General features: G+C 46.9%; 1 protein-coding gene and 1 long non-coding RNA gene across 3 annotated transcripts; one reads left to right on the top strand and one right to left on the bottom strand.

The window, feature by feature from the left end:
• Window positions 1-188,870: 188,870 nt before the first annotated feature.
• On the top strand, window positions 188,871-563,456 carry LOC146832831 (uncharacterized). The gene is made up of 5 exons (XR_014960457.1): window positions 188,871-188,910; window positions 262,296-262,405; window positions 429,749-429,831; window positions 442,276-442,352; window positions 563,046-563,456. It is a non-coding gene; the product is annotated as an uncharacterized LOC146832831 (long non-coding RNA).
• On the bottom strand, window positions 533,379-970,965 carry C1QL4 (complement C1q like 4). Of its 2 annotated transcripts, none has more exons than XM_085600257.1 (2): window positions 830,507-833,911; window positions 533,379-537,087 (listed from the first exon to the last, which is right to left on the bottom strand). In XM_085600257.1, exons 1-2 carry the CDS (start codon window positions 831,047-831,049, stop codon window positions 536,908-536,910), a joined length of 723 nt encoding a protein of 240 aa, XP_085456383.1. In that variant the 5' UTR covers window positions 831,050-833,911; the 3' UTR covers window positions 533,379-536,907. The 2 variants fall into 2 exon arrangements, 1 of the variants encoding a protein (XP_085456383.1); XR_014960456.1 differs by lacking the exon at window positions 830,507-833,911 and adding an exon at window positions 970,832-970,965 and having other exon boundaries at window positions 536,953-537,087.
• Window positions 970,966-1,153,433: the final 182,468 nt, after the last annotated feature.

Genomic DNA, 1,153,433 nt, shown 5'->3' on the forward strand with positions numbered 1-1,153,433 from the left:
CCTTGGGCCTGAAGTCAGAACCCAGGACGTTTTCCAAATGCATGGCTGTTGTAGCAGCGCACTTACGAGGTGTTCGTCTACCCATATCTGAAAGAGACACGTTAGTGATAGATTCCTTACCTTAGAATATCCCCAGGCGTCAGACTGGATCCGGAAAGTTTTTGTAGCAGTACCCCTGCGCATCAGTAGGTGGCGTCATGCGGCTCCGCATCTGTCGATGCGCGCTGACGTCAGTTCTTTCTTTTTCCGCGCCAGCAAGCGCAGATCCGGATAGAGCAAGTACCTTAGTGACTTTTTGACTGCTCTTTTGAGACTTTGTCTCCCTTTTTTTCTCCTGGTGCAAATAGGGATGCCTGGATTTAAGTTGTGTGGGGCATGCTGTTGCAATATGTCGGTGGCGGACCCCCATGATGTTTGCCTCTACTGCCTGGAGACCAACCACGACTTCCGGTCCTGCCGAGACTATCGGACCATGGCGGCGAAGGCCTTGAGGGAGCGGCGCCGGAAACTGTGGGAGGTCCGGCACTCATCCCAATGCCACTCCAGGGACTGTTCCCGGGGCCGCACTCACCGCTCCTCGGGCTCCAAGTCTTCGCCCTCGGATTCCGGTAAGCGACGACATAAAAAGAAGTAGAAGCGTGTTCGCTCTCCGACGTCCCCCCGTCGGCCCTTGGATACGGACGAGGGGGACAGGGGTTCTGCCCCTGAGGCTCCTTTCGAGCCTGGGAGTCCCGCGGCCTACCTGCCTTACCCGGGTCCGTCGGCGACTCCTGAACAGGTGCAAGAATTTCTTGCCACCGTGGACTGCCTTTTTAGGCCTCGGGCTCCCACCGGCGAGCGTCCCGTGTCCAGATCCTGTTGAGCCGCCGGGGGATCCAGCTTCAGCGCCACAGGATCCTACGCTGTTGGCTCCGGCGTCGCAGTGGGTGCCATTCGTTCCGCCCTTGCCCCGGTTTCAGGACCATTTTGTTCCGTTTCCGACGCCGTATGTTACTTCTGCCGCCGTGGCCTCTTCCTCCTGCAACGGAGGTGGAGGATGACTGGGAGGGGTCCGAGGATCCTCTTGCCAGTCAGTGTGACTCCGAGCAGGATTGGGTGGACGACTTGGAAGACGCCGGCGACTTCGATGTCTCTTCTAACCCGGGGTTTGCCTCTCCCCCGCCTACACTGGAGGAGGGTGCTTCCTACACGATGGTGCTCTGTTGGGCTGCTGAGACCCTCAACCTCTATCTTCCTACGGTGGCCCTCAAAACGAACCTCCTCACTGAGGTGCTCTAGACGGTGTCTACTTTGTCGGAGCCACTGCTTCCCTTCAACTACGCCCTCACCGACGTTCTGTTGGGCACTTGGTCGCAGCCAGCCACGGGGGCCCCTGTGGATAAGAATGTCACCAAGTGTCACCGCCCAGCGCCTGGTGATCCCGTGTTTCTGACCACTCAACGTCGCAGAGTGCTTTTCCCACGCGTCCGCCGGATAAGGACTCTAAGAAGCTGGAACAGTTCAGTAAGTGGATGTTCACTTCGGCCAGCTTGGGGCTGCGGTCGGGGAACAACGCCTGCTTATTGGGCCGCTATTCCCACGCGGTGTGGGATACGGTTGCTCAGGTGTTGCCTCAGTGTTCTGAAGAGGTCCATGCTGTGCTTTCCCAGGCGGTTGCTGAGGGTAAGGATGCAGCTAAATTCGCCATTCGGTGTGGTTTGGACACCGCTGACTCGTTAGGCAGGGCCATTTCTACGACTGTGGTGCTGCGACGCCACGCCTGGTTGCGTTCTACTGGGTTCTCGCCCGATGAACAGAGCTCGCTTATGGACATGCCTTTTGACGGCACTCGCCTATTTGGTGATAAGGCAGACAGTGCGCTGGAGCATTGTAAGGACTCGCAGGCCACGGCCAAGTCCTTAGGTCTTTCCACGAAGAGCCCAGCCACTCCTGGTATTCATTCCTTTTGTGGCCAAGGCAGGGGTGCCCAGGCACGTTCCTTCAGCATGCCTGTGCAGAACCAGCCTCAGCGCGGCCACGGCTTCCGCTGGGGCGGCTCTGGGTATCAGCGTTGGGGGCAGTCCACCACCGCCCCTGCTGCTTCTGCCTCCAAACCTTCCTAATCCGAGCTTTGGGGAGCACCCCACACCAGTGGGTGGCAGGATTTGTCATCACCTCCCCCACTGGCGCGCTATCACATCAGACAAGTGGGTGTTGCGGATCATCTGCAAGGGTTACTCCCTTCTCTTTCTGTCCACCCCTCCAGCCATGCCACCTCGGTACCACAGCATGTCGGGGGAACACTTGGCGACTCTCCAGCAGGAAGTTGCGGCCCTCTTGGCCAAGGGGGCCATCGAGTGCGTTCCTGGGCCAGAAGCAGGGCGTGGTTGTTCTTCCCAGTACTTTCCGGTCCCCAAGAAGGACAAAGGGGGTCTGCATCCCATCTTGGACCTCCGGAATGTCAACCGCTTCCTCCGGAAGAAGTTCAAGATGTTGACTCTAGCTCAGGTCTTAGCTGCCCTCGACCCTGGAGACTGGATGGAAGTGTTGGACTTGCAGGACGCATATTTTCACATCCCTGTCCTGCTGGCCCACCGGCGTTACCTGCGGTTTACGGTAGGCCAGGAGCATTTTCAGTTTGCCTTGCTCCCATTCGGCCTTACAAGCGCCCCTCGGGTGTTCACGAAAGAGAGGGTGGTGGTTGCAGCTCACCTGCGCAGGTCAGGGGTGTTAGTCTTCCCTTACCTTGACGACTGGTTGTTGAAGGCGGGCTCGCCCCAGGCAGTTATCCACCACCTTCAGACTAAGGCCAACCTCCTGCATTTGCTGGGGTTCTCCATCAACGTGCCGAAGTAGCACCGGAGTCCCTCTCGAAAACTCCCTTCATCCGAGCGGTTCTGGATTCAACACTGTTTCGGGTTTATCCTCCTGAGCAGCGAGTCCGGGATATTCAGGCTATGATTCCGGTCTTTCTGCCTCTGTCCCGGGTTTGTCAGGATGACCCTCCGGCTCCTGGGCCTGATGGCCTCCTGCATCTTGCTTTTTCTGGCTCCTGCTACCAGGACCCTGGAGCATTGAGCTCTACCTTTATGGTATATCTTTCAATTGTTCAATTGTTGAGCTTTAAAAAGTTAGAGTGCTTTACTCAACGTCTTTGGCCTTTACCTTCCTTTTGCTGTCTTTTTTTTGGGCAGTTAGCCCACTTTTGTCTGTGCCCCGAGTGTGGCAGGAAGAAGGCCAAGTCGGACTCCCACAGAGTTTGTATTCTCGTTCTTCCATCATTACATGTTCCTGAATCCTGCGCCATCTGCAAATCCTTCTCCAGGAGGACCCTGCGTGACGGAGAAGATTCGTCTTCAAGGCCTGGAGCAGAGAAGACAACAGGCTGCAGGTGGGAAATCTGGGCAAGAAGAGAGCTTTTCCTCCTCCACAACCCATGCGTTGGCCTCTGGGGGGCTCCCCTGTCGAAAAAGGCTCAAACGATGCTGGTCGACGTCGAAGGCGACATCGACGTCAAGACCAGGTATGATGACGATATGCTCCCCGTCGACTCAGGGCTCTGAGTCTAAGCGATGTCGACGATCTACGTCGAGGGGCAGGACGTCGAGACCAAGGTCGCCGTCGAGGACATCCCAGTCAACGTCGACACTTCATCGCCATCGATCTGGGTCTTGAAGGCATCGGCACAAGCCGTCGAGGCGACACCGCCGCTCACAGTCGACGCGAAGATCGGCGTCGAGGAGACTAAGCTAGACGCCGAAGAGAAGCTCGACGTAGAGGGGCACATCCAGGGCTCCCTCTTCAAGGCCAGCACGCAAACGGAGGAGAGAAGTAGCCACCTCAGACTCTGAGTATTCCAGGACCTATTCTCCAACTACGACACTGGAACCTGTTCAGCCGGTGTCTCCACGTCCGTCGCCTCGGCGACCCAGGACTCTTACTCCTCCACTGACAACACCTACGCCGCCTCCACCTAAAACGCCTCCTCCTCCCCCTCCGCCTATTCCTCCGCCTGCTGCAGCTCCACCTGTGCCTGTGATCCCTGCAGAACCGAGAAGGCCAAGATCATGGTCCCAGCCAAGACATCGCCCTCGCAGCAGGCAACGTCCCTCCACAAGGTCTCGCCATCGCCACTAGAGATCACGGTCTCGATATACTAGGGAAACGATGTCCTCTACTGGAGGGAGATACTCGCCCACGTTGTCGGACTCTCCACTTCCGAGAGTTTCATCGGTCGATGACATTACAACATTTCAGGAGGTTCTGGTGAGGGGAGCGGCGAAACTGGTCATTGCGCTGTCTGTGCCCACGCCGACTACATCGGTGAGCTTTGAAACACTGCAACTGAAGCAAACCTTGCTTCCTCTGCTTACTTTGGTGCCCGGGTTGGAGGAACCGGCGATGGAACTGTTCCTTACACGTGCCTCGGTGAAATCTGCCCTGACCCTGCATTCCTTCGGGCAGACCCCATCCTGGATTCAGTCATTTTGGTGGTGGCGGCGAAGAAGCAGCATGCTACGGCTCCTTCGTCTACGGTCCCTCCGGACAAGGAAAGCCAAAAGCTGGATTTTGCGGGGAGGAAAGTCTGCAGCACTGCAGCCACATCAATGAAGGCGGCTAGTTCAACTGCCCTACTGGGCTGTTATGACCGTTCCTTGTGGGAGTCTCTTCACCAGTTCATGGACCTTCCACCTAGGGACAAACGTGAAGATTTCCAGGAGATACTCAACGAGGGGCTGATGGTATCTAACCAGATCATCAGTGCAGCAACAGACACCTCTCTCCTGGTAGCCCATGGGTATTGCCATGGCGTTGCTCTCCAACGGCATTCCTGGTTGCGTCTCACCTCCCTAAAACCGGATGCTCAGCAGCGCATCGCAAACCTCCCTTTCTCAGGTACCACCCTCTTTGGTTCCCATACGGATGAGGAAATGGCCCGCATGAAGGTTGAGGTTGAGACTCTCAAGGCCGTTGGCTTGGAATAGCCGAAGGAGCAGCATAAGAATTTCCGCCCTTTCCAACTGCGTTATGCTTCTCAAAGATTCCAGCGCGGGCAGGGCCGTCAGTCTGGACAACAACAACAGTTTCAACGGCAACCGTTTCAGAGACGCCAGCCGAGAGGAAGGGCTAACCAGCAGTCGACACCAGGGAATAAGGCCCCAGCCAGTTCCAAGCCCTGAGCGGTTACTTCCCCCTCTTCTGTTGCCCACTCCGGTGGGGGGAAGCACTCAAAATTATCTGGCAGAGTGGGAAAAGATAACTCAGGACAATTGGGTGCTGAATATTGTTCGCAATGGATACTGTCTACGTTTCACCAGCCGCCCTCCATCGATACCACCAGTTCGCTCACAGTACCGGTTGCGTGAACTTGAGGTGGAGGCCGATACCTTGTTAGGAAAAACGGCGATAGAACTGGTTCCTCCTGCCCAGAGGGGACAAGGTCTATATTCCAGGTTCTTTCTCGTGCGCAAGAAAGACAAGAACGAGTTCAGACCCATTCTCGAATTGCGACAAGCGAACAAATGGATCTGCAGAGAAAAGTTCTGCATGTTATCCTTGCACCAAATCTACCCTCAGTTGCATCAAGGAGACTGGCTCTACGCAATAGATTTGCAAGACGCATATTTTCTTGTGCCCATAGCAATAAAACATCGCAAGTTCCAACGGTTCCTGGTCGGCACCAGTCACTATCAATATGCAGTGCTTCCCTTCGGCCTGAAGTCAGCACCCAGGACTTTTTCAAAATGCATGGCGGTAGTCGCAGCACACCTTCGGAAGAACAAGGTGTTTTTCTATCCGTATCTGGACGACTGGCTGATCAAGGCAGCCGCGTTTCAGGAGGCACAACGACATTTCAACACGACGTCCGCTCTGCTGACTCGCTTGGGTCTACCCATCAATCTGGCGAAATTGGTCCCGATTCCGGTACAGTGTCTGCAGTATCTGGGACCCTCCATCGATACACGCAAGGCAAGCATGTGTCCTTCGGAGGAGAGACGCTTATCAATCCTTCGGAAGGCTCAGGCTCTCATGACCATTCCCTCGCCGACTGTGAGGACGGTATCCTCTCTCCTGGGTTCCATGGCGTCTTGCATCTTCCTCACTACACATGCACTCCTCCACATGCGGCCTCTACAGGAATGTCTGGAGGATCAGTGGGACCAGAGACGAGGGAACTGGGAGGACAGGATTCAGCTGTCGCAGCACGCCCTCCAGTCCCATCAAGTGGTGGTGTTCGCCTCACAATCTTCTTCGAGGGGTTCCATTGCACAAGGAGATCCCGGCTCGGACCATTGCGACTGATGCATCTCTCCACGGCTGGGGAGCACATTCGGACCAGCTTCAGATACAGGGAACGTGGTCCCAGAAGGAGGCCATGTAGCACATCAACTTCCTGAAACTCCGAGCGGTTCACCAGGCCCTGAAAGCCTTCCAGCCGTTCTTTCGCACCAGTTCCCTGCTTGTCCAGACGGACAACACAACAACGATGTACTATCTCAACAAGCAGGGGTGTTCGAGGTCGGGCACATTGCCACGGGAAGCGCAGTCGATCTGGAACTGGCTACTGGCCAGGGATCTGACCATAACGGCGACCCATCTGCCAGGTGTTCAGAATGCGCAGGCGGACGCTCTAAGCAGACACGTTCAGGAAAATCACGAATGAGTCTTAAACGACGAAGTAGTAGGAGAAATATTCGGAAGATGGGGCACTCCAGACATCGATCTGTTTGCCACCGCAGAAAACAGCAAATGCCGAGACTTCGCCTCCAGGTTCTACCAACCAGGGACGCTGGGGAATGCACTGTGGATCAACTGGTCGAACAGCTTTCTCTACGCTTTTCCACCCATTCCCCTGATCCCGGCAGTGCTGATCAAGATTTCCCACTCCCAGGCCAAGATGATCCTCATTGCTCCGGAGTGGCCTCGTCAGTGGTGGTTCACCGACCTATTACACCGGTCTCTCCTGCCGCACCTTCGACTTCCGTGTCGGCCGGACCTTCTCCCGAAGTTCGGAGGGCAGATAGTGCATCCCAACCTCTCCTCATTGAATTTGGCAGCATGGCTCCTGAGCTAGTGCGGTATTGACATTTAAATCTCCCTCAGAACTGCATGGAGATACTAAAAGAAGCGAAAAGACCATCTACACTGACTTCCTATGCATATAAATGGAAGAGATTTTGCATCTGGTGTGCCTCTAAGGATGCAGATCCTACCTCTTGCAAAGAGGATGTCATTCTCCCTTACTTGCTGCATTTCGCACAATCTGGCCTTAATTTTTATTCCATTAGGGTTCACCTAGCAGCATTAACTGCGTATAGAAAATGTCCTTCACAAACTCGCTTTTTCCAAATCCCTGTCATCAAAGATTTTCTGGAAGGTTTGAAGGTGTTTCCTCCCATAAGGCGTCCTTCACCCCCGTGGGAGCTTAATGTGGTGCTGTCTAGAGTTATGAGGGAGACTTTTGACCCCATTCATAAGGCTTCTCTTCAGCATCTGCCCTGGAAGGCGGCTTTCCTTGTAACCATAACCTCAGCTTGCAGGGTGAGTGAAATTCAGGCTCTCTGTTAAGAGCCTTACACTTTGTTTCATTCTTCTAAGGTAGTCATGAGAACTCACCCTAAATTCCTTCCTAAAGTGGTGTCAGAATTTCATGTGAATCAAACGATTTCTTTGCCCATGTTTTTTCAGCATCCTTCCTCTCCTACTGAGAGGTCCCTTCACTCTCTCGATGTGAGAAGGGTGTTGAAATTCTACTTAGACAAGACTAAGGAGATCCGTAGATCTGATCAGTTGTTTGTTAACTATGGCTCTGTCAGGACTGGTCTTGCTACCTCTAAGCAATCCATATCTAGGTGGATTCTGTCCTGTATTCAGTTGTGTTATCAGAAAGCCAACAAGACTCTGGGTAGTAGACCTAAGGCTCACTCTACCAGAGGTAAGGCTGCTACAGTGGCTGTACTACGTAACATCCCTATTGCAGAAATCTGTAAGGCTGCCACTTGGAAGTCAGTCCATACCTTTGCCAAACACTACTGCATGGATTCTGATGCCAGTGCAGATGCTCAGGTTGGGCAGGATTCGCTAAGGAATCTATTTGCACAAAAGTGGGTATGCTTGTTTCTTCCACCGCTGGGGTTGTTTTTTGGGGATGGGCTTGCCATTCTATTCACGGGATTATGACTATACACAGAGATCCCCTTCTACAGAAGGAGTAGTTTCTTACCTGTTACTCCAGTTCTGTAGTAGGGGTATTTGTTATAGTCCTAAGCAACCCACCCTCCTCCCCGGTGGATGAAAGTGATATCCTGAATGCACCAGGCCTTACTTTATACGCCTTCAAAAAGAACTGAAAGTAACTGGCCTTTGGCTGTGCATCATGGGATACAGAGGGTCTCTGGAAGGATTCTTAAAGGCACGGTACCCATTTACAGACATGAAATGGCAGCCTACAGGGCTTGTCTGTCCAACCCTTTATCTCTATCATGAAAGAGGGATTTTTGTAAAGGAAAGTTTCTATATGTGTGAAACTTAGTGAAAAAGTTAAACTTAACTGTTACCTGGCTATCCTTTTCACTTCAGGATGAAGTAATGGCCAGAGTAGCCTAGTGTTTTCAGGCTGCATTATTGTCTTTTATTATCTCTTAAGTGTCTATGCAGGACTGCAGAAGAAGACAGCTTAAGAGACTATATATCTATTGAAGTGCTCCGGGGTCCGCACACATGGGTGGGACTATTCACATGATTATACTCAGAGATCCCCTACTACAGAACTGCAGTTACAGGTAAGAAACTACTCCATCTATAGCAGACAAACAGTGGTGTACCTTGACTTGGACATCCGTGTGGAAAACAATACACTACGTACTGGTGTACATCACAAGTTGACTGACAAGAACTCTCTTTTGCATTACCAGTCTTATCATCCGAGGGCACTGCGAGATAACCTTCCGGTTGCACAGTTCCTGCGTTATCGCAGGAACTGTTCCATGACTTTGTCATATCTTGAGCAATCGGAAGGTTTATGTGAAAAGCTGAGGTAGAGGAGTTATCCTCGGAAGATTGTGAATCAGGCAAGAAAAAGAGCACTTAACACTCCACGCAGTGCATTATTGGAAAAAATTGCAACGGACAAGAATGATTGCCTGCCAGTTGTGATGACCTTTGATCCACTGGCGACACAGTTTTGCCAGTCGTTAAGGAAATACTGGTCCTTATTGTCAACATCAGATTTTCAAATGCCACCCCCTAGATTTGCTTTTAAAAGGGCCAAGCAATCTTAAGGGTAAATTGGTACATTCCCGGATGAAACCACACCAGAAAGAAACTACTGTCCCGCCTGGACATTTCCCCTGTGGAATGTGTTCAGTGTGTAGTTTGACGAAAAAGACTCAAGTGCGATTTTAACCTCTGAAAAAGTGTGGCATTTGACTCAGTTAAGCAACTGTAATACGGCAAATGTCGTGTACAGGCTGACTTGCCAGTGTGGACTACAATATATAGCTCTCACTACACGTAAAATCAAGGTCAGAATACAGGAGCACCTGAGTACTATCAGAGTTGGTAAACTATCCACTAAGGTTGGTACAACATTGTAATGAACACAAACATACATTCACGTGGGTCATGTTAGAACCACAAAACATGGATATGATTCTGACAACTAAGGCGGCACGGTGGATTTTTCAAGAGAAATGTGAACAGACAGGATTAAATGATTTTATAGAGTGGAATAAAATCAGAAATTGATGTACCAGGCAGTAGTTCCACAGTTTGAGCTATTCATGTGACTAAATGGTTTGTTCTTTGGTATCCTGGAGGATGGTACATAATGCAATAGAATGTTTGGCAGTAAATTTGTATTGCAGAGGAGTTCCTAGTAATTTGTCTAGGTTGTTTTAACCACAGTTCCAAAGGAAAGGAGGGTGAAAAAGCGTTCCTCTTGGAATATGGCCTGACTAGTCACAAAAGACTGAAATGTGATGTAAGGTTCCTCTTTTGAAAATGGCCCCTAGGATTGCTGAGAACACATATGAACGATGTGGAGTATATAACCTGAGGCATTGAACATAGTGTGTCCAGAATAAGAATGAAGGAGATCTAATTACTTATTTGTGATCTCTTCTGTTTTTTTGAAAATGTCAGTTTTTTGAATTTTTTTTCGTTATTTTGTAGTAATGTCCGTTTTTTGAAAAACACTTTGAAAATGTAGGAAAGCTACTCGGGGGACAATATGCGGCTAAAGTAGAGCGACTCATAAAACTTGTTTGGGGGTCTGTGCAATGAGATTTATGAATAAGGGATCCATTCCAAGATGGCCGCCATAGAGAGAGAATGGTCACGTGATGTGATGACGACACCGGCATTATTTCTAGATCGTGAAACCGGTACGCTGTGAGTGAGTGATGAGTGAACGCGCCGCGGTGTAAATGAGGCGGTAAGACGCTAAGCGCCTCAGTTTTAAAGTCGGTAAGTGGGCGTTTTGAGGAAGGTAATCAGATGTTGAGAGCCCCAGATTTTAAATAAGTAAGTGGGCATATTTGGTTGGAAGGTGAAACGTTTGTATTGACCTGAAATGAGGCTGAGTTAACGGGCATGTGTATATATCGGTGGAAGTAGATTGATATACAGTACCCTCCACGCACTCAACGCCGGACGATCACGCACCTGCTGCCTGGCCGCTCGAAGCACACCCAAGGACCCTTCTCCTGCCGGAACTGCAGCTTCACCAGCATCCGGCCTTCCAACCCACCTACCAAAGAACCCAACCACCTCAGATGCATCCTCCTCAACACCCGCTCCGCACGCAAACATGCCGTGGAACTCTGGGACCTACTGGACTCCAACACCCCAGACGTCGCCTTCCTGATGGAGACCTGGCTGAACCCCTCCTCGGCACCCAACAGCGCCATAGCCATTCCGGAAGGCTATAAGATCACCTGCAGGGACCGCACCAATGGAGCAGGAGGAGGAATCGCCATCGTCCACAGGAACACTCTCAAAGTCTCAACCAACACCGACGACACCCTCAGCACCGCCAAACACCTGCACTTCCAGATACACACCGATCCCAACACCACCCTCAGAGGAACCCTCATCTACAGACCCCCCGGACCACGAGCACACTTCATCACCGACCTCGTCAGCACACACGCCCTCGCCTCTAAGGACTACATCCTCCTCGGGGACCTGAACTTCCACCTCGAGAGCAACAACACCAACTCCTCCACCCTGATCGACAACCTCGGACTCAGACAACTTGTCACTACTCTCACCCACTCCGCCGGCCACACGCTTGACCCCATCTTCTCCGCCAACTCCCACGTCTCCTTCAACCACACCACCGAGCTCCACTGGACCGATCACCGCTGCATCCACTTCACCTTCCGGAAACCCACAAAGCACCACTGCACCCAACAGATGCTGCGTCGCTGCTGGAGCAAAGTCACCAAAGACTAGCTTTCCACCATCCTCGCCCGGAGCCCACCCGCAGATCCGACCGGCCCCCTCACCGCCGCTCACAACCTCAGACAGTGGATCAACGACTGCGCCAACACCCTCACCCTGCGCAAGAAGCCCTCCCAACACCCACACTAGCAATAAAGCCAGCTGGTTCACCGAAGACCTCCAGGCCTCCAAGCGAACCTGCCGAAAACTCGAAAAAATCTGGATCCGTGAACGAACACCGGAAAGCTACACAGCCCACAAGAACGCCACCCGCAGACACCACCACATCATCAGATCCGCCAAAAGGACCTCCTTCAAAGACTGCCTAGACAACAACGCACACAACAGCTCTTCAACATCGTGAAGGAACTCTCCAACACCAACGACATCCCACCTTCACAAGACCTGTGCGACTCGCTGGCCACCTTCTTCCATCGCAATATTGCAGACATCCACAACAGCTTCATAGCAGTCACCATCCCGGCAATCACGACCACCAACCGCCTGATCGCCTGAACCAACAATGACGACGACACCATCAAGATCATGAACACCGTCCACTCCGGATCCCCGGAAGACCCCTGCCCACACCACATCTTCAACAAAGCCAGCAGCACCATCGCACCCCATCTCCGGAAAACCGTCAACATCTCCTTCGAGACAGCGACCTTCCCGGAGAGCTGAAAGCAAGCAGAGATCAACGCCTTACTCAAGAAACCCAAGGTGGACCCCAAGGACTTCAAGAACTTCCGACCCATCTCCCGGCGAAGATCATCGAAAAGGCCGTCAACAAACAACTGACCAGCTTCCTCGAGGAGAACAGAATCCTGGACCCGTCCCAGTTTGGGTTGCGCAGCAACCACAGTACCGAAACAGCCGTCATCGCCGCCACCGATGACATGAAGACCCTGCTAGACAATGGAGAAACCGCGGCCCTCATCCTCCTGGACCTGTCAGCCGCCTTCGACACGGTCTGCCACCGCACCCTACGAACACGCCTCTACAACCCCGGAATCCAAGAGAAGGCCCTGGACTGGACCTCCTCCTTCCTCTCCGGCAGATCACAGAGAGTCCGCCTCCCCCCCTTCCGCTCCGAAGCCACCGAGATCTGTGGCGTACCCCAAGGCTAATCCCTCAGCCCAACGTTGTTCAACGTCTACATGGCACCGCTCGCCCACATCGCACGACGGCATGACTCAACATAATTTCCTACACCAACGACACCCAGCTGATCCTGTCCCTCACCAAGGACCCCCACACCGTCAAAACCAACCTCCACGAAGGAATGAAGGCCGCCGCCGACTGGATGAGGAACAGCCGACCGAAGCTGAACTCTGACAAGACGGAGATCCTCATCCTCGGATCCACCCCCTCGGCCTGGGACGACTCCTGGTGGCCGACTGCACTAGGAACACCCCCAACACCTACCGACCACGCGCGCATCCTAGGGGTCATCCTCGACTCCACCCTCTCCATGACGAAGCAGGTCAACCCGGTCTCCTCCTCCTGCTTCAACACCCTCCGCATGCTTCGCAGAATATTCAAGTGGATCCCCACCGAAACAAGGACGGTCCCCCAATGCCCTCGTCAGCAGTAGACTGGACTACGGAAACGCACTCTACGCAGGAGCCCCGGCCAAACTCCTGAAACGGCTTCAACGCATCCAGAATGCCTCCGTACGCCTGATCCTCGACATCCCTCGCCGCAGCCACATCACACCCCACCTGAGACCTGCACTGGCTCCCTGTCAACAAGAGGATAAGCTTCGAACTCCTCACCCACACACACAAGGCACTCCACAACACCGGACCAACGTACCTCAACAGCCGACTCAGCCTCTACACCCCCACCCGCCAGCTCCGCTCCGCAGACTGCACCCTCACCACCGTCCCCCGCAACCGAAGAGTGACCGCCGGTGGCAGATCATTCTCCCACCTCGCCGCCAAAACATGGAACACCCTCCCCATCCGCCTGCGGCAGACCGGAGACCTGCTGACCTTCAGATGACTTCTCAAGACCTGGCTCTTGGAACAGTAGCAGCTTCCCCCCCCCTCTCCCCCCACCACCTAGAGACCCTCACGGGTATGTAGTGCGCTTTACAAATACCCTGATTGATTGATCTATCGAATCAGGCACAAACATGATGGAGAAACCTGATTGTTCCATTTGTTTTCTAGACTGAGTACGACAGTAGCGTACTTACCTACACGAGGAGCTCACGTTTCAAGTTTTCCTCGTTGTGACGAAGTGGTGGGCTGGTACGAGCGACTTGGTCCCCACATGGTAATGACTATATCTATACTGTGTAATGATGTGTATCAACTTTTTACTTCTTGAGTGACGGGGTTGGTGAAGTGACCGTTTGCTGTTTTTATTTATACTTGACAGTCACGTGTGGAAAAATACAGTGTCTCTGATTGGTGATTAAAAGACCCTTCAGCCCTGACCTAATTGCCTGAAATTAAGATTGGCAATGAAACATGTCGGCCTAAAGGTTTTCTACAAGGCAGCCAATTTTTTGTTTGAATAAGTGCACATGTAAATAATAAAGTTGGTATTTGTGACACTTATTTCAATTTTAAAATCACGGGGTCTTGTTCTTTCAAACACCACACTTGGTATATTTTTTTGCACTTTCTTTGGGACACATTTATTTTGAGGCAAGATGGTTACCAATGATGAGACAAGTGGGCATAGTTGGTGAGTACCAATCAGCAAGCTCTATTGGTGGTGCGCACGTGAGGTGCCATCTTGTCCTTTTTTCACATAGAAAAAGTTTTTCAGGTTTACATATAGATTGATGTTACCTTTCACTGACATGGTATTGAGTAAACATCCATGTGTATATATAGGGGATGGAGACACAATGACTTTCATGTGATGAAGTTTTTTTTAGCAATTATAGATAATTTAGGCAGTTGAGTGTTGAGGACACTAGCTCGAATGAAAGTGAGGAGTGGTAGGAAAAAGTGTGACAGAACTCCTTCCTCTGCTTATACAATTAGCCTCCAGATAAGGAACCTGTAACGAACAGGTCTTTTGTGTATACATCCCTTTCAGAGCCCTAGTTTCATGGTACCAGCGGTCTGTTTCTTGCATGGCTCTGCATTCCTGGCACGGAAAGTTGTGTACAGAACTGACGTCAGCGCGCATGGGTGGCGCCTAAGTAGTCTCCGTGTCGTCATCTCGGCGCTTACAACGCCAGCGACGGAAGCGGAGCCGCATGACGCCACCTACTGACGCGCAGGGGTACTGCTACAAAAACTTTCCGGATCCAGTCTGACGCCTAGGGATATTCTAAGGTGAGGAATCTATCACTAACTAATGTCTCTTACAGATATATCGTTAGACAAGTAGTAACTTGTGCATCTGGACGACTGGCTGATCAAGGCAGCGACGTTTCAAGAAGTGCAACGACATTTCAATCAAATTTCCACTCTACTTCGGCGTTTGGGCCTTCACATCAACATCACAAAGTCTGTCTCGACTCCTGTACAGTGCCTGCAGTATCTGGGAGCCACCATCGATACTCGCAAGGGAAGCGTGTGTCCTTCGGTGGAGAGACGCTTCTCAATCCTTCGGAAGGCTCAGGTTCTCATGACCATACCCTCCCTGACGGTGAGGAAGGTGTCTTCTCTCCTGGGTTCCATGGTGTCTTGTATCTTCCTCACGCCAAATGCACGCCTCTAAATGCGGCCTCTGCAGGAATGTCTGGAGGATCAGTGGGACCAAAGATGGGGAGGGTTGGGAGGTCAGGATTCAGCTGTCGCAGCAAGCCCGCCAGTCCTTCAAGTGGTGGTGTTCGCCTCACAATTTCCTCCGAGGGATTCCGTTCCACAAGGAGATACCAACACAGACCATTGTGACAGTTGCTTCTCTCCAAGGCTTGGGAGCGCATTCGGACCACCTTCAGATACAGGGCATGTGGTCCCGGAAGGAGGCCACGTACCACATCAACTTCCTGGAACTCCGTGCGGTTCATTTGGCGCTGAAAGCCTTCCAGCCGTCCTTTTGAACCCATTCCCTGCTTATCCAGACGGACAACACAACAATGATGTACTATCTCAACAAGCAGGGGGGCTCAAGATCTCGCCAATTGTCTCGTGAAGCACAGACAGTCTGGAATTGGCTGCTGGCCAGGGACCTGACCATAACGGCAACTCACCTTCCGGGTGTGCAGAATGCTCAGACAGACGCTCTCAGCCGTCTCGTTCAAGAAAATCACGAATGGGTCTTAAACGACATGGTGGTGCGAGACATCTTCAGAAGATGGGGTACTCCAGAGGTCAATCTGTTTGCCACCGCAGAAAACAGCAAATGCCGCGGCTTCGCCTCCAGGTTTTACCAACCAGGGACGCTGGGGAATGCACTATGGATCAACAGCTTTCTATACGCTTTTTGCCCATTCCCCTGATCCCTACAGTGCTGATCAAGCTCTCTCAATCGAGAGTCAAAATGATCCTCATCGCTCCGGAGTGGCCTAGTCAGTGGTGGTTCACAGACCTACTCCACTGGTCTCTTCTGCCGCATCTCCGCCTTCCGTGCCGGCCGGACCTTCTCATGAAGTTCGGAGGGCAGATGGTGCATCCAAATCTCGTCGTTGACTTTGGCGGCATGGCTCCTGAGTTAGTACAGTATGGGCACTTGAATCTCCCTCAGGACTGTATGGAGATCTTGAAGGAGGCTAAACGACCATCTACACGGACTTCCTATGCATATAAATGGAAGAGATTCTGCATCTGGTGTGCGTCTAAGAACGCAGATCCTACTTCCTGTCGGGAAGATGTCATCCTTCCTTACTTGCTATATTTGACTCGATCTGGGCTCTAATTTCCTTCTATTAAAGTTCACCTGGCGGCCTTAACTACCTATAGGAAATGCCCTTCACAAACTTCCTTTTTCAAAACCCATGTCATCACATTTTTTGGAGGGTTTGAAGGTGTTTCCTCCCATTAGGCGTCCTTCACCCCCGTGGAAGCTTAATGTAGTGCTTTCTCGTCTGATGCAGGGGCCTTTTGAACCCATTCATAAGGCCTCTCTCCAGCATCTGTCCTGGAAGGCAGCTTTCCTTGTAGCCATAACTTCGGCTTACAGGGTGAGTGAGATTCAGGCACTCTGTCAAGAGCCTTACACAGTGTTTCATTCTTCTAAGGTAGTTAGGAGGAATTTCTTCCGAAGGTGGTGTCAGAATTTCATGTAAATCAAACAATTTCATTGCCTACATTCTTTCAGCATCCTTCCTCACCTGCTGAGAGATCCCTTCACTCTCTCGATGTTAGAAGGGTGTTGAAGTTATCTTTAGATAAGACTAAAGAGATCCGTAGAAAGGATCAGTTGTTTGTGAAATATGGCGCTGTCAGGACTGGTCTTGCTACCTCCAAGCAATTCATCTCCAGGTGGATTGTGTCCTGTATTCAATCATCAGAAAGCCAACAAGACTCTAGTTAGTAAGCCTATGGCTCACTCTACCAGAGGTAAAGCTGCTACAGTGGCATTACTCCGTAATGTCCCTATTGCAGAAATCTGTAGGGCTGCCACTTAAGTCGGTCCATACCTTTACTAAACACTACTGCCTGGATAGTGATGCCAGGGCAGATGCTCAGTTTGGGCAGGCTTCACTGAGGAATTTATTTGCACAATAGTGGGTCTGTCTGTTTCTTCCACCGCTGGGGTTAGTTTTTCGGGGATAGGCTTGCTATTCTATTCAGATGATTGACTATACACAGAGATCCCCTACTACAGAAGGAGTATTTTCTTACCTGTAACTCCAGTTCTGTAGTAGGGGTATCTCTGTGATAGTCATAAGCAACCCGCCCTCCTCCCCGGTGGCTGAAACAGTGGTACCCAGAATTCAGCAGGCCTTGCTGTCTAAAGCCTTCTAAAGCCTTTGGCTGTGCATCGTGGGATACCGGGGGTCTCTGGAGGGATTCTTAAAGGCACGTTATCCATTTACAGACATATAATGGCAGCCTATGGGGCTTGTCTGTCCAACCCTTCATCTCTATCATGAAAAAAGAGGTTTTGTGAAGGGGAGTGGAGTTTTTCTAGGTGTGAAATTCAGTAAAATGGTTACATTTAACAGTTAACTGGCTATCTTTTTTCACTTCAGGATGAAGTAATGGCCAGTGTAGCCTAGTTAGTTAGGCTGCATTATTGTCTTTTTATCTCTCAAGTGTCTATGCAGGACTGCAGACGATGACAACTTAAGAAGATATTAGCTAATGAAGTGGTCCGGGGTCCACGCACTTGGGCGGGACTATTCAGATGATTATGACTATACACAGAGATACCCCTTCTACAGAACTGGAGTTACAGGTAAGAAACTACTCCTTTCTGCCCATACCACTCCTGCCCAGGGTACTGAAGTTCAGGAGCGACCGAGCCCAAGTCATTCTTGTGGCTCTGGACTGGGCAAGCAGAGTCTGGTATCCAGAGATTCTGAACATGAGTATCGATCCTCTGATCGGGCTGCCCCTTCAGGAGGATCTTCTGTTGCAGAAGCAGGGGAGGGTTCTCCACCCGAACCTGTCAACTCTGCGCCTCCATGCATGGAGATTGAGCAGCGGCAGTTGATGGCTTTTGACCTTCCTCCTGAAGTCACTAATGTTGTTCTGGCAGCCAGGCGGCCCTCCACTAAGTCGGTATACGCCTGCCATTAGCAGAAATTTGTATTGTACTGTACAGAAAGGTCCATTGACCCTCTTTCTGCTCCTCTTTCTACTGTCCTTTTATTCATTCTAACCCTTGCCCAGCAGGGCTCTGCCTTGGGAACTCTCAAGGGTTATCTGTCTGCTTTTTGCGGCTGCCAGACCAGCCTTCTGTCTTTAGTGGGACCCTAATTTGGTCCTCACTAACCTGATGTGTACTCCTTTCGTCCCGCCGGCTGTTGACCATCAAAACAGCCTTTTTAGTAGCGATTACATGGGCCCAGAGGGTGAGGGAATTGCAGGCATTATCCAGCTTGTCTCCTTATCTTATGTCGTTTCCGGACAAATTGCTGATTCGCATCAGGGCATCATTTTTACCAAGGGTTGTGACCCCATATCATCTGGGCCAATTCATTACTTTGCCCACCTTCTTTGCTCCCCCACATCCCTCTAAGGAAGAGGTGCATCTACACCGACTGGACCCAAAAAGATCGTTGTTGTTCTACCTTGACCGCACAAAATTGTTCCGGGTGGATGACCAACTCAATGTGGGGTATGTGGGAGCAAAGAAGGGAAAGGCAGTGCAGAAAAGAACCATCTCTCGCTGGGTTGTTCTCTACATTAAAATCTGTTACGCCTTGGCAAAGAAGCAGCACCCTGAGGGATTAAGGGCCCACTCCACCAGGGAAAAGGTGCGACTACAGCCTTGGCTCGGGGTGTCACAGTCCAAGATATGTCAGGCAGCAACGTGGGCATCATTGCACACGTTTGCAAAGCATTATTGCCTTGATGGTCAAGTGTGCTGGGATGGGCACTTTGCTCGTTCAGTCCTGCAAGACTGCTTAGTCTAGATCATGAGTCCACTATCCACCGCCGGGATGGGATGGCTCGGGTATCTGATTCAAAGGTAAGGAATCTGCAGCTAGAAGTCTCCATTAGATGAACAAGTTACTTACCTTGGGTAATGCATTATCTGGTAGAGACCCTAGCTGCAGATACCTTACAGCCCCACCCATGCCTTCCTGCTTTGTGGACTGATGTAGTAGGACTAGGGTTACTCCCCTTTCTGGGCCCTAGATTTGCACACAATTACGTCAGTCACTTTGTGGCTCTGCGCTTCTGGCGTGGAAAAAATTAGAAGTACTGACATCCGCGTGCCTGGGTGGCGCCTATATAGGCACCGTGACCTCATAACTGATGCTACCGACGACGTCCTGCAGAGCCGAATGGACCACCTGACGTCGCACGCAAGGGGTATTGCTCAGCAAAAGTTTCCAGATCCAGCCTGACTCCTGGGAAATTCAAAGGTAAGGGATCTGCAGCTAGATAGTCTCTACCAGATAATGCATTACCGAAGGTAAGTAACTTGTTCTTCACCATACTATGTGGACTGCATACCACCGGCTCACTGGGCTGAACGATTGCCACGTTGGTAGCTGTTAGACGCTATGCCTGGTTGAGGAGTTCTGGCTTCTCAGATTTCCAGTCTTCCTTGATGGACATGGCCTTTGATGGCACTCTACTTTTTGGCGACAAGGCAGACTCATCGCTTGAGCGCTTCAAGGATTCTCGGGCTACGGTCAGATCCTTGGGACTCGCAACTACCTCAAGTCCCCCTCAGTCTGCCTCACTTCCCTTTCATGACTACGGAAGGGGCGCTCAGCCACGTCCTTTCTAACCCAACCACAGTCTCACAATCTTTCCAGTCTCTGCATGGCTGCAGATGTGGAACCCAGCCTACTTGCAGTTCAGGGAGTTGGTAGGCCAGTCCACCCCTCCCCCCCCCCCCCCACCCCCTGCCGCAGCCTCCAAACCTTCCTAGTCCGACATTTCAGGCCCATCAACTGCCAGTTGGAGGCAGGATATGCCATTATCTCCACCACTGGCAATTTATCACCAAACTGGTGGTTTTTGCAAATAGTCCAAATGGGCCATGCCCTCCCCTTAGAGACTACCCCTCCCTCCATGCCACCTTCATACGATCGCATGACAGAGTATCATGTATCACTTCTCCGCCAGGATGTATCGGCTCTCTTGGCCAAGGGAGCTATAGAGTGGGTCCCTGTACGGAAGTAGGTTGTGGTTGTTATACCTGCTTCTTTCTGGTACCCAAGGAGGACAAAGTCCTGCATCCTATTTTTGACCTCTGGAGCTTCAACTTCTTCCTCCGGAGATTGCCTGGTGGTGTTGGAATCGCAGGACGCCTATTTTCATATCCCCATCCTGCCGGCCCACAGACGTTACCTTTGCTTCACGGTGGGCCAAGAGCACTTTCAGTTCATCGTGCTTGCCTTTATCCTTACCAGTGCCCCTCGGGTGTTCACAAAGGTGATGGCGGTGGTCGCAGCTCAGCTTCACAGATCAGGGGTTCCAGTCTTCCCCTATCTCGACGACTGTCTGTTGAAGGCGGGCTCGCCCCAGGCTATTGTCTCCCATCTCCAGACTACGGCAAACCTCCTGCATTCGCTGAGGTTCACGATCAATGTCCTGAAGTCACACCTGACACCCTCTCAGACGCTCCCCTTCATTGGGGTAGTTCTGGGCACAGTGCAGTTTTGGGCCTATCCTCCAGAGCTGTGAGTCTGGGATATTCGGGTTATGATACCGATGTTTCTGCCTCTATCCTGGATTTCGGTGAGAATGACTCTGAGGCTGCTGGGCCTCATGGCCTCCCACATCCTGCTGGTAGATCATGCCAGATGGTGTATGCGGGCTATGCAGTGGGACCTGAAGTTAGAGTGTGCGTAGCATCAGGGGAATCTTTCATACTACGTCCAGAACTTGGAGGGAACTGGTCACCAACTTCAGTGGTGGCTAACGAACCAAGATTGGGTCAGAGGCAGATCCCTTTCCCTTCCCCAACCAGATCGAACTGTGGTCACGGACGCATCACTTCTGGGATGGGGCGGGTGTCTGGGAAAGGTGGAGATCCGAGGCATCTGGTGTCCGGCTGAGTCCAGCCTCCATATCAACCTTTTGGAGCTCCAGACGATCAGACTGGCACGGAAAGCATTCCTTCCCTCTGTCACGGGGAAAGGGGTGCAGGTGTTCACAGACAACACCGCCGCCATATGGTACTGCAACAACTGGGCTGGGTGGGGTCGTGGACCCTTTGTCAAGATGCGCTCCGCCTCTGGATGTGGCTGGAATATCAGGACTTAATCCTGGTGGTTCAACACATAGCTGGCTCTCTGAACGCCAAGGCGGGCGAACTCAGCCGTCTGTTCCTAGCCGATCACGAATGGTGTCTCCATCCGGAGGTGGCGCAAGGTCTCTCTCAGCGGTGGGGAGAGCCTTGGTTAGATCTGTTTTTCTCCGAAGAAAGGGTGCAATGTCAACAGTTTTGAGCGTTGGAGTTTCCAAGGCAGCTTACGCTCAGCAACGCTTTTCAGCGCAAGTGAGTGGAGCTTTGGCCTCCTGTACACCTTTCCGCTGTACCACTTCTGCCCTGAGAGGTCAAGAAGATCAAGCACGAGCTGGCTCAAGTCATTTTTGTTGCTCCAGCCTGGGAATTAAGTGTCTGGTACCCCGACCTTCTGTTCATGGCCATCAATACTCCGATCAAACTGCCCCTTCAGGAGCAGCAGCAGGGGACCGTTCTTCACCCGAAACGGTCTAGTCTCCACTTCCCTGCATGGAGATTGAGTGGCGGCCATTGACAGCTTTCGACCTTTTGCCTGAAGTCTGTGATGTTATCTTGGCAGCCAGGCGTCCCTCCACTAAAACGGTATACGCCTATAGATGGCTCTTTCAGAGGTTCTCTTGTATATACTTTATTTGGCCCAGCAGGGATCTGCCTTGGGCACTCTTAAAGGAGATCTTGCAGTCATCTCTGCTTTTCTTCAGCTGCTAGATCAGCCTTCTTTATTAAAATCTCCTATCAACAGATTCTTTAATGGTATTACTAGTTTATTTCCTCCATCTCCTTTTGTAATGCCCCAATGGGACTTAAATCTGGTTCTCACCTTCCTTGTGTGTGCTCCCTTCGAGCCTCTTCCTAATTGTCCCCTCAGATTGCTGACTCTCAAAACTGCCGTTCTTGTTGCCATCACCTCTGCTCGCAGGGTGAGCGAGCTGCAAGCTTTATCTTCTACACCCCCTTTTCTATCGGTTTATCCGGATAAGGTGGTGCTTCGGACCAAGCCTTCATTCCTTCCTATGGTAGTCAAGCCTTTTCATGAGGGTAAATCTATCCCTCTGCCGACCTTTTTATCCACCTCTGCATACCTCCAAGGTGGAGGAGAGATTCCACTGTCTGGACCCAAAACGTGTTTTGTCTTATCTTAATTGCACAATAGACGTCTGGGTGGATGATCAACTCTTCATTGGCTATGTGGGTGCCAAGAAAGGTCGGTGTAGCAAAGAAGGATCTGCTTTTATGGTTACCCTCACTTTTTGCCTCTGCTATGCTGTTTCTGCCTAGTCTGACTGGGATCGTACTAATCAGGACCCCAGTCTCTCTGCTTTCTCCCTTAAATTGTTGTGGTCAGTACTTTGGTACATCCCAAATTGGTTACTGCAGTACCCTTATCAGTCTCTAGTTTATGGTAATAAGGTACCCAGGCCATAGGTACCCCAGAGGTCCCCCATGGGCAGAAGCATGTATTATGCCACCCATGGGAGACCATTCAAAATGCGACTACAGGCCTGCCATTGTAGCCTGTGTAAGCTGGTGCTAGCACCTCTTACGAAAGATATAGGTTTCCTATATCTAGAGTCACTGCACTTGAATCCTAAAAGTTACCCCTATTGCAGGCCTTATCAATCCTGAATCTATAGTGCAAAAGGTTCTGTCGGGAGTCAGATAATTACTTTAAATATATCTTAGACATTTGTACAAGAACGTTGGACACACCTAGATTATTGAAATCAAAAGGAATTGCATTTAACAAATTCATTTTACGTTTTACAATTTGCTCTGGTAGACATGTAATCAGGCTGTCACAGATAGCAAAAAGATCAAATAAGGAACGGCGCAACATCGACTAATCTGTGATAAGGTGGTCTAGTGATGACAAGGTGCTTTAGATGTATAAGATATATACAGTGTTGTACAAGATGTATTAAAAACTGTTCATTCAGTAAACTGCAATCCCTATACACTTGAATCTCAAATCCATACACAGTTCTGCTTTTCACAGGCGTGCAGAGAGTATGGAATCAATTGTATTGGCATGTCACAGCGGTTCTTCTTCAGGACAAGGGGTGACAGCCAGTGGAGCTAGCAAAAAGGGCCCAGATGAAAGCTTTAATAGATCGATCCACCAGAAGTTGGATTCTTAGAGATGAGAAGCCACCAGGGGTTGGAAACACCAGTCGATTCAGAAAGCAGTGATAGTCGTGATTCACATCAACTGCGGCGTTAGTCAGAGACTTTTGCCGGCCAGCGAAGAAAAGAATCCTGAAGGCAGGTTGCTTGGTTCTAAGTGTGAGGGTGCCCCTGCATGAGCAGGATACCCCTACAGCCTATGGAGTCCATTCTCCCTGGTTGTAAGTGAAGCAGCCCTATACCATATAGAGGATCACCGCGTAATTACGCGATGAGCATCTCTAAATCGGCTGCAACGAATCCTATCATGTTTGGTATCAAACATGTTGGTATTATACCCATAAGATTCCAAGCACTCGAAGAGCCCCAAGTTAAGGTCTTAGGGCTCCTGGTACCAGTCTTCTAGACCCGGACAGCACAACATGGCTGCTGCCGACCAGACACATTATTCTGCCCTCCAGCTGCTGAGCCAAGCTTGAGCAGGGGAAGGCAAAACAATAGGTTTATCTCACAGGGAGGTGTGACCAGATCCCAGACAGGATTTAGTGTATTGGGGCCGGGTGGGTGCACTTGCCAGCGCTACTCGGTCTGCATGACAGACACATTTCCTGCCTCCTTGTATTTTCCAGTTCAAACCAGCTCTTGGAGCCGTTTGCTTCCGCTCTGGCACGAAACTGGAAAAAGGACATGGAAGTAACCTCCCCCCTGTTCAAACCCTCCCCTGGGCGGGTCCCCTGAATCATTCCAACCCTTTCTTTAGGGTTCTTGAGGGCTTACCTGGGTGTAGGTCCCTCTATTTGTTGTGGCACCCAATTCAATTCAGACTCAACGTCTACCGTCTGGGCACTCTGGACTGCGTTGGACTTCTTTTGGGCTAGAGTTCGTCCCCCTTTCAGTCTGTGGCTTCGTCTGTGCCTGTGCCCATACAGAAATTTTCCAAGGCCTGTGGGCATCCAAGACAACTGAAGGAATCTCCCTTGAACTGCCGGAGTCACATCCCTGCATCTGCAGGCACCGCAACGAAGCTGAACGGTCTGCTGATCCTGAGCTCCTGGTCTTCCTCAGCATCGCCTGGGCCTCATAGCTGCAGAGTCGAGTTTACAATCCACTCTCCTGCAACTCCTGACATCGATGGGCATTCGTCTTCCAGGTATCCGGTCACTTCTGAGTGACATAGACTCTGTCCCCTCTACTTGCAGGTACTTTTCAACTTGAATCCACCTTCAGATTCCACCAGACACTTTCTCCTTCTCCAGCAGCAGCACTTTCCTGAAGTCCTCCATTGGGTTCGACGGTGGTTTCTGACACCACTTCACACATATGCACCGGTCTTCCCTGGTGTAGGTAACATGGGTACTAGGGTATCCATGGGTGGGGTGGCTCTCCAACCTTCTGTCTTCTACAAGGTGTCTTCAGGGTTCACTGGGAAGGGTCCTTCATCTTTAACATTGTGACCGCGACTTATACGATGATTTGTATGGAGAATGCGGTCGTGTTCCCGCACTGTACAGGATCTCCGTTGGGCTCCTAGTCTCTCACCTTGGGCGATTCCTTGGGTCCCTGGCACTTCTATGTCCTCTGGACATTGTCTTGATACGAGTCGTGGTTCTTATACCACTTTCTTAGGATATGGTTTGGTACCCCCCTGAGGTCCACTGTGTATTGTGTGCTATTTACGTGATTTCTATGCAAAGCATTGTGCTTTGTGTGCTTTGTGTGCATCTCCGGGTCGGAGATATCATTGTTCTATAATAAAAACATATTTTTATAAATACAGTGTGTGGTTCTTTTTCACTTAATTCCTATAAGATTGCATTCTGGCAAAACAAGCTGCTTTACACTCCTTCTGGACTAAGCCTGAAGGCTGCTCTCCCAGCTACCACTTAGAGAGCTTTCTAAGGTTGTCTAGGACCTCCTAAATCACCATAAGGTTTGTCTGGACTGGTGCAGGGTGTCTACTTACAAAAGTGGACATCATATACCAGGCCAGCCTCTCACAAAGTGTCTTCTGCACAGCTAGTCCACTGTGAGGTTACTTGTCATCATAGACCAGCTTCAGGCAATCCAACTTATTTATCCTCTTGTCATCTACAGAGGGCCTAGTGCTACAGGTTCTTGTTGGTACAGGCCCCTCTTCCTCCTCATCTTCTGACTGATATTTTGTAGTGACTAGTTTATGAGAAAGCAATTGATTTCTTCTGGGAGCCTATCTCTTCACTTCTTTGCGTCATGCCTATTGGCACACACACTTTAGAAAATGGCACAACTAGTGCCAGACCATGCGAGTGATCAGTGTGCTGAAGGGGCTCTGTATGGTTTTGTTGTCTCTAGGCAACTTAGATTAATTGTAATATTGTGGATTTCATGGCCAGGTCTATGGGCTATTTGCTGGTCTTTCAAGGTCATACATGGTTGGGCTGCTATAGAGATGTTCAGGCAAATGTTTTGGATGCTTCCTTTTGTGGTTCTCACCTTTTGACAAACGGGCTGTCCTGGTCATAGTTGACAGTAGCTTAGGAAGTGCCATCCTTGGAATTTATATCTGCTATAACCATGTCCCTTAAGTGGCATGAGAATCTCAGAAACTTTAAAAGATCAGGTCTTTGAGTCATCAACAACATCCCCCACTCTGATCATCAGCTGCTGCCACCTATCAGTGACTCGGCGCAGTGCTGTCTCTTTGGAGGGTATTGAGACGAGAAGTTGTAGTTCTGTCTTTGTCATCCCTACTAGGTTTCAATAATTCCCTTCACCTTACTGGTTTATGCAGTATCTGTCTGTAGAAGTTCTGTTATGTCTGACAGCTCCTCTGATTTTGATAGTGTTGGATGTGTTGCTGTAGAGTTTTCCCCTCTTGGAAGGGTTTGTTTCATGTACACTTATTTGGACCTTTCCTCACCTAGGTTGAAGGCGTTCTTTGGAATGAGGCATGCTCTGTTGCAACAAGATTGAGAACAAAGAAGGCTCGGGTCCCAAAAACTCCTGGACTGGACCACTGTAAATACAAGAGAAAAGAGTGTCCAGAAGGACTAGTTTGCACACTTTAAGGAGAATCCCCTAGACCATCAATTCTAGGGTTCTTATTGCTTTTATTTAGCTTATTTTAAATTATTTAGATTAGCGAAGCAAATAAATATTTTTTCATGTCTTAGAAAAGAAACTTTCCGGACGTTAGATTCTTAACTAGACGTTGTTAATTGTACTGCCTATGCCAAGAGACCGGGGGTTATGTCTTCAAACTAATGTTGCCTACACAAGAGGAAAACATTATTACTACATTCCTTAAGGCACAATATATACAAAATCCCCCGGGCTCACAAGAGCCAACGCGTTTAGAATCCACACAATTCATGGATTCTCCTCATGACTTTGACAAGGTTGATATCTTAAAAGCGGCGCGATGTGCGTCCGCCCTGTGTTTAGAGGAATAGTTGAAACCTCTTCTAAGTGCCTGACGGTTCATTTTGCCATGAGATGTGACGAAAAACCTTTAGTTAGAAATCCCAGTTGCCACAGAGACTTTACAAAGTTGTACTGACGGCTTTACTGTAGTCAGTAATTGGCTCCTCACTGCCAGGGGAATCAATTTCACTCCATGAGGCTGCTCAGGCGACGCCCATCCCGATTCCACACTTCTTTCAACTTAGTCTGGATTAAATTGTTTTAGAGCAAAACTTGCTGAATTGTAGCAGACATCGGGTGTGTGGAGAATGTTCTAAAACAATTTAATCCAGACTAAGTTTAACCCCTTGCGTGCTCATGACGGAACCACTCCGTCATGAGCCACGGGCGGCGTGTGCTCATGACGGAGTGGTTCCGTCATGCTGCAGCCGCTCCACCCACACGTCGCTGATTCCCCGCCTGTGCGGGCGAATTAACGAGTGGGCGGAGTCGTGATGGAACCACTCCGTCATGAGCACAGCTCGCCCGTGACTCATGACGGAGTGGTTCCGTCGCGAGCATGGCGGCGCCGCGCTCATCCCGCACCCCCCCAGCGCCGCAACAGAATTTGCGCCGCTGCCAAGGGGTTAAAGAAGTGTGTAATCGGGATGGGTGTCGCCTGAGCAGCCTCATGGAGTGAAATTGATTCCCCTTAACAACGTCTAGTTAAGAATCTAACGTCCGCTTGGTGCCTTATGTAAAAACTAGGACTGGTGTTGTACTTTCAATGTTAATGTTAATTCACACGATTGTCTAAGTTTGTTTCACTTGTCATTTTTGTCTTTGAATTTTTTCGTTTTTAAGTGGAATATAACATTGTATATAAATGTGTTCTGTAAATGGAAGGTTTCTTTTCTAAGACATGAAAAAATATTTATTTGCTTCGCTAATCTAAATAATTTAAAATAAGCTAATTAAAGCAATAAGAACCATAGAATTGATGGTAGTGTGCAAACTAGTCCTTCTGGACACACTCTTCTCCTGTTGCAACAAGAGGCATTGTGAAAGGTAACTCATGGTTCAGCCACTCCTATTTCTATCTTCACTTCAGTTTCCTAGGACCATCCCTTGTTTCAGATCGAGTTCCTCTCCACTGGTGTTATAGCTCCGTTTTTCAGGTCTCGTCTGAGACCTTGCATTCACAGTTGCTTGCAAGGGTTTTTTTTACTTTAAAAAAACAACAAACAAAAACTAGAAAGGGCTTAGACCTTGCCGTTACTTACTATTGGTTGGCTTCATCAGCACTCTCATTTCCAAGCTTCCTATTGTTCAGTGCATGTCTTCTTCATTTTCGCTTCTTTTGTTTTGTCTATTCGGTGGAGCATGGACCAAGTACTGATTAATTTCTTTATGAATGACTTTCTACTGCTTGTGCTCAGATTGAGGTATTTTTTTCTACATGTGTTTGAGGGGGGACATCCACATTATCGGAGTATAAGTGACAATCCGCAGAAGGGCTATCTCTCGTCCATGATACATAAAAGTGGAAGCTCAACCCCATTTCAGTCCCAGCTACTGAGGACAGTGGCCACTAAAGTAGCTTCTGTGCAGAGGATTAAGGGAACAATTATGAATAGCAACCAAGTGTTTGGTCTTTTGAAACATCCCATAAGGCTAGCATGGTGCATTTCAAAAGGAAAAAAACTGATTCATCTGATGGAGACATCTAGCCACAGATTCCTTACCTTAACTTCCAGGCGTCCGACTGGATCCAGGAGATTTTTCTAAGCGGTGCCCCTGCTTGCCGGTAGGTGGCATTGGTCGACTCTGCATGACGTTGTCCATATAACTGCCACTGTAGCGCGCAACCCCCGCCAAGCCTATGGAGTTTACTGATGCCATGCGTGCCATATTTGGGTGGCCTGACCCTGCCAATGCCCCTTCAGGTCCCGCATGCTTAGATGATGGAGTCCCGTGGGTTCCAGCCCCAGCCTCCAACTGGACCTGTTCCTGGGTCCAGACTGGTGCTGGTCACACCTCCACAGCAACCTTCCCCGGTGGCGCCTCCGCCCACTGGCGGCACCTCCCCAAACCTCATTCCTGACTACAGAGTCAGTCGGGTGTCCTCCGTCGCCGAAACCGGCCCTAACAGAGTTGTACGGCTCCATGCCATTCAACCTGCCCTATTAAGTGTTTGGCATGGATGAGTAGGTTTGGGAGGGGGAGCAGGGTCCCTTAGAAATACCGCAATCACAAGACATGGACTGGTACGGGGAGCTGGGTGATGCCTGTGGTGTGAACACCTACCCAGGTTCTGACATGCTGTCTCCTCTTAACCTGGCTTTGGAGGAGTGGGCATCATTTGCTACGGTGGTGTGTAGGGCTGCGAATATCTTGCAACTGCAGCTCCCTACTGTGGCAGTCGGGAACTAACGTCTTGACAGAGGTCCTGCAGCCTGGTGTGTCTAGCTCAGAACCTTGGCTGCCTTTCAATGAGGTCTTAACCGATGTTCTTCTGGGCACCTGGTCCAAGCCCAACACGGGGGCTCCTGTGAAAAGGACGATTTCCCGCCGCCATCGCCTTGCACTGGCTACCCAGTTCTCCTCACCTCCCACCCCACCAACTTGGTGGTTCAAGCTTCCACTTCCCGTGGCACGTTCTCTTCCACACCTCCGGACAGGGAATCCATGAGACTGGAAAGAAAAATGTTTCTTCCGCCAGTCTGGCATTGTGGTCTGTGAACACAGCATGCCTTTTGGGACGTGATTCCCATTCTATATGGGACACAGTTGCACAGGTGCTGCCCAGGGTCCGGAGGTGGACCAGATCCTACTCTCCCAAGCTATTTCAGATGGGAGAGATGCAGCAAAGTTTGCCATTCGATGTGGCTTGTACACGACAGACAAGCTGGGCAGAGTGATTTCCATGCTGTACGTCGCCACGCCTGGCTGAGGACATCTGGATTTTCAGGGGATGTCCAAGCTAACCTTATGGACATGCTTTTGATGGCTCCTCTCTCTTCGGAGACCAAACGGATGCCGCCCTGGAGCGTTTCAAGGACTCGTGGGCTACTGGCAAGTCCTTGGGCCCCACTTTCAAAGTCCTGGCCTGTATCTGCTTTTTGCTCCTTTCGTAGCTACGGAAGGGGCTACTAACTGCGCCAACCCTATTCCAGCCAGAGGGCCTGCAAGCTCAGCAGCCTCTGCGGGGCCGTGAACGCATTTCACCCTGACCCCTGAGTCGGGAGGCCAGAAATCGACCAAGCCACGATCCCCCTCCTCCACAGCAAATCCCTCGTAGACTGATCCCCTTAGGATCATGCACGACCAGCCGGTGGCAGAATACACCATCATCACCACCACTGGTGAAACATCACCTCGGACAGGTGGGTGCTCATGACGGAATGGTTCCGTCATGAGCTCCTGTGCTCATGATGGAACCGTTACGTCATGAGGACAGGGGCACGAAATCCCTCTGCTACAAACAGCAGAGGGATTTCCATTTTTTAAAATTTTTGTTGGGACTCAGGAGGTGGGGGAAGAGCTTCCCCAACCTCCCGAGGCCCTTCACAGGTTTTCAGTCTAATGACGATCGCGCGCATGGCACGCTGTCGTCATTAGACTGAAAACGAAACTGAAACTTAGTTTGAGTGTTTCAGTGCTCGTGGGGCTATCTCAGCCCCCCGAGCACCGAAACACTTGCGAGGATCTCCCCTTTCCAATGGTAGTCTTCCCGAGTGGATCCCTGCTTGGGGATCACCCAAGTGGGGATCCACCTACTAGCCACCAGGGAGGGGGGAGCAGCCCCTTGGGCAAGGGCCTTTGCTCCCCCCATTTAGTTTACCCAGACATCCTTTCTGCCCCCCCCCCCCCCCCCCCGGCCGGGCAGAAAGCACCCTAGATGCCAGGGATTTTTTTTTTTATGCGCCCGGTGTGGGGGCTGCCAAAAATGGGCATGCCAAAGCCCCCACCCTACCCCCAAAGTAAGAATAGGACTTTCCGCCCTCCCCAGGAGGCAGATGGGGGCAATAGCCCCTGATCTGCCCCCCTCCCCGGGGGGGCAGAAAGCCCACAAATGGCTGTTTTTTTCAACTAATTTTCAATTTTTCCTATATTCAACAGTTACTTTCTATAAAGAAACCTTGAAGGATCTAGACAAATGACCCCTTGCTGAATTCAGAATTTAGTCTACATTTCTAAAATGTATAGCTTTCCAGGATCCATTATTGCTTTTATACCCATTTCTACCATTACCTGGAAAGAGGTTGAAAGCACAAAAAATAGCAAAAATAAGCTATGTCCCACAAAAATGCCAAAACTGTGTAAAAATGTTTGGTTTTCTGGCAAGTCTGCTTGTCCCTTAAAGCTGGGAAGATGGTTATTTCAGCACCACAAGGCTTTTTTTGATACCATTTGCAGGGAAAAAACAGACGCTTTCATCTGTAGCCCTTTTTTCCTATTTTTCCCACAAAAAACAAAATGTAGCTGTATTTTGGCTAATTTCTGGTTCCCTTCCAGGGGAATCCACAAACCCTGGATACCTTTAGAATCCCCATGATGTTGGAAAAAAAGGCCGCAAATTTGGCGTGAATAGCTTATGTGGTCAAAAAGTTACAGGGGCCTATGCGCGAACTACCCCAAATAGCCAAAAAAAGGCTTAGCACAGGGAGGGAAAAGGCCTAGCAGCGAAGGGGTTAAGCACCCTGCACTAATCCAGACAACCCTTATAGTGATTTTAGTGGACAACCTTGGTAAGCTCTCCAAGTGGAAGCTGTGGAGAGCAGCCTTCAGGCTTACTCCAGAAGGAGTGTAAAGCAGCTTTTTACCTGTACTAATCATATAGTGTAGGTTAAGTGAAAGAACTACACAGTGTAGTTATAAAAATATGTATTAATTATAAACACTCACTAACATCTTGGTATATCTCCTACCTGGAGATATAATCACAATACTTCAACAGTAGAACAGGTAAGTAGCACAAATACACAGTGGTCTTGAGGGGGAGACCAAACCATATCCTAATAAAGTGGAATGTGAGCCACAACCAAAGTCCAGACTGGACCCATAAGACTTAGAAGAGCTGGGGACCCAAGGAACCACCCACGTTAAGTACACAGGAACCCCACGGAGACGGTGTGCGGAGTGGAAACACGACCGTGTGCTCAATACAAGTCAATGGGGAAGTCACGGTTGTAGTTTTCAAGAAGGACCCTTCCCAGAGCACCCTGAAGAAACCCAGTGGAAGATGGAAGGTTGGATAGGCACCCCACCTGCTGATACCCCAGGAACCAGGATACCTACACCAGGAAAGTCGGGTGCCTAGGTGTGAAGTGACATCAGAAACCGCTGTAGACCAAAGATGCCGCTGGCAAAGAAGGTGAAAGAGGCCGGTGGAATCCAAGGGTAGATTCTTGAAGAGGAGTACCTGCAAGCAGTCTAAGCCAATCTGGAGTGACCAGGAGGTAAGTAAGAACGATGATCACCAATGACAAAAATGCAGGAGCGTTGACTGTGCCATTGCCGCTGCACCGGTGAGAACCAGGTGACGCTGTGGAAGACCAGGAGCCGTTCACTAGTTGTCCCACGTCGCAAGTAGACATCCAGGTGTTCGGTGTATGGCACGAGCACCAACAAGCCTTGGCGGCAGCAAGAGACTAGGAAAACGAAGAAGGTGCTGTGTCGGGACCAGCAAGGTCGAAGGGACTCACCATGACCAAGTATGTCAGAACAGGCCCGAGCAGGCAGGAGAGCCTACTGGAACCAAAAACTACCCTCAACAGGACCCACAGGCCGAAGGCACCGGAGTCCAGAGGACCTCGAACAGCTCACCAATGAAGAAGGCCCATGATGCAGAGGAAGCGGTGAGGGTGAAGATCTTGGGTGCAGGAGTTGCTTGAGGTTGGAGCTTCTTGGAGCCCGAAGATCTCTGGAGACGAGTCAACAAGCCATGGCAACAAGTCGACGCGGTGCACAGGGTTTCTGTTCCAGCGATTCCGATGAGGGATACTGGCCTCAAACTTGGTATGAAGACAGTGCAGGCCTCGAGGAAGTTGCAGAACTACAACCTGTGTTGCTGAGCCTTTCGGAGTCCATGGGAGCCCAGGATCAGCTGACCAGTCAGCTGCGTTGTGGTGCCTGCAGATGCAGGTGAGTGATTCCTTCACTCCCAAGGAGATTCCTTCAGGTTTCTTGGATGTCCACAGGCCTGGTGAAGAACCTGTATGGAGCATGGGCACAGACGTTGCAGAATACCAGCAGGACGACGAGACCCGGAGCAGCAGGAATCTTCCCCGGTGCAGTCTCAGTTCCCAAAGCGAAGTCCAACAAAGTCCAGAGTGCCCAGACAGTTGAAGTTGAAGTGGCATGTGATCTGAAACTTCTCCCATGATGAATCTAGGGACCCACCCACAGGTAAGCCCATAAGTACACTTGGGAAAGGGTTGTGACGATTAAGGGGTCCCTCCCAGAAGAAGGCTGGACAATGAGGAGGTTACTCCCATGTCTTTTGTCCAGTTTTGCGGCAGGGCGGGAGCCAACAACTCGCTGGACTGGTTTGAATTGGAGTATGCAAGAGGGCACCAAATGTGCCCTTCAAGCAGTCTCAGTGACGCTGGCAAGCGCCCTCACCCTGTCCCAATACACTAAATCCTGACTGGGAGGTGGTTACACCTCCCTGTGACAGGAAACCTATTGTCCAGCCTTCCCCTGCTCGAGCTTGGCTCAGCAACAGGAGACCAGAAACATCTCTCTGGCTGGCAGCAGCCCTAGCTTGCTGTCCGGTTCTGGAAGACTGGTACCGGGAGCACTGAGGGCCTACTGGAGGAACTTTACAGTGCATGGAATCATTGCGCTCACACCGCTTACGGTGTGGGGGTATGATTCCAACATGTTTGATACCAAACATGACAGGTTTCGTTACTGTCAGTTTAGAGATGGTCATCGTATAATGACGCATTGCCACTTTATATGTCGTCCTGGCTGTTGCACTTACAACCGGGTAGAATGGACTCCAAAGGTTGTAGGGGTGCCCTGCTCCTGCAGGGGTACCCTCACACTTGGGACCCAGCACCCTGCCTTCAGGATTGAAAGGCCTGCCTTAGGGTTGACTTGTAGGTTCTAAGTGTAGTGACCACGGCTATAGGAAAACCGATATCAGTCGTAAGTGGTGTTAACACACCGGCTGCAATGGCAGGCCTTTAGTTGCAAATTGAGTGGTCTCTCATGGGTGGCATAATACATTCTGCATCCCATTGGAGACCTCTGGTGTACCTATGCCCTTGGTACCTTAATACTGTATACTAGAGACTTACAATGGTACACCAGTAGGCGAGCTCATCTGCATTGGCATGGTTACTACCAGGTCTATGTTCCACTGAATAGTCCATCCCCTGCAGGGAAATGGACCACTTCAAAAGTTTGGAACTTTCACCCTTTATCTGTTTAAGCAATACGAGGGGCTTCTAGTCTGTATGAACAATGACGTGAGTATGGTCTCAATTTCTTCAAGGACCAGACCACAGCAAAGGAATCCCTCTCAATAGTTGACCAAGGTTTGTCCCTTGGGGTCAACCTTCTGCTTTATTAAAGCTACTGGTTGGTCCTGGCCCTCTGCATTAAGTTGTGATAACAGCGGGCGTGGCTTGGCCGGCTGCAAGATGGCCACACTCTAAGTGGGCTCTGCCGGCCAAGCTTTAAAATTTGTTAAAATCCTTCAGGCATCAGCGCACTACTGGCTCAGCTCCGGTGCCACTGTTCTAACCTCGCCTTGGGGAGCCACCTGCTTATCTCCACTGCCCCCCTCCGTCAAGCCTGGGTCGAGATCTGCTCCCTGGGATGGTTCCGCAAGGCTGGGCCTTCCTGCCGCCGCCGGAGGGTCGTCTTGCTCCTGCTACGCCTTGCCTGCTGCGTCGTCTGGGGACCTGGCTTCTGATGCTTCCTGCTGACTCCGGTGAGTGCTGCAACCGCTGGGGGCCCGGGGCGGCGGGGTTGGGGGCTCGAGTGCCGTACTACCTGGCTACGGCTTTAATCCCTGCACAGGCGCCACCGGTCAGTGTTAAGGTACCCATTGTGTCGGCTCCACCTTTGCTTGGCTGGGCGGGAGGGGCGACGCGCCCCCGCGAATCCCTGCTGCTCCCTGGTTCCTGGCATCGCGGTACCTGGCCTCATTCTCCCTGACAGGCTGCCTGTGTGCGGCAGGCCCGCCCACCTTGTCAACCAGCCTCTCTCCTGTGACCCGACTTCAGCGCCCCACAGCAGCTCAGCGGACCCGTAAGTGGCGGCCACATTCCATCACGCTTCTCATCCTGTGCCACGCTGGTTCCTGCATACGTCCTCCTCCTGGAGTAGCGCGACCACATGCTGGACTGCAACAGGGGCCCCACGCGCTGCAGCTTCACCCGCCTCATCTTCTCGCCTTTACCAGCCACCCCTCCTGCCGGCTGGGGCCCCCAAGTGAGTGCTACCATCATCCCTGCGCCAGCAACTGACTTGGAAAGGCTAACACATCGTGCTGCGGTGCAGTATCGTGGCTGGGTTGGGGGGGGGGGCGCGTGCAGCATCACAGGGCCACTGCTCCGGCGACCTCACGCCTCCTCTGCCGTTACGCCCTGTCTCTCTCGTCCCTCTGTAGTAGGCCGCGCTCCCCCCTTGTATCTCCGCTGCTTTGCCTCCTGCAGCTTCTACCCCCCTCATACGTCACCATCACCCACCTGCCGGGGGAGCTTGCCCACGCCGGGTGAATTGAGGTTCTGCTCGAAGCTTCCTCTGCCGGGCTGGGATTGCCCTTGAGGTGACTTATTCCCTGCAGCCCCTTTAACCGGCCAGACCTGTTGGCCCCTGTCAGTGCCTCGCGGGACGGAGGACTGTGGGATCTTGCATCGCTCCCTGGACACTGTCTCTCTTCCAGGCATTGCCATCTGCCCTTTTTTTTCACTGTCCTCTCGGGTCTCCCGCTACGTTTGGCTCTGCTACTGTCACCCAGCTGTGCTCCTCGTCTACTCCCGCCTATCGGTGCCTGACATGGGCAAGGCCGACCCCAAACAGCCCCGGCTCACCTTTGACCAGCGCCGCCAAACGCGCCAGGATGGTGCGGTCGTGGACAAAATAGACCCTGCTGCTTCTGCCGAGATGGCAGCTTCCTGTGAGGACCTCAAGACCATCATGCTGGAGGTTAAATCTACTGTTTCTGGTATAGCTGCCCAACTGGACCAGTTGTCTTCACGCCTGGATGTGGTCAAGTCACAAGTGGACTCTCACGACAATCGCCTGCTGCAAGTCGAATCGAGGGTCTCTGATGACGACGCCGCAACGCGGGACCACCAGCAACTCCTTCAAATGGACAAAATTCTGGACCTGATACGCACGTAAAACGAGGACATGGAAGCGTGCTCCCGCAGGAGCAATCTCCGCATCACAGGGGTGCCGGAGTCCACCAACATCACGCGTATGGAGGATTATGTGGAGAATCTGGTGAGCGAATTGTTTGGCGAGGTGCTCTCCCCGGTATTCATTGTGGAGAGAGCCCACCGCTCCCTGGGCCCACGCCCCGATTGCCTGCTCGTCCTATTATTGCTAAAATTCTCAATTTCCGTGGCGGAGATGCCATCCTCCGGGCGGCCAGGGACAACGGCGAGATCCGGCATCAGGGAAACACCTTATCTTTCTTTCCGGACTGTACCCTGGCGGTACAAGCTGCTCGCCGCGAGTTCCTGCCTGCGAAGCGCATTCTTCAAAAACATGAGATCCTCTACTCGATGGCATATCCGGCCAAGCTCCGTGTCCGGCAGGGTTCGAAGACTCTTATCTTCCTGGATCCGAAGGCCGCCCTTGACTTTGCCAAGAAGCTAGATTGTTCTCACCGCTCCACCACTGCAAAATCTCAAGATTCCGGTCCTGGCGACCTAAGTGACAATGACTGACTTGATCCTCCTTTAAGACACCGGTAACACGTTGTTACTTTCTTGGTTTCCCGTTCATTATGTTTTCCTAGATTTCAGTTACATTGCCTGACTCCAGGTTGTCAGGTTCCTCACTGCAATGCCCCGGGGCTAGCCACCTTTGTCTTTCCAATGTGATTATGATATTATGCTGCCTGTGCTCACTGTCTGCTTGGCCACCCTGTTCTGTTGGCATGGGTGTTCGCCGAGTCTCGCCATGCCTCCGTGGGATGATTCCCATTTTGGACTTGGACTCTTCCCTTCCTAGTTGGGGTTCCCTGGGGTGGTCGTGAGTGGTTTCTCAACCTGTTTGGGGAGTTGGTGTGGATGGGGGGTCCCTAGGAATTTGTTGCCTCCTTCTGAGGTGTTTGATTTGGTTATTTTGTATTGCTTTGTTCCTCAGCTTACCCTGCGTAGTCTTTTTCTATTAGCTCTGCTTTGTCATGCCGCATTGTTTTGTTTATTACCCCAAGTCTTTGCCCCTGGGCTCGACACTCATTTGCATCCTCCTCTTTGGGTTTGACGTTTGCGCTTTCCCTTTGCAGCTCAGCTATCTGTCGTGGCAGGCACTTAGCTGTATTTGTTTATCCCCTTTGTTGCTGCATCACGTACCTTTTTCTCAGTTGGTTAGCACCACCATATGCACCCACACGCAGATCCAGACCATACTCACCACACTATGTTTGATCATTCTCAACGACAGGTCTGAATGACTGACATAACATCTGGGGTCTTAACGACTACCGCAAGGCCCGACTTGTCCATGCGCATCTTGTCCGGCACAAGGTAGACATCTGTCTGCTACAAGAGACCCACCTACTCCCTGCATCCGCTGCCAGACTGCATTCCCGGCACTGGGGGGAATCACACTCCTCGTATTATTCCAACTACTCCCAGGGGGTTTCTATTCTCTTATGTAGGGGGCTCCCTTGGCAAACCTCCCATGCTATAACCGACCCCAAGGGGCGTTTTTTCATCCTTCACCGCTCCCTTCAGGCCCAACCCTTCACGATAGCTGCAGTCTATGGCCCTAATTCTGACAACCCAGATTTCTTTGCGCAGGTATGGCACCACATTTCATCCCTTGGCCCTGCTGCGCTCCTCTGGGGTGGGGACTTTAACGTCGCACTGTCCGCCGCCCTGGATCGCTCTGGCCCTCATGCCTCCCACCCGCATGCTGCTGCGTTCCTAAACTCCACCCTCGCCGAGAACTCATTGTATGACGCTTGGCGCCACACCCATCCCGAGACCCATGAGGGCACTTGTGTCACCGGTACTCATGGCTGCTGGTCCCGGCTAGATCTCTGGATTTCCTCTCCCGACATTCTCTCCTGGCTCACTTCCATTGATCACATGGCGCAAACTCTTTCAGATCACGTGCCAGTCCAGCTCGGTCTCCGTCTACCTCTGTCTCCTCGACGCGCTTTCTCCTGACGGCTACCTTCGAACACTCTGCGGGATTCCGTCTTTTGTGACGAGATCCAGACCGCGATCACTAACTACTTTGAACTCAATGAGGGCTCTGTGGACTCCCCCTTCACTCTATGGGAGGGTTTCAAAGTTGTAGCCTAGACTCCTCTCAGGCTCTTGACCCCAGCCCCGATACACTTGCCCGTCTTCGCGAGAAACATACTGAATTCGCTGAGGAGGCTAACACAGAGCTCTCGTTCCTTGGCAGGGAGGCCCGGGTACGCTGCTTCGGCAAGGGCAACCGGCCGGGTAAGACCTTGGCCAACCTTCTCCGTCCGGCCCGTGCTGCATCCTACATCATGGCACTCCAGGACGGTGGCCCAGCTCGCACCAACTTTTCTGAGGAGAGCAAGGCGCATTTCACAGACTTTTATACACAATTGTACACTGCTGGACCCGCCCCCCGCGTGAGACTCTCGATCAGTATTTTGATACCCTCGAGCTCTTATGGCTCAAACTACCACCGGGAATATCTGGACGAGCCCTTCTCTAAGGAAGAAATACTTGCCGCCATTAACGGTATGCCTGGACGGCCTGCCTGTTTCTTTCTACAAGACTTTCGCTCCACTACTGGTGCTGCATCTGGCTGCCATTTATAATGAGTCCTTCGAAAGTGGCCAATTTCCTCCTTCGCTCCGTGAGGCCATGCTGACCATTCTGCTAAAACTGGACAAACCCCCCGAACTGCGCGACTCCTATTGCACCCTGTCCCTCATTAATATTGAAAACAAAATCTTCGCCAAACTGCTTGCGTCGCGTCTTCTCCCTCTAATGCCGCTCATCGCTCGCCCAGATCAGTCCGGCTTTATACCGGGCCGGACAACCTCCCACAATCTTCGGACCATCTTTTTCGTCCTACACCAAATCAACCCAGCGCTTCCTGCGGTGGCTGCCCTGCTTGACTCCACTAAGGCTTTCGATACCCTGGAGTGGCCCTTCCTATTCTCTATCCTCCCCCGTCTCGGTTTTAGCTCCGTTTTTATTCTTAAAGTCTCATTATTGTACACACTCCCCACCGCCCGTCTACGGATAAATGGCATGGTATCTGATCCAGTGTGGGATTTATTGAAAATGCACACAGAGGGCAGCTTAGAGATGCCCCCTGAAAAATTCCCCAATACTGGTGTCCAGGCTGAGTGTCTGCTCCCCAGCTGCCACCACCAGACATGTTTCTGGACCCCTGGGTCGAGAGCCTACTGCTCTCTGGGATCTGAAACCAAGCACTTCCTGGGAGGAGGTAAGCCTCCTCCCCCAGGATGGGCGGGGACCACGAAGGGGAAGCTTCAAAGGCTTGCTGCCTTTGTGAGCTTCCCCAGGCCTTTTGCTGCTTCCAGCAACTGGTCCCCACCAGTTCTGGGCCCCACTTTGGAAGGGAGAACCGTCGGGAAAAACCAAGTGAGGAAGGGAGGTGTGCCCAACTCTGCCAACCCCACCCCTCAGGTGGGGAGGTGAGGAAAAGTACAACTCAGTCCTCGCCATCTTGCAGATGGGGGACCCAGCCAACCAGAGTGAGGAATATGCCCCCCTCTCACTGGAGGCTGGTATAATAGAGGGTGTACCCACCGCAAGGAAGGGACCCATTGGTCCCAACCTTTTACTTACCTGGAACGCCCCTAAATCTAGTATTTAGGGGCACCCCGAACCTTGCCTCCTCAGACAAGCAATGACCAAGAAGAAAAGAAGGACCGAACACCTGTGTCGAAGCTAAGAAGAGGAGGACGCCCACTGACTTGGCCCCAGTCCTACCGGCCTGTCCCCACCTCGAACCTGCAGAAGCGCAACTCCGGTGTGTCCTGCTGCTAGCACCCTCAAGAACCCCGAGGACCTGCCCGAGGACTTTGTTTCCCGTGAACACCGGATTTGTTCACCCACAGACTCCAGCTCCGGCAAAATCTGCACCACTCTGCACCCGCCTGTAGGAAAGTAGTAACTGCTTCTTATGGTTACCCCCACTTTTTGCTGAAGTCACTGTTTTTGGACTAGTCTGACTGGGATCCTGCTATCCAGGACCTCTCTGCTTTCCCCCCTAAATTGCTATGCATGTACTTTAAGTACACTCCAGATTGGATACTGGGTTACCCTCATCAGTCCCTAGTATATGGTACACCATGTACCGCGGGCATAGGTACCCCAGAGGCCTCCCACGGGCTGAAGCATGCATTATGCCACCCATGAGAGGCCATTCAAAATGACACCACAGGTCTGCTACAGCAACCTGTGAAAGCTGGTGCTTGCACCACTTACTTGGATATAGGTTCGCTATATCTAAATCACTACACTTAAAAACCTATCAGTCACCCCTATGGCAGGCCTTATCAATCCTGAAGGCAGGGTGCTGGTTTTATATGAGAGGGTGCCCCTGCACAAGTAGGGCCTCTCTGCAGCCTTCGGAGACCATTCTCCGGGGTTGTCTGTGATGCAGCCAGACATATAGGTCTAAGTGCATTATAACCTTGCGGTAAATGCCAACTTTAAAACGGTTGCTTAGAAACATGTTGTGTTTGGTGTCAAACACCTTGGAATCATACTTCCACACCAGTATCTGGTGTGGGAGGTATGATTCCACCCTTCTAAAGGGACATGTGTGGGTCACCGGTCTACCCGGTACCAGCTTTCTCGACCCGGGAAGCACAAAATGGACGCTGCCAGCCACAGACATGATTCTGCTCTCCTGCTACTGAGCCAAGCTCGAGCAGAGGAAGGCAGGACAATAGGGTTGCTGTCACAGGGAGGTGTGACCACCTCCCAGACAGGGTTTAGTGTAATGGGGCTGGGTGGGTGCAATCTGAGTGCACCAGAAAGTCTGCACTGGGGGCACATTTGGTGTGCATGTGCATAGTCCAGCTCAAACCAGTTCTGGGAGCCATTGGCTCCTGCTCTGGAGTGACACTGGACAAAGGACATGGGTGTAGCCACCCCTCTGTCCTGCCCCTCCTCTATAAGTGTCCCTAGAATCTTCCCAGCCCATTCCCATGGGTATAAAGTGGGTTATCTGGCTACATGACTTTAGATTTTGCCTGAACAGGATTCTGCTAAGAAGAAACCAAGTACTTTGACTGTCTGCATGATGCTGGACGACTGAAGAATCTCCCTTGGAGTAAAGGAGTTACTCCCCTGCAGAAGCAGGCACCTAAGCGCATCTGACCGGTTTGCTTCTCCCAAGCTCCTGGGGACTCTGAAGATTTCAGCAACACAGGAGGTGGGTTCCCGAAGGTTCCTGGGGTAGATCTGACCTCTCAGCGATTCGGAGACCAGTATCCCTTGTGGGGGCCGTGCAACCCGAACCCCTGTGCACTGCGTACATTTGCAAGTGCATATGCTTGTTTGCGATTCCCGAGCTTGTGCATTGGACTCCGTGTAGTCTTGACCACGAGCAGTATTTGCACCGAGGCTATCCGGCATCCACTCACCGAGTGCTCTGTGGGCTGGTGCTTTGCAAACTCGCTTGAGGTCTCCTCGCGATCCCTGGTCTGTTGGCCCTGGCGGGGGTCACCTTGTTTGTTCTTGGGCTTACCTAGTTGCTCCAGACGTGCCTTGACTCTCCATTGCTTGGGGAGTCCCCTGGACCTTGCTGGTCCACACCATAACCCGTTTACTCTGACCTTATGGGTTGCATTTGCCAAGGCTTGTTGGTGCTCCAGCCAGGCATCGACTCCCTCAGCACTCGACATCCTTCGTGGGACAGGACATCTACAGATCCTGGTCGACCTCGACGTCTCCTGATCCCCGTAGCTGTAGAGTCAAACCCTTCTACACACCTGAAGCACCCGACATCGGTGGGCATTCGACTACCGAGCCCCTGATCACCTGAAGTGACCCAGACTCTGTCCCCTCTGCTTTCAGGTTCTTCTCACCTAGAATCCAGGCTTGGATTCCACCGGACACTCTTCGTCTTCCTGGCAGCAGTACTTCTTTGCAACTCTCCATTGAAAACGGCGAAAGTTTTCGATACCACTTGACCCCTATGCACCCGGCTCCTTTGGGATAGGTAACACGGGTACCTCGGTACTCACTGGTGGGTTGGCCTTAGAACCTCCTATGTTCCAAAGGGTTTACTAGTAGTCCTCGTAGAAGTGTCTTTAAACTTTAACTTTGCAACCATGACTTTCCAATAGTTGTACGAAGCACGCAGTCGTGTTTCCTCACTGCACCCTTCCTCCGTGGGCTCCCTGTGTCACTCCTCTGGGTGATTCCTTGGGGTCCGAGCAATTCTACGTGCTCTAGGCACTGTGTCTAGTGAAGTCGGGATTGTTATACAATTTTTTTTAGTATATGGTTTGGTCTCCCCCTGTAGCCCACTGTGTATTTTGCTACTTACAAATGTTCTATTGATTCAGGATTGTGTGCTTTGCGCCCTAATCTCTTGAAGAGACTAGTAGAGAGTGTTCTATTAATAAATACATATTTTTATATAACTACTGTGTCGTTCTCCTTTCATTTAGTCATTCAGGAGGTGATATTCTGGTAAAACAAGCTGCTTTACATTCCTTCAAGATTAAGCCTGAAGGCTGCTCTCCACAGCTACCACTAGGATAGCTTTCTTAAGGTGATCTTTGACCTCATAGATCATAAGGACCGTGTGGACTGGTACAGGGTGCCCACTTTAATTAGTAGATAGCATATACCAGTCCACCTTCTCACACCACCGTCCACGGCCCGAGTTAGAATGGCCCAACTCCACGAGGAGCTCTCCCCGGCGATCCAGAACCAAGATCCAGCGATCCCTGACCTGCCTCCAGCCGACACCTGCAGCTTCAATCCTGAAGGTCCCCCCCCAACCGTGACCAGGAGCTGGTAAGATCTGACACTAAAAGACACCCCTGCACCCGACGCCCCTGGCCTTGGGTGGCCCAACCATCGGTGTCTAGCCAAACCCCAGCATCCCAACTCACCTCTCCAATTGGTGGTCGCTCCCAGAAGACTTTCCTTCCCTGAGCCTGCAGTGTGTTTGTGAACCGGAGAATCCCCATTGAAAGAAACAGGTCACCCGAAGACAAAACAGCACCCTGCACCCGGCCGCCCTAGTGCCGCTGAGGGTGTATCTTTGGTGCTAACTTGAACCTCTGTTTGCCCTGAGCTTAAGTCCTGGAGCTTTGCTCCCACAACCTTTTGGCCTGCTCAAAAGCAGCCACCAACCGGAGGCCCCCTATCCCCCTTTGGATAACATTGGGCCTCAGCACTCTGCACCCGGCCGCCTTAGTGCCGCTGAGGGTGCTTTGAGAGTGCATCCTCGATCCTGGGAGACCACTGAGTCTAACCCCAGAAACCCAACTCCCACAACAAAGTACTTACCTCTGAACTGTTAACACTATTTTCTCCCATAGGATAACATTGACTGTTTTCTATGAATACGTTTTCAAGTGTGGAGTTGGAAAATCTATAAAAGTCTCTAAAACTGTAACCAAATAACCAAAACGTTTTTACTCGCCTGTTTACAGGAAATGTTCCAGTGAAGTATCCAGGTATACTACACTGTGTAAGAAAAGTAATCTGTGAAGTAATTTACTTGACATCCTATTGAAAAATCAATACAAAGTATATGTACAATATTTCAAAGTATTGCCATACCAGTAATTCTACTGTAATCAAACCAAAGTATATACACAACTGCAATTCAAACTGCATTATTACTGCACAGTATAAATCACTTACCTGTGCCAGGCTTGCTTGGTTCTAGGAAATAAAATAACTAAAATAATATTTTTATATACAAAACCAATTGGTCTGAAGTTCAGTATTTGAGTGTGTGCAATCATTTGCTGATTGAGTGTGTACAACAAATTAATAACACTACTCTCTGTTAAAGCCTTAGTGCTCGCCCACACTACCACAAATAGAGCGTAATGTGCTATTTACTTTTACCTCTGCCTACCTTTGGGGTTCCACTGGACTCTGTGCACACTCTACCTCACTTTGGTATAATATATACAGAGCCAGCTTCCTACAGAGTTATTCACACCTCCCCCAGGTCAGGAAGAGCCATCTGTGGCGGGAATGCTTCAAAGGCTTTGCCGCCTTTGTAACGCGCCCCCCAGCCTCTCCTGCTATCAGGAACAGGCCCCCTTCCTGTCTCACCCCCTTCTCTGCGGGAGGAAGGGCAGGGAAAATGAACAGTCTAGAATGTGCGCCCACCTCTGCCAAACCCACCCCTCAGGTGGGGGAGGCGAGGTGAAGCCCACTTTTCAGGGCCTGCAATCTTACAGATGGCAGTCACTCTCTAATCCGGATAAAGGTTTGTGCCCACTCCCCCATGTGGGGTGAGCACACCAATGTGTTGTCACCCTAAGGTCAGTAGCCTAATGGCTACTATCTTGAGACCCCTAAATCGCCCCCTAAATATAATAATTGGGAGACCGCCCTGAACCTAGAAGACATATTCCCACAACCTACAAAGAAGGCGGATGGAAGAAGACTCACAGCAGAGGAGACTGCATAGAAGAACTGACTTGGCCCCAGCCCTACTGGCCGGTCTTCAGTTGACTGAGATCACCTTATCCTGCAGCCAGCGACCTCCAGAACCCCTGGGAGGACTGACTGTCTTCAACAAAGACCGTATTTCCTGTGAACAGCAGCTCTGTTCAAAAACATTTAGAAAGAAAGACTCTGAGCCTGCTGAAGACCAAGAAACCAGATGCCTGGAACCACTGCAGCCGTCGCCTATGGCCTGTCTGATTGGCCCACCAGTCCCAGCAAGGTCCCCTAGCGCTCTAGAGTCCGAGTCCACTGTAGGTTGAACCCTCCAGGACTCCCCGACATCACCTGCAGCCTCTGCACGTAGATCCCTCAAGCGCAAGTGGCCTGGTAAGGTGAAATCCGACCTCAAAATGCACCCCTGCATCCAGCTGCCCTGCACTCTGGAGAAGAGGACCTTAGGTGCACCTGTGTCCCTGAGCCCTCCAACTTACCTGCCCGGCTGTTGGTTCCTGCCAGAAGACTTCCTAGATCGAGCCTGCAGTCAAAATCCAAAACTGACAACTCCCATTGAAAACAGAGCACACAATGCCAAATTAGCACTCTGCACCCGGGCGCCCCTGTGGGTGCACCATATGTGCTAACTCGGATCCCCCTTTGCCCTGAGCTTAACCCTAGGAGCTTTGCTCCCTCAACCCAGTGGCCTGCCCGAGAGCAGCCACCAACCGACTGCCCCCTTGGCTAACATTGGGTCTCAGCAGTCTGCACCCAGCCGCCCTAGTGCTACTGAGGGTGCTTTTTGAGTGCATCCATGACCCTGTGGAACCCTTGTTCTGACCCCAGAAACTCACCCATCAAGACCATTTACTTACCTGCAGTTCGATAGCCTAATTTTTCTCCATAGGATGCAGTGACTGTTTTCCTCTGAAAAACTTCTAAGTGTTGAGGGTGATTTGTATGGAAACGTAAGAAACTGTGTTTTGATAAAAACTGTTCTACTCTCCTTTTATCCAGGAAATGCCCCAGTGTGAAATATAGGCAGATCACATGGAGTAGACCAAGTTTTCTAAAAAAAAGTACTCTGAAGAGTAATCCAAAAGTAGTTTCAACTGTAATTGAATTTTTGCACAAAGTCATTCTCATCCGGCTTGCTTGTTGAACAATCTGTCTGGTAAGGTGCAATTCTATTTACCTGTACCAAGTCCTGCTTGGGTCTAAAAAATAAAATACAACAAATAAATATTTTTGGTACAAACAATTGGTCCAAGTTCAGTCTTTGAGTGTGTGACATTTCTTGCCTGAGTGTGTACACTAAATGCTTAACACTACCCTCTGATAAGGCCTTACTGCTCTCCCACACTACCACATAAACAGAGTACGGTATTGTCTACTTTTACCTCTGTAATCCTTTGGAGATCCACTGAATTCTGTGCACAGTGTACGTTACTTTGGTATAATATATACACAGCCAGCTTCCTACAGTGTTGGAACCTTTTCTGACTTTCCCTATGGTGATCATCACTTGAAATTTGCTGCTTATGCAGATGATATCCTTTTGTTCATCTCCTCTCCGGAAAGTTCTCTGCTTCTCTTTTGGCCGAGATTTCTCTTTTCTCTGAGGTATACGGATACACAGTAAATAAAGATAAAATGGAAAATCTTCCTCTCAATAAATATGCTTTTGATGGATACATCTGCCTGTGGATTCCTCATCTTTTGAATTACCCCTTGCGCAGCGTTCCACAGAAACCTTTTTCATAGCGCTCCCACGTAGATGAGGACGTCACAATAGCGCAGCTCCGTGTGACTTCATCGGAGCCATAGGAAAACCTCGTCGGTGTGCTGACATCCGTTCCTTTTTTTCCGCGCCGTCATAGCGTAACGATTTTCTAGGACTCTCCATTTCATTGTAGTTTACTTTGTTGTAGTTTTCTTTAAACTGTTTCTGCACAATGGCTACTCAGAAGAATCCTGGTTTTAAACCCTGGAGGGAATGCGGGACACAAATATCTGTCACGGACCCCCACGAGGACTGCCTTTGGTGTCTGACCACGATGTCAATGGATGCTTGTCGTGTTGTCCGATGAATCCAAAGGCCCTTAAACAAAGAGAAGCAAAGCTGTTCATGGCCCGGGCGTGGAAGGAGAAGAGAGGTCGTAAGAAGACTAAGTTGAGGTCGACGTTGCCGACTCCGCACACCTCGAGGTCATCCAAAAAAACATAAGAAGAAGCGGTGTTATGGATCCACACGTCGCTCTTCAAAGGATAAGTCTTCGAAGTCAGTGTCCCTGGTTCTGCGGCACCATAGTAAGGATGACATTTGTCCTTCTCCTTCAGCGCAGGTGACTCCGGAGCATTCTCTGACTCCAGCACCCAGGGAAACATATCCGGCGCCTCCGACCTCGCTGATCCTGGATCCAGCGTCTCCACAACCAGAACCTGCCATATGACCTCGATCTATCCCAGATCAGGTGGTTCCGGATCCTTACCCACATTTCCCGGTTCTAGGAGCAGATCTGTCGCATTTTCTTAATGCAATATATGGCGTGTTTGCCCAGGCTGTTAACCCATCCAGTGCCATGGCTGGCCCTGTGGGTCCACTTTCTTATAATTTGGGTGTTCCACAACATTATGCCCAGACACCATTCACGCCGATGACCCCGTCTTGGCCTCTCCCAATGCTGAGGTTCTTGACTCCGATTCCATCCCAGGAGGAAAGGATGGACTATTCTCCGGCGCCGTCAGGCTCTGTTCCGGCGCAGTCTTGACTTCGATCGGTGCAGCTGCCCGCTTCTGATGGTCCTCCAACGCTGGCTCTGAGGTTTCCGGCACCACGTCTGGCACCGCCGACGCCGATTCCGAAGATGCGATCAGAGGAAGGCTCAGAGGCTTCTGGAAGGGGAGGATTTCCAGGAGCAGCAGGAGTATGCTGAAGAGGGGGCGATACTAGCCCCTATGGATGAATTTGAAGGCCTTCAAGAAGCCAGTGGGCTTGACACATCACCGGAGCAGGAGCTCTCCTCTCCCAAAGCTCTTCCTTCTAAGGATGTGACCTCATATTATTCAGTCATAAGAAAGGCAACTGACCTTCTAGACTTGCAGTTGCCAACTGCGGAGATCAAATCTAATATTTTAACTGAGGTACTGCACTCCCCTTAATCTACGGTGGAACCTTTGCTTCCGTTCAACGAGGTGTTAACAGATCCAATCTTGGAAGTATGACAGAAACCACTGTCTGCCCCTATTGTATCAAGTACAGTGGCAAGGTGCTATAATGTTGCGCCTGGGAAGCCAGCATTTTTATCATCTCACCCTTTGCCTGAAAGCTTGGTGGTTCAAGCGCCTTGTTCCTCTAGGTAATCTGCTGGTTCCCTCCCTTCCGGGGGATAGAGACTCCAGGAAATTGGAACAATCCCCCAAAAAGGTGTTTTCATCGGCCAGCATGGCCTTGAAGTCGACTAATGCCACGTGCTTGTTGGGGCGTTACATCCATGCAATGATGGATTCTGCTAAAGAGGTAATACCGAAGTTGCCAGAGGATGTCTGTGGTCACTTCGCTGAGGTACTTTCGGACATGCAGGCTGTGACCCGTCAGGTGATCCAGTCATGGCTCGATACGGCTGACTCTGTTGTCTGGGTAATGGGCTCTTTGGTGGCGACTAGAAGGCATGTCTGGTGTAGAGGGTCTGGATTCTCTCCTGATGTCCAGGCCACGCTGTTGGATCTTCCCTTTGATGGCTCAAGACTCTTTCGGACCAAGGCTTACTCAGCTTTACAGCGATTCAAAGTTAGCAGAGCTACTGCTAGATCCTTAGGCTTGCAATCGCAGCATAGAGGTTTTGGCTTCTGGGAATTTTGGGGCTTTGGGAAGGCAGCTCCTTTTCGAGGTCGGCAGCAACAGGTGCAACAGAACCCTTTGTGTAAGTCATACAGAGGGAAGGAAACAGGTCGACTGTGAGTGGCCACACGCCAACAGGTCTCCTCCTCCTCCCCTGCCCCCCCCCCCCCCCCCCCCCCCACTGGTTCCGCAGGCAAGCAGCTCTTTAGCCCCCATCTTGGAGCATGTTGGACCTGTAGGAGGCCGGGTGTCCCATTTTCTACAAGATTGGAAACTGTTACATCAGATCTTTGGATTTTAAATCTTGCAGAAAACGGGTACACCATTCCTTTCCAGGAGTTTTCCCCCTCCTTCCCCTACTCGCCAGGGCTGGTGTTCGGAGGGCCATCTGTTACTTCTGTAGCAAGAGGTCCTGTCCTTGTTCCAGAAAGGCATGGTAAAGGTGGTTCCAGAGCAGGAATGGGGTAAGGGATGCCACTCCTGGTATTTCCTGATCCCCAAAAAGGGCGGATCATTGAGGCTGATCCTAGACCTTAGGATCTTGAATTTTTACCTCAAGCAGGGAAAGTTCAAGATGTTTACCCTAGCTCAGGTTCTTCAGGTGCTGCAGCAGGAAGACCGGATGGTGTCGATCGATTAACAGGATGCACATTTTCACATTCCCATCCTGAAGTCACATCGGAAATATCTCCATTTTACGGTAGGGTTTCAACATTCAGTTTGCGGTCCTCTCGTTCGGTCTTACATCTGCGCCACGGGTCTTCACGAAGGTGATGGCAGTGGTGGCGGCGCATCTCAGAAGGCCAGGGATTCCTGTTTTCCCCTATCGAGACGACTGGCTGCTCAAAGGAAAGTCGCCAGAGATGGTGCTGCATCATCTGCAAGTAACAACTCGACTGTTCGACGTTTCGATAAATGTACCCAAATTTTACCTGGTGCCCTCTCCGCACATCCTGTTCATAGAGGCAGTACTGGATACTACTGAGTCGTGCTTTCCCTGCTTCTCAGAGGATTCTAGACGTCCAAGCTATGATCCCAAAGTTTCAAGATGGAGCAGCTGTTCCAGTCCTGAAGATTTTGCGCCTGCTTGGTCTGTTCACTTCCTGCATACTGTTGGTCAACCATGCTCACTGGCACATGAGAGCACTCCAGTGGGATCCCCACAGGCAGTGGTTTCAACAAAACTGGGATCTCAGGGTGGTGGTCAATCTCCAGAGACAATGTAGAGGATCTGTTATGGTGGAGTGTTTCAGGCAACCTGTCTCAAGGGAACCCGTTTCAACCTCCTTCTCCGGTGACCACAGTGATAATGGATGCCTCCACTCTGGGGTAGGGTGCTCATCTGATGGATCTGGAGATCAAGGGTCTTTAGTCTCCAGAGGAGAGATTGCTTCACATCAATCTCCTGGATTTGCTGGCAATAAGTTTGGCTCTCAAGGCCTTTCTTCCTTCGTTTTGCAGTCCGTCAGTTCTGGTCCTGATGGACAACACTATCGTGATGTGGTACATCAACAAGCAGGGAGGAGTAGGGTTATATCGGCTCTACAACTCTGGTCCTGGGCTCAAGACCATCAGATTTGTGTAATTGTAAATCATCTGGCCGGGGTGCTGAATGCGCATGCGGACAGTCTGTCGGCAATACTCGGCTGATCATGACTGACCTCTTCATCCGGAGGTTGTCCATCAAATTTTCAGGATGTGGGGATTTCCTCGATTGGACCTGTTTCTCACTCACAAGACCGCGCACTGTCTGACGTCCTGCAGTCTCCAGTATCCGATGCAGGGAGTGCTGGGGGATGCTTTTCAGTTCGATTGGGGCTCAAAGCTTATTTACATGTTCCCTCCTGTACCCTTGATTCCTCGGGTTCTGAGGTAGGTTCGCCAAGACCGGGCCCAAGTCATATTGATCGCCCTGGATTGGCCAAGAAGGTTATGGTATACAGGCCTCCTTCACCTCTCATCGCGCCCTCCGTCTCTTTCTCAGAGCTCACCTCCTCTCGCAATCGCTGGAGTATGTTTTACACCTCCACCTCCAGAGCTTGCACCTTAATGCGGTGTAATTGAACAGGACAACATGAGTTTTTTCTCTCTTTCCCGCTGGATGTGGTGGCTGTTATTTTATTGGCCAAAAGACACTCCACCAAATCTATCTATTCCAGTAGGTGTGCCAGGTTTGTTAAATGGTGTGGAGAGAGTTCAATTCATCCTTTAAAGGCTCATCTGTCTGATATTCTTAGTTTTTCTCTTTCTTTGGCTCAGCAGGGTTGTGCTGTAGTGACTGTTGAGGGCTACTTGTCAGCCATGTTAGCCTTTCTTTATTTGCCATACCAACCATTGTGTTGTCTCCCATAGTCATGAGCTTCATTACGGGTCTCACTAATGGATTTCCTCCCACTACTTTTATTATGCCTCCGTGGGATTTAAATTTGGTTCTTACTTTCCTGATGGGGTCTCCTTTCGAGCCTCCACATAGTTGTCCAATGAGGCTTTTCTCTTTGAAAACATTTTTTCTTATTGCGATAACTTCTGCCAGGAGGGTTAGTGAGCTGCAGGCCCTTAGCTCTAAGCCCCCGTTTACCTCCATTCATGCGAATATGATGGTTCTTAGGACCAGAGCTGCTTTCCTGCCTAAGGTGTGAAGGAAGTGACCCGAAAATGGGCCACTCGGGTCACTCGCGACCACCTCTATGCCTTCCCAAATATGTTGAGTCGATCAAGCAGTAGAGAATACAAACCAGTTAGTTTATTAATCATACACTGCAGCTTAGCCCAAACTGACCCGTACCCTGGGGTGATGGTCGAGGGGTCTTGTCTACCTCTGCATGATAGTACAAATTATAAACTTCCAACACCAAGTCCTGCCCCAACTGGAATTTTCCAGCTCAGGCCAGGGAGAACAAAGAAGGCACATAAGATGGGCCCGGTTACTGTGCAAGGAACATGTTATCTTGGCCCCAAGCTCTACAGCTCTCTGCCATGTAAAGATGTGGGAACGAGCGCATCTCACAGCAGAGGTATTCAGCAGTAAATAGTGCATTCATTAGTGTAGCGAAGCGTCAACCTTGCAACGTGCAAGCTAAAGGTGCTGGGGCAGCCTTTCTGCTGAGGCAAGCATTTTAAGACTAGCACTCGATCTTGGTCACAAAACATGGCATCATTAAAGATGGTGCCACGCATGCTAACTTTAGTGCAAGGCAAGGGTTAAGGTATGGCAAAGGGGACAGCTTAACTCTGTGCGTTACGGGAGAAACGTTTCAAACCGAACAGACCCTCCTTTTAGCATGCATGCTAAGAAGCTTTATTGGCATCATCGGGTAAGGGTCTTTACAATTCTAAGGTAGGAGCCAACAGGAATAGGCACAGGCAAAATCAGTATTCAGATATTCCCTCATCAATGTTAAGTAAATCATGAACTCGTGCATCAGGATTCTGTCTCTGGGGTCTGGGGCATGGCTTGAGCATTGATACAAAGCATGCACAGCAGGCTGGGAGACAATGAATACAGAGACCGCATGTCAGGACAATACCTGCAATGGCAATAAGAAAAGTGAGAATCTTCCAGCCCCAATTAGCGAACAAACCCCAGAACCCACCTGTAAGTGACCAAGTACCATTATCTTTGTGTATCTCAGATGCTATCTTATGTAGCTTCTGTATTAGAGAGTACACCGTGGGGGCGTGATCAGCGATGTATACACAACTACCACCGATGACACGACAGGCCCCACCCCGATCAGGTAAGATAACGTCTAAAACCATACTATTTTGAAGGGCAACAAGTCTTGTAGCCTGGACCTCTGCTGTGATATTCGTTAGTATTCTCGTAGTTGTATTAATGACTCCTTCCACCACCCTCGTAAGCCTCCTGATGTTGATACAATGTTATAGGACCCCAAATAGGTAGGATACCTCTCATGGCATCGGTGAACTGCTGCAATGTGGTGTCTGTCTGATCAATGTCATATGTGTTAATCATTCTCTTCACCTGGGGCCCAGGGGCATCCCTTTGTGGCAAGCGATGTTCCTTGTGATAATTAGGAGGGCTATGTATACCGGTGGCAGAAGGTAAGAGAGGTAGCACCTCCCAGACCACCCTTCAGGGAGCCATACGTATCCATTAGATCCACAAACAAAATAAACATTGCATGGTGGGATCAGGGGTGGACTTTTCGTTACTCTCAGATCTTGGTAATGTTACATCTGCTGTCCCCTACCTTTATGTCCCCTGTCCCCTTAATACAAAAGGGAGCCGTAGCGTCTACTATTGACCAAGGAATTGGTTTGTCCTCTGTAACATTGCGGTCCTGGAAGGACTGATAGTATTCTGACGTGTTAAACTGTAGGATATTCTCTCTCTCTGCCGGAGACCAATTCCACGCCCTAATACCCTTATATTTCTGCATGCAAGAACTCAAGAAGAACCTGCCAAGCGGCTCTCGGCCTGTGGGTGCACCGGGAGGGGCTCTATGCTGTAAGTGACCATTCTGGGTCAGGGTACGGGATCTAGTAGTGTTCTGCTCCAATACTTATAGGATGAACAGGTCTTGCTAAGTAAAGTGAACCATCCCTCACAGCTATTAACATACGATAAGGGCATTGATAGTAAATTCTCACTTTTATGGGTCACCGAGGGCAATAATCCAGATACCCAACACTTTGTGTTATTATAAGCAGCATGTGCCTAAGCAACGTTTGAATGAAAACATTATCCTTATAGGACTTCCTGTGTTGCTCCTTGTGAGGCCCTAGAGTAACAAAAATATGTTCAGGGGGAATAGGAGTAGGGCCAAGTAGAACACGGGCAGGATATTTCTCCTCAAGGAAGTATGTCAACCCAAGGACCAATACTAGGGAAATCAAGATGATCAATATGAACACAACCTACTTCTCACAGACCAGTTGGACCAAACGCGCCTACCTTGTGCAGGGCGCTGAGCAGCAAAGGGCTGCTCCTCCTCCTGTGTGGGGCGGCCAAAAGGATGCATGTACATCTTTTATGTAGACAATAACAGAAAAGTCTTACACTTAGAGCCAAGCTGGAATGGAAAGAGAAACTTTCTAAAAAGGAAACTAGGACAGCGTATAGTTCATCAATCGTTGGCCCTTTTGAGCACCGGCGTTAGATCTTCGTCCAGCTCGTCTTCCGTGTTGCAGGGCAAATATCTTTTCCTCAAATACACTGTCCATTTACCCTGTTCGTTGACTGTCCGAGTAACGCACCACTTTCTCTCTCTCTAAAGTAATCGTTGGTACCACGGGCGGGGTAAGCGTACTCTAATCTTCAGCAATGCAGTCCATCCCCACTAACCTGACCATCCCTGTGGTGCACTGTTCATTTCTTTAATTTTTTCAGGGGCGCAAATTGTACCTCAATACTCCAGACACAGTGGGCTCGGAAAACAAGGGGTCAGATTCAAGGGGATCACGGGGCAAAGGGGTAGACTCGGGTACATCAGCAAATTGGGTCTCAGCAGGGGGTGTCTCAAGCAAAGGTGGGCCAGCAGGCAGGGGCTCCTGGATGCCCTTTATTTCAGGTGGCACCGCTTCAGTCAGCACGGCAGTGCTTTCCTCCTCCGACGATGCCCAGGTGAGCCGGGCATCCGAGAAGGCAATAAACCATGGCACCTGCTCTCCTTCACAGTCCCCTATCCTGTCTGCAACCCACTGGTCATAGGGCACCCGTTTGCAGTGAATGCTATGTATCCTGTTCTTCCAACCGTCGACTTTCACTGTCGTCCTGGTGGCCAAAAGGACTTGAAGAAGGCCTTTCCAGCGTGGCTCCAAGTTGCTTCTCTGGAAATCTTTCACTGGGACCCAGTCTCCGGGTCGAATCTCGTGGCCAGGGGTCTCTGGGGGTTGCTGTAGTGTCTGTGATCTGTTGATGAAAAGAATGCAGGTCTTTAGTCAACTCACACAGGTAATCGATCAACAGGGGGTATTCTATCTCCCAGAACTTCCTGGGATGCCCCAGACATTTGCCAGGCGACCAAACACAACCTCGTAATGGGACAATCCTGTTCTAGAATGGGCAGTGACCCTTGCAGACATTAAAGCTAGGGGTAAAGCATCGGACCAACCTAATACTGTGCTCTTTAATCTTGGCCATTTTCAGCTTAAGTGTTCCATTATATTTCTCAACCAGGCCGGTAGATTGGGGGTGGTTAGCCGCATGGAACTTCTGTCGAATGTGGAGCCCATCACACACCAACTGGATTACCTTGGCAGTAAAGTGACTGGCGTTATCACTCCAGATCAAACGGGGCAAACCAAAGCGCGGAAGAACTCTTTCAAGAGCACCTTCGCCATGTCGGTGTTCTCTTTCGTGGGGTAAGCCTCAACCCATTTACTGAACGCACAGACCACCACCATGACATACTTCAAATTGTTGACTTGTTCCATTTCGATGTAATCCATATGAAGGACCTCGAAAGGGGAGGACGGAGGTGCAAAACTGCCAACCGGCACAGGGGTACCTTTGCCAGGATTATTCATCAAGCAAACCATACAGTACTTTACCAAATGAGTTGCGACTTTGGGAATGTTGCCATTTCTCCATACTGGGTATAGCAGTCTGCAAATTCCTCTTGCACTAATGTGCGCAGGCCCATGCGCCATAGTAACCACAGGGAGGACATACGCATCCGGCAGCATCCATCGCTGCTTCCCGGACTTGTCTGTCCAACACCCTTCCTCATCCAAATTCGCTGTGCTGTCTTGTCATATTGCCAACTCCTCGCTTGTTGCCTCACTCTGGATCTCCTTCACACTTTCTAACATCCCATTCTCAGGCACCCATCTAGCTGGTCTTGCCACAAACATTCTCTTCATTTTAGCCCGAGCTGTCTTTCGCTGCCTGGTCAGCAAATTCTTTCCCTCTCCCAACATCATCAGTTACTGCCTTATGAGCGCTGCACTTCACTATTGCAAGTCTCTTAGGGCGTGCCAAGGCTGACGAGTCTGTGTATTAGGGGGCCGTGCTGAATCTTCATGCCATGGGATGTCAAGAACCATCTCTCTGCCCAAAGTTGTGAGCCACCCCAAATGTGTACTGGCTGTCAGTATATATATATTGACAGCCAGTCCCTCACTCAACTCGCAGGCACGCAGAAGGGCCACAAGCTCTGCAGCTTGTACTGATTGGTAGGGAACCCGTGATGTCTCGACTACAGTGCGCAGAGTAGTGATCGAATAGGCTGCTGTTATGCCATCTGGGATTTTAAAACAGGAGCCATCGACATATAGTTCCCCTTGAGGTTCAGATAGGGGAACATCTGTCCGGTCTACCCGTCCCTTTGTCTCCTCCTCTGTACGGTAAATGCATTCATGCTCATCCTTCTCCTCACTTTCAGAAGGGAGGGGTAGAAACGTGGCTGGATTCAGAATAGCACATCTTTTGATGGTGACATGTGGTACAAACAGGGTCAATTCATAGCCAGTCAGGCGTGCACTGGTAAGGTGTCTTTGTTCTGTTCAAAAGTATATCCACAGCATATGGTACCATGACTGAGATCAGTATCAAGGACGAGCCCTGCTGATTGTCAGATAGATATGGCCACTGCTGCGGCCACTCTCGGACAACTCAGGAGAGCTCTGGCGACATTGTCTAGCAAAGCAGAAAAGTAAGCACACAGCCTTTGCTTACCTCCAAAGGCCTGTGTTAAAACAAAGAGCGAGCAGCCAGCCGTTTCGTGCACGTATAATATAAACGGGTTCCAGTAGTCTGGAGTGCCAAGCACAGGTGCAGAGTAAAGCGCTACCTTTAACTGCTCAAAAGCATGCTGACATTGACGCGTCCAGGGCAGGGGTTCATGCACATATTTAGTAACCAAGTGCAGTAGGGGCTTTGTTAGTAAAGCAAAATCCGGAAACCAGCTACGACAATACGAGTAATGCCTATAAACACTCGCACATCCCGCTGCGTCTAAGGGATGGGCATCTTGGTTATAGCAGCCACACGCTCAGGTGTAAGTCTCCTTCCCTCCTTCGACAGTAGGTGACCTAAATAGGTGACCTCCTGTCGACACTATTGAAATTTAGAAAGGGACGCTTTGTCCATGCTGTGCCAGATTTTTTAACAATTTAGCTGTACTTTCTCTGCATCCTTTTTTGATGTCAGAAGCAATGAGGAGATTGACATATTGGAGCAACACGTTACCTGAGGAGAGATCGAGGGAGTCTAGTTGGGCTTTCAAGGCTTGGCTGTAAATACAAGGGCTCTCAGTATAGCCTTGAGGAGCTCGACAGAATCTAAACCTTCTGCCAGCCAGGGAGAACCCAAAAAGGTGCCTACTGTCTGGGTGTATGGGAATGCTAAAGAAGGCATTCTTAAAATCTATTACAGAGAAGTAAGTGGCAGTAGGGGGAATCATTGTTAGGAGGGCGGTAATGTTAGGAACGACAGGGAACTGTGGAACCACCATCTTGTTCACAGCGGGCAGATCGATGACCAAGCGATAAACATCGGGGTGATCATGCGGGGACCCCGAGGGTGCCCTTTTTAGAATGGGAAGGATAGGGCTATTGCACACATTAGCATTCGTCTCCTCAACCACACCAGAGGCAACCAAGTCCTGTACTATCCGTAGCAGCGCCCGTTCCCCAGCCTGTGGTATCTTATACTGGGGTATGCGAGGAAGGACGGCATGGTCTTTAACTCTGATGGAAACTGGAGGTATCTGCAGCAGCCCTACAGCTGTGTCACTCGTAGCCCACAAGCTGGACGGTACCCCCTTAAACTCAGCAAGGAGAGGCTCATCTTTCGACTAACATTGTTTAGTGTTCACCACATTACGTCCAACTGTCATATAGACACCGTCCGGAGGGCAAGACCTCTTCAACGAATCCAGAACCAGCAAATTTTCCCCTCAATTTGATGTCAATAAGAAAGGCAAATCTACAGTGAAAGGACCAATAGTCAAAGCCAAAGGTTCGGAGATGGAGCTCACAACTGGTATGCCGGAAAAGCCTACCGAAATATTATTTTGGCGAGACAAGGCTGCCCCAGGGACCAGTGAACGAGAAACAGAGCTGTTCATCGTGCCTGTATCTACCAAGAACAACTTCTCTGAGCCCTGTAGATCAGCGGTGAAGTAAGGTCCTCGCTGGTCAACAGGGATCTGAACTGGTCCCCCACCCTGTCCCTGGCTGTCCTAGCCGTGGCTGAGTCCTATTACGTCGTCAAAATCATAATCAATCTGATAATACTGGCGCCCTCTTGGATCATCAAATAATTCTGCTCTGACCGTTCTGGCTGCTCCTCCTTTCCCACATTCTCGCCATATCCAGCTGCCTCTCCCTCGTGACCCCCTCCCTCTCGGAGCCTCAACCTTCTGCAACAGCATCGGGCACTCACTACGCCAATGTCCATCCTTACAGTACGCACATTGGTTTGGTCCCACAGGCACGGTGTTCCGGCTGGACCTATTCCTTTCCCCCTACCACCGCCCCGGGATACCTGCTGCATCAACAACTTTGTTTTCAAATCCTTATTCTTCTTCTCTACCCTCTCCTTCTGTTTCTTCCTGTGCTCATAATACTGAGCCGTACTTAGGATGACTGATGGGGAGGAGGTTGTCCACGTACTTTCCAAAGCCTGCAACCAAGACGCAATCTCGGGAAGCTGGTTTGTGACAAATCTGTTAACGAATAGTCGAATACCTCCCTCCACCGACAAGTCCTGGGCGCTAAAATCCAAGAACACTCCCTCAAACCTAGTCTCGAAATCAGACACTCACTCATCCTTCTTCTGGCGGCATGCTGCCAACTTATCCCTGTCCACTCTTCTCGGTGGGATCAAATAGCGCATATACGTTATAATTCGGCCGGGCAAAGCCAAGATCTTAGCCCTCCGTTTTTCGCCGGTCTTCCTCTCCTGATCCCATGCCCTAATCTCATTCCAAGTGCCACCCAATTCCACTGCATGATCCTGCGTATGCACTTGCTGCCAGATATCAACGGGCACCGGCAAACCAAAGAACATCTCTACATCAGCTAGCGTCATCACCGTCGAGGACTCCGCCTCAGTCAGTTCCTTATAATAGGCAGTAGGATTCTTGTTAGGGTCAGGCAGTTGAGACTTAAGAGATAACACTTCACCTCTTTTCCAAGAGGCATAAACCCGCTGTGCCTGGAAACAGCCTTCCACCCGCTGTCTGACCACTTGATCCTGTGTATCTCGCAGCTCTGGTATCTCATGGTGATAAATGGGATGCACCTCTCTCATTGGAAACTGAGACACTGCTGTCGGGCTCTTCTGAATTAACCTGCCTTGGTATCCAATCAATGTAGCAACCTTACTTAAAACATCGTTAGGAGCCATGCCGGTTGTGGACACGCTATCTCGATTGTCATAACTAATTTGAGGAGCAACACCATTGAAAAACTGCTCCCATAGCCCAATCAATGTAGCCAACATATGCTTAAGGGCATGCTGTTGTACAAACTGCTCGTAGTCTTTCAATACACTCCATACATCCTCCACACTATAAATCGCACTCCGAGCCCACTGAGACCTTGGAAGGCCATCACATCAGACTGAATCAACACTCGGCCCAACTGTTCCTTCACAGACTCTCGCGATCCATCGCCCGCCCCTCTGTGGCATCCCCGCATACAGCGAGGGCGGGGTGGTAATAGACAGGGCCCACTCGCTGATGTAACAGGGGCTAGGGACACCAATGCCTATGGGGAAAGCGTGTGCGGTGAAGAGTGGGCGGGGTCACGGTCCACAATCCCCGCCATTCCAGTCAATGGAGTTATAGGTGAATCACGGGATTCTCCATCCACAACAGCCGAATGAGGGGCGGGTGTGTTAGGTGCAGCAGTGTGAGGTGTTCGTGGAACTGCAGTGTGTACCCTTTGTGGGGCATAAGGGGATGGTGGCCAGGCGTCTAACAGATCCTCCACAAAGGGATCGCCTTCTTCATGTGCAACATAGGACGTATCGCATTGCAACCTAAATCGTCGATCAGCACATTTTATGCCCTTCCCTATCTTACCCCTCTTATAGGCTATAGCCCTTTGTGTTACTGTCTGTGTCTTTCCTCTCCGGGCCTCCTTCTCCGCTCTTAGCTGTCTTTGCTTAGCTTCCTTTTGCCATACCAGGAGATAGTCAAACATAGACTGCCTACTCCTTTTTTTTTTTAAACAATTTATCCTGCAGGAAATTCAATTTCTGTTCATCAAAAGTACCAGTCAAAGGCCATTACAACTCAGCGTTGTCCCTCTTATACTTGTGCCATAATGTACTAAATATAATAGGGCCAAGGCCATGATTCACGTGCATGTCAAAGTTCGGTGTACCTTCCGGAGGCACAGGCTGCTTTTCCTCTAAGGGAGCAACAGTAGAGCAACAACGACATCTAAACAGCAAAGCTTGTTAAAACAAGGCATTTTGGCATACAGAGAAAACAAATTCACTACCAACACTTAACGAAACACCCTAACCCAGCAGTCGTCCAAAGACCGTACCAATTCCCAAGGCAGTCCGAAAACAATACTGAAACAAGACCAAGAGGCAGCCCGCAGACTGCACCAAAACCAAGACAGTCCAGGACTGCACCAAGACCAGGAGAAAGGCTCTAGCCCCAGACCTTTTCAAAAGTAGACCAAATTTCCAAGTGGCCTTGCAGAGCGTTCACAAACACTCTATCTCAAGGGTCCACAAACTCACCAATTTCAAACAAAGCAAAACCAGTCCTCAGACCGTTTTCAAAGTTACCAAGAACAAAGACAAACTCACCTGGTGCACTCCTGGAATGACGGTCAAGGGGTCTGGTCTCCCTCTACATGAAAGTACAAATTATACACTTCCAACACCTGTCAAGTCCCGCCCAAACTGGAATTTTCCAGCTCTGGCCAGGGAGAACAAAGAAGGCACATAAGATGGGCCTGGTTACTGAGCAAGGAACATGATTTCTTGGTCCCAAGATCGCTCTAAAGCTCTCTGCCATGTAAAGATGTGGGAACAAGTTTATCTCACAGTAAAGGTATTCAGCAGTAAATAGTGCATTCATTAGTGTAGCGAAGCGTCAACCTTGCAACGTGCAAGCTAAAGGTGCTGGGGCAGCCTTTCTGCTGAGGCAAGCATTTTAAGACTAGCACTCGATCTTGGTCACAAAACAACATGGCGTTAATAAAGATGGCACCATGCATGCTAACTTTAGTGCAAGGCAAGAATTAAGGTGTGGCAAAGGGGACAGCTTAACTCAGTGCATTACGGGAGGAACATTTCAAACCTAACAGGTGGTCACTCCTTTCCACCTAGGACAGTCTATCACTTTACCCACTTTCTATCCTTTCCCTCACCCTTCTAAGGAGAGACTTCACTGCCTGGACCCTAAGAGGGCGCTCAGTCTCTACCTGGACAGGACCAAAGACTTTAGGTTGGATGACCAACTCTTCATTGGATATGTGGGCAAGATGAAGGGCAAGGCTGTCCACAAGTGAACGCTGTCCAAGGGGATCATCCTCTGTATCAAGATCTGCTAAGTCTTGGCCAAGAAGGAGCCTCCTGAAGGTATTCAAGCTCATTCCACCAGAGCTAAATCATCTGCAGGGCGGCAACGTGGGCCTCCCTCCACACTTTTGCGAAGCATTACTGCTTAGATTCGGAGGTGAGGAGGAATGGCCATTTTGCTAGTTTTGTGCTGCAGGGTTTTTGGTATAGGTAGGTGGACACCCTCCTCCGGGAGCGGGACTGCTTGGTGATTCAATTCAAAAGGTGAGGAATCCACAGGTAGCTGTATCCATCAGAAGAACAAGTTACTTACCTTCGGTAAGGCTTTTTCTGGTGGATACAGTATCTGCCTGTGAAGTCATCACTGACCCACCCGCCTCCCTGTTGTCAACCTACTATTACAGAAAATAATTTTAGGTATGATTGTTTTGCATTTCTGTTTCATTTGAAATATGATGCTTGTCGCTAGGAAATATCTATATTTTAGAATTTCCAGTTTCCTTACTTGTTTGAATCATACTGTGTATATTTATGCATACATTGAATACTGTATATACTTGTGAAATGTTGTCAATTCACCCATTTGCCTCGAAGGCATGTAAAAAATGGATGGAACTAACTTCAGCATGCCGACGAAGTTGACTTTTGGCTCCAATGACATAATGCGGAGAGTCTCGAGCAAATCGCTGCTATTGTGACGTCCTTGTCGACCGGGGGGGGGGGGGTCGGTCTATGTAAAAAAATTCCCGTGGAATGCTGCGTGAAGGGTAATTCAAAAGGTGATGAATCCAGAGGCAGTTACTGTATCTACCAGAAAAAGCATTACCAAAGGTAAGTAACTTTTTCTTTTATTCATCCTTATCACATAACTGGTTTTCAGTGGTCAGCTTCAGCCAATATTAAATGTTAAAGTATATGGGTCACAAATTCTTTTGTTGATACTATTTGAGTTTATTTTAAATGTTAATGTTATTTTAATAGATTTGTTAAGCTCGCGATTACCCGGAGGTGTCTTGGCGCTGGCCTGTGGACTATGCCAGTTTCTGTAATGATGATGATGACTATTTATCAAATAGCCATGTTTTCAAGGCCTTCATGCATGCAAATAGAGTTGGAAGCGATCTGATGGCAAAAGGGAGTTCGTTCCAGAGTTTGGGGGCAGCTGCCCTAAAGCTACTGCCACCCCATGTGGCCTTAAAGACTCTCGGAGTCCCTAGGAGTTTAGCTCCTTTGGAATGTAGATGCCTTTTTGGAATATACCAATAGAGCAGGCGCCTCAAAAAAATGTGGCCTGTATTCTGGAGCGCTCTGTAGGTAATGCAAAGATATTTAAAGATAATGCGGTTCCTAACTGGGAGCCAATGCAGTTTATGCAGATGATTTCTGACTGACGAATGCCTAGGAATACCCAACATAAGACACAGCACTGCATTTTGAGTCATCTGCAACTTGTTGAGTTGTTTTCCAGGTAGGCTGATATAAAGACCATTACAGTAGTCCAATTTAACCAGGATCAAAGAAGAGATCACTGTTTTTCTGCTGTCCATGGGGATAAATGGGAGTACTTTTTTGATGGTTTTTAACAAGAAAAAATATGATGAAGAGACCGCATTTACCTGTGGTTTAAAATTCAGTTTATCATCAATGATCACGCCAAGGTTCTTAGCTTTGGTGACTGGAATCGGAGCCGATCCCAGTTCATCCGGCCACCAGCTCTGCAACCAGTTAGGTAGGAAATTGCCAAATGTGATGCCTTCTGTTTTGACCGAGTTTAATTGCAGACAATGAGAGTTTATCCATGAACTGACTGCCAGCATGCAATCCTTGAAATTTTGCATTTGTGGTGCAGAGTTTTTTGCTAATGATAAAACAATTTGTGTACCGTCTGCGTAAGATGTCACTGCCAGACCAAAAGTTCTTATAAGTTTAGGCAGTTCCGATACATAGATGTTAAAGAACCTAACATGAAAGTCAAAAGTCTTTTCTTCTTGGAATCTATTATTTCTTTTTCGGTGGGGTCATCTAGATGTGATCAAGTTGATGGTTTCCCCAATTTGTTTTTTTTTATATCTTCTTTCTATGTTGCCATTTCATATACCAAAATGCTTATTTAATTTTTTTTTTATTACTTCCCTTTTTATGTCATAAAAAGAAATCATGTGTTGCTCTTTCAACTTTGCAAAAACCCAAAGCTGCTGGAGGAGTTAATTTTCAGATATTTATTATTATCATAGAGAATATATTTTGAGACGAGCTGCCCTCTGGCCTTCTGGCGTAATTTAACCTTTCTCCTTTGTGGTTAGATTTTGAGAGCTTTTGTTAAGCCCTTCTCTTTTATGGAGATTTTCTCTTTTTCTTCTGTGAAATCGCGCCTTCATTCTCCGTTTTTTAAGTAATCTGTTTCACTGCTTAAATCTATCTTTCTTTCAACTCACTTGACTCCTTCCATATTTATTGAAATGCCATTATGGTATAATTCTTTAATTCAGGTTAATAATAGACCTCTTTTTGGCGTAATTGAAGGATAAGGGTCATATGTGGGTTCATCATCTCTTCTATAATAATACTCCAATTTCTTTTCCCCAATTCTGTGATACGTATCATTGCTCCAATTCATTCTCTTCTAGCTTTCTATCATTGATGAATGTAGTGCTTGATAGACACTTTTCCCTCCAGAATTCTTCTCCTACTTTAGTTCCTCTCGCTTCGGGATGTACTGAATTCATTAAAACAGGTCCTAAAGCAGCAGCAATCTACAAATGTCTTTTGTTGCCAGACCCTACACGAGCCAAATCCAAGGTTGAACTTTTATGGGAAGAGAATTTGGGGGTAAGTTGGCAGGTTCCATTTGGAACAAAAATGTTATCCCGTATTTATAAAATTTCTATATCCGCTAGTATTACTCAATCCCTCTTTTTCACTTACCACAGATTATATTACACTCCTATGCAATGCTCTAGGTTTTTCTCAGATATTTCTGCAAATGTTGGTCTTGTGATTATCCTCAAGCAGATTGTATACATATGTTATTTAGTTATCCTGATAGCATTTCCTTTTGGCATAGGGTTTGGTCGCAAGTTCAAAAGATCTTCCCCATACATCACTCCTTTAACATAATTTATTTATTTTTTGGTACCTTATCTTAGTCCATGTCGCCATTATTTCCCAGTGATCAATTACTGGATATTTTATTAGCTATTGCATTTCAGCAAATCATCTTTAACTGGAAATCTTCAGCTAAAGTATCCTATAAGGTGTAGTGGGACTCTGCATGTTTCCATCATAAATTGGATACTACGTATATGCTGCAGTGTTCTTCTCTTAATGCACCAAGATTATGGCTGCCTTTTACTGTATTTCTTTTAAAAAAGTGATGCTACTGTATTACATACTATTCCTACGCAGTCTGAAAACGTTCATCCTCCGTGATTTGTTATTCTCTGCCTTCTATATTTTAAGGGTATGTTGTTGTTTTTAAGTGCATATTATTGCTATGCTTATTTAGATTGACATGTCTGAGGATCTGTATGTTTTAAGTTATTGTATTTATATTTAGGAATTCTTCTTATCCCTTCCCTCTTTTTCTCCTCCACCCTTCCTCCCTTCATTATTTAAAAATACTTTAGTATTTTATAGACGGTGTATTCATATTTGCTTGTTATTTTCTACTTTGAACACACACAAACCTGAGCAGTTGTCAGCATCCTCTTCTCTAAGAGTGAGGAGCTTGTCTCTACCTTTGTTATCAAATGAGAGCCAAAGGATAGCTGCCCCACTGCCCTTGAGGGACCTTTTGAACTTTACAGGCCCTCTCTAAAGGAGTGATCCATTGATGGATGTCATTCCCCTCCCGGAAAAGAGGAACTAGCCTGCTCAGGTTGCTAGTATATAAGGAGTTTTCCTCTTACTCTAGGGACACTAGTACTGCCACCATGAGACCCTAGTTACAAACTTTCCTAGCCCTCCGGACTTCCAGGATCTCTTTATCAAGGGTCAACTGTTCTTGCATGAGCTTGAGTCTAACTCAAGTTTGATCAGGTGGTATTCTGTCTCTAAAGAGTACTTCCTTTGCTAGAGATGGAGGTCCCTATGAAGTTCCCAGAAGCATTGGAATTAGCTGAGGAGGACCTAGGCCTCCCCTGTATCCTCTGCACAGGAGGGTCAAAGGTGGACCTACCTCTAGGGACACCCTCTGTCTCATCTGTACTGTTCCCTGGGGTAACCAGAGTTCACCAAGGTGTAGTGATCAGACTCCTGGTCATGCTCAGAATTAGGGTATCTAGAGATAACCCCTCCTGACCCATCATCTGGAGCATCCCCATCGTCCCGTCCCGTTCCTCCATCAGGATTCTGGTGGTCATCCAGGATAAGCAGCTCTAAGAGGTGCTTAGTGGTAGGGTACTACCCGTCTTCAACTTTCTAGAGGTACACAGGGTCCTTAGTTCCTGGAACTTAAGACCACTGTATCTAGAGGACTGGGACCCATTGGGTTCCATAAGTAAAGACATGGTGTCTAGGTGTAGTGTGGTGTTGCACCTACCTACCTACCCTAGTGGAAACTAAACTTCCTAAGATTGGAGAGAGTGTTGTGCAAGACCCTTAACAACCAACTAAAAGTTCAGTAGAGCTTACTTGTCTAGAAAAATATTATATGTGCCTAATGCTAGTGATGGTTTTTCAATTGATTCACACTTAGATTAGCTGGTAAAACAATGCAGGCTTAGAACCCTACCGCTGCACACCAATGTAGGAGGCTTGCTCACCAAATGGTGAACACTTATTTGAGTGAAGCACCTTGCACTAATCCAGACAACCCTTTTGGTGATTTTCGTGATCTTAGACAACCATGGAAAGCTCTCTAAGCGATGGCTTTGGGGAGCAGCCTTCAGGCTTAGTCCAGAAGGAGTGTAAAGCAGCTTATGTTACCAGTACTAATCATATAGTGTTGGTCAAGTGAACAAGAACCACATAGTGTAGTTATAAAATTATGTATTTATTATAAACACTCACTAACACCTTGGTATATCTCTTACCCAGAGATATAATCACAATACACACAATACTTCAACAGTTGAACAGGTAAGTAGCACAAATACACAATGGTGTCCAGGGGGAGACTAAACCATGTACTAATAAAGTGGAATGCGAACTGTGATCGAAGTTGAGACTGGACCAAGAAGACTTAGAAGAAGTGGGGACCCAAGGAACCACCCAAGGTAAGTACACTTGGAAACACGACATCCTGCTCAATACAAGTCAATGGGGAAGTCTTGGTTGCAGTTTTCAAGAAAAAGGACCCTTCCCAGAGGACCCTGAGGAAACTCTGTGGACGATGGAAGGTTGGAGAGTCACCACACCTGTGGATACCCCAGGAACCAGGATACCTAGACATGGGAAGCTGGGTGCATAGGTGTGAAGTGATGTTGGAAACCGCCGTAGACCACAAAGGAGGTCTTCAGTGAAGATGCCACTGGCGAAGAAGGTGAAAGAGTGTGGTGGAATCCTAGGGTGGATTTTTGATGAGGAGTACCTGCAAGCTGAGGGGACAAAGTCCATGCCACTCGGGAGTGAGCAATGACCACTGATGAACGAAGATGCAGGAGCGTTGACGGTGCCCTTGTCGCTCCAGCTGTGAGGACCAGGCGACGCTGTGGAAGACCAGGAGCTGTTCATGTGCTGTCCCACGTTGAAAGTCGAGAGCCAGGGGATCGGTGTCTGGTGGCAGCGCCAAAAGCCTCAGCAGCAGCAACAGATGACTAAAATGAAGAAGGTGCAGTGATCGGGACCAGCAAGGTTCAAGGGACTCACCAAGTGCAGGAGAGTCGGAGCAGGCCACAAGCAAGCAGGGTAGACCACTGGAACCAAAGAAGATCCTTAAGAGGACCCTCAGGCTGAAGGCACAGGAGTCGCAAGAGGACCTTGAGCAGCTAACCAAGGATGCAGGCCCACATGCGGTGAGGACGAAGATCTTGGTAGCAGGAGATGCTGGAGGCTGGAGCTTCTTAGAGCCCGATGATCTCTGGTATAGAGTCAACAAGCCTTGGCAACGGCAAGTTGACGGGGTGCACAGGGGACTGCTCCAGCGGTTCTGACAAGGGGACTGGCTTCAAACTTGTTGAGAATACAGTGCATGCCTCAAGGGAGTTGCAGTACCACCACCTGTGTTGCTGAGCCTTTCGGAGTCTCTGGGCAGCAGGAGCAGCAGACCAGTCAGCTTAGTTACGGTGCCTGCCGATGCAGGGGAGTGACTCCTTCACTACAAGGGAGATTACTTTGGGTGTCTTGGATGCCCACAGGCGTGGAGAAGAACCTGTATGGAGCACAGCCACAGACGAAGCAGAATACTGGCAGGATGACAAAACCAAGAGCTGCAGGAGTCTTCCAGATGCAGTCTGTCGTAAGTGGTACTAGCACCTGCTTACACAGGCTGCAATGGCAGGCCTGTAGTCACAGTTTGAGTGGTCTCTCATGGGTGGTGTGAAGTTGGCCTGGCATATGCTGGTCACTAGTTATAGTGGCCACCTTGCACCAGTCCAATTCGACTCTTATGGTAGATACGTTTAAGATAACCTTTTAAAGAAAGCTATCCTAGTGGTAGCTGTGGAGAGCAGCCTTCAGGCTAAGTCTCAGAGGAATGTAAAGCAGCTTGTTTTACCTTATAATCTCTTGAATTACCAAATGAAAGGACACCACACAGGTATATATATCAAATATATATGTATTTATTTCTAGACACACACTACTAATCTCTTTATGAGATTAGAAGACCGATACAAATTCAAATGTCAACATTTCACAATAAATTAAGCACAAATATGGCTGGAGCCCTAGGGGCGTACCGGACCATATACTAAAAAAATGGTATAAGAATGTCGACTTGCAAAATGACAAGGCCTAGGGCCTGGGGAATCGCTGGGGCTTCACTACTGCAGTGTTAGCAGGTAAGTAACCGGCCCACGGGAGACGCGTGCAGTGTGTGAACACAGCCGCGGGTTCCCTATTGATTACAATGGTGCAAGTCGCGGTTTGATTTTTAAAGTTCTAGGGTACTTCGAGGAAGTCTACAAGCAAGCCACTTACAAGGTAAGTACTTTGAGAGCCAACACACACTAGGGCACCGGAGTGCGCGAGTTGCCTCACCCAGGGAAGCCGGGTGCATAGGTGTCGGGTCGCGTCGCTGTTTTCTATGGAGACCAAAGAAGACTTGCTGCTTGCGTCGACTGAAGAAGTGTCCGGTGGAATCCAAGGGTGGATTCAAGATGGAGTCGACCTGAAAATTGAAGGGACAGTGTTCAAGGTCACTTGCCAGTGACCGGTGGCCAGAAAGATGGCTGACCACGGATGTCCGGTGATTTCAGGTCGTCTACGGTGTTGGCAACCGGATTGGAGCCAACAAGTCTTAGCAACTGCAAGTCTTGTGTAGACTGAAGAAAGTCAATGGTGCAGACCAGCAAGGTCTGAGGGACTCACCCAGCGAGGGTAAGTGAGGGCAGGCCTGGAGCAACCACGGGAGCCCTTTGAGTTGATAAGAAGGTCTTCGGGGGACCCACAAGCCAACGGGCAAGGGATCGCGAAGGCGCCTCTTCAGGAAATGCTTCACAGGAGCCCACGGTCACTCGGGACTGGGTAGACCTCTGATTTTCGCTGCAAAACCTGCTGGAGGCTTGGGCCACAAATGGTCCAATGCACAACTCCGTAGGACGTCATGAAGGGTTTGCACTCGACAATAGTGCATGGTCCCCGGGTATTGCTGTTCCTTATCACTCGTGGGGTCCACTCGCCACAGCTCTGCTGGGGACTCCCAATGGCTGTCGGGAAGTCAGGAAATCCACTTCCGGGGCAGCAGGGACTTCGAACTCCGGCGGGAGCGGGAAAGTTTGCAACTGTTGATTAAGGTTTTTGGTACCTGCCAAGCAGGGGAGTCACTCCTGGACTCCAAGGGAGATTCTTCTGTCTTCCAAAGGTAGTGGAACATCGAAGGGCCAGGATTCTTCTTTGTAGAGCGTCGTCCAGGGTTATCTGATTTGCAGTGGCAAAGTTTGCTATCTTATAGTGAAGATAGGGGAGGGACTAGCTCTATGACTACTCCTCTAGGAGGGTCGGGGAGGGTGTGGTTACACCCACTTCCCTTTGTCCAGTTTCGTGCCAGAGCAGGGACAGGTAGCCCCTGAACCGGTATGAGCTGGCATATGCACAGAGGAGCCTACTGCTCCCCCAGTGCAGGACTTCAAAGCACTCTAGTGCACCCACCTAGCCCCAATACACTAAATCCTTTCTGGAAGGTGGTGACACCTCCCTGTGACAGGATGCCTTTTGTTGGGCTTCCTCCACTGCGAGTTTCAGTCAGCAGCAGGAGGGCAGCCCAGTGTCTGTGCTGGTGGCATCCATTTTGTGATGCCAGGGCTCTTTCAGATTTGTCGTTTTTCATGTCGTCCCCTCTAGAAGGGTGGGATCATGCTCCCACATCATGGACTGATGTGGGGGTATGATTCCAAGTTGTTTGACACCTAACACGACATGTTTTGATGCAGTCATTCCAAAGTTATCATTTTAATGCACTTAAGAGTATATGGTTTAACCGCATCCACAAACAGCCATAGAGAATAGACTCTGGTAGCTGCAGAGGGGCCCTACTCAGGCAGAGGCACCCCCTCACATTGTAAACCAAGCACCCTGCCCTCAGGATTGATAGATCCTGCCATAGGGGTGGCTGATAGGTTTATATGTGTGTGTATGGTGAGATATAGAAACCTATATCTCTGTGAGGAGTGCTAACACTACCTCACACAGGCTGCAGTAGCAGGCCTGTGGTGTCAGATTGAGTCTGCTTCTCAGGGATGGCATAATACATGCTTCAGCCCCTGGTAGGCCTGTGAAGTACCTATGGCCTAGGTACCTAAGGTACCATATACTGGGGGCTCATAAGGTACCACAGTATCCAATCACTAGTGCATCTAATATGCACACCAAGTCGGTTAGAGAGAACAGAGAGACTGGGGCCCTGATTAGCAGGTACCCAGCCTGATTATAGCCAGAAACCAGTGTATACATCAGAAAAAAAGTGGGGGCAACATAAGTGCAGAACCTACTCTCCTACAGGTGGCATAATACATGCTGCAGCCCATGGGAGACCTCTGGTGTACCTATGCCCTGGATACCTCAGTACCATATACTAGGGACTTGGAAGGGTACACCGGTAGCCAATTAGGCAGGTACCAAAGTACTTGCCATAGTCCAATTTAGGGAGAGAGCATAGTGCCTGTGGTCCTGATTAGCAGGATCCAAGTCAGACTTGTCAGAAAAACAGAATGACACCAGCAAAAAGTGGGGGTAACCAGATCCTACTTTCCTACACCCTCCATCTATACCTCCAGTGTACAATCGGCTGAAAAAGGATCACCTTGCTCTACTCCATGACTAACTCTCTTGGCCAAGGGAGCTATAAAGAGGATTTTCGGGCCAGAAATTGGCTGTGGTGGTTGTTCTCGCTATTTTCTGGTCCCAAAGAGGGACAGAGGCCTTCGTCCTCTCCTCGACCTCGGAGCCCTCAACTACTTTCTCAAAAAGGAGAAGTTCAAGATGCTTTCCTTAGCTCAGGTCCTGTCTGTCCTGGACCCGGGAGACTGGATGGTAGCACTGGACGAAAGCACTGGACTTGCAGGATGCCTATTTTCATATCCCTGTCTTGCCTGCCCATCATCGCTACCTGCAGTTTACGGTAGGCCACGAGCACTTTCAGTTTGCGGTGCTCCCCTACAGCCTCACCAGTGTCCCTCGGGTGTTCACAAAGGTGATAGCGGTAGTCGCAGCCCATCTGCAGAGATCAGGGGTTCCAATCTTCTACCTCGACGACTGGTTGTTGAAGGTGGACTCATCCCAAGCAGTCCTCTCCCACCTACAGACTATGGCGAACCTCCTGCATTTCTGGGGTTCACTATCAACATGCCGAAGTCACACCTGACTCCCTCTCAGAAGCTCCCTTTCATCGGAGAGATTTAGGACATAGTGCAGTTTTGGGTTTATCATCCCGAGTGGCGAGTCCAGGTTATTCAGGCTATGATACCGAAGTTTCGGCCTCTATCCTGGATTTCGGCGAGAATGATTCTGAGGCTGTTGGTCCTCATGGCCTACTGCATCCTGCTTGTGGACTGTAGGAAAGTAGGATCTGCTTTCAGGGTCACCCCCACTTTTTGCTATTGTCATTGTTTTCTGACTGGAATCCTTCTAACCAGGACCCCGGTCTCTCTGCTTCTACCCTAAATTGGACATGGTGAAGGAAATGAACCATTTAGGGCCACTCGGGTCACTAATGACCACCTCTCAGCCTTCTGTACTAAATGAAGAGTCGTTCAGACAGTAGAAAATACAAACCAATAACTGTTTATTCATATACACTCAGAGCGGAGCCCCATCTGCCCAGTTGCTGAGAGTGCTGCAGAGGGAACTGAAATCAACATGCATAAAGTTACATTATGTATGTTTCGTAACTGGGCAAAAACACGCCCACAGTGCACTTTTCCTGCCAAGTGCAGTTAAACAGTGTAATACAGAAAGAACGGTTTCAGCACTCCTATCTTAAGCAAAGTATCTTAGTCCAAAGTCGTTCCATTCGGACAAGAGGGAGAAGGCCTCTATCTAGTGAGAAAGCTTTGTGTTAACATGAATGGTATGCTTATTACTAAAACAAGACCCAGAGGAAGAATCAAAACTTTCAGGGGAGCATTTCTCGTAAATGAACTGGATCAGTTTTGAAAAGCCTAAAATGGCGCTCAAATAGAAAATGGTGCAGCAAATGCTAACTAACATAGAGCACTGCATATGCATAAACTATTTCTATTCTAACAATGGGGAGTACTTGGGTACACTTCAGATTGGCTTCTGGTGTACCCTGATAAGTCCCTAGTATATGGTACTTAGGTACCCAACAGATATAGGTTTCCCTTAATCTGAGGTCACTACTCTTAAAACCTATAAGTCCCCCTCTAAAGCAGGCCTTTCAATTCTGAAGGTGGAGTGCTGTGTCCCAAGTGTGAGGGTGCCCCTGCATGAGCAGGTCACCCCTACAACCTTCGGAGTCCATTTACCCGGGTTTTAGTGCATCAGCCATTACGACATATAGAGTGGCCATGCATCATTAAGCAATGTCCATCTCTAAATTGACCGTAACAAACCCTGTCATGTTTGGTATCAAACATGTTGGAATCGTATGATTTGTGCACTGTAAAGCTCCTCCGGGAGGCCCTCAGTGCTCCCCGTACCACTCTTCCAGAACTAGAAAGCAAGCTAGGGCTGCTGCCGGCCAGAGACACGGTTCTGTCATCCCGCTGCTGAGCCAAGCTTGAGCAGGGGAAGGCAGAACAATAGGTATCCTGTCACAGGGAGGTGTGTCCACCTCCCAGACAGGGTTTAGTGTATTGGGGCAGGTTGGGGGCGCTTTCCAGCACCACTGAGATGCTTGAAGGGCACATTTGGTGCCTCATTGCATATTCCAGTTCAGGCAGCCGTTGGCTCCTGCTCTGGCGCAAAACTGGATAAAGGACATGGGAGCATCCTCCCTACTGTCTAACCCCTACGACCGTCTGGACACTCTAGACTTCGCTCTGGGGACCGAGTGCACACCGGGGAAGATTCCTGCTGCTCCTGGTCTCATAGTCCTGCAAGTCTTCTACAACGTCTGTGCCCGTGCTCCATGCAGGTTCTTCACCAGGCCTGTGGACATCCAAGACACCCAAAGGAATCACTCTTTGAATGAGGGAGTCACGCCTCTGCATCTACAGGCACCGCAACGCAGCTGACTGGTCTGCTGATCATGGCCTCCCACGGCCTCCGAAAGGTGAAGTAACACAGATGGTGGATCTGCAACTCCCTTGAGACCTGCACTGTCTTCACACCGAGTTTAAGGCCAGTATCCCTCTAAAGATCCGCTGGAACAGAACCCCTGTGCACTGCGCCGACTTGCCGTTGACAATGCTTGTTGACTCTTCCCTGCAGAGATCTTCGGGCTCCAAGAAGCTCCCACCTCAAGCAACTCCAGCAGCCAAGATCTTCACCCTCACCAATTCCTCTGTACCGTGGGCCCTCTTCGTTGGTGAGCTGCTCGAGGTCCTCTTGCGACTCCTATGCCTTCTGCCTCGGGATGCTCTTGAGGATCCTCTTTGGTTAGTGTGCTTCCCTGCTTCCACAGGGCCTCCTCTGACTTACCTGGTTGTGGTGAGTCACTTGGACCTTGCTGGTCCTGACACTGCATCTTTTTCATCAACTACGTTGTTTGCTGCTGCCAAAGCTGTTGGTGCCCCTGCCGGACACTCGACATCCGACGTGGGACAGCTCATAAATGGCTCCTGGTCTTCCACCGTGTCACCTGGTCCATACAGCTGTAACTTTAAGGGCACCGTTGACCTCTCCTGCATCTCCGACATCGGTGGACATTCGTCTTCCGTGCCCCCAGGTCACTCCTGAGTGGCATAGACTGTCACTTCTGCTTGCAGGTACCTCTCATCTTGAATCCACTTTTGGGTTCCACCGGATTCCTTCGTCTTCTCCAGCGGTATCTTTCCTTAAGTCCTCCTTTGTGGACTATGGCAGTTTCTGACGTTAGTTGATACCTATACACCTGGCTTCTCTGGTGTAGGTATCCTGGTTTCTGGGGTATCCACTTCTGCGATGACTCTTCAACCTTCCATCTTCCACGGGTTTTTTTCACGGTCTGCTGGGAAGGATCCTTTTTCTTTAAAAGTCAACTGTGACTTACCCATTGACTTGTGTTGATAACGCAGTCGTATTCCCACTCTGCACACGGCTTCCGTGAGGTTCCTGGGTACTTACCTTGTGTGGTTGCCTGGGTCCCCAACACTTCTACGTCTTCTGGGTCCACTCTTGACTTGAGTCGTGTTTTCCTTCCACTATTTTAGTATATAGTTTGGTCTTCCCCCTGGAGACCACTGTGTATTTGTGCTACTTACGTGTTCTATTTCCTAAGTATTGTGTGTATTGCGTTTTTATCTCTGGGTAGGAGATAGTACAATTGTGTTAGTGATTGTTTGTAATAAAATACATATTTTTAGAAATACACTGTTGTTCTTTTTCACTTCACCTATACCAATAAGAATAATTTCTGGTAAAACAAGCTGCTTCACACTCCTTTACTAAGCCTAAAGCCTGCTCTCCACAGCTACCCGAGATTTCTATGGTTGGCTAAATTCACTAAAATCACCATAAGGGTTGTCTGGATTAATGCAGGGTGCTACACTTACATAAGTGAGCACCATATACTAAGCCAGCCTCTAACATGGACAATGCCAGGTGGCACATGCGGGCTCTGCAGTGGGACCTGACATTCCAACAGGCACAGCATCGGGGAAATCTCACCATCCTGGTTCAGATCTCGGAGGGCACTGCGAAAGACCTACAGTGGTGGCTAACAAACAGAGATTGGGTCAGAGGCGGACCCTCTCTTTTTCCCATCCAGATCTCACAATAATGATGCTGGTCTCCAGGGGAAGCCAGGATCCATATCAACCTGTTGGAGCTTCGGGTGATCCGATTGCCACTGAAAGCCTTTTTACCATCCATTAGGGGAATGCTAGATCATGTGTTCACAGACACTACCACCATCTGATATTGCAACAAACAAGGCGGCGTAGGGTCATGGACTCTTTGTCAAGAGGCCCTGCGCCTCTGGACTTGGCTGGAGCAACAGGGCATTTCCCTGGTGGTTCAACATCTGGCCGGTTCTCTGAATGCCAGAGCAGACTAACTCAGCCGAAGGTGCCTTGCGGATCATGAGGGCGTCTCCATACGGAGGTAGCGCAAGGTCTCTTTCAGCGGTGGGGAGAGCCTTAGTTAGATCTGTTTGCCTCCGAAGAGAATGCCCAATATCAGCAGTTTTGTGCATTGGAGTTTTCGAGGCAGCTCTCGCTCGGCAACACTGTTTGTTTCCGACTGGAGCTCAGGCCTCCTGTACGTCTTTCTGCCCAAATCCCTCCTGCCCATAGTGCTCAAGAAGGGCAGGAGCGACCGGGCACAAGTTATTCCCTTGGCTCCGGATTTGGCACGGAGAGTTTGCTATTCTGAGCTTCTGGATATGTGCATCGATCCTCCGATCAGACTGCTCCTTCGGAAGGATCTTCTGTCGCAACAGCAGGGAAGGGTCCTCCACTCGAACCAGTCCACTCTATGCCTCCTTGCATGTAGATTGAGTGGCAACAGTTGACAGCTTTTGACCTTCCTCCCAAAGTCTGCAAGGTTCTTTTGGCAGCCAAGCGTCTGTCACAAAATCGGTATATGCCTGCCGATAGAATAGATTTTCTAAATATTGTATGGAACGGTCTATTGACCCCTTATCTGCCTCCCCAGCAGATATCCTCCTGTTTATCCTTTCCCTGGCCCAGTAGGGCTCTGCTTTGGGCACTTTGAAGGGCTACCTTTCGGCCTTCGCAGCATTTCTTCAGCTGCCAGATCAGCCTTCCCTTTTAAGTCCTCTCTAGTGCAGAGATTTTTGAAGGGGTTAACCCACTTGTTTTTCCTTTCTCCTTTTCTTATGCCACAATGGGACCTTAATTTGGTCCTTACTTTCTTGTTGTGCGCCCCGTTTGAGCTGATGCACAACTGTTCTCTATGGTTGCTCACTATCAAAACAGCTTTTTTGGTAGCAATTACCTCTGCCAGGAGGGTGAGTGAACTACAGGCCCTGTCATCACAGCCTCCTTACCTGACAGTTTTCCCAGACAATGTGGTACTTAGAAAGAACAAAGGCACCCTTTTTGCCCGGGGGTTGTAACGCCCTTCCATCTGGGACAGTCTGTTACTCTGCCCACTTTCTATGCTCCTTTCAAGGAAGAGGAGTGTCTCTACCGTCTCGACTCAAAAAGGGCGTTATTGTTCTACCTCGATGTTGGAGGGATAGGCGGAAACAAAATCTAGGAGGCCTGATATGTGGCTCAATTTTGATGTCATTTTATTGATTAGCTGTATAAGGTAGCAAAGTCCATCAAACTTAAGGATAAGGACTCTCCTGGGGTTGTTCTTCTCTTTATTCTTCTCTTTCCTTGTCTTCTAGGATCTTTGCCCAGCGTGGTCAGGAAGGCGTACCCGTGGTCAGAATGGCGTACCCCAGGAGTCTCTCCAAAGAGAAGAAAAAAAGCGGTAAGTGGAACGTCCCTATCTTACGTACGCAATACCGTCACCGCACCCGGTGTATAGGTGGAGACGGATGGAAAAGAAAGTACTAGTGCCAGTCTGGAAGATACACTGGAGATTTCAAAACCAGTCTTATCCCAAAAAGACCCTAAAGTAAGGGAAATCTAGAAACATTCAAGGACTGTATACTCTTTATAACAGTGAGAGTGCATGAAATATGTAAGTTATTTCTCTTTTTACAGAACAAAACATGATCTTTTTGACCCGAGTCAAAAAAAAAAAACAAGCATTGGCATAGCCAATAGGTCTAGCTTTTGGGACCTTATAAGTGTTTAGCCATGCAACAGTTGATGTTGTTGCACCAAGGATATTGTGCTGCATAAATAAATATTTATAAGGTCCCAAAAGTGAGACCCATCGGCTATGCCAATGCTTGTTTATGTTCTGTAGGGAAGAGAAGATTGAACTGTGGCTCCCTTCTGTGGTGAAGGAAGCTTGTTTTGGGCCACACACGATACCCTGCTAATAACACAGTCAGGTTACCATACGGTGACTCAGTTATTCCTAGGTAACAATTTCTCTCATATTATTTGACATTAAAACAGCATCTGCTGCTTCTTTACTGACAACCAGAAAACGAATGGGCAGCTAGGAAATGCAGGGAATAACACTATGATAGCAACAACCACACGCACGAAACGGCGCTTATCTCGCAGCGCAGTTCAACGAAGCACACTCAACCTGCAAGCCTAGAAACCACTGCTTGTTTCACAGTGTGCGCCTTACAAACTTTACTATACGGTGTGTAAACTACAAAATAAACACATGTCCGCTCGTGGGGTGACGGAACTGCTGTTTCATTCAGCTTATAACCTCTGACACTTTCACAACCACCTCTTCAGGGGACATGTGTTACGGCTCCTGGAGAAGACGTTTCAAAGAGCAGCACTAAGACACAACCAGCCAGCTGCCTGAAACTATTAAGACCCGTCTATTGTACCAACACCTGAACCCAGAGTCGGCCTTTGCCAGGATAGTGCCCTGGCTGGAAAGACATGTGGCGATCTCGCTGCTGCTTGTGAATACAATGAGCACCAGGGAGCACCGTTTTTGTGTTCAGAGGTCACTCATGAATGTCTACCTCAGAATGGTTACTTGCCTCCGAACACAAATACCTCTGCACCTCCAGTGCCTATCCGAATCACTCACGGGTTAAATCCTCGCGCTGGTGGAGCATGTTGTTTGTTAGAGGGGGTAGGGTTATAGTGTGTGGCAGCAGGGAGCGAGAGGGTGATGGGAGGTTAACTCCTCGCGCTGGTGGAGCATGTTGTTTGTTGGAGGGGGTGGGGTTATAGTGTGTGGCAGCAGGGAGCGAGCGGGTGATGGGAGGATAAGAAGGCCGGCTGGTAGAGTGTAGAAAGAGCGCTTGCAGCTCCTGAAGCCAGGCGCTAGGCACGCTGGTGTCTGCATGTCCTTATTGCAGACAGCTCCTTACGCCCTCTTAGGTTGTCGCCATTAACCTGGACCCAGCTCGCCCATGCCAAAAGCCGACCCTGCAAGATCGCAGGGGAAAAATGCTACCGCCGGCCACAGCTTGCAGTGCATGTGCGCGAGTGGTGCGCGCGCAGCAGTAATCACGCCATATGGCGCCTCTGCTCAAGCGCGCGCCCGCGCACATGCACTGCAAGCTGTGGCCGGCGGTAGCATTTTTTTAAGCCCTTACTTAAAGTCTCGCCTGACCCAGCACAAGCGCTGGGTCAGGCGAGACCTAAAAGGGGTGCCATTATGTATGCAGGGCAGTGTCTTCCTTTAACAGGTAGTGTCATTGTTTGCTTAACTACACATACAAATTAAAATACTTTTTCGGTCACCTCTCTTATCACTCTTGGCAAACCCCCTTGGTACCCCCTAATTTGTCTCCCCCCTGCCCGTAGCACTCACCGCGTCTGCCGCAACTCTCCTGAGTTGCGGCGGCTTCAGGGCAATCTCCGGGGGTGTCCACCAGTCCTCACACCAGCGTTCCACGTCTTCCCCGGCCTCTTCCTCTCCCGCTGTAGTCTTCGGGTTCTCACGGTCCTTGGGTGGTTCCTCTCCTGAGCCCTCTTACTCCGGTCTCGTCTTCAGCTCCGCGTCTTCCGGGTTCCTCCATACCGACGTCTCTTCCTCTCCTACAGTCCGCTTACTTGTTGGCAGTCCCTCCTCTTCCAGCTGTTTTGTCAGTCTCCATTTGTTGCCAGCCTCCCCGACGCTTCCTTCTTCCTGTGTGGAGGAGGGAGTTACTTTAACTCTTTCCCTCCCTCGTTGCCTGGGCTGTCATGACTGAAATACTGGGCGCTGTCGTCCTTGTTCCGGACTTCCCCCTCACACTTGATCGCACAAAAGAGTTCTGGATGGATGACCAACTCTACATAGGATATTTGGGAACAAAGAAGGGGGTGTGCTGTTCAAAAGAGGACCATATCTTGCTGGGTTATCCTCTGCATCAAAATGTTATGCCTTGGCAAAGAAGCAGCCTCTCGAAGGTCCTAGGGCCCATTCCAGTGGGCGAAAGCAGCCACTACAGCCCTCCAGCATGGTGTTCCTATTTCTAACATCTACCAAGCAGCCACGTCGTCATCTCTGCACAAGTTTGCCAGACACTATTGCCTGGATTCTCGGGTTCGCAGGGAGGGCATGTTTGGCCTCTCTGTCTTACAGGATTTCCTGGTTTAAAGCTTTTCTGCAGTCCCACCTCCGGGAAGGTATTGCTTGGATATCTGTTCAAAGGTAAGAAGTCTGTGACTAGATGTCTCTATAAGATGGACAAGTTGCTTACCTTCGGTAGAGACATGATCTAGTCGCAGATTCCTTACCGAGCCACCCATCCTATCCGCACTCAATGATTGTCTTTTAGTATTAGGGGTGTTCCTCTTCAGAACCCTAGTCTCTTTTTACAAACACCATGGTCAGTCACTTAATGGCTCCACGCTTCTGGGGTGGAAAGTCATGAAAAGTAATGACGTCAGCGAGCCGGAGTTGCGGTTCTATTGACTGCACGGATGTCACTACGATGATGAACACTACACCGACGACATTACGTGGAGTAGACTGACGCCACCTACTGGTGCACAGGGTTACTGCTAAGAAAAATCTTCCGGATCCAGCCTGACGCCTGGAAGTTCAAAGGTAAGGAAGCTGTGGCTAGATCATGTCTCTACCAGATAAGGCATTACCGAAGTTAACTTGTTCGATGCTGGCAGTACTGACCATGTCATAGTGCTTTTTAATTTACTTTCAACCACCCTCACTAGATCTCTAGCGCTTGACGCACTTCTTTTTCAAAATTTTAAAAATTTAGGAAATGTATCTCCTTAAAACAACTAGTTTTAAGCCCTGCAAAGACTTCCACCAAGCAGATCCTGGTGATACTCTCACAAGGTCTGTCTGGGGTTCCTTGCATGACTGCGTTCAGATGAACCTGAGGCCATTTAGAGCTGTGAGTTCAAACTCGGTCGCTGAGCACCTTAGAAACGCTTGAAAGGTACAGTCCTGATCAAAGTTGAGGCCTTTCCTGAAAGAGGTCATCAGCACAATCTGCTCTCATAAAAGTCTAAGAAAAAGCACAAAATTTAAGAAAAAGCACAAAATTTCCGAACACTTCTCCCCCTCTTTATGACCTCCTCATCAGGAGAAGTCTTGCAGACATTAACATACCTTGAAGTCAAGGTCTCAGTCTCTGCACTCAGAACCAATCTCAACCTTGGTCCAGATCCAACCCAATTTCCTTCGTCCATCTTGGATGCCACAGGATCCAGGCCTTCAGAGCAGCCATTCAGTGGATTTTTTGTACTTCATCGGATCCCTGTGGAGCAGTGTCAGACCCCATGGGTTCAAGGGTGCCTCTTGTCGGGGGTGGATCCATCCCTGACTGCGTCATGGCTCCTTTCTGGGGTCCGTCTAGACTCCAGGACCAATACCTGCTCTGATGCCTTATACGGTGCTGAGTCTGATGCCGGTCCCGTGTGTGTTGATGCCAGAAGTGACCCCACCGATGCTGGAGGAGAAGCCGATAGTCTTTTCTGACTCCAAAGCAAATACACTGCGACCTTTTTAGGTCTCGCCTGAGCCAGCGCATGCGCTGCTCTGCGAAACATTTAGTTAGTGGATTTTCAAAATGCTACCAGAGGCTTTTCCTGGCCTCAAGCTTGTGTTCACGAGCGCGTGAACGCGCGCAGTCGCCATCTGTCTTTCCTCCGTCACAGGTGTTCACTTTCACGCATGCTGTCTGAGTGTATAGCAATGATGGCCGCTTTTATATCCAGCCCGACATCGCACTGACTCTTTAAAGCATCTCTTTAGCGTGGCGTCCACCCTCCCCTTTGGATTTTAAATATTATTTTTTTACGCAGCCCAGCATCCGCGCTTCAGCATTGGTGGCCGGTATGCTATATATAGCCCTGGGGACGCTGCGCTTGTTTGATAAAGTTGATCAGAAAACCGGCACATGGGCTGGAAAATTCAGTGGGTGACTTAAATGATGAGTCCCCCAGTGGAGATCTAGGATAACAAGTACCTCTTCACAGCCACCATGGAACATGTTGTGACTGCTAGCTTTGATGGTAGAGATACTAATATCGCTGGCGGAACTGGTTTGATAAAATGTCAACCTTCCCTTGTTTATTATGTTCAAAACTAACAATGAAGAAAATAATATCAACAACGCATACTTTTGGGCCTGCCTGAGTAATTATGGGTTTGACAAGAAAAGAAAATGTAAACACCTTCAGGTGGAGATTGGGAGGCATTCGAGGACACAGACAGTCACGCGTGAACTGGCGACTCGGGGGCTTGGTTCATGCAAGGTGACTAAAAGCTAAGATTTACAGGTTCTTGCCTAAATCTGAATTTCTCTCCTGTTTTGAACCATCTCAAGATTCGAGCTCATCTCCTTTCATTTAAGCAGCGGAACCACTGAAGGAAGCCCTTCGATCCCTGTGTGGCGTCCCATTAATGCCCTCTCTTTAGTTTAGGGCCATATTGCTATTGCCATCATAAGGCCTTGCAAAAAAACATACTTGCCCGGAAACCTGATATCCCATCACTTTCGACCAGGCCTGCCTAGTACATACATAGTCGGAACGCAATTGCTACTCGTGAGTAACCATTTGGGGATACTTTTCTTGTTTATAATACTGTTCTTCTCCCTGCAATGCAATAAATGCATTGATACGAATGCACAGTCGATACTTAGATTGTCTGATAAGATTCAGTAGTAGTTTGGGGGACAAGCATTTGTGGTGATTACATGTAACAGAGTGAGATGAACCCAGTGTCGTAAACCTGCATTACGAAAACCGATGAGGACAAAGTACAGTAATATAATAAGAACAAAATATATAATTGTTTGAAGAACATTAGTACTATGGCTATAAGTAGTCGCAAGTAGGGCTTGCTATTTACTGCACTTTGCAAATACCTCTGTCCTGGTGTGTGAGGCAACTACTGGGTGCAGTAAAAAAAAAAAATCTTAATAGGTGGGACTGCCAGCAAAAACATGCCAATAGTTATTGGGGAGCAATGCATGGAAAACAAAGGCTAAATACGTGGAATTTGGTGCTGTAAATATAGGTTAATCAAAAAACACAACATAGGGTCCTGGCTCCAATCAGTAAGGCTGAACCACAACTATAGGTTAAGCATGAAATGCGTTTTTATCCCCAAACATTTTCTCTATTGTATTTCAGCAGGGTTTCTTGTGAAATCCGTGAGGGGTAAATTGAGGTGGGGAGAACAGCCTGAGGTCATTGCCTAATGCAAGAAATGCCCCTCCCTGAGGAAAATGTCCCACGCAGTAATTATGCACGGTTTCATGTTTCCCATTACGCATAACTTGGCCCTCTGTTCACAGTACAAATGCTACTATTAGAAAGTTTAGACACAGCTTCAGATATGAACGCGTTGTTTTGGTCCTGTACAGCACAAATATTGGTCATCATCAGGACAGAATGCAAGTCTTAGTATTCTCAACATTCCTATATAAAATCAATGGGAAAGCAGTGTTGAAATCATGTATTCTAGGTAAACAATACGTCCTGTCTGCATGTGCCCTTCTGTGCTACTGGCTTACAGTGTAGGTGCTAGATCAGGCCATAATTCATACTTTACAGCATGAAGTGTGAGGCAAGACCAGTGACGTCAGAGCTATCAAAAATGCAATGACACAATGCTTTCAGGCGAATGTACTTAGTTATATTTAGCATAAAAGTGTAAGAATATTTTTTTCTGCTATAACTTGTTTTTGGGTGGATGATCACCGTTTTCATCGTGTAAATAAACGGCGTTAACGTTCGAAAAATGTTTTTAAAAAGACTCTCAGAGAGTGGTTAAAAAAACAAAATTAGAGCCGGAGGGCTTGGAATGCTCTCTGGCCAGTCTTCAGAGGAGAACACAACTATTTAAGTTTCAAGCAAGTGCTCAAAACAAATTGTTCAGACAGTCAGTCATATGACTGAGACTCTAAAGTCTAGGTATAGAGGTGTATGCTGTTCCTAAAGGGTGTGATTAAACAAAGAGAGGCCTACAATGGTCTGTTAGTCAGTAAAGTCAGGAGGAATTTCCTCCTTAAGGAAAAAGACCCTCACACACCCAGCCAGCTAGATGTCATGCTTCATCATCAGGTCTGCTCCAAATCGGGGCGGCGCTGCAATCCCCGATCGGCGCCCTTATCGGGGCCTTTTGATGGAGATCTTTATTCCTTATATGCCGATTGGTGTAGTGCGGGTGAGGGCCCCAAGTGTAGTGTGCTCCAATGAAAATTTTTAAAACAAGTAGTAGGGGCCCAAATTGACAAAAGTTTAATAAGCTGGGTCCCACTCTTGACTAAAACCAAAAAGTGCGCCTCCCTGCAGTAAAGTAGTTAGGTCGGCGCTACAAAGGTCAACATGTTTCTTGCATTGGTTAGTTTAACCGCAATTCATCAGGACCAAGAAATAGAATTTCACACACTTACTGGTAGTGATAGCACCTACTATAGCACTTACCACTGTTACAGCACCCTAATAAGTGGTTACTTATGTTGAAGAAAAACCTAAATGCACCTGGAAGAAAGAAATAAAAAACAGGCACACAATAAAAACAGCATTGTATAACAGGTCAATGGTTGTTGGCCTCATGTACTGTAAACACATAAAGTGGTGTCAGGCAGCACTCGTGGTACAATAAAGTAGAATGGTGATCCAAAAAGTGCTGTGAAATCTTTACACATGCGCTTGATAGTGAGGGAAAAGGTGAGGGAACACAAAACTGCAGAAACCACACACATGTATTCGTTCTATTATAAAACACACCATAACTCATCAAAAAAACTCTTTTCTTATGTCAATAGACCAGGAGAGCAATCGGTGGTCACAGACATACAGATTACTATTCAACTCACCCCGTAGTGATGCATCAAGGGCTCCAACGAATCAGGGCCGGACTATAACACTGAATAGTGCAGTGTTCTGTCATGATACAGAAGCATAGTAACAGCGTCGGTATTCCAACACGAATAAACGTTGTGGAAGACATGATAAACAAAGAAATGAGGGAGGAAAGGAGCTTATGTGACGTCTATTTAAAAGTTAAATATAGATCCAAGCTATCGGTATAATAGACGGTCAAACAAGGGGCTTAGAATCGTAAACCCCCCATTGTGTGGGTTCGTTAGAAACGCCGATCGCTCTCGAAGTTTGACCAGAACGTCTCGACGGTCAAAACTCACAATTGCTACCCCACGCTTTGCCTTCAAACGAACCACCAATTTGAAAGAAAGACTCATACATACTAGACCCCAGAAATTTAAGGGCACTACACAGTCCACATTATGGCACCTTCCCCCTGTTAAGGGCCATTATCCTTGCGGCTTGTGTGTGGTTTGTCCCCTGACAAAAATCACCAAGAGTATCATTTTCCCCAATGGGTTTACCTGGGAGTGCAGGACTCATACCAACTGCAATACCTCGAACTGTATTTATCTAATCACCTGTCCTTGTAACCTCACTTACCTCAAACTTCGAGAGCGATCGGCGTTTCTAACGAACCCACACAATGGGGGGTTAACGATTCTAAGCCCCTTGTTTGACCGTCTATTATACCGATAGCTTGGATCTATATTTAACTTTTAAATAGACGTCACATAAGCTCCTTTCCTCCCTCATTTCTTTGTTTATCATGTCTTCCACAACGTTTATTCGTGTTGGAATACCGACGCTGTTACTATGCTTCTGTATCATGACAGAACACTGCACTATTCAGTGTTATTGTCCGGCCCTGATTCGTTGGAGCCCTTGATGCATCACTACGGGGTGAGTTGAATAGTAATCTGTATGTCTGTGACCACCGATTGCTCTCCTGGTCTATTGACATAAGTAAAGAGTTTTTTTGATGAGTTATGGTGTGTTTTATAATAGAACGAATACATGTGTGTGGTTTCTGCAGTTTTGTGTTCCCTCACCTTTTCCCTCACTATCAAGCGCACGTGTAAAGATTTCACAGCACTTTTTGGATCACCATTCTACTTTATTGTACCACGAGTGCTGCCTGACACCACTTTATGTGTTTACAGTACATGAGGCCAACAACCATTGACCTGTTATACAATGCTGTTTTTATTGTGTGCCTGTTTTTTATTTCTTTCTTCCAGGTGCATTTAGGTTTTTCTTCAACATTAGTAACCACTTATTAGGGTGCTGTAACAGTGGTAAGTGCTATAGTAGGTGCTATCACTACCAGTAAGTGTGTGAAATTCTATTTCTTGGTCCTGATGAATTGCGGTTAAACTAACCAATGCAAGAAACATGTTGACCTTTGTAGCACCGACCTAACTACTTTACGGCAGGGAGGCGCACTTTTTGGTTTTAGTCAAGAGTGGGACCCAGCTTATTAAACTTTTGTCAATTTGGGCCCCTACTACTTGTTGTAAAAATTTTCATTGGAGCACACTACACCTGGGGCCCTCACCCGCACTACACCAATCGGCATATAAGGAATAAAGATCTCCATCAAAAGGCCCTGATAAGGGCGCCGATCGGGGATTGCAGCGCCGCCCCGATTTGGAGCAGACCTGATGATGAAGCATGACATCTAGCTGGCTGGGTGTGTGAGGGTCTTTTTCCTTAAGGAGGAAATTCCTCCTGACTTTACTGACTAACAGACCATTGTAGGCCTCTTTGTTTAATCACACCCTTTAGGAACAGCATACACCTCTATACCTAGACTTATGATTGGGCCTCGTGTGCTGGACCTATTCAAAATAGCCCATTGTTCCTCCTATTATATATAATGAGACTCTAAAGTGCCAGGCCCTGGCAAAGCAATGTCGAATGTCGCATGGCTAGACCTGACCTGTAGCGAAAATGCTTGAAACTTCATCTGCATTTGATCGGAACCACTTGATATCAGCGATCATGACCAAGACTACCGGTTTAAATTCTGTTAATCGTACAATTGATTGATGAAAATCGTTGAGCATCTAAAGAAGTGTCAGTACTGACCTTAGCTTGTACTTTATAGCTTCGAAATTATATATATCCTCCAACCTCACTGTTCGTGATTGTGCTGTGTGGCTCGGCAGATAGGCAAAAAGGCGACCTTTTTTGCTACAAAAAACAGTGTAATAATTGTTTCAATCTCTGTGTGCATATTGGATAGAGATACATCGAAGCAAAAAACGTACTTTGTAACTGTGACATGTGGGATAAATTATGCCCTAAAGAAGGTTAATCATGTCTCTTCAGCTTCTTAAAAAGGGATTGTTCACATTAGTGACACTTGTGTTTTATAGATTATCTTATGGAATCATTAAGCACTTATGACACTTTCACTCTTTTCATGTTTTGCAGCACACACTTATAACACCAAAAGATACACGCTTAAATTGAGCCGGTGGTTTATGATGCTTGGCCCCGCACTTAATTGTCAACACTGGCACTTGTGACAGTCTGATGACCACAACAACAGTTATTGATTTTTTTTTTTTGTCTTTGTAAATGCTTGTTTTTTTATTGCACTTCACTAAATTGAAAAAAAAAGTGAGAAGGACTATAATGGAACAGCCAATATGTGCACATCTGTAAATGAAAAAAGTAATGCAACGAGATGCTAGACTTGCAATATTGTATGGCAGTTGGATAAAGAGATCTTTATGCAGATAAATGTATACTTGTAATCAGTTGATTTTTTTTAATGGTGGTTTGTCCAGTTCCTGCAGCAGTAAAAGAGCAGAAAGCGGTGTGCTTGCAGGAGGATGTCTGTGAGCTTTTCTAACCGTTTTGTTTCTTTAATCGCGCGGGAGCATAAACAGTTGTCTGTATTATTTCCTGCAGCCATTTCACTCTTTCTACCTCTGCCAGTAATAGGGCCCGACCCTCCACCCCCCCCCCCCCCCGTATTACCGTTTACTGTGCCCCTGCCCGCACACTACTTGGCACGTCTCACTTTCTACCGTGTCTAACTGCCACTGTTTTGGTAAACTAACGCGGTGCACATCCGTGCACTGTTGCACCCGTACAGCTGCGCCCTAGGCGTTAACTTTTGCGTTCACTGTCCAGTTGATCGCTGTCTGGCCCTGTTCTTTCTTCCTCACTCCCTCTTCATTCTCATCGCTCTAATCTGTCACACTTCCTACTCATTTCCTCCTAGTAGCTTCTTTCCTCTATTTACACGTTCCCTTCCCCCCCTCTCTTTCAGCTATTTTTCTTTCACTCTGTCTTTGCTCTTTCTGCTCTGTCTGTACTTCCGCAGAGCAGACTGTCCCGTATGAAGCACAGAACGGACGGGGGTGGGGAAACTCAAGTGGAAACAATACGTCTTTCTTAGTCCCCGTCAGGCTCCCTCCTCCTCAGTTTTCTCCTGCCAGGGGTTCAACGACTGCAACACAGTCCATCCAGAGGGGTACAGAACTGCACCCTGAATGGGGAAGCGCAGCAGGTTGCACCTTTCTGTGGCTGAATGTGTGGGCGCAGGTGTTCGCTCAACTCAGACCTTAATGCACAGGTAGCAACCAGTGCATCTGCAGCAATCTTTACTAACCCCCCACCCTTGTTACTCATATACTTTTGCCCGCATTAACACAAACTAACACTTTACCATACTGCACTTCCTGCTTTCTCCCTCCCTACCTCCCTCTTTCTTAAGCCACTTCTGCTTTAGCTACATGCCACTCCTATTTGCTTGCCATCTTCCACGCTCCTAACCCTCCCCTTCTCCATTAGGCCCCTACTGTTTTTTTTATAATACACCATATCATTTGCACACAATACTACCTTAGTCTTACCCAACTGCTACTCGCTCGTTCTCTCCAGCTCTGTCTCTACCTACTACAGCATCCATTTTAATATAACAATTTAGAGCTTTACTGCAACTTTTGTATTTTAACTACTTCTCATTATTGTTTAATTGTTTTTATATGTTATTACCATAAACACCACCACAGGATCCCTCAGGATCACTCAGCACCACCACAGCATCACTCAGCGCCACAACAATATCACTCAGCGCCACCACAGCATCAGTCAGCACCACCACAGCGTCACTTAACACCACCACAGCATCACTCAGCACCACCACATCATCACTCAGCACCACCACAGCATCATTCAGGGCCACCACAGCATCACTCAGGGCCACCACAGCATCACCCGGGGCCGCCACAGCATCACTCAGGGCCGCCACAGCATCACTCAGCGCCACCACAGCATCACTCAGCACCACCACAGCATCACTCAGGGCCACCACAGCATCACTCAGGGCCACCACAGCATCACCCGGGGCCGCCACAGCATCACTCAGGGCCGCCACAGCATCACTCAGCGCCACCACAGCATCACTCAGCGCCACCACAGCATCAGTCAGCACCACCAGATCATCACTCGGCACCACCACCAGATCATCACTCGGCACCACCACCAGATCATCACTCGGCACCACCACCACATCATCACTCAGCACCACCACAGCATCACTCACCTTCACCACAGCATCACTCACCTTCACCACAGCATCACTCACCTTAACCACAGCATCACTCAGCACCACCACAGCATCACTCAGCACCACCACAGCATCACTCAGCACCACCACAGCATCACTCAGGAACACAACAGCATCACTCAGGAACACAACAGCATCGCTCAGGAACACAACAGCATCACTCAGGAATACCACAGCATCACTCAGGAACACCACAGCATCACTCAGTACGACCACAGCATCACCATATGCTACCACAACATCACTCTGCAGCGCCACAGTATCAATCAGCATCGCCACAACATCAATCAGCATCGCCACAGCATCAATCAGCATTGCCACAGCATCAATCAGCATTGCCACAGCATCAATCAGCATCGCCACAGCATCACTCAGGGCCACCACAGCATCACTCCGGGCCACCACAGCATCACTCAGGGCCACCACAGCATCACTCAGGGTCACCACAGCATCACTCAGGGCCACCACAGCATCACTCAACGATACCACAGCATCACTCAACGACACCACAGCATCACTCAGGGCTTCTTACACTTTTTAATTACAACTTCTCAGCATGCTGCACAGCAGCCACACTTCTCTACTGCACAGCTTAGAAACATTGGCAAAGTCAATAGCTCTACCTAAACACTTATAAGGCCCCACAATGCATAGCCGATAGGTCTCGCCTTTGGGACATTATACGTTTTTAGTTATCCAGCACACTATCCTTGATTAAACAACATCAAGTGTTGCATGGCTAAACACTTGTAAGGTCCCAAAAGCGAGCCCTATTGGCTATGCCAATGCTTGTTTGATGTTGCACCACCCCAACCTCTAGTATAGCCTCAGTCAGACTCCAATACACTTCCTTTATCATATAGCTATTTGGAAAAACTACAGGATGACGAGAGTTCTCAATTAAATAATGATGAAAACTTGTTCCTGGATTTACAAGAGGCCCGCCGCCTAGAAACTTAACCATGGAGCCCTTAACTCCCCTCCTGGTCCTCCCACTGAAGATTCTGCCTCCTTTGTGATGCTGTTCAGGTGAGTGTCAGATATGTTGGATTTACAGCTTCCATCAGTAGAAGTAAAAACGAATGTTTTAACAGAGGTCTTGTAACCAGGGCAGACCTCACAAGAATCTCTCCTACTCTTCAAGGAGGCTTTGACGGACATACTCCTGGGCACATGGGCTAATCCAGGATCCTGCCCTCCAATAAATAGGCAAACAGCCAGACAGCAGGGACCAGCTCAGGGGATTCATCCTTCTTCCTGCAGCATCCAACACCTGACAGCCTTGAAGTTCAGTCCCCTGCCTGCTGGCTGCAGCCCATTGCAGTTCCAACCATATTGCCAGACCAAGCCAAAATGAATAGCGGCATTTGGCAAATGTATGTTTTCCTCTGCCAGTCTTGCCCTCAGGTTTATAAGTTCAAATTGCCCCCTGGACCGTTATTTGCATGCGTTGTGGAACATGGTGGCTGACATCTTTCTAGCAGTCCCTGAAGAGCTACGGACCAACCTTCTCCAGCTGATGAGCGATGGCCAGGAACTAGCAAAATACGTACTCCTATCAAGCCTTCAATGGCACCCATCGCTTCCGAGACCAGGCGGAGTTGGCCCTGGAGTGCTTTTAGGAGAGCAAAGCAACCGTGCATTCCTTCAGACTTGCACTGCCCATACAGCAACTCGCCACACAATTGTGCCCCTTTTGTAGTTCAAAAGGGGGTTTTAGCAGAGACCACAACAAACTTTGTCTCAGCAACAACAGACTTCCTCGGCCAAATCCTTGATATGATATCATAGTCTTTGTTTCAATGGAGCCTGACTCATTTGGAACAAAGACCATGATACCATATCAAAAAATCATACTGGAATATTGACTTGGAACCACTTGAATATATAACTGAAATGAAAGCCGATATCATGATTAATATTAAGGGTTTTTGAACTTATTTTGGATGTGGACCCATGTAATGAACATCAGAAGTATATGCATTTAGAATATCAGCTATAATAGAAGGCTTTTACTTTTGTCTGTTTTAAAGATATCGTCCTTTTAAATATGAAGGACATGTACTAGGTTGGTGTCTGTGTATTTTTAGAATAGAAATTTTACATACTTTTGTAGAATGTATTACCTTTTCTTAGATTCAATTTATTGCAATGAGATTTTTTTTTTATACGGTAATTTGCTCCCCGATTGTGCTGAACTTTACTTCAAATGTAGGTCAGGCAGGTTACTGACCCTTCAGGATTGCAGGGCCAGAAAGATAAATTAACCGGTTTTTGTTACAAGACCTCCCAGGCCTTTTGAGACAAAGAACAACCCAATAACATGCCCCCCCTCGCCACCACTGCAAAACCACTTTAATTTTCCCTCAGTGCTGAATTGACAGCCAACAGCTCTGTAGTTGCTACCTTCTTGGGGGCCGTTCCTCAAGATGGACACATTGAAAATGCTCACCATGGCCCATGTTCTGTTTCCCCTGGATCCAGGAGGCTGGATGGTGGCAATGGGCTTGCAGGACGTTTATTTCTACATCTCCATCCTGCAGTTCCAGAGACGCTACCTGCGGTTTCAGGTAGGCCTCAAGCCCTTCCAGTTCTTTGTGCTCCCCTTTGGCCTCAACAGTGAACCCCAGGTGTTCATGAAAGTGATGGTGGTAGTTGCCGTCCATCCTCAGAGTTTGGGTATACAGATCTTCCCATACCTCAATGACTGGTTGCTGAAAGTGGGTGTGTGAGAAGCTGGCCTGGTATATGATGTCCACTTATGTGAGTGGGCACCTTGCACCAGTCCAAACTCCTCTTATGGTGATTTAAGAGGTCTCAGACAACCTTAGAAAGTTATCCAAGTGGTAGCTGTGGAGAGCAGCCTTCAGGCTTAGTCTTGAAGGAGTGTAAAGCAGATTGTTTTACCAGAATGCAATCTTATAGATTAAATGAAAAAGAACCGCACAAGGTATTTATAAAAATATGTATTTATTATATAATACTCTCTAGTACGTTTCAGTATCTCAGACACGGAGATATACACAAAGCACACAATACTATAGCAAAGAAATCACAGTAAATAGCACTAATACACAGTGGGCCCAAGGGGGGGACCAAACCATATACTAAGAAAGTGGTATAAGAACCACGACTCGAGTCAGGACAATATCGAGAGGTTGTAGAATCGCTGGGCACCCAAGGAACCACCCAAAATAAGTAGACAGGGACCCCACGGAGGGCGAGTGCAGTGTGAGAACACAACCACGGGCTCCGTACAACTCCACATGTAAGTTGCAGTTGTATTTTTAAAGATTAGGGACCCTTCCCAGTGGATCCTGAGGAAACCCTGTGGAAGACAGAAGGTTGGGGAACCACCCCACCCATGGATACCGTGGTACCCACGTTAGCTATCCCAGGGAAGCCGGGTCTGAAGAGGTGTCAGAAACCGGTGTTGAACTTAATGGAGGACTACAGGAAGCCACTGATGGAAGAGGAGAAAGTGTCCGTGGGAATCCAAACGTGGATTCTTGATGAAGAGTACCTGAAAGCAGAGGGGACAGAGTCTGGGTCACTCAAGTGACCAGGGGCTCGGTAGACAAATACCCACAGATGTTGCGTGCTTCAGGATAGATGTTGATGACCTTGACACTGCAGCTGTGGGGACCAGACGATGCTGAGGACAACCAGGAGCTGGATACGAGCTGTCCCACAAAGGATGTCAAGTGCTGAGAGATCGGTGGCCAGCGGGAGCACCAACAAGCCTTGGCAAAAGCAACCCACGCAGGAAGTCAAGAAATTGCAGGAAGAGGGCAAGCAAGGTCCCGGAGACTCCCCACAAGCAGGTGAGTCGGGCAAGCCCAGAGCTATCAGGGGAGCCCAAAGAAGATGAAGTTGACCCTCCACAGGTCCCACAGGTCGAAGAGACTGGACTCGCAGGAGGACCTCATGCAGCTTTACAAAACAGGCTAAGGAGCACACGGTGCGATGTGGTTGAAGATCTTTGCAGTAGAAGTTGCCAGAGGTTGGGGCTACTTGGAGCCCAATGCACTTGCTGCAGAATTGCCAACAAGCATTTGCACTTGCAAAAGTACGCGGTGCACAGGGGTTCTGGTATTGCAGCCCCCACGAGGGATTCTGGCTTCAAACTGGGTGAGAGAGCAGCTCAGGCCTCTAGAGACGTAGAAACCAACCTCCTGTGTTGTTGAACCCTTCGGAGTCTGTAGGAGCTCAGGATCAGCAGACCGGTCAGCAGTGTTGCGGTGTCTGCGAATGTGGAGGAGTGACTCCTTCACTCCAAGAGAGATTATCTTCAAGTGTTTTGGAATCTCCACAGGTCCTACATGGATCCTGTATGGTGCACAGGCACAGATGAGGCAGCAGACTGAAAGGGAGACCAAGTCGGGCCAATACGAAGTCCAGCGAAATCCAGAGTGCCCAGACTGTAAAAGTGCAGTTGTTTCAGTTCTGAATCTTGTCCACAACGAATCTAGGGACCTACACCCAGGTAAGCCCTTAAGTACCCTAAGGAAAGGGTTGGAAAGATTCAGGGAACCTCCCAGGGGAGGGTCTGGACAGAGGTTACTCCCATGTCCTTTGTCCAGTCTTGTGCCAGAGAGGGAGCCAGCGGCTCAAAGGACTGATTTGAACTGAACTATGCACAGGGACACCAAATGTGCCCCTCATGCAGACTTTCAGGCGCTGGCAAGCGCACCCACCCAGTCCTAATACACTAAATCCTGTCTGGGACTTGGTCACACCTCCCTGTGACAGGATGCCTATTTTTCTGCCTTCCCCTGCTCGAGCTTGGCTCAGCAGCAGGAGGGCATTAATGTGTCTTTGGTCAGCAGCAACCATTTTGTGCTGTCCTGGACTAGAAGGCTGGTACCGGTAACACGGAGAGCCTAACGGAGGGCTCTCCCAGTGGGTGGAATCATACCTTCCACACCGGTAACCTCTGGGGTACCTATGCCCTGGGTACATGGGTACCATATACTAGGGACTGGTAAGCATACCCCAGTATCTAATCTGGGCTTGTACCTAGGTACTAACACAACAATTTAAGCAGATAGGCTGGGGTCCTGATTAGCAGGATCCCAGTCAGACTAGTCAAAAACCATCTTAGCATCCGGCAAAAAGTGGAGGTAAACATGCAGAAGGATCCTACTTTCCTACAGGGTGCACCCAAATAGTCCAGAACAACTTCTAGATGGTGGTGGAGCTGTTTACATTGCCATGATTTTCCATCAACATGCTGAAGTCTGCAATTAAACCGATGGCAGACCCCTCTCCCTGCCCCACCCAGAGCTAACAGTTGTGATCGAGGCATTGTTGCAAGGTTGGAGAGGTCCTCTGTGAGAGGAGGAGATCAGAGTACTCTGCTCCCCAGCGAAAACTTGCCTCCACACCAACCTGCTGGAGTTGCTGGCGATTTTATTGGCACTGAAAGTATTGCTCCCATTCATCCTGGGAGAACAGATGCTGGTCTTGAAATATCTAGATCTGGTCTAGTGGCTGGGAGTATTCACTTTGTGAGGAATCTGCGGTTAGATAGAGTACCCACCAGAAAGAGCCTTATCAAAGGTAAGTAATTTGGTTTTTTTAGACGTGAAGTTGGGGTTCTAGTTACATGGGCATCGTTCAGTTTTGTGTCATTTTCCAGGTTGGCCTTGCCTTCATATTTGTTGAGGCCTCTTGTTGTCTATCAATTTTTGCCTGTCCTTCCTGTTTTGGGCCTCAATGGGACCTACTTGACCCAGATTGTGCACGAAGTTCACAATTCAACCTTGTTCAGTGATGGCCTGTATAGTCTGTTTTGTGCCGCTTCCTTCGGATCTGCTTGGCTTGTGGGTCTTTCAGCTCCCTTTTCAGCCAGGTGTGCAGTTCTTCTGTGTTAGCATTTCTCTGTATCTCCTGTGTTTTCAGTCTCTACCTCGGGCGGGATGGTGTTTTATGGGTTTAGGAAGTTCTGTAGCAATGTATCTCTATGCAGATACTTCACGGCCAACCTGCCTTCTTCTGAAGAGTATTGTGTATTTTATAAGATTCAAAGTTGGTTTTATTCAATGCATTTCCTTTACCTTTGGCAATCCTTGTCTTTGCCTCTATGGGACTGACGTTGTCTCACGGGGGTGGCGCCATACTCTGATCGGTGATGTTGCATCAGGAAGGCACTGGAGTTTAGAGGGAGCTGTGGCTCCAACCTTCTGGCAGGAGAGTTAATAAAACTTTTCCAGGTTCAGTTTGGTGTCAGAGTGGATTCAATGAGGTGAAGAATATGTAGGTGGATAGAGTATCCACCAGAAACATTATTACAGCTCCAGGGGTCTAATGCCAAAGACACGGTTAATAGAGGCGAAAAATCCCTAAAATAGTGAAGAAGCGAAGCCAACAATGCAGTACAGGCCCTGAAAACATTGGGTTCTAAGGCAAAAAAACAACTGTGCCTAGTTTGTCAAGAACACGGACACTCGAAATGTATATTGAAGCCCCACATTAATGTAAGACAAAATGTACTTAGGAGAAAAAGTCTAAATCATTTGGCTTGATTTCCAAGGAGGATCGAGACCGGAGGAAGGCCAAGGACAAAAGGACCAATGCACCCCCAGAAGAGCCAGCAGGCGATCAGTGTCAGACCTGGAAAACGAAAATGCAGGATCAAAGCTGAAGTGGCTGCTCTCTTACAGAAAAATAATTCAATATAGTCATGACTTATTTCAAAATATCTACAGACAGCGCACAAACTACAGAAAAGCACAGAAGAAGAGGTTAAATGAAGACTTTGCACTCCAGAGCCAGCCCAGAAGATGCAAGCCCTCATAAACAGGTTGAAGAAGATGCGATCACATGAGCTGCACCAGACAAATGCACAGCACTCGTACAATATCCGAGATCATTCCTCTGGAGGAAATGGAGACCTACCCATCAACATCGTCCCACCACTGATGATCTTTCCATAGTAAAGAGCTGCAGATGCGTATCGGAGGCAGCTGGAGTAAAATGAATAATGATTCCTCCTAGAAGCCGTGGCCATTGCAGAGAAAAAGCCTTTTCCTTTCTTTTTTATGCAGTATCTTGTAGCGAGGCAAAGAGGCCTGTAAGGACCCAGCTTTCTGCAAATTGTTAAATCCATGAATAGAGAAAACACACACCCCTACTTATACTGAGAAGGAAGAAGAGCCAGTGCCACTCTAACAGTGACTGCAGGCAGAAAGAGTCCGCATTTCAACATTTAATGGTTTCCTGCCTGACAAGCACTGCAAAATGGCGGACACACTGGGTAGGAAGATGGAGAGAGTAGTGGTTGCCCAATGGCGAATTGAAAATTGAAACGCTCCTACGTCGAGATAGAATCACTCCCATTTGGGATGAGCTGGAGGAAGTGAGCCACACCTTTAGGAAGAATTTAACAAGCATTTGCAATGCTATAGGTCTCACATTATTAAAGTTTGAGCTATTGGCATTGCTAATAATAATGCAATATCAATAGCTCAGTAATGCGAGACCTATTGCATTGCAAGTGTGGGGGGTATGAAAGGAGGGTAGGAATACACTCTGTGTCTGGGGTATGCTAGGTGGGTTGGGATAGACTGTGTGTGTGGGGGTATGAGAGTAGGTTTGGGGTGCACTCTGTGTGAGGGGTATGCAAGGAGGGTTGGGGTACACTGCGTGTGTGGGAGTGTGCAAGGATGTTTTGGTATAAAGTGCGTGTGTAGGGGTATGATGAGAGATGGGTTCTGTGCATAAGGGGATATGCAAGAAGGTTTGGGGTACGCTGGGTGTGGGGGTGTATGCGAGGATGTTTGGGGTACACTGTACTTGTGTTAGGGTAGTGGTGGAAACGAGAACAGTTGAGGTAAATCTGCGGGCTGAAGGTAAGGGTAGTGAGACCACATGCAGGTGGGTTGAGGATCTGTATGCTGAAGTGAAGCGATGGTGGGAGCAGAGGGTGGGGGAAGAGCGGGTGCAATCACCCAGGAATCCACGTCACGCAAGGAGGCCCCGGTCTTCCTGAACCATGGTCATTCTCCAAGTGGGACTAGAAGACAAGTTGGAAGACTACCCTGCATTTGTTTACTCGTGGTGGTGTGTCTCCCAAGACTTTAAAAGCTCTGAGATGCAGTTCGCACAGGATGTCTGTTTCTAAAATCCTGCCATTCTGTTGCTTACTCTTCCTTTGGTTTTTGCGAATTGACCCCAATTTTAACAAAGGACTAACACATTGCGCACATATAAATTACACAGTTAAAATCATTCTTATAATCTATTAAGTCTTTTTCCAACTATTGAGAAATAGAAATACTATATGCATCAGTGACGACACATGAGCAAAGAAGTGAACGCAGACCACAAGATATGTTACATTTATACATGTCTGCTATGTTTATCTATTCCTTAGAACATAGTGTTTTGATGATTCAAACAACCGATCAGAAAGAGTGCTGGGGGAATAAAAGAATGAAACAGATTGTGAAAGAACACTTATTCATGAAATGAGGTATGCCAAAGAGATTTTAAAAAAGTGAATGCGAGAGAGAGAGCGATTTAATTATACCTAAAGAGAATACTATCTTTAAGTTAGTTACCTCACCTTATGTGGCATAGTGCAAATTCACAATAGGGTGATAAAGTAGGGTATTTCTTGTAATGGATAGATGCTCCAAAAATCTGGCAATAATTGACACCTAAACAAAGAATATCAATTATTAAAGTATCTAAGAAAGTAAGCAGCAAAGTAAAATGAACTATAAGGTTCCCTGAAGTCATTAGACCTCGCCTTTTTATATCGAGATGCATTCAAACCATCAAGGAATGACATAGAAAACAGTAGTCCTTGTGGAGAACATATACTCCAAATGGTAAAATTTAGCCACCTGAATATAGGAGGTAAATGTAATCTATTAATATTGGGAGTAAAGTTACCCTAACAAACGTACATTGTGACAACATCAAATAACAGAACTCCATAATTGCAACTGGATAGAATCCTTATGAGACGGAAAAAATAGTGTGTTACTTGTGGTAGAGTGAAACTACAAGAAATTGTCAGTAGTTGACACCTAAGCAAAGGAATAACTTGTTCACTAATCCAAGACAATAAGCAGCAAAAAAAAATTATCAGTATGACTTCTTAAAGTCGTTAGACCTCACCTTTTGTATCAGGATGCAAATAAGCTTTCAAGTAATGGCATAGACAACAGTAGTCCTTGTGGAGAAGATGTACTCCAAAAAGTGAGATTTAGACACCTAAATATAGGGGGTAACTATAATCTCTTAGTAAAAGGGGTTAAGGAACCCTGAAAAACATCCATTATGACAGCATCCAATAACAGAACTCCATAATTACAACTAGAAAGGTTCACTCCAAGTACAAGTGCATCCATATAATCTCCCGATGTGTGCCCCCATACACAGCGACCGCGCGGTATAGAGGGGAGTGACTACAACCACCTCTTTTATCTCTTCCCCTTAAATTATCCATAATAACTTAATTACTCTACCTATAGACAGGGTGCCCTCAGAATATCAATCAATGGAAGACTCCCATCACAGCATAGATTGACAAGGTCATTCTATACCATAAATAAAGTGGGACGTACGGCCAGAAACTTCCATTTTAACTCTTGACCTTTCTGTAATCTTAGATCCGTTTACCATTAACTCATGACAAGTTTATGCCACTCTCACATCTTCACTCTAAACAGCAAATATATATAGCATTTAAAACTGGTAACCTCTCATTGTTGCTGTTATCCAATGATGTTCCTGTAAAGCGCAATTCTAAAAGGGACTAAAGCCCTTGATTACCAGGATCTATCCCAACAAAGATAATAAACTAACGCCCATTATCACAGTGAATATGACATGGTGAGAAGGGAATTGTGAGAAGTTGGCCTGGTATATGCTGTCCACTAGTTATAGTGGGCACCTTGCACCAGTCCAAACAACCCCTTAGAGGTGATAGGTTAAAGACAACACTATTTGAAAGCTATCTTAGTGGTAGCTATGGAGAGCAGCCTTCAGGCTAAGTCTTGGAGGAATGTAAAGCAGCTTGTTTTACCAGTCTATAATCTCTTGAATGACCAAATGAAAGGAGAACCACACCAGGTATATATATAAAATATATGTATTTATTACTAAACATAGCATACTAGTCTCTTTATGAGGCTAGAGGTTAAAGCACATGTTACAAATAAAATATCACAGTAAATTAGCACAATATACGATAGGCCCGAGGGGCGAACCAAACCATATATTAAGAAAGTAGTATAAGAACCACGACTTGACTAGACACAAGGCCTAGAGCCTGTAGAATCGGTGAGACCCCAAGGAACCACCCAAGGTAGTGACACAGGTGACCCACGGGGGACGTGTGCAGTGTGAGAACACAGCCGCGAGCTCCGTTAGCTTCTATGGGGAAAGTCGTGGCTGGAATTTTAAAGTTTAAGGACACTTCAAGGTGGACTAGGAACAAACCCCTTTGGACTTAGATGGTTCTAGGGCCAACACCCACGGGAGCACCGAAGTACTCGTGTTACCTCACCCAGGGAAGCCGGATGCATAGGTGTCAAATGGTGTTGGGCGTCTTCGTCGATTTCAATGGCAGGATGCTGAAAAGTGCTGCTGCCGGGAAGAGGAGAAGTGTCCGAAGAGATCCAAGCCTGGATCGAAGATGTGAAGAACCTGAAAGCAGAGGGGACAGAGTCTGGGTCACTAGCTAGTGACCAGGGGCATGATAGACGAATGACCACCGATGTCGGGTGCTTCAGGTGCGAAGAGGGGAAGCTTGACTCTTCAGCCACGAGGACCAGGAGGCGTCGACGATGACCAGGAGCTGGATTCGAGCTGTCCCACGAAGGATGTCGAGTGCGGCAGCGCCGGTGCCCGGATTGGACACAACAAGCCTTGGCAACAGCAACCCACGGAGGAAGAGGAAAGATGCTTTGGTGCGGACCAGCAAGGTCCTGGGGACTCCCCAAGTGATGAAGCATCAGGGCACGTCTGGAGCAACCAGGGAAGCCCAATTAAAGTTACATTTTCCTTCACAGGGATCCACCAGTCAACGGACCAGGGATCGCGAAGGTACCTCGAGCGAGAACAAAAAGGGCCGGCTCACGGAACACTTGTGAAGTGTAGGCCAGCAGTCTTTCATGGAAAAAATGCTTGGATCTGGGCTACAAGTAGCCCAATGCACAGCCTCAAGGGACGTCGAGAAGCTAATGCACTTGCAAATGTGCACGATGTCCAGGGATTCCGGTTCCACAGTACCCACGAGGGTTATGGGTCTCAGCTTTGCTGGGGACTTGGGTCAGCCTCTGGGAAGAATGGAAACCCACCTCCTGTGTTGCAAATACTGTGGAGTCCGGCGGGAGCTTCAGAGATGCAAACCGGTCAGATGCGTCTTTGGTGCCTGCCTTGCAGGGGAGTAACTCCTTTACTCCAAGGGAGATTCTTCAGTCATCTAGTCATGTAGATCATCTAAGTTCTGGAATTTCTGTATCAGAGTTTTGTCCAGGTGTAATCTAAAGTCCTGTAGCCAGGGGTTCCTTTCTTATACCCGAGGAAGGGGTTGGGCATACTCTGGGAACCCACCTATTGGAGGATCAGGAAAGAGGGGTGGCTACACCCATTTCCTTTGTCTAGTTTCGCATCAGAGCAGGGGCTGGTAGCCCCTGCAACTGGTTTGAGCTGGACTATACACAGGGACACCAAATGTGCACCCAGTGCAGACTTCAACGCCCTCTTGGAGTGCACCCACCCAGCCTCAATCCACAAAAGCCTGTCTGGGAGGTGATAACACCTCCCTGTGACAGGAAACCTATTGTCCAGGCCTCCCCTGCCGGAGTTTCGGTCAGCAGCAGGACACCAGACGTGTCTGTGGCGGGCAGAATCCATTTTGTGATGCCAGGGCTCTGTTAGCTGATACCGGGTATACCGGTGCTGTCATGTCTCTCCCTCTAGAAGGGTGTGATCATACTCCCACACCAGTTACTGGTGTGGGGGTATGATTCCAAGGTGTTTGACACCAAATATGACATGTTTCCGTGCAGCCATCCCAAAGTTAGCATTTGCCGCAAGGTTATAATACACTTAAGAGTATATGGTCCGGCTGTATCACAGACAACCCCAGAGAATAGATTCCGAAGGCTGCAGAGGGGCTCTGCTCATGCATAGGCACCCTCTCACATAAAATCAGGCACCCTGCCTTCAGGATTGATAAGGCCTGCCATAGGTGTGACTGATAGGTTTATATGTGCAGTGATAGGGTGAGATATAGTGAACCTATATCTCAGTAAGGGGTGCGTGCACCACCTTACGCAGGCTGCAGTAGCAGACCTGTGGTGTCATTGTGGAAGGCTTCCCAGGGGCGGCATAATACATACTGCAGCCCCTGGTAGGCCTCTGGGGTACCTATGCCCTGGGTACATAGTATACCATATACTAGGGACTTATAAGGGTACCACAGAACCCAATCTGGAGTGTACCCAAGGTTCATGGAATCAATTTAGAGAGGAAGCAACTAGGCTGGGGTCCTGATTAGCAGGTCCCCAGCCAGACTAAAGTCGAAAACAGTGAAACATCAGCAAAAAGTGGGGGTTACTATAAGAAGCAGATCCTAGTCTCCTACAGGAATATCTTAGAACATAGGATATAACGTAGTGAGAAGGGAAAATCTTAGCGCATGGATGACCCATATCTGTCACGAGAATTGATTAGAGAAACTTAGTACCCGGCAACGCCCTGAAACGAAAGTCCGCTCTCATTCCTCACACAATCCGTCACTAGTTTATTACACCAAGATGTCTCTGCTTAACGTAGCCTCCCAAAGTGTTACATACCGTGATAAGCGATCTCTGTGATGCACTTTTTATAGGTTCTCTGCATTGTTTCACCACCTGACTGAGCTAATCCTATTAGGTTATAATGTTACGAGTCATCACAAAACCTGCACCATGACACCTAAAGAATCTTATGAACTGCATTCTAAGCCACGCCCATAATGACCTGTTGACACTGTAGAATATTTGGAGATAGTGGCCATTAACAAATTGCATGGATACTGAAGAGGGTACATCCTGATTCACAGACGGCTAATGCTCTCCTGTAAAGATAAATTAGATAGGTCTAGACTACCTGACCTTCTGGGTTAATACATAGTAGCCATCCTGCTTGGCCACGCCTATCACCCTTATTCCATTGGCCAAAGTCCAAATGCTTCACCACTCAAGCACACATGCTGCACCCCTCATTAGCTGCAATATGCATCCCATTAACAGAACCTGCAATAATTCATTTATCTACGCTGCTTACTGCGTGGCAAGTATACTATGCTAATCTATAAAACCTTAGGTTAACCCTGATGGTCACATCCATGCATGTTTAGCCCATATCCAGGCAGTTACCTATTTACCTATCTGCGGCCGGTCTTATTAAATTTCAGTTTGTTTCTTATCGATCCATATAATATTGTAGTGATGTCTTACTCCTGTTTTCACTGCTTATGTTTGCATCGCTTTACATGTGTTCATTATCTCTTGGATCACAGAGATTCTGGGTTCCAAAGAACGGCGGTTTGCTCAGGGCCGTTTCTAGGTGTTTTGCCGCCCTAGGTGAGAATTGAAAAATGCTGCCCCCTCCCTTTTACTACCATCACTCTCTCCCCCTGTCATCCAGGTGTTGGGGAATAGAGGCCTGCTCTGGTGCCTCTCTATCTAGTCTGGACTGTCAAATCAGTATAAAAGATTACATCCCACATACTACACCTTTCACTCATTCTCCCACCTCTCCAGGTTCACTTCGTGCCACGATCGAACATGGTCCAGCGCTCAGCTGGTCATACGTCTACCTTCTTAAATGGTCTAAGCCCACCCTCTGCATACCACCACCCTTACAAAACTTCCCTCGCTTTACAAAGACAGTTTTCTATACCACATTCTTAGACGCTCCCAAATTAGTCTCGTGAGATCAATATATGAAACACCTTCCCAGGGAATTATGTTGTATTGTATTGTATAAATTTCTTATATAGCGCGGCTATCACCCAGCGGGTATCCTGGCGCTTTAGAGACCATGGTGACATATAGCAAGTAGAACGAGCAGCCACTAATCAAGGACGTTGCTACCTATTCCTGGCAAATAGCCAAATCTTAAGATTTCTCCTAAAGTCCAACAAAGATTCGGCCTGTCTCAGGTTTTGGGGAAGCTTATTCCAGAGACATGCTGCTGCCGTGCCAAAAGCCCTACCTCCCATCCTTGCCAATTTTACTCTAGCAACGGATACCAGGCTTTGGCTAGAGGACCGAAGGAGTCTTTTTGGCTCGTACCAGGAGAATCGCTCTCGTATGGGTAGCGGGCCTATATTATGTAGTGCTTTATAGACCATACACAGGGACTTAAAGCTGACTCTGTCTTTAACACGCAGCCAGTGTAGGTCCCTCAGTGCCAGAGTCACGGAGGAGCCACGCTGTCTCTTGAGGGCTAGTTTAGCTGCCATAGACTGAACTCTTTGTAACCCCTGCACGATGTATTGGGGAGCACCCAAATAAAAGGAGTTACAGTAGTCCAGTCTACTCAGAATTACGCTCTGAACCACTAAGGGCCTAGCCTCGCTTGGTAGTAGAGGAAGAATTTGACGAAGAGCTCTCATCAGGGAGAAACAGATGCTGATTGTTTTGTTGGCCTGGGTTTGCATCTGAAGGTCCTCATCCATCATGACCCCCAGATTGCGGACCGTTTTTGCTGCCACTATGGGGTCATCCTCTGGCCTCTATCCTCTATCTGACGTAGCTGTGTCTGTACCGGTTGTCTCGGGGTCATCTTTGGTAGAACTGAAAACAATATGAAGTTCAGTGACGTCGTCAGACCCCTGCTGCCTGCTACCTGTCCTGAAGGCCTGGCTGATGATCTGTGACTGACAAACAATGTCGTACATCAAAGGGGAGAGAGTGGGTTGACAACAGCAGAGGAGACGGCCCTTCGCAGCAGGGTACCGCGGTCACATTGTTACTTTGATGCACACTGTCTGTACCATCCCATCCGTTGATACATACATTGCATTGTGCTTGTTGTCAAACACCAGTTACCCACGGCCTTCTCCCGTCTCCAACCCAGCCCACAGCGCTGTTAGGGCAGACATCTCTGCAGGCTCTGATGGAGCTGCCGCCCTCTCACCTTCATGTTATGAGGAGATGTCTCTTAAAGGCCAGAGCTCTCCACTACCTTTGAAAAATTAATCCGACCTTGTGTAATGTAATCTCTAGTGCTTGTGTAAAGCGCTGTAATGCCCTTGACCCACGTTTGCGCTCTATAAAACTGCAACAGCCAAAAAGACTTGGATATATTTACTGGGGTTCTGGTGGTCTCCTTTCTCACTGCTCAGAGTTTTCTTTAGTTGTAAATTGTTTGAGTTTAACAGACTCGTGGGAGCTTTGCACACTTGGGAATACAAAATACGTGATTTGGACACCTGGTGAGATTGTTTAATGGCGTGCGTGTCAGAGTCTAGTCCCAAAGCATCCGCTGGGTACCCGTGCGTCACGCGCTGCCTGCCCCTGAAGCCCGGCCCTATGCTTTGCTAACAGGCTGTGGAAACTTGTGAATGCTTGTGAGCTGTGGTGACTTGTACCTCCTAATTCCATCTGCTAGTCTGCCGGTTTTTTCTCAATTTACTTCTGAAGTGTCTATCGACTGGTCCAACGCATGATACACATTTCCAAATGCAGACAAGAACTTAAATGCAACAGTTCGTAAAGTGCCCCCTCCCACGCATATGATGTTTTTTGCTGCCCTCCCCCTTTCGTTGCCCTAGGCGGCCGCCTAGGCTTGCCTAATGGTAGAAACGGCCCTGGGTTTGCTTCAGTCTGTTTGCCTGCAGCGGTCGGGGGTACTGCTGTCTGACTTAATAAATAGTTACCCTACGACGTTGTCAGCCACTTACTTCAAATATACAAGGAGACTTCTAGTTTCATCTGTTGCCTTGCTGCCATCAGGGAAGCATACCACTCTCTCCATAGGATATTGTGGTGTACATTTATATTGGTTTTTTAACCATGATATATTGCTTACAGTGCTGTGCTTCACCCTCTATGACGGGCAAACTGTTGAGTGCCATTGTAGCATCAGTGTGGTGACTACAGACCAAGCGGTGTTACTGCAAAAAGCAGGAGTGGCAAGTAAAACGAGCCCTCAGTGCCAACCTTGTTTACTGGTCAGATTTAAAGTGTCCTCACCAATGCTTCCCGCATGTATGTCACTCTGTTGACGAGTTATCATTCCCACTGCCAGCCCAGTGACAAGAAATTTGAATCCTGACTGAGGCTACCACCCACCTGCGATTCCGATGCTCCAAAACTTCCATGGACTGCAGGAAACGTTATTTCAAAGCAACTTTGTAGATGAACTACAGATATCCCATGAACTTCATTCAGCCCAGAGAGGTTCCAGCAAAAGTGATCAACTGTTAGATCCCTGGATAGGGCACCAACATATCTGACACGCTTCAGTTGCGTTAAAATATCATGGGTTTATACCTCAAATCAAATTTACTTTATTCGGTTTATGCAAAACCATAAAAGTTTACTAAAAGACATATTCTGTCACTAAAAAAGATAAAAACCATGATAAACATATAAGACTATATACAAGGTTTACAAACATATTTTGAATGAATTACAAAAAAACCACAAAATAAATTCAGTTAATTCAGATTAAAAGTTTTAGACAGATTAGGCTTGACTTGTTTTCCTTATAATTTTTACTGCCGCAGAAAGGAAACTAGCAACATTAAAGACTTCCCACACATTTGACAATAACTGCAGGTAAAGAAGAGCTAGCTTAAATTGCACGAAGCCCTTATTAACTAAAATTGGGAAAATGAAGCGCTTCCTGATACCAGTAAGATGTTCGCAGAAAAAATTAAAATGCATGGTATCCTGAACAGAGAAATCATCGCATGAACAGACCCCAAGATCTTCCACCCTCTTCCAGCCTGGCGATTCACCTAAAAGAAAATTACATTGATCTAATCTGAATCTAACCAGTAGAAATCGGTGATTGGGGTTTGTAACCATGTCTACATATGGTTCCATGGTCAGGGTAGTCTTCCGCAATTGATGAGCCCTTACTGTCGGTTTTACCAGCTCCCTTTCTTCTCTAGCCATTGTAGCTATTCGCAAATATGAATCTTTAACCCACTTTATATCTCCCCTCAGCAGTTTTTCAGGAAAATTATATATTTCAGGTCTGCCAAGTTTTACTGACAAGTTATGGACATATTTAAGCCAGGGAATGCGACACCCATGATCAAGGGCCAAACAATCTTTTAGGATTTCACGATTTAGCCCTAATTCAGGGTTTAACCAGGTAACAATCCATTTTAACAGCGGTGCCATGGCAATTACATCTTCAACAAAACCCACTCCACATTCCTGATTAAGAATGTAGCTAGCTGTTGATTGTGGGACAGATAAAATATTCCTAAAGAACTTATCTTCGATCACCTGGATGGCCTTCACATTCCTGCAACCCCACAGGTCAGCCCCATACATTACAAGGGAGACACATTTGGCTCTATAGATTTTTAAGAGGGCCTTCATTGGTCTAGCTCCCAATTTGCGGGCAAAACCTAAAACAGCCGATGTAACTCTAGTCAGGACGTTTCTTTTAGCTAAAATTTGGGTTCCCCAAGAGCCCTGGTCATCAAATAAGACCCCTAAGTACGGGAACGTAGATACCCTGCTTAATATGTTCCCTTCGCAGTAAAAAGTTTTGACCCTTGTGGTCCTGCAGCCAATTGCCATTACATGGGATTTTGAAAAATGTACAGAAAGGTCAAGGAATCTCATAAAGACCGCGAAAGAATTTAAAAGTAATTGTAATCCAACCGCGGCTCTAGCTAAAAGGGCAGTGTCGTCCGCATAAAGAAGTGCCGGGATCAAGCGTTTCCCTACACGAGGGATGTCTTTACAGCCAGCGCTTAAGATCAAATCCAGGTTATTAATGTAAAGCGTAAAGAGTAGAGGTGCCAGGATGCACCCCTGCCTAACGCCATTGACAATTTTTATTCCTTCGGTACAATTGCCCGTCTGATCGTACCTCACAGTGGCTTATAAATCCCTGTGTAGGTCTGCGAGAAAATGGATGATGTTTTTATCAGCTCCCAAATTTAGGAGCATAGTCCAGAGTTTGGACCTGTTCACTCGGTCAAAGGCTGATGACAGGTCCATAAACGCTAGGTAAAGAGCACCCTTCTTAGCAACTGTATATTTTCCGATCAATAAATGTAGATTTAAACATTGATCTAACGTGCCCATGCCCTTTCTAAAACCATACTGCAGGACTGAGAGTGTTTCCGTTTCCTCAAGCCATCCTGTGAGTTGACTTAACACCACCCTTCCAAGTACCTTCACTGAAGAATCAATAAGAGATATTGGGCGGTAGCAGCTGGGGTCCCCTCTCTTGCCTTTCTTAAAGATAGGTATTATAACGGACTCTGACCATGTTTTGGGCAGACCCAATTGACAGGCATTAATGAAAACATTATACAATATTTTTGACCATGTCTTGATGTCAGATTTAAACAGGTCTGCCGGCACGCCGTCCGGTGCAGGGGCCTTATTACTCGTCATCTGCCTTATTGCCTCAGACACCTCTGACTCAGTGATCGACAAAGTATACTCCTCTATGTTAAGGTCAGAGTTAACACAAGACTTTTCCCCTTCATAGACTAGTTTAAAGTGGTTGTACCAAACCTGTTCCTGGATGCCACATTCAAGCTCGCTTTTACAGGAGTCCTGGAAAAAGGGCCTATTTACCACTGCCCAAAATTTTGCACTATTATTGACAACGTTAACAGATAAGAGCTCATTCCAGGCCTCCTCCCTAATTTCCCTTTTCCGGTTCTTCATGGCCAGTTTATACCTTCTACCACATGTATTCTAAATCAGATTCTCTGGTATGTAACAAGGGGAAGGGATATTCAATCCTGTTTTTTGTGGAGGTAAATCACACCACATCTCTAAATGCCAATAAAGGTTGGGAACCCATATGTACTTCTTGAGTCAAATCCTAAACATCACATCTGATAGACTTCTAGCTGCAGATTCCTTAACTTTGAATTTCCCAAGTGTCAGGCTGGTTCCGGAAACGTTTGCTGAGCAATACCTCTAGTGCGCACCGTCGGGTTGTTCCATTTGACTCCATGTAATGTCGTTGAAGCGTTGATTATGACATTGTGGTACCTATATAGGACATTCTCCACGTATTTGTGCCTGCCGACCCCTCTGGTGAGCCCTTGGGCCCCACGGAGTTTGACTCCATTGGCTTCGGCCATGGCGCTGGTGAGTCCTCGTGGATTCGGTTCCGGATCCAGGTCGCTGCTGGTCATGCCAACGCGACCTCCTCTGGTGTCGGACCCAAAGTCGGTGTCGTCGGTGCCCACCAGCGACACCAGCCCCATCCTTCTCCCCGACAACACAGTCGTTATGACGTCGCTCGACTCCGATTCCAGCACCAATTGAACCCAGGGGGTCTATGTTGTCGCCTGAGCACTTTGAGGATGTACTAGGCTCAGGAGAGGAACGGGGAGGGGTCTAGGAACACCAGAATGATTCTGCAGAGCAGTTGGACTGGTTTGGGGAACTTGGGGAAGCCAGTACTGGAGACTTCTCCAGATACTGGCATGCTCTCTCCGCCAACTGTGGCTACAGAGGAGGGGGCATCCTATGCAATGGTGGTTAAAAGGGCAACTGAGGTCCTTGTACTGGAGCTGCCCTCCATGCAGGTCAGAACTAATCACCTGACTGAATTGCTTCAACCTAGGGCTTCCATCCCAAACTCCTTTTGCCCTTTACGAAGCATTGACTGATGTCCTTCTACTCACATGGTCCAAGCTTAGCACAGGGGCTCCTGTGAATAGTTAATTGTACGCCGCCATCGTCAAGCTCCGGGTGACCCAAAGTTCCTCAATCTGATAGAGATATCTAGCCGCTGATTCCTTAACTTTTGAATTCATCCCAGGCGCAAGTCTGGATCTGGAAATTTCTCAGCAGTACCACTGCGCGCCGGGGGTTTGCATCTGTAGGAATGTAGGATCCTTCTAGCATGGTTATCCCCACTTTTTGCCTGGTGTTGCTCTGTTTTTGACTGGTCTGACTGGGATCCTGCTAATCAGGACCCCAGTCTCTCTGCTTCTTCCCTGAATTGGTCAGGGTGAGTACTTAGGGACACCACAGATTGACTACTGATATACCCTTGTAAGTCCCTAGTATATGGGACTAAGGTACCCAGGGCATTGGTACACCAGGGGTCCCCCATGGGCTGAAGCATGTATTATGCCACCCATGGTAGACCACTCAAATTGTGACTACAGGGCTGCCATTGCAGCTGTGTAAGCTGGTGCTAGTATCGCTTACGACAGTTATAAGTTTCCTTATATCTGAGGTCACTGCACTTAAAACCTTTGTCACCCTAAGGCAGGCCTTACAATCCTGATGGCAGGGTGCTCAGTTATAAGTGTGAGGGTGCCCCTGCATGAGCAGGACACCCCTACAATCAACGGAGTCCATTCTCCCAGGTTGTAAGTGCATCAGCCATTATGATATTTAGAGTGGCCATGCATCATTACTCAGTGGTTATCTCCAAACTGGCTGTAATGAACTCTGTCGTTTTTGTTATCAAACATGTTGGAATCGTACCCCAACACCGTAAACGCTGTTGGAGGTATGAGTCCATGCACTGTAAAGCTCCTCCGGGAGTCCCTCAGTACTCCCGGTACCAGTCTTCTAGACCTGGACAGCAAACTATGGCTGCTGCTGACCAGAGGCACGAATCTGCCTTCCTGCTACTGAGCCAAGCTCGAGCACGTGAAGGCAGGACAAAAGGTTTCCTGTCACAAAGAGGTGTGACCACCTACCATACAGGACTTTGTTTATTGGGACAGGGTGGGGGGCACTTATCAACGCCGCTAGGCTGCTTTGTAGGGCACATTTGGTGCCCTCTTTGCCTACTCTAGTTTGAACCAGTTCAGGGAGCCGTTGGCTCCCACTCTGGTGCAAAACTGGACAAAGGACATGGGAGTATGACCTCTGACCTCCTGGTCAGGAAACTGCTCTCCCCTTGCGCAGCTCCGTGGTAAGTGTCCTACCACCTGTGCTGCCCAGCCGGTGTTCGAGGCCCCTCTACCTCGGTGCTGCCTCTGTCCTTTCTCCTGGTGCCTCGTGCATGTGCCTTTACTCTTGCTTTAGTTTTGCCTGTTTCACTTTTCTCTGTTATGCCTTTTTTTCTTTTTGCCTCTTTTTCTCTTGCTGCTTTCGTTTTTTCTTTTTCACTCTCTTGCCTTATGCCTCCTTTTCCTGCCACTGCTGCCCCTGTGGCCCCTCCCCCTCCCATGTTCTCCCGATCTCGCCTCTCAGCTGTTCTGCCCTCCCCCGACCTCTACTTCAATCAATCAATCAATAAGAGAATTGTAAAGCAAACTACTCACTGTGAGGGTCTCAAGGTCCGGAGGGGGGAGGGGGCGGAGTAAGCAGCTCCGTTCATTCGAAGAGCCAGGTCTTGAGGGTCTTCCTGAAAATGTTCTGAGAGGGGGTGCATCTGATGTCGATTGGGAGCTCTTTCCAGGTATTGGCCGCTATGTAGGAGAAGGCTCATCCTCCCGTTCTGGCTCTGCGGATGCGTGGGGTTTCGCGAGCTCGGGTATGTGGAAGGAGATTCTCTCGTTGGGGTATTGGGCTCCGGTGTTGCGTAGGCATTTGATGGCGTGGGTGAGAATCTTGAATGTTATTACTCGACGGGGAGCCAGTTGAAGTCTCGCAGGTGTTGGGTGATGTGTTCGTGTCAAAGGATGCCGAGGGCGAGTCTAGCTACGGTGTTCTCTATGGTCTGGAGTTTGCGGAGCAGGTACTTGTTGATTTCGGCGTAGAGGTCGTTTCCATAGTCCAGTCTGTTGGTTATGAGTGCGTGGGTGATGGTTTTTCTTGATTCAGGGGGGATTCATTTGAAGATCTTGCGAAGGATGCGGAGGGTGTTGAAGCAGGTGGAGGCCACAGTGTTGACCTGTCGGCTCATGGAGAGGGAGGAGTCGAGTACGATACCGAGGTTCCGGCTGTGGTCCATAGGGGTGGGCGGGCTGCCGAGGGTGGTGGGCCACCAGGAGTTGTCCCAAGCGGTGGGGGAGGTTTGGAGGACGAGGACCTCTGTCTTCTCCGAATTGAGCTTCAGGCAGCTACTGTTCATCCAGAATGCAACGTTCTTCATTCCTTCCTGGAAGCTGAGTCTGGTGGTTATGGGATCCTTGGTGAGGGAGAGGATGAGCTGGGTGTCATAGGCGTAGAAGACTATGTTGAGTCCATATTGTCGGACGATGGTGGCGAGGGGGGACATGTAGATGTTGAGCGTAGGGCTGAATGACAATCCTTGAGGTACTCTGCAGTTGATCTCTGTGGGTTCAGAGAGGAAGGGTGGCAGTCTGATGCTTTGGGTCCTGCCGGTGAGGAAGGAGCAGAGCCATTCGAGGGCGGTTCTCCATATGCCAGCATTGTGGAGTCTGGCGTAGAGTGGGAGACTGTGTCCAAGGCTGCGGAGAGGTCGAATAGGATCAGGGTCGCGGTGTGGCGTTGGTCGAGGAGGGTGCGGATGTCATCTATGGAGGTGAGTAGGGCGGTCTCAGTGCTGTGGTTGCTGCGGAATCCATATTGAGTGGGGTCGAGGATTGAGTTCTCTTTGATAAAGTTTGTTAGTTGGGTGTTGACGGTCTTCTCTGTGACTTTGGCCGTGAAGGGGAGGAGGGAGATGGTCCATAGTTTTTGAGGTCCAAAGGGTCTGCCTAGGGCTTCTTGAGCAGGGGTCTGACTTCTGCACGTTTCCAGTTGTCGGGGAAGGTGCCGGTTTCGAAGTTGGGGTTGATGGTGCGTCGTAGTTCAAGTGCGATGGCGGCGGCGGCTCTGTGGAAGATGTGCAGAGGGCAGGGGTCCGTGGTTGCTGCTGAGTGGATGCCTTTCATGGTCAATTTGGTGTCTTTGATGGTGGCTGGGGTCCGGCGGAGGTGGTGGGTTGGCTGTCGTTGTTGGAGGGGGAGTGGTTTTGGAGTCCGGTGTCCATTCGGTGAAGGTCACGTAGAGGGACTTGATTTTCAGATAGAAGTAGGAGCTGAGATTGTTGCAGAGGTCCTGGGAAGGGGTGATGTCTGTGGCCTCACTTGAGGGTTTGATAAACGCTTGGATAATGCTGAAGAGTTCCTTCGAGTTGCTGGCGGCGAGAGCAGTCCTCTGACCAGAAGGTCAGAGGTCTTGCTTTCTCACCCTCGCAGCGGCCGCCATTAAATAGGCGAGGGGGAGGGAAACTCAGCTTGGAGGTGGGAACGGCAGAAGGGAGGGGCCGTGGGGAGCAGGGGCAGGAAAGGGTGGTGAGAAAACCGGGAGGGAAGAGAAAAACAAGGGCACAGGCACAAAACGAAAAAGGGCAGAAAAACAGAGTCACAGAAATTACCATAAAAATACACTGAAGACAGACAAAAGAAACAAAGACAAAACGGGCACAACAAGTTAGAGAGACAACAGTGGAGCAGCAGAAGAGCAAGGCTCTCCCACTGGACCACCAGGGGTGAGGCAGTAGCCTGTGGGTGGAGGAGGGCCTAGAACACCTACCAGACTCCTCTCAGTGGCAGCGGCCCAACAGCGGAGCTGCTGGGGGAGAGAGCAGGTCGATGCACGATAGGGTGAGCAAGACCTCTGACCTCCTGGTCAGGAAACTGCTCTGCAGTAAGTGTCCTGCCACATGTGCTGCCCAGCCGGTGTTCGAGGCCCCTGTGCCTCGGTACTACCTCTACCATCCTTTCTCCTCATGCATCGTGCATTTGCCTTACTTTTGCTTTAATTTTGCCTGTTTCACTTTGCTCCCTTTTGCCTTTTTTTCTTTTTGCCTCTTTTTCTCTTGCCGCTTTCCTTTTTTCCCTCTCTTGCTTCTGCCTCTTTTTCCCGCTGCTGCTGCCCCCGCGGCCCATTTCCCCTCCCGCTGTTTTCCGATCCTGCATCTCAGGCGTCCCGCCCTCGCCCTGACCCCCTTTTAATGGTGACAGCTAAGCGACCAGTGCCAGGAACCCTGGTCCTCCGACCCGCCAATGCTACAGCTCCTAGGCTCTCTAAGCACTCAACGTCATCAAGAACAACTGCAAGCTCACCTCACCCCACGACACCCATGGACTCTTCACCTGCCGCCACTCCTTCACCTCTGCCGGTACCCAGGACCCTCCTTCTCCCGCCAGCAACAACTCCTTTGCACCCCAAACCCTGCAATGCAGCCTTTTCAACGTCCGCTACCTCCACAGACACGCCGCTGAAATCTGGGACCTCCTTGAGAGCCCCTCTCCTGACATCGCCTTCCTCACCGAAACCTGAAAAACGCCGCCTCTGGACCGGTCAGCCTGATTGCCTTCCCCGAAGGATACAAAATCACACGGAAGGATCACCCCAACCGCCCCGGGGAGGCATTGCCATCGCCCACAAGGCCAACCTTCACCTGAGCATCTACACCGATGGGCCCACTGACCTGATGGAACACCTTCACTTCAAGATCCAGACCAACCTGTCCACCACCCTCCAAGGCACCCTCATCTACAGACCCCCCGCACCTTTCTCCGACTCAGTCACCGACATCATCACCCAGCATACCATCACCTTCACCAACCACACCTCGCTGGGAGACCTCAACTTTCACCTCGACAACCGCCAAAACCCCAACTCCACCTCACTCCTGGAAAACCTCCACAACACCGGACTCAAACATATCATACCAGAACAAATGTCCTCAGCAGGACACACCCTTAACTCCATTTTCACAGCAGGGAACTCCATCACCTTCAACCACACCTCCAAACTCCCATGGACAGACTACCGCTGCGTACACTTCACCTTCAAAAGTAATATCTTCACAGACGTCCACACCAGTTCAGAAATTTGACCAAGATCTCAGATGACCAGCTCGCCGCTGATCTCAGCAACTCTGCTCCAACCGCCACAGACGACCCTACCACCACCGCCCGCACCCTACACAACTGGATTACCGACTGCACCAACACTATCTCCCCCTTCAAGAAAGCCTCCAAACCTCACGCCAACAAAGCCATCTGGTTCTCCACAGAACTCCGGAAATTTATTTGTACCTGCAGACACCTCGAAAAGCTATGGAGAAACTCCAAGACCCCAGCAGACTGCCACAACTTCAAAGCATTCACCACAAACTCATCAGATACTCAAGGAACAAGGCACTCCAGGATAGAATCTCCACCCAAGCACACAACAGCAAGGAACTTTACAGCATCATCAAAGAGTTCGCCCAACTCAACAGCGAGACTGCCGACATCCCACCCTCCCAGGACCTCTGCAACAGACTCTGCGCCTTCTTCCACCACAAAATCAAGACCATCTATGACAACTTTGTTGACCATAACCTCCAAGAGGAACCCTCTCCCACCCTTCCCCACCCCACGAAGCTGACACTGGACTGCTGGACCGCCCTCAGCATTGAAGACACCCTAAAGATTATGAAGACCACCCACTCCAGGGCCCCCACAGACCCCTGCCCCAGCACATCTACCACAGAGCTGCAGACATCGCCTCCGAGCTTCAATGAATCATCAACTGCTCCTTCGAGACCGCCTCATTCCCCGATGATTAGAAACACGCCAAGATCAACCCTTTTCTGAAAAAACCCTCGGTGGATCCCACCGACCTCAAACTTCAGACTGATCTCCTTACTCCCGTATCCGGCAAAAGTCATGGAAAAAGCCGTCAACAGTCAACTCGCCGCCTTCATAGACGAAAACATCCTCGAGTCCTCCCAATCAGGCTTCAGGAAGAACCATAGCACCGAAAACTGCCCTTCTCGCTGCTACAGACAACATCCACTCCCTCCTCAACAGAGGAGAGACTGTTGCCCTCATCCTCCTGGAGCTCTCCGCGGCCTTTGATAGTCTCTCATCGCATCATAGCCCGCAGACTGCAAGACGTGTTAATCCGGAACAAGGCCCTTGACTGGATCCGCTCATTCCTCTTTGGCAGAACTCAACAGTCCAGACTCTCTCCTTTCCTCTCGGAACCTACACCGACCACCTGCAGAGTCCCCCAAGGTCCATCCATCAGCCCGACCCAGTTCAATGTTTCCATTGGCCCACTCGCATACATTGTCAGATAACATGGACATCGTATCATACGCAGACGACACCTAACTCATCCTCTCCCTAACCAACAAACCCAACTTCTCCAAGCACAACTTCCAAGACAGAATGGAGCAGTCGCCAGGTGGATGAAGAACAGCTGCCTACAACTCAACACGGACAAAGCCGAGGTGCTCATAATGGACCAACACTGTGATGCCTGGAACAACACCTGGTGGTCCCCCGCCCTCGGGAACACTCCCTCACCCCCCAGTGAGTAGGTCCTGAGGGGGTCCGCTGCAGCCAGTGAGTAGGTCTAAGAGGGTCCGCTGCGGGAAAACAGAACAGCGAAAGGCCAGCAGTTCAGTTGGACCCGGGTACGGTGCCCTTTACACGTGGAGGCCCATACGGAGGAAGTTGGGGGCTCTGGGGGCACGGATAAGCGTTGGCTGAAGGGCGTCGCTAGGCCCTGAGGTGCATGTGGCGCACATTGTAATTGGCAATTGCGGGGAAACTGAAAACAAACAGACATTATCCCTGCCTCGATAGGCCCTGTTGAACACATTGTAATTTGGCAATTTAGGGGAACTGAAAACAAACTCAGACATTCTCCCTGCCTCTGGGATATTACAGTAGTGCTGGTCCTTAGACTCCTCCGTTCTCTGGAGGTGGAGCCGTGAGACCCGACGGGCGCAGGAGCGCCATAATTCTGCCTGAGGTCGCATACCGGGGGCAAAGCATTGTTTGTGTTTATTGATTTTTGCTAATATGGGGAAATGTAAACCTCCCCCCGTACCCAAACCAAGTGATGGGACCATAGATGTTTTTTTTACAAAAGGCGGTGGGGGCATTGAACAAAGAAATTGAATTGGTAGAACAGCGACTGTCTCTAGTGCCTATCCTAGTGTCGCCACTTATCCCTGATCCTGATGCTAAGGAAAATTTGCATGAGGTTAATAACTGGAATAACACTGTACTAAGAGCATCGCTTCCATTATCACCCTCCATTATTATTGCTAGACAGGGCAATACACTTGCCTTATTTAGCAAAGATGGGATTGCCATACCAAGCACGGGTGAAACTGGTGGCTCCAGTGTGGTAGGTGGTAAAAGAAAGCGACCTGAAGTGGCAGGGGCTGATTTGAAAGTGAAAGGCCAGTCACCAAGGGTAAAGCGTACTAAACAATCTCACCCACCAAATAGCGGAAACAGAACTCTTAATGTAGGAGGGAAAAATACATAGATTAATCAGGACACAATTTTGGAAAACATCAGCAAGGCCATTAGAGTTGCCCGGGAACCTATTTTCTCCCGTTTGACGAAGATTAATGAACAACTTGTGTTACTTCGGCAGGAACAAGGGGCACATTTATCAGTTCAAGATGCGAATGTAACAAACTCCCTACCTAGCGAGAAAATTCGGAAGGGAAGGGAGGAAGACCCTCGCACCTACTCTGCGCCATTGGATCAACAAGAAGTCCAACTTATTACAGACAGTCGGACCTTGTTACCCAGTTTTAGGAGCAAGCCAATTGATACGGAAGGTAGGGAATTTGGGTCTTCTGGGTCTTCTAGTAGGATTGGACGAGGGGGTGTGGACAGTGGTCAAGGTGGACAAATTGACCCAAGAACTCTAACATCTGGGGTAGTGATAAATATGCAAGAAGCAAGAAGTGGCTGGTTGGGTTCTACAATTAAAATCCGTGATGGGAATTGCATTGTACTTAATTTTAACGATGCAAGGCCCTGAAGCATGTTACAACCTCATTTAACAATACAATAAAGGTTTGTCCTTTGGGCTTTTTTTACCCCCCCCCCCCCAACAGGAGCCAAATGGGTGGCAACATTCTCTGAGGCATGGCCCAAAAAGATACCCTCCTCCCCACCATTCTTCATTTATCCATCCGAATCGCTTTGGTGTTCTCTCTGGCCTAATAGAGATTGACTGACTGCGTGCTCAATCTGGCGCTCTAGTAGATCAGGGATGGATATGGTTAAGGTCCTATGTCTTAGAGAGAAACATAAGAAGAAACGGTTGTAGGAGTAGGCATGTAATGGATTTACCTGGTTCTTTGGTGCCAAATTCTACTATCCCCAGTATGGTTCCAAGGACACCAAATGCCTTTATTGGACATCGTACTCCTGATCCTCATATGAATAAGGAAGAGGAGGTTTGTGGTGCCTTAATGAAGACTGTTTCATCATTAAAGCATTTAACTGGGGCAGGTACGGTGCGCCAGGTTACAATTGGGAACCAGGGTTATGTAGCTTCTTGCAATACTGGGCGTAGTAATGCCCATGTTTTATTTCCTGTTGCCCCAAGTAATCCCTATGATTCGAGTTCAAGGGAGGTAGTGTCCACTTATATGCCCCATGATTGGGTGGGGCCTATTGATACAACTAACCAAGTTGGCAGAGAGGGTTACATTAATGTATCCTCATTAATTCCATCCCCTTGTTATTTGAACAAAAATCCTACTGATAATAGGTGTAAGTATTCTTATGTTGAGAGTACTAATCCTACAGAAAAACATGACCAGGCAGAATTACTAGTCATTAAGTCTGGAAATGATTTGACCCGGCAGAATAGTATTTTCCCCTTCCTCAAGATATTATCTTGGAATATTGCTGGCTTGGGACCAAAACTAGTAGATCCAGATTGGTTGGCATATATAGCCAATCAAGTTATTTGTTTGTTACAAGAGACATGGGCGACAGAAAAAGTGTCTCTTGATGGGTTTACTAGTTATAGTGTGGAGGCCAAACCTGCAGCTCATTTTGGGAGAGCCATAGGTGGGCTTTTGATTTTAATTAAGAATGGCTGTGTTAGCAGCTCTACTTTGATGGTGATTGATAACTTAAATCTGATGGGGATTACTGTGACCTTTTCTTCGGGTCTCCGTTTGACTATTTTTAGTATTTATCTTAGGTGTTCTAGGGGATTGGATAAATCACCTACATTATCTCTTTTGGAGGAACTTATAGACAATCTGGATCTTAGTGTAAAAGTCATAGTAGCAGGTGATTTTAATACCAGTTTTGAACCTTTATTGTATTTAAATGAGATAACTAAAGAGGAAGATGAAGTATGGGGTATACCACCTTTGACTGGTCCCCCTTTGAGATCGTTTTCCAGCGCTACCTTAGAACTGGCCTCCTTTACAATAAGCAAGGGCCTTAGAGCATGTAATGGGCGTACTCGCTCTGATCCTACAAGGGCAGCTACATTTAAGAGCGGGGTATGTACCAGCATTATTGATTGTCTTGGTCGATGTAAGTTTATGGCCTCTACTGTATGATGTGGAAGTGGTGGTGCGCTTTGATAGTGATCATAATTCCCTCGAAGTAACTTTGACCGGTGACTCTTTAAACCAAGATAAAAATAAGCACAATACTATGGTACCTGCTCCTGTGGTAACTAATAATCGCCGGTATGTTTCATGGCCAAATGTTATGTCTAATCAGGAACTGTTCTCACAGATTTACAAACTTTGTTACATACTTTGAAGCATATGTAGGACTGAATATGGATGTAGTTCCTATTCTAGACATTCATGTTGGCCTGTCTAATGCCTTACGGGGATTTTTTTACCAAAATTGTATTTGTGGACTTCTAATTCATTGAAGGTGGAGAAATGGTTTAATCCGGCATGCAAGTTAGCCAAGTCAGCTTTGAAGAAGGCTATAATAGAGGGAAATAGTACTAATGTTAAAGCAGCAAGATCTCACTACAAATCTATCTTGATTAAAGCCAAGAGGAATTGTAATAATAACTTATGGCAAGATATTTTGGATGCCGGGAAGAAGAATGACATTAGACTATTTTGGCACCTTGTTACCCAAACTAAGTCAGAAAAACCTAATTTACATCAATATAATATTTCCCCGGATAAATGGGTATCTCATTTTACAATGCTTTATGCTTCTGGTGACTCCTATGTCCCTGATAGCACTAGTTTTCTAAATGTATGGCCTATACTAGATTCCACTCCTCCTATCGTCTTTAGCTTAGGCGAAACAATTAGAGCGATTGATTCGCAGAAATCTGCTAAAGCCCCTGGACCAGATAAAATACCCGGGGACTTATATAAATCTGAACCTTTGATATGGTCCTCCTACCTTAATATGTTGTTTATTGCTATTGCAGCTGGGGGAAAGTACCCGACTCATGGCTTGGAGCTGAAATTATAGCTATACATAAAAAAGGTGATCTGGGGGAGCCATCTAATTATAGGCCTATCAGCCTCATTGATAATGCCCAAAAGATTTTTTCGAAACAAATCCTGATGAGACTTTTGGATTGGGTTGATACACAAGAGATTTTATCTCCCCTCCAGACAGGTTTTAGACCAAGAATTAGTACAACAGATAAAATTTTTAGATTTATTGTTTTATATTGGAAATATGTTTTACTTCAGAAACAACAACTTTACGTGGCATTTATTGATCTTAGAGCAGCATTTGATCTTATACCACGATCGGCCCTTTGGAAAGCCCTGATAAACATGGGTGCTCCGGCCAACCTAGTGCACTTAATATGTAGATTACATGTGAATAATTTTGCACAGGTCCGCTGGGGTCCTAAGGGAGAATTGACGGATCATATTCCCATAGAGCGAGGAGTTCGCCAGGGCTGTGTGCTAGCGCCCACCCTCGTTTCTAAATACATTAATGATGGACACCCTTGAACATTGTAAAAATTACTCTCCAATTTTAAATAACAAAAAGATACCTATTTTACTTTTTGCTGACGATTCCCTCCTCATATCTAAATCTCCGATGGGCCTCCAAATTTTAATTGATACTTTTTTAAAATGTTGTAATTTGAGAGGCTTAGAACTGAATATAAACAAAACTACGTTTATGGTTTTTGGAAAGAAGAAAAAAGGAAGTCGTAGTATTCATGCCGGGGGCGAGGCCCTGGGCAGAGTACATAGTTTTGATTATTTGGGCGTACGACTTAAAGACAATTTAGGGTGGGCAAACCAATTGGAGAAATCAAAACTAATTACTGAACACAGATCAAATGCCATTTTAAGGTTTTATAATCAAACAAATTTGAGTGCTATTTCCCCTGCTGTGGAAGTTTACCGAGCAACGGCTTAGGGTGCCGCTATTTATGGGGCAGAGATATGAGGTTATGGTAATTTACAGTTGTTAACCATTGCCGAGAACAGCTTTTTTAGAAGGCTATTAGGCTTACCATCTAGTACTCCATTAATCCCCATGTATTTTGATGTTGGAATAAAATGAGTTGCTCACCGGGCCATTTTGAAAACTTTAATATATTGGATCCGACTATGGTCTACACCAGAACTTATCGTCTTTAAAGACTCTCTGGTAGAGGTAATGAACCTTCAAGGAGCCAGGGAAATTCCTTGGGTTAAATCTGTTTCTGGATGGTTTTCCTAACTCAGTATGCAGAATTTGTGGGATGAGCCCAACTCTATTTTAAAATCTGATATTAAACTACTTAAATATAGGTATTGGGCTTATATAAATGACCAATCTGTTATGAATACCCACAATGACCCTGCAACTATTATGTTCTTGGCTCATAAGCACTCTCCATTATTTGAAGAATTTTTAGATTTAATTTTTCCATCTCCAACCAGAAACTTGTATATAAGATTTCGTTATGGAATTTTACCACTGAGAATCCTTCAAGCAAATGGTCGGCAAACCAAGAAACTGAAATCTGCCCTATTTGCGACCTGGCACCTGAAGACAAAAAGCATGTACTGTTTTTTTTGCAAGGAGTCCTTTTACATACGCAGTAAATGGCTAGTTCCCATTTGTCGTAGCATGGCCACAGGCAGTCATCTAGAAGCCTTTAGGATCCTTAAAACTGATACATCACAAAAAAACAGTATTTGCTGTAAGTACATTTTTAAAAGCTATGTGGTATAGGAGAGCAAAAATCCTAAAGGCTCTGGAATAACGAGTTTCGTTGGTTGATTATTTTCATTATGTATTGCAGTTAATTACATGCACTTTACGCACTATGCACGGTCACTTTTTCTTATATTTGCACAGCCCTTACATGATATGTGAAGATAGATTTGCTTATACACAGGAGGGAAATTGTTGCTGGTTCAAACAAATGACTGTAAAGTGAACCTGATGGTCAGAGTGGTCGATACTTGAAGTAATATATATATTTTAGCTTGTTGTACTTTTTATGGGATGTTTTATTGTGTTTTTATAATGTATTTAAACTGCCTGGAGGGAAATGTTAAAATGTTAAAATTATGTACATTATTGCTATTATGAATATTTTAATGAACTGATTGAAATGTTTTTTGTAGTGAGGCTGGATTGGTGTATATAGGTCCCAGTATTTTATTTCCCGTGAATTGATTGTCTGTTTGAGTTTGTTTTTATTTGTTGTGTGTACTTTGATGGTTTTTTAACCGAATAAAGTTATTCACTCACTCACTCCCTCTCCCATGGACCACACATACAACTTCGGAATTATCTTGCACTCCGAACTCAAAATGAAACGCCAGATCAATGCCGTCACCTCCAACTGTTACCACACCCTCCGCCTACTCCGAAACACTTTCAACTGGATCCACCTTGAATACAGGAAAACTGTTACCCATGCCCTCTCCAGCAGCAGACTGGACAACCGCAACGCTCTCTACGCCGGGATCAACAAGATCCTCACCCACAAACTCCAAAATGCCGCCGCCACTGCCACATCAGCCAACACCTACGGACATTACACTGGCTCCCCGTCAACAATAGAATCACCTTCAAGCTTCTCACCCACGCCCCCAAAGCCCTCCACAACACCGGACCCGCCTACATGTTCCACTGCCTACCATTCCTCCCACCCCAAAGATCCCTCCACTCAGCCCAGCTCTCCCCTGCGAAGGTACCACACATCAGCAACACCAGATCAGGAGGACGCTCCTTCTCCCTTCTAGCTGCCAAGGTATGGAACTCCTTCCTTCTGCACCTCCGACAGACACTAAAACTCTCCAAGCTCTTGAAGGACCTCAAGACCTGGCTCTTCGACGGAGCTCCGTGATCTTCCGGTAGCTGCGCACCTCCATCCCCCCTCAGCGCAATGAGACCCTTCCAGGTGAGTAGCTGCACTTTCAAACCCTGATTGATTGATTGGAGTATCCTCCTTATTGTCCAGCCCCTCCTGTGGGAGAGACCCATGAATCCTCCCAACCCTTTCTTTAGGGTACTTAAGAGCTTACCTGTGGGTGCTTCCTTGGATTCCACTTGGGACAAGATTCTGATCCGAAGCCACTTCATCTTCAACCGTCTGGGCACTTTGGACTTCGCTTTGGGAATCTAGACTGCAACTGGGAAGACTCCTGCTGCTCCTGATCTCGTTATCCTGCCTGTCCTCTGCGTCGTCTGTGCCTGTGCTCCATACAGGTTCCTCTACAGGCCTGTGAACATCCAAGACACCCGAAGGAATCTCCCTTGAAGTGAAGGAGTCATTTCCCTGAATCTGCAGGCACTGCAATGAAGCTGAACCGTCTGCTGTTCCTGAGCTCCTATGGACTCTGGAAGGTTCAGCAATACAGGTGGTGGTTCCGCAACTCCATCGAGGCCTGCACTGTTTTCACAGCAGGTTTGAAGCCAGTATCCCTCGTCGTAACCGCTGGAGCAGTAACCCTATGCATCGCATCTACTTGCTTTTGCCAAGGCTTGTTGACTCTCTTCACCAGAGAACTTCGAGCTCTAAGAAGCTCCAGCCTCAAGCATCTCCTGCAACCAAGATCTTTGCCTGCATCGTATCCGCTGCACTGTGGGCCCTCATCCTTTGGTGAGCTGCTCAACGTCCTTTGTGACTCCTGTGCCTCCAGCCTGTGGGTCCTCTTTAGGGTCTTTTGGCTCCAGTGGTCTCCCCTGCTTGCTCCGGCCTGCTCTGACTTACCTGTTCCTGGTGAGTCACTTGGACCTTGCTGGTCCAGACACCACGCCTTTATTGCATATGTTGATTGCCTTTTCCAAAGCTTGTTGGTGCTCCTGGCTCTTGACATCAGATATGGGACAGCTCGTGACCAGCTCCTGGTCCTCCACAGCATCGCTATGTTGGCACAGGTGCAGCTCCAAGGGCACCGTCAACTCTCCTGCATCTCCGACATCGGTGGACATTCGTCTCCCGTGCCTGCTGGTCACTTCTGATTAGCATAGACTATGTCAACTCTTCTTGCAGGAACTCCTCTTCAAGAATCCACCCTTGGATTCCACTGGACTCTTTCACCTTCTTTGCCCGCAGCATCTTCACTGAAGTCCTCCATTGTGGTCTACGGAGTATCCCGAAGTCGCTTCGCACCTATACACCCGGCTTCCCTGGTCTAGGTATCCTGGTTCCTGGAGTATCCACGGGTGGGGTGACTCTCCAACCTTCCATCTTCCACGGGGATTCTTCAGGGTCCTCTGGGAAAGGTCCTTCTTAAAAACTGCAACCGCGACTATCCCATTGACTTGTATTGAGCACACAGTCGTGTTCCAACTCTGCACACAACCTCCGTAGGGTTCCTGGGTACTTACCTTGGGTGGTTCCTTGGGTCTCTGGCTCTTCTACGTCTTATGGGTCCACTCTCGACTTAGGTCGTGGTTCAGATTCCACTATTTTAGTACATGGTTTGATCTACCCCTGGAGGATACTGTGTATTTGTGCTACTTAAGTATTCTATTATCAAAGTATTGTGTGTATTGTGGTTATATCTCTAGGTAGGTGATATTGCAATGTGTTAAGTGTTTATAATATATATTTGTATAACTACACTGTGTGGTTCTTTTTCACTTAACTCACACTTTAAGATTAAGTACTGGTAAAACAAGCTGCTTTACACTCCTTCTGGACTAAGCTTGAAGGCTGCGCGCCACAGCTACCACTTAGAGAGCTTTCTGGGGTTGTCCAAACCACTAAAAACACCATAAGGGTTGTCTTGATTAGTGCAGGGTGCTACACTTACATTAGCGAGCACCACATACTAAGCCAGCGTCTTACAGCATCGTACCCTTTTTTTTTTATGTCGAATCCGGTCATGACGTCAGTGGAGCCAGACTTCAGTTTCTTTTCCGTGCTGTAACGTAGATCCGGAGAAGCGGTTCCTCAGGTCGACTTTTTTTTTTTCCACCTCAATAATTTTGTTGTCATTGGAACAGTGTGCCTTTTTGTCTAAAGGTTTCAAACCCTGTGAGTCTTGTAGCCGACATATGTTGGTGACGGACCCGCATACAATTTGTATATGGTGTTTAGGCGAGCACCACGACGCTGAGCATTGTGGCTCCTGCCATAAGCTTAAATCGAATTGGCTAAAGGAGTGGCGTTTGTAGTTGATGGTGGTGTGCGTCACGGTCCTCTGAGGCTTCTCAGCATCTGTCTTCATCGTCCCTGGAAGAGCATTTGCGGGGTTGATCTAGGAGACAAAGCCATTCTGGAGGACGTTGTTCTCCGGGGAAGTCAAAAGGTAAGGGAAGGTTGAAATCATGATATTCTGGGACTTCACCGCTTGGAGACGCTGTCTCCCATGGCTCCTCCCGCTTGATGGTTGTGTTGGCCATACGTGACTCCACACCATGTCATCCCATGTTTCCGGGAGCCGGGGCGTCGATGGCTCAGATGAGGGAATATTATAATTTCTTGCACCTTATCTTTGGGACCCCATCTCCCTTTGGAGTGCCTTTAGGCCCCAAGGAGGTGAGTGGGGCACCGTCAAAGGGTTTGCCCTCTTTGACGGTTAAACCATTGAAGTCCATGTATCGGCGCTGGTCGGCGCAGGTTCACAGTCCTTCAGGATCTCGGCCTACGACGCCGCAATTCAATCAGCTGACTCCAACACTGACGTCCGCATCAGTGTAGGCATCGTACGACATCAGATGCAGAGCTGACTTTTAAAACTGAGGGGGATATACAGGTTTTGATTCTTTCTCAGGAAGAGGTTGTGAAACTACAGCCTTTGTTGATTGAGGCTGGGCGCTTTCAGCCCATTTCCAACATTAATTTGCCTCAGATGGAGGAGAGCTGGTTGTCTGCTCTGGAAGAGGCTAGTGGCCTGGATTCTTAACCAGCTTCAGGGTTGCTTTCTCTCCCTGGCCTTTCTACGGAGGCAAGTTCCTCCTCTGCAAACATAAGGAAAGTGGCTACAGTTTTAAACTTGTCACTTCCTATGGTGCAAAGGTCCACAGACCCTTTGATTGAGGTCCGTTTTCAGTTAGACTGGGGAAGAACTTGTTCTTCTGTTTGGGAAGGCCCATTTGGATATTTTATTAAGTACTTGGGCCAGGCCCGAGTCAGGGACCTCATTGGACCGCGATATTGCACATAGACACCTGCCTGCACCTGAAGACCCAGTTTGTCTTCATAGACACCCTTCCACCTGTTGCTTGGTGTGAAAGGCCAGCTTAGTATATGGTTCTCACTTGTGTAAGTGTAGCACCCTTCCTAATCCAGACAACTCTTATGGTGATTTTAATGGTCTTAGAAAACCTTAGAAAGCTCTCTAAGTGGTAGCTGTGGAGATCAGCCTTCAGACTTAGTCCAGACGGAGTGTAAAGCAGCTTGTTTTACTAGTACTTAATCTTATGGTGTAAGTTAAGTGAAAGACAATCACACAGTGTAGTTATAAAAATATGCATTTTATTACACTCACTAACACATTGCAATATCTCCTACCCAAGATATAAAAACGATACACATAATACTTTGATAATAGAACACGTAAGTAGCACAAATACACAGTGGTCTACAGGGGGAGATCAAACCATGTACTATAATAGTGGAATCTGAACCACGACTGAGGTGAAGAGTGGACCTAGAAGACACAGAAGTGTTGGGGACCCAAGGAACCACCCAAGGCAAGTACCCAGGAACCCCACAGAGGTCGGGCGCAGAGTGTGAACACGACCGCGGGATGAACACAAGTCAATGGGTAAGTCGCAGCGTTAAAGGAAACGGACCCTTCCCCAGCGGACCCTGAAGAAACCCTGCGCAAGATGGAAGGATGGAGAGTCACCCCACCCTTGGAAACCTCAGTAACTGGGATACCCACACCAGGATGGATAGGTGTCAAGTGACATTGGAAACTGCCGTAGACCACAATGGAGGACTTCAGTGAAGATGCCTCTGGAGAAGACGACTGAGTCTGGTGGAACACAAAGATGGGTTCAAGATGAGAGGTACCTGCAAGTAGAGGGGACAGAGTCTATGCCACTCAGGAGTGACCAGGAGGCACGGAAGACCAATGCTCACGGATATTGGAAATGCAAGTGACGTTGACAGTGCCCCAGAAGTTGCAGTTGTGCGGATCAGGCGACGCTGTAGAAGACCAGGAGCCGTTCACGAGCTGTCCTACATCACATGTGGAGGGCCATGGGGTCAGTTTCTGGCAGGGGCACCAACAATCCATGGTAGCAGCAAACCACATAGTTGACAAAAAAGGTGCAGTGTGGGGCCCAGCACAGTCCAAGTGACGCACTCAAGTCAGAGAAGGCCCGAGCAAGCAGAGGAGCCCACTGAAGCCAAAGAGGACCCTCAAGTGGACCCACCGGCCAAATTACAGGATGCACCAGAGTACCTCAAGCAGCTCTCAAATGAAGAAGGCTCATGTAGGAGAGTAGGATCTGCTTCTTATGGTTACCCCCACTTTTTGCTGATGTTTCACTGTTTTTCAACTTTAGTCTGGCTGGGACACTGCTATTCAGGGCCCCACCCTAGCTGCTTCCTCTCTAACTTGATTGCATGTACTTTAGGTACACCACATATTGGATTCTGGGGTACCCTTATAAATCCCTAATATATGGTATACTATGTACCCAGGGCATAGGTACCCCAGAGGCCTACCAAGGGCTGCAGCATGTATTATGCCACCACTGGCAGACCATTTAAAATGACACAACAGGTCTGCTACAGCAGCCTGTGTAAGGTGGTGTATGCACCCCTTACTCAGATATAGGTTCCCTATATCTATCCATATCACTGCACAGATAAACCTATCAGTCACCCCTATGGCAGACCTTATCAATCCTGAAGGCAGGTTGCTGGGTTTTATGTGAGAGGGTGCCCATGCATGAGCAGAGCCCCTCTGCAGCCTTCGGAACCTTTATTCCGGGGTTGTTTGTGATGCAGCCAAACCAGATACTCTTAAGTGCATTATAACCTTGCGGTAAATGCTACCTTTGGAATGACTGCACGGAAACATGTAGTGTTTGGTGTCAAACACCTTGGAATCATACCTCCACACCAGTAACTGGTGTGGGAGGTATGATTCCACCCTACTAGAGGGAGAACCATGACTTCACCGGTACACCCAGTACCAGCTTCACAGACCCTGGCATCACAAAATGGATGCTGCCAGCCACAGACACGAGTCTGCCCTCCTGCTGCTGGACAAAACTTTGGCAGGGGAGGCCTGGACAATAGGTTTCCTTTCACAGGGAGGTGTGACCACCTCCCAGACAGGCTTTAGTGTATTGGGGCTGGGTGGGTGCACTCCAAGAGTGCTTTGATGTCTGCACTGGGGGCACATTTGGTGTCCCTGTGCATAGTCCAGCTCAAACCGGTTGCAGGAGCTGCCAGCCCCTGCTCTGGCACGAAACTGGACAAAGGATATGGGTGTAGCCACCCCTCTGTCCTGACCCTCCCATAGGTGGGTCCCCAGAGTTTGTCCCACCCCTTCCTTGGGTATAAAGTAGGAACCCCTGACTACAGGACTTTAGATTTACCTGGACAAAACTCTGCTACAGAATCCCAGAACTTCTAATATCTACATGACGTTGGATGACCAAAGAATCTCCCTTGGAGTAAAGGAGTTACTCCCCTGCAAGGCAGGCACCAAAGACGCATCTGTCCGGTTTGCAACTACACAGCTCCTGAAGGACTCCGAAGACTTTGCAACACGGGAGGTGGGTTTCCAAGCTTACCCGATGCCGATCCGTGCTCTCAGCAATCCTGAGATCCAAAGCCCTCGTGGGGACCATGCAACCCGAACCCCTGGACACCGCGCACATTTGCAGCAGCATATGCTGCTTGGCGATCCCTGAGGCTGTGCTTTAGGCTACTTGTAGTCCAGACCCCGAGCAGTGATTCCACTGAAGATTACTGGCCTACACTCCTCGAGTGACCCGTGTGCTGGTATTTAGTGATTCCTCTCGAGGCCCCTTTGAGATCCCTTGTCCGTTGACTTGTGGGTCCATGAGAAGGGTACTTTAACTTTCAACGGGCATACCTGGTTGCTCCAGACATGCCCTGACTTTCCATCGCTTGGGGAGTCCCCAGGACCTTGCTGGTCCACACCGAAGCCGTTTTACTCTCACCGCGTGAGTTGCCGTTGCCAATGCTTGTTGGTCTCCAATCCGGAGACCGACCCCCACAGCACTCGACATCCTTCGTGGGACAGCTCGCCTGCAGACTGTGGTCGTCATCGACACCTCCTGGTCTCCGTGGCAGTGGAGTCAAGCTTCACCTCATCGCACCTGAAACACCTGACATCGGTGGGAATTCGTCTGTCATGCCCCTGGTCACAGGCTCTGTCCCCTCTGCTTTCAGGTTCTTCACATCTTTGATCCAGGCTTGGATCACACCGGACACTTTTCCTTTCCACGGCAGCAGCACTTCGCAGCAACTCTCCATTGAAGACAGCGAAGATTCCCGACACCATTTGACACCTATGCACCTGGCTTCCCTGGGTTAGGTAACACGAGTACTCCGGTGCTCACAAGTGTGCTGGCCTTAGAACCTTCTAAGTCTAAAAGGGTTTGCTCCAAGTCCTCTCCTAAATGTCCTTAATCTCTAAAATTCCAACCGTGACTTTCCCGTAGGATTGTACGGAGCTCGCGGCTGTGTTCTCACACTGAACGTGTCCCCCGTAGGTCCCCTGTGTCACTACCTTGGGTGGTTCCTTGGGGTCCCAGCGATTCTACGTGCTCTAGGCACTGTGTCTAGTCAAGTTGTGGTTCTTATACCACTTTCTTTTTTTTTTTTTTTTTTTTTTGAAACCGTTTATTGTAATCTCAAATATATACAGGTAGGGGCCTACAACCTTCTGGCCGGCCGCTAAAGTGACGATAACAAATGACATACATACAGTGAGGCACTTAGCTTTACATAGACACTAAGGCAGGAGGTATCCACAACGCGGGCCATGTGGCTCTGAGCCCACAATACGGTTTCATTTTATACAACACAACAACATAAATAAACACACACCCGCAAGGCAACCCACGATCGAAAGTGGCAGCACATGCTCCTCAAATGGGGGACCCCAAACCAACCACTGAAAACCCCCGAGAGGTGAAGGGAAACAGGTCTGGGACCGGGAGAATACTGTGCTCGGAACTGAGGGAGGGAGCAAACTAGGGGGATGGAGCTGGTGAAGCGGGAGGCAACAACGGCGGCTCGCAGATATCCCCGCGGTAGGCGTTCCAGGGGCCCCATATCTTCACCCATGCCCCAGGCTTACCCCGCGCCACATACACCACCTTTTCTCGGAACATGCACCAATCCATGTGTTCTTTCCAGGCCGACACCGCCGGGGACCTCTGGGATCCCCACAGCTGTGCAACGTCCCGTTTAGCCACCATATAGCCCAGAGTCACCCATCGCGTCTGCGGAACCGAGTAATCGGTCGGTTCCCACACATTCAGCAAACATCTCCTCGCTTCAGGCAACAGCGCGACATGCGTAACCGCTCGCAGGACCTCATGCACACCACGCCAGAATCGCTCCACCCTCGGGCATTCCCACAAAATGTGCAAAAAGGTCGCTGAAGCACCACACCCACGCTTACACAATCCGTCCTCGGCATAGCCCATACGCAGAAGCCTTGGCCCCGTCATGTACACCCGGTGGAGTATCTTAAGCTGGACGAAACGAAGGCGAGCCGGGATGGCCACCTCCTTCGGAGAGGCCACCGCGGAAATCCAGTCCTCGTCGTCCAACTCCAGCCCATCGGCAACCCAGGCCTCGCGGAGGCCAGTCAGTAAGCCCAAACGATCATTTATCAATTTCTTGTAAATGAGGGAGATCGTGCTGTCCGGAACATGGCCATCTAGCACTCGATCCTCCAGGGGGGAGGACTCCGGGATGGAGGCCACGTCTGGGAAGACGGAGCCCAGCGCGTGACGGACCTGCAGGTACCGAAAGTATTCACTGCCCCGCAGCTGAAACTCCGCCTGCAACGTCTCGAATGTTTTAAATCCTCCCCTCGTCCAGAGATCCCCCACTGTACTGATGCCTATAGTGTCCCACTGCTCAAAGCCCTTCGAGGTCCACAGAGAGCCCAACCTCTCAGACGCATACAGCGGTGACGCCCGGGTCAAACGGTCCTTCCAACCCATAGCTGCATTAGCCGCGTGCCATACTCGCACCATGACCCGCGTGGGTCCCGTCAAGCGGGAATCGGGCACACTAGCGTAGAGCGCTCGATTGTAGTCGCCACCGGGTAGGAGCATCTTGTCCATTTCAAATGCCGGGTTTAGGGCGGGCCCATAGAGGCCCTGATTAATTGCAGCTAACTGGGAGGCCCAGTAATACCGTTTAATATCCGGGAGGGAAATCCCTCCGTCGTACCACGGGAGCGTCAACTTTGCCAAGGCTATACGCGGCCTCCCATCCCAGAACAGGCGGCGCTGTAAACCTTCCACTTCACGGAAGTAGCGCGCTGGGACCAAGTCCATAGTGTTCTGGAGAGCGTACAGGAAGCGCGGCAGTGACATCATCTTGAACAACGCCGCCCGGCCGAGCGGCGAGAGTGGCAAGCGCCTCCAGCGCGCGACATCCTCCTTCAGGCGCCGGAGGGGGGGAAGCAAATTTCGCTCGTAGCGGGCCACCGGGTCCAGCGTAATGTAGACACCCAAGTATCGAAATCCCTCCGAGGCAATCTGGATCGGACAGCCCCGCGGGAGGACAGGAGCCTCCCCGGAAAGCACATAGACACAGGATTTGGCCCAGTTGATGACAAGGCCTGAATTGCGGCCAAAAGAGTGCAGAACATCAACCAGGACAATCAGTGATTTGCGCGGGGAGGCCAAGTACAAAAGGATGTCGTCTGCATAGAGAGACACTCGGTCCTCATACTCAGGGGTCCAACGGAGACCTCGGATAGAAGGGTGCCACCGCAGCCACTCCGCCAGGGGCTCCAAGGCTAGTGCGAACAGGAGCGGCGACAGGGGGCAACCCTGTCGCGTGCCCCGTCCCAGCCCGAATGGGGCCGAGACTCGACCATTCACCACCACCTGTGCTAGTGGGTCCGAGTACAACAATTTGACCCAGCTGATGAAACCCGGCCCAAAGCCAAATTTCGCCAGCATCGCCCAGATGTACGGCCACTCGAGTGTGTCGAACGCCATAGTGGCGTCCAAAGACGCCAAGATGGCCGGCTCCCGCACGAACGGAACACGCGCTAGCACGCCGTGCAGGCGTCGCAGATTAAGAGCCGTATTGCGGTGGGGGATAAAGCCGGACTGGTCTTGGTGGACCAGGTCGCCCACCACGCCGACCAGCCGGTTGGCGAGCACCTTGGCGAGGATTTTAGGTTCCGCATTCAAGAGCGAGATAGGCCGATAGGATGTGACCCGATCTCGAGGTCTCCCCTCCTTGTGGATGACCACGATGGTAGCCAGACGCTGGTCCGGTGGGAGGGAGCCCCGCGAGTGGGCCGCAAGGAACATTGCGCGGAGGTGGGGTGCCAGTACATCCGGTCGCAGCTTGTATAACTCGATGGGAATGCCATTCGGGCCCATGGCCTTGCCAGAAGCGACCGAGCGGATGGCGAGGGCGATTTCGTCCGAGGTGGGGGCGGCATCCAGCAACTCCCTGTCCTCCACAGAAAGGGAGGGGAGCGCGATGTCACGCAGCAGGGCATGGGAATCCTCCTCCGAGCAGGGAGAAACCGGGGAATATACCTCGCGAAAATAATCCGCGAAGCAAGAAACAATGCCTTCCGGCTCAATGACACGCACACCATCCGTCTTCTCAATCAGCGGGACCACACGACTCGCTCTCTCCTTCTTATCCAGCCACGCAATCAACTTGCCCGCCTTATCACCCACATCATACAATCGCCCCTGTTGCTCTCTGCTGAGGCCCCTGGCCGCCTCCGTGACGAGGGCCCTATAGGCCGCCTGCTTAAGGTGCAGAACGTGGAGCGCAGCGTCAGTCACCCCACTCCCCAAATCACCCTCCAATTCAGTAATTTCGGCCTCCATCCGGGTCACCTCCTCCTGTGCGCGCCTCCGGGCATGGGAAATGAAGGAGAGGGCCTCCCCTCTCAGCACTGTCTTGAAAGCCTCCCACAGGGAGATAGCCGATAGGACTGACCCCACATTCTCCTCGAAATACCGTTGCAAGGATTTAATCAAGTCAGCGCGAATAGTGGGGTCGCGCAGGTACCAAGCGTTGATTGGAGCTACCCTGCCCTCCCCCCTCGGGAAGACATCAAAGTGCAACAGGAGCGGGGAGTGATCTGAAATGCCCCTCGCCAAATGGCGCACCTCCCCCACCCTCCCGGCATAGGCCGCAGGGACAAGGATATGATCAAGCCGCGAAAGGCTACCATGGGCACCCGAATGGAAGGTGTACTGCAGCTGAGTGGGATGCTTTAAACGCCAGCAGTCCACCAATCCCAGTGTGTCCAAAAGGCCCGACAGCCACGCCTGTGCCCGGGGGAGGTCCCTAGGGGGATAACGATCCATAGTCCCAGAAACCACCGCGTTGAAGTCCCCCCCCGACCACCAGAAGCCCCCCCGGAAGGTCAAGAAGGAGGCGTCCCAGGTCCGCAAAGGTGGTGGACTGTAACCCCGGTGGGACGTACACTGAGACAAAGACGACTACTTTGCCCTCCATTCTCCCCACCAAAACAGTGTAGCGTCCCCTCTCATCATGGCGCACCTCATCTATTTCTAGCGGGAGCGAGGTCTTGACCATAATGCCCACCCCTCGTGAGCCTGACGTAAAGCCCGAGTGGGCCACCAAACGATAACCACGTCGATTCATGGCACAAAAGGAGTTACCAATAAGGTGTGTCTCCTGCAGAAAGACCACATCAGGCGAAATCCGTTTCAGATATTGCAGGACCACACCCCGCTTAATCCTATCCCCCAGCCCGTTAACGTTCCAGGACAACACAGTCAGGTCCCTACCCCCCATCACATACAGATGCCATCATTTGTCCCCCCGAGAGCAACTCAAAAAAACCAGTACAATAAAGGGCTTGCCTTGCGGTAGAAACGAACCACACCCCACCCCAACCCACCCATCCCAACAGAACTCCCCCCACCCTGCACCCCTGCATGAGCCCAAACAGCCCCCCCAAAGTGCAGTGTGCCTGTCGCCCCATAGAAAGAAAACTAACTAGTCCCCCAGAGGAGGAGGGAGATCCCCCAACAGACCCCGCACGACCTCCACAGGAGGGGAACTTACCCTAATAGTCAATGGTGACAATGGTGACAATAACACAGCCCGGAGCAAGGCCTACCATTAGTCCCTTAGGCCTGACCCGGCGGGCCCTCCCCACCAACCGCCCCCCCCCCGCCCCCCCGGCCCCGATCCCCGGGCAAAGTGTCCAGCCAGTCCCCGGCCGCCTCGGGACGATCAAAAAAGTGCGTGCGGCCATCTACCTCCACCCTCAGCTTAGCTGGAAAAAGCATCGAATATTTGAGATTCAGGTCTCGTAGGCGACGTTTGACACCCAGAAAGCTTAGTCTCTGCTTTTGGACCGCCGGGGTAAAGTCAGGATAGAAATTAATATCCATGTTGTCAAGTCTGACTGGCCCTTGGAGCCTAGAAGTCTGCAGGATAGCGTCTCTGTCCCTAAAATTGAAGATCCGGGCGATGAGAGGCCTCGGAGGGGCGCCGATCCTAGGCCTACCCCCGGGGACCCTATGGGCCCGCTCCACTGCAAAGAATTTGCTCAGCCCCCGAGGCTGTAGGTGGGTGAGGACCAGGTCCTCCACGAACAGATCCGCTGCCTCCGCCTCTCGTCCCTCTGGCACCCCGATAATGCGGACGTTGTTTCTCCGGGCCCGACCCTCGGAATCCTCCAGTCGACGATTCATCAGGGCGCTCGCCTGGCCAAGCCTGCGCACCTCCTGTTGGAGGGCCGCCACGTCAGTTGTGAGGCCCGAGGTAGAGTGGGCCAAAGAATCGACCCGGTCATTCGTTTTAGACAGATCGGCTCTCACGAGGCCCACGTCCACGAGGACCGAGTCGATCTTCTGCGCCAGAGTGTCAAAGCGCTGGTCCACCGAGGCCTTCATCTCGGCGATGGCGCCCATGACGTCCCGGAGGGTCAGGTCCGTGGGCGGAACAGGAGCATCAGTCGGGCCCGTGGGGGACCTACGCAGCACCTCTGGAGATCCCTTCTGGAGGGTGTAGCGGTCCATGTTGTTGGATTGTTGGGCCGTGCCACGACGGGTCGACTTCACCTTGGCCCGGTCGCCATCTTGTTTTGTGGCCATGGTCGCAATCCCCGAATCGAGCCAATCTCCTCAAAAAGGGGGCAGACAATCCCGTTCAAGGGCGCCGGGGGGGGGGGGCGACCACCGCTCCTCAGGACGGTTCGCAGCCGGCGGGCCGGCAGGGCAGCCCAACGAGGCCACAGCACCGCACACCGCCCCGCAACCCAACCTCGCCTGGCAGCGAGGAGGGCGCAAAAGCGAAAGTGCGGGGCACGCGAGCCACCCAGCCTCGCCCGCCGCTGTTGTTCACTTTATGTCCGGATCGCCCCACAACTCCAATATGGGGGGCCGGCGTGGAGAAGGCCGCAAACCTCAATCGATGCTCCTGCCGGTGTCCGAGGTCCGATTTAAAAACGGAAAACGGGCGTCACCTCTGCTCGGGCTCACAAATACAGTCCCCTCATCTGGGACAGGATTCTGTCAGGATTTATGCAGGAGGTCGCGGAGGTCCTCGGGAGCCTCGCACCTACGCGGCCATCTTGGTTGCGCGCTAGGCTCCTCCCACCACTTTCTTAATATATGATTTGGTCTCCCCCTGGGGCCCATTGTATATTGTGCTATTTACTGTCGTTTTAGAACTGTGATATTGTGTGCCTTGCTTTCTAATCTCATAAAGAGGATAGTAGAGAGTGTTTAATAATAAATACATATATTTTATATATATACCTTGTGTGGCTCTCCTTTCATTTGGTCATTCAAGAGGTTAAACCAGGCTGCTTTACATTCCTTCGAGACCTAACCTGAAGGCTGCTCTCCATAGCTACCACTAGGATAGCTTTCAATAAAGGTTGTCTTAAACCTAATCATCAATAAGGGTTGTTTGGACTGGTGCAAGGTGCCCACTATAACTAGTGGACAGCATATACCAGGCCAACTTCTCACAGCCCACAGTGCAGAGAAAGCAGTGAGAGTGAAGATCTTGGCTACAGGAGTTGCTTGAGGTTGGAACTTCTTGGAGCCCAAAGATCTCTGGAGGAGAGAGTCAACAAGCCTTGGCAATGGCAAGTCGACTCTGTGCACAGGGGTTCTGTTCCAGTGGTTCCAATGAGGGATACTGGCCTCAAACTTGGTATGAGGACAGTGCAGGCCTCGAGGGAGTTGCAGGGGCGGCTGGTGACATTTGAAAGTGGTAGGGCGTAAAAGTTCGGTAACAGTGACCGGTAGCGAGCAAGCTCGACTGTCATAATGGGGGTCTGAGGTGATTATCCCCCTGCAAAAAAATGAAAAAAGCTTTGGCAAATGGTGCATTTTAAAGCATATATGAGCAAGCAAGAAGTTTAATAAGACAATTTTGAAAGTATAGTTCTGACAGTAAAGAGATTTCATATATAGCTGCTTATTCAGTATAGCCCGTGCCTACTTTTGATCACGATACAATCCTGCAGTGACCGGTTATAGAAAAGTGTGTGTGGAAGCATTGGGAATGCTTTTTTGTGCAGTGCACACTGTCTGTTATGTTTGTGGGACGGTGGGTCTTCGTATAAGGTTGCTGGGTGACCCAATTCTAGCGCCTTGAAACCAGTGGAGCGCTGTGAAAATCATGCTTTAACTGATAGTGTTCTCAGCCCGGTTTAATCACCTCGTTAGCAAATCATAGGGGCCCATGTTATTCTATAAACACCGAGTGGAGAGAGTGCCTTTCAGTCACACTGCAGAGCTCCGTCTGCACCCATTGGCCTGGCCTCTTCAGCACACATCATTGCGGAACAGCAATCGTCCAGGACAGCTTCTGAACAATGTGCCAACAGACTAGTGCCAATCTTATTTAACAAGGCACAGCCTCTCTCTGGCTGCCTCTCTTGCCCTCTACACTCTCTCTCTGTCCCTATCTCTTTCCTCTCTCCCTCTCGTGCCCTCTGCAATCTCTCTCGCTCTCTTTCTCTCTCTGTCTCTAATCTCTATCCCCAACTCTCCCAGTCTGTCTACCTCTCTCCTGCCCTGTACTCTCTCTCTCTTCTGTATCTCTCTCTCTTTCAATGTTTTTCCCTGGCTCCCTCACTCCTGCCCTTTAGTCTCTCCCCCACCTCTCTCTCTTTCTTTCAATCATTCACCCTTCTCACTCTGCTGCCTCACACACACAAGCATATAAGCGTGCTCTCCCTTCCATTTTGTCGCAGTCCATCTCCACATTCACTGCCTCTAGCTGGTGAGCCCCTCCCTTCCTGCCCTATGGGGTAGGCCTCTCTGTATACAAATTCCCGCTGCTGGGTTGCAGCAGTAGGTGCAAACACAGTTATTCACGCACACATCTTGTGCACCACTGAACCCTCGTGCTGCTGCTGCTTGAGACGGGCCCACGTTTCCTGATGGTGTTCAGATCCCAAAAGCCCTGGGTGCACTTAGAACCCAACCCATATACAATGTACACCCACGCACGGCGCACCGCCCAGTTACAGGTCACACATCAGATGGCTCACGCGTTTATACAAACATGAACATGATTCAATTAACTTTCATTTAGTGAAGCTATGCGCACACTCCTTTATTTAAAAAAATATATAGCACAATAAATTGAGTAAACGTAACTGTAATAATAAAACCTACCTTTAATGTGCAGGATAATTTGGGGGGGTTGGCTAAAGGTGCGTTTTAGCTGCACTGGCTCCTGTTTGAATTCGCAAGGTCCGGACCGTTACTCCCTGATCTGTGGTAGCCCCTGTGGCAGAGCAGCTCAGGCCGGCCCTTCAGTACGAGGCTGGCAGGACCGAGAGCTTGGAAGGCTCGGGCAGTAATCCAAAATGCTCAGTTCAGGGGGAGCCAACTAGCGTGCTGTTCTGGGCCATTGATTTCGTAAAATCTGCTGCTTCGTTCTTTTCTTCGATTCCTAACACACCTAAAAGATCAGTACTGTAGTGTCGCGATACTAGGCCCTGACGTGACACGCGATGGTGTGCGCGTCAGGGCACGTTCGTTGTACGTTATAGAATAAATATGACGTCACGCAGATGCGGCGGCAGTTAAGCCCCGGCTGCGGAGACGGCAACAAACTCACACGAGTGTCCTCTGGTCATTGGGTCCCACGTGCGAGGCAGGCAGCACGAGCCTCACGGTATAGGCCCCCCAGCGACACCACAATTTGGCGACGAGGGTGCGATCGTGCCCCGCTCAGCCTTGGCGCGTCCGGTTGGTGTGGCGGCCGCCAGCGATCCTCGTTGCGGTGCTCGTGCCCCGCCGGAGCGCGCTGTAGGCCCCGTGCTGTGAGCCCGCCCAGGAAGCGCCGGAGCGCTCCGCTGTACCTGACTGCTCGCGCTGGGGCCGTCTCTGCCATCGGCGCCCAGCGCGCTTCAAAGACCTCACGTGCCCTGCCCTCCTGACCTGGAGAGCGCGCAGCGTCCACTGTGCCCTGAATCCCCACGACGGAATCAGCCTGTAAAGACACACGGCGTCATCTGGCTCACCGGAGGCCCAAGAAGGTTGGGTCAAGTACCCCTGAACACCCATAAACCCTCCAGATCAGACAGCAAGGTAGGGGCTGGCCTACACACGTGCCCCTGGGGAATCTGAACTGTAAAAAGGGAGAAGAGGTCTCGCCTAGCGCCAGCTACACGTGGGTCAGAAGGTCTCGCCCAGGGAAGCCTGAACTGTCCAAGGGAGACGAGGTCTCGCATCGTGCCAGACACACACGTGCCAGAAGGTCTCGCCCAGCGTGACGGCGCCAGAGAGAAGGAGATTCAAGCCTGCGCAAGCCACGCACGTGCAACATGGCGACAATCCCGCCAATAGAGCCGTTCTCCGTCGAGGGGTCCCCATCGACGGTAGCAGCCCGGTGGAGAGACTGGGAGGACAGAGTGCGCATCTTCTTCGAGGCCACGAAGGTCCATAGAGATCAAAAGCGCGCAATGATAATTCACCTAGGCGGGAAAGAAATTCACAACATAGTGAAGACTCTCGCGGAGGCCACCCCCAAGACGCACACGACGCTCATAGCAGCTCTCAACGAATACTTTGAGCCAATGGCAAACCGCGACTATGAACGCTTCATATTTCGCCAGGCGCGCCAATCGCCGGATGAGTCACTCGACAAATTCTACGCTCGTCTAAAGAACTTAGCGGCCACCTGCGGGTTTCGAGATGAGACGGAGGAGATAAGAGGCCAGATAATACAAGGGTGTGCGTCCGCCAAGCTCAGGGAGAGAATCTTGGAAGAATCCGGTAAACCCCTAGCGGACATCCTGATGATGGGCCGAACGAAGGAACTATCCAAGGCGCGCGCACATGGAGGCGGCGCTACAAGTGCCAGTGAAGGCCGAGCCGGTCAATGCCGTGGCAGTCAAGCCGAAACAGAGGTGGCCCCGACGAAAGCCAGCCCCGGCTGCTCAAGAACAGCAGAAGTCCTGTGGATACTGTGGCGGCTCACCCCACGCCCCAGCGGAGTGCCCCGCGAGAGGGACCAAATGCAGAGGGTGTGGACGCTTCAACCACTTTGAGAAAGTGTGCCGATCGAAGGGTTTCCGAAAGCCCCGCCAGGCCGTGCACACGGTTGAGGAAGGAGGCCCGGGAGCCAGCGACATGGACGACGACGAAGAGGAGGAAAAAGTCATACACCGGGTGCACATGATAGGCACGGCAGCCCGCCGAACCAGGAGACTGCCGCAATGCAGCATCCGAATAGGGTCAGAAGAAGTTACAACAGTGGTAGACACAGGAGCCAGCATCAACATCATGGCTGCTGCAATGCACAAGTCCATGCGTCCACAGCCCCCACTACAACCCTCGACCATCACAGTATTCGCCTATGGACAGGAAGAACCGTTAAAGGTGCGAGGGAAGTTCAGAACGGTGATATCCCATGGGACACGGTCCATCACGTCGAACGTCTACGTCACCGAAGACGGGCAAGGCATGCTCCTGGGCTGTCGAGCGGCGGAAGACCTGGGAGTGGTAACCTTCGCGTTTGGGGTGCACCAGGAGTCAGTACAACACACTCTGGAGGAGTTCGAGGAAATTTTTCAAGGGATAGGCAAGTTCCGGGGAAAAGAAGTTCACCTACACATCGATCCCACGGTCCAGCCGATAGCACTCCGATATCGCCGCATAGCATTCCACCTCAGGCCACTAGTGGAAGCGGAATTGAAGAAGCTGGAGGCGGCGGGGATCATTGAGAAAGTATCCGGACCGACCCCGTGGGTGTCGCCAATTGTCGTGGCGAAGAAACCCAAGCAGCCAGGCGCTGTCCGGATATGTGTGGACATGAGGCTCCCGAACGTGGCCATCAAAAGGGAGCGACACATCACCCCTACTATCGATGACATCGTTGGTGAAATGGCCGGCGCCAAGTGGTTTTCAAAGCTGGACCTCCGCTCAGGATATCATCAATTAGTTCTGGATGAAGCGTCACGGAACATAACGACATTCTCCACTCACGTAGGTCTGAGGCGATACACGAGGCTGAGTTTCGGGGTATCTAGCGCTGCGGAGGTGTTCCAGAATGTAATACAGGAGCTGATCGCGGGAATCCCCGGGGCGCTCAACGTCAGCGATGACATCATGATACACGCCACGACGGTAGCGGAACACAACGAGAGGCTGGTGCAAGTGCTACGACGCATACGAGACGCAGGCCTCACACTGCATCGGGAGAAATGCGAATTCCTGTGCCGAAAGATCCAGTTCTTCGGCTACATCTTCTCAGCTGATGGCGTCAACCCCGATCCGGACAAGGTCAAAGATATCAAGGAGGCAGCTGCTCCTGCCAATGTCACAGAGGTGAGGAGCTTTCTAGGCATGGTGAATTACTGTGGCAGGTTCATCAAGGATCTAGTGAACCTCACAGCGCCACTGAGAGAGCTCACAAAAGACTCAACCCCCTGGACGTGGAACAGTGACCAGAGCAGAGCATTTGAGGAAGTCAAACATGCACTCTCAGAAGCTACGACGCTGGCCTTCTTTGACCCGGCCAAGCTGACACAAATTGCCGTTGATGCCGGTCCAGTCGGGCTGGGCGCAGTCCTGCTGCAGCGAAAGACGAATGCTGAGGAGTGGGCCCCGGTGGCTTTCGCCAGCCGGTCACTCACTGATACGGAGCAGAGATACTCTCAAATAGAAAAGGAGGCGATCGCCATTCACTGGGGGTGTCGTCACTTCCATTTATACGTCTACGGCAAACCTTTCGTCGTGACCACCGACCATAAGCCATTGGTCTCCCTGTTTGCAGGCACCTCAACGAAGCCGCCGCCACGGATAGAGAAGTGGATGTTGCAACTGCAGGACTACAACTGCAAGATTGAGTACCAACCGGGTGCGCGTAACCCGGCGGACTACCTATCTCGCCACCCCCGCACAGCAACTCCAAGAGAAATAAAAGAGGCGGCAGAAACGGAAGAATACGTCCGGTGCATTACGGCGCGATCATGCCCCCGGCCAGTATCCATGGCAAGCCTGTCCCAGGCCACCGGCGAAGACGAGTGCTTACAAAGGGCGAGAGTGGCGGTCCGGGACAACAATTGGACCCGCGCCCGAGAGGAGTGGAAGAGCCTGACGCCTCAGGCGAAGCAGATAATGGAGAGCTTGTACCACGTGAGGACAGAACTAACGGAAGACGAGACTGGATGCCTGCTGAGAGGCCACCGGCTGGTTATACCGACGTCCCTCACCCAGAGAGTGGTGGATCTAGCCCACATCGGTCACCAGGGTATGGTCAAGACGAAGTCACGACTCCGAACCAAAGTATGGTTCCCTCTTATGGACGAAATTGTGGAGGCTACCGTTCGAGAGTGCCAGGCGTGTCAGCTAACCGGTGAAGTGCCCCGGCCGGCCCCTGTGGTGATGGAGCCTCGCCCAAGGAGGCCCTGGTCAAAGATCAGCGTCGATTTCGGCAGCCTGCCCGACGGCAGGCACACCTTGGTGGCCATAGACGATCACTCCAAATATCCAGAGGTTGAGATACTGACAGTTCTGAGTGCTCAGAAAGTAATCCCGAAGCTCGAGAAAATCATGGCAACCCACGGCATTGTCAAAGAGATCAGGACCGACAATTGGTCACCGTTTCAGAGCCAAGACTTCGCGGTGTACCTCCAGGCTCTAGGGATTCACCATCGGCGAATCACTCCACGATGGCCTCAAGCGAATGGAGAAGCAGAACGCTTCATGAGGACTCTCAACAAAGTAATACGGATCGCCCACGAAAAGAGCCAGTCTGTAGAACTTGCCATTTTCACATTCCTCCGTAGCTATCGCCAAACGCCCCACTCCGTCACGGGAGTAGCTCCCGCACACTTGCTAATGGGGCGGGTTGTCACCGATTCAATACCACATCACCCCGGATGGCAGCCAGAAACTCCCAATGACAGTGCCATTGATGTGCAGAGACGTGGAGCGTTTGCCCAAGCCGACGCCCGCCGGAGGGCGGTGTCCTCCCCGATAGCCCCAGGTGACTATGTACTAATTCGAAATCGGGTGCCAGGGGGCAAGTTTCGTTTGAACTTTGAACCTCAGCCCTGGATGGTGGAGAAAGTTCGAGGCACTTGTGTGACGGCCCGGAAGGGTGCTGAAAGGATAACGAGGAACGTCTCATTCTTCAAGCAAATTCCCGTGCCCTCCGGAGGGGAGGAACAACGCCAGGACCGGGTCTTGCGACGCCAAGACAGAGTCCTGAGGGACATGCCGCGAGAAGAAGGACTCTCAGAACCCGAGGGCCAGGCGAGTGAGAGAGTAGAGCTCACAGGTCAAGGACATGACACCACGCCGCACCGGCCAGAGACCCTGCCGCCTGGAGTCGCGGGCATGCCTGAGGCCGGAGAGAACGACGCCGAGGGTGACTTTGGGAGCGGAGGTCAGGACGCTGCCGGGGAACGTGGCGGAGTGCGGTACGACCTGAGGCCGCACCCAGCGCCTTCTTGCCGGTTACGAGACTACGTAAAGTAAGACTGTTTATGTTTTGTTTGTGGGCCCGTTAAGCTGCAGAGTGATGGACACGGCGAGACCTGCCGTCCATGCCGGGGAGTGTAATCACGGACCTTTTGGGTTGTACTATGTTTTGCTTTTTGTGTGTTGGGGAGGAATGTAGTGTCGCGATACTAGGCCCTGACGTGACACGCGATGGTGTGCGCGTCAGGGCACGTTCGTTGTACGTTATAGAATAAATATGACGTCACGCAGACGCGGCGGCAGTTAAGCCCCGGCTGCGGAGACGGCAACAAACTCACACGAGTGTCCTCTGGTCATTGGGTCCCACGTGCGAGGCAGGCAGCACGAGCCTCACGGTATAGGCCCCCCAGCGACACCACACAGTACACGCTGCTGCGACGTGGCTGTTCATTCAGTAGGCCCGCCCCAGCCTGCAAATCAAAGTGAGCAGCAGCAGTGTCGGAGGCCAGTGACACGCCCAGCCTTTCGCTCTCTCCATAGACCTACCCCGCCCCTTGCCATTTACTTTAATGGCACTGCTCCAGATACGCCCTGGGCCATTGCGAAGACTGCCCAAATGGGTTTCTGCATCTCGCAATGAACGATCACCACTCCCATCACTATTGACGTCATATTTCACGCTTATGCTTGCAGGTCGAGCAAGACTTCGCCCTGGCCCCTGACAAAGTGCAGGATCGTACGGGCACAGGCCATTCGTTCGGACCCTCACCGGGCCCTCAGAAAAACAGAGAAACAAATAAAATTAAATGCAAACTTAAATTTTATTTTAAGATGCCCAGCAGTGTTATTTATTTTTCATCCTCTTCATCCTTCTCCTAAAAGTTGGGAGGGCAGCGCCCATTTCGACCATTAATACCAGCCGCCACTGGGGAGTTGTAGGACCACCACTTGTGTTGCTGAACCTTTCGGAGTCCGAGGGAGCCCAGGATCAGCACACCAGTCAGCTGCGTTGCGGTGCCTGCAGATGCAGGGGAGTGACTCCTTCACTCCAAGGGAGATTCCTTCAAGTTTCATGGATGTCCAGAGGCCTGGTGAAGAACCTGTATGGAGCACAGCCACAGATTTTGCAGAAACCAGCAGTATGACGAGACCAGGAGTAGCAGGAATCTTCCCAGGTGCAGTCTCGGTTCCCTAAGCGAAGTCCAGAGTGCCCAGACAGTTGAAGTAGTATGTGATCTGAATCTTGTCCCACGACAAATCTAGGGACCCACCCACAGGTAAGCCCTTAAGTACTGTTAGGAAAGGGTTAAGGCGGTTCAGGGTTCCCTCCCAGAGAATGGGCTAGACAGTAGGGAGGTTACTCCCATGTCTTTTGCCCAGTTTAGCGCCAGAGCGGGAGCTGACAGCTCCCTGAACTGGTTTGAACTGTAGTATGCAAGGAGGGCACCAAATGTGCCCGTTAAGCAGTCTGTGGCACTGACAAGCACCTTCACCCTGTCCCAATACACTAAACCCTGTCTAGGAGTTGGTCACGCCTACCTGTGACAGGATCCCTATTGTTCTGCCTTCCCCTGCTCGAGCTTGGCTCAGCAGTAGGAGGGGAGAAACGTGTCTCTGGCCGGCAGCAGCCCTAGCTTGCTGTCTGACTGTGGAAGACTGGTACCAGGAGCACTGAGGGCCACCCTCTGAGGAGCTTTACAGTTCATGGACTCGTACCTCCCACACTGTTTACGGTGTGGGGTTATGATTGCAACAGGTTTGATACCAAACATGACAGGGTTCCTTACAGCCAGTTAAGAGATGGTCATGGCGTAATAACGCGTGGCCACTCTGTTGTAATGGCTGATGCACTCACAACCCAGAAGAATCGACTTTGAAGGTTGTAGGTGTGCCCTGCTCATGCAGAAACACCCTCACACTTAAGACCCAGCACCCTGCCTTTAGGATGATTGAAAGGCCTGCCTCTAGGGATGACTTACAGGTTTTAAGTGAGGTGAACTCAGATATAGGGAAACCTATATATGCCGTAAGTGGTGCCAAATTCAAAAACAGGTGATGCGCAGAATGCAGAACAATGTCATACATTCACCCCAGTACAGAGATCTGGGCCTAAATCCATCATTATTTTGCTCACCACGCCACCCCAGTTCAGACAATGCCATATGCAAATCAGTCTTGACCCTGTGCCTCATGGGAACAGTCCAGCCCGAACTACCAAGCCATGTCTTCCCTGGACCGGAATCAAGCATCCTAGGACCGGTTTCGGGGTTTCACCCCTCTTCAGCCAGGATAGCTTGATTCCAGTGGCATGGAGAGCACGGGACTCACGTCTGAGCATACCTGTCCCACTCGGGGTGACAAATGCAAAAACAATAGTTGATGGACAGAATGCAGAACAATGTCATACATTCACCCCAGTACAGAGATCTGGGCCTAAATCCATCATTATTTTGCTCACCACGCCACCCCAGTTCAGACATGGCCAAATGCAAATCAGTCTTGACCCTGTGCCTCATGGGAACAGTCCAGCCCGAACTGCCAAGCCATGTCTTCCCTGGACCGGAATCAAGCATCCTAGGACCGGTTTCGGGGTTTCACCCCTCTTCAGCCAGGATAGCTTGATTCCAGTGGCATGGAGAGCACGGGACTCACGTCTGAGCATACCCGTCCCACTCGGGGTGACAAATGCAAAAACAACAGTTGATGGACAGAATGCAGAACAATGTCATACATTCACCCCAGTACAGAGATCTAGCAGCATCTTACACAGGCTGCAATGGCAGACCTGTAGTCACAATGTAAGTGGCCTCTCATGGGTGACATAATACATGCTTCAGCCCATGGGAGACCCCTGATGTGCCTATTCCCTGGGTGCCTTAGTACCATATACTAAGGACTTACGCGGGTGCACCAGTAGCCAATCTGGAGTGTATCCAAGTACTCACTATGTCCAATTTAGGGAACAAGCACAGAGACTGGGGTCCTGATTAGCTTGAGCCCAGTCAGACTAGTTAGGAAAACATAATGACACCAGCAAAAAGTGAGGGTGACCATGGAAGCAGAACTTACTTTCCTAGACGACCCCCCCCCCCCAAACATAAGGAGATGAGACTAAACTTGCCCAGTTGAGGCTTCATTTTCTAAGTGGAAATATCTGGAGAGTACATCTACGTTGGCATGGTTACTCCCAGGTCTATGTTCCACTGAATTGTCCATCTCCTGTAGGGAAATGGCCCACCTCAAAAGTTTAGGATTTTTACCCTTCATTTGCTTAAGCAATAAGAGAGGCTTATGGTCTGTCTGAATAATGAAGTGAGTACCAAACAGGTATGGTCTCAACGTCAAGGCCCAGACCACAGCAAAGGCCTCCCTCTCTCTATAGCTGACCAACGTTTCTCTCTGGGGGGCAACCTTCTGCTTATAAAAGCTACCGGTTGGTCCTGGCCCTCTGCATTTAGTTGTGACAACACAGCTCCTACCCCTATCTCAGATGCATCTGTCTGGACAATGAATGTTTTGGAATAGTCAGGACATTGCAGAATGGGATCAGTGCACATGGCCTGCTTCAGGTCATCAAATGCCTTTTGACCGCTAACTGTTGTATTCAATCTCGGTACCCCAATATAGGCCCAGGTAACATCCCAACCTTTCACCTATATTCGTCCCTACATTACATACATAAGGGGCTGCTAAGGACTGACCCTTTACCTACTCACGGTACTGCTTACTGAACGTGGCGTTTTCCCTGAACAGTAGCCTCATGGTTTATGCATGAGGATTCTTGGAAACTCAGCAGGACTACCATCTCCTGCATAATAACTATGTACAAGGTTCATTCCCGATGTCATCCTAAGTCTGACAGAGGCACAGCAAGGTGGAACACCTGGAGATATGTAGGAAGGTGGAATCTGACTAATGGTTGCCCCCAACTTTTTGCCTGGTATTGGAGTGTTTTTTGACTAGTCTGGCTGGGATCCTGCTATCCAGGACCCCAGCCTATCTGCTTTCTCCCTAAAACTAATGTGAGTACCCTAGGTACACCTCAATTGGATACTGAGGATACCCTGACAGTCCCTTGTAGATGGTACCCTAGGTACCCAGGGCATGGGTCCCTCAGTAGGCCTACCAGGGCTGCAGCACTTATTATGCCACTCTGGGACAGCCATACAAACTGACACCACCAGACCACCACTGTAGTCTGGGTAAGGTGGTGCTAGCACCCCTTACAGGGATATAGGTACCCTATATCCCACCCCATTACAACACATATACTCTCATAGGTCACCCCTATAGCAGGCCTTGCTAATCCTACAAGGCAGGGTGCTGAGGTATGTGTGAGGGGGGACCCCTACCTGAGTAGGGCCTCTCTGCAACCGTCGTAAAATCATTGCTGGGTTGTTTGTAGTGTAGCCATACCATATACTCTTAACCGCATTATAAGTCTATCGCGATAGCGGTAACTTGAGAATGGCTACACAGAACCATACCGTGTTTGGTGTCAAACATGTAGGAAGCCTACCACCAGTCCAGTCATGGGCATGAGGGCACGATTCCCCCCTGCTAGAGGGGCGATATGGGAAAAGCGGCAGAATTTAGACACCAATTTAAAAGTGCACACGTAGTACAAAATGGCTACTACCCGCCACCCACACGACTCTGGCTGGCTGTTGCTGGGGAAAATCCCAGCCTCGCCAGCTGGACAATAGGGCTCCTGTGGCAGGGAGGTGCTAGCATCTCCCCAGACAGGATATGTGGATTGGAACTGGGTGGGTGCACCATAAGTTGCCTTTCAGAGTTGCACGTAGGCAGCTACAGCGCCTGCATTCTGCATACACCGCCTGGAACCGGTTCAGGGGCATCCTGCCCATCGCCCAGGTGGGAAACACACAAAGGGGAGAGGGTGTAGCCACCCTTTCCCGCCTCACCTCTCATTGGTGGACACTACTCTGGACACTCCCCTAATCTTGGGGATAAAGGTGAATAACGTGGCCCCAGAGTCTCAGATTAATTTTGGACTTCACAGACATGACCTTCGACGAGCTGCTGCCCAGCTGACTGAAGAAATCTCTCTTGGGGTAAAGGAGTTACCCCCCTGCTTGGCAGGCACCTGAAACACTGCAAGTGACCCGGTTGGAACTTCGGTGCTCCTACGGACTTCGTTGACTCCCAGCAACCTTGAGGTGGGTTTCCTAAGCATCCCAGAGGCCAATGAGCGTGCACAGCAAGTCTGAGCACCGTTGACCGCCTGGGTACCGTGATTCCCAATACCCCAGGACAGCAGCTACCTCTTGCATAGCACATGACCCTGACCAGTGGGGAAGTTGTGCTTTGGCCCATTTTTGAGCCAACCACCAAGCAGCAATTGTGCCAAAGATCAGTGCCCTAGCCCCCTCCGGTGGCCCGTGGGCTCCTTTTTATGCACTCCATTTTGCTGCCTTCTGCAGTCCCTTGTCTCTCAACTTGTGGGCCCCAGCGGAGGACAATCTCGTCTTCCAAGAGTTCCCCTGGTTGCTCCAAGCCTGTTCTACAGTCTCTCCAAAGGAGACCTCTCACAGACCTCGTGGGTCTGCACCAGTAGCTGATTTGTTCATCTTGTGTGGGTTGCGGTTGCCAAGGCTTAGTGGATCCAATCCGGACACTAACACCACAGCGACCCTCATCCAACGTAGGACAGTTGTCCTCCAGAAGCTGGCCTTCCTTGAAGTCTCCCGGAGCCCGTGGCTGCAGATCCAAGCTACACCTCTTTCCACTTGAAGCACCCGACATTGAAGGGCTCTTTCGTTTGAGCTCCCTGGTCACTGTGCCGTGACCCAGACTCTGTCCCCTCTGCTTTCAGGTTCTTCTCTACAAGATCTACAACTTCAATCTTCACGGCATCATCGACGCTTTTGGCTAGCAGCAGTTTTGTACATTTTCCCATTGAAAATCAGCCCGCGACCCGACATCGAAAACGACCTATGCACCCGGCTTCCCTGGGGCAGGTAACAGTGGTACTCCCGTGGTAGTGGGCTCCTCAAAAGCTTAACTCTAAGTTTTTAACTTTGAACTCCTGCTAGAAGTGTCTTTAATCTGTTTAAATCAAACCGCAACATTCTCCATAGGCTTTAATAGAGATCCCGATAGCAGCTATTCCCACTGCACGCGCCTCCCGTGGGTCCCCTTCCTCATAACCTGGGGTGGATTCTTAAGGGGCCAGCGATCCTAAATGCCCTAGGCATTGCCTGTAGAATTGTCGTGGTTCTTATACCACTTTTTTAATATATGGTTTGGTCCCCCCCCTGGGGCCCTGTGATTCCAGTGCTATTTATTGTATCTATCAATGCTTGTTTGAATTGTAACTTTGCCTCAGCCTCATAAAGAGACTTGTGGGATTCTGTTTAGAATAAATACATTTATTTTATATATATACCTGTGTGGGCTACTCTTTCATTTGGTCATTCAAGAGGTTATCTATGGTAAAACAATAAGCTTAACACTCCTTCAAGACTTAGCCTGAAGGCTGCTCTCCACAGCTACCACTAGGATAGCTTTCTTTAAAGGTTGTCTTAAACCTATCATCAATAATAGTCAAATTGGACTGGTGCAAGGTGTCCCCTATAACTGGGAGACAGCATATGCCAGGCCAACTTCTCACAGGATATAAACATCTCATCTTGCTGAGTTAGTCAGAGGAGATCAGGACTTCCCTGCCGACACTCTGATGCAAGACGCTGAGGTTCCTGCATGCAGATTCTCCAGCTCGCAGTGGTCTAACCCTTGCGAGGTGTCCAGTTTGAGACCAAGACGAGGTCCCACAGTCTTTCACTTGAGGTAATGGGGTTGACTTTATTCTAGAGGGAATCTTGGCTCTACATACATGCTAGGTACACTTAGGTACATCTAGTTAGGGTTGCATCATAAGAGTACTCATTTTATTGTCATGTATTTTATATACTTGCCTGTGTTCATGGTTATAGCAAGATGGTAGAAATCCACCATCCTTTTACCTTCTTAGTGCTTGTAATCATTTATATCTGTTTCTGTCTAGTGGTTGTTTCAGCCCACCTATTTTACACTGGAATAACGATGGTTCAATAAATGCTTATAGAAAAACTTCCATACGTTTATTCTGTGTATCTCTCTGAGACCAAGTGAGCCTGAGTGACTGAGTGAAAAGTAGTACACTGTTTCCACAGTCCTGAGGGATCAGGGTTGTCATGTTCAGTAGTTGCCAAGAGCTATTCTCTCCTTGGTAAGAGGGGTTTCTAATGGCACTGTGAGCTAGCTGGTAAACATGGCAACACACCCGGTGGGAGTGTATAGAATAAGTCTGATACCAATCCTACATTGTATGTTGTCTAAACGTGCAGATCTTATATAGGTTTGTAAGAACTACATGACAACTGTCCACTGAACTTTCTTTGTTATTCTTTTGGAGGGGAGATAATTAAGGGGAGCCAAAATGGACCCATATCCCTTAACAAACCTCCTGTAGTAGCAAGTAAGGCCCAAGAAAGCTCTGACCTGAGTCTGGGTAGTGGGAGCAAACCATTCCCTGATGGTCTGGATTTTGCTCTCTAATGGTTGCACCTGGCCTCCACCTACCAGGTGGCCCAAGTATAAAACCTTGCCTATATGGCACTTGGTGGCCTTGATAGCGAGTCCTGCCTTTTACAGGGCATCCAGAACATTTCTGAGGTGGACCAGCTCATCCTTCTAGGTGGAGCAAAAGACGGCAATATCATCTAGCTATGCTGCACTATAGGCTTCCAGACCTGTTAGGACTTTGTTCACCAGCCTCTGAAATGTGATAGGTGCATTGTTTTGCACCAAAAGGCATTACAATAAATTCAAAATGCCCACTGATGGTTGAAAATGCTGTTTTTGGCTTGACATCTTCAGCTAGTCTGATTTTCCAGCAGGCCGGTCAAATGAACTCAGAAACTTGGCTGATGCCAAAGTATCTATGAGCTCATCTGCCCCTGGACTAGGATGGGCATCAGTCCCAGTGATTGTATTGAGACCTCTGTACTCCACACAAAAGCTCATCTCTTGTTTTCCACCCTTGGTGTGAGGTTTTGGTACCTGGACTATTGGACTAGCCCAGGAGCTATCTGAAGGCTCAATGACCCCCAATTCCAGCATTTGTTTGGACCTCTGTCCTGTTGCAATCTCAGACATGGTCAGGCTGTCTGTCAATCTTTTCTTTACTGGCAGACTGTCACCTGTGTGCACTTCATGGGTACAGCAGGTGGTTTGACTGGGTTTTCTGAGAAAACATATGCTTGTACTCATTGAGGGCATTCCTGCAATCAGTTTGCTGCTGGTCAGTGAGGCTGCCTGCCAAGGCTACTCCATCCACTGACCCATCAACAGGGGTCTGCGAGAGGAGATCAGGGAGAGGGTCACTCTCTTCCTCCTGTCCCTGATCAGTTGCCCGGTGCAAGCTCATGTCAACCCTGTCTACAAAAGGTTTCAGGTGGTTCACATGAAGTACCCCTTGGGGACTTCTTGGAGTGCCTAGGTGCACCAAGTAGGTAACCTCACCTTTCTGTTCAAGGATGGTGTGGGGGCACTCTATTTGTCTTGGTGAGCTCCTGGGGACACATGCTCCAACACCCATACCTTATGGCCTGGCTTTTACACAGTCGGGACAGCCTTTTGGTCATGCCAGGCTTTCTGAAGCTCCTGGCTGGCCTCAAAGATTTTACTGGCCTTCCTCACGTATTCAGCCATACGAGAGCTCAGGCCAAGAACACAGTCCACGATATCTTGATTAGGAGGTTTGAGAGGCAGCTCCCAGCCCTCCTTAACTAGACACAATGAACCCTTAACTGGATGTCCAAACAGAAGTTCAAATGGGCTGTAGACAACCCCCTTCTGAGGAACCTCTCTGTCGGCAAAGAGAAGGTAGGGTAGTAAGACATTCCATTGTCACCCAATCTTCACTGAGAGACCCATGATCAGACCCTTTAGGGTCTTGTTGAACCCTTTAGCAAGCCCATTACATTGTGGATGGTAGGGTGTGGTAAACTTATAGTTTACTCCACACTCTTTCACATTGCAGTTATGTAACTAGACATTAAGTTGGTCTGTTAAGACCTTCTAAGCTAAGCCCACTGTGGAAAGGATTTCCAGGAAAGCCATGGCCACTACAGGAGCTGTAGTGGTTCTAAGGGAAATTGCGTGTGGATACCTAGTTACACTAGAATGTAACTGTGTCCAAATACAGTGGGATGGTTCAAGGGACCAGCAATGGCAATCCCTACCCTCTCAAATGGAACCCCAACCACTGAAAGTGGAAGTAAGGGGGCCTTTGTAGTGCCACCTGACTTACCACTGAGTTGGGCAAGTGACATAAGAGCAACAAAACTCCTTGGTGTCTTCTGACATATGGGGCCAGAGAAAATGAGGGACAATCCTATCCCAAGTCTTGGTTTGCCCAAAGTGTCCTGCAAGGAGAATGTCCTGTGCCAGGGAGGGAAGAAAACCCCTGAAACGTTTGAGGTATCACCAACCTCCTGGTGGCACCATGCTTGGGGTCCCTACCTTCAGAATACAAAAGCCCATCTTACCATTAGATCCTGTGGGACCCACTGACATTCCCTGCTTTCTCAGCAGCAGCTTGCTGTCTGAGAGGTTCAAGAGAGGGGCAGGATTGTTTCTCCAAACTAAAGTCTGCCCTGGAAGGGCCCCTGGTCGCCAAGAACTCTGCCTGGTGAGGCCCACATTCCACTGGTACAGTTCCTTCACAGGGACTGAGATCATCCCCCTCAGGAGACTGATCCTCACTGGGAATTTGGGAGGAAGATAATTCCTTACCCTTCCTGCTCCTTCTCTTAGGAGCAATCTGGTCCATTTTTCCAGGATTCAGTGCTTCCTCAGTGCAGAGCTGTTTGCCTGAGCCCTAGTTACAGCATTGACACCGGCAGAAATGACCGTGATTTCTGCGTGAGTCCTGAACTCTACTTCAGACCAGGCTGAAGTTTCTAAATCATTGCCCAACAATCTACAGGTAGGTCTGGAGATACCACAACTCTTAGGTCCAGTTACCCCTCCCCAGCTGAGATTCACAACTGCCAAGGAATGAACAGTCTGGACATTGCTAACGTTGGTGACTTGGTATATTTGTCTAAGTATGATTTGCTCAGGGAACACACATTTCTCTGTCATGATGGTGACACTAGCCCCTCCATCCCGGAAAGTTATTGCTTTCTTGCCATTTATCAAAGGCTGTTGCCTGTACTTGCCTAAGTTATTGAGACGTACTAGTAAGGTATCAGGATCAATGCCACCATCACAGACTAGAACAACCTGAGCTGGAGTTTTGACTAGGCCAAAACCCACCTCAGAACCGAATGTTAACCCAACTAATCCCTTGATTGATGTCCTACTACTTGTACTGGTGCTATGGGGCACAGTTGCCTTAGGGGCAGTGGTAGTAGGTTCCTTGGCCTTTGGACAATCAGTATCTCTTGTCCAATGGGTCTTTACTTTACATAAATAACACCAAGGTTTCTTTGTGGCTTTCTTGGAGTTTTGGGACTCGCCCCCAGATGCAGGTTTTTGGGGACCTTGAGAAGACTCATTTTTGTCTTTGCCCTACTCCCCACTTTTCTCCTGCGGTTTAACAGAATCCTGCTTCTGCTTGCCACCTCCACCCCCATGGGATTTCTGCTTGACCATGTTGCGGACCAATTTGACTGCCTTCTTCCCCAATTCTTGGGGAGAGGTCAGATCAGAGTCCACCAGGTACTAGTGCAGTATTTGATTCTGACAATTAAGGATGTGATCCCTCATCAACAAATTGTACAATCCTTATGAGAAGCTGGCTTGGTATATTGTGCACACATGTAAGCGGGCACCCTGCAGCAATCCAGACAACCCTAAAGGTAATTTTAGTGGTCTTAGACAACCTTAGAAAGCTCTCTGAGTGGTAGCTGTGCAGAACAGCCATCAGGCTTAGTCCAGAAGGAGTGTAAAGCAGCTTGTTTCACCAGAACATAATCTTACTGATAAAGATTAAGTGAAAAAAGAACCACACAGTGTATTTATAAAAATATGTATTTATTATGTAACACCTACTAACACATACAGGTATGTCCTAGCCAGAGATGCACACAATCCTTTCAATATAAGCAGGTAAGTAGCACGTAACATACAGTGGTCACTGGGGAGGGACCAAACCATATACTAAAATAGTGGAATGTGAATCACAACTTGAGTCAAGACTATACCCAGAAGACATAGAAGTGTGGGGGACCCAAGGAACCACCCAAGGTACGTAACTAGGAGCCCCATGGAGGCCGTGTGCAGAGTGCGAACATGACCGCGTGATCAATGCAGGTCAATAGGTAAGTTGCGGTTGCAATTTTAAAGAAGGACCATTCCCACTGGACCCCGAAGAAACCCTGTGGGAGACAGAAGGTTGGAGAGCCACCCCACACGTGCATACCTTAGGAACCAGGATACCTGCCCCAGGGTAGCTGGGTGCATAGGTGTGAATGTCGAACCCAATAGACTTCAGGAAGATACCGCTGCTGGAGAAGGAGAAAGTGTCCGGTGGAACCCCAAGGTGGAATCAAGTCGAGAAGTACCTGAAAGCAGAGAGGACAGTGTCTATGCCACTTGGAAGTGACCAGGGGGCACGAAAGATGAATGCCCACCAATGTCTGGTGCTGCAGGAGAGTTGACGGTGACCTTGGAGGTGCCGCTGTGAGGACCAAGCATCGCTATGAAAGACCATGAGCCGTTTACGAGCTGTCCCACTTTGGATGTCGAGAGTTGAGGTGTTGCTGTCCGGAAGGAGCACCAAAATGCCTTGGAAACGGCAACCAACATGGTAGTAGAAAAAGGTGCAATGTCGGGACCAGCAAGGTCCAGGAAACTCACAACATGGAGCGGTGTCAGGGCAGGCCCTGAGCAATGGGGGGAGCTCAAAGAATATGAAATGACCATCAAGAGGACCCACAGGTCGGAGGCGCTGGAGTCACAAGAGGACCTTGAGCAGCTCACCAAAGATGCAAGCCCACAAAACAAGAGATGCAGTGAGGGGTGAAGATCTTGGTCACTGGTGATGCTTGAGGATGGGGCTACTTGGATCCCGAAGATCTTGGTGGAAGGAAACCAACAAGCCTTTGCAACTGCAAGTCAATGCAGGGCACAGGGGCTCGGTTCATGTGGTTCCAACGAGGGCTACTGGCCTCAAACTTAGTGAGAGGACATGGCAGGCCTCGAGAGATGTGAAGAACCCCCTCCTGTGTTGCTGAGCCTTAGGATCCCAGGATCAGCAGACTGGTCAGCTCAGTTGCGGTGCCTGCAGATGCAGAGAAGTGACTCATTCACTACAAGGGAGATTCCTTGGTGTCTTGGATGCCCACAGGCCTTGTAATGTTCCTGTATGGTGCACAGGCATGGATGTTGCAGCAGAATGTTCCTGTATGGTGCACAGGCATGGATGTTGCAGCAGACAAGCAGGGCGAGGCTATCGGGAGCAGCAGGAGTCTTCCTAGTTGCAGCCTTGATGCCCAGAGCGAAGTCCAGGGTGCCCAGATGGTTGAAGAAGTGGTGTCGGAAATGTATCTTGTCCCACAAAGAATATGAGGACCCACCCACAGGTAAGCCCTTAAATACCCTAAGTAAAGGTAGGGACGATACAGGGGTCCCTCCCTAAGGAGGGGCTGGACAAGGGGGAAGATACTCCCCTGTCCTTTGCCCAGGTTCTCGCCAGCACCCTGCCTTCAAGATTGAAAAGGCCTGCTGTAGCGGTGACTTATAGGTTTTAAGGTCAGTGACCTCAGATATAGGGGAACCTATATCTTTCGTAAGTGGTACTTGCACCAGCTTACACAGGCTGCAATGGCAGACCTGTAGTTACACATTGAGTGGTCTCCCAAGGGTTGCATAATACAAGCTCCAGCCCATGGGGGACCCCTGGTGTACCTATGCCCTGTGTACCTTAGTACCATATACTAGGGACTGATAAGGTTGCACCAGTGTCCAGTCTGGGATGTACCTAAGTACTTACCTAACCATTTTAGGGGAGAAAGCACAGAGACTGCGGTCCTGATTAGCAGGATCCCAGTCAGACTAGTCAGAGACGGCATTACATCAAGCAAAAGGTGGGGGTAACCATAAAAGCAGATCCCACTTTCCTCAATCCTTCATAGTCCTGTACCACACGTCCATGAAGCCTACCTTCAACAGGCCTAATAGTACTACCAATGAAGTTTACCCAGTCCTGGGTGTGTGCCTGTGGACTTGTGGGTAGGGCGGACCGGAATAACAGGCAGGGAGGCCGAATATAGTGAGCAATGTCTGTGCTTTAATCAACAGCTGAACAGATATACAACGTCAGAATGGAGGAAGGGACGGTTGACTTGGCTGGTGACCCGGGTCGGCGTGGTGGAGCCGAGGTCGATTCTTGCTTCTCCTTTTTCGCCGACGGTCTCCTCGGAATGGTACTGGAGCTCCACGGAGGCTTGAAAAAGGGAGAGAAGCGTAAGGGCTTTTAGTCCGAGCGACACCGTCAGAATACTTCCACCGACACCCGAGAGTGAGGGTTTACGAAGGAGGGAAGTGAGGGCGGGACGGACAGGGGCGATGGAAGAGGTAAGTAAGAGAGGGGAGGGGATAGAGGTGCAAGGTGTTGGGTAGTGATCGGAATTTATACAGTGCTCGTGAAAAGGGGGATAAGTATACTGTGTCTTAGTGCGCGTGTCTCCTATGCTATGTACAGTTCTATATTTACAAGAGGGCCACGGAGAAAGGTGACGTGTACTCACGTGCCCCGCCGCAACTCTCATCCGAGTTGCGGCCGCTCTCCAGCCTCCTCCTGAGGATGCCACCAGTCTTCCGTCCAGACGTCCTCGTCCTCTTCCTTGCTTCGGTCCAGCCGGGCTATGCCGCTCTCAGTCGGGGGTTCGTCGCTCTCCGTTTTCTCCTGCCACGAGTCGGTTGCTCCGAATGCCTCTCCGTCGTTCTCGGGGCCTTTTCTACCTTCCGGCTTGTTGTCTGGCGGGTCCCTTCCGGGGTCAAGGTCGGGTGCTTCCGGGTCGATCGAGGTCGTCCAGTTTCTGCGTCCGGGGTGACTGGCGAGTGTTTCCGGTTCACCCAGTCCAGGAGGCGGTACCTGCAGGGAACGAGAAAGAGAGGGTGTCCTGTGTGACCGGGACGTTAATCGACCGGGCGCGGGGGACAGGATCCCCGCGCCCGGACATCGCGGTAATGGGGTACTTGTAGCCTCCTTTCCACATCCCCTTTCCCTAGCTGTCTTTCTAGTAGGGGGGCTGGGGAATGGATACCGGGACAGATAATCAGCGTTGCCCTGTTGTAGTCCTTTCCTGTGTACGGTTTTAAATCTAAAGGGCTGTAGGGAGAGAAACCACCGAAGGACTCGGTCATTGTGACCCCTATTACGGGCCATCCATTCTAGAGGGGCATGATCGGTGTATAATATAAATTCACGCCCCTCCAGATAGTACCTAAGGCTTTCCACTGCCCATTTAATGGCTAGGGCCTCTTTCTCTATCACTGCATAATTGACTTCTCGGGGAAAAAGTTTCCTGCTGAGGTATAGTATTGGTCGTTCGATCCCTGTCGAGTCCTTTTGTGAAAGAACAGCCCCTAGACCCTGATCAGAGGCATCAGTCTGCAGGATGAAAGTCTGGGTATAGTCCGGGCTGACTAACACCGGCTCCGAGAGTAGGGACTGTTTCAGTCGTTCAAAGGCGTGGACCACCAGGTTTGAGGGATGTCTGAGTAGGTCTTCAGTTTTCGTGGATTTCTTCAACAAGTCCGTTAAAGGGGCCGCGGTTTGGGAGAAATTCGGGATAAACCTCCTATAGTACCCTAATAAACCCAGAAAGGCACGAAGGTCCTTCCGGGTTTGGGGGAAGGGGATGGCCTGAATGGCTTTGATCTTATTGTTCTGGGGCCGTATGAGCCCTTCCCCCAACAGGTATCCAAGGTATTTCACGCTCTGGGCAGCTAGGGTGGTCTTGGAGGGGTTGATGGTAAAGCCACTGTTTCCCAGAGAGGCTACTACAGAACGTAAGTGGTGTAAGTGCTGCTCCCAACTGTCGCTATAAATGACTATGTCATCTAGGTACGCCCCGGCATACCTTAGGTGGGGCTGTAGTACCAAGTTCATGGCTCTTTGAAAGGTAGCCGGGGCACCGTGAAGCCCAAAAGGCATCACCCTAAACTGAAACAAACCCTCAGGGGTGGAAAAGGCAGTCTTGGGTTTATCTGTTTCTTTGAGGGGGATTTGCCAGTAACCCTTGCAGAGGTCCAGGGTGCTTATGTACTTGGCTTTACCTATGCGTTCCACCATTTCGTCTACGCGGGGTAAGGGATAGGTGTCGAAGGCCGATATTTTGTTCACTTCTCTAAAATCTATACAGAATCTGGTGGAGCCATCCGGCTTGGGTACTATCACTATAGGGGAATTCCAGCTGCTATTGGAGGGCTCTATGATGCCCATTTTCAGCATTTGATTTGTCTCCTCTTTGATGATGGCTCTACGAGCTTCCGGGATGCGGTAGGGCCGTTGTCTCACGGTTTTTCCTGGTTCCGTGTGGATGGCGTGTTCGACCACCGTGGAGTGTCCTGGAAGGGAGGAAAAGACTGTTTGCACCGAGGACAGGGCTCGCCTGAGATCCTGTTTGTTAGATTCGGGGAGGTCAGGGTCAATGCACCCTTCAAAGGGAGGGGGTATTGCATTAGACAGGACAGGACGGGGTCCCTCCCACTTCTTCAAGAGGTTCACGTGATATATCTGCGTGACACCTCGGGTGGGTTCCGTTTCCACTTCATAGGTAACAGGAGTCACGGCTCTTAGTACAGGAAAGGGGCCCTGCCACTGTCCTAGTAACTTGTGGTCGGAAGAAGGCAATAGTAACAGTACTAGATCGCCAGGGCTGAACTTCCGGGCTTTGGTTCCTTTATCGTACTGGTGTTTTTGGGTGTCTTGAGCGGCTACCAGGTTTTGCCTCACAATGACCCTTATCTGTTCCAAGTGGGTCTTTAGGTTGTCCACGTACTCAGGTAAGGGTCGGGTTCTGTCGGGTTCGGCTTCCCACGCTTCCTTAGCCATATCTAAGAGTGTCCGTGGGGCTCTTCCATACAATAATTCGTATGGTGAGTATCCTGTGCTGCTTTGAGGCTTACACCTGATGGCAAACAGCGCCAGGGGAAGCATCTCCTCCCATCTTTTACTTTCGAGGCCCAAAAGCTTTTTAAGGGTCGTCTTAAGGGTGGCATTGTATCGCTCTACTAGCCCATCTGTCTGGGGGTGGTAGGCAGCTGTTCGTATTTGTTTGATGCCTAGCTGGGAGCAGACTTGGCGCATCAGGGAGGACACAAAGGGGGTCCCCTGGTCAGTCAATATCTCGCGTGGGAAACCAACCCTCGAAAAAATGGATATGAGAGCTTTGGCAATGTTTTGAGTGGTGGGGTGGCGTAAGGGTACCGCTTCCGGGAAGCGGGTGGCATAGTCCACCAGTACGAGAGCATATCTACATCCGGACCTCGAGGGAAGCAAGGGGCCTATAATGTCCATGCCCTCTCTTGTGAAAGGGACATCAATGATGGGGAGGGGTTGGAGAGGAACCCTGGGGGGCCGATACCGACTATTCCGTTGGCAGACCGGGCACTCCCGGCAATACTGTTTGATCTGTCCGTGTACCCCTGGCCAGTAAAACTTATCTAGGATGGTATGACCGGTTTTTTCATCACTGAAATGCCCTCCCAGCAAATGGCTGTGTGCTAGGAACAGTACTTTATCACGAAACAACCCAGGGATAACCAGCTGGGGAGGCTGTTGGGGTCCTCCCTTTCTGTAGAGGAGTCCGTTTTTCCTGAAGAAATAAGGACCTACATGTAGGGGATCTTCAGCATCCAGCGCACGCGCCCATGCTTCCTGCAACACCGGGTCTTCTTGTTGCGTGGCGCGGAATTCCCTGTCGGTTTCCCATGGGTGGATATCAACTTGGGCAGGAAAGGCCATAGCGAAGTCCTTCCTTTCGTTCCTCTTCTGTCTTTTGGTCTTGGATAGTTTGACCGCTGGACGCCCCGGAGGGGATTCACGGGAAAACGGAGCTTCGGCCCACCATTTCCTCAGAGATTCGGTGGTGTCTTGAAGGAGAGGGGGTAGACCACTATAATCACTTCCCAATATCGCTTGTTCAGGGAGGTTAGGTATAAGGCCCACCGTCAACAGACTACCCATGTCCGTGGGATTTTGGACATGGACCTGTGTGGTCGGATAGTGCTTGGTGTCGCCATGGACACATTTGATAGCCACGGTACCGGTCACTGGACCGACCGGGTGAGGTAGTTCTTGGGGTCTTAGGACGCTTTGTCTGCAGCCGGTGTCGGCCAGGGCCATCATTCTGTGGCCTTCAATCCGCACTGGGCATCGGAACGGAGGAGGGGTGGTGTCAGCGGTGAGACATACATAGTTTTTAGCCATCCCTATGTCCATGGGCTCCTCCTTTTGAGGACAGACGCGAGCAATATGTCCGTATCCACCACAATGAAAACATTGGGGTCCAGGTGGATGGGGGCGAGGCAAGACAGGATAAGGCATGAGGGCAGCAGGCTCGGGTTTCCTGACCACCTGAGGGGGTCGTGTGATCCGGGGGTGGTTCCCCGGAGGGGTGCGGGAATGGTGTTCCTCCTTGGGTCGCTGGGATTCCTGGGCTCTGCTGTAGGCGCTTGCTATTTCCACCGCACTGTCGAGTGTTAGCCGTGAATGTTGGCGTACCCACTTCTGGGTGGCAGGATATAAGGAAGCCAGGAATTGCTCCAAGTATATTTTGGCTAGAATGTCTTCCTTGGTGGCTGTAGCAGACTTCAACCACCGATTGGCCAGATCTTGAATAAGGAAAGCCAGAGCCCTAGGGGTTTCTTGGGGTCCTTCCCTTGCTTGACGTAGTCGGACCCTATATGTCTCGTCGTCTATCCCTAATCGTTCCAGGATGCAGGCCTTGATGTCGGCGTATGGGGTTTGTCCCTGGATATTAGCCTGCTGGTAGGCGGCCTGTAGTTCTCCGGTCAATAGGGGACCTAAGTAGTGGCCCCACCGGTTTTCGGGCCAGGCAGCTGCCTGGGCTAGGCGCTCAAAGTTCGTGAAGAAGTAGTCGGGGTCCTCTCCAGGTACATACTTCTGTACCACGACTGAGGGCAGGGAGGTGACGGGTCTTTGTTGCCCCATGACAGTGGTGAGTTTCTCGAGGGCTTGGTCCTGCGCGGTACCCTGGCCTTTCAGCACATCATGCAGCTGCCCCCTATCGTCTTCCGCTGTCTTGAGGAATCTCTCCATCATCTTCCCCAGTTGCTCCTGGCATTCTGCCAATTGTTTGACTGCGGCCTCCATGCCTCCGGACGATCCCACTTCTGACACCACTTGTGGACTTGTGGGTAGGGCGGACCGGAATAACAGGCAGGGAGGCCGAATATAGTGAGCAATGTCTGTGCTTTAATCAACAGCTGAACAGATATACAACGTCAGAATGGAGGAAGGGACGGTTGACTTGGCTGGTGACCCGGGTCGGCGTGGTGGAGCCGAGGTCGATTCTTGCTTCTCCTTTTTCGCCGACGGTCTCCTCGGAATGGTACTGGAGCTCCACGGAGGCTTGAAAAAGGGAGAGAAGCGTAAGGGCTTTTAGTCCGAGCGACACCGTCAGAATACTTCCACCGACACCCGAGAGTGAGGGTTTACGAAGGAGGGAAGTGAGGGCGGGACGGACAGGGGCGATGGAAGAGGTAAGTAAGAGAGGGGAGGGGATAGAGGTGCAAGGTGTTGGGTAGTGATCGGAATTTATACAGTGCTCGTGAAAAGGGGGATAAGTATACTGTGTCTTAGTGCGCGTGTCTCCTATGCTATGTACAGTTCTATATTTACAAGAGGGCCACGGAGAAAGGTGACGTGTACTCACGTGCCCCGCCGCAACTCTCATCCGAGTTGCGGCCGCTCTCCAGCCTCCTCCTGAGGATGCCACCAGTCTTCCGTCCAGACGTCCTCGTCCTCTTCCTTGCTTCGGTCCAGCCGGGCTATGCCGCTCTCAGTCGGGGGTTCGTCGCTCTCAGTTTTCTCCTGCCACGAGTCGGTTGCTCCGAACGCCTCTCCGTCGTTCTCGGGGCCTTTTCTACCTTCCGGCTTGTTGTCTGGCGGGTCCCTTCCGGGGTCAAGGTCGGGTGCTTCCGGGTCGATCGAGGTCGTCCAGTTTCTGCGTCCGGGGTGACTGGCGAGTGTTTCCGGTTCACCCAGTCCAGGAGGCGGTACCTGCAGGGAACGAGAAAGAGAGGGTGTCCTGTGTGACCGGGACGTTAATCGACCGGGCGCGGGGGACAGGATCCCCGCGCCCGGACATCGCGGTAATGGGGTACTTGTAGCCTCCTTTCCACAGTGCCTTCTGGGTGTCTCTGAACTTAATCCTGTACTGTTCAGTGGTTAAGCCAAACCCATCAATGAGTGCACTCCTCAGACGTGAATAATTCTCTGCATCAACTTCTCTAACAGTGAGAAGCTTATCTCTTCCTTTGTTAGCAAAGGAGAGCCACATGATAGCTGTCCACTGCCCTTGAGGGACCATCTGAACTTTACAAGCCCTCTCTAAGGCAGACATCCATTTCTGAATGTCATTACCCTCCTGGTAAGGAGGGACTATTCTGCTCAGGATCCTAGTGTCAAAGGATGCTTCCCTGATTCTACGGATTCTTGGGCTGCCACCATGGGAATCTAATCCCAGATTTTCCCTAGCTTTTTGGACTTCCAGAGCCTCCTTGTCAAGGGCCAACTGGTCTCGCCTGAGCTTGAGTCTAACATTCTCAAGTTTGATCAGGTGGTATTCAGTTTCCAAGGAGTTCTCTCTCTGGCTAGAGATTGAGGTCCCTATGGAATGTCCTGAAGCATTGGACTCAGCAGAGGAAGCCCTAGATCTCCTGGGAGAGCTCTGAACTCACCCAGGATGAATAAAGGGGGACCTACTTCTAGGGACACCCTCTGTGCCATCTGCACTATCCCCTGGATCAGAGTTCATCAAGGTGGAGTCCTCAGACTCCTCTTGATCATGCTCAGAATTTGGGCCACTGGGGGTTACCCCTCCTGCCCCATCTTCTGGGGCATCTCCATCCACTTTGTCCTGATCCTCTGGCCTGTCAAGGTTCTAGAGTTCATCCAGGATAAGCAGCTCCAAGAGATGCTTAGTGGTTAGATTGCTACCTGTCTTTAATTTCCTAGAGGTACACAGAGTCCTTAGTTCCTGGAACTTACGACCACTGTATCTAGAAGACTGGGTCCCATTGAGATCCTCTATTAAAGACATGTCCAAGTGTAGTGTGGTGTTGCCCCTGCCTACCCTAGTGGAAACAAAACTTTCTAAGTAGATCCAAATGGTCGCACACTGCTGACCTACCTGCGTGTTACCCCAAAGAACTGTGGTCCCTGTAGTCAGCGTCGGCGGATACACCTATGCTCGTGTCGTGAGTGCAAGTGTGAATAGCGTTAGCCATCCCTGGACACGTGTTTCGAGGTAGTTGCCTCTCGTCAGCAGGGAGTAGGAAAGAGTGTAGGGTTGCAATGTAAGCTGCTAAAATCATTATCAGGTAAAGTACCTCTCGTAGCAACGCAGGTGCGTAACCTGAGTCCGTCGACTCCCCGGCTCAGAGAGCCACTAAATAATTAGATCCAAATGGTCGCACACTGCTGACCTACCTGCGTGTTACCCCAAAGAACTGTGGTCCCTGTAGTCAGCGTCGGCGGATACACCTATGCTCGTGTCCTGAGTGCAAGTGTGAATAGCGTTAGCCATCCCTGGACACGTGTTTCGAGGTAGTTGCCTCTCGTCAGCAGGGAGTAGGAAAGAGTGTAGGGTTGCAATGTAAGCTGCTAAAATCATTATCAGGTAAAGTACCTCTCGTAGCAACGCAGGTGCGTAACCTGAGTCCGTCGACTCCCCGGCTCAGAGAGCCACTAAATAATTAGATCCAAATGGTCGCACACTGCTGACCTACCTGCGTGTTACCCCAAAGAACTGTGGTCCCTGTAGTCAGCGTCGGCGGATACACCTATGCTCGTGTCCTGAGAGCAAGTGTGAATAGCGTTAGCCATCCCTGGACACGTGTTTCGAGGTAGTTGCCTCTCGTCAGCAGGGAGTAGGAAAGAGTGTAGGGTTGCAATGTAAGCTGCTAAAATCATTATCAGGTAAAGTACCTCTCGTAGCAACGCAGGTGGGTAACCTGAGTCCGTCGACTCCCCGGCTCAAAGAGCCACTAAATAATTAGATCCAAATGGTCGCACACTGCTGACCTACCTGCGTGTTACCCCAAAGAACTGTGGTCCCTGTAGTCAGCGTCGGCGGATACACCTATGCTCGTGTCGTGAGTGCAAGTGTGAATAGCGTTAGCCATCCCTGGACACGTGTTTCGAGGTAGTTGCCTCTCGTCAGCAGGGAGTAGGAAAGAGTGTAGGGTTGCAATGTAAGCTGCTAAAATCATTATCAGGTAAAGTACCTCTCGTAGCAACGCAGGTGCGTAACCTGAGTCCGTCGACTCCCCGGCTCAGAGAGCCACTAAATAATTAGATCCAAATGGTCGCACACTGCTGACCTACCTGCGTGTTACCCCAAAGAACTGTGGTCCCTGTAGTCAGCGTCGGCGGATACGCCTATGCTCGTGTCGTGAGTGCAAGTGTGAATAGCGTTAGCCATCCCTGGACACGTGTTTCGAGGTAGTTGCCTCTTGTCAGCAGGGAGTAGGAAAGAGTGTAGGGTTGCAATGTAAGCTGCTGAGCCGGGGACTCGACGGACTCAGGTTACGCACCTGCGTTGCTACGAGAGGTACTAGACCTGATAATGATTTTAGCAGCTTACATTGCAACCCTACACTCTTCCCTACTCCCTGCTGACGAGAGGCAACTACCTCGAAACACGTGTCCAGGGATGGCTAACGCTATTCACACTTGCACTCACGACACGAGCATAGGCGTATCCGCCGACGCTGACTACAGGGACCACAGTTCTTTGGGGTAACACGCAGGTAGGTCAGCAGTGTGCGACCATTTTGATGTAACTATTTAGTGGCTCTCTGAGCCGGGGAGTCGACGGACTCAGGTTACGCACCTGCGTTGCTACGGGAGGTACTAGACCTGATAATGATTTTAGCAGCTTACATTGCAACCCTACACTCTTTCCTACTCCCTGCTGACGAGAGGCAACTACCTCGAAACACGTGTCCAGGGATGGCTAACGCTATTCACACTTGCACTCACGACACGAGCATAGGCGTATCCGCCGACGCTGACTACAGGGACCACAGTTCTTTGGGGTAACACGCAGGTAGGTCAGCAGTGTGCGACCATTTTGATGTAACTATTTAGTGGCTCTCTGAGCCGGGGAGTCGACGGACTCAGGTTACGCACCTGCGTTGCTACGAGAGGTACTAGACCTGATAATGATTTTAGCAGCTTACATTGCAACCCTACACTCTTTCCTACTCCCTGCTGACGAGAGGCAACTACCTCGAAACACGTGTCCAGGGATGGCTAACACTATTCACACTTGCACTCACGACACGAGCATAGGTGTATCCGCCGACGCTGACTACAGGGACCACAGTTCTTTGGGGTAACACGCAGGTAGGTCAGCAGTGTGCGACCATTTTGATGTAACTATTTAGTGGCTCTCTGAGCCGGGGAGTCGACGGACTCAGGTTACGCACCTGCGTTGCTACGAGAGGTACTAGACCTGATAATGATTTTAGCAGCTTACATTGCAACCCTACACTCTTCCCTACTCCCTGCTGATGAGAGGCAACTACCTCGAAACACGTGTCCAGGGATGGCTAACGCTATTCACACTTGCACTCACGACACGAGCATAGGCGTATCCGCCGACGCTGACTACAGGGACCACAGTTCTTTGGGGTAACACGCAGGTAGGTCAGCAGTGTGCGACCATTTTGATGTAACTATTTACTGGCTCTCTGAGCCGGGGAGTCGACGGACTCAGGTTACGCACCTGCGTTGCTACGAGAGGTACTAGACCTGATAATGATTTTAGCAGCTTACATTGCAACCCTACACTCTTCCCTACTCCCTGCTGACGAGAGGCAACTACCTCGAAACACGTGTCCAGGGATGGCTAACGCTATTCACACTTGCACTCACGACACGAGCATAGGCGTATCCGCCGACGCTGACTACAGGGACCACAGTTCTTTGGGGTAACACGCAGGTAGGTCAGCAGTGTGCGACCATTTTGATGTAACTATTTAGTGGCTCTCTGAGCCGGGGAGTCGACGGACTCAGGTTACGCACCTGCGTTGCTACGAGAGGTACTAGACCTGATAATGATTTTAGCAGCTTACATTGCAACCCTACACTCTTTCCTACTCCCTGCTGACGAGAGGCAACTACCTCGAAACACGTGTCCAGGGATGGCTAACGCTATTCACACTTGCACTCACGACACGAGCATAGGCGTATCCGCCGACGCTGACTACAGGGACCACAGTTCTTTGGGGTAACACGCAGGTAGGTCAGCAGTGTGCGACCACTTTGATGTAACTATTTAGTGGCTCTCTGAGCCGGGGAGTCGACGGACTCAGGTTACGCACCTGCGTTGCTACGAGAGGTACTAGACCTGATAATGATTTTAGCAGCTTACATTGCAACCCTACACTCTTTCCTACTCCCTGCTGACGAGAGGCAACTACCTCGAAACACGTGTCCAGGGATGGCTAACGCTATTCACACTTGCACTCACGACACGAGCATAGGCGTATCCGCCGACGCTGACTACAGGGACCACAGTTCTTTGGGGTAACACGCTGGTAGGTCAGCAGTGTGCGACCATTTTGATGTAACTATTTAGTGGCTCTCTGAGCCGGGGAGTCGACGGACTCAGGTTACGCACCTGCGTTGCTACGAGAGGTACTAGACCTGATAATGATTTTAGCAGCTTACATTGCAACCCTACACTCTTTCCTACTCCCTGCTGACGAGAGGCAACTACCTCGAAACACGTGTCCAGGGATGGCTAACGCTATTCACACTTGCACTCACGACACGAGCATAGGCGTATCCGCCGACGCTGACTACAGGGACCACAGTTCTTTGGGGTAACACGCAGGTAGGTCAGCAGTGTGCGACCATTTTGATGTAACTATTTAGTGGCTCTCTGAGCCGGGGAGTCGACGGACTCAGGTTACGCACCTGCGTTGCTACGAGAGGTACTAGACCTGATAATGATTTTAGCAGCTTACATTGCAACCCTACACTCTTTCCTACTCCCTGCTGACGAGAGGCAACTACCTCGAAACACGTGTCCAGGGATGGCTAACGCTATTCACACTTGCACTCACGACACGAGCATAGGCGTATCCGCCGACGCTGACTACAGGGACCACAGTTCTTTGGGGTAACACGCAGGTAGGTCAGCAGTGTGCGACCATTTTGATGTAACTATTTAGTGGCTCTCTGAGCCGGGGAGTCGACGGACTCAGGTTACACACCTGCGTTGCTACGAGAGGTACTAGACCTGATAATGATTTTAGCGGCTTACATTGCAACCCTACACTCTTTCCTACTCCCTGCTGACGAGAGGCAACTACCTCGAAACACGTGTCCAGGGATGGCCAACGCTATTCACACTTGCACTCACGACACGAGCATAGGCGTATCCGCCAACGCTGACTACAGGGACCACAGTTCTTTGGGGTAACACGCAGGTAGGTCAGCAGTGTGCGACCATTTTGATGTAACAAAACTTTCTAAGATTGGAGCAAGGGCTGTGCTCGACCCTAATCACCCAGTCTATAAGTTCAGTAGAATTTACTTAGTCTATCTAAATATTAAATGTGCCTAATGCTAGTGATGATTTTTCAATTAATGTACACCTAGATTAGTTGGTAAAACAATGCAAGTTTGAATCCCACTGCTGCCACCAATGTTAGAGAATGACTTAGTATATGGTGCTCACTTTTGTAAGTGTAGACCCTCCACTAATCCAGACAACCCTTATGGTGATTTTAGTGGTCTTAGACAACTTTAGAAAGCTCTCTAAGTGGTAGCTGTGGAGAGCAGCCTTCTGGCTTAGTCCAGAAGGAGTGTAAAGCAGCTTCTTTTACCTGTACTTAATATTATGGAATAGTTTAAGTGAAAAAGAATCACACAGTGGAGTTATAAAAATATGTATTTTATTACAAACACTCACTAACGCATTGCAATATCTCCTGTCGGAGATATAAACACAATACACACAATACTTAGGAAATAGAGCACGTAAGTAGCACAAATACACAGTGATCTCCAGGGGGAGACCAAACCATACAATAAAATAGTAGAATGTGAACCACGACTCAAGTCAAGAATGGACCCAGAAGGCGTAGAAGTTGTTGGGAACACAAGGAACCAGCCAAGGTAAGTACCCAGGAACCCCAAAGGTGGCCTTGTGCAAAGTGTGAACACAACTGCGTGATCAACACAAGTCATTGGGTAAGTCGCGGTTGCAGTTTTGAAGAAAAAGGACCCTTCCCAATGGACTCTGAGGAAACTCCTTGGAAGATGGAAGGTTGGAGAGTCACCCACCCGTGGATACCCCAGGAACCAGGATACCTACACCAGGGAAGCGGAGTGCATAGGTGTCAAGTGACGTCGGAAACCGCCGTAGACCACAATGGAGGACTTCAGGAAAGATGCCGCAGGAGAGGTATCTGCAAGCAGAGGGGACAGAGTCTATGCCACTCAGGAGTGACCAGGAGGCACAGCAAACAAATGCCCACCAATGTCGGAGATGCAAGTGAGGTTGAGGGTGCCCCTGAAGTTGCATCTGTGCGGACCAGGCGCCGCTGTAGAAGACCAGAAGCCGTTCCCGAGCTGTCCCACGTCGGTTGTCTAGGGCTAAGGCGTCCGTGTCCTTAGCAGCAGCAAATAACGTAGTCAACGAAAAAGGTGCAGTGTCGGGACCAGCACTGCCCAAGTGACCCACCACAACCAGGTAAGTCAGAGCAGACCTATTGTTCTGCCTTCCCCTGCTCGAGCTTGGCTCAGCAGCAGGAGGGCAGAAACGTGTCTGGTCGGTAGCAGCCCTAGCTTGCTGTCCAGTTCTGGAAGACTGGCACCGGAAGCGCTGAGGGCCTCCTGGAGGAGCTTTACAGTGCTTGTAATCATTCCTCCCACACCGTAGTGGGGGTAAGATTCCAACATGTTCGATACCAAACATGACCGGGTTCGTTCTAGCCAGTTTAGAGCTGGTCATCGCGTAATGACGTATGACCACTCTATATGTCGTAATGGCTGATGCACTTACAACCCGGGAGAATGGACTCTGAAGGCTGTAGGGGTGTCCTGCTCCTGCCGGGGCACCCTCACAGAAAACATAATGACGCCAGCAAAAACTGGAGGTGACCATGAAAGCAGACCCTACTTTCCTACAGTGCTGTAGCCCTTAGAGACCTTCCCTGGTCACCGTGCCCTTGGTACCAGTTGTACCTTGTACAATGGACTTACCTGTGGCCAGAGATGTGCCTGTTGTGGATACAAAGGTCCAGTGTTTGGAAAGAACACAGGCCCTGGGTACATGGTTGGTAGGAACCCAGGGCACATAAAGTCAAAATACTTTGTGTCAGGCAAAAGGTGGTGGGTGTTACTTCAACAAAAACCCACTTTCCTACACCACCTCCTGCTTTCACATCCTCGGCATGCTCCACAGAATCTTCAAATAGATCCCAGTCAACATCAGAGAGACTGTCACCCAGGCCCTCATCATCAGCTGCTTCGACTAAGGCAACACTCTACGCTGGCATCTCCACCCAGCTGCTCAAAAGATTCCAGACCATACAGAATGCTGCAGCCAGACTCATCCTGGGCCTCCCTAAACGGACCCACATCACCCCCCTCAAAAACCTCCAATGGCTCCTCATCCAGAAGAGAGGCCAATTCAAGATTCTCACACACGCATAAAAAGTTCTGCACAGTTAAAGACCGGCCTACATAAACCTTCGACTGAACTTCCATCTACCTGCAAGAAACCTGCACTCCTCACTAGCCCAGGCACACCCCCTGCATCTGTCACAGCTGCATCAGGAGTCACTCCTTCTCCTGCATCGTCACCAAGACCAGGAACGACCTACCCCTCCATCTTCGAACAGCACCGTCCGTGGTCGACTTCAGGAAAAAAAACTCAAGACCTGGCTCTTCGACAGAGACGTTGCACCCACAGTGCCCAGATACCCAATGCTGCGCTGTACAAATGGTGATTGATTGAGAGCAGGTGGGCACTTCTTTTTTCTGACCCCGAAGCCCCGGAACCTTTTACCGGGCCATATTAGACGCGCCACATCAGAGAATACGTGCAAGAGCCTTTTGACCCACCTTTTTAGGGAGATTTAAATTTGGTTGGTCCCTCCTCTGTCTGCTACTCCTAGCCACGTATGACCATTACCTAGAGCTGGGATGCTTCTTTTTGGAGTAGTTGTTTTGCGCTTTATAAATTAATTTCATTAGTGTATTCATTCTGGCAACCAGCTCTTTGCCACCTTTGTGCACAGTGGGGCCTTGTTACGATTTGCTGCGCAGGTTAAGGTCTATGCAAGGCGTGACCCTGGCCTCTTTGATCTGAATCAACGATAGGTGAATGTACCCATCTCTTTTGGATGCATAACTCCCGGTTCCTTCACAGATGGCAGGGAACGAAGCGCAGTGTGATACTGGCACAGGTTCCTATTCAGGCTAGAGCTAAAACCAGTGTCAACCTCTGACGTTGCTATCCAGGCTAGAACTGTGCAAGTGCGAACCCGTGCACTGACTGCTGCCAAGGTAGAACTGAGCACAGTTCAACTGTGAGTGTGTGCTACCTGGCGTAGAGCTATGCGCTACAGAACCCTATCCTCTTGGCTGTCCAGGGAGAGGTGTGTGCAGGTGGGCCCCGGGACTACGACACCTGTCAAAGATAGAGCTCAAGGTGGCCCTGTGCTCTTGGCTGCCCAGGGTACAGTTGCAGTGGCGTAATGCCAAAAAGATGGCGCCCTGCTGCAGAATGTCGCGAGGGTCCCATGGTAATGATACTACAATATCCAACTGATTTTCTCAATCTTTGGGCTAAATGGGGGGTCCCCTGCACCGCAGGGAGTGCAGGGTCCTGTGTTACGCCCCGTACAGTTGCTCACAATGTGAAGCTGGGGGCGGGGCGTTTTGCTGTCCATGGTACAACTACGCACAGTGTCACCTTGGCACTCTTGGATTAGGCGGTGTGACCCTGTAGTCCTTCCGGGCAGGGTCAGAGAAGGGCTCGGCCATCCTGGACTGCTCAGCCCCCTCCCTGGGGCACCTTGTTTGCTTTTCTCCTGCGGCACGCTCATTAATATGCCTTGCCCATCCGATGTTAATTGTCTCCTTGTGTCAACTGCTGCTGATGAATTGCACTGGAACCTGTCAGACACCGTGTCCCCTCGGCAGACAAACAGCACTCCCATCCATACCAACCACTCTCTACCCTCCCCCAGGAAGGCCTCCTTCCCGGACCTTCCCTATTAAAGAGTCTCCGGGGACGCCATGATTGCGTCGTCCTCCGTGCTCGGGTTACTTAGTGAAGGGGCGGGAAGCGAGTTCGCGCCAAAGGTTGAGGGTCTCGGCTCTCGGCTGTGGGGGAGACTTCACTGATGTGTAGGAAGAGTGGCAGTCTCTGCGGGCGGGGTGGGGAGGTACAGGTGAAAGTGATAGGTCGGCGGGAGAAGAGACAGCATGCGAGGGGGTTTGGCGAAGGGCCAGGCTCAACACTAAATTTGGGAGGGAAGCGACAGACTGTATGAGATCTTGGGAAAGGAAACGATAGCCGACCAGTGTGCTGGGGGAGAGGGGGAGACAACTTGCCAGAGATTTTGGTGAGATTGGTGATAAGTGGGGCAACTGCATTTATGCGATTTTGTAGCTGTGGCGTTTCCCGCCAAATTAGGAGTTTTTTGGTGTTCCCTCATAACCAATTCAATTCAATTCAATTGTTCTTTATTCGATGGTTAAAAATCATCATAAAAGAATACAGATATATACAATTAAGACAATATTAAATCAGTGTGCAGAACATTGAATGATTCTATATACAAACGAGTACTTCATTGTTCTTAGACTTCTTAAACAGTCCACATGGGTCACTTCCTGGGTGTAACACTTTTGCAAGTCTGAAGTTTGCCATCAACTGCTGCATAATCTCCGGATTATAACAAAAAAGTGTTTCTAGTTCAAACAGATCAAAAGTTACTTATAAGCATTGGCATAGCCACTAGGTCTCGCTGTTGGACCTTGTAAATGTTTAGCCATGCAGCACATAAATACATGGTATTACCAATCAGAATGACACACACTTCCGTTGGCCAACACTGAGGAATGTAGAATTAGGAAGAAAAGGCGCCAAGAGTGACTGATACTCGGTGTGTTACGAGAGCATTTGCTGCGAGATGATGATGATGATGAGAGAGGAATTGTGCTGGGCAGGAGACGGACCCTCTAGAAAAAAGTCTCCATTAATATAAATGGCTTGTTTAAATAAAAAAGACCATCATCATGTACCTGGACTTCCCCTAGGATCATCATAGCCTCAGGCCGATGTTGCTAGGCATCCCTCATTAATAAAAAAACAATATCTTTATTGTAATTGCATTTATTAAGCACCTACTACCCCTGATGAGGCGTCAAAGCGCTTTTTGGTGTGTAGTACACTACTCCGAACCCGAACAGGATTCGTGGTGGATTAGTACAGGGAAATGTGAGTTAATTTGAGCAGTGGATTGGCGAGTCTGTTAGCTGGTTTGAAAAGGATAATGGAGGGATAGAAGAGGGAAGAGTAAAAGTGTAGATGAGCTGAAACAAAATAGTACGGTTAGAACCCAACGCTCTAGCTCGAAGTTGGGAGGCAGGAGTCCTGACCAGAAGTCGTTGAAAAAAGTGTAGATGTGAGCCACACTTACAGAGAATCAGCCACAGTGTTTTCCGCTTAGTCCTTTTAATAGATAAAACATTGAAATCGGACCCACTAATTTACCCAAACCCTAATCTTGACATGTAGCAAAGAAATAACAGCCACAATGAGTACTTTGTCTAATCAGCTCACATCCAGCTAATCCCACAAAGTGTTCAATCAAATTCAGGTTTATTCTGTCAAGAGCAAAAGCGGAATGAACTCCGTACAATCTACTCAGACTGGCACCCCAATTTGAAGCAAAACCCAAGTCCCAATCCTCTTTGGTTTTATAAGAGCGTTTCTTTAAGCCAATTAGACCATACTCTTTTGCCACACTCCTTGACAAACTATAAATGAAAAAGCTTTATTCGGTAAGGAAATTGCATACCATAAAAGCACATACAAATATACATATAAAATAATTCGTCACAATTCCATACAAGTTTTAAAACATAAAAAATTTAAGAATATACAGACGGTGCTCGAAAAACAAACCCCCCCAATTGCAGGTTTAGGGTGCAAGGGGGGCCGGTCCCAGTTCATCGTAGGGTATAGTTAAGTGACTCGAGGGGCCGTCTGAGTGAAATTTCGTTTAGAGATTTGCTCTGTGTCGCACGCAGAATTTTAGGAACTTCGCCATGTTAGTTGCCAACATTTCTGTTTCTAACATTTGAAGAGTCATGAAAGCTGGTCTACATTGGGTTAGGCCCAAATGCTTCAAAACAGGAATCAGGTGAAGCTTTCTTGCCTCGGTATAAAATCTACAGAACATGATTGTGTGCAGGGTCGACTGGACAGAGGAGTCATCACAGGGGCATAGGGCCAATTGGGCTGATCAATCATTTATCGCAGGGAATGTGATTAAGCGGTGGAATATATTCAAGCGCAATCTGGTCAGTAAGAATTTCTCGTAGTTAGTTAAGGCGGAGTTCAGATAGGGCTCTATTTGATCTATTGTCTGGATATGAAGAAACGGTTGCACGGTAATTTTGTTTGATTCAAGTGCCAGACGTAGGTCTGTTAGATGGGTTGAGCGTATGTCACGTATTTTCTTTCTGGAGATTTGTTTGGTATTTAGGGGATTGGTAAAAAAGTGTTCGAGTCCTAAATCAGTAAGAAAGTTTTTGACATAAGTGAGCCAAGTAATGCGTGATCCGTACTCCAGTTTCATACAGTCTAAAATGAGTGTCTGTGTAAATTTTAGTTCCGGTGTGGACCAGATGCGATGCCATAAAAGAATTGGCTGCATTCGTATTACGTCTGTGATAAATGGGAGGCCCAGTTCGCTGTGAATGTTAAAAGTTGAGGTGGATCGCGGGGCTGCCAGCAAAAATTTCAGGAAGGAGTTCTCTGTTTTTTGGATTGAGGTGACTCGTGCGCTACCCCATATCCCTGCCCCGTAGATCGCCACGCTAAGACATTTTGAGTTGTAAATGTCTAGCATTTCTTTGGATGCTCTTTTTCCCAGTCTCCGAGCAAACACTCTCAGTGCCGTTGTTGCTTTTAGGAATTGTGAGTTTCTATTCTCTACGGCACTATTCCAGGTGGATTTATTGTCTATTATGACTCCCAGATAGGGATAGGTAGTAGTGTGTTCTATTATAGAGTCACTTGAGTAGATATTTTTCCTTTTGCGCAGTTGTTTACCTGATGTCATTATAAAGGTTTTTTTGGTGTTGATGTTTAAGCCCAATGAGTGCATAAAATTTGTGTATCTGTCCAAAGTCCTTTGTAGTTCCAGAGGGGTACGGGCTATTATAACTGCGTCGTCCGCATAAAGAAGGGCGGGGATTGGGCACAGTTGGATATGTGGGTGGTCCTGGCTACCTTTTAGCAGAGCTGCTTCTAAACCGTTGGTGTAAATATTAAAAAGAAAGGGAGCCAGGACACAGCCTTGCCTGACTCCCCGTTCAACACCAAAAGATGACGTAAGCTGGCCCCCTGTGCCAAATCTAACTCTTGTGGTGGTATTCGAGTAGATTTCTCTGATGTAATTGACTAGGTTTATATCAGTTCCCAGTTTAGTCATTATGGCCCAGAGCTTGTTATGGTCTACGCAGTCGAAGGCTGCCGATAGGTCAACGTATGCCATGTAAAGGCTGCCACCCTTTGCATGGACATACTTCCCTCTCAAGAGAGTGAGGTTAAGAACCTGTTCTGTGGTGCCTCTTCCTGCTCTGAAACCAAACTGGATGTCAGATAAAATATTATTTGTCTCTGCCCAGTTTTGTAGTCGTACTAAAAGAATTCTACCTACTGCTTTACCAAAGGAGTCCAGTAGGGATATAGGTCTGTAGCACGTAGGGCAGTTCCTATTTCCTTTTTTAAAAATAGGGACTAAAATCGAGTCTGACCAGGATGTTGACAATCCTACCTGTCCCAGGGCCACTAGAACGTTTAGTAGCAGGGGGGCCCAGAAGTCGATGTTTGATTTGTAGAGGTCCATGGGAACCGAGTCTGGTCCTGGGGCCTTTCCTGATCTACTGCCGTTCAGGGCCTGCTCCACCTCGGCAAGATTGAAATTCATCGCTGCAAGGTTAGTTTTGGCCGGTGGTAAGATTAATGTCTGTGGGGCTTGATCTGTTGGGGCTGAAAATATTTTTGAGAAGTGGGTGACCCATTCTTGTTCAGAGATGGTCGACTCAAGTGTTCCACTGCCTTTTGGGCCCGTCAGGAAAGGTGAATTTACAATCTCCCAGAAAGTAACCGAGTCTTTGCTTAGGCAACTATTATGTAAAGCAGTCCAGTGTTCCTCTTTTAGTTCCTTTTTTCTGGATGCTATTGTTTTATTGTAAGTTTGCCTGGCCATTTGGACCTCGAGCGTGTTTATGGGGATTTTTTTTAAAGATCTTTTAAGATGTTTATAGGCTTTGGAACATGCTGGGTTAAACCATCTGAACTTAGGTTTGTCCTTTGTCGATTTTTGTCCCCTGGGGTCAGGGCATTTCTTACCGCTGAGATTATTTCTTCGTAGTTGGTCACTATCTCGGCGGGAGATGAAGTTTCTGTTAAGCAGACTTCAAAGGCTGGACGAGCTGCGGTAATGACGATTTTTAGAATGTCTGCGGGGTCGATGTTTGACCATTTAAGTGCGTAGCCGTTTAAGCGGGACATAGAAATGAGATCATCATGAAGTATTGTTTGAACATTTGCTCGCAATGTGGTAATTTGAATGGCAACGGATAGTGGAAAATGGTCACTAAAAACACAGTCGTGTGTAGTAACATCGAGGATCTGTTTTGGGCGAATATTCCCCACTAAAATATAGTCAATGCAGGAATATAGACCTCTGCCGTTAAAGGTTGGAGCAAAGGGAGTTAGAGGTACAGTGTGTTCGTTTGCAATTGCTAATTGCAAAAGGATCATAGTCTCGTTCAGGATTGACCCCTTGTGTGAATGCACGAAGTGGGGGATATAATTTTGTTGATGGTCCGTATAACCACAGTTTCCGTTTAAGGTACTTTTACATTGTGTCAAATTAAAATCCCCCCCCAGATTATTATAGGGTCATTTCCTTTTCTCTGAGTGAGTTGTTTTTGTAAGAATTCACGAATTTCTTTTATAACCTCCATAAAGCTGGAGTCAGTAAGGTTATTATAGATGTTGACTATTAGAATTGGTGGCATTCTGTTTATGGTAACTCGTAGAATCTGATACTGTGATTCGTTTTTAAGGGGGTAGGCTTCCAGAGTGGATATTAAATTTGAGACGTAGATGGTTAGTCCTCCCTTTGCTCTACCAGATATTGAGGGGAGTGCTGGACTAAAGAAAGTCTTGAAACCGTTTATATGGATAGGGGTGGTTACCCATGTCTCCTGGAGAGCAATTATTTCGGTTGCTTTCATAAATTTGATCCATTCTTCATTCTGGATCTTTGAGAGAAGGCCCGAAATGTTCCAAAATGTTATGGTTAGAACGGAGCTTTCTCCGTTACTTCTGTTAGGGGTCCTAGATGTAATTTGTTTGCCCACAAGAGTGTGCTCTGTGGGAGTGTTGGCGTCCACCCTACAGGATCTAGCTATTTGGAACGAGATGTTTTCAGGAGCACTGGTGTGATCGGGGTTTAAAAGGGTCCCCGGTTGAGCTGTTGGTGATGGGTAAGTAAGGGGAGGTATGATCGAGGTCTTATTTGTGTCAGGATGTAAGCTAGAATGCTCGTTTAATGTGGGAGGGGGCAGAGTGGAAATTGGAGGAATAGGAGTATCCAATGGTATTAGCTGTCATTCCACCTCCTCTAACGTGGAGAGTTGTTCGTACCTGTTTTGAGTGAGGATGCACCCATTCCCTCTGTAAGCTTTAGTTTGCTCAATACGATAGAAAAAAATCAAGTGGCACCAGGTTGATGTTAGTGGTTTCGTGTATTATTCCCCTATCGATCCTAAGAAGGGAGCGAACTAGACCTGGAGACCTGAAGTTTGACTATACAGTCTCCAGGGTTTTTTTTTATTAAGGTCCCCAATCCAGCCCACTCTTCTCACCATCAGGATCTGATTTATATGCCTGGAGTGGAAATAGGTGTTGTTAGTGAGCCAGTTGGCAACCTTGTTCCTTAATGAAACCCATGTTTCTTTGGAATCTTTTTGTAGGGGCGGGACATTTGTTAGGACCAAAACATATGGTCGAGCAGCTGGCGGTAGATGTAAACTTTCTTTGTTTGGAATTATGGTGGTAGTCAGGTCTACCCTGTTATCATGGTTTAAAATTGTGCGAGATGTCACAGATTGTTCCATTGCTATGTGTGGTGTGGCAACTCCCTTTGTGCCCTGTTTTCTCGGCGATCTTGCTATTGAGACAGTGGTGGAAGTAATTGCAGTGGGATTATTTGGGTGTTCTGTTGGTAGAGATGGGTTTCGTGCTTGCTGGGGGTTGGATTGACTTAATGCAAACACGGTGTTTGAAAGGTGTGATTGTGTGCTGCCATCGAGTAAAGTTTTCGTAAGTTGGGCAAATTTGTCCTCAAAAACCGAGGAAAGTAAAGATATCATTTCACTCAGTTTTTCTTCTATGTCATGGCTAACGGCTGTTTGAATTTCCTTCATACTATTTTGTGCTGTCATCTTAATCATTTCTTCGAGGGTATCTAGTCGAGCGTGGGAGAGTGGAATTGGTTCATCTGTTTGGGTGCCTGTGTCATGAGTAATTAAATGGGTTAGTGTCTTCCCAGGTTTAGCAGATTGGACCTTTCTATGTGCCCCCCTCCCAATACTTGGTTTTATGTTAGCTTTTCCCCGTGTTAAGGGTCCTTTTGGTTGTGGAGAGGTGACTTTCTGCTGTGTTCCTTTTTGGCCCGGTGAGATAGAGGGGAGATGGGCTGGGGGGTCCATAGTGGCCATTGTCCTGATGGCAGATCTAGTCGGTGAGGGTGGGCTGGAAGCGTCAGAAAGTCTGATTGATCTTAACGATGGTTCTAGTGAGAGTCTTTTTTCGGTAGATTGTATTTCCTGAATGAGTAGGGATTCAGCTCTCAGTAGATACGCATCTAAAGTGCCCACTGTACTTTTACGTGGTTCCATGTTAATGAGCTATAAGAAAGAGTTAATGTGCACGATACCGTCTGATGTCTTCAGCTGGTCCGAGTAGGGCAATCCGACAGTGAATGATTTCCAGTGACTGGTCAGGACGATTTTAACAGTACATCAGGGAGACGACGCAGGGGGGGTGGCCCGACCCGGCCTCCTCTGGCCCCGGACGGCCACAGACGGCCCGCCCTCTGCCCGGGCTCAGCCCGCGGAGTGAGCCTCAGCTGATGTAGCGCCTCCGGGCGCGCTTTTCCGCCGGAAGTGGGCGGACCAAGGCGGGATGCTGGGGGCTGTAGTCTCCCCCTACAGTGGCCTCTAGGATCGGGAGGCGGCGGGGGAGACAGACTGCAGCGAAGCAATGGGGCCAGGCAAGTGCTGCGCTTTGGTGCTGGACTCTGTCGTGAGTGAAGATCCCCCGCTCCACCGAGGGAGCCTCAGCTGATGTAGCGCCTCCGGGCGCGCTTTTCCGCCGGAAGTGGGCGGGCCAAGGCGGGATGCTAGGGGCTGTAGTCCCCCCCTACAGCGGCCTCTAGGATCGGGAGGCGGCGGGGAAGACAGACTGCAGCGAAGCAATGGGGCCAGGCAAGTGCTGCGCGTTGGTGCTGGACTCTGTCGTGAGTGAAGATCCCCCTTGACAAACTAAACAAAATGAGCTCTCTGACTACCTAAGGCAGTAACTTAGTATAAGGGTTAATGCGCCTGCTGCAGAAACCAGTGAGGTCACTGCAAATCACAAATTCGGCATATGGTGTGACTGATTCAGCCTCAGTGCTGGAATAGAGTGAGACCCATCCTATAGTTATTGCAGAGCCAAATCTGGGATGTAGGCCAGCCCCAGAGAGGACTACTACATAACTGCCAAGGTTTCAGATTGCACACGAGTGACCTTTTCATAGTTTCAGTTTACTTATGAGTGACATTTAACAACCAAATGTGACACACTTGGGGGTAGATTTATAAAACATCTTGGGCTGCAATAGCCTCACAAAAGTGATGCAAACAGCACAAAATGTTTTTTGCCATTTACTTTCCAGCGCAAAACTTATTTTGCGTTGGAAAGACCCCCTACAGGTAACGCAAAACAGCGCAAAGCATTTCTTTGCATTACTTAGTACCAAGGGGGCGTTACATAGATGTTCCCATGCAACTACCCATGCCTTTTGATGCAAAACCCTATCTACAAAATGTTGTAGACCAGGTCAGAGCCAAAAGTTAATGCCAGCTTAAAGGAGGTGTTAATAGGAGAAATGTTTTTATTTCGCCTTTCTTTTCCTTCTTTGTATGTGTGCTGCACTGTGCAGCACACATACAAAGTGGGAAAATGGTTTGAACTTTTCTAGGAATAGTATTTTGTACACAAAACCTATGCTAGACTCCAGTATGCACCTTAGCACTATGGTGCTGTGGTGTGTGCCTGGCATATAGCAGCTGAAATCAGCGCCGACGCTAGGTAGATGGGTGGAGAGAGCCATATCTCCGCAGATATGGTGCTCTCCTTCCTCCTCCCTGTCACACAACGCAGCACAGAATTTTTGGCTGCTGTGCTGCATTGCGTTACTTCTTTGAAAATCTGCCCCCTAGAGGGACACTTTCTCACGAGCAAAATCAAGCACTGAGGTCCATGGAAACACCCCCATATTTGAAATTGCACCCATTTGAGCAACAAGAAACACAAATATTTTGAAACTGCTGCAAAGTAGCTGAAATGGAAGAGCACCATTTTGGAAAGCTGTCAATGCTCCTTATTTACGAAATAACCAGTCAGATATTATTGACATAGCCATTAATGGGGAAACCTGGGTGAATCATTTTAAACTTCTATATGATAAACATGAAGATCTCAACTATAGCAAATTACTGGCGGATGGGTTACTTATCCAAAAACCTACAATTTTATCCTCCTCATTTCCTATAGACATAACCTTTTCCAGCCTGGAGATCACAAAGGCAATTAAAGATAGCCCCTCAGGCAAAGCTCCAGGTCCCGATGGCGTTCCGACAGATGTGTACAAAGCCGAACCTGACTTGTGGGGCCCCCTGCTAACAAATGTCTTAAACCATTCTAATCGACATGGGTTCCCACCGTCTTGGTCTGAAGCCATAGTCGTTCCGATTTTCAAGAAAGGAGACAGAGACGACCCCACCTGTTACCGGCCAATATCGCTTTTAGACGCATTAATGAAGGTAGCAGCTCGGGCAATTTTAGACAGAATACAACTCTGGACGGAAGAGAACAAGATAGTGTCACATTTACAGTACGGTTTTAGCCCTGGTAAAGGTACTATAGAACAGAGCCTAAATTTGGCCTTAGTTCTATCGAAATATAATCAGGCAAAAAAGGGAAAACTTTTTGTTACGTTTGTGGACCTGAGTTCCGCTTTTGATTGCGTGAATCACGAGATACTATGGTCCATTTTATCAGAGATGGGTATAGATTCAAATATTTTACACTTTATAAAAGCACTTTATAGCGACGCAGGAGCCAGGGTACGCTTTGGAAATAAAGGGGAGTGCTCTGGCAAATTTTCTATTAAGAGAGGGGTGAGACGGGTGCATTTTAGCCCCCCTCCTTTTCACCCTATACATAAACTCCATTGGCAAACACTTAATGGAATCTCAGTATGACTATCCAACAATTCTGGGCACTCCTGCCCCATTATTTCTTTATGCTGATGACGCTGCCATCATGTCTCGAACTAACATCGGCCTTCAGAGGGCCGTCCAGAAATTCTCTAACTATATGAAAGAACGAGGGCTAAAAATCAATATTTCAAAAACCTTCACGATGGCCTGTGGACCTGGCACAAAGAAAATGTCCTGCCCAATCTTCTTAGATAATAAGAGGATAGAGACCACAGACCAATTTTCTTACCTAGGTATAAATTTTGATAGGAAAGGAAACTGGCTAGCAGCAATTAATGCCAGAAACTTAGCCTTCACTCGAGAAATAGGCGCCTTAAAAAAGTTCTCCTCGAAAATAGGTGGCAGGCCAGTGAAAGAGCTGATTGAAATCTACAAAGCTAAATGCGTTTCTACTGCCACCTATGGTGCAGGCCTTTGGGGGATTGAAAATCCAGCTTTGATACAACAAACAGAAAATCAGTTTTTACGTTACTTACTTGGAGTCCCTAAATCAACATCAACTTATTTTATACATATTGAGTTGGGCATGCTGTACATCTCAGATGTTATTAAAATTGCGCCCATACTCTTGTGGCATAAAATCTGGGTTACTCCAGAGACCTCATTAAACAGAGACCTAATTACTGACTGTTTTAGCCTCGATGGTCTGACAAACATTAAATGGCTTGCATATGTAAAAAATATGTTGACCGATCTTGGCCATTTGGAGTTTTTTGTGAGGCCATCAAGCATGGAAACGGTGCCCAGAAAAACTCTAAGAAAGTTGGCTCTCAATTATCTAACTTCTAAGAGATGGACTCTAGAAAAAACCAAAACTACAGTCACTGATTTCCAAAAAATAACTATCAACGAAGGCCTTCAAAGGTACCTCTTAACTCAGCCAAACTGCTATGCCCGAACGCTATTGACCCGTCTTAGATTTGGCAACTTTTTTCGCATGATTACATTCCCTGTCTGTAACCTCTGGTCTAATGAAATTTTATTGTGCCCCTGTGACAATATCTCTGCCCAATCAAATATACATTGTATTCTATTTTGTAAATTTTATCAGCTGCCCAGAGGAGCCTTCCTAAAACCGATTTTAAAAGCCTGGGGAATGCGTACCTGCAGACCTGCCATGATTAGGCTCCTACAATTAGAAGATGAATGTGTTACTTCTGCAGTATTCAGTTTTTTAAAACTGGTCATCAAATTTCGGAACTCAATGCAACCATCCTAAAAATTATATTATGTCTTTTTATCCTTTTTAACTGCTCTTATCTGTTTTAAATATGCAATGTATTTTTATTTATATGTATGTACGCTTTTATGATTTTACTCTGAAAATCGAATAAAGCTTTCATTAAAAGAAAAAAAAAAAAAGGAAGAGCACCAACCTAGTGCCCTTGTAAACTCATTGTACTGTAATGCAATTGTGTAACCATTATATTAAACAAGTTTTTCTGAGGCATTACTTTATTGATATCCTTTGCAGAAATGCAAAGGCACGCACTGAAATAAAATAAAAATATACTTACTGGATGTGAGAGATTGTCATTTCCATTATCAAGTAAGCAATGTACTATTAAAGTTCATATGTCCATGCAGTTAAGCCAGACTACAGCACCTTCCCAACTGGAGAAAATAATCAGTGTCAAACAGCACAGTGACAGACATCACTGACTCACTCTTTCAGAGCTAGCATTAGCACAGGTGGTGCCCTGTGCAACAATAATTTTTGCCTGCCCGTCCCTTCACCTCCTTTTGTTTTTTTTACTGATTCCCTTAATATTAGTCTACAACAGTGCCCCTCATCTCTCCATAGCCACTCTCTCACAAACATGTAATTTGTTTCATAGTGCTGCTTATAACAGTGCAAGGTGTCAAAGCACTTTACATCACATACACGTTATACAGACGCAATGAACTATTCATGTGTAATTTATTCTAGGAAATGTTATATAAAACAATGAGGATTACAAAGTGTAGGAATCATGTCATCCATACTAGTAGTCATTTTCTTTTTGGAGTGCTTGGTCTGGGGAATCACAAACGCAGGATTTAAAAAGCCTGTGATTGTAGATTTGAGTGTCTCATGATGAGTAATGTCGTAGATTAACAGGGAGATTGTGATCCTGGCACATACATTGTGATCTGGGCCTTCATCCCCTTATTTGCCCCAGTCTGAAGCGCTTCAAAGTAGTTACCTGTACTCTCACCGCTCCAGGCACACATTCTGCACTTGAAATCTCACCTATATATGTTCATGGGCCTGTTCTAAACAGTCGCGGCAACCACAACACGAAAAACATCCCCCCCCCCCCAACCCTCCGAAGGCCGCCTCCAGCCTTGGAGCTCTTCCAGGTGTCTCAGGGAAGGCAGAGGCTGCTTAGCCAATCCAGACGCTCCTCTGCTGGGAGAGCAGCATCTGGATTGGTCTGAGCAGCCTGTTCTACCGCTCAGACACTGCTTGTAACCCCGTGGCATTTCTCCGACCCGGCTGTGAACCAGCCACGTTCACAGCAGGGTTGGAGAACTAGGCTTGTATGTTTGTATGTTTGGCCGGCCTAGGACGGCCGGGCAAACATACATGAGCAGTTCTAAGTTCCGCCACCTGCCTGTCATGGCCCGGCCCCGCCTTGCTCTCCACGCATGTCAAATCCAGTCAAAGAAAAATAAAATGATAATGTTTCATTATATATTTATTTTTCCTTGACTGGCTCTGACGAGTGGGGCGACACTCCTCCACCATTACGGAGGACCCACCCCAGGGTATAAAAGCTGCTATGCTCTGTCCGCAGGTGGGTACCTGGGGGCTCAGGTAGTCTGATGCAGGACTGGGGGCAGGAGTTGAAGCTGCTAATATTAGTTCATTTATGGTATTAAAATAACTGACCTTGGAAGGAGAGAAGGGCAAGTCTTGCCGGTATTCGGAGTTGTGATTTTCAGATCACTACGTTTTGTTAACACGTTTGTGTTCGGCAGTCATTCAACTCACTGAACCCATTGAAATCTTCTACTCAGATGGATTATGCGGGTCTTTTGTAGCGTACAAAGACAAGGTAGACATTGTAAAATAATTCTTGCTGACTCTTTTCCAACTCTACCAGCCTTTTCGAATTTCTTCAGCCTGCCAGGAAGTCTCCGAATTTGACAACAGACGAGTTTGCCCCAGGTGAAGGGGCTGAATTTTCAAAAATACCCATCAGTTGCTTTCTGAAGAAGATAACATGTCTACCCAGGAAATCTCTGTCCCTGCTTTCACCTATTGGCTGCTATTTTAGTGAAACACCACAATAAGGCACATAAACAAGAAAATTAATAATAATAATGTATTTGTATACGTCAAGAGCTCAAGACCAGCTACCAGGGAGCACATGCTTAAGAAATCACCTATGAAAAGGTTTTTTAGGTCTCGCCTACGCAGCGCGCATGCGTGCGTAGGAAGACCTTTAGCCGTCGTTCTGCTGTTTTTCGAAGCACATACTCGTGCTTGTGGCGGCATACACCTTGCGGGAGCGCGCAGGGGCGCGCCACAAGCACAAGTATGTGCTTCGAAAAATAGCAGACTGCTCTCCCCAGCACGCGCGCACCACTCGCGGGCTCACCTCCTGCTCCCCCTCTCACAATTAACGTTCGCGACCGCGGGGCCGCGCTTGTATTTCAGTGCTTGTTACAACTTCCAAGACTATTACAATTTTAGAACAATTCGCAGGTGCTTTCTTTTCATTCACCCGTTCTCAATATTGAATTAATGAGTTGGCTAGACACATTCCGTGATTTCCACCAAGTCACTCAGACCAAGACACCATCTGCCCATTCACTTATTGTTACTCACAAAAACGTCTTTCAAAACACCAACGCACCTTCTGTATTCAGATGCAAAGGCTACAACCAAAACAGTAGAAGAGAGGGGCACACGTTCAAGCATGCAGCTCAAGCTTTCAGTTGCTCGTCCACATCAGATTTAACCTATCATAGAAAAGAAGAGGATATGATGCAGACTCTGGAGCTGAGGATCCGGGTTCGAATCTCGGGGCAGTCACCTCACGGATGATAAATCTACAAATTACATTTAAACAGCACTAGGAGTTTTAATTTATAACATGGCAAACCGGATCTAATTTCTGTTCGATTAATAGGTCTAGAATTAGCTATCTGTTATGAATTTTCAATCTGTCGATTTTAAGTATACATTCCCCTAGCATGCCGATAAATGCACCCCATTATTTTGAAAAAAATGCTAAATTCCCTTGAAATTAATTCTGTTAGACGAACTGCCCTTGAAAGGAAACAAAGCGCATTACGTACAGGATGAATAACTTATGTTGATTACAAACAACCCTTTATTTTCAACCGAGCTCCCTGATGATCCTTTTTCAGATTTTATGGGCTTTCTGTTTAGCTCTGCGAGAGGGAATCCTTGTGTGTTTGCATTTCATTTCATGTGTGCAGAAGCAGAGGTCTGTTACAAAATGCCTGTCGGTACTTTTTTTACACGTTCATACATTCCCAGGTTTACATCCTGCATGCCACAAAGCACATTGAATTTCGGGCGGAAGAGCACAGCAAGTTAAAGACAAGCGTTGGCATAGCCAATAGGTCTTGCTTTTGGGACCTTATAAGTATTTAGTTATGCAGCACAATATCCTTGGTGCAACAACATCAACTGTTGCATGGCTAAACACTTATAAGGACCCAAAGGCGAGACCTATTGGCTATGCCAATGCTTGTTTGTAGTGCTTGCTGTCAGTCTTGCGGCTTCATGGAGTGTTACACAGGCTCACTCGTCGGAGAGTGCTGCATTACATCCCAGGTGCTTTTATTACCCGCTGCACCGGTACTGCACTTATCCAACGTGTGCTCTGAGGACTGCACAGCACCAACACAGTGAGCTATCCCGGACGTGCACTGCAAGACTGATAAGACATTTCCAACAATACACTGTGAATGTGCTAGACTATACAGGAAGCAGACGTTAATGCAGACATAAAAGGTATTCTGTAGACGTTTACACAGAGCATCCTGCGGATCACAAATCTGCACAATCAAGAATCGGATGATGCACTATAAACTGACTTTTCCTGTAGAGTAAAAACATCGGACGATGCGTACAGAAGGCTGTAGATCGCACTACACCAGTGCACGTGCTGTTCGAGTGCAGTGAGACCATCATACAAGAGGCAGACTCCCCCCGCTCCAGACGGTTCACTGGACCTGTCTCTGCACAAAACTAGAGCCCTAAGGATCAACAATGGCATGCAAGTGATTGCACGCTGATTGGTTGAATGTGATCAGGTTGCAACTGACTGCACGTGCATTGTCAGGAGGGCAGCGGTGTGAAGTTGGCCTGGTATATGCTGTCCACTAGTTATAGTGGGCACCTTGCACCAGTCCAAACGACCCTTATTGATGATTAGGTTAAAGACAACCTTTATTGAAAGCTATCCCAGTGGTAGCTATGGAGAGCAGCCTTCAGGCTAAGTCTTGAAGGAGTGTAAAGCAGCTTGGTTTACCAGATTATAACCTCCTGAATGACCAAATGAAAGGAGAACCACACATGGTATATATAAAACATATCTATTTATTTCTAAACACTCTCTACTAACCCCTTTATGAGATTAGAGCACAAGATACACAATATTAAAGCACTAGAACGACAGTAAATAGCACAATACACAGTGGGCCCCAGGGGGAGACCAAACCATATTAAGAAAGTGGTATAACAACCACGACTTGACTAGACACAGTGCCTAGAGCACATAGAATCACTGGGACCCCAAAGAACCACCCAAGGTAGTCACACAGGGGACCCACGGGGGACGCGTGCAGTGTGAGAACACTGCCGGCGAGCTCCGTACAATCCCATGGGAAAGTCACGGTTGGAATTTTAAAGATTAAGGACACTTAGGAGATGACTTTGAGAAAACCCTTTCAAACTTAGAAGGTTCTAAGCCCAGCACCTATGTAACCACCAGAGTACTCGAGTTACCTAACCCAGGGAAGCCGTGTGCATAGGTGTCAAATGGTGTCGGGAGTCTTCGTCGTTTTCAATGGCGTGATGCTGCAAAGTGCTGCTGCCGGGAAGATGAGAAGTGTCCGGTGTGATCCAAGCCTGGATCGGAGCTGAGAAGAACCTGAAAACAGAGGGGACAGAGTCTGGGTCACTTCAGGGTGACCAGGGGCTCGGTAGATGAATGCCCACCGATGTCGGGTGTTTCAGATGCAAAGAGGTGAAGATTGACTCTGCAGCCACGGGGATCAGGAGACGTCGAGGTGAGTTGTCCCAGAAAGGATGTTGTGTGCTGGGTGGGGGGGGGGGGGGGGGGGGGGGGGGTCAGAGTCCAGATTGGAGAAGAACAAGCCTTGGCAACTGCAACCCACGCGGTCAGAGAAAAGATGCTTCGGTGAGGACCAGCAAGGTTCTGGGGACTCCCCAAGCGATGGAGAGTCAGGGCATGTCTGGAGCAACCAGGAAAGCCCACTGAAAGTTAAAATTGCCTTCACAGGGACCCACAGGTCGACGGACCAGGGATCGCGAAGGGACCTCAAGAGGAATCACAAAATACCAGCCCACGGAACACTTGTAGAGTGTAGGCTGGTAATCTTCGGTTGAATCACTGCTTGGGGTCTGGACTACAAGAAGCCCAAAGCACAGCCTCAGGGATTGCCAAAAAGCACATGCTGCTGCAAATGTGCACGGTGTCCAGGGGTACGGGTTGCACGGTCCCCACGTGGGCTGCGGGTCTCGGGTTTGCTGAGAGCACCAGTCGACCTCGGGGAAGCTTGGGAACCCACCTCCTGGGATGCAAAATCTTCAGAGTCCTTCAGGAGCTGCGTAGATGCAAACCGGTCAGATGCGTTTCAGGTGCCTGCCTTGCAGGGGAGTAACTCCTTTACTCCAAGGGAGATTCTTTGGTCATCCAACGTAGTGTAGATAGTTAAAGTACTTGGTTTCTGTAGCAGAGTTTCATCCCGGTAAATCTAAAATCCTGTAGCCTGGGGTTCCTACTTTATAACCAAGGAAGGGGTGGGAAAAGTCTGTGGACCCACCTATGGGAGGGTCAGGACAGAGGGGTGGCTACACCCATGTCCTTTGTCCAGTTTTGCGCCAGAGCAGGGGCTGATAGCCCCTGCAACCGTTTTGAGCTGGACTATGTATAGGGACACCAAATGTGCCTCCAGTGCAGACATCAAAGCACTCTTGGAGTGCACCCACCCAGCCCCAATATACTAAAGCCTGTCTGGGAGGTGGTCACACCTCCCTGTGACAGGAAACCTATTGTCCAGGCCTCCCCTGCCAAAGTTTCGTCCAGCAGCAGGAGGGCAGACTCGTGTCTGTGGCTGGCAGCATCCATTTTGTAATGCCAGGGTCTGTGAATCTGGTACCGGGTGTACCAGTGAAGTCATGGTTCTCCCTCTAGTAGGGTGGAATCATACCTCCCACACCAGTTACTGGTGTGGAGGTATGATTCCAAGGTGTTTGACATGTTTCCGTACAGTCATTCCAAAGTTAGCATTTACCGCAAGGTTATAATGCACTTAAGTATATATGGTTGGCTGCATCACAAACAACCCCGGAATATAGGTTCCGAAGGCTGCAGAGGGGCTCTGCTCATGCATAGGCACCCTCTCACATAAAACCCAGCACCCTGCCTTCAGGATTGATAAGCCCTGCCATAGGGGTGACTGATAGGTTTATATGTGCAGTGATAAGGATAGATATAGTGAACCTATATCTAAGTAAGGGGTGCATGCACCATCTTACACAGGCTGCTGTAGCAGACCTGTTTTGTCATTTCGAATGGTCTCCCATGGGTGGCATAATACATGCTGCAGCCCCTGAGAGGCCTCTGGGGTACCTATGCTCTGGGTATATAGTATACCATATACTAGGGACTTATAAGGGTACCCCAGAATCCAATCTGGAGTGTACCTAAAGTACATGAACAACCAATTTTGGGAGAAAGCAGATAGACTATGGTCCTGATTAGCAGGATCCCAGTCAAACTGAGTCGAAAACCAGCAAAACACCAGGCGAAAAGTGGGGGTAACCATGCAGTCAGATTCCACCTTCCTACAAGTGGGATGCAATTGTCTTCACATACATTGTCAGGATGGCAGCATGGCAACCTTAGTAACAAACGTGCTGCTGCGGTCAGTAAAGCTGCAGCGGATAGCTACTGCGGGCCTAAAGTGCCTGACAGCAAGACAAAGACTGATTGCACCATTCACAGTTTAGGACCAGAGACATGTAATGTATTGTCGCACTATTGACCGAGTACGTCGAACGCTTACCAGGCTGCAAACAGATGGCATACTAGCATCTAAGTCACAGACATTATACAAATCTGGGGCACTCCTCCTGGAGATTGAAAGGCCGGGTGGGCACGACTTGAATACGAACTTTTGCTCCTGCATGTTACACATACACAAATGCAGCGTGAGCTCAACCCATTAAACTACCCTACAGTGATTGTAGCCTGGGGCTGACAGGTTACACGACCATCTAATCTGCAGGCTTGTTTAGGACCTGAATGTTAAACCTGTTTGCCAATAATCCACTATGCCTAGTGCACTAGGAGACCCTGCCCTATGAGCCTCTCCTGCCAATCACAGTCCTGAATGAGTGGGAAGTTCTGCTACAGTGCCGCATAGGAGGTCCTCGGGTGCATGTTTAGCAATAGTGCAGAAGGTGCAGTGGCACTGGGGTCTGGGGTTTTCGGGGGCTGCTGCACCCCCCAAAACATTACTGTCTTGTACTACAGATCCAGGGGGTAGGAGGGGGTCATCTTCCTTGGTTGCTCTAGTGCCACTGTAACACTTCCTACGTCACTCAAAGTTTCTCATATCACAAACTGAATACAGAGGCAACCATTGCGTCGTGAGGTCTTTTGGTTTCTGGTCGGTAAATGAATTGCAAAGCAATGGCACAGGTTGCAGTGCCTACTCCTTACAGTTATAAAAAACATAGGCAGTGGAATTCTATGGCATCTCGTCGGCAAAGTAACTGTGGACATCATTTACTGTACATCAGACACCAAAGCACATGTTAAGTAGAAAGCTGAACTGAAGATATGCAACACGGGAAAGGGTGGGGTGGGGGACTGGTGAGGAGCATGACCCACGAGGGGGCAGGAGCAATGATAGGGGCCAGCGAAAGAAAGAAGTAGAGGTGGGTAAGGGGGGCAAGTGTGGGTGGATAAGGGGATGAAAAAAAAGAGTGCTATGAAGCAGCCAGCACTGACCACTCCATAGAGCTTTTTTAGGTAGAGTCTAGCATTCTGTAGTAGAGTATGCTGTGGAAGCCTCGCCCATTCTCTGCCCATATTTTTCATTGGCTGGTGTCATTGTCCTTGGTAAATGCTGGCTTCCGATTCATTATGAGGCTTGTTAGTCCCTCCTTGTTACCGCCTTGTTGCCATTTGTTACCGCCCATAAGGACTGGACCTTTTACTTGGCATGTTACACGGAATGCTTTATCTAGTAAGTGAGCACTATTTTTGTTTTTATTGTCACTGTCGGGGACAAAGGCGGCTGCTTTTTTTGGGGTATTTGCATAATGAGCGCAGCGCCTGCTTTAGGAACACCACTATCATTTAAAATTTTAATTTTATATAACTTTTGTGTTGAGCCTGGCGTCCGCTTTTGGCACACCGCGCTCTGTTGATTTTGTTTTTTACTTTGAGTGAGCACGGTGCCCCCTTCAGGGACACCGCGCTCTGTTTATTTTATTTTTCAACTTTAAAACTGAGCGCAGCGCCCACTTCAAGGAGACCAATTGCATTGCAAATGCTTGTTTTACCTTCTGTTGGGACAAGAAACAAAGAGGGGGGTTGGGAGAGTGAGAAGAAATAGGGGCAGGACTGCTGGGGAGAGAAGAAAAATGGGAGGGGGCAGCAGAAAGAAGGTGCGGGCAGAAGGAGGCAGCAGAAATAGTAGCGGGAGAGTAAAACTTAAATGACTGGGTGTGGGACGGCAGGACTGTGGAAGTTATAGTTGTTTTTTTGGTTTAAGGGGTGTGAGGAGAGGGGCTTGGTTACACAGCAGCAGCAGGTCGAGAGGAGGGAGGTGATCAGAGTACTGACAGTCGGAGAAAGCTGCTATGAGGTGATACCAAAACACCCATTGAGGCAAGGGATTTGCCCTCCTGACCGGCCTTCACAAAGAAAGGGTCCAGTTTGGTGTTGGAAACGGGGAGAGTTGGAGTGGTCCTGGGAGGGTTGGCTCGGGCTTGCAAAGCAAACATAAAGCAAAAGAAACGCGGTCTGATAGGGCACAGAGCTGCAGGGAGCGGCTTCATGCCAGCAAGCCGGCTGGCTGTCTCTCAGGTGATGGTCTCTCGAGATGAGGAAGATTGTAAGATATGTCCCTTGTAGAACAAGCATTTACAATGCAATGGTCTCGGCATTGTTAAAGTTAGAGCTATTGGCATTGCTCATGACATTATTTTTGTTTATGTTTTTAAAACATTTAAAGAAACGGCATTGTTATTTACAATGTCAATAGCTTAATCACTCTCAAAAGCGAGATTTATTATGCAAGCATTATTTGGGAAGTTTGGCAAATCCATAATTATGAGGAAAACGCTGCAGCATCGCAAAATGCCAGTGGCCCAGACTAATATGCATGATTAGTATTTGGATTCCATGCCCATCCCTTCTTTGTCCCCTCTGCTGAAACTGCTGTCTGAAGTGTCAAATTTTATTAATACTAAACAAAAATCGCACTGCCGTGCCAGGGCCAGACTTGGCGTTGATAATGATTGTTTGAAAAGGGAACTTTGAAAGGATACGAACTTGACCAATTCTGGTTTCAAAATATAAGAGAACACTGTAGAGGCATGCGTCTACCGACTGTTATATATAATTTGGGATATATTTCTTAATCTGTCGAGTTCAGCCACTGCATGATTATATTGTCTCTTTTTGAAACTCAGAAGCAGTAACATTGTCGTGGTGTCACTAGGGCTTCAAGTGGATGCTTTTTCAATATTATATACAAGCCACAGTTACTGCTAATTTATCTTATGCAACTAACAACGATTGACAAAGCCAATAGTCCTAACTTGTTGTAGGTAATATGTTACTTGTTGTATCATTATACCTGGATGCAATGACAAAAGAGACAGCAAAATACAAGTTGTATAGACCCCGCGTAACACCGCCCCCCACCCCCACCCATTTTTTTTTATCCCACTTAAAGCCCTGGGTAGGATACTCAACAACAGGGCCGAACTGGAACCCCAAAGTAGGCCTGGCAATTATGTCGGACCAGCTGGAGGGTCATGGGGGAGGTTAACTGTGAAGCACTTTTGCTACAGGAAACGCCCGATGCCCGGGCAAGCCAGCCCGGCCCTGCTCAACAACCCCGTTCTCTCCCGCATTTACCTGTGATCAGACGCGCAACACCCATTGAACTCAAAGGGCTTCCCGGGCAGACACAAAGCCGCGCCTGAGCACTTCACAGGTCTTTAAAAAGACCATTTGCATGTTAATGAGGCCTCGCTGTTGGTTCACCCCTTCTAAGAACCCCCGCAGCTCCACTCTGCCTAGATTCAGCCCCCCCACCCCCGAAATCAGCGCCACTCTGCCTACTGTTTAAAGATTCAGCCCCCCCAAAAATTTTGCTTAGCCCCCCCCCCGCGAACATTAACTAGCAAGTGATTTCGCTGGTCGCTTTTTCACAAGCTCTGAACTTTGGCAGTGATGTTTCCCCTTGATAGAGAAGTTTCAGTTTCTGTATTTGGATTCCATGCCCATTCCTTCTTTGTCCTCTCTGCTGAAACTGCTGTCCGAAGTGTCAAATTTTATTAATACTAAACAAAAATCGCACTACCGTGCCAGGGCCAGACTTGGCGTTGATAATGATTGTTTGAAAAGGGAACTTTGAAAGGATACAAACTTGACCAATTCTGGTTTCAAAATATAAGAGAACACTGTAGAGGCATGCGTCTACCGACTGTTATATATAATTTGGGATATATTTCTTAATCTGTCGAGTTCAGCCACTGCATGATTATATTGTTGTCTCTTTTTGAAACTCAGGAGCATTTACATTGTCGTGGTGTCACTAGGGCTTCAAGTGGATGCTTTTTCAATATTATATACAAGCCACAGTTACAGAGAAGTTTCAGTTTCTGTTTGAGATACACGCTTATTGCACCTCCGCTGCTGACGCATGTATATTTACATCAAACTCCTTTTACCGCCACTCAGTGCCTTGCTGCAACAGAGAATCTTCGGTACCTCAGTACTTGCAGCGTTTTGTAAAAAGCATATTTCCAAGCAGTCATCGAACACCGCCGCCTTTCTCCGAGGCAGAGCAGAAATGCCTCGGAGAAACGCAGCGTCGTTTTCGGATTCGGGGGGCGTGTTTGTCTTTTCTCTCCTCCAGCCATTGGCTGGAGGAGAGAATGAGACTTCTTGCAAAAAACACGCCCCCCGATCCGAAAAGGACGGGGCCTGATCGGAGTGACGGGACCTCTTCTCCAATGGCTGGCCAGCATTGAAGAGGCCAGCCAATGGAGAACAGGGGAGAAGAGGGGCGGGTTCGAGCCCCTCTTCTCCAAAACATTAAATCTCTCGACTTCCGGTTCTGCCTTCGGCAGACCGGATGGTCCCGAGACCTAAAAATCTCTCGACTTCCGGTTCTGCCTTCGGCAGACCGGATGGTCCCGAGACCTAAAAACGTAGCATGCCATAAACCATCATAAGAAACAAGCATGCAAGCCTTTGCCTCAGAAACTGTGCGCCTCTATTAGATGAAATATGGCGTTTGCAACTTTACAGGGGAAACAATGACTGAGGATGCAATATTAGATGTCTTACTGAAGTTTCAGTGAGCTGGGGCTTGTGCTGCCAGAGTCCGTAGCCCTCGACCACGAGAAATGCGGTTTGAGCCCGCTCTAACTCAGTCCAGCTGGTTAACCAAAGGTAGGAATTCTTTGAGCATCGGAGCCGCTCCTGGCCTGACTACTGAAGCCACAAGTGAGGGACAGTGAAATTCTGCTGCAAGGACCGCATTAAACTGATGTCAGGAGCACCCAGGTTCTGGTTGCCCTTGGCGGTTAGAGTTATCAAAGTAGTCACAATTGGAAATGGATTGCGTCTGATTGGAAATTGCAAATACCCGAAACATGAAGCATTTTGTCTGTGAAGCGGGTGCCGTACTGATACACGAGCCGAGGCAACAAAATAGTGCACCCTATGGAACATATTTAAAAAAGGAGTAAGTAAGACCACATGTAACTGGGATGGATCGAAACACCAGAAGGTGGGACAAATTAAGCATATTCACCAAACAAAAGCAGGCATTTAAGAACTGCAATAACACGAACGAATGAAAAAGGTAGGAGGTGCTTCAAGCACACATTGTGGATACTTCATGTCTTGAAAGAGACAGCTCATGCACTGCTTAGGCGAGACCTTAAAACTATGTCATCATTATGCTGTACATGTGATTTTAGCAAAGGTTGACTGGCCATCTTTCTGTTTCTTATTGCTTTTTTGGGTGGCAGACTGGTACTAATGAAGGGAAACCTTTGCCCAGACCGTGTCAATATGTGTAAAAACGACAAATTAGTGGGGTACTATCAGAAAATGTGCAAAACTAGGCCCCATAATTTGCCTTTTCTTGCTGCATAATTTAGGAAAACCTGCTACATAATTTGGTCTTCTCCTGCCACTTAATTCCAGGGACCCTGGTGGCAAGACAGCCTTACAGTGAGCTTGTTCATGTGGAGCTTGAGAAGGAGGTAATAGCCCATCAGTCTGCTTTGGTAGGAAGGGACAGCCTATGAGTGAACTTAGGGCGCAAAGGGACACATGCCAGTGTACTTGGGGAAGGAAGGGGCCGCATCCCAATAATTTAAATGGAAGTGATAGCCTGTTGAGCTTTAGAGGGCGAATGAGCTTATACTAGGTTCATAGGCATAAAACAGCAGATTGAAATGAATAAAACTTTGGAATGAAACAAGCATTCGTTGTTTGGGATCTAGCATTAAAAAGCCACACAAACAGTCATATAATCATCACTCAACATACATATATAATTGAAGCAGTTCCTTTATATCAGTTAACGCAGTCTAATATTTCATACAAGGATGAATACAACAATGTAGAAAAAGTGCTGACTACCGAGTACTGGGTTGTGTCATTGAAATAAAGTGAACTTTTATTCGGACAGGAATCTCCCCGGCATAGCTCAATCGTGCTTGCATCGTGCACTTAGTTACCCATGTTTTTGTACCTTTTGTTTTTATTTGTTTTAAGCTCAACACTCACGAGAATTGTTTGGATGCTGCGGGCAGGTGGCATGGCTTGAGACCAGTTGTGAGACCCAGCTTCCTGGTGTTGGACTTGTCCCTTTTTGGAGGGTCATCCCTGAACTTTTTGCCTTCCTCCTAGTATTTTTTCTGACCTGGTGTTGGTGGTTTTAGGACTCTGGGCACTTTATCATTGCTGTCCAGTGTAAAGTGCATGTGCTCTCTAAGGTAAAACGTGGTAAGATAGCTCTACACCTGTTTGGCTAATTTAATTTACCTATCAGTCCCTTGTAAAGCAGTATCCCAGATACCCAGGGCCAGTAAATGAAATGCTACTGGTGGGCTGGCAGAGCTGATTGCGCCATCCACCAAAGTAGCCTCTCAAACCTGCCTCAGACCTCTACCATTGCAGGGCCTGCGTGCACAGTTTACTGCCGCTGTGACGTGGCACATAAAATGGGTGCCATGTCTTTGACTCCCCTTTTACTACACATCAGTCACCCCTGAGGTAGACCCTAGCTAGCCCTATGGGAAGTGTGCATTGTAGGTAAAAGGTAGTACATGTGCCTTAACTGTGTGGCATGTCCTGGTAGTGACAAACAGCCATTTTGGTTTCCTACTGCTGTGAGGCTGCACTCTCATAGGAATGCATTGGAGATTACCTGATAAGTGTTTCAGTGGTAATTCCTGATCTGAGAAGAGTAGCATGGTCAAGTTTGGTATGCTTGGAATAGTGATAATAAATGCTGCATAATGGTGTTTGCAGATTTATTATCACTATTTTAGAAATGCCACTTTTAGAAGTGGCCATTTCTGTGTGCTATGTGTCTTTGTGCCTGCCTGGTGTGTATTGCATGTCTGGCTCTGGAGTGGATGGGGCTGGGGAGGTGCAGTGGCTCCAGAGGGGCTGGGTGAGTCAGCGCTAGGCTGAATAGGCCCATCTGCATTTGGAGTGGTGGGAGGAGTAGAACCTGGGCCAGAAACGGAAAGAGCCTGCCTCTCAGAATGCTGGCTCCGCCCCCCTGTGGTGTGTCTGGGATCAGGACCTACACTGACAAAGGAGGGTGTGTGCACATGTGTAGGTGCCCCCAGAACTGGTTTGGACCGGGTGCAGAGCCCTGTGAAGGGGGAGATCAAAGACCTTTTTCCATATAAATATTGGGGCTGTGACCCCATGTAAGATGTGCTTACTGGAGCGGAAGGACTGCTAGGCGCCAGGAGGAACTGCCATGGGACCCAGCTGCTGTCTCCTGGGGGGTCCCTACATGCTGGCCTGCCTGTGCCCAGCTCTGCCTAAGGTCCTAGCATGTGGGGAGGACCGAGCGAGGCCTCCCTGCCAAATTGGCAAATGGTTGTGGGCGGGGCCGCCGCCGCGGCCTTCCAGAGGAGAAGCTGAGTCATAGCGCAGCCGCAATCCTCACCAGAAGCCTGGTCGTGTAGGGCACAGGCAGGATCGAGCAGCCTCATCTTCTACGTCGGTGATGTACCGCACTCACTGGCAGCGGTAATTAAGGGGCCATTTTGGCTACAGAGACCAAGAGAGGTCTCCTCACTAACGCGCCAGAGCGTGGTTGTCCCCCTGCCCACCCTTGCAACATACGTACCTCTGGGGGCCCATGAGAGGTTTAGCAGGACGGGGTGGCGACCCTCGATGGAGGTCCCGTTCCTGCAGTTACCACGCAGCACGTAGGAGAAGCGTAGAAGCGTTGTGGTAACAGGTGCCATGATCATGGGCTGTATGATGTGCTATTTTGCCAGCAGTTACTTGTTAAACCAACTGCAATGCTAGGCCGACTATTAGTGTGGTGCTCATGACGTGCCTTATAGGGGTATTTACTTTAGTGGTCTCAGGGATATATGTGATGGTGGCCTAAAATATGGGCCCATATTACAAGGGGATGACCTCACCATGGGTTGGTGATGTGCGCAATCTGGGAGTATGTATCCCATTGCCCTGCTAATGATTTATAGGTTATACAGTGCAGTTGAGGCCTAAGGTGGGCCTGATGTATTTATGGTGGGTGCCCCACTACAAATGGTTACAATGGTGCACTGCTAAATCTGTGTAGGCATACTGTGCTATGCTGAGTACCCATGTGTGCAGTAATGATGACATGGTTCATTGCTACTGATGAGGTTTAGGCCTATGGTGGGCTGATGTGATTCTGATGTATGCAAAATAGGCTATTCTATGTAATGCTATGATGTTCATGCCTCATGCTTGGTGCTTAGTGCACCCTTACCAATAGTTACTGGTTGTTTTGACTACCTGTGAGCTGTGATATGATGACAGTGGCCCGATTGGCCCTGTAATGTATATATTCCCCTGTAAAGTCATACCTAGTGCCAGGTGGCACAGTGTATATATGTGATTGCATCCTAATGTGTTTTATGAGTAATACAAAGGCTATTTTTTATATAACCTTGTGTGGAGTTTCTTTAGTGGTGTGCCTAGTGTGACACCGCTGTGTGTGTGTTTGTGTTGCGCCAACACTTTATACATTGCCTCTGGGATAGGCCTGCCTGCTCGTACCAAGGGGGTGAGCAGGGGTTATCTTCAGTGTGTAACTCCCTTACCCTGACTAGAGTGGCGGTTTCTGCCTTACTTTGGCGCATGCCTTAGCCAACCAGAAATCCCATTTCTAACACCTGGGCACCAGGGCACTCGGGATACGGTGCTCCAATCTAATCAACTGGAGTTCCCCCCGCTGGTGTCCTGGGGCCTCAGTACTAGTGGACAAAACTGGATAACCAAGTACTCCTCTCCAGCACTTGACTCAAGGGGTGAGGTGAGGTTAGATATTTAGAATACAGTGCACACCCTAATACCAGCGGATACAATCAATGTCCAGTCAGCGGTTTACTTTTTTATTGAAGAAAAGTACTTTAATACACAGAAGAGAATTATACTATACATAAAACTAGGATAAACTGTGAAAACCAGATGTCTCTACAACCATCTGGGCCAGTTTTTTGACCCCAAACACTATTATAGCGCCATGTCAAACCTTGAGCCTTACATGCGAAATCAAGAGCACACATCCAGCTGAGAATATCAGTGCCTGGGACATGCATGTGTATCAATTCCTTTGGTCCCTTAGTGGTGTTTTCCTTGCCCTGGGAAACAAACTCACCATCCACAGAGCTAATTCTATTCTATTCCAAAACTTGAAAAGCAGATGGCTACCCGAATCGGGCTTCCCAGCGCTATCAAAATGAGGAATGCGTGAGTTAAAAAAAGGATAGGACAGAGTAAAGGGAAAAGATGTCTTAAGATTTTTCCTGAACCTTGCAAAATTGTCCTCCATTCTGAGGCTGGTAGGCAGAGAGTTCCAAAGCCTATGTGCGAGGTAATCAAAAGACCTGCCCTCACTTCTAGCTTTCTTAATTCTGGGGACAGAAAGCAGCCCACATATGTATGATCGCAGTTCTCTATTGGCACGGTAGGGCATGGGCGTTTTCTGCAGCATAGATGGGCCTGTGTTATGCTTTGCCCGATATAAAACGCATAGTGGATTAAATTGTACTATGCAGCTTATAGGCAGCCAATGGAGCATTTTGAGCATAGTGCCAGCTGATTTTGTTTTCCGAATACCTAACAGTATCCGGGCAGCAGCATTTTGAGTGATCTTAAGTTTGTTTATCACTGATTTTGGGCTGCTTAAATACAGTGTGTTGCCATGATCAAGGCGGGACAGAATTAGCCCTTGAATCACGATTGTACGTGATTCTTCTGGGAGCCATTGTAAGGCCTTTCTCTGGGCTCTCAAAAGGTCAAAATAGCTGCCAGCACCTTATTTGCTTGGGAGGCCATAGTTAGTAGGTTGTCCAGGGTCATCCCGTGGCTTTTTACTTCTAGCTTTGGATATGGACGCTCTCCTAAGGTAGAAGGCCAGATGATCTTATCCCAAAGAGTTTCTAATACCAGAACCATGGTTTTTCCACCGTTAAATGTCAGACAGCTAGCTGCCATCCACTTGGACATTTTGCTAGGCAGCTGTTGAGTTTCGTGGAAACAGAGTCCATATTTGGTGACAGCATAACAATCAGCTGGGTATTCTCTGCATAAGATACCATCTTGAAACCAAAGAAACATATGATATCTGACAGGGGGCGGACATAGATGTTATAAAGCGTAGGGTTCAAAGACGAGCCATGCGGGACACCGCAGTACAGCTGATGGCTGGATGAAAGGAGCGGCCCCTTGTGGACCTAGAAGCTGTGTTTATCCAGAAATTATGCCAACCGCTTCAGGGTCTTTCCTGTAATACAAATGTCTTCCAATCGTCAAAGAAAGGTAGGATAGGAGACCATGTCAAAAGCGGTAGTCGGGCTCAGGAGGATCAGTGCCTCCGATCCACCCTGGTCCAGGACCACCTTTCGATCCTCTGTGGCCTTTAGAAGAGCTGTCTCTGTGCTACAGCCCACGCGAAAACCTATCTGGGTAAGGTGAAGTATGTTATTAGCTTCCAGATGATCGGTGATGTACCTGTTGATCAATTTGTCTAACATTTTAATAACACCAGGTGAAAGGGAGATGGGTCTATGATTTTCCATTATCTCTGGGTCTAAGTTGGATTTCCTTAGTAATAGTTGGAAGATGGCATGTTTCAATTCTGCTCGAACACTGCAGCTCTTCAGGGGAATCCATCAAGCAATCGGGTTTATAAGGCGCAAGCTACTCACCTGTGACGGGTCTCAAGGCGCTGAGGGAAGGGGGAGGGGGGTTTCTGTGGATCCTGGCAGTTCACTGCGTTCCATCAAAGAGCCAGACCTTTAGGTTCTTTAAGAACTTATGGAGCGATGCTGCCTGTTGAAGGTGGAGAGGTGGGAGTTCCATGCCTTGGCCGCGAGGAGAGAGAAGGAGCTTCCTCCTGCTCTGTTTTTCTTGATCCGAGGTACCATTGCAAGGGAGAGATGGACCGAGTGGAGAGAACACTGTGGAAAGTGAGGCGGTGGTTCAGGTTGGCGGGTCTGGTGTTGTGGAGGGCCTTGTGTGCATGGGAGAGAAGCTTTAAGATGATTCTCTTCTTGACGGGGAGCCAGTGTAGGGTCCGTAGGTGTTGGCTGATGTGGCTGTGGTGCGGTAGGTTGAGAACTAGTCTGACAGCGGCGTTCTGGAGTTTGCGGGTGAGGTTCTTGTTGATCCCGGCATAGAGTGCGTTGTCGTAGTCCAGTCTGCTACTGATGAGGGCGTGTGTGACAGTTTTCCTGTGTTCTGGGGGGACCCACTTGAAGGTCTTTCGGAGGAGGCAGAGAGTGTGGTAGCAGGAGGAGGTGATGCCGTTGATCTGGCGGTCCATTTTGAGTTCGGATTCCAGGATGATTCCGAGGTTGCGTTCATGTTCCGTAGGGGCTGGGGGTCCCCGAGGGCAGGGGGTCACCTGGTGTCGATCCAGGCATCTGGGTGGGGACCCATGATAAGTACCTCGATCTTGTCAGTGTTGAGTTGAAGGCAGCTGTTCTTCATCCATCTTGCGACTGCTTCCATTCCGTCTTGACAGTTGCGTTTGGTGATGTTGGGTTCATTGGATAGGGAGAGGATGAGTTGGGTGTCGTCTGTGTACGATGTGATGTTGAGTCCGTGTGTTCTGACGATGGATGCGAGCGGAGCCATGTAGATGTGGAACAGGGTCGGGCTGGTGGAGGATCCTTGTGGAACTCCGCAGGTTGTTGGAGTCGATTCTGAGAAAAATGAGGGAGTCTGACTCGTTGCGCTCTGCCGGAGAGGAAAGACAGGATCCAGTTGAGGGCCTTGTTCTGGATTCCTGCGTCGTGGAGTCTGCGGGCTAGGGTGCGGTGAGAGACCATGTTGAAGGCTGCGGAGAGGTCTAGGAGGATGAGGTCCACAGTCTCTCCTCTATCGAGGAGGGCGTGGATGTCGTCTGTTGCTGCGAGGGGTGTGGTTTTGGTGCTGTGGTTCTTCCTAAAACCTGATTGGGAGGAGTCGAGGATGTTGTTTTCTTCAATGAAGGCAGCGAGTTGGCTGCTTTTTCCATGACTTTGGCAGGATAGGGGAGAAGGGAGATCGGTCTGAAATTCTTTAAATTCTTGAGGTCGGTGGGGTCCGCTGAAGGTTTTTTCAGGAGAGGGTTGATCTCAGCGTGTTTCCAGTCGGGGAAGGAGGCGGTCTCGAAGGAGCAGTTGATGATACGTTGAAGCTTGGGGCGATGATGTCTGCGGCTCTGCTGTAGATGTGGTGGGGGCAGAGGTCCGTGAGGGCCCCTGAGTGGGTGGCCTCATTATCTTCAGTGTGTCTAAGATGCTGAGGGCAGTCCAGCTCTCTAGTGTCTGCTGCATGCTGCTGAGAGAGGTGGGAGGGGGTTCCTCGTGGGGGTTGTTGTCGTTGAAATGGTCTTGATTTTCTGGTGGAAGAAGGTGCTGAGTCTGTCACAGTGGTCTTGGTAGGGAGTGATGTCTGTGGACTCGCTATTGGGTTGGGCGAACTCTTTGATGATGCCGAAGAGTTCCTTGCTGTTGTTTGCATTGGTGGAGATTCTGCCCTGAAGTGCTTTCTTCCTGGTGAGTCTGATGAGCTTGTGGTGGGCAGAGGTAGCTGTTTCGAAGTTGTCGAGGTCTGTTTTTGAAGTCGTCTGCAGGTGCATCTGGAGTCTCGGAGTTCGGTGAAAAACAAGCTGGCTTTCTTTGCGTGGGGCTTGGAGGCTTTCTTGAGGGGGGCGATGGTGTTGGCGAGTTGGTGATCCAGTTGTGTAGAGTGCGGCCAACGGTGGCGGGGGTCATCGTCTATGGTGGTGGGAGTGGAGTTGCCGAGGGCAGCGGCGAGCTGGTCGTCGGAGATCTTGTTCCAATTCCTGCGCTGGAGCTGATGCGGGCGTCTGCAGGGGATGTTGGATTTGAAAGTGAAGTGAACACAGTGGTGGTCCGTCCATGGGAGTTTGAAGGTGAGGTTGAAGGTGATGGAGTTCCCAGCTGTGAAAAAGGGATCGAGGATGTCCCCAGCTGAGTGCATTGGTTCTGGTACGATCTGCTTGAGTCCTATGATGTGGAGGTTGTCCAGGAGGGAGGCGGAGTTGGGGTCCTGGCGTTTGTCGAGGTGGAAGTTGAGGTCTCCTAGCAGCGTGAAGTCAGTGGAGGTGATGGCACGTGGCGTGATGATGTCAGTGATGGAGTCGGAGAAAGGATCGCGAGGTCTGTAGATGAGGGTGCCTCAGAGGGTGGAGGACGTGTTGGTCTAGATCTTGGAATGGAGGTGTTCCATCAGGTCTGTGGGCATGTCGAAGTGGGTACTCAGACGGAGATTGGCCTTGTGGGCGATGGCAATGCCTCCTCCTGGGTGGTTGGGGCGTTCCTTACGGGTGAACTTGTATCCTTCGGGGATGGCGATCGCGATGTCTGGTCCGGAGGCGGCATTCATCCAGGTTTCGGTGAGGTAAGCGTTGTCCGGGACAGTGCTGTCGAGGAGGTCCCAGATTTCCGTGGTGTGTCTAAGGAGGGAGCGGACGTTGAGGAGGAAGCATCTCTGGGTTTGGGGTGTGATGGAGTTGTTGCTGGAGGGAGGTGAAGGGTCCTGTGTCTCGGTGAGGGTGAAGGAATGGCGGAATTTATGACAGGTGAAAGGTCTGTGTGTGTTGAGAGGTGAGGAGAGCTTGCAGTTGTTGTTCTTGCCAATGTTGAGTTCATGGAGAGCCGAGAAGCTGTAGCGCTGTCAGGCTAGAGGGTCACGGTTCCAGGTGCTGGTCGTGGTTGGGACGCGCTCGGGCGCAGATGGGCTTGCCTTTGCCGCAGTCGCCATTAAGTAAGGGAGGGGGGGAGGGTGCACAGCTGAGAGGTGGGAGCGGGGGAGAGGTCGCGGGGGAAAAAGACCGGCGGCGTCGAAGGCACACAAATGGCCCAATAAAGAAAAATATAAGTCGCACAATAAGTGCACAATAAGCAGGCAGCGAAAGGGGAAAATAGCACAGAACAAAATGCGCAGCTACAGTACCAGGAAACGGACTGGCGGAGAACAGCCTTGAACCCTGCCTAAGCAGGGCAGCGGAACACCAGCAGCGGAGAAGTCGCATTAGTGCTTCCCCTGCAGCAGCAGTGCTGCAGGGGAAGAGAGCAGGTCTCTGAGGGAAAGATTAAATAAATCAGTAAGAACAGTAATCATTGTTATGCCCCCTTCAGTATGATGTCATTTGGAGCTGGGTCAAGCGGAGAGCCTGATTTAATTGAGGTGGTCACAGCCGTGACTTACTCTATGTCAATGTCTCTAGACCTGTTATCTATATTATTGCAGTAATCTGGTGAGCCTGATAGGGTATCATAGCCAGCTTTCACTTTCCTAAGAAAGTGATTCGCTAGAGTTTCGCAATGTTCTATGGATGCCCTAGGTCCAATTTCGGGTGTATCATTATTAAGAAAGGAATCCACTATATTATAGATCTCTTTTGAAGAGTTAGCAGATTGCTTAATCCTCTCTGCAAGATCATTTGTACTGGCTGTTGTAATGGGATCAGATTATTTTTTCAACGATGCTTTGTAGATCCGTTTGTTCGTCATCCTATTTAACTCTCCATTTCCTTTCATGTTTTTTACATTCTTTAATTGCTGCAACTCCTGTGAAAACCAAGAGGTTTGTTCCAGCTGCAACATGTGTTAGTAGTCTTTAGAGGGATTCGTTTATCCAGGTTCTTTGTAATCCAGTTTTTTACTCCTGCATATGACAGTGAGACCTCCGCTTCTACGATAAAACTGGGGACTGATTTACAAAGGGCTTGCTCCCATCTGGTGGAATTAAGTTTCTACCATTGCCAGGAGGTCTTAAAGTGTGTGGCTATGGATAAAGGATTCCTCACCTTAGGAATCAAGAATGGAACAATGTAATGGTCGGTCCATATTGTTGGCACAGGCTGACCTACTGTCAAGTTAAGTATGTTAGTAAAAATTGGATCAAGAGTGTGAACTTTATTGAGAGTTGGGAGATTGACCAGCTGGGTAAGGCAGATCACTGACAAGTCGTGTAGACAGTCGACAACCTGTACATACTGAGTTTTCTACATGGATGTTTAGGTCTCCTAATACCGTGAAATTAGCTGACTGTAAGCTAGAAGCAGCTAATATGTCATGCACTAGCCTCATAAACTCTGCAGCTGGACCTCGGGCTGGTATGTCAGCAGCCCTGAAAATATGAAATTGTGAGAAAGTCTGATAGAAAAGGCCAAACATTCACTACCTGGGATTGTTACTGAGGTGAACTTACAATCTAGAACTTTTTTTTACAATAATTGCAATTCCTCCCCCTTATCTACTCAGTCATGACTTACCATTGCGTAGCCTGACGGCAGGGCTTCTACAATATCAGGGCCACTTTCCTCATTTAGCCATGTTTCTGTAAGGAACAGTGAGGCTGGCTGAGCTTCCTCTAGGAAAGTAAACCCGTCTAGTCTATGCTTAGGGAGGGATCTACAGTTAGATAGCTACATATGCCATCTATCAGCTGCTAACTTGAGCTTCTCTTCCTCCAGGGCTATCCGCTCTTTCTCCAATTTCCTATCTATCTCCTGTCTTTCCTACCTCTCCTTATAAGCCCACTCTTCCTGTCTGACCCTTCACTGCCCCTCCTCTGCCCGACGGGCCATCCTTAGCTTCTCCCTCTCAAAATCCCTTGCTTTTTCCTCCTCTAAATCCTTAGCTTCCTGGAGTTTCAGCTGGAATTTCAGGGTCTACTAGGTCAGTCCCTCCTAAGGAGGCAAATCCCGGGGCAGGGGAAAAGTAAGCTCTAGAGATATGGGGAGGTGAAAGTCTGGGGGCAGGTCTAGGGTAAAACTTAGGGGAAAGCCTAGGGGCAGGTGTAGGGGAAGCCTGCACTGACTGACAGGGCAGGCTTGTGACAACACTGCTCTCCACCTCCCACACTACAGTGACCTCTTCCTCAGAGCATTTTGTCATGTGGCTAATCCAGTGTTCCCTGTTATTAGAGCTTGGGACCTTCCTCCCCGTCAGCACACATTTGCTTTAATTCCTCTATGGTCAAGATCTCCATTACAAATTCCTCTCCGATGTTATCTGCCATTATACAAATAGCTTATGGGTATCTGATGGACTTATCAACTGGCATCAGTGTCCACTGAGCCTGAAGTCTAGTGATCCAACACCGCTTGCCACCAATGTTAGACCCAGCTTCCTGGGCGCCAGGGCACTTGGGTTACTGTGCACCAATCACATCAACTGGAGTGCTCCCCCTGATGTCCTGGGGCCTCAGTACTAGTGGACCGAAAACTGGATAACCAAGTACTCCTCTCCAGCACTTGACTCTCTCAGGGAAGCGAGACAGAGCAGTCCAAGGCTTACTTAAGAAAGTGAAGTGGGGTTAGACATTCAGAATACAGTGCACACCGTACTACCAGTAGATAAAATCAATGTCCAGTCACTGCTTTACTTTTTATAAAAGAAAATTACTTTAATACACACAAGAGAAATATACTACACATAAAACTAGGATAAAAAGTGAAAAAGAGATGTCTCTACAACCCTCTGGGCCAGGGTTCTGACCCCAAACAGTATTATAGCGCCTAGACGCTAAGCACTGTAAAAACACAGTTAACACGTAAACACACTTTTAGCATTGCATATTACAGACCATGTTGCACTGAGTTGCTCTAATTCGCTAGAACCATTATACCAATCCTTGTATTGAAATGATGTAGTTTCAGCATTTGATGTGAATTCAAATGTTCTTGGTCAGCCCCATAACCTGCCACCCAAAGAAACAGAAGTACCCTCCCATCCTGAGTGAGGACACTGCTCTAGTAGCATCAGGGGTCTAATCACAGGTGCATGATGTCTTGGCACAGTTTACTGGAGTCCCACTAGTCCAGTAGCCACTGGCTAGCTGTAGGAGGGCAGTGGCTGGTCAGGGTGCTAGCACACCCTGATACCCCCCAACTGTCACAAAATGAAAGGTGGGGGCCTGTACCACCGGACAGTCTTTCACCAGTTCCCGATTGTAACTGGAAGTACCACACAAGCTCCCACAGCTCAGGGAAGTAGTCTGAGCAAAGTGATCTCATCTTCAAGGACTGGGATTAAGCTTCCCTGTCTCCCTCTGCCACTGTTGATGTGCTGCAAGCTTCCTTGTCTTGAGCAGCTGTCTGCAATTTTCTTGTTCAAAGTGCCAGCTCCACAAGCCTCATAGGAACAGCTGGTTCTCTGACCGATGCCCTTGTTCCTTGTCAAACTGGCAATCTGTGCAGCATAATCCATTAGCCACTGAGAGAACTTCTTCAAGTCCAACCCTTATGAAAGGGTTTTCAGAGATGCGGTGAGCAAGCTTCTTATCTTGCCTTCACACCACTGGTCATGGATGGCCTCCTTGGATGGATCGCTGTGGGCCGCCTTGATAGAATCGTAAACCAGTCTTGAACAAAAAATGACCGCTAAGGCCAGACTTTTATCACTTCTGATTGGTAGGCTGATCCACTCAAAGGGTCTGCAACTTTTGAATCCTGGGTGCCCCTCCAATCCCGAGGCACATTTACGTTTTTTCACTGTGTGTCCAAAGCTTGCAAAGGATGACTTACTTTCTTCTCCCACATGCTCTTAGTGTCAGTCCAGACTATTGCCCAGAGAGGGATTTTAATTAACTTAAGACGAGGGGGGCCTGACCATCACCCAACGAACAAGAATTAGTGCAGCTAAATGCAAATTAGAGCGAGTGTCTACCACTAGCCCACTAGGCTTCTCCAAGGAATAGGGAGGATCACGGGGAGCTGGAAGGTCAAGCAGAACAGCTCACATTACACATAATGGCTCCACTCACCATCGTTCCCCAGTACACCCACGGCCTCTCAAACGCACCACAGGCAGACAAAGGCAACAGGACCACAAGGATTGGAGACTGCACAGACTTGATTAGAAGGGTATAAACAAGTTAGGTAGTAGAGTCCCAAATGGGAAAATTACCGCACCTCGTACCAATATTTATATCCAGATCAGTCAGTGAGAATACTTCTAATACGATTGTACATAAGCAGAGGTGTACTCGCAGTTCCAGCACCCTACTGCCACAGGTAGCCCCTGTACATTAGAAAAACTAATGTAAACCATATAAGCATTTAATCAAGACTATTACTGACATTTGTGAAGAATCCTTTACAAGGACACATGATCTATGTTGGATATATGTTTGTGTTTATCAATATCCATTACTGCTTTGGTTAAAATAACTGTTCAAGAGGGTGCTGGGTGCAGTGTGAGTAAATGCTTGATCAGAAGGGTGGCTAATAACCCTTGTTAGAATTCAGAGATACAGGTATCCCTGACCATAGATTTGTTGCTGCCACCACTGTCAGTCTACCACAGCCTGTGCAGAGAGGGCAGTAGCCACACTCTGTGAAATAGGGGTGCACAATGCATTCCTCCCCTCGACCTCAGAGCCAAGCTCTAGGGTCTCAATCCATGTAAACTGGGAGACCCTCAGTGGAAATGTATGATTGTCACATTCACTGAGATAGGGATCTAGAAATCATACAGTAACTTTTAAGTGACTTGTCTGGAGATCAGCATAAGGCAGGGGAAGCAAACTTTCAAGAGACATGCAGAAGACTTCCATCCCAACACATATAATTGAGCTCTGTGGTCTAGAGTGGCAACCCTTTGCACCCCTCCATTGTTGACAATGGCTACTATTCTCTCGCCGTGTTGACCAATACAAGCTGTGATGGCAGAAACTGATTTTAGATTTAAATAGAGGTATTTTTTCAGTTATCTACAGGGGCAGTGTAGTTTATTGGCCTCTAATCTTACAAGCATTGACAAAGTCAGTAGGTCATAATGCTTTTATTTTCTATACTTTCAGCCATCTTGCACAGAGGGAACGCTGCTGTGCAACATGGCTAAAAGACATTGACAAAGCCAATAGATTTTGTTGAGATCTTATGTGAATGCTTGTTCTTTTACTAATTTCAAAATTTCCAGCAACAAAATAATGGATTAAAAATAGCATTTAGCAAAAAGCAATAATGCAGTGGCTATATAGCATTACCCAACTATTTTTTTTCATATAGCTTGTTGCTCTCAAACAAAAAATAGGATATCACTAACTGCACCAACAAGTGATGGGGGCAACAAGCAATGATATAGCAATCAATGAGGCAGAGGATGAAGGCAAGAAGCCACGGGGCGGGAGGAAGAGAGCAAAAGCACCTCAATCGGAGCACCACCAGTGGAAGGACACCTATAAAGAAATTAATCAGTACTTGGTCTATGCTTCATCGAAGGGATAAGCACACAAAGACAAAGTGAAACCGAATGTGATGGCCGGACGTGATGTCCAATGAGAAGCAATGAAATGAGAGTGATGATGAAGGCAACCAATAGCAAGTAGTGGATGAGGCGTAAGCCCTTTTTAGTTTTTTTTTGTTAACTAATGATTGTTGCAAACTAAAGTGCATGGGCTATCTCAGGCAGGACCTAAAAAACGTTCTACTGCTTCCTTGAATCTGGTACTGTGCTCTATCCATGTGAAGTTGGGTGTCAGATGTATATTAAGTTCAAACAAGCAAGTGTGCGAAAAATCACGGAAGGAACACTTACTGAGTAAGGCATGGCAATAAATGGCCAGTAGGCTGAAACTCAGTGGACTCTCACTGGAAGAATGATATTTGCCTTCTCAAACCTAATGGCATGCATCCACAGGACAAGAACAATATCAGACTAACATCCTCAAATGGAAAAATAAAATTATAAACCTTGTATTAAAGTTATGGAAAAAAAACACTCACATCTCTTCCGTCACCCACCTAAACACTGAATGTCTCCTTCAAAAGGGATTGACGTGGATATCCCTCGTACCAATGTGAACAATGCCACGCAGGCAGGCTGACCCAAGTGCATTTCTGATAGTGACATAGGCCTCACAATGTTAGTGTACACTCATAGGGAAAGTCATTGTGGTGTACTGTCTTCTCTGCAGGGAAGACTGCCTTAGAGTGCAGTTTCTCTTCCCTTTGGCCTATAGAGATCAGTTACATATTGAAATGTGGTAGAACCTGTCTGCCAAACCCAAATCTGTGAGCTCCAGGGCAATAGCTATACAACTCATCAGCCATCCAGGATTGTCATCTTTCTCCGGAACAAAGCCCAGGCCTTTTGGCACCCAGTTGTGCCAAGTCAATCGTATATTGCATGTCTCTCCAGCAGCAGTAATAAGGGCCTCCCGACACAAAGGGAGCAATTAGCAGTGCTTTACTCAGCTCCTGAGAAGGAAAGGGGTGGGGGATGAAGGGTTTGCATCAATAAGTCAGTTGTCACATTGTACCAGGGATCGCCAGCCCAAGCTTACTGAACAAAGGAGGGAGCCCAGGCTTCTGGAGCCGACACAAGAGGGGGCTCCCCTTTGAAGATTTGGTGGGAAATGCCCTGGCAGTGCTGTCAGGTAGAGGCAGAGCTGAGGCCCACAGAGGAGATGTGACTCCTGGGTGACACCATGTTTGATAGTCCCAGCATGCTACACAGTAGGGTTGGGGCATGGGTGGAGAGATGATGTGGCACCCCAGGATAGGCCAGAGGTGCCTCACTTCTAGAACCTTTGGCCTCCACTTTAAAGGTTTTCCACAAGGGGAAGAGCTCTCTCTTGGCAGTGCTTTTTGCTGAACACTCTGACTGTAGTCGGCAGGCCTGGACAACTGGACAGAGGAACCCCCTGACATCCATCTAGACCCAGGACTCTGACTACAGTTGCCCCCAAGCCATTGGGCTCTCCCCATGACCCGGGAAGCTGGTCCCATCACACCCCCTAAGGACTAGTTGGGGGAAGAACTGGACTTCTGCGCTATGGAGGAGAGAGACCCAGAGAAGAAAAAGGAGAAAAGCTGGTGAAGGGATCCAGTGGAACCACCTCCCTGCAAAGTTCACCACCTTTGCGGCCTGGAGTGCCCCAGGTTGCTAAGGCTCGTCACCAGGAGCGAAATGAGCCAATAATGGAGCAAACTGCCCAATGGTCCCGAGATATAAGTAGGAGAAGGACTTGACCTTTGACCCCCCCCCCCCTGCCCAGCAAGGCCCGGCATGTGAGGACCTCCCCTGCCTGAGGAGTTTAAACCCCAGGAGTGGACCAGGGCCTGAGGAGGGATGAAGTAATAACATTTTGTCTTTAAAATCCTGGGAAAGGGCATGCGTGGGGCCCCCTCCGCAGAGCACACAGAAGCTCATGGATCCTGACCCCCAGGCCGGCTTTCTCCCCATCTCCGGGCCCTGCCATCAAGAAAAATCGGGGGAGCGCCATCACGTCCTGCAAGAAGTCCCCAAAGGGCCCGGGATCGCAACTCCATGCCCCTGGCGTTGCTCCCAGTGGAGGAGCGCTGTTCTCCAGTGAAGGAGAAGGGGCCAAGGACCACATCCCTGGGCCCTGGCACAAGGACGGTACAGGAGGAGCACCACCGTGCTTCCCCTGCCCGTGCCTGGGGGGACCAGGTGGTCACCACAGAAAAGGAGTTACCTGCTTGCAGTAGAGGGCAGGGGAGAAGCACAGTCAGCTCCTGCTGCAGCACAGGGAAGTGCTTCCTGTGTGGAGAGTTGGCAGGGAAGCCAGGAGTGGACTCCCTCTGCTGCCCCCAACGTTTTGGAAGTGCGGGGGTGCCTGGGTGGACTGGGAAACACCAAATAAAAAGAAAAATCAAGAATTAAAAGGTAAGTGAACACCATGTGGCTCAACAAAGGAAGCGACACAGATGCTAATAAAATATGCACGCTGTCCAGTGAGGGAACGCTCCCTAATGCCCTGCCATTCCTTGATCAGCCCAAAGTTGAGCAAATGTGATGGCCCCAGAATGGCAAGGACACCACCAACATAACTAGGAAGTTGTGGGAGGGGCTGGAGGAGTGTTCAGCGCCCCCGCCCCCACAGGGAACTTTACTAAAGTGCTGAACCTAAGTCTGTAGGATTTCATAAAAGGATGACCACCTTGAGCTTTGCTTATGTTTTCAAGTACTCCCCAGGCTGGAGTATTTACTCTACTGCTGGGAGTTCAGCGCCCTCTAGGGACTGAGTTTATAGTGGTAGGCTCTGTGGCATAAAAGTTATCATGGAGGACACAGAGGGCCTGATTTTGAGTTTGTGCGGTGCAGGAGCAGGCGGGCTGCAACACCACGCTCCGCACCCCTGAGACTCACTGCCACCTGCCCACCAGATTGCGAATTAAAGGTGATTGGGCTGGTGGTGTGGCGGTCCCGCATTGGTGCCTTTTTCACAGGCGGCGGTGCCTTTCAAAAAGGCACCGCAATTTGAACATCACACAAGGTTCCTGCACGTCAAGGACTAAAAAGTCCATGATGTGCAGGACCTGGTGTGCATGCACACAGGTGGACACATGTTGTGCCCTCCTATGTGCATCACCATGGTGTGAGGCACCAGGTTTCCTCTACGCCCCGGTTTTCATGGAGGAGGAACTGCCATGAAAACCGTGGCAGAGAGGAAACTGGTAATCTGCTTGGCAGGACCGCGGCGGTCCTGCCAACCATTTTGCGGCCTCATGACCACTGCGCCACCGCCATGGAAGGGTGATTTTCGGGCGGCGGCGGCAGTACCATGGTGGTCCGACTGCCCAAGTTGTAATTGGACAGTCGGACCACCGGTGCAGCGATGCCTAGACCGCCACCGCTGTGCCATCATGAGTCTGGCGGTCCTCGGACCACCAGACTCGTAATTAAGCCCAGAGACAAGGTATATTGAGAAATGCTTTATTTAAAAGTGGTATTCCTCATGGTGTTAAGCAATGTTTTATTCAAGGGTGTCAACAATGCTTTACTTAAAGGGTTGTTAATGCTGACAGTAATTTATATTCCTTAGAGGCTGCAATGTTTTATTAATGATGAAGTGAGCATCTTATTGCAATGCCTGATTACTCATAATAAGTACAGAAGGGGATGTTATGCTTTATTCCCGATGATGCACGGATGTCATGCCTTATTACTGATTATGTGGGCATGTTGTATTGTATTGTAATTGGATTTGTATAGCGCTTACTACCCCTGACGAAGCGTCGAAGCGCTTTTCGGCGATAAGCACGCTACTCCGGGACCCATAGAGGATTAGTGTTGAATTAGTATAGTGAAACATGCAAGTACATTTTAAGTGGTGAATATGTTAGTCAGTTATTTGGATTCGGAAGGATAGCAGAAGGATAGAAGAGGAAAAAAAGGTTTGTATTTATATAGCACTTCTTACTCCTGATGGGGTGTTGAAGCACTTTTTTTGGCGAGTAGCACGCTACTCCGGAAACCCATAAAGGATTAGTGGTGAATTAGTATGGTGAAATGTGAAAGTAATTTGAGTGGTGGATATTAGTCAGTTATTTTGAGTGAGAAGGATAGCGGAGGAATAGAAGGGAAAGAAAGGTTTTCATTCATATAGCGCCTGTTACCCCTGATGGGGTGTTGAAGCGCTTTTCTGGCGAGTAGCAGGCTACTCCGGAACCCATAAAGGATTAGTGTTGAAAATTAGTACAGTGAATATGAAGTAATTTGAGTGGTGGATATGTTAGTCAGTTATTGGATTGAGAAGGATTGGGGAGGGGTAAAAAAGGGAGAAAGGTTTGCATTTATATAGCGCTTGTAATCCTGATGAGGTGTTGGAACGCTTTGTTGGTGAGTAGCACGCTACACTGGAAACCATAAAGGATTAGTGGTGAATTAGTATAGCGGAATATGGAATTAGAGAAGTGAACATGTTAGCCTGTTATTTTGATTGAAAAGGATAGTGGAGGGATAGGAGAGTGAAGGATTTCTTTTTTTAGGTCATAGCAGTAGGAGGCTTTTGGATGAGTAAAAAGGGTTTTTGGAGGAGAGGAGTAAGAGGAAGAGTTTTAAAAGGTTTGTTGCGGGGGATCGGTATAGTAAAAGAAGTGTCAGCTGATGCAAGGCGGGGTAGAGTAGGAGAGAGTCAAGAAAGGGTTATTTTGGGGAACATAGTAGTGGTATGGGGTTTGGGATAAATGAGAGAGGGGGTGTAGAGGATGTAATGATAGATGTATAGGGTAAGAGATAGGGTACCGTATTGGAAAGAGTAGTAGAGAGAAGTTTGAGATGAGTCAGAAAGTTGGGCTAGAAGATATATTGAGAGAAGTATAGGCTGAGAAATAGGGTGGTGCATTGGAAATGCTAAATTAGAAGAAAGTGATAAATATATAGATCCATAGTACATTGAAAGTATATAGATGCATAACGGAGGTAAGTATATGCAGATTAAATATATTGATAGAGGTACAGGATGAGAAATAGGGTAGTGCATTGGATATGCTTTTTCAGGAGAAAAGTAACAAACACACAGATCCAAGTACATGGAGGTACATAGATGCACAATGGAAGCAAGTACATGTAGACCAAAGATGATTTTTTTGTTGTGTGTGTGTTTTTTTGGTTTTATAACAATTATTCTACATGTTTATACAAAGCAATACACAAAGATAGGTACATATCTATAGTGAAATTAATGCTTATGTACAGAGGGACACATACATATGGTTGGTATTAATGAATGGGAAAATGGGCAGCATTTCTGGCCCAGATTCCGACCAGTCTCGAACAGGCTCAAAAAAGCACTCACCCTTGTCCTCTCCACCCTTAGCCTCGACGATGATTACAATGCTTGACTATTCTTAATAAGTGCAGAGGGATTATGGTTACTGAAGTCAGCAATGGAGTGATGTAATACCATAACATGTGATTACAATCTTGAAATGGGACAACATTAACCAAATGCAAACTGACACCCCATATATGGTTATGTGCTGTATTATACATGAAGGGGGAGTACTGTGAATTTTGGGGTCATGACCTTTAGGGTTCAAATGTAATGTTGCTATAGGTATTTCCTCCAGACTTATATAGATGTGTACATTACTGCTTAGTATTTAGAGTGTGTGTAATTAATATACTTTTCCTTTTCTAACGAAAAAGCACAGACTGGCCAATTATTTATTGAGTGGTAATATTGTGTGCCAGCGAATGGTGATTACTAGCCCACACCACTTCCCTTGAGGAGGTCTTGGACTGCTCTGCTCCGCTACCCTTAGAGAGTCAAGAACTACAATGGGGTGTTTGGTTTCAGTGGAGGGCGAATGTGGACCCATTACTTGTGCAGGCCACATAACTAATAGCGCGTTTCCTCTCAGTGCCAAAGGCACATTACTCACTTTGTGCACCCTTGACACAGACCGCAAATTTTAAAATGATGTGATGGGGGGGTGGGGGGGACCCTCAATCTCCAAGTCTTTTCTGAAGTACCTCCAGATATACAAATCCAACCTTCACTAGAATCTATCATTGTCACCATTTTGGTGAAGTTGGAGTTAAGAGAATTCCTAATCCATTTAAGTAAGGTGAACCAGTTTGGGGGCTTGAGCACACATAGATTGACTATTTGTTGGCTGACTGCCACTGTTTGTGTCTCAATGTGCAGCCACCTAAGCTGGGGGCAGCCGAAAGACTGGTGATTCTTGTGAAAAAGATTGTTGCGAGTAAGTACATTTTCCAGTTGGTGGGCTCCCTCTTAATTGACTCCACCATGCAGCAGCTACACTGGTGAGATGTCCTGCTGAGAGCCACCCATCCCCTATCAATGTCAAATGCACACCACTTCTTGTGTACCCCTTTGTTCCTCGATTCCAATGCTATCAAGATCATTGGCTCAGTGGTTGGGTCTGTCATCACTCCGTGCAGCCATCTTAGGGTCCCCCTTGTGTGTGAAGAGTTCAGACCTACCTTTGAGGCTCCTGCTTGGATGTTCCCTCTCTTGCCACCTACGTCTGGCATGTGCCCCTGCCTCAGCCGACTTCAAGTGATCCAACCATGTCACGGCTGCAGTCCGTTAGAGCTGCCTTGGCTTAACTGTTGCATATATAGTGAATCTTACACTGCTATTGCCCAAGCAGCATTTGATCTGTATGAGAGAAGCTTGCACTGCTGCAGCCTGTACTGCAATTGTTCTATGCACGTGAGGCACTCTTGAAACTGCTGCGGCACACGCTGTCCTGTTCTGGGTGAATGGATGTATGTGCAGTTCTACTGTGTTGTACCAGTTCTGTGTCAGATAACCTTGCACTTTTCCTACCTGCTTTTTGGCTGTTCTTTGTGCCAGAAACGCTTGCATTGCTGCTATCTAGATGCACAGTGCCCATTGGGCTACAAAGGCGTCCCTCCCCAACCCAATCATGCCCATTCCCCAGGCCGCAACTCTGCAGGTGCCTGTCCCAGGGAAAGCCTGGACTAAGTACGGCTGGAGAAGAGTGTCAGAACAAGAGTTTTCTTTTCTCCGACATCCACCGTCAGCTTATCTTGCTGCTGCAGTGTACTTAAAAGGAAGCAATGGGGTCACAGGTGATACACAACATCCAAGACAAAAACCATACAGTGGGGGCTCTAATTGTGCAAGGCAGTGTGCTTTGTGATCACAATTGTTTTAAAGAGAGACAAAGCTTGCCCATTAATGCTACTATGAGAGACCACATCTGCACTTCAAAGCCAATCTCCGCCATCTCCCTGTGCTTCCAAGGGATAAATCTCAAAATTTCTTGATATTCAATTGCATTTGTATAGCGCTTACTACCCATGTGAGGGGTAATACGCCCTAAATAAATACTACAAAAGAGATTTTTGTTTTTTAAATGCAGTGACCATCAGGCAGTCCAGATTTTTCTGGGAACAGCATCTTTAATGGGGGATAGGGGATTTGTGGGTTTGGTTCTAACAATGACAGGTACTGATTAAAACATAAGAACATACAAAATGATGTGGGCAAAATAGGGATGGGGTGAGTGGATAGCAAAGATGGTCAGTGGGCAGCAGTACCCAATTCTCTGGGTAAAATATTCCTAGCTGCCTTTTGTTTTTTATTTGTACAGTTTTATACAGAGGATGGGGACTCACAAGCATTTTCCCAGGGCCCACAAAGCATGGTCTTTGGTGTGCCTCAGTGACACATTAATGCCAGCAGGGTAGGAGTGGGGCTTTGCTGAGGGGCAGGAGGAGGTTAAGGTGGGCTTAGGGGAAGCAAAGAATGTACATGGTGTTGTAAGTGAGTCATGGAGTTATTTTGAAGGTTTCATTTCAAACTGCCCTTTTAAAGAGTCATAGATTTAACAATTCTTTGTTATGCTGTATCTGAATTGCTGTCTCCTTACCTCGCCTTGGGGTAAGCTTTCTCTGCATGCTACCGTGGGAGAGTCAAGTGTAGAGAGGAAGTATCTTGATTGTTAAATTAGAATGAAATAGGATTGCACAATGTGAAACCAGAAAACCTGGGATTAATCCAGATTTACCCTCTTGACCAAATTGTGAGATCCTAGTCAAATGTTTTATTTCACTTTGCCTCCTTTCCCTTCATTACCACCTAAGAGACAACGTAGAAATGCATGAGTTTAGGAAGTGTGCTGTACAAAATAGTCTCTTATGTTTGATTTAATAAACTAAAATGTTGTCCATGAATAATAACAACCCATGCCACCCAGAGGGCTCCACGTGTACACTTACTTGCCTCTTAGTTCATTATTGGCATTGTTGTCTAGGTGATGGAAGACTGAGTGATTCTAATTTCTTTTTCAAAACCATAATTTTGAAAAAGAATTCTTCTGAGAACATTGATAAAATCTGATGTATTATGGTGAAACGCTTCTGCGTGTTAAATAAAATTAATTCTTTCTGACTTTGACTTTATCATATTTTTTACACGTTTGTTGCAAGATATCTTAAAATATGAATGTGTTTCTTAAATTAAGTGGTGCAAGACACCTAAGTCCTGATTACAATATCTGTCAGAACGCCTCTGACCGACATTGTAGGTTTAAAGTCCAACCGCTGTATTATGATGATGGTGGTCGGAGTTTAAACCGGCTGGGGAATCCCACGCAATTCCGACCGGCTCAAGGAGCCTATCGGCCAGTTGAAAAGGCCTTAAAATCCTCAAAAGACGGCATTTCCGCCATTGGGATTATGATGTTGGTTTCCGACAGCCAATACATCTTGGCCTTTCTGACATGGATTTTCGGTCGGAAACTGAATTTGGAGGCCCCTAGCAAGGCCCCCTCCCTGGCCCTCATTTGGCACTGGAGGGACATCCCTGCACCATGTGGCAGGCACCTTGAGGTGCCTGCCACATGGTGCAGGGATATTTGGTAACATCCATTTTTCTCCTGGAGCTTATGCCGCAGGTGTTTTCTGCCTGCTGCACAAGCTCCCATAGAAAAATGTGTTTCCGACCGCACTGTGTGCGGTCGCATCCAAATGATGAGGTAGGAGCCGCCAACCTGAGGTCGGTCAGTTCCCATTCCACAACGGTCATGTCCACCCAACATCGTAATCAGGGCCCTTGTGTCTTTTCTTTTACTTCAGTTGCAGTGGCGGCATGCAATATTAACGTATGGTGAGGCGCGATGGTGCCAAACTCACCATACATGTGGCTCCCCCGTTGCTGCTCCCCCCAGCGCAGATCTTCTTCCTTGGCACCCACTGCGCAGTGGAACACCAATCCAACCAATCCTAGAGCTGCTCTCCTTTGCATGAGAGCGGCTCCAGGATTAGTGGGAGCAGGCTAACCCAGCGCTCATTTTGATGCTGGGGGGCTTGTGCCAGCAATTCCTCAGCTTATTTCACAGCCAGGGGATTGCTGAGTCTACAGTGCGCACGACAGGCTGGCCGTAGCAAGCCAGCCGGCCAACCTGACATGCGCACTGCAATCGCAGGATTTAGCTCACCCCCTGTCCTCACACTCATGAGACAGTGCAAAATAAAATGGCATTGTTATGCCATTTTATTTATACGTGTGTGTCTGCTGCTCTCGCAGCAGGTGGGGTGACGCTCCTCCACTCTTGAGGAGGAGCTGCCCCTGTACAGTTGTCGTGTAAATGAATGCTTGTCCGTTTATTTAAAATCATTCTGCATGTTAGTGCTCTCTCAAGAAAATAGTAGTGCAGTTGTTAAGCAGGGGGCCAGTTGTGATAGTCAGGAGGGCCACATGCGGCCCTCAGGGCGTACCGTGTGTATCATTAATACAGAGCAAACTTGGCCCAAAGGCATCAGGGTGCGTTACATGGGCACCAGATTACATTACACACGGTCAGATATTTTTGATTAGCCTCATTCATACTCACTCCCTCTCACATTTAGACCCAGATTAAAAAGAATTTGTGGGATGTTTGCATCACAAAAGTTTCCCAAACCTGTGTAAAATGTTCTTTTTATTTACTTTAAACGTGAAACTTGTTGTGCACTGGAAAGTTGCTGAAAGTAATTCAAAGCAGCACACAACTCTGCCTTGCTTTACTCTGCATTACATGGGTAGTACATGGGCGTTGCCATGCAACCTCCCATCATTTTTTACGCAATACCCTATCTACTAACAGTAGTAGGCAGGGTTTTGCGCTAAAAAATAATGCCATTTGAAAGCGGGTGTTAAAAATGAGTAATGCTTTTATATCTGCCAACTTTTTCCACTTTGCATGTGTACTGCACTGAAAAGCAAACATCAAAAGTAAGAAAAGTTTTAAAGTTAGTCAAAGGATAGTATTTTGTGCTGGAAGTTGACCCTTCCAGTACAAAACCTCTGCTAGACTCACGGACACCTTTGTACTATGGCACAAAGGTGTGTGCGTTGCACTCAGCAGCCTAATTGCATGCCAGCACTAGGGAGCGAGCAGAATAGTGCCATATCTCTGTAGATATGGCTCTTTCCTGATCTCTTCATCTCAAGCAACACAGTAACTTTAGGTTCCGCGCTGCACTGTGAGAAAGTTTAAATAATCTTGGACTTAGTCTCTTTCCCTTCACTCACTCACTAACTCGCATGCTCTCACTTGCTCATTCTCACTCATACTCACTCTCAGTTACTAACACTCACACACAAAAGTACTCATACTCACTGGTTCTCATTCTCACTTGCACACACTCACTAACTCTGGGTTCTGGAGCAACTGCTGCTCCTGCACCATTGGTAGCTACACCCATGACTCATTTCCATTTCTGCTTCCTCTCACAACCTCTAATCAATCACTCGTTCGAACACACTCATCTACGTTTACTCACTCCCTCATACTCATATTCATACACACTCCCAAACTCAGATTCTCACTTTCACTCTCATTGACACTCTCAAATACACACACTTTCACTCAATCCCATTCACTCCCAATCACTTACAAACACATACACACCTTTTCGTTTTACTTTACTTGCTTACTTAGCTGGCAACTCAGATGCTCCATGGCAGCGGCAAAGCAGGAACCAGGTGCTGGGCTTTGGAACCAGCAAGCCACGATTCTCAACAAGGGGGTAGACAGAGCAGCAAGGGCAGGATTGAAAAGGGGAAGAACCACCTTAATTCCTCTCCCAGCTTCTTGACAGGACTGGAAGCACAGGCCCATTAGAAGCTGGGATAGAGCAGTGGGGTGGTGGGATTTCAGTGGACGATGACAAGGGAACATTATTTATTTAATTTTCCCTCATCATTGTCCGTCGTAATCCTCCCCTTCCAACCCGGCCCCACCGCTCTTACCTGCACGGGCCGTGGCTGATTGCTGGGCTCCTGCCCCTGCTGTACTGTGTGGCGTTTCTTTGGCTTCAGGGATGCACTGATGTGCGCCCTGACAGCCCCATTTAGCAGATATACTGTGCTGCCTGAGGCATGTGCAGTATGTCTGCTAAATAAAATGGATTGTGCCTGTGTGAGGGGAATGTAGTAGACGTGCGCAATCCAGACATCCAGCTATAGAGTGTTTTATTTTTAAACAACGCTGTGAGAAGCTGGCCTGGTATATGATGTCCACTGATGTAAGTGGGCACCTTGCATCAGTCCAGACAACCCATATGGTGATTTAAAAGGTCTCAGAGAACCTTCAAAAGTTATACAAGTGGTAGCTGTGGAGAGCAGCCTTCAGGCTTAGTCTTGAAGGAGTGTAAAGCAGCTTGTTTTTACCAGAATGAAATCATATAGTATAGATTGAATAAAAAAAGTACCACAAAAAGTATTTATAAAAAATATGTATTTATTATATAACACTATCTAGTACGTTACAGTATCTCCCACACAGAGATAGACACAAAGCACACCATACTTTAGCAAAGAAATCACAGTAAATAGCACTAATACTCAGTGGGCCCCAGGGGGGGACCAAACCATATACTAACAAAGTGGTATAAGAACCACAACTCGAGTCAAGACAATAATGAGGGGACGTAGAATTTCTGGGTACCCACAGAACCACCCAAGTTAAGTAGATTGGGACCCCACGGACAGTGTATGCAGTGTGTGAATACGACTGCGTGCTCTGTACAAGTCTATGTGCAAGTCGCAGTTGGATTTTTAAAGATTCGGGATGACCAGGAGACTTGGTAGACGGATGCCCTCCGATGTCAGGTGTTTCAGGTAAGATGACGGTGACCTTGACTCTGCAGCTGCAAGGACCAGGCGACGCAGATGATGATCAGGACCTGGATACGAGCTGTCCAATGAAGGATGCTGAGTGCTGAGGGGTCGGTGTCCGGCGGGAGCACCAATAAGCCTTGGCAAATACAACCCACTAAGGAAGTCAAGAAGTGCACGGTTGGGGCCAGTAAGGTCCAGGAGACTCACCACAAGCAGGGGAGTCAGGGCAGGCCCGAGCAAACAGGAGAGCCCAAGGAAAACAAAGGTGACCCTCAAATGTCCCCACAGGCCGGAGGCACAGGAGTCGCGAGAGGACCTCAAACAGCTCATTAAAAGATGCAGGTCATGATGCACACGATGCGGTGTGGTCGAAGATTCCGGTCACTGGTGGTGCTCGAGGTTGGGGCTACTTGGAGCACGAAGATCTTCTTGCAAGGATGTCAACAAGCCTTTGCAACTGCAAATGGGATGGGACGCTGTACCCGGGGTTCGGTTATTGCAACTTGGTGAGAGGGTAGAGCAGGCCTTGGGAGCTGGGGAAAACCACCACCTGTGTTGCAGAGCCCACGGTGTGCGGAGGAGCTCAGGCTCTGCAGGCCGGTTGACTTAGTTGCGGTGCCGCCGAATGCACGGGTGTGACTCCTTCACTCCAAGTGAGATTACTTTGGTAGTCCTTGATGCTTCACAGGCCTTGGAAGGTTCCTGTATGATGCACAGGAACAGACAATGCAGCAGACTGGAAGGGAGACGAAGTCAGGCCCAAGCGAAGTCCTGACGGTAGAAGTACAGTGGTTTCAATTCTGAATCTTATCCCACGACGAATCTAGGGACCTACATCCTGATAAGCCCTTAAGTACCCTAGGGAAAGGGTTGAGAAGATTCAGGGGACCCTCCCAGGGAAGGGTCTGGACAGGGGGGGGGGGTTCCTCCCATGTACTTTGTCCAGATTCGCGCCAGAGCTGGAGCCAATGGCTCCCAGGACTGGTTTGAACTGGACTATGCACAGGGACACCAAATGTGTCCCTCATATAGACTTTCAGGCGCTGGCAAGCGCACCCACCCAGCCCTAATACACTAAATCCTGTCTGGGGGGTGGTCCACCTCCCTGTGACAGGATGCCTATTGTTCTAGGTTCAACTGCTCGAGCTTGGCTTAGCAGCAGGAGGGCAGAAATGTCTCTCTGGTCGGCAGCAACCATTTTGTGCTGCCGTAAAAAGAAGGTTGGTACCGGAACACTGAGAGCCTAACGGAGGGCTCTTCCAGTGCTTGAAATCATATGATTCCAACATGTTTTATTCCAAGCATGATAGGATTTGTTGCAGCCATTTTTGAGATGGTCATTAGGCGATTACAAGGTGCACCTCTATTTAGTATATGGCTGCTTCACTGACAACTGGGGAGAATGAACTCCGTAGGCTGCAGGGGTGTCCTGCTCATACAGGGGCACCCTCTCACTTAGAACCAAGCACCCTGCCCTTAGGATTGTAAAGGCCTGCTATAGGGGTGACTTATAGGTTTTAAGTGAAGTGACCCTTAGATACAGTGAACCAAAATCGTTAGTGAGTGGTGCATGCACCAACTTACACAGGCTGCAATAGCAGGCCTGTAGTTCCATTTTGAATGGTCGCTCAGGGGTGGCATAATACATGCTTCAGCCCATGGGAGACCTCTGGGGTACCTATGCCCTGGGTAGATGGGCACCATATACTTGGGACTGACATGGGTAACCCAGTATCCAATCTGGGATGTACCCAAGTACATAACACGACAGTTTAAGGAGAAAGCAGATAGACTGGTGTCCTGATTAGCAGGATCCCAGTCAGACTAGTCAAAAACAGCATCACATCAAGCAAAAAATGGGGGTAACCATAAGAAGCAGATCCTATTTTCCGACAAACGCATTGTTGCTAGATCATGCCTCAGCCCTCTACTCCTCCTCCTGTCACCTGGAGAGGAGGCAGAGAGCGCTGACCTGAGCACTGGCAATATTCATGATAACATGAAAGTTGGGGTTTCTTGAGCACTGTTTAAATAAAAAAAATGCCAACAGCCTCAAAGGAGGCAGGCTGGTTCTGATTGGTGTCAAGGTGGTGGCTTCACAATGATATCATGTCATGCAGTTACTCTCCCCGACCATATGCATGCGGCCGTGCAGTGCAGCACCTCTCTGTGCTAATCTGCCTCAAACTTGCTCTTTCACCCAGTTTGATAGGGCTGGACATGTGCACCACTGCAGAGGCACACATGCAATGCATTTTTCTCCTAAGCACAGCTGAGGGGTGCTGGGTTCTGACCTCTCACAGTGCACCTCACAGAAGGTCCTTCCTTGTGCGCCTCTCGCCGTTTGCATTTGGTGAGCGGACATATAATTGACTGAAGAGGTGGGCCAGAATGACACTGTGAATAGACAGCGCTTGGCACTCCTCCCACCAACACTTTCTACCACAGCAGTGTCGTGTTCCCCAGTCTGCTCTGCCCTCATGTGTCTCTTGATCATCTGACCATCCCTGCAAGTGGCAGTTGGAAAACCTTGAGCCAAATGGAAACAGTGCCTGCTCTAAATCCAAGACACATTCACATTGGAAAGGATTCAAACCGGTAAGTGTAGCCCCATTGGTAAACACACCTACTTCAGAGACATGGTCCACCTTATGCCCCTCTTTTAAGAATCTGCCTGTTTTAAAGCCCAAACTTGGTGTTGGAGTTCTAAGGTTATGCTTTTTCTTTACTTTGCTTTTTTTTCTCCGTCCCACTCTTTCCTTCCCTTATGCTATAGTGCATTTTAACTTCAACTGCATTGCCCATCGGTAGTCACAATGACCTCAGCACTGTTCATCCTGCCATATGTCATTCTTGTCACTCACTCTCCCCATATCACTGCCTTCTCCCCTGTTTTCTGTCATCTTCCTGTTTCATTTTCTCAACCTGTCCCTTCCCACCCCATACATTTCACCTTTGTCGCCTTTCGTATTTAACATTGTCTCCTTGTTTCAGCCTGATCTTCCCTGGTTTTTAAGTCTTCCCACTACAAATGTAGACCAAAAGGACATACAACAATGACATAAAAGCATCAAGAAGACGTTCACAACAAAGCGCACTCTGGGAAGGAAGACAGGGGATATGAAGACAAGGTAAATCGAGATCAGCAGTGCAACTGTGAAACAAAGCACCGCGAGCCCAGACTCTTGAAGTAACATTCTAAAGGGGAAAGTCTGCTCTGTATCAAGAAGCTCATTTCGGTGCCTACTTTATTAAGGAGAGGAAGCTGGTTGTTCTTCTGGAGATAGGCTGAACGCTTCGAGGACAATAACTAGTTCTTGCACACAGAGAAGTAGGTTCTTGTGCATACAGAGACAGTGATCTGCCAAAAACATCTCATAGATCATCCTCCAGTGGAGAAGTGTGGCTCAATGATTAGAGTGGCAGACCCTGATGCAGAGGTCTAGCCCGGGACCAGGGTTCAATTCCCCGCCTCGGCGGGTCTTGGGCTCAAATATTCCACGGACCTGATAATTCTCGCCTCGGTGCCTATTCCAATCATGGAGTTCCACTCTGCAACTCTGGGCAATAGCTTGCTTAATCTCCACAACGGCCCCAACAACGCTAAGGATGCCTGGCCTCCACCTTGGGGGTGCCCAGGAGTGGACGCCTCACAGGGAAAGCCAGGATGGGTTCCACAGCGGTATTCGTACAAGCGCCTTGAGACCCTTGCGGGTGAGTAGTACGCTCTACAAGTATCAATTTACATTTACATTTACTCTACAGATAGAGCTGAGCTCCAGCACAGTTACAGCCAAGTCCCTGCATACATAGTGCAGAACCCATGCACGGATAGAGCAGAGATTGTGCACCCATAGGAAATTTCTTTCCTTGAGCCGCAGCTGAGCTCCTGCATACGTAGCACTGCAGCCTTGGGCAGACAGAGCTGAGCTATTTCAAGTATGCAGCTAAGCTCCATTGCAGACAGAGCTGAGCCCCTGCAGGGACATAGATCAAGGTCAGTCATTTTATAGTCAGAGTTGAGCTCTTTCAGTATTCATTCCTATAATGTAAAATCGGAGGTTCTGTGGGAACTGAGAAACAGGGACCAGCTAATATTCGGTGGCTGTATGACATCTCTCACCCAGGTTAATCTTGCACGTGGCCTGTTTCTGATAGGGAGTGAAGAGGAGAACTTGGAAGGGAGGAAGACAGTGTGAGAGAAGAGGCTGAGAGAAGCTATTGGAGAGAGAGAAGGTAGACTGTAGTAAAAGAGAATTAAGCATGTGTAGGAATATGGACAAAAAGGCTAGACAGAGAGGAGAAAGGAATGAGAGATGAGTGTGACTGAGATGGAAAAAATAGAGAATGGGTGTGAAACAGGAAATGCCTGAGCAGAGTGAGAGATCTATGTACAACAGCAAAACAATGATGCATAGGCATACTTTATTATGTAAGGGGGATGATTTATGAAGTGCACAGCTCACCCTGGAGATTATCCTGGTGCTAAGAAAGCAGGGGCCATGTCAGCAGTGACTGGGCCTTTTTCAGGTGAAGAACCATGCTTTCAGCTTCTTGCAGAGCTCAGGTACTGAGGAGGCCGGTCAAATGTGTAGGGTCAGGTCGTTCCAGACTTTGAGCAAGATGTAGTAAGCCTAAAGGTGACTCTGGTTCTGTGTATGCATGCGATGTGTGTGAGCAGGAGTCTGGCTGAGCAGAGGTGTCTTGTGGGTATGTTGAAGTTGATGTGGCTATTGAGGAGTGTGGGATAGAGGTTGTACAGGACTTTGTATGCGTGTGTGAGCAGTTTCAAAAGTGTGGGTTAGTGAATGGGGAATGGCTGGGGCTCTTTGAGGTGCAATGTGAAGTTGTGAGCACTGGGGAAAGCCTGAGGGTGAGTCTGATTGCTGGGTTTGTATGTTATGCAGTCTTGTAGGAGTTAGACAGTGGTTTCGACAGAGTGCGTTGCCATAGTCCAGATTGCTGGTGATGAGGGCCTGGGTGACCATTCTGCATGTGTTTACTGGGAGCCATTTGAAGATTTCATTAAGCATTTTGAGGGTGTGGAAGTAGAAGGCGGTGATTACGTTGACCAGAGCAAGCATTACAGCATATTTCACCTATTCTTTTAGGTCCCTTAATCAGAAGTCTGCCATTCACTGTGTCACTGGACAGTGCTGGTTGTGGATGGTGCTGATACCGATCTCCAAAGAAACATTTTGGTAACCAACACATAATTTGTTTTAGCAAATTGATCACTGGGTTGGAGTGAAGGTGTTGCACATGTGACCGATTCACTTAGCTGCTATGTTTTAGAATTGTAAAAGGTAGTCTAGTCCGTTTTGAAATTGTGTTTCAAGAGCAACATCAAACGTAAACCCTTCACATACTGAAGGAGTTCGTGTTATACATTCACTACCCTGGCGTGGTTGAAGTAGGCAAACCCCAAAGTGAGTGGATGGAGGAGTGACGCATAAAGCTTATGAGGTCAGCTCAACTTCAAGGTTGAAACAGGAGGGATTTCTTGCAGAAGCCTCTGTTAGTGCATGTGCGCTAATTGTTAATGTATGGCTTGGTGGCACGACAAAGGGAAGAGCTCCAATCATGGTGCCATGAAATCATGGTCTCCTCAGTGGACAAAGGATCTGCATACTACCCTATACTGCTATCTGTACCTTCCATCTTCCTGTGCACCAGGCATCTGTTTAGGCGAAGAACTATGAGCTACTGAGGGCCCGAGCTCCAATGTGACTGAGGGTGCAGGCGTTGTGCACTGTCTGGAGCTTCAGGAGCCCTTTGCAAGGGATGGAGCAGGGCTGTGGGCATGCACACACATATCGACACGCATGGTTCTACTCACAGGTCTCCTGGCCGTCCCAGTCTAATCCTTCAGTAGTGTCTTATGCTGTTGGTGATCACCACAACAAGAATACATTTAATTTGTACATGGCTTCAGCTCAATCACTAACATGGCTGCCAACATTACTTACCATGATGGGTTTCTGTTGCAGCATGCACACAATTAAACTGTGCATCTTTGTCCAACGTTCTTTCATTTGGAGGGAAAGAAACAGTAACGGAGCGCAGGTTTGACTTAGGCGTAACTGTAGATTTTTGTAAGAAAATGAAGCTAGAGCTAATTAAATGGGAACTGACTGTATAGTTGTAATATTCCATAGTGCCTAATACCTCTCATAGCAGTGCATAGTGATTTTATCCAAGAATTACAGGGCCAGAAAATGTCAAATAGATTCATCAGGTGTTTGAACATTACCTTAGATGTGGGTGACAGTATACCTAAGATATAAGGATTTTTTCCTTTTTTCTTTTCCATCACTAGCAATGCTTCTTTTGTGAGGTGAATTTATACACTAGGCAGGGGATAACTCTATGTAATTGATTGTAAATGTCACCAGAAACCCGAGAAGGCAATGACAAGGTACCCATTATGTATTTTTATATTACAAGCCGTTTTATTCAAAGCGCAGCTAACAATGGGCATTGACTGGAATTAAAAAGTCTAGGTTTTGTTTAACTGTCACAAATACAATTTCTGATAAAACAATAGGCAATGGTGGCATCAGTATATTTGTGAATCTTTGGCTGCAGTGTTTACAGAATAATTATGGATTTACTGAATTTGCCACATAATTTCCACAATATACAGATTTCGCCAAAAATTGTGTTTCTAGCACAAACGGCTGAAAATAATACTGCCAAAGTGCCACATAATTTGCAATTTTGCTGCATAACTTTGATAAACTTGGATTTACAAACTGCATAATCCCAGTAGTCTGGGCAATGTAAGAAATATGAACAGTGGTTTGGTGAGGACAAAACCTGTATTTCACCCAGAACTATAAAATATTTTCCATATTTCAGTTTCTTGAAATACATGGGTTTTATACCACTGTGTGTTATGCAATAAAAGCACCAAAGCATGTAATACGTGCATTTTGGTGGGGGTGATTATCATTTTTAATGTGTGATGGATGAATGATTTTAACAATTTCGTACATTTTACGATGTCTTATGATAACCAAGAAATTTTATTTCAAGATTTATCCAGGCCAGAGATGGGAGGTTTGCCACGAGACTGTATACAAAATCAACTGATTAAAACAGTCTCCTGCGTTTTAAAAGTGCACACCACCTACCTCTGAGAGAGAATCTTCTAGTGAGCCAATTTTTACAGATCTGGAGAAACTGTTCAGGAATTAACGATTTCACAAAGAAAGCAGAACATCTTACATCCAAGCTATTAGAATGTGAATACCCGAGGACATTTTTCAAAAAAGTACAATCAGAGCGATGCTCTGTTGGAGAACAGCAAGAAAAGAAACAAGCATTTACAATGCAATGGTCTCGGCATTGTTAAAGTTAAAGCTATTGGCATTGCTCATGACATTATTTTTGTTTGTTTTGTTTTTAAAACATTTAAAGAAACGGCATTGTTATTTACAATGTCAATAGCTTAATCACTCTCAAATGTGAGACCTATTGCATTTGCACCCACACACAGAGCCACACACACAGAGCCACCCACACAGAGCCACCCACACAGAGCCACTCACATAGAGCAACCCACACACAAATAGAGCCACCCACACACAAATAGAGCCACCCATAGAGCCACCCACAGAGCCACCTACACAGTTACCCACACACAGACAGACCCACCACGCATAGAGCCACCTACAAAAAAGCCAACCACACACACAGAGCCACACACACAGAGCCACCCACACACACACAGACCCTCCCCCACACACACACAGAGCCACCCACACACAGAGCCACCCCCACACACAGACACCCCCACACAGACAGAGCCACCCCCACACACACAGAGCCACCCCCACGCACACACAGAGCCACCCCCCCACACACACACACACACACAGAGCCATACTGTTGGTGTGATCCTGGCGTGGGCAGCAGGGGGCGCCGCAGAGCTGCTGCTGGCCTCCGATGAACGGGTTGAGCGCCTCATGTACACAGAGAGCATTCCAGGCGCTCCTGATCTCCGACTCCAATGCATCACTCACTCCCAGAGACCCTCTCTGGTCCCAGCAGGACCCCCGTGAGTGCCCAACACCCCCTTCCTACCTGGCAGCCGCACACCATGCCCCCTGGCAGTGTAACGAGCGAGACAGCTCCCTCTAGCGCCCATCAGCTAGTTGGTTACCGAGGCGCTCTGCACAAATGCACGTTATCCATCTCTGGTGCAGCTGTTTCGAGCTCGCGCATAGATAGCGTGCAGTGTGTGTTTGTATTACACCAACCTCCCCCACCCCGCCTTTAACCAATAGTGCTGGATTTGAAGGGGACAGAAGTGCACTTACAGCATACAGCTTCTTCTAAGCTGCCGCCGATGTCTCTGCTTCAGCTACTCTGTTCCTGCGATGCCATCCCATATCGAAGATGGCCGCTTGGTAGGAGCTCAGCTTCACAACTCCCGGGTTGGGGATCACCTTATTGGTGGATATCCCCCGCTAACCCAGCCATCCACCCCGCATCAACATTGTGTTGCACGTTTGAAATAGAACACGCAATATGCATGCCTCTGAACCTTTTAAGCCTCCGTGACGAAGATAAAATGGACTAGGCCGATGAGTATTAAAATTAAAAAAGAGAAAGCATGTTTGTAGGGTTCCGAAAGGGTGTATTGAAAAACCTACAATGCATTGATAAAGCTTCTATTATTTACTTCCGAGACAGTTTAGACAGCAAAGGATTATCCGAACATGCAAATTTCTAACGCGTGCGCAGTTTGTGAAAGACTGTGCACGATAGGTGACGTCGAAATAGAAGACCGACACTTTAATTCATGGCTAGTGTTGCTGGGCGCGATAATGACACCGATTACTTTCGCCTTTTTAGGCATTTTATTATTCACAAAACGAAAAGCACAGTAATTAGTTGTAAGGCTGTATTAATTGCATTACGTTCAACTGTGTTGTTTATTTGCGTGTTGAGACACTTTTTAAAATGCAAAGCGTATTTATTTGTAATATAAGTTACACTACCATACTCATCTTTAAATCGATTGGAAAACGCTGCGTTTTAAGATGGCGGACCATTTAGAGTTGTACTGCGGACTCCTCCTGGACCCTGAATTTCTGATTTGGAGTCGCCTACCTGACTTGATGCGCTCGTCCGTCCCTGCCTCGACGCCCACGGCGCCCAACATCCTCGAGGCCATCACGCTCGCTGGACCGCCCTATCCACTCTCCCTTGGATGAGGCCCACGCTCCCTGCTCTGGGGTTCGTCGAGCCTGCAATTCCAGCACCGGCTTTTAGGAGGACAATGGCACTCGTGGTGTCTCCACTCGGATGGATTCACTCGAGGCTCTGGTCCTGTACTCATCCAGCCTGTGTCGGTGCTCTGACGCCTTTGACGCCTGGGACGGTCTGCTTGCTAACCGGACTCAGCTATTCACTGATCATGATACGATCGTCGTCGGATGGAGTCCTGCTCGTGAGCTTCATGCCCTAGGAGGCTTTGGCGTGGTGAATCTGGGCACTGATTGTGAGTGCTGCTGCGCTGGTAAAAGGTATGGCGTGTCCGACATACTATTGCTAATTCTTGCAGCGAGTTGGTAATACTATCGGATGCGGATTGTTGGTGATTGCTGGGCTCTTCAGTTTTGAGAATTCCTCGGGCTGATCTGCAGGGACAACGGATCGGCGTTTTCGGATTCGGAGCGTGTTTTTCTTTCTCTCCTCTTGCCATTGGCTGGAATGTTTACATTCCAGAGGAGAGAAAGAATCGAAAAAACACGCCCACGAATCCGAAAAAGACGGGGCTTGTTTGGAGAGACAAAGCTATTCTCCAATGGCTGCCCAGCATTTAAGAGGACAGCCAATGGAGAAGAGGAGAGTAGAGGGGCGGGTTCAAGCCCCACTACTCCAAGTCATTAAATCTCGCGAGCGGGACTGCGCAAGCGCAGCCTTCGCTAGCCGAGACCTAAAAACCAGCAGCCTGATTTGTATCAGTGCATGCAACAATTCCTCCAACTAAATTAAAAGGACAAGAAACATTGGCGTATCTTGACATCTAACACCAATTTGTTTTTTTCAAAAGACAATTAGTGTTAGATGTCAAGATTCTTTTAATTTAAAAAGAATGAAAGTATCAGATATTTTGGTCCACACTAGACCTGCAAACACAATGTGGTTACTCTAAACACTCTTTGGAACCTCCCTCTAGTTACCAGCCATTATCCTTGTGTCCAATGTATTGTTTGTTTGTATACTAGCCATTCTCAGTCTGTAGATCTGGTCTACCTGCACCATCGAAACAACGCTCCCATACAAACTGTAATTCTGAAAGCTACGTTATGTAGGAATGACCACAAGGAAAATAAAAATCAGACTTTGGGAGCCCCAAAGTACAATTCGCTGTAGGAAGATATCAACTAGACTAACAGCACAGTACATGGAAAAAAATAAGGGCAGTGATATAAATTGAACCATCATAAGAAAAATGTCACATAGTGACTACATGACAAGAACTCTCGTACAGAAAGAACATCGCTGAGAGTACAGATTAAAGACCCATGTTAATGGCCTTAATGAGGAGATCCCGTCGAACCACTTCCACACAGAAAACGTTTTTATTTCTGCTTGACAAAAGAATATTGTTATTCTCCCCACTGAGAATTTACTTGCCTGTTGTCTAGGACTTCCCTTCAAATAAAAAGCAGTTGATTTGAAAACATAGTCAATTTCACCAAATGTTAGACTATTGTTTTTATAAGTAGTATGGTTAACGCCAGTGCTTGAAATGGAAAAGTTGAAGTGCAGGTACCCTATACCAGAGTACCTGCTAGTTTCAGAGAAGTGCCTGTACTCCCCAATTAGAAGTATTACATTTCTCCTGAGAAGTGCAGGTACTCTCCCTCTCAAAATAAAAAAGTGCCGGTACTCAGTACTGGATATTACCAGCCCATTTAAAGCACTGGTTAGCAGAGTTCTATTCCTGAACTGCATAGTTAATTTAAAAACTGGTGCCTTTCAACTTTTAAATAGTAATCGAACACAGGGACATTCTGTGAACATCTGTCTCGTTTTTTCCCCTCCAGTTCAGTCTGCTTTTCCCAAGGCACTTCCGATGGAACCGCGCATGTATGAGGTTACACAGCCCCTCATTGTAACTATCATGCACGGTCAAGGCTTAATATGAAGTGACTGGAGCTTCAATTCTCTTGATGCTCTTCATGCTAGGGACACTGCTACACCACTGCGGATGATGCTATTACGCATACGTCATTGTACATAAATCATTACACATACGTTGCTCGACGCATATGGAAGCCGCTCAGCGTATGGAAATACCTGGTCCCGCTCTCACTTCTTTGGCCGTGCCGGGTAGAGCGGGGCGATCAAGTAGGTTTAAAGGCCGCATGTTACCCATGTCAGAGTAAGTGCTCATTGTATGTTTTCTCGGAGCAGTCCGGCACCATATCATATTGATTACCTCTCCTAATTACTGTTTTGGTTTTTATTTCCATGTTCACTTAATTTCAATGGTGGCATTATCCCTCCTGTGTGTGACTACAGAGGCATGCTCCTCCCTCCTCCCGGTTGGCATTTTTAGTTTCCCATTAGAGTAAGTCCCAATATATGAATGGTATAGTGCATTTGTTAGCATTGTGACACTATCCTTATGAAAGAAAAGTGTATGCTGGGGGGGAGGAAGAAACGGGGGCAGGCAAGGATCGTATGATTGTTAGAACCAGCTGCTTATAAAAAGAGTATGTGGTTGGAAAGGAAAAGCTCCAATAAGGAGCAAGGGTCCTCACACCCTGAAGGGTGTCATACTTCATCGTAGGGCAGCTCCTCGTTGGGCTGCAATACCAAACGGGCCCCGCGAGGGGGCTCTTTGCCAGAGGTCTTCTCTTGTTGCCGATGTGAAGCAGATTTTTTTTTTGTGGGGGCATATGTGTAGTGAGTAGAAGTGGGATCATGTGAGTGTGGTTTAAAAATAGCTACAGGATTCTCCAAAAGTAGTTTATTCATCCTGTGCCATGAGTAGAAACACGACTGTAAAGTTGTAGACTGGAGAGGGGGATTTATACCTGCTTCAGTTCAGGAGAATGTGTAAGGAGTGCAGGGGTCGACATGTTTCATGCCCTATACAGTCCAAATGGATCTAGGCATTTCATCAGGACCTAGGTATCCTCATCTACTCTTAAGGGACGGCATGAGAGTGTATGAAAGAAGGTTATGTCCCCTATGGTCCGGACTCGAACTGTAGTCCTATTAAGTGGTGAAAATAAGAGGTTAGAATTATACCTTCTGGAAGGAGGCACCTAAAAGAGTGGCTTGATTAGCCCCAGCCGTAACATGCCAGGGTGCTCGCTGAAGTAGCGAGAGAGACAAAGCTCTATTCGAGCTGTCTTCTAGCATGGGACCTACATGCGTTTGGCCGTGACAACATGGTATGCTGCCTGAAAAAATATACATGAGAAAATACACACCTGTGTGGCACAAATAATGAGTTTGTTATGTGTGAATATTGCATGCTTGCATGACTGCATACGTATCAGAATCTTAAGCATTCAACACATTTGTTTGTAGAATGCCCATCACCTTGGATACAAAAAATGAATCACATTATGAGTCCTTCTCAAAAGATGCAATTTTCCTGACAATAGACTTTGTGTTTCTTTACTTTTTTGCATCTCTTTACTACAGGAAACAAGATCCCTTAAGGCCATTTTGAGGAGACTAATATCTCACCTTGTATGCATGAGAAGACTGCATGTTTTAAACCGGGGCAGTGTGTTTGTTTTGTCCTGATGATAGCCCGGGACCCCAGTGGCCATAGTTTAGGGGCTGAAATATGCCAACTAATAGTAAAGGGTAATAGGACAAAAATATCCTCACCCCCTTTTTTGCAAGTTCGCTTTAACCATACCCAAACAACTGTTAATAAAGGGATACTGAGACTGGTTTGAACTACCGTGCGTAGAAAAATATTAAAAGTGCTCCCTGAAACACAGATTTTTAGAGACCAGAATAAGACTCAATGATGAAGCATGCGACTACTAGAGTGGGTGAGGGTCTACCCAAGAAGTGAGGAATTTCTCCTTTTTTCTTTTCCATCACTGGAAAAACTTATTTTGTGAAGTAAATGTATACACTAGACTGAGGATACTTTTTTGTTATTGTTGATTCAAATAGGGAGACTGTATCTCCTTTCCAGCATATTGAAGTTCTTTCTTCCCTTCATTTGCACCATCGCTGGGAATATTGCAAGGGAGCAAAGAACTGTGGCTAACAAACCCAACCAGGACTGCTCCTGGAAGCAATTTTGAAAATTCTTGAAATGTGTTTCTCTAGCCCCAAATCCAGGCGTAACCCTGTAAGTATGAAGTCTGGCCCGAAGAGCATTAGACCACATTACATGAGCGCAATAATATAGTGAACATTTTTTTGTAGGCATTGCGCGATTACGCAATTTACCCAGAACGTTAGGATGTTGAGACAAGGCAAGGATTCACACCTGGCTCCTTCGTTCTAAAGTTGAAAGATCCAGCCTCTGGGCCACACCCCCTCACCTAGGCAGAGTCATCCATTTCCATTCTGAAATTACGATTTTGGACTACTTTTAGAACTTGCTCGCTGAGTTGCTTATTAGGGATTGATTTCTTTGTCTATCGCCTGTCCTGCAGTATAGTAGCAGCTTCGTCTCTGTCCAGCAGGTGGCAGCAGCCTCTTTCTGTTTCAGTGAAAGAGGCGATGTAAAGTTAGGCTGCATATTTATGGCAACACTGAAACCAGAAAGGCAAACTGGCCAAAAGGAAAAGGTACTCTACCAATTATGCACCGTTTGCCGCTCTACCGTGTTAACTCAGCCTAGTACACGGTTTCAAGGACTCCTTGGCTGCCAGGTGCCCCATACACTCATTCAGTTAGCCCGGACTTTTAGCTAATGATGAAACGTTGCTCACTTGGAGTTTAATTATATATATATATATATATATATATATATATATATATATATTCACTTAAAAAACCATAGGTTTCACACATGTTATAGTTAGCTGGACATTTCACTCGTGAAAAACCATTGAAATTCCCCCGTTATAGTTAGTGCAGGCAACTATAACTCACGCGACCGCAATCCTCTGCTGATGACGTCAGATATTACATCACTGTATTTAGACACTTATTTACCCATGTCTTCTTCCATTAATTTTTAGCTATACATATATTACAAATATTTTTTTTTCAGAAAGACACATATGTCATCAGTGATGTAATATCTGACGTCATCAGCAGAGGATTGCGGTCGCGTGAGTTATAGTTGCCTGCACTAACTATAACGGGGGAATTTCAATGGTTTTTCACGAGTGAAATGTCCAGCTAACTATAACGTGTGAAACCTATGGTTTTTTAAGTGAATTTGCAAGGTTTTTTAAATGCTAATTCCTAACTATAACGTGTGTGAAACCTATGGTTTTTTCAGTGAATTTGTACGGTTTTTTAAATGCTAAGTTATGTATTTTTTTAAGGTTTTTCACCGTGCGCGTACCGTACGAGCACGGTGTGCTTCGCGTACCGTACATGCAAGGTGCACGCCCACGTTACGCAGTTAGCGGAATTTTTCCGTTTCTGCCGTACGCGCACGCTACGCGTACTTCGCGATTTTTCGCAAAAAAATTAAAGGAAATTTTGGTCCTTGGGGGTCCTTCTGGGACCCCCTGACAAAGGCTAGGGCGTCAGGAACTGTCCACCCTGCCCCCTTTTCACGTTCTCCACCTTTGTTTTTCACCCCCTCAGACTGCGAGAGACAAAATGGCGGCCGACACTTCCTGGTTTCGACCGATTCGAATGTTTACTAAGATCTAACAACCAATCAGAATCGCGCTCGCGCACGGCAGCGTGCGCGTACGGTAAGTTTTACCGTACGCGCACGGTGCGCGCTTATTTAAATGCTATTTACTGAACAGATTTACACCAGACCTGCAAAAGGCACATCCCTGACCTGAGGACTACCTCTCTGCCAAATTTCAAGTAATTCTGTTCAGCCGTTCGGGCTGTAGCTTGGACTAAAGGTCCTATGGAAAAATTCATGGGGAAAACGTGTTTTGGGACCCCCCCTTTTTCTCAGCCCCCGCTTGACGAATCCCCCCAAGACTTTCAGGGAAGGAGCGGAACGGAGCGCCCCACCTATTTTGAAAATTTTGCGAGGATTCGTCAATCGGCGCCAAAGTTATTCCAAATAGAATGTTGCGGATTTCCTATGGAAACACGATCCTAACTATAACTATCTACTGGCGACCGCCAGTAGATAATATATATATATATATATATATATATATATATATATATATATATATATTCACTGAAAAAACCATAGGTTTCACACATGTTATAGTTAGATGGACATTTTACTGATAAAAAACAAATGAAATTCCCCCGTTATAGTTACTGTAGGCAACTATAACTCACACGACCGTAATCCTCTGCTGATGCTAATACTGTATTTAGACACTTATTTGCCCATGTCTTCTTCCATTAAATTTTAGCTATACATATATTACAAATATTTTTTTTTCATAAAGACACATATGTCATCAGCAGAGGATTACGGTCGCGTGAGTTATAGTTGCCTACAGTAACTATAACGGGGGAATTTCATTGGTTTTTTATCAGTAAAATGTCCAGCTAACTATAACATGTGTGAAACCTATGGTTTTTTCAGTGAATTTGCAAGGTTTTTTAAATGCTAATTCCTAACTATAACGTGTGTGAAACCTATGGTTTTTTCAGTGAATTTGTACGGTTTTTTAAATGCTAAGTTACTTTACGCCATTTGTGGCGTGCGCGCCCACTTAACGCAGTTCGTTCCGTGCGCGCACGGTGCGCTTCGCGCACCGTGCGCGCACAGTGAGCACGCGGTGCGCTTTGCGCACCGCGTGCCCACGTTACGCTAGATGGGCCATGAACGCACGATGCGCTTCGCGCACCGTGCGCACATGGAGGACATATGATGAGCATCGTTGTGACAGGTAAAATATACGTTTGGTTTTGCTGTAATAAGCCATGTACAAATGGTGCCCTTCGGGCACCATTTGCACACGGGGTGGGGAGAATGTGGATATATATATTTTTTTTTTATTATTTATTACCGTACGCGTACGGTAAGCGTAATCGGCGAAATTTTCTAAAAAATTAAAATTGTCTTTTTTCACTTGGGGGATCGATGGGGACTCCCTCGACATGGCTAGGTGCTTGGGAGCTGTCTAAACAGCCCCTTTACATGTTTTTGCACTTTGTTTTTCAACCCCCTGTCAGAGTGCGAGAGAGAAAATGGCGGCCGCCGCTTCCTGGTTTCGACCGATTCGAATGTTTACTAAGATCTAACGGCCAATCAGAATCGCGCACGTCACCGTACGCGTACGGTAAGCGCACCGTAAGCGCACCGTAAGCTGGCTCAGATATATATATTGATTTAAAGGCTATTTTCTCAGAATCTACTGAACAGATTTACACCAAACCTACAAAAGGCACTTCCTTGACCTGAGGATTACCTCTCTGCCAAATTTCATTAAATTCTGTTCAGCCGTTCGGGCTGTAGCTCTGTCTAAAGGTCCTATGGAAAAATGCATGGGAAAAACGCGTTTTGGGACCCCCCTTTTATCTCAGCCCCCGCTTGACGAATCCCCCCGAGACTTTCAGGGTAGGAGCGGAGCTCAACGCCCCACCTATTTCGAAAATTTTGCGAGGATTCGTCGACCGGCGCCAAAGTTATTCAAAATAGAATGTTGCGGATTTCCTATGGTAAGAGGGTCCTAACTATAACTATCTACTGGCAACCGCCAGTAGATAATATATATATATATATATATATATATATATGTATATATATATATTATATATATATATTCCCAAAACAATGCCCTTGCATTAAGAAACGCACTCCTCCAGCCAGTGATTTTCACAAACCTTTAATTCAAAAGGAACAGGCGTGCAATTCCGATTATTTTGTCCCTCTGCCTGACGCGTTTCAGAGCATTCATGCTCTTTCCTCAGAGGCAGTTTGAATGCACACGAGTTTTCAGCTCCCACAGTTCCCTGCGTGATGATGTATTTTTATAGGCCTCCGGTGTGCCTGTTCTTAATGAATCCATTCTAGTGCACGCTGGAACTTGTGGTATGATTCTTTTAATTTAATCCTCCAGTGGATGTGCGTGCATTTCAAACCACTTCAGGGACTGGTAATTGCCCTCCAGTGGGCCTCAGAATTTCAATCCTGTTCCAGCAATCTAAAACCAGCTGCGCCGTCTGTAAATTCCCAAACAGTTCAGGTAAGACGGACCCTTTGAACTTTAATAGTGACGTCATGAGCAGTGGATTGCGGTTGCGCGAGTTATACTTAGCTGAACTAACTATAACGGGGGAATTTCAATGGTTTTTTACGAGTGAAATGTCCAGCTAACTATAACATGTGTAAAACCTAAGGTTTTTTCATAGAATTTGCAAGGTTTTTTAAATGCTAATTCCTAACTATAACGTGTGTGAAACCTATGGTGTTTTCAGTGAATTTGCAAGTTTTTTAAATGCTAATTCCTAACTATAACGTGTGTGAAACCTACGTTTTTTTTAGTGAATTTGTAAGGTTTTTTAAATGCTAATTTATGTATGTATTATTATATTTTTTATATATTTATTTTACAATAAACTACCTATGTATATAGTTATAGATTGACTGTATCCTTTAATATGGAATGGCTCAGCTCTTTTATTTTGAATTTGGATAAAGTTGAACAGCATAGTTAATATCTTCTATAAACTTATAAACAGTTAAAAATGTTTTTTTATTTTTTTTAAGGGTTTTTCACGGGGCCCGCGATTTTTTGAAAAAAAAATAAAATGCTTTCTTCACCCTTCGGGGTCCTTCAGGGACCCCCTGACAAAGGCTAGGGGGTCAGGAACTCTCTACCCTGCCCCCTTTTCACGTTCTCCACCTTTCTTTTTCACTGTCACACACAAAATGGCGTCCGACACTTCCTGATTTCGACCGATTCGAATGTTGACTGACATCTAACCACCAATCAGAATTACGCTCGCGGACATTTGGTGCGCGCATATAGATATTTATGTACTTTTAACTGCAATTTTCTCAGGAACTACTGAACAGATTGACACCATATATGCAAAAGGCACATGCCTGACCTGAGGACTACCTCTTTGCCAAATTTCATGTAATTCTGTTCAGCCGTTCGGGCTGTACCTTCGACTAAAGGTCCTATGGGAAAATGCATGGGGAAAACGCGTTTTGGGAACCCCTTTTTTCTCAGCCCCCGCTTGACAAATCACCCCGAGACTTTCAGGGTAGGAGCTGAGCGGAGCGCCCCATTAGTTTTGAAAATTTCACGAAGATAAGTCAACCGGTGCCAAAGTTATTCAAAATAGAATTTTCAGATTTCCTATGGGAACTCGGTCCTAACTATAACTATCTACTGGCGACCGCCAGTAGATAATATATATATATATATATATATTTTTTTTTTCCCACATCAGTATGGAACATTTTCAGAGCACTCACGGTTTCAAATCTTGATTTATTAGACAGACGCGATTGGGCGATTATTTCGCCTTCTTCAATGTCGGAAACCACAGAGTCTTACATTGTTAAATTCTCTATATGCAAAAGCTCACTCCCATTGGTTGAGCATTTAGAGTCACTGATGACGTATCCCAAGTTCTCTGGGTTACGTGACTTCAACCACTTCGAGTCCCGTGCACGTGGTTTCGTAGTCGCTGGTATCCCCACAGTGGGTACAGGTTCCACAATGCACTATGATGTGTCTAATGCCGGTTGGTATCATAGCACATCAAAGTGGGAGCGGTTTAAAATAAATATCCTTTTAACTCCCTCGGTCAGCCGCTTCTTGCCAAGTTCAGGGATGCCATACCTCAAACCTTTTGTTACAGTAACTCACGCTTGTGCATTATAGTAATGTAGGCTTGGTGCCAAGTGTGACTCCCCTTTTTCAGGCTGGCGACGGTTCTGACAGTTTTCTTTTCAACAAACAACACCAAAGGCCACTTTTGGACCATCTAACACCTTTCAGACCGGGTGCATCCATCACGTGCAAGTGGCTGCACGCAATTAATTTCACATCAGTAACGCCCCCAAGTGAGGAATATTTTCAGAGCGCTCACAGTTTCAAATCTTGATTTATTAGACAGACGCGTTTCGGCGAGGATTTCGTCTTCTTTAATGTCGGAAACCACAGCGACTCTCACATTAAGTCCTTTATATGCGAACGCTCAATTCCATTGGTTGAACATCTAGAGTCACTGATGATGTATCCCAAGTTGTCACACAGAGGAAAATGCCTCAGGGGATTGTTTTTGTGCAGGAAGGTGCCCCATTCTGCATGCAACGCAGGCACCCTTGCACAATTGGTGCAAGGGTAGCTGTGTTGGCGCAAGGCAGCCCATTGTGCGCCAACGCTAGTAAATGACATGAATGTGCAGAATTGTGATAAATGCAACGTATTCCTGCTCTTTCCCTGTAATGCAGCGCAGTAAGGTGGCTTCCTGCAATGCGTTACTTTTAGATAAATATGCCCCAAAGAGCGAAAATCAAAAATGACCATAAGCAGATGCCGCTGCATCTTTCCGGACTTTCCCCAAATTTCTAGCGAAAAGACTAAAATCATATTACTGTTGTAGCAGCTTACAGCAGTCAGAACTGTACGCACTCTAGCGGAAAAAAAGAAATGACTTTAAATCAATTCTTCTTGGCTCAGAGAGCTCTGCACAAAGAGGGATGTGTAGCAGCATTTCAGGGATCAAGTTATATCATCGGCATTCCTTAATCTCCTGTTTGTAAATCCGGCTGCCCTCTTCCTTCCAAGCTTGAGTGAATTCACTGAGGGGAAAATTCCGCGGATAAAACGCAAAAAGTGCTGCATGTCCCAGGTGTGAAGCTTACAACGGAGGTCATTGTTCAGTTGGCCAAAATCTACAGTTTCCCTTCTGCAACAGAATAATGTGGTCTTTACGAATGATAACTTTATTGACCAAGGTTTGCAGCATTTTTTATACCCCGGGTGTGTGAGGATGTTGCAACTAAATTATTGGTTGGCCACAATCACGTGAGCTTTTTGCACAGCGTCATAATTCCCGCCACTCATCTCTGTCCCATCGTTTCCATCCTGGTTTCTTGCTCCGAGTTACCCTCCCCGCCCCCCACCCTTTGTTCTCACACACTTATTACTCTGATTTCTGTTCGATGGAGGGCCCATTGTGTCACCGTTGCTGATGTTATGCAAAGCAGTCTCACGCCTCTCAGTGCTCATGTGCCGTATAAATCTGTGAAATGAATGCAGAGCACTTCTCTCAGTGCTCATGTGCCGTATAAATCTGTTAAATGCAAAGCACTCCCACCCCTCTCAGTGCTCATGTGCCGTATAAATCTGTTAAATAAATGCAAAGCACACACCTCTCGGTGCTCATGCGCCATATATAAAAGCACTCACACACCTCTTGGTGCTCATGCGCCATATATAGAAGCACTCACACACCTCTCGGTGCTCATGCGCCATATATATATATAAATATAAAATTTCAATATTTCTCCAAAACTACTGAACGGATTTACACCAACGTGCTTTCTAGACCAAGACCCTTCTCCCTGCCAAATTTGGGGTAATACCGTTCACCTGTTCGACCAGCCTTGTCTAAAGTTTCCTATGGAAATTGCATGGAGAAAACATGTTTTGGGACCCCCCATTTTTCTCGCCCCCCCTTGATGAATCACCCCCAAACTTTCAACATAGGAGCTGATATGAACAAATAATTAGTTTGGAAAATTTCATGAAGATTCATCAAACTACGCCAAAGTTATAATCAAAACAAAAAATGCTCTTCCTATGGAAACTTGGTCCTAACTATAACTACCTACTGGCGACCAACAGTAGTGTATGTATATATATATATATATATATATAAGTGTGTGTGTTAAAAAAATTCAAAGCACTCACATACCTCTCGGTGCTCATGCACCATATATAAAAGCACTCGCACACCTCTCGGTGCTCATGCGCCATATATAGAAGCACTCACACACCTCTCGGTGCTCATGTGCCATATATATAAATTCAAAGCACTCACACACCTCTCGGTGCTCATGCGCCATATGTAAAAGCACTCACACACCTCTTGGTGCTCATGCGCCATATATAAATATATATATATATATATATATATATATATATATATATATATGTGTTACATAGATTCAAAGCCCTCTTACATCTCTTGGTGCTTATGTGGCATATAAATCTGTTCAATAACTCCAAGGCACTCACACACCTCTCGGTGCTCATGCGCCATATAGATAGATATATATATATGTGTTAAATAAATTCAGAGCCTTCCTACACCTCTCGGTGCTCATGCACCAAATATAGAAGCACTTACACACCTCTCGATGCTCATGCGCCATATGTAAAAGCACTCACACACCTCTCGGTGCTCATGCGCCCTATGTAATAGCACTCACACACCTCTCGGTGCTCATGCGCCATATATATATGTGTTAAATAAATTCACAGCCTTCGTACACCTCTCGGTGCTCATGCACCATATGTAAAAGCACTCACACACCTCTCGGTGCTCATGCGCCCTATGTAAAAGCACTCACACATCTCTTGGTGCTCATGTGCCATATATATATGTGTTAAATAAATTCACAGCCTTCCTACAACTCTCGGTGCTCATGCACCAAATATATCTGTTAAATGCTGACTCGACTTGAGGCCATAGGGATCAACGAACTCGCCCTTGAGTGGTTCCGGTCCTTCCTCAAAGACAGGTCCTTTCAAGTTTCAGCCCCACCTTACATCTCCCAACCCCATTCCATCGAACAGGGAGTCCCCCAAGGATCGGCGCTCAGCCCATCTCTTTTCAACCTATACGTTCAGCCTCTTGCAGCAGTGGCAAAAGAGTGGGACCTTACGCTTGTATCGTATGCCGATGACACACAGCTGGTCATCACACTCTCTGAAGGCCCTTCCACCTCGGCCACTAAATTCAAGGATGGGCTAGCGGCAGTTGCACAGTGGATGACAAACAACTGTTTGCAGCTGAACGCCGGGAAAACGGAGGTGCTTCTCCTTGGCAAAAACCCTAGCCATTGGAGTGACCATTGGTGGCCCTCTTTGCTTGGTCCCACCCCCGTGCCGAAAGACGTGGTGAAGAACCTAGGTGTTTGGCTCGACTCCTCTCTTAACTTCCAGTCCCACACAAAGAAAGTGGCAGCTACGTGTGTGGGCCTAATGAGAAGTCTTAGTCCGATACTCGGTTTCTTCGACTCTAGAACCCGCCAACTCATCATCCAGTCCATGATTCTCGCCCGGCTGGACTATGCCAATGTGCTATTCTTAGGGGCAAATAAAGCCGAATTAGCACGGATGCAGCGTATTCAGAACTCGGCCGCCAGAGCAGTGGTTGGCCTCCCACGCAGGTGCTCGGCCAGAGCTACCATCCGCAATCTGCACTGGCTGCCAATTGAATCCCGCATCCATTTTAAAACCCTCACCACGGCATTCAAAATTCTTAACTCGGACTGCCCTGAACTCCTACGCCCGCTCCTTGTTCCCTACTCCCCTCAGCGTACTCTACGCTCTTTAGGACAACACCTTGTGATAGTCCCCCGCTCCAAGCTGTGTAGAATGGGTGGACGTTCCTTCAAGGTCTTGGGGGCAAGAGTGTGGAACTCCCTGCCTCTACACATCCGTACCCTAACCAACTTAACTGCCTTTCGGAAAGAATTAAAAACGCATCTCTTTTCCCTTATCTAGTCCTCTGTTGGTTATCTTCCTTCTCCCCTCAGGTATTGGTTGGGTTAGCGCCGGGACGCCCCGTTGCTGGGGCAGCTGTTTGCGCTTTAAAAAACTGGATAACATAACATAACATAACAAAGTACTTGTAGGAGAGTGGCATCGACTGCATAGTTGCCCCCAACTTTTTGCTGATGTTTTGACTGTTTTCTGTCTCTAGCCAGGCTGTGGCCCTGCCATCCAGGACCCCAGCCTATCTGCTTCCTCTCTAAACTAATGTGAGTACCCTAGGTACATCCCAATTGGATACTGAGGACACGCTATCAGCCCCTTGTAGATGTTACCCAGGGCATGGGTCCCTCAGAGGCCTACCAGGGGCTGCAGCACTTATTGTGCCACCCCTGGGACAGCCATACAAACTGACACCACCAGACCACTACTGTAGTCTGGGGAAGGTGGTGCTTGCACCCCTTACGGGGATATAGGTATCCTGTATCCCACTTAATACAACACATATATCCTCATAGGTCACCCCTAAGGCAGGCCTTGCTAATCCTACAAGGCAGGGTGCTGGGATATGTGTGATGGGGAACCCCTACCTGAGTAGGGCCCCTCTGCAACCTTCGTAAAACTACTACTGGGTTGTTTGTAGTGCAGCCATACCATATACTCTTAACCACATTATAAGTAATCGCGATAACGTGATAACTTGAGAGTGGCTGCACAGAACCATGTCGTGTTTGGTGTCAAACATGTAGGAATCATACCCCCAATCCAACCATGGGAGTGAGGGCATGATTCCCCCCTGCTAGAGGGGCGATATGGTAAAAGCGGCAGATTTTAGACACCAATTTAAAAGTGCACACGTAGTACAAAATGGATGCTACCCGCCACCCACACGACTCTGGCTGCCTGTTGCTGGGCAGAACTCCAGCCACGGCAGCTGGACAATAGGGATCTTGTTGCAGGGAGGTGCTCCCACCTCCCCTGACAGACTATGTGGATTGGAACTGGGTGGGTGCACCATAGGATGTCTTTCAGACTTGCACGTAGGCTTCTCCAGTACCTACTTCTGCATACACCGCCTCAAACCGGTGGCATCCTGTCCCCTGCCCAGGCGGGAAAACACACAAAGGGGAGAGGGTGTAGCCACCCTTTCCCGCCTGAACTCTCATTGGTGGGCTCTGATCTGGACACTCTCCTAATCTTTGGATAAAGGTGAATACAGGGTCCCCAGAGCCTCAGATTATTCTTGAACTTTACAGACTTGGAACTTCGACTTGCTGCCGCACAGCTGAATGAAGAAATCTCCCTTGGGGTAAAGGAGTTACCCCCCTGCTTGGCAGGCACCTGAAACACTGCAAGTGACCCGGTTGGAACTTTGCTGCTCCTACGGACATCGACGACTCCTACCTACCTTGAGGTGGGTTTCCAAGCATCCCAGAGGCCAGAGAGTGTGCACAGCAAAGCTCAGCACCGTGGACCCCGTGGGTGCCGAGATCCCCAATACCCCAGAACACCGGCCACCTCTTGCACAGCACACAAACCCGACAAGTGGGGAAGTTGTGCTTTGGCCCAATATTGAGCCAACCTCTCAGCATCATCTGTGCCAAAGATCGACGCCCTAACCCGCTCCGGCGACCCATGGGCGCATCTTTACGCACGCCAAATTGCTGCCTCCCACGGTACCTTGTCTCTCGACTGGTGGGCCCTGGCGGAGGTCAATCTTCACTTCCAAGAGTTCCTCTGATTGCTCCAGGCCTGCTCCTCAGTCTCCTTGCTGGAGACCTTGCTCACACCTTGTGGGTCTGCACCAGTAGCTGTTTTGTGATTCTTGCGTGGGTTGCGGTTGCCAAGGCTTAGTGGATCCAATCCGGACACTAACACCACAGCAACCCTCATCCTTTGTGGGACAGTTGCCCTCCAGAAGCTGGCCTTCCTTGAAGTCTCCTGGACCCCGTGGCTTACGATCCAAGCTACCCATCTTCCACCTGGAAGCACCCAACATTGAAGGGCTCTTTCTCCTGAGCCCCCTGGTCACTGTGCCGTGACCCAGACTCTGTCCCCTCTGCTTTCAGGTCCTTCTCTTCAAGATCTACATCTTCAATCTTCACGACATCGACGACGCTTCTTGCTGGCAGCAGTTCTTCACGTTTTGCCATTGAAAATCAGCCCGCGACCCGACATCGAAAACAACCTATGCACCCGGCTTCCCTGGGGCAGGTAACAGTGGTACCTCGGTACTCTCGTGGGTGTGGGCCCTTCAAAAGCTTAACTCTAAACTCTTGAACTTGAACTCCTGCTAGAAGTGTTTTTAATCTTGTAAAATTCAACCGCGACATTCTCCATAGGCTTTAATAGAGATCCCGACAGTAACTTATACCACTGCACGTGTCTCCCGTGGGTCCCCTTCCTCACTACCTTGGGTCAGGGACCCTAAATGCCCTAGGCATTGTCTGTAGAATTGTCGTGGTTCTTATACCAGTTGTTAAAATATATTTTGGTCCCCCCCTGGGGCCCTATGATTCCAGTGCTATTTATTGTAACTATCAATGCTTGTTTGAATTGTATCTTTACCTCCAGCCTCATAAAGAGACTAGTGGGATTATTCTTAGAATAAATACATATATTTTATATATATACCTGTGTGGACTACTCTTTCATTTGGTTATTCAAGAGGTTATCTATGGTAAAACAATAAGCTTAACACTCCTTCAAGACTTAGCCTGAAGGCTGCTCTCCACAGCTACCACTCACTAGGATATCTTTCTTTAAAGGTTGTCTTTTAACCTATCACCATAAGAGTCGAATTGGACTGGTGCAAGGTGTCCCCTATAACTAGTGGACAGCAGATGCCAGGCCAACTTCTCACAGTACTCCTATAAATCTGTTAAATAAATGCAAAGCAGTCCTATACCTTTTGGTGCTGGTGCTCATGCAATATATAAATCTGTTAAATAAATATTTTTCAACCTGTGACTAAATTACTGCTGCAGAAAAATACCAATTCTCCACCAGGATGATTGATTGACCTATTCACACAGGCAAAACGTCATGCATTCTCACGAGCTTTCACCTGCGGCCATGTTTTTATATGTCTCAACCCTTCATTCAGATAACCAAGCAAATCCAAATCCAACATGGCGAGTCCAGAACAGTGTGCCATGTAGGCTTCATATTGAACCTAAAACACTCCTTCCTTTCACTTGGGTGCTTGAATCTCAGTTCCTGGTATGGAAGAGCACATCCTTAGAAGCACTGTGCTCATCTAATAAAGCCATTAATGAGGATCATATAGCAAAGCATTGCTTTTATAAACAGCTGGTAGACACAAAGTTGACATTTCACAGGGCTGTACGTTTTACACAACTAACAATACCCAATTTATCAGCCTTAGGAAGGTGAAATCAGGGCCGAACTGGGAGCAGCAACCAGCCCTGGCAGATTGATGCTCGACCGGACCTGGGAGAGGGGGTCGCTAGCAAGAAGCACCGCTCCCGCTTTTGTCACAGGGGGCCGATATTGTAGCACTGCTGCAAAACCGACCGCAAGTGGCAAAACTGGCCCCCACACCGCCGGCCCAGCGGGGAATGCCCGGTACCCGCTATGGCCAGTCCGGCCCTGGGTAAATTAGTGCAACAACTTCTCAGTACTTGTACACAAGGACATGTGCCCCAGTTGTGGACACTCAGTTACCGGCCCCAACAACAGTCCCTTTTAGGGGGACAAAGATCAATGCAGGATCTGTTTATCCCTGACATGACTCAGCTCCTGGCAGCCAGGTCCGTGTGGCACAACGAGGGGTGGTCAGCTGAAGATGAAGTAAGCAAACTCTTTCATCTGCAGCACCATCGTCTGCCTGACAACTGCTTTGTGAAATGCCCCCCAATGGTCTTAAATAGGGTGATCAGCATGGCTAAAGGCAAGTCTGTTTCAACCGGTTCTGCCCTCCTGCACTTCAAACTCTTTCACATTTTACGTTTGTGGCTAAAAGGCACATATTTGGCTGCAACTGCAAGCCGTCTATACCTCTTGCCTGTATTATCTTTGAACTCAGAACAATAGTTTTACTCATGGGAAAACTGTTCTCTGTCAATGTACCATCCAATCCCTTACCTCTGCTGAGTTTAGATGTTGAGCTCTGGATAGTGAGAATTATAAATAAGGAATACATGAGCGGGTCATCCTGTGTTCATGGGCCTGCAGAGCCCCACATGCAGCAGTGGGCATCTGACCTTGACGGAGCTCCTCATATGACCTTGGGCTGGGCCCTACCTTTCATCTGGGAAGCCTGGCGCCCACGCACACTGCTAACTTCCTTCCAGTTGCCTCCTGCTCGAATAATCAACGGACTGCACACTCCATCGGCAATAAATGAGTTGGTACCACAGGCGTTATGGGTGGAAAGGGAGTACCCTCTCCAATGGACTCGTACTTTGCGACAACGCATTACAAATTTACGAAAGAACTGCCCCCGGGAGAGTAGAATCCGCAGTGCAAACTGGGAACCCTAGCACCCCTGCTTGAGCTTTTGGTTAAAGTGGGCTCCTCCCCCTACCGTGGGGGGACGATGACGTCACGACAGGAAGTGACGTCACGAAAGGTGGCTTGCACCTTCAGACTCATTGCCTCCTGTCTCTCACCCCTTAGATGCGATTGCATCAGAGAAACCAGCGCGTGAGCAGCGTTCTGAATGATCTCCGATCTCGCCCCAGTGAGTGAATGTGTGGCTCCATTTGCTACAGTTATCGAGCTCACGGTAAAATAAGTGGGGGGACGCCTTCCACCCGCGTGGTACCCCGACTCGAGCCCTGCCCCTACCCCAGGTGACCCTAGTGCCCCACCAGCTAAGAGGGTTCTGAGGCTACACTGGGTTCCCCTCACCCTCCCGAGCTCTGCGGAGGCCTAGCACTCCTGTGACGCCTTTGTTATTTATTTATTTTTGCATCATTTTATATAGCACGAACTCGACCCGAAGGTATTGGAGTGCTTTTCATGAGCACCGTGTTTACATTACACATTCAGGAAAGGGAAGATGAAGTGATTTGCCCAGAATCACAGGATGTGGACGCGACCCCGAGGCTCGCACCCTGGTTTCCAGCACCAAAGTCGGCAGTCTAGCCGACGGACCACACAGGGCCGGCTTTAGTGCTGGTGGCGCCCTGTGCGACAATGTTAGTTGGCGCCCCCCCAATGACCACCTCCATCAGAGATTCTCTCACTAGCACCCTTTAACAGTGACCAAGTCACCATAACCACAGTCTCTCAGATGCATTGAATTAGTTATATAGCGCCACTCATACCAGTGTAGGGTGTCCAAGCACTTTGCATCACACACACATTACACAGAGGCAATCAATCATACGTGTGTAAATCAGTGTATAGGAAATGTTACATAAGCCAAAGGACTGAAAGTGTAGGAGTCACATGTCATCCATACTGGTAGGCAGTATAGTTTTAGAGTGCTTGGTGTGGAGAAGCACAAACAAACTCAGAATCGAAAAAGAAACCGCATAGTTGGGAGTTTTCTTTAATAATAAGAATCGATTTCTAGCCAAATTAACCCTTTTTGCAACATTAATCAATGTTCTAATAATGTATACTTTGCAGTGTGTATGCAGTTCTGGGATGAAATAATAGCTCACTATTCTATATTAGGACTTTAAGTTATAAATTGCAAGTAACAAAAGGATGTCTCTTTTGAAAGCAGTAACCTGCTGATCTGTTTACATCATACGCACTCTGTAATCTACTTGGTACACGTTCTTTGCAGCAGGCATATTAACCCTCTGCACTAACTTCACCCAAGTCAAAACCTCAACTTTACAAAACCGTGATCTCTCTCCATAAAGCTAATTAATCACACGAGTTTTCTTGACATTTATGTGAGGCCTGGTAATTGCCGGCGGAAAGAAACTCTGCAGCAGGTGCTTCAAAAGCTTAATAAACTTTCAAACACGGCGCCCCCAGGAAGCCAGCACCCGGTGCAGTGGCACGGGTCGCACCGCCCTAAAGCCGGCCCTGGGACCACATCCTCTTCCCCAGCCGACGGACCACATGGGGCTGCTTGATACGGACATGGCTCCATTTGGCGATTTTTGCTCTGACTGGGCTGAGGCTACGAATTTGTTGTTGGATTTGAAACGAGGCCAAACTTACGCCCTGTTCTGAACTTGACAACCGTGACCACAAGTCTACAATATTACATCAGTCCTACACAGGGCTCTAAAGCAAGTTTCTAACGCTACAAGGGAGCCACCGAGTGTCAGAACTGCAGTACGGGACAATAAACCTAGACTTATTTTCTGTAACATTTCTTGAACAGTTAGGACTAGAGGCTTGAAACTATCAATATTTATTTTTATTTTTACTGCATTGTAATTTATAACTAGTAATCTTGTATTGACTGACTCCAATTTATTGTGCGGATAACAATTAGACCTTGGAGTTTTACCACCTGTGTTTGTTTGACATTCACTCTGTACTTTTTTTTTTTTATGCAGAGTTTTATATAGCGCGAACTTGACCCGAATCCAATCAGGTATCAGAGCGCTTTACATAGCACCGGTTACGTTACATTAGGACACACATTAATTCGTTGTTAGGTACGGGGAGATGAAGTGATTTGCCCAGAATCCCAGGATGTTCAGCGTCATTACCGAGACTCGAACCCAGTTCCCCAGGTCCGAGGTCGAGCGCCCTTAGGCCAACTCCTCTCCACTCACTTTTCCTTACTTATTCATTCTTGTCCATTGATATTCATCCATATTGACTTTATGTTCAAAGTCAATATGAAATTGTGTATTTCCACGTTATAACTGATAAATGTACACTCACACTTACATGTCTGCAGTGTGTTGGTGGCCTTTGTAGCTATATACAATAAAACAACTGAAAACATTAGCATTGCGGTTCTAGTACTTGTATGTCTGATTGTAATTATACTTCACTACCAACCTTTCCTCTTTTTCTAACTCCATGTGCACACATACTGCCCGGGCAGTCGTTGATAGTATAGAGAAAGAATCAAAAGAAATGAAAACTGCTTTATTGTTCGCCTTTTAGAAATTAAACCCAGACCCAGAAACAAAATGTTTTGTTTCCACATTTATATGTAAACATCAGTATAAATGGAAAAAGTTTGGACTTAGTGATAGTAGTAATTTTATACTTATGAGATTGCATGAGGGTAATTTCTCCCAGGTAAGTCTGAGAAGGGAGGTGACCTGATTCCCCCCGATTTCTGGTTGACAGAGGAGTAAGGCAGGGTGCGTGCTTGCCCCCACCCTGTTTGGCCTCTTTGTCAATGCACTGGTTTCCCAACTCACGGAGGTGAAGGATATTGATGCCCCAAAATTGGCAGGTACCAGGGTGCCTGCAATGATGTTTGCAGATGACACCCTTCTACTGTCGAAATCTCCGATGGGCGTTCAGAGGGCTCTAGACAGCTTTGCCACTTTCTGAAACAACAGAGGGTTAATACTCTGAAGACAAAGTTTATGGTATTCAATCCTACTAAGAGAACCCGCCCTAACCCCAGTCTGGAGGGTATCGTGTTGGAAATGGTGTCGGTGTTTGAATATCTAGGGGTTACCCTGACGGAAAATGTGGAGTGGGGCTCACATATTGCCAAAGCCAAGCTCAGGCTAGCCCAGACCACTGGAGGAATCGCAAAATTACTGAGAAACTCATCCTCCAAACCCCCTGGGCCTATAGTAGAGATTTATAAGGTGCAGGCCAGGGCTGCGGCAATGTATGGGGCGGAAGTTTGGGGGAATTCCTGTTCTTACGCAGTGAGTAAAGTAGAAATTAATTTTATGAGGCAGATCTTGGGCCTCCCCTCTAGTACCCCCCTCATTCCCCTGCGGCTGGACTTAGGAATTACACCTATCGGGGACGAGCTGGGCCTCAGACCCTTAACTTTCTGGCGCAGATTATGAGCAACCCCAGAACTGGCAACTTACAGAGCAGATTTAAAAGAGATATTGAGTTTTCCTGAAGTTGCAAAAATCCCCTGGTTTGCACATATAAAAGAAGAATGCAATAGGGTGGGAAAACCAACCCTGTGGAGCAATCCAGAGAAAGCATGTCCCGTAATTTCACGCATAGAAGTGGTAAAAGCCTACCGACTGAGCCGCTGTTCAGGGGTGTTCTTCCACAGGCCAGTTGACGTTACAATTCTTGCTCTTGAAAGATGACTACAGAATAGAACCCTTCTTGGATGACATCCAGCCATTTTTTGCAAGGAAACTTTATGTCCAGTTTCGACTGGGCACCTTGCCGCTCCGTGTTTTTTCATATAAATGGTCAAACTCTGCTCTGCGAAAGTGCCCAGCTTGTAATTGGGAGGAAGAGTCGGTGCTTCATGTATTTTTCCTTTGTCCTGGCTACAAACCAGCAAGGAAGCATTGGCTTCTCCAAATCTGTAGAAACCTAGGATTTGTTCACTGTGCAAAGGCATTTAGAGTTTTGAAGTCTGACACTCGCAAGCCCATTGTTTTTGCTGTTACACGATTTTCGATGTCATTGTAGCGTAGGCTCTGGTCCTTTGTAAAATCGTTAGTCCAGCCGTAAGCAGTATATTATCCATAAATCTCTCTAGGGTTTTAACTTTGTTTTATTGTTTTTACCTAAAGTTGAAATCAGTTTTTACTTTTTTAACAAATGTACACATTCTCTATTTATTTGTGCTTTACAATGTAATTTTAACCCAATCGCCAATGTATGAGTAGCATAAGATTTCTAATGCAGCTTAAAACCAATTAACTGCTTCTGTATTGACTTTATTGGAACTTTTTACACAGAGTTGTATCTGTTAGCTGCCTTGTGCACAGTAAACATATCGCACATGCACATTATTGAGCCTACTGGATTTGGAACAGTATTGAATTCCAGGGCTGGATGTCATTTTACCATTTTACCTTTTTATTCTTCTATTTTAAAGAATTATATGTTGTCTATTTTGTATACTTTTATGGCCGCAAATGACCGAAATAAAGTTTTTGACTGAGTAATTTTATTCGACCAACTAATGATCATTCACAATATAAACATGCAGGAAAAATACTTTCCATAAAAACATTATTCAATACTATAAAATAGGTATGACATAAAAGCATATCATACTTCATCTAATATAAGAGCAAATAAAAAAACAATCACATTAGATCCTAAAAGCTTCTTAGAAGTATTAAAAACATATCTATAGCATACAAGTTCTTATCCTAGTTCATCCAATTATATATCTTTCCTCTTGTGAACATGCTCATCAACGCATCCTAAAGATTAAGACTGTTACATAATTTTGAATCCTACTATTTAAAATATATCACATTAAACTCATTAATAACATTTATAAAAGGAGTTGTATTAATTACGTGCTACTTGGTAATAGCTAGGGTCTTGATCCTAGTGATCTATGCATAAAGCAAATATCTTGATAAAGAAAACACTATTGGTCGTGTGAAGGATAGAGGCGACATGCTGGAATTATCTACCTTTTTCTTATTTTAGCATTGGCAGGGCAAAAGAACATAACATGATCTATAGATTCAGAGCAAAGGCTACAAATGGGGCACAATGGGATTACAATAGCATGCTTCCATTTGCTTTTACTGAGGTTCAAAGGCAAAGTCCCATACCTGATTTGTAGTTAGTGCACGTGTATGTGGTGGTTCAATCTGATCCATAAGTGTCTCAAAAAAGAAGAAACATTTAAAATCTAAGAACCTTTCATCTAAAGCGCCAAGTGCTACAGCGTTAAAACAGGAATCCTTAATATAATTCCAAAACCTTGCTTTAAAAGGGATACCACTTCTTTCAGCAAGGACTTGGGATCCTCCCACAGGTCCCTCAGCCCTAGTCTATACAACCATTGTCTGACCTCCTTTAACCACACGACTCGTCCAAATGCTTTATCTAAGATTTGTACTTCAGTTACGGCTTCTTCAATGGGAATCTGGGTTTTTCTAGCACATAGTCTTACCCAGAACACTAAAACCTTCAATGCAGCAATATGGGTGATACTCTTTAACCCAAGATCAAGGCGAACCAGCACCTGTGGCGTATTTCTTGGGAGATTTAGTAGTGATCTTATAAATTTTTCCCCGCCATCTCTAAACTGTTTGTCTGTTCCATACCCCACAATTCAGCCCTGTATAGAGCTGCGCCCAGCCCTCTAGCTCAATGAATTTTAATTGCGGGAGACATCTGCTGCATCTACGTGTTGTAATGCAAAATTACTCTTTTGGATCTGGGCACACCATGTTAGATTACTAGCCAGTCTAATCCCTAAATAATCAAAAACCTTGACCTGCTCTAAAATATTTGATCCCAACCTCAGCTTCCCTTTAAAAGATTGATGAGGGTTAAAAGTCATAAATTTGGGTTTTAAACAATTAATCTCATGGCCAATTCATCACAAGCTGTTGCAAGCCTATTTAAGACATTCTGCATGCCCATTGGTGTTTTCAAAATCAACAGCGTCTCATCAGCAAAGAGGAGGGAAGGAATTAATCTGCACGCTAATTTGGGGGGATCGCCCTCTCAATCAAAGAGTGTGTTAATTAACCCATTCATGTATAGGGAAAACAAGGTAGGGGCTAAGAAACAGTCTTGGACTCCTTTAAGGACACTTATGTTCCTGGTAAGATCACCACCTTTACTCCACCTAATTTGTGCAAAGTTATCTTGGTGCAAACGCACTATAAGTTGTAACAAACCATTGGGCATCCCTACATCCCTCAAAACCGCCCACAGTTAAGCTCGCTGGATGGAATCGAAGGCGGATTTAAGATCCACAAACATAACATAAAGGTGTCCCTTCCCAATAATAGCATCCTTCCATACAAGCAATAGGAAGCTGATCAAGAGTGCATGTTGCTGCACTGAAACCAGCTTACAGATGTGACAATGTTATTTTCCTTGATCCATATAGGCAAATGTGTCAGGATCAATTTGCAGAAAACTTTCTGTGCAGTGTCAATGAGCTGATTGGCCTATATTTGGAAGAGTTCCCTTTTTTAAACATTGGCATGATTTCAGCACCCTTCCATGTGCTTGGAATATCCCCCCTCACGAGCAATGGCATTAAATAGTGAGTTGAGTATATGTCCCCATATGAACGGCTCAGAACGATAAAGATCTCCGGGTATTCTGCTGCTTTGCCCTTATCCAAACTACCAATTGCGGCCACAGTTTCCGCCCATGTGAAGCTGAATCCTATGCTTGAACAATCTTGTTAATAACACTTCCAGTACCAAACACTACGCTTAGATATTTTTGTTAACATTTCCCAACTAGGTTATGTGCTGAATGGTGCAGCACAAATGTAATGTTTGAAATGTGACGAGCAATTACAGCATTTCTCTGATTTTACACCTGCCTGAAGAAGATGTTCTTTTTGGCACAAAGCCGGGTCTTTACATTTTTAATGTTGGAATGCCAAGTACCACATCCCTCTCAGTGCTTAATTTGTAAAATATTAAGTGCCAGGGCTCTGACCAGGAGGCCACTGCAGCTTGCACCACCCATCTCCCTTGTCATCGCTGCCAAAACAGCTACTAACCATCTCTCTTGCATGTAAATGCGACAGTTCAGATTATGCCAGGTCCCCAAAGCTAAAGGAATGGCTGGGGAGGCAGGTATTAGCAATTTTAATGCATATTGTATTCCTAAACTATCGTTGTTCTGCTCATCTCTAAATTAGATGAGCAGCGCCACCATGTGGTGGACGGTTTTAAGTATGGTGTTGAAAATTAGGTGCCAGTGCCAAGCACCGGAAACTAATTAAGTGCCGGTGCTTAGCTTTGGAAAGCTCCGGCTCAAATTAAGCACTGATCCCTCTTAAAAAAATGTAGTACAATGCAGTGCAAAGCGCTACCTGTGGAGAAGTGTGGCTCAATGGTGGAGAAGTGTGGCTCAATGGTTAGAGCGGCAAACCCTGATGCAGAGGTCTGGCCCGGACCAGGGTTCAATTCCCGCCTCGGTGGGTCTTGGGCTCAATTTCCCCAGACCCGATAATTCTCGCCTCGGTGCCTATTCTAATCATGGGTCTCACTCTGCAACTCTGGGCAATAGCTTGCTTAATCTCCACAACGGCCCCAAAAGCGCTAGGATGCCTGGCTTTCACCTTGGGGGTGCCCAGGAGTGGGCACTTCACAGGGAAAGGCCAGGAAGGGTTCCACAGCGGTATGTGCACAGCGCCTGAGAGACCCTTTCGGGGGTGTGCGGAGCGCTATATAAATGCACTACATTTACATTTACTAAAAGGGTAAATTTCCAGCGCAAACACATTTTTCTCTGGAAAGTAAATACCATATCAAGACTTTCCACCGCTTTGCATTACTTTGAGTGACTCTGCGGTGACGCAAAGCTTTGATAAATGTTCCCCCTCAACTTCCATCACCCATATGGCTGGTAGGGGATGGAGACAGAATACAGAGGACACAATCTATCAGCCACTGCTGCTTACTTGAGCACTCCTAATGACGCTTTTCACTGAAAAATGAGGCAGTGAGGCATTTCTTCGAAGGACTTTTTCTATCTCAATCATCTCATAAGGGACCCTTGCTTCAGTGGGATTGAGAGCTTGTTCTAATCTATGCAATCCATACACCATTCCAGCCTATGGCTTTCTTTGACATAGATTTAAAGACCTTGAAGATGGCTTTCTTGTTAGCAATCACTGCTGGAAGAATGATCAGCGGGCTACAGGCTTCTTTTTGTCCAAAGAAAGGTACACTTTCTCTGCTATTTCTGGCTTCTAAGTGTAGATTTATCTTCCATTTTGTTGGGTTTTGTCAGTGTTCTTTGGCAACTTTATGAAACCATGTTTTTTTCGGTGTTTATCATCTGTTTTCACCAAAAGATACTAGGAGATCAATGTATTTTCAAATGAATTCCCAATGTTTTCAAATCAGTGCACACCAAGTCATTGGTGGGTGGTGTGGAAGTGACAGGAGCGAAGTCAGTGTGCCACCTACCCAAAACTTTCTTCTGCGTGACTGCCCGGGGAACAGATGTGAGTGCACAACACGTCACATGTCTAATCGCCAGGAGAACATTTGTTGGATTTTCTCCGCACACAAGAATTTCTGATGCAGATGTATGACCGCCTCTTAACAACATACTAATGTCTGATACTCGGGCAGTTTTAGTAAGGGGCCTGAATAGATAAGTATGGCACCACTTGAGTTTTATTGCATTTTTCCCGTTTATGGACTTTTAGAGAGAGTTCCAGGCGTATGCCATGACTGAGGTCCAAGTCCGCATTGCAGCCCAAAGTTGTCAGCATCCCTTCTTCCAGGTGGTCTCTGCAGCATGGGTCACTGGTCAGGTCTCGAAACCAGACTCTGAATAAAATCTTTAAAATCCAGTATCTGGGGGTTAAGCCCCATCAGCGCAAGTGAGGTTTCCTCGTTCGGACTGAGAAGACACCACCAACCTCAGAGCAATGGAAAGGGAGCCAATTTCCCAGGGAATCTATTAGGATCTCAGACAGAGAAAAGGTCATAAAAATGCTCCGCACTTGTTATAAGGATGTGGCAGGAGCAGGTGACTGGGCATGGGTTGCTGGACAAACAAGGGTTTCAGCTGCAGCACAGCTGCCTATTTAGAAGCCCATATTGTGGGGCCAAGCACACTGATTTAAATGAGCATTCTGAGACCCTGTGGTAAAATCCTAGAGTGCATAGGTCTAACCCGAGATGTATGACACCTGGGAGGGCTGTAGGAGGGGAATGGGGGTTTGCCAGGCAGCCACTTGCTGCAGCAGTTAATTGTAAATGTTGGGGTAGGGACAGTGGATATCCACAAGCCACCTTTCCTCCAAATATTGTTGTTTCCTCAAGGTGGACCTTTACTGTAAAATCACCCTCCCCACACCCCCAAAGTAAAATGGTCACCACATTGAGTTCCTTATTTGGGGGCAGATTTATTAAGGTTTTATGTCACTTTAATGATATAGCCCTGATGCAAAATCCTTTTTGGCATTAGCTAAATCACACAAAGGCACTTTGCGTGGCTTTTTGTGGTTTCGTAAATACAAAGTAACGGAGTGCATTGCGCTACCTTGCATTACTTTGCATCAGGGAGGCGTTCCATGGGTGGAGCATGGGTGTTCCCATGCAACCACACAAGGATTTTGACCCAATCCCAGATTTACTACGGTCAGTAAACCTGGGATTGCGCCAAGTGGTGCACCTCCCAGACCAACGCATAACAAGAAATATCTTTATTTCTCCTTGTTGCTTCCTTTCTAGGTCTCGCCTGACCCAGCGCATGCGCTGGTCTGGGGAGACTTATTGAGAGGGCTCCAAAAAGTGCTACCAGGCCAGCCTAGAGATACGGTGCATGTGCGCGGGCGCGCGCGCCTGACAGCGATTACTTTCACTTTCGCGGCCTCAGGGCCGCTTGGCATAGCCAATAGGTCTCGCTTTTGGGACCTTATAAGTATTTAGTTATGTAACTGTTGCATGGCTAAACACTTATAAGATCCCAAAGGCGAGACCTATTGGCTATGCCAATGCTTGTTCTATGTGTTATGCAGTCCACATCACATGCAGAAAAAACGAAAGTGCCTTAGAGGGTTGTTTGTCTGCATTAAGATAACTCTTCCTGCTCGTTACACAGGCACCCTTACAGTATGGCACAAGGGGGCCTGCGTTGTCGCTGGGCAGCTCAGTGTGCCAGCACAAGGAAGGAGCAGAAGTGCACCACATTTGAGTAGATATGGCACATTTCTGCTCTCTCCATTTGATGCAACACAGCACAATAACTTTGCTTGCTTCCCTGCGTTGCGTGTAAACTTTGTAAATCTGCCCTTTGGTTTAATGGCGTTGTTCTTGCCACAAGCCCTCAGTTGTAAAATAACTGCATCCGCAGTGTGGTACCCACTCTTCATATATTCATTTCAAGTTCTTGGCCAGGATTTTTTGAAGCCTCCATCCTGGCTCACTGCCCATGCCTCGGGCACCAGGGAGGGCACCTTCGTAGTGAGCATGATGGGTTCTATCTGCGAGCTAGACAAAAATTCTTGCTCTTTTAACTCTGGCTTGAGACTTTGAAACAGAGACATCATTATTTGTGGTTAAAACGAGATGGGAAAATGTTTATTTTGGTTTGGTTTTAGCTATTTTGGAATTTAAAGTGCAGCTGAATAGTACCTGTTCAATCAAAAATAATCTGGAAATGACAGACGTCTGCTAAATGTACAAGCTTTTTCATCCCGAAAAGAATTGTACTTACAACGGGAAACAATTTTCTGCCATCAACAACATCCTCATAGCTTTCTGCGATCATTAGAAACAATCATGAAAGCAGTAAAAAAAAAAAAGCCATACAAATGCAGTGGCAGCCGCTGCCTATTTTAGGTGGTAGGGCGGCCACGGGGGAGTGCACGGGTATGGGGAGGGGTTGAAATAATATTTTTTTTAAATAAAACTTGCCTGCTGCTCAGCTACGCTTCGCTGACGCCGCATTGCTGCGCCTCTCGTTGCCGTTCGGCCTGAAGGGGATGGTCCCTCAAGGCACAGGCACCACAGACGCTTCTCTCACATGAGAGCAACACCAGATTGGTCTGAGCGGCCTCGTTTGCCACTAAAACGCTGCATTGGAGCCTGTGCCTTTTTAGGTCTCGCCTGACCCAGTGCATGCGCTGGTCTGGCGAGACTTATTGAGAGGGCTCCAAAAAGTGCTACCAGGCCAGCCTAGAGGTACAGTGCATGTGCGCGGGCGCGCGCGCCACGCTTTACCGCGATTACTTTCACTTTTGCAGCCGCACGGCCGCTTGGCATAGCCAATAGGTCTCGCTTTTGGGACCTTATAAGTATTTAGTTATGCCACTGTTGCATGGCTAAACACTTATAAGGTCCCAAAGGCGAGACCTATTGGCTATGCCAATGCTTGTTTTTTAAATCTTACCCGGCTGTGTAACACAGCCGGGTTGGAGAAAAGTAGGCATGTGTGTTTGCCCGTCCTAGGACGGTAGGCCAAGCCCACATGCGCACTTATGAGTCTACTTTACTCCTCCTCCCTGACATGCCCCGCCCGCCCTATAGTTATTATATTGCGGGGTTCAGACAAAATAAATAAAATTACAATAACTGTGTTATTGTCATTTTATTTATCATCTGCTGGCGTGGGCTGTGGGGCGACCCTCCTCCACCATTGCAGAGGAGCCATCCCTGTACAAATATTATATACATAAAATATAATAAAACATCCAAAGAGTAGATTAACCATTATTTTCTTTCACTCAGCCCAAACTTGTATTTGATCGACTGAGGAAACATTGTATGGTTTTGATCTTCCAGGAGCTCAAATGTTCTATAACAGTGGGTCTTCACCTTTTATCCTCTATTTGCACCCCACTGAATCTCTACTGGAAGCTGTGGGCACCGACCAAAGCAATTTTTATGGATCAATCCTCAAAACTTTACACAAAACTACAGAAACAAGTATACATTAAACAAATACATAAATTATTACATATTTTATTGAATTCACAAACGAAAAATACACAAAAATTAAAATTTGTATTTTTAATTGATAGGTTGAGGCTCTTCAAAATGTAGTTTTATTTGTAAAAGAAGAAGAGACACAATCAGTCTTTGATTCAAAGCCACCAAGCACCCACACTAGATTCTGTTTGTTGTATTTGTGCTGCTCCCACGCGTCAAGCCAATGTTACCAACTTAATTTGTAGCTTTCAATTTCAAATTCCTTCACATTTACGGCGTGTTTTAAAAATTAGTCATTTTCAATTTCTTGCATATACATGCTTTATTATGCTGACACTATTGTTTAATTTTCCAAAGAGCTGCAGACCGCTGGGTAGATGTCACGATTGCCAGATTAAAAACCACTCTTGTCTATAAAAAAGATTAGGCAGTTTATAGTCTCTGATTTGTGAATTCTGTTGCTCTTGCCCAAGCAATAAAATCTGTAGAGACTAGAGCCTCTATTGCCTATATACCAACATCATATGAGAGGGTTCTGTGGGCTCCTCAGAATATTTTTGTTCACTTTCAAGTAAAGACAAAATTGGTGGCTTCCAAGTGCAATTGTAGGGCAGAAACATAGGCCACAGCTCATGTTTCTGAAAGCAAGGCTCACTGAAAACAACTTCTGTTGTGGATCCTGAGCTCAGTGAGGAGGTGTTGCATGATCAAGGTAGATCCTGCCCTTCCCTCCCAGATGTTCATATTTCCCTATACTAATTCACCACTAATCCTGGGTGGGTTCTGGACTAGCGTAATACTACTTGAAAAGAGCTTTGATGCCTCATCAGGGGTACAAAATGCTATATAAATGCAAAGCTCTCCCTCTTCTATCTCTCTACGATCCTTTTCAAACCAAATAAGACTCACATGTCCACCCACAAATAAATGTCATAATTCCCTATACTAACTCACCACTAATCATTTTTGGGTTCCAGAGTAGCATACTACACCTCGTTAGGGGTAGTAAACGCTATATAAATGCAATTACAATAAACTACAACACTATGTACAGCAGATTTACAGCTAGTTGGGAAGCAGAGGCACCACATTGAGGGACTAAGGACAATTTATAATCCAGGGGATTCCAGTACTCTTCCAACTTGTTCTGCCTCCTCCACAACAGCCATGCAGCCATCCCCACAGAGCATGAGCCATTAAAAAAACTTGCAGGACAGAATTCAAGGTGATGTGTTTGCCTTGAGTTAAATAACCCAGGATACAAGAATCTCAGGAAAATTAAATTGGCAGAATAACATCATTGCATTAGTAAAGTAGCGAATGGTGCAGATCAGTAGTAAGGGTAGAGTAAGGATCAGGGAAGAGTTTTTAATAAAAGGTAAAGCAAAATGTGAAGGTTCAGAGAAAGAGGACAGCGACAGACGGGAGCAGTACCTGTAAACAAATAAATTAAATAAATCATGATGATACAGGTAAGTTATGAGTAACGGTTATGGCCAGTAGTATCTTCAATCGATACAGAAGCAAGGATACCCCTGTGCTTGACGGCACTCCTGGTGTAATGGGGATGAACCGGCCCGGTCAGGCTGTTGTTGAAGTGGCAGCTTTCTTAGGGAAGAGGTGTGGCGCGGCGGCCAGGGCGACTGATGCCGGAATCTGGGGATCACGGTTCGATCCCTGGCGGCAGATTAGCCCAGCACCATGTGACTCTGGGCAATAGCTTGTTTAATCTTCCCGACGGCCCCCAGCGCCTAGAGACCCTTACGGGTGATTGTTTGCGCTTTACAAATGTGGATTATTATTATTATTTCTTAGGTCTGTGTATTTCAGATCAGATTTGCACCATGATGTGCTTGGTACGGGTCTGTCAGATGACATGCTTTGGTCTCATGTTCTTTGAACATGGTAGATGATCGGTGCTCAATGCGACAAGCTCGTATGCTCCTCGAGTGACAAGATCATAACGACAACCATCTGTCTGTCCAATACCCAGGAGGAAATACCTGAGGGCATCCTCCTCTCCCAGGCTAGATTCCAGTCTCACATCCTACTCTCACCGCCGCCAGGAGAGGAGTGAGATTCATAACCTATCTGGGCGCGCCCGCCTCTCGTGTCAATGATTCCTCTTGGATGTCCAACCTTGGTGTGCTCTGTGGGGCCATTTCCCTAATTTGGGTGATAACAATGATAACCTTGCAACAAACAGTCTTCTGCAGGTGAAAAATTCGAAGTGTCTTACTGTGGCTCAGAATATGCTAAATTGTGAAATGATGGAGTTTCCCATGCGTTTTATGCTTTTTCTGGCAATATTTTCTCTGGACTTTAAGAATTCATGCTTCTCTGCCCCCATCCTCGCATGCCATCCAAAGTCTCTGAGGTTCATGGTAAGGGTCGGGTGCTTTCAGCTTCCGGTTCCTCCTCCAGACTTTTATCCACCACAAGAGTGTTCACAAAAATCACAGACATGGTGGCAGCGCACGCCCTCCGTCATAGGATTCAGATGGCCAGCTCTGGACGACTGGTTGGGCACAGCCAAGTCTCATCTGCAGGCATCACAGCACCTTCAAAGCACAGCCATCCGTGCTCAATGCGTACGGGTGTCCATCAGGAGCAAAAGCCATCCATGGTCTCAGCTCAGCGGATACAGGTAATAGGGGCGGCATTGGATAGGGTAACGCCGTTTCACCCCCAGAGAAGTCCATAACACTTGCCACCAAACCCTCAGTTTCCAAAGCATCTCAACAGCCGGCAAGGTCGGTTCTGAGATAGATGGGCCAGGTAAGCTTTTTCTGGGATTTCAGGCACCAGTGCTTAATTTGTGAAAGAACAGAAGTGCCAGGGCTCTCGCCAGGAGGCCACTGCAGCTAGGAACACATCGCCCCTGCCGTGCTGCCCATGATTGTAACATCACAACTACTAACCATCTCCCTCCTACTAGTGCGACATGGTGGTCTATTTCAGACCCGCAAAGCTATAAGAATGGCTGGGGTGTCAGGTAATTGTCATTTTCAATGTGTAGTAAATTCATAATTGACTGTTGTTGTGATCATTTCTGACATGAACCGACGTACTACGCTCTGCAACTGGTTTTCATCTTGTGGTTGAAATAATCCAGCTAGTTCATGCGAGAAACGTGGACTCGCATTCATTCATTGGTTGGCAAAGGCACACTATGTTTAAATGTCTTTAATGTTTTAAATGTCTGATATTGTATGTTCATAATGTGATGATTACAAAGAGGATCATTTATTGACAACATTTGACATTGATTTGGGGTTGGAATACGTCGTGCATGTGGTATGCTTGATGCATGAACAGGGAGCACCCATTACATTGTTTTTTATTATTTTTTAACGTTTTCACTTTTTGTCGAGGCAAGGAGCAGGATCATGGATTGATTTGAGCATGCACTTTAGCTTTCTATCTGTTGAAGTCACATGATTGGGTGTGATCACGTGCATCATTTAAATGCACTTGAGACCTTAACGTCTCTTTAAACAGTACATGCACTATAAACAGTACTTGCACTTTAAACAGTACATGCACTATAAACCGTACATGCACTTTAAACAGTACATGCACTTTAAACAGTACTTGCACTTTAAACAGTACTTGCACTTTAAACAGTACATGGACTTTAAACAGTACTTGCACTTTAAACAGTACATGCACTTCAAACAGTACATGCACTTCGGTGACAGGCGAGATCAGGCGTCTTAGTTGAAGGTAATAGAGAGGGATCATTTTGGTTAATACACGGTGGTTGGGGTACAGGAATTTAGGTTTGAAGCATGGGAACAGAGTATAATGCGGCACGAAAAGCACAGCACACATTTTTTTCCGATTATTTTGCATGGATAAGTTCATTTTATTTATGTTGAAACATTTAAAAGGCGGGCACCTTTTTATACCCCAAGTAGGATATTGTGAAACCACAAGTATATGTGAGACTGGGGTGGGTATAAGTCATTTACATATGATCTGTTTATTTGTAGTTACCCCTGAAGAAGGACATTTAATGCCCGAAATGCATTGGGTTTTACCAAATACATTGCACTTTGAAGAATGGAGAATCTCCTTGTGTTTAGAAGAAAAGCCTGTTTAGGTAAGCAGAACAATACTGGAGTAAAGCATGAATTATGGATTAAATTGGAAGAAATAAACATGTGGATTAAACTTGAAAATACTGTTGAAACGTATCTATTCGTAATATCCGCAATGCATCCTGGGTTGGGGCCTGACGAGGTGCCAACATTTTCCAGTCAGACTGTCACAAGAGTCGGTGAAAATGCAGTGTCTGCAAAGGATTATATATGAATGGTGAAATCAATTGTTTGGCATCATGACCGGAAGTGTGAGGATTCCTCCAATCCAGGTTCTCAGTCATTAATTGTAAAATGACCTGCACATCCTCTTGAGTGGTGAGGCGTTCAAGTCTCCATGAGCCGAGCAGGGTCTAAGAACCCTTTTCCACTTGGTGGTGGGAAAATAGGTCCTAATTTGCAGGGACAGCGTGACCACCATGTTCTACTTCATTAAGTTGTACAGTTTATTGTTTCAGCCAAACAAGCCATAACAATTAAAATTCAATATACAACTCAAATCTTAAGCAATTCATCAAATCAGGTGCTACGATACAATTAATCTTTAGAAACTGTACATTTCATTTAAAAGCATCTTAATTCATGTACTAAAATGTTGACTCCTGTTTCCCACCAGGATGAGAATATATTTACAACTCTTTCCTTTGATAAAATAAATGTAAAAGACAAACAACCTCTTTGCTAGCCAATCATTTTGTCAAAGCAAATTCTTTAATGAACAGTACCCTTTGCATAGCTACTTGACCCTGGCAAGCAAACTAATAAATACTTGATTTATAAATAGTATGTATGGATACTTGCCCACTGACTTAGTCTACACAAATTCATTAGAAAATTGTCCCACATGCCTATCAAATTCACATTTAAATATGCAACTGATATTTGTTTTCATGCTGCGAAGATATAAGATGAAACGGCCATTATGATAACTCTATCATCCGTTCTCCTAAAGAGAGTCTTCGCCTCTTTGCAAATTCTAATATTAGATGTTAAGAAGATTGGTTGCAAATAATATCTACTATTGTGGTAAGTGAAGTGACACAACGAAATAAAATGTGTTAACGTTTCGCGGACTCCAAGGAAACCAGGACACTGCTCCATTTCATTACAAGGTAATTTCAAACTATCTTTGAGTCACAGCAGCCACTGGTAGAGTGCCTAATCTAAATTTAAGATAATTAGAGATAAATATCCTCCAGACAATCAATCAAACCCAATTCTTGATTAAAAGAAAAATAGCGCTTTGATGAGACTCCTAGGTGGCATATATTTATTTGTTGTTTGTAGTGCCAATATATCTTTATTACCACGTCAAGGCTATCCTTTGTGATTGTTTCAGGTGTTGGACTGCAAATGCGTCTAGCCGACTCCTTCTAGCATTGTGCGAGTTAAGTTAGCATTTGCAGCGCCATTTTGTCTTTAGCCGCCATTTTGCACTGTGATCGAAATTAAGCTTCTGTCTCAGTCTCAGCGAAAAGGTGCTTCGAGTTGCTCCTTTCTATCGTATTCAAGATTGAATCCTAACACACTAATTAATAGCTTATGCTGTCTTCGCATGCCTTTCCTCTACCGTAGCCCTGTTCCCACACTAGAGAACGTTGAGCTTGAAAAGACAACCTTGAGAATGTGATAACATGTACCCGTTCTGCAGGTGGTAGCTCACCCTTCTGTACCTCCTTTGTTCATCAGTGCCCGAGCTGGAAAATTCCAGTCTGGCCGGTCTTTAGGGGTGTTGGAAATGCATATTATGTTTTACCCTGAAGTCAGTCCCCTCGGTAGCATCTAAGGAGACTAGTCTGACTGGACTCCGCTCGAGCTCAATTGCTAATAAATAACTTGGTTTGTATTCTCTACTGTCTCATCGACTCTTCATTTCTTGGAAGGCTGAGAGGTGGTCGCGAGTGACCCAGGTGGCCCTATTCGGGTCACTTCCTTCACAGGATGGAGCCAATATTTGTTTAAGCCAATGGTGGACAGAACATCTGACAAATGAGCGAACCACAGTAGTTTGTAATAATCTTGCTGCTTCATAATATTTTGCAATGTAAGTCTATATGATACTAACTCAAGTTTAGACCATATGCAAACTCAATATCTTAGGGGAGCCAGTGCAAGATAGTCCTCAATTTTGATTATACCTAAATCCGTCCTCAAAGCCAACATTGGCGTGCCAGGCCCCTGTTGTAGCAAACTTCATCTACAATTATTTTTAGTGATTTGAATATCAGTGCTTTTCTTATAACCCCAGACCTTAGTGCCATATATACAAGCAGCCCTTGCTTTCATTTTGTAGGCTGAAATTGATGATTTCACTGAATGTTTGCCCAATGAATTTGCGAACCTCAAAACCTCTCCTGCTTGCTGTGCCAATATTATTGTAATTTTTGATTGCTGTTGGGACCACTTGAGTTTATGATCCAGTCGTTAACCAATATAATCATAAGTGGATACTTGTTTAAATTATGTTTTATAAACCTTAAAAGTGGCTCGCAATTTTGGTTTTTGATTTAAAATCATATATTTTGTTTAATTGACATTAATATTCAATTTTCTTGCTGTACAGAGGACTCAAAGCCTTCCAAGAGTTGATGCATTGATATCTCCAATCTGGCCAACAGTACCGCATTGTCCTCAAAAAAACACCATTGGAATGTGGTCATTACCTACTTTCGGTACATCCAAATTTAGGATTTTCAGAGCTGCAACAATGTCATTTATGTAGCAATTAAAAAGTGTTGGGGCTAAACGCAGCCCTGTTTGACACCTCGCTCAATTGGAATTTCGGTTGTAGATTCCCCTCTTGTGCTGTATCAGATTCTTGTGGTGTTGCAAGAATGTAGAGCAATTAAGATCTCCACTATATCATCAGGGATGCTCATTCTATTTAAGATTCGCCACAACGTCAGGCGATCAACGCTATCAAAGGTCCACAAAAAACAAGTAAAGTGGAGAGTTTTTAAGGCATTTATATTTTGAACAAATTTGATTCAGTCTAAAGACCTGATCTACTGTACTCTGGCCCCTCCTGAACCCACCTTGTTATGGTGTAGTCAAATCTAGGTCTTCCAACCATTGATGTAAATGAGATAAAAGTAATTTCCCAAATATTTTACCCACGCCATCAAGTAGAGAGATCGGCCAATAATTAGTGACGAGATCTCTTGGGCCCTTTTTGTGAATAGGCACAATTATCGATTTATGCCATGAGTGTGGGATTTCTCTTAAGATCCAAATTGTAATGAAGGTTGGAGTTAGAACTGGAGATCAAAGAGTTAACTGGTTGCGGTAGATATCTGATGGAATTTTGTCCGGGCCAGATGCTTTATGAGGCTTCTGCGCCTTAATTGCTTGCTCAGCTTCCTGTACCGTGAAGTAAGTAAAGTATGGTTATCGGGTGTTGATTGTTGATAGTGATGTACAGAAGTATCGGGCATGCTGTGCAAGGACTCTGCGTTGTTTTTATATAGAGTACTGTAACGCTCTTCCCAAATTTGAGGACTAATGTTCAACTCCAGGTTCTTTGAAGGGCCTTCACAGCCACTTCTGACAATTCCCCAGAATTTCTTTACATTTCGTGAAGATATTGCGTCCAACAGTTCTTGCCAGAACTTATGCGAATAGTGTTTCTTTTTGTATTTTAGGAGCTCCATGTATTGTTTCCTTTTCTCCAAGAAATGCTGTCCATTAACTTTACACACATATCGGTTCTTTAGCGCCAGTAACAATGATGTTTTCAATTTTGCGCATTCCTCATCATACCAATCCCTACCAACCTGTGAGAATTTCACAGGTATAGATTTAGTTTGATGCTCTCTTTCCAGGGTTGTTTGTACCAATAACTCTTCAAACTTGTGCATTTGAAGCGGTTGTTGCTCCACGTTAGTCACTGGTACTTCTAATATCATATTGTATAATGTTATCCATTTTGAACCGGTAGTATCGATATCTATTTCCTTGCTAGCTTATAGCCTGATAATGTTTTTCCTATTTGAATTTAAAATAACATTGTGACTTTTTGAAGTTTGGGTAGAATTTGACTCATGATGGCAAGGTTCTGGATGTTTCAAATGCAATGGATCATGTTCACTTTCAAGCCTGCTAGTTACTCCCATGTCGATGATGAGGTGCCAGGCTTCCATATTTATTGCTATGTAGTCAATGGTGCTTTGTCTGGAACCAACTCAATATATACATATAGGAGGGGGTTGTCTGATTTAGTTCGACCATTGAGCGGACATAGACCTTCCTCTACCAAGACCTTAAACATTAACTCACCTTTCTTTGTTTTCTTGCAATAATCTTTCGATAGAAGCGGTATCTCCCTGGCTCTATCCTCTTTGATTAACGATTCATCACTTAACAGTGGGTGAATCTTTGAATTAAAGTCCCCACAAATGATTTTACAGACTGATTTTGATCTGGGATAGACCGGGCCTCCTCACATTGGTTCATAGCATTGCAGTAATGATTTTTCTATGCACAACGTCAAAAGATGTTCTTTGAGGGACGCGAGATCCGATTTAATTTTCACTCCATCCCCTGGCAGAAAATATACATTTATAATTTCAGTTGCCCATTTTTTGCTTTCCAGATGTGTAATTTGAATATTTTTATTTAGTACAATGTGATTTATTTCAAAGTTTTCAAATACAGAAGTTCTTATCCATGTAATGAGGCCTCCCACTGGTCTTCCCTTTGTTTGTTCTGTTGCTGGCAGATGGTATGTTGAATAACCGTCTAGGCCAATCATGTCTACAGACCACGTTTCTTGAAAGCAGCAGATGCCCTGCTTTCTAATAAAAAGATAGCCACTCCATGACATCTACCTTGGATTTAAAACCTGCTATATTTCAATTCAACATTTTCAGACACTCTTTTTGTCCAGTTTCTGGAAAAGAATGTCAGGATTTATCCTACAGACATCCATTACCTTTGTTTATTGAGGCGGATGTTACCATCAGCCTTGATGGTGGATAAGGACCTTGATGTCCTAAGTTCTGAGCCAAGTTATTTACTATGGAGTACTTTAGGTCCGATTTATTGAAATGTTGAGAACGGGCTGTACTGGAACTTAAGGCATTATGCAGCACGGAGGTAGTATTTTTTCTATGATTACTTATTCTTTCAGGCCTATGTGGGATACAATTTTCCCTAAATATGGACGGATAAAGGTTAAATTCCAATGATGTTATATTTATGCCCCAAGTCTTCATTAACATTTTGTGACTACTTCATAAAAGAAGGGGGCTGTAAACTTGAAACCCCATGCAAGGTGGCCACACTTCAATGGCTAAGAGCCATAGACACAGAAACTAGAGCGTTGACAGCCCATCTGGCGTGATCTCTGAATACAAGAAAATGGGCAGACTACAGGGAACCACAATTGGGAAATACTGCTAAGCATCACCCACAAAATCTTCAGCCTTTGGGGCTTCCGAAACTGGATCTTCCTAGTGATGTATGGGAAAAAGAGGCGGTCACTTCTCTGCCCTGTGTAATTCCCGAGGAAGGGGTCGCTGGGGGCTGCTTTATGCAGGGAGTGGATATGCAACCCCCGTTACAAGTACCAGCTTACCCTCTGATAGAGGGGGTCATTCAGAAAATGGGGAGCAGGAGAGCGGCTTGTGTCACCTTGGTATCCCCAATCTAGGGTTGTCGCCTATGGGTCCTGTTCTTGCAGGACCTCAGCATAAAGCAGCCTTGGCCTCTGACAGTGAGGCGGGCTCTGCTATGTCAATAGGCTCTTCCTGCATGCCTGCCCACACTGCGCCTGCTTGTCTCGAATTTGAGAAGGGGATGTTAACAGTGGGATTTTTCAACAGAATACAGAGTACATATATTGCAGCGCCAAAATATCGAGTATCAAAATATCCACAAGAGAAGTGTATACAGGTAAGCATTGGTTTACTACACTTTACTCCACATATATAAACATTGATGCTATATACGCTTTAAAAGTACTTAAATGTGTATTTCAGAATGATAAATCTATACTTCCCTATCTATATGCACTTACCTGCACAAAAATTTGGTTCTCCATATTTAGACCTCGATATTTTGGCTCCATGATATTTTTAATTTATATTTTGATATGCAATCGACACTGTACTCTCTACCATCAGAGGTCCTAAAAGTCAAGATGGCCGCTAGGAGTCCATTTTAGAAGATAGCCTGCTTCGGCACTTGGGAAGTATTCATTTAATGGTGTTCACACCATTTAGCGGACCCCCTGACTGCTGAGGTCTCCCAGTGGCGGCTGGCAGGGAACGCGGGTGGTGAGGTGGAGAGGGAGAAAATATTTGAAATATAACCACTTATCTCCTCACAGCAGCAGGCCGCCTTCTCGTTGTTTCTTCCATGTGCGGCCGGCACCAATTGGAGGTAGGAGGGAGGATGTGGGAGAATGAGGGCGGGGGGAGGATGTGGGGGAAGCGGCTAAGAATAAGTTAGATTAAAAAACGTACCTTTTTGCCGCTTTCTCGCCCGTCTCTCCTCGTAGTCCTTTCTCATTTGGAGTCAGCCACAGGAAGCACACCCAGGCTCCCAGTCAGCCAATCAGAATGCTGTGTTAGCAGCGTTGTGATTGGTCGGAGCACTATTTTTCGGCGCTCAGGTGCTGACTGGAGGCCTGGGCATGTTCTCCATGTAGGCTGCAATGCAGCCTGAACGGAGAACATGTAAAGTGCACATGACTGTTTTGGGCGGCCTGAGAGGGCCGTCCAAGCAGTCATTGCGCACTTTAGGAAGGTGCAACCGCTCCTTACCTGCCCCTGCCCCCTCACACAAAGCTGTGGGTGGAAGTAGGAGAAAATTATGTGATAATAACGCAAAGTATTATCATTTTATTTTCTCTGTCTTTCACTGCAAAAATGCAGTTGGGCGATTCTCTTCCGCCTTAGTGGAGGAGCCGCCACTGGTTGCTTCGACCCGGAAGGAGGAAGCACACAGGCTCCCATAATCCAATCACAACGCTGCAATTCAGCGTTGTGATTGGTCTGAGCGCCGTGGTTCGGGGCTGGTGTCACTATCTGGGAGGATGAGTGGCACCCTGTCTCCACCATCATCCGATTTGTGATCACCCTGGTATGTAAGGGTTTGAACAACTCAAGGTCACCATAGTGTTTCCAGGTCAGACCTCAGTCACTGAAGGACTAACAGCAATGAAGCGCGCTGCCCTAGCCTGAAACAACAACCTGTGTTTACATTTGGTTCAAGGCAATTCAGAATCTCTAATGAAATGCCTCTGCCTAGTGATTCCTCCTCCTTCCCTTCTACTGTCTGTCTCATGTCTGTTCCTTCTGCTCTTCAGACTCTCTCATGCCTGTCCCTCTTCCTCTGTGGTCTCCCTCCTTCCTCACTCTCCTCTCCAGGGTCTAACGTCTGCCTGTTCACCTGCCTGTTGAATTTCATTCTGCGCCCCCCAGCTTTTCTTCATGCTGCTTTTCTCGCTGTCTGGTTAGTATCACTCTTTGCCCTCTCTCCACGTGTGATCCTCGCGCTCCTCTGCTTGTCTCTGCCTCTTTAATCTCCCTCTTTTTTGCTACACCCCCCTCCAAAGTGCCTCTCTCATATGCTTGGCCATCTGCTCCCTTCATGCCTGTCAGGGCCGGCTTTAGCGCTGGTAGTTCTCGGTGCAACAATGCCTGTTGCTGCCCCCCAATGACCTCCTTCTCCATGGATTCTCTCACTGCCGCCCTTTAACAGTGCCCCTCAAGTCTCCATAACCACTCTTTCTCTCATGCAATTCCTTTGTTTTATAGCGCCTGTCACACCAGTGTAAAGTGTCAGAGCACTTTACATCACATTCACATACACATTAAGGAGCCAATCAATCATATGTGTAAATCAGTGTATAGAAAATGTTACACCAGAAAGATGTAGCAGTCACATGCCATCCATAGTGGTGACCGTATAATTTGAGTGCTTGGTCTGGAGAAGCACAAACTCACAATTTCAAATGTAACACAATGGTTGGGGGTTGGCTTTACTAGTAAGAATTGATTTCTACCCAAGTGATCCCATTTGGCAATATTAGGATAAAAAACACTAAGGGGGAATCATAACCTCTAGTCTATACCTTGTAGTCTACTTGCAGCTGTTTGATGACAGTTAATAGTTCACTGTCAATATTAGGATTTAAACTTATAAACTACAAGTCACAAAACGGTCTGTCTGACAGAAGCAGTAACCCACTGACCTATTTACATTATATGCACTTTGTGATCTGCATAGTACATGTGCTTTGCAGCAGGAATAACTCCCTGCACTACTTTATGATGAGTTGAAACTTTCAGTTCAATAAAATCTTTATTCGGATATAAAATATCCATAAAAGCACAGGTCAAAATACCAGCAAAAATACATACATTTAAAAGCAATACACAATTCTAAAAAGCAATAGGCACACAGGCGTGTAGTATGCAACAAGGACAGCGATAAGAATACATATAATATACAAAGGACAAAATGTGCAACGCAGCCACTTTTTAAAAGCTTATGGCAAAGTTGCCCATGACAGGTAGCAGCATAATATAATAAAGTGCAATTAGATGGTTGATAAATAGCAGCATGATATAATAAGGGTGCAGTCAAATGTGAACAAATAGCAGCATAGTATATTAAAGTGCAATTAAGTATAAACTGTAAAATGAGGACCATAATATGTAAGACAACAATTTCTATGGAATACTGTCCAAAGTCCGAGCTTATGATCCATATCAAATAGCAGCAAGATGTAATTAAGTGCATCAAATATGTTATAAAATACTCATTGAGGTACGTGAAGAAACTGCCAATTTCAGGAAAGAACTTACACATAGAATCAAATCTTCCCTCATAAGCAGAAGAATTTCCATATAGGCTGTTCTATAATCAATGATGGCAGTTGCCTTGAAAAAAGGAATCAAAAATTGTTTGGTGTATTTTAGGTAAAAATTGCAAAAGAATACAAAATGTAACATTGACTGATTGCTGCGATTGCCACAGGGGCAGGGCGTTTGCTCAAGGTTGATGTTGAAGCCTATAGGGAAGCACAGTAGATATTTTAGGGTGCCTGCCCTAAGGCGGAAGAGAAAACTTCTCTCCCAGCGACTTATAGTCTTTAAAAGATAGCTGGATGGCAAATGCGAAGGGGGTTATTAGCGTCCACCAAAGACATATACCTTGCAACTGACAATTTCAAAAGTTCTGTTGCATGTCTTGAGTCGCTATATCGTTCATACAGGGCCTCCTGCAGGGTCTTTTTGTTTATACCCTCCATGTCAGTTGGATTCAAGAAGATATGGTCGAGATTCACGCTGTTCAATCTTTTTCTAACAGCGGCAAGCCACGGTATATCCCCACCCGTATCACATTTAAGACAGTCAGCTATAATTACTCTTGTTAAGGTCGCTGCCGGATTTTGCCAAACATTTAGCCAAAATATGGCAGAATGAGACCTAATCTAGTCTTCGATATAAAACAGTTTGAATTCCTTGTGGTAAACAAAATGTGACTAAGAGATTGGAGCCCCGAAAAGGTTTCGGCAAAATCTGTTTTCTTCTCCCTGAATGCTACTACATTTTGTAAAACCCCAAACTTCAGCACCGTATGTTGCAGTGGGGATGCAGTGTGTTTTATAAATTTTAATTATAGGTAGCACTACCTCAGTTCTTTTAGGCAGCGGGAGGCACTTAATTGAGTCGGTGGCCTTTAGAAATGTATTCCTACAGCTCATTAAGAATTATGTTTTAAAGTTAGTGCAAAGATCTAGGCCAGCCATAAAATCTATGAAGCCCCTAACTAAAGTGCGTAGTGCATTTGGAGTGCGGCCCATTAGGATCGCGTCATCCGCATATAGTCGAACGTGGAGTACATTACCATTGATTCTCGGGACATCATTAGTAAGTTCGGACAGTACATTGTGTAATTCATTGATGTATAAAATAAATAGGAGAGGGGCCAGTACGCACCCCTGCCTGACTCCTGTACCAATATTAATATCTCTTGAAACCTCCCCGTTCTTACCAATCCTCACCTGAGCCTTCAAGTCCCTGTGCAAATAGGCTAGAAAATGAACTAATACCTCATCCAACCCATATTTTAAATGAACTGACCACAAGCGTGACCTGTTGACAAAGTCAAAGGCTGATTTTAGGTCCATAAAGGCCAAGTAAATGGGAGATTGTCGAGCTATAGTGTATTTGCCGATAATCATGTTGAGATTTAGGCATTGTTCCACAGTTCCCAATTTAGTTCTAAAACCAAGCTGACATTTGTTTAAAATATGTTCCTCCTCAGCCCAAGACCTAATTTTGTTCAACAGGATCCTCCCAAGTATCTTAAGTGTGTTATCAATCAGGGAGATTGGTCTATAACAGCTGGGGTTGGATCGATTCCCTTTTTAAAAAATCAAAACAATAATGCTGGTAGACCATGTGCTAGGGATAAAAGTATTTGTTAAATTATTTGAAACATTAAGTAAAAGGGGCGCCCAAAACTCCGGTTTATGCTTAATAAGGTCGATGGAAAGCCCATCAGAGACGGGGGCCTTATTACCTAAGCTTTGGTGAATAGCGTCCTTGACTTCTGATACCGATATCTGGATCCTCGAAGCATCATGGAAGTCAAAGGGATCCTCACTCTGAGATGGAGCTGTGTACATTTTTAGAAAAGTGGGCTTCCCAGGCTTCACTAGTTATGTTACAGCTTAAAGGGGTGAGTGCAAGGTCCATAGATCTCATGTCTATAACTGCTGCCCAAAAGCCGTTTCCATTATTAAGTCTAGCGACACAAGCAAGATTGTCCCAGCGTTCTTTTAAGATCTCATCTTTTCGCTACCTAGCCGCATGTTTATAATGTCGCCTCAGGGATCTAACAAGAGTTGCATCCCTTGGTACCGCTACAAGTGCTACACGGAGCTCTCTATTTGCTTGTGAGCAAGCATTATTAATCCATCTTGGGTTCTGGTTAGTATCAAGGGCAGGCCTCAAAATCAGTCGTTTAATACCAGTGCATAGATGGCTAAAAGCATTGATTGCCTCAGGGTTGGGATCACTGGACGACAAACAAATCTCAATAGGTGATAAGTATGCTATTATCATTTTAGAGAACAATTTGCTGTTATCAATGCCTTTCAAGATCACTCTCAAATTATCAATTGAGGGCATTAAATTACTAGCCCCAGGCTCTTTGACAAACTCAGGTCTAGGGGCAAACCTGATTGTAACCGAGATTGGGTTATGGTCGCCCTGCACAGTACATATAACCTCAGCCTTTAATAAAAAGTCTTCTAGCGAGGCAGATATAAAAACATAGTCTATGGTTGAGGTACAACCGCGACCTCTATATGTTGGAATTAAACAGGTGTCTTTATAATGTAGAGCCGCAATGTCCATCACATTTAATAAATTGTGGTAAGCCAAGTGATCCAACAGTCTTGGCCAGTACAGCCCTTTTACATGGTTGCACGTAAGCTGGAGGGACAGTAACTAATTCATTTGCCCTGAAAATCCTAGCATTAAAATCACCACCCAAGCAGATTCCAGCTAAATTGTGGGACACCATTTGACTTTGTAATTCAGAAACATAGTTAAACAAATTAATAAAATTCATATTTGGCACTGTCAGAAAATCATTATTATAAACATTAATGAAGCAAATTGATGCCCCGTGTGTAGATCAGGGCTTGGAAGTTGTCATTATTTGTGGCAAAAGTTCTAACACTACCACCTGAGGCGATATTAACCCAAATTGAAAGTCTGCACGATGGTCGGCCTAGCTTGGGGACGGGAACAGTAATATTAAAACATACAAACCCCTCTAGGAATAAATCCCTGGTTGCCCAAGTGTCTTGAAACATGAGGATGTCACATTTTTGGACTATATTTACCCAATCTTCAGAAGTTATTTTAGAAGCTAAACCGGCAACATTCCAGCTTAGCACTTGTAAATTTGGGTCATGTGATTCTGGGATATCATGTCCTAAGGAATTGAGCATGGGTCTAGAGGGGCTGAGCTCAACTGATGTTGGAATAGGCAGCAGTCAATCCAGGCTGTCTAAACCGGACAGAGCGGAGAACCTGTTGTGCGCCGTGTGTGGGGGGATAACATAGGTGTTTGGGGCCGGGGTCGGTTTATAGAAAAAATCCAGGGGCAATGACCAAATAAGAGTAGGAATGATACTGTTGAGTTCCTGTGTCATTAATATCGATCTTACCAGTGACGGTCGACGGAAGTTAATGGCAACGCATTCTCCCTCAATGCTTCTAGATGAGGATCCAACCCACCCTACCCTGCGCACCATTATGATGTCACTAATATTTGCCACGCTAAGCCCTTTGTGTTTGACAAGCCAGTCAGCGCTTTTATTTCGAAATTGGTCTCAAGTCTCAGTCTGATTTTTTTCTTAGGGGAGGAACACCTGCTAAGACTAAGACATAGGGGCAAGCTGCCAGTGGTAGGCTGAGAACTTCTTTACTGGCCTCAGCAGACCCGCTAATATGATTCTCAGTAGTGGGGGTTGCGATCAAAAAATTACAAGCTAAGGTGGCATTATTTGCAGGGTTTGTGGAGGCAACATGGACAACTGGGTGAGTTGGTGGGTGTAGACTATTAGTGCCTCCTGTCGTCTTTAATATTTTCTGAGTGGGTACAGATTTAGATAAAAAACATTCAGTGACTTTAAAACAAGTATCACAGGCACTAGTAGAGGGAAGGTGCGTAGGAGTCGGGTTTTGCTGTTGCTTTTTGGAACTCGTTGCACGTAAGGACTGCAATTTGGGGATCTCCCCTTTTTGGGAGATCAATTTAGGAGTATGAGTTTGTATACTTAGTTTGTTAGTTAATGACTCCAAACAATCTAAGCGTTTCCAAAGTGCAGTGAAATTCTTGTCTTCAAGGTCTCTAATACGCTCATACACAGTGTCCACTATAATGTCAATTGAAGTATCACCAAGTCTAAAGCAAGATGAGGGAGCTGCTATGGACTCAGTTTGAGTCTGAGTATGGATAGAGTGATTTAATATTTCAGGTGGCGTTAAATCGACAGTGGCTTTGGCAGTTGCCGTGTCCACTGGGATCACTGTGCCTTGAATTCATGAGCTCAGGGTGGTGCGTTGTTGTTTTAAATGAGGAGGTTGTTTCCTCTCGGAGCTGGTAGGTTTGGTCAGTTTTCTTTTTCTATTTGCCCCGGTAAATACTGGGTTCGGGGAGACATCCATATTTGGTACGATATCCTTGTTGCAGGTCACTGCTGGGAAGTCCTCAACAGCCTCATTATCCTCATTGCCCTGATTTCTTTCCTTATTGCAGCCACTTCCAAAAACTGGTGATTGCCTAAAGATGTTGGGTGATAAGTTCGGCGTCAGAGGAGGGCTGATACAATCGCTTTCCTCTGCCAAAGAAGCAGTCTGTGGGGCTGCCAGTCCCAAGGACGATTGCCTCTCGCTAAGCTCAATCTTAGTGGCAACAATATTAACTGGTCTTTCCAGCATACTGTCTATGGAGGTAGAGGTGCGGGCGCTTGGTATCATGGTGCGTTTCCCCATAGCGTGATATGTCAACACTCGTGATTACAAAGTATGTGTAACTCACCACAATAGGGCTTGGAGGATGGAGCCTGTCAGAGAGGTGGCCCAGCCCAGACTCCTTCGGTCTCTGACGGGCGCAGATGGTCCCGCCCTTAGCCTGGGCGCGGCCATGTGTCCCGCGCTGCTGGAGGTCAACAGTGCTCTTATCGTGCCTCCGGGCGCGGGTGCAGCGTTTGAGGCACAGGGATGCTGGGAGCTGCTGGGAGCTGTAGTTTAGCCGTTCCCCTCACGGCGTGTTTGGCGATGTTGGCCATTCCCCTCACAGCGTGTGTTTGGCGATGTTGGCCGTTCCCCTCACTGCCTATGTTTGGCAGACGCTGACTGCGAGCAAGTGTATACTCTAATCTTCTATTAATGTTTTTGGAAAGACGCCGACTGTAAGCGAGCGTGCCCTTTGATGCCATTTGTTTCAAAGGTTTTCAGGAGCCATAGCTACCATTGTCCAAAGTATTGACAAATTCTTGGGAATCTATATTGAGACTCAAAATTTGGATCTGATCTTCCGCTCTGGATATCTGTTAATCTCATATTATATCTGAAGGTTACAGTTACACTCACTTTTGAGGGTCAACCATTTTAAATTTACACAGTCCTGAAGATGGTCTAACAGACGAAAGCCCAGAGACCAAAACTTCGACAGTTACACTTATATTCTGTATAATTCATCTTTGATTAACACGTTGATTTGCCTTATTCTGAACAGAAAAAAGTGTACACAATTATTACTGTGAAGTAGAAAACAACTGTATTAACTTACATCTTCCTGTTTTATTGTGTGTTTAAGGATCCAGTACCCTTATCTTATCATTCTCGATTAAGATAAAATTCTTTTTTTACATACACCTGTGTTGTTTTGGATATTTTCCGAGAAATTTTGATCAAATTTAATGTTTTTAAAATTCTATTAGAAAACGAAAACTGTATATAAGTTATCTGTACATGAACAATCCACAAAGAAATTACTTTGCAAGTAATATATATAATCTTGCGCCAAGTAAAAAGTAAATGATTAGTTCAAATTTATCACAGAAACAAATCCCTTGTTGGCACATTTACCTGTTCGGACGCAAGGAATGGCGGGACAGTAGGTGCTTTTGAAACCATATTGTACTTAAAAACAGGGCACTTCCCCCCAAAAGTCATTGCCCGATGCGGTGGCACTGATCGCACCGCCCTAGAGCCCGCCCTGATGCCTGTCGCCCTCCCTCTCCTGTCTCCCTCTTACTCCTCCTTCCCCTTCAGTGTTTGTCTTATTCCTGTCCCCTTTCCTCCCTATCTCCATCTGATTTTCTTTCTTCTTCCTGTCTCTCTACCTCTTTTGAGTCACTCCTTGGCTCCCCTCACATCCAGTGTGCATTTCTCTCTTGGCTGTCCAGGCATGTGTAACCTCTCATATTCCCCCAGCTGTCTCTCTCCAGCCTGTCTCTCTCCTCTGTCTCTCTCATGCCTGTCTCTCCTTCATGCCTGACTCTCTCCAGCCTGACTCTCTCCAGCCTGACTCTCTCAAGCCTGACTCTCTCATGCCTGTCTCTTTTCTCCCTGTCTCTATTCTCCCTGTCTCTGTCGTGCCTGTCTCTGTCATGCCTGTCTCTCTCGTGCCTGTCTCCCTCGTGACTGTCTCTCTCCTCCCTGTCTCTCTCCTCCCTGTCTCTGTCCAGCCTCTCTCTCTTATGCCTGTCTTTCTCCAGCCTGTCTCTCTCCTCCCTGTCTCTCTCAAGCCTGTCTCGCTCCTTTCTCTCTCTCTCCAGCCTGTCTCTCTCTAGCCTGTCTCTCTCCAGCCTGTCTCTCTCGTGCCTGTCTCTCTCGGGCCTCTCTCTCTCATGCCTCTCTCTCTCTCGTGCCTGTCTCTCTCCAGACTGTCTCTCTACTCTCCATTCACTCTCCCTTTCCTCCTCTCCAGCCTGTGTTTCTTCTGTCTCTCTGCTTCTCAGTCATTGTAGGAAGCTGGTTCTGTATATACTATAACAAAGTGAGGTATAGTGTGTACAGAGTCCTGTGGAACCTCAAAGGTAGGCAGAGGTAAAGTTAGATTGCACCTCACTCTCTATTTGTAGTGTGGTCAGGCAGTAAGGCTGTATCAGAGGACAGTGTTAAGCATTTGTTGTACACAATCAGTCAGCAAATGAATTCACACACTCAAAGACTGAACTTCAGACCAATTGTTCTTGTATAAAAATATTCTCTTAGTTATTGGCACAAGTAAGTGATAAATACTTTGCAGTAAATATACAGTTGTAGTACAGTTTGGATTGTAATTGTAAATGCACTTTGTTTTGACTTACAGTATTTTTCTGAGAAATGCAGTGCTTTGTAAATACAGTACATATACTTTGTATAGGATTTTCAGTAAAATTACAGGTAAGTAACTTTTTGAGATTACTTTTCTTACACAGTGTAGTATACCAGGATACTACACTGGGGCATTTCCTGTAAACAGGTAAGTAAAATCGTTTTTGTTAGTTAGTGCAATTTTAAAGAATTTCTTTAGGTTTTCAAACTCAACACTTAAAAAACTTTTCCAAGAAAAACAGTCAATATTATCCTATGGAGGAAAATAGTGTTATCGATTTTAGGGAAAGTAGTCGGTAGTGGGAGTTGAGGTTCTGGGGGTAGACTCAGGGGACCCCGGGGTCAGGGATGCACTCTAGCTACACCCTTAGTGGCACTAGGGCGGCCGGGCGCAGAGTGCTAAGGCTCAATGTTATCCATTGGGGGATAGGGGACCTCCGGTTGGTGGCTGCTGACGAGCAAGCCACCTAGTTGTGGGAGCATAACTAATGGACTTTAGCTCAGGGCAAATGGGGAAACAAAGTAGCACCAAAGGTGCACCCTCAGCGGCACTAGGGCGACTGGGTGCAGGGTGCTGTTTTGACGTTGGGCGGTGCCTTTTAGGGCCGGATACTCTTACCAACTCCTAGTCGCGATTGGGGGGGACCTTCAGATTTAGGCTGCAGGCATCGGCTGGAGGTTTGAGGCAGGCCAGGGGTTGTGGGACCTCGGTTCAGGGGTGCAGAGGAGACCTCCTTTTGGTGTTTGCCCACTCGAGTCTGGGCCGTTGACAGTGGGTGCAGAGTAGTGCGGATTCACGGTGTCAGGCCAGAGCCAGATGTTGGAGATGAACAAATCCGGTATTCACGGGAGACACTGTCTTTGTGGTTGAAGGCAGGCAGGTCCTCTGGGGTTTTTGAGGTTGCTGGCTGCAAGAGACACCGGGATTTTGCAGGAGCAGGTTCTAGGTGGAGACAGGCCAGTAGGGCTTGTTAGCTTCGGCACGGCTATTCGGTCCTTCTTCTTTTGTTGTAGTTTCTTCTGGTCTAACTTCTTGGTTTAGGGCTGCACCTAAATACTGTATATAGGGGGCGTTTTAGAGGTCTTGAGGTCAGTAGCCAATGGGCTACTGACTATACGGTGACTACACCCTGGGTGTGCTCAACCCATGTGGGGGAGTGAGCACTATCCCTAATCCTGATTGGGGAGTGCTGCAAGATGGCAGGCACTGAAGAGGGGGCTTCACCTTGCCTCCCCCACCTGGGGGTGGGGTTGTCAGAGGTGGGCACACCTTCTGGGCTGGCTAATTTTTCCCGCCTGTCTCTTGGAACGGAAAATGTTTATGGTCACCCATCTTTTGCATTGTACGATTTAAGTTAGCATTCGCGGCACCATTTTGCATTCAGCCACCATTTTCAACCATGACTGAAATTAAGCTTTTCTCTCATACTGCCTGCATCAACTGAAAACAGCCTCAATTGTTCTATTAACACATTACTTTCCCAGTATATAGGCCTGATCCCACTCTTAGAGAGACAGGCAGAGTAACCTTGAAACTGAGATAGCATGTACATGGTCTCAGGATGGTAGCTCATCCCTCTATGTCTCCTTTGTTCATTAGCTACTAACTGGAAAATTCCACTCTTGGCGTACCTTTGGGGGTATTGGAAATGTATATCTGGTATTACCATGTTGGTGAGAGTCAGTCCCTCTGCAGCAATCTAAAGAGGCTGGTTAGACTAGACTCCGCTCGAGCGGATACTAATAAATAACTTTGGTTTGTATTCTCTACTGTCTGACCGATTCTTAATGTATGGAAGGCTGAGAGGTGGTCACGAGTGACCCGGGTGGCCCTAATCGGGTCACTTCCTTCAGTTGGTGCCCAAACAGGGACCCCATCGGGTGAGTGACCCTTCCTTGCCCATGGACAGGTGAGGAGGTCGGGGCTACGTCAGGTCGGATGGGCGGACCAGGGATGCCTCCACGAGAGAGTCTGGTACTGGCAGCTGCCCCGTCTGTCTGACCGGGCAGTGCCTTGGACAGTGGTCATCCCGGCTGGGGTCCTGAACGGCAAAACCCTTGGATCTGACCGTTTGGTCTGAAGAGTTGGCAGTGGAGACTAAATTGGTTTGACCTCTGTGCACCAGGTGAGTTTGCTTTGGTTTGTGGTGGCTTCGGCACCATTTTGGTTTGTGTTTGGTGCGGTCTAAGTCCGTCTTTGGACAAGTGCTTGAATTTGTTTGAGTTCTTTGTGAACATGGTACCACTTTGGTTTGTATTTGGTGAGGTCTGAGGACCAACTTTGGTAAGATATTTGCAAATATCTGCTCGGCATAAATGATGAACTAGTTTTCTCTCGAAAAATGCGCTGTTTCAGTAAATTGTGTTGTGTGGGTTGTCGTTGTTCTACTGATGCTCGTTTGGAAGAGAGTCTGCCTGCGCCTCCAGAAAGGCACTCTCAACTTTGACATGTACTTGAAACACAGCCTTGGCACTAATATGTTTAGTACATTATGGCACAAATATACGAGGGACAATGCCGAGTTGCAGTGGCCGTTGACGGGCACTTTCGATGAATAAAAACATAATTTTCTGCAGGATAAATTGTTTGCAAACAGAAGTAGGCAGTCGATGTTTGATTCCCTTAGAACATGGCAAAAGGAAGCTAAACAGAGACGAATGAAAGCAGAGAAGGAGGCTCGGAAGAGAAAGATGCAGACAGCACTCAGAAAACTGTAGCGTATGATAGAGAGAAAACAGAGAAAGGGATAGAGTGTGCCGATAGGAGGTTTCGATTGCAATGTTAAAAGTCTTATGTTGCTCGAGAAGAAAATTATACATTTGTGGAGGAATTGTTAGATACTCGACCTCCACCCCCATACACCCCACAGAAAATATATCCCGCTATTCCCCAGCCTCAATGGTCCGTTTCCTCTGCTTCTGTTGTTTCTGCTGTAATTGATCTAGCTGCTTTAGCCACTGCGCCTTCTGTCCTTTCTGTGGCTTCCCCTCTGTGCCGGCGATGACTGCTAGTCTCCCTGCAATACCTATTGTGTCGACGTCTCTCTCTCCAGCCCTTACATCCACAACACAGTCACTAACGACATTGGTACCTGCTTCTTCTGTTATTACCCCTTCCCTGTTTCTCCATTCTCCGACAGTACTGAGTAGCGGAACGCCTGTACGTGGATCAGGGGACAGGGACTGGGTAACTGCTAGGGAGCGACTGGGGCGGATATTGATATGATCTGATGTGGGGGAGGAAGAGAAAAAGGTGGTAGCCACTCAGTAACCCCAACTATAGTACGGAAGATTTGTGGAGTGTGATGAGAGATTATGAGCCATTTGTGCAGCAGCATACCCTCAAGCACATCTTGGCTACTTTGACTGGATTGTGGGAACAGTGTTTCAATGATGTAGCCCCTCAGATTATTTATGATATTAGTGACAATGTATATGCTGCTGGTATGGTGCCAAGTGAGGTTTGTGGTAATGTCACAATGCTGGTATCTTACCGAAGTAGGCTGCTTGAGAAGAGCCTGAAGACAGTATCCCAGGTTCCGATGAGGGAATTCCACCACATATATCATCCTGAGTTACTGGAGCTCCGAAATCAGCATAATGCTGTTGTTAGACCAAGGGTAGAGGCCCGTTTCCTAGAACAGTGCATTTATACCCCATGGAAGAGGAGTGAGGTGTTGTCCCTTAAGACTCAGTTACCCGACCCTAGGAAAAATCCTACTGCGTACTATGAGGAATTGAGAGGCCACTTCATCGACAGTAATGACGCATGCACATATTGAATTTTCTTTGGTTTACTGGTACCTGTTGATATTTTGAGGCAGGTACACACACAGGACCACAGTGCAGAATTGGGTGGTACTTAGGATCAGATTAAAACATCGGATCAGGAGAGGAAGCCTGGTGAGAAGCCTATGGCTGAGATACTAGCCTTGCCTGGCCAAATTATCTCTTATATGATTCTCTTATTCCACCAAGAAGAGTAGATTGGGACAGGTTAACAACATGTTGTCAGAAGAAAGATGAAAGTGTGTATGATTTTTTCACTCGGTTCGAGGGTGTGTTTCTGGACTATAGTGGACAGGATTTGTCGGTGGAGGAGGGTGTCCGATTGTTCATTAACAAATTTGTTACGAACCTGCTCCCAGAGATTGCAACTCGGTTGCAGGCTTCGGAGAGCACTTGGACGACATCCTCCCCTTCTGTAATATTGAGTATGGCACAGTATTATGAACACAGGGAAAATGAGGAGAAGGTGGAGAAAAAGCACAAGGAACTGGAGGCAAATGTGTTGTTACAGCAGGCTTCTCTGGGGAATGGTAGAGGATGTGGTGGTACCGCCCGCCAGCTGTCTCGGACCAACCGAAATACTATGCCTGTAGGGCCAAATCAGTGTGCATATTGTAAAGAGGAGGGACACTGGCATAGCGAATGTCCCGTGTTGTTGCAGAAAGTCACGGCCCTTAGAGGACGGGGTTCTAGTGGACGGGTTCGTGGAGCTGGTGGACAGGACAGAGCCCAGCATGCTGCCATATCGCAGGAACATTCAGATAGTAATTATTTTGATGGCAACCGGGGTGGCCAGTATTACCACGATGACTATGATCTGGACGAGGTGAAAGGGATGTCTCACAGCTAGCATAGCCAGGGACAGAGTGAGGGACCAGTCCAGATACATGTAGATCAGCGCGGTCCGTATGTTACTGTAGATTTGAATGGCTCAGTTAAGGAATTCTTGGTGGATACAGGTGCAATGAATAGCTCTGTTTCTCGTTCATTGGTCCCCGGGGCAGCTCTGTCTGGCCATAATAACGTTTCGGTAGGATTTTCTGGTGTACCGGTTGTAAGCCCCATTTCCAAACCTCTTACATTGACTATAGGTCCTTTTACTGTGGATTCACTGTTCCTGTTAACATCAAACTGTGGAGAAAATGTCATGGGCCTAGATTTATGAAAGAAGTTGCATGCGACCATTTATTGTTTCCCGGAAGTTGTTTACATGGCAATGGGTCCGAATATGGTCAGCTCCAAGCAGTGCCTATCCAAAGATGCACCCCTTCCTTTTGAGTTTAAGGATGTGTCTGTCAAGTTTCCCGTTCCTACCCGTATGTATGAGTGTGCATGACACATACGAGTTGGCGTTCTAGTGCCCTCAACCTGTTGGTTTACCCTTCCAGGTAAAGATCCAAGGATTCAATTACCAGATCCTCTCACCAAGACGACACACCACCTTCTTTAGGATTCCTTCCCCCGGTCTTCACCACAACCCTGGTCAGGTTATGGATATCATCCCTGCGAGACCATTCTACACAAGGAAAGAATTGTGGGGATCTGACAGTGCCGTCCACGTTGTGGGCATCTGACAGTGCCATCCACGTTGTGGGCAACAGGTAACACGGATGTAGGACTATTGCAAATTCCCCCGGTTTCCATTAAAGTTAAAGACAATGCCATTTTGCTTCGTATTTCCCAGTACAAAATACCACACGCAGGGGGAGCGAGCTTTGCTGCGGATTATACAGGATTATAAAGGACCTGATGGAGACGGGAGTGGTTGGAGAGACGGCTGCAAATGTGTATAATAGTCCTATTCTTCCCATTTTATAAAAGGCATCTTCCGACTCCCCCGATGATCACCCAGATGTTTATCGTTTTGGGATTGATTTGCGTGCAGTTAATAAAATAGTGGTCCCTCAGTTCCCGGTGGTCCCTGACATTACTGCCCTTCTGCTGATGATTCCTTCCTCTGCTAAATTCTTTTCTGTCATTGACTTGAAAACTGCATTCTTTAGTATCCCGATCCATCCCGACAGCAGACACTTGTTTGGTTTTACCCTAGCTGGCAGAAGCTTTAGATTCTGTCGAGCTCCTCAGGGCTATACTGAGAGCCCTAGTGTATATATAGCAAAGCCTTGAAAGCCCAATTGGGCTCCCTCACTCTTCCCTCAGGTAATGTATTGCTTCAATATGTGGATGATATACTAATAGCTTCTGACACTGAAAAGGAATGCATAGGCAGTACGATTAAGTTGGTGCTCCATTTGGCTCACCATGGACATACATTGCCCCTTTCTAAATGTCATTATTGTTTATTTAGGTAACCTACTGTCGAAGGATGGTAGAAGATTGACCCCTGAGCGCATCAGCACCATTGTGAAAGTGCCTATCCTGTAAAACGCAGAGGGAGGTGCGCGCTTTTATTGGCACTACTTCCTACTGTCGTCAGCGGACCCCTAATTATTTGTTACTAACAAAACCCCTGCTTGCACTTGCCACTATAAGATGTGCATGAACCCATGCCTTGGACGCCTGACTGTCAGCAATCTTTTGAGCAATTTAAAGTTGTGCTTTGCTCTGCACCTGTGCTCGGGACGCCTGATTATGCGAAGACGTTCGTGCTGTATGTACACGAGTCGGCCGGTTGTGCGCTTTCTGTCTTAACACAGGCCTGTGGAGGTAAGCAACGGCAGTGTGCTTATTTTTGTGCTCTTCTTGACCCTGTCGCAAGAGCCCTCCCGATCTGTCTAAGAGCGGTCATGGCAGTCGCCATCTCTATAAGGCAATCAGCTGGGCTTGTACTTGATACCAATCTCAGTCATGGTACCTCATGCTGTGGACACACTGGTGAATAAAACAGACACAGCACCTCACCAGTGCACGTCTGACCGGTTATGAATTGACCCTCTTTGCACTTCATGATTAAAAGATGTGCCACTCTAAATCCAGCCACGTTGCTACCCTTCCCTTCCAGAGTGAAGAAATTGATATGCATGATTGTATTTTTCGGATGGAGGAGGAGACGAAGGGACGGGTAGAGCTGACTTCTGTTCCCTTAACTGACCCCCAAGGGGAACTATATGTCGATGGCTCTTGTTTTAAGCTACCAGATGGCACTACAACAGCTGCATACGCTATCACAACACTGCACACGGTAGTGGAGACATCACAAGTTCCGTATCAGTCGGCCCAAGCTGCGGAGCTCATTGCCCTTATACGAGCTTGTGAGTTGAGTGAGGGACTGGCTGCCAATATCTATACTAACAGCCAGTGTGCTTTCGGAGTCATCCATAACTTTGGATGGCTCTGGACAGAGAGAGGGTTTCTCACGTCCCATGAGAATTAGATCCAGCATGGCCCTGTGATACATAGGCTTTTGCCAGCTTTGACACTCCCCACAAAATTAGCGATAGTGAAGTGCAGCACCCTCAAGGCAATTACTGACAATGTGGGCAGGGGCATTTGCAGATCAGACAGCTTAGGAGACAGCTCGAACGAAGATGTAAAAGATGTTTGTAGCAAGTCCCACTAGGTGGGTGCCCGAGGTTACTATGTTTGAGGATACGCTGGACAATGTGAAGGAGATTCAAAGTGAAGCAACAATTGAAGAGTTAGCAGTATGGCAGGAAAGCACATCATGTTTGGATGTGGACGGGTGTTGGACGGATAAGTCAGGGCAAAAGAGATGGATGCTACCATATGCATATGTCCTCCCTGTAGGCCCTATGGTGCTCGGGCCAGCCCATATCAGTGCAAGAGGCATTTGTAAATTGTTAGACCCTGTATGGCAGAATGACAATATCCCAAAGATGGCCGCCCACTTGGTCAAATATTATATGGTATGCATGATGCATAATCCTGGAAAAGGTACCCCTACACCCCCTGGTAATTTTGCACCTCCCACTTTTCCTTTTGAGGTCCTCCAGATGGACTTTATAAAAATGGAGCGAGTTAACAATTTGAATATGTGTTAGTGGTTGTTTGTGCTTTCAGTAAATGGGTTGAGGCTTACCCCACTATAGAAAAAACAGCTGTGGATTCGGTTTGCTCCTTTAGATTTGGAGTGATAGCAGCAGCCATTTTAATTCAAAAGTCATCTGGTTAGTGTGTGAAGGTCTACATATCAAACTAAAATTTAATGCAGCAAATCACCCCCAGTCAGCACGCTTATGAGTTAACTAAAAGTCTGCGTTCTGTTCACAAACTAAATCCAAGACACACTTCCGCCAGCACCTGAGGGGCCAGGACACGATACTCAGCCCGGTGATTTTGTTTTGGTCTGCCATTTCCAGAGGATAGGAAGTTTGGAGCCGAGTTGGAAGGGGCTGGTGCAGGTTCTCCTTGCCACCAGCACCGCCTTGAAGGTCACCGGCCGAAAGAACTGGATTCACACACAACACTGCTGCAGAGTGCCTCGGCCCCTGCCCTATGATCAATGTGTCCTTGATGGCATCGGGGACTCTAATTGCTAACAGGTGCCCTGCTTTGTCCCCTTTTCGGATGCCCAGTTAACATGGACCCAAACGGGGGATGAGAATGATGCAGTGTTGAATGCACCAGTGCCCCCTGAGGGCCGGGCCATTCAGGAGCCCTGTTCTGCTGTCCCATCTGTGCTTGAGTCCCAGCCCATTGGCCTCTCTGTATCTGTGCCCCCTTTTGCTGACCCTTCTGTGCCTGGAGTAGCTAGGTACAATTGCGCCCCCTACAGAGAAACAGTGCACCAAAGGAAAAGTCAGATTAGCAGGGATGGACTTGATAAGTCAGGCAACAGTAGAATAGGGAGAGACGAGATTGGTGCATTGTTCAGACATTGGACAGGATAAATAGAACGTGCTTCCCTGGAGGGGGGGTACCTTATCATGAGTGACGTGGGATTTCTTCAAAGAGCTGGGATCGCCTAACTCCACCGCCGGTGCTCAACAGCGCCAACGTTGATGAACAATAGGAGCCTACCAGTGAGGCTCAGAAGGACATTGGGAACATTTGCCCCCTTCTTGTTTCCTTGTCATCAGCTCCATTGCATTTCCTGTCCTCTGATTGCAATGTATCCATTTGGTCGCCCAATTATTGAGGAGGAGCAGCCACTTGCAGCACCGCGTTTAGGGCGAAATTAATGTGATTGGGCCAGTTGGTCCACAAAGAGTAAAATAGTTTTTGTGGTTATTGTTCTGATTTCCCTGATTGCGGTACTTGGAATAGTATGATTCCTTGAGGAGAAATATCCTATGCATTCTCTGATTGGTACAACGCCTGTTCCCTCTGAGCACATGATTGTTACTTTGACCCCTCATAAAGGTGAACACAGAAAGACAAATGTAGATAATGTATTTTTACAAATGCTCCACCAAGCCCATGATGCGTCTAATGTTTCTAATTGTTGGATCTGCAGATTTCTCCCTTCAGTTACACATAAGAGTGATAGTCTATTATCGTTGCCAATGTCCTATCTGGGAAGCTGCGAGGGGTGGTTTGAATTGTTTACTATGGTATACATTCATTATCATTCTTCTACTATGAATATGACATCTGCTGATTATCACACAGTGTTAGAATTAATACGTGTCCACCAAGGGTTTACCCCAGGAGAACAAGGGACCCCTGATACATTGTCTCTGACAGCTTGTATGAACGTATATGATAGAAAGAAAAATGTAACATGGCTTTGAAATGAAATCTTGGATTTCCAGGGGTTCAATATCACTGAATCTTTTCACTCCTTTCAAATACGCAATATTACTCAGAACGAGGCAATACCAGTGTCGGTAGTCAGCACAGCAACTGGTTTCTGTGTTTGAGGACTTGGGAAGGTAAAAGTAGGAGAGAGTAATTTCAACTATACATATACGTTGAGCATGAGCAGTAGCACGTCTTTGCTCCCACTGCATAATATCTACTTCGTTTGTGGCTCTCAAGCTTATGTTTGGCTCCCAAGAGGATGGTCGGGTATATGTTACCTCTCTTTCCTCCTTCTCCCAGTGTACATAGCACCGCCCAATTACCATAAGGACCATTGATTGCAGCGTAGGAGTGCCCATCTGTCCCGATTCAGAAGGGTTATTAATACAGAATACATAGATCAGATAGACACCAGTCTGCAACAGTTCATAGATGCTATGACGGGTATTCTACCCTTTTGGGGCCCTATTTCCAATAGCCTTAACATTTGTCGGCTCACCAGAGTTGTAGACGGGGTCATTAATACAACAGCAGAGATTGTGACCGACATTACAGCTGAGCTCCAGGCTACGAGGCTTGTTGCTTCACAGAACCGGATGGTGTTAGACATCATCCTTGCTGACCGGGAAGGGGCCTGTTGCGTTATTGGCAGCAGCTTCTGTGTGTACATCCCAGATCACGCCACTAATGTATATGCTGCTATACAGAAGTTGCATAAGCTCGCATCTGACATCCACCAAGAGAATGGTACCTGGACTCTTTCTGGTTGGTTCTGGGGTCTACTAGCATCCTGGGGTTGGAAGATCCTTATCTTTCTAGTAGCAATTGCTGGCATAATTTTTACCTGTTGCCTGTGCATACATTGCTTTCCCGCTTGCTGTGCTTATTGTGTAAAAACATTGACACCCACACCGAAGATCCCAGTACATGACACTAAGCCGACAGCTATGATGATGCAGGCTGTCCAAGACCTAATGTCAATAGATGAAGGTATTTTTTAATATTGATAAATGTGTCTATTAGCATGTAACAGTAGTTTTTATGATATGCAGGTGTTCTTTGTTTTATAGAGAGCAGCAAAATTATTAGCAAATGCTAAAAGAAGGGTCTGTTGGAATGGAAAATGTTTATGATTGACTTCCCTTTTGCATTGTACGATTTAAGTTAGCATTCACGGCACCATTTCGCATTCAGCTGCCATTTTGTACCATGATTGAAACTAAGCTTCTGTCTCATACTGCCTGCCTCAGCTAAAAACAGCCTCAATTGTTTTTTCATTTCTCCAAGGTTGAGCTTCGCTGCACTAATGAATAGACTTTTCTATTAACGCATTCCTTTCCCAGTAGATAGGCCCGATCCCACTCTTAGAGAGATGGCAGAGTAACCTTGAAACTGAGATAGCATGTAAGCAGTCTCAGGATGGTAGCTCATCCCTCTATGTCTCCTTTGTTCATTAGCTACTGACTGGAAAATTCCAGTCTGGGCATGCCTTTGGATGTATTGGAAATGTATATCTGGTATTACCATGTTGGTGAGAGTCAGTCCCTCTGCAGCAATCTAAGGAGGCTGGTCAGACCGGACTCCGCTCAAGCGCATACTAATAAATAACTTTGGTTTGTATTCTCTACGGTCTGACCAACTCTTCATTTTTATGGAAGGCTGAGAGGTGGTCGTGAGTAACCCGGGTAGCCCTAATCTGGTCACTTCCTTCATGTCTTCCCGCCGAAAAGGGGGGATACAGGAATGGGGCCTGCTCCTGATAGCAGGAGAGGCTTGGAGTCGCATTAAAAAGGCTGCAAGGCCTTTGAAGCTCCCCTGCCACAGATGGCTCTTCCTGGCCTGGGGGAGGTGTGAACACCTCGACCAGGAAAGGCTTTGTTTCTGGGCTCAGGGAGCAAAGGCTCCCAACCTAGGGGTCCAGAAACATGTCTTGTGGTGGCAGGCTGGTGTGTACCAGTCAGGGAACCCACCAGAGGCTGGTTGTTTTTCAGGGTGCATCCCTAAGATGCCCCCGAGCGCATTTTTCATTAAATACCACACTGGCATCAGTGTGGGTTTAATGTGCTGAGAAGTTTGATACCAAACTTCGCAGTTTTCAGTGGAGTCATTATGGTACTGTGGAGTTTGTAATGACAACCTCCCAGCACCATATACTCTTAATGGCAGCACTGCGCTTACAATGCCTAAGAATGGACTTAGACACTGTAGGGGTACAGGGCTCATGCACCTGTACCCTCACCACTGGTATAGTGCACCCAGCTAGAGGGGTGACTGGTCTATGCCAGGGCAGTGGGTTGTAGGCATGGCACACAGGGATGTGTGCCATGTCGACTCTTCATTTTGTTCTGCACCAAGACGCTCAGCCTGCAAAGGCAGTGTATGTGTGTTAAGGTTCAGGGCCTCTAAGGGTGGCACAATAAGTGCTGCAGCCCTTGGAGGTCTTCCCTGGTCACAGTGCTCTGGGTACCTGTGGTACCATTTACCAGGGGCTGACCTGTGGCCAGAGATGCCAATTGGGTTTGGGTTAGTTCTGGGGAAAGAACACAGGCCCTGGGAACCTGATTGGCAGGGACCCAGGCCACATCAAGTCAAAGTGCATCAGTAGTCTGGCAAAAAGTGGGGGGGTTACTGCAACAGAAACTCAGCTTCTCACAGTCACCCTTCTTTCCTCCCCTTCCATTCGGTCTCTCTCACACTTTTCTCTTTCCCTCTTTAGTGTTCCTCCCTCCCTTCCGCCTCCCCTCGCTTTGATCAGACATTACATAATGCGCAATCATATTTAGACCTCCCATCATGATTGCCTTTGCTCCGTGAAATGATCAATATTCGTTTTCCGGGCTGATTTGCCGTTGTCAGTAAACCCATGCACAAGTAAAGGTGAAGCAATGGTGCCATGGGCCCTGGTGCAAGCCCGGGAAATGGACCCCCTCACTGTTGGGTGAGTAGAAACATGCGGAGAGGGTGCAGTGCCGCTGCACTATTTATAACTACGCTCCAGAGGGACACACAATCAACCCCACTGTGGATCTTACCCCTGAGATAATACACAATGGCTTTCACTCCGTGCTCCGAGAGCTTGTAAAGCATTGGTTCAGGAGGACCAGGCTTGATCTCACTGAAACACTCACACCCCTGCGGTCGCAAAGCCAGCCTGGACCTCCTTGGGATAAAGAAATGGCTTCTGGTCGAAAATATTCTGGTTTTTCCAAAGTAATAGAGAAAGCTGTAAGTTCTTTCTTTGGGTTCCCCCTGTTATGAATAGTTGGATACTTTTATTGTGCAGGCCGTGTTTTGGTCTATGCGGACTGCAGAGACTGCACTTTGTAGATCTTGTTAGGCCCTGACGTAATGAACCAGCTCTTTGTCTGAGCTGGTGGCCAACATGAGCCATGTGGCGACCTATTCTCACTCTCATACGAAAACTGCAGAATAATACTCCTGAGGCCAGTCTCTCAAGTTCCCAATCAATCTCTTCTGCCCTTTAGACACTGCAGCATTTAGCTGCTTCAGGGACTCCGCTTATCACAGAAATTGTGGTTTCTCTAGCTTTTCCAATACTTATCCTGTTGAGTCGAAATCTGCAATGGGCTCTCATTTGTTTCAGAGCTGCCTGTCCATGAAAACTCCCTGAACATGCTTCTTTTCCCAACTTCTGTCTTTGGTCCGGTTCAATCATGTAACTGATTCAAATCAGCCTGGGTTTAGGGCAGGCATGACTCCAGAGTTGGCTGTGCTCTCAGCTCCGGGTGATTGATGACTGTAGGTGGATGAAGGCATGCTTGAGCATTGATCTTGTTGGATTTAGCAATTGCTTTCGTCACAACAGCTCGCCCACTCTCATTCACTCCATGGAAGGAATGAAGCTTTCCTATTTAATTGTCTGGCAGATCTCAAATGTTTTCCATGCCTCCTTCACAGCACAGATGAAAACTATTATCCCTAGGTGCCCCCCGAGCCTCCTTACTCTTTTTTTTTGTTTAATATCTGTATTATGTCCTTGGAGAGAGTACTGCATGAATACAGAATTCGGTTCTTTGAGTGTGCCAGCGGCACGCAGCTAGTGAGTTGCCTAAAACCCAAACCAGGTGAGGATATCCCCTTTCATGAGGCGTACGTCTATTCAGATTTTATCATGATCAGAACACGGATCTCACTAACCCAGTAGAGCATGTCTCATCCAAGGCCTGAAGAAATATGATCACATCACTCCATTCTGATGGAACACTATGGCTCCCCTTGCTAGCTCACACCATGTTCATCTACAAAGCCTTCATGACCAGCACCCACATTTATCCTGCAGACAAGCTCACCATCTGTGGTGGGTCTTGGCAAACCTGCAGGAAAAAAACACATCAGACTGCAAAATAAGATGGAGGATGGAGGCAAGATGGCGTCATTGTGATCTGGAGTGAGAGCCGGGCGTAGGCTGACCTGAGAGCTGACCTGAAAGCTCCTCTCCTGTGCATCGATGGTGTACCGGCTTTAAAAGCCTGAACGCTCTCATGTACTCCTATGAACTCTGTGAAAACCTCCAGGGAGCCCGTCTGTGATTTGAAACTGATTGGCACTCAATGAAGATGAAGATAAGCTATCCTGTCAGTTAGATAGCGGATATCTGCGGCGACTACAGCGTCCTCAGCATTTCTACGATAGCTCTACGATTGCTAATGCTACAGCGGTTACCGGGTGACACAGGGAGACGCAGTGTCGAAAAACCCGTTTAATCAACAACCAACAACCAACATAATGTGCTGCGGGGACTAAGACCAGTAAGGTCTTTGAAAAAGCACTACATCTCTTAAAGCCAACAGAGCTGTGTTTGCGTTTGTGCTTACGGTAAAAGGAAACTCCGGAGTCTAACCTGTCATCTGCCCGATCTCCGTAAATCTCCGAAATCTGTTCATGGGTTTGTTCGTGGCAGCGGCAGGGACGGCTCTGGTGGTTATGTTTGTCTTTGCCTCGCCTGACCTTCGGTAATCTCATGGTGTCCTGCGCTCTACTGCAACGTAACGCTAGCCCCACAGCGAGCGTTCCAACAATTGCCGGCTGACGCTGGTCGATGCGGCATCTCGGCTTTCACTTTTCCTGCCTCCTGGGGCATACACTGTTTGCTGGGACAGTGCTGCTTGGCAAGAGGAGGTGGCAGAAACTTGGACTACGTTATTTGTTTGGAGGTGAGTGCACGAGTAAAAGGGAACAAGAACGAAGGGTAACACTTAGGACGGTAATTACTTGTTCAAATACAAAACCATCTAGAAATATTGAGCGGGGCCAGGAGTAAAGGGGGCAAAAGACTGACCCAGAGCAGAAAACCGATACCAAAAACAATACCAATATGGAAGGGGATTTATTGGGGTGCCAAGATGACCCTATTTCGTCTACTCTGCTTACTCAGCCTACTCCGCTTACTCAGGAGATTTGCAGTGGCCATACCCGCCCAGAAACAAAAGGGCTGAAGGTCAAGATGGGGAGAGAAAGGGAGAAAGATATGGAAATGGAGAAGGAGAAAGCCAAAATCAAAGTCATCACAAAACTAAAAAGTAAAGAGAAGGATAAGGATAAGGAAAGAGACAAGGACAAGGACATGGATAAGATTGGCGGCAGCGGCGACGATTATGAATGTAGAGATACAACTGATTTGCTTGAGAAAAAAGCAAAGCGGCTGCAAACAATTAAAAATGTAAAAATTGCTGCAAGAAGCAGCGGGCAATCAGATATTGCTCAACCTCGAATATCAAACACCTTTAATATTGTGGCCAAAATATCTTCCGACCCTATAGAGGGGTACTGCCAACCCAGTCCTGATCTGAAATCTAACAATACAAAACTAGGGGCAGATGGAGCTAACCCCTAACTAGTGTGTGCACAGAGAGTCTGCCTGGTGCGAGAGAAACGCCGAGTATTGCACAAACGGAATCAAATGAACCACACGGCTCAAATGACCTTGACGAACTGAATAAGATCATACCTGTACAAACAGGGGCGCAAGAAATAGAAACACCAATAACCACGGCCATCGCAACGTTTAAAAAACCGAGAATCGGCATAAATCTCCGTTCTGACAGCTCTGACCACTCCAATGTTAAGGGCACTCAAGATTCGGACTATACTAACTATTCTCAAAACCCCGTTCGGGATCAAGGGCAGAATAAACCTTACCCTGTGTTACAAGAACCCGATTTTTAATCAAGTCCAAGTTCAAGCTCTGAAATCTACGAAACTGGCGCCTCAATTTCAACCTCAAGTGAGCAACAGAAATTGGAACAGACAAGTTCCGAAGCTATTATGTCAGACCCTGAATTACCCGAATCCGATGTAAAGAAACAGAACACCTCCTTCAGAAGTAGCTTTATAAAGAAGAAACAGGAAAGAAAAAGGGAAAGACAAAAGAGACAAAGGAGACAAACCAAACTAACCCTTGAAGATACCACAGATCAAGGGAGTAATACTGAACAAACAAACTATCAGGCAAGGAATATCTTACCACAAGAGACCGATATCAACCTAAGTCCCATGGGGAAGGCCTTCCGAAAACCCAAGACATCTAAAAATATGCAAACCGAGATAAGTGATGATATTCGAGATCAATCAGACCTCTCCCTTTGCGATATCTTGAAATCAATCAAGAATTTCCATGAAGATGTCAAACATGATAATAAGAAAAACCACGTAGCTATCCAGAAACTTCAAGGTGCAATACAAAAAGTAGGACAAACTTGTCTAGAGATCTCGGACAGAATGGCTTCTGTTGAAACATGCACGGAAAATCTGGAAAAAGATGTCTGTAACCTACAAACACTTGGGAAAGAACAGGAAGGCATAATTAAAGACCTAATGGTGAAAGTTGAAGATCAAGAAAATAGAGCCAGACGAAATAACTTACGTTTTCTTGGGATTCCTGAGAATTCTGAGGGACATGATCCAAGGGGCTTCATAATTACACTACTAAAAAAATCATTTCCGGAGCTACAAATGTGGGATTTTAACAAGGAAATTCATCGGGCCCATCGCTTTCCCTTGATACCTCCCAGGCGAACGCAGCCTTCAACTCTATATCCCCGAGCGTTTCTTGTCAACTTCGGCAATTTTTTGTTACGTGAAGCTATTTTTGATCTTGCACGCCCGACAAAAAAAAAGACAATTTAAAGACTTTACGTTTTTTTGTAGACCAGATTTTGCCCATGCTACTGTCGAAAGAAGGTGGAGGATGAGACAATTATTCACACCATTTGAACGCATCGGGGCTACTGTTTACTTACAGAATCCTGCACGGTTAAAGATTATATTTAACGGCAATACAAGAAGCTTCACTAGTGAGATTCAAGCTGAAGCTTATCTAAGAGAAATTACAATCCCAGATAAAAAAAATCTAAAAAATAACCGTAATTTTCTAAAAAAACTATCTAATCTGAATTTAGTTAGATATAATGGGTGGGCTAATACAAGTCAGACATAAATGACGAAGAAGGAGGGGAGCACATAAATATCTACAGGGATATTAAGGGGGGGCAAAAAAAAAAAAAAGGAAAATAAAGATATATGTCAGGTCAGCCGCCGTTCGTTGCCCTCTGACCGCAATGATGCCCACAATCTGGTTCAAGCGGAACCAGGTAGCCTCCCTTAGGGGACCTGGGGGGTGGGATCAGGGGGTGGGGAAGGGGACACAGGTTTTTTTTTATATTTACACACTCAATTTCAAATTGTTTTAAAGGGTTGGGGGGGCAGCGAGTTGGGGAGGGCTTACAGGCGTATTGATTTGGCTAGGTAAATTGGTACGCTTAAAACTTTAAAATGAGTCAAATTAAAATTCTAACCATTAACATATGTGGCCTAAATGATTCAAACAAAAGACAGAGAACAGCTGTAGGTCTTAATTCAATAGGGGCAGACATTGTCTGCCTCCAGGAAACTCATATTGAAAGGTCCCAAATCACAGTTTTAAAAACCCTTGGATATAAAGTGATTACGGCTACAACTCAGAGCAATAAAACACGGGGAGTCGCAATTTTAGCCCGTAGCGGGGGTCTCCAATTTGGTAAATCAATCGCAGATAAATCTGCTCGATGGGCAATTACCGAATGCAATTATGGTGTGGGGAAAAAACTAACTATCTGCTCGGTATATGGGTGTGTTGATGATGACCCAGGTCCTTTAGAATTTCTATCTAACGAATTGGCCCATTGGCCACTACCATTGATTATATGTGGCGACTTTAACCTAAATCTTCCTTCAAACTGGGCACTGGGGCACAATAAATTTAAGTACCTAGGTCGAAAACCGAAAGTTTTCAGAGCCCTTGAAGAACTATGTAACACACATGGATTATCAGATTGCTGGCAACTGAAGCACCCAAACAACCCAGGATATACTTTTTTTTCAAACCCACATTTCAAGTTTGCAAGGTTGGATTATATATTTGCATCACATAACATAGCCACACATAGCTCCATAGATCGACTACCTAAGATACTTTCCGATCATAATCCGCTAACCATATGTCTAGATACTGGTAAAATAGAATCAAAACATAATAGATGGACGTTTGAAAGGGCCCTTTTGTTGAATGAAGAATACTGTAAGGTTATAGAGAACTGGATCCCCGAATTTCTAGAAAATAATCTTGGCAGTGCATCGATGGAAATTGTTTGGGATACCCTTGAAGCGGAAATTAGAGGAGAAACCCTGAGATTTTCTATTAAAAATAATCAAGAGGAAAAATTAAAATTAAAAAACCTACAAAACGAATTAGCTAAAAAAGAGGAAGAGCTTATTATGGCAATTCGGGATAATATTAACATTGAAGAGTCAATCAGAGATGTTGCCATTACAAAAAACCTAATTGTAGAAGTGTTCTCTAATAAAGCAATCTGTAAAGCCACCCAAAACAAACAAAAAATGTACGAGTTTGGGGAAAACATTGGCCATCATCTTGCAATTCGGGCCAGACAGGAACACACGGATAGTACTATTAAAGAAATTAATGATCCTATTAAAGGCCTCACCCAAGATCCCAAAGAAATTCGAGATTGTTTTAAAAAATATTATTCTGATCTTTTCACAGAAACTTATAAAAATCAGTCTCAAATTGATGATTATTTGGATACGGTTATATGGACTCAGCTTTCCCAATCCGACAGAGACAGCTTGGCTGAGGCTCCGCAATGGATCGAAATATTACTATCCATTAATAGTCTTCCCTTGGGTAAAGCAAGTGGGCTCGATGGAATTCCCTCTGAATTTTATGCCAGATTCAGCAAACAGCTACAAGAGATACTTATAATGTTGATGACCCAGGTCTTTAATGGTGGACAGCCACCAGGATCTTGGGCACTAGCAAAAATAATTGTATTCCCAAAGAAGAACAAAGATCCAACAGAGCTAGGGGCTTATCGTCCAATCACCTTAATTAACAACGATTCCAAAATCTACTCGAAAATACTTGCCAGCCGGATTGCCCCCCTCATACATAAAATTATATCGGTTCGGCAACATGGATTTGTTCCTGGCAGATCGACCATCGATCACATACAGAGAGTTATTACACTCTTTGACATGACCGAGGTGGCAGGAGACCCTATGGCACTAATATTACTAGATGCTGAAAAAGCGTTCGATAGGGTCTCCTGGCAATATTTATGGACAGCCATGTCAAGGAGTGGAATTGGGGAAACTTTTATCAAAGCAACCCGTATGATGTACCTTAACCCAGAAGCAGCAGTGGTGATAAATGGGGATATATCTGAAAACTTTAAAGTGACGAGAGGAACGAGGCAGGGTTGTCCCTGCTCCCCATTGCTTTTTGCCATTTTCATAGATCCTTTTATTCGGAGACTAGAATTTAACTTAGCAATAATACCAGTAAGGACCCCTCATGGAGACACTAAAACATTAGCCTACGCTGATGACATCGCCCTAACCATAAACAATCCCAGTGACGCTATAAATTTTAATCGAAATAGAGGCCAAACACTTCGGTGAAGTTTCAGGTTATAAATTAAACCAAAACAAAACCCAAATAGTTATTAATAAACAAATTAATTGTGTTGATGTAAGGATTGTTGAAAATGCGACCTACCTAGGGGTAAATATCACCGCTAATCTCAACAATTTGGTCAGCTTAAACATGAATCCACTTTTGAAACAAACAAGCTTATCACTGAGGAGACTACATAATTTACACTTAACAATTTTTGGAAGGAGCAACTTAATTAAAATGATATTTTTTCCTAAGTTTTTATATTTTTTTTTAGAAGTATTTGTTTAATTTTTGATCAACATATATTTACAGAACTGGATCATATATTTTCTCGTTTTATCTGGGGGTATAGCAGCCGTGAAGAGCCATGAAATTTATTAATTTACCCAAAGATAGAGGTGGACTTGCCCTACCCAATTCTAAAGCATATTGGTGGGCTTGTACACTTAATTATAGCAGAATGCTTCTAATCCCAAATCCCGCTTTAAATCCTGTAGGAAGGGTCCCAACCCCACAAGAACTTATTCTCGGGGCCGCAACGGGTGATCATCTTTGGCGTTTGACCTATGACTGTCATTTTAAAAAGGTTCGGTTTAAAACCCTTAAAGGAATGTATTATGTATGGGGTAACGTACGCAAAATATTGGGGATTGGTTGATTTTCATATTAAGTATAAAGGGAGATTCCCAGGCAGACCAATTAATACACTAACATGTGACTTGAAGCCCATATGTTAGAACATGTACACATTCAAATTTAGCAGACAAATGAACTAAAATAGTTAAAAATGAATATTTTATTTTTATATGATTAAAAACACTGTAAAAATATTTTCATAATGGTGTATGCAAAAACTGATCGGGGAGAACAGTTATGACTCACAGCTTACAATCCTATATGTGTGGAAAAATTCCAAACTCAGCCTGACAGGTTGTTCTCGTTACTATTATGTTCTAATCAACTAAACAGAGAGACAAAGACAGACAATTGATTTTTGTCATTATTTTGACACATCCGTTAAAATATTCAACAATGCTACTCTTTGGAACACTCAAACTATACTGTATCTCAAAGATGAAGCCGTTAGTGCGGATTATGTCCTGTAATAGCGTCGACGCGTTTCGATGGTTCTATTTATGGTCCATCTTTATCAAGACAATAATACTGTCCCTCTTGTTGTAGGCAATGGTTGGTTGCCGTAGTTATTTGCTCCTTATATCATCACGTTCTGATTCCACATGTACAAGGGAGTCGATGAGTCCTTGTCATTACGATAAATAAAAATAAAAATAAAAATAAAATCTATTTCTGCGCAAGCAGTAGTCGGATAAAAGTATATTTTATGTATAAAAAGGGCACTCTTCAACGTTGTGCTTGCATGTTCGGTTGAACCTTGATAATATTGAAACCTCTGGTTCTTGAGCCGAGTTGTCTCCAGTTAACTGCATAGAATCGTGATTTTCCCAGGTTGCCCGCTCTAAGCTACTGCGGTAACACGAGCTGCCGTGTGATAATCTAATTGTGACATAAAGCTTCGCACTTGTTCTCGTGCTTTATAATCGGCCCCGGAACCCAGGCCTCCACGTAAGTCCTGGTCTCAACCATTAAAAGTGGGGATACGTGTATAAAATGGACTGAAAACGCTATCCCTGGAGAACGCCGGAGTTGAGGCTCCATATTGCCTGTAGATCTCGGCTAATCCAGATCCCCAAGTATTTAACCTCTTCCGCCTCCCAACGCAGAGGGTAGTCAGAGTGCACCTCAGTAGTACCGTCCGTAAGGGGAAAGATGACCGATTTGGACCAATTAATGGAAATGCCCGCAAGGCCCTCAAAGCGGACAAATTCCCGCAAGACAGGATCCAGATTATCGGCCGGATTGATAAGATAAAGGGTCACATCTTTTTACAGTGTTTTTAATCATGTAAAAATAAAATATTCATTTTTAACTGTTTTAGTTCATTTGTCTGCTAAATTTGAATGTGTACATGTTCTAACATATGGGCTTCAAGTCACATGTTAGTGTATTAATTGGTCTGCCTGGGAATCTCCCTTTATACTTAGTATAAGTACCCTATTTCCCCTGGCTTGGCAAGGGGTCCCTCTCATTTTCACTTTTTAAAGATTTTCATATTATACAACTATCTACGGTAATCAAAATCTCCCCGCAATTTTCTCAGATTCATGTATGAAACGCTGCGCTACGTTAGGAATTACTAAACTTGGCTTATTTTTCAATCTATCTGGGTTTAAAACATTTGAATCATTAAAGAATAAATTTCTACTAGAACATCGCGATTTTTACAAGTATTTGCAAGTAAGAGACTTTCTGCTGAAAAAAGGGGGTGGTAACATAGCTTTCCAGACAATACAGATAATAGATATGATTATAAAGAATAATACAATTAAAATCAGTGAAATTTATAATAATTTAATTATACATTTACCTGAGGATCTTGATAAACACTTTCAGATATGGCAGGATAAATTAGAAATCACCGAAAACTCTATTCAAACTGCATTTAACTTCTCGCAATCTATTTTAATTTCAACCAAACTGCAAGCACAATTTTATAAGACCTTCTTTCAGTTATATTATACCCCCAAAAAGATTGCAAAATGGAGCAAGGGTAATGGGACGAAATGTCCAAGATGTGCACTCCCCGAAGTGGATTTAATACATATGTTCGCTACTTGCAAAGAACTTTATACCATTAGACGGGACATTTTGATCTTCTTTTCTAAAATCCTCAAAAAAGATATTGAAATAACAACAGCAGAAATAGTTCTGGGTGTTGAAGGGGATTCTCGACCAACTCAAATAAGGGGATTTATATTTGTTGCAATGTCAATATTGAGAATTTGTTTAGCGTCAGCTTGGTTAGACCCACAACCACCTTCATTTCAACAATGGAGGGCTCGCTTACTTGCAACTTATAGCTTTGAAATAGCTATATACAGATGTAAGGGTTTGAACAAAAAAAAGAAAGGTCTAGCTATTTGGGATCCACTTAGAGCTTGGTTAGAAGATATTAAATAACCAAGATTAAATGAAGTTATGATGTAATTTTTTTTTGTTAAATGTATATGTATACAAACAAATTGTAATGCCTGTAAGCTGCTGGGTGGTGGGGGTGGGGGGGTTGGGATATGTAAAATAAGTCAAAAATCTAATAAAGATTTGTTTAAAAAAAAAAAAGACTGAAAAATAAGAAGTGTAAAAAAGGGAAAAGCAAGGCAGCAGGCCTTTTTTCTATTCTATATACCCAGAATCTGGAACAACATCCCCGTATCCATGAGGACCGCCCCCACCACTTCTCCAATTTAGGAAGTGATTGAAGACTCAACTGTTTATATCTCACACCACATTAACGGTCCACAGCCCAACTACCTCTCCTATCACTCATTGACTGTAAGCTTGTGTTTGACCACGGGCAGCGCTGCACTGTCGTTTGGCTAGGTTTGCTATATAGAAATACCATACACATATATACCGCCATACATAGAGTGGCAGAAGTTAAGCTCTGGAATGCCCCCTCTTTGGAGAGTGAGATCCACCCAAAACTTTTTCACTTTTAGAAACTTTTCAAAACGTACTTGATTTGAAAAAAATATAATTCCCATTTCTCCATCTGGACACCAAGCCTATAACTACTTGCACTTCTCCGATGTAAAGTGCGGAGAAACTTTGATATACATACGCTCTACCAATACCCACTAGGATTGGATTATATAATTCTTTACCCTGTGATGATGACTGCAAAGTTTTTCTTCAAGTCAAGTGTAAGTTGTGGCCACTGGATCAGAGAGCTTTAGGGCCACATTCCTGGCTTTGGATCTGTGGCTCATAAAAGGACGAACACAGAAAGTGCACCCTCACCCAATCAGGTTTTTTTATTTCTTAAATTTGGATCTCCGGATGGTTTCGCGTAACATTTGCAGACTAACTGTCCTGCTATTTTTAACTTGATTGATAGGTTGGCTCAATTTGATGCCTAAAAATAAATCCAGGTGTTTGATGGATCTGCATGAAACTTGCCATGACAAACCCAAACTGGGTGAACTTTTTTTTTAATGGTTCGCGCAGATTCGTCAAACATGCCAGAGTTATTAAGAAAACAAAAAGCCAGCTTTTTAATGAAAATTCAGCCCTTATATAACTTTATAGGCATTATCGCTGCTTGTGCTCATATATATATATATCTATATATATATTATCTACTATTAAAATTCTATTTTGAATAACTTTGGCGCCGGTTGACGAATCTTCGCGAAATTTTCAAAACTAATGGGGCGCTCCGCTCAGCTCCTACCCTGAAAGTCTCAAGGGGATTCGTCAAGCGGGGGCAGAGAAAAAAGGGGGGTCCCAAAACACGCTTTCCCCATGCATTTTCCTATAGGACCTTTAGTCGAAGGTACAGCCCGAATGGCTGAACAGAATTACTTGAAATTTGGCAGAGAGGTAGTCCTCAGGTCAGGGAAGTGCCTTTTGCATATATGGAGTCAATCTGTTCTGTATTTCCAGAGAAAATTGCATTTAAAAGCACATACATATCTATAGCCGCGCACTGTGCGCTCACCTTAACGTGCGCGAGCGTAATTCTGATTGGTTGTTGCATGTCAGTCAACGCTCGAATCGGTCGAAATCAGGAAGTGTCGGCCGCCATTTTGTTTGTTTTCAGTGGAAAAGTAAGGTGGCGAACGTGAAAAGGGGGCAGGGTAGAGAGTTCCTGACCCCCTGGCCTTTGTCAGGGGGTCCCTGAAGGACCCCGAAGGCAGAAAAAAACATTTACATTTTTTTTTTTAAATCGCGGGGGTGCGCGCACCGTGCGCGCACCGTGAAAAACCATTCAAAAAACTTAAAAATTACTTCAGATAACTATAACTCGCGCGACCGCCACTCTATCACAAGGATGATGTCATCAGTGATGTCAAGAGTGATGCCACTGACCATGTCATGAGTGATGTAATATGTGACGTCATGAGCAGAGGATTGCGGGCGCGCGAGTTATAGTTATCTGAAGTAACTATAACGGGGGAATTTCATTGGTTTTTTACGAGTGAAATATCCACCTAACTATAACATGTGTGAAACCTATGGTTTTTTAAGTGAATTTGCAAGGTTTTTTAAATGCTAATTCCTAACTATAACGTGTGTGAAACCTATGGTTTTTTCAGTGTATATATATATATATATATATATATACACACACACACACTATATATACATTCAATCAAAATAGCTTTATTTCGAGACAAAGTCATAAAAGCAGAATAAAACAATTGATAAAAAAGTACAATAAAACATCTTCAGCGAGACATACAATAAAAGAGGCAGTCCATTAGTCTAAAATACTACTTACATTGAAACCTGGAATAAAATACAGTATCTCTCTCACATAAAAACACTTTACTAAAATAAATAGTAAAAATTTATAAATACACATCACCACTTAAGGTGACTAGTGCAAAATCAACTATTACTCCCTGTCTCTAGCGCCTATAATTTAATAAGAACACATTACTAAATATAATGATGGTAAGTAAAGTAAGTAAAATTTTATTGTGTATGGTTAATTAAAACCTTTACAAAAGAATAAAAATTCAAAAGAGCTTATTTCATTTAGATAAATAATTAAAAAGCATTTGCGGAATGATGACCCTTTTTTTTTGGAGAAATAAAGTCCAACTTTCATTGTCTATCATCAAAGTCATATTCCAATAAGGCTTTAGATTTTGCCCAATAGGTCACCTCTATTTTCATTTTTCTGCAGAAGGAGACTCGCTTTCTGGAAAAATCTAGTGGCCCTACAAGCTGTCTGCAGCTGTTGGCTGTTCAGTACTAACAATGCTGCCGACCGACATGTTCTAATTTGGGAAAGGCGGAATATCTGTAGGAGATAATACCGTCTCAATTTACTCAGAAAGGGACAGATGCACAGGACGTGAATCAAGGTTTCTTCCGAGAGACCACAAAGCCTGCACAGCGCTGTTGGCCATGTTTGCTGCCATATCGGGATCTGATCTTTTGTGGTGTAGGTTCCCAGCCGTAATCGTAGTAGCATTTGTTGCGTTGATGGTGTTATGTAATTAACTAGATACAGTTGCGGGACGCATCTCTCATACGTGGCCAGTACCATCCAGCCATGTTTTTTCTTTGCCAGTGCTGATTTATCGGCCATCCAGGATTTCTGTTTTGCAGCTCCATTGGCTATTTTTTTGAAGGCCGCAAAGGTATGTTTGGAGTTCCACGTCTCTTGCATGTCTAAACTTTTCAATGCTTCTTCCAGTGTTGTTTTCCAAGCCTTTTTTCCTTTTGTTTGATTGTTAATTTCAGACCAACATTGACCCATCAGTGTGTCTTCTTGAGCTGCTCTTAATTTCCAGCATGTTTTTATTATGGCGGCTTGTCTGGCTTGGTGCTGATTTAATAACCCGAATTCAAGGCGTACTTGCGCCTGAGATGCAAACTGCGGAATTTGGAAAAGGTATTTAAACAACACTGACTGTTGGAGGTTCAGGAAATTAGCGTCTTTGCCTCTATATAGGTCAGAGGCATACGTGAGGGAAGGTAAAAATTTGGCAGCAATCACTTTCAGCAGATATTCATTGGATGGACATTTTAATTTAGTTTGTATTATGTTTAAGACAAACCGCAGTTTGTTTGCCTGGGCTTTTCAATACAAGGTCTGTTCTCTTAATGACCATCTTGAGTCAATGAATACTCGCAAATACTTATAGGTAGAACTTTGCTCTATGTTATGTCCAGCAATGTACCATCTGAATGTTTGCTGCCCTGGGTGAGACGCAAAACAGACCACTTTCGTTTTTTTATAGTTGAATTGCAGCCCATGCGTACAGATGTATTTGTGCAGCCTTGTTATAGCGCGTTGGAGACCCAACTGGGTCTGGCTGCAAAGGACTATGTCATCAGCGTACTGCATAATCCTTATTTTGTGTTGGGCTAAATTTGGAGGGTCTGTTTGGATCTCTGAGATGCTCTTGTCAAGGTCCGCAGTAAAGATATTGAAAAGGGTAGGGGCCAGTACCCATCCCTGCTTGAGGCCAATGTAGGTGGGGATTTTTGGTGGTGTTCTGTCCCCATTGCCAAGTTTTATCTTAACCCAGGTGGATGGGTACAAATTTATAATGGCCCGTAGCAACTTCGGAGGTGTGCCCCAGCTGGCCATCTTTTCCCATAGCATCTCCCTTGGTACTGTGTCGAAAGCCGCTTTTAGATCGACAAAACAGGTGTACAGTTTCGTAAATTTGACCTTTGCTTTGTCAATAAGAAGATTCAGCGCTGTCAGGTTACATGACGTGTTGGTTCCGGGCCTGAACCCTGTCTGGGTGATTGGGAGGATGTTGTTACTACTAACCCAATCTTCCAATGATTTCAGGAGATTAGATGCATATGCCTTGGCCTCTACGTCTATAATGATGGTAAAATTCCTCCTAAATCACGCATCACTTGTACATATATACAGTAATAAAAATATTTTTTTAAATACACTAGGTGATTTACAAGCCCCGTTCTACCAAACTAGAACGCATCTTTTGTCTTAGTCTCCACATTCCCAACAGGAGCCTGCTAACACCGAAACAAACTAAATGATTATCATTGAATTTGAACGTCCTTATTGCCTCTGTGTATTTTCTTGCTCCCAGTCTTTGACACAGTGGAGGAATCCATCTTTTCCTGCAGATGCTATAAAGGGGACAAAAAAAAGACATGTTCAACAGTTTCTTTGGGAAAGCCACACAATGAGCATGAGGCGACATAGGTGTCCTTGTTTTGGGCCCAATTGGCTAGGAACAAGCCTATAGGCTAAGATCCATGCCGAAGCTGTAGATATAAACGCCAAGCTATTGGCAGATGCATATTGTCTAGAAAGTTCTCCTTCCAGAAGAAGTTTTTAACAGAGGGAAAAGTTTCTGTCAAAGATCCTTGACTCCACCTAGAGAGCTGCGCAAATTCTTTGGCTTGCCAATACACTGATTTAAGCAGTTCTTTAGGTATAGCCCTAACTGGACCACGGGGACTCCACAAACTCTCAAGACCAATTTCCACTAGGAAGGTGTTAATATACCTTATATATGGAATATTTAAGGAACCAGGAATAGTCTGAATTTCTTCCAGGCCTTTACAATAGGAGATGAGCTCTGGTGTAAACCAGATTCTCCTCCAGTAGAGCAGAGGGGTAGCCCTATTTTATCAACGATTGGTCTCAAACCTAGGTCCTGCCTAAGTGGCAGCACAGGTGTACTAACAGGTAATCCTATAAGCTGCTTCATAAATTGGTTTTCCACAGCTAAAAAGAGGTTCACTTTAAGATGACCTCATAATGCGGCTCCATAACACGCCGACCTCAGTGCTTGAGAATTATATATTTTTTTAGGGCTGGGCTGGGCTGATTGGTCGTAACTGGGACCTTAATATCATCTTAATTATTCCCCCGCTACTTGTTCCAACTTCAGCCTATGGCACATAAGGTGAGTGTGCCACCCCATCTGCTTTGTCAAGGTTACACCCAGATAATCGAATGTGCTCACATGCCGAAGGGAGATGCCTGCTAACTTAGGGTTTACATTATACAGAGGCACAGTCATGACTCTTAGTTAAGGTTGACACCTCACTTCATGGGAAATCCTATTTTTATTTAGCAGGACCTGTAGGAGTGTGCCAAATCTAGTGCAGATCACTCCAACAATTCAAATTTTATAAGGGAGTCCCAAATATTTATTTACTCACCAAAAATGTGAGATTTTCAATTAGATCGTTTTTCTGCACATAACACCAAAACCGATGGATGATTCTTAATCAGGTTTTTTATGGCCAAGGAGACTTTCTGTCATTCTTTGCCTTTTTTTGGTTTGGTGAAAAGCTGTTCATCAATGGTATGATACTAGAAGTCTTTATTTCCTTATCAAATCATCTATGAACGCAAAGCCTGCCTTTCGTCCTGTTGCTGAACTAGGAGGAGCAGTGATGCAGATGAAGAGCCTATGCTCACCTGTGGGTCCCTGCGTTCAAACTCTTGGACTCTTGCATCTTACTGAAGGCAATGTTTACTCCATGGCCTCCTAGACTCCACATGAATCCCCCCCAACCCCTTTTCAGGGCATCCTACCTGCAGCAGCCTTACTCATTGTACGCCTGAAGAAATATAACCACATCATCCCCACTGTGAGAAGTTGGCCTGATGTATGATGTCACTAGTTCTAGTGTACACCTTATATCAGTCCAAATACCCTTATGGTGATTGGTTGTAAAGTCAACCTTATAGACCAGCTATCCTAGTGGTAGCATGGACAAGAGCAGTCTTAGGCTAAACTCTGAATGGCATGTGAAGCCAGCTGTGATACCATATATAATCCCTTGAATACCAAATGAAAGGACACCACAACATATATATATATAAAATAAAGTGTATTTATTCTAGTCAAACCCTCAGCACTCTTTATGAGATTAGAGGTAAGTACAACACAGTCTTATTTATGCATACATTAAGTCACACAGGTAAGTAATACAGTTAGGCCCTAGGGGCCACGCAAACCATATACTAAGTAAGTGGTATAAGGACCACTGTCACGGAAATAGGATAGGCCTAGGCCTAGGGAATTGCTGGGGCTACACTATACTACCAAAGGTTAGGAAGTGGGAGGCCCACGGGATTCAGGTGCAGAGTGGAAACACTCACGCGTAATGCGTAAAAGTCACTAGCAATAGTACAGTTTAGAAATAGATAGATTTAGGACACTTCCGGAGTAGCTAGGAAGTCGAGACTGGAAAACTAGACACTAGGATAGTCACTATCCTGATGAGCACCGGAGTACCCAAGTTACCTAGCCCACAGGCTGCGGGTGCATAGGGGTGAAGTTGCGTCGGGTTTCGTCGTCGACTCCTATGGATGCCTGAAGAAAGATGCTGACAGGCAGTCAGTGAAGAGTGTCCGGTGGATCCCAAGGCTGGGATCAAGAAGAGAGGAGACCTGCAAGCAGAAGGGACAGAGTCAAGGTCACTAGTCAGTGACCACGTGGAACCAGGAAGGAACCAGGCGATGTCGTGAAGATTGCAGGTGAAGGTGAAGCTTGTCGCTGCAGCCACGAGGACCAGGGAACGTCGAGGACGACCAGGACCAGGAGGCGAGCTGTCCCACGAAGGCTCTTGCTGTCGGCGGCGTCGAAGTTGGACTAGGACTCACCAAGCCTTGGCAAGCGGAACCCACGCAGAACGGAGGACTTGCTTCTGGTGCAGACCAGGAAGGTCTGGGGTGCTTCTCTTTTTCAAAGAAGCAGGAGCCAGTCTGGAGGAGCCAAACCAGCGATGAAGATTTCAGGATGCATCGTCACAAAGGCCACTAGCCAGCGGGCAAGCAACCGGACAGACGCGGCAAGCAGGAAAATGCAGAAGGGCCCCACGCAGGACTCGTGGAGTGTGGGGGGCTGGTCTTCGGTGCAGATGGTGCTTGGGGTTGGGGCTTCTCAATCCCCGGTGCACAACTTCGAGGGTGCCTCAGAAGCTGCGCTTGAAGATACTAGCCACTTTTCCCAGGTAGCCGGTCCCACGTCTCTCGTCGCCTCCACGGATCTCAGCTCTGCTGTGGATGTGGATCAGGGTCGGAGAAGTCTGGAAGTCAAGGCTCTGGTCAGGCTCTGCAGTCGGTCCCTCGTAGAACTTTAGCAAAGCAAAGGGTAGTCTCTTGATGGTGCCTGTTTGCACAGGGTAGCCACTCCTTGGCCACAAGGGAGATTCTTCAGTCTTCTTCTTTCGTCGAATGTCGAAGGTCCAGAGTTTCTGTTCAAGTTTGCAGGTTCAGGATAATCTAAAGTCTTGAGGCCCAACTCCCACTCTTATACTAATCTGGGGGGCTGGGATACCTGCTAGGTCACGCCTTATGGGTGGGACCTGGGAGGGGGTGGTTACACCCACTTCCCTTTGTCCAGTTTCGCGCCAGAGCTGGGGCTGGAGTGCCCCAGCGCCGGTTTGAACTGGACTATGCAAGGAACACCTTGTGTGCCCCAGGCATGTCTCATTCCTTTCAGCCCACCCTGCCCCAATACACTAAAGGCTGTCTGGGGAGGTGCTAGCACCTCCCCAAGCAGGAAACCTATTGTCCAGGCCTCCCTGGCTGGGATCACTCCCAGCAGCAGGAGGTCAGACTTGTGTCGTGGCAGCAGCATCCATTTTGTGATGCTGAGGCTTTGGTCAGAGATTAACAGTGAAGTATGATTTTAACATGTCTTTTCCTCTAGAAGGGGGGAATAATATCCTCATGTCCAGAAATGGTATGGGGGTATTATTCCACAGTGTTAGACACCTTACACGACATGTTTCGATAAAGCCAAACCATAGTTACCATAACCGTCTAAGATTATAAGGCACTTTAAGAGTATATGGTAGGCTATATCATAGAACAGCTATAAGGACATGGTTCCGTTAGCTGCAGACAGGCTCAGCTCATGCTAGAGCACCATCTCACATGTTACCAAGCACTCTGCCTCCAGGATTGTTAAGGCCTGCCATAGGAGTGACTGATAGGTACACATGTGTCTATATGTAAGTTAGGTATAGGAATACTACACCTAAGCAAGGGGTGATTACACGACCTTGCCCCAGCTGAGTGATCAGCCAGTTGTGTCAAAATGGAAGGCCAGGCCAGGGGTGGCATCAGTGCTTAATTTGTAAAATATTAAGTGCCAGGGCTCTGACCAGGATGCCACTGCAGCTTGCACCACCCATCGCCCCTGTCATCGCTTGCAAAACAACTACTAACCATCTCTCTCGCATGTAAATGCGACAGTTCAGATTATTCAAGGTCCCCAAACCTAAAGGAATGGCTGGGGAGGCAGGTATTAGTATTTTTTTTATTTATATTGTTGTCCTAAACAATGTTATACTGCTCATTTCTAAATTACATGAGCAGCGCCACCTTGTGGCAGACTGCCCTACCTGTGGTGTTGACAATTAGGTGCCGGTGCCGAGCACCGGACACCAATTAAGTGCCGGTGCTCAGCACCGGAAAGCTCCGGCTCAAATTAAGCACTGGGTGGCATAATACATGCTGCAGCCCCTGGTAGGTCTAGGGTACACCTATGCCCTGGGTACCTAGGGTACACTGTACAGGAGCCAATAAGGTGATCCTATCCAAATGGGTTATGCACCTAAAGTACATAGTATCAATTTAGAGAGAGAACAGCAGGGCTGTGGGTCTGATTAGCAGGCCCACAGCCACATCTAAGTCGAAAACCAGTAAAGCAAAAGCAAAAAGTGGGGGTGAACATAGAAAGCAGACCCTACTCTCCTACACCCACCCTGTTGGAAATCCTCTGGCTGCACTTGCCTGCCCTCACCATCTTCAAACCAGTTGCATCAGCAACAAAGACTTCACGACCGGTACCCATGCCCACCTGGCTGACAAGCTCAGCATCGTCAGTGGCTCTCGGCAGGCCTGTAGCCAGGTCACCGTCTAACTGGAGACGGAGAACTGCAAAAAAGGAAAAACAGGTGTGAGAAGTTGGCCTGGCATATGCTGTCTCCTAGTTATAGGGACACCTTGCACCAGTCCAATTCGACTCTTATTGATGATAGGTTTAAGACAACCTTTAAAGAAAGCTATCCTAGTGGTAGCTGTGGAGAGCAGCCTTCAGGCTAAGTCTTGAAGGAGTGTTAAGCTTATTGTTTTACCATAGATAACCTTTTGAATAACCAAATGAAAGAGTAGCCCACACAGGTATATATATAAAATATATGTATTTATTCTAGACAGAATCTCACAGTCTCTTTATGAGGCTGAGGCAAAGTTACAATTCAAAACAAGCATTGATAGATACAATAAATAGCACTGTTAACATTGGGCCCCAGGGGGGGACCAAACCATATACTAAAAAAGTGGTATAAGAACCACGACAATTCTACAGACAATGCCTAGAGCATTTAGGATCGCTGGCCCCTTAAGAATCCACCCCAGGTTATGAGGAAGGGGACCCACGGGAGGCGCGTGCAGTGGAAATAGCTGCTATCGGGATCTCTATTATATCCTATGGAGAATGTCGCGGTTGAATTTAAACAGATTAAGGACACTTCTAGCAGGAGTTCAAAGTTAAAACTTTAGACTTAAGCTTTTGAATAGCCCACTACCACGAGAGTACCGAGGTACCACTGTTACCTGTCCCAGGGAAGCCGGGTGCATAGGTCGTTTTCGCGGGCTGATTTTCAATGGAAAAATGTTCAAAAGTTCTGCTAGCCAAAAGCGTCGATGATGCCGTGAAGATTAAAGGTGTAGAAGTTGTAGAGAAGAACCTGAAAGCAGAGGGGACAGAGTCTGGGTCACGGCACAGTGACCAGGGAGGTCAAAGCAAAGAGCCCTTCAATGTCGGGTGCTTCAAGTGGAAAGAGGTGTAGCTTGGATCTGCAGCCACGGGCTCCGGGAGGCTTCAAGGAAGGCCAGCTTCGGGAGGGCGACTGTCCCACGTTGGATGAGGGTCGCTGCGGTGTTAGTGTCCGGATTGGATCCACTAAGCCTTGGCAACCCACGCAAGATGAACAAATCAGCTACTGGTGCAGACCCACGAGGTCTGTGAGAGGTCTCCTTCAAGGAGACTGGAGAGCAGGCCTAGAGCAACCAGGGGAACTCTTAAAGTTGAAGATTGTCCTCCGCCAGGGCCCACAAGTCGAGAGACAAGGGACCGCGGAAGGCAGCAATTTTGCGTGCGTAAAAGAGAGCCCACGGGCCACCGGGGCAAGCTAGGCCGCTGGTCTTTGGCACAATTGCTGCTTAATGGTTGGCTCAAGTTTGGGCCAAAGCACGACTTCCCCACTGGTCAGGGTCGTGTGCTATGCAAGAGGTGGCCGGTGTCCTGGGGTATTGGGGATCTCGGCACCCACGCGGTCCTCGGCTGGGCACACTCACTGGCCTCTGGGATGCTTAGGAAACCCACCTCAGGGTGCTGGGAGTCGACGAAGTCCGAAGGAGCAGCGAAGTTTCAACCGGGTCACTTGCAGTGTTTAAGGTGCCGGCCAACCAGGGGGATAACTCCTTTACCCCAAGGGAGATTTCTTCCGTCAGAAGATCAAGACTGTAAAGTTCAAGAGTAATCTGAGGCTCTGGGGCCACGTTATTCACCTTTATCCCCAAGATTAGGGGAGTGTCCAGAGTAGTGTCCACCAATGGATGGTGAGGCAGGAAAGGGTGGCTACACCCTCTCCCCTTTGTGTGTTTCCCACCTGGGTGAGGGGCAGGATGCCCCTGAACCGGTTCCAAGCGGTGTATGCAGAATGCAGGCGCTGTAGCTGCCTACGTGCAACTCTGAAAGGACATTTGGTGCACCCACCCAGTTCCAATCCACATATCCTGTCTGGGGAGTTGCTAGCACCTCCCTGCCACAGGAGCCCTATTGTCCAGTTGGCGAGGCTGGGGTTTTCCCCAGCAACAGCCAGCCAGAGTTGTGTGGGTGGCGAGTAGTAGCCATTTTGTACGACGTGTGCACTTTTAAATTGGTGTCTAAATTCTGCCGCTTTTCCCATATCGCCCCTCTAGCAGGGGGGAATCATACCCTCATGCCCATGGCTGGACTGGGGGTATGATTCCTACATGTTTGACACCAAATACGATATGGTTCTGTGTAGCCATTCTCAAGTTATCGCGTTATCGCGATAGACTTATAATGCGGTTAAGAGTATATGGTTTGGCTACACTACAAACAACCCAGCAATGATTTTACGAAGGTTGCAGGGAGGCCCTACCCACGTAGGGGTCCCCCCTCACACATACCTCAGCACCCTGCCTTGTAGTATTACCAAGGCCTGCCATAGGGGTGACCAATGAGAGTATATGTGTTGTAATGGGGTGGGATTGTAAGGGGTGCTAGAACCACCCTACCCAGACTACAGTAGTGGTCTGGTGGTGTCAGTTTGTATGGCTGTCCCAGGGTGGCACAATAAGTGCTGCAGCCCTGGTAGGCCTACTGAGGGACCCATGCCCTGGGTACCTAGGGTACAATCTACAAGGGACTGTCAGGGCATCCTCAGCATCCAATTGGTTTGTACCTAGGGTACTTCACATTAGTTTTAGGGAGAAAATAGATAGGCTGGGGTCCTGGATAGCAGGATCCAAGCCAGACTAGTCAAAAACCACTCAAATACCAGGCAAAAAGTTGGGGGCAACCATTAGTCAGATTCCACCTTCCTACAACAGGCACCAAACCTTCTCCATACAAGCACCCAGGCTCTAGAATGGCATGCCTGTATCTATCCAGTCTGCCCCAGTCCTGCACTAATTTAGGAAAGAGCTGAACACATAGGCCTCTTTATAGGACACTAAAGCGCTGTGAAGGATCAAGCAAACAAAACCGCTACCTGACCAATCACAAATTGAGTGTGTGAGCACTCTGCTCCCACATACAGGCATACAATAGGGTCTGCCAAGAGTCAGTCTTGTGCCAGCCCCGTGCCACCAAGCCAGATGTGCATGGCCATAAATCAAGCGCAGTAGGGTTTGGGTGCAGCCAACGGCTTTTGGTAGGGCATACTTGGGGGACATATTTACAAGGAAATGGCGGAGTGCAGACAATTTTGCCACGCTTCGCCATTTCCAAACTGCAGGGATGCGCTGTATTCACAATATGGTGCACCCCTGCATTTTCTGTATCGCTGGTGCTAAAAATAGCTGCCTAGTGCTAACACAGACACCCTTGCGCCCTAGTGCAAGGGTACCTGCATTGCAGGGAATGAGTGTTTATGTGCAGGAAGGTGTCTCTTCCTGCACATAAATGATCCATAATGGTGATTTGTTACTTCTAGCACACACAGGAGTGGCAAACGGTCATTATTTAATGATTGTTTATATACAGTAAGGGACACCGTCCTGCACACAAACAATTTTAATGGCGTTTTGGTCTTTTACAGCGCTCATAGAAAAAGCAACAAGCACTTGCAATGCAATCGGTCTCGCCTTTGGGAACTTATATGTATGTAGCTATGCAGCACATTAGCCTGGGTGCGGAAACATCTACTGTTCTTTAACATGGAGGGAAAGTAAGCACCAAACTGCGTGACACGCCAGGTATGGGAACACATGGAGAGCAATATTGCCTTTCAGCTGGAAATGGTATAGTCCAAAGCTCTGTTTTTAATATAAAAGCAGGGCCTTTGGTGGTCATATCACTGAAAATACAAGATTTGAAAAAAATATTGTCATCTATGGGTGCTTGTGGAAGACAATTTCTATGGACTGGAATCTAGAGAATGCTGAAGTGATTCTGGTATTTTACTGACCTCTGATGGTCGTTTTCTATCAAGAAAGTTAAATAGAGGCAGGTGCCTGAAAAATTAAAAAAGAAAGTCCCTCAGCAGAAAGCATTTTTGGTATTTTACTGACATCTGCTGGTCGTTTTCTATCAAGACAGTTAAATAGAGGCAGTTGAACAGAAAAAAAAGTCCCTAAGCGGAAGCAGACCAGTCCTAGGGCTGATCTCCAGAGCCCACAAAGTGCATGCACATATAAGTATATATTAAAGTATATATACTAAAGTATATACGAAAGTATATACAAGAGGTATCGAATGCTCTACCTAAAAATGCGGGGAAATAAAGGTATTTCTCCTTGTTGTGCCATTCTAACACCTGCTATTGCATGGTGCTAGTTTTTGGTGCTGCCTAAGATTTACAGATCCTTATAAATCTGGGGCAGCATCAAAAGCAATGGGTGTTGGTGTGTAACACCCACAGCACCACCCATCGCACGCCCCTTTCACGCAGGTACCAGCGTGAATGGGCACCATATTTTCAAAGTGGCGTTATGACACAAAAAGCGGCTCAACACCTCTTTGTAAATATGGTGCAGGGCATTGCGCCACCGGAACGTAGGTAAGTGATGTTCCGGTGGCGCAATCCCCTTGTAATGCCCTTTGGTTCTTTGTTTAGGACCTTTCATTTTCCTCCCCCCTTTTATTTTTTTACCCTTTTTAGGTTGAGCCTGTAGCAGCGCGCATGCGCTGCTCTGGTGAGACTTTATGTAAACAGTAAAAGGGCTTTGGAAAGCTCATCACACTCATGCGTGTGGTTTGTTTTCCTTCAGAGGCTATTCACCTTTACGTGCGTCTTTCTGAGAAAGACAGCATGCAATTGGGCAAAGCCGGGTGCATGTCCCGCCTTTGCTCTGCCCACGGCCTATTGCTTGTGGTTACCCGCACAGGCCACATCTGTTTTGAATTATCGTGCACAGATGCATGCGCGATAATGCAAAACAGATGTCTCGCTGTGGCACGCGCGCGCACCACTTGTGTGCTTGTCTTCTCATTGGGCTTTGGCAAAGTCAGCAACCTGTTTATTTTCACATCGCGCTTTCACTTACAGTGAAAGCGCGATGCAAAAATAAACACACGGCTACCTTTGCGGTACCGCGCTTGCTGCACATGGCTTTACCACTGCCCTGTACACCGCTTGGCCTTGCAATATCATTCAGGCAGAAGCTGCAGCAAATGGAGGATTAAAAGGACACTATTAGCGTTAATCCAATAAACGGCGCAACATCAAAATCTGGTGCAAACCAGTGTTTCCGCCCGACTCGAACTAAGGCCATGCGTGTTTGCACGCCACAGATTACATGCCTAGCACAGACCAAGCACATGCACAGCAGAAAGTACGTTTCAAGTTGTGCCCACTTGCCAGATACTGAATGCACACGACACATCGAATATTTAAACTGCACCGAATAAATCCCGCTCATCGAGTGCATGTGCAGCACTGAGAACTTGCATCACGCCGAGTTCCTGTCCGGTGCCGGGGCACACGCAGCATGAAGTGCTTGACTGCACCAAAGGACATGCACCTGCAGGATCGGTGCTGTTGCACTCAACGAGTACACGCGCAGCATCGGGTGCACATGATTCATCGACTACCTGCACTGCACCAAAGTCACATCCGAATCCGGTGCACGTGAAGCCTCGAGTCCTTGGAAACCACCAAACACACGTCCTGTGCATGTGTAGGGCATCGTGTAATAGGAAGCACCGAACTCAAACCCAGCACCGGTGCACGTGCAGCGTCGAGTAATTGGAGTGCACCAAATACATGCCCGGCACATGTGCCCTTGCAGAATCGTGTCCTTGGAAAGCACCGAACACACGTGGGCATCGTGTAATAGGAAGCACCGAACTCTCGCCCCGCACCGGTGCACGTGCAGCGCCGAGTAATTGGTGTGCACTAAACTCACGCCCGACACCTGTGCAGTAATTTGAGGCCCTGAACTCTCGCCAGCGCACGTGCAGCGTCGAGTACTTGGAGTGCACCAAACACGTGCCCTGTTCCCGCGCAGCGCTCAAAGGGAACGGCAGCAGCAGTACGGCTCCTTCCCGGTCCCTCCTCTCGCACGCGGGCCCGAGAGGCTCGCCCCGGCCCTCGGCTGTGACAGGGCCCTGCTCCGCTAAACGCATGGTAATTTAATGCGCCCGTCGCCCCATTAAAATTAATGCCAGCGTACACTCGGCAGCAGGCCCCACGAGAGCAGCCCTGCCATCCACGCGCTCGAAGGCTTCAGTGTTTGCCCAGGCCCGGCCCCCTATTTGCATAGATTAGCATGGCCGCGGCGGCCCAATCTGTCCTAATTTATTATTAATCACAGCAATTTGCTGCGCTCGCGGCCGCAATGTTGACTTGCTGCGCTGGGCGAGGTGGGGTTCATTATTTTACGGTCTCTCTCGCGCACGACCTTCTCCGGGTGGAATAGTTTGGGAGGTCGGAGGCGATGCCTTGAATGTCCTCCTGCCAAGCTCTCATTTCAGTCCCCAAGTCTCCTTAGTCCAAGTGCCAATAGCTTATACAGACCATGTGTTTTACTTTGGATTCTGGGACTTGTAGTCTTCTTGTTCCTCCGATTACAAACCAAGGACCTGCATTGTATATATTATTTCTTACCTATGTAATCGGGAAACCTGCTGTCTCAGTGGTCTTGAGGAAACACCAAACTCAAGGGGCCAAGTCGAAAGAGGGCCACTACACTATCGTCATGGAGACAGCGCTTTTCACCAACAGGTAAGTATATTGTATTTAATATTTATCATGCACACATATACCGGACCTTCTTGGCACTATAACAGTACAGATAAACAAGCATTGGCATAGCCAATAGGTCTCGCCTTTGGGGCCTTATAAGTATTTAGTTATGCAGCACAATATCCTTGGTGCAACAACATCAACTGTTGCATGACTAAACACTTCTAAGGTCCCAAAGGCGAAACCTGTTGGCTATGCCAATGCTTGTTTCGCACTAGCCCTCCTTTTATCTTTCCCTCCTCCGGACTGCCACGCACTCTCCACGTCTTCCTTCTGAGATGTCTTCCGCTCCCTTTGGCCAGAACTGCTTCTTGACTCGTCGGAAATTCTTCTCCCTTCCATTCTCTATTTTTTCTGCCCCCTTCCCCCCCATATGTCCATATTCTGCTGTGTCCAATTATCTGCCCCCCGCAGTTTATAATTTTTGCTTCTTTCGCCCATTCACGCCTCTCTTTTTACCCTCTTATTCCCAGCTATCATCACTCATTTTGCCCTTCACTGTCTCCTCCTGTTCCTTCCTCTGTCATTTCCTCCCCTTTGCCTCTCTTCAGTCTGTCCATTTCTTCTCTGTCCTCTCTCCTCGTCCCTTCCTATCACAGCCGCTCTCCTGTACTCGTTTTGCTTTCCCTCCCAACCCCTTCTCCTCCCCCCCACTCTCCAACATTCCTTCTGTGTGAAGCTGTCATCTAACCCCTAAACCATTCCTCTCTTTCCTGTTCCTCCTTCTCTGTCCTTCTTCCCACTCGCACCCCTTTCTTTCCCTGCCCTCCCTTTCCTCACCTTTCTTTGGTTTCCTCTCAGGCCCCTCCTCTCCTCCCAGCCGCCCCCCTCCGTCTGCTGTTGCCCTCTAATCCCCCCTTCTTGGAGGCGCGAGGCAGGCTCAATGAGCCCCTTTGGGGATGGGGCCGGACTGCGGAGATACAGCGCGGATTGCAAACAATTGACATTTTCCCATAAACTCGGGCTTGGGCGCCTGATCCCCGGATCACACACACAGCTATCGATTCCGCTTGATTTGTCCTTGTTAAGTTATTTCTCTCCGTGCTGCAGACCGGGGGTAATTCCATAAAGTGATTCCTCTGCCTGCCTCATCTGGCGGGGATGAAGGGGGGCACGGCGAGGCCGCCCAGCTCGGGTGGCATCACTCATAGCCTGGCGCTGAGCATGTCAGCCGCTGCGCTGGGCCGGCTTTTAATAAGATCCCTGGATGGAAGCTTCCTGCGCAAAAATCAATTCACGTCTGCTGGTGGCTCTAATGGAGAGGACCCCGGAAGCAACAGAGATGCGAGTGTCCCGGAGACACTGCGCCATCAAGCGTCCCAGAGGCTGCGCGCGGCCCAGAGACACTACAGCCCACCACACCGTCCTGGAGGCACTAATGTGCAATTCCAAGCTTCCTGGAGAGACTGCTGCGCTATCCCAAGCTTAACGAAGACACTACTGCACCATCCCTAGCTTCACAGAGACACTGCTACACTATCCCAAGCTTCACAGAGGCGCTCCTGTCCCATCACAAGTGTTCCTGAGGCACTAATGCCCTATCCCAAGCTTCATGAAGACACTACTGTGCCATCGCAAGCTTCCCAGAGACACTACAGCCCACCCCAAGCGCCTGGAGGCACTAATTTGCCATTCCAAGCTTCCTAGAGGCACTACCGCGCCATCCCAAGCTTCTCAGAGACACAACTGCGCCATTGCAAGCTTCCTAAAAGCAATACTGCACAATCACAAGCTTCCCAGAGACACTACTGCACCATCAAAAGCTTCTTCGAGACAATACTGCACCATCACAAGCATTACAGAGACACATCTGCTTCGTCCCAAGGATCTCAGAGATCCCAAGCTGCCTAGAGACACTATTCCGCCATTGCAAGCGTCCTAAAGATACTACTATGCACCTGCAAGCCTCCCGGAGACCATACTGCACCATCCAAAGCTTCTCTGAGACACTACTGCACCATCACAAGCTTTCCGGAAACATTACTGCGTCATCTCAAATTTCCTGCAGAGACTACTGCTGCATCACAAGCTTCCTAGGGACACTACTGCACCATCTCAAGCTTCCCCGGGACACTACTGTACAATCCCGAAGTTCCTGGAGACACTACGGCACTATTGCAAGCTTCCTAGAGACACTACTACACCTTCCCAAGCTTTCCAGAGACACTACTGCACCATTCCAAGCTGCCTAGAGACACTACTGCGCCACCCAAGCTTCCTAGAGACACTACTGCGCCCTTGCAAGCTTCCTAGAGACAATACTGCACCATTACGAGCTTTACAGAGACACTACTGCTCCAGCCCAAGGTTCTCAGAGATCCTACAACACCATCCCAAGCTGCCTAGAGACACTACTGCACCATTGCAAGCGTCCTAAAGACACAACTATGCCACTGCAAGCTTCCCGGAGACAATACTGCACCATCCAAAGCTTCTCTCAGGCACTACTGAGCCATCACAAGCTTTCCGGAGACATTACTGCGTCATACCAAACTTCCTGCAGAGACTACTGCGACATCACAAGCTTCCTAGAGATACTACTGCACCATCCCAAGCTTCCCAGGGACACTACTGCTCAATCCCAAACTCCCTGAAGACACTACTGCACTATTGCATGCTACCTAGAGAGACTCCTGCACCATCCCAAGCCTTCCAGAGACACTACTACACCATTCCAAGCTGCTTAGAGACACCACTGCACCATCCCAAGCTGCCTAGAGACACTACTGCACCATCCCAAGCTTCCTAGGGACACTACTGCACAATCCCAAATTTCCTGCAGACACTACTGCACTATTGCAAGCTTTCCAGATACTCTACTGCACCATTCCAAGCTGCCTAGAGACACAACTGCACCATCACAAGCTTCCTAGAGACACTACTGTGTCATAGCAAGCTTCCTAGAGACAATACTGCACCATCTAAATCTTCACAAAGACACTACTGCGCTATTCCAAGCTTCTCAGAGACACTACTGCACATCCTAAGCTTCCTGAAGAAACTGTTGTTCCACCTCAAGCTTCCTGGAGACACTACTGTGCTATTGCAAACTTCCTGTAGACACTACTGCGTCAACACAAGCTTCCTAGATGCACTACTGTTCCATCCCAAGCTTCCTTGAGGCACTACTACATTGTGCCAAGATTCCCAGAGACACTATTGCGCCATCCCAAACATTCTGGAGACACTGCTGCACCATCCCAAATTTCATGGAGACACTGCTGCACCATCCCAAGCTTCTCAGAGACACTACTGCTCCATTGCAAGCTTCCTAGAGACACTACTGCACCATCCCAAGCTTTCCAGAGACAATACTGCGCCATATAAAGCTTCATGAAGACACTACTACGCCATCCCAAGCTTCTCAGAGCCACTACTGCACCATGCCAAGCTTCCTGAAGATACTATTGTGCCATCCCAAGCTTCCTGGAGACACTACTGCACTATTGCAAACTTCCTGCAGACACTACTGCGCCATCGCACGCTTCCTAGAGACACTACTGCGCCAATGTAAGCTTCCTAGATGCACTACTGTTCCATCCTAAGCTTCCTTGAGGTACTACTGCATCGTACCAAGATTTCCAGAGGCACTACTGCTCCATCCCACACATCCTGGAGACACTAGAACACCATCCCAAGTTTCACAAAGACACTGCTACACCATCCCAAGCGTCTCAGAGACAGTACTGCTCCTTTGCAAGCTTCTTAGAGACACTACTGCACTTCCCCAAGCTTTCCAGAGACACCACTGCACCATTACAAGCTACCAAGAGACACCACTCTGCCAACCCAAGCTTCCTAGAGACACTACTGCGCCATCATAAGTTTCCTGAAGACACTACTGTGCCACCCCAAGCATCTGAAAGACAGTACTGCGCCATGCCAAGCTTCCTGGAAACTCAACTGTCCCATCCCAAGCTTCCTGAAGACACTACTGCACCATCCCAAGCTTCCCGGAGACAGTATTGCACCATCCCAAGTTTCCTAGAGACACTGAAACTACATCTCAACTTTCCAGAGTCACTCCTGCTCCATACAGTGTTGTAGCGCTGGCACACCAATACGTGTAACCCGGGAACACAGCTATTACCTCGCAAGCTTCCTGGAGATACCACTGCACCATCCCAAGTTTCCTAGAGAAATTCCTGCAGCGTCCCAAGAGTCCCGTAGACACAAATACGGCATCAAGCATCCATGAGATGGCACAGCATTAAGTGCATCTCAGGAACGCTTGTATCCCAAGCTTCCTGGAGACATATTGCTATCATGAATACAGAGGTAGCGTGCCATCAAAATCAAAGACACAATTTGGCAATCACAAGCTTCCTTGAGACACTATTGAACCACTGAAAACTTCCTGGAGATGCAGCAACAACAAGCGTTCTAGAAATAGCAAGCATCCATGAGGCGCTGCAAGCTTCCTGAAGATACACAATCAAGAATGAGAAATGACGCCAGGCAGTTCATTGATAGCACATTGTAGGAACTTTTTCAGACCTCCCTGGGCGAGTCAGAGGTTACTGGGGGAAGACTGTGTTAATCAGAGCTATTTATCACTGATGTCATGGGCCTTTTTCATTTTGGACACAATACCTAGCACCAAGTACACCCCATTAGCATGTGACCCTCAGGTAGTGAAGTCGAGCAGTCTAAGTCTTACCGTGGAAGGTAGTGCAGGTTAGAGACTCAGCCCTCAACAAGATGACCAACACAAGTCAGTAATTCAATGTCCAGCCAATGCTTGTACGTTGCAAAAGAACAAGTATTTTACTAAAAAACTACACGCAACAGAATACAGTACATAAGATATCAGCGGTAACAAATTATAATGGCTAATACAACTATATCTCAGCTATTATGAGGCAGTCTTTGCTGCTGCCAATGGACATCCTCTTTGGGTATTAGTGTGCCACAGTCCGTCGCCAGTCTCTGTGACCCTCTTGCTTAGGGTTCGGTAGCCAGAGAGTTTGCGGGATACTCCCCCAGTCACCAGGTTTTAAAATGTCCTCTCTGTTGGTAGCAGTCTCTTCCCTCCCCTTTACGGGGCTGTGCCGGGTTTGTGTAGTACCTCAGTCGTTGACTGACTTAGTTCTTTGCTTGAACAGCCCTTGTCTGTGTTGACTGGTCCATGCTGCTTAATGGCCTAGGGAGCACGAGGTGCAGTGACTCTTGCTTGGCCCTGCTGTCTGGTGTGCAGTCAATGCCTACAGTGTGGGCACAAAGTAAGCAGGTAAAGAGGCTGTGGGGTAGTTGTGGTGCTCATAACTCAATGGATCTTCTAGCTTGTATTCTTCCTCGGGCCCATAAAGAAAACCCAGCGCCTATACAAGCTGGGTGCCCACCCTCTGGGGTCTTGGTAAGTACTCACCGCTGGGTGCAAGCTCTCACGTGATGTGGTTCCCCTCTGGTACTCTAGGTTCCTCTTGGTGGGAACTGCAGATTCCAGTCTGATCTTCTTTAGTGCCACGTGGCTTCTTGGTGCTTTTGTTCTGCAAGAGAACTTGTAAGTAATGAGTTCCTCTGCACCTTCCATCCGTGGAGGGAAAGGTTTTTTTTCACCATCAAAGTACTTTATTTCGATCGCCTGACCATACAAGTACAAATGCAAGAAATACACACAAAGGGTGTTGATTCCTACTGTGCAGTCACTTTATGATTCCAGAGCATCTCCCTCCCAAAGCAGCCTAAGTTCTTACCTGACCCTGTAGTAGCCATCTTCTGATTGCCCCTCCTAAGCAGCTTTGTGGCCCCTTCATTTGACCATTGACTTCTTCGTGCAAGGAAAGACATCTTCCGGCCACTCCAAAGCAGTTGGTCAGCTCTCTTCTTCGCATCGGGGTCAGGCACCTCCTCCGATCAGTCTTGGGTGAAGTCCCCAGGATACTAATATTGATCTTGGCGGAGGAATCTGCAGGAGATATCCCAAACCTGGAGAAGAGAGTTTCTTGGTCGCCACTGGTGAAGAGACCCCAGATTCCTGATAGTGAAATCTTGGCACCCTGGCTGGAATTCTCGCCCTCACCCACATACTAAAATGGCCACCAGGATTGGTGTATTCCAATCCTTCAGGTCTGATGCAGGTTCTAGGCAGTTGTGTCCTTTTGCTTTTTCCACTCAGACTGGTCCAGCCAAGCTGTTCGTCGCAAGGCAGGAGAAAACCAAAGCAATGTTACAAAGGCAAGTATCTACATGTTTACTTGTGGGGGAGTAGCCCTCCGAGCCCTCCACATGCCTAACAATGCCGACACGTGACATTCGTATCTCACATGGATGGTTGAATGACCCTGTTGCAGGGGACTGGTAAACTAACTTGAAAAACTTCAGAGGCCAGTAGATGACTCTCCGGCCTGGTCGGGTAAAAAAGACTGCTGTGCCACTAGAAATGGTGTCGCTACCACCACTGTCAGTCCACTACAGCCTGGCAAGCTGGCAGTAGCCACACATGGGAAAGAGTGCACATGATGTGTCCCTCTCAGTGCTTGAAATGGAAAAATAAAAGTGCAGGTACTCTGTGTCAGAGTACCGGCTTGTTTCTGAGAAGTGCCAGTACTCTCCAATTAAAAGTATTACATTTCCCTTGAGAAGTGCTGGTACTCTTCCTCGCAAAATAACAAAGTGCCGGTACTCAGTACCGGACAGTACCGGCCCATTTAAAGCACTGGTCCCTCTAGACCACTAACACTCATTCTGGATTTCAGTTTGTGTCACAAAAGTACCTCCAGCATATATGCGTCAATGTCATGCGTGCTAAAGCAGGGGGCCAAAGAGCTACAGCTTGCTCTAGTGAATTTAAGCGCACTCTCTACAGATCCATGGAACTGCATCCCAGCACACACACCTTCGCGAGCATGCCAAGGATGCTAGTGGCCAATGGCACGCTTCCCGAAGATACTATTGCGCCATCCTGGAGACCCTGTACCATCAGGCATTCCAGAGAGAGTGTGCGATCGCAAGTACCAGACACACTTCCAGGTGATCGCAATGGTTCCCAGAGATGCTGCGCCATGAAGCATCCCCATTATACTGTTGTGCTACCTTCATGTAGAGTAGAAGCATCCCAGAGACGTTACGCCATCAGGCGTCCCAAGGATACTGTGCCATTGGTAGTTCCCCCAAAGAGAAAATGTGGGACATTGCATGCATTACTATTATTATTAATAATAGTAGAGGTAGTAGTAAAAATAGTAGAATTAGAATTCTTTTTTTATTGCGCACACGGTCACTGGAGGAGAATAGACCAGCCAAAAAGACATAAAAGCAGGAAGTAATCAAAGTCGCGAACCAAGAGCTGGAGAGGCGCCAAGCCCGATCCGGGAGGCTGCGCTAGAACTTCGAAAACAGGAAAGCATTCACGGTGTATTTAAAAGCTCGAAAGCTTATTGTGTGTCTCCAGAGGGTGGTTGTTCCAGCGCCTGGGTCCAAGAATACAGAAGACTCTACCACCACAGAGAAGCAAGTCACACAGTGTGTGTGTGTGTGGTGTGTGTGTGTGTTGGGGAGTAGCTGGTAGGGAGTCATGACATTCATCACTGGATCCCTGCCAAGTAATCTAGTCCAATGGAGTTGGTGGAAAGCTGGTCAATGACAGCTGCTCGTCATTCGCATATGCTAGTGCTGCGAGCCGGAGGAGTATATTAAGGCACATAATGTGCATTGTGAAGCTCCATAGCAGTGAATGTTGGTAGAAAGGCAGGGAGGAAGCAAAACTGATTTACATCCGTGTGTTAGAAAGGTGGCGAACCAATCGGACATTAGTCCAACTACCCCAGTGACTTTGGGACGATGCATCAGGATGTCATGGGCGACAGTATTGAAAGCCACTGAGAGTTCCAGAGCAGGATGTCCCTACACTGTCCTTCATCCTGTTAAATACAAAGCTGATCCATAGTTGCTAATAAGACATTACATGCTATGTCCCAGCTTGAACCTCATCTAGGAGGTTCCATTCTTCGCGATGGTTCGATAGCTAGTTTACTAATTGTTTCGGATGTTTTTAGACGTGTTCGGTAAATGTTTAATAAGCCATTTTTTCTTTTTTAGCTCATCGGGTCCAGGACTGCTTTTTAATAGAGGGATAACTCCACCTTTCTTGAAAAGCAGAGGTACCTGTCTTGTGAGTAACAAGGCATTAATGCCCTATTTATTCATTCCCCCTATTAGAGAAACAAGGCCCTTGAAAATTGGACATAGGGCAGAGGTCATTAAGGGTCTTGACTTGATGCTTGGTAGAATGCTAATTACATTATTAAGGCTGATTGGTAAATTCTAGTATAGTAACCGGGGCAGTGTGACCTGTTGCCCTAGACGGTGGGAGGGGCCCGTCATCCTGAACCATATCCTCCTCTTAGATCTTCATGGCGTTGGAAGAGAAGAAGCCTGGTAAGCTGCCGCAGAGCTTCTGGGAGCTGGGAACTCCCAGCATAGTTTATGGAGGATGGCAAAGTTCCTAGACAGTCTTGAATAGATCTTTGAAGATGTTGGATGAAGGCTGCAACTGGGAGCTATCAAGTTAGCCTCCTTCAAATGGAGACTGGATTTATATAGTTTTAAAATACTGCTGTACTCTAGTTCCCTATCCTTGGGGTAATCTCTTCACTACCGTCTTGCACATTGTCTGACCATAGGTCTTTCCTCTCTAAGCTCAGACGAAAACTATCTGTGGAGGTGTGCATTGATCCTATTGAGGGTAGAAACAGTTGGGACAACCCTGTCTGCGAGAGATCTAATAGCCTCAAACAGTGCATCTAGAAGGGCTTCAGGGGCATCTTGGGTGGGTTAGGATGCATGCAAAGTCTTGAAAAGATTGATGGTTTTGTCTACGTCCATCCTGTCCCATTTCCTAATGGAGTGAAATTCTACCCTTCTGTGAGCTTTTGTGTCTAAAGAAGGAAACAAAAGGAAGAACTTGATGAAGAAAGGGTCAGACCAGATGTATAGTTAATACTTGGGTTACAGATAGCAGAGGGTGGGTGGAAGGGATTACAGAAATGATGTGCAGCATATACGCGTGTCTAAGGGCAGGTAATCTAATCATTTGTTGAAAATCCAGCTTAACTAGCTCATCAGGTCTGAATTATTTCCAATTTCTGTGTGAAAATGCAAGTTCCTCAAAATTACTAAGGGCCTTATTAAGATGTCGGTGGGACTGACACCGATGTTCCATCAGTGTCGGTCCCACCGACATCTATGTCCACGGCCAGACTGCTGCATTACGATGCGGTTGCTCGAGGGGCTGACCAACAGCTTCAGATGGGCTCAAGGAGCCCGTCGAGCAGTCGGTCAGATCGCATTCTTCACAATGGAGGCAGTGCCTTCTCAGGCACCGGCGTGGGGATTATGATCCACCATTCCACCTACCATTTAATGTCGGTTGTGTTAATGTGAAAATGCTGGTGTAAATGCTTTTCTGGGGCCCTAGCAGTGCCCCTGTCCCCCGTGGCCCTCCACTAAGGTCCCTGGCGGGCACCTGTGGTGCCCCCCTAAACATATATAAAGACTCGGGAACGACCCCACTGCTCAAGAGACAGGGTACCTCAAGTATGTGAGAAAAAGATATTCTCTTGGGTATCTATAAAGACCGCCTTATTTCCCAAATATACACTATCATATCATACATACATCAATCACTGTTATTCCTAATCAGAGGTGAAGGCATCCCAATATTTATCCTAGCTCAAGCTTCAGTGTGGACCCCAAGAAACAACCACATATGACTAAATGATAAAAACGAGATGATTATTTAAATAAATATATATATATAGTGAAATACTGCCGTGAGTTCGCCTGGACACACTCCGTTGCACCCATATTAAAAACAATTGACATTATCTAACTGAGGACCAGATATTTTAAACTATCTCTTTAAAGAGTGGAATCCACGGACCAGGTTATTTTTTCTGGAAAACACTTGGAACAGGAGTTAGCAACAAGGCTTTCCTCACACGCCCCCCTAAACATCCCTGCATCCTGTGCACAGGGTGCAGGGATGTTTAAAAACATACCTTTTGGCATTGGGGCTTGTGCCGCAGCCCTTTTCCGGGCCGCAGCACAAGCCTTAATGCAAAGAAGCATGTTTTCGACCACCCCCAAGGTGGCCGGTCCCTTTACCGCAACTAAGCCAGTCGTACGAGCGTCCTAATCGGGCCCCAAGTGCTCAGTTACTAGGTGACTATGGACACCAATCTGTACATCTCCAGAAATGTATCTGCAAAACCAGAGTTTGAGCCAGGAGGGAAGTCAAATAGAATGAAAGTAACATATGTGGAGGAATTGAGGTGCCTATAGCAGACCAAAGTCTTAGGAAGGGAAAACTAATGACCTTTAGCACATTATTTTCTCTAAAACTCCTTGCCACCCTGCTCTTGCTGTTCTCTATCCTCCTGTCAGAGCAAACTATCTTAAGATCTTAAAGCCCATGGTAATGGCAATACTCTGTTCAGAGTTTGAAGTCTCTGTAAGGATGCGAAGTAGCCAGAAGGTAAGTAGATTTAAAGGATTTATTTAGGAGCGACACTGTACAACCAGTTCAGGAAACCAGTACGTCTAACTGCCGTTATATGGTTCCAGAACCCAGAACAACAGTTATACGATGCATGTACAAAGTTCTATGAACGTGATAAAGAAATTACAGAACAAAGATACAGGAAGAATATAACATATCTCACCCCAACAATATAAAATGAAAAAGAAATAAAAAAACAAAAGGAAAACTCAAAAAACAGAAATGATGTGTCACAGAAAAACATACCCAACAGGTAAAAACCACTTCAATTGCTTAATTTCGCGCAGTCATCAAGACATATACCTTGCAGGCAAACGCCTAGTTCTATTGTTCACTTTGACTCTGGAGGCCACAGTTTGACCACACTTGGTTTGACCATCCTTATATTCTGCACAGTTATTCAACAGAGTCTTGCTCTCACTGACCTTACTATGCTCTGAGAATCTGCATTTGACAACTCTTCTCACATTCCACACTTTGCCATCTTGTGTAACAACACTGATTTTGCAAACCTTAACGACCTTAATAGGATGGCTGAATTTGGCATCACCTTTCGCCATGAAACCAGGTTTCTTGATTCTAAGCAAATCACAAACTGCAAAATCAGGAACTCTCACATTCATTTTTTCATCAAACAGCTCTTTCATTTTATCTTGCTTATCTTTCACACGTCTTGCAATAACATCTAACTCAATGTCATCAATGGTTTTGCTAGTATTCTTATCCACCAAGGACGAATATCTGATACAGGTTCCCTTCCTTTCAAAAGTCTAAAGGGACTCACCCCAGTAACAGAGTGAGGCATGATGTGGTACATCCACAATTCTTTCCTCAACACATCCCTTCAAGGTTCACTGGACTTATTAGGCAACTCAATTCCCTCCTTAAGAACATGGTTGAACCGTTCAACTTGCCCATTTTCCCTAGGTTCGTAAAGGGAAGTGGTTACATGTCTGATGCCACATTTACAGAAACCCCCCTCCATTTCCTGTGATGTGAGGTGCACACCATTGTCCGTAATCAAAACTTCAGGAGAACCTTCTCAAGCAAAAATGTCCTTGAAAAATGTAATTACAACCTGAGATGTGGCATTGGCTACAAACTTGACTACCGGCCATTTAGAGTGATAGTCCACTAATACTAGAGCAAAACAGGCATCAGAAGGTAACCGGTTGAAAGGGCCAGAAATATCAAAATACACTTTGTTTGAGGCATATGAGCTGCAGATTATACACTGTGCATAGATCGCCATCTGGTGTTGGGCCCGGATGTTTGCAGTTTGTTTTTCCTCTTGGAAAGTCTTTGGAAGTCACGAGTTCGGTGACTCCTCCTCTGGTTCGTATTGCGCATGGGCTTCAGCTCCATCCTCAGATTGTTTTTTTCCGCCATCGGGCTCGGATGTAATACTTCGCGCTCCGGTCCCGAACTTCCCAGTTCACCGATCGACGAAAAATCCTCGCTCATCGAGCTTCTTCAACATAATAAATCATCTTATTCATCTTCTCTTCGGCACTTCTTCGATTCCGGTCGTCGACGGCGGCCTTCGGGCGTATTCCGGCTCCGGTCTCGGCTGATGGAAAGAACTCCCTTCAAGAAGTGCCCTCGATGTGGGTCCAAGTTTCCCCACACTGATCTTCATGAGGTGTGCAACCTCTGCCTCTCCCCAGAACACGAGGCCCGAGACTGTCCCGCCTGCAGGTCTTTTCGCTCAAAGAAGACCATTCGAGATCGACGGGCTAGACGCAACATGGCGCACTCCTCGACCTCCGCTCCAGTCGACATCTTCGGAGACGACGTCGAAGCTTCGGGACAGCAGAACATCGAACAGGAGGACGACGACCTCGTCAGCGCTTCCGAGGCCGACGACTCAGATGTGGAGGACATCACTCCGGCGCAGAGGGTCGTGAGTACAATTCCCCCTCCCACGCCGATACCGAAAAAGGCTTCGGTCACACCTTCGCCTCCGGGCCTAGGCAAGACCAAGGACACTGCTTCTCATACCCCACCTTCGGGCCCGGTAAAGAAGCCTCTTAAGCCTTCCGGCAGCTCTGGCTCGAGCCAGCCAACCCCCGGTGCCGAGAAACACCGTTCGGCACCGAAGAAAAAATCAGCCTCCACCTCCACACCAAACCCGGCACCGAAGCCTTCGGTGTCGAAACCTGCTCCTCCGGCGCCGACCAAACATCACAAGGCCCCGGCACCGACACTCCCGTGCCGAGGCCTTCTTCGGCACCGAGCAAAAAAACGGAGGTTCCAAGGAAGCACGGCTTCGACAAACCTAAAAAGCCGTCGGCCCCGAAACCTTCGGCGCCGACCGAACAACCAGGGTCGCAGGAGCTTTTCACACCAGATCCTTTACAAACAACCCTCGCCAAGGATCCAAAGACTGGACACTTGACTTTGTCTTAAAAAAAGAGACATTTGGAGAAGCCAGCTCCACCTCCAACTCCAAAGAGAAAGGACATTGCTACCTCTCCTTTCAGGGTGCCTTCCCCACCACCTCCATCTCCTCCACCTCCTCCACCCTCTCCGCCTCCACCCCCTCCACCTCAACGTTCCCCCACCTTGTCTCCTGTGCCAGACGATTTGGGGGACCCTTATTATGGTCCAGCAGATGTGCCACAAGATCCCACCCCTACTGGATCTCCAGACCCATGGGACGACTATCACAATCCGGACATCCCAGATGTCCCACAGGATGACCTTTACCCATCTAGGCCATCCCCACCTGAAGACTCCTTGGGTTTTCACCATTTGTTACAACGGGCGGCACACTACCACGGGGTGGAGCTACATACCGACCCAGTGGAGGAAGATTTTCTCCTAGACACCTTTGAAGATACACATAGGTCCACTGCCATTCAACCTATGTTGAAGGGCGTAATTAAACATGCCCCTTAGGTTTTTAAAGACCCAGTCAGGGCCAGGGTCCTAAACCCTCGGATAGAGAAGAAATATAAAGCCGCCCCCACAGACCCTTCTTACATTACAGGCCCTGCACCATTGGATTCCCTAGTGGTATCTACAGTTAGGAAGCGCTCAAATTCTCAGGCGTCAGGCAAAGCGCCCCCACCTGACAAAGAGTCCAAGCTCCTAGATGCGTCAGGGAAGCGCACTGCGTCACAAGCTGCCAATATATGGCGTATAGCCAATACGCAAGCACTGTTGGCTCGATACGACAGGGCGCATTATGATGAGCTAGAGACCATCATGCACCATCTCCCTGAAAAGTACAAGACTAGGGCCAATGAACTTATTCAAGAGGGAAAAACAATAACCAATACCTCGATACGATGTGCCCTAGATGCAGCAGATACGGCCTCCAGGGCCATAAACACCAGTGTCCTTCTCCGTCGCCATGCCTGGCTCAGGGTTTCAGGGTTTAAAACAGAGGTTCAAGCCTCTATATTAAACCACCCATTCGACCAAGACCATCTATTTGGTCCCAAAGTAGACGAAGCCCTCGAAAAGATGAAGAAAGATACAGACACGGCGAAATCCATGGGAGCCCTGCAGTCGCATACTACCAGACGCTCCTTTCGCCGCTCTTCCTTTCGAGGCACGGGCAGAGGCTACTCCTCGGATAGTGCATCCACGTCCTACAAATCCCCTCCGCAATCTACCTTCACAAAGGGTTATCAAAGAGGCGGATACAGAGGCGATAATAATAAGGGCAGAGGCAAAACAAATACCGCCCGCTCTGCCACACCTCCTGCGCAATGACTTTCCCCCGCTCCCTCCAGACCATTCCACTCTGGTCAGGGGCAGAATACAACATTTTCTTCACGTCTGGGAGACAATCACCTCAGACAGATGGGTGACACAAATTATTCAGTCAGGGTATTGCCTAGAATTAACATCTACGCCCCCCAACATTCCACCCAGGCACCGCCCTATGTCTCAAGAACATTTTGCGCTACTAACGCAAGAGGTAACCTCCCTCCTGCAAAAAGGAGCAATAGAGCAGGTCCCCATAAATCAACAAAATTTAGGGGTCTACTCCCTGTACTTTCTAATTCCAAAGACGGACGAGACCTTACGACCTATCTTAGATCTCAGGCCTCTAAACACCTACATTCACTCAGACCATTTTCACATGGTAACCCTTCAACAGGTTCTTCCACTCCTCTCTCACAATGATTTTCTCACCACCCTGGATTTAAAAGACGCTTACTTTCACATCCCAGTACACTAGTCTCACAGAAAGTACCTCAGGTTTGTGGTGGACGAACAACACTACCAGTTCAAGGTGCTCCCGTTCGGGGTAACAACAGCACCAAGGGATTTCACCAAGTGCCTAGCAGTAGTGGCTGCACACCTCAGAAGACAGCACATTCACGTCTTCCCCTATCTGGACGATTGGCTGATAAAAGCCACGTCTTACCAACAATGTGTGCAACATACCGCCGCTACGGTCCAACTACTTCACCAGCTAGGTTTCACGGTGAACCATCAAAAATCCCACCTGGTACCATCACACACAAAACAATATCTCAGAGCCTCTATAGACACCTCAAAAGCCATAGCCTATCCCAATCCTGCCAGGATTGCAAAAATACAGGCTCTCCGTCAAAAATTCCTATGCCAACACTCTCTCCCAGCAAGAGTGTTTATGCAGCTCATAGGGATGATGGCCTCTTGCATCTTTATAGTGCCCCATGCAAGACTCCAAAAGCGTCCACTCCAAGAGTGCTTAGCGCGCCAGTGGAACCAGGCCCAGGGACAACTGACAGATCTGGTGTTGGTAGACGGTCGCACCCATCGCTCTCTGCAGTGGTGGAACACCACAAATCTTTCCAGAGGTCGACCGTTCCTGGACCCGGTCCCACAAATAATCCTAACAGCAGATGCATCGCTCTCCGGCTGGGGAGCTCATCTGTTACATCTCACAGCACAGGACACATGGACGCCGCAACAGAAGTTACTCCACATCAACCATCTGGAGGTACTAGCGATATTCCTCGCCCTAAAATCCTTCCAGGTGCAGATTTCAGGCAAGGCAGTCCTCATTCACACAGACAACATGACTGCCATGTACTACATTCAAAAACAGGGGGGCACACACTCTCCACAGCTCTCTCAGTTAGCACAGAGCATATGGAGATGGGCAATTCCACAAAAGATTTTTCTCCTAGCCCAACACGTCCCAGGAGTACAAAACACTGTCGCAGATCTGCTCAGCAGACAGACACAGCAGATCCACGAGTGGGAACTTCACCCACAAGTTCTTCACCCGTTCTTTCAGAAGTGGGGCCATCCACACATAGACCTATTCGCCACCCACGAAAACAAAAAATGCCCAAGCTTCGCCGCCAGATATCCACACCCATTGTCCAAAGGCAATGCGATATGGATGAACTGGTCAAACAAATTTGCATACGCTTTTCCACCTCTCCCACTAATTCCATTAGTGGTGCGAAAGCTACAACAGCATTCCCTAACTCTGATCCTAGTAGCTCCAACATGGGCCAGACAACCGTGGTACACCACACTGCTGGAACTCTCAGTAGTACCACACCAAAAGCTACGCCTCTCACCATGCCTCCTAACCCAGAACCATGGAGAGATCAGGCACCCGGACCCAGCTCAACTCAACCTTGCGATCTGACTCCTGAGGTCTTAGAATTTGAATACCTTAACCTTCCCCCTGATTGTATGAACATTATCATGGAAGCTAGGCGCCCTACTACTAGGGCGTGCTATGCAGCAAAGTGGAAAAGATTTGTTGTTTACTGCCACAACAACGCAATCAATCCTTTAAATGTATCCATACAGCACATTATATGTTATTTACTCCATTTACAAAGGTGTAACCTAGCATATACTTCCATTCGGTTACACCTCGCTGCAATTGCTGCTTATTTACAGAATAGGCAGCACCTCTCACTTTTCAAAGTACCTGCCATTAAAGCCTTTATGGAAGGCCTCAAAAGAGTAATTCCACCCAGAGTGCCACCCTCATCTGTTTGGAACTTGAATATAGTCCTCACACGGTTAATGAGACCCCCTTTCGAGCCATTACATAAATGTGAGCTGCAATTTCTCACATGGAAAACAGCTTTTCTAGTGGCCATCACTTCCCTCAGAAGAGTTAGTGAAATACAGGCACTCACTATACAGGAACCTTTTCTTCAGATGCATCACAACAAGGTTGTACTCCGTACCAATCCCAAATTTCTACCCAAAGTCATTTCTCCATTTTATTTAAACCAGTCGGTAGAATTACCAGTCTTTTTCTCGCAACCCCAAACAGTTGCGGAAGGAGCCTTACACACACTGGATGTTAAAAGGGCTTTACTTTACTACATCCAAAGAACACAACCTTTCAGGAAAACCAAACAGCTATTTGTCTCCTTCTCCCCACCACACAAAGGCAACCCTATTTCTAAATCAGGGATAGCTAGGTGGATTGTAAAATGCATACAGATTTGCTACCACAAAGCAAAACGAACGCTATCTGTTCCCCCTAAAGCCCACTCTACAAGGAAGATAGGGGCTTCTATGGCTTTCCTAGGGAACATACCACTAGATGACATCTGCAAAGCAGCGACATGGTCAACACGGCACACCTTCACAAAACATTACTGTGTAGATGTGCAAACCAAGCAACAAGCTAGTGTAGGCCAAGCTGTACTAAAGACACTGTTTCAAACAACTGCAACGGATACCGGTGGTCGCCGCTAGGGTTGGGTACTGCTATGTAATCTATGCACAGTGTATAATCTGCAGCTCATATGCCTCGAACGGAATATGCTACTTACCAGTATGCATCTGTTCTTGGCATGTAGAGCTGCAGATCTATACACGCCCACCCGCCTCCCCGGCTACCTGTATCCGTTCCAGTCTTATCCTATTTAGATACAATACACAAGGGTTTCTTTACTGTTACTACTACGCTCCATCTTTCCCTGCTGGCGAAAAACAATCTGAGGATGGAGCCGAAGCCCATGCGCAATACGAACCAGAGGAGGAGTCACCGAACTCGTGACTTCCAAAGACTTTCCAAGAGGAAAAACAAACTGCAAACATCCGGGCCCAACACCAGATGGCGATCTATGCACCGTGTATAGATCTGCAGCTCTACATGCCAAGAACAGATGCATACTGGTAAGTAGCATATTCCTTCCCAGGGAGACTCGGGCCAAATTACGGGTTTGAGGGGGGCAAAAAAACTCTAAGCATTTTATCACTATTCATGCAGTCAGAGCATTCCCTAACCATCCTGTCGACCATTTTGTCGAGGCCCGGCCACCGAAAATAAGCTCTAATGAGACGTTTCATGGAGGACATTCCTAAATGTCCCTCATGTATAAGTTGTCAAATCTTATTTTGCACAGCCATCGGAGGAATAATCTTGCCACCTTTGATCAGTAGATTACCTTCTTCTTCGATCTCATCTGAGACTTGACAATATGGAGCTACCTCAGAAGTGACACTTCTCTTTGGGCCAACCCTTCCTCAAGTACTCACTAATCAACTAACACAAAGCATCATTATTTATTTATTTCTTCCACTCACTCTCCGATAACATCAGAAACTCACTGGAAACAGAATCTTTGATAGTGTCAACCATATCTAATTCCTGCTCATTGTGAGAATCAAAATTATCAGAGCAGAGCAACCTAGACAAACAGTCAGCAGTGACGTTGCTCTTACCGGGAACATACTCCACTTGAGAGTTATATTCTTGCAACTTAGAAATGAGTCTAACACTGCGCGCTGTGGAATTCCATCCTTCCCCAGGAGATAAAATACCGAGAGGCTTGTGATCGGTCCTGAGCAGAAACCTGCTACCCCATACCTAGTTACGGAAGTGTTTAATGGCCCAAATACAAGCCAATAGTTCCTTTTCAATCACAGCATATCTTCTCTCAGTTACTGAGAGATTTCTAGACGCAAATGCAACACACCATTCTTCCTTGCCACAACTTTGACTTAGCACTCTGCCTAATCCGTACAAACTTGCATCAACGGTAATGATACACTTTTTGTTCAAGCGAAAAGATTTGAGAGTGGGAGCATTCACTATTTCATACTTAATCTGCTGGAAAGCTGTCTCTTGTCTTTCTGACCAGACAAATTCAGTGGATTTCCTGGTCAACTCCCTGAGGGGTTCCATTTTAGTGGCAAACTTCTGTATGAATTTGCTATAGTATTCACATAACCCAGTGAAAGAGAGAAGTGTCTCCCTATTATCAGGTGAAGGTGCTTTGATAATAGCATCCACTAAGGACTTTTTGGGTACAACTCCATCACCAGACAGAGTATGACCAAGGCATTTGACAGATTTACAAAAAAAAGTACACTTCTCTGCTTTGAGTATCAGACCACATTTCTCTAATCTCGCACATACTTCCTTGACATGACAAAAATGATCCTCATTGTTTTTAGAAAAAATAAGAATGTCATCCTGGAAACATTTAACAAAATTACTAACATCTTTGAATATATGATACATTGCCCTTTGAAAAACCAATGCTGCTGAGGCTAAGCCAAAGGGCATTCTTTTTAATTGAAACAAACCGTGAGGTGTAATAAATGCAGTAAATTGTTTAGAATCTTCAGTGAGTTCAAATTGGTGGTACTCTGTACGGAGATCAGAAGTGGAGAAAATACATGCACCTTTCAACATACACACCATCTCATTGATGTTAGGTAGGGGATGAAAATCAACCACTAAATTAGCATTCAATGCTCTCATATCAACACAGAGTCCAAAACTTTAACCAGGTCTACGGGCTAAAACAATGGGAGAAACCCACTCAGACCACTCTATCTCTTCGATGATACCGCCATCAATCATGTCATCCAACATTCCCTTTAATTCTTCTCTCACGCTGATAGAAACACCTCTATGTTTTTGCTTAATCGGTACTGAACCTTCTTTGACTTTAATTTTGTGGCTGAATCCAATCAGTCTTCCAAGTTTCTCAGAGAAAACATTGGTATAGAGCTCCGTAAAATCAGTACTGGTGGAACACTCAGTAAGAATGGACACAGGTTCCTTATTCCTAGGATTCAAAATTATGCCAAGTTTGGCTTGATCACGCCACCCTAAGACATTTACTCCCTTAACAGCCACATATAACTTAATAAAAGCTGTTCTTTTTTAAAATTCGATTAGTAATTCTTTAAAAACTATGAAGTCAATTTTGGATCCATTAAAACGTTGGGCAATGATATCAGACCCACTGAGGGTATCTAAATCTATTAAATCACCAAAAGACTTGATGCAATATTCCCTAGTAATTATGGTCCAAGGCGACTCAGAGTCTGCCATTAATTCAAGCTGTCTGCCCAAAATGTGCACTAGACATTTAGGAGGACCAATGTTATGTGCCATAGAATCATCAAGGAAACCATGAATGGAGACAACAATACCTGTTTCCAGATTACTCTGCATATCATCATCATCACTTGGATCACAAGATACACATGAAACCTTTCCTTTGGAATAATTAGTAGTAACACCTTTCTTCACATCTTGGAGGAATGTCCCAACCGCCCACACTTACTACATTCTTTTCTAATAGCCGGACAACGTGGAAAAGATGCAATATGTCCTGGATTACCACATCTGAAACAATGGAAACCTTTGGAATTGTTCTTATAGTTTGAAACGTTTTTAGAGGTTCCAGGAGTAACACTATTAACATCTCCAGTTCTAGGGGTTTTCACGTCTTTGTTAAGAGACTTCATTCACTTCTCTGACTGCTCTAAGGCTTTTGCTGTACTAATAGCAGCCTCTAAATTAGGATCACCCATTATCCATAACTGCTCTTGCACTTTTTAACTTTTGACATGAACTATAATTTGGTCCCTGATCATTTTATCAATGATCAAACCAAATTTGCAATGTAAGGACAAAGAACACAGGGCTGTAAGAAATTCATCAAAACTCTCTCCCTCTTCTTCAGCCCTAGTATAAAATGTAAATCTATTAAGAGCAACACTGGTAGTGGGTTTAAAACGGTTCTCAATACGTAAAATGGCCTCATCGTATGCATTGTAATCACCCCCCGATCTAACAGGAGGTAAAGTTCTATAAACAACTTGACCTTCGGAACCTAAACAATGGAGAAAAATGTTTTCTTCCTCTCCGCTGACATTCGTTCTCCATCAATTGCTTTCAAATAAGTGATAAACTCCTCCTTCCATCTGGTCCATGGAATGGGAGGTTCTCCCTTGTTTTGTAAAAACTTGCAGGGTGGCTCAAACTGCATGACAATAGCAGTGATGATAATAATTGAGGATTGAGGGGAACGTATAATAATTGGTGTAAGGTATAGTCTTGTTAAAAAATAACGAGAAGAAATAAAAATAAAAATGGAGCTTGTGCATAAAATTGTCAAAGAGCGCCAAAAGTACCAGGTGTGTCTATCAGGTGGGCCTGTCACCGAAACCAACAAGCTTATCCTGCAGGAAATGACAGGCTAAATGACCGACAGTACAAGGGTGTGTCTGTCAGGGTGTACCTGTCACGGTGAATCAACAGGCTAGACTGCAGGAAATAACAAGCCAAGTGATACACAAAAGTGTCAGGGTGTGCCTGTCACCGTGAATCAACAGGCATTTTCTACCTGGATGAAGAAACAATATTTGTAGGTGTGCTCATCACCGTGGGTGTCTCCGTGGTTGTGGGCAGACATGCGTCTGGAAAATTCACTAAAGACAGGAAACCCTGGAACACAGTGGAAATCACTGTCGAGGCATTGCATCCGATGAATGGACTGAAATCCTATCCAAGATGGCCACCAGCATGATGATGTAATGGCGCAATGTGATGTGCATGAGGTGATAGATCACGTACTAGCAGAACGTAGACTAGAGCTCGCAGTCACAGCCTGGAATCAGCGTTGCTGGGGAGCCTCGCCAGGGGAAACACCATCACGAGGAGTGTCGTCGTCACAATGGGATCTGCTGTGAGACCGACTTCATCTTTGGACACGGACATCGGAAATGCCAAAATACTTAAAAATCTGCCGAAAGTTAAAGAAATGGGTCGCTTGTTTCCGGTCCAGGGAAGAGATGGCTTGGCAGTTCGGGCTGGACTGACCCCATGAGGCACAGGGTCAGACTGATTTGCATATGGCCATGTCTGAACTGGGGTGGCGGAGTGAGCTAAAGAATGATGATGGATTAAACCCAGATCTGTTGACTGGGGGTGAGTGCTTGCAATGTTCAACACTCCATCCATCATCCCCTTTGGTTTTGCTTTGTTCGCCCTAAGTTTGCAGGGTATGCCCAGACGTGGGTACTTTGCCTCTGGATTCAAGATAGCCTGGCTGATGAGGGTTATGAACCCGAAACCGGTCCCAGGATGCTTGTTTCCATTCCAGGGAAGACATGGCTTGGCAGTTCGGGCTGGACTGTTCCCATGAGGCACAGGGTCAGACTGATTTGCATATGGCCATGTCTGAACTGGGGTGGCGGAGTGAGCTAAAGAATGATGATGGATTAAACCCAGATCAGTTGACTGGGGGTGAGTGCTTGCAATGTTCAACACTCCGTCCATGATCCCCTTTGGTTTTGCGCAGTAGGAAATGTAGCAGGAAATGTCTTCTTCCAGACGTCGCCACTTGTAAGGATGCGAAGTAGCCAGAAGGGAAGCAGATTTAAAGAATGTATTTAGGAGTGTCACATTACAACCAGTTCAGGAAACCAGTACGTCTAACTGCCGTGCTGTGGTTCCAAACCCAGACCAGCAGTTATACAATGCATGTACAAAGTTCTATGAACGTGATAAAGTAATTACAGAACAAAGATACTGGAAGAATATAACAGTCTCCCCAAGCCATATCTCACAAAGAAATAGTTATCAAGGAGGTCCTTCCTTCAGAGTGATTAAACCTCCCCCTTATGTGTCCGTGAAGAGCTCATGTTTAGGAGAACCGCTCGAAAAGTCCTACCGTTTTCAGCTGTGGCTACCTCCTCCTTGCTGGTTGTCACACTGAGAATTCTGGGAGGGTCTCCTTGGATCCTGGAAGCTCACATTGGATGTTTAAAGCAACCTGCTCCTCATCGTGTGGCAAAATCAGCCAGGGCAGGCCAGCATCTGCGTGGCCTCAACATGGACAGGTGCAGATGGGCTTGGTGATGCTAGTGGCTTGGCCACACAACAACTTCCCATAAACAAAGTTAGCAGGGCTGCACATCCCTGTCTCAGAACCTCCACTAAATGGCTTGCTCAAAATGTTCCAGGAGACTTGGGTATATCCCAAGATGGCGGGTAAGTCCCCTGTCCTGAGTAATCAACCCCACCCTCTCTATCCTTGAAACACCGATAGGTGCAGCGGGTCGAGCAGCAGCGATTCCTCCCAGCACAGAACACTTAGGCGCCCCCTCTTGTGCTGCGAGGAAACAGGCGCAGTGTGCTCCTTCGACTGTCCGCAGAGCCCTGACTCAGAGAAGAGCGGTGAGACATCATGCGTGCTGGTTGAAAGTGCGTGCTGCATCTCAGATGTGTAGAGCGTGTTCAGAAAGTGGTAGAGCCTCCCTGTGTTGGAACTAGTTTGAGGAATCCAAGAGCTAGCACCTGCGCCAATTGCGGCAACCTTACATTTGGACCCAAATTCAGTACCTTGTGCATCCTTTTAACACTTGACTCTCAGAAGTGCATGGCCGAGCAGTCCAAGCTTTACTTAGGAAGATGTTGTGGTCTAGATACCGAGAACTCAGTAGACAGAGAAATATCAATAATGCGAGCAACTGAATCAGTGCATTGACTCTGAAAACAAGCATTGGCATAGCCAATAGGTCTTGCTTTCGGGACCTTATAAGTATTTAGTTATGCAGCACAATAGCCTTAAGTGCAACAACATTAACTGTTGCATGGTTAAACACTTATAAGGTCCCAAAGGTGAGACCTATTGGCGATGCCAATGCTTGTTTTAGATCTTGCCTAGGGACAGCTTTATTGTTTTCACCGACTAATGTTTTGTAAAATAATGCACTGCAAAAACATTCTTGTATTTAGCTAAATGCTTTTGATGGCTTATATCGGCCATATTACTTACGACTTAGGCTGTCCCAATGTAGATAATACAAACATGCAAGCGCCAGTATTTCCAAGGTCGCAGAGGTTGAAAGACTGTATCGTCGAATAAAATCAGTCTCCTGTAGCTTCTGCAGATGCATGCATCAAGCGCCGACTCCACATTATCTGAGGTCGCGTGCCAACTGTTTCCTTCAGTCATCTTTAGAATTGATAAGAGAAACGAGCTCACAATTGGTAATAGGGAGATAGCCTTTATGATTTGCATCTTTGAGTAACGTCAATCATGTTTCTTTTATGGCTTCATGCTACCAGGGGGAACAGTAGTACCTTGTCTGCCCATCTTTCCTAAAAGCAAATTTTTGTGGGGAATCCAGTCACCTCACATATGCACCTCTCTAGTCCCCCCCTAGTTGCCGCCTGAGGAACACTTGTACATGTACGAGCAAGATTTAGTATTTGGTGTTCCTTAAAATGTGGCTCAGCGAATGAAGCAGCCGTTTTGGGAAACAACATCATGCTGCAGGAAAGAGCATGTTTCTCAACTCCATACGATATGAAATTTTAAGTTTATTAGTATAGTTTTAATACCGAGTTTCAAAAGAAAGATTTGCGACATGAAATCAAGACTGCTGGTTTCGAAGGGAGCATCCTCGTCACTAGACTTTACCTTCAGGCAGTATGTGTGGAAATGTATAACATAATAAAAACAAGCGGGCGCGCCTCAAGTTAAAAAAAAAAAGCACGCGAGTGGTGCGCGCGAAAGCACTTAATAAGCCATGACGGCTCGTAACTGTTAAAAAAAAAAAAAAGGGAGGCACATCTGCTGGCGAGTGGTGTGCGATGTGCGCGCACCATGACGAGAGAGGAAAGCCAGATGGCGCCTCCGCTCGTCATTGTGCGCGTAACCACACGGTCTATGGCACCCAAAAAGCTGCGGTCGCATTTCTAAAGCCCCCACTGACTAAATGTCTCGCCAGAGCAGCGCATGCGCTGGCTCAGGCGAGACCTAATAAAAAAGGTGGTCAGACTCAACACAGCTAAATACTACACATGAAACACCGATGCAAACCAGACCTCTCTATCCTCTACTGAATTAGAGACCTGGGGACAAAAGTTGTACCCAAGTGGAACATTTATGAGCTGATAACTCCACAACCCCAGCATGGATTTTGATGTGGATGGAGAGGTTGCATTCAGTTTATCCTCAACTACATTCTCCACCAAAACCTTTCCAGGGAAGAAGGGAGGACCAAAGTCACCTCAGGGCCTAGCTGTGATTATGTAGGGGCACATTGGGGATCAGGGCAAAAGGGGGCTCACCATAGGCACTTACACATTGTATATGATACTTCCGCACCTGGCTAGCTCTTAGGCGACCTCTGCTCCTAAGACAACACACACTCCAAGCAGCTCCCCTATAGGTCTGAAGCACTTGGGCTGTTGAATCATTTTTCTAGGCAAGCTCTTTTTTTTTCTTCCAGAGCTCAATCCAGCACCCACTTCTGCTCGGCAGGTAGTCTCTCTCTCTCTCTCTCTCTCTCTCTCTCTCTCTCTCTCTCTCTCTCTCTCTCTCTCTGTCTCTCTGTCTCTCTGTCTCTCTCACTCTGTCTCTCTCTCTCTCTCTCTCTCTCTCTCTCTCATATATATGGGGCCAAGCTTGGTCCTGGAAATTATTTTTTTAGAATAAATGTTTTGCATGAACACATTAATGCATAGATGCACAAAGGTAGTTTGTGGGGAGAAAACATATAATTCACATTTAGATCGACTATTTTTAATGTAGGAAGAAATTTTAAAATGGCTAGCGTTGGTTGCTATCTTTTCTTTGTGGCACATGAACATTATCTTTCTAGGTAAAGCTGGAGTTCGAATTATCGAATGTGACATTCTTTTTCCTTCTTTCCCATGTGAAGAAATGTTTTCTTTTCTTTGTGATAACCATGAAATGTTTTAATGAACAGCGCATTCAAGAAGACACCTGCAGTGTGCAGGTTGGTACTTGTATCTTATTTAGTAACAATGCATAGGTATTTAACACAGGATCTACACCATGATGAAGTAAGGAGACAGTGGGGAGGGCCTGGGGCTGAATTTTCTTGTTGCTTGTGCTTTTTTAAACCATGCCGTGTGTTATCTAGTTGTATGGGGGTAAAAATACATCAGACCCTCTTTAGGTGACGCGAGACGGGCAGAGAAACAAGCACTAACTTACATGCTGCCTTGTGTGCCTCACCATATGATGAGCATAGGGGGGCACCTGGGCCAAATTGCTCTTCTTTTTTTCTCCAATCACTCTGTGTGTGCTTGATTTCTCCGGGGGTAAAGACATGCAAGACAATCGGCAGTGGCTGTGTGGTACCGGTTGAGAGACACTTTATTTCACAATCCGCCTCTTGTGCTTTACTATATGATATCCGTACAATAACGAGGGCGCACCGGGGCTGATTAATGCATGATTATTGGAGATTTGTGAGGCATCTATGAGACCCACACTAACCATATACTTCCAGGTTGGTTGGATTGAGCCACTCCAATCCTTCATGGGAGTGAGGGTTATGATATAAGACGAAAACCACCAATGGGGCACTTGGGCCTGTAAATCAACATTATCTGTATAAAAATGGACGATCAAGACATCCACAGCCATTTAGGGCAGACACCATGTTGAGATTATAGCTATGGAGTGATATATTGCACATGCTCAGAATCATAATAGTCCTTAAGGTGGCAGGGGCGTGCCAGGGACACCCTCCTGCTGTCATGGTGTCGGGGTAAGATCTAGGTACTTGTATAATGCCAGTGTGTGGTGAAGCTACAGATGTCGGCCCGGTGTCGGTTGCCTCTTGTAAAGTTCACCTAGTTACTGTACTTCCATCGTTGTCTTCATCGAAGGAGGATGAACAAAAGGTTGTCCACCTGTCGGTTTGTGTACTTCAACGTGAGTTTAATCCCGGACCAATAAAAAGTAGGGAAAAGTAAGGTTGGGTTGGAGTTGAAAGTGTGTGATCTGTTAAGGCGTATAAAGTTGGTTTAGAGGCCAATCCAAACAAGATGGCAGCTGCGTCTCTAAGCGCGAGCCGCAGATGGGTGAAGACGGGGTGCTCTAGCTCCAAATGACAGCAGCCTCTTGTCGCGCATAAAATGGGCCCTAGGGATGCACCTTAAGTGCTCTATTAAGGCGTTTAATGGCTACTGTTTTTCCCAACGCGACTAAGAGTAAGAAACCTAGCGAGCTAAAAATGGTGTCAGTGCTCCGCCGCATGAGCACCAGAGGAGAAGTTGTCCTAGCGAAGCTCAAAATGGTGGCAGTGTCTTAGTGGAGCACGTCTCCTAGCGTGACCGCTAGAGTAAAGGCGAGCCTCAACGGCGGCCGCCTCTTCCAGATTGAGAGAGGGTAAATGTGATGGGCCCCAGCTGGCGGTTGGATTCTTCCAGTTAAAAGGTGATAAACAGAATGTCTGTTGTGCCATCCATGGTAGAGGGCAAAGCTAGTACTAAACAAGCTGTAGTGATGTGTTAAATGGTGGTTGCACCCTTCTGTCCACGCGGAGGGGTAAAAGGGTGGGGGGAGCCATAGATCCAATGTCAGCCACCTGTATGTGTGTGTATATGTATGTTGGTATATATATATATGTATGTGTGTATGTATATATGTATATGTGTGTGTATGAGGGGGAGCAAGCGCTGTAAAAATGCATACCCTTCCCTCCACTTTCCTTTTATAATCCAAATAAGAGACTAACATGTCAACCGCTCAAATCAAATTAGTTTCATATTTCCCTACAAAAATTCACCTCTAATCCTTCTTGGGTTCCGGAGTAGCGTGCTACATGCCAAAAAGTGTTCAATGTTGCCATACGATTGATAATCTGCAGATTTTAGCAAACAAATAGTTTTGTTCCTATCTCAAAACGGTTAAAAAGTTACTAAAAACGATGCAACATGTGTTTGCGTGCAGTGGCAGGCCCTTTGGAAATGTTAACTAGTCACACTTCTGTTCCTTGTTTCTACATTTGGGTGTAAAACTAGTACTAATGAGGTGCAGTCAATGCACAGGCAGTATTAACAAGTGTAAAAATGACAAAAGAATAAAGTAATACTATCACAAAATGTGCTGGATTACGCTGCCTAATTTGCCTTTTCTTGCTACATAATCTACTCAACCCTGTTGCATAATGAGCCTTCCCTGCAGCATAATTCGAGTGACCCTGCATATAGTGTACGTTTGAAAGACTCACAGAGAAGCTTGTAAGTTATAAATTCCTGAGAACCTGTTGAGTATGGACTTGTTTCATCTTGCTTTAACCTGATTGGACAGTCGAATGAGAACTGTGTGTAGGTGTGTAAAATGTTAGAGCTGTGTTTTTAACATAGAGCTTACCTGAATTGGACTGTCCAGCCTTAGACCGAGACTGAGATTCAAATTAGAGCTCAGCAGAGTAGTTGATTTTAGAGTACCCTGGGAGAGAGAACTGACTTTCCGTGTCTCACTTTTAAGGCGACCCCATACTGGTTCGATCTCTGGTTTATAAAATCTTGACTCGGCTGAATTGCATATTAATTGAAGCATACGCATTTTGACCATTAATTGATACTAATTTGATTGTATAGCTTTCTGTAAACCATTAGTTTTTAATAAACATTTATACTTTGAAACAAAAATATTCTCTGTCTTTCTTAGGGGGCCTAATGTGTTTCACATATGTGAGAATTGTGGTGTATTATATGGTATGGTGATGCAACCTAACTATGTAATACACTCGCAAAACTGTTGTGGGGCCCAGTCAGGCTTGTTTGTAAAACCTTTAGCTCAACCCTGAGTAGCTGTGGGTTTGTGCAGCAAGGCTTAAACAAAGTAACTAGTGTAAAGCTTTTAGAGGCACCAAACAACGACATAAAAAAGTCACACAACACTAACGAAATCCGACCCCAACTTATAAAAATAGATTATATTTTTATGAATTTTAGACTTCAAAATGAACAAACTCCACCACGTAGCTCCAGAGAAATAGATTTTTAAGTAAAATGCAAACCTCAGCTTTTTACTCCAAAGCACAAACAAGCATTGGTAACCATAAAGTTTACAAACTTTTGAAAAGTTCGAAAGAGTTGTGTTTGGCCACTCCGGCCTGAGTGGGCGACCAAATCTGACAGGGAGGAGATCGGGGGGGGGGGGGGGGGCACGCACTAATGAGTCACTTGACTATGGATAAAATATAATGTAACTCATCTTATATTGAAGAAATATATAAAATGAAGGGGGATGCCTATCTATGCTGGCTATATTGATTACTCAACTGCTTTCCATCACGGAGACAAGCAGACCCTTTGGAGGAAGTTTAGTGCCATGGGAATGCCAGGGGGTCTCCTAAAACTCATCATTGCTCTTCACACCCCTACCTGGCATGCTATGTTGAGAGGTAGGTGGGCATGACTCATAAAATCCCTAACAGAAATGGCTTGAAATAGGGATGCCTGTTGGCGCTCCTACTGTTTTTCACTGTATATGATGGATCTGCCTGATGTATTGAGTAAGGTTGCTGGTGATGCCCCAAAATTAGGCTACTCTCCTCTAGTCACATTCATTTCCATGGACGATATTGTCTTGCTAGACCTGATTCCAAAAGTCAGTCGTTCAGAGACGATACCTTGTCATCTTATTTGGATTCTCAGTTCCTGAAGGTTAATATAAATAAAACCAAGGTCCTGATGTTTCATCCAAAGAGATATCCGATTAATACAAAGTACAAGTGGTTTTATAATAATTCTACCATAGAAGTAGTAAAATTGTACCCTTATTTTGGAAGAATTATGTCGGCATATTTGGCTGAAGTGAAAATATTGCACATATTTCAAATAAGGCATATGCCCATGGAAATTCATTAAAGTCACTTTTTGGAGCGACAGGTCACAGGCACTTTAATCATCTCTTAACAGTACATAAGATCAAGATTCAGTCGACTCTTTTATACTCTAAAGAGACAATAAATATGAATCAATGGCACGTTATGCATAAGGCTGAGGGGATAATTCTCCGCACTATCTGCACTTTAAATTCTATGGTCTCAATAGAAGCCCTAAGGCTCGAATTAGGATTGGTGAGAACTTTTATGAGAAGACTAGATGCAATTTAGGATGGTATCATTGTATACTACATGCCAAAGAAAAATCTTTAGGGAGTCTTATGGCTTCAGAATGTTTTGTTCTTACTATAAAGGCTGGATCATTTTAACTAATATTTTTTTTAAAAATGTTTTATTGATATTTTCATATATAGCAATCTTACAATATACATTAATGGTCTGCACCAGTCACAGCGCTAATAACTGACATTGTTAAACAACAACTGAACATTTAACATCGGGTCAGTGCTTAAGTCAAGTTTGCGTGAACAGCTCTACATTTCTCTACAGTAGGGAGGCGATATTTTATCACAGTAACATAGTCCCTTCTCTCATTCAGTTACTGAGCATCATCAACTGAGGGGATCTCACCCATGCTCTCATGGGAGCGATCAGATGGAGCGATCCCTCCTGGGAGGCTAGGCCCGTTGTTGTCATTCGCTGCCCTATTTGGGAACCAAGCTAGCATTGGCTCCCAAATGTCCTTGGGCCTGGAGGTGGTAGGCATTAATTCCCAAAATAGCGATAGTTGGGTATGACAGAAGGTGATATCCTGTAGCCAGCTTTTGACTGATGGGGCTGTAGCTGACCCCCAATGCATGGCTACTCTACGTTTTGCCAGCAGTAGTAGCATGGCAAGTAGACAACGGGAACCCGCTGGTGCATCTTTTACATATCCCAGTATGCCTAATAGGGGTGTAGGCTCAACTGATGTTTCCAAAATGTCCCCAATGGTGATGAAAATAGAAACCTAATATTTTGCTATAGGTGGACAAACCAGGCCAAGTGTACGAAGGTTGCGGGTGAAATCCTACATCTCCAGCAACTCGTGTCGGATTTAATCCCCATCCGGTGCAACTGTGTAGGGGTACGATAGAAGCGGTGCAAACATTTTAAGTGAATTATCCTTAACTTGTAGTTGGGAGACAACACGCACAATTCACCACAACAGTACTTCCATTGCCCCTCTGTTAGTGGAGGACTTAGCTCTTCATTCAAGTATGCTAACGCTTTGGGTGTGATTACCGGGTGTGTGTTTTACATGGTGTTTTAAAGACGTGTAATGAGTTTATGCTGTGAAGAGCATGTCAGCATTTGTTCAAGAGCTACTAAGGTAGTTGGGGGTTCTATTTTAACTAATATTTTAACTGCACTTCAGCACTTTTCTTTGACTAGATTAGATATCCAGAGTATGACTTATGTTCTCCTAAAACATTATTTAAAGCATACCATAAAAAGTTGCTCCATGGAATATGATATAGACATATGTAGAGCAAATTCCTGGTTCCATTGTATTATTCAATCGTGTCAGGCAGCAATCCCTCAAGGGTCTTTGAATTGAAACCTAGAACATAGAGTCCAAAGGTGTATAAAGCTATGTAGGTTGAAATGTTTATCGCTAAAAACTGTGTTGATGCTTGGCAGAATGTAGTTTGGGAGGAGAGTATAAGCATCTCATGTTATAATGATGTACAGACTATTGAACATGTTATATTTGTCTGTCCTATTTTAAAAGTTTGTCAACAGACATATTTAAAACCACTGTTTAAGAAATATGGTCTTGCAACAGCAAAAGCTAAAGTGGAGATGATAAAATGCCCAGTTAATAAATTAATGTTTTGTCAAATATTTTAATTTTTTTGTTTTTTTAAAATTTGTATTAATCAATGTAATTTTGTATATTTTAGATCTCATTGTAAGATCTAAATCTCTAATACAACCTTGATTACTTGGACAGTTACCTGGTCACCAAAGAAGTCCCAAGTCCACCACCACACTTTAAATCAACTTCAATGGAGTGGTCCTGGTTCTGGGGATGCAGGGTGCTCAGGATGTTGAAAGATACTCTAGGTGCAGTGCAGTCGACATGGGTGTCCTTGCGGTCCAAGGGTAAGGTGGGGCGACGTCGGCCACACGGGTCGGGCCCTCTACTCTGAGCCAGTAGCAGGCCAGCTGTGGCTGGGCCACCAATCTCCATACACAGCAGGCCCAGCAGTGTCTTTTGGTGAAGGCTGGTGTCCCTGCTTGGGTGACCAATCTGGACTCAGATGACACTGCCAGGCCAAGCAGACTTGGGTGCAACTTTTGGCCAATGAGGAGCGGTGCTTGGGGTGCCCAGTGGCTGTCAGCGGCGATTTGCAGAAAGTGGATGCTAGCTTGCCAGAGTGGGCTTCTTCAGCTTTGATGGCCTGGGTGCTGGTTCCAAGGGGTCAGCTGACTGACCCTTGGAGTGACTTCATGGGTTTGTGGCTCGGGAGCCACAGGCACAGTCCTCTCTTCGCTAGCCCATGATTCAGCTGGTGTAGTCAAGCAGACAAAGCAGCCACTCTTGACATGCCCAGGGGTCAGCAAGGCAGACCTTCTCAGGCGCGGTGCGTCCATGGGGGCTCTGGGGCGTTGCCCCACTAGCCACATGGCCCCATTCACGCAAGCAGCAAGCAACTTACTTAGTCGCTCGTCGCTCCGCTCGCAGTCACTGGCAGTCAGGCAATCGGCCGCTGGAAGGGGGTGGGGGCTGCTGCGGCAGCAAGGGTTGAGTGACAGCAGCGCTTGCAACAGTGTGCGCATGCTCGATTTTGGGCTGGTCATTTTTATGACCATCCTGAACATGCGCACTACAGGCCAGCCATGGGAGAGCGAGGGGGGGACCCGAGAGGCCGAGGGTTGCTTCATGCAGCAGCCCCCGGACTCCTAATGGGCTGGCCATCTCGGTGCCCTAGCCAATCCTGGCGCTGCTAATGCAGCGTCTGGATTGGCTGCATGGGACACCGCGCAGCCTGAGGGCTGTTGTGCAGAAGACGTGGCGCGGGACCGGCCCAGGACAGAGCAGAAGCGGAGGCGGCGCAGAGCAGAGACTGCGGTGCGGACCAGTCACGGTCAGGTAAGTTTTTTTTATTTTTATTAGAACTCCCTCAGCCGGCCACCACCCCCGCGACTCGAGCGAGTTTTGCTAGCCGCGACTCAGACTGCCTGGTACCACTAAATGGCCCCACCCCGACGTGCTATCCTCCTGCCCTCGCCTCTGCAGAGCCAAAGTGTCCTTAAGCACCGAAAGCGACTGCGACCTCCAAAAAGCAGCGCCGCTAGCCCCCTCCACCTAGCCCCGCAGAATCAGTGGCATTGAGTCCATACTCCGGCACAAACAGCTACAAGCATCCAAGTAACCACTAACTAGGCACCACCCCCACACTCCACTCCGCCGGCACCCATCAACCCTGCGTGAAATGCATGGTGCCTAATCCCCGACTGGTGCATGCACAACACTCTACCCGCTCCTCAAGCAATGAGATTGTACTGCTCATGGGCATCAAATATGTCCCGATACTAAAGCGCCCCCCTGTTTCTAACGTTCATTGACCTAAGTCGCGTCAGATATCTTCACCTGAGCACTAGATTACATAAATTGCACGGTCTGTTTTACATTGACATTCGGATTTCGTGAATAATGCAAAATGTTTTTACACTGGTCAATCAATGCTAAATTTTTAGAGTAAAATTGCCAGGGCAGTTGCAACCGTACAGTAAGTGTAATTCGCAGATGTAAGTAAATATTTGCACTGGTGCACTCTAAATCAAGGGGCCCTTGAATAACACTGCTATTGCAATAGAGAGATTTTGGAGGGCGGAAGAGATCCACAGATGCTGACAGGCGCTCGCGGCAGCCCCCCTCATCTGAGATGATGCCATTTCTAGTAACTTGCTCATATTCGTCCCAGGCCCTGAACTGTTGTCATCAGCTACGACGACATATCCAGAAGGAAAGCTTTCCCTCCAGTAAAATAAGCCCCTAAGATTTCCATGATTCGCAAGTGGCAGAAATGGAAGCACCATGCACGCAACACCTTTCACATTTAAAATGACTCTGAATTTCATCTACATTTTGTACAAATATGTTGACCAACGGTTGTGTGTAGATCTCGCTGAGAGACAGCAATGCATCAATTTCCTCTTGATAGAATGCTACTATCGCTATCAAATGAAAATAAGTTGTTTGCCTAGTTCACTCCTTGTTCGAATAATACCCGTTTGTTCCAGATGACACTTAAGTCACAATTATTGGGCAGTAAATCTAAAGATGCTGCTGTGCAGGTGTGTTAATGACTAATAAAGTATGCTGTTGGTGTTGCATTGGAAGCATATGTGAGTTACTCCAGGGGTGTTTTCCTATCCAGAACAGTGTTTGAAACTTTATTTTGTCAATGGTGACGTTTTATACTCTTGAACATGCATTGGTGCTTTATTTATGTAGCTATAGTTTTTGACTTGTGTTTTGTGAAGGCGTCGATCTTTTGCCAATTGCGTCTTCACAACAGAGGTGATTTTGCACCTTGATCAATCGGCAATAGGTGTCCCTGTCACGTTCACTTTATGTCAATTGGTTAAGCTGAAGAAATCGTTCCTAGGGGATGCCCCCAAGGGAGGTGCTGTATGAAAAGTTTTAGTAAGTGGGACGAGCTCCCCTGAGAACAAAACCTACGAAAAACAACCACCAAGTTTGCAATTACCATGTAAACTCGAGGCTACTAGGTTGTATCATTTCTTTCTAAAAGGTGGTTAATTTTAAGACCATTTGTCAAACTAGCAACTGGGATTGCAAGGCAGGCTTTTGTGCTTCTAACCTTTGGGAACAATAATGAATATAATTATACTGCCATTATAACGTTGTCAAAGAAACAATTTATACTTGGAAATTTATTTATTTAAACATCAACTAAGCTGCCAGAATTTCTTTTTTTTAAGTACATCTAAATTGCAGAAAGTTGTATGGTCTGTCCACTGGATAATTAATGTATTTGACGTATTTAGTATTTATGTTTGATATTTGTACACTAGTGCTAATGGTGAAATCCTAAGAATTGTTTTTTATTTACTGAAAAAAGCATCAAATGATGAAATGTCACCCTGTAAAATTGATAACATTCGGTCTTTTTGTGAAATTCATTTATAAATAATGGCTTACAGATATTTTACAGGGAAAATAATTGTTTTGATTTCTTTGAGGATAGTTATATTGCCCTGCTTGAGATGCTTTAGATTTTGATAATGGGATCAAGTGGCCTTTTTGTTAAGCTGCAGAGGCAACATTATGTGTAGCTTTAACCAGTCTGTGTTCTTTAATGTATTTACTTTCCTGAGGCAATGGCATTTTAATTGTTGATTTATGGCTGTACTACTTGCTCATTTTTTATTTGATTCTAATGTTTTCTTCACACTTGTGCTTCAAAATGCTATATTTGGATTCCCCCTTTTTTCAACAATTTGCATTAAATATGTGGTGTAAAACCCACCATTTGAATCCATTTTTTTCAAGATTTTCTTGCGGGAGGAGAACCCCCGAACCCTTTTGCAGTTTGGGCTCGCTCGCTTCGCTCGTTCGCATGTTGCATTAGGGTACAACATTTCACCCCCCCACTTTCAAAATCCACCAGCTGCCTCTGGACCTTCTTCAGTCCTTTCTTCAGTTCTGTCGTGATCTGAGATTCGGGGTGCCAAATTTATGCCCAGAAAGTGTCCTGGGAGGATGATGCAGTCACTAGTGAATGGGCTACTACGGTCCCTCCTCGCTTGTGACGACTTCCAGCTATGTGTGGCATCTTACAATCCCAGAGCGCACTATTCTAACCACCCCAAGAAGTCTGAGCCCTCTCATGTATGTTAGGACCTGGGTAGCCCACCCTAGAGGTGTGGCTACCAGCCGCCCACTGGAGAAATGGTATGGGTATTGGTCTACCCTCTCTGTTCCTGTCGTCAGCCTGTCTACCTGAACAAAGGGGCCACCTTTCAGGAGTGTGATCACTATTTTCCCACCAAAGGGGCATTCAGCACTGCCAGCACTGCCAGTGACGCTCCCACAATGCCTTATGAGATGAAGGATTTCTCACCTCAGATGCCCCTCATGACCTCAAACCCAGGTTCTGTTATTTAAATCCATGCAAACTGGCAAATCCTGAGTGAACATACATGATGGTCATGTCTTAGGAGGTCAAACTCAATAAACCTGCCGCAACAGTCCAATGATTTTCCAGAAGATATGCACAGGGCATGCATGGATGCAAGTTCCCGAGAGTCCTGCAACTCCTCTTTCCATCTCATCAGCAAGCTTCCTATAGACAGTGCATCATCAAGTCACAAAGCTATTGTAGCATTACAAGCGTCCAAGACAAACTAATGGCCCTTGACATGAATCCCAAATATAGTGTGCTATTTCAAGAGCCTCATAGACACTAATAGGACATCAAAACCTTCGGGAGGGACTATGCCATCAAGGGCCCCAGAGATAGCATTGCAAGTGTACCAGAAATTCCACTGGGTCATCAAACGCTTTCAGGGGACACGTATCTACCCATCACCACAGAAATAGAACACAATACTAAAAAAGTCAACAATCCTGCACTGGCAAGTATACCAGAGACAGTGCACCATTGCAAGCCTCTTGAAGATAGCACGCTTCTGGGCACATCCTCGAGACACTGATGGGTCATCATAAGCTTGCTCAAGACACTACTCTGTCAGCCACCCCAATGATAGAGCGCCATTGAAAGTGTGTTAGAGACCCTTCATCTTTAGCATTCCAGAATAAATGTGCCATTGTGAATGTCACAAAGACCCCACACCATCAAGCATCACGGAGGTAGGTCACCATCCCATGTGTTGCAGAGATAATGTGCCATTAAATGGTCCAGGAACAGTGTGCTATTGTGGTCATTGTTTAGCAACTACTGGTCCATTGCAAGCTTCCCAGAGAACAGAGCCATCAAGCGATCATGCCAGATACACCGGGCCTTCTCTAGCTTCCTAGATCAACTGCACCGTCAACTGTCTCAGAGATCGCATGCCATCGTGAGCACCTCAGAGATACAACTGTGAAGCTGCTAGCTTCCTGGAGGCACTGCACTATCAACCATCACAGAGATTGTACTCTAGTGTCAGCTAACCAAAAACACCATGTGACTAAGCAGCCCAGAGACACCATTCTGTGGTGAGTATCCCACAGTGTCCTATGTCCCTGAGATAGATCACAATCTGAAACCTTCCAGAAATGGCGCTCTACTAAGCACTGTCAGGCATCCCATGTTTGTGAGTGTCTCAAAGACACTGCGCCATCAAGTGTTCCACAACGCTCATCATCATGTGTCCCTGGACAAATGTATGCGAAATAATGGAAAACCAAAAACTGAGAAACCATATTGGAGGAAACCAAATCAAGGAAACCCAGGGGCATATTTACAATATTTTGGTGTAGGGCAGCACCTTAAGCCTTCTAGCTGAGTTACCTTATGTCAAAAGAAAAACGTCAGAAATGCATTGTATCTACGAGAGTCTGTGCATTCCTGTCCTTTTTGCCGGTGCCCAAACTACAGCCAAGTGCCAATGCAGGTGTAAGGGTGTTTGTATTGTTAGCATGATTGTTTTTGTACAGGAAGGGATACCTTCCTGCACAAAAACAATCAAAGCAGGTGTTTTCGCCGTTCTTTGTGCTGCAGAATGCAGCACTAGTGGAACGAAGAAAAAATGAGAAGAAATGTAAACATTTTTTTTTTTTTTTTAGTCTTTTCTTTTTACATTTTTTTTTTTTAAATATAGTGTAATAAAATATGAAAAATATATTGATACTGGTTTTAATAGTTTTAAAATTTTAAAGAAGGAGACCAGGGTTTCACTGATAGTTCCCTATGGGAATTTTTCGGGGGTCGGGTAGATAGGTAGTGATATTTAATATTATGGTAAAGATGTAATATACTTTTTATTTTTTCTATTAGTTAATTGTTGTCCTCAATACTTATTTCCGATTTCCTTACATGTGTAATGTTTCATGTCATTTATGGATTGTAACATGTATTGTGCTTTTATGGCTGTACAGCCGAAATAAAGTATTTTTGACTGACTGTCTGACTGTAAACATTTCTCTTCGTAACGCATGCTTTGGAAAGGCTTTAGTTTTGGAACTGCCCCAGATTCACACCATGTTGTAAATCAGGGGCTGTGTCAAAAACCATGGGTGTTGCGTGGGAACAACCACAGCAACACCTATCTAACGCCCATTCCACACAGAAGAAGGCATTGCCGTAATCCATATTTACAAGGCCATGGAAAGCCACGCAGGATAGCTTTGCGAGGCCTTTCAAATATGGGCCAGCACACTGTCCCTCCAAGAGTGTCACAAAAATTACACTCTGTTGGTATAAAAGTCCCGCAGATGCATTGTAAATATGCCCCCCAATTTTAAACAAAAACTATTTTAAGAAAATACAAATTAATCAAAAATTCACAAAAACATTTTTAATGGAAAAATAATTTTAAGAAAAAGTTCCAAATTACATTAAACTTGGATTTAGTTTGATTGGTGAGGGTTTTTTCGGTTTAAGGGATGGCAAAAGGTTGGCACTGGCACTCATTTTTGGATGCCAGGACTTTTTTTTCATCATCACACATTTTTTCCCAGAACAGAAAGGCAGAAAAGTAAGAAGGAAGTGGCAGGGAGGAGACGGACACTTGCATATGGCTATGATGTGTGAAAGGGTATGTTCACTTTGTAAGTTGCCCATGGGGCTTGTGAGCATGTTTGGCAGAATACAGAATGAATCTACTTTGGATTCCACCTATGTGGGGGTGACTGGAAATGGCAGAGTCCTTTATCCAAGGCTCCCCAGGTCATTGGTGACGTAGCAGCGCACCCTGTGTTCATTCCTTCTCTTCCCATGATTAGGCTTTAAAGGGATGCAGTGTTAGACGAGGGAGGGGCTCTACCCTTGCATTCTTGTTTCTTCCCTCTGCCCAAGCTCCTTTTCCAGTTCCCGCCTCATCCTCATCTGCAGGAGATGTGGCCTGCTACCATGGTCAAATAAGCATCTGTCCCTGGGCCAGCTGGAGCCAGCCCAGGAAAAGTCTCCTGCTCTCCATGGCCTTGGCAGGAGCTTCTCTTGCATTATGCTTGCAGGCCCAGAGCAAATGTAACTGAGCAAGAAAGGCCAGCTCTGAAGATTCACAGCTGCCAGCGGAAGCACTCAGTCCCCGACGTTCTAACCAATCCCGGAAGGAGCTATGCACCAGGGCAGCTTGGAGGTAATGCTGCGTCATGCCAGACTTGAGAGTGAGGGCCTTATTAATTTGTTGGCAGAAAGGGTGCTCTGTCGCAATGGGATACCCATTCCGCCAACCTGAGGGTCCGCCCGACTCATTTAGAGTCGGGCGTAACCTTCGGTGTATAGACAGCGGAGGCTAGTCAGTCTCTGCCTCCTAAAAACACCTCCAATGGCCCGACGGAGTAAGGGCCGCCGGAGGTTTAGCCACGTGTCCGCCCTCCATATTAAGATTGGGGGGACACATGGCCAGTTTTCACTGCTCGTCACCTGCAAGAAAAACGTGCCGGTAAGAGGAAGTGTAAATGTTTAAATAACCCTCATGCCATGGTAGAATGCTGCCATGGTGAGGGGGTCATTGTTCCTGTATTTTCAAAAACAAAAACCGCCTTTGGGTTTTTATTTTTCAAATTAAAAAAAACTTGTCATTTTGATGTATGGATCAGTCATGTTGACGGAGCTTTTCGTCAAACTTTTCATGCATTCCAGGAATTGCTGTGACGCAGGGCAGGGTGGCGGGCAGAGTACCTTCGCCATGGCAGGAGTAAAGTACTCCACGATGACGGGGTAATTAAATAAGCCCTTGAGACTGGACCAGGAATATTGCTGAAAATGTTGCTGCACTGCCTGGAGAGGGGAAGAGTCCCTAGTGCTGTGGAAGGGGGTTAGTGAACTTTAATCAGCATTGGAGAAACCCAGACAACCTCCTTGGGTCGAGGTCCTTGATTGTAGCTGGCAGGGGGATAGCTCATCGAGGCTCCTCTAAAACCACAACTAACACTTGCACAGTTGCCGAGATGTACTGAGTTAAACTCCGGCTCCTGGTTTACAAGTCCGTCCCGGCTGTAACTGCTGCTGCCTCCTGTGTTGATTCTCCTTGCCCTGTGGGCAACCCCAGCAGCATAAAGTTTCAACCATGACCAATATTTTCAGAGAAATAAAGCTGTCATGTACAAGCTTGTGCACAGACACCAGGGGCTGTATTACGCATTGTCATTGTTTGTGCCTGGTGCACCTTTTAAAAGGTGCGCCCGGCGCAAACAATGACAATGCACCCTATTACGATGTATGCGCTGCCCCAGGGCAGCCTCGAACTCGCGCTGCCCCCAGGGCAGCCTCGAACTCGCGCTGCCCCCAGGGCAGGGCATTCTTGTGAAAACATGGAGCTGCTTCTGGCAGCCGTTCCCTGCTTTCACAGTGCAGGTGGCAACCCGCCTGCACTTTGTAAAGGGATTAGAGATCCCCTTGCAGGCGGGTGCAGTCATTCACTGCACCCACCTACATGGTGATGTCTGGGGGGGGTTCATAGGACTCCCTTTCTCCCCTCCAGAGGGCTGCTCTAAGGGGGGCACACTCACAGTGCGCCACGTAGAAGATGGTGCACTGTGAGTGCGCCCCAGAGCTTCTTTGCCTCTGTGCCTGCATCTGTAATGTGAAGCGGGCGCAGAGCTGAGGGATGCCCTCATTTGTATAGTGTACGTCCCTATCAAATGGGGGGACGCCCCCTGAAGGTAGCGCTGGCGCTTTAAGTGAGCTAGCGCTTTTGGTATTACTGAAGGGGATGCACAAGCATCTGCCCCTCCTTCTGTAATATCAATGTCCCCCTGGGGCCGCAAAGCAGGCGCAAACGCCTGTTGCACCCCCAGGGCACTTATTGTAATACGACCACAGTTCTCAGCTCTGGTCCGCGACTGAAGCCCCTTGAGGCTCATGGATTCCTGTGGACTGATCTCCTGACCTTGGGCAGCTTGGGCAGTGAGTTGTCAGGTTGAAGGGCAAGCTGCGATGGAGAAATAGGTACTCTTAGAGTAATGGGCAATGTCTTCCACAGCATGGGCAAAAAAGGCCTCAGTCTCCTGACTGATTAAACACTGACTCTCAGAAGAACGAGGCAGAGCATCCAAGGCTTACTCGGGGAGGTGGTGTGGGCTGGAAATTCAGACCTCACTAGACAAATGCTGATAACACTACAATCAGCAGTAACAAAAATAAAGACTGCCGAGAAAAAGTATTTTAATTCACTCACAGGTAAATACAATCCATAAATTCCCAAATGTGCAACACAAGGCCTTCCTAAGCCCTCATGAACTAGAGATCTGAGCAAAAAGGTTATCGAGGATTGATTACACAAAAGAAAGCCCTCATTCCTACTGTAATTGTCGAATGGTTTATACAATGTGCAAGCAACTTCCCACTGTATTTATCAAAGAGGTTCAGAATGCAAAACTGTGGTGCTTCAAAGTACTCACTAGTTCACAGTCCCAAACTCACTCAGTTGACCCAACTGGTGACATGTGAATGCACACACAAGTTCTATTCATATGTGACTTGGTAGGCAGTGAAGCAGTAGTAATTAGGCCGTGGGTCTGGTGGTTTAGTGGGCTAATCTTTCCACTGTAGGGGCCTGTGTTTGATCTCATGGTCGCAGGTTCAAATCCTGGTGGGTCCACTCAGCCTTTCATCCTTCTGAGGTCGATAAAATGAGTATCATTGAGTTAGGTAATCATAAACATCTGTTATTCGGCACTAAGATACCCTTCTGGGTGAATGTGCACTTTACAAATGCACATGTTATGTTATTAGGATCATAGAGGCTGCCCCCATGTGCTGCGTCAAGCTGAGGATGACACACCACAATTCCATCTCTGGGATGGTTCTGCGGCTCCTGCTTCACCTTGCAGGAGTCACAGTCATCCAGCGCAGAGACCCTCCACGCAAGTAGGACCACGGGCCCCTCCTCAGAGCACCAATGAACCTCAGTAGAGAGGGAAGTCATGGGGTGAAAGGCAACACTGATGTGGGAGTCCAAATGGGGACTAAAGATAATCCCCAGTGCCTGAGCACAATGTTCCTTGATCAGTGCTTAATTTGAGCTGGTGGTTGTTGGTGGGGGCCACCGGCACTCATTCTTGGGTACCAGCACTTATTCTTGGGTACCGGCACTTATTTTTCGGCAAGACATTTCCTGAGAGTAAGAGAATGAAAAACACGCAAAGGAGATAGGAGGAAGAAAAATATAGAAAAAATGTCAAACTTGAAACTGAAATTTATTTAAAACCACCTATCAACCATATGATTTTTAGCACAGATGGACAAAAAAGACATAGGCAGCGTGAGGCTGCCGAAACGCGTAGATGTGATTGTTACGAAAAAATTAAAAAACGAGTGACCAATACCTCTTGGAGTGCTGGGTGATTATTATTAAATATGGTAATTATATATATATATATATATATATATATATATATATATATATATATATATATATATATATATATATAATGAACTATCGCTCGCAGTAAACGTTTTCCCGTACTGTCATGTGCCTGTGGCTTTCAGGTCAGACCCTCACTTGAATGGCAACTTTAGGTATTAATAAATGCAAATACTGCATTAATTTCAGTGCAATTTGCAGGGGTCGAAGTGGACGGGATCTATAGGGAACGGTGTTCCCAGATTTTTTTATTTTACAAAATCATTTCCAAAACGTTGTGTCAAAAACAACCATTGGTTAACCTGAATGGTTAATGCCTAGCGGAAGGTGCCTATGGCTGAAAGAGCAGGTCACTTGTATATGAAGTGAGTGGAGGGACAGTTACCTGAAGAGGAAACAAGCCTTCCCAGCAGGGTGTCTGCCACCTGAAAGAAACGTAAATATGTGCAACTGGTTCGTCAGCACATCTGGAGACCGCTTGGACCCACCATAGGTTTTAATTCATGCAGTCATTTGAAGCTTGCCCAGGTGACAAAGATCTATTCTTTTTTAGAGGTATTATAAGGGTGCTATCAGCTGAGTCTGGAGTGCTTCCTTCAAAAAGAAAAAAGGTTTGCACAACATACAGTCTGATTGCATGTTACTAAAAATGTACATTTTGAAAGCACTTGTTTTATCTTAAACACTTAGTGACATAGATACCTTTATTTCATGTGACGTGACTCAGCAAGGGAACTTGCTGCACTGATTGAGTGAAAGGGAGAGAGCAGAAATGCTCTACATTTACAACGATATGGAGTATTTCTGCTGTCTCCTTGCAGAATGCAGCACGCATAGAAAGAGGAAAAAACGAGGAGAAAAGAAGATTGTTCCCCATATTACACCATCATAAAGGAGGTGAACCGATTTGACACAATCCACGGTTTACAAACATTTGTTAATCTGGAATTGCGTCAAACATGGATAGGTGTACAGGAACACCCATGCTCTACCCATGAAACGCCTGCCAGCTCGTATCGTAATAATACAGCTCAAGCAGCTGCATTACATGTCTTTACAAAGCCACGCCAGGCAGTGCAAATCTCCCCTTACGTGGCTTAGTAAATCTGAATTAAACAGTTTTGCTACCTTATGTCATCTTGAATGATGCAAGGACTACTCAACTGCTTAATAAATATGTCCCTGAATCTTTTTTGCCTTTGATAGCAGCTAATATTACACTGTGTGTAATATAATTTTATTATAATAGCTTACATATTGACACTGTTTTGTGATGCAGGCTGGGACCTTGTGGCACTATAAATTCCCTTCACTAATTTCTTACTTCACCTACTGGACTAAATTCTGTGACCCTCCGGTTACACACACACAAATCTACAGTGTACGCATTAACTGAGCTTCATAAGGTGAAAGAGTGCATTTCCCACTGATTAGTTTAATGTGCATTTATTTTTCGTTAAAGGTGTGTGAGTTATATTGTATATGAGTTATCTAAAGGGGAAAGATCAACAAAAAAGGTTTCACAATATTTTGATATTTTTGCAACGTCTGTGACCACGCCTCTACACACACTGACCCCACCCACATTTCACTCAGAATCACAGATTTCATAGGTTTTAATGCAATTTAACTACTGGTGAATTGCACGGTTCAGCTCAGCTGTTCTTTGTCGAGCTACCTCATCAATACTCCATCCGGCCAGAAGGGAGTAGTTTGCTTCAGGACCCGGGGATGGGGTCCCGGGCCCTTTGCGCACATTTTCTCGGGGAGCGCGCCGGTGCACCCCAGCCTCAGGTTCAACGGGGGCCAGGGTGAGCTCCTGGCACCCCGCTGGGGGAACCTTCACGGGGTGCGCGACGGCGCACCCCGACTTTGCTTCTTCCTGGGTCAGCCCGGGGGCATCTCTGAGACCGGCGGCGGAGCCCCACGTGCTTCGTCATCAGTATTCTTAGGGGTCAAAGGTCGCCTACCTTCCGGGGGCCATATCTCAGCCCCTGGGGGTCCGATCTGCTCCATTTTTGCGTCGTCTTGCTCCTGGTGGCGTCCCCCAGCCACTGGAGCACTCGCCTTCGCCCTCCGGGTCTCCAAGAGGGTGCATTCTGCAGGGAGCGGTCTTCACTGGCTCCCTGCGCCAGCCTTTCGCCTGGCTCTCCTCCTGGGCCTCTCTTCTCCCGGCGCAGAGGCCCCTGCTTCTGTGCACCGGTCCTGGGCGCTTCTTCTGGCGCTGTTAGGGGCCTGGGTGACAGTCAGGGGGTCTCTCCTTCCAACTGCCCATTGCCAGGCTCCAGCACCTTCCGCCTCAGCAGACCACACCCCAGATAGAGCTTCTCTTCCTGTGCAAGTACTTTTTAAAAGTTGAGTAGGGGGCTGGCAGGAAGTCTCTGTTTGGCCTATCAAACAGTGACACATCACTTCCCTGCCCCTGCTCCCTCCTTCTTGTCCAGCCTCTGGGTTTGTTCAAACATGGCGTCATCCAGTGTCTCTGGCCACATGCTCCCCTTCCCCCCAGTGCTGCCTTCACTTGGGTTCAGCTTGGTGCCTGGCACCCACCGACAGCGGTTGATGGATTGGCTTGTAGCTCCACCTATCTCCCTTCCTTGGAGGGAAGATCTTCTCTCAGGGAAGAAAGGGCATTAATCTAACCTGCCAGGACCAGACCCCAGCCAGGGACTCAGAGAAATATGACATTTCTGGACGACCCAAAAGCAGTACAAATATGACTTTGGACTCTGCAGAATACTTCTTTTCACCTCCAATACAATGGACTTTAGTGCGTGTCTGGAATCTGTAGGCCTTGTGGAAAGTCATTCTAGCCATGGGCCCCACATCCCCATAGGGGAATAATGAAGTGAAAACACAGTAAAACACACTGACTTTCCCTGGCATGTTTCTTCCCAGTGTATGAAGCCTATTCCATGTCACCACCCAATTCTGCATAAGTCCTGCCACACCATTCAATTTGTACCTGCTCCTGGACTGCGCCCGCTAGGAATCTCCCCTGCGCAGCCCCTACACGTGTGCACACGCATGTACACGTGTCTGCATGTAACCAGCCCAGTGCCCCATACTCCAGCTGCTGTGCAGCAGCCTGGACAAGCCAGGGGGACACCAGTAAAATCCTCATGCAGTCTCTTACATCCTGAATTCACTGTGGGTGAGTCCCCACTTATGAGGCTCCCCCACAGTGAAAGCTCAACAATTAGGCGTTCAAAAAGCAAAAAAAATCCGGGCGGCCCATAGTGTCAGAACCACCTTCTAACAGTCTGCCTGCGAAAATAAATGTTATTTCCATGTATCATTTGTTTATCGTGAAATGCGGCCATGAATCCCCCTTTTCCCCACCGGCCAGTGCTGGGAAACTCTTTACATACTCTTAACCTGCTCTAAGTTCTTATTTCATGTGCAGAAGGATGAATAGTGAGCTATGGCAGTCAGCACAACTGGAAATGTTAGTTCAAATACCATAACATTCACAAACAAGCACTGACAAAGCCAATAGGTCTTGCTTTTGAGACTATTGGCTCTGCCATTGCCTTTTGTGCATGCTGTACAGCATGGGTATTGCCGACTCTGGTAATGATTTGTAGCCCTGCTGTGTAGCATCATTGCTAAGCATACTGATAAAAAAGAACTATATTGCATCCAGTGTTACTGCACTTAAAAACAAAAAAAGTGCTTTAGCCCTGTCTGCGTCATATTGCTTTTAAAAATGAGTTTTAGCCATACTGCAAAGCATCCACACTGCTGTAGAGCAAGCCAAAACCAATAGCGCTCATATGGAGATCTATTGGCTTTGCCAGTGCTTGTTTTAAAAAAAGCTTTAGAAATCACTGTTTCTCACCCACCCCCATTATAGTGGCCACCACATTGTTAAGTTGGTATTTTCACAATCCGTCCCTGGTTTACCTGCCTGTGGTGTCTCAGTTTGCAATCCTGGGTGTGGAACTTGAGGTGCTGAAGGTCCTGGAGTTCACAGTTGACAGGGAATGGAGCTCAAGGCAGCAGTGGATGAGGCTTTCTGTCATTAAACACCTAAACTAACCCTTATCTGCTACTTGAAGTGTGATTTAGCAATACAAGAGTTGCTATCACTCCTCCAGCTGCCATGAGTTTCAGAGTTCGGATATCTGCATTGTCTCCTTTGACCTCTGCTGGTCTGAGGCTATATTTGGGCCTACCTGCCACCCGGGTAAGATGGTGCAATCAGGTGACTCAAGTGGCATTGCTCTACAGACTGCTTGCAGAAGTAATGTTACTGTGGCACCCAGTGGCGGCCGGCATGGATCTGGAGTGGCAGGGTGGGAGGCGGAGGGATCTAAAAATACGAGAAAAAAAAAACCTACCTTATTGCCGCGTCTCTCCATCTCTCCTCGAGTCGGAAATCAGAGCAAGAAGCACCCAGGCTCCCCTGTCCAACCACAATGCTGCAATGCAACGTTGTGATTTGTCTGAGCACCGTGGTTCAGCGCTCAGCCAGGGAATGGGAGCCTAGGCATGTTCTCCACTCAGGCTGTAATGCAGCGAGGGTGGAAAACATGCAACGTGCACATGAATGTTTGGCTAGCCCGAGACGGCCGGCCAAACATTTATGCGCACTTGGAGGGGGCAGACCACTCCTCCTCCTGCTCCTCTGCCATCGGAGCAGGCCTGCCCCGCCCCACAAAGCTGCTGGACCAAGAACAAATAAAATGATAATAACATTGAGTTATCATTTTATTTTTCCTTTATTTCACTGCTAAAAAGCAGTGAGGCGACGCTCCTCCGCCTTAGTGGAGGAGCTGCCACTGGTGGCACCATAACTCGGTTTAATGGAAATGGCTGGGTTTTGTCACACTTGGAGCACGTGCCTTTCATCATGCACGCGCTGCCAGATTGAGCCTCCATGCAAGGTGCGTCGCTGTCTCATTTTGGCTGTGCACACTGCACATACAGAAGTGCAGGTGAAGGGCAAATGGGTGGGAGGAGCTGCAGTAAAGAAAGGTGACTTCCTGAATGCAGCTTTAGGAACATATTTACTGACGTTAATAAAGAGCAATGCAAACACCTGTGATGAAGTGGCCCTAACCTAGCTCGGGAGTGACTCCAACACCTTCATTGCAACTGGCTCGTCCTGTGGACTTCGGATTCTCACAGTGGTCATTTCACCCCTCATCATGCGCACAACACAGGACAAAGCACTGTCAATTCAACCATAGTGCCATGCACCACACCAACATATACCCTGGAGACCTTCAGATAAAAGGAAGCATAAACATACACCACCACCCCAGGCATGACTACAAAGCATAAGTTGCTGACCAGCATTAATATGCGTGCAGCAAACAATCTGCTCTTTGATAATCTTTGCTAACCCTCACTAGGAGGGGTTGTATTTTGTTTTTTGACTATTGTAACATGTACATAGTTCATTGTGCTCGTGTATAGGAATCTCACAGATTATTTGAGTAGCCTATGGTTTTGATTACGCCCCCATGACCAAGCCCATGTGTGTGTGTCTGAGTGTGTGTACACAATCACTCACTCACTCTTTGGGTCAGCCTTCTTTTGTCATTGGTCTGAGTGTCACTCACTCTCTGCTTACATTGATAACAGCATAAAGCATGGGCAAAATGTTAGCCCACTTTAGCTACTGTTTCTATTGCCTTGTGAGTGACAGCATTTTCCTAACAATTTGTACACACTTCCCTGAAGATTTGTGTATTTCAGTGTCGGGCTGGAGAGCCAGTCCTTTCGTTTTCCATGGTATTCTTTGATAGGTCCCTTTCCTTTATTTCCTTCTCCTGTTTTGCTTCTATTTCCTTTTTTCAGAGTGCACTGCACCTCTCCAGACAGTGCTACAGCACAGCTCATTTCGGGCCTCATGTAGGTAAATACATTTTACCGGTTCTTAAATACCGAGCCGTACCGAATCGGTAAATTAGAATCTGTAAGTTATATGTAGGTAAAAATTCGGTAACAGTTACCGATTCGGTAACATTCGGTAAATACGAATCGGAATTCACCGATTCGGTAAATACCGAGGTGGTATCTACCGATTCGGAAAATACCGAGGTGGTATCTACCGAATCGGAAAATACCGAATCGGTACGTACGGATTCGGTAAATAACATCACATGACTTGACGAAACAGCTAATCCTGTGCAACGACAGCCCACCCAACCAGGAACTGCCCACACCCAGGCAGGTGTACACAATTAGCCGAAGTGGCCACACCCAGGCAGGTGTACATAATTAGCCGACCCTGGAGAGGCTTGGAGTGCAGAGGAGAGGCAGGGAGCAGTTGCATGTGCGAGCGGGAAACGAACAGTATGTCCAGCCAGAGAACACAGAAAGACGGAGGGGAAAGGAGGAGGAAGCTCAAATTCAGCCCCAAGGAACTCCAGGTGCTGGTGGAGGAGGTGGTGAAGCAGCACCAGAAGCTGTTTGGGAGGCAATCCCTGCAAGTGCCTGAGGCCGAAAAGCGCAACATATGGCTGGCCATCCAGGCGCAGGTCAATGCTGTGGGAGTGACCCACAGGGACATTGAGGTCCTCAAAAAGCGCTGGTATGACCTGAGGATTGTGACCAAGAGGAAGATGGGCGACATCCAGAAGGAGGCCAGCCAGACCGGAGGTGGAACCAACAGGGCACCTGCCCTCACCGAACTGGAGGAGCTGGTGGCGGCCACACTCGAGCAAGAGAGCGTCGTGGGTCTTGGGGACGCCGACAGCTCTGCCAGAGCCGCAACACACCAAGGTAAGACGAAAGCACAGCAATGTAGCCTCCCCTACCCCTATCCCACATCCCCCATTGTGAAACGAGAATCACACAGCAGTCCACACGTGTCAGTGCAGACAGGCAATGCATTCCGGGAGATGTAGTCAGGGCAACACTAACCATGACGTAAATGTTACAGGGCAACAAGGCATGTCACGCACTCGAGGCACAAGGAGACAGAGGACAGATTGGAATGTGAAATGATTTATTGTGACGCTTGCAATGCAGCCCTTCGGGGACACTGAGCCAATGTTGTTTTTCTGTCCACAGATGTGACATCATGCAGTACAGGGCATGCTGCAGGGGAGACGGCACACCGGCCACAAAAATCACCTCTAGCCAGCACGAGTTCAGACCAGGGAGCAGGCCCACTTGCAGCCGCACCACCTACGCAGCCAGCCTCGCCGCACACAGAGCCAGCATCACCTCACCGAGAGCCAGCATCACCACCACCAGAGCCAGCATCGCCACTCATGTTCGATTCACCGGCCACATCTCCGCTTGCAGGTGTGAGAATGAGGAGGCGTCCAGCAGCCAGGCTACGAGCCTTAGACACCTCGTCAGACGACAGCATGGGCCCAGAAGACCGCACCGGGCCCCAGGAAGGGAGCCATCCCACTGTGCCCCACACCTCACAGGCAGCACAGACGGGAGCAAGAGGGCGCCGCAGGTCGCGTGTCCAGAGTCCACCAGCACCCACTGACGGCCATGGTGTCTTCTTGGGGCTCGAGGGCCAAATGTTGAAGCAACAGCGCCTGCAATCAAAGGCAGTTATGTCAGTCCAGAGGCACATGCGGGTGATGAAGACAAGCTTAGTCAACATGGACACAAACATTGGCGGCATGGCTGCGGGCATTCGGGACATGTCCCAGTCAATCCAGCAGTTGTGCAGCAAATTAGATGCTGACATCGAAGCACGGCGCCGGGAACGCCAGAGAAGGGACACTACCAGCAGGGCACTCAACCGTCTGGCAACTGCGACTTCCCTACTTTGCCGGCGCTCTGTGACGATGCAGGAGGGCCTAACACAGTGCTGCAGTGACCTGTCTCGGGGGATGGTGCAGGTGACAAGTGCACTAGGGGTGCTATTGACTAGTCAGGCGTCGACAACTGCTGCAGGGGATGCTGCGGAGAGCATCGACACCAGCAGCAGCATCACACCCCCCGTCCCCGAAGCACGCAGGAGCAGCAGGCGGCTTGGGGTTGGCTCTAGTGAGGATGCACAGGCCGTGCAATCCACCACTGCAGCGCGTATGCGCAAACATTGATGTGGCCCTGCTTATCCACTTGCCATTGGGTGACGTAACCCTGGACATACTCATTGTATAGATGGCATATTGCCAGATTGGCCTGTTCATGTGTTCATGGCGTGGTGCCACATTAAACTACGTCATGACTTCTCACAACTCGCTGTGTCCCCTCACTTACTCAGAAATAGTTGCATGTGATCTCTGCCCGTCTCTCTCTCCCATCGATTGCAGTTGGCACTCTAGCTGCGCTGCCCTCTGGCTGGCCTGACTCATCCTCGTTGTCCTCAAAATATGTTAGTTCCACATCTGTACCTTTTTTCGTGGCAAGGTTGTGCAGCATTGCACAAGTGGCAATTATCTTGCAGCAGGTGATGGGTTTGTACTGGCGTGCGCCTCCGCTCTTGTGGAGGCAGCGGAACCTGCTCTTCAGTAGTCCAAACGTGCGCTCCACCACATTGCGTGTAGATTTGTGGGCCACGTTGTATCGTCTCTCACTCTGGGTTGCTGGGTGTAGGTAGGGAGTGAGGATGAATGAACGGCATGCATATGCACTGTCGCCTGGATGAGTGAAAGGGAACCATCAGTTACATGCCTCTATACACTCTGATTTGCAGGTTTCAAGGGGCGTCACTGTTACTTACCCAGCAGGTATCCCTCTCCGAATTCGCCGGCACTCAGTCGTGTGTAGATCCCACTATTCTGGAAGATGTAAGAGTCGTGGGTGCTCCCAGGAAACTTTGCAACAATATCTGTGATGATGTTCCCTGCATCACAGATCACCTGCACATTGATGGAGTGGGTGGACTTCCTGTTCCTGTAGATGTGCTCTGTATCAGCTGGTGGACAGATTGGGATGTGTGTACCATCAATACAGCCGATGACATGGGGGAACTGTGCCATGTGATAAAAGTCTGTTTTTGTTTTCTGCAGTGCAGCCTGTGTGTTTGGGAAGCTTATGTAGTGGTGCATTCTCTGCATCATGGCATCCAGGAACTTCCTGAAGAAACGGGACAGGCAACTCTGGGATACACCACCCACCGCAGCTGTCACCACCTGATAACTGCCGGATGCCAGTAGATGTAGGCTGCAGAGCACCTGCACATGTGGTGGTATGGCGTGCGCCCTTCTTGTTGGCTGGTCCAGGAGTGGGTGCAGGTCCCTTATCAGGTCCATGATGGTTTCGGGGTGTAGCCTGTACCTCTCATGTATCTCTGCATCAGTCAGCTGGAATAGTGTGATGCTCTGTCTGTAGATTTGTTCCTCCCGTCGCCACACCCTCAGTCCTGCTGCCTGTAGACGTAGGCGCCTTGCAATGACGTACATGGCGGCCATGTTGTCCACGCTGTTGCATTTTGGGATTGCTTATGTGCATTGTTGATGGTTACCACCTGCTTTCCATCCGTGTTAATTACCGACTCTTATTTACCGATTTTCCTGGATTTCTTAATTACCGACTGCTCCTACATGTCATTTTAAATTTTTACCACTTCATATTTACCACTTCATATTTACCGATTCGTTAATTATGTATTCGGTAAATTTGAATCGGTATTTTAGAATTCGGTAACTATGAATCGGTATTTACCGCCTCATATTTACCGAAAAGTGGTTTTTGGACTCCTACATCTCACTTGTCTGAATACCGGTCGGTAACGGCATATTTACCGAAAATCGGCCGTTACCGACCGGTATTTCGCTACCTACATGAGGCCCTTCATCCCTTGTGGCCACGGCTTCAAATCCAAGAAGTCTTCTTTGAATGGTATTGTCCAAAGTGTATTATTGTTATGGCCAACATGTTGCTTATAAATGTGGCATGCATGATGCTACTTTTAAACAACGATAGACTAAGTACAATACCATTGCAAGATGGTTGACACTATCTTTAATTTAATTTTTTTTACAAGCATTCACCCTCCACGGTTGTGCAGTGGCATGCTTTCCTTTTCTCCATTTTTCTCGAACTAATTTATCTTGCATATGTTTCTTGAGTTTGTGTGGGTGCTTTTTTGTTGAATAATAAGTGGGTGAATGCAAAAATGAGTCAGTTGGGGATGAATCAGCGAGTGCAGGGCTTAATTTGTAAAATAATAAGTGCCAGGGCTCTAGTCAGGAGGCCACTGCAGCTTGCACCACTCATTTCTCCTAATCACTCTGCCCATAACCGTACCAGCACAGCTACCATCCACCACACACTTAGCAGTGTGACCATTAAGACTATTCTAGGCCCCCCCCTAGCTATAAGAATGGCTTGTGCCACAGGTATTAGTCATTTTAATGTATATTGAATCCAGTGGTCGAAGAGGGAGAAAAAAAGTAGGGGAACTGTGGGCAGAGAATCAGAGGGCGGGAATAACCCAAGGATTGAATCAGTGGGCGGAGCCAGAGGTGTTACCAGAATGCACTAACATCCCAATTATTTTTATCTGTTTGGCATTCCACTGCCCAGTTTAATCAACCAATGGATATACATTATTATTTAAGGTTATAATGAGTTATTGACATTAAAATACATTCACAAAATGGGATATGCTTCTAATCACAAAATGCACCAAATACTATGAAATGTGGAAGCACAAGCCATTTGTCTCTGAGCCATGGAGTTTCTGTCATCAGTACTTCTCCCTTTTTCCACAACAGCAGTTCAAACATGAATGGCAAAATATCCTAGTTTGCAAATGTTTTCTATATAATTATGCTCTGCCATATTTGCCTCATAATGCAAGATCTGATGCATGATCTGACCATTTAAACTAATAAATTGTGTGTAGCTCAAATGTATCAAAAGTTAATAATAAATGTGACTTTTGTTGCTGCGGAGTGGATGGCCTATTGCAAAGGTTGACTGATCACCTTTCTCACTGCTGCATTTGTATGTTACACTGGTACTAATAAGGCAAAATATTTCCAGAGACTGTTAGCATGTGTACACATGTCAAAATAATAAAATATCAGAAAATATACTGCATTACGCTGCAGCCTTTTTTTAATGCATAATTTAGTCAACACTGCGGCATAATTTTTTCCTCCTTTGCTGCATAATTAATTCCAGTGGCCCCACAGCAGGCAGCACATGTTAAAAGTGCTTGTGAATGAAGCAGAGAGACTGCGAAGTTTGCGAACTTAGTTTGGTGTGTGTGCAAATCTTGCATTGCCAATCCATGGTGAGTTGCAGCTACTACTGCTGAAACAAGGCCAATGGAGCTACCTATGGGTGAGGCAGACTGGCCTCAAGGGCAGGGCCAGCCTTAGCACTGGTGGAGCCCTGTGCATTAATGTTTGTTAGTGCCCCCCAATGACCACCTCTGCCATGGAGTCCCTCGCTATCACCCTTTAACAGTGCCCCTCAAGTGTCCATAACCACACTCTCTCTCAGATGCATTTAATTTGATTTACAGCGCCACTCATGCCATTGTAGGGTGCCAGAGCACTTTACATCACACACATTACACAGACAATCAATATGTGTGTAAATCACTGTATAGAAAATGTTACATAAGACTAAGGACTACAAGGTGTAGGAGTCACATGACAACCATACTAGTAGGCCCTATAGTTTATTAGTGATTGGTCTGGAGAAACACAAACTCAGAATTTAAAACATAATACCATGGTTGGGGGTTCTCTTTAATAATCAGAATTGATTTCTGTCCAAAAGAACACTTTTTGCAACATTAGGACAATGAAAGACTGGGGATAAAACATAACACACTAATTTATATCTTGCAGTTTTTATGCAGCTCTTAGATGACAGTTAATAGCTCACTGTTCTATGTTAGGATTTTAACTTATAAACTGCAAGTAACAAAAGGATCTCTCTGACAAAAGCAGTAGCCCACTGACCTATTTTGTTTATGTGCACTTTGTGATCTGCATGGTACATGTTCTTTGCAGCAGGCACATTAACCCTCTGAGCTACCTTTCCATGAGTCAAAACCTACACTAGACAAAATTTCAATCTCTCTCTCTAGGAAGAACATAAATCACCAGAGTTATCATCATTACATTTTTATTGTTGCTGAAAATTGTTGAAGGCCAGGAAGGAGGCAGCAAGCGCTTTTAAAACCAAAATATACTTGCAAACATAATGCCTCCACCCAAAGTCAGCACCCAGTGCGGACACACCGGTTGCACTGCCCTAGAGCTGGCCCTTCTCAAGGGTTCTGTGACCACAGTGACAGCACTGTTGTTCTAGGCTGTGCTGCTTCATAGGCATGCCCACAAGACTGGAGGTGAAGGTCAGTATGGATTGTGGTGGACAAGCCTTGAAGGTTAACCTACACTTGTCATGCTAGGGTCCACCTGCTGGTGCTAAGACACCAGGGCTTCTAAGGTCTTGCGAAGCCTTCTAAGGTCTAGCATGGTATTGTGCTCTCTCAGGAGAGTGGTCTGGTGGACTGGTCATTAAGGCTGAACCTGGTTCCCCAGTTCCAAATTAAGCAGCTCTGGCCATAGTGCCACATCCTCTCCCCCACTAAACACCATACTGCCTCACTGAGAAAAACTCACACTGCCTTCAACTACAAGCCAATTGTTGCCGGCTATAAACACCTGGATGCGGGTCAATTTAAATTACGCACTAGACAAAAGCAATATGCAGGTTACTAAAAAAAAGCAACAACATCCTGGAAAAAGCAAACACTCATAGAGAATGCAAAATTTAGAGAACCATGTGAAATGTAAGCAGGAACAACATGGTTACCTTAATGGTTTTACACTCACTATTCAGAAATCAGTGAGTGCTTTTGACTGAAAAGTTAAGGACATGACTACAGGGCCCTGAATGGACCCATTTCAATGTCCATTGCTTATATCCATACAAAACGTAAGCAGTATGGTAAAAAGACCACATCCCTGGATGGAGAGCCGCAGTACACATTTTGTTTTCCAATCCACACATTGCAGTACCTCCAGGATTGGTGCACTAGTTGCAAGCCCAGGGAAAACAAAGACAAGAAAACAAAAATAGCGCTTCACTGGCAAACTCTGTAAAAGTGGTGCTAATGTGTTTAGGCGTGAATAAAATCAATCTGGCCAGTTTGCTACCACTCTGTCTTACTTTATTTAGTTATTTTTCATATTTTTAACCTTTTATTTCCGATGCTGCATTTTGGAATTAAAATGTCAGAAAAATAAGACATTTCCTGCAAAAGTGTTTTTCTTTTTTGGATCCATTTCACAGGGGAGCAAATAAAAGAAAGGAGAGGAAAGAGAGTGAGAACCCCCTTGAAGTCAAGGTTTTCAGTAAGAGAAGAACTGCTAGACAGAAAGAGAGGGAAGAAGGGAAGAAGGAAAGCGTGGGGGAGCAGCTGAAGTGACAGAGCTGAAGTGGACACTGTCTTTGTCGTCTCTGGGCAAGAAGGAAAAGACAGAGTGCTGTTACTTTTCTGCCGCCCCGCCCGTCACGAACTCCAGGAACGCCGAGCTTTATTTATAGGAGATGGCGATTTCTTGCGTCCTGGGACGCATTTTCAAAATAAAAAAGTAGGGGGATGGAATCCTTGGAATTAAAGAAGTAGGGGCACGCTGTGCCCTGCCGATCCCGCCCACTTCGACCACTGATTGAATCAACAAACAAATGTTGGTGTGCTGTTCTCTAATTTAGGGCAGTATGCCACATGGTGGCGCTGTTTGTCTAAGTGCCGGTGTTGACAATTAAGTGCTGGTGCTCAGCACAGAAAGCACTGGCTCAAATTAAGCACTGAGCGAGTGTAAGTAAGTAAGTGTAACTGCCAGATTGCATGTATAATGATTTGAATGTCTACAATCACTAGTAACTGAAGAGGTACTTTTAGTTATAAGCCAGAACTTTTGTCGTTCACAATGCCTGTTTGTTTTTTCACTGCAGCGATTGTTTAATTATTTAATAAGAACTTGGAATGCAAACAAGGCCAATTGGTTTCACCAATGCTTGTTTCCTCCAGATGCCTCTGTCTCTTCCTGCCATTGCCCACTTCCTCCCAGAGGCACCAGGCCGGACTCTGCCCTCCTTTCTGTGGTAACCTCAGGCCTTTCCTAGGAGTGATTGGTGATAGTGTCTGGGTTGAAATCCCTTATCCCCCTGTCTATGGCAGAGACAGCTTCCTAAGGCTTCTCTCCACTGGCCGCGTGCCTGTCAAATCTGCTGCCAGCACGAGCTGCCGCCTTGGGGACTTTCCTTGTTTGAACAAGACTGGCAGCCTGGGCTGTTTGCCCCGTCTCTTGTCACTTCCGCTGTCAACACTGATATGACCTGTGATCTGCGAAAAAGGCAGCCCAACCCTCTGCTTTTCTTCAGTACAGACTAGACCAGTCTGGGCTGCCAGGCTGTCACTGTTAGAGATGCATCCTTCTCTATCTATCCAGGTAATGCTACAAAATGCACTCCTTGCCTAAGTCTTTGTAAAAAGCTGTACATCCCTAAAATATAAAGCTCAGCATGCCCCAGCCTTTCTGTGACTCATCCCACAGTTTTCTATACCATTCGCACTGAGAGCTGGAGAGATGTCATTTTCACCAGATCGTGTAAATCACCCGACTGGCTGAAAGGATTAACTACTTGGACACTTGCCAAGACCTCTACGACTCGTGTCTCTTTTGAGGTCAAATATAAATCGACCCCGTTTTTGGAGATAGAAGCATAACACACGCGCAGTGACGTTGACGCATACTAAGAGTCTACGCAACGTCTCAGTTCAAAAATGTATTCACATATGAACAGGAGGCGTATGTGATCAATCATATGGACTTTAACAAAAATCGCACCTTCCCAACTATTACTTTATTTATCATACTAAGTGTATTAAGTGTATTGTCTGTATTCACTTCTACATGTCACCCCTCTTTCACATTTCTTTCTATTGTACCATTGTAGCCTAAACTATTTAATATTTCTTAAAATATTGATTGAAGCGTTCGCTTGGGTGTTGTTCTTTTCTTTTCCTGAATCATGGATACATGTTACATGTAATGTATTTATATTGTGAACATCCCAAAGCAATTGTATTTCCCCGACAGAACCATTGTAGCCATATAATTAACAGCACTATAGGCCCCCGGGCAAAGCAGTAAGGTAAGGTAATATATTGTTGAGTTAATTAAAACCTTTACAATTTCCATGTAAAAAGTGGCGTAGCAGCAAAGTTTATGTTCAAGAATAGATTTTTTTAAAAACATGTCATAAAACTTTCATAAATTATGTTAACATACGTAGAGCAAATTGTCAATTATTAGCACGGACCGTGAATTAAAAAACAAAGCTCAGTTCTAAGAGAGAGTCTGTTCAGTGGTCGGTTGATTTGTAAACAATGACAATGGAATGTTGCTATTGGCTGTCCTGCTTGAGCGTGAATCCTCCGGGAGAGGGGTGGCCTGAAATTATGGTTTTCGCTGTAATGTGACCCTTTAACAGTCATTTGGATGCAGTGATAAAGAATTCCTGTCGGTTGGCGACAGAGCTTTTGCCCCTGCCGCTTCCATAAATTGAACAAAGCAACACACTAGCTGAACGTCTCCACCTCCAGGGCATGCCTTCACAGCTTGTCGACAGGTTCTTAACCCCTTACTTACAAAGAGTGGCTTCAGTAACTGTCGCCGTTCAGCCTGTAGATCCCTACAGATACACAATAGGTGTAATACACTTTTGTTGGCGTCTTTACATAAGCGGCATATTGTCTGACCCAGGGGTCGATTTCAAGGGGTAGATGCGGTAATGATGGTAAAATGCCCAAACAGTAGTGAAGGTATTTTTCTTTCATCCTTCTATTAAATCCCACGCCTAGGTATGGTTGTGGAGAGGACTTATCATAGCTGTGGACAACAAACCATCCATCTGCTCTTTCTGTGAGTGTCGCCTTATCTTCTACTAGAGATAGTCTTTTCACTGTCTTGTTTACAGTTTGTTTAAAACAATGATAGGTCCCTGAGGAATACAAATGTTTAATTGAAAATTAGTGTTAAATTCTGGTCTGCAACTACCTAGTGTGCCCATGCGTTAAATACGGCGCTGCAAACCATCCCAGTCTTGTGTCATGTGGTTTAGCAGTTCTATGTATATTTCCATCACAATGCATATGCTTTCGCTCCTCCTGAAAGGTTATTGCCTGTGGTACCTGGGCATGGCCTCCCATACACGTTCAAATCATTTGAGTCTTGTTTGGCCAAAGTGTGACTACAGAAGGCCAAGTAATTGCTATGGCAACAGCAATGGCTGCTTATTTCCAGCTGTCTCCCGGGATGCTGTTCCCATACTTGACGTACCCACAGATAGGAAGTGAAGCCGTTGCTTTGGTGCTCCGCACTTCGATGGTGCTCCAGGTTAGTGGTACACTCACAGTATGGGCATTGCCTGTTGTGCAGATTCGTAGCTGTGACCAAACATGCAAGTAAAATCAAGTGAAATTCCCCTGAGTGTAATGGGACTCTCTAGGCTTGCTGTGGTGGCAGCCATCTTAGATACATTGGGCCCGATTCACGAAGGTACCTACGTGTAGTAAAGTTACGAGTGCGGAGTCTCTGCACTCGTGGCAGCGTTTTCGCACCAGGTGCGAATTCTCCGCACTTGGGGTAGAATCCCCGCACTGGGAACTACAGGCCGGAGATTCCGTCCAAGTGCCAACGATTCCACATTCGTAACTTTGCTACACGTAAGTATCTTAGTGAATCAGGCCCATTGCGTATCCGTTCCTTGTGGTTCAGAGCGTTACTTGCTAGGCAAACAGGATAGTAGTTGCACCTGGAATCCTATTACCAGGAATCTGAAATTCATTGTACTTTCATCAAGAGTTCGCAAGGAGCTTGCTCTCAGAGAAGTATTCTGGAAAAACATTAAAGATCGAGTATTTGGACTTTGATTTGCAGTTTAGTATTAGTCATCCTATCAGTCTATACACTGGAGTTATCTTTTCTAGAATTATAAACACTTTTGTACATTTTCAAGGCAAGAACTAGTGAATCATTATATTGTTCAGACTTTGCTTACATCACTTGAATCATGTATGATATTAAGATATTGCCATTGGAAGGGAAATGCATGTGAATGTTGTTGTGAGTGGAAGTATAATATTAATGAGTATTCATCATGTTACAGGAGAAGATCTATGTGTATCGAGAATCATTCCGATCATGGACTTGATTTCTAACTCGCAGACGATAGTTCTAAGAATGTGTGTTACAGTTCAGTTTATTCCATACATTGTTTAGAAACGTTGTTTATATCTTTCAGCTTTAGAAAGTCAAAGAGTGATCAGCATCTGCAGAGAGTGGATTATTTAGTGATTGCTATAAGGCAACCATAATATAATTTCTTGTCGTAGATATCAAGGCATCTGCAGTAGAGGTTGAGGTCAGCAGTAAGAGCAGCCGAGATGAAGATATGCAGAGTCTCTGTTTCTTTCTCTTGTCTCATTCTCTTTTCCCTTGATCCACTGCCGTCTGGCATAGATAATCTTTGCATTAGCATCAGTGGGTTTAGGGAAGGGTAGTTAGTAGCCTTGCTTCTGTTGCCAACTTAGTTCAACTGTGACAGATTGCCGAGCCCATGTTACCATTACTACCCAAGCACTGGACTCAGAAGATACTATGTCTGAAACCCTTGATGTAGTTTCCAAGTCACAACAGCAAAGTAGTGTAATGAAATCATAGAATACGATTTTAGTTACTTCAATTCAAAAGAGGATTTCATTCTTTATTGAAACCAGAGAGTAAAGACCCAAGCTAGATCCCATTGCCTACAGAAACTGAGGGCTCACATTCACTAATTCATAGACATTTCAACCTCCAGTGCAGACCTTGCAGAGAAGTTCAATTTGTGATACCATTAGCAGATTAGGGAGGTTTTCTGGTGAGCCCAAAAAATTTGCATTAATACATAATCAGTGCCAATTGCATTTCCTATGTAAACCCCTAACATTTTCTGACGATCAAACTAAAGTAGCCGTTATACCATTTTATCTGAGTGGAAAGGCTGCCAGTTGGAGTATTCCATTAGTACAGCTCATGAATCCACTGCTGTATATGTTCCCCTCATTCTGTGAGCAAATGTAAAGGGTATGTGTTGATAAATCACACGTGCTTTCTTTAGATAAGCGAATTCTGAGTTTAAAATGGGGCCATTAAGATTGAATAAGTTATAGCAACACCTTTAATTGTCCGATGGTTACAACTTTTTCTGCAGAAGAAAATAGGTCTACTCTCTTTTATTAAGGGCTACGAACTGAATTAAAAGACGTATTAGCACAAGTTGTGAATCCTCCTGTAAAATATGCAGAGTGGGACAGGGTTAAATTGGCGTAATTAGTGCACATTCAGGAATGTAATGTTACTCTTGTTATGCAAAATCTCCAAAATTAGGCTATTATGTCACATGAATTAATTATGTGTTGTTTGCAGTAATAATGTACTGCAAAGATCCTATTTTCAGTATAAATTTTACAGCAGCCATATGGAAATAATACAAACAATCGATTGCTAATGGCTGTTGTTGACAGTGCTTTTGTTTTTTGTGCTCTCTTTTTTAGCACAAAATACATCCTCACGCTTTTCATGACACTTTTAATGATGAAATAGATTGCCAAACGCCAGCTTCAGATTTTGTTTAATTTTGTTGAAATTTCGCATAGTTACTCAAAAGCAAATGATGCGAATTTCGCACACCCACTGTGCTAAGTTCCCTGATTTAGTGGTACATTTGGATCATTATTTACGTGAGTGATGCTCAGGAAAAAATAAGATCATGACCGAGGTTTTCATAGCTAGCCTGACTAAGTAGAAGATATACACTTAGAGAGCTGTGAACCCATTCAACTAGGAATGCGAAAGGGTCCTTTGTCAAAGGAAGAAAAGGAAAAAAGACATGTACAAAGATTGTGTATGTATTATGGTAGATCTTGGCATTTTGTTAAAGATTGTAAGAATAAACCTGGGAATTCTAAACTCTAATACCAGTAATGTTACAGATAGGAAAAAATTAGTCGGTGGCTAACTGGATTTCTCGACAAGGAAGAGAGATGCCTTCTACAGTGAAGATAATCTGTTTCAAAATGGCTACTGCTTACTGTGCACTCTTCAGTTGTTTGTTTAGTCGCTCACCTGAAAATGACTTTGCCCAATTGACAGGATAAAATGGTTTCAGGACTCCTATATTCTGGTGCCTCGGGGAAATATTTGGATGTTAACTTTGTGCACTCTTTATAGTCACCTGTAATTAAGAGGAAAATTCCTGAAGAGATTATGGCAGTAGGTGGTTCAGCATTAAATTTAGAGGTAAGAAGTCTGCACACACGCATATTTTCTTTGATATGTCTAGGAAGTCATTACGAAAAAACTATCTTTAGACCTGACTGATGCACCTCAGTTGAAGGTGATTCTAGGTATGCCTTTGTTTACCTTGCATAATCTGAATATTGCCTGAGAAACAAGAACAATTAATTCTAATTATTGTATGATCACTAAAGATCAAGTTCACAGTCGGCCTTCAAAGTCTTTGTCCAGGATAATGTCAAGCTCATTTATAGGTTGCACAAATACCTTACCTTCTTGCCTTGAGAGTTTTCACAATGTATTTGATAAGAAAAAGCAAATGCATCACCTTCACATCAAAGTTATGATAGCAAAACTGACTTGGACCATCGACATATATACCTTGTAGCCACGTATAGGCAATTACAGAATCAGAAAAAGAGTTCTTTAGACAATACTTTGATGAAAATGTAGCTAGTGGGTTAATTCAACCATCTCAATCCTCAACCTTCTCTTCTTTATTTTTTTTATCCCAAAAAAGGGGGAGGATGAGCTGAGAGTATGTACTGACTATAGAGAAATCTGTAGGATTACAATCAAAACAGGTATCTCTTACAAAACTCGTAGGTCCAGTGTCTTCTCCTGTCAGGGTCAGATGGTTTAAGGATGTTCTCCAGTTGACTGATATTCATGTTTCCTGTTTAAAAGACCATTTACGTAGAAAGCTATTGCTTGGAAAGTCCAATGGTCTGGCTGTAGACTTGGATGCATTCTTAAAGTTGCTGCCTGGTCAAGTGTGATGGCTTTCAATATGTTTTACTGTAGATATGTACCTCATGTGTTTTCAAATGTAGTTAACATCCTTTTCATAAGCCTAATATGAGCCTCCATTCTTGACATAAAATGTGGGTCCTCCAAGTTTAGAAACGGAAAGTTAAAATTTGCATAGACATAGCGGAGGGCATATAGACATAGTGGAGGATACAAAGACATGGTGAAGAGTATTATCCCATCTCTGTTCCTGGTCAAACACATTTGTAATGTTATTTTGAGTTTTTCCTTGTTTCTTCCAGCTCCATCTACAGAATACCTCCACTTCTGTGATGACAAGGAACATGTGTTTTTAAAGGATTGGTTTCCCCTATATTTTGGATTATGTATGCCGTTCCTCATCCTAAATGCCCTTATTTCAGTTGGGGAAATAACTACTTTGCATTAAGAGAGATTTGTGCTCCTCAGATTGCATCTGTATACTTTGGGACAGTTCATGGTTTGTTTCTGTTTCTGTAGTTTTGCTTTCCAGACATGCTGGGAGTTGTAGTGCGTTTCATGTTTTTTGGAGCTACAGAGAATAAATAGCAAGAGAGAAGCATTGTAGTTGTGTCTATGGTATTAATAAATCTAGGCTTATCTATCATTAAAACTTGGAAAATCCACAGTACTTGCCTGCAGAACTCTGCAAACTGCCTGTTCATGGCTCTGGAGCAACGTCACTCCACCGTGCACTCAACCCAATGGTTCTATGGCCAGGAGCGTTGATTTCAAGATGCTCTCATCAAACAGAGGGTGCTCTTCATGAATGAAAAGGTACATCATTATAGTCGACCAAAACCAATGAAACTATTATTAGCCCTCAACTAAAAGCACCACGAACAGAAAGGCCCATCATGAAGGTAGGTCTTCTTCCGCGCTGTCCCCATAACTGTGGAAGGCATTACATATCTCCCTGAGATCCACTCCTTTAAGAAAAATCCTGAATAGCCGTGTTGTTTCCAGGTATTTTCTTGTATTTGTGTTGCAGCGGAGGCAGGGAGCCTTAAGGACAGACATGAGCTCAAAAAGTAAACTTAAAAATGAATATTGATCATAACAGAACAGGCTTTCTGCGTTATTATTCAGTGAATAGGCAGCAGTATTGTGATTTCCTGCATAATTTTGGACAGGATCTGGAAACACAACCACTCCAGATGTACTTCTTGGTCCTCTTGCGAGCTAGAGTACTATTTATTTGGAGAACAGGAACGTGTTATATGGAATGCTGAGAAACAGGAGATGCCCTGTATTAGTGCTATATAAAATACATTACTGCTAGTAGTAGTACTTGCAAGGAAATGTCTCTTTTTGCATGATCACCCCAAGATTTTGGACTGATGCTGTTCTTTTTTTGACTCTGGGGGTACACTGCAAAGCAGACCTCAGTGCCAGTGCCATGACCCTTAAAAGGTATATGTCATTCCCTCACCCACAATTGCCATAGGTTAACTTACTTATTAGTCCCTAGTATATTGTACCAGGGGTACCCAGGGCCTGTACGTTAAAGTGTCTCTTGTGGACTGCAGCCTGTATTCTGCCACCACGTGTAGGACAAAGCAAATAGTGACTTCCAGCCTGCCATTACTGGCTTCTAGAGCAGTTTTTCACTGCAAACTCAATTTTGCCATTTAAAGTAATGGTAAAGCCTAGACCTTTCTTTGGAATATTTGTAAGGTACCCTTAAGACAGCCCTACTGAGCACAGGGCCGGCTCTAGGGCGGTGCGAACTGTGCCATCGCACCGGGTGCTGACTGCCGGTGGGGGCGCCGAATACTATTGTTTTAAAAGCATCTGTTTATTTGCGTTTTGCCTCCAGCAATTTTCAGCCAACAATCAAAATGTCAAAGTAACTCCAGTGATTAATGTTCTTTCTGGAGGGAGAGAAAGATCGGAGTTTTGTCTCGGGGACATTTTTACTCATCTGGAGGTAACACAGAGGCCTGATGCAAATAACTTGTACCATGCAGATCACAACATGCACGTAATGTAAATTGGTCAGTAGTTTACTGCTTTTGTCACTGAGATCAGTTTGTTACTTTCAGTTTATAAGTTATAATCCTAATGTAGTACAGTGAGCTATTAACTGTCATCAAAGAACTGCAAGAAAACTGCAAGGTATAGGCTGGAGCGTTATGATTTTTCCCCAGTCTTTCATTATCATAATGGTTCAAAGTGGGTTCATCAGGGTAAAAATCAATTCCAATTATTAAAAACAACCACCAACCATTTTTTTTTAAATTCTAAGGGCCTCATTTATGAGAAGTGTCGCATCGTTGCGTGAAAGCAGCGATGCGACACATCATGTCGCCAGGAATGACAGATACGTCAGTATTTCTGACTTATCTGTCGGCGCAAAACTGATGCATTGCTGGGGTGTGTCTGAAAACAGACGCAACTCCAGCAATGTATCCTTTCACATGGGAAATGCCCCATGTGAAAGGGCCTGCTTTAGTCTTATGCCTGCTGTGAGGCAGGCGTAAGATATTGACGCAATGGCGTCCTAGAAGTGGCCCACTGAAATCACATAGATTTCAATGCGCCACTTCTACGAGGGTTTTTGCAGGGGGACGCCCACCCTGCATACATTATATCTGGCACAGGTATAATGTGGTGCAGGGTTTTACAAAGTGACGAATCTGCCTAGATGCATCACTTTGTAAATAGAGCACAACATGGCGCATTTTTTATGCTGCCGGTGCGTCACAAAAGGTGACGCACGGGTTGCATAAAAGTGACACAAGGGCTCATAAATAAGCCCCTAAGTTTGTGCTTCTCCAGACCAAGCACTCCCAAACTATCATGTCTACCAGTATGGATGACGTGACTCCACCTTGTGGTCCGCTGTCTTACATAACATTTCATGTACACTGATGTACACACCTATGATTGATTGTCTCTGTGTAGTTAGTGTGTGTGCGATGTAAAGTGCTCTGACACCGTACAAAAGTATGAGTGGTGCTAAATAATTAATTAAAGGCATCTGAGAGAGAGTGGTTATGGAGACTTCAGGGGTACTGTGTAAGGATGGTAGTGAGGGAATCCGTGGTGGAGGTGGTCATTAGGCGGGGGGGGGGCAACAAACATTGTCGCACAGGGCGCCACCAGCACTAAAGCCGGCCCTGACTGAGCACACTGAGCATTAAAGAAAGGGTGCATTATTTCTAAAAGTTGTATGTGTCGTTCTTTAACTTTACATGTCCTGACAGTAAAAACCATCTGTTTTCGTTTTATTGTGGAAAGACTAGTAGCCCCATTGGCGAGTACAGAGTTGCAAGCTGACAACACAGCAGTGCTAACTTCTGAATGGGACTACTAAATATGATACTTCAAGGTATCAAAAGTATCATTGTAGTAAGCCTGACTTGATGCTCAAGTCAAATTTAATGTAACTTTGCAGAAATGGCAACATAAGTAGCCACTTTGTTGCCAAGGCTTCCAGTGGCCATTTATGGTTGTTGGCCACGAGACAGCCTTTTGCAGTCCTTCTGGGGAGGTATGAACGACTCTCAGGAAGGAACACAAAGGGCCTGCTGCTGAAAGAGTTGTGACCTCCCTGGCATCAATGCCAAATAGGGTGTGAGCACAAAAGGTGAGCTTCAAAGGGGAAGCTGCCTTTTTTAATGCAAATGATGGATGCACATGAGAGGGGCTTTCCCATTTGTTCTTGTGGTTGGTGTTGAGGACAGAGAGGGGGAAGCTGTGACCAAACTGTTTCTTCTGTGCATGTAGCCCTCAGGTAGCCATTCCTCTTGGATGTGGTAGGGAGCTCCACACAGCAAGAGAAGGGTTCTGCCATGTTGGAAGTGACAGAATGGTGCATTTGGGGTAGCTGAAGGCCGCACTTCATGGGAAGTCATCACAAGCCGAAAGGGGACCTGGTAGCCCTTTGGCTAGTAGTCGCCACATCCCCAAGAGCACAAACTGGGATTAAAAGCGGCACCCCTGACATCCAGACCTCAAATCATGTCTATGCTGAAGAGCAGGCCAAAGTAGGATGCCCTGCTATTCCCTTGTGCCAGTAAAGAGAGCTGCACCAAGACTGGGCTGAACCTGCTGCTCCTTGGGCTAGCAAATAGAGGAATGTGCCTCTGCTGCCCTGCTAGATGAAAATTCAATGCTGAGCCCTAGACAGAAGAAGTGACTCCAAGAGTCAGTTGACTGACATCCTGTTACAGCTACAGGGCCACAAAAGCTGAAGAACCCTGCCATGATGAATTGGTAGCCAAGACCAACTGACTGCCAGTGTGCAGTTTGGGAGACCGAGACCTACACCTGACCCTTTACAGTGGCACCAAGTCTGCTGGACTTGGGAGAGTCGTCAGAGTCTAGAAAAGGGGAACCACTGGTTTCTCCCTACCCAGAAACTAATGCAAACAGGTTAGTGGTTGGACTTCAACCGGACTTTGAGGGACATCGACCCTTGAGGCAAAAGCCACCCCACCATGTTTGTGGACCAAGGATTAGCCCAGGAAGGTCCCGTCATAGGATCAGCACTCTCAGCATCCTTCAGCATCCTGTATCCCTTGCATCAAGACCACTCCCGTGAAGTCTATGATAGTTCACCCATAGAATCTGTAACTGAACTGGAGACTGCTTTGACTGTGAGGAAACCGTCCAACTGGACCTCTTTGGTCCTTGTGACCTACTCCATGCCAGAGTCGGTCACCCAAAGTGGGCCGGAGTAGTAGTTTACAACTTTTTAAAGGTTTTAAAAGGTTTTCAAAGTTGACCGCGAGCATTACAATGATTTATTGCACTAAATGAAAAAGCAGAGGTTTATTGTTACTTGAAAATCCAAATCTCCGGGAAACCTCTGTTGGATTTTTATCATTAAAATGTCTACTTAAGGATAAAAATACAATTTATTTTTATAAATTGGTGTCAGATTTTTACTGAGTCTTGTCTTTTTCTTCCTCAACACTTTTTGGACTTCCTAATGCTTTACACTTGCTCCTCTGACAGAGCCTAACTGCTCAGAGGCGCAGCTACCCAGAGTGGAGCTAAGGATTTTCAAACAAATTTGACTGAAACCCAGTACAGGTAGTGAGTTTATTAGCCAGTGAGGTCTCACAGCCACACCAAATAATAAACCAGTTTTCTCACAGTTAACATGATGATTAGTGTTAATGTATGAAAACCTGACCAAGGGCCTGCCTCAGGAACATTGGTTGCCATAAGAAGGAGGGCATTTCTCAACCCAACACAACCTTCGCTGATCTTGAAAAGGTGGTTCCAGAAGTAACTAGCGAAGGGCAAGCTAAGGCTCTTACAATTCAAAGTGGAAACATGTACCACCAGGAATATTCTACAAGGACTGGACATCAGATCAAGTGTCTCCTGGTTTGTTATTGGCCATTAGACAAAGAAGATAATTGCTTTTCTCCATGGCTGTAGTTGATTCCTCCTGGGCAAACGACGAGCACCTTTGTTCACCTTGGGATCTTCCCATCCATCATATACTGCTTCTTGCAAGATATGTTTGTAATGGCAAAATACACAACATACCTGTTGGAAAACGAGGCAGCATCTGTGAGGCCTGCACAAATAACATGACTACATTTGTCCTTCACTGGGAACCAAACACCCAATTGTAGCGCCTGACTCTCAGAGGGTAGCGTTTCAGAGCAGTCTGAGGCTTAATCAAGGGAGGTGGTGTAGGCTAGTAATCGCCATTTGCAGGTGCGCAAGAATAACACTCAATAATTGATTGTCCAGTCTGTACTTTGCTTTATAAAAGTAAGAGTAAATTTATTAAACACACACACTACTCAATACTATGCACCAATTTACAAATATACATAAGCTGTTGGAATTACTTTGTGATATTGCATAACATCTCCACCCCTCCCGTGGGGGTGGGGTCTAGTACCACCACTCCCATGTATACACATCATCTTGCCCCCAATGCCATTAGTTGAACATAACCTGGGGCGTAGGCCCTGTGCACTGGCACCATCCCAGTGGCGACCCACCCCATTACCTCAACAAGCATTAAAAATGGGTACATCTGCCTTGGTGACACAGGACCCTGACTGAGCATCTCCTACTGACCATAAAGTATGCACCTCTATATCTTAAGGGCTAGCAGTCTGGGGTCTTCACCCAAGTGCAGCAGTAATAATACATGTTTAAGCACACTTTAGAATGACAGTACTCAGCACATTTGTGGATCATTAGAATGTATTGCAATTACAGCCCTGAAGGCATCACAGATGAAATCACAGGATTACATGTACAGCAAGACACGCTAGCAGCCAAGTCTGGCCACATAACCCCACTTTGCTTATGACATCACCTTACACCAGTACTTCACATTGAACAGGTGATCTTCAGTCCCTCTAAAAGAAATATCCATTAGTAAATGCATTTCAGTGCAATTACACCTCTCCACCTCCACCTCCAGGGGATGCCCTTCTCCAGGCATCCCTAACCCAGCTCTTCACTCCTTGATGCACTTCCTCATTCACCTTCAGCTGTAGAACAAAAGTTCCGGCCTAGAAGGTGTTAAATGCTGGCTGAGCCCTTGAGGGGTAATTCTTTCTAAGTCCCCATGAGACTTAGGGAGGAACTTTTCCTCGTGCTGGGGGGCGGACTGCGCTTCACCAGCAGCACTTTATCACACTTGAGAGTGACCCCCCCTTCTCTGGGGGCCACAAAGCACCAAAACGTCCGATTTCCAAATGCCTGGCAAGGCATTAAGGGGCGCTTCGTGCTCCGCTTTATGAATATGTGATGATCGGCTCTCCCGCTGTGCCGGGGATAGCCGTGGTGTACTGGCTGCTGCTTTGCCGCATCTTCAGCCCTCGGTGGGGGGGCCCGGTCCCACCCGGACCCCCAGGTAAGTTCTACGGCTCGGGGAGCCCACCCCCAGCTGCCTTGCCCATTTTCGGGGGCCCGGTCCCACCCGGACCCCTTTCCTCTTCTTTCGGGGTCCCGGTCCCACCTGGGACCCCCACATGCCTTCCTGGTGGAGGGCAGCTCGGGGAGCCCACCCCCGGCTGCCCCCGCCGACTCCCTGCACGGCCCCCACCCTCTGGTTCGTCCGCGGGAGCCGGAGACTTCTTTGGCCGCGGGTCGGGTGTGACGGTACTCCCCCCTCTTCCGCCGGGGCCTGGGAATGGGGTCCCGGACCCCTTGGGCAGCTTCACAGGGAGCGCTCCAACGCTCCCCGACTCACCTCTTCTGCGGGGGCCAGGGTGGGCTCCTGGCACCCCCGCGCGAGCCTCTTCTTGGTCTTCAGGGCCCGGGTATGGGGTCCCAGGCCCCCTCCCCGCACATCTTCACGGGGAGCGCGACGGCGCTCCCCGACTTGATCTTCGGTGGGGGCCAGGGTGGGCTCCTGGCACCCCACGTGGCAGCTTCACTGGGAGCGCAATGGCGCTCCCCGGCTTCCCTCTTCGCGGGAGGTGCAACGGCGCTCCCCCGCCTCCATCTTCCTTGGGGGCAGCTCCCGGGACCTGACCCACCCCGGGGGCATCTCTGAGACCGGCGGCGGAGCCCCATGTGCTTCGTCGTCGGTCTTCTTAGGGGTCAAAGGTCGCCTATCTTCCGGGGGCCATATCTCAGGCCTTGGGGGTCCGATCTGCCCCATTTTCACATCTGCTTGCTCCTGTTGGCGCCCCATAGCCACTGGGAGCCCTCTCCTTCGCCCTCCGGGTCTCCAAGAGGGTGGATTCAGCAGGGAGCTGTCTTTACTGGCTCCCTGCGCCAGCCTTTCGCCTGGCTCTTCTCCTTGGCCTCTCTTCTCCCTGCACAGAGGCCACTGCTTCTGGACCCGGTCCCACTCGGACCCCCAGGTAAGTTCTACGGCTCGGGGAGCCCACCCCCAGCCGCCTTGCCCATTTTCGGGGGCCCCTTTCCTCTCCTTTCGGGGTCCCAGTCCCACCCGGGACCTCCGCATGCCTTCCTGGTGGAGGGCAGCTCGGGGAGCCCACCCCCGGCTGCCTCTGCTGACTCCCTGCACGGCCCGCACCCTCTGGTGCGTCCGCGGGAGCCGGAGACTTCTTTGGCCGCGGGTCGGGTGTGACGGCACTCCCCCCCCTCTTCCGCCGGGGCCTGGGAATGGGGTCCCGGACCCCTTGGGCAGCTTCACAGGGAGCGCTCCAACGCTCCCCGACTCACCTCTTCTGCGGGGGCCAGGGTGGGCTCCTGGCACCCCCGCGCGAGCCTCTTCTTGGTCTTCAGGGCCCGGGTATGGGGTCCGGGGCCCCCTCCCTGCACATCTTCACGGGGAGCGCGACGGCGCTCCCCGACTTGATCTTCGATGGGGGCCAGGGTGGGCTCCTGGCACCCCACGGGGCACCTTCACTGGGAGCGCGATGGCGCTCCCCGGCTTCCCTCTTCGCGGGAGGTGCAACGGCGCTCCCCCGCCTCCATCTTCCATGGGGGCAGGCCCCGGGTCCTGACCCACCCCGGGGGCATCTCTGAGACCGGCAGCGGAGCCCCATGCGCTTCGTCGTCGGTCTTCTTAGGGGTCAAAGGTCGCCTATCTTCCGGGGGCCATATCTCAGCCCCTGGGGGTCCGATCTGCCCCATTTTCACATCTGCTTGCTCCTGGTGGCGCCCCTCAGCCACTGGGAGCACTCTCCTTTGCCCTATGGGTCTCCAAGAGGGTGGATTCAGCAGGGAGCTGTCTTTACTGGCTCCCTGCGCCAGCCTTTCGCCTGGCTCTTCTCCTTGGCCTCTATTCTCCCTACGCAGAGGCCACTGCTTCTGCGCACCGGTCCTGGGCTCTTCTTCTGGTGCTGATAGAGTCCTGGGGGCAGTCAGGGGGTCTCTCCTTCCAACTGCCCATTGCGCCAGGTGCCAGCACCTTCAGCCTCAGCAGACCACACCCCAGAGAGAGCTTCTCTTCCTGAGCAAGCACTTTTTAAAAGTTGAGTAGGGGGCTGGCAGGAATTCTCTGTTGGTCCTATCAAACAGCGACACATCACTTCCCTGCCCCTGCTCCCTCCTTCTTGTCCAGCCTCTGGGCTTGTTCAAAATGGCGTTGTCCAGGGTCTCTGTCCACATGTCTCTAAAGCCCCTTCCCCCCACGCTGCCTTCCCTCCTTGGTGCAGCCTGGTGCCTGGCACCCAGTGACAGCTTCTAATGGATGAGCCTGTAGCCCCACCCATCTTCTCTTAGTGGAGAGGAGGCCCTAGCTTGTGGAAGAAAGGTTATCAATCCATCCAGCTGAGGTCAGCCCTCAGCCTGGGTCTGGTCATGGCTGGCTCAGAGAAATATGACAGTTCTGGATGACCCAAAAGCAGTACAAATATGACTTTGGACTCTGCAGAATACTTCTTTTCACATCCTCTACAGTGGACTTAAGTGCGTGTCTGGAATCTGTAGGCCTAATGGAAGTTAATCTAACCCATGGGCTCCACATTCCCATAGGGGAATAATGAAGTAACTGACTTTCCCCGGCATGTTTCGTTCCAGTGTATAAAGCTTATTCCATGTCACCACCCAATACTGCATAAGTCCTGCCACACCATTCACTTTGTAGCTGCTACTGGACTGCGCACACTAGGAATCTCCCCTGCGCAGCCCGTACACATGTGCACACGCATGTACACGTGTCTGCATGTAACCAGCCCGGTGTCCCTTACTCCAGCTGCTGTGCAGTGGCATGGTCAAGCCAGGGGGACACCAGTAAAATCCCCATGCAGTCTCTTACATCCCGAGTTCACTGTGGGTGAGTCCCAACTTATGAGGCTCCCCCTCAATAAAAGTTCAACAATTAGGTGCTCAAAAAGCGAAAAATCTGGGCGGCCCATAGTGTCAGAACCACCTTCTAACAATACCCTCCTCCATTTGTGTAGACAATATTATGCTCTTTATTGGAACTATTGTAGAAAACAGCTTACGGGTTCATATTTCTTAAAATTCTTAGTTTTTTTAAGCTTTATGTAGAACAAACTTTGTGCAAGGCAACCACGGTCCGTGCAGGTAAGAGCAGTGTGGCGGTGGGGCCCGGTGGAGGGTTTTTTCGAGGGATGATGCAGAAGGAAAATTAAATAAATAATTAATTTTCCCTTGCCATTGTCCCTCGAAATCCTCCCCCATGTGGCCCCTCCACCCCACCGCTGTTACCTGCACGGACTGTGGCTGGTGCAAGGGCACTTGAGCTCAATGCAGCAGAACCATAGACAGGTACAAAGGGAACTCCAAGTTAGTAGGGACTCACAGGCATAATACAATTTTGACTGTGACTGGTGGATTCCAAGATATCAGGCTTAGACATTTTCCTGTCAGACCATAGCATCACCAAAGAGCTCAATGGGGCCTCTAGACCCTGGTGTCCATACACATTATATGACAATCAACCTGTTTTATGATATGGGTCAGTAAAGCCTGCGAAAGCCAGCATACCAAATAGTTTACATTAACCCTCCTCTTCTAGGATGCATCCTTACCAGTGCCTGATATTACAGGGAAAAGCCTAACACAATGCCAGCATTCATCTGTATCGCATGTCCTGATATCGGATGCCACAGTCAGGGCGATAGTCTAAGTTTGGATCCGCCATTGCATCCTTAGATTTCAGAGAGAGTATGGTGAGTGTGTGTGTGTGAGTGTGAGAGTGTGTGTGTGTGTGTGTGTGTGTGTGTCAGTCACACACTGGTGAAAGGTTTTCTCCAACATGGATTCTGATGGACTGAGAAGGGTACACTCTAATGTGTGGAATAGAATAGGAAGTCTATTGTTTTTATCAGTGCATTATGGCGTTTCTGGGATGGATGGGACAAGCTAGAGAGAGGACTGATGAATTAGGGTGACAGGATGTTCCAGCTCAGGTGACAGTTTTAGGTAATCAGTGATGAGAGAACCTGCTAGAATTTTCTAATTAGATCATTGCTGATTTGAAGGCCTTGAGTGCAGGCAACGAGAGCTACAAAGTACGAAGTGAGAGAAACACAATATTTTGTAAAATAATCAACATTTTTTAGGGCTTTCAAAACAGAGATGAGAGAGAACGTGTGTGTGTTTTTGTCAGTGTAGGTATGCAAAAATCCCAGATGAAATCACCATACCCAACTGAAAGCACCTGTACCCAAGTACTCATCTCTGAAAACACATTTATTAGGTGGGGTGTACCACCCCAACCCTCTCACCATGAAGCTACGCCCCTGCTTCCGGCATGAGAAAAAGTTGGATTACTTCGGTGCCACTGCCACCGATTACCGTCCATCTCACAGCCCTCTGACTAAGCCTGCCTCTGCGGGTGTCGGGCTGGGGCCAGGCACGCGGCATGTGTCGGGCTATGTTCCCCGTCTTGGCAGCCGGTGTCAGGCCGTCGGAGCAGCGTGATGAGGAGGGCGGGACGTAACATTTTCGGCTCTGAGGTGTGCTATCGATCGGCTCGTCTGCCTTCATGCGTTCAAGTGCGTCTATGGGAATGTTTGTATTCATACAGGAGAGCAGAGGGGAGGCGGGGGAGACAAGTGAGCGATAGGGAAGGCGAGGAGAGGCGCGAAACAAGACGCTTGACCAGAGGGAGGAAGGAAAGGTGAGAAGAGTCTAGAAGGAAGAGATGGATGGAAGAAAGAGAGGTAGGAGGGAAAGGTGAGGAGAAGCACGAAGTAAGAGCTATGAGGAAAGAACGGCCGTTAGGACAAGTGAGAAGAGACAAGAACAGTGGGACGGAGAGACAGAGACAGGAAGGAAAGGTGAGAATAGATCTGAAATAAGCAGTGGATGGGGAGAGAAAGACGTTAAGGCAGGCAAGGTGGAGGACATGAAACAGGGGTGGGTTGAAGGAGAAGATTTAGTTAGGGAAGACGCGAGGAATATGTCCAGAAAGTGAGGGAAGGGGGAAGATGCTGTGGATGAGGGGCAAAGAGGGAGGGGGAAAGTGAGAAAATAAGAGAGACGTTTAAGAGGGGAGTAAAAGAGTGGCTAGGGAATGTAGACGTGTGTGGGAAGCATTTGGCAAGTGGTATGAAAGAGAGGACAAGGGCACGTGAGAGTGGGGAGAGGCAATTAGGGAAGGAAAGTGAGCAGGAGGCGGAATGCGACAGAGTAACAGGTTTGGTGTCTTCTAGAAAAGAAGGTTAGGTGACATTGGGAGCAAGTGAGGCATGAGAATGAGCAGGCAAGACAGTGGAGCAGGCTGGTATGTGTAGGAAATGTGCGATGAAGGACAAGAGAGAGGTGATGGTCGGCAAAAGACCTGTAGGAGGGCAAGGAGATATAAAGTCAACGAACCAAAGGAGTGTTAAAAAAATCTGCCCTCACACCCATTTGAAATCTGAAAATGGCCATTAACTAAAGAAAAATCTAGCTGTGAGTCACAGAACTGGGCAACGTGGGGCTTTCCCCGTGGCGGACTAGCCAGCCGGGCAAGCGGGCAATCCCCCAGGAGGCCGGTTTTGACACCTGGAGGCCGCTCTCGGTCTCCAGAAGTGGTGGTGCACCTTACGCGGTCCCGCGGGAGGCAACTTGAAAGAGCTGCTCTGGTTGTCGCCGCATTAGACCACATGGGGCCTAAATTGATCGTTTTTGCCAGGGCTGTTTTAAGTTCCCTGTCCGGCCCTGGATGTCCCCTGCACCCCAAACGAGCATAAGCAACAGAAGGAGAGGAACGACATAAAGTAAAGTATGCAGATGATATTCAAACAGATACAGATATGTAACCTCTTGCCACTAAGCAAGCTAATCTGAAATTTCTTGTTTCAAAAACCAATGATGGAAACAGAACTTACACGTAATATACAGGTACAACGTGAAGGCATGTTTAGCATTGAGCAGAAAGATGGCTTACATGTACACCGTAGCACATTTTTAAAACCTCACATGAGCGATGGGGAGGGACAGGTTTATCAAGGGAGGTGGGCAGGATGTGTGGGAGGAAGGTGGAGCGAGACATTTTTTGTAAAAAGCAGAGGATAGGAAGCATGAGAATTGTGGAAGAGGCAGAAGGGAAGGGAAGGGAAGCAAGAACAGGAAACATGCAAGGAATTGACGAGACGTTTCGGCAGCCAAGATGATGCGGGGCAGTGAAAAAAGTGGGGGAAGTGGAGTGATATTGAGGAAAGAAGGTAAAGATGAATCAGGGAAACAAGTGAATTATGAGAGGAGAGACATTTATGAATGACAGGAGATGGCCCCAGATAAAGGAGCGATAGGCGGAGAATCACCATTCTGAAAGTGCCCGTCACTCTTGTGCATGTTCACACACACTCACAACACACAAATGTGCACACGTACACACTCACACACACACACCTCTCTTTCTCCAGTGAGCACCAAATATCTCTTTTTTGTGCTCCTGCACAAACATCTCATTCAACACTCCTAGTTTAAAGCACCTCCAGGATGCACATAGAGTCAAAAGCGTAAGTGGAGAAGATACAGCTCTACTCGTGTTACTGCCCCCCGTCAGCTAGGGTGCCGAACTGGCATGGGTGCAAATTCAGGACGGTGAGTGTAAAAATTCAGGACAAAGGGTCAAAATTCAGGACACAAATTCAGGACAGGAGGTCAAAACTTCAGGACAATAGGTACGTTTTACAGAAACATCAGAGGCAGTCACGCAATAGTATATAAGTAAGCCCAGCCATATCCAAACATATTCAACCATTTGCAAACCTATCCATCATGTATCCTTCCATCTATCATTTCACTCATCTATCCCTTCATCCATCCTTTCACTCATCCATCCATTCGCCCTTTCACCCTTTCCATCTGTACACTCATCCATCCACTCTTCTACCCATCCATTCACTCATCCATCCAGCCATTATCCCTTTCACCCATCCAGCCATCCTTTCACTTACTCATCCATCCACCCAGTCACTCATCCTTCCACCCATCCACCCTTTCAGTCATCCATCCATCCTCCCTTTCTCTCTCCATCGACCCTTTCACTTAGCCATCCTTCCTTCCATCCATCCATCCACCCACCCATCCATCTACTCATCCACTCATGAATCCATCCATTGACCCTATCACTCATCCATCATTTCTCTCATCCATCTATCCTTTCACTCCTTCACTCATCTATTCATAATTTTGTCCATCTACCCTCCCTTTCACTCATCCCTCCATCCATTCACCCTTGCACTTATCAATTCATCAATCCATCCATCATTTCACTCATCCATCCATCCACCCACTCACTCATCATCCACCTTTTCACTCATCCATCCTTTCACTCATCCATCCACCCTTTTACCCATCTAGCTACCCTTTCACCCATACATCCAGCTATTTTTAAGTTTAGAACATTTTTATTAAAAGAGAAAGCTCAAAGGTTACAAAATGAGTCAAAAGTAAAAGAAAAAGAATTAATACAAAGCTAATAAACAAAAGCATATAACAGATTAAGTAATATCAATAACATAAGAGAAAATAGAGAATATCAAAAATTAAGAATAATTATAAGCAACAACTGGCAATTAATGCAGAATAAGGCATGAAAAAGGGAAATGAAATACATCTTACAGTACAATTGAAAAGTTAAAATCTTGTTAATAGAGAACAGGAATTCAAGGAGGTTTAAGGACTTCTTGCTGTAACGGACTCCATAATTCTCGTCGTTTAGAAGCTCAGGTTAAGGGATAAACAAAAGTCGTATCTAATCTGTGATTATAGCAAACTATGTACCACCAAGCTTTAGAAGATAGTTTGGTAGAATCTTTCCAATTTTTTGTTATTTGTTGGAATGCTACTGCTAGTAGTAAATCAATTATTCTAACACTACAGGTGCAATGATCCCAGATGGGAGAAAGACTCCCTAAAAAAATATGAGAATAAGAAAAGGGGTGAGTGGAAGAAAAAATCTTGTTAATTTGAGACCAAACCTGCTTCCAGAAGCTAAGAACAAGGTGACAGCTGAAAAGCATGTGATAAAGATCAGCAGAGGGTGAGGAGCAGGACCAACACTTGTTGGGAGTATCCGGGAAATACTTGCTGAGGGCGAGTGGTGAAAATAATAGACAATTATAAATAAAAAATAGTGTTTGCGTGGTGCTAGCAGCTCTAGAGGATTTACGAATCTTCAACCACAATTTGTCCCATAACTCAATGGGCCAAGAGGTTACAAGATCCTTTTCCCAATCCGTCTCTATCGTGGTCTTGGTACGGGTGGAGGATGGAGTGTTAAGGAAAGCGTATATCTTGGAAGCTTTAGAATGCGTAAGAAGTAAAGAATTCAGTGAAGATACAACAGAGGGTGTGCAATTTGATGAGAAAGGTACAGCAAGATGAACAGGCCTGCTGTAATGCGTGTGTCAACAACAAATATTTGGCCCAAAAAGTAGGAGGGAAATTGAAAGTGTGGTACTGTAAAATTCGGAACCATGTATCTGTCATGGTTCTAACATGTCGAATTTGATATCAGCAGACCGAGAATGATGAGGCTACCATGCTATTGCATTTGCGTCACATTCAAGTGGCGAGATCACCTTTAATCGGAGTTTTTGTTCTGAAACTCGGGTTTCCATTTTTAGAAACGACAGCCATTTATGATTGCCCTCACATAGGCCCAGGATTAGGCCAAGCATCGGTCTAAAGGACACGCACACCTTCGTTGACTCTTCGGTGACCTGAGCAAACTAACTTCGCTGCCTGAGGCCGAACCTGTTCGGTCAGTTCCCTCCCTGCGGCCGAATGAGATTAGTATCGGGGCCCAGCCTATTACGAAACCTCTTCATCTCACACGAACCGTGCCTATCTTCTTTACACCTGCCACTGTTTCCTACTTTACGACTTGCTTTACGAGGAGGAGGTGCCCGTTTTTATTGGGTGTCCGGCGATATCTGATGAAAATACTAAACCTTGCCGGGTAATTGACTAAAGGCTGGACAAACTAAAATGTGTGTTTGCCATCATGACTCTGCTTTTTCCCTTGTAGTGAATGTATGTGAATGATCAAGTTGTAAAATAAGGAATGTTTGCCTAAAGCATAATATTTTGTATAAAAGAGAAGGCTGGCTTTGTAAGGTTGAGCAGTCTCCTGAGAATATACACTGTGTTGTACTTCTAGGATACCTGTTACTGGCTGCAGCCAATAAATACGATCTTTGACTCCACCAGGAAGACTCTGTGTTTCTGTAGTCTGAAACAGGAAGAACTCGAAGTCTTAGGGTGTGTTCCCTGGCACCGCTGGGTTCTGAAAAACCCAGTACTTCAAAAGGGACAGCAGCTAAGTCAAAGGAAATGATCTGGGCATGGTGAAACAATTGATGCACCCAAATAAGTCCACGCATTCTCCAGGATTTCCCAAAAATTGGTTTATTTTTAATTAGAATAGACGTGTTATGCCAGATAGGCTGGTCAAAAAAGGAGGAAGCAGATAAGCAAGGAAGAATTTTGGAGGTATATTTAAGAATAGGAGTTGATAGAGACTGGGGTCTACGAGAAAACATAAGATATTCTTTGAAGGAAAAGGGAGAAATGAATGAAGTTTCTAAGGCCAACCAAAGAGGAGAGGAGAATGAGGAATCATCAATCCAATGCGAAACTTGGTGCAAAAGAAAAGATTTATGATATAAGGAAAAGTTTGGAAAGTTCACCCCACCCTCTCTTTTGGAGTGCATTAGCTCAGACAAAGACATGCAAGATTTTTTATGCCCCCACAGAAAAAAAGAAAGAATAGAGTTAATTTTCTTGAAATATTTCAAGGGAATAGCAAGTGGTATATTGGATATTGTAAACAAAACAATGGGAGAGAGCATCATCTTAATTGTGTCCAATCGTCCCCACATCGACAAATAAAGAGGATGCCATTTATTAGTGAGAGTAGTTAGTTTTTGTACGTAATCCTCCATACATTTAGTGATTGTACCCGAAAGAGAGGAATGAAGGTTGAGACCCAAATATTTGATAGAATTAGGACTCCAGGTAAAACCTGAAGTAGAGAAATCATCTTTGAAAGTCATTTTAGTGAGTGGTAAGATTTCGTACTTATCTTTATTTAGTTTATAGCCCGATACCTGAGCAAAAGAGTGAACTTCGTCTAAAAATGCTGGAAGGGAGGTAACTGGTTGAGAAAGGAATAGTAAGACGTCATCAGCATAAGCTGCCATTTTAATAGTAGTATTATGAAAGTTGAAACCATGTATGTTATTACTTTGACGAAGTTGCAATAGGAAGGGTTCTAAAGCAAGATTAAATAAAAAAGGTGAATGTGGGCAACCCTGTCTAACCCCTCTCCCCAGTGAAAAATAAGATAAACCCCCATTCGCCGAAATTGCTGCTCTAGGGCGAGAATAAAGGAAGGAAATCAGGGAGGAGAATTTCGGACCAAAACCAAACCACTTTAGGGTATGAAATAGATACGGCCACTCAACCCGATCGAAAGCTTTTTCCGCATCCAAAGCTATGGCTGCGAGGGAATGAGAATAATGTGAAGTTTTGGAGAGGATGTCAAAGAATAATCTAGTGTTATCCGACAACAATCTACCTTTAACAAAACCAGACTGCTCCTTCCCTAAAAGCTCAGGTAAGAAAGACTCTAAACGCAAAGCTAATGCTTTGGAAAATGTTTTATAATCAATATTCACTAAAGAAATAGGGCGATAATTTTTACAGTGCTGTGGATCTTTACCCGGTTTCGGGATAATACAAATAAGGGCATCAGAGAAGGAAACGGAAGAGGAACCAGTTTGAAGAAAGGTAGAAAGAAGCAAATGTAACTTAGGGATGAGCAAATTGGAAAAACGAGAGAAAAATTCAACAGTAAAGCCATCCGGCCCCGGAGCTTTCCCAAGCTTAAGAGTGCGAAGAGCCTGGAGGAGATCCTTACATGTAAGATCAGATTCTAAAGAAGAAAGGTCCGGAGGAATATCAAAAGGAGAAGAGATGCTTGACAAAAATTGAGGGATAGACTGTTCAGACGAAGATGCTTCGGAGGAATATAATGTTTCATAAAAAAGTAAAAATTCTTGTAGAATGTCTTCGCTTTTATGTTTCAGTGATCCATCATGACCATAGATAGACTCAATGTTGACCTTGTTTTGTCTCACCTTTAAATAATTAGCCAACAATTTTCCAACCTTATTTTGCCCTCCATAGAACTTAGCGCTAGACATTAAGAGAAAGTTAGAGGCATTAAATGTGGAATCTTTGTTAAATTGAAGCTTAGCGGAAATGAGGTCATTTAAGCAATCGTTTGATTTAGATGTGTAATATAAGTGTTCTAAATGTTTAATTTCAGAAAGTAAAACATTGATAGCTTGTTGGGCTCTCTTACGCTTACGAGAAACATAATTAATGATGAAATCTCTAGCTGATGCTTTAAAAGCATCCCAGACAACAGGAAATGGAACATCGTCCGTATGATTGAACATAAAATATTCGTGAAAAAAAGGATGTAAAGGCAGAAATAAATTGTACACCTAAAAGAAGAGCGTTGTTAACACGCCATTTTTTAATGGAAGTAGGCTTTTGTAATACATCCAAAGAAATAGAAACTGGGGCATGATCCGATATTAAGATGGAGCCAATGTCAGAGGAGATAAGGGATTGGATAAGATTATGTGAAATAAAAAAATAGTCTAATCGGGATTGAGTTTGGTGAGGGGGTGAAAAAAAAGTTTTCTCGCAAAGTGGGATACATCCAGCTATTTATCAATCCATCCATCCTCTCTCATTATCCATCTATTCAATCTTTCATTCATCCATTCACCCTTTCACTAATTCATCCAGCCATCCACCCATCCCTTCACTTACTCACTCGCCCACCTTTTCATATTAATTTTGAGCTGAGCCTTTTTGAGAAGAGGCCATCAAGAACTTCACCCTCGCTGCAGGAGCCATTCCAGGACCGGGACAAGATCCACCACGGGGGGGGGGGCGGAGCCAATACAGGGGGGAGGGGCAGGATCCATCATAGGCAGGGGGACAGGAGCCACCACATGGGGGGGGCAGGAGCCGTCACTGGGGGGGGGCAGGATTCATCACAGGAGGGGGAACAGGATCCATCAGGGTGGGCATGCAGTATTCTAGTATCATCTTGGTCCATACATGCCAACATTTCAGAAGAGCAAAGTGGGGGATTTTTAAGAAGAAATCGGGAGAATGGGGCCTTGAATCGGGTTACTGTCATGTATGGGCTTTGGAAGTGTGCTGCTGCAGGATCGGACATTTGAAACGCAAATGCATGTTTTTTTCTTACCTTTCAGAAGCATGGAGCACAATGGCAGGCAGAGAGAGGGTGATGTAAGTGTTGTGCACTGGCCTGGCAGGTTGCTGGCAGTGTTTACACCAACGCCCCCCCCCAACCCCCCGTGTGTGGCACCCCAGGCTGAAACAGCTTCCCGGGCACACACACAGCCGCCCCTTAGTACTTCACAGGTCTTTAAAAGACCATTCGCTTGTTAATGGGGCTTTGTTGGTTTTTCACCCCTTCAAGAGCCCCTGCATCGCCACTCTGACTATTGCTGGAAGAATTAGCACGTAACACAATACCAAGCCCTGTCAGCTGAAACCCAGAGGAATCGGGTTTCTGGATGCTTGAATCGGGAGGCGGGAGACTAGCCTTAAAATCGGTAGTCTCCCGCCTGAATCGGGAGGGTTGGCATGTCTGTCTTGGTCTCTTCCAGGGTGGGGTAGGGCTCCTCACCCCCTCCTGGTCAAGACAACGAGAAGACAGGCTCTCTTTCCAAAATGTTAGTTTTGCCATACCCCACTGTGATGTACAGCACTTAAAGGAGATACTCCAAGAGAACTGATTTAACTGATTGTCCTCCATACTATGGTAATCAGGGTGGGTGCGTTTGTGCCATTTCTTTATTTTATTACATTATAGAATGCATGTTTGAAGAACCGAGGTTTGCATACAATTTAGTGACAGTAATTAAGCTCTGTGAAGAGAACCACGTGCTGCCTCGGTGTAATCAGGGCCGGTTCTACGATTTTTGGGGCCCTGGGCAGAAAGGGAATGTGTGAGGCCCCTCCAAATTGCAGAGACATGACGTATTCAGGGCTGTTTGCATCTGAATAGATGCCCCTGCTCCTGAAGCTGCAGCCCCTCCCTCTCAGTCACCTTCAAACACCTCTTAACAGCTCATCAAGGGCTGAAGGTGTGAAGGTTATCATTCCGCTGTGCCTCTCCAATGCTGCTGGGTATCTGAGCTTTGGTACTGCATCGGAGTCTGTTACACCCGACCTCAACAGCATTGGAGTCAAGAAGGGAGGTGGGTGGAAGCTGTGCCGGCTTTAGGGTGGTGCGACCGGTGCCCGGTTAAAATTACGGACAAATGGTGTCCGTTAAAGAATCCTTCACGGACAACAGACAGACTGCTGAAATTACGGACTGTCCGTGAAATTTACGGACGGTTGGTCACCCTACCGTCAGCACTCTTTCAGCATCCTGATCCAAAGATGGAGGAAGACGCTTGCAGAGTTTGAAAAAGAAGCCATTCCTTTTCTAAAGGTTGAAAAATTGAATTCAATGTTCAGTTCTGAGATGTTTTTAGATATATGTTTTGTTTTCCTCTAGTATTTTTATTTTTTCATTTTCATAGTATTTTTATTTTTTCATTTTCATTTTTTAACAATACTTTACAAACCTGCATTGGCAAATCCAAAAGCTGGCTACCCACATTATTAGCTGAAGACCTGCTGGCTTTGCCAGTGCTTGTTTAAGAGAGGGACTACCATACCTCTTAGCTAAGGCCAGCAGAGTTGGAGAGGTATTCATGGGGTTACCAGTGCCCCACTACTGAATCTGCTTACTTTTGCAGTGCGTGGTATCCCAAATGAGTTTAATGTGTTCTCATGGTGTTTTTAAACCCCATCAAACTGGCAGCTTCCTCTTTGTTTGCAAGAATGACTCAGAATGAAGCTATCTTTGTATTTCTTTTCTTTTTTTCTTTTGTGTTGAAATTTTTTATTAGCATTTTATATATACTATACATAAATGACTTAAAGCAATAGCTAACATTAGATATTATCAGATATATAAACATGTAAATAATCTATACATCGTTGGCACATGAGATGCTAATATATCTGATATATAAATAGGTGAACAAGCAAATTCATTAGAACTAATAACAATTGATATATTAATAGAAGTTGAATCCTCACATTTCTTAGCTATATTATTTTTCTCTGTGTTAATGTAATTAAGAAGAAGAAATAAGATATAAAAACAGCAACATAATATAGGACCAGGAAAAATAAAGAGAAATTAGCATAAATAAAATAATTAATTAGTTTGGATTTCCGGCAGCAGATTTACAATGGTATTTAAGACACAACAGCATCTTTGTATTTCTTAACTGCCCACTAGCAACCTGTTCATCACACAATGAGGTACAAATGTGAGGTTCTTTTGTGCTTTGAAGCTGGTTAAAGAATACCATCATCAAACAAATGCAGTAACAGCCAAAGATTAAGTCTAAAAATACACTCACCATATTGTATTTACTTTGTGTTACACATTGATGTATGAAAAAGTGACATGTGATTTATAAAAAGTAAAACCGAAATCCAAAATGTTATTTTCACATTTCCGTTGGTATAAGTTTATTTGCTGTTTATGTAAAGCGTACATGGAGTTAGGAGGAGACTTTATCACAAACTTCATGATCATGTTGCATTTAACCTCATGTGTCATCTCTAATACCAGCTTTATTAGCTCAAAATATGACAACTCTAAGAGCATGTATTTTCTTAATTAATATCTGAATTCATAAATCTTTATTTATCAGTTCTGACCATATGTTCATTATTTCTAACTATTGAAATGATTAAATGTTTCTAAATACCCAGAACATGCTTTAAACAGACTAATTTAGTGTCTAAATCAATCACTGCTTTGTATTCACAGAGAAACAAGATGTACATGTATATTTAGTATAGATTTGATTATGTATGCTGTATGCATATTTACATTCTTAAATATAGCAAAGTTTGTATCTTAGCTTTGACTGTAAAATAGACCCGTTCCATTTTAAGTGAACGCTATTATAGGGATATCACATCACATCCTATGGCATAACTTCCTTTAATGTAACTGCAAGCAACGACTTGTGAATTGCGTTTGCTAATTAGTCTTCTCTCTGTGTTTGTAGGTCTGGCTTGACAGTGCAGAGATATTGATACTAACAATTTGAAGTATACCTAGAGTGGGATTTGGATCCGCCCCTAGGAGTATTAATCTCTGTCAGACTCAGTTTGATGGGCCACAGGGCAGACAGGGGCTACTGGGCCTCAACCTTGGGGCATGAGGTGTCTTGAGGTTCTCCCTACTATATTTCTGCAAACTGAGCCAAGTACAACCCTTTCTACATTTGACTCTAGAGAATAGTGAGGGCAAGCAGTCACAGGATCCTCAAGGAGGTGGTGCGGGGTGGGGGGGGGCACGAGCTCCGAAATCAACAATTGACCAGCAGGCACAATAACTTCATTATTCAATTCAATGCTTAACTTTTAAGAAAAGAATATACTTTTAGTCACATACCAGTACTAAATACTACATAATCTAACTTAGTATACACACCAGTTATCCTGGTTGTGGTTCTCCCTTGTGGTCCTACACCTGCAGTGGACCTGAATGTTGATCCCACCCTGGGTACCCCCTGATGGCTGCTTCTCCCCCAGTAGTTCGGGCAGAAGTGTAAACCATACTCTGGTGCTGTCTCAAAAGTTCCCACAAGTCAAATGTACCAGGGACGTAACACAGGTCCTTCTCAGAGGCAGGATGCATGGTGGGCAGAGGCTCCATGCTTTATAACATGGTACAGTGGACCTGGAACCCAAGCACAGGTGCGGGCCAGACTATTGAGCCTTGTGAATGGCTGCCAGTTGTTGTCAGTGCCAACAGGGTCAACGGATTCAACCAGGTCTAGGCCCTGTCAAGGCCGTAGCAATCACTATGTCAGATGCTGCCCTGGTTTGGCCAGCAGAGGAAGTTACAGCCTCAATCATTACAATGACACCAACACACCAGCTCAAGCCTGAATAGGGCCAGTATGAACGGCTGCACCCCTGAACAGGCTGATGCTATCAACACAGCAGGTACAGACCCAACCAGGCCAATATAATCATCATGCAAATACTTATGCATTGATATATTGCGCAATAACAGTCCATAGTGCAAACTGCACACGATCTGCCACCCAACAGGAGATAACATCACATTCATAGAACAAATCATGGAAATCATCTCAACCAACGCAGGACTGCACTGTGCCCAGAACTTCCTTTGAGATTTCAACCTTCACTGGAATGACCCTAATGACCCACAGTCAACAGCCTTAAAACCTTCCTAGCTTACCTCAACCAGACTCAATTCTGTGACAGTCCTACCCACACCATGGGTGCATCTTTGGCCCTTATCATTGCCACGATTATTGCCATCCAAATGGAATCTATCATCCTTTGCCACTGGACAGGTCACCACTGCATCATTTCCATATCACAGAATCTGTGAGGACAAAAAAGCCTCACTTAAAGATCTCAAACTCTGGAAAAGGTGCAAGCAAAGTATGAACCTGAATGATCTGACATCCCCCAGCAATAATATCTTGCCAACTCCCTTGCATATGGTAGATGTCCATGACCTCACAGACCACTACACTAACTCCATACTAAACATTCTTGACTCAAAAGTGCCTTTACAGCTAAGGAATCCAAACCATGGTTCAATGACAGTCTAAATGCAGAAAAACGTAAGCTTAGACTAGCTATACGAACGTAGAGACGTTCACTGTCACACAAACACCTTAAAAACCTCAGATCACATAGGAGCATTTACAACAAATGCATCAGAAGCTTGAAAGCACATTTCTTTAGAAGCCAATTAGATAAAGGTAGAAATTGTGAGAAGGTGGGTTGGTATATGCTGTCCACTAATTAAAGTGGGCCCCTTGTACCAGGCCACACAACCCTTATGATGTCTGAGGTCAAAGGTAATACAACCTGGGTCTGTGGCTGAGCAAAGAAATTACACAAAATGGTCTAGGTGAACCCCATTCTCAATGTGACAACTCTATAAGAGAGCTCTTCCTTCAACAGGACCCATCAATCACTTAAGGTGGTTAATTGTTATTATCATCTGGGTCTTTGTACTCCAACCAGCAGGACCAGTTCATGAAGCAGTGATCTGGTCACTAGCATAGAAGGAGCAACCAAGGAGGATTGTCACCTGATCTCTCACGAGTATTGTCTCGGATGAAGTCCTACCCATAGATCAAAGGTGGGAGATCCTAAAGGTCAGCAGTAAAATCATAATGGTGAGAATTAAAAATGGCTAAGGGTGCTCAAAAGTTCTTTATTGGTAGAGGACCCCTGTCACGTTTAAAAAGCAAAATGGCAATATGGCATAAATTAATTTGACATTATGCTATTGTCCATAGCAAGTACGGTCAACATGTTTCTGCCCTCAATCGATCAAAAGTATCTGGGCTTTCGTCAGGACCTATAATACTGCTGTAGTTTCTATGTGAAAACGTGTGAATAAAGTATACAAAAAGTGGGGTGTGTAGATAAATTATTCCTACCGCACCGGTCAGGTCAGAAGCAATCAAAACCGGATACCTGTGGAAAAATTGAAAAAGAAACAGCAACCCAATGTGTAAACAAGCTCAACTAGAGGTCAAACATACTAAATGACCTAAAAACCGCATTCGCTCATGCTGTATGGCATTCAATACTGTTCATTTTGAATTGCACTTACCCATAACCAGTGGGTACTGCCCTCACCTCAACCTGGTCTCGACTCAGGGAAAGGGGCCCCGCTCTAAAAGGACAAAATAGTAGGAGAAAGAGAAAACAGGTTGTACCTGAAAAAACTCTCCTCTTAAAAAGCATGGTTTAAAACATGAGAAATGCACCAACATATCCCAATGAAAAGGCAGGTATGGTCAAAGAAAGTCACTATGAAAAAGAAATATTTTGAAATCTTAATATTTCAAAGAAAACTGTGCCACATGTACCAAAACATTTAAGTGTTCACTATCGTACTGGATATATGGTGAACTGTGCCAGTAGACGTGGAACATAGAGGCAAAAACTACAAAGACTGAAAAAGCAAGTAACAGATCTCTAAAAAGTTGTTAAAGTCACGCCAAACGTACCAAATAGACTGGTATACAAAGGAGGAAGTGGTCAAGATCAATCACTATGACCTCCCTACGATAGCGTGTACACAGTAGAGATGAATAAACAAGACTAATACAAAACGAACCTGATCGCACCAAAATACGGCACCCACACAATCAAACCGTAAGGGGCTGGGAAAGGAACACTCACCTGTCCGTCGGTACCCCGGGGCAGTCTTTGAGTTAAGACCGGAGGTGCCGGCGGACACGAAGGCGAAGTCTATTTATCCCTGCTAAGCCCAAGTCAGTGCAGGTGAGGCGGGCCGGATTAGGTGTCCGAAGCGATGCCTGTAATCGGACAACGCGCATGCGCGGCGGAGAGACGGAACACTAGCTCACTCTCTTTCGCCAGCACCGCGCGAGTGCAGGATCTAGCTGCTACTCTATACAGCACCCCTGTCACACGCACTCGTTAAAGTGCAGAACTACTCCCCCGCGATAGAGTAACAACGGACAGTTGACAGTTAAATCGATTGATCACTCACAAAAGTGTGTGGTAGTGTTTAGAAATCGGTGTTTATACAACCATAATCATCTTGGGTGTCTACAAACAGCACTCAGTACAGGACAGGTTGTCGTGTGTAATGAGCCCAAACAGACATACGGGGGAATCACATATCTCCAGGTGTAATGGTGTCCCCTCTATAATAACTAACATCCGGTGTCTTGTAATATCACCTATGTAGCATAATGGCCAAACCACATCATTAGTGTGTATGTAAGCCCCAAAGGACATACAGGGGAATTGCCTATCTCAAAGTGTAACGGTGTTCCATTTATAATAGCCATCTTTTCTGTATTTTATAATATCCCCTATGTAGCATACTGGCCAAACCACATCAATAGTAGCCAAAAGAGGAGGATGGATAAATATTATAACAACAGCCAAGGAATTTCATCATTCAGACCTTCAGTGTCCGAGTGTAGTCTGTGCACCCATCTCTGCTCTCTGAGTAGAAGGAACTTCTGGATGTCAGTGATATGAGATGGAATGTGTGGTTGTTCTAGAATCACCCACTGCAGCTCATTCTCTTTGTGACCCACCGATATAAAGTGATTAGTGAGCTTGGTAGCACTTTTCTTGCACCGGATGGTGCTCTTGTGCTCCGATATTCTCACCTTAACCTTTCGTGATGTCATGCCCACGTAGTTCTTATTGCAGGGCATTTTATTAGGTAGATCACTCGCTCACTATTGCAGTTCGTGTGGGTCTTGAGGGACCAAGGTCTATTCGTCCCTATCTCTACCTCGGTAGTATGTCGAGTCTGGGGACAAACTGAACAATTCCCGCATGGGAAGTGACCTACAACTGATGGTAGCCCCCAAAGTGTAGTTGCTTCTTGATTTCTCAATACCCTGGGGCGTGTATGCACTAGTCGGTCTTTCAAATTGGAGCTCCTTTTAAAGGCAAAGAGGGGAGGGGGTAAAGAACTACCCTCTATTTTGAGAAACCTCCAGTTCTTCAGGATGCTCTTCTTGAGAGCATTGGAGTAGTTGCAAAAAGTGTTGACACAGGTAATTCTTTTGTTCTCTTCAATGGGACTCTGTGTCCTTTTCTCGAGCAGAGCTTCTCTATGGTTGTTCCTGGCTCTCTTCATAGAAGTTTTTATGATTTTCATGGGATACTGCCTCTCCTGCAATTGTATAGACAAAAGAGAAGCATGTTCACGATATTTGGACACCTCAGAGCAATTCCGACGGATACGAAGGAATTGTCCAAATGGGAGGTTCTCCCTTAGAGCCCTGGGGTGATAGCTCTGGAAATGCAAGAGGGAGTTCCGTGCCATTGGCTTCCTGTAGAGTTCAGTGCTGAGGGTGCCATTGTTTGGTCCAATCCGTAGATCCAAAAAGGATATGCTTTCCCTTGAAAAATCACAGGTGAATTTAAGAAAACTGTTCTGATTGTTCAACCAGGTGTGGAAATCCTTGATTGTCTCGACTTTGACCATACCTGCCTTTTCATTGGGATATGTTGGTGCATTTCTCATGTTTTAAACCATGCTTTTTAAGAGGAGAGTTTTTTCAGGTACAACCTGTTTTCTCTTTCTCCTACTATTTTGTCCTTTTAGAGCGGGGCCCCTTTCCCTGAGTCGAGACCAGGTTGAGGTGAGGGCAGTACCCACTGGTTATGGGTAAGTGCAATTCAAAATGAACAGTATTGAATGCCATACAGCATGAGCGAATGCGGTTTTTAGGTCATTTAGTATGTTTGACCTCTAGTTGAGCTTGTTTACACATTGGGTTGCTGTTTCTTTTTCAATTTTTCCACAGGTATCCGGTTTTGATTGCTTCTGACCTGACCGGTGCGGTAGGAATAATTTATCTACACACCCCACTTTTTGTATACTTTATTCACACGTTTTCACATAGAAACTACAGCAGTATTATAGGTCCTGACGAAAGCCCAGATACTTTTGATCGATTGAGGGCAGAAACATGTTGACCGTACTTGCTATGGACAATAGCATAATGTCAAATTAATTTATGCCATATTGCCATTTTGCTTTTTAAACGTGACAGGGGTCCTCTACCAATAAAGAACTTTTGAGCACCCTTAGCCATTTTTAATTCTCACCATTATGATTTTACTGCTGACCTTTAGGATCTCCCACCTTTGATCTATGGGTAGGACTTCATCCGAGACAATACTCGTGAGAGATCAGGTGACAATCCTCCTTGGTTGCTCCTTCTATGCTAGTGACCAGATCACTGCTTCATGAACTGGTCCTGCTGGTTGGAGTACACAGACCCAGATGATAATAACAATTAACCACCTTAAGTGATTGATGGGTCCTGTTGAAGGAAGAGCTCTCTTATAGAGTTGTCACATTGAGAATGGGGTTCACCTAGACCATTTTGTGTAATTTCTTTGCTCAGCCACAGACCCAGGTTGTATTAGTGTTTTGATAATTGTCGTTAGGGGAAACACAACCTGCCGGTCTATTGTTCTGTTAAAACTTCCCTTAGACCTCCCACCACGTTGATATGTGTTATCTGAGGTCAAAGGTAACCTTATTGAAAGCTATCCTAGTGGTAGCTATGGAGAGCAGCCTTCAGGCTTAATCTTGAAGGAATTTAAAACAGCTTGTTTTACCAGAATATCACTTCCTAAATGACTAAATAAAAGAAGAACCACACAGTGTTTGTATAAAAATATATATTTAGTAATATAACACTCTCTACTAGTCTCTGTAAGAGACTAGGGCACAAAGCACACAATACTGAATCAATAGAACATTCGTAAATAGCAAAATACACAACGGGCTCCAGGGGGAGCTGCAAAGAAGTCCTGCTGCCAGGAGGGCGAAGAATGTCCGGGGGAATCCAAGCCTGGATTCAAGGGGAGAAGAACCTGAAAGCACAGGGGACAGAGTCTGGGTCACTTCAGGTGACCAGGGGCTCGGTAGTCGAATGTCCACCGATGTCGAGTGCTTCAGGAGTGAAGAAGTGTTGCTTGATTCTGCAGCTACGGGGACCAGGAGATGTCGAGGACAACCAGAGTTCGGAGGTGAGCTGTCCCATGAAGGATGTCGAGGGCTGAGGGGGTCGATGTTGGGCTGAAGCACCAAGAAGCCTTGGCAACTGCAACCCATGCGCTCAGAGGAAACAGGTTACGGTGTGGACCAGCAAGGTCCAGGGGACTCTCCAAGCAACCATGTAAGCCCAAGAATTAACAAGGTGACCCTCGCCAGGACCCACAGTCCAACAGAACAGGGATCACGAGGAGACCTCATGCAAGTCTGCAAAGCACCAGCCCACAGGACACTTGTGGAGTGGAGGCCAGAAATCTTCGGTGCAAATACTGCTCGGGGTCAGGACTACATGGAGTCCAAAGCGCAGGCTCAGGAATTGTCACTAAGCATATGCAACTGCAAATGTACGCGGTGCACAGGGGTTCGGGTTGCACAGTCCTCATGAGGGATACTGGTCTCAGAATCGCTGAGAGGGCAGATCGACCTCAGGGACCTTCAGAAACCCATCTCCTGTGTTGCTGAAATCTTCGGAGCCCTCAGGAGCTTGGGAGCAACCTGGTCAGATGCGTTTAAGGTGCCTGCTTTTGCAGGGGAGTAACTCCTTTACTCCAAGGGAGATTCTTCAGTAGTCCAGCGTCGTGCAGGCAGTCGAAGTATTTGGTTTCTTCTTAGCAGAATCTTGTCCAGGTAAAATCTAAAGTCCTGTAGCCAGGTAACCCACTTTATACCCATGGGAAGGGGTTGGAAAGATTCTGTGGACCCTCCTAGGGGAGGGGCAGGACAGAGGGGTGGCTACACCCATGTCCTTTTTCCAGTTTCGTGCCAGAGTAGGAGCAAACGGCTCCTAGAACTGGTTTGAGGTGGACTATGCACAGGGACACCAAATGTGCCCGCAGTGCAGACTTTCTGGCACTCTAAGAGTGTACCCACGCAGACCCAATACACTAAACCCTGTCTGGGAGGTGGTTACACCTCCCTATGACAGGATGCCTATTGTCACGCCTTCCTCTGCGCGAGCTTGGCTCAGCAGCAGGAGAGCGGAATCATGTCTGTGGCTGACAGCATCCATTTTGTGCTGCCCAGGTCGAGAAAACTGGTACCGGTTATACCGGTGACCCACATATGTCCCTTTGGTAGGGTGCAATCATACCTCCCACGCCAGTTACTGGCATGCAGGTGTGATTCCAAGGTGTTTGACACCAAACACAACATATTTCTAAGCAGCCGTTTTAAAGTTAGCATTTACCGCAAGGTTATAATGCACTTAAACATATATGTCTGGCTGCATCACAGACAACCCCGGAGAATGGTCTCCGAAGGCTGCAGAGGGGCTCTGCTCATGCAGGGGCACCCTCTCATGTAAAACGCAGCATCCTGCCTTAAGAATTATTAAGGCCTGCTATAAGGGTGACTGATAGGTATTTAAGTGTAGTGATTTAAATAGATATAGTGAACCTATATCTTAAGTAAGTGGTGCAAGCACCAGCTTACACAGTCTGCTGTAGCAGGCTGGTCATGTCAATTTGGATGGCCTCTCAGGGGTGGCATAATACATGCTTCAACCCATGGGAGGCCTCTGGGGTACCTATGCCCTGGGCATATGGCGTACCATATACTAGGGGCTGATAAGAGTACCCCAGAATCCAATCTGGAGTGTACCTAAAGTACATGCATATCTATTTTATAGGAGAAAGCAGATAGACTAGGGTCCTGGATAGCAGGATCCCAGTCAGATTAGGCCAAAAACAGTGTGACAGCAGCAAAAAGTGGGGGTAACCATAAGAAGCAGATACTACTTTCCTACACAACCCCTCCCCCAAACGTAATGACATTAAACTAACCTTGACAAGTTGAGTCTTCATGTTCTAAGTGGAAATATCGGGAGAGTCCATCTACATTGGCATGGTTACTCCCAGGTCTATGTTTCACTGTATAGTCCATACTCTGTAGGGAAATCGACCACCTCAAAAGTTTGGGGTTTTCACCCATCATCTAGTTTAGCAATAAGAGGGGCTTATGGTCTGTCTGAAAAATGAAGTGAGTGCCAAACAAGTATGGCCTCAACTTCTTCATAGCCCAAACCACAGCAAAGGCTTCCCTCTCAATAGCTGACCAATGTTTCTCTCTGGGGTTCAGCCTTCTGCTTATAAAAGCTACTGGCTGATCCTGACCCTCTTCATTCAGTTGTGATAACACAGCCCCTACCCCCAACTCAGATGCATCAGTTTGAACAATGAATTGTTTGGAATAGTCAGGACTTTGCAGAATGGGAGCAGTGCACATGGCCTGCTTCAGGACCTCAAATGCCTTTTGACAGCTAACTGTCCACTGAACTTTCTTAGGCATTCTTTTGGAAGTTAGATCATTCAAAGGGCTCACTATGGAGCCATAACCCTTGCCAAACCTCCTAGAGTACCCAGTCAGGCCCAAGAAAGCTCTGGCCTGAGTCCGGGTGGTTGGAGCAACCCAATCCATGATGGTTTGGATTTTGCTCTGCAAGGGTTGAACCTGTCCTCCACCTACAAGGTGGCCTAGGTATACAACCTTACTCTGCCCTATATGGAACGTAGTGGCCTTGATAGTGAGGCCTGCCTTCTGCAGGGCCTCCAAAACATTTCTCAGGTGGACCAGGTGATCCTCCCAGGTGGAGCTAAAGACAGCAATATCATCTAGATAAGCTGCACTATAGGCTTCCAGACCTGTGAGAACTTTATTTAACAGCCTTTGAAATGTGGCAGGTGCATTCTTTAAGCCAAAAGACATCACCACAAATTGACTAGGGGTTAAAAATGCTGTTTTTGATTTTGCATCCTCAGCTAATCCGATTTGCCAGTAACCAGCTGTCAGGTCAAATGTACTTAAGAACTTGGCTGAGGCCAAAGTGTCAATTAGTTCATCTGCCCTTGGAATTGGATGTGCATCAGTCTTAGTGACTGCATTGAGTCCCCTGTAGTGAACACAGAACCTCAGAAGCCACTGCAGAGTCTGTGTGCAGTCCAGAACTGCCACCTTGGCTGTGAAGTGCACCCACTTCCCAGCCCCTGAACCTTCCCTTGGCATCATATAAGTCACCCCTATGGTAGGGTGCATTGTATGTGTTAGGTAGGACATGCCTTGGTGTGTGTAGCATGTTCTGGTAGTGAATTACAACCAATTTAGTTTTTCACTACTGCAAGGCTACCTGTTCCCCATAGGCCAGAATAGGCAGTTTTGATTATTACATTCTATAATCCTAACTGACCCAAGGAACATGGTAGAAAAACAAATTTAGTATGCCTGAGATCAGAATATTAAAATATTAAACTAGTGAAGTTTATTTTTAAATTCTGTGTTTGAAAAAAACACTTTTAGAAAGTAGGTATTTTCTTGCCTAAGCCTTTCAGTGTGCTCTGCTGGCTGTTATGTGTATTGGCTGTCTGGTTTTGGAGGGACAGGGCAGGCTGAGTCAGACCTGGGCTGAATAGAGATATCTGCATTTGGAGTATGGGGAGGGGTAGCTCCTTGACCTGAATAGGGCTGTGCCTGGCAAGGTGAATGCTGGTTCCACCTCCTACTGTGCACTTGATGGCAGACCCCCTCTTTCTGAAAGGAAGGATGCAGCCTGGTAAACAAAGTGTTCCAGGACTGGGCAGAACTGGTTCTGGCTGGGTTCAGTGACTTGTAGCTTCTGAGAACAAAGACGTTTGGGGTATAAATATCTGTGCTGAAACCCCTACAATTGGTATTGCTCCTGGACAACAAGACAAACCTCTGTCCGTGTAACTGAAGGAATCTGCAGGAGGTGACTATCCCTGTGCTTGTGTGCTGTTTCTTGGATTGGCCTGCAGTGGTTACCATTGGACTTGGAAGAAGAGGGAAAATTACTATGAGAGAACTTTTATTTATCTTGCTACAGCAATCACCCAAGGGCTAGGAGAGAGCTAGCCTCCTGTTGAAGTCTCAGGCACATCAGACTTCACCACCAACCTCCTGTTTCCTCCCAGCGAGGATTTCTATCTGCAGCTGAGGCTCCTGTGAGTTCCAGGGCCTCTAGTTCTACTACAGAGAAGAGAGTGCTGAAATCGTCGCTAACGCCCGTTTGTGAGCCGCCGCAGCTGAAAGCGCACCAGAAAATCATCGCGCTGCTGCCGCTGAGTGCTCGCAACCAAAGATCATCGCATCGCACGTTTGCGGGCTGCCAAGTGCCCGCTAACCCCACAGATCATCGCATCTAGATCATCGCATCCCGACATTGCAGCGCGGACGCCGGGTGTCCGCCATTTTCATCGCATCGCATCAGGATCGTCGCTCCCTCGCGGAGCGCCATTTCTTCGCATCACAACCCGATCGCACACGCAACAGGATCGTTGCCTCGTCTCCTCCCTCGCGGCAAGGAGTCATCGCATGAATGGCCTTGCGTGCAGAAAAGTGTCGCCTTGTCCCCGCATGAATCAGCAGATCAGCGCATCGTCTCCTCCCTCGTGGCAAGGATTCATCACATCACCGGCCTCACGTGCAGAAAATTATCGCTACAGCTTCTTTGCGACATTTTGTTGGTTTTGCTACGAAATCCAGGTACTTTGTAAGTAAAAGGGTCGCAGAGACCACTACTTTGAACTGAACTCCTCTTTGCACACTTTGAACTATTTTTGCAGCATTTCAAGAGTAATCCTATTTCACAGTATTGAGGCTTTTTACCGTTATTGGTCTTGTGTTAAGTCTATATATAAAGATTCTTATTTTTTATAACTACTTGTGTGGTGTCCCTTTGTAGTGTTCTTGACTGTGTCACTGTGTATGGTCATAAATGCTTCACACACCGCCTCTGAGATAAGCCTAGCTGCTAGTGCTACGTTACTACAGGGTTAAGCAGGGGTTATCAAAGGGTGTAGCCCTCTTACTCTGACTTAGGAAGAAGGGTCCCTACTTGGACAGTGGCTAGCCATTGCCAACTAGAGAACCCCATTTCTAACAGCACTCTCTTCCTCCTGTCCCTCATCAGTAGCCATGAGCAAGTCCATGTCTGCCCTGTACACATATGGCTTGAGTCTGTTCACATGGAGCACCCTGTGGGGGCTCCTGGGAGTTCGATGGTCCACCAGATAGGTAACCTCTTCGTTTTGCGCAAGAATTGTATGGGGCCCACTCCACTTATCTTGGAGAGCTGCTGGGGCCACAGGCTCTAACACCCATACCTTCTGTCCTGGCTGGTACAGTCAAAACAGCCTTTTGGTCATGCCAGGTCTTTTGCAATTCCTGGCTCGCCTTAAGGTTTTTGGATGCCTTCTTCATCTACTCAGTCATCCGGGAGCGGAGACCAAGTACATAGTCCACTATGTCCTGTTTAGGTGGTTTGAGAGGTAACTCCCATCCCTCCTTAACCAAACATAAGGGACCCCTAACTGGATGTCCAAACAGAAGTTCAAAAGGGCTGTAACCAACCCCCTTCTGAGGAACCTCTCTGTAGGCAAAGAGAAGGCAGGGCAAAAGGATGTCCCATCTGTGCCTAAGCTTTTCAGGGAGACCTTTTATCATGCCCTTTAGGGTTTTGTTGAATCTCTCAACTAACCCATTGCATTGTGGGTGATAGGGTGTGGTGAATTTGTAATTCACTCCACACTCTTTCCACATAGAAGTCAGATAACCAGACATAAAGTTGGCCTCTCTGTCTAATAGTACCTCCTTAGGGATACCCACTCTGGAAAATACTCCCAGGAGAGCTCTAGCCACAGCAGGAGCTGTGGTAGTCCTAAGGGGAATTGCCTCTGGATACCTTGTGGCATGGTCCACCACCACTAGTATAAATCTGTGCCCAGATGCAGTTGGAGGATCCGTGGGACCAACAATGTCAATCCCAACCCTCTCAAAGGAAACCCCCACCACAAGTAGTGGTATCAGGTGGGCCTTTGTAGTACCACCTGCCTTACCACTGGCTTGGCAAGTGATACAGGAGCGACAAAACTCCTTTGTGTCTTCTGACATGTGAGGCCAGTGAAAATGAGGGACAAGCCTGTCCCAGGTCTTACTTTGGCCTAAATGTCCTGCTAATGGGATGTCATGTGCCCGTGTTAATAGGAAGACTCTAAACCTATGAGGTATAACCACCCTCCTGGTAGCACCAGGCTTGGGGTCTCTACCCTCTGAATACAGAAGTCCATCCTCCCAGTAGATCCTGTGGGATCCTCTGGCACTCCCAGCAGCCTCAGCAGGAGCTTGCTGTCTGAGGGGTTCAAGAGGGGCAGCTCAGGAAGGCACCTGGTCCATCTTTTCAGGATCCAGGGCCTGTTCAGTGGAGGACATTTTTGCCTATGACCTAGTCATGGGAAACACATCTGCAGGGATGCCCAGCATTTCTGCATGTGTCCTGAGTTCCACTTCAGCCCAAGCTGAAGTTTCTAAATCATTGCCCAATAAGCATTCAACAGGGAGGTCTGAGCTAACCACAATTTTCTTAGGGCCAGTTACCCCTCCCCAGTTGAAATTCACAGCTGCCAAGGAGTGGTCTGTTCTGACATCGCTTGCATTGGTCACTTGGTTCATCTCACCAAGTATGATCTGTTCAGGGTCCACAAGATCTTTTGTCACCATTGTGACACTTGCACCTGTGTCCCTGTATGCCATGGCCTCCTTACCATTGATTAAAGGCTGTAGTCCGTACTTGCCCAGATATCTGGGACTGGCAAATAAGGAGGAATGCGTCCATCACAAACTAAAACAGCCTGAGTTGGAATTCTGACTAGGCCAGAATCCATCTCAGATAACAAGGTTAACCCTACTATACCCTTGTTCTGTACTCCACCACTTGGAACTGAGCTAGGGGGAGCAGTTGCCTTAGGGGCAGTGGTGGCTGGAGTAGATTCCTTGGCCCTTGGACAACTGGCATCTTTTGTTCGATGTGTCTTCTCTCTACAGATATGACACCAAGGTTTCTTTTGCCCTTTCCTTTGTTAGACTGTGACTTCCCCCCAGATGCAGGTTTTTTGGGACCCTTGTGAAGACTTCTGGGCTTTCCCTTTTTCCCCACCCTTATCTGAGGTTTTAGCATCTTGCTTCTTTTGGTCACCACCGTGATTCTGAGTTTTCTGCTTCACCCTGGTTCTGACCCATTTGACTGCCTTCTTTCCCAATTCTTGGGGAGAGGTCAGATCAGAATCAGCCAAGTACTGATGCAACAACTGATTTTGGCAATTATTAAGGATCTGCTCCCTCATAATTAAATTGTACAATCCTTTAAAATCACACACCTTACTGCAAAGTAACCAACCTTTCAGAGCCTTAGTAGCACAATCTACAAAGTCAACCCAGTCCTGAGTCTGTGCCTTCTGGGTTTCTTTGAACTTAATAATGTACTGTTCAGTGGTTAAGCCAAACCCATCAATGAGAGCACCCTTCAAGACTGAGTAATTGTCAGCATCCTTCTCTAACTGTGAGGAGCTTGTCACTACCTTTGTCAGCAAAGGAGAGCCACAAAATAGTTGCCCTCTGCTCTTGAGGGACACTCTGTACCTTACAGGCCCTTTCTAGTGCAGTTATCCATTTGTGGACGTCATCCCCACTCTGATAGGGAGGACTATCTTGTTCAGGTTCCAATGATCATGAAAATATTCTCTAGCTTTAGGGACACTGTTGCTGCCACCATGGGACTCTAGTCCCAATCTTCTTGTTGCTCCTCTTTGGAGCTCCAGGGATTCCCTTTCTAGGGTCAATTGCTCTTTCTTGAGCCTGAGCTTGACTCTCCCAAGCTCCAGAAATTGGCACTGCTTATCATAAGAGGATTCCCTTGTGTTTGACATAGAAGTCCCTACAGAACTACCTGAGTGATAAGACTCCACAGAGGGAGTTCTGGATCTTCTAGGTAAACACTGTACTCTTCCTGGTGGAGTAGAGAGAGGGCCACTAGGGCCTTCTCCCCCACCTGAAGGAAGATCTAAGTTGCCCAGGTTAGAATCATTTTGATTCTCCTGGTCAGGGTTTGATTCTAGGTCAAAAAAGTTTTAACTTTCTGGCCTTTCCTCATTCCCTGCCCCACCCACTCTGTTGACCTCATCATACCCTGGGTCTTTCTAAGGTCATCTAAGAGCAAAATCTCAATGAGACAGGTGTTTGCTGTTCTCCCTGTCCTCAACTTCCTAGATGCACACATGGCTCTCAATTCTGGAAATGAGTTACCATTGTATCTAGTTGGTAGAGAGCCACTGGCTTCTCCTCTAGAAGACATACTAGTGTTATGTGGTGTAGGCACCTACCTAACCTAGTGGACACTAAGCTCTCTTGAGTTGGAGAAAGGGTGTGCTAGACCCTTGGCTTGCCCAACTCCAAGTTCAGTAGAACCTACTTTATTCTAATCTTGATTGTATTATATGTACCCAATACTTAGTTGTTTTCAGTTAATCATTCAATGAGATTTATCTGGTAAAACAATAGCAAGCTTGAATCCCGACCGCTGCACACCAATGTGAGAAGGTGGGTTGGTATATGCTGTCCACTAATTAAAGTTGACACCTTGTACCAGGCCACACGACCCTTATGATGTCTGAGGTCAAAGATAATTATTGAAAGCTATCCTAGTGGTAGCTATGGAGAGCAGCCTTCAGGCTTGATCTTGAAGGAAGGTAAAGCAGATTGTTTTACCAGAATATCACCTCCTAAATGACTAAATAAAAGGAGAACCACACAGTGTTTATATAAAAATATGTATTTAGTAATATAACACTCTCTGCTAGTCTCTATACGAGATTAGGGCACAAAGCACACAATACTGAATCAATAGAACATTTGTAAATAGCAAAATACACAGCTTGCTCCAGGGGGAGACCAAACCATATACTAATAAAAAGGGTATAACAACAACGGCTTAACTAGACACAGTGCCTAGAGCACGTAGAATCGCTGGGACCCCAAGGAACCACCCAGAGGAGTGATACAGGGAGCCCATGGAGGACGGGTGCAGTGAGGAAACACAGACGCGTGCTCCGTACAACTCCATGGGAAAGTCGCTGTTGGAAATTTACAAGTGAAGGACACTTCTAAGAGGACTTCGAGCAAATCCTTTGGAACATAGGAGGTTCTAAGGCCAACCCAACAGTGAGTACCGAAGTACCCATGTTACCTATCCCAGAGGATCCGGGTGCATAGGGGTCAAGTGGTGTCTGAAACCTTCGTCATTTTCAATGGAGAGCTGCAAAGAAGTCCTGCTGCCAGGAGGGCAAAGAATGTCCGTGGGAATCCAAGCCTGGATTCATGGTGAGAAGAACCTGAAAGCAGAAGGGACAGAGTCTGGGTCACTTCAGGTGACCAGGGTCTCGGTAGTTGAATGTCCACCGATGTCGAGTGCTTCAGGAGTGAAGAAGGGATGCTTGACTCTGCAGTCATGGGGACCAGGAGACGTCGAGGACAACAGGAGTCCGGAAGTGAGCTGTCCCACGAAGGATATAGAGAGCTGAGGGGGCAATATCCGGCTAGAGCACCAACAAGCCTTGGCAACTGCAACCCACGCGGTCAGAGGAAACAGGTTACAGTGTGGAAAAGCAAGGTCCAGGGGACTCTCCAAGCAATGAAGAGTCAGGGCACATCCGGAGCAACCAGGTAAGTCCAAGAATTTACACGGGGACCCTCGCCAGGACCCACAGGCCAACGGCCAGGGATCGCGAGGAGACCTCAAGCATGTCTGCAAAGCACCAGCCCACAGGACACTCGTGGAGTGGAGGCCGGAAATCCTCAGTGCAAATACTGCTTGGGGTCAGGACTACACAGAGTCCGAAGCACAGGCTCAGGAATTATCACTAAGCATATGCAACTGCAAATGTACGCAGTGCACAGGGTTGCTCTGTCCCCGCGAGGGATACTGGTCTCAGAATCACTGAGAGGGCAGATCGACCTCAGGGACTTTCAGAAACCCGGCTCCTGTGCTAAAATCTTCGGAGCCCTCAGGAGCTTGGGAGAAGCAAACTGGTCAGATACGTTTAGGTGCCTGCTTTTGCAGGGGAGTAACTCCTTTACTCCAAGGGAGATTCTTCAGTCGTACAGCGTAGTGCAGGCAGTCAAAGTACTTGGTTTCTTCTTAGCAGAATCTTGTCCAGGTAAAATCTAAAGTCCTGTAGCCAGGTAACCCACTTTATACCCATGGGAAGGGGTTGGAAAGATTCTGTGGACCCTCCTAGGGGAGGGGCAGGACAGAGGGGTGGCTACACCCATGTCCTTTGCCCAGTTTCACTTCAGAGCAGGAGCAAATGGCTCCTAGAACTGGTTTGAGCTGGACTATGCACAGGGACACCAAATGTGACCCCAGTGCAGACTTTCTGGCACTCTAAGAGTGCACCCACCCAACCCCAGTACTCTAAATCCTGTCTGGGAGGTGGTTACACCTCACTGTGACAGGATGCCTATTGTCATGCCTTCCTCTGCGCGAGCTTGGCTCAGCAGCAGGAGAACAGAATCGTGTCTGTGGCTGGCAGAATCCATTTTGTGCTGCCCAGGTCAAGAAAGTTGGTACCGGGTATACCGGTGACTCACATATGTCCCTTTGGAAGGGTGGAATCATACCTCACACACCAGTCATTGGCATGGAGGTATGATTCCAAGGTGTTTGACTCCAAACACAGCATGTTTCTAAGCAGCCGTTTTAAAGTTAGCATTTACCGCGAGGTTATAATGCACTTAAACATATATGTCTGGCTGCATCACAGACAACCCCGGAGAATGGCCTCCGAAGGCTGCAGAGGGGATCTGCTCATGCATAGGCACCCTCTCACGTAAAACCCAGCATCCTGCCTTCAGGATTGTTAAGGCCTGCCATAGGGGTGACTGATAGGTATTTAAGTGTAGTGATTTAAATAGATATAGTGAACCTATATCTTAAGTAAGTGGTGCAAGCACCAGCTTACACAGTCTGCTGTAGCAGGCTGGTCGTGTCAATTTGGATGGCCTCTCATAGGTGGCATAATATGTGCTTCAGCCCATGGGAGGCCTCTGGGGTACCTATGCCCTGGGTACATGGTGGTACCATATACCAGAGACTGATAAGGGTACCCCAGAATCCAATCTGGAGTGTACCTAAAGTACATGCATATCAATTTTACAGGAGAAAGCAGATAGACTGGGGTCCTGGATAGCAGGATCCCAGTCAGACTAGGCCAAAACAGTGTAACATCAGCAAAAGGTGGGGGTAACCATAAGAAGCAGGTACTACTTTCCTACAGAAATCATCCTAAAAAACTGTTTGAACTTGTCAAGGTACAATTCAACAAGCAATCCAACCCTTCCCCTATAGGGTCTAACCCTCAGTCAAACTGCGAGTATTTCTCCTCCTTCTTCACAGAAAAGAGAAGAAAGATCGAAACTGGTTTGCAGACAGCTATGGAGCGCCTGCCTTTCATGCCTCATATTAGCACCCCCCTCCCCGGATCGATGAGCCACCATGACGCTCATCTCACCCCAAAAACAATGCTTCACAGAGTATTTTCAAAACTTTTGATGAAAGGTCCATTCTCAGAGCTTGATCTTGCTGTTAATGTGCATATGTTTGTGCAGTGTTCCGCCATCCAGCTTTTCTGGGAAGAAGTGGGTAAGGCTCTGTCAGAGATGTCAGATAAAGAAATAAAGGTAAGCTTTGCATTGGTGATTTTTGGTGTGATGGAGGATGAAGGTGTTATCATTAACGTGTATAGGAGATTGAGAAAACTTATTTTCACTTTAATTTATTGGCAAGAAGATAAATTTGCTTGAAATGGGTATCACCTCTGCCCCCAACCATGATAGAATGTGCACTGTCGGTCTAACGGATTAGTAGGCTCGATGTAGTACTCTTACCCAAAAGAGGGCAGCAATGTGGGAACCATTGCAAAAGTGGTGGAAGGGTAGAAATGGGAAAGATTTAAAAATATCCAGGGAACAGTCCAATGATTAAGATCTGAAAACCAATACCTAAATACTCCCAGAGCCATCACGACAAACTAATTTATGGTGGATAAGGTCTTGCTCAGGATTATGTCATAGAGGGTGAGGAGCTGAGCCTCTATTAGTGCCACTGCCTGTTGCTTGATGAGAACTGAAAAAAAAATATTTTTTTAAAATGCTCACAAAATGAAATTCCACTTAATTGCCTCTCCCAAACACTCACTATACATCGCAGAATGGTTAAAATAACTCACAGCTCTATTATAGATTTAATGAGATCTATGGGGGTAACTCTGGATAAAGACATGAACAGGCAGAAGCAAATCAGCTCTGCCACCAAAGGAGCGAACTTCCACATGGATATTTTAAGAAAAATAAAACCCTTCCTCCCCGTGATGACTTCAAGTCAGTTGTTCAAGCCCTAGCGATTCCTAGGTTGGACTATGGAAGTGCAACCCTCCGCGGCTTTCCTAGATCTATGCTGGTGCCAGTAAGGATCTGCTGCTAGGCTTATCACAGGATCTAAAAGAAACAATCACATCAAGACTGTCATGACATCTCTAAACTGGCTCCCATATGAGGCAAGGATGCATTTAAAAATTGCCTGCATGATCCACAAAGCCCTGCACTTCAACACTCCAAGACAACTTGCACAAAAACTGGATCTATCAGGTGGCTGTAGAGCATCTAGGGGCACTAGTACCCTACTGCTGACACCATTGAAATTCTACAAAAAGAAAACATATCACCGAGCCTTCTAAGGTATTGCCCGAGAATCTGATATGCCCTTCCTCCTGAAATCTGCGCTGAACCACTTACCTGCTCCTTTCAAGAAAGAAGTCAAAGTGATACTGATGCACACATTTCTGCTGTAGAGCGCACAAACTCTACTCTTTTGGACCCCGAGGTGGGTCTCTTTGTGGATTTGGTCACACCCAGTTACATCCTTGATGATACTGTTGATTTCTCTTCCTGTCTGCTGAACATTTGTAAATCGCTCTGATTCCCACAAGCGTCATGTTTGAGCTATATAAAACGTATAAATAAATTATTAAAAATATGCAACTAAACGGTAGCATCATACTAAATGTATGATAATTAAATCAATAAAGATCTCATGGTTCTGATGTAGACAGATCCCACTGGTGTTATAATTTTGGCTGAAGGCCATATGCATGAACACATTTCCCCATAGACACAGAATGGACAAATCCCTTTGATGCATCTGGCCCTAAATTGATGCGTTTAAGACAGATGCAATAGAGCCATTTGTAAATATTAGTCTAATACTTTTTAATGGTGATATTTATGCAGACCCTCAAAGGATTCATCTATGTATTTTTTAGGTTTTTGATTCACGCTCTTGTATTTTATACTGAGGAGGCCAGAATGATAAGGTGAAAAGGCGTTGACTGTTCATTCAAGAGATCCCATCCAGTTAAAGGAAGAACAGCATCCTTTCATCACAATAGAAGATAAAACTACCAAGCAATATTAGCCTTTTGGAATATTCCGGTGGACACACTCATAGGGGTATCTTGAACTTTTTTTTTTTTTATTTATTTATTTTTTTATTTATTTTTATTTTTTTATTTTTTTTATTTTAAAACAACTTTATTGGGATTTTCAAGTGGGGGTGCATCGTAGTACACATTACATTGAGCATTTTAGTTATACAGAGAGCTCAGGATACAATGCAGGCATTATACTACCGCTGTGCCCCATGTGGTGTTGTCATCGAAGCTTATCCAGAATATCACAATACAAATAAGGAGGCCATCAGTTCCACACAGTGTTATGCAGTACATTCCTCGCCTCCAACCTATCGTGCCCAAAGGGAGCAGTGCCCGCTCAACTGACCCCCATCCCACATCCCACCCGGAACCCACCCTCCTTACCCAACTATGCCACGAAGAAAACAATCTTAGTCTGGGGGGGACTCAGAGCATATCCTTGGGGGGGGGAAAAGAAGGGGCGGGCCAGGGCAGAGGTCAAAACCCCCCCAGCTCCCGGTAGGGGAAGGAGAAAGGCCGGTCCACGCAGCACGAAAGGGGGGGGACTAAATGGACAGGCAAGACCCTCCCTCAACTTGTGGGGGGGGTGTGTGCGGGGGGCCCGCCCCACGGCACACACCCCCATCGGATAACAGACACATTCACACTAAATATCACACATCCCCTGACCAGGAGTCAGCTCCACACTCTCGGCCATAACGACTCACCTCTGTCCACCGGTACCACTGCTCATGCGGGGTATCTTGAACTTAAGATAAAATTGGACCCCTTCAGAACTTTCCAAGAAATTAAATATAAAGACTGTTAAATACGATTATTATATTCTTATGCACAATTTGTCAAAATGTGAATAATGAATGAAATGAAGAATGAATCACTATGGAGTACACCTTCTGATTTCAAAGATGAGTAAGAATGCAAGGCAAACTAGGAAAAGTTTGAGCCAATTAGAATAATTCATCCCTAGAGAAAACCTTTCTTAGACCATAGGCCCAGATTCTGAAAGCTGACAGGCATACAGCGCAGCATCCAAAGATGCTGCGCTGTATTGCGTGACAGGGAATGAGCAGGATAGCGCCATATTCACATAGAAATGGATCTCTTCTTGCTTCTCCCTAGCGCCAGTGCTGATTTCAACTGCTGGGTGCCAAGAACACACCTTAGCGCCATAGCCCTAGGGTGTGTGTGAGTCTAGCATAGGTAATGTACAGGAAGGGTATCCTTCCTGTACAAAATACTATGCTTAGACAAGCGAAAAAGCTTTTCCTACTTTATATGTGTGCTGCACAATGCAGCACACATGTAAAGTCAGATAAGCACAGAGAAATTAAAAAGATTCTCTATTTAACGCCTGCTTTTCAGCGGCGTTAATTTTTAGCGCTAAACTCTTTCAACTGATGTTTGAGAACAGGGTCAGAAAGCATGGGTGGTAGCACTGGTACGCCCATGTACCACCCATGTAACGCCCCCTTGACGCAAAGTATTCCAAAGCAGCGTTTTGCGCTGCTCTGTGTTACGTTTCCATAGAAACCAAAGCAAATACTAATTTGGTTTGGTTTGTGAATCCCAAAAAAGGTTTAGCGTTGGTTTAGCATTACAAAAGTAACAACCCGATGCTAAACATTTGAGAATCTGGGCCATCGTGCCTGTACCCAGGTTACAATAGGGCTATTTGGGTACTCCCACATAACCGCCAGAATGAGCTAATCGGCATCCATTAGCTAATAAAAATCCTCATGGAGTTTCTTAAGGTAGCCTTGTCTCCATCGTCCTTACTTCACTGTCTGGATTTCTACCCTCCAGTCACAGGAATGCAGACAGTGCACTACCAATGTGTGGGGAAGCTGTTCTCATCCTCCATCTTGTACTAAGCCAGGGATATTCAACATGGATCACAGTGACCACAGCACTTAGCCTCACTCATACACCGAGCTCTAACAATGTGCATGTGCCGCACACACTCACACACTCTTGACATGCACACAGGAGGCCAGTCCAACGTTGTGTGCATGCACATAACAACAGAACTTTAAATAAGGGGTGACTGTAAACCCCACTCTCAGTGACACAGGTTAGAAGGTCTTGTTACACTATCATTCTGCAAAAATACGTTTTGCTACTGACCTTGCTCTTACACTATACCTGGGACAGGAACAGTAGCCCACAGTCTACTAAAAGGGCACGTTTGGTGCGCCCCTCCAGGTCATAGGTCACATCCAGGACCTTTCATTGTCAGGGACAGGCCTCAGTCTGTGGATGCATGTTTAGATTGCAACAACAAGGTGATGGATGGAATGCTTGAATTAATCTCAGCCACTGGCAGTCGCTCAGGGCCCCGTCCCAGTCCATCATTTTCGCCCACCTTATCACCTCAGTATAGACCCAGCCATATGCAAATCAGCCTTGACCCTGCTCCTAATGGGAACAGTCCAGCCTGAAATGCCAAGAATGGTCTTCCCTGGACCGGAATACAAGCAGCCTATAACCAGTTTCACCCTGATAACAGCTCATCAGCCAGGAATAGCATGAGTCCAGTGGCACAATGGGTATGAGACCGACGTCTAGGCATACTTGTCATATATAGGGCAACTGCAACAACAGCAACAAGGTGATGGATGGAATGCTTGAATTAATCTCAGCCACTGACAATCGATCGGGCCACATCCCTAACCATCATTTTTCACCCACAATGCCACTTCAGTTTGGATCCAGTCTATGCAAATCAGTCTTGAACCTGCTCCTCATGGGAACAATCCAGCCTAAGTGGGACAGTAATCCCCAGACGTGGGTCCAGGACACAATGTGTTACTGGAACCAAGCGATACCTGGCTGATGAGATAATAAGGTCAAAACCAGTCCCAGGTTGCTTGTGTTCCGGTTCAGGGTAGACCTGGCTCAGCAGTTTAGGCTGGACTATTCCCATTGGAGCAGAGTCAAGACTGATTTGCATATTGCTGAATCCAAACTGAAGTGACATGGTGTGCAAATTAACGATGGACTGGAATACGGCACGAGCGACTGCCCATGGCCGAGATAAATTCAAGCATTCCATCATTCACTTTTGTATACATTTACATGTTTAAATTAGCATGATGCTAGGGCAAAAATAAAAGTCCAGATACTACATATACATGTAGTTGGGCACTCAGGGCAGGGAAACTTGTTCAATTGCCATGCATAGAACACTCCCATGCTGGCAGTCTCTCCACTCCTGCTATTGACTATTTGGTGTTTCAATCTGAAAAGTAGACTCAATCATCAAGCTGTTCACTTCTTTTTCACCTTCACTGCTTTATTGCCTATGCTTTCCATAGAGGATACAAGCCTTTTTTTGCTACATTCTCCCCAGCATTTACAAAGCCATAAGGGCAGGCAAAGTGTTTGTGGATACACATGCAAACAGCATTTGTGAACGCCAGTGTTCACTTGTATTGGCACATAAAGCCAGACCGATTGGCTTTGTCTGTGCTGGTTTAGGATTGTGCTCTGACATGCAATGCTAGCTTTGCCCCGCAGACTGCCGCTGTGGTTACCCTGCATTGTCCCAGTACCCGAGCAGTACTGTGGAGCAGCGAGCCTTAGCGTTTCAGCTCTGTCAGCTTGCCCTTTAAACCCCCACAGGAATGGCTTCCCGAGACAGGCCTGACTTCCTGTGGCTAACTTAATTAGCAGCTCCTTGTAACTGCGGGATGCCATTTTGTTTAGATGCACCTGGCATCTGGCACGGAGGGCCCTGGTGATTCCTCCACCTCCCTCCAGATGTCTTTGGCTCTCAAGGCAGAGGCGGTGAAGGATTCTGGGAGGGAACAGGAAGCCCGGCTCTCCCTGGGCATGGTGAGTGGTGGGCCTACTGCCAGCTTCTGGATTATAAAGCTTCTTCCGCGTTTCCTGAACTTGCATTGTTCTAAGGAGATGAAATAATTATTGGTGCGGGAAAGAGGGGTGCTCTCTTGTGCTAAAAACCTATTGCAATATTTAGGACTGGTCCAAGGGTGTAGACAAGATAGTACAGTTCTGGGCGAGGGACTCCTGCAATTCGTTACATGGTGTCCTCCCTACAAAGAGAGCACACTAGGGCAGGGCCGGCTTTAGTGCTGGTGACGCCCTGTGCGACAATGTTAGTTGGCGCCCCCCCAATGACCACCTCCATCAGAGATTCTCTCACTAGCACCCTTTAACAGTGACCAAGTCACCATAACCACAGTCTCTCAGATGCATTGAATTAGTTATATAGCGCCACTCATACCAGTGTAGGGTGTCCAAGCACTTTGCATCACACACACATTACACAGAGACAATCAATCATACGTGTGTAAATCAGTGTATAGGAAATGTTATATAAGCCAAAGGACTGAAAGTGTAGGAGTCACATGTCATCCATACTGGTAGGCAGTATAGTTTAAGAGTGCTTGGTGTGGAGAAGCACAAACTCAGAGTCGAAAAAGAAACAGCATAGTTGGGAGTTTTCTTTAATAATAAGAATCGATTTCTAGCCAAATTAACCCTTTTTGCAACATTAATCAATGTTCAAATGTATACTTTGTAGTGTGTATGCAGTTCTGGGATGAAAGTTAATAGCTCACTATTCTATATTAGGACTTTAAGTTATAAATTGCATGTAACAAAAGGATGTCTCTTTTAAAAGCAGTAACCTGCTGTTCTGTTTACATCATACGAACTCTGTAATCTACTTGGTACACGTTCTTTGCAGCAGGCATATTAACCCTCTGCACTAACTTCACCCAAGTCAAAACCTCAACTTTACAAAACCGTGATCTCTCTCCATAAAGTTAATTAATCACACAAGTTTTCTTGACATTTATGTGAGGCCTGGTAATTGCCGTGGGAAAGAAACGCTGCAGCAGATGCTTCAAAAACATAATAAACTTGCAAACACGGCGCCCCCAGGAAGCCAGCACCCGGTGCAGTGGCACGGGTCGCACCACCCTAAAGCCGGCCCTGCACTAGGGTGAAATCATATCGACGCTGCAGTGACCCCAAGCGTTGCATCACAAGACAGTGGCATTCATTTTGCAGATTTTGAGTCCCTGCCGGCCTACTTGTGATACCCCTTGCCACAGACACATGACGTTGGGTACGGACTGGTAAGACACCAGAATGCTAGAACCTTCTGCTCCTGAGTTATGTTTTTCACATTCGTACAGCACCAACCAGAATTGCTATGCCATGGAAGCACATTATTTATACAGGCGCCATTTTATGCACACGAGGAACGGCCATAAACCGGGCTCGGGGAACCATTTTTTGAAAGAGTCTAGTGTGTTTGGTTTGGTGTATTTAGTAGAGACTTTGGACCCAATTCACAAAGGTAAACTTAGACCTGAAGTCTAATTTTAGGCTTTAGATCTAAACGTAGACTGCAGTTCTACACTTAGACCTAAAGTCTAAGTTTATATCTAAAGTCTAGTCTAATTTCCCCTTCTTGAATCAGCCCACAGTTCGGTGCTTGGATTTGACATTCTTTACATGTTTTTTTAAGACATATTTTATTATTTTTAATGGTGCAAACAAGAACCAACTGTTACATAACCAAATTCCATCATCAACCAAGTCACAGGTAGAGAAGGTTCAAACTGTAGGATCATTACTTTATCACAATAATGACATGTCAAGCATGCATGTTTGCATAACTGTCCTGAACAATAACCAAGTATCCCCCCCAATTCCTTCCACAAATATCAAAGCAGATAATCAATTCAGCCGTCAACCGTGACAAGTGACTCCTCGTCTTCCCTGGATGAGGATGATCCAGTGCCCACTGCCTCCATAAATCTGGCCAGGAGTCCCACCCACACGCCCAGGTCTACCTCAGCCTTATCATTGCGCCTGCACTGATTCAGACACATTTCCTCAGCTACGGCCCACTCTGCCACATCTGCCACCCACCACTGCATAGTCTGTCCTCGCTGACCCATCCATGTGATTGCCACCCGTCGCTTGGCCAGTAATAAAATCAGGTGCAGGAATTTAAAGGCCATTTTCTGTACTCTCTGCCTACGGAGGTCTCCCCACAGACAGGCTGCGGAGTCCGTGTCCACAAGAATCTGTACCACAGTCTTCCCTCGGGCCAACACTTTCAACCAATATTCATTAACATTGGTGCAATACCAGGCCAGATGCAAAAATGAGGCCACAGGTGCCCAGCACCTGAGGCAGGAATCCAACCTATTAGGGTTAATTTTATGAAGTAGAAAGGGAGTAGCATGTGTACGGTGCAGAAAGTGAAAGTGTATACGTTTAATTTGTGCATTGCTCGACACAATCTTCACCAAGGCACACATTCTTCTTCACTGGGCATACCTGAGCTGCACCCCCAGGTCAACCTCTCAGGCTTCCCATGCAGAGAATGGAACCTACCTACGATCGGCTTTTTATGGCCTTGTATAAGACGGAGACCAGATGGCTGCCCCCAACCAACTCCAAAAGGCCTTTGAAGGTCATTGAAGTAGCTGGGGCCACTGGAAGTGTGGGCCATATATCTTGGACTATGGCTGCTGTACTGGCATGCTGCAATAATTGGTCCAGCCCTATATGAAAGCTTTCCTGTACCACCTCAAAAGTGATACATTCTTTGTTTGAGGACAAGTCCTCCAATGTCTCACAGCCTCCGACCCTCCAGGCCGAAAGATCCACAGATTCTCTCAGGGCTCTAAAAGCCGGGAGGTCCCAAAGGGTAAATTTCCTAACTGAGTGGGCCCTGTCCAGGAGCACCCTAACTGTCACCTACCACAGGAAAGCTGACATAGTGTGAAAGTCAAGTTTATCAAGGAAGATCATTGTGGTGTTTCACGTGTATGGGTGGGTGTGCTGAAGGGATTTCTGTTTAAGAGTTTTTCGAGAGAGATAAGATGTCCTTGGCTCGGCCACAATACAGTCCTTTTTATGTAAGCATCAGAAGCCAGTTTGGTTTCTTAGGGCGCAATGTGTATGTGAGGGTATGTTACATTTACGCAAATATTATCTGATATAAGCTAATATTATAGGCACATTTCTAGGATTTATTTTAGTGTGGTGCATGACTATACCACTGAGTTCACCATGCTTTTCCAGCTAAGTGCCTTGAAGCCATGCTATACTCATGATGGTTAGATACTTCTGTCTAGTGTGTGAAGTCTGTGTCTGACCAGTTCTAGATGATACTGAAATGATGGTGTGCCGTATCCCACCACACCCTCATCACCAGACTCCACCACGTCGCCATCAGAGGAAACACGCTCAATTGGATCACTTCCTTCCTCACAGGACGCACAAAGAGAATCTTCCTAGCACCCTTCATCTCCAAACCAAAGAACATCATCTGCAGCATCTCCCAAGGATCCTCCTTCAACGCTACACTCTTCAAAAGTGTATTGGACGATATCATCCGCACCCAGGGACTAAATATCATCTCATACGCTGATGATACCCAACTAATCCTATCTCTCACGGCAGACACCACCTCTACCTGGTCCAACTTCCCGAACACCATGACTAACGTCGCTGACTGGATAAGATCCAACTGCCTAAAGATGAATCCAGACACGATGGAAGTGCTCATCTTCGAAAGGAACACCTCCTCATGAGACAACACCTAGTGGCCCACAGCACTCTGACCCTCACCTGCCCCAACCAACCACGCCCACAATCTCAGCATCATCCTGGACAGTACTCTCTCTCATAAAGTGACAGACCAACACAGTAGCCTCATCCTGTTTCCACGCCCTCCGGATGCTTCGTAAGATTTTCAGGTGGACCCCCTTCAGCATCAGGAATATGGTGATTCAAGCCCTTGTCACCAGCCAACTGGACTACGAAAATGCACTCTATGCTGGAACCACCACCCATCTCCTCTAACGACTACAGACCATACAGAACACTGCAGCCAGACTCATCCTCGACCTCCCCAAACAAACCAGCATCACCCCCACCTCAGAAGCCTCCACTGGCTGCCCGTCCAGAAGAGATGCCAGTTCAATCTGGTGACACACGCCTAGAATGCCCTCCACAATGTTGGACCCTCCTACATCAACCACTGTCAGACCTTCCTGACCTTCCACTAGCCAAACAGACAACTTCAATCCATCTCCCTCGCTCTCACACATGTCCCCCACAACTGGAAAGCCGCAGTGAAGGCCATTCCTTTTCCTACCTCGCCGCCAAGTCCTGGAATGGCCTCCCACTCCACCTCCGAACCTCCCCTTCACTCGCTGACTTCAGAAAGGGACTCAAAATCTGTCTCTTCGACTAAGACTCTTCATACCCTCAGTGTCAGGTATACCAAGCACTCTTACCTGAGTTCTCCAAACTCTTACCTGTAAGGTGCTTGGTAATGTTTCGCAGAGACGCTATGGGCCAAACTCCCTGTAACTCTATTCAGCAACCCGAGATAACAAGCACACACTGCGGGTTGACTATAGGGATTAGGGAGGAGGGCTGGAATCTGACGCTAATGAAGTTCCTGTAGTCGACCTGTGAGGCAACAAGAAGATTCCTTAGCAAAGAAGATTCTTCAAAACGTAAATCTAGTCTTTCTTACAACGATACTTTTAGTTCTGTTAGATTTACTTTTACAGCGACAAAGATTCCTACCTGCGATCTACAGAGTAGGGCTTCGCGTCCAGGAAGTTGTCGTGAGGAACATCTGGTGTTTTAAAGGTGTTGTCAGATGGAGGGAGTCCGATGTCTTTTCCCTGTTCTCTGCTTAGATGTGTGTTGATTAAGCAGTAAGATGTAGTAAATCTGAGAGCAAACAACATAAGATCTCTATTAGTATTTCTGCACTTCAAATCAACAGAGCTACTCCTCGCACTTAGGTTCCCCTATGCCCCTTTTCACTAACTTCTGTAACCTTTTGTTTCTTTTATTCCTCTAGACAAGCTTTTCTAAGTTAAAAGGGGATAAAACATAGCAACACATATACAACACTCTGTTGCCACCCTTAAGCAGGTTTTCTTTGAGGTCTAAATATTTGTTACATTTTTCTGTAGCTTTTTAAGTTCTGAATGCTTTACTTGTCAACAGTCTTGGTTCTTATGTTCCTTAACAAACAAAAGTGTGTCCAAAAATTGTTAGCATTTCTTAAGACTCTTTCTTGCGGTGGGCGCCTGAAGAAATAAGAATGTGCACTTAGCTTAATTTTCCTTGCTCTCTTTCAGGTCTCATCTCGCCGAGAAATTGAAGATTCAGGAAGCGGGAGTGGCGAAATGAAGAATCAGGACGCAGGAGTGGCGAAATGAAGGTAAGTGATGCTCTGAAGCGTGACGAGTTTAGCGCGATGTTTCCTGGCGAAGATCCGGAAGGCTAAGCACCTTCCAGAGTCTGGGTGTGGCTTTAAATACTTCAGCCACACCCAGAGACGTCCGTAGGAACAAGTGCGTGTAGAACGTGCTCCCGCTGTGTTCTGTTTCACACAGCGCGAGCCAGCCTGGAAACGAGTAAATGTCTTTCGTGATGCCTCTTTCTCTATTGCTGAACCTGAGCAAAGCAGCACCTGAAAGTGAGTGCTTCCCTGCTCCTTCCATATCTCTCGCAATGCGCTGCCTTACATGTATCCACCCACAGCTTGTGAGCGGAGCTTAAACATCGATCAGAACTTCCAACAAACATTGATAAAACCAATATACATTATACATCCATCTCGTTCTCATTTGTGATACTTATGAATACATAATTCTTATACAAAACCACGAACACACATTACAATTTCCACTTGGAGTGCAGGATGCACGGGATAGGGGTGGGTTTTTTACTACGAGTATTTTACATCTTTTGTTTTAAGAACGTGGGTTCATGACAGTACCCCCTCGTAGAATCCCCCCTAAAATTCTAGGAACTGGGTTTGGTTTCTCAGGATAACGAACATGAAATCGTTTTAAGACTTTTGGAGCGTTTTGTAAATTGGCAAGAGGTTCCCATGAACGCTCTTCGGGGCCATATCCTTTCCAGTCTACTAGATAAAACAATTTATTCTTAATGCGTTTAGAATCAAGAACTGCTTTTATTTCGAACTCCGGAACTCCGTCTACCTCAATAGCTGATGGACAAGCTATAAGTCTAGTTTCAGGATTAAATGGTTTTACTAATGAAACATGAAAGACTGGATGAAACTGATATTTAGATGGAAGAGACAGTTTCACACTGACAGGATTAATGACTTTTCCCATGACAAAAGGGCCAATAAAGCAAGGACGAAAAGCTTTATGACTTTTAATTCTTAAGTGTTTAGTAGACAACCAAACTTTGTCACCAACTGCATAATGAGGAGGTTTTGTCCTATGTTTGTCAGCAAATCTTTTTTGACTTTCTTTTGCTTGTGCTAGAGATAATTGTGCTTGTTGTTGAATTGTCACTAATTGGGTTACAAAATCCGTGACAGACGGAATTTCATTTGTTATTTTCCCTAACTCCATGGTATCTTTGGGATGGAAACCATGATTACAGAAAAAAGGAGACATTCCTATAGCAGAATGTTCTGAATTGTTGTAAGCAAATTCCATGGCCCACAAAATATCTGACCATTCTTGGTCACAAGTGGTTAGCACACTTCTTAAAAATTGTTCAATAGTTTGATTCGTGCGTTCAGTTAAACCATCTGTTTGAGGATGGTAACTGGATGAGGTACGCACTTCCATGTTCAAAGATTTTCCTAAATGTCGCCAAAAGTGCGAAATGAATTGGGGGCCTCTGTCCGAAAGCACAATAGATGGTATTCCATGTAATTTCACTATTTCTTTGACAAAGATATTAGCCAACTCAATTGCAGAGGGGAGTTTCTTCAGTGGAATAAAATGAGCTTCTCGTGAAAACTGGTCTATAACAGTTAAAATTGTAGTGAAACCAGCTTTAGTACGAGGTAACTCTACTATAAAATCCAAAGAAACAGTGTGCCATGGTTGGGGCGGTAAAGGTAAAGGCAAAAGCAATCCACTGGGGGCGTGAGGAGGTGTTTTGTTTTGAATGCAAATATTGCAAGTATTAACATAACCTTGAATATCTTTGAACATTGTAGGCCACCAGAATTTTCTTTTGATTAACTGATACATTTTAGTGACTCCAGGGTGAACGGACAACAAAGAATCATGATATGTTTCCAAAACACGTTTTTGAATAGACTCAGTGGGCACATAGACTTGATCATTCATATACAATAAGTCGTTTTTCCATTGTAATAAAGGATGTTTGTTACTCCACTCTTCTCTAGATTGAGTTTTAAGTGCCGCTGAAACATCTGTTAACACATTAGTGTCTATAAGTCCGATGTGAAAACGTTCAGTAGGAATAATTGGTTGTATCTTTTCTTGTCTTGTATTAATTTCATCACTTATACCAATGCGAGATAAAGCATCCGCTTTGTTATTTTCTTTTCCTGGGCGATAAGTGATGATAAAGTCATAATCATTAAAGAACAGTGTCCAGCGCAGCTGACAAGCAGACAAAGCTTTGACAGATTTCAAAGATTGTAAATTCCGATGATCTGTGTATATAGTTACAGGGTGTCTGGCCCCTAACAGATAATGACGCCATTCTTCAAATACAGCTTTTATAGCCAACAATTCCCAATCAGCTATGGCATAATTTTGTTCAGTGGGCGACAATTTCCTAGAATAATACGCAATAGGGTGCATCTGACCTGTGCTCTTGTGCCTTTGAGATAAAATACCTCCTAAAGCATATTGTGAGGCATCCGCTTCAACTATGAAAGGCTGAGTTGGATCTGGATGTTTCAAACCAGGGGCCTTTGTAAACTGGTCTTTCAATGCCTGAAAGGCTGATTCTGCCTCCATAGACCATTCGAATTTGGTATTTTTTCTCAATAATGTTGTGATTGGGGTGATTATTTTGGAAAAATTGTCAATGAAACGCCTATAAAAATTGGCAAATCCCAAGAAACTTTGCACCTGTTTGACTGTTGTGGGACTAGGCCATTCTGTCATTGCTTGAATCTTTTTTGGATCCATTTCAATTCCTGAAGGACTGAGGATATAACCTAAAAAGTCTACTGTCGTTACATGGAACATGCTTTTTTCCAATTTTACAAATAAGGAATTTTGCAAATGCTGTTGAAGAATGTCTCTCACCTGTTTTACATGTTCAGACTTATTCCTTGAATAAATAAGTATGTCGTCTATGTAAACAACACAACATATGTCTAAAAAGTCTCTCAGAACCTCATTTATAAAAAACTGAAATGCCGCAGGGGCATTGCATAGTCCGAAGGGCATGACCTGGTATTCATATAAACCAAATTTAGTACGGAAGGCCGTCTTCCATTCATCGCCCTCTCGGACTCTTACCAAATGGTATGCTCCCCGCAGATCCAGTTTAGTATAAATGGTAGCATCTTTAATTTGGTCAAGCAGAGTTGGTATCAATGGTAATGGATACCTATTTTTCACTGTCACATTGTTGATGGCACGATAGTCAATGCACGTAAGTGACTCCCCCCCTTTTTTAGGGATAAAAAAGAGAGGAGAAGAAACTGGGGACTTAGAATGTCTTATAAAACCATTCTCTAAGTATTCATCTAGATATTCTCGTAGATGCTCATTCTCCTTTTCCGTTAAAGCATAGATGCGACTGCATGGTAAGGTCGCTCCAGGTACCAAATCAATTTGACAATCATAATCCCTATGGGGAGGCAAGGTATTGGCCTGTTTTTTATCAAACACATCTAAAAGATCACTATATTCTACTGGAACTCCATCAATTATCAAAACACTTTTTGATTCTTTTGGGAAATCATAACCTTGTATTAGAAGTTCCGAGCCCAGATGATGTTGTAAACATGTAGTGTGACAAAAGTCAGACTTAAACAATATAGTTCGATGTGTCCAGTCAATCAATCAATCAATCAAATAAGCTTTAATTCGGTTTGTACAAATACAACCATATAAGCTGAACAGGTTAAAAAATACATTAAATAACATAAAATATAATTCGGCAAAATCATGGACAGGTAATTGTTCCTATACAAGCCCTAACTTAACTGGCATTGAATGGTGAGTCATAATTGATATATCCAAGAATATACATATAAGACATGTAAAATTAAGTCATTTAAAATCTTTTGTCAATAGCTATAACCATGTATGTGAGGGAAGTAGATGGCTAACATAAAGTGACTCGTGCATAAAAATGAGTCCACTCATTATAGTAAAGTGACTGATGCATAAAATAGGTTATTCCATGAATGACTTATACATAACTATAACATCAAAGTAAAATGCAATTTGACATTTATCAATTAGCAGATAGTTATGGATTTCCTAGCGGCTCTGCATTTTATAATATATAGTGCTACATGGAAACAAATGTCCCAACTCTCTAAGGAACAGAGTAGGTTCATAGCATCAGCTGTTAAGCGAATGTTATATTTTAAAAGGATCGGTTTCAGATAAAATTTCCTCAAGAATATATAAAATTTACAAAATAACAGGAAATGGCAACAACTTTGTTTGGAGACATTGTCACATGGGCATACTTTGCTAGAACCAGCCCCAATCACAGGGAATGATACGAGATGGTGTACAGTACCCAGTCTTAAACGTACAAGAACATATCGGTGTGATTTCTTGGTCACTTCCACCAAATATGTCTGAAGGCCTTTTTTTAGGTTAAGCTGCCTATAAAATACAGAAGTTTTATAGGTCTTAATCAATTTATTCCTTTCTTCTGTTTTATATAGAAGGAATGTATCTTTAATTTCCTTCTTAGAAGGTAGAATATCACCAACTGAATCTTTGGAGATCTTAATTCCAAATAAAATGTTATACCAAAAAATAATGTAATTCAGCCATTGAATGCGAAGATGGAAATCCAGTTTAAGACAATCCTTAATTACAGACTGAGTGAACCCAGTTTCCTCTTTGTTCCATATTGAACGCCATAATAGTAAAGGGCGTAATGCAGCCAGGTCCGATAAATAATTAAGGCCTGTTTCTCGGTGAATTAAATCAGATGAGGCTGCAGCTGGGACACATAATAGACGTTTAAGGAATGTATTTTCATTTGATTGCAATTGGGCCATTGGGGAATAGCCCCATAAACCTGCTCCGTATAAGGCCGAAGAGACACATCTTGCGTTATATATGGTTAACATATCTTTTATTCTGTAATCCCCTATTTTTGAGGCAAAACGAAAAATGCCATTAGAATTCCTAGTCATTTTGTGACCAATGTTTCCTTGCTCGTTGGACCATTTGCCATTCGCATCAAAATTGATGCCTAAATAACAAAAGGTATCAACCGCTTGTATCTTCGAGCCTTCAAGATAAAAGGACCGTGATGATTTAATTTTACGTCCACATATCATGGTAAAAGTTTTTAGTTTGTTAATCAGCAGTTTCCTGTCATTAATAAAACCAGTAAAAACATCAATTAAACGTTGTAAACCCAGAGGAGTGCGTGAAATTAGGACGGCATCGTCCGCATATAACAAAATGGGCACGACAGTGTTATCAATTTTGGGGGCATCAGCAGGGGTATTATTTAAAACCTCGGCAATTTGATTTATAAAAAGAGAAAATAAAAGGGGAGCCAATACGCATCCTTGTCTGATGCCCCTGCGTACAGCGAAAAAAGGGGTTCGCTCACCCATCGGACCATAGCGCACACTACAAGAGAGTTTTTCATATATCCTAGCTAGGAAAAACACAATCTCCTTTGGTGCCCCAGATTCCAGTAGTATCGACCAGAGGAGCGAATGATCCACCAAATCAAACGCACTGCTTAAGTCGGCGAAGCATAAAAACAAATTGCCCCCTTTTACCACTGTATATTTGTTAATAAGTAATTCCAGGTTAACACATTGTTCAATGGTCCCAATGCCCTTCCTAAAACCATATTGGACTGGAGTCAGTACATTGGATTCTTCGGCCCATGTCTCCAATCTTTTTAAAAGCACCCTACTTAGTACTTTTATTGAAGAATCAAGCAATGAAATAGGGCGATAATTGCATGCTTCCGAGCGCGAGCCCTTTTTAAAAAGTGGGACAATTAAAGATTCGGCCCATGACAAAGGGAAATTACCTGTAGCGGCAGCATTAAAAATTCTTGTAAGGATTGGTGCCCAGAGATCCATTTCATCCTTGTATAGGTCAATCGGGACACCATCCGGGCCGGGGGCTTTTCCCCCTTTGCTATTTAACAAACCTACACGCACCTCCTCAACGCTAATTGATAGTGATAATAGGGGCCAAGTAAAATTATTTATTAAAAGAGGAAAAGTTAAAACAATCTGTTCTGGGTTAAAAATTTTTGAAAAGTGCTCAATCCATTCAGTGCAATTAACATGGGACGTCAACTCCGGGGTGCAATCCTCTTTTAGAAAGGGGCTATTTACAGTTTCCCAAAAGAGTTTGATGTTATTCAACTCACTGGCCATGGTTAATTTATCCCAAGCATCTGATCTCAGTGCCTTTTTTTGTGCAAGAATTGCTTGTTTGTAGTCTTTGCGTAGTTTACAGACAAGAGAATGATTACGAGGTTTAGTCCTTAGTGCTAGTTTTAATTTTGATAAAATCTTGGAGCATTCAGAGTCGAACCACTTCTTACCATTCTGCCTAGAACCTTTGGTGTTCCTAGTTAAGATATTTTTTATGACAGTATTTATGTTATCAAATTCCATACATAGCTGTCCAGGGGTAACCTCCTCACTGAGGCAGTAATTAATACTGTCCCTGCATTTACCAATCACATCCCGTTGGATCTTTTGTGGGTCCAGACCAGTCCACTTAAGTCTGCTACCGTTTGGTCTAATGGGGAGGATATCATTGATTGTATGGGTAATGCTAGTAATTCTGTTTCCCCAGGCTAACAGAACTATGGAAATACTGTTATGGTCACTAACTACCTGTTCGGATATCCAAAGGTTCATATAAGGGCAATTCTTGGAGAGTAGGATATGATCTATGTTGGTACTAGCTTCCCTGCCAGTGAATGTGGGACATTTAAGATGGTCCTCGTTTAAAGTGCAATCCAACAGCTCAAGATCGAATTTGGCCATTAAGCTGTTGAGGATTGTACCATATTCGCAATGGGAAAAATGTAACATATCATCTTTATTACCATCAGTGGTGGAATAGGTATTCAAGTAACCACAAGAATTAGTATATATGGTAGGACAAGCTTGAATGTTAAAATCGCCGGCCCACAAAACTGCAGCCAATTTGCTGGGTGAATTTAAAAGTCTGTCCAGCTCTTTTTCCAGTGGCGCTAAACAAGCTCCTCTATCTTTCTGGAAATTATTATTATAGAAGTTTACTAGTACCAGATCTTTGCCTTGCGGGAAAGATAATCGTAAAACTTGACTATAATTGTCAATAGGTAAGTGAGATAAAACTTTGCAACCAATCAGTTTGGTAGAAATTAACACCATAAGACCACCTTTTGCTCTACCCATTAGCGAGGGGGTCGCATTTACATAGTACGAGGTATAGCCCTCTACCGAAATAGGTTCTATACTCCATGTTTCTTGCAAGCATATAATATCAGTGCCGCAAGTAATAAAGTCTTGCCAGAAGGGCATCCCTAGTTTATTTCTAATACCTGCTATATTCCATGTAGTCAATGTATACCCCTTTTGAGTTAAAATTTCTTCGTCATTAATCACATTTTTGGGTGCATCCTTGCGCAAGTGAAACTTATCAATTGTAACAACTATAGGATTAACAGGCACATTGTCACCATTTACCCCTGTTAACTTGGTTATCACAGGCAGGTCCGTACGTAATCCTTGACTATTCTCCGTTTGTATAGGGCTCAGATTTGGTTTCCCATTTCCCTCCCCATCAACAATCTCCACAGGTTTTGTGTGTCAATCAGTGTCCTCCATTGAGGTCAGACATTGAAACCTATTATATAGTGGTAGTGGTGCACTCACGTAATGGGTAATAGGTTTCATGACATGATTATTGGCTAATGGGTGTCTATAAAAGTAGGCAAGTGGCAACAAGGTAGTATTAAATTCCCAATGAGAGGGAGGGGGGGCACTACGCAGAACTTTGTGTGCCCAGAATGGTGATCTAAAACTAATAATAATACAGTCCCCATTAAAGTTCTTAGTTGTGGGGCCTATCCATCCCACTCGCTGAGTGAGTAGGATCTGTTCTGCATGTAAAGTTGGCAGACCACAATTATTAGTTAACCAATAAAGAGTTTTGTTTTTCAGAATCTCATTGGTCTCAAGTTGCCCTTCCCGTAGCCTAGGGACGTTACAAAGGATCGCGACATATGCTCCACATTCTGGGGGAAGATTCATTACTGATGGTACATTAGCACTTTTATAATCTATATGGTGAAAAGTACTCTTCAGTGGCTCTGGTTTTTGAGGCCCATGTTTCCCAGCGTCTGCTCTTGATGTTACAACCTTTTCCGCTGGGGCTGTGTCTTTATCTTCGCTAGTCCCTACATCAGGGGGGCGGCTAATACTACTACCTAGGCTTATAGGTAAGATACATGGGGCGCCTGCTTGTTTGTCTGACCCCCTTGATCTTGACTTTGTGCCATCAGATACGTGCGAGGCAGAGGCGGGGGTAGGTGTGGGCATCCTCCTACTCTGGTCAGGGTTGGGTATAGTGGCAACTGGTTGTATTGGAATCGACTTGAGTGAGAGTAGTATTGTCTGTACATGTTGATCAATGGAATTAACCCTAGTTTCAAGAGCCCGAATACTCTCGTTAATGGGCCCTAGAAAGGTTGATACAAGTACGTCCAATCTTTCCCAAAAGCCATCAGCACTAGGCTCAATATTGGGACGATTAGGCTGGACATTAGTAACCTCTGATTGATCTACACGTGGCTCTACTACAAGTGGTTTTTGGGCCGCTTTAGAATGGCGGCCATTACCTTTACCCTTGGGTTTAGATGCCTTCTGTTCTTTGTTATTATGTTTTTGTTTGTTTTTGGCCTTTTGGCCTCGTGTTTGAACTGGTGAAGTAATAACAGGGGATTGTGTAATTACAATAGGTGTCCCGGCAACACTATTACCATCAACATTAATAAAGTCATTAGCCAAAGACTCTTCCTCATTTGTAACCTGCTTCGACAATACAGGGGTGATGGACAGTCTGCTTGCCGGAGGAGTGTGATTCAAAGTCCGAGAATGATTAGAGTGAATTAATTCCGAGTTAATGTTAGTTCCTGGAAGTTCAGGTAAACCAGCGTAGGAAATCATTAACATAGAGTCATAGGAATTGCCCAAGGTTGTAGATGCATTCTCCGGTAAAATAGGTGGGACTGAACCAATAGGAAGAGAGAGACGCCTTTCGGTAGACTCTATAGCTGAAGCGACTACCCCTATAGTCTTTTGCAGCATTCTGTCAATTGCTGTTAAGCTTGGGAGGGGATTGGTAGATGTTTTGTTGTGTCTGGTGTTGGGTCGTGGGTGGGTAGGATTGGTTTTACCCATACCAGACTAGCGTGACAGACAGGATGTACTAATCAATGGTAACTCTTACCTCCAACACGAGTGCTAATGATCGTTGCGAACAAGGGGGGGTGGCCCAGCCCAGCCTCGTCCTGCCCCGGACGGCCACAGACGGCCCGCCCTCTGCCCGGGCTCAGCCCGGCGACGCCCGCGCGCGTCCCGCGACGCGAAGGAAGCGGCGGTTTTTGAAGCGCCTCCTGGCGCGGGAAAGGTTGTGGGCGGGTCTCTGGGTGCACAGGCTGCTGGGCAACGTAGTTCGACCCCACTCGGCGGCCGCTGTTGGTACTTGCGGCGGCGGGGGCCAAAGGGTGCAGCAGGACAGGATACACGAAGCACAGGGCACACAATGCGGCCAATGTCGGTGATACGCCCACGGATTAACAGCAAACAACCCGCTCTGCCAAGGAAGCGGCGGTTTTTGAAGCGCCTCCTGGCGCGGGAAAGGTTGTGGGCGGGTCTCTGGGTGCACAGGCTGCTGGGCAACGTAGTTCGACCCCACTCGGCGGCCGCTGTTGGTACTTGCGGCGGCGGGGGCCAAAGGGTGCAGCAGGACAGGATACACGAAGCACAGGGCACACAATGCGGCCAATGTCGGTGATACGCCCACGGATTAACAGCAAACAACCCGCTCTGCCAAGGAAGCGGCGGTTTTTGAAGCGCCTCCTGGCGCGGGAAAGGTTGTGGGCGGGTCTCTGGGTGCACAGGCTGCTGGGCAACGTAGTTCGACCCCACTCGGCGGCCGCTGTTGGTACTTGCGGCGGCGGGGGCCAAAGGGTGCAGCAGGACAGGATACACGAAGCACAGGGCACACAATGCGGCCAATGTCGGTGATACGCCCACGGATTAACAGCAAACAACCCCAGTCAATGTAAGGATTATGGAGTACTAACCATGGTATGCCTAAAATTAAACGAAACTGAGGAGCGTCAATGATATCAAACATTATCTCTTCAGTGTGTTTTGAAGCACATGTCATGGTCAACAACTCAGTATGATATTGTATGGGACCAGATGTTAATTCCTTCCCGTCAACAGCTCGTACTATCTCAGGTGTTTCCTTTATGATTTTATTCAATCCTAACTCTAAGAACAACTGAGTATCCACAAAATTACCTGTAGCCCCTGAGTCAATCAATGCGTCGATGGACCAAGATTTAGATTTATCTCTTTGAGACTGAAGGAGAACTTTTATACTAAGATGCCAATGTGAAGTAGCTGGGTTTGTGGAGGCCAAACTGGTTTGTACACTCGATAAAGTGACCTCTCTATCTATCGAGTTTTTTAGTTTTCCGACTGTTGCGTAGCCACGACCTCTGTGGCTTTTACTTTGGATTTATTTGGTCGTGTTGGACATACTTTTACAAAATGTCCTTTCTTTCCGCAGTACAGACATTGATTTAATTTGCGACGCTTCTCTTTCTCTTCAGCGGTTAAGGGACCTCTAATGGTTCCTATTTGCATAGGTTCCACCAAGTCTAATTTAGTAGACAACTCATTTCTATTGATAGGTCTTTCTTTAAATGAAAACATCCTATGGTCAGTTTTCTCTCTCTCACCTCTTCTTTCGGAAATGCGGTGGTTTAGTTTTACCACTAAATCTATGAATTCTTCACAATCAGTAGGAGGGTCCAAGATTTGTGTGACCATATCTTTTAGGTCATCTTTTAAACCACGATAAAATAATGATACACATTTTTCCTCTGGCCATTCTGCTTCAATTACCAACCTATTAAATGTCGATATATAATGTAGTAAGTCAGAAGATCCCTGTTTTAAGTTAAGTAGTACATGATCTGCCGATTGCACAAACACATGTTTTGCAAATAATTTTTTCATAGTATTTTTAAACCGTCGCAGATCATACAAAATTGGGTCATTTCTTTCTACATAGGGTACAGACCATAAGGCTGCATCTCCTCCTAGGTATGATAAAATAAAAGCAACCTTAGAAGAATCATCTGGAAAAGCTGCGGGTTTTGCTACAAAATGTAAATGGCACTGATTTAAAAATATGGTAAATTTATTACAATCACCATGAAATCTTTCTGGGGGTGCCAGAGGAACAGAGACGGGTGTAACCACTTGCATTTGAGTAGGAACTGCGGAAGCTGAAATTGAAGGTCCACTATATACATTGTGCATTGTTGGTTGAAAAGTGGGAGGCCTTAAAACTGGTTTTTTTACCGATGGGAAAGACCATTGAGATGGACTAGATGTTTGTATATTAGATTGTAGCGCCGAAATGTCCCTACGCAATTCGGCATTTTCTGTTTTTATTTCAGCTAACATTGTAGCAATGTCCTGCAATGACACCTGAGGAGCTTGATCCATAGCGTCTGGGCGAAACAGGTTACGTGGGCTTAGCCTTCTTTCAGGTATACCAAGCACTCTTACCTGAGTTCTCCAAACTCTTACCTGTAAGGTGCTTGGTAATGTTTCGCAGAGACGCTATTGGCCAAACTCCCTGTAACTCTATTCAGCAACCCGAGATAACAAGCACACACTGCGGGTTGACTATAGGGATTAGGGAGGAGGGCCGGAATCTGACGCTAATGAAGTTCCTGTAGTCGACCTGCGAGGCAACAAGAAGATTTCTTAGCAAAGAAGATTCTTCAAAACGTAAATCTAGTCTTTCTTACAACGATACTTTTAGTTCTGTTAGATTTACTTTTACAGCGACAAAGATTCCTACCTGCAATCTGCAGAGTAGGGCTTCGCGTCCAGGAAGTTGTCGTGAGGAACATCTGGTGTTTTAAAGGTGTTGTCAGATGGAGGGAGTCCGATGTCTTTTCCCTGTTCTCTGCTTAGATGTGTGTTGATTAAGCAGTAAGATGTAGTAAATCTGAGAGCAAACAACATAAGATCTCTATTAGTATTTCTGCACTTCAAATCAACAGAGCTACTCCTCGCACTTAAGTTCCCCTACGCCCCTTTTCACTTACTTCTGTAACCTTTTGTTTCTTTTATTCCTCTCGACAAGCTTTTCTAAGTGAAAAGGGGATAAAACATAGCAACACATATACAACACTCTGGTGCGACCCTTAAGCAGGTTTTCTTTGAGGTCTAAATATTCGTTACATTTTTCTGTAGCTTTTTAAGTTCTGAATACTTTACTTCTCAACAGTCTTGGTTCTTATGTTCCTTAACAAACAAAAGTGTGTCCAAAAATTGTTAGCATTTCTTAAGACTCTTTCTTGCGGTGGGCGCCTGAAGAAATAAGAATGTGCACTTAGTTTAATTTTCCTTGCTCTCTTTCAGGTCTCATCTCGCCGAGAAATTGAAGATTCAGGAAGCGGGAGTGGCGAAAATCAGGAAGCAGGAGTGGCGAAATGAAGGTAAGTGATGCTCTGAAGCGTGACGAGTTCAGTGCGATGTTTCCTGGCGAAGATCCGGAAGGCTAAGCACCTTCCAGAGTCTGGGTGTGGCTTTAAATACTTCAGCCACACCCAGAGACGTCCGTAGGAACAAGTGCGTGTAGAACGTGCTCCCGCTGTGTTCTGTTTCACACAGCGCGAGCCAGCCTGGAAACGAGTAAATGTCTTTCGTGATGCCTCTTTCTCTATTGCTGAACCTGAGCAAAGCAGCACCTGAAAGTGAGTGCTTCCCTGCTCCTTCCATATCTCTCGCAATGCGCTGCCTTACATGTATCCACCCACAGCTTGTGAGCGGAGCTTAAACATCGATCAGAACTTCCAACAAACATTGATAAAACCAATATACATTATACATCCATCTCGTTCTCAATTGTGATACTTATGAATACATAATTCTTATACAAAACCACAAACACACATTACAATATCCACTTGGAGTGCAGGATGCACGGGATAGGGGTGGGTTTTTGACTGCGAGTATTTCACATCTTTTGTTTTAAGAACGTGGGTTCATGACACTCAGCCCCTGAATACCCCAATGGTGATAAGCTGCACTATATTAATACTGATTGATTGATTGTTTGATTGCCGTGTTGGCTATACAGTTCAGTTGGATGTCCCATGGAAGCAAAACATGGGTTATTGCAGTTGTGTTGATTGCTTGTGGTAGGGACTGTCTCTAATGTACTGAACATTAGGCTGTGTGTTGGTTTTGGATTTGGATGGTGAGAGCAGTCCAAGAAAAAGTAGTTATTTTCCCAAACCAGAGTTACTTTAGTGCACTAGTGTAGTGTCGGGTGGTGCTTTGTGAGGCTGAGGAGTCAGCCTTGCTTGTTGCCCCTTGGAAAAAAGGGATAAGGAGAGAACCTGTAATCTGCACAGTCACAGACATACAGATCCAACCACAATGATATGGTTGTGCTCTGGGCATTGAAAATGCATAATAAGTGAATATCAAGGTATTGGTTGCTCTATGTTTAATCATGGTGTAATCCTGTTGAAAACACCTAGCATGTAGGGTAAACCTGCAGATATATGTTGTTGTATCTGCATTTAAATAGTATCTTCACCTGCTCTAATGGCACTTGTGTACGTTCCTAATGTGAGTGCCTTTTGATAAAGTAGATATAGAGGTATTTAAAAAGAGAAAGGGTGGGGTACAAGGACAAAATATTGTGCCACATGGAGAATGCCCACCCCTCTGAAACTGCGGGCACTGTCAAATGATGCTTAAAATACTAAAAACCTGGTTATACTCCTATTAGCCTTAGCTATGTGCTGTCCCTGTAGTTCGCTTGCTAGCTAGGACTCTCAGTGCTGGGAAGCCTTCGGGTAGTTAAAGCTTTATAAATCCACATAGCATAGCATTCCTGGGTGAGACCAATCAGAGATAAGACACAGCAAGAAGATGTCTTCCATGTGCAACTTTTGTGATGTGCATGCTTCATCTGGAAATTGATTAGTACTCAATGCATACTTTGGAATCGGCACCCGGCCAGTGGATGGTGAAAAATCGTAGCAGAGCAAATGTGGCTCACATAGCCGTCAAACGGTGAAATTTCCATCCTAGAGATGAGGGGGTAGATTTGTCAAGGTTCCATGCAATGCAGCGCAGCAAGACACCTTGCTGCGCTGCATGAAATGGAGAAGACAGGAATGCGCCATGTGTACCAATATATGGTGCATTTCGAATATCTGCCTGTGCTGGCGCACAATCTGCTGCCTAGTGCAATAGTGCCTGCGTTACAGGCAGGAATGTTTTTCTGCTGGAAGGGACACCTTTCTGCATAAAGACAATCTTTTGAGACTTTTTCCTCTTTGTATGTGTGCTCCAGAATGGAGCACACATAGAAAGACGAAACAACGAAGAGAACTAAAGACATTTATCCCTTTGTGCCTCCCCTAGAAGGGCTTAGCATTTTGACACATTCTCAGGTTTACCAGTGTTGGTAAATTTGGGAATGCGCCAAAATCCATGGGTGGATGCTTGGAAACACCCACGCTCCACCCATGGAACGCCTTCCCAGCAGGAGCGGCTTGTATTGCGGAAAAGAGGCGGGTGGAAGGACATGCGGGAGGGAAGGGGGGACAACGTAGATTATAAAATTGTTTACAAAAGAGGCGGGGGAACGGGGGACAAGAATACAAAATTAAACTTACCTGCTGCACTCCAGCATCGTGTTGCGCTCTTTCACTGCTCTCCCTCGGTGCAGGCACGCACAGGCTCCCAGCCTGGCCTGTGGCCAATCCTGAAGCTGCTCTCACATGAGAGCTGCTTCATGATTGGCCTGAGAGCTAGTGATGTGCAATCCAGGACAGACTGGGAGTCTTTGCCTGCTCTCTCCAGCCCCAGCAATGCAGCTGGGGTTGGAGAAGGGTCATTACGCTTGAGTTTTTTGGCTTGCCTGAGAACACCAGCCCAAAACCACATGCGCAGTGTTGGTAGAGTCCACCACACCCGCTCCTGCCTATCATAACCCTGGCGTCGCCCCAAGCTAAATAAAACGATAATAAAACAGGTTTTAGACCTGTTTTATTATCGTTTTATTTTTTCATTTTTTTAAACTGCTGGTGAGGGGGCAACACTCCTGTGCCATAGCGGACGAGCCGCCGCTGCTTCCCAGAGCAGAGTCACACAAGGCAGAGACTTTCACTGCCTTGTGTTACTCCAGATTTACTAAGCAATGCAGGGCCATGGAAGATGGCCTGGCATTGCCTGGTAAATCTGACTTGCGGATTGTGTTGCCCTTGCGACACCCTACCTGACACAAGTAGAGCTGGGCGGTAAACCTCACTCCGTGGGCAGAATTTGCGGAGTTTTGCTACTCCGCACTCCACTTGGAGCATGTAGTACGGCAAAAACTCTGCCCACCGCCGCGTAGCAGAGTTTACCGTTGCCCGCCGCCTCTTATGGTAAAGCTGGGATAGACTTTGTCAGTTTTTGGATTCAGATGTTTATTTTCAGATCCCACTTCACCACAAACACAATATCTCCCAAACCTGAACATCTCCGTATACAAGTAGCACCTAAAATGTGCATTTAAGCCTAATGTGCAGGCTCCTATGACTTCAAAGGTGCTGTTGATTCTCTCTGTTTCGCGTCTCGGCAGCCTGTGTGAAATGTGATTGGCCCTGATGCTCGCGCGATCCCCCCCTAGACCCGCCTTGGAGTGAGGTGGTTTAGTTGGTCGTCGTGATGTTCTGCTCCCATCATATAGTCCCAGACTCTATCTCCTGTTCGCAGGATGCTTGGGAGACATGAGCCACGGTGGCATTAAGCTTCCTATACCCCACACGTTCTTCTGCTTGCAGTGTTAATGCTTCTGCCACCCGTGGGCTTTGGGGTGCCCACCAGAACCAGACATGTGTATGCTTTTAGGATTTCTGTGATTTTTCAACGTCTTTGGCTTTCATACGGTACTAGTGACGTGCCTCTCGCCATTGATGCAACGAGCTAAAACACACCATTCCATCACTTTTCTCGGTTTTCTGTTTAAGAATAACATAAATGCAGACATTTATAAGTTCTATGTGTCTGGGTGTATTCTGGTGGGTATTTTACAGCGCAAGCCCTTGCTAAGTCTAGATCGCCCATCCACTGAAGATTTACTTTAAACCTCACAATGCAGAACTCCCGTGTGCACTTATAAATGCACACACGCATCTTCCACTTTGCACACTTCGTGACGCATGGCGACTTTCAATGAGGACTTAAAAACACCTCCAAAATAAACAGACACCACGTTTCTCCAATGCCCATTGACATAAAAACCCATCACCTTTGCCCACGTGCACTTAGCTTTGCAGAGATAACTAATGACCTTCCGTTTCGCCTAAGAAACGCTACTGATCTGTTAGACTTTGAAGACCTGGCTTTTTGCTGAATCAACTCAGTTCCTCCTTGCCTCAGGATAGATATGCTAGCGCCAGGATCATCCACATTTGTAAAGCGCGAACAATCACCCGTAAGGGTCTCTAGGCGCTGGGGACCGTCGGGAAGATTAAGCAAGCTATTGCCCAGAGTCACTTGGTGCTCGGCTAATCTACCACCAGCGCCGGGGATCGAACCGTGATCCCCAGATTCTGGAGTCATTCGCCCTGGCCGCGGCACCACACCTCTTCCTGGGGTAATTGTCGCGCTTTATAAAAGTTATTAACAAAACATAACAATCAGGATTGTGGGCCCCAAGCTTGGACATTGTGGATGATATTGACCCACTGGCTACTATACATAAGATTGTATTAACTCACTGGCTGTGTTAGGGGAGATAATAATATATCACTTTCTCATATAATGCAGGTGATATTGACTCACTGGTACTGATACTCATATACACTTCCTGGCTACTGCACTATGATTGATACTGACTCGCTGTCGTAAGGCGGATGCTATTGACTCACTAGCTTCTATGCTGGAGATAATAGCTCACTGTTTCAGATACAGGAGATCTAAACAGATTGCCGGATTTATAATTTAAGAGCTTATTGGCGTACTGGCTTCCATGCCATTTTCTCATGAGGGTGGCGGCTCCTTGAGTTGTTTGCTGGGGGACTCCTCCTGAGCATCATTGTGTATTCACTGAGGAGAGGGTCTTGGTGCACTGGCTGCAATACTGGAGATGATGCTGACCAACTAGAGATGACTGAAAATGACAATGGCTTGTCTGATACAATACTGTAGGTGATATTGGCCAACTGGAGAATACTCGAAAGATGATATCGGCTCACTAGACGCAATTCTGGAGATGATATTGGCTAATTGCGGACAACCCTGAAGATTATGTTGGTTCAATCGATGCTATATTGGATGCGATATTCGCTCACAGGATGCCGAACCAGAGGGAGCATTGACTAATTGGGGGTTGTGCTTGTGACTAGAGGTGTGGCGCTGCGGCCAGGGCGACTGACTCCGGAATCCGGGGATCACAGTTCGATCCCCGGTGCTGGCGGCAGATTAGCCCAGCACCATGTGACTCTGGGCAATAGCTTGCTTAATCTTCCCTACGGCCCCCAGCACCTAAAGACACTTATGGGTGATTATTCGTGCTTTATAAATGTGGATTATTATTATTATTACTATGTCGACACACAGGCTGCAATAATGTTGATGCTGTTGGCTCACTCGCTGCTTTATAAGAATCAAAATTGGAACTCTGGCTGCAAAACTGGAAACAATAGAAGCAGACGGACTGTAACATGGAAGATGACAGTGGCTCGTTTAATACAACTGCGGAAACTATATGGGCTCGCTGGCTCTTACGCTCTATAACGTTGGCTCACATGCTCTGGAACTCAAAACAATATTGCTTCACACAATGTAATATGGGACCGTGGAATATCATCTGCTTGTGTCACACAGATCCCCTCTTCTTTCTCTGCTAGACACTGCTGGTATTTTGACCTCAGGTATTGTGTTTCCTTGAAAATTGAAGATAGATTAGAAAACCTATTCTATGGCTGTTTGTAAATGCATGTAGAGGTGCTGTATTCATTGTTCAGCTGCCAGCGCGCTTCTTTGCCTCTTCTTTGCCTGAGGAAGCCCCAGAAGGCCCTGGTCTGCTTCCTTTTGCACAAACCCCCAATGACCAACCATAGAGCCAGACACAGGGTGAGGGATCAGAGAGAGAAACTATGTGAGGAACAAGTACCCACAGTTACAGGGGTGCTTTGAAAGGGGTAGGGGGACGAATCAGCTCTGTTCTTTCATTGTATCCTCATGTCAGCTGTTACTAGACCAGTTTGGGTGAGACCGGCCTTGGTATTCTATAAAGGAGTCAATGTAAATGGCCTACCCAAGGGCAGCCCACTTTTTACTATTGCTGGTGTGGCATTTTGAATGTTTAAAACAGATCTCTCACTTAAAAGGATTTTCATCCTAAGTCAAAGACTGTAATAAAACTGTGGGCGGGAAATCGGAGTAGTAGCATTCCCTGCTACCTCTGCTAGGTGCCATAGCGGATGGTGGGTTAGAGGAAAGCATCAGATTTGACACAGACATATGTCTATTGCCACAGAACCAGGACATAGATCCCTCACCTAGAAATAAATGGTGGGAGTTGGTGTTTGTGGTCTGTTAGCAACTGGAGACCTGCCTCGTGTGGCTCCCAAGACACAGTAGCGGCTGGTGTTCTTGAAGAGCGGTGAGGTGAGGGAATTGGGGGATGATTAAAATAAAATAAAGGTACCTGCAGCTGGGCGCATCGCGCTCTTCTGCTACTCTCCTCTGCAGGCACAGGCTCCCAGACTCCACTGCGGTCAACCCTGTCGCTGCTCTTATTTCATGAGAGCGGCGTCAGGATTGTCCTGAGCGCTTTGAATTTGTGCGCCCAGTGAGACTGGGAGCCTGCGCCTGCTGACTCCAACCCAGCAATGCAGCTCGGGTTGAAGACAGCTTCAGTGCTCATGCCTGAGATGGCTGGCCAAACCGTCATGCGCACTGACAACAGTGCCCGCCACTCCTCCTGCAGCCTGTCATCCCCCATGCACCACCCTAAAGATGCAGCCGGAAAGTAAAACAATAATAAAATGTGTTTATTATAATTTTCTTTGTCCTTTCCTGCTGCTTTGAGGCAGCTGGGAGGGGAGGCGACGCTCCTCCGCCATAGCGGAGGAGCCACCTCTGCCAAGAGATAGGACACAGCTGGACATCTAATCATAGAGGGACGACAGACAGATCCATGAATGTGCATGGCGCAGGACTTGGAAGCAGGCCAGAGACACCTGATCTCTGGGTGTGAATGTGAGCACCCTGACCAAGCCTTGCGTGTTTTGTTATATGAAAGGATGACTGTCGACTGATCTTCTGGTAGCTCCCAGGGCCACAAAACAACCGCAGAAAGACTTCTTGTGAAGCAGACCAGTTAACCTGTTGTAACTAGTTTAGCACTGGACTGGACTTGGTGAAGATTATTTGTTGAAACCGCAAAGTGAGTGACAAAGCCAACTTACATTCACTGCAAGGTGGTATCCGGAAATGGGAAGACGAGGTCTTTGATTTCAACACCAAGAGCTGCACTAGTAACTTAGACGGTGAGAGTACCACTACTGGCCAAGACAGACTTGGAAGACCAGAACAGACTCTATTTACAAGCCTCTATCACCACCACAAAGTCACTTTTTCTGACGTTGTGGTGGCAATAGGGGCTTTGCCTTATTTACAAGGCAGCATTAGGCCACTAAACGTGGCTTAACGCTGCCTTGTAAATAATGAGAAACTGTGTAGGGTTGGGCCCTTAATCAGTAAGTCTAGGCCCTCTATAACAACTAACAACACCAGAAGTGCCAATACGGATATCAATTCATGCGTGCATTCATACGTAGGGTAAAAACCAAACAGTGGCTCTACTGAGCTCCTCAACAACAGTAGTAAATCAAAATAATAAATTCAAAGCACAGTGGTGCTGCATATGTACACTTGTTTGCTGATGAAAAAAACAGTCGACACATTTCTAACCCATATATCCTGATCCTCGACGTCCCTCGCCGCAGCCACATCACTCCCCATCTGAGAGACCTGTACTGGCTCCCCATCAACAAGAGGGTAACCTTTAAACTCCTCACCCACGCACACAAGGCTCTCCACAACAGCAGACCAGCGTACCTCAACAGCCGGCTCAGCCTCTACACCCCCACACGCCAGCTCCACTCCGCAGACCGCACCCTAGCCACCGTCCCCCGCATCCGAAGAGTAACCACCGGCGGCAGATCATTCTCCCACCTCGCCACCAAGACATGGAACACCCTCCCCATCCGCCTACGGCAGACCGAAGACCTTCTAACCTTCAGGAGACTCCTCAAGACTTGGCTCTTCGACCAGTAGCAGCTTCCCCCCCCCCCCCCCGCGCCTTGAGACCCTCACGGGTATGTAGTGCGCTTTATAAGTGACATGATTGATTGATTGATTGATTGATATATATCTCTTTCTGGGTTCTCCACAAGACTCAGAACACAAATGAGCTGAGAAACAATAAAATATAATCAAAATTACCATATTCATTCACCTCCATGCGAGATTTGAATGGAGGTGAATGAGTATGGTAATTTTGATTATATTTTATTATTTTGATTTCCTACTGTTGTCGGGGAGTTCAGTAGGGCCACTGTTTGGTTTTTATCCTTGTAGATCATTATATCATTATATTACATTGCTAGTCACAAGGGAAAGTTTTTCTGAAGAAGGTCGTACTGCAACAGAACCAGAGCTTGTTAATGTGTTTGAATATTTATTTGTTATGTGTTATTTGTTTTATAAATTGTGTCGTCCCTGTGTATTGAGAAAAATTTGTATGAAACATTTGTATGCATATTTTGACAAAATATTTACTTCAAATTGTTGAACAATAGACATATCATAAAAGTCGCTATGAATAAATAGTGATGTGATCATGACAATTGAATTGTGTGATCTTGACGTATGAAGGAACTCATGAATTGACATCAGTACTGGCACTTCTGGTCTTGTAAATAAGGCACCCAAACTTCACGTGAAAGTGGCGGGCAATGGGTGCTGTGGTGGGTGTTCCACTGCAACACCAATTGATTTTGACCTGCCCCGTATTTACAAGGGTGGCATAAATATGGGGCAGCACCAAAATTATGACCAGGGAAAACCTGGTCTAACCCTGGCACAATGAGGAGAAGTGTTTAATTTCCTTCTCGTTTTTGCTGTTTCCATGTGTGCTGCATTGTGCAGCACGCATAGAAACAGCAAAAGGCCACTGATTGTTTACATGCAGGAACGTGTGCCTTCCTGTACATAAACAATCATTATAAAAAAAGTATGTTTTGCTACTTCTATGTGTGCAGCATTACAGCACACATAAAAGTTACAAAACGCCATTTCAGATTGTTTATGTGCAGGAAGGGACACCTTCCTGCACATAAGCAATTTTCCCCTGTAACGCAGGCATCCTTGCACCATGGTGCAAGGGTGTCTGTGTTGGCGCCACGCGGCTAAATTGGTGCCAGTGCAGGGACAAACACAGGGCTGCACTGTATCCTTGTAAATACGGTGCAGCCGTGCATTTCAGACGTGGCGGATCGCGGCGTTAAGCCAAGGAGGCTATTGCCGTGCTCCTCCACTCCCACGTAAAAAAGACCCTCTGTCTGCCATGGATAGTCATCCCTGCAGGAACACTGTGAAGTTTGGAAGGTGAGAACTATGCCTGTAAAAGGTGATTGCCTCTCATCCAAACCCTCTGGACTAACTGAAGGCAAGAGACAACCTTTAGCTGGGAGTCATGCTGTGTAACTGGAAGAGGAAGAAGCCTCCAGTGGCTACTTGTGAGTACTGCACAGTGTTGTGCATGGACTGCCCTTGCAGAATAAAAAGGCCATGTGAAATGGAACTATTACCTTAAAACACTATAGCTTTGTAGTGACTGGTCGAATTGCTGTGGTTTTGGCCGTGTGTTAATAATTAGTTTTTTACTTAACTAAATAGGTCTGAAAGCTTTTCTGAGTGGTTTTCTTGATCCAAGTGTTGTTCTGGTACTGTTAACCCATAACACACATTCTCTGAAGTAGCCTTTCCTAACAGTTCTGCTTTACTAAGTGGTAGACGAGGCTGTCTTAGAGAAACAGTGTTTGCCTGAAGAGGGGCAAGTTTCACACGTTGATGGGAGAATTTGCTCTACTGAGCAACCCAGCTCCCTACAGGGAGACTGCAGTTCTTCACTGCCCAACCACAGCAGACACGAGTGGACCACTGGCTGCAGACTTGCTTTGAGTTAGACCTTACTGACCCACTTGCTGTATACTAGACGATTTTGGTAACTAGCTGTTATGTTACGTTAAAATTATTTATAAAGCGCTCGTACAACGGTTGGTTTCTTGGTGCTGTATGTAGGAGTGACCAGAGTCCTGGACGGGTATTCATATGCCTGAGTGAACTGCCATGTTTTGAGGAGTTTCCTGAATCTTAGGAGGTCTGTACAGGATCTGATGTCAAGGGGCAGGGCGTTCCAAAATCGAGGGGGCAGCACCGCAAATCTGCTGCCGCCTAGCCACTTTGATATATAGTATGGGGTAACCAGCAGGTTCATGTGGGCTGAGCACAGTTTGCGGGTGGGTATGTGTCTCTGACTGTTATTGGAGATGAATTCTGGGCAAGTGCCGTGTAAGGATTTGAAAATAAGGTAGCCGACTTTGAAGACACAGTGTTGGGATACAGGGAGCCAATGTAGCTTCTTCATAAGAGGGGAGGCATGTTGCCATCTAGATGCGAAAAGGTCAATGTGCCAACAAGGGATTTCGTTTTAGAATGATCTGTTAATTATCAATTTCAAAGATTTAAATCAATAAACATGTTAAGATGAAATAACACTACTGTGAAATCAATTGAATGATCTGAACATCATAAACATATAATGATAACAACGCACACGGGAGTTCTTTTTGTGATTTAAACACAATAATTTTTATAGTTTTATCCAAAGTAAAAAGAGTACAAAAGAGACATAAATTAGAGCAATATATCATGAAAACAGGGGACGGAGTTAAGTCCTCATTTCATCTAGATACACACATCTATTCCTGATTAGTTTGAACAGAGATGAAACTCTTTTTGAGCATGCAATCTACTGTACATAACAGATAAACTGGAATTAGATGGTAAAGTCGACGTTTCGGTCTTGGGTGGTGTCAATCCGTCAGACCATCTTCAGGACACTGATTGCTTAAACAAGGACTCTTGGAGGTCTCAGTAGCGTTCTTACGTAAATTTGATTAAAATCATGTGGATATTTACACATGTAGACCTGGCATCAGCAACTGCCAAATCGTACTAATGCGGGAGTCAATCCTGCCGTAGTTTTATTGTTTTCTGTCGTTAGTCTTCAGAATACAGATGTGGTCCGCCTGAGTCGAGACAGCCTAATTGTGCACTACGCTGTGGTGTGCTCTTAGAGAGTGGCTGTGGTTGCAGTTCAACACAGCTGAGAGTATTCTGACGTTAGTCTTCAGAAAACAGATGGGGGTCCGCCTGCCTGTTTCGATACAGGCGGACCCCCATCTGTTTTCTGAAGACTAACGTCAGAATACTCTCAGCTGTGTTGAACTGCAACCACAGCCACTCTCTAAGAGCACACCACAGCGTAGTGCACAATTAGGCTGTCTCGACTCAGGCGGACCACATCTGTATTCTGAAGACTAACGACAGAAAACAATAAAACTACGGCAGGATTGACTCCCGCATTAGTACGATTTGGCAGTTGCTGATGCCAAGTTCTACATGTGTAAATATGCACATGATTTTAATCAAATTTACGTAAGAACGCTACTGAGACCTCCAAGAGTCCTTGTTTAAGCAATCAGTGTCCTGAAGATGGTCTGTTGGATTGACACCACCCAAGACCGAAACGTCGACTTTACCATCTAATTCCAGTTTATCTGTTATGTACAGTAGATTGCATGCTCAAAAAGAGTTTCATCTCTGTTCAAACTAATCAGGAATAGATGTGTGTATCTAGATGAAATGAGGACTTAACTCCGTCCCCTGTTTTCATGATATATTGCTCTAATTTATGTCTCTTTTGTACTCTTTTTACTTTGGATAAAACTATAAAAATTATTGTGTTTAAATCACAAAAAGAACTCCCGTGTGCGTTGTTATCATTATATGTTTATGATGTTCAGATCATTCAATTGATTTCACAGTAGTGTTATTTCATCTTAACATGTTTATTGATTTAAATCTTTGAAATTGATAATTAACAGATCATTCTAAAACGAAATCCCTTGTTGGCACATTGACCTTTTCGCATCTATTTGCCCAAGCCCTCAAGGGTATATTGGGTTTGACCCCTATCTGATATTATGTTGCCATCTAGGCAGCTGAAAAATCAGTTTTGCGACCTGATTCTGCACAAGTTGCTGTCTTTTGACTAGATATAATGGCAGGCAGAAGTACAGGAAGTTAGCGTAGTCTATGTGGGAATGACCAGGGCTAGAACTACCTGCATCAAAGCTTCCCTAGTGATGAATCTGCTGCTTTCCTTATTTTCTGTAGCTGAAAAAAGCAGGTAGAAACTACAGTTCCATCTGGGACTTCATCTATAAATCACAGTTGATTGTGACTCCAAGGCTCTTAGCTGAGGAGGATGGGGTTGGGGGAGAGCCCAGCTCAGCTAGCCAGAAGTGTGGGCTCCAAGGATTGCAAGCGCTGCCTATCAGGATTAGCTCAGTTTTATCTGGATTCAATTTTCAGTGGTTGCTGTTCATCCAGGTACGGATATGCAGCTTGGCTTGGAATTTGGATGTGTTGTTGATGGAAAATATTAATTGCAGGTCATCTGCATAATTGAATGTGCTCACATTTCTTTCTCTTAAGGACAATATAAAGGGAGGTAGATACAAGTTGAACAGGTGCAGGGAAGGTGAAGAGCCCTGAGGTACACCGCACGTAGTCTTCATGTTAGGTGCAGTATAGTGGGAGAGGCGAACAACCTGGGAACGGACCTCCAGAAAGGACATCATCAAGCTGAGAGCTGATCCCTGGATTCTTGCTTTCCTGACACGATCTACGGGAATACCATGGTCAGCCGTGTCAAAGGCTGCTGACAGGTCCAGTAGCACCAAGGCCTGAGGGGTGCACCTGTCTGCATTCTTTCATAGCTCATCCAATACAGTCAATATTGCTGTCTCAGTTGAGTGTGCAGGTCGAAAACCTGCTTGGTCGGGGGCAGGGTAATGAGTCTGTTGAATGAATGAGCAGAGGCAGTTTCCACATAGGATTCCAATACCTTGGCCAGAAAAGGGAGCGGGGATAAGGGGCAGTAGTTCATTGGGATCACGGGATCTGCCCCTTTTTTTAAAAAAAAAGGGGAACTATGATGGCTTTTTTACAGGCTCTAGGAACATGGCCCTGAGATAATGACTCGCTCATGAGAGAAAGGGCAGGCTCAGGTTTTGCGGTGAAAACTTCTTTTAAGATGTAGGGAGGACAGCTATCAGTAGAGGATCCAGATCTGACTTTGGACAGAAGCTCCAAAAGAGTATCTCTTCTGATTGCTGGGAAATGATGGAGGGGGCAGGGGGTTCTTAGCACCGTTGGTAATGCCTCATAAGCATGGCTGGCATGAATGCTGGCTTTAATCGAAGTGACTTTGTCGATGAAAAAGGTGTTCAGTGAGTTGCGGAGTGCCTGAGTAGGGGTGGGGGTTTATAGTAACTCTATCAGGATTGGATAGCTGATTGACAATTGTGAATATTTCTTTTGATTTATTGGTGGAACTCAGGATCTTAGAGAAGTGGGTGGCCTTAGTAGATTGGATGGATTTTTTGTATTCCTTAAGTTGAGCTAGATAAGTCTCCATTTCCTTTCAGTTTGGTGCAGGGCTAGTTTTTGAGTGTTTAAATCTTCTGAGAACCAACGCTGGGCCTCATGACGCCTGGCTGTGTTTTTTTGTCCTCAGAGGGCATATTCGTTGCTAGCTGCTGTTAGCCATGCAGTGATGCTTTCCCTTGCTTAGGCCAACAGAACAACATTAACTGCAATATGGGAGTGAATATTAACCCACTATCGCCGTTACATTAGCAGTGCTTAATATGTAAGAAACATAAGTGCCAGTGCCCTCGTCAGATTGCCACTGTCAGCACCGCCAATGGCAGTACTTACACAACTACTAACCATCACACTGCTACAGGCGTGACAATTCAGACTGTTCGAGGCCCCCAAAGCTATAAGAATGTCTTGGGCCACTGGTCTTAGTTGCTTTTAATCTATATTGAATTAATAAAGACCTGTTTTTCTTCTCATCTTTATATTTCACAAACATGAAGCCACGCAAGGCCACTTTTTGTGGCCCTGAGTGGCCCCATAAATCTGGAGTGAGGCAACTCAGTGCAAATAGCTGGTTGCCTTACTCTGCCCTGGCAAGACCTTCCGTGGGCATTGCGTGGGTGTTCCCAAGCAACTCCTATTGTTTTTGATGCATTCCGGGATTTACCCAAACTAGTAGACTTGGGAATGCGCCAAAAAGATGCGCCTTCCCAGGAGAGGTGTAACAAGGAGAAATATATTTATATCTCCTCATTACTTCCTCTTTCTATGTTGGCTTCATTGTGTAGCACACACAGAATGAGGAATAGGCCTCTCAGGATTGTGTTTGTGCAGGAAGGTACCCCTTAGTAAATAGATGGTAAATTTAGCATAGGAATGCATTGCGCCATGAAAGCAACCACACACAACTTTAGGAAATATACCTCTAAGCTTGATGGATTGCAGTAATCTGACCTGGATAGTTTGCTTATGAACGTTTTTTACATGATTCCAACAAAATATGGGGCATATTTACAAGGGGATATCTCCACCAGAACTTCACTTTCAGCGATGTGATGGTGGCGCAAAGCCCTTTCCCATATTTACAAAGCGGCGTTAAGCCGCTTTTGTCGCTTAGCATGAAAGGGGTGTGCAATGGGTGTTGCTTCCATTGCTTTTGACGTGGCGCTAGATTTACCATGAGGTGTAAATCTGAGGTGGCGCCAAAAACTAACGCCATGCAAGAGCAGGTGTTGGAATGGCAAAACGAGGAGAAATACTTTTATTTCTCCTCGTTTTTGCTTTTTCTATGTTGGTTGCAATCTGCAGCCAACATAGGAAGAGCAAAATGACATTTATGAGTGTTTATGTGCAGGGGTCCCATCCTGCACATAAACAATCATTAAATAATGACGATTTGCTACTTCAATGTGTGCTGCAGAAGTAACACATTGGCATTAGTGATTGTTTATGTGCAGGAAGGGGCTTCAACATGTTCTCATAAATACACCCCTTTGAGTCTTCCTCTATGCACAAGAAGAAAGTTGCCTCTCCTGTGTACCTGTGTTCAGATTTTAGATTTTAACAGGTTGCATGATGGATGTGAGCTGGACAGTTTCAGTTCACGACCTGTAATACAGAATTATACACACAGAGGACAGATTAGCACTTACCAGTACCCTCTACAGCCGATCTAGGAATGCTGCTTCCCAGAAAGAGGGGATAAAAGACATATGTCAGAGCAACCAGCAATTAAAGAACCTCCTGCTTCTGCAAAGGATCGCCCAAAACAGCCCAGGGGCCTCTGTTAAGAGATGAATCATGCTCACTGAAGAGTTTCAGTCAAACTGCAGATCCTCTTTGTATGCAGACTGGTTCCCATGGATACCAGATGCTTGCCTCCTACGGGTGTAAAGTACCACTCCGTGAAAAGGGTAACCGGGGTGCAGATGGGAGAAGCCCACCTGGATTACCAAGGCACATTGGGGCACATGGTACCAGGGCCCAGGGGGAGCTCTCCGAACCTTGCCCTGGTCCCCATGGGTATTTTTTGCTAAGCAGGAGCTGATAGTTCACCGGATCTCAGTGCACATGGAACCTCCCCGTAGTGATGATTTGTGCTATTCAACCACCCAGGAACAGGAGACAGGCACATTTGTGAATTTACCACAGATTATTTTAGAGATGTACAGGACTCCAGATTTTCTTCTGTTCGCAGTCATTCTTCCAGTTGAAAATGTGGGAAGAAGGGGGATACAGGTGTTGTAATAAACTTAGGGTCCAATTCACAAACAGCATTTTGTAGAACGTAAAATAGTGCTACAGTATTTCTACTTCAAAATACAAGACCTTTAGACTGTGGCATTTTTCTTTTACATTTTAATTACTCTTCACCTTTTAATACCTACTGCACATTTACAAAAAATGGAGGCTTGCCAAGGCAAGACCCAATGGTTTTGCCAATGCTTGTTTTTATCTTACTTTGTATTCCTCTTCTACTCTCTTCATACTACATTTCCCTTCCCCTCCCATTCTTTTTCTGTCTTCCTTTTACTTTCTCTTCATATGTTTATCTTCAACCCTCTCTGTTTCTCTTTCTTTTTCTTGTCGCTCCATCTTTCTTTCTTCTTTCTTTCTGATATCCATGTTTCTCTTTCTCTTCCTTTCACTCTCTTCTCTGCCTTTCATTTTCCTATTTTCTCCTCCTCACTCCTCATTGTCCTTTGATTGTTGTTCTTTTCCTCTTTTTTCCTCACCTTCTTTTCCCTTCCTCTTGTATTCTCTTTCTCTCTTCTGCCTCTTCCTCTCTCTTTCTTGAATGTACTTTATTTTACACTTTCTTTTTCTACATCCCCTTTTCCTTACTCACATGTATTAATTTCCATCTGTTCTGCAAACCTTTCACTCTCTCTAATGCCCTACTCTGTCTCACCCAGGGCTTTAAGTGGAACGAAAAAACTAGGGGGGCTCTCAAAGGAGCGTGGCCAGTGAAATTAAGGGCGTGGCTTAAAAACATAAGCTAAATATCTGCGCTTAGCATAGTGTGCTGCCCGACTTGTATTTTGCTGTTTATGTCATTGCATCCAGATATATGATACAAGTAACATCATACCTACAAGTTAGGAATATTGGCTTTGTCAATGGTTGTTAGTTGCATAAGATAAATAAGCAGCAACTATGGCTTGTAAATAATATTGAAAAAGCTTTCACTTAAAGCCCTGGGGACACCACGACAATGTTGCTGCTCCTGAGTTTCAAAAAGTGAAGGGAAATCCAGAGAGAAAATGACTCTCTTTAAAGGATTTCCCTTCCCGCTCACCTGGCATGACGTCATGCCGTAACTTCTCCACTAGTGAAAAGTGTGCAGTGTAAGCACGTGCACATCGATGGGTCTGCTGTCACTGCAGTCCGGAAAAAAACGGACCGCCGGTGCCAGGCACAAAACAGAGCCCGACAAGAACCCGTTTTGAGGACCCCTTTAAAAAAACTGCCAGTGCTCAGCACCGGTGAGACCCTGCCCATTAAACGCCCTGGTCTCACCCATTACCTTTCTCAATATATCCTCTAGCTTCACTCTCTGGCTCATCCCACAATTCATTCCACTACTATGATTTCCAAAATAACCCTTTATAGACTCTTACCTTCTCTCTCCTCCTTGGCCCACCCCAAATCTCATCTTACTACTATGATCTCCCAAAAAACATGTTGTAGACTCTTCCCTCTTCTAGCCCTCCATTATCCTATTCAATCCAAATAACAGACTCATGTGTCCGCTTCTCAGATTCACTCATATTTCCCTATACTAATCAACCACTAATCCTTTTGGGTTCTGGAGCAGCGTGCAACTCGCCGAAAAGCGCTTCGAATTCTCGTCAGAGGTAGTAAGCGCTATATCCTTCGCTTCCTCTCTTCTTCACTGATAATTTCAGTCCTTCTGTTCCTTTCTCTCTTTGCCTAGTCCTTTCTTTCCCCCTCTTTCTTCTTCTCTATTCCCTCCCTCTCTCTCATACTCTTCCCCTTTCTGACATTTTGTCTTCTTCGGTCTCATTTCCTGTTCTCCCTCTCCTATTATATTTTCTGTGGATCTCTTCTGGTGCCCTATCTTTTGCTCCAGGTCTCTTTATCTCTCTTTCTCTTTGCTTCTTAGTTTCACTTCCTCGCTATTTTCCTTTCTATCGTGCTCTCTTTCCTGCTCGCTCACCTCCTCTGGTTCTCGCATTGCCTTCCCTTTCCACTCCGCGTTGTCCTCTGCATTTCTCTCATCTGCGTTCCATTCTCTCTTTCTCTCATGTGAATTGTCTTTCCATCTCTTCCTGTTTCCCTACATGCTCACTACATGTTAGTCTTTCTTTCTTTCCTCCTCTCTCTGTTGTCGCACTGCCTGCTTCGCCTTTCCCCAGCCCCCCCCCCCCATGTCCTCTTTTGCTGTCATTCACTCCTTCCCTTCTGCCCTACAGGACCGCCCCCACACCCCGCCTCGTCTCCCCTCTCTCCGCCGCTTTCGTTTTGTCTGCATACTCCGCTCCCCCTCCCCTGTCCTTCTCTCCCCTCCCCTATCCTCCTCTCCCCTCCGCACCCTCCGTAGGCCCTCTTCAGTCGCTATGAATTATGCATAAATTGTTGTAAAAAGAATAAAAATGCTGTATGCACGCCATGCTGCCAGGCTGATATTTGGGCAGCAAGAAGTCGAGGAGGTGGTAAGAGTGACATTAGCCTGCGACCGCTGGAACCCGGGGCCATCTTTCAGTAACCACCTCGTTCGGTTAATGCGCCTGCTGCTGAGTTTGCAGCCTTTACTTTACAAGGACTGGTCTCTCCGTGGATACATGCATCTGTTCAGAGATCTCTGTGTAACATGTAAGTTATGTGCTCCAGTCACAGTAAGATGATACTAAGGTAAGAATAATGACTCTGTAGCAGAGATCTGTGTAAACCTGCAGGTCACAGGTTGTGGACTTTACACATCCCAATAAGATAGCTCAGAAGGGTAATACGCCTGCTTCTGAGACATATGTGTAACTTGCAAGTCACTAGAACAAATCCACGCACTGTCAGGTCCGCCACTCCTTCGTCTGAGGTCCACTGGAGCACACCTCTCCACTGTACATAGTGCTTTAAATGGGCAGGTGCTCACAGGTACTGAGTACCCACACTCCTTTAATGTAAAGCGAGAGTACCAGCCCTTCTCAGTAGGGTTAACACTTTCAGTGGGAGAGTACCAGCCAGCTCAACTCAGTAGCATACAGGTACTTTGAGATGATGAGTACCTGTACTTCTTCAATTCCATTTCAACCACTGACTGTACCATGCGCCCCACTCCGAGCAGCACGTCTCCACTGGGTCACGCTCCTGCGCTGTGCAACACCTCCTGCACTATACCACACTCCCAATACTAGACCACACCCTATTCACTGGACCACACCCCTTACACCTGACCACACCTTTCCACTGTACCACACCTCCTACATTGGACTGCGCCTTCTCTACTGTGCCATGCCCCGATACTGGACTTGGCCCATCCACTGGACCACACTCCCTATACTAGACCACACCTCTGCACTACACCACACACCATGCACTGTAATACATCCTCTGCACTGGAGCACATCTGTCCACTGTACCACACCTCCTACATTGGACTACACCTTCTCTACTGTGCCATGACCCAATACTGGACTAGGCCCATCCACTGGACCACACTCCCTGTACTAGACCACACCTCTGCACTGCACCACACACCATGCACTGTAATACACTCTCTGCACTGGAGCACATCTGTCCACTGTACCACACCTCCTACATTGGACTACACCTTCTCTACTGTGCCATGACCCAATACTGGACTAGGCCCATCCACTGGACCACACTCCCTGTACTAGACCACACCTCTGCACTGCACCACACACCATGCACTGTAATACACTCTCTGAACTGGAGCACATCTGTCCACTGTACCACACCTCCTACATTGGACTACACCTTCTCTACTGTGCCATGACCCAATACTGGACTAGGCCCATCCACTGGACCACACTCCCTGTACTAGACCACACCTCTGCACTGCACCACACACCATGCACTGTAATACACTCTCTGCACTGGAGCACATCTGTCCACTGTACCACACCTCCTACATTGGACTACACCTTCTCTACTGTGCCAAGCCCCGATACAGGACTAGGCCCACTAGACCATACTCCCTATACTAGACCATACCTCTGCACTGCACCAACACCATGCACTGTAATACACCCCCTGCACTGGAGCACAACTTTCCACGGTAAACAATGTTTACAACGCATCATTTACAACGCATGCCATTACAAAGCAAGTCGTTACAACGACTTGCTGTAGCGGGCAGAAGGTGTTCGATTTGTTCGATTTCCAATCCAACAGCTTCCCTACTGTTGCACACACTGGAGTTGGAATAGTAAATTATACTATTCCAAACTTCAGCGCCACCCCCTACAGCAAGTCATTGTCACAACTTGCATTGTAATGGCATGCGATTTAACAACGCGCCGTTGTAACGACTTGCCTTGTAATGGCATGTGTTGTAAACGCATGCGTTGTAACGAGTGCTATTCCTTTCTACTGGACCACACCTCCTACATTGGACTGCGCCTTCCCTACTGTGCCATGCCCCGATACTGTACCAGGCCCATCCACTGGACCACACCCCCTATACAAGACCACACCTCTGCACTGCACCACACATCCTGCACTGTAATACACCCTCTGCACTGGAGCACACCTTTCCACTGGACCGCACTCCCTAACCAGGACCTCACACTCCATTTTATACCACCTTCTCGACTGGACTGAACCTCTGTGGTGTAGGGTGCTGTGGCTCGGACTGAATGAGGGGAAAAACACACACACTCTACTGCCACCTTTTATTATGTCTTCCAGGATCATTTACTGTGCTCATTCACGCAGGAACTACGTTGTTACACCCTCTTCCCAATGGTCTGATCCTCATGATGTCACACTGAGGAAATTACGTTCCCCCAAAACATCAAAAGGTTTCAAACAAACCAATCATGCATATCTCAAACCAATTATCAATCGATATACCCCTCCTCATACTGCAAAATCACGGTAGCAGGTAGAAGGCTCCGGGTGTGCTCTCAAGTTATAGCGTAGGTGATCACCCGGCGAAGGAGTCCCTCGAGTTGGCAGCTGAGTTTTAGGACCAGCCTGCAAGTGAAAGAGCACTGGACCTTGGAACATTGTTAGTTCCCCATTGATCAATGGACCTTTGTTAGTTGACGTGAAGCATTGAACGGGAGAAGACATCAACAATACATTTTAATCTTTTGAAGCCAATTTGACTCCACAATAAGAACCCGGAATTGCCAAATATAGGTAAAGGGTTTTAATTGGATTTCCAATCAATCAAGTATATTTGCAAACCAAAAGCAAGTTCAATAAGTACAGCAATGTAATAGGTAAGCTGAAATATCTCAAAAGGTTTAGGCTCCACAGAATGAGATAGAAAATCCTGATAGCCATAATTACGCAGAAACAGATTAGAACAAATAAGTGTTCCATAAAGAAGCTTTCCTTTTCTGTTCTAAACTAAATCCATATATAAAATCATCTATCAAGGTTTTTTAATTCAGGAGCATAGAAGGTCTCAGCATGATCAGACTAAAGGAGAAGTCTTGGAAAAAAGGACGTGTTTAGCGTGAAGCTTCACTCTGCAAGAATAGGGCAAGCAAAGAGGTCTATACCTCTCTTAGTCTAAAGGGAATCTGCTCTGCCTCTAACTGTGGGAACACCAATTTAAAAATAACAAAAGTTTCAGAACCATCCATATCTACCTTCACACTACTAGAAGCCAATCAAATTGTTACTTGAGCGCATCTGCAACATCCCTTCAGTCTCCCATGTCATTGAACTGGGACTGTAGTTCCCAACCTTGAACATCCTTCCATTTCGATACATGATGAACAGAAGGCCTCTTTCGATCATTGATTCTCCACGTTCACTGCCAACTTCTTCCCTCTGGGCCTCTCTATCAGCAGTATAACACAAACAATTAGCCTTTCTCTAGCTAAGAAAAATCATGATGATTCACCTGCAAAAGAAAAAGAGGACATACATGCAAGGAAAAATGAATTTCACTTGAGGTTTGTAGTCAGACTAAGTTTAACTAACCATTTTCTATGCACCTCAAACAGATGGTTATACATGCACACGTGTAACTTGGAGAATACATGTAAAATGTGAGAAAAAGAGTGCATGCTTAGGTATGCAAATCTAACTTGAAGTGTAAGTGTAAAAACTTGAATAAAGAACACATGCTTAAATATCTAAACTGTACATTACTGCACACGAGCATACATCTCGGATCCCGACAATGATTCTAGTCTATTAATGCATTTAAATGTTTCACTTACGTTAATGAAGTTAAAGCACACGTGTCTGTTACAAATCTATAATTACATAATTGTGACATATAAGGGTGGAACCCAAATTGCGCTGCACCACTGTCCACAGGAGGATCTTCACAGTGAGTGTCGGCACTCAGGTTAAGCCCTCCTTCACCTCCTTGAGCTGGATATGCACACATCTGATCTATCACCTCAGGTCTATTGGCAGGTCCATCTTGAGGAAACATAACATCACTAATGATCTCGGATAAGAGCCCTCTGGAATTTTAGAAAATGACACCACATTCTGTGTGACCATCTCTCCATCAGGTTGGGCAACTATCATGGTGCCCTTCCAACAAATTACTTTCCCTGGACTCAGTTGAAAGGCAGTCGGTACTTGCTGTCAGGATATTGTTCACGTACTAGCACCACATCATCAGCGCTCAAGTCATTACACTTCACCCGCCTCTTCTGGTTGACTTCTGTGTTTCTCTTTTGGTGATGATGATGGGGGGCAGAGGACCAGAGTTTCCAGCAGCTCAGCAAATGGGACATGCTTTCACAGTCCTCTCCACCAGTTCAACTAACTGTGGGAACCATACTTTGCTCCTGAGATGATTCTTCATCTTCGCAATGCCCTGGTGTCCACGATGAGCCATCCGAATCACCTGCGGGATGAGGGTCTTTGAAATGACAAATCTGTGACCCAAAGAAGACAACCATCACTGCCAATAGCAAGTTTGTGACATACATTGTACAGTGCATCTAAAACCTTCCGGGCTTCATGAGTCTGGTGGGACATGTTTGCTTCAAGGGCATCCCACCGCCCTGTGTTCACAGCAGACACAACTATCTGCAGACACTCTTTATCTTGCGTGGCCTCTATAATGCGGTCTAATGATGAGGGTAAGGGCCATGACCGTTCAACTACATATATAACATATTCCTCAGTCTCTTGGGCTGCCTGCTTTTCTTCCACTGTGGCAGCGTGAGTGTGTCATGGCAGATAATCTGCTGGATTTGGAGAGCCGAGTTTGAATATCACTTTGAATAAGTACTCTAATTGAAGCACCCGCTTCTCAATGCAAGGTAGCAGATTTGAGCAGAAATCCTGGAACAAGGGAACCAGAGGCTTAAGTCTGTGTGTGATACTTACGAGAATGCATATAGATATAGATGATAAAGGAGCCATCCCCAGTGTATTGCTATCGCCTCACATTCTGTCTGTGAGTGGAACTGCTGAGTGGAACTGCTCAGTGGGTGTGAGTGAAGGGCTACCATAGTCAACAAGAGCCCACGCTCCTGCTTTTTGGACAAGACAGCTCCTAACTCAATGGGGATAGCATCCACTGAACATTCAGTGACTCTCTATGGGCTGAAATTCACCAATGTGTTGTCCGCCGACAGTGCTCCTTTAGTACACTGGAAAGCAGCAGCAAGGGTGCTGGTCCAGGCCCAGTGAGTGGATGTCTTGATGGGTACTGAGAGTGGCCCTGTGAGGGGCATCAAATCTTTAAGAAACAGCAGCAGGAGCTGGTCCATACGAGCTGAGGGGCGGGCCATGCCCCCACCTTTTTCCAGGCAAGAAGAGTGTCTGTCAGGCTGAAAAAAGGTCAGTGTAACAGACACTATTCTGATTCAGGTCATGCAGCCAGGAGCTACACAGGCGCTAAATGTTAAATGCGCAGCTCCCTGGCTGCCTGAGCTATACTTTGCCATGCTGATGATTTTACAGCCCTATGGGCGTGACCTTCTCAGCTTGGCAAAAGTGCCTCAAGACCCTCCCCCTCATGATGAAGTGGAGCGTCACAGATTGCCTCGGACATGGGCTCTTCAGTTTTAAACCCTGAAGTGCCCAGGACCAAGTTTCAATTATTAAAACCTCGTCACAGAGTGGAGTGGGATCAGCAGTCTCACTGACCCCATCCCACACTGTGACGAGATTGGGACTGCTGCCTTCCCTCATTGGCTGACCTTAGGTCGGCAAATGAGGGAAGGTAGTAGTCTCAACCCTCCTGAGACTTGCAAAGGCTTCCTTCTTAGATTGCTGCTGTTGAGGTAAGTTTAATGTGTTTTTTTGTTGTTTGGTGCGTGTGTACATGTATGTATGAATGTATGTGTATTTGTTAGTGTTGTGAATGGGTGTGTGAATGAATGGATGGGTGTGAGTGAGGATATGTTTGCTTGCTCCCTGGTAAAATGACAAAAAACGTATTACTGTGGTGACAGACAAGCGGTATGGCACCAGTTTAATCTCCATGATTTACATGAGGTCAGGGGACACACCATCAGCTGAGAAACAATAACCAAAGAAGCTAATCTGGGATGCAGGAATTCACACGTTACTTCGATGTCGCATAAGACGACTCTCCCAATGTTTCTGTAACCCTTTCCTGAGCCCCACATGGTATTCTTCCAGGGAAGACATGTATACCAGGATGTCATCACTTACATTAAAGGCTCCTGGAAGTCATAACAGCACCTCTTGATTGGTGCTTTGAAATACATCCACTGCACTTGATATCCCAAAGTTCAAGCGTTTGTATCATCAGAGGCCCATGTGTGTTGAGAATCTAGTTACATAGCATGACTGCAGATCCAGCAAGATTTGACCGTAGCCAAACAGAAGGTCCATCTTGGAGAACCACCTCGCTCCACTTAGTTCACTCACAATATTGTCTACTGTATAAGTAGGCTTTCCTGTTTTCAGTTTCTATTTTTGGTAAATTCTGGTGGGGTTTTTTCAATGTTTTCAAGTGATTTCAATACCTTGAAAATACAGTGGATATCAGTGGTTAAAAATATTAGCGCCATTAAAAAAACAGAAACAGTGTTTTTCCGGTGTTTATGGAACTTTTTGCTTTTATTATTGCTTGCTTTCTGCACTGATAGTGCATGGTATATAGACAGTGACCGTACAGTGTAAATGAGGTCCAAATACATTTTTACAAATCAAACTTATCATAGTACACGATACAATACTTCTTCTTTGAGTCTTTGTTCATGCACGCTCACTCTTTCCTTCCCATGTAAACCTTTATCTGTGAAAAGCCCCTCTCAACATTGGCACTTGAGACAGGCAACGCCAAAATAGCCAGTATACAATTTGCTAACTCGGGCCACTGACATAGCTTTCTATGCCAAGACTGGTGCACCTGAATATTGTGATTCTCTGCGACAGGTTCTGCAACATATGCGTTGAACTGGGCACATTATGCCCTCAGAGTTATTGAAGTGGTCAATAATGAGGCAGCACTTTTGAAACTCCAGAGAAAATTTCCCTTTACGGAAGGGGTCTATAACTTGTGCAGAGTGCCACAGTGAGGTTTCATTGACTTCAAATGCCATGGTTGGTGAAGGGCTATTTCTCATACATTGTAAAATAAAAGTTCCTGAATTGCTCCTCAACATTTCTTTGCTTACGAAGTGGCAAACACTCTAACATAGAATACGTTGCAGTGCCAAAGTCACTAAAAGTGTCGGCCAGCCTACTCTCTAGGAGATGCTTCACATCTACACCAATTATGCTGAACACTTGGTAGACAAGGATGTTTTCAGACTTTATTTTTTTTATTATGTCCCCTACAGCAGTCAGACTTTCCTGTAAAAATCTAAGAATGCAATAGAGTGTACTTTTTTCAAATCACTATCAATATGGCGTCAAAGATCCTCACATTTCTTGCCTTTGGCATCATCACTCAGCAAAAGTACTGTAAACAGTTGCCACATGGATAATATGGCATTCATGGCCTCTAGTACTGAGAACAACCAGCTAAGTGACACAGTTGGGATGACTCTTTCTTTGATGCCACACACAGCACAAAATGAGAAATATTTGCGTTTTAGTTTCCGTGCATAACAAAACAGTGCACCAGAATGGACTAAAAAGTCAATAGCATTCTTCATTAACTCTGAAAATTGTAAAGCTGCTTTCAGCACACCATCTAACAAGTGGCAAGGATCTCTTACAGGTAAGCACTTCAGCTCAGGTATCGATTTTGACAGGTCATCACACAACTTTTTCATATATGTAGCTGAATCACTGCAAATACAAACAAAATCACTCCTATCTTTGTTGAACCTGGTAAGAACGTTTTGCAGCAGTATTCCAAGTGACACTGTGTTCCATGTTTTTCACAAGTCTGGTGTCATGTTGTCACCAGTATCCCAGATGCTTTGTGACTGCACTCTTTTCACATATACCTGTCACTATAACTTGCGTTGAATGTTTAAAGCCTGGGGTGTTTGACAAGTCACCTACTATCAATACTGACTCACTAGAAAAGGAGGCTGATGTATCAAGGGTTTTTTTTACCATTCTCTGTGGGTAAATGTGTTGGTACATATTGGGAAAGATTCTTATGAAACCTACATTTTTCCTATCAGTGAAAGACTCAAACGTAGCCAAAATATCAAACATGATTTTGATATTTCCTGATTCTCTACAGTTTATAAAATAAATAAACAACACCTAAAACATGCCTCTAACCCCTGTATCTTTAGACCAAAGACCACAAAACTGAAAATGGAAGAAGAAACAATATTTTAGTGAAATACCTAAACAACAAAACTAAAGCAGAATAATGTTAGCCCAGTCTTTTCTTACTTCTACCTTATATAACAAAGTTACATTGTATTGGCCACTTCAGGAAGACATAAAAATGACTATTTCACTCTCCTTTTCCTTTCTTTGAATGGCATTTAGCTTGTGGTTGTGTTTATATGTTTACACTGGTGACGGCTATTTCCCTTCCGGTGGGGTTTTATCAGTAAATATCGGTTTAAACCTAAAACCGGACAGCATATGTATAAGTGAGATATCTTCCCCGCGTTATTGCCAGGTTTGGTAGACTAGTGTCAACACACAACCGGACCTCCACCAGTTGCTGCAGCTTGTGAGTCACAATGATTGGTGACCCCAGCACTCTACACCTTGTCAATGATGTGAACCTCTTCAAGCTTTCTCATCTGAGCTTCCATTTTTAGCCTTAGAAGGAAGACTACTCTTCAGCATCTTAGTGTAACGGGTTGTATGTACTGAGCAATCAAAATACAGTTTGATGTTTTATCTTCAAACAGCCTATTTCTTGAAAGAGGTTTTGGAATTCCTCCAGCAGACTCTCCATCTCTGCTGTATGAACTCAGAATGCAAATTGAACCGGTTGTAGTCTTTCTGCCATCTGACCCCCAGGTCCTGGCGTCTATGATAGCCATCATCGTCCTCTTCTGCCCAATGACCTAACATTTTGGAGGGGACTGTGGGTCAGATCTAGTTTTGTCCATGACAAATACAGTGTGCACTGTGCCTTTCACTTCATTGACATTCACGTCGCCTTATCCTTAACTCAGTGGACTGGCAAAAATGTTTGCAACCATGACTGTCGGTGATTTTATATTGCAGGTGGAGCGGCAGAGTAATGCAAAATGGTTAATTTTGCCACCTGATGCATAGTTCTGTCCTTGGGTGGGGTACTCATCTTGGCGGTGTGTGGCACTTCCGCAGTACCCACAGAGGTGTTGTGCCACTTGGCGTGTTTGGAGTTTCTCTGAAGGCTTGACTTGCATGATTTGTTTGATTGGCTCAGCTTTGATTGCCTTGTGTAAGGCTGCCTCCATGTGCGATGCCTGGGCATTAGATAGTTCTTTCATGCGACTCAAAGTCAAAATGTCCTGTGGTAACTTTCAAGGTTCTTGGAGTATTTGCTCCCTCAGCTTCACTGAGGCATAGCCTTGAATGATTTCTTCCCATATCTCTTCCAATTCAAGTGCATGTACTCGTCGACTCTTAAAACCTGGCATAGAAAGCATCCACAGACTCTTCTGGTTCTTGGCAAAACAAGAAATGCTCATAATCGGGCCCTGCGCTCAAGGGTTGTACATGTGTGTGGCGGTCCCACTTCGAGGAGCGTGCTGGATTACTTGTAGATGCACTCACCCACCAGGTGTAATGGTAGAGTTCTCTTTTGGTTATGTTCCACTGTGGTGACTGCAAAATACAACTCCAGCCGTTGGGGGTAGCTGTGCGCTTAATAAAATTATTTTATTATACTATTATTATTATTATTATTCTACCCACAGCTGAATTTGGGAGCCTCTGTCAAGGGCCCCAGAAAAGACGAAAGGCTTGATGGCTAGGATATTTGCCATGCTGTCAGTTTGTCTTTATGGTATCCGACCTTGGACTTGAGTTGTGCCACAACCAGGTAGTTGTGTCTCTTTTCTGATGGGTGATGGGCTTCATGGTATGTTGCTGTACTTTTGTGTGGGATTCAGGCTGTTATGTCACCCCTGGCAGCATAGGGTTGTTCTGCTACAAGAATCTTCCCCTGATCTTCCTCTTTCTTCTGCTTATCCCTTACTAGGTGGCTTGTTCAGCGCTGACCTGCCATTGTGGCCGGTTGTCAGTTCAATTGGTGTGCTCCTGTCAATGTACCTAATGGTATCTATGTTGGTGGGTAAGGAGGTCATCCAAGATTCAAGGACCACCCTGGCGGTTTATGGTTGTAACCAAACCCTTTTCTGGCCTGGATGTTTCATCTTCCTTGTGGAGCGGCCTCTAGGTCCTTGTCACAGCATGCGATTTGTGCGATCATTAGTACAGCATCCTTATAGCCTGCTTCTGCTTTCTTCACTCCCCTTAAATTTACTGTGAGAAAGAAGCATTGGCAAAGCCAATACGTCTCGCCTATGCAAGAGCTATTGGATTTGCCAATGTGTTTTAGCCATGCTGTACACCAGCATAGCTGCTGTTCGTCATGGCTAAAACTTAGCAGGGTAAAGGAGGGTGGCCTAGAGTGAAGTGCTGTAAAGTTGAGTGTCATGGAGTAGAGTGGAGTGTTATGGAGTGGTGTAGAGAGTCAGGGAGTGCTATAGAGTGGCGTGGAGTGGCGTAGAGCGGCTTAGAGTAGAGTTGAGTAGAGTGAAGTGAAGTTAAGTGGAATGTCATGGAGTGGCATAGAGTGTTGTGGTGTATCATGAGGGGAGTAGTGTGCTGTAGATTGAAAAGGCATAGAGTGTTGTAGAGTTGAGTGGCGTAGAGTGCAGAGTCGAGTAGAGTGTCGTAGCGTGGAGTGGCATTTAGCAATGTGGAATAGCATAGAGGATTTTGTGTAGAATGGAGTAGAGTGCTGTGGTGTAGAGCAAAATAGATTTTGCTAGAGTTGAGTGGCATAGAGTGCAGTACAGTGTTGTAGAGTGGAGAAGAGTAGAGTGTCATAGAGTGGAGTGGCATAGAGTGGCATATAGCAACGTGGAGTGGCATAGAGGGTGTTGCGTAGCATGCAGTAGAGTGCTGTGGCGTAGATTGGTGTAGAGCAAAGTAGATTGTCGTAGAGTGGAGTGGCATAGAGTGGAGTACAGTGTTGTGGAGTGGAGTAGAGTGTCGTAGAGTGGAGTGGCATAGAGTGACGTGGAGTGGCGTAGATTGGAGTAGCGGCATATAGTGGATTAATGTGTCGTAGAATAGAGTGGAGTAAAGTGACATGGAGTGGCCTAGAGGGAGTTATGTAGAGCATAATAGAGTTGAGTAATGTCATAGAGTTGTCCAGTGGCGGAGAGTGCAGTGTTGCAGAGTAGAGTACCATAGCGTGAAGTGGCAAAGAATGGAATGGGGCAGAGTAGAGAAACGTGATGCAGAGTAGAGTGGCGTAGATTGTAGTGTTGTAGAGTGGATTGGTACAGAGTGTAGTGGTTACAGTAGAGTGCAGTGGCATACAGTAGAGTGGTGCAGAGTGGAGTTGCACTGAGTGCAGTGGCATTGAGTGCAGTGGCGTACAGTAGATTGTTTCAGAGTAGAGTGAAGTGGTGTAGAGTGGAGAGGTGCATAGTAGAGTGGAGTGGGTCAGGGTAGAGTGCAGTGTCATAGAGTAGAGTGATGTAGAGTGCAGAGGTGCAGAATAGATTAGAGTGGATTGGCATGGAGTGCACTGGCACAGAGTGCAGTGGCATAGAGTGCAGTGTTGCAGAGTAGAGGGACATAGAGTTGTGTAGCACAGAGTGGAGTGGTGCAGAGCGGAGTGGAGTGTCCTAGACTGGAGTGGTGTAGAGTGCAGTGGTGCATAGTAGAGCAGGATGGGGTAGAATTCATTGGCATAGTGTGCAGTGGCTAGAGTTGAGTGCAGTGGCATAGAGTAGAGTGGTGTAGAGTAGAGTAGAATGGAGCAGGGTGGAGTGGAGCAGTGTAGGTTGCAGTGGCTTAGAGTGGAGTGGTGCAAAGTAGAGTGGCACAGAGTGCGGTGGAGCTGAGTGCACTGGTGCAGAGCAGATTGCTTCAGAGTAGAGTGAAGCAGCCTAGAGTGGAGTGGTGCACGGTAGCATGGAGTGATGCAAGGTCGAGTGCAGTGGCGTAGAGTGCAGTGGTGCTGAGTGGATTAGAGTGGATTGGCATAGAGTGCACTGTCATGGAGTGGAGTGTACAGAGTGGTGGTACAATGCTGTGGACACGAAGGTGCATAAGGAAAACAAATGCAAATAAACGGAGAAGGCAGAGGCAGCAAAACCTATGTGGTGCACGGCTGGAAGCAGACGCAGAACCATAGGATCAGCAAACCGCGAGGTCCTGAATAAGACACAGAGACTGGTACGTCAGGCCAGAAGAAACTACCACAAGCCCCGGAAAAGGTCTGAAACCCGTAAGACAACTACTAAACCCAGCTACAGAGTGGGGCTGAAAGAGAAAGCTCTAAGGCAAGAGATCATGATATCCGCCCCGCAGGGAGGACCCGCGAAACCAAAGTCACTGATTGACATGAGGCCTAGAAAGCTGCAGCCCAAGAACCAGAGCACCGACATGGACAGAGGGAGCGTTCCAAGGTGCCACAGACTGAACTCCAGGAGTACCCGGGCACGCACAAGGGCAGACAGATACTGCGGCAGCCATGCAAGACCAGTACTGAGGAGCAGTTTCCAAGGCGTACATGCACATCTAGGACAGAGTATACCCAGCAGCCAGAGCACGTGATGGACCAGGAGGTCAACATGCCATCAACATGACGACAGGGGGGAGGGAAGCCTAGCCCTGGCATGGCCAACAAGTCAGGCTGTGCACACGTGGGAACCCCTACAGCTTCAGCACCAGAGCACAGCGAGACCACAGGTCACACACCGCACAAGGAGGTGACGAAGGAACCCACACACTAAGACAGTGACAGTAAAGGACAGCTAACCCAAGGAAAAGAGCATAGGACAGACCTCAGAGACCAGTGAGACACAGAAAGACTTCCCATGCGACCCAGACACCATTCCAGGCGTTGGCCTGACCTTTACAGACCGACAGCACCTAAACCACTGAAAAGCAATGCGAGAGAGAACTTGCAACCTCCTTAGTGGACAGGCAGCTTATAAGTGCACCCTGGACTAACGCGCCACTGGTACAGGTGCCTGAAGACACAGGCGGAGAGCTAGAAACTCCTCAAAAAAAGTACTTTCTTTTCCAGCCTCCTTCATTTCATAAAACAAAATCTCAAAATCCATTTGTTTTAAGTCTTCCCTTCTTTGTTGCTGTTAGGAATTGGCTGGTAAATAGAGGCAATACCAGGACCAGGTGCACACATTCCAGCTGGAGTCTCCATCCTGTTACAAAGCATGAAGAGATACCAAACGTGGAATCAGGGAGCGCATGTGTGACCCGGAACAACTGGCTCCGTTACAGCATTCACTTCCTGATTACAGACCCTTTCCTGTTCACATTTTTCTACTGCTTTTTTTAACCAGGAAAACTCTGAATCATGCAGGGTGTAGCGTCCTCCTCAGCCCAATAGCATGCAAATGAACATGCCACACGGGGATCTCTGTAGCACATGTCTTTATTCTTCAGAGTGTAACCGTTAACTGCATGCACTGCATCATAAACTTTATTAACGACACCCTGGTAACCTAACTGATTGCATCACTTTCCTACAAGTCCATCAGGGACTAGAAGGGTCCTGCTGTTCATATTTACAAGACACTACAGCTCACCCTTTGTTAAATAAAAAGTACAAATATTACATATGTACATTATAGTTCCTCAATGAGTCGTCAATGTGCTTGAACCACTCTTCCAGATTTCATCATGTGTGGTTGATGAGGCATAGGAGAGAGGATTACCTCAGGTACAGGGTATGCAAAGGCAGTAGTATGAGTTGGGCTCTCCGGACTCTCAGGTGGACATGTCTCACTTATAACATCTGGAGCCGATCAACATTGAGGCAGGTGCTTGAAATGTGACGAGTTTCTCATGATGGACTTTCCAGGACGTTGAGTGGTCATCATATGTACTTTGCTCGTCACAACCGTCAGTGGGTCAGCATCAAATGGAGTGTCAGACTTTCCTTTCTGTTTTTGTTTGACCAGGACCTGGTCTCCTTCTTTAAAAACCATGTACTGTGCACATTGGCGTCTTCAGCATAGGTCTTCATTCTGGACTTGTGTGGGGAAGCCATTGTACAGATCTCATCAGCATCTGTCGACCTATCAGAGATCCACTGTGGCAATTTTGCTTCCATGTTTCTCCCAAACATTAAGGTGATCAGGCTTTCATCTGTCGTGGAATGGGGAGTTGACCTGAAAGCACGAAGGGCTGTACATAAAGCTGACTTGAGGTAACTTCTTTCTAGCGCAGCGCGTAGAACTCTCTTTAGGGTGCCCATGAATTGTTCTGCAACACCATTTGCCTGTGGCCAGAGAGGTGAACTTTTCTGATGTTGAACATTTATGTTAGTAAGAAAGTCCTTAAACGCCTGTCTAGTGAAAGGTGGGTCATTATCAGACTTAACAAGCATTGGAATAGCCAATAGGTCTTGTCTTTGGGACCTTAAAAGAGTATAGCCAGAGCTATTGGTTTTACCAATTACTTTAAGCTATGTGGTAGAGCAGTGTGGCTGCTATGCAGCATGTTGAAAAGTTATAATAAAAATGTGATTTAGGCATTTTTGTTACGAAGAAGACAACTAAACGGCCTTATTAAAAAATAATTAACATAAGAATGTCTTCTAGTTTTTTGTCCTTGCAGTGCTGGCAAGTTCTTCTTGTCTGTTCTAATGCTTGTTTGTTAGAGCTTTTTTTCTTTGTTATTGGGGGCGACATAAACAATGGGTTGGTGGAGGTTGGGAAACAGTACCAGAATTATAACATGAGCAGTGGACAGACACTAGGGGAGAATCAACAGATGCCAGATTCAGGGGGCAGACTTAAGTGGTTCTGAGTGATGTTGAAGTGGTGGTGTGCTGGTGTGGAAGTGATGCTGAGGTGATGCTGAATGATACTCAGATGGTGCTCAGTGATGCTGAGGTGGTGGTGTGCTGGTGTGGAGGTGATGTTCAGGTGATGCTGAGTGATACTGAGGTGGTGTTCAGAGATGCTGAGGTAGCATTGAGTGATGCTGTTGTGCTGAGTCATGCTGAGGTGGTGGTGCTTCCCTGGTGCTCAGGTGGTGCTGAGTTTGTGCTGTGCTGAGGGGATGCTGCACTGATGCTGAGGTGTTGATGTGCTGATGCTGATGTGGTGCTGCGTTGGTGCTTAATTTTTGCTGAGGTGGGGCAAAATTGCTGCTGTGGTGGGGCTGCGCTGATGCTGAGAGGGGGCTGCACTGGTGTTGGTGCATTGATGCGGAGGTGTAGCTTTGCTGATGCTGAGATGGTGCTGTGCTGATGTTGAGATAGTATAGTGAAATTGCCAACAAGGGATTTTGTTTGTGGTCACTTAGTTCAATTTCTTTATAGTTAAATTATGGAGTGTATTTTAAACAAATTATACACGAACTGTAAATGTTATCAAAAGACTATTTGTAGATAAAAGGTACACACACGGGATTTGTTTTTGTGAATAAAACACAAGTCTTTTTATGTAAATCAAAGGGAGTACAAAAAGAACAATGAATTTCAAGCAATACAGCATGAAAAATGGGGTAACTCAAATCCACATTTCATCAAAGAACATCTATTTCCAAATGATTTTAACAGAGATTAAATTCATAAATGAAAAGAAATCAACTGTGTTTATCTAATGGTGTGGAATTAGATGATGGAGTCGACGTTTCGGTCTTGGTGGCAGAAGTCCGTTAGACCATCTTCAGGACAGTTAGTAATTGCATAAAAAACCCTTTGAGGGTTCAGAGAAACACACGTAGCTTCTTTTTTGTGTTTGTTTCTTGTTGTCAAGGCGTATTAGTTGATTATATAGCCTAATGGTTGACAAACTTTCTCCTACCAGGAGATTAAACGGGAGAAATCCTCGTTCGTTCTGATTTCTTGTTCCAGAGCTTTGTAATTTCCAATTGTAGATTCGGCTCGAAAAATCCGCCACAGTCGGGAACGCCGAGGGGATGCTGCACTGATGCTGAGGTGTTGATGTGCTGATGCTGATGTGGTGCTGCGTTGGTGCTTAATTTTTGCTGAGGTGGGGCAAAATTGCTGCTGTGGTGGGGCTGCGCTGATGCTGAGAGGGGGCTGCACTGGTGTTGGTGCATTGATGCGGAGGTGTAGCTTTGCTGATGCTGAGATGGTGCTGTGCTGATGTTGAGGTGGTGCTGCGCTGCTGCTGAGGTGGTGCTGGTCTGATGCTGTGTTGGTGCTACACTGGTGGTGGTGAACTGAGAAGGAGGTGGTGCTAATACTGATATGGTGAGGGTGCTGTGCTGTGCTGATTCTGAGGTGGTTTTGTGGTGCTGCTCAGGTGATGCTGAGTGATACTGAGGTGATGCTGAGTGATGCTGAGGTGGTGCTGATTGATGCTGAGTGATGCTGAGGGGGTGCTGAGCTGGTGCTGAGGTGGTGCTGCTGTGCTGGTGCTCAGGTGATGCTGAGCTAGTGCTGAGTTGGTGCTATGCTATGCTGTGGTGATGCTGTGCTGCTGCTGAGGTGGTGCTGTGCTGATGCTGAGGTGGTGCTGCGCTGATGTTGTAGTGGTGCTGCACAAGTGCTGAATTGGTGCTGAGGTGGGGCTTCGCTGGTGCTGAGGTGGTGAGGTGGGGCTGCTCTGGTGTTGGTGCACTGATGAGGTGGTGTGCTGATGGTGAGATGGTGCTGTGCTGATGCTGAGGTAGTGCTGTGGTTGTGCTCAGGTAAGGCTTTGTGATGCTGAGTTGATGCTGACTGAGGCTGAGGTGGTGCTAGGTGATGCTGAGTTGGTGCTCAGTCATGCTGAGGTGGTGGCGAGTGGTGCTGAGTTGGTGCTGTGCTGAGTGGTGCTGAGTTGGTGCTGTGCTGAGGTTAGGTGATGCTGCGCTGATGCTGAAGTGGTGCTGTGTTGGTGCTGAGGTGGGGTTGCACTGGCGTTGAGGTGGGGCTGTGCTGGTTCTGAGGTCGGCTTGCACTGTTGATGGTGCACTAATGTGGAGGGGGTGCTATGCTGATGAGGTGGTGGTGCTGTGCTGATGTTGAGGTAGTGCTGTGATGATGCTGAGGTGGTGCTGTGCTTATGCTGAGGTGGGGATGCACTGATGAGGTGGTGTGCTGATGGTGAGATGGTGCTGTGCTAATGCTGAGGTAGTGCTGTGGTTGTGCTCAGGTAAGGCTTTGTGATGCTGAGTTGGTGCTGACTGAGACTGAGGTGGTGCTAGGTGATACTGAGTTGGTGCTCAGTCATGCTGAGGTGGTGGTGAGTGGTGCTGAGTTGGTGCTGTGCTGAGTGGTGCTGAGTTGGTGCTGTGCTGAGGTTAGGTGATGCTGCGCTGATGCTGAAGTGGTGCTGTGTTGGTGCTGGAATGGTGCTGAGGTGGGGTTGCACTTGCGTTGAAGTGGGGCTGCGCTGGTTCTGAGGTCGGCTTGCACTGTTGATGGTGCACCAATGTGGAGGCGGTGCTATGCTGATGAGGTGGTGGTGCTGTGCTGGTGTTGAGGTAGTGCTGTGATGATGCTGAGGTGGTGCTGTGCTTATGCTGAGGTGGGGATGCACTGATGCGGAGGGTGTGCTGCGCTGATTCTGTGCTGGTGCTGAGGTGGTGCTTCACTGGTGCTGAGGTGGTGCTGAATGATCCTGAGATGGTGCTGAAGTGGTGGTGTGCTTGAGTGGAGATGAGATCCAGGTGTTGCTTAGTGATAGCGAGGTTGTGCTGAGTGATGCAGAGGTGGTGTTGAGTGATGTTTTTTGGTGCACAGGTGGGGTTGTGCTGGTGCTTAGGAGGTGCTGAGTGATGCTTACTTGGTGCTGCGCTGGTGCTGTGGTGATGCTGCAATGATTCTGAAGTTGTGCTGCGCTAATGCTGAAGTGGTGCAGCATTGGTGCTGCGTTGCTGCTGTGCTGGTGCTGTGGTGGTACTAAGGTTGTGATGCACTGATTATGTGGTGGGGCTGTGCTGATGCTGAGTTGGTGCTGTGGTAGTGTTGAGTAATGCTGTGGAGATCCTGTTCTGGTGCTGGGGTGGTGCTGGGTGATGTTGAAGTGGTGCTATGCTGGGGTGATGCTGCACTGATGCTGAGGTGGTGCACTGATGCTGAAGTGGTGCTGCGTTTGTGCTGAGCTGCTGAGGAGATGGAGCTGCGCTGGTACTGAGGTGGGGCTGAGCTTCTGGTGGTGCACTGAGGTGGTGCTGTGCTGATCCTGATTTAGTGCTGCACTGGTGGTGGTGCATTGATGAGGAGGTGGTGCTGTGCAGATGCTAAAGTGGTGCTGAGGTGGTGTTGAGTGATGCTGTGGTGGTGGTGAGTCATGCTTAGGTGTTGGTGCTGGGGTAGTGCTCAGGTGGTGATGAGTGATGCTGAGTTGGTGCTGTGTTGAGGTGATGCTGCACTGATGATGAGGTGGTGCTGCGCTGATGTTGAACTGCTGCTGCATTGGTGGTGAGTTGCTGCTGAGGTTGGGCTGTACTGGTGCTGAGGTGGGGCTGCGCTACTGGTGGTACACTGATGGGGAGGTGGTGCTATGCTGATGCTGAGATGGTGTTGTGCTGATGCTGAGGAGGTGCTGTGGTAGTACTGAGGCGGTGCTGTGGTGATGCTGAGGTGGTGGTGCACTAATGCCGAGTTGCTGCTGCATTTATGCTGAGGTGGTGCTGTGCTGATGCTGAGGCGGTGCTGCACTTATGCTGAGGTGGTGCTGCACTTATGCTGAGGTGGTTGTGCCCTGATGCTGTGATGGTGCTGAGGTAGTGCTGCACTTGTGCTGAGGGGGTTCTGTGCTGATGCTGAACAGGTGCTGGTGCTGAGGTGGTGCTGCACTAGTGGTGGTGCACTGATGAGGAAGTGGTGGTATGCTGATGCTGAGATGGTGTTGTGCTGATGCTGAGTTGGTGCTGTGGTAGTACTGAGGCAGTGCTGTGCTGATGCTGAGGTGGTGGTGCACTAATGCTGAGGTGGTGCTACGCTTATGTTGAAGTGGTGCTTTGCTGATGCCGAGGCAGTGCTGCACTTATGCTGAGGTGGTACTGCACTTATGCTGAGGTGGTACTGCACTTATGCTGAGGTGGTTCTGACCTGATGCTGTGCTTGTGCTGAGGTGGTCCTGCACTGGTGCTGAGTGATACTGCGATGGTGCTGAGGTGATGCTGCACTTGTGCTGAGGTGGTTCTGTGCTGATGCCGAGTTGGTGATGAGGTGGTGCATCACTGGTGCTCAGGTGGGGCTGAGTGTTACTGAGGCGGTGCTGAGTGATGCTTTGGTGGTGGTGAGTCATGCTTAGGTGTGATGCTGGGCTGGTGCTAAGCTGGTGATGAGTGATGCTGAGTTGGTGCTGTGCTGAGGTGATGCTGAAGTAATGCTGAGGTGGTGCTGCGTTGATGCTGAACTGCTGCTGCATTGGTGTTGAGTTGCTGCTGAGGTGGGGCTGCGCTGGTGGTGGTACACTGATGCAGAGGTGGTGCTGTGCTGATGCTGAGGTGGGGTTGCACTGGTGCTGAGGTGGTGTGTTGGTGCTGAGGCGGTGCTGCACTTATGCTGAGGTGGTGCTCTGCTGGTGATGAGGGGGTGCTGCACTAGTGCTGAGGTGGTGCTGAGTGACACTGAGATGGTATTGAGCTTGTGCGGCCGTGGTGCACAGGTGGTGCAGTGTAATACTGAGGAATGATGCTTTGGAGGTGCTCAGGTGGTGCTGCACTGGTGCTGAAGTGGTGCTACATTGGTGCTGAGTGATGCTGCACTGGTGCTGAGGTATGCTGTGGTGGTGGTGAGTGATGCTACGCTGGTGCTGAGCCATTCTGTGGTGGTGGTGAGTGATGCTGTAAACGGTGCTGTTCTGTGGTGATGTTGCACTGATACTGAATAGGGACTGCGCTATTGCTGAAGGGGTGCTGTGTTGGTGCTGAGTTGCTGCTCAGTTGAGCTGCGCTGGTGGTGGTGCACTGATGAGGAGGTGATGTGATGATGCTGATATGGTGCTTTGCTGATGTTGAGGTGGGGCTGCGCTGGGGCTGAGGTGGTGCTGTACTGGTGATGAGGTGGTGCTGTGCTGATGCTGAGGTGGGGTTGCACTGGTGCTGAGGTGGTGTGTTGGTGCTGAGGCGGTGATGCACTTATGCTGAGGTGGTGTTCTGCTGGTGCTGAGATGGTGCTGCCCTGGTGCTGAGGTGGTGCTGAGTGATACTGAGATGGTGCTGAGGCGGTATTGAGCTTGTGCGGAGGTGGCGCACAGGTGGTGCTGAGTGATGCTTTGGTGGTGCTCAGGTGGGGCTGTGGTGGTGTGCAGGTGGTGCTGCACTGGTGCTGAGGTCATGCTGCACTTGTGCTGAAGTGGTGCTGTATTGGTGCTGAGTTGTTGCTGCACTGGTGCTCAGGTGATGCTGCACTGGCACTGAAGTAGTGATGTATTGGTGCTGAGCTGCTGATAAGGTTGTGCTGTGCTGATGCTATGCTGGCACTACACTGGTGGTGAGGTGGTGCTGAGTGATTCTGAAGTGGTGGTGGTGCTCAGGTGGTGCTCAGGTGGTGCTCAGTGATACTGAAGTGGTGTTTAGTCATGCTGTGGTTGTGCTGAGTGATGCTGCACTGGTGCTGAGGTATGCTGTGGTGGTGGTGAGTGATGCTACACTGGTGCTGAGTCATTCTGTGGTGGTGGTGAGTGATGCTGTAGTGGTGCTGTTCTGTGGTGATGCTGCACTGATGCTGAATAGGGTCTGCGCTTTTGCTGAAGGGGTGCTGGACTTTTGCTGAGGTGGTACTGCACTTATGCTGAGGTGGTTCTGACCTGATGCTGTGCTTGTGCTGAGGTGGTCCTGCACTGGTGCTGAGTGATACTGCGATGGTGCTGAGGTGGTGCTGCACTTGTGCTGAGGTGGTTCTGTGCTGATGCCGAGTTGGTGATGAGGTGGTGCATCACTGGTGCTCAGGTGGGGCTGAGTGTTACTGAGGCGGTGCTGAGTGATGCTTTGGTGGTGGTGAGTCATGCTTAGGTGTGATGCTGGGCTGGTGCTAAGCTGGTGATGAGTGATGCTGAGTTGGTGCTGTGCTGAGGTGATGCTGAAGTAATGCTGAGGTGGTGCTGCGTTGATGCTGAACTGCTGCTGCATTGGTGTTGAGTTGCTGCTGAGGTGGGGCTGCGCTGGTGGTGGTACACTGATGCAGAGGTGGTGCTGTGCTGATGCTGAGGTGGGGTTGCACTGGTGCTGAGGTGGTGTGTTGGTGCTGAGGCGGTGCTCTGCTGGTGATGAGGTGGTGCTGCACTAGTGCTGAGGTGGTGCTGAGTGACACTGAGATGGTATTGAGATCGTGCGGCCGTGGTGCACAGGTGGTGCAGTGTAATACTGAGGAGTGATGCTTTGGAGGTGCTCAGGTGGTGCTGTGGTGGTGTACAGGTGGTGCTGCACTGGTGCTGAAGTGGTGCTACATTGGTGCTGAGTGATGCTGCACTGGTGCTGAGGTATGCTGTGGTGGTGGTGAGTGATGCTACGCTGGTGCTGAGTCATTCTGTGGTGGTGGTGAGTGATGCTGTAAACGGTGCTGTTCTGTGGTGATGCTGCACTGATGCTGAATAGGGTCTGCGCTTTTGCTGAAGGGGTGCTGTGTTGGTGCTGAGTTGCTGCTCAGTTGAGGCTGCGCTGGTGGTGGTGCACTAATGAGGTGGTGATGTGATGATGCTGATATGGTGCTTTGCTGATGTTGAGGTGGTGCTGCACTGGGGCTGAGGTGGTGCAGTACTGGCGATGATGTGGTGCTGTGCTGATGCTAAGCCATACTGATGTGGTGCTGAGGGATGCTGTGGTGGTGCTGAGTGATGCTTTGGTGGTGCTGAGTGATGCTGTGGTGTTGCTTAGCCATGCTAAGGTAGTGGTGCTGTGCTGGTGCTGAGTGATGCTGAGTTGATGCTCTGCTGAGGAGATGCTGCACTGATGCTCAGGTTGTGCTGCACTGATGCTGAAGTGGTGGTGCTTTGGTGCTTTCTTGCTGCTGAGGCGGGGCTGCGCTGGTGCTGAAGTGGGGCTGCGCTGGTTGAGGTGCACGGGGTGGTACTGTGCTGAAGCTGAGATGGTGGTGTTCTGATATTGAGGTGGTGCTGCGCTGGTGCTGAAGTGGTGCTGCGCGGGTGGTCAGGTGGTGGTGTGCCAATGCTGAGGTAGTTTAAAGTGATGCTGAGGTGGGTCTAAGGGATGCTGTGGTGCTACTGGAGGATGCTCTGTTATTACTGGAGGATGCTCTGTTGTTGCTTAGGCATGCTGAGCTGATGATGATACGCTGGTGTTCAGGTGGTGCTGAGTGATGCTAATTTGGTGCGGTGCTGAGGTGATGCTGCACTGTTTCTGAGGTGTAGCTGAGCTGGTGGTGGTGTAATGATGCAGAGGTGGTGCTGTGCTGATCCTCAGAAGGTGCTGTGTTGATATTGAGGCGGTGCTGAGCTGGTGCTGTGCTGGTGCTGCACTGGTGCTGCGCTGGTGCTGTGGTAGTTCTGTGCTGATGCTGAGTTGTTGCTACAGTGGTGGTGCTGCACTGATGCTGTGCTGGTTATGAGGTAGTGCTGCACTGGTGTTAAGGTGGTGCTGAGTGATACTGAGGTGGTGCGCCCAGGTGATGCTGTGTGATACTGAGGTGGTACTAAGTGATGCTGAGATCGTGCTGAGTAATGCTTTGGTACTGCTCAGGTGGTGCTGTCAAGATGCTCAGGTGGTGCTGAGCGATGCTGAGTTGGTGAAGCTCTAATGCTGAATTGGTGATACATTGGTGCTGAGTTGCTGCTGAGCTGGGGCTGAGGTGGAGCTGCACTGGTGCTTAGGTGGTGCTGCGCTAAAGCTGTGGTGGGGATACACTAGTGCCGAGTTGGTGCTGTGTTGGTGGTGGTGCACTGATGCTGAGGTGATGCTGTGGTGGAGTTGAGTGATGCTGAGGAGATGCTGCACTAGTAATGAGGTGGTGCTGAGTGATGCTTGGTAGGGCTGAGTGATGCTGTGCTGGTGCTGCGTTCATGCTGAGGTGGTGATGCTACGCTGATGCTGAAGTAGTGCTGCTCCGGTCGTAAGGTAGTGCTGCACAAGTGCAGAGGTGGTGGTGTGCTGGTGCTAAGGTGGTGTGCTGGTGCTGAGGTGGTGCTGCACTGGGGCTGAGGTGGTGCTGCTCTGGGGCTAAGTGATGCTGAGGTGGTGCTGTGCTGGTGTTGTGGCTGTGCTCAGGTGCCTGCTGAGTGATGCTCAGTTGGTGCTGTGGTGGTGGTGCTGAAGTGGTGCTGAGTGACGCTGACTGGTGCTGAAGTGGTGCTGCAATGATGCTGAGGTGGTACTGAGGTGATGTTGCTCTGTCTACTTGCAGAATATAATGTTAAGTATCCTCAAATACATGCCGTGTTTGGAGAGCATGAGGAGGCATCCCTTGATGTTGGTTTTATGTCACCAGTGATTGAAACCTAAAAGAATGCATCAAAAGATGAAAGCATGCAACTTAAAGCTGCTTTCATTTTCATAAACTGGAGCAATAACAGCTTGTTTACTTATTTAATCGTATGCAAATAATCACTTTGTCACAAGCACAATGTAAATAGTTTGATCCTACTGTCCACCGTCTTCTTAAACTACACTTCCATTAAGTAAGTATATTAATTAAGGTTTTGACATTTGAGCTAATGAAACCAAAAATGGTATTGGATGAAAAGCAACAAAGCATCCGGCTGAAAAAGTGCTCATGAAACCAAAGGCACTGGAAGACAAGATAAGGACATGATTTGCAGCCCTCGGCTGAGCGCGTTCGGAAAGCCAAAAAAGCCCGAGCTAAAGAAAAAGTAGTCCCCTAAAACACACTTATATGGCCAATAGTGAAGTGATCCATGTAATAGGGTCAATCTCCAGGGTATAGCCAAAACAGCAAAAGGGGGGATAAATGTAAACTATTCACCAACAAAAGCAATGGAATTTTGAACGGCACAAGAAGGAACAAATTGAAATGGATGGGCATACTGAAAGCCCATATAATAGATGAAGAGTGTCTCGAGAGACAGCACATGCACTGCCTAGGCCAGACCTAAAAACAGAGGGAACACCCCATGTTGCAAAAATGTCATGTAATGTCCCAATGACTTTGTCATGTGTGGTTGATGATAGGTCTTCCACAAGGGGAAATCATGAGTACTCATCAATGATCTCCGTTGTTAAGGGGTCCAAATAAATGCACTGCAATCCTCTCCCACACTTGCTTCGGATGATCGGAACATAATTAGTGGATGTTATTCTGAAGGATAAGAAGTCACACAAATGACAGGCCTTTAATTATTTTTTGACTCCTCCATCGCAGAGAGCTCTCTTAGTGGTGGCAATGCCACGATGACCGTTGTGTGCTGGTTCAATGACTTGTTGACTTTTTGAGTAGCTTTTTTGGACGAACTTCCAGATCCGCGATGCGAGTCAAAACCACGCAATAAGCCGCGGTAGCAGCAGGTATTTAACACCTGCCTCCTTCAGGTGTAATGCCGGACGACTACCTGCAGTAGGCAACGGAGCCCCACACACAGCCACACCCGAAGAACAAACAACACCATGGAGCTACTCATCATGCAGCAGGGCCACAACACCCGCCGCCACCACCCCCAGGACCGCCACCACCCCCAGGACCTGGACCGGACCCCCCTGACCACCACAGAGGCAGCTCAGAGTAAGACAGCGGACCTACCGAAAATGCACCAGTCTCACAGACCTAACGCCCGAGGAAGTCATTGCCCACTACAGGCTCAAAAGGTCAACCATCATCCACATCATGACCCACATCGGCCACAGGTTTACGGTCCCAACACAGCGGAGAACCAACATCCCTCCGCAGACAAAGCTGCTGGCTGTGCTGCACCTGTTGGCCTCTGGTACCTTCCAACCAACAACTGCCAGAATCGGAGGGGTCTCACAGCCAGCCCTATCAAAGTTCATCACACCTGTCCTGGATGCCATCCTCAGCTTCATACCCCAGTACCTTCACTTCCCCCACACTGCGCAGGAACAGCAGGAGACCAAGCAAGGCTTCAACGCCATAGCTGGATTCCCAGCCGTGTTGGGTGCAATAGACTGCACACATGTCCCACTTGTGCCCCCTGTGGTTATGGTACACCACTACCGCAACAGAAAGCACACCCATTCAATCAATGTGCAGGCAATAGTGGACCACCGGGGAATGTTCACCAATGTCGTCGCAAACTACCCCGGCAGTGTGCACAATTCCTACATCTTCCCGCAGTCCATCATCAACCAGGATGGCACATATGGAACTGGACTGCTCGTTGGTAAGTGCCAAATCAACACACCACACACCTCAAAGCCACCATCACACAACACACAACTGTGGGAATGAACACGTGACTAAACCACATACAACATGTCAATCAACATGCCCACCTACCAGACACGACAACACTACTCCATGGTGATCCTGGGCTACCCCTGCACACAATACAGCTATATCATGGCACCACAGCCACACAACAGCTGAATGTGTGTAGATGCAGAGTGCAGCCATGTGCGAAGGATGCAAGTGACCCGTGAATGGAAATGTACACAACGACAAGTGAGGCGCGGATGTGCAGGACAGACATGGGTGTGCAAACCACAGATATCTCCATGCAGACCACAACTGTTGGTGACTGGAGAGTAGTGAACTGTGTGGATGCAACCATGTCACCCCAGGCCGTGGGTCAGATAGCAGAAATGTCGCTCGCTGCATCCCCCACTGTGTGCGTGAGCGTAGTGGGTTGGCCCTGAGTACGCCATGGCTGCGCAGGGGTGTGGACAAAAAGCCTGTGGCGCAGAGCGTGGTTCTCTCCTGGAAAGGCCAACGTCACTGACAGGACGGCGCCTCGCAGTCCGCCACGAGGCCAACGCTGTGAGCAGCGGGGCCTGCGACACCCCAGGACGCTGATACCCAGACCAGGCCTGCCCGCTCCAAGGCCGCACTGCTCACCTTCCGACAATGTTGTGTGTCAAAGAGGGCCCACCACGTGCCGTGGAAAGCTCCAAGACCCAGTCAAGCGACCTCTGCACCCTCCGCAGACCATCGCTGGCAACCACGACACTGGCACACATCGCTCCTTTCTCATTGACATACTCCACCAGCGACCTCTTCGTACCAGTAGGTCCCACATGTGGAACTGTGTCCTGAGTCCTGAATGGCAGTGACCCCAAGTCCGTGGCAGCGGCCACAGCATCAGACTCCCTTTGATCAGTGAGGCATAATTCTGTATCGCAGGCCTGCGACACGTGGTGCCACTTACCCTTTTCAACGCAAGCCTGCGACACGTGGTGCCGCTAACCCTGTTCAACGCAAGCCTGCGACACGTGGTGCCACTAACTCTGTGCGCCATGAGTGACCGACAGCCTCCGGCGGAACATCGTCGGTGTCTAAGCCTGTGGCCTGGGGGTTCTCATCAGCAATGGGCAGGTACGGACTTGGTGTCTGGCATGAGTCTGTGGCATTCATATCCACCATGTTGCCAGACACAGCTGGCATGTGCCCTCTGCATCATGCCCTGGGGGTAGACCTCCCATTCTCCCCGTGACACTCTGCGGAAGGCACCTATGACACATACAAGACCCTGCTCTGCCCTCATGACTTACCCCAGTCTCCCACAGGTCAGCGTCCCGTGGCGGTGGGCCCGTGTCAGCCGCTGTGCATCCGGGGCCACTAACCCTGTGCGACTCAAGTCATCCGCCCTTGCTGTTCTAACATTGCATTTCTGTGTGCCTGATGACTGTTGGAGTTGTTGGCAGCACCAGCTATTCCCTGAGGGCTGGCTTACACTCACCCCACACACAGCCAGCACCGGCGTCACTGGATTAGTGGGCCTGCCATCACATCCTGCCGAACCAAGTATTGACTCTTTTCTCCCTGCACTGTCACAGGTGATCAAGGATATACACTCTTCCCTTGGATGATAACACCCCTCCGAGACCCAAACACACCCTCCCAGAGGCAGTACAATGCGGCCCACATACGCACCAGGGGCATCATTGAACGCACTTTTGGCGTGTTGAACTCACGTTTCAGGTGCCTGGACGGCACAGGTGGAAAGCTCCTGTACAGCCCGGACATCATGTGCAAGATGATCGTTGCATGTTGTGTGTTGCACAACATCTGTGTACGCACCAATTCCCCATGAATTCCACTTCCAGAAGTACCGGACGATGATGAGGACGATGGGGCAGGTGGCCCACATCCCACTGCAGCTGCGGCAGGAATGGCACCATCATTGACAATTACTTCTCATGAGCACGTGACAATGTGGCCGTCCCTGGCAATCATGGTACAGTACTAAATGTCCATAAGCACAGCATGTGTGAATAAAACATATTTGCAGGTTACAGGTTGTACTTGTACATTGTCATGTCACAGTTTCCTGCTGTGCCAGATGTGATTTGCCATGTTGTGCACATTTGCGGCACCAGTTGTGTCCTGTGTTCCATTGTGGAGGTGTTGCTGTTTGTACCGGGATGTTGTGAATGTCGAGGTGCACTTATACTTATGTGCATATTCTGCACGGTGGGTGATTCACTCCTGCGGCCCTGATTTATCTGCCACTGGTCCCTTTCATGCGGTGTGCCTGTCAGTTCTGTGCTTCCACGGTGCTGACGTGTTGCAGACTTGGCTAACTTGTGCTCATTATTGAGTTGTGGCCCTTGGACATGGTTTGTCCACAGATGCATCCTTGACGTTAGTGGTTGTTTGTGCAGGTGGTTGTGTCCGAGTGTGACCTGCTCCTTTCCGGTGTGGTCTGCTCTTAGCCACCTCAGTGTTGTGCCGTGTACATTTTCATGGTGATTGGACTGCAGCCATGCTACTCATCATGTGGTGTCTCTTGCATTGTCAGTGTGGCTGACGTATATGCATGTTTGCTGTGTTTCGCATGTGTGCAGGTGTTGGTTGTGTGCTTGTTGATGTGTTGTGTGGGTGCCCCTTTGGGCACATGGTGTACATGGGACTACTTGGTGTTTGTGTGTGTGCTGAAGTGTTCCCGTGGGATCAGGGACATGATCCTGAGTCATTGTGGGTGTGCAGTGTGCTCTGCTTAATTGTGCATGTGTGCCATTCGGCCCATCTCCCCGTCCACCCTCTCCCTGGTCGGTGCGCACCCTGTTGATATGGTGTCGGGTCATGTTGGACAGTGTCCGGATCATCGACTCCTGTCACCGGCTCCCGACTGGTGACTGTGGCCACCATATTCTCCATGTCATTCAGCTCCTGGTGTTCTGCTGGCCCCCCTCCTCCGGGGTGCGTTGCTGCTTTCGTGTTGGCAGCGAGTTTCTGCTTGGTTTTGACATTCACATCAGTCCAGGGCCTCTTGTGCTGTTCCATTGTCCTCCTCCGCCATGCGACAGCATTCACATGGTCCGAGGTGGTGTGCCATCTTTGCCTCTTTGATGCCAATGACACGTTGGCGGTGACGTGCAGTTGGTGGTGGTGTTCTGGCTCGTCCGTGGCGATAATCGGGTTTTCCTGGCAACTGTACCCCGTCTTCCTCTTCTCATTGGCCTTTCACAGGCCCTGTATTCCTGGGTGTTCCTCCGTGGGGATTGTGGGGTTCATGTTGTCCTCTGCAGTCGGTCAGGGTGCATCCATGGTACTCCGTAGTTGATGTCGTTTTTTAGTGGCATTTTTGCCGTATGCTGTTCTTGTGCTTTTTCCCGCATTACGCGTGGGTATTGCTGGCCTCTCGCTGGTTGTCACTGTTTTCTTATCGCGTTTGGGCACATCGCATGCTTTTTCGCATTGAGGTTTGTGTTTTATCTCCGTCGAGGTGGTTGTATCACGGACATTGGCCTTGTTTTTGGCGGACTATCGCATGGTACGGCCGTGTTGTGAATTCCACGTTGACACAGGGTTATTTTCCCGCGATAGGCTGCGATGTGTAAAGTTGTGTTAACATTTTTCGGAGATGTTTAGCACACGTTCTTGTGAATATACCCCCTAGACTTTCCAGAAGTTTAATCATGACCATCAGTTGAGATAATGGCACTTCCACATCCTGTGACATCAGAAGAATGCCGTCTGAATAAATAATTAACCTGTGACAGCTCTCTCTCAAATATACCACCACTGCACGCATCACCTTTGTAAAGCACTAAGGTGCCGAAGAAAGACCAAAAGGAAGACATTTGAACTGATATCACTTTTTTCTCCATCTGAATTGAAGAGAGCCCTGACTCTCTTCCTCCATAGGTACTGTGAAATACGCATCCTTCAGGTCTTATTTCACTAGTCAGTCTCGTCACTGTAAGATGTCTCTCAGTAGATGGATACCCTCGATCTTGAAATGTCTGTATACCACTGATTTGTTTACAATTCTTAGATTTATGACTGGTCTCCATCCCTTGCCCTTCTTTTCCACCAAAAACATGATGCTTATAAAACCTTTTAATTGCTCTTCCACCATACAGACTGCCCCTTTTTATAACATTGCTTTTATCTCTAAATCTGCTAGCTCTATTTTCTGTTGATTCAGCTTCAATTCCTCTGGTTCCTTTTCCTGACATGGTATCTCCACAAAATCTATTTTGAATCCCTGAATTGTACTCAAAACCCATGAATCTTTTGTAATTACCTTTCATTTTCTGAATGATCGTTAAATCATCATTCTACTCTTTTTTGAGAAGAACCAAAACAAATCTCCATACTCACCGCAGGAATTTGAGGAAGCTTGTCCTCTTCCCCATATGCCTCTTGATCTTGCACTCCTTCCACATTGTAGAAAGAAGCCTGACAAAGGGAGAAAGCCTCTTCCTGACCCTCTGCTGTAGAAATTATATTGGGACCTTTGGAATCCCCGGCCAGCATAAGGTCCTCGTCTGCTATGCCTTATCAAAGGCTGTGAAAGTGGCAACATGCTTTCCTAAGCTTTTCACCATTCCTTGTCCAAAGAGCAATCCTTTTAGATCTGTACTTGCCTCTTTATTAGCCAAATCACCTAGTTTTGGGTTGATTTTCATTAACACCGATTTCCTTCTTTCTGCTGAAAGGCCAGAATTCGCATTACCTAATAACCTCATTGCTCTTTGGCTCTAACCTCTCAACAGATTAATATTTACACTTCCACCATTAAGATGTGCCTGCTCTGCCATGTCCATAACCTTGCCGGTTGACCCAAAACATCAAGTAAATGATCCTGACATTGTTTCAGCGATCTCTCTAGCCCTATGCGTGGGTCTCTTCCCATCTTAAAAAGATATGTAATCATATCTGGGTCTAAATTCGGTGCGTAGCAAACCTTATCTTCAATTTGTGGTCTTTTTGAGCATTTTGATCTCAAAACATTTGTCTGCACTTCTAGGATGGCGAATATTACATGGACTAAACATGTCCTCCCCTAATGGGTCCTTTATAATCGCATTTACCAAAGTAGATGCATCATTTTTTTATCATCATTTATATCGTCATCATCCTGATTTATGTCCAATGCATATTCATGATATGTTTGACTTACTCCTTGAATGACATCGTCATCAGAATCTCTTGTCCTTTCATCCTCTGACCCCTCATGTGTGCCGCTTAGGACACCTCTGCTCTGTGTGCCGCTTCTGGTACCAATTTTTCTTTTTGAGTTCTCTCCATCCTTATTTATTTTGTCCATATGTTTTGTCTTCCAAAGCTTCTTACCCTTCTTTTCATATATATCACTCTCCTCATTATCAGACATGAACCAAAATTCCTCACCTGAAGTGCCATCCTTTTTCTTCTTATTCATCACTAACTCCATCACTTCTCTCATTGAGGCCTTAACCTCAGATTGTATACGCTTTCTTAAGCTATCCTCACTTACTCTCCCTTCTACCTCACTACTAACATTACTATTTCCTTCTGTTGTCATATTGCCCTTATACCTTTATTTCAGATCTTAAAATAGCTCTATACTACTGTCCATTTTAACATAAATACTACTTTTAATAACTTTTTCCTAAATATGCTCTTTTTCTCTCTCTCCGTGCTGTAATCAGCTCTCTTATCCTCCATACCAATCGCCAAAATACCTGAAAAACACTTACCACATCTACTGTCTATATACTATCCTGTTCTGCCCAATCCAAGATGGCGCCCGCAATCTCGCAAGATCACGGGAGCAAATCTCCATTCAGTTTACTTCCCTTTGTTCACAATCGGTTTCCCATTGCTAACCGCCTGCTCCTTCATTTATTTTTTAAATAATAACTCCCCCGCTCGCTAACTTACGCTCCTTGATTTTTTGTTTGTTTGTCCCAGTAGTCAACTGTCTTATCATTGAGTTTGGAGGATTTTGGGTGGAGGAGTTTGTATAGCTGCAAGACTTGGTGCGCTAATTTATTAATGTTTGCCATAAACCGGAAGATTGAAGGTTGTGGGGCGGATAGCTTAGTTTTAGACAGGGCTGTTCTGATTTTCAAAAAGTTATAGAATTCAATGTCAGTTAGGTTATGTCTTGACTTGAGGTCTGTGAATGTAATGGGGTATGTTCCGTTTTCTAGTTGGTTAGGGTAGTAGATGCCTGTCTCAATCCATGTCTCGATTGTTAGGCTTTTCCCTTTATACAGAATCGTACTATTGGCCCAAAGTGATTCCATTTTAGATCCTTTGATGCTATTTTCCAGCTTCTTACCTGCCTTTAGTAGGGCGATTTTTGTGTTTTTAAAGATGGGGTTGGAGGTGTGGGGGTATCTATTTGCTGTTAGTAGGGCTAGTGGGATTAAATTGTTCAGGATGGCCCTCTCTACCTGTTGCCATACCGGTATGTAATCGGACAGCGGTGATATCCAGTATGAGCCTTGTTTTGCTAGAAAAGCTAACTGGAATAATCTGAAGTCTGCTAGGTTTACCCCTCCTTGGGTTTTATCCAGTCTTAGTTTCTTGATGCTTATCCGTGCTTTCTTCCCGCACCAAAGGAATTTAGAGATCAGGATATCCACTTTGCGATGGAAATCGTCTGTGAGGAGGAGCGGGAGCATACTGACCAAATAGTTGACCATTGGGGTGATCCTCATTTTAATAGTTTCGATTCTGCCCCACCACGTTATGAATTTTGGAGACCAAGAGTCCAGAAGTTTCTTAATCTTTTCTAGTAGTAGTTTCTCGTTGTGGTGTAGCATGTCCATTAGGTCGCTACCAAAGTTTATACCTAGGTATTTGAGATACCCTGTCTGCCAGGCCAAGCCCGACCCCCCTAGGATGTCTTTTGTACAATGAATGTTTAGTGGTTTGCATTCTGATTTGTCTTTGTTTAGCTTGTACCCTGAAAATCCGGAATATTCTGCTATCGTAGCTATCAGGGCCTCGATTGAGGTCTTCGATTGTTCCGTTACTATTAATATGTTATCTGCATAGGCGGCTAGTTTTATTTTGACGCCATTGATATCGACCCCTTTTATGTTAGTATTTAACTTTATATCCTGCATAAGGTGTTCCAAGGCCGGTAAGAATAACGAAGGGGACAGTGGGCATCCATGTCTAGTAGCTTGTTGCAACGTAAAGGGCTCAGAGAGTGATCCATTGACTATGATACGGGCTGAAGGTTTCTCATACAGGGCCATTACCATCCATATAAAATCCTCCTTTAAGTTGAAGGATTGCATGCAACGTTCCAGGAAGGCCCAGGAAACCTTATCAAAGGCCTTCTCGGCATCTAATGTGATAGCTACTGCTGGATCTGATTTAGTGGTCGCATGCTCCAATATATGGCAGAGAAGTCGGGTGTTGTCGTTAGACATACGAGTGCGTAGGAGTCCAACCTGGGAGTTGCTAATTAGTTTGGGGAGAGCAGCGTTGAGTCTAACTGCCAATATCTTAGCATATATTTTGCAGTCCACGTTAATAAGGGATATGAGTCTGTAGTTTTTTGATGACAGATGGTCTTTACCCTCCTTTGGAATGACTATTATGTTAGCTTCTGACATGGATTGTGGCACTGCCCCCCTGATTACAGAGTGGTTAAATACCCTTTTCATGGTTGGTTTGAGCTGATTTAAGAAGGTCTTGGAAAAAGCGGCTGTATAGCCGTCCGGCCCGGGGGCTTTATTTTCTTTCAACTATTTGACCGCCATTTCAATTTCAGTGTAGTTAATTTCTTGCCCTAACCTAATTGTATCTTTGGTGCTTAACTTCGGTAGCCCGATTCTGTCGAGGTATTTTGTGCATTCCTCTAAGTTAAGGGTCTGATCGTTTTTCTAAAGTACTTGATAGAACTCTTGGAATGTCTTGTGGATGTCTTTGTGTCTTGTGTGGGTTTCGTCGTTTGAATCTGTGATGGATGAGACGGCAAACTGGTTGCGTTTGTGTTTTAGGTAGGAAGCAAGAAGTTTCCCTGCTTTATTGGCTTTGCATAGGTTAAGGGTTTTGTATTTATTAAACCACAGTCCCGCTCTCTCACTCAGGATTTTGTTGTATTCGTATTTGTTTTGTGTCAGTTTTTGCTAGGAGCTTGTTGTCTTGTATGGCCTTTGCATGGGCCGATTCTAAGCTCTTGATCTACTCAAGCTGAGCTAGTCTCAGGTTTGTACTCTTGTTTATTTTTTATTTAATTTCAATTATTGTGCCTCTGACGGTCGCCTTCAGGGCATTCCAGAGTGTGCTGGTGCTAGTCCCGGGAAGTTGTTGTGTTTGAGGTAATCAGTTATGGCCTCCTCAATCTTTTTTGTGTTTGCGGGGTCTGATAATAACTCACTGTTAAAAGGCCTCCTCCGGGGGACGGCTTTGTTATGACACCTGCTCAGTTTTAGGCTGATACATGAGTGGTCTGATACTAGTCTTGGAGCTATATCTGTGTGTTCGATTAGGTGTGTGTGAGACCCCGAGATTAGTATGTAGTCTATCCTGGTGTAGGAATTGTGTGGGTTACAGTAGAATGTGTAGTCCCTAGTGTCAGGGTGTTGGAGGCACCATGTGTCCTTAAGGTTAAATTTGGAACAGATATTTTGGAGTGCTGCGTGAGAGTTCGTGGGGTGGTATTGACAGGAAGATTGTCTATCCGTTATGTGGTCTACTGGGATGTTGAAATCTCCTGCCACCACTATGAGGTCGTTTTGGGGGAAGCTATCTATTGTGCGAAACACACAATAGATAGCTAGACGATAGATAGCTGTAGTATGGTGTTCTAATTCTGGATTGTTTTGTTTATTGTCTGAAGTTCTTTAAAGGTGCTGCTGATTTGAGGTGGCAATAAAGAGTATTGCATAATGGTAGACTCTGGTTTTGTAATGGAATCCACATTGGAAACACGACTTCTTATTCCCCTAAGACATCACTTTATGGCTCTCGACCATGTGTCATTGCTTGCTTTTTATGTTCAATGCTGATTCACTCTGGACTATTCCAGCTTCCATATCAGCAGCTTGACAACCTACACGTTCCTCTACTCTTGCAGCCAAATTACGTTCTCTAGATTGAGTGTCTCTTTTAGCATACGTTGTCTGAATGTATCGGACAGGCAACCATCGACGACTCTGAGATATATTGCTTCTTTTTCATTGAATTCATTGAACTTGCAATGCTTGATGAGGGTTTCAAGTCTTTCAGCAAACTCATCCATCGTTTCTCCAGCTTGCTGTTGTGCTTAATTGAAAATGTACCTTTCATAGTCAACATATGGCATTGGATTGAACTTTGCTTCTAATGCCTCCTTAATTTGACTAAATATTTAATCAGCTTGTGGTATTATCGTGATCACCTCTTTCACTCCATCACCTGCAAGGTTCTTTAAGTATTTGATGATCTTTTTGTCATCTGCTTCTTCTAGCACATCAATGAAATCATCAAATGTTTTGATCCATGCAGTCCATCTGCCGCCAATATTCTACTTTTTAGCGGTATCAAATGGCGGTGATGGTTTCAGGAACACAGCAGCATCATAACTTGTGTTGGGACTTATTGATGTTCAGAGTATATGCTGTCCTGTCGACGTCTGCTGCTCACTCGGACCTGCATTTCCTGTAAGCATCAGCCGTGTGCTTATATCTGTGTTGTCGCACCCAGCCTGATGTCGTACAGCACTATGTTCTTTCTTGATGGTGAGTAATGATTACGTCTCTTGCACATGTTCGTCACCATTCTGAACCTTTTGCATTGTACCCAGTTTTTGCTGCATTTAGCATTTCTTTGCACCTGGATGCTTCTGCTTTTGGCACTCTTTTTGCACCCTACTGTTTCTGCCTTCAGTGCTTCTCTGTACCTGGTTATCGCGGCCTTTAGCAGTATCATTTTGTAGATATGATGGCTCTGTGGTACATTGTGGCGCTGTACCTCCTCTTTAAGCCTTACCAGCAGGTTCCTGACTGACTATGAATAGACCTGTCTGCAGTTTACTAGACCTCGGCAAACTCTCAGGGAGAGCAGTCTTGTTTCTTTGGGGCACGTATCCCCTGCTCGTCGCCAGTTATAGCATCCTCCTCAGCCAGGTAGCATGCAAATGACCACGCCACACACAGAGCTCTGTAGTGCATGTCTTTATTCTTCAGAGTGCAACCGTTAACTGCACGCACTGTGTCATAAATTTTATTAACCACAGGGAAACATCCTTTATCCCACAGGCAGAACCACAACCCGCCTTTACTCCACAGTCACTACCCCGACTGTGATGTTACCACGCGTTCTTTTACTGCTCAAGTCGTTCCAATGACTTCTTTAGGGGGCCCTTTGTTGGACTGGTTTGGGATTTTAAGTCCCACACCTTCCCTACTGATGCACTGATTGGAGTTGGAATAGTAATTTATACTATTCCAAAGTCCAGCACCCACCCAAGGCAAGGCATTGTAATGACTTGCATGGTAAAGGAGCTTGTGGTAATGTTGCAGTCTGGGTAGTGACTGCGGAGTAAAGGCATGCGTGGGAAATGCATGCAGGGTTCCATCATGCATCCTTAACCACACCCAGACACACCCAACAGGTTGCGTCATTCTCCTGCAGAGTGCAGAGTCAATCAGGGACCAGAAAGATTCCGTGGCTCATATTCAAAAGACACTACGAAGCATATATACAAGCCCCTAACGCCACTAGAGCGTAACTTTTTCTGACGCTCCAGTGGCGTTGCTCTCAACCCAATATTTACAAGGTGGCGTTAAGCCACTTAACGTGGCTTAATGCCACCTTGTAAATATGCCCCTTCCGGCAGCAGACTGCTGCGGCAAAGGGGCGGGCATTGGGTGTTGCTGTGGGTGTTCTACAGCAACTCCCATTGTTTTTTTACACTACCCCATATTTACAAAGTATGGGGCAGCGCCAAAAATAAGACCAGGAAATATCTGGTTTTAAACAGGTGATAGGAGGAGAAATGTTTTTTTTTCCCTTATAGAAACAGAAAATCGCTTGTAAAGATTGTAAGGTGTCCCTTCTTGCACGTAAACAATCCCCCCTGCAGCGCAAGTACCCTTGCAACATGGAGCAAGGGTGCCTGCGCTGGCACTAGGCAGAGTTTTTAGCACCAACGCTAGAGGAAACACAGGGGTGCACCATATTTTTGTAAATACGGCACATCCCTGTGTTTAAAAAAATGTCAGAGCATGGCTTTAGCAATTTTGGGAGTAACACCGCGCTCCGACATTTTTTTGAAAATATCCTCCTACAGGTGGTATCTCCCAATGAGAAAATTGCTTACCTTGCTTTGTATGTCCACAAATGTTTGACTGGCAAAACCTAGAAAGAATCTTGCAGGTAGGTATTCTGAAATTCTTATCTGCATAACAATTGAAAAATGTGTTTCAACAAGATGCTTGTCATGTTTTATCTACTGTAAATTTGTGAGTAAATATCATGGGTACATAATTTGCACGTGGGCACATAACGACAATTAGAGTAGGAACAAGCACTGACTGACTTGCAATGCAGTTTCAGGTGGAACCAGGAGTTTGCATCCAAAATGGAAATAGTCTCTGTGCCTAAATATTCTGGTTATCGTGTGTTGCAATTGGAAATACTTTAAATGCAATAATAAATGCGTTTATCTGCACTTGATATCCACAGTCTTTTGGCTTTTCCTGCATTTACATTTTTTTTTTTAGAATTTTATATAGCGCAAACTCGACCCAAAGATATCAGAGCGCTTTACATGAGCACCAGTTTCTTTACAGATAGACACATTCATTTACTTTTTGTTATACACTGGGAGATTAAATGTTTTGTCCAGAATCACAGGATGTTAATCGTCGTTGCCGAGACTCGAACCCGGTTCTTCAGCTTTGCGGTCGACCGCTCCAGCCGTAAGGCCACGCCTTCCCCAATTTCAGTACTACGTTGCTCCCCTGTGTGGTCGGCGTTTTATAAATTCCAGCAAAATGCAACAAACCTAGTAGTGCCCTAGTGCAATGAGGGAAATGCCCCCCTGGCTGCTGTTAAAATGATCAATTACAGGCATAATCAGGGTTCAGTGGGCCCCTCAGGACCCGGGGCCACTGCACCTGCTGCATCGATAGAAGCTAGGCCCCTGAACAAACCCAGTCATTTGAACAACTGAAAATTGCTTGGGCCGGGAGAGCAGCGGTATCTGGAAACCTCTGCGCGCCGATAATTGGTAGGGTTTGCCTCTTGTTAGAGGTGTCCCCCGGAGGCAGGAAATCAATAGCCGGGGTCTATCTAAAAGCCTGGTTATATATGTCAGCTGTTAAATTATATATGTTCTCCATTCTGTTGTCGTCACCTGTCCCTGCCTGGGACGCAAATGCAAATTGCAAGCGGTTGAAAAGGTCAACACATGCTCCCAGGTCAAACTGTCATTTAGTGTTCGGCGTCTCTGGCAGTAAAAGCCATAACGGCCGTGGTGTATTCCGCGTGCTCATCCCGCCCTCAGAGGGAGGCGGCGCGCGCTTCCATCCCTGCTTGCTTAGTGTGGACGGCGGTCATGCGAGGGATATCGAGGAAGGCCTTTGTTTAAGGTCCCCACACTTAGCTGGACTTTTTTTTACCTTTGTGCTGGTGCAACCAGCACACTGACTGGCTGAGGCATACGGAACTGGAATGGTCCCCGTTTGGCCCCTGAGCAGAGTCAGACCTCTCTGTTCTAGCGTTGCTTGCTACCTATATCACAGATTTGGTCGAATCCTTGTTGTAAGTTCAATGACCGTTTGGGTTAGCGTACGGCCAGGGCCAGACTGGCCGTAGCAGGCACCGGGCATTTCCCTGGTGCGCCGCCACGGTGGGGGCCGGTTTTGGTCCCCTGTATGGCCGTTTTTGTTACCGTGGGCCGGCAATATCAGCCCCGTGTAACAAAATCGGCAGAACCCGGCACAAACAAACAGCTCGGCCGCACTCTCCCTCTCCCCCTCAGGGGTGTTGGCCGAGCAGTTTGCCAGGGCCGGTTTCGGTTCACAGTCCAGCCCTGGCTACCGGCCTTCAGTGGCAGTCGTGAGCTGACTCCACAACTGGGTTGAGACACGCCACCAGGCATGGGGTCTCGTTCACTATATTTTGATGCAGGGCAAACCAGCAGGTGTTCCTGCTGCGCTGCGATGTGCAAAATAAAAGGGCAGGAATGCGCCTTTTCTACAAGATTCGGCGCACAACTGCCCTCTTCCCCTGTGCTGGTGCACAAACAGCAGCTGTGCGCCAATGCAGGCACCCTCGCGTCATGTTGCAAGTGAGCCTGCATTTGCGGGGATGATTGTTTTTGTACAGGATAGCACACCTTCCTGAACAAAAACAATCATTGATGGCATTTTCCTCTTTCTATGCGTGTAGATAGAAAGAGGAAAAAACGAGGAGAAATTAAAGTATTTCTCCTCGTTGTTCCACTCCTGGGGAGGCGTAGGATTATGGCGCATTCCCAGCTTTACAAAACATAAATCTGAGAATGTCTCAGGTTCCATTGATGTTGCCTGGGCACACCCACAGCAACACCCATGGAGCACCCCTTTAATGTAGTGTAATACATTAAAGGGGCCCATATTTACGAGGCCATGAAAAACCACGCAGGGGGACTTTATGCAGCCTTGTAAATATGGGCAAGCCCATTACGCTGCCAGTGCGTCAAAATATGTGATGCCCTGGTGGCGCAATGGGGTTATAAATGAGGCAGACTCCTCAGTAGGGAAGCACTGGTTCAGGTTGTCCTAGCCCTGGTCATCTCCCACATAGATTATGCCAACGTACTTTATTTTGGTCTGCCGATGTATCTAGTCAAAAGACTGCAACTGGTGCAGAATGAGGCAGCTAGAATGATTTTCCATCAGCCGAGATGACAACACGCTTCCCCTCTTATGAGGAAGCTACATTGGCTTCCCATAACACAACGTTGCGCTTTCAAAATAGGGTGTCTCATCTTTAAATCTTTACATGGCACCTGCCCAAAATTTGTCTCCAATTTTATTCAGAGACATAAACCTACCCTCAATTTGCGTTCTGCCCACATGAATCTCTTGGTGATCCCATCTTACAAATTGAAGAGACTAGGCAGCAGCAGATTTGCGGTGCTGGCCCCTCACTTCTGTAATGCCTTCCTCCTCGGCATCAGATCCTGCACATACATGTTGACATTCAGGAGACTCCTTAAGACATGGCTGTTCATTGAGGCATACGAATAACTCACCAGGACTCGGCTACTCCTATAGTCAGCGCCAAGAAACCGACTGGTGTGCATGCGCTATATAAATAATTTTAGTATAACATAACAATGTGGCAGGCTGACCATTTTTGCCCAGTATGACCCACAATAATCCCAGCCCAATATGTCCCTACGGAATTTTATTCAGCGTATTCCAGTTCCTTTTTAGCGTTTCCTACCTGCCCCAGCCTGACACCGCGTATTCTGCTCACATCAGCATAACATCTACTCATTAGGTACAACCAAATTCTCTACTGTAGATTGAGCTGTGTTTTCAGCATCGAACGACCGACCCCCCAAGAAAAATCATCCTTCCCATGATTAATCCCTTTTTCTTTGGCATAGCTGATTGCTTCCAAACTCTAGCTCGTCCCTCCTGTGAGTAACAACACCTTTCCTATCAAAACGCACCCTAACTCAGTCTAACCGTACCCTGAGCACTTACCCTCCCCAGGGTAAGCCAATGCTTTTGACTAGAGTCTGACTCACTCTCTTGAGAGTACACAAGCATGCCCAGTGTAACCCAACCCTTCCTAATCTAACCCAACCTTGCCCAGGATCACCTGCTCGTTGGCTACTCACTCTGACCCTCTTCATCATAAACCACCTCTACTCTTCTTAAATTGATTCTCCTCGGCAAATCCTGAGTCTTCTCAGGCACCCGACTTAGGAAATGATATCAAGCACCTTCTGCATATCCCCATATGCTGTCCATTTTCATCTAATTGCTAGAGAATACTTTGATTACTTACTGTTAATCTTCATTATTCCAAGTACAGGTCTTCCTTGTGACAGTTATCACCTGTGACTGAACCTTCCTGTCAACAGAACAATAACCAAGCAAAGAAAAACACATAGCTTCCCATCCCTCTAAGAAGGCCAACCCTTACATAGTATGCAAACACTATAAAAGGGAAGTTGCTACCTCACTTCCTGTAATACAAAAGCCAGTTTACATTTTTAAATCTGGCCCTTGAGGAATGGCACACTATGATTGTGATGAGGAAGACCTGGACTTAGAGTAAACCCAAAGATGGATGTCTGGTAGGAGAAATGCAAGGTCCTACAGCCACAAGACATTGGATGCAGAAGAATTGTCTTGGCATCCTGTTCTCCTCCTTTCAAGTGCGTTCCAAGTGTTATATTCGAACACCGCAGACCTGTGAAGCAGGATCTGATATTAAAGCAGGATTTGACACTGTAGTGTCAAAACAAATGCATACAGTAGCCATCTGCAGTTGTCAAGTGGGGCGCGCCTGACACTGTAGTCCACTAGAGACATTTAACATCCATGCCCTGAGTACACTTTATACCACATAATGGGACTTATAGGAAAGTTAAATATGCCAATTTGGAGTATCCAAATTCAGCCATGGCTAAAGGGGGAGAACAGGCGCTTTTCTACTGGTGAGCAGGGGTAAGGTGCACAGAGCTTTAGAGGGTGAAAATAAACAGGATGACCATGAAGAAAAGGCTGATTTCCTGCAGGCTTTATGAAGACAGCCACAATATAATAGTATATGCTCATTATTTATTGATGAATTCGGCTCAGACATGGCAACTGAGCAGTAATCACCAACATTTAGTCTTCTACTTCTGAATTCAACTGCCTAAAAGCAGCTGACACATTCCACCTAACTGTAACGTATGATGTACAATAAATATGTGTGGAGAAAAACATGTAGCCACATTACAAATAACTACAATGGAGGCACCCATAAATGATGCCCAATCCCTCTTGTTGACTTATATTGCACAAATGCCGAGGCACATTCAAAATCCGTCCAAATCTGTGAAATAGGCATTAACCACCATAGTAGGAAAGAGGAAGTCCATAAGTCGATCTTTGTTTCCTTCTGTATATCCTTTATTTCATGTAAAAAATTCCATTACATAAGAAACAGGCAGCCGACATGTGTTTCGTCCGAAAGGACTTTCTCAAGCCTACAAAGAATAGTAGCGTGAGTCATAATTCCAAAATTAGTATTTTTGAAAGGGATCACAACCGCATTAGTGGTTTAAAACCTTTAGCACTGGGATCCGAAATGTATCCGCTCCCACTACCTCAGTTCCACAAGCCAAGCCTTGATAAGCCTGCAAACTTTAGCGGTGGCGAGTGGGTCTCCGCTGCTAACTGTACCACCAGAGGAAACCAAGGCCTCTGTTTACAACCTGGCACTATCATCAGAGCCAATTGTTTGTCTTTCCTGATCTTCTAAAATACCTTGGAAATCATGGTTATTGGTGAAAATGGATATACCAGAACTTGGTACAGGCTTTTCTGCCTCTAGAAAGGAAGGAGAAATTGGTGAAAGAACAGTTATGCCTTCTAGCCTATGAAGCTCCATCAGCAAGGAACAATTTGAAAAAGCAAAGACTAATAGCATCAACTCTATCCTTATTGCCTTGCTCCAGGCTGCCTACATATCCCCTTGCAAATCATTCATTGCATCAGTGACGCAACAAAACTTGAGGGGGACCCCTGCAAAGTATATGGAGGGGCCCCCCTTCAGACTCACTCAGGCCAGGGTACTGTGCTGAGGGACCCCTGGAGCTCTGGGCTGAGGGGGCCTTATTCACGCCACTGTGTTGAATGACAGCGATTGGAGTTTGCAGCTATTTGAGTTATGGGTTCTGAGGACCTCACAAGTTCGAGAGGCATTATTGAAGTTTGAAGGAGGAGAATATGTCAAAGGGCCACTGTGCCAGGTAGGCCCAACAGGGCTAGTGACAATGGGTGCAAGCAGACTGGGGCGAAGAGCCACGTTAAAGGAGTCTGCAGTGCTGGAGACATGGTCAACCCAGGAGATATACATGTGATCCATTTAGAGGGAGCTCAAGGCGATTCACCTATCTGTCTTCTCTATTCTAGAAACATACAATTTAAACCTAACATAAAACAACGAACATTTCCATGGTGTCATGTGATCATAGTCGCGATGTGGATGAGGGGAGTGTGGGGTATGCGACCCTCGCCCTGGGCCCCAGGGATTCCCCCATCCCAATGCAGGAGAGGGGGGGGAGAAGCCGCCCCCCGGGGAAGCCAGAAGAAGCCCTGGAGGGCGCATGCGCCATAGACCCCAATAGGGGCTCTATCTATTATGTCAGGAAGAGATGGAGGGCTCACAACCTAGGCCCACAGGCAAATAGGCCGACAGGTAGCTCACCAAGGGACTCCAGATATAGTCAAACTCTTACGGGAATCTTCAACGACATCTGTTATCCATTCAAGGGCTAGGGCTTGCCACAGACTTGCGTGCCATTGGGTCAGAGAGGGGGCTACATGTTTTTTTCCTGGCAGCTGCTATAGCCATCTTGGCCGCATGCAGGCATAGCCACTTTAATCGAGCGGTCCCCTTGTGTTTGGTGTTTTAGGCCATGGGCACGTAATCCCAGAAGTGTGTGTTCTACAGAAGCAGGAATTGGGTAACCCAGGATTTGTTTAATTTGAGAGAGGATCTCTTACCAGAAGGGTTGAATAGAGGGGCAGTTCCACCAAATGTGATGGAAGTCTTCCAGGAGCCCACAGCCCCACCAGCATCTATCAGAAGTGTTTGGAAAAATGGAGTGTAGTTTCTGGGGGTGGAGATACCATTTTCTACATAATTTTAAAATGGGCTTCCCTCAAAAACATGGAGCGGTTATATTTGGTGATATCTTTCTAGAGGGACCCCCATTGTTTCTCTGTGATAGGAGCCTGTAGTATGTCATCCCAAAAGTGTAACTGCACCAAATGAGGGACAAAATGCTGAATGATTCAAACATTCTCCCCCAGTCAAGAGATCTGGGTTAGATCCATTGATCTTTTACCCACTACACCACCCCAGGTTGGACCCAAAACCCTGTGCCTCATGGGAACAGTCCAGACCAAACTGCCAAGCCAGGTCCTCTCTGGACTGGAACAAAGCATCCTGGGACTGGTTTTGGGGTATGTCACCCTTCATCAGTCAGGCTAGCTTGAATCCAGTGGCCCATTGATCAAGAGACCCACATCTGGGCATACCCATCCCACTCAGGGCGAAAAGTGTAACTGCAACAAATGATAGACGGATTGCTGAATGAGTCAAAGATTCTCCCCCAGTCAAGAGATCTGGGACCGGTTTCGGGGTATGTCACCCTTCATCAGCCAGGCTAGCTTGAATCCAGTGGCACAGTGAGCAAGGGACACATGTCTGGGAATACCCGTCCTACTTATGGCGAAAAGTGTAACTGCAGCAAATGATATACGGAATACTGAATGATTCAAACATTCTCCCCCAGTCAAGAGATCTGGGTTAAATCCATCGCTCTTTTGCCCACTACACCACCCCAGGCTGGACCCGGCCATTTGCAAATCAGTCTTGACCCTGTGCCTCATGGGAACAGTTCAGACCGACCTGCAAAGCCAGGTCCTCCCTGGACCGGAAACAAGCATCCTAGGACCGGTTTCGGGGTATGTCACTGTTAGACCTGGCACCATTGGCGTGGGTCTCCCTTCCATTTTTTGCTGTTGCCTCATGTGTTTTTGCTGGTTATAGATGCTTTGGGCACTGTGCCACTGCTGTTCAGTGCCACCGTGCAAGTGCTCCCTATGGTAAATTGAAGTATGGATTAGTGACTCCATGATTGGCTTGATTGGTTTACTTGTCAGACCCTAGTACAGTGCACTGCGTGTGCCCAGGGCTTGTAACCAATGCTGCTGGTGGGCTTGCAGCACTGATTGTGCCACCCACCGGAGCAGCTTGTAAAGTGTGTCTCAGGTCTGCCATAGCAGAGCCTGTGTGCAGCCTAGTACTGCCATTTTGATTGGGCAAGTGAACCCACTTGCCAGTCCCTAAACCTTCCCTTTTATACATATTAGTCACCTCTATGGTAGGCCCAAGGGCAGGGTGAATTGTAGGTAAAAGGTAGGACATGCCCTCATGTGTGTGGCATGTCCTGATAGTGAATTACAGCCATTTTCGTTTTTCACTATTGCAAGGCTACCTATTCCCCATAGGCCAGAATGGGCAGTTTGATTATTACATTTTATAATCCTAACTGACTACGGCAACATGGTAGAAATTTGAGTTTAGTATGCCTGAACTCAGAATGATAAAATACATCTTTTTGTGAAGTTGGTTTTAACATTCTGTGTTTGAAAATACCACTTTTAGAAAGTAGGTCTTTTCTTGTCTAACCATCCAAACCTGCCTCTGCTAGGCTGTGTATTCCTTGTCTGGAGTTTGAGTGACAGGGCTGGGGGATTCCAGGAGACAGGGTGAGTCAGCACAAGGCTGAATAGAGAGATCTGCATCTAGATGGGTGGGAGGAGTTGCACCTGGGACCTGAATAGGGTTGTGCCTTCCCTCCACAATACTGGCTCCACCTCCTTTGGTGTGTCTGATGTCCCTGCCCTGCACAGTGAAAGGAAAGCAGGAGACATGTCAACAAAGTGCTCCAGGACTGACCAGAACTGGTTTGGGCTAGGCAAAGGCCTCTCTGCCTTCAGAGAACAAAGAGAAAAGTAGTATAAATATTGGGACCCAGACCCAAGAACTTTAGATCACTTCTGGGAATCAAGACAAACCTTTGCTGAGTAGAAGAACCAGGAAGCTGAAGTCTCAGGGATACAAAACTTCATTAACCAGCTTCCCCCTGAATTCCCTTGCTGGGAATTGAAGGGCCTGCTGTTGTGCTGGGCCTTCTGAGAGACTGCGTGTCGCTGGGCGCTGGAAGCGCGACGTAACAACGAGAAGCGTGTCGCCGCCGCAGCTGCTGTCATCGCATCGCCGCGGAAGCGAGCCGCCGCTGTCATCATCGCATCGGCGAAGCACGGCACATTGCCGGAGAAGCGGGACGCTGCCACAGAGGTCATCGTCGCATCACCAGAGAAGCGCGTCACAGGGCCTGTCGCGGCTCCAAAGATCATCGAGTCGCTGCACGGCCGTCGGGCGTGCACGCATCACACCAACATTGTCGGATCGCAACCAGGACGCCATTTTGTCGCATCGCACCGGAGAAGAGTATCGCATCGAGGTGCCAGCATGTCGCATCGCACCGGAGAGCAGTAAGAAACCGACGCATCAACTCCCCACACAGTAAGGAAGCGAGCATCAACTCCACTGCACAGCAGTAAGGAACCAACGCATCCACTCCCCTGTGTGTAAGGAACCGACGCATCACCTTCCCTGCGACCCTTTTGTTTTCTTTGCGTTACGCATTTAAGGTACATTGAGAGTAAAGTGTCGCATTTACAACTTGAGAGAACTGAGCTATTTTATATCATTTGAGAGACTATTTTTGAGTACAGTATTGTGGATTTATGTTGTTATTACTGTATGTGTTCACAAATGCTTTACACACTGCCTCTGAGATAAGCCTGCCTGCTCGTGCCAAGCTACCAAGGGGGTGAGCAGGGGTTATTTTAGGAGTGTAGCTCCTTACCCTGACTAGACGCAAGGGTCCCTATTTGTCACAGGTACCTACCTATGCCAACTAGAGACCCCCAAATCTAACATTGGTGGTCAGCGGGGATGATTTGGACTTGCATTTGTGATTCATATACAGTGATTGGTGTACACTACTAGTGAGTGCAGATCATAACGCGACCACATACTTTGAGAGAATTTTTCCTTGGAACTTCTTTTCTAATTTTGATTCCTGAGAACTGTCAGTCTTTTTGCTACCATGAGCAAGACAGTGGTCCCTGAAAACAAAAAATATTTGCACATATAATAAATATAGCCAAGGTTGGTACTATATTTTAGCCAGTGTCCAGCCGGACCTGGGAGCTTTAATAAGTAGGAATAATTATCAGCAATTCAAGGGATGTAAGTCCAGTTATAGTGGGACACAAGCCTGTATCCAGCGAATTACATATCAGGAGGACATACAATTGTGAAACAAATTCAGGCAATTATAATGATGTTTTGTTTGATAAAAAGTAGTGAAACATCTTAATACAGATTTTGCCACCTTCACAGTGTATTGTATACACAGTTTCTAAATGTGTAAGGTAGGCAACACAGTCGACGACGTTTCGATCCTTATCTGAGAGATTTCGGATCATCATCAGGACTACACAGTTAAATTGCCCATGTTAGAATGCCTGCAGTTGCCACATAAGGCAACTAAGTTAGCGCCGCGTCTTGGCCAGGAGGCCGTGATGTAAAATATAACAGGGCGAGTTAATACCTTAAGTGTTATAGAGGTCCGTAGAGGGGGCACATACGGGAGATACCTCGGTGCAATGAAGGAGACATAGGATGAAAGCGCGATCGGTCAATGCCTGATGGGCTGCCAGATGGGCCCATCTGGCAGCCCATCTGGCAGCTGTTATATTTTACATCACGGCCTCCTGGCCAAGACGCGGCGCTAACTTAGTTGCCTTATGTGGCAACTGCAGGCATTCTAACATGGGCAATTTAACTGTGTAGTCCTGATGATGATCCGAAATCCCTCAGATAAGGATCGAAACGTCGTCGACTGTGTTGCCTATCTTACACATTTAGAAACTGTGTATACAATACATTGTGAAGGTGGCAAAATCTGTATTAAGATGTTTCACTACTTTTTATCAAACGAAACATCATTATAATTGCCTGAATTTGTTTCACAATTGTATGTCCTCCTGATATGTAAGTCGCTGGATACAGGCTTGTGTCCCACTATAACTGGACTTACATCCCTTGAATTGCTGATAATTATTCCTACTTATTAAAGCTCCCAGGTCCGGCTGGACACTGGCTAAAATATAGTACCAACCTTGGCTATATTTATTATATGTGCAAATATTTTTTGTTTTCAGGGACCATTGTCTCCTGTAATACTTGACTTCCCAAGGTCCCTGTCATATTACTTTGGGTGCCCTTGTCCTCTTGTTTACACCATGAGCAAGACAGCATCCATAGTATCTGTAGACATTGTATTGAAAGAAGAGAGAATTGATACTTACACTGTGCCTCATCTCAAAGCTTTGTGCAAAAAATGTAAAATCTCTGTGAAAGGCCTCACCAAGAAAGAGGAATACCAAAAGGAACTGAGGGCCTGGGTAGAATCTAGGATTGCCCTGGAGCATCCTGAGGAGCCAGCAGTGGAGGCAGAGGATTTAAATGGGCAGCTTGAGGGGCCAGTGGGCCTAACTGGAGGGAAAACACCTTCAGGGGCGGGCAGCAGTGTTTCTTCCAAAGGATTGTCCCCAGGAGAGCTGGAGGACAGAGCAAAGGAGAGGATGCATAAGCTGGAGCTGGCCAGGCTCAAAATGAATGGTGAGAAAGACATAGAGAGCAAGAAAATAGAGCTTGGGATGGAATTAGAGGTGAAGAAGTTAGCTTTAGAGGAAAAGAGAATGCATTTTGAGCATGAGAGAGGATTGAGGGAATTGGAACTCAAGGCCAAAAGTTTAGGGGTTCCTCCCTCTGGTGGCAGCATACCACCAGTGCAAGTAGAAGCAAGAGCTTACATCCCCAAAGATGTAGTTAAAGATTTCCTCAAGAATGAGGATATTGGTCAGTGGTTTAGGGCTTATGAAGCTGCAATGTTGGCCCACCGGGTCCCTGAGAAGGATTGGGGAGCGGGGTTGTGGGGCCGCTTTGTTAGTGATGGGAGGGACACTTTGTTGGATTTGCCTACAGAGGAGCAGATGTCCTATACCCACATGGAGGGAGCCCTAATGTCCAGATCTGGTTTGACCCCAGAGTTATACAGACAAAGGTTTGGAAATTGCAGAAAACTGGAGTCTACCACTTGGGTGGAATATGTGTCTTTCTTTTGCAGAGCAGTGGATGGTTGGGTGAAGGGTAGCAAAGTGGGTACGTTTGAGGCGCTCTATGATTTGTTAGCATGGGAGCACTTGTCCAATAACTGTTTTTCAGAGCTACGCCAGCATCTTATTGATAGCAAGCTAACTAACCCTAGGAAGCTTGCTGAGTAGGCGGACCGCTGGGTGAGCACCCTGGTCCAGAAGGGTCATGGGGGAAGACTTCGCCAAAGGTGGGCAAGGTCGCCAGCAGAAGAGTGGGGAGGACAAGGGTAAACAGAGGGAGTTCCAGAAAGGGCCCCAAAGTAATCCCCAAGGAAACCAAGGGAAAAGTTCCCAGCCTCCCCTTGAGAAGAAGGCAGTGGCCCCGACAGATAAACGGGCCCAAGACCTGTTTTAAGTGTGGTCTGGTAGGCCACTGTTCTTATGAAACTAGATGTCCCTTGTATGGGAAGACAGCACCCACTGGTGCACCACCCCGGCAGTTGGCCAGCCCTGGGGGAAGAGATGGGTGCCCAAGGTGAGTGGGGACCCGCAGAGATGTCCCTTGTCTCTTTAGGAGACTGTGAGGTGGTCCACAGGACCCAGCTGCCTGATAACATTAAGAAATACAGGCAGTAGGTGACCATCAATGGCAAGTGGGTGGAAGCTCTTAGAGACACCGAAGCCAGTGTGACAGCTGTCAGTTGTTGGCTGGCTTCTGTAGTCCCCAATGCATTCTACCCAGTTGTTGCCGCTGACAACACAGAGAGCCACTGCAAGGTGGCACAGGTTCCCTTTGAGTGGGGGGGGGTCTCAGGGACTCTTCAAGTAGCTTTGAGGCCAGCCATGCCTGTCAATGGCTGTTAGGTAACGATCTGGAGAGCTCCCCTTAGGCTAAGGTGGAGCGGAGAGCTCATTTAGAGATGTTGGGTTTGCCTGAGTGGGCCTGCGTGACCACTCGGTCTATGGCAGCCAGTAAGGGTATTCAAGAGGACCTGGAGCCTGAGAAAATGGCCCAGGTACCTGCCTTAAAGAGAAGAGGTAGGAGGCACGGGAAACCGGCTCCTGAGATTCCCACGGCCCAGGAGGAGGCGGACCCTGAGGGGGATGCCCTGGAGACTACCGGGGAAGAGATTGCTGAACTGGCAGACCTGCCTGAGCTGACCCATTGGCAGCAGGAAGGAGGTCCCTCCAGGGAGGAGTTCTGTGAGGAGCAGAACAAGTGCCCTTCTCTTGTGGGTTTGCGGCAGCAGGCTGCAAACCAGGCAGCAGGTGATCAGTCTGGATCACATTGGATCTACTGGGAGAATGGTCTCCTGTATAGTGAGCCTAAGGTTGCTGAGCCTGGGTCAGCCCATGTGCTGGTGGTACCCCAGCGCTTCAGAGCCTTCCTACTGGGGCTGGCTCATGATGTGCCTTTAGCAGGACATTTGGAGCAGGACAAGACCTTTGAAAGGCTTGTCACCCACTTTTATTGGCCTCAAATGTGCAAGAGTTCAGACACTCATTGCAGGACCTGTCAGACTTGCCAGGCAAGTGGAAAGAGTGGGAGGAAGCACAAGGCTCCTCTCCAGCCATTCCCTGTGGTCAGCACCCCCTTTGAGAGGGTGGGCATTGACATTGTGGGGCCTCTGGATCCCAAGACAGCCATGGGCAACAGGTTCATCCTGGTCTTGGTGGAACATGCCACTCGGTACCCGGACGCCATCCCTTTGAGGACAGTGATGGCCCCCGTGGTGGGACGAGCACTGATGGGAATTTTCTCACGAGTAGGATTCCCTAGAGAGGTGGTGTCTGACCGATGTACCAATTTCATTTCTAAGTACATGAAGTCCCTGTGGCAGGAGTGTGGTGTAACCTACAACTTCACCACTCCTTACCACCCCCAAGGAAATGGGTTGGTTGAGAGATTCAACCGAACCCTAAAAGGCATGATTATGGGTCTGGAGGAACCTATGAGGCGTAAGTGGGATGTCCTCTGCTTTTTGAATACCGTGAGGTGCCACAGAAATCTCTAGGGTTCAGTCCCTTTGAGCTTCGCTATGGACACCCAGTGAGAGGACCTTTGAGTTTGGTCAAGGAAGGCTGGGAGCAATCTCCCAGGAAACTTCCCCAGGATGTATATAGCTACATGCTGTCCTTCAGGAACCAAACTAGGTGTTTCAGAAAACTCACTGAGGCGAATCTGGAAGCCAGCCAGGAGGAGATGAAGCGGTGGTATGACCAGAATGCCACTCTGGTAGAGCTTCAGCCTGGTCAGAGAGTGTGGGTCATGGCCCCGGTGGAGCCCTGTTGCCTCTAGGATAAGTGGACCGTACCATTTGAGGCGGTGGAGCGCAAGAGTCCGGTTACCTACTTGGTGGACTTGCGGTCTCCCTGGAACCCCTTGCGGGTCCTGCATGTCAGCCGCCTGAAGCCCCACTTAGAGAGGTCCGAAGTGGGCATGCTCCTAGCAACAGATGCTGGAATGGAAGAGGAGACAGCCTCTTCCTGACCTCCTGTCTGCAACAGAGCAAGATGGGTCAGTGGATGGAGTAAACCTCTCTTCTACCCTGACCCCTGAGCAACAGAATGACTGTCACCAGTTGCTGGGACAGTTTTCTGACCTGTTCTCCGTGATTCCCAGTGTCACTGATTGGTGCGTCCATGATGTAGACACTGGGGACAGTCCTCCTGTCAAGCACAAAACTTACAGGGTGACTGACAGGGTGAGAGCTTGCATCAAGGAGGAGGTCTCCAAGATGCTTGCGTTAGGGGTGTTTGAGTCCTCTAACAGTCCTTGGGCCAGTCCAGTGGTCTTGGTCCCAAAGGCTGCCACACCGGGTGTCACGCCAGAACTGCGGTTCTGTGTGGAATACCGAGGGCTCAATTCAGTCACCAGGACTGACGCGCACCCCATCCCCAGAGCTGATGAGCTCATTGATCGGTTAGGGGCTGCCCGGTACCTCAGCACGTTTGACTTAACGTCTGGATACTGGCAGATCGCCTTGACTGATGGGGCAAGAGAGAGGTCAGCATTCCCCACACCAAATAGGCACTACCAATTCCGGGTTATGCCCTTTGGGATGAAGAATGCCCCTGCCACCTTTCAGAGGTTGGTCAACCAGGTGTTGTTTGGACTGGATGAGTTCAGCGCCGCCTACCTGCATGACATTGCAGTGTTCAGCGCCAGTTGAGAAGAACATCGGCGCCACCTCTGGGAACTGTTGATGGCGCTGCGGAGAACAGGCCTCACGATCAAGGTGAGTAAGTGTCAGATCGGGCAGGGTTCCGTGGTGTACTTGGGACACCAGGTGGGGAGCGGCCAGGTGGCGCCCCTACAACCCAAGATTGAAACCATCCTGGCTTGGGAACCCCCCAAGACCCAGACAGAGGTGAGAGCCTTTTTAGGACTCACCGGGTATTACAGGAGGTTTGTCAAGGGGTATGGCAGCATTGTTGCACCCTTAACAGAGCTGACTTCCAGGAAGCAACCCAAGAGAGTGATTTCGAATGATACCTGTCAGAGAGCTTTTGATGCCCTGAAGACTGCCATGTGCACAGCGCCCGTGCTCCTGGCACACAACTTCTCAAAAGAGTTTATTGTGCGAAAACAGATGCTTCAGAGCATGGTGTAGGGGCTGTTCTACCACAGATTAATGAAGAGGGCCTAGATCAACCTGTAGCCTTCATCAGTAGGAGGTTACTTCCACTGGAACAGAGGTGGAATGCAATTGAGCGTGAGGCATTTGCTGTGGTCTGGGAACTGAAGAAGTTGAGACCATACTTGTTTGGGACTCACTTCCGGGTTCAGACAGACCACAGGCCCCTCAGATGGTTGATGCAGATGAGGGGTGAGAATCCAAAGCTGTTGAGGTGGTCCATTTCCCTACAGGGGATGGACTTCACGGTGGAACACCGCCCTGGTACAGAACACGCCAATGTTGATGGTCTGTCCAGATTTTTCTGCCTTAGTGATGAGAACTCCCAGGAGGTAGGGTAGTTCTCCCCACATTTCAGCTGGAGGGGACACGTGTTAGACCTGGCACCATTGGCGTGGGTCTCCCTTCCATTTTTTGCTGTTGCCTCATGTGTTTTTGCTGTTTATAGATGCTTTGGGCACTGTGCCACTGCTGTTCAGTGCCACAGTGCAAGTGCTCCCTATGGTAAATTGATGTATGGATTAGTGACTCCATGATTGGCTTGATTGGTTTACTTGTCAGACCCTAGTACAGTGCACTGCGTGTGTCCAGGGCTTGTAACCAATGCTGCTGGTGGGCTTGCAGCACTGATTGTGCCACCCACCGGAGCAGCTTGTAAAGTGTGCCTCAGGTCTGCCATAGCAGAGCCTGTGTGCAGTCTGGTACTGCCATGTTGACTGGGCAAGTGCACCCACTTGCCAGTCCCTAAACCTTCCCTTTTATACATATTAGTCACCCCTATGGTAGGCCCAAGGGCAGGGTGCATTGTAGGTAAAAGGTAGGACATGCCCTGATGTGTGTTCATGTCCTGATAGTGAATTACAGCCATTTTCGTTTTTCACTATTGCAAGGCTACCTATTCCCCATAGGCCAGAATAGGCAGTTTGATTATTACATTTTATAATCCTAACTGACTACGGGAACATGGTAGAAATTTGAGTTTAGTATGCCTGAACTCAGAATAATAAAATACATCTTTTAGTGAAGTTGGTTTTAACATTCTGTGTTTGAAAATACCACTTTTAGGAAGTAGGTCTTTTCTTGTCTAACCATCCAAACCTGCCTCTGCTAGGCTGTGTATTCCTTGTCTGGAGTTTGAGTGACAGGGGCTGGGGGATTCCAGGAGATAGGGTGAGTCAGCACAAGGCTGAATAGAGAGATCTGCATCTAGATGGGTGGGAGGAGTTGCACCTGGGACCTGAATAGGGCTGGGCCTTCCCTCAAAAATTCTGGCTCCACCTCCTGTGGTGTGCCTGATGTCCCAGCCCTACACTGTGAAAGGAAAGCAGGAGACATGCCAACAAAGTACTCCAGAACTGACCAGAACTGGTTTGGACTAGGCAAAGGCCTCTCTGCCTTCAGAGAACAAAGAGAAAAGTAGTATAAATATTGTGACCCAGACCAAAGGACTATAGATCACTTCTGTGAATCTGGGAGAGGAGTTGGCCTAACGGCTAGGACACTCGGCCTCGGACCTGGGGAAGTGGGTTCGAGTCTCGGTAATGACGCTGAACATCCTGTGATTCTGGGCAAATCACTTAATCTCCCCGTGCCTGACAGAAAATGAATGTGTGTCCTCATGTAACGTAATTGGTGCTATGTAAAGTGCTCTGATACCTCATTGGATTCAGGTCAAGTTCGCGCTATATAAAACTCTGCAAACAAAAAAAAAGACGAACCTTTGCTGAGGAGAAGAACCAGGAAGCTAAAGGAGGAGACTACCCCTGTGCTGTGTGTTTGGGGGTTGGCCTGCAGTGGTTGTTTCATTACCAAAGAGAGGAGAAAAGGACTGAGTGGGCTTTCTATCAACTTGAAGAAGAATCTCCAAGGGCTTGAACTAGAGCTTGCCTCCTGCCTGAAGTCTCAGGGATACAAGACTTCACCAACAAGCTCCCCCCTGAATTCCCTTGCTGGGAATTGAAGTGCCTGCTGTTGTGCTGGGCCATCTGAGAGACTGCGTGTCGCTAGGAGCTGGAAGCGCGACGCAACAACGAGAAGCGTGTCGCCGCCGCAGCCACTGTCATTGCATGACGAGGAAGCGAGCTGCCGCTGTCATCATCGCATCGCCGCAGCGCATCGCCGGAGAAGCGGGACGCTGCCACAGAGGTCATCATCGCATCACCGGTGAAGCGCGTCGCAGGGCCTGTTACGGCTCCAAAGATCATCGAGTTGCCGCATGGCCGTCGGGCGTGCACGCATCACACCAACGTTGTCGCATCGCTACCAGGACGTCATTTTTTCGCATCGCACTGGAGAAGAGTATCGCATCGAGGTGCCAGCGTGTCACATCGCACCGGACACCGGAGAGCAGAAAGAAACCGACGTATCAACTCCCCACACAGTAAGGAAGCGAACATCAACTCCCCTGCGCAGCAGTAAGGAACCGACGCATCAACTCCCCTGCTTGTAAGGAACCGATGCATCACCTTCCCTGCGACCCTTTTGTTTTCTTTGCGTTACGCATTTAAGGTACATTGAGAATAAAGTGTTGCTTTTACAACTTGAGAGAACTGAGCTATTTTATAACATTTGAGAGACTATTTTTGAGTACAGTATTGTGGATTTTTGTCGTTTGGTCTTGTGTTAAGTATATAATACTTATTTTTATCATATAACCTGTGTGGTGTCCATTTGTAGTGTTGTCACTGTATTACTGTATGTGTTCACAAATGCTTTACACACTGCCTCTGAGATAAGCCTGCTTGCTCGTGCCAAGCTACCAAGGGGGTGAGCAGGGGTTATTTTAGGAGTGTAGCCCCTTACCCTGACTAGACGCAAGGGTCCCTATTTGTCACAGGTACCTACCTATGCCAACCAGAGACCCCCAAATCTAACAGTCACCCTTCATCAGCATCCTACAACCTTCTCTGTCTCGGAGCTTGATGTGGGCTGAGAATGAGAAGCAGGGCAGACAGGAAGAAGACACAGCCTTTAGTCGTGTTACCGGTTTAGGCAAACCTTTCTATGGGGAGCAGATCCCTGGTTGCAGCCTGTCGCACCTGGGGTTGCTGTATCCAGTGTTTCAATTGAACATAATGGTATTCTTCTGTAGGCGGTAGCTTGAAACGGACAGCACAGACCGCGAAGGACGCATCTTTCCCACCTGGAAGAGGTCCGATATCATGAGGCACCTCCCCTCCCTCCATTTATCAAAGTGCCCTTCTCAAGCGCTGGGGGAAAGGTGAGGTTGAACTGAATAGGGGTATAAGGGGACGGGAATATTGTCACCAGCAGTGTTTTTGTCACACTATCCCACACCTTCAATGGGGATACTCAAATAGGCGTTGTTTGGCCTGTCTGATTTCAGCTTCCAGGGCAAATCCCAGATAGTTCTTCCCACAATCTGCCTGTCAATGTTTAGCCATATTTTGTCTGTGGCCCTAAGGGACCATTCCCCCAGGATCCGTAATTGAGTTGCTCTGTAATACAGAAGATAATCGGGGAGGGAAAGACCACCCTCCATGCCTGGTCTTCTCGAGAGATGCTAGGAAAGGCGAGTTCTCTGGTCTTGCTAAACTAATTTTGTGGTCATACTCTGGAGCTCTTTGAATAGGTCCTTGTCTATTGTGATGGGAAGGCCCTGGAAGAGATAAAGAAGGTGGGGTAGGACGTTCATTTAAATAGCATTTATTCAGCCTATCCACGTTGTGTAGGCAGAGCTCCATCTTGTGGGGGGATTTGGCTTTGTAGAGGTCTGCCAGTTCGAGGGTGATATTAATGCCCAGATATGTGATGCATTTCGAAAGGGGGAAGAGCCCTCAATGTCCTTCTGCATTTCTGGGGGCATTGTCAAATTAAGTAAGAAGGATTTAGAGAGATTTACCTTAAACCCCGACACTCGTTCAAAATGAGTAAGTTCGGCTGTACCGCTAGGGTTAAAAATAGGTATTAGGACATCGTCCGCGAAGAGCGAGATTTTGTGCTCATCTGAGCCAAAGCTAATGCCACTAATCCCCGGGTAGGATCTTATCCTCGCCGCAAATGGTTCAATACTGAGAGCAAAAAGCATGGGGTACAAGGGGCAGCCCTGTCTGGTGCCTCAAGCAAGGCTGAAGAAATCCGAAGCCACTCCAATCACCAGTACACAGGATCTCGTGCACACATAGTTAGCTCTCACCATTCCCATAAAGGCCTCACTAAACCCAGGGTGGCGTAGAGTGCACAATAGGAAGGACCAATCGACACGGCAAAGCCCTTCTCTGTGTCTAGGAAAAGAAGGGCAGCCGGAATGCATTTCTTCTGGACTTTATCTACCAAGTGGAATACTCTGTGGAGTTTGTCGTGGGTCTGATGACCTTTGATGAAGCCCGATTGGTCGAGGTGAATGAGAGTAAGTAAGACATCCTCTAGACTGCTGGCCAAGACCTTGGATTATAGTTTAGCGTCTAAATTCAGTAGGGCAATGAGCCTGTATGTAGCACATGATTGGGGGTCTTACCCTGCCTTGTAGATTATCATGATTACAGCCTCCCCCGTGGACGGAGATACACACTGGCTCGCTGCTATACCATTAAAGAGGTCTGTGAGGTGGGGAGTTAGCTTGGTAGCAAACGTCCGATGGAACTGGGCAGTTAGTCCATCAGGATCCTGAGCTTTCCGGAGCTTGAGACCATCTATTGCTTTCTGTACCTCCTTCTGTGTTATGGGACAACTAAGCTTGTCGTTGGCAGCTGGAGAGACCCGTAGGAGCACCAGTGAGTCCAGGTGCTGGGAATGGTCTTGTTCTAGTGGGGGATCAGTCGTATAGAGCGCACAATAGAAGTCACAGAACGCCTCTGCTTTTCCTGCCTCACTAAGGTGTATGGACCCCTTACTGTCGACTATCTGCTTGACATATTCTTTTTCTTGTTTGCTCTTTTCTCTGCTCTATTGCTATAGATGGCTTGGAGCATTCATTTTAGTGGTGTGACTTTCCGCAGAGAGTGGATGGACCGGGAGTTTTTGTGTGCCCTCTCTGCCTCTCGTAAATCCACCTCTAGTGATAATCTTTCCTCAGACGAGAGCTTTTTCAAGGAGGTGGTCAGTGCGATACATTGTGCCCTTATGATTGCCTTGAAGGCGTCCCAATTGAGTGAGAGGTGTCTGCGGGGACATTAGTGATGAAGAAGTCCTTGATCGACTTTCGTAGACCATCCTGGAGGAGCCTATCACGGCATAGAGTATTGGGACAGTACCACCTAGCAAGTTTGGAGCATGGAGATGGCCAGTTTAGGGGAATTGCTAGCGGAGAGTGGTCGGACAGTCTTATAGGGTGTAGCTGGGCACTCGTGATTGACTGTAGGAGTGATTGGCTGGCAAACATATAATCAATCCTGGAGTACGATCTGTGGGAAAAGAAAGAATAGTCGCGCATTGAGGGATTAAGAGCCCTCCAGACATCCAGCAGGCTCATTTGTTGCAGAGATGATTTTAGTGCTTTACTAGAGACCCCCCCTCCCCCCCGCAGCCCTCTGTGTGTTTAGTGTCTATTGTGGGATCCCAAATAAGATTAAAGTCTCCCATTAAGACAACGTCCCTCGCTGCAAAGCCCTCCAGAGTAGAATGAAATGTGAGGAGAAAGTCCGACTGCCCAGCGTTGGGAGCATAAACCGTGGCAATGGTGCAGGGTCGTCCCATTATCTCCCCCTTGACTATCAGAATCCTCCCCTCCCTGTCTTTTTTGGTGTCATGAGGTTGAAAGTGAATTGAAGAGTGAAACAGCAAGGTTACCCCATTCTGCTTCGCCACGTTGGATGAGCGAAAAATTTGTGGGTAATTTTTATGTTTCAAGCGGTGGTCTTCCCCTTTTCCAAGATGGGTTTCTTGTAGGGAAACCAGGTGTACCTGTTGGTTCTCCAGGAATTTCCACAAACGTTGCCACTCTTTAGGAGAGTTGAGGCCCCTTACATTCCATGACATAAAATTAACTACCATTTAAATAAAGTTGTGCCAGCTAAGCTGCGAGTGGAGGTGGATGGTCGCACGCACTTTTTTGATCGTCCCGAAGCGGCCGGGGACTGGCTGGATACTCTGTCTGGGGATCGGGATCGAGGGGGCGGGGGGAAGCGGTGGGGGGAGAGGGCTCGCCGGATCAGGACTGAGGGACTAATATTAGGCCTCGCTCGGGACAAAAATGATGCCACTTTTGACCATGCGTCTGTTCGCTTAAGTTCCCCTCCTATGGAGGTTGTGTGGGGTCTCTTGGGGGTTCTCCCTCCTCCTCTGGGGGTCTATTTAGTTTAACTATCTATGGGGCGACAGGCACACTGCACGTTGGGGGGGCTGTTTGGGCTCATGCAGGGGTGCAGGGAGGGGGGAGTTCTGTTGGGGTGGGTGGGCAGGGATGGGGTGTTGTTCGTTTTTATCACAAGGCAAACTTCTTTTTGTGTTGGTTCTAAGGTGCTCTCGGGGGGACGAATGATGGTTTCTGTGTATGATGGGGGGTAGGGAATTAACTTTGTTGTCTTGGAACGTTAATGGACTGGGGGACAGGATCAAACGAGGTGTGGTCCTGCAGTTTTTGAAGCGACTCTCGCCCGATGTAGTCTTTCTGCAGGAGACACACCTTATTGGCAATTCCTTCTGTGCCATGAATCAGCGTGGCTACCGCCTAGTGGCCCACTCGGGCTTCACGTCAGGCTCAAGGGGTGTGGGTATCATGGTAAAGAACTCGCTCCCGTTAGAAATTGATGAGGTGCTCCACGATGATAGGGGACGTTACACTGTCTTGGTGGGGAGAATGGAGGGCAAAGTGGTTGTCTTTGTGTCAGTATACGTCCCACCGGGGCTACAGTCGACCACCTTTGCAGACCTGGGGCGCCTCCTCCTTGGCCTTCCGGGGGGGCTTCTGGTGGTGGGGGGGGATTTCAATGCGGTGGTTTCTGGGACTGTGGATCGTCACCCCCCTAGGGACCTCCCCCGGGCACAGGCGTGGCTATCCGGCCTCTTGGATACACTGGGATTGGTGGACTGCTGGCGCTTAAAACATCCCACGCAGCTGCAGTACACCTTCCACTCGGGGGCCCATGGTAGTCTCTCACGGCTTGATTATGTCCTTGTCCCGGCGGCCTATGTCGGGAGGGTGGGGGAGGTGCGCCATTTGGCACGGGGTATCTCAGACCACTCCCCGCTCCTGTTACATTTCGATGTCTTTCCGAGGGGTGAGGGCAGGGTGGTCCCAATCAATTCCTGGTACCTGCGCGACCCCACCATTCGCGCTGACTTGATTAAATCCCTCCAGCGATATTTTGATGAGAATGTGGGGTCAGTGCCTTCGGCTATCTCCCTGTGGGAGGCCTTCAAGACAGTACTCAGAGGGGAGGCCCTATCCCTTATTTCCCACGCCCGGAGGCGCGAGCGGGAGGAGGTGACCCGGGTGGAGGCTGAAATAGCCGAGTTGGAGGGTAATCTAGAAGATGGGGTGACGGATGCTGCACTACATGTCCTCCAACTCAAACAATCGGCCTATAGGGCCCTCGTCACGGAGGCGGCCAGGGGCCTTAGTAGAGAGCAACAAGGGCGACTGTATGATGTGGGTGATAAGGCTGGTAAATTGATAGCGTGGTTGGATAAAAAGGAGAGAGCGAATCGTGTGGTCCCGCTGATTGAGAAAACGAATGGTGTGTGTGTAACTGAGCCAGAAGAAATTGTCTCCTGTTTCGCGGATTATTTCCGCGAGGTGTATTCCCCGGTCTCTTCCTGCTCTGAAGAGGATTCCCGTGCCCTACTCAGGGATATCGCGCTGCCGTCCCTTTCCGGGGAGGACAGGGTGTCGCTGGACGCCGCTCCCACCTCCGACGAAATCGCCCTTGCCATACGCTCGGTCGCTTCTGGCAAGGCCATGGGCCCGAATGGTATCCCTATTGAGTTGTATAAGTTGCGACCGGATACACTGGTTCCCCACCTCCGCGCAATGTTCCTGGCGGCCCACTCGCTGGGCTCCCTCCCGCTTGACCAGCGTCTGGCTACAATCGTGGTGATCCACAAGGAAGGGAGACCTCGGGACCGGGTAACTTCCTATCGGCCTATCTCACTACTGAATGCGGAGCCCAAAATTCTCGCCAAGGTACTGGCCAATCGGCTGGTCGGTGTGGTGGGCGATCTGGTTCATCAGGACCAGTCCGGCTTTATTCCCCATCGCAACACAGCCCTTAACCTGCGGCGTTTGCATGGGGTGCTCGCACGCGTCCCATTTATACGGGAACCGGCCATTTTGGCGTCCTTGGACGCCACCATGGCGTTTGATACGCTTGAGTGGCCATACATCTGGGCGATGCTTGCGAAGTTTGGATTTGGCCCAGGATTCATCAGTTGGGTCAAATTGTTGTATTCGGGCCCATTGGCGCAGGTGGTGGTGAACGGAAGAGTATCGGCCCCGTTCGAGCTGGGCCGGGGCACGCGACAGGGCTGTCCCTTATCGCCGCTTCTTTTTGCACTTGCCTTGGAGCCCCTGGCGGAGTGGCTGCGGTGGGAGCCTTCCATCCGTGGTCTCCGTTGGACCCCCGAGTATGAGGACCGCGTATCCCTATACGCTGATGACATCCTTCTGTACCTAGCCTCCCCACGTAAATCACTTATAGTGCTGGTTGATGTTTTACATTCATTTGGTCGTAACTCCGGTCTCGTCATCAACTGGGCTAAATCGTGCGTGTATGTTCTCTCTGGGGAGGCTCCTATTCTCCCGCGGGGCTGTCCGATCCAGATCGCCCCGCAGGGATTTCGGTACCTGGGTGTCTTCATTACTCTGGACCCGGAGGCCCGGTATGAACGGAACCTGCTTCCCCCCCTCCAGCGCCTGCAGGTAGATGTCGCACGCTGGCGGCGCCTGCCGCTTTCGCCGCTCGGCCGGGCGGCATTGTTCAAGATGATGTCTCTGCCGCGTTTCCTGTACGCTTTGCAGAACACTATGGACTTAGTCCCGGCGCGCTACTTCCGTGAGGTGGAGAGCCTGCAACGCCGCCTGTTCTGGGACGGGAGGCCGCGTATTGCCCTGGCGAAATTGACGCTCCCATGGTATGACGGGGGGATTGCCCTCCCGGATATTAAACGGTACTATTGGGCCTCCCAGCTAGCTGCAATTAACCATGGCCTATACGGGCCCGCCTTAAACCCGGCATTCGAAATGGACAAGATGCTCCTGCCAGGTGGCGACTACAATCGAGCGCTCTATTCTAGCGCGCCCGACGCTCGTCTGACGGGCCCAACGCGTGTCATGGTGCAAGTGTGGCACGCGGCCAATGCAGCTATGGGGTGGAAGGACCGTTTGACCCGGGCGTCACCACTATACGCGTCTGAGCGGTTGGGCTCCCTGTGGACCTCTAAGGGCTTTGAGAAGTGGGACATAATAGGCATCAGTAAAGTGGGGGATCTCTGGACGAGGGGAGGATTTAAAACGTTCGATATGCTGCAGACGGAATTTCAGTTGCAGGGCAGTGAATACTTTCGGTATTTGCAGGTCCGTCATGCGCTGGGCTCCGTCTTTTCGGACGTTGCCTCCATCCCGGAATATTCCCCCCTGGAGGATAGAATGCTGGATGGGCACGTCCCGGATAGCACGATCTCACTGATATACAAAAAGCTGATAAACGACCGCTCGGGCCTGTTGACCGCCCTTCGTGCGGCTTGGGTTGCCGATGGGCTGGAGTTGGACGACGAGGACTGGACCTCCGCGGTGGCCTCCCCGAAAGAGGTGGCCATACCGGCTCGCCTTCGCTTCGTCCAGCTCAAGATACTCCACCGGGTCTACATGACGGGGCCAAAGCTTCTGCGTATGGGCTATGCTGGAGATGGGTTGTGTAAGCGTGGGTGTGGTGCTTTGGGGACCTTTCTGCATATTTTGTGGGAGTGCCCGGAGGTGGAGGGGTTCTGGCGTGGTGTACATGAGGTGCTGCGACTGGATACGCATGTGGCGCTGTTGCCCGAAGCGAGGAGATGCCTGTTGAATGTGTGGGAACCGACTGATTACTCGGCGCCGCAGACGTGGTGGGTGACTCTGGGATATATGATAGCCAAGCGTGATATTGCCCAACTGTGGGGATCCCAGAGGCCCCCGACGGTCTCGGCCTGGAAAGAACACATGGACTGGTGCATGTTCCATAAATGTATGTCGTATGTTCCTGTCATTGCTAGCGGCCGGCCGGAAGGTTGTAGGCCCATACTTGTATACTCTTGAGACTTGTAATAAACGGTTTCAAAAAAAAAAATAAATAAATAAATAAATAAAGTTGTGTATCCTCCCCAAAAGGACCCAAGCTCTGTAGTGTCCACCCGGTCATCAGCACCACCAACCCCGTCCCCCTCCCGCCCCCCCTTTTGATCCATTCAAAACGTACACATGTTAGGCACCACGTTAAAAACACTAACAATAAACTAAACCAATAACAGTTGTGTAGGAAGTCCACAAAGCCACCAAAGGCCTTCATATTCTGGTGGCTTCTGGGGCAAGACCATTCCCGCTCCTAGAGCCCTGTGAGAATTTCTCTTCCTGAGGTGACATGCAGTGCCTGGAGCTCCCAGAGAATCAATCATGTTAGGTTCAGTCATAGTCCATCTAACCGCTCAGCTAGCCCTCACGGTCTGCACATCCCTGCTGTGGTTCAGACTAACGGTGCAGGGCTAGCCAGCCACCTCCTCTTGCCCTCTGCTTCCCACCACTGTTCTCCCACCTGGCCATAGTGCCAATATCGGCAACTGTAGTCACATAACACACATAATACATCAATAAACCACACAACACTTTTTGTAAGTGGAGAAATATTGCTGCAGGTTTATTAGCATAACCAATATGCAAACATGGTGGGTTATCTTACGGGCGATCCCAGGGCAGGCCAACCCCTATGCCGCCTGCCCGTCTGATAAGCCTAAATTACACCGTGGCAGTCGCCAATTGGTGCATACCAAATCGTGGGAGGTGCCACCCCTCCCATCCGTGGACCACCAGTCCACTTGCTTACTCACGCCCCCCCGAAAGAGGTGGGCAGAGCGTATTATGGCAGCCCCCGGTTGCTCAGACCCACAACCGCCCGTAGGACTAACGGGGCGCCGTAGTTCTTCCAGGGGACAACGCTAAGACATCCCAGGGTATCCTTGCTTAGCACCACGCTGTGCTGCTGCATGAAGTACCCCATGGTATCTGCAGACTCTGGATCACCCTGTAACTCCTCCTGCAACACAAAATAACATGTTAGAAAACCTAACCCCCCCCTCACACCTTGTACCTCCGGCTGCCGGGTAAGCGGAGGGGCGGGCAAGGCGAGACGGAGAGGGACAAGAGGGCTAAGGATGGGGCGGGGATAGCCTAAATACCCCTGTCCCCTCCCCCTCCCCGGAAATGGGTTGGCCAGACGTCTTCCCTGGCCGTGGCCCAGGGACTAGACCGGCGACTCCAGTGCCTTCCTGTGGCACTAAGGCGGCCTCCCTTTTACCCCCCGGGCAGCCTTGCAGAGTGCTGCACGGTGGGCCGTCTTTCCCCACGGCCTGCAGGAACACTGGGCGTACTGCAGGTCCCATCAGGGCCCAGGTCCAGCCGCCTCTCCACATCGGTGCTGGTGGGCACGTCCCCGGGAGGCGGCATCGCACAGCAGGCTCCATGTCAGAGATCTTACCACAGCTGTGGTATGCAGACAGCCTTGACGTCTAATAGCCACCGGGCGCCGTCACCATCTTAGATTTCCTCCACAGCTTCTCCGTCCCAGTCCGGGCTTGGAATGAGCACTCCCTCCGTCTTATGGTGCTCCTAGATGTGTTTGCTTGTTATTGCGCGCTGGGTAGCGGCATCCCTGGGTGTTTTCACCGAATGCCGCACGCCGTGGCAATCAAACTCACAGGGCTCCAGGCAGAGCCAGTCGGAGTCACATCCTCGCAGCCATGATGGTTGGCCACGCCCCCTCTTCAATGACCTTTTTAATGGCCCTACGTAAGGGGAGTGTCTCTGGCTTCTTCTGATATGGCAGACGAAATACTCACTCTTCTCCACCAAAGAAGCCACAGGGAATACCATGTTTATTCTTATATGATGAAGAACTTTTTTTTACTGAGCACCTTGACTGAACCTTCCCTTTACATCTTCCTCCTCAGTTTGCACATTCACATCATCTTGGTCTGCACGTGTTGATTTTGGGGAAGCAGGCGTGTCTTATGATTTAAAAGTCACTGCCACAGCCAATTTAATCATCTGTTGAATATTGGCCATTGTGGGGACTGCCTAGGAATCTTCTCATCAAATATGCCAGGATTATAGTCCTTTATGTTTTGCCTTTTTTCTGATCACTTCCTATGCTGTTCCATGTTGGCATCATGCACCTCTGGATTGCAGCTTCTCAAGGTGGCATTCTAAATGTTTAAGCCACTAGGCTGTCAAAGACTGCTATTCTTAAAAGAAACAGGGCAAGTCCCGCTTTATCCTGTTGCTAAGCAACTGTTCTCATGAGACTCCACCATTTTGGGGTCTCGCATGGCCGATATCCGCAGTCCGTGCCTGCTTCTACGCTGTGTGTGGGGCCGCTACAACAGGACCTCTTAGGTAAGCATAGAGCCACCATAGCAGTCCCCCGTTTTAAGAGTTAAATGGCATAATATAAGATCACTTATCTGTGCCTGGTGGTTGACTGCACAGAAACGAAAAAAACAGGAAGTGATGTAGGCTAACTTCCCTTTTAAATTATTTACATACTATGTGAAGGTCAGCCATCTTCTTCACTACGCTACTGTAGCCTTCAAACTTTATAAATCCACTCTCATAGGTGTAATCCAACACTCCAGAACATGTACAGCTTAACTCCACAATCCCCTGTGAAAACAGACTCTCACCAGTGTAACTAGACTCTCACCAGCATAACAGCCTCTCCCCTTATAGGCCAAAGTCAACCCAAGCGTCTCTCAATCTTTCCCAGAGCACGCCAACCCTGCCCAGTGTAAATTGACACTTCCTACTATAACCAGATTTCCCTTCGTGTGTTTTTCCAGTTTTATATAGCGCAAACTTGGCCCAAGGTCATTTTAGCGCCCTCTGGACCGCCTGATTTAATTGCACAGGGTCATATTCAATTTTCTTTTAGGCACGGGGAAATTAAGATATCTGCAGAGAATGGCAGCATGCTGAGCCAATGCCAGGATTCAAACTACTTCCCCAGTGCCAAACATGGTCGCTCTGGTCATTAGGACAAATGTTCTTTTTATGGTCTGGCTTGACAGCACACTAGACAATTATGTGAGAAACACCAGAAGAGGGGCTTTGAGTCCACCCACATGTTGGGAGCCAGAAGAACACATTATGAATAGGCAGAAGTTGTTTGCTTCCACACATAAGTGCTCTCCACAGAGCAGTGATCGTTTTTTGATTTATCGAGGTGCCTGAGCTTGAACTTTCAGGGGCATACACATAACATTGTAATGCTAATAAAGCGTCTTAGATAACTAGATAATGTATTGTGTTTTTCTCTGGCAGTTTCACAGATGGGAGGAGGGCAGACATTAAGCAGTGCTTTAGGAAGGGTGAGGGGGAGGCATGGGGAGAAAAGTTTAATTGCACAAGTAAACAAAATAGTTAACGAGCAAAGAGGCAGGCCAACTAAAAAAGAGTTATCTCTAAGTATAAATAACCTGATCAATAAGAACATATGTAAGAGGTCAGTCCTCATGGGACGATACAAAATTCCAAGAGGAGGGACTATTAAGTGTATTCACCAGCGAAAAGCCAGCTTTTCTAAAGGATAGCAACAGGAACCAATAAAAAAGATGGGTGTTTTTTCAAGCCCTTATCCTAGATACAGCATGTTGCAAAGAGACAGCGCTAGCGCTGCCTAGGTGAGACCTAAAAAGGAACGTGAATAACATTGGTGGGGCATGAACTATGCGCTGTCACATTCGAATACACACAAACTGCGCCCACGATGAGCATTAAGGTACAGCTCTAGACACCGAAGCCATGGGGCAGAGTTTGAGACACTTCTTTTAGTTTCGGACAGAGAGCCTGATTCAGAAAGGCCCTCTGCACTTGTGGCGGAAAACCCGTACTCTTGGGAGAGTCTCTGTACTCGGGCGTAATCTCCTCAATGAGAATTCTCATTGTGGAGATTCCGTCCGAGTGCGGAGACTTCCCCACGACTGCAGGCCCCCCACTATGAGTGCAGAGGCCATTTGTGAATCAGACCCTGAATGTGGTCCCTAGTTGCTCATGCTCCCCCGCTCCCCTTTTCTCCCACTGCTCCTCTATCCCACTTGGGGTGGAGAGTGGGTCAGAGTGGCAGTACAAGGGAAGACCTCGGAGACAGTACACACTGTACTCCTTTCATGTGCGTCGCATTCATTCCTCTGTGTGTTTTTTGGAGCCTATACTCTAAGTATAAAGGATGATACCACAATACAAATTATTTAATCAGGAAGTCAATGTGTTTTGTAATTGTTCTTAGTAAAATTATAGCCCTGCTCCATAAGAGGCGGAGATAGTGATATGCTACCTCAAATTATTTACTCTATCCAGCCCTCTCAGGTGTGGCAGGTTCTGGCACGACTACTTGTGGACATCCCATGTACTAACATTGATTGAGGCAGTGATGTGTTCTAATTCCAATATTACAGCAGGGGTGTCATGAACCCCCAGCTTTAGCAGCTACAGCAGGGGTGTGGTTCTTGATGGGCCTCGTCTATCTGCAACTCGTCAGATAAAGGTTAATATTTAACATTAAAGGGTGGATGCGTGAATGAGTGAGAAAAAGGATGTATGTAAGGATGAATGTGTAAGTAAAAAGGGTAGGTCGATAGTGGATGATGGATGGATGGACGGACGGGCGTACCGATGGGTGAGTGAGGGAAAAGATAGAGGAATGAGTGAAATGATAGATGGATGAGTGAAAGAGTAAATGGATGGATAGGTGGATGATGGGTGGATGCAAGACTGAAAGGATAGATGGATGAATGAAAGGATGGCTGGATGAATGAAAGGACAGATGTAAAGATGGATGAATGAAAAAATGATGGATGGATGAGTGAAAGGGTGGGTGGGTGAGTGAATGGGAGGATGGACGGATGAGTAAAAGGGTGGGTGGGTGAGTGAGAGAGGGAATGGATGGATGAGTGAAAGAATTGATGGATAAGTGAAAGGGAGGGTGGATGAATGGATGAAAGGATGGATGGATGATGAATGAAAGGGTGAATGGATGGACGAATGAGTGAAATGATGGCTGGATTAGTGAAAGGATGGATGAATGGATGGATGATTGAAAGGATGGATGAGCGAGTGAAAGGGAGGGTGGATGGATGGAGTGAAAGGGTGGATAGAGGGAGTGAAAGGGTGGATAGAGGGATGGATGAGTAAAAGGATGGATGGGTTTGATGGATAGGCTTGGATATGGATAGGCTTGGATATGGATGGACAGACGGAGGGACCTGTGTGTGAGTATGAGCCCAAAGGTCTTGGGGGCGAGGTGAAGAGTTAAAGTTCTGGTGGTGAGTGGGAGCCTCAAGGACTTAGAGACACCAGAGCATTAATGAAGCTGAGGGAAAACAGAAGACTCTGGGAACACCATGATGAACTTGGCCCTTAATAAACTAAGGTTGAACAGAGCTAAGGGGGTACCTGAGGTTGAGAAGGTATTCAAGGGCACCGAGAGAGACGTAGCCTCTGGGGACCTCACTGCAAGCAGGAGAATCAGAGTCCAAGTCTGAGCACGTGCCTCTTGGGACCCAAGAGTGACAATGGGCTTCCGGGTCCTGAGGGTAACTGAGTACGTTGGGAACTAACTGATGATAAGCAAGACCCTTGAGGTGTTAGTAAATAAGTGACAACATATATATTTGCCCACCATCCTGAAGGGTTTCTTGGTGCTGGTTGGCGTGAGCAGGGCCCACTGGTCCCTGAGGATGAAGTCTCAAGACCCAAGAGTACGTTTGATCCTTTGGGATCCACTGGTCACCAGGAAGTGAGAATCCTTGAGAAGGAACAGAAACTTCAGGGCCTGATGGCCGACAGGACATTCAAGGATCTGAGGCCGAGCGCGGTGTGAAGGACCTAAGGTTGAGCAGCAGATTCAGGAACTTCAGGGCAAGGACAAGGTTTCTAGCCTGGATTAGGAGTGTCAGGGGACCTATGGGTGAGCTTCTTTGGAATCATCGTGCTTCCAGTCTTGGCCAAATTTACCAGGATTGCAAGTTTGAAAACACTTTTATTACCACAAATGTTTGCCAACATTAGCTCCATGATCCTAACCAATCAATTTTTTTTGCAAATGTGGGTTACATTTTTTTGGGCTACTATAGTCCGATTGCTGTACCAATCCAACGCTGTCGCTCCCCCTCATCTGTCCAGAGTAGCCAATCTCGCTAATGCAAAACCCTCCGTTCCTACTGACTAGATAACATAACACTTGCAAGAGAGCTTCCCTGGCTCAGGCGTCACGGCCAGGAAGAGGAAAGAGGAGTTTCCATGTTGAACCAAGCAAGCACTTTTTAGGCCTCAATGCCCCAATATGTAATAAAAACATGTGTCATTCAGGCGTAGAAAACAAGATGAACTTTATTATATTTTTTGATTACTTTTCTTTTTTCGTACAAATTATTATTAGTATATAGTAGTAGACAATGAGTACATTATTCTGAAGGAACATTTTTGCTGCTGTGTCGTTGTACACGGGCCGACCCCAGTCCTCCATGCACAGGGCTGAGGGCAGCGACTGCCATTTCACAAATGGGGAAAACACATTCCATAGAGGTAAAGTTTCTGTCAGATGCGAATGGAGGTGGGGTTCTGCAAGTCTGGGGCTGAAAGCACGTCACTGAATAGCAAGATGGCGCCTGGGTTATGCAAATGCAGCACTGCTCTGTAACTGTCTCTATGGCTGGGGTTCATACCAGGCCTAAGGTGTGACAGTATTTCAGACCAGGCTGCGTTTGGCATGGCATGAGAACGAGGGTGACAGGGGCGTAGCTTGAACTGTAAGTCTGGGGAGGGCGTTGGGGGAGTTTCAGATTTTCCAAAATCCATTATATGATAAGCAGGGCAGGAGGGGGACTTATGAAGCAGTAGAAAGTGAGAGGAGTGCGGATTGTTAGGGGTACTTAAAATGTTATATTTTGTAAAAATAAACCATTATAAGACTTTTAAAACAGAGACGAATGTGTGTATGAATGTAAAATTCCCAGGTGAAAGTCTGACAAGCACCTTACAATACCCGTCTTAAAGCACCTGTTATCAACTATTTGCTATAGAATACATTTATTAGGAGGGTGTAACACCCCAGACCCCTCCCCCCCATGCTACGCCCCTGGGGGTGTTTTATCAATATGGTGGCTCGAGCAGTCTTTCGAGAACTAGTCAATTTCTTTGAAATGGGAAGTGATATTTGATTCCAGGCGATAGGTCATGCCTCTCACGTAGGGACTGTACCGTGAATCAGTCTAGAAAGGGCCTGGCCGGACTATGGATAATTTTGACTTCATTTGACTTGAACGAACGGTTAACACCTACTATGAACCTTTTCCAGGTCAGTAGCTAACCCCATTTACAGCCCTTTACACAATAGAACCCTACCCCTTCCTGGGGCAGACTCACAACCTTTTATGCCCCAAGAGATCCATTTCAAGGTCACCTACATCCCCTAGGTGTCCCATCCAGGGCCCAGCTCCTTCATGTACCTACTTCAAACAGCACCCAGCACCCAGCACAATCTCCAGGGCATTCCTGTACAGTATTGCTTAGCAGTACAGCAGAGGCAGATTCCACCCTTGTAGGGCCATCCCAGGGTATAGCAGAGTGAACACAACCTCTGTAGGAGACAGAAGTCATCCTTTGGTAGTGGGACTGTGGAGGACCTCCCTAGATGTGAACAGACGCAGTCCATTGGAAGACGGAAGAAGAGGCGAGAGGTCATTTCTAGGATGGACTGAAGTTAACTCTTTAGGGGCGCAGAAGTAAGCCTGAACGAACTTTGCGTAATTTCCTTTGCCGAAAGGAGACCTGGGAGAAATCTGCTTTATTTCTTTGCTGAAAGTATGGAAAATACCCCACAAATTAAGCAAAATTATGTCTTACTGCATAAACTGCCAGCTGTGGCATTTTGCACTATTTTCAGCATGAAATGCCTCCAGCTCCATTTTTGGTGCAGGATAGTTTTTGTACTAAAAAAAGCACTACATTGTATGTGATGCAGGCAAAAATAACTCATGTTTGGTTTATTTGTGTTTTTCCTGTGCTCCAACACTAGAATGTTTAATTGAAGTCACAATTACACAACGTGGCATACTGGTATAATCTCACACATTTGATGTAACAATCGTAACACAAAATAGTGGAAATTACTTGAGACCATGACGGAGTATAAGGAGATTCCACCAGCCCTAGCACAGAAGCCATTACTGGACGGAGGCAGTGCTTAATTTGAGCCGGAGCTTTCCGGTGCTAAGCACCGGCACTTAATTAGTTTCCAGTGCTTGGCACCAGCACCTAATTGTCAACACTATACTTAAAACAGTCCACCACATGGTGGCGCTGCTCATCTAATTTAGAGATGAGCAGAACAACGATAGTTTAAGAATACAATATACATTAAAATTGCTAATACCTGCCTCCCCAGCCATTCCTTTAGCTTTGGGGACCTGGAATAATCAGAACTGTCGCATTTACATGCAAGAGAGATGGTTAGTAGCTGTTTTGGCAGCGATGACAAGGGAGATGGGTGGTGCAAGCTGCAGTGGCCTCCTGGTCAGAGCCCTGGCACATAATATTTTACAAATTAAGCACTGGACGGGGGACAGAAGGAGCAAGAGGTCTTCTAAGAATTGAAGTAATCCCCGGAGGTGGAGGCAGAGGTCATCCATAGTGTGGAGGTAAAAATGACCCAGGGGTGCAGGTCTTCCTCAGAAGGAGGTGTAGAGGCAGTGTCTGTAGGCAAATGGAAGGCATCAGGGACAGCATGATTTATTTAGTTGTCTGAAGGTGTCAGTGTTGGAAGAAGGCAACCTCAAAGTTTTTTAAACTTCATAAACTTCATCAACTTCCCAAGTTGGTGAACTTGTTTTAATAAACATTGCTGGCAAAATAGCCAGAAAAATAGGTTTTGCAGGAAATGTATTCTGCAACACCTATATTTAGTGGGAAAATGTCCCCACGTAAAAAATGGTTTTGTGGGAGAAACTGTTTGAAAACCCTTTTTTCTGCAGGAAAAGCCACTGGCACAGGAAGTTGTATGAAGGCGACACACTGCAACTATACAATGTAACAAAATTGATCTATTGATGAAAATATCCCAAGTAGAATTTAAATTTCGCACTGCCACCCATTAACTCCTTCGAAAAATCTGAATCCGTGCAGGAACATAGTGGACAAATCATTCGATAAGGTGGAAAAACACACATGCCACAAATATCTGTACAGATGATCTGCATGCCAGAGAGGGATGTTGCAGCGGGCAGTCACCAAATAAAGGGTACCCATGGAGCATTGTAAACTAAGCCATCACCCCCATATCTATGTATTCCATCTATTTCTGAAGGAGAGAACGGAGTTTTGATGTGGTTGACCGAATTGGCCAATACAATCCCTGCTTCGCTGTACAGAATGAAATCCTTACGGGACAATATCCCTCTGCTTCCATTAAACTGTCTGGTGGACATGGCTCCTTTTGTTGAAAAGACACTTCCTGAATTTTGACCTGTTGTGATGAATACATTCTCAGGCTCATGTAGTTCAATGTGCTGGACAAACACCTATATGAACATTTACTGTTGCATTGAGTAAACCATTGCAATGTTAACTTACAATGATACCCGTACTCTTGTACGGACATTGGCAGTTTTTTCTTCAACAAATCCTTCACAGGACTTTGACTGGATCCTTCTGTGGACATTGACCTGTTGTTAACAAAGCACCTTTGAGAAGAAGAAGACATGAACAATGTTTTGCATGCACATTGGTAAAAATGATAAAACTTCCACGCTTGTTATTCTGCTGTGTTGGATAAACTATTGAATTGATGTTTACTTGTTACATTAAAATAGCTCTTGATTTGACCTGTTACATTGAACAAAACCTTAGAACAACACTTTACCTGTTCGTTGGCAATTGGTAAATGAAAGTATCATTGCATGGGATTGACCTGTAGTGTGGAATGATGTGTTACACGAATATTGATTTGATATGTTTAATGAAGGCTAGAGCCGATCTGCTGTGTTGAAGGACCTCTCTTATCAAAGCTGACCTCTCCTTTCGAACAAATGTCTCTTGGAAGTTCAATAGTTCAGTGAAAGAAACCATCCTGCAGACAGTCACCAATAGGGGATGAACAAATTCTAAAGCTGTAACTGATCTGTTGAGTAATCCCTTACTTTGTATTCACTTCTTGTGTTGAGTAAGTGTTTGTGGGGGCTGACCTATAGTGCTAAATATTTATTTTTGCATATTGGCCTGTTGCACTTAATGAGTCATTTTTTGTGGATGTTGACCAGATCTGTTGGTAAAGCTTATGTGGACACTGCACTCTTGTTTTGAACAATCCCTTTCATAAATTTCAACCTATTGTAATGAGTAGAAGACTTTTTGGGACATTGACCCCTTGTACTGAATTAACTCTTTCATTGAAGTTACTCCGTTGTAGTCACTAAAACCTTTTGTGGATGCTGACCTCTAGCACTGAAGATACCCTTTTGTGGATGCGGATCTTTTGCAATAAATAAACCTTTATGTGGTCTTTTGCCACTTTTCTTAAACAAACTCGCCAGAAATGGTGACCTATTGTTCTGAATAAAGTGCTTAATTAATGTCAACATCTTGTGTTGAATAAACCCTTTTGTGTACGTTGACATGTTGTGTTGAATAAACCCTTTTGTGTACGTTGACATGTTGTGTTGAATAAACCCTTTTGTGTACGTTGACATGTTGTGTTGAATAAAACCTTTGGTAGATGTTGACCTCTTGCCCTGACTAACCCCTTTTGTGGGTGAAGACATGTTCTCTAGAATAAACTTGCTCATTGAATCAACATCTTGTACTGAAGAAACTCAGGCAGGACCTCAAGACCTGGCTCCTCGACTGAACCGCAGATCCACCGCCCACCCTCCCCTACTCAGTGCCTTGAGACCCTAACGGGTGAGTAGTCATGCTATACAAGAAACATGATTGATTGATTGAATAAACCCTTTGTGGAGGTTAAGCTATTGTGCTAAATATATTTATTTTGATGTTGACATGTTATCTTAAATAAAGCTTTTTGTGCTGTTATTTTGAATAAATCCTTTTGTCGACGCTGACCTCAAATTTATGAACCCCTTTATGAACGTTGACCTCGTCTTAAATAAACACTCCATGGACATTTACTTATTGTTTTGAAAAAAGTGGTTTGTGCACATCACCATCTTGTTTTAACCCTTTTGTTGATGACGTTGTCCTATTCTGTTGAATAAACCTGTTTCTGGGTGTTGGTCTGTAGTGTGGAATAACTTTTGCAGATGTTGAGCAGTTGTATTAATAAAGCCTTCAATGGACATTGACTAACAATGTTGAATAAACCTGTTAATTGACATTGATATCTTGTGTTAAGTAAACCATTTTGTGGTTGTTGATTTGTTGTGGTGAAAAACCCCTTTAGTGGATGTTGACCTGTTCTATTGAATAATCCCCTCTTGCTGACAATGACCTGTTGTGTTGAAAAAAAACATTTTTTGAACATTGAACTCTTGTGTTGAATAAAATTTTTTGCAGATATTGATCTGTAAATCCTCTGTGTACATTAACTGTTGAATAGAATAAACAGTTTCATGGATGTTGACCTGCATTGTTGAATTAATCTTGATATAGATGTTAAACCTCCTATGCTAAATAAACTCTCGCATGGACAATGACGTCTTGCGATGAACCAACCCTTTCATTATGGCATCTCCCTCGTGTTGAACGTTGCGTATCCTCTCTCTACGGTATGTCTCGCTTGGCTTCAGAACAGCCTTTAATTGGAACACCTCCCTTCACCTTAAGCTGTCCAGCTAGGATTGGAGGTGGGGAGGGGGGCGCTTAACGAGGGGACGTGAAGCATGGAACGCGTTAAAGCCTCACCGGTATCATTATTCCTCACTTTCCAAGGCCCTGGCATCCTCTTCTGACCTTTGGCCAGCCCACAAGACCCAAGTGCGTTTGCCTAGTCTCTAACGTTGGCAGTGGCATTCATCAAGGAAGTTGGCACCTCCTGCCCTCTGCTCACCTGCATCCCCAATTCCCGCTAAGCTCTGTCCTAGATTCTGGGACCCCAACCGCCCCTTTCTTGCAAAAAAGGTCACAAAGGGAGGAAAATGGCTTTCCGCCCTTTTCCTTCCTCTTTCTAATTTTCCTCAAGTTTGCTTTCAACTGTTTAAATGATATATTCTGAATGTGGGTTCACGTTTTTTTCGTATCTAGAAATAACCGTGTCCCTCTCAAGGGCATCTTTACTGGGCACATGGATAATCTCCCTTTTTGAGTTAGTCCAGGAGTTTTCTTTCAGTAGGCAGTGGCCTAGAATTGTGGATGTGTGATAAGGGAGAAAAAAAATTGGGGGAGGAGGTTGGCGAAACAGGTTCTTTTGATCGAAAAAAAATAAAATAAAATAAGGGCATGGCGTACTATATTGTATAGCCCAAAATATTTATGGGCGGAAAAAAGAATGTAAGTTATGTGAGAGCCCTTACATTTCAATTACTTTTTTTGCTTTTTGCAGATTGAATTGTTTTCTGGAGTGTTGAAGTGACTTCTCCGAGAGAGAGACTTTATATGGAAGTCTAGAATTTCATGGCAGTCTGGATTTCAGGGGGAGTACGGAAAGTGGGGTGATAGCGTGCTCGTAGTGAACTCGTTTCATGCGTTATTGGGTTAATACGATATTTGTATGAGGCAAACCATACCACGAAAACGTCTCAAAAGAAAATATAGGGGAACTGATTACCGAAATGAAAAATATAAGTAACAAGACTTAAGAACAAGAAATAATTTCGTTCTTGTGTAGAATCCCTGTTCTCTTACAAGATTACTGGGAGAAACAACCACGTCTGCCACCATCTGTCATATAATAGGCTGCTCACAGGCGATAATTGCCCTCCCACCAATCAATGGCAGACAACTCTCAGTTGGTGGAGACAAGTACTACAGCTTCACTGGGATAAAGATAGCATCAGTCAGAGAAGACAGCAACTCTAGCAACCTTCCTAGAGGTGTGCAACACTCGGTCACTGTAGACAACCATCCCGGTACCACCTGTAGGAAGATAAGAGCAGACCGAGAACACATTTGCTCCAGCCAATCCCTTGAGCTGTGTAACTCTGTGTCTTTGGAAACAACCACCAGAGTCCCACCTGTAGATGGAAAACATCAGTCAGAATAGGCTACCACCCTCGCCCCTACCAGAGATGTAAACGTGTGAACTAGTGGAGACAACCACCACAGTCCCGCCTGTTCGAAGGTAACATCAAACAGAGAAGGCAGCCGTGGTAGCCCATCTCAGAACTGTGCGGAGGTCAGTCAGTGAATCCATTTGTGTAGTTACACCTGTAGGATGGTAATATCAGTCAGAGAAGACAACTAATACAGCATTCTTGGTAGAAGACAAATGAGTTTTGTCTACTTGAAGAGACCTCAACTCCTACCAGGCAAACACCCTGATAGAAGCTTCATATGACCACAGTAACTGCAGGAAAAGGTGTGGGTTTCATATGTAAAGTTAGCCAAAGTACGACGAAGGAATCAAGGTGGTGGGAGTGGGACACCAAAGTACTGCAAATTGTGTCTCGTGCATCTCAACATCAGGCCGTGCAAGGGGGCCCTGAGTATGGGTCCACATGGAAGCTTAATTAGGTGCTGCGCCTGGTGACCCACGTGGAGCAAGGGCTCGTCTGTATCCAATGTGAGGGGGAGGCAAAGGTAAACTTGGTCCAGTGGAATGTAATCGAGCTTCGTGGATTGGGGCGGGTGTGGCACGTTCTGTAAGTATGCAATCAGGATGGGCGACTCTGCCAAGTGTAGGTATTGCACGTCCCAATGTAGCAGCAGGTGCAGGTCTTTGTAGCAGAGGAAGCTGAGGGCTGGTTCAGTGGTTTACGATGAAGGTATAGATATGTGTAAATTGATGTCCATGAATGGAGTAGGTTGACTCACTTGGTGTCGTAAGGTAGATGCAGCACGTGTCAGCACTTGCATGTTGAAATTCTTACCCTGTGGATTGGCAGAGTAATAGATAATGTCAAAACTGCATGTGTCCGCCCATCAGCACATATATATGTAGCTGCCCATGTATGTTGACTGAGTAGTAGATATTAACAATGCTGTATGTGCCAGAGCACATGTAGATCGAAGAACATGGATCAAGCTGGGAAGGGCTCAGAACTATAATTGGCGTGTGCCTTAGGGGTTAGACCAGTGTCTCTGGGGAGTGGAGGCTGGACTCAGGTGCGTATGAGGGAGGCACTACACGTGTATGTCACAGTCACTGGTAGAGCGGAGGATTGACCCAGTTGTAAACATTGACACATGTCAGAATGTATACATCCGCACCTCAGAATGTAGTGCGTCTACATCAAAGTCCCAGGTAGAACGAGGGTGAGCTTAAGTGTATACGATGAACGTGTGAATTCCTTTGGAGACGAAAGGTGGGCTTGGTTTGTGACTGGTGGTAGTGCTGCATGTGTTGTTTTAGCGGCAGTAGTGGGTCAGCCTCTGTGGAGGACCTCAGTCTGGGTAGATGATGAACCCCGAGAAGGTGCTGTACTTGTTGGTGTTCCCACCGTGCACTTTGCCCCCGTCCAGCTTGATACACACTTCGTCGCCCACATCCAAGTGCAGGATGACACTGTTGCTAGCGTAGTCGTAGTTCTGGTCCGCATCCTGTGCAATGGCGCTGGCCCGCACCTGCAGGTCAAGGGAGAGACATGTCAATTCAGAACCACTGATTGCAACCAACATCAGAGGGCACTTCAAACATAGACCCAAAGTCCACAATGCAGTTGTTAATCGGCAAATGGAACCTAAATCAGTCATTGGTGTTTATAGACATTTTGTCATGCTTCCAGATTCTTGTTCAACCAATGTGGAAACAATGAGCTTCAACTGAAAGGTGAAATATCAATTATAATGAAGAGATTTCTTCCATTTTGTATGAGACCTTTGAGACAAAATGACACCATTGTGATACTTGCCATAGTTGGGGGTCGCTCGGCTAAAAAATCCTATTGCAGGGGAACCAGAGCAATGCAAACAGAAAGAACGCGAGCGGCTCCTGTTCGCAGCACATGTGTTTTTGTGCAGAGTGCATCTGCGCATCAACTCGGATGCGAGGACGCAGTTTGCACTAAAAAAGTGCAAAAAGTCAGATTAGTATTTTGTGTAACTTTGTGTAATTTTTCTGAAATTTCAAGTGATTACACTCAAGTAAATTATGAGAATTTTGCAACAGAAACATAAGGAGAGACTGTTGCATTCTGCATATAATATTTCATAAGTACAAACTCCACAATCTCTTTATATGTGAGAGGTAAAGGCAGCGCTGGTGCAATGACAAAGTGAAACAACGAAGCATTACATACAAGGTCCTGGGATTCCTAGCACCACACACCCCAGGACATATTGTTTGGGTAAAAGACAAGTTTTCGTGTTTATTTTTTTCACTCGACAAGAAGTTCCAAGCCTCTGCAGCACAAACCCATTGGATCAGAAGTTTTGCCGTTTGCTTGTGTGACAACATGGCTGCTCGCTGTCTTGTTGTGATTCTTGGAGCCACAGGGACAGGGAAGTCTAAATTGGCCCTGCAGCTGGGGAGGGCCTTGGGTGGTGAAGTTCTCAGTGCCGACTCCATGCAGGTGAGACTTCGAGGACACCTCGACTGAAGGGGGGATGGGTAGTTGGGAGTAGAAGACAGGTGTCCAGGAGGGCGACCCCGGATAGTCTTTGGGCCCACCGCCGCAGGTAGAATGCAGCGTGGAGGTGGCAGTCATGTGGAGGAAGAGATGGGTAGGTTGTGCAAAAAGCGGGGCCATGAAATGTAAGCGATTGGTTGGGGCTATTAGACTTACGTAGAGCTTGATCGGCTAAAACGGGCAGCTGTCAAGCTAGAAGTCAACGGGATAAAGGATGTTTATGTTTTAGTGCCCCTTACATTTGACATTGACAAAATGCATGCGATCATAGATGACTGCAGCCACGCATTCATCTGATTGATCTCTTGCTTCATCAGCGAGGAGTCTCAAAACAACTTATTGAGGTTATTTCCTTGCGTCACCAAGACTGATAAAGTAAAACACATGCACGTCAATTGATGGTGAACGAAGTAAAGGAGACCATACATGCTTATTATATTGTACGTCATCCCATTCCGATGTTCATGGAATGCGATGACGGGGATGAAATGCCTGGGGGCAGAGGATGGCTTAGAAGAAGGTTGTGTCCATGTTTCATTCGACTGGAGTTTCTTCATGGAAATCCATCTTTTTGCTTCTGCATTTCTAGTATTTCAAAAGCAGAAAGATGGTGGCTTTAATACAATTAAGGGGTCTGGGGGGGGGGGCTTGTGTTATATTCCCCATTGACTTGTAAAATGAGGTCGATTCCTGGCGGAAGTCTCCCCCCCATAAATCGGTTCTTTTGGCATGTATGGAAGGCAGTAACTCACATAGTCACTGTTGAACGTTTTCATTATGGTCCAGCACCTGGTGTGCCTACCTAGGCCATCCAAGCTTTCAACTTGCTTATTCAGATTTAACCTCCGTATACTCCTCAGCTTTACCACTCATATACTATGACCAGAACACCTTGCTTATGTCACAACTTTGTTTCCCTCTAGTGCTAATCCTTAATGCTAAACTTGACTAAGAACAAGCAATGGCAAAGCCAATAAGTCTTACCCATGGAAGAGCTTTTGGCTTTGCCACTGTTTTTAGCCATGTTGTACACAAGCATGGCTAAAAGTTTAAAGCATAGAGGAGAGTGCTGTAGAGTGTGTGGGGTTTTGTAGAGTGTAGTGTTGCATCGCCGTAGAATGTAGTTGCGTAGATTAGAGTGGTGCAGAGCAGAGCTGACAATAGCCTAGTTGTGTAGAGTACAGTGGCATAGAGTGCAGTGGCATAGAATGGTGTAGAGTAGAGTGGTATAGAGTAGAATTCAGTGGCATACAGTGCAGAGCACATTAGATTGGAGTAGAGTGGAGTGGTGCAGGGTGGAGTGTAGTGGATTGGCAAAGAGTGCAGTGGTGAAGAGTACATTGGCATAGAGTAGAGTGGTGCACAGTAGAGTAGGAGAGAGAGGCGTAGAGTGGAGTGGAGTGGAGTGGTACAGTAGAGTGTAGTGACGTGGAGAACCCTAAAGTGGAGTGTGCATGGTGTGGTAGCGCACTGCCATTATAGACAACATATCTTTCAATTGAAATAGCCAATTTGTTTTGCACAGTCATACAGTTTTATTGATAGAAATATACAGCACATTAACGATAATGTTTGGTAATGTAATCGCCTAGAGGGATATTCACAAGAACGTGTGCTAAACATCACTAAAAAATGCTAACGCAACTTTACACATCGCAGCCTATCGCGGGAAAATAACCCCGTACCAACGTGGAATTCACAACAAGGTGGTACCATGTGATAGTCTGCCGAAACCGCGATACAAACACCTCGACGGAGATAAAAACACTAACCACAACACAAAAAAAGTGTGATGAACCCATTCACGATGAGGAAAGCAGGGATAAGCACCGCCGGGCCCGCGGCACACACAGCAGGCAGGAATAAGCACAACAAAAGCATGAAAAAGAAAGACAAACCAAACAGAAAACAACAGCCAAGCACAATGGAGGCAACCCAAGCCAGCAGACAACCCCACAAGCCCCATAAGCAACAAAACAGTGTACATGGCAGGCCATCTTGGACAAGGTGAATGCAGCCTGAGAGCGGAGGAGGATAATGGAAGAAAACCAGAACATCCGGAATGATGCTAAAGGCACAAACAAGCAGAAACACGCCAGCAACAAGAAGGCAGCAATGCACACCTGAGGAGGGAGTCCAGCGCCACACCAGGAGCTGGATGACATGGAGGAAATGGTGTCCACCACATCAGTCTGGGGATGGTGGCAGGACTCAGGGACCAGAAACTGGCCAAAACAACAGACACAACAGCAACAGGGAGAGGAACCAGCAGGGACTGGGGGGAAGGGGGGAGATGGGCACACTGGCAAACATGCACAATTAAGCACAGCACAACTGCAGACAAACCATGCCCAAGAGTAACAACGCCAACCAGGAGCACAAGTCACACAACCTGGCAATATCACACCACTGAACAAGCACAGAAGTGAAAACAACACTGCCTGAAAGGGAGAAGGGTGAGCCAAATCAGAGCTGAAGGGACATCTCACACACAATGCAGCACACACACACATAGGAAGCAGAGCACCCCAACATCGAACACAATGTGGCACAAACACCAACATTTGCACAACCGAACACAGGACCAAGTGCACCCGCCTGTGGCCAGTAAATGGTCATACGCATCTGTCTAAGCACGAAACAGGGACATGATAATGCACAAGTACAAACCCACAGTCCTGATGGGGTAGCAATGCACGTACGGCAGGGAGCCAGAGAGTCCGTGACACACACATTGGTATACAAATCAAAACACAACACAGTGGGAGACAAGTGAAAGTGCGGAAACTTTATCAACAAGTACGTGTCAGTACGGCCAAGAGAAGTGCCACGATATGCAGGCCTACGCAGCAGCATATCTGAATGAGGAACGTAGGAAAGCGCCCATGTCGACCTCGGGGGAATCCATCATCAACACAAGTCAGTGCCAACCCGCGTTTGTTGTCCGCGCCTGGATCATGAGTCCAGGCCAATGCAGCCATGTCCACTGTTGTCTTGGGACATGTGACCAGATTTCCAACATGCAACCAGGCGTCGGGACACGTGCAATGGATCACATCAAGTTGTGGCTGCAGGTACCTTGTCACTCGTCCATGAACGCAAGTGCAGCCGTGTAGGCCAAAATCTTCAATGAGCGATTGTTGTCGACCACATCTGACATGTCATTGACGTAATCCATCAGCTGACCCGGACAGATGTGCTGACTCCAACCACTGGACCCAATGTGCACTAAAGCCCAATCGGGTAGTGGCTCAGTGAGCTCCCTGCACACGACAACTTGTGCAATCTCCCAGGTCCAGTTTCCAGCCTGCATGCCAAACATCCATGCATGCCATAAACGGGCATCACGGCGACACTCCTGGTCATGGGCCAACAGAGGGCGCACACACACGTCGTAATCCAGGTCAGCTACCGTTACGTTGGAGAGGCAGAGATCCATGGACGACTCGAATGTGCACTAGTGACAATGCAATATAGGCTGAACACAGGTGACGTCCGCAAGGCGGAAGCTCAGCTGGTAACTGATCCGCAGCTCTGCCAATGGCAGTGCCCCCAGTACATGCAGCAGACGTGCACGGTACAGGTCCACGTGACTGGAGTAGAGCATGTGTCTGGGATGGTCTGCCATTGCGTCAGTGGCTCTGCTTGAAGCGGCACTGGCTTGCCCTGCGCCAGTCCTGTGGATGGAATGGCACAGCTCGGTGCAATGAGCAGTGTCTGTGTGCAACGGGTGCAGGCCTGGGGTGGGGTGGGAGTATGTGTGAAGGCCATTTCACGCACGCTAATTACGACCAAGGACGTTTGCGTGTGGGATGTGTACACGTTTGTCTCACGTCGGGCAGTGCGTAGTGTGGGAGTCGCAATCAAATGCTATCGTATCTGTCAGGGGGTGCTGGCCACATGCAAGTTCATCCTCGGAGCTGCAGATGTGCTACCGCCTGATAGTTCAGACAAAGGACCTTTCATCCCTACAGTAACTTCACCATCTCCATGCATAGAGGAGATGTACAGAGGCCTGTCGTGGGTGTGGTGGGATGTCTGCGACTCTGGGAATCATGGATGATATGCTCAGCACGTGGCACATGAGTGGCCTCACTGTGTGTTACGTTGCCACACAGCTGCTCCTCCCTCCCACAAGCCCCCACACTTGTGTGCGCTGCACGGTTGCATCACGTGCACTCCTACGGCACACCATTGTAATGCCTGTCCGCGCATGTCCAGCGGCATGCCAACAACACTGTGACGCTGGCCTTTGAAGGTGTGCGGCCAAGTGAGTGTGGGCCAATGGTCCGGACAGAGCGGACACAGGTGTACAGCCCATGGCTGGCTGTGATCACGCTGCGAATGAGGCCAGGCAACTGACTCATGCATCCGCAGGACTGATACACATAACACTTGGCGTGCATGTGCCGAGACCCCGAGTGGTCTTGCGCTCCTACATGTCCCCGTACGTGCGGGCCTGCCCTCCTGGTGCATGCCACATCGACTACTGTGACCCTGGTGGCGACAACACCCCAATACAGAGACACACTTACCGCACTTCCTGTCCAAAGCCAGGTCCGAGCCACGCCCTGCTCCCCCTGCCGAATCAGCACACCCCTGCACTGACCTGACATACACCAGACCAGCACATGCCGTTTGTGCATGCAGGGGGGTGCGTGCGAAGCTACATGTCCAGGGTCACAGCCAACGCTGAGGTGATATGGTAACGTCCAATGAAGACAGCACACTGTGATGTTGCAGGGCCCGTGCCCATCTTGCTGACACAATGACCACAGAGACACACTTGCTCAGATGGTGTGAATGGCTACGGGCACATGCGCCCTGCCACATTTATTAGCAGGCACACATACCAAGTGACACCTGTGTTGGATGTATGTGGGGTGTGTGCACACTAGCTGGCAAGGGATGCCTGGTGCAGTCAGAAATCGACAACAGTGTACATCGTAAAGGACACAACCATTCAACCATAAAGGCCCCATGACTTGTGCTGCACAGAGTTAGTGGCCCCGGATGCACAGCGTCCTGCACGGGCCTACCGCCACGGGCCACTGACTTGCGGGGCACTGGGGCAGTGTCGCGAGTGCAGAGCAGGTGTCTGTAGTTGACAAAGGGGCTTGTCGCGGAGTGTCTCAGTGGACAGTGGAAGGTGTACCCCCAGGGCATGATGCAGAGGGCAGGACCACGCTGACAGTCACTATGGTGGAGATGAATGGAACAGACACATTTCGGACACCAAGCCCGGTCCTGCCCGATGAAGATGCAGAAGACCACCAGTGCTGTTCGGGGATGCCACCTGCGATGAGGCGTGTCCAATGGTGTGGACTCCTCCACATCTTGCCCAAGACACAGTTCCACATGTGTGACCTACTGGACCGCAGTGTAGGCCTGAGGCAGCGGTCAGCACGGGCCATTCACCGAGTGTCGCCGGCTTATGTTGGATGGCCCCACCGGCCTGCGTAGTTCAGTGGCACAACGGGACGCGGACTTGCGGTGAACAGGGTTGATGGCACCAGGTCAGTTGTTGATAGTGTATGATCACCTCCGTGACTCTGATCCGGCTTTTGTCCGGACTGAGTCGCATCTTCCTCTACTCCTCTCCATGCGTTCACTGCTGTGGACTGTGCCATTCATGATTCGCGTCTATGTGCTGGATGTGGGACCTACTGGTCAGCAGGGTAGGCCTGAGCCCTCATCCACATGTTGCCGGCTTGCGTTGAACAGGGTTAGTGACACTACATGTCTCTGACTTGCGTTGAACAGGGTTAGGGGCACCACGTGTCGCAGGCCTGCGAAATTGAATTATGCCTCACTGATCGAAGGGAGTCTGGTGCTGTGGCCGCTGCCACAGACTTGGGGTCACTGCCATTCAGGACTCAGGGCACAGTTCCACTTGTGGGACCTACTGGGCCGAAGGGAACGCCGGTGGAGTATGTCAATGAGAAAGGAGTAATGTGGGCCAGCGTCGGGGTGGCCAGCCAGGGTCTGCGGAGGCTGCAGAGGTCGCGGGACTGGTGCTTGAAGCTTGCACCGGCACGTGGTGGGCCCTCTTTGACATATGCCGGTGGAGGCAGGTGAGCGGAGCCTCGTTGGTGCGCTGGAGCAGGCATGACGGGTCTGGGGATCAGCGGCCCGGGGTGCAGCAGGCGCACAGGGACGCAGGCCCCGCCGCGCTCAGCGCAGGACTCGTGGTGGGCTGAGAGGTGCCGCCCTGTCAGACACGTTGTCAATTCCGAATGAGAACCACGACCAGTGCGACGGGCTTTTTGTTCACATCACTACGCAGGCCTGGCGTACGCAGGTCCAACCCACTATGCACGTGCATGTAGGGGCGGACGTGACGTGAGACATTTCAGCATTCTGCCTCACAGCCTGTGGGGTCATAGTAGCGTCCACTGGCCACTACACTCCATGCACCAGCAGTTGATCTACCCATGACCATTTCCGAGGTTTGCACTCTGTGGTCTGTCCGGCACCTCCACGCCACACCTGGCATTGGGTAGGTTCACATTCCTTAGTCACTTGCGGCTCTTGCACATGTCTGCTCCATGCCTCTCCTAACATTCTGCTATTGTGTGTCTGTGGTGCCATGCCGTGGCTGGGTTGTGGGCATGGCAAGGCAGGATTCCCAATGGAGTCGTGTTTTCGTATCTGGTCGGTTGGCATATTGTGTGTCATGTTGAATGTAGTTGTGCTGCATGCCCATTGGCAGTGTCGTGGGTTGCATGACTGTGGGCTGGAGGTGTGTGGTGATTATATTTTGGACTTACCAACGGGCACTGCATTTCCATGTGTGCCATCCTGGGTGATGAGTGACTGTCGGGAGATGTGAGTTTCATGCACTCTGCATGGGGAGTTGGCCACGACATTGCTGAGGAGTCCCGGGCTGTCCACTATTACCTGCACATTCATGGTATGCGTGTGCTTTCTGTTGTGGTAGTTGTGGGCAGTGTGGGCAGGGGCCACGAGGTGTACATGTGTGCAGTTGAGGGAATCCAGCTATGGCGTAGGAGCCTTGCTTGGTATTCAGCTGCTCCTGCGCAGTGTGAGTGATGTGGGGGTGCTGGGGTACCAGGCTGATGATGGCATCCAGGACAGGTGTGATGACCTTGGATGGGGCTGGCTGTGTAACTCCTCCGACTCTGGCAGTTGTGGGTTGGATGGTACCAGAGGCCGGCATGTCCTGCGCAGCCGGCAGCTTTGTCTGCGGTGGGATGTTGGTTGTCCGCTGGGTTGGTACCGTCAGCAGGTGGGGGATGTGGGTCAGGATGCGGGAGACGGTTGTCCTTTTGGGCCTGTGGTGGGCAATGTCCTCCTCTGGCGTTGGGTCTGGGGGCCAGGTGAGTTTCAGGTGGGTCTGCTGTCTTTGTGTATGCTGCCTCTGTGGTGTTCCCGGGGGGGAGGGTGCAGCGGGATGGGTCCTGGGGTGGTTGCGGTGGGTGTTGTGGCCCTCATGGGTATCCGCGTTGCATGATCATTGTCTCCATGGCATCTGTGGGTCTTCTGGTGTGGCTCTTGGCTGGGCTCCCTTTTGTGCTGCAGGCAGTCGTCCTGCTTAACACCAGCAAAAGACAGGTGTTAATTCCCTGCTGCTACTGCGGCTTATCGCCTGTTTTTGGTTCACATCACAGATCTGGCAGTTCGTTGTGAAAGTGGTGTTGTGGGTTTTTTTATGTGTTTTTGCACTGGAACGCCTACTCTGCATTTCATTAGGGTTAATTGGTGGTGTCCACCCTGGAGATAAATTTTGGGGCAGTTATCGCGGAAATACTGGCGTTGTCTGCAGTTTGCACCAGCTTGTGAATGGGGTGTTAAATCTATCTCCACTTTTGATGCGTTAAGGTGAAGATAAATCGTAGATAAGTCCTTGTGAATATACCCCTTAGTGCATTGATTTTTGATCTTATGTGTTTCAACCACACTTCATAATTACAACAAATGTGCTTCATTTGTGCTTTCTTGATTCTGATATATTATGAAATATCTGCACAGTTAATTCACAGACATTTACATTTTGTTGTGCTTTGGAAAAAAAAGGCTTTCTTTTACAGCAAGGTTGTCACATACATCCTCTCACTTCGAAGTCAAAGAAAGAAAAGTAAACACCAAGCTCCTTCGGAAGAGACAGCCTGACTTTTGACATCTGTCTTTGACTGAACAGCAAATGTTAGAACCTAAGTACAAAACTTAATGACCTGTTTACACAAAGCTAGCACATGGAAGAATACAGTAAATAGGCAATGCTTCGTGGGTGGGATGAATTCACCCTGGACAACCCAAAACAACGCCAGCAAATCAAAAGCATGCAAATGTGAGTTACAAACCACAAAGCCAATAGTAAGCAATTTGTATGATGTATTCCCTGGGAAGGAAGCTTCCTGGATGTCCCCAAGATGCCTTTAGCAAACAAGACAGCTGTGCTGTCTTAGGCTTCAACCTGAAAGTGACTACCAATTTTGCAACTCGGCAATGGTCCAAATGAGCCAAACTACATATGCTTCTCATTCTAGGCAGCATAAAATTCACAGTCGTTGATGTCTCTAATTTCGGTCTTAGTGGCAACAGAAATGTGCACGATTCTTTTTATTTGTATAGACTGTTGTATTCTAGCTTTGCCTGTTCTGCAGGTGTTGATGTTTATCTAGCTTTTAATGGAGCAGGCCAGGTAGCTAAAATTAAAAAAGAAAAACGTGCTCCGCTGAAACGGACGGGTGCTTTTCGTAACACACATGGGATACTTCTTTCTAAGCCCATACTCACTGTTTTAATTTTAGATATAACTTACTCTTGCAAGTGTCTAGATGCTAAGATGTAAGGTGTGAAAAGGGAATGCAGCGCAATTCAGACTGAACAACCATTTTTTAGGTCAAGCCTGGGCAGCGCATGCGGTGCTCTGTGAGGCATGCTGTATTCAGGTAGGAAATTGAAGCTCCGCCCACTCTCCGCCCATATTTTTCATTAGCTTGTGTCAATGTCCACTGTAAACTGTGGCTGTGCCTTAGTCAAAAGGCTTAGTAGTCCCTTCTTAGTACCGCCTCATCTCATTTTGTAACCTCCAATGGCGACACCCCCTGTTACGTGTGTTGTTACTCAGTAGGGTATAATTATGGCCTTTAAGCACTATTTTCTCAAATAGCTTTGTCCTGACTGAAACAGGACAGTCTCCCTCCTAAAGTTTTTAAAATTTTATTAGCACACATTTGTAATGCAATAGGTCTCGCATTTGCGAGAGTTTAGGCTATTGACATTGTAAATGACAATGCCTTTTATTTATCTGTTTTAAAAACAACACATAAATAAAAGGCATTGTCATTTACAATGCCAATAACTCAAACTCTTGTAAAGGTTAGACCTATTGCATTGCAAATGCTTGTTTTTATTAGGCACAGGGAGATTAACTGATTTGCCCAGAATCACAGGATGTTCAGTGTCATTGCCGAGGCTCAAACTCAGTTCACCAGATTTGAGGTCGACCACCCTAGCCGTTAGGCCAACTCCTCTCCTCTTTGTTGTAAGCAACATGTGCGTATATATACTCATGCGAAAATCTGCTGAGCAATTACAAATTCACTTTCCCGACACCCCTTTTTTCCATCATCAAAAGGGTTTTACTTCTACCTTTGTGAGGAGTACATTTTTTAATCTTTTTCAATGTTGGAATAGATTGGAAAGCAGTTGGTGGATACCCATAAGCAAATAGGTTTGTGAGTGCGCACGGTCTCAAAGGGCATTCCAGCCCTGGAACTACATCTTACTACGACCTTTCAGCCTAGATGTACATTTTCTGAAAGGTGGCTAAATGAAAGGCTTGCTAAGACTATAAACATTGATGTAATATGAGCCCTAGAGAGGTAATTGTCATAGCTTTAGCATTATGAAAATGAATCCATGATTTGCACATCTTTGCATGGCACAAAAAGGCACAATTGGGTTTTTTATAGGACAGTTAGATTTCAGAAGCATCCTGTCCCTTGGACAAGTAGATATTTGTCTAAAATTCCACACCCCTGTGATAAGTAGAAGCAATGAGGGTTTTATGTACTGTGCGGGATACAAATGTATTTTTGACACAATACAGATAGGAATTATTTTTCTACTTGATATTAGTTGATGTTTCAACTCTAGTGGAATAATAGGTGGTCCATCATCAGGGCTGAACAGGTTGTAAGCATCTGTAGGGGAATATATTTGGGGTTGGCAATCTGGTCTGCTTTGCTTTTCCACTGTTTGCCTGAAAACTAGCCCAATAAAATGGAGAGCTTCTGGGTGTTTGCATTATTCCGGAAAATACTTTGGGGCAGATTTACAAGCCCCTTGCGCCACTTTTACGTCACTTTTCCAATGTTAAAAGTGACGAAAAAGTGGCGCAAGGGGCTTGTAAATCTGCCCCTTTGAATATTTAATTTTGTTGAAAGATTCAGCTACCCAGAGGCTCCTCCGATTAGTGTGCTTGGCTTCACATAAAGGGTACAAATTGGGACCCAATGAATCTCCTCAATATATAGTCCCAAAATGTACACATTTATTTTATTATTAAAGCATAAATATTAGGACTAGGTGAAATTTAAATTATGCAGGCATAATTATGGCAATTTTCAAATTACGCTACTTACACAAAATCCCTGAAATTATGCCATTACACCACTTTGATTAATTATGCACCATTTGTGGTAGAAATGTACAGCGAACATGCAATTAATTGTAAAAATGTACAGTGAATGAATGGGAACAAAAGAAAATGAACGGCTGTTTGTGGTGCTTCTGTTTAAATGCACCCTCATGCCAAAAATTGACAAAAAAATGCATTTCAAGCTAAAATATAGCGCGAAATGGCACATTTTAATTTTACATAACTTTCCATAATTTTGCGTAATTATGCGAAAGCAAAATTCATGAATTTCACCCACCACTATAAATATGCATGTTCACGTATAGAGGTATTCTATTCATTTGACTATGTACAGATACTTGTGTTGCGTTTTAAAATGCTTAGCTACATATTTATATTTGATATGCATGTATTTGTGTATGTATGTGAACGTGTATATGTGTGTGCCTATGCAGGTATAACTCGTACACATATCTAAAGCCAGGCAGTCCAAATACCAATGTGTTCAGACGGCATGTACCTAAATTAGTAAACATCCCTAACTATAAACCAAACCACACAGAAACTAGACATGTATATGAATATGGACCGCACACGTACACAACTGCTCAGCCTATGCAAAGAAAATACATACTGAAACCCTCGAGACCTGGGAATGAATGTTCCCAAATCCAACAGGGCTGCAAGGCCATAGGAATAACAATACAGCGCTATACAAATCCCTGTTAACAAAATATATCCAATTTCTTTGGTATATACCAGACAGAGGCCTTATTTTGTGCACAACATTTGCTAAACCACATGCAGGGGATGCCAGGTTCTTGATGGTCAAAGATCATTATTGTACACCTGGGGTCCTTTTGTTTCTTCCTTGACAGCTCTGTAGGATGACCAGGCGTCCCAGATTTGCCAGGACAGTCCTGGGTTTTCACCAGCTGTCCCGGCAGATTTCGGCAAATTTGGCTTATGTCCCGGTTTTTTGAGGGGGTCTACTGAAACCTGTGAGAAGCGGGGAACAGCCATTACAACGCGGTTATTACCACGCTGTGCAGTTACATCGCATGCGTTACAACGCATGCGATGTTACAACGCTATGCCATTACAACGCAAGTCTGTACATCGACTTGCGCTAGATGGCGTGCTAACATTACAAATAGTGTAGTTTACTATCCCAACACCTTCCCTACTGTTAAGTGGACTGGAGTTGGAATAGTAAATTACACTTTTTTAATGTCAGCACACCATCTAGCGCAAGTCGATGTAAAGACTTGCGTTCTAATGGCATAGCGTTGTAACATCGCATGCGTTGTAACGCATGCGATGTAACTGCACGCGTGGTAAAAACCCGCGTTGTAATATCATACATCCGTGAGAAGCACATGTTGGGTGTTTTAAAGCTGTGCTAGTTAGCAGTTGTTATATGTAAGAAATGTGTTCTTTCAATTCATAGAGGACGCTGCAACAGGAAGCACCCAGGCTCCCACTCTGTCCCAGCCAATCATGACACTGCTGATAGCAGCTTCGTGATTGATCTGAGCGCCTGGAAGCCTGGGCATGTTCTACACACAGGCTGTCATGCAGCCAGGGTGGAGAACATTGAAAATGCACATGATGGTTTGGCCACCGGACACATCCGTCCAAATTGTCATGCCCACTTAAGTGCACATATCACTCATCTCCCTGCTGGCTGACAGCCCAGCCCGTTAAAAAAAACTGGGCAAGTAATGTAAAAATAAAAGGATAATAACGTTATGTTATTATCATTTTATTTTTTGTGTGGGGCGACTCTTCTCCGCCTTAGTGGAGGACCCCCCCTCCACCCCCCCCCCACTAGATTTTAGTCCGCTTTGAGCATCCGTCGTCCTTCTCTATATAATGTAATCTTTAAGAATTTCTTTGAGTTAATTCTCTCTTCTCTGGTGCCACGGGTGAATTCCCTGTTATCGCCTCTGTTTTTATTTTGGTACAAATTTCTACTGGCCCTTAGCGATAGTTTTCCCCATTAGCATTTCCACCTGTGATTGTTTGTGATAACCTGGTGCTCCTTCCTACCCGTAGTGTCAATGCCAGTCTCCTCTTCGCTGCGGTCTGATACATGTGTGTGTTTTATTTCTGGTGGTGGTCTTAGCCTGTGTGGTTTCCAAGTCCTGGGCTCAGCTGCTCTTTTATGTGATTTACCATGACAACAGCAGCGGTGCCAGTCTCAGAGGGCCTGTAAGTGCTTTTCTTTAGTTATTCCCAGGTGATTTGCTTTCCAGCCAGAGGCCAGGGCTATATCTCACAGCATTTGACGCTGCCTCATGTCCGTGTATGGTCAACAATCCTTACCAATGATACTGAGCCCAAGATTTAACATACTTTCACGCAGCGCAGCGCAACGCAGCAAGCCACCTTGCTGCGCTGTCTGACAGGGAAAGGGCAGGAATGCCCCTATTTAACATTATACGGTGCAGTCCTGTCCTTTTCGCGCACTAGTTCACAATGTGCCACCTTGCACTAACGCAGGAACCATGGTGCAAGGGTGCCTGCGTTGTAGGCAGGATTATTTTTGTGCAAGAAGGGACACCTTCCTTTCACAAAAACAGTCCCCGGAGGCATTTTCTTTCTCTATTTATGCAGCAGAATGCAGCACACGTAGAAAGAGAAAACAAGCATGGCATAGCCAATAGGTCTCGCCCTTGGGACCTTATAAGTGTTTAGCCATGCAACAGTTGCATAACTAAATAATTATAAGGTCCCAAAAGCGAGACCTATTGGCTATGCAAATCACGATCAAACATCAAAGCGGCCGCTAAAGTGAAAGTAATCGCGGTAAAGCGCGGCGCGCACGCCCGCACACATGCACTGTAGCTCCAGGCTGGCCTGGTAGCACTTTTTGGAGCCCTCTCAATAAGTCTCGTCAGACCAGCGCATGCGCTGGGTCAGGCGAGACCTAAACAAGGAGAAATAAAGATATTTCTCCTCATTATGCCTCCCCTGAGGAGGCGTAGCATTTTGAAGCATTCCCAGGTCTACCACTGATGGTAAATTTGGGAATGTGCCAAAATCCACGGGTGGATGTGTGGGACCACCCACGCACCACCCATAGAGCGCCTCCCTTGGGCAGACTAACGCAAGGCAGCAATTTGCGCTGCTCCAGATTTATGAAGCCATTCAGGGCTACGCAAGGTGGCCTTATGTGACTTTATGAATCTCACTTTAGTGTTGTGTCGCTCTTGTGCCCCCTTTGAATGGCACAATGGGGACGCAACACTATGATAAATATGGGCCCAGGTCTTTTGTTTGCAGTTTTATAAAGTGCAAACATGACCCAGCGCTTTGCAAGAGCACCATATTAGATTACACAAGGTGGTTAGAATACCTTTTGTTCCTAGGCACAGGCAGATTAAGTGAGTTTGCAAAAAATCACAAGATGTTGAGCCAACGCCAGGTATCGAACTTAGTTCCTCAAGTCCAAAGTCGACAGCTCTGCCTGTTAAGCCACATCTGGTCCCTGAGAATTCACTACATGTTTCACCTCGCCAGCATACCTAACAGCAAAATATTCTAAATAACATTCTTCTAGCAACATTAAATCCATTCCGCTGGCCCGCATTCAGGTTCTGTACATTCTGTCTACTTGGACCCCTATACATGAACCCCGTCCCCCCTACAACTGGATATTCGCGGTCTGCAAGATGTCAGAAGCGCCCTAAAAAAATATCTGCTGCGAATGGAGAAACATGACTGAGCCACTCTGTTGTAAATATATTCAGTTTACATCTTCAAGCTCTGTTAACTAGTAATTAAGGGGTTATTTACAAGCCCTTTGCGCCGCCAGTGCGTCACTTTTTTCAGTATTAAAAGTGACGCATCAGCTGCGTTGTTTCCAGCAATCATTCAGTGGTGCAATTTATTAAAACTTAACTCCTGTATCACGTATACACATACCCCACTCTCGATATCTATGTGCCGCCACTGTTGCTAGGTACACCATTTCAAATAGAAAAGTTATTGCTGCTAAAAAAAAAATACATTAATACAAAAATAGGTGTACACTTCTTGTACTTTTGGTTCAGGCTAATATTTGTTAATGTCCATGCTAGCGACTGCAGTGTCCGTGAGACCCCTGTTAGTCCTCCTGCGGGATTATTCTACGCTGGGGGCCATATTTATCCTTTTTTCACGCAACTAACGCAATGCAGCAAGACAACGCTACATAGCGCTGTGTGAAAGGAAGAGGGCAGGAATGCCCCATATCTATCAAGATATGGCCCATTGCTATCCTCTGCCTGGGCTGGCGCACAATCTGCACCCTAGCGCCAATGCAGGCACCTGAGTTACAGGTAGGATTGTGTATGTGGAGGAAGGGATACCTTCCTGCATAAAAACAATCCTTTGAGGCATCTTCCTCTTTTTTGTGTGCTGCGTGGGAACACCTACACTCCACCCATGGAAAGCCTCCAAGGGGTAGAGTAATGGCACGAAGTGATTTGCGCTGCCTTGCGTTGTTCCAGATTTACCAAGCACCGCAGGGCCATACGATGTGGTCTTGCATAGCTTGGGAAACGTAATTCTAGGTTTTGCAAGGACAACGCAAAACATTTGCTAAAAATTCAGCCTCCCCTCCCCCTGGCCCCCTTCACCCACTTGTACCTTCCTAGAGCATTGAGGATTAGCTTATACCTTCTGGGAAGTTGAACCACTCAGTGCCTTGAGACCCTCACGGGTGAGTAGTGCGCTATATAAACCCCCTGATTGAACCTCGTTTGGAAATCCGAGCATGTAATCACAGTTACTACTTATTTACTATGAACTGGGGCTGAAAGGTGAGCACTCGCAGTAGGAGAGGCCTAAATTTCGGGCCTGGTTTAAAGTTTAAAGTACATAAGTGACAGCTATCCTGTCCGGTTAATTGCAAGTACTGTAGCATAGAATCAGAGCCACTGAAATGATGCCATTCCGCGGTTCCAGTGTTTTAATCATAATTATGAATTTGCGATATTTGCTACTTAATCTAGCACCTGCTGCATAATCCACAGATTTTAACCAAAGCAAATTGTTTCTAGCTCAAACTGATCAATAGTTACTATAAACGCAGCAACATGTGTTGCCAAGCAGTGGAAAGCCCTTCACAAAGGTTGACTGGTCGCCTTTCAGTTGCTTATTTCTGTATTTGGGTGTTAAACTGCTACTAATGACGTGAAACCTTTGCCCGGACAGTGTTAAGATGTGTACAAATGGCAAAATAATGATATCATACTATCAAGAAATATGCCATATTATGCTGCATAACCTGATTACTTGCCGCATAATTTAGTCAACCCCCCACATAATTAGGTCCAGCCCTGCCACATAATTCCACTGGCCCTGCATATAATGCAGTTGTATTCAGGTGGATGGGATAACTGTCACATTTGTGATGGACTAACCCATCTACCAAATTCTAAATCAGGCCCTTACTCTCTAAAACATGAGAATCTGTGGGCCAGTATGGAAGGACCTGGAGCGCTAAGACGTGCCACAGTACATGCTCCCAGCATGGATCAGGGACTCCATATCACTGGGTACCACCATATTCACACTAGCACTGCCCATCACCACATAGAACACACTACCATAAGACACAACACATTAATACAGAACTCTGAACATATTTGTTTATTTAGGGTATGTGTTGACCAAGAAGCCTTGTATGCAATGTTGGTTCTCCCCTGTGGTCTGGCACACAAACTTCACCAGTGCTTCCAAGTTCCACATCTCGCCAACATAGATAAAGTCTTTCTGAACATCATGCCAATGGCAGAATGTGCTCTATAGAATATCAATATTGACGATAGCACTCTGTGGCATCCACAGGCAATCCATAAGCTGCCATCCACCAGAGGGACCCTCCATAATCAGCCGGCTGACTCTAGCCAAAATCAGTAATTAACACCGTGCATTGGGCATTTCCCCAGGAGGTTGACTCTAGCCAGAATCAGTAATTAACACTTCTGAGAGTAACTAGGGCAGGACTGGCCAGACCGGGTTTTGGGCATTTACCTGGGAGGGTGGAAGTGTGGGGGCCGGTTTTATTCCTGGGGGTCGGTTTTGTTACTGGGGGCCGGGTTATGACTGCGCTGGGGGTACACTGAATTTTGCAAATTGTTATGAGTGTAAACGCACCTGTTGCCCAGTTCCTTTTATATCCAGCAGTTTTCAGGCAACAATAAAAATGTCAAGATAACTGGTGATTAAGGTTCCTGATGGAGAGGGATCGAGTTTTATCTAGTGGCAGTTTTGACTCATCTAAAGTAGCCTGCTGCAAACAACATGTACCATGTAGATCACAGAACTGTATTTTATGTGTATAGCTCAGTGGGTTACTTCTTTTGTCATAAAGATCCTTTTGTTACTTGCAGTTCAAAAGTTACAATCGTAATATAGCACAAATGAGCTATTAACTGCTATCAAAGACTTGCATGCAAACTGCAGGTGAGAAAGTTATGTTTTTGCCAGCCTCTCATTATCCTAAAGGGGTTTGTCTGGGTAGAAATACATTATTATTAGTAAAGCCAACCCTAACCACTGTGTACCATTTTGAATCCTGAGTTTGAGGTGCTCCAGACTAAGAACTCTTAAAAATCCCTACCAGTATGGATGACATTTGAATCCTGCACCTTGTAGTCACCTTTCTCTTAAATAACATTTTCTATACACTGACTTGCACATGTATGAATTATTGTCTCTATATTTTTGTTATGTAAAGTACTGTGACACCCTACATTGGTATGAGAGGTGCTATAAAACAAATGAAATACATGTAAGAGAAGGGCTATGGAGAGATGAGGGGCACTGTTGGAGAGTGATAGTGAGTGAATCTCTGCAGGAGTAGGTCATGTGGGTGGGCGCCCAAATATTTTGTTGCACTAGGCACCGCCAGCGCTAAAGCCAGCCCTACCTTCCTGCTTATTGAGATGGAGAATGCTAACATCTCTCAAATGTGTTTCATTGTGTTCTCCGCTTTTTAGCTGTCTACGTGTGCACTTATGTTATATTTAAATTCATGTTTCATGCTTCACATCTTATTTTTTGTGTTCTCTGTAAGAATGTCTGTGGGTATGAATGGGTATCCTGGTGCTCTGTAAAGTCATCATTTACTAGGCTTTAAAAGCTAATACATGTGCATAAATAATGAAAGATGCGTTGTAGAATGCACAATTTTTTCCAAACTTTTCTTGGGGGAGGGGGTCCTCCCCTCCATTACCCTTGTATTGGTTAGTCTTGTTCGCTGCGCTCGCTCACAACTCATCATACGGGGGCTGCGCTGAAAAAATTAGCAAGGGCTGCCTTGGGTGCCCAGTCCGGCCCTGATGGTAACCAATGAGAGTAACCAATGAGCAACAACAGCAGCATCTAATTTTAAAAACAAAGACACATTGCTATTAGTGCTAACGCTACAGATTCACTATATGCTGGGACAAAGACTGTTCCATCTCAAACCCTTTAATGCAGGCGAGCAAATGAGTGGAATTTATTATCCAGAAGTCTCAGATACTGTTCCAAGGAGCTTCTAGAACTAGTATTGGCAAAACAAATAGCTCTCATAACTAAATTTTAAAAAAGAAATACCGTAAGTCTAAAAAATATATATCCTTTGTGAAATATGTCTATGAATAAAGAATTTAACGTGTCATAATTCAGTGAACTTTTGAGGTGTAAAATCGTCCCCCATGTATTGCAATGCAAGAATGCTATAAGAGGTGAAGTATGCATGAAACATGATATATGATAGCATGAGGAGAGAGGGAAATACTGCTGCGGATGGAACAACATCCCACTCTATGCGCATTTTAAAGAATATGTAACAAGAAGTCTGACAGACAGACACACTGCCAAGCCAGCCCTAAAAGAAACAAAGAAAATCATTTTTGTTGTAATGTCTAGATTACTTAACTGTGATCCCATTACTCTGATTTCCCCTTCCTATTCCTAGACCTTAGTTGTGAGGAAGCTTCACGTCCCAGACACAACCCTTTAGTAGGGTGTATCAATTTTTTTCCACAAAAGCCACTTCCTGCTTTTTTTGCCTAATCTGCAGGGGTGGCTCCTCCATGTGGGTGGAGGAGCGTCACCCCACTGCATTTACGCTGTGCGAGAAGCAGAAACATAAAATGGTATTATAAATACCATTTTATGTTTCTGCTTCTTGCACTGCGAGTAAGCAGAAGTGTTTGGTTGGGAGGCAGGCGGGTGGGCGGTCCTGCTCTAGGGCAGGGGAGGAGTGGCTTGGCCACTGCTGAGGGTGCTGACTGTTTGGTCGGCCCTCTGGGGCCGACCAAACTAGTCATGCACACTCTGCCTTTCCTCCATGTAGGCTGCATGCAGCCTAAATGGAGAAAATGGCCTCCCCATAGACACCTGGCTGGTCGGCGTCCCAACCAATCACACCTCTGCCAGTGCAGCGTTGTGATTGGCTTAGGGGAGGGGAGGGAGGCTTCCTACTTCCAGGGGAGGAACAGACATCACGCAGGACCGGGCCGGCAAAGGTAAGTTAACTTTAAAAAAATAAAAAATTAAACCTCCCCGTGTGACCCCCCCTACCCCGCGTGACCCCCCACACTCCCCACCCGCGAGTCTTGCAGGCCACGACTGCTACTCTGGCAAAAATATGTAGTAAACTTTTTCAGAGACTGGCCTAGGATGGTGATTGGGAGGGTCCTCTGCTGCCTGTCTTGGTCTTTGATTGTTTCCTTCCCTATGTTTTGATCTGATGGGGAGAGGAAGGTGCATGTTCTCCCCTAGAGTCCGTCTTTTCTCCTGGTCATGCATGAAGACACTGACGAATGATGTGCTCCTCAGGAGGAAAGATACATTCAGGCAGCAACTACTATTCACTGGTCTAGTCATTGCCTGCCCCTGTTTAACATCCTCTGTACCGCAGTGGCCATTTTGGTTTGGCTCAACCTGCCATATAACAAAGAAGGAAACACTTTGTGTACTTTCAGGTTTTGATGGTTCATTGAAGGCGGCCTCTTTTGTTCTTGAGCCAGAGTCTGGAGATTTATTTGGAGGTTCTTCTGATGATTGAATCCTCTTTTATTTCAAACCAGCTGGTGTTGTTCTAAATCCTATTCTATTTTTAACTTATAAAGGAGAGGAATTGGTGTTTCAAATGAGCAAGAGCAGCCTCTCCTGGGGATAGTGTGGCAGGAGACAACTTGGCAGCTACCTGATTATCAGCTATTATGTTTGAGACTTTACTGAGTTAATTTCCAAGAAAAACAATCAGAGAAGAAGGAAGTTATGCTGTGTTGGGGGTATTTGTAAAGTGCATGTACACATTAGCCTTTTAGTGCTCTAAGACTAATACAACCAAATAGCAACACCGGCGGTAATAGACATGTAATAAATTAAAAAGCATATTTTCAAATGTTTTCTGAAATGTGGAAGACAGGTTTCAGATCACAAAAAAACAGGTAGTGAGTTCCAGATTTGTGCAGAAGCTATGGAAAATGCCTCATCACAACCAGAGTTTTTTGTGGATCAGACAGACAGAGGGGACAGAGATAAGGAATCCGTTGCCAGAATGCAGACAACTAGTAAGATTGTGCCACAAACATTTGGATGAAAGAACCTTTCTATATGACCTTGTACAAAATCGTCATGGATTTGAAAGGAATTCTGTGACGTGCAGGCAGGCAATAGAGCAACCTTAGATGGGCGTTGTTTGGTCCCGCAGGCACACATACAGACGGCAAGCTGCTGCATTCTGCACAAGTCAAAGATGTTCAATTAGTTTGTCAGAAGCCAAATAAAATGAATTAGCACAGTCAAGTCTTGACCGGATCATTGAATTAACAAATATGTAGTATTCACTGTTTCTATCCAGATGCTGTGATGTCATAGTATTATGTGCATGCTTAGAATGTTACTGTTTAAAGTGTTAGAACTGTAAGTTGACTTGCTACTGTACCTGGCAATATGATGACCTCCAGCTATGTAGTCCCTATCAATAAACTTCTTCATCTACACTGCGATGGAGCGAATCACTGCAAATTCTTGGCGATGAGGATGGGATCGATTGTCCTTAACATCTTCAAAAAAAACGGTGTCGTCCTTAAGACTGAGAAATGCAAGTTTCTCTGCAAAGGGAATCAGTAGCTTGGTCATTTGTTATCTTATGAAGGTATCAGACCTAGACAAGGACTTGTTGATGCCATTTCCAATGCTTCTACACCATAATAACAAGGATGGTTAGTAAGCTGTTACAGTACCAATTTGACATCTCGAATATTTCTGGTGGAAGGAATGGTAAGGCAGATTTTCTGTCTTGTTTTCCTCAAAGTGAAGATGAGTGTGAAGAGACATATTTTCAAGAGTTGTGTGAGGAAGATGCTGAAGATTGTTTTGTGGCTGCTATGGATATTCCTGATCTTGTTGTAGGTTCAGCGGAAGATTGGAGAGCAGCTTTAAAAAAACATGATCTCCTTCAACAAGTGTGTGTGTGTTAGACAAGGAGGGGTGGCCCAGAGAAAAGGTGTTGTCCCCTCTTCTACAACCTTATTGCAAAGTAGAACCTGAAATGTCACTAGAGGATGGTGTACTCATGAGATGTGATAAACTCATTCCACCGTACTCAGTCAGGCCTACCATTGTCAAGAAGGCTCATGAGGGACATTTGGGTGCGACCCTCACTAAACGTCGTATCGGTGAGTACTTCTGGTGGTCAAGAATGGACACTGAGATAAGTGACTTGGTGGAAAATTGTCCTGTGTGTTGTACAGCTGAGAAAACATTGAAAGTAGTAATTCCACCGCTATTGACAATTGAATGTCCTTCTGGTCCCTGAGTTAAATTGGATATTGATGTCATGGGTCCGTTGGAGGTTTTACCTTTTGGCTACAAGTATATTTTGGTGCTTATGGATTATGCATCGAAATGGCCTGAGATAAAGATGGTCAGAGAAGCTAGTTCTGCTAGTGTTGTCAAGTTTTTGAGGGAAATTTGTCTGAGGGAAGGTTTCCCCGAGTTTCTTGTTTCTGATAACGGGACTCAATTTGTGAGCAAGGCGTTTGAGGTTTTCTTAACTTCTAGTAGGGTAAAGCACTTAAAAAGTTCCCTATATCATCCACAGACTAACGGTCTTGTGGAGGAAATGAACCATGTGGTGGGTGAGTGCTTCAGATGGGCTGTGGCTGCTAACCATGACGTGATCAAATCTTCATAAAGTATGCTATGGTTTTACAGGACCACACCTCATTCATCCACAAAGGTTTCTCCGTTTGAACTTTTAAGGGGTAGGAGGGCTAATACGTGCCTCAGGCCTGGCTGAATGAGCAAATGGGTTAAATCAGAATCTAATGTGGACTCACTCATGAAGATGGTTAAGGAGAATTCTGAGATTACCCAAAGTAAACAAAAGGTTTGGTTTGATAAAAAAAGTGTCAAAATGGTTTCTTTGGTTGTGGGAGATTTTGTTCACATCAAATCTCCTGTGCATGTCAAGAAATGGAAAGGTAAATATGATGAACCTACCAAAGTTGTGAAGATTGGGAACAATGCAGTCCAGGTGGAGGGTGGCCATTGGTGGAATCTTTCCAAAATTGTTAAGGCAAGACCACTCTCTATGTCTAATGACTGTGCTGGCAGTAGAACAACTGTACTACCCGATTTTGGTGAACGCAGGAGCAGTTCAAGAGTCAGTGTCTCTCCTAAAAGATTTTGTGAGTGATCCTTTTGGTCTACTCATGGTATTTATTTTTTGTTATTATTTTATGTTTCGCATTTTATTTTGTTTTTAGGTTTAGTTTGTTTTGTAGGTGAAGGGAAGGTATGTAGTATTCACTGTTTGTATCCTGTCAGATGCTGTGATGTCATAGTATTATGTGCATGCTTAGAATGTTACTTTTTAAAGTGTTAGAACTGTAAGTTTACTGTTGCTACTGAACCTGGCAATGTGATGGCGTGCAGCTGTGTAGTCCCTATCAATAAACGTCTTCATCTACACTGCCTTGGAGTGAATCACTACAAATTGCTACATGGATGTCAGTTTCCAGAAAAGGGAAAATGTCCTTAAGAACTTTGGGTCAGATGTACAAAAAGGATTTGAATTTGCAAACGGTGCGAATCACTATTTCGACCCATTTATAAATACACAATCCCCTTTCCTTATTTGTGCAAGGAAATTTCGTATGTCCAATTTGCAAGTTCTTCTGTTTGGTAATCACTATTTTTGACATTTCAACAAAGAAATCACAAATAGGGATTTCCAAATTGCGAACTGAAAATGGTATGTATGAAGCATTCCGTAATTGCGACTGACGCAGTTTTAGGAAAGGCAATTGGCACCTATTCTAATAAGCTGTTAGTCAGTGCAACCTAGATAAACTGGCCCAAAATGCATCAGGCCCTTTCACAAGGGCGGGCTTGTATGTTCTGGTGAGGGTGGTGAAGATTTTGGCTGGTATGCAAATAAGGGAACAGGAGAGGATTTTTAGAGTCAGGGTTTTGATCATACTGAGAAAGAGATATCTGAGAAGTTCAGGCTAAGCAGTTAGGTCATTTTGGATTTAATAGCTGATTTACATCCATGCCTACAGACCCCAACTGACAGAGTCAGTGCTATTCCACTGCGTGTTCAGGCACTGTATTGCCTACACCTGTTCTTCCGGAAATTACCCTGGAATAATGGCAGGTGGAGTATACCAAAGTGCATTGTCATGTTTTACTCCTTAGGTTTCTTGACATTATGTTGTCCAGAATTAATGATTGCATTTATTTTCCTGCATCTCGGAAAGACACATACCATACTATTATTTTATCATCTGACACATTTTCAAATTGTCATAGGATACGTTGAAAGTACACATGTTGCTATCTGTCTACCATCTGCAAATGAATTTATTTTTCAAAACCGTAAAAATAGTCACTCCCTAAATATACAAGTCTTGTGTGAGGCCTCCTGTATAATAACAGACCTTGAAGCTTGATTTCCAGGCAGCACATATGAATCCTACATATTCAGCCACGATGGGATAAATGTCTTGAGGTGATTTTGGTGATGGTTGTCTTCTTGGTAAGTTGGTATAACTCATTTAACACCCAAGTTAGCATCTAAAGTAATAACCAATACTAATGTAAGGTTCCTTGACTTTTTAGAAGGCAGTGCATATGCATTACTGCCTTGAATCTTAACACCATATTTAAATCTAAGTACAAGCTTTGAGGGGAGATTCAACCGTGCTCCCAAAACTACATGCTCTGTTATAGAGACGACATTTGGAATACTATGAGTTAGCTTCACGTGTCTTCACAAGAATGGTCGGAGCCCTCCAGTACCATCTGGAAACATGTTGCAAAATCATAGATGCATGTGCAATGTTGCATAAAACACCACCAACAAGGTGGCTCTCGTGATGCTGAGGGTAGAGCACATCATGCAGAGATCACTACTAATTAATTTTAAGGTAAGTAAAAAGTGAATAGGAAAAATGAAAACAAGACTACATGCTTGACGATGCTTTTAAATCAAAATATTCCTTATGTTCAGGAATCCTACTTATTTTGCGTTGTAAAAACTAAAAATATTCATCTACAACAATTATTTTCAATATTGTTTCTTTTTTGTAAACAAACATTGTAAGAAGTCAAGTACTTTCTTCTTCCTCTGCTTGCATTGCTGTTGTCAGCATTGCATGCCTGTATAGTATCATTAACATCTGTACCAGATGCAGGTTGGCGTGTGCCCCTAAGGTTTGACACATCAGGCAGAGAGACACTACTTAGGCTTTTCGCCTCTTCATTATAGCCGAGCCCTAAATCTGCAGGCCTTGATGTAGTACTGGTTTGCAGATTTTCTAATGCAGCTGCAACCTGCACTAAGCTATGTGCTACATCACTGCAGCACTGACCCATCTAAGTTTGTATGTTTACAGTGCGCCTGAATAAATTGATAGTAGCCTGTGCCAGACAGTTGATGGATCTGCTTAACCTCTTCGCTGCGGCGCAAATTCCGCCGCAGCGCTACCGCAGTGCTGACATTCCAATCGCGGGCGTGGTCATGACGTCTCCCGGCCGTCGTCCGCACACGCCCATCGTGACTCATGACGGCCGGGAGACGTCATGAGCATGGAAGAGGCCAATATATCAAACAACACCATGTGTCGGCGATGCCCACCCTTTTCTGTTGTGTCGTCTTGTTGCATCGTTGTAACAATTTTGTCAGTAGATTGAATGAATCTAGCAAAGTTTTCATTCATCATAATTTGACCATCCTCAATTGTTTTTCTAAAACTTTCTTGGCCATCAAGGAATTATGACACCATCCGCTTCATATACATTAGTCGGCGATTTAAAGTTTTTACTATATTTTTTCTTTACAGGTGCTGCACAGACACCACTGAGGCCTCTAACCCCCTCCCCCAAACAATTGAGAAGTCCCTGAAGCATTAACCACAGCAAGGGGACCAACATTATGAGAAGCTGCGGCATTGCGACAAAGCTGCAAAACCCTGCAACGCATTTGTGTGCCTCAAAGATGTGTGAGCGGTTGGTTCATCTGTTATATCTGGGAAATCAGGGAGCAGTGAAACTGTAGCCCTTTTTCCAGATGTTACTTCATCTGTCTGTGTGGCAGGTATGTCTGCGGATTGCTCCGTCTCACAAGGACTTTCATTAGTGGCACCTTGCTCCCTGTCATGCTCTATCTGTTGTGATACACCTGTAAGCAATATCTTGATGTACTTTACTATACTGATTTTAAGTTAAAAATTAAAAAGATTTTGAAACTCTGACTACTTTGAATATTAATGTTTTTCAAGCAAATCTTTGTACGTGTGTTTCTCCACATATAAAAAACAATTAAAATTGTTCCTACAACTACCACAATGCTTTTGAAAGTTAAAACAAGCATTAAAATGCCAAAACGTAAAAATTGTGTTTCTTATAATCGCCTGAATTTATGAAATTAGTGTGAATCTTACCTTCCAATGTAGATGGTGGATTTGAGGTATCTATGTTGGAAGCACCAGTAACACTCTCAGGCTGAATTGTTACCTCAATCAGAGTTCCATGGGTGGTGGTTCTCTTTGGTAAGCCATCTTAAATAGAACCAACTTTCTCAAATTTCTGGGATGGTCCACTGCAGAACACCAAGTAAATTTATCTTCTCCAGGATTTCAGTCCATGTTTTTTTTTTTTTTGTGCTTCAGACACAGTGGCCAGCTCATTATTGGCAGCACACTTCTCATTAAGGACCTCTAGCTCCTTCTCTAAAAACCACACCTTGTGCTGTCTGGCATCAATATCCTAATCAGCCTCTTTCCTGTACATTTTGTGTTGTTTGCATTCAAAAATCCCTTCGAGAGTCCACAGATCCACTATGACAATAGCATTCAATCCCTCTGTGCTACAGAACACTAGGAGGTGCATGTTTTCGAATGCTTCCTTATAGTGATGCCATCATTATTCTCCCAAAAAGCAACTTTTCCTATTTGTGATTTCCTAATACAGATTTGCAATTTTGAGAATTTCATATTTGGAAATCACAAAATAGCGAATGCAAATCTAGCCACTTCTCAAATTGTGAAAACTGATCTTTCATACAGGAGCATTAGCAATTTCCTAATAGCAATTCAGATGTAAATTGCTAAACAAAACGTACCTACAACTGACCCTTTGAATTGAAGAAAGCAGCTGTTTGCTACATTGGTAGCTTAAAGTTTCATTGAAAGCAAAGAGTCATGGTAAATCCAGAATTTTCTTACAGCATTAACAGGTGCAGGATCGGGAACCATTGATGCAGGCCATGAGATCTTGTTCTAGTGATCAATAGTTAGGGGGGTAAGCAGAGCCTCAATTTTAGAGGACTCAGCTTTAGGAAATTGGAGGACACCCACCATTGAGTCATTGCCAGGCAATCATTCAGACTGTCATGGTTAGTGCTTGATGCATAAGTACACTTTTTGTTCTTCTTTTTTTATATTGAATAATGCCCATTTCCACCCCCAGCCCATCCCATCTCACTCAACAGGCATAGCATATGTAGCATGGTCAAACTTGGGCAGTGCAGCCTCCAGGGGCTCAGTAGGTCCTACCACCATGTTCAAAAGTCAATCTAAACAATTATTCCAAACAAATAACAGCAGGTCTGGGTTATAAAGTAGGTATACAGTCAGTGGCGCCCAAAAATATTTTGGTCTGGAGGTAGCAGGCAGCTCTTCGGCATATATCTCCATTTGTTCTTTACAGTACACCAGATCTCGAATCTACTTCATCAGCGTGAGGCTCGTCTTGGTTCCCCAGGGCATTGCGATGGCCCGTTTAGCAAACAGGGTAGATATAGCACCAATACGCCTATTACATGGTTTAATCTTGTTTACCAAACCGAGCAGGCACAGTTCAGGTGTACATTCAATCCTTTCACGTGTCATTTCAGTGAGCACCTTCACAACTCGCTGCCAAAAACCAAATATAACAGCACATTCCCATGCAAGGTGCATGAAGTCATCCCCATTTTGCCCACATCTGGTGCATCTTGCATCCTCCCTCAGCCCAACTCTCAACAACTGCACAGGTGTGTAATACAACTGATGTAAGTACTTAAAATGTATAATGCGAAGATTACAATTGGCAGTCAGGTGCCCAGTCATCCCCCAGCAGGACTCCCAACTTTCCCGTGTTAAGGGGGCCACAAGTAATACATTCCATTTACCAAATGAAGGGGAATCGGCCAGCTCATTTTACCTTTAGGAAGCATTATATAATCTGGTGATCAGCCCTCTACTTTCCCCTCCCACTAGGATCACCTGTAGTGCTTTCAGAATTTTGGGCTCTGCAGGGAACTCAGGGTATAATGACCAAACCCCCATGTGCACTTTGGAAAACGTAAACCCGAGCATTGCATTATGCGTTTGACCTGCCTGAAAGTCAGCGAGATAAACAGAAAGGATTCATTCAGGTATATGTTGCCAAGCTTTGTGATCCCTACTTTCTGTAGTACAGTTAGGGCCCCACGTTCCTGGGCTGCAGAGATACCCGGATGTGCAGCAATCAGCATGCAGGGGCATATATATATTCCGGCCATGCACACTTAGTCTTCTCTGCCCCGGCGGTGCACTTGACCAGATTAATCTCCTTCCTGGTGGCGCCCTCCCCACCCAGCAGGACCATAGCAGTTAACAGGGTTGGATGTGCAGTATCTGCCTCCACAGCAGTGTGAGGCAGATAATATTGTGGGAAATTCCAATAGTGTGCGAATTGCACTTGAGCGCACAAATAATACAGGCGTATAATAGGTGCCTCGAACCCTCCGCGGTCAAACGGCAGCATTAGAGTATTCCATCTGCATCTTGACTGCTTTCCAGCCCACACCAGCAACAACAGGCAGGACTGCAGTGTTTTAAAAAGTGCCACGTTCAGTCATATTGGGATATTCACAAATAGATAAAGAAGTTTGGGCAATATTGTAATTTTTACTATGGCGATTCTATCTGCAAGTGAATGGGGCAAGCGGGTCCAGCGTGAGACCTGTTCAGTAATTTTAGTGATGGCACGTCCGAAGTTCATGGTCAAAACCACATCCCTGTGCACCCATATCCCCAGACACTTCACCGGATCAGTTAACCAGGAGAGTGGGAATTCCAGGGCAGTCTCCTGAGTACAGGCGGTCAGCGGGAACACCGCGGGCTTCTCCCAATTTATTCTCAGACCTGAATACCTCTCAAATACCACATATTCCCATAGTAGTGCTGGGAGATATGTGGCCGGCTCACAGACGTACAGCATCATATCATCCGCATACAAAGAGATAGCTATTGGCCGTTGTCTAAACCTCAGAGGGGCATCTGAAAGTTTTTGTTGGATCTTGCAAGCTAAAGGCTCAAGCACCAAAGAGAAAAGCATCGGGGAAATGGAGCATCCCTGCCTGGTGCCCCTGTTTATTGGAAATGTGTCTGAAACCCACCCATTGACCCGCAGCCTGGCCACCGGTTTGGCATATACTAAATGCATCCATTTCAGAAAGAATGGCCGCCTACCCTTTCTCTGCAATACAACAAACATATACCCCAATTACAGTGAATCAAAGGCTTTTTCAGCATCCAGCAGCACCGCCACTGCTGGGAGGTCAGAGTCGATATAGTGCAAATCAGCAAAGATGGCCTGTAGATTGTGAACAGTTGACCGCTTAGGGACGAATCCCGACTGATACGGGAGTATTAGCATTGGGACCAGAGGTTGTTACCTATTCACAATTATTTTCGCCAGAATCTTAGCATCAATATTTATCACGGACAATGGCCTATATGACTCACATTTATTTGCTGCCTTCTCCAGGTTCAAAAGTGCGACAGTAAGAGACTCTCTTAGAGTAGGAGGTGGCACAACTGTCTTATATGCTTCAGCATATTCGTCAAGCAATCTCAGGGCTAGATCGTCTATATAGGCCTTTTAAAACTCACTGGGCAGCCCGTCCAGACCTTGCATGTAGGGAGGGACATTATAGCTTCCTTGACATCTTCCACATAGAAACTTTAAGGTGGCGTCAAGTATTCCCGCTGGCCATTGGAGAGCCACCCAAGCACGATATCCTTCAGATAGCTGGAGACCTCCGCATCGTTCACCGAAGGCTTAACCCCATATAATTTGGTGTAAAAATCAAGGAATATTTTGCTGATGTCCGATGACTAGCACTGCGCGACAGAGTCCCTATCCAACATCTCAACAATATGTTCCTGACCCCTCGGTAAGGAAATTTTGTGAGCAAGCGAGCGGCTCGGCCTACCACCCTCACCATTGTAACACGCTCTACATCTTCTAGATCTGTGCAGGATCTCTTGATCAGCAGTTTGATTATGCTCTGAAATCAATTCCCTGATTCGGGCAAGTGTTGCTGGGGAGGGGCTCAACTCGTATTCCCGTCCCAGCACAGAAATCTGTGCCGCTAACCCGCTGATTCTATTCGGGAGAGCTTTCAAAACCCCAGACTGCGCCCCAATACATTCCCCTCTAATGGTAACTTTGAAAGCCTCCCAAAGTGTCCCCGCACTGTCTACAGAGCCCTCATTTTCAGTAAAAACAAATTTGATTGCATTGCCTATTGTAGTCAGTTAAGGAGGACTGCTGCAGCCTCCACTGGAATGGGGGTCTTTCACACTCGGGGACACCCAGCTCCAGCAGAACAGGGGAATGATCAGAGAGCGTTTTTGCAAGTGGTTGATTGTAACAGTCCAGGGTCAGGCCTCCTTGGAAGCCAGCCTGTAGTCCAGTCTGGACCAGGACCTGTGCATCGTGAAGACAAATATACTCTCTCTGGCAGCAGGATTCCGGAGTCTCCATATATCTCCAAGGCCCTCATCCTCAATTAGTTCGGACAACACTTGTGGGGCCAGCTTCCCGCGCCCTGCTGCATCTTGTGAGCGGTCCAAACTGGTATCTATGCATACTTTAAAGTCACCGCCCCAGAGCACAACTGAAGGGGGAAATGAGGAGATGCGCCTCCATACATCGTTGAAAAAGGCAGGATTATCAATATTGGGCCCATATACATTAACCAGTAATACAGTCGTGCCTCCCAATTTGCCCATAGCTATAGATACTCTGCCCTGCTCATCCACCTCCGACCTAAGCAGAGTGAATGGTGTACCTGTCTTAACTAAGATTAACACGCCTCTAGAATAAGAGGAATACGATGCCGCTACACGCACCGCAGACCACCTAGCCCCCACATTTTTCTCTGTGTATTTAGGAAGATGTGTTTCCTGGAGAAAAGCGTCCTGCACATCCTGTCTATCTAAATAGGCTAAAACATTATGAATCTTTTTTGGGTTGTTAAGCCCACGTACATTCCATGTTAATAACTTTACAGTACTACCCGGAACTGTAATAGACCATTATAACAGTAGAAATCTCCCACATTTCCCACATGCGAGTGTCGTGTTAACAAAGGGACTGCAATCTCACTGCACCATATCTGCCAGTTCCCCCCACCCCACTGCCCCCCTACCCACTTCAATACCCCCAACTTGCTAAATACTTAGCATCAAAGGAATCAAACCGGGTGCACCCATCGGGGAACGCTACAGTGCATTCTGCCTCCCTATAATCATGGTGGTGGCCGATCTGGTCCATCGTGGCAACATGACATCACAGTCAGAGTTCCCGACCTGCAGGGCCAAAGTTAAGGCACCACTTATCAGAACATGTGTGGACAGCAAAAAGTGGGCCCATAGTGCAGTCATCCCGGGGCGAGCTATCCACTCGCACGTAGCCAAGCTTGGCAGGGCATCCACCACACATCAGCACCCCCAAGCATGTAGACAGCAACCTCCAGGTCACCACCCCTCGCTATATATGTAGCAGAACACAGGCCAAAATTGACTGTTCCTCATCATCAGGATCATTAGTGTCTTCCCGTTGACGCTTTTTCAATGTTTTAGCATGATCCATTGCAGCTTTTAGGTTACTGAAAATCTTGGAGGCACCACCCGTGCCAATCCTAAGGCGAGCAAGGTATAGCATTGTGTAAGGAATCTCTTCCGCGATGTATACATATTCTGATGGCTCCAGATGGTGAAGGTAAACAGTATGCTGCCTGCACACATATAGAATTGTGCCCTGTGTTGATTAAATAATCTAGCAAGTGGATGCACTAGTTTAAATAGAAGTTTAGATTGAGTAGGAGTATGGAGAGTCTAGAACCATGAAGAACACCATCATTTATCACACAACTCCCCCTAGTGGGAGGAATGGTAAAAGGACCTAGGTGAGTAAAGCTTTGTAACAATGTGAAAAATGTCTTTGGATAATTTTGAGGCCAATAAAATCCTCTGAGAAAAGAAGGCTTTCTTTCCCTTTCATATTTTATTTTTTAAAGCAGCTGTCTGATTAAGATAGAGTTATTTAGTTTCAGTGGAGTAATGTGACTGCCAACTGTGACCTCTAGCCATCCATGGTGTAGGAAATTGAGTTATTTGTTGAAGGTGGTGAAACCCCACTCAATCAGCAACCACAATCTCTGTCTGGTAGCTTGGCACAAAACCAGTCAGGCTTAACTTCGAGGCAATGTGTAAAGCCCCGCAACACATTATACCTGTGTCAGGTATAATGTATGCAGGGTGGCATTCCCACGCAGAAAAGCCTCGTACAAGTGACACAGTGAAATCTACAAAACACTTCTAGGATGCCACTGCTTGCGACACGACTCCACCAATGCGTGACTTTTGTGCCAACAGATGCGTCAGACGTCTGACGCATCTATCAATCCTTGCACTATGGTGTGCCGTATTGTAAAAACGGATGCATCTGTACAGATGTGTGAGTTTCTTGTAAATCGGCCCCTTACCTTAAATTCTGGTTGCAGAGCGTTGCAAGACCCTGCGTCGAGGATGTGTCACACAGCAGTGGTTCCGTGGAGATGCGGGGCTGTGATGCAGAGTCCTACATTGTCATCTAGGACGGCGTCAACAGGGGGCTTGTGAGGCGTAGTCCGGCATCCAAGATGTGTAGTGTTTCGGTGGTTCCGAAAAAGCTGCAGGACTGCAATGTGGAGTCCTGGGTCGTTGTCGAGGATACTGTTGACAAGGGGCTTGCAATACGAAGGCCTGCGTCAAGGCTGTGTCGCGCAGTGGGGGTTCTGATGAGGTTGCGGGCTGAAATACAAGGTCCTGGTTGGGAATGCATTGCACAGCAGTGGTTCGGAAGCAGTGCTGCAAGGAGATGCATTACGCTGCATCAGTTCTTTACACAGGACCACAGCTGGGCAAGCAGAGCACGTTCAGGCCCATTTCCAAGGATCCGGGACTTGGGTTGTATGATCTGGGGGGTTGGACTCACAGCAGACAGAGTCCAGGTGCTGGGTTCAAGGTGGTTCGAGCCTTTACTGCCCCTGAGGCTCTGATCAAGAGGCCTGCCAACTAGCCATTGGAGTCACTCTGGTTACCTGGGTTCAAGATGCAGGTCCAGTCCTTTTCAATCAGGCAGCAGGGCAACAGAGTAGCAGTCCTTATTGCAGAGCAGTACAGCAGTCCTTCTGAGTCTTCCCCAGGTCAGAGGTGTTCTGAAAAGTTGTGTCAGAAGGTCCATTATTTATACCTAGGTGCCGATTACGATCCGGTAAAAACCGGGTACGAACCGTCGGACGGAGCATAATCTCCGCCCGACGCGTACCCGGTCGTCAATTTTTACAAACAAGGAATTACGATTCGCACGGGTACACCATTACCGTACGAATCGTAAAAAAGCCCGACCGAACAAAAAAAACCTACCAATGCGATCCGGGAAAGCGCCGACCTGACGTCGGGACGCTCGCAGCCAGCCATTCACGACCCAGGAATTACGATTCGCACCGACGTCACCCCGCACGGTGATTATTCTCCGGCAGCCAAAAACTGCCGGGAAATCAGGACAACGCGAACAAGGACCACCAGTACGCGACGGACAGACGACTACGCGGACAAGGAGGACCAGTACGTGACAGGACGACGCGAACAAGGAGGACCAGTACGCGACGGACAGACAGGACGACGCGAACAAGGAGGACCAGTACGCGACAGGACGACGCGATCAAGGAGTACCAGTACGCGACGGACAGACATGGACCCGAACCTACGAGTCATCCCTGCCCTCATAGCAGTCCACCTCCTCTACAGGTTACGACGCAGACGCCGCAGAAGGTCAGAATAACTAAGGGAGGGTGGAAAGTGGGGTGGGGTGGGGGTGGCACGCCCAGGGCAGGCCACAAAACAACCACATAAGTCACACACCACACATGGCCTGGACATACCTGACTCCCATGCCCTGGTCACCACGAGGGGGTGGGGGCGTGTCCTGATAAGCCAGCGACCGCCACTACGGAAGTCCGTCACCACGCGAACCGGCAACACAACCAGACAGGCACGTCCCGTACCCACGCCTGAAGAGCGTGGGTACGAGTCGTACCACGCCCACACACACGTCACCCCAACAATGGCGGGACGGATCGTACCCACGTGGCAAAGGCCTGGGTACGGGCCGCACAAGCATCACATAGCGTGGGGACGGATATGTACGGACCCTACCCCCACCCCGTATGCATGGAGCGTACCCCCACCCCAACAGTGTAAGTACGACCCGTACCCCCACCCGCGGACTCACGGACCGTACCCCCACCCCAACAGTGTAAGTACGACCCGTACCCCCACCCGCGTATGCAAGGAGCGTACCCCCCACCCCAACATTGTAAGTACGACCCGTACCCCCACCCGCGGACTCACGGACCGTACCCCCACCCCAACAGTGTAAGTACGACCCGTACACCCACCCGCGTATGCATGGAGCGTACCCCCACCCCAACAGTGTAAGTACGACCCGTAGCCCCACCCGCGTATGCATGGAGCGTACCCCCCATGCCACCAGTGTAAGTACGACCCGTACCCCCACCCGCGGACTCACGGACCGTACCCCCACCCCAACAGTGTAAGTACGACCCATACCCTCACCGCGTACGTATGGAGCGTACCCCCACCCCAACAGTGTAAGTACGACCCGTACCCCCACCCGCGTATGCATGGAGCGTACCCCCACCCCAACAGTGTAAGTACGACCCGTACCCCCACCCGCGTATGCATGGAGCGTACCCCCCATGCCACCAGTGTAAGTACGACCCGTACCCCCACCCGCGGACTCACGGACCGTACCCCCACCCCAACAGTGTAAGTACGACCCGTACCCCCACCCGCGTAAGCAAGGACCGTACCCCCACCCCAACAGTGTAAGTACGACCCGTACACCCACCCGCGTATGCATGGAGCGTACCCCCACCCCAACAGTGTAAGTACGACCCGTAGCCCCACCTGCGTATGCATGGAGCGTACCCCCCATGCCACCAGTGTAAGTACGACCCGTACCCCCACCCGCGGACTCACGGACCGTACCCCCACCCCAACAGTGTAAGTACGACCCATACCCTCACCGCGTACGTATGGAGCGTACCCCCACCCCAACAGTGTAAGTACGACCCATACCCCCACCCGCGTATGCATGGAGCGTACCCCCACCCCAACAGTGTAAGTACGACCCGTACCCCCACCCGCGTATGCATGGAGCGTACCCCCCATGCCACCAGTGTAAGTACGACCCGTACCCCCACCCGCGGACTCACGGACCGTACCCCCACCCCAACAGTGTAAGTACGACCCGTACCCCCACCCGCATAAGCAAGGAGCGTACCCCCACCCCAACAGTGTAAGTACGACCCGTACACCCACCCGCGGACTCACGGACCGTACCCCCACCCCAACAGTGTAAGTACGACCCGTACACCCACCCGCGTATGCAAGGAGCGTACCCCCCACCCCAACAGTGTAAGTACGACCCGTACCCCCACCCGCGTACTCACGGACCGTACCCCCACCACACCAGTGTAACTAGACTCGTACCCTCACCTCGAATGCATGGAGCGCACCCCCACCGTGTATGTTCCAAGCGTACATATCCAGAAATAGGAGGTGTGTGTGCAGAGTCCTCCCAGCAGTGCCCTGTGACAGGAGGGGTGTGTGCAGAGTCCTCCCAGCAGTGCCCAGACACAGGAGGGGTGTGTGCAGAGTCCTCCCAGCAGTGCCCAGACACAGGAGGGGTGTGTGCAGAGTCCTCCCAGCAGTGCCCAGGCACAGGAGGGGTGGGTGTGGAGTCCTCCCAGCAGTGCCCAGAGACAGGAGGGGTGGGTGCAGAGTCCTCCCAGCAGTGCCCAGACACAGGAGGGGTGTGTGCAGAGTCCTCCCAGCAGTGCCCAGACACAGGAGGGGTGTGTGCAGAGTCCTCCCAGCAGTGCCCAGGCACAGGAGGGGTGGGTGTGGAGTCCTCCCAGCAGTGCCCAGAGACAGGAGGGGTGGGTGTGGAGTCCTCCCTGCAGTGCCCTGAGACAGGAGGTGCGTAACACATGTGTGTGATGCCGGAATCACCCACATGCATACTGCCTACAAGGGAACATGTCCCCATGAACTCATGTCAACAGACTCCACACACAAGTACAGTGATCACCCAGGATGCCACGATTGTTGCAGGTGGAGACATGGCCATGCATGCATGGCCAAAGTAGAAGGGCTCCGTCACACACACAGCTCATGTAGACACTGCTCTGCGCTAAACATTGCGAACACCCTGCAGGGAAGAAATCAGGGTACACAGAGGAAGGAATACACCCTGGGACAATTGCACCATGCAGTAACAGCTTACATGAACAAAGAAAGTTAGCCAACACCTTGTGATGGGACACAGATCCCGGGGTCCCCCCAATGAGCAGCACACTACTACATATCCCACACACCCAAACCCTTAAACACCACCCAAAACCATGTAGCAGCCCCACCAACACCAATACCAGCATAGCAGTAGTGTGATAATGAAAACAAAAATAAGCTTTATTCAGCATGAGCACAATGTCCGTGGATCGCAGGCAGTTAAATATTCACATAGCCCATAGGGCAGTCAATGATTCGCAGCTGGATGGGGGACACAGTGGGATGCGTGTCCCCTACCTTGCCTGCACTGTCAAATGGCATCGTCTTCCATACTGGTGAGGGCATCATGGGGGGGGGGAAGCAACAGGCACCGCAGGGACATCAGGGCAAAGGGGAGGCGTTGTGGGTGCAGGGATGGAGGACTCCACCACAGGGGGTGGGGCAGGGCCAAAGGCGGAGGCCAGGATGGCACTACACACCTTTGCAAGGTCCTCCAGGGATTCCCCTGCACCCGAAGGATCCACAGGCCCCAAGGAGGGGGGGGGGTCAGAGGGATGGGTCGCAGCGCCACCGGGGGAGGGTGGAGACAGGGGGGGAGACTCAACCACCCTGACCGAGGACTTCCTTGACCGCTTGCGTGGTGGTGTAACTGTGGGGCTCAGGGACAGAGCGGCCATGAAGGAGTCCTTGGGGGAGATGTGGCCAGGAGAGCTGAGGGGAGGGGATTTGGAGGGAGTGGACTGGGTGGAATGCGGACTCCCACTATGGCTGCGTGTCACACGTTTGCCCCCCGACCCAGTGGGTGTGCCTACCTCACCCTGTGTGTGCGTGTCAGGAGGAGTGCGGTGGACCTTCCCTGCTGGTGTGGTGTCTGTGTCTGTTGATGTGGGTGCATGCCGACGTCTGGGTGTACGTGGGACAGGCATGGGAGTGGGAAGTGTGGATGGGGCAGGGGTAGGTGGGGGGAGGTCGCGCTGCAGGAGACCCACTGCTGCAGTCAGTGTGGAGTCTATGGACCTCAGCAAGTTGCGTTGGTCAGCCTGCGATGAATGAATGCCCTCCAAGAAAGCCTCGATGTTGGTGAGGGTTTTCCCGTGGGCATGGAGGACATTAAGGATCGCAGCCTGACCAACCTGCAGTTGCCGCTGGATGTCCACAGACTCAGCATTGGCGGCAGCAGTGGAGACAGGGGCAGGGGGTGCGGTGCCTGGCCGGAAGGAGACATGCGGTGACCGGGCATGCTGGGAAGGGACACGAGCAAGTGGGAGGCGGCTGATGGGAACTGAGGGGGCGGTGCCAGGTGTTGTTCCGCTGTCAGCTGCTGGTGCAGCCACCGCCCACTCGGAGAACTCCTCCTCGGACCTGTCAGCTTCGTATTCTGACGTGCCAGTCGACAGGTCCTCGGCCGCACTATCCTCCACCTCTGTCCCACTCGATGTGCCAGCCCCGATGTCACGGCTGGCACTGGTGCTCGGTCCCTCCGCCTTGCCTGTGTCCATGTCTCCCTCTGTGTCCCCCGACGATGCTGTGGGCAGGGTGGAGAGACAGAAATTAATCAGACAGCTGTACACATCAGTCACATGAGTCCAATCTACATAGGTAACATTGCATAGCCTGAAAAGGAAGATCCCTAACATCTACTAAACAAGGTACCGATGTAGGGCATTAAACACACAGTTGGTTGAGCCACCATGCCACTGAAACACCATGGAGAGCATGAGCCAATAGCCAAAGACAGGAAACGTAGTCTGACATAGCACCAAGGCCCTGGGGACAATCCAGCACTGCATCTGCACCACACAGCGTCGGTGAAAATACCGATGACCAGGGACCATATCCATGAACTTGAGACACATGCTGCATAGGTAATGCTGAAAACATGCCCAACATGACTCGGTCACTGCACCTTGTGTGTGTGTCCAGACAAACATCACACACTGCCCAGACCCAGCAAGTAGAAATCAGGATTTGACATATAGGCATTGGCCGCCCCAACAAACCCCTACACGAGGCAAATAGTTAATACACAGGCGGCACCAACATCTCATAGTCTGGGTGATAAACACAGGGGCAGGCAAAATGCAAGATTGGACGCCAAACAGCCAAGGTGCGCCTGTACAAATAATGAGGTACCAGTGCCCATCCTCAGATGAGTATAACAAGACACACAGGCACTGGCAACTGTGAGTATGAGGAAGGACAATCAGGTCAGGCTGCACAGTGGACACCTGTACAAAATAGCAAGTCTATATACATGGTGACAGGGGACAATGGCACAGAGCACAACCTACGCTGTAGACACTGAGAGTGTCCACGTTTATGATGACACATACACCACTGAGGAAAAGGTGCCCCAGGGGACAGTAGTGGGCACGCAACTACATGCTACTGAATGGTAATGACTGCAACACACGCCACCATCCCTGCACTATGCGTATCGCACACTCATGCACATCATGTCACAGGCCACTACATAGGACATGCGCGCTGTAAGGCATGACACATGAGAGACCAACTCCCATGTCTGGAGTCAGCATCAGTGCCAACTGACATGGAACCCACATGCAGTGAACTTGACAGGGCACAGGCAAGGTCCCACAACCTGTTACACACCACCCCCACACATGATGCTACAGTCATTGTTCTCGTGGACAAAGCGCCAGCCTGCATTACCTTGTGAAGGAGTGACTACACACAGACCAGGGAACACATTGCAAGGACGGGCCTGAGGGCATGCCGTGCTGCCCAGCCTATCATATGTTCCCCCCAAGCACTCAGAGACCTTCAGCACACCGTCACTCTACCATCCCCTACGACTTTGCACCGCATTATGTCAGCAGGCCTATCGCGCCCTAACCAACTCCCTATCAATGGCCGTATACCCTTAGCATTGCCACCAGCGAACACCACATCCCTCAGGGTTTCCTATCTTAACACCCGCTCAATGGTGAAGCACTCTGAGGATATTTTTATCCTGCTAACTAGCTCGACCCCTGATATGCTTTTACTGACAGAAACATGGCTTACCCCAGAGTCCACGCCGGATATTCTGGCAGCCCTCCCTCCCGATTACTACATCCTTCGCGCCGACCGCCTTGGCGACCGGCCTGGGGGTGGAGTAGCGGCCATTATCTCCAAGCGTCTGATATCCTTATCCTCTTACTCCCTTCCGCTACCTGAGGTGGAGAACCTGATTATCAGCGTGCAAACGGATGTTGGTCCCCTCACTTTTCTTCTACTTTATCGGCCCCCACACCCTATGCCATCTTTTTCCACCATCCTTAGTGAACAACTATCCTCCCTTCTTATATCGCACTCCCACCTCGCCATTTTTGGCGATTTGAATTACTGGTTTGGCGACAGTCACGCCGGCCCTCATGCTACTGAGCTCTTTGAGACGCTCAAAAGCCTGAACCTTGTTCAACATGTCTCCGAACCCACTCACATCAAGGGACATGTTTTGGACCAGATCTGGACCTGCAACCTGGAGTTGTCTCTACCAGTCATACGTCCGTGTGCCTGGTCTGACCATCACTTGGTAGACACCACCATCACGGCTGCTGCTCAGGCCCCTGCGCCCTTGATGGCCGGCGGCCTTGCCCGCAAATGGAGTTCATATGACTCCCAGGGATTTCTTATCGCCCTGGCTGACTCTTGCCCGGTGATCTCTGACCCTATTGACACGGATAGGCTAGAACATAACGTGGCCTCCTGGCTTGAGTCGGCCAGCGATCTGTTTGCTCCCTTGGTCAAATTCCCCTGCACTAGACACAGGAACTCTCACAGATGGTTTTCCGACGACCTCAAAGCCCGGAAACTCAAAACCCGTCAGTTGGAACGCATCTGGAGACATGATTATTCTGACCTAGCCAAACAATCTTACCTGATTGCCCGTAAAGAATTCAAGTCAGCTATCCGGTCAGCAAAAATTGAACACTTCGCCAGTAGGATTTCTCTGGCAGCTAACAAATCTAAGGAGGTTTTCAGAGTTCTGAACGAGCTAACCACAGACGACAGGACCCTACCAGCCCAGACCCCTACTCAGGAGGCCTGCGACACCCTGAACTCGTTCTTTTTAGAAAAAATTTCCACAATTAAAAAATCCATTCCTTCACTTTCCCAACTGTCACTACCGGATACTTCCCTTAATAACACATTGTCCTTCACTTCTTTCCCGGCTCTAGACTCTTCTTCTCTGGCGGAACTAGCCACTCGTGTAAAATCCGGCTCCCCAAATGACTGCTGTCCACCGTCCGTTTTGCGGAGCATATGTCTCAATTTACCTGACAGTATCCTTCATCTCCTTAATAGCTCCCTCAGTAGCGGCGTCTGCCCCACTTCCTTCAAGGAAGCCATTCTGGTTCCTTTACTAAAAAAACCTGGCGCCGACATGTCGGAGCCATCAAACTACCGCCCCATCTCCCTTCTCCCTTATTTCTCTAAACTTATGGAGGCCCATGTCACTCGCTGCCTATCCAGGTTCATAGAATCCTCTGGCTACCTTGTACCAACTCAGGCCGGCTTCAGACCCGCCCATTCTACTGAAGCCGTTATTCTGGCAGCCCTTGACACACTCAGAGGCAACGCGGACGCAGGAAAACCCCAAGCCCTCGTCCTACTGGATCTGTCGGCCGCGTTCGACACGGTGGATCATGACATCCTTCTCCACCGTGTCGGGCAGGCGGGCATCCAGGGCGTTGCTTTTGAGTGGGTCAGGTCCTTTCTCACGGGGAGAACTCAGGCGGTCCGCCTTGGTCCCTACACTGCTAAAAAAACTCTCACATCCTGTGGTGTTCCCCAAGGCTCTTCCCTTTCCCCGCTTCTCTTTAATCTTTACCTCCGACCACTTATTCAATCACTCTTGAAATGGGACATCGTCACTTATAACTACGCTGACGATCTCCAGATCATCTTCCCCCTCAACTCTCCAAATGCCATCAAAACTTTTCATGGAGCCATGACTCACATCCAACTCTGGATGAACCAGAACCAATTGAAGTTGAACCCCGGTAAAACTGAGCTTCTACTCCCTGGACTCAGCTCCACCTACTGGGGCCCACAGTTCTGGCCTCCAGAGTTCGGCTCCCCCCCCGTTCCTGCAAAAACAGTAAAAAGTTTAGGTGTCATCATTGACACCGAGCTTTCTCTCAGGGCTCAGGTGGGAGCGGTGGTTTCCTCCTGTATGTTTCAACTTCGGAGGATCCGCAAAGTCCGCCATTTTCTCCCCCCGGCAGCACTCACCCAAACTGTTATCTCGCTGGTACTCTCCCGCCTGGATTTTTCTAACGCTATCTATCACAGTCTTCCACAATACCTGATTCAACGCCTCCAGGTTGTTCAGAACCAGGCTGCCCGCCTGATCCATGGAACACCCAGATGGCAATCAGCCAAACCTTTGCTTGTGAATCTGCACTGGCTCCCGGTCGAGCGAAGGGCTGCCTTCAAGGTGGCTTGTCTTACCTTCAAGGCACTTCATTGCCCTTCCCCTGCTTTCCTGAAATCCACCATTCACCCTTACTGTCCCATACGTCATCTTCGATCCGCTCACCTTGACTTGCTGATCATCCCCAGGGGCAAAACCAAGAGATTCAGCGGACGCCGGTTCTCCCAGTTGGCCCCTGGACTCTGGAACACCCTCCCTCTTTCTATCAAATCCTGCTCTTCCTTCCTTAACTTCAGGAAAATGCTAAAAACTTTTCTCTTCCCTGCCCCCATGTAGATTCTGTTACCTCCACTTCCCCCTCACTCTGCTCTGTTCTGTCTACCAGCGCCAGGAAGCTTCGGTGTCAGTGCGCTTTACAAGCAACACTTAACATAACATAACATAACATAACAAGGAGGGGAAGGGTGGCAGGGGCGCAGCGCTATACTGGGGCAAACAGGATCTGCACAGCACCTTTAAACCCTGGCAGTGAATTCATGCTACTGTGCCCTTACAAATGCCGGTGACACACAACAAACACACATGTACCTACCCCCTTCCGGCTGCTGCATCGCCTGTAAGCGCCTCTCCAGGTCTAGAAAGACCACCGGCAGCACACGCCTGTGGAGGTGGCTCAGACGGCGGCGGCCGCGGTTCTTGTGGCTCTCAGGTGAGTCCCCCAGCAGGAGCCGTGCAATCCTCCGCGTCCAGCACCGGATATCCTGCCAGCGTTTCCTCACCTGGGACAGGCTCCGCCTCCGACCATCCACACCCCTCACGGCACTGACGGCGGTCAGCCAGATCTGCTCCTTGGCAGTGGCGCCTACCTGTGAGGAAGAACAAGTGACACCACATCAATACACCAGCCACATGTCACAGAGAGACATATGAGTACAAATTAGCTGGTTACAACAAGGCAGGTCATGCAGCCAACGCATTGCACCTTTGTCATAGGGACATCATCCCCTGGTGAGGGAAAAAGCAGTACGTGCCATAGTGGGTACACAGGTGGAATGATGGCAATGTCACAATCAATGATCAAGGCTCACACTGTGCATCACACCCACCCCTCCTGTCTCAGGGCACTGCTGTTAGTGATAGGCCCCCACCCCTCCTGTCTCAGGGCACTGCTGGGAGGACTCTGCATCCACCCCTCCTGTCTCAGGGCACTGCTGTTAGTGATAGGCCCCCACCCCTCCTGTCTCAGGGCACTGCTGGGAGGACTCTGCATCCACCCCTCCTGTCTCAGGGCACTGCTGTTAGTGATAGGCACACACCCCTCCTGTCTCAGGGCACTGCTGGGAGACATCAGGCATCCCCCCCCTGGGACCCCCCCTACAGTACATGGCATGTGTGTCACACCAGGACACAATGCCAGAAGTCACAGTCACAACATAGGGACAGTCTGTGCCAGTGGCCTATGCACTCACCTGATACCCTGGTCGCCCATACAGCATGGAGTACTGTGGGAGGATCACATCCAGCAGAGCCATGTTCTCCTCCAGGGTGAATGGCTGTGTCCTCTCCACAGCCCTTGACATGGTTCCAGGGAATCAGTAGCAGCAGCTGGGTCGACGAATGCAAAGATGTGCAGGCAAGTACTCCCTCATGGGACCTGGCTGCCTTATATGTGCCTTTCTGCCCAGTCTCATGCACAGGAGTACAGAGTGATTGGTCACTCACATTTGCATCCTATGTTTCCACCAATCCCTTCAAACCTAGCAGTCTGTGGGTTCGCTATCGGTTTCATTCTCCTGCATGATGTCAGCCCCACAAACACATTGCAACAAAGTAGAAGGATTCCAACTGACTTCTGCTGTGCACCTTCCAGAACAATTTCGAAATTTGAACTTGGTCTCCATGACAACCATCATGCATGTAGGCCTTAATACTTGTCCCCTATGTAATTTGGAGCATCACACACAGGTACGGTGCGTTTCGGGGCCCTAGGGCACCCCAAATGCATTGCAACGGCCCGTACATGCATGCCTACGGTCACTATCACTATGGGTCTGCACGCGTATGCGTACTCGTAGTGGTACGGACCGTACACTCGCATGTACGCTCAATATCACTACGAGTACGCATACGCGTGGAGACCCATACTGATAGTGAGCGTAGATGCGTGTGTACGGCCCTATCACTATGGGTCTGCACGCGTATGCGTACTCGTAGTGGTACGGACCGTACACTCGCATGTACGCTCAATATCACTACGAGTACGCATACGCGTGGAGACCCATACTGATAGTGAGCGTAGATGCGTGTGTACGGCCCTATCACTATGGGTCTGCACGCGTATGCGTACTCGTAGTGGTACGGACCGTACACTCGCATGTACGCTCAATATCACTACGAGTACGCATACGCGTGGAGACCCATACTGATAGTGAGCGTAGATGCGTGTGTACGGCCCTATCACTATGGGTCTGCACGCGTATGCGTACTCGTAGTGGTACGGACCGTACACACCCATCTACGCTCACTATCACTATGGGTCTGCACGCGTATGCGTACTCGTAGTGATATTGAGCGTACATGCGAGTGTACGGTCCGTACCACTACGAGTACGCATACGCGTGCAGACCCATAGTGATAGGGCCGTACACACGCATCTACGCTCACTATCACTATGGGTCTGCACGCGTATGCGTACTCGTAGTGGTACGGACCGTACAAATGCCTGTACGCTCGCCATCACGATGGGTACACATACGGCAGCACTCCCACAGTGATTTGGGAACATACACAGGCCCTCTTTGTCAGCAGTACGGCGGTTTTTACACATCACAGTGGTGATAGGCGACACACAGGTAGGAATAGGGCGGACATACTTGTCCATGGATGGACATACTTGTCCATGGATGGACATACTTGTCCAGGAATGGACATCAAGGCATCGTCGGTGCATTACTACATGTGTGGGGCACAGGTGTGACAGGCTGTGAAGTGGAACATGACTCCTGAGTGGAGAAGGCACCAGATGTATGATGAGATGTGTATAGGTGTAATGTGTGACGGTGCAATGTGTGCCAGGCATGCCCTTGACTCCTTTGACATGTGTGCATGTCGTACTGCGCACTTGGGGTGAGCGTCACTGGCATGGCACGGACACCAACACACGGAAGTGTCCCATGAGGCCCGGTACAGGGGTTCTGACACATGACTTGTCACTACCCACAGTGCACAATGTGACTATGTCATTTATGTGTGCGGGATTTCCATCTGGTTGATGTTGTAGCACCCTCAGAAGCTGCAGCCGTTGCAGCAACCAACATGTGTCTGTGTGTAGATTGTCATTGCACACTGTTCCGCACACCATGCCACATGTGTTATCGGATGTGAGGTGCACATGTATGCATGGGACACGGAGTAGCGTGACAAGGCCATGTCAGCATCCTCACAAGGAATGTGTGGTGAGTCATGACATGTGCACCTTCATGGGAAGGTGTGTGGGCAGGCCTAGTGTAATGTCATGTGACCTGTGGCTCCAGTGTTCCGCTACCAGTCTCTGCAATCGGCATCCTACTTCTGCTGATGTGTGGGTGTATGTCAATCCTGTGTTGCGTCTGGCTGTTCACTTGCACTGGGACACAGCTATTCCCATGGCGTGGCATGGGGAGGCTCTCAATCTCCGTGTGTAGCTGGCTCTTGGTAGGAGTGTCACCTTGCATCCATACGTGTCCAGGGCATGTAGCACATACCTGACTCCCTATGTAGCATGTGTGTATTGCCAGATTTACATGTGCTCAGTAGACATGAGTTGTTGTCGTAGTGCACTCACTCTTCCTTGTCACTTCCAAATTACTGCAGAGCGCCGCCTCTTGCCCGAACAATGCCAGACTTGGCTGCCATGCAGGAGAATGACAGGATCCGGCTCTACCGCTTCACCCAACCGTTGATTCTGGAGCTGACGGCGAGACTGGCACCACACCTGCAACCGCAGCACAGGTATCCTACGGCACTGACACCCCAGCTGAAGGTAATGGCTGCCCTACATTTTCTTGCCACGGGTACCTTCCAAAATACCATAGCTCATGTTGGTGGCATGTCCCAGAGCATGTTCAGCGGTGTGCTGCATGATTTCTTGGAGGCCATGTTGATTCACCTGGATGACTTCATCAAGTTCCCAACCCCTGAACAGATGACTGAGGTCAAGCGTGGATTCTATGCCCTGGGAGGGATGCCCCATGTCATTGGGTCCATAGATGGGACACATGTAGCTTTGGTACCACCACACGCACGGGAGGTGGCGTACCGCAATCGGAAGCACTACCACTCCATCAATGCCCTTGTGGTGTGTCTCTCCAACATGGTGATTTCACATGTCTGTGCTCGTTTTCCAGGATCAGCACACGATGCCTACATCATGAGGCGTAGCGGGATGCCTGATATGATGATGCAGCTGCGCAACGAACGGGCATGTGTTGTAGGTGGGTACAGTCTGTCTGTCTTCTATTCTGTATCGCCTACCAGCACGACCGCTTCACCACTTCTAACGATGACCATGTGCTTCCCATGTAGGGGACGCTGGCTATCCCAACATGCCATGGCTGATCACACCTCTCCGCAACCCCATCGCGCCGGCACAGCTCCGCTACAACACCGCCCATGGCCGGACAAGGCGAGTGATAGAGAGGACGTTTGGCATGCTGAAGAGCCGATTCCGGTGCCTCCACAAGACCGGTGGTGCACTCCCTTATGCCCCGGCAAAGGTCTGCAAGATCTTCATGGTCTGCTGCATGCTGCACAACATGGCAGTTGAAAGAGCTGTGCCACTCATCCTGAATCAACATGACGAGGACCATCCACCCGTGGAGGACGAAGGGCTTGGCAATGGGGCTAGTGATGTGGAGGATGTGGAGCCGCAAGAGGACATCCGGACTCGGCTCATACGCGACTTCTTTGCTTAGTGGTGAGTACCAGTGTCTGAGTGTGCACGCATTGGTCCCCGTGTGGCATGCGTTGTGATGTGTGTCTCCACCTGCATGTATGGCACGTGACTCAGAGGTGTGTGTGGGTGTGTCACTGGAGTGATGGTGCCAGTGATGGTAGTATTTCCCCTGTCATTATAATGACCTAGCATGTTGTCATCCATACATGTGTCGAGTACATGCACATGCAAGTGGCTGTGCTTTTTGTGGCTGACTTCTTGTGTGTCTCTCTTCCCCAGGTACCTGCACATGCCGTCTGCTGGTTGCATTGTTGTGGCACTGCTATTCATCATGGACATGACATCGTGGGCTGACTCAGCGTTACAGGCACGGACACGTTTGGAAGTCTCCATGGGGTAAGGGATGCATCTGGGGTGTATTGGGTGTGGCAGTTGTTCACGATGTATGCACACTGCCCCTGTCGATGTGTTGTTCCTCTGCAGCCATGTCGCATCCCCATGGGACACGACATGCAGCTGTGTACACCTGAATAGATGGTCTGCCTGGTTGACAGGCATCAGTGATGGGATAGGGGATTGTGATGATGGCATCAATGTGTGTGACACTGCCCTCGGCCACATACGGTTAGCATTGGCTGGACATGGTGTGGGACTTCGACATCAGCGGATCTATGGTGTATGGCAGGCTCTCCGTGTGCAGCTGTGGGTATTTAGCTGTTAGCCGACGCTTGTGTGCCACTTCCATGGCAAACACGCATGTGTGCTGCAGAAGGGGGGTGCCAGTGTTGGACCCACATGTTACTCCACATGATGGGTTCATGTGTACTTCGAGTGGCCTCTGCAATCCCGAATACATGTCTAATAAAGGTGTCCCTATGCCTCCAAGGTGCCTCTTCTCAGTCAATGCTGGTGTGTTGCCACGGTGCATCCTGCATGTCTGGCATGGTATTCCCTGATTGTGGCTATGTGTCAATGTGTCGAGTTGCAAGATGCAAGCTGTGTGTGTGGGATGAGACTGTGTATTGGGCATGATGTCCATGACTGTGTTGGTATTGTGATATGTGCCATCCCCATGCATCCCACGTTGGCCAGGCCCCCATTCTCGGCATCCACCGGACTACGGCTTGCAGGACATGGTTCTGCCACCTGTCTACACATGCCTGGGTGCCCCCCCGGACACTGGACTGGATCCCTGACCACTGCGCATGACAGTTGCTGTACTCAATGTGTGTGTCAGCACGGTTGTTCGGCAACCCCCTCAGCTGGTTGGGCCCATCAAGGGTGTGTATGGTGCTCCATGTCTCTCTTGCCTAATACACTGTGACCCATGTGTCCTGTTCCAGACTCAGGCCCCAGGGTGTGGATGGTTGAAGACAAAAGATGACTCAGGCATGTTTAGACTTTACAAGACACATGTTAGTTAATAATGCTACCAGCAGGCATCTACTCATCATAGTGTGATTTATTAGTGGGGGGGGGGGGGGAAAGTAAGGGTCTTTCCGGGATGTTTGAATCCAAAGTTCAGTAGGGTAGTTGGGGTCCTTGCCATTGGAAATCCTCAGAGTCCATGCCACAGTCTTTGTCAACATTGGTCAGCCAGTGACCTGCAGGGCCATGTGGCAGAGAATGTCTCTTGATGCTGTGATGCTGTTGCTCCAGTGGGCCAGGTGCCAGGCCAGGTGTCCTGGGAGATGGTGATGTAGCAGCCACCCTCACGGTCCTTTCCGTGGACGACCCGGCCTCCTGCGGGGAACCTCAGCAGCAGGCCGTGACGACGTCTGGGATGCTCCGTCGGAGGTTTCCTCCTCCTCCTCCTGATCCCTCCCTGTGGGTGGTGATGTTCTCCGCCTTCTGGCACAGGGAGGGTCGGCCATGGTGTCGGCCATCCGACGGAGTGTAGCGTGAATCCCATGGAATGCCGTCACTTGCTCAGCCTGTCTGTCCTCCATCCTCCGTTGGTGTTCCAGTAGACAGGCATGTTGCTGGGCCTGCTGTGCCTTGATCCCCTCGAGCACGGACACAACCTGGGCCATGCCCGTGGTGTCCTGCCGGTATGAGTCCAGGATGTTACGGACATGGGAAAATACCGGATCCCCAGCCAACTGGTCAGGCTCGCGCCTCCGCCGTCCTCCACTCCCACCACCCCTGCCCACTTGCACCTGGCCTGCACTTGTGGGCACATCGGGTCTCCGGGACCCCTGAGGGGTGGCATTGGCGTTGTCGCCTGCCTCCTCCTGGGTGCCCGGGACACCGTGTCCCTCCTGGCCAGCCTGGCTGCATTGTGGTGTTGGGGCAGGGATCCTGGGTGTCTCCTGGGATGTGGCAGGAGTGGGGGTGGTGGTTGGCACAGTTGTACCTGACGCAGGTGCTGCAGGTGGTTGGACACCAGAGGGGCCAGGTTGGTCGGGGTCGTCCGCAGAGTGGTGAGAGTGGTCGCTGCCGGTGGGATCGGGCTCCTGCAGATCCAGGTCCTGTGAGTGTTCCCCCCCAGTGTTGGGGGGTGCACCACGACGTTGACCTGTGTGTGAGAGAGACAATGTTAAAATTTTGTCCATGCAACATCCATGTTTCATCATTTTCTAAGTTGGCACATTTCCTCTTGGAATTAGGATTGGTCTTGCATTCCACTCACAGTGCACTTGAGCATGGGTGTGTCCCTTGGGCACCACTTTGGCCCCTTTAACTATGTGTGGCACAGTCTTACTTGCTGCGTCAAGTGTGACTGCAGTCAGCAGTGGAGTGGGCAGGTGTGGCGAGCCATGCACTGTACATGTGCACATGGAGTGGATCCACACACTTATGTGATCCAGGTAGCTGTCCTTGTGCTCGTGAGCAGGTTGTGACATGGCCATGTGTTTTGCCATGGTGAAGAGGGGGGCTTCTGGCACTGGCCACCCTTGTCTACATGCACGCAGTCTACCTGCTGACGAGCAGACATTCACACACGCAACACGGCTGATTGGCTCTCCCTGTGTCTCGCTCCCTCTGTGTCCCCCTCTCCCTCCATCTCTGTCCCCCTCTCCCTCCATCTCTGGCCCCCTCTCCCTCCCTCTCTGTCCCCCTCTCCCTCCATCTCTGGCCCCCTCTCCCTCCATCTCTGTCCCCCTCTCCCTCCATCTCTGTCCCCCTCTCCCTCCCTCCGTGTGTCACCCTCTGTCACCTCGGCCCAGCTTCCTGGGCACACACTGTTAGCAGATCTTTGAGTGGCCCTTGGATTGTTGATGTGAGTTTGTTTCTGATCTCCATGCACCCATTGGGTGTAGTGTCTGTGTCTGTGCGCTGCTGCTGTGGTGGTGTGTGCTGCCACTCTTTCACAATGTTGGCTGTTCATTAGCTGCTGTCATGTGCAAAACAGTGCCTTCACCCCCATGTGTTGATGCAAGGCGTCCGCCATTTGCTGGCAAGTCATTCCTGTGTTGGGACACACTGTTTGTCTGGCTGTGACCTAGGCCATATGGGTAGAGTGAATTGTTGTCTGCTTCTGAGTTGCACTATGTGCTTTTTGGGGCCCAGCCTCCCGCCATCCGGGTTACCGTGTCATGTGTTGTTGTCTTCTGTGGCCTGTGACTTGACATTGTCCAGCTGGGTGCATGGGGCATGGTGGCAGCAGTGGCATGTGCGTGCTCATGGAGTGTGGTTGAGTCATGCGATGGCTTGTGGTGGTTGCGTGCCTGTTGGTGATTTTGGTTGTGGATGCCGTTCCCCCCTTGTGAGGTGCGTTGTTTGTGTACTCACCCGGGTCTCGGAGTCCTTCTAATCCTTCGACTGCCTCCACCGGCAGTATGGCCATCACCCTCTCCTCCCAGGGATGGTAGTGTACGGGTCTGCGGGAGGGCCCTCCTCCGGTGGCGTTGGCCTGGTCGTGTTCATCCTGCCTCTTGGCTCGGACCCTCCTCCGCAGATCGTACCACCTGTTCTGGCATTCCTGCTTGGTCCGTCTGGTGTCCGCAACAGCATTCACAGCATCGACGATGGTCTGCCACATGGCAGTTTTTGCTGCCAGGCTTGTGCTTCTGACCAATGTTCCAAAGATCTGTGGCTCGACTCTGAGGATTTGATCAACAAGGACCTCCAATTCTCGGTTACTGAACTTTGGATTCTTGGTGGTGGGCATGGTGAGGGGTGTGGGTGGGGATGGTGGGGGGGGGTGTGTGGATGTTGGGGGGGGTGTGAATGGTTGTGTGTGTGTGTGTGTGAATGTGATGAGGGGGTATTTGTGAGGGTGGTTGTGTGAAGGTGTGCAAGTGTAAGGTGTGTTGTAGCTTGTAGTGTGGTTCTGTGGTGTCTGGCAGCAGTGAGTCTGTTGCAAAGGCTCATGGTTTGTGTGTGTGGGCCCTTTTTATTGGTCCATTGGTGGGTGTGGCTGTGTTTGAATCTTGGGTGGGTTGGTTATAAGGAGTGGTGGTGTATTTGGCCTCTGTTTGTTTTTGGCAGTTGCAGGTCAGTGAATGTGTTGTTTTAGTGGTTGTTGGCCATGTTTAGTGGCTTTGTGCCATTCGAATGGTGTATTCTTGTGTTGTTTTGTTTTGTCCTGGTTGTGTCCGTGCGTTTTGAGCGTGTGTACGGTGTGTACATGGGCCATTTGGTTGTACGGTGCTGTCCTTGTATGTGACTTGGTACGACTCGTACATGCGGTGGTGATGTTGGGGCCTGGGGTGCGCTCCGTACTTAGGAGGTTGTGTTGGGGGTAGGACCGGAACGTACTGGGGTGTACATAGACGGTGGTACGACACGTACTGGGGTGGGGGTACGACTGGAACGTACTGGGGTGTACATAGACGGTGGTACGACACGTACTGGGGTGGGGGTACGACTGGAACGTACTGGGGTGTACATAGACGGTGGTACGACACGTACTGGGGTGGGGGTACGACTGGAACGTACTGGGGTGTACATAGACGGTGGTACGACACGTACTGGGGTGGGGGTACGACTGGAACGTACTGGGGTGTACATAGACGGTGGTACGACACGTACTGGGGTGGGGGTACACGGGGGTACGACACGTACTGGGGTGGGGGTACGACTGGAAGGTAGTGGGGTGTACATAGACGGTGGGACGACACGTACTGGGGTGGGGGTACGACTGGAACGTACTGGGGTGTACATAGACGGTGGGACGACACGTACTGGGGTGGGGGTACGACTGGAACGTACTGGGGTGTACATAGACGGTGGTACGACACGTACTGGGGTGGGGGTACACGGGGGTACGACACGTACTGGGGTGGGGGTACGACTGGAAGGTAGTGGGGTGTACATAGACGGTGGGACGACACGTACTGGGGTGGGGGTATGACTGGAACGTACTGGGGTGTACATAGACGGTGGGACGACACGTACTGGGGTGGGGGTACGACTGGAAGGTAGTGGGGTGTACATAGACGGTGGGACGACACGTACTGGGGTGGGGGTACGACTGGAACGTACTGGGGTGTACATAGACGGTGGGACGACACGTACTGGGGTGGGGGTACGACTGGAACGTACTGGGGTGTACATAGACGGTGGTACGACACGTACTGGGGTGGGGGTACACGGGGGTACGACACGTACTGGGGTGGGGGTACGACTGGAAGGTAGTGGGGTGTACATAGACGGTGGGACGACACGTACTGGGGTGGGGGTACGACTGGAACGTACTGGGGTGTACATAGACGGTGGGACGACACGTACTGGGGTGGGGGTACGACTGGAACGTACTGGGGTGTACATAGACGGTGGTACGACACGTACTGGGGTGGGGGTACGACTGGAACGTACTGGTGTGTACATAGACGGTGGTACGACACGTACTGGGGTGGGGGTACACGGGGGTACGACACGTACTGGGGTGGGGGTACGACTGGAACGTACTGGGGTGTACATAGACGGGTGGGGGTGTACATACACGGGGGGTACGTGTCGGACGTACGGGGGCTGGGGGGAGTGTTGGGCGCGTATGCGGGCACATGTCTCCATGGTTGCTGTAGGAGTTCGGTGCGGACGGTGTTTTTTCCATACGGTTGTGACCTCGGACGCACGGGATGGATCGTGATTCCTCGGTCGGACTTGACTTTTCACGTTTGTAAGGTAAATCGTCCGAGGACATGTCGGACACATTTTCCGACCTGAGGACGTGTGGGGAAATATTCCCAATGCGATTCGTAAGGACTTTTTACCATGCGAATCGTGATTGCCAGTTCGTACGGCACTTGTACGATTCGTACGGTAAAAAGACCGGATACGAGTCGCACAGGGGAATTTTTTACCGGATCGTGATCGGCACCTTAGTGTCCATTTTGAAGTAGAAGAAGGTTCTGGAGGTTTCATCCCTAGAGGTGCTTGGAATTTTCTGCCTCTCTGCCTTGTCCCCAGCTTGTATGGGGTCACAAGAGTCTAGTGTCAAACCCTTTGTGAGTGTGCTCAGGCAGAGGCTTTGTGATGTGCAAGTGTAGTAGGGGAAATTTCCTTCCCTCCATCAAATCAGAGATGGTCCATCCTGCCAATACCTATCCCCCTTTGTTTTACTGTCTGGGAGCAATACACAAAGATCAACTGCCAGCTACATCTACTCATGTGACCGAGGATACAAGTTACAGGAACCAAATGTTTGGGACAAAAAAATTCCAACTTTCTAAAAGTGGCATTTTCAGAAATGTGACTTAAAATCCGACTTTACCATTAAAAAGGGTTTTAAATTACAGTTCTTCAGAGACCAAACTGGACATTCCTACATGCATTCAATTGAAAGTTATCACTTATTAAATGTAGTAAAGTAACCAAATTGTATCCCATGGGGGTGGCAGGCTTTGCATTAATGGTAAAAAATCAAGAGTTTTTCATTACCAGGACATGTATAAGTTAAAAATACTCTGCACCCTGCCCTACGTGCTATTTAGGGCCTACCCTAGGGGTGACACATGTATTAAAAAGGAAGGTTTAGGACTGACAGTTTAAAACTGCACACACAGGCTGCAATGGCAGGCATGAGACATGTTTAAAAGGCTACTTAAGTGAGTGTCACAATCAGTGATGCAGGCCCATTACTTGCATTTAATTTACAGGCCCTGGGTACATGTAGTACCACTTTACTAGGGACTTACACGTACATTAAATGTGCCAATTGTGTGTAAGCCAATTTTACCAGAGAGAACAAGTACTTTAGTAATGGTCAGCAGTGGTAAAGTGAGCAGAGTCCTAAAAGCCATCAAAAACAGCTTCAGAAAACAGGAGAGGGAAGGCAAAAAGTTTGGGTATGACCCTGCAGAGAGAGCCAAGTCCAACGCTTGGGCAAAAACATCTCTATTTACCTTGTAATTTTGTACCATCATTTACATACCTTCCAATGCTCCGAAAGAAAACACTTTCTACAGAGCACCCACACCGTACAGTAAGCAGCCGCCTGGCAAATCTGCTAGTATTCAACACGTGCTTCAAGTGGGATGAAAAAGATTGGAGTCTTTAAAAGGGGGGTGGCCAAAGATGCATCACTAATGATCCTTTCCTGGGGACGTGGCCCATGTAGCTGAAGATAAGGCTTAAAATATGAGAACTACAAATCATATGCTTCACACAGTGTATGACCTGGCCAGTGTTTGGGGCCTCTCTGTGAGTTTTCTGTAATTGCAGCCAGACATATAACACAACAATGTACCTATGCCCGAAATAAGCCAGACCCGTTGGCCTTGCCCATACTTGTTTGCAGCATCAAAAAAATGAGTAACAACAATGATTTTGTTGTGAATAATCAGAATTGAAAATGTTTCATTTTGATTCTGAGAATGTGAGACTGGATTAAACATTACAAAAGTCTGTGGAATGTGCAGTTTTCTTCAGAGTGTCTCAGTTACTCCTATTCTCCCCTGCACACCACTTTTCTCTGCAGTCTTTCACTCTGTTAGACTTTTACAACATTTTCTTCCCACATATTTCTGAACTTCCTCATCTACATATCTCATATCATATCTCTCCTCTTCAGCACTATTTTTTCACTCTTTCCTTCTGTATGTACTTGCTTTCATCTCCTCCACCTCACAATCACCTGCACACAGCCCACCCACTCTTTTGCTAGCACTGCATTTTATTTTCCTTTGATGCGGTTCATATTTCAACAGCTGTGCACCTCAATCCTTCACACACTTTCATACATTTGTAATGGGCACATAGATATCTATTTCTCTGTGCTCTTTGCAGAGAGGGCAACGATTGGATGTGAATGTATTCTGAACACCTTTATAATGCACTGACAGGCAGATGCTAGACACTTGCACTGTCTTCAGTCTCTGCTCCCTAGCTCCCACCCATACGCCTGGAGGTTATTCAGTTCAAAGTATGCACTATACAAAATCACCTTGCTGCTATGATCTCCAAATCAACACTTTCTAGACCATTCCCTCTTCTGTCCCTCCACTATCCTTTTCAATCCAACTAACAGACTGACATGTCCACCGCTCAAATAAATTTCATATTTCCCTATACTAACTCTTCACTAATCCTTTTTGGGTTCCAGAGCAGCGTGCTACTCGCCGAAAAGTGCTTCAACACCTCGTTAGGGGAAACGAGCACTATACAAATGCAATTGTAAGTACAATATATTGTAAGAAAACAACTACAGAAACACATCTGGAAAAGCAAATACTCTTAGCGAATCCAGGTGGAGTAAAATGTGTGTAATGTGAAAATCGACTGCATCTCTGACATTAGTTACCTAATCGTTTTTTAAATCACTGTTGCGAAATCAATGGATCAGTGTTTTTCCTTGTAAAGTTAAGGACTTTAAAATAGGGTGTGTAAAGGGGTAAAATGCACAACACTTGCTTGCTTTCACATCCAAGCCTCTTGCACCACGTGCAGCTCGGTCTCTGGTTCTTTAACAGCGGCAGGCATGCATTTAGGCAAAAAGTGCAGATTTAGGTGTGCATGTTTAGACATTCGTTTGTTTTTAAAAGCAGTATGCTAGCATATGCAGAAGTTAAGTGTTTTAAATGGCGATGCAGTGGGTCACAATAAAAAAACCCTAGCTGCACATTTTATTAAAAGCTTGCTGCTAATAACCCCTGTGGTGAGGGTCCAAAACCGGCCTCGACGCCTTGCTTGGTTGGCAATGTTGTCAGTCCGGAGGAGACTCTCCCTGTCAAACCCATTCACACATTTCTACATCAATACAATAATTAATTTTTTCCTTCCTAACAGTCTTTCTATCTAACCGTGGAGCTGGCCTATCGGCAGCAGCTCCTACGCTACGGCGGAGGAGCGTCACCCGCCTGCCCACAGAGGCAGGCGAAAAATAAAATGATTATCATTTAATCTTTGTCTGTCCAAATCTTGTGGGCGGGACCACAGCACTACAGTAGGGGGATGGGGAGTGTTGGGCCCAGCTGTCAGTGCGTATGACGGTTTGGCCAGCCGTCTTAGGACGGCCAAACAGTCATGCGCACTGACTTCTCACCAACTCAGTTTCCTTGCTGAGTAGAGAGACCAGCAGTCACAGGCTCCTAGCTCCTGATAGAGAGCAAAACCAGTGCACTCAGCCCAATCCTAAGGCTCCTATTATGGTGAGAGCAGCATCAGGATTGGCCCCAGGGTAGTATGGGAGCCTATGCCAAGAGGAGCAGAAGAGAGGCGAGGAGAAGAGCGCTGAGTGTCTGTTAAGTGTTTTTTTTCTTGTTTGTTTGTTACTGTCCCCATCCGCTACCCCAACATTTTTATCGAACACCAGCTGCTACTGCCTAGCATCAGTCACCTGCCCTAGCTGTCCATCCATCAGGCCCAGTTGTGTATTTCTATGTTACCTCTAAATCCATCGGCCTCAGCTTAGTCATTACTACATGATGGAATGTAACCATTTACAAGGAACAGTAAACAAAACAGGAAATGCTACCTTTAAGCCCACCAACCCACAGCTGGGTATTATAAATAGGATAGCATCCAGCAGACGCTTCCGGTAACTCAAAGCCTCATCAATGGCCTGAATCAGGGTGAAAGGGAGGGATGTAATAACTGGGAAGAGGACGAGTTGGACTAAGAGTAAAGAAGCTTACGGGTAAGTAATCAGGCCATTACCTCTACGTCCCTTGTACTCGTCCCAGTCATTACTTGTTATGTTTGAGTTTTCTGAATATAGTCTAACCACTATTTCAGCCCCATGGCCTACACAAGTGCGCATTAAGAGTGCGAAGCAGACCTCCAGGTCAGAGTGCAGTGACACCGAACAGCCAGGCTGCATGCAAATCACTCCATGTTAAAATCACTACTGTGTTCTAGCTCTAATGGCAGTGTTGCTGCAAATCAAACTGCAGAACCTGTGGCGACCATGGCAACAAGTGTGCACCGTGCTGAAGCGTCTCCAGTGTCCCATATATTTTCTATCTCTGCCCGGATTTTGAGGCAGAGAGTGGGCAGAAAAATAAGAAGGGGAGGATGAATGACAAGGCAAGGTCACGGTGGCTGCTATAAACATAGGATAGCATCTCTGTTGGCACTGATTAAGGTACTTGTTAACCAAGCACTATAGCCTGCTACAAGGTTAATACAAGTTGACAAAGACCTGAACTCAAAGTATATACCCAAGCATCAAGCAAGGACCTAAAGCGAGGGTTAGAGCCTCTAACAACCCTTACAGTCTAAGCAGGGGCGATGCTTCAGGGGAATGTTTGGGTTGTGACACCCCAAAAATAAATGCATGTTTGGGTTGTTGGTTGGGTCTGGGGCCCTTAGTTAGCTCTGCTATGTCTGTGTCAGTTTTTCTTGTTGTGTGCCAAGAACAAAACAATTACCTGTGATGTAAAACAGGAGAGAGAGAGAAAAACAGAGACGTACATCTGGTGGATGAATTTTAAAATGTGAAACCAGATAACCAGGAATCAATACTGCTACTATGAGTTTCCAAACTGTGTGTTCCTAGGCAAACATTTTATTTCTTTATTATGACATAAATGGACACTTTTAAATTCTAGAGTTCGGGATGTGTGCTGTACACGCACCTCTTATGTTTGATTAAATGATTTTAATGTTGTTTCATCTATGGTAAGAATCTAGACCATGTTTAGGGTTTCCGTGACTAGTGACTTGCCTCTTAGTCTACTAATGACATTGTCATTTCGGGGGCTAGCCATTAATGTTTCTAAGATCATAATTAAAAAATGTCTGTCTAGGCAGTGATATAATCTGAAATACTAAGGTGAAATGCTTCAGCATGTTAAATAAGGTATTCAGTCAAAATATCGAGTTGAAATTTCGACTTATACTAATATCGAGTTTTAAACATTGTGACACAGAAATATCAACAGCAAGAATATTGTGGTGAAGAATATCGACTTTAAGGTAGGAAATATCGATTTTAAAAATATAGAAGTCATTAATATCATTTGCAAAAATATAATTGTTTAAAATATCGATTTTTTAATTAGTGTTATGTATTTTAGTATATATTTTAAATGTATATGATGTATTTATTTTGTATAAGTATTGTTTATGCTTTTTAATATATATGTTACATTTTTAGTAGTTATTAATTTTATTTCAATTACATTTTGCATTTGTTAGTTCCGTAGCGGGTTGTGGGTTTATAGGGGGATTGGGTAGGAAGCAATTTAATTATAATAAATTAATGATTATTTTGTATTTATTAATATTTATTTAATTGAGATTTTATAATGTTAATTGTGTTTTAAATTTTTTGGGGTACATTTTTGGTGTGGGTTGTGGGGTTTATAGGGGTAAAGGGTGGGACGTAATTTAGTTTTAATTAATAATTAGTTGATTATTATTTATTAATTAATCATTAATTAGGGTAATTGTTTAATTATATTTTTTTGTGTGGGTTTTGAGTTTATAGGGGTGAAACGTGGGGAGTAAATTAATTTTACTTTCTTTATAATTAGTTGTTAAATACTATTAGTTATTTAATTGAAACACTTTTTTAATTGTATAATAATTTTTTTACAGTTTAACTTTAGGTGTGGGTTGTGGGGATTATAGGTGTAAAGGCTGGGAAGTAAATTACATTTTATCTTTTTTAATTTGTTTTTTTTAAAAAAATGTTTAATTGAAAATTATTTATGTTAATTATCCAAATGTTTGTTTTCCGATGTGGGTTGTGAGTTGTATGGTTTTATTGGGTAGGAAGAAAATAGACTAAGGGGTCGATTCCGATCCTAGATTTTTTTTTCCCGTACGACTCGTATCCGTATTATTTTACGTACGAATCGTACAAGTCCCGTACAAACCGAGAAGTACGATTCGTACGTGGAAAATACATACGAATCACCTCGGGAAAAGTCTACGAGACGTCCCCGGACAGTTTTACATACAAATCGTAAAACTGAAGTCCGAGCGCGCAAGTACGATCCGTACAGCCTGTCCGAAAACACAAGCGCATGGAAAAGGCTCCGTACGGAGCGAACTTTGTACGAGCCCTACCCCGAGTACACTTGTGCCCGGGGTACGAGTCGTACGGAGAAAACGCTCCGTACGACCATTTGTACCCGGGTTTACAGGATCGGAATCGGCACCTAAATGCATGTAATAATTAATGTTTTTTGTTAATAAATATTTTCTAAATAAAAATGTATTTTTATTTTTTAATTTTTTATTTTATTTAATATACTATTTGTAGGTATTTGTGATATGTATTTACCATTATAATATGTCTTTACTTATTTATTTTTTATTTACTTAAAACAATTTTTTTTTTATTTTGTTGACGATATTTTGTTTGTTTTTAATTTTCAACTGACTGGAGTGAGAATAGTAAATTTTACCCCTCCGCAATCCCACACTTTCCCTATTGATGCACTGACTGAATTGAGAATAGTAAATTTTATACCTTTGCTATCCAACACTTTCCCTACTGTTGTACTCACTGGAGTGGGAATAGTGATGTTTACCCCTCCGCTATCCAACACTTTCCTAACTATTGCACTGACTGGAGTGGGAAATTAATGTTTTAATTTACAATAGAATGTTTTATAAATAGATTTTATGTTATTGGTGTATATATATATATATATATATATATATATATTGTAACAGAGTCACAAGAAAAGAATAAAAAAAGATGAAAAACAAGAAAAGGGGTCAGGGTAGAAACACCCTGACCCACTAGGCCTGCTCAGGGGGTCCCACAAGGACCCCCAGGGCCCAAAATAAAAAAATAAACGGCTGAATTTGCGCTGGGTGCACGAATCCGGCCGAGAAAAAATAAATAAAAACGAAGCGCGGGCTCCGGTGCTTCGTTTTCCTTAAGCACCTGGGTGGGCCAGGTCCCGGGGGCAATGTGGAATTATATAGCGGGGGCCCTCTGGGTCCGCCTCCTTCCCGGGCTTTATGCATAATATGCGGGGGCAAGCGTCCCCCCGCAGCCCCGGGGACCGCCACCTCCCTGGGGCATTCATTATTATCGGTGTGGGGGCTTCGCAGCCACCCAAGCCCTGGGGACCACCACCTCCCGGGGGCTTAAATTAATATAAAAAAGTGTGGGGGACTCCTGCCCCCCGCACTGCCCCAGGGAACACCACCTCCCCGGGGCCTTGAAAATGTAGGGAGGAGGGCTGCGCGGCCCCACTCCTGGAGCCCTTGATTGCCCTGGGGACCGCCACCCCCCAGTGCCAGCTTCTGCAATGTCCCGGGGTGCCCACACCCGGGACATTGCTGTTTGCTACGGCAGGGCGGGAGCTGTGCTCTCGCCCTGCCATAGCAAACACTGCTTTGCTTCGTTGAAGCGAGAACAGGAAACCTGCTCTTGCTTCAACGAAGTAAAGCAGAATTGCTTTTGGACAAGGGGAGTTGCATGTTAGCAGCTCCCCTTACCCAAAAGCAAAGCCAGCTCCCGCAGGAGGCGGGGAGCCAGCTGGGACCATGGGGGCAATGGGGCTCCCCCCACGGTCCCCATCGCTGAGTGGTGGGCAAAAGGGGCGTGGCTTGGTATGGGAACTTAGCAATCCTGCTGTGTGATACTTACTGGAGGCAATAGGAGAGGTAGTTGTCCTCCAAGGATGTCCTTGGGGGGCAACTACCCCTCTTGTTACCTCCAGTGAGTCCCACACAGTAGGATTGCTAAGAAGTCTTTGGAGGCCACGCCTCCTTTCTCCACCACTCTGCAAACGCACCTCCTGGCAGACTACGGGATGGGGGATAAAGTCTACTTTAATCCTGAGGGACTTTGGGGGCCAAGAAGCCCTCCTGGTACCTCCTGTAAGTCCTACGCAGCGGAAGTCCTGAGCGCTGGTCGAAAGCCCAGCATCCTTTCTCTACCCCTCTGCAAATGTGACTACTAGTTAAAGAAGCATCTTTCTGCATCTCTGACTTAGAGGTAGCTTTAATCCTCCTGCCCTATTATGTACTAGGGCCTTACAGGGGATATCATGCCAATCACAGGGGTACCCCAACCCATAGTGTACCCTAGTGTATAAAGGTATTTTAACTGTATTCTAAGTGTCTTTTAGCATAGCACTGGCTCTAGGCCTGGTTAGTCAGACTCAGTTACCACCAGCACCCGTCAGCAAAATGTTGGGGGCACAGGATGACTTTGCACAAGGCCTCTTTCTGCCCCTCTGTTGGTTCTTTCTGCATATCTATTGCTTCTTTCTGCACCTTTCTTTGTCTTTCTTGACTTCTGTTGCTGTTATAAAGGATCACTGAATCAGGGTATTGAAGTAATTTCCTTTATTGAGTTGAGGAACAAGTAAGAGCACAACCCACAGCTCCAGTAAGCTCCAAGTAACTGCTCAAGAGATTGAACATAAACATTCCACATGACCAACACTATATTCAAATTCCATATGACATACACTATATTCTAGCATAGAGTGTTCTTAACCTAGAACAAGGATGTAACAGTTGCCTTTTTCTGCATTTCTCTTACTTCTTTCTGCACCTTTCTTCCTCTTTCTGCATATGCCCACCTATGTAGGCATAGTTTGAAATTAGCTTTTAAAAAACCTTTGAAATTCACTGAAAAAAACCATAGGTTTCAGGGTCGTTATAGTTAGAAATTAGCATTTAAAAAAACCTTTGAAATTCACTGAAAAAACCATAGATTTCAGGGTCATTATAGCTAGAAATTAGCATTTCAAAACCTTTGAAATTCACTGAAAAAAACATAGGTTTTAGGGACGTTATAGTTAGTTGGACATATTAGTCGTACAAAACCAGAGAAATTCGGCTGTTATAGTTTTTTTTTTAGTTTTTTTTTATTAGCATTTAACAAGACATACCATGCCCAAAAACAGTATACAACTTACAGACTGTAGGTCTACCACATTTTCTATCCCATACTTTACAAATACATAGTTACATCTTCCGATTTTAGAAATTCGGTTGTTATAGTTAATCATCAGTGATGTCATTTGAGATGTCATCAGTGATGTCACTGACCATGTCATGAATGATGTAATATGTGACGTCATCAGCAGTGCATTGCGGGGGTGCGAGTTATAGTTAGCTCAACTAACTATAAAGGCCGAATTTCTCTGGTTTTGTACTAGTAAAATGTCCAACTAACTATAATGTCCCTGAAAAATATGTTTTTTTCAGTGAATTTTAAAGGTTTTTTACATGCTAATTTCTAACTATAATGACCCTGAAACCTATGGTTTTTTTCAGTGAATATATATATTTATATATATATATTTTTTTATTTGTTAGAGTTTTATTAATTTTTAAAATGATAAAATACATTACAATTATGCGTTTAATAATTGTTCTACAGTAAATATATATATTAATTATTATATATGTTTTTAACTTTTCTAAATTAAGCTTATTTGTTAAAAGTTATATTGAATCTAAATAATTTTAAAAAATACATTTTATTCTTTATTATATTTAATATTTATTAAATATATATATATATATATATATATATATATATATATATATATATATATATATATATACATACATACACACACACAATATTTTGTACAACTATTTTTATGACCGATATTTTTTTACAATATTTTTGTACTGGCCATTATAAATCAAGAATGTCGATATTTTTTACATCAATCTTTAGAACTCGAAATTGTGGTGTGGGGATATTATAGTTGTCCATATTCTGTCAGTGAACTGTTAAAGAAATACACTTTTTTGCATTTTAAAGATACTGTATCATATTTTTACATTATGTTTGTTGCACTATATACATGTCAAATGTTTCAATGGCTTGGCTCATGCACTGACTCTTACAACCAAACCAGACCATTAGCTAGGCTCTGACTCAGCTCGTCCTGTTAATCTGCTGGCACGCCCAACTCTATTTTTAACTCCGGCTAATTATATAGGGCCGTCAGTCACTTGATAAAATGATTTGCAAAAGGCAAGGACTGGAAACATGGAGCCCTGACTACATGCACCATTTTGACAACTCCACTGTGAAGGTTTTCATACTTGAGACGAAGAAGACTGTGTGAGAACTACCAGGTCCAGATGGAGTGGGCAGGGGTGTAGCTTCATGGGGTCAGGTTTGGGGTGTGACTCTTGTTATGTTTTGTTGTTCTCATTTTATTAAGAGTTTTTAATTTGTTCTTTTTTTGGGGCCGGAAACGTAAATATATTTAGTGACTGGTTTACCTGAAAAATAGTAAATCTGCTCCCATAGAAGTACTCATTGAATGGGTCCAAATTTACTAACTTTTGGAATTCACAGACATTGAAAGAAGTAGGCTAGGAGATCTGTGCCAGTCTCAGGTTTCCAGAAGCAAAAGGAACATTTGATGGACGGAATGCTGAACAATGCAACCATTCACCCCCAGTCCCAAGGATCTGGGATTAATCTCTCAATCTTTTGCTCACCACGCCACCCTAGTTTAGACCCAGCTATATGCAATTCAGTCTTAACACTGCTCCTCATGGAAACAGTCGAGCCCGAACTGCAAGCTCAGGTCCTCCCTGGACCAGAAACAAGCATCCTGGGAGCAGTTTCGCTGCATCACCCCTCCTTGGCCAGGCTAGCTTGAATCCAGTGGCACAGTGAGCATGGGTCCCACGTCTGGGCATACCCTTCCCACTTAAGGCGACAAAAGCGAAAGGAACAATTGATGGACGGAATGCTGAACAATGCAAACATTCCCTCCAAGTCACAAGTATCTGGGTTTAATCCATTGTTCATTTGCTCACCACGCCACCCCAGTCTAGACCCAGCCGTATGCAAATCAGTCTTGACCCTACTCCTCATGGAAACAGTTGAGCCCGAACTGCAAATTCAGGTCCTCCCTGGACCAGAAACAAGCATCCTGGGAGCAGTTTCGCTGCATCACCCCTCCTTGGCCAGGCTAGCTTGAATCCAGTGGCACAGTGAGCATGGGTCCCACGTCTGGACATACCCTTCCCACTTAAGGCGACAAAAGCGAAAGGAACAATTGATGGACAGAATGCTGAACAATGCAAACATTCACTCCAAGTCACAAGTATCTGGGTTTAATCCATCGTTCTTTTGCTCGCCACGTCACCCCAGATCAGACCCAGCCATATGCAAATCAGTCTTGACCCTGCTCCTCATGGGAACAGTCCAGCCAAAACTGCCAAGCCAGGTCCTCCCTGGACCAGAAACAAGCATTCTGGGACCAGTTTCGGGGCATCACCCCTCCTCAGCCAGGCTAGCTTGAGTCCAGTGGTGCAGTGAGCACAGGACCCACATCTGGACATACCCTTCCCACTTAGGGCGACAACAAAATGATGGGCTGAATGCTTGCAAATATTATAGCCAGTGGCATTTGCTCAGGTAGCGTTTCAAACCATTGTTTTTCTCCCACTGTGGCACTCTAGACCAGGCGGTCTTCAAACTGAGCAGCGGGCCCCCATAGGCGGGGCCTCAAGTGATCCCAGGGTGCGTGCCACGCTCTGGCTAAAAGAAGCATTATGCTGATACCAGTGCTTTGTTTTAACTGGAAAAACATGAGCGGCAGTATGCCGCCCAGTGATGGGCCTCCGACTAACATCTTTTCTCATTAACGTCCTAACTGGGAGTTTTTGTCAAAAGGGAAGGGACTCCAATTATGCTTCAAAACTCCCAACCCCATTTCTCATAATTACACTGTGGATACCTTTACACTTTAGTAAGGCCTGCCTGACCAGAATAGTATGTTTAGCAATCGTGTATTTGATTGCATTTCTCAAACAGTAACAAAACGTAACTGCAATTTTTAAATAAGTCTAGATATATTTAAACATTGCCAGTTTTAACAGAATAATTGTGAAAAATTCTGAGGGGGCATATTGATGTTTTTTTCCCACTGGGGGGGCATGGCATAATGAGGTTTGAAGACCACTGCTCCAGACAGAAGCACACCTAATGCAAACCTGGATCAACCCTGTTCCTCAGGGAAACAGACAATTCCGAACCTTGGTCATCTCACCCCTCCACCCTGCAGCCCACTGCTGTTTTAGTAAGGAAATCTGAGATTCACACCCCACAAATATAACTGACTAAGCTACTACCCAGAACTTATGGTAGAAGATAGCTCCTACTTTGTATTAGAATGAGTGCCAGTGCCCAAAGCTCTACTCTGCCGATGCTATTAGAAATCGGCACGTCAAATACCAAGGCTTCATTGTGTTAAATTCAACTCAGGCCTTTTTAATCCACTACCAGACACGGCTGCCCCTTTATCTCACTCTTGTCAGTCCCTGCTTTCTCCCTTAGTATCTGTATCTTTTCCTCTGTTGTTCGTGGTCAATATCTGATGAGGTAAAAATGTGTGCCAAACCCCAAAACCCAGTCCCAGTAGGCACAATGAGTATAACACAGCTAGACCACTCCACTCACTCGGGTTAGGATATTCCAAATCAAAAACAGAGAAATAGAAAGACAAACATTGAAATGTTGGAGCAGAAGGTCCGTACCAGTCATTATTGGCCCTAACCTGCTACATGGTCTTCAGTGAAGCTCCTGGCCTTCCAGCGTTCTAATTGTAATAGCCCAGTTGAATTGCAGGTTGGCCTTAGCGATTGGCACCAGCATAGTGAGATTTTGCAGGAAAGTATCCTAGCCTATTCAAGCAGTCGCCCAGTGACTTCTACACCTACAACTGAATAAAACGAGCACAACCATGTTTACTATGCTCACAATGACACACTGTATCCAAGGGTGTACAGGCGAGCTGTGTGATGGGAGCAGAGAACTTGACGTCAGGACACAGAGAGACTGACGGGAGGATATGCAAAGAGAAGCTGAGGAATTATATAGCAAATTAGGCCTTATATGTCATTTAATGTGCTTTCGCCATGTTGAAGAATATTTTGAAAATAAAGCAAGGACTGTTTAATGTACTTCTCTTTATTATTCGCAGCATTAACTCAGCAACCATTATTCCATTTGTCGTTTCTGCAGATATACCATTAACTATAACAACAATTCGAAAATATTTTCATAAATATTCACTCATTTTGCAAATGATTAGCCTACTTCTACCGAAGGCTCTTCCCTTTGCACGAAAATGTCCGGGGATTGTGTTCTTCAAGCGCCAGGACCATCCAAAACCACAGGGTGAAAGTGTATTTTCCTCAAAAGTATTTTTTATGCCAGTGTCGTTAGGCACAATGCCCACGTCAGCAGCGAGAGCAGTGGAATGTCTCTCACCATTGCTTCATGCTCCAAAATGACTCCTCTGTTTCCAGGAGATACAATTTTAGCCCCAGAAGTGAAACTGACGGGGCAAAGAGGGGGCATGGTGGCCAGTACTGTCAATTCATTTCCGTAAGAGAGTTCAGAGGAATTCTGGGATTGTAAAGGCTTTGAACGTGGAGGTTGTTGGGAGAGAAGGGACGGCCATGCTGGCGGCTATTAGATGAGACTGATTGTAGACAGTAGGGCCCGAGAGTAACTGGCTCTTGTATTGTAGAACCTGCTGATACTCCGGGGCGGTAAACACCCAAAATATCGATTCCAAAATATCGACTGCCCAGAATATCGAAGTTAAAATATAGAGTGGACAGAATATCGAATTATCAAAATATAGATAGGTTAGAATATCGAAATTGGGGTACAAAATATCGTTTACCAAAATATAGACTTTAAAAATATCGAATACCATAATATTGAATATTAAAATATAGATTACCATAATATCGAGAAAAAAAATTGTGTTATGTATGGTAGTATATGTGTTAAAATGATGTATTATTTTTGTAATGTATGTTTAATTTATTTCAACAAATGAATGTTATGTAATTTAATTATGGCGTAATTTAATTCCGTAGCGGGTTGTGGGTTTATAGGGAATAGGGTGGGAAGTCATTTAATTATGGTTGATTAAATGTTAATTATATTTATATGTTTTGATAATTAATTGATAATTATTAATTGGTAATTAATTTTTATTAATTGGTAATTAATTTATATTAATTGATTAATTGATAATTATGTTAATTGTATTTGTTATTATTAGGAGCGGGTTGTGGGTTTGTAGGGGAATTGGGTGGGAAGTAAATTAATTGTAATAAAGTAAATAATTAATTATTTATTTATGTGTATTGATAATTGATAATTAATTAATAATTGGTAATTTATTTGTATTAATGGGTAAATGATTTGTATGAATTGCTAAATAATTTTTATTATTTGCAAAATTATTTTTATTAATTGATTAATTGATAATAATGTTAATTGTATTTTTTATTATTGGGAGGGGGTTGTGGGTTTATAGGGGAATTGGGTGGGAAATAAATTAATTGTAATAAAGTAAATATTATTTTTTTATTTATGTGTATTGATAATTGATAATTAATTTTTAATTGGTAATTAATTATTATTAATTGGCAATACATTTTTATCAATTGATAATTAATCTTTTTAAATGGTAATTAATTGTTATTAATTGGTAATTATTTTTAATTAACTTTTTATCGGTATTGATAATTAATGTAATCTTATTTTAAATTTAATTCATTACTTTCCCTACTTTTGCACTCTCAGGAGTGGGAATAGCAATTTTTACCCCTACGCTATCCGACGTTTTCCCTACTGTTGCACTCACTTGAGTGGGAATAGTAATTTTTACCCCTACGCTATCCAACGCTTTCCCTACTGTTGCACTCACTGGAGTGGAATAGTAATTTTTCCATTTGCGCTATCCAACGCTTTCCCTACTGTTGCACTCTCTGGAGTGAGAATAGTTAATTTTATCCTCCCGCTATCCAACGCTTTCCATACTGTTGCACTCACTGGAGTGGGAATAGTATTTTTTACCCCTACGCTATCCAATGCTTTCCCTACTGTTGCACTCTCTGGAGTGGGAATAGTAATTGTTACCCTCCCGCTATCCAACACTTTCCCTACTGTTGCACTCTCTGGAGTGGGAATAGTAATTTTTACCCCTACGCTATCCAACCCTTTCCCTGCTGTTGCACTCTCTGCAGTGGGAATAGTAATTGTTACCCTCCCGCTATCCAACACTTTCCCTACTGTTGCACTCTCTGGAGTGGGAATAGTAATTGTTACCCTCCCGCTATCCAACGCTTTCCCTACTGTTGCACTCACTGGAGTGGGAATAGTAATTTTTACCCCTGCGCTATCCAACGCTTTCCCTAGTGTTGCACTCTCTGGAGTGGGAATAGTAATTGTTACCCTCCCGCTATCCAACGCTTTCCCTACTGTTGCACTCTCTGGAGTGGGAATAGTAATTTTTACCTCTACGCTATCCAACGCTTTCCCTACTGTTGCACTGTTTGGAGTTGGAATAGTAATTTTTACCCCTACGCTATCCAACGTTTTCCCTACTGTTGCACTCACTGGAGTGGGAATAGTAATTTTTACCCCTACGCTATCCAACGCTTTCCCTACTGTTGCACTCACTGGAGTGGGAATAGTAATTTTTACGCTCTCAGTATCCAACAAAATCTCGACTTTTTCAAATTACTTATATTATGTTTACATTTTAAGCTTTTTTATATTATATTATGTATGTTTTATTTAATTGTTTTTAATATTTTATTAATTTTATATTATTTTTAATACATTTAAAAAATTCGATATTTTGGCTAACTATATTTTGACAGTCTATATTTTGGAATCGATATTTTAGTACTTACCTGTTTGTAGATAGGGAGTCGATATTCTGTCCTTCTATATTTTGGTGTCGATTTTTTGTGTAGTCGATATTTTGTCCCTCAATATTTAGTCACTGAACCCTCAGGGGCATGCTTATCAAAGGTTTTGCATCGCCCGTGCGAGGCTATGTGTGACTTGGTAAATCTGGAGCCGCTGCCTTGCGTTAGTCTGCCACAGGGAGGCATTTCATGGGTGGAGCATTGGTGTTCTCACGCATCCACCTGTGTATTTTGATGTACTTCAAGATTTACTGTGAGTGGTAGACCTGAGAATGTGTCATATTGCTAAGCCTTCCCAGGGGCGTAACAAGCAGAAATATGTTTATTTCTCCATGTATTTTCCCCGTTTATGTGTGCTGCATTTTACCGCACACATAGAAAGAGGAAAAAGACTGTCTGCAACGCTGGCACCCTTGCACCAGAGTGGGAACACTTTGGTTGTCCTACAGAAATATGTCAGTGGGGAGGACTCTGACTTTTTCTTTGCAAACTTTGAGAGGATGGCAAGGGCAGCTGGTTGAACAGTCGACAAGTGGGGCCAATATTCGGGTCCTCTATTGTTGGGTGACCTGCAGGCCGCATATCAAGCTGCCAATCCACTGGGCCTCACTCCTTATGATGAAGTAAAGAAAAATATACTCGAAAGATTGGGAATCGATGAAGAAACGTATAGAATACGTCTCAGACAAGTGAAAGAAGGGCTGTAGGAAACCCCGAGCACTCTCCTATTGTGTTCGGAATCTGGCCGACCGTTGGCTAAAATCCCTGATTCCCACCAAGGAGGACATCATGGAGAAGGTCTATCTGGAACAGTTTTTGTCCTCCTTATATCCCCCGTACAGAAATGGGTGCGGTAGCACACACACCTGATGTTTGAGCAGGCAGTAGAAATTGCAAGACATTCAATCAAGCCCAGGAGCTTCAACGGGGTCAGGATGAACATCCTTGAAAACAACCTAGCGGAGGCCCTACTAAAGCAACCAAACCACCCATTCCCTGAAGACGGGACACTGTAACCTTGTTACCCAACCCTTTGCCCGTCCCCATCTGACCACCGCCCCACCCTGGTCCCCAGTGTTTCGCCTGTGGGGCATTTGGTCACATCGCCCGGGTGTGCCCCCAAAAGGAAGAGCCTATGGAGGTCGGGCTCACCCGTTCCTACTACTGTAGCCCCTCTGGGAAAAAGCCACCCTACTACCATACAGTGAGGGTCAACGGAGAAAACCGACAAGCTCCGGTGGACACGGGCTGTATACAAAGTGTGATACAACCCTCAGCAATCCCAGGAGGAGTTACACAAACCACCGGGGTAGTCAACATACAATGCGTGCATGGGGACAACAAGCAGTACCCCACCACCGATATACAAGTACAACACGGGCCCGCCTTTGAACCAGTTCCCCTGTGGGTGGGGTTGATTCCCCGACTACGGTAGCCTTTGGTTCTAGGATCCGACTACCCCTACCTGTCTACGCTGGTGCCGGAGACAGCCACCGATAAGGAAGACTGGTGTCAGACCACTACCTTCTCCCAGGTACCCTGTCTTGCCTACCCCCAAGGGAAAATCGGGAAACAGAAGAAATGAGAAAAGAGAGACTGGACCAGGTTTGCCTTAACCCAGAAAAAGGAGGAACCCATATGGCAATACGACAGGGGCTTCTTTGCCGCCCAGAGGAAAGACCCCACCCTGAGAGAAGCATGGAATAAGGCTACTGATAATGAAGACCCTGAACAAGGAGGTCCCCAGTTCATTATTAAGCGGGGGTTGGTGTACAGAAAAGGAGGGAGGGGACAGCCTCTGCAGCTATTAGTACCCCAACCGTATAAAGAGAAGGTGATTTTTCTTGCTCACAGTCATCTCTTGGGGGGACACTTCAGGGAGGAAAAAACGGAGAAAGCAATTCTGGAAAAGTTCTTTTGGCAAGGTATATACCCAAAAATATGTAGGTACTGCAAGGAATGCCCAATCTGCCAAAAGAACAGCAGATACATGCCATCCAAGGTCCCCTTACATCTCCCACCCATAATCAGCTGACCTTTCTCCCGAGTAGGGATAGACATAATTGGACCCTTACTTCCCTCCCGAAGTGGCTGCAGGTATGTGTTGGTGTTAGTAGACTATGCCACACGCTTCCCAGAGGCGGTTGCCTTAAGACATCCAAACGCTCTGCAGATAGCAAAGGCCATGGTAAATATCTTTTCTAGGGTAGGGTTTCCCCGAGAAATTAATTTGAACACCCTTTGTCCCCAAGCTTATGAAGCAAGTCTGCTTACAGTTAAAGTTAAACAGCTTACAGTTACAGTTAAACATCAAACAAATCCATACAGCAGCATACCATCCCCAAACCGATGGCTTAGTCGAAAGGTACAATGCCACCCTCAAAACCACCTTGAAAAACTCCTAGACCTAGAGACCCATCGATGGGAGGACATGTTTCCCCTAGCCCTTTTTGCAATAAGGTGTAAACCCCAGAAAAGCACAGGATACTCCCCGTTTGAGCTGTTATATGACTGACCACCATGCACCCTATTAGACATGGTAAGGGAGGAGTGGGAGGAGGAACCAGAAGGGACTAAACCCCTTCTTGAATATGTCCTACACCTTAAGACTCACCTCCAAGAGATACGAAGCATGTGTAAAACACATATGGAACAAGCACAGGAAGCCCAGAAGTATCAATACGATAAAAATAAACAGAGAGCGTTCTCTGAAGGTAGGCGACTCTGTCTTGCTCATGATGCCTACCTCAGACCACAAACTCTTAGGACAGTGGCAGGGCCCTTTTCGGGTTGTGGAGATAGTCACTCCAGTGACATATCGCCTTGAGATGGATCCCGAGAAGAAAACCAATACCCAGATCTTCCATATAAACTTGCTGAAGAAATGGGAAGGGGAAATGCCTAAAACGGTGGCTCTAACTAAGAACCCCCCCGTTGTACTCCCAAAGTATAGACCCAGAACTGCTTGAAGACCAGAAAAATACTCTGAATCACAGGTTATGGCCTCTCCAGGCCGTATTTTTCTCAACCCCAGGGAAGACCACCCTGATCGAGCATGCCATCACCACACAACCAGGAAAAACAGTGAAACTACGCCCTTACCGCCTCCCGGAGTCCCGCAGACAGGCTGTTGAGGATGAGGTACAACAGATGCTCCAGATGGGAGTGATAGAACCATCAATCAGTGAATGGAATTCTCCCATCGTGTTAGTGCCAAAACCGGATGGGTCCATCCGGTTTTGCATAGACTTTCGGGAGGTAAACAAAATCTCACAATTTGACACCTACCCGCTGCCGCGGGTTGACGAGATGATTGAGAGGCTGGGAAAGCCTGTTACATCAGTACGTTAGATTTATGTAAGGGATATTGGCAGGTGCCCCTAAAAAAGCAAGACAGGGAAAAGACTGCTTTCTCGACCCCAGTGGGTTTGTACCAATTCACAGTCCTACCTTTTGGGTTACACAGGCCCCTGCGACCTTTCAGAGGTTAATGAACACCGTGCTCCGACTCTGTGCTGACTACGTGGCAGCTTATATAGACGATATAGTGATACACAGTGCGACTTGGGAGCAGGTTCTTGACCACCTCACCACTGTCATCCAAACACTGAAAGTAAGTGGCCTAACCATTAATCCTGCCAAAAGTAGACTGGCAGCTAGGTCTGTGAAATACTTAGGGTATCTCCTTGGGGAGGGACTCATTAAACCCCAAAAAGAGAAGGTAGCCGCCATAGCTGACATCCCCTTCCCTCAGACCAAAAAGGATCTTAGAGCTTTCCTAGGCATCCTGGGCTACTATAGGAGGTTCATTCCAGATTTTTCCCAAAAGGCATCTCCCTTGATGGACCTCCTACAAAAACCCGTGAACACAGAAAAAGAATTACGATGCCCCTCAACCTTGCACCTGCTCGCCTTCTAAGACCTAAAAACAGCCATCACCTCTAAACTCATGTTACTTAGCCCAGATTATGGGAAACCATTTATTCTACAGACCGATGCCTCAGATCAAGGATTAGGTGCCGTCCTGTCCCAAACAGATGCTCAAGGAGAAGAAAGACCCATACTGTATATCAGTCGAAAGCTCTTTCCCTGGGAAACAAAATACTCAGTGATAGAGAAAGAACCCTCGGCAATAAAATGGGCAATCGAGTCACTCCGCTATTATCTGGAAGGGCGAGAGTTCACCCTGTATACCAACCACGCCCCATTGGAGTGGCTCTCCTGCAACAAAGGACATAATGACAGAATCATGAGGTGGTTTATGGCACTACAGCCTTTTCAGTTTCATACTCTCCACCGAAAAGGGAAGGAACAGTCAAATGCTGATTATTTGTCACGATACCCCCTCGACTTTTTTTTTGCTAGCAAGAAAGTTAGGGAATGGGGATGTGAGGAGGTCGACTCCATAGCCTCCCTACCCCTCCTTCCTTTCTGCCGTGCAGGTCCCAGACGAACGATCACCATTTCACAGAGGCAGACGCCATCCCCATTTTCATCCAAGATGCCGAAGATGGTTCGGAGTCCTGGTCGGAGGAGTGGTGGACGCCCCCGTAGGATACCTGTCAGCCGCCGCCACTCCGGAGAGTTGCGGCTGTTGCGGTATGTGACTCGGGAGGGAGTAAAGGGAGGGAACCGGGGAGTGCGCTGCGTCACTGGGCACTGTGTGTGTTGCTGCACTCGTGTGTTCCTGCACTGCCCCCTGAAACCCCACATTCCCTACGCACAAGTCTCACATTGGCACTATCTACCCCTACTTTTGTTCCCCGCCGTACTTCCGTATTTATGCCCTGAAGGGACCGAACCCCGTTCCATACTCAGTACCCTGAAGTTAAGGGGCTGAGATGAAACATTTATATGTGCCTGCAGTGGTTTTTCATTTGATACTGTGAGCAGCGATGTAAGCAAGCCCGCCTGTATATTTCCGCTGCATGTTTGTCGCTCTCTTTTAAAGACGGTGGCGGGTACTATCCAGTTAAAGTGTGGAAATCAGATAAACTTACCGCCCGTCTCTTCTTCCTTCTTGAGCCTCCTGGGGTGCCCTTTCGAACCGAGGAAAACATGCTATGTGGAAGGAAGACCACGACAGCAACACCAGAAGGACAGAAGAAGATATATATCTTGTTGGGCCGGCTTACTGTTGGATTTCTCCTTACGCCAATAAACCCTTATCACAATTGATCCCTGAATTCGGCCTCCTAGATTCTTCTTCCGCCCATCCCTCTCACAGGCGGTAATTACTGTCCTACGGAGGCACCCACAGCAAAATACTGGGGCTGTCAATACTGAGCATGACAGACACCTGTGATGAAATAATGCAGATTGAAGGTAATTCTTGGCATAAAGCTATAATACTGGTACTATGATACTAGAGGTAATTAGCACTGGAGACAGATCTTGGGATAAGGGTAAATACTGGTCCTGACCTACTAGAGGTCATTCTTGCCATACAGGGTGCCAGTGAAAAAATGCTGCAGCTGGCATACTTAAGGAAATTCTTGGCATAGGGACAAGATTCTGGAACTAGCACATTGGAGTTAATTGTTGTTATGAGAGGATTAAACTGTGGCATATTAGGGGGGGCACCCATGACATAATGCTGTCCCTGACATACTGAGGTAATTTTTTACATAACGTGCACCCAGGGCCAGCTTTAACGCTGGGGGTGCCCTTTGCGTAAGTCTTGTTTAGTGCCCCACCAATGACCTCCTTCTTGGATTCCTTCACCTACCACCCTCCAACAGTGCCCCGCACCTGTTCATAGCCCCTCTCACATTCATTTAATTTGTTTTGTAGCTCTACCCATACCAGTGTAGGGTGTTAGAACACTTTACATCACAGATACATTATACAGAGACAATGAATCATACGTTTGTAAACATGGAACTAGCACACTGGAGGTAATTATTGTCATGAGAGAAGTAAACTGTGGCACCTACCACCCTCCAACAGTGCCCTTCACCTGTTCATAGCCCCTCTCACATTCATTTAATTTGTTTTGTGGCACTACTCATACCAGTGTAGGGTGTTAGAGCACTTTACATCACAGACATATTATACAGAGACAATGAATCATAGGTTTGTAAATCAGTCTTTAGGAAATGTTAAATAAGACAGTGAAGATTTCAAAGTGTAGGAATCACGTCACCAATAATAGTAGGCAGTGTATTTTACAAGTGTTTGGTCTGGAGAAGCACAAACTCAGGATTTAAAAATGTACCGCAGTAGTTGTGGGTTGGCTTTACTAGAAAGAATGTATTCCTACCCAAACAAACCCTTTTTAGCAACGCTAGGATTAAAAAAAAGACTGGAGAAAAAAACATAATGCTCTAACCTAAACCATGTTTGCATGCAGCTCTTTGATGACAATTTATAGGTAACTGTGCTATATTAGGATTGTAACTTATGAACTGCAAGTAACAAAAGGATCTCCGTGATAAAAGCAGTAACCCACCAAACTATCCACATAAAATACAGTTTTGTGATCTGCATGGTACATGTTCTTTGCAGCAGGCATATTAACCATCTGCGCTACTTTATAAGTCAAAACTCCCACTAGACAAAGCGCTAATCTCTCTGCAGCAGTAACATTAATCAGCAGGGATATCTTGACATTTTTATTGTTCCCTGAAAACTGTATGACATACAAGGAACTCTGCAGCAGGTCCTTTTAAACTCATAGGTTATTTATAACACAGCACCATATGAGCTTGCACTGCACTGGTCGCAAAACTCTAGAGCCGGCCCTGGACCGCCCATGTATATGGATTGCATTAATGGCAACATTTTGGCTCTGGTGTATAGTATGTAATGTCTGGCGTAAGGGGGCACCCATAACAAAATGCTGGCCGTGGCCCAATGGAGGCTATTTTTGGCATATGGGAGCACCCATAGTGGTCAGCTCGTGGGGAGTGTTGAGTATATTTGACTCGCACATCATAAAAGGACTTGAATATTAAAGGAGTGCTCTTCAGCACTTAGGGCTTTTTAACAAGCTTATGTGAAAGCTGTGCTTTATACTGCATTATTCAGCCACTGATTATTCAACTATTTCTGTGGGGTGGGTGCCCCCCGGGCCTGCCTGGACCCACCCTCCCAATCCTCTCAGAAGTGGGCTGGCTCACTTGCTTTACTCGTTTGCTACAATTTACGGCTAGTATTACAACTCAGAACTTTCAAAGATCATGCCAGCACCCTAATATAAGTGGTTTCTAAAATAGACATGTATCTGTTTGTTTTGTTACATTAATAATTCATTTATAATGGAAATTCAGTTATGTACATTATTGTGATGTCCTCAGGGGTAAGGTAATGTAACGACCTCCTGAGAAAATTCAGGGTCAAAGGTGATATGATGTCACTAAAAGTGATGTAATTAAGGTCAAGGGGCAGGTGATTTTACTTCTGCCACCCGTGGCCCTTCGGCGAATAAGCGTCTATGCCAAAACAAGATGGTTTTAAGAAGGCTTGCTTCAGTAGTGTTTGCTGATTGTGTGCAAGAGGCACCACAGTCCCTTTCTAATACTGTGGTTTACCTGTACCTGCTTTCCTTCTATGAGGAACGTATGTGGGCAGACTCAGTGCCACTGCCACTGGGTCACGATACAAAGTCCTCAGGAAATGGTCACCTGGGGCAGCTCTGTTAGTTGCTACCGAACAACCCACCGTGACACAGACAATGACTGTCTTTTCTGGGCATTGTCCTTGGTGCAGAAGTGCAGAGGGCTAGGGGTAAAGGGCTGATGTCACCAGCTCTAAGGCAGTGGTGACTGCTAATGTGGCCAGGGGAGGGCATGCCACATACTCGCAGACATGCTCATGCTCATATATCTGCACACACACTCAAACCATCCATTCACAAGCCCATGTACATGCATACACCCATGCACAGCACACACACCCACATACACACACTTTCACACATACACTCATGCACTCAACATAAACAAGCATTGGCATAGCCAATAGGTCTCACCTTTGAGACCTTATAAGTGTTTAGCCATGCAACAGTTGCATAACTAAATACTTATAAGGTCCCAAAAGCGAGACCTATTGGCTATGCAAAGCGGCCGTGCGGCCGCGAAAGTGAAAGTAATCGCGGTAAAGCGCGGCGCGCGCGCCCGCGCTCATGCACTGTAGCTCTAGGCTGGCCTGGTAGCACTTTTTGGAGCCCTCTCAATAAGTCTCGCCAGACCAGCGCATGCGCTGGGTCAGGCGAGACCTAAAAACATACCGGGCTGCTGTGGTGGCATGGGTAGCAGGAGTGGAGCCTTGGCGATTCCTGGAGGCTTTGTGGAAGGGACTGCCGGAAATCCCACCAGCTCCTCTCATTGGATGGCCTTGTCATGGGTCAGCTAATGCGAGGAGTACCTTCCATTACTTGTAGCAGAGCAGGATTTTGTCAGTGAGACCTGCCGACCCCATCCCACTCTGTAACGAGGCGCCACTAATGGACAAGGTGGTGCCCCCCCTCATCATGAGTGGAGGGTCACACACACAGAGCTGTGGAATCTTCAGCCCAGCAAAGTTTGGATCAGACAGCGCATTTAGAGAATGTACAGTGCTTGGCTGCCTGACTCAACATGAAGAGGGTCTGTCAGGCTGGCCTGTGCTCAGCCAGACAGACACCCTTCATGTGTTAGAAAACGTTGAGGGGCGGAGCCCCTCCATCCTTAATGACAGGCGTCACCTTCTTCGGGGGCTACAGATGGCCTTTCTGTGTAGTACAAAAAATCAGTGGAGAGGGAAAAAGAAGCTGTGGTCCATTCGGCTTCCTTATGTTCAATGCAAAAAAATCAAAAAGAGAGTGGACCACTTGTCTTGTATAGCCAGGGTCTTTTTTCTGTTGGTTCCTTCATAAAAGAACCCTCATAACTATACACAGGTACAAAGGCGGCATGAACTGGGTTACCGCTTATGTGTAATAGTGCAGCATCATCATCGGGTCTTTTTTTGAATGTATGCTGCCCTCCACCCGGAGGAAGACCTTCTGGTTAAACAGTAGCATCCAGACATGAAAAAGAGAGGGAGGGGGATGTGAGAGGGTTCGTATCTGGTGAGTTAAAATCTCTTGGTCATTGTTTCCATTGTAACTTTATTCTTGAAAGCTTGATCAGAGAATTAAAAAGAAAGAAGTGCGGAGTGAGACGGAGTTACTGGTCTGCCGTACTTTTCATAGTGTAGGGGTCAACATGTTTCAGCCTTCTGTAATGGTCTAAAGGCTTTCATCAGGACCGGTAATTGTAGGAAAGCGCATTATCGCTCCTAAAGCGAAAAAATATTCCACTTGTTCAAAATAATGAGGTCAGATCAATAGTATCTGTACCTAAAAAGGGTAGAAAAAGTTATATTCACATATTTTTGATAACTCAAGATCATGAAATGCTGCTTCATGAAATCATCTGGAGGAGCTACTTTCGTGGGTGAAATAGGTGAGGTAAAAAGTAAGCTTAACAAATGGCGAATAGTGGGGGCGGTTACGTGAAGCTAGGGGACGCGAGTCTTGGCGAGGTGAAATTAAAAGTGACTGTCAGGGTGTTCTCACTAGTTCGGGCTAGAATATGGAAATGATTGTAGGTTCAATTGGTAAATATACAGTGGTCATTATCATTTGTGGTCGGTAAATAATTCCGTGACAAACATCGTGTATCATCATAAACGTAAATCTATGAGTAAATAGGTGGAAGATGCCGATTATAAACACATAGGAAGTGATACACAGTCGCATCTTACAGTGGTGAGGTCACAGGTAACTCAATCATGCTTCGGTAATGTGTCACACGCATTTACCTTCGATAAAGATATTAATAAGCTTTGGGAGATGCCCGGGGGCAGGTTGAGAACTCCATTGCTATAGTTAAAAAGAAGAAAGCACAAGTAGGGAAAATTAGAGACATCTTACTTCAGTTTAGATGTTGTCCCAATTACGGCGGCCATCGGAGCTTACCGGTTCTGTCACGTTCGTTGTCTGCATCTGCCCCTTTCCGCGGTGCACCCAATCAGAATCGCCCGTATAGGCTTACCGTTAAGAAGGGCAGCGGTGATAGAGGTTAACGAAGGACTCAATGTTGCACGGTAAAGGTTGGCAACTACTCGTGATTGCCAAAGTGTAGTTGTGTTGTTGGTCTATTATAGACATTACTATATGGGATGTAAATACATATGTATTTGTCTTATGATGGTGTGTTATCATTATATGGTTGCATATACAATCCGTGGGGAAATAGACAATGCCGAGAGATGGTAGTCAAATGAATATGTAAATACGCTCTGGTTCAGCACAGTGACATCCTTATTGATCTAGGGTCAACTAATGGGGTAGTCGTTTGTTCGGTGCAATATGTGCCCTGTGGTCAGTGGGAAAAAGATTGAGAAATATTGGGAAACGATAATTAACCAAATACATCAATCTGGTCTGGTTCAGCATTGTGGCTGAGTATTGATCTGTTTTGCCTCGTTCTGAAAACGTTTTTAGGCCAAAGTGTACCAAGGGATATTATCATTGAGGCCTTGTTTGTCCGTGGATAGACGATGAATCCAACGTTGTTCTTTTTCAAACAGGATACGTTCAGCATTGTAATTAACAGTTCTCAGACTTTCTAGGACAACCCACTTCAGGTCGCTGGTGTCATGGTTGTTCTCTATAAAGTGTCTGCTCATTTTGGTTGTCACTCTTTTACAGTTCACATTGCTTTTATGTTCTGTGATCCTCAGCTTTACTTTTCGGCAGGTCATCCCAATATACCTAAGGTCACAGGGGCAGGTGATCATGTAAATTACATGGGTGGTATTGCAATTTGTATGCTGTCGAAGTGTCCAGGTTAGATTGGGAAGAAGTTGGATGATTTTGGTCACTTTTGTCAAATTGCACACTGAGCACGTCCCGCAAGGGTAGTGTCCTGTGATCGGTTCAAGGTTCCATGCTGCTGTTATGGTTTCTGTAATTGTTTGTGGAGTTGGTCTAGTATGTACTAGAAAGTCTTTAATGTTCTTCGTTCTCTTGTTCGCAAACCTTGGTTTAGGCCATTGTAATGTGTCAGAGGTTAGGATTCTCCAGTTCTTGTTCACAATCTTTTTCACTGTGTTGGATAAGGTGTTATAGGTAGTAACACAGGTTAAGAGATCCTCTGGTTCCGCCCGTGTAGACATTTGTAGAAGGTTTTCTCTTGGTTGATTTAGCGCTCTTTTTTGGCACTTCCTGATTATTTTCATTGGGTAGTCTCTCTTGACTAATTTTTCGCCCAATTCTTTGGCCTGAGTTTTGTAAGTTTGGAGATTGCTACAGTTTCTCTTCAGTCTGAGACATTGGCTAAATGGTAAATTATCTCTGAGAGGGCGTGGGTGAAAACTATTGTAAGACAGCAAGCTGTTCTTTGCTGTAGGTTTGTGATACGTCTTTGTCTGAAGGAGATTGTTCTCTGAGTAGACAGTGACGTCGAGGAAGTCAAGTTTTTGTCTATCAGAAATGCAGGTAAATTTTAAACACTCATCTCTGGAGTTAATCCATCCAAGAAAACCTACTAGGGTTTCAGCAGTGTCCTCCCAAATCATAATGACGTCATCTATGTAACGTTTCCAGAATTTTACTTTAGTCAGGTAAGGATTGACGGGATTCTGTATGTATTTTTGTTCAAAATCACTGACATACAGACCCGCCACACTGGGAGCAAAGGTGCTGCCCATAGATGTACCGTGGCGTTGTCTGTAGAGAGTACCTTTGTACTCAAAATAATTTTCAGTCAGGGCCAATTTACAGCACTGTAGCACGAAATGTCTCGGTGTTGAGTAAGTCCAGGGTTCTGAGAATAAGATGTTTTCTAAAGTATCTAGGGTCTTCTGTTGTGGGAGACTGGTGTATAAACTTTCTACATCCAGTCCCACCAGGTACATGGTGTTCTCATTATAGATCTGGTTGTCTAGTTGATTAAGGAGATCACGTGTATCCTTCAGGTACGTAGGTGTACGTTGTACCAGGGGTTTGAGGAATTGGTCAGCAAACTGTGATAAAGGTTCCAATACTGACCCAATTCCCGAGACAATAGGTCGTCCTGGTGGTGGAGTTCTGTTTTTGTGTGTTTTAGGCAAAGAATAGAAATATGGTATTCTGGGAGATTTTGTTCTTAGAAAGTCTGCTTCGTGTTTTGATATCCATTGATTGGTCTGTGCCTCTTCTATCATAGAGTTTATGGTGCCTTGTAGTCTCTTTGTTGGATCATTAGTAATTTTTTCATAGAATTTTTGATCTGATAGGAGGTCTTGGCATTGGGTGTCATATCCTGATTTATTCAGGAGGACGATTCCACCCCCTTTGTCAGCTGGTTTCACAATTATGTTTTCATTCCTGCTTAGTTCTTTTATTGCTAGTTTTTCACGTCTCGTGATGTTGACAAATGGTCTCTTGGACGAGGGTTTGATGTTATCCACCTCTTTGAGAATAGCTTGTTCAAAGGCTAATACTTCTATAGGGACCAAATGGTTGGGTGGACAGAAGGTCGATTTTGGTCTCAGATTGGTGTCTGAGACCAAAATCGACCTTCTGTCCACATACAGAATCCCTTCAATCCTTATATGACACCCAATGCCAAGACCTCCTATCAGATCAAAAATTCTATGAAAAAATTACTAATGATCCAACAAAGAGACTACAAGGCACCATAAACTCTATGATAGAAGAGGCACAGACCAATCAATGGATATCAAAACACGAAGCAGACTTTCTAAGAACAAAATCTCCCAGAATACCATATTTCTATTCTTTGCCTAAAACACACAAAAACAGAACTCCACCACCAGGACGACCTATTGTCTCGGGAATTGGGTCAGTATTGGAACCTTTATCACAGTTTGCTGACCAATTCCTCAAACCCCTGGTACAACGTACACCTACGTACCTGAAGGATACACGTGATCTCCTTAATCAACTAGACAACCAGATCTATAATGAGAACACCATGTACCTGGTGGGACTGGATGTAGAAAGTTTATACACCAGTCTCCCACAACAGAAGACCCTAGATACTTTAGAAAACATCTTATTCTCAGAACCCTGGACTTACTCAACACCGAGACATTTCGTGCTACAGTGCTGTAAATTGGCCCTGACTGAAAATTATTTTGAGTACAAAGGTACTCTCTACAGACAACGCCACGGTACATCTATGGGCAGCACCTTTGCTCCCAGTGTGGCGGGTCTGTATGTCAGTGATTTTGAACAAAAATACATACAGAATCCCGTCAATCCTTACCTGACTAAAGTAAAATTCTGGAAACGTTACATAGATGACGTCATTATGATTTGGGAGGACACTGCTGAAACCCTAGTAGGTTTTCTTGGATGGATTAACTCCAGAGATGAGTGTTTAAAATTTACCTGCATTTCTGATAGACAAAAACTTGACTTCCTCGACGTCACTGTCTACTCAGAGAACAATCTCCTTCAGACAAAGACGTATCACAAACCTACAGCAAAGAACAGCTTGCTGTCTTACAATAGTTTTCACCCACGCCCTCTCAGAGATAATTTACCATTTAGCCAATGTCTCAGACTGAAGAGAAACTGTAGCAATCTCCAAACTTACAAAACTCAGGCCAAAGAATTGGGCGAAAAATTAGTCAAGAGAGACTACCCAATGAAAATAATCAGGAAGTGCCAAAAAAGAGCGCTAAATCAACCAAGAGAAAACCTTCTACAAATGTCTACACGGGCGGAACCAGAGGATCTCTTAACCTGTGTTACTACCTATAACACCTTATCCAACACAGTGAAAAAGATTGTGAACAAGAACTGGAGAATCCTAACCTCTGACACATTACAATGGCCTAAACCAAGGTTTGCGAACAAGAGAACGAAGAACATTAAAGACTTTCTAGTACATACTAGACCAACTCCACAAACAATTACAGAAACCATAACAGCAGCATGGAACCTTGAACCGATCACAGGACACTACCCTTGCGGGACGTGCTCAGTGTGCAATTTGACAAAAGTGACCAAAATCATCCAACTTCTTCCCAATCTAACCTGGACACTTCGACAGCATACAAATTGCAATACCACCCATGTAATTTACATGATCACCTGCCCCTGTGACCTTAGGTATATTGGGATGACCTGCCGAAAAGTAAAGCTGAGGATCACAGAACATAAAAGCAATGTGAACTGTAAAAGAGTGACAACCAAAATGAGCAGACACTTTATAGAGAACAACCATGACACCAGCGACCTGAAGTGGGTTGTCCTAGAAAGTCTGAGAACTGTTAATTACAATGCTGAACGTATCCTGTTTGAAAAAGAACAACGTTGGATTCATCGTCTATCCACGGACAAACAAGGCCTCAATGATAATATCCCTTGGTACACTTTGGCCTAAAAACGTTTTCAGAACGAGGCAAAACAGATCAATACTCAGCCACAATGCTGAACCAGACCAGATTGATGTATTTGGTTAATTATCGTTTCCCAATATTTCTCAATCTTTTTCCCACTGACCACAGGGCACATATTGCACCGAACAAACGACTACCCCATTAGTTGACCCTAGATCAATAAGGATGTCACTCTGCTGAACCAGAGCGTATTTACATATTCATTTGACTACCATCTCTCGGCATTGTCTATTTCCCCACGGATTGTATATGCAACCATATAATGATAACACACCATCATAAGACAAATACATATGTATTTACATCCCATATAGTAATGTCTATAATAGACCAACAACACAACTACACTTTGCCAATCACGAGTAGTTGCCAACCTTTACCGTGCAACATTGAGTCCTTCGTTAACCTCTATCACCGCTGCCCTTCTTAACGGTAAGCCTATACGGGCGATTCTGATTGGGTGCACCGCGGAAAGGGGCAGATGCAGACAACGAACGTGACAGAACCGGTAAGCTCCGATGGCCGCCGTAATTGGGACAACATCTCAACTGAAGTAAGATGTCTCTAATTTTCCCTACTTGTGCTTTCTTCTTTTTAACTATAGCAATGGAGTTCTCAATCTGCCCCCGGGCATCTCCCAAAGCTTATTAATATCTTTATCGAAGGTAAATGCGTGTGACACATTACCGAAGCATGATTGAGTTACCTGTGACCTCACCACTGTAAGATGCGACTGTGTATCACTACCTATGTCTTTATAATCGGCATCTTCCACCTATTTACTCATAGATTTACGTTTATGATGATACACGATGTTTGTCACGGAATTATTTACCGACCACAAATGATAATGACCACTGTATATTTACCAATTGAACCTACAATCATTTCCATATTCTAGCCCGAACTAGTGAGAACACCCTGACAGTCACTTTTAATTTCACCTCGCCAAGACTCGCGTCCCCTAGCTTCACGTAACCGCCCCCACTATTCGCCATTTGTTAAGCTTACTTTTTACCTCACCTATTTCACCCACGAAAGTAGCTCCTCCAGATGATTTCATGAAGCAGCATTTCATGATCTTGAGTTATCAAAAATATGTGAATATAACTTTTTCTACCCTTTTTAGGTACAGATACTATTGATCTGACCTCATTATTTTGAACAAGTGGAATATTTTTTCGCTTTAGGAGCGATAATGCGCTTTCCTACAATTACCGGTCCTGATGAAAGCCTTTAGACCATTACAGAAGGCTGAAACATGTTGACCCCTACACTATGAAAAGTATGGCAGACCAGTAACTCCGTCTCACTCCGCACTTCTTTCTTTTTAATTCTCTGATCAAGCTTTCAAGAATAAAGTTACAATGGAAACAATGACCAAGAGATTTTAACTCACCAGATACGAACCCTCTCACATCCCCCTCCCTTACTTTTTCATGTCTGGATGCTACTGTTTAACCAGAAGGTCTTCCTCCGGGTGGAGGGCAGCATACATTCAAAAAAAGACCCGATGATGATGCTGCACTATTACACATAAGCGGTAACCCAGTTCATGCCGCCTTTGTACCTGTGTATAGTTATGAGGGTTCTTTTATGAAGGAACCAACAGAAAAAAGACCCTGGCTATACAGGACAAGTGGTCCACTCTCTTTTTGATTTTTTTGCTTTCTGTGTAGTGACAGATGTGCTCTTGCTCTCACTGAAGAGGAAGGCTCTCAGCAGAGATTGAACGTTTACACCTCAGTTCTTTCACTGATGCCTAGAGAGCTGCAATGGGTATAGTACATAGCGCGATACAACAGCTGCCGTAAGGAAGTGACGCTCTCGGAGAATCTGAGACATTCCATGAAATCCACTGGTTCTAACAATGGAAGATTATTTTCTAAGCGTTCTCCAGACCTATTTTTTTTTGGGCGGGGGGGGAGGCAGGATGTTCTTCAAACCTAGTGTGGAGACCCCGGAAACAAGAACGCTAATATTTCCTGGCAAAGCAAACACAAGTATTTTTTAGCACATGGTACTTTGCAGTGCTTTTTTGAGTAAAAAAGGTAACCTTCCTTGAAACAAATCCTTAGAGCACCACTGATGAGCCCTGTGTGTGCCTACCAAATGGATGAAAATCAGACAGATGCAATTGTACTACACTGCCATTGGAGGAAGGCTTCTGGCACAATGCACTACAGACTTCTGAAGGAAGGGCATGGAGGATTTTGTCGGTTCTCTTTCATGTAACTGGCTTCTGCCAGTCTCTAGTAGTTGGCAAATGTCTGTGCATAGTAACGGTACTGCCCTAACATTGTGGGCAAAAATCGAGCACCAAAATATCAGGAAGGTAAGTGCATATAGTTACGTACAGATTTACAATTCTTAACTCCACATCTACTCACTTTGAAGATATATATATAATTTCAAGGTACCTACACACGAAGTTAAGTAAAGAACACCTATGCTTACTAATATATACTTACTCTGGAAATAATTTGGTCCTCAATAGTTTGCCCACAATATTATGTTAGGATAATATTTTTGGAAACACTATTCTGGTGAAATACTCATTCACACGCTGTCTTCTGTGCTCACAATCCTTGCTAATACTCCACTGGCCATCTCACAGACTAGCTTGTATGTGATTTGCCCTAAGCTAGCCAGAGCACAGCCTGTGCAGCTCCTTGATGCACAGAAAAAGCGTAGAGTGGCTTAACTGCTTGTGGAGAAGAGTGTGATGAGTATGAGACCCAAGAAAATAAAGTAGGGATTAGATGTCGCTTGGTGATGCAGTCACTGGATGTGGCTAGCTCTCGAAAGACCTAGCAGGATTTTGGGGCACCCATCACCTGGCCACATCAAGTGATTTTTTAGGTCTCGCCTAACCCAGCGCATGCGCTGGTCTGGCGAGACTTATTGAGAGGGCTCCAAAAAGTGCTACCAGGCCAGCCTCGAGCTACAGTGCATGTGCGCAGGCGCGCGTGCCGCTTTTACCGCGATTACTTTCACTTTCGCGGCCGCGTGGCATAGCCAATAGGTCTCGCTTTTGGGACCTTATAAGTGTTTACTTATGCAACTGTTGCATGGCTAAACACTTATAAGGTCCCAAAGGCGAGACCTATTGGCTATGCCAATGCTTGTTTTTATTTGCAGTTTTATATAGCACAAACGTGGCCCAAAGGCATCAGAGCACTTTACACAAGCCCCAGATTTTGTTACACACGGTTAGGAGTTTTTTTAGGCATGGTTATGTTAAGTGGTTTTCCCACAATGACAGGATATTGATGGATGTTTTGTCTCGGAGAAGATCTGGAAGAGGTTAGCCACATCTGATCACCAAGCCTGGGAGGGCTGGGACTGCCTTTCCCATGGCAAGTACTTGTGACTGGGTGAGGCTTCCTTTTGGCACTCGAAGAAGCCATGAACACCCCGGGGACTGCTCTGAAATCCACACTGGGCACATGGACAGTGTGACCTGTTCTGATGACCTCAATGAACCCCTTGGGCCTCCAGTGAGTGGAAACCTTGCAGGACGGGCCAACTCCTGGAAGTGGAAAGAGAGAAGTCCTACATCTCTGAGACAAAGAAAGTAGAGTCTGTGGGAACATCGCGGGTGCTGTTTTTTTGTGTTCAGTTTTTATATAGTGCGAACTCGAACCAAAGGTATTGGAGCACTTTACATGAGCATCAGTAACATTACACAAGGCCACATTCATTTTTTATAGGCACGGGGAGATTAAGTGATTTGCCCAGAATCACAGGATGTTGAGCCGACGCCGAGACTCAAACCTCGTTCCCTAGTTCCACAGTCGGCAGCTCAGGCGGTAGTGCCCCACCCTCTCACCACTTTGCTGTTGTCCTGGCCCAGAGTAATGTCCAATGCTCAGGACCGGACTGAGAACTAAAACCGGCCCTGGCAAAGAGCTCGGCTGGCCACCCTGGGTGCGGCCGTTTGCCAGGCCCGGTTTCGGCCAATTTTGTTACAGGAGCCGATTTTGCAGCTATGCTGCAAAAACGTCCCTGTAACAAAAACGGCCCACCGGGGCCCAAAATCGGCCCCCACCCTAGCGGCCCACCGGGGAAACGCCCGGTGCCCGCTATGGCCAGTCCGGCCCTCCCAATGCTGCAATATTCAACCCGTGTTTAAAGGATACTACAGCCCGAGACCCATATTTATCAAGGTTTGCGTCGCCCTTGCGCCACGCAATGGGATGCAAGGGCACACATAAGCGAACAGCATTTGTATAATATCACCGACATTCTCGTATTTGTTGTTGGTTATGAAGTGCGAGAATTTTGCATTTCATAGCATAAATGTAATTTCCGTTAAAATCGTGTCATTGTTGAAAAATCAGAGGGGAATAAGTCATTTTTCGCCCCCTTCAATGTTGTTGGTACTAGTTTTGACTTAACGCATTTATTTATTGGCTGACATGAACTCTCCTCACCTCATTGATTTGATGCGACCGCTAATAATAATAGTTTTTGACACATTTACAGTCGTTGGTGTGAGGGTGCAGAAACCTGCTCTGAAAAGCGTACAGATGTGCACGGTTCACCCCTGTGTGCTGTGTATCTTCTAAGCGCTCGGGGATTCATTCGCCCTCCCGGAGGCGGGCAGAAGAGGTTGTAGAAGCCGCTCCGACGCAGGCTCTCGCGCCGCAGCCGTCACTCACAGCGCCTATTAACTGCACATCTTTGTGGTGAAACCGGTCGTGTTCGATTTAATTTGCTCTTTAATATTCTCTGCTCGCTGCTGCGGTTAGAGTCCCAGAGGGGCTTCGGGGGGGAAAGGGCTGTCATAGGTATGTCTGCGCTGCGCAGCATGAGCGCTACCAAGTGTGGGTGGGAGCCCACCGCAGGAATATACCTGGGGGACCATCGGCGGGAGCATCAGAAGAGGGGGTTCCAGCGGCAGAGACGGAGTGACGTACCAAGGGTGCCATAGAACCTGATGCAGGTAAGGAAAAGGGCCCTCCTGCCCACGTGTTGGGCAGCATTAGACTTGATCGGAGTGCAGAAGGGCCTCTGAGTTCCCTAGGCGCGGGTTTTACTGCACCTGATGCACCTTGAAAGCTAGGCTCCTGGCAACGTGCAGAAGAGGGCGCCCCACCCACAGGAAAATACAGAGCAAGGGAGACTGGGGGTCTACCCGGGGGAACTTAAAGAACAGGGGGCAGAGGCAGGGCTTTAAGTGGGATGAGAAAAGTGGCGAGTCCCTGAAAAGGGCGGAGCCTGTACAATTAAAGGCGTGGCTTAAACATATACACTACAATTCCCATAGAGTTACACTCTACCTATTCATTTGCATAGAATCACAACATCAACCAGCATAAGTGAACATTGCTCTGTGGACATTGCAGAGCGGCCATAGGTTGGATGACCACGCATTCTGGACACTTTTTTACCCCACTGACAGGCACTGAGAGAAACTCGCACTACCTTCAGCCACAACTCAGATGTGCCCCTTTATAGACACCTGAATGGGACTCAGTTCGAATTATGCACCGGGCAAGAGTAATTATTATACTGCTGAAAAAAAATGTAACAACATCTTGGAAAATGAAAACACTCTTAGGGAATGCAAGATTAAGTGAAGCAGGTGAAATATAAGTAGGAAGGACATGGATTACCTTAACCTTTATTACACTTTTTGTACAGGGTCCGAAAGAGACCCGTTTCAATGTCTGTTTTAAATTACTAACGGGTCTGAGACCCGGAGGGAGCCAGCCCACTTAAAGCCCTGGGTAGAGGGGCTTCCACCAGCATAAACTTCAGAAGATGAGGTTTAGCCCAGAGAAACTTGAGGAAGTGGGTGCTTCACCCACAAAAATATAATAATAGAAACAGGGGTCTGCCCACAGAAATGTAAAGAACAGGGGATTTCCTTGCAGAAGCATACAGAAGACAAACTATTCTAATCAGGGCCGGACTGGGAACCCAAGCAGCCTTGGAAAACTTGGTAAGACCAGCCCCTGGAGCATATAGCAGAGACTTCATCACACATAGGACATAAGCAACACTTTTTCCACCACAGATAAGGAAAAATATTTTGCCTTACCTGATCCCACCGATGCAGCGGAACCCTTCAGGGATGTACTAATTGACATTCTGTACATGCATATCAGCAGATGGTAGGTTAGCTGTCGCTCCCATCAGATTAATTAATTTTTTTCAGAAAACACTAGACTATTATAAACCAACTGACGTGGTTTCTCCTTTATAGGTATTTCCTTATCTATGTCCTGATGATGCCCCTCCTCAATTGATCTTATAGGGTCGAAACGTTGACACAGTAATTGTGTACTTTGTGTATTTGAATCTGGAGCATTTCACTTTGTGTCAGAGTGTGTATCAACCGCCACTGCATCCTCAAACAGTCACTATTCATGTACATAGACTGTATATTACTAACACACTTTTTATCCACTTATCTCACTTTTACTTCACCGTTGCATCGTCTGAGAGCATCAATTTATTTTTAATTGAATATGAAAGCCCAATGAGTTTTCTTTTTTGTTGAACATTTGAATAAAACAGTGTTATTTTTAATAAAACCAATCTGTTAAGGTTAATTGCTATTTTCTGAGGAAGTTGAGGTTTACACTTCCTCTTCAAGGGACCATTGTTTCCTTTATTACACGTAGTGAGCGAGCGCTGCAAGTGAACTTGACCACTACAAGGGGGATTTGAGGTGTTTTCCCCGTCGAGAAATCTTTTGAAAAAACTGCAAAAATGCTGTATTCTACAACACATTTTTTTCATTATATATTCAATTGTATTAACTTTCAAACCACAGTAAATAAACATGAAAAAATAATTAAATATAACATATTTGCAGACATTCACTGTTAAGTATTGCCAAGAAGCTGAGAACACAATGAAAGACCATTTCGAGGGATGCTAGCATCCTCCACCCCAATAAGCGGAACAGCAGGGCTGGCTTTACCGCTGTTAACACCCAGTGCGACAATATTTTTGGGCGCCTTCCCTACTAACATCCTACAACACAGATTCCCTCACTATCGCTCTCCACCAGTGCCCCTCATCTTTCCATAGCCCCTCTCACATGTATTTCATTTTATAGCGCCTCTCATACCAGTGTAGGCGGTTGGAGCATTTTACATCACACACACATACAGAGACAATGAATCATACGTGTGTAAATCAGTGTGAAGAAAATGTTACACAAGACAAAGGTGATTGTTAGGTGTAGGATTCAAATGTCACCCATACTGGTAGGCATTTTTTACGAGTGCAGACTCAGGATTCAAAATGTACCACAGTGGTTATGGTTGGCTTTTCTAATAATAATTTATTCCTACCCAAACAAACCCTTATTAGCAACATTAGGATAGTGAAATACTGGGAAAAACATAACTCTCTAACCTGTATCATGCAGTTTGCATGCAGCTCTTTGATGGCAGTTCATAGCTTACTGCACAATATTTCGATTATAACTTATGAACTGCAGATTACTTAAGGATCTGTTTGACAAAAGCAGTAATCCACGAGCTGTCCACATACAATACAGTTCTGTGATCCAAATGGTCCACGTTATTTGCAGCAGACATTCTGCACTACAAAACTCTGATTCCTCTCCAACAGGAGCATTAATAACCAGAGTTATTTTGAAATTTTTATTGTTGCCTGAAAACTGCTGGATATAAAAGGAACTCTGCAGTGGTTGGTCTTTAACCCATAACACTTTGCAAAACAAAGTGCTCCCCAACTTAGCAATAAACTGGCCTCCAGTAAAAATAACAGCTCCCAGGAATAAAACTGGCCACCACCCTTCCAGCCTTCCAGGGAAACACCCGATTCCCGGTACAGCCAGTCTGTCCTTAATTCTAATGGCTGGAACATTCAGAACAGCGGTAGCCAACCAGTAGCCACATACAGAATTGTCTACAGGAACTCAAGGTACGGCGGGTTTTACTTACAGAGGACAGAGGGTTACAGTAATATGCAGAAAGGGGAGACAACCTACAGAACCATGCAACACATGGAAAATGACTCACAAAAACAGGCAAAAAGGGGTTCCATTCCCAAGAACATACAAAACAATGAGCGATCACCCCAACTAACTCACATAGCAAGGAGAGTTTGTAGAGAAGTTCACCAGTAGAACGAATATAAATGAAGGGCTCCCTTTCGAGAGCCATACCGCTTTAAGTGAGGTGGGTTCTGCTAGTAGTCAGACACAGCAGTAATTAAGAAGCCTTGGGAAAGCCAATAGGTCTCACCTTTTAGCTACTAATGCAGATCTTGCTTTGCCAAGACTTCATGCTGATGGTATTCTGCATCGGCACAAAAACATGCTTTTTGCCAGTTCTGAGCCACATAGGCAAACATACAGAAGCAAGCATTGGCAAAGTCAACAAGCCTCGCCTATGCAAGAGCTATTGGCTTTGCCAATGTATTTTAGCTGTGTCCAGTGTGGATGCTGTTCAGCATGGCTCAAAGTTTGTGCCATAGAGTAGAGTGACATGGAGTGGAGTTGTGTAGAGTGGCGTAGAATGGAGTGGCATAGAGAGGAGTGTTGTGGAATAGAGTGGAGTGTCGTTGAGCATAGTTGAGTGAGGGGTGGCGTAGAGTGGAGGGGTGTGGAATGGAGGGGCTAGATTAGAGGAGCATAGAGTGGAGGGACATTGGGTGGAGTAGAAGGGCATAGAGTGTTGTGCACAGAGTGGAGTAGGGTCTCATAGAGTAAAGTGTTGTAAAGCAGAGTAGAATGTCAGAATGGAGAGGGATAGGGGGAGTAGAGTGGAGTGGCATAGCGTAGTGTAGAGTGGAGAAGAGTGGTGTAGAGTCGAGTGGTGTAGAGAGTGGTTGTGTGTCAGTGAGTGACAGAGTGGCTTGGCATAGAGTGGCGTGGAGTGTCAGAGTAGAATGTCATAGAGTGCTGTAGAATGTCATGGAGGGCTGTAGAGTGGAAAGTCATAGAGTGGAGGGCCATAGAGTGTTGTGGAGTGGAGTGGCTTAGAATTTAGTAGAGTAGCAGAGAGTGGAGTAGAGTGTTGTAGAGTGGAGTGGAGTATAATTGTCTAGAATGACGGATAGTGGCGTGGAGTAGAGTGGAGTAGAATGTGGTGTCTTAGAGTGGAGGGGCATAGAGTGGACTGTCGTAGATTGTCATAGAGTGGAGTGTCGTATAGTGGAGTGGAGTGGTGTAGAGTGGCATAGAGTGGAGTAGGGTTGTGTAGACTGGAGTGGTGTAGAGTGGATTAGACTGCCATACAGTGGAGTGACGTAGAGTGGAGGGGCATAGAGTGGAGTAGAGTGGTGTATTGTGGTGTAGAGTTGAGTGGCACAGGGTGGCGTAGCATTCTATAAAGTGAAGTGACGTAAGTGGAGGGGTGTACAGTGGCATAGCACAGAGTAGAGTAAAGTATCATAGAGTAAAGGTGCATAGAGTGTGGTAGAGTGTAGTGCTGAAGAGTGGAGTGGAGTGCCATAGATTGGAATAGAGTGGAGTGGCATGGCGTACATTGGACTAAAGTGTCATAGAGTAGAGTGGAGTAAAGTGGCTTAGAGTGTCATAGAGTGGAGTGGCATAGAGTGACATAGAGTGTAGAGTCCTACAGAGGAGTGTCGTACAGTGGAGTGGCGTAGAGTGTCTTGGAGTATCATAGAGTAAACTGTTGTAGAGTGTTGTAGAGTGGAGTGGAGTATAATTGTCTAGAATGACGGATAGTGGCGTGGAGTAGAGTGGAGTAGAATGTGGTGTCTTAGAGTGGAGGGGCATAGAGTGGACTGTCGTAGATTGTCATAGAGTGGAGTGTCGTATAGTGGAGTGGAGTGGTGTAGAGTGGCATAGAGTGGAGTAGGGTTGTGTAGACTGGAGTGGTGTAGAGTGGATTAGACTGCCATACAGTGGAGTGACGTAGAGTGGAGGGGCATAGAGTGGAGTAGAGTGGTGTATTGTGGTGTAGAGTGGAGTGGCACAGGGTGGCGTAGCATTCTATAAAGTGAAGTGACGTAAGTGGAGGGGTGTACAGTGGCATAGCACAGAGTGGAGTAAAGTATCATAGAGTAAAGGTGCATAGAGTGTGGTAGAGTGTAGTGCTGAAGAGTGGAGTGGAGTGCCATAGATTGGAATAGAGTGGAGTGGCATGGCGTACATTGGACTAAAGTGTCATAGAGTAGAGTGGAGTAAAGTGGCTTAGAGTGTCATAGAGTGGAGTGGCATAGAGTGACATAGAGTGTAGAGTCCTACAGAGGAGTGTCGTACAGTGGAGTGGCGTAGAGTGTCTTGGAGTATCATAGAGTAAACTGTTGTACAGTGAAGTAGAGTGTCATAGAGTGTTATGGAGGGTCATAGAGTGAATGGTCGTAGAGTGAAGTGGCGTAGAGTGGAGTGGAGTGGCGTAGAGTGGAGCAGAGTGGCCCAGAGTGAAGTGGTGTAGAGTGTTGTAGAGTAGAGTTGTGTAGAGTGGAGTGGACTGGCGTAGAGTGGAGTAGAGTGGAGTAGAGTGGAGTATCATGGAGACTGATGCTGCTGGTTTTGCGACTCTGAAAGTGCACTGAATCCTGCTAACCAGACGTCAGTGCCAGTGTTCTATCCCCTTACACAGTGTATATAGAATTAGCTACCGCCAATTGGCAGAGACTGACTTACTTATAGGTTCCTAGTATATGGTACTCAGGGCATGTAAGGCAGAGTGTCTAACCAGGGCTGGAGCACTGATTGTGTCACTGTGTGTGTGAAAAAAAACCAAATTGCTCCCACGCTGCCACTGCAGACTGGAAGGGCAGTGGTAACACTGCTAGTTCGACTTTGCCGTTCTAACCAATGGCAAAGCCCCACTTCCCTTAACAATATATGTAAGTCTCCCGTAAGGAATTCCAATCAAGCACTACGGCAGGGAACTGTATATTATTAAGTAGGACACATATTTTATATATATTTCCTGACAGCAACACTTCCAAATTGTCTTTCTGCTGTGGAAAACTTAGGAGCACCATTGGCTAACATAGAGTTACCGGCTGACCACTCAGCCCAGATAACTTCTTAGTGGGACTACTGAGATCGGTACTGTAAAGTATCAAATTAATCATGGCATTAAACCCAACTTGATGCCCAAGTTGAAGTTAATGTCACTATTATAGAAATACAACTTTTAGAAAGTTGCCATTCTGTGACCTAGTTTGTCTAGTGGCCTCACAGAGTCACTCACTACAGGCAGCTTTCTGCCCTCCAGGGGATTAGTGTGAATGACTCCCAGGCTTCATAACAATAGCAGCCTACTAAAGGGCAAGGTTTTACCTCCCCTTTGCAGGAAGCCACTCTGGGTGTTAGCCCAAAAGGTATGCTTCGAAGGCGAAACTGCCTTAGGAGAGCAAATGGCCGTCACACTCTTGAGGAGCTGCCCTTTGTTCAAGTACGCAGGCTGGCAATGGGGATAGAGAGGGGAGACCAGTGCACAAACTAGTTTCTTCGTGGGTGTGTAGCCACAGGTAGCCACACCACTAGGGTGGGTTACCAAGCTACTAACAATTGAGGAAGGGCTCAGACATCTTGAGAATGGTCAGAATAGTTCACTCTGGGATAGATGCACACATAGCAGAAAAGTTGTCACAGAGAGGAAGGGGACCTGGGAGCCCATTGGCTAGGGACCGGATCATCCTCCCAGGGCACTTTCTGGGCATAAAAAATGGGACCCCCTGACACCCTGAACCTCATCCCACACCAGAACTGGAGATAGGACTGGAGGACTACAAACCCCTGGACTTGGCAAAGAGAGGCTGCACCGTCTGCTGGTTTGCACTTGCCACACCTTGGGCTGGCAAAGAGTGGACTGTGTCTGTAGCTCCTGGCTTGGGGCAAAGTTGTTCCCAAGCACCTGCCCAAAGAAGTGACTTCAAGGGTCTGTCCACTGACCCCATGTAACCAGCACTAGGGCCATCAAAGCTGACGTAGCCCAGCAAGTCGGTAGCCACTTCAGTAGAATCACCACTGACTTTTGCTGCGCGCCCCAAGAACTCGATCCTCGATGGCAAACGTTGCACCTGAGTCTCGAGTCCGGGATTGTTGTCTGAGTTCAAATTCGTCATCAAAGAGGGACACCGCCTTCCTCCAAAGGATATCGCTGGAATCGCTGTGGATGGAGACTGGTAATAATACAGGGGGATAACTGCAAGGGCACCCCCATCAACCTCAGAGCTCCCAGAGCATCACTGAGCAACTTTTGTCTCCTGAATCCACAGCATCAGGACAAGCTTTCAGAATGTCTACAAGATGTCCTTGCAAAACAGACAGCTTCGACCTTAAAAGTGTGATGGCATGTGTGCACTAATGCATTATCACGTATGCACATTAAACATCATGACGCTATGGTGGCCAAGTGTGATGATGTACGTGCACATGCATCACCATTGATGACACAGGTGCCGTTTTTTTAATTTAATGTTCCAGGATGGCAGACACTAACCTGGGAGTGGTAAATACATTTAAAAAAAAGCTAACGTGCACAAAAGTGCATTTTCTTAAATAAGTGTCCATGCAGCGAATTGTCTTTAATAAAAGGAAAATAAAAAAAATGCAAGGGGAGGAGTCCTGGAATGAGAATAATGGGGAACATTGAGAGAGAATACATGGTAAATGTGGAAGAGTTTAAATAATTTTTTTAAATAAATAGAAAAATGTAAAACAAGATCAAAAAGCTATGAGGATGAGGAAGATTGGGGAATGAAAGCAACAGATGTGTTGGGGGTGTGTGAAGTGGGGCAGCATGGAGCGCATGGATCGGCGAAAACGTGAGGGAGAAAGTAGCACACGGGTAGACAGTAAGTAAACACATGCACTCCCATGGGATGTTAAAAACAACAGAGGGAGATATTCTCAAAAACGTGGAATAACCATCGCAAATTTAGCTTAACGCAACTTTGCACATCGCAGTCTATCGCGGGAAAACAACGCCGTGTTCATGTAGTATTCACAACCTGGTGGCACCATGCAATAGTCACACGATAACGCGTCAAATGACCTTGTTAAAAACACAACACGCAGCCGCAAAAATGCGAAACACGAACGCCCAAAAATTTGTGATGAGGCCAAACGTGATACAAAAATCAGTGATAACCAGCATCAGGACTGCAATTCCCACGCGTCATGCGGGAAAATGCACCATAAAAGCAAAAACAAAAGGGAGAGAAAAAGAAACAGCGTAGCACCATGGATGCTCCCGGACCGAGTGCAGAGCCCAACGCGAACTCCACAAGCCCAACAGACCATCACCAAGGAACTTCGTGGTCGGGGAAGGGCAAGGGGAAGAGGCAGACGGGGTGCAGTCCGCAGGAAAACCAGATCAGCATCACGGAGGTGACAGAACACCACCATCCACTGAACATCAATATGACAAACGTGAATGCAGTCGGAGTGTCGAGGAGGTCCATGGAGGAGGAAAAGAGGTGCTGGCATGATGTGAAAAGCCAAACCAAGCACAAACTGGCTGCCAACAGGAAGGCAGCAACGGCGACAGGAGGTGGGAGTCCTGCGCCACAGGAGGAGCTGGAGGAAACGGAGGCCACAGTCATCAGGGTGGAGACGGCGCAAGGAGTTGGGAGTCCGGACACACCCAGATAGGAACTGACACAACATCAACCGGGTGAGTAACGACCAGGGACTGGGGGGAGATGGGCACAATGGCACACATGCATGACGATGTGTAGCACACAGCACAACCACAATGACCCTGGAAATGTCCCTGATCCCCGTGGCACACTGCAGCACACACACATAGCAAGAACAGCACATCCGATGACAATGTGGTACAAAGTGCAACACCGACACTGCAGAACAGAGGACACAACTGGGTCCGCTCATGCGCAGAAACAGGCCAATCACATCTAACATAGCAGGAAACTGTGAGATGGAAACGTACGTGCACAACCTCAAATCCATCATGTACTCCAAATGTCCACTGTCCCACATCAAATATACAGCACCTCCTAAACAGTCACAATGTACATTGTCATACAATCTGCATGTAAACCAGAACAATGCGCCAACACACATGTCAACACAATGTCAACATGCATCTCCCCTTCACATTGCAGAGGGACAAACAACACCTCCAGCAGAGCAGACCAGACTACTCATCAGTGATGCTGGAGAGGACCACCACACCTTCGACACCGATACCCTACAGCAGCCCATGGACATCTTAGGCAACCCACTCCCAGGAGCAGTGCAGCCAAGCTACATAGAGGAGACACCAGCCCCTGTACAGACCACACAGCAGGAAGCACCCCCTCCACGTCTGGCTCCCAACACTCCACCTCGGCGCACATCGCATTCCAACGCCAGGTGTCAGAATGCCAAAAGTAGGTGGCCGAACAGGTCCGGGTGGGGTCAGAGCACATGGAAGCCAAACTAGATCACACACGTGGGTGTTCAAGTCCCACCAGGGACCACCTACACCCCACAGAGGAGACCCACACCTCGACAGAGACACATGCATACTTCCTGCAGTGAACCACACCCAGAGCGCAGGAATCATCATTCACACCCCCGTGCTGGACCTCCGTACGACGGCCCAGTCCACTCCTCCCACGTATTGAGCGGGTGACGACAAAGCTGCATGTCCAAGGTCTTATCCGCTGCCAGCTGTGACATGGTTGCGTCCCTTGTACACAGCACAATGTAATGTTGTATGCCCAGGGACCCTCATGCATACATCATGACCACACGGACACACTGAGATAGTTCGTGGCAGTGGCTACAGGCACGTGCGCCCGGCTCCTTTATTGGCAGGGACCCATGTACAGTGACGCCTGTGCTGGATGTGTGTGGGGTGAGTGTAAGCCAGTCCGCATGGAGTTGCTGGTGCTGCCAACAATGTGAACAGTGAACACTATGAAAACGGAAACAGAAAACACCAGCATTACAGAGACAACTGCGGAGCATCATGATGGTAGCTGGAGCAAGTACAGAGGTCACGCAACATGCAAACAGAAGTGTCCGTGAGTTGCAGTGCATTGATGTTGGGGACTAGAGCTGCACTTGCTCATGTGAAGAAAATGTCTAGGATTGTGTCCCTTTGGAAAATACCTGATGCACCTGCAGTGGTGTGTGGTACACCTGCATCATCTTCCTCATCATCGTCCCAGGTCTCCCACACTGCCTGGGGTGACATTGCTGCGTGAGCTCTCCACAGCAAACAACTCAATCAGAAATGGTCCATGAGTCATGGTGTTCTGAGTCAGTGGCATCTGGAGTGCTGAGCAGGGTATCAGGCAAATGATGGCATCCACGACAGGTGTGACCAACTCTGATAGTCTGGCGTTAAGACACTTTCAACTCTGGCAATCGTCGCCTGGAGGTGGTCCTGGCAGTTATGGCGTGGGTCTCCTGCGGTGATGTGACGTCCGGGCCGGTCAGGACTCAAATTGATGTGTGAGTTCTGGTGGACCGCAGTTGAGGCCGGAGGCTGTGGACAGCGCAGGGCCACAGACACATGGCGTTGATGACCCAGGCCACTGTCTCAGAGGCCATCCAATATCTCAGCAGACAGGGTCCCTGACTTGAGCTGCACAGAGTTAGTGGCCCTGGACGCACTGCGGCCGGCACAGGCACACCGCCACAGGACGGTGACTTGCAGTGCCGTGAGATAGGGGCACATGAAGTGCAGAGCGGGTCCTCATCGATGTCCAGGGTGGATGTGCCAGAGGCTTGCGGGGGACAGTGAAAGGTGTCCTCCAGGGCATGATGCAGAGGGCACAAGCCGGCCGGAAGCAGCAAATAGAGGAGTGGAATGCTACAGCCTAATTTTTGCCACAAAGTCTGTATCACCGACATGATGATGAAGACAACCCCCAGTCCATAGACTCAGTCGCCACCAAAGTTCAACCAGAAAGTGTCCATGGATGTCGGGGGACAGACTTAGTTGCACCGCAGCTGAAAGGGGATGCAGTCTGCGATGAACCAAGTGCAATGATATACAATCTGCCATGAATAAATCAAGACTGAGTTCCCAATGTGTGACCTACTCGACCGCAGTGTAGGCCCGAGGCAGCGGTCAGCAGGGGCACACAGGCACGTGTCATTGACCTGCGATGCACATAGTTAGTGACACCAGAGCAGTTGTCGGCAGTGTACGATCACCCCCGTTACAATGATCCTTTTCTCCTCCGGACTGAACCGCGTCTTCCTCTTACACCTCTCCCTGCGTGCAATGATATGAACCCTGGCATACATGAATCAAGACTCAGTTCCAAGTGTGTGACCTACTCAAACTCAGTGTAGTCCAAAGGCAGTCATCAGCAAGGAACCATAGACAGCTGTCGTTGGAATGCTATGCACAGAGTTGGTTGCCCCACATAGAAGGGAGTACACAGATATGACTCAGCCATGAAGTGTGTACTCTGCCATTGCATAATCAAGACTCAGTTCCAAATGTGTGACCTACTTGACCGTAGTGTAGGCCAGATGCAGCGGTAGAGTACGTCAATGAGAAAGGAGTAAAGCAGGCCTGTGTTGCGGAGGCCGTGATGGTCTGAGGAGGCTGCCAAGTTTGTGCCAGCACGTGGTGGGCCTTCTTTGACACACGCCGGTGTCGGCAGGTGAGCAGTGTGGCCTGGCTGCACAGGGGCGGGCCTGACGGGTTCGTGGTCCAACTGCCGGGGGTACAGCAGGCGCACAGGATCGCAGGCAACTCCACTCATGATGACAACGTCGGCCTCGTGGTGGGGTGAGAGGCGCCGCCCTGGCAGAGACGTTGGGCATTCCGGAAGAGAACCACACCCAGGGCTATGTGCTTTTTATTCACACCCCTACGCTGGCCTGGCGTACGCCGGGCCAGCCCACTCCGCTCACGCTTACGGGGGGGGGGAACGTAGCAGGCTACATTTCCGCGATCTTCCCCACTGGCTGGGGTGAAATGGTTGCGTCCACTATCCACTACACTCCATACACCAGCAGTGTATGTCGACTTGGATATGGGTGTGTTCTGCATACTGCAGTCTGTCCAGCACATCTCCGCCACACTTGGCATTGTGTACTTTCCCTGGTTCCCACCTCTCCACACATTCTGCTGTTGTGTGGCTGAGGTGCCATGATGTTGATGGCTCATGTACATGGCTAGCCCAGGTTACCACAGTAAGTTGTGTTGTCATGTCTGGTGGGTGGGCATGCTGTTTTGCATGTTGTATGTGATTTTGTGATGTGTGCATTGCCAGAGTTGTGAGTTGCATGGTTGTGGAGTTGAGGTGTGTGGGGTGTTCATTTGGTACTTGCCAACGGGCTGTGCATTTCCATTGGTGCCATCCTGGAAGCGCATGTTGATGTAGGACTGTCAGAAGATAAAGGTATCATGCACACTGCCTGGGTAGTTGGCGACAACGTTGGTGGTGATTCCACGGTGTTCGAATGTTGCCTGCACATTGATGGGAGGCGTGTGTTTTCTGTTGAGGTAATTGTGTGCTGTGTCACCAGGGGGCACTAGTAGGACATGTGTGCTGTCGATTGCCCCCAACACATGCGTGCATCCAGCTATGGCGTATAGTCCTTGCTTGGTCTCCAGCTGTTCCTGCGCATTGTGGTGGATGTATAGGTGCTGGGGTACCAGGCTGATGATGGCATCCAGGGCAGGTGTGAGGGACATGGATGTGGCTGGCTGTGAGACTCCTCCGACTCAGGTGATTGTTGGTTGGGAGGTACCAGAGGCCAACAGCTTTGTCTGGGGTGGGATGTTGGTTGTCCGCTGTGTTGGTGCCATCAGCCTGTTGGGCGATGATGGTCAGGATGCATGGTTGTCCTTTTGAGCCTGTAGTGGGCAATGACATTGTCTGGTGTTAGGTCTGTGAGGCTGGTGCGTTTCCTGGGGGTCCGCTGTCTTGGTCTGCGCTGCCTCTGTGGTGGTCCGGGGGGGGGGGCGGAGGGTTACGGGGGGGGGGGGGGTCCTGGGTGTGGTGGCGGTTGTGGCTCTGTTGTGGCTCCGTGCTGCATAATCAGTGGCTCCATGGCATCTGTTGATCTTCAGGTGTGGCTGTGGTCTGGGCTCCCTTTGATGGTGCCGGTTGTCGTCCGACTTTGTACCAGGTCAGAGCAGGTGTTAATTTCCTGCTCCTAACGCGCCTTATCGCATGTTTTGTGTTCTTATCGCAGATCTGGCTGGCCGTTGAGAATGTTGAGATGTGGTGTTGTCGCACATTTTTGCTCGGGAACGCCTACTCTTTATCTCATTAGCGATAGTTGCCGTGGTCATCTGTGGCAATGTTTTTTGAGGATGCTATTGCCGGAAATCTGGTGATATTGGCTGTTTGCACCTGCTTGTGAAAGGGGCGGTAATTTTATTGCGACTTTGGCTGCGATAAAGTGCTGATGTAAATTGATACTTGTATAGCGCACTACTCACCCGCAAGGGTCTCAAGGCACTTGTACGAATACCACTGTGGAACCCATCCTGGCTTTCCCTGTGAGGTGTCCACTCCTGGGCACCCCCAAGGTGGAGGCCAGGCATCCTTAGCGTTGTGGGGACCGTTGTGGAGATTAAGCAAGCTATTGCCCAGAGTTGTAGAGTGGGACTCCATGATTGGAATAGGCACCGAGGTGAGAATTGTCAGGTCCGTGGAATTTTGAGCCCAAGACCCGCCGAGGCGGGGAATTGAACCCTGGTCCCGGGCCAGACCTCTGCAACAGGGTCTGCCGCTCTAACCATTGAGCCACACTTCTCCACATAACTTGGCGATAGCTCCTTGAGAATATGCCCCAAAAAGTAGTTCTCTGCATGTGATCGGTGGAAGGAAACAAGTCATCCATTCAAAAGGATGGTAAAGAAGCTATGCCGCAGAGGGGGGAATACTGAAGAAGAGGAAGGAAAGCCATTGAATGAGAAGCAAGCAAATGGGAGTGACAAAAAAGCAAATCAACTGTAAGCAATGGGCTGGCCCAAACCCTACTTTAAGTATTGGTTGCTCACAATAGGTGCTCAACAACAAGACCTAAAATCTGACTTTGAAATATGTCTACACAGGGCCTGTTGGAACTGAAAAGTTCCCGGCATGGTAATGAACATGTTCTCCTTCCCCTAGTGCCCAACTTTACTTGTGTCTTGATCCCTAATACAAGAGCCAATTTTGACTTTGATACATGGGCTGGCAGCCGGTATCATTGTTTACAACGCACACCTTTCATCCAAATTCTTACAAAACGCCTAGGGACTCCCAAGCAGGGCTCTCCTGATTTCTCGATTGTACCTGCAGGTTGTCACACCACCGAGACAAATTAAGCACAATACAAGCACTGGGACTGGTGGCAAAATTTATAAAGGTGGGACAATGAGCCTGTAGTTTTAATTAAGGTTTTCCACTTGACTAAATTGAGTGATCCTGTGCACTCCACTTCTCACAAGGCTGTTATAATTGGTGACGCATTTAAACTAATTTAACCCATTTCAATGTATTAAAATCTAAAAACATGTAATCGCCACAGCACCTTTCATGACATTACTTTGGATTAATTATGTTACTGATAAATCAACATAGGACAAGACACACCATTTACTTGACGAGCATAGCACAGGCACAGGTAGCTGTATAATAAAACAAGTGTTTACTCCCCAGCCTGCCAAGAATCCGTAATGCTATGCAGTACATACTTTGAGTCGGTGTCCCTTGTGGATAATAAACAGCCAACACAAACACGTAGAATACAGCACACCTGCTTCATTTGGATTATCCCCAAAATGAAATTGGAGTTGAATAGACAAACTCTTCCACAGCCCACTCCCCCAGCTTCCAACATCCAAGCAGGAGGCTGAAGCAGCAGTACGAACATGAAGGGAGTACTTCAGTTGTTGCCACCCACTTCACTTTGTCAATGTAGGCTAGCCCTGCCCCTTACCATTTATTTCAATGGCGCTCTGCTGAAAATGCCTGGGCCACAGCATAAGCGCCCCATTTAAAAGTTAACCATTGTTGCTTCTACCGGTCACTCCTATCATGCTGACATCACTCTCCTCGAGTGTGCATCAAGGGCAAGCGATAGCCCTTGCCCCAGCCAGCACATGCACACGAGGACTTATCTCGCTCCTCAGTTCTTTCCTTAAAAAAATAGCAGAATCTGTGTTGCAATTAGTATGAAGCAGTGAGCACTTTATTTAAAACTGCCATGGTATACATTCTCTCTTTCCTCTCGGATGCTAGTAGGGCAATGCCCCTTAAACCAGCCGCTGCCCAACACCCCGGAAACCAGATATAACCTGTGAACACTCTCAAACCTTATCCACCATGCCTCCAGCATACTCCTGGTAACCACTGACAAGCAATCTTAGTCCTCCTTCATGGCCTGTAAGTGGTCAGTGGGGCTGGCTAGGCAAGGCTAAAGGGAACCAGCGGAATGATTTAAATCAAATCTTTGCTCAGGGGATTCTTTGTGTGCCTTGCACACCCTCAACAACTCCGTGGGATGCCCAGGTGATGTAAAAGATGACAGCCTTCAACATGACCCCTGTTTTAAGGTCTCGCCTGCAACAGCGCATGCAATGCACTCTTGCTCACGAGAGATATTCACCTATTGATTAACATTTTTTGGCTTCATTGTCACTCTTATTTACTGCCTTCTAATTGCCCAGTGTGTGCTGGCTTTACTTCTTCTTACGGCTGGAGCATTGACCAAGTGCAGATTGCTTCAGATTGATTGCTGTCCTTCTGCTGATCGCGCTGTGATTGAGGTACTACTCTTATTTTTTTATTTTTCCCTATAGTCCTTGTTGAACTTCTTGCCATTTTGTCGCAATATTTTATTGTATCACATGCACTTTAAAAAAGCTCTTTTCTCATTTGAAATGGATGTTTATTGTGACCAACAAATGTTATCAGCTTTTATTATGACAACAGATATTGCATATTTCCAAATGTATTTTCACTAAGACATGGACATGTGCGTAAGTGCTTTCTCCATGTGATGGGATATTTTGCCAAGTGTTTCCTTTTGTTTTCTTTTTTCGCTCATGTGGAGATCAACTGATTTGCTCAGAATCACAGGAGTGTTGTGATGAGACCTAAAAGGCGGTAAATCATGCCCAAGTCTGCAATGCAAATCCTTTACAGTATGAGACCCAAAATGCATTGGCAAAGCCAATTAATCTCACCCTTGAGACTACTGGCTCTGCCATTGCCTTTTGCTCATGCTGTAAAGCATGTGCATTGCAGACTTTGGCATGATGTGCAGCCATGTTGTTTGCAGTACGGCTACTGTGCAGCATGGCTAAAAATAATAATACAAATAATAATACAAAATGACAATGATGATTCCAGTACAAATGCACTTAAAAATAAAAGTTCATTAGCCCTGGCAGCATCATAGCGCATTTTTAGATTAGTTTTAGCCACACTGCAAAGCATCCGTGCTGCTGTACAGTATGCCTACAAAACATGGCCAATAGCTCATTAGCGAAACCTATTGTCTTTGCCAATGTATTTTTTCTTTTTGCAGTTTTCTGCAGCACGGGCTCGACCAGAAGGTATTGGAGTGCTTTACGTTACCAATTACACCACAGAAGGATATATTCATTTTTTATTATTTTTAGGCATGGGGAGATTAAGGGGTATATTATCAAGCCAGGCGATAAAATTATCGCTGCTTTAGCGGCAGAAAACTGCTGCTAAAACGGCTATAATGAGCTTGATAATATGCTCTATGGAATTCCAATTGAAGCCCATGTTAGACGTCCTTCACATTTAACATGGGCTTCAATTGGAATTCCATAGAGCATATTATCAAGCCCATTATCGCCGTTTTAGCGGCAGTTTTCTGCCGCTAAAGCGGCGATAATTTTATCGCCTGGCTTGATAATATGCCCCTAGGTAACTTGCCCAGAATCATAGGATGTTGAGTTGAAACCGGGACTCAAATCTGGTTCCCATGTTTCCAAAGTCGGCAGCTCTGGCCTTAATGCATGTCCTCTTCCGGGTGTGGTGTTGAAAAATCATAACCACAGTTATAGCCGTTTAAACTCAACATTGTTCCCAGAGACCTTGTGAGAAAGTCTGTGATTATGATGAAAAACTTTAGATCCAGGTCCATGGGTAGAGGCCAAATGGAGTTTAAAGACCCATTGTCATAGCCAATAAGTCAAAGTCTGCTTATTATGAAAACCTTTTATCAAAGCCAATGAGTCAGAAGTCTGCTTATTATGTATGTAAAGCTCGTTTTACAATGTTGCTTCACCGTGTACATTTATATTTTAATGTATTGTCTTCAGCAGTTTTTAGAATAGAGTACTTTTTCCTTTTAAAGTAAAAACATCAACTGGCTTGTTAGCAGTTTTGAGTGCTATTATTGTCTCTTCTGAGTTTCTAGCCACAGTAGCTCCCTAAGGGCCAGATGTATGTAGCTTTTTGTGGTTGCAAACGGGCCGACTCACAGAATCGGGCCACTTGTGCCCATAAAAAAGCATTTTCCCATACACCAAACCCTATTTTGCGATTCGGTAACCTATTACCGAATCGGAAAATGGGTTAGGGATTAGGTATTAGGAAGGGGCGTGTTAAGGGCGTCTCTTTGTAATAGTGAATCACTGTGGTATTTGTGAATCTTTTACGACCCAAATGCGGTCACAAAACATTCACATTTTACAGCCTACTTCAAGGAGGTGGTAACCCATTCGCAAATGTGAAAGGGTCCCCAAGGGACCCCTTGTCCTTTGTGAATGGTTGTAAAAACGTTTTTAAGAGCAGGCAGTAGTCCCAGGGACCATCGCTTACTCTTAAAAAAATGAAAAGAAAAGTTAACATTTTTGTTTCTGAAACGCATCCGTTTCCGTTTAAGGAAAACGGGTTGCATTTAATGAAAAAATGCTGCTTTATTTAAAAGCAATCACAGACATGGTGGTCTGCTAACCCCAGCAAGTCACCATCCCTGTGTTTTTAGAGATTCCCAATGGGTCGCAAATTGCGACCTACCTAAAGAATATTAATGAGGTAGGTCAATTTGCAACACACTGGGAATCGCAAACAGGGTAAAACACACCGTAGTACATCACAGTTTGTGATTTCCTAATAGCGAATCTCAAAATTTGCTATTAGGTAATCACAAACCCATTTCTATGTGCATCTGGCCCTAAGTAAGTATGACTTGAACCACCCTGGCTTATTACCTTGACGATCAGGTTCTCATGGGCTGATCTGGACCTCAGCTTTGAGTCCAATAGTAAAGTGGCCCAAGGACTCAAGAGACACCTCAAAACACTTCTCTCAGAAGTTATTCCACATTCTAGGACCTTGAATTCCCAGGAAGTTGTCAATTAAAGAATTCATGGTTAACCAGATGGCCGGTAGTTGAGGGAGGTTTCTAGTAGGCATGTAGTGAGAAGTCAGATTCTATAGGTATACTGGCCTTTGCCCCAGAATGCTTTGCGGATGGTGCAGAGGACCTTAAATGTAACCCTAACTTTTACTCAGAGTCAGCAGAGTGCTTTCAAAATGGGTTTGCAATGGTATCACTTGCAGATGCTAATGCACGTTAAGGCTTCCTGGTTCTGTAACCATTGTAGCATGGTAATTAGTTTCTTGAAAAGGCCATTGTATATGATGCTGCAATAGTTGACACTTCCTTGACAAATACTTCTGTCAATTCCACCCAATGACTGGCTTGAAGTAGTGGCAGCATTTTTCAGAGTAAGAACAACTCAACATTTATACTCTTCACAATGGTGTTCAATTGAGTCACAAACGAAAATTCAGAGTAAAAAAGTATCCTTTCTTTGACTTTCACAAAAGGTGGTGCAGGGATTCCAATACATCAGCCATTTGAAGAGAAATCAGTCTGACGCGGTTGTACCCATGGTTAGAATCCCTGTTTTGCCGTCATTTCAAGCAAATAAACCTCTCCATCATTCAATAAAGCACATCGTCCAAGAGGGAGGTGATATTAGTTACGTTTGAGGATTTGCTGTTTACCGGGCAATGGATTTGCATGCCAGCAATGTATGTTTAAAGGTTCTGGTGATTGATCTCATATCTGTCCTAAGGCACAAATATAGAAAAAAACTGTTGAGGAGCGATGGATGGTCCATGTCACTAGATGTGTGGAGGATTTGACTGACCCAATTCTGACTTTTTGAGACGATTAGTAAAAGAGTGTGTCCAGCCAAGCCCGCGATTGTTCCAGGCTTTCTAGCAGAATTGGGTGGTCTCCAGTTGGTCAAGCCATGGATAGGTTGAGGAGTACTGGCTGTTTTCCTTCCTTGTTCATGGTGCGTACGACCTCCTCTCTGAGGCCAACTGAGGCACCCCTTGCAAATCCGAAACCTGCCAGCTGGTTGTAGAAAGGATAGTTCCGATAATGCATTCCTGGAGTTATCACGTGACCTACCTTCTATGATCTGAGAGGTTAGAGTTGGATTGATAGTAAATGTATTTTCTGAAGCAGCGAAAATGTTATGCTCCATAATCTTTATTAAGCATAGGTTAATCTCTGTGTAGCTGTGTGGCTGTATAGGCATGAAGGAGCCACATTTTATAACCGAAGATTAGCTTGTTGTATCCTTATGTTAGCCAAATGTGCAATTTTAATTGGTCTTAACTTTTACTAGGCATCAGAGGTCCAAGCTTTCATTGCTGACCAACTATTGTTTTTGAAATGTGCTTTTACGTTTTTTTTTCTTTCAGGAACGAGATAACTTTAAATATTTACAAGAGTACTTCATTGTTTGCTTATAGAAATGCTAGCACAGATACGTTAGCGAGAAGTCTGCTTTACGCCATGCCCGGGGATAAGAAAGGATCCTCCTGTTTCATGCAGTCTGGACCACGGATGCTCTCGCGGTCATGCAGCTGTGTGTGTCTGTGTCTGACAATGAGAATGAGGGGAGTTGACCTGCTCCAGGGAGTCAGTGCTACCTGATTGGTTCAAGTCTGGAGGGAGTCGTTGGGAAACCCTCCTGGAGAAATGTACAACCTGAAATAATTGTGTGCCTTAGAATAGTCCTTAGGAGATCCTGCCCTGACTTTGCTGAGAGAAGCTCTTTCACTGGCTCTTCTATGTGAGATCCCATCCATATCATTCCTTCTTGAGTTAGACTCTTGAACAATTCTGCCCTTTTAACCTGAACCTTAACTTGACTCATTTCAGACCGACACCTTCTGCTTAGAATTTCTCCCTGCCATCTTTGAATGATTCTCTATACAACCGATACTATCTTTATTTTGCATTTTGAATATTCCGATGATTTGCATTGTCCTTTACCTGATATATCTAAGAGGACTGAATAACATTGATGAACTTTATGTTTATTTGATTGATTTACTGAATAAATAAACTTAGTAACTTTGGCTAATTTGCGAATAAACCTTCATGGTTTTGGAAACCATCCTCTCTGTCGTTCTTGTGGAGCCAAATGGTTTCACTGTAATTGGAAATTGGTGCACTGATGTTAGCTGCCATGATATATTTTCAGCCAATAACAAAGGGCCCCTCGATTACACCAGAGCCAGAAGGTACAGAGATTGTGCTGCATCAGGTTGGATCAGTGGATGTTTTTTCAAGTGGAATGGTGATGGGATGTTTCAGAGGGCCCTGATTCCGCTCCAGATGTGAAGGAGAAGCTTATAGTGATGAGGTGCAAAATTTCACCCAAAGTTACTGATGCGGGTGAAATGCCACCAGTGTATTGACGCCATTTGTGGCAATGAATTAAGATTTGAACGGTGGTACTGCCACCAGAAATGGCCTATCCTTGCAAGTGCAATGTTTTGAATCCCAGCCTACTGTGCTCTGGGCACCAGAATACAATGTCCGCTTGCATTGAATGACTGACTTACTGAGGTCCAATGAACCCGAAGGTTCTACCCACCAGACTCTAGCTCTGTGCTGTTAGTCCAATACAGATTTCCCCCCACCTCAGGCCCTCCCATCGGTCGAAGTCCTCCCCGGTGTCATTCAATATATGTGTCTCTGTGCCCCACAGGGGTCTGTGTGTGTGTACTGTACGTGTGCACGCGCATATGTGTATGCGCTCTGGTGTGTGTCTAATAGGGTGTGGGTGTTTTTTGAATGAGGACACGCAGGTGTGTTTATTCAGTTCTCCCGTTGTAATGATCGAGGTGTGTTCTGCAGCCAGACATACTGCCTTCTCCTCTAACAAGAATGTCAAATATTTATGGATCAGACAGAGGGAAGCGGCTCCCAGTAATTGTTATAAATGCAGCTGTGGGAGCCCGGGGGTGTTCCTCGCGCAGGAGGCGCCTGTAACAATGTCCTGCAGCAGGCCTCACTGCCAGGCCCAATTATCATAGAGCCCGCGCAAAATAGGAGCTCTCGCTCGGCGAGACATCACTCACCCCACTTATTAGTCTGCAGCCAGCACGAGGAAGACCCCCAGGGACCCCTGCATAGGGCCAATTAACGTGCAGCTGCTCTAAGACGGCATCACTCGGCAGCGCAAGGAGTGTCCCTCAGACGCCGAGGTATATCACTCGCATCACAAGGTATATCACTCGGAGTACAGGGCTTATCACTCACTCAGAGTACAGGGCATATCACTCACTCAGAGTATAGGGCATATCACTCACATCACGTGGAATATCACTCATTGTACAGGGCATATCAATCACATCACGAGGAATATCACTCAGAGTACAGGGCATATCATTCATTCAGAGTACAGGGCATTTCACTCACATCACGAGGAATATCACTCATTGTACAGGGCATGTCACTGACATCACGGGGAATATCATTCAGAGTACAAGGCATATCATTCACATCACAAGGAATATCACTCACAGAACAGGGCATATCTCTGACATCACGAGGAATATCACTCATTGTACAGGGCATATCACTGACGTCACGAGAAATATCACTCAGAGTACAGGGCATATCACTGACATCACGAGGAATATCACTCAGTGTACAGGGCATATCATTCATTCAGAGTACAGGGCATTTCACTCACATCACGAGGAATATCACTCATTGTACAGGGCATATCACTGATGTCACAAGAAATATCACTCAGAGTACAGGGCATATCATTCATTCAGAGTACAGGGCATATCATTCACATCACAAGGAATATCACTCACAGTACAGGGCATATCATTTACATCACAAGGAATATCACTCACAGAACAGGGCATATCACTCACATCACAAGGAATATCACTCAGAGTACAGGGCATATCACTCACATCACGAGGAATATCACTCAGTGTACAGGGCATATTACTGACGTCACGAGAAATATCACTCAGAGTACAGGGCATATCATTGACATCACGGGGAATATCATTCAGAGTACAAGGCATATCATTCACATCACAAGTAATATCATTCACAGAACAGGGCATATCACTCACATCACAGGGAATATCACTCAGAGTACAGGGCATATCTCTCACATCACGAGGAATATCACTCAGTGTACATGGCATATCACTGACGTCACGAGAAATATCACTCAGAATACAGGGCATATCATTCATTCAGAGTACAGGGTATTTCACTCACATCACGAGGAATATCACTCAGAGTACAGGGCATATCACTGACATCACGGGGAATATCATTCAGAGTACAAGGCATATCATTCACATCACAAGGAATATCACTCACAGAACAGGGCATATCACTCACATCACAGGGAATATCACTCAGAGTACAGGGCATATCACTCACATCACGAGGAATATCACTCAGTGTACATGGCATATCACTGACGTCACGAGAAATATCACTCAGAGTACAGGGCATATCATTCATTCAGAGTACAGGGTATTTCACTCACATCACGAGGAATATCACTCAGAGTACAGGGCATATCACTGACATCACGGGGAATATCATTCAGAGTACAAGGCATATAATTCACATCACAAGGAATATCACTCACAGAACAGGGCATATCACTCACATCACAAGGAATATCACTCAGAGTACAGGGCATATCACTTACATCACGAGGAATATCACTCAGTGTACAGGGCATATCACTGACGTCATGAGAAATATCACTCAGAGTACAGGGCATATCATTCATTCAGAGTACAGGGCATTTCACTCACATCACGAGGAATATCACTCAGAGTACAGGGCATATCACTGACATCACGGGGAATATCATTCAGAGTACAAGGCATATCATTCACATCACAAGGAATATCACTCACAGTACAGGGCATATCACTCCCATCTTGGAAAACATCACCCATAGTACAGGCAGTGCTTTAAATGGGAAAAAATAAGTGCAGGTACTCATTAATATGAGCTAGAGGTGTGGCCAGTGGGCGGGGTTAGGGGCGGGGCTAAGGGCAAGATATGATGATACCTAATGACTTCTGTACCTGTTGCAGCACATATCAAAACACATGAGAAATGTGTTTATGTAATCAAAAGAGGTTAACTTTTTACACAAAATAAAAGCCAAACAGAATGATATGTTAACAGTTCCTTGTTTTGCAATATTTGCTGCTTCTTAATGCCATACTGTTATTTGTTGCCTCCATACCTGTGTTTGCCCAAATGCACACAATAGTGTGAATGTGATTAACAGCATTGGACCTAAATGGGCCCTCCACTGTCAAACACATTGTGATGGTGAACACAGGGACCTCATTTTCACACCTGATGGAGAGGGGTGGTGGGAGTGGGCGGGGGAGGGGGAGGCTGAAGCACTTTCAGCTGAATGGTCGTTGTGTCCCATTGTGTCCCTGATCGATGATGCAGGGTCTGTCTAGACCCTGCACTGTTAATCACAGCATGACGCAAGGCAAGTCCTCTCAGACCCCTGCAGTCTCAGGGCATTCAAATGAACATTGCTGGAATCTTGAGCAAGGACCCTGCAAAAGGCTACTGCCCTTAAAAGCTCCTGAGAAGCAGAGTGGCATCTACCCTGTGCTATAAGAGACACCTAACCGGAGCCTGCAGTGACGTCTATTAGCGTACCAGTACTCTCCCTGGCTAAAGAGAAGTGCCGGTACTGACAGCCGGAAAATTCGGAAGTGCCGGTACTTAGTTCCGGTGAGTATCGGCCCATTTAAAGCACTGAGTGCAGGGGATATCACACACATCACGAGGAACATCACTCACAGTACATGGAATTTCACTCAGAACCCCCTTTAGACCTAGACCAATATTACACACATCACGAGGACTATCACTCATAGTACAGGGCAAATAATTTGTGGTGGACGTGGTCGTACAGGGGTGTAATGCTGAGGCGAGGCTCTGCTTTTCCCGTCTCCTGATTCCTGGATCTCCGTGAAGCGATCCCCCGCGAGTTGGCTGGCAGCCCGTGGCGGGTAGCCAGTTCTGGACCGAAGCGGGCTAGAGAGGCCAGAGCGGGAAAGAAGGAAGGAGGCCCCAGGCGACCGAGTCGATGGTGGAACTGTGGGACTGGCGCCTGGGCAAACACTCTGCGATAAGCGGCAAGCTCGGCCGCCGCTAGTGGGCAGCCGCAGTAAGTACGAGCCCATAGCGGTTTTGCGGAAGCAGCCCAACCAGGTTGGGTGTAGCCTGCAAAACCTGCCCTGTGTATCCCGCGATTGCCCCCCAAGGTTTACCCTCAGCTCCCCCCTGCAATCGCATGCAACACATAAAACAGCAAAATCAGCACAATCAGCTTAACCCTCAGCCCCCCCCCCCGCAAAACAGCGTAACAGGTATAATAGCGCACAGGCGAAGGCGAGCAGAAGGGTGACAGTGGACCAGAGTCCAAGGGCTAAAGGGCCTAAGGGAAATTAGGAAAAAAGTAAAAAAGGAAAAGGGATACAGGAAAAAGGAAGAAAACCAAAACCCTCTGGCAGACTGCCCGTGCCTTTCCAACTCCAGCTTCAGCACAGGTAGCTTTTCTAAAGGGTGCTCCCGTGGCAGCAACTGACGAGGCTGGCTTCAGGCTGGTTCAGGCAAGTATCCAGCAAGCATCTTAAGCTTCAAGCTGCACCCGGGACCTGGGTTAAAGCACATTCGCCATGAGATCAGGGAAAACTAGAGGAGCAGAAAAAAATACACAAGGAAGACCCAAGACGGAAAATGGGGGCCAACAAGGTATGGAAATTACCAACATATAGCTCGGGTCAGAGTCGGCGACCCGCCTAGACATAGATAAGGCCAAAGAAGGAGAGCCGTCCACAATCATTGTGCATTACACAAGCATGCAGGATTTAGAATCAGAGACAAACCTGGGTTAAAGCACATGAGATCAGGGAAAACTGGAGGAGCAGAAAAAAAAACACAAGTAAGAACCAAGACGGAAAAAGGGGGCCAACAAGGTATGGAAATTACCAACATATAGCTCGGGTCAGAGTGGGCAACCCGCCTAGACATAGATAAGGCCAAAGAAGGAGAGCCGTCCACAATCATTGTGCATTACGCAAGCATGCAGGATTTAGAATCAGAGACAAACTCAGAGAGAGACACAGTCAAAGCCAAAGAATGAGAGCCGACCGCAATCATTGTGCACCCCACAGATGCCAAATCCAGCAAGCGGGTACTGTTTACACTTTACAGGCTTTCTAAAAGTTTGCCGCAGGCTTTTGTCTGAGAGCCACAAGGACTACATGGACCACAAGGAAGCCAAGCGAGGCAAGAACAATATTGACATTCGAATGAGGGCTTCAAGGCGCCCTCCCACTGCGGTAGTAACAACAAAAACAAAGTTATTCACCGTACGAAATAAAAAGATCTACTCTCCCCCATAAAAGAAGATTCATGTAAGCAAGTAACCAATCAAGATACACCAATACTTAACGATTCAAATTCACTTGCCAACTTTCAAGGGCACCTCATCAGCTCGAAGAGGCTTAAGTTCATACTTAGCCAGATTCGAGCTGGGTCTTACTAATCAGCCAAGTGACCCAACCAGTCCAACAGCAACCTCAAATTTCAACCCAAAAAGCCAAAGATGACTCAGTGTATTGGCAAGACAACATCCTATTCACCCTATTCACCAACAGCCACACAACCAATGGAACAACTGGGGCCCGCTACAGCCTGCGTACAAGTTCGCGACATCTGTGCTCCATCATCTGAATCATATAAAATTGTACAGCAAACGGATCAGGAATCTCCTCAACGAAAATCAAGCAGGCGTCCGCTATATGAAGCTAAAGAGCCCAGGCTAGCGTTGGTGACTGAATCCTGTGACTCACGCAAAACTGTACAACCTAGAAAGATTAAGGACCAATTGGACCAATCCTTCAACGAAAGCACCGACTTGCTCCCCAATTACCTCTGTATGGCCCCACTTGTTAAACACCCTGAAAACCATCGGAACTGCAATGACATACCATGCTGACAAGCTAGACACCCAAGTCGAGCTATTAAACATCCTAGCTATCCATGTTCAGGGGATAGAAGAAAAGTTGCATGTTCTCAATACCATGATAGCGAAGGTACAACAAGATCGGCACACTACATACACTCACATCATGAGGAACATCACTCACAGTACATGGAATCTCACTCAGAGCACCCTGTAGACCTAGAGCAATATCACACACATCAAGAGGACTATCACTCATAGTACAGGGCGAATCATTCGCACCACAAAGAATATCACTCAGAGTTCAGGGCAAATCACTCACACCAGAAGGAATATGACTCACAGTACAGGGCAAATCATTTGCAGAACAAAGAATATCACTCAGAGTACAAGGCATTTCACTCACACTACAGGGCATATCATTTCCACCAAGAGGAATATCACATAGAGTACAGGCATATCCATATCACTCACAGTATAGGGCATATCACTCGCACCACAAGGAATATAACACTGAGTACAGGGCTTTTCACTCACATCACGAGGAACATCACTCACAGCACAGGGCATATCATTCATACCACTATGAATATCACACCACATAGAGGACATATTTACATCAAGAGGAAGATCCCTCAGAGTACAGGGCATATCACTCACATCACGAGGAATATTACTCCCAGCACAGGGCAAATGATTCACACCATGAGGAATATCATGCACCATACAAAGCATATCACTCACATCACAGAGCAGCGCCATGAGTACTCTTCAAACCCCGAGCAAAATTACTTGCATCACAAAGAATATCACTCAGAGTATAGGGTATATAACTCAAAGTACATGGAATATCACCCACGGCTCAAAGCATGTCACTCACAACACACTTTAGACCTAGAGCAATAACATTAACCTTACCAGGAATATCACTCACAGAACAGGGAAAATCACTCACAGCACATGGCATTTCATTCACAGTAGAAGGAAGATCACGTACAGCACAGGGCATATCACTTACAGTGCAACGTAATATCACTCACGGCACGCACAGGGCATATCACTCAGAGCAGAAGGAATATTACTCACAGCACAGGGCATACTCACAGTACACAGAATATCATTTGCAGCACAAAGTATACCACTCACAATACATGGAATATCGCTCACAGCCCAGGGCATATTACTTCCATCATGAGAAATATCACAGCACAGGGCATATCACTCACAGTACAGGGATAATTACTTACAGCACAGGGAATATAACTTACAGCGTGCGGGAACACACTCACAGCACGGGACATATCACTCACCCCACAAGGAAAATCACACATAGTACATGTAATGTCGCTCACAGTACCCTTTAGACCTAGAGCAATATCACTCATATCACAATGAACATCACTCCCAGCACAGAGAATATCACTCACAGCACAGGGCATAGAGCACTCACAGTACAGGCAAAAACACTCACAGCACAGGGAATACTTCTCACATCACGAGGAATATCACTCACCGTAAAAGATATATCACTCACAGCATGAGGAGCACCGTTTTGACATGAGCAATGCCACTAACATGATGAGGAATATCCCTCACAGCATCAGGGATATCATTCACACCATGAGAAATGTCACACATAATATATGGCATATCGCTCACAGCACTAGGAATATCACTCACAGCACGAGGAGTACACTTCAGACATCGAGCAATATACTCACATCACAAGGAGCATCGCTCACAGCACGAGAATATCACACACAGCACAAGGAATATCACTCACAGCACAGGGCATATCATCCAGAGTAGAGGGAACATCACTCAAAGCACAGAGCATATCACTCACAGTAGAGGACATATCACTCACACCACAGGCAATAATCACTCACAACATGGGAATATCACTCCCATTACAGGGGAAATCACTCACAGCCAAGGGCATATCACTCACAGTACAGAAAAACCACTCACAGCATGGAGCATATAATTCACAGTACATAGAATATCACTCACAGCACATTTACATATCTCTATCAGCATGAGGATCACCTTCAGATCTCAAACACTATCCCTCACATCCTGAGGAATATAACCCACAGCACAGAACATATCACTCACAGTACATTGAATATCACTCACAGCACAAGGCATATCACTCAGAGTAGAGGATATATCACTCACTACATTGTTTATATCACTCACATCATGAGGAATATTATTAACAGCAAAGGGTTTATCACTCGCAGTACATGGAACCTCACTCACAGCACGGGGCATATCACTCATAGTTGAGGGAATACCACTCACAGCACATGGCATATGTTATGTTATGTTATGTTATGTTATGTTAAAATGGTTTTTATAGAGCGCACGGCTACTCAAAAAGAGTGTCCCGGCGCTTTTATTTAAGGTCGACTACAGTGCATTAACATAACACATAAAGACAGAAAGTGACACAGACAGAAAGAAAAACAACAAGCGAGACAAGGCCTACTGAGTAAACAACCAGGATTTGAGATCCTTTCTAAAAGCAAGTAAGCTGGTGGCTCCCCGAAGTGTAAGAGGCAGAGAGTTCCACAGCTGTGGCGCCAGTAGTCCAAAAGAGCGACCTCCCACGCGCGCTCTTTTTACTCGCGGGACGGACGCCAAGAACAGGGATTCTGATCTCAGAGAGCGAGCCGGACGGTAGAAGGCAAGTCTCCTTTGGAGGTACTTTGCACCCATCGCATGGAGGGCCTTATATGTCAGGGTCAAAGCCTTAAAGGCGATCCGCTTGCGGATTGGAAGCCAGTGCAGGGTCTGGAGCAAGCCCGCCGCACTGACGCGTCTGTTCAAGCCAAAGATCGCTCTCGCCGCGGCATTCTGCACAATTTGGAGCCGCTGTAGCAGGTACTCTGGCAAGCCCAGGTACAGAACGTTAGAATAATCTAGCCTGGAGCCTATCAGAGCCTGCACAGTCAGCCTCCTGTGCTCCTCCGATAAGAGGGGAAGAAACCTCCGTAGCATCCTCAGGAGGCCGAAGCAAGTGCCCGACACCCCCAGGATCTGCGACTTCATAGTCAGCCCCTTGTCCATCTTAACCCCCAAGTTCTTAGCCATTTGGGATGAACAAGTTGGGGGGAACATGTTGGTGGGCCACCAAGCCTGCCAGTCTGGCTCCGTGTCGCACCCAAAGAAAAGTACCTCGGACTTATCGGAATTGCACTTGAGGCTGTTCAGTTGAAACCATTGAAACACAGCCCCAAGGCAATCCCGGATACTCTCCCCATCAAAGTCTCCTCCTCTCTTACACGAGAAGAGGAGCTGGGTGTCGTCTGCATAGGATACGATCCGGGCCCCAAACGACTCCGCCAACGCCGCCAAAGGTGTCATGAAGATATTAAAGAGGGTCGGGCTCAAAATAGAGCCCTGAGGGACCCCAACTCCCAGAGGCGGCATCACGGCGGAATCAGGCGAGGCCCAGACCGTTTGCCGGCGGCCCGTTAGAAAGGAGGAAAACCAACTAAACACCGTCCCCCGTAGTCCAATCTCATAGAGTCTTGTGAGAAGACCATCATGGGGAACGGTGTCAAAAGCCGCCGACAAATCCAGCATCACCAGCATGGCTTTGCCCCCAGTATCCAGAACCCCTTTAATGGTTTCTGAGACCTCGAGGAGCGCAGTCTCCGTACTGAGATTTGGACGAAAACCCGACTGAGTGGCATGCAAAATCTCATTCGACTCTAGAAAGTTGGACAGCACCGTCTGCACGTGCTTTTCAACAACTTTCGTAAGAGCCGGCAGCAGAGAGATAGGCCGGTAGTTGACTGGGGCCTTAGGATCCAGACCAGGCTTTTTGAGCAGCGGGATGACCATTGCCTGCTTCCAAGCCTGCGGAACCACTCCCTGACTCAGCGAGAGATTTAGTAGCGGGTTAGCCAATGGATTAACCACCTCGGCCAGTTTAGCCAAAATTTTAGCAGGGCATGGGTCCAAGGGCGAGTCCGATTTTAAATTGCCCAGAAGTGCTAAAGAGGCAGGCGTAGATAAAGGTGGAAATACGCCCAGCGTCAAACCTGGCGAAACAGGGGGTGATCGATTGGCCTCAAAATTAGTTTGCTCCACGGGTACAACCGATGGAAAGGAATCCTGTATGAGTTGGATCTTGCTCGTGAAAAACTAGCAAGATCCGAGGCCCAGGAATCAGAGGGTCTCTCCTCAAAGGTGTTAGTCCGGGGGGAAATGAATTCTCTAACTATAGAGAAGATCTCCTTGCAGGAGTTGGAGGCAGCCTCTATCCTCCCTGCCAAATAGGCTTTCTTACCCGAGCGAATGTCCCGGTGATACTCCTTAACCACGCTCTTAAAGGTCAACTTAGCATCAGGGTCATATTTTACCCGCCAGGCTCTTTCAGCTACCTTGCATTGCTGCCGCCTAACCGACAGTGCAGCGGTAAACCAAGGGGCAGAAACTCGTTTGGGAGTAAGGCGAGGGGCCAATTCCGGGGCAAGATCGTTAAGCCTGTCGGAAAGCCATGCCTGCAAGGACTCCAGATCCTTCGACAGGTCGCCAGAAAGGGGGCAGGGGTGATCCAGGGCAGCCTGAGCCAGCATCTCAGGGGTCACTCGATGGTACGCCCTATGGGTGCGACCAAACTGCTGTGGGGCGGTAACAGCCAATTTACCTGTGCCTTTGATCGAAAATTTAGCCAGCAGATGGTCTGACCATAGTACCGGGATAATCTCTAAGGCCTCCAAAGGGGAAGTCGAGAAGACCTGGTCGAGAGTGTGCCCCTTGTCATGCGTCGGCCCCTGCAAATAGGGGAGCAAACCCAGCGGTGCCATAGCCTCAGAGATTTTAATAGCGGCCGCATCGGATGGATCATCCATCCGGAAGTTAAAATCTCCGGCCACGATGCAATGTTCTGCTTTCAAGGCCAGTCCCAGTAAAACGGAGTCAAGATCTTCAAAGAATGTTCCGGGTGGGCCAGGCGGTCTGTAGACCAATAATCCCTTGACTGATTGATGCGGAGTCAGAGCGATAGAAAAAGCAAGGGCCTCCGAGCCGCGAATATCCTCCACTGGCAGGATAGTACAAGCCGTGCCTTTCTTCACCACCAGTGCCACTCCACCGCCCCTACCCTTCGCTCTGTCCTTCCTAAAGACGTTATAGTCAGGCGGAATTGCCATGACGACGTCTGGATTAGAAGATTCTCCCCACCATGTCTCAGTGAGCATAAGACACAGTGGCTTAGCCGTGTCCAGAAGCTCAAAGACGTCTTGTGCATGTCTGCACGCCGATCTGGTGTTTAGTAGCATGCAGAGATATCCCACACTGGCGATGTTATTGCCAGGGGAACAAGACAAAGCACGGGAGGGACGCCATCCGCAACCGGGGCAGAGAGACTTACCACGGTGACGCCCAGGGAAGACCGTACAGCAGCCACTGGAAGCAGTGAGGAGAGCGCGAAGCTCCCCAGCAGTGTATCGCAACACAAGTGGACCTGTATGACACATACTGGGTGGCAGAGCCTGTCCCGCCGCCCCGAGCGCCTCCGGGACGCTGACGAGCGCAGACGGGCAGGACTCTGGCTGGACTCAGGCGCGATGAAGGCGCTCCGCTGCGCGTCACCGCTGCGCGGCCGACAGAAGGCTCAAGTAGGCTCAGCAGGCCGAAATCTCGCGAGAATGCGCGAGAGTGCCCGCGCCCAATCCAAGATGGCGCTAAAATTCGTCCCCGGTACCCCGTGCTCCCAGACCCGCCAAAGGCAGTGGTGGTGGTCCCCAAGGGGGGTTTTAAGGTGCAGAATGAGGCCAGGGGGGTCGCAGCATATAAAAACAAGGTCAATAACAAAATCAAATTAAATACAAAAACGGGTAGTTTTAAAAACAATTAAGCAAGCGAAACGCGCAACTAGCGCTAGCGAGGTCGCTATGAAGTGGTCACCTTCTCCAGGCTGACCTACCGTCTCTCGCTGCCTCAAGTAGGCTCAGCAGGCCGAAATCTCGCGAGAATGCGCGAGAGTGCCCGCGCCCAATCCAAGATGGCGCTAAAATTCGTCCCCGGTACCCCGTGCTCCCAGACCCGCCAAAGGCAGTGGTGGTGGTCCCCAAGGGGGGTTTTAAGGTGCAGAATGAGGCCAGGGGGGTCGCAGCATATAAAAACAAGGTCAATAACAAAATCAAATTAAATACAAAAACGGGTAGTTTTAAAAACAATTAAGCAAGCGAAACGCGCAACTAGCGCTAGCGAGGTCGCTATGAAGTGGTCACCTTCTCCAGCCAGAGTAGAGGTAATATCACTCACAACACACTTTATATCACTCACATCATGAGGAATATTAATCACAGCATAGGGTATGTCACTCAGAACATATGGAACATCACTTACAGCACAGGGCATTTCATTCACAGTGTAAGGGAAACCACTCACAGCACAGAACATATCACTCACCCCACAAGTAACATCATTCACAGTACATGGAACATCACTCACAGCACTCTTTAGACCTAGAACAATATCAGTCTTATCGCAATGAACATCACTCACAGCACAGGGCATAGAACTCACAGTACAGGGAAAGCACTCACATTACAGGGAATACCACTCATATCACAAGGAATATCACTCAAAGTAAATGGAATATCAGTCACAGCACAGGGCACATCACTCACAGTGTAAGGAAAACCACTCACAGCACAGAACATATCACTTAATCCACAAGGAATATCACTCGAACTACATGGAATATCGCTCACAACATCTTTCAAACCTAGAGCAAGATATCACTCACATCACAATGAATTTCACTCACAGCACAGGGTATGTCCCTCAGAGTATATGGAACATCACTCACAGCACAGGGCATTTGGCTCACAGTGTAAGGGAAGCCACTCAGAGTACAGAACATATCACTCACCCCATAAGAAACATCACTCACAGTACATGGAATATCGCTCACAGCGTCCTTAAAACCTAGAGCAATATCACTTACATCACAATGAACATCACACACAACACAGGGAACGTCACTCACAGCACAGGCAATAATACTGATAGGACAGGCAATACCACTCACATCACAAGGAATATCACTCAAAGTAAATAGAAACCCAATCACAGCACAGGGCATATCACTCAGAGTGGAGGCGCACAGGGCATATCGCCCAGAGTAGAGGGAACCACACTCATAGTACAGGGCATATCACTCACAGAATGTGGAATATCACTCACAATAGAGGGCATACCACTCACAGCACAGGCAAAAATCCCTCACAGCATGAGAATATCACTCACTGCACAAGGCATACCACTCCCATTACAGGGGAAATCACTCACAGTCCAGGACATATCACTCACAGTACAGAGAAAATCACTCATAGCATGGGGAATATCATTCACAGGACTTGGAATATCACTCACACCACATGGGCATATCACCATCAGTATGAGGATCACCTTCAGACCTCAAACACTATCACTCACATCATGAGGAATATGGCGCACAGCACAGAACAAATCACTCACCGTACATTGAATATCACTCACAGAACAGGGTATGTCACTCAGAGTATATGGAACATCACTCACAGCACAGGGCATTTGGCTCACAGTGTAAGGGAAACCACTCACAGCACAGAACATATCACTCACCCCACAAGGAAAATCACATATAGTACATGTAATGTCGTTCACAGCACCCTTTAGACCTAGAGCAATAGCACTCATATCACAATGAACATCACTCCCAGCACAGAGAATATCACTCACAGCACAGGGCATAGAGCACTCACAGTACAGGCAAAAACACTCACAGCACAGGGAATACTTCTCACATCACGAGGAATATCACTCGCCGTAAATGGAATATCACTCACAGCATGAGGAGCACCGTTTTGACATGAGCAATGCCACTCACATGATGAGGAATATCCCTCACAGCATCGGGCATATCATTCACACCATGAGAAATGTCACACACAATATATGGCGTATCGCTCACAGAACTAGGAATATCACTCACAGCACGAGGAGTACTCTTCAGACATCGAGCAATATACTCACATCACGAGGAGTATCACTCACAGCACGAGAATATCACTCATAGCACAAGGAATATCACTCACAGCACAGGGCATATCACCCAGAGTAGAAGGAACATCACTCAAAGCACAGAGCATATCCCTCACAGTAGAGGACATATCACTCACACCACAGGCAATAATCACTCACAACATGGGAATATCACTCCCATTACAGGGGAAATCACTCACAGCCAAGGGCATATCACTCACAGTACAGAAAAACCACTCACAGCATGGAGCATATAATTCACAGTACATGGAATATCACTCACAGCACATTGACATATCTCTATCAGCATGAGGATCACCTTCAGACCTCAAATACTATCCCTCACATCCTGAAGAATATTACTCACAGCACAAGGCACATCACTCAGTGTAGAGGGAATATCACTCACTACAAGGTTTATATCACTCACATCATGAGGAATATTATTAACAGCAAAGGGCATATCACTCACAGTACATGGAACCTCACTCACAGCACGGGGCATATCACTCATAGTAGAGGGAATACCACTCACAGCACATGGCATATCACCCAGAGTAGAGGTAACATCACTCACAACACACTTTATATCACTCACATCATGAGGAATATTAATCACAGCATAGGGTATGTCACTCAGAACATATGGAACATCACTCACAGCACAGGGCATTTCATTCACAGTGTAAGGAAAACCACTCACAGCACAGAACATATCACTCACCCCACGAGTAACATCACTCACAGTACATGGAACATCACTCACAGCACCCTTTAGACCTAGAGCAACATCAGTCTTCTTGCAATGAACATCACTCACAGAACAGGGCATAGCACTCACAGTACAGGGAAAGCACTCACATTACAGGGAATACCACTCATATCACAAGGAATATCACTCAAAGTAAATGGAATATCAGTCACAGCACAGGTCACATCACTCACAGTGTAAGGAAAACCACTCACTGCACAGAACATATCACTTAATCCACAAGGAACATCACTCAAACTACATGGAATATCGCTCACAGCATCTTTTAAACCTAGAGCAATATCACTCACATCACAATGAATATCACTCACAGCACAGGGAATAGCACACACAGTACAGGCAATAAATCTCATAGCACAGGGAGTACCACTCACATCACGAGGAATATCACTCAAAGTAAATAGAACCCCAATAACAGCACAGGGCATATCACTCAGAGTAGAGGCAACCTCACTCACAGCACAGGGCATATCAATCACAGAATGTGTAATATCACTCACAGTAGAGGGCATATCACTCACAGCACAGGCAATATTCACGCACAGCATGAGAATATCACTCACAGCACAAGGCATATCTCTCCCATTACAGGGGAAATCACTCACAGCCCAGGACATATCACTCACAGGACAGGGAAAATCACTCACAGCATGGGGCATATCATTCACAGTACTTGGAATATCACTCATACCACATGGGCATATCACCATCAGCATGAGGATCACCTTCAGACCTCGAACACTATCACTCACATCATGAGGACTATGGCGCACAGCACAGAATATATCACTCACCTTAGATTGAATATCACTCACAGAACAGGGTATGTCACTCAGAGTATATGGAACATCACTCACAGCACAGGGCATTTGGCTCACAGTGTAAGGGAAACCACTCACAGCACAGAACATATCACTCACCCCACAAGAAACATCACTCACAGTACATGGAACATCGCTCACAGCACCCTTTAGACCTAGAGCAATATCAGTCTTATCACAATGAACACCACTCACAGCACAGGGCATAGCACTCACAGTGCAGGGAAAGCACTCACATTACAGCGAATACCACTCATATCACGAGGAATATCATTCATAGTAAATGGAATATCAGTCACAGCACAGGGCATATCACTCACAGTACAGGGAAAGCACTCACAGTACAAAACATATCACTTAATCCACAAGGAACATCACTCAAACTACATGGAATATCGATCACAGCATCCTTTAGACCTAGAGCAATATCAGTCCCATCACAATGAACATCAATCACAGCACAGGGCATAGCACACATAGTACAGGGAAAGCACTCACTGTACAGGGAAAACACATTACAGGGAATACCACTCATATCGCGAGGAATATCACTCAAAGTAAATGGAATATCAGTCACAGCACAGGGCATATCACTCACAGTGTAAGGGAAACTACTCACAGCACAGAATATATCACTTAAACCACAAGGAACATCACTTGAACTATATGGAATATCGCTCACAGCACCCTTTAGACCTAAAGCAATATCACACACATCATGATGAACATCACTCAAAACACAGGGAATATCACTCACAGCACAAGGCATAGAGCACTCACAGTACAAGGAAAAACACTCATAGAAAAGGGAATACCATTCACATCATGAGGAATATCACTCAAAGTAAATGGAATATCACTCATAGCATGAGGAGCAGCGTTTTGACGTTGAGCAATGTCACTCACATGATGAGAAATATCACTCACAACACCGGGCATGTCATTCACGCTATGAGGAATATCATGCACAATACATGGCATATCACTCACAGAGCAGGGAAACTCACAGCATTAGAAGTACTTTTCAGACATCGAGCAATATACTCATATCAACAGGAGTATCACTCACAGCACGAGAATATCACCCACAGCACAAGGAATATCACGCACAGCAGAGGGCATATTACTCCCAGTACAGGAAAATCACTCACAGCATGGGGCATATCATTCACAGTACGTGGAATATCACTCACAGCACAGGGGCATATCACCATCAGCACAAGGATCACCTTCAGACCTCGAACACTATCACTGACATCATGAGGAATATAACTCACAGCACATAACATATCTCTCACAGTACATTGAATATCACTCACAGCACAGGGCATGACACAGTAGATGGGAAATCACATAGCACAGGGCATATCACTCACATCTTGAGGAATATTAATAACAGCAAAGGGCATCTCACTCACAGTGGATGGAACGGATGTATGTCGTTACAACGCACACTTTTACAACGCATGCACTTAAAACGCATTTTTTACAACGCAAAATCCATTACAACGCATTGCATTACAACGCATGACACTACAACGCATTTCTAAAAACTACCTTTACAACGCATTCCATTACAACGCCTACTACCTTTACAATGCATACCATTACAACGCATAATATTAAATTGCATTTAAGGTAAGTATTAGATAGTATAGGGGTAAAAATTACTATTCTAACTCCAGGGGGTGCAACAGTAGGGTAAGTGTTGGATAGTATAGGGGTAAAAATTACTATTCTAACTCCAGGGGGTGCAACAGTAGGGTAAGTGTTAGATAGTATAGGGGTAAAAATTACTATTCTAACTCCAGGGGGTGCAACAGTAGGGTAAGTGTTGGATAGTATAGGGGTAAAAATTACTATTCTAACTCCAGGGGGTGCAACAGTAGGGTAAGTGTTGGATAGTATAGGGGTAAAAATTACTATTCTAACTCCAGGGGGTGCAACAGTAGGGTAAGTGTTGGATAGTATAGGGGTAAAAATTGCTATTCTAACTCCAGGTGGTGCAACAGTAGGGTAAGTGTTGGATAGTATAGGGGTAAAAATTGCTATTCTAACTCCAGGGGGTGCAACAGTAGGGTAAGTGTTGGATAGTATAGGGGTAAAAATTACTATTCTAACTCCAGGGGGTGCAACAGTAGGGTAAGTGTTGGATAGTATAGGGGTAAAAATTGCTATTCTAACTCCAGGGGGTGCAACAGTAGGGTAAGTGTTGGATAGTATAGGGGTAAAAATTGCTATTCTAACTCCAGGGGGTGCAACAGTAGGGTAAGTGTTGGATAGTGTAGGGTAATATTATGCGTTGTAATGGTATGCGTTGTAAAGGTAGTATGCGTTGTAATGGAATGCGTTGTAAAGGTAGTTTTTAAAAATGCGTTGTAGTGTCATGCGTTGTAATGGAATGCGTTGTAATGGATTTTGCGTTGTAAAAAATGCGTTGTAAGTGTAGTGCGTTGTAAAAGTTGCGTTGTAAAGGTTGTTCCCCGCATGGAACCTCACTCACAGCACAGGGCATATCACTCACAGTAAATGGAATATCAATCACAGCACATAGCATATCACTCAGAGTAGAGGTAATATCTCTCACAACACAGTTTATATCACTCACATCATGGGAAATATTAATTACAGCACAGGGTATGTCACTTAGAGTATGTGGTCAATCACAAAGGAGGGACTCTGGGCTTTTTGGACAGGTCCAGCATATGTGCCTAAACTTAGTAAAGATACAGAAAGTATGCTGTTCCTAATTACGAGACAAGCGAAAACTAGGGGAACCGGTTTTGCATGGTCATGAGAAGTAGGACGACGGGGATTCCCTCCTCTTGGAATTCGGGGCCTTCACACACCCAGGTGCCATGCTTCATCATAGGGCTGCTATTACATATGCATGCCAGTGTAGATGAGTGAGTGGAGGTGTGTGACCTGAAGGAAGTTTAAAACAGTTTGGAAGAGCACCCTACCTGAGACATAACCTCAGACATGCGCCTTTGTTTGTTTTAATCAGGTTGGGAGACCTATTGATTAAAATTGTTTTTGTTGGTACTTCCAAACCTGTTTTAAACTTCCTTCAGGTTACAGGTTACACACCTCCATCACTCATCTACAATGGTTAGGCCCCTCACCCACACGGCACCAAACGGCAATTTGGAATAAAAGATCTCCGCCAAAGAGCCCCTCATAGGGGGCCCGTCAGGTATTATAGCGCCGACCTGATGAGGAGCAGCCCTATGATGAAGCATGACACCCAGCCGGGTGTGTGAGGGCCCCAAATTCCAAGAGGAGGAATCCCCATCCTCTTACTTCCCATGACCACGCAAAACTGGTTCCCCTACTTTTAATGTGCATTAGAGTGACACAATAGCTTAATCATACAGCCACGGAATGTTACTTAATATGTTACTTAATATGTCACATGATTTGTCTACCATATAATTTTGTCGTCAATCCCTCACATCAATCACATCACGAGAAATAGTACAACAAAGGGCATACCACTCAAAGTACATGGAAGATCACTCACAGCACAGAGCATATCACTCACAGAACAGGCAATATCACTAACAGCACAGGGCATGTCACCAGGGCCAAACTGGGACAGCAACCAGCCCTAGCAGAATGCTGCTTGACCGGCCAGGGGGGCGGGGGAGGATGCTAGTAAGAAGCACCGCTCCGGTTTTTGTTATATGGGGCCGATATTGCTGCACTGCTGTAAAGCCGGTCCCCAGTGACATAACCGGCACCCAACCCTCCGGGGAAATGCCCGGTGCGCCCGATGGCCAGTCCGGACCTGCATGTCACTCACAGTAGAGGAACTATCCTTCACAGGCAATATCACTTACATGAAAATAAATATCTCTTACAGCAGGGGGCATATCACTCACATAACGGGGAACTGACGTCTTTCTCTTCTGCATAGGTGGCTGTTGCTTCATCTCCTTAATGTCCTCCGCATCCTTTAACAATGCCGGAAGGTTCTGTTCTCTAGCTGCGTGCCTGCGCCAAGCTCACCTCTCTTCCGGGTGCTCCGGTCAGATCTGTAAATCTGAGTGGTTTTTCCCTGCTTCAGGTGCTTAGAAGGCTGAGGCTTCAAGCTACTCATTGAAGGAGTAAGAAGTAAGGGTACCAGATCTCTTCTTCTTATCGGGTACGTCATTGTACTCCAGTGCTCAGTTTTCCTTTTACAAGTCATTATTTTCAGGTTTGGTGGTTTAATTGATTGAACTAAAATGAATCCCAGAATGCATTAGGTTCGTAATGGAAAACCCAGGACTTAAAATTGTCTCCCTGATAACATGGACTTATCTGGTAGCCTTACTCCGGAGTCCCTCCGACCCTAAGGGATTTCCCATCAATGGGTACCAGAAGCAGTATCAGGCCATACTGTCTTGTCTTGCACTCAAGAGTGGGTCACATTTGTTTTCCAAACTCGGTCCCAACATGTAGATCCGGTCTTGTGCTATTGCTGTGATGGGTTGCAAGCCAAGTCATGTGTGTGCTGAGAGCCACAACCTTCACCAAATGCACAAAATATCTACCAGTAAAGTGTTGTATTGGCATTTTTAAAGTGCTTTCACACACTGGGAGAGGTCTAACACATTCTGGGTGAACAGAACCTCTCACCTTTTACACACAGGAGCTGATTATGATGCGGTTTGGAAGGCCTCCTAACTGCATTTGCTCCGTCCAAATCAGATCAGAAACGGGTCTTTACGACCGAATCCGAAAGGTTTCGGACCGACTGATTACGAGGCGTTAGGAATATCCTAATCTGAACCGGACGGCTTTTGGTGACAGAGCCGTACAGAGCAGACTCATGCATCTCTACGGGCCGCGTTTCCGAATGACCGATTACGATGCTGGATTCGGAAGGCCTTTCCGAATTGTGCCGTCTGAGTTGAATCAGCTGTCGAAATCAGACTTTGGGGGCCTATAGCGGGCCCCCTGCACCCAGAGCCTTCCCAATCGGACCAGTAGGGGTATCCATAGGTCCCCCCCTTACCAGCTATGCACAGTGTGGCAGGCACCAGGGGGTGCATGCCACATGGTACCTGATATTCCCCAGCCCCCCTTTCTTCAATGGGAGCCTCTGTATTCGGTCAGAACATAGGCTTCCATTGAAGTCAATGATAGTCCAATCAAACCGTATCTGGAAGCATCCGGATGCATCAAATCGGTCGGGCAGACTCTTCTGATCCAAGTCAGTGGGAAACTATTCCCAAACTGATTCGGTTGGAATCATTTCCGAAACGCATCATAATCGAGCCCGTAATCTGGCAAGCCTTCTGTTCATCCAGGCAAAGCGGCGTCTGCACTTTTAACAGGGCAATGCTACCCTTCCTGCAGCCAAACTGTACCACACTCACTCTCATTGCTTAACAGCGATGTCACTGAAATTATGCGATAATTGAGAACACAATTATATGGTAGGCAAATCATGTGACATATTGAGGAACATTCCGTGGCTGTATGATTTAGCTATCTTGTCATTTTATGCACATTATAATTTTTTACGTTTATAACAAATTTATTATAAGTAGGTGAACTACAATAAGATAATACAGTAATGGGTAAAAACAAAGAATACATTGAGAACTATTGAGAACTATCAAAAGATGCTAGAAATTGTACAAAGAGAAAAGCCGTACAAGAAAGAAGGGGGAGCAAGGGGAGTAACGCAGTATAATACGAACGTGATGTGAAAATCATATATGGTTTATTCTTAAAGCAGTCTGACAAGGCGCAAATAACTCCAAACACAAAAGATTATTTGAAGACAAAAAGTAATATTTTTAAGAAGGTTGGTATGAGTGAAGGTGGTTGAGAAACTTCTTCGACAATTGGTTGGCGAGCAAAGGAGGGATTTACATATTTATCTAGAAAATTAGTAACTGGAGACCATAGGATATAACGTTTATGGGTTGTAAAACCTAGTAAATGATTATATTAAACTGTGTACCACCATGCTTCAATAGACAGCTGAGTGAGATCTCTAAATTTTTTGTTTGTTATTTGCTGAAATGCAACTACTAGCAATAGGTCCAAAATTTGTACATTCATGGTAATGTGTTCACAGCTGGACTGGGAGCCGAAACCGGCCCTGGCAAACTGCTCTCCCCCGTTGGGGGTGCTAGTTGGAAGAACTACCCCCGCCTCACTGCTGCCGCTTTTGTTACAGGGAGCCGATATTGCAGATAAGCTGCAAAACCGGCCCCCGGTAACCAAAACGGCCACCCAGGGGTCCAAACCCAGCCCCCGCCATGGCGGCCAACCGGAGAAATGCCCGGTGCCTGCTATGGCCAGTCCAGCCCTGAATGTGTTCCCAGTCATCAGAAAGACTTCCCAAGAAGATATTAATGAAAGAAAAGGGTATTTTGGAATTAAAGACGGAATTAATTTGTTTCCGAAATTTTGATTAAAAGTCATGGGATGACAGGGCTTGTGGATAATAAATGTTTTATATCTGCATGTTGTGATTAGCAAGATCAACAGACATGAGGGAGGTTTAGATATATTTTGTGTACTGTTGAGGGGACAGTCTGTTGTAAATACAGAAAAGTTTTTCTGTGGTATTGACAGACTGTGAGGATTTTCAGATTTTAACACTTCTTTCATCCACAAAGAAATGGGCCAAGTTACTTCTAAATCTCTTTGCCATGATATTTCAGTATTGTTTTACCTCTGTCCACAGATAAATTGCAGATGCTTTGGGGGCCGTAAGTAAAAAATCCCATAAGCAAGTAGTGGAGGATATTGTAGGACTAATTTGAGGCTGCAACTGTTTATAAGCATTAGATATATTTCGTAATCTCTGAAATTTATGTTGATAGAAATGTGGAAAACCAAAAGGAAGTTGTACTTGCAGGAATGACAAAATAAAATTGCCATTTATTAATTGCTTGTCCCATATCAGGCCTTTTTTTCTACAGAGTTTCCAACAAATTGTTTTGTTGTTAAATAATATTAACTTCTTGTGTCAAATAGTGGAATATAAAAACGTCTTAACATCTACGGGATTGTTTGGTAAGACAGTATTCATTAATTTGCCTAAATATTTGAAAATGAGTGTTGAAATACTTTGTGGCTTTCTAGAAAACATCAAATATTCACGAAGGAAAAACAGGGAAATGTAAGCCATTTCCAAATCTTCCCATAGTGTAGAATATTCAGGAGGTTCAAGACTCCAGGCTGTCATGTAGTTCCTAAAAATACATAGGATCTGTGCGTTTAGACAACATAAACCAAGGGATTGGTGTCTAGACTGATTCCAGACACCCCCAAAGGATATGTTAGTCTGTAGACAAGCTAGCTCACAGTGTCACCATAAGCCCCCTAACCTTACCAAGGAGCGAATAGTTTCTGACAACTATCGAACATGACAACCCTTGATCCTTCAGGGATCATGGACACAGTACAGTACTTTTCGCTCAGTCAATCGTACTTACTTAGTCTAAGACAGATTCACAGAATAAACGATGGGGATATTTTCAATAAGCATTTATTGAACCAGAGTCATTCTAGTATAAAATATGTTTTGTGCGACAATCATTAGACAGAAGCAAATGTAAAAGATTACAAGCACCAACAGAGTAAATAAAAGGCTGAATTCTACCATGGTGCTAAAACAGTGAATATATGCAGGCATATATACATGGCGGTAATCAAGCGTACTCCTGCTATGCAGGCCCTACCTAAGTCTACCTAAGTGTACCTAGCATGTATGTGGGTGTAAAGCCAAGAATCCCTTAGGAGAGAGCCCACCCCATTACCTGATGGGAGAGAATGAAGGATACTGTCTTGGTCTCGAGTTGGACACCCAGCAAGGGATGTCAGACTGCTGCGTGTTGTAGCTTCTGCAGGTCGGGACCTCAGTGTCTTGTGTCAGCATGGAAGTGTCTCCTCTGTCTAACTTGTGAAGGTATGGTTCTTTTATACCATAAAGATAGCCTAAGGGTTCCTACCACAATCGATATGTTGTGAGTAAGATTATGGAAATGAGCCTAAATCAATACCTGCAATTATGCAAAGTAGTTATTTCGCCCTAGTATGAAGATGACCATGATGTTTATACAGAGTATGTTAATCCTGTTATGAATGTCATGTGCAGGGGTCTTTTCTAAGAATCCTCATGCATAATAAATTAGGCTAGTTTCAAGAAACCAATCTACATTTATTCAGCACATAACTGGGTAAAAGGTCAGTGATAGAACTCTTATGCAGAACAAGGTAGGTCAAATATAGGTGAAAGGTTGTTTGCTACTTAGGCCTAGTTTTGGGGTACATAACAAGGGGACACATTGTTTTAATAAAGAGGCTGTATGATAATGATGAAAATCTGGGAAGTTGATGCCACAATCCGACTCAGGGTGCTACAATTTTATCAGGGACATGCACGTTTTTTTTTATTCCAAAGAAAGGAAGAAAGAATAGAATTCATTTTCTTGAAACATTTACAAGGAAGGTTTCACGAAATAATAGATATAGTGGATAGTTCAATTGGTACCAATATCATTTTAATAGTGTATAGAGGGCCCCACCAAGAAAGGTATAATAGATGTGACTGAGTTACTAATGTTGACAAATTAGTTATATCTTTTTCCACATTCAGTGAAATAGTAGTTTTGATGGATTGAGTGAACCATAGACCTAGATACATAATTAAAATAGAGTTTCATAAGAAGGTACTGTTCACATAGTCATGTATGAACAAAAATCTTTTAATTTCAATAATTATGCATTACTTTTGTGGTGTGAAATTAACGAAATTATGCAATGATATCAATTTGAGTAATTGAGAGTAATCTGGGGCAAACATCTTACCACAGGACCACAGGAACAACAAACTAAGAGACAGTGGGCAACTGCTGGCTACTGCTGTTCTAGGGCTGCAGCATTTAGTTCCATGTTCTTAGTGCAAAATGCATCATCAGGCCCATTTTGAAGGGAATTACGCCAACTACACCACCCCTATTTATAGCATAATTCCTGTGGCCGTGCCTGTAAGCCTCCTGTGAATTCCACCATACAGTGCTTTCTGGTGAGAGAGAATCTCCCAAACTAGGCTTCCTGAGGGAGCTCTTAACACAAAGGATTCAGTGCACCCTGCTGATGTTTCTAATATGTTATTTCCTGCCTACACTGCATCTTTACTAACCAGTAGTTTTTTAATTCAACCAGATTGTGTATTTTGTGTTTGTTTAGATGGTCTTTTAAAGTAAAACGACCCTTTGCTTTGGCTGTTTTAAGGGAGCCTTAAAGGAAGGATGCAATGTCAGTATTAGAAGGGTCCATGTTGTACTTAATGTTCTGCCACAAGCTGCAGAAGGAGTTGACTTTGAGGGTACTATACAGCTTCTAGTCATAGAGATTAAAGAGGAGAAGCGAGGCCCAGCTCTCCACAAGGGGGGAATGTGAATACGTCTACCCCTGCCTCATCACCAGGATCACAACTCTGGTCCCTTGCAGCCCTCTGAACAGGCCTGGTTCTTTCTTCTTCATCTAGATCACATCAATCCTTTCCATAGGGTCTACCAAAAATGCTGCTCTGCCTTGTCAGGGAGCCTGAATTGCTAGAGGTGGGCTGGTCAGCAGAGCCTCTCGCCGTGGTCCCACCAGCCCAGTTTTTAATAATCATGTCTTAGGGTACACGTGACAACAGCTGTACATCTGGCAAACACCTGCCACACACAATCAAGTGCCATTGAACCTGGAGTGTGTTCCTGGAACTCCCCTGTAGCCAGGTGCAATCACATCGTAGTGCACACGGCCATCCACTCAAACCATTTTATAGAAAAAAACAACTTAAAAAACAGCTTGCACAACAAAGCTGAAAATATCTACTGCCAATACATCTACCTTACATTATGGTGTTCACAACAATGGCCATTTCAGCTCATGGACCTCAGTTAGTTGCATAACGAAATTTGAGGAGGCCCTCCTGCAAGGTGCAGGGAGGGCCCCCCTCGCCGGATTTTATCAGGAGCTCTCAGACGAGAGTACTGTGCGGAAGAGGCTCCTTGCAGCTTGGGCCCCCCCCCGCATTGCAGGGGCTGCGGGGGCCTGTGTTACACCACTGACCTCTGTATTGGTTCCAGTAGGGGCAGCCCCTGTGGCTCAGGTCGGCAACCTTTTAGAGGCCCCTAAATTATTCAGCGTGGCCCCCTTCTGTCCCAAGTCCAATGAGTAACTGTGAGATATACGAGATGCTGGCCACTCTTCACTTTCTGCAGGGGGGGGCATTATTTTAGGTAAGGCCACCGAGTGGTGGGCTGGGTTATGGTCAAGATATTTTGCCTGACATTTCACTGCGTGTGTGGTGTAGTCCCTGACCAGATCCAACTTAATACTCCTTGTATGCGGAATGCTTAACCAAAAAGAAAAAGTAGTTCCCTAAAAGTGAACAGTGGAAGGACACAAGTCAGTCATTCATTCAATAAACTTTATACGGTTTTTTGTTTGGAAAACCATAAAAGTTACACAGATACAATACATAAAACAATTTGTACATCAATACAGAATTTAACAGAAAAGGTCGAGTACCGCACAATAGATCTTGCTAAAAACACATCTTAATATACAGAATTTACAAATCCATACAAATCCTCGATTTCACTGATGCTTATAAAAACCCTACTATAAAGTAAATACAACCATCCTTCAACAATTGGAGATACACAAGAGCTGGTCTGACTTGTCAAAAATTCATCTTTTTAAAATAGGAACTAAAAAATGCCTGCGAGGAAATTCATACAGTTTACAAAAAAACACAAAGTGCAGCAAATCCTGCGGAGACTTTCTGTCGCAGCCTCAGGTAGCGAACACTTGGCCTCTGTTAACCCCCTTAGGTCTAGCTAGCAAAAGATTAAATAAATTCATCCAAAACCTGGTTAGAAGGAATTTCTGGTGTGTAGACAGCGGCCCCATAAGATAAGGTTCCATCAATGGCGTTGAGTTAAGAATTAGATACAATCGGACACTCGGTTTCTGAACCTCCACAGCTTCTCGGTCTACTTTCCTTCGATTCAGAAAGGCAGTCTTGGTTAGTTCTACATCCTTTCTGGTAATAGCATTTACATTGGAAAATAAGTCACCCCGTCCGATCCATTCAAGCCCACTTTTGATGCATTTAAACCAGGGGATACGAGCCGAGTTATTTAGGGTCATACATTCTCTTAAAGTCAGATGGGTGAGGGTTAGATCTTCATTCAGCCAACACTTTAACCAGAAAATCAACGGACGCAGGGCAAGAGCATCACTTAGGTAGGAGACCCCCAATTCTTCGTGGACTGCTAAATTAGAGGTTCCACGTGGAACACATAATAAGCGTTTCAAAAAATCGCTTTCCACTACCTGGAGGGGATCTGCGGCAATGTAACCCCAAATTTCCCTACCATAGATAGTTATGGCCAAGCTTAGCTTGGTACACTTACAGCATAGCTCCCATCGGTCTCTTCCCTATTTTGGAAGCAAAGTTAAAAATTGCTGCATTAGCCCGAGCTAGGTCCCCTTTTTCCTTCTGGATTAGGGGGCATCACTTAAGATGATCATCAAATAAAATGCCTAAATAGGAAAATACATTCGTACGTGGGATCTTAGCAGCGCCGACACTAAACTGGAAGCTCTTTTTCGTTTGTTGCCCAACTTTCATGACGTAGGACTTCGAGTTATTAATGGCCAGGTCCCGTTCTGTCATGAAACTCGAGAATGCGGTTAAAAGGGATTGTAAACCTCGTTCAGTCCGAGATATTAGGACGGCGTCGTCTGCATAAAGCAGGACTGGAATGCCCCGCCATCCTATGCAGGGAAAATGAACACCTGTTGCCCTTAGTACGCTATCCAATTCATTTATATAAAAGTTAAATAAAAAAGGCGCCAGGATGCATCCCTGCAGGAATCCCCTCTTAATCTCAAAGTCCCTAGAGACCTGTAGATCCTGTGAAAACCTAACGTTAGCTTTGGTGGCAATATGCAGGTCCTTAAGAAAGTTAAAGATGCCGCTCTCCACCCCCATTGCCCTCATGGACTTCCACAGCTTGTCCCTGTTTACACAGTCAAACGCAGATGACAAGTCCATGAAGGCAAGGTGAATAGATCCGGTACGAGCAACTGTATACTTGCTCAGTATCATCGATAGATTAAGACACTGAGCAATAGTACAGCGTCCCGGCCGGAACCCATACTGGACATCCGACATGATCTTATGCCCGTCTGCCCAAGTTGATAGTCTCTTTAGGAGAGTACGACCTATCACTTCAACCACAGAGTCAATAAGCGAAATTGGTCTATAACAATGGGTACTATTTCTGTTAACCTTCTTAAAAACAGGGACTATGGTTGAAGATGCCCAAGACTTCGGGCAACCACTCTTTGCTGCTGCATTAAAAACTTTTTCTAGTATTGGTGCCCAGAAAGGAGGGTCTGCCTTGAATAGGTCTGGGGGGATCCTGTCTGGCCCTGGTGCTTTATTGTTGAATAGACCTGTGATGCCATCCAGGATCTCCCCCCTACCAAAAGTTAATACTGAATCCTTAGTGTTAGAAGGTGGTTCTGACACTATGGCCCGCCCGGATTTTTTGATTTTTGAGCACCTAATTGTTGAGCTTTTACTGTGGGGGAGCCTCATAAGTTGGGACTCACCCACAGTGAACTCAGGATGTAAGAGACTGCATGGGGATTTTACTGGTGTTCCCCTGGCTTGACCAGGCCACTGCGCAGCAGCTGGAATAAGGGACACCGGGCTGGTTACATGCAGACACATGTGTACATGCGTGTGCACACGTGTACGGGCTGCGCAGGGGAGATTCCCAGCGTGCGCAGTCCAGGAGCAGCTACAAAGTGAATGGTGTGGCAGGACTTATGCAGTATTGGATGGTGATATGGAATAGGCTTTATACGCTGGAAAGAAACATGCCAGGGAAAGTCAGTGTGTTTTACTGTGTTTTCACTTCATTATTTTCCTAAGGGAATGTGGGGCCCATGGCTAAATTACCTTCCACAAGGCCTACAGTTTCCAGACATGCACTAAAGTCCATTGTATTGGAGGTGAAAAGAAGTATTCTGCAGAGTCCAAAGTCATATTTGTACTGCTTTTGGGTCATCCAGAACTGTCATATTTCTGTGAGCCAGCCAGGACCAGACCCAGGCTGAGGGCTGACCTCAGCTGGATGGATTGATAACCTTTCTTCCACAAGCTAGGGCCTCCTCTCCACGAAGAGAAGATGGGAGGGGCTACAGGCTCATCCATCAGCAGCCGTCATTGGGTGCCAGGCACCAGGCTGCACCAAGGAGGGAAGGCAGCGTGGGCGCAAGGGGCTTCAGAGACACTGGATGACACAATTTTTAACAAACCCAGAGGCTGGACAAGAAGGAGGGAGCAGGGGCAGGGACGTGATGTGTCGCTGTTTGATAGGACCAACAGAGACTTCCTGCCAGCCCCCTACTCAATTTTTAAAAAGTGCCTGCACAGGAAGAGAAGCTCTCTGTGGTGTGTGCTCGGCTGAGGCTGAAGGTGCTGGAGCCTGGCGCAATGGGCAATTGGAAGGAGAGACCCCCTGACTGCCCCCAGGACCCTATCAGCACCAGAAGGAGAGCCCAGGACTGGTGCACAGAAACAGGGGCCTCTGCGCAGGGACAAGAGGAGCCCAGAAAGAGAGCCTGGCGAAAGGCTGGCGCAGGGAGCCAGTGAAGACAGCACACTGCTGAATCTACGCTCTCAGAGTCCCAGAGGGCAGAGGAGAGTGTTCCCAGTGGCGGGGGCTGGTAAAGAGGAGCATGAAGCGCCCCATAATGCGTCGCCAGGCATTTGGAAATCTGCCGTTTTGGTGCCTGGTGGCCCCCAGAGGAGGAGGTCACCCTCACGTGTGAAAAGGGGTGCAGGGGGGCTGCAGGAGCAGGTGCTGGGGGAGCTTTTGGATAGGCCCAGTCTTCCCCCCCCCCAGCACGAAGAAATCTGCCATTTTGGTGCCTGGTGGCCCCCAGAGGAGGGGGTCACCCTCACGTGTGAAAAGGGGTGCAGGGGGGCTGCAGGAGCACCGCAGTCACACCCAAAAAAAAAAAAAAAAAGAACAGTCCACCCCTAAGTTTCACGGGGCATCTGAAAGAATAACCTCTCAAGGGCTCAGCCAGCCTTTAACACCTTCTAGGCTGGAACTTATGTTCTACAGCTGAGGGTGTACTATGAAGTGCATCACGGAGTGAAGGGCTGAGTTGGGGGATGTCTGGAGAAGGGCATCCCCTGGAGGTGAAGTGGTGTAATTGCACCGAAATGCATTTACTATTGGTTATTTCTTTTTAGGTGGACTGAAAGTCACATGTGTAAAGTGAAGTACCTGTGTAAGGTGATGTTCAGCTAAATGGAGTTATGTTGCTGGACCTTCCTGCTAGGGGGTCTGGCTGTATTTGTGTAATCCCATGCTTTTACCTGTGATTCCTTTTAAAGTGAAGAGGCACACTGCAGGAGAAGTGTAGTTGCCAGGAGTACTTCTTTTGAAGGGACTGTAAGTCACATGTGTAAGGAGATGTCATAAGCCAAGTGGGGCTATGTTGCCAGACAGTCCTGCTAGGGTGTCTGGCTGTATATGCGCAATCCTGTGATTTCATCTGTGATGCCTTTAGGGGCTGTAATTGCAATGCATTCAAATGATCAACCAAGGTGATGAGTACTGTCATTCTAAAGTGTGCGTAAACATGGATTCTTGCTGCTGCGCTTAGGTGAAGACCCCAGACTGCTAGCCCTTAAGATATAGAGGTGCATACTTTATGGTCAGTAGGAGATGCTCAGTCAGGGTCATGTGTCACCAAGGCAGGTTTACCCCTTTTTAATGCTTGTTGAGGTAATGGGGTGGGTCGCCACTGGGATGGTGCCAGTGCGCAGGGCCCTCGCTCCAGGTTATGTTCAACTAACTGCATTGGGGGCAAGTTGATGTGCATACATGGGAGTGGTGGTACTAGACCCCACCCCCCCTGCGGGAGGAGTGGAGATGTTATGCAATGTCACAAAGTAATTCCAACAGCTTATGTATATTTGTAAATTGGTGCATAGTATTGAGTGGTGTGTGTGTTTAATAAATGTACTCTTACTTTTATAAAGCTAAGTACAGACTGGACAATCAATTATTGAGTGTTATTTCTGCGCACCTGTAATGGCGATTACTAGCCCACACTACCTCCCTTGAGTAAGCCTCAGACTGCTCTGCAACGCTACCCTCTGAGAGTCAGGCGCTACAATTGGGTGTTTGGTTCCCAGTGAAGGACAAATGTAGTCATGTTATTTGTGCAGGCCTCACAGATGCTGCCTCGTTTTCCAACATTGGTGTCTAGCGGCGGGAAACATAGTATCCCATTCTGGTGTGCATTTATAGCATTTGATAAGTCCAGTGTTGCCACACATTACCTATGCAGCAATGAGCAAATGGAAGAGCGCAAGGCTCTGAGAAAGGTTCAAAGTTTTGGTTATGTGAACTAAAGGTATGGGAAAGGAAAGCCCAGCGCCCATATGTGTCATGTGAAGTTATTATGGTTTAAATGTAAGCTGTATTGATATGACCGTGCTATGTTGATTATAATGTGCTAGCGGGATGGTGCTTTCCAGGAAATGATTGCATACAAATGTTCTAAGCCATATTGTACACCTTTGAACCCTAACACTACATACACTACACCTGCATGAGGAGGGTGTCTCCTCAAGAGATAGGGACAGCAACTGATACCTACATCACAGGTGGGGGTGTAGGGGTGGATTGACCTTCAAGGGGGACAGGAGAAGTAGGGGTCCTGGGAGGTTCCCGCGCTTTTTAAGGGCAGGGAGGGTTTCCACAGGAGGGGCCCCAGATATCCTTCCCCCACTGGAAGTTTCTTGCTAATGGCGCAGGCCAAAACCACTGGAAGGGTGGGGCAGGAGGTTTCTTTACCCCGGGTAGTAGCGCCCCAGGGGTTCCCATGGTGGGGGACCCCAAGAAACTTTTCCCACAGTGGGAGGAGGGTGTGGTAGAGTTGAGTGTCAGGCAGGTCCCCCAGGTTAACTGGTGGGGAGGTGAGCAACCCTGGGGTGGCCCCTGGTAGTGGGTGGCCCCCAAGGAGGGTAGTTCTTGAGTGATGGTGTGTAGTGGTAGCCCCTAGGTACCCTAGGTGGGCTAGGTAACTGACCCAGTGGAGATCTGAGTGGGGGCGATGTGCTCCCTAGTTTCCAGGGGAAGGGTTAGTGGTGGATCCTGTGGTGTCGGGGTCGGGTGGCCGGTGACCAGTCCGGTAGGTCCGGTGGGACTTGAACCCCAGGACCAGGAGCTGGTGGAGGGAACCTGAAGTGGTGGCTGGGGCGAGGCCTAGCCGGTAACCAGTCAGGTAGGTCCTGTGGGACTTGGACCCAAGGACCAGGAGCATGGGGGTGTTCCCCCAGCTGGAGGCAGGAGGTGGACTTCTGTCAGGTAGTACCACCCTGAACACAGGTGGGGCCTATCTTAAGTGAAAGGACCCTGTGTTTCGCGAAGGGGTGGTGCAGGCCTAGCCAGGATCTTTAGGGTCCCTGGCTGATGGAGGTAGTACCGCCCTGAAGCCAGGTGGGGCCTATCTTAAGTGAAGGGACCCTGTGTTTCGTGAAGGGGTGGTGCAGGCCTAGCCGGGATCTTTAGGGTCCCTGGCAGAGAGTGGTAGTACTACCCTGAAGGCAGGTGGGGCCTATCTTAAGTCAAGGGACCCTGCTCTTCATAAGGGGTGGTGCAGGCCATCCAGGGACCATGTAGGTCCCTGGGCGGTCTCCCAAGGCGCTGCAGGGAGACCGTGGAGAGCCATGAGAGGTGGGCCTGGGTCTAGCTAACTCGGGACCCACAGGCTCTCTAAGGGTACTCCGGGAGGAGAGCGCACCTCTTGGAGGGAAGGGTACATAGGCCCTGTTCTCGCAGCGGAGAACAAGGAAGGGGTCTAGGTTCCCGGGGTAGTTTCTGGGTGGAGCTACTGACGGGGGGAATGAGCTGTAGGATGTCTGATGAGGCACCCTCAGTGTTCCTCCCTGGCACTGCCAGTGTGGTGGTGAGGCCGGTCTGAGGTCCTATCAGGGAGCCAGGCCAGTGGCCAAAGGGTGCTTTTCTGTGTGGGGAAGCACAAGAGGCTGTGCTTTCTTTAGGGAAGACAGTCATCCCAAAAGGGTGGTGGCAGCAGAATGACCTCAGCGGCAGGCTGAGGGTGAGGGTCCAGAGAGATTGCATCTCTGGGGTGCAAGGACCAAATGGAGAGAGGGTACTGGTTGGAACAAACTCTGGAAGGGAGACCAGCTAGTGACCCAGGGGATGGGATTTAGACCTATCCCAGAAGACCGCATCGGTGCTGAGGCACTGGACCCTTGTCCGGAGAAGTGGTAGGCATAGTGTTGCATGCCCAAGGGCAAAGGTGAGCATAGTTAGGCTGAGTCCATGTAGACCATGAGTGACCTAGAGGTATCTAACCTAGAGCCTGGAGGGTTCTTAGGGTAGTCTGGGATCCCTGTCATGGGTGGAGATTTCATGGATGGGAGGAGTAGGTGGTCTAAGCGGATAACTGGTCAGTAAGGGGGGTCTGGTCAGAACCCCTTATAACTAGTTATCGCTCATTACGGGAAGTGTACCCATGTAGAGTGGCTACTTCTTCCCTGTAGGAATCAGCTGGGCGCGGCGTGTGTTAGAAGGTGGTTCTGACACTATGGGCCGCCCGGATGTTTTGATTTTTGAGCACCTAATTGTTGAGCTTTTACTGTGGGGGAGCCTCATAAGTTGGGACTCACCCACAGTAAACTCAGGATGTAAGAGACTGCATGGGGATTTTACTGGTGTTCCCCTGGCTTGACCAGGCCACTGCGCAGCAGCTGGAGTAAGGGACACCGGGCTGGTTACATGCAGACACATGTGTACATGCGTGTGCACACGTGTACGGGCTGCGCAGGGGAGATTCCTAGCGTGCGCAGTCCAGGAGCAGCTACAAAGTGAATGGTGTGGCAGGACTTATGCAGTACTGGATGGTGATATGTAATAGGCTTTATACGCTGGAAAGAAACATGCCAGGGAAAGTCAGTGTGTTTTACTGTGTTTTCACTTCATTATTTCCCTAAGGGAATGTGGGGCCCATGGCTAAATTAACTTCCACAAGGCCTACAGTTTCCAGACATGGTATCCCCGCTTTTGTTAGGGTTAGTCACCTGAAGGCAATCAAACATATATTTAAAATGAGCTACCCACTCCTTCGCTGTAATGTGTGAATCTAGCCCCCCCCCTTCCTTGTCAAAAAGGGGCCTATTCACTTCCAGCTCTTCTTGAGAGTGCTAGAATCGATCAGCTCCCTCCAAGCTTCCTCCTTCAAACTACCATTTCGCTTGACCAGTGCTGCCTTATAATCCTTTAGACAAGCACATACCTCGGACTGGATTCTTGGTTTGGCTGATAGAGCTTCCCTCAGCCTTTTTGCTGCTTTGGAGCAGTGGGAGTCGAACCATCTGGGACCATGTACAACATTTCTGCTAGCTGGGCCGATTAAAATTTCACCAACTTTTCGCACCAACGACTCATAAGCACAGAGAACCTGACTAGAGGGGGCACCCTCCACAGTGCACAATAATACTTAATGGGCGCAGGATGTTTTTACTTCATTATAAAATTTGTCAGGGGACACCTGAGACCACTTTAATCTACGCTTGCCATCCGTCGCTCTCAAGGCTCCCCTGGATAAAACAACCCCTGTCTTGGCTAATAGTGGGCCCGTTATGTGAACTGTTATTGGGTTATGATCACTGAATTCGCTCTCCACAATATCAAAGCCATGGAAAGAGAATTGCAATGAGGAGGAAATTAGAATAAAGTCGATAAATGACCCCCTACCGTGCCCTTTAAAGGTTGGCACGGAAAACATAGAGTGTGGGTCAGTTAAAGACATTAAAGCCACCAAATTCAAATCATTCACCATATTGTTCAGCAGTTCCCCCTGGATCTGGTGTTCAAAGTGAAAACCCCTTATACATGGGCAGCCCAGCTCAGAGGTACAAGACAATGTTGGGTTACCACAGGGGTGTATATTAAAATTCCCAGAAACCAGGAGGTTGTGTAAACAAACAGGTCACAGTCAACTGACCAGGTTTCCTGAAGGCTAATTACCGAAAACTGCCTTGTGTATTGTACCCATAGAGGGTCATGAAGGTTATTTGCCAATCCAGGGATATTCCAAGATAAGAAGTTGTTAGGTCTAACATCTAAAGGCCTTGAAGCCAGCTCCATTGGGGACTCAGAGGGAACTACCAGGTCCAGCTCAGGGGTTAGACAATCACAATCCTCCAGACCAGTTAAAACAGCAAATCGGTTGTTAGATGTCTTAAAAAGGTCAGTACCGATCTGCAAATCTAATTCCAAGGGTGGGTGAACCCTGGGAATTGGCTGTTGCCTAGATGCTGGTCTATTTGACCACCCACCTCCGAGAAATACTCTGGGGACATTTTCAATCATGACCCTGGGCGGACCTGGCTTGTAGAAGTAACCCAAAGGTAAAGCCCTAATGCCCGATCCCTGTAAGGGCAAGCGGCCGTAATCCCCAGTTAAGATACGGCCAGCAATATATGGGTTATCGAAATTTATAATCACGCAATCGCCAGAGCCCATTTTGCGTGTACTCCCTATCCAGCTGACCCTGCGAGCCATAAGGATATTTCTAATCAGCCCAACCCCTAGGGGAGTGTTGTGATTAAACCAGTGAGTAACTTTGTTTAACAACTGCCCATTATCTTCTTTAACTCCTTTAGGGAGAGAAGGAACACTCTCCAGAACCACTACCTATGGGATAGATTTAGGTGGAAGGTCAATAACAGGGAGACTTATTAGCTGTGTGTCCCTTTCCTCTGGCCTCCTTGCCTTTTGAGCCACAGATGATCCTGCTCTAGTGGGGGACTTGCATGAAATTTCTGGGATATATATCCTGTCAGTTCTAATGGTTCTGGAGCTACTTTTGTCTCCCAACTCACTGTTCACTGCAGGCCTCTCCACTGAGCCAACCCCTCCTCCATTACCCCCAGTGGGAATGGGGTATTTACTAGTGTTTGTGCTAACTAAAACTGTGTCCGGCGAGTTGCAGCCCACCAACCCTTCTAATTTTAGCAACCTGTCTTCTACTGAACCAATTTTTTGAAAGATTGTATCTAATAAAGTGGACATCATACTTTCCAACCTGCCCCAAAAGTTTACCTCTTGTGTGCTATCGATGGGTTGGCCCGACAATATCTGGTTCATCTGAATAGGGGGACCCTCTACAAATATTCGTGGTGGGTGCATCTATTGTCTTCCTCCCGATGTGCCCTGGGCGGATTTGTTTAGATTGGTTAAGCCCCGCTTCTTCCCTTTTACAGTCGGCGGATTGATGGTACCAGTTAACTTGAGTTTTGTCTTCTGCCCTCTAGTTGTGGTTTTGGATTTAACAGGACTTGGTTCTTGTTCCAGAGATGAGCAAGAGACCGGGGGCATATTATCAAGACAGGCGATTAAATTATCGCCGCTTTAGCGGCAGAAAACTGCGGCTATAACGGCGATAATGGGCTTGATAATATGCTCTATAGAATTCCTATTGAAGCTCAGGTTAGATGTCCTTCACATCTAACAGGTTTGGCTTCTGCCTGTTCATGTTGATTAACTCAGTAAACACTGAAATAATTTATGTGTACAAATCAGTCAGTCAAGAGGATGGTAAAGAGGCCATGCACCAGTGGAGGGAGAAACACAAGAACAAGGAAAGCCATTTAATAAGAAGCAGGCAAATGCGAGTGACAAAGCCAACTAATTGTAGGCCGTGAGTACCTGTAAATTCTTGGTTAGCCCACAATAGTATTTTTTGCAACAATACAGCTTGCGCTATGTTGTAGGTTCGACCTAAAAAAAAACATTCAGTCCTAGGGGGCCCTCTTTTTCTGTCCTCCGCTGGTAGAATAAAAAACTCTATACCTGCACACCTTTACAAGCCAGCTCAGCTAATGCCCTTTCACAGGAAGTCCCCTTTGTGACACAGGCGAAGCGATATCGGTGGATACTATTTGTTATCAATGTGTTCCAGGTTCTTAGGTACTATTTCATTCCAATGGAAGTATTTTATTGCTTATGGCCCTGTGAAATGGTGTTATGTAAACTTTTAAATAAACAATCCTGTTGATTTTTATTATGATTTGTCCAGTAAAGCTCTATTTAAGAACGTCTCAAGGACTGGATTCCATTTAATATGTTTTAGGCTATATGCTTTGCTACACAGGCTAAACCCCTCTTAAAAGTTTCTTAGACACTCTTCTCAAGCCCTGCCCATTTTAGGACCCCTTTCTCTTTCATCTCATATAGCTCAGTTTTACTACATCATATAGGTGGTGAAAGTACATCAAGCTCGGGAATTCAATTACTGCTCCTATGGTATAATATCAATATCAATCCGGCCGGAAAAACTACGAGCCGTACGCGTGTTTTCCAACCTACTCGTACAGCTGTACGAGCGAGCATGTACGATGCGAGCTGCGTGAAATTCACCGACCGAGTCGTTTCCGGGTCCAAACCGCTCCGTACGTCTCGGCCATAAGATAACCGTGGCGTGCAATGGATGCGATTTACGACCGAGCCAGCACGATGCACGCGTCGGACAGCTGGTGTGCGCCTGAGTGTCCGGCTCGCAAAACGTCTGGGAAGTTGCCTCTGTCGGTCCGCGTCGGACCCCCTGTCACCCGCAGCCCTACGACTCGGACACAGGGGGAGACCCAAGGGTCTCCCCAACACAGGCATGTACGGTGCAAATGGCACCGACACGTACCCACTGTAGGGGGCGCCCTTGTGCAAGACGTACCCATTCAGTCCATGGGAGCCCATGTACGAGTCGTACGACCGGCTCCCATTGATTTCTTTGGGAGTCCGACCGAACCGAGTCCGGCAGCATACGGCCGCACTGTACTCGCTCGGTCGGACTGCAGGACTCCGGCTCGGTCGGAGAGCTTTCCGACCCAGATCGGAATCGACCCCAAAAAGTTAAAACGTAAAATTTGGAGGAATACAATTTGCTATTCCCAGTCCAACAATAAGCAACAGTAGGCAACATGTTGGAATTTGGGGGTGGGAAATTACTATTCCCACGCCAACCTTAGCAACAGTGGGGGAAGTGTTAGACTTTGGAGGGATCAGATTTAATATTCCTTCTCCAGCCTTAGCAACAGTAGGAAAAGTGTTGGATTTTGAGTGGTGGGTTTATTACTACCACTCTAACCTAAGCAGCAGGAGGAAAGTGTTGGGAAGAAAGATAAAATAATTAATATAAAATATTTTTTTTTAAGTCATAAACAATATTATCAGAAAAACATAGAATAAAAATATAAGAAAAATTCTAATTACTTTTTTTAACCAATTTTCATAAACACCCACATATTTATAAAATGTACTTAAACAAATAATTTAAAAAAATGCACTTATTAAAAAAACTAACCAATTTAAGCTTTATTTACCAATTAACCCTCCCAATATATGTAGTGGAAGAGGTGTGGCGCAGCGACCAGGGCAACTAACGCTGGAACCCGGGGGCTCACAGTTCGATCCCCAGTGCCGGCGGCAGATCAGCCCAGCACCATGTGACTCTGGGCAATAGCTCGCTTAATCTTCCCGAGGGCCCCCAGCACCTTGACACCTTCAGGCAATTGTTTGCGCTTTACAAATACTGGACATTTACATATCATAGTAAAAACACGTACTCACCTACAATCCAAACACCGCAGCAAAAATTTTAAGAAAATGAAATAAATCACTACAAATAAAAAAAATTACAAAAATGCTAACTATAAAGAAAATGATGTAACATTAAAATAAAGTAAGCCAATTAATTAAAGCAATTAAATAATTTGCATAACTAATAATTTAATCAACCAATTACAGTAACAGCATAATTACAAAAATAGTAATTAAATAATTGATTAGTTAGTTAATTTACATAATTAATAATCTAATTAACAAATGTATTCTTACATTGAAAAAAATGATAAAAGATATATTTAGAAACACTTCACACTCTACAACATAACAAACAACAATATTTTGGGAGGAAAAAAAACACAAAAACAACACTTCACAAATATTACCAAACGAAGAAAAAACAAGAGAAAAATACAATTAACAATGATATTTTAAAAATGTATAACATAAAATCATGAAACATTACAAATGATAAAATTCCATATGATATAAAATTGTCAATAATATTTTTGAAAACAATATTAAACACTTAAATACACAATAGTCATATCTGCAATATTCTGCCTCACGAGATTCTTGTCATCGCGATATTTATTACATGGCATTAAGGCTGTGCACCTAATTACTGCTACAAGGTATTACCTCCGGAATTTGGGGCGAGTCTGAATGAAGCAGTTAGTGGTTAAAGAGCAGGTCGGGAGAATCTATTGTTCCTTAGTGCGAGCAGTCATGCACAGGAGCCGGTGACATATTGCTACTGCAAGCCTATCACATCCGGCACCAGGAGAGACATCACTCACCGCCCCTAATAAGACATAAGCGTGCAGGCCGTCCTCCCTCCCTCCGAGAGACATTGCTCGCAGCCACTATTAACATAAAACCAGCATGAGGTGACATCTTCATCCTGTAAGAGACATGGCTCAGAGTGCCGCTTAACCTTAATCTGAGGAGGGGAGGGGAGAGGGTGATCAGGTATGGGTGCACGTGTGAGCTATTCTTGAGGGAGGGGATTTCTTACAGCTCCCACTGCAGTATGAATCGCCTCCAGCCGCAAATTGAGGGTGTGGATTCGACAGTGAATCTCGGCTTCTCATAATACGCAGGTGTGTCAAATCCCCACATTGTTCACACCCTATCAGCATTATAGGCCCCCAGGCAAATCAGAGCACTGGGCCCTGCCTACACAACCACTCACAGGTCTACAAACGTTTAACGGAAAATGAGTGTTAAATTCTGGTCTGCATGGGGCTGCTATGCTCGTTGGGCCCCTGGACAAATGACCAGTGCACCCATGCGTTAAGACGGCACTGAACCTAGTATATGTGATCAAGCGTAATCAACACGTGAGAGGAGTATACACTGCAGTACTTATCAAAACGTGGCCTCTCTGCTGGGACTGTTCAAATACGTTACTATTCTGGGGTGAAGAGGCAAGGTTTAGTGGGAGAAGAATGGATGAGACCATGTGTATAGTGCTGGAATTGGTATGTATATGCACACATGTATATGTACGCAAGTGTGCACATATATATTTGTGTACGTTTATGTATGTGAGCATGTTGTGCATATATATATATATATATATATATATAGATGTATGTATGTTTCTACACATGTATTTACATACCTGAGCGTATGTTTAAATATGTAGGAATGTGCTGAGAGTGATGACGCATAAACATATAAAGCCCAGTTGGACAGCAAAGGTTTGCCGTCCATCATGAAATGCTCTTGGCGGTGGGATGGCCCTGGAGGAGTACAGGGTTCCAAGCCCTCTCCATGTGTGCTTTCTGGATCTCGAATCCTTCCTCTCACTGATCAGCCTTTGCACTCTCACTCCTGCAGAGTAGAAAGGAGCTAAAGACTCAGGGGCATATTATCAAGAAACGGCGTTAAAATTATCGCCGCTTTAGCAGCAGAAAACTGCTGCTAAAGCGGCGCTAATGGGCGTGATAATATGCCCTAGAGAATTCCCATAGAAGCCCATGTTCTGGTGTCAACATGGGCTTCTACTGGAATTCTCTGCGGCATATTATCAAGCCCATTATCTCTGCTCTAGCGGCAGTTTTCTGCCGCGATAATGTTAACGCCGTGCTTGATAATATGCCCCTCACTTCTTCTGCGAGTCCTCCCAGCAAGGAAGGACCAGACCTGCTCCTCAGGCTTGTACTGTGGAATATTGAGATACACCCAGAGGCGTGGCTTGGGTTGCCAGCACCCGGGGCAAGGCAAGTATCCTTCCATTTTTCTTTTAAAGTTTTGCAACTCTAAGAATGCCCCTAAGAATATTGCGCCTGGAGCAACCGCCCTTCTGCCCTCCCACGCTACACCATTGCACATACCTATGTACATGCATAAGTAGTGACCGATTCAGCGATGTGTTCAGTTGGAGAGAGAGAGAGAAACGTGTTATTTGGTTGAAGGTCAAGGAGCTGTTCTTGTCCACGGTACACGAGGCGCTTAGATGCATGAGATCCCGTGCACGCGGGGGAACAGTAGGCCACATTTTTTCAGCAGTGCAATGGAGCTTTTAAGGCATATCCCTAAAGCAGCACTAATGACTAATCTAGTCCACTCCCCCCTTAACCTAACCCCACCTCTGCATCCCCTCCCCTACCCATCTGCTACTCTCCTCTCTCACCCTCCACTATAACTCCTACTGCTCTCTCCTGCCCTTTTCTAATCTTGCTTCTCGCTTCACTCTTCACCCATATGCACACAAACAAGGTACTTTATACACCTTCCTCAGTAATCAACTCCACTCTCTTACCATACAAACATTAGACAACCCTACCTCATCTTTATAAACAGCTACACGTATACCTCCCCTCTACCTCTGCATGAAACCCATTTATTATGGGATATAAAGTTGTTTTTATGTGGATTGCCGATACCATCCACCCTATGGTTTGCTTTCTGTGTATTTTCTCAGCTGTATCTTACTGTTTCTACAAAATCCTAATAAAAACTTTCTGAAATAAAAAAAAATGCAAGTAAGGATAGTTTGATCATCGAGACTTAAATGCTATTGGACTGTGTGTGATCATAAAGTAAAACAACTCAAAATCTGTAAGGGAAAAATAATGACAAAGCCCAAGTGCACAGGAAGCTGAAACAAATACCCCTGATTGGGGAGATTTAGAACTGCAAGTGGGTGATATTTCCACTGCCATGAACGCAGGTCTGAGAGGCAAATCTAATGGGAGTTTGTGTACTATATAAATAAGAGTAATATAACAATAGTAAGAAATTGTTGTTAGATCCAGGTCCAAGATACCGTCAGTCAAACTAGAGGTGGGGGAGCCAACAAATTAACATGGAGAGTCGAGCCAGGGTATAGCTTGGCTTCAAGAGCGTGCGCGCGAGCAGAGCTTCGAAAATGATTGGCTCGTGAAGCAAGCAACAGACATTTAAAATATGAGAAAGTCTCCCCCACCCTTTATCAATGCAAATATTGGGCACTACATAGAGTATACTGGACCCCTTGGAAACTATCCAAATTAGGGATTTTGGATCCAGACAAATGCTGGAAATGCCAAGACTCACTGGGAACCCTCCGTCACATGCTTTTCCACTGCAAAAAAAATCACTCTTTCTGGAATGAGGTTCAAAACATAATTAGCGCTGTTCTCAATATTAACATTTCCCTGAAAGTCTACACAGTGACTTTAGGCCCTTGGATGAGGGTAAAGATGATGAGATGCACTCCTGCTTTATTCATGATTAAACCAATCTTCTTTCATTCCACTTTTAAAGGCGTGCAAAACTCGTGCCGTGCTTCGTCTCGTTGCGCGTGCAATATACAAAGCGACATTGGGAAACTCCTGAGATTCCACAGAGCTGCACTGCCATGTCATCATTTGAATCAAATGAATTAAATTCTTATGCTTTACTCTTTGCTTGTTTCTTCAACTTTAAATCTTCAATTTTAAATCATTTTCTTTCTACCTGTATTTGAGTTCAATTCATTTTAATCAATTGTAATTGTAATTCCACCGATATTAAAAAAAGGTTTCAGGAGTCCGCAGTGGGTTCCACATGCCATGGTTTATTTACATCAACCCAATGCATTTCGGGAATTGCTTCCCTTCGTCAGGGGTATCTACAAATACAAACACAAACGTATTTCAATGATCTTTTGCAACTTAATATGACATTCCACATTTATTAAAAAACAATTCTACTATGATCTACCAAACATCTATTTTTCTGTGAACGTTAATCGTGATGATTATAATCAACGATTATAAACCAAAATATATCGTCCCGTCCCTAGCGCATACTGCTTCCTGGTACCCCTTCCCTATTCTCCCATGCTTAACTTGACATTGAGTTTTGAAAAAACATTCTATTGCTTCATATAGCACTCAAAATCGCTATTTTAATCAAAAAAGTTTCACAAATACTAGTCACTTCAAACGTACCATAACATGCTGGTTACTCCAAATAAAATCATTAGATCTTCCTAACGTTCTTTCTCTTAGCGTATAACGACGCGTGTCCACTTGAATCAATTTCAGCTAAACTTTATGTCTGTAACCGCTCTTTTCTAGTCCTACCCTTGTTACCTCAATGTGATTCGCAGCACCTGTATGTGAAACGGCTTTTCGCTACCATAGAAAACGGACTTGGTGCGCTGTGCTTTAGAAGTTAGTATTTACAACTATACTACTACATGTCCCAGGATACAATATGATTTCTGCTTCGTTGCCTACCATGTTTCAAAATATCCACGTTCACCCGACTGTAGAATTGCAAACCATGATTGTCATTAAAACTGTTCATAATGCGTTACAATCCTCTTTTTTTATGCTAATACATGAAATACTTTAGTCTGTAATAGTTCCACATGGAAGGCACAGGAGCCGGGTTGCCTTCCATGTGGAACTATTACGGACTAAAGTATTTCATGTATTAGCATAAAAAAAGAGGATTGTAACGCATTATGAACAGTTTTAATGACAATCATGGTTTGCAATTCTACAGTCGGGGGAACGTGGATATTTTGAAACATGGTAGGCAACGAAGCAGAAATCATATTGTATCCTGGGACATGTAGTAGTATAGTTGTAAATACTAACTTCTAAAGCACAGCGCACCAAGTCCGTTTTCTATGGTAGCGAAAAGCCGTTTCACATACAGGTGCTGCGAATCACATTGAGGTAACAAGGGTAGGACTAGAAAAGAGCGGTTACAGACATAAAGTTTAGCTGAAATTGATTCAAGTGGACACGCGTCGTTATACGCTAAGAGAAAGAACGTTAGGAAGATCTAATGATGTTATGGTACGTTTGAAGTGACTAGTATTTGTGAAACTTTTTTGATTAAAATAGCGATTTTGAGTGCTATATGAAGCAATAGAATGTTTTTTCAAAACTCAATGTCAAGTTAAGCATGGGAGAATAGGGAAGGGGTACCAGGAAGCAGTATGCGCTAGGGACGGGACGATATATTTTGGTTTATAATCGTTGATTATAATCATCACGATTAACGTTCACAGAAAAATAGATGTTTGGTAGATCATAGTAGAATTGTTTTTTAATAAATGTGGAATGTCATATTAAGTTGCAAAAGATCATTGAAATACGTTTGTGTTTGTATTTGTAGATACCCCTGACGAAGGGAAGCAATTCCCGAAATGCATTGGGTTGATGTAAATAAACCATGGCATGTGGAACCCACTGCGGACTCCTGAAACCTTTTTTTAATATCGGTGGAATTACAATTACAATTGATTAAAATGAATTGAACTCAAATACAGGTAGAAAGAAAATGATTTAAAATTGAAGATTTAAAGTTGAAGAAACAAGCAAAGAGTAAAGCATAAGAATTTAATTCATTTGATTCAAATGATGACATGGCAGTGCAGCTCTGTGGAATTTCAGGAGTTTCCCAATGTCGCTTTGTATATTGCACGCGCAACGAGACGAAGCGCGGCACGAGTTTTGCACGCCTTTAAAAGTGGAATGAAAGAAGATTGGTTTAATCATGAATAAAGCAGGAGTGCATCTCATCATCTTTACCCTCATTTGAATGAATTTGTTCGTCTCAAATGAGATAGCACCCATCAGCAATACAAAGTCGAAAGAAAGTTACAAATTGATCAAAAAGAACATGTCTAAAGAATACATGAAGGTTTAAGGGAATAGATGATGAAAAGGCACAGGAGCCGGGTTGCCTTCCATGTGGAACTATTACGGACTAAAGTATTTCATGTATTAGCATAAAAAAAGAGGATTGTAACGCATTATGAACAGTTTTAATGACAATCATGGTTTGCAATTCTACAGTCGGGTGAACGTGGATATTTTGAAACATGGTAGGCAACGAAGCAGAAATCATATTGTATCCTGGGACATGTAGTAGTATAGTTGTAAATACTAACTTCTAAAGCACAGCGTACCAAGTCCGTTTTCTATGGTAGCGAAAAGCCGTTTCACATACAGGTGCTGCGAATCACATTGAGGTAACAAGGGTAGGACTAGAAAAGAGCGGTTACAGACATAAAGTTTAGCTGAAATTGATTCAAGTGGACACGCGTCGTTATACGCTAAGAGAAAGAACGTTAGGAAGATCTAATGATTTTATTTGGAGTAACCAGCATGTTATGGTACGTTTGAAGTGACTAGTATTTGTGAAACTTTTTTGATTAAAATAGCGATTTTGAGTGCTATATGAAGCAATAGAATGTTTTTTCAAAACTCAATGTCAAGTTAAGCATGGGAGAATAGGGAAGGGGTACCAGGAAGCAGTATGCGCTAGGGACGGGACGATATATTTTGGTTTATAATCGTTGATTATAATCATCACGATTAACGTTCACAGAAAAATAGATGTTTGGTAGATCATAGTAGAATTGTTTTTTAATAAATGTGGAATGTCATATTAAGTTGCAAAAGATCATTGAAATACGTTTGTGTTTGTATTTGTAGATACCCCTGACGAAGGGAAGCAATTCCCGAAATGCATTGGGTTGATGTAAATAAACCATGGCATGTGGAACCCACTGCGGACTCCTGAAACCTTTTTTTAATATCGGTGGAATTACAATTACAATTGATTAAAATGAATTGAACTCAAATACAGGTAGAAAGAAAATGATTTAAAATTGAAGATTTAAAGTTGAAGAAACAAGCAAAGAGTAAAGCATAAGAATTTAATTCATTTGATTCAAATGATGACATGGCAGTGCAGCTCTGTGGAATCTCAGGAGTTTCCCAATGTCGCTTTAGGCCCTTGGACCCATTCACCTGACCTGAAACTAGATACAATAGACATAAGTCTCATGGGCCTTCTACTAACTATAAGAATCAAGAATATCCTTTGCGAATGGAAGTTATTCCAGAACCTACCACATCATACGTGGTGGGCGTGGGTCTGTTTCACAAGAAGCACGGATAATACCCTTACAAATAACAATTTCAATTGTCAAACATCACAGAAACTATGGAACAAACTAGACTTATACTTACAAAAAATTAACCCCCCATGAGCTCACACACATTAGAGCCCCAATCCATAAAATAAGAATAATCCACCTCTTTTCTCTCACAACGGTAATTTTACCTACAATCACATCAATAACAAGATGGCTGCCGCAATGTGAGCTCCGCGTGTGGGGACCGATTTTATCGCCAAATTTCAGCTAATTACAGCTGTATTTATTTTAAAACGTTCCTGGCAGCTCTGTGAAGCCTACCTGCGGCTGTAAAGGCGTTTTTATGGTGCTGAAGACATCAGGAGCAGTGTTCTGTGTCCTCTGGTGGCTGTTTGGAGCTTCTCATAAGGTACTGCCCAGATTCTCTGTCAGGGGGGCGGAGCAAGCTCTCAGGAAAGGGCCTGGCTTTGGCCTAACCACTCCCACAGCCCATTTTAGCTGCTGCACCAGCCTATTCTCTGCTGCATTTTCTGCATTTATCCTCTTTTTTTGTGCTTTGGAGTTATTTATATCTTCATTTCATTTAGAAAACGAAAAAGGAGAATAAAAATGCACAAAATACCAATAATAAAAGGAAACAACAGATTTCTCCTCCTCCTGTTGAGTCTAAAGTGGTGGAATCAAGTGAACCCTCTTTGTCCTCAATTCTCGACGAACTTCATGCTCTACGTGCCAATACTGATAATATTGTGTCAGAAATAAAAAGTCTGCGTAAAGATATGGCTAGCATGTCGATGAGGGTCTCGGATAACTCCATTAAAATACAGGATAACAAAGTTAAAATCGACGCTTTTACACCTCTTGTGGCTAAAATCTGCCCTATCTCTGCTCAAATGTTAGATATGGAAAATCGTAACAGGCAATACAATTTACGTATTTTTAATTGGCCAGAAGATGTTGAAGGCTCCAATTGCAGATTATACCTGGAGAATTTGATTCCTGGACTTTTAAATGTTACATCTCCCGAAAAATTTGAAATAGATAAAGTGCATAGGATTCCATCCCATCGCAATCCTCATCATACCAAGCCACGACAAATGAATTTCAAGGTCCTTCGTCATTATCATTTGGTTTTGATAAGGAAAGCGGCACGTGAAATTCCATCCTTATTGGTTAATGGCAATAACATTTTTATCCATCAAGACTTCGCCAAAGAGACAGTTAAAATTCGCAAGGAATTCTCTGATTTGCGTCCTCAACTGCGTAGTCTTGGATTTAAGTATGGCTTATTTGATCCTTCAACGATGCGCATCTGGTGAGACAATTTTTCTAAGTCCTTTCAACACCCTGAGGATTTAAAATCATTTCTGGATCAGCAGTCACATCATTCGCAGCATTCGATGGATACGCATGACTCTGCTACTTGAATATCATTTTAGCTGATATTTCTGAATAATTTTGTCACTCTCTAAATGCTGGGCTCCAATGGTTTGGTCATGCTTGTTAAGTGCGTGTGCGTTTCACATTTGTTATTGATGTTTCTCTGTGTTTGTCATTTTTGTTGTCGTCTTTTGAATCTTGGTCTGTTTTTTTATTTTCCTACTCTTTCCTTTTCGCCTGTTCTAGAGCTACTATTCTTCATATTCTTTCCTTACAATTTACTGTCCTCTTCTTGACATGTTTTCTCTTTCTCTTTTATCATGGCTATTGTCCATAACATTAAAGTAGTTTCGTTAAATGTTAAAGGTTTACGTCATCCAGTTAAACGTAAAAAAAATTAAAACTATTTAGGTAGTTGCAAAGCGGATATTTGTTTTTTACAGGAAAACCATATTGATGACAACATTTTAGATTATATGAAAAACAGTGAGTTGATAATATTGTCTCCTCTCCTGCAGCTGGCAAAAAAATGGTGTGGCTATTCTTTTTTCAAAAAAATTACATTGCCACATTTTGAGTAAATTCTCAGATACTGATGGAAGATATGTCATAGTTAAAATTAAAGTTCATGATTCAGTTATGTTTTTATTCAATGTTTATGGTCCTACTGCGGATGATCCTGCTTTTTGGTCTACCCTCACAACTGAAGTTTTAAAGTTGGTAAAAGTTCCTCTAATTGTTGGAGGTGATTTTAATGTTATATTTGATCCTTTAATAGATAAATTATCCCTTACTAAATTTCGTCCTCCTAAGGTTTTTTATGCTTTTAAATCATTTATTCAAACCACACAGTTAGTTGATATTTGGCGACTACACTTCCCTACAGAAAAAAGTTTTACATTCTTCTCTAACCCACATAATTCTCATTCTAGGCTTGACTATTTATTAGTCACTAAGCAATTAATTAACTCCATCGTTAGTCCTATGATTGATAACATTGCTTTGATTTCTCTTGTTTTGAATTTAAATTCTTCCTTTACAAAGCAATCTAGATGGCGAATGAATACTGACATTGTTCTTAATGAACGTAATAAGACTAAGCTCTTAAATGCCATTCAGGACTACTTCCTTCTTAACCCTGAAGGCTCTACCTCTATGGTTAATAGATGGGACACTTTTAAAGTATATATGAGAGGTGTAACTATTTCTCTTACGGCCCACGAAAATAAAACCTTTAATGGAAATATTAAAAATTTGTAAAAGCAAATTGCAACATTTTAGAGACTGTTTATTACGTCTAATGACTCTCAATATTGAATCAAATTACAAAAACTTTGATAAGAGTTTAACTCAATCCTTAGCAAAAGAGCTGGTATTCAGATTTATAATTTTAAAGCCAGGTATCATTTCAATGCCAACAGGTCCGGCAGACTTTTACCCAATTATTTGCGTATAAAAAAAGATAAAGCTCAAATCAATTCAATCTATGGCTCTAATGGTAAAATTGCTTTCTCCCACTATGATATCGTTAATGAGGTTTTAGATTTTTACTCTACCCTCTATAAACCCAATTTTGATGATACGTCCTTGATTGATTCATTTTTAACTAAGTGTGGTTTACTCAAGATTTCACAATCAGATAAAAGTGGACTTGACTCTCCCATTACTCAAGATGAAATTATATCAGCCATAAAATCTCTTTAAAAAAATACGTCTCTAGGTCCCGATGGTATTCCTGCTGAGTTTTACAAAGAATTTCAATTACCGCTTATTCCTTATTTATTTAAACTTTTTTCCGTTTTTGGTTCTACAGGAATTACCTCAGGTTCTTTTACTGCGGCTTTAATTATTGTACTACCCAAACCTGATAAGAATCCCACACTTGTATCAAATTATCGCCCTATCTCTTTAATTAATCAAGATTGTAAACTATATGCTAAAATACTTGCTTCTAGATTATCCCCTGTGTTAGATTCTATTATTCATCCAGACCAATCTGGTTTTATGAAGAATAGATATTCTGCTAACAATACAAGAACTCTGCTACATGTCATTGAACAAGCTTCCACTTCATCTTTACCATTGGGAATTCTCGCATTAGATGCTGAGAAAGCTTTTGATAAAATTCACTGGCAATTTTTATTCCAAACATTAGTATCATTTAATTTTGGTGACACATTTATTCGCATGATTGCTGCTCTGTATTCTGCCCCTACTGCTCGTTTATTTATCAATGGCCAAATTTCAAACCAATTTTCCCTATTGAGAGGTACAAGACAAGGTTGTCCTCTCTCCCCACTATTGTTTTTTATAGGTATTGAACCTTTACTTACTTCTATAAGAAATTGTGTTATTATTAAAGGAATCAATATTAAGGATGTCAATATTAAAACCTTAGCTTATGCTGATGATATACTTTTATTTATTAGTGATCCTTTATACTCATTCCCTCCCTTATTAGAGATTAGTTCGAAGTACTCCACAGTGTCTGGCTATAAATTGAATACTAATAAAACTGTTTTTTTCCCTTAAATGTTTATTGTACTCCTGATATGTTAACTATCAGTAAAATCATTTGGAAAAAGGATAAATTGAAGTATCTGGGTATTCTATTCTCTTCATCCATAAAGTCTACAATAACATTGAACTGTGACGTCATCTTAAATTATATTACAGACAAAACATCCAAATGGTCTTCACTTCACCTTTCATGGTGGGGAAGAATGGATTCTATTAAAATGACTATTGCTCCTAAAATCTTTTACACCCTGGCCATGCTGCCTATTCAATTTTCATAAAAATTTTACAAAAATGTTGATAAACTTATCACCTCGTATTAGTTACATAAAACTAAAAATGCCCAAATGTAATGCTGGTTTTGGTTTACCTGACTTTTATCTGTATCACAAAGCTTTTATTTTAAAACATAGTTCCATATGGTTTAACCATTCCTCTTTAAATAATCCACCTAAATGGCTTCTTATTGAGAAATCAATAGTTGCTCCATTTCCATTACCCACGTTGCTAACCATATCTAATAAATCACAATTTTTTCATAAATCTGGTATTCTTAAATCCACTAAATTGATTTATAATGATTTAGACTCAATTTTTCAACCTCCCACGCTTAATACAGATGTTACATGTTATTATGGCATAGCACAGTCATTTAATTAAATTGAAATATAAGTTTTTGGTATTCATGGATTAATGCTGGTATTTTTTTATCTTAAAGATGTCTATTCCAACAATGCATTTATTTCATTTGATGCTCTACAAACAAAATTTAGTTTACCTCAGTCTGATATTACCAAATATGAATATTTATGCAATTCAATTTTAGATTCATTTCCTCAAGTTATTCCTTCTAATGTTAAAGCTGACTTATTAATTTATATTCAAACTGTTTCCACTTCATCTCATGGTGTTTCTATTTTATATTAAAAAAATCTAATTCTCTAGGAAACAACATCAATATGATTTCAGTGTTTTGGAATAATGAACTTTCACTTTCCTTATCTGTTGATCTATGGAAAGATATTTTGCTTAGCAATATTTCTGGTTGGTTACCTGTCTCACTTTATCAGACTAACTCTTATATTTTTTTCAACTGTTTATGGACTCAATTACGTTTATTTCAAGCTAAACTTCTACAATCCTCAACTTGCTGACACTGTAAATTACATCCTGGTACATTAAGACATATGCTTTTTGATTGTCATTTAGTTGTTAAAGTTTGGACTGACCTTTGGGATATTATAAAAAAGATATTACCTATTCAAGATGATGTTTCATTTAAAATGTTATTATGTAAATCCGCTGTTTTGTCACACAAATTAAATGATTCAGAAGGTAAACGTTTTAATTTTCTAATATCAGCTGCTTTAAAATCCATTACATTCTGTTGGAAAGATGTTTCGTTATTATCAGTGCATGCTTGGTGGTCATGGGTTATTTTTACAAGAAGAGTTGCTCAGTTATCTCCGGTTTTGGTCATAATTCTAACTCTTATCACTCTTTTTGGATGCCTGTTGATATATATTTATCTTCTTAATTATATATTTATATCTAGTTTTTTGTTTATTGCAATTATAATAGACAAATATTCTCGTTATAGTAGCTCTATATTTGCTAGTTAATGCAATAGTTTTAATATTGTTTCCTTCCCTCCCCCCCTTTTTTTTATTTTGTATTGAGTACTTGTATTGTTTGTTATCTAAGGCAATCCATTTGATGCATTTGTATTTCTATATTATGTTTAGGTATTTTTGCTCAATAATAGTTTTTCTGTATTGTCTTTATGCATTGCTTTATATGAAAACTCAATCAAATCTTTTGAACACAATATCATTGAATTACCCGTGACATCACTCTTTCCCTATACTTCTTCCCTTTCCTCTCTCTGCCTGGGCCTTGTTTTTTGTCTTTCTCTCCCATGTCTTCTCTCATCCAATGTTTACAATCACTAATGCTACAGAACCTGCTTTCTGCTATAGATCTGGATAAACATTTCGATTACATTTTGCTCTATTCATGGAGGTATTCGTAGACAATAAGCATTAATTTCTATACGAATGTCCCCAGCAACTCATAATAGGTCGTATATATTGCACTCGATAAATGACGTACCCCAAGGTATCGCTATTTATCATGTGCAATAAATACCATCTATACTCATAATCAGTGCCTTCATTGAAATATGGTGATATTTGGCTTTCACGTAAATTCTCACCTTGTCAGCCCCAGTCAAATGTTCTGTTTCCCTATTTTTTCTGAGCAGTGGCATAGCCTGGGGGCCCTAGTTCAAGCAATGAAACTAGGCCCCACCCCAGCTGCTATTCAAAGTCTGGTATAAATGAGGTGCAGGGCGCCCATCACTTCTCTGGAACTTGGTATCACTGCACCTGCTACATTCATGTAATTCATGGGTCTCCAGTCTTTCCTACATGCCTCCCTATCTCCCTCCCACTCTCTACTCATTTATTTAATACTCTCCTCTCTATCCTCTTCCACAGTCTCTCTCTTCCGCTTTGTCTGTCTCTCACTCATCCTCACCTCATTCCTCACTTTTCTCCTTATTTCTGGTTCCTTTCTCTTTCTTTTTCCTTGCCTAATTTGCTCATTCTTATCTCCTTTCTCTTTCTACAATATTTCCTTCTTTTATTCTATCCCCTTTTCCTGACCTCCTCCCTGTTCTTTCACCCTCTCCTTTTCCTTTATCCATTTCCTCTCTCTTCTTTTCTTCTTACTGGTTGCCTTACCCTCTACTACCTCTGTACCCCTCTCCCTAAAACGTAAACATGGCCAAGCCCCTGACATTCACTGTACCTTAAATAAAAAACAGAACAGGCAGCCTCTGAAATGATAGCAGCTGGTGCAGGGGTAAAGAGGACCCCTTCCCACCTCTGGGCCCCGGTGCATTGCACCAGCTGCACCAATGCTAGCTACTCCCCTGTTTCTGGACAATCAATAGTGCAGTTGCCCTGTTTATGGAAACCAGGGTCTACAGGGGTCTCGCGGCAGTCGAGCATCCAGCCTTCTGACTGGCCAGGATTTGCAACCACGTTAATTTTAGGATTCATTGTCTTCATATTGTTCCAAATTCACCATTACGGCACAACTAAAATGAATTTTGGGCTGGTCTCATGGTACTCCTTACCTAGACAGAAAGGTGTGACACTTTGTTGCCAGGAATATAAACATAACTGTTCTGGACACTGTAATTCCAAGGAGATGTGGAAGTGGTCTCCAACGTATGTTATGTGCAGGAGAGTCAGATCCATGCCAGGGTTTCAGGATAACCACTGTGTTAATGAGTTCCATTCAGAGTCATTGATTGTGAATGGGCTGTCTCTCCACAGCGAAGTACATAGGAAGGCAGCACTTTATGTTAGGTCTGAGTGGATGCTGATGTGTAGAGGGGTCAAGGATCACCAGAGACGGATTAGGGAGGGGCTGGGTTGGTTCGCTTCCCCATGTGTACAAGCCTGAGATGGCCTGTACTGGGTCCAATGGTATATTACTGCACGGTGTAAATGGGGACAACATGGGCTGTAGTAAGGGTATGTCACCATCCAAGGTGCCCTTCATCGATGTCAGGGTATCACCGCCTGTACTGGAAATGGAAATATAAAAGTGCAGTCACTCACTCCCAGAGGAGCTTTTTGGCACTCAGAAGTGCTGGTACTCTTAAATGTAAAAGATTGCAGCCCTCTTGATAAGTGCTGGTACTGCCCATCTTAAATTAAAGAAAGTGAAAGTACCCAGTACCTCAAAGCCCATTTAAATCACCAGCCGCCCCCACTGAATGAGCCCCTAAACAGCCCGCGTTTTGGTTTTGCTATTCTGTCTGTATGTAGAAAAGTACATCTCAGGGCCAGGGGATGTGAACGGGAACACCATGAATAGTAGTCTGGATATGGCGATTTTCTAGACACCCTTAATCCATCCTAGCCCTCCCCTCAACAACCCATCCACAGTGGCGTAACACAGGCCCCCGCAGTGCAGGGGTGCCCCAAAGTTCCAGGGGGCCCCAGTCAGCACAGTACTCTGCCAGGAGAGCTCCTTAATGAGTCCAGAGGGGGCCCCTCCACGTATCTTACAGGGAGGCCCCCTCATATTTGTTACGCCAGTGCCCATCCTACATACACAAGCAACTCAACCCCCTAAAAAAGACCTCATTTACAAGCTTTAGAAGGAGAAACAAAGTTATTGCTCATCTTTGCACCTCCCCTACACCTCCAGCGTAGGCTTTTGATGCATTGCCAGGTTTACAAAACGTTGTAAATGTGGGAAAGAGTCAAATGGCACGGGTGTTACATGATAACACCTTTTGTAACGCCCATGGCCTGCCTCCCCATCGCAGCATGCACTGCATTGCCTCGCACCATATCAACAAGGTCATGAAAAACCATGCAGGGTGGCTTTATGTGTGATGTTTCAGCGGCACACATGTACTTGAAAATGAGGCCCTGTATTCGAGCTAAAACTGAGTCAGACCACCATCACATAGATCCCATATTGTTTGTATACATGGCGGCGGCTCAAAAACTGCCCTCCTGACCTGATAGTGGCTAACTGCATTTCAAAAGATTGACTTATGTTCCTCTCAAAAATGACAGAACACACTTTGTACAGGGGGTGCACAACACCCAGCCCAGGATAGAGTGTGCAGAGGGTTCTCAACACGGCTGGGCTGGCAACAATGTTCACTTTCTCGTCTCTTTCGCATCTCTCTCTTCATCCCTCCCTCTCTTTCCTAAACACCCTCAGGCTGCAGCCCACCGGGGAAATGCCCTGTGGAAAAAACATGGCAGTCCGGGCTTGCTTCTCATTTAAAATAGCATGTACCCCCCCGGGGCCCTGACGCCCTGATGAGCCCATCGCTGCATCTTCCCAGGTTATTGAACAGTTATTTAGCCTGTTCTCGCACACAGTTTGAGGCTCATTTTTAGAGGCAGCTGAGCTCGTAAATCATACGTGGAGTTGACAGGTCTCCTAGCAAGATCTGGCCCTCTGGCCCGCAAGGGGCTCAGGGCAGGTACGCAAGCTCAGGAACATACGAGCCCCAGATAAAGGCCTGGGGGCAGATAACGGATGGTAGTTGAGGCTCTTTCTCCACCTGTCCCCATACAGAGCTTTCCACTGGGAATTCATTGTGATTTCACTAAATGAAACTCTTCTAACGTTCCCTGATGTCATGGAAGAGACATGCTGCCACCTCAGGGGGTGCGTTAGTTTCACTCCGTTTTGATGGGCGTAGGATCCAATTCTTGAATATCTTGCCTTTACTTTCTATTTTATAATATTTATTTATTTACAGTTTCTGTAAAATGCTGCATACCATATAGGGAGGCTCCGGCCACTGAGAGAGGGAATACAGAGAAGGCAGATGGAACAATATTCGAGGAGAAGAAGAAAGTCAATTGACTGGCTGAGGTTTCCATTTTGGAAGCTTTTAACAAAGACAAAGACTTGTATGAGTGAGTTACAGTGTCACATAGTCGCTGTCAATCAAGAGCACCAAAAGGTTGGTGAAACCATTGATGAGTTTGTGGAGAGACTCGATACTCTCATCAAACACTGTAAGTTCAATGAATTTAATGATAAGAAAGCTACGCGACTTAGAGTTATTGATGAATTCTTGTCAGATTAATTCAGACAACGAATGCTGACAGACATGTAGTCTGAAGCGAGTGTTGATGGCTGCCAGAGCTGAGGAGCATGTTGAAAGACAAGCTGCTGACATGGAGGGCAGAGGTTTCCAGAGGGAATCAGTCATGAGTATAAAAAGTAAGCCAAAGCAAAAGACTGAAGGACACAAAGAGATGTCTACAGATACAAAGAAGTTATGTTTTAGATGTGGATTTTCATTTCCACACGAAGGTAAATGTCCCGCCATTGGACAGATATGAAAAGGATGTGGGAAAAAGAACCATTTTGTGATGGTTTGTAAAGCGGAAGAAAAAGTAAGTGTGTCATGGCAGGAAGACAAAAAAGGGCCGCCAGAACAATCCTGAGGCAACGTTTGATGCACTCCCACAAGGCCCAGCGGCGACATCAATTAAGGCAGACTGACAGAACGAAGCCGATTGTCATCTAACTCATCATCAAACAGTTAGTTCGCCTCAATATCAAGTGTAAGTGAGGAAGACAGTTGGTCCATGTCGGTGTTTACCTCAGAGAAACGTGTGCATGTTGATCTGGTTGCATGTGAAGAAGAATATTAGTCAAAGAAAAGTCAACATGCCAAAGTCATACAAACATTGTCTGAAAATGACATTGAAAATAAATGAATGTTCAATACCTTTCATCATCGACAGTGTTGCATCGATAAACATAATGCCTGAAGAGAAATACAATGTATTATCCCCATTGCCTCGACTTACGCCATCGAAAACCAAAGTGTATACATTGACACCCATAAAAATTCAAGGTTCCTTTGCAGCAACACACACTAAAACACAAGAAAAGTAAAGTGGAAGCACCCATCTATTGCTTCAGGGTACAGCGGCAAGAGCCTGTCTGCTTAGTTTCAGTACAGTTGTTGATATGGGACTGATTTGTGTGAATTACAATATGAATTCTCACTAGGAAATAGTAAGTCAATTTCCTTGATTGTTTCATAATTTGGAAAAGCTTAACAGTACGAAAGTAAATTTACATATTATTGATGATGTCCATCCTGTTGCTCAAAGACATAGATGAGTTGCTTTTCATTTACAAGAAGCTGTTGAAAAAGAACTTGAATCGTTACTTAAGCATGACATTATTGAGCGTTCAACTGGTCCGCCGCTATAGGTTTTTCCCATAGTGGTAGTGTCCAAAAGGGACACTGAAGGAGCAGTAAGCATATGCGTTGATATGCGCCAAGCAAACAAGGCAATTGAGCGAGAACGACATCCAGGCCCACACATTGCTTACATGATAACACAATAAAATGGTGTAAATATCTTCTCTCGCCATGATTTAAATAAAGGTTATCATCAGTTGGAACTCGAAGGAGATTACAGGTATATTACAACCTTTTTTACAAAAGTGTGCCTGTTTTGATATAAGAGACTCAGATGGGGGTATGACACCAGAACCTGCCAAAGTACAAGCCCTGTCAAATGCTGATCTCCAACAAGATGTTTATATGATACATTCATTTCTTGGCATTGCCAGTTACTGTACAAGATACATACAAGACGTTGCTACCATAAGTGCTCCCTTACAAGAGTTAACAGAGAAAAATGCTTTATTTAACTGGTCACAAGAATGTGAGTGAAGTTTCAAGAAAATCAAACAAGCCATTGAAACTGCTACTGTAATGACCTATTTCAATCCAAAGCTTCATACAGAGGTTGCTGTTGACACTAGCCCAGTCAGGTTGGGCACGATCCTGGCACACCTCATCGGACACCCCCATGCTCGAAAACATATTGTGGCATATGCCAGTAGAAGTTTGTCCCAGACACAATGTTCTTACTCACAACCTAAGAAAGAAACTTTTGCTCTGGTGTGGGCTTTTGAAAATTTCCATGTACTCCTATATGGAAAGCCTTTCATGCTGATAACTGATCATCAAGCTTTATTGACTATCTTTGACAATCAAAGCCAAGATGCCTCCTCACATTGAACTGTGAGGACCCCGATTACAAAAGTGTGATTATACCATTGTGCATCATTCAGAGAAGGATCAAAACCCTGCTGACTACTTTTCCAGAGTGCCTATAGAAGATCCAGGTACTCCATCCAAGACGGCTGAAGCCTACATTAATTTAATTGTAAAGTCGAATACGCCAGCTGCCATATCGTTAGCCCAGATCATCACTGCGATGAGTCATGATAGTGACATGCTGAAGTTAAAAGATATAATTACATTCAGTCGAGCTGACACGCTCCACCTCCCACCAGTGATGGTGAATACCAAAAGTACAAAAACATTAAAGATGAACTGTCTATAACTTAGGAAGGAGTTATGCTGAGAGGGTCGAGAATCCTAATTCCGGAGAGTTCGAGACAGATAATAATTGAAATGGCTCACAAAGGACATTGTGGAATTGTTTCCACCAAGAGAGCTCTCCAAGATCGGGTTTGCCTTCCATATTTAGACAAGAGGGTTAAAAAGTAACTCGAGACCTGCCATCTATGTAGCTGCCTTTCTACAAACCCTACTAAACATACTTTTACCATGTCAGAACTCCCTAAGCATGCATGGGAGATAATAGCGATCGATTTCTTTGGTCCACTCGATAATGGGCATCAACTGATGTTAACTGTGGATCAGTACTCCCGTTTTCCATTAATAGAGGATCTCTCATCCACAACTCATAAGTGAGTCATTGGGAGACTCAACGGCATTTTTGCAACATGGGGCATTCCAGTCATTTTGAAGTCTGATAATGGCCCGCCCTTCAACAGCTGAGCATTCAAGGATTTCCTGGAGCATCTGCGCATAAAGCATCAGATGAGTACACCTTTGTGGCCACAGGACAAAGGACTTGTTGAGCGTTCCATGCATATGCTAAAGAAAGGGGTACAGCATGCAACTCTGGAGAGGCTGAGCTTAAAAATTGTTCCGAATTCCACCCTACAAGCCTATGGTTCAACACCTCACTCGATCACAGGCAAAAGTCCTGTGACGTTGATGATCGGGAGAGCAATGACAACCAAGTTACCACAATGGACCAACAAAAGAGAAGAAAGTGAGAATACAACTCGCTTGAGGGACTTGGTTAACCCCTTCGACGCTTATGACGGAACGGTTCCGTCATGCACGTCGGTTGGGCTGTGCTTATGACGGAACCGTTCCGTCATGGCCCCGCCCGCGCTCAGAACCTTCAGCGTGGCGCGGAAATCCGCGCCGCGCTGAAGGGGTTAAAAAGGAAAAGATGAAAGTGTATGCTGACAAGATGTGACATGCAAACATTGAGTTTAAGACAGGATAAATAGTGATCGCTCGACAACTGCAAAGGAGGAAATCTGATGCTACATATGATGCTTCACCTTACCACTTTGAGTCCACCAAGGGACATATAGTGACTGCCCAGTGTCCTGGGAAGTTTGTTACCAGTGACTCTTCTCACTTTCGGCATTTGAGTCATTGGCCTTCTGATCAAGATGGTAAAGAAAGACTGAACCTGAAAACTTAGTGACTGCTGTTGCTTCATCACCATCTTTGAAAATCTCTGACAGTGAGGATGACAGCTCCCGGCTTCCAGTAACCAGATCAGGTTGAATAATTAAAGCTTTGTAAAAAAAATCATTTTTTTATTTAACGTAGGGGGAAATGTAGTGTCTTGTGATATTTTATGACGGAACCCTTTAGGCTCTTAAAGGACTCCATAGAGCTGTGAGGTAGGTGCCAGAGCGCATTGCCATGAAAGCTTGTTTTAGAATGTTGAGCTCGCAGTTACACACAGCAGAATGAAGATGCGTAATATTAAGCTCCGTGTGTGGCTTAGTCATTGAAGGGCACCCAGGCTGGGAAGACGCAACAATAGGAAGTAAGTGGTATTACTTTGGAACTGGTGTGATGTAGTTTTGTTTCATGCCAATTCTTAGTCGAGCAGCATGGTTCTGAACCGCTTGTATAATAAGGAGTGATTTTCTGTGGAATCCCTTGTAGATGCCACTGCAGTGGCTGAGAAGGTAGATGATCAATGATTGAACTAATGTGAATTTCTTAGAGAGCTGTAGGAGAGGCAGGATTACTCTGAGAATACGTAGATGGCTGAAGACTGAACTAGAGATAGCATTTATTTGCGTTATGAAGGAGGGCTCAGTTTAAAAAAGCAGTCCCAGGTTCGGCGCTCATTCTACTGCTAATGAAGTGCGGTCAAGCGATTGAGGACTGGTCGGGGAGGAGAAGCAGGTTATTGGACCAGTCAGAAAGATCTCAGTGTGGAATCATGACAGGTTTGGGGCATCTAGGATTCATTCTACAAAAAACCTGAGGGACTGCATCGGCACTTACCAAGCTTTAATCTCACAAGGGCAGCAAACTTGCTACAAGCATCAGTGCACGCAAGGAGAATGGCAGTTCGGGAGGACATTTGGAACAGCGATAACAGTATAGGCAATGGAGTCCAACATCGGTGCTGTTTCCAGGGAGGGTGGTCATCTTGATCTGGGCAAGAAGTCATTCTGGGATCTGCAACATACATTATTCTCGAATGATAACTACATGGCCCTCGCCAGTGCTACCAAGGAGAGGAAACAAATAACACCACCCCTTCCTGGTCATAGGCAGTAGAGTCAGGGAGAAAGTCATTGTCATGCCCAATCAGTGCCTGGCAACAGCGTGTGTTGACTTTTCTTGAAGTTTGCACTCAGCCTACTCCTTTATTGTGCACCTTTATAAATGTATTCACCTCCTCGGGTTTCTCTCTGAGGTTATGTATTCATTTATTGCTCTTTATTTTATTTGTCTACTTCATTGTGTTCTTGTAGCTCCTTTTGCTGTATGCTGCTGATTGGCGACATTCTCTTCCTGGTTCACAGATCCCCCATGGATCAGGAGATATGAGTGCATTACCATTGGATCACATTGCAAAGTGCATACATTCATGTCATATTGGTGCTAGCTGTAGCCTTGACTGTTCCTCCATTCACTTCTCTGTACAGCAAGACTAGCACTTCCAATCCTGTCTCCGCAAACCGTCCCTCATTCTGTTCTCCTGTTTCCCCAGAATTCTTGTCACTGGGCTGTGTGGCTGTCAGTGCCTAGTGCAAGGACAACAAAGATGTGGAACGTTCCATCTGGGTTTTATTGCCTTCTGCACTGTACAAACTCTTGACGCTCAGGCGGGTCCACATTAATGCAGGAGGGCTAGATTTCCTTCATCCTGAGCTTGACATTTAACTATGTCATGCTAGGTAGATCTCCAGGGTTGTCTTCAAGACTGAGATGAATCTGAGTGTCAATGGCATGAATTTGTTATCCAACTTTGTGGGCACCAAGGATCTAGAAGAGAGAATCATGTAGAGATCAAAGAGTGTAGGTGACGGCACCGACCCTTGAGGTATTATGTATTCACATTACTATCACAGTAACCAACAATAACCACTCGACTAACCACTAACCTTGGGTTCCAGAGTAGCGTGCTACATGCCGTAAAGCACTTCGACACCTCTTCAGGGGTAGTATGCGCTATATAAATCCAATTACAATTACAATTGTTGGACTTTATTGAAATGAAGGGCTCCGTTTGACTTGATGGGTATGATTTTGGAGGAAGGAAGCAGCTCATTTTTTGTTGTGCCCCCCATCCCTCCTCATTTTGACATTCTTTTAAGTAGTATCAGGTATGACTGAGTGGTCTAATAGCATTAGAAGATAAGTGTTGCCTAGGTTGCGATTCTTCCCTGATATCAAAGGCATTTTCTCAGTCCCTCGTTGAAGTCAGAAACCGACTGGTACTGAAACTAGCACCATTATTTGAAATGAAGATGTATATATACCGTTTAACACAGAGACCTAGTGAAATGAGTTATCAGGTTCTCTTTTAGTGGTTACCAGAACAGATTCACATACCACTGTTAGAGCAGACTGAACCAAAGGATGAGGTGGAGGAGTTGCAGCTATATGTTATAAAATCATTTATCTCATTATATGGTACTCATAAAAAATATGAACGTAGAATGCTTGAGATCTGCTACTCTACTATGCTTCCTAGGTCTAAGACTATTTTGCTGGGGGGGCTTTAAAATAGGGTTTTGGGATCCTTATGATAAGGCAGTGCTTAATTTGTGCCGGTGTTTGACAGTGCTTGGCCCCAGCACTTAATTGTTAACACTGGAACTTACCTATGCTAGTCCACCATATGGTGGTGATGTTTGACTATTTGATTTACTATTATAGTTTAATAATGAAATACACACTTTACACAGTTAAAAAATAATTCTATTGTGTCCAGGCAATTCTTACTGTTTTGGGTGGCCTGGAATTGTCCAAACTCTCACATTTATTGGACTGTGGAAGCTGTAATGACCTCCTGAGCAATACCTTGGACCTTGACATTTTTTCATTTACACATTAAGCACTAGGATGAGGTATCACAAAAGAACTACCAGTGGCTAAACAAACTGGAATTCGATCAAAATTCATGGACAAACTTTGGGCTGGGTCCTCACTTTGCGGATATTGATTGACAATGCTCTATCTAGAGAGGTAGATGGGTCAGATTACAGACCAATTCTGTTTGATATGTTGTGGGAAGGAAAGGACCCATGTATTAGCAACCTACCGACTGTGACATGCAACCTACCGACTGTGACATGCAACCTACAGACTGTGACATGCAACCTACCGATTGTGACATGCAACCTACTGACTATGACATGCAACCTACAAACTGTGACATGCAACCTACCGACTGTGACATGCAACCTACCAACTGTGACATACTGAAACTATAAAACACGTAGGTATATATTGACTAATGTTTATATGGGTGCGTGCGCATGCGATGCACTTTTGCTTTTCTAATTCATAATAAATATATGCGCTATTTCGCGTTGCATTGTGCCACATGAGTGCCTGCACAATGCTTTAATAAATAAACAGTCATTCTTCCCATAATCTAAAACACTGGATTGCGAATGAGGGGGATAAACTAGACGACGTAGAGACCCTAAACTGTTAGTTAGGGAGGTGTAACAATACTCCCCTGGCCCTTTGTTGACGACTATGCCCCATTAAAAATACCTGCCAACAAAAAGACCAATAACCGGAGGCTGTCTTCAGACTTAAAAGAGATGGGCTTCCAGTGTAGAAAATGCGAGAGGAGTTGGATTTAAGGAGCAATTGAGAAAGCCCTAGACAAGTTGAACAAGCATTGGCAAAGTCAGTAAGTCAAGCTTTGAGACCTGAAATGAATATTAAAAAGCATCCTGCAGCGAAAAACGGAACAAAAAGATTGTTTTCTGTATGTAATGCATCTGTGCGCTACATAATTTAACGTGAGGTAATTCTTTGAGATGTAAAATAGTTCCTCATTCAGTGCAGTGTTCTACAGGAGGTAGAACGTTACACCAAATAACATGAGGTTAGAGAGAAATATTATTTTGGATGGAGCCAAGCCCATTCCATGTATAGTTGATGGAGTTGGTAATAAAAGGTCTGTCAGACTGCGATGCGGTCAAGCCAGACCTAAAAACAAAATCATGTGAAGAGCGAAAAAGAACATGTGTTCGTCAGAAATAAGCTTGTGAACAATTTATCAAAGGAGCTGTGTAGATAATTTAAAAGTTCGCCTAACCCTTTTTCCAATGGGAACTTGGTAGAAAAGCCAAAGGGTTATTGTGACACTGAACAAAATGTCTTTCATTCCAAGTTGCAGGTGACATGAGACTGCGTTTTACCATTAATCGAGGATGGCGGCGGAGGAGGGTGTATGGAGGACAGTGGTAGGTGTAGGATGGGACCAGGCATATCATCTCCTTTAAAGACACTATGCAGGAGGAGACAGTAGATCTTATAAAATATAGGAACACCACCTCCTGCCCTGGTGATCCATGTCTTCCAAGAGTCTTGAAGGAAGAGCGTGGGCATATGCCACCTCTAATTTGAAACATTATTAAAGGGCCATTCAACAGAGCTCATAATCCAGAGACTTTAGGAGGGTGTGGGCCACGTTTCTTTTGAAAAAACAACATTGATTAAATCTTATTTCTATAACTACCAGCTTATATCGAAAACTCATTTACCGTTAAAGATTAAAGAAAAAGATGCTACGTCACAACTACAAGACTGAGTAAAAACGAATAACCAGATTGTTTTTTTGTCCTCATAGGACTATCAAAACAGTGTTACTGGGCATTCAACATATCACCTCTAGCATTACTGTCAGGTGTGCCCTAGCTTTACTCATGCTTCTGTATTTTACAACAGCATTCGATGCCTATTTCTGAACAGGGTTAGGAAGCTGACTGAAATGTCAGAGTTTACCTAGAGCAAATAGCTGAAATAATTTCTTTGCAGAAGGAATGTTTGAGCAGATGCCGTCTCGGAAAGTGGAGAAACCATCTGGGGGTAGTTCGCAGGGTTACACAAAAACGCTGCGAAGTTCCGCGAGTGACGGAGTGCAGTGCGAACTGCAGTTTGTGCTGGTATTTCTGCCGCTCAGGTAGAAATTCTACCCGAGCGGCAGCTCACGCTCGCAAACTTACTGTTCGGAGTGCAGAAAACTCTGCAAACTCTACGAACGGAGCGAAGTTCACCGCCCTAGGTCTATTCAGAGTCGATCTACAGGGATCTTGTTTGTCCATCCTTTCTTTTCAACCTCTCTTCACAGCTCTTACCCCAACCGTTGGTAGAACCTGGTGCAGGAATTCAGAATTATGCCCACACACAAATCATGGTCTATATCTCTTATGACCCCATGTTAGACACAACAAGGCTTACTGAGGCATTTGGCAAAATGGCATGCTGGATGGATTGAAGATGGTTTAGCCATAACCCCTAAACAGAGTTCCTTTTGGTGGGAAGACTACTGTCTCAGAGTGAAGAGAGTTTAAACACTGAGAACTCAAGCATTAGCATTAATGAGAAAGTCATGATGCTGGGGTTAGATTGGATCATATAATTCCCATGGGTCCTCACTTTAACAGAATTATCTCGTCACATTATCAACTTAAGTTGCTGATGATGGCCAGGTACCAACTAGCCGAGTAGCAGCAGCAGGGGCCATTATTGGCTCAATGCTCGACAATGGAAATGTATTGCTAACTGCAACGTCTAAATCAGTATGAATAAACTCCGGGTCTTGCAAAATCCTATAGTGTGAAGAGAGCCCAGTCTTCCTATAGTGCACATTTTGGTTGCCTTTAGTCTTGTCGATTAAGTTTAAATCTATGGTGAGTGTAAATAAAGCTGTTTGTGAAAATGCCTGAAGTATCGGGCAGACACACTTGTGGGCAGGATATTAAGATCCGTCCCGCCGTACCATCTTATGCTTCTTTATTTTTCATGGGAGGCCCAGAAGTATTAGATGAAAGGCTGGTGGGAGACCTTTTCTAGCCATTGCCTATTTACCGTTGTTCCCTAATATTTCCCCCATTGTTCCTGAACATCTTCCCTTTTTCCCAAATACTCTCCCTCTTATTCCCAGACATGTTCTTTAAATTTAAATTTATTCATTTTTATTTTATTTCAGAACAGTACAAAGAAACATCCCAACTGTTAGAGCTATAGCACAAGCATATATATTGCTTGTATTCATTCCTTGATATGTTGCCCACTCGTTCCTAAAAATCTTGCTGTTTGTTTTGATTATCTTGCCCTTGTTGGCAAATGTACCTTGCCCTTATATTCCTTGGTATCTTACCCAACTGCACTATTCTTGAATATGCCAGCCTATTTTACATATATACTATGTCCTTCATATCTTGCTATATGTTTCCTGGACAGCATGGCCTTTTGCAGCAAGATATATTAGCCCTTGTTGCTGAATATCCTGCACTTGTTACTAACTTTCTTCTCTTCGTTTTTAAAATTCCATCTCTCTTGGTGTATACCCTGCTCATGTTCTGAAGTATCTTGCCTTTTTTTCCTGGACATCTTGTCCGAGTACATTAGAAAATGGCCTGGCGTTGCAGAGCATCTTACCCCTCATTTCTGATGACAATATTCTTGTTCCTTAGAACCTTCTCCTTGTTCTTGAATGTCTGTCACTGTATTCATTCTCTGCCCTTTGTGGATATTTTGCCCCTTTTCTACAGCAGTAGATTCCTGCCTTGTTCCTTGATACTGTCTTTCCGATCATGAAAATCTCTCACCATGATCCTGAATATTTTGTCTTTGTTCTTAAATATACTGGCATTGTTCCTGAAAGACTTTACCCTGTGTTCCTGGATGTATTGTCCATTTATTTCTAACCAAATTGCACTTGTTCCTCACTATCTTTCCATTGCACCTAAATAGCACTCTCTCCTTTTCCTTAATATTGTGCCCTTGAACCTGAATGTATCTCTTCCTCTCTTGTCCCTTGGTATCTTGACCTCCTAACCATGTTCTTGAATGTCTTCTTTTTTAATGCTGGTTATCTTGAATCTTTTCACATATATTTTCCCATTTTTAAAACATTTTGTCCTTTTTCACAAATGTTTTGCTCGTCTACTGAATAGATTGCCTCTTTGTTTCTAGGTGTCTGGCTGTTTTGCACTTCAATATCCTGTTGTGTTATTCCTGAACATTCCCAGTTCTTCCATAATATCTTTCCCCCTACGCCTAAAGATTGTGTCCTCTGTCCTGTTAGGATCTGCTGTTCTTGAATATCTTTCTCTTGTTCCTCAATATCTTGCCATTTTGTTCAAGAATATTCTTCCTTTGTACTAGGGTTTCTTGCTCTGGTATCTGTATGTCTTGTTATAGTTCCTCAGTACTGTGTTTTCTTGCCTTTGGTCTTTAGTATATTGCTGTTGTGCCTTCACATGTTGCCCAGTCTCTGACTATCTTAGCCTTTTCCCTTAATATTTACTTTTTTGTTTCTGAATAGCCTGCCCTTTTTCCTGAATAGTTTATCAATGCTCCTGACTGTCCTTTCCTTATTCCTAAAAATGTAACTGTTGGGACAGGAATGTCCCCTCATTGGGCTTCTTTCCAGGGCATGAGGACCAGACTGTGTGTTTCACGTATCCTGACGTTTTCTTTTGGCTCTGGAACATGCTAATCTCAGCGTTTGCATAGATCCCTAGGCCTGTCCCTGACTATGAAAGGTCCTGGGCTTGGGCACCAAGCATGCCCTCATTGCACCAGAGGACTACTATCTCTATCTGCGAGTTTAGAAAAGCAGAGGTGACAGCATTCCATGATTGAAGCATCAGTACTGTGACCAATCTTTTTATATAGATCGTTAGATTGGAAGCCTACTGGCTCATTCGTTTAACGTTTCTTTTCTATGCACTTCCACAGTCCTGTGCTCTAACATCCCGCGTGTATGTTAAACATGTATGTGTGACTAGTCTGTGTGGTGCATGAATGGTATGTGTGAGAGTAATGTAGGCAAAGTGTGATTGAGCAATGTAGGCACGTGGTATCCATTTTGGATGCCTATGTCCTCACAGTGCACAAGATGGAGACCGAGGACTCTGCTCCAAGACAGTAGAAGAGTAATGCTCACATTGCTGTAGATTGAGGGAGGCGACCTAGACCCTAAAGGGTGGGCAGTGGGGACAGGGCTCCTTTACATATTTTATGAGGCCTTTTGGTTAGCAAGGAGCTTCTGATTAGTCTTCCTGAACACTGCCGTTTGGTAGATGCCAAGGATAAGGGATGAGGCTGCAGACTCTTATGAAAGGGGAAGAAGCCTCGAGATGAGGTTTGCCCTTTTGTCTTTCCCTGATTACTCTTCAGTTGGACTAAAGACAGGCTGATGGCGAAATCTCTTAGTGTCTCTGTTATGGATGCTCCAGGGTGAAGACAAGACTGCTTTGTTCAGCATCACTATACAAAAAAGCTGAGTCTGGAGAACAGACTGGAAAGGATACTTGAAAGAAGAACCAACCCAAACCAGTTGTACAGTTTGAGGCAGCCGATCTACATCTCCTGTCTGCCAGTTATGTGGAAAAGTGGTATCTAAACTATGCCACTTGGTTCCAGCTTTATGAGCTCTGTGACCCAGGAAGGGAGTGCTCCATTCAAAGTTGAGGTCTGTCGATAGCCAGTCTCTTTGATGTGAGGGGACATCCATGAAGTCTAGATCACTTGCTTGAGGAGCTGTGCACCTGTACCGAAGGGCCTACTAGCCTTCCTGCATACTGAGCAAGGCAAGGAGACTGTCTATTCTGCAAGAGGAGAGACTGTCCAGGAAGGAGAGAAGTACAACATCTCCCCAGGGGATATGTGTCGAACAGAAAAAACAAATTTCTAGGGGGTGATCTGGGAGGACCCTGGATTCTCAGAGGCTCCCACACTCTCCTGTCATTTCCAGGTGGGAACAGTGACTCTGTGGCAATGTGATTGCCCAGTCCGGATTGTTATCACAAGTTTTTCATTGGTCATGTGAGACTGCAACTGCCAAATTGTTAAATGGCCCATGAGGGACTCCATCTGCCAGATTGCTGAACAGCCCGGGCTGCGCTATAGCTGCCGAACTGCTAAACAGCTCATGCAGCGCTCCATCTGCTATAGTGTGGAAGGCCCAGCTGGGGGCTATCCCTACTGTCCAATCTGCAACAGCATGAGCTACAACTGCTGTTCATGAAGGTTCCCGTGGGAATGCACCTTCTGATGGTCCAACTGGGACCAAGCCACCTCAGGACTGTCAATCTTCAGGCGACCACTAAGTGAAAGCTGAACGGGAGTGCCACTGAACAGAGCCCTGTGCCTCGTGCCAAAGGACCTCCATTGATGACTGCTGGTGCACTGTGGCTCTCCAGAGTGTGTGGGCACTACATCCGGCACCAGGCAGCACAGAAACAATCCTGAAAGTACCTACTCATCTCGTGTAGGGGGTAAGACTGAAAAACCTGAGACTGAGCGAACATATGCATTTGGGAGAAAATGAAACTACACCTAAGCCTTATTCATATTACTACTAAAGGGCTTCTAAAGCACCAATACTCATTGTACAGCCCGTGGGCCACTTGCCGCCCGCCAGGCCACTTTATGCAGCCCTCCTGGTCAACACCTGCACTTGGCTCTGAGATTACCGTGCACTGCTGTTTGCCCCGGGGCCACATTCGCATCGAAGCTGCAGTGGAATAGGTGAGCTTCAGATGAGCATGCTTAATGTAGTTAGTGTTGTGCAAGCTTGCTGCCGTTGGCCACTCCCTCAGTGATTACCCTTCAGTGGAAAGGTAGGGAACTGCCATTAAAAGTCAACTGCTGTGCTCTGTGCATCTGGCCCCAGCCATGCTTCGCCCAAGGCAGCTTTACTTGTATTCGGAGAAGTTTGCAGGCAAGAAAGCAAGGGTGTCTAGTCTCCTGTTTTGAAGGGCCCTGTCTTTCTTTGAATTTTTAAAAGTTTGGTTTTTGCTGTACCTTTACTGTTTAAACTTAAGTGTCCAAGCCACATCTGTTTCTTTCTCATAATTTCCTCTACAGTCAGTTCAGCTTGTTTAATGGACAGGGCTGTTCCTGATCATATAACAAGCCCCAATGACTTTAGAAAAAGCTTGTATCTATTAAAATGCGGTGTCACATACATTTAAAGAAGTGAAAACGTGACAGTCGCAGCAATATAAAAATACACATTTTACAGTTTAAAAAAACACGAGTTTTTGCAGAAGTTGTCTGGGCATCCCTTCAGTTCAAACTTATCTCGTCCTCCTTATCTGCTCACGAACACCTCCTCCCTTATAATGCTGCATTATTTCTTAGAAGAACTGGGGAGGAGATGTGGCCTAATGGGCAGAACTGCCGACTTTGGAACAGGGGAACCACCTTGGCTTTGCCATCCCGCGTCAGGTCAACATCCTCTGATTCTGGGCAAATCACTTAATTTCCCGACATCACAGCAATAACATGAAATGACAAATTAAGGTGCTTTGCAAATGCTCAGAGTGATCCCATGGTGCACAGCTCTCCATGTTTTAATAATTTTCCTGCTCTGATTTTTTAGCACTAGAAATATGTGCCAGGTATTCAAACAAAATCAGTAGTAGCAGCAATTGTTGTCCCTGTGAGAAATTTAGCTTAATTATTTGGAGGCTTTCCACTTTTTTCCACTGGTAAAAGTTAAAAATATCTGACACTAATGCAAAAACGAAGTTCACCACCTTAGTTATTTGTCACAAATGCGTTCTTAAACTGCAACTGCATTTTAAAAATGAACAAAGCGTACCCACTTTGGTTCACTGGACCTTCTATCAATGCCACACTTGCAATCTAAATATATAGCCTTAATTTCAGAACATCCTACTATTGTCCAGATATCATGCAATTTTGTTAATGAATATTTGCCATTATTTCTGAATATTTTGCGCCCTTATTTCTGGAGAGTTTCTCCTCTTACTCCTGAATATTGTCTCTTTTTTCCTGGCTATCTCCCGTTTGTTTATGAATATCTTATATTTTTCATTTACTGTTTTCGCTAATTTTTCCTTATATCTTCCTCGGTTCCTGAATATTTAGCTTTTTGCTCCTATATATCTTTTCACTTGTTTCCACATATCCTGTACATCTGCAGCGATATCTTGCTCTTTTTGCCTCAAAATCCTCCTTTTACTGTTCCAGAATTCCTTTTCTTATTATTCCAGAACATCTAGCTCTTTTGTGATGGGAAATACAGCACATGTTTCTTTTCATATATATTTCATCTTGTTCTTGACTGCCTTGCTTCTTTTTGCTGAATATATGGCCCTTCTTCCTGAAAACCTCCTCATTGATCATGAATATATTGTCCTTATATTCCTGGGCACCTTGACCTTTTTACCTTCAATACCTTTCCCTCTTTTTTGTAGCACTCATATTCTTTTGCTTTTGAATATTTTGACTTTTAGTTTTTGAATATCTTGTCCTCTTATTGATGAGTTTTTCTGATTATCTTGCCCAGTATTATTGAACATTTTGTTCTCATTACTAAATATTGTAATCTTGTTTCTGAATATCTTGCTATATCTTTCCTGGATAACTTATCACTTATTACCTTCATAATGTTGCCAATGCATTTTCTTTGTTCCACAATATTACATACATGTACTTGAATATTTTACCCTGGTTATAGTGCCCTTTTGTTACTGAATATGCTCCCCTTTTTGTGAATTTGAAGAATCAACCTAATCTCTTGGCATTTAGTAAATCACTAAAAACTTGGTTATTTTCCCTTCCGGGGTAAAATCTCCATAGGCAGCTCTCACCATCTTCACTACATAGACAGCGCCAAAACGCCCTTGGACATACGTCACGCTTTGCAAAATGTAATCAAATCAAATTCCCTAAAGTTATTCAGGAATATTCAATCCTTGTTCCTGAACTCCCTGCTTTTGTTCCCGAATCCCCTGTCCTTTTATTTCTCGACCTTGTTCCGGAAGAGCCAGCCTTCTTTCTTGTTCCTGCACATCTCACCCTTGTTCCTGGATCTATTGGCATAGTTCCTGAATGTCCCACCATCTTGCGCCAGGTTATGCCACTTTTGCTCTTAAAAATCTTGCCTTTGTTCCTAGATATCTCACTCATTTTCCTGAAAATCTCCCTCTTGTACCCAGTGCTTGAGATGGAAATATAGAAATACTCCTTGTCTCAGAGTACCTGTTTGCTGCTGAGAAGTGCCAGTACTCTCCCATTAAAATCATTAGAGTAGTGCTGAGAAGTGCTGGTACTATCCCTTCCAAATTAAAGAAGTGCAGGTACTGAGTACCTGATAGAACATTCCATTAAAGCACTGCTTGTACTTGAAAAGCTTGTTTTTTTTCGTGATAATATAAGCATATCGCAGTCATGTATCAAAATAACTCCCTCAGGGTCCTTCATCACTTCCGTTTGTTTCTAAATATATCAATATTGTTGCTAAATAGCTGGCCGTGTCCCTGGGTTTCTTGCCTTTTTTACTGAATACTTTCCTTGGTTCTGATTCACCCGGCCCTGTTTCGGCTACCACCGCCTTGATATCAGAGGATTTGCCCCTGTGGGTTTTCCAGAAGCCCTGGGGCCCTCTGCCGTCTAACAGACCCTTTGACCCCGGACTATTTATCTCGGTCCAGCTTACATCTTATTTTCTGCCGCCAGCAGTGATTCAACCCCGCCCCTCCTCTCAGTTTGCAAATAAGACAAGAATCAACAAGGGCTTCATTTCCCGATAAAATAGCTCCATAAATAAAATATCACCTCTGCTGCACGAGACGAGCTCGCGCGAGGCGCGGGGGGAGTGAAGAGGGGTCGGCCTGCTGCAGGAGATGGGCTGACTCTGGGGACGGTGAGGGGGCGACCTTGACACCTGGGGGACACCGCAGACGGTGAAGTGAAATAAAATACAATGAGTCCTGACAGGTCAAGCGTGGGCAGATCCATTGGCATCCTTTGGGGATGGAGGCGGAATTTCGCACACATTGCTGGCCGTGACAGAAACGCGCGCGTTCACCTGGACACCCCTCAAAAGAAATGCAGAATTAACACGTGCGATTTGGAAACTGGTTATTCGTAAAACCCTATGCCCCTGCTCACCCCACGGCAAACCTACCCCAGGGCTCTAGCACCTTCCATGTGGGGAGGACGGAGGGTGGGGATTTAAAGTCCCTCTTTTTAAAGATTATCCTAACAGCTTCGCCCTCTTTATGAAGAAGAAAACATAAGATGCACATTATGAATTGGAAAAATGAGTTAAGTTTAAGAAAACATTGAGTTTACAATGCACTCATACAGTGCGGATAGTCTGAAGGGAGAAACAAGAATTTGCAACTAAAGGCATACGTTATAAATGAGAGCGAGTAAATTAATATATTCAAATGTTCAGACTTATAGCATGTGCGCCTTTTGTCATGACACGCTATGTAAAATCAACAATTTATGTGCGTATTGTATGATATTCATGTAGGAGTACTTGTGCGTTTTTTCAAGTATGTAGTTGATAATAAATTATAATGAATGAAAAATAAAAGTTAAAAGATTAGTTATGGTTCTGTGAACACAAACTTAAAAGAGCCCTGAAATTGGCCAAAAATGATATGCAGTGCACGCACCATAACTCACCCCATACGACATGTTTTGACTTTGTACACAGCCTTTTAAGGTCAAAGCCTAGCAGACAGCGCAGATGTCTGGTTCCCTGATGACATGCTGGGGACATTCGGAAATCCTCCCTGGGAATGCATTCTGCCCTGCTTACCACTGGGTTTGTAACTCACATTTTCTGGCTTTCTATTTACTGGCTGTATGTGTTTTACGCTGTCCAGCTTGAGTTCGTCTCCTCCCATGCCCAAACCTATTTACTGTATTCTTCCACCAGAACTGAATTTCTGTAAACAGGCCTTTAAACTTGTTCTCAGCTTGTCACATTTGCTGTGTATTCAAATACAGAGGTCAAATGTCAGCCTCTGTCTTCCAGGGAGCTTGGTGTTTACTTTTCTTTCTCTGACTTCAAGTGAGAGGATTTATGTGACAATGCTGCTGGCTAGGGCGGGTGTGCTTGAGGAAGGCTGTAAAATGGTATTTTATCCTAGCACACAACAACATTTAAATGTCTGTAAATGAACTGTGCAGATATTTCAGAATATATCAGAATTAGGACATCACAAATGAAGCACATTTTTGGTAATTCTGAAGTGTGGCGGAAACAAATATTTTAATACGATCAAAACAAATCAATTCCTTAGGTGATGACATTTCCACAGATTGTTTGTGCACAGTATACTCTCATCAGTAAAACTGTATGTCTGTACAAATGTAATGGTTGTTTCAATTGAAGATGGTTTGTCGTTAATGGCAGTGTGCTACCACAAAATGAATACTCCACTTTATCCTACTCCTCTCTAGCCTGCACCGTTCCATGCCAATGCACTCTACTGTGCACCAACCAACACTACCCCACTGCACGCCACTTCACACTGCATCACTGCACTCAACTCTGCACCACTCCACTCTATGCCTCTCTACTCTACACCACTCTAATCTATGTCAATGTGCTGTACTCCACACTACTATGAACCAATGCACTGTTCACCAATGCACTCTACACCACTCCACGTCACTGCACTCTACTCAGATCCACTCCACTCTACACCAGTGCATTCTGTGCCAATCCACGCTAGGCTCTGATCTACTCTGCACCACTGCACTCTACGCCACTCTGCTCTACGCCACTGTGCTCTACCGTGCACCACTCCAGTCTACTCTGAGTCAATCTACTCTACGCCACTGCACTCGGCACTCTGTACTACTGCACACTATGCCCCTATACTCTACTCTGCAACACTCTATGCCACTGCACTCTAAGCCAGTTTACTCGAAGCCACTGTTCTGTACGCCTCTCTACTCTGCACAACTCTACTCTGTGCCACTGCACTCCACTCCAATGCACTCTGCAATATACCACTGCACTCTACGACAGCCTGTTCTTTAACACTACACTCTCTGCCATTGAACTGTATGCCACTGCACTCTATGCCACTGCACTCTACTCTGTCACACTCTACACCAATGGACTCTATGGCACTACATTCTACGCCACTCTACTCTGCATCACTCCACTCTACACCACTGCATTCTACCCTGCACTACTCCACTCAACTCTGCACCACTCAAATCTATGTCACTTCAATCCACACTACTCTCCTCTCCAGCACTGAACTCTAAGCCCTTCTACTCTGCACCACTGTATTCTGTAATACTGCACTCTTCTCTGCATCATTCTACTCTACACCACTCTACTGCACTCTACTCCATGCATTGTGCACCACTACACTCTACGGAACTGCACTCTACAACATTACACTCTAAGCCACACTAACCTACTCTACACCACTGCACTCTATAACACTCTACTCTATGCCACTGCACTCAACACCACTCTGTGCCATTACATTCTACACCACTCCATGCCACAGTAGTGTCCTCTGTTCCACTCTATTCTACGCCACTGCACTCTACACCAATGCTCTCTACACCACTTTACTCATAACCAAAGCACTCTACGCCACTGCAATATACGTCAGTCTATGCTGCACCACTTCACTGTACGCCTGTAGGAAAGTGTCTCTTTTTACATGGTTAGCCCCCACTTTTTGCTTGATGACCGATGTAACTTAAAACTGTATGCATGCTGGGGCCCTGCCAACCAGGTCCCCAGCACCTGATCTCTTCCCCCTAAAAATATAACACATATGGCACAGCTTCTTTTCCCCTACAAGTCCCTAGTAAATGGTACTCTGGTACCTTGGGCATGGGGATGGGAGAAGGTCCCCTAGGGACTTCTCATGCAGACAAGGCAGGGCTGCTATCACAAGCTGAGTGTCCAGGGGCAGGACCTAACCAAAGATTCGACATGACACACAGCCCTGTGTGACATGCCTCGCAGAACTGCTTCAGGTATGGATAAGTGACCGTTCTAGAAGGCCTTCATAGCCCTAAGGCGGGGTGCAATATATTCTATGTGTGGGCCCCCAGCATGAGCAGGGGTGCCCCTACAATACTCAGTCCATTCTGGAGTATTTTAAGTGCACAGGGAAGCTATAAGGAGTACATGGGAGGGATACCCGCCAACACGAGTATCCTAGCTTCATGATGACTTCACTGTAAAAGGGGATGTTTGTCGTTATAAATCCTAGTTGGCCGTAGTGTTGGATTCATTAATAACCTCACCCAGGAGATCCTGCTAGAGGATCCCCTGAAACCTACTGATCCCTGGTGTGCTTCCCGACTAGTGTTAGCCAGCCTGCCACTACCAGACACGGCTCTCAGAGTCCAAGAATTAAGTCTGCTCTGGGCGGAGGTGGTCACACCTTCCGCCCTGCAGGATCTGCCTCGGCAGAAGTGGGAAGTCCAAAGGACATACTGCCCTTGGAACCCTGCCCCCAGCTATCTGCTGTTAGAAGCTGATGGCGACCCCCAGTCCTGCCCCATTTTTGGTGGGAGGACTGGCAAGAAAGTTAGTTAAATTAAGAGGTGTGTCTACCCACCTCCCTCGTACCCCCTCTCAGGTGGGGGTGGGACAGATGAGATAGACCCCACTTTTCACTATCCTCCCATTGAGGATGGGGATAGTTGACGATTAAAAGTCAGGGTATGCCCACTCCCCATGTGGGGTGAACATAAACAGGGTTTAGGCACCCTACAGGTAAGCAGTCCATTGGCTACTACCTGTCCTCCCCTAAAAACACCCCTAAATTCAGTATTTAAGAGGCATCCCGAGAACCTGACTTCAGATTCGACGGGCCGAAGAAGAAGGAAGAAGACCGCTGGTGGACTGGGAACTATCCTGCTGCACAGAAGCTGGCGAAAACCCTGCCAGCTGCAAGCAAGACTCGACAACTGGACTGGCTGTCCTTTCTGAAACCAGCAAATCCTCCAAGAAAACCCGGAGACCTTGCAGCCTTCGCAAAACCGCCCAAACCTCTGTTTAGGCTAGAGGCTCTAGTCACTGGGGTCCGCTGGTTTAAAAACCGCAGTGGTTGAGGACCGGCACTTGTGTCGTCGTGACTCTCCACTCCCCAAGAAAGGATACAGTCTCCAAGGCCTCCACCAACTGGAGGGATCCTCTCGCAAAGATGACCAACGCTAGTAACAGCCCCGTTCCTGAGAGCCTGTACCCTCCTGCCAGTGGTTCTGACTGCCTATGACCGCAACACCAGCGCGACTATCTCCCCTCTGTGACGGTCTGCCCTACAACTCACCTGTGGCCTGACTGCTGCTGGTGAACACTAACCACCATTTCCCAAGACCACTGATAATCCTGCATCAGGTGCTTCACAACCGCCTCCAATAAGCAAGTCCTGGGCCCCACAAGAACATTATACCGATGGAAAAGAAGACCTCCAGTGTTCCAGGGTAGCGTGGTTACAGAAGTCCACGTCGGACCCTACCTTCCAGGATCTGCAATGGGAACTGACTCGGCAGTACTTCTCCATCCAAAGTAGCATCCTCATCCTAGCAACCACTAGGTTGGCGGTGCCTCCATCGAACTTTAGTGACCTGTTGCCGGCGACCGCGACCGCGACCGCAACTGTGTTGGCGGTCTACTAAATTTCATTCACTTACATTACTCACCGCCGACAGCGAGGGTAGACATATTGATGGCATCGACTGCCCTGTGCCTAGATATAACAAGCATTTGCAATGCAATAGGTCTCGCATTCACGCAAGTTTGAGCTATTGGAATTGTAAATTAACAATGCCTTTTATTTATGTTTTGGGTTTTAAAACATAAATAAAAGGCATTGTCATTTACAATACTAATAGCTTAAACTCTCGCAAATGCGAGAGCTATTGCATTGCAACAAAGGGCCTTCTCGACGGCTATTAGATTGTAAATATCAGAGGAAGAGACCGGCCTGCGACGTCTTCGAAGTAGTGATAAATAGTGCAGTGAAGAAGTTGTATAAGTGTTGTAAATTACACAGACACAAAGTGTGAAGTGAGAGTTACATATGATCCGAGCATAAACACTAACAAAGTGCTCCAACACCTTTCGCTCTGTGATTACACTGTCGCAGCTCAGGAGGAAGAGCGGGGGGGGGGGGCAATTTCGTGCTGTCTCCATGATTTGAGTGTGCAGTGTGGCATAGCGTAATTTCATTGCTATCTTTGGCCTAATAAAAAACACTCCAGCTGAAGTAGGGCCCTGGCTTCACCGCCTGGTGCCGGGCAGGCTGTGCTTTATGGCAGGCATGGATGGAAGGAGGGATGGTCTCGCCTGCAGCTTTGGCCTTGTACAGTAGCCCTGCTATTACTACTGAGCGAGAAGCGCTGAGGTGGTGGTACTGGTATTGGTGGTGGTGGTATTAATATTGGTGGTGGTGCTATTGGTGGTGCTGGTATTAGTGGTATTGGTGGTGTTGGCATTGGTGGTATTGGTGGTGCTGTTATTTGTGGTGGCGGTATTGCTGGTGGTATTGGTGGTTGTACTAGTATTGGTGGTGGTGGTATTGGTGGTGACGGTATTGGTGTTGGTGATATCGGTATTGGTGGTACTGGCATTGGTTGTGGTATTGGTGCTATTGGTGTTACTAGTGGTGGTGGTGGTAGTGGTGGTATTGGTGGTGGTGATGGTATTGGTGGTGGTGGTATTGGTAGTGGGGTATTGGTGGTGGTGGTATTGGTGGTGGTGGTATGGTAATGGTGGTGGTATTGGTATCGGTGGTGGTATTGGTACTGGTAGTGGTGGTATTGGTGGTGGGATTGGTGGTGGTAGTATTGGTGGTGGGATTGGTGGTGGTATTGGTGGTGGTGGTATTAGTTGTGGTGGTATTGGTAGAGGTGGTTGTATTGGGGTGGTGGTGGTATTGGTGCTGGTGGTGGTATAAGTGGTGGTATTGGTGGTGGTGGTATTAGTGGTGATATTGGTGGTATTGGTGGTGATGGTGGTATTGATGGTGGTGGTATTGGTGATGGTGGTATTTGTGGTGGTGGTACTGGTGGTTGTATTGGTGGTGGTGGTGGTATTGGTGGTGGTGGTATTGGTGGTGGTATTGGTGGTGGTATTGCTGGTGGTGGTATTGATGGTGGTAGCAATGGTGGTGGTGGTATTGGATTGGTGGTGGTGGTATTGGTGGTGGTGGTATTGGTGATGGTGTTACTATTGGTGGTGGTGGTATTGGTGGTAGTGGTATTGGAGGTGGTATTGGTGGTGCTGTTAGTGGTGGTGGTATTGATGGTATTTGTGGTGGATGTGTATTGGCAGTGGTGGTATTGGTATTGGTGGTGTTGGTATTGGATTGGTGGTGGTGGTATTGATGGTGGTGGTGGTATTGGTGGTGGTGGTATTTGTGGTGGTGGTATTTGTGGTGGTGGTATTGGTGATGTTGGTATTGATGGGAGTGGTATTGGTGGTGGTAGTGTTGGTGGTGGTGGTATTGGTGTGGTATTGGTGGTGGTATTGATGGAGGTATTGGTGGTGGTGGTATTGGAGGTGGTGGTATTGGTGGCGATATTGGTATTGATGGTGGTATTGGTGGTGATATTGGTGTTGGTGGTGGTGGTATTGGTGGTGGTGGTATTGGTGGTGGTGGTATTTGTGGTGATATTGGTGGTGGTGGTGGTGGTATTGGTAGTGGTATTGGTGGTGGTGGTATTGGTGGAGGTGGTGGTATTGATGGAGGTGGTATTGGTGATGGTGGTATTTGTGGTGGCGGTTGTATTGATGGTGGTATTGGTGGTGGTGGTATTGGTGGTATTGATGGTGGTATTGGTGGTGGTAGTAATGGTGGTGGTGGTATTGGTGGTGGTGGTATTGGATTGGTGTTATTGGTGGTGGTGTTGGTGGTGGTATTGGTGGTGGTGGTATTGGTGGTGATGGTATTGGTGGTAGTGGTATTGGTGGTGCTGTTGGTGGTGGTGGTATTGGTGGTGGTGGTGGTATTGGTGGTGGTGTTAGTGGTGGTATTGGTGGTGGTGGTGGTATTGGTGGTATTTGTGGTGGATGTGTATTGGTATTGGCAGTGGTGGTATTGGTGGTGTTGGAATTGGATTGGTGGTGGTGGTATCGATGGTGCTGGTGGTATTGGTGGTGGTGGCATTTGTGGTGGTGGGATTGGTGGTGGTATTGGTGGTGTTGGTATTGATGGGAGTGGTATTGGTGTTGGTAGTGTTGGTGGCGGTGGTATTGGTGGTGATATTGGTGGTGGTGTTGGTGGTATTGGTGGTGGTATTGGTGTTATTTGTGGTGGATGTGTATTGGTATTGGATTGGTGGTATTGATGGTGGTGGTGGTATTGGTGATGGTGGTATTGGTGGTGGTGGTATTGATGGGAGTAGTATTGGTGGTGGTAGTCTTGGTGGTGGTGGTATTGGTGGTGGTATTGGTGGTGGTGGTATTGGTGGTAGTATTGGTATTGATGGTGGTATTGATGGTGGTGGTATTGGTGATGGTGGTATTTGTGGTGGTGGTACTGGTGGTTGTATTGGTGGTGGTGGTGGTATTGGTGGTGGTGGTATTGGTGGCGGTATTGGTGGTGGTATTGCTGGTGGTGGTATTGATGGTGGTAGTAATGGTGGTGGTGGTATTGGATTGGTGGTGATGTTGGTGGTGGTGGTATTGGTGGTGGTGGTATTGGTGATGGTGTTACTATTGGTGGTGGTGGTATTGGTGGTAGTGGTATTGGAGGTGGTATTGGTGGTGCTGTTAGTGGTGGTGGTATTGATGGTATTTGTGGTGGATGTGTATTGGCAGTGGTGGTATTGGTATTGGTGGTGTTGGTATTGGATTGGTGGTGGTGGTATTGATGGTGGTGGTGGTATTTGTGGTGGTGGTATTTGTGGTGGTGGTATTTGTGGTGGTGGTATTGGTGATGTTGGTATTGATGGGAGTGGTATTGGTGGTGGTAGTGTTGGTGGTGGTGGTATTGGTGTGGTATTGGTGGTGGTATTGATGGAGGTATTGGTGGTGGTGGTATTGGAGGTGGTGGTATTGGAGGTGGTGGTATTGGTGGCGATATTGGTATTGATGGTGGTATTGGTGGTGATATTGGTGTTGGTGTTGGTGGTATTGGTGGTGGTGGTATTGGTGGTGGTGGTATTTGTGGTGATATTGGTGGTGGTGGTGGTGGTATTGGTAGTGGTATTGGTGGTGGTGGTATTGGTGGTGGTGGTATTGGTGGAGGTGGTGGTATTGATGGAGGTGGTATTGGTGATGGTGGTATTTGTGGTGGTGGTTGTATTGATGGTGGTATTGGTGGTGGTGGTATTGATGGTGGTATTGGTGGTGGTAGTAATGGTGGTGGTGGTATTGGTGGTGGTGGTATTGGATTGGTGTTATTGGTGGTGGTGTTGGTGGTGGCATTGGTGGTGGTGGTATTGGTGGTGATGGTATTGGTGGTAGTGGTATTGGTGGTGGTAGTGGTATTGGTGGTGGTATTGGTGGTGCTGTTGGTGGTGGTGGTATTGGTGGTGGTGGTGGTATTGGTGGTGGTGTTAGTGGTGGTATTGGTGGTGGTGGTGGTATTGGTGGTATTTGTGGTGGATGTGTATTGGTATTGGCAGTGGTGGTATTGGTGGTGTTGGAATTGGATTGGTGGTGGTGGTATTGATGGCAGTAGTATTGGTAGTGGTAGTCTTGGTGGTGGTGGTATTGGTGGTGGTATTGGTGGTGGTGGTATTGGTGGTAGTATTGGTATTGATGGTGGTATTGGTGGTGGTGTTGGTGGTATTGGTGGAGGTGATTGTAGTGGTGGTGGTATTAGTTGTGGTGGTATTGGTGGTGGTATTGGCAGTGGTGGTGGTATTGGTGGTGGTGGTATTGGTGGAGGTGGTGGTATTGATGGAGGTAGTGGTGTTGATGGTGGTGGTATTGGTGGTGGTGGTATTAATGGTGGTGGTATTGGTGGTGGTATTTCTAGTGCTGGTGGTGGTATTGGTGGGGGTGGTATTGGTGGGGGTGGTATTAGTAGTGTTGGTGGTGGTATTGGTGGTGCTATTGGTGGTGCTATTGGTGGTATTGGTGGCATTGGTGGTGGTGGTATTGGTGGTTGTGGTTTTGGTGGTGTTGGTGGTGGTATTGGTGGTGGTGGTGTTATTGGCGGTGGTATTGGTGGTGGTATTAGTGGTGGTGATATTGGTGGAGGTGGTAGTATTGGTGGTGGTGGTATTGGTGGTGGTGGTGGTATTGGTGGTGGTGGTATTAGTAGTGGTGGTGGTGGTGGTATTGGTGGTGGTGGTATTGGTGGTGGTGGTATTTGTGGTGTGGTATTGGTGGTGGTATTGGTGGTAGTGGTGGTGTTAGTATTAGTGGTGGTGGTATTGGTGGTGGTGGTAGTGGTATTGGGTGGTGGTGGTATTAGTGGTATGAGTGGTGGTGGTGGTGGTATTGCTGGTGGTATTGGTGTTGGTGGTGGTATTGGTGGTGCTATTGGTGGTAGTGGTATTGGTAGTAGTGGTATTGGTGGTTGTATTGGTGGTTGTGGTGGTGGTATTGGTGGTGGTGGTATTAGTGGTGGTATTTATGGTGTTGGTGGTGGTACTGGAGGTGGTGGTGGTATTGGTGGTGGTGGTATTCGTGGTGGTGATATTGGTGGAGGTGGTGGTATTGATGGTGGTGGTATTTGTGGTGGTGGTGGTATTGGTGGTGATGGTGGAATTGGTGGTGGTGGTATTGGTGGTGGTGGTGGTGGTATTGGTGGTGGTTGTTTTGGTGGTGGTGGTATTGGTGGTGGCATTGATGGTGGTGGTATTGTTGTTGGTGGTATTGGGGTGGTGGTATTGGCGGTGGTGGTGGTATTGATGGTGGTATTGGTGGTGGTACTGGCGGGGGTGGTGGTATTGGTTGTTGTGGTGTTGGTGCTGGTGGTGATGGCATTGGTGGTGGGTGTTGTTGTTAATAAAGCAGTCTTTTGAAGGTAACCCCTCAGGTGGCTTTAGTACAGATGACATGGTGGTATTGGTGCTGGTGGTGGTATTAGTGGTGGTATTGGTGGTGGTGGTATTAGTGGTGATATTGGTGGTATTGGTGGTGATGGTGGTATTGATGGTGGTGGTATTGGTGATGGTGGTATTTGTGTTGGTGGTACTGGTGGTTGTATTGGTGGTGGTGGTGGTATTGGTGGTGGTGGTATTGGTGGTATTGGTGGTGGTATTGGTGGTGGTATTGCTGGTGGTGGTATTGATGGTGGTAGTAATGGTGGTGGTGGTATTGGATTGGTGGTATTGGTGGTGATGTTGGTGGTGGTGGTATTGGTGGTGGTGGTATTGGTGGTGGTATTGGTGGTGGTATTGATGGTATTTGTGGTGGATGTGTATTGGCAGTGGTGGTATTGGTATTGGTGGTGTTGGTATTGGATTGGTGGTGGTGGTATTGATGGTGGTGGTGGTGGTGGTATTGGTGGTGGTGGTATTTGTGGTGGTGGTATTGGTGATGTTGGTATTGATGGGTGTGGTATTGGTGGTGGTATTGATGGAGGTATTGGTGGTGGTGTTATTGGAGGTGGTGGTATTGGTGGCGATATTGGTATTGATGGTGGTATTGGTGGTGATATTGGTGTTGGTGGTATTGGTGGTGGTGGTATTGGTGGTGGTGGTATTTGTGGTGATATTGGTGGTGGTTGTGGTGGTGGTATTGGTGGAGGTGGTGGTATTGATGGAGGTGGTATTGGTGATGGTGGTATTTGTGGTGGTGGTTGTATTGATGGTGGTATTGGTGGTGGTGGTATTGGTGGTGGTGGTATTGGTGGTATTGGTGGTGGTGGTATTGGTGGTGTTACTATTGGTGGTGATGGTATTGGTGGTAGTGGTATTGGTGGTGGTATTGGTGGTGCTGTTGGTGGTATTGGTGGTGGTGGTGGTATTGGTGGTGGTGTTAGTGGTGGTATTGGTGGTGGTGGTGGTATTGGTGGTATTTATGGTGGATGTGTATTGGTATTGGCAGTGGTGGTTTTGGAGGTGTTGGAATTGGATTGGTGGTGGTGGTATTGATGGTGCTGGTGGTATTGGTGGTGGTGGCATTTGTGGTGGTGGTATTGGTGGTGGTATTGGTGGTGTTGGTATTGATGGGAGTGGTATTGGTGTTGGTAGTGTTGAGGGTGGTGGTATTGGTGGTGATATTGGTGGTGGTGTTGGTGGTATTGGTGGTGGTATTGGTGTTATTTGTGGTGGATGTGTATTGGTATTGGATTGGTGGTATTGATGGTGGTGGTGGTATTGGTGGTGGTGGTATTGGTGGTGGTGGTATTGATGGGAGTAGTATTGGTGGTGGTAGTCTTGGTGGTGGTGGTATTGGTGGTGGTATTGGTGGTGGTGGTATTGGTGGTAGTATTGGTATTGATGGTGATATTGGTGGTGGTGGTATTGGTGGTGGTGTTGGTGGAGGTGATTTTAGTGGTGGTGGTATTAGTGGTGGTGGTATTGGTGGTGGTATTGGCAGTGGTGGTGGTATTGGTGGTGGTGGTATTGGTGGAGGTGGTGGTATTGATGGAGGTAGTGGTGTTGATGGTGGTGGTATTGGTGGTGGTGGTATTAATGGTGGTGGTATTGGTGGTGGTATTTCTAGTGCTGGTGGTGGTATTGGTGGGGGTGGTATTGGTGGGGGTGGTATTAGTAGTGTTGGTGGTGGTATTGGTGGTATTGGTGGCATTGGTGGTGGTGGTATTGGTGGTTGTGGTTTTGGTGGTGTTGGTGGTGGTATTGGTGGTGGTGGTGTTATTGGCGGTGGTATTGGTGGTGGTATTAGTGGTGGTGATATTGGTGGTGGTGGTAGTATTGGTGGTGGTGGTATTGGTGGTGGTGGTGGTGGTGGTGGTGGTATTAGTAGTGGTGGTGGTGGTGGTATTGGTGGTGGTGGTATTAGTGGTGGTGGTATTTGTGGTGTGGTATTGCTGGTAGTGGTGGTGTCAGTATTAGTGGTGGTGGTATTGGTGGTGGTGGTAGTGGTATTGAGTGGTGGTGGTATTAGTGGTATGAGTGGTGGTGGTGGTGGTATTGGTGGTATTGCTGGTGGTACTGGTGTTGGTGGTGGTATTGGTGGTGCTATTGGTGGTAGTGGTATTGGTAGTAGTGGTATTGGTGGTTGTATTGGTGGTTGTGGTGGAGGTATTGGTAGTGGTGGTATTAGTGGTGGTATTTATGGTGTTGGTGGTGGTACTGGTGGTGGTGGTGGTATTGGAGGTGGTGGTGGTATTGGTGGTGGTGGTATTCATGGTGGTGATATTGGTGGAGGTGGTGGTATTGATGGTGGTGGTATTTGTGGTGGTGGTGGTATTGGTGGTGATGGTGGAATTGGTGGTGGTGGTGGTGGTGGTGGTATTGGTGGTGGTTGTTTTGGTGGTGGTGGTATTGGTGGTGGCATTGATGGTGGTGGTATTGGTGTTGGTGGTATTGGGGTGGTGGTATTGGCGGTGGTGGTGGTATTGATGGTGGTATTGGTGGTGGTACTGGCGGGGGTGGTGGTATTGGTTGTTGTGGTGTTGGTGGTGATGGTATTGGTGGTGGTGGTGTTGTTGTTAATAAAGCAGTCTTTTGAAGATAACCCCTCAGGTGGCTTTAGTACAGATGACATGTAACACCGATGTGCTGTTGTCAGCTTCAGCTTATTAACACAGGATTATGTGCTACCTGGAATTCACATCACTTAATTCGCTAATCATTTCTAAATCCGTTTTACTTCGGAGGGGGGTGGGGGTTGAAACAGACACGAGATAATGCTGGGTTAAAGTGATTGAAAGTAGGCAGAGGTATTACGGGGGTGGTGTGCTGCTTAAAAAAATCACAAGCAGTTTCAGCTGAAGCAGCGCATGTCCTGCCTGCAGTAGGAGAAACTCAATAAAGTAAATAGTGCTTACAGACTAAATAAAAGATCCCGTGTAACAACTGAAGTAAAATGGCCAGTCGCAATGGGAGGGTACAAATGAAGACAAGGCCGTTCTAAGGAGGGACTAACAAGCCTATTAACGAATCCGAAGGCAGCATTTACGAAAAACTATGACACAAGCCAATGAAAAATATGGGAGGAGAGTGGGTGCGGCTTCTCTCCCATACTCTAATACAGCAGTCTGATTCCTATAGTCTACAAAGTATTTACTGAAGTACTTTACACTGTACAAAGTATATTCCGACCTGAAATCTTGCTTCTTAAATATATATATATATAAAGATCTCTGATGTTTTTATACAAATTGGTCTCAGATTAATTCTTGAATGTGTGTCTCGTTTCTTGCCTCTGTGTTTGACAACAAATGCATAGCATAACCCCGGGAAAAGCCTAACTGCTTGCCCACACTACCACAAAAATAGAGTGTTAGTACTATCTATTTTACCACTATACCACTTCATGAGGATTCTGGGATTTTCTACATAGTGTACTTTGTTTTAGTACAGTGCACAGAGAACCAGCCTATTACAACGCCACTATATTCTATTCTGCAACACTCTATGCCACTGCACTCTACACCAATGCACTCTACACCATTCTACTCCACAGCACTCTACTTTGCAACAATGCACTCTCTGCCGCTGAACTTTATGCCACTGTAGTATGCACCACTCTACCCTGCGCCATTGCACTCTATGCCACTTCATTCAATGCCACTGCACTCTATGCCACCTCACTCTACTCTATGCCACTCTACTGCACTCAAAGTCAATGCACCTCACGTCACTACACTCTACCATCTGTGCCAATCCACTCTACGCCTCTCTAATCTACTGTTCATCACTGCATTCTATGACACTGCACTCTACTTCTGGTCTACTCTAGACCATTCTACTCTATGCCAATGCACTCTACCCCACTCTACTATGTAACACTGCACGCTTCGCGACTCTACTCTGCAACACTGCACTCAATGCCACTGCACTCTATGCCACTACTCTATGCCACTAATCTATGCCACTGTACTCTACCCTGCACCACTTCACTCTATGCCACTTCGCTCTAATCTGAAACAATCTACTCTATGCCGGTGCACTCTATGCCACTCTACTCCTCTCTGCGCCACCCCAATCAATGCCACTGCACTCTACCCAGCGCCACTCTACACCACTCTACTCTACCCCACTGTGCTGTATGCCAATGCACTTTTCACCACTTTACTCAAAACAAATACACTCTACGCCACTGCAATAGACCCCCTTTACTCTGCCTCACTGCACTCTGCACAACTATACTCTACTCTGCAACACGCTACGCCACTGCACGCTACACCACTGCATGCTACACCACTGCACTCTGTCACTGCACTCTATATCACTCTATTCTGCACCACTATATTCTTCACCACTGCTCTCTGCATCATTCTACTCTGAACCTCTCCACTTTGCACCCCTGTACTTTGCATCACTGTACTCTATGACACTTTACGCCAATGCACTCTAGCATGTGTCCTGATATAATCTATAGTCAGTAGCAGAGAAAATGCACCCCCAGATACTCAAGAGCAGATAGATTGCACCTCCAGATAGCCAGGAGCAGAAAGAATGCACCCCAAGATACTCTGGAGCAGAGTAAATGCGCCCCCAGATACTCATAAGTAGAGGATGCACACCCTGGTATACTGAGTAGCAGCGAGAATGCACTCCTAGATATGCAGGCGCAGAGAGAATGCATCCCTGATACTCAGGAGCAGAGAGAATACACACCAGGTTGTCAGGAGCAGAGAGATCCACCACCACATACTCAGAAGCAGAGGGTGTAACCTGGTGATATCCAGGAGTAGAGAGAATGCACCTTTGGATACTCCTGAGCAGAGAGACTGCACCCCCAGATACTCCGGAGCAGAGGGTGCACACCCTGGGATACTTAGTAGCAGAGAGAATGCACCATCTGATACTCATGAGCAGAGAGAATACACCCCAGGTAGTCAGGAGCAGAGAGAATGCACACCCACATACTCAGGAGCAGAGGGGTCCACCTTGTGATACTCAAGATTAGAGAGAATGCACTCTCGGATATGCAGGAGCAGAAAGAATGCACCCCTAGATACTTGGGAGCAGAGAGAATGCCCCGCCGGATACTCAAAAGCAGTGAATGCACCCTGGAGAATCAGGGGCTGAAAAAATGCACCCGAAGATACTCAGGAGAAAAGGAAATGCACCCCAGATACTCAGGAACAGAAAGAATGCACCCCCAGATACTCAGAAGCATAGAGAATACACTCCCAGATACTCAGGAGCATAAAGAATGCACTCCCAGATACTCAGGAGCATAAAGAATACACTCCCAGATACTCAGGAGCATAAAGAATGCACTCCCAGATACTCAGGAGCATAAAGAATGCACTCCCAGATACTCAGAAGCATAGAGAATACACTCCCCAGATCCTCAGGAGCATAGAGAATACACTCCAAGATACTCAGTAGCATGGCCCATCGGCTACTCTAGAACAGAGGGAATTCAACACTGGATACTCAGGAGAACAGAGAATGCACCCTGATATTCAGGAGCAGTGTAAACATGCCACTAGATACCCAGGAGCAGAGGTTGCACACCCACATACTCAGTAGCGGAGGGAATACACCCCCCAGATACTCTGGAGTGAAGGATGCACACCCTGGGATACTCAGGAGCAGGAGAATTGCACCTCCAGAATCTCAGTAGCAGAGGGAATGCAAACCTAGATATTCAGAAGCAGATGGGATGCACTTTCAGATACTCAGGGGAAGAGAGAATGGCCCACCACACACTCAGGAGCATTGAGAATGCACCCTCGGGTACTCAGGAGCAGAGAAAATACACCCCAGATACTCAGGAGCACAGAGAATACAACCCGGATACCCAGGAGAAGAAAGAATGCACTCCCAAATGCTCAGGAGCAGACAGTGTCACCCTAGTATGCTCAGGAGATGAGAGAATGCACCCCCCCTGTTGGAAGGCGGACCCCGAGGAGTCGGCGAGACCCCCGGGGGGGGGGCCCTCACACTGCACGAAGTAGCCGAGCGCTGCAGAGAAGCCTCCTGAGAGATCCTTCTCCTATCACGTACTAGCACAGTAACACCACCACACAGGACTCAAGGAGGTTGTCTCAAGACGAGCAATTCTTTATCAGCACTTAAAGGTTACGGGATCAATATTTACACGAAAGGGATCGAGGGATCCACAAAAAGTCTCAGTGTCTCTTTAGAAGGGTAGGGGTAGCGGGACAGTCTTTGGCAGGAGCTTGGTACGAGGGTACCTGGGGCCCAGTTCTTATCCTCAAGCTGGAGGACCTCCGGATCTCGGAGGGGTCGAGCCGCGACGGCGTCAGCAGGGCTCTGGCGTTCAGTTCGTGGAGAGCCGCGATCAGATCAGCAGGGCTCTCAAGATGGTTTCTGCTCAGCTCGAGCCGCGACGTCGTCAGCAGGGCTCCGAGGGAGGTTTCAGCGAGGTTGGGCCGCGACAGCGTCAGCAGGGCCCCAATGTTCCGGGTGGCTTCAAGGTTTCAGCAAGAAGGAGCCGCGACGCAGTCTGCAGGGCTCGTGGTAGTTCAAGCAAGAGTTCTTCTCCGTAGGGTCGGCCGCGATTCGATCAGCAGGGCTCTCGACTCCGGGATACAACTGCCGATCTGTGGCGGGGTCGCCCCAGATATAGGTCTGGAGCCCTTTGATGTCCGGACCCTTGCGCCCGGGGGGGCGGAGAGGCCGGGTGGAGGTGGCCAGACGCCCAGCAGGAGAGGCGCCAGGCCCAAGAGGGTTGCAGGGCAATCACACCTAGGGATGGGAGGACAGTTGGGGGTCCCATCGATACTGTCCTCCGCCGGGGGCGGTGAATGGTTCATGTGGCACCCCCTGGCCAGTTCTTGGTGCCTCGATGTCGGGGCTTCGCTGGGGCCGAGGCCGGGTTGAGCGGGTTCACGCCGGCTGGCGCACAGAGTCACGTGGATGCCAACAAGATGGCGGAGCCCCGAGGGGTATGCGACCTCGTGCGGCTCGGGATGAGGGGTCTCGGTGCAGCTCGGAAGGGTGGCCCGTGAAGGCCGGGGCGGGGAACGGGCACAATCCACGGGGGTAAGGACCACGCCACGAGGCCGGGTCCAACAGGCGTCCCCCCCAGCCGAAGGCATGGAGAGTCACCCATCTCCTTGGGGATTCTCCTCGTCAAGGCGGAAGAAGCGGGACAGGCCGTCGGCGTTGGCGTGGTCATTGCCGGGCCGGTGTTCAACAGCAAAGTCCATCCCTTGCAGCGAGATGGACCACCGCAGCAGCTTGGGGTTTTCGCCCCGCATTTGCATTAACCACCGCAGGGGCCGGTGGTCGGTTTGGACCCGGAAGTGGGTACCGAAGAGATAGGGCCGGAGCTTCTTAAGGGCCCACACTACAGCGAAGGCCTCACGCTCGATGGTGCTCCATCGCTGCTCCCGGGGCAGTAGCCGTCGGCTGATGAAGGCCACTGGTCGGTCGAGACCCTTTTCATCGGCCTGGGACAGGACGGCCCCGATCCCATACTCGGAGGCGTCTGTCTGCACGATGAACTCCTTACTGTAGTCAGGGGCCTGGAGTACAGGGGCAGTGCACATCGCTGCCTTGAGAGTTTCGAAAGCTGACTGGCAGCGAGGAGTCCAGTGCACCTTCTTGGGTTGCTTCTTCGAAGTGAGTTCTGTGAGAGGCCCAACAATGCTCCCATAGTCCCGGATGAATCGCCGGTAGTACCCAGTGAGGCCCAGGAAGGCCCGCACAGCGGTCTGGGTAGTGGGGGGTTCCCAGGCCTGAATGGCATCGACTTTTGGCTGGAGAGGGGCCACCTGCCCGCTTCCCACTTGATGGCCCAGGTAGGTCACGGATCCTTGGCCGATCTGGCATTTGCTGGCCTTGATCGTGAGCCCGGCCCGCTGGAGGGCGGCCAGGACGGCTTTGAGGTGAAGGAGGTGCTCCGCCCAGTGGTTGCTGTACACGGCAATGTCATCCAAGTAGGCCGCGCTGAAGGCCTCGAGCCCGGCCAAAACCTTGTTTACAAGCCTCTGAAAAGTGGCCGGGGCGTTCTTCATGCCGAAGGGCATCACCCGAAAGTGGTAATGCCCATCAGGGGTAGAAAAGGCGGATCTTTCTCGGGCGCCGGGGGTGAGCTGGATCTGCCAGTACCCGGCGGTGAGGTCCAGCGTGCTCAGGTAGCGGGCGGCCCCCAAGCGGTCGATGAGTTCGTCGGCCCGGGGTATAGGATGGGCGTCCGTCTTGGTCACCGCATTCAGGGCTCGGTAGTCTATGCAGAATCGTAACTCCGGGGGGTGGCCGGGGGCTGCGGCCTTTGGTACCAGGACGACAGGGCTGGCCCACGGGCTGTCGGAGGGTTCGATGACCCCCAGGGCCAGCATCTTCGCTACTTCGGCCTGGATGCATGCCCGCACTCGGTCGGGTACCCTGTAGGCTCGGTGTCGCACGGGGGGGCTCTCCCCGGTGTCGACGTCGTGGACGCACCAGTGGGTCACCCCCGGGGTGAGGGAGAAGAGGGCTGCGTAGTCCTGCAGCAGTTGTTGACAGTCATCACGCTGTTCCGGGGTCAGGGAAGAGGCGAGTTGGACACCTTTGATGGATCCGTCGTGGACGTTGGACTGCAAGAGGTCGGGCAGGGGCTCGGAGTCGTCCTCGCCCCCCTCGTCGGTCGCCAGTAGCAGGCTCAGTTCGGTCCGGGCAAAGTGGGGTTTGAGCCTGTTAGCATGTAGAACCCGGAGGGGGTTCCGGGGGGACTCCAGGTCGACTAGGTAGGTGACGGGGCTTTTCTTCTCCACCACCTTGAAGGGCCCGGTCCACTTGTCCTGGAGGGCGCAGGGTTCAACCGGGGCCATGACCCAGACTCTCTAGCCTGGCTCGAATTCGATGGTAGAGGAGTTCCGATCGTACCACCGCTTCATGTCCTCCTGGCTGGCCTCGAGGTTGGCTTCGGCCATGGCTCGGAACTTGCGGGTCTGGTTTCGGAGGGTCAGGAGGTATCGGTAGACGTCAGGAGGGGTGCCTTGGAGCTTCGTCTCCCAGCCCTCCTTGACCAGGCTGAGCGGACCGCGGACCGGATGTCCGTACAATAGTTCAAACGGGCTGAACCCCAGGGACTTCTGCGGGACCTCCCGATAGGCAAACAGGAGGCACGGTAGCAGGACATCCCATCTCCGCCTGAGGGGCTCTTCCAGGCCCTGGATCATTCCCTTTAAGGTTCTGTTGAACCGCTCGACCAGTCCGTTCCCCTGAGGGTGATAGGGGGTTGTGAATTTGTACGTGACCCCGCACTGCTGCCACAGGGACCGCATGTATTTGGAAATGAAGTTCGTGCCCCTGTCGCTCACCACTTCGCGGGGAAATCCCACTCGGGAGAAGATCCCCATCAAGGCCCGGCCTACCACCGGGGCCGTTATAGTTCTTAGCGGGACCGCCTCCGGGTACCTGGTGGCGTGGTCCACGAGGACCAGGATGAAGCGGTGGCCCAGGGCGGTCTGGGGGTCCAGGGGCCCCACGATGTCGATTCCGACCCGTTCGAACGGGGTGCTGACGGCTGGAAAGGGCTGGAGGGGGGCCTTGACCCGACCCCCCGTCTTCCCGCTGGCTTGGCAGGTCTGGTAGGACCGGCAGTGGTTGTCCACGTCTCTCCGCATCTGGGGCCAGTAGAAGTGGGTCACCAGACGGCTGTAAGTTTTGTCTTGCCCTAAGTGTCCGGCGAGGGGCACGTCATGTGCCAGGTTGAGCAGGAACTCCCGGAAGCGTAGGGGGACCACCAACACGCGGCTGGCCCCGAGTTCTGCCACTTTTTGCTCACTGTACAACAGGCCCTCGGCCCAGTAGACCCAGTGGGTGCCGGTCTGGTCCCCGTTGGCTTGTGCGGACGCTTGTTGTCGGACCCCTTCGAGAGAGGGACAGGACTGCTGTTCTTGCTGGAACTGCTCCCGGGTGGGGCCCCCTTCGTGTCACCATTGTGCAAGTTCTGGTAGGGCGCCCAGGGAAGCAATCTCCTCGGGGGAGGATTCACTAGGTCCAGGGTCGGTGTCCGCCTCCCCCTCGCCGCAAGCGGGGGGTGGTGCGAGCCCCTCGGGCTGGGCGGCACCGGGGGCCAAGGACGAGCAGGGGCCCGGGGCGGTCATGGACCGGGTGATGGCGCAGGCCCATTCTGATAGTCCCAGCATTCGGAGGTGCTCTCGTCGCTCTACTTGAGCCCAGGGGGAACTCTCCAAGTCGTTCCCCAGGAGGCAGTCTACGGGTGCGTCGTCGCGGACCGTCACCTTTAGCAGGCCTGTCACCCCTCCCCACTCGAAGGGGACCAGGGCCATCTGGCACAGGCTTTCGCTGTTGTCGGCCGTCCGGACGGGGCACAGCACATTGGGTAGGATCTGTTCGGGGGTCACCAGGTGGCAGCGGACAGCGGTGACGCTGGCGCCGGTGTCACGAAGGGCTTCGGCCCGTTGTCCATTGACGGTGACCTGCTGCCTGTACTTCTGGGTGTTGCTTGGGATGGGGGTGCGGGGCACCATTTCTCGGCTACCCAGGCAGACCAGGGACATGGCTGCCGGCTCCCATTCGGTGGTCCCTCGGTCGAGGGTTTCTTCTTCCTCTTCTCCTTCTCCCAGGGCGGCGGCCGCCAGCTGTCGGGGCGGGGGCCCGCCGGCCCCGCTTCTTCGGTTCAGGGGGCAGACCGGGTCGCTGGCATAGTGTCCGGTTTGTTGGCAGCCGTAGCATGTTACTGGTGGCCGTGGTCCGGTTCTGGCCGGGGTCGCCCCCCTTCGGGCTAGGCTCGGGGAGAGGTGTTGCTGCGGTGGCCCTCGAGGGGGGCTCCTGGGGGCCCCGGCGGGGGGGTCCCGGTTCCTGTTCGGCCCTCCCCCTCCACCGCGTTGGCGGGGGGGTCCGGTGGGGTTCCTCTGGTACTCCCCCATCGAGTTCCGGGGGACTCGGGAGTTGACCCATCGATCGGCCTCGACGGCGAGTTTTCGTGGGTCGGTCATCTTGCTGTCGAGGAGGTGTTGCCTTAGCTCCACGAAGCAATTGTTGGAGAGATGTTCCCAAACGATGAGGTCGACCAGCTGCCCGTAGGTGGTGACTTTGCTACCCTTGATCCATCCTTCTAGGGCCCGGCTGAAAAAGTCCACATATTCCACCCAGGTAGTACCCGGGATCTTTTTGCAGTCTCTGAACCGCTGGTGGTACATTTCCGCGGTTAGCCCGTAGCGGGTGAGCAGGGCCTCCTTCATGTGGTCGTAGGAGGTCATCACCTCCTCCGGCAGCTGGAGCAGTGTGTCTCGACCCTCACTCAGGAACCGACCCCACAGGCCGGCGCCCCAGTCCTTTCGGGGCACCCGATGAGAGGTCATGGCCACCTCGTATGCCTTGAACCATTGTTGGATGTCGTCATTCTTATAGTACTCCTTGACGACTTCTTTCGGGATATGTACCTTGGCTTCGGCAGGCGGTAGGGTGTCTCTAGTACTGGGGGTGTCGGTCCCCCCGTTCTTGGCCTTGATTTCGAGCTCTTTGAGACTTCGCTCGTGCTCAAGGGTCAGTTTTTTTTCCTCCAACTCTCGGTGCCGTCTCTTCTCTTCTATCTCCTCTTGTAGCCGTAGCTGCTCTAGGGCCAGTTTCTTTTCCGCCAGCTGGAGTTCGCCGTCCAGCCGCAGACGTGCGAGCTCTAGTTCGTGGTTCCGGACCTTCTCCCGCTCTCGTATTTCTTCTTCGGAGAGGCCGGTTTCTAGGCTCTTTCTTCCTCCGGTTGCCGGAGTCAGTGCGGTTGATGTGGCCTCAGTCAGGGGCAAGGGACCTTCTTCCTGGGAGTGGCCTGCCTCGGCCTCCAGCCAGGTCCTCAGGGCTTTCTGCATCTCCTCTGTGGTACCTAGGCCGGTGGTTGCAATGCCCTTGTCCTTGCAGAACTGTTTCAATTCCTTGTGCGTATATTCCTCCAACCGTTCGGGCTGGAACTCCATGGTCGCGTTATTTTCCTGGTTGCTCATGATTTCTGTTTGGCTGGATGGGTAGCTAGTGGGTACTGGCTAGTACGTATTGCGTTCGGCTCGGATCCCGTCGCTGGCCACCAAATGTTGGAAGGCGGACCCCGAGGAGTCGGCGAGACCACCCAGGGGGGGCCCTCACACTGCACGAAGTAGCCGAGCGCTGCAGAGAAGCCTCCTGAGAGATCCTTCTCCTATCACGTACTAGCACAGTAACACCACCACACAGGACTCAAGGAGGTTGTCTCAAGACGAGCAATTCTTTATCAGCACTTAAAGGTTACGGGATCAATATTTACACGAAAGGGATCGAGGGATCCACAAAAAGTCTCAGTGTCTCTTTAGAAGGGTAGGGGTAGCGGGACAGTCTTTGGCAGGAGCTTGGTACGAGGGTACCTGGGGCCCAGTTCTTATCCTCAAGCTGGAGGACCTCCGGATCTCGGAGGGGTCGAGCCGCGACGGTGTCAGCAGGGCTCTGGCGTTCAGTTCGTGGGGAGCCGCGATCAGATCAGCAGGGCTCTCAAGATGGTTTCTGCTCAGCTCGAGCCGCGACGTCGTCAGCAGGGCTCCGAGGGAGGTTTCAGCGAGGTTGGGCCGCGACAGCGTCAGCAGGGCCCCGATGTTCCGGGTGGCTTCAAGGTTTCAGCAAGAAGGAGCCGCGACGCAGTCTGCAGGGCTCGTGGTAGTTCAAGCAAGAGTTCTTCTCCGTAGGGTCGGCCGCGATTCGATCAGCAGGGCTCTCGGCTCCGGGATACAACTGCCGATCTGTGGCGGGGTCGCCCCAGATATAGGTCTGGAGCCCTTTGATGTCCGGACCCTTGCGCCCGGGGGGGCGGAGAGGCCGGGTGGAGGTGGCCAGACGCCCAGCAGGAGAGGCGCCAGGCCCAAGAGGGTTGCAGGGCAATCACACCTAGGGATGGGAGGACAGTTGGGGGTCCCATCGATACTGTCCTCCGCCGGGGGCGGTGAATGGTTCATGTGGCACCCCCTGGCCAGTTCTTGGTGCCTCGATGTCGGGGCTTCGCTGGGGCCGAGGCCGGGTTGAGCGGGGTCACGCCGGCTGGCGCACAGAGTCACGTGGATGCCAACAAGATGGCGGAGCCCCGAGGGGTATGCGACCTCGTGCGGCTCGGGATGAGGGGTCTCGGTGCAGCTCGGAAGGGTGGCCCGTGAAGGCCGGGGCGGGGAACGGGCACAATCCACGGGGGTAAGGACCACGCCACAAGGCCGGGTCCAACACCCCCCCACCCCGATCCTCAAGAGCACAGAGATTGCATGCTTGAATACTCAGGAACAGAGAAAATGCACTCTCGGATGCTAAGGAATAGAAGATGCATACACTGGGATACTCAGGACCAGAAAGAATACACCCCAAATACTCAGGAACAGAGAGAATGCACCCCAGATGCTCAGGAACAGAGAGCATGCACCCCCGAATACTTAGGAGGAGAGAGTGCACGCCCTGAAATACTCAGGAACAGAGATAATGCACCCCCAGATACTCCGAAACAAAGAGAATGTACCCCCAGATACTCAGCAACAGAGAGAATGCACCCCAGACACTTAGGAGCAGAGAGAATGCACCCCCCGATAATTAGGAGCGGAGATAATGCACCCCAGATGCTGAGGGGCAGAGGGTGCATGCCCTGAGATACTCAAGAGCAGAGTGAATTCACCCCCAGACACATAGGGGCAGGGAGAATGCACCCCCAGATACGTAGGGGCAGAGAGGATGCACCACTGGATACTCAGGAGCAGAGATAATGCACCCCCAGATACGTAGGTGCAGAGAGAATGCACCCCTAGATAGATAGGAGCAGACAGTGCCACAAGAGGATACTCGGGAGCAGAAAGAGTGCTCCCCGGGTAATCAGAGCAGACAGACACAATGAATCCCTGGACAGAGCAGAGGGAATGTAGCACGTGGACACTCAGCAGCAGAGGGCACACACTCTGGGATAAGAAGGAGCTGGGAGCATGTTTTCGTCCATAATCTGGAGCTGTGAACATACATCCTGGGATAGACAGTAGCAAAGGACATGCACCCTGGAATGCTCAGGACTAGAGGTCATGAACCCTAGAATACTCAGGACCAGAGGTCATGCACCCTAGAATACTCTGGACTAGAGGTCGTGCACCCAGGATTGCAAGGCTGTCCTAGGATGCCCAGGGAAAGATGGTGCACATTGTGGGACACCCAGTAGAAGAGGGCACGCATCCTGGGCTACTCAGAAGAGGGTGCGCATCCTGGGCTACTCAGAAGAGGGCGTGCATCCTGGGCTACTCAGAAGAGGGCACGCATCCTGGCACTCCCAGGAGAAGAGGGCGCACATCCTGGGCTACTCAGAAGAGGGCACGCACCCTGGGCTACTCAGAAGAGGGCGCGCATCCTGGGCTACTCAGAAGAGGGCACACATCCTGGGTTACTCAGAAGAGGGTACGCATCCTGGGCTACTCAGAAGAGGGCGCGCATCCTGGGCTACTCAGAAGAGGGCACACATCCTGGGTTACTCAGAAGAGGGCGCGCATCCTGGGCTACTCAGAAGAGGGTACATATATTGGGCTACTCAGAAGAGGGCGTGAATCCTGGGCTACTCAGAAGAAGGCACGTATCCTGGGTTACTCAGAAAAAGACACGCATCCTGGGCTAATCAGAAGAGGGTACGCATCCTGGGCTATTCGGAAGAGGGTGTGCATCCTGGGCTACTCAGAAGAGGGTATGCATCTTGGGCTACTCAGAAGAGGGCGTGCATCCTGGGCTACTCAGAAGAGGGTGTGCATCCTGGGCTACTCAGAAGAGGGTACGCATCCTGGGCTACTCAGAAGAGGGTACGCATCCTGGGCTACTCAGAAGAGGGTGCGCATCCTGGTCTACTCAGAAGCGGGTACGCATCCTGGGCTACTCAGAAGAGGGCACGTATCCCGGGCTACTCAGAAGACGGTACGCATCCTGGGCTACTCAGAAGAGGGCGTGCATCCTGGGCTACTTAGAAGAGGGCATGCATCCTGGCACTCCCAGGAGAAGAGGGCGCACATCCTGGGCTACTCAGAAGAGGGCATGCACCCTGGGCTACTCAGAAGAGCGCCCGCATCCTGGGCTACTCAGGAGAAGAGGGAGCACATCCCAGGATACTGAGGAGCAAAGAGTACCATGCAGGGATAATTACGAGCAGAGGGTCGGTGCCCCAGGATTATAAGGTGCAGTCGTTTTCATCCCGGGGTCCTGCCAAAAGACTTCTGGGGAGATGGCATGGAGCACCCCCTTTGTGATCCCTTTGTGGCAGCTTTCTGCACCAAATCCTTTGGTTCGCCTGTAACTCCGCCTACAGCACACAAAAAAGGTAACAACTTTGCCAATATACAGACTATCATACTTATTAAATTAATCTGTGGGTGAGGGCAGGGTGAGTATTGCCTGGAAGGCCGCCACAAGAGGATGGGGGCCAAGGGCACCAGGGATTTACCTCCTTACCCCTCCTCCAGGTGCCCACTACCACCAGAAATTACATCTGCGGCCCGCGGGGAGTGGATGTGTCTCTCTTCTAACATCCTGGATCCCCCCAAGCCCAGTCGCGGCCGGCATTATTCGTGGGGGCGGGGTTGCATGGGAGGGTTGCGCGAGGAGGGGGGATTAGTAAATTTAAAAAAAACTACCTTTTACCGGGTCCCGTGTTTTCTGCTCTCCTACCTCCGGCAGGAACAGGAAGAAGGCAGCTGCCTGGGCTTTGTTGCGCTGGCAGTGGTTGCAGCATGGATTATCGTGAAGGGAAAGGCCTACCTCATTCGGGGGAAGATGTTTATGGCCTCCCCTGTTCAAAAGGTTCTTACCAGCCTGTGTGTGGTGCAGGATGAGTCTGGAGCCCAGCACTGTGTGTGTGGTTCAGAATGAGTGTGGAGACGAGCACGGTGTGTGGTGCAGAATGAGTCTGGAGGCAAGCACTGTGTGTGTGGTGCAGAATGAGTGTGGAGCCAAGCACTGTTTGTGTGTGCAGAATGAGTGTGGAGCCAAGCACTGTGTGTGTGGTGCAGACTGAGTGTGGAGCCAAGCACTGTGTGTGTGGTGCAGACTGAGTGTGGAGCCAAGCACTGTGTGTGTGGGTCAGAATCAGTGTGGAGACGAGCACGGTGTGTGGTGCAGACTGAGTCTGGAGCAGAGCACTGTGTGTGTGGTGCAGAATGAGTGTGGAGATGAGCACGGTGTGTGGTGCAGAATGAGTCTGGAGCCAAGCACTGTGTGTGTGGTGCAGAATGTGTCTGGAGCCAAGCACTGTGTGTGTGGTGCAGAATTAGTGTGGAGCCGAGCACGATGTGTGGTGCAGGATGAGTGTGGAGCCATGCACTGTGTGGTGCAGGCAGAGTGAGTGTAGAGCCAAGTACTGTGTGTGTGGTGCAGAATGAGTCTGGAGCCGAGCACCATGTGTGTGGTGCAGAATGAGTGTGGAGCTGAGCACTGTGTGTGTAGTGCAGGTTGAGTGGAGCTGTGTACTGTGTGTGGTGCAGGCTAAGTCTGGAGCCATGTACTGTGTGTGGTGCAGAATGGGTGTGGTGCCAATCACTGTGTGTGTAGCACAGGATGAGTGGAGCTGAGCACTGTGTGTGGTGCAGGATAAGTCTGGAGCTCTGTACTGTGTGTGGTGCAGAATGAGTGTGGAGCCGAGCACTGTGTGTGTGGTTCAGAATGAGTGTGGAGCTGAGCATGTGTGTGATGCAGAATGAGTCTGGAGCTGAGCACTGTGTGTGGGGTTCAGAATGAGTTTGGATCCGAGCACGGTGTGTGTGGTGCAGGATCAGTGGAGCTGAGCACTGTGTGTAGTGCAGGATGAGTCTGCAGCCGTGTACTGTGTGTGGTGTAGAAGGAGTTTGGAGCAAAGCACTGTGTCTGTGGTCCAGAATGAGTCTGGAGCAGAGCACTGTGTGTGGGGTTCAGAATGAGTGTGGAGCCGAGCATGGCGTGTGGTGCAGAATGAGTCTGGAGCCATGTACTGTGTGGTGTAGAATGAGTGTGGAGCTGAGCACTGTGTGTGTAGTGCAGAATGAGTGGAGCAGTGTACTGTGTGTGGTGCAGGATGAGTCTGGAGCTGTGTACTGTGTGTGTAGCGCAGGATGAGTGGAGCTGTGCACTGTGTGTGGTGCAGGATGTGTCTGGAGCTGTGTACTGTGTGTGTGGTGCAGGATGAGTGGATCTGTGCACTGTGTGTGTGGTGCAATATGAGTGGAGCTGTGTACTGTGTGTGTGGTGCAGAATGAGTCTGGAGCCGAGCACGGTGTGTAGTGCAGAATGAGTCAGGAGTCAAGCACTGTGTGTGTGGTGCAGAATGAGTCTGGAGCCAAGCACTGTGTGTGTGGTGCAGAATGAGTCTGGAGACGAGCACGGTATGTGTGGTGCAGAATGAGTCTGGAGCCAAGCACTGTGTGTGTGATGCAGAATGAGTGTGGAGCTGAATGAGTGTGGAGCTGAGCACTGTGTGTGTGGTGCAGAATGAGTGTGGAGCCAAGCACTGTGTTTGTGGTGCAGAATGAGTGTGGAGCCGAGCATGGTGTGTGGTGCAGAATGAGTCTGGAGCCCAGCACTGTGTGTAGTGCAGCTGAGCACTGTGTGTGTTATGCAGAATGAATGGAGCTCTGCACTGTGTGTGTAGTGCAGGATGAGTGGAGTTGTGCACTGTGTGAGTAGTGCAGGATCAATTTGGAGCCAAGCACTGGATGTGTGGTGCAGGATGAGTGAAGCTGTGCACTGTGTGTGCAGTGCAGGATGAATGTGTAACCGTGCACTGTGTGTGTAGAGCAGGATAAGTGTGGAGCTGTGCACTGTGGTGCAGGATGAGTGAAGCCTTGCACTGTGTGAGGTGCAGGATGAGTGGGGCTGTGCACTGTATGTGGTGCAGGATGAGTGCAGCTGTGCACTGTGCGTGTAGTGCAGGATGAGTGAGGAGCCAAGCACTGTGCGTGTAGTGGAGGATGAGTGTGAAGCCTAACTAATAGAATGCAGATCACGTCAGTGTTTCGATCTCTTCCCGGACCTCCGGCCCCAGAGGGCGGTCGCGATGACCAGCAGTGAAAGGGAACATTTATGTATTATATATGCTTCTTCCCGCCACTGGAGTCTTCTAACTCGCTGTCAATATTTATATAGCATTCCCAGTGGTGTAGCCAGTGTGTCATGGGCCCTAGTGTAAGGAAGGAAATGAGCCCCAGACCGCTGTTTGAACTGTGAAATACAGCAATAATCAGGGTTCAGTGGGCTCCTCAGATCTCTGGACCCTGGTACCACTGCACCTGCTGCACCAACAGAAATTACCTCCCTGATCATTCCTGGGAAAGATCCTCCTCAGACTGGCATCAGCCTCTTTACCGTGCGAGTCTGCCAGTCCTGCTGTAGCCCCACTGGCCCTCACGAGCTATCAGAGTAGGGGGTTAAACCTCTACGACTGAGTGTCATGGGGACTATTGTGTTAGTGACCACTTCTGGCCATGAGGATCAGAAGAAAAGCTCTGTGCTCTGATTCTCTGCATAGACCGGTCAAGAGCCCTTCCACTCGGACATCTTCCTGGGAGAACAGGCTGGGCCTCTGAGTGGTCTACAACTGTTATTGCATATGCAGGGGACCCCAGAGCCCTTAGATTCAGGGTGTTAGTCAGAGATAAGAGATTCTGGATCGTTGTCAGGGCTGCGATTGTGTCTCTATGTAAGGTGACCAGCACCCTCCAGGTCATTATAGGCACTGTTTCTTGTCCTGCACCTGTGTATAACCAAATGCATTCTGGGTGTTGTAGTCTTGATTTATTTTCTTTGAACAAATTAGATTAACCCCTTCGCTGCCGCGGACATTCCGCTGCAGCGCTGGGGGGGGGCAGGGGGGCAGCGCGGTGGGCCTGTGCTCATGACGGAGCCGCTCCGTCATGAGCCACAGTTGAGCTGTGCTCATGACGGAACGGTTCCGTCATGACTCCGCCCATTTGCGTTGTCGCCCCGCACAGGCGGGGAAACAGCGCCGCGCAGGCGGAGCGGCCGCCAACAGGATTGTCATGACGGAACCGTTCCGTCATGAGCACACGGCAACCGTGGCTCATGACGGAATGGTTCCGTCATGAGCGGGGAAGGGGTTAACAGCCCTGAAAACAATTATTTGTAAATGAAAAGTTCAGGACAGGAGACAGTACCCACAGTGATCTGAAGTGTGGTGGTCACCCATGGCCGGACTAAGAATGCAAACCAGCCCTGGCAATTAATTCGGACCATGGGGGTTTGCTGTTGGGAAACAATGCTGCTGCTTTTGTTACAGGGGGCCAATATGGCAGCACTGCTGCAAAACCGCCCCAGTAACAAAATTACCCCCCACCATTCCAAAACCAGCCCCCACCCTCCTGCCCACAGGTAAAACGCCCGGTGCCCATTACGGCCAGTCCGGCCCTGTGGTCACCTTATCTGCACGGGCAGGTTCAGTGTCCTTTTAGTCAGGGTTCTCTACGATCCTGTTCTACAACTGTACCCCAAGAATATATTTACTCACACTCAAGCCTTTGACTACCTGGAAGAGCTCATTCAAATCTTGCACAACAAACCTGTCTATGTGTAGCTGCAACCACTTAAAATGTGAAAAAATTATTTTACAAAAGAGCTACTTCTGTAAAAAGCGAGAATACAAGCAACGGTGCTACTGGTGGACCCCATAATATCCAGCAACAGTACCTGACTTTTCAATCCCAGGTAGCAGCCTCCCCAGGTACCACTTCAGTCAGGAAAACTGAGGCTACACAAGCTAGCCAGCTACCCCTGCCTCCTCAAGATCTGATCTATTCCCTCCAGCTCCCCTCCACCACAACCCCCTTCCCATCTCCCTATGAGCTGCCGCCATGTTGCCCAGCTTCAGTGTAGGCTTCGAAGACCACCACATTGAATTTAGGAACTGCCTCATCTCTGATCACTTTGGTCCTTGTCCATGTACACTCCTGTACTCTAATGCATGTCTAATGCAACGAGTGTGTTTGTAATGTTTTACTCCCTCACATGCTCTAACAATCACTGGGTCCACCTCACTAATCGCTTCCCTCACCGAACAAAACACAAAATCAGGTTGGGTGCAATTTTACATTCACACAACACACGTCACCAATGTGACGGGTATCCTATCCACCTTTTTCCAGGGGCATAAGTTTATAATACACATGTAATAAGACTGACGGGATATTTATCAGATTTCTGATGGAGTGTCCTGTCCGTCAAACTCTAAATCTGGTCCTAAGTCTTAAAGGCAGGTTTGGGTTACTCAAAGGGGAAAAATATTTATCCTTCGAAAAATAAAGATTACTTGTGATAATGTACATAGGCCTCACATTTGTGCCACTGGACTTTTCCATCCAGTGGAAAATCTACATGCATGAATCTTACAAATACTATAGAGTCAGAGCTGAGCCAAAGGTCTGGCTCGGATGTTCGAGCCCATGCACGAGCCGAGCCCTGAAAATGTTTGCAATGTATATCATACAGCAAATATCATCAAAAAAGTGTCTTTTTTTAACATGTAGAAGCTTTTACATCAATAAGTCACATTATAGCACTGCACTGAGAAATACCTTTTAAAAGGGTCAGTTTTTAAACATGAACCATAAGGGAATTAAGAGGCGAACAGATGTCACATAAACCCTGAAGTTGGCCCAGATTATTATAGAGCAACATTATAGCGCATTAAAAAAAATCTATGGGTTTTTGTGCAAATGGCATTCCAAACTTACATATTTGAAAGTGCTGTCATACCAGATAATGAAGAAAAAGAGTTTTGGTGAAATAAAATGCCTAAGAACACAAAATTTACGAGGGGAAGCCGCGATGTATCCATGTTTTCTGGTTTCACTTTGTATCAAACAGCCTGTAAATGGTTATCTATTTGTCTTCCCTTATGCTAAGGCTCTGTTTTTACCTTTGTGCATTTTTCTGCAGTTTCTATTTAGCAAGAACTCGATACACAGGTATTGGAGCACTTTTCATTAGCATCACATACATTACACAGCACCAGCAGTCATTGTTTATAGGGAAGGGGAGTTAAGTGATTTGCACATAATCAAAGGATGTGGAGCCAACGCCGAGACTCCAATCTGGCTCCTCAGTTTCGAAGTCCGCAGCTCTGGCCGTAACGCAACACTCAGACCTAGGGTCGGAGGTAGGCAGTGGCACACAAGGCACATGAAAGCTCGGCTCATCCTGGACTCGAAGTTCCAACAAGATTTCGAGTTGAGCTAGAGCCAGGTTTAAAGGTTCATGCCTGGCTCGAGCTTTCAGTGGCTCGTCCACCTCTAACTTATATGAATACTACGGGAAACCTGCAATGGTTGTAAAGTTCTTGGAGAAATTGAGGAATTATTTGCAATCCTCAAACAAGCTGGGAATTTGCAGGAAGTGTAATATTTATGAGTAGAGCTCATTCTTAATTGTTGACACCCAGCCTATGGTACCTCTGTGGTTTTAATGGAACCCCAGTACAGCATGTCCAGACAAGAGGGTTGGAACATAAATGACATGTCCACACACCTTTAAACCCCTTGATATCCACTATGAATCTGCATTAGGGATCGCCTCCTTCCCCTGTAATCCATCTTGTTCACTGTCTCTTTAGGCCATCACTCAAAAAAACACCTGCCGCCTTCAAATCCACAAGTGTCTAATGAAAATGACCCCAAAACAAGGTTATATGCTATGGAACTTATGAAGCACAGCGCTCACCCCAAGGCCATCCTGGTGCTAGTTCTCCTCAGGTGTGAAATAATAGACCATTCACTGCTTACTTTGTAAAGAATAAGTGCCAGGTCCAAGGTTTTGCTCAGAAGCCCCGGCTGACTGTCGAATCTCAGGGGTGCCGACTACCAAGGCTGAGTAGTCTTGGTCCCACCTCAGGCCTCTTTAATCCACTACCAGACACTCCCTGCCTCTTTATCTCACGCTTGCAGGGTATTTTTAGTCCCTTCTTTAATTTTTTTGGCACTGTTTGTCTGTCTTTCTCTTCCTCCTTTTTTCTACCTTTTGCGTATTTCGATGAAGAAAAATAAGTGCTGGTCGCCAAAATAAAGTGCTGATGGGCCCCACCTGCAACTACTGGCTCAAATTAAGCCCCGGCCCATTTGCTAATCCACATATACCACCCAGAGCTCTTGAAGGAGTGGTTAGTGACCAAAGCTACCCTCCCCTGGATGAAGAAGCAACAGGATCTCATGCAGTTAAATTCCAGCCCAGAAGCGGTACCAAACCTGTCCTGCATCTGTGGTCACAACAATATCGACCTGCACATCTCACAATAGTGTCATGGTGGCGTTAGTAATGGTCACTGCGCAATGGCCATCATGATATTTTGGTAGTCGAATTACATAACCGTTCCCTTCATCCCAAATGATGCAGAGCATTTGATCTTCAGACTGTTTGCTGTCATATCCCTACCCAAACCGATCTCTAGAAGTGCTGGAACGAGGGGCTGTAGAATCTCCGGAAAAGTTAAAAGATTGTAGATGGAGAACGAACAATAAAGGAACAGTAGCGTAACAAGGGTGGGGGGGGGGGGCGGTTCGCACAGGGCGGTATGAATTTTGGGGGCGGCGCCCCCCTTGCATGCGCTTGCCGTGGGAAGGCAAACACAAGAATCACCAGCAAACCCCACCCCCGCTCTTACACCCCCCGCCGCTCTTAAATGCGTCCGCAGCAGGGCGGTGAAGGCAGGGTCCACCATGGGCGGCAAAGTGTCTAGCTGCGCCACTGTAAAGGAGCCCTTCCAATGATTAGGTCTCGCCTGAGCCAGCGCATGCGTTGCTCTGCAAGACATTTAGTAAGTGGGCTTTGAAAGTGCTACCACAGGCTTTTGCTGGCATCAAGCTTGCGGTTACGCGCGCGTGCACGCGCGCAGCCGCCATCTGTCTTTCCTCTGTCACGGGTCATTAAGTGCATCGCGATCACTTTCGCGGCCGCATCACTTTCACGGCCGCGCGGCCAATGCTTGTTTCACTCTCGCACCGTTCAGCGCGCCCTTTGCTGCTTCATAAGGAGCCTGACTGACAGAAGTGCTTCAACGTTTGCTCTCAGACCAGAACTTGAGCCAAAGTCGTGCTTACATATCTGGTCTGCCTTTTTGGCGCTCCCGTCTCACCCTGGTCATAACAACACTTCAATTAATCTCGTGTTGCCTGTATAACTGTTGCCTCAGGAACGTAAAATGGCACATTTTGAAATAATGTGTCTTCCACTTTGGAATATCATTTTGGAGGTGTCTAAATTGGTACCTGTGAAATTAATTGCAGTAGTCGCTAAAGTTCCACTGTTACACTATTATACGACTTAACAACCGAATGAAGCTAAACTATGCTACGGAGTGTGGGTGTGACATTCTGTGACCCGAATCACTGTATTTCTGGCAGAGTCCAAGAGTTAGTCAGCATCATGTCTCTAGTCTTTGTTTTTCACCAAATGGGGGTGGCTTATCTTTAGAATACACCAGAAAGGCTGCCATACAACTCTTTGCTATGAGATGTTTTAGCCAGACGCTTCAAATGAAGCAAAGACTACATGTCCCAGAATACCCCAATTTGACAAATGGCAAGTCATTGCCATGCCAAAGAAATCGCTCCCTAACAGCCTGAAGACCTGCCAGACAGTTTGTCTTCAGAACCAAGTAACATGCTACTCCACGCCTCTACTGTACTGCTTTGACTTTAAACGAGTTGCGCCCCATGATTAAGTTGAGTGCACTAAAGTCCAACAGCTGAACTTGCACAGGACTGCTTACGCCCTTCGACTGGTGTTTTCAGTCCGTCTTTGGCGTGTTGGCCTCTGTCCCTTCAGGGTGTGATCTTCACTCAGTAACCGCAGCTCTCCCTACAATCAAGACGCCTAACCTATAGTCGTTGCAGTGGTTGGAATCCATTCTACGGGTACCTCTTCACCACCCGACAATGGTGTACAGGGAAGCCGGGACGTTCTTCATCAGACAGTGACCCGCAATCCCAACATGCCTCCGGCTACCCTTCCTCCTAACAGTAAGCTATCCAACAATTCAACAAAATAATGACACCTCTACTCCTAGTCCTTTACTCCACACCTTGAGTCAATGTGGCTCAGATACTCCCTCAACTTTTGCCGTCGCGCGTGCACACCCGGGCCGCCCCCTTCTTTCCACCTCTCCTCTTCCGCCCTCTTTCTGTCTCCTGAACGCCCTCTCTCCTCCTCTTCCCGCCTACACTCTTTTCATTTTCCACCGGTCTCTCCGCCCCTTCACCGCCCCCTAGCGTCCTTTTCGCCACAAGGTTTGCTCTGAAATGAACCTCACTATCTTTCCACTTAAGAGGAGAGTACAGTCTGCAGATATGTCGCCACAGTTGGGAGAAAGTTACAAAAGAAGTTAATGTGTAAGCTGTTGTTTCTGGGATCAGTTACATGTAAGTGTCTGCAACTTGCTTTTTTGCAAAACACATTTAGGTAAGGGAAAAGGTTGCATATTCAAGCAATCTGCTTTGCTTTCTAATGTTTACTTTTAGCAAGTTTAACTGGTTATTTTTAACAATATTCTTTTAACTTAGATTTAAGTCTTGCCTGGCAAACGTGATGAGCACTGGCTAACACAAATCCTATGTGCTTCATTAATAAGAAATGAATACATTGGGCTTCATTTTAGCACTTTATGTTGTCATATAACTTAATGCACATACAGCATCATAATCGAGTTGTTTGGCATAGTGCAGCATATCACACTGTTGCAGTTTCTAAACTCTGTAAATAACAAATAATATAGGCAGCAGCAGTTTTTGTATTTTGTTGCATATACTTGCAATGATTTGCTGTGTGCTTATTAAGGTTACATTCATGGGTTTCTACCGGTATGTGTGCTCTCGGACTAAATAGCTAACCACTGCACTAAAATTGTTCTAAGCAGTCAAGCCCAGACCTATTGGCTTTGCCAATTCTTGTTTTACTGGGAAGCCGATATTTCCCTATCTGCTCCATCACTGTGTTCAGCCCTTAGCTTGAGGCATTCGGTGCTCTCCGTTTGTTTGTCAGTCCAAGGGTCCGGAGGTAAAAAATTAACAGTTTCAGACCCACGAGATAAAAGCAGAACAAGCATTTACAATGCAATAGGTCTTGCAACTGCAAATTTTGGAGCTATTGGCATTGTAAATGGCAATGCCTTTTAAAAAATTAAAAGCCATTGTGATTTACAATACCAAAAGCAACACCTATTGCATTGCATAGCGCTGTGTCCGTGAAGACGTCGCCATGCTCATTAAAGTAAAAAAAAAGAACGAAAAACAAAGAGTGAGGGGTGTAAACAAAACACTCACTCCACACATCATTTCCTTGATTGTTAATGGTCAGATCCTTCTCCTCGCCTCCAACTGTGGCTTCGAGATTGTCCTGCTGTACAGCTTGTCTGCAGATGGGGTCTTCCACTGACTGCCAGCTTCTACAGGTACTTTAACTTTTTTTTATTTTTAACATGGACTCTTTTAGAATACTTGTGTCTGCAGTCCCTCTCCCTCACTCCGCCCTACTTTTGCTGCTCCCTTCTTTGTGTCTCTTTCCCCATGCGCTCATCCCACTGTTAGATATTTCGTTCTCACCTCAACCTACACTCTGCCAGTTGTTTCTTTACCAACCCCTGCTGTCAGTTGTTTCTTTGCTGGACAACATGTCTAAAACAAAACACTGACAAAGCAAATAGATCTCACATAGACCAAGCCTATTGACTTTGCCAGTGGCTGTTTTCATTGTTTCCAACTTTGAAACAACCCAGCAAGACCGACCATTTCACAGATCAGCAACAGTTTCAGAATCCATTTCAACAATTACATTTTCACATGTAATACCGGAGGGCTTGAGTTATTGGAAGGGTGATGGAGGTCTTTTCGAGGAGGTAGCATTAGACAAATATTCAGTCCCCAGCTTTCCCCTTTTCCAAATCCTGCAGACGAGGGCCTAACGTTAAATACAACTCATTAGGCCTAGCCTCCACCACATGCTAACAGAAGGGGAAGTTTGTCAATCACTGAAACAAACACAGGTGTACCAAAGTCATTAAACAGAGCCAACATTTGACGCAACAAAAGTCCATTAGAAGAAAAAAAAGCATTGGCATAGCCAATAGATCTCGCCTTTGGGACCTTATAAGTGTTTAGCCATGCAACATTTGATGTTGTTGCACCAAGGATATTGTGCTGCATAACTAAATACTTATAAGGTACCAAAGGCGAGACCTATTGGCTATGCCAATGCTTGTTTTCTTCTGCCCTTAGTTTTTGTGTCTTCAGAGAAACACTGTCTACTATCCCTATGCCTTTCCCGAGGTGATGTCATTGGCCAGCACCTCCTCTTTAAAAGTCATTCCAGCACCACTCTCTGTTCAACACCAGAAAGCCCTCCAAAGCCATTGATTCTCGCGTAGGCACCCACAACGATCCCTACACTCACCATGCCATTTCAGTATATGCTTACACAACACAAGGGCTGCCCTTTCTAGACAAGAGCCAGGGCATAAAGCAATACAAAAAAATTCGACACTTATTAACACAAACAAACAACCTCTAACAAATCTCTTAATTGTTATAAAGGCCTGGATTTATTCGTGCACTTTACGGTCATCTGTATGGTTGTTTGTTGCTTCAAGGACCACAAAACGTTATGTTGCTTTTAGTGTTATATGTATGTATTGTATAGTACTGTTATGTTTGGTTCCGTTTTATCTTTTTCACATGGGACACACTGCTCTTGATATCTGGCCATTGTGCTTCGTTTTACTAGTTTGTCACTAATGAGAATCGTTGAATTTTGTAATATTTTAGTATATGCACCACACCATTGGTAAAAGTCATGGTACAGTACCATATTATTGCTGTCAGAATATCGTCTGACATGGGGGAGACGCGCGAGCGCGCGAATCAAGATGGCCGCCACCCGGTGAGCTCCTCCGCGTTTTCGCCCGTTTTTCTACATAAAACGCCGAATGTCTGTCAAAATTTTGTTTTAAAGGAGGTCGCTGCTAACATTACAGGCTTACCAGCATTGTGAAGCGGTTTCAGGCCGTTTTCATCGTGGGAAGTCGTGTTTCTGGCTCCCTGGTTCCTGCTCTGAGCTCTGCATTGAGGGACTGCCTGGTTAGTCTGTCAGGGGGGCGGAGCATACTTCAGGAAAGGGCCTGGCTTGGGCCTAGCCACACCCCTAGTCCAGTTTAGCTGCTGCACCAGTATTTTGGAGGATTGCTTTGCTTCTTTTCGCTTTTTTTACTCATAATCTATTCATTTTTATTCAAATTTTATTATCTTTTCTCAAAAATGGATAATAAAAATAAAAGAAAACAGCAGATTTCACCGCCCCCAATAAAATCAAAGGTGGTGGAGTCATCTGAACCCTCGCTTTCTTTAATTTTGGAGGAAATTCAGGCTCTTCGTGCTAATACAGAAACTATTGCGACTGAAATAAAAAATGTACGAAAGGAAATGGCGAGTATGTCGATGAAAATCTCAGACAACTCAATTAAAATACAAGACAATAAAGTTAAAGTCGACGCTTTTACTCCACTTGTGGCGAAAATATCACCTCTGTGCTCACAACTTTTGGACATGGAAAATCGCAATAGACAATACAACCTTCGCATATTTAATTTACCAGAAGAGGTTGAGGGATCTAACTGTCGACTATACTTAGAGAACTTACTTCCTGGTCTTTTAAATGTCAAATTTCCAGAAAAATTTGAAATCGATAAGGCTCATAGAATTCCTTCACGTTGCAATCCTCAACATAGCAAGCCTAGACAAATGATATTTAAAGTTCTCCGTCACCATCATTTGGTTCTGATCAGAAAAGCAGCTAGAGAAATTCCTTCATTGTTGGTCAATGGTCACAAAATCTTTATTCATCAAGATTTTGCCAAGGAAACTGTTGCAACACGTAAGGGATTTACTGATCTTCGCCCACGATGAGAAGCCTTGGATACCAATATGGCCTTTTTGACCCTTCAACTATGCGCATTTGGAAAGATAATTTTTCAAAATCCTTTCAGCGTCCTGAAGATCTACGACAATTTCTGGATCAGCAAGTACAGCAAACTATGGACACTCAGGGTCCTATCACTTGATTCTTTCATGTATGATCTTCTTTGACAGATTTATATATCTCATAATATTCTGGGCTCCAGCGGTTTCTGGCCATGCTTGTAGAGCGTGTGTGCGTCCCAATCTTCATATTTATGTGTTTTGTTTGTCTTTTTTGCTATGTTTTATTTCTTCCATTCCCTTTTGTGTGTTTTGGAGCTACTTTCTTCTTAACATTTGTGTCTTTTTCTGACCTTCTTCTTTCTAACCCTTCTCTCTTTTTATTTTGTCATGGCTAATATTAAAGTAGTGTCACTGAATGTTAAAGGTTTACGCCATCCTGTGAAACGTACAAAAATTTTGGATTATTTGGGTAGTTCCAAAGCTGATTTTTGTTTTTTTACAAGAAACTCATATAGATGATAAAATTTTAAACTATATGAAGAAAAAATGGGTTGATAATATTGTTTCTTCTCCTGCTAATGGCAAGAAAAATGGTATAGCTATATTATGTGCGAAAAAAGCACATTGTCAAGTTTTGAGCAAAATTACAGATACGGATGGGAGATATTTAATTGTTAAGGTTAAAGTTCATGATTCTATCTTATTTTTATTAAATGTTTATGGCCCTACTGCAGATGACCCTGTTTTTTGGGCTACTCTTTCAACGGAGGTTATAAAAATTGGTAATGTACCTTTAATTGTTGCAGGTGATTTTAATGTCATATCTGATCCTTTATTAGATAGAATATCTCGTACTAAATTCCACCCCCCTAAGGTTTATTTTGCTTTTAAATTATTTCTTCAAACCACTAAGTTAGTTGATATTTGGCGGTTACACTTCCCTACAGAAAAATGTTTTACTTTTTTTTCTAACCCACATAATTCTCATTCTAGGATCGATTATATATTAGTTTCGAAACAGCTGATCAACTGTGTTAGTAACCCCAGGATTGGCAACATTGATGTCTCTGACCATGCTATGGTTTCTTGTATTTTAAATTTAAATTCAACCTTTACTAACCAGCCTAGATGGAGAATGAATTCTGGTATAGCTCTCAATGAACTTAATAAACCAAAGCTCCTCTCTGCCATTCATGATTTTTTTCAATTTAACCCTGAAGGTACTACTTCATTGGTTAATAGATGGGATGCTTTTAAAGCTTATATTAGAGGGGTTACTATTTCTATTATGGCTCACGAAAATAAGACCTTTAATGCAAATATTAAAAAGCTAGAAAAGCAAATAGCGGAATATGAACGACTTTTTATTTCGTCTAATGGCCCTCAATATAGAAGTAAGTTGCAAAAGCTTCGATATGAATTTAATACAATTCTTAGTAATAGAGCTGGTGTTCAGATTTCTAAGGCCAAAGCTAAATTTAGTTTTAATGCAAACAGATCTGGAAGATTGTTAGCGAATTACTTACGTATCAAAAAGGATAAAACTCAAATTACTTCTATTCATGGATCCAATGGTAAAATTGCTTTATCTCATAAAGATATTGTGAATGAATTTTTGGATTTTTACTCTAAGTTATATGATAAACCTGAGTTTCATAATGAATCTTTAGTTGATTCTTTTTTATCTTCATGTGGTCTACCTAAAATTTCTCCATCAGATAAAATGGGGCTTGACTCTCCAATTACTAAGGAGGAAATTTTAACCGCTATAAAATCTCTTAAAAAAAATAAATCTCCGGGTCCTGATGGTATCCCGGCGGAGTTTTATAAAGAGTTTCAATCCCATCTTTTACCCTTATTATTTCAACTTTTCACAACATTTGGCTCTACGGGAATTACTTCAGGATCCTTTACTGAAGCTTTAATTATCGTTCTTCCCAAACCTGATAAAGACCCCACCCTTGTATCTAATTATCGCCCTATCTCTTTAATTAATCAAGACTGTAAATTATATGCCAAAATATTAGCCACACGATTATCCCCTGTACTAGACTCTATTATACATTCGGATCAATCTGGTTTTATGAAGAATAGACACTCTGCAAATAATACAAGAACTTTATTACATGTCATTGAACAGGGTCTTACGTTAACTACTCCTTCAGGAATTATGGCTCTGGATGCTGAAAAAGCCTTTGATAAATTGCATTGGCAATTTTTATTCCATGCTTTATCATCTTTTAACTTTGGCGATAATTTTATTCGTATGATTTCAGCTCTATATTGTGCTCCTACTGCTCGTCTATTTATTAATGGCCAAATTTCAAATCAATTTTCCCTTTTTAGAGGTACTAGACAAGGATGTCCCCTTTCCCCGCTACTGTTTTTAATTGGCATTGAACCTTTCCTTACATCTATAAGAAAATGTGATAACATTAAAGGAATTATTATTAATGAGATTATTATTAAAACTTTAGCGTATGCTGATGATGTGCTTTTATTTATTAGTGACCCCTTATCCTCATTTCCTACTTTATTAGAGATTATAACAAAATATTCTATGGTGTCTGGCTATAAATTAAACACTAATAAAACTGAATTTTTCCCTTTAAACATTTATTGTACTCCTGATATGATACCTATGAATGAAATTGTTTGGCAAAAGACTAAATTAAAATATCTTGGTATTTTATTTTCCTCATCTATAAAATCTACATTGACTTTAAACTGTAATTTTGTCTTAGATTATATTAAAGATAAAACGTCTAAATGGGCATTGCTGCATCTTTCATGGTGGGGTAGACTGGAATCTATTAAAATGAATATTGCTCCAAAAATATTTTATACTCTTTCCATGATTCCCACTCAGTTCCCATTAAAATTTTATAAAGATATTGATAAACTTCTCTCCAAATTTCTTTGGAATAACAAATCACCTCGCATTAGTTATAAAAAATTAAAAATGTCTAAATGTAATGCTGGATTTGGTATCCCAGATTTTTTTCTTTATCACAAAGCTTTTATTTTAAAACAAAGTGCCATATGGTTTAGTCATTTCCCTTTACATAATCCACCTTCTTGGCTCCTAATTGAAAAATCTATGGTGAAGCCGTTCCCATTACCAACACTGTTAACTATGTCTAACACCTCCTCAGTTTTTCATACATCTATCGTTCTCAAATCCACTAAATTGGTTTTTAATGATTTAGATTCTATTTTTCTATACCCCATGTATAACACTGTTGAATTATCATTATGGTATAGCAATATCATTAAACTAAATAGGAACATTAGATTTTGGTTTTCGTGGATCAAAGCGGGTATTTTTTATCTTAAAGACATTTATTCCAACAATACCTTTATACCGTTTGAGGATCTACAAACAAGGTTTGGTTTAACCCAATCTGATCGTATTAAATATGAATATTTAATTAATTCAATTTTAGATTCCTTTCCGCAAGCTATTCCGACTAGTGTTACAGCTGATCTATCCGTGTATATCCAAACTATATCGCTGAAAGCTAATGGTGTTTCCATTTTATATAAAAAATTATCTAATACGTTATGAAGTAACATAACGATGATTGCAACCTTCTGGAATAATGAACTTTCACTTACATTGTCTAATGATTCATGGAAAATTATATGGATTAGAAGTATTTCTGGTTGGTTACCTGTCTCACTTTATCAAACCAATTCCTATATTTTATTTAATTCTTTATGGACTCCAATACGTTTATTCCAGGCTAAACTCCTTCAGTCTGACACTTGTTGGCATTGTAAATTGCATCCTGGTTCGTTACGACATATGCTTTTTGATTGCCCTTTAATTGCAAAATTCTGGACAGAAGTTTGGGATTTTATTAAGAAATTGTTAAATATACATGAAGACTTATCATATAAAATGTTAATTTGCAAATCAGTTACATTATCACAATCTCTAAGTTCTCTTGAATGTAGGCTTTTTGATTTTTTGATTTCTGCTGCGTTAAAATCTATTACCTTTTGTTGGAAAGATGTTTCTAAGTTATCAGTTCATGCTTGGTGGTCTTGGGTTATCTTTACAAGAAGAGGTGCTCAATTATCTTTGTCTGGGGTTAATCATAATCCTATTTCCTATCACTCTTTTTGGATTCCTGTTGATTTCTATTTTGCATCTTAGGGGTATGTTTATGTATTGTAATGCTTTTTACGATTTTTATACTAGTTAATATGTCATAGTAGCTCTATTTATTGCTTACTCAATAATTTGTTATTAGATGTTTCCCTTCCCCCCCTCCTTTTAAGTTTATAAGAATATGACCACTTTCTTTACTATTGGAATGAATTTGATAATTTTTGTATGTCTATGTTGTTGCTGTTCATTATAAAATTTCAATAAAATATTTTGAACTTAAAAAAGAATATCGTCTGACATAAATATTGTGCCCTAAAAATCGTTTCCAAACATGGTGTCCCACTGGGTATAATAAGAAAATCTACAGCCAATTGGATGATATTCTTGTGAATGATAATTAGGACATGATATAGCTGGCAATATATATAACAATTTTGCTGACATTGATATTCTGACTTACAACCAAATATATTTGATAACACAGAATCCTAGCACATTCCTGTCTCAATGATACTCAACATCTCTCAAAACAGTAAAAAAGACATGGGCTTCTAAAACCTACAGAAGTGACCACTGACCTCAATTAGGGGTGCCCTTTTGAGCCCTTGGCACTGACCTTGTTACCGCTGTGGCCATTGAGCAATAAAGGAAGTGGAAATGTCAAGAATAGAAAGCAAACATGGCTGTCTCCTCTCTATGCCCTTTCCCTCGCTTCTCAGCAGCCAATGGGAAACTCTGGTGTAGGTGGGAAGAGGGCAAGGGGCCACCAATGAGATGTCACTGGTGGTCAAAGGGTGCCTCATATCATTCCACTATGCCTGACATGTTGGTAAATAAACGTCCATAGGGATGCATCACCCATTGGAGGACCAGGAAAGACTTTCCAAAGTCAAAGGGTTTGGAAAGAGGGTGCTAGAAAGTGTGTGCGTGTGAAAACCAAGAATACTGCAAGGCAGGCGCGCAACACCCATTGGGCTCACCGGGTTTAAGCCTCCCCCGTCGAGTGTGTCAGCCCAGCTGAGACAGCTTCGCGGGCTGGCACCCCTCTAATTGCAGCCGCACCAGAGTACTTCACAGGTCTTTTAAAGACCATTTACTTTTTAATGAGGTTTTTGTTGTGTTTTCACCCCTTCTTAGAGCCACTCTGCCTATGGCTGGAAGAATTTGCCCCCCCCCCCGAAATCTTTTTCAGCACTTACTTTTTAACATGTGTGACATCACAGACACAAGAACCAATCACATGCAAACCCAGCCCTACAGGTTCCACCGTGTATCCTCTGCAATAGCAGGTACAAGTCACCCCAGATGTACTTGGGCCTGACTGAGTGTTCACCATTTAAGTGCAGTTATAGGGGACACAGCCAAGTAGTTCAGTCTGGACCGCCCTTTTCGAGCCTTGGCCAGGACTGACTGACATTCACTTAGTCCCTGACGGTAGTAGCATAGACGAGCTAAACAAAACGGGGATAAAACAGCAGAATGAATGCACCCAGAAAAATGAACAGTGATTTATATGAATCAAGAATGTCCATCGAGTTGAGGCAGAAGGGAAGGCATGGTTCTTCACAACACCGGAGGAGGCTCAGGAATGGCTTGAAGAGTGGTGCCAAGTTACTAACCACGGAAAATCCGGGAAAAAGCAAGGCAAACACCAGTTAATGGCTGCAAATTCAGGAACAGAGGAGGCAGCATCCATGACCGCTGCAGATGACCTAGGGAACTCTAAGTGACAAACTCCATCAAGAAGAAGAAAGGGATGCTAAAACCCCCCATTAACAAAACTCCCTCATAGCAAGACAATACTAAGAGTGCAGTGACCGCACAGGCACCTATGGTGAACCAACATCGGCCCAGAATTTATTGAGGGATAGACCCGGACTAATGTACTATGTTATTCGTTCCGATCATTTGTCCATCTATAGGTGATGGCCTAGATTCATCAGTTATCGCCAGATACGTACACCTTCGATACGGGGATGGCCATTGGGGGATACTGGAAATGCTCCCCCCACAGAGGTATTAGGGATGGGGTACCAGGCACTCTGCACTTTTGGGGAGGTGGGTAGTTTTAAACCCGTCATGCAGAGAGGCAGGGAGGGGGAGGGATGGGCAGGAGGGATATACAGTTACTGTATTCTTAATTATGACTTTTCAACATTGACCATGAAATGACTTGATAGACATCCCTAGCAATCCAGCTTCAATATCCGGCTAAACTCACCCTTATAGTAGACTTCTATGACGCAGGTACCCACCCCAGGTGTTCATACCATGTCTACACCCACTCCTCACCCTTCGGGTGCCACCCACTTACAGATCCTCTCATGGAACGTGAATGGCCTTAGGGACAAATTGAAGAGGGGGCTCATACTACAGTACATCAAACGCCAGGCGTCAGCTGTGGCCCTGCTCCAAGAGACCCACCTGGTGGGAACAACATGTAAGGCCTGGATAGGTGGGGCTTCAAATTAGTGGCACACTCAGGTTTCACATCATGCTCAAGAGGGGTAGGGGTCCTGATTAAAAAACAATTCCCATTTATTGTTCAGCAAACGTGGACAGATGACCAGGGGCGAGTCACGGCTGTCACATGCCAGTGGGAGGGGCGACAAATCAATATTGTCACTGTATACATCCCTCCAGCGCTGCACTCGATAGCCTTCCCTGCGCTGAGCGCGTTCCTTCTTAAACTTCCGGAGGGTGAGTTGATAGTAGGAGGTGACTTCAACACTACCTTAAATGACTTAGTAGATCGGATACCCCCCAGAAAACAACACCGAACAACATCCAGACTAGCTGACTTGCTGGAGGCACTGGGCCTAGTAGATGTCTGGTGCTCCCGCTTCCCTCGGACACAGCAGAATACATTCCTCTTGGGCGCACACAACAGCCTCTCCAGAATAGATCATGTACTCACACTAGCGGATATAGTGGGGAAGTTCGGTGAGATCCGTCATTTAGCGAGGGGCATCTCGGACCATTCCCCAGTCCTAGGCAAATCCACCCTAAATGCCCCAGCCCAACGCCACATATTCCCACTTATCCAGTCTATCTGAAGAACCCTAAGATCTGGAAAGGTCTCACTGCAGCCACCAACATTATTTCGAGGAAAACAAGCATTCAGTCTGATCCCCCCTCACCCTGTGGGAGGCCTATAAGTCAGTCATCAGGGGACAAGCAATCTCCCTTATCGCACGCCATAATAAAGATAAGACAAAGATATCGGGGGCCCTAGAACAGGAGGTATGCAACCTAGAAACCTTACACTCCCAAGACCCCTCTAAGCTCAACACAACCCGTTTGATTACAAAGAAACAGAAATACAAAGAGCATATGTGGGAAGGGGCCATGGCTAAGCTAGCATTCACCCATCACAGAGTCTATGAAGTTGGGGACAAAGCAAGCAAGCTCCTTGCCTGGCTAGATAGACGAGAGCAAGCCGACAGATGGGTGACTGGGCTCCAACTTGACACAGGAACGACCGTCACGGATTCACAACTGATAGTGGCTGCATTCGCGCACCACTATGAGAAGATTTATACTCCTATTGCCACGGTGACACCAGACAAAGTCACTGGCCTACTTAGAGATATCTGTACCGCCACACTTACGGCAGAAGAAATCAAATTACTTGAGGCCGAGCTGACACCAAAGGAGATAACAACAGCTATAGGCGGTATACAGTCTGGAAAAGCCCTGGGACCAAATGGCGTCCCTATTGAGTTATACAAAAAAGCAGTGACAAGAATGGCGCCATATCTGCAAGGGATGTACGCAGCCAGTTTAGAGGTGGGAGAACTCCCTAGAGACCAACGCATGCCAACAATAGTCACCATCCGCAAGCCAGGGAAGCCGGCCCAAGATTGTACCTCTTATCGCCCCATCTCGTTGCTCAATGACAAGGCTAAAATCTTGGCCAAAGTATTGGCCAACAGATCGACCCCCCCCCCCGCACCTCACTAAACTAGTGCACCCAGACCAGTCTGGCTTCATGCCGGAAAGGAACACGGCGCTCAACTTGCGTCGCCTACACAGAGTGCTGAGCCGAAAACATAATATCCAAGAAGATGACATCATCCTTTCTCTTGACGCGTGCATGGTCTTTGACACAATCGGATGGCCATTCTTTTTTGCAGTCCTTAAACACATGGGGCTAGGCTCCAAATTTAGATCCTGGGTACGGCTACTATACGCTAAGCCATTGGCACAGGTGGTAGTCAACGGCAGACTCTCTGATACATTCCCCCTAAAAAGAGGTACAAGACAGGGCTGCTCGTTGTCCCCGCTCCTCTCTGCCCTGGTGTTGGAGCCATTGGCAGCCTGGGTCAGGACAGACCCCATTATCCGCGGACTCTGATGGATGGAAGAGTGAAAGGATCGAATATCTTTATATGTAAATTATATCCTGCTATCCATGGCATCGCGAAGGGCTCCCAGGCTAGGCTGCTGAGCATTTTCGAGACTTAAGGGAGATACTCGGGATATACAATTAATTGGAACAAGTCTATACTGTATGACTTGAGCGCCCCCCCCTCCAGTGTTGTCCAGGGGCTGCGAGGTGAGGGTGGTGGGAGACGGCTTCCGATACCTCCGGATCTTCATTACAGATAATCCAGAGGACTTCATGAATAAGAACCTTCAGGAGAAACTGAAACGTCTACGTAGGGACACCAAACACTGGCGGTCCCTCCCCGACTCTATTAGGACGAACCGCATTTTTTTAAATGATGGCACTACCCAGGTTTCTTTATGCCCTGCAGAATACCCCATTTCCGGTCCCCTCGTACTTCAGGGCAATAGAGACGGAAGTGAGCAGCCTCTTATGGGAAGGAAAGCCGGCCCGAATAGCCATGAACAAATTGGTCAGAGGATGGTACAATGGTGGCATAGCACTTCCCAACATACAAGTGTACTGCTGGGCTGCTCAGCTTGCCGTTCTTCGTCAGTGGATTCATTTGCTCTAGACGGAACCTGCATTCCGCATGGATCGATTCGTTTTTGGGGAGGGGTGTCATGAGGGCACTCTATAACAAAACTCATAGGAAATGCCTCTCGGGATCCACTGCACACACAGTCCACATATGGGACACGATCCTCAATAAATTGGGCTGGTATAACACAACAACACAGTTTACCCCAGTCTGGGAGACTGGGAAGTTGGGCGGACTGGGCAGTTGCAAAGGATTCAAACAATGGGACTTAATAGGAATCTCAAGGGTCGGTGATCTCTGGGTCAGGGGAAGGTTATTCTGTTTGCACAACTTCAGGAGAAGTATGATATGGCATCAACAGAAAAGTTCCGCTATCTCCAAATTAGACATGCACTCATGGCCACCATTCCACCAGATACTACTCTCCCAGAGGCTTCACCACTGGAAGATAGGTTACTTATGGAAGGTATTGACCGGAGGGCTATCTCCCTAACCTATCAGAAATTAATTAAAAATCAAACAGACCCCACAGTGAGTCTCCACGAGAAATGGCAGGCAAACATTGGGGAGTTAGACAATACGGATTGGCAGGAAGCGCTAGAGTCCCCACGGGTAGTGACGATATCCACTAGATTGCGACTGGTGCAGCTCAAGGTGCTCCACAGGATATATTTCTCCAGGCTGACACTAACCAAAATGTGGAGAGCTGATAACCAGCTCTGTTTGCGACGATGTGGGGCTATAGGTACATTCTTCCATACGATATGGGATTGCCCTGACATCCAAGCATACTGGGAAGCAATCATGAATACAATAACACAAGTTTGCAGAGCTCCAGTACCACCAGAGCACAATGCCTCCTAAATATATAGGAAGCCACAGACCTCAATCATGCAGCCCAAGACTGGGCAACACTGGGCATGATGATAGCGAAATGCAATATTGGCAAACACTGGGGAGTGCAAACCGCACCAACACATCAAGACTGGTGTAACAATATGGACTGGGTCATGGTGGCCAAAAAGGCAGTATATGTGAACAGAGACTGCCCCAAGAAGTGGGAACGGATATGGGGAGGGTGGAACAAATTCAGGGGGAATATTTGTACAATGCTGTGAAGGGGGTTTGCACTGGAAAACAGCTGATGGTGTACTGTAATGAAGAGTGGGGAGAAGTATATAATTGATGTTGTCTTCAAAACGAACACATGGGTTGGGAAAGTTGGGTGTGATACTGAAAGTCAGATAATGGATTGCATGTACAAAATGTAGGTCGGACAATGCTTCCAAGCCGTATATTCAATAAAAAGAGTTTAACATTTTTGTTTTTTTTACCTCCATCACTTTTATGCTGTCTGTCAGGGGTGTCCAGTGTATGCCCAGAAAGGGTAGGTTTATGCCACATTTTCAGGATAAGCACTAAGTAAATGAGCTCCATTAGACTCATTGTATGTATCTTGCATGGATTTCGCCCTCTGTCCGTCCATGGTTTAGCTGTGGCACTGTGCCTTTTTAGCTTCGAGCTTCACACCCGATTCCTTGTTCTGCACAGCTTTGTAAGTTAGTGTTTCTAATGTACTCTCTTTAGGAGGCACTAACATTCCTGTGGGCACCTGGAGTGACACGTGGGCTCAGATACCTGAAAATGGGATTGTTGGGAATTCTGAGGCCATGTGAACTCGGGGTCACGTGAGCACTGTGAAGGAAGAGGAAGCTGCCAGAGAAGTAGAACTGCTTTCTCTAGATGGGAACATCAACATCCCCCTCCGTCTAGGTTCTCCTCCGCTGGGCCCTAAAATCACCCATGTCACGCCCCTACGTGGTGGAAGACCTGTCGGTATGGTGACCACATGTTAAGAACCAAAAACCAGGACATTTTGCAAAAATTGAAGAAGGACTACAATTTCACATTAAAAAAATAGCGCAGAATGACAGATCTCATCAACATAGAATCACAGAAGAGGGCCTAAGGAAATAAATAGAAAGTCATTTCTACAACCAGCATCATACCTGTTAAATTGCTTACTTATAACAGCTGCTCACTAGCACAGCTCTAGAACACCCCAAAAAATGCCTCTCACTGCTTTCAGTCGACTCACTCTAAAAACCGGGACATGAGGCACAAAAACCGGGACATGAGCCAAAATCCGGGACACCTGGTCACCCTACCTGTGTGAGTTAATTTTAAGTGGAGAACTTGTGCAAAGCGCTATGAAGAAGCATCTGGGCACTAGCAGCCACTGTGGACAACTGTACTAGTCCTATTTTAGTTCTGCGCTTCTAAAGCATTAGAAACGAATTAAATGAATGAATGAAATGAAATGAAATGAAAACAGATTTCTAAAGCGCATGGCTGCCCATGAGCGTCCCAGCGCTAAGTAATGCACTGAGCCACTGTCCCAGTACATCAGAAGGAACCTACAAAGGAAAAACAAGGGTCTTAAGTGTTTTGCGGAATTTTATCAGGTTGGATTCATTACGCAGAACCGCTGGTAAGGAATTCCAAAGATGACCCGCGTTAATAGAAAAACGACGTCCACCCGTTTTCACCTTTTTTGCTCTGGGTATCACTACAAGGTTCCCAGCTTCAGAGCGAAGGGCACGGGAGGGTTTGTAGGGGCGGATCAAATCTCTAAGAATGGGGGGGCCGGATCCTTGTAGAGTCTTAAACACCATGCAGAGGGATTTAAATTTGATGCGTGATCTAATTGGTAGCCAGTGCAAGGCCTCCAAGGCAGGCCGAGCTGAGGAGCTTTTGGCTGTACCAGTAAGCATCCGCGCAGCTGCATTCTGTGCTCTTTGAAGAACATTCACAGTCGATTCAGGTGCCGCCAGGAAGAGGGCATTGCTATAATCCAGCCTCGAAAGCACCAATCCCTGGATCAGAAGTCTCCTGGAATTATCAGGGAGGAGCGGCAGGATTTTTCGGACTGAGCGGAGCAGCCCGTAACACGTCCCGGCCACTCGCTTGGCTTGGGTAATAAAAGACAGCTCAGGTTCCAGCCATACCCCAAGACTTTTTATAGCGTCCTTGGGGGCTGGAAGGGCTCCCATACTGGCCGGCCACATACATTTGGGCAGTGACGAGCACAAATTGCCAAGAAGCATTAACTCCGTTTTCGACCCATTCAGTTTAAGCCGGGATTCCGCCATCCATGCCACGATGTTGGTAAGGCAAGCAGCGAACTTCTCCCCCTGACTTTCCGAAAGAGACAGGGAAACAATCAATTGAGTGTCGTCTGCATAGGTTGCCATAGTCACTCCAAAGGGTGCCACCACCTCCTCCAGCGGGGCCATATAGACGTTAAAAAGCGTAGGGCTCAACGAAGAGCCCTGCGGGACTCCACACTGGAGGGGAATAGGTGAAGATCTAAAATCGCCGTCGCAAACCTGATAAGAACGACCACTCAGATATGACTGAAGCCACTGGAGGGCCCGTCCCCCTACTCCAATATTTCCCAGACGATGGATCAGAATATTATAGTCCACCGTATCAAAAGCTGCGCTTAGATCCAGGAGTACCAGCGCCGCGGAACCTCCTGAATCTAAGATGCATCTACCTTCTTCCACCATCGCTAGCAAGGCCGCGTCAGTTCCCTGTCCTGGGCGGAAGCCAGTCTGCGTCCGGCCTAATAGATTGTTGGCTTCCAGGAAGCCGGAGAGCTGGCGATTAACAAACTTCTCCGCGATCTTATTCAGGCCCGGCAGGAGTGAAATGGGGCGGTAATTTGCCAGATCAGTGGGGTCAAGGCCAGGCTTTTTCAAAAGGGCCTTGACAATGGCCTGCTTCCAGCTTGGTGGAACAATGCCATGGGTGAAGGAGGCATTCAGAAGATCAATTGCAGGACCAACAATCGGATCCACACATTGTTTGAGGATCCGGATAGGCATAGGATCCAGCGGGGAGCCACTCTTCAGAGCTGAAAGCTTCTCAAGGAAAGCCTCCCTTGAAATGGGGGAGATTGTATCAAAACCCTTCATGCCTAAAACCCCATTGGGGGCTGCTGTGCTCATATTACCTAAACTAGGGGGAAGGCTAGCTAGGATATTTTGTATTTTGGTGTCAAAAAACTGAGCCAGCTCATTGCATCTATTGGGATTCTCCACCTGAGAGGATGGGGGGATGGGAGCCGTAATAAGCTCTTTGAAAATTTTATAGGCTTCCCTTGAAGAATTGTATGCCTTATTTATTCGCTCCTCAAAATGGGCGGCCTTGGTGGAGATCCGTGCGGCTTTATATGATCTCATAGCTTCTCGATAGTTGTGTTTACTATTGGCGGCCCAGTCCTTCCGCCATTCCCGTTCAAGCCTTTTGCAGTTCTTTCTCATCATCCCCAGCTCCGGGGTGTACCAAGATGACTTGTGGCTGTTAGTTTTGTTTGTACACTTTTTGACGGGCAGAACCGCATCTAACGCGTGGCATAGCCAATCATGGAGAGCGATATCGGCCTCCAGAGGCCCATGGCCAGGTGGGGGAGTGGACTCGGCGAGGGAACGCAAGAGGCTGTCAGTAGGGAGTTGGGACCAAATTCTCTTGTAGATCGGGGGGGTCTTCTGGGGCCGGGAACAAGAAGAGTCCAGGCTGACATTGAGCTCCCCTACCACCAGGAAATGGTCCGACCAGGGCAAGGGAAGAGGGGGGCCTGTTTGGAGGTGCGCAATATTTGAAAACACACAATCCAACAGGTGGCCCTTCACGTGCGTAGGTTCCAAATTGTGTGAATTCATATTGGCTGTTCTGAGTTCCGATCTAAGGTCATTTATACTCTTATCTTCCTGTAGGTCGAAATGGAGGTTAAGATCCCCCAAAAGCATGAAGTAGGAAGAGGATGCCGCTAGGACAGGGACATGATCCAAAATGGAGCTGACAAAATTTTTAATCGGCCCAGGGGGGCGATAGACCAATAATCCAGCTAAGGAAAAATTCGGAGAAAGCTGTATGTGAAAGTGACCGCTCTCCGCGTCCAAAATAGGACCTCGGACTACTCTGCAAGAAAACTTGTCCCTATAGATGATGGCTAACCCGCCTCCTTTTCCATGCGGTCTATGGAGGCACTGAATCAAGAAGCCGGGAGGAAGAGAGTTGACTAAATCAAAATTTGAAAAGTCTGACGTCCAGGTTTCCGTGAGATATAAAATATCTAAACGTGTGTCTAGAATCAACTCGGAAATTTGAGTAGAATGCTTTGGTAAAGATCTACAGTTAAGTAGTCCTAATTTAAGAGGGTCCTTCACAAAGATTTTATTACCACACTCCTGGATTCTACGGGGGGACAGTACTCACAGGGTATGGAAGGAACATCAAGTCTAAGTCCATGTGAGCAATAGCGTGAGTCGGACGGCTTTAGCTTTAATAAGCCTGCTATGGAGTATTTAATCAGGTTACCTGTAGAGACCGGCAAGGTCCCTGGCCCTAGGTCCGTTCTGGCCCGGACGGGCCCAGACGGGCTTGCCTCTGGCGCGCCTCCGGCGCGCCATCGGCGCGCCCGCTGCGCCCGCCCGCTGCACGGACGGGGATTCGTCACCATTTATGAAGCGCGAGGGGCAGGAAACGCCCTCGCACTAGAGCGCCAACCGAGCAACCGCCTCACCCAAGATGGCGGATGCGTCCGGTCGCGCTAGTTGGCAGTCAAACAAAAGCCCCAGAGCCCTCAAAGCGGCTTAAAGATGCCCCTTCGTCCCTCCACACGTAAGTTACAGCAACACAATAAAAGAAATGCAATTTTTAAAAGCAACCATCAAATATCTAAAAAACGATCCCAATAATATAAAAAGTAATATTCAGCTTTCTTAAAGTGTTGACAGTTCAGGCAGGACTCCCGGTGAGTGCAGGGGAGCAGCCAGTGTATAGGACGAGGTCGAAAAATAATGACCGATTTATAGCGCGAGGGGCAGGAAACGCCCTCGCACTAGAGCGCCAACCGAGCAACCGCCTCACCCAAGATGGCGGATGCGTCCGGTCGCGCTAGTTGGCAGTCAAACAAAAGCCCCAGAGCCCTCAAAGCGGCTTAAAGATGCCCCTTCGTCCCTCCACACGTAAGTTACAGCAACACAATAAAAGAAATGCAATTTTTAAAAGCAACCATCAAATATCTAAAAAACGATCCCAATAATTTTAAAAGTAATATTCAGCTTTCTTAAAGTGTTGACAGTTCAGGCAGGACTCCCGGTGAGTGCAGGGGAGCAGCCAGCAGAAACACCTTATTTAACCTTGGAGAAGAATAGGACGACGCCTTCTCCCTCCCATAAAGCCGCTATTTTGCTGTTTGGGTCAGAGAGGCTGCTAATAGTTTCTTTTGTAAGGATACCACTGTGGGGCTTCCCTTGGGCTCCAGACCCTTGTAGTGTGCCACCCAGCCTCTACAACTCAAAGTATCCACCTTTCACTCTGAGGGCTGGGCTCAGTCCAAGGAGATAAACAAAGGGGCAGATGGTCATTCCTGGCCATTGCCGACACCATAACTGTGTGTGTGCGTTTCATGTCGGCATCCTGCTGCAAGGCCTTCTTGCATGCCTAGGTCTGTGCCGCCCACTACACTGGCGACCAGTCCAGTGCAACCTTGTGCATTGCTCAAGGTGTGCTACTGTCCTCACTCCATCAGTGAGTACTCGCCTGGGCAGTGTTGCACCACTGCACTGCCTGGCGCACCCTGGGCCACACAACACTGGCACCATGGGTGAGCATGCACCGCACCATTGATGATAGATGGAATGCCTCAGTTTGTCCCCTCCCCCTACAATCAACGAGATCCTGCCTGGATCCAGCTTTGTTTAATCTCAGAGCTGTGAGTTATCCACCAGTTCTCTTGACGCCACATTGCCTGCGATGTCCCTGCTGCCTTCTGTTTGCGGCCTCATCCGTCCCTGCTGCGTGTCCGCGCCGGACTCTGCAGCCATGCCCGCCGGCTCTCATTGCCTGGCTCGCTGCGGCCTAATTCGTTGACGGCCTGGGCTGCGGACCCAGCGCTCTGGTGAGCAAAGCTTCACCACTGTGGCCCGATTGCTGCTCCCTACCGCTGCCGCCGCCTGGAGCATGTGTCTCCTGGAAAAAGGGGGAAAGTCTAGAGTGTCTGCTAGAGCCAGCTACTGGCTCATGAAGGTGAGCTGCCCACACAGGCCTGCAGAAATTGATTAGACCACCAAGTCAGGTGTGATACATTTGGCTGCAGAACGTCATCTGGTTTGCATGGGGAACGGAGGCTGCAAAGCATAGTGTGGCCTGTAATAGACTGTGGGGTATATTCTCAAGAACGTGTGATAACCATCGCAAAAGTTACTTAAAGCAACCCTCAACATCGCAGTCCATCGCGGGAAATTTACGCCGCGTTAACCAGGTATTCACAACACGACGGTACCACGCGATAGTCACCAGATAACGCGTCAACTGACCGCATTAAAATCAACGCCACGCCGCCTAAATGCGAAACACGAACGCCAAAAAAGCTGCGATGAGGCCAATCGCGATACAAAAAGCAGTGAAAACCAGTGGCAGTCCTGCAAATCCCAAGCGTCTGGCGGGAAAATGCACTATAAAAGCAAAAAAAAAACACACCAGAAAGAAGCCAAAGCGCGAAGCAACATGGATGCACCCTGACAGAGCGCAGAGGTCAACGCGAAACCCACAAGTCCCACAGACCACCAGCAAGGAACAACAGGGTCGGGGAAGGCCAAGGAGAAGAGGGAGAGGAAGACAGGGTGCAGTCCGCAGGAAAACAAGACCAGCGTCACGGAGGTGACAGAACACAACCAGCAACTGACCCACAATCAGACTACCTTGAATGCAGCCGGAGTGTCGAAGAGGCCAATGGAGGAGGCCAAGAGGCGCTGGCATGACGTGAAAATCTAAACCAGGCACAAAGCCGCTGGCAACAGGAAAGCAGCAACGGCGACAGAAGGTGGGAGTCCTGCGCCACAGGAGGAGCTGGAGGAAACGGAGGCCACAGTCAAAAGTGCGGAGACGGTGCAAGGAGCCGGGAGTGCGGACACACATCGGGAGGACCTGACACAACATCAACAGGGTGAGTAAAGACCAGGGACTGGGGGGACAGGGGGAGATGGGCACAATGGCACACATGCCCAACGATGTGTAGCACACTGCACACCCACAATGACCCTGGATCATGTCCCTCATTGCCGTGGAACACTGCAGCACACACAAATAGCAATAACAGCACATCCACATTGACGACAATGTGTTACAATGTGCAACCCCGACACTGCAGAACAGAGGACACAACTGGCTCCGCACACGCACAGAAACAGGCCTACTACATCTGACAGAGCGGGAAACTGTGAAATGGAAATGTACGGGTACAACCTCACATCCGTCATGTAGTCCAAATGTACACTGTCCCGCATCTGATTCCTGCACCTCCAAAACAGTCACAATGTACATTGTCATACAGTCTGCATGTAAACATGAACAATGCGCCAACACACATGTCAACACAATGTCAACATGCATCTCCCCTCCACATTGCAGAGGAACACACAAAACCTCCAGCAGAGCACAGAAGACCACACATCAGTGATGCCGGAGAGGACCCCCACACCTTCGACACTGACGCCCTACAACAGCCCATGGACATCCCACGCAACCCACCACCAGAACCAGGGCAGCCAAGCTACTTAGAGAAGAACCCAGCCCCTAGAACAGACCACACAGCATGAGGCACCCTCAAGCACGGCAGGCTCACAACACTTCACCGACCCACACATGGCACCCCAATGCCAGGTGTCAGAACGCCAAAAGGAGGTGGCCCAACAGGTGCGGGTGTGCTCCAAACCCATGGAAGGCGAACCAGTTCACATATGTGGGTGTCTATTACCCTTCAGGGACCACCTACATTTCACAAAGGAGACCCACACTGCCATAGATACACATGCAGATGCACATTCCCAGTACAGAACCACACACAGGGGCACGCACATATCAGTCACACACCCACGTAGGCTCTGTGTACGACAGCACAGTCCACTGCCCTTACGAATTGTATGGGTGACAACAAAGCTACATGTCCAAGCTCTAACCCGCTGCCTGCGGTGACATGTCTGCATCCGCTGTACACAGCACAATGTAATGTCCTAGGGCCCAAGGCCCTCATGCACACAACAAGACGACAGGGACACACGCAGATATCACGTTGAACTGGCTAGGGGCAAGTGCACCCAGCCCCTTTATTAGCAGGGCCACATGTACAGTGACGCCTGTGCTGGATGTGTGTGGGGTGAGTATGAGGTAGCCCGCACGGAGTGCTTGGTGCTGGCAACAACTTGAACAGTGGACACCAGTGCAATGGAAACAGAAAACACCTGCATAACAGAGTCAACTGCTGAGCAACATGGAGGGAGCCGGAGCAAGTACAGAGGTCACCCAACATACAAACAGAAGTGTCCGTGAGTTTCAGTGTCCTGTGGTTGGGTCCCCAGAGCTGAGCGTGCTCATGTGAAGAAAATGTCTAGGATTGTGTCCCTTCTGGACATTCCTGATGCAGCTGAAGTGGGTGGGGGTCACACCTGCATCATCTTCCTCATCGCCGTCCCAGGTCTCCCACACTGCCTGAGGTGACATTGTTGCGTGAGCACTCCACAGCACATAACTAAAAAAGTAATGGACGATGATTCATGGTGCACAGAGCTAGTGGCACCTGGCACCTGGAGTGCTGAGCAAGGGATCAGGCAGAAGATGGCATCCACGACAGGTGCGGGCAACTCCGTCAGTCTACCAGTATGACCGTTTCGACACTGGCAGTTGGCGGTTGAAGTTAGTCCTGGAGGTGGTGGCATGTGCCTCCTGCGGTGATGCGACGTCCGGGCCGGTCAGGACTCAATTTGATGTGTGAGCCCTGGTGGGCCGCATTTGAGACTGGATGCAGCGGGCAGCGCAGGGCCGCAGACACATGGCGTTGATGACCCCAAGGCCATCGCCTCAGAGGCCATCCAACATCTCAGAAGAAGGGGTCCTGGACCTGACCAGCACAGAAAGAGTTAGTGGCCCCGGATGCTCTGTGGCCGGCACAGGCACCCCGCCACGGGACAGTGACTTGCGGTGCAGTCCGATGGGCCACGTGAGCAGGTCCTCATCAATGTCCAAGGTGTATGTGGCGGTGGGTTGCAGGGGACAGTGGAAGGTGTCCTCCAGGGCATGATGCAGAGGGTGGAAGCTGTCCGGAATCAGCAAATGGAGGTGTGGAATGCCACGGCATCGTTTTAGCCACAAAGTCAGTATCACCGACATGATGGCGCCGACAACCTCAAGTCCATGGACTCAGTCGCCACCAAAGTTCTACCAGAAGGTTTCCATGGGTCTCGGGGAACAGACTTAGTGGCACAGGGGCTGAAAGGGGATGCAGTCTGCGTTGAGGCCTGCACAATGACATCAAGTCAGCCATAAATAAATAAAGACTGAATTCGAATACTGTGACCTACTTGACCGCAGTGGAGGCCTGAGGCAGCTGTCAGCGCGGGCCAGACGCAGTTCAGTTAGCTCCTCCTGACATGACATGACATTTGGGGGTGACTTGTGGTTGACGGAGGCAAAAGCACCAGAGCCGAGCGGGTGTTCAGTTAGCGAAGATGACGTGTCCTGCCTGGTACTGACTGGATTGGATTGGCGTGAGGCCTGCTGGACCACAGTGTAGGCCGACGGCATAGTCATCAAGGGACCACAGACACATGTGGTTGGGATGCCAGGCACATACTTGGTGTCACCACATCGAATGGAGTACAGTGAAGTAAACTCTGCATTAATGTTCGTACTCAGACAATGTATGATCAAGACTCAGTCCCAAATGTGTGACCTACTTTTCCACTTAGCATGCAGGTGGAGTACGTCAACGAGAAGGAAGTACAGCGGGCCGGTGTCGCGGAGGCCGTGATGGTCTGAGGAGGCTGCCAGGTTCGCGGCACTCTGGCTTGGAGCTTGCACCGGCACGTGATGAGCCCTCATCGACAAACGCCGGTGTCGACAGGTGTGCATTGAGGCCTGGGTGCGCCGGGCCTGACAGGACTGGTACGGGGCCCTGCGGCCCAGGGTGCAGCAGGTGCACAGGAACGCAGGCAACACCGCTCATGGCAACAGCATCGGCCTCGTGGCGGGGTGAGGGGGGCCGCCCTGGTAGAGTCGTTGGGCATTCCGGAAGAGGACCACGACCAGAGCTACGCGCTTTTAATTCACACCCCTACGCGTGCCCGGTGTACGCCGGGCCAGCCCACTCTGCTCACGCTTACAGGGGGGGACGTAACAAGCTACATATCCGGGATCTTCCCCACTGGCTGGGGTGACATGGTTGCGTCCACTGTCCACTGCACTCCATACACCAGCGGAGCATGTCAACATGGATATGTGTGTGGGCTGCATACTGCAGTCTGGCCATCGCTTCAACGCCACACTTGGCATTGTGTACATGCTCATTCATCGGTCAGTTGCCTCCTTCGCACATGTCTGGTCCCCACCTCTTCCCACAATCTGCTATCGTGTGGCTGAGGTGCCATGCAGTTGATGCCTTATGTGCATGGCTGGCTCAGGTTGCCAGAGTGAGTTGTGCTGTCATGTCTGGTGGGTGGGCATGTTGTTTGGCATGTTGTATGTGAGTTTGTGACGTGTTCATTCCCAGTGTTGTGGGTTGCATGGTTGTGGAATTGAGGTGTGTGGTGTGTTCATTTGGTACTTGCCAATGAGCTGCGCATTTACGTAGGTGCCAGCCAGGAAGCGCCGGGTGATGATGGGCTGTCGGAAGATGTCGGACTCATGCACTCGGAATGGGTGGTTGGCGTCGAGGTTGGTGGAGACTCCCAGGTGGTCCACTATTGCCTGCACAGTGATGGTATGCGTGTGCTTTCGGTTGCGAATATTGTGTGCAATGTCACCAGGGGGCACAAGTAGGACATGTGTGCATTCGATTGCCCCCTGACACGTGAGGGAATCCAGCTATGGCTTTGACGCCTTGCTTGGTCTCCAGCTGTTCCTGTGCAGTGTGGGGGAAGGATAAGTAGTGTGGTACCAAGCTGATGATGGCATCCAAGACAGTTGGGGGGGCTTGGATGTGGCTGGCTGTGAGACTCCTCAGACTCTGGCGGTTGTTGGTCGGCAGGTCCCAGAGGCCAACAGGTGCGGCACAGCCAGAAGCGGAGGGATGTTGGCTGTCCGCTGTGTTGGTACCGTCAGCCTGTGGGCAATGGTCATCAGGATGTGTAGGGTGGTTGTCCTTTTGAGCCTGTGGTGGGCAATGACGTTCCCAGGTGTTGGGTCTGTGAGTTTGGTGTGTTTTCAGCAGGTTGTGGTAAATAAAAATACCGGACTGAATTTCATACGGAATCTTAAAATAAAATAAATAGCTCAAAATAACAAGAGGCAGAATCCGTGGTATAAGAGGTTTTCTAAATGGGCTTTATTCCATCAAAAATGGCCGACTCGAGTCGCGGCCTTCAGGTTCCGTCACCACGAGGGTTCAGGAAGTGAAGTACAATACTTTATTGACAGACAGGTATTTTTATAATAAGTGCATTACAATGAAACGAATGTAGAAGGCGTAACATTTGATAAGAAAAGTGACAAAATAGGTACGTAATTGAAACTAGGCGTAATAAGGAATAAAAGAAACATGATTGGTTAGGATTATCAGACATAGGCGGATCTATAAGATAATACTTGGCATGGATGCGCGCGCAGCAGCATGACGTGTAATTGACGTGCAACTAGGGGGTGAAGGGGACTTGACATTTAGCTCTACATGTGGAGACGAGAAGTCTGGGGGGTCAAGTCAACCTAATTCCAAATCATATCTACCATCCTATGTTTGGAGAACTATGTTATCCACAAGGAAGGACTCTCGGACAGAATCTAGTCTATACTGACTGTGTGCGTGCACAAACGTCTAAGTGTCTATATGAGATGCGAGGGGCAGAAAACTTTCCATGGCAGCAGGGCTATGAATCACTTGCAGGAGGACGGAAAGGCTGAGTCCTTTGCTTGTGAGCTAAAGGAAATGTTTACCTAAATCACTAGACAGGAATGCATCGGCTGGAGAGCAAAATAGATAATTCGAAGGTGAAATACAGCTTCTTGGCAGGCATGCGAAAACTGGCCGAGGCAGGCACCGTTAGCTGCACAGGGAGTAGGACAAAGTTCATGGATACAGATGCGAGCTCAAGCTGAAGCTGTCAGAGACAGAGAGCAGGGAAAGGCTTTGAGGACAGAATCGGGCCTACTTGCCTGAACTGTAAAAATGGAGTAATTTAGCCATATAAAGTCGGTGGCCTTTTATACTTATGAATCGAATATCCAGCCCTTTGATGGCGGATCTGACAGAGAACATGTTGACGGTAGACACACATATGTTTGCGTCTTAGAAACTGGAACTGGAGGGAACATACATGTACTTGTAACATGCATATAGAACCGTTGGGGTCCAAGATAGGGGACATAACTGACCAGGAAAATCCACATTTCCACATTCCCTCCTTGTCCCCTTCTTGCCCTTCAAGAGATATCAATCTTCATCATTCCATCGATTTGCTCATGGAGCATCATTTCTTCTTCCTTCTTCTTCCGGCATTTTGAACGAGAACTTTGATATGGAATGCATGATGTGGCACACAGACCACAAATCACTGGTCCACATTGTAGGCATAAACAACAACTGAAGAGCATAAGAAGGCCAATACCTAGGAAGGATAGAACTCTCCATCCCCAGGCTGATATCACACTCCAAAACCACCCGGACCACGTCCAAGTGCCTGGATTTTCGTGTATCTGGCTTACAATCTTATGAAGGCGTGTTATAGCTTTATATACAGATGGCGAATTTTCTGGTATGAATATGCAGCAGCTGGATCCGATGACCCTGCAAGCTCCGCCCCTATCGGCCAGGATGACGTCAAGGACAAGACGATTCTGGAGAACAACAATTCTCATCACTGATTGTTCCTCTGTCAGATTGCCTAGGGCGGCTATAGTCTCGTTTACTACAGCTTCAAGAGTCTTGGTGAGTCTGCGTATCAGCTTACTATTTGATATGGTACCTATATAGGGAAAGATACCTTTATTGAAATCTACATACTTGTCCCATGCCGTCTCAGTATAATCGACAACTGGGAGATCTCTCCGCTCTCTTTTATGTACTAAATGAACATTTCGATAATAATCAGGGGGAGCTAGGAAAACAGGTGGCAAAAGGAATGCTATGTAACAGGTACCATCCCAATCTAGAGGCAGACGCATATATGCCGTCTGACCACATATAAAGTAAGAATGGCGAGAAGCTCTAAATGAAGATTTACCTTGATCACTATATTCTATTGTAGTAACGCATTGGCTATGGCCCATATGTATGGAACCAACTTTTCTTACACATAATTCACCCTTAACTGGAAATACTGACATAGTGGGCAGAATTAGTTCAACTTCGGATTTGACATTCAGAATCATAAGATTAGGCGTAAAATTACCTAATTTATACACTTCATTCTCTAAATCAGTTCCTGTTCTACTGGGGTGACCCTCCTTATTAGGGTGACAGACTTTGAATAAAACTAGATTCAGATTTCCCCATATCCAATGTTGTTGATAAACGGCTGTGTCTGGGTCTATGGAATTTAATAAACTAAACCATGCTCCACAGGAGCCATTGTGTGTGAATGGATGTGGAAAGAAAGGCAGAACTCCTTTGTTATTCTGATAGGGAGGGAGTCGGCCACACACCCAACAATTGGTGGCATTACTAGTCTGATGGGAATGATGTAACATACTAATGAATGTGTTATTGCGCAGCGCAAGTCTATAGGACAACTCATGTGGCGGTAGGTCACTAAAAGAATGTTCACCAGTTATATTGAAAGTACGTTTAGAAACAGGATAATACATATGCAACAATATACTTGCAGTAACTATTAAAAAACTCAAGGAAAACAAAATTAATAAAGTCACAATACAGTGGCTACGCAGTGATTTACAATAAGCATGTCGTTTCATTATGATTCTGGACTCTACATGATTCAGACCTAAGGGATACATGTCGGGACAGATTCAACCGCTTCACCTTGGAGAGGACTTAAACAATCAAATCGTCCGACAGTTTAGATCTGGACCTGAGTTTCTGTTTATAGAGTTCGGTGCTACTGGCCTCAGCCAAAGGTAGCTTTGAGTCAATGGGGGAAGACACACGGGAAGTACTGTTTGTGTCAGGAGGAAGTCCATTAAATTTTTTTATATGGCTGGAATGCACCCATCCTTTTCTTCCTTCGATCTTCACAGCTGTTCTGGTCGTCAGCAGGACCAACTTAGGAAGCCTCCACCTTGGCTCCAGTTGGGTTTTCCGATCAAAATTTCTGATGAGAACATAATCACCGGGAATTACATCATGAGGTTTCACCTCGGTGTTGTCGGGAAAAGCTGCGACTACCTGTGAACGACAAGATTGTAGTGCAGACATCAAGGAAGCCAGGTAATCTGTCAGCATATTACAGTCAACATCAGTTATTTTACGGGGTATAGGCGTCCCCCACATATTCGGTGGTCTACCAAAGATCACTTCATAAGGGGATAGCCCTGTTCGAGAGTGTGCTACCATTCTCATGTAGAATAGCGCAACTGGTAAGGCTACTATCCAGTCCACACCTTTTTCCTGACATATTTTAGACAATCTGATTTTTAAAAGTTGATTATGTCGTTCCACGAGACCTGCTGCCTCGGGGTGTCGGACACAGTGGAATTTCCACTGATATCCCAACAAAAGTGAGACATGTTTCATTAATTCGGATGAGAAAGGCTGACCGTTATCTGAATATACAACACGTGGTAAACCGTACCGTGGGAAGAATTCTCGAACTAGCTGCTTGGCAGTAGTCGGGGCAGTGTAATCTGATACGGGATACGCCTCTGTCCAACGGGAGAGAGCGCAGACAACTACGAGGACATATTTGAATCCTCGACAACGTTCCATCTGAATATAATCCATCTGGAGGACTTCAAAAGGATGGTCAGGAGGCTGAAATCCACCCTGCTCTACGGGAACACTCTTTCCTGGATTAAACTGACAACATATCATACAGGTACGAACTTTTTGTTTAGCTGCTGCTCGTAAATGTTTATTGAACCAAATGTGCTGAATGCTGTCTAGCATAGCCTTCTCTCCTAAATGTGCTGGACTGTGAACTGTAGCTATAATGGCTTGAACCATGGAATCAGGGAGAAACCATACAGATTTCTCCTTCGTCATCCACCCTTGATCTGTCTGGATCCCTCCTAGTTCAGTCCACTTCTTTATTTCTTCTGCTGTGGCATGTGTCTGTATGTCAATTACGTCAAGTGCGGGATCCTTAATTGTCATACACTGTGTTGGTGTCTGAACTATTGGCTTTGTCATGTCTAATGTGCGATTCTGAGCAGTCTGTTTAGCTGTTTTGTCAGCTAAATCATTGCCTTGAGAAATGGTATCAGTAACCTTCGTGTGTGCTTTACATTTCATAATCGATATAGCAGTGGGTAGATGTATTGCATCTAACAAAGCATGAATGAGGGGCCCGTGCTGAATGTGGGCACCATGGGAGGTTAAATAACCTCTCTCTCGCCACAGCACGCCGAAGTCGTGTACAACTCCGAATGCATAACGTGAGTCAGTGTATACATTAACTTTCTTATTTGTGGCTTGAATACAGGCTTGCGTTAGAGCAATAAGTTCTGCTGCTTGGGCTGACAAAGTATCTATACAATGTGTCTCAATAACTTCAGTGTCTGTTGTGACTGCATACGCGGCCACTAAATCTCCTGTACTTGTTCTCATGCACGATCCGTCTACATACAACGTCAGGTCTGGATCTAACAATGGAACGTCTGTCAAGTCTTGTCTAGGTTTCGTCTTTATTTCAATAATTTCAACACAATCATGAGCTAGTGGGTCTGTTCCAATTACAGGTAATAGTGTAGCAGGATTCAATGTATTACACCGTCGGATCTCTATGTGTGGTTGAAACAATGTCAGTTCATAACCGGTAAGTCTTGCTATGGTCAAGTGTTGTGTTTGTGTTCGGTTCACAAGAACCTCTACTGCATGTGGTACTTGAACTGTCAATGGGTGTCCTAATACTATGGCATCGCTTTGTCTGATTGCTAAAGCTGTCGCTGCCACTGATTTCAGGCATGCAGGCAAAGCCTGAGCTACGGGATCTAATGTACTGGAAAAATAAGCACATGGCTTGCGTGATCCTGCTTGATCCTGAGTGAGTACTGACAAGGCAGTACCTTCGCGTTCTGTAACAAAGAGTGTAAAATGTTTGCTATAACATGGTGTTGCTAAAACAGGTGCTTGACATAAAGCTTCCTTTAGGCTTTCAAAAGCTTGTGTATGTTCCTGAGTCCAAGGGAGAACAGTCGATGTGGCTGCCTCCTGTGTGGTTAACTGAATGAGTGGTTTTGCTAGAAATGCGTACTGAGGGATCCACTGCCTACAATATGAAGTGAGGCCTATGAAAGCTCGCACCTCCTTTTGTGTCTGGGGTATTGACATGTTAGCAATTAACTGGATGCGATCTGGTGTAAGCTGCCTTCCCTCCTTGGACAGCGAGTGACCAAGATAAATAACTCGCTGAACACAGAATTGCAGCTTAGAAGGGGACACCTTGTGCCCCTTGTCGGCTAGGAAATGTAAAACTGTCAGAGAAGCTTTTTCACATTCTGACTCGCTTCTCGCGGTGATCAGCAGATCATCGACATATTGAAGCAGTGCAGTATTGACTGGCATGTGGATACTGTCAAGTTCTCGTTTCAATGCTTGGCTGTAGATGCTGGGGCTTTCTGTGAATCCTTGGGGAGCGCGTGAGAATTTAAAGCTGCGCCCATTTAAACTGAATCCGAACAAGTATTGGCTTTCCGGATCTATTGGGACGCTGAAAAAGGCATTCTTGAGATCGATTACAGTAAAGAATGTTGCTTCGGAATCAATTGCTGTCAACAATGATGATATATCAGGGACCACAGGGAATTGTGGTACAATACACTTGTTTAGTTCACGCAAATCAATAACCAATCGGTATACTGGCGGAGCAGTAGGATCAGTTCGTTTAAGAATCGGAATTATCGGTGAATTACATACATTGGAGTCTGTTTCTACAACTACTCCCTGGGCAATCAGCTCATCAATGATTTTCAGCAAAGCCACTACAGCATCATGCGGTAACTTGTATTGTCGCATTCGTGGTAGTACCACTCCTGCTTTCAATGTAACTCGATAGGGTGTAATGTTCATGCAGCCAACATCCGTAGGGCCTTGTGCCCATAGATGTACTGGTAAAGTCTGTAGTCGGGGATCCATGTCTCTAGACACATAGTGACCTTTAAAATCACGCAAAAACAACCTTACTCCTTCCGGAGAACAACATATTATGGCTCCTAGTGCTTTCAGAGTTTTAATTCCTAACAGATTTTCTGGGCATGATTTAGTAAGTAATAAGTCTGTAGTTCGTGTCAAAGGTCCTATCGTAAGTGGTAGAGGCTGTGATACTTCATTAACAATAGGTTTTCCCGAAAAACCAAGGGAAACATTTTGAGAGCCTGAGAGGGGTGCCCCCGGAACTTCACTACGTTTTATAGTTGTTCGACTTGCCCCTGTATCGAGTAAGAATTTTCTATCTTGACCTAATAATTCACTATGTACATAAGGTCCTTCTTGATCTACAGGAATCTCGATAAGCGGTAAGTCAACTTCCCTCTCTAGGCTGGTTCATGCGTAGCGCTGATATTCAGGGTATTCATACTGTGCAGTCTGATACATTTGTCGTGTTGTGGTTTGTGTGGCAGTAGCAGGCAACGGTGGTGCAGCTGGCACAAACTGTATGGGTTGCTGTGAGGCTGGCATGGACTGTTGCTGAACTGGCATGGACTGTCCATGCTGCATAGCTCCTTGTTCATTCTGATCTTGTCTAACTAATCGTGGTCTCTCCTTTGCAATACCTGTAGCTATATTACGTTTCAGGACTGGACAATCGTGTACATAATGGCCTAGTTGTTTACAGTAATTGCAGGTTCCTTTTACAGGAACTGCAGAATCACCAGAATGTGTCACACCCTTTTTGTGACCATCTGCTGGTACTGTCTGAGAAACTAGCATTTTCATTTTTGTATCCTTCATGCGTCTATGCTCGTGTTCTTGTTCATCCCTAATTCTATTGTGATGATACTGTAACATTTGTAGCATTTGCGACGGAGTGTTACTTTGCCAGGTACTCTCGAATTTCAATATTCTATTCTTTACTGGAGGTAATGCATTTTCCACTAATTTTGTCACAAATAAATGTGGATATGAATCACTACTTGCTTTTATACCACTATTTATACCAAAACATTTTTCAAATCGAGCATAATAATCGCTTGTGTCTTCATCTTGCTTTTGTTTGCAGGCTGTGATTGCACCCCAATCTTCCTTTTTTGTAGTTAATAAACGTGGCAGTACCTGTACTAGTAAACCTGGTAACAGTTTAACTTTATCCCCGAGCCCTGAACCTGCAGTTCGGCCCCTTTCTTCCTCTGCTAATGCTGTCCAGTCTATCTTTTGGTCTCCCACTTCCCACTCTTTTTCTTTCAGTTTTTCATAAATGCCAGCAGGCAAAAGCACCTTTAATATCGTCATAATATCAGGAAAGGTGTACTCTCCCATCAGTAACATGTCTTTAATTTCTCGGTGGAAACCCGCTGGGTCCTTGTCGTGACTAGGTACTACTTTCTTCATTTCTAATAATTCCATTTTTGATATGGGTGTGTAAACAAATACACGGTGAAACTCATTGTCTTCGCCTTTTATTGGGTGCACTTCCCGTAAAGGATTTTGTCTATCCATATAGTACGGCGTTCTTTCTCTGTGGGGCAGCGAGAGAGAATCCGGACTTACAAAAAGGACATACTGTTTACGTGACACTAATATCTCTTTAATTAGCTTGTTACTAGAACCTCTCCATCTGTTCGTGAGTAGTTCCGTTAATATATCAGGTAAAGGACCAGGGTCAGCATGTTGGCTCTTATATAATATGAGGAGTTGCTGAATCATATAGATTCCAGCTAAACGTTGTTCATCTGTACTGAGATTAAAAAACGTGTGTGCTACGGTCTCATCACCGTATTTTTCAGGACTGTCAATCCAGTGAACGGCTGATCTGGCTAATTCTTGCTCCTCCATGGAATCGAGGAGGTGGTAACCCCTTCGTTCTCGTAGTATCTTGTCTGCGGCTTGAAACGAATGTTCAGGAGACTTCAGATTTATTACAGGCGTCGGATACGTTCTGCTATTATTTGGACATACAGAGTGTATGGGATCAGAAAAACATCTAGTACTTTCACAGTATCTTCCTCTGCCTACATAGGCTATGGTCTCTGACTGTCTTGCGGAATTCCCTGATTCGGACACTTCATCTGGCTCAAACTCGTCTGTTCCCAATCTTTCTTCATGAATACGCTCTATTTCTTTACGTATTTTTCGGCACATGGCTATTATACAATTTTGCTTATCGTGTCTCCCTTCTGATATATTCTGACTCCATCTTGTAAGAGTAAGCATTGCATTCGGGTCTACCCCTGGACGATCTTGATTTCTGATTACACAGTTTATGAGGAAACGTAACAGTTCCCCCTGTATCTCTACTTTCTGGAATTCCATAGCTCTGTTAATACATCCTGGATCTCGTCCTGTTTGAACAAAATGATATATGTTATCTAGATGCGTAATCATCCCTGGTAACCTCGCTAAATACTCTGCGGCTCGCCTGATACGTAATGATGCCAGGACCATTTCATCCTCTTTACCAACCACCGGGTCATATCTACAATTTACAAGGAGTTCTTTAAGCGTACGTTCACTTACGAATTTAGGTGTACGTGAATGCGCTGACTCTTGAAAAACAAGTTTATTTATTCTGGGTGGTGTAAAGGTATTGCTAGCCCCTCCCGTGGCCCCATCTGGGGCGTCGGGTGTGAATGGGTTCGTCGAACGTGACACAGCAACTATGGGCGTCGATGCCCCTGTAGAATCGACTGCGGAGACAGATGCGGAAACAGATGTGCTTGCCGAAGCTTGCGTCGGGACTTGCTGTTGCACGGGTACAGATACCTGATCCTGACGTTGAACCCCTCCGCCAGACGGTCTATGTGGTGTGGCGTTAGCATACTCGGGGGCTGCATCGTCTAGATATGAGGAAAGAAAAACATCTTCTGCGGTTCTGGGATGCCCTTTTGGATGTACCTTAATTGGAAATAATGGGGGTGGCAAGTCTTTTGGCATCTCTGGATCAGCCTTAGGTAGTCCTTCGGCTAGAAGGGGATACATACCATTCATAAGAGCATTTCTTTGTCTATTTACTTGTTCTGATTTCACTCGGATACCTTCCTTAATTAATAGATTTTCTTCAACTTTATTTGAACTTTCTTTACTCCTCTCTTCTTGTCTACGTGCTTTTTCTGTTCGTCTATGAGATTCTTTACGCCATAACTCAACAGCGTCTTTCTGTGACTGTCTGACCTTTCTTTTCCATAACTCTTCCTCCACTTTCATGATGCACTCTGCATCCCAGGTTCCCGCTACGGGCCACCTTTGACTTTCCGGCAATCCCTTGGTATAATCTACCCATAGATCAAGAAACAATATGGCATCTAAGCCATGTTTATGGTACATAAAATGCCCTGGAGTGTCCCTAGGAGGAATAGGAACTGCTTCTTCAAGCACCCCTTTTCTAGTAGTAATCTGTCTTAACTTCGAGAAGAGCGGCATATTTACAACTGATCTGATACTTACTCTTGAATTTTCTTAATACGAAAAACACAATAAATGAACAGTGAACAATGAACAGTCATTCATACCACAATATGCAAGACATTTTCTGAATACTTTAAACATTAAACATTAAACATTATAACAATGATCGACAATGATGACAGTCTGCCTAACTAATCACCACGCTGAATTCTTGACAATAACTGAATACTTCGGAATACTTGATATACTGCTAAACAGTACATATACACTGCTAAACAGTGCAGACCGGATTTGTGTACCCAAATCCGTCTTGACCGGCACAACCTATGTGCGCGTCAACACGCCTCCCCGGCGATGGTACTCACCGAGTAGCTCCTTGAAACGGAAGGCCTCAGAGAATGGACAGGACTCGATAACTGCGGACAGCGGACCCTCTGGACGTCGGGATTTCGGAAAACCTGGTGGGCCTCAGTATACCTCGGATCTTGCTCTCTCAGCTAGGCTCTGGTCGGGATACTTCGCACTTCTCACCGCCTCGTCTGGGTTGATCGCAGCCTCAGTCGCCCCCGCTTGACCGGAGGGAGCTTACAGGAAATCCTGCTGGTACGCGTTTATGGTCCGTCCAGCTGTGGCAGGAGACCGGGCCTGCAACGCACCGCCGGCGCGTGAGATGAGAAAGAGTCCCTATTCGGGCGCCATTATGTGGTAAATAAAAATACCGGACTGAATTTCATACGGAATCTTAAAATAAAATAAATAGCTCAAAATAACAAGAGGCAGAATCCGTGGTATAAGAGGTTTTCTAAATGGGCTTTATTCCATCAAAAATGGCCGACTCGAGTCGCGGCCTTCAGGTTCCGTCACCACGAGGGTTCAGGAAGTGAAGTACAATACTTTATTGACAGACAGGTATTTTTATAATAAGTGCATTACAATGAAACGAATGTAGAAGGCGTAACATTTGATAAGAAAAGTGACAAAATAGGTACGTAATTGAAACTAGGCGTAATAAGGAATAAAAGAAACATGATTGGTTAGGATTATCAGACATAGGCGGATCTATAAGATAATACTTGGCATGGATGCGCGCGCAGCAGCATGACGTGTAATTGACGTGCAACTAGGGGGTGAAGGGGACTTGACATTTAGCTCTACATGTGGAGACGAGAAGTCTGGGGGGTCAAGTCAACCTAATTCCAAATCATATCTACCATCCTATGTTTGGAGAACTATGTTATCCACAAGGAAGGACTCTCGGACAGAATCTAGTCTATACTGACTGTGTGCGTGCACAAACGTCTAAGTGTCTATATGAGATGCGAGGGGCAGAAAACTTTCCATGGCAGCAGGGCTATGAATCACTTGCAGGAGGACGGAAAGGCTGAGTCCTTTGCTTGTGAGCTAAAGGAAATGTTTACCTAAATCACTAGACAGGAATGCATCGGCTGGAGAGCAAAATAGATAATTCGAAGGTGAAATACAGCTTCTTGGCAGGCATGCGAAAACTGGCCGAGGCAGGCACCGTTAGCTGCACAGGGAGTAGGACAAAGTTCATGGATACAGATGCGAGCTCAAGCTGAAGCTGTCAGAGACAGAGAGCAGGGAAAGGCTTTGAGGACAGAATCGGGCCTACTTGCCTGAACTGTAAAAATGGAGTAATTTAGCCATATAAAGTCGGTGGCCTTTTATACTTATGAATCGAATATCCAGCCCTTTGATGGCGGATCTGACAGAGAACATGTTGACGGTAGACACACATATGTTTGCGTCTTAGAAACTGGAACTGGAGGGAACATACATGTACTTGTAACATGCATATAGAACCGTTGGGGTCCAAGATAGGGGACATAACTGACCAGGAAAATCCACATTTCCACAAGGTCGCTGTCTTTGTCTGCGCTGCCTCAGTGTTGGTCTGGGCGGGGGTCGAGGGGGGTCAGGGGGGAGGTCCTGGGGGTGGAGGTGGTGGGTGTTGTTGCCCTATTGGGGCTCCGGGCTGCATGTTCAGTTGCCCGGGTGCATCTGTTGTTCTTCAGGTGTGGCTATGGTCTGGGCTCCCTTTTCTGTTGCCGATTGTTGTACAACTTTGCACCAGGTCAGAGCAGGTGTTAATGGGGTGATAAAATTATCGCGACTCGGCGATAGCTCCTTGAGAATATGGCCCTGTGTGCACTAATTTCCTTCCAAGTTCATCCTACAATCCTGGCCTGCGATCACATTACTCCCTCATGGTCACTGCATCTGTATAGTCAAGGCAGCAATAACACTACAGCACGGTAAAGAACAAAAAAAACGGAAGGAACAAACTCATCAAAGGTTGAAGTCACGTAGCATGAGTGCGACAAGAACAAAATCAACAAACTCAAGCAGACACTAACCTGAACCCTACATACATGCCTATGTGATACCACAACCACCCTTCAGCAAAACTGTAAGATCCAGCCACAGCGACGCCTAAGTGGCGTTCATGGGTGGTACATCTCCACCACTATTTCTGCACGACATGGGAAACAGATAAGGCTGTAAAAAAATCATTACTTCTACACTTCTGGGGTGCGGAGCTGTATGAGCTATTTGAGACACTTCCAAACGCTGGGGCTGACACCGACCTCGATGCCGCAGTGAGGGTTCTAAACCAACACTTCAACCCTCCACTCAACCCCAATTACGAATGTTTTATATTGCGCCAAGCCTTCCAGACTAGCATTAATCGGCTGATATGTTCTATGCTTGTTTACAGAAGTTGGCAAGCTTCTGCTCCAGCATAGACCAACAGGGGGAGATCAGGGCACAAATTATACAAGGCAGTCGGTCCACTGCACTAGGGTGCCTCATCCGAAGGAAACCTGACATCTTGCTCGAAGATATCCTCATACTGGCCCGCTCGCACGAACTGTCAAACACCCGGGCCCATGAGATGGAAGCAGCCCTGAGCAAGGCGTCACCAACTTCTGGACCCCAAAAAGACCCCACCATCAAAGTGGAATGGGTCGATGCTGTTCAGCAAATACCAGACCTTCCACACCTGACACCTAGCCCGAAACCAGGAGGAAACTGTGAAAGCTGTGGAATAGAACACAGGGTGCCAGGTATGTGCCCCGCCAAGGGAAAGACGTGTTTGAAGTGTGGAAAATACAACCACTTTGTGAAAGTGTGCCAAGGTGGTAGGTTCCGGCTAATCATCTTCGGCCCTGCACCAGCTTTCAGTGGAGAACCCCACGACAGAGGGAGAACCTAAGGATAATGGAGGTGAGTACCCTTCCAAACAAAGAAGACAACAACATTTTTGTGATCTTGTTTGCTGGAAGAGGGGGACGCAGGCGGCGACCACTCTCCATGTGCATCATTCAGATTGGAGGTACCTCAGTGAGAGCGCTCATGGACACTGCAGAATCTGTGAATGTAATGGATTCCAGAACATTTGAAAGACTGACACCACACCTGCTGCTCTCTCCTAGCTGGGCAAAGATATACACTTATAGGGAAAGAAGCCATTGCTAATACGAGGAATCATTGAAGTAGACATCATCTGCAATGGGTGTGTTACCACGGCAAGTTCCACGTTACCGAAGGCGAGAAAGGTACGCTGCTTGGCTGTCACACAGCCAAAGACCTCGAGTTGATCTTTTATGTGAAGCAGTTGTACGAGTCGCATGCTGACGCTCTACTTTCCAAGTTCCTGCAGCTCTTCCACAGCCTCGAAATGCTGAAAGGCAAGCAAGTTAAGTTGTACATAGATGAATCCGTCAAGCCCACAGCTCTGAGATACCGAAGGGTCCCTTTCCATTTTCGACCAAGGGTTGATTGTGAGCTGCAAACGATGGAGGAGCTCGAAGTCATTGAAAAGGTGACTGGCCCAATGTACTGGGTGTCTCCACTAGTCATTGCACCAAAGCTGATACAGCCTAGTGCTATAATACTGTGCATAGACATGAGGCTATCGAAACAGACAATTCAGCGCAAACTCAATTTAACACAGAAATGGATGACATTGTTGCAAATCTCAATGGGGCAAAATGTTTTTCAAAACTGGATGTGAACTTAGGTTTTCACCAGCCAGAACTTGCCCTGGAAAGTTGATACAGCACAACTTTTTCAACACATGTAGGCCTTCATTGATAAAGAGGCTGAGCTTTGGTGTTTCACCTGCGGCACTGGTATTTTAAAATGCCATACAAGAAACCCACTCCTGACTGCTTGGAGTCATGAATCTGAGTGATGATATTCTCATGTTCTCAGAGAGTCTAGAGGAACAAAATGTCAGCTTTAGAGCCACACTCCAGTGCCTGGCAGACAGCGGTCTGACTCTGCACAGAAGTAGGTGTTCCTTTTATCAGGGCTTGTAGGAATGTAGGATCTGCTTTTATGGTTACCCTCACTTTTTGCTTGATGTAATGCTGTTTCTGACTAGTCTGACTGGGATCCTGCTAATCAGGACCCCAGTCTCTGTGCTATCTCCCCTATATTGGTTTGGTAAGTACTTAGGGACATCCCAGATTGGACACTGGTGTAACCTTCTCAGCCCTAGTATATGGTACTAAGGTACTCAGGCCATAGGTACACCAGGGGTCCCCCGTAGGCTGAAGCAGGTATTACACCACCCATAGGAGACCACTCAATTGGTAACCACAGGCCTGCCATTGCAGCCTGTGTAAGTTGGTGCTAACACCACTTACAAAAGAAATAGGTTTACCTATATCTAAGATCACTACACTTAAAACCTATAAGTCACCCCTAAAGCAGGACTTACAATTCTAAAGACAGGATACTCGGTTCTAAGTGTGAGGGCGCCCCTTGCATGAGCAGGACAACCCTACAGCCCAAGTAGTGCATTCTCCCGGGTTGTAAGTGAAAACAGCCAAATACTATAAAGAGAGGCACCGTAAAGCTCCTTTGGGACACCCTCGGTGCTCCCGGTAACAGTCTTGCAGACCCGGACAGCAAGCTAGAGCTGAATCTGGCCAGAGACATGTTTCTGCTCTCCTGCTGATGAGCCAAGCTCAGCCAGGGGAAGACAGAATAATAGGTATCCTGTCACAGGGAGGTGTGGCCACCTCCCAGACCGGGTTTAGGGTATTGGGGCAGGGTGTGGGGGCTTGCCAGCTAAACATAATCTGCGTGCAGGGCACACTTGGTGCCCTCCATGCACAGTCCAGTTCAAACCAGTTCAGGGAGCCATTGGCTCTTGCTCTGGTGTGAAACTGGACAAAGGACAGGGGAGTATCCTTCCCCTTGTGCAGCCCCTCGTTAGGGAGGGACCCCTGTATCCTCCCAACCCTTTCCTCAGAGTATTTAAGGGCTTACCTGAGGGTGGGTCCCTAGATTCGTCGTGGGACAAGATACATTTCAGAAACCACTTCTTCAACTGTCTGAGCACTCTGGACTTCGCAGTGGGCATCAAGGCCTGGAAGACTCCTGCTGCTCCTGATTCCGTCACCCTGCTCGTCTGCTGCAACGTCCGTGCCTGTGCACCATACAGGAACCTTCCAAGGCCTGTGGGCATCCAAGACACCTGAAGGAATCTCCCTTGAAGTGAAGAAGTCACTTTCCTGCATCTGCAGGCACCACAACTAAGCTGACCGGTCCGCTGATTCTGGGCTCCCATGGACTTCGAAAGGCTCAACAACACAGGTGGTAGTTCTTCTCATCCCTCGAGGCCTGCCCTGTCCTCTCACCAATTTTGAGGCCAGTATCCCTCACAGGAACCGAACCCCTGTGCACTGTGTCGTCTTGCGGTTGCAAAGGCTTGTTGGCTTCTTTTCACCAATATCTTCGAACTTCAAGTAGCCCCAATCTCAAGCATCTCCGGTGACCAACATCTTTGTCCTCACTGCATCACACGGATCATGGGCTTGCATCTTTGGTGAGCTGCTCTAGGTCCTCTCGCGACTCCAGTGCCTTCAGCCTGTGGGTCCTCTTGAGGGTCATCTTGGAATTCTTTGGGCTCCCTGATTGCTCGGGACTTACCCTGACTCCCCTGCTTGTGCTTAGTCTCCTGGACCTTGCTGGTCCCGACATTGCACATTCTTCAACTTCCACGCTGGTTGCAGTTGCCAAGGCTTGTTGGTGCTCCCGCCGGACACCGACCCCTCAGCTCTCGACATCCGACATGGGGCAGTTCATATATGGCTCATGATCATTCACAGCATCGCCTGGTCCACACTGCTGCAGTTTCAAGGTCACTGTCAGCTTCCCGGAAACACTCGACATCAGTGGGCATTTGTATTCCGTGCCTCTCGGTCATTCCTGAGTGGCTTAGACTCTGTCCCGTTGTTAAATCTTGACTTAAGGAAGGGGGGTACCCTACTCCAATCCGGAAGGGTGGAGAGGTTCTTCCACTTACTGGAAGAGGTACTGGAGGGATATCATTCCTTGATGTCAACATCATAGCCAGAGGTGGAAAACTGGAGAGCTCTCTCTATACCAAACCAACAGACCGATACAGCCTGCTCCACTGCAACAGTGCACATCCACGTTCCCTGAGAGAGAATCTCCCAGTGGGACAGTACCTAAGAATCCGTAGAAATTGTTCGGACTTGGAAAGCTACAAAGAAGAAGCGGACAAGATTACCAAAAAACTGCAGGAGAAGGCCTATCCCAAAAGGATACTAGAACAAGCCCGAAAAAGATCTCACAACACTCCCCACTCTGCCTTACTTGAAACCACTATGAAAAAAGAAACCAACTCACTGATATGCATTACCACCTTTAACTCATCATCAAATATAATCAAGAAGATTATAAATAACAAGTGGCACATAATGACTTCTAACCTACTAAAGTTTGAGAAACCCCTGTTCTCTTTGAAACGCAACAGGAGCCTTAGGAATACCCTGGTCAAAACTGATAGTTGGAAACCCTAACAAAACACCCAAATGACCCTGTGAAATCAACCACAGGTGAGTGGGCACTATCCATGTGGCTCGTGTATTGTATGCCAATTCATAGCCCAGACCACCCATATTGACCTTCCCCAGACTTGGAAACAATGGCATCACACAAACTGTAACATTGAAAATGTCATCTATATGATTACGTGTCCCTGCAAGAGCCGATATATTAAAATGACTACCAGGAAAGTCAAGACAAGCATAAGTGAGCATAGAAGCACTATACATAGGGCTGTAACAGCAACAAAACTCACATCCCAACATCTTGAAATTAGACATTTGGACCACGATCTCCAATGGACTGTGATTAAGAAACTCAATGGGGTTATTGGTGTGTCCCAAAGATTACTAGAGAAGGAACAACAGTGGATGTACAGACTCAAGACTCCATTCCATGGGGCCAATTAACTCAAAAATAAATTATAGCCTCAATGGAAGGCAGTACTATTCGGGGAACTTTTACAGTTCTCTTACAGATTGGGAAACTCAACATCCAGAAGCAGCACCCTTAATGTAGACACCGTTAGATATATCCATTACTTAGGTATGTGGTGAACCACTATGGATACATAAGAATCATAGGCAGGTATCTCTATCAAGTCTTCTTGTTAGATCCATTAGTCGTAAAAAAATGCGCGCTTAAGCATAGCTAATTTGACAACGCGGCCCATGTATAACTGGCAGGTATTTGTCTGACTGACCCGTTATATGCTTGAGACACAATGGGCGTGAAAATGTGCGCATAAGCATAGTTAATTTGGTAACATGGGTCATGTTTAACTAACAAATAGGTTTGACCCAATATATTCATAAGGTCTGAAGCATCTGTTTAAGATTGCTACCAATACTATATGAAGACATACGGGCGAAACTAACATTCCAAACTAGAACTCATATGTATCCTCGGGACTTTGTAGTCCGCCACCCCTGACTGCAGGGATGACGTCAAAAGGTGCACCAGGGGCGGGGCTCCACCTGCAACCAGACAGGAAATGCTGGGACAAACACACACAGAAAGACACGTTCCCGGCATACAGGTTTCTAGAAAGCCAGGATACGCGGACCGAAGTAGGTGAATGATCGGGGCAGGATCCTTGATGAAGTAAGTGGAGCGGGTGTGGTTGTAAATGCGCTCGACATGTTCGGGGGTACTTTGGTACATGTCCCCCAGAGACCAGTGCAAACACTACTTTCTTCTTTTCTCTCCTGGTCACGCGCTACCAGTGTATGACTATAGGGCTACCCCTCACTTCGCATTTTCTTGAGAAACGATAAGTTCACCACAGAAGGGTAACAATGCATGGAACGTTATACAGATAATAATATATCACCTATGATAGACGATTTGGCAGTGAGTGACAATACACCCGAGTGTATTATTTTAATGGTGCATGGTGGTATGGAGGGGGTGTTGAGATACTACACCCTTACGCCTAATTTCACGGATTGTGTGGTAATGTGCAAATGACACTGCCACTCACATGGGGGGTCTGGGGGGTCCAGATACCCACTAAGTGCTCTAAAAGTTCAAGTACACTCTGCACGATGCATCAAAGCGTGCTGAGTCTTCCACATAGACTTGCCACATTGATAACATGAGCGTAGCGTGAGTTGGACACATGAGCTAACAGTTAAAAACTGTTTTTTTCACAGGTGGGACACAATAAACTGAAGTACCTGATCATCGATAAGTATTTACCAGAACGGTCTTTAGGTGCTGCTTGCTGCACAATTTATCAGAAACGAGGTAGTACCTTACTGCAAAACCAGAGAGTACATTTAAGTTGCCCTGAAGAAAGCCCAAGACCCACTTGGGCCAAACTCTTAAGGACTGAAACAAGCTGGCACTAAGGTCATAGGACCATAACATCTTCTAGACCCTACTTCCTTATTTTTAATATCCCCTGTAACTCTGCCAATAAAGGGACACCTGGAGTTAATGGACGATTTTTAATCTTTGAACCCCCTGGCATATTTCTCTTAAGTGCTCCCTGGAATATGTTCGAGTCCACCCTGACCTTTATGAACCAGGGTGAACCTGATGGACTCTGTCCTCTCTGCTTGCAGGTTCTTCACATCTTGAATCCACCTTTGGATTCCAACGGACACTTTCACCTTCTCCAGCAGCGGCATCTTCCTTAAGTCCTCCATTGAATTCAACAGCCGTTTCTGACACAACTTCACACTTATGCACCCAGCTTTCCTGGTGTAGGCATCCTGGTTCCTAGGGTATCCATGGGTGGGGTGGCTTTCCAACCTTCTGTCATCCACAGGGTATTTTCAGGGTCCACTGAGAAGGGTCCTTCTTTGAAATTGCAACCGCAACTTACCCATAGACATGCATTGATCCTGCGGTTGGGTTCCCAGTCTGCACACGGCCTCCGCGGGGCTCCTGGTTACTTATCTTGGGTGGTTCCTTGGGTCCACGGCACATCTACGTCTTCTGGGTATAGTCTTGACTCGAGTCGTGGTTCGCATACCACTATTTTAGTATATGGTTTGGGCTCCCCTTGGGGACCACTGTCTATTTCGTGCTACTTACCTGTTTCTTTTGAAAAGTATTGTGTGTATTGTGTATATCTCCAGCTAGGAGATATCTGTATGTGTTAGAGAGTGTCTCATAATAAATAGATATTTTTATAAATACACTGTGTGGATCTTTTTCACCTAATCTATACCTATAAGAGTATGTTCTGGTAAAACAAGCAGCTTTACACTCCTTCTGGACTAAGCCTGAAGGCTGCTTTCCACATCTACCTCTTAGAAAGGACCACTAACATCACTATAAGGGTTATCTGGATTGGAGCAAGGTGCACACTTACATAACTGTACACCATATACCAAGCCAGCTTCTCACAAGTCTACATAGACTTTTTTGGATACATCTTCTCTAGAGAGGGGCTGAAAGTCGATCCAGGGAAACCAAAGACCATACTGCGAGCATTTGTGCTGAAAAACCCCACTGATGTCCGCAGTTTTCTGGGGATGACGATATATTGCGGAGATTGATCCCCAACCTCGCCCAAACTGCCGTCCCATGGGACAGGAGCCCCACAGTGGAGAAAGCCTTCAGAGACATGAAGGCGGCCCTCCTTGACAGAGTCACCATGGCCTATTTACATCCACAGAATGAACTAATAGTCAACACCAGCTCGGTAGGCCTTGGGGCTGTCCTCATGCAGGAGGGAGCAGATCAGGAATGGGTCCCAGTAGCATATGTCAGTCAGGCACTGCCAGAGACTGAAACTCGATATGCGCAGATCAAGTGCGAGGCTCTGTCCATCAGGTGAGTGTGTCAACATTTTTACCTATATCTTTATGGCCATGAAATCAAGATTGTCACTTTGTTTTGTGGTTCAAGGAAGTTGCAGATATACTGGATAAATGTGTGGAGAAAACACCAGAACCACAGGAGTATCTGTTCAGACCGTCATCCCCGTGGATGAGTGTCACACCACAGCGACCCAAAAGTGGAAACCCGGACATCTCAAAGGTAACACCCCTTGAGGGACACAGTCAACTAACGAGCTCCCCGACCGGGGAAACCAGAGGCGATGGTTCTGCAGTGTGGGACTGTAAACTTTTCCCGGAGCCAGAAGTATGGTCTACGGCCAGACCCTGCTCTAAGTCAGAGACTACATGACTTTGTGTGTTTGACACATGTGGCCTGGGTCTCTATTTTCAAACATTCGAAATGTAGAGTGCCACCCAGCGTTTACAATACAAAGTATCCACCTTTCACTCCGAGGACCAGGCTCGGTCCAAGTAGATAAATAAAGTGGTAGATGGTTGCTCATGGCCATAGCAGGCACCGTAACTGTGTGTATAAGTGTTTTTATGTTGGTATCCTGTTGAGAGGCCTACTTGCTTGCCTGGGTTTGCATCACCAGCTACAACCCTGTTGCCTAGCTGTTGAGACTGGCACATTCTGATTGGCTGATTCCCCCAGCCAATCAGAACCTACCGCTGCCATCAAGGGCGAGTGATTACACTCACTGAATAACCTGTGCTCACCCTTGGATAGCTTAGCACTGAGCAGTCAGGCTTTCCTCAGAGGCAATGTGTAAAGCAAAGGCACAGCAGTCACATTCAATGAATACACTGAGTGTCACAAAGGAAACCACACAGGATATATGTAAATAAAGTATATATTCAACATACATAGTCAATTATTATAACATGAACCTCATATTCTTTTGGGCATAAAACACATTTAGAAATATTACTAGCAGTACTAGGCCCACTCGTACAGTTATGATATCAATAGTATGCACACTGAGGACAGTTCCTAATCCACCCCTCTAATAGAGAGAGAGCACCCTTATGCAGTGCGACACGCTAACCATCCCGGGCCCACTCTAGCAATCAACGATGCCAAAGCTATGTACATACATGAAGATAGAAACACTTTAGCGCCCTCCATCCACCCTCTGGTTCACCCTGATTGTCCTATACCCCCAGATGGAAAATAACCAGCCCCACCTCCCATATACTAGGCTGCATGCAGCCGAAGTCACACTTAGCCTGGGTCCCCTGGAAGCAGGTGGGGATATGTAGTAAGGCTTAATTAGGAGGTAGACGTAAACAAGGGAAGTTGAGCAGCCACTCTAGAAGTTCACCCCCAGGTCTCAAAACACAATAGAGTAACGCTGTGTCTTGTCCCGGCTCATGAGTTTAATCACAATAGCTGCTAGTGCGCACCCACCGATCGGCGGTGGCTGCCCAGCCCATGGTTCAGAACAAGTCAGTGCCACTTCCCAACACAGGTAGGAATGGTGTACGCATTTTCACACCGTATTTACAGCGGGAAAGTACCCAGAGCCTGGAGGCCCAACAAGAGATTCAGCAAAACCTAAGCAGAAAAAGCAAAATGTTTAGGGAAATGCTACCTAGTCTTTCGAGATATGCCAGTCTCTTGAGGCACACTGGCCACTGCTGGCAGACCTCTCTAGGCAGTGTGAAAAACAAATGAAAAATAACCCCTACACTCACCTGCGGCCTGAGGATGCTGCATTCAGCTCCTGCTCCAAAGAAACATTTAGGCTCCATCCCTTTGGCATTGGGCATTGGGCATTGGGCACAACCTAGGATCAGGCCCGGTTGTAGCGGGCGGGCCAGGCCCACCCAAACACGAGCCTGGTCCACCCAAACATGAACCTTGTCCCTTGCAGTGATGTCAAGAAGGCCAACAGAAAATGGCCACTGCAATTTAAAACGTTCCTCTGAAGGTTCTTTTTCTTCTTTTTCTAGGAGTTGCATGATTGGGCCTGGGCTCTTTCTCACAGGCACCCCCAATCACGCATCTCCTTTTAGAAAGGTGGGCTGTGTCCCCGCCCACTGATGCAGGTACAAAAGGGGCATGACGAAGTAGACAAATCCTTTCTTTGGCACTGGGTTTGCATACCGTCCTGCTGCTTGGATATTTCCTTCTTTTCAGCACTGGAAAAAAGGAGTTTGTTTAAGCTGATTCATCTTTCCTGACCCCTTCAGCTGCTTATCAGATCGGGCTGTGACACAGAGTTCAAACAGAGCAGATAGGAGAATGTGTGGCTATAGTTCCGTTTTTTACGTCGAGCGTAAGCGTCCGATCTCTTGTATACTTTAGTATACATATATCTCTGTGGGCCAGATGCCATTCCTTGCTTCTCATTTGTTTGTTTCAATTTCCTTTAAAACTCCTTGCTAACCAGTGGACAGTCCTGCCTCTTTGTCCCTCCTTTTTCCTCCAAGGAGCAGAGACTTAGTACAATATCATTACGCTTTGTTCTGTTGATCTGCTCGTGGGGGGACTTTTTTATTATGTTTTCAACCTTGTGTTACACTGTGGCTGCACAGACCAGTAGCTGCTTACATTTTATTGCAGCATTAACCCTCTTAGTACCTTTCATGTGACTGGCATTCTTTTGTATTCTTCCTAAATACAGCTCCCAGGCTGGCTTGGAATGTGTTAGACCTGGCATCATTGGCGTGGGTCTCCCTTCCATTTTTTGCTGTTGTCTCCTATGTTTTTGCTGGTCTAGATGCTTTGGGCACTTTGCCACTGCTATTCAGTGCCAAAGTGCAAGTGCTCCCTATTGTAAATTGTTGTAATGAATTAGTGGCTCCATGATTGGCTTATTTGATTTACTTGTCAGACCCTAGTACAGTGCACCATGTGTGCCCAGGGCCTGTAAATCAAATGCTGCTGGTGGGCTTGCAGCACTGATTGTGCCACCCACAGAAGCAGCTTGTGAAATATGGTGCAGGCCTGCCATTGCAGAGCCTGTATGCAGTCTGGGACTACCATGTCTACTTGGCAAGTGCACCTACTTGCCAGTCCCTAAACCTTCTATTTTCTACATATTAATCACCCCTAAGGTAGGCCCAAGGGCAGGGTGCATTATGTGTAAAAGGTAGGACATGCCCTGATGTGTGTGGCATGTCCTAATAGTGAATTACAGCCAATTTTGTTTTTCACTATTGCAAGGCTACCTGTTCCCCTAGACCAGAATTGGCAGTTTGATTATAACAATTTATAATCCGAACTGACCAAGTGAACAAGGTAGAAATTTGAGTTTAGTATGCCTAAACTCAGTGTTAAAATACATCTTTTAGTGAGGGTGAGTTTTACATTCTGTGTTTGAAAATACCACTTTTAGAAAGTAGGTATTTTCTTGCCTAACCATCCAGCATATCTCTGCTAGGTTTGTGTATTCCATGTCTGGTTTGTGAGTGACGGGGGCTGGAGAGGGCCTTGGCTCCATCAGTCTAATGGGTCAGGGCTGGGCTGAATAGGACATGCATTGAATAGAGAGTAGGGGGCGGAGATTTCCTTTCACTGACCTGAGCCCTCATAGAATAGAGAGTAGGGGGAGGAGATTTCCTTTCAGCTATCTGGGCAAGGTCTGTTTTTAGCAATGCTGTCTCCACCTCCTGCTAGGAAGCTGCACCCGGCAGCACAGAACTGGTTTTGGCTGGGCACAGACGCCCTCTGCCTTCAGTGGACAAAGTATTTTACAGTATATATATTGGGCCCCAGACCCCAGAACTTTAGATCACTAAGGAGAAGAACCAAGGAAGCTGAAGGAGGAGACTGCCCCTGTGCTGTTTGCTTTTTGGGGTTGGCCTGCAGTGGTTACTTTATTGCCAAGGAAAGGAGAAAAGGAACTTTGTGTGTACTTTTACTATCTTGAGGAAGATCTCCAAGGGCTTGAAGCTGTGCTTGCCTCCTGTTCTGAAGTCTCAGGGACACAAAGACTTCACCAACAGCTCCCTCTGAATTCCCTTGCCGGGAATTCTACCTGCAGTGAAGTGCCTGCTGTTGTTTTTGGGCCCTCTGAAGACTGCGTGTCACTGGGAGCTGGAAGCGCGACGCATCGAGGAAGAAGCGTGTCGCTGCCGCAGCAGTTGCCGTCGCATCGCCGAAGAAGCGTGCTGCCGCCGCAGCTGTTTGCCGTCGCATCACCGACGAAGCGTGTCGCATCACCGAAGAAGCGTCGCCGTGTCATCACCGGAGAAGCGCGTCGCAAGGTCTCTCGCGGCTCATGAGTTCACAGAGTCACCGCACGGCCGTCGGACGTGCACGCATCGCATCCACGTGGTTGCATTGCATCAAAGACGCCATTTTGTCACATGGCACCGAGGCGCCATCTTGCCGCATCGTAACCGGAACGCAGTAAAAAACCGACGCATCACCTCCTCTCCGGTAAGGAACTGACACATCACCTCCCCTGCGCTGCAGTAAGGAACCGACGCATCACCTCCCCCGAAGCAAGGAACCGACGCATCACCTTCCCTGCGACCCTTTTATTTGTTTCGCGGGACGCATCCAAGGTACTTTGAGAGTAAAGTGTCACTTTTACCATCTACATTGAACTAAGCTATTTCTACCATTTTAAAGACTTATTTTTATTACAGTCTTGTGGATTTTTGTCGTTTGGTCTTGTGTTAAGTCTAGTAAAGATCACTTATTTTTCTAAACTGGTGTGGTGTCCATTTGTAGTGTTTTCACTGTATTACTGTATGTGGTCACAAATGCTTTACACACTGCCTCTGAGATAAGCCTGTCTGGTCGTACCAAGCTACCAAGGGGGAGAGCAGGGGTTATCCAGGAGTGTACCCCCCTTACCCTGACTAGAAGCAAGGGCCCCTACATGGTCAAAGGTACCTACCTCTGCCAACTAGAGACCCCCATTTCTAACAGAATGCAAGCAATTAATTATTGGACCCTGGGAGTTAATTATTTTTAACAACAACGGGCCCTCGAGAGTTCAAGATAAAAAAAAGGAATGAATATAGACTCAATCGGTACTATATTGAAGAGACTTGTCCAGCCGGACAGAGATCAAATATTTACTCACAAGTGGATACACAAACATTTAAACATTAGTACATAAAGTGGGACACAAGCCTGTGTCCTGTTTGACCACCCTAGAGGGGATACAAGACAAAACAAAGCAACAGGAGGCTCAGGCAAAGCTCATGGTTTGTTATGAGAAAACAGTAAACAATTTCAAAGAAAAAATCACGTGGAACACCTTTACACTTTCAAATAAAATATTTAGGGCGTATAAGGTGTTACTGAAGTGTCAACGGCGTTTCGATCTATTGGGGGAATACACGGATCATCATCAGGACAACGGGTATTATGCCTGTATAATAGAGCCTGAATGACCTGGGACAGATAGGAGGGGAGGAAAAGAAGGATTAGGAAGGGGAACAATTGTTTACATTTAAGTGAGAACAAGGGTGTTAACTGACAACTTAGGCAGTGGTGGAAAAGGCGTACTGCTGTACTGTGAGGTGGGTAAACAAGGAAAAGATGATACATAGTTGGCCAATAAGGAGTGTGCTTAAGGCTACGGAGCTAATGCGACTAACGGTAGAACATGTAGCAGTGAGCACTTTGTGAGAAATTCTGGTGAGTCTAGATGGTAGGAGTGGGGGAGGGCATGCGAGACAGTCATCATGCACGTGCGGTGTAGCGAAATTGTCAAGGCTCTCGGAGAGCCAGATCTAGGTAGGCATACTTTTGCAAAATTCACGTGGGATGGTAAGGAGCGGGTGGGAGCATGCGATCCAATCCTCATTCATTTACAGTACAACAACGTAAAACGCAATCAGTTTAAGGATAGGGACGGCACATTTTGAGAGCATAAAGTGAGAGCATCTACAAAAGCATTTTCGTTTGTGTCGAAAGCGGCATTAAAAAGAATTAATGCGGTAATCACCTTCAATGGGACTTTGACAATAATTTGTAGGAGTACCAGGTAAGTTGACAATTCGTAAAATACCAGATGTGAAAGACAGAGTAAGAGCGAGGCGCTACGTGGTCTGGCAGTGAGAAGGAACAGAAAGTGAAAATTAGAAAATAAGTACGGGCTTACCGGAATGTAAGAGGCGGGAAGGATAGTTCGGGAGAGTTACAGCGTAAGGTGTGAGCTGTGACTAGGGGGAGGAATTAGGTGATTAGTTCAAGGAGTCGCGGCCGGAGACGTTAAAAATAGTGCTCGGAGATTGGCGGCGCAATGAGAATGGTGACTCCCCGAGTTTCGGAAGTTAGATAGGAGCCGCGGCGGCGTGCTCACGGGCACGGTGGCCTGGAAGTAGAGGAAGGGGGGGGGGAAGGGAGAAGGGGGGTTAGGCCAATGTACGGCCGGGACCGGTAGGGGTAGGGGATAGCATGAGGCATCAAGTGTAGCTATGACTCACCGGTGTAGTAAACGAACTGGCTTAGAAGCGGGATGCAGGAGCTTGGAGTGATTGCGGGTGGGGCTATAAGAAGCCAGAAGGATGACGTGATTGGTTGAGCGTGCTCAGATGGAAGGGGAGTGGAAATGGAAGTGGGACTGAAGGTACCTTCGAGTTGAAGGGGCCATTTTGGAGGTAGTGGTTAGAGGAAGGTATGCCCAGACGGTGCATATGAAGGAAGAAGAGTGACAGTAGTCTAGTTATTTTGAACAGTTTGGAGAAGGCATTAAAACAGTTTGGTATTACAACTCATGATAATAATTGCAGCATTAAAACGGAGTGAGAGACTAGATAAGTGTGGTCCAGTCTTTGAGACGGTTCAAACCAACATTGAGACTGTTGGTTTTCAAAATCCACTTAAGCTCTTCTTTGTTCAGCAATTTCGCAATGTCTCCACCCCTAGGTGGTAGTTTAACAGCAGTGATAATAGTCCAACGTATTTCATCTTCAGAGTGTCCATTCTCTATGAAGTGTTCAACCAATGGGGCATTGGCAATCTTACATCTGATTCTGCTGCGATGCTGGGAGATTCGTAATCGGATCTTCTGAGTGGTCTGTCCGATGTAGATTTTGTTGCATGGACAGAAAATTGCGTACACAACATTGTTGGTGTTACAGTTTGTAAACATTGTTAGTTCATTCCTGATGTCTCCAAAAACAAATTCTTTACATTCAATTGTTAGTGCACAGACTATACAGTTACCACATTTTGAGTGACCTTTTAGAGGTGGAAGTGCCCATATATCATTCAGGGTATTAATGCTTTTTTTGGTGGTGGTATTAGGTAATGCTGCACGGACCAAATGGTCCTTGATATTTTTATTTTTTATTAAAAGCAAACATGGGGCGTTCTAAGGAAAGAGTGCCAGCATTCAGAACTGGCCAATTCTTTATGATGGTCTTCCGTATAACGTTGGATACTGTGCAAAATGTGATTACGCACACCAAACGGGTGGCATTGGGTTTGGTTTTGGGTTCTAGTAGGACCTTTTGAGGGAAATACCATGCTCTTTTCATTGCATTTCGTACAAGTCTTGGAGAGCTTAACACACAGTAATTTTGCTTCATGGAAGTAATCTTCCTTTAAAGAACAATTCCTACGAATACGCAGGAATTGTGTAAAAGGTACAGAGTCTCTAAGGGCACGCAGGTGATTGCTGTCATAGCTAAGCAGAGTATTACGCTCAGTGGGTTTACGGAATAAGCCTGTTATAAGGATGCCATCCTTATGTTTGATATTGAGGTCAAGAAAAGGGATGGACTCCCTATCATGTGTCAAGGTGAATTTAAGACCGGCACAGTTATTGTTTAACCAATGGAGGAAAGGATCTAGTAAGGTCTCATTGTCCTGCCAAATCATAAAAACATCGTCAATGTAACGTTTCCACTTGCAAATACATGAGGAAAAGGGGTTTGTTGTCGTTAAAATGCAGTTCATCTCCAATGAATCCATATAGAGAATGGCCAGATTAGGGGCAAAAATTGCCCCCATGGAAGTTCCCAGTACTTGTTGGTAGAACTGGTCATCAAATAGGAAACAATTCCTAGTTAGGCACATCTCTAGTAGTTGGAGTATAAAATTGGTGGGGACAGTGTGTGGACGAGGTCTGAGATTAAGGGTGGTTTCCATCACAAGTAGGGAGTCCATCTGGGGTATATTTGTTGTCCTGATGATGATCCGTGTATTCCCCCAATGGATCGAAACGCCGTCGACACTTCAATAACACCTTATACGCCCTAAATATTTTATTTGAAAGTGTAAAGGTGTTCCACGTGATTTGTTTCTTTGAAATTGTTTACTATTTACTCATAACAAACCATGAGCTTTGCATGAGCCTCCTGTTGCTTTGTTTTGTCTTGTATCCCCTCTATGGTGGTCAAACAGGACACAGGCTTGTGTCCCACTTTATGTACTAATGTTTAAATGTTTGTGTATCCACTTATGACTACTTAAAAACAGCCGTCGTTTCAGTTCCATTAAATCTACACTTCAAACGACACTTCAATATACATTCGGCTTGTCTTCTTTTCTACCCTCCAGGACCTGTGCTTGGCTGCTGGCTGAGGGGTTGGAAGTCTCTGCTCTTGGTTTAGCGCTGAGGCCAAAATGTTTCTTTCTGGAACAATGTCCCCTGTAAATGTGCATTTCAATGTAGTACATTAAATAAACGCAGAACAAGAACGCAGGGCGGTGCGTTAGCACTGGATACTGACTTCAGAGCAGAGGGGCTGTGTTTCAAAGTTTATTTTGCTTTTAAAGGCACTCGCTGACATATTCCTGGCCTCAACCAATTCAAGACAATACAAATTTCAAGATAACTTCAGTGATTAATGTTCTTGCTGGAGAGATGCAGTTGTCTAGTGGAAGAAGTTTTGACTCATTGCAAGGTAGCAGAGGGTTAATATGCCGGCTGCAAAGAAAGTGTACCATGCAGAACCCACAGTGCATAAAATGGAAATAGGTCAGTGAGTTACTGCTTTTCTGTTACTTGCAGCTTATAAGTTAAAATCCTAAACTAGAACAGTGAATTTATAACTGTCATCATAGCACTGCGTGCAGTGCAAAGTATAGATTAGAGCAGATATGAATGTTGCAAAAAGGGTTCATCTGGGTAGAAATTGGTTCTTTTCATTTAAGAGAACCCCAAACTATGGTGTGCTGTTTTCAATTCTGAGTTTGTGCTTCTGAGGCCCAAGCACTCTTTAGCAATGCTGCCTACCAATATGCATGACTTGTGCCTCCTACACCCTGTAGTCCTCTGTCTTATGTAACATTTCCTATACGCTAATTTATACATGTATGATTGATTGCCTCTGTGTAATTTGTGTGCGATGCAAAGTGCTTTGACACCCTACACTGGTATGAGTGGCACTTTCTAACTAATTAAATGCATTTGGAGCCTTAAGGAACACTGTTAAAGGGTGGTAGTGATGAAGGAATCTGCAACACTCAGCCTTACCTCAACATCACCTCAGCACTACCTCAGCATCAGCACAGCACAACCTCCTCATCAGTGCACCACCACCAGTGCAGCACCTACTCAGCATCAGCGCAGTACCAGCTCAGCACCAGCGCAGCACCACCTTAACATCAGCACTGCGCCATCTTAGCTTTAGCACAGCACTGCCTCAGCATCAGTGCACCGCCACCAATGCAGCTCCACCTCAGCAGCAAATCAGCATCAACGCAGCACCACTTCAGCATCAGTGCACCACCACCTCAGCACAGCACCAACTCAACATCACTCAGCACCACCTGAGCACCAGCTCATCACCACCTCAGAACCAGTGCACCACCACAACCTCAGCATTACTCAGCACTACCACAGCATCACTCAGCACCACCTCAGCACCAGCACAGCACCACCTCTTCATCAGTGAGCCACCACCAGTGCAGCACCAACTTAGCATCAGTGCAGCACCACCTCAACATTAGTGGGGTACCAGTGTAGCACTATCTTTGCATTAGCACAGCACCACTGAATACCACCACCTGAGCATCAGCACACCACTACCTCATCAGTGCAGCACCACCTGAGCACCAGTGCAGCAGCACCACCTCAGCATGTCTCAGGTTCACCTCAGCATGACTCAGAACCAGCGCAGCACCACCTCATCATTAGCACAGCACCATCTCCTCACCAGTGCACCACCACCAGCACATCACCACCTCAGCACCAAAGCAGCCCCACCTCAGCAGCAACTCAGCACCAATACCACACACTTCAACATCAGCGCAGCATCACCTCAGAAAAGCACCGACTCAACATCACTCATCACCACCTGAGCACCAGAACAGCAGCACCACCATAGCATGAACCAGCACCTTGGCATCACTCAGCACCACCTCATCATCACCTCAGCATTACCTCCTCATCATTTCACCAACAACTCAGCACCAACGCAGCACAACATAGGCATCAGCACTGCACCATTTTCACATCAGTGCACCACCACAAACACAGCACCACCTCAGCATCAGCAGAGCATCACCTCAACACAGCACCAACTCAGCATCACTCAGCAACACCTCAGCTCCAGCGCAGCACCACCACCTCAGCATAACTCAGTACCACAGCCTCACTCAGCACCACCTCCGCATCACTCAGCATCACTCAGCACAACCTCAGTAACACTCTGTATCACCTCCACACCAGCACACCACTACCTCAGCATCACTCAGCACCACCTGAGTATCATTCAGCATCATCTGAGCATCATATCGGCACCAGCACACCACCACCTCAGCCCCACGTCAGCATTACTTAGCACCACTTCAGTGTGCCCTCGAAATCTGGCATCTGTTGATTCTCTCCTAGTGCCCGTCTGCTGCTTGTGTTGTAATTCAGGTACTATTTCTCAATCTCCACCCTCCTATTGTTTATGTCCCTTAATTCATAACAACAAAAAAGCTGTAATAAACAAGCATTACAACAGCCAGGAAGAGGTTGCCAGCATTGCAAGGACAAAAAACTAGAACACATTTTTTGTTAAAAAAATAATTTATTAGTCATTCAATTGTGCATAATGTCTTCTTTAAACTCCACTACATAACACTCCACAACACAAAATACCATTCCACATACTTACACTCCATTACACACAGTCCCACTCCACACAATTCCAATACACTCAAAAACACATAATTACTATCCACATAATACAACTGCACATCATACCACTTAATTCCACTACATAAATCCACACCACACAGTTTCACACCACACAATACCAAAACTAACAAGTGCAATCTGACCCACATAATTGGTACACACCACATACATCCACTCCAGTCCATAATACATAGGTATGAGACATTTACATTTACTATGATAATAGCTCCAACTCTTTCCTTTTTTTTAAACGCACAGATCTGATGCTTAGCTCCTACCTATTTGTTCTTTTCCGTCACCAAAAAGGCAACGCTATACACACAGTTCCATGCCACACAATTCAGCTCCACACATTCCAGTCCACGCCACACAATATAACACCAAATCACATAATACAACTCACAACACAATTACACAACATACTAAATACATCCAATCCACACCACACAATTCCACAGTGTGCTGCAAAATTCAACAGCACAACACATAATTAAACTGAACTACTTACCACTCCACAATACACAACCCCACACCACATAATTCCACTACACTGAATGCCACATAATTGCTAACCATATATTTCCACAGTACATCATGCCACATAATGCCACTAGACAAATCCACTCCACACAATTCGACACCACACAATTACACAACAAACTAATCCAATCGAACCCATATAGTTCCACTACACACCACATACATACACTCCATAACACATAATAAAAATACATTGCCATTTACAATGCCAATAGCTTCAACTCAAACAAATGCAAGCCCGGTTGCATTTCCAAAGCTTGTTTAAATCTGCAAAGGCCCAGCAAGATACATACTTTGTGTATGCTTGGAGAATGTGTGGCTATTTGTTCATATTTTTGTTCATATTTTTAAAATCTGTGAGGGCCCAGCAAGACACATATTTCGTGTATACGGTGTATATTTCATTTAAATCATTGTATCATTAGCATGACTGGGTCTGCCAAGGATGCAAGACAACTATTAAAACGTCCAGATAACTCGGGTGATTAATGATCCTGCTGGAGAGCAATCTTTTGTCTGTTTGTGGTTTTAAAAATGCAGATAAACTGTAGTTTATGTGGATAGCTCAGCGAGTTACTGCCTTTGTTACAGAAATCCATTTTTTACTTGCAGTTCAGAAGTTACAATCCTAACATAGGACAGTGACCAATGAACTGTCATCAAAGAGCTGCATACAAACCTGAATGGTATAATTTAAATGTATTGCAATATAGTTAGAATTTCCGCAGTCTTTCATTATTCTAATGTTATATAAAGAGTTTGTTTTGGCAGATATACTTTTAATCAGTAATGCCAACCCCTCAACCACTGGGGTATGCTTTAAATCCTGTGTTTGTGCTTCTCCAGACTGAACCCTCTTAAAACATACTGCCCACCAGCATGGATGACATGTCATTCCTGCACCTTGTAATCCTCATTAGGTTATGAGACATTCCCTATAGGCCTAGTTACATACTTGTATGATTCACTGTCTCTGCATAATGTGTGTGTGATGTAAAGTACTGTGACACCCTACACTATGAGTAGCACTATACAACAAATGAAATGCATATGAGAGAGGGGCTACGGAGAGATGATGGGCACTGTAGGAGGGTGGCAATGAGGGAATCCAAAGAGGAGGTCATGAGGGGGAGGGGCTTTGGAGCGATGAGGGGCAATGGTGGAGGGTGGTAGGGGAGGACTCTGAGGAGGAGATCATGAGGGGGATAGATTACGGAGAGATGATGGGCCCTGGTGGAGGGTGGCAGTGAGAGAATCCAAGGAGGAGGCCATGGGGAAGGGACTATGGAGCGATAAGGGGCACAGGTGGAGGGTGGTAATGAGGGAATCCGAGGAGGAGGTGATGGTGGGAGGGGCTATGGAGCGATGAGGAGCACTGGTGGAGCGTGGCACTGAGGGAATCCAAGGTGAAGGTCATGAGGGGGAGAGGCTATGGAGAGGTGAGGGGCAATGGAGGCGGGTGGCAATGAGGGAATCCGAGGAGGAGGTCATGGGGTGGAGGGGGGGCTACAGAGAGATATTAGGCACTGGTGGTGGGTGGTAGTGAGGGAGTCTGAGGAGGAGGTCATGGGGAGGGGCTATGGAGCGATGAGGGGCACTGGTGGAGCGTGGCACTGAGGGAATCCAAGGTGAAGGTCATGAGGGTGAGCTATGGAGAGATATGGGGCAGTGGTGGAAAGTGGCAGTGAGGGAATCAGATGAGGAGGTCATGAGGGGGAGGGGCTATGGAGAGATGACGGGCACTGATGGAGCGTGGCAGTGAGGGCATTTGAGGAAGAGGTCATGAGGGGGAGGGGCTATGAAGAGATGAGGGGCACTCGTTGAGCGTGGCACTGAGGGAATCCAAAGAGGAGGTCAAGGGGAGGGGCTACGGAGAGATGAGGGGCACTGGTGGAGGGTGGCAGTAAGGGAGTCTGAGGAGGAGGTCATGAGGGGGAGGGGCTATGGAGAGATGGGGGCTCTGGTGGGGGTTGCAGTAGGGAATCAGAGGAGGTCGTGGGGGAGGGGCTATGGAGCAATGAGGGGCACTGGTGGAGGGTGGCAGTGAGGGCATTCGAGGAGGACGTCATGAGGGGGAGGGGCTATGGAGAGATGAAGGGCACTGGTGGAGGGTGGTAGTGAGGTAGTCTGAGGAGGAGGTCATGGGGAAGGGCTATGGAGAGATGAGGGGCACTGTAGGAGGGTGGTAATGAGGGAATCCGAGGAGGAGGTCATGGGGTGTAGAGGGGGCTACAGAGAGATAAGGGATACTGCTGGAGGGTGGCAATGAGGGAATCCGAGGAGGACGTCATGGGGGGGATGGGGGAGCTACGGAGAGATGAGGGGCACTGGTGGAGGGTGGTAGTGAGGGAGTCTGAGGAGGAGGTAATGAGGGGGAGGGGCTATGGAGAGATGAGGGGCACTGGTGGAGGGTGGTAGTGAGGTAGTCTGAGGAGGAGGTCATTGGGGAGAGGCTATGGAGAGATGAGGGGCACTGGAGGCGGGTGGAAATGAGGGAATCTGAGGAGGAGGTCATGGGGTGGAGGGGGGAGTAAAGAGAGATAAGAGGCACTGATGGAGGGTAGCAATGAGAGAATCCGAGGAGGGGCTCATGGGGAGGAGGGGGGAGCTACGGAGAGATGAGGGGCACTGGTGGAGGGTGGTAGTGAGGGAGTCTGAGGAGGAGGTCATGGAGGAAGGGTCATGGAGGGATGAGGGACACTGGTGGAGCATGGCAGTGAAGGCATCCGAGGAGGAGGTTATGGGGGAGCTACGGAGAGATATGGGGTACTGGTGGAAAGTGGCACTGAGGGAATCAGAGGAGGAGGTCATGCGGGGAGGGTTATGGAGAGATGAAGGGCACTCGAGAAGGAGGAGGTCATGAGGGGGAGGGGCAATGGAGAGATGAGGGGCATTGGTGGAGTGTGGCAGTGAGGGAATCCAAGGAGGAGGACATGGGGAGGGGCTATGGAGAGATGAGGGGCACTGGTGGAGGGTGGCAGTAAGGGAGTCTGAGGAAGAGGTCATGAGGGGGAGGGGCTACGGAGAGATGAGGGGCACTGGTGCAGGGTGGCAGTAAAGGAGTCTGAGGAGGAGGTCGTGAGGGAGGGGCTATGGAGAGATGAGGGGCACTGGTGGAGGGTGGTAGTGAGGTAGTCTGAGGAAGAGGTCATGGGGGAAGGGCCATGGAGAGATGAGGGGCACTGGTGGAGGGTGGCAGTGAGGGCATTCGAGGAGGACGTCATGAGGGGGAGGGGCTATGGAGAGATGAAGGGCACTGGTGGAGGGTGGTAGTGAGGTACTCTGAGGAGGAGGTCATGAGGGGGAGGGGCTATGGAGAGATGAGGGGCACTGGTGGGGGTTGCAGTAGGAAATCAGAGGAGGTCGTGGGTGACGGGCTATGGAGAAATTAGGGGCACTGGTGGAGGGTGGCAGTGAGGGTATTCGAGGAGAACATCATGAGGGGGAGGGGCTATGGAGAGATGAGGGGCACTAGTGTAGCATGGCAGTGAGGAAGTCCAAGGAGGAGGTCATGGGGAGGGGCTGCAGAGAGATGAGGGGCACTGGTGGAGGGTGGTAGTGAGGGAGTCTGAGGAGAAGGTTATGGGGGAAGGGCAATTGAAAGATGAGGGGCACTGGTGGAGCATGGCAGCGAGGGCATCCGAGGAGGAGGTCATGGGGGGAGCTACGGAGAGATGAGGGGCACTGGTGGAGGGTGGCAGTGAGGGAATCAGAGGAGGAGGTCATTAGAGGGAGGGGCTATGGAGAGATGAGGGGCACTGGTGGAGCGTGGCAGTGAGGGCATTCGTGGAAGAGGTCATGAGGGAGAGGAGCTATGGAGAGATGAGGGGCACTGGAGGAGCATGGCAGTGACGGCATCCGAAGAGGAGGTCATTGACGGGAGCTACGGAGAGATGAGGGGCACTGGTGGAGGGTGGTAGTGAGGGAGTCTGAGGAGGAGGTCCCAGCGGTCTACAGCGCCAGGACGCCTCAGGGCAGCAGTGCGCTTTACAAGACACATACATTTACATTTACATTTACATTTACATTTACTGGTGGAGGGTGGCAGTAGGGAATCTGAGGAAGTCATGGGGGAGGAGCTATGGGTCAATGAGGGGCACTGGTGGAGGGTTGCAGTGAAGGCATTCAAGGAGGACGTCATGAGGGAGAGGGGCTATGGAGAAATGAGGGGCACTGGTGGAGGATGGTAGTGAGGGAGTCTTAGGAGGAGGTCGTGGGGAAAGGGCAATGGAGAGATGATGGACACTGGTGGAGCATGGCAGTGAGGGCATCCAAAGAGGAGGTCATTGATGGGAGCTACGGAGAGATGAGGGGCACTTGTGGAGGGTGGCAGTGAGGGAATCAGAGGAGGAGGTCATGAGGGGGAGGGGCTCTGGAAAAATGAGGGGCACTGTAGGAGGGTGGTAGTGAGGGAATCCGAGGAGGAGGTCATAGGTTCGAAGGGGGGAGCTACGGAGAGATGATGGGCACTGGTGGAGGGTAGTAGTGAGGGAGTCTGAGGAGGAGGTCATGGGTGGAGCTATGGAGAGATGAGGGGCACTGGTGGAGCATGGCAGTGAGGGAATCAGAGGAGGAGGTCATTAGGGGTAGGGGCTATGGAGAGATAAGGGGCACTGGTGGAGCATGGCAGTGAGGAAATCCAAGGAGGAGGTCATGGGGGGAGCTACGGAGAGATGAGGGGCACTGGTGGAGCGTGGCAGTGAGGGAGTCTGAGGAGGAGGTCATGAGGGAAGGGCTATGGAGAGATGAGGGGCACTGGTGGAGCATAGCAGCGAGGGCATCCAAGGAGGAGGTCATGGGGGAGAGCTACGGAGAGATGAGCGGCACTGGTGGAGGGTGGCAGTGAGGGAATCAGAGGAGGAGGTCATGAGGGGGAGGGGCTATGGAGAGATGAGGGACACTGGTGGAGCGTGGCAGTGAGGGCATTCAAGAAGGAGGTCATGAGGGGGAGGAGCTATGGAGAGATGAGGGGCACTGGAGGAGCATGGCAGTGAGGGCATCCGAAGAGGAGGTCATTGACGGGAGCTAAGGAGAGATGAGGGGCACTGGTGGAGGGTGGTAGTGAGGGAGTCAGAGGAGGAGGTCATTAGGGGTAGGGGCTATGGAGAGCTGAAGGGCACTGGTGGAGCATGGCAGTGAGGGCATCCGAGGAGGAGGTCATGGGGGGAGCTACAGAGAGATGAGGGGTACTGGTGGAGGGTGGCTGTAAGGGAGTCTGAGAAAGGAGGTCATGAGGGGGAGGGGCTATGGAGAGATGAGGGGCACTGGTGGAGGGTGGCAGTAGGGAATCTGAGGAAGTCATGGGGGAGGAGCTATGGATCAATGAGGGGCAGTGGTGGAGGGTTGCAGTGAGGGCATTCAAGGAGGAGGTCGTGGGGGAAGGGCAATGGAGAGATGATGGGCACTGGTGGAGCATGGCAGCGAGGGCATCCGAAGAGGAGGTCATTGTGGGGAGCTACGGAGAGATGAGGGGCACTTGTGGAGGGTGGCAGTGAGGGAATCAGAGGAGGAGGTCATGAGGGGGAGGAGCTATGAACAGGTTGCGCTGAGAGGGCACCAGGTGAGATTTGGACACATTTATTGAAAAACCCAAGTTGTACAACAGGTGAGTTGTATCCCTCCGGGCTCTGATTCTTGCCTTACCGTTTTTTAACTTTTAAATACTCACATGTTGTTAAAACTCACTTGCAGTTCACTCAGTGCACATCAACTAGGATTCTTGCCTCCAGTGCTGTTTCTGTATTAACTACATCTGAACTAAAAGGCAAGTCTGTTATGTGCGCCCTATTTGTGGCTTAGATTCTTAGTGCTGATGAAGCACTATTGTAGTAGACTAAATCAAACCGAAAAGGTGTTTTGTACAGTGCACATCTAGAGCACATGTATTTGAAGGTGCCCTCTTATGTGATGATGAATAAAGGAGGCTCAGGGAAATAAAGATTTGGCTAGGATCACACAATTTGGTCAGCATGGAAGCCATTATTGATCCCAGGTTTTCTAGTTTTACATTGTGCAATTCAGCCAATAGATGGGTGTCTCATTCTCCTGTTTTGTATTACAGATTTATGCTTTATCTTTCATACTTGGAATACGACATTACAGCCTGGGCAGCAGGCAGAAGCCAAATGAAAGCTGGGCTTGTTTTGGGGCACTAGGGTCCAAGAGGACCTTGAGCTGAACCAGGCATCTGGCTCAAGGCTTCAGTGACTTTCCACCTCTATCCAGCTCCACTAGAAGGCGGCCCTGGGCCTTCAGAAGCAGGCCTTTATTATCCCCAGGCCGTCCGTGTTCCCCACACACCTTTGCGGGGCAATACCCAAAGAGGTAAATCACCAGTCAGCCCCTTCTACCACATACAGGAGTACAGTTTTTTCTATCCATACGTCCTTCATTTCACTCTTCCTGATGCTCTCTACCTCTGCCTCTCTCTCAAATGTCTAGTATCGTAGCCCGTGTATCGTGGTCCCTGGTGCAGGAGGGAAATGAGTGGGCCAGGTGCTATTTGATGTGTCAACAACACCCCTACTTCAGCTGTGAAAGCTGTGTTGGGCAGCGGGGGGGGGCATGACACTGCCTAGAGGCATTGTATTATTGAAGGATATTGTGCTTTGTACAAATGCCTTAAGGGTAAAATGTCAACCTGTATCTGGTAAAAGGATTAAGATACCCTCTGTCGCACCTGGGTAGATGCATCATATATATATATATATACTGGCTGCCTATAACTCCTTGAACATTCTAATGCATTGCCATGCTCATCTGTTGCTGCTGGAAGGACCCAAAGCCATCTATCTACCTGCCTATATGCCTGTATCCATGCAATACTTTCCCTTGGCAGGTCTATTCTAGATGCCTCTAATGGGTGCACTACTTTGGATCGCTTGTCATCGCTGCTGTTTGGACTCAAGATTATTTGCCATGGATAACTATATACCATACAGGCCTAATGGGTGTTCTTCTGTCAATCTGGGGGGTTATATAGAGCTATATCATGACTGTCGTTCTTGAGCATGTGGTGCATCGCTCATCTGTTGTAGCTAGGTGGATCCTAAGGTAACTTGCTCAATCACTCGCAACAAAAAATGTATGTAATTTGCACGTATTCCATCTCATTCTTCTCTCCTTGCTATTACACATCTACTTGCAATGATCTAATAAAACATAACAGCATCACTGTGATCACTTATGCACAATATTGAAACACTCCCAAACCAGGCCACACTGCAATGCACCACTGTTATAACTAGGCTTATTTTGGAAACCATGGGCAGATAAAATGTAGGATATTGTATTGTGACTGGAAAAGACTCAAAACAAATAGATTCTTTGTTAGAAGAAAATAAATCCACAAGAGACGGTAATGAGCAAACATACCTTAGACAGTTTTGGTCCCCATGAACCATACAGAGATGTACACAGCTCAACAAGCCTAGAGAACACAAACGTGGAATGCCTTGGATTGAGGGAGAGAGTTGAAATGGTTCCCATATAACACATATTCAATTCATTGCCAGTGCAACACTGCAGCCTCTTCTGGGAATTTATAATTCAAGATTCTTATTTTAAATGCAATATGCGACTCATGGCAGATTTGCCATGAAAGACATGGGTCTGTTCTGTATATCTAGATAATTTCATGATACTAAAGCTATCCATGGCTGCAATGTTTACCGCTTATTGGGGAATTCTATAGTTTTTAATCACACACCTCAGGTTGTTTTTTTTTTACTTTTTATTCATCGTATGGGCACTATCATGAATTTTCAGTAACTTTTTTTGTTTGTTTTTAAGGTGCTTTAAGGTGCTTGACCTGTGGTATTTTGTTCTGATATTGCAGGAACATTTTTAACTAACCAAAGATTTTTTTTACTTTTAAATATTTTTTCCAGCTGCTTCTAAGCCTAGCTCAGGCATCATGGACAAATTTGTCATTCAGAGAGGTACTTTAAATGCCAGATGTAATCCTTGTGTCATCATGCAAGTCCTGTACCAGCATCCCCAATGGAAGTTGACAATGAAAGAAAAATGTATTCTCACCTAAATCATGGTACTGCTGTGAATAAAGACCTTGTTGACCTTGAAAAGCACCAAGGTCATCTGAGCAACAATGCTACTGATCTGCATTGGGAAAAAGCATCCCAACCATTTCCTAAATCATCCACAAAGTGGATTTGGTGACTGTGAGAGGGCATTCAGCTTGGACTGGTACAAAACTCGACCATGGCTGGAGTACTCTGCTAGTCTAGATGCTTGTTTTTGTTTCCCATGACGTGTGAATACTAATGGGAAAAATGATACGGATGCAGTTTTTACTGTAACTGGTTTCTGTAACTGGAAAGGTATGCTAGCATCTGGCACAGGTTTTGCTATACATTTGGCCGGTCAAACACACACATATGCTGTACTAGCTCTAGCAGAGACATCTAAGAGAGGGGAAAGAGGAGATACAATTGCCTTTTTATTAAATACGAAAGTAATAGAAAATAATTGATATTACTGAAAAAGCATTGGAGAAGTCATTCAATTTCTTGTTGTGAATTAACTCCACCTGCGTGGCAACAATGAAGATGTTTTTTGTACAAGTGGTACATGTTTAAAGCTTTTCCAATACACTCTGAAAAAACAATAAAAAGCTAGCCAGAATTATATACTCTGTTCCCTTAAATGCAAAATATACATCTACATATATCAAAAAACAAAGTAATAAATACTTTAACTGGCATGGTTCTCTCACAAGTCAAAAAGCAGTACACAAGTTGTGATTCAAAAAGTTTTTGTATTAAAACAATTGCATCTGTGATAAATGTAACATTGAAAATCTGTCCCTCATGGTGCGTTTTGTGAGCAAAGCCAAGCCTGAGGAGCATTTAATTGGTATTTTACAGATGGAACAATTAGATGCTGAATATATAGCTGATCGGATCTTAAGCCCCTTGGTTGCCAGAGATTTCAAGCCAGGAGACATTTTAAGTCAGTGCTATGATGGAGCATCAGTGATGCGTGGATGCAATGGGGGAGTTCAGGTTGTTATACAGAGAAGATTAGATAAATATATTCCTTACATACACTGTTACAATCATCAGCTTCAACTTGTTGTCATACATACCATCCAAAGTGAACCAAGGGCAAAGCGATTCTTTGATCTTTGTAATATGCTGTACAATTTCTTTCATTGTCATTATGTGAGTCAACAATATAATGGACCAACTCTCAAACGTCTTCTTGAGATTCTATGGACCAGCCGTTATGAGGTTACAAAATGTGTGTTTGAAAACATTGACACGATTTCTGATCTTATATCAGACATATATCATGATGACAATGCTACATCTGAGTTGGAGGCAGAAGCTTGTGGTTTACTATCTCACATTCAAAGGGAAAACGTTTACGTTATTGTAAACTTTTTACAAGATCTACTTTTTACTTTAAAGACTGCTAAAGCTGTGTTTCAGACACAGCAAACAAATTTGTGTTTTGCAGTGAAAGTTGTACAGTCCACACTTAGTGCCCTGAAAGCAATGCGTGCAGACCTAGGGGCCGATTTCGATCCTGTATTTTTTTTCCCACCCGACTCGTATCTGTAAATTTTTCCATACAAATCGTACAAGTCCCGTCCGACCCGCGAAGTATGATTCGTACGGGAAAAATACAACTTTTCCAGATCCGATTTGTACAAATCGGATCGGGAAAAGTTGTTCGAGAAGGACCCGGACACTTTTCCATACAAATTGTAAAAATGCAGTCCGACCGTACTAGTACGATCCGGACCGGCTTTCCGATTTACAATTTGTATGGAAAACGTCCCGTACACGGGGAATGCCATTACCCGCTACGAAGCGAACTTTGTACGACTTGTATCCCGGGAAAAGTTGTTCCCGGGGTGCGAGTCGTACAGGGGTGCGAGTCGTACAGGCATACACCCCCGTGCGTTGTGTATGTACGGTGCGTACCCCCAACATCGTGTACCCCAACATCGCATATGTACGGTGCGTACCCCCAACATCGTGTCCCCCCAACATCGCGTACCCCAACATCGCGTATGTACGGTGCGTACATACGCGATGTTGGGGGTACGCACCGTACATATGTGATGTTGGGGTACGCGATGTTGGGGTACGCGATGTTGGGGGTACGCACAATACATACGCGATGTTGGGGTACGCACCGTACATACACAACGCACGGGGTGTATGCCTGTACGACTCGTACCCCTGGGGACTCTGCTTTTACAGCAGTTTTTGGCTCCTGTAAGAAAAGAGCCGTACGGAGTGCCGTAGGGACGAATCGTACTTGCTGGGCTGGAAACCGCAGCTTAAATACATACAGACGTCGCGTGCAAGCTGTTCCGGATCAGAATCGTTGGTATTTTTTAGCTGTATGGTCTTTTGTACGATTTGTATGGAAAAAGGCTTTCTGTACGAATCGTACTTCCTAGGTTGTAAGAAAAGTTTACCGGGTACGAGTTGTACGGGAAAAACGCTCCATACAACGATTTGCACAGCCTTTTTCTAGGATTGGAATCGGCCCCCTAATGTTTTCTACCAAGTACTACTCTCCTGCTGATGTGTTAGACGAAACCACACATGTTAATCATGGACCTCAAAGGAGGAGGACTCTAAGCTGCCGATTTGCAGATTCAGTGGTACTTTCAAAAGTTGGACAATCTGCAAGTGACTCTTCCTTTTCTCAGCAGTCAGTGCTCAGGCAGCCCTTCTTGAACATAATGGACAGAGCAATAGCTGAAATGGAGACCAGATTCTCCCAGAAGAACATTGAACTTATGCCATTTCTTTCTTGGTTCCCTCATCACCACATTTTCTTGATGTGAACAAGTGTGCACCCCTTCTAGACCTAAATAATGTAATCAAAGCTACTCTTGCAGCAGAACTTACTGTTGCAAAGCCATTGTTACAAAAAAAAGTCCCAGATGGTGCAGATGTTGCCACCATTTGGGAACTGGTGCATGATTATACTGAATATTTCCCAGCACTTCATGAAATGTATGTATCTGCACTAGTTATAGGGGTTTAAACAGCAGCCTGTGAGAGCTCATTTTCAACTCTATCTCGCGTCTTCACATCTTTCCGACGCAGAATGAATCACGATCAGAAACAGAATTTAACTATTTTAGCACACGAGAAGGAGCTAACGGCAAACCAATGTATGGATGAGTTTGTAAGGGAGTTTTCAAAGAACAATAGATGGTTACCTCAATGACTGGAACTGCTAGTTTTGAAATGGTCGGTGGGAAAACTTCTGGCAGTTTTCGAAAATACTCCTCTCTCTTCTTTCAAATGTGTTACTGTTTCTCAAGAATTTGTATATATGAAAGTGCATCGCAAAAGAATGACAAGAAAATAAAATGTATAAAGTTACATTTGTGCAGAGAAATGTATTGGACAAATTACAACAAGTAAATAGCCAGCCTTTCTAGTACAATGATGTCAAGGCTTTCGTGTGGTAATAGGGACTTCCTTAATCTTGAACTCTTATAATATGCTTGGCATGCTCCTACTAGCAGGGAGGGGTCCCTCTCCAGGAGCCTTCCCACATCCTCCTCCTTTTTTTTTTTTTTACATATGCTGCCTAATGCCCCCACGTCACGAGTAGCAGTTTCAGCCATTTTGGCCTTTCTTAAAATCCATCTCGATTTGCATTTTGGGACTTGTAGTTTCATGCCGTTGGAGTCAAAACGCGGAAAATTGAAGGTGGCATTTATGGAAACAGAGGGTCACTTTTAAGACTGTAAAAGTCTGATTAAACTAACGTTTCGGTCACACTGCAGTCTTTAGAACACAGCCCCCTTCATATAGCCATATATGGACAGGGGCCGTGGAGGCCGGGTGGTGGAGACAGTTAGATTGTCACAAGTGTGAAGTTGGCGCATCTGAGGTCGTGAGGGGAGAGCTATGCGCCTCAGTGCCTTGAACCTTCACTGTGAAACGAGCGGCGATGGCGTCACCAGCTCCAATAACAGCAGAGCGGTTCTCGGTAGGACTTCTTGGCGCTGGCTGCAGTATATGGGGGCTTGGCTGGAGCTTTCTGTTCTGCCTCGCTGGTTGCGGTCACAAGGCTAGTGGTGGTCAGCCTCACCCTGTTTATGGGCAGCCATATTGGTCAGTGAGCAGCAGGTTCGGAAATGGTTCTGCGTGAACTATGTGAGGTTCTGTGGGGGGCGGTTGACCATAGCTCGCTGTCACATGGCTTGCATTTCAATCCGTGCGTATGTGGTGGTTGCATGTTTAAGTTTACTTCTTCGGGACGGTAAATATGTGTACTGCTGAGAATATGTATGCCAGTACTGCTAAAAGCATGCATCCTTCAGGTGGCTGGTAAACGCTCACTAACTGTAGCGCCTGGAGCCTAACAAGGCGCGGGGGTTATTGCGCCTCATGCAGAGACCTGCGTGTAACCTTAAGGCCACAGACGCCATAACTAATAAAGATAGCTTAGTGGTGGATGCGGGTCGTTGGTTCCAATGCAGAAATCCAGCTCAAGAGGCTAGCGCGCCAGCTGCTGCAATGTAGCTCGCCCAGACCCCTCATTTAACCCGACCGTAAAAGATTGCTTTATCGCCGATTATTTAATTGCGAAGAGACAATTCCTTCCGTGGGCTGCGACCTGGCACTATTTATCATTAACTGCCCGCAAGCCGCCCTGGGGGACCTCTTGACTCGGATTTTCGATATTGCCAAACTGCCACTTTGGCATCACATTGTATTTGTGAGCTCGGGCTGGCCGGGGCTTTAGACGTGCGTAATGGCTGCCACAGGGACAGTTCGCGCACGCTTGAGAAAGAACAATCGCATATTCCCACCTTCACTTGATTGTACAATGTATAGCGCCAAAAAGACGCCCGGTGCGAGAGGAGCGCTAGATATGAATGATATAAGATAGACCGGGCTCTCGCGACAGTGGCGGACATGGGTGCCCGGCCGCTAGTGTGGCGCCAGGAGTACCATTGGTTTGTTTCGTGCCAACTGCCACCCAAGGATTTTTTTTCCAGTGTAGTCTGTTTCCAGGTTGAGCCGGATGACGGACAGACGGACCTCTTGAAATAAAGACAATGTCTTGGAAAGTAGAGGAAATCCAACCGACTGCACCTGCTCCGTTCTTAACAGCGCCTTGAGGCGCCCGATCGGCTGTGTGTGTTTGTTTATTTGTTTAATCGCATTCTTCTGTTCGTTCACGCCTTTATTTGTTTCTGGGTCAAGTCTTTCAGGCTTTTTTATTTGTCGCGCCTTGCAGGTCCAGTGAACGTCTTACATGTTACAGTTAGTAACATGTTATAGATCCACGAGCCATTCGTTTTCATACATGTGTTCACTCGTTCACAGGTCGCTGCTTTGCTCAGTCATCCATTCTTTTCCTCGTTCGTTCGTTTCTTTATATGCAGTTTGTTTTGTAATTTGTTCATTCAATAGTTTAATTCCTTTGCATTTCCGTCGTCCATTCATTGATTGCGTGTGTGTTTGTCCAGCATGTATTTTTTGCGTGTTGCTATTTAGGGAATCTTTTGGCGTTGGCTCATTCTCTCCTTTATTTGTTTATTCATTTAATCTACGGTTTTCGTTCCTTCACTCGTGCTCTTATTTTCTCGTTTCTTGAAATTACGCCATTATACCGCGTAATGTTACTTTCCATCCGCTGTTTGACATCAAAGTGTGATTTGGTGCAATTTTTGAATGCAATTTGCGTCCTAGCACCCACAGTGGATGGAAGGCCACATTTCGTTTTGAAAAACGGCACCAAAAGCCGAATTTGCGGTTCTTGTAATTTTTTTATAATCTTCTTGAAATTTTACGTAATTTCGCATAGGTAAATTATGCGAAAATCAGTGCCCTAATATAAATCATACATCAGATGACAGCTAAACTATGACGAATTACTTAAAATGAAAATACTAGACAATTTTTTTATTTAATGATTTATGTTGAATTAATTCCAGGAGTGACACTTATGATAGTTTCTTAATTTATATGAAGGAATTGTAAAGAGTGAATGCCTGGTCGACTTTGCTGTGTGTGAGACAGGAAAAGGTTCCATCTGTTGTATGCGTTAAGTGACTGGTCATTAACATAATGCATGGCTAAACGTTGCACTCAATATAACTGTGTGAGGGAAGCGTTTTTTGCGACTTACTCTGGGCTAACTCACCTGTACCTGTTTCCAAATTTAGCACTGGACTTGGGGCGTTGAGGTACAGCAACATAAACTCGTCTGCCAAGGATAGACCGTTTTGGCCAGGATCACACGTTTTTGCGCGCTCTGCCATTCCTGCAGCTGGAGTGCGCCTGCGTCTTCGCCACTACATCGGAGGCGACGGCGGAGAGGGTTGTCAGTGCGCAATAAAGCACGCAGTACTGAAGCCTATCGCAAGCTCCGCTTCACCTCATTTGCATACGATTTGCGTTTGACCCGCCTCTTCTTGTCATCAGAGGTTGCGCTGCTGCCAGTCCAGAGGTATGTATGGGTTGGTGGGGCAGGGGGGAGGGCTGTGTCTGGTTGGCAGTCAGCGCGGGAGTTTGGAAGGTTCTGCACAGCAGGAGTCTTCAACACAGATGCCGCCTCCGGACTGATCATCACATAACGTCAGATCTTTAAGTGGCATGAACAAAACTGGGGGGGTCTCTCAAAGGGGCGTGGTCGATACATTAATGGCGTGGCGTGAACATTTATGCTAAAAATCTGAGCTCGGCATAATGTGCCGCACGACTGGTATTTTGCTGCTTCTGTTTTTGCCTCCACATAAGTGACAGTACACCTACAACAAGCCAGGACAATTGGCTTTGTCAAAGGTTGTTAGTTGCATAAAATAAATATGCTACATGCATACATACAAACTATGGCTTCGTTGTATATAATATTGAAAATGCTGTAGTTCTTGCATGAGAGGTTGTGGCGTAATGGCTAGAACTGCCAACTTTGGAGTTAAGGAAGCAGCTTTGAGTCTCAGCCTCCGCTCAACATCCTGTATTTCTGGGCAAATTACTTAATCGCCCCTGCCTGCCAAAAGCCTAAATGAATATGTTCTTGTTGATGCTCATGTAAAGCACGTCGAGTTTTGCAATATAAAGCTGTAAAAAAAGAAAAGTTACATCAAAAACAGTGAAATGCTGCAGGGTTAAAAAAAAAAAAACATTCCGAGAAGGTGGACGAAAATGGAGACAGGGACCTCTCTTGGCTCATGCTTTTAAGAACTGCTGGTGCTGAGCACCGGCAGGACCCAGCCCACTTAAAGCCCTGTATAGTGTGATGTTTTTAAAGGTGTGATTTACCTAAAGCGCCACAATGCAGCCTACGATGCAGCCTGCAGGTCTGAGTATGTGTGCATTACAAGAGCAACAAAAATGGCAAAGTGAATGGCGGAAGTTTTAAAATAGACAGAGTGAAACTGTAAGAGCTTTATGGCGGTCTCTGTAGTTAGACAGTAGTGCTTGGAGCACAGAAGCTTAGAGGCGCATCTCTAGAAGTCCTGTGTGTGTCAGTAGAGGAATACATAGAGGTGGGTGTGGCCGCAAGTTAACAGGGAGAGCCAGGCCAGAGCCGAGTCTGGTCTGGCTTGGATCTTGTAGCCCGGGCACAAGCTGAGCCCCGACAATATTTGCTATGTAAATCATGCAACAAACCAGGTAAAGTATTATAAAGTCTCTTCAAAATTCAAAAAAGTGTATTTCTTTAAGTATGGCACAGAGAAATGCTTATAAAAAGCAAAAGACACACAATTGATGGACGGAATGCAGAACGAATCAAAACATTAACCCCCAGTCAAGAGATCTGGGTTAAATCCATCATTCTTTTGCGCACCATGCCACCCCAGTTTAGACCTGGCCATATGCAAATCAGTCTTGACCCTGTGCCTCATGGGAACAGTCCAGCCCGAACTGCCAAGCCAGGTTCTCCCTGGACCAGAAACAAGCATCCTAGGACCGGTTTCAGGGTTTCACCCCTCTTCAGCCAGGATAGCTTGATTCCAGTGGCACAGTGTGCCCAGGACCCAATGTCTGGGCATACCTGGCGCACTTAGGGCGAGAAACCTGGGGTGAATGTATGACATTGTTCTGCATTCTGTCCATCAACTGTTGTTTTTGCATTTGTCACCCCGAGTGGGACTGGTATGCCCAGACGTGGGTCCCGTGCTCTCCATGCCACTGGAATCAAGCTATCCTGGCTGAAGAGGGGTGAAACCCCGAAACCGGTCCTAGGATGCTTGTTTCCAGTCCAGGGAGGACCTGGCTTGGCAGTTCGGGCTGAACTGTTCCCATGAGGCACAGGGTCAAGACTGATTTGCATATGGCTGGGTTCAAACTGGAACGGCATGGTGAGCAAAAAAACGATGGAATTAGACCCAGATCTCTGTACTGGGGTGAATGTATGACATTGTTCTGTATTCTGTCCATCAACTGTTGTTTTTGCATAAAAAATGATCGGGCACAAGCCGAGCCCCGACAATATTTGCTATGTAAATCACGCAACACACCTGGTAAAGTATTATAAAGTCTCTTCAAAATTCAAAAAAGTGTATTTAAGTATGGCACAGAGAAATGCTTATAAAAAGTGATCGTTTTGTACTACTGGTACTCTGAACTCACATTTTTGAAAGTGCTTTCATGTGCGATAATGAAGAAAAAAGGTTTTGCTGAAATAAAATATTTGCCTAAGATCACACAATTTAAGCAGGGAAGCCAGAATTTATCCAGGTTTTCTGGTTTCACTTTGTACAGATCCGCCAGTAAATGGGTCTCTATTTGGCTTACCTTATGTTAAGGCTTTGTTTTTACTGCTTAGTGCATTTTTCTGCAGGTTTTAAATACAGTGCAAAGTCTACCCGAAGGGCCAGCGCTTTACATGAGCAACAGTTACATTACATTAAATACATTGTTTATAGGCATGGGAAGATTAAGTGATTTTTCCAGTATCGCATGATGTAGAGCCGATGTCTAGACTCGAACCTGGTTCTCCACTTCCACGTGCAGCAGCTCAGACTATACCACCAAATCGTGGGGAGAGGGAGGCGGGCAGGCAGAAGTCACATGAAAGCTCAGCTCGTTATGGGCTCGAGGTTCAAACAGGAGCTCGAGCTGCACCAGAGCCAGGCTTCTGGTTCCAGCCTTCATTGGCTCGTCTGTCTCTAGGAATATCAGTGCACAGTGAACCTACTTCTAGGGGTGTATCATGAGCAGTGCTGGAATGTGAAAAAGTATACCTCAGGAACCCATAAATTGTGGGTCAAAGTGTGGCAGAAGGAAGGGGTGGAGTCACAAGGGGCAGAAGCTGCAAAGCATTCTGACAGTCAATTTATACAATTGTTTAAAAAAAATCTGCTGCAAAGAAATTTGTAACAAGGACTTATGGGGCAGTAAATCTGTTCTAGAAGAATCAATTGGTCATGTAGAGGCTGCATTTTGAAATAGGGTCAGCACACCTGCTGCAGAGATCTTTCTGTGCCCTGCAATTTCGAGGAGATTATAACAACGGTAAGATAACTCTGGTGGTTAGTACTACAAGAGTTCTGTGTTTTGTCCATTCACAGTTTCGACTCATAAAGCAGATAGCGTGCTAATGTGCCTGCTTCGAAGCACATCGTGCAATATGCAGATCACAGATTTTTATTTTATTAAGATATGTAGGAGGCCTACTGCTTTTGACACTGGGAACGTTTTGCTACTTCCAGTTTATAAATTGCAATCAATCACCACTTGTATAGCGCAGCAAATCACCCATGAAGGTCTCGAGGCACTGGAACTGTTCGCTGCTGCAAGGAGTTGAATTAATCAAACAACCAGGTCTTTGGCAAGCCTAATAAAGCACAGTGATCTATTTACCAGCATCAAGGAGCTGCATTCTAACTGTAAGTCATCGGTTTTGAACCTTGTTGGGTTTTTATGTCAGTTGGTATTCTAAGATTGTAAAGAAGGGTTCATTTGAGAAATAATAAAGTCGTGTTCGTACAGAGCACCACATTCACTGAGTTACATTTTATATCCCAACTTTATTTTTCTCCCTACCATTCACTCTTAACACATAATGTCTACAAATATAGATGAAATGTAATTTTTTCAGCATATAACCCTCATTTTCTTATGTAAAATTTTCTGTGCATCATGAGAATCCGCTTGTTTAAATACTGAAGTATCAGTGCACGGTGCAAGTTCTTGTAGGGGTGTAAATACTGGAGTATCAGTGCACGGTGCAAGTTCTTGTAGATGTGTAAATACGGGGGCATCAGTGCACGGTGCAAGTTCTTGTAGGGGTGTAAATACCGGGGCATCAGTGCACGGTGCAAATTCTTGTAGGGGTGTAAATACTGCAGTATCAGTGCACGGTGCAAGTTCTTGTAGAAGTGTAAATACTGGGGCATCAGTGCACGGTGCAAGTTCTTGTAGAAGTGTAAATACTGGGGCATCAGTGCACGTGGATGTTCTTGTAGAAGTGTAAATACTGGAGTATCAGTGCATGGTGCAAGTTCTTGTAGAAGTGTAAATACTGGGGCATCAGTGCACGGTGGAAGTTCTTGTAGAAGTGTAAATACCGGGGCATCAGTGCACGGTGCAAGTTCTTGTAGGCATGTAAATAACGGGGCATCAGTGCACGGTGTAAGTTGTTGTTGGGGTGTAAATACTGGGGCATAGGTGCATGGTGGAAGTTCTTGTAGAAGTGTAAATACTGAGGCATCAGTGCACGGTGCAAGTTCTTGTAGAAGTGTAAATACTGGGGCATCAGTGCACGGTGCAAGTTCTTGTAAAAGTGTAAATAGTGGGGCATCAGTGCACGGTGGATGTTCTTGTAGAAGTGTAAATACTGGAGTATCAGCGCACAGTGCAAGTTCTAGTAGAAGTGTAAATACTGGGGCATCAGTGCACGGTGGATGTTCTTGTAGAAGTGTAAATACTGGAGTATCAGCGCACGGTGCAAGTTCTTGTAGGGGTGTAAATACCAAGGCATCGGTTCACAGTGCAAGTTCATGTAGGGGTGTAAATACTGGGGCATCAATGCACGGTGCAAGTTCTTGTAGGGCTGTAAATACTGGAGTATCAGTGCACGGTGCAAGTTCTTGTAGGGGTTAAATACTGAAGTATCACAGTGCACGGTGCAAGTTCTTGTAGGGGTGTAAATACTGGAGTATCAGTGCACGGTGCAAGTTCTTGTAGGGGTGTAAATACTGGAATATCAGTGCACAGTGCAAGTTCTTGTAGGGGTGTAAATACTGGGGCATCAGTGCACTGTGCAAGTTCTTGTAGGGGTGTAAATACTGGGCATCAGTGCACGGTGCAAGTTCTTGTAGGGGTGTAAATACTGGGGCATCAGTGCACGGTGCAAGTACTTGTTGGGGTGTAAATACTGGAGTATCAGTGCGTGGTGCAGGTTCTTGTAGGGGTGTAAATACTGGGGCATCAGTGCACGGGGCAAGTTCTTGTAGGGGTGTAAATACTGGAGTATTATTCGTGCGTGGTGCAAGTTCTTTCAATGGTGTATATAGGGAGGCATCAGTGTGCAGTGCAAGTTCTTGTAGGGGTGTAAATACTGGAGTATCATCCGTGCACAGTGCAAGTTCTTTCAACGGTGTATATAGGGAGGCATCAGTGTCCAGTGCAAGTTCTTGTAGGGGTGTAAATACTGGAGTATCAGTGCACAGTGCAAGTTCTTGTAGGGGTGTAAATACTGGGGCATCAATGCACGGTGCAAGTTCTTGTAGGGCTGTAAATACTGGCGCATCAGTGCACGGTGCACGGTCTTGTAGAAGTGTAAATACTTGGGTATCAGTGCACGGTGCAAGTTCTTGTAGGGCTGTAAATACTGGGGCATCAGTGCTCGGTGAAAGTTCTTGTAGGGGTGTAATTACTGGGGCATCAGTGCACAGTGCAAGTTCTTGTAGGGCTGTAAACACTGGGGCATCAGTGCACGGTGCAAGTTCTTGTAGAAGTGTAAATACTGGAGTATCAGTGCGCGGTGCAAGTTCTTGTAGAAGTGTAAATACTGGGGCATCAGTGCACGGTGGAAGTTATTGTAGGGCAGTATAGCGAGAACCCTCTCCATGTGTGAATAATGGAGCATCTGTGCACTATAGAAGTACTGCATAGCCTCAGTTATGGGAGGGGTGTATCGTGAGAACCCTCCCGATGTGCAAATATTGAAACATCAGTGCACTGTGCAACTTCTTGCAGGGGTGCACCATGAGAACCCTCTCGCAGTGTCAATACTGGAGCATTCGTGCACGCTCTGAGTGAGTACCAGTGTACGGTGCAAGCGTGTTAGCGTGAGAACTCTGCAGATGTCTCCCTGCTGGGACCAGTGCACGCTAAGGGGAATTCTGAGTATGTAGTGGGAGCTTCACTTGATCAGTGCCCGGTGGTGGTCAGGCTAGAGGCGCTTTGCGGATACATCAGTACAGGTGCAGCGGTACGGGAGAGGACAAGCAGAGCTCCTGGGAGATCTCGGCCATGAGACAGCCATGCATGGTGAAAGTCATGGCGCGTGAATGTTTCACCAGTGTAGAGGTGCATCATGGGAGCCCAGTGGATGGCTTGGCCTTGTAACGGCCAGGCATGGTCCAGGCAGTATTGAGGCGCATTGACTGAGATGCTCCCTTCGTCCTGGAGTGAGCGCTGAGTACCCCAGACACCGCCCCCTAGTGTTGGGTGGTTAGTTGTGGACAGAAGCAGAATAAAGCCCCGGGGGCAGAGTAAACATCGCTGGACCTTGGGTTGGATCTGCAGATCACAGCTGATTGAAGAGGGTTACTTACACACATGGGAAAGGTCGAAGGTCACTGTCCTTTAATGCAGCCAGTGGGCAGCACAGCAACTCTGCAGTGGGGAGCGTTGGCGGCCCTTTTGAGTGGTTTCACGCACTCTCGGGCGTGCACGCCCTACGAACCCGAACTTGGGGCTGCCACTGAGGTCAGTCCTGGTCAGTAGTTCTGTTAGTGGTAGGGAAAGTGGTGGGCCAGTGGGAGTAGGAGCAGGTGTGGGTCAGTAGAGACCGTCGTCGTGGCAGTACTGTCTGGGGCAGTATTAGCAGGGGCAGTGTGGATGGCACTAGTGGAGGTAGACGTAAGGTAATTGATGGGCACGGTAGTACTAAAGTAGGTGCAGTGATCGAGCAATAGTAGGAGTATTAGCAATGATGGGGCGGTGGGGGGGGGCAGTGACGGATGCAAAGCTACTCTGGGGGGGATGGGGGCAGTAGTGAGCAGAGCTGGGGCAATAGTGAGGCAGTATTGAGCAGTAATGAGTCAAAAGTGAGCAGTGATGAGGCACTAGTGAACAGTAATTAGACAGCAGTGGTACAGTGGTGAAATAGTAGTGAGGGAGTGATGAGGCAGTGAAAGAAGCAGTGATGAGGCACTAGTGAACAGTAATGAGACAGCAGTGCTACAGTGGTGAGGCAATAGTGATGGAGTGATGAGGCAGTGGAAGAAGCAGTGATGAGGCAGTAGCGGGCCAGTGACGAGGCTGTAGTGAGCAGTGATAAGGCACTAGTGACCAGTGACGAGACCGCAGTGGGGTAGGGGTGAAGCAGTAGTGAGGCAGTGACGAGGCAAGTGAGGCAGTGCTGAGGCACTAGTGAGTAGTGATGAGACAGCAGTGGGGCAGTGATGAGGCACTAGTGAACGGTGATGAGACAGCAGTGGGAGAGTTATGAGGCAGTAGTGAGGCAGTGAGGAGGCAGTAGTAGGGACAGTGATGAGGCAATGATGAGGCACTAGTGAACAGTGATGACACAGCAGTGTGGCAGTGATGAGGCAGTAGTCAGGCAGTGATAGGAGCAGTGATGAGACAGTAGTGAACAGTGATGAGACAATAGTCAACAGTGATGAGACAGCACTCAACAGGGATGAGACAGTAGAGAATAGTGATGAGACAGCAGTGTGGCAGTGATGAGGCAGTAGTGAGGCAGCGATGAGGCAGTGGTAGGGGCAGTGGTAGGGGCAGTGGTAGGAGCAGTGATGAGGCAGTAATGGGCCAGTGATTAGGCTGTAGTGAACAGTGATGAGGCACTATTGAGCAGTGATGAGACAGCACTGGGGCAGTGATGAAGCAGTAGTCAAGCAGTGATAGGAGCAGTGATGAGAGACAGTAGTCAACAGTGATGAGGCAGTAGTGAATAGTGATGAGGCAGAAGAGTGGCAGTGATGAGGCAGTAGTGAGGCAGTGATGAGGCAATGGTAGGGGCAGTGTTAGGAGCAGTGATGAGGCCGTAATGGGCCAGTGATGAGGCTGTGAACAGTGATGTGGCACTATTGAGCAGTGATGAGATAGCAGTGGGGCAGTGATGAAGCAGTAGTCAGACAGTGATGAGACAGTAGTGAACAGTGATGAGACAATAGTAAACAGTGATAAGACAGTAGTGAACAGTGATATGACAGCAGTGGGGCAGTGATGAGACAGCAGTGGGGAAGTGATGAGACAGCAGTGGACAGTGATGAGGCAGTCGTATGACCAGTGACGAGACAGTAGTGAATAGTGATTAGACAGTAGTGAACAGTGATGAGACAGCAGTGGGGCAGTGATGATGCAGTAGTAGGACCAGTGATGAGACAGTAGTGGACAGTGATGAGGCAGTGGTAGGACCAGTGATGAGGCAGAGGTAGGAGGAGTGATGTGGCACTAGTAGAGGCGGAAATGAAGCAATAGTAAGCGCAGTTACGACGCAGTAGTAAAGGCAGTAGTACGATCTTGGATGGGCACTGGGACCCTTACCTGCATGTTCTTCAATAGATCTGCCCACATGCTGGTGCCATCGCCCCCCCTCATCAGCACATGGTAGGTGAAGAAGTAGATGCCCGGGAGGGGACAGGTGAACTTGCCCGTGGCCGGCTCATAGTAGTTGCCCACGTTGGTCACCACATCGTCGAAGCGGAGCACCTCGTAGCCCTCGTGAGGTTTCTTGAGGCCGGCATAGAAGGCGATCTTGGGGCTGTAGTAGGAGGGTACGTAGCCCCCAGGACCTGGTCCAGGAGGTCCTGGTGGCCCCGGCCTTCCTGGCTCCCCCGGAGGGCCCCTCGGTCCAGGAGGGCCCGGTGGCCCCGGAAGTCCCCTCGTGCCCAGCTTGCCCTTTTTGCTGTGGCTCCCCTGCAGGTAGGTGGGTGGTGAGGCCAGAGCCAGCTCCTGGCTGGACTCCCCTGAGGTTTGGGGGGTGAAGGGGTCGCAAACCATCCTGCAGCTGCCCAACATCTCATAGTGGTTGGTGGTCTTTGAGCTGTGGACCAGCAGCGGAATGGCGACAAGCAAAACCAGCACCATGGCCACACCGATGGCCGCCCCAATTACCCGTTTTTTGCGGCTCAGTCTGGTGGCCGCCAGGGTGAGGAAGTCGTCTTCACTTTTAGAAGTAATGGTGAAATGTTCTCAAAGGGGTAGAGGAACCCCTATCTGTGCCAAGAAGCACCCAGCAGCAGCCCCACTCCAGCTCAGGACCTTGAGCGAGTGCCACTCCAGCCAATGATCTCTGAGGAGAACTACTTCAGCCAATTACTTCTGAGGAGCGCCACTCCGGCCAAGGACTTCTGAAGAGCATCACTCCAGACAAATACCTGTGATGAGCACCATTCCAGTCAAGCTCTCTCAGGAGCACCACTCGCGCCAATGACCTCTGAGAAGCGCCACTCCAGCCAATGACATTTGAGGAGCACCACTCCAGCCAATGACCATTGAGGAGCACCACTCCAGCCAATGACCTTTGAGGAGCACCACTCCAGCCAATGACCTTTGAGGAGCACCACTCTGGCCAATGACCTTTGAGGAGCACCACTCTGACCAATGACCTTTGAGGAGCACAACTCAGCCAATGACCTCTGAGGAGCGCCACTCCAGCCAATGATCTCTGAGGAGAGTCAATGTAGCAAAATACTTCAGTGTTGAACCACAACAGCCAAGGGCCTCTGAGGAACACCACTATGGCCTCAGACCATGAAAGCCACAACTTCAAAAAGGGCTATCCAGGGAGTGATACGCAGACAATGGTTTCGGGGAACACCTGCCACGAGACTATGAGTACCTTCTGTCCAAGTACCTAGCAGGCCCACCAGTCAAGATCTTCCAGGGAGCACATCTCCACTCAGTGTCCACCAAGATCCTTCAAAGAACTTCGGCCAATGACCTTTGGACAGTACTACTACAACCAAGGACTTCTGACCAACACTTCCTTTCTTTGGTGGATGTCCTGGACTACCAGATGCTGGGCACTGCCCATAACTCCTGAAGAAGACTGGCCAGAAACTTCTGGAGACCACTACTGCCAAAAAGGACAAGTTTCAGGGCACACTCAATGATCAGACCACCCGTAGACAGTCGGCAGCCACGATCTTTGGAGAGGAGCGCACACCACAGACATCTAGGTTCAACCAATGACGAAGATCTCCTCTGGACTGGCTACATACCCCAGGAGCGGCCACTGACAGACACTGCAGAAAGACGACGCTGATGACGAATGAGCTTCTGGCACCAACCTGTTGATCTAGGCTCCAGGCGTTCGGAGGATGCCGCCAGGTCTAGGGGCGGGAGTCCAGTCTATCCCCACCCTTAAAAGGACCCAAAATCCCTGATATGCTTCCCCTTCAGCCAGGAAGCGAGCCCCTGGCTTTTCTTTTTGTCCCTACCCTGCTTTTGCCTTCCACCTGCTCCCTACTCGCACTGCCACTTCCTAACGTAGAGCACGGCCTACACTTACTGCCTCTTTTGTCCGAAGACCCCCCTGGCACTGCCTACACCTCTCTTCCTGAAGACCAGCATATCCCAGCCTCTACCACTGCTACGTATGGATGGCCCCTCACCCCCACCTGGGGTTACCACAGCGAACCCCAGTTCTTAACCGAACCCCTCTTATTTCCAGAGGACCCTTCGCCACTAGCTGCAGTCTTCTGTTTTGTGCAGGGCACCCCGATCTACTACTCGCTGCCCCCCTATAAGAACTCCTAGCCCTACGCCTGTTCTTAATCCCAGTGGACCCCCAGCCCCTCCCTGCCTGACTTCGGAATGATCCACAGACACTCAGTGGCGTGGACTCCAAATCCCCACAGAAAGTTCCTGCCACTTCAGCGGACCCCAGCCTGTAAATGCGGTTCTTAGTTCCAGGAGATCTCTGTCCCTACGTCCAGTTCTTCCCAGTGCGCCCCCGGCCCTACCTGCTCTTTCTTTCGGGGTCACCAGTCCCTTAGGCCACTGTGTGCCAGGGGGGCGAGAGGTGCGGCCTGTTCTTGTTTGAAGGGGACACGTTTTTCTGAAGGAACCCTCTCCCTCACCAGCCCCTCGCACCCAGAGAAGGACGAGATGGCGCCAGGACCCCTGCAGAGACCCCCCTCCTAGCAATTTCTGTTAAAGGTGGCCCTAGCCCCTTCTCTTGAGAGGCGCCTCGGCTGCTACCAGCTCCCGGACCCTGTCGCCCTCTTCTAGCCAGGAGACCCCCTGCCCCTTCCCTTCAGAGCCCAGACTCTCGCAGAGGACCCGCCAGCCCTGCCCTCCTCTCCCCGCTCCTGCTGCCCAACAACAGGTGCCTGCTGCAAACTTTGTGGAACTGCGCTCCCGCCGGCCCCGCGTGAGGGGCTCTCGCTGCAGTGATGCTTCGGGGGGCGTCCTGTGGCTCTTCTGGGCTCTTTATTACACGAGAGACATTGAGCCTTGGTTATTGTGGGACTTTCCCTCAGAGATCGGATGGCACGAGCTTCTGGAAGCTGCTGTCCTTGGTCTGGTCTTTGAGGAGTCTTCGGGGTTCGGTTAAGATGTAGTCCCTGCGCCTCTCCACTCCGATTGTCCCCCCTCAGAGCTCGACTGAGAAGTGAATCTCGGGACTCCGGTTCTTGAGGGTTTTCAGTGCTCTAGTCTGAGAGTTTACCCTCAGAGCTCAGATGAGATGCTGGTCCGGCGATCCGGTCCTCTGAGGGTGTCCAGCGCTCTGACCCTCTGAGGGGCTCCTTCTCAGCGCTCGGATGCTATAAGTCTTCTTCACGGCTCGGGGAGGCGAGAGTCCTGGAGCTCTGATTCTTTAGAGTTTCCTTTTATATGACGGTCCTCGAGCTCTGGCGCCGAGCCCGGTCAGAGTTCCGGTGAGGCGAGTGTTCTTGAGCTCTGATGCTCCGAGGGTCTCCGCTACGTAACTGGATAAGGGTCTGAAGTACTAGTTCTTGAGAGGAGCTCCTCAAGAGTTGTCTAAACGAGGAGCCGGGAGCCCTGTTTCTTTGGGCTCTAGAGCTCGGGTAGGATGGGATCCGGAGCTCCTGTTCTTTGACGGTCTCGCCTCAGAGCTCGGATCAGACGCTGGCTCCGGGCGGGCAGTTTAGTTCTCGGTCTGAGCTGTGTGCGCAGAGCGCCGGTTGCCCGAGCCGAGAGTCGTGTTGCGGTGGGGGTGGGGGGTTCGGTCAGTGTTGCGCCTCCTGCCTCCGATGACAGCGGCTCCCTCAGTGCTCCCGCTGCTGTCAGTGATTCCAAAGCACGCGCACCGCGCGTGGACTGTGTGTGTGTGTGTGTGAGGGGGTGCTGCTGCCTTCCACGATCCCCTTTCAACTTTGCAGCTTCGACAAAAGGAGTTAGTCTCAGAAGCGCAATCCTCGCCTGTCCCCGCTCTTCGGAGCTGGTTAGGAGCAGGTCCGCAACACTCCTGTTTTGCCCCCTCTTTCTTCAGAGGTGGTATTCTGGAGCTGTTCGTGAGCTGCAGACTGCACACATTCTCTTCCTCCTCGTCGTGGCCTAGTCCCCTCGCCCCTGCAGGTCACCTCCTACCATCAGGGCTGCACTCCGAGTCGGGTCATAAGTCCACCCGAGAGCCGCAGTTCTGACACAGGTTCTGGGCCTGTTCTCGTGGATCTCACGTTCCCTTCAGAGATCTAGTTTTAGATCTGGCTATGAGCACTAAACTGTCCCTGATTGCCTCGTCCTTCTTGTACAGCTGTCGTTTTAGACTCGGTTCGGACTTGCAGGTACCTAGTGTTTGTTCTTGCAGCTCATTCTCTTTGCTTCTAGACATTCAGCTCTGGAGCCGGCTGTGGATAATGAACTACCGTGGAAGCCGAGCCTTGGCCTGGCACAGCTTCTGGGTCCTTAGGGGGGCTAGTGTTATTTTCCCGCCCTTTTTCTTAAGCTTCGTAGTTTTGGAGCAGTTTCTGAACGTTGGTAGGACTTTCTCTAAGTCTGATATAGAACGACAGCTTTCTGTCAGAATCCACGTTCTAAGATGACCCCCGTCCTCACAGGCCCAGCTCTTCCTTCATAGGTGTTCTGGGTCGGGTCCCGAGTTTTCACGGGTCCCAGCTCCCGCAGGCCTGGTTCCTCCTCCAGAGCTGTAGTTCTGGAGCGGGTTCTGCGCTGCCACCTGCTCCCTGGCCTTTCACTGCCCGCAGAGCTGCTTTGTAACTCGAGTTCTCGTGAGGGCTGCCGCCTCTGTCGCTGCCCTGCCCCTCACCTCGGAGCCCCAGCTGGCGCCTTCACTGCCCTCGGCTGCTCCTGCCAGATCTCGTGGGTGTCAGCAGAGCCCGCGTGGAGCTGCTCGTCTCACCCCTGGGGTCCTGCAGTGGGTCTGAGCTCGGTGATGCAGGCTGTTGTGACAGAGCCTGGAAGACAAACCGAGAGCCCCCCACCCTCGACGACAAAAAAGGAGGGGGGGGGGGGGGTAAAGCAGCTATGTCCTTCTTGCACTTAAGCATCGAGGAGTGGGCTCTCCCAGCCCTTTGGTGTATGCATTGCGCGCATGATACCCGCTGAAATCTTTTCTGGAATATTCTCTGCCCTTTTTCGATTTCATTTGGAAAGTAATTGCTGTTCCTTTGTTTGAGGAGTGGTCCCATGTTCCAGCTAATCTCTGGCGTGTTCTATGCTCTGTTTTACTGATTTGTTTGAGGGGTGCTAGACCTCCATGTATTTATTTGGGAGCGGCCCGGGTCATTGAACCAGATCCCATCCACCCCCTACCTTTATTTGAAAAGGGGCCTCCCTCCTCCCGTTATTTATGTGAGGAGTGACTTCTGCTCTCTTTTCATTTAGTGAGGCGTTTTCCCAGCTCTCTACTGCACATTTGTTAATTTGCGATCTCTAATCTCGATATTTTTTTTTTTTATTTGAGCAGTGACCTCTACGTGCGTGTCTTTTAATTGGGGAGTTTCGAGGAGTGGTCTCCACCCCCCCCCCCCCCCCCCCCCCAGCGACACTCGTTTGTGAATGCTCTTTTAGGTGTACTTTCTCACCTCATTTATTTGTGGAGATTTTTTCGGGAGTCAGTTCATCTCACTTTTCCTTTATTTTCGGAGCCGCCCTTGTCAGTTCCTCATTGATTTAGGGGGAGGTCTTGTCCTCTCGCCTCATTTATTTTTATGCGAGGAGGGGTCTGTGTTCCCGTTGCTCATTTATTTTTCGCGTGGCCTCTGTTAGTTGTCACATTTGTCATTTGAGGGTGGTCGCCGCTTCTTTTCTGGGTTGTTTGTGGAGCGTTCCACGCCATCCCCTCGTTTACTCGTGGAGAGGCTCCTGCGTTATCTTCTCCTCGATTTGAGGCCCCGCCTCTGCGGTCCCCTCTATTTCAGAGGTGGACCCCAATCTCGACTTTCATTTATTTGGACAGAGGCTTCTTTTCTCTCCTTCGGTTATTTGAGGAGTGGTCTCAGCTCGGCCCTCATTTATTTGAGGAGTGATCTCGACTCACTTATTTTTCTCCCTTCCTTGTGTTCCCTTGCTCGTGTCCCTCTGCTCACTGCTCTCTTGCACCAAATTTGAGGAGTTTGATCTTATTTGTGGCCCTCACCCCACTCTACCCCTGGCTCTTTTTTGAGAGGCGTCCCAGCTCTGCCATTCCCTGTTGCCTGCACCATTTTAAATAGTTGTTCGTGTTTCATGGACCCCCACTTTATTTCCCACTCTCCATTAGCCATCCTCTCCACCTCCTCGCTATCTCCTTCCCTGCTTTACCATCCCAGGTTGTTTTCCCCATCCCCTCCTCCTGCTGCCCTACTCTACCGTCAACATGCCTCATAAATACTGCTTCTCTTCTCTTTCCTTCTCTTCTCCCCACTGCTACCATGCCCTCTCCACTCCTGCCCCACTTCTGCCCTGCACTCTCCTCTCCCCAGCTAAACTGCCCCTAAGATCCCTCCCTACTTGCCCCGATGTTGCTATATCCTCTCCTTTCCCCCACTGCTACCGTACCTTCTCCACTCCTGCCCCACTTCTGCCCTGCACTCTCCTCTCCCCAGCTAAACGGTCCCTAAGATCCCTCCCTACTTGCCCCGATGTTGCTATATCCTCTCCTCTCCCCCACTGCTACCGTACCCTCTCCACCCCTGCCCCACTTCTGCCCTGCACTCTCCTCACCCCAGCTAAACTGTCCCTAAAATCCCTCCCTACTTGCCCCGATGTTGCTATATCCTCTCCTCTTCTTCTCTCCCACTGCTACCATACCCTCTCCACTCCTGCCCCACTTCCTTCTGCCCCACTTTTGCCCTTCACTCTCCTCTCCCCTGGTAAACTGCCCCTAAAATCCCTCCACATCTGCCCCGATGTTGCTATGTGCTCAGATACCTCTTCTACTGACTTGCTCCCATGTTCTCCCCTCCTGTCCTGCTCCACTGATGCACTGCTACCTGCTCTCCTTCTGCCTGGTTATTTGCTGCCCTGGTTCCAGTGCTTAATTTGCGTAGGTGTTTGCTGGTGCTCGGCACCGCACTTAATTGTCAACACCAGCACTTATTTCCGACAATCCACCACGTGGTGGCGCTGTCTATTGTTCAGAGAAGCACTTCAGCAGATCGCTTAGAGCTTCAACATACATTAAAATAAGAATACCACATCCAGCCCATTCTTACAGCTTTGGTGACATGCAATAATGAAAATTCAAATCGTCACATTAGTTGAAATGGGATGGTTAGTAGGTAATGGTGACACTGCATTTGGGAGCACTGACACAGGGTGTATAAGCTGCAGTGTCTCCAATGAAATAACTTGGGGAACCAAACTTATTTTATTTTTACAAATTAAGCACCGTCTCTTTCTTCTCCTCCTGCCCAGCTCTGCTACTCTCTGCTCTCTTTCCGGCACTTCTCCGGCTCCACTGCGGCCTTTCTCTCTTTACCCTTTACCTGCTGCCAGCCTCCTTTCCTCAGTTCCTTTACCCTCTCTCCTCCCGCCATCAATAGTGCTGCTCTGTTCCACTTTCCACCTTTCCCACTGTCTGCTGCTGTCTATCGAGAGCAAGTGCACCATGCTGAATATCCAGCAACTCGCTGTATAGTAGCTGTAGTTTTTTTTTGCTTTACCTAAGTGCGAGATGTAATAATCCGAGCACCGCCCTCGTGGTGCTGGTGTGACCCGAAAGTGACACCCTGTACCAATCTCTGGCCAGGCGTGTCCAGAGGCTATATAGTAAAAGGGCAAGGACTGCATGAGGTATTTTGCCTGCACCCAAGCTGTGTGTGGGTATAGCCTTATTCTGCGCTGCAACGCTGAGGCTGCCTTATCCACGAGGCCCGCTACACTGGCGACGAGGCCCGCTACACTGGCGACGTAGTCTCACCTACAGCCTGCATGCTTGTGCGGGCCTTCCTGCTGGGTGGCCGCCCGCTTAGGTCTTCGTCGCACTGTTTCCGCAATAACTACACTCCACGCTGGCTTGAAGCGTAAAAGGCCATTTATTAGGACATAGTTATCATAATTCCCAAACGTTTATTAAACATAACAATCCAAATCTATAACTTTAATCAACAATAAACAACGCATACCCCTCATCCATTCTCCATCCGTCTCACCACTCTCACTCCTCTCATTCCTGCTGTAAAGTTCACCATACATCCCTTCTCACCTTCACAGCCCTCTTAAGCATCCTCTCTTGCCTTTCTTCGGCTGCCCCTTGCCTCCTGTGCTCCGCCCTCCTTCACCTGTGTACCCCTCCCCAGGGGTGGTTCCGCCCGTCCGTGACTCACCACCCCCTCCAAAGATCTGCAAACCTGGAGCTGTATAACCCGTCCTAAACTGGCACGCCAAAACTTCTCACCCCCTCGTCCTTTCAACTGTAGGGTGGGTGGGTGGATCAAATTAACTTTACTAATACCCCTCCCTAATCCGGTGGTGCGAGGTGCTAGGAAGAGGCCGCAACCTCTCGCCCTAGCACCTTTATAGGCACCACCGGTCGAACCTTAACCCCACTCCCATGACCTCCCACCCCACCATGTCCTTCCGCAGCGCGAAGATCCCCGGGGGAAGACTGGTCTGCGACCTTGTATTCCCCCAGGCGGACAACAGCGCGCAACAACTATACTCCACGCTGGCTTGAAGCGTAAAAGGCCATTTATTAGGACATGGTTATCATAACTCCCAAACGTTTATTAAACATAACAATCCGAATCTATAACTTTAATCAACAATAAACAACGCATACCCCTCATCCATTCTCCATCCGTCTCACCACTCTCACTCCTCCCATTCCTGCTGTAAAGTTTACCATTCATCCCTTCTCACCTTCACAGCTCTCTTAAGCATCCTCTCTTGCCTTTCTTCGACTGCCCCTTGCCTCCTGTGCTCCGTCCTCCTTCACCAGTGTCCCTCCCCCCCCAGGGATGGCTCCGCCCATCCGTGACTCACCACCCCTCCAAAGATCCACCACCCAGGTAACCCCCATAGGGCGGTTACCTGCCCTACACTGCCTCGTGCACCTTTCAAACCTCACACTTCCCTTCAACACCAGATGGTCTAATTCCAAATCTTGCTGATTGTGTCCCTCATCTCCATCATGTAATATGCATTACCCATCCTCGAAAGGTGCACCCCATCATCCCGGAATAGGACCGGCTCTTCCAGCCTCAGACCCCCATGAGCAATCAACTTAATGTTCTTTGGTAAGCAAAGAACCCTCATTGCTCTATTCAGCTTTCTCCTCGCTTTATCAATAGCTGCATGATTGGCAGCTCCTCTCCTCGGCACTAGCTCAGTCCACACTAGACATGTTCCAGCAAGGTTTTTCTTCAGAACCTCCAAATCCCTTTGCATGTCCTGCAGCAATGCCAAGCCTGACAGCCGCACCAAGTTGTTCTCCCCTAGGTGGATAACCAGCATATCCGGGCAGCCCTTCTGAGCAACCATCTTGGTTAGCCAAGGCAGCAGCGCACCCCATCGCATTCCCCCTTTCCCCCACCAGCTAACTTCATGGTGGCTGCTCCTCAGGCCCAAATTTCGTCCGTACAGCTGCTGGTCTGAATACTTGGCTGCCCAGTGAACAAACGAGTGTCCCATGATCCAGGTGACCGTCTTGGTCCCCGGTCCTCTCACGCACCAAATGACAAAAAGAAAACATAGTTACTGTGGAAAAACAAACCGTGCATCAGAAAAAAAACCTTTCCCCTCCCAGCGCAGCAACCCACACACCTCCCCTTTTACTTTCTCAAATATCTCTCACAACAGCGAGACCGCCAACATCCAATCCGGCAAATCCGGCCCCAGGACCACCCCAATTGCGCCACGGAAGAAGCTGCACCTTGTTGGAAAATGGATTATTGGTAGGGGCAAATGTAGGTCTGCCACTGGCAATAAGGCCACTAACACAGTATAGGGCTCGGAATAGGTCTTAGAAAATTATTCCTATGCTCAACCCTTGGTAACGTGGCTGCGAGCAGGCAGGCAGGCTTAACTTCAAAGACAGGTATGTAAAGCATTTAAAAACACCATTTCAGTAAATAATTAAGACAAAACACAAAATAAAAATCCAACACCAATTTACAAAAATAGGTAATATTTGTATCTTTTAAATAACACAAAAATGAAAAAAATTCACTGTAGGGAACCAGAGATATGACTTTTTTAAGATTAGTCACTTTCTAGTGCTTAGAAGCCAACAGTGCCCCTGTCAGTCATTTCGTTTTCTCTGACAGGGACACACCTTTTAGAAATTGTTCTGGAGAATTTCTCACCACTCCGGGGCAACCTTCTCTAGCAGGCTGGGTCCAGTTAGAACTCCTTCCTGAAGTTCTGCTTGCGGGTCTCAAAGTATCCAACACATAATCCAAGGTTCTGGAAACTCCAAGAGGGTCCTTGAAAGTGTGAAACTTCAATCCCGCAATCCACTTGAACAAAACCCTTACAAATCCACTGGTACTCCAGGCTGGGAATTCTTTGGGGATGTCCAGGTGAGCTCTGTTAACCTGTAGCTTGCAGGGAGTCCACTCTTTAGTTCTTTTACAGCAAGGGAAGTCCACAAGGCTGTAGTTTCAGATGGTGCAGTCTTCAGATGGCAGGCCTTAGAAATTGCACTTCAAAATTCTCAGCATTGCAACGTCTTGCTTTCTTAAGTTTCAAGCAGCAGATCTGAGAGGCTCTGCCCCTCTCAGATACTTATTCCAAGTTCTCTGGGTCGTGCAGTAGGTCACTTCTGACCAATGGGAGCAGGGTAACTCCTCAAAGTTATGACCGCATCCTGTAGAGTGTGGCATTATTTTGTTCCAGAGTGCATCAAATCTTCCAATTCCATAATGGCTGATTTTCCAGCAAGGAGGTAAGAGCTGGCTAAACACACTCCTAGGATGGCTAATTTACCTAGACTCCCCCCTCCCCCTGCATCTGCTCATACCTTCCTTAATCCTACCATCTGCCTGAGGTGGTAAATTCAGAGCCGTCAATGACACTGGTCTCTGCTCTCCTTTAGGAGAAATTCAACAGTATGATATTGTTGGATTTAATAATACCATTTTGGTAAGTCTTTGAATGGCATTTCTAGCCCTCTCCTATCAAGAGTTATTAATCAATATCTTCCTACCATGTTAACCTAGGTAACAGGGGATTTGCAATGGGTAAAATTACTTGGGCCATTTTTCCAGCACCAGGACTTACAAAAACATATTTTATAAGTACTTGCCTTATATCTACAGGAACCCCACCCCATGTGCAACTAGGGCAGACTTTAGGGGTTCTGAATCTGTAGACATATTGCAGATTCTCCCTCCACAGTGCTCCTAGCATCAAAGTCGAATTTTGAGCAGCACTTTACCACAATGTGGGGAGTGAAATGTGACATATTACTTTACCAGGCATATAAAAACTCATTTTATAAGGGTGTATCTTATACATATCTGACCCCCCACCCCTGGGATACCTAGGGGAGACCCTGGGGGTCCCTTATATGCCAAAACATTGTAGGTTATCCATTTTAAGTCCCCCAAACACCAAAGTCGAGTTTAGGCACAATTTACTTTTTTAAAGCAGTCCTGGCACCCAGGGCTGTTTTTAAACTGACCGCAGGCTTCAGCAGTGCAGACATGCAAGTGCAAAAAGAGCTGCTGGCCTCTAAACAGCCATGCCCTAGGGTACTAGGGACTTCTAGGTAGTTTCAATCCCCCTGCCCTATATATACTAGGGGCTTATAGGGTAGGTCATGCCTATCACATGGGAACCCCACAATACCCCTGTGTACCATAGTGTATGTAGGTTGTATTCTAATGTGTTTCTTTCAGCATAGCACTGGCCCTGGGCCTGGTTAGGCAGAGCCCAGGGTCAGTCAGAGTCAGTTACCACCAGTATCAGTCAGCAGAAAGTTGGGGGGTGCCCAGGGCACAGGATGACTTTGCAACACACCTATTCTGAAGGAATGGGTCCCATAGTCAGCCGGCTTCCGCCCCACCCTCCGTAATGTCCTGCGCAACACTGCCAACAATTGAAAAGACGTGACTCTTTCCCCAGAAGCATGGCGAAATATCTCCGCACCTAAGACCCTTCGACTCACACTCCTGCTATTCCTGCACCGGGCACACGTCACTGGATCCACTTTTCTTCAGCCATACCCACCTCCCCCTCCCTGCCTGATCCATCTTCGATTGCCTCAACCAGATTGTCAGATTTCCATGAGCCAAATTTACCTCACCTTGTAATAAATCAGCCCGCCGTGGGGAGCCAAACAGTTCTGACACTCGGAAAGCTCCCAAAAACTTCCAAACCATGCACAGCCTGAATAAACGTGCTTCAAATGTATCATAACAGCAAACCGGTAAAACCCCAACAGTTCCTTCAACAATTCAAAAATAATAGCCCCGCTCACTGCCCCCCTGCACCCTCGCTCCCTCCCCCAACCCTTCAGCGCTCTGCTCAGCAATTCATCTTTTGCAGAATCAAACCCCAGATACAATTTACTGTAGAAGGATATCCCTGCCAACTTTCCAGCAATGGTCGTCTGCGAAAGCCCCCTGTCAATACACTTCAGCACAAAATTCAGATTCTCCAAACTCAGACCAAGCCAGCCTGTAACTCTGCCGCATTGAGTCAGCCAATGATTTCTCAACCAGACCTATCAGCCTAATTCCCCCCAGGCCCACATGTCGTCCGGCAACTGTGTCTTGCACTGCTCTGCTCCCAAAACCGCTGCCATTGAAAATGAAAATGAGACAAAGCATTCGCCACATCATTGCTTGCCCAAGGCACATGCTTGGCACAAAAAAACAACATTCAGGCGTAAACAGTTCAACCTGAACCTACGTAACAGTATCAAAACTCACAAGTCCCTCGCTCTCTACCCATTCACCAGTTCAACCACTGTGGTGTTCTCCACGTGGAAAAGGACCGTCCGGTTCTGCAGCTCCCTGCCCCATACCACCAACGCCACCAGCAATGGAAAAAACTCCAGAAAAGCAATGCTCCGACCCTGGGTCAACCAATGCGCCAGCCATTTCTCCGCACACCAACGCCTGTCCCAAAACAGACCAAAGCCCAATGCACCAGCGGCATCAGAAAATATTTGCAACTGCCAGACCGTGTTTGTAGGAGAGTAGGAACTGCACTTATGTTGCCCCCACTTTTTTTCTGATGTTAACACTGGTTTCTGGCTATAGTCTGGCTGGGTCCCTGCTAATTAGGGCCCCAGTCTCTCTGTTCTCTCTAAACAACTTGGAGTGCATACTAGAAGCACTAGTGATTGGATACTGTGGTACCTTATGAGCCCCTAGAATATGGTACCGAGGGCATAGGTACTTCACAGGCCTACCAGGGGCTGAAGCATGTATTATGCCATCCCTGGGAAGCAGACTAAATCTGACACCACAGGCCTGCTACTGCAGCCTGGGTGAGGTAGTGTTAGCACTCCTCACTGAGGTATAGGTTCCTATATCTCACCATACACACACATATAAAACTATCAGTCACCCCTAAGGCAGGCCCTATCAATCATGAGGGCAGGGTGCTTGGTTTACAATGTGAGGGGGTACCTCTGCATGAGCAGGACCCCTCTGCAGCTGGCAGAGTCTATTCTCTGTGGCTGTTTGTGGATGCGGTTAAACCATATACTCTTAAGTGCATTATAACCTACCGGTAAATGCTAACTTTGGAATGACTGCATCAAAACATGTTGTGTTTGGTGTCAAACAACTTGGAATCATACCCCCACACAGGTAACTGGTGTGGGAGTATGATCCCACCCTTCTAGAGGGGATGACATGTACCTACTGTGGTAACACGGTAGAAATCTGAAAGAGCCCTGGCATCACAAAATGGATGCCACCAGCACAGCCACTGGGCTGCCCTCCTGCTGCTGACTGAAACTCGCAGTGGAGGAGGCCCAACAATAGGCATCCTGTCACAGGGAGGTGTCACCACCTTCCAGACAGGATTTAGTGTATTGGGGCTGGGTGGGTGCACTCCTAGAGTGCTTTGAAGTCCTGCACTGGGGGAGCAGTAGGTTCCTCTGTGCATATGCCAGCTCTAACCGTTTTAGGGGCTACCTGTCCCTGCTCTGGCGCAAAACTGGACAAAGGGAAGTGGGTGTAAACACCCCCTACCCTGACCCTCCCAGAGGAGTGGTCATGAAGCTAGTCCCTCCCTTTCTTTTAGTATAAGATAGGGAACCCTTGCCATTGCAAACTAGAAATCCCTGGACGACGCTTTACAAGAAGAATCCTGGCCCTTCGACGTTCCACTTCCTTTGGAAGACGGAAGAATCTCCCTTGGAGTCAAGGAGTGACTCCCCTGCTTGGCAGGCACCAAAAACTCTAATCAACGGTCGCAAACTTTCCCGCTCCCGCTAGAGTCCGAAGTCCCTGCAGCCCCGGAAGTGAATTTCCTGACTTCTCGACGGCCATTGTGAGTCCCCAGCAGAGCTGAGGCGAGTGGACCCCACGAGTGACGAGGAACAGCAATACCCGGGTACCGTGCACTATTGTTGAGTGCAACCCCTTCACGATGTTCTACGAGCTTGTGCTTTGGACCATTTGTGGCCCAAGCCTCCAGCAGGTTGTGCAGCACAAATCAGAGGCCTACCCCATCCCGAGTGACCGTGGGCTCATGTGGCATCTTTGCGATCCCTTGCCCGTTGGCTTGTGGATCCCCTGAAGACTTTTTGATCAAACCAAAGGGCTCCCCTGGTTGCTCCAGGCTTGCCCTCACTCACCCTTGCTGGGTGAGTCCCTCAGACCCTGCTGGTCTGCACCGCTGACTTTATTCACTTTCCACAAGGCTTGCTGTTGCCAAGGCTTGTTGGCTCCAATCCGGTTGCCGACACCTCAGTAAGCTGCAGACGTCATGGGACCCTCCGAATCCAGCTGCTGGTCATCGTCGATGCCTCCTGGTCCTCGTCAGCAAAGAGTCAAAACACCCTTGATCACCTGAAATCACCCGACTTCCGTGGGCATCCATCTTCCTGGCCCCGGGTCACTGGCAAGTGACTGTGAACACTGCCCCTTCTGCTTTCAGGTCATCTTCATCTTGAATCCAGCCTTGGATTCCACCGGAACCTTCTTCAGTCTTCGCAAGCAGCAAATCTTCTTCGGCTTCCACAGAAAACAGCGACGCGACCCGACACCAAAAGACACCTATGCACCAGGCTTCCCTGGGTGAGGTAACTCATGCACTCCGGTGCCCTAGTGTGTGTTGGCCCTCAAATTACTTACCTTGTAAGTGGTTTGCTTGTAGACTTCGTCGAAGTACCCTAAAACTTTAAAAATCCAACTGCGACTTGCTCCATTGAAATCAATAGGTAACCCGCGGCTGTGTTCTCACACTGCACGCGTCTCCCGTGGGTCTTTTACTTACCTGCTTTTGCTGCATTAATGAAGCCCCAGCGATTCTACAGGCCCTAGGCTTTGTCCCTCTGCAAGTCGACTTTCTTAAACCTCTTTTTTAGTATATGGTCTGGTACGCCCCTAGGGCCCCAGCCATATTTGTGCTTAACTTATTGTGAAACATTGATATTTGAATGTGTTCCTGACTTCTAATCTCATAAAGAGATTAGTAGAGTGTGTCTAGTAATAAATACATATATATTTGATATATATACCTGTGTAGTGTCATTTCATTTGGTAATTCAAGAGATTATAAGGTAAAACAAGCTGCTTTACATTCCTCAGAGACTTAGCCTGAAGGCTGCTCTCCACAGCTACCACTAGGATAGCTTTCTTTAAAAGGTTGTCTTAAACCTATCTACCATAAGAGTCGAATTGGACTGGTGCAAGGTGGCCACTATAACTAGTGACCAGCATATGCCAGGCCAACTTCTCACAGTGTTCTCTTCCACAAAATTCAGCGATACACCATTGATGTCCTCTAAAAACATTTAGCCATACCTCCAGATCTGCCCTGACCCCCATTGAGATCTTGACCGTGTAATGGGGCAAAACTGCGCCTGACATGGCCATGCCAAGCTGCCTGCAAAACATCTGCCCAGCTCTCACCACCCTGCACGCAAAATTCAAGAAACCTAGCAACTTCTGCACTGGCCTCAGTTCAATCTTCCTCTCCCCCATCACTTTTACCAGGAACAGCCGCATGTCAGCTACTTTGTCTTGGGGCAGACGTGCCACCCATTGCACAGAGTCCAGTTCAATGCCAAGGAATGTCAGCGTACAGCTGGGCCCAGCTGTCTTTTCGAGTGCTAGAGGTACTCCCAACGGCTTTGCCAAATCCTCAAACTGCATCAGCGCTCTTCCACAGTCCCCTGAGCCCCCTTTGCCCACGAACAAGAAATCGTCCAGGTAGTGCAACACCTCCCTGTGACCTCTCTCCTTGATGAACACCCATTGTAGAAATGTACTGAACATCTCAAATAGCGCACAGGATATGACACACCCCATGGGCAAGACCTTGTCCACATAGATGGCCTCATCAAACTGCATCCGCAGCAGCGGGAAATCCAACGGATTAATAGGCAACAGGCGGAAAGCAGACTTGACATCACATTTGGCCATTTCTGCTCGACCCCGCATGCCCTCACCAGACGGACCGCGTCGTCCACTGATGCATACAGTATCCTAGAGTCGGCTTCCGCAATGAAATCGTTGACTGATTCCCCTTCCGGCCAGGATAGATGATGAATCATTTGAAACTCCCCCAGATCCCTTCTTGAGCACCACCCCCGCGAGGACACAATCAAATCCTCACATGGTCAGTCTGTAAAAGGACCCACCATCCTCCCTTCCTCCACTTCCCTTCCCAATTTTGCCGCTACTACTTCAGGTAGTTCTCTGGCAGATTTCAAGTTATCCACCCAATGCCTGACTCGAGGACCTTGATAACCCACCCGAAAACCTTCTTAAAAATCCCATTGCAACCGCAGAGCCGCCTCCCTGTCAGGGTAGACCGAGAGCCATGGGCCCATGGCTTCCAGCTTAATTGGAGTAGGGGCCCTTTGGCCCAGATTGCCCCCATCCATTCGCTGGCCGCCACTCCTAAGTATCGGTACCGGGGAACCTCTCCCGCCCTCCAGCACTGGCTGGCAGCTATGCAGGTTGTGGAAGTGGCCTTCCAACGGGGGCGATTTGGTCTATTTGATTGGGGGGAAACTCCTGGGAAAGATATCTGGGCTACAAAGTAGTAGGAGAACTACTGGCATTCCCAGTATTCAACATAGAAAGGTATTTATGCCTTGGTCCCCCCCCCTCCCCCCCCCCCGGGTCACCTTGTCCCGTCTGCTCCCTGGTATGCTGGCAGAAGTTTGGGAGGGCAAGGCTTCACATAGGGGGGTGACTGTCGGAAGGTGATGGTCATACTCCGACTAGTGCGAGACTCAGATAACTGAGGAAAGAGGAAGTAGAGCGGGCTTGTCAGCTCTTAACTCCACCCGCATCGGCACTTCCTGGCAGGAGTGGCTTGTCACAGGTATTGTTCTTCAGCCAGGCAAAGGCAATATTGGACCATCGCCTATTTTTAGGTTTCAGGTCTATGTCCTGATGGGGCATGCTGGCCTCCGGTCCTGTATTGGTTAAGACCTGTTTTGGCTGGACCTGGGAGAAGCCCGGCAATCAGCAGGTTGTAAGTAAAAAAAGGCCTACCTTGGTGGGGGGCCCTGGTAGTGACGGTGGCCACTCCCTAGGCTGTGGAGGAGTTACAGGGCCTCAATGAACATAGCAATTATGCATGTTCACTGAAGTGTCCTGTGTAATAGCTTGAAGTCTCAGACCCTGGCTCTGAGGTCAAGAGGGGCACCCAATGTTGTCCATGACTTTTGAGAGTGACTCATGTTCTCTTACTGGGCTAAGAGGGACTGGAAGGGGTGGCAGCATTTAATTATCGCAGAAGAGGCAGGTGCTTTTTCTTAAAAGGTCTGCCCAGCCTCCCTCAACAGGGTCCTTCACTCCGCTTGTGTGCATCAGTAATTGAGAGTGCCTGTTGACTCTGCATGCATGAGGTAGGGTGAACCTGGAGTGTGTTGTGCTTCACTGTAAGGAAACAGAATTACATTTTGAAACACCTATTTATAGATGGCTAACAAGATGAAGACTGGAGGGGACTGTGCACCAGTGCTTTGTTGATTGAGGGAAGGCCCTGGAACAATCTGCAGCCTCTCCACTGAGATGAGCTAGACACCAGTAAATAAAGGGTAGGAATGGAACTTCCATTTAAAGCGGAAATGCAGTCCCTGGCATCTTTCTACTTCCTCTTCCACAGGTGCCACTTCAGACAGATTTATGAAGTTTCTGGGTGGCAATGCAGCTTTGTGTTTGTTGCTTTTGTTTCACATCCGCTGTTAGAGCACACCCAGCTCCAACGCCCCCATCCCTCTGTTAGAGCACACTCAGCTCCAACCCCCTTCCCATGTTAGAGCACACCCAGCTCCACCTCCTTCCCCTGTTACAGCACACCCAGCTCCACCACCGTGTTAGAGCACGCCCAGCTCCAACCCTCTTCCCCCGTTACAGCCAGGCGCGGTGCGTCCATTGGGGCGTTGGGGCGTTGCGCCCCCGCCCGAGCCCGCAGCTCCCTCCTCGGTGTCTCTGAACTTAGTTTACTTAAGTTCAGAGACGCCGAGGGTGGGGAGAACTGACAATGCATGTCAGTCAGCATGACGTCGGACCGTGGGCGGTCCGGCGTCATGTTGACTGACATGCATTGTCAGACAAGCCATGGAAAGGCAGCACAAGTGCGCATGAGTGGGCATGGAGAGTAATTTTTAGCCCGTGCCCAGTCATGCGTACTTGTGTTTTTACTGCCTTGTGCATGCCCATTAGGAGCCCCTCGGTCTCCTAATGGGCAGGCGGCGGGCGTAGCGTAAGCTGTGCCCTCAGCCAATCCTGGCGCTGCAGCAGCGCCAGGATTGGCTGAGGGGTTACCACACCAGTGCTGACGTCGTGACGTGGTGTTCCAGTTTAAAGGTGGCAGAGGCGCCAACGCGGACGGCGGAACAGGAGCAAAGGCGGTCAGGTAAGTTTTTCTTTTCATTTTATTCACTTCTCCCGCTGCTGGTGGTAGGTTTGGGGTGGTGTTTAGGGTTAGGTGGTAGGGTTGGGGTGGTGTTTAGGGTTGAAATTTGCTAGGGTTCCCGGAGTCTAGGGCTCAGGGCCCGATTCAGGTTCGTGCATAATGGTGGTGTTTTTGTGGGTTTGCGGGGGGCTTGTGTTTGGGTGAAAAGTCGTACCCCTTCCAGTGGGTGGATTTGTGTAATTCTTGCTGAGATTCTTTGGAATGGCTGGAACTAGTGTCCCAGTGAGTTTGAAGATGATCGAAGTAGTGGAAGTGCGATGTTATCCAATGGGCGGTGTTGGGGTGGTGGAGAAGTGGTTTTTAGAGGGTTCCAGTTGATCGACAGGAACGGGGCTGCTGTGAGTGGTGGGGAGGGGGAATTCAAGGGTGTGCAGGAAGTTTGGGAGGAATCGATCGATGGGAAGGGTGTTTTTTGGCAAAGTCGAGGAAGGGAAAGAGCTGCCATAGGAGCCCATGTTAAACGTGAGTTTGGCATGTTTTTGGGGTTCGATTGTAGGGTGTTGCAGGTGGTTCCGAGTGGATTTGCTTAGCTGGGATCAGAGTTGGGAAGGTCTAATTTTGATTGCAAGTGTTTTGAAGAAAATCCATGGAGGGGAAGGTGTGTTTTGGGCCTAGTTTCAGAGTGCGTTTTGACGCGACTTTAGGCCTTTGGGAGCTGGCGGTAATGCACATGTTTGGGATGTTAATTTAGGGTGTTCTGGCTTGGCAGCTTTATCTCCCACCTTTGCGCCGAAGTGGTAAGCTAGTGTCCAGGTTATGTTACGGGGCACTCCTCCAGCACTTTTACGCCCCGCCATTTTCAAATGTCACCAGCCGCCCCTGGTTACAGCACGCCCATCTCCAACCCTCCCGCCCCTGTTAGAGCACACCCAGCTCAAACCCTCTCTCCCCGTTTGAGCACAGCTAGTTGCAACCCCCTCCCCTGTTAGAGCACACCCAGCTCCATCCCCCTGTTAGAGCACACTCAGCACCAAGCCCCCCTCCCCTGTTACAGGACACACAGCTCCACCCACTCTACCCTGTTAGCGCTCTCCCAGCTTCAACTTCCCCTCCTGTGTTAGGGCAAAGCCATCTCCAACCCCTCCTCCACCTGTTAGAGTACACCAAGCTTCAACCCCTCCTCGCCTGTTAGAGCACACCCAGCTCCAACCCCCCCATCCCTCTGTTAGAGCACACCCAGCTCCAACCCTCCCATCCCTCTGTTAGAGCACACTCAGCTCCAACCCCCTTCCCCTGTTAGAGCACATCCAGCTCCACCCCCCTTCCCCTGTTACAGCACACCCAGCTCCACCACCGTGTTAGAGCACGCCCAGCTCCAACCCTCTTCCCCCGTTACAGCCAGGCGCGGTGCGTCCATTGGGGCGTTGGGGCGTTGCGCCCCCGCCCGAGCCCGCAGCTCCCTCCTCGGTGTCTCTGAACTTAGTTTACTTAAGTTCAGAGACGCCGAGGGTGGGGAGAACTGACAATGCATGTCAGTCAGCATGACGTCGGACCGTGGGCGGTCCGGCGTCATGTTGACTGACATGCATTGTCAGACAAGCCATGGAAAGGCAGCACAAGTGCGCATGAGTGGGCATGGAGAGTAATTTTTAGCCCGTGCCCAGTCATGCGTACTTGTGTTTTTACTGCCTTGTGCATGCCCATTAGGAGCCCCTCGGTCTCCTAATGGGCAGGCGGCGGGCGTAGCGTAAGCTGTGCCCTCAGCCAATCCTGGCGCTGCAGCAGCGCCAGGATTGGCTGAGGGGTTACCACACCAGTGCTGACGTCGTGACGTGGTGTTCCAGTTTAAAGGTGGCAGAGGCGCCAACGCGGACGGCGGAACAGGAGCAAAGGCGGTCAGGTAAGTTTTTCTTTTCATTTTATTCACTTCTCCCGCTGCTGGTGGTAGGTTTGGGGTGGTGTTTAGGGTTAGGTGGTAGGGTTGGGGTGGTGTTTAGGGTTGAAATTTGCTAGGGTTCCCGGAGTCTAGGGCTCAGGGCCCGATTCAGGTTCGTGCATAATGGTGGTGTTTTGGTGGGTTTGCGGGGGGCTTGTGTTTGGGTGAAAAGTCGTACCCCTTCCAGTGGGTGGATTTGTGTAATTCTTGCTGAGATTCTTTGGAATGGCTGGAACTAGTGTCCCAGTGAGTTTGAAGATGATCGAAGTAGTGGAAGTGCGATGTTATCCAATGGGCGGTGTTGGGGTGGTGGAGAAGTGGTTTTTAGAGGGTTCCAGTTGATCGACAGGAACGGGGCTGCTGTGAGTGGTGGGGAGGGGGAATTCAAGGGTGTGCAGGAAGTTTGGGAGGAATCGATCGATGGGAAGGGTGTTTTTTGGCAAAGTCGAGGAAGGGAAAGAGCTGCCATAGGAGCCCATGTTAAACGTGAGTTTGGCATGTTTTTGGGGTTCGATTGTAGGGTGTTGCAGGTGGTTCCGAGTGGATTTGCTTAGCTGGGATCAGAGTTGGGAAGGTCTAATTTTGATTGCAAGTGTTTTGAAGAAAATCCATGGAGGGGAAGGTGTGTTTTGGGCCTAGTTTCAGAGTGCGTTTTGACGCGACTTTAGGCCTTTGGGAGCTGGCGGTAATGCACATGTTTGGGATGTTAATTTAGGGTGTTCTGGCTTGGCAGCTTTATCTCCCACCTTTGCGCCGAAGTGGTAAGCTAGTGTCCAGGTTATGTTACGGGGCACTCCTCCAGCACTTTTACGTCCCGCCATTTTCAAATGTCACCAGCCGCCCCTGGTTACAGCACGCCCATCTCTAACCCTCCCGCCCCTGTTAGAGCACACCCAGCTCAAACCCTCTCTCCCCGTTTGAGCACAGCTAGTTGCAACCCCCTCCCCTGTTAGAGCACACCCAGCTCCATCCCCCTGTTAGAGCACACTCAGCACCAAGCCCACCTCCCCTGTTACAGGACACACAGCTCCACCCACTCTACCCTGTTAGCGCTCTCCCAGCTTCAACTTCCCCTCCTGTGTTAGGGCAAAGCCATCTCCAACCCCTCCTCCACCTGTTAGAGTACACCAAGCTTCAACCCCTCCTCGCCTGTTAGAGCACACCCAGCTCCAACCCCCCCATCCCTCTGTTAGAGCACACCCAGCTCCAACCCCCCCATCCCTCTGTTAGAGAACACTCAGCTCCAACCCCCTTCCCCTGTTAGAGCACATCCAGCTCCACCCCCCTTCCCCTGTTACAGCACACCCAGCTCCACCACCGTGTTAGAGCACGCCCAGCTCCAACCCTCTTCCCCCGTTACAGCACACCCATCTCCAACCCTCCCGCCCCTGTTAGCGCACACCCAGCTCAAACCCTCTCTCCCCGTTTGAGACAGCCAGCTCCAACCCCCTCCCCTGTTAGAGCACACCCAGCTGCAACCCCAATCCCCTGTTAGAGGACACACAGCTGCAACCCCCATCCCCTGTTAGAGCACTCCCAGCTCCAACCTCTTCCCTGTTAGAGCACTCCCAGCTCCAACCCTCCCATGTTAAAGCACAACTCGCTCCCCCCACCCACCTGTTAGAGCACACCCAGTTCCAACCCCCTCCCCTGTTAGAGCACACCCAGCTCCGGCCACCACTCCCCCTGTTAGTGCACAGCCAGCTCCAACCCCCTCCCTGTGTTAGAGCACACTCAGCCCCACCCCCTCCCCATTAGACCACACCCAGCTCCAACCCCCCTCCTTATTAGAGCACTCCCAGCTCCAACCCCTACCTCTGTTAGAGCACACCGAGCACCACTCCGTTCATTGTTAGAGCTCGGCCAGCCCCCACCACTGTTAGAGCACACCCATCTCCAGCCCCCCTTCTGTTAGTCTAGCATAGGTTTTGTACTGGAAGGGTAGCCTTCCAGTACAAAATACTGTATGTAAACACCCTTTTAAAATTGTTCCTACTTTGCTTCTGTGCTGCATAGTGCTGCACGCATGGAAAGCTGGAACAGAAAGAAGAAATACAAATATTTCTCTTTACGCCTCCTTTAAAATGGTGTTCACTTTTTACACTAAACCAGGTGTACTATTGTTTGTACATAGGGTTTTGCGTCAAAAGGAATGGGTGGTAGCATGGAAACGCCCATGTACCACTCATGTAACGCACCTCTGGTGCCGAAGCCCTTTGAGCCTAATAGGCCTTGCGTGCCTGGGTGGGTTTGTTTTATGGCCCGCTGGGCTATTTTTTATTGCTGATTTCCCAGACATTAAAAGAAACATTTCCTTCAGCAAGCTCAAATCCATGCACTGTCCATCCTTTGCAAAACCATTTACAGAGTGTCTTTACAAGCTCAAAGCTGCCCCAATTTGCAAACGGACCACTTATTTTTAGCTATTCAGTTCACTAATGGGGCCACTTTTAATTTGGTGCCCGGGCCTTTTTTCTAAGCCCGACCCTGCAGGCGGGTACTTTAGGTATGAGCCATTAAGGTCAGGGTGAGCTTTAAAGAAGTCCTTGCTGTTGGCAGCTTCTACTTTAAAAGCAGTGCTGTTGTAGCAAGATCGCCATGGGCCCTGGTGTAAGCAAAGAAAATGGGAAAATGCCCCCCCCCCCACACACACACACACAAACCCGGGACTATTGCATGGTAGTAAAATTCAATTGCAATTGAGGCTCAGGGGGCCACATGTGTTTTCCAGGTACAGCCTCGGAAGCTGCCGCTGCACCTCTGTCTCTCCCTGGTCGTAACACTGACTCCAGGAAGACCAATCACAGGTCCGGACCCCAGGCAAAAAACATAAAGAGGAGGATGGCAGTTAAACAGAGTGAAGCTAGAACAGAGCACGTAGCACCCCCCCCCCAACCTCTTGCTCCTGATTCCCTGCACCAGCTGCCCCCACGATAGCTATGCCTCGACACACGCACACCATTTACTTCTGAGACTTTCAATATTTCAACAGGTGTGCATTTCTACTTCACTAACTTTTCTATAGAATGTTGTTTGTCATTGTCACATACAACAATTTATAGCTTTATTCGAGATAACTCATAAAAGCATAAGACATACATTACATATAGACAATCTCTTATAAAAACTTTTGTTTAAAAACGAATAAAAAACATTAAAATACATCCATGATACTAAGGATCATAATTATTTAGCCAATATAAGAACAGAGTGTCAAAATTTTCATAACTAATAGAGCGGACAATGGTCTAAAGTCTTTTCTCCTACTCTACCATTAGACAAGAGATTTCTTTCTGATAGCCCAAGCCCATCCCAGATATTTGGCAACTGCCACAGCGATAAATGTTGAGGGACTGGTACAAATAATCCTTAGAGCAGTGTCACTCGCTCTTGTACCTAGCTGTTTACACATAGGTGCCGATCACGATCCGGTAAAAACCGGGTACGAACCGTCGGACAGAGCATAATCTCCGTCCGACGCGTACCCGGTCGTTAATTCATACAAACAAGGAATTACGATTCGCACGGGTACACCATCACCGTACGATTCGTAAAAAAGCCCGACCGAACAAAAAAACCCTACCAATGCCATCCGGGAAAGCGCCGACCTGACGTCGGGACGCTCGCAGCCAGCCATTCACGACCCAGGAATTACGATTCGCACCGACGTCATCCCGCACGGTGAATATTTTCCGGCACCCAAAAACTGCCGGGAAATCAGGACGACGCGAACAAGGACCACCAGTACGCGACGGACAGACAGGACGACGCGAACAAGGAGGACCAGTACGCGACGGACACACAGGACGACGCGACCAAGGAGGACCCGTACGCGACAGGACGACGCGATCAAGGAGGACCCGTACGCGACAGGACGACGCGATCAAGGAGTACCAGTACGCGACGGACAGACATGGACCCGAACCTACGAGTCATCCCTGCCCTCATAGCAGTCCACCTCCTCTACAGGTTACGACGCAGACGCCGCAGAAGGTCAGAATAACTAAGGGAGGGGGGAAAGTGGGGTGGGGTGGGGGTGGCAGGACCAGGGCAGGCCACAAAACAACCACATAAGTCACACACCACACATGGCCTGGACATACCTGACTCCCATGCCCTGGTCACCACGAGGGGGTGGGGGCGTGTCCTGATAAGCCAGCGACCGCCACAACGGAAGTCCGTCACCACGCGAACCGGCAACACAACCAGACAGGTACGTCCCGTACCCACGCCTGAAGAGCGTGGGTACGAGTCGTACCACGCCCACACACGTCACCCCAACAATGGCGGGACGGATCGCACCCACGTGGCAAAGGCCTGGGTACGGGCCGCACAAGCATCACATAGCGTGGGGACGTATATGTACGGACCCTACCCCCACCCCGTATGCAAGGAGCGTACCCCCCACCCCAACAGTGAAAGTACGACCCGTACCCCCACCCGCGTATGCATGGAGCGTACCCCCACCCCAACAGTGTAAGTACGACCCGTACCCTCACCCGCGTATGCAAGGAGCGTACCCCCCACCCCAACAGTGTAAGTACGACCCGTACCCCCACCCGCGTATGCATGGAGCGTACCCCCCACCCCAACAGTGTAAGTACGACCCGTACCCCCACCCGTGTATGCATGGAGCGTACCCCCCATGCCAACAGTGTAAGTACGACTCGAACCCTCACCCGCGGACGTACGGACCGTACCCCCACCCCCACCAGTGTAAGTACGACTCCTACCCCCACCCGCGGACTCACGGACCGTACCCCCACCCCAACAGTGTAAGTACGACCCGTACCCTCACCCGCGTATGCAAGGAGCGTACCCCACACCCCAACAGTGTAAGTACGACCCGTACCCTCACCCGCGTATGCAAGGAGCGTACCCCCCACCCCAACAGTGTAAGTACGACCCTTACCCCCACCCGCGTATGCATGGAGCGTACCCCCCACCCCAACAGTGTAAGTACGACCCGTACCCCCACCCGCGTATGCATGGAGCGTACCCCCCATGCCAACAGTGTAAGTACGACCCGTACCCCCACCCGCATATGCATGGAGCGTACCCCCCATGCCAACAGTGTAAGTACGACTCGAACCCTCACCCGCGGACGTACGGACCGTACCCCCACCCCCACCAGTGTAAGTACGACTCCTACCCCCACCAGCGGACTCATGGACCGTACCCCCACCCCAACAGTGTAAGTACGACCCGTACCCTCACCCGCGTATGCAAGGAGCGTACCCCCCACCCCAACAGTGTAAGTACGACCCGTACCCTCACCCGCGTATGCAAGGAGCGTACCCCACACCCCAACAGTGTAAGTACGACCCGTACCCTCACCCGCGTATGCATGGAGCGTACCCCCACCACACCAGTGTAAGTAGACTCGTACCCTCACCTCGAATGCATTGAGCGTACCCCCACCGTGTATGTTCCAAGCGTACATATCCTGAAATCGGAGGTGTGTGTGCAGAGTCCACCCAGCAGTGCCCTGAGACAGGAGGGGTGGGTGTGGAGTCCTCCCAGCAGTGCCCTGAGACAGGAGGGGTGGGTGCCTATCACTAACAGCAGTGCCCTGAGACAGGAGGGGTGGGTGCCTATCACTCCCAGCAGTGCCCTGAGACAGGAGGGGTGGGTGCCTATCACTCCCAGCAGTGCCCTGAGACAGGAGGGGTGTGTGCAGAGTCCTCCCAGCAGTGCCCAGAGACAGGAGGGGTGGGTGCCTATCACTCCCAGCAGTGCCCTGAGCCAGGAGGGGTGGGTGTGGAGTCCTCCCAGCAGTGCCCTGAGACAGGAGGGGTGGGTGTGGAGTCCTCCCAGCAGTGCCCTGAGCCAGGAGGGGTGTGTGCAGAGTCCACCCAGCAGTGCCCTGAGCCAGGAGGGGTGGGTGTGGAGTCCTCCCAGCAGTGCCCTGAGACAGGAGGGGTGGGTGCCTATCACTAACAGCAGTGCCCTGAGACAGGAGGGGTGGGTGCCTATCACTCCCAGCAGTGCCCTGAGACAGGAGGGGTGGGTGTGGAGTCCTCCCAGCAGTGCCCTGAGACAGGAGGGGTGGGTGTGGAGTCCTCCCAGCAGTGCCCTGAGCCAGGAGGGGTGTGTGCAGAGTCCTCCCAGCAGTGCCCAGAGACAGGAGGGGTGGGTGCCTATCACTCCCAGCAGTGCCCTGAGACAGGAGGGGTGGGTGCCTATCACTCCCAGCAGTGCCCTGAGACAGGAGGGGTGTGTGCAGAGTCCTCCCAGCAGTGCCCAGAGACAGGAGGGGTGGGTGCCTATCACTCCCAGCAGTGCCCTGAGACAGGAGGGGTGTAACACATGTGTGTGAGGCCAGAATTATCCACATGCATACTGCCTACAAGGGAACATGTCCCCATGAACTCATGTCAACAGACTCCACACACAAGTACAGTGATCACCAAGGATGCCACGATTGTTGCAGGTGGAGACATGGCCCTGCATGCATGGCCAAAGTAGAAGGGCTCCGTCACACACACAGCTCATGTAGACACAGCTCTGCGCTAAATATTGGGAACACCCTGCAGGGAAGAAAGCTGGGTACACAGAGGAAGGAATACACCCTGGGACAAGTGCACCATGCAGTAACTGCTTACATGAACAAAGAAAGTTAGCCAACACCTTGTGATGGCACACAGATCCCAGGGTCCCACCAATGAGCAGCACACTACTACATATCCCACACACCCAAACCCTTAAACACCACCCAAAACCATGTAGCAGCCCCACCAACACCAATACCAGCATAGCAGTAGTGTGATAATGAAAACAACATTAAGCTTTATTCAGCATGAGCACAATGTCCGTGGATCGCAGGCAGTTCAATATTCACAAAGCCCATAGGGCAGTCAATGATTCTCAGCTGGATGGGGGACACAGTGGGATGCGTGTCCCCTACCTTGCCTGCACAGTCAAATGGCATCGTCTTCCACACTGGTGAGGGCATCAGGGGGGGGGAAGCAACAGGCACCGCAGGGACATCAGGGCAAAGGGGCGGCGTTGTGGGTGCAGGGATGGAGGACTCCACCACAGGGGGTGGGTCAGTGCCAAAGGCGGAGGCCAGGATGGCACTACACACCTTTGCAAGGTCCTCCAGGGAGTCCCCTGCACCCGAAGGGACCTCAGGCCCCAAGGAGGGGGGGGGGGTCAGAGGGATGGGTCGCAGCGCCACCGGGGGAGGGTGGAGACAGGGGGGGAGACTCAACCACCCTGACCGGGGACCTCCTTGACCGCTTGCGTGGTGGTGTAACTGTGGGGCTCAGGGACAGAGCGGCCATGAAGGAGTCCTTGGGGGAGATGTGGCCAGGAGAGCTGAGGGGAGGGGATTTGGAGGGAGTGGACTGGGTGGAATGCGGACTCCCACTATGGCTGCGTGTCACACGTTTGCCCCCCGACCCAGTGGGTGTGCCTACCTCACCCTGTGTGTGCGTGTCAGGAGGAGTGCGGTGGACCTTCCCTGCTGGTGTGGTGCCCGTGTCTGTTGATGTGGGTGCATGCCGACGTCTGGGTGTACGTGGGACAGGCATGGGAGTGGGAAGTGTGGATGGGGCAGGGGTAGGTGGGGGGAGGTCGCGCTGCAGGAGACCCACTGCTGCAGTCAGTGTGGAGTCTATGGACCTCAGCAAGTTGCGTTGGTCAGCCTGCGATGAATGAATGCCCTCCAAGAATGCCTCGATGTTGGTGAGGGTTTTGCCGTGGGCATGGAGGACATTAAGGATCGCAGCCTGACCAACCTGCAGTTGCCGCTGGATGTCCACAGACTCTGCATTGGCGGCAGCAGTGGAGACAGGGGCAGGGGGTGCGGTGCCTGGCAGGAAGGAGACATGCTGTGACCGGGCACGCTGGGAAGGGACACGAGCAAGTGGGAGGCGGCTGATGGGAACTGAGGGGGCGGTGCGAGGTGTTGTTCCGCTGTCAGCTGCTGGTGCAGCCACCGCCCACTCGGAGACATCCTCCTCGGACCTGTCAGCTTCGTATTCTGACGTGCCAGTCGACAGGTACTCGGCCGCACTATCCTCCACCTCTGTCCCACTCGATGTGCCAGCCCCGATGTCACGGCTGGCACTGGTGCTCGGTCCCTCCGCCTTGCCTGTGTCCATGTCTCCCTCTGTGTCCCCCGACGATGCTGTGGGCAGGGTGGAGAGACAGAAATTAATCAGACAGCTGTACACATCAGTCACATGAGTCCAATCTACATAGGTAACATTGCATAGCCTGAAAAGGAAGATCCCTGACATCTACTAAACAAGGTACCGATGTAGGGCATGAAACACACAGTTGGTTGAGCCACCATGCCACTGCAACACCATGGAGAGCATGAGACAATAGCTCAAGACAGGAAACGTAGTCTGACATAGCACCCAGGCCCTGGGGACAATCCAGCACTGCATCTGCACCACACAGCGTCGGTGAAAATACCGATGACCAGGGACCATATGCACGAACTTGAGACACATGCTGCATAGGTAATGCTGGAAACATGCCCAACATGACTCGGTCACTGCACCTTGCGTGTGTGTCCAGACAAACATCACACACTGCCCAGACCCAGCAAGTAGAAATCAGGATTTTACATATAGGCATTGCCCGCCCCAACCAACCCCTACACGAGGCAAATTTTTGAGACACAGGTGGCACCAACATCTCATAGTCTGGGTGATAAACACAGGGGCAGGCAAAATGCAAGATTGGACGCCAAACAGCCAAGGTGCACCTGTACAAATAATGAGGTACCAGTGCCCATCCTCAGATGAGTATAACAAGACACACAGGCACTGCCAACTGTGAGTATGAAGAAGGACAATCAGGTCAGGCTGCACAGTGGACACCTGTACAAAATAGCACGTCTATATACATGGTGCCAGGGGAAAATGGCACAGAGCACAACCTACGCTGTAGACACTGAGAGTGTCCACGTTTATGATGACACACACCACTGAGGAAAAGGTGCTCCAGGGGACAGTAGTGGCCACGCAACCACATGCTACTGAATGGTAATGACTGCAACACACGCCACCATCCCTGCACTATGCGTATCGCACACTCATGCACATCATGTCACAGGCCACTACATAGGACATGCGCGCTGTAAGGCATGACACATGAGAGACCAACTCCCCTGTCTGGAGTCAGCATCAACTGACATGGAACCCACATGCAGTGCACTTGACAGGGCACAGCCAAGGTCCAAAAAGCTGTTACACACCACCCCCACACATGATGCTACAGGCATTGTTCTCGTGGACAAAGCACCAGCCTACATTACCTTGTGAAGGAGTGACCACACACAGACCAGGGAACACATTGCAAGGAGGGGAAGGGTGGCAGGGGCGCAGCGCTATACTGGGGCAAACAGGATCTGCACAGCACCTTTAAACCCTGCCAGTGAATTAATGCTACCGTGCCCTTACAAATGCCGGTGACACACAACAAACGCACATGTACCTACCCCCTTCCGGCTGCTGCATCGCCTGTAAGCGCCTCTCCAGGTCTGGAAAGACCACCGGCAGCACACGCCTGTGGAGGTGGCTCAGACGGCGGCGGCCGCGGTTCTTGTGGCTCTCAGGTGAGTCCCCCAGCAGGAGCCGTGCAATCCTCCGCGTCCAGCACCGGATATCCTGCCAGCGTTTCCTCACCTGGGGCAGGCTCCGCCTCCGACCATCCACACCCCTCACGGCACTGACGGCGGTCAGCCAGATCTGCTCCTTGGCAGTGGCGCCTACCTGTGAGGAAGAACAAGTGACACCACATCAATACACCAGCCACATGTCACAGAGAGACATATGAGAACAAATTAGCTGTTTACAACAAGGCATGTCATGCAGCCAACGCATTGCACCTTTGTCATAGGGACATCATCCCCTGGTGAGGGAAAAAGCTGTACGTGCCATAGTGGGTACACAGGTGGAATGATGATCAAGGCTCACACTGTGCATCACACCCACCCCTCCTGTCTCAGGGCACTGCTGGGAGTGATAGGCACCCACCCCTCCTGTCTCAGGGCACTGCTGGGAGGACTCCACACCCACCCCTCCTGTCTCAGGGCACTGCTGGGAGGACTCCACACCCACCCCTCCTGTCTCAGGGCACTGCTGGGAGGACTCCACACCCACCCCTCCTGTCTCAGGGCACTGCTGGGAGGACTCAACACCCACCCCTCCTGTCTCAGGGCACTGCTGGGAGTGATAGGCACCCACCCCTCCTGTCTCAGGGCACTGCTGGGAGGACTCCACACCCACCCCTCCTGTCTCAGGGCACTGCTGGGAGGACTCCACACCCACCCCTCCTGTGTCTGGGCACTGCTGGGAGGACTCCACACCCACCCCTCCTGTCTCAGGGCACTGCTGGGAGGACTCCACACCCACCCCTCCTGTCTCAGGGCACTGCTGGGAGTGATAGGCACCCACCCCTCCTGTCTCAGGGCACTGCTGGGAGTGATAGGCACCCACCCCTCCTGTCTCAGGGCACTGCTGGGAGGACTCCACACCCACCCCTCCTGTCTCAGGGCACTGCTGGGAGACATCAGGCTTCCCCCCCCTGGGACCCCCCCTACAGTACATGGCATGTGTGTCACACCAGGACACAATGCCAGAAGTCACAGTCACAACATAGGGACAGTCTGTGCCAGTGGCCTATGCACTCACCTGATACCCTGGTCGCCCATACAGCATGGAGTACTGTGGGAGGATCACATCCAGCAGAGCCATGTTCTCCTCCAGGGTGAATGGCTGTGTCCTCTCCACAGCCCTTGACATGGTTCCAGGGAATCAGTAGCAGCAGCTGGGTCGACGAATGCAAAGATGTGCAGGCAAGTACTCCCTCATGGGACCTGGCTGCCTTATATCTGCCTTTCTGCCCTGTCTCATGCACAGGAGTACAGAGTGATTGGTCACTCACATTTGCATCCTATGTTTCCACCAATCCCTTCAAACCTAGAAGTCTGTGGGTTCTCTATCGGTTTCATTCTCCTGCATGATGTCAGACCCACAAACACATTGCAACAATGTAGAAGAATTCCAACTGACTTCTGCTGTGCACCTTCCAGAACAATTTCGGATTTTGAACTTGGTCTCCATGACAACCAGCATGCATGTAGGCCTCAATACTTGTCCCCTATGTAATTTGGAGCATCACACACAGGTACGGTGCGTTTCGGGGCCCTAGGGCACCCCAAATGCGTTGCAACGGCCCGTACACGCATGCCTACGTTCACTATCAGTATGGGTGTCCTCGCGTATGCGTATTCGTAGTGGTACGGCCCGTACACACGCATCTACGCTCACTATCACTATGGGTCTGCACGCGTATGCGTACTCGTAGTGGTACGGCCCGTACACACGCATGTCCGCTCACTATCACTACGAGTACGCATACGCGTGCAGACCCATAGTGATAGTGAGCGTAGATGCGTGTGTACGGTCCGTATCACTACGAGTACGCATACGCGTGCAGACCCATAGTGATAGTGAGCGTCGATGCGTGTGTACGGTCCGTACCACTACGAGTACGCATACGCGAGGACACACATTGTGACAGGGCCGTACACACGCATCTACGCTCACTATCACTATGGGTCTGCACGCGTATGCGTACTCGTAGTGGTACGGCCCGTACACACGCATGTCCGCTCACTATCACTACGAGTACGCATACGCGTGCAGACCCATAGTGATAGTGAGCGTAGATGCGTGTGTACGGTCCGTACCACTACGAGTACGCATACGCGTGCAGACCCATAGTGATAGTGAGCGTAGATGCGTGTGTACGGTCCGTACCACTACGAGTACGCATACGCGAGGACACACATTGTGACAGGGCCGTACACACGCATCTACGCTCACTATCACTATGGGTCTGCACGCGTATGCGTACTCGTAGTGGTACGGACCGTACAAATGCCTGTACGCTCGCCATCACGATGGGTACACATACGGCAGCACTCCCACAGTGATTTGGGAACGTACACAGGCCCTCTTAGCAGCAGTACGGCGGTTTTTACACATCACAGTGGTGATAGGCGACACACAGGTAGGAATAGGGCGGACATACTTGTCCATGGATGGACATACTTGTCCATGGATGGACATACTTGTCCAGGAATGGACATCAAGGCATCGTCTGTGCATTACTACATGTGTGGGGCACAGGTGTGACAGGCTGTGATGTGGAACATGACTCCTGAGTGGAGAAGGCACCAGATGTATGATGAGATGTGTATAGGTGTACTGTGTGACGGTGCAATGTGTGCCAGCCATGCCCTTGACTCCTTTGACATGTGTGCATGTCGGACTGCACACTTGGGGTAAGCGTCACTGGCATGGCACGGACACCAACACACGGAAGTGTCCCATGATGCCCGGTACAGGGGTTATGACACCTGACTTGTCACTACCCACAGTGCACAATGTGACTATGTCATTTATGTGTGGGGGATTTACATCAGGTTGATGTTGTAGCACCCTCATAAGCTGCAGCCGTAGCAGCAACCAACATGTGTCTGTGTGTAGATTGTCATTGCACACTGTTCCGCACACCATGCCACATGTGGTATCGGATGTGAGGTGCACATGTATGCATGGGACACGGAGTAGCGTGACAAGGCCATGTCTGCATCCTCACAAGGAATGTGTGGTGAGTCATGACATGTGCACCTTCATGGCAAGGGGTGTGGGCTGTCCTAGTGTAATGTCATGTGACCTGTGGCTCCAGTGTTCCGCGACCAGTCTCTGCAATCGGCATCCTACTTCTGCTGATGTGTGGGTGTATGTCACTCCTGTCTTGCGTCTGGCTGTTCACTTGCACTGGGACACAGCTATTCCCATGGCGTGGCATGGGGAGGTTCTCAATCTCCGTGTGTAGCTGGGTCTTGGAAGGAGTGCCACCTTGCATCCATACGTGTGCTGGCCATGTAGCACATACCTGACTCCCTATGTAGCATGTGTGTATTGCCAGATTAACATGTGCTCAGTAGACATGAGTTGTTGTCGTGGTGCACTCACTCTTCCTTGTCACTTCCAAATTACTGCAGCGCGCCGCCTCTTGCCCGAATAATTCCAGACTCGGCTGCCATGCAGGAGAATGACAGCATCCGGCTCTACCGCTTCACCCAACCGTTGATTCTGGAGTTGACGGCGAGACTGGCACCACACCTGCAACCGCTGCACAGGTATCCTACGGCACTGACACCCCAGCTGAAGGTAATGGCTGCCCTACATTTTCTTGCCACGGGTACCTTTCAAAATACCATAGCTCATGTTGGTGGCATGTCCCAGAGCATGTTCAGCGGTGTGCTGCATGATTTCTTGGAGGCCATGTTGATTCACCTGGATGACTTCATCAAGTTCCCAACCCCTGAACAGATGACTGAGGTCAAGCGTGGATTCTATGCCCTGGGAGGGATGCCCCATGTCATAGGGTCCATAGATGGGACACATGTAGCTTTGGTACCACCACACGCACGGGAGGTGGCGTACCGCAATCGGAAGCACTACCACTCCATCAATGCCCTTGTGGTGTGTCTCTCCAACATGGTGATTTCACATGTCTGTGCTCGTTTTCCAGGATCAGCACACGATGCCTACATCATGAGGCGTAGCGGGATGCCTGATATGATGATGCAGCTGCGCAACGAACGGGCATGTGTTGTAGGTGGGTACAGTCTGTCTGTCTTCTATTCTGTATCGCCTACCAGCACAACCGCTTCACCACTTCTAACGATGACCATGTGCTTCCCATGTAGGGGACGCTGGCTATCCCAACATGCCATGGCTGATCACACCTCTCCGCAACCCCATCACGCCGGCACAGCTCCGCTACAACACCGCCCATGGCCGGACAAGGCGAGTGGTAGAGAGGACGTTTGGCATGCTGAAGAGCCGATTCCGGTGCCTCCACAAGACCGGCGGTGCACTCCCTTATGCCCCGGCAAAGGTCTGCAAGATCTTCATGGTCTGCTGCATGCTGCACAACATGGCAGTTGAAAGAGCTGTGCCACTCATCCTGAATCAACATGACGAGGACCATCCACCCGTGGAGGACGAAGGGCTTGGCAATGGGGCTAGTGATGTGGAGGATGTGGAGCCGCAAGAGGACATCCGGACTCGGCTCATACGCGACTTCTTTGCTTAGTGGTGAGTACCAGTGTCTGAGTGTGCACGCATTGGTCCCCGTGTGGCATGCGTTTTGATGTGTGTCTCCACCTGCATGTATGGCACGTGACTCAGAGGTGTGTGTGGGTGTGTCACTGGAGTGATGGTGCCAGTGATGGTAGTATTTCCCCAGTCATTATAATGACCTAGCATGTTGTCATCCATACATGTGTCGAGTAAATGCACATGCAAGTGGCTGTGCATTTTTGTGGCTGACTTCTTGTGTGTCTCTCTTCCCCAGGTACCTGCACATGCCGTCTGCTGGTTGCATTGTTGTGGCACTGCTATTCATCATGGACATGACATCGTGGGCTGACTCAGCGTTACAGGCACGGACACGTTTGGAAGTCTCCATGGGGTAAGGGATGCATCTGGGGTGTATTGGGTGTGGCAGTTGTTCAGGATGTATGCACACTGCCCCTGTCGATGTGTTGTTCCTCTGCAGCCATGTCGCATCCCCATGGGACACGACATGCAGCTGTGTACACCTGAATAGATGGTCTGCCTGGTTGACAGGCATCAGTGATGGGATAGGGGATTGTGATGATGGCATCAATGTGTGTGACACTGCCCTTGGCCACATACGGTTAGCATTGGCTGGACATGGTGTGGGACTTCGACATCAGCGGATCTATGGTGTATGGCAGGCTCTCCGTGTGCAGCTGTGGGTATTTAGCTGTTAGCCGACGCTTGTGTGCCACTTCCATGGCAAACACGCATGTGTGCTGCAGAAGGGGGGTGCCAGTGTTGGACCCACATGTTACTCCACATGATGTGTTCATGTGTACTTCGAGTGGCCTCTGCAATCCCGAATACATGTCTAATAAAGGTGTCCCTATGCCTCCAAGGTGCCTCTTCTCAGTCAATGCTGGTGTGTTGCCACGGTGCATCCTGCATGTCTGGCATGGTATTCCCTGATTGTTGCTATGTGTCAATGTGTCGAGTTGCAAGATGCAAGCTGTGTGTGTGGGCTGAGACTGTGTATTGGGCATGATGTCCATGACTGTGTTGGTATTGTGACATGTGCCATCCCCATGCATCCAACGTTGGCCAGGCCCCCATTCTCGGCATCCACCGGACTCCGGCTTGCAGGACATGGTTCTGCCACCTGTGTACACATGCCTGGGTGCCCCCCAGGACACTGGACTGGATCCCTGACCACTGCGCATGACAGTTGCTGTACTCAATGTGTGTGTCAGCACGGTTGTTCGGCAACCCCCTCAGCTGGTTGGGCCCATCACGGGTGTGTATGGTGCTCCATGTCTGTCTTGCCTAATACACTGTGACCCATGTGTCCTGTGCCAGACTCAGGCCCCAGGGTGTGGATGGTTGAAGACAAAAGATGACTCAGGCATGTTTTGACTTTACAAGACACATGTTAGTTAATAATGCTACCAGCAGGCATCTACTCATCATAGTGTGATTTATTAGTGGGGGGGGGGGGGGGGGGGGCAAAGTAAGGGTCTTTCCGGGATGTTTGAATCCAAAGTTCAGTAGGGGAGTTGGGGTCCTTGCCATTGGAAATCCTCAGAGTCCATGCCACAGTCTTTGTCAACATTGGTCAGCCAGTGACCAGCAGGGCCATGTGGCAGAGAATGTCTCTTGATGCTGTGATGCTGTTGCTCCAGTGGGCCAGGTGCCAGGCCAGGTGTCCTGGGAGATGGTGATGTAGCAGCCACCCTCACGGTCCTTTCCGTGGACGACCCGGCCTACTGCGGGGAACCTCACCAGCAGGCCGTGACGACGTCTGGGATGCTCCGTCGGATGTTTCCTCCTCCTCCTCCTGATCCCTCCCTGTGGGTGGTGATGTTCTCCGCCTTCTGGCACAGGGAGGGTCGGCCATGGTGTCGGCCATCCGACGGAGTGTAGCGTGAATCCCCTGGAATGCCGTCACTGGCTCAGCCTGTCTGTCCTCCATCCTCCGTTGGTGTACCAGTAGACAGGCAATTAGCTCCGCATGTTGCTGGGCCTGCTGGGCCTTGATCCCCTCGAGGACGGACACAACCTGGGCCATGCCCGTGGTGTCCTGCCGGTATGAGTCCAGGATGTTACGGACATGGGAAAATACCGGATCCCCAGCCAACTGGTCAGGCTCGCGCCTCCGCCGTCCTCCACTCCCACCACCCCTGCCCACTTGCACCTGGCCTGCACTTGTGGGCACATGGGGTCTCCGGGACCCCTGAGGGGTGGCATTGGCGTTGTCGCCTGCCTCCTCCTGGGTGCCCGGGACACCGTGTCCCTCCTGGCGAGCCTGGCTGCATTGTGGTGTTGGGGCAGGGATCCTGGGTGTCTCCTGGGATGTGGCAGGAGTGGGGGTGGTGGTTGGCACAGTTGTACCTGACGCAGGTGCTGCAGGTGGTTGGACACCAGAGGGGCCAGGTTGGTCGGGGTCATCCGCAGAGTGGTGAGAGTGGTCGCTGCCGGTGGGATCGGGCTCCTGCAGATCCAGGTCCTGTGAGTGTTCCCCCCCAGTGTTGGGGGGTGCACCACGACGTTGACCTGTGTGTGAGAGAGACAATGTTAATTTTTGTCCATGCAACATCCATGTTTCATCATTTTCACAGTTGGCACATTTCCTCTTGGAATTAGGATTTGTCTTGCATTCCACTCACAGTGCACTTGTGCATGGGTGTGTCCCTTGGGCACCACTTTGGCCCCTTTAACTATGTGTGGCACAGTCTTACTTGCTGCGTCAAGTGTGACTGCAGTCAGCAGTGGAGTGGGCAGGTGTGGCGAGCCATGCACTGTACATGTGCACATGGAGTGGATCCACACACTTATATGATCCAGGTAGCTGTCCTTGTGCTCGTGAACAGGTTGTGACATGGCCATGTGTTTTGCCATGGTGAAGAGGGGGGCTTCTGGCACTGGCCACCCTTGTCTACATGCACGCAGTCTACCTGCTGACGAGCAGACATTCACACACGCAACACGGCTGATTGGCTCTCCCTGTGTCTCGCTCCCTCTGTGTCCCCCTCTCCCTCCCTCTCTGTCCCCCTCTCCCTCCATCTCTGTCCCCCTCTCCCTCCATCTCTGTCCCCCTCTCCCTCCCTCTCTGTCCCCCTCTCCCTCCCTCTCTGTCCCCCTCTCCCTCCCTCCGTGTGTCAGCCTCCTCCCTCTGTCCGTCTCCCTCCCTCTCTGTCCCCCTCTCCCTCCATCTCTGTCCCCCTCTCCCTCCATCTCTGTCCCCCTCTCCCTCCATCTCTGTCCCCCTCTCCCTCCATCTCTGTCCCCCTCTCCCTCCCTCTCTGTCCCCCTCTCCCTCCATCTCTGTCCCCCTCTCCCTCCATCTCTGTCCCCCTCTCCCTCCATCTCTGTCCCCCTCTCCCTCCCGCTCTGTCCCCCTCTCCCTCCCTCTCAGTCCCCCTCTCCCTCCCTCCGTGTGTCAGCCTCCTCCCTCTGTCCGTCTCCCTCCCTCTCTGTCCCCCTCTCCCTCCCTCCGTGTGTCACCCTCTGTCACCTCTGCCCAGCTTCCTGGGCACACACTGTTAGCAGATCTTTGAGTGGCCCTTGGATTGTTGATGTGAGTTTGTTTCTGATCTCCAGGCACCCATTGGGTGTAGTGTCTGTGTCTGTGCGCTGCTGCTGTGGTGGTGTGTGCTGCCACTCGTTCACAATGTTGGCTGTTCATTAGCTGCTGTCATGTGCAAAACAGTGCCTTCACCCCCATGTGTTGATGCAAGGCGTCCGCCATTTGCTGGCAAGTCATTCCTGTGTTGGGACACACTGTTTGTCTGGCTGTGACCTAGGCCATATGGGTAGAGTGAATTGTTGTCTGCTTCTGAGTTGCACTATGTGCTTTTTTGGGCCCAACCTGGCGCCATCCGGGTTACCGTGTCATGTGTTGTTGTCTTCTGTGGTCTGTGACTTGACATTGTCCAGCTGGGTGCATGGGGCATGGTGGCAGCAGTGGCATGTGCGTGCTCATGGAGTGTGGTTGAGTCATGCGATGGCTTGTGGTGGTTGCGTGCCTGTTGGTGATTTTGGTTGTGGATGCCGTTCCCCCCTTGTGAGGTGCGTTGTTTGTGTACTCACCCGGGTCTCGGAGTCCTTCTAATCCTTCGACTGCCTCCACCGGCAGTATGGCCATCACCCTCTCCTCCCAGGGATGGTAGTGTACGGGTCTGCGGGAGGGCCCTTCTCCGGTGGCGTTGGCCTGGTCGTGTTCATCCTGCCTCTTGGCTCGGACCCTCCTCCGCAGATCGTACCACCTGTTCTGGCATTCCTGCTTGGTCCGTCTGGTGTCCGCAACAGCATTCACAGCATCGACGATGGTCTGCCACATGGCAGTTTTTGCTGCCAGGCTGGTGCTTCTGACCAATGTTCCAAAGATCTGTGGCTCGACTCTGAGGATTTGATCAACAAGGACCTCCAATTCTCGGTTACTGAACTTTGGATTCTTGGTGGTGGGCATGGTGAGGGGTGTGGGTGGGGATGGTGGGGGGGGTGTGTGGATGTTGGGGGGTGTGTGGATGGTTGTGTGTGTGTGTGTGTGAATGTGATGAGGGGGTGTTTGTGAGGGTGGTTGTGTGAAGGTGTGCAAGTGTAAGATGTGGTGTAGCTTGTAGTGTGGTTCTGTGGTGTCTGGCAGCAGTGAGTCTGTTGCAAAGGCTCATGGTTTGTGTGTGTGGGCCCTTTTTATTGGTCCATTGGTGGGTGTGGCTGTGTTTGAATCTTGGGTGGGTTGGTTATAAGGAGTGGTGGTGTATTTGGCCTCTGTTTGTTTTTGGCAGTTGCAGGTCAGTGAATGTGTTGTTTTAGTGGTTGTTGGACATGTTTAGTGGCTTTGTGCCATTCGAATGGTGTATTCTTGTGTTGTTTTGTTTTGTCCTGGTTGTGTACGTGCGTTTTGAGCGTGTGTACGGTGTGTACATGGGCCATTTGGTTGTACGGTGCTGTCCTTGTGTGTGGGTTGGTACGACTCGTACATGCGGTGGTGATGTTGGGGCCTGGGGTGCGCTCCGTACTTAGGAGGTTGTGTTGGGGGTAGGACCGGAACGTACTGGGGAGTACATAGACGGTGGGACGACACGTACTGGGGTGGGGGTAGGACTGGAACGTACTGGGGTGTACATAGACGGTGGGACGACACGTACTGGGGTGGGGGTACGACTGGAACGTACTGGGGTGTACATAGACGGTGGGACGACACGTACTGGGGTGGGGGTAGGACTGGAACGTACTGGGGTGTACATTGACGGTGGTACGACACGTACTGGGGTGGGGGTAGGACTGGAACGTACTGGGGTGTACATAGACGGTGGTACGACACGTACTGGGGTGGGGGTACGACTGGAACGTACTGGGGTGTAGGTACACGGGGGTATAACACGTACTGGGGTGGGGGTACGACTGGAACGTACTGGGGTGTAGGTACACGGGGGGTATGACACGTACTGGGGTGGGGGTACGACTGGAACGTACTGGGGTGTAGGTACACGGGGGTATGACACGTACTGGGGTGGGGGTACGACTGGAACGTACTGGGGTGTAGGTACACGGGGGGTATGACACGTACTGGGGTGGGGGTGGGGCTCGAACGTACTGGGGTGTACATAGACGGTGGTACGACACGTACTGGGGTGGGGGTACGACTGGAACGTACTGGGGTGTAGGTACACCGGGGTATGACACGTACTGGGGTGGGGGTGGGGCTCGAACGTACTGGGGTGTACATAGACGGTGGTACGACACGTACTGGGGTGGGGGGGTACGACTGGAACGTACTGGGGTGTACATTGACGGTGGTACGACACGTACTGGGGTGGGGGTACACGGGGGTACGACACGTACTGGGGTGGGGGTACGACTGGAACGTACTGGGGTGTACATAGACGGTGGGACGACATGTACTGTGGTGGGGGTAGGACTGGAACGTACTGGGGTGTACATTGACGATGGTACGACACGTACTGGGGTGGGGGTAGGACTGGAACGTACTGGGGTGTACATAGACGGTGGTACGACACGTACTGGGGTGGGGGTAGGACTGGAACGTACTGGGGTGTACATTGACGGTGGTACGACACGTACTGGGGTGGGGGTAGGACTGGAACGTACTGGGGTGTACATTGACGATGGTACGACACGTACTGGGGTGGGGGTAGGACTGGAACTTACTGGGGTGTACATAGACGGTGGTACGACACGTACTGGGGTGGGGGTAGGACTGGAACGTACTGGGGTGTACATTGACGGTGGTACGACACGTACTGGGGTGGGGGTACGACTGGAACGTACTGGGGTGTACATAGACGGTGGTACGACACGTACTGGGGTGGGGGTACACGGGGGTACGACACGTACTGGGGTGGGGGTACGACTGGAACGTACTGGGGTGTACATAGACGGTGGGACGACACGTACTGGGGTGTGGGTACACGGGGGTATGACACGTACAGGTGTGGGGGTAGGACTCGGACGTACTGGGGTGTACCTAGACGGGTGGGGGTGTACATACACGGGGGGTACGTGTCGGACGTACGGGGGCTGGGGGGAGTGTTGGGCGCGTATGCGGGCACATGTCTCCATGGTTGCTGTAGGAGTTCGGTGCGGACGGTGTTTTTTCCATACGGTTGTGAGTTCGGACGCACGGGATGGATCGTGATTCCTCGGTCGGACTTGACTTTTCACGTTTGTACGGTAAATCGTCCGAGGACGTATCGGACACATTTTCCGACCCGAGGACGTGTGGGGAAATGTTCCCAATGCGGTTCGTATGGACTTTTTACCATGCGAATCGTGATTGCCAGTTCGTACGGCACTTGTACAATTCGTAGGGTAAAAAGACCGGATACGAGTCGCACGGGGGAATTTTTTACCGGATCGTGATCGGCACCATAGCCTTCAACCAAACACGTCGGGGAACTGAATACGCCTCGCACACAAAGAGAAAGTGGGCAATGGTCTCAGACCTTACTTTACAAACTGGGCAGACTTGAGAGCTACCCTTTGCCCATTTTCCAGTTAGTGATCTAATTGGGAGAGACCCCACTCTATTGTCACATACATAACCATGACTCTGTGCACTCTGCAGAGAGGCCAAGGATTGGATGAGCGTGCTCTGAACACCTATGACCCCTTGACTGGCATCGTGAGAAACTTGAGCTATTTTCAGACTCAACTCCAGAGCTCTCAATTGTACCTCATCCACCAACTGAACCCATCCAGTTACCTGGAGGCACCTCAGTTATCAGTATGCGCCATACAAAAGTGATTGTTGGATGAAAAACAAAACTGCAGACATCAACATCTGGAACAAACAAAACATTTTTGGGAGTGCAAATTGAAGTGAAACATTTGAAATGCAAACAGGGCTTGCGTCACTGGCAAGAATGAACTCATTAAGAGTTCTTAACACAAATTTCAGGGAAATTGAGTTTTTTTGCCTTTAAAGTTAAGAACATGAATATTTGACCCAGAAAAGACCTAATTCGAAGTCTATTTCTAATTACTGCCCATGGTGAACACTGTCAGATTCCTGTTTAAAACTCTGCCTCTGCCACTCATTTGTGCACACAGGTGCTCACACTGACCAGCCATCAGCGGTCTCAGCAGTCCCACTTGCAAGCAGCCACTGCTCCGCTTCACCTTCTTCGCACTGAGCCTCGGCGCGCGATGGAGCTGCATTGTTTTTTAATTGGGTGACTTACGGTGCAGTCAACCTATTACGAAACGACTTAGCCATGACAGTCAGGAGTCCACCCCTCCCCCACCGGGAATGCAGAGAGGGACATTTATTGGAAATGTGACTCAAAACAGCATAGCAACCAAAAGGGTTGAGCTGTTTTTCAACGGGAGAGGGAAACACAGCACCATATCTACTAAGATATGACATTGTCCTCTCCCCTAGCACTATCGCGTTTAGAATGTGGGGTCGTGGTTACGACTGCTGACTCGGCAGCAGGAAATTCGGGTTCGAGTCTCGGCTATACATCCTGTGATTCTGGGCCCATGACTTAATCTCCTCGGGCACATGGACAGTTCCTGAATGCCCTCACAGGCGATACGCTGTGCCATATAAATCTACTATCATGTATTTTGAGGCTGCTATGCACCAAAGCACACCCCTTTGTGAGTATTGTCAAGCATAGGTTTCGTACTGCTTCCAGTATAAAGTTATGCTTTCACACTTTGCCTGCATTGTAGTGTGCTGTACAGTGCAGCACACATGGAAAGTTTGAAACGTATGGAGAAATGAAAACATTTCCCTTGCATTAAGCCTGCCCCTAGGAGGTGTCAGAAATCCCTGTCTACAATATTAGTAGATAGGGATTTGCGTCAAAACCCATGGGTGGTTCCACTGGAATGCCCATGTACCACCCTTGGAGGGCCTCCTTGACACAAAGTAGCACACGGTGGTACTTTGCATTAGTTTAGGCAACTTTCCAATGCAAATCCTAATTTGCGTCAGAAAGTAACGGCTACCACAACACTTTGCACAAGGTCTGCATTACGAAAGTGTCAGTGAATCTTGGCCAGAATCTCTGAATTCTGCGCTCCACTCTGCTGTCTGTCTGGGACCTGTCTCTGCTGCTTTTCTCTCCGTGCCTTCCCTCCCTGCCCAACACGGTTCTTGTTCTTGGTAAGTCACAATATGGCTCGCAACAGGCAGCGCATGCACTTCCAGTATGCGCGACCTGAGTAGCCGCAGGTGAATCTGGGCATAATGGGCCTTCTTACTCCTCTGGGCCCCGGTGCCACTGCACTGACTGCACCACTGGTAGCTGCGCCCATGTTTGAATGCATAGAAAGCACCCAATATCGGGAGCAGCCTGAACGATTTTGACTCTCCGAGGGGCACAAGAGCTGAAGACCATTTGCAAATGGTGCCATAACATTGCAAGGGCAGCCTTTTGCCAAAGCTCATAAGCACATAATTAATTATGATGATAAACCCTCTGTTAAAGTCAGTAGGCTAAAACTGCTGATTGTAAAATAAACCTCTTCCTGTCTTTAAATTCTTGTTCATGTGCATTAACATTTTCTATGTGCAATGTTTAGCTTTATGTTTTTCCAAGACAAACCACTGTCTGGGCGTAGTTTTATTATTTTTGTTGTGCTGTGCTGAGTTCTCATTCTATAATCCCCACCACCACCCTGACCAAGCTTGAACCCCTTTGCCTACCTACCATGCGGGTCAAGTGCTATAGGGCTTTTTTGGAGGCTCAGTTTGGAGTCTAATACTAAGATGACCCATGAACATCAGCAGTAAAAAGTCACACTTGCCACAAGTGGAGACCAGTAATGCCTGTTTGCACTTTGACCCTGAGTTTCTGTAACCCACACCAAGCGTGGCTGGATGCAGCAGGCTTGTGAAGGGCCTTCGGTAAGGGTGCATTAGTATTTAACTTTGGAGCCTACATTGGATCATTCCATTCCTTCCCCCAGAGTTTCACTGTAGAGGGATCCAATATACTGTGAGTAGGGGGCATTGGATTCCTCCCTTTGTGTTTCCCTCCAGATTTACCTGTCAGATTGCTCCCAGCTCTGCTCCCCTCATCCACGTCGCATGGATCTGGGTTCACTGATAGAATATCGACGCCTAAAATATCCCCATACACAAATATCGAGTCATAAATATCGATGTCAAAAACATCGAAATCCTATGTTTATGATGGTAAGTATATAAACGAGAAAAAAATATCGATGTACAAAATATAGATTTGTTTATATATGTAACAATAATGTTAAATATATTAAATAATAAAATTAAAAAAAAATTGGGGATTTAATATACATTTTAACAAATACAAGAAATACATTTAATTTAGAAAAATGTAAACATACATATATAAAATGCCATATATATATATTTACTTTAAAACAAATAATAAACTATTCATTTTAAATTATTAATAAATTTGATAAATATATACAATTTACAAATAAATATATATACATACACATATAACATAAAATCTAACAACAAAAACATTATATTATAAATTAAAACATTAAAATATGTAATAGTCTTTAAACTTAAATTTTGCACTCCATTGAGTGCAACAGTAGGGAAAGTGTTGGATAGCGGAGAGGTAAAACTTACTATTTCCACTCCAGTGAGTACAACAGTAGGGAAAGTGTTGGATAGCGGAGGGGTAAAAATTACTATTCCCACTCCAGTGAGTGCAGCAGTAGGGAAAGTGTTGGATAGCGGAGGAGTAAAAATTACTATTCTCACACCAGGGAGTGCAACAGTAGGGAAAGTGCTGGATAGCGGAGGGGTAAAAATTACTATTCCCACTCCAGTGAGTGCAACAGTAGGGAAAGTGTTGGATAGCAGAGGGGTAAAAATTATGATTCCCTTTGGAGTCAGTTCAAAATTAAAAACAAACAAAACATCAACTACAACACAAAAGATTTTAAAAAAGAAAAAAAGAAAACATATATACAAATATTGAAAATTTACAAATACCTAGAAATAATTTTTAAAAACATTAAATAATTTACAAATAACTATTTTAATAGAAATTATTTATAATCAAAAACATTAATTATTAAATAAATGTAATTATTTTTATTTCCTACCCTAATAAAACACCACGCAATTCACAACACACATCTAAATAAAAAAAAGTACCTCCATAATTGACATAATTAATTGTCAATTAAAGAAATATAATTAATTAAAAAACAAATTAAAACAGATAGCAATTAATTTATTCCCCAAACGTTACCCCTATAAAACCAAAACCCACACGCAAAATAAAACAAAACAATTACCATAAATATTTATGAATTGATGAATTAATATTAATGATCAACTAATTATTAATTAATTAAACATAAATACCTTGCCACACTCTTCCCCAATAAACACCACAACCCACACCTAAACATTATTACACAATTTCCATAACTAATTTAACATTAATACATTAATATCAATTAACAGCAACTTATTAATTAATTTAAAAGTAATTCATTCCCACCCATTACCACTATAAACCCCACAACTCATATCTAAACTTAATTACACAATTGCCATATTTAAATTTTAATTAATTATTTTGCATTAATTAACAAATAATGATTAATTAATTATAAATTAATTACTTACCACCCTATTTCCCCTCTAAGCCCCACTGCCTGCTCCCAAAATAATAACACAATTAACATAGTTAATTACCAATTAATTAATTATTAATAATTAAAAAGCAATTAATAAAGAATTAATAATACATTACTTCCCACAACTAACACTATAAAATATAAATTAGATAAATATTAATAAATAAATACAATTAATACATGTATTATAATTAAATTACTTCCCAACACATTCCCTTATAAACCCAAAACCAGCTCCTAAAAAAATGACACAATTAACATAATTACCAATTAATTAATTAATAATAATTAACAAGCAATTCAGAAATAATTAATAATATATTAATTCCCACAATTAACACTATAAAATGTAAATTAAATATTAATAAATAAAAAAAATGAATACATGTATCATAATTAAATTACCTCCCACCCTATTTCCCTATAAACCCACAACCTGCTCCTAAAAAGATAACACCATTAACATAATTACCAATTAATTAATTAATAATAATTAACAACCATGTAAAATTTTAATTAATTATTTTGCATTAATTAACAAATAATGATTAATTAATTATAAATTAATTACTTACCACCCTATTTCCCCTCTAAACCCCACCGCCTGCTCCCAAAATAATAACACAATTAACATAGTTAATTACCAATTAATTAATTATTAATAATTAAAAAGCAATTAATAAAGAATTAATAATACATTAATTCCCACAACTAACACTATAAAATATAAATCAGATAAATATTAATAAATAAATACAATTAATACATTTATTATAATTAAATTACTTCCCAACCCATTCCCCTATAAACCCAAAACCCGCTCCTAAAAAAATGACACAATTAACATAATTACCAATTAATTAATTAATAATAATTAACAAGCAATTCAGAAATAATTAATAATATATTAATTCCCACAATTAACACTATAAAATGTAAATTAAATAAATATTAATAAATAAAAAAATGAATACATGTATTATAATTAAATTACCTCCCACCCTATTTCCCTATAAACCCACAACCTGCTCCTAAAAAGATAACACCATTAACATAATTACCAATTAATTAATTAATAATAATTAACAACCATGTAATAATTAACTAATAATACATTAATTTCAACAATTAAAACTATAACATTTACATTTTGATAAATACTAATAAATAAAACATTTTTTTTAAATTTATTGTAATACAATTACTTTCCACCCTATTCCCCTATAAACCCACAACCCACTACAGAACTAAAAAACTCAAAATTTAATTGAAATAAAATTAATAACTACTAAAAATGTAACACATATTAAAAAACAAAAGCAATACTTGTACAAAAAATAGTTCACATACTTTTAAAATACATACTAAAATACATAACACTAATTAAAACATTGATATTTTAAACTGTATTTTTGCAAACAATATTAATGACTTCGATATTTTCAAAAACAATATTTCTTACCTCCAAGTCCATATTCTTGACCACGATATTCTTGCTATCGATATTTCTGCATCACAATATTTCCAACTCGATATTTGTGTATGACGACATTTAAAACTCAATATTCTGTCTGTGCACCATGGATCTGGCCAGGCCATATGAGTCCAATTTACTTCAACTCCTAAACTAGCTAACACCACTCTCAAGAAGGGTGTCCGTGAACCATCTCCTTTAATACCCCAATCATGCAGGACACATGTAGGATTTGATTGGTAGAGCTCCTCAAAGTTTGATCTATGCACCAAAGCTGATTGACCAACTCTTGAGTTATATTTCAGACACTTTTCTCAGTCTAGTGTCCCAGGATTTCTTACTGACCAAAGAGGACCCGCACACCAGTGTAGTTGAGAATATTACTGCTGTGCAAGGCCAGGGTCTGCTGAGTCCAATTCCCTACCAGATTCAGGACTGAGCTTGGTCCAAGCTCCCTTCTGGAAGTGCTTCTGTGCTGCCTTGATGGAAGGAGAAGGCCACATGCTGGATAGGAGGGTTTTGCAGATGAGAGTGCATCTACAAGAAATAACCAAGAGCCCAATGCTTGTATGGCTCTGTGGAAGCATCATGAATATGTATTAGATCACCAGAGGTTGTGCAAGGAGCAGAACCAACATGTACCAGCTTCACTCCTTGGGTCTCAAGGTAAAGTTCAGCACCTTCAAAATCTTGTTGTGAGCCCCTTTTGCCCAGAACCCACCCATATACCTGCTACCGCTGTAGGGCCTTGATGGTTACCGGAGTCCTATCGCCTGGCCTGGAGGTAGCCAGAGAGACATTAGTTGAGATCTGATTGGCTGTCACGCCACAAATCACGCAAAATGTAGGGCGTAGCTGCAGAGTTCTCAGCTCTTGTATCCCTAGCTTGTGACTGCTTTATTCTCCCCTGCCCACATCTCCCAAGTGATGTGGCACCCCTAGCGACATAAAAAGTCAATCACATTGGGACATACTTGAATAAAGCACCTTTAGCTTTGCACATGCCTGAATGGGGAGATCATAACTATGAATAGCAATTACTGAGATATGATTTGGCTGAAATCCCTTGAAGCCGTGGGGGCATATTCATAAGGGGATATCGACACCTGAACGTCACTTTTAGTGATGTTCTGGTGGCGATATCCCCTTCTTTTTATTTACAAACTGGCATTAAGCCACTTTACATGGCTTACCGCCACCTTGTAAATAAGGCCCCTTTTCTTGCTTCACTTAGAGTGAAAAGGGCGTGCAATGGGTGTTACAGTGGGAGTTCCGCCGCAACACCCATTGCTTTTTGACACTGCCCCATATTTACAGGGCTTGGGGCAGTGCCAAAAACTAAGGTCAGGTGAATCCTGGTATTAGGATGGAGACAGGAGGGGAAATCCTTAATTTCTCCTCGCATTTTGCTCTTTCTACGTGTGAGAATGCAACACACATTGAAGGAGCAAATAGACTGTTAAGATTGTTTATGTGCAGGAAGGTGTCCCTTCCTGCAGATAAACAATCGCCCCTGCAGGGCAGGCACCCTTGCAACACGGCACAAGGGTGCGTGCGCTGGCGCTAGGCAGCTTTTTTAGCACCAGCGCTAGGGAAAACGCAGAGATGCATCGCATTTTTTGTAAAACGGTGCATCACATGCGTTTAAAAACTGTCAGGGTGTGGCGTTACCAATTTTGGCATAACACTGTGCTCTGACATTTTATTGTAAATATACTCCCTGGTTTCATCTTCAGTCCTAAGTGTGTGTTGACTCCTGTAAGTGTAACCAGGCGCATCTCCATTCAGCGTCTATGTGGTGTGTCTGGATCAGCGCTCCCGCTGGGATTGACTCTTCAAGCTCATTCTGGTCGAACTACTTTGGACGTAGGAGACTTTTGTGTTCAGAGCTGCTCATGGAGACGATACTCTTTTCTTAAACAATGACTGCTGAATGTTGCTGCTGAGCTGCATCTTGGGAAAACTATGCATGCAATCAAACTTGACTGTCGGCCGTGTGCCGGAGTTGAGCGACGCACACTCATAGAACAGTGGGGCTGGCATCGGCCACGCCAAATGTATAGTGGTCGAGCCGGCCCCCTCCAGAGCATGAGGCGGGCCTGTCGCGCACATTAGTGATGCGACAGGCCCATAGGTCAATCAATCAATCAATCAAAGCATTTGTATAGCGCGCTACTCGCCCGGAGGGTCTCAAGACGCTTGGGGAAGGGGGGTCCGCTACTGCTCGAACAGCCAGGTCTTGAGTTGCTTCCTGAAGGCGAGGTGGTCTTGGGTCAGGCGGAGGCGGGTGGGGAGGGAGTTCCACATCTTGGCGGCTAGGTAGGAGAAGGATCTTCCTCCCGTTGTGGCTCTTCGGATGTGGGGGACGGCGGCGAGGGAGTGGCTGGTCGATCGAAGCTGGCGGGTGGGAGTGTAGAAGTTCAGGCGATCGTTGAGGTATCTAGGGCCTTGGTTGTGGAGAGCTTTATGTGCATGGGTGAGGAGTCGGAACGTGATTCTCTTGCTGACGGGGAGCCAGTGCAGGTTTCTCAGGTGTGCAGAGATGTGGCTGCGTCGGGGGATGTCCAGGATGAGTCGTGCTGAGGCGTTCTGGATGCGCTGGAGTCTTTTTTGGAGTTTTGCAGTGGTTCCGGCGTAGAGGGAGTTGCCGTAGTCCAGTCGGCTGGTGACGAGGGCCTGGGTGACCGTCTTCCTGGTTTCGGTGGGGATCCACCAGAAGATCTTACGTAGCATGCGTAGGATGTTGAAGCATGACGAGGAGACGGCGTTGACTTGTCTGGTCATGGAGAGGGAGGAGTCCAGGATGAAGCCCAGGTTGCGTGCGTGGTCTGTTGGTTTGGGTGCGCTGCCCAGGGCAGGGGGCCACCAGGAGTCGTCCCAGGCGGAGGGCGACGATCCCAGGATGAGGACTTCCGTCTTATCTGAGTTCAGTTTCAGGCGGTTGTTCTTCATCCACTCGGCTACGTCTTTCATCCCTTCGTGTAGGTTGGTTCTGGCGGTGGCGGGGTCATTGGTGAGGGAGAGGATCAGCGGGGTGTCGTCGGCGTAGGAGATGATGTTGAGGTTGTGTTGGCGTGCGATGGCTGCGAGGGGGCTCATGTAGATGTTGAACAGCATGGGGCTGAGTGATGATCCTTGTGGTACGCCGCAGATGACTTTGGTGGCTTCTGATCTGAACGGGGGAGGCGGACCCTCTGTGTCCTTCCGGCGAGGAAGGAGATGATCCATTCCAGTGCCTTCTCCTGGATTCCGATGTTGTTGAGGTGCTGCACTAGGGTGCGATGGCAGACCGTGTCGAACGCCGCGGAGAGGTCCATGAGGATGAGGGCCGCTGTTTCCCTGTTGTCGAGCAGGGTTCGGATGTCGTCGGTGGCTGCGATGAGGGCGGTCTCGGTGCTGTGGTTGGCCCGGAAGCCGGACTGCGAGTGGTCGAGGGATACATTAGTCTCGAGGAAGGCGGCCAGCTGTCTGTTGACGGTCTTCTCGATGACTTTGGCAGGAAACAGGAGGAGCGAGATAGGGCGGTAGTTTTTGAGGTCGGTGGGGTCCGCTGATGGTTTCTTCAATAGGGCGCTGTGTTCCGCGTGCTTCCAGCTCTCAGGGAAGGTTGCGGTGTCGAAGGAGGCGTTGATGATGTCCCGTAGATGGGGTGCGATGACGGAGTCGGCCTTGTTGAAGACGTGGTGAGGGCAGGGGTCGGTTGGTGATCCGGAGTGGATGGAGTTCATCGTGCGGATGGTGTCTTCGGTGTTGACCGGGGTCCAGTCGCGGAGGGTGGTGGTGGGGGGCGTTGGTGCGGTTGTAGGGTGCATCGGCTGTGTGCTGAAGCTGTTGTGAATGTCTGCGATCTTGCTGTGGAAGAATGAGGCGAGCGAGTTGCAGAGGTCTTGCGATGGGGTGATGTCGTTGTTACCGGCGCTTAGGTTGGAGAGCTCTTTGATGATGTTGAAGAGTTCCTTGCTATTGTGGGCGTTGTTGTCCAGTCGTTCCTTGAATGCAGTTTTCTTGGTGGCGTGGATCAGTTGGTGGTGTTTTCGAGTGGCGAGCTTGAGGGTGGTCATGTTGTTTGGTGTCTGGTCTCTGCGCCAGGCTTTCTCGAGGGCTCGGCAGTTCTTCTTGGAGCTCTTGAGTTCGTCGGTGAACCAGGATGCTTTCTTGCTGCCGGGTCTGCTGGGGGGGTGTCTTCAGTGGAGCGAGGTCGTCTGCGCAGTTGTTGATCCACCTCGTGAGGTTGTTGGCGGCTTGGTTGGGGTTCGCTGAGCTGGCGGGAGGGTTCTGGCTCAGGGATGCGGCGAGCTGGTCGGCTGTGATCTTGTTCCAGCTTCTGCGGGAAACCTGTTGCTGGTGGTGGTGGAGCGTGGTCCTTCTGAAGCTGAAGTGGACGCAGCTGTGGTCCGTCCAGTGGAGTCCGGTGGCGTGGCTGAAGGAGATGTCCTTGCTGGAGGAGAAGACGGGGTCGAGCGTGTGGCCGGCGTAGTGGGTGGGGGTAGTCACCAGTTGCTTGAGTCCGAGGTTGGCGAGGTTGTCCAGCAGGGTGGTGGTGTTGCGGTCGTTGTTGTTCTCCAGGTGGAAGTTGAGGTCCACAAGGAGGATGTAGTCAGCGGAGGGGAGGGCGTGCGGACTGATGAAGTCGGCGATGTCTTCGCTGAATTGTGTGCGTGGTCCCGTGGTCTGTAGATGAGGGTGCCTCTAAGGGTGGTCTTGGGGTCGGTGTGGATCTGGAAGTGCAGGTGTTCGGCGGCTGTGAGGGTGTCGTCGGAGTTGGTCGTGATGCGGATGCTGTTCTTGTGGACGATGGCGATGCCTCCTCCGGTCTGATTGACGCGGTCTCTCCGGGTGATCTTGTATCCGTCCGGGATGGCGATAGCGATGTCGGGCCCTGAGGAGGCGTTCATCCAGGTTTCCGTGAGGAAGGCGATGTCTGGACATGTGCGGTCGAGCAGGTTCCAGAGTTCCACGGCGTGCCTGTGGACGGATCGGGTGTTGAGCAGGATGCACTTCATGTGGTTGCTGCTGGTAATCGGCTTGGTGGGTGCAGTGCAGGTCCGGATGCAGGAGAAGTTGCAGGAGAGGCAGGTGAAGGGTCCGTGGGTGCGTCTTGGGGTGGCTCTGCAGCAGCCGGGGATCCGGCCGGTGTTGAGTGCGATGAGAGTGGCGGCGGCGTATGTCCGGTGGGTGGGCTGGTATCTGCGGGGACCAGGGGGTCGGGCGCTGAGCGCGGGCCAGGCGCGGACGGGTGCAGACGGGCTTGCCTTTAGCGCTCCTTCGGCGCACAATCGGCGCGCCCGCTGCGCGTCAACGCTGCGCGTGGGAGTGGGCGACATAAGTACGGAGCCGGGAGGGCGGGTCAGCTGGGTGGCAGCGAATGGGAAATGGGTGGCAGGGAGGCTGCGGCGGGAAAGTCGGATCGAGCGGCCGGCTCTGCGGTGGCTGGGGCGCTCTGGAGGCCGGCTCTGAGGTGGCTGAGGCGTTCTGGAGGCAGTCGGCGTCAGCGGGAGTGGAAGGGGGCCACCAGGCCTAGGACAGGCGCAGTGGTCACTCGGCCCGGAGGCGTGACCCGGAAGTGATTAGAATCACTTCCGGGTCGCACGAAGGGACATCGTCCGGCCAGGAGCTCTGACCTGGCCACCAAGGGGTATAAAGGGCTGGGGAGCACAGGAGTCTGTCTCTTCGCTCCTTGCTCCCCAGCTTGCCCCCAAGCCTCGCTAGGAGGCTGTAATTTTGTTTTCTTTTGTGCATTACAGGTGACGCCGCAGACCGGGATTCCGAAGAAGCTGAGGGATTTGCCACGTCGCTTCTCCACGTCGGCCTTTGGTGCCCGGTATCGGGGGGCAAGAGCGGGACGTCGATTGCTGCGGGAGTGTGGCGAGGAAAGTTCATCCACGGACAGGAGTCGCGGTCGCTGCGGGGGTATTTGCCGGTCGGAGCAGAGGAGCAGGAGCTCCTTTCAGGTACCCGGCTGGGGTGGCGCAGGTATCGTTAGTAGCGCGCACCCCTCCGGTTTTGCGAGGCCCAAGGGGAATTGTGAAAATAGGTTAGCTGGCATCCAAGGGGTGCTGTGAGGCGTATTGCTGTTCTCCTTAGACTGCAGCCAAGGGGTGTTGCGAGGTGTTTAGAATTTTAGTTTGGGTCTGCTTGAATTGTGGCGCGTGTGTCCCGCATTGCATTATAAGCGCAATCAAGTTTAGCTCACCGCGCATCAGCATTTATAAAATAGCGCACGCGGTGAAAAGTTACCGGCAGGCCCCTTGTTTCCCGCATATCGTCAGCTGTTGGGCATTAGCACGTGCCGTGAAAGGACAGCGGGCGACTTTAGAGTTCAGCTTAATCCCATTGGGGCTTTGTGTGTCGGCGCCATCACGAACGTGGGGAGCGCTAAAAGTACCGGATATTAGAGGTTCTCTGCCTGCAATTTTTAAGCGCGCAAGTAATCAAATCACCGCGCGGCGGTGATCGTTTCAACGGGTTTTGTGTCATAGGCAGGCCTGTTTCCTAAGTTGATAAGCGTGCAATTAATCAAATCAACGCGCGGCACTCGTTTTGAGGGGCATTTTAAGTGCATTTGGAGTTTGTTAATATATAACACTGCTAATCTGTGAGTGTGTTGTTCTCTTGCTTTGGGGTTTCATTAAACGGAAAGTAAATGTTTATTGTGTCATAGGCAGTGCATGTAAATGTTTACCATAAGCATTTGAAGCTCTATCACGGTACGGTTGCTTTTGGGTCTACACTGTTTTCTTGTGTGAGAACAAACTGGTTGCACTATAAACACACCTGGGGTCTGGCAAGGGGCATTGCGATAACACTGTTTGCTATAAGTTAGGCACTCATTGGTCCTAGCGAGCACCACAGAAAAAATACTTTGTACATTGGCGCTTTTCTGAGTTCTGGGTCGCTAACTCCAGAGCATCTCCAATTTTTATATTTATTCATTTTTCTAATTTGTTATGCGCAAAATCCCACCATGGTACTAGTTAAGTCCCTGAAACTGCCTAATCATCACTATTCAAAAACTGTAATTTTAGGCAGAATGCCGAGGCATAGGCTGAAGCAATGCCCTTAGGAGTTTTCTAAACTTCACAAATAGGTTTCAGCTTGCAGTTCTTATAGCATGCTGCCCTACAGTTCCCCGTGGCCACCAAAAAGCATCGCCCACAGAGTGTAACGTGACAGAACCTTAGGAACATTCAAGAAATAGGTCTTTCCAGTTCTAAGACATTGTAGAATGACACCTGTTTGTTAAAGGAATGGGCCACGGACCGTGAAGCGCTGTATGAGCCAGGCCTTGTGATTTATTTTAAACCTAGGGCCAGATGCACGACCATTCCAAATTGCGACTCGCAAATTGCGCTCAATTGCGACTCGCAAATCGCGAGTCGCAATTTCGAATGTACAACAGTGTGTTTAACACTGTTTGCGATTCCCAATGGGGTCGCAAATTGCGAGGCTCTTGAAGATTAATGAGCCTCTCACAATTTGCGAGCCCATTGGGAATGACGGGCCCTCCCAGGGATAGTGGCCTGGTGGGCTAGCAGACCACCATGTCTGGGACTGCCTTAAAATAAAGCAGCTTTAAAAAAAAAAAAGAAATGCAGCCTGTTTTCCTTTAAAAAAAAAAACGTTTTTGTTTCATTTTTTAACCCCTTCGGTGCTCATGACGGAACGGTTCCGTCATGAGCCACGGTTGAGCTGTGCTCATGACGGAACCGTTCCGTCATGACCACGCCCGCGCAAGATTCCGTCAGCACAGCGGCGGAATCTGCGCAGCATGGAAGGGGTTAAGGGCAGTCAGTGGTCCCTGGGACCACTGCCTGCCCTTAAAAAATAATATTGCATGCATTTGCAAGGGGGCCCCTTCCCATTTGCAAATGCATTACCACCTACTTGAAGTAGGTAGTAATTTGCAAGTGCAAACCATTTGTACATAGCTTTACAGTCGCTATTAGGAAGGGAATGCCCCTTCCTAATAGCGAGTCGCAAAACAGTATTTTGCGAGACGCAATTTATTTGCGAGTCGCGAAATACTGTTTGTACACGGGCCCAAGCATTTTAGCGTGCACAAACGGGTCTAAGAGCCGTTTGCGCACGCTAAAATGCATTGTACATCTGGCCCCCAATTCTTTGGTTAAGATAAGGCAGTTTAACATGGCTAAGCTTGGTGGACAGAGATGGTAATTCCTGATGTTCAAATCAGCCTATTCGCTGTGCTCTGTACCATTCGGCGTTTATTTATCATGCAGGGCAGTGCAACAATCAATCTTGGCAGAAACAAATGCATTAATGAGCTGAATTTTCAGTTTTCTGGTGGAAAAAATTGTTAATAAGCTTTCGAACCCTTGGTTGGAAGAAAGCCAATTAAAAGAAGGCTCTGTGTCTCTGTTCAGAAAGTCAAGAACTAAAGGGGTATACTTAGGGCCGTATTATAGATACGGCGCATTTTCCTTGATTACGCTGAGTCCAACTTATAAAAGGTGCGCTTGGTGCAATCAAGGAAAATGTGCCGTATTAGGATGAATGCAGGCGAACTCACGATGCCCCAGCGCATCTAGGTGAAAAAGCATCCGCTCAGTGTTTTCATAGTACAGGCGTCACCCCCTCCATTTTTAAAAGGGATTAGAGATCCCCTTGCAGGCAGGTGCAGAGAGTGACTGCACCTGCCTGCAAGGGGATGTCTGGGTGGTCCATGGGACCGACCCCCTTTACCCCCAGCAGAGGGCTGGTCTCAGGGGCGCACTGAAAGAATGCCACCTTTTGAGTGGTGCACTGTCGGACCGCCTCCTGATAGCTTCTGTGCCTCTGCACCCACGTCTGTATTCTGGCAAAGGTGCAGAGGCAAATGGATTCCCTCATTTGCATGGGGCCACGCCCCCATGCACATGAGGGAAGGCCCACTTGAGGAAGTGCTGGCACTGTATGTTTGCCAGTGCTTTCAGTATTCCAGAAGGGGACACACAAGCCTCTGCGGTCTCTTCTGTAATACCAACGTACCCTGGGGGCATGTGAAACAGGCGCAAATGCCGGTTGCTCCCCCGGGGCACTTCTATAATACGGACCTTGGTATCTAGTTTAATTTCAATCGTAACGAGACCCCAGACATCAGGGGCAAATGATCCCAATTGTTACTATTTCAGTCTATTAATCTCTGATGGCATTCTGTTCCCCCAAACCAGGGTTCACACCCTGCAGCACTGGACTACTCCATGCCCCCTCTTCCTCTACACAGTGCCGCTCTACTGCTCTCTGCCCCCTCGCCCCTGCCCTTCTCCACTGCGGCCATCCTCCTACCATGCACCACTATTGCCCTGCTGCTGTTCCCCTCTCCTCCCGTCCTGCTCCACAGCTGCCAGCCTTTACTCTTCACATGCCTGCTGCCTAGCTCCTTCCTCTTCTCTACCACTAATGCCCTGCTCCCCTCCTCTCCTCCCACCGCACATCACTGCTGCCCTGCTCCTCTGCTTCAGTTGTTGCCCTGCCCTGATTCCTGACTACCACTCTGTACCACGTCTGCCCTGCACTCCTGCTCTGCGCACTGGCACTGATACCCTGGTTTGATTACCCATCTCTGCTCGACTCCTGTCCTCCTGCTACAGAGTACTGGCCCCACTGCCCTGCTCTACTTCTCGCCTCGCTCCCCCACCCCCTAAGTAACAACACTTTTACCTTGCTCCCCTGTTACTGCTCGGAAGGACTGCTCTACTGCCCTGCTGTGATTCTCTACCCTTCCCCTGCACCACTTCTGCCCTACTCCCTTCTTCCTGCTCTACAGCACTGACCCTTCTGCCCCGCTCTGCCCCCTGTAGTGTACCATTTCTGTCGTGCTCTGCAGCACTTACTCTACTGCCCTGCTTGCCCCTCCCCCCTTAGCACCACTTCTGCCCTGCTTCCCTCGCCCTGCTCTGAAGCACTGGCTCTATTGCACGGCTGTGATTTCCCTGTCCCTGCCCTACACCACTTCTGCTCTGCAACCCTCTTCCTGCTCTTCAGCAGTGGCTCTACTGCCCTATTCTGCTTCTCCCCCTGTCCTGTGCCAATACTGTCCTGTCCCCTTCCTCCTGCTCTGCAGCACTGACTCTACCACACTGCTATGCTTCTCCCGCTGTCCTACACCAGTTCTGCCCTGCTCCTCTCCAGTGCTGTTTTAAGGATTTTGGGAGCCCCGGGCAAGACATATTTGGGGCCCTATGTACAGAACAAATGCTAAATTATAGTCAGAACTTAGAGGTAGGCACAGAGGTTTCTACAGAGCAGTAGGATTGTGGCTGCCTACGGCGCATGCATGGTGCTCCTGTAAGAGGGCGGCCCTCTTAGTGCCGCATTAGGCACATCCCTGCATAACAGTTGCTGGGACCCCTTCCCACGGGAGCCCCTCCTATTTCCAGCACCTCTGCTGAGTCATTTCCGGCACACAGTGGGCTGGAGACAGGTATTTATACCTGTCCCCACCCACTGGCCATCCTCTTTGTTCCCCACTGGACACTCTGTCAACCTCCCAACCGCTTAACCTGCATGCCGGAGGGATGGCGGGCAAAGGAATTGAACGTATTAATCAATCAATTTGTGTTGCAGGCGGAGTTACAGGGCGATTCGGAGGCTGATTGGTACACAGGGATACTCTCTTCAAGAGCATTATAGGGATGCCCTATGCCAAACCCCGGGAGTCTTTACGGCAGGACTCTGGATGAAAACGTCGGCGCCCCGCTAGTCCTTCGGGCGGTTGTAAGCCTGAGCAACCGGGGGCTTGCCTTGCAAAGCTCCGCCCCTAAAAAGGCGTGAGTAATGTCATAAAGTGGTGGGCCACAGTGTTTAAGGGGGATAATCCCCATATAAATGGTAGCACTGATTGGGTTGGCCACGGTGCAGTTTGGCTCATCAGGCGGGCACGGCAGCTTAGGTCAGTCACCGCTGCCTGCCCCTTGGATAGCCTGTAAGTTAACCCACCACACTGGCATACTTCATGCATGAAATAAACCTGCGTTAAACTGTTTTCCAACTAAATTTATGATTATTTTTTGCATCGCGATCAACTACTGCTAAGCCGGGGAGGGTTGCCGACATGGGCACTAAGACATATGTCAAACAAAGAGAAAATTAACTTTCCCTGAAGCCCCCCCCCCCCTCCCCCCCACCCCCGAAGATGGGGGCCCTGGGCAGTAGCGCATTTTGCCAATGCCTTAAACCATCTCTGCTTCTCTCTTCCTGCTCTGCAGCAGTTCTCCACTGCTCTCCTCCCTTCCCTCCCCACTCCCCCCAGGCCTGCGCTCTGTTTAAGGATGTGTTTGATATGCGGCCTCCGTTTCCTCCCACAGTAATTAGGCAGGTTACCTTGCTGCCTCCGCTCCCTCCCCTCCCTCCACCGAGATTGATTAAAAGCTGACACTCATGCAGGGCTCACCCCGAGGTGCTGGGAGAGATCACCCCCATCCCATGCCAGCCAGCTCATTAATTCATCAATTAGAGCCCGGTGTCCGGAGACAGGTGTCTGTGCAGCTCACATCTGCAGCTTACAAATCGCACCTTTAATCTGCCTGTCCCGCTCTGTATACACACTCGTATATATTTATCCACACTGTCTCAGGCGTGCGTCAGGTCCTCTCGCGCTCTATCTCAGTCTTTATCTAGCCGCTCTCTAGCGCCCTGCCCTCTGTTTCTAGCAGTCGCCGTTTCTCCGCCATTTTCTTTTCGCCATTGCTTTCCTTCTGCATTTTGGAATTGTTTCATCATGCAACGCTAGGCTGCTCAAGGGCAGACCCAATCAACTTTCACATAAAAAAAAGATTTCTTTGTCCAAAAGTAGACTTGAGCACAGTGAGGAAATGCGTTTCCGTTGCATAGAGCCACATCATGCTGATATTTGCAAAGAAGGTGTGACTGGATGAGGAGAGGTCAATCACCCCTTGGGTTCTAAGCAAACACAGATCTACTAAAGAAGTGCAGACTGGTGTTTGAAATGAAACCAGGTGTAAAGAAGAGGCAAGAGAATACTGTGTGATATTTCCTCAAGTAATGTGTATTTTCCACAGAGTTAGACATTTTATGTTTTGTTTTTGTATCTGCAAATTATACACACAACTATTTTTGACATCTGTGTTTATAAATTCCCCTGATGAAGGGCTATTGTAATGCCCGAAATGCATTGGGATCAACCACTTTGATGTATCAACCACTCTGATGTCTCATCTTATGTCATCATTGAAATCGATTTCTTTGAAGAATACTATTGCTCGTATATCGGTTGAAAATTAAAACCGATTGAGCAACAGTCACCGTCTTGGACTATTATCTAGATTATGAACCTTGCTTAGTGATTTAGTTGTTCATGCTTTTGTTTTCAAATTGTGATTAACTGTGATAAACTTGTTTGACATTACGTTGTTTACACGGTTTATACTGTTATAGTGATTTACGGTAGTGCACCCAGTGTCTAGGACACTTGTCCTTGTTTTCCTGTTTCCTATTTCGAATTGGGTGGCCGGGAAGCGCCCCCTCACGAGGTGCACACCTGAGAAAACTACTTAGTGGTATTTTGTTTAAATTGAGTGCATCCCAGCCGAGTTTCCTTTTAATGCTTTCCAATATTTTCTGCCCCATCAGCTTTGCACAGTACCATGTCTTTCGACAACATTTTACACTTAACTTATAATAAGGCTGAAACTAAGGTTTACAGTTCCTCAGAGGCTAATGACATTTACGTCTCATCCGAGAGGTTAGGTCATTTGGTACCTCACATGGGACAGTCAACCAACAAATCAGACAATTAGAGTACCTCATGCGTAGAGAGATAAATCAGAGATTACACGCAACGACTCTGATACAATATCACAAAGGTAGCAGGATACCTGGAGGACTTTGTTTAGCCATCAAACCCATGATGTTCAAATTGAACAAGAAATGTATGGACTGATGGTACGCCATCCTCAACAAATGCTCTCTGGACTTGGTATTATTGGTTGTGGAAGAACTCTCTCAGGTTCTAGTGGGCCTAGAGTAAGAAACCAAAGAACTACAGGATGCTCTGGCTTTTCGTATGGAGGCAGATACTTGTCAGTCTACTTTGGGCGAGATCAACATAAAATTGTATCAGTACGCCAAAGAAATTCATGAACGTACAATTCGCAAATTTCGCAGGGATACGATAGACTACAAACTGGATGAGGTGTATTCTTGGGCCGACGTGTACGGACAGAAACGCAATCTCAAGAAAACAGGGACTACATCTTCAGAAGAGAGTTCGGTCTCCATCAGTGAAACCCAATTGTCTCGTCCTCCTGTACTGTCATCTGCATTGACAGCAGACAATAATGCAGCTACTGGTTCAACTAGTGTTCCGAAAGTGTCTTTTTTAGAGATCAGTCCGGTAGCCAACAACCCCCTTACACAACATATGGTGGCACAGGTAGACGCTGCAAAACCGGGGGAGGCCGTAGAGTCTGCAAAACCCGGCACATCGAGAAGACAAAAGAAATATTAGCAATCAACATCTCATTCAAGAACCTGTCGAAATCTCAACTAGCCGTTCTAGACAAAGGGGTCTCTTGTGCCAACCTTTCGGACCAAACCTCTAGAATCAGAGATTGCTCTTTACAAATTCACCAGGAAGTTGCGCCTTCACTATTTTTTTGCTATTCTCAACACGAAACAGTATAGTGAATTTAAACCTAAGAGTACTTTCATCTCTCCTATTTCTCACAAGATCATTGATACATTTGAGTCACTTGTGAAACAGGATTTGTCTAAATTACCGCTGCAGTCTACTACTCATCAAAATTTGCCCCAAAACGAGAAGACAGCTCTGAAATCATTAAAGATGAACAAATCTTTACATTTCACAGCAGCAGACAAGGGTGGTGCACTGGTGGTGATGGATCGTAATTTTTACGAAGAAAAGACTGAAACAATTCTTCGGGATGACTAGACTTACTTACCTTTGCCTGAAGACCCGACTGCATCGTTACAAACCATTCTTATGGCTATTCTTACCCATGCATTCAAGATTAAATGGATTATGGAAAAAACAACAGAATTTCTTCACACTCCCCATCCTCGGAGGCCTGTATTATACATGCTACCTAAGATACACAAAGATCTACTCAATCCACCGCTCAGACCTATTGTATCAGGGTGCGGTTCCATCCATGAACCATTAGGCCATTATCTTGATTCATTCTTGCAACCCATCGTACAGGCTGGTCCTTCATATATACAGGGCACGACTCACCTTCTACAACTCTTACAAGATGTTCAAATACCTGCAACTGGAGAGATTTGGCTATGCACTGTGGACTTGGTCGCTTTGTATACTTCTATTCCCCACTTAGAAGGCATTAAGTCCATGGAATGTGCACTTCTTAGTCAGGATGAGTTACAAGCGAACAAGATCTTTTTACTAGAGCTTTTACACTTCTGCCTATCCATAGTTACTTCAAGTGGAAAAACAGCTACTATCTTCAAGCTAATGGGACCTCTATGGGTTTTTCTGGAGCACCGAGCTATGCCAACATTTTCATGATGAAATTCGAGTTTAAACATATTTTATGAGGGACGCGCCTAGCCAGTACCGGACTCTGTTGTGGGGAATCCAAGTCCCAGCCTGCTTTGCTGCCTGGAGGGTGCGGTCACTGGTGCCTCGTGCTTAAAACGCGCCAACATCTACCGCGGCGCGGGACTCGCCTAGCCAGTACCAGACTCTGTTGTGGGGACTCCAAGTCCCAGCCTGCTTTGCTGCCTGGAGGGAGCGGTCACTGGTGCCTCGCGCTTAAAACGCGCCAACATCTACCGCGGCGCAGGACGCGCGCGGGTCGCGCCCGGGCAAAGCCCGGGCCAAGGGCAGGCCCCGTCCTTGCCCGTCAAATGCCGAAGGAGGCCGGGCTGGGCAACATTTCTGTCCCCTGTTTCATGAGCATCTGTTCGTAAGTACTTTTGGGTTCCATTTGGCCAGGTATACAGCTAAACCACCCTTGTCCTTCACTGTGTCTTATAGCTTCCTTGTGGAACAGTGGCCTAATTACTATGGGAAAGAGGAAGTCAACTGAGGGTGGGGGCCCACTCCTGAGTAAAAGGGGGAGAAAATCAAAAAAACTTTCCCACGCCGCATCCAATTGTGTCCTAACAAGGATTGAGGGCATTGTGGATGATTGTGAGAGCATCTTGGGCACTACCATTGACACCTTGGCAGTTGCGGATGGGAATCGGCCTGCAGATGTACTAGCACCATCTCTTCTACAGGACAGAGTTGTTCCAGCCATGTTTAACAAGAAACCATCTAAACATTATACTATCCACGAGTCACACACCCTTGTGGAGGGCATTCAAGGGCCTCTATCTCCACAAAAAAAGGCAGGCCCAAGTGACTCTATGAACGCTATTAGTGAACTTGCGTCTGTCCATCTCCCCTGTTCAAATAGATACGATGTTTTAGATCTCTGTGTTGAGGATAGCTTAATGTCTACCCCTAGTAAGGTAGGGAAGGCCAAGACCCCTGCCAGCTCATCGTCATGCTGCCAATGCGGCTCTCAGTATGACGTTCTACGACTGAGAGTGGATCTCCTCGAAAGAGAACTGGCTTTGTTGAGGGAGAAGGTGGACTTGCTTGGGAATGGACCTTCGGCCCCAGTACTCCCTCCCCCCGCACCGACTAGTATCAGTTTAAGTCAGGAACCGAGGGGAAAATGTTATGGGAAGGATGGGTGCGGATCAGTGCAAGGCCAAGGGTCTCAAGCCCGGCTCCCCATTGTCACCTCTATCCCACATAGTCACTTTACTCCACATATGGATTTGGGCCTAGGAATGGGTAGCAGAAGTAATGTACGAGACCGGCCCCCTACTGGAGCTAAACCAGCTAGCACCGCCATGATTTGGGAAGAGCAGATTGATCGGCCCTTCTGGGGGACCAATAGGGGCATCACACCAATAAGGGGCCCCATTCCTACAATTTGTATGACCAAGGTCCCTAAACTCTCGAGCCCCCACTGCTATGAAAGCCAAGAATCGTTACACAACAAAGTAATTCACTGGACAAGACACGTGAGGGGATGTAGGTCAGTCATAAGGGAGGACGTGGGTAAAGTAACGAGGATTAAAACAGTTGGATCGAGGACAGATTGCATCGAGATTAAGATATTTAATGCTGAAATAGCCGAAAACCTGGTGTCACTTGAACTCCGTACTTCCCCCCCAGGTTCCTCTGCCATTCAATTTCGCAAATCTCCACTATGGTCACAAGACAGGGGTACTAAGGAGTCCGGTCTAAGTTTGGTAGACTGACAGGATAATAGTCAATTTTTAGCCCCTGGGGATTTGATAAATGAACAGAGGGGGAGAAAAGATGAAACAGCCCCATGTCTAAACGTTAGGGGGGAACAGCAAGCTGAGTGGGGGAGTACACTGGTTGATTTTAATAGTCTTTCAAGTGTGGGTGATACCGGAACCGTGGCCAACTCCCAAGGGTCATTACGTTTCCTTTCTTGGAATATTGCTGGTCTCCAGAAAAAATTGTCGCTCCCAGAATGGAACACATTTATAGATGGCCAAGATATCTGCTTGTTTCAAGAAACTTGGAGTTTTGTTTCCCTATACAAACCTGGGTTTAGTACTTACTTTATCCCAGCTTTAAGATCAGGGAAAGGTCGACCAGCGGGGGGGTTGCATATCTGGTTAAATATCTCCGTAAACTGGTCTGCAGTTGCCATCACCACTCCTTCTGACGACATTTTACATCTGTCGGTGAAAGGACTCGAAAAAGGCCCTAATCTGGAAATATTTAATGTCTATGCCAGAGGGTCTCCTGGAGCTCAACTCTCGTCAACTTTAGCTACTTTAGAGAGAGAGTTGTCTAATCTTAACCCCAACTCAGTAGCCATTGTCGCAGGGGACTTCAACTGTACCTATGAACCTCTCGGTTCCGAGGATGTTCTGGGCACTGATGACCAGGACACTAAATTTGCTATCCCCCCACTTAGCATAACCCCAATCAAGAAGTGGACGCAAAGGGCTATTCAACTGAGCGCACTCACATTGGAACATAACCTCAGAGCTGTAAATGGTAGATCACGCTCTGACTTATGCGGGGCTAATACATATAACAGACCTAGCTGCCCGTCAAGGATAGACTATATTTTGTTGGACATACGACTTTGGCATGCTTTAGAGGATATGGAAATTCTACCTACCCAGGATAGCGACCACAATCCGCTTTGCATGCTAATACGCAACATCTGGTCAGCTTCTAAAACTGCCATTGTAACAAATATGTCTACAAAAGAGGTAGTCCCTTCTTATTGTAACCGTTGCCTAAAGTGGCACAAGGTCTCACAGGATGAGGACATATTGTGCAAAACAAGAGCTCTGGTAGAGCAGGTATCTCTGGAGCTCGACCCACCCCAAGAGCCCCTTATGGGTGTGCAGAATTCTCTCCTTACAAAACACTATGTAGATTTTATTGGAAAAATGAGCTCGCTCTTTACCATAGTAGAGCCCTTGACCCACAATCTACGCCCCAAGGCTTCTAACTTATGGTATTCGAGGGCGTGCAGGGAGAAGAGACAAATGTTATCCATAGCTCTTCAAAGTAATAACATGTCTCTTGTTAGAGATGCTAGAAAAGAGTACGCAAGGTCAATCGAGATAGCCAAGCGTTCCTGGGAAGAAGCGCATTGGCAGGAGCTCAAATCTGCCTCCCTCCTGAAAGATGCTACGCTGTTTTGGGGTCTCATTGACAAAGGCAGCCGCATGGGTGACGATCCAATCCCCAATCACATTATGGCCCAACAGTGGCACATACATTTCTCCGGATTGTACAGTGAGGCTATTGGCCATTCTCAATCTAATGGCGACAAGCCCAACCTACTCTCCGAGGACCCCCCTTTAGATGAACTGTTTGTATCCGACAGTGCATCCGACCTCTTTAAGCTCAACGAGGTCCTTCCAGCCATTTCGGGGTTATCACCCGGGAAGGCGGCAGGCCCCGATGGCATACCCGGCGATCTCATTCTCCATGATCCAATACCATGGGCCAATGCTATTCTGCTCATATTGAATTTAATTGCCAGAGGTCATCCTGTCCCGGATTCCTGGAAAGGTGCCCAAGTGGTACCCATATTTAAGAAGGGGAGTAGGGAGGATCCCGCCAACTACAGGCCGATAAGTTTAATCGACACAATACAGAAGGTGGTTGGTAGGGTCCTCCTGATGAGGGTTAGGACATGGATGGATGATGCCAATGTCCTCTCACATTTCCAGGCGGGCTTCAGACTTGGGGTGGGTACGATGGACCAGGTCTTCCGGTTTTTCACGATCTACTGGAAAGTGGTCGTTATTGGGAAAGGCAGTTTATATCTGGCCTTTATCGACCTTAAATCCGCTTTTGACCTGGTCCCTCGCTCCAAACTCTGGTCGGTGTTGTCCGACCTGGGATTTCCATCTTTGATCCTCAATATAGTCAGGCGCCTTCATGAGGGGAACTACGCAAAAATCAGGTGGGGCAACCAGGGATAGTTGACAGATAGGGTGTCTGTTGACAGGGGAGTCCGCCAGGGTTGCGTGCTGGCTCCAACTCTGTTCTCTCTCTTCATAAATGGGGTGGTTGACCATCTGAGAGAGGACCCAGCAGAGGCCCCCTTGTTGGCGGGGGACAAAACTCCCACCCTTCTTTTTGTTGACGACACCCTTTTGATGTCTAAAAGCCCTAGCGGCCTTCAAAAGCTGCTTGCCAGGTTTAGTCAGTTTTGTGATGCAAGGGGCCTTGTAATCAACAGCTCTAAAAGGAAGCTTATGACCTTGGCACCATCTAAACGATTCAGAAATGGCTTTTCACTCAATGGAATGCCATTAGATATCGTTGACTCCTTCGATTATCTAGGCATCAGGGTCACCAAGTCGATGCAATGGAATGAACATCTAGCCAAAATGATTCTTAATCATAAGAGGGTGGCGGGTGCAATACTAAGAAAACAGCGGCTCTCTTTAAGTAGACCAGTAGAGGCAGCCCTTGGGGTATATGACGGGAAGGCTCTACCCTCAGCCCTTTATGGGGCGGAGTTATGGGGGTTTGAGAAAACCAGTGACCTGGAAAAATCTGAGAACCATTTTCTAAGAGGTCTGGTTTCCCTTCCCCCCTCTACTCCCTTGTTACCGCTCCGTTTGGATTTGGGGCAACGCTCTATCAGGGACATAGCAAGACCACGCCCATTGCTCTTTTGGGTTCGCCTGAGACGCACCCCTGAATTGGCCAGTTATGCGGATGCCCTGACCGAGATAATCAACCTAAACACCGGCAACAAGATTAAATGGATTTGCAAATTGAAGCGGTTGGTCAATGACATCGGGTAAGTGGAGGCCTGGCTTAATCAAACCCCACCAGAAAAGCAAATCATCAAAAAAGCCTATTGGGACTGGGTGAAGGGAGAGGAAGTAAGAAATCCTAATCGAGGTAGACTTAGAAACCAGTTTCTGGAGCATAAGTTGGTGGCCAAATCCGAGCAATATCTGGACTTTATTCAATGTCCACGAGACAGAACGCTTTTCATGAAGCTCAGGTTCGGGTCTCTCCCGCTAAATGCACTGGTGGCAAGCTGGAATTGCCAGACTTCAACCTTGGTTAAATGTCCCGGGTGCTCCGCCCCAAGCGAATCTGTTCCCCATTTCCTCTTTGCTTGCCCGGCCTACAGGGTGGCTAGGAGGAAGTGGCTTAGCCCCATCTCTAGGAATATGGGTCTTGTGAACTATAGGGCGGCGCTCCGCTCTTTTTTAACTGATACTTCCTCCCTGGTGATGGTCTGTAGGGTAGCCACATTTTTGGGGCGTGCTTGGCTGATACGAACTAAACTGATAAAATGTTCAGAGTCTGGCCACTGAGACTTAGGTGTACTTGTTCTAGTATAATATGATGGGCTTTTTTGACCTTTTATTTGTACATATTTGGCTTTATCGTTCTTTTTAATATCCCATGTTGTTCTTGAAGGATTTTTATGGATGATGACTTGCCATGTACATACTTTTATGATATTTTATATCGAATAAAGCTATTCAACAAATATTTTATGAGATGAAGGATGGATGAGGAATATAATGTTATTTCGACGTTACATAGATGACACTTTATTAATTTGGCAAGGATCACTGATCGACTTGGAAACTGGAATCCTGGCATTGAATAATAAAAACCCAAGGATTCAATTCACATTCAACATGGACTCCCATCACATTGCATATTTGGATGTCGATATGCAACTTGTTGGTACCAGGATTAGAACAAGAGTGTTCAAGAAATCCACAGACAATAAAAACTCTTTGCTGTACAGCAGTTTTCATCCCCGTCTCTTAAACGTAATTTACCTTATTCTCAATTTACCAGGATTAAACCTCTGACCCTGAACAATGTGTGAGCTCACTCCATGAGTACAAACAGAAATTTCTGGCACATGGTTATCCTGGTGACATCGTAGATCAAGCAGAGAAGTGGGCCTTATCTCTTGATAGAACTGATCTTCTCAAGAAACAGATCAAACAAGTGACTCCCAGAGAAGTCTTTGTGTCAACATTCTCAACACAATCTCAGACAATAAAGAACATTATACTGAGACATTGGGATCTCTTACAGTATGAACCTGACTTTGAGGGGATTTTTGCTAATCCTACACTTTTTGCATATAAAAGATTGCACAACTTGAAAGAGATTCTTACCCGTTTTCTCGATACTCTCACACCGAAGGGTCTCAATGATACGCTTGAGTTATCCTGTTTCCTATAAATTTATCATTCACTTATAGAGTAGGATATTAGGTCTCATAACCTGAGAGCTCCACTGTTTTTATTTCTGTAAGTGTCTTATATCATGTATCACTTCACTTTTTATTGTTATGTTTGTTTCGATTACTACTTTAGCCTTCATACATAATGTCAACCAGAGCATTTATTTGCTGACTCTCTGAATTGCATTATTGCTTTGACTTTCACTCTATCTTTTTACTGTTTTGCACGTATTCCCTTTTAAAAAAAATTTATTTATAGAAAATCCACAGTATCAATCAAATTAATACAAGCAAATCACAAACCAAGATACATTAAAGGGAGAAGAACAAAAAAAGGGAGAAAAAAAGAGAAATAACAAAAACACATTAATTTAATCCAGTCAGATGCTCAAGTATAGCCCCACAAATATAAATGCCCAACTTTCGTTTTCTTAATCCTTTGACCGAATATAAACTAAATTCCATATTAAATGTATTATAAAACCTTGCACGCCACATTTCAACAGAAGGTGCCTCCGGGTGTAACCTTGTGGAAGCTATGCACAGCAGTGTAACAGCCACAGCGATAAACACAAAATATCTAAACTTATACATTGGTCTCCCGAGCAGTAAATCTTCCCCAATCCCAAGCAACATAATGGAAGGTGATATTTTTATGACTACTCCTGTAATCTCTGATAACAACCTCTCACTATGCTGAATAAGTGCAGTCAATTTAGTACAGGAGTAGAAAACATGAAGGATATCAGCATCATCTGCACAACATCGAAAACATTTCCCATCGTAGACACCCCCCCATTTCTTCATCTTTACGGGAGTATGATACAGATTAAATATAGTTTTATAATGCTGTGTTTTCAAATTCGTCGACATAACATTTTTTCCAGCAATATCAATCAACTCCTCTAAGGAAACCGGTGGTTCTCCCAAAATATTCCCCCACTTAAGATTGTATTTCTCTAAATCATCTACTTTAGCAGTTTGCAACTCTTTGTAAAGAACCCCAATTCTTTCTTGGCGACTACTAATTTCAACTATCTTATGTTGTTTTAACGTAGTTAAATGCTTATTTAAGAATTCGCGTATCTGCAAAAACCAAAAAAAATGGCTTTTAGGTAACTGATATCTGTCCGCTAGGGTTGAAAAAGAAGAGAGGGAGCCCCCAGCCTCCATCAGATGCCCCAATTGCGTAATACCAGCCAATTTCCATCTTCCGGCAATATGATCATGAAATATCGATGGGAGGATCCCTACTGCAGACAGCGGTGTATAAAATGATATCCCGCCAATCTGAAGCTTTTTCCGTACCGACTTCCAGACCTTGTAGACTGCACCCAATATTTTAAAGCGAGTTCTTTTGTAATAATTGACATCAATCTTCTTAAAAAGACAGTTTTTGGCCTCACTCCCCAGTTCCATCTGATAAATTGATGGGGCCTCAGCAGGATTATCAACACCTTCCCCAGTCAATAGTAGCCTTATATTTACTAAAATGCACGCATAATAATAATATAAAGCGAAGTGAGGGACTGACCACCCCCCTTTATCATACGGCATGGTCATATAGCGTGCAGCGCATCGTTGTTTCCCAGGGGCCCATAAAAATCTGGAGCAAAGTTGTTGAAGCTGTTGTAATTGCGAGTTAGATATCTCCAAAGGTACAGATCTGAAAAAATATAATACTTTTGGCAAAATGTTCATTTTAAGAACATTGACTCTCCCTACCAACGACAAATGGAGACATTCCCATCTCCCGAGGGCTTGTTTGATGTTTCCGGTAATGGCCCCCCAGTTGACATCGACAAGCTCTTTCAGACACACCCGTATCTTAATACCCAGATATATTACTTTGTCGATCACTCTCGGATCACTATTCATAATATGGTTAGTTCAAAGAATCTGGCTTTTAGATGAGTTAAGTTTAAAGCCAGAAAGACAACCAAATTTGTGTGCACAAAGTTCAATTTCTGGTTGAGCTATCGCAGGATCCGATGTTACTATTGCTACGTCATCCGCATAAGCGAAGACACAAAACTGATCCTGCCCTACCATAAATGGTCTTATCCTAGAACCTCTCTCCAACATCTCCAAAAAGGGGTTGATATACAAAGCAAACAGGAGCGGAGAGCAGGGGCATCCCTGGCATGTACCTCTAGAGATTAAAACTAATTCAGATGTCATTCCCATGGAACAAATCCTAGCAACCGGAGAGCTATATAAAACCTGCAACGATTGAATAAACCTCTGGCCGAACCCCATCAAATGTAGGATCCCCCAAAGGAAATCCCACGACATGCGGTCGAACGCCTTTTCGGCATCATGGAGCACTATTCCTAGGTCTCTAGACTCCACTTGAGCAATGTCGAGAAGGGTAATGACTCTAGCAATGTGATTCACAGTTCCCCTTCCGGGGATAAACCCATGCTGCCTTAAGGAAACCAATGGGGATATGACCTTAATCAGTCAATTAGCGATAATTTTCACATATATCTTCCCGTCACAGTTAGTGAGGGAAATTGAGCGATAAGACCCCAGAAGATCACATGGCTTGTCCTTCTTTTTAAATATCACAATGTTAGTGTCATCTCATGACTGTGGGGCCATACCCCTTTGATCATGTATGGGTAGGATGTGCCTTCAAGGGGTTTGTTGAAAACTGAGTTGTATGACTTGTTTATAGGATAAATATATACCTATAAGTGAGATCAATCTTATCTCCTAGATTCCAAACGATTATACACTATGCAATAGTCATATGTATATATGGATCTCTATTTACATTGATTTTAAAAACAGTTATACAATCAAAATGAAGGAAAATGAAAAATAGACAAAAGGTGTGTGAAGAACAAAATTCATTTATATCAGTGAATGGTAATAAGGGTACATAAAAGTAGGACAGTTATATATCAAAAAGGAGACATGATTTTACATTCAGTTGTTACTCCACTACAAAATATATCGAACACTTTTTCAAAGATATTTGACCAATTATCTAGAAAGAAGTGTGACAGTCGACTTTTCGGTCTTCATATGTGAGTTTGTGAGACCATCTTCAGGACAAGAAGTTAAAAGTTGACCCCTCGTAATGTGTGATTCAATTAGAAAAGTCGCGGATATCTTGCTTCCTGTGTATTTAGATTTGAATCATAACGTCTTGGTTGGCACTTTTCAATTCAGGGATTTTTGAGAATCAAAGTGTCAGCGTATTAACGGTACTGTATGGTTACACGAGCAGAATACGGCATTCGGGCATTTAAGGACTAGTAATAATGTAACCGTTGGTTCAGGTGGAATAACGCCAAATACGGAGGGCGCTTTACTTGCTTCCTCCGAAAGTCGAGGACTGGAAATTACTAGCAGTGGTACATCAAACAACTAAGGTGAGTCAATGCCACAGTTGGGGGGCGTTTTGCTTACTTCCCTCGAGAATTGCTGACGTGAGTACAGCAGTCGCCTCAGTTGAGTCGCGGCCTGAAAAACAGCAAGAAGGTCTGTTTTTAGCTCTTGAAAAAAGGTCTGGTAGACTTCAGATGGAAGCTTATCTGGCCCCGCAGCTTTACCCCTCGTCATGCTATCGGTAGCCTGCACTAGTTCCTCCAGCGTAATCCACCTATCCAATATAGCACGTTCCGTCTGGGGTAGGTGTTGGAATTGCACATTAAGAGGCCCGGAATCTCTAACATCCCGCTCTGTCTCTTGCTCTGTATAATGCTTTCGATACAAATTACAAAAAATCTCCAGAATTTGGTGGAGATCATGCACCAAGGTACCCGCAGAATTCTTCATTCCTTCTATTCTGAGTGCCGTCTCTTTGGAGTGCAATCTCTGAGCTAGACACCGGCCTGTCGCTTCCCCATATTCATAACATTCTTTTTTTAAAAGCTGATACCGTGCAGCATTTTCTTTGCTCCAAACCAAATTAATGTTGGCTTTACATCTAACTACCTGCATTTGAAACTCACGTATGCTATTACCTTGCATTATCACACGTGCCAGATTTTCTTCGGCAGCTCTTAGTTTATTATACAGTCCCTGAATTATAAGTTTCGCCTGCTTCTGTTTATTTAATCCGAAACGTAACACTTCCCCTCTAAAGCAGGCTTTAAAGGTATCCCAGACAATCCCCAACCTCGCGGAGTGACGATTGTTTTGAAAAAAATCCCTGATCATATGGTCAATAAAAGCATTATCTAACAAAAGCTTCCTATCAAGAGTAAACCCCCTTGGAACAATATTCTTACCCAAAGCTGGGATATCCGAAACAACTGCAGCATGATCAAAAGTGATTCTGGGGAAGACTTGTATCTGAACACCTGTGAGTAATAAAGATGAGATAAAAAAATAATCCGGCCGAACAAGTTTGTTGTGTGGGTGAGAATAAAATGTATGTCCTGAGTTCGGTATATTAAGCTTGCCCCACACATCAATCAACCCATTATCTACCAATAGGTGGTATAAAGCCTTAAACACCCTGGGTTTCCTACCACTATAACTCTGAACACTGTAGTTGCTGCCCACCAAGTTAATATTAAAATCTCCACATAACACCAGTGGAGTGGGCCATAATGCTAACTCAAGATTTAGTTGTTCGAGAACAAGGGTTTTATCGAAATTAGAGCTGTACACAGTACAAAGCGTGAACCTAGTGCCCCCCATGACACACTCCACAATAGCCCACCGCCCCTGTCTATCCGTTAAGGTACGCCCAGAAGTTTGGATATTTGGTTTCGCCAACACCGCTGCCCCACGATTCATTATAGTTTGTTGTGAAGAAGCTAAAACAGAATAACCAATTTCCGACAGTACCTTACGCTTCGCCTAGGGAATATGAGTCTCCTGTAAGCAGACTATATCCGGATGAATCACCCGGAGTTCTGCAGCAACCCTCTGTCTTTTATTATAGTTATTAAGCCCACAAACATTTAACGAACAAATTCTAAGGCCTACCTTAGCCACGAAATAAACATGTAAACCATCCCTAGTTCACTTCCCTTAATTAACTTCTGACATCGCTGAGTCTTCGTAGATTTAACTATACAGTGGATTTTTGTTTTACCCCGACCCATCCCCCCTCTCCACCCCACCCATGAACACCCCCACACCCCTCCAGATCCCCCACCATCTCCCCCACCGCCCCCCTCCCCAACCAATCAAAAAGGCAATAGGACTCATAGTCCCAGTGATGACAAGCTCCCGCCACCCGGGTATCCCTGCCCCACACCAATAAAACACCATGGGGTATATTCACAAGAACGTATGCTAAACATCACCACAAAATGCCAATGCAACTTTACACATCGCAGCCCATCGCGGGAAAATAACCCTGTATTAACGTGGAATCCACAACATGGCGGTAGCATGCGATAGTCCGCCGAAAACACGGCCAATGTCCTCGATACAACCACCCCGTTGGAGATAAAAACACAAACCACAACACCAGAAAACTTGTGATGAGCCCATCCGCGATGAGGAAAGCAGGGATAAGCACCGCCAGGAACGCAAAACACACGGCAGGCAGGAAGAAGCACAAAAAAAGCCTGAAAAAGTAAGACAGACCAAACAGAAAACAACAGCCAACCACAATGGAGGCAACCCGAGCCAGAAGACAACCCAACCAAACCCATTGGCAACAAAACATTGTACATGGCAGGCCAACTTGAACAAGATGAAAGCAGCCTGAGAGAGGAGGAGGACAATGGCAGAAAACCAGAACTCCAGCAATGATGCGAAAGGCACAAACAAGCAGAAACACACCAACAACAAGAAGGCAGCAATGCACACCCGAGGTGGGAGTCCAGCACCACACCAGGAGCTGGATGACATAGAGGAAATGGTCTCCACCACATCAGTCTGGAGATGGTGGCAGGACTCGGGGACCGGAAACTGCACCAAACAACAGACACAACAGCAACAGGGAGAGGAACCAGCAGGGACTAGGGGACGGGGGGGATGGGCACAATGGCACACATGCACAACTAAGCACAGTACAACTGCAGACAAACCATGCCCAAGAGTAACAACACCAACAAGGAGCACAAGTCACACAACCCGGCAATGTCACACCACTGAACAAGCACAGAAGTGAAGACAACACCGCCTGAAAGGGAGAAGGGTGAGCCAAATCAGAGCTGAAGGGACATCCCACACACAATGCAGCACACACACATAGGAAGCAGAGCACCCCAACATCCAACACAATGTGGTACAAACGCCATCTTGTGCACAACCAAACACAGGACACAAGTGCACCCGCCTGTGGCCAGTAAACGGACATACACATCTGGCAAAGCACGAAACAGGGACATGATAATGCACAAGTACAAACACACAGTCCTGATGGGGTAGCAATGCACGGACAGCAGGGAGCCAGAGAGTCTGTGACTCACACATTAGCATACAAATCAAGACACAACACAGTTGGAGACAAATGAAAGTGCAGAAACTTTATCAACAAGTGCGAGTCATTACGGCCAAGAGAAGTGCCACGATATGCAGACAAATGCAGCAGCATGTCTGAATGAGGAACGTAGGAAAGCGCCCATGTCCACCTCGGGGGAGTCCCTCACCAACACAAGTCAGTGCCAACTTGCGTTGGTTGTCCGCGCCTGGAACATGAGTCCTGGCCAATGCAGCTATGTCCACTGTCGTCTCGGGACATGTGACCATATCCACAACATGCAACCATGTGTCGTGACAAGTGCAATGGCTCACATTCAGTTGTGGCTGCAGGTACCTTGTCACTCTTCCGTGAACGCGAGTGCAGCAGCGTAGCCCAACATCTCCAATGAGCGATCATCGTCCACCACATCTGACATGTCATCAACGTAATCCATCAGCTGACCCGGACAGATGTGCTGACTCTAACAACTGGACCCAATGTGCTCCAAATCCCAATCGGGTAGTGTCTCAATGTGCTCACTGCACACGACGACTCGTGCCATCTCCCAGGTCCAGTTTCCAGCTGCATGCCAAACATCCATGCATGCCATAAGCGGTCATCCTGGTGACACTCCTGGTCATGGGCCAACAGGGGGCGCACACACACGTCGAAATCCACATCAGCTACCGTTACGTTGGAGAGGCAGACATCCATGGACCACTCGAATATGCACGAGCGACAATGCAACACAGGCTGCACGGAGATGACGTGCGCAAGGCAAAAACTCAGCCGGTAACTGATCCGCAGCACTTCCAATGGCAGTGCTCCCAGTACATGCAGCAGATGTGAATGGTACAGCTCCACATGACTGGAGTAGATCATGTGTCTGGGATGGTCTGCCATTGCGTCAGTGGCTCTGCTTGAAGCGGCACTGGCTTGCCCCGAGACAGTCCTGTGGATGAAATGGCACAGCTCGGTGCAATGAGCAGTGTCTGTGTGCAACAGGTGCAGGCCTTGGGTGGGGTGGGAGTACATGTGAAGGCCATATCACGCACGCCAACTACGACCAAGGACCATTGCGTGTGGGATGTGTACACATTGATCTCACGCCGGGCAGTGCGTAGTGTGGGAGTCCCAAGCAAATGCTATTGTATCTGTCAGGGGGTGCTGGGCACATGCAAGTTCCTGCTCGGAGCTGCAGATGTGCTACCGCCTGATAGTACAGACAAAGGACCTTTCATCCCTACAGTAACTTCACCAGCTGCATGTATACAGGAGACGTACAGAGGCCGGTCATGGGTGTGGTGGGACGTCTGCGACCCTGGGAATCATGATTGATATGCCCAGCACGATGCACATGAGGGGACTCACTGTGTGTCACGTTGCCACACAGCTGCTCCTCCCTGCCACAGGCACCCACACTTGTGTGTGCTGCATGGTTGCTTCACGTGAACTCCTACGGGACACCATTCTAATGCCTGTCCACGCATGTCCAGCACCATGCCAACAACACCGCGACGCTGGCCTTCAAAGGTGTGCGCGCACTTGTCTGTAGGCCAGAGGTCTGGACAGGGTGGACACAGGTGTCCAGCCCATGGCTAGCTGGGATCGCGCTGCGAATGAGGCCAGGCAACAGACTCATGCATCCGCAAGACTGATACACATCACACTTGGCATGAATGTGCCAAGACCCCGAGTGTCCTTGCGCTCCTACATGTCCCCGTACCTGGGGGCCCACCCTCCTGGTACATGCCACATTGCAGCATTGTGTACTGTGGCCCTGGTGGCGACAACACCCCAAAACAGAGACACACTTACAGCACTTCCTGCACCGGGCAAGGTCCGGACCACACCCTGCCCCCCCGCCGAACCAGCACACGCAGCCTGTGCATGCAGTGGGCAGGTGCGGGGCTACATGTCCAGGGTCACTGCCAACGCTGAGGTGACATGGCAACGTCCACAGAAGACAGCACACTGTGATGTTGCAGGGCCCATGCTCATCAAGCTGACACAATGAACACACGGACACACTTGCTCAGATGGTGTGAATGGCTACGGGCACGTGCGCACGGCCACATTTATTATCAGGCACACTTACCCAGTGACACCTGTGTTGGATGTGTGTGGGGTGTGTGCACACCAGCCGGCAAGGGCCGCCTTGTGCAGTCAGAAAAACGACAACAGTGTACATCGTAAAGGACACAACCATTCAACCATAATGGCCCCATGATTTGTGCTGCACAGAGTTAGTAGCCCCGGATGCATAGCGTCCTGCATGGGCCTGCCGCCACGGGCCGCTGTCTTGCGGTGCACTGGGGCAGGGTCATGGGTGCAGAGCAGGTTGACGGGATGACAAGGGGCCTTGTCACGGAGTGTCTCGATGGACAGTGGAAGGTGTACCCCCAGGGCAGGATGCAGAGGGCAGGCCCACGCTGATACAGTCACTATGGTGGAGATGAATGGAACAGACACATGTCGGACACCAAGTCAGGTCCAGCCAGAAGAAGATGCAGAAAACCACCAGCCCTGACGCCACCAAGGTCCAAAGAGATGGTGGCCATGACTAATTGCGCACAGAATTTGTGGCACCAGTGCAGTTAGGGAATGCCGCCTGCGATGAGGCGTGTCCAATGGTGTAGATTCGTCCACATCTTACCCAAAACACAGTTCCACATGTGTGACCTACTGGACCGCAGTGTAGGCCTGAGGTAGCGGACAGCATGGGCCATTCACCGAGTGTCGCCGGCATAGGTTGGATGGCCCCACCGGCCTGCGTGGTTCAGGTTCAGTGGCACCACGGGACGCGGACTTGCGATGAACAGGGTTGATGGCACCAGGTCAGTTGTTGATAGTGTTCGGTCACCTCCGAGACCGTGACCCGGTTTTCATCCGGACTGAGCAGCATCTTACTCTTACTCCTCTCAATGCGACCACTGATGTGGACTCTGCCATTCGTGATTTGCGTCTAGGTGCTGGATGTGGGATGTACTGGTCCGCAGGGTAGTCTTGGTCCCTCATCCACGTGTCGCCGGCTGGTGTTGAACAGGGTTAGTGGCACCACGTGTCGCCGGCTGGCGTTGAACAGGGTTAGTGGCACCACGTGTTCGCAGGCTGGCGTTGAACAGGGTTAGTGGCACCACGTGTCGCAAGATGCCCATATGGAACTATGCCTCACTGATCGGGGGGTGTCTGGTGCTGTGGCCGCTGCCCTGGCTTTGGGGTCACTGCCATTCAGGACTCAGAACACAGTTTCACATATGGGACCTACTGGGCTGAAGAGGAGGCCGGTGTAGTATGTGAATGAGGAAGGAGTAATGTGGGCCAGAGTCGAGGGGCCAGCGATGGTCTGCGGAGGCTGCAGAGGTTACGAAACTGGTGCGTGGAGCTTGCACCGGCATTTGGTGGACCCTCCTTGACACACGCCTGTGTGGGAAAGTGATCAGTGTGGCCTGGCTGTGCAGGGGTGGGCCTGACAGGTTCGGTGTCCTGCGGGCCAGGGTACGGCAGGCGCACAGAATCGCAGGCAACTCCGCTCACAAGGACGGCATCAGCCTTGTGGCGGGGTGAGAGGCGCCACCCTGGCAGAGGCGTTGGGCTTTCTGGAAGAGGACCACGCCCAGGGCTACGTGCTTTTAATTCACACCCCAACGCAGGCCATTCCACTCTGCACACTCTTACGGGGGGGTGGGGCGTAACAGGCAACATTTCTGCGAACTCCCCCACTGGCCGGGGTGACATGGTTGCGTCCACTGTCCACTACACTCCATACACCAGAGGTGTATGACGCCATGGATATCGGTGTGTTCTGCATACTGCAGTCTTTCCAGCACATCTACGCCACTCTTGGCATTGTGTGCTTTCCCAGTCTTGGTTCTCCTGCCTCCACGCATGTCTGGTTGCCACCTCTTGCCACATTGGGCTAGTGTGTGGCTGAGGTGCCATGTTGTTGATGGCTCATGTTCACAGCTTGCCCAGGTTACCATTGTGAGTTGTTCTGTCGTGTCTGGTGGGTGGGCATGTTGTTTAGCATATTGGTTTTGATTTTGTGACGTGTGCATTGCCAGAGTTGTGAGTTGCGTGGAGTTGAGGTGAGTGGGGTGTTCATTTGAAACTTGCCAAGGGGCTGTGCATTTTCCTTGGTGCCATCCTGGGGACGCTGGTTGCTGATGGACTGTCGGAGGATGAAGGAATCATGCACACTGGCTGGGTATTTGGAGGAGACATTGGTGGAGGTTCCACGATGTTCGGTTGTTGCCTGCACATTGATGTGAAACGTGTGCCTTCTGTTGCGGTGATTGTGTGCTGTGTCGGCAGGGGGCACAGGTATGACATGTGTGCTGTGGATTGCCCCCGGCACGTGCGTGCATCCAGCTATGGCGTATGGGCCTTGCTTGGTGTCCAGCGGATCCTGCGCATTGTGTTGGACGTATGGGGACTGGGGTAACAGGATGATGGTGATGTCCAGGTCAGGTGTGAGGGACATGGATGTGGCTGGCTGTGTGACTCCGACTGTGGCGGGTGTTGGTTGGGGGGTACCAGGGGCCAACAGGTGCAGCACAGCCAGCAGCTTTGTGTGGGGTGGGATGTTTGTTGTCCGCTGTGTTAGTACCGTCAGCCTGTTGGGTGTTGTTGGTCAGGATGCGTACGATGGTTGTCCTTTTGAGCCTGAGGTGGGCAAAGACATTGTTAGGTGTTGGGTCTGTGTGGCTGGTGCGTTTTCTGGGGGTCCGCTGTCTTTGTCTGCGCTGCCTCTGTGGTGGTCCGGGGGGGAGGGGTGTTCCGGGTGGGGGTTGGGGTCCTGGGGTGGTGGCAGTGGGTGTTGTGGCCCTCTTGGGTGTCCTGCCCGCATGACCGGTGGCTCCATGCCATCTGTTGCCCTTCCGACATGGCTGTGGGCTGTGCTCCCTGTTGTGGTGCAGGCTGTGGTCCGACTTTGCACCAGGTCAGAGCAGATGTTATTTTCCTGCTGCAAATGCGCCTTATCGCCTGTTTTGTGTTCTTATCGCAGTTCTGGCTGGTCGTTGTGAATGTTGTGGAGTGGTGTTGTCGTGGCTTTGGGCACGGTAACGCCTACTCTGCATCTCATTAGCGATAGTTGCTGGGGTCTTCTGTGGCGATGTTTTTGGCGGCTGCTATCGCTGGTAAACTGGTGCTGTGGGCTGTTAACACCAGCTTGTGAATGGGGCGATCGATTTATCGCAACTTTGGCTGCGATAAAGTGCTGTTAACTCAGCGATAGCTCCTTCTGAATATCCCCCCATATGTGCTAATCATCCCTTCATTGTACATCAGACCAATAAAAGAAGACCCAATTACTATCTAGCACACATATTACTAATTTCTAGAATATATTTTGAAAATGAATAAATCATCTGGAAAGTGCGATACAGATACCAACACTACCTACCTAACCCCTATATATATAATGCGCTGAAAACCAGGTAATCATTCGATTATAGCATCCCATTACCTCCAAATTCAATCGTACTATATTACAAAGACTGTAGATACTCTTTGGCCTGGACCTCAGATGTAAAGAATCTGGTATGGTCGTTATATAAGACTTTTAACTTTGCATGATTAAGCAAAAAAGCTTGTGCCCCTTTAGCCTGAAATGGTGCTATAAGTTGATGAAGCTGCCAGCGTTTTTCTACAGTATGGTGACAATAATCATGCCGAACAAAAAATTCCAAACTCTTGCCAGCCCTCTTTCTATCAGGGCGGGCCAGTTCGTACACGGCTTCCCGAGCAAGGAAATTATTAAGAGAAATCAAAATAGCTCTGGGTCTTGCTGCAGCTTGACCGGGACCAGAACGAATAGAAAAAGGAAATCTGTGTGCCCTCTACACCTCTCTCTACCAGTCCCACTGTTTAAGCTTAGGAAAAGCCTCAGAAAATAACTTGATGATAAACTTGCGAGGATCTTACCCCTCCGAGCCCTCTGGAATCTGCAGGACTCTAAGATTGTTACAAGAGCGTTTTTCTAAATTGGCCAGTTTTCACTGAGTATCATCCTTTACAGAGCGCAGAGTCTCAGTCACAGCTTTCTGTACAACCAGTTCGTCTTCTAAGGAGGAAATCCGTCTCAACTTCATTGAGTCTAGTTGTAAATTCTGTTGAGGTCTTCGCAATAGGACGCACCGAGTTTTGAAGCTTACGGCAGGAGCTTTGCACTCTCTGGATCTCTACCCGTGTCTCTTCCCTATGGGTCATCATAGTTTGATATATCAGAGCCAGTGAGATCTCTTCAGATGGGCCTGGTGCGTCTCCTTTAACCAATTCTTTATTTCGTAAGTCCCTTTTAGCACCTGAATCATGTCTTGAGTTTCCATCATTCACAATAGTTTGTAAATGCTCCGAGTCATCCTCAATGTTAGGGGTATTATCACCATTAAAGTTGTGAATGAGCCCCCCTACCACGCCATCCACCATTGATGTTGATGACAACGGGTTATTATGAGCCATCTTACTCCCGAAAATAGCAGTGTCAGATTCCACCGTATTTTGAGCGTTTACAGCATCAGGGGGCTCAAATACCTTCATAATTCCCTCTGCAGGTTCAGGTTGAGCCTTTTTCTTTTCTCTGCCTCCAGAAAACAACAGGGGAATAGTGCGCTTAACGATGGTGTCTTTAACAGCCTTTTCATCCCTCAATGCTGTATCCCCCTTTGCAACTTTGTTACCTTGATTTGTAGTTGTAGCATTCACTGTTCCAGCCCCCGCTCCACCAGTAGTTGAATCAGCCAGGGGGCGAGCTCTCCCTCTGGCAGCCTTGGGAGGCATCACCGGAGTAGTGTAGCATGCACCCAATTGGCCACCGTTGAATGCTGCAGCCATTATAGAGAGTTTGACTGCCATGTCCTATAACGAACTCTAGTATTACAATCAACATCTGTCTCAAGTAGAATGGGCAAGGTATAGACTAATTTAAGAATAACCGCCCAGAAAAATGTCTAGAAAAGATGGGGTATTGGCAGACTATTTCTTACAAACCGGCCACATACGGGCTGAAACCTTGCCGACTATATTTACTGTGGGGCAGCTCATACTGTCACTCGATGTAACGATATCTTACTCACTGGGTAAAACTTATGTTAGTTGTCTAAAATATAAAACAAAGGAAATAGTGCAAATACGCACTAATGTCTGTGAAAACAATGTGTACACAGAAACATTTCCAGTTCCGACTGTGAGTCATGGTGAGTAATTGGGTTAATGTTTAGTATCAAGCATGCTTCTCTATTCAAGTGATGTTGCACTATCTGATAAAAAAAAATTCCGCAGCCTGTGGCCACTCGACCACTTTCTCGGCAAGTGACCGGCTACTGTGTACTAAGGTATCACTCACTTTGGAGGCCTTGTTTGGGTTTTGGTTCATCTGCGCATGGCGTATCCAGGTGTCACTCACTTGTTTTCTCTCACTTGCATTTGTGGCTTCCCTAGAAGTTACACAGTGTTATGTGTAGATTTTTCTCCGCACATGGCTATTTACTGAATGTCCGACCTACGGTTTGAGCCTTTGTTTTATGTTTTGTGTTTGTATCTGCAAATTATACATACAACTTTTTTTGGCATTTGTGTTTATATATTTCCCTGACGAAGGGCTATTGTAATGCCCGAAATGCACTGGGATCAACCACTTTGATGTATCAACCACTCTGATGTATCATCTGATGTCATCATTGAAGTTGATTTCTATGAAGAATACTTTGATGTATCAACCACTCTGATGTATCATCTGATGTCATCATTGAACTAGATTTCTTTGAAGAATACTATTGCTCGTATACCGTTTGAAAATTAAAACTGATTGAGCAACAGTCACCATCTTGGACTATTATCTGGATCATGAACCTTGTATACCGATTTAGTTGTTCATGCTTTTGTTTTCAAATTGTGATTAACTGTGATAAACTTGTTTGACATTACATTGTTTACACTGTTTACACTGTTACAGTGATTTACAGTACTGCACCCAGTGTCTAGAACACACGTCCTAGTTTTCCTGTTTCCAACATTCTAAAATTGGCTTTGTCAGAATTGTGACTTAAAATCCAACGGGACCATAAAAGAGGGTTTACAATTACAATTCCTCAGTCACCAAACACAACTTTCTTACCTGCTTCCAAACAAAAGTTATCACTTATTAAATGTAATAAGTTAACCCAATGTTATTCTGTAGGAGAGGTAGGCCTTGCAATAGTGAAAAACATATTTGCAGGTTTTTCAGTACTAGGACGTGTTAAACTTAAAAGTACATTTCCAATTTTTAAATACAGTACACCTGTAGGGCCTACCCTAAGGGTGACTAACATGTATTGAAAAGAAAGGTTACACACTGCAAAGGGTTATTCGGCCAGGTCAAAATAACAGTTGAAAACTGCAACAGAGGCAGCAATTGCAAGCCTGAAACAAGTTTAAAAGGCTACTTAAGTGGGTGGCACAATGAGTGCTGCAGGCCCACTAGTAGTATTTAATTCACAGGCTCTGGGTACATGTTGCCCCACTTTGCTAGGGACGTACAAGTACATGAAATGTGCCGATTAGGTTTGAGCCAATTTCACAATGTTTAAGGGAGAAAGCACAAGCACTTTAACATTGGTTAGCAGTGATAAAGTGCACAGTCTTAAAAGCCAGCAAAACCAGGTTCAGAAAACAGGAGGGTGAAGGCAAAATGTTTGGGGATGACCCTGCAGAGAGGGCCACGTCCAACACTGTTCAATAAGTTTTTGTTTCATTTTGCACAATGTAATGCACAATGTAATGCTTTCTGATTTTTAAAAAAAATTTTTTTTTATTATTTTCCTTGTAAACAAACCAACAAGACACTTGAAAAGGCAGTTTGCACATATCGTTTGACAACATTGCACCCCAAGTTAAAATCCAGAAGCAAACCCCAGTTCTGCACTGTGCCACACAGCCAGCAGTAACCCTCCACCCCTCTGTCCGGGGAACCGCCTCATCAGTCTGAGTCAGAGGAATCATCATGTGACAATGGTGGAGGGGTACAGATGTCTCCTCTGAATTTGTTCCACGCCCCCCATACCTTGTCCCACTTGCGAGGGCACCCCCGCCTGATAAATACTGAGCGTTCAGCAAACATGGCTGCATCCATGTCCCTTCCCCATGCGGTCAGTGATGGTCCCCCCTCCGCCCCCCATTTTTGGGCTATGTTCCTTTTAGCCATCATTATCCCCAGCGTCACCCAGCTCTGCGCCTGACGATTGAGATCATTAGGCTCCCACGCGTTTAACAAACAGCGCCGGGGTTCAGGCACCAACGATATTCCGCACACCTGCGACATTGTCCGCATCACTCATCTCCAGAAGTCTTGGATTACAGGGCAATCCCAAATGGTGTGATAAAAGGTTCCTTCCTCCCCACAACCACGCAAACAAAAGGGGTGTAATGCTCTGCCCATCTTGTGCAATAACTGTCTGGTGTAATACGAGCGATGCAGGATTCGAGCTGCACCAGCCGCAGCCTTGAAGGTTCCGGGTCATCAAATTCACCGACCTCGCCGGCCCACCTCTCCCGCAGGGGCCCCATGGGGTCCGGCAGGTTATTGATAAGCTTGCGGTACGTGAAGGACGTAGCCTTCTTGGACATGTATTCCGTCAGTAACCTGTCTTCCAACGGGGATGACTCCGGAACCTCCTCAACGGGTGCCAGCTGTGCAACCAGGGCATGTGTAATCTGAGTGTATCTGAACCACTCTGAAGGAGCGAGCTCATATTGTTGTTGTAAGCGTGCGAACTGGACGACCGCCCCCTTTTGCCACATGTCACCTATCACCGAAATGCCGATGTTGTCCCAAGCATCGAATCCTTTGCTACCCCTCAACCGTCCCAACCGCTTTGCATCCCAGAGAGGTGTGAGTTGAGTCAAAACCCCCCGCCACCCGAGTTTGGCCTGTGCCGCATGCCAGATGGACACAGTCTGTCTCAGAGGGCCGATCAACTTCGAGGCCAATCATCCATCATATAAAGGTGATAGCATACCCCTCTCGCCCAGTATGTCTCTGTCCGCCTTAAATGCCGGGTCAGACTTTGGCGCGTGGAGCCACTGGTTAATTACCTTCAGCTGCGCTGCCCAATAGTAGAGCTGGATATCCGTGAGCGCAATTCCCCCATCGTACCACCCGCGAACTAGTTTAGACTGCGCAATGCGAGCCGGCTTGTTACCCCACAGGAGGCTAGAGACTTGCGTTGCTATCGCACGGAAGTAGGCCGGAGGCACCGGGTACGGCGTGTTTTCCAGCACATATAAGAAAGGTGGCAGAGCCATCATTTTGAAGAGCGCCGCTCTCCCCAACAGGGTCAGTGGCAGCGCTCCCCAGTGATGCATATCCCGCTTGAGGCGGTCCATTGGAGGGCATAAATTGCGCCGAAAGAACTCCGTCTGATCCAACGTAATGTACACACCTAGATATTTAAACAAACCTTCTGCCACATGGAGAGGATAGCCTGCCGGCAACCGCGGGGGAGGGCCACGCAGCACAAATAGGACCGATTTAGACCAATTTATCGTATAGCCGGACGCCCTGCCGAAGATCTTGCAGATGTTAAGTAACGTCAATATAGAACGTCTAGGGGAGGACAGATACAGCAACACGTCATCCGCGTATAGGGAGACGCGGTCCTCCCAGCCGTCAGACCACCGGAGGCCCCGTATCATGGGCTCCCAGCGTATCCAAGCCGCGAGCAGCTCAAGCACTAGGGCGAAGAGCAGTGGCGACAGAGGGCAGCCCTGGCGCGTGCCACGCGTCAGGGGGAAGTCCTCCAATATATGCCCGTTGGCCGTGACATGGGCCAGTGGATTAGTGTATAGGAGTCTGACCCAGGCACAGAATTTGGGCCCGAAGCCCAGATGCAACAATACCGCAAAAAGAAAGGGCCACTCAACCATGTCGAACGCCATACGCGCGTCCAGAGAGAAGCACCGCCGGTTCCCGCACTTGCCCCGCCCGGGCCAGCACCCCATGCAGGCACCTCAAATTGTGGGACGTACTTCTGCCGGGCATAAAGCCTGACTGATCCGGGTGCACAATTTCAGACAGGTGCAGCGTCAGCCTGATGGCCAGCAGCTTAGCGAGGATCTTGGCCTCTGCATTAAGCAGTGATATGGGACGGTAAGAGGTACATTGATCAGCAGGTTTACCTGGTTTTGGAATCACCACAATGGTGGCCGTGCGTTGATCTAATGGAAGCTCGCCTGCCTGCAAACTGTGAGTAAACATATTTAGTAAGTGTGGGGCCAGCGTCTCGGACAGCCTCTGGTATAGCTCAACCGGTATGCCGTTGGGCCCCAAAGCCTTGCCGGGCTGCAACGCGCCAATAGCCGCCTGGAGCTCCTCCACCGTGGGCTCAGCCTCCAGGGTCTCCCGAGCCGCAGGGGAGAGTTTGGGCATCTGAAGGTCTTTGATGTATGTCAGCGCCTCCTCCACCGTCATGGAGGAAGCCGAAGAGTAGACCCCCCGATAGTGCCCCGCCAGGGCACGCACTATTGCGCGTGGGTCGGACGTCCTCCGCCCCTCAGCGGTGCTAAGTTGCGCAATCCACCTAGCACCTTTGTCGCGTCTTTCGAACCACGCCAGCAACTTTCCGGTTTTATCCCCCACGTCATAAACTGTGTGCCGTGAGGCCTCCAAGCATTGTCTGGTGCGCTCTGCGAGGTGCTCCCTGTACTTCGTCTGCGCCAAGCGCAGATCGTGGGAGGCCGTGAGGGACGGGTCCCGGGCCTGGTGAGCCTCCGCCGCATGAAGCTCAAGCTCAAGTGACTGCAGCTCGGACTGTTGTCCGCGCCTGTGCTCCGCAATGGATCCATAGCCTGCCCCCAAACTACCGTTTTGTATGCCTCCCAAAGAACAGTAGGGGACGCAACCGAGGCGGTATTTTCCTGGAAGTAGAGGCTCGTCGCCTTCGCTATGGATTTACTAATCTCGGGGAGCCGTAGGCAGCCGGGACGCAACGGGTAGATGCGCCGACGCATCAAGTGATAGCTTGTGTAGTGCAAGAGTATCGGGGAATGATCGGATATACCTCTCGGTCTGATTTCTATACAGTCAATATTTTTAATGCAACCAGACGAGCCCAGGAAGTAGTCTATACGAGTCAAACTATTGTGCACCCCAGAGTGATACGTGAATTGCTGCGCCCCTGGGTGATGCAATCGCCATAGATCTGTTAGCCCGATCGTCTCTGTAAAACTCTCAAGGCGCGATATTCCCCCGCCCCTCGTCCGTGGAGGACATCGGTCATTGAGGTCGTTCATAACCGCATTAAAGTCACCACCCAGTATCACCTCCCCCTCCGGTAGAGCCAGCAGAAATTCACTGAGCGCCGGGAGCGCCACAGCATGCAGTGCAGGTGGAATATAAACAGACACAATGTTGAGGGGACGCCCCTCCCATTGGGTGTGGACTGCCGCAAACCGCCCCGACCCCTCAATGTGAACGCTGTGCACTATTAAATGGGACTGTCGGCGCACCAATATGCCCACCCCCGAGATCCGGAAGTAAATTCAGAGTGTGTCACCATCTTATACCCCCATCGATCCATCGCTTTACTAGCGGTGCCAATAAAGTGGGTCTCCTGGAGCAGGACCACCGTCGGGGTGCACCTCTTAATACTATACAGGACCAGGCCCCGTTTGATTTTGTCACTGAAGCCCCGCACATTCCACGTGAGCAGTGAGAGAGGCCGCACCGGGGTCAGACTGGTCTCAGACGGTGTTTCGCGCACCAAACCGGACATTACGGTGGTTGGGGCGAAAGGCAATGAACAGTGCGGATATACCGGTGTGGGACATGTGCAGTGTAATGAAGGCGTGCATTGTGTGACTCAAGTGTCATTGCCACCAAGAACCCAAACCTGTGAAAAAAAACAGTAAAACAATCCCCAACCCCCATCCCCCCTCCCTGCCTCCCTGCCATACGGACCTGGAACTGCCCGCCACCCCAACTCAGCAGAGTGCTCAAACCCCTTAACCCCGAACAGTACTTGCGTGTAAAGGAGCGGGAGGTCCGAGGAAGACCAAAACATCCCCTGTCCAAAGGTCCCATAGGTTATACAGTTAAGCAACGTGAAGTAGGCCACTCCGGTGTCAGTGGGTCTCCGAGTTCGCTACAGATCAGCATGCCGGGAAAGGCCTCTGCCAGGACCTTATCCGGCAGATCCCTCCTCCGCCTCACCCGTCCGTCGTTTTCGACCATCAGGATCCTCAGAGCCCCCAGACTGTCTCCTCCTCCGGTCCGAGCATCCGGCACCCTTGACCTGTTGCCATCCCTCAAGCCAGTCATGAGCCTCCTCCGGCGTGTCGAAGAATCTCGTAGTCCCATCCGCCACCACTCGTAGCCGCGCCGGGAAAAGCATAGCATAGGGGAGCTCACGGGCACGAAGCTTCTTTTTGACTTCCAGGAAGCTCCTCCGCTGCGCCGCCACCGCCGTCGTGTAATCCGGGAAGAAGGACACTGTGGAGTTCTGGAGACGGATGGGCGGCGCCACCTGCGCCGCCTGGAGAATGGTGTCCCTGTCGCGAAAGTTGAACATGCGAGCCAGGACCGGTCTCGGAGGCGCACCCACCTTCGGCCGGCCACCAGGTACTCTGTGGGCGCGTTCCAACGAAAAAAAGGCCGAGAGACCCTTGGGCTGCAGTTTGGACTTTATCAGATCCTCAACATATAGGTCCATGGCAGGATGCCCCTCACTTTCGGGAATCCCAGTTATGCGCACATTATTGCACCGGGAGCGCCCTTCTTGGTTGTCCAACCTGGCCGCCATGCGTTTGTTCTCCGCCTCCAGCTGCGACACCTTTTGCAGGAGATAGCTGGAAGCTTTCGTTAAGGTGGCCGTCACTTGCTCCACATCCATGACCCTGGCTGACATTTTGTGAAAGTCCGCATGGAGAAGGGACACGTCCGATGAAATCGATCCCACGGTGGATTGTACTTGCGTCAGGGCAGCCATGATGTCTTCCAGTGTCACTTTCGGCGTCTCTGTTTTCCGCTGCCACCTTTTCGGCGCGTCCGCCGCGGTCCGGCAGCGAGGAAGAGTCTTTGCTGTAGGCAAACTTGTCCAGCTTGCTCTGCTGGCTCGCCCGGGCTCCTTTCCCGCTCATGGCCGCGTAGGGTGATGCCGCCAGAAGTGTGCCCCGTCCACCGCCAGCCAGCCGTCGTAACGGGAAGCCCCGACCGGGCGCCAAGATTACCAGGCCAGCACAGGAGCCGTCCACCACCGCGGGGCACACTCTCAGGCGCAGCTCGGTTATCCAGGGGCAACTCCCAAAGCAGCTCAGGGCCCAGCACTGAGAAGACCCGCAGCCTGCAGCTCACCCCGCCAGGCTCAGCAGAAGGGGGCCACGCCGAGAAGCCCCACCATAGGCCGCAGGCAGCACCACCAGCCGCTCCCCAGGGTCAGCGGCAGCTCAGGCGCCCGGAACACCCCAGAGCACGTTTCAGGCTTGACCTGCCAGTCGGATCCTCCAGCATGGGACGGCTGAGGCCCTCAGGCCGGACCACAAACTTTCTGTGGGGCCGTCTGCCCCAACGCCGCCCAGACCTCGCCTTCCCCGGGTCCGCCGAGGTGCTGTGTAATGAGGGAATACCCGAGCGGGGCGCGAGCAGCACGCGTCAGCGCCAGGCCCGCCTCGAGTCGCCAACCTTCTCGGATCACCTTCCGACTCGGTCCGGATCTTCCGCACAGCACTCGGGACACTCCGCTAACTCGAGGTCCCGGTCTCCGGCACTGAGGTAGGCCGCAACCTTCCGGGCCGCGCCAAATGTGATCCGGGCCACGGGGGGACCCGGGAGTGGGAGCAGGCGGGGTCGCTTCGCTTCCGCTCCCCGTTTATTGACCTTGGGACTGGAAAGAGGCACGGATGGACAGGCGGATGCGTGGGGAGTCGGCCTCACCCTCGGAGCTCGGTTAAGCTGCGGCCATCATGCTTGGCAGCAAGCCACGCCCCCCATGCTTTCTGATTTTAAGTAAATCTGGCATTTGTACCTTCATGTCTGCAGCAGCTGCGATTGATAAGTTGGTAAGTTAAAGGATCAATTGAATATTAAACGTTATCACAAAAAAACTGGAGTTAGAATAGTACCCCACAACAAAACATACATGCCGACAGAAAATTTCAATCATGCTGGACAACTCAGACCTTACAAACAACCCAAGCCTTGCCATATTACACACCACTCTACAATACAACATTCAACTTAATATTTTCGATGTCCTCTTTACATAAGTTACTAGCTCAGGTAGAACACAGGATAGTAATTGCATTTATCCCCTAACTGGAACCTCAGTTAGAAAGTCATGCTGCATGCAAATCTCAACTGGAGGAACATTTCATGCCACACAAATTGCCACCCTTCTAATAATAATGCCACCCTTCTAATAATCAATCGTTGCATCCAGACGGCGCTAAATACCTTTTCAGGCAGAGCACAGAAAGGCAGCGAGCCCAAGGCTGCTCAGGTACATTAAAGTGTTTGATTTCTCCTCTCTCGGTCCAGTTGTCTCAAAAGTGACCCCTGATCCCTCCCTTTGGAAGAACCATATGCCCAGGAAAGGTGTGAAGAAATTTAACAAGTTTAAAGGAAAGGAGCAAGGTCACAAGGTAGAAATGTAGCTGAGTAAGTCTAATTGCTCTGGAACATGGTGGACTTGAGTGTGTTGCTTAAGACCATTCCTAACTATATAGCTTGTCTGGTTTCGCACTGTTTTCTTAAACACAATTCAACAATCACTATATGTTAGGAAAATGTGTTTTATCATATAAAAACTCCCAGTTTCATGCTTTGTGACCTCTGTAGTTTGGCGCTCTGATGTGATGTGAGCCTCCCTCATGGAGTCTCACCCTAGTACACTCTGAACTATGATCTACAATGCCAACCTTTTAACATGAGGCCAACTGTCTGTGGACAGCTAGGGAAAAGGGCTCTAGTTATATTGCAGATGACATGTATGAAGAGTGTGATAGTGTGTATGCATTTTGCACATTATGCGGGTGGATTAGGATGAATGTGGCATTTGTCTATTGAGCCTTACTGCATCGAGACAGGAATCCATTTTCCATCCTCCACAGTGCTTAATTCGAGCCAGTTGTTTCCGGTGCTCTGCATCGCTACTTGTCAACAGCAGCCCTTCTGGCAGTCTGCCTCATGGTGGCGCTGTTTGTCTACTTTTGAAATGAGCACAACAGTTGTTTATTAATTTAATATACATTAAAAAGGACCAATACCTGCCACACAAGCTATTTATGTAGCTTCAGGGGCCTAGAATAGTCTACATTATCACACTTGTAGGAGTGTGGTAGTTAGTAGTTATGTTGGTAGTGTCATTGGCAGTGCTGTCGGGGCTATGGGTGGTGCAAGCTGCAGTGGTCTCCTGATGAGGGCCCGGTAGTTATGTTTCTTTATTTTAAAAAATGCACTGAGCCCCTGTGTTTGGTTGCTACACAAGATGGAGGATGGAGGGAGTCTATCAAACAAGAATGTAGTTGCAGAACATGCCTAAGGGCCTTTGCAGTGAGCCAGGCTGTTTTGAGAGGAAACAGTGAGACCAATACCACTTTTATGTGCAGGGACAGTTTCTGCACTTTCCCTGCTTCCTTAATCTTCTGACAGGCTACTGCAGGTAGTTTTGTGTTGAGGGTAAGCAGTGTGGACGTACAATTTCATACACCTTTCTGTCTGTATTAGCAATTGCAAATTTGTTTCTGTACCTGTATAAAGCTCACTAGATCCTTAGATTATTGCACATTTACCCACATTTTAAATGCACTGCCATTTTGTTTATCCTGTGTGTACAATGAACATTTTGCCTAACTGTTCAAGCAAGCATAGTCTCATTTTGAAGTTGGCACAACAAAGCAAGAACTGCAGATTCAGTAAGGTCAGCCTTTTTACTCTAGCTTACTGTATTGCCTGCAGGGTCTTCTTGCATTATTCACACAAGAAGAGCCCAGCTCCTGCTCATTAGGGGCTGTCTGTAGTTTCAATTGCACCACGCGTTCTGTGCTCCATTCAGTTGCACTGATAACAAGTATTGGCATAGCCAATAGGTCTCGTTTATGGGACCTTCTAAGTATTTAGGTATGCAGCACAATATTCTTGGTGCAACAACAACTGTTGCATGGCTAAACACTTAAAAGGTCCCAAAGGCGAGACCTATTGGCTATGCCAATGCTTGTTGCACTAAGTCACTTGGAGTGTCAAACAGCGTCTCGCTGGAAAGCCGCCGATACCTGCTGGTTAGGGCCCAGTGCTTCAAATGGCCCGGTACAAAGTACCGGCACTCCAGTATTTCCATTTAAAGCACCCGGTAGGTGAAAACCCAACAAGAGAAAGGAGGGCGCGAAAATGGAAGAGATCCGGCTGGAATGGGAAGGGGTGAAATTGTTCAGAGTCAGACAGGGAGAGGGAGGGCAGAGTGAGATCTGTGCACCGAACATATGGCAGAAACGGGAGAGTGATTGAAGCAGAGAACATACAGTACGGGGTGGGGGGTGGCACTGGTAGTAATTGAGAGAAAGAAAAGGGAGACGGGCTGAGGCCTACAAGAGAGAGGGTGGAGCGAGGTTGGGGAGGTGAAGGCAGTGGGGCTGAAAGTGAGCGCGAGAATTCTAGGAACAGAATGGAGAGGGAGAGGTATATATGAAGAAGAAAAAAACACAGCGAAAATGAGAGAAGCAAGATCAGGAAGAGAGAAGAGGGGCGGGGAGATCAGGGTTAAGGGGGAAAGGTGTTTTGAAAGAGTGGGGGTTACGGTGGTACAAGGGAAACGGAATCGAAAAGAGAGAAGGAGAAACGGAAGAGGAATGAAGTGGTGCGCACGCAGATCCCACGTTCAGTGCAAGTAGTTCATTGAGTCATTACTTTATCATTTGCATTCTAGTACTTGTAGCCATAAATAAAAATTCAATTAGATACAAAATTGCATGTTCCCGAATCAAGCAAACAGAATTACTGATTCCAATTAAGTGTAGCGCTTGACTCATGAAAGCATCACCCCATTGGCACACCCGAAACACATGCACACAAAAAACGTGGCACCTATAAAAGAGCGAAAGCAGTGAATTTTGCCCTTATCAGTCCTGCAGCAAATTCTATCTGAGGTGGCATAGCTCACATATCGCATAAATGCCTCACCAGAGTAAGAGTTTAGAGAGACCGTCCAACGAACACTCAGACCCGTGAGCACTACCAGCACCAACCAGCTCCAGTTGTCCATTCTGCTTACAGCTATTCTGCTTACAGCTAAAGTCGCTGGCCGCTTATTAGAAAGACTATCAGTAAATCTAAATTTAAATCTGTCGTCTGTTATCTCTCTTTTGACAAACATGTGTTTATAATGTGAGTAATTCCGGGTCACGTGGCATTGGCTGAATACAATTTTGGTAGTCGAGTGGGAGGGAATACTGGTAATGTGTAAAGCGGCCTAGGATTGGAGTACTGTCAGCACCTCAACCAATCCTAGTGCGTGTTGGCCATGGAGCTCGCACGTGCCACTCAGCATAAACACTGCCCACCTACGTGTCCTACGATAGTGGCTGGGTGCAACGAGGTTCGGATTCGGAATCGTTTGCACTTTACTGGTGGATGACGTATGGTGAAGCACTCGCTGACAAAGCAGTAATATATGTTATATATAGCATAAGTAGGCTGTGCTATTTCATTCTCGATGGGTAATGCTAAGTGGGTACGGCAACATTAGCAGTGTGGCAATGTGCAGAGGAGGCTTTTTTCGGGGCAGTTAGAGTTCTGTGGCGGCCCTCAACGTTTAGGGAGCTCAGTAGTAAGCCTGGGAGTTGTGTGTGTGTGTGTGCATGCTAAAAGAACATTTTAAAAAAGCACGCGAATGGTGCGCGCGCCAGGCGGCAAAAGTGAAAGCAGCTGCAGCGTCACATCTGGCGTGTGGTGTGCGATGTGCGTGCACCATGACAAGAGAAAAGCCAGATGGCGGCTGCGCTCGTAACCGCGTGCGTAACCGCAAGCTCTACGCCACAAGCAAAAGCGTGTGGTAGCATTTTCTGAAACCAACTTACTATAAGTCTCGCCAGAGCAGCGCATGCACTGGCTCAGGCAAGACAATAAAAAGTGTATAAATGAAGTGCCGAGATGTATGGAATTTAGTATTACATGCTCCAACTGACCAGGTGGTGAAGCTTGGTCCGTTGATGCGGCAGTCCAACAGAATGTTTAATGCTTGTTGGCTATTTAAGCATTAAACACATTAGCAGTTTCTGTGAGCTACCTTTCCGAAGTGCCACTTTTCTTTTCGAGAACTTTTACTGGACAACGTCTCCGTTCAGTGAAGAGAAGGCAACGCTGGACCATCTTCCACACAGCAATCCCAGGTGCCAGAGGTAAGGGAGAGATTTTTCCAGGGGGACAGGGTTGGGGCACAGACCAACGCTGGGCACAGTGATTCGGCCAGACAGTGTAAGCATGTTGATCGAAATTCAGGTGAAATCTAACCGTAGTTTATCATTTATCTCTTGCTTTTTTTGCAAGCATTGTTTGTACTGTCTGTAATGTATTCCTGTATGTCAGAATCTGAAACTAACAAAATATATAGTGGCCCCTTAGAAAATTAAAGAGTGACACCACCTCAGTAATAGCCATTGCCATGAGTAAATTTTTACAGGCAGTATGGCACAAACGCGGTAGACTACTGGTTGTGCCTACAAACTATTAGGCTAAGCATTTTTAATGATTGTTTTATTCTAATAGAATTGATTTTACATATATAGCTGGCAGAGAATTTTTATGTGTTTTTCTGTATTTATTGCTCAATTTGCACATAGTTTTGCTTGACTTCTGCTCTCATTTTGCACACAAGTAATCGCTAAAGAAAATGAATAGTGTTTCTTAATGAATTGCGTTGTGACATGTCTTTAAATGGTTTTATGATGTATTTCTTGAAATGTTTTGCACATGTGCACTTTGGTGGTACTTGGTTACCGAATAAAGGATATTACTACTACTGTCTGTTATGTGTTAAAGTGCACAGAGGATGTTTCCTGGATAGGACACGATGGGGCAGTAAACTGCTTGAGCACATACCAAGCATTGAAAATGCAATAGGTCTCGCCTTTGATTAAGTTAAAGCCATTTGCTTTGCTATACAATACCATTAGCAAAGCAAATGGCTTTAACTTAATCAAAGGCGAGACCTATTGCATTTTCAATCCTTGATTAAAGGAAGCCTCGAAACAGGCCTCTATCGGGCTCTGTTTTGTGCCCTGGCACAGGTGGTCCGGTTTTTTCCGGACTGTAGTGACAGCAGGCACATCGATGTGCACTGCTCACACTGCTCACTTCTCAGTGGAGAAGTTACGTCATGACGTCATGCCAGGTGAGCGTGGTAGGGGAAGGGAAATACTTCAAAGAGTCTTTTTTTCTCTGGATTTCTCTTCTCTTTTTGAAACTCAGGAGCTGGACTCGTCATGGGCCGCGGTTGCGCTGTGCCCATGACGAGTCCAGCTCGTCATAAACCCCGCCCGCTAATGTAACGGCCGGCACAGGGCGGGGAAAGGGCGTGGCACTGAAGGGGTTAAGTGGAAGCTTTATTTACAAGGCATAGTTGCTGCTTATTTATCTTCTGCAACTAACAACCATTGACAAAGCCAATATTCCTGACTTGTTGTAGGTATGATGTTACTTGTTGTATCATATGTCTGGATGCAATGACAGAAACAGCAAAATACAAGTCGGGCGGCACACTATGCTAAGCACAGATTTTTAGCTTATGTGTTTTTAAGCCACACCCCTTTGAGAGACCCCCTAGTTTTTTCATCCCACTTAAAGCCCTGCTCTTATCCCATGGAGGGTTTCTGAAGACCTTGTACTCGCAGTTCCGTATTATCCTACAATGAATGCAGGTCTGTAAGTCCCAAGAAGGAAAGGGCAGACAGTAGCGGATGCGTTCGCTAGGTTTGGGTTCAGGGTTTCAGAGCCCTGTGTTAATATTATTTCACATCCCCAAAAAAGCACTTAGCAACTCCGCCAAACGGTGGCATGTCATATGAGCTGCAATCAGTCACTCCTGGGTATTAGTTGACAGAATGTTGCATTCTGGGACTTGTAGTTTTGTTGTCAACATATTTGCGGGACCAAATCTCAGATATAAGAGCAGTCCTCTGAAAATGATGTTCCAGCGGAGAGTGTCAAGCATGACATGCGGGTCAGTCAGCAGTCACTGCAAAGGGTCTCGTTGAGAACGTCATGGTTTCTCGAGAGCAAGTCTACACCTCCGGTGATCAGATTACCGCACCCTTCCAGGCACTCTAAGGATAGTTGTACCGGGCGCCATCCCAAGGGCACGAAAGCAGAAAGGTGAGCCGGGCCCTCCGCACATCCCTCTCGAGGTTTCAGAGGAGCGCAGGGTGTGGCGGAACGGATCGCGTTCCTACACCTGGCAGCGTATCAATTACCTCACGCGCAGGACCTCGAAAGAGGCGCTTTATTACCATGCGCGAGGCCGCACCCGATGTAATTAAAGACCAATGCCGGCAAAGGTGCTCAGCCAGTTGGGGCACCTGCGCTCAGCCCGCACTTTCCTGACAAGTCACTAGTTACAGTCCTGACGAGGTGACCCAGGTGTGACGAGCCGCCACGAGTCACGTGTGATACGATCACTAAATCCTGGCACGTGCACTCAGGGACAAGCAGTTTAATTTGCATTCTCTAGGATTACAATTGATGTGGGCTCAGAAACCACGCAACGGGCCTGCTGCTGGATCAAGAGTCTGCGCGTTGCACGTGACATGGTATCACATATGTGTCCTTGTGTAGCGCAACTGGTGTTCATGTAAAGTGTTCTGATACCCGATACCTTTGGGTGAAGTTTGCGCTATAAAAACAAGGCAGCGTGACAAAGCTTCTGATAAGAAGCTTAGTTGCCATGACAATGGAAAGCTTGGCACAAGATGGCGTTGGACTGTCCACTGTCCGTATGTACGTGCGCATGTTCTTAGGTTTGGATGAATGGCGAGAGGAGCCATCTTTCTCCATCCCTATGCGTGCATGTTAAGCTTTCAGAGAATCGCTCGCATGGCGAAGGCAGCGCATGCGCTGCTATCGCCAAGCGAGACCTAAAAATGGGAGGAGCGCTACAACAAAGATAGTGTGCGTGCTATCCATGGCATTGGATGGGTTGAGCTGGCCCTACTAATACTGCTGGAATGTGGAGGACAGTCAAGAGAGCCAGGATCCAGACCCTTAAAGGATGCATGTGTGTGAGAGAGAAGTCCTCTGCACCAGCTGCACTGACCCGTTTGCTAGCCTCTGTGGGCACAAAACTGAGGAAAGAACAAATGCAAGGTGGTCTTTGGGTGTGTGTACCTTTCCATTCTCTCTTCACAAGTACAATTGGGAAAATAACTGATGGGCCGCTTAGCCTAATTTCTGTTTCCTTCCCACCCTCTCCATGGGATGTACTGCAGGAACGACACCGGCAGCCCCTTCATGTTTACCATGTATGAGCAGTGATTGGGGGGGGGGGGGGGCAGAAATATCTGAGCACAGCAAACACCATGCTATGTATCACAAGTACAGTAAAGCCACGAACCAATTTCTGAAACGGCGGGTAGGACCCACTAACAAGAATTGGAAGAAATCCATTTCTGACAAGGTGATTTTACCCTAGATTATTTAGGGAATTTATAAAAGAAGCTGAAGACCAGAAAAAAAGATTCCCACGCATTCTTACACTGGCATTAGGAAGCCAACAAGCGCAAATCTGAATCCTAGGCCAATAGTGTGGAACAGACTCAGGGAAAACTGGAATACCAAGTAAGCCACATTAGGCACAGTGCACTGGCGTAACAGAATTTGAGCCCCGCCCCCCCCCCCGCAAAGTACATGGAGGGGCCCCCCACCGTACTCACTCAGGAGCTCTCCGGCCAGGGTCCTCTGCTGAAGGGGCCCTTGCACTGCGGGGCTCCGGGGGCCTTTGTTACGCACCTGGCACCTAGTGTCAAAGCAGGTGCTCCTACTGACCCGCTCCTCTCTATTTACTCACCAAGATCATTGAATCACAGAAATAAAAATGAGTACGAGGACCCAAGGGAGAAGGATTTGCTGGTAGTTTTCCCATGCCGGCCAATGGAGGAGGAGGTACACCTGGACCTGGAGCATGACCAGTGGGACTTCCGGCCGATGGAACATAAGGAGGTAACGGCAAGTGAGCACCAACATACGAGCATCTGCTAGTAGATTTCTGGACAGAACAGCTTGAATATCGAGATGGGATGCAGACTTCGCTACTGTGAGGAGCTCTAGACCGAGATTGCGTTCAGTGCCAGATGGGCAAAGAGATTCCTGCAAATGCTTCCTCACTATTACTGGACACAGTTTACTGGGGACTGCAGACCGACTAGCTTGCAACCGATTTCAAAAGGAAAGAACAGAGGCCTCCCTCTCTCTAGCAATGCAGAAGATGAAGACCCCTCCTTACCAGTTCCCAAAACCCTCCTTCCGTTAAGGAATTACCCCGCTTGCGGGTAAAGTTACTGTCCATGATCCCTTGACTCCTTCTGACGTAATGAGCATAAAGAAGCAGTTCCCCAACATTAGAGAACACTACCCAGTTCCACAAAGAATTGATAAGTGTATTGACCGAACTGGGCTGCTGTGTATCATTTGCCACTCCTGGTCGTCCTGAGTGTAGTGAGAGACTGGTTGGTTGACAGGTCGCGCTATCCAAAACAGGATCCCAGGAATGCTGGCTACCCTGAATACACAAAGGATGCTTAACGAATGCAGTTGTGGGTATATATCCGATTAAAACAGATTGTACTAAAATCTCAAATTGTAAAGCGAAAAAGCTGACTCACCAGAATATTAATTAGATAGACTCAAGGATGCGTTTGAGAGATGTTTGCCCATTGCTCACCCAACAGTGATGGCTCGGGAAGCTGTAGGTGCAGCCCTTGTGCATGAATGTAGGAAGTCAATGAATTACTATTTGCATTAGATGGAAAATGAAAATGTTAGCTGAGCTATTGACAGCTATTTCCCTCTCAGTCACCCCACAGGAAAGAAAGAAAGCGAATGTTGAATCTAAATTGATGTCTTTAAAATTGCAAAACATGCAACACATTGTTAACAGATAGGGGTAGGGAGCTCCCATAAGAGGGTAATAAAATGGTGAGGGAGCAGAGTGGAAGGAGAGTGGGGAGGGGGAACAGGGAGGCACAGGAGACACCCCAGGTGTGGAAGTGTCATGTTTTGAATATTGGCTGTTTGGGCACTGGAAAAGAGTTTGTTCAAATGCTGCTTCAAATTTGTCTTGTCTTGCTGACCACCCAAATTTAATCAAGTTACACAGAACCCTAATCCGTAATAGCAGTTCAGCCCGAGAGATGCTGACTATGCCCTCGAAACTCTGATGTTTGTAGACTAGAAATGTCCATATGTTGATTGTATGATAAATGTTAAACCCGCTACTTGCCTAATTCACATTGATGCAAGTCACTCTGTCTTGAAGACTTTGGATTGCACTTTATTTTGTACATCCAAAGGAGTCTACCTCAATATACCTCGGAAAAGGGAGAATGAGGTCCTTGCATTGCTATGCGAAGCAAGTCAGTCTGTTACCGATAATCCTAACATGTCTGAAGAACTACCTGTATTACTTTCTCAGGTTCCTTCCGCCCTATTGTCCACGGGCTCCAACAATGCAATACATCTCCTCCATGGACCTAGTAACAATAAGATCAGCCTAACAAAGCATCTGCTACGTATGCCACAGTATCCGCTAAAGTCAGAAGTTGAGCTAGGGATGTGACAGTCATTGCAGAACTGCTAAAGCAAGGGTTTTGGTTCAATTGTTAGCAGATGTAATTAGCCCATTCTTCCTATAAATAAGGCAGGGAGACAAATGTGTACAGACTTGTACAGGATCTGCATGCTATTAATGATGTGGTTATCCCTGGTTTCCCTGTGGTCCTTGATATCATCATCAACGTTTGCTGTATCCCCGCAAATGCTCAATGCTTTACGGTGCTGCATCTGTGCTCCGCCTTCTTTTCCATGCCCATCCACAAAGATTCAGTGCCTCTCCACATTCTCATTTGGCAGATCTCAACTTCTATGGCACAGGCTCCATCAGGGCTTTACAGAGTCTCTGTCGATCTTTTCCCAAGCTTTAAAGAAATATTACGATACTTTGGTGTTGCTCCAGCACTCTACTATAGTACGGTACAGTGATGATTGTTGTTGGACCCTGTTACTCTAGACAACTGCAAAAGCTGACTCAGTCTACTTGCTCAGTAAATTGGCTTGGAAAGGGCATAAGGCTTCAAAGTAGACACTACAATTTTGCCTTCCATTGGTGCTTTAGCTGGGGAGTGAGATCTTCGCCAGAAATTGCCATTTATCATCAGAACAGATTGAAGCCATCCGTAAATTGCTGCAGTGATCATCTCCCAGATGCATCTTTCTTGAGTATGGCTGGGTACTGCAAACAATAGATCTTTGTGTAAACCACCACTAAGGCAATGCTCCTACAGAATTATGTGAAAAATAAACCCTCAAGTGTTTATAGTGAACTTGAGAAGCCAAACATGATTTTGTACAAATAAAACAAGCTCTTGCCGTAGCATCCCCTGATGATGCAAAACTGTTTACTTTGTATTGCCATAAACCTGATGGATTTGCCCTATTAGTACAAGGTCATGAAGGCCATAAAAAGCCCATAACATACTATTCCTCCACTTTAGACCACATAACATCAGGGTTGCCTCCATGCCTTTTCTCTGTAGAAGCTGCTGCCCATCTTGTTGAAGCATCTGAAAATATTGTTTTGAGTTCCATCTTGATTGTGTGGGTTCCCCACTTAGTTGTTGCTCTACTACTCACCACCAAGTCCCAGCCCCTTTCCACTGCCAAGTTGTCCCCCCAAAAAATTCTGTTGTTGTCTGCTTTGCAAATAGCCTTAGTCCGATGCCCCATCCTAAACCTGGTGTCTCTGATGCTCACCAGGGAGGAGGGAGAACCTCATGATTGTCTTATGGTAACCGAGCATATAATGAAACCCTATATTGATCATACAGATGCACCAATACCAAATTGTGAACTGATGTATTTTGTGGATGGATTATGCCTTAGAATTGACAAAGGAGAACTGGTTGCAGGTTACGCTGTATGTACTGTACATCAAGTTTTAAAAAGCCACCACTTGCCTTATTTGAGCTCCGTCGACCTTGTTGCCTTCACTTGAACTTACATCCTGGTGGAGAAAAAGATTGTAACTGTATTTACAGATTTGAAGAATTTATTTTGAATCATGAGTGACTTTGAGCTTCTCTGGATGCAGAGGGGTTTCTTGACTTCTAAAGGCACACCCTCAAAGAACGACTTATTTGTACAGACTCCAAAGAATGCTTTAATATTGCCCCCAAAGCCAGCTGTTGTAAAATGCGCATCTGACCAGCACCCTCATGATGAAGTGTCTTTTGAAAATGCCCTTGAAGATTCTGCGGCTTGCAAAAGCTGCCTTGTCTCACAATGATGCTACTATGTATGTTGTACAGATAGATTTGTTACCCCTACCCTTACTAAAGGATGTGTCTCTTTTACAGGAAAAAAGCTCCTTCAAGCGAGAAACAGTATTGGACCAACAGAAGTGCACAAGGCATCCTGAAGGATTAATGTGAGACAGCTCAGGGCATGTGGTCACAACAAATTTCTACTCCCGAACCTTGCCCTGTGCAATCTTACAGCTGTCCATGTTAGTAGGGATGGCATGATTCATTCCACTGCAACCGATTGGTATGCACCCTTCTTTCCAGCCACAACTATTGTTATTCCTGAGTCATTTGCCAGTCCCAAAATATTGTGAAAGAGATTAATATCACCCTCGCGGCTCACCCTCCTTCTTGTGGCCTCTTAGTCAGTCGATAAATAGATTTCATTTAGATAGAAAAATGTACCACTGATTCCTATGTTCTCATAATTGTTTGTACGTTTTCGAAGTGGGTAGAAGCATATAGCTGTACAAGACAGATGACATCACTGTATCTAAGCGCTTACTTATGGACTTTATCCTTTGTGTCGGAATATCGAGTCCCCTCTCAAGTGATCAAGGAACAGACTTAGGGCCCTATTATCAAGAATGGGCGATAACATTATCGCCGCTTCAGCGACAGGAAACTGCAGCTAAAGGGGCAATAGGGGCTTGATGATATGCCCTAGAGAATTCCAATAGAAGCCCAGGTTCCGGTGAGAAGGACATCAAACCTGGGCTTCTATTGGAATTCTCGAGGGCATATTATCAAGCCCCTTATCGTCGCTTTAGCTGCATATTCCTGCCGCTAAAGCAGCGATAATGTTACGCCCGTTCTTGATATTATGGCACCAAGTTTCAACAGTAGTGCAGGAGATTTGCCAGGTGTTAAGGGACCAATCAATACTACCCTTGTGCTTATCACCCAGAGTCAGCAGGAAAAGTCGAGAGGAATAGTGACACACTTAAGAATAAGATACTAAAGATCCATTCCGAAACCCATTTGAAGTGGCTCAGAGCTTGCCTTTAGCTCTGTGGTCCATCAGGGCCATACCAACCTAATGAACCAGACGGAGCCCAAAGAGTTATGGGATGTCCTACAATGTTGCCTTCAAACCCACAACATATTTGCTATTTTCTACTGTTTCAATTCTGAGGTTAAACTTGCCTCTCCTACTAAGTGTCTATTTGAAGACTACCACAACTTCCAACCTGGTGAATGGGTGTTTATCCGTGTCCATCAGAGGACGTCTGCTGTGCTGCTTCGCTGGTGGATCCTGTGTCTTGTGCTTCTATTCACTTACACAGCCATGAGGTGTCATTGACTGTCAATGTCCGATCAATCCTCCCAGTGCTAGCATGCTGCACCACTTTAATGCCCATGACCATCACTGGAAGTGCACCACCAATGCCCATCTCCAGACCTCCACCAAACCATAGTCTAGGACTCCTTTAAGACCTGCTCCTGCTGCTCCCTCGCCTCCTGCAAGTGGGCCAGACCTTCAAGGTTAACTAGCTCTATCTGCTCTTGTGCAACCGCTCCGTGATTCCCCATCACAACTCATCGTTACCCCCAGCGTCCGAGGTGAACAATCTTCTCCTGGATACAGGATACCTTTGTGGTCTGTCCTGCTGTCTTTGCTGCACCATCAGTTTCTCACTGATGGTGTGATATCTAATTGTGATGAAATGGGAAGTTGCTCGAAAGCATAACTGTATTGCACCCACACTTGAACAGAACCTTCTCACTGTGTATGAGACTAATACTAGCTTGCTGTTACTTGAGAAATATTGCCAAACAAACAATCTTTCCTTATGTTGGCTCTACACTCATTTGCCCACTAATGTCTTGAGAGGGCCTGCTTCTAACCAGAGTAACCCTCAGCAAAAATGAAACTTGCCCTGATCAGTTTTACCATGGGCATTGACTTCTGGAATGTGTCGGTAACTTCCACGAGCCTTAGCAAATCTTGAAGTGTATAACAATTCAACTAATTAATATTTGCCTGATGTCACTCATCTTTCTTATTCTGAAAGGGGGCAGGTTTGTGAAAACTGAGAAATAGCTAAGTGGAGTATCTTGATGAGCCATAGTGAATGTGACACTGATTTAGAGACTAGCCATCACAGAGCAGCTCCCTATGAACACCATTGTCCCACAGCATGTTGTTTCACAAATGCTAACACAAGGAGATGATGGATGGAGCACTGAAACTTTTCAGACACTCACCTCCACTCACAGATCTGGGTTGACTCCATCATCATTCTTTAGCTCACTTTGCCATCCCAGTTCAGACTAAGCCATATGCAAATCAGTCTTGACCCTGTTCCACATGGGAAAAGTCCAGCCCGAACTGCCAAGCCAGGTCTTCCCTACACCGGAAACAAACATCCTGGGACCCGTTTCGGGGTAAAACCCACCATCAGCCAGGCTAGCTTGAATTTAGTGGCAAAGTGAGTAAGGGACCCACGTCTGGGCATCCCCTGCCAACTTGGGGCAAACAAAGCAAGCACAAGTGTCACAAATGTTGACATCGAAAAGAGTAAGCACATTTCATCTCTGGCATGAAAGCTTATACTTAGCTATCCCAAGAGTGGGCTGGGGTCTGTTGTGCCAGTTATGTGGTCCTTGCCATCTGACACTCAGACATTTATCCCTGTCAATAGCTGTGGGTGTGCCACGACTAAGGGTGGTTGGTGAACCCCCCCCTCGCCAGCAAAGTTTGCAGAGTTTTGCCCACTGCACGCTCCACTGGGAGCACGGAGTTTGGCAAAAAACTCTCATTCTGCCGTGTGGCAGAGTTTGCCGCTGCCACCCACCCTTACTCCTAGCACCTCAGTCACTTCCTGCTTGCTGTGCCAGAGGAGGTCAGTGATGTTACAATAACAAAAGGGCCACATGCTTCCACTATCTTGGTTGGGGTGGGCCAGTTCAGCTCATCGGGCCCCGAGCGGATCCTGCTGATTGGCCAGGTCTGACACTGCTGTGCAAAGATTAACGGATGTGGCCGGTGTCGGTTCAAGCAAATAAGAAATGGCTGTGAATTCCGAAGCCGAGGGGGTGATCACAGAGCCATTGTCATAGCACGATGAAGGTGACGCCAGGCTGCTAACAGTCTGTTACTGGCGGCCTGAGGACGGTATGCAGCCCTCATTGGTGTGCTCGGTTCTGGCGTCGCCGCATCCCTTGAAGGACGTGACAATGCGAGGTGCCAAAGCCCATAGATGGCTGCTGCCTTCGCAACTGGACAGCCGAGATGAGGCAAGTGCCGCTGAGCCTACCCTGGGCCTCGTGGATGTGCTGCCGCCAATCAATGTGTTCAACATTCGACTCTCTGTGACCCGAGGATCTCACAATGCTGCGACCAGATCCTGCAAAATTGCAAGTGGGTGGCCTCTGTGGCTCACATAATGCCAATTCCTGTTTTATTTTGCATTACTATGGATTTGAACCAGTCGTGTGGAAGACACCGAAATACTGGTTCCAGGGTGTCGAAGTTAAGGCGAAGCGGAACTCCACTGAATTTCTCCAACTCCGCGGAATTCTGCTTAGTGCAATTCCACAAACTCTGCCCACCCCTAGCCACGATGTCTCCGAAGAAAACACGTTCTTCTCCATTTTGTGTCCAAGCTATGGTGCACTACAACAAACAAATGATGGACGGAATGCTGACAATGCATACATTCTCCCCCAGTCAAGAGATCTGGGTTAAATCCATCGTTCTTTTGCCCACTACACCACCCCAGTTTAGACATGGCCATATGCAAATCAGTCTTGACCCTGTGCCTCATGGGAACAGTCCAGCCCGAACTGCCAAGCCATGTCTTCCCTGGACCGGAATCAAGCATCCTAGGACCGGTTTCTGGCTATCAGCCGTCATCAGCCAGGATAGCTTGACTCCAGTGGCGTAGTGAGCACGGGTCCCACGTCTGGTGCACGGCAGGCCATCAAATAAACATGATACAATGCTCAAATATCATAAGAAGTAGCCAATGCCAAAACTAATTTCTTTAGGCCAGACAATTTTTCAGCTGGACGACCAGAAAACAATGCTTCTATAGAATAGAATGGCCCTCGACTATGTCCTCCCAGCCAAAGGGGCTTGGTAGGGTCAGAATGTTGCACACATCTTCCCAACACTTCCCTCAATATCCATGAACACATAGACCATATTGAGATTATTGTACAAAAATTACATGAGATTCAGAGTGGCTTTCACTTGTAGAGGAGTGGTGTCTGGTCTATAACTGGAATAGTTGGGACATGAAGAATTAAGCTTTTTGAAATAGTTATATCAGTGATAGTTGTCATATTAACATGTATTTTGATTTAACTGGGCTTGAACATCAACTAACAGGTTTGCATTAATAATGACATTGGCAATGCTTATCTGCCTAACATTATCGAGGATGAGGATGATAAATGTAACAGTGAAGAATTTAAAACGGAAGTGTTTGCTATCAAATTACTATACATAGTGAAAAAGTGGGACGCGTAGAGGTAACATTTCATATACTTTTCTGTTTGTATTAACAATTGCAAATGTGTTTATACCTGCTTAAAGCCTACTAAAGGCTTAGCATTATTGTACAGTTACACACATTCTAAATACACTGCCATTTTTCTACCCTGAACTGTGCAATGCCATTTAGCCTAACTGTTCTAGCAAGCATAGTCTCATTCTGAATTTGGCACAACAAAGCAAGAAATACAAACTCAGTGAAGGCAGCCTTTTTACTCTAGTTTTCTGTATTGCCTTCAAGGTCTTCTTGTATTCTTCCCTTGAGAAGAGATCGGTGAGAAGAGCCCAGCACCTGCTCATTAGTGTTTATTTGTGGGTTCAATTGCACTATGCCTTCCATTTATTACATTGATAAAAGGGTATAAATGTAGCACCAAAACGTATGGAATTTAGCATTACATACCCCAACTGACAAAGGGGTGAAGCTCTCATCTACTAACATGGCAATCTGCTCTTAGAATTTTTGATGCTTGCTGTCTATTTTTGCATTAAAGATGTGTTACACTTCTGTGAGATTTCCTGAGTGTCTTATTCCGTTTACAGTAGGTAATAAATGTATTGCATAGATTTGAAAAATCTATCACAATCAATAGAACATGAAATACAGTTGATGCATTAAATAAGTTAAACTCACTCTATAAAAGTCAAGACAAACAAATAGATTTACCTTACACAAAATATCATATATGTAACTTATTCAAGCCAATTTCTTCAAGACAGACTAAACCTTATATCTATATAAAATTCACCATACGACAGGGATGGCCCCTATCACCACTGCTTTTTAGGTCTCTCCTGGACCAGCGCATGCGGGTCTGGCGAGACTTTTAGTGAGGGCTCAAAAAATGCTACCATGGCCAGCCTAGAGCTACAGTGCATGTGCGCGGGCGCGTGCTTAGGAGCAGAGGCACCATATGGCAAACCTCATCATGCTCATTAAGCGCCCGCAATCACTTTCACTTTTGCCCGCGATCACTTTCGCAGCGCCCCTTTGATGTTCTCGTTCAAAGAACATCAAACATCAAAGAACATGTTGTTGTGTTAATGCTTTGCTGCGCCCGTTTGACTTACAATGTGCTTTCTCTTTCCACAAACTCAATGTTTGTGTTCCTTTATTTTGATATGCTTTTAGTATTACTGTCACACACACAACCACAACCACACACACAACCACACACGCAACCACAACCACACACTCAACCACACACATACACACAACCACACCCACACAACCACACCCACACAACCACACCCACAACCACACACACACAACCACACACACACAACCACACACACAACCACAACCACACACACAACCACACACACAACCACACACACACACAGAACCACACACACAACCACACACACAACCACACACACAACCACACACACACACAACCACAACCACACACACAACCACACTCAACCACACACACAACCCCACACACACACACAACCACACACACAACCACACAAACAACCACACACACACACAACCACACACACAACCACACACACACAATTACACACAACCACACACACAACCACAACCACACACACAACCACACACAACCAAACACACAACCACAACTACACACAACCACAACCACACACACAACCACACACACACAACCACACACAACCACACACACACAACCACACACAACCACACATACACACAACCACACCCACACACAACCACACCCACAACCACACACACAACCACACACACACACAACCACACACACAACCCCCCACACACACAACCACACACACAACCACACACACAACCACAACCACACACACACAACCCCAACCACACACACAACCACACACACACAATTACACAACCACAACCACACACACAACCACAACCACACACACAACCACACACAACCAAACACACAACCACAACTACACACAACCACACACACAACCACACACACACAACCACACTTACACAACCACACACAACCACAACCACACATACACAAAACCACACCCACACACAACCACACCCACAACCACACATACAACCACACACACACACAACCACACACCCACAACCACACACAACCCCACACACACACAACCACACACACAACCACACAAACAACCACACACACACACAACCACAACCACACACACAACCACACACACACAATTACACACAACCACACACACAACCACAACCACACACACAACCAAACACACAACCACAACTACACACAACCACAACCACACACACAACCACACACACACAACCACACACAACCACACACACACAACCACACACAACCACAACCACACATACACACAACCACACCCACACACAACCACACCCACAACCACACACACACAACCACACACACACACAACCACACACACAACCCCACACACACACAACCACACACAACCACACACACAACCACAACCACACACACACAACCACACACACAACCACACACACACAATTACACAACCACAACCACACACACAACCACAACCACACACACAACCACACACAACCAAACACACAACCACAACTACACACAACCACACACACAACCACACACACACAACCACACACACACAACCACAACCACACATACACACAACCACACCCACACACAACCACACCCACAACCACACATACAACCACACACACACACAACCACACACCCACAACCACACACAACCACACACACAACCACACACACAACCACAACCACACACACACACGACCACACACACAAGCACACACACAAGCACACACACAACCACAACCACACACACAGCCACACACACAACCACACACACAACCACACACACAACCACACACACACAACCACACACAACCACACACACAACCACACACAACCACACACAACCACACACACAACCACCTACAACCACATACACAACCACAACCACACACACAACCCCACACACACAACCACACACAACTACACACAACCACACACACAACCACACACACAACCACACCCACACACACAACCACACACAACCACACACAACCACACACACACAACCACACACAAAATCACACACACAACCACACACACACAACCACACACACACACAACCACACACACACACATACACGCACACACACACACAACCACAGCCACACACACAACCACACACACCACTACACACAACCACACATCCACACACACACCCACAACCACACCCGCACCCACAACCACACACACAACCACACACACACCCAACCACACACACACAACCACCCACACAACCACACACACACACACACAACCACACACACAACCACACACACAACCACACACAACCACACACACACACCCACAACCACACCCACAACCGCACCCACACACAACCACACACACAACCACAGACACAACCACACACACACAACCACACACACAACCACACACACACACAACCACCACACATACAACCACACACACAACCACACACACACAACCACACACACAACCACACACACTACCACACACACACACACAACCACTCACACACACACACACAACCACACACACAACCACCCACACAACCACACACACAACAACACACACAACCACACACCACACACACAACCACACACACAACCACACACAACCACACACACAACCACCTACAACCACATACACAACCACAACCACACACACAACCCCACACACACAACCACACACAACTACACACAACCACACACACAACCACACACACAACCACAACCACACCCACACACACAACCACACACACCACTACACACAACCACACATCCACACACACACCCACAACCACACCCGCACCCACAACCACACACACACAACCACACACACACCCAACCACACACACACAACCACCCACACAACCACACACACACACACAACCACACACACAACCACACACACAACCACACATCCACGCACACACCCACAACCACACCCACAACCGCACCCACACACAACCACAACCACACACACAACCACAGACACAACCACACACACAACCACACACACAACCACACACACACACAACCACACACACACAGCCACACACACAACCACAAGCACACACACAAGCACACACACACACAACCACACACACACAACCACACACAACCTCACACAACCACCACACATACAACCACACACACAACCACACACACACAACCACACACACAACCACACACACTACCACACACAACCACTCACACACACACACACAACCACCCACACAACCACACACACAACCACACACACAACCACACACCACACACACACACACACACACACAACCACACATACATACACACAACCACACCAAGCATTGGCATAGCCAATAGGTCTCACCTTTGGGACCTTATAAGTGTTTAGCCACGCAACAGTTGATGTGTTTGCACCAAGGATATTGTGCTGCATAGCTAAATACTTAGAAGGTCCCAAAAGTGAGACCTATTGGCTATGCCAATGCTTGTTACATTGGTGATGAAAGCCCTTGCACAGCGTCTTCCTCAGTCCGGGCACACTTGTGGTATACCAATTAACCAAAAATTACACGCTGTCTCCTTTTATGCCAAATGACTTCTTTGAGTACATAAAAGATATACGGCATGGCGTACCTGCTATAGCACATATCTAGGATGCCTTTAAACATTCCTCTAGGATGGGGGTGAACTGGACTGAGTCCTGGCTGTTCCTGCTGCACCCTGACTGCCCCACACATACAATTGCCATTCGCATTCACAATATTAAATGGGAGCGCACACCTTAGATACCTGCCCATCAATATTTATCACTCATCCCGTAATCTGTTAGATAGCAACCTCACAAATGCGATCTCTTCCCTCCAGCCCCGGATTGTCGTTTAGTGCTCCCTCCCCCTTACAGTGCAGGGCCTTGTTGTCATCTCCAACAAGCATTTGCAATGCAATAGGTCTCGCAGTTGTGAGAGATTGAGCCATTGGCATTGTAAATGGCAATGCCTTTTACTTCCGTGTTGGTTCTTAAAGCATACATAAAAGACATTGTCATTTACAATGCCAATAGCTTAATCTCTCGCAAATGCGAGACCTATTGCATTGCAAAATGCTTGTTCGTCTTGCAGCAGTTTAATATAGCAACTTATCACCCGAGAGATTAAGTGATTTGCCCAGAATCACAGTATGCTACACTGCAGAGACTCAAACCAAGATCCCCAGCTCTCGAGTCAGCAGCTCTGGCCCATGTACCACATTCTCTCCACTGCTGTGTTACTTGTCAGGGAGCCCTTTCCTGGTCCCGGACGATTCATCACATAGGCGAAACCGATGTACTACCATTGCTTGTTTCAAATGCCTATTTATTGCCTGATGATCGCATGGCTCGGCCTTTGTGTGCATTGTGCATCATACTGAAAGTACAAGTATCTCCTGACCCCAAATGTACAAGATACGAAACCCAACCACATAGTTCACAATCCATCACATTCCTGCAGGGGCATCCGATTCCGGAGGGTCCCAGTTAGTTAACAAACAACTGGAGGGAGGCGGAGCGCATATGACGTACAAGTGACGAACGTAGATCCAGAGTGGCTCTAGAAACGCAGCCGCGCAGTGGAGTAAAAATCATGCTAAAACAAGCCCTCATTAACCTATTTACCGGCACGGGTCCCATTCGAAAAATGTAACTGTGTCCTTTGCTGACCTCTGGCCTGCAATCCTACGCCGTAGACAGGTTTACCTGGCCCTGCGCAGCATGCAAGGTCGCTCAAAACGGAGTCCCATAGCCAAAAAAGCCAAGATTTCTGCGATCAGCGTCGTTAAAACCCGCCCACTCGTTTAAGATGGACGTGTGCAGCAGCTAGAAAATACGACATGAGCACGTGAACTCCTGCAACCAATGAATAGCAGACAAACGTTCCCACGACCAATCCCAGTTCATGGTTCAGTGTTCGAGGCCGGCAGTGCCTTAAAATATCTATGCGTTTTAATGCTGGGAAGCAAGCAGAGAAGTCAGACAAATAAAGAAAAGTAAGCTCGCTCAAAACGAAGTCCCGTAGAAAAAAAGCCAAGATTTCTGCGATCAGCGTCGTTAAAACCCGCCCACTCATTTAAGATGGACATGTGCAGCAGCTAGAAAATACGACATGAGCACGTGAACTCCTGCAACCAATGATTAGCAGACAAACGTTCCACGACCAATCCCAGTTCATGGTTCAGTGTACGAGGCCGACAGTGCCTTAAAATATCTATGCGTTTTAATACTGGGAAGCAAGCAGAGAAGTCAGACAAATAAAGAAAAGTAAACATTAGATGAAGAAGAAAAAAAAGCGCTCGCCATGACGTTATTCGTTCGTACACTTTTCTCTTTTAGAGCCGTCCCAGTTGGACTGGCTCGCCTGACTTCCTGTTGTGCTAAAATGTTTCTTATCTTTATGGGGCCATGTGTTTGGCCCCATAAAGATAAAAAACCTATTACGCCAGCAGTAAGTCGGGGCAGCCAGTCCAACTGGGACGACTCTAAAAGAGAAAAGTGTACGTCACTGGAAGCTCTTTTCCAATGGCTGGCCACCGTTTACCATAAACGGTGACACCAGCCAATGGAAATGAGGGGAGGGCTTAAACCCCGCTAGTGAAATCTACCCTAACTCATTAAATCTCGCCAGCGAGACTGCGCATGTCTGCGCAGCCTACGCCAGACGAGACCTAAAAAAAGGAGGGTTAAGAAAGAAACATGTAGTGTATGTGCGTTAAGAATGAAGACAATAGGTAATAATTTAATAAGCTTATTTTACAGTATAATTAAGGTTCCCTGTTTGCCGTATTTACTGGTTTTTACAGATAAATACAGACAGAATACTATTTATTTTCTTGTCTGTATTTATTTTTAAAAGTGGATAAAAACGGAAATTTGGTGCTTTTTGAGTGATTCTAAATACACTTTGCCATGACTGGCAGGCCAATAACTGTGTGAATTGTTAGGTAAGGGTTTTAAAAAAAAAACAGGAGTTTTAGTAAAGAGGCTTTAATAGCAGTAGATAGTCACAATGCTGATACTGAAAACTGCATATTTTCATATGAGTGCATTTATCTTTTGCGTCTGTTCATATAACTGAAACCGGGTAGGCATTCAAGCATGACTGCATATTTATTGGTTAAATAAATGTGGAAATATACCAGTTTCAGCTTTATTTCTTTCACAAAACCCATATTAATTATGGATAAATACTGACAGAAATGTCCCAAAAATAAATACCATTAAGCCGGGAGCCCTAAGTATAATACGTAATGCTTTAATAAATCAATCATTAACGCCACTACTCACCCGTAAGGGTCTCAAGGCGCGGGGGGCGGGAGGCACAGGATCCTGTCCATCAAGGAGGAGGTCTATCGAAGAGCCATGTTTTGAGGTCCCTCGTGAAGTTAGGGAGTGATGTTGTCTGTCTGAGGTGGATCGGGAGGGCGTTCCAGGCTCTGGCCGCGAGGAAGGAGAAGGAGCGGCCACCCGATCTGGACTTCCTGGTGCGAGGGACCATGGCATGAGAGAGCTGGGCTGATTGTAGAGTCCTTTGGGGTGCGTGGAATGGGAGTCGGCTATTCAGGTATGCTGCTCCGGTGTTGTGGAGGGCTTTGTGTGCGTGGGTGAGAACCTTGAATGCGATTCTTGCCTTGATGGGGAGCCAGAGGAGTGTGTGCAGGTGCTGGGTGATGTGGCAGTGTCGTGGCAGGTTGAGGATTAGTCTGGTGGCCGCGTTCTGGATGTTTTGAAGTTTGCGGGTGAGGTTTTTGCTGATTCCGGTGTAGAGTGCATTGCCGTAGTCAAGTCTGCTGGTGACAAGGGAGTGTGTGACGGTCTTTCTGTGTTCGAGTGGGCTCCATTTGAAGGTCTTGCGTAAGAGGCGGACGGTGGGGAAGCAGGAGGATGCAGCGGAGTTGATCTGGCGGTCCATTTGGTAGGGCGAGCCTGTATCTTGAAGTGTAGGTTTTCCATCAGGTCTGTCGGCTCGTCGGAAACTGTGCTCAGTCGGGGGTGGATTTGTAGATGATGGATCTTGTATCCTTGGGGAATGGCGATGGCGATGTCAGGTCCCAAGGTGGGGTTGGTCCAGGATTCAGTGAAGAATTCGAGGTCCGGGGGTGGTGCTGTCGAGGAGGTGAACAAACAACGTGGACCCTGTAACAGTTCCATATACCGGCCGCACAGCCATTGCCATTCAATGAGTCCAATCAATTAAATGTTCTTGTCTTTAATCTATATGTACTCTTAATTAATCCAATACTTTTCTCTGCCGTTTTCTTTCCGTTATCTTCAATTCATTTTACTCATTAAAATCCGATTGGAGGTAAATCACCCACACACAGGAGGCGAGATTGTTTCCACATGTCACGTATTTTATTCATTTACCCAATGCATTTCGGGACGTATCCCTTCGTCAGGGGCATCTACAATATACAAATTTATCAGTGTCAACATAATCTTGGCAATTCAACCATTGTAATACATTTCATGTAGTTAAAATAAAGGTACGTAATTCGTGCTCTATGCATTAACCCACGCACGCAAACCGTACTTCTAAAAAAGAACTCCAAGCCTTCTATGGCAATGCTCACTCTAAACCTCCCCAATTCTATTGACCTTCGCCTGTTTCGTAGGTGTCCCGCCCTGCGTTCAACAAACACCCTTCCCTTTTGAAACGAACATGCTTCCGAATGCCTGAACTTGATGCCATTATTCAGCGCTTACCGTGACATGCTCAAAGAATTCTTCAGGAGTGAAAAAGCTGCGAATCCACGCTTACTGCCGGCTGCACATTACGACAGCCGTGTTCGCTACATTTACTGAGTGCTCACGCACACGTCTCTCACTCTATAATGAAAAAGACCTTTTTCCCCACGTGGTTTTTATACTGAATCACTGTGCGCTGATTCTTATCAGGTGCTCACTCGAATGCAAATGACTCAACAAATGGCTACCAGTTTGGTCGAACAATGTAAAAGCAAGCATTCTTTCACCAGTGAAAAACTCCGTTGCCCAGAATCCCTTATAATGTGCTTTTTCATGCCCTTGTTAACCGTCTCATAATCCCATTGCTACTGTTGTGAGTTTCTCAAGTGCTAAAGTGAGTTCTGCGCCAGCACGTCACATTCATAAAGATTACAATCACTGTATTTCGATAATACACATATAGTTACTCATTTTGGACAATTAAAAAATCGCAATAATATGTTGACATTTCTCTACAATTAATCGTGACAAAAAAGGCTCCTGTGTATGTCTGCTCCATTTCAGTTTTGTTCTTAAAAACCATAAGTCATTCGTTTTTTAGTCGTAATCAAAATCTATTCCTGGGTGCAAACTCGCAGGTAGGACGGTAATCAATACAATGCAAACTTGAGTAGCGGGATGCACACCTAATTATTTAACCTCGAAAATTAATCTAAATACTTGACATATGTTTTATACTGTGTGGGCGTGCATGCCTGATAACCGCTACTCAAGTTTGCATTGTATTGATTACCGTCCTACCTGCGAGTTTGCACCCAGGAATAGATTTTGATTACGACTAAAAAACGAATGACTTATGGTTTTTAAGAACAAAACTGAAATGGAGCAGACATACACAGGAGCCTTTTTTGTCACGATTAATTGTAGAGAAATGTCAACATATTATTGCGATTTTTTAATTGTCCAAAATGAGTAACTATATGTGTATTATCGAAATACAGTGATTGTAATCTTTATGAATGTGACGTGCTGGCGCAGAACTCACTTTAGCACTTGAGAAACTCACAACAGTAGCAATGGGATTATGAGACGGTTAACAAGGGCATGAAAAAGCACATTATAAGGGATTCTGGGCAACGGAGTTTTTCACTGGTGAAAGAATGCTTGCTTTTACATTGTTCGACCAAACTGGTAGCCATTTGTTGAGTCATTTGCATTCGAGTGAGCACCTGATAAGAATCAGCGCACAGTGATTCAGTATAAAAACCACGTGGGGAAAAAGGTCTTTTTCATTATAGAGTGAGAGACGTGTGCGTGAGCACTCAGTAAATGTAGCGAACACGGCTGTCGTAATGTGCAGCCGGCAGTAAGCGTGGATTCGCAGCTTTTTCACTCCTGAAGAATTCTTTGAGCATGTCACGGTAAGCGCTGAATAATGGCATCAAGTTCAGGCATTCGGAAGCATGTTCGTTTCAAAAGGGAAGGGTGTTTGTTGAACGCAGGGCGGGACACCTACGAAACAGGCGAAGGTCAATAGAATTGGGGAGGTTTGGAGTGAGCATTGCCATAGAAGGCTTGGAGTTCTTTTTTAGAAGTACGGTTTGCGTGCGTGGGTTAATGCATAGAGCACGAATTACGTACCTTTATTTTAACTACATGAAATGTATTACAATGGTTGAATTGCCAAGATTATGTTGACACTGATAAATTTGTATATTGTAGATGCCCCTGACGAAGGGATACGTCCCGAAATGCATTGGGTAAATGAATAAAATACGTGACATGTGGAAACAATCTCGCCTCCTGTGTGTGGGTGATTTACCTCCAATCGGATTTTAATGAGTAAAATGAATTGAAGATAACGGAAAGAAAACGGCAGAGAAAAGTATTGGATTAATTAAGAGTACATATAGATTAAAGACAAGAACATTTAATTGATTGGACTCATTGAATGGCAATGGCTGTGCGGCCGGTATATGGAACTGTTACAGGGTCCACGTTGTTTGTTCATTTTGCAGGCGCAATTGGACGGAGCGCTTATCAGGCATGCACGCCCACACAGTATAAAACATATGTCAAGTATTTAGATTAATTTTCGAGGTTAAATAATTAGGTGTGCATCCCGCTACTCAAGTTTGCGCTGTCGAGGAGGTCCCAGATTTCGGTGGCATGTTTGTGGAGGGATCGGACGTTGAGGAGAATGCATTGCAGGGTCTTTGGTGCAGTCGCGTTGCGGCTGGTGGGTTGTGATCGATCCGTGGTCTTGGCGGTGCTGCAGGAGTGGCGGCAGCCTTGACAGCTGTAAGGTCCGTGGGTGTTGGCTGGTGATGCTAGCTTGCAGTTGTTGTTGAGACATGGGTTGAGTGCATAGAGTGCCGCTGGGTTGTAGCGTTGGCGGTTCAGAGGTCCAGGGTTCCTGGCGCTGGTCGCAGATGGGCTTGCCTTTGGCACAACAGCCACCATTAAGTAGGGGTCGGGGAGGGCTGGACAGCTGGGAGATGGGAGCGGGGAGTGGAAACTGGCTTGGGCTGGTCGCGCTGGTGGGGAGGGGCCGTAGGGGCAGCAGCGGAGGGGAAAAAACGGAAGAGTTGCAAAGAATAAAGAGTAGAGTGAAAACAGAGTAAAAGTGTAAAGGAGGATGGAAAGTGATAGAAAAAGAGTGCCCGTAAAAGGGTGAAAAACTAAGGTTAAAGGAAAGAGGTGAAAGGAAAAAGCAAGCAGGAAAACGGAGCGAGAGAAAGAGTGAGAGGTCCACTGGACCACCAGGGATGAGGTGCAGGTATAGCCTGCGGGTGGAGGAGGGCCTCGAACACCAACACTTGAAGGTGCAGGGGCTCAGAAGGGCCTCACTTGATGGTGGAGCTGCGAGGTTGGGAGAGCAATTTCACTGACAATAAGCTTTAAAAAAGATTTAAAGCTTTGTTACATGCATTCCACAATATGAAAACTATGGGGCATATTATCAAGCCAGGCGATAAAATTATCGCCGCTTTAGCGGCAGAAAACTGCTGCTGAAGTGGCGATAATGGGCTTGATAATATGCTCTATGGAATTCCAATTGAAGCCCATGTTAGATATCCTTCACATTTAACATGGGCTTCAATTGGAATTCCATAAAGCATACTATCAAGCCCATTATCGCCGCTTCAGCGGCAGTTTTCTGCCGCTAAAGCGGCGATAATGTTATCGCCTGGCTTGATAATATGCCCCTTTGTTTGTAAAAGTATGATCTAATATCTGTTTTTCATTTCACACAATTTCCAATAATCTAGAGGTTTACCACAAAATCGCCTGGAAGACACCACATAATGGGTACCCAGCCTACTACGCAGTTTGTTCGGCTTTCTGGATCCTAGTTCGCAGTTCGTTGGCAAAGGATCTTCTGTTTTCCTGTTTTCGCTGTTTCTTCACCAAGGATCTTCTGTTTTTCCTGTTTTGCCATGTGATTTCCAAAACTTTCCTAATACGTGACAAGAAGTTTATCCGCATATAAAAAGAGGCAGATTGTACTGAGACATGCCTATTATAGCTCGACTGTATTATGTTCTAGACAAATCTATATGCTGAGGTAATACTTCAAAGTAGCTGTGTAGAGTTGGCATTAGAAGATTAATGCATAATGTTGGCCCCCGTGTCTTTAATGAAATTCAGAATCTCTTGGCATGGAAATTAGGAGAATCGTTATTCTTCACCAACCAAAAGAGGATATGCGAAGTAGATAACACAACAGGTAAGCTGACACAAATAAAAATTGAATGGGGGAAGTAGTAAGGGAAGATGAGGGTACTGCCGAGGCCTTCACATGATATTTTGAGCAGATGTACATCGACAAGGACGCGGAGGCAGATTTGACACGCAAGAAGCGGCCAGACAGATCACAACTCTAAAATTTACAGCAGATTAGGTGGCAGCGGATCTGGACGGCCTTATTGTGATAAAAGAAATGGAGGAGGCAATAAAACAACTGGAGATGAGCTATACCCCAGGACCTAATGACCTCCCGGGGAATCGTATAAAACATTTGCTTCACTGTTATGGGCAAACTTATTAGATTTGTTTAATGAAGCCAGGGAAGTATGGCACCGGACAAACTCAGGAAAGCAAAAATAGAGGGTATTCACAAGGCAGGGAAGGAGTGTTCGTCCTACCAACACTTTTCACTACTGAACATAGAGCAGCAAATAGGCTTATCCGTTTTGTATCACACTTGATGCACCAAGCTCAAAAAAGGTTTATCCAGACTCATTCTACATGACTCAAAGAATGCAACACCAGATGGAGTGGTGGAGAAAGATGGATGAAGCTAAAGTAAGCCTGTCTTTTAATGCGGAGAAGGTGTTGGAAGCCTCCAAGACAGGACTGGGGTTCAGAGCAGTGGTTAAGCTGCTATACAGTGACCCAATAGCAGATTTTCAGGTAAAAGGGTGGATGTACCAGTTTCAAACTTGAGTCGGGCACACACCAGGGCTGCCACCTCTCACTGCTTCTGTTCTCCCCGACAGATGAACTCATGGCATTCTGGGCCCATAAACATTGGGGATTAGCTGCCTTCTGAACATAATCTGGTGGGAAAGGCAAGATACCACTCTACATGGATGATATCCTCCTATATGTGTCTGGACCGAGCTCCATGATCCTTACTGCTAATGGAACTTTTTTATAAGTTCCGGCGTCGCTCTAGATATAGGATCAACTGGCAGAAGTCAGTGATGTTCAGGACCTGGGAATAACAGTAGGAAGACTCAATCAGAGGTAGAGATAGAGTCAAAGACTATGGTTTTAAATACCTGAGGATCGAACTAAATTGAGATAAGACCTCGTTGCACTCCAAAAACCTGGGCTCAGCAATGATTAAATTTAAGGAGGAGGCTGGGTACTGACGAACTGTGCTGCTGCCCTTAAAAGGAAGAGCAACAATTTTGTAAATCATCTCTCTGCCGAGATTCCTGTATATAATGTAGAACACCCCATGTTATCTTTAAGCTGCTAGAGGAGCACTGGGAGTCTGCTGTAGAATGGGAAATTAACATGTATGGCATCATCCACTCTATACAGATCACAATACATAGGTAGTATCACCCTCCCACACACCTTACCCTATTACTCTGCCTCTCAGTTGGTGACAACCCAATTCAATATTAACAGAGAGGAGATGGGGCGACTAAGCTCCATTACTTCTACAGGCGAGAGCAGTGGTTCAAGTGTGGCAATGGCCACAGCGATAATAGGGTTGCAGAATGTTCTCACTCAGAGGATGCCATTGTGTAAAAGCACCCTGATGGGAGCGGTGACACGCTTGCAAGTTTTCAGAAACTGGGACACAATTAGAAAATCCAAACTGGGCGACGTACTAGATGTAAAAGGAAACAAGCATTGAGATAGCCAATAGGTCTCGCTTTTGGGACCTTATAAGTATTTAGTTATGCAGCATAAAATCCTTGGTGCAGCAACATTAACTGTTGCATAGTTAAACACTTATAAGGTCCCAAAGGCGAGACCTATTGGCTGTGCCAATGCTTGTTTTTTAATGCGCTTCAAACACTAGGCTCAGAGGCTAATCGCTGCTTTGATGTGTAACTGACTTGCGAACACAAAATGGCCACCCTGCGGTCTCGCATTATTCACTAGCTGCAGAGAGGGCGCCATATGTCCTTCCGCCCAGGGTGTTATCGGAGCAAGAGCCGGCTCTGACCTCTAGATAAACTGGTAGGGGTGCATGCGTAGTACTCCTTAAGCAGCTCATACCTGTGCAGGCGCTGCTGTACTCTGCTGGGTATTTATGATTATAGGGATCAGAATCAGATTTGCAAAAGAAACCTTATTAATATCAATTCTTAATTAGTATTATTGTATTCATTAATTCATCTCCTAACTCTAGATGGCGAGTATGAGCCACTTGAACCCTGTTGGTCTAATAGGGGACCAGGGACCCCCTCTCTCTCCTATCCATATGTACTTAGTCATTTTGTCTCACCTGTCATTACATTAATTCTGCTTCCCCGCCTTGAGTGATACTCCGTATTAACCATCTATGCTACTCTGAATTGAGCCATCTTTATCACCGTGCATTTAGTTAAATGCCCCTCTCCTGAGTCGGGTGCTTCCCCTTGCATCATTAGCTGTGCCTCCCAAGAGTGACCTGCTGTACTGCCCTGCATTGAATGAACTGACCCACCCTGCACTGAGTGAACTTTGCATCCCTGCATTTCGTAAACAGCTCTATCCTGAATTGAACTCTGTGCCACTTCATCACAGCATCTCTATTCCCCCTTACTTCTGCCCCATATTCGATTATATACATCTGCCAAACAGCTACACAATAGGACTTCAGCTATGCACTCACAAAACCATAATTAGACGTGGCCCATTTAAGCTAGCTGCATGAACTTAACCCTTAACCACATTCCTCCTTTAACCGGCACACTGTCAGTGTTCTGTTCTTCTTGGATTATAACACAGTTCTGCATATCACCTTCCTGCATAACACCCTAGTTATATTGATGTCTGTCCTTCATAGCTCTGCAAACCTCATCACATTCCTGAAGCTGTCTGGAGGCGCATATACAGTGCTCCACAAAGAGGTGGAGCACATTCGGCGTCTCCCTGGTCAAAGGTGCATCGCAGTGCAAACGGACAGTGTGCTCTAAGTTTAAATCGACCCTGAAGGGAGCAAAAAAGAAATCCATCTGTTACATCATTTTCTTATCACCGCCCTCCCCTTCTTCGTCTTTTATCCAGTACAAAACCTCCCCTGCAGGTGAAACCCCAAAGCAATGCAAATGATGTTGCTTTCATCCTATAAACTGCACACTTGGATTTTACCACTGTTTCTATGAAAAGTGCACTGCACCCGTTGAGTCTGGGTCAGCGCTGTACTAGTACCATCAATAACATGGACTAAACCAAAACAAGCACCAGAAAAAAACAATCTATTATTAAGTTAGGCTATTTTAGACAAATAAACAGGTACATGCTGACACAGATAACAGAGAACAAAATCTTGAAATGCACCATAGTTATCTAGAAGACAGATGCTCATGGCGTACATCTTTCTTTTCACAAACGAGGCATCGTAAAGTATATATATGATTGGCTTTCATTGACCACGTTCTGCAGGCAATTAGTGGCATTATTCCAAATGGATTACTTCAATTAGGTTATTCCATGGGAGGGGACCCTTTTGCAAAACTAAAAGATTCATTTCAATACTGATTGTGCCTGCAACATCCAACTCAGTGAGCATGTGAAGATACAGAGACTCCCCAATGCATCTATTATTATTGATGGGATTACATTACTATAGCCTCTGATTTCTGACATCAAAAACAAACTGGACACAGTGCAATATCCATCTTGTTGGTTAATTGAGGATGCCACAACTGGGTGGTGTATTTCCCAAACGTATCCGCATTATGAACACAGCTACCACTTTTTGCTACTACCTGTTACATTAAAATTGTTCCCTCATGCCCATAGCGATCTCTAGAACGTGTGTGGACATTCCACCTGCATGCCCGCAAGCACAAAACACAGAACCAGTGCCATCTAGTTGGCAAAGCAATGCTGCTGCAGCAGCGTACGCTGATGCGTACTAATGCCCTAACAAATGCAAACATTTGAACCCTCCAAGTCCCATCAACCAGGTCTTTGAAAGTAGTAAGAGATTTGCTAGGCCTATGTTTGCTCTGAAGGCAAAAGGAACTCTTGTGCAAAAGGATCAGTGCAGCAGGTTAATATTTACAGCAGAATTGAGTCCCATGGCCTGCAACATCCTAATGGTGGGTGTTGCAGTGTTACCTTTGGATAAAACCCTACCTGTAGTGCTTCTGTTTGTGCTGCCACATGTCATAGTCCAAGGTTGCACCCTTATTAGTGTGGAGTAAATAGCTGTCATATGATGGTTGATTTGAGGCAAAGCTGTAATTGAGGCCACCGTTCGCCCCTTTTTTTAGTACCTAGCTCTGCATCACAGTTGAGATTATTTTACAGTGAGAGCAGTCACCCACTTGAGATTCATGCAATAATGCCATCAGGAGCACAAGTGATATAGAGCACAGGCAGTATAAGCGTTATGGATGAAGCACTGGATATACAATGAAGTCCTCCGGCAAGATGTCCCATCATGACCACAGGCCATACATGCAATAATGACTGTAAACAGGATATGCAAGTCAAAATCAGCAATAATAGCAAAAGGTAGTATGAGCGATTATGACCCATGGCAGGCGATATAGAAATGTCCATAGATAGTTTAAGCTATTTTGTCCTATTCAGTCAATGTACTATATCGCGCTTGAAGGGAGCCGCAAACAATGTAAACAAGCATTGGCCGCGCGGCCGTAAAAATGACACAGCCGTGTGGCCTGCGAAAGTGAAAGTGATCGCAGACGCGTTCAAGCACGGCGGAGGTACACATGGCAGCTGCGCGCATGCACGCTCACGTGCACGCAGGCTTTAGGCCACAGGCAGCACTTGGAAAACCCGCATACAAAATGTCTCGGCCAGACCAGCACATGCGCTGGCCTTATTAGTGTGGAGTAAATAGCTGTCATATGATGGCTGATTTGAGGCAAAGCTGTAATTGAGGCCACCGTTCGCACCTTTTTTTTACTACCTAGCTCTGCATCACAGTTGAGATTATTTTACAGTGAGAGCAGTCACCCACTTGAGATTCATGCAATAATGCCGTCAGGAGCACAAGTGATATAGAGCACAGGCAGTATAAGCGTTATGGATGAAGCACTGGATATACAATGAAGTCCTCTGGCAAGATGTCCCATCATGACCACAGGCCATACATGCAATAATGACTGTAAACACGATATGCAAGTCAAAATCTGCAATAATAGCAAAAGGTAGAGTGAGCGATTATGACCCATGGCAGGCGATATAGAAATGTCCATAGATAGTTTAAGCTATTTTGTCCTATTCAGTCAATGTACTATATCGCGCTTGAAGGGAGCCGCAAACAATGTAAACAAGCATTGGCCGCGCGGCCTTAAAAATGACACAGCCGTGCGGCCCGCAAAAGTGAAAGTGATCGCAGACGCGATCAAGCACGGCGGAGGTACACATGGCAGCTGCGTGCATGCACGCTCACGTGCACGCAGGCTTTAGGCCACAGGCAGCACTTGGAAAACCCGCATACAAAATGTCTCGGCCAGACCAGCACATGCGCTGGCCTTATTAGTGTGGAGTAAATAGCTGTCATATAATGGTTGATTTGAGGCAAAGCTGTAATTGAGGCCACCGTTCGCCCCTTTTTTTAGTACCTAGCTCTGCATCACAGTTGAGATTATTTTACAGTGAGAGCAGTCACCCACTTGAGATTCATGCAATAATGCCATCAGGAGCACAAGTGATATAGAGCACAGGCAGTATAAGCGTTATGGCTGAAGCACTGCATATACAATGAAGTCCTCCGGCAAGATGTCCCATCATGACCACAGGCCATACATGCAATAATTACTGTAAACACGATATGCAAGTCAAAATCAGCAATAATAGCAAAAGGTAGTGTGAGCAATTATGACCCATGGCAGGCGATATAGAAATGTCCATAAATAGTTTAAGCTATTTCGTCCTATTCAGTCAATGTACCATATCGCGCTTGAAGGGTGCTGCAAACAATGTAAACAAGCATTGGCCGCGCGGCTGTGAAAATGACACGGCCGCCCGGCCCACGAAAGTGAAATTGATCGCGGACGCGATCAAGCACGGCGGAGATACACATGGCGGCTGCGCGCGTGCACGCTCACGTGCAAGCAGGCTTTAGGCCACAGGCAGCACTTGGAAAGCCCGCATACAAAATGTCTCGGCCAGACCAGCGCATGCGCTGGCTCAGGCGAGACCTAAAAAGGGAAATGTTGCAAAAGCTCTTATATTATTTCATCAACTTACCTGTCAATTTCCCCCATTGTACATTCAAATCACTGAATACAATGTTGGGTGAACTAATGGAACAAAGAGAGGCATAGAGTGACCAATCTGCAGTTCCCAACGGAGCATGGAGAGAAGAGAGCCCCAGTATTCAAGTACTATTCTCTAGTGCCACAGTTTAAGTGCCAACTCGCTGGCTATCTGGTTGCAATTTAACAGAGGTGTTCTCATGGTACAAGACAAGAGCTCTGTGCCTCATTGTGCCTTGTGTGAAAACTTTTTCATGCCCTCCAGCGACCTCCTTCAGGTTGCATATGCAAGTCATCATAGGGCACCCTATGTGCCTGAGAGACCCAGGCACTCCATATGAACCTTCAGAACGATTATTGGAGTTGAAGGCGTTGAGCTCGCAGAACCCTAAGAAGTGGGAACCCTGGGTGACTTATTCCATGAAGGTGTCCTTGTCCCAATTGACCAGTTGACAGAAAAAACAGGACTCTCAACGGCTCAGTTCCTGACGCACAGTCGTCTTGCTACAGAAATGGAGCGATTGTAGGACATCACTGAGTCAGAGCTTACTCCCCACCCCCTGACATGGGTACTCCACACAGTAGGCACTGGGCGGGGACTCATTTCCTGGCTTAACAAAGCCATCTCCCAAAGGACAATGGGCCCACTAGCATCCCTTCGAAAAATTTGGGAACACGAAATTGGCCATGCGCTGAACCCTAAACAATGGAGCAGAGTTCGCGTACAGCTTGGAAGGTCTCCTGCAATGCACGATTTCAATGTATACTGCATAGAGTTTTTCTCACACTGGCTAAATTACAAAAAAATATACCCTACAGCCTCACCAGAATGCGCTAGCTGCAGACATAAAATGTTTTGGAATTGGCTGAGGGCCCGCACGCTCTGGAAAGAAGGCTGTGCAGTCCTTACCTCCGTCACAGGCCGGCAGGATCTGACTGCATGGCCAGCTGCTTGCTGGGAGTCAACAGGCACCAAAGAGCGTGTGGCGCATCCGGCCGATTTATTGACCTGGCCTTGCTAATTGCTCGACGAGCGCTTGCAATGCATTGGAATGCTCCAATGCTGCCCAGTGCCGACGGGTGGAGGGACACGACTATCCAGTGAGATGGAGCAGAACGTGTCCCATTGCGGCCGCATGCAATGAACTTCTCTTTGCCTTTCAGGGAGCCCCTGATGACAATGCCAGCTCCAAATAGATCGACACTGCACGCGCCATAGTGGCATTACTTCCCCCCTCAACCGAATGTCAACCCCCCCGTCCAAACAGGGCGTGACACACGTCCTCTTATGCTACCCTTATAGGCCTCCACATACGCGATAAGCCAGCGCTACCGCCAGTCCTTAATTTGAGCTGGTGGTTTCTGGTGCTCAGCACCGGCACTTAAAAATCAACACAGGTGCTTTTCATGAGCACCAGTTAAGGACACATTCATTTACGGGGAGATTAAGTGATTTGCCTAGAATCACAGGGTGTTGAGCCAAGGCTGAGACTCAAACCTGGTTCCCCAGCGCCAAGGGTTAGTAGTTAGTTCTGTTTTAGGCGGTGCTAACAGAAGAAATGGGATGGTGCAAACTGCCCCCTGACAAGAGCCCCGGCACTTATATTTTTAAAACTTAACCACTGGTTACCACCCCCTACTTCAGGAAACCTACAGGCACGGCTGCAATACACCAGCAATTGTCTGCATGTATTATGGTAACTCAGACTCACAGTTCTGTTCTTGTTCTTATGGTTATATAGCAATAGACCATTTTGATTGCAGGTTTGGAGCCTGCATCAATTTATATGTTTAACAATAGGTAGAATGTGTTTTTCTTTTAAACTTGTCTTAGATGCTATAAATGACAATGCAAAACTTCAATAAAGATAGTTGAAAAAAAAGTCACCATGTTCAAGTCAGTTTATGGTAGTTTGTTAACAGCCCGTAAGCGAATTGATGTTGATCTATCAAAAATGGCAATACAATCAGTTACTAAATTTACTGTTGAAGCAGAGGCACACGTCTTCAGTTTCCTTCTAAGGTTAAAACATTTTGGGCAAAGACAAACAGTACTCTCTACAGCTCTGACAGCTTTATTGCATAGACAGATTCTCTGAGAAATCTCCTGTTTTCCCCAAGCACTTTCAAATTGTAAGTTCGGTATATATAATAGTAATCTGAAGTAGTTAAATTTTATTCTTGCCTCTGAATCACTTTCAAAATATGACTCTCTTATTGGCGCATGTGTGAGGCACATGCTTTGAGCTTCTGTAGCCAAGTGCTTATTTTATATCATTGGTATAAAAGACAGTTTTGATTTTATTTTTTAATAGATGTTAACGTTCAGCAGTATTCCTGTTAGGGAGTGTATCCAAAGTAGGAATTTAAACAGTGAGTGTAATATTATTTAAAGTTTCACCATGGATGACTGGGTGCTGGTTAAGCAGCTTTCCCTTTGGATAATATATTTTAAAGAGCTTTCCTTGGCATTAACACAGTTTATCATGCAGTTAAAAAAATGATACTATCTAGGCAACCAAAGATAGAAGGTAACATTTAAGGTGAATCCTACAGTGTGGTGTGAAAGATTTATAATTAAAAACACTGCGCAGGCATTTGATTAAAAGATTGTTCAGAGTTGCAATAACCTTGGCTAAAAAACAAGTGAACCACACTGCAGGATTGGAATGAATTTCACATTAGCAGCAGTTCAAGTCTGACTGATAGCACGTGCCCCATATTTTCCCAGAAAAACACTTTATAGGATTAACAACACATAGAGATCAAGGACTTAGTTTAGCTACATGGGTACTTCGACTTAAGTTGTTATCAAACGTGATCTCTTAATGCAGATAGTTGGTAACCAATTCAATAAAGGGGTCAATGACACATTGATATCCAGGTTTATTAGTGCTGATTACCATGATTTTAGTTTTAGCTAAATTCATTTAAAGACAGTTTTCTACATTATATTGATGCAATTGGTATAGCTGTTCGGAGTCCAATTTGGTTAAATGATAGAATAATTAGATCATAAAAATATGCCAAATGGATTATATTATCAGCAGCGGATCCTCCGCTAAGGAAGAGCGTCGCCCCACTGATCTCTGAGCAGTGCAAAGGAAAAATAAGATGATAATAACAGAATGTTATTATCATTTTATTTTTAGTATGGAGCCAGGTTAGGGTGGGGCAAGGATGGGCTCGCGTCAGAGGGAGGAGTGGTTGGTCCACCATAAGTGTGTATGGCGGTTTAGCATGTTCTCCACCCAGCTGTATTATGGAGAACATACACAGGCTCCACTCCCTGTCTGAGCACCAAACCAGGCTGCTCAGACCAATCATGATGCTGCTGTCATGCTGGTGACCAGGGAACAATGGCGCTTGTGAAATAATAGAACAACAACTAAATCCGGTGGTCTGCTGACAGGCATACTCAGCTCAGTCCGAGCTTGAGGTACCGACGGAGAGAGCGGGGCCTCTTTGACCTGAGTTGTGACCGGGCGAGGTGAGGTCCTATCCTCGAACAAGATGGGTATCGACTGTATCCTGTCAGTACAGAGGAACGGCATTCATTGCGTAAGGTTGTATTAATTCCAACTTTATATTACTGATTCCAACTTTATATCACTGTTGTTTCACCTGATTTTTAATGTAGTAGCAACGCTTATTCTAGTTAGGTCCTGAAGAAAGCCTAGGACTACGATTCCAGGAGGCTGAAACATGTTGAACGTACTTTGAAGCAGCTATTATTTTTTGTAAGCTGCTTTTGCACTGTTTTTATTAAGGATTACAAGGGATATCTAAATAAAAATCTTTTTCTCTCTTCTAAATCCTTTTTCAGCTTCACTTTCATGCACTGCACTTAAATTCTTTCACCTACCATTTGTGATCATCAGAAATTGAAAACTTACTTCTTTTTTGTGTCCTCCCTCTATGATTTGGTCGAGATACAATCCACTACAATGTCCTCGATGATCAAGAGGATTAGTGGATGGTAGGAAGGATACCCAAATGATGATACTGATCACCTTGGTGAGTGATGGGAATCCGATTTCTCTGAAGGGTCGTCTTGCTCTGTTTACTGGCTTTTTGTAGTACTCTTTCTGTGATATGTTACTTTGGTCCTCTTGATTGTTAGCAGACCACCGGATTTAGTTCTACATAGTATTTGCAGGGGAAGTAATCCGTGATAGGTCGATAAATATCCCTAGGACCCTCCACTACATTTTCTGTTTTTCATGTTCTTGTGAAATAATACCAATTTATTTTTGGTAGTCAAAAACCGCACAATGGCGGGCACACCGCACCATTCAAAGTCGTATGTATCCCATTTATCCAGGATTCCTTATGAATTCTAAGATCAGAAAAAATCTAACCACTGCAACCACGCAATACTTCCAAGAAAACGAAACATCAGTCTCCTCCCCATTAACACTATGGGAAGCATACAAATCAGTGATAAGGGGACAGGTTATCTCCCTCATTGAAGGGCATAAAAGGGAAAAAAAGAATGCAATAGAGACCTAAGAGCAGGAAATACAACACTTAGAATCCCAACATGCAGTCGGACCCACTGAAGAGACAGCACATACATTACGCATGAAACAACAAGAATACAAGGAATGCCTCTGGGCTGACGCTCAGTCCCGTCTGCAAGCAGTCCAATACCGGATCTATGAGTCCGGAGACAAAGTAGGCAAATTTCTTGCATGGCTAGACAAGAGAGAACGGGCGCACAGACGGATAGCACAGATTAGGACCGATGATGGAGAAATCACGTCGGACCCACAACGCATAGTCACCGCACTAGCGCAACATTATGAGCGAATATATACGTCCACAAACACTACCACCGTACAGGAAGCGCTCGCATTCCTCAAAGATATCCGTATGCCACAGCTCACGCCTCAAGAAGCCGAAAGTCTAGAAGCAAACATCACAGTAGACGAACTCAAGGTAGCCATTTCAAAAATGCAATCGGGCAAAGCCACTGGTCCAAATGGCATCCCAATAGATTTATATAAACACACAGCGGACAAGATAGCCCCATACTTGTTACAAATGTTCTAAGCGAGTAAAGACATAGGGACACTCCCTAGAGATCAAGGACTGGCAACTATTGTGGCCATCCATAGCCCGGCAAACCAATAGAGGAATGCACATCATATCGTCCGATCTCGTTAATTAATGCGGAAGCGAACATCTTAGCCAAAACGCTGGCGCTTAGACTCACCCCCATCTCCCCACATTGGTCCAACAGGATCAGTCGGGCTTTACGCCTGGCAGAAACACAGCCCTGAATCTTAGACGCCTCCATGGTGTATTGGGACGAAAACACACTATACAGGAAGACGCCGCGGTCCTCTCCCTGGACGCAAAGATGGCCTTTGACTCGGTGGAATGGACCTTTTTGTTTGCGGTCCTTCAACATCTAGGGTTCGGACCAAAGTTCTGCTCCTGGATACATTTACTCTAGGCCGATCCGGTAGCACATGTGGTCGCTAATGGTCACATATCGCGGGAATTCACCCTGGGCAAGGGGACGAGACAGGGCTGCCCATTGTCTCCCTTATTGTTTGCATTAGTCCTCGAACCACTGGCGGCGTGGATAAGATGGGATCCGATGGTCCGAGGCCTAAAATGGAGGGAGGAATGGGAAGATCGTATCTCCCTCTATGCGGATGATGTACTACTGTATATCGCCTCACCCACGCGATCCCTCCATGCGCTACTCAATATCTGCGCTGTGTTTGGTTCCGTCTCCGGATATGCCATTAATTGGGATAAGTCTGTACTGTATATATTACATGGTCCGCCCCCGTGCCTCCCAAAAGGCTGCAAGGTCCAAATAGTCACAGACAGTTTTAAGTACCTTGGCATACATGTAACATCAGATTGTGACGCATTTTTAACACTCAACTTACATGCCCCTCTGCAAAAATTGAAGCGCGATATTAAGCACTGGAAAGCACTACCACTCACCCTATTAGGTAGAGCAGCTCTCTTTAAAATGATGGCCCTGCCCAGATTTTTATATGTCCTACAAAATACGCCATACTTAGTCCCTGATTCATATTTTAGAGCAGGGAATTCAGAGGTTGTGGCTCTCCTTTGGGATAGCAAGCCGTCAAGAGTGGCAGCGAATAAACTGGTGCGGAGTTGGCATGACGGCGGGATAGCCCTGCCTGACATCAAAGCGACTACTGGGCTTCACAACTCACAGTCATTAATCAATGGCTTCATGTGCCGGACACAGACACGGCCCACCACCTCGACAGAATGTCACTAGGGAAAGGCGGTGTTAATAGAGCACTCTACAACAATCAGAAAGCCCTTGACCTTCTAGCTCCAGGGTCGCACACTATTTACATCTGGCACACAGTAAATAGACACCTGGGTTGGTCAGGCAGACTTACACAACACACACTCTTATGGGGCACAAGTAAACTTGGTACACTGGGCAACAGCAAAGGATTTCAAAAATGGGATCTGAACGGCATCTCCCAGCTTGGGGACCTCTGGCATAATCGGAAAGTCGTCAGTTTCACCCACCTACAAGAGCATTACAAAATGGCTCAGAGCGAACAGTTCAGATATCTGCAAATTAAACATGCGATAGAAGCAGCACTTCCTACAGCTGAGACGCTCCCAGAATCATCCCCCTTAGAGGACCGACTATTAACCGACTACCTGCACAAACGAGCGACCTCACTAACGTATAAAAAAATCATTAACAACCGGGCAGATCCACTTGACCGGCTCAGGGAACTTTGGCAGTCGGTGGTGGGAGACATGGATGACCCTGACTGGCGAGAGGCGTTGGCTTCACCAAGGGAGGTAGCAATCTCCTCTAGACTGCGCTTGGTGCAATTTAAAATACTACATAGGACCTACTACACACGAACGGTATTGCACAGGATGGGAAGGACCCCTGACCCATGTTGTTTGCGCCTCTGTGGGGACGTAGGTACATATTATCACACCTTATGGGACTGCCCGAAACGTACACCCTACTGGGAGGCAGTGGTAAGAACTATCGCAGAAGTCACCGAGAAACATGTCCCGCTTGAGCCTAAATGCTGCCTCCTTAACGTCTGGGGTCCAACAGATCTTAATCACGCCGAACGTCAGTGGGCAACGACAGGCATGATAATAGCTAAGCGGAATATTGCGCAAAAGTGGGGAGTGGGGATCGTACCGACATTACTGAATTGGTGTAAAGATATGGATATGGTTATGGTAGCGGAAAAGGACACATTTATAAATAGGAAATGCCCCAAAAAATGGGGAAGGGTGTGGGAAAAGTGGAACATATATAGGGGAAACATCTGCATGCCCCCGGAAGAAGATAGCGACTCGGACGAGGACCTGTGATGTTGTTGAAGTCATATGTGTACCAATGTAGAAATGTATATCAAGTGACTGTAAAGAAGTAACATTAAGATTGTAAAATTATACATGCAGATCATTGTTGTTTTAATAAAAAACTTTAAACAAAAAAAAACAACAACACAAACGTTCATTAATGTGGGTGATTCCAAAGTAGGTTCTTAGTATAAACTTGTGTTACTTGAAATGCAGTCTAATTATCTGGAAAAAGTAATTGCCAGATGGCATAGAGGGACAGGCATTAGATTAACAGTAAAACAGTGGGCAAAAAGCAATTATTTGAATATTCATATCTTAAAGAGTGCTAATTTCCACCATATGTACTTTTATTATAAATGGCTTTTATATTACAAAAAGAAAAACGCACAATGGCAATAGCAAGGGATATGAGTAATGTCTGGAAGAGAGTCACCAAAAACACACAGGAGAGGTCAATCTGAACAGACAATTTTGTTTATCTAATATACTCATAAACATAACATTTATGAAATACAATGTTTCACATTTACATATTTAGTGAAAAGGTGTCCTGGTGAAATTATAAGGAACCTATAAACAAAGTGACATATTTAGTGACATATGTACATGTTTTCCTTCTTGAACCACAAAAGCGACCATTCTTGGATATACAATTTGTAATCAGCACTTATTTTAAATTAAATAGTGCTGTATATTGGTTCACTTTTCTTAACAGTCGACGGCGTTTCGACCCTGTGTACAATATAGGGTCTCTTCAGGACCTGCAAATGTTGGGGACACCTGAAGCAAGCTAGGCACTGCCTAGTGCGGAAAAAGTGTCACCACGTGAGTAGTGAAAGAAAAGATACTGTAATCACAATATAGGAGGGGGGAAATGGAGCACTTTTTAAAGACATGTCCTGTACCGATGCTCCAAAGGCTAAGCATAAACACTGAAAGTGGTATCAGTTCCTAAAGGGGAAGGAGAGTGTGAAATCTGACAGTGTCAGATGGTACTGCATCAAGTAGTGGGTGACTCCAAAAGGCAAGTTCTCAAGTGTGTGTAGGGTAGGGTAGTGGTACTCCTGTGCGGGTGGTAGTTGTGCCCTCACACACCCTTGCGGGTGCAAAGCATCATCACTGGGCACTGCTCCTCGTGGGGTGGCGCTGCAGTCCATCACGGGCCCTCATTGAGGGCGCTCTGTTGGAGATCTTTTAAGGAGTAGCCGCAGTTGTGCATGTGGGTGTGTGGGTTGGGTGAGAAGTGGTGAGATAAAATGGCCCATTGGTACCCTAGTGGTTTTATTCGTAGGTCCTCAGGGTCAGGTTAAAAATGGGTCGGGGATGGAGGCGCAGATCGCGCTAAGATGAGTAGGGGGAGGAAAAAATGTTGTCCCGCTGCTCTCAACCCGTGTGTGTGTCTAAAAATGATATGGTGGGTGAATAGTGGGTGGTCAACATGTTTCGCGCTTCCCGTGGTCCCTATTGGATCCCTCAGCGCTTCATAAGGACCTTTGTGAGAAAGGAAAAGAACACAAGGGGATCAGGGAGAAAGACACCCTGTATTCCCTTACTACCGTGTGACAGGTGAGTCTCACGGTAATTAATAAGTGGGCACGTGTTATTCGTGTCCCATGCTCGAAACCTGGTGGAGACAAAGAAAAAATGGGGGGGGGGGGGAAGAGAAAAAAAGAGGGGAAGAGACAACATGATACTGGTCATGTAATAAGGGTGTGGCAACATTAAAAATGCATGTGTCGGTTGCGTGAGCACAGGGCTCCCCGGACCCTCGCTGCTCCTCGGAACTTATCCTGATTTTATCCTGACTTGGTTTACGGAATCTGGAAGATGAAGGCTGGCTGAACACTGACCTCCTTTCAGAAATTAAATCGGACCTGGAAATCCTGACTTATGGTGGTTTGAACTTTTGAGGCCCAACCGATGGCTGTGCCCGGTGCGAGGGTGAACTGTGGAGCCGGGGCGTAATTGAACAACAGCGGCAGCAGCGCTGTGCCAGTGGCCGCTCCATCACTTTCGGTTTCACTTTTGGACTTCTGAGGGGCTGGACGGCGGAATTGCTTGGTGCGGCTGGGTGTTTACTTGGCCTCTGCTTGAGGCCTTTGTCTCCGCCTGCTACAAGTGTGCCCACTGACTTTGGTCCCCTCGCACCGCCACCTTGCGGACTCTGGTGCGGCGCCTGTCTGCTGGGCCGGTGCCCCTTCGACACTTGATCGGCGGTCCCCTTCGGCGAGCGTGGTCCTCATGGGAGGCAGGGGGGGCCCCGAGGGGCGTAAAACTAAGACATCCCTCCATGGGGGACCGGTCCAGACGAACAACATGGACCGCTACACTCATGGCAGAGGTTCCCCTGGAGCGGCCGGTGCCCCCCCGGACGACGCCGGAGGTGGCACATCCGTCTCCCCGGAGCTGTCCCTGCAGGATATCATGGGCGCCATTAACGGCATCAAGGAGACCATCGCTACGCAGTACGAGGCCTTGGCCCGTAAAATCGACACGGTGGCTATTGATGTTACACTAATTCGGGCGGATCTCTCTAAAACCAACGAGAGGGTTCAAGCGCTCGATGTGCGGACGTCCACCCTTGGTGTGGAGGTATCGGACCTGCGGACCACTCTTGGCGACCTCAAGCTGGCCAACGATCAGATGGCCCGGCGGCTGGAGGACTTTGAGGGACGGGCCCGACGCAATAACATCCGTGTCATAGGCGTTCCGGAGTCCTCCGACAACCGCCCGGTTGACCTCCTGGTCGAGGAGCTCATCCTCAAACAGCTCGCCCCCGCTGGCCTGAGTAAGTTCTTTGCCGTGGAGCGGGCCCATCGAGTTCCAGGCGGTCGGCCGCGACCGGGGGCCCCCCCGAGGCCTATAGTCGCCAAACTTTTCCACTACAGAGACCGAGATGCGATTCTTCAGGCCTCACGGGTCCACGGCCCGGTTCATCATGAGAACTCGTCCATTAACTTTTTTCCGGACTTCACCCAACTTGTCCAGAAACAGCGGATGGGTTTCCAGGGGGTGAAGCGTCGTCTCCGTGACCTGGGCCTTAAGTACTCTATGCTTTTTCCTGCTAAGCTCCGAGTGGAACACGAGGATCGGACTACCTTTTTTGACTCTCCCGCGACTGTGAGTGACTGGCTGGATTCGCTGCCGGACCGGGGTGACCGGCCTGGGCCCTCTGCCGGTACCGAGGGTGGCGGGTCCCCTTCGGAGTGACTTTTGGTCCTTGACTTTGCCACTTTGCACTGTTCGGCTGGGTTTTACTTCTTTTGTTCATTTTGTTTCACTATGATCTGTGTGGGGGGCGGGCGGGGACGGGTCCCTTTCCTCCTCCGGGGTCTTTTCGTAGAATGGGGTTTGTAGGGCGACAGGCACACTGCAAGTTGGGGTGGTTTTTTGGACCGCAGGGGTGCAGGGTGGGGGGAGTTGGATTTGGGGGGGGTTGGGGGGTGGGAGGGGTTGTTTTGATGTGTGTTTTTTGTTCTCAAGGCGAGGTACTGATTCTGGTCCAGTTTCGGGTGTTGCGCTATCTGCTGGGGGACCTTTGCTCTACTGGAGGGGATGGGGGGGGACGGGTTGAGATTGATGTCATGGAACGTCAATGGATTGGGGGACCGTATCAAACGGGGTGTTGTGCTGCAGTATTTGCGTCGTCTGACTCCTGATGTGGTGTTCTTACAGGAGACGCATCTGGTTGGTAATGTTTGTCATGCCATGAACAGGGGGGGATACCGCCTCGTGGCCCATTCTGGTTTCACCACTGGTTCTAGAGGGGTGGGCATTCTCCTGCGATCTTCACTTCCGTTAGAGATCACCAGGGTAGTCCCGGACGATAGAGGGCGCTATGTGGCTTTGACTGGGAGGTGGGAGGGGCAGTCCCTTTCCTTGGTCTCTGTCTATGTTCCCCCGGGCCTTCAGAACTCCACCTTCTCAGACTTGGGTCGCATGCTGCTTGAGCTTCCGGACAGTCTTTTGCTCATGGGCGGGGACTTCAATTCGGTGGTTTCGGGTGACCGGGATCGTCACCCGCCCAGGGCCCTCCCCGCTGCCCAGGCATGGCTCGGCGGACTCTTGGAGACCTTCGGTCTGGTAGATTGTTGGAGGTTAATGCATCCGACACAATGTCAGTACACCTTTCACTCAGGGGCGCATGGGAGTCTTTCCAGATTGGACTATTTTCTTATGCCCGCGGCCCAGACTGCCCGGATTCGAGAGGTTAAGCACCTGGCTCGGGGTATCTCTGATCATTCCCCACTGTGGCTGCTCTTTGACACAGGGACGCGGTCTGCTGGGCGGATCGCTCCTATTAACCCTTGGTACCTGCGAGACCCCACGATTCGCGATAGCCTGGTCAAGTCGATTGACCAATATTTCCTCGAGAATGAGGGGTCGGTGTCGTCCTCAATGTCCCTGTGGGAAGCTTTTAAGACAGTACTCCGCGGACATGCCCTCTCCCAGATAGTGGTGGCTAAGAAGATTAAGAATGAGGCGGTGGTGAAGCTGGAGACTGACATATCGGGGCTGGAGGCGGCCTTGAAGGCGGGTGTCACTCCTGATGGGCTGCATGCCCTCAGCTTGAAGCAGTTTGAATACAAGTCTCTTGTTACTGACGCTGCCAAGACTCTGTATAGGGAGCAGCAGGGTAGGTTGTATGATGCCGGGGACAAGGCGGGTAAGCTGATTGCTTGGCTGGATAAGAAGGAGAGAGTGAATCGTGTGGTCCCGGAGCTTCGGGTTTCGGATGGAGTGTGTGTGACTGAGCCTGGTGAGATTGTGGAGTGTTTTGCTGACCACCTCCGGGCGGTGTACTCCCCGGTGACTGATAGGGATGAGGATGACTCTCGCCTCCTGCTGCGGGATATTGCTCTGCCCGGCTTGTCTGTCGAGGACCGTGAGCGGATGGACGCCCCCTTGTCTGTTGAAGAGATTGCCACTGCGATTCGCTCCCTGCGCTCTGGCAAGGCTATGGGCCCTAACGGCCTGCCCATTGAACTGTATAAATTACGCCCGGATAAAATTGCGCCTTTCCTCCGTCGTATGTTTCAGGAGTCGCTCGAGGAGGGTTCCCTTCCCGCCGACCAGCGTCTGGCTACTGTAGTCGTGATTCCCAAGGAGGGTAAGCCACGAGACCGCTGTGCCTCCTACAGGCCTATTTCCCTATTGAATGCTGAGCCCAAGATACTGGCTAAAGTTCTCGCCAATCGCTTGCTGAGCGTTATCTGTGATCTGATCCATCCGGATCAATGCGGCTTCATCCCTCATCGTAATACCGCTCTTAACCTGCGGCGTCTCCACGGCGTCCTTGCTAGGGCGGAGTACCTCTCCGAACCGGCCGTATTGGTTTCTTTAGATGCCACGATGGCCTTTGATACTATCGAGTGGCCATTCCTCTGGGCTGTCTTGGCTAAATTTGGCTTTGGGGAGGGATTTCTTGGCTGGGTGAAGCTTCTTTATGCTGGACCAATGGCTCAGGTGGTGGTCAATGGGCTGGTTTCTCAGCCTTTCGCGCTCGGAAGGGGTACTAGGCAGGGGTGCCCGTTGTCCCCGCTGCTCTTTGCTCTCGCCTTGGAACCGCTCGCTGCCTGGCTCCGCTGGGAGCCCTCGATCAGAGGGATCCGGTGGGCCCCGGGCTTCGAGGACCGGGTCTCGTTGTACGCGGATGATATTCTCTTGTACCTCGCCTCGCCGCGGCAGTCGCTTAATGTTCTCTTCGATGTCCTTACTTCCTTTGGGAGGAATTCGGGTCTGACGATTAACTGGTCCAAATCTTGCGTGTATCCTATTTCTGGTGGCCCTCCTCTCTTGCCGCCTCGGCTTCCGATCCAAACATCTCGGTCCGGCTTTAAATACTTGGGGGTGTACGTTTCGTTGGATCCGGCGGTTCGCTATGAGCAGAACCTCCTGCTTCCACTTCGGCGTTTGAGGGTGGATACGGCTCGGTGGTGTAAGCTGCCCTTGTCTCCGCTTGGGCGCGCAGCGCTGTTTAAAATGATGTCCCTTCCCAGATTTCTTTATGCACTTCAGAACTCCTTCGACGTCATTCCGGTGGCCTACTTTCGGGAGGTGGAGAGCCTGCAGAGGAGACTGGTTTGGGACGGGCGGGCGCGTATTGCCCTGGCAAAGCTTACTCTCCCCTGGTACGACGGGGGCATCGCGCTTCCTGACATCAGACGGTACTATTGGGCCTCCCAGCTATCGGCCATTAACCATGCCACGTATGCTCCTGGATTGAATCCGGCATATGAGATGTATAAATTCTTGCTTCCCGGCGGTAACAATAACAGGGCGCTTTACTCCCGATCGGCTGGAAGGACCCTCACGGGCCCTACTAGGATTGCGGTAAGGATCTGGAAGGCGGCGAATGTAGCCATGGGCTGGAGTGAGCGTTTAACGTGTGCTACTCCTTTATTCGCCTCAGACCGCTTGGGAAGCCTCTGGACAACGAAAGGCTTTGAGCTCTGGGACACGATCGGTATTAGCAGAGTGGGAGACTTATGGGTTAAAGGCTCGGTTAAAACCTTTGCGGCGCTCCAGAGCGAATACGAGCTTACTGAAAGGGAGTTCTTCCGTTATGCCCAGGTTCGGCATGCCCTGCTCTCGGTCCTTGGGGAAGGGACCAAGGTCCCGGTTTCTTCGCCCCTCGAGGACCGCATACTTGATGGTCACGTTCCCGACAGTACTATCTCTCTGATTTATAAAAAACTGATCAATAATCGGGCTGACCTCTTGGTGCGTCTTCGGGAGGCATGGACGGGAGATGGGGTGGAGTTGGACGACGAGGACTGGCAGTCCGCACTGTCGTCCCCTAAGGAGGTGGCCATCCCGGCCCGTCTCCGTCTGGTCCAGCTTAAGATTCTCCACCGTGTTTACGTGACGGGTCCCCGTTTGGTCTCGATGGGGTTTTCTGAGGACGGGCTCTGTAAGCGGGGCTGTGGGCTTAGTGCCACCTTTCTCCACATCCTATGGGAGTGCTGCGAGGTGGCGGAATATTGGCGCCGGGTGCATGAGGTTATGGGACAAGTCACCGGGGTGGCTCTGTTGCCGGAGGTGCGTCGCTGTGTTCTGAATGTGTGGGAGCCCAATGACTATAATGCGGCCCAGACTCGGTGGGCGGCCCTGGGGAACATGATCGCAAAGAGAGATATAGCGCAGCTTTGGGGTTCCCAGCGGCCTCCCACCGTGTCTGTATGGAAGGAGAACATGGACTGGTGCATGTTCAGGGAGAAGACTGTGTATGTGGCTCGTGGTAAACCGGGGGCATGGGGTAGAATCTGGGGGCAGTGGAATGAGTATCGTGGGAATATCTGTGCTCCCCCCCTGGTGGATACGTCTGAGGTTGCCTTGTCCCCCTGATCCTTGAAGGTTCCTTGCCTATCTGGTATATCCAAGTATAGACCTGGCTCTCCCGTGAACCCCCCCCTGACCTCCTAATCCTCCTTCTTCTTGACCGCCATCGGGTGGTCGGATGTGGAGTCTCCCTGCGGTGGTCCGACGCCCATTTCATGTCGTCTCGCCTCGCCTTTTGTTTTTAGTTGTTATTTATGTTAAAGGTGTGTATCCTGATTCCCTTATGTGCAGTCGGAGCTTCTGTAATGTGCGGAGCCCCCACGGGCCAGTCCTTGACTTTAGCACTGTGTGATCCTTTTTGTTTCTAGCGGCCGGCCCAGGTGGTTGTAGGCCCGTGCTTGTATCCTTTTTACTGCTCAATAAAAAAATTTCAAAAAAAAAAAAAAATGCATGTGTCATTCCTGGTAATTATAGGGCATGAGCATGCAGTGAAGAGACTACATGATGCTGGTCATGTAACAAGGGTGTGGCAACATTCACAGTGCATGTGTCATTCCTGTGTGTTGTAGGACATGAGCATGCAGTGAAGAGAGCTGGCAATCCCAGGTGTTTGGTACTAACGCAGATGCGTGTAGTGGTGAGGGGTGTTGTACTTGGTTCATGGCATACAGATAGAGAGATAGGACATATATATGAACACCCCTGTAATGTCCACGGGGTGAACTGAATCTCAGTGATTACGATAAGGTAGATGGAAGTAAAAGGTACAGGTCAACACTTGCGGAGACAGATGGGAGGTGCTGGCGTTTGTAACCCTGCCAGGGATCTGAGAAATGCCACACGATCTGCTTCCGTGGTGGCGTAGAGTTGGGGAGAAGGGCGGTAGCCCATGTAATAGAGGCCAGAAGACCAGGCTAAAAGTGACAAATGAATATAAAGAAAGGTATCACGTTAGCAACCTAACACAGTACAACTTGTATCTGGAATGGTGTTATATCTTAAAAAAAGAAAGGAAAAAGACAGGTTATGAACATTAATAGTAATAAAGGAAGAAGGGAGAGAACCTCGGTATGACTGAGTGGTAACCATATGTCAATCTGACTAAACTCCCCGTGGTGTAGTTATCAATCGCAAGATTGTGCAATCTGTACTGGGGACAAAATCGGAAGAAAAACCAGAGGAAAAAACAAGAGGAAAAACAAGCACGTAGTCATACCCTCCCTGTTGTTAGAGAATGGCTTCTTCGGCTGTCACCGTAAGGATGAGACGGGTTAACTGCTTGGGATAGAAAACGTGTACAGCAAGGGCAAAAAGGAGAGAGAGGGAACATGAATACAATTAGTACAATCCTGGGGAGCCAAGCCTATCGCATGTTACCTTAGATTTCCGTGGCAGTTGGCAGCAGCGGGACAATAAAACTTACGTATCCCTCCTCTGGTGCAAACTTGAAACCTGATCTTCCTCAACGGTCGCCGGTAGATGTGTGGCGGAAGGAAAGCGGTTTTAAAGGGTGTAGCCTCGTAGCTGAGTGGTGCCGCGAGGAGGATGACGGGGGATGGGGCGGGGCGAGGGAAGTGGTAACGAGTATTGTGGCTTCCCGTCCACGATGGTGGCCATATTGGATTGGGTCTGTGAAGGCACCACAAAGCAATATATAAAAACAATATATAAAAGAGGGGATCTTGATAGTGGCCATATTTTAGAGATCGGTGGTGACGCACAGATTTTGTTGGAGTCACAGCCTTTTCCTAATAGTTGGGTGTGGTGGTAGTGAAGAGAACTGCGGCTACTCCTTAAAAGATCTCCAACAGAGCGCCCTCGATGGGGGCCCGTGAGGGACTGCAGCGCCACCCCCACGAGGAGCAGTGCCCAGTGATGATGCTTTGCACCCGCAAGGGTGTGTGAGGGCACAACTACCACCCGCACAGGAGAACCACTACCCTACCCTACACACACTTGAGAACTTGCCAATTGGAGATACCCACTACTTGATGCAGTACCATCTGAGACTGCCAGATTTCACACTCCCCTTTAGGAAAGAAAAGATATTCACAGGGCGACCCAGCCGGGCACCCTGATGAGGTTTGTGAAGGGCAGTCCTAATGATGGATGGCACGTGTAGTTTACTCCACCTTAATACGTTGATAGATGTGTACGCCAAACAATAGCGTTTGAGCGTTGTATAACCGGGCGGGCAGCCGATCGCTGTATATAGTTTGACGGTCAGAATATCCGTCTAACTCAAATCCAAGTCTTTAGACATCCAAATAACCAGATTATCGACATTCCTCCTCCTGGGGCCACGCAGAGCAGCAGAGTGTCAGTCTCTCTGCTCGATATACTGAGTACTGATATACTGAGTATATCGAGCAGAGAGACTGACGCTCTGCTGCTCTGCGTGGCCCCGGGAGGAGGAATCTTGATAATCTGGTTTTTTGGATGTCTAAAGATTTGGATTTGAGTTAGACGGATATTCTGACCGTCAAACTATATAAAGCAATCGGCTGCCCTCCCGGTTATACAACGTTCAAACGCTATTGTTTGGCATACACATCTATCAACATATTACGGTGGAATAACCTACACATGCCATCCATCATTAGGACTGCCCTTCACAAACCTCATCAGGGTGCCCGGCTGGGTCGCCCTGTGAGTATCTTTTCTTTCACTACACACATGGTGACACTTTTTCCGCACTAGGCAGTGCCTAGCTTGCTTCAGGTGTCCCCAACATTTGCAGGTCCTGAAGAGACCCTATATTGCACACAGGGTCGAAACGCCGTCAACTGTTAAGAAAAGTGAACCAATATACAGCACTATTTAATCTAAAATAAGTGCTGATTACAAATTGTATATCCAAGAATGGTCGCTTTTGTGGTTCAAGAAGGAAACCATGTACATATGTCACTAAACATGTCACTTTGTTTATAGATTCCTTATAATTTCACCGGGACACCTTTTCACTAAATATGTAAATGTGAAACATTGTATTTGATAAATGTTATGTTTTTGAGTATATTACATAAACAAAACTGTCTGTTCGGATTGACCTCACTTGTGTGTTTTTTGTGACTCTCTTCCAGACATTACTCATAACACTTGCTATTGCCATTGTGCGGTTTTTGACTACCAAAAATAAGTTGGTATTATTTCACAAGAGCCATTGTTCCCTGTTTATATATTTAATTCACCCGAGGCTCCGTTGTGAGTAAGGTTCCCTTGTACTTTGTTCTTGTCATGCTGGTGACAGCAGCGTCGTGATTGGCTAGTGGAGTGAGGAAGCCTGGGTGCTGCTGGGAGCCTGAAAAACAGGAAGGTCGAGGAGAGGTGGCAGTTGACGACTGGTGACCGGTAGGTAAGTCTTCTTTTTTTCAAAAAATCTCGCCACTGTTCCCTACCAGCAGCCACTGTATATTCTCCTACTCTTGATACGAGAGGAAAGCATCTGTATGATCAGGCAAACTGTTTAATCTGCCATATATAAAGAGGATAACAAGGGAGCCTATATACAAGCCTGTTTAAATTAATTTCTGGTTCTCATACTTGATATGACATTCCAAATGAGAAGTTAAATTAATTTTACAACAAATAAACTTCGCAATGTTTAGAGTGATGGGTCCATGGCTAGTATTTGAGGTTTCCTGAAATGGTTTAATGTCAACGTCGAATTCCTTCTTCTAGTTACTTTGGGATCAGACTTAACTACCAATATCCATCCATAAGTCGGCTTTATATTATCATCAGAACGACTAGTCGAGGAGAAAGGGGTTTTGGGGAAAGAAACAGCTGGGAGGTAAACCTCCAAATGAATAAAGTGCACATGGGTTTTCCTGTATTAGATCAGGACAATCAAGCCAACAAGAACAAATTTTTAAGGTTAGTTCCTTCACCTTGATTATTCCTCTAGTGTTTCCCCAATGATAGAACGGAGTGAAGTCTGTTCTCTCTATATTCGTAAAACAACAATAAATATTATTCAACAACTAACGTGTGAGGATTAGGTTGTATTATATGGTATGGTTGTGCGATGTAACTGTTTAATGCACTCTCTAAACTGCCTAGGGTCCAGTTTGCAAAAACCTTTAGCTCAACCCTGGGTAGCTGTCGCTTTGAGCAGCAAGGCCTAAACAAAGGAACTAGTGCAAAGCATTTAAAAGCACCAAACAACGAAATAAGAAAGTCACACAACAAAAAATAAATCTAACAGCAGTTTACAGATATAGATTATATTTGTATGAATTTTAGACACCAGGATGAGCAAAAATCCACCAGAAGATTCAACAGATACAGATTTTAAAGTAAAATGTAAATCTCACCTTTTTAGTCCAAAGCGCAAACAAGCAGAGGTAACTGTAAAGTTTTGACATTTGAAACATTTTAAAGAGTTGTGTTCGACTACTCCGGCTTGAGTGGGGTGACCAAGTTCAGAAGGCAGGTTAGGAGGGGCTGTTACCTGATCACCAAGCAGTCTCAAGTCCAATTCCAAGCTTTACCTCAAAACTGCCATAGACTTTCATGTAGAGGTCCTGATGCTGGGGATGCAGGATGCTGAAGATTCTCTGGGTGCTGTGCGGTCAATGGAGGTGCCCGTGTGAAATATTCCTCAGTCCACGGATGAGGTGGGGTGACTTTAGCCACCTTTGCCAGGGTCCTTCGAAGTTTTCTTTAAGCCAGTAGAAGGCCAGCTGCTGCTGCGCTACCAGTCTCTGTACACAATAAGTTCAGCAGTATCATTTGGTGGAAGCTTGTGTCCCATAGGCATGACCAATCCGGACTCAGACAACACTCCCAGGTCCAGTGGATGCAGGTGCAACTTTTGGTCATGAAGGAGTGGTCTCTCGAGGTGACTAGCGGCAGTTGGAGACAATTCCAGGAATGTGGCTACCAATTTGCCGGATGGGGCTTCTTCAGCTTTGATCTTGGTGCTGGTTCCAGAGGATCAGCTAACTGATCCTTGGAGTCACATCTTTGGTCTGGCACTTGGGAACAACTTTCTCTCGAGCCAGGAGCCGCAGACACCTTCCTTTCTTCACTAACCCAAGGTGTGGCAGGTGCAGTCCAGCAGACAGTGCAGCCTCTCTTGCCAGGTCCAGGGGTCAGCAGGGCAATCCTTCTTCGGTCCTTTCTCTAGGTCTGGTATGATCTGAGGTTCAGGGTGACAGGAGTGCCATATTTATGCCCAGAAAGTGCCCTGGTGGGATGATACATTCACTAGCCCATGGAGTACCAGGTTCCTCCCACCCATTGACAACTTCCGCCTATGTGTGGCATCTAGCAATCCCAGAGTGCACTATTCGGCCCACTCCCAAAATGTCTAAACCCTTCCTTAGATGTTAGGAGCATGGTAGCCCACCAAATGGAATGAGTGGAAAGAGCTGCATATGTGAGCTAATTTATTTTTAACATACTGACGATCACACTGAAATTTGAAAGTGCACACTTTTCCATGCGTGGATTGATATTGAATATTCAAGTGACTGACACACTGCCACTTTAAAACTCAACATTATATACTCATACTCTGGAGTCCTTCATCACTTTCTTGAAGCTGACCGGAAACAAGATCAGATGGCTGCTCACTCATGCTTCGCATATGATTAAGACTCCTTAGAGTCGAAAGCGTAATGCTGCAATACTTGTCGGAAATAAAGAATTCTTCAAAGAATCACGTCTGGTGGGCCTGTTTGCATGTGACTGGAATAGTACATGCTTTCGTTTGGAATATGTATGTGTGTGTGTGTGTGTATATATATATGATATAATTTGAGATGTCATGAGTAATGTCACTGACCATGTCATGAATGATGTAATGTGTGAGCTCATAAGCAGTGCATTCCGGGGGAGTGAGTTATTATAGTTAGCTCAGCTAACTAGAACTGCTGAATTTCTATAGTATTGTACGTGTACAATCTGAGTTAAACTATAACATCCATGTAACCTTTGATTTTGACAATTAATGTATATATGCAACCTGCCTGGTTTTTTTCAGGGGAGAGCTGCAGACCGGCTGATGCCCTTTGCAGGACCTCACAGGGATCTGTAGTAAGGTGGTGGGGAGGATAGCCACCTTCCTAGGCAGCCTGGTTCAATTAATCATCAAAAAAGGACAGTGCTGGGATTCGACCGGGTACAAGATCTATTTTCAGCCTATTCTCCAAGTAAGCCTAAGGTCAGAGGTTACCAGACCAGTTTGGGTGAGACCATCTTGGTATTCATTGGCAGGAAATCAGTATAAATGGGCTATACAAGCGCAGCCACGTTTTTAAATGTTACTAGTGAAACCTTAAAGATTGAACTGACCCCTCATTTTATAAGTCTTTACCGAAAAAGAGAGACTGCTGTATATTGTAGGTGTGGGGATATGCCATATGGCATTCCTCCCCACGTCTGCTAGGTGCTATATCTGTTGGTTTTTCATTGAGTAGCATTGGATTGGATTTGATTAGATTGGATTGGACAGGATTGGGTTGGCTCGCAGTAGACTGGAGACATACTTCTGCTGCCTGTTCTTTGCTTCAGAGCCTCGGAAACAAGTGAGGGGGTGATGGTTGTGTGGGGCTGGACAACTACTGAGACGAGACTGGAAACGTTCCACTTCAAGATTGATCCACCTGTTCCCTGAATCAGACGAGTATATAAGAGCACTCAAGGATGCTTTTTGTGAAACAGACCAGTCGGCCAGTTGTAACTGGTTGGGTACTTGACTTGGTAAAGACTTGTTTTTGGAACTGGAAAGTAAGTGGCAGAACTAATTTACACTTATTGTGAGCTGGTATCCATGAAGGGGGCTCTCCACAGAAACACACGGACTTTGGAGTCAACATGAAGCACTGGGCTGGGAGCAGAGAAGGAGAGAAGTGGGGTACTGCCTACAGGCTTGGGCAGATTTGGAAAGACTTGAAAGACTGTCTGCCACAGAGATGAAAGCCAGAGACACCCTTACAGGATCTCTGTGAGGTTTGGAAGGTGTGAACTGTGCCTTCGTGCAGAAGACGACTAGCTCTCATCGAACCGCTCTGGCCTGTCGTACGGCTGGAGGAATCCTGGAGCGGGGCTCAAGCTGTGTGATTGGAGGGAGAAGAAGCCTGCAGTGGCCACTTGTGAGAACTTTAATTGGCTGTCCATGCAGAATGGAGAAGTCATGTGGAATGGAACTGTCACGTTAAGAAGCTATAACCTTCCATTGACTGGACCAATGTTTGTAATGTTGGCCTTACTTTGGTCATAAAACATTTTTTCTTTTTACTAAATTGATCCGAGAGCTTTACTGAGTCATTTCTTCTGCCATGGTTCTGTACTACTAAGAGATAGACGAGCCTGTCGTAGAGAAACAGGAGCTAGTGTTGCACAGTGGTGGGAGGATATGCCCTAATGGACAACCTGGCTTCCTACAATAGAAAGAGAAAGAACCAGAGTGAGAGAGAGAATGAAAGAAAGAGAGAGAGTGTGTGGGGAAGGTGTGGGGGTGGGTGTGTGGATGTAAATTAAAGGGGTGCTGGTTGGTCGACAGACAGCAAACTTATCAAGGATACAATAGTAAAAATTGCTTTGGAGTTGATGCTCAGAATGTGATATACTATTTCTTACCAATGTTGACTCCAAGTAAAGGCCATGACTCACCCTTCTGCTCGACTGAAAATAGTAATAAATGTTAACTTTGTCCTTAGCAGCTCAGTCTGTATGGTTTACGCCATGCTTTCTTTGAAGTGCAGTGGTTATAAACAAAAGCGTTTAACTATATCCAGAACACAAGGGGTTTATACCTGGGCAGTGAGATAACATCACGTTAGGCCTTTTGAATATTGTCATTAATCAGTGTTATCAGGGGTTGCCTGTTTATGAAGCGGTTTCTTTGCTCCCTGTGTCACGGTGTCACGGTGTCCAAATCTGCGCCAGCGGGACGCACTCATCACCGCACCTTGGGGTTTCCCTGCCGCCGCCGTATCCACCAGCTAAACGGCCGCTGTGTGCAGGGAAACTACAGCTCCCGGCGGCCCTTGCGGGACGAGCCCGCCAACGTCAGCGGAAGCGCGCCTGAAGCGCATAAAGCGATTGAGTGCCCTCGGCAGAGCGGGGTTGCCTGTTTATGAAGCGGTTTCTTTGCTCCCTGTGTCACGGTGTCACGGTGTCCAAATCTGCGCCAGCGGGACGCACTCATCACCGCACCTTGGGGTTTCCCTGCCGCCGCCGTATCCACCAGCTAAACGGCCGCTGTGTGCAGGGAAACTACAGCTCCCGGCGGCCCTTGCGGGACGAGCCCGCCAACGTCAGCGGAAGCGCGCCTGAAGCGCATAAAGCGATTGAGTGCCCTCGGCAGAGCGGGGTTGCCTGTTTATGAAGCGGTTTCTTTGCTCCCTGTGTCACGGTGTCCAAATCTGCGCCAGCGGGACGCACTCATCACCGCACCTTGGGGTTTCCCTGCCGCCGCCGTATCCACCAGCTAAACGGCCGCTGTGTGCAGGGAAACTACAGCTCCCGGCGGCCCTTGCGGGACGAGCCCGCCAACGTCAGCGGAAGCGCGCCTGAAGCGCATAAAGCGATTGAGAGCCCCCGCGACGCGGGACGCGCGCGGGCGGGCGCCGGGCTAAGCCCGGACAAAGGGCGGACCGTCTGAGGCCGTCAGAGGTCGGAAGAGGTTGGGTTGGGACTATCCCCTTACATCTGGCCTGATCCCTGATCCCTCATTGACTGCTGTTCTGGGGTGAGTCGCACAACCCTTTGTTACGTATCTTGTCAACACCGGGGTGAGCCATGCAAAGAGGGAACTCAAAACCAAGTACGAGGGCTGCAGGCATGGGGACTTTGGACAATTATTTAAAACAGGCTGAAACAGCCGTAGTAAATGAAATTGCACTGGTTGAACGGCGACTATCTCTTGAGCCAAATGGTCATCTAAGTATCCCGCAACCTACAGTTGATATTTCCTCCCCGAATGTTACACCGGCAGTATTGTATCCCCGAGTTATTCCTAATGAGTTGATGGTGGAAGATTCTATTCCTACTCCCACTATTATTACTCCTTTAAGCACAGATAGCATTGCCCCCTAACCCGTGGCTATCCATACTAGACAGTCCAAGTCGAAAAATGGTACTAAGTGTAATGGGGGGAGCTCTGTTACTGGTAAAAGGAAAACCATAAATAACCCTGCGGGGAATCGAAAGCAGGCAAAGCAACCAAGGATTAATACCTCTCTTTCTAGGCAGGAGAAAGTTAATTCTAGCTCTCTTCACTTGGATAGGGCAGATTCTGGCGAGAATAGACGTACTAGTTCAAACGTAGAGGTGGACCAGAGTAGGGAGACATTTATGTCTAGTATTATCACAACTATGGAAGCACATCTTACTTCACTTATTCAGCCCCTAATAGTCACCTTGAAACGAATAGAGGATCGTATTTGTATTATGGAATCTCACCTTAGAAGCAAAGAACCCCAAACAGGTCCAAAAATCGTTGCAGGGGATACATTAAGTACACTCACGGCTTCGGTAGATAACTTGTTGAGTTCCATGATCACTTCCTCACAACAACCAGCCCCTCCTGTAGTGCCCATCTGCCCAGGATCTACTACTTTCCAACCAGTCTTAGATAATTTGGGCAAGACCTAAGGAACGGTAGGGCAAATGCAGACTAAGGAGGGGGGCTCATATTTTCCTGTTCCTCAGCAAGGAGGGGATTTTTCCTTACATTTACCAGCTGAGGCATGCCCCTATACTATTATTTTAGCCAATGTGCCTAAACTGGAGCAAGACAAAAAGGAACATTGGTCTTCTCTGAAAAACAAGGCCCTTCATCATTTGTCTAATAAAACGGTTCTGGGCCATCATCTTAATAAGCACTTCATGATGATTAGAAGGGTACCATGGGTTGGAAAGACTGTTAAACATCTAGAGGGTGACTGTATCGTTATAAGTTTCAGATCCCCAGGGCTAGTAAATGACATTTTAAGACAGGCAGGGTCTGTGAGAATCCATAAAGATTATGTGAATATTCTCCCCTTGGGTTTCTTTTATCCTCCATCTCACATTGGTTCATCATTTTCCATTCAACCAATTAGACTCGGTACTAGATTCAGTTCCACCAATAACTTTGCTGTCCCTGTCTCCAATAGATTTGAGGTCTTCTCCAATCTGGATGATATTGAGTGACTAAAGACCAGCGATCAAGTCACCTTTCCTGATATACAAGTCCCTGTCCTTCCAATTGTGAAACCCCCAAATTGCGGTTCCATCTCACTTGGTCCAAATCAGGAGTCATTGGGTCTTTCTTCTAAATTGATTTCTTGGAATATAGCTGGTCTTAGAAGTAAAGTAGATGATCCCACCTGGAGAGATCTAATTAGATCAGGTTACATTATTGGTTTACAAGAGACATGGGACACTGAGGATACGCTGCACATGGATGGGTATGAGAGTTTTTTTGTATCCGCCACTCCATCTAGTTCGGGGAGGGCGAAGGGTGGGCTGGCTATGTTAACATCAGCATCTATACCTGGCTCATTCTCTCAACTAGAAACAGGCTCGCCAAACTTCTTGGCTATTTTTATCCTGATGAATGAGGGACCTGATTTTCTGGTAATTAATTTTTATAACTCATATGATAGAGTTGCCACGACCGATCACCTGGCCGCATTAAATAGTTTTTTAGCTGATCACATGGAGACCAATAAACTCAACAGTAAGAATTGCCTTACTATAGTGATGGGTGATTTTAACATCCATGGCTGTCCACATCTTTGTCTCTCCTCGGATCCCCTGGGACCGATTGAATCAAGTGCTGCACATTTCGAACATTCAGCGGCGGGACTTCTTCTTGAATCCATCTTGGCAGACCACGGTTTGTTTCTCCCGTCTATGGAGGGAGAAATTATTCCCACTTTTAAAGGAACTGGGAAAGATTCGGTTATTGATTACATCTTTGTTAGTTCTGTTTTGGGGGCTAATATTAAAAAATACGTGACGACCTGGTCCCATTTAAGTGATCATAACCCCGTGACTCTAATTCTCTGTCACATTTTTGAAAAACCGGCTAAACCCCCAACAAGAGTGGATAAATCCGACATTTGCCCATCAGATCAGGCGCGTAGAATTAGATGGTGCAAAGTAATCCCTGGCGACTTTTATAACAACCTGAAAAGTAAGGTAGGATCTGAGTTAAAAACTTGCCTGGACCTCGAAGCAGGGGATGATGAGGTCCTATCGGCTTACTCAGTTATCTGTAGTCAGATCTTTGCTGACTTGAGCCGTCCTGGAAAATACATGGATAAGGCGGAGCTAGGTTGGTTTGACAAAAGCTGTTCAACCGCTAACAGAAAGTTAATGGCCGCCTTGAAATCTAAGCCAGTAAATAGGATTTTGGTCACGGAGTTGAGAAAAGAATACAAGAAAACTCTGGATGCCAGGAAAAAGGTGATTAGGGAGGAAGCATGGGAAGAACTTTCCTGCGTGGATGTAATAAGAAATAGCGCAAAGTTTTGGTCTGTGGTCAATAAACCCTTTTTTTCCGATATAGGAAATGATCAACTAGACTGCGGCATCGGGAAACAATCGTGGCACTCTCATTTTAAAACAGTCTATGAAATGGGAACTAGTGGTGAATTGAGTATTTCTCCCACCACTGCGAACCCATATACTTTATTAGTCTCTAAGCAAGAGGTGGTCGAGGCCATCGGTAAGATGACAAGTAATAAGGCCCCTGGCCCCGATGGCGTACCAGCGGACCTCTTTAAATCTGATCTTGAGACATGGTCCATAGTACTAACCAATGTTTTTAACCGGGTATGTGTCGCTGGGATTCCTGACACCTGGTCCAAATCAGTAATCATACCCATTTTTAAAAAAGGTAACAGGGGGGATCCTAGTTGCTATCGGCCTATCTCCCTTATTGATTCAGCTGTGAAGGTTCTGGGGCGTGTGGTACTGGGCAGACTAACTGATTGGTTAGAAGACACAGCTACTCTCTCGTGTCTACAATATGGGTTTCGAAAGGGCCGCGGGACCATAGACCAGAGCCTGAACCTCCAACTTCTAATAGGCAAGTATACCATTGCAAAAAAAGGGGCTTTGTATTTGGCCTTTATGGACTTGTCCTCGGCGTTTGACCGAGTGAATCGTTCAAAATTGTGGGGGTTACTACTTAACTGTGGAATAGATGCCAATATTGTTTATTTTCTAGCGGATTTGCATAGAGACCTCACCGCCACGGTCAGATATGACCGTCAGGGCAATTCCACGGATAAAATTGGAATCACTAACGGCGTTAGGCAAGGATGCATTTTAGCCCCCCTGCTTTTTACATTATATATTAATGATTTGGGTTCTACACTAACTAAGTCTTGCAAGGATATTCCTAGGGCAGGCAAATTCGCCATCCCAGCATTATTGTATGCTGACGATGCCGCTCTCTTAGCACGTACGGCTGTAGGGCTCCAAAATCTTTTAGATTCTTTCGCTAAATTTATGATTGCACTTGATCTTGGAGTGAACTTCTCCAAATCCCATGTGATGTTTGTGGGTTCTATTCCAAAGAGAGTTAAAACCATGTCTTGTGAAGGTCATGTTCTATCACGGGTCTCAAGATTCCCTTATTTAGGTGTCATTTTTGACGACAAGTCCACCTGGGCCCCACAATTGGCTGCCAAACGCAACGCTTTTGCTAGGGCCACACTTGCTGTCTTAGAGTTTGGACGCAAATTGGGGGTGAAGCCCATGCAAGCTATGTTGAACGTTTACGTAGCAAAATGCACCTCCATTGCACTATATGGGGCAGACCTGTGGGGTTTTAAAAATATTTCTGATCTACAAGTTGTAGAAAACAGATTTTTAAAATCACTATTATCCCTTCCATGTTCAACATCAGGCTATATCGTTCATCAAGAGTGTGGGATTGACTACTTAACTGATCGTATAGCCATTGCCCCACTTTTGAAATGGATCTCAATTTGGCTAAATCCTGAACTAGAACTGAACCATGCAATTTTAAAAGATTGCTTATCCTTAGAGTATGGCAAAACTATACCGTGGTTGAACCATATTAAATTTCTAGCAAGGTATCTGGGCCGACCTGAGTTATTTGAGAATCCAAGCACTATAGTAAGGGGGGATTTAAAATGGGCTAAAGTCACCTATAAACAGAGGGCTATGATAATAAGGGAGGAAAGAGAATTACTCAAACCCACTGTAAAGGCACACCAGCTGATCACTACATCTAACAGTTTAGAGCCTTACCTGGGTATTGTCAATAAGATGGACCATCGTTTTTTATTAATTAAGTTCAGAATGAACAAATTCCATCTTTTATTGACTGACTCTCCTGGTTGGACTAAGGAGAAGGATTTGGGGATCTGTTCGTGCGACAGATTCTCCATAAAAGACACTATGCACTTTATCTTCTTCTGTGACCACCTGTCTTTAATCCGTAAAAAATACATTATTCCTCTTTTAAAAAATAAAGGTTTCAGACAGGCGAAACCAGCTCTCATGTATCTTCAGATGTTGGGTTCTCCTTGGGAGATATTTAATATTGCCACTTTTTTAGTAATATCAATGAGATTGAGGAAAAAGATCACATGGTTATAGTGTATATCATTTTTGTTTTCTGAGTAAATAATTATTGTAATTTTATGTCAAATGTTTTTAAATGGTTGTACTGTTTTATGTTCGTCGTACTTTTATGGTTTTTGCTATGAACCGAATAAAGTAATTTTGACTGACTGACTGACAGTGTTATCAGAACTCAGTTAGTTCTATTGTGGTAACAACACCTTTGCACAGTAGTAATAAATGTGTAGATTTGTCTCTATCAGTGCACTAGTTCAAAAAAACGTCTTATTGGGCCATATTTGTTTTCATCAGCATTTGTAAAGGCAACTTTTAGTTGGCTGTTTAGATCACAAACTAGCTTATATGATAATAAGTAAAAAAAACTCCCTTAAAAGACTTCTGTTGAAAGGATGCTATTGTTTCAACAGTGGCGCTAGAGCCTTATTACTGGATTTAATGTTTTTCACTGTATCTACTTAAGAGTGTAACTGCAAATGTTTCACTGCAATACTTGCAAGGACCTATAGGTCAGTGGTTAATTTGTAAAAAAATAAGTGCTGAGGCTCTCGTCAGGAGGCACCAGCCCATTTTTCCTGTTAGCGCCGCCTAAAACAAAACCACCTACTAACCATGAAAGTGGACAGAGGGTGTGGTGTAATGGCAAGAGCTGCCAACTTCGGAGCTGGGGAACCAGGCTGGAGACTCAGCGTCCACTCAACAACCTGTGATTCTGAAAAAATCACTTAATCTCCTGTGCCTAAATGAATGTGTCTTTAACTGATGCTCATGAAAAGTGGCGGTGTTGATGATTAAGTGCTGGTGCTGAGCACTGGAAACTACGGCTCAAATTAAGCATTGCTATAGGTGTTGAAAGTGTAACTACAGCATTGCATCTAGGCCCCACGTATGGCTCGCCTAGAGAAGGATAAGATAAAAATCACATAGAGTTTATTGCGACACACTGAAGCCCTTTGAGCCCTATGGGCATTGCACGCCTGCAGAGGGATAATGTGCCTGCTGCAAAGAACGTGTACCATGCAGATCATAAAATTGCATGTGAGTTTACTATGAGTAGCGCTTTAAAAAATAAATGACATGTATGTCAGAAAGAAGCTATGGAGAGATGAGGGGCACTGTTGGAGAGTGGTATTGAGGAAATTTGTGAACGAGGTGGTTATGGGAGGGGGAATTCCAAAAAAGTCCCAAAAAGACTGTTGCACTGGGTGCCTACGGTACCAAACCCGGCCCTGTATGAGGGTACCTGTTTGTTATAAAATCACAATTCTTTTATCTATGTGTGCTTCCCTACTTTGTGTTCGCATTCTTTATCTGCAGCTCACCATTGCACTGCCCACTGTTTCCAACAAAGGGCCCCATTAGGATGGCAGGCGGACAGTCCGCCTGCCACCCTAGCGGTGCTAGGACTGGCCGCCAGCGGTGCAGCAGTCCCGCACTGCCAATTAGGATGCGACCGCCACCCTGGCGGTCGCATTCCGCATCTTCAACACTGCTCCCCAATGCCAAAGAGGCATGCTGTGCATTGCCATGCACAACGGGGCAGGCACCGCGCGGTGCCTGCCACTTTCTGCATGACAACGAAGGAGGGTACCATAGTACCCCCCTAGTGCAGCCCCACACCCCCCATTCCCCCGGGGGCCCGCAAAGGGCCCCCAAAGCAATTCCCGCCAGCATTTTGGAAAGGCCTTTTCCACCAGGCATTATAATATGGATGGCGGTGCCTTCCAGGCACCGCCACGCGCCACCATATATGCCCGAGCTCCGCCTGGCCGGCAATCGTGACGATTGCCGACCGGCGGAAAAGCGGCAGACGGAATTTCCGACCGCCACGGTACCCGCCTCCATGGTAATATGGCGGGGGGTAAATGTGGTTGTGATGGTGGGTGGATCGCCATCATAATCACCCCCAAAGTATCTACCTGTTGTCTCCCTCCACCTTCACTCCTGCACTTGTTCTTGGCTTCTTCTTCCCCTTGCCATGTCTCTCTCTTTCTCTGCATTCCTTTCCTCTCCTTTCTCTGACTGGATGAATCTATACCTGTATATAGGATCTATACCGATGTGTCTCGCTTATTCTGTGCTCTCCCCTGTACTACGCAGGCACGCGCGCGCGTCGTGTAACCTCACAGGCGTGTCACAGGCGCTCGCGCTCTGGCGGCACATCTCCTCCCGCCACATTTTCACTGCTCCCACATAGCGGGGTCCTAACCTGCACCAGCTCTCGCTCTGCTGTTATGGTTTTTAATCCCGGCTATTGGAATCCGACAGTCCCTGGAGACTGCAGCCTCCTCGCCTCGGTGACAGTGAAGGATTCAGGCAGAGAGGGGAGAGTGAGCGTAGGGGAGGAAAGCAGAGAGGAACACAAGCTGAGAGACACCCAAGGGTCACAGTATGCAGGGAGGCAGGAGAGGGGGGCAGAGCGAAGGAGAGAGTGAGGGGCAGAGAAAGAGCGTAAAAGACCGCAAGAGAAGCTGCGATGCTCCCTGGTAACGATATCTGCAGAGGGCCAACAGGAGAAGGGAGGGGTGAGAGCGAAAGAATGTGAGATGGTCAATGTAAACGACAGGTTTACAGAGGGGCAAGAGGGAAGGGGAGGAGAGAGGGAGTGAAATAGAGCGAAAGAAGGTGAGATGTCCCTTGGTAAAGACATGCATGCAGAGGGAGGGGCAAGAGGAGAAAAATAGATTGAGATAAGAGAGATAGTAAAAAAGAGAAAGATGTTTACAGGTAAGAACATGCATCGAGAGGGGCAAGAGGGGATGGTGGGGTCAGAGAGGATGGAGAGAGAGAAATAGCTAGAGGGGAGTGAAAGAGACCACCAGAAGGAGAGATGTTCGCGGGGCAATGGCATGCATGCAGAGGGAAAGATAGAGGAGGGGGCGAGAGGCAGGAATAAAGAACAGCAGAGGGAAAGGGACAGAGGAAAAGAAAGACAGCGAAAGAGAGCAGACAAAGGAGGGATGTCTGGGGGTAGCAGTATGCATGTAGAGGAGAGGGAAAAGAGTGGGGTGAGGGGGCAGCGAGCAGCAGAAAGAGAGACTGGGAGAGAGAAAGATGGTAAAAGAAAGCTAGAGAATGGGAGATGTTAGGGGGTAACAGCATACACACATGGGCAGGAGAGAGGGAAAGAATCAGACGACAGGGGGAGAAAAGAATAGAGAAAAACGGAAAGAGCAGGAGGAGGGAAGATGTCCAGGGGTAACAGAATGCACACAGAGGACAGGAGAGAGAAGGAACAGAGAAAAAAGTGTGAAGGAGCGAGAAAAGGAACGGGGGGAGGGGTAGCGACGGGGCGCGGGAGGTGGGGGGAGAAGAGAGCGAGAGAAAGCTATATACACGGGTCCCAGCATGCTTGCAGGGGCCGGAGAAGAAGAGGCGCAGGGGAGGGGGGGGGGGCACCAGTAAAAGGAGACAGAAACATAGACAGATGGGTAGCAGCACGTATGGAGAGAAGATGATAGGCAAAAGAGAGTGGGCGACCAAGAAAGCAGAAGAGAAGGAGAAAGGAAGAGAGAAAGAGAGATGGCAAGAGAGGAAAAGATTTTATAAAAACATGTTCAGGGGCCCTGGCATGCATCCAGCAGTGTGGAGGAAAGGGTCAGAGGGAGCGAGGCAGGAGAAGAAAGCACGAGACAGACCAGGAGAATACAAGAAACAAGAGAGAGATGTCCGCAGGTAAAAGGATGCAGAAAGGATAGCAGAGACACAGAAGACTAGAGACAGTAGCAAGAGAAGCGAAGAGGCGAGGTACACAGAAAGGACAGAGGAGAGACAGAAAGAAAGGGGGAAGCGAGAAACCCGAACTCGGAAAGAGATTTGCAGGACAAGGAGGAGGAATACAAAGGCAAGAAAGAAAGAGGACTGACAGGAGGAGGAGGTAAACAGGAAGAGAGCATCCATCAGAGGGGACGGAGGCACAGAGGAACGATTCAGCAACCGAGGGGAGGTGCAGGCTTAGGCAGGTGTTGTCAATATATTTCTCCAGATCACACTGGTTCTAAAGAGTGTCCGCTACAAGTTCTAAGCACCAGTACAAGTTTCTGAGCACTAGGACAAAATCGACTACAAGTCAGGCACAAATTAAGCCCGACAGAAATATTGGCTATCATAATTTGCCGCAGGTAAAAATTCCTAGAGTAAATGTCACAGAATGTTGGTAATAGGCGAATTTTGGTGGAATTTGATAATTCCACATTTACAATATCCAGATCTGGCAGGGTGTGATTTGCACACCTGCTTATTTGTGCACCAGCCATAATGCTAATTAGCAGGCGTTCATTTTGGCGTAGCACAGTTCACCAGTAGTGACTGGTGTGCTTTGCAAATGGTGGAGCATAAAGATCCCCCGTAAATTGTGCCAAGGACATAAGCTAAGTGAAGACGTTCCATTTCCGCAGGTGGGGCTCTTCTCCTCCACTGAATATATTATTGATAAGATGTTGCCACAGGATGCACTGTACAGAACAAACTTAAGAGCAGTTGTCTATTTAAATCTTAGTTTGTGATGAAGTTCTCATGTAATATTTCCATACTTCCACGATGTGCTAAGGAAGCCTGAACCCCCACATGGGTGCTCCCTTGATGGAGCGGGTCACCAGCTTGGGTTACTCACACATACCACATATACTCACTTGGGCCCATAACATTCATACAAGTAAGCTAGTAAAAATCCACTGTCATCAATTTTGTTATTTACCTGTAATTTGATAATCACCTTTACTAAATCTTACCAACTCGATCTCCTTGTTATAAATTTCCTTTGCTCAATGAATCAGGTTGCTGAGTTAGTTTAAAGTAGAATGACAATTAACTTTACCTTTGAAATAACCACAAACTCGAAAAGTTTAAAAATCTTTATCTAATCAATAATTTTGTGAGTCAAAGATCAAATACAATGTTAACATCGAGTTTCATTCAGGAAAGAAATCAAGTTTAGATCAATAATAAGTCTCAATAAAATATTGTGATGACAGTACCTGTAAAGGGAGGAGAGAGAGAGCAGGTACAAAGACAGGTTTCCCAGAATTATATTTACTTAAGGTGATAGATGAACCCAACTCCTTGAAGATGGGCCAGATGGAGTTCACCGGGACAGGTGGAAGACGGAGGATCAGGACAGGTTCAGAACTAGGAAGGTGACCTCTTCTAAGTGCAACGCCAGCGTCGCACCCCTCTCTGGCACTACTCTCCTTTATCCTTCTTTCGCAATTCCCCTTCTGGATGATTGGTTTATCAATCAGTATTTCGGTCTCCCGAGCAGGGTCTCTGGCATCTGCAAAGTCTGAGATAGCGTCTCGGACAGCGTCTGTGGCAGCATACGTGTCAGTGCAGATTTAGACAGGTCAGTGACTGGTCTCTCCTGCGGGTCTCGGGCTCTGGTCTGACAGATCTCTAACTAACTTATCTCAATTATACTATTCTGTGTTCGTGTACCACCCCCCAATGTTTCAATATTATGTTTTCCCCTATTATGATTGGACAGGGCAAGGAGGTGAGTTCATCTCACCATATTAAAAGTAATATTTTTCTTAAGACCATTGTTCTATGTTTCCGCCCCTTAATTTACATTCCCAAAGCTTTATTCCCACCCGCATTTCACATTACTATCAATACATTTTGAAACATTATTTTAAGTTTCTTCCTCTGTCCGGGTCAATAGGTTGAGTTCTCAGGCGTCTCTGTCCAGGGTGGGCTTGGCTGTGTTTCAACTGTGCCATCATGGTTTCCGGCAAGTTTCTGTGCGCCTGCGCGCAAGTCAGGTGGGGTAGGGATTTCAGTCACCCTCCTAGGCCCAAATATGAACTAATAATAGAGACAGAAAAAGACACGTTAGAATGAGGAAATAAATTAATTCACTGTATACCACTTATCTCTACTCTATCCCCTTTTAATTATTTAAATCTTTCGCATTAGTGTTTAGTAGAACTTATAAGGTTTAGTTTAAGCAATAGCATGCGCCTTATCATGTGAGTTTCAAGCGGCCATATTAAGAGCTATTGCGCAGCTGCTAAGTTTCCCCCAAGCATAGAAGACGTCATACTACGTAGATGCAGTAGATACATCCGCAGTGAATTTCCCGCGTTTTTGGCGGCCATTTTGACACTCCTCCCACGCTGCTCTGCCGCTCGCCTGCCTGCTGCTACCTACTGCCTGACCGCTGCCGCTGACTTCGGTAGATTACCGCTCACCTCTTCTCTGCTGCTGCCCTCCGCATCTTCTCAGGTTCCGCCTTCCGCCCGCAGCCTGCCGCCACTGCCCCCGCTCCTCACTTGCTCACCGGCCCCGCTGCCCCGGTCACTTCCTTTGCTTTTCCCGCCGCTGCCCCCGTAGTCCCGCCTCCCCTCCTCGCCCATTGGCCACCCCGCTACCGCCTCCTGGCTGACCCTCCCTCCCGGCTCCTACTTAAGGGGTCCCTGTCGGGCTACTCACTGTGACCCCCTGTGCCCCCACAGGCGGTCGCTCCTCCCACGCTGCTCTGCCGCTCGCCTGCCTGCTGCTGCTACCTACTGCCTGACCGCTGCAGCTGACTTCGGTAGATTACCGCTCACCTCTTCTCCGCCGCTGCCCTCCGCATCTTCTCAGGTTCCGCCTTCCGCCTTCCGCCCGCAGCCTGCCGCCACTGCCCCCGCTCCTCACTTGCTCACCGGCCCCGCTGCCCCGGTCACTTCCTTTGCTTTTCCCGCCGCTGCCCCCGTAGTCCCGCCTCCCCTCCTCGCCCATTGGCCACCCCGCTACCGCCTCCCGGCTGACCCTCCCTCCCGGCTCCTACTTATGACGCCCCCTCAGCGACCGCGCAGCGGACGCGCGCAGCGGGAGCTCCGATTGAGCGCCGAAGGTGCGCCAAAGGTAAGCCCGTCTGCGCCCGTCCGCGCCTGGACCGCGCCCAGCGCCAGACCCCCTGGTCCCCCCGCCCGCCACCCCCCCCGGAGGACCTACGATGCCGCCACACTCATCACGCTCAACACCGCCCGAGGCCTCGGATGCCACGAGCATCCCCGCGACGCACCCATGGACCCTTCGCCTGCAGATCCTGCAACTTCTCCTGCCTGCGCACCTGCACCGCGCACACCAAGACGGACAGCAGCAACCACCTCAAGTGCATCCTGATCAACACCCGCTCCGTCCACCGACATGCCGTGGAACTCTGGAACCTCATCGACACCGCCGCTCCTGACGTCGCCTTCCTCACGGAAACCTGGATGAACGCCTCCTCAGCCCCCGACATCGCCATAGCCATCCCGGACGGCTACAAGATCATCAGGAGGGACCGCGTCAACCAGACCAGAGGAGGAATCGCCATCGTGCACAAAGACACCATTCGCATCTCGATTGACTCCATCGACGCATTCAACGCCGCCGAGTACCTGCACTTCCAGATACACACCGACCCAAAGACTACCCTCAGAGGCACCCTCATCTACAGACCCCCGGGGCCGCGCACACAGTTCTGCGATGACATCACGGACTTCATCAGCCCGCACGCCCTCCCCTCCACCGACTACATCCTCCTAGAGGACCTCAACTTCCACCTGGAGAACACCAGCGACCGCAACACCACCACCCTGCTGGACAACCTCGCCAACCTCGGACTCAGGCAACTGGTCGACACCCCCACGCACTACGCCAGCCACACGCTCGACCCGATCTTCTCGTCCAGCAAACACATCACCTTCCACCACTCCACCGGACTTCACTGGACCGACCACAGCTGCGTTCACTTCAGCTTCAGGAAGAACACGGTCCACCGCCACCCGAAGCAGGTTCCCCACAGGAACTGGATCAAGATCACTGCCGACCAGCTTACCTCTTCCCTCAGCCAGAACCCACCTGTCAACACAACGGACCCCAACGCAGCAGCCCGCAACCTCTCGCAGTGGCTGACCACCTGTGCCGACGACCTCGCCCCACTGAAGAAACCAAGCACCAAGCCCAGAAGCAAGAAGGCCCCCTGGTTCACCGACGCACTCAAGGACTCCAAGAAGAACTGCCGCACCCTCGAGAAGGCCTGGCTCCTCAACAGAACCGCCGACAACATGACCGCCCTCAAACTCGCAACCCGCAGTCATCACCAACTCATCCGAACCACCAAGAAGAAATCCTTGAAGGAACGACTGGACAACAACGCCCACGACAGTAAGGAGCTCTTCAACATCGTCAAGGAGTTCTCCAACCCCAGTTCCGGAAGCAACAACATCACTCCCTCACAGGACCTCTGCGACTCCCTCGCCTCGTACTTCCACCGCAAGATTGCCGACATCCACGTGAGCTTCGGCACTCCACCCCCGCACCCATGGGTGGAACTTACGCACCCCGCCGTCACTCTCCAGGCTTGGACCAAGGTGACTCCCGAGGATACGGCCCGCATGATGAACACCATCCATTCCGGATATCCGACAGACCCATGCCCCCACCATGTCTTCAACAAGGCAGCCTCCACCATCGCACCCCCCCTCCGTGACATCATCAACATCTCCTTCGACACAGCCACCTTCCCAGAGAGCTGGAAGCACGCCGAGCTCAGCGCACTACTGAAGAAACCAACAGCGAACCCAACCGACCTCAAGAACTTCCGCCCAATCTCGCTCCTTCCTTACCCTGCCAAAGTCATCGAGAAGATCGTCAACAAGCAACTGTCCGCATTCCTCGAGACGAACGGATCCCTCGACCCATCGCAATCCGGTTTCAGAGCCACAGCACCGAGACCGCCCTCATCGCAGCCACCGACGACATCCGAGCCCTGCTCGACAACGGGGAAACAACGGCCCTCATCCTCCTGGACCTCTCCGCAGCATTCGACACTGTCTGCCACCGTACCCTAGTCCAACGCCTCAACACCACCGGTATCCAAGGAAAGGCTCTGGAATGGATCTCCTCGTACCTCGCCGGAAGAACACAGAGAGTTCGCCTCCCTCCGTTCCGATCTGAGGCCACCGGAGTCATCTGCGGCGTCCCGCAAGGATCGCCGCTCAGCCCCACCCTCTTCAACGTCTACATGAAGCCCCTCGCGGCCATCGCACGCCAACACAACCTCAACATCATCTCCTACGCCGATGACACCCAGCTGATCCTCTCCCTCACCAGTGACCCCGACACCGCCAGAACCAACCTACACGAAAGGATGAAAGACGTCGCCGAGTGGATGAACATGAGCCGCCTGAAACTTAACACGGACAAGACAGAAGTCCTCATCCTTGGACCATCTCCCTCCGCATGGGACGACTCCTGGTGGCCCCCAGCCCTAGGCACCGCACCAAAATCAACGGACCACGCACGCAACCTGGGCTTCATCCTGGACTCCTCCCTATCGATGACCAGACAAGTCAACGCCGTCTCCTCATCCTGCTTCCACACCCTCCGCATGCTCCGCAAGATCTTCCGATGGATCCCGACCGAGACCAGGAAGACGGTCACCCAGGCCCTCGTCACCAGCAGACTAGACTACGGGAACGCCCTCTACGCCGGAACGACAGCCAAGCTTCAGAAAAGACTTCAGCGCATCCAGAACGCCTCCGCCCGACTCATCCTAGACGTCCCCCAACGCAGCCACATCTTGAGCCACCTGAGAGACCTGCACTGGCTCCCTGTCAACAAGAGGATCACGTTCAGGCTCCTCACCCAGGCACACAAATCTCTCCACGACCTGGGCCCAGGATACCTCAACGACCGCCTCACCTTCTACACGCCCACCCGCCAGCTACGATCCGCGCGCCTCGCCCTCGCGGCCGTCCCTCGCATCCAGAGAGCCACCTCCGGAGGAAGATCCTTCTCCTACCTGGCGGCCAAGACATGGAACTCTCTGCCTATCCACCTTCGGCTGACCCAGGACCACCTCGCTTTCAGGAAACAGCTCAAGACATGGCTGTTCGAGCAGTAGCAGACCCCCCTCCCCCAAGCGCCTTGAGACCCCTCCGGGTGAGTAGTGCGCGATATAAATGTCTTGATTGATTGATTGGTTAGTAATACACATATAAAAGCTTCCCCTAGATACAGTATGTCATGTGTAATGAAATATTAGTATTTACAAAACAGATTGGTTACGTGATTACATGTTATTTGAGAGGATTGCATACAAGCAAGTTTCTTTTATATGAAACACCTTGCTCCATCAATCCCCTCTCTGATGGCATTTAATGCCATCACTAATTTCTACGAAATCAGATGCCAACTTTAGCACATCTCAATTTCTTCTTCAACCCTTTCATTTCTTTCTTTTTCCTTTTTGCATTGTAATCCTCCTATTCTTATATAAAAGTCTCCTTTTAATTCTTCCAGCTGTATTTCTTCGAGTTTTCTTTTCTTGCCCCTATCATTCACTTCATATCTCTTTCTCCCTTTGCAGAATTTGTGCCAAAACATTATTGCTAATACTAATAGTGTTATTCCCATTATTGGCAGTATTATTTTACCTAGAATACCTTTGCCTATGTTGGAAAACCTACTACCTATGTTAGAAATACTATTTGTCAATTTCTTCCATACACTTTCGACTTCCATTGGTTTTAACTCTTCTTCTAATTTCGTAATATTTTTACTATAGCCTCCAATTTCAACACTTTCATCAGGAATATACGTGCAACAATGTTGCGTTTTCAATAATTTACAGACTCCGCCCTCTTTTGCCAATAATATGTCAAGAGCAAGTCGATTTTGCATAACCATAGATCTGACCACAACTAATTCAGTGTTAATCATCAAGAATCCTCCAGCAGTGGCAGTAGATAACCGATCAACTACTATAGACAACTGACAAATTTTCCGTGAATTTAGAAGAACTCCCACTGAAGGTATCAATGCACCAAAAATGTCACCTACTATTTCAGAAAAACTAAGCTCTTTTTACACGTGTTAGTCCATTATTGTCTTCATTGTTTCCAGTGATCCTTTTAACATGATATACTTTAGGGAATACTATTCCAAAATAGCAACTCCCATACCAATTGTCTGGTAGCCTAAAATAGGCTTCATTGCTACACACATAATAAATTCCAGGAAATACTGCACCTGTCCCTCCTTTTAGTCCCCATCCCCCAATTACTAAGAAATTATGTTCACATTCACTGGAACCAATAAACACATTGTTATATTCAGTCTTTAACCTATGGAGACAGATTTTCCCTTTCTTTTCAAAGTCAAAGGACATAGCAGCATGAGTCTTTCCATTTGCATAATGCTCTTCTTCCTCAGCCCATTTAGGTATCTGAGGTTTAGGTTCAGAAGCTCTTCTTTGGAAATCCTGTCTCCTTGTCTCAACTAAATTCAAAAATATTTTCTCTTCTGCATGTAAATTACAGGTTAAATTGTGCTTATGTGCTTCAGCTATATCTATTGCTTTCATGGTTAGAAAATATTCACCCATAAATTGAGAGTCTCTCGTACTAAGGACAGGGTTCATGCTCTTTCGGATAGGAACCTCGGAAAAAATCACATCTACATTAGAATAATAATATTGCAATTACCCTGTTCTATAAAATAAGCTTGCTAAAACAGTACATGAAATACCATATGTCAATGGTAAATTATGATATGTTACTCCTTCTGCTACAAATGCAGGTAATTTCATACATATGTAACAATCACTAACCTCCATGGTCTCTACATATTGTACTAATAGGTTTGTAAAAACATTTAAGTCTGTATCATTCTTATTCACAGTGTGATGTAAATCTAACTCATCTGGTGCTTCTAATTCTACCCTATTTCCTTTGATGGTAGCTACCTTTTCATGTGTTCATGTGTATTAGTGCTATTCTGTACATTTGTAACCATAAAATAGGGAATTGCCACTGTTAGTACCAACCATATTATAAGTACTACAAATATGCTACATATACATATTCTACAACATTTCTTTACACAATTCGGTTTTCCAGCAGTTCTATTGTCTGCCATTTTCAAATGGGATAAGAAGATTTCTCTTCTTTACTTTAGTATTTTAACTTTGTGACAGAATATAAAGAGGGTAAATTCTTTTCAAGTTGGTCTCACTTCTTCATCAATTTGTTCTGCATTTAAGCTTTCATCATCTTCTCCAATTATTTCTAAATTCTCAAAATCTTCAAGAATAATGTACGTCCATTCAGGACCTTTGAATTTATTGTTTATTATTTTTAATCTTGGGCTTCTTCGTTTTAGTGTTTCAATTGATGGTCCAGATCGACTGGATACTTTTTCTACTTGCTCTGGTTCTTCTGTTATGGTTTTAAGATGGTATTTCAATCTTTTGATAACACCAGGCCAATTATCACCTTTTCTGATTCTTTTAGTTTGCACTGCATATTCACATTCTTCAAGTGTTCTTTTATTTTCATTAGTTTGTGGCACAACTTGATTATTTTGTCTTCCGAATCTCTCTCTACCTGACCTTATCCAGAACTTATTATTTTAATGTCACTTGCCTGGATGTGTTCTTCATCCCTAGTCTGACCCTGTTCACGTTCAGTTTTGATTGGTTTTTCTTCTTGTTTTACCTGAACTTGTTTGACTTTTCCTATCTGGTCCTGCTCAGGTCTTTCTTTTTCTTGATTTTCTTCTGCCTGAACGTGTTCTCTAAAACCTAACTGTCCCTCCTCAGACTCTGGGGCTGTGACTTCAATTTCATCTGTCTGAGTAGATTGCGCTTTCCTTATCTGGTCCTGCTCAGGTTCCCTAACACTTGTGTTTTCTATTTCCCAAGCGCGTTCTTCTGTACCTATCTGGTCCTCACTCTTTTCCTGACTAGCTAATCTAGTTTGGCTTCTGGTTCTTACAACCACTTCTGGTATATCTACTATTGAGATCCAATCATCCCGACTGATGCTCGGTTGTTCTTGGTCAGCTACTTCAGGATCTTTTAATTGGGATCCTTCAGCTGTGCAACCTTCAGCCCCCTCAACTGCTTGAATCAGTTGAGGTTCTTCCTCGTCAGGTGCTGGTACTCTTTTAGTATGGCTTGCATGAATCCAATTAGGCAAACCTGCACACTTTACTGCTGTTGTTGTAACCAATATAACCTGATGTGGTTTGTCCCCCCTTTTGCTAGGCACGATTCTCGAGTGTGATTCTTCACTACAACCCAGTCGCCGGGATTCAGATCATGCGCTTGGTTCGGCTGCCTGGGGACTGCGTCTTCTCCAACCTGGTGGGATATAGAACGCACTTGGTCAGCCAACTCTTTGCAATACTCCAGTACCAAATCATCAGTTATATTCAACAACTTGTGTCCTGGTATACATGCCTGCCTCATTGCTCTTCCCATAAATATTTCATGGGACTCAATCCGGTATTCTTGTCTGGAATACTTCTAAGTCCCATCAGAGCAAGAGGTAAAGCATCAGGCCAGTCCAGTGGAGTGGATGCACACACCTTTCCCAGCCTTGACTTAATTGTGCCATTCAATTGTTCTACCACTCCAGATGCCTCTGGGCGGTATGCACAGTGCAGTGTTGGTTAATTTTGAATGCTTCACAAATTAATCAAATTATTTCATTATTAAAATGAGACCCTCGGTTTGATTCAATAGTTACTGGAAAACAGAAACAAAGTATAAGCTCTCTCAATAGGAGTTTGACCACTGTCAAGTTGTCATTTCTTCTGGTGGGGTATGCATCCACCCACTTTGAAAATAAACAAACAATGATGAGTACATATTTTAATCCTCGACAAACAGGCAACTGAATGAAATCAATTTGAAGTCTTATAAAGGGACCTTCAGCCTTTCCGATTTTCCCCATACAGACTATTGTTTTCTTGCCTGGATTCATTTGTTGGCATGTTAAGCATCTTTGGCAAAGACTCTCTGCAATGTTCCTGAATCTTGGATTAAACCAATCTCGTCTGAAGAGTCTAATCATTGCATCTCTGCCTATGTGGGCGTCTCCATGATACATCTTAGCCATGGGTGCAAGCATTCAGTCTGGCAATACATGTCTGTCATCTAAGTAAACCCATACACCACCTTCTGCCCTTCTCTGACAACCAATTTTTTCCCACTCTTCTCTTTCTTTTGTCTCTGCTTCATCTTGCAATTCTCTTACTTCTCTCCATGTTTGTAATCCTGACAATAGCATAAGTTGGCAGCTGATTCCACAGTTTTCAACTTTCCTGTTAACTGCCATTCAATACTTTGCGCAGTGTTGGGCAACCTGGTCAGCTTAACGATTTCCTGCAGTCACATAGTCATTTCCTGACTGATGTGAGACACATTTTACCACTGCCACTTCTTTTGGTAATTGTATTGCTTCAAGAATTTCTTTAACAAAATTTCCATTTTTAATGGGAGACCCTGAAAAAGTCAGGAAGTCTCGCTGCATCCAAAGCTGGCCAAAGTCGTGCACAACCCCATAACCATACTGACTGTCAGTGTAAATGGTTACTCTCCAATTTTTCCGATTTTTGTAAGCTTTAATTAAAGCTGTCAATTCGGCTACTTGTGCAGACTTGACTCCTGGTAAATAGGATGCTTCGACTATTCCAGCCAATGTACACACAGCATAAGCAGCACTCAAACCTCCTTCCTATGACGCATACAGGAGCCATCTACAAAAAGCTTATGTTCGGCATTTTTCAAAGGCTCATCTTGTATATCTGGACGGGGTTTAGTACTGAGTTCTGTTACGTCAAGACATTCGTGTTTAGCTTCATCTTTCACTTCTTTATTGTATGGATCTGGTAACAAGGTAGCTGGTTTAAGAACAGTACATCTAATTATGGTTATATTCTATGCTCCTAATATGAGCCTCTCATATTTTGTCAATCTGCTTGGAGTGAGATACTGAGTTCGAGTTCTTGTTAAAAGAATTTCAACTGCATTGGGGATGTACACCTTTACAGGGTGTCCCATCACAATAGACTCGCTTTGTTCCAGACTCATGCACGTTGCAGCCACAGCTTTCAGACATCCTGGTAATGCGGATGCTACAGGACTTAAATAGCAGAAAAATATGCCACAGGACGTCGCATTAGACCATGTCTCTGTGTTAAGACTGAAAGGTTACAATTATCTCTCTCACAACAGAATAATGCGAATTCTTTAGAAAAATCTGGCATACCTAGAGCAGGTGCTTCACACAAACAATTTCGTAATTTCACAAAAGATTGCATGCTCTGATCATCCCACTCTATTGGGTCTTTTGCTCGTCTCTTTGTCATTTGTATCAAGGGTTTTGCTAGTAGAGAAAACCCCACAATCCATTGCCTGCAATACCCCACGACACCAAGGAACATTCTTATTTCCTTTTGGGTTTGCGGTATTTTCGTTTGTTTTATTATTTTTATTCTCTCAGTGGTCACTCTCCTTAATCCTCGTTCTATTTGATGTCCCAAATTTTCCAAAATTGTAGTTTTCCAGGGGACACTTTGGTGCCGATTAGGATCCTGGAGAAACCGGGTACGAACCGTCGGACGGAGGCTTTTCTCCGTCCGACTCGTACCCGGTTGTAAAACTTCACAAACATGCAAGTAAGATTCGCACGGAAACACCATTTCCGTACGAGTCGTACAAAACACCGACCGACGAAAATATACATACGAATGTGATCCGGGAATGCTCTGACGTGACATCGGGACGCTTTCAGGCAGCGTTTCACGACCCAGGAAGTATGAATCGAACCGACAGCAGTCCGGACGGCTACGCGCTGGGGGTACGCACCGTACATACAATACACGGGTGGGGGTACGACTCGTACGTACACGGGTGTACATACACGGGTGGGGGTACGACTCGTACGTACACGGGTGCACATACGCGGGTGGGGGTACGACTCGTATGTACACGGGTGTACATACACGGGTGGGGGTACGACTCGTACGTACACGGGTGTACATACACGGGTGGGGGTTTGATTCGTATGTACACGGGTGTACATACACGGGGGGTTCGGTGCATACTCACGGGGGCTGGGGGGGTACGGTGCGTACTCACGGGGGCTGGGGGGGTGTTCGGCGCATATGTGGGCACATGTCTCCATGGTTGCTATGGGAGTTCGGTGCGGACGGTGTTTTTTCCATACGGTTGTAACATCGGACGCACGGGATGGATCGTACTTGCGCGGTCGGACTTCACTTTTCACATTTGTACGGTAAATCGTCCGGGGACGTGTCGGACACATTTTCCGACCCGAGGACGTGTGGGGAATTATTCCCAATGCGATTCGTATGGAGTTTTTCCCATGCGAATCGTACTTGGCAGTTTGTACGGCACTTGTACGATTCGTACGGGGACATTTTTTACAGGATCGTAATCGGCACCTTTATGTCCACCTTTGGCTAGATGGTTCAATAGGGCAATGGAATCAGCTACACAGTCACTCCTTGTTTTGGATGCGACCAGTAGGTCATCAATATACTGTACCCGGACTGACTCTTGGGGTAATACAAGTGTCTCAAGACATTTTTTCAAAATGTGGTTAAAAATCAAAGGCCTTTCATTGTACCCTTGATGAACGCGATTCCAAACATAAATACGATCCTCAAATTTGAAGGAAAATAGAAACTGACCATCAGGATGCAGTGGGATGGAGAAAATAGCATGGCATGAATCAATTACAGTAAACCATCTTGCATTCCATGGTATTCGGTACAAAATCACTGCAGGATTGGGTACTATAGGGCAACATGGTACAACAATGATGTTTATCTTTCTTAAATCTTGAACTACCCTATATTTTCCGTTTGGTTTCTTGATGCCAATTATAGGTGAATTACAGGGACTACTCATAATTTCTTTTAGTATGCCTTGCTCAACCATTCGATCGATTTCGGCTGCAACACCAGCTTTTACTTCGGGACACATCTTGTATTGTCGAATATTTGGATAGACCGCACCTTCTTTCACAGTCACTTTAACAGGGTCTACATTTGTCATTAACACTACTTCTTTTCCTGTAAAATCCCACACTTCAGGATTTACTGTTGTTTTGACCTCATCTGGTAAGTCATTTTTGATCATCACAGGATATAATTCATCTACTTCTGTTACTTGTTTTGCTAGCATGATTTTGTACACTCCGTCTTCATCTGGAGTCTGAATAGCAACACCATCCGGTGTGCAAAATATGGTGCAATTCATCTTGCACAATAGATCCCTTCCTAATAAGTTCACAGGACTGGAGTCACACACTACGAACTTATGCATTTCTTTGAATTTGCCAATACAAACCTCCATTGGTTTTGTAATAGGGGTCCTAATTTGTTTATTAGAAATGCCCACTACTTGGATCGCTTCTCCCGAGACGGTTAGGTTTGGGATGTCTGTTATTCACACAGTAGAACGGGTAGCACCAGTGTCCAATAAAGAGGTAATGTCATTTCCTTCCACTTTACCGTCAATATATGGACCTGACTGATCTACCGGCAAGGATGCGCCAAGTACGCACTCCTCAGGCACCGTCATAAGGTGCTGTCATCAAAATGAGGATCCTGCAAAAGAAATTGCGATGTTACAACAATTTTCTTACCACTTCCTTCTTGAAATCCCGTGTCCGTACTGTACTTGGCTTGACTCACAAAATTTGGCATAGGGGCAGGTGGCAATTGACTCTGTAGGTTTACAACCTGCTGCGGTTGACTCATTACCTCATTCTGCGTCTGTGGATTAAAATTTTGATTTGGGCCATTATTATTCTGTATATTTTTACACTCATTCTTCCAATGCCCCAATTTTCTGCACCCATGACAGGGGAACCTTTTATTTGCCTCTTCTTTATTTAACCACCCTTTTGGTTTACCCCCATTATTTTCATTTTGACCTTGCCCCCTTCCTGTATTTCCTGCCTGATTCTGTAGCTGAAGTTCTTTCTGTTCTACTAATTTCACTTGAGCCCACATCACTTTCTGCTCTAAATTCTTTCGTCTATTGTCAATTTCATCTCCACAGCATTTTGCATATTTTAAGATCTCATCTATGGGCTTCGCTTGCCGGCACAAATTATGCAGCTTAATCATTTCAGATATTTCCTTTCTTAACCCTGACACAAACCGATACACAAAATGAGTCATGTCCTTATCCCCAATACTCTCAAATCCACTATACTGTTTGAACACCTGTAGGAGGCGCTCATAGTACGCATGTACAGACTCATCTTTTTCCTGGGTTGTTCGATCTATTTTTATCTAATCTGTTTCTTCTGGGGGAATTTTTCCTGTTAAGAAAATGATTACCTGGTTATATTTCTTCATAACCTCCTCTGACAGGGCTCCTGTTTTTTTATTTCTCGGATACTCATCATTAGGCCAATCGACTGTAATTTTACATTCAGTCCACAAGCCAGCAGGAACCACTATGTCAAAAAGACCATCCAGATCCTTCAACAAAACTTTCGAAACTTTCCCAAACCTTTCAGCCTGTCTATACCATTCCACTGGTTTTTCCTCTCAATTTTGGAAAATTATTTGTAAATGATAAAATATCCTGTCTTGTCCACGGGACATGTACATAACCCCCTCCTGGAACTTCTCTCATTGGGTACAACCTTTCTGCTTTCTCTGTTTCTTTCATTAAATATTCAGATGTCACTCGACTCGTTTGTGCGTCCTCCTTTGTCCACCGGACTTTCCATCTGTCTAAATCTCCCCATTTCTGCAATATCGTCATCAATTCTTTAACCTGCAATTTTCTTCCTGACATGTTCATGTTTTCCAAATCTTATCAGAGAATTCTGCTCTATATGTTTTTTTCAGCACTTTGTATCTCCCTATCTCTATTCCCATTCCAGAGGCTAAATTCACCAACTGTTCATGAGATATTTTTGTGTTTCGGGTTATGCTTCTGCAAATGAACAGCAATTCTTCCTCTCTATTGGTGTTTAACCTATCCAGTCCTACATTCCCAGCTATCATTTCTTCTAATTCAACTCTTAATTTGAAAATATCTAATATTTTCGGTGGTGGGTTTGGTTTCTCTATTTCTCGTGCCCATCTTTCTAGTTCTTCTGGGGTTACTGTTGTGGCACTCTTCTTCCCTGTGGATGTCTCTATTCGTACTTCTTTCGAGCAACCTGGTGGGACTCTCCTGGGTGTGTCATTTATTTGCCCTTTTATCGGTAAGTCCATTAATGAAATCAATGACTCACTAGCTTGGTCGTCAATTATTATTTTCTCTTTTCTAGGTTCAATAATGGGTGTAGTCATGACAGGTGTTTTAGGACAACTTGATTTATCCCCGTACAATGGGACAACAGGACCTATAGTCACTGGTATAGTCAAAGCTTCAGGATGCGTGTTTAACTGGGTAATTTTCTGTATTAATTCACTTCTATTTTTATATATCGCTTCCCTTTCTCTTTCTTGAAGTACCCTTTCCATTGTTTTGTCATGTTCAACCTGTGGAATTAAAGGCGTATCTAGAACTGGGGCACTCGGGTTTGCTCTATTAGGTCCTTCTTGATAAGGTGGAGGATTATTTTTCATTAAAATATGTTCTATATAATCACCTTCTGAGTCTCCACTACCTGTCATTGTTAAGTGCTTTGTTTTCTCTGTGCATTTTCCTACAACCTGTCCTCATTCGTTAGTACAGGATATAATCCTTCAGCCACCATGGCTTGTCTCCACTGTTTCATCTGACTATCTCGGGTCTCACAGGGAAATTTTGGATAATACCTACTTAGGTTTCTGTTACTTCGCGTTCTATCGCATTCCAATGCTTCCGTCTCCCATTCTTCTAATGCCTCGTACTGTGTTAATCTGGGTATGGGTTCTAATTCATTCATTCTAGTGGGTAGGTTATGTAAAACTCTCCCGTTAAATGTTCCAAATTCAGGGAAAGCTAATATTCCATCGTCTTTTGTGTACTCTATCCAATTTTCTAACCATACACAGGTATGATAGCCTCTTTCCACCATCATGTATGATGCGGGCGTTTTCGGGGGAGGGATAAGAATTCCTTCGCTATTTTTAATGGGTTTATCCTTCCAGTGGCGGCCGGTATTAAGGGGCGTAAGGGGCGTTGCCCTCCCAGCTTCGGAGTGGAGAAAAGGGAGAAAATAATTAACATCTCATGGAGCATTTTGCCAGCTTTAAATCATGGCATGCTCACTGCTTCATGCTCCTCTACCCTAAGAAAGTAACATAATATCGTTTTTAGAGGTCGGACGGACCCTCAGACGAGAGTCCTCTCCTGCGCATGTGCTGAAGCTGAACTGGGCGAGGATAATTCCTCGCCCTCGAGGCACAAGCGAGGAGAGTCACATTATCCCGAGGGGAGTGGCTGCACCAAGCAGCAGTGAATGGGCTTCAAATGGGGCGCTTCTGACGTGGCCCTGGGCGCGGTCAGCAGAGCCTCATACACTTTAAGGGGAAGGGGTGGGGCTGGCCGACAGCAACACAGTGTAGTGGGTGGGAACGATTAGCACTGTTTTCGTGTTTGCACTGATAGGCGGCTTTTTCATTGGATAATGGAAGCTGCTGGGAGGTGGTTACTGAGTTTAGTTCAGCTCTTCCGGGATTTGTCACGTTTTGACTGACTGGTGTTTATTATGGCACGCAACGCAACAAACGGACGGGACACCATCAAGCTGCTCCCTCCAGTCGATATAAATTAACCCACAGGGCTACAGGCTACTTGCAGCAGTTTGAAAAAGAAAGGCCGCGCCTGCAGCCACGGTAAAGAAAGGAGCGCACAGCAGCACGAGGGAAAGGAATTTAAAGAAACGCTGCCGGTAAGACATGACTTTCACTAATAGAAGGGCCTATTTTTGTGGTGTTGCACGTTACTTAAGATGTTGCTGGCAGCTGTTCTGGACATCTGATCTGTGAAAGTTAATGGAGGTGGAAGCTTGGGGGTAAATATGGAGGCCCTGTGTGGCGCCATCATCGCTCACGTCCAGTGGAAGGTCCGTGTTTGCATCCGTCCGTCTTCAATGCTTGCTTGAAGACTTACTGTTAAGTGACTTCAATTTACTCTCTTGCGGAGCTAATGCCAGAGTTATAAAGCTTTAAGTGAAAGGATGACCTATTTTAATGCAGGCGGCAATAAAGCAAGATAGAAAGGCTTGTGTTTATTTCATACAGGTACAGATGTGGCCTGATGGCCAGAGCTGCCGACTTCGGAACCGCGGTCCGACGTTCCAGTCTCGGCGCAGCCGCAACAGCCTATGATTCTGGGCAAATCACTTATTCTACCAGTGTCTGAAACTCTGTGTAACGTACCTGGTGCCCCTGTAAAGCGCTTCGATATATTCGAGTCACGTTTGCGCTATAAAGAAGCACAGTTCCCTCCAGGCGAAGCTTCTGTAAAGTGTCTCTTGATCGCACCCTGGTTCCACCTGTTGTATTTGCGATTCACCTCCCTTTCTGTGTGGGGCTCCGTAATACTGGCTTTAGTACTACAATTCTGCCTTTCCTATCCTGCTGATAACTATACGTATTCCCCTTCCTGTGACGCGGCAGAGGTGGCACTCGCTCGCGCTGGTCTTGGTGCACTGAATGCCTCTGTACACAGCCAGTCTCCTGGCATGGCCTTTAGCAAACCTCGCTGCACACACTCCCTGTGCCAATGCTTGTTGCTTTGTCTACCAGATCCCATAAGGAATATTCTGTCAAGCTGTCTTTTCTCACCCGGGCTCCAGAGTCTGGCATCCCTGGGTCTCGCCCTGCCACAGACACCAGTGCTGGCTTCTCTGCGCTTTTAGCCAGCGGGCTGAATGGGTGGACTGTATTTATGTACACGGTATTCTATAGTGCCCACAAGGCCAGCATAGCGCTACAAAGAAGCATCTGCGAGAGACAGACATTCGGTGCAGTTGGGGCCCTTTTAAAGCTGGGCGTGCAGCACATGTTGCCTCTGGTGCTACTGTGCAGGTAAATGCCAGACGCCTCTCTAGTCCCAAATGGGGGAGATAGACTGGTTGATGTCGTTTCCTCGCTAAGTGCAATTCATGATGCTTGTTCTCGCCCACCACCTACAACATTCACCAGCCGCCACTGTATCCTTCTTAAAATAATTTTTAATTTTCTGCATAAATGACATTTTCCTCTTTTCTCCGTACATTGCATGTGAATTCTGGGTAAGATACTGTTCGTAAGCAAATCCAATAAACCTTCTATCTGGACGGGTCCCTATTAACGTCGGATCGAACATACAAGTTCCACTATCTATTATTATCCTTGGGATTTCTATGTTTACAGCTAATCAAATGTTCATTTTTTCTTAAATACTAGTGCGTCTTCTAAGCTGCAACCAATCAGGGTTTGTTTTTCACTGTGCGTTTAGCCAATACTAGCGCGGCTCTCAGTTACGTCAGTATCGCTCCTTACCACTGACCCCTCCTTTACAATTCTCGCATCAGTCACACGCCCGCTGTTCCAACTAATCTCAGCGTGGCTCTCTTTGACATCAGTGCAGCACCCACAACTGACCCCTCCTTTACAAGGTAATACGACAACTTATTTTCTCAACACTTTTCATGTAATTTTAATTAACAAAATAGAAACATTCACATCTTTGTCAGATTCTCTAAATTTCAAAGAATAGTACATTTCTTTTTCTGCGAGTAAAACCTTTCCGCTTACTCTTCACACACTATGAGTAAAACCTTTATGTTTACTCCTCACACACTACGAGTAAAACCTTTCTGCTTACTCTTCACATAAACATCAGAGAACCTGTTACTCCTTCAGTATTACCCTATCTAGGTGAAATAAGACCAAAGTTTCACCAACGAACTCCTTTGCTATCAATTATTCTCACTTTCATACAGAAGAAATAATCCCTAAAATCAGTGCTTCCAGTTCTGCGTAACCTTCAGCACCTTTCTGAATCCTGACAAGTAATCTCACTGCAGTGTGGCTTCCATTTACCACCCGCTATTCAATATACCCGGGAATTTCTAGACAACATGAAATAAAACAAACGGGTTTGGTTAATACACAATTCAATAATTCAATCCACAATATTTCTACCTAACTAACTAGAACCTAACCATGCCTCAGCTACCAGGTAAAAACTGATGGAGCAGGTCACCAGCTTGGGTTACTCACACATACCACTTATACTCACTTGGGCCCATAACATTTATACAAGTAAGCTAGTAAAAACCCGCTGTCATCAATTTTGTGATTTACCTGTAATTTGATATTCACCTTTGCCAAATCTTACCAACTCAATCTCCTTGTTAATAAATTTCCTTTGCTCAATGAATCAGGTTGCTGAGTTAGTTTAAATGTAGAATGACATTAACTTTACCTTTGAAATAACCACAAACTCGAAAAGTTTTAAAATCTTTATCTAATCAATAATTTTGTGAGTCAAAGATCAAATACAATGTAAACATCGAGTTTCATTCAGGAAAGAAATCAAGTTTAGATCAATAATAAGTCTCAATAAAATATTGTGATGACAGTACCTGTAAAGGGAGGAGAGAGAGAGAGCAGGTACAAAGACAGGTTTCACAGAATTATATCTACCTAAGGTGATAGATGAACCCAACTCCTTGAAGATGGGCAGATGGAGTTCACCGGGACAGGTGGAAGACAGAGGATAAGGACAGGTTCAGAACAGCGAAGGTGACCTCTTCTAAGTGCAACGCGAGCGTTGCACCCCTCTCTGGCACTACTCTCCTCGATCTTTCTTCTGCAATTCCCCTTCTAGATGATTGGTTTATCGATCAGTATTTCAGTCTCCTGAGCAGGGTTTCTGGCATCTGCACAGTCTGAGACAGCGTCTCGGACAGCGTCTGTGGCAGCATACGTGTTGGGTCAGATTCAGACGGGTCAGTGACACGTCTCTCCTGCGGGTCTCGAGCTCTGGTCTGACAGACCTCTAACTAACTTACCAAAATTATACTATTCTGTGTTTGCGTACCACCCCCCAATGTTTCAATATTATGTTTTCCCCAATTCTGATTGGACAGAGCAAGGAGGTGAGGTCATCACACCATACTAAAAGTAATATTTTTCTTAAGACCATTGTTCTATGTTTCCGCCCCTTAATTTACTTTCACAAAGCTTTATTCCCACCCGCATTTCACATTACGATCAATACATTTTGAAACATTATTTTAAGTTTCTTCCTCTGTCCGGGTCAATAGGTTGAGTTCTCAGGCGTCTCTGTCTAGTGTGGCCTTGGCTGTGTTTCAACTGTGCCATCATGGTTTCCGGCAAGTTTCTGTGCGCCTGCACGCAAGTCAGGTGGGGTAGGGATTTCAGTCACCCTCCGAGGCCCAAATATGAATAATAAAGACAGAAAAAGACTGAGAAAATAAATGATTTCACTGTATACCACTTATCTCTACTCTATCCCCATTTACTTATTTAAATCTTTCGCATTAGTGTTTAGTAGAACTTATAAGGCTTAGTTTAAGCAATAGCATGCGCCTTATCATGTGAGTTTCAAGCGGCCATATTAAGAGCTATTGCGCAGCTGCAAAGTTTCCTCCAAGCATAGAAGACGTCATACTACGTAGATGCAGTAGACACATGCGCAGTGAAGTTCCCGCGTTTTTGGCGGCCATTTTAAGACACTTGGGTTACTTGTTAGTAATACACATATAAAAGCTTCCCCTAGACACAGTATGTCGTGTGTAATGCAATATTAGCATTTACAAAACAGATTGGTTACGTGATTACATGTTATTTGAGAGGATTGCATACAAGCAAGTTTCTTTTATACAAAACCTTGCTCCATCACCCTAAGAAAACAGGAAGTAGTGCTTTTTCAGTAGAAGTTCCATAAATAGTTGCTAGAAAGCCATAGGTAATATGGGCAGAGCAAAACTTCTGGTCTTGCAATCTGCACATTCCATCATATTCAATACCGTAAATAGCATCTTTCTTCACTTCTGCAGTCGGTCTCCCTTTATGTTTCCAAGTAGGTTCCTAAAGCTAAGTAGAACACTTAGGCCATCCATTGCCACCGGCTCACACCACAGAACCACTGCAAAGGTTGCACCGGTTCAAGGGTTCCAGCTTTAAACATTAGAGCTATTTCATCATCTGACAGGGAATTTACTGGATTAAGTCTCACACATCAGAGTAATCCATAAAGCTAAACATATCCTACAGATTATGTAGTTTGACAGAGGATTTATCCCTGTATGTATGTATATGGTATTTCTATTGCGTGGAACCAGCCAAAAGGCATTTTGGAGCTGCACATGGTCAAAGGCAAGCTTAATGTCAGTGAGTAATGCTAGAGGAAGTTGAGTTGTGGATGGTTAATGCTTTGCAATGTAGCGTTATTTAAAGACACAAGTCTTCAACTCTATCCTAAATTTGAGCAGCGTTGGGGTGGTCCTGATAGATGGAGGGGTGTTGTTTCAGATCCTGGGTGCGTGGATGGAAAGCCTGATGTTTTGTTTTTCTTTTTTACACTTCTTAGTCTGCAACTAGATGGTGTCCTGGCTGTGGGAGGACAGAGAACAATCAAAGATGGTGAGTTTGTCTGCAAAATAAGTAGGGATGCTGTTTGTGATGGCTTTGTAAATGACATATCTAGTTTTGAAGATGGTGCGGGCTGGCAAGAGGAGCCAATAGAGTTCCTTGGGGGGGGGGGGGGGGGGTGATGTGATCATTTCTTCAGGTCATGGGTGAGATGTGCTGCAGCACGTAGGATGCCCCTAAAGAGTGCCAGCATGGAGTCTGGGATGACATAGAGTAGAGCATTACCACCACCCGGTTGCCAGTGTACAAAGTCTTGAACAGCAGTTCAGAAGTCGCTTTCTGGAAGAAACAGTTTTGAAGAGAGAGCTGGTACCAAGCAGTCTTTGTTTTAATGTAATATGTTCCTTGAGGGAGAGGTTGGTATCCAGGGGGAATTTAACCTTTGCACGTCTGGATCTATCATCCTTGGAGCTCCTGAATGTTCTGTGGTTATTAATCATTCAGCAGCACTCAGTAAAAGAGCAAGTGGCTGAGATGCTACCACTCAGCACTAGTGAAGTCATCCTGGTCTCCTCAATTGAGATGTCGTCCTTTTGACATACCCTGGATAAGACAGGGCTGCAAGACTTATCTTGTGGTAACTGAAGCCTATTGGAATAGGCCTGGTTAGTCATTCTCTACCTCCGATGAGGCTGTCAAGAAGCATCTGAAGGGCTGAATGCATGTGTTCCCTCAGTTAAGTGCTTAACTGCGTCCTAAGACCCATAAGTGGTCCTTGCCAGGATGATGGACAAGCCTTTTGAGCCAATGGCTTCCTGTGACATTAAATTTCTGTCATGGAAGAGTTACTTCTTGGTGACCATAACATCAGCTGGTTACAAGCTCATTCATGGTTTTCCATAGAGCCAGAGTTGTTCTCGTGACAAATCAATGCTTAATTTCAGCTGGTGACAGCAGGTGGGGCCCACCAACACTCATTTTGTGGACTGGAACTTGTTTTCCGTTTTCATACTTTGACTCAGAACAAGAGAGAGAAAGGCAGGGGGAAGTGAGAGGAAGAGAAAGACGGAAAACAGTGACTTCAAAAAGTGAGCTCAAGGGATAGGGAGTGTATGTATGGCAGTGGGTGAAAGAGGCATGAGGCGGAATCAAGAGTAGATATCATTGGCATTTATCACCCTGACATTCTCTAATGCTGGCCATCGGCCTCTGAGAAAAACTTTGGGCTCCAGCACTTATTCTTTTACACATTAAGCACAGTGCCATCCTTCCTGCCTCTCAAAAGTGCTGTCAATATTCTATCTCATAGATTAACTCATTCTCCTTACAATCTCCCTATGTCCCTCCACTGAGAAGACATTACAGAATATAAACAAAGGGAATGACTTGAGCTTTTATTTCAATACAATCTGGGACAATTATCCCTGCCTGTCAGAGGCAATGCTGGCATCTAGTTGACTTGCTATAAGGTCATCAATGCCAGATCATAGCATCATGTATCAATCACTGCATCACTTTACATCCAGCTCAGCCTCCAAGTATTACCCAGGTGCACTCAACAATGGCCAAGGTTGTATCTGTGACATTCTTAGGCCTGTATCAGTGATAGACATCTGCATCTCAGATATATGACCTCCCCCACATGCATTCTGCCAACACTACTCTCTTGATGCCTCTTGACTGTTTGATAAAAGATTTTACTAGAAAGTTTCACACAACACCCTTGCCTTGTCCTGATTTGTAAGCGTGAGATGGAGACTCCTCCTCCCTTTCAATTGAGATCGGAAATAAGCCGAAAATTGAGAAGGATGACCTTCATAATGGTTCTTTAACATGTATTCTTATTTCGTAGGTTTTGTGGCAGAATCAGAGCCAATCCTACAGGCACACCTGTCAGTTCAAAACAATACACTGGCTTCTCATTCTTCGGTCTGGTCTATGATTTTGTTTTCATACCATACTCCTATAAAGGGCTTTGGGATTCACTGGCTTATGATCCATCAGTCATTTGCTTGAAACATTGGCAGGAAACTTCTTGTATCAACTCACATAATAATTTTAGTCTCCCCATCTTTGTGATTGCTTAGGATCCTCCCGCCTCCATTGTAATGCAAGACGGACTATTTTATGTCTGAAAAGCATGTACAATGAACACATGTACTGACAATTGTGGTGCACAGACATAATATTGAGTTTTTATTTTCAAAGTACAAAAATATCGAGTTGGAAATATCGAAGGGACAGAATATCGACATCAAGAATATCGGTGACCAAAATATCGACAAGAAGGTAAGAAATATAGTTTATATTAGTGTTATGTATTTTAGTATGTATTTTAAATGTATGTGTTCTATATTTTTGGTTAAGCATTGTATTTTTAAAAAATATATTTATAACATTTTTAGAAGTTATTAAAAAAAAATTCAGTAAATTTTCCGTTTTAGTTTCATAGCGGGTTGTGGGTTTATAGGGGAATAGGGTGGGAAGTAATTTATTTATAATTAATTAATATCTTCTATTAATTTATATTTATATATTTCATATTTTATATTGTTAATTGTGGTAATTAATTTATTATAAATTATTAATTGGTTGTTAATTATTAATTATGTTGTAAATATCTTAATTTTGCTATTTTTTAAGGAGTGGGTTGTGGGTTTATAGGGGAATAGGGTGGGAAGTAATTTAATTATAATTAATTAATAATTTATATGAATTAATAATTAAGTATTTATTATTTTATAGTGTTAATTACGGTAAATAATTTCTTATTAATTAGTTATGAATTTTTTGTTAATTGTTAATAATGAATTGGTAAATATGTAAATTGCGTTACATTTTTAGGAGCGTGTCGTGGGTTTAAAGGGGAGTACGGTGGGAAGTAATTTAATAATAATTAATTCATTTATAATTTTAATGATTTAATATTTATGTATTTAAAACTTAATATTGTAAATTGTGTTACATAATGGGGCCGATTCCGATCCTGTAAAAAGGCCCTACGATTCATCGTATGGAGCGTTTTCTCCTTACGTCTCGCACCCGGTAAACTGTCCCTACAACCTAGGAAGTACGATTCGTACAGAAAGCCTATTTCCGTACAAATCGTACAAAAGACCGTACGTGGAAAAATACCTACGATTCTGATCCGGAACAGCTTGTACGCTACGTCCGGACGTATTCAGGCAGCGGTTTCCGGCCCAGCAAGTACGATTCGTCCCTACGTCACTCCGTACGGCTCTTTTTCTACGGGAGTCAACCACAGCCGGAAAAGCAGAGTTCGACGCGAACCGCCACGCAACGGAGCCCCGGTACGCGACGTACATGCCATGAACCCCATCGTACGTGTCATCCCGGTCCTCTTGTCCTGGTGCACCGCATCCGACGCACACGCCGCAGAAGGTGAGAACAACACCCAGGGGCCAGGGGGCGGGTGAGGGGCAGGAAACATACCCCATAACCAAACCCAAACCTATAATATGGAGGCCATACATTACCACCAGGGTCTGGTCACTTTGGGGGGCGTGTCCAGCAACCCCTGCGTACCGCAACAACGGAAGTGGACGTGTACGGTGCGTACCACACGTACCCCTACGGCACCATTACAACAGTGGCACGGACCGTACCCACGCATGAATGCGTGGGTACGGTGCGTACCACACGTACCCCCACGGCACCATGACAACTCAGGTACAGACCGTACCCACGCATGAATGCGTGGGTACGGTTCCTACCACATGTACCCCTACGGCACCATTACAACTCAGGTATGGACCGTATCCACACATGAATGCGTGGGTACGGTGCGTACCACACGTACCCCTACGGCACCATGACAACTCAGGTACAGACCGTACCCACGCATGAATGCGTGGGTACGGTGCGTACCCCTACGGCACCATCACAACTCAGGTACGGACCGTACCCACGCATTCATGCGTGGGTACGGTGCGTACCACACGTACCCCTACGGCACCATCACAACTCAGGTACGGACCGTACCCTGGGTACGGTGCGTACCACACATACCCCGTTACGGCAGCAGTAAATTTGGGATAGGATGCGTACACATGCCAGGAATGTGGGCCTAGAGGACTGGCCCAGCATGTTACCTTCATATTGGTGTGTGTGTAGGTCCAGGCCAGCAGTGTACAGCCCAACGGGGTGCGTGGGTGGGTGCATATGACTCCCAGCAGCATCCAGACCTATGAGGGGTGGGTGCCGAGGACTCCCAGCAGCGTCCAGACCTATGAGGGGTGGGTGCATAACACTACCAGCAGCGTCCAGACATATGAGGGGTGTGTGCAGAGTACTCCCAGCAGTGTCCCACTCCCAGGAGGATGGATGTCTTCCACACACTGCATGACACACCACATGTGGGTGTGAGGACATATAACACATGCATACCCACCCATGGCGGATGCAGCACAATACACACCCAGATTTCATGCCAACAGACTGTATAGTCATGTAACTGCATACAAAACTAAGGGAACACACACTGTCACGCACATCCCAGGACTGATAGGAATGTCCAGGTGCTGGTCCAGCCACCAAGATGTTGTCTCTCATGGAAGGAATAGGATTCAATTCCACCAGATACAATGCCCACAATTGTGAGTCAGGTGCCCAAATACCCTGCATAACAAGTACCATTTGTGTGGTAGGCCGTGATTACACACATGCATAGTGCTGAAAAGGGCCAATTTGTCCCTGAAGGCATTCCTACATACCCAAAACACAAGTACAGTGACTAGCAAGGATGGCACAGACGATTCAGCAGGAGACATCGGTGAGCAGGCATGGCCATTGTTGAAGGGATCCCTCACCAACAAAGGAAATGTGGACACAGGTCAGCACAACAATTGTGCAACTATTTGCAGGGAAGATGTCAGGTGCCACAGTGGAAGGAACACTCCTTGGGACAATGTATCCAAAGAAAAGGAACACACACTACCAATGATTCTTTGCAGAGACATTGTGATGGCACACAGATACCATGGTCCACCTCATGACCATCATACAAAAACATTTCTCAGAACCCTAACACATTACCAGAATAGCAACTCCAGGAGCCTCATCACCAACATCAAGTACCTGAAATGCAATAGTGTTGAAAGTAAAAGAAAAGGCTTTATTCAGCACACAAAAATAATAAATTCAGAAGACACTATCTACAAAGGCCAATGGCCAGTCCTTTGCTATAGTCCAAGGGTGGACATAGGGGACTGTGTCCACCCCTACCTTGCCTGCACAAAGTAACCTTAAGGTTTGTCGACCGGGGGGGGGGGGGGCATCATCTGTGGCAGGACCAGGCACCGCAGGTACAGGTACGTGTACTACTAGTGCATACACATATGTGTACTACCTTAATACACGTACGTGTACACACTAGTAGTACACGTACCCGTACGTGTACAACTAGTGCGTACAGGTACATGTACTACCTTAGTACACGTATGTGTACGCACTAGTAGTACACCACATACGTGTACTACCTTAGTACACGTACGTGTATGCACTAGTAGTACACATACCTGTAAGTGTACTACTGGTGCGTACAGGTACGTGTACTACCTTAGTACACGTACGGGTACGCACTAGTAGTACACGTACACGTACTACTAGTGCGTACACGTACGTGTACTAAGGTAGTACATGTACGGGTACGTGTACTACTAGTGCGTACACGTAAGTGTACGCACTGTACTACTAGTGCATGCACCGTACGTGTACTACTGGTGCGTACCCGTACGTGTACTAAGGTAGTACACATACGAGTACGCACTAGTAGTACATGTACGGTGCATGAAATAGTAGTAGTACAGTGCGTACCCGTACGTGTACTACCTAAATACACGTACGGGTACACACCAGTAGTACACGTACGGTGCATGCACTAGTAGTACAGTGCGTACCCGTACGTGTACTACCTTAGTACACGTACGGGTACGCACTAGTAGTACACGTACGGTGCATGCACTAGTAGTACAGTGCGTACCCATACGTGTACTCATTTCACACGCTTACAATGGTAATACAGGCGTACACATGACAGGAATGGAGGGCTACGAGTCGCACATGGATGTCCATCAAGTACTTGTCATTGCATACTTACATGTGCAGGCCCTAGGTGTGTTAGCCAGTGATATTGCACAGGTCATCTCATCTAGTTGCACAATTGATGTGTGATGACCTGTGGACACGTCATGTGTGATGGGGCACTATGTGGCACACATCACCTTGCCACTTGACACATGTGTGTCTGTAGTCCAACTGTGTCATGCACAGCAGCAGTGGGATGGCACAGTAATCAACACCGCACCTGTCTCCTGATCCCAGGGACAGGGACACTCAATCAACTGACATGTCTCGATCACCGTGCCCCTTTGGGACTATGTCAGGTGTGTGTCATGTGTTCCCATGAGCTTGATGTCAGTGTCCCATCAACTGCATCTGCTGTTGGTGCATCCAACAGGGGTCTGTCCGGAGATGGGCATGGAACACGTCTACACACACCATGCCACATGTGGGTTCACACGGCTGTAAGGTCTGTGTGCATCGTGCATCATATTTTCCCAGTCAGACATGTGTGCGTTGTCTCAATGGCTGTGTTTTTTAGTTGTCACGTGTACCCCTTCATCGCAATGTGTTTGATATGTACATTTGACATTCCATGTGACCTGTGCGTGTGTCTTGCAGTTAGCTGTCTGGATGAGATGACATCCTTCCAATGCAGCTATGTGGATGTATGTCACTCTGGTGATATCTCTGGCTGTTCACTCAGACTGGCCCCCAGCTCATTTCAGGGCATGTCATGTAGACTTGACAATCAACAGGTGTATCTGGCTTTTTGTAGGAGTGCCAGCAAGCTTCCATATGTGTCCTGGATGTATTGCACACACCCGACTCCATAGTTACCTGATGTGTATTAGCAGTGTAGCATGTGCTATGTTCATTGACATTGATGTTGGCCAACTCTCAATCTTCATTCATCCAAACAATGTCTTTCAGGGCACTACCTGTCCCAAGACTAATGCCAGACTTGGGTGCCATGAGGGAACGTGCCTGCATCCCACATTACAGATTCACTCAACAGTTGATTGAGGACTTGACCAACAGGCTGGCACCACACCTCCAACCGCGACACAGGTATCCTACTGCATTGACTCCAAAGATGAAGGTGATGGCAGCCCTACATTTTTTTGCCACAGGTACGTTTCAATTCACCATAGCTGATGTTGGTGGCATGTCACAGACAATGTTCAGCCGTGTCCTGCGTGATGTTTTAGCAGCCATGTTGGAGCACCTTGATGAATTCATCACATTTGCTACTCCTGAGGAGTTGACAGATGTCAAGGGTGATTTCTATGCCCTGGGAGGGATGCCCCATGTCATTGGGTCCATTGATGGTACACATGTGACTTTGGTACCACCACAGGCACAGGAACAAGCCTATCGCAATAGAAAACATTACCACTCGATAAATGCCCTTGTGGTGTGTCTTGCTAACATGCTGATTTCCCATGTCTGTGCACGTTTTCCAGGATCAGCACATGATGCCTACATCATGAGGCGTAGCAGGGTGCCACAAATGGTGCTGCGGCTGCACAACAAACGAGCATGTCTTGTTGGTGGGTATACTCTGTTTGTTGCGGTATCTTTGGCTATTACGGCATATCCTGACCCTGTTTTTTACATGATGTTTCCATGTAGGGGTCTATGGATATCCCAACATGCCATGGCTAATGACACCTCTCCGCAACCCAAGAACAGCTGCAGATCACAGGTACAACGATGCACACGGGCAGACCAGGCGAGTGATTGAGAGGACGTTTGGCCTCCTGAAGAGCCGATTCCGGTGCCTGGACAAGACAGGCAGGTCCCTCCCTTATGCCCCGGAGAAGGTCTGCCGAATCTTCCTCATGTGCTGCATGCTGCACAACATGGCAGTTGAGAAGGCAGTGCCACTCATCCTGGATCCGGATGAGCAGGAACATCCACCCGTGGAGGATCAAGGGGTTGATCACGAGGCTAGTGATGAGGAGGAGGAGGAGGAGGATATCCGGAGTCAGCTCATACGCAACTTCTTCTCATAATGGTGAGTCACTGGGTATGAGTGTGCAAGCTTGTAGCATTGAGTAGCATGTGTTGCAATGTGTGTGTCCAGCTGACTGAATGCAAAGTGACTTGGATGTGTGTTCTAATGTGTCACTAGAGTGATGATGTCATGCCACACAGTTTTGCGGAGAGACATTCTTTGAAATTTGCATGTGTCAAACATTGTTCATGTTTGGTAAATGTCCATGTGTGCGGTGAGAATTGTTTTAGGTGACTTCTTGTGTGTCTGTCATTCCCAGGTATTTAGCGCCTGTTGTCTGCTCGTGTCATCGTTGTCCTCCTGCTATTCCTCATGAGGATTGCAATGTGTGCTGAATCAGCGTTCCATGCACGGACATGTGGAAAGGTTAGTCTTGGTAAGGTTAGCAGCAAGGATTTTTTGTGGTGGTACGGGTTTAGAATGTGTGGGGACTGCTTCTGTGCATGTTGTGGTACCATGCATACATGTCTTCTCACCATGGAGCATATAACATGTAGCATCACTCCCATGACATGATAGTCACCCTTCTTGACAGTCATCTGTAGTGGAGTGTGGCGTCTGATGAAGGCATCAATGTGTGTAAACCTTGCCTCTGAAACATTGCAGATGCTACGGGTGGACATAGTGGGGGACATCACAACAACAGGCTCCATGGGGAATTGCAGCCTCTCCGTGTGCAGCAGGATGTGTTTGGCTCGTCCCCTTAACTTGTGTGCCAGTTCATTGGGATTGACATCATCCGTGTTGTGAAGGGGGTGTCCAGCGTATGTCCCACATGTTCTGTCAACTGACCTGTGAGTCTGTTAATATGGATGCAAATCCCTTTGTGTGTGTATGTGGAATAAAGGTGTTCAGCACAATCCAAAGTGCCTCATCTCTGTCACTGCAGCTCTCTTGCCAGTTTGCATGCATCATCTATGGCATACTTGTCAAAGATTGAGCATCTGTGTGTATGTGTACTTTGGCAACATGTATGCAGTGTTTTATGGCTAATGATCTCTATTGTGCATGAAGTACCTTGTTGGGTATGTATTTGTGCAGCTTGCTCCCCACAACGGGATGAGAACGCCTGCTGATGGTGTGTCTCCTTTGCGCATCTCCGCATTTTGTTGCCTGATCCAGTGGCTGTAATTTATGGTGATTGTTCATACATTTTCTCGTAGTGACCCATGAGTGACCTGACACTCCTTCCTTTACATACACCTGTTGCACTGAGCCTTTCAGACCTTGTCAGTGTGTGCTACTTTTTGCCTAATTTCTAACCCCTTCCGCCTGATGCTGTCTCATCTGCAGCACCGCCCCACCGAGAGCCCTGATTCTGCAACCCCCACGCCTCCGAAATGCTCTGCCCTTCTCCCTCCACCCATTCGAAATGCAGGCAGCAGCTTTTCTGTGCCACTGTAGCCCCAGCACCGTGCCAAAGGCCGGTACGTATGCGCCTGCAACATGCACAGTGCACGACCCTCTAGTCTTTGCATGACCCACGTCACACAACAGGCTCATGCTGCAGCCACTCTCCAAGCAATGTCATCGTGACAATCATCCTCCTGCAATCAGGCAACCCCTAAGCACACACACAACACCTTCGCATGCTGAGTGTGCTACTCCAACTGCCTACACAGCGCTGCCCAGCCTACAAGACCCTGTCAGAACAACCAAGTAATGTGCCTCCTATTCCACACTCGCTCCGTCCACCAGCACGCCATTGGACTCTGTTACCTCCTCAACACGACAGCCCCACACATCACCTTCATGACAGTAACCTGGACAAAAGCATCCTCAGCACATGACGTCTTCATTGCCATCTCACACGGATACAAGACCACCCGCAGGGACGGCAACACCAGTCCCGGGGGATGAATTGCTATTTATTCACCCTCAGAGTCACAAATCCAGGTTTGCAGCAACTCCATGGCAACCCTCAGTGTAACACTCCTCTACAGATCTGCAGGACTACATCCACTATTCCACTAAGCCATCAACACGTACATCTACACGCACGCCCTAACCTCCACGGGCTACATGTGGCTATGTGCCAGTAACTTCTTGCTGGAGGGGAACAACACCACCATCCATCATTGGTCCATCAACATTTGACTCCACGTGTCCGACAAGCAACACACTGGCCCACACCTCGCTACCAATCCCCCAAAGATGCTTGATGTAAGTCACCACAGACAAGCTGTGTGGGAGACTCAAAACAACAGCCCCGCCACACCCTGCAACCTCACATACTGGATCAGCAACTGATCCAACAATCTTGCCACATTGACGGACTTTCCTGTGAAGCACAACAACAGTTCAGGCACCTGGGACCAGGCAGACCTACAGGACTCCTACAGACTTAGCCGGACTCTTGTGCAAACCTTGCAACACAAAGAACCATCATTTGCCTTACAGCCCTGGAAAACACCACACACAGCCATCACCATATCATCAGCAAGGACAAGTGGAGATCCTTCAGATAGTGCCGAGATACCCAAACACACGACATCAAGGAGCTCATCAGCATTGTGAGTGAACTGACAGCAGATCTCCATCCAAGACACCCCAGCCTTGCAAGGCAGATCACAACCCTTGCAACTTTGTACCACTGCAAGCTCATGAGCATACATGACAGCCTTGGCACACAGACGCAGACAGCACTATTATCCGCAGGACAACCCCCCATCAGGTTATGGACTCCCATCAGCAGCAATGACACAACCTGGCTCATTGCAACATACACTCTGGCTCTCCATCAGGCCCCTTCCCACACAACATCTAAACCACATCATTCCCCATCCTTGAAGCCCACGTCCAGTGCGTCCTGAATGTCTCCTTTGAGTTTGCCACATTCCATGGGTGCAGGAGGCATGCAGAGACCCAGGCTCTTCTTAGACAACGGACGGCAGTACCGCAGGATCTCCTGGTACATCACCCTGCTTCCCTACCCAGGAAATGTCATCAGGAAGACACTCAACAAGCAAATGAAAATTTTCCTCCATGCAACCTTCTCCAGGCAACCGGCACCAGACCATCTTCCACAGTAATCACACCACTGCAACCGTCAGCATTGCCACCACCAACGACAACTTTGCCATGCTCAACAATGGTGAGGCCACCACCCTTGACCTCTCAATGGCATTCTACACCATGTGCTACCACACTGTCAGCTCACACATCTCCAACACTGGTAACCAGAGGAGGGCCCAAGGTTAAATCAGAAAGTCGCTCACCAGCAGGGCCCAGGGAGTCTGCCTCCACCCTGCAACATGTAGTACACTGGGGTCATCTGGCCCATGCCACAGGGCTCTTCTCTCAGCGTGACAATCCTCAATGTCTCCATGACCCCCCTCACCACCATCACATGCGCACACGACCTCATCATCATCTCGTATGCCATTGACACACAGATGCTCCTCCAACTCACCAAAGACCCAGCCATTGCCAGATCAAAACTTCAAGAAGGCATGAGATCCGTTGAGGAATGGCTGAACATCAGCCACCTGAGGCTGGACTTGGACAGGACAGTATTCATCATCTGAGGATTGTCCCCTTACAGCTGGCTCAACTCCTTGTGTCCCACTGGTCTGTGCACCGCACCAGCACCCAGTGGCCACGCATGCAAGCTGGTGTTCATCATGGACCAATCGCTGACAATAACCATGCAACTCACCACCATCTGTACCTCATGCTGCAACACCCCCCACATGCTGCAAATGACCCACAGATGGATCCACTCCAAGGCAAGACAGACCGTCCCCTGGTCCACAACACCAGCCGGCTCAACTACAGCACCGGCCTCTACGGAGAACAACAGCAAAACTGCAGGAGAAGTTGTCCACATCCTGGGTGCATCTGCACACCTCATCTGCAACATCCCCCACCCCAGCCCCATCACCGTCCACCTGAGATAGGTACAATGGCTCACTGTGTGCTGCAGGATCACCTTCAGGCTCCTCAACCACACTCAGGAGGCAGTCCACAACCCCAGACCCAACACCGACCTTGGATGTCTGTCATCCAACACCCCGTTGGCCCAACTCCATGCAGCCCACCTTGCCCTGGCCACCATTCATCACATCCACATAATAACTGCATGCAGGAGATAGTTCTCCCACCTTGCAAAACAGACCTGGGACTCCCTCACCGGGCACATCAACATGACCCATGACCTCTACACCTTCATGATACTCTTCCAAATTGGTCTGTCTGAGCAGTATTGCAAGCCCCCCCCTCAGCATCTTGAGGCCATCACGTGTGAGTATTGTGCTCCATGTCTGTTTTTTGTGATACATTGTGACCCATGTGTGTCCTCGACCGGACTGAGATCCAAGTGTAGGGATGGCTGGAGTTTGTTCCACACTCAGGCATACTTCGACATATCCCCACGCGTATGTTGTGTAATCATGCTAAATGACTGCAACATAAAATCTCATGTCTTAATTTTTTATTTATAGCTCTGGGGCGTGATTTGTGCACAGAAAAATGTGCTATGCAGGAACCATAGAATCCAAAGTTCACAGGGGGAGATGGGATCCTTGGCATTTGAAGTCATCAGAGTCCAGACCACAGTGTTTGTCATAATTGGTCAGACTGTGACCAGCAAGTCCATGTGGCAGATGATGTCAGTCAATGAGGTGATGCTGTCGCACATGAAGGCCTGGTGCCGGGCCAGGTGACCTGGGAGATGTGGATGGGCCGCTGCCTCTCATGGTCTTTTCCGTAGACGATCCACCTTCCTCGCGGGATCCTCAGATGCAGGCCTTGACGATGCTTGGGATGCTCCGTCGGACGAATCCTCCTCCTCTTCCCTCCCTGTGGCTGGTGGTGGTCTCGCCTGGTGGCACCGGGAGGGTTGTCCATGTTGTCGGAGATCCGACAGAGTGAATGGCTTATGTCCCTTTGCACCGCCAGGAGCTCAGCCAGTCTTGCCTCCATCCGTCCTTGGTGTTCTTGTTGACTGGCGTGTTGCTCGGCCTGCTGGTTCTTGATCTCTGTGAGGGTCAGCACTACCTGGCTGAACTCCCTGGTGTCACACCGGTATGCCTCCATGATGTTGTGGATGTGTGACATACTGGTCCCTTCAGCTGGCTGGTCAGGTTCTCGCCTCCGCCATCCTCCACTCCCACCACCCCTGCCCACACGAGCCTGGCCTGCCGTTGTGGGCACATCGGGTCTACGGGACCCCTGAGGTATGGCAGTGTCGGTGTTGTCTGCCTCCTCCTGGGTGCCCGCCGCACCTTGTCCCTCCTGGTCAGACTGGCTCAGTTGTTCACTGCGGGCAGGGCTCCTCGGTGTCTCCTAGGATGTGGCAGGAATGGGGGTGGTGGTTGGCACAGATGGTCCTGAATCAGGTTCTGCAGGGGCTTGGACACCAGAGGGTCCCGGTCGGTCGGGGTCATCCGCGGAGTGTTGAGAGGCATCGCTGCTGGTGGGATCAGGTTCCTCCCGAGCCTGTGACTGTGATTCTTCCCCCCCATTGTTGGGGGGATATTCATCACGTTGCCCTGTGTGTGTGAGACAGACAATGTTAATGCTGTTTCATGCAACATGCATGTTTCATACACATTCAAGTTGGCACTGTTCCTCCAGGTAGTTGTATGTGCCTAGCATTCTCCTCAATGTTCACTTGTGGATGGGTATGTTGCGGGGGACAGATTGATATGTTCTCCTGAGTCTTTGAAATGTCGATTTGTGGCTTGGATGCTTCTTCAGCTATGTATTGGTCTTGTTGTGTTGCATGTCCATTGTGACAGTGGGTAAGTCCATTGCCTGTCCTGGTGGTGTCTGCTGGTGTAAGGGGTGTGTGGACAGGGCCTGTTGGTGGGTGTAGTGTGATTTTGCACTGGGGCTCCCAGGTGATGTAGCTGTCCCCCCATGGAGCATGCTGCCATGACAGTGAGTGTGAGTTCTTGTCCTAGATATCTGACCATGTAGTCTTGGTGTTTGTGTTTGCACTGGTCACAGAAGGGCCTTGTGCTGCCTACACCCAGGCCGAGTGTGAGCTATCTTGTCAGTACTTTCCCAATCCCTATGCATTGCGCATGGTGCATGGGTATGTAGCTGGGCCATATGGGATGAGGGCAATTGTGTCTGATTTATGATTCAAACATGTGTTTTGTGCCACCCACCCTCCCAGCATACCAGACATCCATTCTTGGGTTGGTGCTTCATGTAGCATGGGACGTAGCATGGCCTTGCTTTCTCAATGGGGCATACACATGTTATTGGCATTAGCATAGTTTTTGACTGTGGTTTTGGCCGGTGATGGCTTGGGGGTAGTTGCGTGCATTTGGTGTAATTGGGGTGTGGATGGCATTACCCCCATGTTACGTAAGTTGTTTGTGTATTCACCAGGCTCTGCAACTCCTTGGAGTCCATGTACTCCCACCGGCGGAAGGATGGCCATCACCTTCTCCTCCCAGGGATGGTAATGTACTGGTCTGCGGGGCGCACCACCTCCAGTGATGTTGCTCTGGGCGTAGTCCTCATTCATTTTGCGCTTGACCGCCCTACGCAGATCGTACCACCTGGCTTGGCATTCATTCCTGGTCCTTCTGATGGGTGCAACAGCATTCACCCTATCGACGATCCTCTGCCACAGGCGTGATTTTTCAGCTATGCTGGTCTGTCTGACCAATGTTCCAAACAGCTGTGGCTCGACTCTGATGACTTCATTGACAAGGATCTCCAGCTCCTCCCTTGTGAACTTTGGATTCTTGTCTGTGGGCATGTTGTGGGGTGAGGGTGTGGATGGTTGTGGGTGTGTAGGTCTGAATGTGACGGTGTGGGTGTGAATGTGTAGAGGGGGTATGTGTGAAGGAGGTTGTGTGACGGTATATATGGTAAGATGGATGGGTGCAGTGGTTGGTGTGTGCTCTGTAGCTGCAGTGAGTCTGTTGCAAAGGCTCATGGTTTGTGTGTGTGGGCCCTTTTTATTGGTCCATTTGTGGGTGTGGCTCAGTTTGAAATTTTGGTGGGTGTGTCATAAGAGGTGGTTGTGAGTTTGCCCCTCTGTTTGCCTGTTTGGATGTGTCCAGGTGAGTCCTTTCCATTTTTTGTGCAGTGTAGACGTGTTTTGTGGTGTTGTGCGAGTCAAATAGACCCTCCTTGTGCTGTTTTCCAGTGTCCGTTGTTCAGTACGGTACAGGGGTACGAGTCGTACAGACACACGGCCCCATGCGTTGTGTATGTACGGGGCGTACGCCGCCATTTCTATGTACGGTGCGTACACCGCCATCGCTGATGTACGGTGAGTACACCGCCATCGCTGATGTACGGTGCGTACACCGACATCGCTTATGTACGGTGCGTACACTGACATTGCTATGTACGGTGCGTACACTGCCATCGCTTATGTACGGTGCGTACTGCGCCATCGCTATGTACGGTGCGTACACCGCCATCGCTATGTACGGTGCGTACACCGCTATCGCTTATGTACGGTGAGTACACCGACATTGCTACTGTACGGTGCGTACACAGACATTGCATTTGTTCAAGTCATTCCCCGTGTACGGGACGGACGTTTTCCGTACAAATCGTAAATCGGTAAGCCGGTCCGGATCGTACTTGTACGCTCGGACTGTGTTTTTACGATTCGTACGGAAAAGTGTCCGGGTCCGTCTCGTACAACTTTTCCCGCTACGATTCGTACTGATCCAGCCGATCCGTATGTACTTTTTCCCATATGAATCGTACTTCACGGGTCGGACGTGACCTGTACGATTCGTACGGAAAAAAATACGGATACGAGTCGTCCGAGAAAAAAAAATACAGGATCGGAATCAGCCCCAATATATTGTTAATTATTTATGAATTGGTTATTAATAATTACTAATGATGTTATTTGTGTGTTTTTTTTAAGAGTGGGTTGTGTGTTGATAGGGGAGTAGGCTGGGAAGTAATTTAATTTCTATATATATATTTTTTTTTATTATAAAATGTATTTTAAATTGATTTATACTGTTAATTGTGTGAATTAAATTATTATTCATTGTTTTTAAATTGTTTGTTAATTTTAAATAATTAGTTAATTATTAATTAGTTATGTTAATAGTGTTATGTTTTACAACATTGGTGGTGTCGTTTATAGGGGGATATGGTGGGAGGTAAATTTTATAAAATTAATTAATTGTTAGTTAATTATTTTTAATTATTTTACTGGAGTGGAATAGTAAATTATTCCTCTCCGCTATCCAACACTTTCCCTACTGTTGCACTCACTGGAGTGGGAATAGTAATTTTTACCCCTACGCTATCCAACACTTTCCCTACTGTTGCACTCTCTGGAGTGGGAATAGTAATTTTTACCCCTCCGCTATCCACACTTTCCCTACTGTTGCACTCACTGGAGTGGGAATATCAATTTTTACCTCTACACTATCCAACACTTTCCCTACTGTTCCACTCACTGGAGTGGGAATAGTAATTTTACCCCTACGCTATCCAACACTTTTCCTACTGTTGCACTCACTGGAGTGGGAATAGTAATTTTTACCCCTACGCTATCCAACACTTTCCCTACTGTTGCACTCACTGCAGTGGGAATAGTAATTTTTACCCCTCCGCTATCCACTCTTTCCCTACTGTTGCACTCACTGGAACGGGAATAGTAATTTTTACCCCTCCGCTATCCAATATTCCTCTACTGTTTCAGTTAATGTAGTATAAAATGTATTTTAAAAAGATTACAAATATTTTAATATGTTAATTTATTATATATATATTTGTATGTTATTGGTATTTGTGTATATATGTATTTACATTTTTAAATATATTTCTAACAATTTATAATGTAATAAAATAATTATTTATTAATATTATTAAGTAAATATGTATTATATTTTATCTATATGTATGTTTAATTTTTTTTTTCATTATGGGGCTGATTCCGATTCCGGCCGCAAAACTAACCGACCGACACGGATCCGTACCGAACACCGACCGACACGGACCAGCGCCGTACGACCTGTGCAGTACGTTGCAACGCGTGTGAATTATAACCGACACATACGGAATACAAGCCGTACGACCGAGCCGTAGGGAAAATAGTGATCCGGCCGGAAAACCGACACGAATATCACCGACCGACACGAACCCGGAATGAAGACGACCGACCCGTACTCGCGATGTACGATTTGCGCAGTACGATGCAATGCGTGCAAAACCAGACCGACTCGCACGGAGAACAAGCCGCACGACCGACACACACAGACAACCCGGCACACAAGCAATAGAGACCGCCGCGAATGGCGCGTACCAAACACAGAAGACAGGCAGCGTGAACGAGGCGCAGAAGTCCGCACGAGACAACAGCAGCATCTGTTTCTGTCACATGAACGTCTCCTTCAAGCCTGCAAAACACAAAGGAAAAAAGACAAAAAAAGGACCAAACAAGCAATGACAAAGCCAATAAATACCAATAAAAAAACATGGGACAAAGACACACCCACCACTCCAACTATATAAAGGACTACAATCACTACCATCATCCCTTGCAAACAGGAGACACAGCCAGCAGCAAACACCAGTACACAGCAACCACAGACACACTCACAACTCACCCATCACACAACTCACACACCATCAGCACCTCATACAAAAGGACACACACATACACCCAGCAAAACCAACACCAACCCACCATCACTTGCACCCTCACACACACATCCCTCACCACCACCACCCATCACCATGCCTCCAAAGAAGAATCCAAAGTTCACAGATAGTGAGTTAGAAGTGCTGGTAGACGAGATCATCAGAGTAGAGCCACATTTGTTTGGTACATTGGTCCAAAGGACCCTCATCTCACAGAAAACCAAGATGTGGGCGAGGATTGTGGACAAGGTGAACGTCCAAGCACCAGCAAGGCGCACAAAGGACGACATCCAGAACAGGTGGTATGACGTGCGCAGGAGGGTCAAGAAACTCATCGAAAAAGATCACGCCCTGAGTCAGTGCACCGGCGGTGGCCCTCCTGCCAAACCAGTCTACTTCAGGACCTGGGAGGAGAAGGTGCAGGGACATCCTACCACCAGAGAGCGTCCATGGCCTAACAGACATCCCAGAGCCTGGTGAGTACACAAATAACATATCCAAGATTGTGTGTCAAGGGGACAGTGAAACCATGCACCGCAAGCAAAGCTACACTAACCAATAGATAATCAGCCCAAGATGTGTATGCCAGTCACACAAACACAATACCTGCCATCTCATAGTGACTGGGAACTGTGTCATGACATGCCCCAACCTACAAACAAATAGAGCAAGCCAGTGGCACTAAGCCAAATACACCCTGCCAGACAGTTTGACACCACAAACACACCACCTCACAGTGCAGCTGACTGTCAGGAAGGAATAGTGGGGAAGCAGGTGAAGTGAGTGTAGACAAAAGCATGATGGGGCGTGTAGTCACAGATAAAGCTCCCCCTCCTGATTGGCCCATCAAGACCTCTCAGAAACATGCCCACATCACAGGGAGTGGAAAATGACTGACAAGATGGCTGACACTGCGTCCTGCTGTGGGGAGCACAAGGCCCTGCTAGGGCTTGTGTGCAAATCAGAAGCAGGGCACCACTGACTGACATCCTGAAAGACAACTTGCACGCCCTACAATGGAAGCACGTTTCATGATGGGAAGGAGGACTGACAGCCCTGACCATACTTATCACCGGGTACAATGCATTGACAGACACCTCATTGAAATATCAGCAAAAGATACCCAGTACTGGGTGCTGCTGTGTGAAGCCCAGGGGCTCAGTTTGGACTTGTAGCCAAACAAACACCAGGATTTCACAGTCAGCCATCTTGGCATTGCTGTCACACCCCCTCACAGGGAAGCAGAGTCAAGAGGGAGGAAGTATGGGCATGCTGGGAAGGGGGGTGTAGCCAAGAGTATGATGGGACTCGCAGTCACAGACAACCTACACCCACCCACATGGCCCAGAAAGATCAAACTGAACCATACTCGCCTCACAGGGAGTGGGAAGGGACTGACAAGATATCTGACACTGGGCTCTGTTGTGGGGAGCACAAGGCCATGCTGGGAAATGGCCAACAACAAACATCAGGACTTCACAGTCAGCCATCTTGCCATTGCTGTCACACCCCCTCACAGGGAAGCAGAGACAAGAGGGAGGAAGTATGGGCATGCTGGGAAGGGGGTGTAGCCAAGAGTATGATGGGACTCACAGTCACAGACAACCTACACCCCCCCACATGGCCCAGAAAGATCAAACTGAACCATACTCGCCTCACAGGGAGTGGGAAGGGACTGACAAGATGACTGACACTGGGCTCTGTTGTGGGGAGCATAAGGCCATGCTGGGAAATGGCCAACAACAAACATCAGGACTTCACAGTCAGCCATCTTGCCATTGCTGTCACACCCCCTCACAGGGAAGCAGAGTCAAGAGGGAGGAAGTATGGGCATGCTGGGAAGGGGGTGTAGCCAAGAGTATGATGGGACTCGCAGTCACAGACAACCTACACCCACCCACATGGCCCAGAAAGATCAAACTGAACCATACTCGCCTCACAGGGAGTGGGAAGGGACTGACAAGATGTCTGACACTGGGCTCTGTTGTGGGGAGCACAAGGCCATGCTGGGAAATGGCCAAAACAAACATCAGGACTTCACAGTCAGCCATCTTGACATTGCTGTCACACCCCCTCACAGGGAAGCAGAGTCAAGAGGGAGGAAGTATGGGCATGCTGGGAACGGGGGTGTAGCCAAGAGTATGATGGGACTCGCAGTCACAGACAACCTACACCCACCCACATGGCCCAGAAAGATCAAACTGAACCATACTCGCCTCACAGGGAGTGGGAAGGGACTGACAAGACGTCTGACACTGGGCTATGTTGTGGGGAGCACAAGGCCATGCTGGGAAATGGCCAACAACAATATCAAACTTTGTCCGTGACAAGCTGGGAAAAAGCAGTGTACAGGCAGGCATCTGTTTGAAAAGTAGAAAATGTCATGTTTGTGAACCAACGATGCATGTAGAAACATAAATCACATTGTGTGTCTCTTCTAAACACAGGTGATGCTGGGCATCCAGCACCAAATGATGAGGATACCCAGTCCCAGACTCTGGTGGACACTGAGCTCTCTGGTCTGACTCTCCCACTGTCCTCTTCGGATAACGATGAAAAACCTGGCCCCTCCGGTGTGAGCCATCATGCAGCACCAGCAGCATCAACATCTGCCCCCCCTGTACCCACGCCTCCAGCATCTGGACACCGACAGGGCACCCCTGCCAACACGGACAGACCAAGGACAATCAACACCCACAGCACAGGGACACAGGACCCCCCGGAAGCTACAGCCAACACCACCAGCACCACCACCCAAGGGGTCCCAGTGTCACCTGTGCGTGCCGCCGCTGGTCCTGCCCGTGTGGAGAGGGGTGCTGGGAGGGGTGGGAGGCACAGGGCGCGCCTTGCAGAGGGGTCTGGACTGCATGATGACCCCCACCTGGCACGCATCTTAGATGCGTACCAGGATAGCACCGGAGGATTTGGCCAGGTAGTGGGGATCCTCAAGGACATGCAACACGAGCAGGTCGCCCACCATGCCCGCATGGAGGCCAAGTGGGATGCCCTTACTGTGGTGCATCGGGACATACTACAATGCCTCCGCCAGATCAACACCGACCTGTCCACACCCCCCTGTGTGCCCACGACATCTGTCGCAACACCATCTGCCAGCGCCACAGGGAGGGAGGAGGACTCTGGCGGAGAGTCCCCTGCACCGCAGAGGCCTGCACATGAGGATCCCCCCCCCCCCCGGAATAAGAGGGGTCGTCCGAAGAAGGACATGTGAGAGGCAGATGTCCCAGCACATCCCCCAGGGCCTCTAAACCTGTTTTAGACAATGTTCTTCTATGTGCAACCCGTTCACCTTGTCCAATCGCACACAACTCGCACACATGACATGGAGGGTTCATGTTGGGCCAATGTATCAGATGACTGTGGACTTTACTCTGGACATTTCATCTACCAGCACTTCCAACTCCAATGTGAACTTCGGATTCTCAAACCACTGTACACCACCCACCATCCTGTGCACTTCCCTCACACGTTTGTAAATAAACTCACCAGTACACCATACTTGCCTCTGTTGTGATTCCAACTTGTCATGTTCAGGGAGATGTCGATCTGCTACACAACACAGTGCATGCCAAATACTGCAACAATGTGACCAACGTGAGGTGAGTCATGGGGATGTGACACGTGAGGGAGACACACCACTATGGCAACACAAAACATACTCACCATGGCCATGTTACTCATCCCACACAATGATGTTGACCTGAAACACATTGGCATGCACAGACACAACACCAAGCCCAGTCAGTGGTAACAAGTCCACAGGTGAGGTAAGCAGATGTCACTCAGATGTGGGAAGACAGACAACGCACATAACAAAGCGTAGCACAGGTTCATTACACATCAGCAACACGTTTATTCCACAATAGTTGCATGTTAATTCTACGTAACAGTGGACACACGCTCCCAATGTGTTGGAGAATGGAAGTCCAGGGATGTGTGGTACATCAGTTGATGGGAATTATCAACTTCCACACTGGTGTTGGCTTCTGGGTGTTGGGGGTCAGTGTTGACCACACAACAGGCAAAGTACCCTGGGAAGGACAGACAAAATACAGTCAAAAGCACAGAAGAACAGGAGAGAAATGCAATACACATGCACAAAACATGTTGCAAGACACCTACACAAACACTAGTTAGCAGTACTACCCTATTGTGGAGTACACACCACCTGAATGGACACATCACAGCACGCATCCAGTCAAGTGGCACACAGACACACTCAGACAGCAACAGAGCTGGCACAACACATTCCTGGCTACCTCCATACATTCACATAACAACCCTGGAAACTCACATTCAGGTGAAGAAGTTGTTGATGAGCTGGGAGCAAACGTCACCATCATCTTCATCATCACTGGCATCTTGGCCCAGGCCGGGATCCTCCACAGGTGCCGGACGTTGGTCGTCGTCATCGTCATCCTGGATGAGAGGCACCTCCTTCCGCACCGCCATGTTGTGTAGCATGCAGCAGACAAGGATTATTTTGCACACCTTTGCAGGCTCATATGGGAGGGCCCCTCCGGTCTTGTCCAGGCAGCGAAAGCGGCTTTTCAGGAGGCCGAATGTCCGCTCAATCACCCTCCAGCTCCGACCATGTGCCTCATTGTAGCGCAGCTCGGCTGGTGTCACAGGGTTCCTGAGGGGTGTCAGCAACCACGGCATGTTGGGGTATCCGGAGTCACCTACACACACAAAAATGAACAAGTAGCTGAGTTTTGTAGGAGAACGGAATACAACATTGACAAACACACACAATGAGAAACAGTCAGTACACACCGACAAGCCAGGCATGCTGAGCTGGCATCTGTGACATCAGCGTTGCAATGCGACTACTCCTCATAATGTAGGCATTGTGCGCAGAACCAGGGAACCGTGCACACACATGTGTGATCGACATGTCAGCAAGACAGACCACCAGAGCATTGATCGAATGGTAGTGCTTCCTGTTCCGATATGCCTGCTCATGTGCCTGTGGTGGTATCAGGGCAACATGTGTCCCATCAATAGATCCGATGACGTTCGGCATCCTCCCCAGTGTATAAAAAGCATCCTTTATTTCAGGGAGTTCAGCTGGGCTCGGGAACTTGATATACAGGTCGAGGTATTGCAACATCCCCTCCAACACATCGCGTAGCACCCGACTAAACATCGTTTGCGACATCCCACCAGCAGTAGCCTCAGTGTACTGGAAGGTACCAGTAGCAAAGAAGTGCAGGGCTGCCATCACCTTTACCTCTGGGGTCAGTGCTGTAGGGTATGTCCGGGCAGGTAGCAGATGTGGCGCCAACTGCTCCGCCAACTCCGCAATCAGTGGCCTGGTGAAGCGGTACCGTCTGATGCAGTCGCGTTCCTGCATGGTTGCAAGGTCTGGGAACGGACGATGGACAGCTGGTGCCCTGCAGTACAGAGATGCTCAAAGGAAGATTGTCAGTTCATCCACCCATGTGGCCATGACCACGATCAATATCACATGCTAGTTCATGGCATTACACAATGTACTGAGGTGTGTGCTGTTGGTCATGGACACATATGTCACCTACAAGACCATCACCTCACACCTCAATTCCACATGTCCACCCATGTAGTGCAATGGTCAATCATCTGGCTGTGTCACCCGACCTATGTGCTGCTGCAACGTTCCAAAAACACACCACAGTGACAATTGAGGCCTCATGTCTCCCAGGCATCACAGATCTTTGCCATGCAGAAACCCAGGTTCCCTGTATTGCCACATCAACACAGCAATGGACATGGCGTAGAACGTACACACCACAAGGCAAGCGTAAGTCCCACAGGTAGTGGCCACTGTTGTTCCTGCCGGCCCTACATGTACGTCTCTTAGACACACACCCCATCAAGGTTGATGCATATACCACATGGATGTGGAGACTGTCACCCATTGGGAACATTTGATCAGAGACATCTGAGACAAAACATGCACACAGACTGTGGGTGCACATCAGTATTGTGGCTACAGGTCTCACTGTGGTGTACATGCCATCACCCCCAGGACTCAGGGTGTATGTGACTTGTCCTAAACATATCCAACCTGACACTGTGGCCGTGACTCATGCCCATTACTGTCCAATTGCACATCACAGTGGTAATGTGCACAACACACAAAGTATTCTGCCCCCATGTACACGTACACAGCCTGGGAGTGGCTGCACAAAGTGCCAGCCAAAAAACCAGATGTGGCCCCCCCAAACACCCAGGGAATGCAGCCTTACATGCCATGGGACACTGTGTGGCTGATGCTGTAGTGTGGTAGGTGTGCACAGGTGTCCCTGGCCAGTATGTGTATGTTGCATCTGTATAATAGTCACACTAATGAGGTCTGACGCTGGTGACACTGCGTACGCATTGCACAAGACATGTCCGCGCAGTGCGTATGCTTTGTCATTGAATGCAATGAGGTCTGACGCGGGTGACACTGCGTACGCATTGCACGGGTCATGTCCGAGCCGTGCATACGCTTTGTCATTGAATGCAATGAGATCCGACGCGGGTGACACTGCATACGCATTGCACGGGTCATGTCCGAGCCGTGCGTACACTTTGTCATTGAATTCAATGAGGTCCGACGCGGGTGACTATCATGCATACGCGTCGGACAGGCATGGTCCGAGACAGGAGTACGCCTTGGCCATTGAATCGTATGGAGACGGGTGCATGTGTATATTCAAACTACGCGTTGTACAGTCAGTTGAACGAGCCGGCCGCACCCATTGGCTCAGGACTGTCATGGAGACGGATGCAGATTCAAAACTTGTACGAGTTGTGCACTGGAAATTCAGTTGGATGCCTACAACAATGTTGCAATTTCAAGTGTTCCATGAAGGTGAAGATTTGAACGATGCGGAAGGCGTGTACGAGTCGTACTTTTAAATGGATTGGCCAGATTCATAGAATGCAACCATGTTGGACCTATCACTTGGGACACATGGCACAGAGTCTGCCTCTGCAGCACCGATATAAGGTTGGCTGGCCCCCAGGGAGCTCACTTGCCTGCAGTACATGCTACTGGACCACATCCCTGCTACCACTGCTTCTGTCTCTGCATCCTCTGGCTCCTGCTATGGCACGTACTCTGGAGAGGGCCCCAGCCTTCACTGAGGAGGAGAACCAGGCCCTGCTGGACGGGCTCCTTCCAGAATACAGAAAGCTCTATGGGAAACCAGGGAAGCAGGTGAGTGTGCAGTCCACTGACTTCCTAATTATGCATGTTGCAGTACTAGCAGTGTGTACACCAGTGGCAAGCATTCTCACTGACTACTTTCATCCCCCAAAGTGTGTAGGTACATGTAATGAATAGTTTTCCTGCTGCTAAAGTGCATTATTGCAAGCTTAAAACTATCCAGGCATTGTTAACATGTCAGACATGCAGGTGATTTTTCCTTGCCCATGGTTGCACTACCTGTGTAATTTATTTCCCTCTGTGATGATGACATGTATATCCAAATGTGTGCTGCACAAATCTGAGGCATGTGTGTTAATGTACTTTTCACTTTGTCCTCCTCACAGGTTGTTGCCCACCAGAAGCAGGAGATCTGGCTGACCATCGCCCGGGCTGTTCGATCTGTGGGGGTCTACAAGCGCCGGATCCGCAACTGCTAGAAGAGGTGGCAGGACCTTCGGGACTGGACCCGGGGGAATAGCTTGAGTCCAGATGAAGCTGTCACCTCCACGCAGGAGGGGTGGACACCGGACCCTGACTCCCCACATGCTCCGTATCCTGGCGGTGGTCTTCCCGGACCTGGATAGGCAGCTGAAGGCCAGACAGCAGCAGGAAGGGGGTGAGTCCATGTCTGATCTGTGTACTATATCTGACATGCAAATAGCAGTCTTTTGTCCTGGTCACACTTCCACATTACGTAGGTCTTGTAGTCCAAAATTCAGGTACCTCAATTTTGTGATGCACCCTTCTCATCTGTTCCACAAGTGTGGCCCCTCCAGTCTGTTGCTTGTGTCACTAGGGCACTGTGTCCCTGCAGTCAGCTATGCTTCAGGTACCGGTCAGCATCAGTTCCCGTGAATCTGTTGTGTGTTTCATGGGTGGGTCAATTGTTTACACAATGCCTAAGATCTGACATGTGATCTGTGTGTGCCCTTGAGATGTGTACCAATTGCTGGTCTGACTCGCAACATGTGGCTGGGGTATTCCAAACAAACCCATGCAGCAGGGGACTCCAATTTTCGGGCCTCAGGAGTATGTATATCAAGTATGTCACACTTGCTTAGCCACCTGACTACTGTCCATGGCCAAACACTGTTTCACGTAGTCCTAGCCAGTCATGCCACCTCAAGGGCATTTAGAAACACTCTGTAATCCCACTCCTGTGTATGAAATTGCAGGTTGTGCTTAGTGACATGTGCCCTCCGGTATCTGCCTGTGTATCATTAGGGTGTGGCTTGTTGTTACGTACAACTGGGGTGTCCATGATTCAGAGGGTCAGCATGACATCTGCGATGTGACTTTGAGAGACAAGACCTGTGTGACATATAGGTGTGTGATCATCTGACAGCGCACAATGGTGTATGCAACTGTGTCCTTCATGCAGCTGGGTTACATGCATGGCAGACTGTGATGTGTTAATGTACAGGGATTTGTGTTTGCTGAGACTCATATGTATGATTTGCAGGATGTGGGGTCTTCTGTGTCCTGGATATGTTGTTTGCATGGGATGGGCAAGTGCGCTGGTCATCTGCAGAGTTAGCTTTACCCCTGAGCTAGTATTGTGAGTCAGTGCATATTGTTGTTGTCTGGATGCCCTGACCCTGTGACAGGAGACAGTGTTGACTGACTTTCAGGGCATCCCTGTGCCATGGCATTTAACTTGCTATGAGTGAGCCTGCATTGTGTTCAAGTGTGCACCATGCACCCCATTGTGGCATTGCCCATCAGGACATGAGTACATCATAGTGTGTGTTGATGGCATGCATCCCAAGCATGAGAAATGAGTCTCTGCCCATCCCTTCATCCGGACACCTGTACTGAGTCAGTAGCAAGAGATGTGCTGTGTGTATAGTGACATACTCCTACATGTTCACTTGCATGTACAACTAATGTGTGGGTGGTGCATGTTGGCACATTGGGGTGTTGGCATCCAACATGCAACTGACATATGTGTGAAAGTCAAGGAGGGATATGTGTGCCATGGTTAATGTTGAGAATGACAATTGTCTTATCCTAAACAGTGTTGGCACTTTGAGCTGTGTTCAGCTGATGATGCCAGTGCTTGCCCTTTGATGTGATGTACTCACTGTGGTGTGTGCAGTCGTTGCAGGTGACTGATGTTGGTCTCTTACTTCCTATTCCTATCCAGATACATCCACGGCCACAGGAGGGGACAGCTCCACGGACCAGGAGGAGCCACAGAGCCTTACAGGGACAGAAGGAGAGGAGTCGGTGGACCCAGTGGCACGGAGGGCGAGTGGAGCCACACAGAGGAGTCGTCAGCACCATCACTCCCAGCTGAGGGCCACAGCAGCTTTGAGGATGACTCCCTTCTGGAGGTGGGTGTCAGCAGCCACCAAACCCCAGCTAGTGAGGCTGTCCCTGCCCCCACCACCACCACCACCACCCCCTCCCATCGGCTCCCATCCCAGAGGTCCCTGTGGGCTCCCGTGTTCGTGAGCATGTCTCCTTTGTGCCAGGCACCGCACCCCCTGCCCCTGTGTCCCCTGCTGCCCTGAGTGAGGAGTCTGTGGACTTACTTAGACAGATCCATGTAGGGCAGACGTCGATGCTGAAGGTCCTCCATGCACGCACAGGTCTGTTGACACAACTGGTGTCATTCATGGAGGGCATTTCCTCGGGCATGTCTGCCCTACAGAGGACCAATCAGTCCGTGGCCTCCTCCCTGACGGCAGCAGTGTCCCTCCTCCAACAGTCGCGCACCCCTCCTACCCCTGCACCACCCACGATTCCTAGCACCCTACCTGTCCCAAGCACAGAAACCCCCAAACCAAGGTCTAGACGTGCACACAAGCAAGCGCAGGGGACTGATTCCATACTCACAGGGGCTGGTTTGCAGACACACACACAGTCATCCACAACCACTCTGCAGTCCTCCGAGACCTCTCCCAACCAGCCCCCTTCCCTTGCTCACCTGCAACCCCATCCCCCCAGAAGCTCCTCCTCTGTGACCTTGGCCTCTTCCCCACCGACCCTGCAGATCCTGATTACAAGAGGAAGAGGAAGTCCCCACACACAGAAGGGAGTGCCCCTCACACCCGGACATCCTCCCCCAGGTGCAGTCAGACAGAGACCCCCACCCGCAAGTCCCCCCGGTGCCAGAAGAGCAAGATTTCCCCACCACCATGCAGCTCCAAGGCAAAGTCTCCGTCCTCCATCCCCCAGGCCACCACTCCAGAGGTTCCCCCGCTACTCCCTGCCCCGGATTCCCCCACCCACAGACACACCATACCCAAAATGCTAAGGCCATCCCCCCTAACACTTGCTCCTCCACACCTGGTCAGACAGTTAGTGCCACTGATGTGGGGACCGTGTCCCCCCCCCGCCCTGCCGACCTCACCTGTCCCCTATTCCGCTCCCATGGATGTAGGCACTGCTTTGGAGTCCACGACCACCCCAACTGACTTGGGTACTGCAGTGGTGAGCCAATCCACTCCATCTAACCTGCCCACTGGAGTTGTGCCGGCACCCCCACCATCTGACTTGTGCCCCACAGTTGTGACAGCACCCACCACTTCAGTCAGCTCCACTGCAGTTGCAAGTGTCTCGCCTGCATCCCCCACCTCTTCACTGCCTCCTTCTGCTGCACCCTGATCCTGTCCCTGCGGTGCCTGGCCTGCCCACATGTATGCCCCTCCCAGGGGATGACCCCGGTCCTTAGCAGTGCAGGCAAGCAAGGTGTGACAGTTGTCACTCTACTTCACTCCTTGGCATTTGGACATGGACTGGCCATTGGCCTTTTGTTTGCACAGACGTTTAACTTTTAAAATGCTGAATAAACCTTTTTTCTTTCTCCCTGGGAACTAGATTTCGCTGTACATTATGTTGATGATGTTTAACATGCCCTTGCACCTGTGATGTTTTGTTTACAATGTTGAATTCTGATGCGTTGCTGTGAGGTACTCCCTGTGGTCTATGAGATATGTATCCTATTCTGGTGGGTATCCATATCATCCTTTGCAGCTACCTGGGTGTGTCAGGATCAACTATTTGTGGACATCTCTCTGTGAGCAATCCATTTGCATGGTCACATCTGTGGCTTGCACCCCTGCACATATGATGTGCTTCACATTGTCCAATTTGTCACTTCCACATACTTTGTGCTTATCAACACTGGACCTACAGGTGTGGCCATCATTGTAATAGGAGCAACTGGGTCCTCTGTGCAACTTGCTAGACATATGTTTTGGGTATGTGCAGATGACTTAGGGGAGACTCACGTCCCCAGGCTGTTGTGACCAGAGCCTTCATTGTGTGGTAACTGATGGCTGACTGACCAAGTGTTCTGCAGACATGAGTGGGACTTGCGGTGAACATGTTTGGCACAGCTGGGCTCCCACAGGAGTTGGGTCCCCTCAAGTAAGTGTGTTGTCCAGTGACATGGCCTGGGCCCATGGTGTGTGTTGTATGAGCATGTGTGTGTGTCCACATCCCTGTTCATACACAGACAGTGTTCCCTTGATTTATTCCTGTTGTTGATGCTTGCTGAGTGGTACTGGGTTCATCCCACTACTTTTCCAATGGGCTACCAGATGTGTGGGTGCATGACACACTACTGTTAATTGGTGTATCATCATTGGGATTTGTCAGTTCTTGAGTGGTGATGATGGTGTCAGATACAGATGGGACACAGTCAAGGTTCCTCAAGGCACCTGTTTATTTGCTAAATCATGTAGTTGTCCCTAGGTGGTAGTTTTCAGTGATTGAGACATTTGTATGTGTGTGTGACTGCTCCCACTTGTCGGGTTCATGGCTGCGATGCTGGCAGGGGTCACCATGTGTGCCTTGTGGTTCTCCTTGGCATCTGCATTGTCCTGGGACTGTGGCAGGTATTCTGAAGGTTACGTGAGCTTTGAGGTCATGGCCATGTACCGCATACTGTGCAGTATGTCTGTCATTCCCCAGGGTTGTGAACTGTCCTTGTGTGATGTGTCTGTGCACCTTAGTTCCTCACAACATTCCTGTGTTTGTCATGGGTGCATGTGCAATGTCACCTGTCCATGTGAGCTTCACAGATACACAGTGTTGCAGTTCAGGGTGTGTGGTGTTGAGGGTGGACTGATGTGAATGTTTGCATGGGTGGTCCCCTAGCTCCCGTTTGTCCATGGATGAGGGGCCATACTAAGTGATTTGTGTTTGTGTATGTGTGATGTACGTTTGTAGCACAGGACACATGTCTGGGTTTCCCAGTTTGTACGACATTTGCCTTTGTCATCACAGTGGAGGTGTCATGCATGCTTGTGTCACCCCAATGTCTGTTCCCTGGGGGTAGTGGTGTTGTGTGTCAGTCTCTTGCTGTGTTAGTTGATGTTCATTCCAGCTTGTGTCACATGTGTCTGTTGTGCTCCCTCTCCTCTCCCAATGCCTGATTGCCCACTGAGGATGTCCCAATGATGGTTTACTTTTGTATGGCACTGTGTCCACATCTGTGTCACTGTGGTTCAGCCCCCCTCATGTGTTGTGTAGTTGCCTGTGGATACTGTGACACACACACACACATGCTGTGTCAGATGTGCAGTGTGAGTTTGCCTGTTTGTGTTTGTGCATCTGCACCAGTGCATTGGTATTGCTGTTGAGGGCCTTTGTCTGGATGCTGTTTCTGTGATTTTGCATGCTGTCCCTGTGAGTCATATCACATCATTGTGCACATTCATCCTGGCTGTTAGGTGCCATTGCTGGCATGGAATGTGAGTTTGGGATCTGACACCTACAGTTTACACATGTTGTTGTGATTGGTGTGTCTAATTTCGAGATGTGTGCATGCTTGGTGATGGTCACTTCTGTTGTTGTGTCATTGTACGCTGTATGCATTGTCAGCCCCCATGTGTGGTGCTTGTCTGCACATGGCCGAGAGTGTGTTATGTTTTCACAGCATTGTTAGCCTAACCACATCTCTGTGTGTATGGGACACAACCACTAGTTTGCCCCAGAAGTGTTTGATGTGTTGGGAGCAGGGATCATACATGCTGTTTGTTATTTGCAGCTTTGACCATGATGACACTTACCTTTTGGTCACTGTGATGAGGGGGTTTACTCCCCATCACCACAATGCTCAACATCTGCTGCATTTTGGAAGCCCCCACTTCTGTTCTACACAGTGAGGGGGTGTTCTTTTTACATTGCCACAGTTCTATGGTGATGCTTGCCTTGTGTATGTCACACTCATGTGTTGGTCACACATGTGCTGTTACTTACATTGTATGCTCGTAGCCATATTCACTGTTGTGGGCATTTGTCACAGACTACACACTGTTGACATGATGTTAGGGGGGATGTATTTTGCAAACATACCTGATGTTGGAGTATGCTGGATGTGTTGCGCATCACCCATCCTATGTGTGGGGGTGGCAGGGGTGATGGGCAACATCAGCCATATGGGTGGGGGTGGCAGGGGTGATGGGCAACATAGTCCCTATGGGTGGGGGTGTCAGGAGTGATGGGCAACATCAGCCATATGGGTGGGGGGTGGCTGTAGTGATGGGCAACATAAGCCACATGGCTGGGGGTGGCAGGGGTGATGGGCAACATCAGCCATATGGGTGGGGGTGGCAGGGGTGGTGGGCAACATAAGACCTATGGGTGGGGGTGGCAGGGGTGATGGGCAACATAGTCCCTATGGGTGGGGGTGTCAGGAGTGATGGACAACATCAGTCCTATGGGTGGGGGTGGCTCTATTGATGGGCAACATAGTCCCTATGGGTGGGGGTGTCAGGAGTGATGGACAACATCAGTCCTATGGGTGGGGGTGGCTCTATTGATGGGCAACATAAGCCCTATGGGTGTGGGTGGCAGGGGTGATGGGCAACATAGTCCCCATGGGTGGGGGTGTCAGGAGTGATGGGGAACATCAGCCCTATGTGTGGGGGTGGCAGGGGTGATGGGCAACATCAGCCCTATGGGTGTGGGGGCAGTAGCGATGGGCAACATAACCCTATGGGTGGGGGTGGCAGGGGTGATGGGCAACAGGTCCCCTGTGAGTGGGGGTGGCAGGGGTGATAGCCAACATCAGCCATAGGGGTGGGGGGTGGCAGGGGTGATGGGCAACATAAGCCCTATGGGTGTGGGTGGCAGGGGTGATGGGCAACATAGTCCTATGTGTGGGGGTGGCAGGGGTGATGGGCAACATCAGCCATATGGGTGTGGGTGGCAGGGGTGATGGGCAACATGAGCCCTATGGGTGGGGGTGTTAGTGGTGCTGGCCATGCAACCCCTATGGTGGGCTGTTGTTAGTGGCAAGGATGTGGATCCCCTGTATGTGTGTGCCATTTTGTGGGTACGTGTCGTTTGTTTATGTGGTAGGTGTCTGACTTACCGCCTGCGCCGTCGGTTCCTGATCTGGTCATAGATGTAGAGTACTGGTATGACCTGCGCGATGATGGGATTCATGATGTGTTCATCTCGTACACTCTGCTTGTTGCTCTGTCTCGTACCTGCTGCAAGCTGGTCCGTCTCGTAGCCGTGGATTGAGTTGTGGCGCGAATCGTAGCTGATATGCTTGTTTTCCGGATGCTGGGACGTGCCGTACGTGTCGACCCGTCCGGCGCGTAGGAAGTACGGATCGTACTTGTCATGCCGGAAACTGCTATGGATACTGCTTCCGGGCGACTCGGGTCATCGTTAGGAGTTACGGCTTGGACGGAGAATGGAGCTTGATTCACAGCCTACGTGTCGGTCGTGTTTTTGGCAGTTATGCGCATTGTACTTTCTCTACAGGACGGACCGGCTCCGGGTACGTGTCGGTTGCACGGTAAGGCTACGGACAGCTGTCCGACCGGCTATCGGAATCGGCTCCTATATGTAATACTTATTATTTTAAACATTTTCTAATATTTCTATTGTTTTTTTAATTATATATATTATTTCCTTTATTTTACATTATTTCTTAAACATTAATAAAAACGATATTTTTAACAAGGATATTCGATTCCTCTTTACTATCCTGGGTGGCCGTTTTAGTGTCAGGTTCACATTCAAGTGCTGACAAAGGGAATAAAAAAAACCTTATGCAGTAAGGGAAAACAAAAGAGTTGCTTTATGAACATCCGACGTACATTCGGAAGCAGAGCAGCTGCCGGATCGGGCTTTACACAGCAGCATCACACATGATGGACTCTGAAATTCCTAAGTAAAGAAACAACATGTTCAATTGGCAAAGAGGACAACTATAATCCCAACACACTGTTCACCCATGATACCAATAACGAGAAATAATACTCGGTAACGGCTCAAAGTTATCCGATACTTTGGGCAGGGATATTCACGGAAGAGGCGCAATGACATCGCGACTGATTCCTGGACATAGGGATACAGTGTTTAATTACCTTCGGTCTTAAATATAACCGAAATTGAGGACTTGAAAGTAAACACAGGAGTTTAGCCCTGAAGAAGTCGCGGTATACTATCATGAGATTCGTGACGAAACACATGTTGGCTAAGGCTGTAAACAGTGCCAAGGGAAAACAATAAGGACTAAGCACATAAAGAAAAGAAGAAAAACGTTAAATCAAAACGAAAGATCAAGCAGCGGATTGTTGTTATTACTATCTTGTCATAATTCCGATTTTACACTGCAGGCGTTTGTAGAGGGCTGTTGTTTATTTTGCTTTATGAACATCCTCAATGAATGTCATAACACAAATGCATCAGGTTTCTATCCTTCCTGTCAGTGCTGTCATGGTGGCTGCTCTCCTCTGCTGCTGAGATGCCTCTCACACATAGAGTGTGTCAGGTAGCTCTCAGACCTGCCACCTAAAATAATTTCAGTGTATATTGATGGGTGGGCCCTTTCGTCCCGACCAAACCTCTCCTTCAAAAAAAAGAAATGCTGAGACTGGTACCAATGTCCGGGGGTATTTTCACACTCTTTAATGGATATCTGCTGGTCAAGGCCTCGAAAGACAAAGTGGAAATCCACTCTTTGCAGGGGTTGCCAGCTTGTTTTCCCTGCCACCGTATCATTTCAGCTCCTCACCAAGTGACTGTGTGAGGGGAGCTGATAATGTGTGACACACAGTGGCACATGAGTTGGCAGGCCGGGACACTCCTCCCTTGGCATAGCGGCTCCTTTCTTCTCCCGCTGAGCTGCTGCATCACATGACCTTGCCTGGTGCCTCTGCTCTGATCCTGTCACCAGAATTCTATGGCTGTTCAGCGTGCCTGGTGGCTTCCTGCTACTAAGAGTCATGGCTAAAGACAAAGGATCTGGCTTGTAAATCACAAAATGAGCCAGATCAATTGGCTTTGCTTAGGCTTGTTTTAAGATATAATGGAGCACATACACATTAGGATTGGGGCTGTGCTATTTGACACATGTGTCTGTGGTGCAAAGGTCTGAAGTAAAGAGCCATAGAAGCAGATTTTGGCCCTGCCTGAAGGAGGCATGGTACCGCAAACTGTGAGTGTAAGGAAGAGCAGCAAAGTTACCATAAAGTTAACTCTATCTGTGTGGGGCTGTCCTAAAAATCTGGCAGCACTATTGGATCTCCTATGGACACATAGGGCCTGATCTGCAAAGATAAACATTCACTTCTGTGTGCGTTTACAATTGTTCGCTATTCACAAAGGTTTTTCTACTAGTAGTATCTTTAAAACTGTGAAGTCTCCACACATGAAAGGTTAGGCTTCGCGTTCATAAAGATATTACTCATAAAATACCTTTGTGAATAGCAAACAATAGTAAAAGTACGCAAAAGTGTAAGTTTACCTTTGTGAATTAGGTCCATAGCAGCCAGGTTTCCCAGGTCCCGGTGTGGTTGAGTGGTCCGGTGCAGGTTTTTTCTTTGCATTCTGAAACTTGTTGTACTGGTTTTATAATTGGATGAAATATGCCTACAAATCCCAGAATGCAAAGGCAAACATTTGGACTGGAGCAGCTAGTCACGCGTGGACCTTGGAAACATTGCAAGGCTGTAAAACATAAGCAGCCCTCATGCCTCTTTCATCCACCTCCAGACACTCCCTTCCCCTGGACCAAACTCTTGCAGGTTCTTTTTCATCCCTGCTTTTTCCCTTTGTCATTATTTTTTCCGTTGGTCTCTTCCTTCCTCTCCCCCTTCTGTGGTTTTCTCTCTCTCTAGTTCTGGATCAAAGTCTGTTGGGGAAAAATAAATGCTGGATCCCAAAAATGAGTGCTGGTTGGCCCCACCTGCAACCACGGCTCAAATTAAGCAGTGGCGAGAATAGTGCTGTAGGGCAGAGAGGTAAAGCTATACAGTGAGCAAGCACTCTTATATAAGGCACTGTCACCAGCGGATATTAGCTGGGTAGAAGGACTGACAGAAAAGGAATAAGAAATGGACAGAGGAATGAGTGGACAGGGATTGCAAGCCAGCCAGCCGCAGTAACACAATAAAAACCTGTTATATATTGCTTAATTGAAGCGCTGAAAATGACAGGTACTGCTATCGCTGTGTTTAGGATACTAGATGTAACAACTTGGGGAGGTTGAAAGGCTGAGTAGGCGCTCACAGAACGAGGCACACAGTCGGTCTGCTTGTCAAGCGGGCAAATAGGCAGACAGGCAAGCAAGCAGGCGGGCGCTGGGAGCTGCCCTACTCCTGTCTCCACAGCCGGTGATGAGCACAGCCTCCCCGCAGGTAGCTGAGATAGGCACACACTGTTGCTTCTCTTTCTGTCTCTGTCAGGCCACGAGCTTGAATTAGTGTTAACAGTTCTGTTCCCCGGAGGCCGCACTTCATTTGAGTGTTCCTGTGAATTGAGTCTCTCTGTCTCTCCACCGCCCTGCTCTCTTCGCCTTTGCTCCCCTTTTTCGCGGGATTTGTTTTTTATCTGCCGCTTTTCCTCCCTCTCCTGCTGTATCTCTCTTGCACACCCACCACCTCCGCAGCACATTCTACCTTTTCGCGTGCCCGCCTTTCTCACCTGTTGCAGGTATGCCTGTTCCCCATCAACGGGTCCCTGCAGCCTTCTTCACAATCTTATTTCAGATATTCTTTCCTCTCTCTCCTTCGGCCATCCCTCTTCCTTCTTTCTGCCTCTCATATCTTCTCCCCCACCGCCTGTCTCCTCCCTTCCCTAGTTCCTTCTCTCTCTTGTCACCTTTCCATGTCATCCTTTCCCCTACCCCTTCCCAGGGCCTCTGTCATGCTTTTCACCTCTTGTCTGTCCTCCCTTCCTCACCCTCTGCATCCTTTTTATCCCTCCCTACATCGCCTCTAACCCCTAACGTCTCCTTTCTTTCCTCTCTCCCATCCTCTTTCTTGCTTCTTCTTTCTATTCCCCTCCTTCCTCTTTCCCTCTTTGATCCCCCATGCTTTTCTCATTCCAGTCCACCATTGTACACCCTCTCCATCCTCCCTCCCTCTCCACATCCAAGTGCACTAGCCCTATAAAATAGTGGGATTAGGTAGATGAGTAATTCCCGGTTACTTAGTGGTAATGTTCATTACTCTGATTCAAAGTCTTCCTCACCACACTACTTACTAGTGAGTTTGTCTCTTGTCAACAGAACCTCCAAAGTCATAAAAAACACCACACATCTGTTTCCCATTCCTCTAAGATGGCTAACTTCCTGTTCCTCACTTACTGATATAACAAGCATTTACAATGCAATGGTCTCGGCATTGGTAAAGTTAGAGCTATTGGCATTGCTCATGACATTATTTTTGTTTATGTTTGTGTTTTTAAAACATTTAAAGAAACGGCATTGTCATGAGCAATGCCAATAGCTCTAATTTTACCAATGCCGAGACCATTGCATTGTAAATGCTTGTTTACATTTACATGCATGTAGCATTATTTTTTTAATTTGCTAATTTATAGCAAAAAGTGGGGAAAAAAATCTAATAGAGGTACTTTTGCAACACTTCCATATCAGACCACCATATTCCATTTAGTTCATTGGTACATTTTGTTTGCCTCAATCCATTTTGAGTAAGATAACTCTTCATCAGGAGTCTCTCTCAGTGAGTTGCTATGATCTTATATATACATGTCTAGGGTTGTTCGACGGTACAACGCATGCAATTACTTTGCATGCCTTTGACACGCATTTTTTTGAGCGCATGTTTTTACCGCGAATATGTATTTAAAACGCATGCCAATACCACACATTGTTTTTAGATTTAAAAACGATGTATTTGTGGGGGGGAGACCCCCCACTCTTCCAACTTACCTTAAATGCGTGGTATTGGCATGCTTTTTAAAAACATATTTGCGGTAAAAACATGTGCGCAAAAAAATGCATGGTAAAGGCACAACGAGGTGAAAACATCGTAGTGAAGGCTGTTTCCCCATGTCTAGAGGCCAGTGGTAAACAGGCTTAAGGCATACAAACTGTACCAATCGTCTAACCAGAATATGATAGTCTTATATAGAACTGTTGCAATTTTCTGAACAAGGAACTCTTTTAGATAAGAATTTGGTACAAATTTACAGATAAGAAAATGCTTAACGCTCACAGTTCCGCACAGGGTAACACCACGTGCAAGATCGCACTGTACATGGAATGGCTTTTGGCTTTCCCGGCACTGCTCGTGTTCCAAAACAGAGCTCAACTAAGCGGGGGTCGTTGAGTGGGGAGAGAATCCTTGCTTCCCAAGTATACCAACGCTTGCACGAGTTTACCTCACAATTGGTGTTTAAATATGGCAGATGCCTGCCTCGGAAGATACGGGCCATGGCTGGCTGCTTTTTTCCTGCGTGCGAGTCTGAAACGTTTGATTCTGTTGAATACATCTTCCAGCAAATCAACCAACTGAGGGAATTTGAAACAAAAAAGTACTTTTACTGCAGATTTCCGCCGGTTTGTTGAGAAAAGGGAATTTAGCGTAATCGCTCCCTTGGAACTGTCTAACAAAAGCGGCTTTACTCGAGGTTTAATCAGGGCTGAAAGAAACAGGTCGTATTTTTCTTGAGTAATGGCAGGCTGCTATTGTCTGGAAACTCGTAGGAGCACCCTTCGCTCGGGTAAAAAGCGCACTGGGGATATTGTGATGAAAACGCAGAGACGACGCAGAAAACCAAATCCGGCTTATCTGCAAAGCGGGCCCAACCGTCCGTGCTCATTCGAAGGTGTGGATTGAAGCGTGAGCGTCTGCGCAGGCTAGAACGTGAGGGCGGCACCGAAGATTACAGAAGCTGCGCTGCGTAACGATTGGAAAATGGTGTACGCAGAACAGCCGTTTGCTAAAACTTGGAATAACCGTCCCGTTGCCAGTGGCTAATGTAACAAGAAGACCCTTGGAGAGGTGAGGAGACCAGAGCAGCAACCGGACGAAGGGGGAGCGGACGAGCACACGACCGCCTTTCTCCGAGGCAGAGAAAAAATGCCTCGGAGAAACGCAGCGTCGTTTTCGGATTTGGGGGCGTGTTTTGCTGTTGTCTCCTCCCTGAGACTTCTCGCAAAAAACACGCCCCCGATCCGAAAAGGACGGGGCATAATCGGAGTGACTGGACCTCTTCTCCAGTGGCTGGCCAGCATTTAAGAGGCCAGCCAATGGAGAACAGGAGAGAAGAGGGGCGGGTGCAAGCCCCTCTTCTTAAAGTCATTAAATCTCGCGAGCGAGACTGCGCAAGCGCAGCCATCGCTAGCCGAGACCTAAAAAGGAAGTTGATTCCTACCACTTCCTGTTATATCAAGCCCCAATCAGTGGGGGCTCCTCCGCTAAGACGGAGGAGCGTCACCTCACTGCTCGTTGAGCAGTGGAAAATAAAAATTAAATTATAATAACAAGAAGCTATTATCATTTCATTTTCCTTTGTGACTCCGGGCAATGTGGGGCTGGTTCGCTGCAGAGGGAGCAGGAGTGGTTTACACTCCCTTCCTACATGCGTATGACGCTTTGACCGGCCCTGAAGCGCCGCCCAGTCATTCGTAGTTGGCATGTTCTCCTTTGGGCTGTGTTGCACAGCCCCATGGAGAACATGCCCAGCCTCTCCAGGCACTACCTAAGTAGCCAAACAGGCCACTCAGACCATTCACGTTGTTGCTCCTGCAGCGTTGTGATTGGCTGGCAGAGTCAGACGCCTGGGTGCTAACGGTGCAGGCTGCATGCAGCAGCCAGGAAGAAGGTAAGAAGAAGGAGGAGAGACGTACAGCAGATGTGGCGGCAAAGCGGGTAGGTTTCTTTTAATTTTTTTTCATCCTGACCCTGCTGCCCCCCTCCCCACCACCCCTGTTAAGGCAGCTGCCACTGACCCCAATCAAAGACTGATGCCGCTTTCTTCTGGGCTGGGATGGATGGGAAACCCTGACGGTGGCAAGGAAGACTTGGAAACAGAGTAAAGAAGATTAGCGGTAAGTAACCAGGGCATTACCTCCTCATTCATCTTCCTCGGCCCAGTCATTACTAGTTTGCTGCAACCAAATCAATGCTAAATATTGTTCACTTTTTCATATGTTAATTCACATATTAAATATCTGCTACAGCATTTAACACTGGCAAAGCAAAAGATGTAAAGGAAGTGTCTCTCAACTGGAGGTGGCAATGGTCCATGAAAGTATGCAGAGTGGCACAGGTGGCTGCATTGCAACTGTCTTTCACCGACGCAGCTTTAAAGGATGCCCTTGATGCAGACACCACATGTTGATCTACCTTGCACCCAAGGATCCAATTTCTTCCCTTGAGTCTCACATGCTGGACAAATGGTTTGCTTAAGCCACCTACCTAGAGTGCAAGTAAAAGCTTTCAGACCATTACCAACAGGTCCAAAGTTCACAATTAGTTTATCTACCTTCTCAAATGCTCTGTTCTCATCAAACAAGTAAAGTTTACCCTTGTTACATCCGGGAGATATCACAAAGATTCTTCATTAGTAGCAGGGTTTGGAGCTAACACCAGTAAAACAACTTCTTTGGTGGGGTGAAATTGGGAAGGAATCTTTGGCACAAATTTAGCATCCAGCCTCAAAACCAATTTATCCGGAAAAACCTTCAGAAAGGGTAGTGATTTAAATACTCTCATCGCTGAAGAAACAGTCACCAAAAAATGACCTTTAAAGTAAGAACCTTTGGGTCTACACTCTCAAAAGGCTCAAGCGGAGAGTGGTTTCGAGCCTTCAATACCAAAGGTAAATCCCAGAAGGGCAGTGAACTCTAGGTCTTTCAAGAGATAAAGATTTTAGCAATCTTCCCACCCAAGCCCCTCCATTTGAGGGTTCCTGACAGCCCTTACCACTGGCCACTGGGCCTGCAAAGTAGGTATTGCAAACCAAAATCATCCCGCAGGAAATCCAAAACCCTCATCGTGTTTATTGAAGTACGATCACACCCCTTCATTGCACGCCACTTGTGAAAAGACTGCCAATGATGTGAGTAATCTTTTCATGTGGATGTAAGTCTAGAATGCTGAATCATGTTATCCACCTTCGAAGAACAGCCCTTTACCAACAGGTTCACCCTTTCAAGAGCCATGCCTGAAGATGAAGGTGCATCAACACCCCCAACGGAAGTAGAGGACCTACAAATGGATACAGATCAAATGGGATTTACCATTGTGGCTGTACAAGTTTATTTACAGCACTAGGGGATACCAGGGGCACCTCTCCGAACCTGGAACTCCCAATAACACCAAAGTCCTATCCTCCCAGATCTTCTATAGAATTCTAGAAATCACAGAAATCGACCGAAAAGCATAATGGAGACATCCTCTATCCACTTGAATGACATGGAGTCTGTCTTCCATGCCTCTGAACAAGGAATGAAATAGCAGAAACACGGAAGAAGCACGTTCTCCCTTGAGGCAGAGAGATTCACTTTTGGACCGCCAAACCTCCTCTGCAACTGCAGGACTACTTCCCTCATCAAGGAAAACACATTCTTAGAGGAATGCTCTGTCTGTAGGCTGCCCAATTCTCCTTCCCGGGAAGGTATATTGCTGATATCGACGTCAGATTGTTTTCCCCCAATATGGCAATCTCTCCACCTAAAAGGCTGAGACTCTTGGATCTGCACCTGCCCTGATGATTCACATAACTCATTACCACTCTCTTGTCCATCCTAATCTGAACATGGAGGTCTAATAACTGTGGGGCAAAATCTAACAAAGTCAGATGGACTGCCTTTAGCTGCTTTCATACAAGAAAATTGCTGACTGCAGAACTAACCATTTCCCCTGAGTTGTTGCACCCTCCAGAGTGGTACCCCAACTTAGTTTGATGGCATCTGTAGTTATTACTTCCGCTAGAGCAATGAGAAACAGCTGACCCTGTTCAGATCCTCTTCTTCCATCCACCAACCCAGATTTGCCCGTATCTGAGCACTCATTGGAACACTTTTCTAGAAAACCTGAGAAGTTGTCTCCTAATGACCCAACAAATATTTTACCAATGGCTCCATATGGAGACAGGTCCAAGGTAGAACCACAAGCGTTGATGCTATGAGGCCTTGCAACCCTAACCACTGTCTCACATGGGAAGCAGAGTCTGACAAAAAATACACCATCTCCACTCTAATCTTGAGCTTTCTGTCCTAGGGAAGGAAAACCTTTCCCACTTCTATTTTGAAATGAGCCCCAATTAAATGTAAGTCCTCTGTAGGCACAAGGTAGTATTCGTGGAGGTTTAACAAATATTTGTGATCATGGACAACTCTGCATACCCCCTGAACATAAGACTGAGATTAGAAAAAGAAGAACAAGAGATCACCAGTCATCCGAATAACGATATACTTGGATTGCCTTAGAATGTAAAATCCCTACCAGCGGAGCCAAACCTTTGGTGAATACCCTCTCAGAGAAGATGAAAGACCAAATAGGAGAACCTGAAATTGATAATAAAATTGATCCTGCATACAGAAGCATAGGAATCTCTGCAAACTGGGATCTCCCTGTTCGATGAACTCTTGCAGAGTTGTCATCTTGAATTTGGTATTGGGAATTTACATGTTCACAGTATTGAGATCCAGAGCAGACCTGAATTCCCCTGAGGACTTCTGTACTAGGAAGAGATTTGAGTAGTCTCCCCTTCCTCTCTGATATCCCGAAACCTGTACAAACGCTCCCTTTCTCAACAACTTCTGGAGCCCCTCCATCAAAGCGTGTTGTTTTCTAGATGTGCAGGTACAGGGGGTGTCACACAAAAAATCTCTTGTGGCTAAGAAGAGAAATTGATCCAAAAACCTTTTCCCACAATCTCTAGTACCTATAGGTCTGACTCTGACCTCTTCCAAACCTCCAGAAAATGCAAAATCTGACCTTCCACAGGCAAAGACTTTCTGCTTCGATAGTCAGGACTTCTGCTGGGGCTGTGCTTAGGTTCCTGGAAGCTGAGACCAACCTTCCCTGAGGGAGGGACTACCCAGACACATCCCCTTCCTCGAAAGGCTCATTTGACATTTCCTGAGCAGCTGAACTGAATGCCCGTCTTGTTTAAAAAAACCTTCCTCTGGATGGTCTGGCTGGTGCTAGCAGCTTTCTGTCTTCAACAAACTTTTTCACCATCCCATCAAGCTGTGAATCAAACAACTTGGAACTTGAGAAAGGAATTTTCATCATAAGTCTTTCTGTGAGGCCTCCGCAATGCAGGCGGCTATGGCAGAACCAGCGATGGAAGCTGCCGAGTTCAAAGTGTCATAGAAAACATCGGACAACAACTGCACCTGCTGCTCTATGAACAACATCAGAGATAAATCTGCTCTCTGGTCGATCAGATCTGCCAAAGACTACCCATGAGCATAAAAAAGTCGCAGCATAGGAGGAGTATGTGGCTGCCATAATCGCAAAACTGGCGGCTGCATAGGCGTGTTTAACAGTTGTGTTGTACCCATTCATTCGGATCACATGGGCATGTCTTCTGTGTTGTTATGATACTCTGGGTGGCCAGCCTTGCCATAAGCGAATCCATCTTTACCAACAAAGAAAATGTGTTCCCTGAAGTTCTGTATAGGATACCTTCGAGAGAGAAATCTTGAAAAGGAATTTTTATCAAGTTCCCTCCACTCTTTTTACAGGACCTTTCTAATTGATGAGCGAAGAGGAATATTCACTGGTTCGGTCTTCTGTTAATGGAAAAAGAAATTGTCATTTTCTTCCATCTGAGAAGTTTCAGAATGGGCCATATTCAGACTGAAGAGCTGGATTACCTCCTTTAACGCTGGACCTTGTACTCAGCACCTCATCTCCCAACCTTCCTCATCTTGCAGGTCTGAAACAACATCCAACTGAGGCATTTCAGGGGAAGGCGGCCTTTCTCTCTCCTTAAAAGCTGCCTCCACTGCCCATATATCATTTTTTGGCAGCCGTAAAGGGAATCTCAGGAGGATCACCTGTACCCTCCGCTGGATTTTTTGTCTTCTCTTTAGCTCTGCCTGACTCCATTAATTCAGCCACAACTGCTCGTGAGAAGACAGAAAAGGCTTGCTTCCAGCATCCTTCAGTTTCTAGGAGATGGGCCATGCCGCGTACAAGCTCACCCCTCTCTCCTAGCAACTATAAATAAATGCCAAAAACGCCAGCTGACTCATAGCCTACAGATCCGCATGGCCGGATTGTGCCTTGTGCCTCATCCTACAAGTCCACTGAGGGAGGGCTTCTAAATTCTGTAATGGTACTCTAAAGCAGGATCTTGTTAAAGAAGCCACTGGCTCCGCCAGAGTAGGACCTCAGTTGACTATGGCATAAGAGTCCACTCAGCATGACCTCTACCAAACCACAATTCAACATATACACAAATTGCAGTCAAGTTACCTGACTGTTTGTGGGCACTCCTTGCAGAAGATAAAAAACAGGAAGTAGAAAGCATCAATTTCCTTTTTATATGTGTAAGTGGGGAACAGGAAGCCAGCCATCTCGGACGGATGGAAAACTGGGATGTGTGGTAGTTTTTATTAACTATGGAAGTTCTGTTGACAAGCTCACAAGTAATGACTGGGGCGAGGAAGATGGACGAGGAGGTAATTAGCACAGGTGAGTGACATCACAGGAAGTGATGTCAGTGGGACTATTTTACAGCCAAAACTGGAATGGAAACTTAACTCTGCATAATATATGAACGAAAACATATGTACACAGTGTGTTTATTCATGTCTAAACCACATATAGATGTGCATCTGCTAGTCTTGGAAAGTAATGTTTTAGAGAATAGGTGGTTCTGCCTTTATCATATTCCAAGCAGGGGAGTAAGAAGTAGTGTCAGGGCTTGCTCAACTTCCCAAAATCAGTGCTTTTCGTATCCCTCTACACGATCCAAAGGGAACTGCCCTGGGTTATTCTTAGGACTCTCATGGACTAGCATTCCTATTGTATGCTTTATCATTGAGTCCTCGTCCAGATACTTAGTGTATCTGGACAGCTTAATCTTGGCAACCAAGGGAGCTCTTTGATTGTTATGGGGGATATTAAAATTTAAATTGTCTATGGTGCCCCAAAGATTGTTTTATTGAAATGGACTCCTTGACCAAGTTAAAAGCAGGTAGGGACATTCAATGGGAATATTACTATCCTCAGAGCCCAATGGTCAGCATATTTCAACCATCATGACAACATCTCAACGGGTTTAGTGGCTTTCTTCAGGACCTAACAAGGATCCTGTCTCACTATCTATTTATTGGTGTATAAATCACTCATTGTGATCAATGTGAGATGCTTATTCAACCTTTCAAGCATGCCATACATACCGATCTATTTGGTATTAATGTTTTCGTTTAATTTGGAACGTGATTTTTGCCAACCCAAAGAGGCAGCTGGACTTTATTGTCAAACTTTCATCAATTCTTCATAATGGTGTCTTCTTTTCTAAGTGTCTCGAAGGGATAGAGAATCCTCTATCTCCATAGGTACGCTGACGGACGCAGTAGATCGACTGCCAGATGTTTCTGACCACAAGAGCTCTCTCGCCAACTATATATACACTAAATAATGCAAAGCTAGAATACAATACCATTAGCAAAGGAAATGGCTTTAACTTAATCAAAGGAGAGACCTATTGCATTATCATTGCTTGTCCTGGCTAATGCTCTTACCCTCACACAAGTTCTGTCCGCTATGAGTCTTATCCATCACTCAGTACTCTACCAGCCCCCTATACCAGTCATTGCCAGCTGAACAGAAATGGAATACCTGAAGCGATCTAGCACATAAAGCTGGTCACTCGGAGGACTGCACTGTAGTCCAGCAATGCAGGTTCCAATTAGCTGCAACCTATGTGTGTCGCTTTTCATCTCACTATGTCTATCCGAGCAGATCTTTCTGACCATTTCTCTCACCAAACATGCCTGCTCAGGACCATTAATTGTAAAAAAAATATCAGACTGGACAACCCAGTACAGTAACCATATAAATATATTATCATCATATGAAATACCACAAAAAGACCTGCACAGTTGCTCAAAGCTGCGCGCATACTTAAAAAGTGCACGATCTCAACCTAATATAAACTTTTGACTTCTACTAAAGCGGTTGTCCATTTACTTACTTATATAATATTGTGCGACCTCCTCTGATGTGTCTGTAAAAAGTACATTTTGTCCCAAAGTTTTGTCCTGAATTTTGACCCTTTGGCCTAAATTTTTACACTTATCGTCCTGAATTTGCACCCATGCCAGTTGGTCACCCTAGTGTCCACTGACCCACGCCATTTAGGACCAAACACTTAAGTTTACAAAAAAGTGATGGATGGAATGCTTGAATTAATCTCAGTCACTGTTAATCATGACAGGTTTGAGACTCTAATGCAAGCCAGTGTCAATCATGCACTGCCACCCACTTTCTGAAGAGAGCAACTCTTGACTATCCTCATCTAACATTATGCGAAACCCAGTCTCTCACCATGAGATGATCCCCACTGATCGGAGGAAAGTCGGGTCTATTGAAGGGCTTGGGTTCGTTACTCGTGTCCATAGCGGCTCCGGCATCCCGTTTTCTTTTAAGATTGCCGCTGCTCTTCTTGCAAGATACGCTGGTGAATTCCTCGCCGGTGCTTCCATCTCCATCGTGAACCTTCATGGAACCCACGGCCTCCATCCTCTGCCACTTGAACCGACGTACACCCACGAGCCCTGCCTAACCCAAGAGACCGAAGATGCCAGCATGAGCATAGCGGAAAGACATCCAGTGAAACCCACGGTCCATGTTAGGACACATTCATTAGATCGTCTTGCTTGTCACCAACGACTTTGAAGAACGCGTAGTAGCTCAATGAAACACGAAAATTTGATTTTTTTTAATGTATTTTCTATAAACTATGTTCGACCCTAGAAAGAAGTTATTTATCTATTTTGAATTTCTCAGAAAAAAATAGGTTTTGTAGCAACATTTCCAGATTACACCTTTTAAGAAACCCCTGATGGCGGCCATTGTAATGAAGTTGTTTCGCTACATTTACATTGGAGTTATCATGCATATGACTTTATTGTTTTCTGGACAGTTTCTCTTTCCCTACTACTTTGCAGCTATTCAAGATGGCCGCCATAGCAGACATGCTCGATATCTGGTATGCCTATTTTACTGCTGTCTAGTGTTTATAAAATTATTATTGCAGACTAAAGCATTTTGAGTCATGTACATTTGTCGTTACGGTGACCATAGACACAGAAGAGTGCTCCAGTTCTTGCTGGTAGGATAGCGCAAATTGTTCTGCAAGTCGTTCCTCTGTGTCCAAAGCTGAGGGCGGAGCGTTGCTCGTGTATTGTTGTCAAGAGTTGAGACACAGAGGTTCCAACTGCCATCTCTGCCACCATGTGCATCCCACTGGAGAAGCCGCAGATCATTTGCCACATCCAGAAATCGCTTAACTACACTGTCTTTGATTGCAAGTGGCTTCCACGCAGCGCCCGTATTTTTTTGTTTGGGCAACTACCCGCAGGGCACCGGCGAACTACAGATCTATGAAATCCAGCACGGAGAGGTGCAGCTGTTGAGCGAGGTCAGCACCACGGGCTGGGGAGGTGGGCACCACGCAGCACAGCCATCAGCGGACCCCCTGTTGAGCTGGGGACTTTAGGCTAGTATTGGGTTTTGTAGTTAACACCACCCGTCATCGTTGGGTTTCTAATGGGGAAGGAGCACTTGGATCCCTGCAGGCGTATGGCTCTCTTTAAACCTGTATAAACAAGCGCGGTCCCGAAAGTGAAAGAGGACCGCACTGCAGCCGGAGCATGGGGATCTCTTGTCTAATTAGAAACACATGGCCCCATAAAGATAAGAAACTGCTTTGCGAAAAGCAGCAAAGCAGAGACTCAGTCAGGCTCGGAGGCGACAGGGCCTCCGACCCAAAAACCCTCATTTCCCAATGGCAGGCCACCGTTTAGCATAAACGGTGATGCCAGCCAATGGAAATGAGGGGCGGGGCTACAAGCCCTCTACTGAAACTCCTCGTTAACAATAAATCTCGCTTTGCGCTGCAACGCCACGCAAGACCTAAAAAGTGTTGGTACTCAGTACTGGTCCATTTACAGAGGGAGAGGATGTGGTCTCACGGCTAAACTGCTGACTTTGGAGTTGGGAAACCAAGGTTCGAGCCTCGGGGTCGACTCCACATCCTGTGATTCTGGGCTGAAAAAATCAAAATTAATGTGTCCTTGTGTAACGTAACTGGTGCTCATGTAAAGCACTCCAATACCTTCGGGTCGAGTTCGCGCTCTCTAAATCTGCAAAAAAAAAAGCACTGGGCTTGTGGACCAGAGTGCATAACACTTTATAGGGTCCTGGGGAGCAGAGTGTATCAAAATGTGCTCTTGGGGAGTCGAGTGCTTCGCACTTTAGGGGTTAAGGGCATGGTGCACCTACTTCCGGCCCCTAGCGGACATAGACCCCTTCTATAGGTCCTGGCCGGTATAAGTACCTAGTTCCTTTCTGTTCCTGAAAAGCAGTGGAGAGCTCTGTCAGGCTCGGCGCTTTGAGCCCTTCTGTATGCACACTGCATTCGCCACTTATTTCACGTCCTCACGATGCGTCCCTTTGGCTCACACACTCCTCTTAATGAGGCTGCCTCCTGAAACATTTATTCCAGCAACCCTCTGCCGATAAATGCTAATTCCAGGTCATGGGCAGGGGCAACAGAGATTCTCACCCGGGGCGGAGGGAGTCAGGTCTGACACCCTTAAGGCAGGGGAGGGGGGCAGCGCCCCCACAGAGCAATAAAAGGAGCTCTGACGATCGCAGAACTCACAGGGAGAGGCACGCACCTCAAATCATTGCCATTTTGAGGCAGCCACTCTCCTGGAGCTCCTGATTACCATGTCAGTGAGCCAAAATGACGCCCACTGACTTCAACAGGTTCAATTCCGCAGCAAACCTTTACCACCCTACAGATAACAGTCCATCTACATTCACCGCAATGCAAATCTTCCTCTCCTTCAAGTCACTTCAACCGATCATCTGCCAAACAAACGTCCATCACCCTCCAGAGATTCAATCTCCCAGGAAATTTTCATCCCCCTCCGGACAAGAGTACACCTGTATTCACTTCAATGGGATCACCGTCCCCACAAACCTTCACCTCCCTCAAGACACTAGTTCACCTCACTTCAATAGGATCAACCCACAAGAAACCCCCACCCCCCTCAATTCACGTCAGTGGGATCATTCTCCCAACGAACCTTTACCACCCTCACAACAATAGATCAGCTTCAGTGACTTTAGTAGGATCATTCTCCAGGAAACCTTCACCACCCTCAAGATAATTTATGTACTGCTGTATATCACGAATTTTGGCCTTTTGGATGGTTTGAGAGATTAATGTATTGACCCTGTCCTGAGGAGGCCTAAGAAGTATAAAGGCTGAAACGTGGTCACGTAGACACTTCTAAGGAGGAGTCGATACAATTATAGTGATTGTTTGGAATGGTAGGGTGTCACACTAGAACGATTGGTACTAGTTGACTAGCCTTAAGTGTGCCATCTGGACTACCTCTTAGTGGTCCTTCCAGAACTGTAAGGAGGACACTAGCGAGAATAATTTCTTTAGGGTTATTGTGTTATACATTGATGTCTTTTTGGTTCATGTATAGAATGTTGTGATATATGTCATTTTTTGTGTGTGTGTCTTTTCATTGATTAGGTGCTATTGTTTATGTAGATTATAAACATGTTTTGATACAATTCATCAAGAATAATAATTGTGGAGAGGGTAATTAAATGTGCTCTACTCAGAAATCACTTTGTATTTATTCCTTTATACCATTTGTTATTGTATAAAACTACGTCCCTTGCCCAGGTATAAAAGGGTTATTTGGGTATACGCCTGTTGATTTTGCAACTGCCATGGAAAGCAAAAAGTTGGAACCATTGGGACCAGCAAGGTCTAAGGGACTCATTAAGTGCAGGAGAACCCGCACAGGCCTGGAGCAAGCATGAGAGCCCACTGAAGCAAAGGAAGACCCTCGAGAGGACTCACAGGCCGAAGAAACAGGAGTTGCAGGAGGACCTCAGGCAGGTCACCAAAGATGGAGGTGTAGAGGATGCAGTGAGGATGCTGATCTTCAAAGGATGAGGTGCAGAAGGCTGCAACTTCTTATAGCCCGAAGATCTCTGGAGTGCAGAGACAACAATCCTTGGCTATGGCAAGTCGACACTGTGCACAGAGGTTTCGTCCCAGCAGCTCTGACGAGGTATACTGTCCTCAAAATTGGAGAGAAGACAGGTCAGGCCTCTAGGGAGCTGCAGAACCACCACTTGTTTAGCTGGGCCTCTGAAAGTCCGTAGGACGACAGGAGCAGCAGACTGGTCAGTTTTGTTGCAGTGCCTGCAGATGAAGGGGAGTAACTCCTGCACTCCATGGGAGATTACTTCAGATGTCCTTGGTGCCCATAGGCCTTCTGGAGAACCTGGGTGAAGCACAGACCTAAAGTAACGCAAAACAGTGCAAAATCTTTTTATCCTAATTAACTTTCTACCCCCAAACTTGTTTAGCGCTGGAAGTAACGTAAAAGTAATGCACCATGGGGGGTACAAAGGGTGGAGCATGGGCGTTCCCATGCATCCACCCAAGGCTTCTCATGCTAAACCTAATGTACTAAAAACAGTTGATTGGGTTTAGCGTGAGAAATCTGCCTTCTTTTCAACCAGGCGCAAGGAAGGAGAAATGATTTCATTTCTCCTTCCTTTTCCAACTTTGCATGCTTGCTCCACTGTACAGCAGGTATGCAAAGTGGGAAAAACTTTGCATCATGCCTAGCATAGTATTTTGTACAGAAAGGGTACTCTTCCTGTACAAAACCTATGCTACACTCATGTACACACCCTAGCGCTATGACACTAAGGTGCGTGGCGCACAGCAGCTGAAATCAGCACCAGCGCAAGGGAAAGGGGAGGAGAGAGCCACATCTTTAAAAATATGGCACTCTCCTCATCCCTCCCTGTCGCGCAACGCAGCGCAGCCTCGTGATGGGCTGCGCTGCGTTGCATGGAGATTTTGTAAATCTCCCCCCACAGTCAAAGAGTGTCTTGGTTTCAGAGGGGAGTTTTGTTCCACAATGAATCTGAGGACCCACCATAGGGGTGCTCTTAAGTACCCTACGGAAAGGGTTGGAACGACTCAGGGTCCATCCAAGAGGAGGGGCTGGACAGAGGGGAGAATGCTCCCCTGTCCCTTGTACAGTTGTGGCCAAACCGGTATTGCCTCAACTTCTACAAGGCCCAGACCACAGAAAAGGCCTTCCTCTCAATAGCTGACCAGCGCTTCTCCCTGGGGGGGTCAACCTTCTGCTTATAAAAGCTACTGGTTGATTCTGGCCCTCTGCATTAACCTGTGATAATTCTGCACCAATCCGTATCTCAGAAGCATCTGTCTGGACAATGAATGGTTTGGAGTAGTCAGCACTTTGCAGAATTGGAGCACAGCACATGGCTTGCTTCAGGTCATCAAATAAATGGGGTGACAAGCCCACTGAGAGGCCTGATTGGCTACCACCCTCTTCTCTTCATCGCCCACATCAGATCGTATCAATATCCGTCCCAGTCGCTCCCTAGCAGTCACCCAGTCTCCGTCCCCTAATCCACATACAGGCGTTCCACTATTCAGTACCGTCGGGGAATGAAGGAAAAGGGAAGGAGTAGTAACAGAGGGAACCAATGTCGCTAATGACAGGTGTAAGAGTTGGAGGGAGAGATGCCGAAACAATAAGCGTAGCAGGAATACTCACGGTCATCGCAGGCGCAGATGGCGAAGCCAGAGAAAGGACAGAAGGTGCGGTGGCCAAAGCAGCTGGATTAACAACAGAGAAAACAGCAGAAGCAGAAGAGACGGGCGATTGAGGGTGTGGGATGGCAGGATAATTTCCTGCAGGCGTATGGGGGTGGAGGTCGAGGTCAAGCATCTAACAATTCCTCCACAATGTATAATTTTCTTCTCGAGCAACATAAGACTTTTCACATTGCAATCGAAACTTCCTATCAGCATCCTTTTCTCTGTTTTCTCTTTATCATACGCTACAGCTTTTTGAGTCACTGTCTGCATTTTTCCTTTCTGGGCCTCCTTCTCAGCTGTCATTAGTCTCTGTCTAGCTTCCTTTCGCCATGTCTGAAGGAATCAAACATCGACTGCCTACTTCTTTTTGCAAACAATATATCCTGTAGAATTTAATTCCCTGTTCATCAAAAGTGCCTGTCAATGGCCACTGCAACTCGTCATTCTCACTCGTATATTTGTACCATAACGTACTAAACATAATAGGGCCAAGGCCATGTTTGACATACATGTCAAAATTTGGGGTTCCTTCCGGTGGCGCTCGATGACTTTCTCCCAATCGGGCATTAGTAAAACAACAATGACAGCCCAAACAAAAACTTTTGCTAAAACACGGCATCTTTCAAACGGAAACAAGTTCACTATTGATGCCAAGCAGATATTTGCAAATATCTTACCAAATCGGTTCTCAGACCTCATCAAATACAAACCAAAGTGGTACCATGTTCACAAAGAACTCAAACAAATTCCAGCACTTGTCCAAAAACGATCCTCAGTCCGTACCAAACACAAACCAAAATGGCGCCATAACCACAAAGAACCAAAGCAAACTCACCTGGTGCACACAGGCCAAATGAATGTATTCTCCACTGTCGACTCTTCGGACCAAATGATCAGATCCAAGGGTTTCGCCGTTCAAGACCCCAGCCGAGATGACCACTGGGCGAGGCACCGCCCAGCCAGACAGGCGGGGCAGCTGTGGCATCAGGCTCTCTCGTGTAGGGATCCCCGGTCCGCCCGTCTGACCCGACGCAGCCTGATCTCCTCACCCATCTGGGGGCGAGGAAGGACCACACCCGATGTGGTCCCTGTTTGGGTGCCAACTGAAGGAAGTGACCCGAATCGGGTCACCCGGGTCAGTCCCGACCACCTCTCAGCCTTCCAAACAAATGAAGAGTCCGTCAGACCGTAGAAAATACCAAACCAAAGTTATTTATTAGTCACACTCGAGCGGAGTCCAATCTGACCAGCTTCCTTGGATTGCTGCAGAGGGATTGACTCTCGCCAACATGGAAATACAGGATACACATTTCCAGTACCCCTAAGGACACGCCGAGACTGGAATTTTCCGGTCAGTAGCTGGTGAACAAAGGAGACCGGGTACATGCTATCTCAGTTCCAAGGTTATTCTGCCCGTGCCTGCCACTCTAAGGGTGGGAGCAGGCCTATCAGACGGGAAAGGTATGTAATGACAAAACAGTCTATTCATTAGTGCAGCGAAGCTCAACATTGGAGAAATAGAAAAAACATTGAGGCTGCTTTCTGCTGAGGCACACAGAAGGAGACAGAAGCTTAGTTTCGGTCATGGTATAAAAGGGCGGCTAAATACAAAATGGTGCCGCAAATGCTAACTTAAATTGTACAATGCAATAAGAAGTCGACCAAAAACATTTTCCATTCCAACAGCCCTAGTGACAGCAAAGACACTGGCTGATATTCCCATACTTTTTGAATGAGTCCAGAACTCCACTTCAGACCAGGCTGAAGTTTCAGAATTAGTGCCCAGTAGGCAGTCCGCAAGTAGGTCTGAGGATACCACAACTCTCTTTATGCCTTTTATCCTTCCCCAGCTGAGTTTGACAACTGCCAGGGAATGATCTGTCCTGACATTGCTCGCATTGGTCAAATGGAAAATATGACCTTGTAGAATCTGCTCGGGGCACACAAGTTTCTCTGTCACCATAGTGACACTGGCACGTGTCCCTGTAAGCTAAAGCTTCTTGACAATTAATGAGACACTGTTGTCTGTATTGCCCAAGTTAGTAGGACTTACAATAAGGGTGGCAATCTCAGTACCACCATCACAGACTAAAACAGCATGAGTGGGTGCCCTGACTAGGCCAGGAACACCCTTCAGTACCCAAGGTTAAGCCAACTAAACTCTTGGGGCCTCTACAACTAAATATATTTCTTGGGGCACTAGAAGGTTTAGTAGTAGTAGTAGCTGTATTGGTGTGAGACTTAGCGAAACTGGCATCATTTGCCCTATGGACGTTTTTCTTACACAAATGGCACCAACGTATCTTCTTAGAGGAGGAAGAGTTTTGAGACCCACCCCCAGAGGAAGATTTTGGGTGACCTTCAGAAGACTCTTTCTTTTCTTTGGATTTCTCTCAACCTTTATCTCGGGCATTAGAAGAATCTTGCTTCTTCAGGTCACCAACACCATGAGACTTTTGTTTCACCCTGGTGCAGACCAACTTGTCTGCCTTCTTTCCCAGTTCTTGGGAACTGGTCAGATCCGAGTCCACCAGGTACTGATGCAGTTGCTGATTTTGACAGTTATTAAAGATGTGCTCCCTCACAAGTAAATTGTACAGTACTTTATAATCATGCACATTACGTCCAAGAAACCAGCCTTCCAGAGCCTTAATAGTACCATCTACAATATCTACCCAGCCTTCAGTGAGATACTACTGTATCCCTAAACTTAACCCTGTATTGCTCAGTGGTTAACCCAAACCCATCTATGAGTGAAATCTTCAAGACTTCTTAACTGTCTGCAACTTCTTCCTTTACAGTCAAGAATTTGGTGGCGATTACGATCCGGTAAAAAAATTCCCCGTACGACTCGTATCCGGTCTTTTTACCGTACGAATCGTACAAGTGCCGTACAAACTGCCAACTACGATTCGCATGGGAAAAAGTCCATACGAATCGCATTGGGAATTACTCCCCACACGTCCTCGGGTCGGAAATTGTGTGCGACACGTCCTCGGACGATTTACCGTACAAATGTGAAAAGTGAAGTCCGACCGCGGAATTACGATCCATCCCGTGCATCCGATGTAACCGTATGGAAAAAACACCGTCCGCACCGAACTCCCAGAGCAACCATGGAGACATGTGCCCGCATACGCGCCGACCCCCCCCAGCCCCCGTATGTAAGCGCCGACCCCCCCAGCCCCCGTATGTACGTGCTGACCCCCCCCAGCCCCCGTACGTACGCGCCGACCCCCCCAGCCCCCGTACGTACGCGCCAAACCCCCCCCAGCCCCCGTACGTCCGCGCCGACCACCCCAGCCCCCGTACGTACGTGTCGAACCCCCCCCAGCCCCCGTACGTTCGAGTCGTCCCCCACCCGTGTATGTACACCCGTGTACGTGTCGTACCCCCTGTGTATGTACACCCGTGTACGTGTCGTACCCCCGTATATGTATACCCGTGTACGTCCGAGTCGTACCCCCACCCGTGTATGTACACCCGTGTACGTGTCGTACCCCCCCGTGTATGTACACCCGTGTACGTCCGAGTCGTACCCCCACCCGTTTATGTACACCCATGTACGTGTCGTACGCACCGTACATACACGGGTGGGGGTACGACTCGAACGTACACGGGTGTACATACACGGGGGGTACGACACGTACACGGGTGTACATACACGGGTGGGGGTACGACTCGGACGTACACGGGTGTACATACACGGGGGGTACGACACGTACACGGGTGTACATACACGGGTGGGGGTACGACTCGGACGTACACGGGTGTACATACACGGGGGTACGACACGTACACGGGTGTACATACACGGGGGTACGACTCGAACGTACACAGGTGTACATACACGGGGGGTACGACTCAAACGTACGGGGGCTGGGGGGGTCGGCGCGTACGTACGGGGGCTGGGGGGGGTCAGCGCGTACATACGGGGGCTGGGGGGGTCGGCGCGTACATACGGGGGCTGGGGGGGGGTACGGCGCGCACCGGGCCACCTACTCTGGTCGTTTCGCGCCGTACTTCGCTTTTCCGGCACTTTTTGGGTGCCGTGAAAATATCGCCGTCCGGACTGCTGTCGGTTCGAATCGTACTTCCTGGGTCGTGAAACGCTGCCTGAAAGCGTCCCGACGTCACGTCGCAGCATTCCCGGATCACATTCGTACGTATATTTTTGTCGGTCGGTGTTTTTTACGATTCGTACGGAAATGGTGTTTCCGTGCGAATCGTAATTCCATGTTTGTAAAGTTTTCCGACCGGGTACGAGTCGGACGGAGAAAACTCTCCGACCGACGGTTCGTACCCGGTTTTTACCGGATCGTAATCGGCACCTTTGTCTCTACCTTTGTTATCAGAAGAGAGCCACAGGATAATTGCCCACTGTCTATGAGGAACATTCTGAACTTTGCAAGCCCTCTCTAAAGAAGTAGTCCACTTAAGGATGTAATTACCCTCCTGGTAAGAAGGAACTATCCTGCTCAGTTTCCTAGAATGTTCCCTGATCATAGGTTCACTAGTGCTGCCACCACTGGATTATAATCTGCACATTTTCATAGCCCTCTGTACTTTTAGGGTTTATTGATCTAGGGCCAACTGTTCCTTCTTGATTCTGAGGTTGGCTCTCTCAAGTTTGAGCAGGTAGTATTCACTTTCTGAATAATCCTTCCTCTTTGCTAGAGCTGGAGGTCCCTGTTGAAGTGGCAGAGGATGTTGACTTAACTGAGAAGGACCTGGACCTCCCCTGAAGCCTTTGTACCCTCCCAGGAGGAATAAAGGGGTCCTACCTCTAGGGAATCCATCTGTGGCAATAGAACTATTCTCTGGGGGAATAGAGGTCTTCAGTAATGGGTCTTCAGACTCCTCCTGGACATGCTCAGAAGCAGAGTCATGGGTGTTGGACACCCCTGGCTCATCTTCTGAAGCATCACCACCCATATCCAAGTTATCCTGCCCATCTGACCTTTTTTCTTGGTAGCAATAACTATTCCCCAAAGATTAATTCACTGTTAATATGCAACTCTCCAAATAACACTTGTAAATAAATCATCATACTCTTGAGCAAGGCCTCCATGCCTTCAATCATTGTTTCAATTAAATGGTCAATGTTTTGGCTCGAATAATCCTAGCACGAGGCATTTTTTTGTGCTAGTTTTGAGCATTTTATAATTTTTGTGAGCCTCCAATATAACAACGTTTTTGTGCTTTAGTGCATCCCATGCACTGCTCATTTGTGACCTTTCACCCTCTGTATTCATTTGTAAGCTTCACACACAAACACAACGTTTCTGGTGTTCATCACTAACACCTCATATCTGAGCTTTGCCCACACACCTCATTCTGCATATCTCACTATAACCTATCTTCTGTGAGCATCTTACATGTGTCTTTTACAGCAGGCTTTTTTACATTGGTAAGCATCTCTCTTCCACACAAACAAAGTACATCTCAATTTTTGGGAGCATCCCACACAAGGCTAATTCTTTTTGCTAATTTATCCCATAGGACTTCTTATATTTTTGTGCAAGATAATGCGCTTGAGTGCACTCTACACTCATATCATCCATCTACGATAACGCTTCTCATCGTTTAGACAACAAAAGTTTCTGTATTGTGTTGTATACTTTTCAATGTTTGTAAGTACCTGGTAAAGTGTTATACCGTATATCCAGGGCCTGAAAATGAAATCATACTAGTGGTTCTGCAGCACTGATTGTGCCATCCACACAAGTAGCCCTTTAAACATGTCTCAGGCCTGCCACTACAAAGCCTGCATGTGCAATTGTACTGCCATGTCAATTTGTTATTAAAAACCTCTTGCCAGGCCTTAAACTTCCATTTAATTACATGTCACCTCAAGGTAGGCCCTAGGTAGCCTATAGGACAGGGTGCTATGTTACTAAAAGGTAGGACATGTAGTTTTAAGTTTTGCATGTCCTTGCAGTGAAAAACACCTACATTTATTTTTCACTACTGTGAGGCCTACTCCTCTCATAGATTAACATTGGGAATTGCTCAAAACACTCTTTTAAGCTGTAATTTCTGCTTAGATAGGGGTAGCTGTGTCATATTTTATATCTTTGGAATGGCTATGATAAATCCTCTTTACTGGTAAGGTTGTATTTCATATTACTATTTTAGATATGCAACTTTTATTTAGTAAGTGGACATTTCTCTGCTCTTTCAGTTCTGTGTGCCTTAAGCCTGTCTCCAAAACACTCTAATATTTGTCCAATTGCATTTTGAGGTTTAGCAATGCCGTGAAGAGCATTCAGGTTATTCTTCCTTTTTTTGTCCCACCTTTGTTTGCTTGATGCATGAAAATGTAAGACTCAAAAACATTTTTTTTCACATTTGGTCTAGTTGCTTTGTGAGTGTAAATAACAATTAAAGCATACTTTCAAACTGTAACTACATGCCTGCCTTTATCAATGTTTCATTGCAGAACTATGCAATTATATTCGGTTAACGGAGCGTACGGTTCTCATACAATGGGCGATTTCTTAAGGGTCACAGGAAAGTTCAAAAGGTTATCCTTGTCCCCCCTAGAAACTTTGTGTCTCCTACGCCCCTGGCAACAAAGTTGGTTATGAGTGGGAGTTTATGAAATATGCAGTGCTTAATCTGTAAAGAGTAAGTGCCAGGGCTCTTGTCAGGAGGCGACCACAGCTCGCACTACCCATTGCCCATGCCAGTGCTGCCAACGACAGTACCAACGCAACTCCTAACCATCACACTCCTACAAGTGTGACATTTCAAATTATTCCAGGACCAACAACTGTTGTGCTCCTCTCTAAATCAGACAAACAGTGCCACCATGAAGCAGGATGTCATAAATCTTGGTGTTGACAATTAAGTGCCGGTGCAGAACAAAATTCAGCACTGGAAATATGTAGGTGTTTGTTTTCTTGGTGCTGACACAACATAAACCTGATAAGCCCTTTTCAAGAATTAAGATTCACTGCTATTGGGGCCTGGTTATCCTGTGACACACGTACTGTTGGGTAACTTTAGTTCCCCCACAGACTCTTGCTTGTATGCCATTGCTCCTCCCTCCCCTAATCTAGTGAGATTCAGAGTCTCACTGGGGGTGGGCTCTTTGGCCACTTTTGGGGAGGTGGGTGGCTGGACTGGAGTGACTTACGGTGAGTCAAGCTGGAATCAAAGGAAACCTCCTTGATGCTGTAAGCAGCTTTGCCGGGTTTGGGAGTGGGGAGGATTGCTATGGTTAGCAATTTCTTCAACGCGTCACAAAACAAACAGGAAGTTTTTGTCCCTACGACTGTGCCCACTCCCTGCCAGCGTGCTGCATGTTCTGACAAAGGAACTGTGTGCCTACATGTGCCAGTGCTTAATTTGTAAGAATGAGTGCCGGTGCCCAAAGCTCTGATGAGAAGCCCGTGGACGGTGCTATTACGCGTGTTGAATACCAATGCTGCGGGGCCTTGAATCCACCTCATATCTCATTAATCCACTATCAGACTATCTCTGCCCCTTTATTAACTCTTGCAGATTCCTTCTTTCTCCCTCTGAGACATTTTTTCGATCTTTCTCTTCCTCCGTTTTTCTACTTTGTGTGTTTTTCCCACTCTGGCTCTTGGTAAATGTCTGATGCGGAAAAATAAGGGCCGGTCCCCAAAAATGAGTGCCAGTGGCCCCTACCAGCAACCACTGACTCCAATTAAGGATTGGCATGCGCACTCCAGCCACACCAGCGAGTGTGGCAACCCAAATAGTGTGGAATTTACGAGTACTATTAAAGTGTTTAAAGACCAAGTGACACATTGTATAGACTTTGTAGAGAAGGCTGGAATGGCTTTACTGCCAATGGAGGGGCGGGTGCATTGTGGGTAGATTATGAGACAGATACGGTAGTGAGGGGCTGGAGCATTCTGTGTCAAATACAGGACGCAGGCGCAGGTGCATGATGTGAATCATGTGACAAATGCAGTAGAAAATGGGCTTTGATTCGTGTGAACATTGTTGGAGGCATTTTAGTCGCATCTCTAGCCGGGAGGGGCTAGAGAAATCTGATTTTCTTTGTGCACATTTGTTAATTTTATATATGCCGTCAGATGGGTGTGAATTAAATAATTTTTTCTTTTTCAAAATAAAGCATTGATTGATTTGGTGTTGTGATTGAGTGAGAATACTGTGCGGAGTTCTGAATATCAAAAGCCAGGATCTCTCTGCGTTAGTCTTTGACTGTTGTGACTCACATTCTTAGGGGTCAGGTTCTATAGGGGTTCACTTGGTTTTCAATTTGGATATGTAGAAAAATACGCTTTTTCACATGGTTCCTCTAGTTTTTCTCTGCAGGATTCTGCAGCTATTCTGAATATTTGAGAGCTCACTCACTGGTTTCTCAGTGCATGTGTTTCCTTTACAATGTGAAGATACTACATGAGTGGTTGCAATTGCATGTAAATGTACCATATTTAGTTTCTCAAGTTCCAGCCTGAGTCCCTCTATATGAACCCACAGAGGCCTGCAGCCCACAGCTGAAGGTGGGTTGACCACATCCCTGTTAGGCACCAAGACTGTGAAGGAACATTAAGCGGGAGCTGGGTCCTCTTCTACAGTGAAGCATCAATGTGACAAGAGAAATAGTTCAGGCCTGTTTTCCCGGGGGCCCATGATCATGTACCACCAAACCAGTTTGGGTGAGACCAGTGATATTTTTCCATGGGAGGGAATGAATGTAAATTGCAGTTGTGTCATTTTGAAAGCATCAAACTGACCACTCACTTCACAGAGTTTTAGCCGTAACAGAGAAACATATAGCAAACTAGGAAGGGGCTGAGGGTGAAGGAGCAAAGTAGGGGCCTTGCCACATCATCTGTGTTAGTTGGGCTATAGCTGATGGTGCTTGAGATCAAAACTTCATATTGGCACTAGCACACAGCATAGGGTGAATTTGGCTATCTGCTACATCTAGACTCCCACCCAAATAGGGTGACTAGATTTTGAGAAACAAAAACAGGGACGGGTCCGACATAATAGTAGGACTAAAGCCTTTAGCTTCACTTTTATATCTGACCTGTCCCGTTTATTGCGGAGCCCTGTAAATGCGCGTGTGTGTGTATATAGATATATACTTTTTTTTTTAAATCCACTGAGAAAAACAAAGGTTACAGAGACGTTATAGTTAGGCTTAAGTTTCACTCATACAAAACCAGTTATATTCAGCCGTTATAGTTTGCTGAGCTAACTATGACTTGTGCCCTGGCAATGCACTGCTTATGACCTCACATATTACGTCACTCATGATATGGTCAATGACATAACAGATGACATCAATGATGACATCTCAAATGACAGGATGTCCTTGGGGGCCAACTATCCCCCCAGTTGCCTCCAGTAAGTCCCACACAGCAGGATTGCTGAGAGGTTGTCGGAGGCCACGCCCTCTTTCTCCACCACTCTGCAAATGCACCTCCTGGTGCACTACTAGTAGGGGGATGAAGTCCCCTTGGCTATTGAGGGTCTTTGGGGACCAAATACCCCCTCTGTTACCTCCAGTAAGTCCCACACAGCAGGTTTGCTGAGAGATTATCAGAGGCCATACCCCCTTTCTCCACCACTCTGCAAACACGCCTCCTGGTGCACTACTAGTAGGGGGATGAAGTCCCCTTGGCTATTGAGGATCCTTGAGGGCCAACTAACCATCCTATTACCTCCAATAAGACTCACACAGCTGGACTGCTGAGAGGTTGTCAGAGGCCACACCCCTTTTCTCAATCACTCTGCAAGTGTGCTTCCTGGCGCACTACTGGGTGGCGGAGGAAATCCACTTTAGTCCTGAGGCCCTCAGGAGTAAAGTGGAATTCATTCCTCAACCAGCAGCGCGACCGGAGGCGCATTTGCAGAGTGGTGGAGAAAGGGGGCATGGCATCCAAGTCCTCTCAGCAATCCTGCTCTCTGGGAGTTACTTGAGGTAACAGAAGGGGTTCCTGGACCCCATGGACCCTCAACATCATAGGGGACTTTATCCCTGAACCACCACTGCGCCAGGAGGAGCGTTTGCAGAGTGGTGGTAAAGGGGCAGTGGCCTCTGGCAACTTGCAACTGGTTTTTATTTTTGACAGGAAGGTGGCTGCATGGCGCCCCCTCCCAGGCTGATTTCGACCCCAGGGGCCCCATCCTCCATGGCCTGGCAGGGAGGGGGGCTGAGCAGGCCCCCCTCCAGGGCAATTTTCAGCCCAGGGGACTCCCATGACCCGGGGCTTGCCCCTTTCTCTCCATATTTTTTTTTTTTATAATGGAAGGGGGCCACGCGGGCCCCCTTGCGGGCCATTTTCAGCCCCCCAGGAACCCCATCCCACATGGCCTTTCCCTTTTTATATATAAATATATTTTTTTAATGGAAGGGAGCTGCATAGCCCCCCTCCCAGGCATATGTTAGCCCTGAAGACCCCCCCGCGGTTCCGGCTGGCTCCCCGCCTCCTGTGGGAGCCGTCATTGCTTTTCACACGCAGGGAGCTGCTGACATGCAGCTCCCTGAGTGTAAAAAGCAAAGTGTGCTCTCGCTTGCTCAAAGTGGAGCCCTGTTTGCTATGGCATGGCGGGAGCGGTGCTCCTGCCATGCCATAGCAAACCGCAATGTCCCATGGGTGGGCACCCCCAGGTCATTGCTAGAGCCCGCCCTGGGGAGGTGGCAGTCCCTAGGGCCATGTACGGCTCCAGCCGGGGGCGGCACGGCCCTATCTCTTTCCTTGACAAGGGCCGGCCCCATGGAGGTGGCGGTCCCCAGGGCTAAGAACGGACCCTCCCATTTCTTTAAAATACAGTTTGACCCCAGGGCAGTGGTGGTCCCCGTGGCCAGTGGGGGGTCTGTGAGGCCCACCACATGAATAAATAAAAGCCCCGGTTGGTGGTGGTCCCCAGGGCAAGGGTGTCCTCAAGGCCCCCCATTACATTAGCCCTGGGTAGGTGGCAGTCTCTGGGGCTGCAGGGAGCCGCACTGCCCCCCGCACCTAGTTCATTGTGTTTACCCAGGGAAGTGGCGGTCCCCAGGGCCCAGGGGGGCTGCATAGGCACTCCTCACAATACTATATAAACTGCCCCCAGGACCTGGCTCACCCGGGGGTCTTTATTTAATGAAGTGCTGGAGACCGTGCATGTTTTTTTCAAATTTCAGCTGGAGTCGCAGATCCAGCATCGACTCTGCCGAATGTTTTAAAAAAAATGCTGTTTGGCCCTGGGGGGCCCCTGTGGAATTTGGCAAAGGATGCTAAAGTTATTGGCAAATGGAAAAACGCTCTTCCTATGGAAACTACATCCTAACTATAACTACCTACTGGTAACTGGCAGTAGGTAATGTGTGTGTGTGTGTGTGTATATATATGTATATATATCTATATATATTCACTGAAAAAACCAAAGGTTTCAGGGGCGTTATAGTTAGGAATTGGCATTTAAAAAACCTTAGAAATTCACTGAAAACACCATAGGTTTCAGGGGTGTTATAGTTAGCTGGACATTTCCCTCGTACAAAACCCTAGAAATTCCCCTGTTATAGTTAGTTCAGCTAACTATAACTCGCGCCCCCGCAATGCACTGCTGATGACGTCACATATTACATCACTCATGACATGGTCAGTAACATCACTGATGACATCACTGATGACATCTCAAATGACATCACTGATGACATCACTGATGATGTCATCCATGTGATAAATTAGTGCATCTTCTCACACCCTAATATAACCTTTGATACACCGACTCAAAATTTCATACGGCCATTTTGACAACCATAGATACTCCAATACCAATAACTACTCACCCGCTCATTGACTTTTAGGTCTACATACATCTCCACTCACTCACCTGTACAGTCACTCATACTTACAGTCACTCTGTGCATTTATACACCTATATAGACACTCACACACCGCCAATCATCCATTGAGGTACTGACACATCTAGTCAGTTATGCAAATAATTAATCACAGTAAAATTTACTCACCTATACAGTTAAAAACACTCAAGTTCACTTACTCATAAAAATACTAACAAATTCTGTGTCTTCCTGCAGAAAAACAAACAGCACATGACACAGATATCCTTGCACTATGGCGCATACAGCCACTCCCAAAATCACACACTCTCACATATAGATAGTTATATACTCTTACACACATATACACTGCGTTTCACATATGTAGTTACTGACACATGTACAACTGAGATATACATTCAATCACTAACACACCCATACATACACTCACCCAACCATACAGTCCATCACAGATACACTCTTAAAAACATGCACCCACTGAATCACCCACTCACACATCTAGTCACAGAGTCACACACACCCTACCCACACAAACACTCAGGCACCCATACAGATACTCAGACAACCAATTAATAACCCATATAGACACTCATATAGCTATTCACAAAACCATGCAGCCACTTATACACCAACACACAGACACATACAGACATTCACAGTTTAGTCACTAGTCTGCAGTAAGATACATTTAATGACTCACTTATAGACTCAGTTACGCACCTAGAAAATCATCCATTCACACACTTGTACACCTACTTATTTTTCAACAGGCCTTTCCCTATATATATTAAACATAATAAAACTGTTCAGAAACACATACTCAATGGATGATGTCATCAGTGATGTCATCAGTGATGTCATTTGAGATGTCATCAGTGATGTCATCAGTGATGTCACTGACCATGTCATGAGTGATGTAATATGTGACGTCATCAGCAGTGCATTGCGGGGGCGCGAGTTATAGTTAGCTGAACTAACTATAACAGGGGAATTTCTAGGGTTTTGTATGAGGGAAATGTCCAGCTAACTATAACACCCCTGAAACCTATGTTTTTTTCAGTGAATTTCTAAGGTTTTTTAAATGCCAATTCCTAACTATAACGTGCATGAAACATATGGTTTTTTCAGTGAATTTCAAAGGTTTTTTAAATGCTAATTCCTATCTATAACTTATCTCTGAAGATATCATGAAAAGCATTCTTTTTTAAAAGTAGGGTGCACATTAGTTTTGTGGAAAAGCATCTTTGTGATTGGTTAAGAAAAAGCAGTTTCAACGTGGAGTACATATCGTAGGATAAAATTTGTTCAGCTCAACCACACCTGCTACTTGCATTTGGAAGGCACTGTTCGAACTTAAAACAATCGTCAACTTTTAACCTGCACGTGTCGTTAAATGTTCAAGAAAATGTTACAAAAAAATATCGTAAAGTTTTAAAAAATTGATGAACTTTTAACTTGCACGTATTGTAGAATGTTCTAGAAAGTGTGTTGATAGAATACGTTGCACTTCTGACTTCTATGTGTTGTTGAATATTTTAAAAAACGGTTCATATGGAAAATTAAAAAGAAACCAATAGAGAAGTTATGAAACCTAAAAGAATCAAGGAACTATTCTAATTTATTCTTTACATGTATTTATGTGTGCAGCAACGAAATTATAGACACAACAGCACTAGGAAGAGGAAGAAGCAGGGAGTGGGGGGAGATGGGCAGAATGGCACACATGAACAATTAAGTAAATGTAAATGTGCAGGAATTTATATAGCGCAAATCACCAAGCGGTCTCTAAGCGCTTGCTTAGGGAACCCGTCCTGGTATTCCCCTGTGAGATAACCCGGCAGGGCATCCGCAAGGTGAAAGCCAGGCATCCCGCCGCGAGGGGCCCATGTGGAGATTAAGCAAGCTATTGCCCAGAGTTGCAGAATGTGAACCCATGAATCGAGTATGCACTGGAGCGAGAATTATCGAGTCCATGGACATTTATAGACTCAAGACACAGCCGAGCCGGGAATTGAACCCTGGTCCCGGGCTGACCTCTGCTTCCAGGTCTGCCTCCTCTAACCAGTGTGCCACACTTCTCCACGTACAACACACATATAGACTAACAATGGCCAAAATGAAACACACCAACAAGGAGCACAAGTCACACAACCTGCCAACATCACACCACTGAACGAGCATAGAAGTGAAAACCACGCTGCATTCATACAGGATGTGTACAAAGGCCAGTCGTTGGTGTTGTGGGATGTCTGCGACCATGGTCATCATGGATGAGATGACCAGCATGTGGCACATGGTCGAGTTCGCTGTGTGTTATGTTGACAAACGGCTGCTCCTCCCTCCCACGAGCCCCCACACTTTTGTACGGTTTGCTGTTGTATCTCGTGCACTCGTACGGCACGCCATTGTAATGCCTATTTGCGCATGTCCTGCTACATTCCAACTACAACATCACAGTGCCGTTTGGAGGTGGTGCATGCCACTTTACAACATCGACTGCTGCGGCTCTTGTAACAGGCCACACCAGAACACAGAGACACACTTACCGCACTTCCTGTACACGGACATGTCCGAGACACCCCGTTCTCCTTGCCGGATAGGCACACCCCTGCACTGACCTGTGAACGACAGACCAGCACACGCCAGTTGTGCATGCAGGAGGATGCGTACACATCCAGGCTCACTGCCAACGCTGAGGTGACAGCACACTGTGATGTTGCAGGGCTCGTGGCTATCATGCTAAGACAATGACCACAGGGACACACTTACTAAGATGTGGGTTTGGGGGGCATTGGCGGTCCTGGAGTTGTTGAGATGAGTCTTCTGGCCCACATGAGTATCCCTGTATCATGCTCATTGACTCTATGGCACCTGTGGGTGTTCTGATGTGGCTCTTGGCTGTGTTCTCTTTCATGGTGCAGGTAGTTGTCCTGCTTAACACCAGCAGAAAGCAGGTGTAAAATCCCTGGTGCTAACGTGTCTTATCGCCGGAATTTGTTTCGCATTGCAATTGGTGTGAAAGTTGTGATGTGATTTTTTTCATGTGCACAACAATATACGAACTGAGCAGTGTATCTCGTCAAGATCCAGCACCTGACGCACTATTCCCAATCAATATAAATACAATGAGATTTCTTAATAGATTTTGTGTGTACACTGTAAGTGCAGCCAATACCTCAGTGCAATACAATACAGGATTTTAGTATTTAGAATAAATCGCAAAGGTGCACCTTGTGTTTTTTTGCACGGGAACGGCTACTCTCCATTTCATTATCAGCACTTTAACGGAAGTAAAGTTGAGATAAATCTAACACACTATTCAGAAGTTGGTGCAAACTGCAGATATCACCAGTATTCCAACGATAAGTGCCCCAAAATTTAACACCATGATGGACTCCATCAAATAACAGTAATAAGAACAAGAAAGAGTCACACAGCAGTTAAGAGAACAACCAAAAACATTATTAATTTTTTTTCAAACTTTATTTTTTATAATAATAAATATATAAACGATAAACTATTTTCAAACTTTTTTTTTTATTAACATAAATATAAACAATAAACTAATAAACAAAATGTAACAACAATAATACAAAACAACAAGGCGGAACACTCCTGTGGGAACCACGGATGTCGACGACAGACCTGGAAAATCAGAAAGATTGTTAAAAAAAAAAAACATGGTATTCTCAACAAAATACCACAAGAAACAAATCACAGATATATAAAATGTATACAGCTAGCAAAATTTTATAAGTTTAAGTTACAAAAACTGTAAATGTTGCCGCTTTAAAATATTTACCGAATCTGAGGAAACTTTTTTGCAGAAGGCACCACGCCCACAACGTTTTTCTTCAGTGATGAAGAAATTTTTTACTTTTTCCAAGGGGCAAACAAAGACCAATGCCACCTTCTTCATTCACAAGATTTGCCAAAGAGTTCTGTTACGAGGGGATCCTAACAAAAAATACTCGTGCGGCACAGCAAGTATGATGAAACACCTAAGGACCCTTCATCCAAACAATCTTGCACGAGAAGAGTGCAAACAGATGAGAAACACTCCTGTTCTGTATCTGTAAAAAAGAATCACAAATAAATGTATATTAATAACTTTCAAATTTATACTATTCCATTACTGTACAAACACATTTTATATAAAAACTGACTAAGAAACTATAGCCCTGAACCACAAGTGTGACGACCGTTAAAACACTACATGCATAGTGCATACTCCTTTGAAGCAGTTCATGCCCTAAAGCCTACCTCACTAAAAGACTACATGCTAACTGACTAAATGATTACAGTACTATAAGGAGACACACTGGGTGAGTGACGGGGTGTTTGCTAGAAGAGTATGAATACTAACTAGAGAATTGAAGGTGTGAAAGACAACTGTATAGGTAATTAGAGGCCTGCATCAATACTGCATAGGCATTTAAAGCAGTCCATGTGCTAAGGCCTGGCTCACTGCATGACTACTTGGGTACTGAATGAATGATTAGAGTACAGCAAGGAGAGTGCCTAGGTGAATTTATAAGTGCTAGGCTTTTCGCACAGGGAATGGATTAGTACTTGGTACTGAATGAGTCACTAGAGGAGTGCAAAGGCAGTCACAAGTGCTGGACTGTATGGATACTGACTAGGAAATTGAAAGCGTGAAAGACAAGGTGGTTAGAAGACTGCATGCATAGTGCATAGGGGTTTGAAGCAGTCCATGTGCTAAGGCCTGGCTCAGTGTATGAATACTTAGGCACTGACTGAATGATTAGAGTACTGCAAAGATAGTATCTTGGTGAATTTATAAGTGTTTGGGTTTTAGCACAGTGAATGGATCAGTACATGGTGCTGAATGGGTCACTAGAGGACTGCAAAGGGAGTGACAGGGTATTTCCTGGAAGTGTATGGATACAGACTAGGGAATTGAAGGTGAGAAAGACAATTGTGTAGGTGGTTAGAGGACTGCATGCATAGTGGATAAGGGTTTGAAGCAGTCCATATACTAAGGCCTGGGTCACTGGATGAGTACTTGGGTACTGACTGAATGATTAGAGTACTGCAAGGAAAGTGCATGGGTGAATTTATTAGGGTTTGGCGCAGTGAATGGATTAGTACATGATGCTGAATGGGTCACTAGAGGAGTGCAAATGGAGTGACAGGGTGTTTGCTGGAAGTGAACGGATACTGACTGGGGAATTGAAGGTGTGAAAGACAAGTGTGTAGGTGCTTAGAGGACTGCATGCATAGTGGATAGGGGTTTGAAGAAGCCCATGTGCTAAGGCCTGGCTCAGTGCATGAATACTTAGGCAGTGACTGAATCATGAGAGTACTGGAAAGAGAGTGTCTTGGTGGATTTATAAGTGTTTGGGTTTTAGCACAATGAATGGATTAGTACATGCTGTTGAATGGGTCTCTAGAGGACTGCAAAGGAAGTGACAGGATGGTTCCTGGAAGTGTATGGATACTGACTAGGGAATTGAAGGTGTAAAAGACAAGTGTATAGTATGTTAGAACACTACATGCATACTGCATAGACATTTGAAGCAGTCTATTTGGTACTTAGAAATGGACTAAATAATCAGACTACTTCTAGGACAGCGCTTAGGTAAAACTTTTAAATTTTCAGTTCTGCCACAGTGAACAGAATAGTACATGGTACTGCACCTTAGTGTCAAACCCTGACTCATTTTATCAATGCATAAGCAAAGACTAGCTTCTAATGCTACTAAAACTTGACAACATGAGAGGTTTTAAATTAGTTATCTGTCAGCAAATACACGATGTTACCAAATGCTTCTCTCACAGTGGTTCTCAAATGCACACAGACTCACAGTGTGATTCTAGACAACAACCACTATACCTAGGAGTTTACCAAAAATCATTCACTACTGTGGAAGTGGTAAGCGAACTGCACACAATCTTCATATTTCAGGACTGCACTTTTATGTCAAAGCCTAACTCATATAATCAAAGCATAAGCAAAGACTGGCTTCTAATGCTACTAAAACTTCACAACATGACAGGTTTTTAAAAAGTTATCTGTAAGCAAATACATGATATCACCAAATGCTTCTCTCACACTGATCCCAAATACACACTAACTCACACTGTGATTCTAGACATGCACCACTATCCCTAGGAGTTTACCAAAACTCATTCACTACAGTGCAACTGGTAAGGGAACTGCACACAATCTACATATTTCAGGACTGCACTTTTCTGTCAAAGCCTGACTCATTTAATCAAATCATAAGCCATAACTGTCTTCTAATGCTACTAAAACTTCACAACATGACAAGTTAAAACAGTTATCTGTCAGCAAATACACGATGTTACCAAATGCTTCTCTCACAATGGTTCCCAAATGCACACAGACTCACTGTGTGATTCTAGACAAACAACACTATCCATTGCACTATACCAAAACACATTTCTTCATCTAGAAATAGTACTACATTTTAGTATAGAAACATAACATAACTCATTTCACAAATTCATAAACAATGACTGGTCTCTAATTCTACCAAAATATAAAAACTGCACAATTATCTGTTTACAAACACATGAAAAACACAAATGCTTATCACAGAATGGTTTCTACATGCACACACATTGTAGAGAAAAAAAGTACTCCCTACACTTTAGCAGGAAAAATACATTAGTCTGATTAAAATCAAAATAGTCTACATACATCCCCTCACAATTAAATAACTCATCTTTCAAGTTCTTTTGTGGATTAAGAAGTATATCAATCACTCACCATGTTGTCTTTTACAGAATCTCTGCACTGTGCACCTCTCAGCAAAAGCAAAGAATGAAAAAGTTTCCCTTTCATTTTCCACACATATACATGTAAACATCAAATCACAATCCTTCGCAGGTAAACTCAAAAGCAAACACACATTTCTATTGGTTAAACATTTCAACCCTTTCCAACTGAAATACATTTCAACCCTTCCCCCAATCTGCCTTCTGCCTGTTACCATAGAAACAGGTCATGGAACACTGCACTGAGCTCACAGGTCACAAGTTCAGCACACAATGTTCCTACACAAGACAGGAAGTGTGCTTGACTTTTCAACATATCAGCTTATCATATATACTGTTCCTTACAATCTGTTTTTGTTAACCAATAACAATCATACCTTTAAAAAACAGAAATATACACCCTACCTTTCAGTGTAGAAAGTTGTCATACAACCAATGATTTCTCGTCGTTTTTCAAAAAACGTTGCCGTGGATCCGCGCACCCACCGCGAGAGAATCCGTGCATCCAACGCTATAGGATGCGCGCACCGTGCGCGCATTTCCCCGTGTTTTTTTTTTTTAAAAGGGGGCCCCAGGGGGTCCTTCTGGGACCCCCTAAGCACCTCTAGAGGGTCAGAGTATTTCCACTCTGCCCCCTTTATATGTTTTACACACTTATTCCCCTTGCATCTTCAGCATCGCTTCTACCGAGGCAGAAAATGGCCGCCAACAGTTCCTGGTTTCGAATGTAGAGAGGCACTCGACAGCCAATTAGCATTCAGCGCGCGATCGGGAAGGTGCGCGCTCGGTTCGGGGAGGGTGCGCTTACGGTGCGGGTACGGTCCGCGGATCCTCCGCGGCCATAGATATCACTAACATTTTTACCCTAATATTCTCAGGAACTACTGAACAGATTCACACCATATATGCAAAAGGCACAAGTCCGAACTGAGGACTACCTCTTTGCCAAATTTGGTGTCATTCCGTTCAGCGGTTCGGGCTGTAGCTGCGGCAAAAGATCCTATGGGAAATTGCATGGGGAAAACGCGTTTTGGGACCCCCTTTTTTCTCGGCCCCTGCTTGACGGATCACCGCAATACTTTCAGGGTAGGAGCGGAGCGGAGCTGGCCAAAAGTTTGGAAAATTACGCGAGGATTCGTCAACCGGCGCCAACGTTATTCCAAATAGAATGTTGCGGATTTCCTATGGAAAATAGGTCCTAACTATAACTATCTACTGGCGACCGCCAGTAGATAATATATATATATATATATACTAATACGCCAGTCACTTCAGCTGCTGTCTTGAAAGTTTCGGGGCAATAAGTCAAGCGGGGTGAGAAAAAGGGGGGTCCCAAAAAGCTTTATCTCCATGTTAATTTCCATAGTAAACTTTAGACACGGCTACAGCCCGAACTGCTGAACGTCCCAGAAAGCACTCATTTTGTTAAATGGTGTAAATCCATTCAGTAGTTGCTGGAAAATTTAAAGATTTCTCAGATATACAACTGTGTCCGCGGTGGATCCACGACCCCTCCTGATCTGGTGCCTGAGATCTGATTGGCTGCCAACACTTCAAACCAGAAAGTGTTGGCAGGCATCTGGTGACTCAGTTGAACCGAGTCACAAGAAAAAACATTAAAAAAAGAAAAGGGGGCAGGGCAGAAACACCCTGACCCCCTAGGACTTTTGAAGGGCTCCCACACGGACCCATCCAAAAAATATATATGTATATACATGCACATATTTACAAGGCAATGTTTACATACCATTATATATGGCAAGACCTCCACCTTTGAGCCCCCCCTGCCTTCTTCCCTGCCATGGCTCTTTGCTGCTGGGAGCAGGCATTGAACCTCCTCCTGTTCTCTGCCAGGCAGAAACCAATAGATTACTTTAATTATTTAAGACTTTAAAGGTGCATGTGAAAATAGAGAATACCTTTCACTTCTGATTCACAGGTTGACCTGACCTTTATCCACATAAGCGTCTGGACGCCGGGAGAGTTCTCTGAAAATCGGGTCCATCCAGGAAAATCGGGAACGTTTGGTCACCCTACACCCAAAAGAAGTGGTTGGAGGTCATGTACGACCTGTCAGTCACTGTAACTAAGCCTTGTGAGAGCTCCCAAGAGACAGGCCATAGGAGTAATTGGTGCAGAACCTGGGAGCAAGGACAGGCAGCTGAATCAGAGAGAGGAGATTGTAAATGCCAACACCAAGAACTGCATCTTTAAAACAAGATCAGAGTGAGCTAATCTCCTGTGGCCCCATAGGCAAAATAGAGCACTAAAAACTCCCGTCCATGCCCTTCTTTGTATTGTTCCACAAACCCCTTGCAGTGAAGTTCTTATACCTCCAATTGTTGGTCTAGCGTGTTCCCACCATTGACATTAGCAGCATAGTCAAAAACACATGTGCTAAACAGAGTTGAAGCAAGTACTCATCCTTGTCGAATGTCATTTTCATTCTCCATCTGTTCAACAGGAAGTTTGTCCTTAGCTGAATAGTTCAGCAGGAAACAGAGCAACATGCAAACTGCATTCACTAAATCCGCAGGTATGTGTAGCACCATCAACTTTTCCCACATGGACGCTATAGGGACTGCTTAAAGAATCTGCCCAATCAGTGAATACTATAAATCAAGGGCCCACTGAGGGTACACAATTTCTCTACCGAATGGGTGAAAACAAAATGTTGGTCATGGATGGATGGAGTAGTTCTGACACCCCACTCGGACTGCTGTGATAATATTATTCACCAGTATCCAGTGGCGAAGCGTTGTTAAAATCAAAAGAAATTTTAGGCGATAAGAATGGGGGTCATTTAGAGTTTGGTTATGCGAGGTTATCACCATAGATTGATGTTTCATTCAACGACCAGACTAATTTCAAAGTGGGAAACTGCAGTTTCCACTGGCCAAGCTTCAGCTGGCCCCACCAACGGTCACCCTAGACCTTGCCACACAGCCACCACAGGGAGACCAGATCTAAGTGGTGGTTACATTGTCCTGTGTAGGGCGGGTTATCGTCCCTTGATTTTCAGGTCCAGGACTGCCATGCAGATCAATCAATGACCCTGATGTGTAGGAATAAAACTACAGAGGTGTCTTCTTTGAGTTTCAAAAACAAACTCTCTTTGGAGTGTATTTTTGAAAAACAAAAGGCTTTGTAGAGTGTGTCCAAAAAAACATGGCGTGTCTTCGACAAAGTGCTCTGCCTTCTGTGCAACCACCACAATGGAAATTGCGATAAAGGTGGTGAGATCCCTGTCAGGCTGGCGGGGTCTCATACCACACCACGCGATTCTACATCAGGGGAGCAGGGGCTAGTACCTCACAAGACAAGTGCAGCACACACAGCAGTCCAAGCTCTGCTCACAGCCAGGGAAAGTACTATATTAAAGGTAGGAGAAGGGCAAGCTTCACATACACAGAGAACACAAATATCATTGGCTTCAAGAGTGCAAGCTCCATTCACACACAGAAGAGGAGAACCAAAGGCAGCATCAGTGCAAGCTGAACTCACACACAGAATAAGAACGGCCCAACACAATAGTGCTTTATTGGCTGACTAGGTGTTCAAGTTTTACCAAAACATGGTTTTTACAACGTTACAGTGAATTTTAAACTTTGCTTATACACTGACTACAGAAAGAAGCAAATTTATAAGAATGTATTAGTGCCCTGTGAGCTATATATATATTAAACAGTGGTGATCGCCCCTGGGTTCCATTTAAGTGACAATTTCCATAAGAAGATCATTTTTTGTTTCTCTAATAACTTTGGTGTCATTTAATGAATCTTCACAAAACAGTCTAAAAAAAGTTCATCCTCTTTAGCTCCTTCGTGAGGTGATCTATCACCTGGGCATGCAGAGTGGCTGCTCCTCCTCTAAAGTGCCTTTATGCTGCAAAAGAAAGATAAAAATAAAATGATAATAATGTAATGTTATTATCATTTTATTTTGTCCTCCTGCAGCAGCAGCTGGTGAGAGTGGCCAGGGAGGGCTGAAGAGACGGGGAGGAGGGTACAACTCTCCGAAGTGCGCAATGACTGATTGCTCAGCCCTCTCAGCCGCCCAAAACAATCATGCGCACTTCCCCTGTTCTCCATGCAGGCTGCATTACAGCCTGCATGGAGAACATGCCCACACCTCAGGCCCCTGGCAGAGCGCTGTGTCACGGCGCTCAGACCAATCTCAACGCAGCATTGTAGCATTGTGATTCGCTGTGGGGAGCGTGGGAGTCCTGACGCTTCCTACTTCCCCAAAGAAAAAAAGAGGACGTAGAAGAAGAGGCGGCGGCCCGCCAGCAGGCCGGCTGGGAGGTAAGTTTTTTTACCTGATTCCCCCCCCCGGCCCGCCCTTACCCCTCACCCGCCCCACTGCAGGTGGGAGGTAGCACCCGCGACTATCCGAGAACAACGGGTGGGAGGGTCCCTAAATGTAATTTTTCAATATTAATTCTCAAAGGATATTTTGGAAAGCGATAAAGAAAAACAACTGAAGTGAATTCAACCAAATTTGGAGGAAAGTTGCAACTTTGCTTAGAAAGCATGCTTTTTGTGATTTGGTGTAAATCCATTCAGCCATTTTTTAGAAAGTTTAATTTTAAGAGCTGCTTAGGGTGGGCTTGAAAGCTTTAAAAAACAGGTGTATCTGGATAGGTGGTTCTATGGACGTCCCATCGCACCGTAAATTGAGAAAAAATAGAGCAATCTGATTAGATATTTTTTCCAATAGGTCATTTTGGTCCCAGAGGATGTTCACAACTTGAACAGAAATTATGTGGGTGCAGTTGCAGGACACAGGGGCTTAGTCTCCATGTCCTGAAGTTGAATAAAAAACATAGAAAAGGGCAGGGTAGTGACATCTTTAACCCTGGCTCTTCGGGGGGGGGGGCAGAGGGACCACCCCCAGGGAAAAAAATTTAATTGTTCTGCCTGTACCATGGTACTTCAGTGGGACCCAAAACGGTCCTCATGTGAGGTAACATGGGGCCCCAGCGGGAACTGCCACACAAGTGGCACCCCATGGTACCACAGGCCTTTGCAAGCTTCAATAAGTGATTCTTGGATTGTTAAACTGTACCATGCAAGTGAAGCTTGTGCAGGGGTACAATGGGAGTACCACAAAAAACATTTTAAAAGTAAATAGTAAAAATGTTGGGTGGTGTTCACGGGAGGTTGGCTACCCGTGGAGGGGTTGGGTGCAGGGCTTGGCAACAGGCCAGTCCCTGTGGCCCATGTGTGCATGGCCAAAGGTCATGCATGGCAGGATGTGGAAGCCTGTATAGAGCTAGGTGTAGGGTCTGGTCGCAGGTCATGCGTGGCATGGGGGGGTAGCCGTCCACTTAGGGTTGGGCACTGCCGTGCCTGACTTTTGGTTGTTCTCAGTGATGGGGTTGACGTCCGCTGGGGGTTGGCCACAGGGACAGGCCAAAGGTTAGACTCTGTGACCAACTCAAAGCTGCTTACAGCTAAAGTTGTGCTCAGCAGGGAAGTTAGGTGAATATGATCAAAATCCCCCAGAAATTCGCTTAAAAAACACAAAAGGTAAAGTGACATTAAAGTTATGGTTAAAATAATGTTCTAATTAGGTAAGATATTATGATTTTAGCTTATGTTAAAAAATCCTAGGAATTCACTGAAAAACACAAAGGTTAAGGTGACGTAGTTATGTGTTGAAATAATGCATACACTAATGTTTAAAAAATAAAAAAGGCACTGAAATTCACCACTTATAGTTTACTGAGCTAACTATAACTTACACCCCATGCACTACTTATGCCCTCACATACTAGTTTTTTTCAGTGACTTTCTAGGTTTTTTGAGGTAAGCTAAAATCTTATTACCATACCTAACTACAATGACACTTTAACCTTTCATTTCTCCGGTTTTTTTTCAGCAAATCTATTTATCTATCTATCTATCTACTTTTTTGTTTATTTTTTCCACTGAAAGGGGACCAAAGGTTAATGGGATGTTATAGTTAGGTGAAAATGCTCCCGCCATGCACAGTGTTGCCTTGAAAGATGTAATTTCAGATGTTGCAGTGATGCCATCAATGGTGTCATAGAACATGTACTGAATGATGTAAAATTGGAGGTATATATTAGCGCATGGTGATTTATAGTACTTTAGGGCATTAGTTGCTTGAAATAATTATAATTAGCGGCTTTTGTTAATTTAAAACGGTATACATTTTCACGTAACTAGAACGTCCCTTTAACCTTTGTTTATTTCAGCGAATTTCTGAGGTTTTACTAACGAAAAATAAGATATTATTAACCTATCTACTATAATGCCACTTTAACCTTTGTTTTTTCAGTGAATTTCTATGGGTTTGTAGCGTAATGTAAGATGTCCATCACTGTGCATGGTGTGGGGTTGTACAAAGGGCCTGGCCTGTGGCCAGTTACTGCACCCAACCCCCCGCATATGCCACATTACACAGTCTTTGGCTGCAGGCAGCTGTGAGTTGGGTGCAGGGCCTAGCCTGCAGCCAGGCCCTGCCCCAACTACTATGCAGAACAATATGAAGGGTGTCATTTTAAGTAAAGCAGCCATATTGACTTTGTCAAAAAGGCATAACTATAATCACAGGTCTATTTAATAGAATCAAACATTGCAATGTTTATAAATGAGATTGCCATAAAATGTTTTGAACAAATCCTTTTGTAACAAACAAAGTACAAGCATAGAATCAAACATTACAGGTCACTGCGCTCCAGCTGAAGAGCACACAGTTGCAGCTCGGACTGCTGTTAAAAAATAAGGTAAGCTCTCATGGGGTCATGGATTTAATGACCCAGGAGACGTACTTTTTTAATGTTGCGGCGGGATGCTTATCCCTGCAGCCCTCCCACAACATGAAGCAATATTTGGTCGGCCCCTGCCTTTTCTAGGGGCACCACCAGCAAGCAAATATGTACTTGAAAAACTCCCTATGGCATTATGGGGTGCTCCTTGCTAGAAGCAATTAATAATGAATAAGCGGCTTTTGCTGCTCATTTATGATTCATTTCCCCTTTTTTATTTTTTTATTACTGATGTGGGTGTACCGGGTCCACTCGAACACCCACTGCTTTTTGTTTTTGTTGCGGGCAATGGGGGAGCTTCAAGGCCGCCATGGCCCTCCTGGCTTCCCTGCCAGTACCCATTCAGGGTGCCAGTGGAAGAAGGTAATACTTTTTTTTTGGGGGGGGGGGGGGCGGCCCCATTGCCAGAGTCATTGCTGACCTCATCCCCCCATGGAATTTTTTTATGTTGAGAGGGCATGCAGGCCCCTTCCCCTAGCCTCAAAACGGCCAGGTGTCCCAATCTCCTGGGGCCAAGATTAATTTAAACTATTTATATGAAAAAAGTAGATATTTTTGTCTATTTTTAGACGATATTAGTGTCAGCAATATTTTCTCCTGATATTTTTGTATTTACCATTATAAGTACAGGAGCATAATATTGTAGTAAATTATATTTTTGTCTATATTTTTTAATCTACATTGTGTCAGTGAACCGCTGCCAGAATAATCCAGTTGAGATTCGATGAGGAAGACAGGTACCTGGATTTTCTGTGGGAACCCAAGATTGTGGCAGCTGCACCTTCATGTCTGCCTGGTATGAAATGTAGATTGGTAACTTGGCTGACTTTAGGGTCCAAAGGGGGGGTGGGGTCCATGATATTTCCTAGGTACTTTTGATGTTGAAGGAGGACATAACTGGTGGAGAGATTTGACAGCAGGACTGACTCACCACATAGGACACATGGAGCACTGAACTCAACCCCAGAGAGCACATGGGGAACACTGACACCCAGAAATCTAATGGTAAGGGCACCTACAGACAGAAAATACCAATCAAGGTAGAATGCAGAAACAAACATAAGAACATCATGCTTGTCAGTGAGCAGTGGGATGGGAAGTGAGCAAGTGTTCTGCGTTCTAAACGTTTAGAATTTGTCAACCCACCACGCACATACTCACATCAAAAACAGAGAAGGAAAAAAAGGTTTGAGAGGTCAGAAACTATCTCACGAAAGCATCACCCACGAAGCTACTGGATGGTATTCACCAGTTGGCTCACGTTGTCATCATCGGTAACTTTCATGAACAAAACAGAAAAGGGAAAGTGAGAAATGTATGCCCAAATCTTAAGATCGTTTATTGGCACATATTAGTAATTTAAAGAAGGCATTCAGATGTTGATAGGAAAATACAAGAGAAATGTCGAAACACTAGCAGTACCAAAAGCTTATGATGGCTAAATAATGCATGCATGCATTCACAGGCTGTCGACTGGTGGCTGCAGTTTACCTGATGGGGAAACGTGGTTAAAATTGTTCCCCTGTGTGTGTGTGTTACTGGTAGTAGTCCACTGGGCAACCACTTGGTAATTATGGCATAAACTATGCATACTCTGCTGAAAAAACAGTGTGGCAAGGTCGTCACCAAACACTATTTTAACATGACTGTTTTTTACATGTTTACCACAATCTTTCTTTTATGTTGTTTGTCAACCACCACAGATTGTTTTTGAAACATCAGCAAGGTGGAGATGCGTCCCTGAGCCCTGATGAAATTGCCAAACATTTGCAAGGCAATGAAACATGTCGGCCGTTCCAATTAAGATGGTCTAAACATGCTGTTCTTTTCAATCTGAGCGCGGTCACTGTGGAAAGTAAAGTATGTATAACTTAAAGTGAGCCACAACTCATTTTAGCTTGGAAGAGTGTTTTCTTTTTTGTACTGTTACGGGGGTCCAGATGCCTGATGGATAATATAATCACCGACACTCTACTTTTCTTCACCGTTTCTCACACAATCTTAGGATTTGGGCATACATTTCTCACTTTTCCTTTTCTGTTTTGGTCATGAAAGTTACCAATGATGACAATGTGAGCCAACTGGTGAGTACCATCCAGTAGCTCCTTGGGTGATGCTTACGTGAACTACTTTCTGACCTCTCACACCTTTTTTTTTCCTTCTCTATTTTATGATGTGAGTATGTGTGTGGTAGGTTGACAAACTCTAAACGTTTAGAACGCAGAACACTTGGAGTTGGGCACAACTGATAAATAAGCAGAGCCTGACCTAGGGTCAAATATATTACAAAACCGCCCCCTTTCTTGGGATTAAATAACATTGAAAGTTAGTAGTGTTCTAGGTAATCAGGTCATTTATGTATGGATCAGTGAGTGGAGGGCGACCTGGCTACTATCCCTTTGTTGCTCCCCTTTATTTGATGACCTTGTTCAGATGCACCTGGCCTGTGTGCAGTGAAGTTTAAGCTGCTACATGTGTTATACCTGATCCATGTGTGAAGGAAACTTGCACTGCCAGAGGTGTGGTACCTGGTCAGTGTGTGAGGGAAGGCCGCACTGTTGTGCGTTCTGTTTCTGGTCAATGTGTGAGGGAAGGTTGTGTTGCTGCAAGTGCTCTACCCGAACAGTGTATGAGGAAAACGTGCACCGCTACAAGAGTTTTACCTGGACGGTTTGTGAGGGAAGCTTTCACAGCTACAGGTTTTATTCCCTTCTCACCCAAGGCGGCACTGGCGGAGTGAATATTCTGAAAGCAATATTATAATAAATGCTTTATTCACATTTAGCAAGAGTCTCCTCTGATAACACATGCATTCCCCGCCCTCCTTTTAGGTTTTGTCTACACGGCACTTGTGCTGTTCTTGCGCAATCTCTTGTAGCAATGAAAAAATCTTAAAAGGGGATTAGAGCTCGCCCATTACATGCCTTTGGTTGGCTCCCACGTCACACTTGATTCCTTTCTTCCTGTTGGTCAGAGCCTCCACCTGCCTCCAGCTTCTGCTCAGCTTCACATCTTTATCCTTGCTGTGGAGCTTAGACAAAGAACTGCTCCCGGTGGCCAGTGCGCTTCCACTGGCCATGCACTTGGAAAATACTTTATTATTTTCATTGGTACTTTCCAGCATCCTCATTCTATTCATTGCTTGCTCGTCCCTATCACCAGCTCACTCCCGTCACTGCATGTCCCAAGCCTGACCCTACCACCTAACTCCCATCACTTCATGCCCATTTCCCACCCAGTCCCTAGTTGCCTCCCTCCTACCTCCATCACAGCTTGTTTTATATAACGGGAAGCTGACTGAAAGGGCTTGGAGCACTTTACATGAGCGCTAGTTACATTACACAAGGACACATTAATTTTTACAGTCACAGGAAGATTAAGTGATTTGCCCAGAATCACAGGATGCTGATCCGGCACCCAGACTGGAACCTGGTTCCCCAGCGCCAAAATCAGCAGATCTAGTGGAAACCCCACAGCCTCTCTATGCTCAGTGTTACAGATAGCTTCAATTTGATACACTGGTAACTGCAATGGGCATTTGTTTAAGAATGTAAACTGCATATTAAGTATAGGGAAAATAAAAATGTTAGCTTGTTTGTACGTGCATAGCTTAAAGTAAAAAAAAAGCACAATGATGTGGTCTGGCCACATCGTATCGCTTTCTGTTTTTTACTTTAGGCTATGTAGCAGAGCAGCTCTCACCGCAGTGCAACATTTAAAAAGAATATTGACAAAGCAAATATAGACAGCTCAAATTAATGTTATATTTCCCTATATTAATTCCCCACTAATCCTGTTTGGGTTCCGGAGTAGCGTGCTACCCGCCGAAAAGCGCTTCAACACCTCATCAGGGGTAGCGAGGCCTATATAAATCCAAACTCACCCCTCCACTGTCCTTTTTCAATTTAAATAACAAACTCACTTGTTCACCGCTCAAATTAATTTCATAGCTCCCTATACTAATTCACCGCTAATCATTTTTGGGTTGCGAGTAGCGTGCACTGGCTGGAAAAGTGCGTTGACGCCTTGTCAGAAGTTGTAAGAGCCTATATAAATGCAATTACAATATCACGTCATTGGGCCAATCTATTGGCTTTGCCAATGCTTGTTCCTACTTTCACTTCCCTGGTTTCTCGCCTGTAAGGGGAAGAGGCGAAGCGTATTCCCCTAATTAGACCCTTAAACGGATCTCCGTTGTCGCAGTCCCCCCGGACCCATTCGGGGGCGGCCCTTTCCGTTCTCCTCCATCGGACACGCTTCGATCCCTACATGCCGCCGTCCCTCGGGGGCCGCTCTGTTTATCGTGTCTGAGCAGGAAGCACAGGTGCGCAGATTAAACATGGGAAATGTGTTTATTGAGGATGTTTTAAATAGCTCAGCAGTCCCGGACGGGCTTCAACGGTGTCTACAGAATCGGTACGAAACAAGGAAAACACCTCAGTGAGGCGACGGGCTGGAAACAGCGCGAAAACAAGGCAATTTCGGCCTTCAGTCATAGTTAGGCCCTAGCTGCACACGTGTGCCTCCGGATGCATATTTATTAGATCCGTTCATTGTGTGCAGTGCTCTCGGTACGAGTGTCTTGTATTTGCTTTCAAGGTGTATTTTAAAACAGCAACGGCGAGAGATGCATTTTAGGATGAATGCTTTCAGTTTGGAATCGAGGTCGGTATCTTAAGAGCCCCACGCATGGGCTCGCTATACTACAAGAGTAGGTGGCTCACCAGGAAGTACAAGTGAGCAAAAACGATGGAATGGGGCGCAGCCAGTAGTTCGAATATTCAAGTATTTCTAGCCACCGACTTTGTTTTTTTCAGTGACTTGCCCAATTTCAGACCTGACTCGGGTGACTGGAGAGGGGGCAAATTGGTTTCAGGGCAATCGAGCTTAGTGGGTTCCATTTGTAAGACATGGAGGTCGTTGCTCTCTGATGTCTTGGGGGCTCCTTTCTATCTAGACTGAATTTGAATACCAAGGGAACCACTTTAGCACTTTACTCTCAGATGAGTGCAGCTTACTCAAGAAATTGGTGTGGGATAGAAACCCAGAACCCAATGAAACACAGTAATACCACTCAATAATCCCTATGACTTTAGTCACTGTTTATGTTCAAAAGAAAACAACTTTAATGCACACACCGATAAATTCTACTCATAAAATACAAATAACTTGGATATGCACAGTTCAAAACAGGGCCCTCTAGCTCCAACTACTAGAGAACTGCTATAGACAGTGTAAGACCAAAGTAAAGTCCAAAGCCTGGCATTCCAGAGTGTTATACACAAGATTATCCAAATGGATAATGCTGTCCTTAAGCTGCCGGGAGACTTGTAATGTGCATCTACATACATAATTTACTTCAGTTCAGGCTACAAGAAACAGTCACATGGACGTTGATTCACCAAAAGTCTATGGGTAGCAGAAGTGCCATTTTTTTGTCTTTGCTGATTTATTTAGCGCAAACTCGACCCGAAGGTATTGGAGCGCTTTACATGAGCACCAGTTACGTTACACAAGGACCCATTCATTTTTTGGTAGGGGCGGGGAGATTAAGTGATTTGCCCAGAATCTCAGGATGCTGAGCTGACACAGAGGCTCGAACCTGGTTCCCCAGCCGTAAGGATACATCCTCTCCAATTCAGCAAGGGCCGCGGCTGGCGAACTGGAAAACAGACTTGAGGAAATGGGCTCTGGCCGAGGAGGGGCATAAGCGTAATGATGAATACAAGCCCCAGCTAGGCCCGCAAGAGACAAGGGTTCGCTCTTCTGTAACGAGATCTATAAGGAAGTTGGCACGGAAACTGCAAAGTACAAAAACAACGTTTATTAACCCTTAAGGGTGGTCCTACAATCCACACAACACTCTTCAGTATTGCAAGGAGTAGCACACCGAACATTCGTACACAGCCCCCTTTTATACACAACAGAGGGGCTCATGAGTGGGTGGATAGTACATGAAGTCGAAGAACATTACCATTTAGGGTCATTCCCGATTCTAAATCAATACATGGGCGGAGCTAACACACTCCTTGAGCCCGCGAAAACACATGGTCAAGCAAAGCTAATTATAACAGATGCGGTCAAGTCTGGGCATGCGCCAGATGGACAAGAGGGAGCTATTTATAACTGTTGCTAGGCAGATTACAAGAGCAACTAACACAGAGGTCGGACTCTCCTCGTGGTGAACACGTGGCAGCATGTCAATACAAAATGGAGTCCGGACTTCGGCCAACATAATGGGGAAAACACGAACAAAGGGAAACACTAATGTTTTCAGTAAATGCTTAATCACATTCTGCCTTAATTTACAACAGACGACCCTTTCAGCATTTACTGAAGACATCTGGCTTCCAAGAATAATCATCGTATACGTCAATTATCATCATTCCTTTAACCTCTTTAGCTAGACCCTTCTGACGGGCAACTTCGGCAATAGCTTTCTTATCTGGAATGCAGAATGAAATGCATACAGAACAACATAATGGTCCACATTGAATACACATACAGAGAAGGAATAGAATTGCTATGATAATACAAAGACCAGTTAAGACCTTCCATCCCCAGGCAGTAACCAATGCCCAAAACCATCCAGAAAAGGACCAAGTGCCGTTTTCCGTGTGGATTTCAGCTGCTATTTTATGCAGCTTATTAATGGCGTTATAAACGGATGGTGTATGATCAGGAATGAACACACAGCAGCTACTTCCAATAATTTTACAGGCTCCTCCTCGATCAGCTAGCATTACATCCAATACCATACGGTTCTGCAATGCAACAATTCTGGTAATCTGTAATTCTTCCGTAAGATTCCCAAGAGCAGCAGCAGTCTGATTTGTCACAGCTTCTACCACTCTTGTTAATCTTCGGATCTTCCTACTATTCAAGGCGGCACCAACAAAGAAGAACAATCCTAAGTTAAAATCAATATACTGTTGCAAACTGGTATCAGTCTGATCCACATCATCCGTCGATAAAGTACGTTTATACCTATTTACAGTCACATTATTCAACAATTTCAAGTCTTTATGATACGATGCAGGTGCTAGGAATACAGGGGGTAGTAGGAATGATACATAGCATACCCCAGACCACCCAGCCGGCAAACGGTAATAACCTTTATTTCCACATACAAAATAGGTATTATGGGATGCTAGGAAGGTGCTGTTATTCAGTCCGTCGATATTCAGAACAGTTAAACAATCACTGACACCAACAGGGATAAAACCCACACTCTGGACACACAGGTCCGCTTGGGCTTGTGCCACTTGGATCACAAACTTGTCCTTCCCCATAGTGTCTCTAGTGTTCGTAAAGATATAGGGAATGGATTCATTGTCTGGTCGGTACTCTTCCCATTCCCAAATTGTTCCATTTGCTTGTGGATATCCATTTCTGTCCTGATGACATTCTTTATTAAGTCTAAAAAGCAGTCGTCCCACTGTCGGTTTCCGAGTGGCAAACAACAAAGTGTACCATGCTCTACAAGAGCCATTGTGTGAGAAAGGAAGTGGTATGAATGGCGTACCTCCTTTCTTCTGATGGGCTGGCATCATCCCACATATCCAACAGTTCGTAGCATTTGTAGCAACGTGGGTGTGATGCAGCATCTGAATGAAAGTGTTATTCAAATAGGATTGTCGATGCTTCAACTCTTGATATGGCAATGTGTAAAAGTAGTGCTCCGCAGGCACTGGAGTCGTCAACACAAGTGTCTCTCGAGCTGGAGTTGCCTCCTCCACAAACCATGTGGTTATACCAACGATAGCTACTGTTAGCATGAACCCCAATGCACAAAAAATCTTCTTTTTCTCCATGTCAAAGGAAACAATACCCTAATATCTTCCTGAAACTAAAAGTCTGTCAGAACTCTTCCCCTTGGGCAGCGGTTGATTTCTTCACCAACGGGCCAAGACGGGTGTCGCTACACTAATGCAGGGCTGATCCCCCCCCCCTTGCCTCAGCGGCTCTCCGTTTCACTAACCCAAGGGCCGTTCTGACAGTATGTCCCAGTACTGAAGATCTCACTTCCTTGGTCGCAGATGATATCGCCTTCCTCCAGAAGTCGTGTGGTCCGAAAAGAGCTCCTCAGTGTCGTTTGGCCTCGCAACACGGCCTGTCTCTGCTGCTAGGACTTCTCGTTGATCGGTCAGCACGGCAGACTCCACCAGTCCGGGCGGTACCTTTCGACAGTGCAAGGAATGGATCCAATTCTTCCTGTTCGAGACTCGCACTGCCGTCCTCGTTGCAAGAAGGACTTGCTCAGGTCCGATCCATCTCGGCTCCAAACTGTTCGTTCTGTCGAAGACCTTCAGCATGACATGATCCCCAGGCCGGAGACCATGTCCTTCACCGGTAGACCGATCAGGGAGCGCCTCTCGGACCTGTTGATGAATAGAAACCAAGTTATCCGTTAACTGTGCCAGATAATCGCTCATCATTACACAAGGTACATCATACACAGCCTTAGGCCTTGGTGGACCCCAGATATTCATTGGGCGTCCAAATACAATCTCATAGGGTGTAAGGCCGGTTCGAGAGTGTGGCACCGACCTAATTGACAATAACGCCAGTGGCAAGGCGTCTGGCCAAGTCAAAGATGTTGAAGCTTGAATTTTGGCGATCTTAAGCTTCAGTGTACCATTATACTTCTCGACTAGTCCTGCAGACTGAGGGTGGAACACGGCATGGAACTTCTGAGTGATGCCTAGGCCCTTTAAGACATACTTTATAACATCCGCTACAAAGTGAGGGCCATTATCACTCCACAGAAGTCTACAGATGCCGTATCGGGGGAAAAACTCTTTCAGCAATAGCTTCGCTGTAGTCATTGCAGTATTGTCTTTCGCAGGGTACGCCTCAACCCACTTACTGAAGGCGCAAACCACTACTAGAACATACTTCAAATTGTTACAGCGCTCAAGCTGGATATAATCCATCTGCAGAACCTCAAAGGGTGCAGTGGGTGTCGCAAATCCTCCTGCTGGAGTTCGCGTGCCTTTCCCTGGGTTGTACTTCAGACAAATCATACAGGTCTGCACCACCCTCTTTGCTGTGCTAGCAATCTCTGGATGCTCCCAGACTTGAGTAAGCAATTTCACAATTGCGGAAGCTCCAACATGTGCTAGCCCATGTGCCATCTGAACCATAGGTTGTACAAAAGCCGTGGGTAATTTCCATCTATCCATCTGCTTATTTCTCCAGCAACCCTCGTCATCCAGCTCTCCTTCGCTAACCCATTGTTCCCGCTCTTTGTCAGAAGCGGTCTTTTGTATTTCTCGCACTTGCTCCTTCGCATCATGCCATCTCTCCACCTGTGACTTCACTACATACATGGCAGTAGTACCGGGCTGCATCGCAGTCTCCCGTGCTACTCGATCTGCTAACGCATTCCCTTCTCCAACCTTATCAACCACTTTCCTATGGGCAATACACTTAACAATGGCGATTTTCTTTGGGTATGTCAATGCAGTTAAAAGGTTATGAACTAACTCCCCATGCATTATCTGTACCCCATGTGACGTTAGAAACCCTCTCTCCTTCCAGAGTAGGCCGAAATCGTGCGCTACTCCGAAGGCATAGCGGCTGTCTGTGTAAACATTCACACACAATCCTGTACTGAGCTCACACGCTCGTGTTAACGCTATCAGTTCCGCTGCTTGAGCTGATTTCTGTGGTATGCGTGCTGTTTCCACTATCGTCTGTAACGTGGTAATTGCATACGCTGCTGAAGTCGTACCATCTGGTAGCTTCAGGCATGATCCGTCTACCCACAACTCTCCATCTACATCTAAAAAGGGCGTATCCTGGAGATCAATACGACCCTTTGTTTGTTCCTCAGTCACAAGAATACAATCATGCGCTTTCTGCGCCTCAGGCTGGGTCTCGGGGTATGGCAACAATGTGGCCGGGTTTAATGTCACGCACCTTTTTAACGTAATATGAGGAGCCAAAAGCGTCAACTCATATCCCGTTAAACGGGCACTGGTCAAATGCTGCGTCTTTGTTTGATTAAGCAGAGCATCAACAGCGTGGGGAACTAACACCAACAGTTTATGGGACAATACAATTCCTTCACTCTGCCGTATTGACACAGCTGTCGCCGCAACCGAGCGAAAACACCCTGGTAACGCTCGGGCGACAGGATCAAGCACAGCCGAAAAGTATGCACAAGGGCGCTGCTTATCGCCGTGCATCTGCACTAAGACTGATAATGCACATCCATCTTTCTCATGCACATACAACGAAAAGGGTTTTGCATAATCAGGGGTCCCTAACACTGGTGCTGAACAAAGGGCCTGTCTTAATTGCTGAAAAGCAGCGTCACACTCATCTGACCAGGGGATCGGGATGGGCGTGTCTTTTGTCAAGAGCGCTAGTAATGGCTTAGCTATGTGTGAAAACCCCAATATCCACTGTCTACAAAAAGAAACAAGACCCAAAAATGCACGCACATCCTTCTGCGTGGATGGCCTTGGTGTGTCCAAAATTACTTGGATACGATCTGGTGTGAGTGCACGCCCCTCCTTAGACAAAAGGTGACCCAAATAAGTCACCTTTGGTCTACAGAATTGCAATTTCTTCCTAGAGACCTTGTGATTGTGGGATGCTAAAAAGGAAAGTAAGGCTATCGTACTTTCCTCGCACAACTCCAGGGTGTCAGCCGCCAACAGGATGTCATCGACATATTGAATGAGGGCGACCCCCTCGAGTAAAGCAAAGGAATCCAACTGTCGTTTCAAGGCCTGACTGTAAATACTAGGGCTTTCTGTGTAGCCCTGGGGAATTCTACAAAAGCGATAAGATCTATTGTTTAATGTGAACCCAAAAAGGAATCGGCTATCAGGGTGAATGGGAATAGAAAAGAAGGCATTTTTCAAATCAATCACTGAGAACACGGTCGCCGTAGGCGGGACCAGGGTGAGCAACGTCGTGATATCGGAAACCACCGGGTACTGAGGTATCACGATCTTGTTCACCTCCCTCAAATCAATTATGAACCGATAAACCTTTGCATCCGTGTCCTTTTTCAGAATAGGGAGAATCGGACTGTTACAGATATTATAGGGAACTTCTTCCACTACTCCTACCGCGATCAAATCTTGCACAATCTGTATGAGAGCTTCCTCGCCCTCCTGGGAAATACGATACTGGGGGAGGCGTGGTAGCACCGCCCCCTCCTGGACACTAATGTGGACCGGAGGAATCACCATTTGTCCCACATCCGTGTCCGACGTGGCCCATAAAGCTCGGGGGAGGGTAGCCAACAACGCATCCTCTGAGATCGTACACATCCGCCCAGATCGGGGGTAGTTGTCATTTAAAATCACCCTCACACCCTCGGGGGAACAGCGAATTGTAGCCCTAAAGTGCTTTAACATATCAAGGCCCATAATGTTATCCGGTGTGTACGGAGCAAGCAGAAACGGACAAGGCGCAGAAAAACAATCAACTTTAAATGCAAGGGGCTGTGAAAGAGGGCTTCGGGAAAGTGTACCGTCAAACCCTACCGATGTAACTATTGAGCCGGATGGGGGAGCCCCCGGAACCAAGTACCTAGACAATGCACTACGTGTCGCTCCTGTATCCACTAGGAACTGATCAGTAGAACCTAAAACCTCAGCCGATACATAAGGACCCGTCTGATCGACCGGCACCTCAACTGATTCGGACCCCCATCCTACGCATTCCTATGCATGCTGAGAATCGTGATATCCCGAGTGATCGATGTCCGATACATGGTACTGATGCTGGTGATCAAAAATATTCGAGCTATCTCGGTGCTGTCCGGCCGTATCAAAACGGACATTATCATTAGAGGTCCCTCTAAAGTTCGAGAAGCCCCCTCTCCCCCTCTGGCCACCCAGAGTGTGCCCCTGCCGCGAAGCGCGCAACGCTGGGCACTCCCTGGCCCAATGGCCCAACTGCTTACAGTACGCACATTGGTTCTTATTCAAAGCAGGTCGGCCCGAAGGGGGACCATAAGATCCGCTCCTTCCCCTATTGTTATTACCCCGGCGGGGCGGGCCATATACTTGTGCTAACATAACTTTCGTTTTGAGATCTTTTGACTTCTTCTCCTCCTGGCCCTTCGCCTCGTGCTCCTGACGCTCATAATACTGGGCGATGGTCAGAAGGGCCGTCGGTGTCGCGGAGGACCAAGAACTCTCACTTGCTTTTAACCGGGCCGCAACTGCCGGCAGTAGATTAGCCACATATTTGTCCGCAAAAAGGTGGCGGCCTGTGTCGTCGGTAAGCGACTGGCCACTAAAATCATGGAACGTTTCTTCAAAACGCGTGAAGAAATCTGCCACTGACTCATCAACCTTCTGCTGACATGCCGCCAACATATTCCAGTCAATCTTCTTGGGGGGATTATTGTTTTTAATTTAGCCACAATAGCAGCAGGGAGATCTAGAATATTCCGGGGAGGTTTCTGTGCGGGCTTCCGCTCCCTATCCTCATCCTCAAGGTCAGACCACCGGGCCCTAAAAGCAACTATATCATCCACCTTTCGGACAGATCGCCACGTGTCCGGTGGTAGAATAAGGCCAAAGAACAGATCTATATCCGCTAAGGTCATAATGCAAGAATTCAAGGCCCCCTCGACTTCTTCATAGAAAGCCGCTGGATTCTTGCGGGGGTCAGGCAATGCATTCTTTAACGCCATAACATCGGCTCTATGCCATGGAGTATAAACCCAATTATACACGAAATATCCCTTAGCATCGACGGAGTTAATATCGGAGCTAGTCCCCGCTCCCTTAGGAGGAACATACAAAGGCGCCGCCTCTCGCATTGGTTTAGCATGCACTATGTCATCCTTATCTGACTGGGAGGCGGATGGGTGGCCCTCTGCTGCAACCGAATCCGACTGCTTCTCCGTTTCCGCTCGTTGGCGTGCTTTCTCTCGAAGGGCCAGTACCTCGTCCCGCAAGGCGAACAGCCGCCGAGCCGCCTCAGGAGCCTTAGAGGGAGAAAAAGCACCGTTACGTATTGCTCTGGCATCCGAAGACACTTCGTCAGGCTCAAAAACATGAGAATATTTTCGGAAAGCATTAATCACTTCATCCGCGAAATGACCCAGAAAATACACTTTATCTCTCTCCTGCCATGGCCCCCAAATTTGAAATAATTCCTCCTGGGATACCTTGCCTTTCAGCGCACGGAAGGAGATTTGCCGAAGCTCAGCCATTTGCTCGGCTGGCAACATGGACCGTGTGTCTACCTTACCCGAAGCCGGGTCGGAATCTTGCGGCCGCGGAGCGGATGCGCCAACATAAGGGGGCGGAGAGCGATCTAGTAAATAAAAATCGTCATCAGGATTATTAAGGACAGGATAAATTGGCTGGCGAACAACATATTGACCCGAAACTTGTAGCCTACGCTCTTTCTCTTGTCTATCCGTCTGTTCTTTGTCCTCCCGACGCTTTGCTTCCTGTGCTCGCACATGATCATTCTTTCGTTGCTCTTTATCAAACAATGCTTTCTCACGTTTCTCTCGCTCACGCACTTCCTTCACCCATAACCGCACACACTCAAACATATCCTGACGAGCACGTCGCTTACACATACACTGTTCCACATACTCAATCTTACGCATATCAAACGATCCATACAAAGGCCATCGCAACTCAGGATCCTTCTTGGTATATTTCCTCCACAATGTGCTGTACATTATGGAAGAAAGACCATGCTTCACGTACATATCCCTATTAGGAGTCCCCTCTGGGGGAGCTGGAGCAGATTCCTCGAGGTTCAACCGGTTACCCAAACAGCAGCACCACTTACGGAGTGCGCTAAAAGCAGGCATGTTAGGAATAATGCAAAATATGCAGTATTATCAAGAAAAATGGCACTTAATCGTTGCGCCGTTCCAAGTTTACACAGCTCCGGAGAAATTTCTCCACATTACCTGCCTATATGTGTTGCAACGCATATATGTTCACAAAGACAAATTCAAAATATGACTAGTCACCATCAATCAAACTCAAATAGCCAGACCAGGCTTCAAAACTCGGAGCAAGTACCGTACAACGGTTCTTACCAATCAAGAGTCCAGGTTCCAACTGCCAAGCTCCACAATCGCCCAAACGGCTCTCACGGCAGGACCGACAGAAGAGGTCTCAGTCGATGACCGGCGCCACCCAGATGGTCAGCTCGGAAGGGAAGGAAGAAAAACCTCGGGATGCCAAGGCTAAGACGCCGCTGGCAGTGATCACGTCCCTGGCCAAACTCCTCACCTTCGTCGCGACCAGTCCTTCGAGCATCCGAGTCGCCGATGAGCCCCACGTGCCGGGCGCCAATTGATGAATACAAGCCCCAGCTAGGCCCGCAAGAGACAAGGGTTCGCTCTTCTGTAACGAGATCTATAAGGAAGTTGGCACGGAAACTGCAAAGTACAAAAACAACGTTTATTAACCCTTAAGGGTGGTCCTACAATCCACACAACACTCTTCAGTATTGCAAGGAGTAGCACACCGAACATTCGTACACAGCCCCCTTTTATACACAACAGAGGGGCTCATGAGTGGGTGGATAGTACATGAAGTCGAAGAACATTACCATTTAGGGTCATTCCCGATTCTAAATCAATACATGGGCGGAGCTAACACACTCCTTGAGCCCGCGAAAACACATGGTCAAGCAAAGCTAATTATAACAGATGCGGTCAAGTCTGGGCATGCGCCAGATGGACAAGAGGGAGCTATTTATAACTGTTGCTAGGCAGATTACAAGAGCAACTAACACAGAGGTCGGACTCTCCTCGTGGTGAACACGTGGCAGCATGTCAATACAAAATGGAGTCCGGACTTCGGCCAACATAATGGGGAAAACACGAACAAAGGGAAACACTAATGTTTTCAGTAAATGCTTAATCACATTCTGCCTTAATTTACAACAGTAACACTAGAAGAGACGACAAACTACCTGAGGTACTGCTGGCATGGGGGATGATGGTCCAGGAGATAGCGGGACAGTCCCCACATGCCCGATTTCCACTAGGGTGGCGACCCACAGTCAGGAGGGGAGACATGAGGGGACCCAAGATGGTTTTTAAGATACATGGACCTCCAGTTGCACGGATCCGGCAGGAGGGGAGGTGGGGGAGGAGGGGGGCGAAGTTGGGGGGTAGGCGGGTTTCGAGGGTAGGCCTAGTTACAGTTGGGTTATCACATAATAAATAAAACGAAACAGTTCAGATTGGAAAACTTCCGCGGAGGAGAGTCTATGTCTAAATTCCTGAGTCGATTATTGGAATGTTCATTGAATCAGCTGTTGTATATGAGATGTGTAATTGTATATGAACATGGTCTATATATTTGGAAGAACAAAAACTAATAAAGAAAATAAAAAAAATAATAAAAAGGATACATCCTCTCCATCACATGTTCTTTGGCAGTTTAGGAAGTGACATCACATAACTTCTGACCTGATGACATCAGAGAAAATTACATCACATGACTTTTGAACTGAGATGACACAGGAGGTTAAATAATACAACCATTGTCTTGGTGACATCACAGGAATTGACGTGATATGACACTGACCAGACAGTAATAGTGTTACCATGTCCTCACCTCCTCTTCTTTCTTCAGTCATCATGGGCTTACTCACCCATTCTTCTCTCTTCTGTCATCCTGTGCTCAACCCTACTTCCTTTTGCTGCTCTCTGTTAACATGCCCTATGTCAACTACTTATGGATTTCTGTTGGTATTCCAGTAGTAATCTCTGGCTCCTCTTCCCCATCCTGGTGGAGGGTGGGGCTTATTTGGCTAATCATAGTCATCTTCCAGTAAGGTGTTCATGAGTGTCCTGAATGCATCCACATTCCATGATGCTTCTTACCACGCTCTTTTTTCTATCCCTTTTGCCTACCAAAGCCACACCTTTGCAGTCCATGTCAAACTAATTCATAGGGCATAATTATGAGTCTGGTGGTCCATGGACTGCCAGACTCGAGGGAGCATGGCGGCGTTGGTCTTCTGTCCACCCTATTACAACTAGGGCGGTCCGGCTGCCCTGGTGACGTGGCGGTCTTGAGGGTGTAATATTCTATGTGGGACTGCAGCGGCCCCACCAAGCATGTTACGAGTTTCTACTCCACAGCGGTTTTCATGACGGTTCCACCTCCATGAAAATCATGGGGGAGAGGAAACAAAGGCCTCTGGGCCCAGGGATGCATCCAGGGGGGCACATGTTGTGACCCCTTGTGTGCATGAACCCCAGTACCTGCACTGCATGGACTGCAGCAGCCCATGCGGTGCAGGTACTGATTTTGACGTTCCCATTGCGGTGCTTATTTCATAGGCACCGCCGTGGGAACGCCAAAGAACTGCCCACAGACCAAGAGAAAACTCCTAATCTGGTGGGCGGTTCAACCACAGGTCTGGCAGTGCAGGAGAGGGATCGTTGACTGCGGGCAACTGGTGAACTGCTCAGGGACCGGGACGGGCCTTGCTCCGGCTCCCAGTGAGGGAGAGGGCTAGGGGGCTGTTGCAGCAAGGAAGGCCCGCTGGACGTCGGTGAGCAGGGGAATCGCACCGAATTAAAGCGCACTGGGGAGGCGGCCGGAGGGCGCGACCTCACTCTTACGGCGCTACAGCAAGGATGGCCTGAATCACTGCTGGCCTGGCACCGAAGAGCAGAGCAGTAACGCGGCAGAGCAACGGTTGCCGAGGCTGAAGACTGGACTGCAGCAAGAGCGCTGCTTCCCTTGCCTGACCTCCCCTCAACCAACTGGGGGACCGCAGGATATCGGGCCCAGCACCACATAGGACCCCGGTTAGAGCGGCTGTGAGGGGGGGTAGGGGAGATCGCTGCCTGGGCACACCCCCCCGGGTGGCAGGAACCAAGGTAGGTCAAGAATCCCCCCTGCGCTCACGCTGCAGGAAGGCCTGCTGGTCGACGTGGTGCTGCTAGCTTGTAGGGAGTCCCCAGCGAGGAGGGTACGATTGGTACGGGCCCCTGCACGGACTGGGCGACGAGGGGAGACAAGTGCTGCTGAGCCGTGCTGAGCGCTGCAGGTGAAACAGGTGAGCTGCAGTGGACCCGCGAGGCGGGGTCTGATATCTGCAGCAGGAGAAGAAAAGTAGCCTACCGGCGTTTGAGAGGCGGGCACCCACCGGGCCTCGTCTGGAAATTGCCAAAGGTGCATTGAGGCGCTCTGACGCAGTGTAGTTGGCTGTGGGGTGTCGGATTCAAGCGGTCACAGCTGATAAGACGAGTACACGACGTAACCCACACATTACAGGACTGGGGTGGCGGCACGGGAGCAGTGGCGCTGTCGTGGCGCTCTCCAGGTGGGGAAGCGGTGAGGTTACGCCATGGGCAAGACAGACCCCAAACAGCCCAAACTTTCATTCGAACAGTGAAAGGCTGCGGGGAGGGAGCGGTGACGACCATGACCTCCGCGCAGTCACCAGAGCCAAATATACGCAAAATGTTCACGTAATTGAAGCAGTCCCTCTCGAACATAGATCTTAAAATCGACTCAATGTCGGATCCCCTGGACCAGCTCTGGGAAAAGGTCTCAAACCACGATGAGCGCATTACGCTAGAGGAGGAGGGCACTGCCACCCGGGAGAATCTGGCGACGTCGACACCCACTCAGACGGGAGGGTACTTACGTCTCCACAGTGGGCCCCACTTGGTCCAGGATACATTATTGGCTTGCGTCACGTGACGTGGACACGTGGGTACTCGCGGCTGCTCACTTAGCCCGGTCTCAATCTGATCACGCCCCAGTGCTGCTGAAATTCACGTTGCCGGATGCGGCGCATAGACCCTTTAGTTGGAGGCTCCCCTCTGGTGCACTCAAGGATCAGGTAATCCGAGAGACAATTTGTGCTGACATAATAGAGTACTTTGAGCTAAATAGTGGGACAGTAGATTCTTCCTCAGTATTGTGGGAGGCTTTCAAAGCGGTAGTCCGGGGTAAGTGCATCACCAAGCAGGCAGGTGTGCTGCGTTCACTCAGGGGAGACCTCCGGCGTTTGGAAGGGGAAATTCGTGAACTTGAGTTGGAATATTTCGAATCTAACAACCCGGCAACCTTGGGATGCATTAAAGGGAAAATTGCGGAATTCGAGGAGGCTGCGTATAGAGAGACTCATTACCTGGTCAAGGAGGCATGTGCATGCCAATACAGAGAGGGGGACCAAGCTGGGAAGACGTTGGCAGGCCTTCTGAAAATGCCCTGGGCTAGTGAATATGTGAGCAAATTGCCCAATGATAAAGTGATCACCGGCCAGGAAGTGGTGCAAGCAGAAATGCTTGCCTTTTATACCTCTCTGTATTTGGTACAGCAGATGGAGGTGCAACCGGATCTGCTTCCCCTCCTGGAATCGATCAAACTTGCCTGGTTAAGTGATGGGCAACGCAGCTACCTTGATGAGCCCTTCTCCGAGGAGGAAGTGATTGGGGTGTTACGGCTATGCCTGGTGACAAGGCCCCCGGGCTGGACGGACTCACAGCCTCGTTCTATAAGGAATAGGTGCTGCTTCTTGTTCCCCACCTCTTCAACATGAATGTGGAATCATTGGAACGGGGCACACTGCCCCCTCTCTTCAGGAGGCACTAATTGTCACCATTCTCAAACCTGATAAGAATCCGCAGTTATGCGATTCCTATAGGCCACTGTCGATGATCAATCTGGATAATAAGATACTTGCAAAACTACTGGTGTCTCGACTGCTTCCCCTGCTGCCTGCAGTGTTAAGGCCTGATCAGTGTGGCTTCGTCCCCGGGCAGGGCACATCTCACAACCTCTGCACCTTTTTCGTGACCATGCAGGAAGTGGATTGTTCTCTCCCCGCTGTGGCCGGCTTTTTTGAGCGCAATCAAGGCCTTCGATACCTTGGAATGGCTGTATTTCTTCACACTCCTTTCCCACATCGGCATCAGCCCCTGTTTCTTAAAAAAATCACCCTATTGTACTCGGCTCCGACGGCGAGACTGAGGATCAATGGTCTGGTGCCCCCCCCCATCCCGGTGGCCAGGGATACATGGCAGGGATGCCCACTTTCCCCCATCCTCTTCACGGTGGCGACAGAGGCACTCGTGGCCAGGCTTCGGCAACACCACGCATGACGTGGGCTGGATTTCTCCCCCAGAGTGGTTTTAGTTTCCATGTACGCGGACGATGTGACTTTATATGTCCAACACCCAGCCGAAAACAGGACCCACTCATCCGGGAAATCATCCGCTTCGGAGGCTTATCGAGCGTCACCATAAATTGGGGAAGTCCATCATTTTTCCGCTTACCCCGGCCACTGACACATTCCAGTCAGAATTCCCACTTAATTGGGCGGACTTCCCAGTGAGATACTTGGGGATCTGGCTCAGCCGGAACTTAGACGAACTTTGGAGCTACAATTATGGCAAGCTCATGGAATGGCTGGGGAGCAGACTGATCAGGTGGAAGACACTCCCTCTGTCTCTGGAGGGCCGGCTGGCCATCGCCAAGATGGTGGTTCTCCCCAAATTCTTATATGTCTTTGTCAACCTGCCGCTTCCCCTCACAGCTTCATTTAGATGGCAATTACGATCGAATCTGATATCTCAGGCATGGCCGGGCAGACAGCCCCAGTGTTACGTGGGAGATCCTGATGCTGCCGTTCGAGCAGGGAGGCGATGGGCGCTCCAGATATGGAACTGTATTATAATTGTGCTCAGGCTCAATTTGGCTATCACTGGGTGTACCCAACCCTCTTCATGGCCACACCGCACCTGAGAGTGACAGGGCGGGTCTGATACCGCTACACATGGCGCTATTAGGACCACAGGGGTCTTGCCAAGGTTGATACGGTAGGCCATGTCCGTGTGGGCATGGCGGGAGCTTAGGCGTAGAGCGCGATTGGAGACAGTATTTGCCCCATGAATACCACTTATCAGACATCCAGACTTGCCCTTCACTGCAGAAACCGCGGTGGGCAAAGACTGCAGAAACTACAGCTTCAAGTGATGGGGCAGACGTTCCCCCAACAGGGTGTTCGCTATCATAGACGAGGCGCTCACGAAAACCACACCGGGATATTGGATAGGCTGACATATTATCAGCTATGAGCAGCGCTGCTCTTTGAATCCTTCCCAGTTGCGCCACCAACATTTCAGGTGCTGGACGAGTTTCTAGTGAATCCTTTGCTTGAAAACGTATTACCTGCTTGTATTCGGGAATGCAGCACGCGTCACCGGTATGTGTCCCCCCCGAGCAGCGCGAATGGGAGAAGATCCTGGGAGGTCCCCTGGAGGAGGGCACGTGGGCTTATTGCTGCACGCAAATTAAGGAAATGTCGCCCAATTACAGACTGCGGCTTATTCATTTCAAGTTTATCCACAGGCTGTACAGAACCCCTGTCTGGCTGCATAGAGCTAGGCTGAGAGAGGATGCGAGATGAGTGCGCTGCCGAGCCCCACAGGGAGTGCGTGAACTCCGAAACGCGTTGGGTTTCCGTTGTTGCCGTGTGCGAATAAACATACGCTGAACTGGATTTCAAGTGGCGGCTCTCTAATTCTTGACCCAGGACACTGGTAGTGGGTGTGACTGCAGTTTTTTGCTGGATGTGTGAGGTTCGCCACCTCGCCGCACACTCCTCACATCAAGAGGCTGGAGCAGACACGACTTTTGTGGGTGGATATATATATATACATATTATCTACTGGCGGTCGCCAGTAGATAGTTATAGTTAGGACCGTGTTTCCATAGGAAATCCGCAACATTCTATTTGGAATAACTTTGGCGCCGATTGACGAATCCTCGCGAAATTTTCAAAATAGGTGGGGCGCTCCGCTCCTTTCCTGAAAGTCTCGGGGGGATTCGTCATGCGGGGGCTGAGAAAAAGGGGGGGGTCCCAAAACACGTTTTCCCCATGCATTTTTCCATAGGACCTTTAGTCCAAGCTACAGCCCGAACGGCTGAACAGAATTACTTGAAATTTGGCAGAGAGGTAGTCCTCAGGTCAGGGATGTGCCTTTTGCAGGTCTGGTGTAAATCTGTTCAATATTTCCTGAGAAAATAGCATTTAAATCAATATATATATCTGTAAGCGCGCACCGTGCGCGTACGGTAAAACTTACCGTACGCGCACGCTGCCGTGCGCGAGCGCGATTCTGATTGGTTGTTAGATCTTAGTAAACATTCGAAACGGTCGAAACCAGGAAGTGTCGGCCGCCATTTTGTCTCTCGCAGTCTGAGGGGGTGAAAAACAAAGGTGGAGAACGTGAAAAGGGGGCAGGGTGGCCAGTTCCTGACCCCCTAGCCTTTGTCAGGCTATGTATAGCTAAAAATTAATGGAAGAAGACATGGGTAAATAAGTGTCTAAATACAGTGATGTAATATCTGACGTCATCAGCAGAGGATTGCGGTCGCGTGAGTTATAGTTGCCTGCACTAACTATAACGGGGGAATTTCAATGGTTTTTCACGAGTGAAATGTCCAGCTAACTATAACATGTGTGAAACCTATGGTTTTTTTAAGTGAATATATATATATTCACTGAAAAAACCATAGGTTTCATGCATGTTGTAGTTAGGAATTGGCATTTAAAAAACCTTAGAAATTCACTGAAAAAACCATAGGTTTCAGGGGTGTTATAGTTAGCTGGACATTTCCCTCGTACAAAACCCTAGAAATTCCCCCGTTATAGTTAGTTCAGCTAACTATAACTCGCGCCCCCGCAATGCACTGCTGATGATGTCACATATTACATCACTCATGACATGGTCAGTGACATCACTGATGACATCACTGATGACATCTCAAATGACATCTTGTCAAGATCCAGCACCTGACGCACTATTCCCAATCAATATAAATACAATGAGATTTCTTAACAGATTTTGTGTGTACACTGTAAGTGCAGCCAATACCTCAGTGCAATACAATACAGGATTTTAGTATTTAGAATAAATCGCAAAGGTGCACCTCATGTCTTTTTGCACGGGAACGGCTACTCTCCATTTCATTATCAGCACTTTAACGGAAGTAAAGTTGAGATAAATCTAACACACTATTCAGAAGTTGGTGCAAACTACAGATATCACTAGTATTCCAGCGATAAGTGCCCCAAAATTTAACACCATGGTGGACTCCATCAAATAACAGTAATAAGTACAAGAAAGAGTCACACAGCAGTTAAGACAACAACCAAAAATATTATTAATTTTTTTTTCAAACTTTATTTTTTATAATAATAAATATATAAACGATAAACTATTTTCAAACTTTATATTTTTATTAACATAAATATAAACAATAAACTAATAAACAAAATGTAACAACAATAATACAAAACAACAAAGCAGAACACTCCTGTGGAAACCACGGATGTCGACGACAGACCTGAAAAATCAAAAAGATGGTTAAAAAAAACAACATGGTATACTTAACAAAATACCACAAGAAACAAATCACAGATATATAAAATGTATACAGCTAACAAAATTTTATAAGTTTAACTTACAAAAACTGTAAATGTTGCCGCTTTAAAATATTTACAGAATCTGAGGAAATTGTTTTGCAGAAGGCACCACGCCCACAACGTTTTTCATCAGTGGTGAAGAAATTTTTAATTTTTTCCAAGGGGCAAACAAAGACCAATGCCACCTTCTTCATTCGCAAGATTTGCCAAAGAGTTCTGTTACGAGGGGATCCTAACAAAAAATACTCGTGCCGCACAGCAAGTATGATGAAACACCTAAGGACCCTTCATCCAAACAATCTTGCACGAGAAGAGTGCAAACAGATGAGAAACACTCCTGTTCTGTATCTGTAAAAAATAATCACAAATAAATGTATATTAATAACTTTCAAATTTATACTATTCCATTACTGTACAAACACATTTTATATAAAAACTGACTAAGAAACTATAGCCCTGAACCACAAGTGTGACGATCGTTAAAACACTACATGCATAGTGCATACTACTTTGAAGCAGTTCATGCCCTAAAGCCTACCTCACTAAGGGCCTCATGTAGGTAAATAAATTTTACCGGTTCTTAAATACCGAGCCGTACCGAATCGGTAAATTAGAATCGGTAAGTTATATGTAGGTAAAAATTCGGTAACAGTTACCGATTCGGTAACATTCGGTAAATACGAATCGGAATTCACCGATTCGGTAAATACCGAGGTGATAATTACCGATTCGGAAAATACCGAGGTGGTATCTACCGAATCGGAAAATACCGAGGTGGTATCTACCGAATCGGAAAATACCGAATCGGTATGTACGGATTCGGTAAATAACATCACATGACTTGACGAAACAGCTAATCCTGTGCAACGACAGCCCACCCAACCAGGAACTGCCCACACCCAGGCAGGTGTACACAATTAGCCGAAGTGGCCACACCCAGGCAGGTGTACATAATTAGCCGACCCTGGAGAGGCTTGGAGTGCAGAGGAGAGGCAGGGAGCAGTTGCATGTGCGAGCGGGAAACGAACAGCATGTCCAGCCAGAGAACACAGAAAGACGGAGGGGAAAGGAGGAGGAAGCTCAAATTCAGCCCCAAGGAACTCCAGGTGCTGGTGGAGGAGGTGGTGAAGCAGCACCAGAAGCTGTTTGGGAGGCAATCCCTGCAAGTGCCTGAGGCCGAAAAGCGCAACATATGGCTGGCCATCCAGGCGCAGGTCAATGCTGTGGGAGTGACCCACAGGGACATTGAGGTCCTCAAAAAGCGCTGGTATGACCTGAGGATTGTGACCAAGAGGAAGATGGGCGACATCCAGAAGGAGGCCAGCCAGACCGGAGGTGGAACCAACAGGGCACCTGCCCTCACCGAACTGGAGGAGCTGGTGGCGGCCACAATCGAGCAAGAGAGCGTCGTGGGTCTTGGGGACGCCGACAGCTCTGCCAGAGCCGCAACACACCAAGGTAAGACGAAAGCACAGCAATGTAGCCTCCCCTACCCCTATCCCACATTCCCCATTGTGAAACGAGAATCACACTGCAGTCCACACGTGTCAGTGCAGACAGGCAATGCATTCCGGGAGATGTAGTCAGGGCAACACTAACCATGACGTAAATGTTACAGGGCAACAAGGCATGTCACGCACTCGAGGCACAAGGAGACAGAGGACAGATTGGAATGTGAAATGATTTATTGTGACGCTTGCAATGCAGCCCTTCGGGGACACTGAGCCAATGTTGTTTTTCTGTCCACAGATGTGACATCATGCAGTACAGGGCATGCTGCAGGGGAGACGGCACACCGGCCACAAAAATCACCTCTAGCCAGCACGAGTTCAGACCAGGGAGCAGGCCCACTTGCAGCCGCACCACCAACACAGCCAGCCTCGCCGCACACAGAGCCAGCATCACCTCACCGAGAGCCAGCATCACCACAACCACAGCCAGCATCGCCACTCATGTTCGAATCACCGGCCACATCTCCGCTTGCAGGTGTGAGAATGAGGAGGCGTCCAGCAGCCAGGCTACGAGCCTTCGACACCTCGTCAGACGACAGCATGGGCCCAGAAGACCGCACCGGGCCCCAGGAAGGGAGCCATCCCACTGTGCCCCACACCTCACAGGCAGCACAGACGGGAGCAAGAGGGCGCCGCAGGTCGCGTGTCCAGAGTCCACCAGCACCCACTGACGGCCATGGTGTCTTCTTGGGGCTCGAGGGCCAAATGTTAAAGCAACAGCGCCTGCAATCAAAGGCAGTTATGTCAGTCCAGAGGCACATGCGGGTGATGAAGACAAGCTTAGTCAACATGGACACAAACATTGGCGGCATGGCTGCGGGCATTCGGGACATGTCCCAGTCAATCCAGCAGTTGTGCAGCAAATTAGATGCTGACATCGAAGCACGGCGCCGGGAACGCCAGAGAAGGGACACTACCAGCAGGGCACTCAACCGTCTGGCAACTGCGACTTCCCTACTTTGCCGGCGCTCTGTGACGATGCAGGAGGGCCTAACACAGTGCTGCAGCGACCTGTCTCGGGGGATGGTGCAGGTGACAAGTGCACTAGGGGTGCTATTGACTAGTCAGGCGTCGACAACTGCTGCAGGGGATGCTGCGGAGAGCATCGACACCAGCAGCAGCATCACACCCCCCGTCCCCGAAGCACGCAGGAGCAGCAGGCGGCTTGGGGTTGGCTCTAGTGAGGATGCACAGGCCGTGCAATCCACCACTGCAGCGCGTATGCGCAAACATTGATGTGGCCCTGCTTAGCCACTTCCCATTGGGTGACGTAACCCTGGACATACTCCTTGTATAGATGGTATATTGCCAGATTGGCCTGTTCATGTGTTCATGGCGTGGTGCCACATTAAACTACGTCATGACTTCTCACAACTCGCTGTGTCCCCTCACTTACTCAGAAATAGTTGCATGTGATCTCTGCCCGTCTCTCTCTCCCATCGATTGCAGTTGGCACTCTAGCTGCGCTGCCCTCTGGCTGGCCTGACTCATCCTCGTTGTCCTCAAAATATGTTAGTTCCACATCTGTACCTTTTTTCGTGGCAAGGTTGTGCAGCATTGCACAAGTGGCAATAATCTTGCAGCAGGTGATGGGTTTGTACTGGCGTGCGCCTCCGCTCTTGTGGAGGCAGCGGAACCTGCTCTTCAGTAGTCCAAACGTGCGCTCCACCACATTGCGTGTTGTTTTGTGTGCCACGTTGTATCGTCTCTCACTCTGGGTTGCTGGGTGTAGGTAGGGAGTGAGGATGAATGAACGGCATGCATATGCACTGTCGCCTGGATGAGTAAAAGGGAACCATCAGTTACATGCCTCTATACACTCTGATTTGCAGGTTTCAAGGGGCGTCACTGTTACTTACCCAGCAGGTATCCCTCTCCGAATTCTCCGGCACTCAGTCGTGTGTAGATCCCACTATTCTGGAAGATGTAAGAGTCGTGGGTGCTCCCAGGAAACTTTGCAACAATATCTGTGATGATGTTCCCTGCATCACAGATCACCTGCACATTGATGGAGTGGGTGGACTTCCTGTTCCTGTAGATGTGCTCTGTATCAGCTGGTGGACAGATTGGGATGTGTGTACCATCAATACAGCCGATGACATGGGGGAACTGTGCCATGTGATAAAAGTCTGTTTTTGTTTTCTGCAGTGCAGCCTGTGTGTTTGGGAAGCTTATGTAGAGGTGCATTCTCTGCATCATGGCATCCAGGAACTTCCTGAAGAAACGGGACAGGCAACTCTGGGATACACCACCCACCGCAGCTATCACCACCTGATAACTGCCGGATGCCAGTAGATGTAGGCTGCAGAGCACCTGCACATGTGGTGGTATGGCGTGCGCCCTTCTTGTTGGCTGGTCCAGGAGTGGGTGCAGGTCCCTTATCAGGTCCATGATGGTTTCGGGGTGTAGCCTGTACCTCTCATGTATCTCTGCATCAGTCAGCTGGAATAGTGTGATGCGCTGTCTGTAGATTTGTTCCTCCCGTCGCCACACCCTCAGTCCTGCTGCCTGTAGACGTAGGCGCCTTGCAATGACGTACATGGCGGCCATGTTGTCCACGCTGTTGCATTTTGGGATTGCTTATGTGCATTGTTGATGGTTACCACCTGCTTTCAATCCGTGTTAATTACCGACTCTTATTTACCGATTTTCCTGGATTTCTTAATTACCGACTGCTCCTACATGTCATTTTAAATTTTTACCACTTCATATTTACCACTTCATATTTACCGATTCGTTAATTATGTATTCGGTAAATATGAATCGGTATTTTAGAATTCGGTAACTATGAATCGGTATTTACCGCCTCATATTTACCGAAAAGTGGTTTTTGGACTCCTACATCTCACTTGTCTGGATACCGGTCGGTAACGGCATATTTACCGAAAATCGGCCGTTACCGACCGGTATTTCGCTACCTACATGAGGCCCTAAAAGACTACATGCTAACTGACTAAATGATTACAGTACTATAAGGAGACACACTGGGTGAGTGACAGGGTGTTTGCTAGAAGAGTATGAATACTAACTAGAGAATTGAAGGTGTGAAAGACAACTGTGTAGGTAATCAGAGACCTGCATCAATACTGCATAGGCATTTAAAGCAGTCCATGTGCTAAGGCCTGGCTCACTGCATGACTACTTGGGTACTGACTGAATGATTAGAGTACAGCAAGGAGAGTGCCTAGGCGAATTTATAAGTGCTAGGATTTTCGCACAGGGAATGGATTAGTACTTGGTACTGAATGAGTCACTAGAGGAGTGCAAAGGCAGTCACAAGTGCTGGACTGTATGGTTACTGACTAGAAAATTGAAAGTGTGAATGACAAGTGTCTAGGTGGTTAGAAGACTGCATGTATAGTGCATAGGGGTTGGAAGCAGTCCATGTGCTAAGCCCTGGCTCAGTGCATGAATACTTAGGCACTGACTGAATGATTAGAGTACTGCAAAGATAGTATCTTGGTGAATTTATAAGTGTTTGGGTTTTAGCACAGTGCATGGATTAGTACATGGTGCTGAATGGGTCACTAGAGGACTGCAAAGGGAGTGACAGGGTATTTCCTGGAAGTGTATGGATACTGACTAGGGAATTGAAGGTGAGAAAGACAACTGTGTATGTGGTTAGAGGACTGCATGCATAGTGGATAAGGGTTTGAAGCAGTCCATATACTAAGGCCTGGGTCACTGGATGAGTACTTGGGTACTGACTGAATGATTAGAGTACTGCAAGGAGAGTGCCTGGGTGAATTTATTAGGGTTTGGCGCAGTGAATGGATTAGTACATAATGCTGAATGGGTCACTAGAGGAGTGCAGATGGAGTGACAGGGTGTTTGCTGGAAGTGAACGGATACTGACTGGGGAATTGAAGGTGTGAAAGACAAGTGTGTAGGTGCTTAGAGGACTGCATGCATAGTGGATAGGGGTTTGAAGAAGTCCATATGCTAAGACCTGGCTCTGTGCATGAATACTTAGGCAGTGACTGAATCATTAGAGTACTGGAAAGAGACTGTCTTGGTGAATTCATAAGTGTTTGGGTTTTGGCACAGTGAATGGATTAGTACATGCTGTTGAATGGGTCTCTAGAGGACTGACAGGATATTTCCTGGAAGTGTATGGATACTGACTAGGGAATTGAAGGTGTAAAAGACAAGTGTATAGTATGTTAGAACACTACATGCATACTGCATAGACATTTGAAGCAGTCTATTTGGTACTTAGAAACTGACTAAATAATCAGACTACTTCTAGGACAGTGCTTAGATAAAACCTTTAAATTTTCAGTTCTGCCACAGTGAACAGAATAGTACATGGTACTGCACCTTAGTGTCAAACCCTGACTCATTTTATCAATGCATAAGCAAAGACTAGCTTCTAATGCTACTAAAACTTAACAACATGATAGGTTTTAAATTAGTTATCTGTCAGCAAATACACAATGTTACCAAATGCCTCTCTCACAGTGGTTCCCAAATGCACACAGACTCACTGTGTGATTCTAGACAAGCACCAGTATTCCTAGGAGTTTACCAAAACTCATTCACTACACTGGAAGTGATAAGGGAACTGCACACAATCTACATATTTCACGACTGCAATTTACTGTCAATGCCTGACTCATTTAACGAAAGCATAAGCCATAACTGTCTTCTAATGCTACTAAAACTTGACAACCTCACTGATTTTAAAACAGTTATCTGTCAGCAAATACACGATGTTACCAAATGCTTCTCTCACAGTGGTTCCCAAATGCACACAGACTCACTGTGTGATTCTAGACAAGCACCAGTATTCCTAGGAGTTTACCAAAACTCATTCACTACACTGGAAGTGATAAGGGAACTGCACACAATCTACATATTTCACGACTGCAATTTATTGTCAATGCCTGACTCATTTAATGAAAGCATAAGCCATAACTGTCTTCTAATGCTACTAAAACTTGACATCCTGACTGGTTTTACAACAGTTATCTGTCAGCAAATACACGATGTTACCAAATGCTTCTCTCACAGTGGTTCCCAAATGCACACAGACTCACTGTGTGATTCTAGACAAGCACCAGTATTCCTAGGAGTTTACCAAAACTCATTCACTACACTGGAAGTGATAAGGGAACTGCACACAATCTACATATTTCACGACTGCAATTTACTGTCAATGCCTGACTCATTTAATGAAAGCATAAGCCATAACTGTCTTCTAATGCTACTAAAACTTGACAACCTGACTGGTTTTAAAACAGTTATCTGTCAGCAAATACACAATGCTACCAAATGCTTCTCTCACAGTGGTTCCCAAATGCACATAGACTCACTGTGTGATTCTAGACAAACATCCCTATCCCTTGCACTATATCAAAACACATTTCTTCATCTAGAAGTAGTACTACATTTTAGTATAGAAACATAACATAACTCATTTCACAAATTCATAAACAATGACTGGTTTACAAACACATGAAAAACACAAATGCCTATCACAGAATGGTTTCTACATGCACACACATTGTAGAGAAAAAAAGTACTCCCTACACTTTAGCAGGAAAAATACATTAGTCTGATTAAAATCAAAATAGTCTACATACATCCCCTCACAATTAAATAACTCATCTTTCAAGTTCTTTTGTAGATTAAGGAGTATATCAATCACTCACCATATTTTCTTTTACAGAATCTCTGCACTGTGCACCTCTCAGCAAAAGCAAAGAATGAAAAAGTTTCCCTTTCATTTTCCACACATATACATGTAAACATCAAATCACAATCCTTCGCACATAAACTCAAAAGCAAACACACATTTCTATTGGTTAAACATTTCAACCCTTTCCAACTGAAATACATTTCAACCCTTCCCCCAATCTGCCTTCTGCCTGTTACCATAGAAACAGCTCATGGAACACTGCACTGAGCTCACAGGTCACAAGTTCAGCACACAATGTTCCTACACAAGGCAGGAAGTGTGCTTGACTTTTAACATACCAGCTTATCATATATAATGTTCCTTAAAATCTGTTTTTGTTAACCAATAACAATCATACCTTTAAAAAACAAAAATATACACCCTACCTTTCAGTGTAGAAAGTTGTTATACAACCAATGATTTCTTGTCGTTTTTCAAAAAACGTTGCTGTGGATCCGCACACCCACCGTGAAGAGAATCCGTGCATCCAACGTGATAGGATGCGCGCACAGTGCGCGCATTTCGCCGCTTTAAAAAAAAAAAAAAAAGGGGGGCCACAGGGAGTCCTTCTGGGACCCTCTAAGCAGATCTAGAGGGTCAGAGTATTTCCACTCTGCCCCCTTTATATCTTTTACACACTTATTCCCCTTCCATCTTCAGCCTCGCTTCTACCGAGGCAGAAAATGGCCGCCAACAGTTCCTGGTTTCGAATGTAGAGAGACGCTCGGCAGCCAATTAGCATTCAGCGCGCGATCGGGAGGGTGCGCGCTCCGTTCGGGGAGGGTGCGCTTACGGTGCGGGTACGGTCCGCGGATCCTCCGCGGCCATAGATATCACTAACTTTTTTACCCTAATTTTTTCAGGAACTACTGAACAGATTCACACCAAATATGCAAAAGGCACGAGTCCGAAGTGAGGACTACCTCTTTGCCAAATTTGGTGTCATTCCGTTCAGCGGTTCGGGCTGTAGCTGCGACAACAGATCCTATGGGAAATTGCATGGGGAAAACGCGTTTTGGGACCCCCCTTTTTTCTCGGCCCCCGCTTCACGGATCACCGCAAAATTTTCTGGGTAGGAGCGGAGCGGAGCTGGCCAAAAGTTTGAAAAATTTCGCGAAGATTCGTCAATCGGCGCCAAAGATATTCCCAATAGAATGTTGCGGATTTTCTATGGAAAATAGGTCCTAACTATAACTATCTACTGGCGACCGCCAGTAGATAATATATGTGTATATATATATATATATATATATATATATATATATATTCCCTGAAAAAACCATAGGTTTCATGCATGCTGTAGTTAGGAATTGGCATTTAAAAAACCTTAGAAATTCACTGAAAAAACCATAGGTTTCAGGGGTGTTATAGCTAGCTGGACATTTCCCTCGTACAAAACCCTAGAAATTCCCCCGTTATAGTTAGTTCGGCTAACTAAAACTCGCGTCCCCGCAATGCACTGCTGATGACGTCACATATTACATCACTCATGACATGGTCAGTGACATCACTGATGACATCACTGATTACCATAATTCAAACATATATTAAAATTATGTATTGTCCATATTTTTTTAAAAATAATGTGGATAACATTTCTGATTTACATTGGCTACACTCCATGTTTTGATTTGCACCTTTAACTAATTTATTGAAAGACACTGATTTACAGTCTGGTAATGTTAAATTCAGAAATCTTTCAGTGTCTACATTAGTGGTACATGTATACATGCAATTTTCACAATGATGTTCCCATTTTTAAGAAAGGCCAAAAATATGTTCTATTTCTACACCTTCATTTTCAAAAATGGTAAGCATATACATTAAAAATTCCTGAGCATCTTGTTGGATATTTTGTGTAAATTGTATAGAACCAGAACACACATCCAAAAGATTACGAACATCTGAAACAGATTGTATTATACTTGTATCTGTTGTCAATTTTTCATAAACAGAATGTAACAGAGAACAAAATCTTTTTTGCCGATTCTGCATAATTTGTTCTTGCAAACCTTCAAGATAAAAAACAACATTGACCACTACATTAGCATAGCAGTTGACACCTGAACTATTCTCAAACTGATAACCAACAATCTCATCAATAGTGTCCTTTAACTTTTCACTTGCAATCACAACATTATCTTGTTCTTTTCCCTTCTCTACACCTTCAGTACAGATATTCTCAAACCTTCTTTTTCGACCAACCACACGCTTTTCAAATACAGGATATTTACCTAAATTGGGAGCATACACCCTTCTTAACCTATTGTACTCTGTTACACAGTTTGCATCTTCAGTAACCTTTGTCTCATCAAAATCAATCAAAAACAAACCAGATAATGTTCTGACTCACGACAAAGCAACATATGTCATACCCTCTTTAAATACGGTAGATCCAATGTTCACTGTCTACACTTAATCCTTGAGATTTATGAATAGTCACTGCATATGCCAGAGAAAATGGAAATTGTTTCCTATGGACATATAAATCTTTAACAAGCAAAAAACGAACTGAAAAACGACCAATTTCTTTAACTTCTTCAATCTGATCAAATTTAATGTTTAAAAATTCAATTCCTTCTTTTTACTGATAATTAACAAAATCTAGCACTTTACCCATTGCTCCATTAACTAAACCTTTTTCTACATCCAAATTACGCCTTAAAATTACCCGACAGTTTACACATGCATATAGTGTCTTTTCTAAACCAGCTGTTTTAGATATTTTTTTTTCTAAAGAATCCAGTTTTGTTTTCAACTTTCCCGTCAAAATAACAGTAATTCCTTCATGCTCTATTTTATCGATGACTTCCATTTTTATAATTTCTTCATTTTCCAGTTTCAATAATTCTTCGTTGAATATAGAACACTCGCGCAGTGTTGGCATTAAGCAGGTCACTGATTTGTTTTCTGAAATTTTCATGTACACTTTCTCAGTAACTACATTTTCATTTGGAAACAAATTGCAAAGTAATCGACTCTCCAAAGCTTGTTTGCCATGTTCTGTCAGAATTCCAATTCTTATATCTTGAAGAATACTTCCATATTCAGCATCATTTGCCTGTCGCATATTTGTTGTCAGTTCTTTGTATTCAAAATAAGTTCAAATGTTCACATTACCAACACTACCAAGAGAATTTCTGGTATCTTCATGTGCAAGTCTTTTAAATACCGGTTGTCCTTTTACCGGAGTCAGTTGCACTAGATCTCCAAAAACTATGACGTGATTTCCTCCAAATAACACGTCATACTCTGTTTTAAGAATTTGCTGCATTCTTTAAATGCACAAAGGCAAGCATCAAGTTTGAGACCATGCTTACCTCATCAATAATGAGAAGTTTCATTTTCTTCAAGACTCTTGAAACTTCACAACAAGCTTCTCCAGATAGCTTGTGGTATTCCAATTTGTTCTCATGCTCTACTGGTAGCATTAGTAAACGATGTAAAGTAATTCCTTTAATGTTATGTGCTGCCAACCTAGTTGGAGCAGTGACAACACAAGACAAATGCGACTCAGTTGTTTTCTGCAGATAACTTGTAATTACTTTAATTAAGAAACTTTTTACTGTTCCAGCTTGACCACTCACATACATTCGGATAGGTTGAAATGATGTACATGAGCACCCTTTCTTTTCATGAAGTAATCCATGGTCAATTTGCTCTTTCACTTGTTGATATATTTGTTTCTGTTCAACATTTAGTTGTTCTTCCAAGTTTCCTAACTGTATTACATCTTCTTGAACTTGATACATTGCTGTTTCCACCTCATTCATGGCAATCGCTGCTTCATTTTCAACAATTGGTTTTCCTAGTGGATCTTGACTCAGTGCAGCAGAACTTTGACTCTCTTGAGAACTGTCTCTAGCAATCTAGATTGTAGCTTCTTGATCAATTTCATCATTCAACATTTTCACATAATTTGCAAACGCACTGCATTGTATGCTATCTTTACAAGCATTAAATGAATCTTCATAGCTCTGGAAATCTCCAAGTAATTCCAGTTCTGAACGCCACGGTTTGAACATTTGCAAAAGGGCTAAATAGTAAAATTCCCTTTTGTCAGCAGTGTCGCAACTCAGTTTCCTGTGATTAATTACATTTCCTTTCCTTTGTTTCACCAAACATCCTTCGGAACCAATCACTGCATATTTCCCATCATTGATGTTCTCTGTAGTATTCCGTTTAAAAGTGTAGTTTTGCAGCGCTTCATAGAGACACATGTTCTCAAGATGATGACTTCTGTTTGGGTAATATGTGTCCAACATATTCGCTTTCAAAATATCTGTACTTTCTGGTTCTTTTTCTGCTAAATATTCAATTTCTTGAACAGATTTCAGTACCCGATTTCGCATTGCTGCAAGACCTAGACTCACCCAAATGATTCTTCTACTTTTGGAATACAGACTTGCAGATGATAACCGATCTGAGCATTCATATGCTCCAATTTCACGATGCGATAACATCTTCAAACTGAAACTGTATAATTTCTTACTTAGAGTCTTCTCGTGAGAAATATCTTCCCACATTTCTTTCAATTCCGTCTTTTCTGATTTAGTAATGTAGGACGTTACATATCGAGCAACAGCAATGGAATTGTCCGCAACATACTGAATATCCATGTCAGCGTTCCACATGGATAAAATAACTGGATTGTAGTCATTTATGTATTTTGATTCTTCGCTTCTTCTTAAGTTGTAGGTACGTTTTGGAGACTTTCTTGTGATGGTATGTCGCATAGCTGACACAAAACTGTTCACTCTTCCTTTGGATAATACAGGACGTGGAAATCCAAAACGACATTTGGTATAGAACTTATCCTTTGACTTGTACTTTCGTCGACAGTATTTTCCACACCTATGGCTTTGGAATCGTAAGACTTGTTTTTTAAGTTTTTATCTTCTCTGCTATTTGGTACAGCACACGTGGCATAATCTTCAATGAAAGACAAAACAGTTTCATCTGAATCTGTTCCAAATTTGGGGGCGTTCTTGATCCATAACAACATATGTATATGAGGAGCACCTCTTGCTTGATACTCCTTTCTCCAAAAGAAATCCACAACTTCTCCAAGAGGAGGATTCTTTTTATTGCAGATGAAAGACATCATAGCTTCAAATCTATGATTGAAATATCTGCATACATTAACAGGATCCAAAGAGCACAATTCACCAGGTGTCTTGTATTCAATATTTTTTATATTAGAATTTGCCTCTCGAAGAAATTCAAGTAAATCATCCCAAGCATACTCAGCACAGCTTAGTGTAACAAACCATGTAGGAGTTCCCAAGTTCCGTAGCATACATTTCAGTTCTCCATGACGACGGTACCAATATTCATTAGTCCTACGCTGACATGCCATCAGATTAATCAACTGAGATTCTAAATGATCATCTCTCTGATGCACTTTATCCATAAAATCCTTTGCAGTTACATTTTGCAGATGCATTCCAGTTTTTAAAATGTGATTTACTGCATATGAAAGTCCCGACAAGTCACTTTCAAACAGAAGATGAAACATATAAGGGATACATTGTCGAAATCTTGGATCTTCTGCATATAATCTTGTTGTCCGATATTCAGATGCAGGAATAGACTGAATCCTGCCGTGAGGGGAACGGCTGAGTCCCTGTTGGTCAATTTCATTTCCACTTTGCCGACAAGCCGTGAGGGGAACGGCAGTGCTTTGCCGGAACTACTATACCCAGCGACCCTCTGTTTGACACGCCCACAACACCAGCTGAGGCGGGTTAGCCTTCTGAAGGCCGGTGCGCCTCCCGCAGCGCGGGACGCGCTTGGAATAGACTGAATCCTGCCGTGAGGGGAACGGCTGAGTCCCTGTTGGTCAATTTCATTTCCACTTTGCCGACAAGCCGTGAGGGGAACGGCGGTGCTTTGCCGGAACTACTATACCCAGCGACCCTCTGTTTGACACGCCCACAACACCAGCTGAGGCGGGTTAGCCTTCTTAAGGCCGGTGCGCCTCCCGCAGCGCGGGACGCGCGCGGGCAGCGCCCGGGCGAAGCCCGGGCCAAGGGCGGGCCCGTCCTTGCCCGTCAAAGGCCGGATAAGGCTGGGCTGGGCATCCCCTCTAACATCGAGGGTGGGACTTCATTTAGTAAGTATTGGTCCTCATTGTGTGGATGAAATCCTTTACCTGAGCCTGTCTGTCTGTGAACCCTACTTTGCTGGGAGCTGGGTGGAGTGGCGTTGCTTCAAAATCACCACGTAGGCTGAGACCTTACGCCCTGCTAATTGCGGTTCCTGCACATTAAGAGGAACTGAAGTCAGTCGTGTCGTGAGAGCAAAAGGTGGAGAAGCAGGTTTATCCCGCTGTGGGACACTGAACTCATTTGTGGAACAATTAAGAGCACTATCTGTTAGCCCCCACTGGAGTTGCCTGTTATATAAGACTTACTATCATACTGCTCATCATGAACACCAGGCCTAGTACGAGAAGAAAATCGTCGGTGGGGGGTTCCGTTAGAGGCACCCTAGATCAGTTCATCACAAGGGCTGCCTCAATGCTAGAACGAGAAATTGTGCACACCGAACGGAGATTATCATCTGAGTTACTGAGGAAACGCTCCTCGTTAGGGGCTATCCAACTAGCTAATACCCCCTTACATCATAACATACATACTGTTGACCCAGATCTAAATGCTGATATAGGTATCCCTCCGCAACTACAAGATATAACTGATTCGCAGTTAGGTCCTAGGGAACCAGTCACCGTAGATAACAGTATAAGCTCACAAAATGAACTCTCCCTCGAGGAACAGTCAGCAACCCCAGTAAATAAACATCTCATTAAAAAGAAAAGTATAATTAAAATAAAAGATCCAGGACCTGGTCTCTCAAAACAAAATAAGAAACGTGGCGCAAATAAGGGAAAACGAGGCCACGCTAAACCCTCAAATAGTGCTACAAGTGCTGTGAATATAACTGACTCACCAGAATGTAATACTGGTTCAGGCAGTACGACAGCGCACCCAGATAAAGATTTAATGAGGGACATAGAACAACTAGTTAAGTCCCTATTAGCTCCTTTAGTGGAAAGGGTTAAGAGACTAACAGAACAGTTGGGGTCTTTGCAAGACACTGGCACAACTAACACGAATCTGTTGAGGGAATTGTCATCGAAAACCTGCGCGTTGAACCCCCCAGGCCCAACACCTGAAACAACCACGAACACTACAATCCCCGTAAAAGGGGCTGAGACGCTTTCTTTTTCTAATAAGAATTGTACAGCCCCACAGAATAAGCACACAGACACAATGAAGCCAAAGTGTAGCAGTGTTCCAAACAGTCAAACCTATGAGTCAAGTAAAGGCGTTGAGAGAGCACTCACAGATAAAAAATCTAGGGGCCCTTCTGCACACATTGATCTCCCGCCAGAGGCAGTTCCATATGTTGTGGCACTCACCGGGGTTCCTGAATTAGAATGTGGGAAATTTGAAGGGTATTATACTCTTAAGAACAAAGCAATGCACTGGCTTAGAGTGAACAGACCATTACCCCCCAACTTAGACGGTGAGATTCTTCATGTAAGAAGGCTGAACTGGGTGGGACAAAGACCTAAAAATGTAAAAGGTGATGTTATAATCGTCAATTTCAGAGACCATAGAGTGGTAAACTATATCAGAGACTGGCTTCCAGAGGGGAATGATGGTGGTATATCCACCCACGATTTAAGCTATTTTTACCCGAGATCTCTGATAGGAAATTACGTGAGCGCAACAAATCAGAGTGCTCAGCTGATGGTAGATCCCACTTTTAATATCCCCACTTCCAACCGTTTTACTTCACTTTCCGGATTGGAGGGGGTCGATTGACTGCATATTCCCTCTCCCAGTATTGCTGCTCCCATTGAAAAGCCAAGGTTGGGTGACATTGGTCTAGTATCCTGGAACATAGCTGGCCTGTCCTCCAAATTTGATAACAATGAATGGAGGGAATATGTGACTAGGTTTCATGTTATTTGTCTCCAGGAAACGTGGGTGGTGGACCATAACCCCTTCCAGCTAGAAGGATATGGTTGTTTTGCCGTCCCCGCACAAAAACTAGCTCCAGGTAGGCCCACTGGGGGATTAATTGTATATGTGGACCTGCAACTGGAAGGAGTGTGGTCCAGTTTGAACTGGAAATCCAACTACTTCCTGGGTTTAAGGTTCCAAAGAAATAAAATGAGTTTCATCCTTGTTAGTTTTTATAACGCTACAGCATCGAGCAAGGAAGGTTCTATATTGTATGATTTGCAGATTCAATTGTCTGCTGTTATAGAGCAGAGTAAATCCACAGTGGCTCCCTATATAATCTTGGTGGGTGACCTAAACTGCCATTTGTGCCAACATTTAAAATCTTGCATGGGGGGTTGGTCCGGTTGCACTCTGACAAAAGGTCTGCACTTTGAACACACGAAAGAGGGGCGGGAGCTAGAGAAAGTGATGAAAACTCACTCACTAAAACACACACTTGATTTAGTGAGTGTAGATGAAGGCTCCGGCCCTCCAACAACTTTTAAAGGGAGGGGGTGCAGTTCCACAATAGATTTTATATTAGTTTCCAACTTATTTTGGGAATGGATAAAAGAGGCTACAGTCGACTGGAGTATATTCAGTGACCATAATCCACTTGCACTATGGATTAATAATTGGTCCTCCAACAAAGAAATAAGAAGTACGCCGGATGGCAGTCTTGAGAAGGTTACAGATCAGGGGAGGCGCTTAAAGTGGTCTCGTATTGATGGAAACGCCTTTTTCAAGAACTTAATTAAGGAAGGGGGCAAAGAGCTTGAAATTTGCTCTGATCCCCTGGCTGATGGTTGCATAGTGACTAAAGCTTTTGAATCAATGGCCATTCGCATAGAGAGCCTACTAAAAACCTCCCAAACTAATGTGCCTAGATGGTTTAATAAAGATTGCTCACGGGCACAGAAAGACCTCAAGGAAAGCCTAAAATTGAGACCTAGAAACAAACCACATATAGCACATTGTAGGACTGTCTATAAAAAAGCCATTAAGTGCAGGAGACTTGCCTTACAGTCCCAAACCTGGGAAACTTTAAGGGAAGCCGCGGAGAGGAGGGATTTAAGTACCTTCTGGAGTACCATAAACAACCCATGCTTCCAGGATTCCGCAGCACCAGTAATAGGCACAACTATCCTACCAGAGCGCTGGTTTAATCATTTAAAAAAATTATATAACTTTTTAGATGAATACCAGGAGGTTGAAGAGAAAATTTGCCCGTGGAGGACAGTGATTGAATTCACCCTTGGTGAAACTAAAGCGGGCATTCTGGGACTATCACATAATAAGGCCCCAGGCCCTGATGGGATACCACCAGACCTCTTTTTATCCAACATAGAATTCTGGGTCCCAATATTGACACGTGTGATCAATGCAGCTGTGGCCACTGGTATGCCACGCTCTTGGTCAACAGCCACCATAGTGCCTATTTTTAAAAAGGGCAAAAAGGATGACCCGCAGTGCTATCGCCCTATCTCCTTAATTGACGTAACCGCAAAAATCTTAGGTAGAATGTTACTAAATCGCCTACTGGACTGGGCAGAGGAGCACCATATAATCTCGGATTTACAATATGGGTTCAGGACCGGTAGATCAACTACGGATCAATGCCTGAATCTCTATTTACTGGTGTCAAAATACACTATAGCCAGTGATCAGTCAATATATCTGGGATTCATGGACCTCTCGGCCGCGTTCGACCGAGTGAACAGGGAAAAATTATGGAGTCTGTTGATCAGATTAGGAGTAGAGCCAGGCCTTGTAAATATCTTGAGAGCACTCCATTGGAATACCTCCGCCAAAGTACGATTCAATTTGGCGGGAAATACAACTGCACCTTTCAATTGCACGAGTGGAGTAAGACAGGGCTGTATTCTAGCTCCTTTCTTATTCTCCCTGTATATAAACGAATTGGAACAGGCACTGTGCAAATTGAATGTTGATACGCCGAGGGTAGGGTCTCGCCCAATTCCAGTGCTGTTATACGCAGACGATGCGGTCCTTCTGGCACGCACCCCAAGAGGGCTGCAATGTCTGATAGATGGCTTTGTTGACTTTATGGATACCCTAGACCTGGCAGCCAATCTAACTAAGTCTTATGTGTTAATAGCCGGGAAGAAACCGTGTAAAAAATTCACATATCGGATAGGTACCCATACACTTGAACAAGTAAAAACATTTTCGTACCTGGGTCTTTTATTTGATGGGCTTTTAAATTTTAAATTTTTAATTGAAGAACGGTGTACAAAACTGATCTCATCCACAGGAGCAATAATGAATTATGGCCGTAGGTTGGGTCGGTGGTCGCCGGAGCAGGTTATGCACCTTTATGGCGCTATTTGCTGCCCCAAAGTTATGTACGGCGCAGAAGTCTGGGGCTTCGCAGGGGTACGACAAATACAAGTTGAGGAAAATAAATTCCTGCGGAGAATACTTAAAACGCCCCAGAGCTCCCCAGCCTACATCACCCATGCCGAACTAGGGAGGCCATACATCGAAGATCTCATTAAGGCCAGGCCTGTTATGGCTTGGCTGAGGATCTGGTCTAATCCAGATGCGGAATTGGGGAGGGAAATTATTAGAGACTGCATCAGCAGGGATAAAGGGATGCGTATCCAGTGGTTTAAATATGTAAAACTGACACTAGAAGGAATAGAATGTCTAGACCTTTTTACTAACCCAACCACAATCATACCCCAAGATAAGGTCAGAATTAAGAGCTTGCTCCTGAGGAAAGCCGCAGACTGTAGATTTGAGTCTGAGGGTAGGAAGACCCTAGCTTGCGCTTACAGCCCCACCAAAACAGTAGGTGGCATGGAACCATACCTCAGTCTGATATATAACGCAGAAATCAGGTTTTTATTTACTCGTTTTAGGCTCAACCTCATACATCATTTGTTGGCAGACCCCGTGGGTTATACCGACACGATTGAGCAGAAAGGACCCTGCGGCTGCGATAGTAAATCTCCGCAGGATTCCCTTCATTTTGTATTGTTATGCCCTTTTTATTCTTTTCCCAGGCGTCATTACTTAGTAAGAATATTAAAAAATGGCAAGTTTAGACAAGCCAGGGCCGCTCTATTGTACTTACAAAGGGCTGACGACCCATTGACCCTGTCATGTATAACAAGTTTTCTGAAAGTTGCATTGAAAATAAGAAACACTAGAGGGCAACCAGGATTGAATAATGGTTGAAGGCACTGTATTGAAGTGTTTTAGATTTTAACGCACTGATTTGTACGTGGATTACCTCGTTATATTGATATATATGTGCCATTTTAACTAAAGTTTTTAAAGACATGATACCAGCACTCTCGTGAGCTGTTATATAGTTGTATTTTTAAAAAAATTATTTCTGCAGGATAGTATGCTCTGGTCATTGTATCTGTAAATATGCATTTTATGAGCTGCACAGATATCACAAATGTATTTTTTCTAAATTGTGTAAATGACGGGTTATGTATGTCTTTTATCATAACTGTCTGCACAGATATCACAAATGTATTCTTTTTTAAATTGTGTAAATGATGTGTTATGCATGCTTTTTATTGTAATTGTTTTGCTTTTATGGTGACTTGTATTGCACCGAATAAAGCTGATTAAATGAAATGAATGAATCTGCACAGGATGTTCATCATATCGTCCACCTTTTCCTGTTGGAAACAACTGCGGGAAACAACGAGCTTCCAAACTCTCTTCCCATACACTCATGGGATTTCCTCTTGCTTTTTTCATTTGGAACAACTCAATCGTATTCCCCATCACCTCTTTGGCAAGAAGTGGATGTACACTGTAATGTTCATAGATTTCTTCACATCTGGACATGTCCACTTTTTCAATTTGTCCACTTAATGTTTCAGTATCTTCTGCTAAATCTATTTCTTCTTCTCCTACAAACATATTTCTATAGTACTCATTATTTTTTATCAGATACAATGATGCCTTTTGCACTTTTCTAACATCCACTAACTCTTGCCAGATTTTCTTATTCTTAGTAGGAACACCATTAACTAGAATGACTAGTGGTTCATTTTCTGCATGGTCTACACCAATAGTTTCAATATTTTTCCTTAAATCTAACGGTAAATACACAACTCTTCCTTTCAATCCTCTTTGTAACTCTGATGGAGGTAATTTACCTGTTTTAGGCTCCATACGAACAATAGCCTGAAACTGGTGCACACATTGAATGAGAATAGACTCATACGTATTTAAATCTATCAGCTCTGGACGAATAGCAACCAACTCTAGATTATTATGAACAGCTCTAGCAGGCATTTTATTCTCATCTAATTTGTTATAACACTATTTGCAAATACGCTGCTCAGATCCCAAATCAAAACAATCCTGTACCAACAAATAAGTTGCAAATTCCTTCCACTTATCATTATCTTCTATTTCACTTTTTAAATACAGATTGACACCCCTAGTCTGATTTTTATAGTGACTTCGCCGACAACAAATAAAAGAAACATTTGGTCTTTCACCTAAAATTACCTTAAACTTTGTGCTTTCATCCTCAAAACTTTTTGTAATCACGGGTTCTACATTGTCTTCCACATTTTGTTCTACTAATGTGTCAGTTTCTGCACTCTCTTGCTGAGGACCAAAGTAACAAAGCTCAATATCATCACAAACCTTCTCCACATCTGATACTGACCCACGCAAAAGAGCACTGTTCAACTCATTTAACTTTAGTGCTGGACTTTTCGATTAATACAATCTTCTCACTAACTTCCGCATTTGAGTATGATGTACTGCCAACATCCTGAAATGGTGAAAAACACTTTGACAAACTTTCCTAGAAAGACAAGCCAGAGAATGACCTTGCAAACCAGTATTTTTTCTCACTCTGCAAGGGTCTAGTCCTTGCAACACCTTAATCTTTTGTTTAACACTTTTTTTACTATATGCTCATAAAAAACTACATAATTTATCAATAGATTCTTGTCGTACACTACAAATACTACTGCAATCCCAAGTGTACACAGGGTGTTTAGGACGTCTCCCTAGAACTTCATCAGCTATCACTTCTTCTGCATTTTTTTCAACCATTTTCTCTTTGTCAATTGGACAACCATCTCTAACCTCATAACCTCGACCACTGGTGTCAACTGCATACAATAATTTATTGCTCTGTAAATAACTCTCTTCATTAAAGAAAGGCTCTGAACTGGAACTGTGTTTCCATTCTCCCCAAAAAACATTACAAACTTTTTTTTCTATTAATTACTCTTTTCCTCCTACTTTTGGCCTTCATTAAATGGATTGGTTTATCTAGTGATCGAATTCTGTTTAATACTAAAATGAATAGTTTCCTTTTTACTTCAAAAGCCTTTTCAACAATGGTTTCAATATGCTTCTTCTTTTTATAAAATAGAGCTCTCTTTTTATATTTCTTCACATCTTTCAGCAAATTATGTACTACACTCTTGTAAAAAAAAAAATGGCGTATTTCCTTATACTGATTTTGCCTTCTTTTACCATACTTTGTCTCCTTTGACTGTCCATTTGCTTTTTTGCTTTTCTTCTTATTTTGAATTTTTTTTCTAGTTGAAGCATTCTCCGAGGTTTCAGCATTCTGTACATTCTGTTTGGTCCTACAAACATTTTTAATAAATTGCTTTGAGATCTTACCAGAAGATTTTTTCTTTTTAGCCACATTATGTTGTTCATTCAATACTTGTGGTTGATGTTTCTTCAAGTAAATCTCCTGTCTCTGTTCTTTTCTTTTTCTTTTTTTTCTGGCATGATTACTCTATTTTAACGGTGAAGAACAGTATCTGTAAAAAATAATCACAAATAAATGTATATTAATAACTTTCAAATTTATACTATTCTATTACTGAACAAACACATTTTATATAAAAACTGACTAAGAAACTATAGCCCTGAAGCACAAGTGTGACGAAGGTTAAAACACTACATGCATAGTGCATACTACTTTGAAGCAGTTCATGCCCTAAAGCCTGCCTCACTAAAAGACTACAAGCTAACTGACTGAATGATTACAGTACTATAAGGAGAGACACTGGGTGAGTGACAGGGTGTTTGCTAGAAGTGTATGGATACTGACTGGGATATTGATGGTGTGAAAGACAAGTGTGTAGGTGATTAAAGACCTACATGCATAGTGGATACGTGTTTGAATCCATCCATATGTTAAGGCCTGTCTCAGTTCAATAGTACTTGGATACTGACTGAATGTTTTGAGTATTGCAAGGAGAGTGCCTGGGTGAATTTATGAGTATTTGTATTTTGGTGCAGTAAATACATTAGTACAGGGTGCTGAATAAGTCACTGAAGAAGTATAAACGGAGTGACAGGGTGTTTGCGTGAACTGTATGAATACTGTCTGGGATATTGAAGGTGTGAAAGACAAGTGTGTAGGTGGCTACAGACCTACATGCATAGTGGATAGACGTTTGAAACAGCCCATAGAGTAACACTTGGATCACTGCAAAACTACCTAAGTACTGACAGAATCATTAGAGTACTACAAACAGAGTGACTGGGTGAGTCTTTTTAAGTTTTTGGGTTCTGGTGCAGTGAATAGATTAGTACTTAGTGCCAAATGAGTCAGTGGAGGTGTGCAATTGAAGTGACAGAGTGTTTATTGGAGTTTATAGATACTGACTGGGAAATTGAAGGTCTGAAAGACAATTGTGTTGGTACTTAGAGACCTCCATGCATAGTGGAAACACGTTTGAATCAATCCATGTGCTAAGGCCTTCCTCACTCCATTAGTACTTAGGTACTGACTGAATGATTAGACTATTGCAAGAAGCGTGCCTGGGTGAATTTATAAGTGTTTCAGTTTTGGCGCAGTGAATGCATTACTACATGGTGCTGAATAAGTCACTGGAAGAGTGCAAGGGGAGTGACAGGGTGTTTGCTGGAAGTACATGGATACTGACTGGGGAATTCAAGCTGTGAAAGACAAGTGTATAGTATGTTAGAAGACTGCATGCATCCTGCATAGACATTTGAAGCAGTCCATGTGGTAATGCATGGTTCACTACATGTGTACCTGGGAACTGACTGAATCATTAGACTACTGCTAGGAGAGTGCCTGGGTAAAACGTTTAAGTTTTTCAGTTTTGGCGCAGTGAATAGATTAGTACATGGTACTGGATCAGTCACTGGAGGAGTGCAAGATGAGTGAAGTATATAGATACTGACTAGTTAATTAAAGAAGTGAAAGACAAGTGTGTAGGTGACTAGAGGCCTGCATGCATACTGGATAGACGTTTAAACAGTCCATGAGCTAAGACCTCAGACACTGCATGATGACCTGGGTACTGACTGAATCCTTACACTACTGCAAGGAGAGTGCCTGGGTTAATCTTTTCAAGTTTTTGTGTTTTGGTGCAGTAAATAGATTACTACATAGTGCCAGATGAGTCAGTAGAGGTGTGGAAGTGGACTGAAAGTGTGTTTACTGGAGTTTATAGATACTGACTAGTTAATTGAAAGAGTGAAAGACAAATGTGTAGGTGACTAGAGGCCTGCATGCATACTGGACAGACGTTTGAAGCACTCCATTATCTAAGGCCTGGGTCACTGCATGAGTACCTGAGTACTGACTGAATCATTAGAGTACTGCAAGGAGAGTGCCTGCATGAATCTTTTAAGTTTTTGGGTTTTGGCGCAGTGAATAGATTAGTACATGGTGCTGGATGAATCACTGGAGGTGTGCAAGGGGAGTGACAGGATGTTTATTAGAGTATATAGATTCTGACTGGGCAATTGAAGTTGTGAAAGACAATTGTATAGGTGATTTGAGGCAAGCATGCATAGTGGATAGACGTTTGAAGTAGTCCATGTGCTAAGTCCGGGTTCACTACATAAGTTCCTGGGTACTAACTGAATTATTACTACAAGGAGAGTGCCTCGGAGAATTTATCAATGGTTGGGTTTTGGTGCAGTCAATGGATTAGTACATAGTGCTGAATGAGTCACTAGAGGAGTGCAAGGAGAGTGACAGGATGTTTGCTGGAAGTGTATGGATAATGACTGGTGAATCACAGGTATGAAAGACAAGTGTTTAGATGGTTAGAGGAATGCATGCATACTGGACAGATGTTTGAAGTAGTCCATGTGCTAAGGCCTGGTCACTGAATGAGCACTTGGGTACTGACTGAATGATTACAGTGCTGCAAGGACACTGCCTGGGTGAATTTATAAGTGTTTGGGTTTTGGCACAGTGAAAGGGTTAGTACATGGTGCTGAATCGATCAGTAGAGTAGTACAAAGGCAGTGACAGGGTGTTTCCTAGAAGTGTATGGATACTGACTGGGGAATTGAAGGTGTGAAAGAGAACTGTGTAGATGGTTAGAGGACTGCATGCATAGTTGATAAGCGTTTGAATCAATGCATGTGCTAAGGCCTGCCTCACTCCGTTACTACTTGGATATTAACTGAATGTTTACAGTATTGCAAGGACAGTTCCTGGGTGAATACATAAGCAATGACTGCCTTTTAATTCTACCAAAACTTGAGAACAGGAAAGGTTTTTAAGCAGTTATGTGTTTGCAAAGATATGAAGTACCCAATGCTTCTCTCACAGTGGTTCCCAAATGCACACAGACTCACAGTGTGATTCTAGACAACCAACACTATCCCTAGAAGTTTACCAAAACTCATTCACTACTCTGGAAGGGGTAAGGGGACTGCACACAATCTACATATTTCAGTACTGCACTTTAGTGTCAAATCCTAACTCATTTTGTGAATGCATAAGCAATGACTGGCTTCTAATGCTACTACAACTTGACAACATGACAGGTTTTAAAACAGTTATCTGTCAGCAAATATACAATGTTACCAAATGCTTCTCTCACAATGGTTACCAAAATTCACACAGACTCACTGTGTGATTCTAGACAAGCAACACTATCCCTAGGAGTTTACCAAAACTCATTCACTACTCTGGAAGGGGTAAGGGGACTGCACACAATCTACATATTTCAGTACTGCACTTTAGTGTTAAAGCCTAACTCATTTTATGAATGCATAAGCAATAACTGGCTTCTAATGCTACTAAAACTTGACAACATGACTGGTTTTAAAACAGTTATCTGTCAGCAAATACACGATGTTACCAAATGCTTCTCTCACAATGGTTACCCAAATGCACACAGACTCACAGTGTGATTCTAGACAAGCAACACTATCCCTTGTACATTAGCAAAACTCATTCACTACTCTGGAAGGAGTAAGGGGACTGCACACAATCTACATATTTCAGTACTGCACTTTAGTGTCAAAGCCTGACTCGTTTTATGAATGCATAAGCAATGACTGGCTTCTAATGCTACTAAAACTTGACAACATGACCGGTTATAAAACAGTTATCTGTCAGCAAATACATGATGTTACCAAATGCTTCTCTCACAATGGTTACCCAAATGCACACAGACTCACAGTGTGATTCAAGACAAGCAACACTATCCCTAGGAGTTTACCAAAACTCATTCACCACTGTGTAAGGGGTAAGGGGACTGCACACAATCTATATATTTCAGTACTGCACTTTAGTGTCAAAGCCTGATTCATGTTATCAATGCATAAGCAAAGACTGGCTTCTAATGCTACTAAAACTTGACAACATGACAGGTTTTAAAACAATTATCGGTCAGCAAATACACGATGTTACCAAATGCTTCTCTCACAATCCTTACCCAAATGCACACAGACTCACAGTGTGATTTTAGACAAGCAACACTATCCTAGGAGTTTACCAAAACTCATTCACTACTCTGGAAGGGATAAGGGTACCGCACACAATCTACATATTTCAGTACTGCACTTTAGTGTCAAAGCCTGACTCATTGTATCAATGCATAAGCAAAGACTGGCTTCTAATGCTACTAAAACATGACAACATGACAGGTTTTAAAACAGTTATCTGTCATCAAATACATGAAGTTACCAAATGCTTCTCTCACAATGGTTACCCAAATGCACACAGACTCACAGTGTGATTCTAGACAAGCAACACTAACCCTAGGAGTTTACCAAAACACATTTCTTAATCTATGAGTACTACATTTTAGTGTAGAAACATGACTCATTTCGCAAATTCATAAACAATGACTGGTTTCTAATTCTACCAAAATATAAAAACAGCACAGTTATCTGTCTGCAAACACATGAAAAACACAAATGCTTATCACAGAATGGTTTCTACATGCACACACACTGTCAATAAGATTGTAGACAAAAAAAAGTACTCCCTGCACTTTAGCAGGAGAAATACATTAGTCTGATTAAAATAAAAATAGACCACATACATCCCCTCACAATTAAATAACTCACTTTTCAAGTTATTTTGTAGATTAAGAAGTATATCAGTCACTCACCAGATTTTCTTATACAGAATCTCTGCACTGTGCACCTGTCAGCAAAACCAAAGAATGGCAAAGTTTCCCTCTCATTTTCCACACATATACATGTAAACATCAAATCACATTCCTTCCCACATTAATTCAAAAGCTAACACACATTACTATTGGTGAAACATTTCAACCCTTTCCAACTGACATAAATTTGAACCCTACCCCCAATCTGCCTTCTGCCTGTTACCATAGAAACAGGTCATGGAACACTGAACTGAGCACACAGGTCACAAGTTCAGCACACAATGTTGCTAATCAAAACAGCAAGTGTGCTTGACTTTTCAACATATCAGCTTATCATATATAATGTTCCTTTCAATCAGATTTTGTTAACCAATAAGAATCATGCGTTTAAAAACAAAAACATACACCCTACCTTTAAGTGTAGAAGGTTGTCAAACAACCAATGATTTCTTGTCTTTTTCAAAACTGCATCTTAGCCACCATTTTAGAAAAATCTTACTTTTCAAACTGCCATTTCATTTACAGAGACCATTAGAGTGCATCCAGACCTCCCTTCAAGATGCTTAGAGTGTGGATTGTGGGACACAGCTATATTTTCTGGAGCCAAAGGTATGCAGAAAACAAAGGCATTCACAAAGACCTAGGTTTGCCAAATGTAGACATTAAATGGATTGGACAGAGAGGGTTAAAGTGGCACCAATTGATGCCATTGGTAAAATCCTTTATGCATATCCAACACCCTGACCTTATAACAGTGCACTGTGGTGGCAATGATCTAGGCACTTTGACTGGGGTAGGTCTGGAAATGCTTATGAAGGACACCTTTGCAGAATTGATTTCACATTTTCCCAAAACTGGCTTTTGTTATTCTAACATATGCCAAAGGCAGAAATGGAACTGGTCCAATCATTTTTGTCCACAGATTGAGAAAGCTAGGAAACATGTGAATAAATCTGTTTCTGCTTTTCTCCGAGACAATAGAATGGGGTCCATTTAAAATAACAATCTGCGCTTTCATATGCAAGAGATGTATAGGAGAGATGGAGTACACTTTACTGATGAAGGAAACAGAGTCTTCCTCAACAACTTTAGACTCTGTATAGGTACGTACTTATAAGTACCAAAAACTCTTAATTAACACAACGGCTCTTTTTAGAGCCACTCAAGAACGAAACACTTAAGCTTGATGTTTATCTCCAAAAAAAGTAAGTTTTTTTTCCTTGGATCCGCGCACCCAACGCGCTAGGAACCGCGCACCCAACGCGAGAGAAATCGTACACCCAACGTGTTAGGATGCGTGACTCCTAATTTTGCCGTGAAAAAAAAATAGCCCCTATCACTCATTTTTATTATCCCCGGGGACCCCATCCCCCGGGGTTTATTAAAAAACATTGGGGACCGTGGGGGGAGCCCCAACACCCCCACGGTCCCAGCCAGCACCCTGCGTCTTTCGGGAGCCGGAATTGCTTTTCCACATGGGGAGCTGCTGACATGCAGCTCCCCGTGTGGAAAAGCAACTTCGTTTGGATTTTGAAAGAGAGAGCAGGTTTCCCTGCTCTCTCTTTCAAAATCCTAACGAAGTTTGCTATGGGAGGGCGGGAGACTCTCTCATAGCAAACAACAGTGTCCTGGGGGTGGGTACCCCAGGACACTATAGGAGCCGGCCCTGGGGGGTGGCGGTCCCCAGGGCCCTCAAGGGCTCCAGGAGGGGGGCCACGCAGCCCCCCTCCCTCAAACAATAAAGCCCCCGGGGGTGGTGGTCCCTGGGGCTTGGGGGGCCGTTCAGTCCCCCCACCCAGTCTATTTTCTAGCCCAGGGGGGTAGCGGTTCCCGGGGCTGGGGGGCCCCTCTGGGCCCCCCATTCATATTTACAGACTTTGCCCCCGGGATTTCCCCCCCCCCCCGGGGGCTAATTATTAACAAAGCGCGGAAGCCCGCGCTTCGGGGTTTTTTTTTTTTGGCCGGATCCGCGCACCCTGCGCGCATTTCGCCGTTTAAAAAAAAAAACCAGGGGGCCCCAGGGGGTCCTTCTAGGACCCCCTAAGCAACACTAGAAGGTCAAAGTATTTCTACCCTGCCCCCTTTACATCTTTCACACACTTATTTCCCTTACTTAATGAGCCTCGCTTCTACCGAGGCACAAAATGGCTGCCAACAGTTCCTGCTTTCGAATGTTGACAGACACTTGACAGCCAATTAGCATTCAGCCCGTGATCAGAAGGGTACGTGCTCGGTTCGCAGAGGGTGCGCTCAGGGTGCGCATAGGGTGCGCGGATCCTCCGAGGCCATAGATATATCTATCTTTTTTACTCTAATTTTCTCAGGAACTACTGAATGGATTTACACCATTTATGCAAAAGGCACGAGTCTGAACTGAGGACTACCTCGTTGCCAAATTTGGTGTAATTCCGTTCAGGAGTTCGGGCTGTAGCTGCGTGAACAGGTCCTATGGGAAATTGCATGGGGAAAACGCGTTTTTGGACCTCCCTTTTTTCCCGGCCCCCGCTTGATGAATCACCACAAAACTTTCAGGATAGGAGCGGACCGGAGCTGGCCAAAAGTTTGGAAAATCTCGCGAAGATTCGTCAACCGGCACCAGACTTATTGGGAATAGAATGTTGCGGAATTCCTATGGAAAATAGGTCCTAACTATAGCTGCCTACTGGCGACTGCCAGTAGGTTATATATATTTATCTACTGGCGGTCGCAGTAAATAGTTATCGTTAGGACCTATTTTCCATAGGAAACCTGCAACATTCTTTTGGGAATTTCTTTGGCGCCGATTGACGAATCTTCGTGAAATTCTCCAAACTTTTGGCCAGCTCCGCTCCGCTCCTACTCTGAAAGTTTCGTGGTGATTCGTCAAGCGGGGGCCGAGAAAAAAGGGGGTCCCAAAACGCGTTTGCCCCATGCAATTTCCCATAGGATCTGTTGTCGCAGCTACAGCCCGAACCGCTGAACGGAATGAGGTAGTCCTCAGTTCAGACTCGTGCCTTTTGCATAAATGGTGTAAATCCATTCAGTAGTTCCTGAGAAAATCAGAGTAAAAAAGATAGATATATCTATGGCCTCGGAGGATCCGCGCACCCTATGCGCACCCTGAGCGCACCCTCTGCGAACCGAGCACGCACCCTTCCGATCACGGGCTGAATGCTAATTGGCTGTCAAGTGTCTGTCAACATTCGAAAGCAGGAACTGTTGGCGGCCATTTTCGGCCTCGGTAGAAGCAAGGCTGAAGAAGCAAGGGGAATAAGTGCGTAAAACATATAAAGGGGGCAGAGTGGAAATACTCTGACCCTCTAGAGGTGCTTAGGGGGTCCCAGAAGGACCCCCTGAGGCCCCCCTTTTTAAAAAAAAAAAAGCGGCTAAATGTGTGCACGTTGCCCGCATCCTTCGCGTTGGATGCACCGATTTTCTCGCGGTGGGTTCGCGGATCCAAGGGAAAGAAAATGAAATTGTTGGGAGATAAAGATTAAGCTTAAGTGTTTTGTTCTTGAGTGGCTCTAAAAAGAGCCGTTGTGTTCATTGAGAGTTTTTGGTACTTATAAGTAAGTACCTATACAGAGTCTAAAGTTGTTGAGGAAGACTCTGTTTCCTTCATCAGTAAAGTGTACTCCATCTCTCCTATACATCTCTTGCATATGAAAGCGCAGATTCTTATTGTAAATGGACCCCATTCTGCAGTCTCGGAAAAAATAAAAATCAGATTTATTCACATGTTTCCTAGCTTTCTCAATCTGTGGACAAAAATGATCGGACCAGTTTCATTTCTGCCTTTGGCATATGTTAGAATACACAAAGGCAGTTTTAGGGAAAAGTGAAATCAGTTCTGCAAAGGTGTCCTTCATGAGCATTTCCAGACCTACCCCAGTCAAAGTGCCTAGGTCATTGCCACCACAGGGCACTATTATGAGGTCAGGGTGTTGGATTTGCATGAAGGATTTCACCAATCGCATCAATTGGTGCCACTTTAACCCTCTCTGTCCAATCCATTTAATGTCTACATTTGGCAAACCTAGGTCTTTGTGAATGCCTTTGTTTTCTGCATACCTTTGGCTCCAGAAAATGTAGCTGTGTCCCACAATCCACACTATAAGCATCTTGTAAGGAGGTCTGGATGCACTCAGATGGTCTCTGTAAATGAAATAGCAGTTTGGAAAGTAAGATGTTTCTAAAATGGTGGCTAAGATGCAATTTTGAAAAAAGACAAGAAATCATTGGTTGATTGACAACCTTCTACACTGAAAGGTAGGGTGCATATTTCTGTTTTTTAAACGCTTGATTCTTATTGGTTAACAAAAACAGATTGTAAGGAACATTATATATGATAAGCTGATATGTTGAGAAGTCAAGCACACTTGCTGTTTTGATTAGCAACATTGTGTGTGGTGAACTTGTGACCTGTGTGCTCAGTACAGTGTTCCATGACCTGTTTCTATGGTAACGGGCAGAAGGCAGATTGGGGGAAGGGTTGAAGTTTATGTCATTTGGAAAGGGTCGAAATGTTTAACCAATAGAAATGTGTGTTTGCTTTTGAATTTATGTGGGAAGGAATGTGATTTGATGTTTACATGTATATGTGTGGAAAATGTGAGGGAAACTTTGCCATTCTTTGGTTTTGCTGACAGGTGCACAGTGCAGAGATTCTGTATAAGAAAATATGGTGTGTGACTGATATCTGGTGTGTGACTGATATACTTCTCAATCTACAAAACATCTTGAAAGGTGAGTCATTTAATTGTGAGGGGATGTATGTAGACTATTTTTATTTTAATCAGACTAATGTATTTTTTCTGCTAAAGTGTAGGGAGTATTTTTTGTTCTCTACAATCTTATTGACAGTGTGTGTGCATGTAGAAACCATTTTGTGATAAGGATTTGTGTTTTTTCATGTGTTTGTAGACAGATAACTATGCAGTTCTTATATTTTGGTAGATTTAGAAACCACTTATTGTTTATGAATTTGTGAAATGAGTTATGTTTCTGTAGTAAAATGTAGTACTCCTTGTAGATGAAGAAATGTGTTTTGGTATAGTGTAAGGGATAGTGTTGTTTGTCTAGAATCACACAGAGAGCCTGTGTGCATTTGGGAACCACTGTGGAGAAGCGTTTGGTAACATCGTGCATTTGCTGACAGATAACTGTTTTGAAACTTGTCATGTTGTCAAGTTTTAGTAGCATTAGAAGACAGTTAGGTATTGACAGTAAAGTGTAGCCGTGAAATATGTAGATTGTGTGCAGTTCCCTTACCATTTCCAGTGTAGTGAATGAGTTTTGGTAAACTCCTAGGAATACTGGTGCTTGTCTAGAATCACACTGTGAGTCTGTGTACATTTGGGAACCACTGTCAGAGAAGCGTTTGGTAACATCGTGCATTTGCTGATAGAAAACTGTTTTGAAACCTGTCATGTTGTCAAGTTTTAGTAGCATTAGAAGCAAGGCATTGCTTATGCGTTGATTAAATGAGTCATGCTTTGACACTGATGTGGTGTACTTAAATATGTAGATTGTGTGCAGTACCATTAACTCTTCCAGACTAGTGAATGAGTTTTGGTAAGCTCCTAGGATTTGAGGGGTTCATAATATTTCATCTTTTTAGCTGTTGAAGGACCGCAATCATTTCAATCATTCTTCTTTGAACATCTTTGCAGTCAAAATTCTGTGCTTACCTTCTATCATTCGCAAGGAATTTGAAAACGGAAATATGTCACTTTTTGTAACATAGTTATTGTGTAAGATATTCTTTCATATTTTCAAAGAGAGGAAAAGGCACTCTGTGCACTTTTTATACTCCATGAAAATATAACTTCATCATGCAGACCACTTTCGGTTGAAAGGGTGTTCTATAAGTGTTGTTGTGCATGATTGCACTTAATACTCATAGAACAAGACACATGTCTAGATTTATTAGAAATCGTAAATCTCGATATGTGTGTGAATAGTGCACCATTCTACAATTGGTGTAGGAAAGCACAACAAAGAGAATTGTTTTAATTTCTCCACATTTTTATTTCTTCAATGCATGCTGAAATGTTCAGCATACATTGAAGGAGAAAAATGCATTTTATCATTGTTTTTGTACAGGAAGGTGTGTCTTCCTGTAGAAAACAAACAGCACATGACACAGATATCCTTGCACTATTGTGCAAGGGTGCCTGTGTCACCACATGGCTGCAGTTTAAGCAACCGTGCAGAGAGAAGCATAGATTTGCAACATATTTATGTACATATGTTGCATCCCTGTGCTTCGGAAGTACTACAGCACACTACAATTAAAGAGGTTACTGTGTGATGCTGCAGCACTTCCTTATAGTTCTGCACTTATACATTCACCATACGCTACTAATGCATTCATTCAGTCAATTACGTACTACACATACATTCATCTAAACTTTCCCACACTAACAAAGAAATTTAGCTCTTTTTTTAAAACAGGAAAGTTAGTTCTCAAAAGAACTTTTTTTTTTCTTCTTTCTTCTTTTATGTTTTTTTGGGGTTTTTTTGAACAATTTTTTTTTTTTTTTGGTTTTTCTGAAAAAAAACCACAAAAAAAAACCAGGAGAAACCAAACAATGAACTTCAGGGAACAGTAAAAAACAAACAAACAAAAAAACTAGCAAATATGACTTTCCTGCCGGCGGCAGATGAGGTCAATTGACTGCTCGCCATAGCACAAAGTCTTATTGGACTTAGTGCAGAGCACTTTTAAAAATTGAAATTGAGGACGGATGTCCAAGGTCTGGTCTGAGGGATGCACTCTTGACGTGCTCGGCTGCGATGAGGTGGATGGCGCAGGAGTGTCTCTCATCTTATTCTGTCCTTCGGGAAAAGTAAAAAATGTCCACACCACTGAAGCAAAACGTTTTTTGTGTGGTTCCTCCGGCAAAAATTCATCCTCAGAACTATGAGGTGATGCAGGTGATGCCTGCTGCCCTGAACCCATTTTTGGTTGCAAAAAGTTAGAACTAAGTGTATACTTAGTCTAAAAAAATCTTCTTCTGTCCAAAGAGATGGTTCTCCAAAGAAGCTCAAAGAAGAATGATTGAAATGGGCGTGGTCTTCCAGTAGTTAGAACAGGAAGTGTAATGAACCAATCAAATCTCTTTTTTTTGCAGGTCACATGGGATCCGCGCACCGTGCGCTTACGCAGCACGCACCCAGCGCGCATCCGCGAAATTGAATTAAAAAGAAATATAGGATTAGATGTCAAAATATATTAGTTTTAAGACTAGTTTAGAGTTAGCCTTCAATTAATATTCACATGCAATACATAAATATGTTTTTTTAAATGTTAAATACTTTGTGGGATCCGCGCACCCACCGCGTCACGGACGCATATGATGCATTGCGGAAGCGCGTAGACGTCGCGTTACGTACATCGAACGTATCGCGTATAGGCTGGGAGTCGCGTACCGGTCGCATAGCGATCACGCACTAAACACGTACCCAACGCATACCATGCGCGGATGCTATCGCGTACGGATCGTGAACGGTGCGCTTAGGGTGCGCGGATCCAAAAACATTGAAAAAATATATATCTAAAATAAAGTTTTGCAGTTATAGTTGAAAAAATATTTAGAAAAATATAAAAAAATATGTTTGAAAAACACATTAAGTTCAAATAATATTTTTTATTCTTTAAAATAATTAATTGAAGAAATGTGTTTAAAAAATGGTGATAAAAAAGTATTTAAAAAAAAAAAAAAAAGAAAAGGACACTGAATTTGAAAAATATAGAAATGCAATCAAAATCATTCAACATGATATCTTTAGAGATAAGTTATAGATAGGAATTAGCATTTAAAAAACCTTTGAAATTCACTGAAAAAACCATAGGTTTCATGCACGTTATAGTTCGGAATTGGCATTTAATAAACCTTTGAAATTCACTGAAAAAACCAAAGGTTTCAGGGGCGTTATAGTTAGGAATTGGCATTTAAAAAACCTTTGAAATTCACTGAAAAACCATAGGTTTCAGGGGCGTTATAGTTAGGAATTGGCATTTAAAAAACCTTAGAAATTCACTGAAAAAAACATAGATTTCAGGGGCGTTATAGTTAGCTGGACATTTCCCTCGTACAAAACCCTAGAACCTCCCCTGTTATAGTTAGTTCAGCTAACTATAACTCGCGCCCCCGCAATGCACTGCTGATGACGTCACATATTACATCACTCATGACATGGTCAGTGACATCACTGATGACATCACTGATGACATCTCAAATGACATCACTGATTACATCACTGATGACGTCATCCATGTGATAAATTAGTGCATCTTCTCACACCCTAATATAACCTTTAATACACCGACTCAAAATTTCAGACGGCCATTTTGACAACCATAGATACTCCAATACCAATAACTACTCACCCACTCATTGACTTTTAGGTCTACATACATCTCCACTCACTCACCTGTACAGTCACTCATACTTACAGTCACTCTGTGCATTTATACACCTATATAGACACTCACACACCGCCAATCATCCGTTGAGGTACTGATACATCTAGTCAGTCATGCAAATAATTAATCACAGTAAAATTTACTCACTTATACAGTTAAAAACACTCAAGTTCACTTACTCATAAAAATACTAACAAATTCTGTGTCTTCCTGCAGAAAAACAAACAGCACAAGACACAGATATCCTTGCACTATGGCGCATACAGCCACTCCCAAAATCACACACTCTCACATATAGATAGTTATATACTCTTACTTTCAATTCAATTCAATATCTTTATTTCGACCTTAGGATGTCATAAAAGAAAACACAATGAAATATAAAACAAATCATAATACGATACAATCTAACTATATAAACAGTAAAGGAAATGCATCTTTAGCTAAAATAATTATCCAGAACAGTGGAAACCTCTTCATTGCCTATATGATACATCATCAAGGAGTCTCAATTAACAGTGAAGAAAAGTCTTCTACAGTGGACAAAATCTCATCTTTCCACGTAAATTCTTCGAATATTCCACATAGCAGCTAGATATTTGCTAACAGCAAAAATAGTTAATGGGGATAGGTCAGATTTTAATAATCGATATGCAGACAAATGATGCCTAAACCCCCAGTTTCTGCAAATGGGAATAATCCACTTTTTCCTAGGTTTCGAGTAAAAAGGGCAAAAAAACATAATGTGGATGTCGTTCTCCAACTCCACAGTATAGGCTGGACAGTTTTTAGAAGTAGGTGGGTGCCATCTACTAGTAAGAGCTCTTATTGGTAAAGAATTATATCTCCATTGGAGAAATAATTTCCTAAGGCCAATGGGGTTGATGTCATCCAAAACAGACTCCAATTTGAAATAATCTTTTATTGCTAAAAATGAACTGGACATTATCCCATTTTATCACTCAAAAGGGAAGCAGACAAGTTGCAATCATGGTACAATCTGATCAAATCTTTTCTAGAAATTTTTCTACAGCCCTCCTCCGGGTTTGTCCACATAGCCAAACAACCCAGCCTCTCAAATTCATCCTTGATATATTTTAGCCATGGAATTTTCCGTACAACAGAATATTGAAAAAGTTCCATAAATTCCTGTCTATAGGTGGAGAGTTCAGGAGTTACCCAAAGTCGCCTCCAAAAAGTTAAGGGCTTTAAACCTAATTCCTCCTTAACAGATCTTAAACCCAAGTCAAGCCTAAGAGGAAGAAGGGGTGAACTAATAGGTAGGGCAGCCAAGTTCCTAAGAAACTTATTTTCCGTGGCAATGACTTCGGGGGCACAGTTGTGTCCCCAGAGTTCACCGCCATATATTATTACCCCACGAGCCTGTATTTTGTAAATTTCGAGCGGCACACCTACGGGTTTTAACACGGATTTATTCCATAGTTTAATAATAGCCCCCGCCTTTTGGGTTAATTTTAAGTTCGATTTGGTCTGGTGATTGGCCCAGGTCAGATTTTCATTTAGGGTCAATCCCAAATACTCAAATGTGTGTACTCTCTCCAGGGCAACACCATGTATAACGGGATTTGGGCGAGTTGTCTTTGGAGGATTAAAGATCATAAATTTCGTTTTGGCCGTGTTTATTTCTAGCCCCCGGTCATAACAAAAAGAGACAAAACCATCCAGTACTCGCTGGACACCCATTGGCGTCTTAGCGAGTAACAGGGTGTCATCAGCAAACATAATAGCTGATATCCCAGTGCCACCCAATCTTGGAGCATCTCTATTGGGGACCGCATTCAAGTGGGAGATGAGGCCGTTTACATAGAGGCAGAACAGGGTTGGAGCCAGGACACAACCCTGCCTGACCCCCCTGTCCACGGAAAAACTAGATTTCAAATTGCCTTCACTCCCACATCTGACCCTTGCGAAATTTTGAGCGTGGAGACGTATTATGATATGCAAAAGGGGGGCAGGCATTCCTAACTCCCGTAGCACAGTCCAAAGTTTTCTGCGCGGGACCAGGTCGAAGGCCGCACGCAGGTCTACAAAGACAGTGTATAGGGAGCCGCCCTCAACCTTGACTGTCTTCCAGAAGAGCATGCTCAGTCTAAAAATCTGGTCATGCAAATAATTAATCACAGTAAAATTTACTCACTTATACAGTTAAAAACACTCAAGTTCACTTACTCATAAAAATACTAACAAATTCTGTGTCTTCCTGCAGAAAAACAAACAGCACATGACACAGATATCCTTGCACTATGGCGCATACAGCCACTCCCAAAATCACACACTCTCACATATAGATAGTTATATACTCTTACACACATATACACTGCGTTTCACATATGTAGTTACTGACACATGTACAACTGAGATATACATTCAATCACTAACACACCCAAACATACACTCACCCAACCATACAGTCCATCACAGATGCACTCTTAAAAACATGCACCCACTGAATCACCCACTCACACATCTAGTCATAGTCACACACACCCTACCCATACAAACACTCAGGCACCCATACAGATACTCAGACAACCAATCAATAACCCATATAGACACTCATATAGCTATTCACAAAATCATGCAGCCACTTATACACCAACACACAGACACATACAGACATTCACATAGTTTAGTCACTAGTCTGCAGTAAGATACATTTAATGACTCACTTATAGAGTCAGTTACGCACCTAGAAAATCACCCATTCACACACTTATACACCCACTCATTCTTCCATAGGCCTTTCACTATAAATATATAAAACATATTTAAACTTTTCAGAAAAACACAGATTCACTGGATGACGTCATCAGTGATGTCATCAGTGATGTCATTTGAGATGTCATCAGTGATGTCATCAGTGATGTCACTGACCATGTCATGAGTGATGTAATATGTGACGTCATCAGCAGTGCATTGCGGGGGCGCGAGTTATAGTTAGCTGAACTAACTATAACAGGGGAATTTCTAGGGTTTTGTACGAGGGAAATGTCCAGCTAACTATAACGCCCCTGAAACCTATGGTTTTTTCAGTGAATATATATATATATATATATATATATATATATATATATATATATAGTTTACTACATGTTCAAAACTAGTTTGACTCTCACTTCAGCAGCTGTCTTGAAAATTTGGAGGGGGTCTGTCGAGCGAGGGTTGAGAAAAAGAGGGGGGTCCCATAACGCTTTTTCTTCATCTTAATTTCCATTGGAAACTTTAGACAGGACTACAGTCCGAACTGCTGAACGGAATTACACCAAACTTGGCATAAAGGTAGCTCTTGGTCCAGAAAGCACTACTTTTGCTAAATCGTGCAAATCCGTTTGGAAGTTGCTGAGAAATTTAAAGATTTCTCAGATACACAACTGAAGCCGCAGTGTATCCGTGACCCCTCCCGATCTCGTGTCTGAGATCTGATTGGCTGCCAACACTTCAAACCAGGAAGGGTTGGCAGCCATCTTGTGACTCGGTTGAACCATGTCACAAGCAAAAAAATGTTTTTAAAAGAAAAGGAGGCACGGTAGAACCACCCTGACCCCCTAGAGATATTGAAGGGGTTCCCATGGGACCCCCCAGCACCCACCCCCCACACAGGCCAAAAAAGCATTTTTTGTTTTCGGGGGGAGTCACGTTGGATTTGCGACTCCTGCCGAAAATTACTTCTGCAATTCGTTTAATTTAGGCCCCCGGTGGGCCACGAGCTGTAGATGGCCCTGGGGACCACCACCCCTCAGGGCTGGCTCCAGCAATGTCCTGGGGTGCCCACCCCCGGGACATTGCAATTTGCTATGGGGTGGTGGAAGCCACAGCAAACACTGCTACGCTTTATGGAAGCGAGAGCATTGAAAATACTCTTGCTTCCATGAAGTGGAGCAGAATTGCTTTTGGAAAGAGGGTGCTGCATGTTTGCAGCTTCCTTTGTCCAAAAGCAATGCCAGCTCCCACATGAGGCAGGGAGCCGGCAGGGACCGCGGGGGCCTTGAGGCTTCCCTCGCGGTTCCAAACATTGTATCCATGCCCCGGGGGCCCGCTGGCCCCTCTTCATTTTTAAATAAAAATGCTGAAGGCCTGGCCCCAGGGGATGGGGTCCCTGGGGCCGAATTAGGCCTGGGAGGGGGGTCACATGGCCCCCTCCCTTTTTAGAAAAATAAATAAATAAAGGCCTGGCCCCGGGGGATGGGGTCCTGGGGTCACATTTAGAGGAAATTAAAAAAAAAGAACAGACCGGACCCCAGATGATGGGGTCCGCGAGATCGTAATTGGCCCAGGGAGGGACATCGCGCAGCCTGCCTCACCATTTAAAAAAAAAGACTTGCCCCGGGAATGGGGTCCCCAGGACCAAAATCGTCTGAGGAAAGGGGGCTATTCAGGCCCCTTTCCCTACAAATACAAATGTTTAATTGAAAAAAACTCAGAGAAGTTGCCGGAGGCCACGCCCCCTTCACCACCACTCTGTAAACGCGCCTCCTGGTGCAGAGGTGGTTGGGGAATTAAATCCCCTTGAATGCTGAGTGTCTTTGGGGGCCAACAAGCCCTCTTGTTACCTCCCGTTAGTCCCAGACAGCGGGCTTGCTAAGAGGACTTCTGGTATGGAAATGAATTCCACTTTACTCCTGAGGGCCTCCGGACTAAAGTGGACTATTTCCCCCAACCAGTAGTGCGTCAGGAGGCGCATTTGCGGAATAGTGGAGAAAGGGTTCGTGGCCACCGAACATCTCTCAGTAAACCCACTGTGTGGGACTTACTGGACTTAACAGGAGGGGTAGTTGGCCCCCAAGGACCCTTAATAGCCTAATGGACTTCATCCCCCTACTAGTAGTGCACCAGAAGGTGCGGTTGCAGAGTGATGGAGAAAAGGAGCATGGCCTTCTACCAGGTCTCAGCAATCCACTTTGTGGGACTTACTGGAGGTAACAGGAGGGCTATTTGGCCCCCAAGGACGTCCTTGGGGTCCAGCAACCCCTCCTATTATCTCCAGTGAGTGCCACACTGTCTACTGATTCCAGGTCCAGGACGCCTTACCTGTGTCTCTTCATCACCCGCTGGTCTCCCCCTGCCGCCGCTGTCGTATTTGCATTTCGGCGCGGCCGCAGCGAAGGGGGGACTACACCTTCCACAATCCTTTGCGGCAGGAAGCCGCACACGCCTCTTCCGCGCCCGGAGGCGCATTTAGGCGGAGGAGAGCCCCGGTGGAGCGGGGATTCTGTCTACTGATTCCAGGTCCAGGACGCCTTACCTGTGTCTCTTCATCACCCGCTGGTCTCCCCCTGCCGCCGCTGTCGTATTTGCATTTCGGCACGGCCGCAGCGAAGGGGGGACTACACCTTCCACCATCCTTTGCGGCAGGAAGCCGCACACGCCTCTTCCGCGCCCGGAGGCGCATTTAGGCGGAGGAAAGCCCCCGCGTCGCGGGACCGCGCGCGGGCGGCGCCGGGCTAAGCCCAGGACAAGGGCGGGACCGTCTGTGGCCGTCCGGGGCTGGCCGCGGCTGTGCTGGGCCACCTCCCTTGATCTTTCACCAGGAAGTTTGATTCTTGCAATTGATGTTGAAAAATGTGTTTGCTAGGAGAGCGGTGTATCATATAGCTTAATTATAAGTGATAACGTAAGGATGGGCAAAAATACTCCGATGTCAACTCGCTCCACCGCAAGGAAAAAAGTACAACCAACAACCCCATTACCAAGCCTGACTGCAATAGACAGGATGTTACAAAAAACTATAGGGGTCGTTGTCAATGCAATCAAGAGCACAGAGAGGCGTCTCTAATTACCTCCTAGTATGTGTTTCCCAACTCAACTTATTCAAGATAATATAACACACGTGAACACTACCTTGAATACGGCGTACTCGCAGGAATCAATTCTTATGGACTCATATGCGGATTTTCCTGTCAAAGATTCTAATTGTGTTATCATTTCGCAAGCTACACCCCCTGCTGAGTTCCTAAGTCGGGAAAATAGGCTGTCTCTTACTCCCAACTTACGGTCAAATGAGGAATCTCCCCTTTTAATCAATGTGTCAGTCAATTTGGAGGAGCCAACTAATTGTACAAATAATGATATTAATACAGTAGGAAAAATATATAATGTGACTTCCCCACAAAGTTCACATGGAAAAGGCTCAAAAACTAAAGTTGTATCGAACAGGAACTTGCGTATTGCAACTAAAAATAGAGGAAAATCAAAAGGTAAACAGAAGAAAATAGTATTGATTTCTCTAAAAGAAAAAGGGGAGAAAAGTAAGTCACAACTTAGCATAGAAACGCATAGTAATGATGACAGGTACTCTGCGCAACAAGGAACACCATTGCTAGATTTGGTGGATCTTATGACTAAAATTGAGCAGTTAATGAAATCACTTATTTTGCCAGTAGTAGGAAGACTAAAAGTACTTGTAGAAAAAGTAGAGGGTCTAGAAAAGCAGGGAGTTGTTAACTCTGACACACTGAAGTATCTGAGTATATCAATTAAGCCTATAGCTACTTCTAATTCTAGAATATCTGATAATGCTGTTAGTGATGTCTCAAAGCCAGCCAAAACTACAATACCAGTGGTAAACTGTGACAAGGGCCGTGTACTTCATACCACACCCATAGGGACTAAATTGTCAATCCATAGGGACTCTGGACAAGAAGGAGCAGAGAGGGAGACAGGTAGGGGACCCATAGGGAAGGAAGGTAGGACAGACTTGATTGCAATTAATCGAGATAAGGTTATAAATACCTATGATAAGGCCAAACATATACATATTAATCTCCCCCCCCAGTCAACCCCTTATACAGTGGTTTTGGCAGGGGTCCCAGAGCTGAGTAATGGAAAGGGAGAAAACTATCAAGAACTTAAGAATAAGGTAATGTACTGGCTGAATCATAACCGACCCTTACCTGGACTAACACAAGTTGAGATTCTAAATGTTAGGAGAGTACAGTGGATTGGTCACAGGCAAAAAGACTTACCTGGAGATTGTATAATTGTCAATCTCAGAGACAGAAGAGCGGTAAGTTTCATATGTCACTGGGAACCTAATTACGGTAGTGGCAGAATTCAAACTGTAGATTTGACTTATTTTTACCCATTAATGAACTCAAGGAGAACTAATACATGGTACCAAGGGGAGTATAGGCCTAGATATAGAGATAATCTTATTCCCAATTTTGATGTTCCACTAGTAAATAGATTTCATATCGTGCAAGGGCTAGAAGATATTGACTGACTTAAAAAAGATAGAAGGCCTATTGATTTAATCCTCAGTGGGCGGCCGGAGACTGAGGATCGAGGAGTGGAAAACACCACCATAGATATAGAGACAGACATGGTGGCTGCTACTAGCAAGATGCAAGGCCCTATGTGTCAATATAGCCCACAAATTGATGTACCTCAAGGGGATATAACATATTCAAATAGTAATACTGATTTAGCGGTCGGTCAGACAAATGGAGAGGTATGGTCATTTCTGAGTTGGAACATTGCAGGGTTAAGATCCAAATTGGGCAATGAAAATTGGGAAAAGTTGTTAACCAACCACGATGTTATAAGTCTCTAGGAAACCTGGACAATTGAACCAGTACACATTAATGAATTTAAAACCGATTTTTCCCCGGCAGTTAGCTCACCTTATGGCAGGGCTAAAGGAGGTCTGTGTACTTACGTTTCAAATTTGTTAGTAAGCACCAAAATTGAACTAGTTTTTAACAATACGTATTATCATATTATTAGGATCACAATTAATAAAGGGATGATTTTAGTTTTGGTTAATTTTATAATAACATCCAAGGAGAGGACGTAGATGACGTCTCTAGAATATAAGGAAGTAATATTAAATCTGCCATAGGGGGATCCAAGGAGACTTGTATTATATGGGCTGGAGACTTTAATTGCCCAATATGTAGGAACGTAGAGAGTGGGACATGTGGGGTAAAATTAGATAAAGATATTAGTATTAGTCACTTTGAACATTCTAAATGGGGGGACCATTTAAACGAACTTATATTTGATAATGAAATGGACTTTGTTAATAGATTGATTAGTCCAGAAGTCCCCTTTCTTCCAACATTTAATGGCAGAGGGGCAAATACAACTATTGATTATGTCATAATGACTACTAGTCACGGGGGTATGATACAGGATTATAGTATTCTTGATTGTCCACTTAGCGACCATTTTCCTCTCACTTTTACTATGAGAATGAGATCTAATGAATTTTGTGGTAGGGCCAAATCAAAAGTGTTAGTAGATAATATTATTATGGCCCGCAAAAATGGATACGCTTTAAAGTGGACACAAATTACCCCAAATGACTTTCAGGAAAAATTAATAAGAAGTATGTTGCCCCAATTCTATGCATGTACAGATGAGAATGTTGATGATTCTGATATGATTGATCATTTTCTGATGATTACTGCCCAAACTAGAAAGTTACTATGGGTTGATACTAAAGGTGGAAATAAGAGGCAGAGGGGGTGGTTTGACTCTGAGTGTACAAAGGCATGCTCAAGTCTAAAGCAAGCCCTACATGCCTCGGTGAAAGACATTGACTTAATCAGAAATTGCAGGAATGTTTACAAGCAAACCCTTAAAACTAGAAAAAATGCTTTAAAGAAAGAAGCATGGGATGCTTTATGTGAAGCTTCATTGAGCAAAGATTCTGCATTATTTTGGAAAGTTGTCAATGCCCCTTTTTTAAACCATAGTAATATAGACCCACTAGATGTGGCAATAACAGAGAGTGAGTGTGTTGAATACTTTGCAAAATTGTATTCCAGTGAACAAGATAAGAGGGAATGTGTAAATGAGAGTATCCAAACGGGAGCATGTATTTACCCTAGTAGCACTTTTGCCCCCGAACTTACAGTAGTAGAAGTGCACAAATGTATTGATGCTTGCTTGGGAGGGAAAGCACCTGGCCCCGATGGGGTTCCGGTTGATTTATTTAAAAATAACAGGGAATTGTGGGCTCCTATTCTTAAACGCCTTTTTAATGCCACTCTACACAAAGGTCTCCTCCCTTCGTGGTGTGAATCCTTGATAGTCCCTATTTTTAAAAAGGGCGATCGAGAAAATTGTCAGTGCTACCGCCCAATATCACTCCTGGAATCCACTGTCAAAATCCTTGGAAGAGTAATTCTAAATAGACTTCAAGTATGGGCAGAAGAAACTAAAATTTTAAGTGACTTGCAGTATGGCTTTAGGAAAGGGCTTGGAACAATTGAACAATGTTTGAACCTGCACATTTTAATTGAAAAATATACTAAAGCCAAGGAAGGCCGCATGTTTTTAACTTTTGTTGATCTTACCTCTGCATTCGACTCTGTAGTACATAGTAAACTTTGGCTAGTTATGGGAAACATGGGAGTAGACCAACTAGTTATTAATTTTCTCAGAGAGCTCTATTCAGGAGCTTCGGCCAAAGTCAGATATGGAAAATGTGGTGAATGTACCAAATCTTTTGAAATTAAAAGGGGTGTACGCCAAGGCTGCGTCCTGGCACCGTTCCTTTTTACACTCTATATTAACAATGTGGAAAAAATGTTGCTGGCTGAGTGTAGGGACATGCCGATGGTGGGAGAAAGACCAATCCCAACCTTGCTGTATGCAGATGACGCGGTCCTGATGGCCAGAACACCGCAGGCCATGCAGAGGCTAGTTACCTCCTTCTCTGACCTTATGAAACGGCTTGATTTGAGAATAAATTGCACCAAGACATTTACCATGCACTGTGGGTCGGGTGCACATAGAAAGAGAAAAGTAATTTATATTGGCTCTACTCCGGTAGAGGCTACCTTAATGTTTCCCTATTTAGGGGTCTTAATCGGTAGTACAGGTCTATGGAACACCACAATTAAGACTAGGAAACTTTTGTACTGTAAATCTATTATGGCATTGAAAAACTTTAGCCGTAAAATAGGGAGGAAACCAATTAAAGATATGATGACTGTATATAAAGCGACCTGTGTAGCTATTGTTACATATGGGGCAGGCTTGTGGGGCCACGCTAATATAAGTGCTCTGCAAGTGGTCGAAAATAATTTCATGAAATATCTCTTAGCTGTTCCACAAAGTGTCTCGACATATGCCTGCCATGTGGAACTCGGGGAGCCATATTTGGAAGACACAATAAAAACAGCCCCAGTTCTACTTTGGCATAGAATATGGACTGTGGATGAGTCTGGATTGAACCGCTTGATTATGGAAAATGCGATGGGATTAGAGAAGTGTGGAAAGATTAGATGGTTGAACTACATTAAGAATTTTCTCACGCTACTATGCATGGGGAATTATTATCTAGAACCATCCTCCCTATGCAATATCTCTAGAAAATGTTTAAAAGAAAAATGTATGACCTACTTACATGAGAATAGAACCAGAAATGAAATTAAGAAAACTACGGTGGCAGCTCATGAGCAAATCGTTTTTTGCAAGTACTTACAGCCGTATTTGAAGTTATTAATGAGTGATTATGAAAGGTTTTTGCTAACACGTTTTAGATTTAACTTATTATTTAGATCACTCAGCTTTCCAGCTATGAATGACTGGTCAAAAACTTTGATTAAATGTCCTTGTGATGATTTATCAGTTCAAAATGATATGCATATACTTTTTTTTTGTAAATTTTATATTAGACCTAGACGAATGTATGTTGTTCCATTGTTAAAGATCATGGAAATCAATCGTTGTCACCCTGCCTTTTTAGCCGTACAGAAATTGGATAGTATTTTAACTGTTGTATTTATTTCCTCATTTTTAAAAAATGCTTTTAAATTACGAAAAACAATCGTGATCTGAACTTATGTGGAAATTTCTCCTTTTGGCTTTTTTGTACTTTTTTGTACTTTTATGGTTATCTTGTTATAATAACCGAATAAAGTTTATTTGATTTGATTTGAGTGCCACACCACAGGATTGCTAAGAAGTCCATTTCTCCACCACTCTGCATGAATGAGTGTGCGCCTGTTTGTGTTAGTGTATGCGTCACTGTGTCCCTGGGTGTATTAGTTTATGAAGGAGTGTATGTCTGGGTGTCTCAGTGAATGAATGAGTTTGTATCTGGGTGTGTCAGTGTATGCATCAGTATGTGCCTGGGTGAGTCGTGTATGTATCAATGTGTGCGTGGGTGTGTCACTGTTTAAATATGTGTGTGCCTGGGTGTGTCAGTGTTGTGTCACTGTGTGCCTGGATGTGTCAATATATGAATGAGTATGTGCATTGGTGTGTCAGTGTATGTATCAGAGTGTGCCTGTTTGTGTTAATATATAAATGTGTATGTGCCTGTGTGTGTCAGTGTATGTATCAGAGTGTGCCTGTTTGTGTTAATATATAAATGTGTATGTGCCTGTATGTGTCCGTGTCACTGTGTGACTGGGTGTGTCAGTTTATGCATCAGTGTGTGCCTGGGTGTGTTAGTTTATGCATCAGTGTGTCTGAGTGTGTCAATGTATGCGTCAGTGTGTGCCAGAGTGACTTAGTGTATGTATGAGTGTGTGCCTCAGTGTTTCAGTGTATGCATGAGTGTGTGACTGAGTGTGCCAGTATTTGTATCGGTGTGTGGTTAGGTTTCTCAGTTTATGGAGCAATGTCTGCCTATGTGTTTTACTGGATGTATTATAAAGGCAAAGATGTCATTAGTCACCTACATTACTGCAATAAATTGTTTCACTGATCCGTGTTAAAAGAGAGAAAAGAAAAATATAATTTATTGCTACATGTTATAAATTTGCACATTAACGTTTCCGGTTCTGCAAAACAAATGTTCATATTAATAATAAAGCATTATACAGCTGTAACGTTGTAAAGAAATTATACATTTAATTTAAACATGTCATGCTCCCTTTTTACTGTTCTCATCTTTCATACTTGTACATCACAAACGTATACTGTATGAAATTTCATCCTTAAACAGTGAGGAAAAAACTATCATTTAGATTGTAGAAAAAAACAGGACTACACAATATGTCACTTTATATAAATGATAGTATGCATTGCACTCACTACACATACTTATAATTATTTTATCTATACGTATTGAACTAATCTAAAGAAACTTGTCTTTAAAAAAAAGTCACCCCAGGTAGGCCAAATGATGCCTTAAACACTGATGATCTGTGTAGAACTAACACTTTTTAAATACTAATCCTCCTTAGAACTTTTGTTTGTAGAAACAAAAGGTATACATTTTGGAAGTTTGAAAGGTAGTTTTTTTTTAATGTAAGCATGCTGTAATTGCATTCTGTCCATCTAGTTATACTTCTTACATAAACAGTATAGTGTCCTGCAGTCATACGAAGTCCTTCATGAAAGATGATAACCACTGTAGTATAAGTTCTTCCAGAAATTTAAATTTTTAAATTTGTCC

This window comes from Triturus cristatus, chromosome 4_2 (assembly GCF_964204655.1).
Source record: "Triturus cristatus chromosome 4_2, aTriCri1.1, whole genome shotgun sequence".
Classification (NCBI taxonomy): Eukaryota; Metazoa; Chordata; class Amphibia; order Caudata; family Salamandridae; genus Triturus; species Triturus cristatus.

Coding starts and splice junctions, on each gene's coding strand:
- C1QL4 (XM_085600257.1), bottom strand. CDS start 831,049: ATGGTGCTGGTTTTGCTTGTCGCCATTCCGCTGCTGGTCCACAGCTCA. Junction 537,088..830,506: donor ATCTATTGAAGAACATGCAG/GTAAGGGTCCCA, acceptor CTTGACCTGCAG/GTGCGGGCCAGCGCCATTGC.